This window comes from Electrona antarctica, assembly GCF_951216825.1.
Source record: "Electrona antarctica genome assembly, chromosome: 5".
Taxonomy (NCBI): domain Eukaryota; kingdom Metazoa; phylum Chordata; class Actinopteri; order Myctophiformes; family Myctophidae; genus Electrona; species Electrona antarctica.
The window spans coordinates 21960171-23113603 of NC_136810.1; the positions used below are offsets into that span (position 1 = coordinate 21960171).

At 43.3% G+C, this 1153433-nt stretch overlaps 26 protein-coding genes across 40 annotated transcripts in view; 13 read left to right on the top strand and 13 right to left on the bottom strand.

The window, feature by feature from the left end:
• myo5c (myosin VC) overlaps positions 1-54487 on the top strand; it is a gene marked incomplete at its 3' end in the record, with an annotated part of 72006 nt that extends 17519 nt beyond the window's left edge. Inside the window, exons 10-42 of the mRNA XM_079502241.1 lie at positions 61-171; positions 1480-1586; positions 11110-11378; positions 12764-12845; positions 13157-13297; positions 15034-15156; positions 18791-18874; positions 19677-19814; positions 20436-20533; positions 21569-21655; positions 21895-22006; positions 22793-23004; positions 23846-24011; positions 26323-26469; positions 29041-29205; positions 30322-30415; positions 31019-31082; positions 33370-33550; positions 33872-33965; positions 35541-35607; positions 37332-37512; positions 37986-38067; positions 39527-39590; positions 40090-40258; positions 40678-40762; positions 41755-41859; positions 42374-42528; positions 42825-42914; positions 45122-45272; positions 46097-46412; positions 51160-51337; positions 53919-53999; positions 54332-54487. Of these exons, the coding sequence (XP_079358367.1) occupies positions 61-171; positions 1480-1586; positions 11110-11378; positions 12764-12845; positions 13157-13297; positions 15034-15156; positions 18791-18874; positions 19677-19814; positions 20436-20533; positions 21569-21655; positions 21895-22006; positions 22793-23004; positions 23846-24011; positions 26323-26469; positions 29041-29205; positions 30322-30415; positions 31019-31082; positions 33370-33550; positions 33872-33965; positions 35541-35607; positions 37332-37512; positions 37986-38067; positions 39527-39590; positions 40090-40258; positions 40678-40762; positions 41755-41859; positions 42374-42528; positions 42825-42914; positions 45122-45272; positions 46097-46412; positions 51160-51337; positions 53919-53999; positions 54332-54487 (4355 nt within the window). The remainder of the gene's footprint in view (positions 1-60; positions 172-1479; positions 1587-11109; positions 11379-12763; positions 12846-13156; positions 13298-15033; positions 15157-18790; positions 18875-19676; positions 19815-20435; positions 20534-21568; positions 21656-21894; positions 22007-22792; positions 23005-23845; positions 24012-26322; positions 26470-29040; positions 29206-30321; positions 30416-31018; positions 31083-33369; positions 33551-33871; positions 33966-35540; positions 35608-37331; positions 37513-37985; positions 38068-39526; positions 39591-40089; positions 40259-40677; positions 40763-41754; positions 41860-42373; positions 42529-42824; positions 42915-45121; positions 45273-46096; positions 46413-51159; positions 51338-53918; positions 54000-54331) is intronic.
• Positions 4466-5557, top strand: LOC306923190 (pyrin-like; the record flags this gene model as incomplete). The annotated part of the gene is made up of 1 exon (XM_079501218.1): positions 4466-5557. One exon carries the CDS (start codon positions 4466-4468, stop codon positions 5555-5557), a length of 1092 nt encoding a protein of 363 aa, XP_079357344.1.
• A 5360-nt stretch (positions 54488-59847) lies between the features above and the next one.
• Positions 59848-75753, top strand: gnb5a (guanine nucleotide binding protein (G protein), beta 5a). The gene is made up of 11 exons (XM_079501436.1): positions 59848-59891; positions 61691-61827; positions 62732-62773; positions 65286-65362; positions 67541-67673; positions 71153-71296; positions 72110-72201; positions 72451-72499; positions 72637-72733; positions 73065-73231; positions 75292-75753. The coding sequence occupies exons 2-11, from the start codon at positions 61711-61713 to the stop codon at positions 75301-75303; spliced, it is 930 nt and encodes a 309-aa protein (XP_079357562.1). The 5' UTR covers positions 59848-59891; positions 61691-61710; the 3' UTR covers positions 75304-75753.
• A 7421-nt stretch (positions 75754-83174) lies between these two features.
• On the top strand, positions 83175-133657 carry ap4e1 (adaptor related protein complex 4 subunit epsilon 1). The gene is made up of 24 exons (XM_079502242.1): positions 83175-83287; positions 85495-85644; positions 87032-87103; positions 87796-87919; positions 89303-89376; positions 91025-91146; positions 98509-98668; positions 105889-106055; positions 110279-110352; positions 111626-111748; positions 112822-112931; positions 113574-113713; positions 114518-114630; positions 116042-116160; positions 116348-116701; positions 117697-117808; positions 118955-119084; positions 120329-120635; positions 124076-124245; positions 124693-124802; positions 125508-125746; positions 128186-128379; positions 129310-129470; positions 131279-133657. Exons 2-24 carry the CDS (start codon positions 85495-85497, stop codon positions 131443-131445), a joined length of 3492 nt encoding a protein of 1163 aa, XP_079358368.1. The 5' UTR covers positions 83175-83287; the 3' UTR covers positions 131446-133657.
• Positions 117059-603479, bottom strand: pkp3a (plakophilin 3a). Of its 4 annotated transcripts, none has more exons than XR_013790123.1 (16): positions 598602-599072; positions 581640-581734; positions 579158-579388; positions 577522-577752; positions 575842-576140; positions 568254-568377; positions 562123-562327; positions 557367-557538; positions 557128-557245; positions 556621-556788; positions 553969-554151; positions 552842-552995; positions 551014-551209; positions 549416-549503; positions 544418-547117; positions 117059-117143 (listed from the first exon to the last, which is right to left on the bottom strand). XR_013790123.1 is itself a non-coding variant. In XM_079502493.1 (16 exons), the coding sequence occupies exons 1-16, from the start codon at positions 603397-603399 to the stop codon at positions 547076-547078; spliced, it is 2514 nt and encodes an 837-aa protein (XP_079358619.1). In that variant the 5' UTR covers positions 603400-603479; the 3' UTR covers positions 543003-547075. The 4 variants fall into 4 exon arrangements, 2 of the variants coding, with proteins under 2 accessions (XP_079358619.1, XP_079358618.1); XR_013790124.1 differs by lacking the exon at positions 117059-117143 and having other exon boundaries at positions 543003-545971; positions 546183-547117; XM_079502493.1 differs by lacking the exon at positions 117059-117143 and adding an exon at positions 603391-603479 and having other exon boundaries at positions 543003-547117; positions 598602-598800.
• On the bottom strand, positions 165014-203221 carry LOC306923738 (ATP-dependent clpX-like chaperone, mitochondrial). The gene is made up of 15 exons (XM_079502011.1): positions 202988-203221; positions 200116-200208; positions 197859-198019; positions 195235-195352; positions 194145-194302; positions 193716-193878; positions 190507-190548; positions 189855-190031; positions 188848-189012; positions 188569-188657; positions 184296-184460; positions 177854-178168; positions 175769-175861; positions 173847-173953; positions 165014-169622 (listed from the first exon to the last, which is right to left on the bottom strand). Exons 2-15 carry the CDS (start codon positions 200171-200173, stop codon positions 169529-169531), a joined length of 1905 nt encoding a protein of 634 aa, XP_079358137.1. The 5' UTR covers positions 200174-200208; positions 202988-203221; the 3' UTR covers positions 165014-169528.
• LOC306922868 (uncharacterized protein) lies at positions 208182-220992 on the bottom strand. The gene is made up of 6 exons (XM_079500747.1): positions 220938-220992; positions 219917-220010; positions 218341-218567; positions 216455-216656; positions 209920-210140; positions 208182-209050 (listed from the first exon to the last, which is right to left on the bottom strand). Exons 1-6 carry the CDS (start codon positions 220965-220967, stop codon positions 208847-208849), a joined length of 978 nt encoding a protein of 325 aa, XP_079356873.1. The 5' UTR covers positions 220968-220992; the 3' UTR covers positions 208182-208846.
• LOC306923897 (transmembrane protein 178B-like) lies at positions 224963-231712 on the top strand (the record flags this gene model as incomplete). The annotated part of the gene is made up of 4 exons (XM_079502243.1): positions 224963-225503; positions 229158-229271; positions 229743-229880; positions 231411-231712. The coding sequence occupies 4 exons, from the start codon at positions 224963-224965 to the stop codon at positions 231710-231712; spliced, it is 1095 nt and encodes a 364-aa protein (XP_079358369.1).
• On the top strand, positions 236355-263020 carry LOC306923898 (sodium-coupled monocarboxylate transporter 2-like; the record flags this gene model as incomplete). Its single annotated transcript, XM_079502244.1, has 16 exons — positions 236355-236467; positions 238480-238702; positions 240078-240143; positions 240675-240726; positions 241900-241967; positions 242331-242485; positions 243879-244019; positions 245922-246051; positions 249140-249228; positions 250142-250311; positions 251604-251671; positions 252873-252959; positions 255305-255495; positions 256237-256340; positions 262447-262541; positions 262871-263020. The coding sequence occupies 16 exons, from the start codon at positions 236355-236357 to the stop codon at positions 263018-263020; spliced, it is 1902 nt and encodes a 633-aa protein (XP_079358370.1).
• LOC306923739 (anoctamin-3-like) lies at positions 271498-311065 on the bottom strand (the record flags this gene model as incomplete). The annotated part of the gene is made up of 22 exons (XM_079502012.1): positions 311033-311065; positions 308677-308777; positions 306735-306779; positions 304589-304723; positions 303222-303328; positions 296340-296395; positions 294908-295029; positions 291977-292111; positions 290574-290667; positions 286380-286440; positions 285699-285781; positions 283974-284111; positions 282517-282681; positions 281462-281498; positions 281081-281192; positions 280046-280103; positions 279744-279841; positions 274688-274845; positions 273719-273871; positions 273419-273566; positions 272391-272580; positions 271498-271680 (listed from the first exon to the last, which is right to left on the bottom strand). The coding sequence occupies exons 1-22, from the start codon at positions 311048-311050 to the stop codon at positions 271498-271500; spliced, it is 2397 nt and encodes a 798-aa protein (XP_079358138.1). The 5' UTR covers positions 311051-311065.
• On the bottom strand, positions 343719-431650 carry LOC306923736 (anoctamin-3-like; the record flags this gene model as incomplete). Its single annotated transcript, XM_079502009.1, has 25 exons — positions 343719-343901; positions 344686-344875; positions 345564-345711; positions 345864-346016; positions 346805-346962; positions 349112-349209; positions 349414-349471; positions 350767-350878; positions 351133-351169; positions 351797-351961; positions 353458-353595; positions 355218-355300; positions 355831-355891; positions 357310-357403; positions 358418-358552; positions 360195-360316; positions 361885-361940; positions 370166-370272; positions 372547-372681; positions 373241-373285; positions 375418-375518; positions 381711-381869; positions 383011-383147; positions 393187-393408; positions 431605-431650. The coding sequence occupies 25 exons, from the start codon at positions 431648-431650 to the stop codon at positions 343719-343721; spliced, it is 2943 nt and encodes a 980-aa protein (XP_079358135.1).
• Positions 439923-441329, bottom strand: LOC306923899 (nuclear factor 7, ovary-like; the record flags this gene model as incomplete). Its single annotated transcript, XM_079502245.1, has 1 exon — positions 439923-441329. The coding sequence occupies one exon, from the start codon at positions 441327-441329 to the stop codon at positions 439923-439925; it is 1407 nt and encodes a 468-aa protein (XP_079358371.1).
• LOC306923770 (tryptophan 5-hydroxylase 1-like) lies at positions 462129-478234 on the bottom strand (the record flags this gene model as incomplete). Its single annotated transcript, XM_079502064.1, has 11 exons — positions 462129-462303; positions 462824-462957; positions 464444-464539; positions 467427-467553; positions 468678-468813; positions 470156-470352; positions 472267-472334; positions 472877-472977; positions 473886-474078; positions 474522-474659; positions 478145-478234. 11 exons carry the CDS (start codon positions 478232-478234, stop codon positions 462129-462131), a joined length of 1455 nt encoding a protein of 484 aa, XP_079358190.1.
• Positions 517408-540761, top strand: sigirr (single immunoglobulin and toll-interleukin 1 receptor (TIR) domain; the record flags this gene model as incomplete). Its single annotated transcript, XM_079502246.1, has 10 exons — positions 517408-517417; positions 519085-519399; positions 520158-520386; positions 521487-521614; positions 532329-532469; positions 535125-535268; positions 535695-535797; positions 537131-537281; positions 537663-537858; positions 540425-540761. 10 exons carry the CDS (start codon positions 517408-517410, stop codon positions 540652-540654), a joined length of 1647 nt encoding a protein of 548 aa, XP_079358372.1. The 3' UTR covers positions 540655-540761.
• Positions 603480-685635: 82156 nt separating the features above from the next.
• On the bottom strand, positions 685636-801049 carry srgap1a (SLIT-ROBO Rho GTPase activating protein 1a). 4 transcript variants are annotated; one of them, XM_079501805.1, is made up of 22 exons: positions 800340-801049; positions 761987-762182; positions 753790-753952; positions 746478-746540; positions 740445-740624; positions 738316-738444; positions 733815-734036; positions 732875-732976; positions 722776-722973; positions 721554-721638; positions 720060-720087; positions 716464-716497; positions 714309-714369; positions 712392-712469; positions 711819-711953; positions 707438-707543; positions 706434-706658; positions 705602-705681; positions 697275-697455; positions 695465-695602; positions 691848-692262; positions 685636-689135 (listed from the first exon to the last, which is right to left on the bottom strand). In XM_079501805.1, the coding sequence occupies exons 1-22, from the start codon at positions 800401-800403 to the stop codon at positions 688722-688724; spliced, it is 3297 nt and encodes a 1098-aa protein (XP_079357931.1). In that variant the 5' UTR covers positions 800404-801049; the 3' UTR covers positions 685636-688721. The 4 variants fall into 4 exon arrangements, with proteins under 4 accessions (XP_079357931.1, XP_079357930.1, XP_079357932.1 ...); XM_079501804.1 differs by having other exon boundaries at positions 691848-692265; XM_079501806.1 differs by having other exon boundaries at positions 688997-689135; positions 691786-692265.
• Positions 801050-802548: 1499 nt separating this feature from the next.
• On the bottom strand, positions 802549-839286 carry tdrd12 (tudor domain containing 12). 4 transcript variants are annotated; one of them, XM_079501801.1, is made up of 39 exons: positions 839117-839285; positions 838877-838961; positions 837642-837717; positions 836006-836170; positions 835361-835497; positions 835071-835190; positions 834019-834074; positions 833650-833735; positions 833238-833424; positions 832911-832972; positions 832727-832833; positions 831748-831819; positions 831606-831654; positions 831277-831383; positions 831021-831140; positions 830776-830898; positions 829799-829879; positions 828991-829063; positions 826865-826978; positions 825397-825582; positions 824700-824853; positions 824154-824281; positions 823610-823801; positions 823304-823432; positions 822484-822601; positions 822063-822202; positions 821502-821713; positions 821104-821185; positions 819833-820014; positions 819240-819447; positions 817802-817894; positions 817316-817470; positions 808387-808755; positions 807967-808016; positions 807317-807401; positions 806218-806331; positions 805464-805617; positions 805142-805205; positions 802550-804611 (listed from the first exon to the last, which is right to left on the bottom strand). In XM_079501801.1, exons 3-39 carry the CDS (start codon positions 837663-837665, stop codon positions 804526-804528), a joined length of 4584 nt encoding a protein of 1527 aa, XP_079357927.1. In that variant the 5' UTR covers positions 837666-837717; positions 838877-838961; positions 839117-839285; the 3' UTR covers positions 802550-804525. The 4 variants fall into 4 exon arrangements, with proteins under 4 accessions (XP_079357929.1, XP_079357928.1, XP_079357927.1 ...); XM_079501803.1 differs by having other exon boundaries at positions 802549-804611; positions 826865-826972; positions 838877-839286; XM_079501802.1 differs by having other exon boundaries at positions 802549-804611; positions 832727-832830; positions 838877-839285.
• A 1238-nt stretch (positions 839287-840524) lies between these two features.
• LOC306923901 (RB1-inducible coiled-coil protein 1-like) lies at positions 840525-844178 on the bottom strand (the record flags this gene model as incomplete). Its single annotated transcript, XM_079502247.1, has 1 exon — positions 840525-844178. The coding sequence occupies one exon, from the start codon at positions 844176-844178 to the stop codon at positions 840525-840527; it is 3654 nt and encodes a 1217-aa protein (XP_079358373.1).
• A 1073-nt stretch (positions 844179-845251) lies between these two features.
• pus7 (pseudouridine synthase 7) lies at positions 845252-869322 on the top strand. Of its 2 annotated transcripts, none has more exons than XM_079502066.1 (16): positions 845252-845347; positions 846594-846924; positions 847938-848022; positions 848435-848554; positions 849201-849345; positions 853723-853834; positions 858498-858575; positions 859226-859354; positions 861914-862039; positions 863076-863137; positions 863277-863437; positions 863817-863943; positions 864315-864416; positions 865072-865201; positions 865769-865860; positions 868271-869322. In XM_079502066.1, exons 2-16 carry the CDS (start codon positions 846611-846613, stop codon positions 868405-868407), a joined length of 1920 nt encoding a protein of 639 aa, XP_079358192.1. In that variant the 5' UTR covers positions 845252-845347; positions 846594-846610; the 3' UTR covers positions 868408-869322. The 2 variants fall into 2 exon arrangements, with proteins under 2 accessions (XP_079358192.1, XP_079358191.1); XM_079502065.1 differs by having other exon boundaries at positions 845338-845472.
• A 1313-nt stretch (positions 869323-870635) lies between these two features.
• Positions 870636-880050, bottom strand: LOC306923902 (endonuclease domain-containing 1 protein-like; the record flags this gene model as incomplete). The annotated part of the gene is made up of 3 exons (XM_079502248.1): positions 880005-880050; positions 871425-871729; positions 870636-871274 (listed from the first exon to the last, which is right to left on the bottom strand). Exons 2-3 carry the CDS (start codon positions 871716-871718, stop codon positions 870636-870638), a joined length of 933 nt encoding a protein of 310 aa, XP_079358374.1. The 5' UTR covers positions 871719-871729; positions 880005-880050.
• aplnr2 (apelin receptor 2) lies at positions 877101-878627 on the top strand (the record flags this gene model as incomplete). Its single annotated transcript, XM_079502249.1, has 1 exon — positions 877101-878627. The coding sequence occupies one exon, from the start codon at positions 877101-877103 to the stop codon at positions 878625-878627; it is 1527 nt and encodes a 508-aa protein (XP_079358375.1).
• hdac10 (histone deacetylase 10) lies at positions 879625-893459 on the top strand. Of its 2 annotated transcripts, none has more exons than XM_079500887.1 (20): positions 879625-879742; positions 880057-880123; positions 880780-880914; positions 882916-883012; positions 883440-883537; positions 884737-884841; positions 885228-885296; positions 885414-885540; positions 886339-886404; positions 887039-887098; positions 888020-888109; positions 888560-888666; positions 889089-889156; positions 889485-889752; positions 889981-890071; positions 890185-890273; positions 890618-890674; positions 890809-890890; positions 891840-892028; positions 893054-893459. In XM_079500887.1, exons 2-20 carry the CDS (start codon positions 880059-880061, stop codon positions 893255-893257), a joined length of 2067 nt encoding a protein of 688 aa, XP_079357013.1. In that variant the 5' UTR covers positions 879625-879742; positions 880057-880058; the 3' UTR covers positions 893258-893459. The 2 variants fall into 2 exon arrangements, with proteins under 2 accessions (XP_079357013.1, XP_079357014.1); XM_079500888.1 differs by having other exon boundaries at positions 879636-879728.
• Positions 893460-894369: 910 nt separating this feature from the next.
• The window catches only part of parvb (parvin, beta), a 398639-nt gene continuing 139575 nt past the window's right edge, over positions 894370-1153433 (top strand). The window contains exons 1-13 of one of the 3 annotated variants that reach the window (XR_013790086.1): positions 894370-894670; positions 906864-906953; positions 907858-907928; positions 908736-908838; positions 909583-909723; positions 911536-911651; positions 912248-912306; positions 913040-913059; positions 914130-914191; positions 914444-914512; positions 916297-916398; positions 918580-918652; positions 919617-920640. Coding sequence is in view for 2 of the 3 variants with exons in the window: in XM_079501811.1 (XP_079357937.1) it covers positions 894556-894670; positions 906864-906953; positions 907858-907928; positions 908736-908838; positions 909583-909723; positions 911536-911651; positions 912248-912306; positions 913040-913059; positions 914130-914191; positions 914444-914512; positions 916297-916398; positions 918580-918652; positions 919617-919693 (1098 nt within the window). In the remaining variant the exon portion in view is untranslated. Of the gene's footprint in view, positions 894671-900538; positions 900652-906863; positions 906954-907857; positions 907929-908735; positions 908839-909582; positions 909724-911535; positions 911652-912247; positions 912307-913039; positions 913060-914129; positions 914192-914443; positions 914513-916296; positions 916399-918579; positions 918653-919616; positions 921320-1153433 lie in introns of those variants that run through there. The other 2 variants (XM_079501811.1, XM_079501812.1) reach the window with 2 other exon arrangements.
• On the top strand, positions 923795-939114 carry parvg (parvin, gamma). Its single transcript, XM_079501419.1, has 13 exons — positions 923795-924001; positions 925246-925356; positions 926679-926743; positions 928294-928396; positions 928865-929008; positions 929600-929715; positions 929879-929934; positions 930095-930129; positions 930407-930468; positions 931098-931166; positions 931544-931645; positions 932650-932722; positions 938002-939114. The coding sequence occupies exons 2-13, from the start codon at positions 925296-925298 to the stop codon at positions 938115-938117; spliced, it is 1002 nt and encodes a 333-aa protein (XP_079357545.1). The 5' UTR covers positions 923795-924001; positions 925246-925295; the 3' UTR covers positions 938118-939114.
• LOC306923904 (kelch domain-containing protein 3-like) lies at positions 941057-942118 on the bottom strand (the record flags this gene model as incomplete). The annotated part of the gene is made up of 1 exon (XM_079502250.1): positions 941057-942118. The coding sequence occupies one exon, from the start codon at positions 942116-942118 to the stop codon at positions 941057-941059; it is 1062 nt and encodes a 353-aa protein (XP_079358376.1).
• Positions 951542-979125, bottom strand: shisal1b (shisa like 1b; the record flags this gene model as incomplete). 2 transcript variants are annotated; one of them, XM_079501147.1, is made up of 4 exons in its annotated part: positions 978986-979125; positions 973495-973708; positions 962017-962316; positions 951542-952079 (listed from the first exon to the last, which is right to left on the bottom strand). In XM_079501147.1, coding segments are annotated over exons 1-4 (582 nt in total). In that variant the 5' UTR covers positions 979053-979125. The 2 variants fall into 2 exon arrangements, with proteins under 2 accessions (XP_079357273.1, XP_079357272.1); XM_079501146.1 differs by lacking the exon at positions 951542-952079 and having other exon boundaries at positions 962013-962316.
• The window catches only part of plxnb2b (plexin b2b), a 238568-nt gene continuing 199494 nt past the window's right edge, over positions 1114360-1153433 (top strand). The window contains exons 1-2 of the mRNA XM_079501799.1: positions 1114360-1114599; positions 1145888-1146075. The gene's annotated coding sequence lies outside the window, so the exon portion shown is untranslated. The remainder of the gene's footprint in view (positions 1114600-1145887; positions 1146076-1153433) is intronic.

Genomic DNA, 1153433 nt, shown 5'->3' on the forward strand with positions numbered 1-1153433 from the left:
TGTGCAGTGAATGCGGGGCAGTGACAGTACACCTCAGTATGTCTCTAATGTGTTGTGCAGTGAATGCGGGGCAGTTCCAGTACACCTGCATGGGAGGTGCGGTCGGTGTGGAAGGAGTGAACAATGATCGCTCCGCCATGGAGGAGACCCTGAGCACCTTCTCCCTGCTGGGTGAGATGACCTTTCACCTTTGACCTGACCTCTGTCACCTTTATTACTTCTTTGACTCATTAAAGGACAATTTTGTTAGTTTTTTCAACCAAGGTTCATGTTTTAGTTTGTTATTAGAGAAAGTAAAAGATTCGAACAAGTGACTAAGTGGCTTTTTTTCTTTTTTACAAAATGTTACAGCGATTTCTTTATTATTATTTACTATAGTCCTCCTAGACCCCAGGAAATGACATCTGGTCACAAAAGATCACGGGATCTAGTGAATGTGAAGGAGGAGGTGACAATGTGACATGTGATATTGAGCCTACGCCACACAGAATGGCAGCCCCCTAGTAACTAGTCAGTTGTTCCAGGCACCTCCCAGAAGCAAAGATTTGAGTTAAAAACGGAGAGGGACGTCTGCTGTGAAATAATATATATTCAAAGATTTGCACACGTTTTCTTTTTTTAACAATCGCAGATTTACAAGCTCTATATCTGCTATATTTTTCAACAGCTACAGTTTAAAATAATGGTTAAAGTGGTTAAGATCTACGCTTTATTTATATAGCAAATACAAAAAATATTTGGTAAATAAGGTAAAATGCAGTATAAAAATATAAAAGAAGAAAAGAAAAGCTGAGAAAGGTCCATAATACAGTTTTCACCTGAGTTGTTGTCTCTCTGAAAAAAAGTAATTTTAGTTTGGAAATCTTGTGTGGCTTGTGACGAATATTTAGTTCAGTGACCATGTGGGGATATAAACGTTCTCTATCCCAGTGGTTTCCACACTATTTCATGTCAAGGACCCCCAAACTGACTCTTGTTAGCCGCAGACCCCCATTTGAAAAGATATGCCGCCGGGGACCCCCATAAGAGAAGGTTTTTACGGCCCCAGCAGTGATTCTCAACCATTTCAATTTCAAGGACCCTCAGTTTGACATGCATTCGTCTACGGACCCCCATTTAATGGCATTTATATCTCTGGGACCCCCAATGTATATTGTACAATCTATGTTAATTTAACTCTGAGAGTGTATACAAATGGAACCAAATGGACCCGTTTGTACACTCTCAGAGTCACATAAGGGTAGCCTGGCTAATAAGCCAGGCCGAATCAGCCGTTAGCAAAAATTAATTGCCTGCCGGGACACGACAGTGTGATTTGAGTCTGGCTTATTAGCCAGGCTAACATAAGGGTCCATTTGGTTCCCAACTATCATTTAGCTGGGGACCCCCTGGAACTCCATCAAGGACCCCTAGGGGTCCCCGGACCCCACTTTGCGAACCACTGCTCTATCCACCATCTTTGCTCTCTCGTCTCGTCAGGTTTGAAGGAGGACTTTCGGTGGGACGTCCTCAAGGTGTTGGCGAGCATTCTGCATCTGGGCAATGTTGACATCAGCCACCAGGGCAGCGACAGATCCTCCGTGAATGTAAGAGCCCTGTCTGTCACTGGCGTGTTGATTTTGACAGCAAGTCGTTTTTTGAGTGGTGCTAGCCACTCCTGTGCGTGCGTGCATGCGCGCACACACACACACGTGACACGCCAGGGAGGAGTACAGTACAGTACAGTATAGCACCACTCACTTCAGATGGGTCTGATTCGGGTTTTTTTAGTCATAGTCTTTTGAATAAAATGTAATTTAGTTTTTGTCATATTTTAGTCATTTGCACTATTTTAGTTTTAGGCCCATGCCAGACGAGCGGGTCGGGCTGTTAGCCGCCCAAGTTTGTAAATGGTATTAAAGTACTTGGTTTAGACTAGTCATTGGTTAGACCAGTCATTAGTCCTACAACTACAATCTATCTCAAACCCTCACCCTAAACCTAACCTCCCACGGGGCAGCACACCTAAACCTAACCTTAACCCATGTCTAACCAATGACTAGTCTAAACTAAGTATGCACCCCAAATGCATATGTGGCATTGTGGCATAATCATTCAGTATAGGCTAACTGTAGCTGATGTTTTTCTTTCTTTTCATTACAAATCATTAATGACCCTCTTCTGCCAGAAGAAGGCTACAAAGTAATGTTCATAAGCATGAGATTCATAGTTTGCAGATCTTAAAGCTCACAACGAGGGGCGGCATGAGGATTTGTGAACTTATGAGTTTGACTTTGGAGATTGAATATATTCGCCGGTGCGCAACACCGCTGAATTTCAGATAATTGCTTGTTTGCCTAATCTGCAGCTAGTTAACAAAAGTATAAAAAAAGAGGAATTAGAAACAGTGAAAACAGGCAGGTATAGAGGAATACCTGCCTGTGAGGGACGGACAGGTGGCTGCATGCTGCCTATCTTTATAGCCTATACTAATCTATTCTACACTACAGGCTAACAATAATGTAGATCATCGGTTTTTTTCTTGGCTTTCCAGATTGGTAATCACCATAATTTATATCTGTTCTCCGAAAATAGCTCATCTATACAAGCTCATACGCTGGCTGCAGATCGGCAATTTTTGGATAAGAGATTTATAGACATTATGTGCAAATATTAAAAAAAATTGCTGTGATACTGGAGGTGGAAGTCTGGTGACGTGAGGTTAGTTTGGAGGGGACGAGGGGACTATTGCGTCACCGTTTCAGTAAATAGGCGGCATTCTCTGTACACACGGAGACGACAAAGTCGCGTCTCCAAAGTTTGCCACTCTGGGAGGTGGTTTCAAAATTAGCCGGTTAAGTCCCCCAAAACGCCGTCTCCGTGGAAAGGGCAGATCGGCTAAATACTTGCCCGGGTAACGCAGAATACGTCCTCGTCTGGACACCACCTGCGTCTAGTTTTAGTCGACTGAATATCATAAGATTATACTGGACTAAATCTACAGTTGATTTTGTTGACAAAAATGTATTTTTGCCGGCCTTGATGGTGTCGTATAATGACTGATTTTACACTTGGTTGCATGCTTGAGCATAGCCGATCGACATCAGCTGTTTTCACAGTGCAACACCCGAGTACAATCAAATGTAACATGACTTGACTTGTAGTTTGATTATGTCTCTTCTCCACTAGTCCCTCCAGGACATTTTACTCTAGTATTTTATCCGTTGACAAAATTGGCAATATATTTAGTCATAGTTTTTATTTAAGCTTTTATTCCATTTTCGCCAGTGAAAAAAAAACATTTGTTGTCATCGTTAATCAGCACGGCAGGTGATTTTCTTTGCCCGTGCATTTAGCACGCAGCTGGGATTTATCACGGAGCGCTCGCCCCATTTTGCCAACCAAATGTTGGCAAATGGGGGAAAAATGCGGAACGCAGAGCGTTCTTCCGGGTGCTTCAAAACGCCACTGAGCAACTTCCATTGAAAGGAACAGGGCGGACGGGGCTGTCTATAACTCTATGGGTAAGAAGATATTATGCCCAAATATAGACATATTTAGCATAATGCATGGATATCCAGTTATCCAGAACCCGCCGATCCAACCGATATGACCATATATGGGCATCTAATATTATATACAGGGTATGAGCATATATTAATGATATCAGGGTTCTCCACTCATGGGCATAACAGGTATACACGGGGTAGACGGACAGATAGAGAGATCTCCATAAGTGGACGCAAAAGGGACACAGGCAGACAGACAGATAGAGAGATCTCCATAAGTGGACACAAAAGGCAGACCGGTCCTCTGACAAGGCGCTATGACTCAGGGGGGTGTATATGCGAGAAGTTGTAAAATGCGTGGAAAGTTGTGAAATATGTCCAATTTACCAAAAGTTGAAAAATATGCGAAATAATGGGAAAGGGAAATATGCGAAAAGTTGCAAAATATGTGAGAAATTTGCGTGATTAGGCCTTTTTTGGGGTAAAAAATTGACCCCCGCATAACCTACGTCTTTTTGCTTATTATGCGGGAATTCTGCGATCGCAGAATCTCATTTTCCTCGAGGGTCTAGATATTCCCGATCAGTGTTCTTGGCTGAGAACATAGAACTCCTTATTTGGGCAAGGCTGATACACGGAACTCTGTGTGGGCGTGGCTTGTCGTCATAATGACATCACAGTGATGATGGATGCATCCTGGTATAAAAGTAGAGACACGTTATTTCGTTTTGAAACCTTTATTTTACGCTCGTCGTGTAGAGATGGCGGCTGCCAGCGTTCTCCTGTCTGAAGAGCAGTTCCTGTGTTCTATCTGCATGGATGTGTTCTCTGATCCAATCAGCACTCCATGTGGACACAACTACTGCAGAACCTGCATCACACATTACTGGGACACTAAGGGGGTGTGTCAGTGTCCACTGTGCAACACAACCTTCCATACGAGACCAGCATTCTCCGTGAATACTTTTATCTCTGAGATGGTTCAACAGTTCAGGAGTCAGACATTGAAAGAAGGATATGGCAGAAAGACAGAGTATGAAGTCCAGCAGATGATCCAGGACAGACGAGTGAAGATTCAGGAGGTCAGACACTCAGTAGAGATCAGCAGGAAGGATGCAGATGCAGAGATAGAGGACAGTGTCCAGGTCGTCACTGCTCTGATCAGCCTTACACAGCGAAGCCAGGCTGAGCTCATCGATGTAATTGGACAGAAGCAGAAAACAGCAGAGAAACAGGCTGAAGGCTTCATCAAAGAGCTACAACAGGAAATCACTGTGTTGGAGAAGAGGAGCTCTGAGCTTAGGCAGCTCTCTTACACTGAAGACCTCCTCCTCCAGAACTTCACCTCCATCAATTCCCCTCCACCCTTCAAGGACTGGACAAAGGTCAATGTCCATCCGTGTTCATGTGTGGGTACTTTGAGGACAGCTGTGGCTCAGCTGGAGAAGACACTCAGTCAAGAGATGGAGAAGAAGCTATGTAATGCAGAGCTGAAGAGAATCCAGCAATATGCAGTGGATGTGATTCTTGACCCTGATACAGCACACTGCAAACTCATCCTATCTGAGGATGGAAAACAAGTACGTTGTGGAAACAAACGGAAGAATCTACCAGACAACCCAAAGAGATTCTCTTATTGTCCCGGTGTCTTAGGAAAACAAAGCTTCCCCTCAGGAAGAATTTACTATGAGGTTCATGTTGGAGGGAAGACTGACTGGACAGTAGGAGTGGCCAGAGAGTCCATCAACAGGAAGGGACAGATCATACTGAGTCCCAGCAATGGTTACTGGACGATATGGTTGATGAATGGAAATGAGTACGAGGCTAATGCTGACCCTGCTATCCTCCTCCCTGTAAGAGAGGGGTTCCAGAAAGTGGGAGTGTTTGTGGATTATGAGGAGGGTCTGGTCTCCTTTTATGATGTGGATACCAGAGTTCATCTGTACTCTTTCACTGGCTGCACCTTCACTGAGAGACTCTATCCATTCTTCAGTCCACATTTCAACCAAAATGGTTCAAACTCTGCTCCTCTGATCATCTCTCCTGTCAATTACAGCAGTGAAGCGTAGCCCAAAAAAATGCGCCGCTGAGCATGCCTGTACGACAAGCAGGTCAAACGTTATGGCAGAAGATAAGAAGCGCCAGATTATCGACCAATAAGAGAGATGGAGTGGAGCTAAAGAACACCAGTAGAGGACAAGGACGCTGATTGGCTGGTGGTCACATGGGGGGCTTGGTAAACTGCCTGATTTATTTTGAACACCATAAACTCACGGCCTGTCACCGGTAGTAGAAACTGTTGAAATATGGTTGTTTGGGGGGGGGGGGAACACAGCATTTAACATTAAAACAACATCAAATGTTAACACGTGCAAAACATCCAGCCACTACCGTTCATTTAGTTCACCGCGACGAGATGTCGTTGTGTTGAAACCTTCACGTGAAACCCTGCTATTGCAATGCTACTGTTAATCATCAAGATATAATTAACTATAATATGGCCCGGCCCTGGTCACATCAAACATGAATTACCACTCAACGTAACGCAACGGAGGCTGTACAAGATCTCCACAAACGTTTACTCGTTTCCTCATGCAGATCGGCTACTTTCACCATTGGATAACCTTGTCGTTGGACCTAAGAACACTTCTCACTGCTAGACCAGGGCAGGCCGAGGTGCAGAGCGGGGAAGAGTAGTCGCACCGGTGCTACAAATTGCATTTCACAACTCGCACTGTGCTATTTTTAGTAGCGCAAATGCAAGTACCTGCTCGCACTGTCGAGCCCTGATTGCTGGACTTGTCCTATTCATGATAGACTGACTACTCACTGCTGTTTCATTAAGTCTACTCTAAGTTCACTGTGATAGTGACATCATAATATCATCCCCTCCCCCTTTATCATACAGCAGTGGGTGTGGCTTCAGTTCAGGTGGATCACCACCCTCCAGGCAAATCAGGCATACTTAATGAACTGGTGTGCGTGTCCACATACAAATTACATTTTAGCAAATACTGTACACTTTTTTGAAAAAGAAAATAATAAATAATATGATGATCATGTTTTAGGGTGGAAAAAAATCACGGCACTCACACATCTTTAACCCATTCAGGACATGAAACCCGTTTGGTGTGTATGTTATACTTTAGTTGTTGAAAAATAGCAGATCGCCCAGGCGGTGGCGTAACCGTCTGGGCACCCGACTGGTAATCCAGTCGCAGTGTGCCGCGGGTTCGACTCCCGAGCCCGACACGGCCTTTACTGCATGTCTTCCCCCATCTCTCTCCCGTTTCCTGTCAGCCTACTGTCTGTCCCTTCAAAAACCAATAAAAGGCGTAAGCCGCAAAAAAAATATCTTGAAAAAAAAAGAAAAATAGCAGATCTACAAGCTCGTAGCACGACAGAGTGCCGCTCTACGTGCTTGTAGATCTGCTATTTTTGAAAAATTGTGTCGCGAATATTCGAATGTATATATTCTTTCAGAGAGAATGCTTTTAACTAAAATATTTGCTTCTGGGAGGTCCCCGGAACAACATATTTTCAGATGGGGGTCCGCGGCTAAATACAGATAATTCTGCGGTTCCTTGACATGAAAAAAGTTGAGCACCACTGACATAAAAACATAGGTTTTTCAGGAAACTGTCATGATTTAGAAGACATTTTTTCTCAGGTCTTCCACTGCTGGCCTGCTCGCTGTGCCTGAAAACTGGCAACTAAAAAAACACGGTGAAGCAGCTTCCTGCTTCTATGGCGGGCCGACGGCGTGGAACAAACTTCCACTATACCTTCGACAGGCAGCCTCTGTAGACATTTTTAAAGTGCAGCATCAAGACCTACTTCTACACTCTTGCTTGCTTTTAATTGAATGTCAATGTCAACAGCCTTGGACCCAAAATGGCTGAAATCAGGCATATGTTTCAATGCGGTAAGGCGAACATCATTAGCTTCTCTGAAACCAAACTTGATGAGTCAACCAAAGACCCAGAAGTTGAAATAGAGAACTATTCTTTGATCAGAAACGACAGAAACAGGCATGGTGGTGGCGTGTGTATGTATATTCACAAAGACACTGAATATGTTACTCGTACTGACTTACAGCATGATGAAATTGAAACTGTGTGGGTTGAATTAATTTTCAAAAAAGCTAAATCAGTATTAGTGGGCACCGTCTACAGACCGCCTGACCAACATGGGTTCTATGATATACTTGAGGGGTGCTTAGCTGAGGAGGAATGTGTAGAGAAAATCCTGATTGGCGACTACAATACAGACATGCAACGAAAGGAAGCACCTGTGTTTAAGTCATTCAGTAAGTTCTGTGATCTACATAGTGTCAGTCAGCTAATTACCCAACCCACTAGAGTGTGTGATTCTACTCAAACTGTCATTGATCTCATTCTGTCCTCGGACAAATCCAGAATCTCCAAGAAAGGGGTTATTGTATGTGGGCTTAGTGATCATTTTATGATATTCTGTACCCGCAAAATACAAAAACTTAAGACCGGCTGCCACAAAACAGTCATATCAAGGGACCTCAAAACCTACTCTAGTGAGGTCTTTAACCAAGTATTGGAGAGTCTGGATTGGTCCGATGAGCTTAAAAGCACACATGTCGAAGAAGCTTGGCTTGGCTTCAAAACCAAATTTACATCAGTACTGAACAACATGGCTCCTTTGAGAACCACCAGGGGCAAAACCCGCTCGGAACCATGGATGAATTCGGACATACTGGCTGCAATGAAAGCCAGAGACAAAAAATGCTCTGAAGTTCTAAAATGCAAGTCAAAGCTAGCCAAGCGCTTCGACAGTGTTCGCCAAGCTCGTTTGAACAACCTAAATACACAACGAATCAAACTACGAAACAGTGTAACTGCCATGACCAAATCAGCTAAAAGTAACTTCATTAATGATAAAGCTCAGGAAAACAAAAACAATCCTCATGAGCTCTGGAAGCTACTAAACAATCAACTAAGCTATGGTCAGAAACTAAAAACCAGATTTTCGAACATAAACATCAAATCTGACAACACTCTCATCACTGACAACCTTGATGTGGCCAACTACTTGAATATCTTCTTTACAAACATATCAACAACTCTGGTTAACAAACTGCCCTCCCACTCTGGGCTCTTTGGTGTAGAGCACATTACAACCTTCTACAAAAACCTAGGTGTTTGTAAAGACGATTTTAAACTAGTTATGGTAACAACTGATGAGGTAATTAAGAAACTGAGTGCCCTCCAACCCCACAAGGCCACAGGCCATGACAACATTCCCTCCAAATTTCTCAGAGACTCAGCCATCTCTATAGCTCCAATCATCACCCACATAGTAAACCTCTCCATCAAACAGGGACAGGTCCCCCAAGATTTCAAACTGGCCAAAGTAACCCCCTTGCACAAGAAAGGGAGTAAATTAGACCCCGGCAACTACCGCCCTATTTCTATTCTTAGTTCCATCTCGAAAGTGATGGAAAAAATAGTCTATGAACAGGTTGAAAAGTATCTTGCCACTAATAAATTATTGTACGAGTTCCAATCTGGCTTCAGAACATCCCACTCCACTGACACATGCCTCCTCTATTTGAGCGACCACATCAAACAAGAGGTGGACGCTGGCAAATACTGCGGCATGGTCATGCTGGACCTCCAAAAGGCTTTTGACACCGTGAACCACTCCATACTGGTTAACAAGCTAAAAGCAATTGGTTTCGATAGCACATCAGTGAGCTGGATGCAATCCTACCTGGAGGGGAGAGAACAGATGGTGGAAGTGAACGGAACACTGTCCCCCCCCTCCCAGTGAGCTGTGGCGTTCCACAAGGAAGCATACTAGGGCCTCTACTGTTCCTAATATATGTAAACGACATGACTTCAGCCTGTGACTGCAACTTGTTCCTGTTCGCAGATGACTCAGCACTGCTGGTCTCGGACAGGGACAAACTGCAGGTTGAAAATGCCCTCAGCTCTGAACTCGGTAGAATCTGCACCTGGCTCGCTGATAACAAACTATCTTTACACCTGGGAAAAACTGAATCCATTCTCTTTGGCTCTATTAGTAATCTCAGCAAGGCAAATGGCTTCTTGGTTAGAGTGGGTGACAATGTTATCACACGTAAAGATGAAATTACCTACCTAGGTTCCATCCTGGAGGCTAATCTTTCCGGTGATAAAATGGCCACCAACGTAATCAAAAAAGTCAACCATAGAACAAGATTCCTCTACAGGATCTCCTCACTGGTCAACAAAAACACCTTGAAGACCTTAACAGGAGCCCTTGTACAGGGTTTCTTTGACTATGCATGCACCTCCTGGTACCACAGCACCTCAAAGGCCCTTAAAACCAGGCTCCAGACTTCCCAAAACAAACTGGTCAGGCTCCTACTTGATCTAGCCCCCCGAACCCACCTCACCCCTGCCCACTTCGACAGGCTGGAATGGCTTAGGGTCGACGACAGAGTACAGCATCTTGCAATGGGTCTGGTCCACAAGATTCGATACACCACCAAGATACCCATGTACCTGTCTAGATACTTCCTTAATGTTAACGAAGTCCACACCCACAACACCAGAGGGAGTGCAACGAACCATGTACAACCCAGATTCGGCACAAACAAGGGACTAAATTCTTTTCGCTCCTATGCCACCAAAATGTGGAACGCCCTACCAACTGTCATTAAGACATGCGAATCCCTTGACTCCTTCAAAACCGCTCTCAAAGGGCACCTACGGATGGCTGCAATTCGAAACTGGCCCCCGTAAAATCTGAATCCCCCCCCCCCCCCCCCCCGCCCCCCCCTTTTTTCCCCTCACTGTATATATTTCTTTTCCCTTTTTACCTCCTTTTTGATGAATTCTTTTTTGATGAATTCCTGTTCTGTCTATAGAAGTGTCTATTTGTACGTCTCTAAATGTTTTGATGATTTGAACATGGTGGACCCTGTTGGAAACAAGTGTAATGCTTAATTGGGTTGTCCACTCACAGTTAACAGCCTTTGTATTGAGTTTGTGCTTGAAATGTACTGTAATTCTGCAAACTGTTAATAAATTCTTCAATCAATCAATCAATCAAATTGATCTTTAAATTCCTTGTTATTCATGTCCTCACGGTATTGCATTACTATGCCTTGCTTTTCTTTGTTTTTCTTCCTCCATCGCTCTGTAAAGCACTTTGCTTTGCGATTGTGAAATTATGACTGATATCCAATCTCCGATTATTTGCAGGGTCATATCTGACGATACCGATTCTGACCGATTCCGATATTATACAGAGGACCACAATGGAAACAAGCCTATAGGCCCTGGGCTTGGCCCAAAGCCTGTTAATAAAGTATTCAATCAATAAATAGCATAATACTTTTCCAAGTGTCTGATTTCACAACTGAATGACTATACTGAATGAGATGAGTACACAAATTAAATGTAGATTAAAAAAAAAAATTGATTTACTTTTTGCTGGTGAAAACCGATTTAAATAATCTGTATTATTTTGAGACCATTCCGATACCAATATGGCACTTTTATGGCCGATATGACCAATTCCGATTATGCTATACCGATTAATCGTGCATCCCTAATTATTATTATCAATTGAGTACTTTCTTTCCCCCACTGTGCTGCAGCCCAGCGACCCTCACCTGTCCGTGTTCTGTGAGCTCCTGGGGGTGGCCTCGTCGGACGCCCTGTGCCGCTGGCTGTGCCACCGGCGCATGGTGCTCCGCTCGGAGACGGTGGTGCGGCCGGTGGGTCGGGCGCAGGCGGCCAGCGCCCGCGACGCTCTCGCCAAGCACCTGTACGCCCACCTGTTCGAGCGGGTCATCGCCCGCATCAACGGTGCCCTGAGGGTGCCGGCGGACGGACACGCCTTCATCGGCGTCCTGGACATCTACGGGTGAGCACGCTCTAGCTACTTTTGTTATTATTATTATTAATATTTTATTTGAATCCTGAAAAGTTTCAGTTACTAGTAGTAACATGTCGGGAGGAAACCACCTAAATCCATTTTCAAGGTTTTAGATTTTTTTTGTTTTTGTTTCATTAACTTTTTCTCTGCTTTCTACGATTATAATCGTAGCTAAAGCTAAAGGTGCTAACTACGTACAGTACATGTTCGTAGACAACCGTATACTTATCTATGAAAGCGGCGACCGTCAATTTACCTTTTAGCATTGCTCCGGTTGCTATGGAGAGCTATGAGATTTTTAAATCCAGCTCCATTGAGCCTCCATTATAACAGGGTTCTCAAAGCGCTGTATCTCTAAAGCTTCAAGCGCTGTCCATGGTGAGCTGTCGCGCATCCCGACGATCGTAAATCATTTGTGAGTTTGTATCGCATCGCTGAGCACATGTAACTGTTTGTAATGATATCTAAGGGGTCTGAGCTATGGCTAACGATGACTGTGCTCACAACAACAGCCCCCACCTCACTGAATAACCCGGAAATGATACAAGGAGCGTAGAGTGAGAGCAGACGGGTGACATTCGTTAGGTGTGCTTATGCTGCCACCTAGCGGCACTAATAAAGTTAATCAGTGCTATTGAACACCTTTTACGTCTGTGTGTTGGTTAAAACAAATATTGAACGAATGGAAAGTATTAAAAAGCGGTTCGGAAGCTGATTAACTCCATTGGACCCTCAAACTGTCTGCTAAAGCAACTAACTCCACCACCTTTGGCAATGTATAAAGTCATAACACCAACTTTGATGAGGCAGTATTGCTTTGCTTTAAAACAATATATGGTTTTCTTAATTTCCTGAAAAAGTTATATTTTTCAATTTCTGAAAAATGAACATTTTGGAGTTAGGTGTTTTCTTTCCGACAGCAGAGATGAGGTTTCCACCCGACAGAGACCATAGCTAAAATATTAAAATGATAACAGATGCTTTAATAATAATAATAATAATGAATTGATTCTCCTTGACAAAACAAATAACTTCATCATATGAATAATAACCATATTAATCATATGATGAAGTTATTTGTTTTCCTGCTTCATAGACAGGGGGAAAACAATATATTATACTGTTCTGTTTTGTCATTTTCACTATAACATTATCACTTTTTATGATTTACACTAACATTGCATCTTTGTATAATTGTATCATTGCATCATTGTAACATTGTATCATTGTATCATTGTATCATTGTATCATTGCATCATTGTATCATTGCAACATTGTATCATTGTATCATTGTATCATTGTAACATTAATCATTGTATCATTGTATCATTGTATCATTGTATCATTGTAACGTTGTCACATTCCATCGGCAGCTTTGAAACTTTCGACACCAACAGTTTTGAACAATTCTGTATCAACTACGCCAACGAGAAACTACAGCAGCAGTTTAATCTGGTACAGTGCTCATGCACGCATGCACACACACGCACGCACACATTCACACACAAACACACATGCACACGCAAGCACACAGGTTTGCATTACTATACTTGTGAGAGGAAGGCAATTTTATGCGTGTCCTTTTCCAATTAATTCACAATTTTTAACCGTAATCCTAAATGAATAGGAGGAACAGGGGACATCCCTTTAATGTTTTACCCTTTATTGTGTCCTCCTGTTTGTTCAGTGTGTTTAATGTTGTCTCCTTTCTGACGAGGAGTACATGCGGGAGGACATCCCTTTGATGTTGTCTCCTCTCTGATCAGCACGTGTTTAAGCTGGAGCAGGAGGAGTACATGCGGGAGGACATCCCGTGGACGTTGATCGATTTCTACGACAACCAGCCGGTCATCGACCTGATCGAAGCCAAGATGGGAGTCCTGGACCTGCTGGACGAAGAGTGTGTGGTAAATAAACAACAACAAAAATACACACACACACACCTGGATGATTAATACAGGAGTTATTATAATGTTGTTAATAAAACATCTGGATGATTCATACAGGAGTTATTGCAATACTTGAATCTCACGCACATGTGGGGCACGCACGTGTCTAACCGCTCGCCCATACCCTGAAGAAGGCACTTGTCTACCGAAACGTTGGTTTGTTTTATTCTCTGCGTCCTATAATATAATTTCCAGCACTTTCTGGCACACGGCTGCCATCTTGCCAGCAAGGTGCTAACTAGGTGCAACTTCCCATAGACATCCCATTCATCCAAACAGAACAGTTCTATCTAATTGTATTTAAATAACGTCAAACTCACCAACATTGCAGCTGTACGGAAAGCTTGAATTATCCTGTTACTATCTGCAATGTGCTTGTTTCATAAAAACCCACTGTAGACATGTTATGAGCTACTCCCTGTCAAGAAATTCCTTGGACCTTGCCGATGATTTTTTTAAAGTGCTGGAGTTTGGAAGTGCTCGTTGACTATCACTCAACAGCCCATGCCCTGTTTAGAATTTGCACATAATGTAGGAGGCAGCAGGAGGTTGCTTTACTGATAACGAGTGCTTCCAAACTCCAATACTTGGAAAAATAATCATTTGCAAGGAAGGAGGTAGCTCATAAAATGTCTATATATTTGTATCAATCAAACACTTTGCAGATTGAAAGAGGATAAGTCAAGCTTTTCGTACAGCTGCAATGTTACATCTTCAACCGCTTATCCGTAGTCGGGTCGCGGGGGCAACAGCTCCACCAGAGTGCTCCAGACTTCCCTCTCCAGAGCAACATTAGTGACTTCCTCCTGGGGGATTCCGAGACGTTCCAAGGCCAGTGAGTTGATGTGTTTCCTCCAACTGCGCCTTGGTCTGCCCCGGGGGTCTCCTCCCAGTGGGTCTCCTCCCAGTGGGACATGCCTCAAGGACCTCCCAAGGGAGACGCCAGAGAGGCATCCTAACCAGATGCCCGAACCACCTAAGCTGGCTCCTTTCCAGGCGAAGGAGCAGCGGCTCTACTCCGAGGCTCCCCTGCGTGACTGAACTTCTCACCCTATCTCTAAGGGAGATGCCGCCACCCGTCGGAGAAAACTAATTTCGGCCGCTTGTATTCGCAACCTTATTCTTTCGGTCATGACCCACACTTCATTTCTGTTTGGATGAATGGGCTGCCAATGGGACGTTGCACCTACTGTAGGTAGCACCTTGCTGGCAAGATGGCAGCGGTGTGCATATCGTCAATTAGTGTGTGCGGCCACTTTTTTAAGACTATACTAGACACTCGCGTCTAACGCCTTGTGATCCGTGTTGTTGTTGTTTCTCTGTGAATGTTGTGTGTTACTTAATACTGACCATGTTGTTTCTGTGTTGTTGTTGTTTTTTCTTGTGCGCTTTATGTTGCCGTGGAATTCTCTCAAACGTAATTTGATATATTGAACTCATTGATGATTTGTTCACATTTTTCATTTAAAAAACATTTTTGCTGGTGAAAACCGATTTAAATAATCTGTTATCTGTTATTCTGTTATTTTGGGACTGTTCCGATACCGATATGGCATTTTTATGGCCGATATGGCTGATTCCGATTATGCTACCGATTAATCGTGCATCTCTACCGTGAATTCAAGGTTCCGTGGTGGGTGTAATTGATAGAATATAAGTATTTTTATTTTTTTGGGAACTGGTTGTTTCTTCAGTTTCCTCAGGGAACGGATCAGAACTGGCTGCAGAAGCTCTACAACTACCTGGAAAGCAACCCTCTGTTTGAGAAACCTCGCCTCTCCAGCCAGGCCTTCCTGATCCAGCATTTTGCAGATAAGGTGCAGTGTTGTTTTCGTCGACTATAACTAAGACGGAAAATGTTCGTCGACTACCTTTTTCCACTGACGAAAACTAAATGGAAACTGAATGAAAACTAAGCTATGACGACTAAAACTAAGACTAAATATACTGACAATTTCGTCAACAAATAAAAACTAGACAAAAATGTTAGGAAGGACAAGAGATCCAGTAAGTCATTTTACACTTGGTTGCATGCTGAAAATAGCCAATCTACAAGCTCACAACGCGTCGCACTGCGACGCGTTGTGAGCTTGTATTTCCAGCAAGTGTAAAATCAGCCATTAGGACGGCATCATGGCCCGCCAAAATACATTTTTAGTCAATACATAGATTTAGTCGACTCGACTAACACAAACATTCCAGGTGACGAAAATGTGACTAAAACTAAGTGAAAACTATTCCAGAGACTCTGATTAAAACTAAAATAGAAATTTGCTGCCAAAAACAACACTGATAAGGTGCAGTGAGTTCTTTGAGGTCGAGTTAAAAATAGAAAGCCTTCCTTTTTTTCCCCTGGCAAATAGAGTGGGTTAAAATTACGTCAAGGGCACAGTCACTCCCGCACTTTCATTCTACCTACGAGGGAGGATTCTGCCAATGCAATTCAATCGAAATTGAGCGTTTCTTTTATTTTTGAGTGGTGCAACCAGAGCCGGATTTATCTTGCTGAGGGCCCCCGGGCTGGAGCAAATTTGAGGTCCCCCCTTGGGTTGCGCGGCAGAGCCGCGCGTCCTGTGATTCGTCCGAGCGCCGCAGCCGCGAGGCCGAAAACAAATTGGCTATTTTGTTTTAATTTTGGGGTACCCAGGCCCCTAAAAAGAGAGGCAGGCAGGAAGGCAGGCAGAAGCTCACAATGGTTTAACCATAATACAACTAAATATACACACATTTCACTTGAATTGGATTTCAATACTTTACAATCTTATAATAAAAAAAAAAAAAAGCCCCCGGGCTGCAGCCCACCCTAGCCCAACGGTAAGTCCGGCTCTGGGTGCAACCACTCCCTTACGGAGCTAAAAACAATCAAATTAAAAGATTAATAACACGACAAGAAGAATAACAAAAACAAAACAGCAAATGGGTCAGGTAGACATTTCACAGGTCAAAATGCAATCGAAATAAATATGTTTTCAGCAACTTCTTGAAAATGTCGACAGACTCTGCATTCTTTATAGAAAGGGGGAGGGTATTCCACAGTGTGGGAGCAACTACAGCAAAAGCCCGGTTGCCCTTAGTTTAGTTTCAAAAGGCCCTTATCTGAAGACCGGAGTGATCTTGAAGGCGACACTTAAAGGACCACTTCACACCACTTTTCAACCTATCTTCATATAATAGGTACTCACTAATAATCATGAAAAAATGGCACCATTTTTTTCTACTCGGTCTGTGTCTCATAAATGGTAAATGGTAAATGGTGCATTTATATAGCGCCTTTATCCAAGGCGCTTTACATAGATTGTGCATTACATTCACCCATTCATACACCGATTGCGGCGGAAGCCATGCAAGGTACCAACCAGCACATCGAGAGCAATTTGGGGTTCAGTGTCTTGCCCAAGGACACTTCGACATGTAGACAGGAGGAGCCGGGATTCGAACCGCCGACCCATGGATCATTGGACGACCTGCTCTACCTCTTGAGCCACAGTCGCCCTCATAGGAGGGCTGTGGGCAGTTCAGAAACCGTCCTCCAGTGACATCATCGATGGGGAATACAAGCTAATAGAAACTGCAGGCTTTCTAGTCCTGAAAAGTTGCAATGCGAAAATGGAAGCCATCGTTCTCACGATAATGAAAATCTAAACACTTTTGTAAAAACATCTTGTTTAAAAAAAAATCTGCCTAATGATGATGTCACTGGAGGACGGTTTCTAAACTGCCCACAGCCCTCCTATGAGACACAGACTGAGTAGAAAGAAAGTGTGCCATTTTATTATATAGTGATTATATTTTGAGGACATATTATATGAAGATCGGTTGAAAAGTGGTGAAGTGGTCCTTTAAGGGGGTTCCACCACGCCTCAAGCCTATATATTTTAGGCTGGTCTGGTGCATCTCAGGAGCAGGACTGGTATGAGGTAGTGACCCCCCCCCCAGACCACCACCTTCATCTTCACCACCCGATGAAGATGAAGAAACTACATGGAAACATTGTCATTTTGTACTTAAAGCCTTTAACTGTGCCAGTCTGATCCAGTACCTTCCTTCTACCTCATGACTTGAAGCATTTTGACAGGTTGAATACCAGTGTTTTCTTTTATTTTGACAGGTTGCATACCAGTGTCTTTTTTATTTTGACAGGTTGAATACCAGTGTCTTCTTTTATTTTGACAGGTTGAATACCAGTGTCTTCTTTTATTTTCACAGGTTGAATACCAGTGTCTTCTTTTATTTTGACAGGTTGAATACCAGTGTCTTCTTTTATTTTGACAGGTTGAATACCAGTGTCTTTTATTTTCACAGGTTGAATACCAGTGTCTTCTTTTATTTTGACAGGTTGAATACCAGTGTCTTCTTTTATTTTGACAGGTTGAATACCAGTGTCTTCTTTTATTTTGACAGGTTGAATACCAGTGTCTTCTTTTATTTTGACAGGTTGAATACCAGTGTCTTTTATTTTCACAGGTTGAATACCAGTGTCCTTTATTTTGACAGGTTGAATACCAGTGTCTTCTTTTATTTTGACAGGTTGAATACCAGTGTTTTTTATTTTCACAGGTTGAATACCAGTGTCCTTTATTTTGACAGGTTGAATACCAGTGTCCTTTATTTAGACAGGTTGAACACCAGTTTCCTTTATTTTGACAGGTTGAATACCAGTGTCTTTTATTTTCACAGGTTGAATACCAGTGTCCTTTATTTTGACAGGTTGAAAACCAGTGTCTTCTTTTATTTTCACAGGTTGAATACCAGTGTCTTTTATTTTCACAGGTTGAATACCAGTGTCCTTTATTTTGACAGGTTGAATACCAGTGTCCTTTATTTAGACAGGTTGAATACCAGTTTCCTTTATTTTGACAGGTTGAATACCAGTGTCTTCTTTTATTTTGACAGGTTGAATACCAGTGTCTTCTTTTATTTTCACAGGTTGAATACCAGTGTCTTCTTTTATTTTGACAGGTTGAATACCAGTGTCTTCTTTTATTTTGACAGGTTGAATACCAGTGTCTTCTTTTATTTTGACAGGTTGAATACCAGTGTCTTCTTTTATTTTGACAGGTTGAATACCAGTGTCTTTTATTTTCACAGGTTGAATACCAGTGTCTTTTATTTTCACAGGTTGAATACCAGTGTCCTTTATTTTGACAGGTTGAATACCAGTGTCCTTTATTTAGACAGGTTGAATACCAGTTTCCTTTATTTTGACAGGTTGAATACCAGTGTCTTCTTTTATTTTCACAGGTTGAATACCAGTGTCCTTTATTTTCACAGGTTGAATACCAGTGTCCTTTATTTAGACAGGTTGAATACCAGTGTCTTTTATTTTCACAGGTTGAATACCAGTGTCCTTTATTTTGACAGGTTGAATACCAGTGTCCTTTATTTTGACAGGTTGAATACCAGTGTCCTTTATTTAGACAGGTTGAATACCAGTGTCCTTTATTTTGACAGGTTGAATACCAGTGTCGGGGTTTCCTGGAGAAAAACCGAGACGCTCTCTACGAAGAACTGGTGGACATCATGAGAGCCAGCGACGTATGCTCACATCACTCACATCACAAGTTAATTCATGCATACGTTTGTTCATTCATTCATTCATTCATTCATTCATAAGTTCATTAATTAATTCATAAATGCATTCATTCACAAGTTCATTCATAAGTTCATTCATTTATTCATTAATTCATTCATAAGTTTATACATTCATTTATTCATTAATTTATTCATGCATAAGTGCATTAATTAATTCATTCATAAGTTAATTAATTAATTAATTCATACGTTCATCCATTCATTCATTCATAAGTTCATTCATTCATATGTTAATGCATTAATTCATTCATAAGTGCATTCATTCATCCATTCATTCATAAGTTCATTCATTCATTCAGGCATCCATTCATTCATTCATTCAGTCATTCACCCATTCATAAGTTAATTGATTAATTCATTCATAAGTTAAATCATTAATTCATTCATAAGTTAATTTATGCAGTCATTCATTAATGTATTCATAAGTTAATTCATTCATTCATAAGTTCATTCATTCATAAGTTAATTAATTAATTCATTCATAAATTAATTCATGCGTTAATTCATTCATACGTTTTCATTCATAAGTTAATCCATTCATTCATTCATAAGTTAATTCATTCATAAGTTAATCCATTCATACGTTAATTCATTCATTCATAAGTTCATAACATGATGTGATGTCATAGCATGATGTGATGTCATAGCATGATGTGATGTCATAACATCATGTGATGTCATAACATCATGTGATGTCATAACATGATGTTATGTCATAGTATGATGTGATGTCATGGTGTTTCAGTTTCCCCTGCTAGCCAACTTCTTCCAGGACTCAGAGGAACAGAGCCAGCCTGTAAACAAGCAGGCGTTCAGGGTGAAGGCAGCCCGGCCGAGCCCCAGACCCTCCAACAAGCATCTGAGGGCCACGGTGGGAGAGAAGGTATGGATGCACACGCACGCACATGCGCACGCACGCACACGCGCACGCACGCACTCGCACACACACACAGCTGAGGGCCACGGTGGGTGAGAAGGTATGCATGACGGCAGACTGTCACTGTCTCACACACTGCAAACCAGACACACACTGACTCTGTCTAGGTGAAGATAGCATGCTGCCACACACTGAAAACCACACGCAGGGCGCAGGCACACTTGAGCGCCAAGAAACGCCTAGAGCTGGCGTCTCTTCCAGGGTTTTTAAACAGCTGGTGGTTGGAAATGGGAAATGACGCTCGTGCGCAGCTTCACCTTGTAGAGTCGGCAAAAAAAACCGCTGCAAGTTGAAGCCACGCACGAGCGTCATTTCCATCCACCAGCTGTTTAAAAACCAGGAAGACGCTAGGCGTTTAGTTGCCGCCTCTTTATGTGACAGTGATAAAGGATAGGCAGATAGAGAGAGAGTGTGTGTGTGTGTGTGTGTGCGTGTGTGTGTGTGTGTGTGTGTGTGTGTGTGTGTGTGTGTGTGTGTGTGTGTGTGTGTGTGTGTGTGTGTGTGTGTGTGTGCGTGTGTGTGTGTTTGTTTGCGTGTGCGTGTGTGTGCGTGCGCGTGTGTTCACAGTTCCGTGGCTCTCTGTCGCTGCTCATGGAAACCCTGAATGCCACCACGCCTCACTACGTACGATGCATCAAACCCAACGACCACAAACTCCCGTTTGAGTGAGTACAAAATGACACCACGCTTTATTATTATTACTAGACCGGTGCCCGGCTGTAGAGCACAGAGTCACTAGACCGGTGCTGTAGAGCACCGAGTCACTAGACCGGTGCTCTACAGCACCGGTCTAGTGACACGGTGCTCTATAGCACCGGTCTAGTGACTCTGTGTCACCGTGTCACTAGACCGGTGCTGTAGAGCACCGTGTCACTAGACCGGTGCTGTTGGTAACGTTGGAAGTTGGAGATCCTTGCCCCACGGCCCACGCACCCGGCTATGCAATACCCCTTGTACCCGTGTCAGAGTATACCCGTTCCACCCATCTGTCTGTGTCCCTTTTATGCCCAATATATGGAGATTTCTGTAACTCTGTGTCCCTTATTCCTATATAATAATAATTAATGAATAAGAATGAATTGCATTTTTATAGCTCTTTTCCAAGTGCTCAAAGCAGTTTACAATGGTCCATTCATTCATACATTGGTCGACGCCAATGTCCTCACCCCACATTCAAACACCAATGGTGGCGAGCTCACACGACCAACTCATTGGAGGCAATGTAGGGTTCAGTGTCTTGCCCAAGGACACTTCGACATGTGGACAGGAACCGCCGACCCAGGGATCATTGGATGACCTGCTATACCTCCTGAACCACAGCCGCCACAAATATATATGGAGTTTTGTGTCAGGCATGCCCAAATATGGAGTGTTGTGATGTCAGAACTGGCCAGCGCCATATATGGAGCCTGGGCAGGGGCCCTGTCCAGAGCCCGGGGGAGGCCTTTTGGGGCGGTTCTGGACAAACGTGAGACCGACCGACCGACTCGACACCGGGCGTGTGTGGAACGCGCGTGTCGAGTTTGAAGTCGACGGGGCAAACGGTTCTCGAGTTACGTGCATTACAGCCGTACACACAGAGAGACGTGCAGTGCATTTATAGATTGATTAACATTATCATTATTATTATTATTATTATTATTATTATTATTGCTGTTATTGATGTCATTGTTGTTGTTGTCATTGTCATTGTGGTTCAGGTATGACTGTAGGCGGGTGGTGCAGCAGTTACGGGCCTGTGGCGTTCTGGAAACCATTCATATCAGCGCTCAGAGCTACCCGTCCAGGTGAGGATAGATCCGTCCAGGTGTGTATAGATCAGCCCCAGGTGTGTATAGATCGGCCCATCAGCCCCAGGTGTGTACATAGATCAGCCAGATGTGTATAATAGACCTTCCAGAAGGGTCTGCATGGTATAGGTCAGTTCAGAGCTACCTCTCTGGTGTGTAAAATTTCCAAAAAGTAGCCCTATCGCAAATACCCGCCCCCTACCTGATACGTTTGTGTGCGTGTGTGTGTGTGTCAGGTGGACATACACGGACTTCCACAGCAGATACAGGGTGCTGATGACCAATCAGGAGCTCAGCCTGACGGACAGGAAACAGGCCTGCAGGGCGACGCTGGAGAGGATCATTCAGGTCGGTTCATTACTACTTCCTGTTCATTCCTACTTCCTGTCCAGGTTCATTGCTACTTCCTGTTCAGGTTCATTACTACTTCCTGTCCAGGTTCATTACTACATCCTGTCCAGGTTCATTACTACTTCCTGTCCAGGTTCATTACTACTTCCTGTTCAGGTTCATTACTACTTCCTGTCCAGGTTATTTTCTACTTCCTGTACATATTAATTTCTACTTCCTGTTCATGTTAATTTCTACTTCCTGTACAGGTTCATTTCTACTTCCTGTACAGATTCATTTCAACTTCCTGTCCCGGTTCATTTCTACTTCCTGTTCAGGTTTATTGCTATTTCCTTAGTCTCGCGTTGCCAGACTGTTGCCTTTCGCAATTTCCAAATGCTTCTCTCATACAGTCTGGATCAACGGAAGTAAAATATCCTCCCCACTTCCGTTTCGTCTTCACAGTCGCGCCAAATTTATCCTAATATAAATAGAAATCATCTGAGCATATTTAGCTTGTTGCTTAGCAGAAAGGGAAATAGCAGCTTCCTTACTCGGATTTTGAGAGGTGTAGTTCCAGACTCTATATAGCATTCGGAGATTGTGGAATAGTTGTCTGGAAATATAGTGGCCCTCTGGAGCGAGTGTGAAAATATAGTGGCCCTCTCCATCGTCAAAGTTGCCCACCCCTGCTCCAGACTGACTGTATGACCAGAAACATTTGCAAATTGCGAGAGTTCTGGGCCACGCGAGACTATCTATCTCGCAGTTAACACCGCCCTGCACACCTCCCCACCCATGCAGGACTCCAACCAGTACAAGTTCGGCAGGACCAAGATCTTCTTCCGGGCGGGCCAGCTGGCCTACCTGGAGAAGTTCCGCGTGGACCTGCTCCGCGCGGCCTGCGTCCGAGTCCAGGCGGCGGTGCGAGGCTGGCTGCAGCGCCGCCGCTACCGCCGCCTGAGGGAGGCGGCCATCGTGCTGCAGCAGTACGTCCGAGGACAGAGGAGCATCCGGTGAGGAAACTACACACGTTTTTATTGGTCTCGTAAGGCACTGGCTCCCAAACTACACACGCTTTTATTGGTCTCGTAAGGCACTGGCTCCCAAACTACACACGTTTTTATTGGTCTCGTAAGGCACTGGCTCCCAAACTACACACGTTTTTATTGGTCTCGTAGGGTACTGGCTCCCAAACTACACACGTTTTTATTGGTCTCGTAGGGTACTGGCTCCCAAACTACACACGCTTTTATTGGTCTCGTAAGGCACTGGCTCCCAAACTACACACGCTTTTATTGGTCTCGTAAGGCACTGGCTCCCAAACTACACACGCTTTTATTGGTCTCGTAAGGCACTGGCTCCCAAACTACACACGCTTTTAGTGGTCTCGTAAGGCACTGGCTCCCAAACTACACACGCTTTTATTGGTCTCGTAGGGTACTGGCTCCCAAACTACACACGCTTTTATTGGTCTCGTAGGGTACTTGCTCCCAAACTTAACCCCCAAAATAATTATCATATTTGAAATGGGGAGTCCCCCAGAAAAATAATCAGATTTGAACTGGGGAGCCCCTCCAAAAATAATAATAATCATATTTGAACTGGGCACCCCCCCAAAGATAATCATACTTGAACTGGGGACGGCCCTATTTGAACTGGGAACTCTGGGACCCTTAAGGGGTCCTCAGAGTTACTACGGGGGAGAAACCAACTATTTATTCAAACATTTCAGTGAAAGCAGATGCGTGTGTGTGTGTGTGTGTGTGTGTGTGTGTGTGTGTGTGTGTGTGTGTGTGTGTGTGTGTGTGTGTGTGTGTGTGTGTGCGCATGCGTGCGTGTGTGCGTCTCATCCAGTAAAACAGTGACTCCCGCAGCACTGAAGCGCGGCTGGGCAGCGCTGGTCATCCAGACCACATGGAGGCGCTACAGGGTGCAGCGCATCTACCAGCTGGTGCGCCTGGCGGCCGTCACCATCCAGGCCTTCACCCGAGGGTGGAGAGATCGCAGAAGATACAAGAAGGTACCTGTCTGCCTGCCTGCCTGCCTGCCTGCCTGCCTGTCCGTCCGTCCGCCTGCCTGCCCCTAGACGCCTCCTTCGGCTCTGGGGCGTGTGCTCTCGAGAGTAGGCAAGTTGCCAAGTTTCCGCGTGCGTCACTGAAGGGGACGTTCGGTAGGCCAATCGCCAGCCTCAGTCCCAGCCTCATCTGCGAAGAGAAAAGCAGGAGGGGAGGGGATTTGTGTTCCACAAATTGTGGCCTGCAGGCCTTTCCTCAAAATCAACAAAAACTGTCAAGAAATGTAAACCAAATGTACACGCCTCACATGTCCGACCTGTTTCTGTCTCCTCACATCTCTGCTCTTCTTCCCTTATTTTCTGAAAACTGCAAATAATAATGGAGCATGTAAGAAACATTTTTTAACCTTATTAATTTATTACTTACCTACTTTCTTACTTTATATAAATATGACGGAAAAGTTTGATTTAGTTTCGGTCATAGTCGTTTGAATAACATGCATTTAGTTTAGTAATCTGAAATGCTTTAGTCTAGTTTTTGTAAACTGAATCTCCAGTTGATTTAGTCGACTAGCATGTATTTCTGTCAGGCCTCGATGGTGTCGTAAAGCCCGATTTATGCTAAGCCGCGTGCCAGAAACAGCCGATCCACAAGCTCACGTTGGGAGCTTGCGTTGTCGGAGTGCAACACCAACTTGTCTTACTGGATCTATTCTCCACTAGTCCCTCCCTAACATGTTAGCCTAGTTTTGTATTTGTTTGTTGACGGAATTGTCAATATATTTAATCATAGTTGAAGTGAGCATAGTTTCGTAGATTTTTATTTAGCTTGAGCACTGTTTATTAACTTGCCAGCTGGCTTGATTGATTGATTGATTGATTGATTGATTGATTTATTTATTAACAGTTTGCATGGACAAGCATATGGAGGTACAGTTTATAAAGCACTCAATGGGGTGGCGCCTGACTGCCTGCCTACTGTGCCTAGATGTGTCCCAAACCTTCCTACCTTTAAGACTGCCTGCCTAGATATGTCCCAAACCTTCCTACCTCTGTGACTGTCTTAGACAGTCTGTCTAGATATGTCCCAAACCTTCCAACCTCTATGACCGCCTGTCTAGATATGTCCCAAACCTTCCTACCTCTATGACTGCCTGCCTAGATATGTCCCAAACCTTCCTACCTTTAAGACTGCCTGCCTAGATAATTATGTCCCAAACCTTCCTACCTCTATGACTGCCTGCCTAGATACTGTATGTCCCAAACCTTCCTACCTCTATGACTGCCTTCCTAGATATGTCCCAAACCTTCCTACCTTTAAGACTGCCTGCCTAGATAATTATGTCCCAAACCTTCCTACCTCTATGACTGCCTGCCTAGATACTGTATGTCCCAAACCTTCCTACCTCTATGACTGCCTTCCTAGATATGTCCCAAACCTTCCTACCTCTATGACTGCCTTCCTAGATATGTCCCAAACCTTCCTACCTCTATGACTGCCTGCCTAGATATGTCCCAAACCTTCCTACCTCTATGACTGCCTGCCTAGATATGTCCCAAACCTTCCTACCTCTATGACTGCCTGCCTAGATATGTCCCAAACCTTCCTACCTCTATGACTGCCTGCCTAGATATGTCCCAAACCTTCCTACCTCTATGACTGCCTGCCTAGATACTGTATGTCCCAAACCTTCCTACCTCTGTGACTGCCTGCCTATAGTAGATACCTCTGTGACTGTCTAGATATGTCCCAAACCTTCCTACCTCTGTGACTGCCTAGATATGTCCCAAACCTTCCTACCTCTGTGACTGTCTAGATATGTCCCAAACCTTCCTACCTCTGTGACTGTCTAGATATGTCCCAAACCTTCCTACCTCTGTGACTGTCTAGATATGTCCCAAACCTTTCTACCTCTGTGACTGTCTAGATATGTCCCAAACCTTCCTACCTCTGTGACTGTCTAGATATGTCCTAAACCTTCCTACCTCTGTGACCGTCTAGATATGTCCCAAACCTTCCTACCTCTATGACTGTCTAGATATGTCCCAAACCTTCCTACCTCTATGACTGTCTAGATATGTCCCAAACCTTCCTACCTCTGTGACTGTCTAGATATGTCCCAAACCTTCCTACCTCTATGACTGCCTGCCTAGATATGTCCCATGTTTTATGTGTTTTGCTATTATTTGAATGTTGTCTTGTGTTTTCACTTGTCCTTTTTTCTTTATTGCTCTGTAAATAACTTTGTGATGCATTTCATGTCATGCAAATAAAGTGTGTGTGTGCGTGCGTGCGTGCGTGCGCGACGGTCCACAGATGGTGGAGACCCAAAAGGTTGTGGTGCTGCAGAAGCATGCCCGGGCGTGGCTGGCCCGCCGTCGCTTTCAGACCACGCGCCGCCTGGTGATCAACGTGCAGCTGGCCTTCAGGGTGCAGCAGCTGAGGAAGAAGCTGGAGGAGCAGGTGAGTGCAGCTGGCCTTCTAAACCGGACTCATACTGCTGCTGATTCCCCTAGTGAGTTTTAACAGGACTCATACTGCTGCTCTGATTCCCCTAGTGAGTTTTAACAGGACTCATACTGCTGCTCTGATTCCCCTAGTGAGTTTTAACAGGACTCATACTGCTGCTCTGATTCCCCTAGTGAGTTTTAACAGGACTCATACTGCTTCTCTGATTCCCCTAGTGAGTTTTAACAGGACTCATACTGCTACTCTGATTCCCCTAGTGAGTTTTAACAGGACTCATACTGCTGCTCTGATTCCCCTAGTGAGTTTTAACAGGACTCATACTGCTACTCTGATTCCCCTAGTGAGTTTTAACAGGACTCATACTGCTGCTCTGATTCCCCTAGTGAGTTTTAACAGGACTCATACTGCTTCTCTGATTCCCCTAGTGAGTTTTAACAGGACTCATACTGCTGCTCTGATTCCCATAGTGAGTTTTAACAGGACTCATACTGCTGCTCTGATTCCCCTAGTGAGTTTTAACAGGACTCATACTGCTTCTCTGATTCCCCTAGTGAGTTTTAACAGGACTCATACTGCTACTCTGATTCCCCTAGTGAGTTTTAACAGGACTCATACTGCTGCTCTGATTCCCCTAGTGAGTTTTAACAGGACTCATACTGCTACTCTGATTCCCCTAGTGAGTTTTAACAGGACTCATACTGCTGCTCTGATTCCCCTAGTGAGTTTTAACAGGACTCATACTGCTTCTCTGATTCCCCTAGTGAGTTTTAACAGGATTCTAAACCAGACTCATACTGCTTCTCTGATTCCCCTAGTGAGTTTTAACAGGACTCATACTGCTTCTCTGATTCCCCTAGTGAGTTTTAACAGGATTCTAAACCGGACTCATACTGCTTCTCTGATTCCCCTAGTGAGTTTTAACAGGATTCTAAACCAGACTCATACTGCTTCTCTGATTCCCTAGTGAGTTTTAACAGGACTCATACTGCTTCTCTGATTCCCCTAGTGAGTTTTAACAGGATTCTAAACCAGACTCATACTGCTTCTCTGATTCCCCTAGTGAGTTTTAACAGGACTCATACTGCTTCTCTGATTCCCCTAGTGAGTTTTAACAGGATTCCCATGGGCACTTTTCCCAGACACTGCTGCTGCTTCGACGTATAGGAAATGTTTGCTCTAGTCATATACTGTATTAGTTTAGTAGCAAACTTTGTTATTCTAGTCTTTATTACACTCATATTTGATACAGTCTGTTTCTAGCGAAAGTGTATCTAATTCAGCAGCAGTAACATTACCGTTTTCACTCAGTCAGTTGATTCTTCATGTCCTTATGAGTGAAACCAGCTCAGTGGCCTTGTTGTTAGAGTGTCCGCCCTGAGACTGGGAGGACGGGGTTCGATCCCCGGCCGGGTCATACCAAAGACTGCAAAAATGGGACCCAATGCCTCCCTGCTTGGCACTCAGTATCAAGGGCTGGTTTGGGGGTAAGTCCCTGCGACATACTAGCGTCATGTCCAGGGGGTGTACTTGCACATCAAAGCTGCCTCACGCTACAGAAAGAGGAGATAGGCTCCTGCCCTATGAGCCTCATGGCTAGGGATGGAGCTTGTAAGTTTTTATTGATAACGATCACCTTATCGATCAGATTTATCGAGCCAGGTTCTTATCGAGCCCACTATCGAGCATTTTCTAATATTTTGTGGAAAGACGGGAGACAATAAATTCTGAACAGAACCAGTATCTTTTACTAGGGCCTTCAAATGCAGTACTTTTCTAACAGACCGAAGGCAATTGACCTTTTCACCAATAAAATAATATTAAATAAACTGTTAACTGGATAATTATGTGTATCGTCACTATAAAAGCCTATTTTTGTTTACCCTGGCTGCGCTGGTTGGCATGGTATAAATACACTTTTAGACCGACATGTTTGTGCCAGTGTGGATGATTACATTTATTTTGTGATCGCCTCTTGTCTTGGTTGTTTAAACATGATGTCATGAGCCGCTGTGCTCGATAACAGTGATAAGCCCAAAGCTTATTGATAATGGGTACTCAATATGCTTGTTATCGGATTTTTTCGGGTATCGGTTATCGAGCTCCATGCCTATTTATGGCTCGGCCGGGCCTCATTGCATCATGGCTCGGCAAGGCTTACTTACTTACTTATGAGTGAAACGCCCGGGATGATTTGTTTATTTTTTCATATGAGGCGATCTAAAATCCCTCTATGGGGATTACAATGCAAATAAAAAGTACATGAACCTGTGGACTTAGCGCCCTCTACTGATAATGACGTTAGACTTCGGTACTCTATAGCCAAAGTAGTAATTGTCGCGGTAAGACTGTGCTTGGAGAGCGAAAGTAAAATATCCGGTGCGTCACAAGTTCAACACACATCGTGAGTAACATCCGGTTCCAGCTTTTGGGGGTCCCGTGGATCCTTCAAAATAAGGGTTGCAATGGAAAAAATGCTGGCGGTATACGGGTGAATGAATGATCTGATGCTGGCGGGGAAAGTGTTTTAACAAATATCAGGCTGACATGACCTGTGACCTTCGACAGAACAAGGAGAACCGGGGCCTGGTGGAGAGGCTGACCAGCCTGGCCAGCAGCCACTCTCACAGCGCCGAGCGAGTGCGCCACCTAGAGGCCACGCTGGAGAAGACAGCCGGCGAGAAGACGGCACTGGCAGCACAGCACCACAAGACCAAGGAAGACGGCAGCAAGGTTATGATTGGTTGATTTATTATTGTCCCATTAGCTGTTAGCATAAACCCCAGCTCCAGGGGCCAACATACACGTTCACTTTAAGACGTCCCCCCCCCACACACACACTCTTGTTACAAACATCACCGCAGCATTGGAACACGCACATACTCCTTACCTCTCGTCAGAAGCGTTTACATGGCGCCAGCGTCGCAGTACAAAGGCACAAATTAAATCCGAAATGTGGATGGCAGAAAATCCACCAAGGACAGCGATCCTAGAACCAGAGTTATGACGGTCTGAAAGTCCTCCCTTCCACTGCTCTGCACTGTGAATATATTTCCAATCCCATAGTTGGAACGGTGGGGCGTTGCTATGGGAACGGGACCAATGTTAAAGGCTTCCGTAGGGATCAACCATTATATAGACAGAGTATACGGTGGGGTACGTATATATACGGAAAAAGAGTTAAGACCTGGAACGCATCTGTGTCACCTTTAGCTTTTAACCACTTCAACTATTATTTTACACTTTAGCTGAAAAATAGCAGATCTACAAGCTCATAGCGTGTCACCGAGTGCCGCGCTACGAGCTTGTAGATCTGCTATTTTCAAAAAATCGTCAACGTGCAAATCTTTGAATATAGTATTCTCTCACAGCATGTAATCCTGGGCGCTATGCTACACTCCATCTGCCAACCTGGGGAGAGCAACAGACTGACCTTATGCACGTTATTCCAACCAGTTCCTTTCCCCTCCATCAGGCAGTTTAGTGACCAGGATTACTGCATGTTTTTTGTAAGGGTACCTACCCTAGGGGACACGGAGAGAACGTATGTGACTGGGTACCTACCCTAGGGGACACGGGGAGAACATGTGAGGGTACCTACCCTAGGGGACACGGGGAGAACATGCAAACTGACAAATCAAAGGTTATGATTTGTTGATTTGCTTATTATTAACCTCACGTCACCAGACTTTCCACCTCGGACCAAAGCCTGGTCTGTGTTCCTAAATCGCCCGTGTGATCCTGTCTTGACGTGGTCTATATATTTAAGATTCAAAATCTTATGTAATGAAAATCACACGAAGGCAAGAAACGAACAGAAACAAAAACAAAGTAATGCTGTTTCCTCAGGTCATTGGACAGCTTCAACAGGAGAAGGAACATCTAATCCGAGAAAAACAAAGTCTGGAGCATACGTTTGAGGCTTCCATCAAAGAGAACAAAGGTTTGATTGATTGATTGATTGATTGATTGATTGATTGATTTAATACTTTATTAGCAGTTTTCCAAAAAAAAGCACACGAAAGCACAGTTCAACAGACCATATTCCTATGGCTGATTCAGCTGATCTGTAAGAAATACTCCCCATCTCCTCCCCTTACTGGGCAGGGCTTTTCTTACCCCTCCCCTACTGGGCGGGGTTTTAACTTTTTTTGTAATAAGTAACATATTAATGTTATTATTTTTTCCTTTTTTTTGTAATAAGTAACATATTAGTCTCTTGAGTAATATTGGTGGTTATCTAGTACTGATGGAGATTGGTAATGCAGTGATGGAGTCACATTTATGTCACTAAATAATTTGACCATTACAACTGTCTCTGTCACGAAATAATTGTGCATGTTAACAGCAGATGATCACTGTGTGTGTGTGTGTGTGTGTGTGTGTGTGTGTGTGTGTGTGTGTGTGTGTGTGTGTGTGTGTGTGTGTGTGTGTGTGTGTGTGTGTGTGTGTGACTGTGCGCGTGTGACTGTGTGTGCGTGTGCGTGCGTGCGTGCGTGCGTGCGTGCGTGCGTGTGCGTGACTGTGTGTGCGTGCGTTTTAACAGATGACTTTGAGAAAATTAAGAGAAATCTTCAGGAAGAGAAGGAAAAGGAAGAAAGACTAAGGAAGTAAGTCTTAATCATCATCGTGGTAGCCTACCCGCTGCTACTATATTATTATATCACAACATAATGTTGGGAAAACTTGGGATTCCCTTCTTGCGTACCAGTGGGCCTACTCCCTATGTACCAGTGGGACATGTACCCCCTATGTACCAGTGGGACATGTACCCCCTATACGTACCAGTGGGACATGTACCCCCTATGTACCAGTGGGACATGTACCCCCTATACGTACCAGTGGGACATGTAGGCCTACTCCCTATGTACCAGTGGGACATGTAGGCCTACTCCCTATGTACCAGTGGGACATGTACCCCCTATGTACCAGTGGGACATGTAGGCCTACTCCCTATGTACCAGTGGGACATGTAGGCCTACTCCCTATGTACCAGTAGGACATGTACCCCCTATGTACCAGTGGGACATGTACCCCCTATGTACCAGTGGGACATGTAGGCCTACTCCCTATGTACCAGTGGGACATGTACCCCCTATGTACCAGTGGGACATGTACCCCCTATGTACCAGTGGGACATGTACCCCCTATACGTACCAGTGGGACATGTAGGCCTACTCCCTATGTACCAGTGGGACATGTAGGCCTACTCCCTATGTACCAGTGGGACATGTACCCCCTATGTACCAGTGGGACATGTACCCCCTATACGTACCAGTGGGACATGTAGGCCTACTCCCTATGTACCAGTGGGACATGTAGGCCTACTCCCTATGTACCAGTGGGACATGTAGGCCTACTCCCTATGTACCAGTGGGACATGTACCCCCTATACGCACCAGTGGGACATGTAGGCCTACTCCCTATGTACCAGTGGGACATGTACCCCCTATACGCACCAGTGGGACATGTAGGCCTACTCCCTATGTACCAGTGGGACATGTACCCCCTATACGTACCAGTGGGACATGTAGGCCTACTCCCTATGTACCAGTGGGACATGTACCCCCTATGTACCAGTGGGACATGTAGGCCTACTCCCTATGTACCAGTGGGACATGTACCCCCTATGTACCAGTGGGACATGTAGGCCTACTCCCTATGTACCAGTGGGACATGTACCCCCTATGTACCAGTGGGACATGTACCCCCTATGTACCAGTGGGACATGTACCCCCTATGTACCAGTGGGACATGTACCCCCTATGTACCAGTGGGACATGTACCCCCTATGTACCAGTGGGACATGTACTCCCTATGTACCAGTGGGACATGTACCCCCTATGTACCAGTGGGACATGTACCCCCTATACGTACCAGTAGGACATGTACCCCCTATACGTACCAGTGGGACATGTACCCCCTATACGTACCAGTGGGACATGTACCCCCTATGCACCAGTGGGACATGTCCTCCCTATATGTACCAGTGGGACATGTACCCCCTATGTACCAGTGGGACATGTCCCTACGTACCAGCACAGGTACACATACCAGTGGGACATGTCCCTACGTACCAGCACAGGTACACGTACCAGTGGGACATGCCCCTACGTACCAGTACAGGTACACATACCAGTGGGACATGTCCCTACGTACCAGCACAGGTACACATACCAGTGGGACATGTCCCCCCTATGTACCAGCACAGGTACACATACCAGTGGGACATGTCCCCCCTATGTACCAGCACAGGTACACATACCAGTGGGACATGTCCCTATGTACCAGCACAGGTACACGGACATGTCCCCCCTATGTACCAGCACAGGTACACATACCAGTGGGACATGTCCCCCCTACGTACCAGCACAGGTACATGTACGGGAACCTCTGTCCTATGGTACAATTGATGAAGGGTTTGTCATCGGAATAGAGACACTGTGGTTGAAGTTTTTAAGAAGGAAACATTTAGCTTTAGATTTGTGGTTTTCTCCTCAGAACAGCAGAGAACAACATGGATGTCGTTCTCCTCAGAGTAGCAGAGAACAACTAACTTGTCTTTCTCCTCAGAGTAGCAGAGAATAACATGGAGCTCTTTCTACTCAGAGTAGCAGAGAACAACTAACTAGTCTTTCTACTCAGAGTAGCAGAGAACAACTAACTTGTCTTTCTACTCAGAGTAGCAGAGAACAACTAACTTGTCTTTCTCCTCAGAGTAGCAGAGAACAACTAACTTGTCTTTCTCCTCAGAGTAGCAGAGAACAACTAACTTGTCTTTCTACTCAGAGTAGCAGAGAACAACTAACTTGTCTTTCTCCTCAGAGTAGCAGAGAACAACTAACTTGTCTTTCTCCTCAGAGTAGCAGAGAACAAGTAACTTGTCTTTCTCCTCAGAATAGCGGAGAACAACCTGGACCTCCAGAGGAGGGACGGCGACAGCCAGACGGACCTCCTCCGGGACGAGCTGAGGAGGAGCAAGGAGGAGCGTCTGCGTCTTCAGCGCCTCCTGGAGGACGCCGAGAGACTGACCTCTGACCTGCAGGAGCAGGTGCTGCAGCTCAGCAAACACGTCAAGGTAACGAGGCAGAGGCAAGAAAGCAACCGTGTGCTCGACGGAGACGCACAGGGAGATACAAAATATGAAAAAATGTGCTCCTGGGATCAATAAGACATTGATTGAAAAAAGGCAGAGATCCGGGCACTCAAAGTAGTTAAAAAGGAGAAAAATCTTTATTAAACCAACATGTTTCGACCTATACCGGTCTTCAATCAGCCCTGATGTGTGTGTGTGTGTGTGTGTGTGTGTGTGTGTGTGTGTGTGTGTGTGTGTGTGTGTGTGTGTGTGTGTGTGTGTGTGTGTGTGTGTATATATATATACAATTTACCATTCATGAAGGTCATCCCAGAGCTGCGTCGAGACCTTCACAACATGCAGAGCCAGAGCAACGACACGGAGCGCAGGAGGAGACAGCAGTCTGAACACACCAGAGGTACATGATGGTGTAGCCTGGCAGCAGACAGTCTGAAGTTACTCTGAACACACCAGAGGTACATGATGATGTAGCCTGGCAGCTAGCAGTCTGAGCACACCAGAGGTACATGATGGTGTAGCCTGGCAGCTAGCAGTCTGAACACACCAGAGGTACATGATGCTGTAGCCTGGCAGCAGACAGTCTGAACACACCAGAGGTACATGATGATGTAGCCTGGCAGCTAGCAGTCTGAACACACCAGAGGTACATGATGATGTAGCCTGGCAGCTAGCAGTCTGAACACACCAGAGGTACATGATGGTGTAGCCTGGCAGCTAGCAGTCTGAACACACCAGAGGTACATGATGATGTAGCCTGGCAGCTAGCAGTCTGAGCACACCAGAGGTACATGATGGTGTAGCCTGGCAGCTAGCAGTCTGAACACACCAGAGGTACATGATGGTGTAGCCTGGCAGCTAGCAGTCTGAACACACCAGAGGTACATGATGATGTAGCCTGGCAGCTAGCAGTCTGAGCACACCAGAGGTACATGATGGTGTAGCCTGGCAGCTAGCAGTCTGAACACACCAGAGGTACATGATGCTGTAGCCTGGCAGCAGACAGTCTGAACACACCAGAGGTACATGATGATGTAGCCTGGCAGCTAGCAGTCTGAACACACCAGAGGTACATGATGATGTAGCCTGGCAGCTAGCAGTCTGAACACACCAGAGGTACATGATGCTGTAGCCTGGCAGCTAGCAGTCTGAACACACCAGAGGTACATGATGCTGTAGCCTGGCAGCAGACAGTCTGAAGACACCAGAGGTACATGATGCTGTAGCCTGGCAGCAGACAGTCTGAACACACCAGAGGTACATGATGGTGTAGCCTGGCAGCTAGCAGTCTGAACACACCAGAGGTACATGATGGTGTGGCCTGGCCTGGCCAGGCTAACATCCCTGCCTCCCCAGGGTGGCAGATTTGTCTAGTTTCTAGGCTATTTATGTTGAGGAGACACCAGTCTGAAATTGAGACGTGCAGATGAGCTTTTTTTGTCACCCCTAAGCCGTGTCATCAACCGATGATATCATCCTATTTATATTAACTGCACCAACAGCACCGCAGGAATGGGATGCACTCATGGGATGGATACCCCATGAGTGGGGATACCCGCATTCCCGCATCAAACAAAAATGTTTTTCAAAATTGAAAAAAAAGTAGTTTAGGGATAAGGGCTTTAGCATGGACGAGGATAGAGCCCTAAACAGGCGTAACGTAGGGCGAAGTGTGGAAAAATGTGGATATTATTTTAAAAAATATTCCTAAAACAATAATGGAGCTGGGAACTTCTCCTTTGGTCCACCCATTCCTGGCACATGGGAGAATGTGAATTCTTCTAAGTCACTCTTAGAAGAAAAAAGTCCTTATGCACGCCTACGGAGGACCCACCCACCTCAGACCTCAGCAACATTATGAAAATTACAAGAATATAATTGTCCGTGTTTAGTGTTCTAGGGTCAGGTCACTCCACTTGTGTTGTGTTGTGATTGAAAGCAGAGTTTCTCACACCACTCCTCTTGTGTTGTGTAGCCAAAATGAACGAGATCATCAGGAAGATGCTGGGTGGAGTAGGAGAGGAGGAGGAGCTGCTTTCACGGTGAGACACTTTTAGCATGTTTCATTAATTCACATATTATATTATTTAACTTATCGTAATGATGTTCCTTTGGACTCTAACATAATGTCATCTTACTGTGGTCTTGTCACTAAATCATTGGACTGTACATTCATGTCATCTAAAGCTGCGTTCATACCTGAAGATATAGATTTGTTTCCAGTCGCTTTAATCGCTTATCGATTGGCATTTGGCTGTAGACCCACAGCTCGTTCACCCAAGACAGCTCGGTTGGACCGTATATTTACATGTCATCGAACTCTGTCTCTGTCAATAAATAATTGGACCGTACATTTACATGTCATCGAACTCTGTCTCTGTCACTAAATAATTGTGCATGTTAACAGCATGATGATCACTGTGTGTGTGTGTGTGTGTGTGTGTGTGTGTGTGTGTGTGTGTGTGTGTGTGTGTGTGTGTGTGTGTGTGTGTGTGTGTGTGTGTGTGTGTGTGTGTGCGTGCGCACACAGTTTGACAGCGGATGATCCTGATAAGATCTATGATGTAGAAGATATGCTCACTGCTTGCGACAACATGCAACATGCTACCAGGTACTCTTTTACTAGTACTCTATTACTATCCATCCAACTATCTTCAACCGCTTATCCGTAGTCGGGTCGCGGGGGCAACAGCTCCAGCAGAGAGCTCCAGACTTTCCCTCTCCAGAGCAACATTAGTAACTTCATTCTCTGGGATCCCAAGGCGATCTCGGCAGATATTGATGATTTTGGGCTCCATTTTCGTCACCCCTAAACCCCTTATTCCTAAACTTCTTTGCCTTTTTTACTACTTTGAAAAACATTTTTGAATAGTTAAAATGGCCAGTCTACAAGCTCACAATGTGTCAATGTAGATTGGCTAGTTGAACTATTCAAAAATGTTTTTCAAAATAGTAAAAAAGGCAAAGAAGTTTAGGGATAAGGGGTTTAGCTGTGACGAAAATGGAGCCCTATAATCCCTCCAACTCATCCTTGGTCTGCCCTGGGGTCTCCTCCCAGTGGGACATGCATCGAGGACCTCCCTAGGGAGACGCTCAAGAGGCATCCTAACCGGATGCCCGAACCACCTAAGCTGGCTCCTTTCCAAGCGAAGAAGCAGCGCATACAAACTTGTCGCGTTTTAGTGGAAATAACCTACCTTACCTTAACATACCTTTAGCTTGTTGTTGTGTGGAAGAGGAGAGTGGCATTCCCCTTTAGTATAAACGACTCACGAGGCATTCCATTATGCCACTATAGCAGCAGTTTTTCAAACCTTAAGTTCTCATATGAAGGTCCATTATTTAATCGGCATTTGAGCCACGGACCACCATTTGATGAGATTTTAATTTAGCCTCTCAGACTCAAGACTTAGAATATTCTGTTATCGTTGGATAAGATGTCCACAATTCCATGCTGTGATGATGTTGGTACCATTAGGAGAGATAACGGGCAAACATTGATCAAAATAACAATTATTCTACTTCTTGTAAAAGTAATGCAGATGTTTGACAATAATTTAACTCTTCCGTAAGGGTCCACTTGGCTTTATTTTACCCTCTCAAGAGTTAAAGATCTAAAAAGGGTCCATCTGGTTACCAACTCTCCATCATTTAGCTGGGGGACCGCCTGGAACCCTCTCAAGGACCATTGGTGGTCCCCGGACCACTGGTTGAAAATCCCTGCCAGTATAGCCCTCCGTGTTCTTGTTGTTGTGGTTGCCTGCAGTGTGCTGCAGCGCCACCAGAGGGAGCAGGCGGACGGCCATGAGCGCCAGGCGGAGGTGCTGAGCAGGAAGGTGGAGCACCTGAACAAGGAGAACCTCCACCTGCAGAGGCTGTTCCAGGAGAAGAGCCACCTCCACGAGGAGGTCCACCTGGAGATCACCAGGCTCACCCAGGAGAACGCTGTGAGTATTGATAACTGCACCAGGAGGCCCACCTCCACCCAGGAGGCCCACCTCCACCACCAGGCTCACCCGGGAGAATGCTGTGAGTATAGATAACTGCACCAGGAGACTCACCTCCACCAGGAGGCCCACCTCCACCACCAGGCTGACCCAGGAGAACGCCGTGAGTATAGAGACACCTGCACCAGGAGGCTCACCTCCACCAGGAGGCCCACTGAGGAGAACGCTGAGAGTATAGACACCTCCCACCAGGAGGCCCACCTCCACCAGGAGGCCCACCTCCACCACCAGGCTCAGTGAAATTGACACGATGGATTGGAAACAATGCACAAAAACAAATTGCATCCACTTCTTTATAAAAGAAAATGTGACGATAAAGATAATTCTGATTGTGTGTGCGTGTGTGCGTGTGCGTGTGCGTGTGCGTGCGTGCGTGCATGCGTGCGTGCGTGCGTGCGTGCGTGCGTTCACAGGTCATACCAGAGCTGCAACAGAGCGTGTCAGAGCTTCAACGACACAAACAGGAGCTGGAGCTACAGAGCACAGAGTCAGCAGGTCAGTGTGTGGAGTTGAGCCCCAAAGTACAGAATGTTCTTAAAGTACCAAAAGTAAGAAATTATTCATAGACAATTTCATATTTCAGTCGCTTTAGACTCCAAATCCCCCTCCCAGGCGGCATTTCTGGTCAAAACAACGCTTTTTTGTACGGAGCCTGACGGTCGCAGTAATGGCGCCGACCTGTACTTCTCCTTTGCTAGTGAAACAATAACAATCGATCCGACAACACACACACACACACACCATTAAACTGACACAACATCCAGTCGCCGTGTTTTGGATCTTCAAAATAAGGGTTGAACGGGGCGATATCCTGGCATGCCTTGAATTAATCCCGTCGGGGATTGAGTTAAGTGCAGTACTTAAGTATTATGTACTTAGTTACTTTCCATCTCTGCAGAGTAGAGAGTTAGCAGGTCAGTTACAGCATGTTCATTTTCTTGACAGTGAGGGACTAGTGGAGAAGAGATCCAGTAGAACTAAAAAGACAAGTCATTTTATGTTTGGTTGCGCTCCGGTGTTTCGCTCTGAAAAATAGCAGATATACGAGGTCTTAGCGCATCGCGCTGGGACACGTTGTGAGCTTGTAGATCGGCTATTTTCAGCATGCAACCAAGTGTAAAATCAGCCTTTCCGACGCCATCGAGGCACCGCCGAAATATTTCTTTGTCGACAAAATTGACTGTAAAACTAAATTACATTTCATTCAGAAGACTATGGCTAAAACTGATTTGCAGTCAAAACACTGACGATTAATTGTCACACAAATAGTTGTGATTAAATTATTTAATTGTGTTTTTGAGATTGCACACATTGGGAAACATTCATCCAAATTAAATATAAACATTTGCACAGGGTAGGTAGTGACAATAACTTAAATATACAAATAAACTACTGACATATTTCATAATTTTATATGTGGGGAAAAAAATAAGTGAAAGCCTATGGTGCGTCACGATTCACAAGCTTGTAGATCTGCGATTCCTGCTTTTTTATTTAGACGATTATGACAAAATAACTGCAATTATCTCAAATAATGGAGATTAGCGACTAATAATTGTGACATGGCTTTTTATCTGTGTGTGTGTGTGCGTGTGCGCGTGCGCGTGCCTGTGCGTGTGTGTGTGTGTGTGTGTGTGTGTGTGTGTGTGCGCGCGTGTGTGGAGCTTAGCTACAGGGATTACTGATAAACTGCCTTTTCCAGGTCATCACATGTTGTGATGACGGCTATGGACGTTTTTAGGCCTGAGGAGTGTTTTCCATGCAAAACAAATGCTTGCAATGGATTCAGAATCATGCAAAAAAATATTATTAATGGTGGCCCAACTTTCAGCAGCTGTCACATAGGGAAACTGTATTTCACTCTTTGTGAGATTGTGATGTGTGTAACCGTACCGTACCGTACAGTACAGTGCAGTGCAGCGCAGCGCAGTGAACTTTCTGTGTCATGTATTAGATAAAACGGATGAGATCTCCAACGCTCTACAGAAGAAAGTTGAAGAGCACAGATTGCAAAGCAGGTAAAAGAAGAAAAACCTCTATGACTTTGATTGATTCAATACTTACTACATAAATGTAAACAGGAAGTGTCCCTTCAACCCATTCTGGGCGGGAACCCCTTTTGGTGTTTTAAGATTAAGAATTATGTTATTCTTTAGCTATTGAAAAATACCAGATCTACAAGCTCATAGCGACGAGCTTGTAGATCTGCTATTTTTGAAGAATCGTGAAAATGTGGCGCAAATATTTGAATATATATTCTTTCAGAGCGAACGTTTTTAACGTTTTTAACTTTGCTTCTGGGGGGGTCCCTGGAACAACATATTTTCAGATGGGGGTCGGCGGCCAATTACATTTTGGCTTGACATGAAATAGGTTGAGCACCACTGACATAGAAACATGGGTTTTTCGAGAAAACCGTCAGGATTTAGAAGACAATAGTAGAATCGTTCCCAGGTCAAAATGAGAAAAACTTTAGAAAGTAACGTTAGCCATAACCACCGGTCGCCGCCCATGCAGGGCCTCGGAGCAGCAGGCTGAGGACCTGAAGGAGGCCATGCAGCGTCTGCAGGAGGAGCTGGACGAGCAGCGGGACTCCAACCAGCGGCTGAGCGGACACAAGGTCTCACACGCACAGGAAGTCAGCCGGCTGAGTGAGGAGGCCGCGTGCCTCACCGCTCACAGCATGGTGCGTGTGTGCGTGTGCGTGTGTGTGTGTGTGCGTGTGTGTGTGTATGTGTGTGTGTGCATGCGCGTGACTATACTACTTTTGAGGACCATAAATAATTTAATTGTATGGTTAAAATGTTTAGAGATTGAGGTTGGGGTTATGACGATTATGATTAGACATTTAGAAGAATAAGATTAGACAGAGTTACGTCTGATTTACACTTAGTTGTGTTGTGGGCTTGTAGATCTGTTATGATTTTGTTCGGCTTTAGGCTTATGGTTAAAAATGCCATTCGTAAAAATCACCGTCTTCAAAATAATGTCGATGTAGTGTAGTAACACAAACGTGTGTGCGTGCACGTGTGCGTGCGTGCGTGCATGGTGCATGTGTGTGGGCGTGCGTGTGTTTGTGTGCGTGCGTACTGTACGTCTCTCCAGGACATGGAGGAGCAGCTGGACATGAAAGATCGGCTGATAAAGAAACTCAACCATCAAATCAGGAGCCTGGAAACGTCGGAGAAAGGTCAGAGGTCATCCATTCTACATAGCCTCGCTGTCGCCGGGCAGAAATATTTTACTGTATCTCAAATTTTATTTTTTTCCCCCATAAATTAATGCTGCACTTCATTGTACGAGAATGTCAGAAAAAGCAGCAGTGTGGAAACTTGTCGCTTCATCTGCGCGGTTCGCTATTTTTATTTTTTTGCCGCTAGACTGAAATGGATGTGTGCGAGTGTTCTATTATTATTATTATTATTATTATTAGTATTAGTATTAGTATTAGTATTAGTATTAGTATTAGTATTATTACATTTACGCTTATTATTATTATTATTATTATTATTATTATTATTATTATTATTATTATTATTATTTATCTTATTCAGTATTTTCTCCTTTTTTACTGTGTTTTCTCCTATTCAATGCAAAATGACTGAAAACACTTTTTTTTAATCAATTCCCTTACAATGATCCTGTATTTCCTTCTTGTTTTAATAGCACGTTGCACAAGGAATGGAGTTTAACTCGTTTGCACCCCCTGCTGTTTGCGCCGCAATACATTTTATTTGTATTTCAATTGATGATGTGTCTCTCATAGTCCTCTCTCGTCAAGAGAGAGGACTATCACAGAGAGTGATCGACGTTTGCGCTACTCTATGCCGAATTGAAGTGGACTCGGCCCCAGACTTTTTTTTCCCTCCCTGGTAATAAAAACGTCTGGGTTTCCGAGGCTACAGTTTGTGTGTCTCTCATAGTGTTACAACAGTTTATGTGTCTCTCATAGTGTTACACCAGTTTATGTGTCTCTCATAGTGTTACACCAGTTTAGGTGTCTCTCATAGTGTTACACCAGTTTAGGTGTCTCGCATAGTGTTACAACAGTTTGTGTGTCTCTCATAGTGTTACACCAGTGTGTGTGTCTCTCATAGTGTTACACCAGTTTGTGTGTCTCTCATAGTGTTACAACAGTGTATGTGTCTCTCATAGTGTTACACCAGTTTATGTGTCTCTCAGACAAGCAGGCAGCAGCAGCCACCCTCGCTGCTCCCAAGGAATACCTGGGAATGTTGGAGTTCAACAGAGAGGACGAGGCGCGCGTCATTCAGAACGTCATCCTGGGTATGGATGGATGCAGCCGTCCTACTCTCTACACCTGTTCACTTATTTTGCCACTTTTTTGCATATTTCACAACTTCCCGGGAATTCACCGCATATAAAAGCACCTATAAACCCTGCATGTTTCACCGCATAATCATGGATTTTGTATCGTATTGTAGAGATGAAGCCCAGAGGCGTGGTGTCAACATGTGGTGTATATATGTATTTATATATATTGTAGAGATGAAGCCCAGAGGCATGGTGGTCAACATGCTGTGTATATATTTATGTATATATTTATATATATATTGTAGAGATGAAGCCCAGAGGTGTGGTGGTCAACATGCTGTGTATATATTTATGTATATATTTATATATATATTGTAGAGATGAAGCCCAGAGGTGTGGTGGTCAACATGCTGTGTATATATTTATGTATATATTTATATATATATATTGTAGAGATGAAGCCCAGAGGTGTGGTGGTCAACATGCTGTGTATATATTTATGTATATATTTATATATATATTGTAGAGATGAAGCCCAGAGGCGTGGTGGTCAACATGCTGCCAGGACTTCCAGCTCACATCCTGTTCATGTGCGTCCGTCACACCGACTACCTGAACGACGGAGCCAAGCTGAAGTCTCTGATGAATGCCGTCATCATCGGAGTGAAGAGGGTGGTGTTGGTGAGTTATTGATGAAGCGGGTGGTGTTGGTGAGTTAATGATAAACGCAGTCATCAGAAGGTTTCACCGATTTTGCCCCGCTGTTTTTTATGAAAAGTCATGATGGATGGACTATTGTATTGCTCTACTTCAATATATTTTGATGAGAAATATATTTTTTTATGGAATATTTTACATTGGGTAAACTATACCCGTGATTAGTGATGGTGTGACTAAACGGGTGCAGTACTAAACGGTAAAGAGAAGCCTCGAACACAACGTAACTGAAGCAAACCTTTTTCCCCCCTGCATTTCAGGATCATCACAAAGACGTTGAGATGCTGTCCTTCTGGCTGTCCAACATGTACTGCCTGCTGAACTGTCTGAAACAGTACAGTGGGGAGGAGGTAAGAACATTGTTCTGTACAGTGGGGAGGAGGTAAGAACATTGTTCTGTACAGTGGGGAGGAGGTGAGAACATTGTTCTGTACAGTGGGGAGGAGATGAGAACATTGTTCTGTACAGTGGGGAGGAGGCGAGAACATTGTTCTGTACAGTGGGGAGGAGGTGAGAACATTGTTCTGTACAGTGGGGAGGAGGCGAGAACATTGTTCTGTACAGTGGGGAGGAGGTAAGAACATTGTTCTGTACAGTGGGACGGAGGCGAGAACATTGTTCTGTACAGTGGGGAGGAGGTAAGAACATTGTTCTGTACAGTGGGGAGGAGGTGAGAACATTGTTCTGTACAGTGGGGAGGAGGTAAGAACATTGTTCTGTACAGTGGGGAGGAGGTGAGAACATTGTTCTGTACAGTGGGGAGGAGGTGAGAACATTGTTCTGTACAGTGGGGAGGAGGTGAGAACATTGTGCTGTACAGTGGGGATTAGGTGAGAACATTGTTCTGTACAGTGGGGAGGAGGTGAGAACATTGTTCTGAAGTAGTACAATGGAGAGCAGATAAGAAGAACTACCCAATCTTCCGCCGTAGTCTGAAAACTCATGATCACCTCTCAGACTCCATCTTAGACCGGTACTGCAGTCGCTGTACCGCACTGTTGTGACGAAAAGAGAGCTGAGCCAGAAGGCAAAGCATTTTGTCTACCGAGCAATCTTCGTTCCTACTCTCACTTATGGTCATGAAGTGTGGGTCATGACCGAAAGAATAAGGTCACGGATACAAGCGGACAAAATTAATTTTCTCAGGCGGGTAGTTGGCATCTCCCTTAGAGATAGGGTGAGAAGTTCAGTCACGTGGGAGAGACTCGGAGTAGAGTCGCTGCTTCTGCGCTTGGAAAGGAGCCAGCTTAGGTGGTTCGGGGCATCTGGTTAGGATGCCTCTCGAGTGTCTCCCTAGGGAGGTCCTAGATGTATGTCCCGCTGAAAGAAGACCCCAGGGCGGACCGAGGACCAGATGGAGGAATTATATCTCCAAAATGGACTTGGAACGCCTCAGGATCGCAGAGAATGAAGTTACTACTGTTGCTCTGGAGAGGGAAGTCTGGAGCTCGCTGGTGGTGCTGTTGCCCCCGGGACCCGACTACGGATAAGCGGTTGAAGATGGATGGATGGGATGGATTTACTAGTCTGTAGATGGTTATTCGTCTCAACTGCTTGTTTGATTTAGCCGTTTTCTCTAGAGACCGCTGCCGTGTAAGTTTAAACTGATGAAAAATGTCCGTCGACTACCTTTTTGTCACTGACCAAAACTAAATAGAAACAGCTGTGATGACTAAGCTCAGTGACCTTGTGGTTAGAGTGTCCGCCCTGAGACTGGGAGGTTGAGGTTCGATCCCCGGGCCGGGTCATACCAAAGACTATGGCACTCAGCAACAAGGGATGGATTTGCGGTTAGTCCCTGCGACATACATACTAGCGTCATGTCTACAGAATGTGTAATGTTGTCTTCCTAGACTGTTTAGGGTTAGCGACCTACGTGGCCGGTTAAAACTGAGGCTAGGATTAGCGACCTACGTGGCGGGTTAAGACTGAGGTTAGGATTAACGACCTATGTGGCCGGTTAAGACTGAGGCTAGGATTAGCGACCTACGTGGCCGGTTAAGACTGAAGTTAGGATTAGCGACCTACGTGGCCGGTTAAGACTGAATTTAGGATTAGCGACCTACGTGGCCGGTTAAGACTGAGGCTAGGATTAGCGACCTGCGTGGCCGGTTAAGACTGAGGCTAGGATTAGCGACCTACGTGGCTGGTTAAGACTGAGGCTAGGATTAGCGACCTACGTGGCTGGTTAAGACTGAAGTTAGGATTAGCGACCTACGTGGCCGGTTAAGACTGAATTTAGGATTAGCGACCTACGTGGCTGGTTAAGACTGAGGCTAGGATTAGCGACCTACGTGGCCGGTTAAGACTGAATTTAGGATTAGCGACCTACGTGGCCGGTTAAGACTGAGGCTAGGATTAGCGACCTACGTGGCTGATTAAGACTGAGGCTAGGATTAGCGACCTACGTGGCTGGTTAAGACTGAAGTTAGGGTTTGGGATAGTGTTAGTAATCGTCTGGACTAACGGGAGGTCGTAACAATGTTACATGTTTACGTGTTTTACGGAACGTGTGTGTGTCTGCGTGTGTGTGTTTGCGTGCGTGTGTTTTCAACAGGAGTTCACCAAGCAGAACACGAGCCGTCAGAACCAGAACTGCCTCCAGAACTTTGACCTGTCGGAACACCGACAAATCCTCAGCGACCTGAACATCCACATCTACCACCAGTTCATCTCTGTGCTGGACAAGACCCTCACTCCTATGATCGGTACGGTCAACACTAGGCATGTAACGATAAATCGTATATCCATATATATATCGATATTAATCCCGACGATATGAATCGATTTATTGAAATAAAAAAATCGATTTTCAAAAAAACAAAACATAAAAAATGTTGTTTTTTGTTTTGTTTTTAAGGGGGCTAGTGAATTATGGTGCGTGCTGTGAAATGTGAGCTTTAGTCAAATTCCATCATATTCAAGTGCTTTTGGAGAGAAATGATAGTCACTTTCAGTAGTAGAGCACTGTAGAGGGGAGCTGTGTGTGTCTGTGACTGTGCCCAGGTGATGATGGTCGTTGATGCTATCAAGGAAGGCAATTATGTTTCTGCACTGTCAAAGGTAATGCTACTTCTTTTGCAATGTAGATATATAAAAAATGTGAAAAAAAGCTCGGGGGGGGGGGGGGGGGGGGGAAGATAAATTATATAAAATGATATTAAAAAAAATGTTTTTGTTTAAAATATCGTGAAAAATCGTATCGTGAACCTCATATCGTGATACGAATCGTATCGTGAGTTGAGTGAATCGTTACATGCCTAGTCAACACCCTCATTCCTATTCGCCTCGGTCCCAGCCTTACTCATCTGCCAAGAGAAAAGCCTGGTCACAAATGCAACCTAAGGGGAGAGACGGTATCGGAGGAAGTGTCGGGCCGGAACATCCGTCAGATGCATTTCCCCCGGATACGATATTTTACGACCAACCACAATACTTGTTTCATACACTGAGAATGTGAAACAGATTTCTAAAGCGGCAACGTAATTTCCAGACATGATGAGCTTTATCAAACTGTGTTGTCCTATACCAGTTCCAGGCATGTTGGAGCACGAGAGCCTCCAGGGCATGTCCAGCATGAAGCCTCCCGGCTTCAGGAAGCGCTCCAGCAGCAGCAGCGGCGGCGGCGGCAGCGGTGCGTTTGACGCTGCTGGCGATAAGGCGTTCACCATGGGCTCGGTCCTGGGCCAGCTCAGCCTGTTCCACAGCACCATGCTGCAGCACGCCATGGAGAGGTCGCTGCTCGCCCAGGCTGTCAAGCAGATGTTCTTCCTCATCTGCGCGCTCACCTTCAACAACGTCCTGCTCCGCAAGGACATGTCGTCCTGCCGCAAGGGCATGCAGATCAGGTGGGTCATATCTGCAGTTGGTGGAAAATGTCTAAGTACTTTTACTTAAGTACTGTACTTAAGTACAGTTTTGAGGTATTTGTACTTTACTTGAGTATTTCCAATTTCCAGTACTTTTACTTCTACTCCACTACTATCTCGGAGCCAAAATTTGTATACTTTTACTTCACTACAATCATTATCAAAACTTTTGTTACTAGTTACTTTGGCGATTTTAATTTTGATTAGAAAACATACATTAACCACTTCAACCCTATACATTTTGGCCATTTTGACCCCCCACATAAGAGAAGATTTTTTTACGGCTCTAGCAGTGATTCTCAACCCGTTTCATTTCAAGGACCTCCAGTTTGACATGCATATAGTCTACGGACCCCATTTAATGGCAATTCTATCTCTTGGACCCCCAATTTATATTGTAAAATCAATGTTAATTTAACTCTGAGAGTGTACAAAATGGAACATTCGTACACTCTCAGAGTTACAGACCCATAAGGGTCCATTTGGTTCCAAACTATTATTTAGCTGGGTACCCCCTGGAACTCCCTCAAGGACCCCTGGGGACCCCACTTTGGGAACCACTGATGTAGATGACAGTTGCACAGTTTGAAATGTGCAGCCTATGGCCAGGATAAGACGGTGTGTTTGACTAGGGTTTGACCCTATGGCCAGGATAAGACGGTGTGTTTGACTAGGGTTTGACCCTATGGCCAGGATAAGACGGTGTGTTTGACTAGGGTTTGACCCTATGGCCAGGATAAGACGGTGTGTTTGACTAGGGTTTAACCTATGGCCAGGATAAGACTGTGTGTTTGACTAGGGTTTGACTGGATTTCTGAATTCCTACAATGCCCATAATGCTTTAGTGCACTTCCCCTCCTTGTGGAGAGGGGGGAGGCTGCATGGAGGTGGGTGACTTTGTAGTCCAGGAAAAGTGAGACCACATGTGACCAGATTTGACTGAGAGCCTGCCATCGCGCAACCTCCAGCGGACTAACCTCATGCGCCCTTCCATGCATGAGGAGTCCAAGCTGCTTCTTTTCACCTGACAGGGGGGAGTCTCCCTGGTTGGACGTAGCGCGTGGAAGGAACACGTTATTCCAACCAATTCCTTTCCCCTCCATCAGGCGCCCCGGCTGGCCAGGGGGAGGCAGTTTAGAGACCAGGATTACTGCATGTTTTTGTGAGGGTACCTACCCTAGGGGACACGGGGAGAACATGCAAACTCCACACAGAAAGGCCTGTAACGAAGACTCTGACTAGGACGTTGGGCTATATGACATATGACATGTCTAGTATGACAATCCCTATATTTGGGCCCGAGCCGACCTAGTGTTGATATCAGATAGATATGGTAGAACCATATATGGACAGACCTAACTGGCTTAGTCATCGTGACAAGCCTGGTCGGAGAATATATAGAGGGTCGGCTTCAGGGAGAAGGCAGAAGTCAAAGCATCCTGGTTTAAGTTCTAACCGGACACCACTGCGGGGGTCCTAAGCTAAGTAATCAGCAATACAGCCTTGAGCTATTTTATATGGTCCTTCGAGCCGGATTAGGGCTTACCGCAGTAACGGGATGCTGAAGTCTTCCAGACACATACGAACCAAGGTATCTGGCTTTACAACCCATATACCTTGAGTAACCCCTGACTCAGTGGCAAGATTCTAACCTGATGGTAACCCAGTCGCTGCCAGAGTCTGAACACTCTGGCAGTCCTGGCTGCTCCGCAGGTGAGCAGCAGCATCTCGAAGCGGTGAGATGCACTCTGTTGCCGCCAGAGCATGAACGCTCTGGCGGTCCTGGCTGCTCCTTAGGTGAGCAGCAGGGTCTCGAAGCTGTGAGACCCACTCTGTTGCCGCCAGAGCATGAACGCTCTGGCGGTCCTGGCTTCTCCGCAGGTGAGCAGCAGCATCTCGAAGCGGTGAGATGCACTCTGTTGCCGCCAGAGCATGAACGCTCTGGCGGTCCTGGCTGCTCCTTAGGTGAGCAGCAGGGTCTCGAAGCTGTGAGACCCACTCTGTTGCCGCCAGAGCATGAACGCTCTGGCGGTCCTGGCTGCTCCGCAGGTGAGCAGCAGCATCTCGAAGCGGTGAGATGCACTCTGTTGCCGCCAGAGCATGAACGCTCTGGCGGTCCTGGCTGCTCCTTAGGTGAGCAGCAGGGTCTCGAAGCTGTGAGACCCACTCTGTTGCCGCCAGAGCATGAACGCTCTGGCGGTCCTGGCTGCTCCGCAGGTGAGCAGCAGCATCTCGAAGCTGTGAGACCCACCCTGTTACCAGAATCTGGATGCCAGAATCTCTGAGCCGTGAGACCTCCCCGGCACTTAGAGTCAGAGAGCACTGGTGATGTGCAGGAAAGAGAGAGCACTGGTGATGTGCAGAGCACTGGTGATGTGCAGGAGAGAGAGCACTGGTGATGTGCAGGAGAGAGAGCACTGGTGAGGTGCAGGAGAGAGAGCACTGGTGATGTGCAGAGTACTGGTGATGTGCAGGAGAGAGAGAGAGAGAGAGAGAGCACTGGATATGATCACCTCCCTGAAAGTAGCCAGGATTTAAGTGATGGCGTCGTGTTGTAGACGCCAGGGTCGAAGTGGTGGCGTGGTGTTGTAGACGCCAGGGTCGAAGTGGTGGCATGGTCTTGTAGACGCCAGGGTTGAAGTGATGGCGTCGTGTTGTAGACGCCAGGGTCGAAGTGATGGCGTCGTGTTGTAGACGCCAGGGTTGAAGTGATGGCGTGGTGTTGTAGAAGCCTGGGTCCGAAGCTGTGGACCACCTTTGATACGGTCAAGAGGGCGTTACTTCAAACTGGAACTGCATGGATTGGCTGACTCTGACCCATTGACAGGGAACGCCCTTAATGGGTGGCATGTGATTTGATCTTGAGGTTTGTATGACCCACCGTAACATCAAAGGAAGAAAGCGGGACGCCTGGACGCCCTCAATGGGGTGGTCTGAATGACTGACGCTTGAGGTTCAAGCCTCCGTATGCTTGTATTGGGGTGGCCTGAGGGGTCTACTGTTCAAGCCTTCTAGATATGGTACAGATTTCCATGGGAAATCTGGGGGTGGCAGAGTGTAACGAAGGCTTTCACCTAGAGCTTTATATGTCATTAGGGCCAGAAGGCTCTGGTGGATATCATGAGAGCATTGTCTGGACAGCATGATGATGCAAGGGCATCGGAGCTATATCAACCCTCCCATAGATGTTGGAGCAGTCGGAGGACGGCAGAGGCTTCGTTCACCGATAGGATATCGAGATGAAAGTGCAAGCTGACAGACCAGAAGTCCAGGTTCATAGGGACCGAAGTAGTCCAGCAAGGAGGCTGGACGGCCACTCTCGCAGAAATGACCATGAGCATAACCGGAGACGAACAGTCATCATGCATGGTACGGTAGTAGCACCCAATTCTGCCGATCGTACACCAAGTAACCAGCAAGACGGCAAGAAGCCGCATTGTCAGTACTGTAATAGCGGCACACACCATCTTGGGGTATGCGGCAGGTTCAAACGAGTTTAATGGCGAAACGAGATTTGATATGACAGATGAAGCTGTGTTATCAGCAATGGACGTCGTCATCAGGCAAGAAACTGTAAACTACAGACTAGGAGTGAACTGTGGTGGAAGGCACCCTCTGGCTTTTCACAGTATTAATAGGAGCCGGACCCGGTTGAACCGGAGAGCAGATGAACATTTGCGGAACCCTAGGACACCTAAGATCGAGACGGGACAGGATTTACAAGAGGAATTACCGCAGCCAGCAATCTTGACTATAGCAGGAGAGTCCTTGCATGTAGGCTATCCACCGCCTAAAGGGAGAAATGTCATGTTAAAGGTGTGCAAAGTTCTAATTTGCAATTGTGGCAAAGTAATGGAAGTATATGCAGTTCTGGATGATGGTTCAGGGCGAACCATTTTGTTACACACAGTTGCCAAGTCGGATTGAGGGGTCAACCTGAAGAAGTTGCGTATAATTCTGATAATGCCTAAATTATCAGAATCATGAGAGATCTTCAAGTTTTGCACGGGGTGGCTGTATCTTCCGAGGTATCTCCTGCCGTACAGCCAAACCAAGTCAATAATATTGAGGGAGCATTGATCGCCAAATAGCTTGGATTGTGAGCATACACAGATCGTCAGCAGACTAATGGAGAGAGATTAACATCTTCGAGAGCTTCCCTTGCTGGATAACTACCAGGCCTGGCCTGTCAGAACGTAGCCGAAAGAAAGGAAAATTGTCTGAGTCTTCTGGATGCGGTATAGATTTCAACGTGAAATCTGGGGTGGCTGTAACGAAGACTCTGACTAGGACGTTGGGCTATATGACATATGACATGTCTAGTATGACAATCCCTATATTTGGGCCCGAGCCGACCTAGTGTTGATATCAGATAGATATGGTAGAACCATATATGGACAGACCTAACTGGCTTAGTCATCGTGACAAGCCTGGTCGGAGAATATATAGAGGGTCGGCTTCAGGGAGAAGGCAGAAGTCAAAGCATCCTGGTTTAAGTTCTAACCGGACACCACTGCGGGGGTCCTAAGCTAAGTAATCAGCAATACAGCCTTGAGCTATTTTATAGGCCCTTTCGCCAAGTATGGGTACTGATGACGCAGAGGAGGGAACACGCCGCCATCACCCCAGTGGGGATCAAACCCAAGACCTTCTAGCTGTGAGGCGACAGCACTACCAAGTGTTCCACCGTGCCCCCGTGAAGGTTATTTTCTCTGCTGTGTTTCAGGTGTAACATCAGCTACCTGGAGGAGTGGCTGAAGGACAAGGAGCTCCAGAGCTCCGGCACCATGATGGACACGTTGAAGCCGCTGTCTCAGGCCGCGTGGCTGCTGCAGGTCAGCAAATGTACCGACGACGACGCCAAGGAGATCGTAGAGACGTGCACCGAGCTCAACCCTGTTCAGGTGACGCGTTAAGTTAAATGTGAAATAAAATAATATAAACATGCTCATGCCCTGTTCAGGTGACGCGTTAACCCATTTTGCGGTGGGAATTGGTGTTTTAAGCATTATGTTATAATTTAGCTATTGGTAGGTCTGCTATTTTTGAAAAATCGTGAAAATGTAGTGCAAATCTTTGAATATATATTCTTTCACAGCGAACGTTTTTAACTCAAATTTTTGCTTCTGGGGGGGTCCCTGGAACAACATATTTTCAGATGGGGGTCGGTAGCCAATTACATATAATCTTGGGGGTCCTTGACATGAAAATGTTTGAGAATGACATGAGGTTTTTCAGAAAACTGTCAGGATTTAGAAGGCATTTGTAGAATCGTCCTCAGGTCTAAATGGGTTAAATTAAATGTAAAATAAAATAATATAAACATGCTCCCAAGCTCAACCCTGTGCAGGTAAGGTAACACGTTTGTACTAGCAGTGCGAATATCAGCAGACTCTTCTTTACTTGCAATTAAAATTCATATTTTATTTCCCATACGTTTTAACAATACTAAGAACAGGGGAAAGGGGAGGTGGAACAATGTTGGCTACGGTCAAGTTCAAGTTCACACAATTCAAATCTGAATGCAGACTGTCACTTCCTGCCTATAAGCACTCACAACATGGGCCCAATCCCACTGATTAGGGATGACACTAGGTGTGAATGGTCATTGTCCTATTGCCTCTTAAAGCAGTGGTTCCCAAACCTTTTCACGTCAAGGACCCCCAAATTGACACTAATTAGCCCCGCGGACCCCTATTTGAAAATATATTCCAAGGAGTGATTTTTACGGCTCTAGCAGTGATCCTCAACCCATTTTATTTCAAAGACCCCCAGTTTGACATGCAGATTAGTCTACAGGGGCGGCTGTGGCTCAGGAGGTAGAGCAGGTCGTCCAATGATTGGGTCGGCAGTTCGAATCCCGGCTCCTCCTGTCTACATGTCAAAGTGTCCATGGGCAAGACACTGAACCCTACATTGCCTCCAATGAGTTGGTCGGTGTGAGCTCGCCACCATTGGTGTGTGAATGTGGGAAGTGAGGATGCTGGAGTCGACTGTTCGCCGCTTCACCTCCCAATGTATGAATGAATGAATCATTGTAAGCGCTTTGAGTAGGCACGTAGTGCATAGAAAAGCGCTATAAATGCAATTCATTATTATTATTATTACAGACCCCCAATGGCATTTCTATCTCTGGGACGGTGGGACCCCAATTTATATTGTAAAATCTATGTTAATTTAACTCTGAGGGTGTACAAATGGACCCATCCATTTGGTTTCATGTTACGCTCTCAAGAGTTAAATTCTTGTTAAACATCTGCATTGCTTAATTTACAAGAAGTCTACATAATTAGAGAATGTAGAAGAATGGTTATTTTGATCGTTTGCCTGTTATCTCTCCTATAATCGTATCAACTTCAATACAGCATGGACTTGTGGACAAAGACAACAACATTATCCAACGACAACAACATTCTTTAGTTTGGGGTCTGAGAGGCTAAATGTCATCAAATGGTGGTCCATGGTAGCCTGGCTCCAGCCCTGAATCGCTAGCCACGCCCATTAAGAAAATATGTTCTGGCGATTCAGGTCTGGAGTCTCTGCCTACGGCGGCGTTAGTGTCGTTCAGAAATCAGATCACAGCAGCTGATTGGCCATCAGCCCCGTCACTCGACAGCGTCAGACAACAAACATGGCTGCCCCCACTGCGGTGACTCACGACCGTATCAATCTGGCTATTAAATCGGCATGATAAATAGGTTCTTTACGGAAATGACATATTTTAGTAGCACTCGTTGGCAAACGAGTTAGCCATAGCCTCATGATTGACAATCAACGTCATCTGCTTTCCTACTATTCTGATTGGTTGGTATGAACCAATCACTGAAGGCTGCCGCTTTGACAACGCCCATCCCAGAAACTGCTGCCGTGGGGAGGGCTTTCAGTCTGAATAATGAAGTGAAACGAAATGAGAAATCAGACTGTCAGGCTAGGTCCATGGCTCAAATGCTGAATAAATAATGGACCTTGACATGAAAAGGGTTGAAAACCACTGCTGTAAAACAATGATAATGTTGTACCGATTCTGATTGCAATTCAAACGTTTTGAGAATAAACTGCTCTTATGTCTCCAGCGATTAAAATAGGCTGCATTTTGCATCCCAAAACTCAGTTTATAGTTAAGGGACGCAATAAAACAACGACCTCTGCATCCATGGGATGCACTACTGTACTGTTTTTTATTCTAGTTTATTTTGCTAGCTTTAGTTATAATAATAATTTCTTCTTCTGTTTTCTACATGAATATAACCACATTATAATTATAACCATATAAAATGAAACGGGAGTTAAAATGCTGCAATTTGTAATATGACTCCTAACATTGTTGAAGTGGGACTCATAAAATGTCCCTGGGACTCATCTAAAAGACCATCCCTGCATCCCGGGACTCATTACATTGAAAACCTATTTACATCACTGTGTCTCTGAGTAAACATTTTTTTCTGTGCAAATCTGACTTTTATAAAAGAGGCATTGTATTCGCAGATTGTGAAGATTTTGAACTCCTACACGCCCATTGATGACTTTGAGAAGAGGGTGGCTCCATCCTTTGTGCGCAAAGTACAGGTGAGCGAGCTGTTGTTTTAAGGTAAGAAAACGTCTTGTGCGGAATTCGACCTTTAACCCGAACACCTGCCTGTAGAATAAAACAGGGGAGTGGCGCGGGCAGGGAAACAAACCTATACCTTCTGTGATGTCACTGAGCATCGTGGAGGTACTGAAAGACCAACGTACCTCAGACATCAGCAACATTATGACAATTACAAAATATATAATTATCCGTGTTTAGTGTTCTAGGGTTAATAAAAACCTTCTCTGGTGTGTGTGTGGGTGTGTGTGTGTGGGTGTGTGTGTGTGTGTGTGTGTGTGTGTGTGCACGTTGTCGTGGTGTCTTCCAGTCGCTGCTTCAGGACCAGGACGATCGATCCCCACAGCTCATGTTGGACGCCCGGTACCGCTTCCAGGTCACCTTCCCTTTCTGTCCGTCCGCTCAGCCACTGGAGCTGCTGCAGGTCCCCACCAGTCTGAGCCTGGGCTTCCTGACCCGGGTTTGAACCGCCCGCTCACCCACTAGAGCCACTGCAGGTCCCTGTACCACCAGCCACCTCCGGTTTGAACCGCCCGCTCATCCACTGGAGCTGCTGCAGGTCTTCTGTCTGTAGCCTACCAGCCACCCGGGATTTGAACCGGCCCAGTCACTAGAGCCGCCCGCTGCAGGTCCCTGTACCACCAGCCTGAGGCTGAGGTTCCTCACCCGGGATTCGAACCGCCCGCTCAACCACGGGAGCGGCTGCTTCTGCTGCAGATTGAATGATGGTTCTTTTGGACCACGCACAAGGAACTACTTTTAGAACTGGTTCCGTAACTACCGTTCTACATTCTTGGCACCTTATGGGCAGTGGTCCCCATAGTCCCAGGGGTCCTTGAGGGAGTTCCAGGGGGTCCCCAGCTAAATGATAGTTGGGAACCAAATGGACCCTTATGGGTCTGTAACTCTGAGAGTGTACAAATTAATAGACTGGTCTAACCAACTGTTAGGGTTCTGAACCAATCCATCTTCAGTGGAAACACTCTGAACTGGTTCAATATTAGGCGGGAAGCAATATCCAAACCGGTTCAACCCCGGTGGAAAAGGGCCATAAATAAGTACTTCACAGGTTCAGTTTATTATGCCTGATATTTGATTGATTGATTGATTGATTGATTGATTGAAAATGTAACTAGTCACTATAGTCCCTTCCTAACATTTAAGTCTAGTTATTATTTCTTGACGAAATTGTCAGTATATTTAGTCTTAGTTTTAGTCATCATAGCTTAGTTTTTATTTAGTTTCCATTTAGTTTTTTGTCAGTGAACAAAGGTAGTTGACGAACATTTTTCGTCTTAGTTTTAGTCGACGAAATCAATAAGCCACTATGGCCTCATGGGCCGTAGTCATGGCTCAGTGGTCCAGGTATCTTGGCTGGTAATCCAGTCTGGCAGTGTGCCGCGGGTTCGACTCCCGATCCCAACGGCCTTCACTGCATTTCTTCCCCCCCATCATCTCTCTCCCCATTTCCTGTCAGCCTACTGTCTGTCCCTCCATAAAAAAATAATAAAATAAAGGCGAAAGCCAAAAAAAAAAAAAAAAAAAGAAATAAGCCACTATAGCTTTCCATCTGTCTGTGATGTAGCGGAGAACATCTTTCCGTTTCAAAAAGCCAAAAAGCCATTGCACAAATGCACACGTTCTTTAAACTGTTTTCTAATTTATAGATTTTCTTTGGTTTGTCTGGGGGGGGGGGGGGGGGGGGGGGATCATTGAATTATGTGTTTAATGCATTCTAAATGTTTTGCTTTTTAGGGAATGTTTTGCTTTTTTTGTTTGCTTTGTTTTGTTGTTTTAAAATAATAATGATAATAAAAATACATGTTGGAAACAAAACATATAAAGGACAAAAGTGTCATAAATTGACCCACTGTTGACCATGCAGTGTTGATTAACACATTTTTAATGTAGTTTTAGTCATAGTCTTTTTGAATACAATTTCATTTAGTTTTAGTTTTAGTTTTAGAAGGTTTTAGTTTTAGCCTAGTTTTAGTCAACTGAGATTTTAGTCGACAGCTGATTTTGTCGACATTTTGTTTTTGGCGGTGTCTTGATGGTGTTGTAAATGGCTGATTTTACACTTGGGTTGCATACTGAAAATAGCAGATCTACAAGTTTGCAACGTCACTATAGGGAAGATTTTTACGAGGACCCAGTGTTTCTTAATTCCCTTGTATTGTCATTTATTGGAAAACTGACCCTGATTTTTCCAGACTATAGTGGCAAAGACCAGGTGGGAATATAATGTTGGCCGCCCTCCTAAGTCTGCTCCTCTTCAACACACTTTCCAGCCTGCTTTTTAGCCTGCTTTCTAGTCTGTTTTCCAGCCTGCTTCCTAGCCTGCTTCCCAGCCTGTTTTCCAGCCTGTTTTCCAGCATGTTTTCCAGCACGTTTTCCAGCCTGCTTTCCAGCCTGCTTCCCAGCCTGTTTTCCAGCCTGTTTTCCAGCCTGTTTTCCAGCCTGCTTCCCAGCCTGTTTTCCAGCCTGCTTCCCAGCCTGTTTTCCAGCATGTTTCCCAGCCTGTTTCCCAGCCTGCTCATCAGCCTGTTTTCCAGAATGTTTCCCAGCCTGTTTTCCAGCCTGCTCATCATGTTCACCAGTCAATCAGGCTTGGGTTAGTAGGCCGCCAGCCTGTCGGTCCAGCTCCCGGCCCTGTTGAACTCGCTTTCCCTGAGCTGGCCTATGCTGGTACAACTTCGGCCCTAGATCCGTATGTTATGGGTCTCGTTTAGCTATATCTTCAGGGGGAACGGGGCAAGGGGACGCTCCCAGCTGCTGAAGGATCCAGGGCTCTCCGCTGCCCAGCCTGCCCAGCTGGTGCCCAGCTGGGCTGCCCAGCTCTCCGCTGCCCAGCCTTCTCAAGTTCCCAGCTCTCGGCTGCCCAGCTCTCGGCTGCCCAGCTCTCGGCTGTCCAGCCTGCCCAGCATCCATGCAGCCCTTCCAGCCAGCTGTCTCCATTGGTGACCTGCCTGCACCCTCTGCACAATTTGAACTTTCTGCTTGTTGCTCTGCAGTTTGTTTTCAAAACGCCATTGACAACGAAGAGAAATTAATGTTTGTTTAGTCACTAACACAAAACATTAAATCCTATTAACAATAAAGATAATTAAATGTTTGTTGTTTTGACACCATTTGTTTTACATCATCATTACATCACCTAAGTATTCCCTCCTCGGTGTTGTAAGATGATAAGAGCGCCCCTCACTTCACACAGGTGTGATTTTTTTATGTTTAAACAGCAGCTCTACAAGCTCTGCTATCTCATTTCATCATTATTATTATAGGCTACTTTTATACTTTTAAGTAGGCTACATTTGTATACCAATACTTTTGTACGAGAAGTGAATTTGGAATTCCGGACATTTTAACAGACTCAGTATTTCTTCATTTGCAGTATCGATAATTTTACTTGAGTAAAACTGAATGTACTTTTTTCCACCATTGGAGGTTTTTCAGACGGAGCATCCTTCATCATCCAATCCGGCTCCTCCCCGTCTGTGACGTCAGGACATTCGCATCAGCTGGTGTTGTGAATCATCCTCATCAGCCTCCAGCAGGGTTGCCATGTCTGCTCGTTACAAGTGACTTCGGGCTTCTTTTTCGCTGTAAAGTTGCTTGTAAATATCTGGTAGGCCTATAGTTGCAGGTTACGTTTTTTTATTGTTTCTAAAGTGTATAGTTAGTTGCTTTTATATAGGTTCGTTTGTCGTTTCCTAAATGTTGTTTAAACATCAGAGTGTCAGAAAGGCAGGGGCTGAAATCCCGTAAGAGGGCACTTTTGGATAAAAATAGTGAAAATAGCATATCTACAAGTTCTCAACGCGAGATCTTGTAGATCAGCTATTTTCGGGGGCGCAACCCAGCACTCTTTAGCTAGTGGAGATGCGGTGTATACGACATGGATTTCTAAACAAATTTGTTCAACGCAAAATGCTGCGTTCAAGTTCAGGAGACTTCGGGCGGGAAAAAAGCAATTCTCCTGAATGCTGCCTTTCGGCATGGCATGGAAAGGAGAGGAGTGGCATTTGCATTTCTTTCACCATGTAGTAAATGCTGCATTCGTGGTCTGGAAAGGGCAGTTAAAGCCGGGTAAAAGGGCAGGGGCTGAAGCCCCCTTTGATGTCTACGTGTGCACGTCCCTGTTTGTCAACACGGACCAAGTCCATCTGAGAAAATGTTTCGCCATGAGAGATATTTTATTACTTGTGCAAGCAGAGCACGCAAGTAGCCTATTACTGTGATCGGCTGCGTATGTCGGTGTGGTCTGTCGGCCAATAGGGGACCACCGTTCTTGATGACGTAACTAGTACTGTACATACAATTTACAATTTAGGCATTTAGCAGACGCTCTTAATCCAGAGTGACTTACATTATAAGCAAGAACAAAAACATGGCGATCATACAACATACTTGAAGACTATAGTTTTCATGAAACATACATGGCCTACTTGTGTGCAAGTAGGCCATGAGGTGCATGCCTACATGGCCTCAGCACATGAGGTTTACATTACTTGCGCAAGCAGAGGGCGCAAGGACTGTAAAATGTAAATGTAAATGGTGCATTTATATATAGCGCCTTTATCCAAGGCGCTTTACAGAGATTGTGCATTACATTCACCCATTCATACACACATTCATACACCGATGGCAGCGGAAACCATGCAAGGCACCAACTAGCACATCGGGAGCAATTTGGGGTTCAGTGTCTTGCTCAAGGACACTTCGACAGTAACTCTGGGGGAGCCCGGGTTCGAACTGGCAACCTCACGTTTACCATCCAGCCACTCTACCCCTCTACTCTACCCCTGAGCCACCGCCGCCGTAATCTGTAATTACGACTGTAATCGGTTGCGTATGGCGGTGTTGTCCGTCGGCCAAGCAGGGACCACCGCTCTTGATGACGTAACTAAGGTACGTTTAATTGGTGATCGGCTGGGTATGTCTGTGTGTCTCTGTGTGTGTGTGTGTGTGTGTGTGTGTGTGTGTTGATGGTGACGTAACTAAGGTTGGTATAGAGAGTATGCGCGTGACATCATCATCAAACCCGGAAGTTATGCAGGAATGCCTACTGAGTGGCAAAAAACTACTTTCTGGCCTTGACAGCCCATACATCCAAAAAGAAAAGTCATATCTGATTGCATTAAACAACATTAAACAATGTTAAACTCACTTTGCCTGTTGCTTTGCCACTCGATTTGCTACTCGATGTGCCATTCACTTTAAGCATGCGCATACCCTCTATAAGGTCAATAACGGGTCTAAAAAGGATTTAGAACAGCAGTTGTAATAGACATTAGTTAGTAGCAGTACTTGCGCGCTCTGCAAGTTGGCACCTCGACAGAGTGCATTTCTAGTTTTTATTATTAGCCTATTATCTTTATTTTTACTAAATTTTTCAGATATACAAGCTCACAACATGTTGCAATGTTGTCGCATCATCAAATAGCTGATGAATATTAACATTTACATTCCTCATTTGTGGAGTGGCTTCTAAGGGCTTTAATTGTTTTCATAGAGTCTCAGACCATGGATGGTCGCTTATTTCCCTCTCACAATCTGGCAACAACACTGTCCTCCATCATCACATCATCATCCCCACCGCTCTCTCTCTCTCTCTCTCTCTCTCTCTCTCTGACACCAAAACGGACCTTATAAACACAACGAAAGGGCTTTAAACGGGACGCTATTATTACATTAACATAATCATACATAATAATAGTATATGAGAGTGTTAGTGCCTGGCATCGACAGCATGGCGACCCAGCTGCAACAGAAACCCCCCGTGGAGACCCTGGCCAGTCTGAAGAGCGAGTCTGAGAGTCTGAAGAACAAGCTGGAAGATGAGAGAGCCAAGCTGCACGACGTGGAACGTAGGAGGATTATTATTCATTATTTACCATTTGCAATCTATGCATTTTAACCCATAGCCTATATATGGGCGACGTATAAGTACTGTAAGCAAGAACAACACAAGGCAATACACATGCATGGAAATATAGTCATATATAGCATCAACAATTTGGCCAAAGGATGTCCATAATCCTACATTGAAACTATGTGGATTGTACGATTATTATGATTTATTATTACTATTATTATTATTATTACTACCATTATTATTAGTAGTAGTATTATTACCATTCTTATTCTTATTTTTCTTATTATTATTATTAGGAGGAGAGCTCTAGTCATTTTTGCACTTATAAATAAATCATGACACAGAAAGAATGAATTAACAGCAAGGACAACAGTGGGATACTTGCATGTTTTATAAGTCTCTAGCTTAGTTCGGATCATCACGTATTTCATACCGACTGTACGAGTCTGACGTTATCATTTTAATTGCTTTATCACAACGGGAAGCAAACTTATAAAAAAAAAAAAAAAAAACAATAATGATAGTCTTGTTGATCCGAGGCTGCTTCCGACGTAAATCCACTGTTTGTTATGATTTATTGATGCATGCATAATATAGGCTAGACCGTTCAGAGTCAGACCCTTATAGAGACGGCCTGTCGGTTCCCCCGAACCGAAGTTCCAAACGACGGGCCGTCTCTATGAGGGTCTGAACGACTGGCCGTCTATATGCGGGTCTGAACGACTGGCCGTCTATATGCGGGTCTGAACGATGCACGTTTCGCTGTTGTCCTAATTTTAGAGGAGGTGAGATGAGGGCATAATCTTATACGTCACATGTCTGTCTGTCTGTCTGTCTGTCTGTCTGTCTGTCTGTCTGTCTGGATGGATGGATGGATGGGTGGGTGGACATGCAGATGGATGGATGGATGGATGGATGGATGGATGGACGGATGGATGGATGGAGTGACTGTCAGAATGCATTTAATTTCTATTCTGGTCACAATGAAATAAATGAATGGATTAATCTGGGCTAAGTAGATGACTGCACTGATGTGGTCTACCATTTCTGACCAATAGGCTGTTACCCCACTGGAATTAAAACCATTCAGCAGTATAGGCTATAGGACAAGATGTCTGTCTGTCTGTCTGTCTGTCTGTCTGTCTGTCTGTCTGTAGCCTATTTATCGATCTATGACGTGCCTATTTTGTGTCATTACAGAAATCTAGAGATTGTAGCCTAAATACATGGGCTTGGTAAAGAGATATTCCACTTTCAATATTTGGGGGGGTCATTTTATCATCTACTCAGGATCATAGGCACCGGAGAGGGGGTCATTTGGGTCTGAATGTCCCCCCGCGCACTGGGGAATGACTGGTCTATATGTATTTATTTATTCCCGACCAGTGGTGGAAAAAGTACTCAAAACTCAATTGTTTTACTTAAGTAAAAGTACCAATACTGCAATTTAATAGTTACAAGTAAAAGTACGGAATTGAAAATGTACTTGAGTAAAAGGACAAAAGTATCGGCATCAAAATGTACTTAAAGTACTCAAAGTAAAAGTAGGCCTACTCATATTGCAGAATGTCCCACTTCACAAGTTAAAAATGTGTACAAAGTATATTGTCCAAAAAAAACATTAAAAATAACTGAAAAAAGTATGCTAATGTAATTAGTTACTTTACACCACTGGTATACAATGCACCAGGTGGTGTCTAACATAGGCATGGTCTCTCTCTCTCTCTCTCTCTCTCTCTCTCTCTCTCTCTCTCTCTCTCTCTCGCTCTCTCTCTCTTTCTCTCTATCCAGTGCACCAGGTAGCAGAGAAGATGGAGGGTCTGGGTCAGTTTGTGATGAAGACCAGAAGGACCCTGAAGGGACATGGAAACAAGGTCCTGTGCATGGACTGGTGTCGAGACAAGAGACGCATCGTCAGCTCGTCTCAGGTACGGTTAGATTTATTATAACCCATTCAAGGCGGGAACCCCTTTTGGTGTTTTAAGGATTATGTTCTACTTTAGCTATTGAAAAATAGCAGATCTACAAGCTGTGCCGCGTGCCGCGCTATGGCATCTCTTCTAGTGAATAGTGCCCTATAAGGAGGTCTGATGTGTACCTGATCTGTGCCTTAACTTATACTTTACTTTATTTGTTTATTTTAGACAGGACAATAATGCATATTAATGGACATTACATAAATGCAATGTAAATTCACCAGATTTAGCAAAACATGTTAACTTTCATCCGCAGTCCCCACATGGAAACATAAAACAAAATAAGCAAACACTAGTACTTACATTAGCTCCAGACCCACAGGAACGCACCCAGGGTGCCGGCCCGATTCCGGCGAGCCGCCCCACGTCCGAAACGGTTGAGAAATGAGAGTTACCGTGTGGGGGTCCCTCTACTGTACCCTCTACTGTACTGTACTGTCACTGTACTGTACTGTACTGGCACACCCGAAATCACCATATATACAGTTAATATGTGCGTGTGTGTTTGTGTGTGTGTTAGGTTGCGCACAGGTGGTGAAAAAAAACCGTGCTGTTTTCGTGCTCGGACGCACCCACCCACACACACACATAGCTCCGTAAGGGAATGGTTGCACCACTCAAAAATGAGGAGAGGGTGGATTAAAAATAGATGTACTTTATTTATAAAAGTTAAAAGAACGAAGGAAGCCGCCTTGTCTTTAATATTCCAGTCCCACTGATCTTTGAAGCACCAGATCCTACTTTACATTATTATTTTTTGCATCTCCATCTCCATCTCCATCGAGCACCTGGTTGATTTTCTTTTTGTCGTTGTGTAAACGTTTACTGATAACATTTCCCTCACTGTTTATTTCAGGATGGAAAAGTTATCGTGTGGGATGCTTTTACCACCAACAAGGTAAGGTAAAACGCAATGTACCTAATAGGCCTATACTGTGTTTTACATACTGTACTATTACAGGGTAAATGGTAAATGGTGCATTTATATAGCGCCTTGCATCAATTCACCCATTCACACACACATGCATACACCGATGGCGGCGGAAACCATGCAAGGCACCAACCAGCACATCAGGAGCAATTAGGGGTTCAGAGTCTTGCTCAAGGACACTTGAGCGACACTAACTCTGAGGGAGCCCGGGTTCGAACTGGCAACCTTGCGGTTACCATCCAGCCACTCTACCCCTGAGGCGGTCCGGGACCACTAGGGCTTCTGAGAGTTAATACAGGGCGGGGGACGCCAAATCTTTGTGTGATAGGAACTTTTTAACCACTTAAATTCTGAGGGGAACATATAGCCAATCTACAAGCTCACAACGTGTCGCGCTGCTGTCAAAGTCAAACGATACAATAGGTTGCTAGTGTAGTATATCAGTATACTGTACTTCGATTCCTGAAATTAAAATAAATTGTTCGATACAGTTACTATTGTTATATTACTAAGTATTGAGGGTTAAAGTGGTTAAAAGACACATTAACATGACTACAACATAATAATAGAAAAGCTAACAACACTGATGCTAGTTGCTGTCAACAAGTCTATGGAATCTATGAAAAAAGTTTACAATGTGTATTGGGTACCCTCTCGCTCAGCTAAGGGGTCCCTCATCTAAACAGTATGGTATGTAGTGGGGGGGGGGGTCCCCTGCGGTCCCCTGCTTCATTTCTCCCTCAGCTAAGGGGTCCCTCATCTATACAGTATGGTATGTAGTGGGGGGGGGGGTCCCCTGCGGTCCCCTGCTTCATTTCTCCCTCAGCTAAGGGGTCCCTCATCTAAACAGTATGGTATGTAGTGTGGGGGGGGGGGGGGGGGTCCCCTGCGGTCCCCTGCTTCATCTCTCCCTCAGCTAAGGGGTCCCTCATCTATACAGTATGTAGGGGGGGGGGGCTGCTTCATCTCCCTCTCAGAGAGATATACAGTATGGCTACGGCACGTCACCAAAGTGGCCTGGGCGTTTAATATGCAAGATGGATTTGTAGCCCGGCCGTTTAAAATAATCCAAAAAGCTATTTGCAGCAGGCTTCTATTTACTTTTGCACCAGCCTCGGCCAAAATGAGGTCAGACGACTCAGACCCCTGGCTACTATTAGGTAACTGGCTATTATTTGCGCCAGTATTAGTGTATTGTGTAAGTGTTTAGGAGCATGCGGTGACCATGTTTTCTTGTGTCCATGGTTCTAGGAGCATGCGGTGACCATGTTTTCTTGTGTCTCTGGTTCTAGGAACATGCGGTGACCATGTTTTCTTGTGTCCATGGTTCTAGGAACATGCTGTGACCATGTTTTCTTGTGTCTCTGGTTCTAGGAACATGCGGTGACCATGTTTTCTTGTGTCCATGGTTCTAGGAACATGCGGTGACCATGTTTTCTTGTGTCCATGGTTCTAGGAGCATGCGGTGACCATGTTTTCTTGTGTCCATGGTTCTAGGAACATGCGGTGACCATGTTTTCTTGTGTCCATGGTTCTAGGAACATGCGGTGACCATGTTTTCTTGTGTCCATGGTTCTAGGAGCATGCGGTGACCATGTTTTCTTGTGTCCATGGTTCTAGGAGCATGCGGTGACCATGTTTTCTTGTGTCTCTGGTTCTAGGAACATGCGGTGACCATGTGTTCTTGTGTCCATGGTTCTAGGAACATGCGGTGACCATGTGTTCTTGTGTCCATGGTTCTAGGAGCATGCGGTGACCATGTTTTCTTGTGTCTCTGGTTCTAGGAACATGCGGTGACCATGTTTTCTTGTGTCCATGGTTCTAGGAGCATGCGGTGACCATGTTTTCTTGTGTCTCTGGTTCTAGGAACATGCGGTGACCATGTTTTCTTGTGTCCATGGTTCTAGGAACATGCGGTGACCATGTGTTCTTGTGTCCATGGTTCTAGGAACATGCGGTGACCATGTGTTCTTGTGTCCATGGTTCTAGGAACATGCAGTGACCATGTGTTCTTGTGTCCATGGTTCTAGGAACATGCGGTGACCATGTGTTCTTGTGTCCATGGTTCTAGGAACATGCAGTGACCATGTTTTCTTGTGTCCATGGTTCTAGGAACATGCGGTGACCATGTTTTCTTGTGTCCATGGTTCTAGGAACATGCGGTGACCATGTTTTCTTGTGTCCATGGTTCTAGGAACATGCGGTGACCATGTTTTCTTGTCCATGGTTCTAGGAACATGCGGTGACCATGTTTACTTGTGTCCATGTTTCTAGATGCATGCGGTGACCATGTTTTCTTGTGTCCCTGGTTCTAGGAACATGCGGTGACCATGTTTTCTTGTGTCCATGGTTCTAGGAACATGCAGTGACCATGTTTTCTTGTGTCCATGGTTCTAGGAACATGCAGTGACCATGTTTTCTTGTGTCCATGGTTCTAGGAACATGCGGTGACCATGTTTACTTGTGTCCATGTTTCTAGGAGCATGCGGTGACCATGCCGTGCACATGGGTGATGGCCTGTGCCTACGCTCCCTCTGGCTGTGCTGTAGCGTGTGGGTGAGTGACTCTATGCCTTTCACATTTCAACTCCATTTACTGTGTGTAAACTTTAACACGTCTTATCCAGAGCGACGTACACCAGTGTAAGATCAGCGTAAACCACTGGCTCCCAAACGTTTTAGCTTGAGACCCAGAATAGAGATTAGATTTGCTCGGGGACCCAAATGAGTGCAAATAATAAGGGAAAATTTGCTAAATATGTGGCAAACTACAAAAAAATGCTTACCACTAGCTTGTTTTCATAACTATCACCTATCAATTTGTTCCAATTTGTTTCCCTTGGAAAATATTGTGACAGCTGCTGAAAGTTGGGGTACCATTAACTCATTGACCGCCATCTAGTGGTGGCTCAGAGCGGCGCACCCGAGACATGGCCAAAGCATTTCTGGGGGTCCCCAGAGGGGGTCCCCAGAGACATGGCCAAAGCATTTCCGGGGGTCCCCAGAGACATGACCAAAGCATTTCCGGGGGTCCCCAGCCAAAAACGTTGAGAAGCCATGCCATAGACAGCATAAGACCAGCTAATATCAACCATACAGGACGCTGATATCAACCGGCTATGGACGTTTTATTAAAGTTTTTGTGCAAAACTAATGCTTGGAATGGATTCAGAATCATGAAAAATCCCTAGGTTGACACACCACATGCTACTTAAAGCAGGGCTCCAGCGTGCGACCTATTAGGTCGCATATGCGACTTAATTTATTAAGGGTGATACTTACAATTTAATGAGGTCGCACAGGTGCGACTTGCTGGAAGGATGAGTGGAGGAAAAAAAACATCCCGCAGTGCTTGCCCGTTCCATTGATTGAAAACATTGGACGTTCGCCTGACGCCCAGTGTTCAAAGAACGATCGTTCACGAAAACCCACAAATAAGCCCTTCAGACTTGGATGGTCAGAGCGGCGCGATTACATACAAAGTCAATTCAAAGACGAGAATTGCGCAAACGGGCACGGCGCGACCTGCCGCGGTACAAACTGGACGAACCGAGGCGAATATATATTCAGGTCTGAACGCAGTTTATCCGACACAAATTAACTAATCTTTCTCAGCTGTACAATTTCACTGGAACGCGCAGCGCGCATATCTAACTGCATGATGATCAGTCATGATCTACACAGACAGCCGACTCCCGACCCAAACACTGAGTGAAACTTATATTAGTAAACGTGTTGTTTGATTAAACATGTGCCACGAAAAATAGCTTCCAAAGCTTGTTATGTTTGCATCGAGGAGGTAGCCTATGTGTCCATACCATAGGTCCATACATGATGATCGACCAACAAAATACATTAATCTCCCTCCCAGTGAGTGAAGAGCACTGATGCCTGATTTATTCTTTGTGTTCCGTGCTGAAAATAGCTGATCTTGTAGATCAGCTATTTTCAGCACGCCGAGATATGCAGGCTCTGAGAGCATTCAGAAACTTTTGCCTTCACAATAAAAGCATGCAGCTTTCACAAGTTGGCCCATAAAGACAAGGAAAAGGATTAAGAATTTGGTGGCATTTCACATTGCAAAATATTTTTTCCAAAATGTAAAAATATTATAATAAGGAATTAATTTGGATAATGGTAATGGAGATATTGTACAAATTGTCACTTTATTAATCCAAAAGGTTTGGACTGCATTTAATTTTCAACACAAAACCTTAAACTGACTTTCTGTGTGTGGAATATAAATATTACCTTTATTGACTGAGTGACTTTGTGGTGGGTTGAAACCATCTACAGTGTTTTGAAGTATAACCAGGTAGGTTGCTGTTTTTTACACAGTGACCTTTGTAGGGGGTTTTATGATTCAAACCTTTAATGGTGGAAACCACTACATAAATAAATGGCGCCCGATGTGGGGGCATGATAAGATCATGTATTAATACCACGCTATACAAAGAAAAAAATGGTGCTACCTAATTTGTGGTGGCGCTACCAAATGAAAGGTAGGTGGCACCAGTGCTACCTGTGAAAAAGTTAGTCTGGAGCCCTGACTTAAAGTATAATGAAATTATTCTGTCTGTCTGTCTGTCTGTCTGTCTGTCTGTCTGTCTGTCTGTCTGTCTGTCTGTCTGTCTGTCTGTCTGTCTGTCTGTCTGTCTGTCTGTCTGTCTGTCTGTCTGTCTGTCTTTCTGTCTGTCTGTCTGTCTGTCTGTCTGACCGCCCTGTCTCACTGCAGTGGTCTGGACAACAAGTGCTCGGTGTATCCTCTCTCTCTGGACAAGAACGAGAATCTGGCGGCCAAGAAAAAGTCTGTGGCCATGCACACCAACTACCTGTCTGCCTGCTCCTTCACCAACTCTGACATGCAGGTACCTGTCTGTCTGTCTGTCTGTCTGTCTGTCTGTCTGTCTGTCTGTCTGTCTGTCTGTCTGTCTGTCTTTTATCATGGCCCGTCAAAAATATTTATTTTGTCGCCAAAATACATTTTAGTCAAAATCTTATGATATTCAGTCGACTAAAGCTATACTGAAACTAAAAACTTTTCAGATGACTAAAATATAACTAGAACTAAATGGCATTTTAATTAAAAAAGGCAGTGACTAAATCTTCTGCATCATATAAAGCCCGGATGAGCCCCCATTTGTAACGGCTCACTGAGCCCAGGGTGGTTATGTTGGAATAAGGCAAGGTGAGTAAAAGCCAAAAGTGGTTTATTTGTTACTCTTTTGTGGATTGTTTGGGACAGATCTTGACGTCCAGTGGGGATGGGACCTGTGCGCTGTGTTTATATTGTAATGTTTTGGGACAGATATTGACGTCCAGTGGGAATGGGACCTGTGCGCTGTGTTTATATTGTAATGTTTGGGACAGATCTTGACGTCCAGTGGAGATGGGACCTGTGCGCTGTGTTTATATTGTAATGTTTTGGGACAGATCCTGACGTCCAGTGGAGATGGGACCTGTGTGCTGTGTTTATATTGTAATGTTTTGGGTCAGATCCTGACGTCCAGTGGAGATGGGACCTGTGTGCTGTGTTTATATTGTAATGTTTTGGGACAGATCTTGACGTCCAGTGGAGATGGGACCTGTGCGCTGTGTTTATATTGTAATGTTTTGGGACAGATCTTGACGTCCAGTGGAGATGGGACCTGTTTGCTGTGTTTATATTGTAATGTTTTGGGTCAGATCCTGACGTCCAGTGGAGATGGGACCTGTGTGCTGTGTTTATATTGTAATGTTTTGGGACAGATCTTGACGTCCAGTGGAGATGGGACCTGTGCGCTGTGTTTATATTGTAATGTTTTGGGACAGATCTTGACGTCCAGTGGAGATGGGACCTGTTTGCTGTGTTTATATTGTAATGTTTTGGGACAGATCTTGACGTCCAGTGGGGATGGGACCTGTGCGCTGTGTTTATATTACATTGTTTGGGACAGATCTTGACGTCCAGTGGAGATTGGACCTGTGCGCTGTGTTTATATTGTAATGTTTTGGGACAGATCCTGACGTCCAGTGGAGATGGGACCTGTGCGCTGTGTTTATATTGTAATGTTTTGGGACAGATCTTGACGTCCAGTGGGGATGGGACCTGTGCGCTGTGTTTATATTGTAATGTTTGGGACAGATCTTGACGCCCAGTGGGGATGGGACCTGTGCGCTGTGTTTATATTGTAATGTTTGGGACAGATCTTGACGTCCAGTGGGGATGGGACCTGTGCGCTGTGTTTATATTGTAATGTTTGGGACAGATCTTGACGTCCAGTGGAGATGGGACCTGTGCGCTGTGTTTATATTGTAATGTTTTGGGACAGATCTTGACGTCCAGTGGAGATGGGACCTGTGTGCTGTGTTTATATTGTAATGTTTTGGGTCAGATCCTGACGTCCAGTGGGGATGGGACCTGTGTTTATATTGTAATGTTTTGGGACAGATCTTGACGTCCAGTGGGGATGGGACCTGTGCGCTGTGTTTATATTACATTGTTTGGGACAGATCTTGACGTCCAGTGGAGATTGGACCTGTGCGCTGTGTTTATATTGTAATGTTTTGGGACAGATCCTGACGTCCAGTGGAGATGGGACCTGTGCGCTGTGTTTATATTGTAATGTTTTGGGACAGATCTTGACGTCCAGTGGGGATGGGACCTGTGCGCTGTGTTTATATTGTAATGTTTGGGACAGATCTTGACGTCCAGTGGGGATGGGACGTGTACGCTGTGTTTATATTGTAATGTTTTGGGACAGATCTTGACGTCCAGTGGGGATGGGACCTGTGCGCTGTGTTTATATTGTATTGTTTGGGACAGATCTTGACGTCCAGTGGAGATGGGACCTGTGCTCTGAGTTTATATTGTAATATTTTGGGTCAGATCCTGACTTCCAATGGGGATGGGACCTGTGTTTATATTGTAATGTTTTGGGACAGATCTTGACGTCCAGTGGGGATGGGACCTGTGCGCTGTGTTTATATTGTATTGTTTGGTACAGATCTTGACGTCCAGTGGGGATGGGACCTGTGCGCTGTGTTTATATTACATTGTTTGGGACAGATCTTGACGTCCAGTGGAGATTGGACCTGTGCGCTGTGTTTATATTGTAATGTTTTGGGACAGATCCTGACGTCCAGTGGAGATGGGACCTGTGCGCTGTGTTTATATTGTAATGTTTTGGGACAGATCTTGACGTCCAGTGGGGATGGGACCTGTGCGCTGTGTTTATATTGTAATGTTTGGGACAGATCTTGACGCCCAGTGGGGATGGGACCTGTGCGCTGTGTTTATATTGTAATGTTTGGGACAGATCTTGACGTCCAGTGGGGATGGGACCTGTGCGCTGTGTTTATATTGTAATGTTTGGGACAGATCTTGACGTCCAGTGGAGATGGGACCTGTGCGCTGTGTTTATATTGTAATGTTTTGGGACAGATCTTGACGTCCAGTGGAGATGGGACCTGTGTGCTGTGTTTATATTGTAATGTTTTGGGTCAGATCCTGACGTCCAGTGGGGATGGGACCTGTGTTTATATTGTAATGTTTTGGGACAGATCTTGACGTCCAGTGGGGATGGGACCTGTGCGCTGTGTTTATATTACATTGTTTGGGACAGATCTTGACGTCCAGTGGAGATTGGACCTGTGCGCTGTGTTTATATTGTAATGTTTTGGGACAGATCCTGACGTCCAGTGGAGATGGGACCTCTGCGCTGTGTTTATATTGTAATGTTTTGGGACAGATCTTGACGTCCAGTGGGGATGGGACCTGTGCGCTGTGTTTATATTGTAATGTTTTGGGACAGATCTTGACGTCCAGTGGGGATGGGACCTGTGCGCTGTGTTTATATTGTAATGTTTGGGACAGATCTTGACGTCCAGTGGGGATGGGACGTGTACGCTGTGTTTATATTGTAATGTTTTGGGACAGATCTTGACGTCCAGTGGGGATGGGACCTGTGCGCTGTGTTTATATTGTAATGTTTGGGACAGATCTTGACGTCCAGTGGAGATGGGACCTGTGCGCTGTGTTTATATTGTATTGTTTGGGACAGATCTTGACGTCCAGTGGAGATGGGACCTGTGCTCTGAGTTTATATTGTAATATTTTGGGTCAGATCCTGACTTCCAGTGGGGATGGGACCTGTGTTTATATTGTAATGTTTTGGGACAGATCTTGACGTCCAGTGGGGATGGGACCTGTGCGCTGTGTTTATATTGTATTGTTTGGTACAGATCTTGACGTCCAGTGGAGATGGGACCTGTGCGCTGTGTTTATATTACATTGTTTGGGACAGATCTTGACGTCCAGTGGCGATGGGACCTGTGCGCTGTGTTTATATTACATTGTTTGGGACAGATCTTGACGTCCAGTGGAGATGGGACCTGTGCGCTGTGGGACGTAGAGAGCGGTCAGCTCCTCCAGAGTTTCCACGGCCACGCGGCGGACGTGCTGTGTCTGGACCTCGCTCCGTCCGAGACGGGGAACACCTTCGTGTCCGGGGTGAGAAGAACCACACGTACACACACACACACACACACACACACACACACACACACACACACACACACACACACACACACACACACACACACAAATATCAAATATCACTTTTTTTGTTTTTGTTTTGTTGTGATAATCCTCCCTACTATAGAGTGTGCTGACCATATAAGGAGTTCCTCCCTGTCCCCAGTTAACCCCTGGGGTAAAAAAAACCTTTTTTGTTTTTGGCTAGGTGGCCCAGCCTTCATCCAATCAGGATAGAGAGGGGCCTTCCACCAATCATGATCGAGCGGGGGCGGTTCTTGGTGTGTGTGCTGTTGGCCTGTCGCGTGTCCCTCCCACTGTAGTGCGTGCATGTGCACATCTTGTTACCGGGGCGGACCGGGGGTTTTCCAAATCACCCAAATCACTGAATGCTCCTTTAACTCATTTCGACCTGATGCTGATTCTACAAATGCCTTCTAAATCCTGACAGTTTTCTGAAAAAAAACAGTCATTCTCAAACATTTTCATGTCAAGGACCCCCAACATTATATGTAATTGGCCGCCGACCCCCATCTGAAAATCTGTTGTTCCAGGGACCCCCCCAGAAGCAAAGATTTGAGTTAAAAACGTTTGCTCGGAAATAATATACATTCAAAGATTTGTGCCACATTTTCACGATTTTTCAAAAATAGCAGACTACAAGCTCGTAGCGCGGCATTCGCGAGCTTGTAGATCTGCTATTTTTCAATAGCTAAAGCGTAACATAATGCTTAAGTACAAAATGTGAGTACGTTTTCCACCAGTGCTTTTGTCTTCCTGTGGTGGCAGGGCTGTGACAAGAAGGCCAACGTGTGGGACATGCGTTCAGGACAGTGCATCCAGTCCTTTGAAACCCACGAGTCAGACATCAACAGTGTCAAGTAAGTAACACACGCACACACACACGCACATGCATGCACGCACGCACTCACGCACGTGCGCACACACACACACACACACACACACACACACACACACACACACACACACACACACACACACACACACACACACACACACACACACACGTTTTGTCGTTAACATGGTTTATTGATCACTGTAGTTTATGATCTGCATTATATGCGCGCGTGTGTGTATGTGTGCGTGCGTGCGTTTTTCTTGGTCAATAGATACTATCCTAGTGGAGATGCCTTTGCCTCTGGCTCTGATGACGCTACAGTGAGTAGTCTGTCTGTCTGTCTGTCTGTCACAGTGTTCACTTTCACTGACAGTGTGTATCAAATTACACTGTAATCTTTGTTAAAGCGTAATCTTTGTTTACAGTGTATGACATGAAACATTAATGTGTGTTCCAGTGTCGTCTGTATGACCTGAGGGCAGACAGAGAAGTGGCCATTTACTCCAAAGAAAGCATAATTTTTGGCGTCTCCAGCGTTGACTTCTCTCTCAGTGGTAGGATTATTATTGATTACTTGATTACTGTCACAATATAGAGCTTTTTAACACTGTTACTGAACACACACTATAGCAATGATTACTGTCACAATATAGAGCTATTTAACACAGTACTGTTACTGAACACACACTATAGCAATGATTACTGTCACAATATAGAGCTGTTTAACACTGTTACTGAACACACACTCCATAGCAATGATTACTGTCACAACATAGAGCTGTTTAACACTTATTTTAATGAAGAAATATGACAAGATTCATGCATCGAGTCAGAAATGCTCCAGTCCATATTGTTAACATACAGTTCATGTTTTAACCCTTTCAGGGCGGCTACTTTTCGGCGGCTACAACGACTACACCCTGAACGTGTGGGACGTCCTGAAGGGGACCAGGGTGTCCATCCTGTTTGGACACGAGAACCGTGTCAGCACCCTGAGGGTGTCACCAGACGGGACCTCCTTCTGCTCGGGGTCCTGGGACCACACTCTGAGAGTGAGACAGGCTTCATTAATTCATTCATTCATTCATTCATTCATTCATTCATTCATTCACACTCTGAGAGTGAGACAGGCTTCATTCATTCATTCATTCACACTCTGAGAGTGAGACAGGCTTCATTCATTCATTCATTCACACTCTGAGAGTGAGACAGGCCCCATTCATTCATTCATTCACACTCTGAGAGTGAGACAGGCTTCATTCATTCATTCATTCATTCACACTCTGAGAGTGAGACAGGCCTCATTCATTCATTCACACTCTGAGAGTGAGACATGCTTCATTCATTCATTCACACTGTGAGAGTGAGACAGGCCTCATTCATTCATTCACACTCTGAGAGTGAGACAGGCTTCATTCATTCACACTATGAGAGTGAGACAGGCCTCATTCATTCATTCACACTCTGAGAGTGAGACAGGCCTCATTCATTCATTCACACTCTGAGAGTGAGACAGGCCTCATTCATTCATTCACACTCTGAGAGTGAGACAGGCCTCATTCATTAATTCATTCATTCACACTCTGAGAGTGAGGCAGGATTCATTAATTCATTCACACTCTGAGAGTGAGACAGGCCTCATTCATTCATTCATTCACACTATGAGAGTGAGCCATGCCTCATTCATTCATTCATTCACACTCTGAGAGTGAGACAGGCCTCATTAATTTATTCATTCATACACACACACACACACACACACACACACACACACACACACACACACACACACACACACACACACACACACACTGAGAGTAAGACAGGCCTCATTCATTCATTCATTCACACTCTGATAGTAAGACCGGTTTCATTCATTCACACTCTGAGATTGAGACAGGTTTTGTTCACTTTCTGAGAGTGAGACAGGTTTCATTCACTCTCTGAGAGTGAGACAGTGGCTCTGATTCCTCTTCCAGGCTGTGTTTTGGCTCAACACAACTTGATTTGTGCCTCATTTCTCTAAACAATATGATCGCCGGTTACACAATGTACGTTTTGGGTGAATTAAATAACATTCGCGGGACCTGTTAAATAGCAATTATTCACTTCCTGTTTCTCGGTTTCCAAGTGAAACGGTTTTCAAAACAAGACAGTTCTCCGTAGAGATGCATGGTTGGCGGTTCTCGAGTAGCCTACACAATTCAGCCACCAGATGGTGCTGCGGGCGGCGAATGAGTTAAGGAGAAATTGTGAGTAGGCCTACTTTTTTACACCACTGCAGAGGGAGCCAGACGTCGGTGTTTTAACTGCTGAAGAAGCAGGATGCTGTCTGTAGTTAGTCGTTATTCATTAACAGGTTCCGTCCATCCGACGTGCCCACACGCCATAAGCAATCCAACCGACGGGGTGCTAGGACGTGTGTGTACACATCCTAGCGCATCTTCAATGATATCAAACAAGAGAAGAATATTCTGAACTTTTTTCCTTTTTTTTATTTTTGAGTTGGCCTCCAAGGCCACCATACGCTTCGCTTTTCGTTCATGCGCGGTCCGGTCACTTCCCTGTTTACCGCTGCAGAAAGAATGCCTAATCTAGCACTGCGTGAAAAGAGGAGTTAACGGGCAATTATGGGCACTGTATTTTGCCCGTAAACCTCAAGTTTAGCAGCATATACAGTTAATATACGGTACTATACAGGTGTGATGGTACAATTCGGGAGTTTACCGGAGTTTGTTGGAAAGTTTAACGGGAGTTTCCTGTAATACAGTATACACTTTTGCGCAGTGTAGGGCGCTCTCCGTGGTTTAGATCTGATGGATATACTAAGCTCTTCATTTCTGACTTCTCACCTGCCTCTCGTTCAAAAATATGAATGCGAGGGATCATCAGCGACTTTTATCGGATTATTAGCGAGGTAAGCAAGCAAAAAAATATCTCAGTTTTTTCCGGAACAGAAGAGGGGGGGGCTTTACAGAGTAAAAGCAGCCATGTCTTCCCGGCACCCCAAAGCTTCTATTTTGAAGGAATCCCGGCGCTGATTGTGTTAACGGTCAGTTGAGTTCTGTGAAAGTCCCTTTCTAACGAGCGTCTATCTCCGTCCGCATTTCAGATCTGGGCTTAACGACTGAAGGTGAGGTCGGAAGAAGAAGATGATGAAGACGATGGCAGACATAGTCTTAACAATGATGAAGATGATGAAGAGGATGGTGGTGGTGAGGTGGACATAGTCTTAATGATGATGAAGAGGATGGTGGTGGTGGTGAGGTGGACGGAGTCTAAAAAGCGGTTCCAAAACCTTTTTATCCCGTTACCCAAAAAGAGAAATGTGATCTCTCCCCCACAACACCGGCCTCACGCAAACACGGCCCAAATAACACGGATTGGCATTTCCGTACATACACTACTAGAAACAAAATCCCCCAAATCCGTACATTTTACACTGAAATCCTCCCCATTTACCGTGACGCGACCGGCGTCTCCAAGCGAACTTGAGCCCATGAGAGATATGCCACCGAGCGAGCCGAAGCGAGCGGGTTGCCGTGTCGAACGTTGTAAGGTTCGGTACAGCTGACTCAGGGTACTTTGAGTTGTAAGCCAATTCTCCATATGAAGACCACGGCCATCTTACCATATAAGTTAATGGCAAGGTGCTACCTAGGTGCAACTTCCATTGCAGCCCATTCATCCAAACAGAAAAGTCTGATTGTATTACACAACGTCAAACTCACCAACATTGCAGCTGTACGGAAAGCTTGAATTATTCTCTTTTTATCCTCAAAGTGTTTGTTTCATAAAAAATCACTGTAGACATGTTATGAGCTACTTTGTGTCCTTGCAGGTGATTCTTTTTCTAAATGCTGGAGTTTGGAAATGCTCGTTAGATATCACTCAACTGCCCTGTGTATACCACCTGTTTTGAATTAGCACATAATGCAAGAGGCAGCAGGACATTGCTTTACTGAAAATGAGTGCTTCCAAACTCTGATGGAAACATGGCTGGGGTCTGCAAATGGTCAATAGGCCCAGTATCGTAAATAATGTCAAACACGGTGAAAAATAGCACGGATTGGCAATTCAGTACATACAATACTAGTGAAAGCCACGCCTCCGTCGCCGTGGAAACAGTAGTAGAGTAGCATGTATGGATTTTGGGGTTTTCTAGTAGTGTGTGTCAGGAATTGCCAATCCGTGTTATTTCGCCGTGTTTGGGTGAGATCGGGCTGCTCCCCGGGACGCAAACTAGTGAAAATAGCCGATCTACAAGCTCACAACGCGTCGCTTTGCGCCGCGTTGTGAGCTTGTAGATCAGCACTTAAACATCGACTTAAACATCTTGGTTTCTATTTTATGGAAATTTTCTTTTACATTTCTTTACTAAATTATACTGAAAGAAGTAGTTGAATTTTGTTTTTAATTCATATAAAATCTTGCTTTTTTGGAGGGGAATGTTTGAACATTCAGTTCTGAAATAATGATCATTAATATAAACCAAATGTAGGAAACAAAAGGACCCACAAAATATGTCCGCGACCCACAGATGGGTCCCGAGCCAGTGTTTGGGAACACAGTGATCTAAAGGGACGTTATTCATAATATAACTATAACTTAAGGACGATGCAGTGTTGATTTCGTCGACTAAAACTATGACGAAAAATGTTCGTCGACTATACCATTTTTCACTGACAAAAACTAAGAATAAATATACTGACTAGTGGACAAGAGATCCAGTATAAGTCATTTTACACTTGGTTGCATGCAGAAAATAGCCGATCTACAAGCTCACAACGCATCGCAGCACGCGTTGTGAGCTTGTATAGATCGGCTATTTTCAGCAAGTATAAAATCAGTCATTACGACGCCATCAAGGCCCGCCAAAACACATTTTAGTCGACAATCAACTGTAGATTTAGTCGACTAAAATCTTATGATATTTAGTCGACTAAAACTAGACTAACACTAAAACATTCCAGGTGACTAAAATGTGACTGAAACTAAATGGAAACTATTGAAGAGACTATGACTAAAACTAAAATCAAAATTTGCTGCCAAAAACAACACTGCAACGATGATTTTGTGAGTTTCTACACTGACGTTAATGCCAACATTAGACCTATATTGGCGATTCTACAAATGTCTTCTAAAATCGGACATGCAGTCCTATAACTAATATCAGTGGTGCTCAAACGTTGTCATGGCAAAGGACCCCCAGAATTATGCATTTAAGCCCCCAATCTCAGAATATTTTGTTCCCCCCCAGAAGAGTTGAAAATACTGGGAAAAAAGGACTACTTGTGACACACATTGCACTGTCAGCAGCTGTCAGAGTCAGCAGAGATTTTTTTCTTTTATTTTTCTTTCTTTTTGCACACACCAGTTACCACCCCATGAAGTCTTGAATTCAGTTTTTGTCACATTCCTAAGCCAATAATTCTTTGATTGAATACTTTCAATACTATAAGCACATGCAGGGAAGTTTACAGTACAAATAATTCAAGGTCTGACAAAAGGATCTATCCAAGAAAGCCTATTGGCTGGTTTCCATTTGGGTCCTTTATTAAATTGTACTCAATGAATCCAAGGTTCATGGGGTGTGTTATTGACAGAAAATAAGACATACAGAACAAAGAAAAACAAGGTCCTGGGGACTTGTTTCCAAGTCAACAAATACAAAGCCTATGGGCTATATCTTGCGCCACCCCTTACACTCTGAAACCTTTTAAAAATAGCTCAAATAGCTGATCTACAAGCTCACAACATGTCAATGTAGATTGGCTAGTTGAACTATTTTAAAATGTTTTTCAAAATAGTAAAAATAATAATAATGGCAAGTACGTTTGGGGGTAAGGGGTGGCGTAAGATATGGCCCTTAATGTACCAAAGAGATAAATGAGGGGCCACAAGCAGCGGCAGTGAATGAGACCTCCTTTACATTATCTCCCCCTTGTGGTGGCTTCTGGTAGATGTTTTTTTTTTTTTTTCCAGGCCAAAAAGAGGAGCCTACCGGCTACCAGCTAGCGTTATAATCGTCCCGGTCTCTTTGTTAATAACAAAACATTCCCGAGGTGAATGAGGCCGACAGCATCCCACATGGCCTTCTGATGGGTTTTGATTGGCCGCCGGTGTTTGTTTCATCGTTTTATCATCCGTTATATTATAAGTATTTCTGGAACAGGGGTCATCGCCACCCTGGCTGAGAGCAAAATGTAACCAAATGGACCCGTATACGCTCTCAGAGTTAAGGGGCTCATTGCAAATAAAACATTTGAGAACCACAAGTACTAGTTGGTCCCCTAATGTTGCCATACATATAGTGTCGTAGTGAATAAGTGTCATACATATTCTGAAGAAAACCTTGGAGACTTATTGGCATTCAGTATTTGGGTCTTATGATCAAAATAAGAACATGTGTAAAACGAAATCAAATCAAACAAGGCCAAGTCTTTGTCACGGACAAAATTTATGCACCCTGCCCCCTGTACGGACATATTGATGACGCCTGTTCTGGAACTTATATAAACTAATCTATTGTTGTGGTGTGTGGACTCCACTACAATTCAGGAGGATTTTCAAAGGACATACTTTATAGTTGTGGTTGACTGGTTGTCGTTATGCTTTGGTGTGATGGGAGAAGATGAGGGTAAATAAATAGTCGTCACTTTGCTTGAGTACAATCGTATAGCTAGGGGCAATTCAGTAGTACATATTCCTTGTATGTACGTACGTATACATAGGCGGATCTAGAAATTAAAAGCCCCCCCCCCCCCACCCCTCAGAGCTTATTTTTTCTTCCCGATGTGGCGCATACTGTCTGCACACGTGTACGCATAACAATTATGACATATAGGGCTGCGATATTCAGGATTTACAGCAAGGGATTGCTTAAAAATAATAAACAGCCAAAAACTAAGCCAAATAAATTCAAACTGAGGGTTTAAACACTTGCAGTAATGTACCGTATCATGATGGTTTAGGACTTTTGGGGTTATTTTATTGACACAAATGAATAATCCCATTGTTAATAACAGTGACAAGGACCGTGTGTGCACTGTTATTCACTGTTACCCCTTTTTTGGGGGGCTCAAGCTCAGGGCCCCCCCTAGCTCAGGGGCCCCTGGGCCTGGGTCCGTTGGATAATCCTCCCCTGTAAGTATACGTACATACGTGCTCACTCCGAGTCCTCAATCATGCATTGAAGGAAGCATGAGCTCAGTTCGGGGCTCTCCCCAGGTTGGCAGAGGGAGAGTAGTGCCCAGGATTACAGCTTTAGGCAATTGGCACCGGGTGAAAAATGGGTTATAAAAATATATATAAAGAATTATACAGTATATACAGAGTAATTTACGTACATACAATATACGTATATTCTCATTGTATAAACACAGTCAGCTAGATAACGTGACACCAGGTGGTGATTTAGATTTATAGCACACTTTTACGACCATATACTTTATATAATAGAATTGAATGAAATGGCACCAGAGTGTATAGGATGACAGTTTGAGATGTACAAACACATATTTATTACAGACATAATTTATTTATGTGTGAATATTGGGAAGATGTGTGAAGCATTCCAATCAACACAGTTATGGGAAAACTATATTGTTCTGTGATTTAAGGAAATAATTTAAACAAAATGTAAAAAATACACATTATATTTACACACATGATATTCTGATTACTTTTTCTTTTCATTTTTGTTTCTTTTCAATTCTACCGTGATTCAGTGGTTTTCAAAGTGTGGTCCAATTATTATTGTAGTTTTATTTACAGCGGTTCCCCATCATTTTCTGGGTCAGGGCCCACTTGAAACTTCTCGAAAAAAGGTGTCCGCGGTAGGTCCACCCATGTGACCACTTAACCGTTATGTGGTCACATGGTATAGGCCCAGTCATCTGACCACTGTCTTAAGTGGTCACATGGGTGGACCGCATAGCATTTTAATCCAGAGCATGTCTATTTTAATGATCAATAAATCAAAGGTCAAGTCAAAGTTATACGATTTGTCACACACGTTACCGCAGTTAAATTTGTTCTCTGCATTTGACCCATCTCTTGGAGCGGTGAGCCGCCACCAAGGAGCGGTGAGCTCCGCGCTCGGGAATCATTTGATTAGTTGATTTGACCCCCCAATCCAACCCATTGATGCTGAGTGTCAAGCAGGGACGCATTGGGTCCCATTTTAGTCTTTGGTATGACCCCCAACCTCCCAGTTTCAGGGCGGACACTCTAACCACAAGGCCACTGAGCTGGTCCATTTGGTTCCATTTGTACACTCTCAATCAATCAATCAATGAATTGTGTTCCAGCTTAATCAATGGAACTATCGTAAGTTCATATTTATCGTCACAATGACAACTCTTTTTAAAAATATCATTAAAGTCTTAAGTTTCTTTTTGCCAATTATTTGGGGGCCCCACTTTGCAATACCCTCATGGCCCACCAGTGGGCCCTGGGCCACAGCTTGAGAACCGCTGGTTTTTAATAGTACAAAGATTCTGTACCTGTTCTTCAATAAACTGTTTATCAGAATTTATCAGAATATCACATATACAGTCAGTATATACTGAGTAGACTACTACACAATAAACTCTGTTTTGAATTATCATGTTGTGGGGTTTTTTTGCTGTAAATTTTTCTCTATGCCAATTCATTCCTCCCCCACACACACTGCTGTTTGTATGTATCCTATACTGACTCACCTTCCAGTGAGGAGCACCCACCGGGAGGACGTACTGTTGTATCCTACTGGCTCCCCTTCCAGTGAGGAGCTCCCACCGGGAGGACGTAAAGTATCCTATACTGACTCACCTGCCAGTGAGGAGCCCCCACCGGGAGGACGCACTGTTGTATCCTATATTTGACTCAACTAGTGAGGAGCCCCCACCGGGAGGATGTACTATTGTATTCTATACTGCTTCACCTGCCAGTGAGGAGCCCCCACCGGGAGGACGTACTGTTGTATCCTACTGACTCACCTGCCAGTGAGGAGGCCCCACCGGGAGGACGTAAAGTATCCTATACTGACTCACCTGCCAGTGAGGAGCCCCCACCGGGAGGACGCACTGTTGTATCCTATATTTGACTCAACTAGTGAGGAGCCCCCACCGGGAGGACGTACTATTGTATCCTATACTGACTCACCTGCCAGTGAGGAGCCCCAGACAGCTTCGGCCGTGCATGGAAGTTCAAGTGTGCCCAGGCTGAGTGACTGTCACTGTCTGTTGTACCCCCAACCCGTATACACTGACACCACGGCGCGTAAACAGGGCCTCAAACTGTGACTCCGCCCACAACCGGGGGAAGTTGTGATTTGCACTCGTTCACTGCAATGCAATTTGCGGCATTTTCAAAACAATATTGAGCAGAGTAGCGATTATCAAACGTATTTGCAATGCCATACGTTGAAAGATCTGTTGCCCGTGGACAAGGCACGCTACCTCCGCAAGTTAGATAGCATCGGCATAGATGTTTGTCCGTATGTGATTAAGGATTGGACCAAGTTGCATTGGCAGCCATAGAATGTTCTTACCCCAGGCTAAAACCGGATGTGACGTTTTTGGGCGTTCCTGTCTAGCGTGGTGTCAGTGTATGGGAAATGTGTTCCTCTGCTTTAAACGATAGCTGCATTATCATGACAAATTGACAATCCATTATTACTGATTATATTATTTTATGAATGCCTTTGATCAGCTCTCCTATAAGTCCTATTAATATGATTTTTTTCCCCTGTAGATTCTTCTTGAGACTTTTTCCATAAACACGGTTTATCTTACAGATTCCTTTACAGGATCTCCTCACTGGTCAACAAAAACACCTTGAAGACCTTAACAGGAGCCCTTGTACAAGGTTTCTTTGACTATGCATGCACCTCCTGGTACCACAGCACCTCAAAGGCCCTTAAAACTAGGCTCCAGACTTCCCAAAACAAACTGGTCAGGCTCCTACTTGGCCTCGCCCCCCGAACCCACCTCACCCCTGCCCACTTCGACAGGCTGGAATGGCTTAGGGTCGACGACAGAGTACAGCATCTTGCACCAAGATACCCATGTACCTGTCTAGATACTTCCTTAATGTTAACGAAGTCCACACCCACAACACCAGAGGGAGTACAACCCAGATTCGGCACAAACAAGGGACTAAATTATTTTCGCTCCTATGCCACCAAAATGTGGAACGCCCTACCAACAGTCATTAAGACATGTGAATCCCTTGACTCCTTCAAAACCGCTCTCAAAGGGCACCTACGGATGGCTGCAATTCGAAACTGGCCCCCGAAATCTGAATCTCCCCCACCGCCCCCCCCTTTTTCCCTCACTGTATATGTTTATTTTCCCTTTACCTCCATTATGATGAATTGCTGTTCTGCTCTTTGTCTATATAGAAGTGTCTATTTGTACGTCTCAAAATGTTTTGATGAATTGAACATGGTGGACCCTGTTGGAAACAAGTGTAATGCTTAATTGGGTCGTCCACTCACAGTTAACAGCCTTTGTATTGAGTTTGTGCTCGAAATGTACTGTAATTCTGCAAACTGTTAATAAATATTTCAATCAATCAATCAAACATTAATACCACGTTCACAGGGTCATAGTACAATATAGGACTATAGTAAAATATCTCGTAACTTCAGTATGTATTCATCAGTTTATTTAATTTATTCGTACGGAGGATGCTTGCTTTAGCAATAGGCTAAATAAACAAAATAAAGTTGTTGTGTTGTTTCTGTTCGTCTTTTTCACGTAAAACCCGAAAACAGCAGATCTACAAGCTCACAAGGCGTCGCGGACGCGGCGCCTTGTGAGCTTGCAGATCTGCTGCTTTCCACGCTCGAGCGAGCAGAGCCTGTGTGGCGTTACCGGGGCAACCCTTGAAGTCCCATAGCTCCACGGGACAAGCCAGCCAATCAGGAGCTGACCGTGTACCCTCCGGACCTATGGGACGTCTCCGCGGTGGATGGTCACGTGATTGCAGATTCAAAACAACATGGCTGCCTTCACTGTGGAGCTGAATGTTGTTGACATGAACTAATGTTGTAATTAATCTAAACATCAACGACACGTTCTTGTCATTGATTAGTGACCGTAAAGAAATACAAAGCTACAGTAAGTGATGTTTTCTTTGTTAAAATAAGTGTGAATTAGCTCTATATTGTGACAGTAATCATTGCTATAGTGTGTGTTCAGTAACTGTGTTAAATAAATAGCTCTATTGTGACAGTAATCATTGCTATAGAGTGTGTGTTCAGTAACAGTGTTAAATAGCTCTATATTGTGACAGTAATCATTGCTATAGAGTGTGTTCAGTAACAGTGTTAAAAAGCTCTATATTGTGACAGTAATTCACAGTGTTAAGACTAAAGACTAATCTTTTTTTCATTTAGCTGACTTAACACTAGCTAGACTATGACTAAACAATTTCAGAGATGACTATAGAACTAAAACCAAATAGTCAGTGTGTTGTTCAGCACAAGCTTAAGACTCAATTAGAATTGTAGCATGTGTTCTTGTATTTGTATTTGTGTTTGTGTGCAATGTTTTGGATCATGAAGATGAGTGATGTTTGCATTGGAGTAGCCTCTTGACTCCAAAGTGATGCAAGCCGTGTGCCATTTGAGAACTTCACAGCCTCACAGGCCATGATGCCAGGCATATTGGCAAGACAGTGGATTGTCAGTAAATTGTCAGAACATTGCCAGTGGGAATTAAGGAGGGCAACGTTGTTGTATTTAAATGCTATTCAGATTATTTTTGACAATGAAAAGCAGTGTTGAAAAAAAGGGACACTTTGTTTTTCAGTAACAAAAGAGAATAATTAACAAGGCTAAACAGTGAAAAGAACTTTGGGGAAAAAAACAAGTATTTCCAGAGAAAAAAAATGTGGGAGAAGTAAAGGAAAGCCTGAAGTGTTGGAATGGCACATCTGTACTTCAGTTTAACCACTTGGATCCTCCATACGTATTAATTGCACCTAGCTACTTTTTTGAGGGGCGCTTCTATATTCAGTAGGGGTGTAACGATATAGTTACATCGTTGCACCGAAAAATCGATTTTAATTTCAAGAATCTAAGTATATCAAAACCATTTTGCTATGCAATTAATCAATTGTATCAATACTACATTTTTGTGTGTGGTATTTAGCATTTTTTTGAAGAAAAATGAAAATGAAGGGGGTTAATTACTTAATTTAAAAATAATGTCAATGTATTTTAAATAGTTACTGTATCGATTTCAAATAATTGAATCGTATCGTATCGGATCACCATAATGAACCAATATCGTCCATGTATCGTATCGTCAACCATGTATCGTGATACGTATCGTATCGCTGTTAAACCCCTAATATTTAGCTATTAGTGTAGATTTTCGTCTTACACAAACATTACACAATTTACGTCATATGTGGACAAGCAAATCAGTGTTTTTATTAAATTCCCATTGACAATGAATGGAGACTGTACGTCATAATGTGGACGAGCAAATCGACATGATGATGTACAATGATAAGACATAAGATAAGAGCGCCCCTCGCTTCACACAGAGGTGTGATTTTTGAGTGATGCAACCACTCCAAGGAACAGCAATGTCCCTATGTCCTAACCTATGTGACTATGTCCTAACCTATGTGACTATGTCCTAACCTATGTGACTATGTCCTAACCTATGTGACTATGTCCTAACCTATGTGACTATGTCCTAACCTATGTGACTACCTATGTGACTATGTCCTAACCTATGTGACTATGTGACTATGTCCTAACCTATGTGACTATGTGACTATGTCCTAACCTATGTGACTATGTCCTAACCTATGTGACTATGTCCTAACCTATGTGACTATGTCCTAACCTGTGTGACTATGTGACTATGTCCTAACCTATGTGACTATGTCCTAACCTATGTGACTATGTCCTAACCTATGTGACTATGTCCTAACCTAGTATGTGACTATGTCCTAACCTATGTGACTATGTCCTAACCTATGTGACTATGTGACTATGTCCTAACCTATGTGACTATATCCGTTTAGAGTACCAGTAGGCAAAAGTGGCGCTGTTGTGCCAGAAACAGAGAGAGAGATAGTGTTGCACTGTTGCCTGCTGGCTGCTAATGAGAGAGAGAGAGAGAGAGAGAGAGAGAGGAATTGCACCACTCAGTTCACACAGGTGTGATTTTAATTGACAACAAATCTCTTCGCCACTCAATCAGAACATTTTTTTGGCGAATGAAAATGACGTGATCAGCCCCGGTTTCCGATAACGTGACCAGATCGGGACAACCCTACTATACTATTATAATACTAATGTGTTCAGATGAGTGATGTGGTGGAGAAGACCCTCACAGCGCTCCCCAGCCTCTTGGCTCTGGACTCGACACAACAACCTTTGTCTGGGGGAAAACTGTCGTCTGCCTCCAAGCTGGGACAGCTCATCAGAGCCATCACTGAGCTCACCTCCAAACACGTGAGTTAACCCTGACCCTATAACCTTAACCCAGGGGTGGGCAACTTTGACGATGGGAGAGGGCCACTATATTTCCACACTCACTCCCTAGGGCCAGAGCCCAGATATTACTGTTGTAGCAAAAAATACCCATGCCCTAACCCTAACGCTGAGTCGCTGACCAAAGAGATTCTGGAACAAGAGACTCAACTCGTCAAATATGTGACCAGATGGATACAAACTTTTATTTTTATTTATTTTTATCCAAAATGAGTTAATTGCACAGGTAGACTCTTCACATTCTAGAGCATGTCTGAAACAAATGTCAGAGCTGCCTGAAATTGACATGTAAATATGAAATAAATGCTTAAACATGTAGCTAGGTGTAATGTTAGACCACAGAAGTGAACCTTTCAAGCCTGTTTTCTCAACTCGCTGTTTCTCTGCAAGACATTACTCTATAAGCCATATCTCAAACCGGTGGGTCAAACTGAACAACCAATATGTCAATTTGAAGCTAAAAAAAATTCAAAAAAATCCAATGGCAGTCCCTCACTCAAATTTAGTCACATATTTGGAATCACCACTAGATGGTGCAGCGGTAGCGCTGCCGCCATCACTCGCGGCATAGACGCTTTGTCTATGTAACAACCTCAAACACGCACGTAAACATGCACGTCGCGAGTGCACGTGCATACATGCATGTGTACACACATGCACCCTGACATTCTGAATGAATATACGTTACTAATTGATGCTTTGATCCATTCATAAATATGGTAAATAAATGAGTAAATCAATATATTAGAGTAGGATTCAGGATAGGATATGGACAAGTTTTTTGTTTTGTACAGCTGCAGAATGGCTTTTAAATGTTTTTTTACCGGAACAGGAATCACTCCAATATGGTGGAGGCACTGGACGTTGGATGGGCGCTGGACCCATTCAGGACGGGAACCCCCTGTTGGTGTTCTAAGCATTATGTTATACTTTAGCTATTGAAAAATAGCAGATCTACAAGCTCATAGCGCGGCACTCAGTGCTATTTTTGAAGAATCGTGAAAATGTGGTGCAAATCTTTGAATATATATTCTTTTGCAGCAAATGTTTTTAACTGAAAATAGGCGACACATTGTGAGCTTGTAGACCGGCTATTTTCAGCATGCAACCAAGTGCAAAATTTGCCATCATGATGCCATCAAACAGAACCAACTGTAGATTTAGTCAACTAAAATCATATGACACATAGTCAACTAAAACTAGTCTTAAACTAAAACTTTTAACATGACTGAAACTGTTATGCAAAAGTCTATGCCTAAAACAAAATCAAAATCTCCTGGAAGCTATGAAGTGTACGTTATCAATGTTTATGGCTGTAATATGATGAATGTTCCTTATGATCCCACAGGAGGAAGAGAAGCTGGTGAAACGTGAACTGGTCTCTATTAAAGAGCAGGTGTCTTCTCCAAACACCTCCATGGTACGACACGCTTTAAGGCTCATACATAGTCTGGATTTCCGGTGGTTAGGTGACCACCGAACTACAACATGACGTCACGAGCCGCGGTGAAGAGCAAACCACCGCCACCGCTCCAGCCCTTCTCTCTGTTTTTACTCACCACCGCTCAATGTTATTTCAGCTCCGGTGGTCAGCTCACCACTGGAGCGGTGGTCAGCTCACCACTGAAAATCCAGACTATGAATAGGCCTTTACCCCACACTTTACAAACACCTCCATGGTAGAGCACACTTTACAAATACCTCCATGGTAGAGCACACTTTACAAATACCTCCATGGTAGAGCACACTTTACAAACACCTCCATGGTAGAGCACACTTTACAAACACCTCCATGGTAGAGCACACTTTACAACCACCTCCATGGTAGAGCACACTTTAACCCACACTTTACAACCACCTCCATGATAGAGCACACTTTAACCCACACTTTACAACCACCTCCATGATAGAGCACACTTTACAACCACCTCCATGGTAGAGCACACTTCACAAATACCTCCATGATAGAGCACACTTTAATCTGCTCAGTTTAATGCTTGTTAGATGCATGACTTTTTCGATTTTCCGTGTGTGCGTGCGTGCGTGCGTGCGTGCGTGCGTGCGTGCATGTGTGTGTGTGTGTGTGTGTGTGTGTGTGTGGCCACACTCCAGAGGCAGATGAAGGAACTGATGGTCAGAGCCATCTACTGTGAGATGCTGGGCTACCAGGCTTCCTTCTCCTACATCCACGCCATCAAGCTGGCCCAGCAGGGCAACGTCCTGGAGAAGAGAGTCGGTACGCGTTGTTCTTTTTATGGACCCATTTTAGGCCTGACTTTTTAAAATGTCTTTTTTTTCTGAAAATATCTAGTTTCTATATCAGTGTTCCTCAATATTTCATGTCAAGGACCCCAAAAAATGATATGTAATATGCCGCCGACCCCCATCTGAAAATATGTTGTTGACCCTCCAGAAGCAAAGATTTGAGTTAAAAACGTTCGCTCTGAAAGAATATATATTCAAAGATTTGAGGCACATTTTCACGATTTTTCAAAAATAGCAGATCTACAAGCTTGAGCTTGTAGATCTGCTATTTCTTTTTTTTTTTTTATTCTTTATTTAGGGACATCCACAATCATATTATACAACCATTTTTCAAATAGTGTTTCTTTGTCCACAGGTTTATTTTTTTCATTTTTAGACCGGAACAAAAAAGAATACAAATAAAATAAAGCATATGGGAGAGATGGATGATGTGTACAGAAATTAAAGTACAATACAATATAATACTCATAGGGAGACATAAGGGAGTATTTGAGTAAGACAGAATCATTCAATCCTTGCCGCTACAAAATCTGGTCGAAAAGGAATAATATATTCCACCCAGATCTGCTATTTTTCAACAGCTAAAGTATAACATAATGCTTAAAACACTAAAAGGGGTTCCCGCCCAAAATGGGTTGACGCATTTAGGCCTGATGTCGAAATAAATAAAAAAAGTCTTCTAAATCATGTTTCCTGAAATACCTCATGTTTCTGTATCAGTGGTGCTCAATATTTCATGTCAAGGACCCCCAAATATTATGTAATTGGCCACCAACCCCCTTCTGAAAATATGTAGTTCCAGGGACCTCCCAGAAGCAAAGATTTGAGTTAAAAACGTTCGCTCTGAAAGAATATATATCCAAAGATTTGCGCCACATTTTCACCATTTTTCAAAAATAGCAGACCTACAAGCTCGTAGTGCGGCACAGAAAGAAAATAAAAGGCATCACCCTTGTAGTTTGAATGTGAAGCACATGCATCTGCCTAATTTGACTGCAGTCTTGCATTTGGCCACTGGTCACCAGTTTGGAGTAATGAACTTATTTGGGCTGTAGTGTTTCTGCAATGCATTTCCCTTCCTACAGTGCATTTGCTTTGCATTGTTTCAAAGATATTTTACAAAACAATAATAAAAAAAAAATAGTGGATATAGCTCTACATAGCTTGTAGATCAGCTATTTTCACTGTTAAATAATGTTAATTCAGTCCTCGAGAGAGCGAGACACCACATTGAGCCTTTTCGGTCTCAGCTGAAAATGTTTTTGAATTAACGTCATAGTGGTTCAACGGTTTATAAAAACTGTGTGTGTGCACGTGTGTGCGTGCGTGTGTCTGTGCGCGTGCGTTCCATTAGGCTACCTGGCTGTTTCCTTGTTCCTGCATGAAGGTCATGAGCTGCTGCTGCTACTGGTCAACACAGTGCTGAAGGTCAGTGTTTTAGTCCAATACAATTTCACTTAGTTTGATTTAGTCTATTGAATTTAGTCATATTTTAGTGATGAAATTAGTTAGTCTAGTTATGGTCGATTAAATACCATAATATTTTACTCGACTAAATCTACAGTTAATTTAGTCGACTAAAATACATTTTGGCGGGACTTAACCCATTTAGACCTGAGGACGATTCTACAAATGTCTTCGAAATCATGACAGTTTTCTGATAAACCTCTGTTTCTATGTCAGTGGTTCTCAAACTATTTCATGTCAAGGACCCCTAGAATTATCTGTATTTGGCCTCCAGCCCCCATCTCAAAATATGTTGTTCCAGGGACACCCAAGAAGCAAAGATTTGAGTTAAACATGTTCACTCTGAAAGGATATATATTCCAAATTTGTGCCACATTTTCACGATTTTAAAAAAATAGCAGACTAGACCTACAAGCTCATAGCGCGGCCAAGTGCCGCGCTATGAGCTTGTAATGAGTAATAGCGCGTCATAATAATAATTAATTGCTGTTATGGCCGATAACCGATATTACCGATTCTGTATTCAAAAAAAGTATAGTAATTTTGTCCATTCTGAAAAATACATGTAACAGGGTGTCTGCACTGCAGGCCAGATTTTACTTTAATATACCGGTACCTTTATATTTAATATTGTGAGCTTGTAGATCTGTTCAAGCTGTTACTTTGGGCTTGTTTATCTGTAAAGACAGACCGATTAATCGGACCGATTCCGATAAACAACTAAAATCGGCCGATACCGATGTGTTTGCCGATTAATCTCCCATCACTGGGAAAACGTACGTCATAATGTGCCTCATTTCGTCATATTGTCTCTTTATTGTTAATGGCGTTTAATGTTTGTGTTTGCACCTTTTGTTCTTCATCACCGTTACATCACCTAATCAACAATCAACATGAGTTAGACTTTAATATATTAGCGCCCCTCACTTCACACAGGTGTGATTTTTAGGATCTCCAGAGCACCAACCTCATCGAGGTGTTTTATTTCTGTGTTTTTAACCCATTTAGGCCTGACGTCAAAATTAAAAAAATATCTTCAAAATCATCAATGAAATCATGTTTTCTGAAAAACCTCATGTTTCTATATCAGTGGTTCTCAATATTTCATGTCAAGGACCCCGAAAATTATATGTAATTGGCCACCGAACCCCCATCTGAAAATGTGTTGTTCCGGAACCCCTCAGAAGCAAAGATTTTAGTTAAAAACGTTATTATATATTCAAAGATTTGTGCCGCATTTTCACGATTTTTCAAAAAATAGCAGACCTACAAGCTCGTAGCGCGGCACTCGGTGACGCGCTATGGGCGGGAACCCCTTTTGGTGTTTATAGCATTATGTTATACTTTAGCTATTGAAAAATAGCTATGAACTTCTGCTATACTGCTATTTTTGAAAAATCATGAAAATGTGCCAAATCTTTATATTCTTTCAGAGTTTCAGTTTTTAACTCAAATCTTTGCTCCTGGGGGGGTCCCTGGAACAACATGTTTTCAGATGGGGGTCGGCGGCATATTGCATATAACTTTTGGGGTCCTTGACATGAAATATTGAGAACCACTGACACAGAAACATGAGGTTTTTTTTTTTAAATGTCTGTGTTGTTTTTAGGATCTCCAGAGCACCAACCTCATCGAGGTGTGCATGGCTCTGACTGTCGTCAGTCAGATGTTCCCCAAGGACATGATCCCTGCAATACTGCCCCTAGTGGAGGAGAAGCTCACCCACCCAAAGTAAGTAGTAAAAACACAAGCACCCCCCCCCCCCCCCCCCCCAGTGAGGCTCTCCAAAGTTGAAGCACTAGTGGGCCCTAGTGGTAAGAGGTGGGACTGCAGGCGGAGCCGTGGAGTTATGACGAGGAAACCCCGTGCGGTTTAAAGGACAACTTTAGCTTTTTTTTCAATGAAGGTGTTTTAGGTTGTTATTAGAGAAAGTAAAAGATGAGTGTTGTTTTAGGGATTTTAGCTGTTTTTGACAGGGGCGGGGGCTTTCGAGCATGTGCCTAAATATGTATTTTTGACAAAATTTGTCAAAAACAGCTGAAATCCCTAAAACGAAAGAAAGCAGCGAATGAAGAAAAATTTACACTCATCTTTTACTTTCTCTAATAGCAACCTAAAACATGAACCTTGGTTGAAAAAAAACTAAAATTGTCCTTTAACACAGCCGACGCGAATCGCGTATCAATACGTTATCAATTAATCAAACGTCGGGTGCGGATCACGTATCAATACGTTTCAATCACTTTTTTATAGCATACTTTCATTCATCTTTTTACCCACCCGGACAATGAAGAACCATCGCCCTATCATTGCTGCTTAGTCCCGCTCACGTGATCAGAAAAAAAAAAAAAAAAAAAAAACCCCTCCCCTCCTGAAAACAGGAGGGCGGGCCGCTTTACGTGTATAAACCAGTGTAGAATGGATGCGCCCATGCCGATGTAGCCCGTGTGTGAAAAGAATCAAATTTCACCTAACCTCGCCTCACCAGGCTTTCCTCCACCTATTGGCTTTTATACTCGATTCCCCCCTCCCCTCCTGTTTCTCCTGCAGGAGGAGGGCCTTGCGAGATGGGGGCTCATGTCTCGGAAAAAAACATACGGAACGCTGTTACGCTGCCTAACACATGATCTGCAGATTCTGCACCAGATCGGCAACACACATGGACAGATGCATGTTTACTTCTTCATACTGTAGCGACCAAACGATCCCCGAGCCTACAATACTACGAACTAACAAACGAACTACAGTATCGAGAGGGGCCGCCATGACAACAGACAGTCTACCGTTGGTGGATCACGTATCGCCATGCAGAGCCGTCATAATCGGAGATCGCTCAGACGTGTGATTGTAACGCTTTTTTATTCATTAGTGTGGTTGCCCTAAAGGGCAACCAGACTATTGTAATTAGTGTGGTTGCCCTAAAGGGCAACCAGACTATTGTAATCGTAACACTTTATTATTTTACTGGAGTAACCTTTTTTTTGAAACGCTACTCCTCCCACAGTTTTAACTGTACGCACTTGACCCATATGTCAAATTGACCGGAAAAATCGGGAATGGTGTGCTTGCTCATTTCTAAGAGAAATGTTGTATAGTTTAATTGATATTAATTTATTAGTGAATTAAATTTACCCATTGACATGAATGGGAAAATGCGAAAAATCACGTTCAAGTATTTTTTCCTCTGAGACCGTAAGGGCTATAGTTACAAAACTTGGAGGGATAATTCGTAATACTTACTAAAATTAATTAACTTATAATTATATCGGTCGGCCTCATGGTGGCGCTATAACAGCCCACTTTACGTTTTGGCTAATAACTCTTGAACCGTAGGTCGTAAAATCAAAATATTTTTTTCCCTGGATTCCTTGGGCCATGACGCATCTCCCCATATAGGCCACGCCCATTTGCGTCAGGATAGATTTTCCGCCATTTTGAATTTTCTTCAAAACACACTTTTATTTTCTGATTCTACAGATTTTGTCCGAATCTCACAGAAATCGGTACACATGATCTCTGGACCTATCGGACCGCGTTTAAATTTTTTTCAGATTTTTTGAATTTTTTTTGTCCGTATCGTTCGGCCTTAATCGTCGTCCGGAGTTAGCGGGAGGGGTCTATTTTACAAAAAAGGCCTAAAATCACGAACGGAATGTCCAATCCATCCCAAATTTGAATCAGATGTCGCGGGTGGTTTAATCAACCAAAAGCCAAAAGCGATTCCATTTTCATCCATAGAGGGCGCCGCAAATGCGAAAAATGTAACAGTTTCTTGCAGAAAAATGATTTTTGGGGGGAAATAAATCCCCACACAACATTGCAATTGGCTGGCAATATCAGTGGGAGGGGCATATGTAAGCCACTGCGGCAACCACACTTTGCAATTTTTTAAAATTGCGACCTTTCTAGTTGTAACGTAAGGGCTATAGTTACAAAACTTGGAGGGATAATTCGTAATACTTACTAAAATTAATTAACTTATAATTACATCGGTCGGCCTCATGGTGGCGCTATAACAGCCCACTTTACCTTTTGGCTTATAACTCTTGAACCGTAGGTCGTAAATTCAAAATTCCTTTCTCCCTGTATTCCATGGGCCATGACGCATCTCCCCATATAGGCCACGCCCATTTGCGTCAGGATAGATTTTCCGCCATTTTGAATTTTCTTTAAAACACACTTTTATTTTCTGATTCTACAGATTTGGTCCGAATCTCACAGAAATCGGTACACATGATCTCTGGACCTATCGGACCGCGTTTAAATTTTTTTCAGATTTTTTGAATTTTTTTTGTCCGTATCGTTCGGCCGTAATCGTCGTCCGAAGATAGTAGGAGGGGCCTATTTTACAAAAATTGCCATAAATCACGAACGGAATGTCCAATCCATCCCAAATTTGAATCACATGTTGCGGGTGGTTGAATCAACCAAGTACCAAAAGCAATTCTATTTTCATCCATAGGGGGCGCCGCAAATGCGAGAAATGTAACCGTTTGTCGCAAAAACATGATTTTTGGGGGCATAAATCCCTTACAATACTTACACATGATCACATGTGTGACTTGAAATTGTAATTGGCTAGCAATATCAGTGGGAGGGGCATATGTAAGCCACTGCGGCAACCACACTTTGCAATTTTTTAAAATTGCGACCTTTCTAGTTTATTTTACTGGAGTAACCCTTTTTTTGAAACGCTACTCCTCCCACAGTTTTAACTGTACGCACTTGACCCATATGTCAAATTGACCGGAAAAATCGGGAATGGTGTGCTTGGTCATTGCTAAGAGAAATATTGTATAGTTTAATTGATATTAATTTATTAGTGAATTAAATTTCCCCATTGACATGAATGGGAAAATGCGAAAAATCACGTTCAAGTATTTTTTCCTCGGAGACCGTAAGGGCTATAGTTACAAAACTTGGAGGGATAATTCGTAATACTTACTAAAATTAATTAACTTATAATTACATCGGTCGGCCTCATGGTGGCGCTATAACAGCCCACTTTACGTTTTGGCTTATAACTCTTGAACCGTAGGTCGTAAATTCAAAATTCCTTTCTCCCTGTATTCCTTGGGCCATGACGCATCTCCCCTTATAGGCCACGCCCATTTGCGTCAGGATAGATTTTCCGCCATTTTGAATTTTCTTCAAAACACACTTTTATTTTCTGATTCTACAGATTTGGTCCGAATCTCACAGAAATCGGTACACATGACCTCTGGACCTATCGGACCGCGTTTACATTTTTTTCAGATTTTTTGAATTTTTTTTGTCCGTATCGTTCGGCCTTAATCGTCGTCCGAAGTTAGCGGGAGGGGCCTATTTTACAAAAAATGCCTAAAATCACGAACGGAATGTCCAATCCATCCCAAATTTGAATCAGATGTCGTGGGTGGTTTAATCAACCAAAAGCCAAAAGCGATTCTATTTTCATCCATAGGGGGCGCCGCAAATGCGAAAAATGTAACCGTTTCTTGCAGAATTTATTTTATTGGGGGGATAAATCCCCTCCGAATTACTTACGCATGACCACAGGGGTAAGCCATTGTAATTGGCTGGCAATATCAGTGGGAGGGGCATATGTAAGCCACTGCGGCAACCACACTTTGCAATTTTTTAAAATTGCGACCTTTCTAGTTATAATTGTAGTGATAAGACCGCAATGAACGCGTCGGGGACGTAATCGACCCGGGTGTAATGTATAACGAACTTTTCCGCGTCCTAAACCGTGCATGCCCAGGCATGTTCCCTATACTAGCTTGAAAAACAAAATCAGCTCATGATGACAACGCGTCTCACCGTTATACTATAGTTCTGAACCGAACGGTGGAATGGGACTTTTTATAGCCGTACGATCAAGACTTTTGCTGCCCAATGTGCCCATGACCCCCCCCCCCCCCAATGTTACTGCGATCAAAACAATGAAAGCAGTGAATCATCATCATCATCTAAAGGATGCAGAGTTATGAAGGTTTATAGTCAGACATTGACAGGCAGATATAACAATAAACACAATAAATATGCTATACATCCTATACACCGAATGAAAGCCCTGAATGTGTACTTTTACGAGGAAAAGAGTAAACATTGATCCCATGTACAGTCTGTCATAAATTGGTTACTGGGTGGATGCACATTGCGCCCACCAGATATAACTGCAGAGAAGACATGGACCCGAACTCAATATTCACAAAATAAGGCCTATAGCGACATATAAATACTATATACCGTATGAAACAGAAGACTCTCTGCTTTCATAAGAAAAAAACTTCTACTGTAGTAATAATAAAAATCACACCCATGTGAAGTGAGTGGTGCAACTCTGTCCCATATTCTGTTCTCTGCTTATTCAATACAGGTCGCTATATACGGACTGAGGCAGAAAGTCATGTAAACCTTTTATTTACAGTTTGGTCTGTAAACTTCTACTGTAATAATAAAAATCACACCCCTGTGAAGTGAGCGTTGCAACTGTTCTGTACTTATTCACTACAGCTCGCTATATACGGACTGAGGCAGAAAGTCATGTAAACCTTTTATTTACAGTTTGGTCTGTAAACTTCTACTGTAATAATAAAAATCACACCCCTGTGAAGTGAGCGGTGCAACTGTTCTCTACAGTTGCACCGCGCAACTGTAGAGAACAGTTGCACCGCTCACTTCACAGGGGTGTGATTTTTATTATTACAGTAGAAGTTTACAGACCAAACTGTAAATAAAAGGTTTACATGACTTTCTGCCTCAGTCCGTATATAGCGACCTGTATTGAATAAGCAGAGAACAGAATATGGGACAGAGTTGCACCACTCACTTCACATGGGTGTGATTTTTATTATTACTACAGTAGAAGTTTTTTTCTTATGAAAGCAGAGAGTCTTCTGTTTCATACGGTATATAGTATTTATATGTCGCTATAGGCCTTATTTTGTGAATATTGAGGAGTTCACGTCCATGTCTTCTCTGAAGTTATCTGGTGGGCACAAGCTGCATTCAATAACCAATTACTGTCTAACTGTACATGGGATCAATGTTTACTCTTTTCCTTGTAAAAGTACACATTCAGGGCTTTCATTCGGTGTATAGGATGTATAGGATATTTATTGGGTTCAATTTTATATCTGCCTGTCAATGTCTCTGACTTTAAACCATCCATAACTCTGCTCGCTGTTCAAGATAACCACTTCCAGGCAAATGCAGGTGTTGCAAAAAGGTCAATATCTCCAGAATGGAACATGGTAAAATCAAAATGTATTTTTTAAATTGAAGTGGACAAGTTCAGCTTTCTTTTGATGTATGCGTGTGATTCTCGCTATAAGAGAACATTTTGCTGTGGGCCCCCGAACAAGGCCTTTGTGCAATGTTAAACGGTAGCAACATCCAAATAGGCCTGTCGAGATCTTGTAGCAATCAAAGTGTTAACATGAGCGCTCGTTTGCACTTCCGCACTTCCGGAAGTAGAGCGTTCTTCCGGGTGCTTCAAAACGCCACTGAGCAACTTCCACTGAAATGAATAGGGGGGAGGGGCTATCACTGCGGTTCAGTCTTTATCCTTTTAATGCTCTATGAGTAAACACCATAAGCCCTGCAATTGACCTTATGCACGCCGCGGCCATCTTGCAGGGTGGTAACTAGCTGCAGTTTCCCACGGACATACATACATACAGTCATATCTGATTGTATTAACACTTTAATTACCCAGGGTTATTTAATCCATTAAATTATAGCGCCCAGTCGATTTATAAATGCAGGGCACTTTTGCCGACGGACCGGATGTTGTTCCGGATGTGGCTGTAGCAGCTAGATGTAGCCAAAACACTCCCCATGCGATCGACAACAACGGGTGGTATAAATCTATCGCGACTAACGACTGGACCGCGGAGGGCCGTCTAACACAGGATATTTTTTTTTATAATTAGATGGGATGATTTAGATCGCGAGTTATTAACGTTTTAAGATTTTCGTTGTCGTCGGCTAAACAGGGGAGGAACATTTTCGATGACGTCTCACTGTTGCGCAACATCGAGTATTGCGCAACAGGCGCTCCCAGGCTGTGGAGCGATGCAATCCGTTTTCATATCAATAAACTTCGTCTTTTGGATCAAACTTTGTCTTGGGCGTCGGGCGTTACTAATAGAAAAGATAAAGAACTTTGTCCTGGACGTTCTAGGTGTTAATTAATTGACAAAGTCAAACTCACCAACACTGCAGCTCTATTAAAGTTTATTTAAATTAGTTTATTAATTATCCTCGTTCTATCTGCAAAGTGTTTGTTTCATCATACAAGTCCACCGTAGACATGTTATGAGTTACGTCCTGTCAAGAAATTCTAGATTATTTTTACTTTGACTAAAAGCTCAAATAAACTATATACTGCATTTCGTTGTTGTCAAAAATACCAAAATATCCCCATGAATTTATGGGTTGTGTAATCGATAGAAAATAAGTAATTTTAGAGTGTGTAATCGATAGAAAATACACTGGTTTTCTGGCTCAAACAAGTGCTCTGATTTGCCTGTGGACTGTGAGGTAAGAGTCCACAAATCCCATACATGATAAGAATTTGCCAGCAGATGTCACTGTTGAGGGATTTTGCCTGTTTTGATTGCAGCTCAAAAGGCTTAAGAACACACAGAGAAAACCCCAGGCCACAGAGAAAATCCACTGCAAAACTTTGACTGCGTCTCTGCCGCTCGTCTGCTTCCATTCTACGGAGCCTGAATTGTTACCGGGTTAAACAGGAAGGTGGGGGCTTCCGGAAGTGGAACGACACCACACAACACAGCCCACAGCCTTTAGCTAGCAGTACAACCAGCTACATTTTCTCAGCGATGCGATACAACATCACAAATGATTTACGGTCGTCGAGTGCGCACCGGCTCACCATGGACAGCTCTCGAACCTTTGGAGATACGGCGCTTTGAAAGTTGGGTTATAATGGAGGCTCAACGGAGCTGGATTTAGAAATCGCATCGCTGGTGGTGACGGAGGAGGGCTATTCTACCCGGGGCAATGCTAAAAGGTACTGTAGGGACCGCGCGTTCACATATGGATCTAAATGGTCTCTTATTGTCGGGTCGTTTTCTCCTCCAGGGAAATCATCCGTCGCAAAGCAGTGCTGGCCCTCTACAAGTTCTACCTGGTGGCGCCCAACCAGGTGCAGCACATCCACAACAAGTTCCGCAAGGCTCTGTGTGACAAGGACCCGGGAGTCATGTCCGCCTCGCTGCACATCTACCTGCAGATGATTCAGGTACGTGTGTTTTAAACCCATAACCCTTTCAGGACGGGAACCCCTTTAGGTGTTTGAAGGGCCTTGCCTCTCCTCCAGGTCTGTTGAAGAGGGGTGCAACAACGCGAGCGTAAAAAAAAAAGCTAAACAGAATCCAGGTCTGGTGAGTCGCGGGCGTGTGCACGTAAAAAGCACGCGTGCAACAAATTCACGGGACCGCGCTCACGTAAATCCGCTTGAGTTGTCGCACCGCGACTGCTCTGAGCAAAAACGCAGGTCTCATTGAAAATGAACTATAGGCGCGTTTTATCGCTCCCCGTTTGCAAGGCCCTTTAAGCATTAAGTTATGCTTTAGCTATGGAAAAATAGAAGATCTACAAGCGACGGTCTGCTATTTTTTGAAAAATCTTGAAAATGTGGCGCAAATCTTTGAATATATATATATATATATATATATATATATATATATATATATATATTCTTTCAGAGCGAACGTTTTGAACTCAAATCTTTGCTTCAGGGGGGGGGGGGGGGGGGTCCCTGGAAGTAACAACATATTTTCAGATGGGGGTCTGCGGCCAATTACATATAATTTTTGGGGGTCCTTGACATGATAATATTGAGCATCACTGATATAGAAACATGAGGTATTTCAGAAAACTGTCAGGATTTAGAAGACATTTTTTTTAAATTCCGACGTCAGGCCTAAATGGATTAAGACCTGGATCTGTGTTACCTTATAGCTTTTAACCACTTTTAACCATAAATGGTAAAGGGTGCATTTATATAGTGCCTTTATCCAATGCGCTTTACATAGATTGTGCATTACATTCACCCATTCACACACACACACACACACACACATTCATTTCATACACCGATGGTGGCGGAAACCATGCAAGGCACCAACCAGCACATCAGGAGCAATTAGGGGTTCAGTGTCTTGCTCAAGGACACTTCGACACTAACTCTGGGGGAGCCCGCGTTCGAACTGGCAACCTTGCGGTTACCATCCGGCCACTCTACCCCTGACCCACCGCCACCCCTAACCATTATTTTAAACGTCTGCAAATCTTTTTATATATATTCTTTCACAGTGAACGTTTTTAACTCGCACATTTGCTTCTGCATGGCGGTGTCCCTGGAACAACATATTAACAGATGGGGGTCCGTGGGTCCTTGCACCAGTGATTCGTTTTTCAGAAACCTCTAACTGTCTTAACCCAATTAGACCGTAGGACGTGTGGAAACGTCATAACTAATCCAACCGACAGATTGCTAGATATTAAACGAGAGAAAACTAGAAAAAGTGCCCTTCTGGGCACAGGTCTCCACCAGGAGGATAGGAGTGTGTGTGTGTGATGTTTGGCAAAATGTTTAGGAGCAATATAAACGTGTGTGTGTGTGTGTGTGTGTGTGTGTGTGTGTGTGTGTGTGTGTGTGTGTGTGTGTGTGTGTGTGTGTGTGTGTGTGTGTGTGTGTGTGTGTGTGTGTGTGTGTGTGTGTGTGTGTGTGTGTGTGTGTGTGTGAGACGCGGCTTGGCCTGTTGTAGCGCCACCATGAGGCTGATTTGAAAACTGTCAAGTGGCATTTCTTCCAAAGCCTAGTGGGAATATGCATGCACAGTTTCACCACAATCGGACGCTGCGTTGAGTAGTTGTGGCGATTTGTACAAAACGGGTACAAAGCGGGCTACTCCTGAAAAGTTTAGAAGCCAATCGTAGCTAATGAGGGTGTATTATGAGAAATCAAACAAACCCGTCTTGATCACATGACTATGAAGAGCATGTGTACCGATTTGCGTGAAATTTGGATAAAATCTGAAGGAGTAATATTAGAAAATGTGTTTTACATATGTCGGCCTCCTGGTGGTGCTATAAAGACCAGATGTGAAAAATTCCAGACTAAGGTTTTTCCTTGGCCTCTAGGGAGTTGGCATACAAAGTTATCCACAGATCCGTGCAGTTAGAGGTAAAAACAACACTTTTCGGCCAGTTATAGCGCCACCATGAGGCTGAGTTGAAAATGTTCATTTGGCATTTCTTCCTCGGCCTAGTGGGAATGTGTGCACAATTTCACGGAAATCACACGATGTGTTCATGATTTGCAGCATTTTGTTTGAAACTAAGCACTCCTGCGAACTTTGGAAGCCAATCTTAGCCAATCAGGATGGAGTCTGAGAAATCTGAAAGACCCGTTTTGTTGAATGGCTCTAGAGAGACTGTGTACCAATTTGCGTGATGTTTGGACACAATCTGTAGGTGTACTGTCCAAAAACATGTTTTGCACAAAGCGGCCTCCTGGTGGCGCTATAACAGGCCGTTCTGGAAATTTTGGGGCAGAGGTTCATCGTTGGCATCCAGGGAGTGTGAGTGCAAAATTTGGCATCGACCGGGTTAACGGTGCCGGAGATTAGCTGGTCACAGACGGAAGGACGGACGGACGGACGGACGGACGGACACACACACACACACACACACACGGACGGACGGACGGACGGAGTGCAAAACATACTCTCTCCCCATGCCTTCGGCCTGGTGGAGACAAATATTCAGATGGGACCGCAGGCTTGTCCCATCTGTGGGTGTCCACGTCACGCGAGTACGTCCAGTGCAGTGTTGATTTTGGCAGCAAATTTCTATTTTATTTTATTCATAGTCTTTGGACTGAAACTTCATTTAGTTTTAGTCACCTGGAATGTTTTAGTGTCGACTAAATATCATGACAGTTTAGTCGACTAAAACTACAGTTGATTTAGTCAACTAAAATGTATTTTGGCGGGCCTTGATGCCGTCGTAATGGCTGATTTTACACTTGCTGAAAATAGCCGATCTACAAGCATTACGCATTGTGAGCTTGTGGATCGGCTATTTTCAGTATGCAACCAGCCAACCAAGAGTAAAATGACTTGTCTTTTAGTTCTACTGGATCTCTTGTCCACTAGTCCCTTGCAAACATTTGTGACCTGATTTGACTGAGGGGCTGCCATTAGATTTTTTTACATTCTCGTTTTTTCATATGAAAGCATGGAATCGTAGCTTCAATATTGGTTGTTCAGTTTGACCCACCAGTTTTGGAGATATGGCTTATAGAGTAATGTCTTGCAGAAAACAGCGAGTTGAGAAAACAGGCCTGAAAGGTTCACTTCTGTGGTCTCTAACATTTACACCTAGCTACATGTTTAAAGGGGAAAACCACCCATTTTCAACATTTTACTATGTCATTAATATACCTTAGAGCTGTTGTGTGGAAATAATTAAAAAAAGTCCCCCCATTTTGTGTTTCCTAGAACTGTAATTATGAAAAAAATCATTAACATGGTGAAACGCATCTTGATGACATCATCAAGATGCGTTTCACCATGTTAATGACTTTTTTCAGACCTCTAGTTCTAGGAAACACAGAATGGGGGAACATTTTTATTATTTCCACACAACAGCTCTAAGGTATATTAATGACATAGTGAAATGTTGAAAATGGGTGGAATGCCCCTTTAAGCATTTATTTCAGACATGCTCTAGTATGTGAAGAGTCTGCCTGCGCTATTAACTCATTTTGGATACAAAAAAAAAAGTTTTTCTCCTCTGGTGAAAAGCTGGAGGTTGTGCGATGGCAGGCTCTCAGTCAAATCTGGTCACACTAGTCTAGTTTCTATTTGTTGATGGAATTGTCAGTATATTCAGTCTTATTTTTAGTCATCATAGCTTAGTTTTCATGTAGTTTCCATTTAATTTTCGTCAGTGAAAAAAGGGTAGTCGACAAACGTTTTACGTCACAGTATTAGTCGACTAAATCAACACTGGTCCAGTTTCAGAGTCTATAAGCAAGTGAGTGGTGGTGGAATGGAGAGCAAACGCGTCCATATATGGAGTCATTACATCATTGTTACTGTACGTCATAGACGACTGACGTCATAGACCGACCACATGATGTCACAGATCCACGTGAAGACACGCCCCTTATTAGACCCTGTCATGTTTACTGGTTAGCCCGGCGAATCATTGTTTTGTTTTGTTTTTTCGCTGGCTTTTCTTTTCATTTTGTTGGGTTGTTGTGGGTACATTAGACATGGCTGCCATTTCCCACCTGATGTTGTGTGGGAGTCCAGACTTCTCCAAACCGTACTGAACAACTGCCAGCTTGGATAAGGTCTTCAGACTAGGACTCAAGTCTAAGACGTACAGGTCACGTAGTGTGTTCCATCCTCCAAAGAGGATCACACGATCTCCCACAATGCAACAGCTCATGCTATGCGTTGGACACGGGCCTTTCCCCTTGGGCTCGACCTTCTTCCAGGAGAAGGTCTCTGGGCTCAATTTCCACAGATCATTGAAGGTCGGGCTCCGTTCCCACTCATCGAGCGTCTGGCTCATTTTGAGGCCACCAAATAGGTACAGCTCTCCATTGTGGGCAAAGGCTGAATAATGCCAGCGTCCTTCTGGAAGAAGCTGTGCAGAAGGCGTGCTCGGCCCGCACTCCCAGGAGTTTGACTCTATGTCAAACACTCTGTTGTTGTCCTGGCCGAGATTGCCCCCGAAAACAAACATCTTTGTCCCGACGACGGCAGCAGAGTGACCACTCAAAGCATGCGGCGGGATTCCTCTAATCTCAATTAACGTCCAGACCATCGCGGCGGTGTCCAACTTGTACACACCTTTAGTGCACACAGTAGTGGAGGATAGCCCCCAGGGGTATCCTCCACTACTTATGTATCCTCCAAAGACGTACATGTCCTTCCCCGAGACACAGGCCGAGTGGTAGCGTCTCCCCTCCGGAGCGGTCCCGGAAACCTCAGGCTTTACCCATCTGTGGGCGTTGACGTCGAACCCATAAAGCACGTTGCAGAGAGACCTCCCTCTGTGCGTGATGCCTCCCCAGACGTAAACGGTGTCGTTCGTCAGTGCAGCCGTGTGGTCCCTGCGGCCGGCGGGAACCTCGGGGTGACGTTCTCCTCTCCCGGACGACGTCACCGAGGTCAACGTCGCCCAGCGTAAATGCACCGTGTCGAAGACGCTCACGGCGACATGTTCCGTGTCCATGCCGAGAAGCCCTCCAAACGAGTACACGCTGTGTTCCACCACGACAGCAACGTCGTAACATCTATTCCTTCCTCCTTCCAGATGTACGGACCAGTGGGACATTTCTCTTTCCAGCACGACCGCAGGGTCAAACAGGACCTTTCTCTTACTCCGTAAAGTACAAACTACTTTTATTCACGTCGCAACTTATATTGGTTCAGTGGCGCAAACGTCACACTAAGTTTGACCAATCCAAAATAAGCCGATGGCTGTTGATCTTCCATATATGGTCAATTGATCGGCAGCACAACGGCAGTCCACAGAGACTCTTGAAATCCCCCAGGGGGCACTACACACTCTGTTCAACAGTGTTCACAGCCAAAATTCTCACTTGTCTCCCCCCTTCTCCGCTCCCGAGTACAAAACTCTGATGCTAGCCTTCATAGCCAACCCCGCGCCCAGCTATTCATTTCAATGGAAGTTGCTCAGTGGCGTTTGAAGCACCCGGTAGGAAGTCAGCTGGAAGTACCTCTGTAGCCTCGATAAAATAGTTTTTTCGTCCTACGTCACAAAATATATCCATGAACGCACCCAGAACGTCTGGCCAACGTTGAAGCCACTGACGGTAGTGGTCAAAGCTGGTACTGCAGGCGGTCGAAATACATGCACGAGCAAGAGAGCGCTCCGCTGGCTCTTTGCTCTGTGAACGCGTGATGACGTAGACGTAGCACAAGAGAGCGCTACGCTGGCTCTTTGCTCTGTGAACGCGTGATGACGTAGACGTAGCACAAGAGAGCGCTAAGCTGGCTCTTTGCTCTGTGAACGCGTGATGACGTAGACGTAGCACAAGAGAGCGCTACGCTAGCTCTTTGCTCTGTGAACGCGTGATGACGTAGACGTAGCACAAGAGAGCGCTCCGCTGGCTCTTTGCTCTGTGAACGCGTGATGACGTAGACGTAGCACAAGAGAGCGCTCCGCTGGCTCTTTGCTCTGTGAACGCGTGATGACGTAGACGTAGCACAAGAGAGCGCTCCGCTGGCTCTTTGCTCTGTGGACGCGTGATGACGTAGACGTAGCACAAGAGAGCGCTCCGCTGGCTCTTTGCTCTGTGAACGCGTGATGACGTAGACGTAGCACAAGAGCAGCGCGAGAGGTACTCTCATAGGAGGCAACCAATCATAGCGACACTCGAGGGGCACTGCCCGGAAGACTTGTTGAAATGAATTGCGGGGGGCGCGGCTGTCGCTCCCGGGGCGCTCTCTAGCATAACGTTGCTGTTGGGAGGAAACCTCATAACTCCATTTTTGAGGTTTTAGATTTTTTTGGCATAAATCAGTGCTATTGAACGAACACCCTTTACGTCTGTGCGTTGTTTCGAAAATATTGAACCAATGGAAAGTAGTAAAAAGTGCTTTGGACAAAATCTCTTAACTCCATTGGACCCTCAAAATGTCTGCTAAAGCAACTAACTCCACCACCTCTCATGGAAGTAATTGACGATATATAAAGTTACAACACCAACTTTGATGAGGCTGTATTGCTTTGTTTTAAAATTGTAATGATTTCTTTATTTCCTGAAAAATGTATATTTTTAATTTCCTGAAAAATAAACATTTTTAAGTCATGAGGTTTCCTCCCGACAGCAGATATATATTACATAACTCTATGGTTGGACGCCAGGAAGATAAGCCATGCTTTTGCAAGTGCTAATGGGGATCCATAATACAGTATTTTAAAGAGAGACTGGGAATGACACGCAGCAAAGGTCGTCGGGCGTGTGCTCTCAGGAGAACCCAGAAGGCTACAAGGAGCTGACTGTGTTCTCCTGTCCTCTCTCTGTCCAGGAGAACCCAGAGCTTTAAAAGGAGCTGACTGTGTTCACCTCTCTCTGTCCAGGAGAACCCAGAAGGCTACAAGGAGCTGACTGTGTTCTCCTCTCTCTCTGTCCAGGAGAACCCAGAGCCCTACAAGGAGCTGACTGTGTTCTCCTCACTCTCTGTCCAGGAGAACCCAGAGCCCTACAAGGAGCTGACTGTGTTCTCCTCTCTCTCTCTGTCTGTCCAGGAGAACCCAGAGCCCTACAAGGAGCTGACTGTGTTCTCCTCTCTCTGTCCAGGAGAACCCAGAGCCCTACAAGGAGCTGACTGTGTTCTCCTCTCCTCTCTGTCCAGGAGAACCCAGAGCCCTACAAGGAGCTGACTGTGTTCTCCTCTCTCTGTCCAGGAGAACCCAGAGCCCTACAAGGAGCTGACGGGCAGCTTCGTGACCATCCTGAAGCAGGTGGTTGGAGGGAAGCTGCCGCTGGACTTTAACTACCACAGTGTGCCTGGACCCTGGCTGCAGATCCAGCTGCTCACCATCCTGGCCTTACTGGGGAAAAACGACCACAGGTAAAGAACAAAACAAAACGCTATTGTTGTCCTGTTGTTGTCCTGTTCACAGTAACATATCCTGTTGTCCTGTTCACAGTAACATTTCAGTCAGACAACTCAAGAAGGATGTAATATATATTTATTGAATATAGATGAGCAATACAGTATATTTATTATGGTTTGGCGATGTATTGGATCTGCTTTTTAGGTACTTAGATCAAGCGCATCAGTCCCGACCATAGGGACTCTGAATCCCCCGTACCTAAACAGTAGATCCAAAACGACAGGTGGTAGCTGGGGTGGAGGTGGGTGCGCAGAAGGTTTGTATACAGCGGCACGCTGATACAGTAGCAGCAAGCAAGTTGTATACTGCAGCGCGCAGGTATACGGTAGCAGCAGCGAGCAAGCAAGCAGAAGGAGGAATGCAAACCTCCGGTTAAAGTAGCCGGTATGAAGATGGAGTGAGTGTGTGATTGGCTGAGTGAATCATGTGAATGGGAGCGTGACGCTGAGGCGGTACTGAGGTTCCCTGACTGAACTTGCTCTGCGCATGTCTACGACAGGCGCAAATGCTCATGTCCTGTTGTCCTGTTCACAGTAACATGTCCTGTTGTCCTGTTCACAGTAACATGTCCTGTTGTCCTGTTCACAGTAACATGTCCTGTTGTCCTGTTCACAGTAACATGTCCTGTAGTCGTCCTGTTCACATTAACATGTCCTGTAGTTGTCCTGTTCACAGTAACATGTCCTGTAGTTGTCCTGTTCACATTAACATGTCCTGTAGTCGTCCTGTTCACAGTAACATGTCCTGTTGTCCTGTTCACAGTAACATGTCCTGTTGTCGTCCTGTTCACATTAACATGTCCTGTAGTCGTCCTGTTCACAGTAACATGTCCTGTTGTCCTGTTCACAGTAACATGTCCTGTAGTTGTCCTGTTCACAGTAACATGTCCTGTAGTTGTCCTGTTCACATTAACATGTCCTGTAGTTGTCCTGTTCACAGTAACATGTCTTGTTCACAGTAACATGTCCTGTAGTCGTCCTGTTCACAGTAACATGTCTTGTTCACATTAACATGTCCTGTAGTTGTCCTGTTCACAGTAACATGTCCTGTTGTCCTGTTCACAGTAACATGTCCTGTTGTCCTGTTCACAGTAACATGTCCTGTAGTTGTCCTGTTCACAGTAACATGTCCTGTTGTCCTGTTCACAGTAACATGTCCTGTAGTTGTCCTGTTCACATTAACATGTCCTGTAGTTGTCCTGTTCACAGTAACATGTGTGTAGAGACATGTGTGTCCATGGGATAGTTCGATGGTAAAGTTCATTCTCATGTGTTTGTGTAAGTGTGTTCCCACATATCTCCCGAAGGCCATGTCACGTTGCCTCAAGTCCTGCGTTATTATGGCGGGTTCAGTGGAAAACGAGCACGGCCCAGACGAAGACACAACAGGTGTCAGGGAGGTGGGGGGGGGGAGGCAGAGGGTTCTTTTCTTGCGCTGTATCTTCGTGTGGAGATTGTCAATGGGGGGGGGGGGGAAATCCAGATTTGTTTTTAGAGCGAGGGATATAATATGGCTACATCTCCTCTATGTCCGTTATGGCTCTCTGTCCATCATGGCTCTCTGCAGGGCGCTGACCTGTTCCAAGATCGTGTCCATCTTCCTCCCCAAGTGCCCTGCCCAGCTCCTTTCCAATTCTTCGGTACACAAGACCAATGCCCAGCCCGATCAGCAGACATCTTGTCACCGTAAATCCAAATTGATATACCTCTTCTACGCTGAGAATCTCCATGCACATTACAAGTCTTGTAGTCTTGGGTATAACCTGCGGGGGACGATCCATCAGTGCATTGAGCGGGCTCTCCAGAACCCAATTTACATGTCGAAAAAAAGTTGTCTATCACGTACAGAGACCAGCACACTAATTCCATGATTAATTCCATGTTTTGATAGTTTCAGGGGTTTCGAAGAGACAGTGTAGAAGAGACGCTCTGGGAGACAGACAGCAGCAGGCAAAAACACGAGGGAGGGAGAGAAAAAAAGAATGCGACTGCCCTCTTCAAGAAGCAAGTAGATGTTACTGTGAACAGGACATGTTCACAGTAACATGTCCTGTAGTCGTCCTGTTCACAGTAACATGTCCTGTAGTGGTCCTGTTCACAGTAACATGTCCTGTTGTCCTGTTCACAGTAACATGTCCTGTAGTTGTCCTGTTCACAGTAACATGTCCTGTAGTGGTCCTGTTCACAGTAACATGTCCTGTTGTCCTGTTCACAGTAACATGTCCTGTAGTTGTCCTGTTCACAGTAACATGTCCTGTAGTGGTCCTGTTCACAGTAACATGTCCTGTTGTCCTGTTCACAGTAACATGTCCTGTAGTGGTCCTGTTCACAGTAACATGTCCTGTTGTCCTGTTCACAGTAACATGTCCTGTAGTCGTCCTGTTCACAGTACCATGTCCTGTAGTTGTCCTGTTCACAGTAACATGTCCTGTAGTTGTCCTGTTCACAGTAACATGTCCTGTAGTTGTCCTGTTCACAGTAACATGTCCTGTAGTTGTCCTGTTCACAGTAACATGTCCTGTTCACAGTAACATGTCCTGTAGTCGTCCTGTTCACAGTAGCATGTCCTGTAGTCGTCCTGTTCACAGTAGCATGTCCTGTAGTCGTCCTGTTCACAGTAACATGTCCTGTAGTTGTCCTGTTCACAGTAACATGTCCTGTAGTTGTCCTGTTCACAGTAACATGTCCTGTTCACAGTAACATGTCCTGTAGTTGTCCTGTTCACAGTAACATGTCCTGTAGTTGTCCTGTTCACAGTAACATGTCCTGTTCACAGTAACATGTCCTGTAGTCGTCCTGTTCACAGTAACATGTCCTGTAGTCGTCCTGTTCACAGTAACATGTCCTGTAGTGGTCCTGTTCACAGTAACATGTCCTGTTGTCCTGTTCACAGTAACATGTCCTGTAGTCGTCCTGTTCACATTAACATGTCTTGTTCACAGTAACATGTCCTGTAGTCGTCCTGTTCACAGTAACATGTCCTGTTCACAGTAACATGTCCTGTTCACAGTAACATGTCCTGTAGTTGTCCTGTTCACAGTAACATGTCCTGTTCACAGTAACATGTCCTGTTGTCCTGTTCACAGTAACATGTCCTGTAGTGGTCCTGTTCACAGTAACATGTCCTGTAGTTGTCCTGTTCACAGTAACATGTCCTGTAGTTGTCTGTTCACAGTAACATGTCCTGTAGTCGTCCTGTTCACAGTAACATGTCCTGTAGTTGTCTGTTCACAGTAACATGTCCTGTAGTTGTCCTGTTCACAGTAACATGTCCTGTAGTTGTCCTGTTCACAGTAACATGTCCTGTTGTCCTGTTCACAGTAACATGTCCTGTAGTGGTCCTGTTCACAGTAACATGTCCTGTTGTCCTGTTCACAGTAACATGTCCTGTAGTGGTCCTGTTCACAGTAACATGTCCTGTAGTGGTCCTGTTCACAGTAACATGTCCTGTTCACAGTAACATGTCCTGTAGTGGTCCTGTTCACAGTAACATGTCCTGTAGTGGTCCTGTTCACAGTAACATGTCCTGTAGTGGTCCTGTTCACAGTAACATGTCCTGTAGTTGTCCTGTTCACAGTAACATGTCCTGTTCACAGTAACATGTCCTGTTCACAGTAACATGTCCTGTATTCGTCCTGTTCACAGTAACATGTCCTGTAGTTGTCCTGTTCACAGTAACATGTCCTGTAGTCGTCCTGTTCACAGTAACATGTCCTGTAGTTGTCCTGTTCACAGTAACATGTCCTGTTCACAGTAACATGTCCTGTAGTCGTCCTGTTCACAGTAACATGTCCTGTAGTCGTCCTGTTCACAGTAACATGTCCTGTAGTGGTCCTGTTCACAGTAACATGTCCTGTTGTCGTCCTGTTCACAGTAACATGTCCTGTTGTCGTCCTGTTCACAGTAATATGTCCTGTTTGTCCTGTTCACAGTAACATGTCCTGTTCACAGTAACATGTCCTGTTGTCGTCCTGTTCACAGTAACATGTCCTGTTGTCGTCCTGTTCACAGTAACATGTCCTGTTGTCCTGTTCACAGTAACATGTCCTGTAGTGGTCCTGTTCGACATGTACCCCAATGTATGAATGAAATTGTAAAACGATTTGAGCACTTGGAAAAGCGCTATAAAAATGCAATTCATTGCAATTCATTATGTCCTGTTGTTGTCCTGTTCGCAGCACGAGTCAGATGATGTACGAGGTGTTGGACGAGTCTTTACAAAGAGCAGAGATGAACCATAACATCACCTATGGTATGTTTATTACATTCAATAAAACAATGAATGCATGGGTCTTATGCCGTCTATGGGGGCGCAGATTGTTAGAACGCTAATATCTCAGATTCTTCTTTCTACACCAAAAACAAGCTTGATTTGCGGCTCCTTTCTCTAAACGATATGATCCTAGCTTACAAAAAGTAGGTTTTGGGTGGATTAAAGATGGAGTTCCGTGATTTTTGTACTTTTTCTGTTTTGCATGTGTCTATGGAGTTAACATTACTCTAATAGACCCCCAGGTGTGGTTATAATCAGTGGTGTCATGGTGATTTTTTTACTGGTACCATGGAACGTCACACGCTTTGGGCGAATCACGAATTAATCTGTTGTTTGATGGAGGAGGAGGCATATTCTTCTTGTGTGCTGAACACCTCACAGCAGCAGTATAGCCTACTGGAGCCATAGCCTATACTGCTGTAAGTATGCATGCTTACCGTATAGGCTACGTGCGCTAAACAGTTAAAGCTGTTGTTATGCAAAGAGTACCCATTTTAATTCGGCACGGTACTTGACACAGTGTGAAAATAGGGGGGGTGGGGGGGCGCCAGTAAAACTTGACCACTGGGTACTTGGTGCGTCTTGGAAAGTCTGACGCGAGGTTGGTGCGTCTTCTCTTGAATCTAGGTGGACGTGTTCTAGCGTGCACGCACTGCACCGTCCCGTTCCGTCCCTGCGAGTGCATGTAAAAACATTACTGGTACCACAGCGTGGTACTGCGTTCTACAAGCATGACACCACTGGTTATAATATTCAAATATGTCTTCCCTGTGTATGTTTGGTTTCTTCCTGAAAGCTGAAAGCCTTTGAGTCAAAAGGCCCAATCCAAATAACACCATTTTAGTGACATCATAACCCTAACGCCTCCCACATTATCATACAACAACAGCTGTGGGCGAGGCTTAAGTTCAGGTGGGTGGTGCTAAGGTGAAAACCAGGCATACTTAATGAACGGGTGGGTGTGGCCACATAAAACATAATTAACACTTTCTGTACACTTTATTGAAAGAAATCTTCCTCCTAGTATAATCATAGTACCTGATGATCATGTTTTAGGGGGGGAAAAAACCACAGCACTCCATCTTTAAATAACAATGGCGGGACAAGTTACATAGCGGATTTTTACTTCCTGACTCTCAGTTTCCGGCCAAATCAGCTTTCACACTATAGGTGCTCGCCATTGAAAATACAATGGCGCTCTGGTTTTTATTTCACCTTTTTTTTTGTGTACTCTCTGTGTGTTTTCCTGCAGCAATACTATACGAGTGTGTGAAAGCCATCTACACCATTCATCCAAAGACGGACCTTTTGGAGAAGGCGGCAAAGTGCATCGGCAACTTTGTCCTGTCGCCCAAAATCAACCTGAAATACCTCGGTAAGATGAAACACCATCATATGATTCATAACATGAGGTTAAAAATCACACCTGTGTGAAGTGAGTGGTGCAACTCTGTGTGGGGGTCCCCGGAAGTTCAAAACCCACAGGAACACACCCAGGGTGCCGGCCCGGTATCGGCGAGCTGCCCCGCATCCAAAACGGTAGACAAATGACAGTTACCATGTGGGGGTCCCCGGGGGTCCCCGGGGGGTCCCCGGAACATCCAGACCCCCAGGAACGCGCCCAGGGGGGCGGGCTGGTTCCGGCGTGCTGCCCCACGTCCGGAAACGGTTGATAAATGACAGAGTTACCTTGTGGGGGTTCCCTCTACTGTACTGTACTGGCACACCCGAAATCATCATACATACGGTTAATTTGTGTGTGTGTGTTAGGTTGCACACAGGTGGTGAAAAACAACCATGCTGTTTTCGTGCTCAGACACACATAGCTCCGTAAGGGAGTGGTTGCACCACTAAAAAATACATCGGTAAGATGAAACACTATCATAATATGTGGTTAAAAATACCTTGGTAAATACCTCTGTAAATGCAACACTGCGTTTGTATGTGGTTAAAAAAAGCACTTTCTCAATGTCAATTGTCAGCGTTGGAGTTAGTCTTAATAAGGGCCTTGCAAACGTGAAGCGAGGAACGCAGGCGATCAACACAGGTCTCCTCCAGGTCTGTTGAAGAGGGGCGCAACAATGCAAGTGTAAAAAAAAGGCTAAACAGAATCCAGGTCTGGTGAGTCGCGGGAGTGTGCACGTAACGAGCACGCGCGCAACAAATATTTAGTCTTAGTTTTTACCTATCATAGCTTTGTTTTCATTTAGTTTCCATTTAGTTTTCATTTAGTTTCCGCCAGTGAAAAAAGGTCGTTGACGAACATTTTTCGTCTTAGTTTTAGTCGACGAAATCAACACTGCTGTGAAGGCGCTGACATATTGATGTGTTTGACCTGTTGTGTGATTGACAGGTCTGAAGGCATTGACCTGTTGTGTGATTGACAGGTCTGTTGTGTGATTGACAGTTCCTGTTGTGTGATTGACAGGTCTGTTGTGTGATTGACAGGTCTGAAGGCGCTGACCTACGTGGTTCAACAGGACGTCAACCTGGCGCTGCAGCACCAGATGACCATCATCGAGTGTCTGGACCACTCTGATGACATCATCAAACGCGAGGTGAGGCGGTGGTGATGTCACTCTGATGACGTCATCAAAGGTGATGTCACACTGGAATCAAACGTGTCCCGCGTGTACCTCGGTCTGCGACTAGTTTCCGCCAAGCGCCGCCCTGCCTGCGTTCGATTGGCTTAATGTTTTACCAGTCAGTGGTCTCCAGTGTTCTTTTCTATGCTGTGGTGTGTTGGGGAGGGAACGCCAGACAGACAGAGGGACACAGCCAGACTAGACAGACTGATCAGGTCTTTTCTATGCTGTGGTGTGTTGGGGAGGGAACGCCAGACAGACAGAGGGACACAGCCAGACTAGACAGACTGATTAAGCGAGCAGGCAAGGTGACAGGGACCAAGCCTGACTCTGTGGCGGTGATGGCAGAGAAGAGGACTCTGGCCAAGACACTAGCCATCCTGGACGATGTCAGTCACCCACTGCACACAGCACTTTATTCTCAGATCTATCTATCTATCTATCTATCTATCTATCTATCTATCTATCTATCTATCTATCTATCTATCTATCTATCTATCTATCTATCTATCTATGCAAGAACGAGAAAGACCTCTGTCCTCCCAGACACTGTCATACTGAGCGCAGTTCGGGTGTTGTAAAGACGTTAAGTGCGTTTGTTTTCCGTCCTCCCAGACTCTGGAGCTGCTCTACCGGATCACCAACGAACAGAACGTGGTCGTCATCGTAGAGAAGATGCTGGACTTCCTCCAGCTGTGCAGAGACGAGTACACCGTCGCCGACCTGGTGGGGAAGGTGGCCGAACTGGCAGAGAAATATTCTTTTTTTCACACTGTTAGACCTGGTGGGGAAGGTGGCCGAACTGGCAGAGAAATATCCATTCATATACTGTAGGACATCTAGTCGACTAGTAAATCCACTAGTCGACCTTGTTGGTACTAGTTGACTAGTTGATAATTTTCTTGTTTTGATTTTGCAGGCCTCAAGATCAGGTAGATTATAGTTATAGTCACCAATGTACACAGTTTTTAAATGTACAAATATTTATTAACAGTTTGACGCCATACCCCGCGGAACCCGCCTTTTAATCAAATATCCAACGCTGCCGACATTGTTTTATTACCTTTTGGAGCATACGCTGAAGTATTTGCAGCTTTCAACCACGAAAATCCGGTAACAAATGGTCGTTCGTCTTGTTATGATCAGATGCACCAGTGGCCATGACAATGCGAAACGAAACCAAAGTGCAGAGCAAGTTGTAGTCCAAACAAACCCCCCGTCCACTTGCATTGGGCTCAATTTCCCAGAAGCCCTAGCAGCCCAGATGATGACTTGATTTCCGGTTTCGTCGTCATAACGCGACGGCCTCGTCATCAGGTCCCGGATAAATGCGCTGTTTATTTTTAATTATTTTAAAACAGAGAATTAAACAAATAGCGGGAATAGCGTATTATCCAGCGGCGGAACACTGGATCAAGCAATTAGCGGCACTAGAACTGTTTTTCTTTTCTTTTTCTTTTTTACACAATAGGTAGTTGCCCTAATATAGCCTATTGTACATGGTGTATTCCTATAATGTGCAGTACTGTATAAGTTATGTTCCTATACCATTTAAGTACATATGCTCCAGACAACAGCTGGTTCGTACAGACCATGAACACGGTGTTCACTCTGGGAGGAGACTCCATGCTTCCTGACCTCCACAACAACTTCCTCCGCCTGCTGTCTGACGGTGAGAACGTTACTTTATTTAACCCATGTAGACCTGAGACCAGATTCTACAAAGGCCTTCTGACAGTTTTCTTAAAAACCCCATGTTTCTATGTAGGTCGTTCTCAAACATTTTCACGTCATGGACCCCCAAAGATTATCTGTATTTGGCTGCCGACCCCCCCATCTCAAAATATTTAGTTCCAGGGACCCCTCAGAAGCAAAGATTTTAGTTAAATTCCAAATTCACGCCACATTTTCACTGTTTTAAAAAAATAGCAGATCTACAAGCTCGGTGCCGCGCTATGAGCTTGTAGATCTGCTATTTTTCAACAGCTAAAGTACATAACATAATGCTTAAAACACCAAAAGGGGTTCCCTTCCCGCCCAGAATGGGTTAACACATTTACACACCCCCATCTCGTGTCTGAATTAGCCCTTCGCTAAGTCCCTCCCCAACCCGTCCTTGTCCAATAGGCACGTTAGCAGCGGTTACTAAGTCCCTCCCCAACCCGTCCTTGTCCAATAGGCACGTTGGCAGCAACGAGACAGGTCAAGCTGTCCTTCTCACCCATTGAGATGCGTGTTAAATGACGGGATTTCTCCATATAAATAATGGATCATTTTAGAAGCAAAACTTTCAAAATGTCTTCTAAATCTAGTCAACCAGGCCTGCTGTAGGCTATGCACTGGGCAAATGTGCATGACATTATTTAAATAAACTAGAAATACGAGGAAATGACAGAGGGAGAAATCAACTTTTAACGACCACCCGACAGGAGTTTTCACGTTCTAAGACTACAGTCATTAGTATTATTGCCATCACCTGGGTGGCTCAGTCGTGTAACTTTCCCCACGTTAAGCCGTGTAAATGTTCAACAACACAGCCATGCAAAATTACATTGACAGCTATGAGGTGGCGGAAGCTTGACCTGCCTAGCAACAGTTGCTAAACTATTTGGATTGACATTGGACAATCGCTTTTTGGGGTGGGATTTAGCAAAGGGCTAATTGTGTACTCCAGGACACAGCAGATCTACAAGCTCATAGCGCGGCACCGAGTGCCGCGCTACGACCTTGTAGCTCAGCTATTTTTGAAAAATCGTGAAAATGTGGCCCAGGTGGGTTTGAATATATTCTTTCACAGCAAACGTTTTTAACTCAAATCTTTGCTTCTGGGGGGGGGGGTCCCTGGAACAACATATTTTCAGATGGGGGTCCACGGCAAATTCTTTTTGGGAGTCCTTGACATGAAATTGTTTGAGAACCACTGGCATAGAAACATGCATTTTTCAGGATTTAGAAGGCATTTGTAGAATCGTCCTCAGGTCTAAATGGGTTAAAGTGAACGCGTATGGTGGCACTGGGAACTTCATAAATGCTAACTGCTAGCCAGCAATAAAATAATGAATGTGTTGTTGTGTTGTTGACAGGGACGGACAGCGTTGAGGACACAGAGCTGAGGACGTTGGCTGTAGACTCGTACGTGTCTCTTCTTCAGGAAGACGTTGTTCACACACTGCCTCAACCCTTCCTGCAGGTCATCAGCTGGGTGAGATACACACGCACGCATGCACGCGCGCACACACACACACACACACACACACACACACACACACACACACACACACACACACACACACACAATTAGGACGTTAGTTTTTCTCCCCGACAGCAGCTATCTCCAGTAGCTCTCATTGTGTGTGTTCTCTCTCTCCCCCCCCCACCACCACCACCAGGTTCTAGGGGAGTACTCCCCCCTGGTGGAGGGTCTCCAGACCATCACAGTGCTCAGACTGCTGCTCAGGCTGCTGGACATGAAGCAGAGCAGCAGCGACACCAGGATCTGGGCCCTGGCGGCCATGTGCAAGCTGCAGTGTGGTGGTGGTGGGGGCCCTGCTGCTGCGGGCCTGGGGGGTCTGCAGGGCCCTCAGGTCCAGGGTCTGGGTCTCCTGCAGGACGTGTGTGAGCGCTACGCTGCCTCCCTGGACACCGTGCTCAGGCAGAAGGTCCACGAGCTGCAGGTCCTCGGCCTGGAGGAGACCGAGCTCCGTGCCGGGGTCCTCCTGAGCCCCCCGCCGGAGCCCCTGGAGGTACTGTACGCTACCATGCACCCACACACCAGTGTTGTTTTCGTCGATTAAAGCTAAGACGAAAAATGTTCGTCGACTACCTTTTTTCACTGACGAAAACTAAATGGAAACTAAATGAAAACTAAGCTATGGTGACAAAAACTGAGACTGAATGTATAGACAATTTCGTCAACAAATAAAAACTGGACTAAAATGTTAGGAAGGGACTAGTGGACAAGAGATCCAGTATAAGTAAAAGACAAGTCATTTTACACAAAATCAGTTACGACGGCAATTTCGACAGCATCAAGGCCCACCAAAATACATTTTAGTCGACTGAAACAACTGCAGAATTAGTCGACTAAAATCTTGTGATATTTAGTCGACTAAAACTAGACTAAACATTAAAACATTCCAGGTGACTAAAATATGACTAAAACTAAATGGAGTTTCATTCCGAAGACTATGACTAAACTAAAATAGAAACTTTCTGCCAAAAACAACACTGCCTCACACCCTAAAGGCTTGTCCATACTCCAGTTTGTGGCGATAGCTTATCACCGCGGTGTCGTTTTGAACCCATTTACGTAGACCTGAGGACTGTTTCTATGTCAGTCGTTCTCAAACATTTTCATGCAGGACCCCCAAAATATATGTAATTGGCCGCCGACCCCCATCTGAAAATATGTAGTTCCAGGGACCCCCCCCAAGAAGCAAAGATTTGAGTTAAAAGCGTTCGCTCTGAAAGAATACATTCAAAGATTTGCGCCACATTTTCACGATTTTCCAAAAAATAGCAGAAGCATAACCATTACATCAGTCGCCGCGGTGATCGGCTATCACCCCGGACACGTCTCTCTGTTCTTACTATCATGTCCTTTCACTCTGGAGCTATTACCCCGTTCACTGATTGGTCTAGAAGTTGGGGTGGGCGGATTTGGCAGGCACGGGGGTTTTGCATCTGAACCAGAGGGAGGCGGAGTCAATGCTTAACATGGTATCTGTGTGTATTCCAGGTGGATTCCTCCCTGTCGTTTTTAGACGGCTTCGTGTCGGAGGCGTTGGCGGCGGGGGCCGCGCCCTACAAACCCCCCCACCAGAGGCGAGAGGAACTGACCCAAAACAAAGGTAAATATAGCTGCAAGCAGCGATGAGACCGGCCGGGGCCAGGCAATCCAGTTGGAGACTGGAGTCGGGAGATGACGTCACTTTTTTTGTGTTACGCTTGATTGGCTGAAGGGGTTGTCTGTCAACGCTGTAGTCCCGCCTCCAACCATGCATCAGCAGGGTGGAGACTCCACACAGCCAACCATGCATTTTAGCAGGGTCCAGACTCCACATGCATGAATGGGAATGCAATTTCAAGGGTTGTTTCAAGGGTTGTTTACCTCCGACGTCATTCGTCAGGAGTGGATCAAAGCAAAATGTTGAGGATTTCAAGGCAAATCTGGAGCCAATCTGAACCAATAAATACAAAAGTGTACAGACTAGCATCACCTAACAGCTCTTTAGCCTGTGATCAGACTAGCATGTGTTTTCACTGTCTCTGCAGCTCTGCACGGTGCTAAGGCTTTGTCGGCGTACATTTGTATGTTTTTCTTCCTCTCAAGAGTGGAGCCAAACTAACCTCGCCTCACCAGGCGTTCCACCTCGGAGGACAGCCTGGTCTCTGTTCCAAAAGTGCCCCGCGTGAACCGGTCTGGAGCGGATGATATCGTTACGTCATGTTGTAGTATTGTTTTGTAGTCATCAGGATGATATCGTTACGTCATGTTGTAGTATTGTTTTGTAGTCTTCAGGCAGGAAGAATCAAACGGAACTTCCTTTTCTCTCAAACCGGAAGAATAACAATGAAAGCTCTCGTAGCCTGTAGCTTTCATTGAGAAAAATCGGTTTGAGGGAAAAGGAAGTTCCGGAAGATTGTATGACTACAAAACAATACTACAACATGACGTAGCGATAATCATCCGCTCCCGACGGTTCATGAATCCGAAATGGAATGGTGCCCAGGCTAGAGCCGTACAGTCTGTCTCTGTGTGTAATGGTGTTTATGTTGTTGTTGTTGTTTCCTCAGTAAACCTGGAGCCGTACAGTCTGTCTCTGTGTGTAGTTGTTTATGTTGTTGTTGTTGTTTCCTCAGTAAACCTGGAGCCGTACAGTCTGTCTCTGTGTGTAATGGTGTTTATGTTGTTGTTGTTGTTTCCTCAGTAAACCTGGAGCCGTACAGTCTGTCTCTGTGTGTAGTTGTTTATGTTGTTGTTGTTGTTTCCTCAGTAAACCTGGAGCCGTACAGTATGTCTCTGTCCGTCAGCCTGTCAGCAGACGGCCAGTCTCCCAGCATGCTGTCTGTGAGCTCTGGACTGTCTGGAAACAGCACTGAAGAACCGACCAATAACAGAGGAGGGTAGGTAGGAACTGACCAATCAGAGAGGAGGGTAGGTAGAACCGACCAATAACAGAGGAGGGTAGGTAGGAACTGACCAATCAGAGAGGAGGGTAGGTAGGAACAGCACTGAACCAGTATTAACTCCCATGGTGCCAGGAACGCCTTAACGTTATTTTTCTAGCTTTGTATTAATTCATAATCTGCTCGCTAATATTTAGCGTAAAGCGAGGCTGCCGGTCGCTAGGCAACGCTTAGCTCACTGTGTTTTGCCCTCCCCAAGATGGCCGCCCGCACAATGCTATGTCTCTGGTCTCTATAGCCGTTTTGCTCTGAATTATGTCTCAGATTGAGCTGGACGGAACAACGCGCCTATGCTAGCGGCTCTAAATCGGCGTTACTGCGCGGTTAAAATATTAATGATTCTGAAGACTCTTAAATAGACGATGATCACATTAGCTATAGAGCGTCGCAGTCCCGCCTCCTACCCTGACCCAGGAAATGAAACCCAATGCATTATTCTCATAGACATTTCGTAAAGTATTTATTTAAAGACGGTTACGCCGCGGACAAAGCCAACTCGAGTCGTGACAACTCATGACAACACAAACAATATTTTGGACCAAACAAATAATTACAAAGAAGAAAAACAACAAAGAAAGTGTTGTAACCTGCCGTTTTTTTCTTCTTTCTAATTATTTGTTTGGTCCAAAATATTGTTTGTGTTGTCATGAGTTGTCACGACTCGAGTTGGCTTTGTCCGCGGCGTAACCGTCTTTAAATAAATACTTTACGAAATGTCTATGAGAATAATGCATTGGGTTTCATTTCCTGGGTCAGGGTAGGAGGCGGGACTGCGACGCTCTATTGCCGATTCTTGCTAAACTGTCTTTTTTTTCCAATAGAATTCGATTGCTGTCTATCGTGGCGGTAGCCGAGAGCGCAGGATTTTTACTGGCGGTTACATTTTCGCTAGAAACAGACTATCAAATATGAGTGACTGACTGTCGTAACTATACAGAGGCACCTCCCCGACAATATCGCCGATGCAGTTTTGGTTATTTTTGGACGACAATTTCTTATATGAGACGATTTTAAGATGACCCCGTGTTATTCTCCATAGAGAAAAACTTCCGTGAACCAGGGGATGAGCGAGTGACGTCAGTGCTTCGGCGCTCTATTGTGAAGTTTATTTTATTTGATATTTTTTTAATCACGATAAACGATACCTTAACGCTTATCGTGCCCGTCCCCCCCTTATCCAGGTCTGGCAGCGGCCTGAAGCTGGACGGGGTGAGGAGGGTTTGGGGGAAGGACGGCTACCTGCAGTCTCCTCCTCCTCCTCCTCCACCAGGGGGCAGGGGGGAGGAGGGCTACCTGGAGGAGGAGGTGCCCTGCAGTCCACCAACACCACCAGGGGGGGCTCTAGGTTCTCCTGACAGCACCGCAGGAGGAGGAGGAGGGCCACAGCGGGCCACCCTCCCTGGAGGAGACCAGCGGGAGAAGCAGAGGCAACAGCTGGCCTCGTCGCTGTTCGTTGGCCTGGGGTCATCGCAGAGCTCCGTGTGTCTGGTGAGCCACTGTTGTTTTTGGCAGCACATTTCTATTTTAGTTTCAGTCATATAGGGCAGTATTATGCGTGTCTTAAGTACCAGGTCTTATGACTTAACTTAAGACCTGGAGGCGTGGTCAATGCTGTTTGGCCACTCAGAATAGCCAAATGGCATTGATCACGCCTCCAGGTCTTAAGTTAAGTCATAAGACCTGGTACTTAAGACACGCATAATACTGCCCATAGTCTCTTGGAATAGTTTTTATTTGGTTTCGGTCACATTTTAGTCACCCGGAATGTTTTAGTGTTAGTCTAGTTTTAGTCGACTAAATGTCATGAGATTTTAGTCGACTAAATCTACAGTTGATTCAGTCGACTAAAATGTATTTTGGCGGGCCTTGATGCTGTCGTAATGACTTGTTGAAAATAGCCGATCTACAAGCCCACGCTGTGACGAGTTGTGAGCTTGTAGATCTGCTATTTTCAGCATGCAACTAATTGTAAAATTACTTATACTGGATCTCTTGTCCACTAGTCCCTTCCTAGTAGTCTAGTTTTTGTTGACAAAATTGTCTTAGTTTTAGTCATCATAGCTTAGTTTTTATTTAGTTTCCATTTAGTTAATCAGTGGAAAAAGATAGTCGACGAACATTTTTCGTCTTAGTTTTTTCGACGAAATCAACACTGCTGGTGAGTTGAGAGCTCCGAGTGTCTGGTGAGTTGAGAGCTCTGTGTGTGTGTCTGGTGAGTTGAGAGCTGTGTGTGTGTCTGGTGAGTTGAGTGCTCTCTGTGTGTGTCTGGTGAGTTGAGAGCTGTGTGTGTGTCTGGTGAGTTGAGTGCTCTCTGTGTGTGTCTGGTGAGTTGAGAGCTGTGTGTGTGGCTGGTGAGTTGAGAGCTCTCTGTGTGTGTGGCTGGTGAGTTGAGAGCTCTCTGTGTGTGTGTCTGGTGAGTTGAGTGCTCTCTGTGTGTGTCTGGTGAGTTGAGAGCTCTCTGCGTGTGTGTGTCTGGTGAGTTGAGAGCTCTCTGTGTGTGTGTGTCTGGTGAGTTGAGAGCTCTGTGTGTGTGTGTGTGTGTCTGGTGAGTTGAGAGCTCTCTGTGTGCGTGTGTCTGGTGAGTTGAGAGCTCTGTGTGTGTGTGTGTGTGTCTGGTGAGTTGAGAGCTCTCTGTGTGCGTGTCTGGTGAGTTGAGAGCTCTCTGTGTGTGTCTGGTGAGTTGAGAGCTCTGTGTGTGTGTCTGGTGAGTTGAGAGCTCTCTGTGTGTGTCTGGTGAGTTGAGAGCTCTGTGTGTGTCTGGTGAGTTGAGAGCTCTGTGTGTGTGTCTGGTGAGTTGAGAGCTCTGTGTGTGTGTCTGGTGAGTTGAGAGCTCTGTGTGTGTGTCTGGTGAGTTGAGAGCTCTGTGTGTGTGTCTGGTGAGTTGAGAGCTGTGTGTGTGTCTGGTGAGTTGAGAGCTCTGTGTGTGTGTCTGGTGAGTTGAGAGCTGTGTGTGTGTCTGGTGAGTTGAGAGCTCTGTGTGTCAACATCGAGGATTGCGCAACAGGCTGTGGAGCGATGCGATCCGTTTTCATATCGATAAACTTCGTCTTTTGGATAAAACTTTGTCTTGGGCGTCGGGCGTTATTAATAGAAAGGACGGTGAACTTCATCCTGGGCGATTGGGGTGTTAATCGTTTAAAAAAGTAAACAATCAATTTTATTATTAAAAAATCACACCTGTGTTAAGTGAGGGGCGCAAATATATTAAAGTCTAACTCATGTTGCTATGATTAGGTGATGTAATGGTGATGTAAAACAAACGGTGCACGGAGTCTGGTACAGACTCCAGACTCCAGCACGGACCACGTTGATGTGAACGTCTTCAACACAGTGTCTTTGCGCTGGAAGACGCCGTCGCCCCCGGTTTACATCCGCAATAATACCAAGGCGACGTCCCAAGCGCTACAGCCACACAGCTGTGCTCATAGAGCACGTCGTGTACATCTGGGGGGGTGTTACTACATGGCAGGAAGACTAGTCGAGGGAGTACTGTGATGTCCTCCATGCATTTGATGTCGACGCACACAGATGGTTCATACCGGAGACTTCTGGGGCTGTTCCAACTCCACGGTTCCTCCACTCAGCCTGCGTCTTGGGGAAGGTCATGTTTATCCATGGAGGATGTGTCAAGCTGACTGGACCCCCAAATGACATCTACAAGTTGGACACCAGCACAATGGCCTGGACATTAATTAACACCACAGGAACTCCACCTCCTGCAACAGAGAGTCACTCTGCCACCATCATCGGGACAAAGATGTTTGTATTTGGGGGCTGGGGAGGAGGGGTCAGTGCTACAACACCATTGTAGAGTGTTTGACACAGAGAACGGCCACTGGACGAACACACCTTCTGTGCAGCTTCTTCCAAAACGACGCAATTGTCATTCAGCCTTTACCTACAATGGAGAGCTGTACATACAGTATTTGGTGGGAGGAACCATAACCAGACCTTCAATGATCTGTGGGAATTCAGCCCAGAGACCTTCTCCTGGAAAAAGGTTGAGATCAAGGGGAAAAAGATTCCATTCTGGGGTAATCATCGGATGTGCTGTTGCACGCTGGGATATTGTATCGTCATCTTTGGAGGATACAGAGACGACGGCGGCTCTGACCCTGTTCTACTGAATGACCTGCACATCTTGGATTTCAGTACTAGCCTCAAGACATGATGTAAGCTAGCAGTTATTCAGTACCGTCTGGAACAGTCGTCTGGACTCCCACACATCATGTGGGAACTGGCAGCCACGACTAGCAACACATGAAAATGACGTGTGTGTGTGCGTGTCTGTTGTTTTCGTCGACTAATGCTATGACGAAAAATGTTTGTCGACTACCTTTTTCCACTGATGGAAACTAAATGGAAACTACATGAAAACTAAGCTATGATGACTAAAACTAAGACTAAATATACTGACAATTTTGTCGACAAATAAAATGTTAGGAAGGGACTAGTGGACAAGAGATCCAGTATAAGTCATTTTACACTTGGTTGCATGCTGAAAATAGCCGATCTACAAGCTCACAACGCGTTGCGCTGCGACACCCTACGAGCTTGTAGATCTGCTATTTTTGAAAAATATCGTGAATACATAATACATAATTATATATTCTTTCAGAGCTCAAATCTTTGCTTTGCTGGGGGGTCCCTGGAACAACACACAGATGGGGATCGGCGGCCAATTACATATATTTTTGGGAGTCCTTGACATGAAATAGTTTGAGAACTACTGATATAGAAACATGGGTTTCTATATCCGAGGGTTTCTATATGGGTTTCTATATTGGGTCAAGAAATTTGTAGAATCGTCCTCAGGTCTAAATGGGTTAATGGAGTATGGAGTATTTCTATATTGCGGTATTGATACTTTTACTCAAGTAAAAACAAAAAAAAGAGTACTTTTTCCCTGTTCCTCTTCTCACCACCAGATGGGGCGCTCGGAGCCCACGCCCCCTCAGCGCTTCCCAAGAGGAGGAGGAGCCAATGGTCAGGGGTCATCAACAGTCTCCTCTAACGACATTACCGTGGATGATCGCACTGACACGCCCCGACACGGCCACCCCGCAGTGGACACGCCTCCCAATGACCCCCGGCCAAGGTTAGAATCGTCTTGTTTTTGTTGTTTTTTCATTATAGAATGGTTTTAGTTCGTTAGTTTGGCAAAAAAAATCCAATTTAGTTTTAGTTATTTTTTGTTTATTTCTTTTTTGTTTAAGTTTAGTGTTTTTTTTGTTTTAGTGGTCTCGTAGCGATGTAGTGGCGAGATTTTCATGATTGGCTAGCTCTTCTAAGCCAATGGGAGACTAGCGCTATACGGCCAATGGGACACTAAGCCCCACAGCCAATGTGACACTAAGCCCCACGGCTGGTTATGTTTTAGCGCTTACTTTTAGTTTAGTTTGTAAACACACAATACAGTTTCAGTTAGTTATCTTTTTTGTTTTGTAGTTTTTTTTTTAGTTCAGTTAACAGAAATGCTTTCAAATTTAGTTTCCGTTATTTTTATTTTTTTTTGTTAACTCTAATAACCTTTGCCCCGACACAGCCACCCAGCTCTGGAAGACCCTCCTCCCACTGACCCCAGAAGACACGTCCACCCCTCTGTAGCTCCGCCTCCCACTGACCCTAGACACACCCACCCTGCTCTGGACCAAGGTTTGTACAGCAAAAATAAATTGAGTAGATCTTGAGCTGTGCGTTAAAAATGTCTACAGAGAGAGTTTGTTCCACGCCACTTTTATTGACCTCCTAACATTGTGCCTCACCTCATATCAGCTCAACTGAGCTTCAATTCGGAGATAAACGCTGCTAAAGATCGCCGCCATTACAGGAGTCTATGGAGCGCGCCTCATCGATATGCAACCTTTTTCGGGTTTTTTTTGCCAGGTCCATGATGGCGGCTCCCTATGCTGTAAATATGAAATAGATGAGTTGTACTATAATATAAAGACCGTTCCCCCAGCATTAAAGTTCTGGGTTTTATAGCCTGGTTATTTCTGTGTATGGCTCGGTATGTGTGACCAGTATTCAAATTGTCTTTTTTTTATGTCCAATGTATTTGCATTTAAGTTCATAAAGTTAACATAAGTATAACTAAATGAAAATTTGAAATTAAATTTAAATGCATTGCACTGTAGATCTGCTAGTTTTGCTACGACTAATATGCAATGTGGCTCTCTGGAGTGAGTGTGGATATATAGTGGCCCTCTGGAGTGAGTGTGGAAATATAGTGGCCCTCTGGAGTGAGTGTGGAAATATAGTGGCCCGCTGGAGTGAGTGTGGAACTATAGTGGCCCTCTGGAGTGAGTGTGGAGATATATTGGGCCTCTCCATGGTAAAAGTTACCCATCCCTGCTCCAGGGGACCTGTCCCGTCTCCAGCCTCCATCGGACCTCTCCCGTCTTCGGCGCTCGGACATCGTGCCGCTGTGCTCCTCGGGCCAGGGAGGAGGAGGGGGAGGGGGTGGTGGGGGCGCCGTGTCCGTGTCGGGCTGCCACGTCTACGGAGAGGACGAGCTGCTGCTGCTGCTGTTCCTCTCCAACGCCTCGGACGCACCCATCCCGCACGTCCACCTGGACGTCTCGTCCTCACAGCTACAGGTACGGTACCACGCAGTGTTGTTTTTGGCAGCAGATTTTGATTTTAGTTTTAGTCATATAGTCTCTTGAATAGTTTTCATTTACCGTAATTTCCGGACTATAAGCCGCACCTGAATATAAGCCGCACCAGCTAAATTTAGGGAATAAATGTGTACATATACAAGCCGCACTGGACTATAAGCCGCAGGTGGCCATAGAGATAGATTTAGAAGGTCCCCTAGAGGCCGTTAGCTGTAAAAATCCATAGATTAGCCGCACCGTTGTATAGGCCGCAGGGTTCAAAGCATGGGAAAAAAGTAGTGGCTTATAGTCCGGAAATTACGGTAGTTTTAGTCACATTTTAGTCACCCGGAATGTTTTAGTGTTAGTCTAGTTATAGTCGACTAAATATCATGAGATTTTAGTCGACTAAATCTACAGTTGATTTACTTCGAACAAAATGTATTTTGGCGTGCCTTGATGCCGTCGCAATGGCTGATTTTACACTTGCTGAAAATAGCTGATCTACAAGCTCACAAGCTTGTGAGATTGTAGATCTGCTATTTTCAGCATGCAACCAAGTGTAAAATGACTCATACTGGATCTCTTGTCCACTATAGTCCCTTCCTAACATTTTAGTCTAGTTTTTATTCGTTGATGAAATTGTCAGTATATTTAGTCTTAGTTTTAGTCGTCGTAGTATATTTAGTCTTAGTTTTAGTCGTCGTAGCTTAGTTTTCATTTAGTTTCCATTTAGTCGTCGTCAGTGGAAAAAGGTAGTCGACGGACATTTTTCGTCTTAATTTTAGTCGACGAAAACAACACTGTACAGTACGTTCAGGGTGCTAGTGCCCAGAGAGTCGAGGCGAGGGTGGAGGGCCCTGTTGAGCAAGTATAAAAACAACACTGTACAGTACGTTCAGGGTGCTAGTGCCCAGAGAGTCGAGGCGAGGGTGGAGGGCCCTGTACAGTACGTTCAGGGTGCTAGTGCCCAGAGAGTCGAGGGTGGAGGGCCCTGTTGAGCAAGTATAAAGGTCTAGTGCCCAGAGAGTCGAGGCGAGGGTGGAGGGCCCTGTTGAGCAAGTATAAAGGTCTAGTGCCCAGAGAGTCGAGGCGAGGGTGGAGGGCCCTGTTGAGCAAGTATAAAGGTCTAGTGCCCAGAGAGTCGAGGCGAGGGTGGAGTGCCCTGTTGAGCAAGTATAAAGGTCTAGTGCCCAGAGAGTCGAGGCGAGGGTGGAGGGCCCTGTTGAGCAGGTATAAAGGTACACGTACACCCTGACTTTGAGGAATGTCCTCAAAGTCAGGGTTTTGGTGCTCGGGGCCTATTTAATCCGTCCATGAGTATAAGATGGAGTCATCAACCCATCGACGTCTGCCTGGCTAGCAAACTGCAAGGGGGGGTCGAGGTGTTCACTGACCGGCGGTCTCAGTTGGTTCAGTACCAAGCCCCTCAAAGGCCTTCATAACCTGTGATGTCAAGGCGACTCGTCTGTAGTAAGGCATTCACTTCTAGTCATTTCTACTAGTTGCCTAGTTTACTAGTCGGGATTTTCTTTTGTATTATTATTTTCTTATCAACTAGTCAACTAGTACAAACAAGGTCGACTAGTTGAATAGTCGACTAGTTGCTTAATGCCCTAGTCTGTAGTCTTCATAACCTGTGATGTCAAGGCGACTGGTCTGTAGTCTTCATAACCTGTGATGTCAAGGCGACTGGTCTGTAGTCTTCATAACCTGTGATGTCAAGGCGACTGGTCTGTAGTCTTCATAACCTGTGATGTCAAGGCGACTGGTCTGTAGTCTTCATAACCTGTGATGTCAAGGCGACTGGTCTGTAGTCTTCATAACCTGTGATGTCAAGACGACTGGTCTGTAGTCTTCATAACCTGTGATGTCAAGGCGACTGGTCTGTAGTCTTCATAACCCGTGATGTAAAGGCGACTGGTCTGTAGTCGTTGAGGACCGACGGGCGGCTCTTCTCAGGCACTGGGACAATGCAGAAAAAATAACTTTTATACATGGCGTTTAATCACTTATACACCAGCATTCCCATTCTGGGGGGGAACAAATTAACGTTCGCCAAAAATAGCAGATCTACAATAATAATTTGGGGACCCACATGTTGAAAACCACTGTCCAAATAGCTAAAATAAATACACATTACACAATACAAAATATTTAATTGCGATGAACATAACGGTGAGTTAGTCACGACTCACGATTAAATGAGTAAACTTGGACATGTGGTATCGCTTGAGAGCCCCTAGTAGTGTGCGTACAGGCTCACTGTGTGTGTGTGTGTGTGTGTGTGTGTGTGTGTGTGTGTGTGTGTGTGTGTGTGTGTGTGTGTGTGTGTGTGTGTGTGTGTGTGTGTGTGTGTGTGTGTGTGTGTGTGTGTGTGTGTGTGTGTGTGTGTGCTTGTGTGTGCTTGTGTGTGCTTGTGTGCTTTCGTTCTTTCAGGTGTGCAGTGTGTCCTCCGCTCCACTAGGGGTGCTGCAGGCTCACAGTGTGGAGGTATGTCAGTACTCTCTGGTCATGGAGACGCCCGCGGCTCGTGTGTCACTGAGCGGCAGCGTCTCCTACCAGCCAGCAGGGGGCGAGCTTCAGTCGCAGAGCTTCACCTACGACGCACTGTCTCTGGCCGACTTCATCAGGTACGTCTATGACCGTGACATCACTTCCTGTTGCCGTAGCGTATGTCTAATGTGCGGCCGAGCATAGACATTATAACGCCCCGCCTGCCTCTGATTGGCCTATACCGACACTGAGCATAGACATGGTAACGCCCCGCCTGCCTCTGATAGGCCTACCGACACTGAGCATAGATAGACATGGTAACGCCCCACCTGCCTCTGATAGGCCTACCGACACTGAGCATAGATAGACATTATAACGCCCCGCCTGCCTCTGATTGGCCTACCGACACTGAGCATAGACATGGTAACGCCCCGCCTGCTTCTGATTGGCCTACTGACACTGAGCATTTGTCAAGGACCCCAGAAACTATCTGTATTTGGCCACCGACCCCCATCTGAAAATATGTTGTTCCAGGGACGCCCCCGGAAGCAACGATTTGAGTTAACAACGTTCGCTCAGAAAGAATATATATTCAAACATTTGCGCCACATTTTCACGATTTTTCAAAACTAGCAGACCTACAAGTTGCGTGCTATGTGATTGTAGATCTGCTATTTATATATATAATAATAGCTAAATTATAACATAATGTTTAATGTCTGTTTGTGTGCCTAGAAGGGTGTTATGTGTTAAAATGTGTCCCTGTCTCTTTGTGTGCCTAGAAGGGTGTTATGTGTTAAAATGTGTCCCTGTCTCTGTGTGTGCCTAGAGGGGGTGTTATGTGTTAAAATGTGTCCCTGTCTCTGTGTGTGCCTAGAGGGGGTGTTATGTGTTAAAATGTGTCCCTGTCTCTGTGTGTGCCTAGAGGGGGTGTTATGTGTTAAAATGTGTCCCTGTCTCTGTGTGCCTAGAGGGGTGTTATGTGTTAAAATGTGTCCCTGTCTCTGTGTGCCTAGAGGGGTGTTATGTGTTAAAATGTGTCCCTGTCTCTCTGCGTGTCCGTCCAGGCCATTCCCTGTCACCACGGAGGAGTACGGCTCCATGTGGCTGTCTTTCTCTCACGACACCAGACAGAACCTGTCTGTCTGTCGGGACGCTGACGACCCGCTCACCGCCACCCTGACGCTGCTGAGGGACAGGCTACAGCTCCACCTGGTGGACATCATAGGTACTGTTACTGTGTAGGCTGCTGGATGATGGAACTATCCACGATTTCCATGTTCCATTGTTAGGATTCTGTTGCTGTCAGGCCGAAACCTCTAATGTGACGTCCATATTTTGTGTTTTCATCATAAACAAATATCTCTGCTCTGTCGGGAAGAAACCAACTAACTCCAAAATGTTCATTTCTTTCAGGGAATGAAGAAAAACATGTATTTTTAAAACAATGCAAATACTGCCTCATCAAAGTCGGTGTTGTGACTTTATATATTGTCAATTACTTGCATGAGAGGAGGAGAGGTGTTGGAGTTAGCTGCTTTAGCAGGCAGTTTGAGAGGGGGAGAGGTGGTTGAGTTAGCTGCTTTAGCAGACAGTTTGAGAGGGGGAGAGGTGGTGGAGTTAGCTGCTTTAGCAGACAGTTTGAGCAATGGAGTGGAGTTAAGAGGTTTTTTTCCGAAACGCTTTTTAACTGAAACAAGTGCTGTCTCCGTTGTGCATCTGTCCCCCTGTTTTCCTTATTATTATGTTTTTTTCTCTGTGACAACCTCCCGGTCGTTGTTTGCGTTCGGTTTCCGACGTGCTTTTGTTAGTTAAATCGCGGCGTTTTGTTGTGTCGCTCCAGTTAGCTCATAACGTTAGCCGCTGTTGTGAGGCGCTCTGGGTTAGCCCATTTAGGCCTGACGTCGAAATGAAAAAAAAAGTCTTCTGAAAGAATATATATTCAAAGAACAGTTAAAACACCAAAAGGGGTTCCCGTCCAGAATGAGTTAACCCATTTAGACCTGAGGACGATTCTACGAATGTCACTTCTGAAAAACCTCATGTTTCCATGTCAGTGGGTTCTCAAACATTTTCAAGTCAAGGACCCACAAAAATTTATGTAATTGGCCGCCGACCCCATCTGAAAATACTATGTTGTTCCAGGGACCCCCCCCCCCCCCCCCACAACCAAAGATTTGAGTTAAAAACATTTGCTCTGAAATAATATATATTCAAAGATTTGTGCCACATTTAAACGATTCTTCAAAAATAGCAGATCTACAAGCTTGTATTTTTCAACAGCTAAAGTATAACATAATGCTTAAAACACCAAAAGGGATTCCCGCCCAGAATGGGTTAACACTTCCTCGTTGTAGCCTCGGTCCTCGTTGCGGCCTTTCAGGGCATAGGCAGAGTTTCAGAGTATGGGTTCAGAGCAGCCAATCAGAAGTGTGTGGTAGCCTAGAGACAAGCCAGCCAATCAGGACTAGGTCGTTCAAAGGTCTTCATAGAAAAATGAGAAGGTAATAGGTCAGGTTTCACCTGACAAAAAAAAATCAAAAACCTCAAAAATGGAGTTAGGTGGTTTCCTCCCGACAGCAATATTTGTTGCAGTCCCAACATTTCACTGCTTGTACTTATATAAGTATAAGTATACAAATGAAACCTTCTCCATTCATGATTAGTTTTACTCGTAATCTTTTGACTAAATTTCCATGTAGTTTTTGTCTAGTTTTAGTTCAAAATCAGTTCAAAACCATGTGTTGTCCCCACAGGGTCGGAGGTCATTAATTGTACCATGTGATGTCCCCACAGGGTCGGAGGTCACTAATTGTACCATGTGATGTCCCCACAGGGTCAGAGGTCACTAATCGTACCATGTGATGTCCCCACAGGGTCAGAGGTCACTAATTGTACCATGTGATGTCCCCACAGGGTCAGAGGTCACTAATTGTACCATGTGATGTCCCCACAGGGTCGGAGGTCACTAATCGTACCATGTGATGTCCCCACAGGGTCGGAGGTCATTAATTGTACCATGTGATGTCCCCACAGGGTCGGAGGGCATCGCGACGTGTCGTCTCCTGAGAGGTCAGCCGTGTCTCATACACTGTCGTATCCATGGCGACGGCCTGGCGGTGTGGCTGCGCTCGCCCGTCCCCGAACTGCCCGACTGTGTGCTGTACCACTGTCAGCGAGTACTGACCCAGGATCAGTCCTAATGACTGTGTACTGACCCATGATCAGTCCTAATGGTTGTGCGCTGACCCAGGATCAGTCCTAATGGCTGTGCGCTGACCCAGGATCAGTACTGTGCGCTGACCCAGGACCTGTCCTAATGGCTGTGCGCTGACCCAGGATCAGTCCTAATGACTGTGTACTGACCCAGGACCTATCACTGAAGCCACATAACATCTGACCCCAGACAGGCGTTGACAGACACTAATGGTTGCCCACCTGCCCCCTGGCAGGTAAATAAAACGTTCGGGCAGGTGGAGTTTGCTTTCAGGTTGCCCGACTGGGCAGGTGCTTTTTTTTCTTCTTTTTGGTTTTGTTTTATTACGATTTGTTTTATGCTTTTCTGCCTTTATTGATATATACAAGTGAAGATAGACAGTAAAGAGGGAGAGAGAGAGAAGGGGAGAGACATGCAGCAAAGGTCGTCATGAACGGGACCGCTGTCTCCTGCTCTGTGGAATGTACAATAAGAGCACTGTTTACCTATTGACCATTTGCAGACCGCCGCCATCAGAGTTTGGAAGCACTCGTTTTCAGTAAAGCAACGTCCCACTTAGGGATGCACCGAAAGGGAAATTCTTGGCCGAAACCGAATATAGGAAACAGTTGGCCGAAAACCGAATATGATTAATATTATATATATTTTTCCCTACTATTGCTGTCATGGCCGTAACATAAAGCTACCTGATTTATGGCAAAAGAAATGGTTATGGCAAAACTTAACTTAAATAATATATATTCGGTGCATCACTAGTTACTCCTGCTGCCTCCTGCATTATGTGCAAATTCAAAACAGTTGGTAAGCATGGGCGGTTGAGTCATATCTAATGAGCACTTCCAAACTGCAACACAAAAAGAATCACCTGCAAGGACACAAAGTAGCTCATAACATGTATACAGTGGATTTTTATGAAACAAACACTTTGAGGATAGAAAGATTTTCGTACAGCTGCAATGTTGGTGAGTTTGACGTTGTGTAATACAATCAGATAGGACTTTTCTGTTTGGATGAATGGGCTGTAATGGGAAGTCGCACCTTGTTAGCACCTTGCCATTAACGTATATGGTAAGATGGATGTGGTCTGCATATGGTCCATGATGTGCTGTTTTCACTGTTGCTACGCTTAAAAAAATATGAAATAACGTGTGAACCCTATAATTTTTTTAATGGCCGATTTACTTTTCGGTCAAGTAGAACATGGCCTGTACTTGTACCGACGGGCAAGTGAGGTCTTAGTGTCGACCCCTAATATCTGCTCTGTCACTATAATCACATCATAACATGGGGGGGGGGGGGGGGGTCCTTGAACTTAAAACGTTTGGGAACCATGGGTTTAACCCATTTAGGCCTGACGTCGAAATAATGTCAGTTTTCTGAAATACCCATGTTTCTATATCAGTGGTTCTCAAGATTTCATGTCAAGGACCCCAAAAATTATATGTAATTGGCTGCCGAACCCACATCTGAAAATATGTAGTTCCAGGGACCCCCCATCCCAGAAGCAAAGATTTGAGTTAAAAAAAAACGTTTGCTCTAAAATAATATATATTCAAAGATTTGCGCCACATTATCACGATTCTTCAAAAATAGCAGACTTACAAGCTCGTAGTGCGGCACTCGGTGCTGTGCTATGAGCTTGTAGATCTGCTATTTTTCAATAGCTAAAGTTTAACATAATGTTTAAAACACCTAAAGGGGTTCCCGTCCAGAATGGGTTTAAGGGTTCATGCCGTCTGATTAGAAAGCCATGCAATGACTGACAGTTGACTTCAAGAGCTCTTTGATCGTTTTGTTTTTTGTATCGATGCATTATTTGAAATGTATTTATTGGAGATATATTCTTACAGAGTTCCTGTTTTGTATTGATTGCAATGTTTAAAAAAGTGTCTTGTCCATTCTGGGATGGGGGGGGGGGCTCTCTAACCATTCAACGATGGTTCTTAATGTTTAAAAATGGTTGTCCAATATTGTGCCGAGCAGAGAGAAAACCTGCACCATTTCCCATCTTCCATCCTGATTGGCTAAGATTGGCTTCCAAAGCTCACATGATTTCTTTCCAAATCAGCCTCATGGTGGCGCTATAACAGGGCAATTCCTGTTTCTACCTATAACTGCATCGATCTGTATACAACTTATGTATGCGCACTCCCTAGAGGCCATGGAAAAACATTTTCCCTGCATCCATCCACAAGTCCACATCTTTTTTTTGATTGATTGAAAATTGTATTAACAGTTTGCAGAATTACAGTACATTTCAAGCACAAACTCAATACAAAGGCTGGTTATAGCGCCACCATGAGGCCGATTTCTGGAAAACACATTGTTTATGTTAGTCGCACAGATTTCATCCAAATCTCACGCAAATCGGTACACATGATCTCTGTAGTCGTGATCAAGACGAGTCTGTTGGTTTTCTCAGATTCTACACTGATTGGCTAAGATTGCCTTCCAAAGTTTTCAGGAGTGGCCCGTTTTGTACTAAATGCTGTACATGTCCTGCTCATCCAGAATTCTATCCTCAGAGATGCTATGAGTGATCTGCATCTGCATTTCCTCAACAAAATGAAGAAAATTGTTGCAAAAAACAAAACAAAAAAACATCCTCCTAAACATTTTGCCAAACATCACACACACTTCTATCCTCCTGGTGGAGACCTGTGCCCGGAAGGGCACTTTTTCTAGTTTGAATTGAAATCCTGAATAATGTTTTGCTATTTTTGAATTGGAATCCTGAAAAGTAACATTAGTATTTAATTTCAAATGCCTTAAAATGCCTTTAATTATAGTTCAAATACATTGGACTGTTTGGACATAAAAAAGAAAATAACATTTTAATACTAGGGCCTACTTATTAAGCTAATAATTTAGACTGAAGTAATTAATGTGGGTCATGTTTGCATGTTTGGAATTGTAATAATGAATAATATATCAGTATTCTGATATTAACCTGAGGGCAACATTAAGTGAAGGTGGGGGCCGCATGTGGATCCCGCATATTGTGTAGGTACTATAGGCAATGGCCATTTGGTTCCATTTGTACACTCTCAAAGTTAAATTTACATTGATTTTACACAATATAAATTGGGGGTCCCAGAGATAGAAATGCCATTAAATGGGGGTCCGTAGCCCTAATGCATGTCAAACAAACCCTAACCTCACAAAAAACGTAGTCTGGACTCTGGAGTTGTTGGGAGAAATGGTAAAAAAGTAGTCCGTGGTTAGAAAAATAATGGTATCAGTGGGATTTGAACTTGTGAAGTATGGATTTCAAGGCGAATGGCTAGACCAGGGGTTCTCAACCAGGGGGTCGCCAAATTATTTTGGGGGGGGTCCTCAAATTATTTGTAATGGCTGGAAAATGGAAATGAGGAGTTTACATATAGTCCACAATACACATACATGCATACACCTTCCCTAATGATTACATCTGGTTTCAGTATGTATTTATGGTGTATTGTCTCTATTATTAAGGTTATTGTAGCAGTCAATTCATATTGGGGGTCGGGAGAGAGTGGGGCGGGTGGGGGTCCCAAGACATTGCCAAAGCATTTCCGGGGGTCCCCGGCCAAAAACGTTGAGAACCCCTGGGCTAGACCACTGAGATTTGCCCTAAAGTGACAGCATTAAATGCTGCTTTGCCCCAAAGTGATGGCAAAAAAGAATGCTATTTGCTTCAAAAAAGCTTTATACTCTGTTATAACATGTACGATGCAATGTGACATACCGGTAGCTCTGTTAACAAAAATGCTGTACCTCCTCCAACTGTATATATACTTTACCCATTTTCAGCTGTTTTTATTGTATTTTGACACTTGCTTTGGCAAGTTTTCTCATGCCAATAAAGCTCCATTGAATTGAATTGAATTCACTACCGGCTGGGAGGCCACTGGCCTGGCCGGCCGCGAATTCTGATCACCCAATCAGAATTTTGCCTTTTCTTTGTAGGGAATTTGGAGACTGGAGTTTGATTCCTCCTCATGGAAGATATATCAATAGTTAAAGTTAGTTATTGATCAGTTAACTGCCTGGTAATGGCATACCTGGATGTAAAATAATAAAATATGTTATTATATTATTGTACCACTGTGTTTGTGACTTACTTCTCTGCCCTTGATTGTCTATACTGCTTATATTTACATTGTTAGTAATTATGATTGAATTGATGAATTTGGATAAATTCTTTCCATCTAGATGACCAAGTGGGGTCCGGGGACCCCCAGGGGTCCTTGAGGGAGTTCCAGGGGGTCCCCAGCTAAATGATAGTTGGTAACCAAATTGACCCTTATGGGTCTGTAACTCAGAGAGTGTACAAATGGAGTACAAATGGTTCCACACTCAGAGTTAAATTAACATTGATTAGAAAATATAAATTGGGGGACCCAGAGATAGAAATGCCATTAAATGGGGGTCTGTAGACTAATGCATGTCAAACTGGGGGTCCTTGAAATTAAATGGGTTGAGAATCGCTGCTAGAGCCATAAGCAGTATGGACACCAACAACGACCCTCCGCTTTCCTACTTTACCACGGAGGAAATAAGCACCATAGTCGGAGCCAACGGACTACATATTTTTCACCTGAACGTCAACAGCCTTGGACCCAAACTGGCTGAAATCAGACATATGTTTCAAAGCGGTAAGGCTAACATTATATTTCTAAAACTATGAAACATTTCAAAGATTCCGTTTCAGGCAAACATGTCCACCATAAGATGAACCTAAATAGGTTTGAATGGGGTTTCTAGGTGTAAGTATGTAGGACTAGTAGCATGCCAAAGTTTGTGCTATTGCCATTGAGAATGCATTGGGCGTTTAAGTTAAATAACTCAGAAACTACAAAACATTTCAAAGTAAAAAGTTCCAGCATGTGTCTCCACAGTAAGCTGAATTATAAAAAGTATGAATGGAGTTCCTAGGTGAAAGTGCTTTTATGACGTGCCAATATCTGCCATTGAGCCCCATTGTACATTTCTCAAATTTGAAAGCACTATATTTCTAAAACTATGAAACATTTCAAAGATTCCTTTTCAGGCAAACATGTCCACCATAAGATGAACCTAAATAGGTTTGAATGGGGTTTCTAGGTGTAAGTATGTAGGACTAGTAGCATGCCAAAGTTTGTGCTATTGCCATTGAGAATGCATTGGGCGTTTAAGTTAAATAACTCAGAAACTACAAAACATTTCAAAGTAAAAAGTTCCAGCATGTGTCTCCACAGTAAGCTGAATTATAAAAAGTATGAATGGAGTTCCTAGGTGAAAGTGCTTTTATGACGTGCCAATATCTGCCATTGAGCCCCATTGTACATTTCTCAAATTTGAAAGCACTATATTTCTAAAACTATGAAACATTTCAAAGATTCCTTTTCAGGCAAACATGTCCACCATAAGATGAACCTAAATAGGTTTGAATGGGGTTTCTAGGTGTAGGTATGTAGGACTAGTAGCATACCAAAGTTTGTGCTATTGCCATTGAGAGTGCATTGGGCGTTTAAATTAAATAACTCAGAAACTACAAAACATTTCAAAGTAAAAAGTTCTAGCATGTGTCTCCACAGTAAGCTGAATTATAAAAAGTGTGATTGGAGTTCCTAGGTGAAAGTGCTTTTATGACGTGCCAATATCTGCCATTGAGCCCCATTGTACATTTCTCAAATTTGAAAGCACTATATTTCTAAAACTATGAAACATTTCAAAGATTCCTTTTCAGGGCAAACATGTCCACCATAAGATGAACCTAAATAGGTTTGAATGGGATTTCTAGGTGTAAGTATGTAGGACTAGTAGCATGCCAAAGTTTGTGCTATTGCCATTGAGAATGCATTGGGCGTTTAAGTTAAATAACTCAGAAACTACAAAACATTTCAAAGTAAAAGGTTCCAGCATGTGTCTCCACAGTAAGCTGAATTATAAAAAGTATGAATGGAGTTCCTAGGTGAAAGTGCTTTTATGACGTGCCAATATCTGCCATTGAGCCCCATTGTACATTTCTCAAATTTGAAAGCACTATATTTCTAAAACTATGAAACATTTCAAAGATTCCTTTTCAGGGCAAACATGTCCACCATAAGATGAACCTAAATAGGTTTGAATGGGGTTTCTAGGTGTAAGTATGTAGGACTAGTAGCATGCCAAAGTTTGTGCTATTGCCATTGAGAATGCATTGAGCGTTTAAGTTAAATAACTCAGAAACTACAAAACATTTCAAAGTAAAAGGTTCCAGCATGTGTCTCCACAGTAAGCTGAATTATAAAAAGTATGAATGGAGTTCCTAGGTGAAAGTGCTTTTATGACGTGCCAATATCTGCCATTGAGCCCCATTGTACATTTCTCAAATTTGAAAGCACTATATTTCTAAAACTATGAAACATTTCAAAGATTCCTTTTCAGGCAAACATGTCCACCATAAGATGAACCTAAATAGGATTGAATGGGGTTTCTAGGTGTAAGTATGTAGGACTAGTAGCATACCAAAGTTTGTGCTATTGCCATTGAGAGTGCATTGGGCGTTTAAATTAAATAACTCAGAAACTACAAAACATTTCAAAGTAAAAAGTTCCAGCATGTGTCTCCACAGTAAGCTGAATTATAAAAAGTGTGATTGGAGTTCCTAGGTGAAAGTGCTTTTATGACGTGCCAATATCTGCCATTGAGCCCCATTGTACATTTCTCAAATTTGAAAGCACTATATTTCTACAACTATGAAACATTTCAAAGATTCCTTTTCAGGGCAAACATGTCCACCATAAGATGAACCTAAATAGGTTTGAATGGGGTTTCTAGGTGTAAGTATGTAGGACTAGTAGCATGCCAAAGTTTGTGCTATTGCCATTGAGAATGCATTGGGCGTTTAAGTTAAATAACTCAGAAACTACAAAACATTTCAAAGTAAAAGGTTCCAGCATGTGTCTCCACAGTAAGCTGAATTATAAAAAGTATGAATGGAGTTCCTAGGTGAAAGTGCTTTTATGACGTGCCAATATCTGCCATTGAGCCCCATTGTACATTTCTCAAATTTGAAAGCACTATATTTCTAAAACTATGAAACATTTCAAAGATTCCTTTTCAGGCAAACATGTCCACCATAAGATGAACCTAAATAGGTTTGAATGGGGTTTCTAGGTGTAAGTATGTAGGACTAGTAGCATGCCAAAGTTTGTGCTATTGCCATTGAGAATGCATTGGGCGTTTAAGTTAAATAACTCAGAAACTACAAAACATTTCAAAGTAAAAAGTTCCAGCATGTGTCTCCACAGTAAGCTGAATTATAAAAAGTGTGATTGGAGTTCCTAGGTGAAAGTGCTTTTATGACGTGCCAATATCTGCCATTGAGCCCCATTGTACATTTCTCAAATTTGAAAGCACTATATTTCTAAAACTATGAAACATTTCAAAGATTCCTTTTCAGGCAAACATGTCCACCATAAGATGAACCTAAATAGGTTTGAATGGGGTTTCTAGGTGTAAGTATGTAGGACTAGTAGCATGCCAAGGTTTGTGCTATTGCCATTGAGAATGCATTGGGCGTTTAAGTTAAATAACTCAGAAACTACAAAACATTTCAAAGTAAAATGTTCCAGCATGTGTCTCCACAGTAAGCTGAATTATAAAAAGTGTGATTGGAGTTCCTAGGTGAAAGTGCTTTTATGACGTGCCAATATCTGCCATTGAGCCCCATTGTACATTTCTCAAATTTAAAAGCACTATATTTCTAAAACTATGAAACATTTCAAAGATTCCTTTTCAGGCAAACATGTCCACCATAAGATGAACCTAAATAGGTTTGAATGGGGTTTCTAGGTGTAAGTATGTAGGACTAGTAGCATGCCAAAGTTTGTGCTATTGCCATTGAGAATGCATTGGGCGTTTAAGTTAAATAACTTAGAAACTACAAAACATTTCAAAGTAAAAGGTTCCAGCATGTGTCTCCACAGTAAGCTGAATTATAAAAAGTATGAATGGAGTTCCTAGGTGAAAGTGCTTTTATGATGTGCCAATATCTGCCATTGAGCCCCATTGTACATTTCTCAAATTTAAAAGCACTATATTTCTAAAACTATGAAACATTTCAAAGATTCCTTTTCAGGCAAACATGTCCACCATAAGATGAACCTAAATAGGTTTGAATGGGGTTTCTAGGTGTAAGTATGTAGGACTAGTAGCATGCCAAAGTTTGTGCTATTGCCATTGAGAATGCATTGGGCGTTTAAGTTAAATAACTCAGAAACTACAAAACATTTCAAAGTAAAAAGTTCCAGCATGTGTCTCCACAGTAAGCTGAATTATAAAAAGTGTGATTGGAGTTCCTAGGTGAAAGTGCTTTTATGACGTGTCAATATCTGCCATTGAGCCCCATTGTACATTTCTCAAATTTGAAAGCACTATATTTCTAAAACTATGAAACATTTCAAAGATTCCTTTTCAGGCAAACATGTCCACCATAAGATGAACCTAAATAGGTTTGAATGGGGTTTCTAGGTGTAAGTATGTAGGACTAGTAGCATGCCAAAGTTTGTGCTATTGCCATTGAGAATGCATTGGGCGTTTAAGTTAAATAACTCAGAAACTACAAAACATTTCAAAGTAAAAAGTTCCAGCATGTGTCTCCACAGTAAGCTGAATTATAAAAAGTGTGATTGGAGTTCCTAGGTGAAAGTGCTTTTATGACGTGTCAATATCTGCCATTGAGCCCCATTGTACATTTCTCAAATTTGAAAGCACTATATTTCTAAAACTATGAAACATTTCAAAGATTCCTTTTCAGGCAAACATGTCCACCATAAGATGAACCTAAATAGGTTTGAATGGGGTTTCTAGGTGTAAGTATGTAGGACTAGTAGCATACCAAAGTTTGTGCTATTGCCATTGAGAATGCATTGGGCGTTTAAGTTAAATAACTCAGAAACTACAAAACATTTCAAAGTAAAAGGTTCCAGCATGTGTCTCCACAGTAAGCTGAATTATAAAAAGTATGAATGGAGTTCCTAGGTGAAAGTGCTTTTATGACGTGCCAATATCTGCCATTGAGCCCCATTGTACATTTCTCAAATTTAAAAGCACTATATTTCTAAAACTATGAAACATTTCAAAGATTCCTTTTCAGGCAAACATGTCCACCATAAGATGAACCTAAATAGGTTTGAATGGGGTTTCTAGGTGTAAGTATGTAGGACTAGTAGCATGCCAAAGTTTGTGCTATTGCCATTGAGAATGCATTGGGCGTTTAAGTTAAATAACTCAGAAACTACAAAACATTTCAAAGTAAAAGGTTCCAGCATGTGTCTCCACAGTAAGCTGAATTATAAAAAGTATGAATGGAGTTCCTAGGTGAAAGTGCTTTTATGACGTGCCAATATCTGCCATTGAGCCCCATTGTACATTTCTCAAATTTGAAAGCACTATATTTCTAAAACTATGAAACATTTCAAAGATTCCTTTTCAGGCAAACATGTCCACCATAAGATGAACCTAAATAGGTTTGAATGGGGTTTCTAGGTGTAAGTATGTAGGACTAGTAGCATGCCAAAGTTTGTGCTATTGCCATTGAGAATGCATTGGGCGTTTAAGTTAAATAACTCAGAAACTACAAAACATTTCAAAGTAAAAGGTTCCAGCATGTGTCTCCACAGTAAGCTGAATTATAAAAAGTATGAATGGAGTTCCTAGGTGAAAGTGCTTTTATGACGTGCCAATATCTGCCATTGAGCCCCATTGTACATTTCTCAAATTTAAAAGCACTATATTTCTAAAACTATGAAACATTTCAAAGATTCCTTTTCAGGCAAACATGTCCACCATAAGATGAACCTAAATAGGTTTGAATGGGGTTTCTAGGTGTAAGTATGTAGGACTAGTAGCATGCCAAAGTTTGTGCTATTGCCATTGAGAATGCATTGGGCGTTTAAGTTAAATAACTCAGAAACTACAAAACATTTCAAAGTAAAAAGTTCCAGCATGTGTCTCCACAGTAAGCTGAATTATAAAAAGTGTGATTGGAGTTCCTAGGTGAAAGTGCTTTTATGACGTGTCAATATCTGCCATTGAGCCCCATTGTACATTTCTCAAATTTGAAAGCACTATATTTCTAAAACTATGAAACATTTCAAAGATTCCTTTTCAGGCAAACATGTCCACCATAAGATGAACCTAAATAGGTTTGAATGGGGTTTCTAGGTGTAAGTATGTAGGACTAGTAGCATGCCAAAGTTTGTGCTATTGCCATTGAGAATGCATTGGGCGTTTAAGTTAAATAACTCAGAAACTACAAAACATTTCAAAGTAAAAAGTTCCAGCATGTGTCTCCACAGTAAGCTGAATTATAAAAAGTGTGATTGGAGTTCCTAGGTGAAAGTGCTTTTATGACGTGTCAATATCTGCCATTGAGCCCCATTGTACATTTCTCAAATTTGAAAGCACTATATTTCTAAAACTATGAAACATTTCAAAGATTCCTTTTCAGGCAAACATGTCCACCATAAGATGAACCTAAATAGGTTTGAATGGGGTTTCTAGGTGTAAGTATGTAGGACTAGTAGCATACCAAAGTTTGTGCTATTGCCATTGAGAATGCATTGGGCGTTTAAGTTAAATAACTCAGAAACTACAAAACATTTCAAAGTAAAAGGTTCCAGCATGTGTCTCCACAGTAAGCTGAATTATAAAAAGTATGAATGGAGTTCCTAGGTGAAAGTGCTTTTATGACGTGCCAATATCTGCCATTGAGCCCCATTGTACATTTCTCAAATTTAAAAGCACTATATTTCTAAAACTATGAAACATTTCAAAGATTCCTTTTCAGGCAAACATGTCCACCATAAGATGAACCTAAATAGGTTTGAATGGGGTTTCTAGGTGTAAGTATGTAGGACTAGTAGCATGCCAAAGTTTGTGCTATTGCCATTGAGAATGCATTGGGCGTTTAAGTTAAATAACTCAGAAACTACAAAACATTTCAAAGTAAAAGGTTCCAGCATGTGTCTCCACAGTAAGCTGAATTATAAAAAGTATGAATGGAGTTCCTAGGTGAAAGTGCTTTTATGACGTGCCAATATCTGCCATTGAGCCCCATTGTACATTTCTCAAATTTGAAAGCACTATATTTCTAAAACTATGAAACATTTCAAAGATTCCTTTTCAGGCAAACATGTCCACCATAAGATGAACCTAAATAGGTTTGAATGGGGTTTCTAGGTGTAAGTATGTAGGACTAGTAGCATGCCAAAGTTTGTGCTATTGCCATTGAGAATGCATTGGGCGTTTAAGTTAAATAACTCAGAAACTACAAAACATTTCAAAGTAAAAGGTTCCAGCATGTGTCTCCACAGTAAGCTGAATTATAAAAAGTATGAATGGAGTTCCTAGGTGAAAGTGCTTTTATGACGTGCCAATATCTGCCATTGAGCCCCATTGTACATTTCTCAAATTTAAAAGCACTATATTTCTAAAACTATGAAACATTTCAAAGATTCCTTTTCAGGCAAACATGTCCACCATAAGATGAACCTAAATAGGTTTGAATGGGGTTTCTAGGTGTAAGTATGTAGGACTAGTAGCATGCCAAAGTTTGTGCTATTGCCATTGAGAATGCATTGGGCGTTTAAGTTAAATAACTCAGAAACTACAAAACATTTCAAAGTAAAAAGTTCCAGCATGTGTCTCCACAGTAAGCTGAATTATAAAAAGTATGAATGGAGTTCCTAGGTGAAAGTGCTTTTATGACGTGCCAATATCTGCCATTGAGCCCCATTGTACATTTCTCAAATTTGAAAGCACTATATTTCTAAAACTATGAAACATTTCAAAGATTCCTTTTCAGGCAAACATGTCCACCATAAGATGAACCTAAATAGGTTTGAATGGGGTTTCTAGGTGTAGGTATGTAGGACTAGTAGCATACCAAAGTTTGTGCTATTGCCATTGAGAGTGCATTGGGCGTTTAAATTAAATAACTCAGAAACTACAAAACATTTCAAAGTAAAAAGTTCCAGCATGTGTCTCCACAGTAAGCTGAATTATAAAAAGTGTGATTGGAGTTCCTAGGTGAAAGTGCTTTTATGACGTGCCAATATCTGCCATTGAGCCCCATTGTACATTTCTCAAATTTGAAAGCACTATATTTCTAAAACTATGAAACATTTCAAAGATTCCTTTTCAGGGCAAACATGTCCACCATAAGATGAACCTAAATAGGTTTGAATGGGGTTTCTAGGTGTAAGTATGTAGGACTAGTAGCATGCAAAGTTTGTGCTATTGCCATTGAGAATGCATTGGGCGTTTAAGTTAAATAACTCAGAAACTACAAAACATTTCAAAGTAAAAGGTTCCAGCATGTGTCTCCACAGTAAGCTGAATTATAAAAAGTATGAATGGAGTTCCTAGGTGAAAGTGCTTTTATGACGTGCCAATATCTGCCATTGAGCCCCATTGTACATTTCTCAAATTTGAAAGCACTATATTTCTAAAACTATGAAACATTTCAAAGATTCCTTTTCAGGGCAAACATGTCCACCATAAGATGAACCTAAATAGGTTTGAATGGGGTTTCTAGGTGTAAGTATGTAGGACTAGTAGCATGCCAAAGTTTGTGCTATTGCCATTGAGAATGCATTGAGCGTTTAAGTTAAATAACTCAGAAACTACAAAACATTTCAAAGTAAAAGGTTCCAGCATGTGTCTCCACAGTAAGCTGAATTATAAAAAGTATGAATGGAGTTCCTAGGTGAAAGTGCTTTTATGACGTGCCAATATCTGCCATTGAGCCCCATTGTACATTTCTCAAATTTGAAAGCACTATATTTCTAAAACTATGAAACATTTCAAAGATTCCTTTTCAGGCAAACATGTCCACCATAAGATGAACCTAAATAGGATTGAATGGGGTTTCTAGGTGTAAGTATGTAGGACTAGTAGCATACCAAAGTTTGTGCTATTGCCATTGAGAGTGCATTGGGCGTTTAAATTAAATAACTCAGAAACTACAAAACATTTCAAAGTAAAAAGTTCCAGCATGTGTCTCCACAGTAAGCTGAATTATAAAAAGTGTGATTGGAGTTCCTAGGTGAAAGTGCTTTTATGACGTGCCAATATCTGCCATTGAGCCCCATTGTACATTTCTCAAATTTGAAAGCACTATATTTCTAAAACTATGAAACATTTCAAAGATTCCTTTTCAGGGCAAACATGTCCACCATAAGATGAACCTAAATAGGTTTGAATGGGGTTTCTAGGTGTAAGTATGTAGGACTAGTAGCATGCCAAAGTTTGTGCTATTGCCATTGAGAATGCATTGGGCGTTTAAGTTAAATAACTCAGAAACTACAAAACATTTCAAAGTAAAAGGTTCCAGCATGTGTCTCCACAGTAAGCTGAATTATAAAAAGTATGAATGGAGTTCCTAGGTGAAAGTGCTTTTATGACGTGCCAATATCTGCCATTGAGCCCCATTGTACATTTCTCAAATTTGAAAGCACTATATTTCTAAAACTATGAAACATTTCAAAGATTCCTTTTCAGGGCAAACATGTCCACCATAAGATGAACCTAAATAGGTTTGAATGGGGTTTCTAGGTGTAAGTATGTAGGACTAGTAGCATGCCAAAGTTTGTGCTATTGCCATTGAGAATGCATTGAGCGTTTAAGTTAAATAACTCAGAAACTACAAAACATTTCAAAGTAAAAGGTTCCAGCATGTGTCTCCACAGTAAGCTGAATTATAAAAAGTATGAATGGAGTTCCTAGGTGAAAGTGCTTTTATGACGTGCCAATATCTGCCATTGAGCCCCATTGTACATTTCTCAAATTTGAAAGCACTATATTTCTAAAACTATGAAACATTTCAAAGATTCCTTTTCAGGCAAACATGTCCACCATAAGATGAACCTAAATAGGATTGAATGGGGTTTCTAGGTGTAAGTATGTAGGACTAGTAGCATACCAAAGTTTGTGCTATTGCCATTGAGAATGCATTGGGCGTTTAAGTTAAATAACTCAGAAACTACAAAACATTTCAAAGTAAAAAGTTCCAGCATGTGTCTCCACAGTAAGCTGAATTATAAAAAGTGTGATTGGAGTTCCTAGGTGAAAGTGCTTTTATGACGTGCCAATATCTGCCATTGAGCCCCATTTACATTTCTCAAATTTGAAAGCACTATATTTCTAAAACTATGAAACATTTCAAAGATTCCTTTTCAGGCAAACATGTCCACCATAAGATGAACCTAAATAGGTTTGAATGGGGTTTCTAGGTGTAAGTATGTAGGACTAGTAGCATGCCAAAGTTTGTGCTATTGCCATTGAGAATGCATTGGGCGTTTAAGTTAAATAACTCAGAAACTACAAAACATTTCAAAGTAAAAAGTTCCAGCATGTGTCTCCACAGTAAGCTGAATTATAAAAAGTGTGATTGGAGTTCCTAGGTGAAAGTGCTTTTATGACGTGCCAATATCTGCCATTGAGCCCCATTGTACATTTCTCAAATTTGAAAGCACTATATTTCTAAAACTATGAAACATTTCAAAGATTCCTTTTCAGGCAAACATGTCCACCATAAGATGAACCTAAATAGGTTTGAATGGGGTTTCTAGGTGTAAGTATGTAGGACTAGTAGCATGCCAAGGTTTGTGCTATTGCCATTGAGAATGCATTGGGCGTTTAAGTTAAATAACTCAGAAACTACAAAACATTTCAAAGTAAAATGTTCCAGCATGTGTCTCCACAGTAAGCTGAATTATAAAAAGTGTGATTGGAGTTCCTAGGTGAAAGTGCTTTTATGACGTGCCAATATCTGCCATTGAGCCCCATTGTACATTTCTCAAATTTAAAAGCACTATATTTCTAAAACTATGAAACATTTCAAAGATTCCTTTTCAGGCAAACATGTCCACCATAAGATGAACCTAAATAGGTTTGAATGGGGTTTCTAGGTGTAAGTATGTAGGACTAGTAGCATGCCAAAGTTTGTGCTATTGCCATTGAGAATGCATTGGGCGTTTAAGTTAAATAACTTAGAAACTACAAAACATTTCAAAGTAAAAGGTTCCAGCATGTGTCTCCACAGTAAGCTGAATTATAAAAAGTATGAATGGAGTTCCTAGGTGAAAGTGCTTTTATGACGTGCCAATATCTGCCATTGAGCCCCATTGTACATTTCTCAAATTTAAAAGCACTATATTTCTAAAACTATGAAACATTTCAAAGATTCCTTTTCAGGCAAACATGTCCACCATAAGATGAACCTAAATAGGTTTGAATGGGGTTTCTAGGTGTAAGTATGTAGGACTAGTAGCATGCCAAAGTTTGTGCTATTGCCATTGAGAATGCATTGGGCGTTTAAGTTAAATAACTCAGAAACTACAAAACATTTCAAAGTAAAAAGTTCCAGCATGTGTCTCCACAGTAAGCTGAATTATAAAAAGTGTGATTGGAGTTCCTAGGTGAAAGTGCTTTTATGACGTGTCAATATCTGCCATTGAGCCCCATTGTACATTTCTCAAATTTGAAAGCACTATATTTCTAAAACTATGAAACATTTCAAAGATTCCTTTTCAGGCAAACATGTCCACCATAAGATGAACCTAAATAGGTTTGAATGGGGTTTCTAGGTGTAAGTATGTAGGACTAGTAGCATACCAAAGTTTGTGCTATTGCCATTGAGAATGCATTGGGCGTTTAAGTTAAATAACTCAGAAACTACAAAACATTTCAAAGTAAAAGGTTCCAGCATGTGTCTCCACAGTAAGCTGAATTATAAAAAGTATGAATGGAGTTCCTAGGTGAAAGTGCTTTTATGACGTGCCAATATCTGCCATTGAGCCCCATTGTACATTTCTCAAATTTAAAAGCACTATATTTCTAAAACTATGAAACATTTCAAAGATTCCTTTTCAGGCAAACATGTCCACCATAAGATGAACCTAAATAGGTTTGAATGGGGTTTCTAGGTGTAAGTATGTAGGACTAGTAGCATGCCAAAGTTTGTGCTATTGCCATTGAGAATGCATTGGGCGTTTAAGTTAAATAACTCAGAAACTACAAAACATTTCAAAGTAAAAGGTTCCAGCATGTGTCTCCACAGTAAGCTGAATTATAAAAAGTATGAATGGAGTTCCTAGGTGAAAGTGCTTTTATGACGTGCCAATATCTGCCATTGAGCCCCATTGTACATTTCTCAAATTTGAAAGCACTATATTTCTAAAACTATGAAACATTTCAAAGATTCCTTTTCAGGCAAACATGTCCACCATAAGATGAACCTAAATAGGTTTGAATGGGGTTTCTAGGTGTAAGTATGTAGGACTAGTAGCATGCCAAAGTTTGTGCTATTGCCATTGAGAATGCATTGGGCGTTTAAGTTAAATAACTCAGAAACTACAAAACATTTCAAAGTAAAAGGTTCCAGCATGTGTCTCCACAGTAAGCTGAATTATAAAAAGTATGAATGGAGTTCCTAGGTGAAAGTGCTTTTATGACGTGCCAATATCTGCCATTGAGCCCCATTGTACATTTCTCAAATTTAAAAGCACTATATTTCTAAAACTATGAAACATTTCAAAGATTCCTTTTCAGGCAAACATGTCCACCATAAGATGAACCTAAATAGGTTTGAATGGGGTTTCTAGGTGTAAGTATGTAGGACTAGTAGCATGCCAAAGTTTGTGCTATTGCCATTGAGAATGCATTGGGCGTTTAAGTTAAATAACTCAGAAACTACAAAACATTTCAAAGTAAAAAGTTCCAGCATGTGTCTCCACAGTAAGCTGAATTATAAAAAGTATGAATGGAGTTCCTAGGTGAAAGTGCTTTTATGACGTGCCAATATCTGCCATTGAGCCCCATTGTACATTTCTCAAATTTGAAAGCACTATATTTCTAAAACTATGAAACATTTCAAAGATTCCTTTTCAGGCAAACATGTCCACCATAAGATGAACCTAAATAGGTTTGAATGGGGTTTCTAGGTGTAAGTATGTAGGACTAGTAGCATGCCAAAGTTTGTGCTATTGCCATTGAGAATGCATTGGGCGTTTAAGTTAAATAACTCAGAAACTACAAAACATTTCAAAGTAAAAAGTTCCAGCATGTGTCTCCACAGTAAGCTGAATTATAAAAAGTATGAATGGAGTTCCTAGGTGAAAGTGCTTTTATGACGTGCCAATATCTGCCATTGAGCCCCATTGTACATTTCTCAAATTTGAAAGCACTATATTTCTAAAACTATGAAACATTTCAAAGATTCCTTTTCAGGCAAACATGTCCACCATAAGATGAACCTAAATAGGTTTGAATGGGGTTTCTAGGTGTAGGTATGTAGGACTAGTAGCATACCAAAGTTTGTGCTATTGCCATTGAGAGTGCATTGGGCGTTTAAATTAAATAACTCAGAAACTACAAAACATTTCAAAGTAAAAAGTTCCAGCATGTGTCTCCACAGTAAGCTGAATTATAAAAAGTATGAATGGAGTTCCTAGGTGAAAGTGCTTTTATGACGTGCCAATATCTGCCATTGAGCCCCATTGTACATTTCTCAAATTTGAAAGCACTATATTTCTAAAACTATGAAACATTTCAAAGATTCCTTTTCAGGCAAACATGTCCACCATAAGATGAACCTAAATAGGTTTGAATGGGGTTTCTAGGTGTAGGTATGTAGGACTAGTAGCATACCAAAGTTTGTGCTATTGCCATTGAGAGTGCATTGGGCGTTTAAATTAAATAACTCAGAAACTACAAAACATTTCAAAGTAAAAAGTTCCAGCATGTGTCTCCACAGTAAGCTGAATTATAAAAAGTGTGATTGGAGTTCCTAGGTGAAAGTGCTTTTATGACGTGCCAATATCTGCCATTGAGCCCCATTGTACATTTCTCAAATTTGAAAGCACTATATTTCTAAAACTATGAAACATTTCAAAGATTCCTTTTCAGGGCAAACATGTCCACCATAAGATGAACCTAAATAGGTTTGAATGGGGTTTCTAGGTGTAAGTATGTAGGACTAGTAGCATGCCAAAGTTTGTGCTATTGCCATTGAGAATGCATTGGGCGTTTAAGTTAAATAACTCAGAAACTACAAAACATTTCAAAGTAAAAGGTTCCAGCATGTGTCTCCACAGTAAGCTGAATTATAAAAAGTATGAATGGAGTTCCTAGGTGAAAGTGCTTTTATGACGTGCCAATATCTGCCATTGAGCCCCATTGTACATTTCTCAAATTTGAAAGCACTATATTTCTAAAACTATGAAACATTTCAAAGATTCCTTTTCAGGGCAAACATGTCCACCATAAGATGAACCTAAATAGGTTTGAATGGGGTTTCTAGGTGTAAGTATGTAGGACTAGTAGCATGCCAAAGTTTGTGCTATTGCCATTGAGAATGCATTGAGCGTTTAAGTTAAATAACTCAGAAACTACAAAACATTTCAAAGTAAAAGGTTCCAGCATGTGTCTCCACAGTAAGCTGAATTATAAAAAGTATGAATGGAGTTCCTAGGTGAAAGTGCTTTTATGACGTGCCAATATCTGCCATTGAGCCCCATTGTACATTTCTCAAATTTGAAAGCACTATATTTCTAAAACTATGAAACATTTCAAAGATTCCTTTTCAGGCAAACATGTCCACCATAAGATGAACCTAAATAGGATTGAATGGGGTTTCTAGGTGTAAGTATGTAGGACTAGTAGCATACCAAAGTTTGTGCTATTGCCATTGAGAGTGCATTGGGCGTTTAAATTAAATAACTCAGAAACTACAAAACATTTCAAAGTAAAAAGTTCCAGCATGTGTCTCCACAGTAAGCTGAATTATAAAAAGTGTGATTGGAGTTCCTAGGTGAAAGTGCTTTTATGACGTGCCAATATCTGCCATTGAGCCCCATTGTACATTTCTCAAATTTGAAAGCACTATATTTCTAAAACTATAAAACATTTCAAAGATTCCTTTTCAGGGCAAACATGTCCACCATAAGATGAACCTAAATAGGTTTGAATGGGGTTTCTAGGTGTAAGTATGTAGGACTAGTAGCATGCCAAAGTTTGTGCTATTGCCATTGAGAATGCATTGGGCGTTTAAGTTAAATAACTCAGAAACTACAAAACATTTCAAAGTAAAAGGTTCCAGCATGTGTCTCCACAGTAAGCTGAATTATAAAAAGTATGAATGGAGTTCCTAGGTGAAAGTGCTTTTATGACGTGCCAATATCTGCCATTGAGCCCCATTGTACATTTCTCAAATTTGAAAGCACTATATTTCTAAAACTATGAAACATTTCAAAGATTCCTTTTCAGGGCAAACATGTCCACCATAAGATGAACCTAAATAGGTTTGAATGGGGTTTCTAGGTGTAAGTATGTAGGACTAGTAGCATGCCAAAGTTTGTGCTATTGCCATTGAGAATGCATTGAGCGTTTAAGTTAAATAACTCAGAAACTACAAAACATTTCAAAGTAAAAAGTTCCAGCATGTGTCTCCACAGTAAGCTGAATTATAAAAAGTGTGATTGGAGTTCCTAGGTGAAAGTGCTTTTATGACGTGCCAATATCTGCCATTGAGCCCCATTTACATTTCTCAAATTTGAAAGCACTATATTTCTAAAACTATGAAACATTTCAAAGATTCCTTTTCAGGCAAACATGTCCACCATAAGATGAACCTAAATAGGTTTGAATGGGGTTTCTAGGTGTAAGTATGTAGGACTAGTAGCATGCCAAAGTTTGTGCTATTGCCATTGAGAATGCATTGGGCGTTTAAGTTAAATAACTCAGAAACTACAAAACATTTCAAAGTAAAAGGTTCCAGCATGTGTCTCCACAGTAAGCTGAATTATAAAAAGTATGAATGGAGTTCCTAGGTGAAAGTGCTTTTATGACGTGCCAATATCTGCCATTGAGCCCCATTGTACATTTCTCAAATTTGAAAGCACTATATTTCTAAAACTATGAAACATTTCAAAGATTCCTTTTCAGGCAAACATGTCCACCATAAGATGAACCTAAATAGGTTTGAATGGGGTTTCTAGGTGTAAGTATGTAGGACTAGTAGCATGCCAAAGTTTGTGCTATTGCCATTGAGAATGCATTGGGCGTTTAAGTTAAATAACTCAGAAACTACAAAACATTTCAAAGTAAAAGGTTCCAGCATGTGTCTCCACAGTAAGCTGAATTATAAAAAGTATGAATGGAGTTCCTAGGTGAAAGTGCTTTTATGACGTGCCAATATCTGCCATTGAGCCCCATTGTACATTTCTCAAATTTGAAAGCACTATATTTCTAAAACTATGAAACATTTCAAAGATTCCTTTTCAGGGCAAACATGTCCACCATAAGATGAACCTAAATAGGTTTGAATGGGGTTTCTAGGTGTAAGTATGTAGGACTAGTAGCATGCCAAAGTTTGTGCTATTGCCATTGAGAATGCATTGAGCGTTTAAGTTAAATAACTCAGAAACTACAAAACATTTCAAAGTAAAAGGTTCCAGCATGTGTCTCCACAGTAAGCTGAATTATAAAAAGTATGAATGGAGTTCCTAGGTGAAAGTGCTTTTATGACGTGCCAATATCTGCCATTGAGCCCCATTGTACATTTCTCAAATTTGAAAGCACTATATTTCTAAAACTATGAAACATTTCAAAGATTCCTTTTCAGGCAAACATGTCCACCATAAGATGAACCTAAATAGGATTGAATGGGGTTTCTAGGTGTAAGTATGTAGGACTAGTAGCATACCAAAGTTTGTGCTATTGCCATTGAGAGTGCATTGGGCGTTTAAATTAAATAACTCAGAAACTACAAAACATTTCAAAGTAAAAAGTTCCAGCATGTGTCTCCACAGTAAGCTGAATTATAAAAAGTGTGATTGGAGTTCCTAGGTGAAAGTGCTTTTATGACGTGCCAATATCTGCCATTGAGCCCCATTGTACATTTCTCAAATTTGAAAGCACTATATTTCTAAAACTATAAAACATTTCAAAGATTCCTTTTCAGGGCAAACATGTCCACCATAAGATGAACCTAAATAGGTTTGAATGGGGTTTCTAGGTGTAAGTATGTAGGACTAGTAGCATGCCAAAGTTTGTGCTATTGCCATTGAGAATGCATTGGGCGTTTAAGTTAAATAACTCAGAAACTACAAAACATTTCAAAGTAAAAGGTTCCAGCATGTGTCTCCACAGTAAGCTGAATTATAAAAAGTATGAATGGAGTTCCTAGGTGAAAGTGCTTTTATGACGTGCCAATATCTGCCATTGAGCCCCATTGTACATTTCTCAAATTTGAAAGCACTATATTTCTAAAACTATGAAACATTTCAAAGATTCCTTTTCAGGGCAAACATGTCCACCATAAGATGAACCTAAATAGGTTTTTTGAATGGGGTTTCTAGGTGTAAGTATGTAGGACTAGTAGCATGCCAAAGTTTGTGCTATTGCCATTGAGAATGCATTGAGCGTTTAAGTTAAATAACTCAGAAACTACAAAACATTTCAAAGTAAAAAGTTCCAGCATGTGTCTCCACAGTAAGCTGAATTATAAAAAGTGTGATTGGAGTTCCTAGGTGAAAGTGCTTTTATGACGTGCCAATATCTGCCATTGAGCCCCATTTACATTTCTCAAATTTGAAAGCACTATATTTCTAAAACTATGAAACATTTCAAAGATTCCTTTTCAGGCAAACATGTCCACCATAAGATGAACCTAAATAGGTTTGAATGGGGTTTCTAGGTGTAAGTATGTAGGACTAGTAGCATGCCAAGGTTTGTGCTATTGCCATTGAGAATGCATTGGGCGTTTAAGTTAAATAACTCAGAAACTACAAAACATTTCAAAGTAAAATGTTCCAGCATGTGTCTCCACAGTAAGCTGAATTATAAAAAGTGTGATTGGAGTTCCTAGGTGAAAGTGCTTTTATGACGTGCCAATATCTGCCATTGAGCCCCATTGTACATTTCTCAAATTTGAAAGCACTATATTTCTAAAACTATGAAACATTTCAAAGATTCCTTTTCAGGCAAACATGTCCACCATAAGATGAACCTAAATAGGTTTGAATGGGGTTTCTAGGTGTAAGTATGTAGGACTAGTAGCATACCAAAGTTTGTGCTATTGCCATTGAGAATGCATTGGGCGTTTAAGTTAAATAACTCAGAAACTACAAAACATTTCAAAGTAAAAGGTTCCAGCATGTGTCTCCACAGTAAGCTGAATTATAAAAAGTATGAATGGAGTTCCTAGGTGAAAGTGCTTTTATGACGTGTCAATATCTGCCATTGAGCCCCATTGTACATTTCTCAAATTTGAAAGCACTATATTTCTAAAACTATGAAACATTTCAAAGATTCCTTTTCAGGCAAACATGTCCACCATAAGATGAACCTAAATAGGTTTGAATGGGGTTTCTAGGTGTAAGTATGTAGGACTAGTAGCATACCAAAGTTTGTGCTATTGCCATTGAGAATGCATTGGGCGTTTAAGTTAAATAACTCAGAAACTACAAAACATTTCAAAGTAAAAGGTTCCAGCATGTGTCTCCACAGTAAGCTGAATTATAAAAAGTATGAATGGAGTTCCTAGGTGAAAGTGCTTTTATGACGTGCCAATATCTGCCATTGAGCCCCATTGTACATTTCTCAAATTTAAAAGCACTATATTTCTAAAACTATGAAACATTTCAAAGATTCCTTTTCAGGCAAACATGTCCACCATAAGATGAACCTAAATAGGATTGAATGGGGTTTCTAGGTGTAAGTATGTAGGACTAGTAGCATACCAAAGTTTGTGCTATTGCCATTGAGAATGCATTGGGCGTTTAAGTTAAATAACTCAGAAACTACAAAACATTTCAAAGTAAAAAGTTCCAGCATGTGTCTCCACAGTAAGCTGAATTATAAAAAGTATGAATGGAGTTCCTAGGTGAAAGTGCTTTTATGACGTGCCAATATCTGCCATTGAGCCCCATTGTACATTTCTCAAATTTGAAAGCACTATATTTCTAAAACTATAAAACATTTCAAAGATTCCTTTTCAGGCAAACATGTCCACCATAAGATGAACCTAAATAGGTTTGAATGGGGTTTCTAGGTGTAAGTATGTAGGACTAGTAGCATACCAAAGTTTGTGCTATTGCCATTGAGAATGCATTGGGCGTTTAAGTTAAATAACTCAGAAACTACAAAACATTTCAAAGTAAAAGGTTCCAGCATGTGTCTCCACAGTAAGCTGAATTATAAAAAGTATGAATGGAGTTCCTAGGTGAAAGTGCTTTTATGACGTGCCAATATCTGCCATTGAGCCCCATTGTACATTTCTCAAATTTGAAAGCACTATATTTCTAAAACTATGAAACATTTCAAAGATTCCTTTTCAGGCAAACATGTCCACCATAAGATGAACCTAAATAGGTTTGAATGGGGTTTCTAGGTGTAAGTATGTAGGACTAGTAGCATGCCAAAGTTTGTGCTATTGCCATTGAGAATGCATTGGGCGTTTAAGTTAAATAACTCAGAAACTACAAAACATTTCAAAGTAAAAGGTTCCAGCATGTGTCTCCACAGTAAGCTGAATTATAAAAAGTATGAATGGAGTTTCTAGGTGAAAGTGCTTTTATGACGTGCCAATATCTGCCATTGAGCCCCATTGTACATTTCTCAAATTTGAAAGCACTATATTTCTAAAACTATGAAACATTTCAAAGATTCCTTTTCAGGCAAACATGTCCACCATAAGATGAAACTAAATAGGTTTGAATGGGGTTTCTAGGTGTAAGTATGTAGGACTAGTAGCATGCCAAAGTTTGTGCTATTGCCATTGAGAATGCATTGGGCGTTTAAGTTAAATAACTCAGAAACTACAAAACATTTCAAAGTAAAAGGTTCCAGCATGTGTCTCCACAGTAAGCTGAATTATAAAAAGTATGAATGGAGTTCCTAGGTGAAAGTGCTTTTATGACGTGCCAATATCTGCCATTGAGCCCCATTGTACATTTCTCAAATTTAAAAGCACTATATTTCTAAAACTATGAAACATTTCAAAGATTCCTTTTCAGGCAAACATGTCCACCATAAGATGAACCTAAATAGGTTTGAATGGGGTTTCTAGGTGTAAGTATGTAGGACTAGTAGCATGCCAAAGTTTGTGCTATTGCCATTGAGAATGCATTGGGCGTTTAAGTTAAATAACTCAGAAACTACAAAACATTTCAAAGTAAAAAGTTCCAGCATGTGTCTCCACAGTAAGCTGAATTATAAAAAGTGTGATTGGAGTTCCTAGGTGAAAGTGCTTTTATGACGTGTCAATATCTGCCATTGAGCCCCATTGTACATTTCTCAAATTTGAAAGCACTATATTTCTAAAACTATGAAACATTTCAAAGATTCCTTTTCAGGCAAACATGTCCACCATAAGATGAACCTAAATAGGTTTGAATGGGGTTTCTAGGTGTAAGTATGTAGGACTAGTAGCATACCAAAGTTTGTGCTATTGCCATTGAGAATGCATTGGGCGTTTAAGTTAAATAACTCAGAAACTACAAAACATTTCAAAGTAAAAAGTTCCAGCATGTGTCTCCACAGTAAGCTGAATTATAAAAAGTGTGATTGGAGTTCCTAGGTGAAAGTGCTTTTATGACGTGCCAATATCTGCCATTGAGCCCCATTGTACATTTCTCAAATTTGAAAGCACTATATTTCTAAAACTATGAAACATTTCAAAGATTCCTTTTCAGGCAAACATGTCCACCATAAGATGAACCTAAATAGGTTTGAATGGGGTTTCTAGGTGTAAGTATGTAGGACTAGTAGCATGCCAAAGTTTGTGCTATTGCCATTGAGAATGCATTGGGCGTTTAAGTTAAATAACTCAGAAACTACAAAACATTTCAAAGTAAAAGGTTCCAGCATGTGTCTCCACAGTAAGCTGAATTATAAAAAGTATGAATGGAGTTCCTAGGTGAAAGTGCTTTTATGACGTGCCAATATCTGCCATTGAGCCCCATTGTACATTTCTCAAATTTGAAAGCACTATATTTCTAAAACTATGAAACATTTCAAAGATTCCTTTTCAGGCAAACATGTCCACCATAAGATGAACCTAAATAGGTTTGAATGGGGTTTCTAGGTGTAAGTATGTAGGACTAGTAGCATGCCAAAGTTTGTGCTATTGCCATTGAGAATGCATTGGGCGTTTAAGTTAAATAACTCAGAAACTACAAAACATTTCAAAGTAAAAGGTTCCAGCATGTGTCTCCACAGTAAGCTGAATTATAAAAAGTATGAATGGAGTTCCTAGGTGAAAGTGCTTTTATGACGTGCCAATATCTGCCATTGAGCCCCATTGTACATTTCTCAAATTTAAAAGCACTATATTTCTAAAACTATGAAACATTTCAAAGATTCCTTTTCAGGCAAACATGTCCACCATAAGATGAACCTAAATAGGTTTGAATGGGGTTTCTAGGTGTAAGTATGTAGGACTAGTAGCATGCCAAAGTTTGTGCTATTGCCATTGAGAATGCATTGGGCGTTTAAGTTAAATAACTCAGAAACTACAAAACATTTCAAAGTAAAAAGTTCCAGCATGTGTCTCCACAGTAAGCTGAATTATAAAAAGTGTGATTGGAGTTCCTAGGTGAAAGTGCTTTTATGACGTGTCAATATCTGCCATTGAGCCCCATTGTACATTTCTCAAATTTGAAAGCACTATATTTCTAAAACTATGAAACATTTCAAAGATTCCTTTTCAGGCAAACATGTCCACCATAAGATGAACCTAAATAGGTTTGAATGGGGTTTCTAGGTGTAAGTATGTAGGACTAGTAGCATACCAAAGTTTGTGCTATTGCCATTGAGAATGCATTGGGCGTTTAAGTTAAATAACTCAGAAACTACAAAACATTTCAAAGTAAAAAGTTCCAGCATGTGTCTCCACAGTAAGCTGAATTATAAAAAGTGTGATTGGAGTTCCTAGGTGAAAGTGCTTTTATGACGTGCCAATATCTGCCATTGAGCCCCATTGTACATTTCTCAAATTTGAAAGCACTATATTTCTAAAACTATGAAACATTTCAAAGATTCCTTTTCAGGCAAACATGTCCACCATAAGATGAACCTAAATAGGTTTGAATGGGGTTTCTAGGTGTAAGTATGTAGGACTAGTAGCATGCCAAAGTTTGTGCTATTGCCATTGAGAATGCATTGGGCGTTTAAGTTAAATAACTCAGAAACTACAAAACATTTCAAAGTAAAAGGTTCCAGCATGTGTCTCCACAGTAAGCTGAATTATAAAAAGTATGAATGGAGGTCCTAGGTGAAAGTGCTTTTATGACGTGCCAATATCTGCCATTGAGCCCCATTGTACATTTCTCAAATTTGAAAGCACTATATTTCTAAAACTATGAAACATTTCAAAGATTCCTTTTCAGGCAAACATGTCCACCATAAGATGAACCTAAATAGGTTTGAATGGGGTTTCTAGGTGTAAGTATGTAGGACTAGTAGCATGCCAAAGTTTGTGCTATTGCCATTGAGAATGCATTGGGCTTTAAGTTAAATAACTCAGAAACTACAAAACATTTCAAAGTAAAAGGTTCCAGCATGTGTCTCCACAGTAAGCTGAATTATAAAAAGTATGAATGGAGTTCCTAGGTGAAAGTGCTTTTATGACGTGCCAATATCTGCCATTGAGCCCCATTGTACATTTCTCAAATTTAAAAGCACTATATTTCTAAAACTATGAAACATTTCAAAGATTCCTTTTCAGGCAAACATGTCCACCATAAGATGAACCTAAATAGGTTTGAATGGGGTTTCTAGGTGTAAGTATGTAGGACTAGTAGCATGCCAAAGTTTGTGCTATTGCCATTGAGAATGCATTGGGCGTTTAAGTTAAATAACTCAGAAACTACAAAACATTTCAAAGTAAAAAGTTCCAGCATGTGTCTCCACAGTAAGCTGAATTATAAAAAGTGTGATTGGAGTTCCTAGGTGAAAGTGCTTTTATGACGTGTCAATATCTGCCATTGAGCCCCATTGTACATTTCTCAAATTTGAAAGCACTATATTTCTAAAACTATGAAACATTTCAAAGATTCCTTTTCAGGCAAACATGTCCACCATAAGATGAACCTAAATAGGTTTGAATGGGGTTTCTAGGTGTAAGTATGTAGGACTAGTAGCATACCAAAGTTTGTGCTATTGCCATTGAGAATGCATTGGGCGTTTAAGTTAAATAACTCAGAAACTACAAAACATTTCAAAGTAAAAAGTTCCAGCATGTGTCTCCACAGTAAGCTGAATTATAAAAAGTGTGATTGGAGTTCCTAGGTGAAAGTGCTTTTATGACGTGCCAATATCTGCCATTGAGCCCCATTGTACATTTCTCAAATTTAAAAGCACTATATTTCTAAAACTATGAAACATTTCAAAGATTCCTTTTCAGGCAAACATGTCCACCATAAGATGAACCTAAATAGGTTTGAATGGGGTTTCTAGGTGTAAGTATGTAGGACTAGTAGCATGCCAAAGTTTGTGCTATTGCCATTGAGAATGCATTGGGCGTTTAAGTTAAATAACTCAGAAACTACAAAACATTTCAAAGTAAAAAGTTCCAGCATGTGTCTCCACAGTAAGCTGAATTATAAAAAGTGTGATTGGAGTTCCTAGGTGAAAGTGCTTTTATGACGTGTCAATATCTGCCATTGAGCCCCATTGTACATTTCTCAAATTTGAAAGCACTATATTTCTAAAACTATGAAACATTTCAAAGATTCCTTTTCAGGCAAACATGTCCACCATAAGATGAACCTAAATAGGTTTGAATGGGGTTTCTAGGTGTAAGTATGTAGGACTAGTAGCATACCAAAGTTTGTGCTATTGCCATTGAGAATGCATTGGGCGTTTAAGTTAAATAACTCAGAAACTACAAAACATTTCAAAGTAAAAAGTTCCAGCATGTGTCTCCACAGTAAGCTGAATTATAAAAAGTGTGATTGGAGTTCCTAGGTGAAAGTGCTTTTATGACGTGCCAATATCTGCCATTGAGCCCCATTGTACATTTCTCAAATTTGAAAGCACTATATTTCTAAAACTATGAAACATTTCAAAGATTCCTTTTCAGGCAAACATGTCCACCATAAGATGAACCTAAATAGGTTTGAATGGGGTTTCTAGGTGTAAGTATGTAGGACTAGTAGCATGCCAAAGTTTGTGCTATTGCCATTGAGAATGCATTGGGCGTTTAAGTTAAATAACTCAGAAACTACAAAACATTTCAAAGTAAAAGGTTCCAGCATGTGTCTCCACAGTAAGCTGAATTATAAAAAGTATGAATGGAGGTCCTAGGTGAAAGTGCTTTTATGACGTGCCAATATCTGCCATTGAGCCCCATTGTACATTTCTCAAATTTGAAAGCACTATATTTCTAAAACTATGAAACATTTCAAAGATTCCTTTTCAGGCAAACATGTCCACCATAAGATGAACCTAAATAGGTTTGAATGGGGTTTCTAGGTGTAAGTATGTAGGACTAGTAGCATGCCAAAGTTTGTGCTATTGCCATTGAGAATGCATTGGGCTTTAAGTTAAATAACTCAGAAACTACAAAACATTTCAAAGTAAAAGGTTCCAGCATGTGTCTCCACAGTAAGCTGAATTATAAAAAGTATGAATGGAGTTCCTAGGTGAAAGTGCTTTTATGACGTGCCAATATCTGCCATTGAGCCCCATTGTACATTTCTCAAATTTAAAAGCACTATATTTCTAAAACTATGAAACATTTCAAAGATTCCTTTTCAGGCAAACATGTCCACCATAAGATGAACCTAAATAGGTTTGAATGGGGTTTCTAGGTGTAAGTATGTAGGACTAGTAGCATGCCAAAGTTTGTGCTATTGCCATTGAGAATGCATTGGGCGTTTAAGTTAAATAACTCAGAAACTACAAAACATTTCAAAGTAAAAAGTTCCAGCATGTGTCTCCACAGTAAGCTGAATTATAAAAAGTGTGATTGGAGTTCCTAGGTGAAAGTGCTTTTATGACGTGTCAATATCTGCCATTGAGCCCCATTGTACATTTCTCAAATTTGAAAGCACTATATTTCTAAAACTATGAAACATTTCAAAGATTCCTTTTCAGGCAAACATGTCCACCATAAGATGAACCTAAATAGGTTTGAATGGGGTTTCTAGGTGTAAGTATGTAGGACTAGTAGCATACCAAAGTTTGTGCTATTGCCATTGAGAATGCATTGGGCGTTTAAGTTAAATAACTCAGAAACTACAAAACATTTCAAAGTAAAAAGTTCCAGCATGTGTCTCCACAGTAAGCTGAATTATAAAAAGTGTGATTGGAGTTCCTAGGTGAAAGTGCTTTTATGACGTGCCAATATCTGCCATTGAGCCCTATTGTACATTTCTCAAATTTGAAAGCACTATATTTCTAAAACTATGAAACATTTCAAAGATTCCTTTTCAGGCAAACATGTCCACCATAAGATGAACCTAAATAGGTTTGAATGGGGTTTCTAGGTGTAAGTATGTAGGACTAGTAGCATGCCAAAGTTTGTGCTATTGCCATTGAGAATGCATTGGGCGTTTAAGTTAAATAACTCAGAAACTACAAAACATTTCAAAGTAAAAAGTTCCAGCATGTGTCTCCACAGTAAGCTGAATTATAAAAAGTGTGATTGGAGTTCCTAGTTGAAAGTGCTTTTATGACGTGCCAATATCTGCCATTGAGCCCCATTGTACATTTCTCAAATTTGAAAGCACTATATTTCTAAAACTATGAAACATTTCAAAGATTCCTTTTCAGGCAAACATGTCCACCATAAGATGAACCTAAATAGGTTTGAATGGGGTTTCTAGGTGTAAGTATGTAGGACTAGTAGCATACCAAAATTTGTGCTATTGCCATTGAGAATGCATTGGGCGTTTAAGTTAAATAACTCAGAAACTACAAAACATTTCAAAGTAAAAGGTTCCAGCATGTGTCTCCACAGTAAGCTGAATTATAAAAAGTATGAATGGAGTTCCTAGGTGAAAGTGCTTTTATGACGTGCCAATATCTGCCATTGAGCCCCATTGTACATTTCTCAAATTTAAAAGCACTATATTTCTAAAACTATGAAACATTTCAAAGATTCCTTTTCAGGCAAACATGTCCACCATAAGATGAACCTAAATAGGTTTCAATGGGGTTTCTAGGTGTAAGTATGTAGGACTAGTAGCATGTCAAAGTTTGTGCTATTGCCCTTGAGAATGCTTTGGGCGTTTAAGTTAAATAACTCAGAAACTACAAAACATTTCAAAGTAAAAAGTTCCAGCATGTGTCTCCACAGTAAGCTGAATTATAAAAAGTGTGATTGGAGTTCCTAGGTGAAAGTGCTTTTATGACGTGCCAATATCTGCCATTGAGCCCCATTGTACATTTCTCAAATTTGAAAGCACTATATTTCTAAAACTATGAAACATTTCAAAGATTTCTTTTCAGGCAAACATGTCCACCATAAGATGAACCTAAATAGGTTTGAATGGGGTTTCTAGGTGTAAGTATGTAGGACTAGTAGCATGCCAAATTTTGTGCTATTGCCATTGAGAATGCATTGGGCGTTTAAGTTAAATAACTCAGAAACTACAAAACATTTCAAAGTAAAAGGTTCCAGCATGTGTCTCCACAGTAAGCTGAATTATAAAAAGTATGAATGGAGTTCCTAGGTGAAAGTGCTTTTATGACGTGCCAATATCTGCCATTGAGCCCCATTGTACATTTCTCAAATTTGAAAGCACTATATTTCTAAAACTATGAAACATTTCAAAGATTCCTTTTCAGGCAAACATGTCCACCATAAGATGAACCTAAATAGGTTTGAATGGGGTTTCTAGGTGTAAGTATGTAGGACTAGTAGCATGCCAAAGTTTGTGCTATTGCCATTGAGAATGCATTGGGCGTTTAACTTAAATAACTCAGAAACTACAAAACATTTCAAAGTAAAAGGTTCCAGCATGTGTCTCCACAGTAAGCTGAATTATAAAAAGTATGAATGGAGTTCCTAGGTGAAAGTGCTTTTATGACGTGCCAATATCTGCCATTGAGCCCCATTGTACATTTCTCAAATTTAAAAGCACTATATTTCTAAAACTATGAAACATTTCAAAGATTCCTTTTCAGGCAAACATGTCCACCATAAGATGAACCTAAATAGGTTTGAATGGGGTTTCTAGGTGTAAGTATGTAGGACTAGTAGCATGCCAAAGTTTGTGCTATTTCCATTGAGAATGCATTGGGCGTTTAAGTTAAATAACTCAGAAACTACAAAACATTTCAAAGTAAAAAGTTCCAGCATGTGTCTCCACAGTAAGCTGAATTATAAAAAGTGTGATTGGAGTTCCTAGGTGAAAGTGCTTTTATGACGTGCCAATATCTGCCATTGAGCCCCATTGTACATTTCTCAAATTTGAAAGCACTATATTTCTAAAACTATGAAACATTTCAAAGATTCCTTTTCAGGCAAACATGTCCACCATAAGATGAACCTAAATAGGTTTGAATGGGGTTTCTAGGTGTAAGTATGTAGGACTAGTAGCATGCCAAAGTTTGTGCTATTGCCATTGAGAATGCATTGGGCGTTTAAGTTAAATAACTCAGAAACTACAAAACATTTCAAAGTAAAAAGTTCCAGCATGTGTCTCCACAGTAAGCTGATTTATACAAAGTGTGATTGGAGTTCCTAGGTGAAAGTGCTTTTATGACGTGCCAATATCTGCCATTGAGCCCCATTGTACATTTCTCAAATTTGAAAGCACTATATTTCTAAAACTATGAAACATTTCAAAAATTCCTTTTCAGGCAAACATGTCCACCATAAGATGAACCTAAATAGGTTTGAATGGGGTTTCTAGGGAGGATAAGAAAAAACGACATACTATAGTTCATGGTTTCGGACGGCATACTATAGCATGTCGTTTTTCGTGATTTTGGAGGATTTGAAAAAAAGATGAAAATCATGAAAAAACGACATACTATATAGTCCATCGTTTCAGATGGCATACTATAGTATATCATATTTTCATGATTTTGGGACACTATGTCAGAGCCAGGACTTGAACCTGCAGCCTCCTGATTCCCAGGCAGGCTCTGCACGCAGTGAGCCACTGTGCATGCTGTTCTCAAAAGGCCGAATAGATAATGACAGAAGAGCCAGAGACTTGTTTTCATTGTGGTTCATAAACATTTGAACGTATAGAGATAAACAACAGCAAAAGAAACAATAGACAAATCTCCTGTTATTTTTTGTATTTTATATTTTTATCAATGCTGTTACTCAAAGGGAACGGCAGACTGCATTGTGGCAGGTAGTAAGTAGATCAGTGATTTAGCACACTGGTTGCATAATCTGGAGGTTGTGGGTTCAAACCCTACTCAAATATTTACTTGCCAAAATCTGCCATTGACCCCCATTCTGAATTTCTCAAATTTAAAAGCACTATATTCCTAAAACTATGAAACATTTCAAAGATTCCTTTTCAGGCAAACATGTCCACCGTACTGTGTCTGCACAGTAAGCTGAATTATACAAAGTGTGAATGGAGTTTCTAGGTGAAAGTGCTTTTTTGACGTGCCAATATCTGCCATTGAGCCCCATTCTGAATTTCTCAAATTTAAAAGCACTATATTTCTAAAACTATGAAACATTTCATAGATTCATTTTCAGGCAAACATGTCCACCGTAAGATGAACCTAAATAGGTTTGAATGGGGTTTCTAGGTGTAAGTATGTAGGACTAGTAGCATGCCAAAGTTTGTGCCATTGCCATTGAGAATGCATTGGGCGTTTAACAAATGCTTTCTTAGTTTAGTCATAATAATAATAGCTCAAATTTATATAGCTATAATGATCACGCCTCACAACAACATCCCCCTCCTCCCTGGTAATGTTGTTTTTGGCAGCAAATTTAGATTTTAGTTTTAGTCATCGTCTCTTGAATAGTTTATTTAGTTTTAGTCACATTTTAGTCACCCGGAATGTTTTAGTGTTAGTCTAGTTTTAGTCAACTAAATGTCATAAGATTTTAGTCGACTATTTTCTAGTTGATTTAGTCGACTAAAATGTATTTTGGCGGGTCTTGATGCCATCGTAATGGCTGATTTTACAGTTGCTGAAAATAGCCAATCTACAAGCTCACAACGCGTTTTCAGAATGCAACCAAGGCTACAGGATCTCTTGTCCACTAATCCCTTCCTAACATTTTAGTCTAGTTTGTATTTGTTGACGAAATTGTCGTTATATTTAGTCTTAGTTTTAGTCATCATAGCTTAGTTTTCATTTAGTTTTCGTCAGTGAAAAAAGGTAGTTGACGAAACATTTTTCGTCTTAGTTTTAGTCGACGAAATCAACACTGCTCCCTGATAACCCAGAAATGAAACGGAAGCTGGTTACAATGGGAGCCTATGCCTGGCATAGCTTAGCTGTGCTTATGATACCACCTAGCGGGCAGAAAAAGTGTTACACATACAGTACCAGTGAGCTGGATTGTTACATACGTTACTGTACACACATATTCGGCTATTCACAAGGAATCTGTACAGACATACATTTTATTTATATTATTCCAACGATCACATCAACATCAACAATTTAAAGATGCACAACCTTTGGAGGAATACAGCTGTTGTAACTGGAGAGAGAAAAAATTAAAGAGGGACTGATCAGGACACAGCACAGCTACACTCCATTCTACCTTGCAATGACACTGCATGGTTCTCCACATCCGGCTCGAAGGACCACCAGCAGTCCAAATGGACCCTTGACGGGTCTGCAACTTTTGAGTAAACCAAATGGACCCGTACGGGTCCATTTGGTTCACACTGAGGATTTTACAGTGTAGATGTGAGATTCCAGTAATAGTTTAGTTAAGATATTCGTAACCTTAAAAAAAAGAAAGAACATTTTTCATTTTTGAAACCGTGCCGGCCTGCCTCTCCATATTTAAACTTAATTAAATTTGATATATTTATTCCCATAATAAACTTTGTCATAATACAGTGTCACACAAAAACATAAAATATAGCCTAGATCTACAAGCTCACAACAGAGCTTGTAGATCTATTTGTTCCATTTAGAAGTTTGTGTGTGTGTGTGTCTGATGTGTGTGCTATAAATATTGAAGCATCAACACTCTCCACTGTAAAACTCCCGGTGTTAATTTGACTGTTTAAGGGTCCATCATGTGGATCCCCGGTGGTCCACGGACCGTAGGTTGAGGAACGGGTGTTGTGCGTAGACCACAGCGCAGCCTGGTGGTAAAGGATTGATTTACACTGAGAAGTCTGAGGGTGTGATTGTAAACAAAAAACAAACAATCAAGTTTATACACCATTGGTTCTCAAACTGTGTGAGCTTATAGATCTGTGTTACTGTATTCATAAACAGCGTGCCGTCACACACACAGGTCCAGGAGCGCCTTGGGAAATTATTGACAGCCTTACCTAATTATTAATATTGCAACATAATGTATACGACTATAGAAAAAATATTGTTTTCTTTTAATTGACTGATCTGTATTTCTTCGCGAACTGAGGCAAATGCTAAACCCTATTTTCTTTTTTTTAACCATCTTAAACCTGGAGTCCCTGTTTGTCATTATACTGTATACAAAACTTACATTTATTTGATCTTATTTATATATAATTATATATTATTTTCACACTTCACAAAGTTTCTAAATATAAAATAAATTGCGTCGGGCGTGACGCATTGTGAGCACGTGGAATTTTGCTATGACTACTGCTGTTAAACAGTGGATCAGTGATCAGAGTGGCCTGGTAGAACAGTTCGATCCCGGGCGAGTGCCCAGAGTTAGTGTCAAAGTGTCCTTGAGCAAGACTCTGAACCCTTAATTGCTCCCGATGTGCAGGCTGGTGCCTTGCATGGTTTCCTCTGTCATCGGTGTGTGAATGGGTGAATGTAATGCACAATCTATATAAAGGTGTGTGAATGTGTGTGTGTGTGTGTGTGTGACTGTAATGCACAAGCTTTGGATACAAAGTGCTATACAAATGCATGTTTACTATCTATTGACTACAGGTGTGTCTGAACCACTTGAACCCTTCCGTATTCTGGGGCAGCCGTTCACCAAACATAGCCGATGTTAAAAAGCTAAAGAGTGTAGATGGTAAGCACTGCTATAGAGCAGTGCTTTTCAACCTTTTCCATATCAAGGCACCATTATTTATTCAGCGTTTGAGCCACGGAGGACCACCATTTGATGACATTTAGCCTCTCAGACCCATTTGAGCCACGGAGGACCACCATTTGATGACATTTGGCCTCTCAGACCCATTTGAGCCACAGAGGACCACCATGTGATGACATTTTGCCTCTCAGACCCATTTGAGCCACAGAGGACCACCATGTGATGACATTTAGCCTCTCAGACCCATTTGAGCCACGGAGGACCACCATTTGATGACATTTTGCCTCTCAGACTCGGAAAACTAAAGAATACTTTGCTGTCGTTGAATACGATTTTGTCCACAATTCCACGCCGTGTTGATGTTGGTACTATAGGAGAGACAACAGGCAAACGTTGATCAAAAATAACAATCCTTCTACATTCAGACTTCTTGTTAATGAAGTAACGCAGATTACCCAATAATAATTTAACTCTTGAAAAGTGTAAAATGAAACCAAATTGGACCCGTAAGGGTTTTCATTTTACACTCTCAAGAGTTTAAAGATCTATAAAGGGTCCATTTGCTTACCTATACTTTCCATCATTTAGCTGAGGGACCACCTGAAACCCCTAACCCATTCAGGACGGGAACCCCTTTTGGTGTTTTAAGCATTATGTTATACTTTAGTTATTGAAAAATAGCAGATCTACAAGCTTGTAGATATGCTATTTTTGAAAAATCGTGAAAATGTGGCGCAAATTTCAAATATATTCTTTCAGAGTGAACATTTTTAACTCAAATCTTTGCTTCTGGGGGGGGGGGGGGAGGTCCCTGGAACAACATTTTGAGATGGGGGTCGGCGGCAAATTACATATAATTTTTGGGGGTCCTTGACGTGAACATGTTTGAGAGCGACCGATATAGTATAGGGTTTTTCGAGAAAACGGTCAGGATTTAGACATTTTGTAGAATCGTCCTAAAGGTCTAAATGGGGTCAAGGACCACAGTACTGGTGGTCCCCGGACCACCTGGAACCCCCTCGGGGACCACAGTACTGGTGGTCCCCGGACCACCTGGAACCCCCTCGGGGACCACAGTACTGGTGGTCCCCGGACCACCTGGAACCCCCTCGAGGACCACAGTACTGGTGGTCCCCGGACCACCTGGAACCCCCTCAGGGACCACAGTACTGGTGGTCCCCGGACCACCTGGAACCCCCTCAGGGACCACAGTACTGGTGGTCCCCGGACCACCTGGAACCCCCTCGAGGACCACAGTACTGGTGGTCCCCGGACCACCTGGAACCCCCTCGAGGACCACAGTGCTGGTGGTCCCCGGACCACCTGGAACCCCCTCAGGGACCACAGTACTGGTGAGAGTGTTTGTTCCGCAACGGATGTCTACAACCATCTCTCCAGCTCTTTAGTAAACAGAAAATACATTTTACAAGTTAGGATATCAATTTCATCCCATCAGGATAAATAACTCACACAGGATACCAGATAAACCAGAGGTTACCAAAGTGGGGTCCGGGGACCCCCAGGGGTCCTTGAGGGAGTTCCAGGGGGTCCCCCAGCTAACTCATAATTAGGAACCAAATGGACCCTTATGGGTCTGTAACTCAGATAGTTTACAAATGGAACCAAATTTTGGCTCTCAGAGTTAAATTAACATTGATTTTACAATATAAAAGGGGTCTCAGAGATAGAAATGCCATTAAATGGGGGTCCGTAGCCTAATGCATGTCAAGCTGGGGGTCCTTGAAATGAAATGGGTTGAGAATCACTGCTAGAGCCGTAAGAATCTTGATCTGCGATGTGATTTTACACATAGCAGATCTACAAGCTCACAATGGCTATGTTAAGCATGCAACCAAGTGTAAAATGACTTACTGGATACTGGATCTCTTGTCCACTAGTCCCATTTTAGTCTAGTTTTTTTTTGTTGACGAAATTGTCAATATATTTAGTCTTAGTTTTAGTCATCGTAGCTTAGTTTTCATTTAGTTTCCATTTAGTTTTCCTCAGTCTTAGTTTTAGTCGACGAAATCAACACTGGTACTTCCGACAAAATCCCTCTTCCACCAATACACTCTACAACGTACTGTAGGTCTGGACCAGTGTGCCTTTTTACGCCTTTAGTCAGACAGTAGCCCAGTGTTTCCCAAAGTGGGGTCCGGGGACCCCCAGGGGTACCTGAGGGAGTTCCAGGGGGTCCCCAGCTAAATGATAGTTTGGAACCACATGGAACCTTATGGGTCTGTAACTCTGAGAGTGTACAAACCATTTGTACACTCCGAGTTAAAATAACATTGATTTTACAATATAAATTGGGGGTCTCAGAGATATAAATTCCATTAAATGGGGGTCCGTAGACTAATGCATGTCAAACTGGCGGTCCTTGAAATAAAACGGGAATCACTGCTAGAGCCGTAAAAATCTTCTCTTATGGGGGTCCCTAGCTGGCATATCCTTTCAAATGGGGGTCCGCAGGGCTAATTAGTGTCAATTTGGGGGTCCTTGACATGAAAAAGTTTGGGAACCACTGCAGTAGCCTATCCTGTATGAGCTCTCGCTCCCGATTGGATGAAATTGGTATCCCCCCGACCTGAAAACTGAAGAGCTGGAGAGACTCAGTGATTCTCCTGTTACCAAACAAGCACTCGTAGCCATCACAACTAGCTATTTATCACTTATTTTAACCAATAAATAAACTAAACAAAAATCAAGGTACACGCCCTGTCAGAGTAAAACGTCATTATCTCTTAGATAAAAGATACAATGTTAACAATCTCCAAAGATTGACAGTATTCTATTACAGGTCCACACAGGTTGGACACGGTGATGAGACGCTGGCTGCTCATTGGTTGGGTGGGTGGGTTGGGGGGGAGGTGAGGCTGCTGATTGGTCGGTTTGGAGGTCAGTTGTTGGCGGCGTCTGCCTGCTGAGGCCAGTTGTCTTCATCCAGACCAGAGTCTTCCTCCTCTTCTGTCGACACCTTGGTGGGAGGAGCCCTGGAAATCAAACAACAATCACAATCACCTGGAGTTGATTTGAATCATAGCAGATTAACCCGTTTCCGCGCCATTGCCGTAGATCTAGGTAAATTAATGTGGTTACACACCGTCTGGTGCAGTTTTTTTTCCCCCGCAGTGATTTGCGAGATCCGGAAGTAGTAGGTTCTCACTAGCTGTCAGCCTGTCACCATCACCCCACTAGACAGTAGAACGTAGTAACTATCACTAGCTGTCAGCATGTCACCAAAACCCCACTAGAGAGTAGAAAGTAGTAACTATCACTATAGCTGTCAGCATGTCACCAAAACCCCACTAGAGAGTAGAAAGTAGTAACTATCACTATAGCTGTCAGCCTGTCACCATCACCCCACTAAACAGTAGAAAGTAGTAACTATCACTAGCTGTCAGCATGTCACCAACACCCCACTAGACAGTAGAAAGTAGTAACTATCACTAGCTTTCAGCCTGTCACCATCACCCCACTAGACAGTAGAAAGTAGTAACTATCACTATAGCTGTCAGCCTGTCACCATCACCCCACTAGACAGTATAAAGTAGTAACTATCACTATAGCTGTCAGCCTGTCACCATCACCCCACTAGACAGTATAAAGTAGTAACTATCACTATAGCTGTCAGCCTGTCACCATCACCCCACTAGACAGTTGAAAGTAGTAACTATCACTATAGCTGTCAGCCTGTCACCATCACCCCACTAGACAGTTGAAAGTAGTAACTATCACTATAGCTGTCAGCCTGTCACCATCACCCCACTAGACAGTTGAAAGTAGTAACTATCACTATAGCTGTCAGCCTGTCACCATCACCCCACTAGACAGTTGAAAGTAGTAACTATCACTATAGCTGTCAGCCTGTCACCATCACCCCACTAGACAGTAGAAATTAGTAACTATCACTATAGCTGTCAGCCTGTCACCATCAACCCACTAAACAGTAGAAAGTAGTAACTATCACTAGCTGTCAGCCTGTCAACATCACCCCACTAGACAGTAGAAAGTAGTAACTATCACTACCTGTCAGCCTGTCACCATCACCCCACTAGACAGTAGAAAGTAGTAACTATCACTATAGCTGTCAGCCTGTCACCATCACCCCACTAAACAGTAGAAAGTAGTAACTATCACTAGCTGTCAGCCTGTCACCATCACCCCACTAGACAGTATAAAGTAGTAACTATCACTATAGCTGTCAGCCTGTCACCATCACCCCACTAGACAGTATAAAGTAGTAACTATCACTATAGCTGTCAGCCTGTCACCATCACCCCACTAGACAGTTGAAAGTAGTAACTATCACTATAGCTGTCAGCCTGTCACCATCACCCCACTAGACAGTTGAAAGTAGTAACTATCACTATAGCTGTCAGCCTGTCACCATCACCCCACTAGACAGTTGAAAGTAGTAACTATCACTATAGCTGTCAGCCTGTCACCATCACCCCACTAGACAGTTGAAAGTAGTAACTATCACTATAGCTGTCAGCCTGTCACCATCACCCCACTAGACAGTAGAAATTAGTAACTATCACTATAGCTGTCAGCCTGTCACCATCAACCCACTAAACAGTAGAAAGTAGTAACTATCACTAGCTGTCAGCCTGTCAACATCACCCCACTAGACAGTAGAAAGTAGTAACTATCACTACCTGTCAGCCTGTCACCATCACCCCACTAGACAGTAGAAAGTAGTAACTATCACTATAGCTGTCAGCCTGTCACCATCACCCCACTAAACAGTAGAAAGTAGTAACTATCACTAGCTGTCAGCCTGTCACCATCACCCCACTAGACAGTATAAAGTAGTAACTATCACTATAGCTGTCAGCCTGTCACCATCACCCCACTAGACAGTATAAAGTAGTAACTATCACTATAGCTGTCAGCCTGTCACCATCACCCCACTAGACAGTTGAAAGTAGTAACTATCACTATAGCTGTCAGCCTGTCACCATCACCCCACTAGACAGTTGAAAGTAGTAACTATCACTATAGCTGTCAGCCTGTCACCATCACCCCACTAGACAGTTGAAAGTAGTAACTATCACTATAGCTGTCAGCCTGTCACCATCACCCCACTAGACAGTAGAAAGTAGTAACTATCACTATAGCTGTCAGCCTGTCACCATCAACCCACTAGACAGTAGAAAGTAGTAACTATCACTACCTGTCAGCCTGTCACCATCACCCCACTAGACAGTAGAAAGTAGTAACTATCACTATAGCTGTCAGCCTGTCACCATCAACCCACTAAACAGTAGAAAGTAGTAACTATCACTAGCTGTCAGCCTGTCAACATCACCCCACTAGACAGTAGAAAGTAGTAACTATCACTACCTGTCAGCCTGTCACCATCACCCCACTAGACAGTAGAAAGTAGTAACTATCACTATAGCTGTCAGCCTGTCACCATCACCCCACTAGACAGTAGAAAGTAGTAACTATCACTATAGCTGTCAGCCTGTCACCATCACCCCACTAGACAGTAGAAAGTAGTAACTAACTAACACTATAGCTGTCAGCCTGTCACCATCACCCCACTAGACAGTAGAAAGTAGTAACTATCACTATAGCTGTCAGCCTGTCACCAACACCCCACTAGACAGTAGAAAGTAGTAACTAACTATCACTATAGCTGTCAGCCTGTCACCATCACCCCACTACAGTAGAAAGTAGTAACTATCACTAGCTGTCAGCCTGTCACCATCACCCCACTAGACAGTAGAAAGTAGTAACTAACTATCACTATAGCTGTCAGCCTGTCACCATCACCCCACTACAGTAGAAAGTAGTAACTATCACTAGCTGTCAGCCTGTCACCATCACCCCACTAGACAGTAGAAAGTAGTAACTAACTATCACTATAGCTGTCAGCCCACCATCACCCCACTAGACAGTAGAAAGTAGTAACTAACTATCACTAGCTGTCAGCCTGTCACCATCACCCCACTAGACAGTAGAAAGTAGTAACTAACTATCACTATAGCTGTCAGCCTGTCACCATCACCCCACTAGACAGTAGAAAGTAGTAACTATCACTATAGCTGTGCCTACTCAAATCACTTTACAGCGGTCCATTCATTCATACAGTGGGAGGTGAAGCGGCAAACAGTCAACGACAGCGTCCTCACTTCCCACATTCACACACCAATGGTGGCGAGCTCACACCGACCGACTCATTGGAGGCAATGTAGGGTTAAGTGTCTTGCCCAAGGACACCTCGACATGTGGACAGAAGGAACCGGGATTCGAACCGCCGACGCATGGATCATTGGACGACCTGCTCTACCTCCTGAGCCACAGCCGCCTCATGGTAAATGGTACATTCATAAAGCGCCACTTATTCAAGGTGCTTTACATAGATCAGGGGTTCTCAACGTTTTTGGCTGGGGACCCTCCCCACCCCCAATACAAACTGACTGCAAAAATAACCTTAATAATAGAGATCATAAATGAATACTGAAACCAGATATAATCATTAAGGAATGTTTATGCATGTACTATGTACACTCTTCATTTCCATTTTCCAGCCATTCAGTTGATTAAAAATAAATAAATACAAATCTTTTCTTTTTAATAATTTGGGGACCCCCCAAAATAATTTGGCGACCCCCCGAGGGTTGATGACCCATGGGTTGAGAACCCCTGACATAGATTGTACATTACATTAATCTATTCACACACATACATTCACACACCAATGGTGGAAGAAACCATGCAAGGCACCAACCAGCACATCGGGAGCAATTAGGGGTTCAGAGTCTTGCTCAAGGACACTTCGACACTAGCCTCTGGGTCCGAATCCACTTCAATTTGGCATAGAGTAGCGCAAACGTCGATCACTCTCTGCTGATTTCTGATCGTCTGCACCTTTGTTAAATTGACGCACACCCGTACACACACACACTCCTCTCTCTCGCTCTAATTAATTAGTCTCATGTCCAGCAGCTGCGCAGTTTCTCCCGGCGGATCCTGCCGGGAGCTGCCTATGCCACAGAAAGCATAGGTGAGTTCCAGGCTACTTCGACACTGACTCACTGACTTAGAATTCTCAATCTCTGCCAGAACCAGACCCTATACCCGACGTTTTCGGGTAGGGCCCAAAATGCACGCTAATTAGTCGGGCCGTGACGAGCCTCGGGTTCTGTGATCGAACTGGGAACCTTGTGGGGTTGGATAATCCACACACACACACACACACACACCTGAGGTACGTGGGTTCGGCCAGTCCTTGGACCACATCCTTGTTCAGCTCCACAGCTATGATGTCAGAGTGAGGGACCTCAAACATGGGCTCCAGCAGCAGTTTCTCCTGCAAGTTACCACGCACGCACGCACGCACGCACGCACACACACACACACACGCACACACCTTTTATGAACCACTACAACGATAATTCAAAAACACTTTCAGCTGAGACCGAAAAGGCTCAATTTGGTGTCTCTCTCTCTCGCTCTCTCTCTCGAATTTCACAAAACGTTCCAAGATGAATTAACCACTTAAAGCTGCCATTAGCAATATGTAAAAAAAAAAAAAAACTTCAATGACCTTTTTTCTTTCTTTTTTTAGTATTCAGACAGCCAGCAATGGGTAAAACGCTCCCAAAACAAATGTAGTCTCTGTGACACATCTAGGGGCCACAATCTGCATTCAAAGATTTTCCTAGGAACATTGTCATTGGTCATTGGTAAAAACAAAAACAAAAAAACAACCAGGAAGTAGACAGGCAAATCGACCAATGACAAGGCTTCTAGGAACATCTTTGAATGCAGATTATGGCCCCTAGATGTAAAAAAAAAAACGAAGAAAAAAACAACATTAATATTTTGACATATTATTGCTTAGAGCAGCTTTAACATTAACATTATTTAACAGTGAAAATACCTGATCTAAAAGCTATGTAGAGCTATATCCACCATTTAGGTTTTTATATAGTATTACTGTTGTATTTTTTTTAAAGTGTTTTTTGTAAAATATTTTTGGGAAACACTACAGCCCAAATAAGTTCATTACTCCAAACGTTGACTGGTGACCAGTGACCTCTACTGGCCAAATGCAAGACTGCAAATGAGGCAGATGGGCAACACATGTTCTTCACATTCAAACTTTTTTCAATTTCAAGAACCACCATGTCTCTGAGAGTGTGACACCAAATGGACCCATAACTCTCAGAGTTACAGACCTGTAAGGGTGCATTTGGTTCCAATCTGTGCACTCTCAGAGTTACAGACCTGTAAGGGTCCATTTGGTTCCATGTGTACACTTGCATAGTTACAGAACCTGTAAGGGTCCATTTGGTTCCATTTGTACACTCATAGTTACAGACCTGTATGGGTCCATTTGGTTCCAATCTGTGCACTCACAGTTACAGACCTGTGAGGGTCCATTTGGTTCCATTTGTACACTCATAGTTACAGACCTGTAAGGGTCCATTTGGTTCCATTTGTACACTCTCAATTACAGAGCTGAACGTTTTTTGTGTGTGTGAAATGATTAAGAAATATCATATAGTTTTGTTTAGGATCCGTTTTTTTATTTTACCTGGAAAACGTTATAAAATGAAAGAGTTATTGTAGGCCATTAGATCAATAAGGTGTGTCAGATTCCATTCCATTTGAAACGTTGATAAAGTGTCATCTCATCATTGTACCATATCTTTGCAACGGCCGATCGGTTGCAACTCAAAGTATTTTGAGGAAACAAACGTGTTACGTCATTTTAACCCATTTAGGCCTGACATTGAAAAAAACGTCTTCTAAATCCTAACTGTTTTCTGAAAAACCCTATTTCTATGTCAGTGGTGATCAATATTTCATGTCAAGGACCCCAGAAACTATATGTAATATGCCTCCGACCCCCATCTGAAAATATGTTGTTCCAGGAACCCCCCCAGAAGCAAAGATTTAAACGTTACCTCTGAAAGAATATATATGCAAAGATTTGCACCGTATTCTGACTCGGTAGCGCGCCACCGAGTGGCGCGCTACGAGCTTGGAGATCTGCTATTTTTCAATAGCTAAATCATACCATAATGTTTAAAACACCAAAAGGGGGTTCCCGCCCAAAATGGGTTAATTAGCGAGGCCATAAGGGGGGTTTAAGGGGTATAAGAGGTGATGATCGTACCATGATGGATCGTAGTCCGCGCGCTCCGGTCTTCCTCTCCAGTGCCAGCCTGGCGATGGCACTCAGAGCGCCCGGGGTCACGTTGAGGACACACTGGAACAAAACAAAATCACACCCGTGTGAACTGAGTGGTGCAACTCCCTCTCCCTCTCTCTCTCTGTAATTAGCACTAGGCAACAGTGCAACACTATCTCTCTCTCTCTCTCTGTTTCTGGCACAACAGTGCCACTTTTGCCCCTACTGGTACTCATAGTCACATAGGTTAGTGGTACTCATGGTCACATAGGACGGACATTGCTGTTCCTTGGAGTGGTTGCACCACTCAAAAAAAAAGACCACATTCAAAGAACTCATTCACCACCACAGTTTCTCTAGCCCCATTTAGATCAGGGGCCGATTCTAAGAAAGAGAAACAGAAAACAGTTTTCTGAAAAACTTTTCAGAAAATGTATGCTTTTCTATGGCATAGGCAGCTCCCGGCAGGATCCGCCGGGAGAATCTAGACGCAGCTGCGCGACATGAGACTAATTAATTAGAGCGACAGAGAGAGAGAGTGTGTTTGTGTGCACGTGTGTGCGTCAATTTAACAAAGGTGCAGACGATCAGAAATCAGCAGAGAGTGATCGACGTTTGCGCTACTCTATGCCGAATTGAAGTGGACTCGGTCCCAGACTTTTTTTTTCTCCCTGGAAATAAAAACGTCTGGGTTTCCGAGGCTACTATGTCAGTGGTTCTCAAATGATTTCATGTCAAGGACCCCCAGAAATTAAATGAAATTGGCCGTCGACCCCCATCTGAAAATATGTTGTTCCAGGGACCCCCCCCCCCCCCCAGAAAGGAAAGAATATCATTATATTATATTCAAAGATGTGCGGAAGCTAACTGTACCTGTATGTCTTGTGTATTTGTACTGTATGTCATGTTGCACCTTAGTCTTTAGTACTGTGTACTTGCACTGCTGTAATGTTGTAGTTGTATGTATAGGACCCCCTCCCTCTACAACGAGATGCTGAGGGGCCATCCTCTCAATAACATTGTAAAACTAGAAAAAGTGCCCCTCGGGGCACAGGTCTCCACCAGGCAAGGTCAGGTTGTGGCCTCCTGGTGGCGCTATAATAGGCCAATGTGAAAAGGGTGCCATTTCTTCATACGCCTTTGATGGCAATTGGATGATTTGAGGCATTTTGTTCCAAAAATGTGTTTTGCAAAAATCAACCTGTTGGTGGCGCTATAACAGGCCAATGTGAAAAGGGTGGGATATATTCCTCAGCCTAGTAAGAAAATGTGTGAAAGATTTCACGTAAATTGCATGCTGTGTTCATGATTTGAGGCTTTTGTTCAAAACGGGGCAATCTTGCAAACTGTGAAAGCCAATTATAGCCAATTAGGATGGAATATGAAATATCGGACAGATCCGACTTGAGTACATGACCATAGAAATACTGTGTAACGATTTGTGAGATTTTTGGACAGAATCTGGAGGAGTAATATAAAAAAATGTGTTTTACAAAAGTCGGCCTCCTGGTGGCGCTATAAAAGGCAGATGCGGAAAATGCAGATCAAAGGTTTGTCCTCGGCCTCTAGGGAGTGTGCATGCAACGTTTCACGCAGATCGGTGCAGTTTTAGGTAAAAAATGTGAAAAGCTGCCTCATGGTGGCACTATAACAGGCCGTTCTGGAAAATGTGGGGCAGAGGTTCATCGTTGGCATCCAGGGAGTGTGTGTACAAAGTTTGGCATCGACCGGATTAACGGTGCCGGAGATTAGCTGGTAACAGACGGACGGAAGGACGGACACACGGACGGAGTGCAAAACATACTCTCTCCCCATGCCTTCGGCCTGGTGGAGACAACAACAAACATGGCTGCCCCCACTGTGGTAACTTGCGGTATTATGTTATACTTTAGCTATTGAAAAATAGCAGATCTACAAGCTCGTAGCGCGGCAGCTTGTAGATCTGCTATTTTTGAGAAATCGTGAAAATGTTTCTTTACAAAAAGGTTTTAGAAACATCATCATCCGACATATTTTACCATGTTTGTTTATATGCTAGTAGCGCTTCCCAGGTCAAAATGGGCTAGTTACCTTGTCCATGTGGAACAGCGCGCGGTACTGGGGTACCACAGCGTTGCGTGGCTCCGTCAGGATGCGCACCAGCATGTCCTGGTCCAGGCCGTGCAGCGGGACCACCACGGGCAGCCGGCCCACGAACTCGGGGATCATGCCGAAGTCGATGAGGTCGCGCGGCTCCACCAGCCGCAGGAGGCGGTCCTTCTCCTCCATCTCCGCCACCGCCGCGTCCGCCGCCTCGCCTCCTCCTCCTCTGACGTTGGCTAGGTCGGCCGCCGCCGCCGCGCGCCGCCCAACGCCCAGGTTGGACGGGGTCCCGAAACCCAGATACTGCAGAGGAGTAAACGGTAGGATACTGTTATTATTACAAGTAAGACGCGCAAACGTGGGAAGCGAACGCAGCTGTGTGTGTGCGTGGGTATGTGTGCGCGCGCGCGCGCGTGTGTGTTCTTTTTGTGTGTCACAGTGTGACACACACAGACAGACAGACATGTTCTGCCTGGGTTACATAGTAATGGCTCAGTGCATTCGCAATTATTATTATTAAGGGACCAAGAAGTCACAAAGTGACTTTGGTCACTTATTGTTTTTGTGTGTTTTTTTCTTCTCCTTCTTCTTCTGCCAAAAATAGCTGTTCTGGCTGAACCGTGCAGTCGGTTTTCGCAAAACGCGGTAATCTGGTAGAGGGCCATGCCAAACGGTGACTATGCTAAGCCCATGACGATTGGCCAAATGGTGGCGCTATAGCACTCAATTGAAAATGCAAACTTGGACGTGCAAATATCTTGAACCGTTTGACCGTTGGCAATGACACTTTGATACACATATGTGTCTCCTCATGCCGAACAACTTTCATGTTCTGACTTTTGACCTCTGACCTTTAGATCACAGAAAATACATGTTCAGGTACGGTAGGTGAGTAGCTATTTATGAACTTGATCTTTAATAGTGTTCCAGTTCCAATTTTGTCAGCTCCTTTCTTTGTGTCATCACTTACGATTCCACTTGTTTAATCTGTATCCCTGACTGCGTTCTCTATCCTGATCGGATGAAATTGGTATCCCAGTAGTTTCAGTTTCTGGAAATGCATTTTCTGTTTTGTCTTTTGGTGTTTTAAGCATTATGCTATACTTTAGCTATTGAAAAATAGCAGATCTACAAGCTTGTAGCGTGGCACCAAGTGCCGCGCTACGAGCTTGTATTTTTTGTTTTATCGTGAAAATGTGGCCCAAATGTTTGAATATATATTCTTTCAGAGCGTTCGTTTTTTAGCTCATATCTTTGCTTCTGGGGAGGGGGTCCCTGGAACAACATATTTTCAGATGGGGGGGGGTCGGCGTAGAAGGCATTTGTAGAATCAAGTCAAAATGGGTTAGTTACCTTGTCCATGTGGAACAGTGCACGGTACTGGGGTACCATGGCGTTGCGTTACTATTACCTTGTCCATGTGGAACAGCGCGTGGTACTGGGGTACCACGGCGTTGCGTTAGTCATACCTTGTCCATGTGGAACAGCACGCGGTACTGGGGTACCACGGCGTTGCGTTACTACGAGCTTGTAGGTCTGCTATTTTTGAAAAATCGTGTGTCATGTTTTAGAAGACGTTTGTAGAATTGAACTTAGGTCTAAATGGGTTAAAAGGGCGTGTGATAATAAGGCGTCATCAGTGTTTGACTGTGCCGTTTATACATTGTCTAATAAACTAATCAATCAAACCGAAGGAGCTCCAGAGTGGCTCAAAGATGGCTCCATGGTGTTTCGAGTGCAGAGGGGGGCCGGGCACGGAACGCAACTATGTTGTGCGCATGCGCGGCACGGAAAGAAGGGTTTTAAGTAGAGATGTCCCGATACTGTATCGGTACCGGGAAAAGTATCGGATCGACCCTTATTTGTCATATCGGTAAATATGCCAGTCTAACCACCGATCCGACACAATGGTAAGGGGTTGACACTATGGCAGGTAAATAAAATGTTGGGGCATGTGGAGTTTGCTTTGGAGTTGCCCAAACTGCAAGTGCACATTTGAGTGAGGAGTCTGCTATAAACACAACACAAGATATATAGCTAGATAGCTATAAACACAACATGAGATCACGACAGTGATATCGGTATCGGTATTCAGTATCGGTATCGGCTAACACAGAAATTGAGGTATCGGGATCGGATCGGAAGTGGAAAAAAGTGTATCGGGACATCCCTAGTTTTAATGTTAGGGTACTCATATGACTGAAGGGTGTTAGGTTTAGGGTACTCAGACCTTCAGACCGATGGAAGGGTTATAGTGTTAGGGTCCTCATAGTCTCGCGTATAGCCAGACAACTATTCCACAATCTCCGAATGCTATATATAGAGTCTGGAGCTACACCTCCCGAAATCTGAGTAAGGAAGCTGCCATTTCCTTTCACTAAAATATATTTAAAAAATATCTTTACATTTGATTAATTTCTATTTCTATTTCTGCTAAGCAGCGGGCTATATATGCTTAGGTGATTTATATTTAGGAAACATTTGCGGGACTGTAAAGACAAAACGGAAGTGGGGAGGAGGCTCCACTTCCACTTTATTGCTTACTCGCATCCGTTGCTCCAGTCTGTGACGGAAGCATTTATATTTTATAGGGCCGGGACTTTAACGCGTTAATTGAGATTAATTAACTACAGAAAAATGTACGCGTTAAAAAAATTAACGCATTTAACACTTTAATTGCCCGGAACTATTTAATCCATTACATTCATGCGCCCAGTCGATTTATAAACACGGACGCCTTTTCCGGACGGACCGGCCGGAAGTTCATGATGTTGTGTATAGGGTTGGGATTCGGAACCGGGTCCATTTCAGACCCGGTTCCGACATTGCGGATCCGGAGCCGGTTCCATCGTTTTTGTATTAACGGTTCCCCAAACGGTTCTCATCAGTCGTCATTTAGCTCCGCTGTGTCTGTGTGTGCATGCAAGCAGAGCCTGGGGTGACGTCACCCCACCTACAGAGTGAGTGGGGGACCGCCGCGGAGCGAGTGGGACACTGGGAGAGTATGTTGCACAGATCTCTCTCCAAAGTGTGGTTAACAGAGAGGGAAATGACTGAGGCTGAGCAGTGAGCACGCAAAGTGCAATAAATGCGATGCTATAGTTCCCTCTGCAAAGGTTGTTGCAACTTGTACCACGTCCACATTGAGGAAACATCTCAAAATCAATATGCCTACACGAGTCCACAACTCACGAGAATAATCTAGGCACATCGCGTTTGTGAGCCATGCGGAAAGCCGTGCCCGCTCTCCCCGCAGCTTCACCACAGCCGACGGGGGACGATCTGATGCAAGGCTGGTTTACTTTCCCCAGGCTAGTAACGTAATAGAAAATAAAAACTACTAACGTCTACAGAGCTTTTCATTAGGCGTATTGTACAACTGTTGTTAATGGTGTTAATTTAGAACGCCAATGACTCGACGTCTTTCTGTCTGATATTTTATGAATCACGTTAACTATAGAGCCAAATCAATTTGTCTGCACTTCTTTTTTACAACTTATAAGCAACTCAACTGCTTTTGATTTGGCTCTAAATTAATCGCGTGACTGTTGAGAGCCCAGCGTTTAGGTGCATATACCTCCATAGATTGATTACTTTATAAACAGTTTGCAGAAAAAAGCACAGGAACGTAGCCTATACAGTTCAATACAAGGTCTGCTAAGAGGATTTTATAATCCAAGAAAGCACTATGGCTTGTTTCCATTGAAATGAAATGAAATGAAATTAAATTAAATGATTACTATATTTACCCAGGGTATCTGGGCTAAGCTCAAGAACTTGTTTCCAGCCAGGCCCTGCTCATAGAACACATTTCATCGTAGTGGTTCAATGCCTTGTTCAAGGGCACTTCAGCGGTGGTAATTTTAACGTGTCGGACCGCTGATTCGAACTGGCGACCTTCCGGTATCAAGACCGCTCCGCTATCCGTTCGGCCACCGCTGCCACCGCTGCCATTAGGGTAAGGGGTCCTTCATATTACATTAATCTGAACATTAAAGACAACATTTGTCACCACAACAATATCATTATTGCAATGTGTACTGTATATTTAATATACAGTAGGCTACAAATTGCAATATACAGTACAAATTGCAACAATGATATTGTTGTGGTGGCTAGCTGCTGGTGGTGGTGGTGGTGAAGTTTAAATAATAGTGCCACCTCATAATTGTAAAGTGCATTTTCAATAATTGAATTAATGAATTTGTGTTTATTATGTACTTGGTTAGGTTAGTTATAATATAAGCATAATCTATGTCAGAAAAAAGGGGGAAAAAATATTAGGATCCGTTAAGGGAACCGTTAGGAACCGGAACCGTTAAGAGGGATCCGGGAAGGATCCGGATCCGTTAAAATCCTAACGAATCCCAACCCTAGTTGTGTAGCAGCTAATAGCCACAGCACTTTAGAATCGATCGACAACAACGGGAGACAAGAATAAATCTATCGAGACTAGCGACTGGACCGCGGAGCGCCGTCTAACACAGGATCTTTTTTCAGAAAAAGACGGGATGATTTAGATCGCGATTTATGAACGTTTTAAGATTTTCGTTTTCATCAGCTAAACAGAGGGAGTTTTTTGATGACGTCTCAGTCTTGCGCGTCACCGAGGAGAGCCCAGCAGGCGCGCCTGGGCTATACAGCCATGCGATCTGTTCTCGTATCAATAAACTTCGTCTTTAGGACAATACTTCGTCCTGAGCGTCGGGCGTTACTAATAGAAAGGACAAAGAACTTCGTCCTGGGCGATTAATCTGTTAATCGCACCTTTTTTTTCACCGCGGAACGTTTCTCACTGTGTTTCTAGTAGTACTGAATTGGCTGCGGCACGCGAGCTGCAGCAGCAGCAGCAGCAGCTGTTGTTGTTGTTCACTCTACACTACAGGCTACAGCTTCGTCAGAAAGCCCAAAATCCAAACCCAAATGAATCGAATGAAGAAGCCGCTTATATCGCTTTTGCTCCATGGATGGGACATTTAGATGTAAAAGCTATCGGATGGACGCTTGGATAGCGGCATGGCTGTGTGCAATGTCAGAGGGAAACGATCCATTTATGACCAACGTTAGCTTATATGCTAGGCTTGCTAGCTGCTTCAGTTTAACATGTCTCACAGACCACCGGAGACGCGCAGTGATTTCACCACAGCACGAAGCTGTCAAGCTGTCCTCGATGCGAAACATACTGAAGTAGCAAGCGACAAGCGTGGGTCAGCCCCAACCTCATGTGAAATGTTTCCCCCATAATAAAGTTGTTTTTATTTGTTCTCATGCCCCGCCATGTAAAGCACATTTGAGTATTTCATATACACACTGAAGACACTATATAGGCACTTGCTGCTCTTGTTTATCTGTTGGGATAAAAAAGTTGTATTGCTTAAAGGGGAATACCACTAATTTTCAACATTTTTCTATGGAGTTGTGTGCACTGGAAATATTAAAGTCCCCCCATTATGTGTTGCCTATAGAACTGGAGGTCTGAAAAAAACTAACATTATGAAGTACATTTTTGTGATGTCACTGAGATGTACTTCATAATGTTACTGATTTTTTCAGACCTCCAGTTCTAGGCAACACAGAATGGGGGGGACTTTCTTATTATATCCACACAACAACTCTAAGGTATATTAATGACAGTAAAATGTTGAAAATGAGTGGAATCCCGTAGTAACTATTCACTGGGATACCAAAAAACATTTGAAAAAAAAGGTTTCTCACTGTTCTCGGGTTGAATATTGATATGCGATTAAAATGCGATTAATCGAGATTAATTAACTACAAAGCCTCTGATTAATTAGATTTTTTTTTTTAATCGAGTCCCAGCTCTAATATTTTACTCATGATCAGAGCTTCCGTTGCTCCAGACTGTGACGGAAGCATTTATATTTTACTCATGATCAGAGCTTCCGTTGCTCCAGACTGACGGAAGCATTTATATTTTACTCATGATCAGAGCTTCCGTTGCTCCAGACTGTATGACGGTAGCATTTATATTTTACTCATGATCAGAGCTTCCGTTGCTCCAGACTGTGACGGAAGCATTTATATTTTACTCATGATCAGAGCTTCCGTTGCTCCAGACTGTATGACGGAAGCATTTATATTTGACTCATGATCAGAGCTTCCGTTGCTCCAGACTGTATGACGGAAGCATTTATATTTGACTCATGATCAGAGCTTCCGTTGCTCCAGACCGTATGACGGAAGCATTTATATTTGACTCATGATCAGAGCTTCCGTTGCTCCAGACTGTATGACGGAAGCATTTATATTTTACTCATGATCAGAGCTTCCGTTGCTCCAGACTGTATGACGGAAGCATTTATATTTGACTCATGATCAGAGCTTCCGTTGCTCCAGACCATATGATGAAGCGTTTGAACATTGCGAGAGGCAACAGTCTGGGCAACGCGAGGCTACGGGTCCTCGGTACCTTCTCGTTCTTCCTCCGGCTGATGATCCTGTCCAGGCCGTTGAAGGCTCCGGACGCAACAAACAGGATGTTGGTAGTGTCCACCTGAACCGTCTCCCCTCTCAGCTTCCTGCTGTTCTTCTCGGGGACGTTGACGATGGTTCCCTCCAGGAGTTTCAACAAACCCTTCATTAACAAACAAACAAACAATGACGATCCCAGTTAATTCATTCATCACTTAAAACCAAATAAACCCCGATACTGTTCCTGCCCCGACTTGCCTTGCATGGGGGTACGCATTTGCGTTTGCTGATCCTAAACCAGCATAATCATCACACAAGTAACACCGCCATGTAGTAGGGGATATTATTGTCGGAATCGTTACGCGGTGGATAAAAGCATGAAATTTGGTACAGATGTCCCTTGGGTCATCCTAAAACATCCCAGAAGGGGTGCCGAAAAAAATCTTAAACAGGAAGTGAGTTATGGACAAAATTCAAAATGGCCACCTACAGTGTTGTCGATTGGCTCAAAAGACGCCAAAATAATCTCCAAAAAGCATACAATTTGGCACACATGTCCCTTGGGTCATTCTAAGACATCCTAGAAGGGATTCCCAAATAAATCTTAAACAGGAAGTGAATTATTGACAAAATTGAAAATGGCCGCCTACAGTGTTGTCGATTGGCTCAAAAGACGCCAAAATAATCTTCAAAAATCATAAAATTTGGCACACATGTCCCTTGGGTCATTCTAAGACATCCTAGAAGGGGTGCAAAGTAAATCCTCATTATCATTGTCAATATTCAAAAAACATCTAAAGAAATATCTTATTTCTTCCTCTCTGTAGATTACATGATTTACTTGTATGTGTTATATTTTCTTTAGTGTGTTTGTTGTTTGTATTGTTTATTTCCCTTTTTTGTGCAGTCTGTGTTTTTTATTTTCTTTATTCTGCCCCCCTTTGCCAAACTTGTAGACTTTTGTATTGTTCTTAATTTAACTTTTAATCTGTTTTAAATCAATTGACCTCATACAGGAAAGGATTCCAAATAAGCCAGCTGGCTTCTTCCTTTCCTTGCATTGTATTTTTGTTTTTTGATATGTATTGTCTATCTTTTGTACTACATGCTAAATAAATAAACCTAAAACCTAAACCTAATCTGAAACAGGAAGTGAGTTATTTACTAAATTGAAAATGTGTACAGTGTAGTCGATTTACTCAAAAGACAACAATAAAGAATCGCATAAAAGCATGACATTTGGCACACATGTCCCTTGGGTCATTCTATGACATCCTAGAAGGGGTGCCCACAAGGGGTGTTGTTGACAACATTGAAAATGGCCATATACAGTTGACAGATAATGCAAAAGACACCTAAAGAATCGCATAAAAGCATGCAAATGTCAATTGGGTGATCTTAGCATCCTACAAGGGGTGCCCAAAATGTTTTAAACAGGAAGTGAGTTTTTGGCTAAATTCAAAATGACCACCTAAAGCATGTGATACAAAAGAAAACCTATGGTTAATCCTTTTGAAGTGCTTAGGCAGGAATCAAACAGTTTTGCAGTAATTGAAATATGCACCTGTGTTCTGTATGGCAAGACAACTGACATTAAAAATGTCAATGATCTCTAAGGAAGGACCTGTTTGCTCAGAAATGTCTCTCAATGGAAAATATACCTCCCACACAGGCTGCACTTCAAATTGAGCAGTTTACCAATCTGAATTTTGGTCCAGAAGCTGTACCTATGCTGGTCCTATGCAAGCTCTACCATCTCCTGAAGAATAGTTTGTAGAGAATTCCTCAAGTGTTGCTGCAAAGCTGAGCCCCTCTGTTTGAGAAAGTGTAGTTGCCGGGATGCTGGGTTACCTTGCACAGCATTATATCAATGTGCTGGTAATTGTGAAATGGCACACAGTTACTAGAAGAAAATAAATAAGAAGATAGAGTCCAAAGTAGAGTGCAAAATAAATAAGATTGCAGAGAGTAAAATAACAATATGCAGTGTAAGATAAGATGCTGAGTAAAATAAATAAGGATATGCAGAGTTAGATGAATACAGATTCAAAGTAAGTAAAGTAAAGAAAAGGAAATAAATATGATGATGTATAGTGTAAATGTAAACATAATATGCTAGGTTATACATTCTGCAGTTGTCAACAGTTTAAACATCTATTTAGAATTTCTTCTAAATGGATTTTTGTTTTTCTAATTTTTTTAATGTATCACCTTTAGAAATAATAGGTAATTTCTGGTGGCCATTTTGGATCTTTATTTTCCTTTCCTTTAAAAAAGCCTTTAATGTGTCCACATTTTTGGGCACCCCTGCTGAGATGGTGAGATACACCCTAAAGAGGGCACGTACAAGATTTGTTGCTTGTATGAGAGTGTAGGAGAAAACTTTCGCACACCTAGAAATCAGGCGTATGCACAGGTGCGTAGGCCTCATAGACTCATATACCGAGCAAATACAGTGTGCGGGTGTACCTTATTGCTTGTATGAGAGTAAAAAACAATATTCAGAGTAAGCTAAGATGCTGAGTACAATAAATAAAGATATGCAGTTAGATGAATAAAGAAGATTCAAAAAGTAAAGTAAAGAAAGAAAATATGATGATGTAGTGTAAATGTAAACATAATATGCCAGGTTATGCAGACGGCAGTTGTCAACAGTTATACAGCCATTTAGAATGTCTTCATCATGGTCCCTTCCAAAAAAGTTCAATAAACAAACAAACAAATAATCCCTTTTAGGAAGGAGCACAATATGCTTTTATGACGTCTCTTCTTTTGCATCAACTGCTTTAGGCGGTTATTTTGAAATTAGCTTTAAAATAAATGTGGGCACCCCTTGTAGGATGACCCAAGGGACATCAGATTATTTTGTGTGCCACATTGTATGCTTATGGAGATTCTTTAGTTGTCTTGAGATAATCGACAACACTGTAGGCAGCCATTTTCAATGTTGTCAATACCTCACTTCCTGTTTCGGATTCCTTTGGGCACCCCTTCTAGGATGTCTTAGGATGACCCAAGGGACACATGTGCAAATTGTATGCTTCTATGAGATTCTATAAGCTTTTTGAGTCAATAACCAACACTGTATGTGGCCATTTTAAATTTTGTCAATAATTCACTTCCTGTTTAAGATTTATTTTGGCACCCCTTCTAGGATGTCTTAGGGTGAACCAAGGGACGTGTTTGCCAAATGTTATGCTTTTTGAAGATTCTTTAGGCTTTTTGAGTCAATCACCAATAACACCGTAGGCGGCCATTTTCAATTTTGTCAATAATTCACTTCCTGTTCAAGATTGTTTTTGGCACCCCTTCTAGGATGTCTTGGGGTGACCCAAGGGACATGCGTGCCACATTTTATGCTTTTTGGAGATTCTTTTGGTGTCTTTTGAGTCAACTCTCAACAGTTTTGGTGGCCATTTTGAATTTTGTCCATAACTCACTTCCTGTTAAAGATTGTTTTGGGCACCCCTTCTAGGATGATTTTGGATAACCCTAGGGACATCTGTACCAAATGTTATGCTTGTATCGATTGTATCGATTGTCATGCGTGTATCGATTGTATCGCGTAACGATTTGGCTATTTTTTGATGATAGGAGTTGTGCCCCAATAGAGGGCTTGATCTCTGGTCATATTAAGATTTTTACAATATATTATCTATTGGTAATCATTCATAGGGTCTTTTAAAAGTTTTTAAAAACAATTGTGTATTTTTAGCATTGACAATATATCACTCAGAAAGGGATTCATGTGGAAGGTCATCTCATTCCGAGTGGTTTTTAAGTACATTTTTGGCATTTAAAGTTGTTTAAAAAATATTCAAGACATTTTTCATGGGTTCTTTTTGCCAAATCCTTTAATATTAGTGTAATTACTATAAATGTAAAGGTTATTCTTCGCACAATCAGTCAAAATGTCAGAATTATATCACCTTTAGGAATAATAGGTCATTTCTGGTGGCCATTTTGGATTTTTCCCTAAAAAAAGCCTTTAATGTGTCTAAAATGTTTGGCACCCCTTCTGAGATGGTGAGATACACCCTAAAGAGTGCGTGTACCAAATTTGGTGCTTTTATCCACCGCGTAACGATTTGGCCATTTATTGCCGATAATATCCCCTACTAATGTTCATGTCGCTGCAACACTAACCTCACTAACCTGCGAGACATGGCCAAAGCATTTCCGGGGGTCCCCAGCCCAAAACGTTGAGAACCCCTGCTCTACTGCAGTCCCTTTCCTACAGATACAAACGCAATGAAGCCATAGACACACACCTGTTGCACTCCCTCTCCTCCGACGTCTCTCAACTGATGGATTCCTGGAACGCTGCCGATCTTGTCCACCTCGTCCAAGAACACGATGCCTGTTGTACCACAAATGTAAAACAACAATGTAATTCTAGGGCTGGGTACTCGATTATAAAAACTGGTGACTAAAATGTGAGTAAAACTAAATCATGAGAACTATTCATTAATGAAAAAAATAAAATCAAAATTTTGCTTCCCAAAAACAACACGGGTATCGTAATGGTTTCCATGTGTGTTTTCTCTCACCTTGCTGGGCCTTCTCCACCGAGTAGTTGGAGTCCTGCAGCAGCTTGGCGATCACCGACTCGATGTCTTCACCCACGTAGCCCGCCTGCGTCAGCGTGGTGCAGTCGCAGATGGCGAACGGCACGTCCAGACACTTGGCCAGCGTCTGGGCCAGCAGCGTTTTACCTGGAACAAACAGAAAACACACACACACACACACACACACAGGACTTTAAGCAACTAGTCAACTATTCAACTAGTCGACTAGTAAATCCACTAGTCGACCTTGTTGGTACTAGTTGACTAGTTGATAAGAAAAAAAACAAAAAAACTTTATTTTTTTTTTTTTTTTTTGTAGGCCTCAAGATCAGGTAGATTATAGTTATAGTCACCAATGTACAGTTTTTAAATGTACACATATTTATTTCCAAAACAAACAAAAAACAAAACAAAAATAGTAGGCAACTAGGCAACTAGTAAAAATGACTAGAAGTGAATGCCCCCACACACACACACACGTTTTACCTGGACTAACAGAACCCGAACCCCCCCCCCCCCCCCCCCCCCATAGCGGCCCATGACGCCATGATTAAACAATCAAGACACGAGGCGATCAAGAAATAAATGTAATCACCCACGCTGGTACAAACATGCGGTCTAAAGCCCTAACCACACCAAAGGGTCGAGACTAGAGATACTTTTCCGATACTGTATCGGTATCGGAAAAGTATCGGATCGGCCCTTATTTGGTCATATCGGGTCATATCGGTATTGGCGAATATCCTAGTCTAACCACCGATCCGACACAGGGGTAAGCGGTTAACACTATGGGCCTATAGCAGTTAAATAAAATGCAATACATTACATTTGCAACCCAGGACTTTCTAGCCTCACAGCTAGAAGGTCCTGGGTTCGATTCCCGCTGGGGACGCGGGAATCGAATCGAAAAGAAAACGTCGGTAGGGTCTGGTTCGGGACGAATTTGAGAACTCTACACCTTATTGGCCATTTATTTTAATAAAACTGACCTGAGCCCGTTGGACCTAGCAGCACAATGTTGCTCTTCTCCAGCTTGATGTCTGTGTGGTCGGAGTCGAGGACTTCCCCGCCCCTCCGCTCCTGAGCCGGCTGCTGATTGGCCTGCTGCTGCACGGACGCTCCCAGGGCGTTGCCATGGGGACTGATGCCTGCGATCTGCAGCAACTCTACAAAAAAAATATAAAACATAACTATTAATTAAACAACCCTACAACATTATAAATGATAAAACTATTAATTAAACAACACTACAACATTATAAATTATAAAACTATTAGCCCATTTAAGCATGACGTCGCAATTTAAAAAAAATGTCTTCTGAATCCTGACAGTTTTCTGAAAAACCCATGTTTCTGTCAGTGGTATTCAAACATTTTCATGTCAAGGACCCCCAAAAATATATGAAATTGGCCGCCGACCCCCATCTGAAAATATGTTGTTCCAGGGACCCCCGCCAGAAGCAAAGATTTGAGCTAAAAACGTTGGCTCTGAAAGAATATATATTCAATGATTTGTGCCACATTTTCACGATTTAAAAAAATCGCTAAAGCATACTCCGTCTTTAACACACACACACGTCATTGTTTATGTATTAGACGAGCCATTAACCCATTCAGACCTGAGGCTAAACCAGTGACTTACTTGTGAATCTGTATTCATCTTCCCGTCTTCTCATCTCTAGTTCTATAAAAAAAGGAACATCAACATTTAACAGCTCTAAAGAAGACAATAAACAATCTATTTAACATCTCTAAAGAAGACAATAAACAATCTATTCAACATATCGAAAGAAGACAATCAACAATCTATTTAACATCTCTAAAGAAGACAATAAACAATCTATTTAAAAACAACTCTTTTCACAGTTGGATGATAATCTGTTGGATAATCGTTTGACCATGATGACTTCATGGTCATCAAGTAGCCTATGATGACGACATCATAGTCAACAACAAGTAGCCTAAATTAAAATTACAAATCATTAAGACTGAGTTTAGAAGACCCAAGATTATTGTCTCCACCAGGCCGAAGGCAGCGGTGGCCGAGCGGATAGCGGCGCGGTCTAGATACCGGAAGGTTCCCAGTTCGAACCAGCCGTCCGACACGTTAAAATTACCACCGCTGAAATGCCCTTGAACAAGGCATCAACCACTACGATGAAATGTGTTCTATGAGCAGGGCCTGGCTGGAAACAAGTTCTTGAGCTTAGCCCAGATACCCTGGGTAAATATAGATTTCATTTCATTTCATTTCATTTCATTTCATTTCATTTCATGGGGAGAGAGTATGTTTTGCACTCCGTCCGTGTGTGTGTGTGTCCGTCCTTCCGTCCGTCCGTCTGTGTACAGCTAATCTCCGGCACCGTTAACCCGGCCGATGCCAAACTTTGCACACACACTCCCTGGATGCCAACGATGAACCTCTGCCCCACATTTTCCAGAACGGCCTGTTATAGCGCCACCATGAGGCAGCTTTTCACATGTTTTACCTAAAACTGCACCGATCTGCGTGAAACGTTGCATGCACACTCCCTAGAGGCCAAGGACAAACCTTTGACCTGCATTTTCCGCATCTGCCTTTTATAGCGCCACCAGGAGGCCGACTTTTGGAAAACACATTTTTTGATATTACTCCAGATTCTGTCCAAAAATCGTTACACAGTATCTCTATGGTCATGTGCTCAAGTCGGATCTGTCTGATATTTCATATTCCATCCTAATTGGCTATAATTGGCTTTCACAGTTTGCAAGATTGCCCCGTTTTGAACAATAGCCTCAAATCATGAAATCATGAATGCAGCATGCAATTTACGTGAAATCTTTCACACATTTTCTTACTAGGCTGAGGAATATATCCCACCCTTTTCACATTGGCCTGTTGGCGCCACCAACAGGTTGATTTTTGCAAAACACATTTTTGGAACAAAATGCCTCAAATCATCCAATTGCCATCAAAGGCGTATGAAGAAATGGCAATCGGTACACATGATCTCTGTAGTCATGTGATCAAGACGAGTCTGTTGGATTTCTCAGATTGTACACTGATTGGCTAAGATTGCCTTCCAAAGTTTTCAGGAGTGGCCCGTTTTGTACAAAATGCTGCACATGTCCTGCTCATCCAGAATTCTATCCTCAGAGATGCTATGAGTGATCTGGCTCTGCATTTCCTCAACAAAACATCCTCCTAAACATTTTGCCAAACATCACACACACTCCTATCCTCCTGGTGGAGACCTGTGCCCGGAAGGGCACTTTTTCTAGTTTAGACTGGTTTACTGGATTACTTAGGTCTGCAAAGATGAATACAATTTAACAATCGCTCTATTTATGTTTACATTGTGTTTACATTTTGACTAAAATGTCCACCACAAGCCATTTACAATTTGGCATTTAGCAGAAGCTCTTAATCCGGAGGAATTTATAGCAAGCAAGAACAAGACATGACAATGCGCCAGATTCATCAGTATGAATCATTCGTAAGCTAAGAACCTAACAGTGGAATCTATATAATGAAACTATGCACTATAGAGTGCTATGTCTACATAAAATGCTATCCAAACTTCCAAGTTACATAAGTTGAGCCTTTTGCATACGCCCTGTAAGGTCGTCGAGGCTAGGGCAAGTGATATGGCAAGTGCTACGGGCAAAGTCTGAAGTGGAGTCTGAAGTGGAGTGAGTCTGCAGTTCTGATTGCAACGGGAAGTTCATTCCATAGTTTTGGAGCGAGAAGGGCCATGAACACTGGCGAGAGAGACGCAGGTTTCTCCACCTCCACAGCACTCCTGGTTCCAGGAGGTATGTTGTTGTATTATTATCATTATAATAAACTAGACCTGTGCCTACTTGGGAACGATGCAAGTTAGGAACCTAGTATTCAATACACGTTGTCATAGCAACTGTTTTAACCGTCTGTCTGTGTCCCTTTTGTGCCCATATAATATATGGAGAACTCTGCATCTGTCTGTCTGCCTGTGTCTGAAGAGTGCAAACTGACTGGTTAAGTAATCAAATGGCAGGTGTCGGGGGGTTGCCATGGCAGTCAATCGGCTGAGGCAGAGGCTGGGAATGCTACAGGTGAGGGGACTTTGGCTCATTAGGTCCACTGACTGGCAGAGCCTGACCAGAGCCTTTTGTGGCGTTTCTGGACAACCAGTGTATTCGACCGACTGGAGGCCGGGCACTGCACTCCCTGTGGTGGTGTGGAATGCGTGTGTGGAATTTGAAGTCGGTGGGGGGGGCGAAGGGTTCTCGAGTTACGTGGATTACAGATGTACGAACACACAAAGACATTTATTGTAAGATGCAGGGACGTGCACAGATAGACATCACAGGGGGCTTCAGACCCTGCCCTTTTACCCGCCTGTAAAACAACTGCCCTCTCCAGACCACGAGTGCAGCATTTACTATGGTGAAAAAAAAATGCAAATGCCATACTGGAAGGCAGCATTCAGGAGAATTGCTTTTTTCCGAAGTCTCAACACAGTATTTTGGCGTTGAACAAATTTGTTTAGAAATCCATGTCGTACGTCCGCATCTCCACTAGATAAAGAGTGCTGGGTTGCGCCCCGAAAACAGCTGATCACACGTTGTGAGCTTGTAGATCTGCTATATTTTGTCCAAAAGTACCCTCTTATGGGATTTTTAGCCACTGCCTCTGTGACACTCTCTGCATGTCCCTGGTAAGATGGACACTGACCACGGCAGGTTTCTAAGATGGACACTGACCACGGGGCGTGAGCACGGCAGGTTTCTAAGATGGACACTGACTGCGGGGCGTGAGCACGGCAGGTTTCTAAGATGGACACTGACCGCGGGGCGTGAGCACGGCAGGTTTCTAAGATGGACACTGACCGCGGGGCGTGAGCGCGGCAGGTTTCTCCACCTCCACGGCCGTCCTGGGGCTTCCAGGAGGGATGTTGTTGTAGATCCTCTTGTAGTGGTTGTACACGGCCACGGCCAGCACCTTCTTAGCGTATGACTGACCCACCACGTACTTGTCCAGGTACGCATAGATCTGGAATAGACAAACAGCGAGATCTTATTTTCTTGGGGGGAGGGGGCGGGCGAGTTTTTACCTTCTTGGGGGGGGGTTACCTTCTTGGGGGGAGGGGGGTTCTTACCTTATTTTGGGGGAGGGGGGGTTCTTACCTTCTTGGGGGAGGGGGGGTTCTTACCTTCTTGGGGGGAGGGGGGTTCTTACCTTCTTTGGGGGGAGGGGGGTTCTTACCTTCTTGGGGGGAGGGGGGGTTCTTACCTTCTTGGGGGGAGGGGGGTTCTTACCTTCTTGGGGGGAGGGGGAGGCTTGTGAGCGAAGGCCATTTTGACGGCCTCGGCGGCAGCAGCGTCAGCCTCTTTGTTCAGGGTCTTCTTACTGTCTGTCTCAGACAGAACCACGAAGAAATGGTGGCATTTCTCGCATTTCACAAACCGCGTCGACGCTGGAAGAAGAAGAAGAAAAAGAAAAAGAAAAAGAAAAAGAAGAAGCGGCATATAATTAGCCCTTCGCCAAGTCCCTCCCCAACCCGTCCTTGTCCAATAGGCACGTTAGCAGCGAGTAGACATTATTTCAATAAAATAGAAATACGAATAAATGTATTCGGAAGAAAAGGTATCGAACTCAATAATACTAATCACAGTGATTAGTATTATTGCCATCACCCAGGTGGGTGAGTCGTGTAACTTTCCCGACGTTAAGCCGTGTATGTGTTCAACAACACAACCATGCAAAATAACACTGGCAGCTATGAGGGGACGAAAGCTTGCCATCCTTAGTAACGGCTAAGCTTTTTTTTTTACAATCGGTACCGTGGGCGGTGGTTAACAAACATTATAATAATACAAAAAGCATAAAAAGTATTTGCACCCATTTACCCCCAGATGAAAATCATGTTGTCATGAGGTGACTTAAACCCCCTTTACACGAGAACGGTGTCCATAGAAAAAGGCAAAATAAAGTATAATTTGCTGGGATCCCTTTAGGCGTTTTCGGGAGGGTGAAAACACAACAAAGTGAAAACACCTTCCAGAGTGGAAATCTTTGAAAACGCCATCTCCTCCCATCTCCATGTAAAACAGGCTAAACAGTGAATCCACAAAACTTAAGGCCGGCCCGGCCTTAATACCATACCGTGAGGCCCGAAAACCCAGAAAAATAACTCATGCATCCAACTAGCTTTGAACTGAGCCGATTTGAATTTCCGTTAGGGCGCTAGGGGCAGATGAAATGTATTATTTGGGTGTATTATTTATTTATTTATTTTTCACAGAACCCGAGGCTAATTAGCATATATTTTGGGTAGGGTTCGAGCAGAATTTGAGAACTCTACTGGTGACTTACATACAAAAGGTCTCCACATTTGGGGTAACTTACATACGAAGGTCTCGACATGCGTGCAGGGATCTCCACATTTGGGGCAGCGCAGATGGTTTCCTCCCTTCCCTGACCCTCCTGAAGAACCAGACAGTCTCTTTCCCTCGCCGAGGCTTTTCTGAGGACCACAAAACAAACGACTCAATGCACAACACTCAGTTAGGACCATTAGTCACGATTACAAATGGAAGTTGACGATTCATTGTCACACAAATAATTGCGATTAACGATTTCATTGTGTATTTTATTTTTTTGCGTTGAACATTGGAACGCTAAAACTTCCGTTTGCCTTTAGGCTTCGTAATCACAAATTGCAGAATATGACAAATAACTTAAATATAGAAATCACTGACACGATATTATTTTTAATATTATTTTCATTCCAAAAATAATGTACAAAATAGCAGAAATAGTTTCTGCTATTTCTGCTATTTTTGAAAAAAAATCAACATGGAAACAATTGACGATTATGCAGAAATAATTGTGATTATCTCAAATAATTGCTGATTATGTAATAATTATGATCATGAAATAATTGTGACAGGCCTACACTCAATGACAGATTTAGTTTTTTCCCCAGATTAAGCCAGTTACTTAGTTTTTAACACTGGAGTAGCATTATGCCATCAAAGTACTAGTTTTTACCACTGGAGTAGCATTATGCCATCAAAGTACTAGTTTTTACCACTGGAGTAGCATTATGCCATCAAAGTACTAGTTTTTACCACTGGAGTAGCATTACGCCATCAAAGTACTAGTTTTTACCACTGGAGTAGCATTACTCCATCAAAGTACTAGTTTTTACCACTGGAGTAGCATTACTCCATCAAAGTACTAGTTTTTACCACTGGAGTAGCATTACTACATCAAAGTACTAGTTTTTACCACTGGAGTAGCATTACTCCATCAAAGTACTAGTTTTTACCACTGGAGTAGCATTACTACATCAAAGTACTAGTTTTTACCACTGGAGTAGCATTACGCCATCAAAGTACTAGTTTTTACCACACTGGAGTAGCATTACTCCATCAAAGTACTAGTTTTGACCACACTGGAGTAGCATTACTCCATCAAAGTACTAGTTTTTACCACTGGAGTAGCATTACTCCATCAAAGTACTAGTTTTTACCACTGGAGTAGCATTACTACATCAAAGTACTAGTTTTTACCACTGGAGTAGCATTACTCCATCAAAGTACTAGTTTTTACCACTGGAGTAGCATTACTACATCAAAGTACTAGTTTTTACCACTGGAGTAGCATTACTCCATCAAAGTACTAGTTTTTACCACTGGAGTAGCATTACTACATCAAAGTACTAGTTTTTACCACTGGAGTAGCATTACGCCATCAAAGTACTAGTTTTTACCACTGGAGTAGCATTACGCCATCAAAGTACTAGTTTTTACCACTGGAGTAGCATTACGCCATCAAAGTACTAGTTTTTACCACTGGAGTAGCATTACTCCATCAAAGTACTAGTTTTTACCACTGGAGTAGCATTACTCCATCAAAGTACTAGTTTTTACCACTGGAGTAGCATTACTCCATCAAAGTACTAGTTTTTACCACTGGAGTAGCATTACTACATCAAAGTACTAGTTTTTACCACTGGAGTAGCATTACGCCATCAAAGTACTAGTTTTTACCACTGGAGTAGCATTACTCCATCAAAGTACTAGTTTTTACCACTGGAGTAGCATTACTCCATCAAAGTACTAGTTTTTACCACTGGAGTAGCATTACTCCATCAAAGTACTAGTTTTTACCACTGGAGTAGCATTACTACATCAAAGTACTAGTTTTTACCACTGGAGTAGCATTACGCCATCAAAGTACTAGTTTTTACCACTGGAGTAGCATTACGCCATCAAAGTACTAGTTTTTACCACTGGAGTAGCATTACGCCATCAAAGTACTAGTTTTTACCACTGGAGTAGCATTACTCCATCAAAGTACTAGTTTTTACCACTGGAGTAGCATTACTCCATCAAAGTACTAGTTTTTACCACACTGGAGTAGCATTACACCATCAAAGTACTAGTTTTTACAACACTGGAGTAGCATTACGCCATCAAAGTACTAGTTTTTACCACACTGGAGTAGCATTACTCCATCAAAGTACTAGTTTTTACCACACTGGAGTAGCATTACACCATCAAAGTACTAGTTTTTACCACTGGAGTAGCATTACTCCATCAAAGTACTAGTTTTTACCACTGGAGTAGCATTACGCCATCAAAGTACTAGTTTTTACCACACTGGAGTAGCATTACACCATCAAAGTACTAGTTTTTACCACACTGGAGTAGCATTACTCCATCAAAGTACTAGTTTTTAACACTGGAGTAGCATTACTCCATCAAAGTACTAGTTTTTACCACTGGAGTAGCATTACTCCATCAAAGTACTAGTTTTTACCACACTGGAGTAGCATTACTACATCAAAGTACTAGTTTTTACCACACTGGAGTAGCATTACTACATCAAAGTACTAGTTTGTACCACACTGGAGTAGCATTACTCCATCAAAGTACTAGTTTTGACCACACTGGAGTAGCATTACACCATCAAAGTACTAGTTTTTACAACACTGGAGTAGCGTTACACCATCAAAGTACTACCTTTCCACCGTCGCTATCCTTCGCTGAGCCGTCTTTAGAGGCAAAGCTGACGGTGGGCGTCTGGGAGAAGGACCGGACCCTCGCCCTGGGGGGTCCCTGGGGTCCATTCTGGACCTGGACCTGTCTGCTGAGAGAGTACTGGAACCTGGAGCATGATAAACCTGGAAGACAAGAGATTATTATTGTTATCATCATCATCATCATCATCACACTACCCGAATCAGAATAGGGTCGACATGGTGTCTGGTTGCTTATAAGCACTCCACTTGCCTCCACACTTGCACAGACTATTTGTAAGTACTCTGCCATGGTTAATCTACGCTTATTATCTCGCCCTCAATGTCTTCACATTACAGTACAGTTAATATAAAACACATTATTCAGGCACATTTCAGCTCTTTCACCTCTACATGCTCAAAATGTGCCATGCGACACATTTTGAGCATGTAGATCTGCTACTTTTACTACTTTTGTGTGAAATAGAATCATGAAGTAGGGCATTAAATACGCTAAAAGTTAAAATACGGAGATATGAGGTTTCTGCCAGACAGTATATGCAATGTGAGACTCTGGAGTGAGTGAGGAAATATAGTGGCCCTCTGGAGTGAATGAGGAACTATAGTGGCCCTCTGGAGTGAGTGAGGAACTATAGTGGCCCTCTGGAGTGAGTGAGGAACTATAGTGGCCCTCTGGAGTGAGTGAGGAACTATAGTGGCCCTCTGGAGTGAGTGAGGAACTATAGTGGCCCTCTGGAGTGAGTGAGGAACTATAGTGGCCCTCTGGAGTGAGTGAGGAACTATAGTGGCCCTCTGGAGTGAGTGAGGAACTATAGTGGCCCTCTGGAGTGAGTGTGGAAATATAGTGGCCCTCTGGAGAGAGTGTGGAAATATAGTGGCCCTCTGGAGTGAGTGTGGAAATATAGTAGCCCTCTGGAGTGAGTGAGGAACTATAGTGGCCCTCTGGAGTGAGTGTGGAAATATAGTGGCCCTCTGGAGTGAGTGTGGAAATATAGTGGCCCTCTGGAGTGAGTGTGGAACTATAGTGGCCCTCTGGATTGAGTGTGGAACTATAGTGGCCCTCTGGAGTGAGTGTGGAAATATAGTGGCCCTCTTGAGAGAGTGTGGAAATATAGTGGCCCTCTGGAGTGAGTGTGGAAATATAGTAGCCCTCTGGAGTGAGTGAGGAACTATAGTGGCCCTCTGGAGTGAGTGTGGAAATATAGTGGCCCTCTGGAGTGAGTGTGGAAATATAGTGGCCCTCTGGAGTGAGTGTGGAACTATAGTGGCCCTCTGGATTGAGTGTGGAACTATAGTGGCCCTCTGGAGTGAGTAAGGAACTATAGTGGCACTCTGGAGTGAGTGTGGAAATATAGTGGCCCTCTGTAGTGAGTGAGGAACTATAGTGGCCCTCTGGAGTGAGTGTGGAAATATAGTGGCCCTTTGGAGTGAGTGTGGAACTATAGTGGCCCTCTGGAGTGAGTGTGGAAATATAGTGGCCCTCTGGAGTGAGTGTGGAAATATAGTGGCCCTCTGTAGTGAGTGAGGAACTATAGTGGCCCTCTGGAGTGAGTGTGGAAATATAGTGGCCCTCTGGAGTGAGTGTGGAAATATAGTGGCCCTCTGGAGTGAGTGTGGAACTATAGTGGCCCTCTGGAGTGAGTGTGGAACTATAGTGGCCTTCTGGAGTGAGTGAGGAACTATAGTGGCCCTCTGGAGTGAGTGTGGAAATATAGTGGCCCTCTGGAGTGAGTGTGGAAATATAGTGGCCCTCTGCAGTGAGTGAGGAACTACAGTGGCCTTCTGGAGTGAGTGAGGAAATATAGTGGCCCTTTGGAGTGAGTGTGGAACTATAGTGGCCCTCTGGAGTGAGAGAGGAACTATAGTGGCCCTCTGGAGTGAGTGTGGAACTATAGTGGCCCTCTGGAGTGAGTGTGGAAATATAGTGGCCCTCTGGAGTGAGTGTGGAAATATAGTGGCCCTCTGCAGTGAGTGAGGAACTACAGTGGCCCTCTGGAGTGAGTGAGGAAATATAGTGGCCCTTTGGAGTGAGTGTGGAACTATAGTGGCCCTCTGGAGTGAGAGACGAACTATAGTGGCCCTCTGGAGTGAGTGTGGAACTATAGTGGCCCTCTGTAGTGAGTGTGGAACTATAGTGGCCCTCTGGATTGAGTGTGGAACTATAGTGGCCCTCTGGAGTGAGTGTGGAAATATAGTGGCCGTCTGGAGTGAGTGTGGAAATATTTTGTAAATAAATGTACCTCTGTGAGCAGCGTTCAAGAAGACCCTCACAGAGGTGAGAGTGCAGGAACACGTCATCACGCTGCAGCCTGCCGGAGAGGCTCCTCGATGTCCTGCAGAACAATCACAGGACCAGAAACATTGAGTATGAACAGAAACACACACGAGATGTCCTCCTGGAGAACACACACAGGACCAGAAACACAAGGTTGCATGTTCTAAACCAGTGGTTCCCAAACTTTTTCATGTCAAGGACCCCCAAAATCATACTCATCAGCCGGACCCCCCCCCCCCCCCCCCATTTGTAAATATATCCCAAGGACCCCCCATAAGAGAAGATTTTTGCGGCTCTAGCAGTGATTTTCAACAATTTATTTCAAGGACACCCAGTTTGAGCTGAAATAGGCTACGGTCCCCTATTTAATGACATTTCTATCTCTGGGACCCCAATTCATATTGTAAAATCAAAAGTTATTTAACTCTGAGAGTGTACAAACGGAACCAAATGGACCCGTTATAGGGTACACATAGGGTTCCATTTGTACACTCTCAGAGTTACAGACCCATGAGGGTCCATTTGGTTCCCAACTATCATTTAGCTGGGGACCCCCTGGAACTCCCTGAAGGACCCCTGGGGGTCCCCGGACCCCACTTTGGGAGCCACTGTTCTAAACATGTTCTACCACTGCCACAAGAACACGGAACCAGACACATTATATGAGCAGAAACACACATGAGATGTCCTGGAGAAACACACAATGCTGTTCTACAGAAGCAGAACATGTTCTGCCAGGACAACATAGACCTTGGAACACATCTGTGTCACCTTTCGCTTTTATTAACCACTTTAACCATCGTTTTATACTTTAGCTATTGGAAAATAGCAGATCTACAAGCTCATGGTGCGGCACCGAGTGCCGTGGGGTATGAGCTTGTAGATCTGCTATTTATTATTTTTAATCATGAAATCGTGTGCAAATCTTTGAATGTATATTCTTTCACAACAAACGTTTTTAACTCATATCTTTGTTTCTGGTGGGTCCCTGGTAAAAAACCTTTTCAGATGGGGGTCGGCGGCCAAATACATTTCAATGTTGGGGTCCTTGACATGAAAAAGTTTGCAAACACAGATATAGAAACTTTTTTGTGGCTGGCTATTTAGATCAGTGGTTCTCAACCAGTGGTCCACGGACCACGAGTGGCCCTTGAGGGGGTTCCATGTGGTCCCCAGCTAAATAATGGAGAGTTCAGAGTTGCTAAACCAAATGGACCCTTATTGGATCTTTAACTCTTACTCTTGAGAGTGTAATATGAAACAAAATTAATCCCATTGTGTCACAGTATGTGTGATGTTGTGTTATGTGGTCACTGGTCAGTAGGCCTGTCACAACTATTAGCCAAATGGACAGGTTCGTAACTCTGAGTGTGCACATGGAACCAAATGAGGATTTGGCAAGCACATATAGCATATTTATTAGGGGTGTAACAATATAGTAACTGCATCGAATCGAAGTATATCGAAATGAAAACAGCAACATTGACTATGTATCGTATCGTTTTGCAATGCAAATAATCGGTATCGAATCGTTTTGCTATACAAATAATCGATTATATCAATACTACATTTTTGTGCGTGGTATTTATAAATTTTTAGAAGAAAAAAGAAAAAGAGGGGTTTAATTACTTAGTTTAAAATAATGTCAATGTATTTTAAATAGTTACTGTATCGATTTCAAATCATTGATTCGCTGTGACCACTGAACGATGACCGTGGATTAAACACACACACACCCATACAAACAAATATTAAGGTTTTTAAATTAGCATAGACAAAGAACTAAACAATATAGTTAAAACCGGTTGACTTTTTTCTCCCAACTCTCCCTGGGAAGAGAGGGGACGAGCAGCAGCACGGGTCGTGGTATGGAGGTGATCAGCCTGTGGCAACATTGTGGTGTTATGGAAGCCCAGGTTTGTATTTGTATTTTGTATTTGTTTGGTTCAGTCTCGTGTCTCACACCTTCCTCTTGCCAATACAACATAGATTCTCCGTAGGTTTCAGGTCAGGCCAGTTGGCTGGTCAGTTAAGCACATTAATACCATGGTCAGTACACCAGGTACTGTGGGCAGGTGCCAAATCCAGCTGGAAAGGAAAATCTCCATAAAGCCTGTCAACGTACAGCACAAAGTGCTCCAAAATATCCTGATAGATGGCTGTGTTGACTCTGAACTTGATGGACCAACACCAGCAGATGACATGCAGCCAGCCAGATAGAAAGCAGGCCCGCCCCCCAGAAATATTGTTTTTGTTTTTTATAATAAATAAATACATGAATAATGTGGTGGTGGCGTCGTGCATGCAGGCCCACCCACCCACTCCTGGCCACTAGGCCCACCCAAAACTTCAGGTCTGGCTTTGCCACTGATGATGACATTGACATGGCACCCCACATCATCACACTGACCATGAAAACGTCACTCTGGAGTCAACATCATAGACAGACAAATATTACATTTTGAACCTTACTAGCCTGCAGGTTCACACTCTTCCTCAGTGCCCACCGTCTTCTGTCACCATGTGGGTGTATCCACTGTACACCCCGCACGCACGCACGCGCGCGCACACACACGCACACACACACACACACACACACACACACTGCACATTGCACAACATTCTAACTGACACTGTAACACAATATGCTGCTGGCATGGGCAACAACAACAATGACAACTTGTCTTGTTGTCAACATTAGCTTCCTATGAGCCATAACATACCAGATGTCACTCCTAAACAAACAAACAACAAACTATAGCAGTTAGCAGAACGCACTACTAGGCTAAGCTTCATAGGCCTACTACTATGGCTGTCATCATGTTAAGTTACCTTACCTCAGTGATGTAAACAAACACGGTGTTGTCAACACTGAGGAATCATTGACATGTCTTTATGGCAGTCCGTTTCACACAGAGAGATGTGTTTGTGTCGCTGGCAGGCAGTCTGCAGCGCTGTGGAATGATAATAATAATAACAACACTAGTGTGTGTGTCAGATAGAGCAGAGGAGGTCGATGCTAAATGCTAATGCTGCTAGCCTCTGGACTAGGCTTGCTTCAGTGTTGTTAGTTGCCAGGTACTGACTGTCTGCGAGAGAAGCAAGCGAAGAACCATTATTTATTCAGCATTTGAGCCACGGAGGACAGCCTCTCAGACCCAAAACTAAAGATTGTTGATGTTTTGAAATAATAATAATTAAAAACAAAATATATAAAGGGACCTTTACATTTCAATATGTTTAAACAAAATTTAGGAAGAAAGGACAAATAACAAGCTTCTACACCAGGGTTCCCCAATTAATTTTCCTCAAGGGCCATATTTTGACTAGGGTACCAGACTGGCCGAGTAAATGTGTTTATTTTTTTCATTAATTAATTAAGTTTAGAATAGATGTAGAACAGTGGTTCTCAACTAGTAGTCAGGGGCCCACCAGTGGTCCTTGGGGAGGTTCCAGGTGGTCCCCAGCTAATAGAGTTGGTAACCAAATGAACCCAGGACCCTTAATAGATCTTTAACTCTTGAGTGTAAAATGTATTCATTTTCAGGGCAAGAGCCATTTTGAAAAGATATGGGAGGGCTCTAGCAGTGATTCTCATCATTTTAATTTGAAGGATGCCCAGTTTGACATGCATAGACTACTGACCCCCATTTAATGCCATTTATATCTAAGACCTCAATTTATTATAACTTTTATTATTTATTTATTTATTTTTATATCGTAAAATCAATGTCAACTTAACTCTGAGATAGTACAAATGGAAACATGTCCAGGGCAGGAATTTCACGGCGGCCACGGCGGCCATGGCCGTCGTTGCCCCTCTCTTTGGCCTTGTGCCCCTCGAAAAATGATATGCCCAGACGGCCACAGTGGCCGCGGTGCCCATGTGCCCCGACCGGCGCCCACAGCAGTTCATTTTACCGTTTTTCCTCAATTTTCCAGTCATTACGGTAACCTTCCCCAAACGTCTCGCGCAGACCAGGCGCAGACTTGTATTGTCTGTAGGCTATTGTAGTTGTGTTGCCATTTGCCAAGTGGTTTGATTATTTTGCCTCCTCCCTCCTCCTCCTCCGCTCCATGCACGCATACACGCACTGACAGCTCTCACTCACAAAGACACTCAGCGCTTCAGGATTATTATTAGCCCCATATGTGCCCTCTCCCTACGCTCATTCTGTAGCTCCCCATATGTGCCCTCTCCCTACGCTCATTCTGTAGCTCCGAGATGAGGTCACAGACAGAAACACCTCCCACCCCGTTCAGAAACGGCGCATGTTTCCACAATTCCCCATTGCTTACCCTTTTCTTAACAATGCACCAAAACCTTGAAGTGACGTTCCGGGTTTACACTAATTTACCGTCAACAACGCCAAAGAAAATCCAACTAGCGATTTGAACCGAGCCTTTACGAAGAGAAATTTGTCAGTCGCTTCCGTGTTTATCAAGGGATTGGTGCGTGTGCGCGGGCATGTCGAGTGAACTGAAGTCAGTTGGACATTTTCGACCAGGCGAGGCGCCGGGGAGGCGCTAAAGCTTTTCAACTTCCTTGAAAAACATGCTAAACAACCGCTGTAACGCTCGTGTAACCGTTTAAAGTTGGATTTTCTTTGGCGTTGTTGACGGTAAATTAGTGTAAACCCGGAACGTCACTTCAAGGTTTTGGTGCATTGTTAAGAAAAGGGTAAGCAATGGGGAATTGTGGAAACATGCGCCGTTTCTGAACGGGGTGGGAGGTGTTTCTGTCTGTGACCTCATCTCGGAGCTACAGAATGAGCGTAGGGAGAGGGCACATATGGGGCTAGATTATTATCACACAGAGCCCGTGTGTTAAGACCAACGTGACTCGTCTTCATGGACATATAAACTCACAAAACAACACCACGCAACTGCAGGACTCCTCCACCATTTACCACGCTATCGTCTGCTACGTTAGTTGACAGAGTAAATTGTTTAAACAGCCAACGCTGGCCACTACACGGCTAATATCGCTAGCCAAACGCTAGTAGCCAAGCACCAGAGCGCGCTCACTGTACACCACGCGTCGCTCGCTTAATAATCATTCATTTCTGTATCAATGCGGACATAACGTGGTAAATGTTCATAAGCACACAATTGTACAAAATGCTTTTTACACTTGACTTATCTCCAGAGTCCTCAGTCCTGCAGCCCCACAATGCCATATGCCAGTCTAGCCTTAAAATCTACATTTATATGTTATTCAATATATTACTTTAGCACAAAATATAGGCTTTTCTAAACCAAGCCCTCATTCAAAAGTTATGTAAGTAAGTAAGTAAGTAAATGTTATTTATAAAGCACCTTTTGAAACAAAGTTAGAAGGTGCTGAACAATTTGCAAAGTATAAACAATAGAAGAAAATTAAAAACAAGGAACATTTCACACAGTTGTGACTATAGCAGAACAAAAACAAATAAGGCAGAACAGAAACATAGGGCTATAAAAATGAATGTAGGCTATTTAAGAAGAACTGTTCTGAACCAATGTTCGCCTTTAAATTAAAAAAATGTAATCATCCATAACCTTTAAGCTAAAATAATGATGACCGTGGACTTAAAATCATTGTTTTAATTGATGGCCTTCATGCCCTGGCACTTGGCCTTGTGCCCTCAAAAAGTTGACCACACTAAAGGCCAAGTGGCCTTGCCCCTAAAAGGATGAAATTCCAGGCCTGAACATGTCCATTTGGTTCCATTTGTACACTCTCCATTTGTACACTCTGAGTGCCAAAAGCCCTTGAATATGATTAGAAACAAGCCAAACATGTAACCCACACAACTATCGAGTCGACATTTGCAAGTGACTTAACAGCAAAATAAGCCCAAAGTCGTTTATAATATGCAAATATGGCAACACTGCTGTCCTGCTGCTGGCTTCTTGACTGGAGGGTCGGTACAGCAGCTTTAGACTAGAGGACCTACACTACCGCCACCCACTGGACTATGTCTGGTGGAGGTAAACGGGGAGTAGCTAGCTAGTATGCAGAAAAAAGGATTGAAAAATGTTTTAAAGTCAAATCGGCAATATACATGGCTGCTGGACAGTCTGATGATGTTATGCAAGCTGACAGTTATCCAGTACGGCCTGGAGCAGTCTGAACTCCCGTGAACTGAACTGGCAGCCATTTAGCCTTTCAGCCTTTACTGGGGGCTTGCTCTAAACAGGGCCATCATCAGGAAGGGCCGTAGAGTACGTAATAAAAGGATAGAGGCGGAGGCGAACCGGAGCGACAAACCCCCCCCCCCCTCCCGCTATTAATTTCAGTGGTCAAATGCGGAAGTGAAAACGAGCGCTCAATGTTAAAGCCCAGCTGCACAGGGTGTCCTCGTCATAAATCCACAGGTCCGCCTACAGTTCACACTCTAACCAGTAGGGCCGAGTGCTTCAACATTGGAGAGCCTCCTTGGGGGCTTGGGAAGGGCACTAAACAGTGACATCATCGGGAAGGGCCCTAAACAGTGACATCATCAGGAATGGCCCTAAACAGTGACATCATCAGGAAGGCGAGAAAGGCGGAAAAAAGGGCAGTTATTCAGTACAACTACCACATCGGGCGGTAAGACTCTAGAAAGGTCTGTGTGATGTCATCAGACTGTGACCTATGAATCCATATTCCATATGGATTCACATATCGTAATTACACATTGTAATTACGTCACCATTGACGGCCAGTTATAACCCAACTTTAGTATTGAATTCCATTTTTTTACAGAGAGGCTGAGATTTGAAAGTCCGTAGCAGCAAGCAGAGCGCACAAGTATAGTGGTTGTGTTCTGACGTATGCACGTGACCTTGGGAGGTACATATACTGGACGTTGATACCAACCAAGCATACGTACATAAAAAATCACACCCGTGTGAACTGAGTGGTGTAAGGTATTATATAGCCTGATCAGCTCTGATCTGACGTAATGAAATCACACCCGGATGTGATTTCACAACTGGCTTTTTTTGTGCAGAGAAAATGACCACGGTTGCTACGGTCATCCAGTTCACCCGGGTGTGATTTAATTACGTCAGAAATTATTTTGAACATAGCAACCATGCTCATTTTTTTCTGCACACAAAAGCCAGTTGTAGGAGTGGTTTACACCACTCAAAAAGCCAGCCGTTGGACAGAGAGTTCGTTGGACAGAGTTCGTAGCGGTCGACAGTACTTGCGTGCTCTGCTTGTGCACTAGTAGGCCATTTATGGCTTACTTGTGTGCAACGCGCAAGTAGGCACTCGACAGAGTGCAGTTCTAGTTACTTGCGCAAGCAGAGCGCGCAAGTAATAGTTTTCGCCCAGGGCGATGTTTGATGCGTATGTGCCGTGCCAGCGTATGACATAATGACTACTTGTGCTTGATATGGCAGTGGTGTCAGATTACATACATGTATACAGAGGGGCATTACCTTTAATCCTCCCGACACTAAAACATATCGTCATTACGTCACCATCGAAAACCAATTACACCCTGGCATTGGGTCCTTTAATCCACATCTTTATTACGTCATCATTGAGAGCTAGTTATACCAGTTATACCCTGACGTCATATGCTGCTACGATACATACGCATAAGCAAAGTAACCACAGTATACCGCTAATCAACTTACAAATGACATATACATAGAGGCATTTCCTTTAATCCACCCGACACTGATAGACATATATGTCACCAGTAGTGATGGCCTACTAGTGCTTACTAGTGCTTGCGCACTAGTAGGTGTGCAACAAGCAAGTAGGCACTCGAAAAATAAAGTGACAAACCATTATTTAGAATGGAGACATGATGTGGCAGTGAAATACATTAAAAAAATAGAACTGCACTCTGGCTATATCATGCTTAAAATGACTTTAATGCATTGAAACAAAGTTTATAGTGCTGCTTTGATGACAGAGAAATGACACTACAACAACAAATATAAACACAGTGGTGACAAAAGTACTCAATTGTTTTATTTAAGTAAAAGTATCAATACTGCAATATAGAAATAGTTACAATACGTTACAAGAAGCCTAAAAGTCCGGAATTCAAAAATGCATTCAAAAGTACAAACGTGTTGGAATCAAAATGTAGGCTTACTTAAAGTTCCAAAAGTAAAAGTACTAATTATGCAGAATGTCTCCTTGCAAGTTTTCAAATGCATACAAATAATTTAATGCGTGAGCTTGTAGCTATAGCTATGGCTATTTTCAAATGGACAAAATGTATTTAGGGTTGAAGAGGTCAATACATGTTTTGTAAAAATAATCAAGTAACTACGGTAGTAACTAAAGTTTTCAAATAGCCTAATTGTAGTGGAGGAAAAAAAGTACAATGTTTGCCTCTGAGATGTAGTGGAGTAGAAGTTCTGGAAAGTGGGAAATACTCAAGTAAAGTACAAATACCTCAAAATTGTACTTATACTGTAAGTACAGTACTTGAGTAAATATACTTAGTTACTTTCCAGCACTGGTCAATGGCGACAGTGTTGTATTCAGTCAGCATTAGGAATGTCCCGATCAGGTCTTTTTTGGTCCCAATCATTTGATTTTGAGAATCTGCCAATACCAATTTTCCCGATCCGATATTTATATTTGTATGCCATATATATTGATACTACGGATGTCCCGATCCGATTCTGATCATTTGAAAATGACATCGGCAACCAATTTTCGATCACGTGATTTGATCGGGAACCTAGTTGACGCCTAGTCAGGCGTCAACGACCACACTGCTCCGAGCTGCGGCGCGGTCCAGAACCAGCGCGCTGCTGAAGCGGTACGTCAGCTTCTTCTTGATCTTCACCACCTCGCCGGTCCTGCCGTAGTTGCGCAGGGCGCGCGCCATCTTCTGGTAGGTCATCCGCAGCCGGTTGCCTTTCTGCTGGCCCCAGCGGCTGGCCAGCTGCTCCTTGTGCTGTGGTTGGAGAATAACAACGTTATTTATTATAGCAAAGATTGTTCATTTTGAGGGTAGGTGTACCCTCGCAAAATAAAAATCTTGCGGTAATCGCTGGCCAGCCGCAGCGCCTGATGGAGGGGAAAGGAACTGGTTGGAATAACGTGTTCCTTCCGTGCTATACGTCCAACCGGGGAAACTCCCCCCTGGCAGGTTGGACTCCTCATGCATTGAAGGAAGCATGAGGTCAGTCCGTTGCTCTCCCCACGCTGGCAGAGGGGGAGTGTAGAGCCCAGGTTTACACTAGATAATTGACACTGGCGACAATAAATGCACCACGTCTCGGTGCGTAACGTGTATACATGTGTACGTGTGCGCATGCGCGTGCGTGTGCACGTGCGTGCGTGCGTGCGTGTGTGTGTGTGTGTGTGTGTGCATATGTACGTACGTCTGTAATTTACGTAAAGTAAGTAAAGTTTTCAAATTAATGCCGTGCAGTAAATAGTAGAATATTTGGATCCGAGACGTGGTGGAGTAGAAGTAAAAGTATTGGAAATTGGAAGTACACCACTAATGTCATCCACGGTTCGTTGTGACAGTGTGTGCACTAAACAAACAAAACAAACAAATCAATAAGTCGTATGCGCTCTATTCCATTATCAAGCATATACCTGTAGAAGTTAACCTCCGGTACCAACAACAAGCGCACACAGCAGTGAACAGTTTTGATGAGGGGGAGGAGAGGGGAAAAACACAAAGAACAAGATGAATCTCCGATTCATTTAAGAGCATGCAGACTTCAGCTGGCATCATATTCATCCTGTTTATATAGGGTTCTGAGCTCTTTGGACTTGAACCCTAATAATAGATTATCTCAGTCCACTCACCTTGGTGGAGAACTGGAAGACTCCCTGGCTGCGGTCCAGCCACCAGATGGTGTGGCTCATGTCTCCGCTCCACAGCAGCTCCAGCAGGAACTCGTACAGACGCACCTTCCTGGTGGGTGATGATGATGATGATGACGATGACGACGATGATGATGGAGCCAGTGGAGGGGACGCCATGACGGAGCCTTCATCATCATCATCATCCTCTATGTGGATGATGCCTGCACGGAGCCAGTGGAGAGATCATTAGCATAACGGAATCGTCTGCATGTACGGTGCGCTGTGATTGGCTGAGCATTGCATAATAGTCTACTTGCCAGCCCCTAGAGCCCCATTGTGAACCCGGACATGTTGGTATACATCAAGGTTTTATGTTGGAAAAGTTGAGTATGGGTCCCCAGCATGTAGAAACCGATGTTAGACATGTTGAGTATGGGTCCCCAGAATGTAGAAACAGATGTTAGACATGTTGAGTATGGGTCCCCAGCATGTAGAAACTGATGCTAGACATGTTGAGTATGGGTCCCCAGCATGTATAAACTGATGTTAGAAATGTTGAGTATGGGTCCCCAGCATGTAGAAACTGATGTTAGCGATGTTGAGTATAGGGATCCCCAGCATGTAGAAACTGATGTTAGAAATGTTGAGTATGGGTCCCCAGCATGTAGAAACTGATGTTAGAAATGTTGAGTATGGGTCCCCACTGTGTAGAAACTGATGTTAGACATGTTGAGTATGGGTCCCCAGCATGTATAAACTGCCGGATGCTAACTTGCATATGTTGAGCAATTTTCATAATTGGCATAATATGTGACCATACTATTAACAACCTATAGAATGCAAAATATTCAAAATGTCATCATGCTTTATGTAGCATGTGATGTGTCAAACTAGGGGGTTTTCATGATGCTGAATCCATTCCAAGCATTAGTTTTGCAAAAAAACACTCATTGGGCAAAAAATGGCCATTGCCGTCATCGCAAATGTGATGTCAGCACAATTGGGCAAGTGGGCATGGCCTTTTTTAGCCCAATTAGTGGATTTTTTGGGTTTTTTTTGCAAAACCAATGCATGGAATGGATTCAGCATTATGAAATTGAATATTTTGCCTTCTATAGGTTGTTAGTGCTATGGTCACATATTATGCCAATTATGAAAACTGCTCAACATATGCAAGTTAGCATCTGCATGGCAGTTTCTAGATGCTGGGGACCCATACTCAACATTTCTAACATCAGTTTCTACATGCTGGGGACCCATACTCAACATTTCTAACATCAGTTTCTACATGCTGGGGACCCATACTCAACATTTCTAACATCGGTTTCTACATGCTGGGGACCCATACTCAACATTTCTAACATCGGTTTCTACATGCTGGGGACCCATACTCAACATTTCTAACATCAGTTTCTTAATGCTGGGGACCCATACTCAACATTTCTAACATCAGTTTCTTAATGCTGGGGACCCATACTCAACATTTCTAACATCAGTCCCCGGAACTTCCAGACCCACAGGAATGCGCCCCGGGGTGCGAGCCCAGTTCCGGCGAGCCGCCCCGCGTCCGAAACCTCTCTCTCTCTCTCTACTAGCAGGCAACAGTGCCACTTTTTGCCCCTACTGGTACTTTAAACATATAGGGAGTAGGGACAGACAGGTACGTGGACACAGGGACATTGCTGTTCCTTGGAGTGGTTGCACCACTCAAAAACCTTGGTGTACTCAACATGTCCTGGTTCACAATCTGGCAAGTGGACTATAACGGGTGTGCCTCATAACAAGCCAATATAAGTGGCAGAGGGAAGATGTCAGACATTGCATTTCACTTAAAAGAATCACACCTGTGTGAAGTGAGGGGCGCTCTTATCATTATACATCGTCATACATCATCTCATGAACAACTGAATGTATGTGATTGGTTAGCTGATTTGCTCGTCTACATAATTTTTCCCTTCATTGTCAATGGCATTTAATGTTTGCGTTGCCACATATTTACATCATATTCAACGAACATATGACCTAATTTCTCCTTTCATTGTCAATGGCACATATGGGACAAAAGCTGTATATAGGAGGGGCTAGCATCCCTCAAAAAGAAAGAGAGAAACAATACTTTTGGTCATTTCATCATCTACTCAGACTTAGGCTTATGTGAACACCCAGGACAGTTTTTAAATTGCTTGAGTCAGTATTTAGATATTTGATATTCATTTTAGCTTCCCCGCCACCTCCACGTGTTAGGATTCACCTGAACCAAGGACGGGTGTTTTCAATTAACCTATCATGGTAAAATGGAGTTTGAAGTTACAATGGGTTTGTATAGGAAGGGGGCGTGGTAGCTAAAATGAATATCAAATATTTAAATACTGAATCAAGCAAGTTACAAACTGTCTGGGGTGTTCACAAAAGCCTGTGTAGATGATGAAATGACCAAACGTTAATTTATTTTTATAATATCCCTATTTTTTTTTATTTTTTTTTGTTTTATCCCACGATCTTGCAACCCATTTTTTCACCCAGTGTCAATTTCTCGGCCCCACCCCTCTCCAATTGTTTATATTGTGTTTAGTTTCCAAGATGGCCGCAGCACCAGGAGGGGGTGGCCTTACTGGGCTGCGTTCACACATTCAAGACACCTGTCTTGTGTCTGTCTTGTGTCTGTGTTTAATGGCCGCTGAAATGCATTTCCAATGGAAGCCCATATGGTTTGACCAAACATCTTGTTTGATGGGGGGAGGGGGGTAGAGTAGAACACATCCATCAAAGCTGTGTTCAGACACAAGTCAGGTGTCAGACACAAGGCAAGTGTCTTGAATGCAGCTCAGTAAGGGCATATGTCGACCCTGCCCGCTCACCTCCGCCCCACCCCCTCCTGGTGCTGTGGCCATCTTGGAAACTAAACACAATATAAACAGTGGGAGAGGGGTGGGGCCGAGAAAGGCCCTTATTGTCTAATGTAATTCTGGGCGCTATACTTCCTCCTTCCATGCTTCCTTCTATGCATGAGGAGTCCAAGCTGCTTCTTTTCACCTGACAGGGGAGTTTCTCCCGGCGCGTGGAAGGAACACATTATTCCGACCAGTTCCTTTCCCCTCCATCAGGCCCCTCGGCTGGCCAGGGGGAGATAGTTTAGAGACCAGGATTACTGCATGTTTTTTGTGAGGGTACGTACCCTAGGGGAAACGGGGAGAACATGCAAAATGAGTCCACACAGAAGGGCCCTCTCGCCAAACCCGCCTCGTGTATGGGCACTGATGACGCGGGGAATCAAACCCAGGACCTTCTAGCTGTGAGGCGACATCACTACCAACTGTGCCACCGTGCCCCTTTTTTTGTAATATCCCTTAAAGGGTAAGACCACTTTTTTAGAGGTTTGCGTTGTTTTCTTACCTTATTATGGTCAAACTAGTCCAGTCCAGGAGTTATTTCGCTCCATAGTGCAGTTTTACAGAAAATAACGTTATAAAAATACCAGCCCATTGACTTCCATTGTAACGGGGAAACAGCTCTCAAAGTCACTATTTTAGTACGTAAACAAACACAAACAAAGTTGTTTCATACAATATAGAGCAACACCAAAACTCATGTGGTTTTATTTCTTCATAAAAATGGTAACTTCCTGTTGATTTTACTATATGAAGATCTGGATCCGGATCCATGGATCCAGTCCGGGTTTTCTTCTGAATAAAAATGGACAAATCAACAGGAAGTTAACATTTTTATGAAAAAATAAAACCACATGAGTTTTGGTGTTGCTCTATATTGTCTGAAACAACTTTGTTTGTGTTTGTTTACGAACTAAAAGAGTGATTTTGAGAGCTGTTTCCCCGTTACAATGGAAGTCAATGGGCTGGTATTTTTATAACGTTATTTTCTGTAAAACTGCACTATGGAGCGAAATAACTCCTGGACTGGACTAGTTTGACCATAATAAGGTAAGAAAACAACCCAAACCTCTAAAAAAGTGGTCTTACCCTTTAAGGCAATCTGGGAATCCCATCAGCGCTGCGCTGCAAGCTGGTAGATATGCTATTTTTGGCAAATTGATTTGTGCAGAGTGAAACTAGAAATGTACTCTGTTTGAGGTGCAAACTTGCGCCTTGCACACAAGTAGGCCATGCATGGCCTACTTGTGGGCAAGCAGAGCGTGCAAGTACTGCAACTAACTAATGTCTATTACAACTGCTGTTCTAAATCCTTTAGACCCATTACACTCAAACGTATCCTAGTTACATCACCTGCAATTATTCTAACCTCCATCGAATTTAAATCAAATAGTTCATCCGGAACGGGTTCAAGCGATGATTGGCCACTGCCTGACAGGGTAGTCTACCCTGTTTCAAATTGCCATTACATGTATTACAAATCCATACTTTGTCACTTTAACAGATTCTGAGTACTTACAGCACTATGTTTATATAAAAGTCTATGGCAACATGTACATGTACTGCAACTTCAAATTTAGCTATGAGTTCAGTCATTGTTGTTGTTCATCTCTTTCATTTCCTTGGATATCCCTGAGTTCTGTTTCGCATAACCAGCCGTCCTTTTCCTTTTATACCCGTATTCCTTGTGTGGACAAAGGGTTATTTTACTTCTAAGCTTTTCACTGCGTTTTTCCCTTCTTTTTAAAAGCCGATCCTTTCGTCGGTCATCCGTCTCGTTTCTTCGGATATCCCTGAGTTTTCCGTTTCGCATAACCAACCGTTCTTTTTGTTTTATATCGGTTTCATTTCTTCGGACATCCCTGAGTTTCTGGTTACGCGTAACCAACCGTTCCTTCTTTTTAACACTCAGAATCCCAAGTGTTATCTTAATACTTCTAAGCTTTTCATTGCGTTTTCCCCTTCTTTTTAAAAGCCGTTCCTTTCGTCGTTCATCTGTTTCATTTCTTCGGATATCCCTGAGTTTCTGGTTTCGCGTAACCAAACGTTCCTTTTCTTTAACACTCGTTTCCTTTGGTAGAATCCCAAGTGTTCTCTTACTTCTAAGCTTTTCACTGCGTTTTTCCCTTCTTTCTAAAAGCCGTTCCTTTCGTCGTTCATCTGTTTCATTTCTTCGGATATCCCTGGGTTTTTTGTTTCGCATAACCAACTGTTTTATACCCATTTCCTTTTATAGACTCCCAATCGTTACTTTACTCCTAAGCTTTGTTGTTGGATTTAGAGAACCTAGAGTCTTCGTTGAGTCTTCTCCGACACGACTTGGCTGCGATTTAGAAATCCTAGAGTCTACTCCCCAACACGACTTCCTAATGTATTCCTCTTCCTCTGTCCTCCTCCTGTTGTTCCTGTATTTATTGGACACAGCTGTCTGAATAGTACTGAGCTTTGTTATTGGATTTAGAGATCCTAAGGGTCTTCCTAGAGTCTACTCCCTGACACGACTTGGCAGTTCGTTCCTGATTCTTCCTCTGTTCCTCTCCTGTTGTTCCTGTATGGCGATAATCCTATTCTCGTTATTGGACACGGGTGTCTGAATAGTACTGCATCGTACAAACTTTTAAATATAGTTCGTATTTAGTGTATACTGCCTGTTATAACTCGTGGTTTAAATCACAAACGCTACATTACTATAATGATGTTGTGAAGGTTCTAAATGACTTATAAACGATTTTAGAACCTAGATTGGTTACGTCATCATCAACAGTCAATAGGACCATTATTCTGCATCCTGTGTACTTGTACGTACCCCCTACTGATCTTATCACAATACTTTGACATTATATTATATTATACCAACCTTGAAACACGCCTACATACCCAGCCCGTCTCAACTGTTGCCATTGACGATGAACGGAGAAATGATGTCCGAATTCTGCTAAATATGACGTAACTTAAACATCAAAACATTAAACGCCAATGACATTGAAGGGAAAACTCACGTCATATGTAAAAGAGCAAATCGGCTAACCAATTCATGTTGGTGGGAGTACTTGGCCAATAAGGGACCACCTTTATGTACCTTATGTAGCAATGTCAACATTTTACGTCATATGTAAACGAGCAAATCAGCTAACCAGTCACAGGCAACAGACATTCTGATTGGCCAGAATTAACCAATCACAGGCAACAGGCATTCTGATTGGCCAGTATGAGATGATGCATGATGATGTATAAGAGCTGATGATTCCCAGAGTGTAGAGTAGGAGAGTAGCGACACGCTTTGATCTCGCGGCAAAGCGGGTGCCTATGGGCTATAGTTCCAAACATTGCGAACTATCCACTGGAACTATCCCGTTGAGATATAATGAGCACTTCCACATTACATTGTTACAATTGTTTCAGATAGACTGACTGACGTTATCTGCCTGCATTGACGTGTATGATTGAACAAATTCATAATATCGATCATATAAAACAATTGTTGAATCGCAATCGCAATATAAGTACGAATCACAACATCATTTGAATCAGCACTCTATCGAAACCGTAGCGAATCGGGAGGTAAAGTGACACATGCTGGCGTTTGTTTACCCCTAAATGCCAGCATGGGTGTTTTATTTGTATTTTTTTTTGTTTCGTTTTCTCACCGTGGGGGGTAGGGGGCTGGTCTCCCTCCTCCTCCTCCTCGCCCTCGGACACCTCCAGTGGGTGGCTGGCGACGGGGGCCCTGACGACGAAGGGTGCCCCGGGGGCTCGCTGGTGTTCCTTCTCCGAGCTGCAGGTGGCGCTGGAGGAGTCAGAGCGACGGTGCTGCTGGTACCACTGGTAGCCGTGGCTGTAGAACGGGATCTGTGACAACAATAACGACAACCGCTGTACTCATAGATGTAATGATTAAAAATGGCGACCATCTCTAAGGCATCTAGAAGTCTACATATGTGACCAAATTTGACTGAGGGACTGCCATTGGATTTTTTTGAATGTTTGTTTTTTCATGTCATATGAAAGCAGGGAATCATAGCTTCAAATTGACATATTGGTTCAATATGTGTATTGGTTCAGTTTGTCCCACCAGTTTTGGAGATATGGCTTATAGAGTAATGTCTTGCAGAAAACAGCGAGTTGAGAAAAGAGGCTTGGAAAGGTTCACTTCTGTGGTCTCTAACCTAGCTACATGTTTAAGCATTTATTTCATATTTACATGTCGATTTCAGCTCTGATACTTATTTCAGACATACTCTGCAGAGTCTGCCTGTGGTATTAACTCATTTTGGGGAAAATATTGGTCACATATAATCCCTGGGTGGTGGGTGAAGATCCATTGTGAGTCGCAGGTGCGGAGAACACATGCCAACACAGCAGGTTACCATGCATTCTGAAGTTTATTACACACAGAGTAATATATACAGTAGGACAGTGAATCTATGACGTCCCTAGTACATTATGGAAACCATGATAAGAACAGAATAAGCAGGAAACAAGCTTGCATCTCATATCATATTGTACGTACAGTCAGTCCCTCTGTCTACAGTATAGTAGACATGGTTATCAATATGCTTATGCAGCTATATGTGTCGTCTGAGTCAGGCAGCTGAGGCCGTATTACAACAATAGATATTAAAAAGATCACACCCGTGTGAAGTGAGGGGCGCTCCTATCATCGCACATCATCATGCATCATCTCATACTGGCCAATCAGAATGCCTGTTGCCACAAATTTACGTCATATTTGGCGGACATTTGACCTAATTTCTCTGAGACACTACACTGTCCCTCTGCATTCTATGTGATCCTATAGTTTACTGAAGTACACTGTCTTTTAAACGCTCGTTTCAACCCGTCACTTAGATATTATTTTGTGCTAAAAAAAAAAAAAAACATCCGAGAGAAGGGGAGCCGACCTTTACTTTTTGGATACAATGTGCGGAAAAAGGTAAGAATTGTGCAAAGTGACAAATATGTGTCAGTTCTGAGCGCTGCCGGTATAGGCTAAGTGGGTGCATGGGAGAGGGAGTGGGACCTAATCTTGGAGCTACAGTATAGTGGAGGGTAGGGCATTAAGCAACTAGTCGACTAGTCAACTAGTAAATCCACTAGTCGACCTTGTTGGTACTAGTTGACTAGTTGATAAGAAAAAGAAAAAAAACGTTTATATGTTGTTTTTTGTATTATCTTTTTGTAGGCCTCAAGATCAGGTAGATTATAGCCATGGGCTAGGTAGTTAAACAACTAGTCAACTAGTCGGCTAGTAAACTAGGCACCTAGTCAACTAGTAAAATGACTATAAGTGAATGCCCTAGTGGAGGGACAGGCTCCATTAGGGGGCTAGTGTAGTGTTGGTGTGATGTGCGAAACCTAACCAGCCCCTGTCAACACATGCCTATTTACAGACTGATTGAAAGACAGCCTATATGGACAGCATACGAAAAAAAACTAAAAGAAATCGCTGGCAGGGGCTGAATTATTTGTTATTACTATGGCAGTAAATGAGTTAAGTACAGTACTTGAGCAAATGTAATTAGTTATACTTTACCTGTGTGGCTGCTTGCGGGGGGCCCGTTGAGGGGGCCTGTCTGTAGTGATAAAGCTGCAGGAGTTGAGCTGGAAGACAGTGGAGCTCAGCCAGGTGGGGATGACCTTGATGATGACCTTGGTGATGACCTTGGTGATGACCTTGGTGATGACCTTGGTGATGACCTTGGTGAGCTCCGCCCCCAGAGTGCTCAGATTGATCAGACTGCATCATGCTCCAGCTGTGATCTGAGACAACACAAGCACAGATCCAGTGTTTTTTATCTATCTATCTATCTATCTATCTATCTATCTATCTATCTATCTATCTATCTATCTATCTATCTATCTATCTATCTATCTATCTATCTATCTATCTATATCCTGCATGTAAACTGGAGCCTACATGGCTGCGATTATGAAACACAGAACTGAAAACACTGTGAAACTGACTTAAGTGGCCGGTTAAGACTGATATGTTAGGGGATTTACGTGGCCGGTCAAGATAAGACTGAGGTTATAGGGTTAGTTGACCGGATTAAGGTTGGTGAGGGGTGCGTTAAAACGACCGGATTAAGGTTGGTGAGGGGTGCGTTAAGGGTTGGGAGAGGGTTAAGGTTAGGTTTAGGTGCTTCCCCGTGGGAGGTTAGGGTGAGGGTTTGAGATAGGTTGTAGGACTAATGACTGGTCTAACCAATGACTAGTCTAAACTAAGTATAGACACCCACCCCTTAGGGTTAGGGTTAGTAATAGTCGGACAATGTATAACAAAATTTGCTCATAATGTTATTATGAGCTAATTTTGTCGGCCCGTAAACAAGCAAGTGAACGGCAGTGCGCATGCGTGAAACCGGTCAAGGATCGCTGAAGAAGGAAAGGCCAAAAAAATGTGTAATAATATGGTTTGATATCAGTGTTAAAGGGGTGCCCTTTGTCTGTCACGTTGCTGAGGTAGGATGAGATCTACTCACCACCATGAGGCATGTCTGTCACGTTGCTGAGGTATAGGATGAGATCTACTCACCACCATGAGGCATGTCTGTCACGTTGCTGAGGTATAGGATGAGATCTACTCACCACCATGAGGCATGTCTGTCACGTTGCTGAGGTATAGGATGAGATCTACTCACCACCATGAGGCATGTCTGTCACGTTGCTGAGGTAGGATGAGATCTACTCACCACCATGAGGCATGTCTGTCACGTTGCTGAGGTAGGATGAGATCTACTCACCACCATGAGGCATGTCTGTCACGTTGCTGAGGTAGGATGAGATCTACTCACCACCATGAGGCATGTCTGTCACGTTGCTGAGGTAGGATGAGATCTACTCACCACCATGAGGCATGTCTGTCACGTTGCTGAGGTAGGATGAGATCTACTCACCACCATGAGGCATGTCTGTCACGTTGCTGAGGTATAGGATGAGATATACTCACCACCATGAGGCATGTCTGTCACGTTGCTGAGGTAGGATGAGATCTACTCACCACCATGAGGCATGTCTGTCACGTTGCTGAGGTACTGTAGGAGAAGATCTACTCACCATGAGGCATGTCTGTCACATTGCTGAGGTACTGTAGGAGAAGATCTACTCACCATGAGGCATGTCTGTCACGTTGCTGAGGTAGGAGAAGATCTCTGGCTGTGAGCGGAACATCTCTGCCTCGTACGCTGCCATGTCCTCCGACACCTGAAACATCACATGTGTATACAGTATTCTGGAAGAAAACCACCTAACTCCAAAATGTGTTCATTTGTTCAGAAAATGAAAAATATAAATTTTTCAGTAAATGACAAAACCCTTATATATATTTTTTAAACAACGCCTCATCAAAGGTGGTGTTGTGACTTTTTATATTGTCAATTACTTCCATGAGAGGGCGAGAGGTGGTGGAGTTAGCTGCTTTAGCAGACAGTTTAAGGGTACAGTGGAATTAAGCTCTAAAAGCTTTTTATACTACTTTTCATTGGTTCAATGTTGTTATTAACCAACACACCGACGTAGGGTGTTCAATAGCACTGATTGATGCAAATAAAATCAAAGACCTCAAAAATGGAGTTAGATGGTTTCTTCCCGACAGCAAAAAAAAGTAAAGAAAATGTGTAGTGTACACATGGTCAGAGTTACAGACCCGTAAGGGTCCATTTGGTTCCATTTATGCACTCTGAGTTACAGACCCGTAGGCTAAGGGTCCATTTGGTTCCATTTGTGCACTCTCAGAGTTACAGACCCATACAGGTCCATATGGTTCCATTTGTACACTCAGAGTTACAGACCCGTAAGGGTCCATTTGGTTCCATGTGTACACTCTCAGAGTTACAGACCCGTAGGCTAAGGGTCCATTTGGTTCCATGTGTACACTCTCAGAGTTACAGACCCGTAAGGGTCCATTTGGTTCCATGTGTACACTCTCAGAGTTACAGACCCGTAAGGGTCCATTTGGTTCCATACACTCTCAGAGTTACAGACCCGTGAGGGTCCATTTGGTTCCATTTGTACACTCTCAGAGTTACAGTCATCACTGAAAGCCATTGTGATATGAACAGCTACTTCCACAAAAGTCTAAAATTCCCAAATGTTAACATAATAAGCGGTGAATAAATAAATATGACTTACCGACGAGACCGTCCACCGTAGCGTGTCCATGCTGCAACGACTCCTCTCGACACTGACAAAGTGACAAACGGGAAGTGAAAGTGTCCAATGTGTGTGTGTGTATGTGTGTGTGTGTGTGTGTGTGTGTGTGTGTGTGTGCTAGTTCCTGCTCGTGGTCAAAGCTGTCACTTTGCACATGCATGCGCTGGTCTTAAATCTCAAAGCTGTTTCATTTCAACGACCCCCAGATTTGAATTGACCTCTGAGACCTGTAAGGGTCCATTTGTACACTCCCAGAGTTACAGACCTGTAAGGGTCCATTTGGTTCCATGTGTTACACTCTCAGAGTTACAGACCTGTAAGGGTCCATTTGGTTCCGTTTGGTTCGGTTTCGTTCTGGAAAACTACGACACTTGGGGAAAAATATATCACATAATCCAAATATTGATAACAATCCAACAAATGATACACTGAAAAGTGGCAGCATATGTCTGGATTCTATATGTATGATTCAAGGATTAGCTGTTGCGACTGACTGCAACTCATCCTGTTATGATGAAAAACACGTTCCAAATGTTCCAAATCTCTCTGAAGAGAGATGATTCAACGTATAACAAGAAAAGGAAACAACAGTCTATTGTCTGAAACATGATTCCTTATGTTTTATGTTTCATGTCTGGTATATAGGCTATATGAAACAGACATTTTAAAAACATATTTTTATTCATGCGTATCATGAAATGACTACAGTATAGTTTTGTTATTAATTTAACAACAGTTCAAAAACCACAAGCAGAAGTTCAGAGATCCTCTTCCTCTTTTTTTCGCCCCACATCATCATCACCACGGCGTGCTTTTGAGGAAGTTCACCGACAACCCCCATGACTCCTCACATGTCCAGCTTGTTTGGCATTTACACTCTAAATACAATGTCCCCAAAGGGAATGAACGAGGACTTCCCCATCAGCCATTTTTTGTAATTTCTTTATTGTATGCTGTATATATTTGAATTGTTGCCTAATTAATAATACCTGATTATGTGAATCACTCTTAGATTCTATAATAATCATGATGTCCTTTTTGCTTATTCCACTGTTGTGGATTTGAGAAATGTGTAACACTGTATTTAATGATATTTCATTAATTGAAATCTAATGACCATGTTGTGTTGGTTCCAACCACTGACGAGTAACGTGACCCGTGGGTGTCTATTTAAGTGGGTGGATCACTGACAACTTGAGTTTGACCAGATGAAGAGCCTTGGCTCGAAACGTCGTCAATACATTTATCTTTTGGAGCATATGAGTGTGCGGGTTCCCTCTCTTTTTCATATGTCAGCTTGTTTGGCACACATATATTGTGTATAGTGTTATGTCCCACGATGGAAACAAAGCTTCGTCTTTTCTGTGTATGGTCCACGTTGGGGCTTTCTAAATTGATCTATCTATCTATCTCTATCCATCCATCCATCCATCCACGCAGTGGTGTAAAGTAACTAAGTACATTTACTCAAGTACTGCACTTATAAGTATACATTTTGAGGTATTTGTAGTACGTTATTTGAGTATTTCCAATTTCCAGTATTATTTTTGAGTGGTGTAAACCACTCCTACAACTGGCTTTGTTAGTTTACGTGTCTGTCTGTTCGTACCAAAAAATGAGCATGGTTGCTATGGTCACCCAGTTCACACGGGTGTGATTTCATTACGTCAGACATTACGTCAGACCACAGCTGATCAGTCTATATAAGACCTTACACCACTCAGTTCACACGGGTGTGATTTTTTTTGCTTCTATAGGCCTACTGCACCACATCTCAGAAGCAAATACTGTACTTTTTACTCCACTACATTTATTTGAAAACTTAAGTTACTATAGTTACTTTGTAGATTTGATTATTATTACAAAACATATACAGTAACAACTTCAGCCTGTTTGAAAATATCCGATCTACAAGCTCACAATGAGTCGCGATGCGACGCATTGTGGACTTGTAGATCTGTTATTTTCAAAATATTTGTATACGTGACACTTGTAGATTGATTTAGATCAAGAGTTATGGATGACGTCATTTTGGATGACGTCCCAACCGGAAATTACATCGAATGTTGCTCAACAGACGCTCCCAGCCTGTGGAGCGGTGCGCTCGGTTATGATATCATTAAAGTTCCGTCCTGTGATTAATCTCCATCCTGAGCGCCGAGTGTTACTATTTGATAGGACGGAGACCTCCGTTTAATTATGCCGCTCAGGGTGTTAACATTGTTAAATACAATCAGAAAATACTTTTCTGTTTGGATGTACAGGCTGTCAAGGCCAGAAAGTAGTTTTTGTACTTGTACATTGCTGCTATTGTGTATTGTCTACTGTGTATTGTCTGTCTGTTTTAAAAAGCGGCATGTACTACTGCACTTTTGCCCAAGACAAATTTCCCCTCGTGGGACAATAAAGTATATCTCATCATCTCATCTCATATTGTCTTTTTTATGTCCTGTTACTTTTCAGGATTCCAATTAAACAATTCAAGATTTACAAGCTCAAAACGCGTCGCACTGCAACACGTTTTGAGCTTGTAGATCGGCTATCTTTGCTACAACAGTAATGCAATGCGGCCCTCTGGAGTGAGTGTGGAAATATAATGGCCCTCTCCATCGTCAAAGTCGCCCACCCCTGCTCTATATAGAGCCCTGGGTAGCCATATGCACATCTCCTGCAGGACCCCTGCATTGTTCTTTTTCCTGGACGTCTCCTGAATTTGGTATCAAAGTCCCAGAATTCACCAGAGCACAGGAACTTACTTATTATGTTAAAATGTTTCTGGGGTAGGTAGGTACCCTCACAAAAACATGTAACCAGTAATCCTGGTCTCTATACTGCCTCCCCCTGGCCAGCCAGAGTGCATGATGGAGGGGAAAGGAACTGGTTGGGATAACGTGTTCCTTCCACTCGCTACGTCCAACCAGGGGATACTCCCCTCTCTCACTAAGTCTGAGAACTTTAATGGTTCAAACGGGGACGTGCAGAGAGTGTTAGAGGGGCAGGGGCTGAAATCCTGTAGGAGGGCACTTTTGGACAAAAACATGCGAAAATAGCAGATCTACACACTCACAACGAGAGCTTGTAGATCGGCTATTTTTGGGGCGCAACCCAGCACTCTTTATCTAGGCTACTGCATGGAGATGCGTTGTACGACATGGATTTCTAAACAAATTTCTTCAGCGCAAAATAGCCTACTGTGTTACTGCCTACTGTCTGGAAAGGGCAGTTGTTTTACAGACGGGAAAAGGGGCTGGGGCAGGGGAGGGGCAGGGATACCCAAACTAGTGAAAATAGCCGATCTACAAGCTCACAGCACGTCGCTTTGGGCCACATTGTGAGCTTGTAGATTTTCTTTGATTTTTCTTTCATTTCTTCATTAAATTACTGAAATAACAAACACACACACACACACACACACACACACACACACACACACACACACTATAGTGAAGTTAAGTGAACCTGCCAATGAGGTGCCCACTCTTCCTACCCAGTTAAAAAATGAGCACTCAGCATTTCCCAGTGCAGCTGAGTTCAGACAGACAGACAGACAGACAGACAGACAGACAGACAGACAGACAGACAGACAGACAGACAGACAGGCAGGCAGGCAGACAGACAGACAGACAGGCAGGCAGACAGACAGACAGACAGACAGACAGAGAGAGACAGACTTTAAATTCCACCGGTGGAAATACATCTGAGAAATATGCTGAAGGCATTCATTTCAGACATTTCGGGACGATTCAGTTAAGCCATTAAAAAAATATCTTTGAATTAATACCTAGCCTACATCGCGGTCTCCATTTATAAATTATTAATTAACAATAGGCTAAAACCAGCAGGCAGCGGCAGCAACAGCCTATATACGATCGACCAGCGAACGGAATAGTAGCATATAGGCTATAATCTGCTCAGTCCCGTTGCAAGCAGCAGACCCCCCACACCACCCCCATCCATCCATCCATCCACCCACCCACCCAGGCAGCGGCACCACGCATGGAACCATGGCCGCTCTGAGGGCTCTGACGGCGGCCGGCCTGGCTCTGGCGCTGTGCGCGCTGGGACTCATCTCCGTGGCCGTGGGCACTGACCACTGGTACGAGACGGACGCGCGGCGGCACCGCGAGCGCTGCAGGACATTCTATTCCGTCTCCTCCTCCTCCAACAACAACCACAACCAGAACCAAAACCACAACCAGCGGAACAGCGACCCTCACCCGGGCTACATATACATCTCCAGCAGCAGCCTGCCGCTGCGGCAAGCCCCACCACCACCGCCGCTGCCGCACGGCCCCGGCCCAGAGGAGGACTACGGTGTCAGAGGCGGAGCGCCGCTAAGAGCCAGGCGGCACTTCGACGCTCTTCCCCCGGCCTCGGAGGCCTCCTCCTCCTCCGCGGCGGTCCCGCTGCAGGCTGCTGCTGCTGCCGCCGCCGGGATGGTGGAGTCGCTCTGCGGGCGGCGGTTCAACTCCACCGCGGCGGGGCTGTGGAGGCGGTGTCACCGCGAGGGCTTCGACCTGGAGACGGAGGACCTGATCTTTAAAGGTTATCGATTGATTGATTATTTTTGGAGATTGATTGATTGATTGATTGATTGAATAGGCCTATACTTAGGCTATCAGTTTGCAGGATGAATTGAAAATTGAGGACCCTGCATGTAAACAAGTCTTACTTAGTGCTTTTCATGATTTCGTCCTTAGCAGTTTTTACATTGACTAGCCTACTGTGAAATAAAAATCAATCAATCAATCAATCAATCAATCAATCAATCAATCAAACAATCAATCAATCAGGAGGGGGGCGGCACCCAAGAAAGCATATATGGCTGATTGTTTCCACTGTGTGGGTCCTTTATATATTCGATTCGTGTGAACATTTCAAAAACTATGAAAAAAACATCATAGGTTGTTTTTTCTACTCTCTAGGCTTACAGTTAACATGCGCAGTCGCGCACGCACACACGCACGCAAAGACTATCGCATTCGCATAGATGCATTTTATATCGGTAAAAAATAATATGCATACGAATCCGATAGTCTTTGATCCAACATGAGGCTATACGACACAAATTTATTCCTATAATCCCACTCCAAATCTCAACAAAATAGCCGATCTACAAGCTCACACTGCAGTCATGTTGTTGACACATTGTGAGCCTGCCTGTAGGCTCATTTTGGAGGAGGGGGGATGTGTGTGTGTGTGTGTGTGTGTGTGCGCGCGTGCGTGCGTGTGTGTGTTACTGCCTGCATGCAAGTATATGCAGTAACACAACACAACACCACATCACACCACACAACACCGTCATCATTATAATTATACAACACCTCATGTATGTTATAGGCTACTGTATGCTGCATGTACGTGGGCCTGCATTATGCACTAGCTTAGAATGCTATGTGTGTATGGAGAGAGAGAGAGAGAGAGAGAGAGAGAGAGAGAGATGGGGGTGGCAAAAGGGGGGACAGGACTATACTAGAGCCAGGAAGCGAAAGAGGGGGCAGCTTGTTTTTTTTGTGATTGACCGATACCATATTTATTGTATCCTATAGCGGTGCACACATGCCTTCATGGTCACTTGCTCTCGTGATTGTAACTCAGGCACAAATGCACAGGATGCTATTGAAATTGCATGTTGTTTAGACCAGTGGTTCCCAGAGTGGGGTCCGGGGACCCCTAGGGGTCCTTGATGGAGTTCCAGGGGGTCCCCAGCAAAATGATAGTGGACCCTTATGGGTCTGTATGGGTCTGAGAGTGTTAATGGGTCCATTTGGTTCCATTTGTACACTCAGAGTTAAATTAACATTGATTTTACAATATAAATTGGGGGTCCCAGAGATAGAAATACCATTAAATATGCTAACCGGAGCGATGTGACATCTCATGTCACCAACATAGAGGATTAGTTCGGAGATATACTCCGCTGAAGATCGCGGCCATTCTGGGACTAGATCGGATGACTGTTTTCGTTTATCTCTCGTTCGTTTCAAGATGGATGCAGTTCAGGTCATAGGCGGGGGCCGTAAGAGGCCATTTTGCCGTAAGCGGTGAGTCGTAACCCGTCCTGCGACGGCTTACGACCCCCCGTTTACGGTAAAATGTATTTTAAAAATCTTCTCTTATGGGGATCCTTGGCATATCTTTTCAAATGGGGGTCCGCGGGCTATTAACCCATATTAACCCATTTTGGGTTAGCCATTGAAAAATAGCAGATCTATAGCTATTGAAAAATCGCAGATCTACAAGCTCATAGCGCGGCACCGAGTGCCGCGCTACGAGCTTGTAGATCTGCTATTTTTGAAAAATCATGAAAATGTGGCGCAAATCTTTCAATATATATTCTTTCAGAGCGAACACTTCTTCAAATATTTGCTTCTGGGGGGGTCCCTGGAACAACATATTTTCAGATGGGGTATATGCGGCCAATTACATATATTTTTGGGGGTCCTTGACATGAAAATGTTTGAGAACCACTGACATAGAAACATGGATTTTTTCAGAAAACTGTCAGGATTTAGAAGACATTTGTAGAATCGTTCCCAGGTCTAAATGGGTTAAGTGTCAATTTTGGGGTCCTTGATATGAAAAGGTTCATTGCTTACCTTCTATCCCAGTGGTTCTCAACGTTTTTTGGCTGGGGACCCCCGGAAATGCTTTGACCATGTCTCGTGAAGAAAATAGAAAGACCATTACTGCATCAAAGTAATCAACAAACTGATCAAACATTGGCCACATTCTCAAATGATATAAGAATGAGACAAAACATTTGAAAATAGCCAATCGGCTATTTTCAAATCTGTGGAAGTGAGTCAAACTAAATGTAGGCCTAATGCCTCAACTGAATTCACATATGATTATATTGGAGGTTCCAAGTTCCAATATGATTTTTTGGGGGGGTTCCCCAGTTCAAATATGATTATTTTGGAGGGGTCCCGGCCTGAAAAGGTTGAGAAGCACTGTGCTAAATAGAGCACTGAAGTCTGACGTCAATATCGGTAGAGGGCGCTAAGTCCACACTTTTGTTGTACTTTTTATTTGCATTGTAATCTCCATAGGGGAATTTTAGATCGCCTCATAGAAGAACTGTGTTTGAAAAATAAACAAATCATCCAGGCCGTTTCACTCATATGGACACGAAGAATCAAGAATCAAGAGAAAACGCTATTGTTACTGCTACTGAATTAGTTACATTTTCGCTAGAAACAGACTGTATCAAATATGACTGACTGACGGTCGCAAACGACACAGAGACACATCTCCCTGACAATATCGCTGAGACAGTTTGTTTACTTTTGGACCACAATTCTTATATGAGACGATAGTAAGATGACCCCATGTTATTCTCCATAGAGAAAAACTTCCATGAACCAGGGGATGAGCGAGTGGCGTCAGGACTTCTGCGCTCTATAACTTCCTTTGAAAACATTGTGTGGTCTCTATGCTCAGGGTTGGTGCAGCGCTGCACCCCCATCAGATACTACTACAGGTCGTCAGGCCTGCCCAGGAACCTGTATTAAATAACTTACATTGTCTCCTCAGGGTTGGTGCAGCGCTGCACCCCCATCAGATACTACAAGTAAGACACGCGAACGCGGGAAGCGGACGCAGCTCGTAAATTGCAAAAACAACAATTAGAATAAATTACGTAATTTTTTAAGGTTTTTTTTAAGTTCTCTTTTTTTTGTGTTTTTTAAGTTTTTTTTTTAAGTTAAGTTTTTCCTTTTAAAGTTTTTCCTTGTTAAGTTTTTTTTTTTTTAAGTTAAGTTTTTTTTAAGTTAAGTTTTTTTTTAAGTTAAGTTTTTCCTTTTTAAGTTTTTTTTTTAAGTTAAGTTTTTTTTTAAGTTAAGTTTTTTTTAAGTTAAGTTTTGTGTGTGTGTGTGTGTGCGCGTGCGTGCGTGTGTGCGCGTGCATGTGTGTGTGTGTGTTTTTGTGTGTGATACAGCTGCGCCCTCTGGTGGTGGGCGGGTGGTGTTACCGCGTGACACACACACACACACACACACAGACAGGATCTGCTGGGTCTCATAGTAAATGCTCACTGCGTTCGCAACTACAGGTCGTCAGGCCTGCCCAGGAACCTGTATTAAATAACTTACATTGTCTCCTCAGGGTTGGTGCAGCGCTGCACCCCCATCAGATACTACTACAGGTCGTCAGGCCTGCCCAGGGACCTGTATTAAATAACTTACATTGTCTCCTCAGGGTTGGTGCCGCGCTGCACCCCCATCAGATACTACTACAGGTCGTCAGGCCTGCCCAGGAACCTGCCCGTCGAGCTCACCAACACCATACGACAGGACGAGTGGCACGCGCTGCGTAAGTCATTCTCTACACTTACAATTACAACCATTTAGGGCATTTAGCAGACGCAGACTTAGTCCAGAGCGACTTACAGTAAAGCATCATTCATAGTCTGGATATGTCATATTTTCATATGACATATCGGTGGGCCCCTGGGTGACATATCGGTGGGCCCCTGGGTGACATATCAGTGGCCCCCGGGTGACATATCGGTGGGCCCCTGGGTGACATATCGGTGACACCTGGGTGACATATCGGTGACACCTGGGTGACATATCGGTGGCCCCTGGGTGACATATTGGTGGCCCCTGGGTGACATATCGGTGGGCCCCTGGGTGACATATCGGTGACACCTGGGTGACATATCGGTGACACCTGGGTGACATATCGGTGGCCCCTGGGTGACATATCGGTGGCCCCTGGGTGACATATCGGTGGCCCCTGGGTGACATATCGGTGGCCCATGGGTGTTGTTTTTCGTTGCAGACCTCCAGCGCATGACGGCCAGCTTCGTGGGCATGGCGGTGGCCATCATCCTGTTCGGCTGGCTCATAGGCGTCCTGGGATGCCTGAAGGACCACGACCTCATGCAGTATGTGGCCGGGCTGCTCTTCCTCATGGGAGGTATAAGTACACCCAAAGACGTTTAACCCATTTAGACCTGCAGACGATTCTACAAATGCCTTCTAAATCCTGACAGTTTTCTGAAAAACCTATAGTCATTCTCAAACATTTTCATGTCAAGGACCCCCAAAATGATATGTAATTAGCCACATACCCCCATCTGAAAATATGTTGTTCCAGGGACATATATATTCAAAGATCTGCGCCACATTTTCACGATTTTTCAAAAATAGCAGATCTACAAGCTCGTAGCGCGGCACTCGGTGTCGCACTATGAGCTTGTAGATCTGCTATTTTTCAATAGCCAAAGAATAACATAATGCGTAAAACACCAAAAGACATTAATTCAGACATTGAGTGAATTATAGTTTGATGTTGGAGAGCACAATGATTAAACCAATCAAACCTGGCATCACTGTTGTGTGGAAAGAGAAAGAAAGAAAGAAAGAAAGAAAGAAAGAAAGAAAGAAAGAAAGAAAGAAAGAAAGAAAGAAAGAAAGAAAGAAAGAAAGAAAGAAATTTAACATTGTCTCAATATTTTCTCACATATTGTCATGAACTTAAAAAAGCAAATAGCAAAAATACCAGATCTCCAAGCTCACAATGGATCACAGTGCAAAACATAGTGTAGATCACTATTTTAGAATATTTCTTCAAAACACTAACCTTCTTCTGATCAGTGTTTATTATAGGCTATTGGGCTTTTTGTGCAGATCCAAATAAAACAATTCAAATGTGTGTGCGTCTCTCTCTCTCTCTCTCTCTCTCTCTCTCTCTCTTCGATACATTCAATTCAAAGTTGCTTTATTAGCATGAGAAAACATACGTTTACATTGCCAAAGCAAAAGTGGAACAAAACCATCAAGATAAAACAATGTATGTACAACTAAATATTGAATATCTCTGCTGTCCGGAAATTAAAAATATACGTTTTTAAAGAAATTAATAAAACCTTTTTTTTTAAACGATGCAATACTGCCTCATCAAAGTTGGTGTTAGCTGTGGAGTTAGCTGTTTTAGCAGACAGTTTGAGGGTCCAATGGAGTTTTTCTCCACTGCGTTTTTTTACTACTTTCCATTGGTTCAATATTTTCGAAACAACACACAAGCGGTGTTCAATAGCACTGATTTTTGGAATAAAATCAAAAACTAGACAGTTTGAGGGTCCAATGGAGTTTTTCTCCACTGCGTTTTTTTACTACTTTCCATTGGTTCAATATTTTCGAAACAACACACAAGCGGTGTTCAATAGCACAGATTTTTGGAATAAAATCAAAAACTAGACAGTTTGAGGGTCCAATGGAGTTTTTCTCCACTGCGTTTTTTTACTACTTTCCATTGGTTCAATATTTTCGAAACAACACACAAGCGGTGTTCAATAGCACAGATTTTTGGAATAAAATCAAAAACTACAAAAATGGAGTTATGAGGTTTCCTCCGGACAGCAACGATATATAATAAATTGCATTACAATAAAGGTGTAGATACATTATGTTAAATCTCTCTCTCTCTCTCCCCCCTCCCATCCAGGAACATGCTGCATCATATCGCTGTGCACGTGCGTGGCGGGCATCAACTTCGAGCTGTCGCGCTACCCGCGCCACCTGTTCGGCATCCCGGAGGACATCGGCCACGGCTACGGCTGGTCCATGTTCTGCGCCTGGGGCGGGCTGGGCTTCACCCTGCTGGCCGGCTTCCTGTGCACGCTGGCGCCCTCCCTCTACCCCCCGCCGTCCTCCTCACCGCCGCGGCGTCCCCCCCGCCACGCCCCCGCCCCAGTGCCGGCAGCACACAACAAAGAGCACCACCGGCAGGAGAACGGCTGCGTCTGACAAGAGAGACGAACGACCATGTCGTCGCCATAGACAGCAACAACAAAAAGTATATATGTATATAGAACTCGATCTGTGCCCTAGAAGTCTTTTTGGAAAGATTTTTTTGTGCTTTTATTTATAGTTACAGTGAAGACGGACAGGAAATAAGGAGAGAGAGAGAGAAGGCGAGAGACATGCAGCAAAGGTCGTCATGAACGGCACTCGAACACGCGATACGCTATCAGGCCAGAGCCGATACAGTATGTGGCATGATGCGCCTGGACCGCTAGGCCAGCGGGCGGGCGCCCCTACCCTCGAAGTCTTTGACGACTTTTTGTTTTAACATTGGAGGGCACTGTTCGCTAACCTACGGAATATCCATGGTTTACGATGAGTTTCAGAGGCTCTCGGAACACCTCGGGACACGTTGATCACGTGAACGGAAAATAATGTGCGTGCACAAGACTGGAGTGAAAACTGCATGCCCGTATTTCAACAGCTTGTAACAGATTGTCGTGTATAGACCATTTTTTTAATTTCCCAATTTTACGACATCCGTGCGCGTAATTCCTTTGAGAGCACTTGTGCACGGAATGGAGTGATGCAAAATATTCTGTGATTTTTCTTTCTGGGCGCAGAAAGAGACAAAATGGACAACGCTGAGCTGTGACGTCCCATGTTTTTTTTTGGAAGGTTAGTTCAGCGGAACTACAGTGGCAAAACCAACCGCCGCAAACCTGTGCGTGCTGCTGTTATTGGTCTGAGAGGGGGCGGGGTCATCACTCCAGTACAACCCAATCACAACGCAGTTTGTCTTTGTCTTTTCTTTTAACGGGACCATGAGTTTATACAGAGACTTGAAACACAAACTTCATGAAACGTTTATTTTTTTCAATTTACTACGGTAACCAAGGTCAAGTCCAGGTTAAATTAAAGTTGTTGCTATTTTTGCGTCTGCAGCCACAGGAGGGGAATTAGCGGCACCTTCTGGGCTACTTAATAAGTGTTTTCATTCATTATATACCTCCGCACTGGCTTCAGAATGAACAGAGACCGGCGCCACCGTCGGGCTGTATGCGACAGTGACACCCTTTGGTCAGGCTTTGTGCATAACGCTGTTTTCTTATCTCGTTATGATCAAACTAGTCCATTCTATGAATTATTTCACCCCGTTGTGCAGTTTATTAGCAAATTAAATTGACTTCCATTGTGACAATTAAGGGGAAACAGCTCTCAAATTCACTCTTTTAGCACATAAACAAACACAACAAAAGCTGATTCTGACAATATATTACATCAGGAAAACTCATGCTGTATTATTTTTTAACATTGTCTTGTTTTGACTATTTTGTGTAGAAAGAAGATCCGGTAAGTATGCTTATGCCGACCGAACCATTTCTGTTCGCCGCACTTCACAAACCACAAACGATCTGATTGGTCAAAAATCTGTACACCCACTCCTGAAGCGTATTATTGGAATGTAAGCCTGGTTGGTTGAGCCACTACTTGTAAACAAACGGATTTGATGTTGTCCGCTTGTCGCTAAAAACATACATGATGGACGTGTTTGAGGGAGACACCTTAGAAGAGCGTGTCTGTGTCGGGGACTGCTCGTCTTCTTGGCTGCAGCTGGGTCCCTCTCAAACAGCGTGGCGACTTGTTTACAGACGAAACCTCGCAAGATGTCCCCGCGAGAGTTGGGAAGGCCACAGTACCGCTTCTGTATATCTCCAAACAAAATAGTACCTTTATAAATCTATCTTAAAAGACGAAAATAATACCGCATGCAGTTTTCCTGATGTGACATATTTTGATGAATTGAAAATGGTGGGCCCTATTGTAAACAAGTGTAATGCTTTATGGTGTTGTCCACTCACCGTTAACAGTTTTTGTATTGAGTTGTACTTGAAATGTACTGTAATTCTGCAAACAACATCAATCAATCAATCAAAGTCAGAATCATCTTTTGTTGCGTTTGTTTATGTGCTAAAAGAGTGACTTTGAGAGCTGTTTCCCTGTTACAATGGAAGTCAATGAGAGCCTATTTTTAGTTCTTAATTTGCTATTAAATTGCACAACGGAGCAAAAATAATGCATAGACTGAACTAGTTTGAACAAGGTAAGAAAACAACCCAAATCTCTAGAAAAGTGGTCTTACCCTTTAAAGGGCCACTTCACCCCTTTTGCAACCAAATCTTATTTCAATGATGTTTAGGATACAAGAAACACTTTCCTGGGATTTGTATGTGTATAATCTGTGTTTTTAGATATTTTAGTCATGACGCCATGCATGTTCATGACCAAAACGTGTCATGAAAATGTTACACTACATGTTGTCTCAGTAAGACAGCCCCACACGGGGTGTCTTCACTCCACAAGTGCCCCAAAGCATTATAGGACTTCAACAATCCAGTCAAACTCTAGTCAAAGACACAGACTTCATTATTCTTCTGGCTATATAGTGCACATTTCAAATTGTGCTCCTGTTACACATACTATTAACATAGAGCGATTGCAGTTTCTTCCAGCGGTGAAATGGCCTTTTAATGGGTTCTGGGTTTGTTTCCGTTACGCTGGGAATTTCACTAAATAAAAGCACCACAGAACTTCACGTGTTATGGAGAAGTTTCAGTTTCTGGAAGGTTCTGGATTAACCCTTCATATAGTTGTGGAGAGACAACTGAAGAAGTCCCCAGCCGTGAACAAACAAGGGGGGGGGGGGGCCAAAAAAAAGTGACGCCGAAATAGCCGGAAACCACAAACGGGAATACACTTTTTTTTTTTATACCATTCGGTCTAGAGCGGATCACACAGCGATTTAGAAACACAGACCAGGCTTTCCTCCGAGGTTCAGCCACCTGCATAATTTAAGATCACAAAAACGTGCGGTTGCCAAGAGATCCACAATAGCACAACTTTGGAATAATGTAATGAACAATAATGGATGTTTTTTCCCCCCACATTTCAGGAGGGCAATTAACCGTGTATAAATGATATGTACTCGTTCTGAAGAAGAACACCGTTGTACCTCTTTTTATTTGGAATTGTGTGTATGCAGTTGTACTGCTAAGAGGACTGTGTGTTTGAGAGGGAGATTATGAGGTGGTCTCTCACACACACACCGATCGGTCAGAAATGTTTTGTTTTTTTAATAAAAATAAAATGGTCATGCAGAACACTGCCGGTGTCAGTCCTGTCTGTGTAACACCATATTTGACATCAGGTAACGCTGATGACCGCTAGGAGTCGGCACTGATGGACAGTGTAGTGATTCATATTTTAACATTGAATGAATATTAATGAAATTGCATGTATCACCAGCTAATACAAATCAGTTTCATATAAACTGCAAGGATTTTAAATCCTTAAATTCAGGGTCATATTATCATCCAGCAATATACAAAAGACGATGCACGATTACATACAATACAGTATATAGGCAATATGAATGTATTGGAATATGATTGTTCCAATTCAGCCATACAAGATAATTTACGCTGTGGTCCCTGATTAGAACTTTATGTGCTAATTAACCCATTTAGGCCTGATGTCGAAATTAAAAAAATGTCTTCTAAATTCTGACAGTTTTCTGAAATTCCTATGTTTCTGTATCAGTGGTGCTCAATATTTCATGTCAAGGACCCCCAGAAATTATCTGAATTTGGCCACCGACCCTTGTTTCAGGGACCCCCCCCAAAGCAAAGATTTGAGTTAAAAACGTTCACTCTGAAAGAATATATATTCAAAGATTTGTAACCACATTTTCACGATTTTTCAAAAATAGCAGACCTACAAGTTCTATGATCTACAAGCTCACAACGTGTGAGCTTGTTGATCTGCTATTTTCAGCATGCAACCAAGTGTAAAATGACTTATACTGGATCTCTTGTCCACTAGTCCCATCCTAACATTTTAGTCTAGTTTTTATTTGTTGACGAAATTGTCAATACATTTAGTCTTAGTTTTAGTCACCGTCAATAGCTTAGTTTCCATTTAGTTTTCGTAGGTGAAAAAAGGTAGTCGAGGTTTTTCGTCTTAGTGTTAGTCGACAAATTCAACACTGCGGCCACTGCTGTGACCATTATGTCAGGAATAGAAATGTGCTACTGTGCTCCTTTTGTTTATATTACGTCAATCAGTCAAGTCACTCTGGAGAAGAGGCTCTGTTAAATCCCTTAAATTGTTAACGTGAAGAGATAATCTTTAGCAGAGCCTCCTGTATCATTAACTCTCACACTCACACACACACACACACACACACACACACACACGCACACACACACACACACACACACACACACACACACACACACACACACACACACACACACACACACACACACACACACACACAGACACACACACACACACACACACACATACACACACACACACACCTTTGAGTTGCTTGGTTAATCCCTGGAGTCCATAGGAGAAGGCCGGAGAACTGACCTCGTCAATACGGATACTGACTCAAGACATGTCCTTATATTATTAAACACATCAAATTAACGTTTTCTTCCCATCACCTGGAGTTTCCCGGTTGTACGTATAGCGCGTGGAAAAGGAACACGTTATTCCAACCAGTTCCCTTTCCCCTCCATCAGGCGCCTCGGCTGGCCAGGGGGAGGCAGCATAGAGACCAGGACCAGTCAGCCGTATGGAGTCCTTCGGCGTGTGGGATTACGTCGTGTTCGCCGGCCTCTTCGTCGTCACCTGCGGCATCGGCCTGGTTTTCGCCGTCAAAGACAGGAAGCAGAAGTTCTCGTCAAGGTTGATATCGTTTAAAATGATGTATTTGGTTTGCACAATGTTTTCAATTTCACGTTTCACGGATTCGTTTTTGAAGTGGGTTTGATACTTTATTCTTATTTGTTTAGTATTAGTTTTCTTATTGTGATTACAGGGTCTCAGGTCTGGTGTATTAAGTCTGGGGGGTATAATAAGTGGTTAAACTGAAATTACATCGATGAATTCCGCATATTATCAAAGTAGCCTGCTCTTGTGTCACGGCACTACTGTTGTTTTGGACAGCACATTTTCATTTAGTTTTAGTCAGTCTTTTGAATAACATTTCAGTTAGTTTTTGTCATATTGTATAGTCACCTGAAATGTTTTAGTGTTTGTCTAGTTGTCTCAATATCATATGATTTTAGTCGATTCAATCTACATTCGATTTTGTCGTAATGCCTGATCTGACACATGGTTGCATGCTGACAACAGTAGATCCACGTTGTGAGCTTGTATAGGCACCCACTCTGACAAGTCCTGAACAAAAATCGGGGCGACGTGCAACAGTCCGATAAATGCACGAGTCGGACACACGCATGGCCGGTTAAAACTCACCCGTGGCGGTGGTGTCCACCTAAAAAACATTTGTCTTGTCCGTGTCTTGTGTCTTGTACGTGTTTAATGGCCGCCCCAATGCATTTCCAATGGAAGTCACATGGTTTGACAAAACATTTTTGTTTGATGCGGGGGAGGGGGGCACCACACAGCCATCAAACAAAAATGTTTGGTCAAACCATGTGACTTCCATTGGAAATGCATTGGGGCAGCCATTGAACACGGACAAGACCCAAGACGGGTGTTTTTTAGGTGTGAGTGAGGCCTAGAGTTAGGTTAGGGTTTTGGGGTATAGGGTGTCGGACTAATGAAGAATGTCGGACTGTTAGTACGTCGCAGTGGTGATTTCGTCGACTAAAACTAAGACGAAAAATGTCGGTCGACTACCTTTTCCCACTGACGAAAACTAAATGAAAACTAAGCTATGATGACTAAAACTATAGGCCTACCGACAATTTCGTCAACAAATCTAGACTAAAATGTTAGGAAGGAACTAGTGGACAAGAGATCCAGTGTAAGTCATTTTACAATTAGTTGCATGCTGAAAATAGCCGATCTACAAGCTCACAACGCGTCATTATGACGGCATCAAGGCCCGCCAAAATGAATTTTGTTTGACTAAATCAACCGTAGATTTAGTCGACTAAAATCTTATGATATTTAGTTGACTAAAACTACACTAACGCTAAAATTCCAGGTGACTAAAATGTGACTAAAACTAAATTAAAACCATTCAAGACACTATGACTAAAACTAAAATCAAAATTTGCTGCCAAAAACAACACTGGTACGTTGTAACTCGTAACAAACTTAATATGCACCCTCAATAATCACCTCTGGGCTAGTCTCGTCTCACGTTGCCAGACAGCTGTTGCCTCTCAAAAGATTCCGTCATACAGTCTGGAGCAACGGAAGCTCTGACCATGAGTAAGCAATACAGCGGAAGTGGAGACTCCTTTCCCACGTCTTTACAGTCGCGCAAATGTATCCTAATAGTAATATAGCTTGTTGCTTAGCAAAAAAGTAAATAAAAAAATCACACCCGTGTGAAGTGAGGGGCGCCAATATATTAAAGTCTAACTCATGTTGCTATGATTAGGTGATGTAATGGTGATGTAACACAAACGGTGACAAAACAAACTCTTTATTGTTAATGGCATTTAATGTTTGTGTTAGGGGCAAGATGAAGTAAATTTTCCCTTCATTGTCAATGGCGTTTTTAAAACAAACATTGAACTAAAAACAAACATTAAACCTGTGTATAGGAGGGGAAACAAAATGTAAAGATATTTTAAAATATATTCCCGTGAACAGAAATGCCAGCTTCCTTGCTCGGTTTTCGGGAGCTGTAGTTCCAGACTCTATATAGCATTCGGAGATTGTGGAATAGTGGTCTGGCTACGCGAGACTATGCTCTGGGTCCAATCCCATCCACGCAGGGAGTTCCTGGCGGGCGGGCGGCAGATGACCTTTGGCCCCGTGGCGCTCTCGCTGACCACCAGCTTCATGTCGGCGGTCACCGTGGTGGGCTCGCCGTCGGACGTGTACCGCTTCGGAGCATCCTTCGTCCTGTTCGGAGTGGCGTACGCCGTCGTCATGGTGACCACCGCCGAGGTCTTCCTGCCCGTCTTCTACCGCTCTGGGATCACCAGCGTCTACGAGGTTTGGAAAACCTACCCTACCCCCTTAGATAGCACTTTTTGTAGACTTAGATAGCATTTGATACAGACTTATAGCATGTTATGTAAGCACTAGAATTGCATTGTATATAGTCATAGCACTTCATAGTACATATGTATAGCATAGTATATGTATATGTAGTTTATATGTATAATTTCATTATATAGATATTCCACTGTTATGTTCTTAGCGTATGCATGTTTCATGATAACTACTTCTTATGTAATGTATTGCCATGCTTTTTGTTCTTGCTTAATGTAAATCGCTCTGGATTAAGAGCGTCTGCTAAATGCATAAATTGTAAATTGTAAATTGTTTATATAGTTAAAATTACTCTAATAGACCCACAGGTGTGGTTATAATATTCAAATATATCTTCCCTGTGTATTTTTGTTTTCTCCCTGAAAGCTAACATCATTTTAGTGACATCATAACCCTAACCCCTCCCCTAACCCCTCCCACATTATCATACAACAACAGCTATGGGCGAGGCTTAAGTTCAGGTGGGTGGTGCTATGGTGAAAACCAGGCATACTTAATGAACTAGTGGGTGTGGCCACATAAAAACATAATTTTAACACTTTCTGTACACTTTTTCAGAAGAAAACTTCCTCCTAGTATAATCATAGTAGCATACCTGATGATCATGTTTTAGGCGGGGGAAAACATCACGGCACTCCATCTTTAAATAATAATAAAAATCTACAAAGTCACTAGTCACTAAAGTAAATGTACAGAAAATTGGAAATACTCCAGTAAAGTAAAAAATATATACCTCAAAACTGTACCGTACTAAATGTTCTTAGTTACTTTCCACCACTGGGTTTAACTATAAGTTAAAGTGAATCCATATGGGGATCATGAACAGACATGGTTCAACTCTGTGCAGGAGGCTGCTTTACGCACCTTTGCAGTGGTCCACAGCAGAACAATCTATGTAAAGTCTGAAAAAGACAAAAAAAAAGTGGCCGCACACTCATAGCCAACATTCCCGAGATTCCTGGCGAAGCCCCGCGGAAGCATGAGCGTGCGTCACAGAGCGCATGTTCGGGTCTGATAAGTCCCGGAAAAGATGCGCTCTGATTGGCCAGTAATCACTTGAGTGGCAGCGTGCCTTCCACTCTTCCGGCGTACTTCCTCCCCCAGTGTAAATTCTTCTGCCCCTCCTTCAACACACATCGCTCCAACGAACTGCAGCGGCCAATGAGGCATCTATTTTTTTAATATCTATGGTATGACATACCCTGAAGACAGGCTGTTGTCTTTTATTCTCTGTGTCCCATATTAATGAGTAATCTGCACTTTGGCTACATTGCGACATGGTTTAACTAACAGGAACCATGATGTCTCTCTGCAGTATTTGGAGCTGAGGTTCTGTAGAGCGGTTCGACTCGCTGCCACACTGATATACATGATCCAAACGGTATGCGCACACACACACACACACACACACACACACACACACACACACACACACACACACACACACACACACACACACACACACACACACACACACACACACACACACACACACACACACACACACCTATATCACCAGTAAGACGCCTTAAAGCCAAGGCGAGAATCGACCGCATGCAGGTCTGAAGCAAAGGCTGTGCAAAGCACACGAACATAAACACTTCACAGAGTATAGACTTGGAATTATACAAATCGTTAGAGTCTGGCATGAGTGAAGCCATTGTGTGTGTGTGTGTGTGTGTGTGTGTGTGTGTGTGTGTGTGTGTGTGTGTGTGTGTGTGTGTGTGTGTGTGTGTGTGTGTGTGTGTGTGTCGGAATGACCTGAAACATTGAGTGCAGCATTACATGAAGAGCGCGCGGAAGCGTGTGACAGGCGTTACAGGCTTCCTGCAGGTTTGCATAGTAAGTGCGACCTACTGTCGCAATGACAGTCACACATCAAGTCTGAGGTACAAATGTTTAAATATTTCAGATTCTCTACACAGGGATTGTGGTCTACGCTCCGGCCCTGGCACTCAATCAAGGTACACCATTCAGATAAAATACACTAGACAGTAGGCTATATTTATTGTTTGGTTCATAAATCAATGTCATTGAAATATTAACACTCGCAGTCGCATGACTGAAGTAAGGGCACCTACCACACAGCTGAATTCAGATCAAAAAGTAATTTTTTCCCCCTGTGATGTTATTGGCTACTGTCTCAAGACGCTTTGACACGAGCTCCCCCTGCTGTCTGGAGGTGTGAAGTACACTCCCGTGGGGGGAGGAAGGGTGGTAGGGGTCATTATGACCGAAAACTAATAGGCAGGGATGGTATAAGTATTCCTAAATTCATATTTAGAAAATGTTTCAGATGAAGAAAAGAAAAACTGATGATTTTAATCGAATATTTAGGAAAAAACATGTAAGGGGAACCTTCTGAGAGCTTCATGGGCAAAGATAATCAACTTCAAAATCTCAAAATGGGTCAGAAAGACCTCACAGACCCTCAAACTGTCTGCTAAAGCAGCTAACGCCACCACCTCTCCACCTCTCAAACTGTCTGCTAAAGCAGCTAACGCCACCACATCTCCACCTCTCAAACTGTCTGCTAAAGCAGCTAACGCCACCACATCTCCACCTCTCAAACTGTCTGCTAAGGCAGCTAACGCCACCACCTCTCCACCTCTCAAACTGTCTGCTAAAGCAGCTAACGCCACCACCTCTCCACCTCTCAAATTGTCTGCTAAAGCAGCTAACGCCACCACATCTCCACCTCTCAAACTGTCTGCTAAAGCAGCTAACGCCACCACATCTCCACCTCTCAAACTGTCTGCTAAAGCAGCTAACGCCACCACCTCCCTACCTCTCAAACTGTCTGCTAAAGCAGCTAACGCCACCACCTCTCCCCCTCTCAAACTGTCTGCTAAAGCAGCTAACGCCACCACCTCTCCACCTCTCATGCAAGTAATTGACAATAGATAGTCACAACACCAATTTTGATGAGTCAGTATATTGCTTTGTTTTCAAAATATAAAGATTTCTAAATTTCCTGAAAAAAATGTATTTTTGATTTTCTGAAAAAGTAACATTTTGGAGTTAGGTGGCTTCTTCCCGACACACACACACACACACGCACGCGCACATGCACGCACACGCACACGCACACACACAGTATCTATAGATAATAGTAAAAGTTGTAAATGTGTGTTCAGTGACAGGCTTCAGTATCTGGGGCTCCATAGCAGCTACAGGCATCGTGTGTACCTTCTACTGTACTGTGGTGAGATTATTATTATTGTTGTTATTATTATTATTATTCCTTCTACTGTACTGTGGTGAGATTATTCTTATTCTTATTATTAAAGATTGAAGATAAATGAATGGTGGAGATAATCAAGGTTATTAGATGTGAGGGCTTGCGTATAGCGGCCCAAACCTCTATTAATACAAACCTGTGTGTGTGTGTGTGTGTGTGTGTGTGTGTGTGTGTGTGTGTGTGTGTGTGTGTGTGTGTGTGTGTGTGTGTGTGTGTGCGTGCGTGCGTGCGTGCGTGCGTGCGTGCGTGCGTGCGTGCGTGCGTGCGTGCGTGCGTGCGTGCGTGCGTGCGTGCGTGCGTGCGTGCGTGCGTGCGTGCGTGCGTCAGGGAGGCCTGAAGGCAGTTGTGTGGTCAGATGTGTTCCAGATGCTGGTCATGGTGTTGGGCTTCGTGGCGGTGCTCGCTCAGGGGAGCAGCACCGTGGGGGGGCTACAGGCGGTCTGGGGGGCTGCGTGCAACGGCAGCAGACTCGCCGTGTTTGAGTATGACATCATCATCACCAACCCTTCATGACATCACAGCCTGTTTCCATGACATCATTCTCACTCTCAGAGTCAGGCCCCTTTTCCAGCAGGGTTCTTATAGTCCAAAATTGGAACGTTAATTATGAATTGAGTGGCAAAACCATACCTATATTCAATTGTTTATAGGATCAATATAAGTAAATTAATATATGATAACCTTTCCACAGGAGTAGGAATGCCTAATTTAAATGTGCAATTTCAGAAAACTTGTAGTACAATAAATCATTGTCTTCGTGTAAGTAATCAACTGGGGAAGTTTCATGGAACTATTAATATCTTTTTCACCTAATCACCTATCATGTACATGTAGGCCTACTGATGTTATTCACACCGCGGCCATCTTGCCAGCAAGATGCTAGTCTCGCGTTACCAGACTGTTGCCTCCGCAATTTCCAAACGCTTCATCATACAGTCTGGAGCAACGGAAGAGCTGTCATGAGTAAACTATAAAACGGAAGTGGAGCCTCCTCGCCACTTCCGTTTCGTCTTTACAGTCACGCACATTTATCCTAATATAAATAGAAAACATCTAAGCATATATAGCTTGTTGCTTAGCAGAAAAGGAAATACAAAAATAAGCTCTAAAGATATTTTAAAATATATTTACTCAGCTCATGGGTATAGGTCCAGACTCTATATAGCATTCGGAGATTGTGGAATAGTTGTCTGGCTACGCGAGACTACAAGGTGCTAACAAGGTTCAACTTCCCATAGACAGCCCATTCATCCAAACAGAAAAGTCCTATCTAATTGTATTAAACAACGTCATACTCACCAACATTGCAGCTGTATGGAAAGTTTGAATTATCCTCTTTCTATCTGCAAATTGTTTCATAAAAATACACTGTAGACATTTTGGGAGTTTGGGAGTGCTCGTTGACTATCACTCAACAGCGCTGCAACAGCTATGCAGCGCTGCATAGCTGTTTTGAATTTGCACATAATGTAGGAGGTTGCTTTACTAGAAATTACACCTGTGTGAAGTGAGGGGCGCTATTAGCGCTAATATATGAGTTAAGTCTAACTCATGTTGATTAGGTGATGTAATGGTGATGTAAAACAAACGGTGTCAAAACAAACATTAAATTATCTTTATTGTTAATGGCATTTAATGTTTATGTCAAGATGACGTACATTTTCACTTAATTTCCTTCATTGCCAATGGCGTTTTTAAAACAAACATTGAACTAAAAACAAACATTAAACCTGTATATAGGAGGGGCTAGCGCCCCTCAAAAACGAGTGCTTCCAAACTCCAATACAAAAAAAATCACCTGCAAAAAAAAAAAATCCCCCATGTTGAGAGCCACTGGTGTTGACCCCTCCTTCAGCTGTGACCTTTGAACCCCAGCTTTGACCCCAGCCCTCTGAGACGTCACACCTTCTGGACGCTGTGCGTGGGCGGGACGTTCACCTACCTCGGCATCTACGGGGTTAACCAGTCCGTGGTCCAGAGGTGCCTCTCCTGCAGGACGGAGGGCCACGCCCGACTGTAAGGGGTTAAAATAATTCAGGTTCATAATTAATCATCGTTATCGCCTTCACTCCTTTATTACCCACTAAACCAGGGGTGGGCAACTTTGACGATGGCGAGGGCCAGTATATTTCCACACTCACTCCAGAGGGCCACAGTGCATATTACTGTCGTAGCAAAAATAGCCGATCTACAAGCTCAAAACGTGTCGCAATGCGGCGCATTTGAGCTTGTAGATTGGCTATTTTTGCTATATATGAATTGAAAACCTCAATAATGTTTTGCTATTTTTGAATTGGAATCCTGAAAAGTAACCTTTTTATTGAATTTCAAATGCATTTACTGTAGTTATAGTTATGTTAACTTTATGAACTGTTAATATAAGTACATTGGACACAAAACAATAACAAAAACAATAACATTTTAATACTAGTCATTAAGTAGGCCTACTAGTCATTTAATACTAGTCATGAAGTATAAAGCGGGTTTGGAATTGTAACTGAATTGTAGCTGAAATCAATACTATATCAGTATTCTTATATTAACACGAGGGCCGCATTAAGTGAAGGTGGGGGCCGCATGTGGCCCCCGGGCCGCCAGCTGCCCACCCCTGCACTAAACATACACGCCTGACTAATGGTTAAAAAAGAACCAAGACTGTAAGGGTTAAAACAAATCCAAGACTGTAAGGGTTAAACAAAAAATCACACCTGTGTGAAGTGAGGGGCGCTCTTATAATCTTTTTATGCCCAGGGTGCTCTCTTACTAGATTACTCTGGCGTGTATATGTGCCTGCGCCCACATCATCATACATCACATCACGTGCTCAGCCAATCAAATCATTACAAATGCCGATCACTTTTATCTTCAATACGTACATTGCTCAGCCAATCAGATCATCGCTATGGGGTGATCAGCCAATCAAATCATCATGTTTGTGTTCACACAAACAGACAAAGCTGGGCATATAGGAGGGGCTATAGTGGGTTAATTAACATTCATAATGAATCATCGTTATCGCCTTACTTTCTTAATTATACACTAAAGAGACGACGAAAAGATACACCCGACTCGGGATTTTTTTATCCCACAATTTTTAACCCATTTTTCACCCCTGTGTCAATTATCTAATGTGATCCTGGGCTCTACACACCCTCCACCAACCTGGGGGGGGGGGGGGGGGGGGGGGGGGGGGGGGCAGCGGACTGACCTCATGCTTCCTTCTATGCATGAGGAGTCCAAGCCCCCAGTGCAGAAGCTGCTTCTTTTCACCTGCCAGGGAGGGGGCGTTTCCCTGGTTGGACGTAGCGCGTGGAAGGAACACGTTATTACAACCAGTTCCTTTCCACTCCATCAGGCGCTCCGGCTGGCCAGGGGGAGGCAGTTTAGAGACCATGATTACTGCATGTTTTTTGTGAGGGTACCTACCCTGGGGGACACGGGGAGAACATGTGAGGCTACCTACCCTAGGGGACACGGGGAGAACATGTGAGGGTACCTACCCTAGGGCAGTGATTCCCAACCTGTGTGCCGCGGCACTTTAGTGTGCCATTTGATATGTCCAGGTGTGCCGTCTGATTTGACAGAAAGTAACACTAACCCTCCCCCGTGTCCCCTAGGGCCTAGGGGACACGGGGAGAACATGTGAGTGTACCTACCCTTGGGGACACGGGGAGAACATGCAAACTTAACAGACTACACAGATCACAGATAGCGATTAACACGCCTATAGTAATTCATTTTCAATGAGAACAGCGGGTTTTTTTCTGTATGCGCAGAAAAGTTGCGGGGCGACAATGCAACGCACTAAAAGCATAATTATAGTGCACCATAGTCTCTGTAACAGTGTTGGTGGTGTTCCACAGGGCCCTGTACGTGGCCACCATAGGCTCTGTTAACAGTGTTGGTGGTGTTCCACAGGGCTCTGTACGTCAACCTCCTGGGTCTGTGGCTCATCCTGGTCTGCAGCGTTCTGTCTGGTCTCATCATGTACGCTTTCTACGCCCGCTGTGACCCCCTGACCTCCGGGAGGGTCTCCGCTCCTGACCAGGTCAGTCACTGATTGGTTTAACTCAGTGGTTCTCAACCTGTGGGTCGATTTTTTTATTTTTTTTATTTTTAGATTTTGAGTTGACTTTGTGGGTCCATTTTGTTTCATTGTACGCTCTCAAGAGTTAAAGAGTTAATGTCTGCTTAATGTTAAAGTAACCAATACCCAACATCGGCACAACGTGTTATCCCAACGTCACGGTGCAGCTCGTCCAGGGGCCTGTCAGCTCTGTGTTGTCCAGCCTTCATAACCTGAAATAAAAACGTCTGGGTTTCCGAGGCTAGTGAGTTATTGACAAAATTGAAAATCACCGCGCCTACCCTACTGTGTTGACAGATATTGAGAACCACTGGTTTAACTGACCTGGGGCCCGTTTCACGAAACTTGGATTAGAGATTAAACCGGGATTTAACAGATATCCTTGTTTAATATATCCTGGATCAGCGATTAACCGGTTTCATGAAAGCTGGTTAATCTTGCCAGATTAATTTTGCCAGTTAACCTGGATATGTTGAGGATTGATTCGGTTTCATGAAAGCAATGCCGCACTAGTTACCATGGAAACTAATGCTGTGGACTTAGCCTGCTAAATCCACAGGCTAACAGCCAGGTTTAACCTAATCCTGCTGTCTTTACTGTTCATTATGCAGTCAAGCTGATCACAAACCAATGATTTTTGTCCACACTATTATGGGTTTATGTTGCCTTATTTTGATCGACTAATTTAAGCCCTATATACAAAATCAAAGAACCCAAAATATATAGGCTGCACAACTTCATGACAGCTTGTGAGCTTGTAGATCAGCTACTTTTGGTGAATGTTCCCCCATAATAGGTTTGCTGTGGTGCAAGTGGTTAAGAAGAATGGATGTATTTATTTATTTGTGAAAGTGAAAACATTACCATTACTCATTGTATTTTCTTATACAACATAATTTATTACCTTTGTAACATTTCACACACCAACAGCCTAGAAGTGCATCACCCCAAGCCAGGATTGAACCCATGGTCCATGGTTCACCAGTCTGGGCAACAACCCCCTTCACCAAAGGTAGCTCCCTCAGAAAGGGGAGTTATGGCCAAATATCACGATGCTACAAATTATGCTTACAATATTAAGAATTACATGACAATTTCATTATGAAGTTTTAAGTTAAAGCGTAGTGGTTAAATGTAGACTATATTTTCGGGGTAGTTTAAGTTAATCATTCAGTCTATCCACTATTACTCTTTTATTACAGCAGCAGTATTTCTTTTAGAAGCTTAAAGGACCACTTCACCACTTTTAAACCTATCTTCATATAATAGGTCCTCACTAATAATCATGATAAAATGGCACGATTGTTTTCTACTCAGTCTGTGTCTCATAGGAGGGCTGTGGGCAGTTTAGAAACCGTCTTCCAGTGACATCATCATTAGGCAGATTTTTTTTTAAACAATTAAACAATTTTACAAAAATGTTTAGATTTTCATTATCGTGAGAACGATGGCTTCCATTTTCGCATTGAAACTTTTCAGGACTAGTAAGCCTGCAGTTTCTATTAGCTTGTATTCCCCATCGATGATGTCACTGGAAGGCGGTTTCTGAACTGCCCACAGCCCTCCCATGGGACACAGACAGAGTAGAAACAAATTGCGCCATTTTTTCATGATTATTTGTGATGACCTACTATATGAAGATAGGTTGAAAAGTGGTGAAGTGGTCCTTTAAGTCCTAGTATCAGTAAGTCTGTGGAATAGATTAGTAAATATACTGTACTGAGATATACAGAAGGGGGCAGTAATGCAACTATTATGGATGCAAACTGCCATAATACCCCACGAAGAAGAAGGATCAGTAAATCTGTGTTCCACCGAATGGGTCTAGTGAGAAAAAGCCAGGCTGTCTATTCAGCCAGGCTTTATGATCCTGGCTCGCTAAATCCGCCCATTCTAAGCCTCGCTTGGCTTTAGTGGAACGGAATAAACCAGGCTGTACAGATCAGGATTTAACAAGCCTGGTTTTGGCTTAAATCCTATAGTTAATCCAAGTTTCGTGAAATATGCCCCAGGTTAGTTACTGAAGGTTTAATGAACCGGGTTTACGGTTAATTTTGTTGACTATTCATGAACAGTCATCAGTGGTGGGAGGAAAAAGTAGCCTACTCAAATGTTTGACTTAATGGAACTACAACATGCTTTTTTAAACCGTTTTTAATATTTAATCATACAATCATATTGTTTATGTACCTCAAACATTTTTCTGGTGGTTTGAGCCTAAATCACCACTCTGATATAACCAGTCCATGTAATTTCTGTGTGGCTTCTGAAGCAGTTTCAGCTGCAGTACCACAATGTCCTGAGGTGCTGAGGGCGCTAATATGCAAATTATTGTAACTTTGAATCATTATAATACTGATGCTAGATAAACCCAGGCTTGTTTCCATTCCATGCCAGCTTGGAAAATCAACAATGGTGGACATTGTACTAAAATAGAAATATTGCAGAGATCGCCTTTTCACGCCTTTTTTTTATCAATTGTTTATTGTTCACAACTGTGTTCTTTACGCACTTGTAAGTTAACACTCCGGTTGCGGTGCGCTGAACAAAATGAATATTTCCGCTGGCATATGCTGTCTATGGGAACGCAGTTTTTAGAATCGTAATATCTCGGATTCTTCTTTTTGGACAAAAATAGGCTTGATCTGTGGCTCCTTTCTCTAAACAATATGATCCTCGGTTACAACATGTACTGTATGTTTTGGGTGAATTAAATAACATTCACGGGACATGTTACATAGAGAACTTACACTTCCTGTTTATCCGTTTCTGAGTGAAACGGCTTTCAAAATAAGACGGTCTAACGTTGAAGTGAACGGGTGGTGATCCGTGAGTTCCTCTTCAGCCACTAGATGGCAATGTTGGCGGTAAATGAGTTAGTGTTTTGTAATAATAATTTAAAAAAGTAACTAGTTATCAGATAATGTAAATGTACAATATTTGCCTCTGTGTAGAGTAGAAGTAAAATTAGTGCCTCAAAATTGTACTAAGTACAGATACTTAATTAAATGTAACAATATACTTTCCACCACTGGTCATGTATTTTCAGATCATGCCGTACTTTGTGATGGAGATTCTGGGTGGGTTCCCAGGGCTTCCAGGGCTGTTCGTGGCCGCTGTGTTCAGCGCAACTCTGAGGTTGGAGCAGTGTTGTTTTCGTAGACTAAAACCAAGACGAAAAATGTTCGGCGACTACCTTTTTTCACTGACTAAATGGAAACTAAATGAAAACTAAGCTATGATGACTAGAACTAAGACTAAATATACTGACAATTTCGTCAACAAATAAAAACTAGACTAAAATGTTAGGAATTAAGGGACCCAGTATAGAGAAGAGATCCTATAAGTAATTTTACACTTGGTTGCTTGGTTGCAAGTGTAAAATCAGTCATTACGACGGCATCAAGCCCTGCCAAAATACATTTTGTTCGACTAAATCAACTGTAGATTTAGTAGACTAAAATCTTATGATATTTAGTTGACTAAAACTAGACTAACACTAAAACATTCCAGGTGACTAAAATGTGACTGAAACTAAATTAAAACTATTCAAGAGACTATGACTTAAACAACTCTGAGGTTGGAGCAATTAACACATGAGCAAGAGCATGTCACATGACTAGAAAACACTAACTCTGGGGGAGCCCGGGTTCGAACCGGGAACCTGGGACCCCTCCATCCACTTCTCATCAGTGGTGGAAAAAGTACTCAATTGTTTTACTTAAGTAAAAGTATGAATGCTGCAATTTAGAACTACTTCGTTCCCCCCGTCCGAAACGGACCAGAGACGGCCGAGATACGCCCGGGGACCCCCGGGGACCCCACGCGGACCCCCCGCAGATTATTATTTTATTTGTCCTTTTTTCTCTGGCACCTGCACAACACTTTCTGTCCAACAGGTGGCACTGAATGTGTTGATTTTGTATGACTTATTTGTTTTTTTGTTTGTTTTTTAGAAGAAAACAAATGGTCTTTCTCTGCACAGTTTTATATGTAGATGAATGGAGGTATAAACCTTAACGTGACGTGTCCTCCTCCTCCTCCTCCTCAGCACAGTGGCTGCCAGCATCAACGCTCTGGCCACCGTCACCTTCGAGGACTTTGTCCGGCCGTGCTGCGCCACCCTGTCACGCAACGATACCAACGCCACCCTGTCACGCAACGATGCCGGCGCAACCCTGTCACGCACCGATGCTAGCGTCGTGATCAGCAAAGGCCTCTGTAACTATGCACTCCCCAGCCTTAAAGAGGCATTTCGTAATCAATCTGTAAATACAGCCCTGGCCTTAAGGCCTTTTCAGATGGGCAGTGACTGACGTGACTAGTAATTAATTTTCAATGAGAGGTGTGCAGGGGTTTTTTTTACGCGCAGAGCAGTTGAGGAGCGAGTCGAGCGACAAACGCAAGCGTATCTTCGTGGCGCGTGCGTGCTCGTTTCGTGCCCACGCCCGCGACTGACTACACCTGGATTGTCGTACATCATCGTGATGTAACATGTCGATTTGCTCGTCCACAATTGACGTAAATTGTCCATTCATTAGCAATGGGAATTTAATCTTTGTGTAGGACAAAAATACAGATTTACTCATCCACGTTCTTCATTCGTTTGAGACTTGAGAGTAAAAACCAACGGTAAAAAGTAAACGATTCAGTAGTACAAAAAAAATGACGGCTGTGTGGGGTGAGTTTAGTGAATGATAAGGGGACGTCGCAGGGCAACAGCAGTAGCTGTGTGGGGTGAGTTTAGTGAATGATAAGGGGACGTCGCAGGACAACAGCACTAGCTGCAGGGGTGAGTTTAGTGAATGATAAGGGGACGTCGCAGGGCAACAGCAGTAGCTGTGTGGGGTGAGTTTAGTGAATGATAAGGGGACGTCGCAGGACAACAGCAGTAGCTGTGTGGGGTGAGGTGAGTTTAGTGAATGATAAGGGGATGTCGCAGGACAACAGCAGTAGCTGTGTGGGGTGAGTTTAGTGAATGATAAGGGGACATCTCAGGACAACAGCAGTAGCTGTGTGGGGTGAGTTTAGTGAATGATAAGGGGACGTCGCAGGACAACAGCAGTAGCTGCGTGGGGTGAGTTTAGTGAATGATAAGGGGACGTCGCAGGACAACATGCAGTAGCTGTGTGGGGTGAGTTTAGTGAATGATAAGGGGACGTCGCAGGACAACATGCAGTAGCTGTGTGGGGTGAGTTTAGTGAATGATAAGGGGACGTCGCAGGACAACAGCAGTGCAGTGCACATTGATAAGTCAAACTGGTGTTTTTCCTCAACCCGCACCACAGACCAATCAGAAGCCACTGTTCAATTTCAGCCTTCATATATCGCGCTTACCTCATGTGGAGAATAGGAGATTGTCCAGACTGAGTAGCGCAGTGACATTTTCAGAACCACAGAAAGCAGTGAATCAGGCTGGAACCCAGGCTAGTAATTACGTACATTAAACGTGTGCAGGTGTGCTGTTTGGATGTGAAACGTACCGTGTAATTATAACAGTATAATTATAACAGGTGTGCTGTTTGGAGCTGCTTGCACTGCGATGGCAGTCCTTGCTTCCTACATGGGAGCTCTTATACAGGTAATCATCAATGCTGATGGTTTTAACCCAAAGATCAATACTGGTTGATTATCTGATTGGTTAACCCAATGATCAATACTGATTGATACAGATTGAGACGTACAGTACAGTACTGTAAGCTACTGACGGTGGACATCTCCCAAATCAAAACACGCGTGATTGAGTTCAATCACATGAAATTCAAATGTGAAATAAAATTAAGCAATATTATACAACAGGTCGTTTCGAGGAATCAATCTGATCTGGTTGAAACAGCCTTCGATCTAGCCATGGTTCAAACGAGCACCACTCCACACCTAATCAAAACAAAGAATTCAGCTGCTCTGTTTTCCCAGAGCGCAGCAAACTCGGTGGCTAGGATAGCTAGTTTATTGGGACATTTGTGGTCATATTGACTACATCTGTCATTAAAAAGTTTTAAGTTTTTTAGTTTTAAGGGTAACTGTTCTATAATTGCAATATTACACGAGAGGGTGTGGTTTAACGTGATTATTGCCACTTCAGTGATGCTTGCGGAACTCGACTACTATATGTTTTTAATGACATATATAGCCACTACAACCACAAATGTACGTCCCAAGAAACTCAGTAGCATAGCAACCCAGTCGGCTTCGCTCTAGGAGATCAGCACAGCTGATTTTTATGTTTTGATTAGGTGTTCCATCATGCTCGTTTGAAGCACGATTAGATGGCTACTTAACCAATCAGATTGCTTCAGAAGTCTAAGTACATTTACTTAAGAACCATTGTATGGTATTTGTACTTTACTTGAGTATTTCCAATACTTTCACTTCTACTCCACCACATCTCAGATCCAATAATGTTTCTTTTACAATTACAATACAATAATGTTACTTTTACAATTATTTGAAAACGTTAGTTACTAGTTACTTTGGGGATTTTCATTTTGATTAGAAAACATACATTAATCACTTCAACCCTATATACATTTCAGCCATTCGAAAATAGCAGATCTACAAGCTTGTAGATTGGCTATTTTCAAAGGATTTTGAACACATTTTGAACTTTCTACAATAAGAGTACTTTTTTTTTGTAATTTAGGTTGATGCCGATACTTTTGTACTTTTACTCGAGTACATTTTGAATACCGGACAATTCTACAGTACACAGTATTGATACTTTTAAAACGTGCAAGTATACTTTCTTTCCCACCACTGCTGTCCTATACGTACGTGACCAGGCCGCTCTGAGCATCCATGGCATGTGTGGAGGACCCATGCTGGGGCTGTTCACGTTGGGGATCATCTCTCCATGGACCAACTCCAAGGTTTGATCCACCAACACATGGAAGATGCCCGCACTTTACTATATAGTAGCACGTGTTCTCTCAGGCCATTTGCAGAGTGCTAGTGTTTGAACCATTCAGAAGGTGCCATCCTCTCAGGCTATTCAGTATTTAAGTCAGACGTCATTTTGTAGTGCTACGTAACGTCCAGGTCCAAGTGGCACCAGCTCCCGTCCGCATCTCATTGTAAATAGAATATCTAAACGCGTGAATCTTTTTACAATGACGTTATTTTTCAGAAAGGAAGCCATTGAGGGTTAAAATGGGTCTTAATGCTTCCAACTCGAGTAGAATTATTAATGTTTTGTACAAGTGTCTATGACAAAAAAAAAGAAATTATGTGGAGACAATAAAGACTATTATCCAGGCACGTGCAGAGGGGGGCTAGGGGGGCTTGAGCACCTGCCCTTTTGCAGAAAGTGCCCTTTCTAAAAAAAAAATATGGGGGGGGGGGGCCAATAAGGGCTTATATTGGGGGGCAATAAGGGCTTGTGTGGGGGGAAAACAAGGGCTTGTGTGGGGGACCAATAAGGGCTTATGTGGGGGGCAAATACGGGCTTGTGTGGGGGGCCAATAAGGGCTTATGTGGGGGGGCAATAAGGGCTTGTGGGGGGAAAACAAGGGCTTGTGTGAGGGACCAATAAGGGCTTATGTGGGGGGCAAATACGGGCTTGTGTGGGGGGGCAATAAGGGCTTTTGTGGGGGGCAAATAAGGTCTTGTGTGGGGGGCCAATAAGGGCTTATGTGGGGGCCCAAAAGGGCTTATGTGGGGGGCAAATAAGGGCTTGTGTGGGGGGCCAATAAGGGCTTGTGTGGGGGGCAATAACGGCTTGTGTGGGGGGCAAATAAGGGCTTGTGTGGGGGGCAAATAAGGGCTTGTGTGGGTGGCAAATAAGGGCTTATGTGGGAGGCCAATAAGGGCTTGTGTGGGGGGCAAATAAGGGCTTGTGTGGGGGACCAATAAGGGCTTGTGTGGGGGGCCAATAAGTGCCATTGGCCCTTCAAGACAAACATTTGACAAGTAATGATTTCACTATCATAATGAATTATCTTTTAATCTGCCATCCGTCTGTTTTAGTTTCAGACTAATGACAACATATTTCTTATTTTACTGTCCAATGACATGAAATGGCACAAGGGAAGGACTCCACAAAAAGACCACCCCCAAAAATCGGCGCGCGCTACGCACGCCCACACATGTGCCCTTTTTTGGAGTTTGAGCCCCTGCCCCCCTAGTGCTCTCTGCACGGCCCTGCTATTATCATTATTATTGAAGGTGGTAACAGTCCATTTGCTCAGTAAAATATTTCGGGGGCATATTTACAATGTTTGCAGGCTTGAGTATGTTGAATCTAGTTTGCATTAATTAGGATTTAGTTGACACAATGAAATAAAATGGCGATAGTATTCCGTGTGGGGCAGACGGCCTGTCACCGCCAGATTTGGGAGAGCAGCGCAGCTTTGTTGTTGCGAGGAAAGCAGTAAAATGAGACTTTCGTGGTTGTTTTCGTCTCAGATTTAGTCCGACGGAGCGTCACAGTATAACTCTATGGGGACACAAAAGCTACACAAAGTAGGACCCGGATGTATCTCAGGAGGGGGCGCTCACGTCACAGCTAAAATACTGAATAGGGACGGTATATTTGCACAGGGCTATAGCATAGATATTAAAAATCACACCTGTGTGAAGTGAGGGGCGATCTTATAATCTTACAACATCGATGTGATGTAATGATGATGTAAAACAAAAGGTGCCAGAACAAACATTAAATTATCTTTATTGTTAATGGGATTTAATGTTTGTGGTATAGTGACTAAAACAAACATTAATTTCTCTTCATTGTCAATGGCGTTTTTAAAACAAACATTGACCTAAAAACAAACATTAAACCTGTATATAGGAGGGGCTTGCGGCCCTCAAAAAATATAGATGCCTCATTGGCCACTGCAGTTCATTAGAGCGACGTGTCTCCATTGAAGGCAGGAGGTCAAGCGGAATGCCTTTTTAAATTTTGCATTTTCAATTGAGTGCTATTGCGCCAACCTTTGGCCAATGGTGGTGGGCTTCGCTTCCTCACCGTTTTGCATAGCCCTCTACCTACCATGTTGCCAAGAAAAACAACTGCACGGTTAAGCCAGAACTGCTACTTTTGGCGGAAGGAGGAGAAGAAAAAAAAACAGACAAACACAATAAGGGACCAAGAAGTCCTTTTGGCCTTTCCCCTTCATAAAAAAAACAAACATTGATGAATTAAATGTAACAATACACTTCAGTACAAGAATACCTCCTGCGGCTTTGACAGTGCAGTGCTCATGTCGGTCCACAGGGGGCGGCGGGGGGCTTGCTGGCGGGCATCGGCCTGACTTTCTGGACCTGGGTGGGTTCTCTGCTGTACCCGCCGCTGGCACACAGCTCCAGACCGCTGGCACTGAGCACGGCGGGGTGCCAGCCGCACTTCAACATGACCCACCTTTCTACCGCTACCGACACCATGACGGATGCCAACACTACAGCCAGGTAACTACACCCTAAACACAGCGGGGTGCCAACCGCACTTCATCATGACTGAAGGTTCTACTGCTACTGACGCCATGACTGATGCCAACTCTACAGCCAGGTAACTAGTCAGAGGTCATCGCCATGCTTGCTTGCTTGCGGTGGACATTTTTGTCAAAATTACATTTTTGCCACGGACATACATAATAAGTGGACAATAATATTACCCGAAACACAATGACATAAAGACTATGCTGTCTGTAACTCTCAGAGTTAAGGGGGTCCTTGCGAATAAAACATTTGAGAACCACTAGTACTAGTTGGACTCCAAAGAGATGAATGCATAACGTCGTATCGCTGATGTATTACAACATGGGCGTGCACTGATGGTGGTGCTAGAGCACATGCACCTCTGGACAGCAATGTGCCCCTTTGAAAGACTTTGAAACACTAGCAATGATTACTGTCACAATATAGAGCTACTTAACACTTATTTTAACAAACACATGACTTATCACTTACATGCAGTCTTAGCCAGGTATTAATTAATTAATTAATTAGTCCACTCCCGCCAGTGTTTTTACCTTATTTGGTTGACCCACAGAACCCACGACCTGAACCAGACATCAGTTCTTTAGTTATGGGGACCCATAATTATTTGTTCTGGGACTGAGAATTACCACCTGTGGGTCCTGGGACCCATATACATTGAAAACTGCAACGCAGTCAGTGACGTGTTGCTCTGCTCTGTGCTGCCTGCAGGCCCCTGCTGGCGGACACCTGGTACTGCATGTCATATCTCCACCTCAGCACGCTGGGATTCACAGCCACGGTCGCCATGGGAACACTGATTAGCATCCTCACAGGTACGTCAGCATGGGAACACTGATTAGCATCCTCACAGGTATGTCAGCAAGGCAATGATTAGCATCCTCACTGGTCCGTTAGCATGGGGACACTGATTAGCATCCTCACTATACGTTAGCATGGGAACACTGATTAGCATCCTCACTATGCGTTAGCATGGGAACACTGATTAGCATCCTCACTATACGTTAGCATGGGAACACTGATTAGCATCCTCACTGGTACGTTAGCATGGGAACAATGATTAGCATCCTCACTATACGTTAGCATGGGAACAATGATTAGCATCCTCACTATACGTTAGCATGGGAACAATGATTAGCATCCTCACTGGTACGTTAGCATGGGAACACTGATTAGCATCCTCACCTCTACAACATCAGGAGGATTCGCCCCTTCCTCACGGAGAAGGCAGCCCAGGTGCTCATTCAGGCTCTCGTCATCTCCCGCCTGGACTACTGCAACTCCCTCCTTGCTGGTGCTCCGGCATCTGCCATCAGACCTCTGGAGCTTGTTCAGAAAGCTGCGGCTCGTCTGGTGTTCAACCGCCCCAAGTTCTCCCACACAACCATCCTTCTCCGTTCTCTACACTGGCTCCCCGTAGCGGCTCGCATCCAGTTCAAAACCCTGGTGTTAGCCTATAGGGCAGTGAAAGGAACAGCTCCTTCCTACCTCCGGGCTATGGTCGATGCCTACACCCCTGCCCGACCACTTCGGTCTGCCACCTCGGGGCGACTGATTGCCTCGTCACTCAAGGGTCCTTCAGGCCGATCCACACGGTCACGACTCTTTTCTGTTCTGGCCCCACAGTGGTGGAATGAACTTCCCACTGATGTTAGGACAGCAGAGTCACTGCCCATATTTCGCCGCAGGTTGAAAACCCACCTCTTCAGGAAACACTACCCTTCCTCTCTGCCTGACCTACTTGTTGTTAACTAGTTGTACGAACGCTTGTTTTCTATTGTTGTATTGTTTATTGGATCTTGTTTAGTCGATACACTTAATTGTTTTAGCTCATGCTCATTTGATTTAGCTATTTTGTCTCATCTGTTTAAGGAAATAGGTAGCTGATATATTGCACTTTTACCTTAGCGCTAGGTATACTCTTGGTTGCTTGTTTTTGCAGAAAATGCACTAAAGACTTCTGGTGATTAGTAGTTTTTGTTCCCTACCTATGTTGAATACACTTATTGTAAGTCGCTTTGGATAAAAGCGTCTGCTAAATGACTGTAATGTAATGTAATGTAATGTAATGGTACATTAGCATCGGAACAATGATTAGCATCCTCACTGGTACGTTAGCATGGGAACAATGATTAGCATCCTCACTATACGTTAGCATGGGAACAATGATTAGCATCCTCACTGGTATGTCAGGGGACACTGATTAGCATCCTCACAGATATGTCAGCATGGGGACACTGATTAGCACCCTCACTGGTACGTCAGCATGGGGACACTGATAAGCATCATCACTGGTACGTCAGGGGACACTTATTAGCATCCTCACTGGTACGTCAGCATGGGGGCACTGCTTAGCATCCTCACTGGTACGTCAGGGGACACTGATTAGCATCCTCACTGGTACGTCAGCATGGGGACACTGATTAGCATCCTCACTGGTACGTCAGCATGGGGACACTGATTAGCATCCTCACTGGTACGTCAGCATGGGGACACTGATTAGCATCCTCACTGGTACGTCAGCATGGGGACACTGATTAGCATCCTCACTGGTACGTCAGCATGGGGACACTGATTAGCATCCTCACTGGTACGGTTATGATAGTGGTTCGCAAAGTGCAAAAAAAAAGAAATAAAATAAAAGGCATTTAGAAGACGCTCTTAATCCAGAGCGATTTACAGTAAGCATGAACAAAATACATGGGTAATACATCAAATACATTAAAAAAATCATCATGAATCAAACGTATGTGAAGAACCTAACAGTGGAATATCTATATAATGAACTATGCATATAGTGCTATGTCTACATAACAATGCTATCTAAGTTGAGCCTTTGCATACACCTGTAAAATCATCAAGGCTATAAGGCAAGTGCTACAGCAAGTGCTATTAGGCCGTGAGCCAGGACCCCAAATCTGGGGTCATCTGTACCGATGGGGTGAATAAGTCTCATAGTGATTTTTGGGAAGGTATACATCCCTAGTGCTAGGAAAAATGTGATAGCATTGCATCTGTGGTAGCTTTCTGTGTGTTATCACTCCATTTATAACCACATGCCAAAACTCAATTTTCAAACTCCGAATGGAGCATTCTACTTCAAACTGATGGTTCTCTCCTATTATTGATCATATATCTTTGAAGAATGGTTGGGATACAGCTCAGACTATATATTTCTCTGAAAAGTTGTTAAAATTTAGAAATCTAGAAATGTTATCTATTACAGGAGAGACAACATATAGGGACTATATATTACATGAGACGTACTTCTGTTTTCATGAAAGATGCAGCACAAAGGTTCCCTCTGTAAATAACTGTAAATATTTAAAACCATCTTAGAACATAAATTCTAATGAAATGTTTTATGAAATTCAATAAACTAATTATAGTGTAAGTGTACAGTGTAAGTAATGCATAAGATAACTTTCCGTTCACCATTACATCACCTTTTAGTCCATTTGACACTTCTATCTGTTCAATACCAAACCTAATAATGCTGTTTCATATTACGTTTTTGTTGTTGATTTGTATTTGTGGACAATTTTAGCTTGGTTGCCCAAACTTTAGTAATTGGCATAATCAAAAAAGGCCTTTATATCAGGTCAATCTCACATGTTAAAGGTCTGGTCAATGAAACAGAAACAACTATTTATATTTCTATAACAACTTATACTTATACATTTGTAATAATAGCATAAGAAAATATGATAATATTTATCTTTTGCAACTACATTCAATATCTGTAAGCTTCAACTCATAATCAGGAACATAAAATCAACCCACCACATCCCCCTAGCCCTCCTGATTGGCAGCAATATCTTACCCAAATCCTGATCGACCTCATCGTCTCTTTATTATCAACATCACTTCTCATTTGTAGCTTCAACATCTCATCAGGTGTCAGGTCACCCTTAGCAAAATGTGGATCTCCCATCCAAATTGTGTGACTTCACCTGAACTTTCAAATTGAGCTTGGTGGTCTGCCACATTCCACTTGTATATGAGTACAACTGTCGTGGTACAACAGCAGCAACAGATTGTTACATTGTGACACCCAACTCACCCAGCACATCAGGGTAGTCTGGGAAGTTCCCTGCCAGCAAAGTATTTTGTGCTCTGATCTTGCCTTTGCACATGGATATGAGGTTGCACAGGACTGTCCCATTGAAGGTCGTTAATGTCAAGGCAATTATGTTTATGCACTGTCAAATAGGTCTACATCTATTCTATGGTAACATATAGCTGTATAGTCATATTATCCTGCTCATTACTGTGCACAAATGTATACATCTTTGTGTTTGAGCACAAATGCATTTTGAGAACCCCCACATTTTCAGTAAAGCGTGCGCGCTGTGCGGCCCCCCACACACCATCATTCTACAGTTCAATCTAGTTGAATACCCCTGCTGTAGGTTACAACAACAAACAGCTGCATTACCATTGATGCAACAAACATCAATGGTAAGGTGAATACTGTGCATGTCAACCAGTGACCATACTGTATCTGCTGCATGCTTGGACACACCTGCTTATGAGACAGACATTGACCTGACCTTTAGCACATAAGATTGACCTACTTATAAGAAATTGATTTTATGTGATAGTTATTCTGTTCATTTTGTAATTGTAATGTTTTTACATAATGCAGTACAATAGAACATCACTTTGGGTGTGGTATGGACACCATTTTGGATTTGGCAATACATAACTAGTGATGGGAGATTAATCGGCAAACACATCGGTATCGGCGATTTGAGTTGTTTTTAGATTAATCGGCATCGGTTTGATTAATCAGACCGATTACATTTTTCAATAAACTTTTCCCTACTCCTTTTTCGAACATAGTAACTGCGAGAGTGAGGTCTAGCCAACACCAACTCGGGATTCCTGGATCGCTGCCCTCCACAATGTCCTATCCAACATCAGGTTATTGAGCTCTGCAGTGTGCAAGCTGTCGCGCCGCAGCACGTCTACATAGGTGGTACGCTTCTTTCCCCCCCTTGGCTTTGCCCTGGGTTTGGCTCCCATAGTCAATTTACTTGCCTCAAGTTCTGGGTACCTGACGCAGTGCCCTGCCAGCCTCATCCTTCTCTCTCTGACTTTGTCCGTGACCCGTGGTAGGTCCCCATAGAAGAGGTCCACATTTCTGATGTGACACCTAGTGCCATTCGTAGCATTCTTGTGTAGACTCCATCCAGGGATTTTTCCTGTTGTACTGTGAGGGTCCATGTCTCGACAGTATCTATGAACAGCCGCCTCTTAAGGTCTTCTCCCATGTCTGATTTCCACACTCTCCTCATCCCGTGCAAGGTTTTCCAGGCAAGTGCTCTCCGAACCTTCAGATCCTTTTCAGTTGAGGCAGTCCAGGCCCCGAGGTACTTGAAGTCCTCGACTCGCTCGAGCACCGTCCCGTCTGCAGTGGCAATGGTTTTGTCCTCTGTGTTGACTGTCATTACCTTTGTTTTCTTGGTATTGAGCTTGAGGCCGAACTTGGACCTTGGCTCGAGTCTGGCTGTAGCTTGACTCTATCATCTGGACCAACTTTTCTGGAACTCCGTAGGCACGTAGAATACTCATGAGTTTCCCCCGGTGGATGGTGTCGAAAGCCTTTTGGAAGTCAATGAATGTGATCACCGCTGACAGGTTGCGCTCCCATACCCCTTCCAATATCCTCCTCAGTGCCAGTATCTGCCCGACTTTCGAACATAAACATAAGTTAAGGATTATGAAAGATCATTATTATTATTATTTTTGGACGTTTATTTCCTTTGTCTTTTCTCATTTATATTTTAACATGTTTGGAATAAATAAAAAAATGAAAATAATGAAATTAATGAATCGGTCTGTCTTTACAGATAAACAAGCCCAAAGTAACAGTTTGAACAGATCTACAAGCTCACAATATTATAAAGGTATTTAAGTTAGATGTGACTTGCCTAAGCCTGCAGTGCAGACACCCTGTTACATGTATTTTTCAGAATAGACCAAATTATAATCTTTCAATACAGAATGAGATCGACATTGGTAATATTGGTTAATTAATTAGCAATTAATTATATCGGATATCGATATTGGCCAAAATGTCTCATCGGCACATCCCTATAATTAACTGATCACTTTCACTGATTCAGCCACATTCCTTTAGTCCTAAACCCCCAAATAATGATGTTATAGCCATTTTAAGCTCCTGGCAGCCATATTGGACGCCATCTTGAAAATGACGCCTTTCCAGAACATATATTTTCAGTATATTCTTAAGCATGCCTAGAGGTACCAGAACCAATTGGAAAAACCTTTTCTATCATTTTGGGGGGTGTATTACTATTTGTTTTTCCATATTGATCCATGCAATTTTCGCCTAGTGTTATAAAATAAAATGCATGATAGCACTCATAAAGCTACCACGGGTGCAATGCTATCACATATTTTCTAACTCTAGACATGTATACCTTCACAAAAATCACTATGAGCCTTATTCAGCCAGATGGTACAGACCAACCCCCCTGGCTCACGGACTATATGGGCTAAAATGGAGTCTGAAGAGGTGGGTTTTCAGATTACGCCGGAAGATTTGGAGTGCATTCCATAGTGAGAATTTTGGCTGGTTGAAGACCAAGCGAGCTGCGGAATTTTGGATCGATTGGAGAGGATTAAGTGTGCATGCCGGTAGACCAGTAAAGATGTAGTCACAATAGTCAAGTTTTGACAACACTGATTATATTTAGTATAAGGCCAGGCGGGGTTTTCGCCGGCTGCCGGGCGTGGCTGCACTAATGGAGCGGGCCCGTCTAGAGGTTGATGGACTGGTATCAGTCAAAAGGGAGACATCAAAGAGGAAGGACGGATGGGAAAGGATCAACATTATGGAATGTCAGCAAATCTCAAGATTGAGTTTTATTTTATTTATTGTACTTTTTTAAGGAGCCAATAAGGGGAAGGATGTTAATCCATTGCTCCTCCGGCCAGCAGGGGGCCTCAGCTGCTTCAAGAGCGCATGTCGTGACGACGACAAACCAGTAAGAGATTTACTATCTGACCTGCTATTCAGTGATAATTTCGGTGACTACCTTTACTTCACTGACGGAAACTAAATCAGCCAGTTGCACCACATCACACTAAAGTTCAAACCTAGCCTGGTTATAGCTTTAATGGCTATGCATTGTATGTATACAGTAATGCATAAGATATTGACTTAAACACCATTTAAGCTATAACTAGGCTAAGTTTGTGTGAGGTGGTGCAGCTGGCTCTAAAAGATGACTAAAACATATCATTTTATTCAAAGACTATGAATAAAACTTAATGAAAATGTGCTGTCCAAATCATACTGTGTGTGTGGCTTCAGGCCGTGGAGCGTCCAGAAGTCGACACTGAGCGCCAGCAGGGCACAGACAAGATGGCCACCACAGCCAGCCCAACCTCATCTGGCCACAACAACAACAACAGAGAAGACGGATGCTACATCAACGCTGCATTCAACACACAAACACACTAGAGACCTGTGGATGGCGGATTTAGCCGCGGTTGCTGCGGGTAACCGCGGTTGGCGGATGGTGCGGTTAATATAAATAGGATGATATAATTAATGCAGTTATATAACGGGTGAGTTGGATTATTAGTTATGCCCTCATATATTTCAATTGTGGTGTCCCAAGCCACTAGAGACCTGCGGATGGCGGATTTAGCCACGGGTAACCGCGGTTGGCGGATGATGCGGTTAATATAAATAGGATGACGGACGGATAATGAATTTGTGGTTGCGGGTGACAAAACTCCATACGCAGGTCTCTAAAACACACCATTTTTAAACATCACCTTTCCGTAGCTGGCGGCCTGGGGCCACATGCGGCCCCCACCTTCACTTGATATATTATTGATTTCAGCTGTTACAATTCCAAACATGCAAACACAACCCGCTTTAATCACGTCACTGTATATCAGTAGTTTAAAACCCCTTTCTCTCTGATTATTTTTCCAAATTGCGTTTTTTGGATCAAAGCAAGCTGTTGTACCGTACGGCTCATAAGTACAAGCATCACCTTTCGCTAACTTCCCGGGGAAATTTTTACCCCTTTTTTACAATAGCGCTATTGCTTCACAATAGCATACATACAAAAACAACAGAATTCAAATGTGATGTAAAAGATACAATCCATGATTTATTATTTTACACAAAAGAGTGATATCCAAATGATTTGATGGTACTCAGTTGTTTTGATACATTTCAATGTTTTTTTGTAGTGCATACAGCTGTACGCCTGCATGGGCTTCCATTCCGAGTGTAGCGCGGCGTAACATTGTCAGACAACATGAGAAGGAAAACTAAGAAACGGATAAAACATCTTCAAAAAATAAATACAAAATAAAGATACATTTAATCATATCTCTCGTCTTCTTCTTTCCCAGGCTTTTTTTGTGATAGTCAGCAAACGTAGTTAACTTTAAATATATCAAAATATATAAATGGTCATTCCAAATGTTTGCTCATTTAAACACCGGTACTATTTCAATGTTGTCAGTACAGAATGTGAGTACAGAAGTCCTGACGTCACTCGTTTCGTCCCCTGGGTCGCGGGAGTCATTTTCTCCATGCATGGAGAATAACATCGGATCATCTTAGAATCGTCTCATATAAGCACTGTGGTCCAAAAATGAACAAACTATCTCTGCAATATTGTTGGGGACGTGGGGTCTGTTATCGTTTACGACAGTCAGTCACTCATATTTGATACCGTCCGTTTCTAGTAACATTTGCGATTTCTAAGCCGTCATTTAATTCCCAAACCACTGGGATAATTAGATTTTCTTTGGAACATAGTTCTCATTTGACGCAATGAAAAACAATATATATAAAAATGTAGGGGGGAAAGAACGCAACCCAGGTAGGATGTGTAAAGTACGTCAGACTTCGGTGCTCTATAATTGCTGTGGACACTTCAGAAACCCGCCTACCGGTGACATCATCATTAGTCATTAAAGAAAATACAATTTAACAAAAATTGGTTTCCAGCGTTCTAAAATGGCTTCCATTTTAGCACGCTAACTTTCCAGGAATAGAAAAGCCTGCGGTTTCAATTAGATTGGATTTCCCCATCGATGATGTTACTGGTAGGAATGTTTCTGAACTGCCATCCTCTGAGACACAGAGTGAGTAGACAGGTTTCTGAACTGTCCACGGCCCTCCTCTGAGACACAGAGTGAGTAGACAGGTTTCTGAAATGTCCACAGCCCTCCTCTGAGACAAAGAGTGAGTAGACAGGTTTCTGAACTGTCCACGGCCCTCCTCTGAGACACAGAGTGAGTAGACAGGTTTCTGAACTGTCCACAGCCCTCCTCTGAGACACAGACAGGGTAGACAAAAATTGCATTATAATGACCATTAGTGAGGATTGAGGAAGATAGGTTGAAAATGGGTGAAGTCTTCATTTAATGTCCAGGGAACTGTGTAACCAAAGCTATAATTTATATACAACATGCACGCACGCACACGCACGCACAGGCACAGGCACACACACATACACATACACATACACATACACATACACATGTAGTAATGAGTAACGCAGTGTAATGTTTACACTTCACTATTGCCATCAGAAGAGGTGAAACAACAGCAGCGTTTTACACCACCGTGCAGCATTCATTGTGTTTGTGGAAAAAGATTCAACAAAAATAAATACCTCCAACACAACAAGGTCACATTATACAGACTACAACTGTGGGATATAATAATCGCCATCCCGATATTATCGGATGATATAAAAATGTGCTGTCCGAAAATACAGCTTCTCCCGAATATATGATAAAGATGTGACCAAATTTGACTAAGGGACTGCCATTGGATTTTTTTGAATTATCAAATGTCATATGAAAAGGGAATCATAGCTTCAAATTGACATTGGTTGTTCACCAGTTTTGGAGATATGGCTCATAGAGAAATTGATGTCTTGCAGAAAACAGCGAGTGGAGAAAACAGCAGCGCTGTCGCTACGTATACGCACAATAGTAGGGTAACACGCCGAGGGGGGCAACAAAATGTGACAAAAAGTGCCAGCCGACCCTCATAATAAAAAAAACGCGTAATAATGCACGCACATGTGTGCTTCCTCACAAACGGCAAAAGAAGCCGATCTGCATGAGATAACGCAGCGCTCTCCCGAATCGTCAGCGACGTCCCTGGAAAACAGGCTTGAAAGGTTCACTTCTGTGGACTCTAACATTACACCTAGCTACATGTTTAAGCATTTATTTCATAGTTACATGTCGATGTAGCTCGATGTAGCGCTGATATTTATTTCAGACATGCTCTAGTATTTGAAGAAGAGTCTATTAGTCTAATAGTGCTATTAACTAATTTTGTATAAAGAAAATAAATAGATTCAGTTTTTCTCCTGGAGGCTGCAGGATGGCAGCCCCTCTGTCAAATGCTTATTTTCATTTGGAAAACCTTACATTTATGAATGCATCCGGCAGAGCATCACAATATAAATTAGGCATATAATGTGTTAATTCCACAACCGCATATATCGATATCGTTTGATATCGGTATCGGGTAATTAGGAGTTGGACAATAGCGGGATATCGGCAAAAAAAGTCAATATTGGGACATCCCTAGACAAAACTAAACCCCCATATGGTTTAATAAACGTCACTTCTCAGTTAGGCGCACGCACGCACGCACGCACGCACGCACGCACGCACGCACGCACGTACTGTACTGTTGAGCGTTGTGTTATGAATGTGTTGAAGGTGGATGGATGTGCAGCACTAAGGATTCAAACATGCATATAGATGTTCATGAATCTCAAAACATTCTGTCTGGTCCTCCTGGGATCAAGATAAATAAAAAATAAATAAAACATCAATTCAAATATATATATATATATATATGTATAGGTTCATCCATATTGCAAATGCAGGGCACAAATCAATGTAGTAATTGATTATAAGCTATGCGTTCAAATGTCACTGCAACTAGACGATCAAATTATAAGATTCTGATATGTTATAAATGTGCAATAAAGAATAAACACAACATGCCATTTCTAGGTATTATTGTGAATGTTTGCGCCACAGTCGTGCACTTTGCACTCCAGTGCAAATATACATGTATGTAAAATATATTATGTAAAGAATAAATGAAAGCATTATGCCTTTGATTGCTTCTTAGGAAGAAAAAACTAAATGTGAGATCATCATCATTCATATACTGACTGCACATTTGTACTTATTGATGGAGTTTACCTAACTTCATTCACACGTTAGGTGTGGGACGATTCACTCACCTCCCGATTCGATTATTATTATTATTATTATTATTTATTATTATTGGTTTTACATTGTGCCAACATCCACTGCACTGGTAAAAACAGAATGCTATGATGAATGCATGTCATACCATAGTATAGCTAGAAAAAGTGCCCATATCTCCACAAGGTCAGGTAGGCTATTGTGGCATCCTGGTGGCGCTATAATACTCCAATGTGAAATGGGTGGGATATATTCCTCAGCCTAGTAGGAAAGTGCGTGAACAATGTCACGTAAATTGTACAAGGCATTCATGATTTGAGGCTGTTTGTTCAAAACGGGCCAATCCTCCAAACTTTGAAAGCCAATGTTAGCCAATTAGGATGGAATATGAAATATCGGAGAGATCCGTCTCGTGCACATGCCTATATAGATAGTGTGTAACGATTTGCGGGATTATTGGAGAGAATCTGGAGGAGTAATATCAAAGAATGGGTTTTACAGTAGTCGGCCTCCTGGTGGCACGGGATGCACACGCAGATCCGACACACCAAAGATCCGACATGCGGAAACAACGGTCGGACATGCTTGCGGTTAGGGTTAGGTTAGAGGTAGGTTGTCGGTCTAATGACACTCGGACCAATAGTATAGTGTTGGAATTAAAGCCTGTAGCCGTTGAAGCTATAAAATGCAGATGTGAAAAATGCAGGTCTAAGGTTTTTTCCTTGGCCTCTAGGGAGTGTGCATGCAACGTTTCACGCAGATCGGTGAAGTTATAGGCCTAGGTAAAAATGTGAAAATCTGCCTCATGGTGGCGCTATAACAGGCCGTTCTGGAACATTTGGGGCAGAGTTTAGAGGAGTCAAAAGCCTAGAATACTGTCGTTAGTGGGAACACCTGGAGCCAACCACACACACACCTCACGTTTAAAATATACTTTTTGGCGAGAAAAGAAAATATTGCACCGGAACGAAAAGAATCTGGTCAATGGAATTTTACTATTGACAAGATCTGTAGAGAGACGAAAGTACCATAGTGTTATTAAGGAAAAGTCCTTTAAACGCTATGGACCAGAACTATAAGTAACATAGTGTTAAGGTCAAGGAGAAGTCCTTCTAACACTATGGACCAGAGCTATAAGTAACAGCGTTAAGGAGAACTCTTTCTAACACTATGGACCAGAGCTAGAAGCACCATAACGTTTAGGAGAAGTCCTTCTAACACTATGGACCAGACCTATAAGTAACAGGGTTAAGGAGAAGTCCTTCTAACACTATGGACCAGACCTATAAGTAACAGGGTTAAGGAGAAGTCCTTCTAACACTATGGACCAGAGCTAGAAGCACCATAACGTTTAGGAGAAGTCCTTCTAACAACATAGACCAGCGCTATAGGGTAAAACACACTAACATCACTGATTTCTAGGAGTCACATGGTGATTATAACAGCTGTCTATACTTATTGCAAAGCCATTCGCTGAGATCAGCGGTTACTGTACGTACTGCACTCACATTTCACACCGCGAGCCGCGCGCATGTGCAGCCGCAAGCAGGCACACGACGTGACGACGACGACACACGACCACTGGAGGCACTATCACCACACACAAACACACACACACACACACACACACACACACACACACACACACACACACACACACACACACACACACACACACACACACACACACGCGTACAGGCTCACACACACACAGGCAGGACCAGGCAGTCAAGACAATCTATCAAAATAAATATACAAAACATCATTATTAATATTATTAATATTATTACCATGCGTTTGACATTCCACAGAGTTCCTCTATCAAATATTTGAATGTTTACACCTTCGATGGATTTTTTTCTATTTCTTTTTTTAATATAAACTCACCAATGCAAATAGAACTGGGCATGCTGTAGGAAGAATGTAATGTAATTACAGTCCGTTTGCATAAAACACGTCACCAGAATCAGAGCCGTAGAACCTGACGCATGGAGAGAGATGCATAGTCAAACATTACAATTACACAGAACTTCCCTAAAGTAGCCGGGACACCACACAGGGCCAATGGGGAGACTCCGACTTGAAGCCAGGGGGCCAATGGGGAGACTCCTACTTGAAGCCAGGGGGCCAATGGGGAGACTCCGACTTGAAGCCAGGGGGCCAATGGGGAGACTCCGACTTGAAGCCAAGGGGCCAATGGGGAGACTCCGACTTGAAGCCAAGGGGGCCAATGGGGAGACTCCTACATGAAGCCAGGGGGGGGGGGGGGGGGGGGGGGATTGGGGAGACCCCATACATCAGGAGTTCTCAAAATGGGCTGCTTGATTTTGTGGGCGGGGTTCCAAATGGAAGACCACTATACATGATCCAGGACCATGGAACCGAGCCCTACCAGGAGTCCAGGACTTTGGGAAGACCAAGAAATACATACATGATGACTCCACGACAGGCCAATGAGAAAGGCCCTATGAGTCCAGGAGAGTGCCAAAAGGAAGGCTCCTTACGTGAAGTCATACTGTATACGTCTGAGGAGGAATGTATAGAAGTCATCTGCAGAGAAGTCCGGGTGCAGTCCAGGGTGTTGCTTTTTAACTAATTTGCCGCCGAGATCGTCTTTTGACGCTTAAAAAAAAAAGGATTTGATTATGGTTCACAACTCTGTTCTGTTCGTGCTCGTAACAATGAGAACAAAAAAAGGGAAATGTCTGCTGGTTTATGTCGTCTATGGGAACGCATTTTTTCCACGTTGCATTTTATGATCAAAACAAGCTTGATATGTGGCTCATTTCTATAAATGCTATGATCGCCGGTTACAAAATGTATGTTTTTTCCTGTTTCTCCGTTTCCGAGTGAAACACCGTTCAAAACAAGACGGTTCTCCACAGAGATGAATGGTTGGTGGTCTTCGAGTTACAAAATCAGCCACCAGATGGCGGTCTCGGCGGCGAATATTATGGAAGAGGAGAAAACCGAGGAGGGATTCTTCTTTGGTGCGTCGAGTCCCACAGAGCAGGACTCTCAAAGCTGTGTCCAGTCCAGTGGTGTGAAAAAAAAGTACTAAAATGTCTTACTTAAGTAAAAGTATCAACATTGCAATGCAGAACTAGGCTATATACTACGTTACAAGTACCAGTAAGACGCCCTGAGGGCGAGAAGCGGCGAGGTTGTGTGCACGCATCCGCCTGGGTGACAGCAGACTGCTGGGCTAGTGCTGGCGCTTTGGAATGGGGGGTCGGATCAACATATCCGCCTGGGTGACAGCAGACTGCTGGGCGAGCCCTGGCGCTTTGGAATGGGGGGTCAGATCAACATATCCGCCTGGGTGACAGCAGACTGCGGGGCGAGCGTCGGCACTTTGGCATGGGGGTCAGATCAACATATGGAATTAATTCTGTACTGACCATATATGGAGTGTGTTTTGAGTGTACAGGGTTTGATGAGGTCAGATCAGATGGAATGTCAGAACAGGTCAGCTACATATATGGAGATCTAAGGGTGGCAGCAAGGGCAGTGTCTTGAGTGTACAGGGTTTGATGAGGGGCCCAGGTAGGGCCGGGCCTTAATCTTCAGGCCTGTTGAGAACTCTAGTTTTCGCCGGCTGCCGGTCAGGCCGGTCTAGAGTTTGAATGGACAGGTATCAGTCAAAAGGGAGACATCGAAGAGGAAGGATGGATGGGGAAGGATCAACATATGGAATGTCAGCTCCACAGGAGCTCCACATGATCTACAAGCTCAAAATGCATCGTGAGCTTGTAGATCTGCTTATACAACTTGAATGTAACAAAGTATAACACCACTATTTGGGAAAAGGTAACTTAAGTAACCGAGTACCGTAAGTGCAAAACTAACGTGTTTGGGTTACTCCGTTACCCAAAAATCTTTGTTGCGTTATTCCGGCGGTGCGTTGGTCCGACTCGCCATAGACATTGAAAGGTAGATAACTCATTCACCGCTGCAATTCACCCTGTCAAGTCCCGCCCGTGGTTGTGCCCCTCTTCGCACCCATTGGTTGCCGTTTCGTGGTTGGACAAAAATCCTCTCTCTCCATCCACTACCATTGAAATAATATGTTTTTCACTTGCTTCATATTGATATTCTGTGCACTCAATTCTTATTTTAAACTTGGTGTCAGTAAAAAGGAACATCACAGGTGCAGCATGTTAACTGGGCATATCATGTTTGTTTTTAGTTTTTTCCCAAAAAGATGTTCAATATAAACAAGGCGGAAACAGGGCGGAACAAGGCAGAAAGAGCCTGCTGGTTAGTCAGTCAGAGACCAATCAGAAGGCTGACAAAGGGCGAATTCATTGGAGCGACCTGTATCCAACCGAGGGCGGAACGTGTGCCCATAGAGTTATATGGACATGGGTGTTGTCATGGCGGCGTCCAGTCACGTGACTCAGGTCCTTTCCTTTCATTAACGTTCCTTGGCACCAACACGGAAGCGTGCCCTCCCTTGAGAGCATTCCCCCCAGAGCCGGAAGAGGTGTCTACCTTTCTTATGTCTATGTGCCTCACCACATTACTAATCCCGTCCCTAACCATAACCACACGGAAAAGCTGCGCAGTCGGAGTAATGGGATGTCGGAATTATGGGCAATAGTCACCGCAGTAACGACGTCACCCCCAACACTGGTTGATGTGTCTGATGCGTGTGAGACACGTGTGTGTGTGTGTGATGCGTGCGAGACACATGTGTGCGTGCGTGCGTGCGTGCGTGTCTTAAGGCCACTCGTGGTGGAAGCGCTGCCCGGTCTTCTTCCGGGAGGTCTGCAGGTGCTCCAGCTCGGCCTCGTACATCATCTCCTGCATCAAGTACTTCTCGCGCCGCATGCGGTCACACAGGTCCTTGGGCATGTTAGGGATCAGGTAGACGATGAACGACTTGATGCCATACACCAGGTGCTGTTGACGAAGGGAAGGGAACAAAATCAGTGTGGTGGAAAGTAGCCAAGTACACATTTACTTATGAGTACTGTACTTAAGAGGACAACTTGTTGTTTTTTTTCAAACCAAGATTGATGTTTTAGGTTGCTATTAGAGAGAGTGGGCGGGGGCATTCGAACAAGTGGCTAAATATGTATTTTTGTATTGTCTATTTTACAAAATTCCTCCTGGGAAAAGAGGCCTCTGTCGGTTAAATATGGGTGAAGTGCTTCCAAATCAGTGGTGCCAGTGCCAACAGAATGCACGAAAAAGGCTGTGAAAAAGACCCATGAACCGGCCGCGTGAACCAGAAGTAGTAATCTTCCATTTTCGTGAAACCAAGGATCACCTAATCTAGCGATAGAAATGCTATTATGTTAACCGGGAGGTTACGCTAATATTTTATTGAGCTCCTAACATCGTCCCTCACCTTCATATCAGCTCAATCTGAGCCTCAATTCAGAGAAGAACGCAGCTAAAGATCGCGCGCGCATGCAAGTATGTGGACCGAGTTTTTGGATTTTGATGACGTCACACCATGGAAGCAAGTGTTGCCTAGCGGCAGAAACAAAAATACAGTAAAATAATAGTATTAATTGTCAATTCACAGCAGGGTTTAAGCTCTATATACAAGTTCAAGTGTGGCATAGTGTGGCATAGTGTTAAAAATGCAAACAACATGTCCAGACCTCGAAGACGATGATGAAGGCCAGCCGGGCCGCCAGGACATGCCAGAACTGCAGCGTGAAGTCGTAGGGGACGGGGCTCCAGGGCGGCGCCCGGTAGTCCCTGTAGCGGCAGTACCGCGAGGGGGCGTGGCTGTCGTTGAGCGCCATGTCGAACACAGACAGACTGCCGTTCATGTAGCCTTGCAAACACCTGGAGAAAAAAACAACAACAAACACGGCCATGTCGTAACCTCGCTAACATCTGGAGAAAGAAAAACACACAGCCATGTCGTAACCTCGCTAACATCTGGAGAAAAAAAAACACACAGCCATGTCGTAACCTCGCTAGCATCTGGAGAAGAAAAACCACACAGCCATGTCGTAACCTTGCTAACATCTGGAGAAAAATCATGATCAGAGTTTCTGTTTCTCCAGACTGTATGACGGAAGCATTTATATTTTACTCATGATCAGAGCTTCCGTTTCTCCAGACTGTATAACGGACGCATTTATATTTTACTCATGATCAGAGCTTCTGTTGCTCCAGACTGTATGACGGAAGCATTTATATTTACTCATGATCAGAGCTTCCGTTGCTACAGAGTCCAGACTGTATGCATAATATTTTATACTTTAGCCCTGATGAAGACCGTATAGGTCGAAACATGTCGGTTCAATAAAGTTTTCCTCCTTTTAACATTAAGTGTGCCCGGATCTCCTCTTTGCTCTATATCGATGTGTTATCCCGATTGATCCCAGGAGCACCTTTTTACTATTTTTACATTTTGTATACCGCCTCCTTGCCTCTCCTTGCATTTATATTTTACTCATGATCAGAGCTTCCGTTGCTCCAGACTGTATGACGGAAGCATTTATATTTTACTAATGACCAGAGCTTCCGTTGCTCCAGACTGTATGAAGGAAGCATTTATATTTTACTCATGATCAGAGCTTCCGTTGCTCCAGACTGTATGACGGAATAATTTGAAAATTATGAGAGGCAACAGTCTGGCAACGCGAGACTACGGTATCCCTGGGCCCGTACTCACTTCTCGCTGCGGTATCCCTGGCCCGCGCAGGGCCCATACTTGAAGGCGTAGACAAAACGGGGGATGTAGTCCGACGTGATTGCTATGACGAAGGCGTTGGTGATGACGGCCAGCACGCCGATGCCCTCCAGGATGCCGTGCCAGATACCTGGTGGTAACCATGACAACCAACAGGACATTATCAGATACCTGGTGAATACATGGTGACATAAGTTGAGCCTTTGCATATACGCCTGTAAGGTCGTCAAGGCTAGGGCAAGTGCTGCGGGCTAAGATAGATAGATACATAGTTTAACTAACCTATATCAGTGGCTCTGGCGGGCATGGGCCTCCTCCACTGTGAGACAAACTTGTAGGCGTCCAGGCGTATCTCGATGATGTTGTTGAGCAGAGCCAGCATGGGAGCCAGGGGGAAGGCTGCCACGAAGATGGTGGTGAAACCAAACTGAAGCACTAGAGTAGAAGATGGTGGTGAAATCAAACTGAAGGAAGTGAGCCCAGTGTCCATGACATCATGGACACTTTGAAATACTAAAATATCTAAAAACACAAATTACCAACATAAAACCCCCAGGAAAGTGTTTCTTGTCTCCGAAACATCATTGAAATAATAATAATCTGTTTGCAAAAGGGGTGAAGTGGCCCTTTAAAGGACAACTTTGTTTTGTTTTGTTTTTCAACAAAGGTTCATGTTTTAGGTTGTTATTAGAGAAAGTAAAAGATGAGTGTTATTTTCATTCATAACTAATCCAACCGACGGGTTGCACACGTCCTAGTGCATTTTCATTGATAACAAACGAGAGAAGAAAAAGGGGGATGTCTTACAGAGTAAAAGCGGCCATATCTTCCCGGCACCCCAAGCTTCTATTTCGAAAGAAATCCCGGCGCTGATTGTGTTAAAGGGACACTTCACCCTTTTTGCAAAAATATATATGTTAATGACGTTTAGAAGATTTAGAACACTTTCCTGGAGGTCTTTGTGTGTGTAATATGTGGTTTTAGATATTTTACATTTTAGCAGTGAGCCCAGTGTCTCTGATGTCATCGACACTGGGCTCACTTCCTTCCTGGACTACAATTCCCATAATGATTTGGTGCAATGCTCTTCCTTGTGGTTAGGGGGAGGGCTGTCTTACTGAGACAACATGTAGTCCATGAAGTAAGTGAGCCCAGTGTCAATGACATCAGAGACACTGGGCTCACTGCTAAAATATCTAAAACCACATATTACACACATAAAGACCCCCAGGAAAGTCTTCTAAATCTTACCCATCTCCAGGTACTCGTCCACCAGCCCATGGGCGTTCATGGGTTGCAGGTTCCAATCCTTGTCCCACTGGGGAAGCTGTGCCTTGCTGCTCTGCACGTTGTGGCCCACGCCCCCTCCCTTCTTCATCTTCCTCCGAGACCACCAGTTTTGTAGCAGTCTGGAGAATAATAAAACAAAAACAAAAATCAAACACCTTACTGTCAACCCTAACGCTCACACACAGAGAAACCAGACTACCAGTTCTGCAGCAGTCTGGAGAAAAAACACAGAGTAACTAGACCAGGGACGTGCACACATAGACATCAACGGGGGCTTCAGCACCTGCCCTTTTACCCGTCTGTAAAACAACTGCCCTTTCCAGACCATGCATGCAGCATTTTACTATGGTGAAAGAAATGGAAATGCCACTCCTCTCCTTTCCATGCCATACCCGAGAATTGCTTTTTTCTGAACTCACCTGATCTTGAACTCAGCATTTTGCATTGAAAGAGTTTGTTTAGAAATCCATGTCGGTTATAATGGCGGCGGACGGCGGGGAATCATTTCATTGACGGACCACAGGCGAGCCGAGCGTTACCTAACGACGGGGACACTGCTGGACGGTGAATATCAACGAGACCGTTATGCATTAACCCTAGAACACTAAACATTTTCACCCGGACAATTATACTTTTGTAATTTTCATAATGTTGCTGATGGTGTGTGGGTCTTTCAGTACCTTCATGATGCTCAGTGACATCATAATGTTGCTGATGTCTGAGGTGGGTCTTTCAGTACCTTCATGATGCTCAGTGAGATCATAATGTTGCTGATGTCTGAGGTGGGTGGGTCTTTCACTACCTTCATGATGCTCAGTGACATCATAGAAGGTAGATTTGTTTCTCTGCCCACATCCCTGTTTTTTTCTACATGCAGGTGTGTAGTGTTTTTTCCACTTTTTATCTAGTTTTTTGTTGTTATATCTTACTTATGTCATACACATTTATTGTATGTACTTGTCTTTATTTCTAGCAACCGTAGTTCCTACAAATAAAGTAACATGGACTCCCTCTGCCTGCAACAAAAGGCCATATCCCCACCATTATACAACACCCCAACGCCAAATCAATAAAGGTTCTTTCCGTTAACCTGTTCGTGGAAACGCAGTAAGCAGCCAAACAACTTACCAACGTCCCCTCGAGAAATGATACTACAGGTTGTAATCGTCCGCAGCTAAGCTCGCCAGATTTGTAGTAAATTGAGTGTTGATAATAGGTGGATATATATATACCAGGCAGAAAAGAGGCAGTCCAGGCAATGTCCTTTCTTTCCAATTTAGAGTTTATTACAGGACATCAATAAGCATTCCAAATCATGACTAACCAGGAAAATGTTCTCTGAGAAGCAAAGTACGGAGGAAAGTGAGGTGCTTATATACGGAGTGTCTATTCACATGCACTAAATGCATGTGACCATGTGAGTGTGTGTGTGTGTGTGTGTGTGTGTGTGTGTGTGTGTGTGTGTGTGTGTGTGTGTGTGTGACCATTACCAATACGTAACTAAGGCTGTAACTAAGGAATGTCTCAAGATAATAGAATATATTATGATGGTAGTCACCTCCATTGATAAACTTTCCAACATAGCATGGGAACCCTATGACCTATTTGACCCAGTGACGGATCAACCCCTCTCAAGGCCCTGGCGCTTCACCACATCAAAAGGCCCTACATGCCACGTCTTAAGAACATAGCCTTACTTTTAAACATGACATAGGTAAACCTATATCTAAACAACAACTCATTACTATGCAATGTGAAATACATGGCATAACATAACATTGTGATGTGGATGCAATCCAGGTGTTTCTGCAGTATGTGTATTTGTGACTTGGTATAACGACATGTTGCCTATACATCACATCAGAGCATGCCTATTTGTCTCAACAAAGGGAAGGAGAAAAGGGGTAACACATAGCCTCTAAGGCTGTCTAGAGTTCTACGGGATATAGACTACATAATTTTAAGTGTATTATGTGTATATGGGTTATCAATATACTACAACGCCTGCATGGGCTTCCATTCCGAGTGTAGCGCGGCGTAACGTTGTCAGACAACATGAGAAGGAAAACTAAGAAACGGATAAAACATCTTCAAAAAATAAATACAAAATAAAGATACATTTAATCATATCTCTCGTCTTCTTCTTTCCCAGGCTTTTTTTGTGATACAGTCAGCAAACGTAGTTAACTTTAAATATATCAAAATATATAAATGGTCATTCCAAATGTTTGCTCATTTAAACACCGGTACTATTTCAATGTTGTCAGTACAGAATGTGAGTACAGAAGTCCTGACGTCACTCGTTCGTCCCCTGGGTCGCGGGAGTCATTTTCTCCATGCATGGAGAATAACATCGGATCATCTTAGAATCGTCTCATATAAGCACTGTGGTCCAAAAATGAACAAACTATCTCTGCAATATTGTTGGGGACGTGGGGTCTGTTATCGTTTACGACAGTCAGTCACTCATATTTGATACCGTCCGTTGGGAGCCTGCAGATCTGTTGAATCGAGCCGAGCCTCCTCCTCTCGGTGTCCGTCGCTGATGAACGCCTCCCTTTGAACACTGAATCGCCGAGCCGAGCAGAGTAGAATGGACCCCCCTCACGATCGCTGCTGAACAGAGGTGACGCTGGTGGTGATGCTCGCTGACCCCTGACTGCAGCCCCTCTCTCCGGCCGTCTGCCGTCGCGGTGATAAAAACCATGGTGATGACGACGCACACCACTGCTGAAAGCCGCTGACTGACCGTAGCCGTAGCAGAGACGATGACGGTCCCCGCCGAGCAGACTGAACTAAATTTAAGTCCTTAAATCCAATAATCTGAATCCCTACAAGTTGTCATGGCCTTCCAACCACCTAAACAACAAGGTCAAGCACTCCCAGACCCACTCCGTGACAAAACAAAGTTATTTTCCTCAATCCGTCCCCGAGGAGCACTGCCCCCCCGAGCGCGAACAACGAGGCCATGGTCCTAGCTCGCCATTATTTGTAGTGTCTTGCCATTACTTGTCGTATATTGAGTGTCCAGGAAGCACTTTTTACCCTGTTGCATAAATGATTGGAGAGGCCAGGCATGTCCTTATTTCTGTATCATTTTATTAAGGACAAAGCTTAGTTACCAAATTCATGATCAGTCAACTCCAGAGCCATCCTAGAGCAGTCCCATCATAGCAGTCCCCGATCTCATCTGGAACCTGGCTATAGATCTCACTCTGACTGACTGGATTCTCGACTGACTGACTTCTCCCTGGATTCTGTGGATTCTCCTTGGATTCTCTCTTGGATTCTCACTGGATTCTGGATCTCCGCACATTTGAGACCCTCTTTATAATTCTCCCAAATAGTGCATGTAGGGTGTGCACCCCAAAGCCCTTGTATGTGTGTACGCACGTGCATGTGCGTCCCCAAATGTGTAGACCACCGCCTACTTCTATAGATTATTAACACAATGGTATCCACGGTTCAATTCAATAGCCTTTACAATTTCATAGCAGACCTTTTCAACTGATCACATAGGCCCTTCTTGGAATGTGGCACTAGACCAACCAATATCAGACTCAGATCTCACATGCAGAAACTCAGTCAGTGAAGGGTTGTTGTGCACAAACAGTATATGACATTATACAACATTATATGGATATTTCATCGTAATGTGGCTCTGTAATATACGACAGGTGTTCGGGTGAATTTCACCCATGTTTAGTGATAGACTGATAGAGATAAATCCCATACACCCACAATGGAGTTTTTATTTTTTTTCACTGAACAATTCTCACATATCCCAGGAATGGGTGGACCAAAGGATAAGTTCCCAGCTCCATTTCATTTCTTTAGGAATATTTTTTAAATAATGTGCACGTTTTTCACCGATTTTGCCCCCTATGATAGGGCCCATGAGCTATTTTTTGTTTTTTTGGTGAAAAAAAAACATTCATTCCTTACGGAGCTAATCAAATACTGGAGGGTGTAGGGCTGCTACTCACATAGTTGTGCCTGCCGTCTGTACATGGCTGTGATGAATGGGACAGCTTCGGGATTCGGGAAAGTTGATTAAATAGTCTCTTAATGTTTCAATTCAAGTGGTAAAGTTCACGTGGGCATGTCCGTCCATCTTTCTGATTAGGCTACTGTTGTTGTCTTGGTATTCCTTTCATGCGACTTCACTCACCTCCACTAAGTAAGACTAAGTGCATATGGATAAAGCTGTTGTGTTTGTATTCCACCTTTACTCCATCTATCTTGCCCTCTTTTGAAAGTGCCTGTGGTAATTTTAGGTCTTGTTTTGACTGTTCAAAGAATCAAAACTCACCTTTATCAGGCGATTGCAGAGCAGGGCTAACTGTATGTATACAGCCACCGGACAGACCGGAGCAAATCAGTCTACTCTAACATGCAGCCAAGCAGCCCAGTTTAAACACTCTATTTCGTGCCTGCGCCGTGAAGGGCCCTTCACAATAAAGCGTCTCCCTTTACCTCCCAATGAACTACATTTTACACTGCTTATTATTGACAGGAAATATAGTCTTAGTCGCGGTCACTCTTAACAGCGTGTGTTTGTGGGAGAGAGAGCCAGAGAGAGAGAGAGAGAGAGAGAAAGAGAGAGAGAGAGAGTATACAGTTTACTACCACGCATCGGAGTGGACGGCCGGCCGTGCGGGCCCTCCCCCCGCGGGCCCTCCCCCCGCGGGCCCTAAGGCAGCTGCCTCGGCTGCCTCTACTATATCGCCGCGCCTGCTCGAGGACCTCCCTAGGGAGACGCCCGAGAGGCATCCTAACCAGATGCCCGAACCACCTCAGCTGGCTCCTTTCCATGGCGAAGAAGCAGCGACTCTACTCCAAGTCTCTCTCTTGTGTGACTGAACTTCTCACCCTATCTCGAAGTGGAGATGACAGCCACCCGTCTGAGAAAACTCATTTTGGCCGCTTGTATCCGCAACCTTGTTCTTTCGTCATGACCCACATGCCAGCATCATAATAATGTGATGATATTAAATGCTCATGAAAGATAACTTACGGATATCCCAGCTCCCTGAAGTTGTTCAATATCTGCTTGAAGAACATTATCACTCCCATCTGCAGACACAGATCAATCAGACAGCCACTGGGATGACACTGAGGAGAGAAATGTGTCATGATTAAATACAATTGTATCATTTCTAGGAAGCAACCTGATAATGTAATGTATATTTTGTGGAGTAGAAGTAAAAGTACTGGCAGTTGGAAACGCGCCAGTAAAGTGGAAGAACCTCTAATTTGTACTTCAGTAATTAAGTACTTAAATGTAAATGTTTTAGTTACTCCATCATCATCACTCACCTCCTCCAGTCTCCATCGATTAAACAGTTTGTTGTATTTCCCAGGCCTGCCAGCGAACCTGCACGCATCACAATGTACTTAAAGTACCAAAAGTAGAAAGTACGCTTTATGCAGAATGTCTCATTTCAAGTTTCAAATGTATACAAATCTTTTGAAAACAGCAGATCGTAGATCGGTTATTTTGAAATGGCCAAAATGTACAGGGTTGAAGTGGTTAATGTATGTTTTAATAATAATCAAAATAGCTAGTATACACGTTTTCAAATAAATGTAGTGGAGTAAAAATACAAAATTTGCCTCTGAGATGCAGTGGAATAGAAGTAAAATAATTGGAAATTGGAAATACTCAAGTAAAGTACAAACAAAAGAAAAAAGAAAAGTCTTGATTTTGTTTTTTGGGTGCTACCCTGATGTTCAACACTGTATGTTAGTGGTTCTCAACCAGTGGTCCTTGAGGAGGTTTCAGGTGGTCCCCAGTTAAATGATGGAGAGTTGGTAACCAAATGACCCTTATGATTAAAATAAATAATGGGCCTTGATATGAAAAGAGTTGAAAACCACTGACTGACTGTGGAATTATGGAATAATCGATGTTCTTTCAATGTTGTATGTGAGTGTTATTGAATGTGTAATGCCAAATAAAATCATTAATTAATGTATTTATTAATTAATCCAGCCTTCTGCTAATGAAAACAGTGATCAAAGCGCTAGTAGGCCTTGTTGGGCCTCCGCAGACCCCGCAGTCTATAGATAATATTTCAGTTCGAACAAAAACAAAGACCGACCCATCAAACGCACATGTTACAGATTGGTCTGGCACCCGCTACCTAAAGCTACCTACCTTTAGGTAGCACCTGCTACCTACAGCTCTGACCAGTTCATGTTGTTTTTAACTATAGTTAACGGTACCTTCCCGGGAAGAAAGAACTTGTATATCTATAGTTACGGTACCTTCCTAGGAAGAAAGAACTTGTATATCTATAGTTACGGTACCTTCCTAGGAAGAAAGAACTTGTATATCTATAATTACGGTACCTTCCCAGGAAGAAAGCGATGTAGAAAGTAGAGCTGTTCAGGTTGACAAACTGGAACAGAAACATCTTGAGAGCGAAGCTGTTCTCCCATTCTGACTCTGTGCGAGGATGCTCTGTAATATAATAATAATAGTAATTAATACTAATACTAATACTAATACTAATACTAATACTAATATTAATAATAATGCTTCTGAGCTTTTAAACAGGTTCTTTACTTTCACAATTCTTCCACAACATCTCATTGTGTGGCAAAATATGAAATAGCCTACTGATTCAAATGGTTAATTGAATCGTTGTTAAGATACAAAAACAATTATACTCTACCAAATCATATTCAATGAATCAAAAGGTAATCAACAAGTGACCGGGCAGGGCTCACCTAGGTTGGTCAGAAGATAGGCCACTTTCTCATAAACCTGACAAGAAGACAGAAGACATGCATGTATGAGCATCCACAGACAGAAGACAGCATGTATGAGCTTCCACAGTGGGGGGGGGGGGGGGGGGGGGAATTTAAGATCTGGTAAACATGACCCCCTGGATACTGTTATTGTTGGCGTATTTAAGCTTTGCTTTGCGGGGGAAACGGTTCCAGCAGAGAGCTCCACACTTCCTATTTCCTGGGAAAGCGTTGGTTTCAGTTCATTCAAGCTCCTCTTGTGTGTCGGCTGGTGAGACACTCCTAGTGGGATGTATAGAGCGTCGCAGTCCCGCCCCCTTTCATGACAACGCCAGGCCCAGGAAATAATTCCCAATGCATTTTTCCCATATACATTTCAAAAAGTATTTATTTAAAGACCTTTTAAGTGTCGTACAAAGCCAACTCGAGTATGACAAATCATGACAACAAACACAATATTTTGGACCAAACAAATAATTACAAAGAAGATAAAACAACAAAATAATTGTTGTAACCTGACGTTTTTTTTTCTTCTTTCTAATTATTTGTTCGGCCCAATTTTTTTTGTTTGTTGTCATGATTTGTCACAACTCGAGTTGGCTTTGTACGACGCTTAAAAGGTATTTAAATAAATAATTAAATTGAAATGTCTATGAGGAAAATGAACGGCCGGGGAATTATTTCCTGGGTCCTCGTAGGGGGCGGGACTGCTCTATACAGTCAGGCCCGGATTTAGGGCGAGGGTGGGCTGCAGCCCGGGGGCCCCCCAACTTTTTTTTATGATGGAATTGTAAAGTATTGCAATCCAATTCAGGTGTGATTTGTGTTTAGTTATTGTATCATTTGTTGTATTATGGTTAAAACATTGAGAGCTTCTGCACTGCAGACAGTGAATGCTGTGTTGTCTGGGGTAGCTGTGGAAAGCCTGATCCGGTATAAAGCCCGCCTACTGTCTGTGTCACACACACACAGTCAGTCAGTCAGTCAGTCAGTCAGTCAGTCAGGCAGTCAGTCAGTCATTAAAGTTCACTCACGACGTTGAGGGACATGATGATTATGAAGTTGATGCACACTCCGGTGCCGGAGGTGGCGAACTGCCAGTTCTTCTTCACAAACTCCCAGTCGAACGAGGCGAACTTCTCCATGGCAATCAGCCTGAAGACCACCACGGCAAACACCTTGGTCAGGACCAGAGCGATCTGAAATATGGACCAAACACTGTATGTCAGGACCAGAGAGATCTGAAATATGGACCAAACACTGTCTGTCAGGACCAGAGAGATCTGAAATATGGACCAAACACTGTCTGTCAGGACCAGAGAGATCTGAAATATGGACCAAACACTGTCTGTCAGGACCAGAGAGATCTGAAATAAGGACCAAACACTGTCGGTCAGGACCAGAGAACAAACACCGCCGTAAAAAACCACAGGAATCTATAAGCAGGAAATATGTAAACTAATGCTTGAGCTTCAAGGTATATTCAATATATCTTATCCCAAGATTTTGTAAGCAATTTAATCCTGGGCGCTACACTCCCTCTGCCAACCTGGGGGGGGGGGGGGGGGGGGGGGGGGGGCAGCGGACTGACCTCATGCTTCCTTCAATGCATGAGGACTCCAAGCTGCTTCTTTTCACCTGACGGGGGAGTTTCCCCGGTTGGACGTAGTGTGTGGATGGAACACGTTATTCCAAACAGTTCCTTTCCCCTCCATCAGGCTGGCCAGGGGGAGGTAGTTTAGAGACCAGGATTACTGGACAAATCCACTCAACCGCAACAGTGATGTTTGTCCACTGGGGGGAGATATTGAGCCATGGCTAAGTTATGACACGACACACACATATACCAAGCTGGACTGCAAATTACAGTATAATCTTATGCAATGCCTGGGATTCGAACCCGGGCCTCCCGTGTGGCAAGCCAACATCTTAACCACTAATCAAAAGGGATATCCCTAATTGGCTCGGGGGAGAAAAATATACATTTGAGGCCACCATCAGGCTGAGGCTGTGAGCCACTCTGCTACACTATAGCGCCACCATCAGGCTGAGGCTGTGAGCCACTCTACTACACTATAGCGCCACCATCAGGCTGAGGCTGTGAGCCACTCTGCTACACTATAGCGCCACCATCAGGCTGAGGCTGTGAGCCACTCTGCTACACTATAGCGCCACCATCAGGCTGAGGCTGTGAGCCACTCTGCTACACTATAGCGCCACCATCAGACTGAGGCTGTGAGCCACTCTGCTACACTATAGCGCCACCATCAGGCTGAGGCTGTGAGCCACTCTGCTACACTATAGCGCCACCATCAGGCTGAGGCTGTGAGCCACTCTGCTACACTATAGCGCCACCATCAGGCTGAGGCTGTGAGCCACTCTGCTACACTATATTTAAAAACCTCTTTACCATGAAGCAGATACCATGCTAAATAATGTAAACACTAAAGTAATCATGACACAATGATGATAATAATTACTTAATAATTACCATAAAGCAGATTACAGACACAGACACCAGGAGTCTGCTCAGTTTGTCGGTGAACGGTTGGAAAGGCTCAGGTTTGCCAGAGATGGGGTTAACCCTTTCTTTGGAGTACTTGGCTTCAAACTGTGGCCGCAGCTCGTCCTGAAAGAGCAGTGATCTACTGTCACTTTAAGAACATTTAGGGATGGAGATCCATAACCTACTACAAGTAAGACACGTGAACGCGGGACTCAAACGCAGCTGCGTGCGTGCGTGCGTGCGTGCGTGCATGCGTGCATGCGTGCATGTGCTTTTTGTGTGTGATACAGCTGTGCCCTTTGGTGGCGGGCAGGTGGTGTTACAGCGTGACAAACAGACAGACAGACAGACAGACAAGCCAGGCATGCTTCCATAGTAATGGCTCACTGGCGTTCGCAATAATCTAGGCTACTGTTACTTCACAGTAGGAACATTCATAGTAGGGATGTCCCAGTCAGGTTATTTTTTGCTACCGACCCGGATCCAGAGAGAGAGAGAGAGAGAGAGTGAGAGAGTGAGAGAGAGAGAGAGAGAGAGAGAGAGAGAGAGAGGGGGGGGGGGTGGTAATTAGGAATTACTCATCAATGTATTGATAATTCTGGCCATCCCTAGAAGAATGATTGGCTCATACTATGTATGTTACGGATCCATGGATAACAGGCATTAGATCAGTAACATCAGTGACATTAGATCCATAAATGATATATTGATCCATGCATAACAAGCATTAGATCCATATATGATATGATATTGATCCATGCATAACAAGCTTTAGATCCATATATATGATTTGATATTGATTATAATTGGTTAACATCATGTGTTCCAAGCAGTGGAAGGGCCAATCAGAGTCTGTCAATCACAGCACCCTGAGCACAGACCAAAATCATCGAGCAAAAAAACATCAGACCACATTTTAGTAACCTGGAATGTTTTAGCATTAGTCTAGTTTTAGTCGACTAAATGTCATAAGATTTTAGTCAACTAAATTTACAGTTGATTTAGTCGACTAAAATGTATTTTGGTGGGCTTTGATGCCGTCGTAATGACTGTTTTTACACTTGCTGAAACCAAGTGTAAAATTTACACTTGCTGAAACTGCATGCAACCAAGTGTAAAATGACTTATACTGGATCTCTTGTCCACTAGTCCCTTCCTAACATTTTAGGTTACCGGTAGTTTTTATTTGTCGAAATTGTCAATATATTTAGTCTTAGTATTAGTCACCAGTGAAAAATGGTAGTCGACGAACATTTTTCGTCTTAGTTTTAGTCCATGTCCATATATGGAGTTCCTGCATTGACCTGATGTCAACACTAGATGTCTCTGTCGTCTCCATATGTGAAACTCTCGTGAGAGGGAGTGAGAGCCTTCGTTACAATTCCGGGATGTCCCGATCATGTTTTTTTGGCTCCCGATCTGATTCCGATCATTTGATTTTGAGCATCTGCTGATATAGATTTTTCCCGATCCGATATTCATATTTATATAACACATTTATGCCATATCACAATAATACAATATCCCAAATCACAGACAATATCCAGTCTAATATCATGATATGGATATTATATTGATACTAGGGATGTCCCGATTACGTTTTTTGGCTCCCGATCTGATTCTGATCATTTGATCTGATCGGGACAACCCTAGTTACAATAGCAAAAATAGCTACTTTTGAAAACAAGGTATTGATGGGGTATTGATGACCTCCTCCTCCTCCCAGTCGATCAGGTCCCATTCGTAGGTCAGCTCTGCTCGACGTCTCTTCCAGAATTCCAGGAACACGGTGGCTATGACACAATCAATCAATCAATCAATCAATCAATCAATCAATCAATCAATCAATCAATCAATCAATCAATCAATATTATTGATCCGCTCCTCTGGTCCTCTGAGTGTGGAAATATAGTGGCCTTCTGGAGTGAGTGTGAAAGTCCACGGGTTTGGGTATTTATTTGTTTGTATTATAAGCCCCATAGGGGGATCTTAGATCGCCTCATATAAGAACTGTGTTTTATTTGTATTATAACCCCCATAGGGGATCTTAGATCGCCTCATATAAGAACTGTGTTTTATTTGTATTATAACCCCCATAGGGGGATCTTAGATCGCCTCATATAAGAAATGTGTTTTATTTGTATTATAAGCCCCATAGGGGGATCTTAGATCGCCTCATATAAGAACTGTGTTTTATTTGTATTATAAGCCCCATAGGGGGATCTTAGATCGCCTCATATAAGAACTGTGTTTGAAGAACAATACAGAGACACATCCCCGGCAATATCGCAGAGACAGTTTGTTTATTTTTGTAACACAATTCTTATACGAGGCGATTTTAAGATGACCCCATGTAATTCTCCATAGAGAATACTCTCGTACAGTACTTACCCCATATCGCCATGAAGATGGCGAAAAACACGGTTCCCCCATTGTCAAAAAGATGGGTCACCTAGAGAACAGACGAAAGCAATTATTAGAAACTAAGTTGTTGAACATTGTACAGAAGTACAGAAGACACTAAGTAACATGGAAGTAATTTTTTCTACAGAGAATCAAATTGGGTCATCTTAGAATTGTCTCAGATAACTGTGGTCCAAAAATAAGTAATAATAATAATTGTCCCGGCGCTATTTTCGGGGAGGTAGCCTCGGAGACCACATACCATTTTCCTTTCAAAAGAAAATAATCGGGGAGGTGGCTCTGTATCGTTTATGACAGTCAGTCACTCATATTTGATACAGTCCGTTTCTGGCGAAAATTTTAACAATTTGGCGGCTGTAACGTTCACAGTTCAAGGTTGTAGTTTATTGTTACATCTTGTGTACAGGTACAAAAACGTAAAACTTTTTTTTTTTTTTTGGCTTCCTTCATGTTAGCGTTTTCTCGCCATCAGTTGATGCTTCATATCCATTTAGTAACCTACCGGTTGATATGGGTTGATATTGATAACACTGGAATCCACTAGACCAGTGTTCCGCAACCTTTTCATACAAAGTACCACCTCATAAAATATCTGTCTCTCCAAGTACCAACATAATAACCGATGTTAAAGCAGCTATAACATTAATTTTAAAACAGTTTTTTTTGTCTATGTCCCTCAAACTTATTTCTAATAGTTTGAGCCTCAATCACCACTCTTATATAAGCAGTCCATGGCATTTCTGTTTTGCTTCTGAAGCTGTTTTAGCTGCAGTACCACAATGTCCTGAGGTGGTGGGGTGCTGATATGCAACTTATTTAATATTTGAGTCATTATACTATTGATGCTAGATAAACACAGGCTTGTTTCCATTCCATGCCAGCTTGAAAAAAATCAACAATGGCGGACATTGTAAAATTTGTAAACAAAGTGGAAATACAAATTTGGAACTGAAGACTGAAGAGAGGGAGGAATTATACAAAGTAGGGTGACATTTATGACATCACAAATACGACCAAATCAGTTGAGCTGTTCCTGAGAGCAATTTCCGTAAAAGCCCCTATATGATGAAAATCCACACAGGAGCGTGGACCTGCGCTATGCACAGTTAACACAGGAGGGAAATGTAGTTTATTCTTTGATTTGTTATTGTTCCATTCCTAAGCCAATATAATGCTGCTGCTCTGACAAAACTCTGTCTAATTAGCACAACTGATGATATTTCTAATGTGATTAATCCTTTCTCAAATGTTCTATTAACACTTTGATTGCTACAAGATCTCGACAGGCCTATTTGGATGTTGCTACCGTTTAACATTGCACAAAGGCCTTGTTCGGGGGCCCACAGCAAAATGTTCTCTTATAGCGAGAATCACACGCATACATCAAAAGAAAGCTGAACTTGTCCACTTCAATTTAAAAAATACATTTTGATTTTACCATGTTCCATTCTGGAGATATTGACCTTTTTGCAACACCTGCATTTGCCTGGAAGTGGTTATCTTGAACAGCGAGCAGAGTTATGGATGGTTTAAAGTCAGAGACATTGACAGGCAGATATAAAATTGAACCCAATAAATATCCTATACATCCTATACACCGAATGAAAGCCCTGAATGTGTACTTTTACGAGGAAAAGAGTAAACATTGATCCCATGTACAGTTAGACAGTCATTGGTTATTGAATGCAGCTTGTGCCCACCAGATAACTTCAGAGAAGACATGGACGTGAACTCCTCAATATTCACAAAATAAGGCCTATAGCGACATATAAATACTATATACCGTATGAAACAGAAGACTCTCTGCTTTCATAAGAAAAAAACTTCTACTGTAGTAATAATAAAAATCACACCCATGTGAAGTGAGTGGTGCAACTCTGTCCCATATTCTGTTCTCTGCTTATTCAATACAGCTCGCTATATACGGACTGAGGCAGAAAGTCATGTAAACCTTTTATTTACAGTTTGGTCTGTAAACTTCTACTGTAATAATAAAAATCACACCCCTGTGAAGTGAGCGTTGCAACTGTTCTGTACTTATTCACTACAGCTCGCTATATACGGACTGAGACAGAAAGTCATGTAAACCTTTTATTTACAGTTTGGTCTGTAAACTTCTACTGTAATAATAAAAATCACACCCCTGTGAAGTGAGCGGTGCAACTGTTCTCTACAGTTGCGCGGTGCAAAAGTACAGAACAGTTGCAACGCTCACTTCACAGGGGTGTGATTTTTATTATTACAGTAGAAGTTTACAGACCAAACTGTAAATAAAAGGTTTACATGACTTTCTGCCTCAGTCCGTATATAGCGAGCTGTATTGAATAAGCAGAGAACAGAATATGGGACAGAGTTGCACCACTCACTTCACATGGGTGTGATTTTTATTATTACTACAGTAGAAGTTTTTTTCTTATGAAAGCAGAGAGTCTTCTGTTTCATACGGTATATAGTATTTATATGTCGCTATAGGCCTTATTTTGTGAATATTGAGTTCGGGTCCATGTCTTCTCTGCAGTTATATCTGGTGGGCGCAATGTGCATCCACCCAGTAACCAATTTATGACAGACTGTACATGGGATCAATGTTTACTCTTTTCCTCGTAAAAGTACACATTCAGGGCTTTCATTCGGTGTATAGGATGTATAGCATATTTATTGTGTTTATTGTTATATCTACAATTTACAATTTACAATTTAGGCATTTAGCAGACGCTCTTAATCCAGAGCGACTTACAATAAGCAAGAACAATCTGCCTGTCAATGTCTGACTATAAACCTTCATAACTCTGCATCCTTTAGATGATGATGATGATTCACTGCTTTCATTGTTTTGATCGCAGTAACATTGGGGGGGGGGGGGGGGGTCATGGGCACATTGGGCAGCAAAAGTCTTGATCGTACGGCTATAAAAAGTCCCATTCCACCGTTCGGTTCAGAACTATAGTATAACGGTGAGACGCGTTGTCATCATGAGCTGATTTTGTTTTTCAAGCTAGTATAGGGAACATGCCTGGGCATGCACGGTTTAGGACGCGGAAAAGTTCGTTATACATTACACCCGGGTCGATTACGTCCCCGACGCGTTCATTGCGGTCTTATCACTACAATTATAATGAATAAAAAAGCGTTACAATCACACGTCTGAGCGATCTCCGATTATGACGGCTCTGCATGGCGATATGTGATCCACCAACGGTAGACTGTCTGTTGTCATGGCGGCCCCTCTCGATACTGTAGTTCGTTTGTTAGTTCGTAGTATTGTAGGCTCGGGGATCGTTTGGTCGCTACAGTATGAAGAAGTAAACATGCATCTGTCCATGTGTGTTGCAGCAATGCCGATCTGGTGCAGAATCTGCAGATCATGTGTTAGGCAGCGTAACAGCGTTCCGTTCATGTTTTTTTCCGAGACATGAGCCCCCATCTCGCAAGGCCCTCCTCCTGCAGGAGAAACAGGAGGGGAGGGGGGAATCTAGTATAAAAGCCAATAGGTGGAGGAAAGCCTGGTGAGGCGAGGTTAGGTGAAATTTGATTATTTTCACACACAGACTAGCTCGGCATGGGCGCATCCATTTTACACTGGTTTATACACGTAAAGCGGCCCGCCCTCCTGTTTTCAGGAGGGGAGGGTTTTTTTTTTCTGATCACGTGAGCGGGACTAAGCAGCAATGATAGGGCGATGGTTCTTCATTGACCGGGTGGGTAAAAAGATGAATGAAAGTATGCTATAAAAAAGTGATTGAAACGTATTGATACGTGATTCGCACCCGACGTTTGATTAATTGATAACGTATTGATACGCAATTCGCGTCGGCTGTGTTAACAGCTAGGTGTGCCGTCATGCTCATTTCAGCACGGCCCGGAGAGCCGATTTCAACCAATTGCTTGGTCAGAAGCCTTACGAACGTCCACACTGACCTTACGACCTCCACACTGACCTTACGACCTCCACACTGACCTTACGACCTCCACACTGACCTTATAAACCTCCACACTGACCTTACGACCTCCACACTGACCTTACGACCTCCACACTGACCTTACGACCTCCACACTGACCTTATGAACCTCCACACTGACCTTACGACCTCCACACTGACCTTACGACCTCCACACTGACCTTACGACCTCCACACTGACCTTATGAACCTCCACACTGACCTTGGCGAACACGCAGCTGTCACTCAGTGTCCAGGGACTGCAGTCTTCACACATCGGACACATGATGGTGGTGTTGGCCTCGCAGATCTCTTTACTGTTAACACATAAACAACATACATCATGTTAACAACATGTTAACAACACACAGAGGACACTTGGTGGCCATGGTGGTGTTGGCCACACAGATCTCCTTACTGAAGAAACAAACAGCATGTTAGCAGCCATGATGACTAGGGAAGGAGCTTGATGACCGATATCCGGACAAATCCGATAACAAGCTTATTGAGTACCCGTTATCAATAAGCTTTGGGCTTATCAAGCCCAAGTTATCGAGTAAAGCGGCCCATGACGTCATGCTTAAACAATCAAGACAAGAGGCGATCAAGAAATAAATGTAATCATCCATGCTGTCGGTCTAAAAGTGTATTGATACCTGCCAACCAGCGCTGTCACTTTTAAAGTGATGGCACACGTATTAACCAGTTAACAGTTTCTTTGATATTATTTTATTGGCAAACTGTTCAGAATTTATTGTCTCCCGTCTCGTTATCAATACAAATTAACGAGCTCCATCCCTAATGATGACCATTAAACATGGGGCAGCAGGAGTAGAGCGGCTGCTCGGGCACTGATTCCGTTTCCGAAGGGCAGTGCATTCCAAAGTGTTGGAGCTACAGTTGGGTGCCACCGACATTGTCCCTTATCATTTGACCCATTTAGGCCTGACCTCAAAATTTTAAAAAATCCTTCTAAATCCTCCAGTTTTCTGAAATAAATATTTTCACGATTTTTCAAAAATAGCAGACCTACAAAGCTCGTAGCGCGCCACCGAGTGGCGCGCTACGAGCTTTGTAGGTCTGTAGCTTGTAGATCTGCTATTTTTCAATAGCTAAATTATACTGTTTAAAACACCAAAAGGGGTTCCCGCCCAAAATGGGTTAACTGTCCTTTTGCGCAGATCACGCAAACCTCAGCAAAAAGAAAAGGACAATATCGATGGCCTCCAACTGTATAGTGTTGAAAGCCAGATCTCCTTTGGTCTTTAAATTACAGACTTGGTGATCTGGACGTTATTTTGCTTGATGATGTGAGACAGCGAGGTGCGACATAGGGATTGATCAGATCAGAGATGTAAGGTGTAGCGACACCCGACCTAGCCTTAATGTATATGGTGAACGTTTCAAGGAAGCAATCTGATTGGTTGAAACAGCCTTTTAGCCGTGCTTAACATTTTCAGAAAGCAGTGTTAACACTGGCAGAAATAAGAACATTTCATCATTGTTACCGTCAGCAGTACATTGCCAGAGCTTACAGATTGTGTGCGTGTGTTTGTGTGCGTGCGTGCGTGCGTGCGTGCGTGCGTGCGTGCGTGCGTGCGTGCGTGCGTGCGTGCATTCACTGACCTGACTTGACTGGAGTCCATGGTGAACAGACCGTACAGGAAGACAAAGAGGCCGACGAACGCAGCAGGGATCAACATCCCTGTGTACCAACCGAGCCACGCGAAGTACAGCCCGATCTTCTCCCCGAAGTAACGTCTGAAACAAGAAACATTCCTTCAAAATAGGAGCTCCGGGGTGCCAGGGAAGACATGGCCGCTTTTACTCTGAACCCCCCAAACTTATACACGTAGGTACTCAAATTGTGCATACAGGTGCCCAACTGGAGACCCACCGTCCAAGCCACCCTTCCCCCTCGGAGGAAGAACAGGACTTAGGACTGTGAGTCTTAAGTTTTCTGTTCCCAACAAGTCATAAATACACATAGAAACACCTGTATTACATTCACATCACAATGTTATGTTATGCCCAGGGGTGCACACAACTTTTTTGGTCTAGTACTCAGAGGAGTACCTGAAAATGCGGTGACCCGTCTCGCCGGATGGATAAAAGAGGGATGCATGAATAACTTATAGAAAAACTATATTTATTGGATAGGTGGGGACTGGTGAGTCAATGGAGGGTATTGCAACTCTAAATTCATACCATTATAAAATAAAATCTAGAGTTGGAAATTGCAGCTAGGTCCATGTGTGGTCCAGCCCTAAATGCATATTCTAATAAAAACAACGTAATACTTCCTAAGGATAATATGAGCATCAAAGCAATATTTAGGTACTATAAATATATAAAAAAATATATATATATATATTTAAATAGCCGATCTACTAGCTCACAGCGTGTTGCGGAGGCGACACGTTGGGACAGATTTTTGGGACAGAGTAAAAAAAAAAAAAAAAAAAAACTTTTTTTATTTTCTTATTTTCAAGGGGGGGGGGGGGGGGGGGGGGGGGGCACCGCGAAAAATCCTGCTTGGGGCGCCAGATTGCTCAGGACCGGCCCTGTTAGCCAGACTACGGTGCCTAGGCTGTGAGAGACGGCATCGCACACGAGCAACTTGCTCCAGCACCCGGAAAACAAACATAAGCACAGCGGCGAATGGGAAGAGTGCAAAGCACCCCCTTTTACAACTTTTACTTTTTAGTTTGCTCCACATCTGAAACGGAGAAGCCGAACCATTTGTGTCAGGATTTCTCAGTAATAAACTCCTGTCAACCGAACCGCCCTCCTCCCAGCATCGAGCAGCATGGAAATGGATCCTCCCTCGTTTGAGTAAGGACGCGCTGTGATTGGCCACAATGGCCAGTGCACTTGTGCAAGACGTACTTTGATTGGCAGTCGGTGGGAAATGCTCTCGCTACAGATTTTACTAGTATTCTGGCCATAATAATCATTCTGGGCGGCGCCAGCTGTTGGTACACAGATGCGCTTCCCGGCGCTTGATTGACAGCGCAAAATTAATTTTGACTACGCATGCGCACTGGCGCACCGCTTGTGTGCACCCCTGGTTATGCCATGATTAGGCCTATCTCACAGCCCGTTTTTCACGCCCACTTCCGGTAAATAGTGGTGACTTTAACATGGGCATTTACACGTTTTTTTCTCTGGAGAATCTAAGTACATTTTCTAATGTAAAAATGTGACAGACCAATATTATTATGAAGCAAACAAGATGGTAAATCAGGTCGAGCAGATAGAACAAACCTTACCTTGAGAAAACAAAAGTTGTAGACTTCTTAAATAACCTCTGTTAACATGTAGCGTCTATGGAGTGACGTCACGCTATCACCACTAACCCCGAAAGGGGGCGTATTTAGGGGGGCGGGGAAATTCTGTGAGATAGGCTTATTTCACATTGCCATGTAATGAGTTGTTGTTTAGATGTAGGTCCACATATTTCATGTTTAAAAGTAAAGCCATGTTCTGAAGATGTGGTGCAAGCCTACGCACGCACGCACGCACGCACACGCACACACACACACTCTTCTTGTCCTCTTTCTCTCTCTCTCTCTCTGGGCCGCAATAACTGCAGCGAGCCGCCGGGTGGCGCTCTCTCGCCAACAGACAGCGGGTAGGTGGCTCTAGGCCCAGCGTTCTCTCCTCTCACTCTTCAGCCAAATCAAACAAGAACAAACAGGCTTCTCTAAAGTCTCTTCAACGGGGCGCTCTCTTCTTTCAGAGCGTATCAGAATAACAAAGGGGGGCGGTGCCCGTTTAGCGATACTCAAACAAAAGCTGGCCAGGCTCGGTTGCTATGGTGATCTTCAACATTCTTCTATATGCCAGAGTAGAGAAAGGTGGGCGTACAACCTGAGTGGCAGGTAGGCGGCCGGGAGGAACGAGGGGTCCTCTAGTCACTCTCCTCCTCCGCCTCGGCGTCCGGCCCGCTGCCGTCGCTGCTGCTCGCGTTGCTGCTGCTGCTCCATAAAGCCACCCAAGGCTTTCGCTACGAGCGTGCTGTCTGTCTAGCCGCCCTGCGTGGTGAATCAACCTGCTCTGACCCGCGAGCCGGCAGGCGTTTATATAGCGGTGGTTCAGACGCGCAGGTGCGTGTAGTTACCTGACGAGTAGGCGGCTGCATTAGTGTCAACTGGCCGAGTAGGAGGTTGGGCAGATAGGCGTGTTCTGCTACGATGCCTAGAGCGGCTCTCTGTACTGCGCGCCGGTCTGAGTGGCGCGCTACTGGTTGCCATGGCAACGTGTGACTGTGTATGCCGGTGGTTGTCGCCGGAGACGCCACACTGTATACAGTATGAGAAGACATTGAGGGCGGGATAATACTCCTCGAACCTTGTCAGAGTACTTGTGAACAGTCTGTGGAAGTGTGGAGGCATGTGGAGTGCTGGTAAGCTCAGCTCTAGAGCAACCAGACACCACGTCGACCACCATACTGATAGTGGGATACCAGCATGCACACGCACACGCACACGCACACACACACACACACACACACGCACACGCACACGCACACACACACACACACACAGTACATACCTGATGAGGTCTAGAGGTTGGTACTTGTACCACATGCCCCAACGTGCCCAGCGCTCATACAGCAGGTGTCTCTGGTTCTGAGCGCCGTGGGTCTTGATGGGATGTCTGCTCTTGTAACCACCCTGACAACACAGAGGTCAAAAGGTCGATCTCTGCTCTTATATACACCCACCCTGACATACACCCACCCTGACAACACAGAGGTCAAAAGGTCGATGTCTGCTCTTAGCGAATGACATCATCAGAAACACGAGGAGTCTATCGAATGACATCATCAGAAACACGAGGAGTCTATCGAATGACATCATCAGAAACACGAGGAGAGTGACTGACCACCACAAACAGCAGAATGGAGAAATCATCCGTCAACGATTTCTGCCAGAAATACCCATATAGGGGTATAGTGCTGCAAACGAATATCCCATAATCTAAGTAACATTCGAATATAAAATAAATTAAGAATAATCGACTAATTAACACAATCCATGCCAGTACACTACAATAGAAACGCAGACCAGTGGCCAGCGTTTTTTACATCCTGGCACAGGGGGTTATAGTGCTTAAAACGTAACCTGTCGTTCCTTGGCTTAATTGGATTGGGTTAAAGGGACACTTCACCCCTTTTGCAACCACATCTGATTTGAATGATGTTTGGGAGACAAGAAACACTTTCCTGGGGTTTCTATGTGGGTAATGTGTGTTTTTTTTAGTATTTGAAAGTGTCCATGATGTCATGGACACTGGGCTCACTACATTTCCAATAATGCTTTGGTGCACTGCTCCTCCTTGTAGATTGATTGATTGAAACCTTTATTTCAGGGGAATCCAATTGAGACCAGGGTCTCTTTTTCAATGGCGCCCTGTATACAAACAAGAACATTTACAGCAATGATTTTACATACATGACATGGACACACAGTACAACAAATATAATACACAAGCACATACACACAGAAACAAAACCTTGTAACCAAATGTTACAGAAAGCAGGTGCATATGCCTTCCTCTAGTGTGAGGTCAGTTAAGAGTCTTTTAAAAGTAGTAAATGAAACAAAAACATTCAACTTCAGATAGAGGGAGAGCTGTCTTTCTGAGACAACATGTGTCCAGGAAGTAAGTGAGCCCAGTGTCCATGACATCATGGACACTTGGAAATGCTAAAATGTCTAAAAGCACATATTACCCACATAAAAGCCTCAAGAAAGTGTTTCTTGTCTCCCAAACATCATTAAAATAAGATCTGGTTGCAAAAGGGGTGAAGTGTCCCTTTTAAAGGACCACTTTTCAACCTATCTTCATATAATTGGTCACTCCTCACTAATGTTCACGATAGAATATCACCATTTTGTTCTTCTCAGTCTGTGTCTCATTGGAGGGCTGTGGGCAGTTCAGAAACCTATTAAGAAGAAGTGCAGAAAGCATGGCCTCTTACCTCGTGTGGAGGGAAGGCCGCCTCATAGGTCCCGTTCCCCAGTAAACGATTAATACCTGCAAGTACAACAGTAGTACATCAACACTACTCTAATAATACCTATAAGAACAGGAGTACATCAATGTATTAATACCTACAATAAGAACAGGAGTACATCAATGTGTTTTACAGTACAGTACAGTACAGTACAGTACAGTACAGTACAGTACAGTACAGTACAGTACAGTACAGTACAGTACAGTACAGTACAGTACAGTACAGTGCGGCACAGCACAGCACAGACAGGGGCGGCCTTAGGAATCTGGAGGCCTGTTTCAAGACCAAATATGAGCCCCCCCCATATATACCTGCTATGACATAATGATTCTGTTGATACAGGTGTATTGATGATACAAATAGTGTTGACTGTTCAATATTGCGCACAGCCATAGAGTGCCAAAGTCCTGACGTCACTCGCTCATCCACTGGTTCACGGAAGTAATTTCTCTGGAGAATAACATGGAATAAACAAACTGTCTCGGCAAAACTGTCGGGGAGGTGTCTCTGTATCGTTTACGACCGTCAGTTTTATTTCATGTCTGTTTCTAGTGAAAATGTAACTAATTCAGAAGCAGTAACATTAGCGTTTTCTCACAGTCAGTTGATTCTTTATATCCATATGAGTGAAACGGCCTGGATGATTAGCTTATTTTTCAATCACAGTTCTTATATGAGAGATTGGAGATCTCTCATATGGAGATTACAAGGCAAATAAAAAAGTACATGAACCAGTGGACTTATCGCCCTCTACCGATATTGGCGTCAGACTTCGGTGCTCGATTACTCTCGACAATTACGCAGCACCTCTTCTCATCCTGTCGACCCTTCACAATAAAGTGTCTCCCCTTTACCTCCCAATGCCGCACATTTTACCCAGGTTATAAACAGAAAATGTAACTAGAGAGCAAGGCAGCGAGTGAGTGCATGAGAGAGAGAGAGAGAGAAAGAGAGAGAGAGGGCCATGGGTGGCAGGGCACTGGCGGGGGGTTGACTGGCGCCTGAGGGTGGAGGCCCTAAATTGAAACTGGTGAGTACAGTACAGTACAGTACAGTACAGTACAGTACAGTACAGTACAGTACAGTACAGTACAGTACAGTACAGTACAGTACACAGCAAATGCTGAAACAAACAGTTTTTTTTGGTTTAATTTTACTACTGTACAAGAGAGAGACTTTAAGAGAGGTTTAAGTCACACACTGTTTAAAGCCACAGTAGTGGCTCCAGGTCACTGTTTAAAGCCACAGTAGTGGCTCCAGGTCACTGTTTAAAGCCACAGTAGTTGGCTCCAGGTCACTGTTTAAAGCCACAGTAGTGGCTCCAGGTCACTGTTTAAAGCCACAGTAGTTGGCTCCAGGTCACTGTTTAAAGCCACAGTAGTTGGCTCCAGGTCACTGTTTAAAGCCACAGTAGTTGGCTCCAGGTCACTGTTTAAAGCCACAGTAGTGGCTCCAGGTGCCACATTTTGTTCAGCAATGAACAATTTCATGGAGAAGAAAATGTGATTTGTGTGAGAATCGTGATCTCAATTCTTGCGGAGGAAAATCGAGATTCACAATTGAGCAATAATCGTGCACAACTACATAATAATAATAATAATAATAATAATAATAGCTCAAATTTATATAGCGCTTTTCTAAATACCCAAAGCGCTTTACATAGGAACACTAGGAACAGACTTTAATAAGAAAAGAAAAAAAAACAACATGATTAACCATGTTAATTGTTAATGAATGAGGAGCTGCTGAGAGGATGAGTTAGTGTGGAACTGACACAGGCACTATGACAGCAGGACTTAGACACAGTGCCACCCCTTACCCCTTATCTTATTTTCCTTTTTTTTTACTATTAAAAAAAGAAAAATAATACAAAAATTAAACATTTTCAAATAGCTGATCTACAAGCTCACAACCTGTCGATGTCGGCTAGTTGAACTATTTAAACATGTTTTAATAATAATAAAAAATGGCAAATACGTTTAGGGATAATGGGTAAAGTATAAGGGGTTGTGCAAGAGAGGCCACCAGTGTCTGTTGACACAGTCACTATAGAAACCATGAGCACTGGGACAGACAGATGAGATGAGTCCATGAGTCCTCCATGCACTCCACGGGGTGCATACGTTTGTTAGACATACAGACAGTCCGACAACGCCGTCGCTCCCGGCGTCTTCCTGTGAGGTTAGGTTTAGGGTTGGGTTTTGGGTTAGGGTGTCGGACTAATGCCTGTCAGACTGTTAGTATGTTGGACCAACACACAGGGAAAAAGTTTCCCATAAAAAGCGTCATCACCTGTGATAGCACCCATGTTATCTATTTAATCACATGCCCCTGCGGACTGGCATATGTCGGTAAAACCACCCGAAAATTAAAAGAACGCATGAGTGAGCACAAGAGCTCAATCCGCAGGAACAACAGAGAATATCCTGTGTTTCATTTTAATGACTTAAAGCATGACATATCCTCTTTTAGATTTCAGGGGATAGAACAAGTCCAAATGCCACCCAGAGGTGGCGACCTTGACCTCATGCTAAAAAGAAGAGAAACATTCTGGATCTTTACATTGCAAACCCTGGCCCCTAAGGGTCTTAATGATGAATTCACACTTAACATTATGCTGTGATTTATCATGCGTTGATTGGATAGACTGCCTTTATATATTTGTGCTTTTATTTTTTGTACTCTTGTGGCTTCTCTATAATATTGTATTCTCACTGTGTGTTTTTAAACTTTTGGGTCCACTAATATGACTTTTCTTGCCTTTTAGATATTGAAGACCTGGATGACTTACACTGTGATATGATCCTTTGTTCTTTAGTGATGCCCTGACCCTGATAAATTGTTATCAGGGTTATCTGTGCAGCCAATGACCTGCATCTCCATGACCTTCTTACTGGGGGTGTGGTCTATAAATGTTTGGTGGTTATTGTGTCCTGTATTGTCTGTCCTGATGAAGGTCGAATAGACCGAAACATTGAATAAAGAGCAACATTTCTGGCAAGTTTTCTGACAGTGTGCGGGACCAAACACACTTCACTAGCTGTAGCGTTAGCTGTAGCGTTAGCTTGATGCCGTGTCATTGTTTTCAACGGTGCATTATTCCGACGCCGCGTTCGTCCGACCCGCCATATTGCTAACCCTGTTCCCTATCCCTATCCATAATAGTCCACCCAGGCATGTTGAGTACACCAAAGTTTTATGTTAGACATGTTGAGTATGGGTCCCCAGAATGTAGAAACTGCCGGATGCTAACTTGCATGAGCAATTTTCATAATTGGCATATGTGACCATACCATTAAAAACCTATAGAAGACACAAAAAAAAATCAAAATTTCATCATGCTTTATAGCATGTGACGTGTCAAACTAGGGGGTTTTCATGATGCTGAATCCATTCCAAGCATTCATTTTGCACAAAAACACTCCTTGGGGGTAAAGACGGCCATAGCCGTCATCACAAATGTGATGAGTCAGCACATTTGGGCAAGTGGCTATGGTCGTGTTTAGCCCAATGAGTGGTTTTTGTGCAAAACTAATGCTTGGAATGGATTCAGCATCATGAAAAGCCCTAGTTTGACATTCACATGCTATACATAAAGCATGATGAAATTTAGATTTTCTTTTGGCTTCTATTCTTCACTTGCACAATGTAGGAGGCGGGACTAAGGGGGACTTCCTGTTGGGATATCACCCCTGTGTTTTCTTCCTGTCCATCAGGAGTGCATGTAAGTCAGTCATTTTCTACGGACAATTATAGTATTTTCTCGTCACTTGTAATTTTTTAAATTACGTTTAAAAAAAACTTTTATTCATATGGTTCATTCATCGTACAGTACAGTACAGTACAGTACAGTACAGTACAGTACAGTACAGTACAGTACAGTACAGTACAGTACAGTACAGTACAGTACAGTACAGTACAGTTCAGTACAGTGGAGTACGGTACAGTACAGTGGAGTACAGCACAGTACAGTACAGTACAGTACAGTACAGTACAGCACAGCACAGCACAGCACAGCACAGCACAGCACAGTACAGTACAGTGGAGTACGGTACAGTACAGTGGAGTACAGCACAGTGGAGTACAGCACAGTACAGTAGAGTACAGTGGAGTACAGCACAGTACAGCAAAGCACAGTGGAGTACAGCACAGTACAGTAGAGTACAGTGGAGTACAGTACAGTACTGTACTCCACTGTACTGTACTGTAATCCACTGTACCGTACTGTATTCCTGTACTGTACTGTACTGTATTCCACTGTACTGTACTGTACTGTACTGTACTGTACTGTACTGTACTGTACTGTACTGTACTGTACTGTACTGTACTGTACTGTACTCCACTGTACTGTATTCCACTGTACTGTACTGTACTGTACTGTACTGTACTGTACTGTACTGTACTGTACTGTACTGTACTGTACTGTACTGTAAGTACAGTACTGGCTGTAATGGGAATTTTAGAATGCCAACTACAGTGCCAAATATATGCATTATTTATCTTCCTTCCATTAAGTCTCTTTGCTCACCAATGTGCTCAGTCTAATTCATGCAGCTGTCAATCTAACAGCTGATTTGACTCCTCCACGCTGTCAGCAAAGGTATACTTATTTGTGTGTCGCCCTTATGTTTAGCGCAGATCCGTATATGGACATTCAGTATAGCTTCTCTGTTAAGACAAGACTATAAGGACTGTCTGAGAATGGGGTTGAGGAGGCTTGCGCCCGGAGTGGCTGGTGGAACAGGCCCTTGTTGTTATAATCTTTGGAAGATTATTTAATCTACAACAGGGCGGGGGCACGAGACATGGCCAACGCATTTCTGGGGGTCCCCAGCCAAAAACGCCAAACCCCTGCAGTAGACAACCCCTAAACGGCGGGCCTGACTGTGGCCCCCTACATGGGGGTACCCTGATATGGCTATCCTGACGGCAGCCAGACCCCTGGACAACCACCAGTGTTGATGCAACGTTTGGTGCGGATCGGAGCAAAGGTTGTTCCGGCCTCGCCAGTCTGGATGTTTTCGTTGGTGACGTCCACCAGCCAAGTATGCATTAAGCAGTGGTGGATAACGTGCTCATACTACAATGTAAATGGTAAATGGTGCATTTATATGGAGCCTCCAAGGCGCTTTGCATAGATTGTGCAAATTACATTCACCCATTCACACACACATTCATACACCGATGGCGGCGGAAACCATGCAAGGCACCAACCTGCTCATCGGGAGCAATTAGTGGTTCAGTGTCTTGCTCAAGGACACTTCGACACTAAGTCTGGGGGAGCCGGGGTCGTAAACAACATATGTGACAGTTTATGATCGAGGCTAGGTAATTTAATTTTAGTTATTTTTCGTTTCGAAAACAGCGAGTTGAGAAAACAGGCTTGAAAGGTTCACTTCTGTGGACTCTAACATTACACCTAGCTACATGTTTAAGCATCACATGTCGATTTCAGCTCTAACATTTATTTCAGACATGCTCTAGTATGAGAAGAGTCTACCTGTGCTAATAGCTCATTTTGGATAAAAAATAATAAAGAAATAAAGTTGTTCTCCTCTCCTGAACTTAGTCTTGCCACCATGACTGTCTCTGTATCAAAAAGAGTTGCATGTATCTGTCCGTCAGTCCGTCCACTACTATGGTCATAACAACATATATCTGTCCGTCAGTCCGTCCACTACCATGGTCATAACAACATATATCTGTCCGTCAGTCCGTCCACTACTATGGTTATAACATCATATCTGTCCGTCAGTCCGTCCACTACTATGGTCATAACAACATATATCTGTCCGTCAGTCCGTCCACTACTATGGTCATAACAACATATCTGTCCGTCAGTCCGTCCACTATTATGGTTATAACTACATATCTGTCCGTCAGTCCGTCCACTACTATGGTCATAACAACATATATCTGTCCGTCAGTCCGTCCACTACTATGGTCATAACAACATATCTGTCCGTCAGTCCGTCCACTACTATGGTTACAACAACATATCTGTCCGTCAGTCCGTCCACTACTATGGTTATAACAATATGTATCTGTCCGTCAGTCCGTGTAAATTACATCAGACGTCATTGCTGGTATTGGATGTATGTAGATAATTAACACCCCGAAACACACAGTATTTAGGACCGTTAAATCAGGGCACCCAGCGATTTGCAGCTACGGAGCACATTTCAAGGTGCACAAGGCGACATCTTGGATGTAGCTGAAGTAGCTAGATGTAGCCAAAACACCCCTGAGGCGATCGACAACAACGGGAAGTATATGATTACTTCTAGTGCGACTAGCGACGGGACCACGATGGGCCGTCAAAAAACATAATCTTTGGTTTAGAATTGGACGGATTGATTTAGATCAAGAGTTATTCACGTTTGAAGATTATTCCTCTCATCCACTAAAATGGAGGGGGACCACTTTGGATGACGTTCCAACCGGAAATGACATCAAATGCTGCCCAACGGGCGCTCCCAGCCTGTGGAGCGGTGCGGCGCTCGGTTATGATATGATTAATGACCTCCGTTTATGCCGCTCGAAGTGTTAACACAACACGGAATGAGGAGATGGAATGGATGGATGGATGGATGGATGGATGGATGGATGGATGGATGGATGGATGGATGGATGGATGGATGGATGGACGGACGGACGGACGGATGGATGAGAACAGAAATAACTACATCTATCACACATACATTCACCATGGTTGCTCCGTGGACAGTGAACAGTTTTTTTTAAAACAACAGAGGGTTGTTTTAAAAAACATGTTTGTTTCATTATTGTGTAGAATTATGTTCTGACTTATAATAATAACAACAATGATAATGACAGTCTTCCTACCCATCTTGGACTTGCCGTCCTCGTACTTGGTTCGCTGCAGTACATGGTGGACTATCCTGCTTCTGGTGGAGTTGGAGAAGAACGTCTTTCTGTTGCTGATGCTGAAGCTGTAGAGAACAGACCCAACACAACATGCATTATGTTAATGAAGACCCAACACAACCTGCATTATGTTAATGAAGACCCAACACAACCTGCATTACCGGTATGTTAATGAAGACCCAACACAACCTGCATTATGTTAACGAAGACCCAACACAACCTGCATTATGTTAATGAAGACCCAACACAACCTGCATTATGAAGACCCAACACAACCTGCATTATGTTAATGAAGACCCAACACAACCTGCATTATGTTAACGAAGACCCAACACAACCTGCATTATGTTAATGAAGACCCAACACAACCTGCATTATTTTAATGAAGACCCAACACAACCTGCATTATGTTAATGAAGACCCAACACAACCTGCATTATGTAAAGGAAGACCCAACACAACCTGCATTATGTTAATGAAGACCCAACACAACCTGCATTATGTTAACGAAGACCCAACACAACCTGCATTTTGCGTGCGTGCGTGCGTGCGTGCGTGCGTGCGTGCGTGCGTGCGTGCGTATTAACCAGACTAAAACTAAGACGAAAAATGTTCGTCGACTACCTTTTTCCACTGACGAAAACAAAATGGAAACTAAATCAAAACTAAGCTAAAACTAACTAAGCTATGATGACAACGCGTCGCGTTGTGAGCTTGTAAATCAGATATTTTCAGCAAGTCAAAAATCAGCCATTACAACGCCATCAAGGCCCACCAAAATACATTTTAGTCCACTAAATCAACTAGCTTAAGTCACCTATAAAATCGCATGACATTTAGGTGACTAAAACTAGACTAACACTAAAACATTCCAGGTGACTAAAACTAGACTAACACTAAAACATTCCAGGTGACTAAAATGTGGCTAAAACTAAATTAAGTTTTATTCCTAAAATGTGTGTGTGTGTGTGTGTGTGTGTGTGTGTGTGTGTGTGTGTGTGTGTGTGTGTGTGTGTGTGTGTGTGTGTGTGTGTGTGTGTGTGTGTGTGTGTGTATTAACTGGTGCATGCATGTGTGTGTTTGTGTGTGGGTATTTACTTGGTGCATGCGTGTGTGTGTTTGTGCGTGTGTGTATTAACTGGTGCGTGCGTGCGTGTGTGTTTGTGTGTATTAACTGGTGCATGCGTGTGTGTGTGTGTGTGTGTGTGTGTGTGTGTGTGTGTGTGTGTATTAATTGGTGCGTGTGTGTGTATTAACTGGTGCGTGCGTGTGTGTGTGTGTATTAACTGGTGCGTGCGTGCGTGCGTGCGTGTGTGCGTATTAACTGGTGCATGCGTGCGCGGCTGAAGGGCGCGGTGTAACAGTCGCTCTCCTCCAGGTCAGGCAGAGCCTCCTTGTCCAGCTTTATGGGGTTTCTGGGCAGCCAGGAGCGGAGCTGACACCACCGCCGATGGAACTTGCTGCAGCACATACACATACACACACACAAACACGCACGCACGCATACACATACACATACACATACACATACACATACACATACACATACACATACACATACACATACACATACACATACACACACAATTTACAATTTAGGCATTTAGCAGACGCTCTTAATCCAGAGAGACTTACATTAAGCAAGAACAAAAAGCATGGCAATACATCAGTATTATTACTACTACTACAAAGTAGTTATCATGAAACATGCGTAAGCTAAGAACATAACAGTGGAATATATCTATATAATGAAACTATATGTATAAACTATACATATATAATATACTATACTATACCATATACATATATACTACACACACACACACACACACACACACACACACACACACACACACACACACACACACACACACACACACACACACACACACACACACACACACACACACACACACACACACACACACGTAAGTCAGTGACTTGCCTGTTTTAAAATATCAATACTGCAAAATAAACTTAAAAATAACATGCAGGGGCTGTTTGTAGCTCCACATAAATGGATAGGTCACCAAAGTAAGTGTAACGCAAGGTTAAGACTATTAATACCCGAGATCAGATTCTGAAAAATGTCAACAGTTTTCTATATCAGTACGGTTCTCAAACTATTCTGGAAATCTGAAAATACGTTGTTCCAGGGACCCCCCAGAAGCAAAGATGAGTAAAAAAAGAATAATAATTATATTCAAAGGTTAGTGCCACATTTTCACAACTTTCAAATATAACAGATATACAAGCACATAGTTTGGGCACTCGGTACCACGCTATGAGCTTGTATAGCTGTCATTTTTCCATATCTAAAGTATAAAATAATGGTTAAAAGTGACATAGATGCGTTCCACGTCTTAACACATTTGATTCTAAGGACGTGTATACTCGTCCTACTAAATAATTAAACAAGGTGCGTTTTAACAGCGGGCGACAGCCAGACCAATTATTTTCCGGAAGTGCATTATTTGTCAATGGGACATTATTTGTCAATGGGACATTATTTGTCAATGGGACAGCAACTATACTGGCGATAGCAGGCGAACAGGCGATAGTCGAAAAGTGGGCAGAGGAACGTCGCCCGAAAACATTGTATGGCGATAGGGGGCGATTAGGGGATGAAATTCATGTGTAGCTCGCCGTTGTTCTCCCACTGTTAATGCACTGTTAGGTGTTTAATATCGATATAAGATCGCCTCGCTATTTTCCATTTTTGGAAGCGCTCCGGTTTATTTTAGTTTTAGTCACATTTTAGTCACCTGGAATGTTTTAGTGTTTTAGTTTTAGTCCACTAAATGTCAAGTTGATTTAGTCGACTAAAATGTATTTTACACTTGCTGAAAATAGCCGATCTACAAGCACACAACGCGACACAGCGTGACGCGTTGTGTGCTTGTAGATCTGCTATTTTCAGAATGCAACCAAGTGTAAAATGACTCGTACTGGATCTCTTGTCCACTAGTCCCTTCCTAACATTTTAGTCTAGTTTTTATTTCTTGACGAAATTGTCGATATATTTAGTCTTAGTGTTAGTCATCATAGCTTAGTTTTCATTTGGGTTCTATTTAGTTTTCGTCTGTGAAAAAAGGTAGTCGACGAACATTTTTTGTCATAGTATTAGTCGACGAAAACACCACTGTAGTGCACGGTTGCTATAGGGCCTCGTCTGCACTGCGTCTGCGCGACCAACCACATTAGCTTCTGTTTTAGCCAACCTTTTCTCGGAAACTACGCCGCTGTCCGTGGTTTTGAACAGATCGCCGATGTTCCGAAGTAATTTCTGATTATCCGATGATCACGATTGGAACATTGGCGTTTTGTAGGATGGACCTCGCCTTAGCTCGCTAGAATTGGCGCTATTGCTATTAGCATCCAAGATGGCATCCAAAACCGGACGTGCCACCGCTTTTGTCCACCAGGTGGCAATCATTGTGTTAATGGATTAAGGTACAGACTTGTATTTACCTGCTCATGGTCTTGCCCTTCCAGTCTGTGAAGTAGGATTTCTTCCTGAAAACAACAATTAATTTAACCCACGGATTCAGGCCAAAACTCAACAACCTAATTATTGACTTATGACATTTTAAAACAGTAATCCTGCTGTTTTAAGCATCCACTCTAATTCACCTTATTATCAAGTCCCTGACCTCGTGTACATTTCTTTTTTTGGCAACCTCTTCAGACAAATGAGTGGTCATCGTAACCCTACCCTAAATCACGGCACTCCATCTTTAACGCTGGATACTTGTAATAGTAATGTTGGATAGCAACAGTGTTGTTTTTGGCAGCAAATTTAGATTTTAGTTTTAGTCATACTCTCTTGAATAGTTTTCACATTTTAGTCACCTGGAATGTTTTCATGTTTCATGTTCATGTCTAGTTTTAGTCAACTAAATGTCATGCGATTTTAGTCGACTAAATCTACAGTTGATTTAGTCGACTAAAATGTTTTTTGGCGGGCCTTGATGCCGTCGTAATGACTTTACACTTGCTAAAAATAGCCGATCTATGGCCTGGGCCGTGGCTCAACGGTCCAGGCACCTTGGACCTAGGCAGTCTGGCAGTGTGCCGTGGGTTCGAATCCCGATCTCGACGGCCTTTACTGCATGTCTTCCCCCCATCTCTCTCCCCATCTCTCTCCCCATACAGCCCACTGTCTGTCCCTCAATAAAAAATGTAAAAAAATAAAGGCGAAAGCCACAAAAAAATAGCCAAGCCAATCTACAAGCTCACAACACGTCGCGCTGCGACGCGTTGTGAGCTTTAGCCTCGGTACCAGGCTTTCATTTCCGTCGGCGCAAAAACGCCTGGAGGAACGCATTGGCCGCACTGGTCTAGAAGTGGGGAGTCAACCCTTCCGGGTGGGTGTCGCTCCAAATTATTATTTTTTTTATCGTTTTCCATGTCATATGACAGCAGGGAATCATAGCTTCAAATTGACATATTGGTTGTTCAGTTTGACCCACCAATTTTGGAGATATGACTTATAGAGTAATGTCTTGCAGAAAACAGCGAGTTGAGAAAACAGGCTTGAAAGGTTCACTTCTGTGGTCTATAACATTACACCTACAGTAGCTACATGTTTAAGCTTTTTTTTCATATTTACATGTCCATTTCAGCTCTGACACTTATTTCAGACATGCTCTAGTATGTGAAGAGTCTGCCTGTGCTATTAACTTATTTTCTCCTCTGGTGAAAAGCTGGAATTTGCGCGATGGCAGGCTCTCAGTCAAATCTGGTCACAGATCGTTGAGATCCAATCAGGGCGTGCGCAAATCTCTGCCGCGACCCGCCCCCTCTAGACCAGAAACCTTACACATTAGCTCAGGCTACCGAAGTCCTGACGTGACTTCTCTCGCTCATCCCCCATGGCTTGCTGGAAGGAATGTCTCTATGGAGAATAACATCGGTGGTCCAAAACAAATAGATTGTCTCTGCGATATTGTCAGGTGGGTGGCTCTGTATTGTTTACGACAGACAGTCACTCATATTGTCAGGTGGGTGGCTCTGTATTGTTTACGATAGACAGTCACTCATATTTGATACAGTCTGTGTTTCTGGTGAAAGTTTTACCCATTCGGCGGCGGTAACATTATCGTTTTCTCCCGTCAGTGAGAATGAGTCAAACCGATGGGATAATTTTTTTTATCTTTGGAACACAGTTCTTAGTTGACACGATTAGAAAAAAATACATACATAAAAAAGGTCTATGGGAGTTCAGATTGAATGGGGAAATAAACCGCAAACTGCGTAGGATGTGAAATTACGTCAGACTTTGGCGCTCTATAGGTTGGGGCCATTCGGCTCAGGGTATAAAGTAAAAGTAAAGTAAAATAAATACCTCAAAATTTAAATTAAGTCAATTAAGTAGTATTAAGTATACTTAAGTAAATGTACTTATAGTTACCTGAAGGGCATGCGTATGTTCATCTGCTCTGCATATTTGCACAGGGTTTCCCAGGGAGCGTGGATCTTCACAAACATGATATCGTTGTTGGTCAACGAAGGCTAGCGAGGACCGCGCACACACACGCGCACACACACACACACACACACACACACACACACACACACACACACACACACACACACACACACACACACACACACACACACACACAAACACACACAATCATCGCTAGTTTATCACTTCATGGCAGCATGATGCCAGGAGCTCAACACAGCACAGTGGTAAACGTGTGGCTCCCAGGCGTTCAGTTGCGTCTGTGTGTCATCATGGTGTTAAAAAAAACAAGCAATGTGACACATTCTAAAAGACAAAATACATCAGAACAGAGACAATACTAGACTGCACTTGGGTGAGGTTGGCCAAATTGCGCCTTGTGCAGAGCAAGTCATGTCTGCTGTGTTTGTGTATCAACAATTTTTTGCCATCACCCCAGGATACGTAGCCTGGCTCCAGCCCTGAATCGCTAGCCACGCCCATTAAGAAAATATGTTCTGGCAATTCAGGTCTGGAGTCTCTGCCTACGGCGGCGTTAGTGTCGTTCAGAAATCCGATCACAGCAGCTGATTGGCCATCAGCCCCGCCACTCGACAGCGTCAGACAACAAACATGGCTGCCCCCACTGCGGTGACTCACGACCGTATCAATCTGGCTATTAAATCGGCATATGATAAATATATAGTTTCTTTACAGAAACGACAGGTTTTATAAACATCATTCGACATATTTTACAGTTTTTGTTCACATGCTAGTAGCGGTTTCTGTCAAGTCCTACTTCTGTTCACATTCAAAGGGCATAAAGGAGATAACTTTCCAACTCAATTCAACTTTTATTTTCTAACTTTTGCTCTGTTTATTGGCCTCACTTGTTGATTGGTTGGTTGGTTCAGTAATTAGTTATAAGTTGTGAACCTTTGAAGACAGAGAAAACTAAAGTTAACAACAAAATGATAGTATTCCTTTTAAACAACATAATTCATGTTTTTCAAACAATTCCTGTTTTTAAAACTTTAAATGTCTATTAAACAAGTCAATTGTTAAAGTCAACATTTAGAATCCAGGAAACCATTAAATTGCATAAAGAATAATAAAAAAAGAAAAAGAAAAATAGCTGATCTACAAGCTTGTAGAGTGGCTCTTTTTCCACATAAATCCATTTTAAGATGGTTCGGTGAAATCCGGTGCCATCTCTATTATTTATAACTCTTGTGGCCTCTGGTGGGCGAGTCCGAGGTACTGCAGCAATAATTGAAAAGTGCCATGGATGCAACATATGTACCAAATAATATGACGTCATACTGTTATTTGTTTTCGAGCTATATGCGAACAATATCTGGCCACATATATGCATACCCACCTAGGCACGTGACGTGACATACCCACCCACAGACACCCAGCCACCCAGGCACATACCCACCCACAGACACCCAGCCACCCATGCACATACCCACCCACAGACACCCAGCCACCCAGGCACATACCCACCCACAGACACCCAGCCACCCATGCACATACCCATTAGGCCTGTCCCCGACTAAGAATTTGTATAGTCGAAATTAATATGAATACATTAGCTGTTAGTCGACTGAACCCCCCATAAAATGACAGATCCACAACGCGCATGGGGCTGCCCCCTGCGCGTTGTGGATCTGTCATTTTATGGATAATGGAACGAACGTACCGGTATGCTGTTAGGTTGTTGCTGGCGCATACCCACCCACAGACACCCACCCAGGCACATACCCACCCACAGACACCCAGCCACCCAGGCACATACCCACCCACAGACACCCAGCCACCCAAGCACATACCCACCCACAGACACCCAGCCACCCAGGCACATACCCACCCACAGACACCCAGCCACCCAGGCACATACCCACCCACAGACACCCAGCCACCCAGGCACATACCCACCCACAGACACCCAGCCACCCAGGCACATACCCACCCACAGACACCCAGCCACCCAGGCACATACCCACCCACAGACACGCAGCCACCCAGACACATACCCACCCACAGACACCCAGCCACCCAGGCACATACCCACCCACAGACACCCAGCCACCCAGGCACATACCCACCCACAGACACCCAGCCACCCAGACACATACCCACCCACAGACACCCAGCCACCCAGACACATACCCACCCACAGACACCCAGCCACCCAGACACATACCCACCCACAGACACCCAGCCACCCAGACACATACCCACCCACAGACACCCAGACACCCAGACACATACCCACCCACAGACACCCAGCCACTATGCGTGCGTGTGTCTATACCTCCTTCTCCAGCATCATGCCTGCAGCGCGGAAGGTGCTTTCGAAGGTGCATCTCTTCTCCACCTGCGGACTGGACTTCTTATAGACCAGGATGTAGTCGATGCGCTTCTTCCCGTCTCTGAACAGCAGCCCAGAGGGCGTGTGGACCGGACTCTTCCGCTGTAGGAGGAGTTAGTAGTTTAACCCATTTAGACCTATACGTTCGATTCTACAAATGTCTTCTAAATCAGGTGTTCTCAACGTTTTTGGCTGGGGACCCCCAGAAATGCTTTGGCCATGTCTCGCGACCCCCACCACCAATACAAACTGACTGCAAAAATAACCTTAATAATAGAGAAAATATATCATAAATTAATACTAAAACCAGATATAATCATTAAGGAAAGTTTATGCATGCACTATGTGTACTATGTAAACTCTTAATTTCCATTTTCCAGCCATTATATATATATATATATATATATATATATATATATATATATATATATATATATTCAAAGATTTGTGACACATTTTCGTGATTTTCTAAAATAGCAGACCTACAAACTACGAGCTTGTAGATCTACAATTTTCCAATGGCTAAAGTATAACATAATGCTTAAAACACCAAAAGGGGTTCCCGCCCCGAAATGGGCTGGGCAACTTTGATGATGGAGAGGGTCAATATATTTCCACTACTCACTCCAGAGGGCCACTATATATTTCCACAAAAATAGCCTAACCGCACGCGGAAGCCACGGGTGATTTGTAACCGGCAATGCATGTCTGGGAGCGACGGTGATGTCGGAGTAATGACTGTTTGGTAAGATTGTTGGTATATGTCTGATAAACGTGCCTCCAGTCTGGCCTGTTGTGTCACCGTGGGTTTAGGTTTCTGGTTTAAGGACTGCAGTGTTTTGGTACCATACAATTGTATGCAAATACAGAACAAATAATGTTTTGCCATCTTTGCTTGAGTCTGGGCCTTGGGCTAGGGTTAGGTACCTTGGGCTGTGGGTTGTGTGGGTTACCTGTGGGGTACCCGCAGTGAATCTGTGCGGGCCTCCAGTCTGGCCTGTTGGGTTAGGTTTAAGGTTAAGTACCTGTGGGGTGTGGTGGTACCTGTGGGATGTGGGTACCTGTGGGGTGTGGGTACCTGTGGGGTGTGGGGGTACCTGTGGGGTGTGGGGGTACCTGTGGGTACCTGTGGGGTGTGGGGGTATAGTGCGGCGTGGGTGCCTGTAGGGTGTGGTGGTACCTGTGGGATGTGGGTACCTGTGGGGTGTGGGTACCTGTGGGATGTGGGTACCTGTGGGGTGTGGTGGTACCTGTGGGATGTGGGTACCTGTGGGGTGTGGGGGTACCTGTGGGTACCTGTGGGGTGTGGGGGTACCTGTGGGTACCTGTGGGGTGTGGGGGTATAGTGCGGTGTGGGTACCTGTAGGGTGTGGTGGTACCTGTGGGATGTGGGTACCTGTGGGGTGTGGTGGTACCTGTGGGATGTGGGTACCTGTGGGGTGTGGGTACCTGTGGGGTGTGGGGGTACCTGTGGGGTGTGGGGGTATAGTGTGGTGTGGGTACCTGTAGGGTGTGGTGGTACCTGTGGGATGTGGGTACCTGTGGGGTGTGGGTACCTTTGGGGTGTGGTGGTACCTGCAGTGAATCGGTGCAGGCCTCCAGTCTGGCCCGTTGGGTTAGGTTTAGTTATAGGGTTAGGTACCTGTGGCATGTGGGTACCGGTGGGTACCTGTGGGGTGTGGGGGTACCTGCAGTGAATCGGTGCGGGCCTCCAGTATGGCCCGTTGCGTCACCGTGGGTTTCTTGATGAGCAGCGACTCGACGCTGCGCGCCTCGCAGGTGGTCGACTCGGACTCGTCCATGTACAGCTCGCTGAGGTCGTGTTCTGCGGGACAGGAAACAGGATGTTACATCACAGGAAACAGTGTAGGTTACATCACAGGAAACAGAGTAGGTTACATCACAGTTATTTTCAACATCAAACATCATAAGAACAATACACTTTACAATAAGCAACATTGAGGGTGTGCTTTACCGTCATTAATGGCATGCCTGCGTTTCTGCAGTAACGAGACGATAGGCCAGTTCCATAAGCAGGAACGAGACGATAGGCCAGTTCCATAAGAAGGAACAAGAAGATATGCCAGTTCCATAAGCAGCGTTGAATTGCCATTAATGAACGGTAAAGCACGACCCCTCGTGCTTTACTAAGGACATCTAGGGGCGACAACGCAAGCGTATTTACGTGGGCACGGTCCTTTTGTCACGCGCATGCACGCGCATGACTGAAGTAAAAGATGCAAGTAGCCTATATGCTTAAATACATATTTAGAAAATGTTTCAGACGTAAAAAATAAAAAAAATCTGAGATGATGGAATGATGATGGAGGATGACGGTCATGGAAGGGGAACATTCTGAAAACTTCATGGGCAAAGATGATCAACTTAAAAATCTAAAAAAATAGGTCCAAATGACCTCTCAGTCATGCGAGTGAAATGTATAATGTACCGCTGTTGGCTGGTGATTCCCTGCATTCATGGGCTAACGGAGGTCTCTGGGTTCAGCTGGTTCTGACAGCTGTGTGTGTGTGTGTGTGTGTGTGTGTGTGTGTGTGTGTGTGTGTGTGTGTGTGTGTGTGTGTGTGTGTGTGTGTGTGTGTGTGTGTGTGTGTGTGTGTGTGTGTGTGAGAGAAAGTTATAGAGAGAGCAGGAGCGTGAAAAGCAATTACAGGCTGACAGCGTGAAGCAGTTTGATTAAATACACATCATGCTCGGTGCGTCGCTTTGTGACGTGTCGACATGATGTTAAAATGACACAGTGCCTCTGTGATGGGATGCGCGTGCGCGCGCGCGTGTGTGTGTGTGTGTGTGTGTGTGTGTGTGTGTGTGTGTGTGTGTGTGTGTGTGTGTGTGTGTGTGTGTGTGTGTGTGTGTGTGTGTGTGTGTGTGTGTGTGTGTGTGTGTGTGTGTGTGTGTGTGTGTGTGTGTGTGTGTGCGCGCGCGCATGCAGTGCATGTGACAGGCTGCCAAGGATAGCCGCAGAAACCACAGGCAGTAGACTGTCTGGCTGTCTGTCTGTCTTGCTGTCTGTCTGTCAGTCTGTCTGCCTGTCTGTCTGTATGTCAGTCTGCCATCTGTCAGTCTGTCTGTCTGTCTGTCTGTCTGTCTGTCTGTCTGTCTGTCTGTCAGTCTGCCATCTGTCAGTCTGTCGACTTTCCATTCAACTCCCGCTGACCTGTCATTCTCCACTCAGCCACCGGATGGCCTCGGACTAGTGGTTCTCAAACGTTTTATTATTGTTATTTTTTCAACCTTACAAGGGCCATCAGTTAGTTTATTATGCAAGATTAGGGCACAGAACACTGTACACACCCTCAGTGTTGGGTGAACTCTGAGCGTGTACCAGGGGTCACCCTCAGTGTTGGTTGAACTCTGAGGGTGTACCAGGGGTCACCCTCAGTGTTGGTTGAACTATGAGGGTGTACCAGGGGTCACCCTCAGTGTTGGTTGAACTCTGAGCGTGTACCAGGGGTCACCCTCAGTGTTGGTTGAACTCTGAGGCTGTACCAGGGGTCACCCTCAGTGTTGGTTGAACTCTGAGCGTGTACCAGGGGTCACCCTCAGTGTTGGTTGAACTCTGAGGGTGTACCAGGGGTCACCCTCAGTGTTGGTTGAACTCTGAGGGTGTACCAGGGGTCACCCTCAGTGTTGGTTGAACTCTGAGCGTGTACCAGGGGTCACCCTCAGTGTTGGTTGAACTCTGAGGGTGTACCAGGGGTCACCCTCAAGTGTTGGTTGAACTCTGAGGGTGTACCAGGTGTACTCAAATTGACCCTTATACGGGTCCATTTGGTTACACTTGTACACTGTCAGGGATAAGGGGGTCCTTGCAATTAAACATTTGAGAATCACTAGTACTAGTTGGACTCCTAATGTGCCATACATAGTAAATCAGTCAAAGGTCGACATCATACATGGGCAACTGGCAGCCCCCACCATCACTTAATGCAGCCCATAGATTATCAGAATACTGATATATATTCATTATGCAAACATGACCCGCTTTAATTACTTCAATCTATATGTAGCTGTTATTGTCTTTTTTTGTGTCCAATGTATTTGGATTTAGTTCGCAAAGTTAACATAACTATAACTAAATGCATTTGAAATTAAATAAAAAGGTTACTTTTCAGGATTCCAATTAAAAAATGGCAAAACAATTATTCAGGATTTCAATTCAAATATAGCAAAAAATAGCCGATCTACAAGTATAGATCGGCTATTTTTGCTACTCAATGTGGCCCTCTGGAGTGAGTGTGGAACTATAGTGGCCCTCTGGAGTGAGTGTGGAAATATAGTGGCCCTCTGGAGTGAGTGTGGAACTATAGTGGCCCTCTGGAGTGAGTGTGGAACTATAGTGGCCCTCTGGAGTGAGTGTGGAACTATAGTGGCCCTCTGGAGTGAGTGTAGAAATATAGTGGCTCTCTGGAGTGAGTGTGGAACTATAGTGGCCCTCTGGAGTGAGTGTAGAACTATAGTGGCCCTCTGGAGTGAGTGTGGAACTATAGTGGCCCTCTGGAGTGAGTGTGGAAATATAGTGGCCATCTGGAGTGAGTGTGGAACTATAGTGGCCCTCTGGAGTGAGTGTAGAACTATAGTGGCCCTCTGGAGTGAGTGTGGAACTATAGAGGCCCTCTGGAGTGAGTGTGGAACTATAGTGGCCCTCTGGAGTGAGTGTGGAACTATAGTGGCCCTCTGGAGTGAGTGTGGAAATAGTGGCCCTCTGGAGTGAGTGTGGAAATAGTGGCCCTCTCCGTCGTCAAAGTTGCTCATCCCTGGTCTACATGTTCTGAAGAAAACCTGGAGACTGACATTCAGTAAGTGAGTCTTATGATCAAAATAAGAACATCATAATGGAGTGTAAAACCGAACATCTAGAATTGTAGGGACATATTCCTGAGCCCTGGTGTCTACACATGGAACCAAATGGACCTCTTTTTTTCCCGCTAGGTGGTATAGAGCGTTGCAGTCCCGCCCCCTACCATGGACCAGGAAATGAATCCCAATGCATTTTTCCCATTGACATTTCAAAAAGTATTTATTTAAAGACGGTTACGCCGCGGACAAAGCCAACTCGAGTCGTGACAACTCATGACAACACAAACAATATTTTGGACCAAACAAATAATTACAAATGATTTGTCACGACTCGAGTTGGCTTTGTCCGCGGCGTAAACGTCTTTAAATAAATACTTTCTGAAATGTCTATGAGGAAAATGAACGGAGAATAATTTCCTGGTCCATGGTAGGGGGCGGGACTGCGACGCTCTATAGCATAAGCACACCTAACCTGTGCCAGCCATTCACTCTCAGTCTTCAATACAAGCCTTGGTTTCATTCACGGCTCACCATGGACAGCGCTCAAAGCTTTAGAGATACAGGGCTTTGAAAATCCTCCATATAATAATGGAGGCTCAATGGAGCTGGATGGAAAAAATCCCATAGCTGGTGGGGACAGAGGCGTTGGATTGCAACCGGAGCAATGCTAAAAGGTAAATTGACGGTTGCGGCTTTCATATATGGAGTATACAGTTGTCTACGGACATGTACGTAGGTACCTGCCAAGGGGGGTCCGAATTTGTTCGTAGATGGCGCAGAAAGAATTAAACTTAAATGTTATACTATATGGGGCACCTATGGATGGCTGCAATTCGAAACTGGCCCCCGTAAAATCTGAATCCCCACCCAAGCCTTTTCTCCTTACTGTATATGTTTTCTAAGTGTATGTCTCTAATGAGTTATGATGAATTGAACAAGGTGGACCCTCTTATAAACAAGTGTAATGCTGTATGGTGTCGTGCACTCACAGTTAACAGTCTTTTGTATTGAGTTAATTAAGGGACCAAGAAGTCACGAAGTGACTTTGGTCACTTATTGCTTTTGTGTTTATTAAGGGACCAAGAAGTCACTTTGGTCACTTATTGTTATTGTGTTTTTTCTTCTTCTTCTTCTTCTTCTTCTTCTTCTTCTTCCGCCAAAAATAGCTGTTCTGGCTGAACCGTGCAGTCGGTTTTCGCGAAACGCGGGAATCTGGTAGAGGGCCATGCCAAACGGTGACTATGCGAAGCCCATGACCATTGGCCAAAAGGTGGCGCTATAGCACTCAATAGAAAATGCTAACTTTGAACGTGCATATGTCATGAACCGTTTGACCGTTGGCAATGACACTTTGATACACATGCGTCTCCTCATGCCAACAACAATCGTGTTCTGACTGACCTCTGACCTTTAGATCACCCGCCATTTTGAATTATATGAAAAACAGTTAAAATGTATCTCCTCCCAGGATCTTTGATCAAAATTCACGAAAACTTCTACAAGTGAACTTTGGACCTATACGGACAACAAATCATAGTACAAATACCTACATGCAGCGTCATTTGCTTATGTTACTTTACAGTATGGTAGAGGGTCTTGCCAAATAGTACTGAAACCAGTCTTACTGCAATTGCCAAAGGGGGGCGCTATAGCAATTCTTTGAAAATGAAACCTTTCAACTCATGCCTCGTTTGATAAAAAATCATGGCACTTGTTTCCACATGTTCCTTGACTCATCGGGAAAACATCTGTCACTTTGACAATGAAGTCAAAGCCCTCAGATTTTCCGCCATTTTGAGCAGTTTGAAGAATGCTTATACCTGATTTTCTGCCTTTTTTGCGTGAAACGCTCTACACACAATGTATGGACCATTATCTGAAATTCCAGTTGAAGAGAACTTTGTACGTGAAAACATGAACAGCGAACACACTGTAATAATGGATAATGACATGCCCAAAACGAGGATACACATGATTGTTATCAAACTTGTAGTCACTGATTGTCTCTGTGTAGCTCAGTCAGTAGAGCTCTCGCCTTCAGACCACAAGGTTGTGTGATCAAATCCGGGTAACGACAACTCAGCCTGTGATTCTTATTTGTGCATATTGTTCTTATTGTGTATTGTCTTCTTTCTTGGTGCCGCCTTATCGCTGCTTGCAGCTATATTTGTGCTTGAAATGTACTGTAATTCTGCAAACTGTTAATAAATATTTCAATCAATCAATGGCAGTCAGACAGGGCTGAAACCTTATATGGCTCATATTTGGATATATCATATCATATCATATCATATCATATCATATCATATCATATCATATCATATCATATCATATATCGTCAGCTTGTAGATCTGCTATTTCCAGAGCGCAACACCCAAGCGCAACCAAACATGAAATGACGTGTCTTTACTTGCGCAAGCAGAGCGCGCAAGTACTAGTTTCGTCCAGGACGATGTTCGATGCGTATGCACCGTCTCAGCATATGACGTAATGACTATTTGTGCCTGATATGGCAGTGGTGCCAGATTACATACATGTATACATGGGGGCATTACCTTTAATCCTCCCGACACTAAAAGATATCGTCCTTACGTCACCATCGAAAACCAATTACACCCTGGCATTGGGTCCTTTAATCCACATCTTTATTCATCATTGAGAGCTAATTATACCAGATATACCCTGACGTCATATGCTGGGACGATACATACACATCAAAAGGGGCACAAAGTAACCACAGTATACCGCTAATCAATTTACAAATTACATATACATAGAGGCATTTCCTTTAATCCACCCGACACTGATCGACATATACGTCACCATCGGAAGCCGTCACTCATGCGTATTAATTACAACATTACGTAATTCATTGTTGTTAGGGGTTAGGCAGATTCGGCTTTAAACAATTAATCACAAATCCAACTACTGATTACGGAAGTATTTTAGATCATGTATATTTTAACAAAATGTGAAAGTATTATTACAGAAATTGAAGTTAGAGACACCTATTACTCTGACCATGATTTAGTATTAATATCACTATAGTCCAAGATTAAGTACATTTAAAGCAATTGACAATTTAAAATAAATAATTGAATAATTATACTGTATATGTGATAACATATTTTATTTCAATTTATATGCAGTACCTTTTTTTTCATCGGATATCGATGATTTATTTTTCTTTAAGAAACTAAAAAGGGATCCAGGACAGTTCTAAATCGATATAACTGTATTTCTTTTATAGATAGAAACTTCTACCATACTTCATAATACTTTTTTACATGCAAAAAGTAGGTACGTAGGCTAACGTAGCAAATAGCTAAACCTAATAATTCAATATTTCAAACGTTCTTTCACAGAGAAGCTTTTTTACATTTTTTTTTTTACAGTTTGTAGCGGTCGACAGTACTTGCATGCTCTGCTTGCGCACTAGTAGGCCATAATGCAACAAGCAAGTAGGCACTCGACAGAGTGCAGTTCTAGTTAAGTTCTATATTTAGTCTTAGTTTTAGTTTTCTATTTAGTTTTTGCCAGTGGAAAAAAGGAAAGATTTTTGCAATAGTTTTAGACTAAATCAACACTGGCTCACAGTCGCACATGCACACCCACACATGCACACGCACGCATGCACACGCACACGTGTCTTATGCACTAGCCTACATCACACTGATGACACACCAACTGGGAGTGGTCTGGGATCTCCATCTATGGACGCGTTCATTTCAACCAATCAGCATGAAGTGGCAAAGCGTTTCAGACAATCGGCTTGGTTAGAATTCAGGGACTTTCCATATATGGGCCTAACAGTGACACAGACCTACGGCACACACACAGGGACTTTCCATGTATGGGCCTAACAGTGACACAGACACACGGCACACGCACAGGGACTTTCCAGTTTCCATATATGGGCCTAACAGTGACACAGACACACGGCATACGCACATGCAGAGGTTCTTGGATTCATAGCTTCAGTATATAAAGAAGAGTAGCAGGACGATGCAGTGTTAGCCCCGGGGTGTAGAGCTGTACAGGTGTTCTCGCGACATCGTTTTGGATCAATTCAACAGAGCCGGTCCACGCCCACCGCTGGGCCAGCTGATCGACCAAGGCCAAGGTTACTATCAGGCCCACCTGCGCGGCCAGACAGAGAGCTCAAATGCAGACGAGGCTGCTCTTGCTCTCACTGACTCTCCGGCAGGATAGATCGGGCCATGCTGGCGGTAAGTGAATCCCCACGCACTCACACACCCACACTTATAAAGTGATGTTATCTGTCCAGATCAGCGCTAACGCTCGCCTTTGTCTCTCTCACAGGTAACCCGCTCCCCATCATACCTGTGATCACATTAAACCCGCCTGGTTAGAGACGACGGGGAACGAAGTACCCCTCTCAGCCCAGGCGGAATTGTCCGCACAAGCAGCCACCCCCTGTGGCCTCCCTCTCACGGAGAGGGAAGACTGTTTAGAAGCCCCTTGAAAAAGGGAGGACATTTAAGTTGTTATTTGCTGCTTTATTATTTCGCACCCCAACCAGCCAAGGCCTGTGAATAATAAAAAGCCGCATTGGCGATATCTTCTACCCGACTGAGTGCTCTGGTGTTGTTCAGTTACCACAATACATACATATATATATCCCACTGAGAATTTGTTGGTCTAATAGACGTCTAATATTCGTCTAAAGGGCCGTCTAAAAATGCGATAAAAAACGGCAAAAAATTAAAAAACAATTAGACTTCTATTCTTAGATTAGACGTTGATTAGCGGTTGTTTAGACGTTTAAACACACAAACGTCACAAAAACGTTTCATAAACAACCGCTAATCAACATCTAATAAACTTTCACGTTTACTGTAATAAAGCTCTCCACACGCAAGTTATATGAACAAACTGACAAAATGCATCATAAAAAGACATAGGCCTATTTAGGCTACACATGACATTGGCAAGGCGCCGATATCAAAACAAAACATATAAATTATAGCCCTATTATACAAAGCAAAAGCAAAGTTATTTGTTTACCCAGGGTAAGTGGACTAAGCTCGAGATGCTTGTTTACAGCCACGCCTTGCTCATAGAACATTTCATGGTTTCATATGACAACATGACAAAACGAAAATGAACAATATTGTCCAATGACTTATTTATATAGGCCTGTAATCTTTGCTATCAAGCCTCTCCCTCTCCCCAATAAAGACGGGTCTAGACTAGAGTGTGTGTGAATTGTTACATTCTCTACAAATGTTCACATTCTAATACATTGTCTTCTTGTACTGAGCAGAGCAGTGTGCGGGCATATTTTTCTATTTTATTATTTAAAAAGAAAAAGCTCAAAGTGCAACACATCTTTTAGATTGGCTATATGTTCACTATATTTATCTGAGGTTTATGAATCTCCCCACTGAAAGTAACACATTTAAATAATAATGATATTATTATTAATAATGGTATACAAGGTATATTTTATCTGTAGCATTAAGTAGTAAAAGATACCGTATAGAATCATCATAACTCAACGCGTCAACATGTATTACTTACCTTTCCAACGGACGGCGTCTATGAGAAAGTGATGACTGGAAAGGCCAGCTAGTGCCAGCGAGGGTTGTTGTCACACAAGGCCTTATCTCCACGGACACAGACACGACGCACGTTCCTCGTCCTCTGACAGTGCTCCACTGTGTATGGCAAGAACAATAGGGATATTGGGTAAAGCTAGACTAGACATATACTGGATAGGAAACCATTACACACTCTGTACAATTCACTTGTGGACCCTTATCTATCGTATTGTGTAGAAGTATGGGGCAATACATATAAAAGCACTTTGACAAAGATTTGCACTTTACAAAAAAGAGCAGTACGGGTAATAAATGGAGCAGGATACCTTGATCATACCAATAACCTGTTTTTAAAATCTTATATTCTAAAGTTCCCAGACTTGGTGAAATTTAAAACTGCACAAATCATGTTTAAAGCCTGGAATAAATGTTTACCTGTGAATATTCAAAAACTTTTTAAGGAGAGAGATGGTAATTATGACTTAAGAAACAAACACAATTTTAAACAGACAATTATTCATTCAACACTGGAAAAAAAGCACTTCAATATATGGTGTTACACTCTGGAATAATCTTGATATAGACATTAAACTGTAAAAATATTAAACAATTCAAGCACTGCTACAAGCAGTCACTCCTGCAAAATTATGAACAGCTGATTGACTAGGATTAGTTTTACTCTGCGATGTCTTTTTATTCTTTACTATAGATTATTACTTAGTTAAATTATTACTTTCAATAAAATGGATTTACAATATTACTGTATGTAATAAAATGGTTTTATTCTTTTTTTATTATCATTATTATATACATTTTTGTATTATAATATATTGTTTTACAATATATGTAAAGGTAAGAAGGGGGCCGGACAATATAAGCATTGCTTCTCTCTGTACCTTCTTGAACAAAAAAAAATGATGTGATTGATATTGTGTTGATGTATCTTGTTATTTGTACTTTTTATGTTCAAGATAAATAAAGATCAAATCAAATCAAATCAGATGGCGGCGGAACCCATGCAAGGCACCAACCAGCACATCGGGAGCAATTTGGGGTTCAGTGTCTTGCTCAAGGACACTTTGACACTAACTCTGGGGGAGCCCGGGTTTGAACTGGCAACCTTGCGGTTACCATCCAGCCACTCTACCCCTGAGCCACCGGCATGATAGGAACTAATAGAATAGATTAGATGTTTTTATTATCCCCAAGGGAAAACCGTTTTGCTCGGGTCAAGGTTGTTACATCTTGTTTAAGCTTCCTTCAGACAACGCGACAGTATAGAGTATAGACAATAACATCGATTGATTGATTGATTGAGTTTATTAGACAGAATGTAAAAACAGCAACAGAGTACAGTAAGAGAGTAGAATCCATAGGGATAGCACCAGAACAAAGTCCTTGCGGTCTTGTTTCCATTTAGGCCCAGCTATATGCAATCAATTCATAGACATGCAGGCAAGAATAGTAACAACAAAATTCAATATCATCACAGGTAAAAAATAAAAATACAAATCAATATCACAGGGGGAAAAAATTGCACTGTATGTACAGGGAGGGGGGAAAGGAATGGGGTGATAATTTTCTTTACCATGGGCATGCTCCTGAAAGGTGGATTTTGAGGGAGGGGTTCTCAACCTGGGGGTCCCGAAATTATTTTGGGGGGTCCACCCAAATTATTATTTTTATTATAATTGTGTAAATTATTTTGATCATCAGACCCAATTACTGATTGTTGTCAAGTCTCCAGGTTTTCTTCAGCAACATATATATTTAGTCTTAGTTATCATAAAGCTTAGTTTTTATTTCGATTTTATTCAACTTTTCCTCGGTGTAGCCGACGGACATATTTCGTCATAGTTCTAGTTGACGAAATCAACACTAGCATGAACAAACAGTATTTTTGATCATGGTGAGCGATCGAGGGCTGTTGAGCAACGCTGCCACTGTCACCATGACTGCTTGCTTTTATCGATTGAAAGGACGATACAGAGGTAGAAGTAGAAGATCTGATCTGCGATCAGTTTGTCATGCAACCGTTATTGTGAAAGAAGTACTGCAGGTCAGGAGTCTTCAACATGTTTTAGCCCAAGGACCCCTTGGCTGAGAGAGAGATGAAGCAGGGACCCCCCTAGGCCTACTCTGTATATGAGGGACCCCTTAGCTGAGAGACAGATGAAGCAGGGACCCCCCTAGGCCTACTCTGTATATGAGGGACCCCTTAGCTGAGAGACAGATGAAGCAGGGACCCCCCTAGGCCTACTCTGTATATGAGGGACCCCTTAGCTGAGAGAGATATGAAGCAGGGACCCCCCTACAATGAATCATGGTAATGATTAATTGTGTTAAAAAATATTGTTTGTGTGATTTCTTTGCAGTTTTTCACGTTGTCGCTTGGAAAAAAAGAGCAAATGAATGCTGCACAAACACCTGTAGACAGAGAACATGTGCATGAACCGAAATAATTTATACTTCTAATATACTGTATGTCTATTGACAAAATCAGTCTTTTTTTAATGTCATCATTTGAATGATGTATTTGAAAGTGATCATTTGCTTCATGTGAACATGTCAGTGCACACTAGTCTAACTCAATGCTCTGACTGCAAAAAAAAACAAGTCCACACTGTTTATTGCAATAACAGCAGCTGATTACATTGACTACCTTCACAGCCGCTCTCTTTGCAGATCCAGGACATACAGGCCATGCCAGCTCTTATCCTGGAGTCCTGGACCACTTGAGGGAGTTAAATGTTTTGGGTTCCAGGGGGGTACCCAGCTAAATGATATAGTTTGGAGCAACTGGGCAACTCTCGCGGCCGAGCGGAGCGAGCCCGCGCAAATTTATTTATTTATGTATTTCCCCCAGATGGTCTAAAAATGAGTTACTTTGACCAATTTATTACCAATCTCGTACACCATTGCTCACGAAAGCAACACCCTTGACCCAATTATATACACTGCATCTAGCTTTTAATTAAAGTTCCCCGGGCATTGTTTTGGGATATTTTGGCCGATATGGGTCTTTTTCTCAAGTCTAGAGTCAGTGTGGAGATTACCCGGCAGTGTTGCTGCCCCTCCCGGCTCATGGCTCTTCACAGACGGCACAGAGACAGCAGCCACTCCGCTGAACGTGTCAGTGTTGCTGCAGTGGTGTGAACTGTGAACCGTGCAGTCACTGGTGGTGCTGCTGAGTTTTGATTGATTGATTGAAAATTGTATTAACAGTTTGCAGAATTACAGTACATTTCAAGCACAAACTCAATACAAAGGCTGTTAACTGTGAGTGGACGACCCAATTAAGCATTACACTTGTTTACAACAGGGTCCACCATGTTCAAATCATCAAAACATTTAGAGACGTACAAATAGACACTTCTATATAGACAAAGAACAGTACAGGAATTCATCATAATGGAGGTAAAAAGGGAAAAGAAACATATACAGTGAGGGAAAAAAGGGGGGGGCGGTGGGGGGGGATTCAGATTTTACGGGGGCCAGTTTCGAATTGCAGCCATCCGTAGGTGCCCTTTGAGAGCGGTTTTGAAGGAGTCAAGGGATTCGCATGTCTTAATGACTGTTGGTAGGGCGTTCCACATTTTGGTGGCATAGGAGTGAAAAGAATTTAGTCCCTTGTTTGTGCCGAATCTGGGTTGAACATGATTCGTTGCACTCCCTCTGGTGTTGTGGGTGTGGACTTCGTTAACATTAAGGAAGTATCTACACAGGTACATGGGTATCTTGGTGGAGTATCGAATCTTGTGGACCAGACCCATTGCAAGATGCTGTACTCTGTCGCCGAGCCGAGTGCTGACAGCCGAGCCGACTCACAGCTTCTTCTTAGTTCTGAATTACTTTATCTTTGCCTTGAAAAAGACCGTAAGGCGTAGGCTATATCCATTTTGCGTTTTGCTGTTTTCCAAAACAAACCAGCACGCGCTACTAGTCTGTTTGCTACAAAGCGACTGGAAGGAAGAGGTTTATAGAAAGGCTACCAAGTAGCCAATCATATGACCCGATCAGCGATCACCAGGGGGCAGCGACAACACACGCACACACACAATAGCCTTCTATATAATGCTGCGCACATATATTATATATATATAAAAAATACCCAGCAACATTTTTGGGAAGGCTAAGCCTTCCCTAGCCTTACACACCCGCCACCTATGCCGATCGCTCAATAACAACCGTTCAATAACAACCACAGACAATCCATAGCAAACCGGTGAAGACCTGATCGATGACGGCAGCACTAGGACTCGCCCCTCTCCGGGTGTGGGTAGACTTGGGGTTCATGCTGGCCTTGCTCGCGCTCATCTACGTGCCGATGTCGGTGCTGTGGGAGGTGGCGCTCCTCGCAAAGAGGATCGCGTTCCAGCTTGTGCTGGTGTTTGCCCACGCTTCGCTCAGAAGCCGCAACGCCAAGAACACGGTGAAGGAGGCGGGGCTGGAGAGGTCACCGATAGGCGTCTTGCTGGCGGCCATGCACAGGCTGCGAACCCACTGCAAACGTCACATTGCAGCTGAAAGGCTGAGGATGGGCATGGTGCCTCAACCTCTCCATGAGGCTGAGGATGGTGATGATGCCTCAACTCTGGAGGTCTTCCTGCATCGTCCCAGTACCCGAGAAGAGATGGTCCCAATTCCGACTGAAATAGAGATGGGTTCCACAACACCTGCCACTACGGGGCCCACCTGCCTGGACCTCCTACAGTTTGCATACACCTTGTGGCCATGGGAACTGCCCATAGATCCGAAGTCCCGTTAGTCCGAACATGCATTAAGGTTGGCGAACATGCACTGCTCCCGTGCTTGCGGTTATGTTTAGGTTAGGGATAGAGATAGTAAGGGATAGTAATTTCGGAACAATGAACCTTCTGACTAATGACACGGCAGGAGGATGCCATCATCTAGAACCCACTTTACCAAACAGTGGTCCCACAAATGGCCCCAAACATTTGAGTTATTTTTAATTATTATAATTTCAAAACGTAAAAAAAACAAAGTTTGCATGAATTAATACCAAATTAAAAAAATTAAATATTTTTTCTTAGTAATTTCTTGAATAAATATAATAGAAATTAAAAAATAAAACAGAAAGAAATTCCATAATAATTTAGAAAACAAATGTTTTAGTAGTGAAAATATCAGACCTACAAGCTTCTCAACGTACTGCCTTGCGCCACATTGAGAGCTTGTACATCTTCTATTTTCACTAATTTGGGTCCCAGAGGAATGTATTTTGGGTCACGGGGCTAAAAGTTTGGGAGCCACTGATCTAGAAGTTTCCATCTGGTGGTCCGAAAATATATTGCATGATGGTGACCCTGAGCAGTATGTATATGATGACGTATCAATGTTATCAGTTAACACAATTGGTGTCGGGATGGATTGCTTATGATGTGCCCACACGTCGTACGGTCTGAACCAGTTGATGGGTTACTGGGTGACACCCCCCACCCACCCAGCGCATACTCCCTTTTCACCCCTTCTTCTGGGTTGGACAAGTGTGACGACCGGGGGCCTATTAGAGGCCTCTGTGGCACCGTTTAGCGCCATCTCGCATGCAAGGTAGCGTCACCTCCATGCACAACCCATACCCCTAGCTATTCATTTCGATGGAAGTTGCTCAGTGGCGTTTGAAGCACCCGGTAGGAAGTCTGCCACCTGGGCGGTGGCGTAGCTAACGGGCACAGGTGGCACCTGATGCTATACTATGATGCAAGCGGCCCCTCAGACTCGCCACATTCAATATCCGGACTCTTGCTGCACCCATGAGCAGTAGAAAGCAGGAAGGAGAACGTATAGGGTGAAGACTGAGGAGCTAGCACTGACTGCAAGTTGGATAGGAAATTGTGGAGGGCATAGCGATGCAGGAATCCCGAGTTGGTGTTGGCTAGACCTCACTCTCGCAGCAACTAACACGTCAGGAAGTCTGCCCGGAAGTCTGCGCCGTCTCAACTTTGAGGTCAACGTTTGCGTCATGACTTCACTGAACGTCCTGTAGTTCCAGATTTAGCCAGTAGGGTATTTTGCGGCTTGGTGGCGTAAAAATCCTCTCTTATGGGTGTTTTCAAATGGGGGTCTGCAGGATAGTTAGTGTCAATTTGGGGGTCCTTGACATGAAAACGTTTGGGAACCACTGATATATACGTTGGTTTTTCCTTCCTTTTCTTGTCGCTCTTGGAATGAATTCAGAGAATTTCAGACCGGGAGTCTGAAGGAGAGCTTTGGAATCCTGCCCGCAGGTTGTTTGTACCTCTTCCAAAAGAAACAACAACTAAATGGAATAGAGTGTTTTCATCCGCCAACAACAGCAGAGCCATTAGTAATCTTCCAAAGTGGAGTGAGATAATGGAGGGAAACAAAGCTGTTCTTGAGCAGACACTAATTTTCATTCAATGAATTACATTCTGCTTTCAGTACGTGCCACTAAGGGACAGAGGTAGCTGAAAACCCCAGGCAGCGGAAAATGTCAAGGCACTCGCGTGAAACAAAAAAAAACACCCAAGATAAAACGACACGTTCTTTTTTTTATCCCACGATTTTGCAACCCATTTTTTCACCCAGTGTCAATTATCTAATGTAATCCTGGGCGCTACACTTCCTCTGCCAACGTGGTGGGGCAGTGGACTGACCTCATGCTTCCTCCTATGCATGAGGAGTCCAAGCTGCTACTTTTCACCTGACAGGGGAGAGTTGGCTGGCCAGGGGGAGGCAGTATAGAGACCATGATTACCTACCCTAGGGGACACGGTGGAGAACATGAAAACTCTCTTTTTAAAGGACATGGTTGTGATGTTGTTGAGTGATGACATCAGTATGTAGAATACACAATGATCTCCTGTCCACAACTAGAGGTGTGCTCTTTGGGGTTCATATCTAAAACCAGACAGTGGCCTTGTGGTTAGAGTGTCTGCCCTGAAACTGGGAGGTTGGGGGTTCAATCCCCGGTGGGGTCATACCAAAGACTGTAAAAATGACACTCAGCATCAATGGGTGTGATTGGGGGTCAAATCAAATAATGATCCCCGAGCACGGTGCACACGGAGAACAAATTTCACTGTGGTAACGTGTGTGACTAATCGTATGACTTTGAACTTGAGAAAGCCCAGAGGGGCGAAACGTTGTTGTATTTATAGGTTGTAATAAAAAAGACGGGGAGCAGATATATCGTGTGCGGACATTCCACTTTTTTCTTCATTCAGTCATTTTTTGGGTCCAGCACCGTATTCTGAAACTGGGATGTGCATATCGTTTTCCTGCTTAACATAGCATACAGACACACAAAATACACAATTAGGGATGTCAATAGTTAATCAATTAATCGCCGTTAAGAAATCAATCAATTCAACTTAACAGTTAATAATTAATCAGAAATTCTGTGGTTCTATCATTGGGTGGTTTTCTGTGCTGTCTGCGTGTGCACGCGGCCGACGAACGCACATGTGGGCCGGTAAAAAAAAAAAGGTCCCACCACCATCGTAGCCACAGAAACGTCTCTGCTTTTGCATGTGATGTGACAGACAAGACAGTGAACTTTACATTTCATTTGATTCCTCATACAAAGATGCCATTGTCTGGCCCTGTATCGCAAATGGTCAAATACATAATTTGATTAAGGAATGTTAGACTGAGGTGGGAGGAGTTATAGTTATCAACTCACCTGTCTGGGGAGGGAGGAGTTAGTTATCACTCACGTGTCTGTGGTGGGAGGAGTTAGGGGTGGGAGGAGTTAGTTATCACTCACCTGTCTGGGGTGGGAGGAGTTAGGGGAGGGAGGAGTTAGGGGTGGGAGGAGTTAGTTATCAACTCACCTGTCTGGGGTGGGAGGAGTTAGGGGTGGGAGGAGTCAGTTATCAACTCACCTGTCTATGGTGGGAGGAGTTAGGGGTGGGAGGAGTTAGGGGTGGGAGGAGTCAGTTATCAACTCACCTGTCTGCGGTGGGAGGAGTTAGGGGTGGGATGCATGCTTCAACCCTATATGCATTTCGGCCATTCGAAAATAGCAGATCTACAAGCTTTTAGATTGGCTATTTTCAAAAGATTTTGAACACATTTTGAACTTTCTGCAATAAGAGTACTTTTTTTTAGTAATTTAGGTTGATGCCGATACTTTTGTACTTTTACTCAAGTACATTTTGAATACCGGACAATTCTACAGTACACAGTATTGATACTTTTAAAACGTGCAAGTATACTTTCTTTCCCACCACTGCTGTCCTATACGTACGCGACCAGGCCGCTCTGAGCATCCATGGCATGTGTGGAGGACCCATGCTGGGGCTGTTCACGTTGGGGATCATCTCTCCATGGACCAACTCCAAGGTTTGATCCACCAACACATGGAAGATGCCCGCACTTTACTATATAGTAGCACGTGTTCTCTCAGGCGATTTGCAGAGTGCTAGTGTTTGAACCATTCAGAAGGTGCTGCAGGCTATAGGGTATATTTGCACAGGGCTATAGCATAGATATTAAAAATCACACCCGTGTGAAGTGAGGGGCGATCTCATAATCTTACAACATCGATGTGATGTAATGATGATGTAAAACAAACGGTGCCAGAACATACATTAATTTCTCTTCATTGTCAATGGCGTTTTTAAAACAAACAGACCTAAAAACAAACCTGTATATAGGAGGGGCTTGCCTCATTGGCCGCTGCAGTTCATTGGAGCGACATGTCTCCATTGAAGGCAGGAGGTCAAACGGAATGCCTGTTTCAATTGAGTGCTATTGCGCCAACCTTTGGCCAATGGTGGTGGGCTTCGCTTCCTCACCGTTTTGCATAGCCCTCTACCTACCATGTTGCCAAGAAAAACGACTGCACGGTTAAGCCAGAACTGCTACTTTTGGCGGAAGGAGGAGAAGAAAAAAAAAACAGACAAACACAATAAGGGACCAAGAAGTCCTTTCGGCCTTTGTCCCTTCATAAAAAAACAAACATTGATGAATTAACAATTAACAATTAACAATTAACAATACACTTCAGTACAAGAATACCTCCCGCGGCTTTGACTGTGCAGTGCTCATGCCGGTCCACAGGGGGCGGCGGGGGGCTTGCTGGCGGGCATCGGCCTGACTTTCTGGACCCGGGTGGGTTCTCTGCTGTACCCGCCGCTGGCACACAGCTCCAGACCGCTGGCACTGAGCACGGCGGGGTGCCAGCCGCACTTCAACATGACCCACCTTTCTACCGCTACCGACACCATGACGGATGCCAACACTACAGCCAGGTAACTACACCCTAAACACAGCGGGGTGCCAACCGCACTTCATCATGACTGAAGGTTCTACTGCTACTGACGCCATGACTGATGCCAACTCTACAGCCAGGTAACTAGTCAGAGGTCATCGCCATGCTTGCTTGCTTGCGGTCAAAATTACATTTTCGCCACGGACATACATAATAAGTGGACAATAATATTACCCGAAACACAATGACATAACGACTATGCTGTCTGTAACTCTCAGAGTTAAGGGGGTCCTTGCGAATAAAACATTTGAGAACCACTAGTACTAGTTGGACTCCTAAGAGATGAATGCATAACGTCGTATCGCTGATGTATTACAACATGGGCGTGCACTGATGGTGGTGCTAGAGCACATGCACCTCTGGACAGCAATGTGCCCCTTTGAAAGGCTAGCAATGATTACTGTCACAATATAGAGCTACTTAACACTTATTTTAACAAACACATGACTTATCACTTACATGCAGTCTTAGCCAGGTATTCATTCATTAATTAATTAGTCCACTCCCGCCAGTGTTTTTACCTTATTTGGTTGACCCACAGAACCCACGACCTGAACCAGACATCAGTTCTTTAGTTATGGGGACCCATAATTATTTGTTCTGGGACTGAGAATTACCACCTGTGGGTCCTGGGACCCATATACATTGAAAACTGCAACGCAGTCAGTGACGTGTTGCTCTGCTCTGTGCTGCCTGCAGGCCCCTGCTGGCGGACACCTGGTACTGCATGTCATATCTCCACCTCAGCACGCTGGGATTCACAGCCACGGTCGCCATGGGAACACTGATTAGCATCCTCACAGGTACGTCAGCATGGGAACACTGATTAGCATCCTCACAGGTACGTCAGCATGGGAACAATGATTAGCATCCTCACTGGTCCGTTAGCATGGGGACACTGATTAGCATCCTCACTATACGTTAGCATGGGAACACTGATTAGCATCGTCACTATGCGTTAGCATGGGAACACTGATTAGCATCCTCACTATACGTTAGCATGGGAACACTGATTAGCATCCTCACTGGTACGTTAGCATGGGAACAATGATTAGCATCCTCACTATACGTTAGCATGGGAACAATGATTAGCATCCTCACTATACGTTAGCATGGGAACAATGATTAGCATCCTCACTGGTACGTTAGCATGGGAACACTGATTAGCATCCTCACTGGTACATTAGCATCGGAACAATGATTAGCATCCTCACTGGTACGTTAGCATGGGAACAATGATTAGCATCCTCACTATACGTTAGCATGGGAACAATGATTAGCATCCTCACTGGTACGTCAGGGGACACTGATTAGCATCCTCACAGATATGTCAGCATGGGGACACTGATTAGCACCCTCACTGGTACGTCAGCATGGGGACACTGATTAGCATCATCACTGGTACGTCAGGGGACACTGATTAGCATCCTCACTGGTACGTCAGCATGGGGGCACTGCTTAGCATCCTCACTGGTACGTCAGGGGACACTGATTAGCATCCTCACTGGTACGTCAGCATGGGGACACTGATTAGCATCCTCACTGGTACGTCAGCATGGGGACACTGATTAGCATCCTCACTGGTACGTCAGCATGGGGACACTGATTAGCATCCTCACTGGTACGTCAGCATGGGGACACTGATTAGCATCCTCACTGGTACGTCAGCATGGGGACACTGCTTAGCATCCTCACTGGTACGTCAGCATGGGGACACTGATTAGCATCCTCACTGGTACGTCAGCATGGGGACACTGATTAGCATCCTCACTGGTACGTCAGCATGGGGACACTGATTAGCATCCTCACTGGTACGGTTATGATAGTGGTTCGCAAAGTGCAAAAAAAAAAGAAAGAAAATAAAAGGCATTTAGAAGACGCTCTTAATCCAGAGCGATTTACAGTAAGCATGAACAAAATACATGGGTAATACATCAAATACATTAAAAAAATCATCATGAATCAAACGTATGTGAAGAACCTAACAGTGGAATATCTATATAATGAACTATGCATATAGTGCTATGTCTACATAACAATGCTATCTAAGTTGAGCCTTTGCATCACCTGTAAAATCATCAAGGCTATAAGGCAAGTGCTACAGCAAGTGCTATGGGCTAAAATGGAGTCTGAAGAGGTGGGTTTTCAGATTACGCCGGAAGATTTGGAGTGCATTCCATAGTGAGAATTTTGGCTGGTTGAAGACCAAGCGAGCTGCGGAATTTTGGATCGATTGGAGTGTGCATGCCGGTAGACCAGTAAAGATGTAGTCACAATAGTCAAGTTTTGACAACACTGATTATATTTAGTATAAGGCCAGGCGGGGTTTTCGCCGGCTGCCGGGCGTGGCTGCACTAATGGAGCGGGCCCGTCTAGAGGTTGATGGACTGGTATCAGTCAAAAGGGAGACATCAAAGAGGAAGGACGGATGGGAAAGGATCAACATTATGGAATGTCAGCAAATCTCAAGATTGAGTTTTATTTTATTTATTGTATTTTTTTAAGGAGCCAATAAGGGGAAGGATGTTAATCCATTGCTCCTCCGGCCAGCAGGGGGCCTCAGCTGCTTCAAGAGCGCATGTCGTGACGACGACAAACCAGTAAGAGATTTACTATCTGACCTGCTATTCAGTGATAATTTCGGTGACTACCTTTACTTCACTGACGGAAACTAAATCAGCCAGTTGCACCACATCACACTAAAGTTCAAACCTAGCCTGGTTATAGCTTTAATGGCTATGCATTGTATGTATACAGTAATGCATAAGATATTGACTTAAACACCATTTAAGCTATAACTAGGCTAAGTTTGTGTGAGGTGGTGCAGCTGGCTCTAAAAGATGACTAAAACATATCATTTTATTCAAAGACTATGAATAAAACTTAATGAAAATGTGCTGTCCAAATCATACTGTGTGTGTGGCTTCAGGCCGTGGAGCGTCCAGACGTCGACACTGAGCGCCAGCAGGGCACAGACAAGATGGCCACCACAGCCAGCCCAACCTCATCTGGCCACAACAACAACAACAGAGAAGACGGATGCTACATCAACGCTGCATTCAACACACAAACACACTAGAGACCTGTGGATGGCGGATTTAGCCGCGGTTGCTGCGGGTAACCGCGGTTGGCGGATGGTGCGGTTAATATACATAGGATGATATAATGAATGCGGTTGGATAACGGGTGAGTTGGATTATGAGTTATGCCCTCATATATTTCAATTGTGGTGTCCCAAGCCAGTAGACCTGCGGATGGCGGATTTAGCCGTGGGTAACCGCAATTGGCGGATGGTGCGGTTAATATAAATAGGATGACGGACGGATAATGAATTTGTGGTTGCGGGTGACAAAAAACTCCATACGCAGTTTTCTAAAACACACCATTTTTAAACATCACCTTTCCGTTCTGGAAGTTACAATAGCTGGCGGCCTGGGGCCACATGCGGCCCCCACCTTCACCTCCACCTGATATATTATTGATTTCAGCTGTTACAATTCCAAACATGCAAACACGACACGCTTTAATCACGTCACTGTATATCAGTAGTTTAAAACCCCTTTCTCTCTGATTATTTTTCCAAATTGCGTTTTTTGGATCAAAGCAAGCTGTTGTACCGTACGGCTCATAAGTAAAAGCATCACCTTTCGCTAACTCGCTAACTTTACCCCTTTTTTACAATAGCGCTATTGCTTCACAATAGCATACATACAAAAACAACAGAATTCAAATGTGATGTAAAAGATACAATCCATGATTTATTATTTTACACAAAAGAGTGATATCCAAATGATTTGATGGTACTCAGTTGTTTTGATACATTTCAATGTTTTTTTGTAGTGCATACAGCTGTACGCCTGCATGGGCTTCCATTCCGAGTGTAGCGCGGCGTAACATTGTCAGACAACATGAGAAGGAAAACTAAGAAACGGATAAAACATCTTCAAAAAATAAATACAAAATAAAGATACATTTAATCATATCTCTCGTCTTCTTCTTTCCCAGGCTTTTTTTGTGATACAGTCAGCAAACGTAGTTAACTTTAAATATATCAAAATATATAAATGGTCATTCCAAATGTTTGCTCATTTAAACACCGGTACTATTTCAATGTTGTCAGTACAGAATGTGAGTACAGAAGTCCTGACGTCACTCGTTTTGTCCCCTGGGTCGCGGGAGTCATTTTCTCCATGCATGGAGAATAACATCGGATCATCTTAGAATCGTCTCATATAAGCACTGTGGTCCAAAAATGAACAAACTATCTCTGCAATATTGTTGGGGACGTGGGGTCTGTTATCGTTTACGACAGTCAGTCACTCATATTTGATACCGTCCGTTTCTAGTAACATTTGCGATTTCTAAGCCGTCATTTAATTCCCAAACCACTGGGATATTTTGATTTTTTTGGAACATAGTTCTCATTTGACGCAATGAAAAACAATATATATAAAAATGTAGGGGGGAAAGAACGCAACCCAGGTAGGATGTGTAAAGTACGTCAGACTTCGGTGCTCTATAATTGCTGTGGACACTTCAGAAACCCGCCTACCGGTGACATCATCATTAGTCATTCAAAAAAATACAATTTAACTAAAATTGGCTTCCAGCGTTCTAAAATGGCTTCCATTTTAGCACGCTAACTTTCCAGGAATAGAAAAGCCTGCGGTTTCAATTAGATTGGATTTCCCCATCGATGATGTTACTGGTAGGAATGTTTCTGAACTGCCCTCCTCTGAGACACAGAGTGAGTAGACAGGTTTCTGAACTGTCCACGGCCCTCCTCTGAGACACAGAGTGAGTAGACAGGTTTCTGAAATGTCCACAGCCCTCCTCTGAGACACAGAGTGAGTAGACAGGTTTCTGAACTGTCCACGGCCCTCCTCTGAGACACAGAGTGAGTAGACGGGTTTCTGAACTGTCCACAGCCCTCCTCTGAGACACAGACAGGGTAGACAAAAATTGCATTATAATGACCATTAGTGAGGATTGAGGAAGATAGGTTGAAAATGGGTGAAGTCTTCATTTAATGTCCAGGGAACTGTGTAACCAAAGCTATAATTTATATACAACATGCACGCACGCACGCACGCACACGCACGCACACGCACGCACACGCACAGGCACAGGCACACACACATACACATACACATACACATACACATGTAGTAATGAGTAACGCAGTGTAATGTTTACACTTCACTATTGCCATCAGAAGAGGTGAAACAACAGCAGCGTTTTACACCACCGTGCAGCATTCATTGTGTTTGTGGAAAAAGATTCAACAAAAATAAATACCTCCAACACAACAAGGTCACATTATACAGACAGAACTAGGGATATAATAAACGCCATCCCGATATTATCGGATGATATAAAAATGTGCTGTCCGAAAATACAGCTCCCGAATATATGATAAAGATGTGACCAAATTTGACTAAGGGACTGCCATTGGATTTTTTTGAATTATCAAATGTCATATGAAAAGGGAATCATAGCTTCAAATTGACATTGGTTGTTCACCAGTTTTGGAGATATGGCTCATAGAGAAATTGATCTCGCTACGTATACGCACAATAGTAGGGTAACACGCCGAGGGGGGCAACAAAATGTGACAAAAAGTGCCAGCCGACCCTCATAATAAAAAAATGTCTCCGCGGCTCCACCGCGTAATAATGCACGCACATGTGTGCTTCCTCACAAACGGCAAAAGAAGCCGATCTGCATGAGATAACGCAGCGCTCTCCCGAATCGTCAGCGACGTCCCTGGAAAACAGGCTTGAAAGGTTCACTTCTGTGGACTCTAACATTACACCTAGCTACATGTTTAAGCATTTATTTCATAGTTACATGTCGATGTAGCTCGATGTAGCTCTGATATTTATTTCAGACATGCTCTAGTATTTGAAGAGTCTATTAGTCTATTAGTCTAATAGTGCTATTAACTCATTTTGTATAAAGAAAATAAATAGATTCAGTTTTTCTCCTGGAGGCTGCAGGATGGCAGCCCCTCAGTCAAATGCTTATTTTCATTTGGAAAACTTTACATTTATGAATGCATCCGGCAGAGCATCACAATATAAATTAGGCATATAATGTGTTAATTCCACAACCGCATATATCGATATCGTTTGATATCGGTATCGGGTAATTAGGAGTTGGACAATAGCGGGATATCGGCAAAAAAAATGTCAATATTGGGACATCCCTAGACAAAACTAAACCCCCATATGGTTTAATAAACGTCACTTCTCAGTTAGGCGCACGCACGCACGCACGCACGCACGCACGCACGCACGCACGCACGCACGCACGCACGCACGCACGCACTGTACTGTTGAGCGTTGTGTTATGAATGTGTTGAAGGTGGATGGATGTGCAGCACTAAGGATTCAAACATAGATGTTCATGAATCTCAAAACATTCTGTCTGGTCCTCCTGGGATCAAGATAAATAAAAAATAAATAAAACATCAATTCAAATATATATATATATATATATATATATGTTCATCCATATTGCAAATGCAGGGCACAAATCAATGTAGTAATTGATTATAAGCTATGCGTTCAAATGTCACTGCAACTAGACGATCAAATTATAAGATTCTGATATGTTATAAATGTGCAATAAAGAATAAACACAACATGCCATTTATAGGTATTAATATTTTATAAATATATTATGTAAAGAATAAATGAAAGCATTATGCCTTTGATTGCTTCTTAGGAAGAAAAAACTAAATGTGAGATCATCATCATTCATATACTGACTGCACATTTGTACTTATTGATGGAGTTTACCTAACTTCATTCACACGTTAGGTGTGGGACGATTCACTCACCTCCCGATTCGATTATTATTATTATTATTATTATTATTATTATTTATTATTATTGGTTTTACATTGTGCCAACATCCACTGCACTGGTAAAAACAGAATGCTATGATGAATGCATGTCATACCATAGTATAGCTAGAAAAAGTGCCCATATCTCCACAAGGTCAGGTAGGCTATTGTGGCATCCTGGTGGCGCTATAATACTCCAATGTGAAATGGGTGGGATATATTCCTCAGCCTAGTAGGAAAGTGCGTGAACAATGTCACGTAAATTGTACAAGGCATTCATGATTTGAGGCTGTTTGTTCAAAACGGGCCAATCCTCCAAACTTTGAAAGCCAATGTTAGCCAATTAGGATGGAATATGAAATATCGGAGAGATCCGTCTCGTGCACATGCCTATATAGATAGTGTGTAACGATTTGCGGGATTATTGGAGAGAATCTGGAGGAGTAATATTAAGGAATGTGTTTTACAGTAGTCGGCCTCCTGGTGGCACGGGATGCACACACAGATCCGACACACCAAAGATCCGACATGCAGAAACAACGGTCGGACATGCTTGCGGTTAGGGTTAGGTTAGGGTTTGAGGTAGGTTGTCGGTCTAATGACACTCGGACCAATAGTATAGTGTTGGAATTAAAGCCTGTAGCCGTTGAAGCTATAAAATGCAGATGTGAAAAATGCAGGTCTAAGGTTTTTTCCTTGGCCTCTAGGGAGTGTGCATGCAACGTTTCACGCAGATCGGTGAAGTTATAGGCCTAGGTAAAAATGTGAAAATCTGCCTCATGGTGGCGCTATAACAGGCCGTTCTGGAAAATTTGGGGCAGAGTTTAGAGGAGTCAAAAGCCTAGAATACTGTCGTTAGTGGGAACACCTGGAGCCAACCTCACACACACACCTCACGTTTAAAATATACTTTTTGGCGAGAAAAGAAAATATTGCACCGGAACGAAAATAATCTGGTCAATGGAATTTTACTATTGACAAGATCTGTAGAGAGACGAAAGTACCATAGTGTTATTAAGGAAAAGTCCTTTAAACGCTATGGACCAGAACTATAAGTAACATAGTGTTAAGGTCAAGGAGAAGTCCTTCTAACACTATGGACCAGAGCTATAAGTAACAGCGTTAAGGAGAACTCTTTCTAACACTATGGACCAGAGCTAGAAGCACCATAACGTTTAGGAGAAGTCCTTCTAACAACATGGACCAGCGCTATAGGGTAAAAACACACTAACATCACTGATTTCTAGGTGATTATAACAGCTGTCTATACTTATTGCAAAGCCATTCGCTGAGATCAGCGGTTACTGTACGTACTGCACTCACATTTCACACCGCGAGCCGCACGCATGTGCAGCCGCAAGCAGGCACACGACGTGACGACGACGACACACGACCACTGGAGGCACTATCACCACACACACACACACACACACACACACACACACACACACACACACACACACGGAACTCACCCAGAGGACACACGTACAGGCTCACACACACACAGGCAGGACCAGGCAGTCAAGACAATCTATCAAAATAAATATACAAAACATCATTATTAATATTATTAGTATTATTAATATTAGTTACCATGCGTTTGACATTCCACAGAGTTCCTCTATCAAATATTTGAATGTTTACACCTTCGATGGATTTTTTCTTTTTCTTTTTTTAATATAAACTCACGAATGCAAATAGAACTGGGCATGCTGTAGGAAGAATGTAATGTAATTACAGTCCGTTTGCATAAAACACGTCACCAGAATCACTGAGTCTGTTGAGTTCTGTCTGAGCCGTAGAACCTGACGCATGGAGAGAGATGCATAGTCAAACATTACAATTACACAGAACTTCCCTAAAGTAGCCGGGACACCACACAGGGCCAATGGGGAGACTCCGACTTGAAGCCAGGGGGCCAAAGGGGAGACTCCTACTTGAAGCCAGGGGGCCAATGGGGAGACTCCGACTTGAAGCCAGGGGGCCAATGGGGAGACTCCGACTTGAAGCCAAGGGGCCAATGGGGAGACTCCGACTTGAAGCCAAGGGGGCCAATGGGGAGACTCCGACTTGAAGACAGGGGGCCAATGGGGAGACTCCTACTTGAAGCCAAGGGGCCAATGGGGAGACTCCGACTTGAAGCCAAGGGGGCCAATGGGGAGACTCCGACTTGAAGCCAAGGGGGCCAATGGGGAGACTCCTACATGAAGCCAGGGGGGGGGGGGATTGGGGAGACCCCATACATCAGGAGTTCTCAAAATGGGCTCCTTGATTTTGTGGGCGGGGTTCCAAATGGAAGACCACTATACATGATCCAGGACCATGGAACCGAGCCCTACCAGGAGTCCAGGACTTTGGGAAGACCAAGAAATACATACACGATGACTCCACGACAGGCCAATGAGAAAGGCCCTATGAGTCCAGGAGAGTGCCAATAGGAAGGCTCCTTACGTGAAGTCATACTGTATACGTCTGAGGAGGAATGTAAAGAAGTCATCTGCAGAGAAGTCCGGGTGCAGTCCAGGGTGTTGCTTTTTAACTCATTTGCCGCCGAGATCGTCTTTTGACGCTTAAAAAATAAATAAAAAAATGATTATGGTTCACAACTCTGTTCAGTTCGTGCTCGTAACAATGAGAACAAAAAAAGGGAAATGTCTGCTGGTTTATGTCGTCTATGGGAACGCATCTTTTCCACGTTGCATTTTATGATCAAAACAAGCTTGATATGTGGCTCATTTCTATAAATGCTATGATCGCCGGTTACAAAATGTATGTTTTTTCCTGTTTCGAAACACCGTTCAAAACAAGACGGTTCTCCACAGAGATGAATGGTTGGTGGTCTTTGAGTTACAAAATCAGCCACCAGATGGCGGTCTCGGCGGCGAATATTATCTGCAGGAAGTTGAGGTCCAGTTCAGGGTCCTTTCTTTTTTTTTGGAAGAGGAGAAAACCAAGGAGGGATTCTTCTTTGGTGCGTCGAGTCCCACAGAGCAGGACTCTCAAAGCTGTGTCCAGTCCAGTGGTGGAAAAAAAAAGTACTAAAATCTTACTTGAGTAAAAGTATCAACATTGCAATGCAGAACTAGGCTATATACTACGTTACAAGTACCAGTAAGAGAAGCGAGAAGCGGCGAGGTTGTGTGCACGCATCCGCCTGGGTGACAGCAGACTGCTGGGCGAGCCCTGGCGCTTTGGAATGGGGGGTCAGATCAACATATCCGCCTGGGTGACAGCAGACTGCTGGGCGAGCCCTGGCGCTTTGGAATGGGGGGTCAGTACAACATATCTGCCTGGGTGACAGCAGACTGCTGGGCGAGCCCTGGCGCTTTGGAATGGGGGGGTCAGATCAACATATCCGCCTGGGTGACAGCAGACTGCTGGGCGAGCGCTGGCACTTTGCAATGGGGGGTCAGATCAACATATCCGCCTGGGTGACAGCAGACTGCTGGGCGAGCCCTGGCGCTTTGGAATGGGGGGTCAGATCAACATATCCGCCTGGGTGACAGCAGACTGCGGGGCGAGCGCTGGCACTTTGGCATGGGGGTCAGATCAACATATGGAATGAATTCTGTACTGACCATATATGGAGTGTGTCTTGAGTGTACAGGGTTTGATGAGGTCAGATCAGATGGAATGTCAGAACAGGTCAGCTCCATATATGGAGATCTAAGGGTGGCAGCAAGGGCAGTGTCTTGAGTGTACAGGGTTTGATGAGGGGCCCAGGTAGGGCCGGGCCTTAATCTTCAGGCCTGTTGAGAACTCTAGTTTTCGCCGGCTGCCGGTCAGGCCGGTCTAGAGTTTGAATGGACAGGTATCAGTCAAAAGGGAGACATCGAAGAGGAAGGATGGATGGGGAAGCATCAACATATGGAATGTCATAACACGTCAGCTCCACAGGAGCTCCATGATCTACAAGCTCAAAATGCATCGTGAGCTTGTAGATCTGCTTATACAACTTGTGAACGAAACGGGACATTCTGCAAAACGAGTACTACTTTCGGTACTTTAAGTACATTTTGAATTCCGGACTTTTACTTGTAACAGAGTGTTTCCACATCGCAGTATTGATGCTTTTACTTAAGTGAAAATGTGAGTACTTTGTCCCACCACTCGTGTGTGTGTGTGTGTGATGTGCAGTGTTGGGTAGCGCTACTTTGAAAAGTAACTTGTTACGCTACAGGATTACGGCCATTAAAATGTACTCCGTTACGTTGCGGTATTACTTCATGAGAAAAGTAACTCCTCCTTAGATTATTTTACTGCGTTGCTGACGATTAAAACCCCTCTGCGAGGAAGTTTGGTAAACATAAAATCTACACTACAGCCTGGGCTGGGCTTCACCGGGGCTAATAACGTTCCCCTCCTTTCTTTTTTTCAATTCAATGTTTTACCCCACAATCTTTTCAACCCATTTATTTCACCCAGTGTCAATTATCTAATGTAATCCATGGGCGCTACACTCCCTCTGCCAACATGGGGAGAGCAACAGACCTCATGCTTCCATCTATAAATGAGGAGTCCAAGCCGCCTCTTCTGGTCGGTAGCAACAGTCCCTTTCCCCTCCATCAGGCGCCCCACCTGGCCAGGGGGAGGCAGTATAGAGACCAGGATTACTGCATGTTTTTTGGTGAGGGTACCTACCCTAGGGGACACGGGGAGAGCATGCTAACTCCACACAGAAAGGCCCCTTCGCCAACTCCACCCAGGGTATGAGCGCTGATGACGCAGAGGAGAGAACGCGCCCCCAGCAAACACAGCGGGAATCGAATCTTCTAGCTGCCAGGCGACAGCGATACCGACTGTGCCACCCGTGCCTACATTCTCCTTCTTTCACTCCAAAAATGGTGTGAATACTTCCACCATCGTACTACAGGCAAGGGCAACGTCTTCTCTCCAAGGAGTAATACCGTCGGTCAGACGTCAGTTGCGAGTCACACCAAAAATGGTGACCCATTGAATATCATTGATTATGCAATCACCACAGACTGCTGGCCCAGTCGCTGATTTGTGCAAGTCTCTGTTGACAGAGACGAGCTTGTTCAATCATCAGGAAACGGCGGCGCAAATGCATCCAATGGATTTCCCTTTACCTTTGTGGCAACAGTAAGAAACAGGGACATGTAGGTCTTGAATGTAACAAAGTATAACACCACTATTTGGGAAAAGGTAACTTAAGTAACCGAGTACCGTAAGTGCAAAACTAACGTGTTGGGTTACTCCGTTACCCAAAAATCTTTGTTGCGTTATTCCGGCGGTGCGTTGGTCCGACTCGCCATAGACATTGAAAGGTAGATAACTCATTCACCGCTGCAATTCACCCTGTCAAGTCCCGCCCGTGGTTGTGCCCCTCTTCGCACCCATTGGTTGCCGTTTCGTGGTTGGACAAAAATCCTCTCTCTCCATCCACTACCATTGAAATAATATGTTTTTCAGTTGCTTCATATTGATATTCTGTGCACTCAATTCTTATTTTAAACTTGGTGTCAGTAAAAAGGAACATCACAGGTGCAGCATGTTAACTGGGCATATAATGTTTGTTTTTAGTTTTTTTCCCAAAAAGATGTTCAATATAAACAAGGCGGAAACAGGGCGGAACAAGGCAGAAAGAGCCTGCTGGTTAGTCAGTCAGAGACCAATCAGAAGGCTGACAAAGGGCGAATTCATTGGAGCGACCTGTATCCAACCGAGGGCGGAACGTGTGCCCATAGAGTTATATGGACATGGGTGTTGTCATGGCGGCGTCCAGTCACGTGACTCAGGTCCTTTCCTTTCATTAACGTTCCTTGGCACCAACACCGAAGCGTGCCCTCCCTTGAGAGCATTCGTCCCCCCAGAGCCGGAAGAGGTGTCTACCTTTCTTATGTCTATGTGCCTCGCCACATTACTAATCCCGTCCCTAACCATAACCACACGGAAAAGCTGCGCAGTCGGAGTAATGGGATGTCGGAATTATGGGCATTAGTCACCGCAGTAACGACGTCACCCCCAACACTGGTGATGTGTCTGATGCGTGTGAGACACGTGTGTGTGTGTGTGTGATGCGTGTGAGACGCATGTGTGCGTGCGTGTGTGCGTGTGTGCGTGCGTGCGTGCGTGCGTGCGTGCGTGCGTGAGTGAGTGCGTGCGTGCATGTGTGTCTTAAGGCCACTCGTGGTGGAAGCGCTGCCCGGTCTTCTTCCGGGAGGTCTGCAGGTGCTCCAGCTCGGCCTCGTACATCATCTCCTGCATCAGGTACTTCTCGCGCCGCATGCGGTCACACAGGTCCTTGGGCATGTCAGGGATCATGTAGGCGATGAACGACTTGATGCCATACACCAGGTGCTGTTGACGAAGGGAAGGGAACAAAATCAGTGTGGTGGAAAGTAGCCAAGTACACATTTACTTATGAGTACTGTACTTAAGAGGACAACTTGTTTTTTTTTCAACCAAGATTGATGTTTTAGGTTGCTATTAGAGAGTAAAAGATAATTTTAGCGATTTTTAGCTATTTTTGACAGGTGGGCGGGGGCATTCGAACAAGTGGCTAAATATGTATTTTTGTATTGTCTATTTTACAAAATTCCTCCTGGGAAAAGAGGCCTCTGTGGGTTAAATATGGGTGAAGTGCTTCCAAATCAGTGGTGCCAGTGCCAACAGAATGCACGGAAAAGGCTGTGAAAAAGACCCATGAACCGGCCGCGTGAACCAGAAGTAGTAATCTTCCATTTTCGTGAAACCAAGGATCACCTAATCTAGCGATAGAAATGCTATTATGTTAACCGGGAGGTTACGCTAATATTTTTATTGAGCTCCGAACATCGTCCCTCACCTTCATATCAGCTCAATCTGAGCCTCAATTCAGAGAAGAACGCAGCTAAAGATCGCGCGCACGCATGCAAGTATGTGGACCGAGTTTTTGGATTTAGATGGCGTCACACCATGGAAGCAAGACAGTGTTGCCTAGCGGCAGAAACAAAAATACAGTAAAATAATAGTATTAATTCTCAATTAATACTAATAACTAATAACATTTCTCGTGTTTGACACAGCAGGGTTTAAGCTCTATATACAAGATTGTTCGAGTTTGGCATAGATTGTGTTAAAAATGCAAACAACATGTCCAGACCTCGAAGACGATGATGAAGGCCAGCCGGGCCGCCAGGACATGCCAGAACTGCAGCGTGAAGTCGTAGGGGGCGGGGCTCCAGGGCGGCGCCCGGTAGTCCCTGTAGCGGCAGTACCGTGAGGGGGCGTGGCTGTCGTTGAGCGCCATGTCGAACACAGACAGACTGCCGTTCATGTAGCCTTGCAAACACCTGGAGAAAAAAACAACAACAAACACGGCCATGTCGTAACCTCGCTAACATCTGGAGAAAGAAAAACACACAGCCATGTCGTAACCTCGCTAACATCTGGAGAAAGAAAAACACACAGCCATGTCGTAAACTCACTAACATCTGGAGGAAAAAAAACACACAGCCATGTCGTAACCTCGCTAACATCTGGAGAAAAAAGAAAACACAGCCATGTCGTAACCTTGCTAACATCTGGAGAAAAATCATGATCAGAGCTTCCGTTTCTCCAGACTGTATGACGGAAGCATTTATATTTTACTCATGATCAGAGCTTCCGTTTCTCCAGACTGTATAACGGAAGCATTTATATTTTACTCATGATCAGAGCTTCCGTTGCTCCAGACTGTATGACGGAAGCATTTATATTTACTCATGATCAGAGCTTCCGTTGCTCCAGACTGTATGACGGAAAGCATTTATATTTTACTCATGATCAGAGCTTCCGTTGCTCCAGACTGTATGACGGAAGCATTTATATTTTACTAATGACCAGAGCTTCCGTTGCTCCAGACTGTATGACGGAAGCATTTATATTTTACTCATGATCAGAGCTTCCGTTGCTCCAGACTGTATGACGGAAGAATTTGAAAATTATGAGAGGCAACAGTCTGGCAACGCGAGACTACGGTATCCCTGGGCCCGTACTCACTTCTCGCTGCTGTATCCCTGGCCCGCGCAGGGCCCATACTTGAAGGCGTAGACAAAACGGGGGATGTAGTCCGACGTGATTGCTATGACGAAGGCGTTGGTGATGACGGCCAGCACGCCGATGCCCTCCAGGATGCCGTGCCAGATACCTGGTGGTAACCATGAGAACCAACAGGACATTATCAGATACCTGGTGAATACATGGTGACATAAGTTGAGCCTTTGCATATACGCCTGTAAGGTCGTCAAGGCTAGGGCAAGTGCTGCGGGCTAAGATAGATAGATACATAGTTTAACTAACCTATATCAGTGGCTCTGGCGGGCATGGGCCTCCTCCACTGTGAGACAAACTTGTAGGCGTCCAGGCGTATCTCGATGATGTTGTTGAGCAGAGCCAGCATGGGAGCCAGAGGGAAGGCTGCCACGAAGATGGTGGTGAAACCAAACTGAAGCACTAGAGTAGAAGATGGTGGTGAAATCAAACTGAAGGAAGTGAGCCCAGTGTCCATGACATCATGGACACTTTGAAATACTAAAATATCTAAAAACACAAATGACCAACATAAAACCCCCAGGAAAGTGTTTCTTGTCTCCGAAACATCATTGAAATAAGATCTGTTTGCAAAAGGGGTGAAGTGGCCCTTTAAAGGACAACTTTGTTTTGTTTTTCAACCAAGGTTCATGTTTTAGGTTGTTATTAGAGAAAGTAAAAGATGAGTGTTATTTTCATTCATAACTAATCCAACCGACGGGTTGCACACATCCTAGTGCATTTTCATTGATAACAAACAAGAGAAAAAAAGGGGGATGTGGGGGAGAGGTCTTACAGAGTAAAAGCGGCCATATCTTCCCGGCACCCAAGCTTCTATTTTGAAAGAAATCCCGGCGCGGATTGTGTTAAAGGGACACTTCACCCTTTTTGCAAAAAAAGGGGAGGTCTTACAGAGTAAAAGCGGCCATATCTTCCCGGCACCCCGAGCTTCTATTTCGAAAGAAATCCAGGCGCTGATTATGTTATAGGGACACTTCACCCTTTTTGCAAAAAAATATATGTTAATGAAGTTTAGAAGATTTAACACTTTCCTGGAGGTCTTTGTGTGTGTAATATGTGGTTTTAGATATTTTACATTTTAGCAGTGAGCCCAGTGTCAATGACATCAGAGACACTGGGCTCACTGCTAAAATATCTAAAACCATATATTACACACATAAAGACCCCCAGGGAAGTCTTCTAAATCTTACCCATCTCCAGGTACTCGTCCACCAGCCCATGGGTGTTCATGGGTTGCAGGTTCCAATCCTTGTCCCACTGGGGAAGCTGTGCCTTGCTGCTCTGCACGTTGTGGCCCACGCCCCCTCCCTTCTTCATCTTCCTCCGAGACCACCAGTTTTGTAGCAGTCTGGAGAATAATAAAACAAAACAAAAATCAAACACCTTACTGTCAACCCTAACGCTAACACACAGAGAAACCAGACCACTAGTTCTGTAGCAGTCTGGAGAAAAAACACAGAGTAACTAGACCAGGGACGTGCACACATAGACATCAAAGGGGGCTTCAGCCCCTGCCCTTTTACCCGTCTGTAAAACAACTGCCCTTTCCACACCATGTATGCAGCATTTTACTATGGTGAAAGAAATGGAAATGCCACTCCTCTCCTTTCCATGCCATACCCGAGAATTGCTTTTTTCTGAACTCCCCTGATCTTGAACTCAGCATTTTGCATTGAAAGAGTTTGTTTAGAAATCCATGTAGGTTATAATGGCGGCGGACGGCGGGGAATCATTTCATTGACAGACCACAGGCGAGCCGAGCGTTACCTAACGACGGGGACACTGCTAGACGGTGAATATCAACGAGACCGTTCTGCATTAACCCTAGAACACTAAACATTTTCACCCGGACAATTATACTTTTGTAATTTTCATAATGTTGCTGATGGTGTGTGGGTCTTTCAGTACCTTCATGATGCTCAGTGACATCATAATGTTGCTGATGTCTGAGGTGGGTCTTTCAGTACCTTCATGATGCTCAGTGACATCATAATGTTGCTGATGTCTGAGGTGGGTGGGTCTTCCACTACCTTCATGATGCTCAGTTACATCATAATGTTGCTGATGTCTGAGGTGGGTGGGTCTTTCAGTACCTTCATGATGCTCAGTTACATCATAATGTTGCTGATGTCTGAGGTGGGTCTTTCAGTACCTTCATGATGCTCAGTGACATCATAATGTTGCTGATGTCTGAGGTGGGTGGGTCTTTCACTACCTTCATGATGCTCAGTGACATCATAGAAGGTAGGTTTGTTTCTCTTCCCACATCCCTGTTTTTTTCTACATGCAGGTGTTCGGGTGAATTTCACCCATGTTTAGTGATAGACTGATAGTGAAAAATCCCATACACCCACAATGGAGTTTTTATTTTTTTTCACTGAACAATTCTCACATATCCCAGGAATGGGTGGACCAAAGGATAAGTTCCCAGCTCCATTTCATTTTTTTAGGAATATTTTTAAAATAATGTGCACGTTTTTCACCGATTTTGCCCCCTATGATAGGGCCCATTAGCTATTTTTAGCTTTTTTGGTGAAAAATCATGATGAAATATTAAAGAAGGGTACCTCAAGTTTCTTCAATATATTTTGATGAGAAATATGTTTCCAAGGCCAGTGAGTCGATGTACCTCCATCTGTGCCTTGGTCTGCCCCGGGGTCTCCACATGCCTCGAGGACAGTGGTGGTTAGAGTGTTCCACGGGCTCTGAGGCGAGATTGACAGCCCGGGCCTCCACCTGGATGGAGCTGTTGTGTTTGTATTCCACCTTTACTCTATCTATCTTGCCCTCTTTTGAAAGTGCCTGTGGTAATTTTAGGTCTTGTTTTGACTGTTCAAAGAATCAAAACTCACCTTTATCAGGCGATTGCAGAGCATAACTGTATGTATACAGCCACCGGACAGACCGGAGCAAATCAGTCTACTCTAACATGCAGCCAAGCAGCCCAGTTTAAACACTCTATTTCGTGCCTGTGCCGTGAAGGGCCCTTCACAATAAAGCGTTTCCCTTTACCTCCCAATGAACTACATTTTACACTGCTTATTATTGACAGGAAATATAGACTTAGTCGCGGTCACTCTTAACAGCGTGTGTTTGTGGGAGAGAGAGCCAGAGAGAGAGAGAGAGAGAGAGAGAGAAAGAGAGAGAGAGAGAGAGAGTATACAGTTTACTACCACGCATCGGAGTGGACGGCCGGCCGGAGTGGACGGCCGTGCCTGCTCGAGGACCTCCCTAGGGAGACGCCCGAGAGGCATCCTAACCAGATGCCCGAACCACCTAAGCTGGCTCCTTTCCAGGCGAAGAAGCAGCGACTCTACTCCAAGTCTCTCTCTTGTGTGACTGAACTTCTCACCCTATCTCGAAGTGGAGATGACAGCCACCCGTCTGAGAAAACTCATTTTGGCCGCTTGTATCCGCGACCTTATTCTTTCGTCATGACCCACATGCCAGCATCATAATAATGTGATGATATTAAATGCTCATGAAAGATAACTTACGGATATCCCAGCTCCATGAAGTTGTTCCATATCTGCTTGAAGAACATTATCACTCCCATCTGCAGACACAGATCAATCAGACAGCCACTGGGATGACACTGAGGAGAGAAATGTGTCATGATTAAATACAATTGTATCATTTCTAGGAAGCAACCTGATAATGTAATGTATATTTTGTGGAGTAGAAGTAAAAGTACTGGCAGTTGGAAACGCGCCAGTAAAGTAGAAGAACCTCTAATTTGTACTTCAGTAATTAAGTACTTAAATGTAAATGTTTTAGTTACTCCATCATCATCACTCACCTCCTCCAGTCTCCATCGATTAAACAGTTTGTTGTATTTCCCAGGCCTGCCAGCGAACCTGCACGCACGCACGCATCACAATGTACTTAAAGTACCAAAAGTAGAAAGTACGCTTTATGCAGAATGTTTCATTTCAAGTTTCAAATGTATACAAATCCTTTGAAAACAGCAGATCGTAGATCGGTTATTTTGAAATGGCCAAAATGTACAGGGTTGAAGTGGTTAATGTATGTTTTTAATAATAATCAAAATAGCTAGTATACACGTTTTCAAATAAATGTAGTGGAGTAAAAATACAAAATTTGCCTCTGAGATGCAGTGGAATAGAAGTAAAATAATTGGAAATTGGAAATACTCAAGTAAAGTACAAACAACAACAAAAGAAAAAAGAAAAGTCTTGATTTTGTTTTTTGGGTGCTACCCTGATGTTCAACACTGTATGTTAGTGTTTCTCAACCAGTGGTCCTTGAGGAGGTTTCAGGTGGTCCCCAGTTAAATGATGGAGAGTTGGTAACCAAATGACCCTTATGATTAAAATAAATAATGGGCCTTGATATGAAAAGAGTTGAAAACCACTGACTGACTGTGGAATTATGGAATAATCGATGTTCTTTCAAAGTATGTGAGTGTTATTGAATGTGTAATGCCAAATAAAATCATTAATTAATGCATTCATTCATGATTCAACACATTGACTCATTTACTGGACAGAAATGGTTCTACATTTGAACAAGCATTGGTTCCAAAAAAAGGCTGGGGTCACCCCTGCATATATTACGTCTCGTTTTTGGGACAACCAGCAGTCAGCTTGTCAGCAGACCAATATAGCCCTATAGAGTTACTGTACCTTAACTCCTTGACACCCGAGAACGAGAGAACGAGATAAACTTACCTTTGCACAGGCAGCATTTTTAGCTACATGTAAAAACAGACAAAATCCCCGCGTGCACTCACGCACGCCGTCTTTATTAGCATTATGGCTCAAATGAGAGGAAATGGGCATGATCGACGTGTAATAAATCATTAATCCAGCCTTGTGCTAATGAAAACAGTGATCGAAGCGCTAGTAGGCCTTGTTGGGCCTCCGCAGACCCCGCAGTCTATAGATAATATTTCAGTTCGAACAAAAACAAAGACCGACCCATCAAACGCACATGCTACAGATTGGTCTGGCACCCGCTACCTAAAGCTACCTACCTTTAGGTAGCACCTGCTACCTACAGCTCTGGCCAGTTCATGTTGTTTTTATATAACTATAGTTAACGGTACCTTCCCGGGAAGAAAGAACTTGTATATCTATAGTTACGGTACCTTCCTAGGAAGAAAGAACTTGTATATCTATAGTTACGGTACCTTCCCAGGAAGAAAGCGATGTAGAAAGTAGAGCTGTTCAGGTTGACAAACTGGAACAGAAACATCTTGAGAGCGAAGCTGTTCTCCCATTCTGACTCTGTGCGAGGATGCTCTGTAATATAATAATAATAGTAATTAATACTAATACTAATACTAATACTAATATTAATAATAATGCTTCTGAGCTTTTAAACGGGCTCTTTACTTTCACAATTCTTCCACAACATCTCATTGTGTGGCAAAATATGAAATAGCCTACTGATTCAAATGGTTAATTTAATCGTTAAGATACAAAAACAATTATACTCTACCAAATCATATTCAATTAATCAAAAGGTAATCAACAAGTGACAGGGCAGGGCTCACCTAGGTTGGTCAGAAGATAGGCCACTTTCTCATAAACCTGACAAGAAGACGGAAGACAGCATGTATGAGCTTCCACAGACAGAAGACAGCATGTATGAGCTTCCACAGACAGAAGACAGCATGTATGAGCTTCCACAGACAGAAGACAGCATGTATGAGCTGTATGAGTTTTTTTTCTTCTTTCTAATTATTTGTTCGGCCCAAAAAAATGTGTGTTGTCATTATTTGTCACACCTCGAGTTGGCTTTGTACGACGCTCTTTAAATAAAAAATGAAATTGAAATGTCTATGAGGAAAATGAACGGCCGGGGAATTATTTCCTGGGTCCTCGTAGGGGGCGGGACTGCTCTATACAGTCAGGCCCGGATTTACAGTTGGGCGAGGGTGGGCTGCAGCCCGGGGGTCCCTGACCTTTTTTTATGATGGAATTGTAAAGTATTGCAATCCATTTCAGGTGTGATTTGTGTTTAGTTATTGTATAATTTGTTGTATTATGGTTAAAACATTGAGAGCTTCTGCACTGCAGACAGTGAATGCTGTGTTGTGTGGGGTAGCTGTGGAAAGCCTGATCCGGTCTAAAGCCCGCCTACTGTCTGTGTCACACACACAGTCAGTCAGTCAGTCAGTCAGTCAGTCAGTCAGTCAGTCATTAAAGTTCACTCACGACGTTGAGGGACATGATGATCATGAAGTTGATGCACACTCCGGTGCCGGAGGTGGCAAAGTGCAAGTTCTTCTTCACGAACTCCCAGTCGAACGAGGCGAACTTCTCCATGGCAATCAGCCTGAAGACCACCACGGCAAACACCGCGGTCAGGACCAGAGCGATCTGAAATATGGACCAAACACTATGTCAGGACCAGAGAGATCTGAAATATGGACCAAACACTGTATGTCAGGACCAGAGAGATCTGAAATATGGACCAAACACTGTCTGTCAGGACCAGAGAGATCTGAAATAAGTACCAAACACTGTCTGTCAGGACCAGAGCGATCTGAAATATGGACCAAACACTGTATGTCAGGCCCAGAGAGATCTGAAATATGGACCAAACACTTTCTGTCAGGACCAGAGAGATCTGAAATATGGACCAAACACTGTCTGTCAGGACCAGAGAGATCTGAAATATGGACCAAACACTGTCTGTCAGGACCAGAGAGATCTGAAATATGGACCAAACACTGTCTGTCAGGACCAGAGAACAAACACCGCCGTAAAAACCACAGGAATCTATAAGCAGGAAATATGTAAACTAATGCTTGAGCTTCAAGGTATATTCAAGGTATATTATTATCTTATCCCAAGATTTTGTAAGCAATTTAATCCTGGGCGCTACACTCCCTCTGCCAACCTGGGGGGGGGGGGGGGGGGGGGGGGGGGGAGCGTGTGGATGGAACACGTTATTCCAACCAGTTCCTTTCCCCTCCATCAGGCTGGCCAGGGGGAGGTAGTTTAGTGAGGGTACCTACATTAGGGGACACGGGAAGAACATGTGAGGGTACCTACCCTAGGGGACACGGGGAGAACATGTGAGCTTACCTACCCTAGGGGATACGGGGAGAACATGTGAGGGTAGGTACCTACCTTAGGGGACATGGGGAGAACATGACCATGACCTCGAACCCAGGACCTTCTAGCTGTGAGGTGACAGCACTACCGAGTACCGGCTGTGCCACCGTGCCCCTATTTCATCTTATTTCTTTATTTTCATTTACCCCCAAGAACTCCACAAAAGGTGTAGATCTAGGTTGCAGTGTGAGCTTGCAGATCTGCTATTATCTCCTATTATGACCAAGTGGTTACAAATAAATCATCAGTACAATAATTGTAGTAAGTGTATTTATCATTTAATTTGGTATTGTGTGATTTCTATTAGAAATCAATCAACAACTGTGCAACATCAGTTTAACGCAAGACAAATCCACTCAACCGCAACAGTGATGTTTGTCCACTGGGGGGAGATATTGAGCCATGGCTAAATTATTACACGACACACACAAGCTGGACTGCAAATTACAGTATAATCTTATGCAATGCCTGGGATTCGAACCCGGGCCTCCGCTACACTATAGCGCCACCATCAGGCTGAGGCTGTGAGCCACTCTGCTACACTATAGCGCCACCATCAGGCTGAGGCTGTGAGCCACTCTGCTACACTATAGCGCCACCATCAGGCTGAGGCTGTGAGCCACTCTGCTACACTATATTTAAAAACCTCTTTACCATGAAGCAGATACCATGCTAAATAATGTAAACACTAAAGTAATCATGATTATAGTGTCCAGACACAGACACAATGATGATAATAATTACTTAATAATTACCATAAAGCAGATTCCAGACACAGACACCAGGAGTCTGCTCAGTTTGTCGGTGAACGGTTGGAAAGGCTCAGGTTTGCCAGAGATGGGGTTAACCCTTTCTTTGGAGTACTTGGCTTCAAACTGTGGCCGCAGCTCGTCCTGAAAGAGCAGTGATCTACTGTCACTTTAAGAACATTTAGGGATGGAGATCCATAACCTACTACAAGTAAGACCCGGGACTCAAACGCAGCTGCGTGCGTGCGTGCGTGCTTGCGAGAGTGCGTGCGTGAGTGCGTGCGTGCTTTTTGTGTGTGATACAGCTGTGCCCTTTGGTGGGCGGGCAGGTGGTGTTACAGCGTGACAAACAGACAAACAGACAGACAGACAAGCCAGGCATGCTTCCATAGTAATGGCTCACTGGCGTTCGCAATAATCTACTGTTACTTTACAGTAAGAACATTCATAGTAGGGATGTCCCAGTCAGGTTATTTTTTGCTACCGACCCGGATCCAGAGAGAGAGAGAGAGAGAGAGAGTGAGAGAGAGAGAGAGAGAGAGAGAGAGAGAGAGGGGGGGGGGGGGGGTGGTAATTAGGAATTACTCATCAATGTATTGATAATTCTGGCCATCCCTAGAAGAATGATTGGCTCATACTATGTATGTTACGGATCCATGGATAACAGGCATTAGATCAGTGACATCAGTGACATTAGATCCATAAATTATATATTGATCCATGCATAACAAGCATTAGATCCATATATGATATGATATTGATCCATGCATAACAAGCTTTAGATCCATATATATGATTTGATATTGATTATAATTGGTTAACATCATGTGTTCCAAGCAGTGGAAGGGCCAATCAGAGTCTGTCAATCACAGCACCCTGAGCACAGACCAAAATCATCGACCAAAAAAACATCAGACCACATTTTAGTAACCTGGAATGTTTTAGCATTAGTCTAGTTTTAGTCGACTAAATGTCATAAGATTTTAGTCGACTAAATCTACAGTTGATTTAGTCGACTAAAATGTATTTTGGTGGGCCTTGATGCCGTCGTAATGACTGTTTTTACACTTGCTGAAAATAGCAGATCTACAAGCTCGCTTGTAGATCGGCTATTTTCTGCATGCAACCAAGTGTAAAATGACTTATACTGGATCTCTTGTCCACTAGTCCCTTCCTAACATTTTAGGTTACCGGTAGTTTTTATTTGTTGACGAAATTGTCAATATATTTAGTCTTAGTATTAGTCACCAGTGAAAAATGGTAGTCGACGAACATTTTTCGTCTTAGTTTTAGTCCATGTCCATATATGGAGTTCCTGCATTGACCTGATGTCAACACTAGATGTCTCTGTCGTCTCCATATGTGAAACTCTCGTGAGAGGGAGTGAGAGCCTTCGTTACAATTCCGGGATGTCCCGATCATGTTTTTTTGGCTCCCGATCTGATTCCGATCATTTGATTTTGAGCATCTGCTGATATAGATTTTTCCCGATCCGATATTCATATTTATATAACACATTTATGCCATATCACAATAATACAATATCCCAAATCACAGACAATATCCAGTCTAATATCATGATATGGATATTATATTGATACTAGGGATGTCCCGATTACGTTTTTTGGCTCCCGATCTGATTCTGATCATTTGAAAATGACGTGTTTGGCCCGATTTCTGATCACCCGATCAGATCGGGACAACCCTAGTTACAATAGCAAAAATAGCTACTTTTGAAAACAAGGTATTGATGGGGTATTGATGACCTCCTCCTCCTCCCAGTCGATCAGGTCCCATTCGTAGGTCAGCTCTGCTCGACGTCTCTTCCAGAATTCCAGGAACACGGTGGCTATGACACAATCAATCAATCAATCAATCAATCAATCAATCAATCAATATTATTGATCCGCTCCTCTGGTGAGTGTGGAAATATAGTGGCCTTCTGGAGTGAGTGTGAAAGTCCACGGGTTTGGGTATTTATTTGTTTGTATTATAAGCCCCATAGGGGGATCTTAGATCGCCTCATATAAGAACTGTGTTTTATTTGTATTATAAGCCCCATAGGGGGATCTTAGATCGCCTCATATAAGAACAGTGTTTTATTTGTATTATAAGCCCCATAGGGGGATCTTAGATCGCCTCATATAAGAACTGTGTTTTATTTGTATTATAAGCCCCATAGGGGGATCTTAGATCGCCTCATATAAGAACTGTGTTTGAAGAACGATACAGAGACACATCCCCGGCAATATCGCAGAGACAGTTTGTTTATTTTTGTAACACAATTCTTATACGAGGTGATTTTAAGATGACCCCATGTAATTCTCCATAGAGAAAAAAATCCTCAAACCCTTTGGAACACTCTCGTACAGTACTTACCCCATATCGCCATGAAGATGGCGAAAAACACGGTTCCCCCATTGTCAAAAAGATGGGTCACCTAGAGAACAGATGAAAGCAATTATTAGAAACTAAGTTGTTGAACATTGTACAGAAGTACAGAAGACACTAAGTAACATGGAAGTAATTTTTTCTACAGAGAATCAAATTGGGTCATCTTAGAATTGTCTCAGATAACTGTGGTCCAAAAATAAGTAATAATAATAATTGTCCCGGCGCTATTTTCAGGGAGGTAGCCTCGGAGACCACATACCATTTTCCTTTCAAAAGAAAATAATCGGGGAGGTGGCTCTGTATCGTTTATGACAGTCAGTCACTCATATTTGATACAGTCCGTTTCTGGCGAAAATGTAAACAATTTGGCGGCTGTAACGTTCACAGTTCAAGGTTGTAGTTTATTGTTACATCTTGTGTACAGGTACACAAAAACGTTTTTTTGTTTGGCTTCCTTCATGTTAGCGTTTTCTCGCCATCAGTTGATGCTTCATATCCATTTAGTAACCTACCGGTTGATATGGGTTGATATTGATAACACTGGAATCCACTAGACCAGTGTTCCGCAACCTTTTCATACAAAGTACCACCTCATAAAATATCTGTCTCTCCAAGTACCAACATAATAACCGATGTTAAAGCAGCTATAACATTAATTTTAAAACAGTTTTTTTTGTCTATGTCCCTCAAACTTATTTCTAATAGTTTGAGCCTCAATCACCACTCTTATATAACCAGTCCATGGCATTTCTGTTTTGCTTCTGAAGCTTTTTTAGCTGCAGTACCACAATGTCCTGAGGTGGTGGGGGTGCTGATATGCAACTTATTTATTATTTGAGTCATTATACTATTGATGCTAGATAAACACAGGCTTGTTTCCATTCCATGCCAGCTTGAAAAAATCAACAATGGCAGACATTGTAAAATTTGTAAACAAAGTGGAAATACAAATTTGGAACTGAAGACTGAAGAGAGGGAGGAATTATACAAAGTAGGGTGACATTTATGACATCACAAATACGACCAAATCAGTTGAGCTGTTCCTGAGAGCAATTTCCGTAAAAGCCCCTATATGATGAAAATCCACACAGGAGCGTGGACCTGCGCTATGCACAGTTAACACAGGAGGGAAATTTAGTTTATTCTTTGATTTGTTTTTGTTCCATTCCTAAGCCAATATAATGCTGCTGCTCTGACAAAACTCTGTCTAATTAGCACAACTGATGATATTTCTAATGTGATTAATCCTTTCTCAAATGTTCTATTAACAGCTAGGTGTGCCGTCATGCTCATTTCAGCACGGCCCGGAGAGCCGATTTCAACCAATTGCTTGGTCAGAAGCCTTACGAACCTCCACACTGACCTTACGACCTCCACACTGACCTTACGACCTCCACACTGACCTTACGACCTCCACACTGACCTTACGACCTCCACACTGACCTTATGAACCTCCACACTGACCTTGGCGAACACGCAGCTGTCACTCAGCGTCCAGGGACTGCAGTCTTCACACATCGGACACATGATGGTGGTGTTGGCCTCGCAGATCTCTTTACTGTTAACACATAAACAACATACATCATGTTAACAACATGTTAACAACACACAGAGGACACTTGATGGTGGTGTTGGCCACACAGATCTCATTACTGAAGAAACAAACAGCATGTTAGCAGCCATGATGACTAGGGAAGGAGCTTGATAACCGATATCCGGACAAATCCGATAACAAGCTTATTGAGTACCCGTTATCAATAAGCTTTGGGCTTATCAAGCCCAAGTTATCGAGTAAAGCGGCCCATGACATCATGCTTAAACAATCAAGACAAGAGGCGATCAAGAAATAAATGTAATCATCCATGCTGGCACAAACATGTCGGTCTAAAGTGTATTGATACCTGCCAACCAGCGCTGTCACTTTTAAAGTGATGGCACACGTATTAACCAGTTAACAGTTTCTTTGATATTATTTTATTGGCAAACTGTTCAGAATTTATTGTATCCCGTCTCGTTATCAATACAAATTAACGAGCTCCATCCCTAATGATGACCATTAAACATGGGGCAGCAGGAGTAGAGCTGCTGCTCGGGAACTGATTCCGATTCCGAAGGGCAGTGCATTCCAAAGTGTTGGAGCTATAGTGTTGAAAGCCAGATCTCCTTTGGTCTTTAAATTACAGACTTGGTGATCTGGACGTTATTTTGCTTGATGATGTGAGACAGCGAGGTGCGACATAGGGATTGATCAGATCAGAGATCTGATTAGGCAGCGGTGGCCGAACGGATTGCGGAGCGGTCTTGATACCGGAAGGTCGCCAGTTCGAATCAGCGGTCCGACACGTTAAAATTACCACCGCTGAAGTGCCCTTGAACAAGGCATTGAACCACTACGATGAAATGTTCTATGAGCAGGGCCTGGCTGGAAACAAGTTCTTGAGCTTAGCCCAGATACCCTGGGTAAATATAGTAATCAGATGTAAGGTGTAGCGACACCCGACCTAGCCTTAATGTATATGGTGAACTGTTAACTGGTGCGTGCGTGCGTGCGTGCGTGCGTACATTCACTGACCTGACTTGACTGGAGTCCATGGTGAACAGACCGTACAGGAAGACAAAGAGGCCGACGAACGCAGCAGGGATCAACATCCCTGTGTACCAACCGAGCCACGCGAAGTACAGCCCGATCTTCTCCCCGAAGTAACGTCTGAAACAAGAAACATTCCTTCAAAATAGGAGCTCCGGGGTGCCGGGGAAGACATGGCCGCTTTTACTCTGAACCCCCCAAACTTATACACGTAGGTACTGTGCATACAGGTGCAGCAGCAGTGCCAGTCCGCAATGCTTTGCACTCTTCCCACTGTCGGAACTAAAACCTGTACCCGTCTGGCTTATTAGCCAGGCTACGGTGCCTAGGCTGTGAGAGACTGGATCGCACACGAGCAACTTGCTCCAGCACCCGGAAAACAAACATAAGCACAGCGGCGAATGGGAAGAGTGCAAAGCATCCCTTTTTACAACTTTTACTTTTTAGTCTGCTCCACATCTGAAACGGAGAAGCCGAACCATTTGTGTCAGGATTTCTCAGTAATAAACTCCTTTCAACCGAACCGCCCTCCTCCCAGCAGCGAGCAGCATGGAAATGGAAATGGATCCTCCCTCGTTTGAGTAAGGACGCGCTGTGATTGGCCACAATGGCCAGTGCACTTGTGCAAGACATACTTTGATTGGCAGTCGGTGGGAAATGCTCTCGCTACAGATTTTACTAGTATTCTGGCCATAATAATCATTCTGGGCGGCGCCAGCTGTTGGTACACAGATGCGCTTCCCGGCGCTTGATTGTCAGCGCAGAATTAATTTTGACGACGCATGCGCACTGGCGTACCGCTTGTGTGCACCCCTGGTTATGCCATGAATTTCACATTGCCATGTAATGAGTTGTTGTTTAGATGTAGGTCCACATATTTCATGTTTAAAAGTAAAGCCATGTTCTGAAGATGTGGTGCAAGCCTAGTGTTCAAAAGTACAAGATCAATGGGTATCTTACTGCCATTGTCTGGAGTTCTTTTATACTAATGAAATGGATTATTCACACACCATATAGGCGAGACACACACACACACACACACACACACACACACACACACACACACACACACACACACACACACACACACACACACACACACACACACACACACACACACACACACACACACACACACACACACACACACACACTCACTCACTCTTCTTGTCCTCTTTCTCTCTCTCTCTCTCTCTGGGCCGCAATAACGGCAGCAAGCCGCCAGGTGGCACTCTCTCGCCAACAGACAGAGGGTAGGTGGCTCTAGGCCCAGCGTTCTCTCCTCTCACTCTTCAGCCAAATCAAACAAGAACAAACAGGCTTCTCTAAAGTCTCTTCAACAGGGCGCTCTCTTCTTTCAGAGCGTATCAGAATAACAAAGGGGGGCGGTGCCCGTTTAGCGATACTCAAACAAAAGCTGGCCAGGCTCGGTTGCTATGGTGATCTTCAACATTCTTCTATATGCCAGAGTAGAGAAAGGTGGGCGTACAACCTGAGTGGCAGGTAGGCGGCCGGGAGGAACGAGGGGTCCTCTAGTCACTCTCCTCCTCCGCCTCGGCGTCCGGCCCGCTGCCGTTGCTGCTATTACTGCTGCTGCTCCATAAAGCCACCCAAGACTTTCGCTACGAGCGTGCTGTCTGTCTAGCCGCCCTGCGTGGTGAATCAACCTGCTCTGACCCGCGAGCCGGCAGGCGTTTATATAGCGGTGGTTCAGACGCGCAGGTGCGTGTAGTTACCACACACACACACACACAGTACATACCTGATGAGGTCTAGAGGTTGGTACTTGTACCACATGCCCCAGCGTGCCCAGCGCTCATACAGCAGGTGTCTCTGGTTCTGAGCGCCGTGGGTCTTGATGGGATGTCTGCTCTTGTAACCACCCTGACAACACAGAGGTCAAAAGGTCGAACTCTGCTCTTATATACACCCACCCTGACATACACCCACCCTGACAACACAGAGGTCAAAAGGTCGATCTCTGCTCTTATATACACCCACCCTGACATACACCCACCCTGACAACACAGAGGTCAAAAGGTCGATGTCTGCTCTTAGCGAATGACATCATCAGAATCACGAGGAGTCTAGCCAATGACATCATCAGAAACACGAGGAGTCTATCGAATTACATCATCAGAAACACGAGGAGTCTAGCGAATTACATCATTCATCACGAGGAGAGACTGACATCACCTCAAACAGCAGAATGGAGAAATCATCCGTCAACGATTTCTGCCAGAAATATGTGGCGGGGAAGCCTCGCCCCATATAGGGGTATAGTGCTGCAAACGAATATCCCATAATCTAAGGAACATTCGAATATTAAAAAAATTAAGAATAATCGACCCCCCCATCGAAAATAAGTTGTTCCAAGGAACTCCTAGAAGCAAAGATTTGAGTTATAAACGTTCGCTCTGAAAGAATATATATTCAATAGCTAAAGTATAACGTTACGCTTAAAACACCAAAAGGGGTTCCCGCCCAAAAATGGATTAAAAGTCCACAATGCGTCGTTGATGCAACACGTTGGGAGGTTGTAGATTAGTTACGTTTGGGACGCGAGAATAAATCCGATGCCTCACTACGCTCTGCCTGCCTGTTAATACAGACTTCACACTGACCACAGAGTGACACGGTGCACCCGCGCACGCGCACACTCGCTATTAGAAAGCAAAGCAGACACCCATGTGGTGTTTAAAGGACCACTTCACCACTTTTCAACCTATCTTCTTATAATTGGTCCTCACTAATGTTCATGATAAAACGCTCAGTCTGTGTATCATAAGAGGGCAGTGACATCATCGTTAGGCAGATTATATATATTTTTTAAAGGTTTCTTTTTTTTTTTTGTGAGAACGATGGCTTCCATGATCGAAATGCAACTTTACAGGAATAGAGAGCCTGCAATTTAATCAATGATGTCACTGGTGGACAGGTTTCTGAACTGCCCACAGCCCTCCAATGAGACACAGACTGAGAAGAACAAAATGGTGATATTCTATCGTGAACATTAGTGAGGAGTGACCAATTATATGAAGATAGGTTGAAAAGTGGTCCTTTAAAGGGACACTTCACCCCTTTTGCAACCAGATCTTATTTTAATGATGTTTGGGAGACAAGAAACACTTTCTTGGGGCTTTTATGTGGGTAATATGTGCTTTTAGACATTTTAGCATTTCCAAGTGTCCATGATGTCATGGACACTGGGCTCACTACATTTCCAATAATGCTTTGGTGCACTGCTCCTCCTTGTAGATAGAGGGAGAGTTGTCTTTCTGAGACAACATGTAGTGTCCAGGAAGTAAGTGAGCCCAGTGTCCATGACATCATGGACACTTGGAAATGCTAAAATATCTAAAAACACACATTACCCACATAAAAACCAGATCTGGTTGCAAAAGGGGTGAAGTGTCCCTTTAAGAAGAAGTGCAGAAAGCATGGCCTCTTACCTCGTGTGGAGGGAAGGCCGCCTCATAGGTCCCGTTCCCCAGTAAACGATTAATACCTGCAAGAACAACAGTAGTACATCAACACTAATAATACATCAAGTACATTCAATATCGCGCACAGCCATAGAGTGCCAAAGTCCTGACGTCACTCGCTCATCCACTGGTTCACGGAAGTAATTTCTCTGGAGAATAACATGGTCTTAAAATCGTCTCATATAAGAATTCTGGTCCAAAAATAAACAAACTGTCTCTGCAAAACTGTCGGGGAGGTGTCTCTGTATCGTTTACTTATCGTCAGTCAGTCTTATTTCATGTAGTCTGTTTCTAGTGAAAATGTAACTAATTCAGAAGCAGTAACATTAGCGTTTTCTCACAGTCAGTTGATTCTTTATATCCATATGAGTGAAATGGCCTGGATGATTTGCTTATTTTTCAATCACAGTTCTTATATGAGGCGATCTAAAATCCCCCTATGGGGATTACAATGCAAATAAAAAAGTACATGAACCAGTGGACTTATCGCCCTCTACCGATATTGGCATCAGACTTCGGTGCTCGATTACTCTCGACAATTACGCAGCAACAACACCTCTTCTCATCCTGTCGACCCTTCACAATAAAGTGTCTCCCCTTTACCTCCCAATGCCGCACATTTTACCAAGGTTATAAACAGAAAATAGGTGTAACTAGAGAGCAAGGCAGCGAGTGAGCGCATGAGAGAGAGAGAGAGAGAAAGAGAGAGAGAGGGCCATGGGTGGCAGGGCACTGCCGGGGGGTTGACTGGCGCCTGGCGGTCAGACGGAGCTCGGAGGCCCCCATGAGGGTGGAGGCCCTAAATTGAAACTGGTGAGTACAGTGCAGTACAGTAAAGTACGCTACAGTACACAGTAAATGCTGAAACTAACAGGTTTTTTTGGTTTAATTGTAGTTACTCTTATGTTTTTGCTACTGTACAAGAGAGAGACTTTAATAGTAAAACAAAATAAGATAAGGGGTAAGGGGTGGCACTGTGTCTAAGTCCTGCTGTCATAGTGCCTGTGTCAGTTCCACACTAACTCATCCTCTCAGCAGCTCCTCATTCATTAACAATTAACATGGTTAATCATGTAGTTGTGCACGATTCTTGCTCAATTGTGAATCTCGATTTTCCTCCGCAAGAATTGAGATCACGATTCTCACACAAATCACATTTTCTTCTCCATGAAATTGTTCATTGCTGAACAAAATGTGGCACCTGGAGCTACTACTGTGGCTTTAAACAGTGCGCAACTTAAACCTCTCTTGCCACCGACGAGATGACGAGATTAATCTAACCATGCACTGATAGCCACCAACGAGAAGACGAGATGTTTTGGGGAAAAAACAAAAAAAGATTATATTCTTTTTATTTTTTTTATCCATATTTTGAAAATTCCTCTAATCTGGTGTGCAGGTGATGACATGCACATGACATGCACAATAGAATTACATTTTCTTTCTTTTATTTATAATGAGAACAGTGGCACCCAGGACCAAAACTGGTGTCCACCCCCTGGCACTTAAGGAGTTAAAAAAAGAAAAATAATAATAAAAAAATTAAACATTTTCAAATAGCCGATCTACAAGCTCACAACCTTTCGATGTAGATCGGCTAGTTGAACTATTTAAACATGTTTTAATAATAATAAAAAATGGCAAATACGTTTAGGGATAATGGGTAAAGTATAAGGGGTTGTGCAAGAGAGGGCCACTATAGAAACCATGAGCACTGGGACAGACAGATGAGATGAGTCCATGAGTCCTCCATGCACTCCACAGGGTGCATACGTTTGTTAGACATACAAACAGTCCGACAACGCCGTCGCTCCCGGCGTCTTCCTGTGAGGTTAGGTTTAGGGTTGGGTTTTGGGTTAGGGTGTCGGACTAATGCCTGTCAGACTGTTAGTATGTTGGACCAAACACACTTCACTAGCTGTAGCGTTAGCTGTAGCGTTAGCTTGACGCCGTGTCATTGTTTTCAACAGTGCATTTTTCCTGACGCCGCGTTCGTCCGACCTGCCATATTGCTAACCCTGTTCCCTATCCCTATCAATAATAGTCCACTTGTCACAATGTGAACCCAGGCATGTTGAGTACACCAACGTTTTATGTTAGACATGTTGAGTATGGGTCCCCAGCATGTCGAAACTGCCGGATGCTAACTTGCATATGTTGAGCAATTTTCATAATTGGCATATGTGACCATACCATTAAAAACCTATAGAAGATAAACAAAAAAAATCAAAATGTCATCATTCTTTATGTAGCATGTGACGTGTCAAACTAGGGATTTTCATGATGCTAAATCCATTCCAAGCATTCATTTTGCACAAAAACACTCCTTGGGGGTAAAATGTGATGAGTCAGCACATTTGGGCAAGTGGCTATGGTCGTGTTTAGCCCAATGAGTGTTTTTTGTGCAAAACTAATGCTTGGAATGGATTCAGCATCATGAAAAGCCCTAGTTTGACATTCACATGCTATACATAAAGCATGATGAAATTTAGATTTTCTTTTGGCTTCTATAGGTTGTTAATGGTATGGTCAGATATGCCATTTATGAGAATTGCTCAACATGTTGCTCATGCAAGTTAGCATCTGCTGGTTTCTACATGCTGGGGACCCATACTCAACATTTCTAACATCAGTTTCTACATGCTGGGGACCCATACTCAACATTTCTAACATCAGTTTCTACATGCTGGGGACCCATACTCAACATTTCTAACATCAGTTTCTACATGCTGGGGACCCATACTCAACATTTCTAACATCAGTTTCTACATGCTGGGGACCCATACTCAATATTTCTAACATAAAACCTTGGTGTACTCAACATGTCCGGGTTCACATTGGGGCTCTATGGGTTGGCAAGTACACTATAACCAGGATCTGCACCGTCAGAATTACGACGCTGACCCACCGTAACCACACGCAAAGCCACGTAGTCTCTGTTAGCATTAGCCTGCAGCTAACACCGTAGCGATGGACTAATGGTCAGCCTCTGCTAGCCGTCAGCGCGCTACAGGAATGGTGTAGCTACAGTCGAACACAAGCCCCAAAATACACTCACCCCGGATCAAATCCGGCGACCTCGGAACGCTTGCCAGTTGCCACCAGGTATTCCTAAACATAACCTCAGTAAATCTATGCCTAATCCTAAACATATTCCTGAACATAAGTTACGTATAACCTCAGTAAAACAAATACAAGAATATAAGAACAATGGGGGGGCGAGCGAGTGGTCTGCGAAATGAATGGAGGCGAGTGTGCTTTTGGGCGAGCGTTCCGGTTACCCTGAAGTCTAATCGAACTAGACGCCTACAGTAGCAGCATAGTCGAGTTTTCATTGAAGAGGTGACCACCGAAACAGTGGTTAGTAAAAACAGAGAGATGTGTTGTGTGAGCGCTGACCACCGCGGCATGACGTCATGTTGTAGTTTTCGGTGGTCACCTCTTCACCGAAAACTGGACTATGAATGGGCCTTTAACCTCCCTGCCAAACTATAGTGTCTAGACGCCTACAGCAGAGTGTTAAGGCCTAGTCATAGTCCTGTTTTCGGTAACCTCGCGTCATCAGGCATTCCACCTCGGAGGAAAGCCTGGTCTGTGTTACAAAAGTGCCGTGTGAACCGGATGATATCGTTACGTCATATTGTAGTATTGTTTTGTCGTCATCAGGCAGGAAGAATCAAACGGAACTTCCTTTTCCCTCAAACCGGAAGAATAACAATAAAAGCTCTCGTAGCCTGTAGCTTTTATTGAGAAAAATCGGTTTGAGGGAAAAAGAAGTTCCGGATGATTGTTGACTACAAAACAATACTACAACATGACGTCGCGATATCATCCGCTCCTGACCGGATCATAAACCCGAAAAGGAATGCTGCCCAGGCTAAGTTTTCGGTGATGAGGTGACTTACGAAAAGGTGGCCACCTCGTAAGGTGGGATATATACGGCCGATTCCTACCCGGCCCACTGGGCCCACAGTGATTATGATAAAACACAGATCCAACCCAGGTGCGTCTCGGTTCCTGGGTATTTTGGGAATCTCTGGGGGGCCTGTGAAGAGCTCTAGTCTCCACACACACACACACACACACACACGCACGCACACACACATACGCACCTTCCCAGGAGCTCACAGACTGGGAGAGCAACTGCCGGTCGCGCCGACCGTAATAATTAAGTAGCGACAGACAACAAAGAGGTGGAGCTGTTGGAAAATAATGGAGGACAAGTAACCAGCAGAACGACACACTCGCACGAGAGACATGTTTTACATTAGCGTGCGTGCGTGCGTGCGTGCGTGCGTGCGTGCGTGCGTGCGTGCGTGCGTGCGTTGGAGGGAGGAGGTATAGAGGGTGACTGCCTGACTCATTCACACACAAAGGAGTGACATAAATCAATAGTAATGATTATGGGAAAAAAATGTACATGAATCCTTCAGACGGAGAGGGTTTTTTCTCGATGTATTGGTGTTGGGGAGGGGGGCGGGCGGGGGGCTGTAATGGGAATTTTAGAATGCCAACTACAGTGCCAAATATATGCATTATTGTGTATTTATCTTCCTTCCATTAAGTCTCTTTGCTCACCAATGTGCTCAGTCTAATTCATGCAGCTGTCAATCTAACAGCTGACTTGACTCCTCCACGCTGTCAGCAAAGGTATACTTATTTGTGTGTCGCCCTTATGTTTAGTGCAGATCCGTATATGGACATTCAGTATAGCTTCTCTGTTAAGACAAGACTATAAGGACTGTCTGAGAATGTTCCTCACTCTCTGTATGTTGTTACTCTGCCTAATCTTCTTAATAAATTCTCAATACTTCACCCTGAAGAACTTTGTCATTCCTTCATCTTTGGAAGATTATGTAATCTACAACATATGGTGACGAGGATGTGATGAATGCTTTGCTGTAATCAACAGCAAACACTTCATTTTAAAGAACTCAAAGATGAAGGGATTTCTCCAGGCGGACAAAGACGAGATGACCACAGAAGCAAGCTATGCAGAATCAACAAGAACTGATCATCAACTCTACAAGACTCTACAAGTCTACAAGATTGAACTCTACAGGATTGAAACCTCACAGATTGACAATAATACAATTCTGTGATGACTGCAAGGACTAATTTCAACAGCCAGTGATGATTAGCAGAGATATGCTTTTCACTAGCAATGTCTGCTACACCATGACACAAGAACCTACAAGCTTCAAGTGCCTACAGAGGAGCCATGAGAACAGCACCGCCACCAACAATGTCAATACTGTCACCATGCACCAACGGAGGTAACAAAATCGACACCATGAATGACACCAAGAGACTTTGCCACAGCAGGAGAACAAGCCACAGATACACATGCACACACTCATGTGGGAGCCATTGAACACTGGAACTACGAGCTCTATGGAGATTGCTGGAAGACACATTAACCAAATAGACTTGTGGGTCAACTGAAAACAGAGAGAAAGGACTGGACTATTTAAAATGTGGAACCTTCGGGGTGAGATCTGCATAAAATCGAATCTAGTGAGCCTACGTATCAAATAGTTCCTGTCTCTTCAATGTGTTTCATGTGATATGTTTGATACCTATCTGTATCTAAACACTGCACCATGTGAGGTGGCAAGTAATTATTTTTATTTCCATGTAGTGAATTTCCTGAGTGATGACAATTCCATTTAGCAAATTCCACGTGATGATATATAAAAATAAAATAGTAATAGATAGCTGTATCAACATGTACTTGCTTTAATGTTTATTCATTTGTCATTCTATAAATCTCCTGTGGCATGTAATGGGAATTTTAGAATGCCAACTACAGTGCCAAATATATGCATTATTGTGTATTTATCTTCCTTCCATGAAGTCTCTTTGCTCACCAATGTGCTCAGTCTAATTCATGCAGCTGTCAATCTAACAGCTGACTTGACTCCTCCACGCTGTCAGCAAAGGTATACTTATTTGTGCGTCGCCCTTGTGTTTAGCACAGATCCGTATATGGACATTCAGTATAGCTTCTCTGTTAAGACAAGACTATAAGGACTGTCTGAGAATGGGGTTGAGGAGGCTTGCGCCCGGAGGGGCTGGTGGAACAGGCAAGGAGGCCTGTTCCTCACTCTCTGTATGTTGTTACTCTGCCTAATCTTCTTAATAAATTCTCAATACTTCACCCTGAAGAACTTTGTCATTCCTTCATCTTTGGAAGATTATTTAATAACAGGGCGGGGGCGCGAGACATGGCCAACGCATTTCTGTGGCCCCCTACATGGGGGTACCCTGATATGGCTATCCTGACGGCAGCCAGACCCCTGGACAACCAACAGTGTTGATGCCACGTTTGGTGCGGATCGGAGCAAAGGTTGTGCCGGCCTCGCCAGTCTGGATGTTTTCGTTGGTGACGTCCACCAGCCAAGTATGCATTAAGCAGTGGTGGATTAGCCTGGCTAATAAACCAGACTAATATCACACAACACTGTCGCGGTATATTAGTCTGGGCTGGCTCCACTTGGATTTCATTTCCCGGGGGGCGGGTTCAAACATTTTCTCTTTGACGCAATTGGTCAGAGCTACTGTCAGTCAAAAGTCTCAAGCATTGAACGTCACTGTACCAAAGCCCGCCCATATTGCATACCGTGTCCCGATTGGTCCGACCTGTTCTCGGTTGTAGGAAAGAGGCGTGCTACTGAGCCTCGCCAGACCGTAATCCGCTGGTAGGCAATTTTGTTTTGCCAACGGCTGATTCGGTCTGGTTTATTAACCAGGCTAGTGGTGGATAACGTGCTCATACTACAATGTAAATGGTAAATGGTGCATTTACTGTATATAGAGCCTTTATCCAAGGAGCTAGATTGTGCATTACATTCACCCATTCACACACACATTCATACACCGATGGCGGCGGAAACCATGCAAGGCACCAACCTGCTCATCGGGAGCAATTAGTGGTTCAGTGTCTTGCTCAAGGACACTTCGACACTAACTCTGGGGGAGCCGGGGTCGTAAACAACATATGTGACAGTTTATGATCGAGGCTAGGTCATTGAATTTTAGCGAGTTGAGAAAACAGGCTTGAAAGGTTCACTTCTGTGGACTCTAACATTACACCTAGCTACATGTTTAAGCATCACATGTCGATTTCAGCTCTAACATTTATTTCAGACATGCTCTAGTATGAGAAGAGTCTACCTGTGCTAATAGCTCATTTTGGATTAAAAAGAATAATAAAGAAATAAAGTTGTTCTCCTCTCCTGAACAGTTAGTCTTGCCACATGACTGTCTCTGTATCAAAAAGAGTCGCATATATCTGTCCGTCAGTCCGTCCACTACTATGGTCATAACAACATATATATGTCCGTCAGTCCGTCCACTACTATGGTCATAACAACATATCTGCCCGTCAGTCCGTCCACTACTATGGTTATAACAACATATCTGTCCGTCAGTCCGTCCACTACTATGGTTATAACAACATGTATCTGTCCGTCAGTCCGTGTAAATTACATCAGACGTCATTGCTGGTATTGGATGTATGTAGATAATTAACACCCCGAAACACACAGTATTTAGGACCATTAAATCAGGGCACCCAGCGATTTGCAGCTACGGAGCACATTTCAAGGTGCACAAGGCGACATCTTGGATGTAGCTGAAGTAGCTAGATGTAGCCAAAACACCCCTGAGGCGATCGACAACAACGGTTAGTATATGATTACTTCTAACGCAACTAGCGACGGGACCGCGATGGGCCGTCAAAAAACATAATCTTTGGTTTAGAATTGGACGGATTGATTTAGATCAAGAGTTATTCACGTTTGAAGATTTTTCCTCTCATCCACTAAAATGGAGGGGGACCACTTTGGATGACGTTCCAACCGGAAATGACATCAAATGCTGCCCAACGGGCGCTCCCAGCCTGTGGAGCGGTGCGGCGCTCGGTTATGATATGATTAATGACCTCCGTTTTGCCGCTCGAAGTGTTAACACAACACGGAATGAGGAGATGGAATGGATGGATGGATGGATGGATGGATGGATGGATGGATGGATAGATGGATGGATGGATGGATGGATGGATGAGAACAGAAATAACTACATCTATCACACATACATTCACCATGGTTGCTCCGTGGACAGTGAACAGTTTTTTTAAAACAACAGATGGTTGTTTTAAAAAACATGTTTGTTTCATTATTGTGTAGAATTATGTTCTGACTTATAATAATAACAACGACAACAATGATAATGACAGTCTTCCTACCCATCTTGGACTTGCCGTCCTCGTACTTGGTTCGCTGCAGTACATGGTGGACTATCCTGCTTCTGGTGGAGTTGGAGAAGAACGTCTTTCTGTTGCTGATGCTGAAGCTGTAGAGAAGAGACCCAACACAACATGCATTATGTTAATGAAGACCCAACACAACCTGCAGTATGTTAATGAAGACCCAACACAACCTGCATTATGTTAATGAAGACCCAACACAACCTGCATTACCGGTATGTTAATGAAGACCCAACACAACCTGCATTATGTTAACGAAGACCCAACACAACCTGCATTATGTTAATGAAGACCCAACACAACCTGCATTATGTTAATGAAGACCCAACACAACCTGCATTATGTTAATGAAGACCTAGCACAACCTGCATTATGTTAATGAAGACCCACCACAACCTGCATTATGTTAACGAAGACCCAACACAACCTGCATTATGTTAATGAAGACCCAACACAACCTGCATTATTTGAATGAAGACCCAACACAACCTGCATTATGTTAATGAAGACCCAACACAACCTGCATTATGTAAAGGAAGACCCAACACAACCTGCATTATGTTAATGAAGACCCAACACAACCTGCATTATGTTAACGAAGACCCAACAGAACCTGCATTTTGCGTGCGTGCGTGCGTGCGTGCGTGCGTGCGTGCGTGCGTGCGTGCGTGCGTGCGTGCGTGCGTATTAACCAGACTAAAACTAAGACGAAGAATGTTCGTCAACTACCTTTTTCCACTGACGAAAACAAAATGGAAACTAAATAAAAACTAAGCTAAAACTAACTAAGCTATGATGACAACGCGTCGCGTTGTGAGCTTGTAAATCAGATAAGTAAAAAATCAGCCATTACAACTATTAGTTGCGCCCGTCGCCCAGGACGAAGTATTGTCCAAAAGACGAAGTTTATTGATACGAGAACGGATCGCCTGGCTGTATAGCCCACCCGCGCCTGCTGGGCTCTCCTCGGTGACGCGCAAGAGTGAGACGTCATCCAAAAACTCCCTCCTCTGTTTAGCTGATGAAAACGAAAATCTTAAAACGTTCATAACTCGCGATCTAAATCATCCCGTCTTTTTCTGAAAAAAGATCCTGTGTTAGACGGCATTACCGGTATGTTAATGAAGACCCAACACAACCTGCATTATGTTAACGAAGACCCAACACAACCTGCATTATGTTAATGAAGACCCAACACAACCTGCATTATGTTAATGAAGGCCCAACACAACCTGCATTATGTTAATGAAGACCCAGCACAACCTGCATTATGTTAATGAAGACCCAACACAACCTGCATTATGTTAATGAAGACCCAACACAACCTGCATTATTTGAATGAAGACCCAACACAACCTGCATTATGTTAGTGAAGACCCAACACAACCTGCATTATGTAAAGGAAGACCCAACACAACCTGCATTATGTTAATGAAGACCCAACACAACCTGCATTATGTTAACGAAGACCCAACACAACCTGCATTTTGCGTGCGTGCGTGCGTGCGTGCGTGCGTGCGTGCGTGTTAACCAGACTAAAACTAAGACGAAAAATGTTCGTCGACTACCTTTTTCCACTGACGAAAACAAAATGGAAACTAAATAAAAACTAAGCTAAAACGAACTAAGCTATGATGACAACGCGTCGCGTTGTGAGCTTGTAAATCAGATAAGTCAAAAATCAGCCATTACAACGCCATCAAGGCCCACCAAAATACATTTTAGTCCACTAAATCAACTAGCTTTAGTCACCTATAAAATCACAAGACATTTAGGTGACTAAAACTAGACTAACACTAAAACATTCCAGGTGACTAAAACTAGACTAACACTAAAACATTCCAGGTGACTAAAATGTGGCTAAAACTAAATAAAGTTTTATTCCAAAGACTAAACTAAAATAGAAATGTGCTGCCAAAAACAACACTGGCATTAACTGGTGCGTGCGCGCGCGCGCGCTCGCTCGCGCGCGCGCGCGCGTGCGTGCGTGCGTGCGTGCGTGCGTGTGTGTTTGTGTGTGTATTAACTGGTGCATGCATGTGTGTGTTTGTGTGTGGGTATTTACTTGGTGCATGCGTGTGTGTTTGTGTGTGTGTGTATTAACTGGTGCGTGCGTGCGTGCGTGTGTGTGTTTGTGTGTATTAACTGGTGCATGCGTGTGTGTGTGTGTGTGTGTGTGTGTGTGTGTGTATGTGTGTGTGTGTGTGTGTGTGTGTGTGTGTGTGTGTTAATTGGAGCGTGCGTGCGTGTGTGTGTATTAACTGGTGCGTGCGTGTGTGTGTGTGTGTGTGTGTGTGTGTGTGTGTGTGTGTGTGTGTGTATTAACTGGTGCGTGCGTGCGTGCGTGTGTGCGTATTAACTGGTGCATGCGTGCGCGGCTGAAGGGCGCGGTGTAACAGTCGCTCTCCTCCAGGTCAGGCAGAGCCTCCTTGTCCAGCTTCATGGGGTTTCTGGGCAGCCAGGAGCGGAGCTGACACCACCGCCGATGGAACTTGCTGCAGCACATACACATACACATACACATACACATACACATACACGTACACATACACATACACATACACATACACAAACACATACACGAACATGCACACACGCATACACATACACATACACATACACATACACATACACATACACATACACATACAATTTAGGCATTTAGCAGACGCTCTTAATCCAGAGCGATTTACATTAAGCAAGAACAAAAAGCATGGCTATACATCAGTATTATTACTACTACTACAAAGTAGTTATCATGAAACATGCGTAAGCTAAGAACATAACAGTGGAATATATCTATATAATGAAACTATATGTATAAACTATACATATATAATATACTATACTATACCATATACATATATACTACACACACACACACACACACACACACACACACACACACACACACACACACACACACACACACACACACACACACACACACACGCCAACACACACACGCACACAAGTAAGTCAGTGACTTGCCTGTTTTAAAATATCAATACTGCAAAATAAACTTAATGGATTAAGGTACAGACTTGTATTTACCTGCTCATGGTCTTGCCCTTCCAGTCTGTGAAGTAGGATTTCTTCCTGAAAACAACAATTAATTTAACCCACGGATTCAGGCGAAAACTCAACAACCTAATTATTGACTTATGACATTTTAAAACAGTAATCCTGCTGTTTTAAGCATCCACTCTAATTCACCTTATTATCAAGTCCCTGACCTCGTGTACATTTCTTTTTTTGGCAAGCTCTTCAGACAAATGAGTGGTCTTCAGGTAAATCCGACACCCGGAGTGAATATCTAAATATGCATGATTTCCCAGTGTATTTTTGGTTTCTGCCTTGAAGCTGAAAGTCAAAAAGTTCGAAATACACCACATTTTGTGACATCTTAACCCTACCCTAAATCACGGCACTCCATCTTTAACGCTGGATACTTGTAATAGTAATGTTGGCTAGCAACAGTGTTGTTTTTGACAGCAAATTTAGATTTTAGTTTTAGTCATACTCTCTTGAATAGTTTTCACATTTTAGTCACCTGGAATGTTTTCATGTTAGTCTAGTTTTAGTCAACTAAATGGCATGCGATTTTAGTCGACTAAATCTACAGTTGATTTAGTCGACTAAAATGTTTTTTGGCGGGCCTTGATGCCGTCGTAATGACTGATTTTACACTTGCTAAAAATAGCCGATCTATGGCCTGGGCCGTGGCTCAGCGGTCCAGGCACCTTGGACCTAGGCAGTGTGCCGTGGGTTCGATTCCCGATCTCGACGGCCTTTACTGCATGTCTTCCCCCCATCTCTCTCTCCATTTCCTGTCAGCCTACTGTCTCAATAAAAAATGTAAAAAAATAAAGTTTTTATTTGTTGACGAAATTGTCAATATATTTAGTCTTAGTTTTAGTAATCATAGCTTAGTTTTCATTTAGTTTCCATTTAGTTTTGTCAGTGGAAAAAGGTAGTCGGTCCGACATCTCTCGGTACTGCTCGGGTCGGGTCCGACATCTCTCGGTACTGCTCGGGTCGGGACCTCTTATTTCTAACAATAGACTATATCACTATACCGAAGTCCTATAGCCTCGGTACCAGGCTTTCATTTTCATTTTCGTTTCAATGCGTTGCGACGCATTGTGATCTTGTAGATCTACTATTTCCAAATGGCCAAAATGAATATAGAGATGAAGTGGTTAATGTATGTTTTGTAATAATAATAATAATAACTAGAAAAAGTGCCCCTCGGGGCACAGGTCTCCACCAGGCCAGGGGTTGTGGCCTCCTGGTGGTGCTATAATAGGCCAATGTGAAAAGGGTGCCATTTCTTCATACGCCTTTGATGACAATTGGATGGTTTTGCAAAAATCAACCTGTTGGTGGCGCTATAACAGGCCAATGTGAAAAGGGTGGGATATATTCCTCAGCCTAGTAAGAAAATGTGTGAAAGATTTCACGTAAATTGCATGCTGTGTTCATGATTTGAGGCTTTTGTTCAAAACGGGGCAATCTTGCAAACTGTGAAAGCCAATTATAGCCAATTAGGATGGAATATGAAATATCGGACGGATCCGACTTGAGCACATGACCATAGAGATACTGTGTAACGATTTGTGTTACTCTGGAGGAGTAATATCAAAAAATGTGTTTTACAAAAGTCGGCCTCCTGGTGGCGCTATAAAAGGCAGATGCGGAAAATGCAGGTCAAAGGTTTGTCCTTGGCCTCTAGGGAGTGTGCATGCAACGTTTCACGCAGATCGGTGCAGTTTTAGGTAAAAAATGTGAAAAGCTGCCTCATGGTGGCACTATAACAGGCCGTTCTGGAAAATGTGGGGCAGAGGTTCATCGTTGGCATCCAGGGAGTGTGTGTGCAAAGTTTGGCATCGACCGGGTTAACGGTGCCGGAGATTAGCTGGCAACAGACGGACGGAAGGACGGACACACACACGGACGAGTGCAAAACATACTCTCTCCCCAGACAATAATAATAGTAGTATTAATAGTAATAGTAATAGTAATAATAATACGTTTTGTAATAATAATACAGATATTCAAAGTAGCAAATGATTGTAAGTGGAGTAAAAGTACAATATTTGCATCTGAGATGTAGTGGAGTATAAAGTAAAAGTAAAGTAAAAAGAAAAACCTCAAAATTTGACTTTAAAATTTAAATTAAGTCAATTAAGTAGTATTAAGTATACTTAAGTAAATGTACTTATAGTTACCTGAAGGGCATGCGTATGTTCATCTGCTCTGCATATTTGCACAGGGTTTCCCAGGGAGCGTGGATCTTCACAAACATGATATCGTTGTTGGTCAACGAAGGCTAGCGAGGACCACACGCACACGCACACACACACACACACACACACACACACACACACACACACACACACACACACACACACACACACACACACACACACACACAGCACAGCGGTAAACGTGTGGCTCCCAGGCGTTCAGTTGCGTCTGTGTGTCATCATGGTGTTAAAAAAAACAAGCAATGTGACACATTCTAAAAGACAAAATACATCAGAACAGAGACAATACTAGACTGCACTCGGGTGAGGTTGGCCAAATTGCGTCTGCTGTGTTTGTGTATCAACAATCTTTTGCCATCACCCCAGGATACGTAGCCTGGCTCCAGCCCTGAATCGCTAGCCACGCCCATTAAGAAAATATGTTCTGGCGATTCAGGTCTGGAGTCTCTGCCTACAGCGGCGTTAGTGTCGTTCAGAAATCCGATCACAGCAGCTGATTGGCCATCAGCCCCGTCACTCGACAGCATCAGACAACAAACATGGCTGCCCCCACTGCGGTGACTCACGACCGTATCAATCTGGCTATTAAATCGGCGTATGATAAATATATAGTTTCTTTACAGAAACGACAGGTTTTATAAACATCATCCGACATATTTTACTGCTTTTGTTCACATGCTAGTAGCGGTTTCTGTCAAGTCCTACTTCTGTTCACATTCAAAGGGCATAAAGGAGATAACTTTCCAACTCAATTCAACTTGTATTTTCTGTTGCTCTGTTTATTGGCCTCACTTGTTGATTGGTTGGTTGGTTCAGTAATTAGTTATAAGTTGTGAACCTTTGAAGACAGAGAAAACTAAAGTTAACAACAAAATGATAGTATTCCTTTTAAACAACGTAATTCATGTTTTTCAAACAATTCATGTTTTTAAACCTTTAAATGTCTATTAAACAAGTCAATTGTTAAAGTCAACATTTAGAATCCAGGAAACCATTAAATTGCATAAAGAACTAGAAACAAATTTCAGGAAATTTGACTGGGTGCCTACAGCTCGCCAAGTCTGTGCAGCATTTGAGCCACGGACCACCATTTGATGACATTTAGCCTCTCAGACCCTGTAAGGGTCCATTTGGTTGACTTTCAATGGGGTATTTTGTCTAAGTTTATTGCACATTACGTTGCCACCAACATTCTAATGCTAATGCTAACATGCTAATGCTAACATGCTAACATGCTAAAATGCTAACATGCTAATGCTAATATGCTAATGCTAACATGCTAATGCTAACATGCTAACATGCTAATGCTAACATGCTAATGCTAACATGCTAATGCTAACATGCTAACATGCTAATGCTAACATGCTAATGCTAACATGCTAACATGCTAATGCTAACATGCTAATGCTAACATGCTAATGCTAACATGCTAATATGCTAATGCTAACATGCTAATGTAAACATGCTAATGCTAACATGCTAACATGCTAATGCTAACATGCTAACATGCTAATGCTAACATGCTAACATGCTAATGCTAACATGCTAATGCTAACATGCTAAGGGGTCCATTTGGTTTCGCTCAGGGGGGCGGCCCGGTTCTGGCGAGCCGCCCCGCATCCGAAACGGTTGAGAAATGACAGAGTTACGTGTTTCCCCGAATTTCTCTATTGACTTTCAATGTGTGTGTGCGTGCACATGTGTGCATGTGCGTGCATGTGCATGTGTGCGCGCGTGTGTGAGAGTTGGTCAGGTGACCTTGAATCATTAACAAAGTATCATTTTCACCTGGGCTAGTCTATGCAAATGCAAACAGTATTGCAAGTTAAAAGCCCACTGACTCTCTATGAGAGAACGTATGTCCGAACAAATTGCTCTATCGCAAAAAGTTAAAGTCGAATGCGATTTTTGTTTTCCCCGTGAGTGACCCGAGGCATTGAGGTACGCCGTGTGCGATCGTGGTATTGGTACGATAAAAAACGTGGTTATAAGAGCGAGTTAAGAATTGTGCTTGTGATGAAAAAATTGCTGACTCATTCAGGCATTTAACATGGAGTTTATGACACATTATGATGGTACACCTGTCGCTTTCAGGGCTGTAGTTCACGTACTGTATGTATCTGGGCTATGGTTGTGACATTGGGTGAAAGAGGACGAGTGTGGCTACAAAATTACCGAAACCCATGCGTGTAAAGTGAATATTTTGGCCGTGAGGACGATTTGTTCGGAGAATTTCGGTATAGTCTTCACATTGGCTTCTCACTCTGATCCGCTCTCTCTCTGGGCGTGCGACACTCTGAGTCGAGAATATTGCTCAGACCACACACACTTTGAACTGCGATAGCGGGCAAACCGTGCAACGTATTCGAATTCCGTCTGAACCACCACAAAGTCGATGGCCTCGTGTGCTGTTTGACCTTTAAATCGTGTTTCTACGTAACAATATGCCAGAGCAATGTGGCTCCAAAGTAACGTGTCGTTTTCTGTTTTTACCCGCGTTTCTCCATCGACTTTGAATGGGGCATTTTTCGCGTCGTTTATTGCGAATTACGTGGGCACGGTAACGCGAATCGGAAAGAAAAGCACAAGCACACCATTCCCGGCCGAGCCGCACGTTTTGATGTATATATTGCGGGGCTTTGGCAAACCGTGCGGCCGGCCGTAGACGTCGAAGTTTCGCGTATTGATTATAATAATTATTAAGTATGCGTTTTAGATTTCAACCTGTGTTTCTGCCATTGCATGGCAGGCACCCAGAATAATAAAAAAAAGAAGAAAAATAGCTGATCTACAAGCTTGTATGGCTCTTTTTCCACATAAATCCATTTTAACATGGTTCGGTGAAATCCGGTGCCATCTCTATTATGTATAACTCTTGTGGCCTCTGGTGGGCGAGTCCGAGGTACTGCAGCAATAATTGAAAAGTGCCATGGATGGAACATATGTACCAAATAATATGACGTCATACTGTTATTTGTTTTCGAGCTATATGCGAACAATATCTGGCCACATATATGCATACCCACCTAGGCACGTGACGTGACATACCCACCCACAGACACCCAGCCACCCATGCACATACCCACCCACAGCCACCCAGCCACCCATGCACATACCCAAATTAGGCCTGTCCCCGACTAAGAATTTGTATAGTCGAAATTAATATGAATACATTGGCTGTTAGTCGACTGAACCCCCCATAAAATGACAGATCCACAACGCGCATGGGGCAGCCCATTTTATGGATCATGGAACGAACGTACCGGTATGCTGTTAGGTTGTTGCTGGCCCCCCTCTCTTTCTCTCCCTCTCTCTCTCTCTTTCTCTCTCTCTCACGCGACTCTCTCTCTCTTTCTGACGCGCGTTAGAGAAAGACGCTTCGTTCAGGCTTGAGTCATTAGCCAGATTGAGCACAGCAGGTGAGATTCTGGAGTCTATCAGGCCAGCGCACTGTGCGCAGCTATTTATTCAAGGAAGGCACACACACACACACACACACACACACCACATGGCACATGCACATTGGAGATTGATTAAAAACAGTCATGTTCAAATGTGTTTATGTTAAATAAGCACCGACCAGGCCCCCACAGACCTAATGGAATGATACAAAAACAATTTTTATTTATTTTTTATTTTTTTGTGAACATCGATTGTCAGTCGACTGAGACCCGTTCTGATCGATTAGTCGACTATTCGACTAATCGAGGTCAGCCCTAATATCCACCCACAGACACCCAGACACATACCCACCCACAGACACCCAGCCACCCAGACACATACCCACCCACAGACACCCAGCCACCCAGACACATACCCACCCACAGACACCCAGCCACCCAGACACATACCCACCCACAGACACCCAGACACATACCCACCCACAGACACCCAGCCACCTAGACACATACCCACCCACAGACACCCAGCCACCCAGGCACATACCCACCCACAGACACCCAGCCACCCAGACACATACCCACCCACAGACACCCAGCCACCCAGACACATACCCACCCACAGACACCCAGCCACCCAGACACATACCCAGCCACCTAGACACATACCCACCCACAGACACCCAGCCACCCAGACACATACCCAGCCACCTAGACACATACCCACCCACAGACACCCAGCCACCCAGACACATACCCACCCACAGACACCCAGCCACCCAGACCCATACCCACCCACAGACACCCAGCCACCCAGACACATACCCACCCACAGACACCCAGCCACCCAGACACATACCCACTCACAGACACCCAGCCACCCAGACACATACCCAGCCACCTAGACACATACCCACCCACAGACACCCAGCCACCCAGACACATACCCACCCACAGACACCCAGCCACCCAGACACATACCCACCCACAGACACCCAGCCACCCAGACACATACCCACCCACAGACACCCAGACACATACCCACCCACAGCCACCCAGACACATACCCACCCACAGACACCCAGCCACCCAGACACATACCCACCCACAGACACCCAGCCACGCAGACACATACCCACCCACAGACACCCAGCCACCCAGACACATACCCACCCACAGACACCCAGCCACCCAGACACATACCAACCCACAGACACCCAGCCACCCAGGCACATACCCACCCACAGACACCCAGACACATACCCACCCACAGACACCCAGCCACCCAGACACATACCCACCCACAGACACCCAGCCACCCAGACACATATCCACCAACAGACACCCAGCCACCCAGACACATACCCACCCACAGACACCCAGCCACCCAGACACATACCCACCCACAGACACCCAGCCACCCACAGACACCCAGCCACCCAGACACATACCCACCCACAGACACCCAGCCACCCAGACACATACCCACCCACAGACACCCAGCCACCCAGACACATACCCACCCACAGACACCCAGCCACCCAGACACATACCAACCCACAGACACCCAGCCACCCAGGCACATACCCACCCACAGACACCCAGACACATACCCACCCACAGACACCCAGCCACCCAGACACATACCCACCCACAGACACCCAGCCACCCAGACACAAACCCACCCACAGACACCTAGCCACCCAGACACATACCCACCCACAGACACCCAGACACATACCCACCCACAGACACCCAGCCACCCAGACACATACCCACCCACAGACACCCAGCCACCCAGACACATACCCACCCACAGACACCCAGCCACCCAGACACATACCCACCCACAGACACCCAGCCACCCAGACACATACCCACCCACAGACACCCAGCCACGCAGACACATACCCACCCACAGACACCCAGCCACCCAGACACATACCCACCCACAGACACCCAGCCACCCAGACACATACCAACCCACAGACACCCAGCCACCCAGGCACATACCCACCCACAGACACCCAGACACATACCCACCCACAGACACCCAGCCACCCAGACACATACCCACCCACAGACACCCAGCCACCCAGACACAAACCCACCCACAGACACCTAGCCACCCAGACACATACCCACCCACAGACACCCAGACACATACCCACCCACAGACACCCAGCCACCCAGACACATACCCACCCACAGACACCCAGCCACCCAGACACATATCCACCAACAGACACCCAGCCACCCAGACACATACCCACCCACAGACACCCAGCCACCCAGACACATACCCACCCACAGACACCCAGCCACCCACAGACACCCAGCCACCCAGACACATACCCACCCACAGACACCCAGCCACCCAGACACATACCCACCCACAGACACCCAGCCACCCAGACACATACCCACCCACAGACACCCAGCCACCCAGACACATACCCACCCACAGACACCCAGCCACCGACACATACCCACCCACAGACACCCAGCCACCCAGACACATACCCACCCACAGACACCCAGCCACCCAGACACATACCCACCCACAGACACCCAGCCACCCAGACACATACCCACCCACAGACACCCAGCCACCCAGACACACACCCACCCACAGACACCCAGCCACCCAGGCACATACCCACCCACAGACACCCAGCCACCCACAGACACCCAGCCACCTAGACACATACCCACCCACAGACACCCAGCCAACCAGACACATACCCACCCACAGACACCCAGCCACCCAGACACATACCCACCCACAGACACCCAGACACCCAGACACATACCCACCCACAGACACCCAGCCACTATGCGTGCGTGTGTCTATACCTCCTTCTCCAGCATCATGCCTTCAGCGCGGAGGTTCTTTTCGAAGGTGCATCTCTTCTCCACCTGCGGACTGGACTTCTTATAGACCAGGATGTAGTCGATGCGCTTCTTCCCGTCTCTGAACAGCAGCCCAGAGGGCGTGTGGACCGGACTCTTCCGCTGTAGGAGGAGTTAGTAGTTTAACCCATTTAGACCTATACGTTCGATTCTACAAATGTCTTCTAAATCAGGGGTTCTCAACGTTTTTGGCTGGGGACCCCCAGAAATGCTTTGGCCATGTCTCGCGACCCCCACCACCAATACAAACTGACTGCAAAAATAACCTTAATAATAGAAAAAAGAAATATATATATATATATATATATATATATATATATTCAAAGATTTGTGACACATTTTCGCGATTTTCTAAAATAGCAGGCCTACAAACTACGAGCTTGTAGATCTACAATTTTTCAATGGCTAAAGTATAACATAATGCTTAAAACACCAAAAGGGGTTCCCGCCCCGAAATGGGTTGGGCGACTTTGGGCGATGATGGAGAGGGTCAATATATTTCCACTACTCACTCCAGAGGGCCACTATATATTTCCACAAAAATAGCCTAACCGCACGCGGAAGTCACGGGTGATTTGTAACCGGCAACGCATGTCTGGGAGCGACTGTGATGCCGGACTAATGATTGGTAAGATTGTTGGTATACGTCTGATAAACGTGCCTCCAGTCTGGCCTGTTGTGTCACCGTGGGTTTAGGTTTCTGGTTTAAGGACTGCAGTGTTTTGGTACCATACAATTGTATGCATAAGTACAGAACAAAGAATGTTTGCTTGCTTTCGCCATCTTTGTTGAAGAAGAGTCTGGGCCTTGGGCTAGGGTTAGGTACCTTGGGCTGTGGGTTGTGTGGGGTACCTGTGGGGTACCCGCAGTGAATCTGTGCGGGCCTCCAGTCTGGCCTGTTGGATTAGGTTTAAGGTTAAGTACCTGTGGGGTGTGGTGGTACCTGTGGGATGTGGATACCTGTGTGGTGTGGGTACCTGTGGGGTGTGGGGGTACCTGTGGGGTGTGGGGATACCTGTGGGTACCTGTGGGGTGTGGGGGTATAGTGCGGTGTGGGTACCTGTAGGGTGTGGTGGTACCTGTGGGATGTGGGTACCTGTGGGGTGTGGGTACCTTTGGGGTGTGGTGGTACCTGCAGTGAATCGGTGCAGGCCTCCAGTCTGGCCCGTTGGGTTAGGTTTAGTTAGGGTTAGGTACCTGTGGCATGTGGGTACCGGTGGGTACCTGTGGGGTGTGGGGGTACCTGCAGTGAATCGGTGCGGGCCTCCAGTTTGGCCCGTTGCGTCACCGTGGGTTTCTTGATGAGCAGCGACTCGTCGTTGCGCGCCTCGCAGGTGGTCGACTCGGACTCGTCCATGTACAGCTCGCTGAGGTCGTGTTCTGTGGGACAGGAAACAGGATGTTACATCACAGGAAACAGTGTAGGTTACATCACAGGAAACAGAGTAGGTTGCATCACAGTTATTTTCAACATCAAACATCATAAGAACAATACACTTTACAATAAGCAACATTACACAAGAGGGTGTGCTTTACCGTCATTAATGGCATGCCTGCGTTTCTGCAGTAACGAGACGATAGGCCAGTTCTGTAAGCAGGAACGAGACGATAGGCCAGTTCCATAAGCAGGAACGAGACGATAGGCCCGTTCCATAAGCAGGAACAAGAAGATATGCCAGTTCCATAAGCAGCGTTGAATTGCCATTAATGAACGGTAAAGCACGACCCCTCGTGCTTTACTAAGGACATCTAAGGACATTTTTAACCCAAGGAGTGTTTTTCATGCGTCACATGATACTTAAAAGCATAATTAAATTTAGAAAATGTTGCCTTATAAGTTGTCAATGGGGCCATCTTGGATACAGTCAAATTTAGAGTATTAGCAGTGAGCAGATCAGGGTAGATTTTTGCGTTTCTTTCTGTAGACTACGCGCAGATAAGTTGAGGGGCGACAACGCAAGCGTATTTACGTGGGCGCGGTCCTTTTTTTTTTTTTTTAAAGGTTTATTTATTGATAATGCAGACATCATCATTATTCAAAACAATGAATTACAGAATCATGATTTCCTTTTTTTTTTTTTAACAAGACAAGACAAACTCAAAAGAAAAAGACAAAAAACAGCAAAAACAAACCCCCCCACCCACCCCCCACCCCAACCCCAGAAAGGTAAACTACACAGCTCTCATTACTCTGTATTGTACACAACACCACTTGACAACATCTCGGATAAATAAATAAAAATAACAATATAAATAAAACAAAATCAACCCAGAGGAGATATTGACGGAAGAACCTCAAAGAACCTACCCCATATTTTTTCAAAAGTAGCAGGCTTTCTCCTTACATTGTACAGTATCTTTTCAGGAGTACAGTATGATGAAAGCTCATTCAGCCAGTGTCTCTGTGAAGGTGAGTTTTCAGATTTCCAATTAACCAAGATGATTTTCTTCGCAGCTGTACTGGCGAGTAACACAAAATACTCTTTATAATAATTTGTGTTGATCAACGTAACGTCACCCAGTAACCAAATTCTTGGATCATGTGGTATTTCAACCTCTATGATATCAGAGACAGTAGACATGATGAACTTCCAGTAATCAATCAGAAGTGGGCAGCTCCATAACATATGTAATAGGCAGCCTTCTGTTATCTTACATCTTTGGCACATAGGGGAAATGCTCCTATCAATCTTGTGTAACCTGAGTGGGGTAAAGTAAGTCCTGTGAAAAATGTTAAACTGCATCTGTCTATGTTTAGTAGAAATCAGAACCCTCTGAGCCCTCTCTAAAATTATTTCCCAATCATCATAAGTGCATCCCAAGTCTGTCTCCCATTTATGTTTAATATTCAATGTATTGTAAATTGGTAAATTATTATTTAGAATACTATATATGGAGGAAGTTAATCCTTTAGTTGAGGTGATAAGACTACAAAACATGTGATCCTCCAGGGGGGATTTTTCCGGAATATTCGGGAAATCTATAGATTTTGCTTGAATCCAATGTCTAATTTGAAGATATTTAAAGAGGTCATGGTTACGTAAATTAAATTTGGCTGACAGTTGTTGAAAACTTGATACTACATTGTTGCTGTATAAATCCCCCACAGTCCTGATTCCATTATTAACCCATCTCTGCAATACTCCATCAGCTATGGGATAAGGAATTGGGCGCGGTCCTTTTGTCACGCACCTGCACGCGCATGACTGAAGTAAAAGATGCAAGTAGCCTATATGCTTAAATCCATATTTAGAAAATGTTTCAGACGTAAAAAATAAAAATAAAAATATGAGATGATGGAATGATGATGGAGGATGACGGTCATGGAAGGGGAACATTCTGAAAACTTCATGGGCAAAGATGATCAACTTAAAAATCAAAAAAAAATAGGTCCAAATGACCTCTCAGTCATGCGAGTGAAATGTATAATGTACCGCTGTTGGCTGGTGATTCCCTGCATTCATGGGCTAACGGAGGTCTCTGGGTTCAGCTGGTTCTGACAGCTGTGTGTGTGTGTGTGTGTGTGTGTGTGTGTGTGTGTGTGTGTGTGTGTGTGTGTGTGTGTGTGTGTGTGTGTGTGTGTGTGTGTGTGTGTGTGTGTGTGTGAGAAAGTTATAGAGAGAGCAAGAGCGTGAAAAGCAATTACAGGCTGACAGCGTGAAACAGTTTGATTAAATACACATCATGCTCGGTGCGTCGCTTTGCGACGTGTCGACATGATGTTAAAATGACACAGTGCCTCTGTGATGGGATGCGCGTGTGTGTGTGTGTGTGTGTGTGTGTGTGTGTGTGTGTGTGTGTGTGTGCGCATGCAGTGCATGTGACAGGCTGCCAAGGATAGCCGCAGTAACCACAGGCAGTAGACTGTCTGGCTGTCTGTCTGTCAGTCTGTCTGCCTGTCTGTCTGTCAGTCTGCCATCTGTCAGTCTGTCTGCCTGTCTGTCTGTATGTCAGTCTGCCATCTGTCAGTCTGTCTGCCTGTCTGTCTGTCAGTCTGCCATCTGTCAGTCTGTCGACTTTCCATTCAACTCCCGCTGACCTGTCATTCTCCACTCAGCCACCGGATGGCCTCGGACTAGTGGTTCTCAAACGTTTTATTATTGTTATTTTTTCAACCTTACAAGGGCCATCAGTTAGTTTAATATGCAAGATTAGGGCACAGAACACTGTACACACCCTCAGTGTTGGTTGAACTCTGAGCGTGTACCAGGGGTCACCCTCAGTGTTGGTTGAACTCTGAGGGTGTACCAGGGGTCACCCTCAGTGTTGGTTGAACTCTGAGGGTGTACCAGGGGTCACCCTCAGTGTTGGTTGAACTCTGAGGGTGTACCAGGGGTCACCCTCAGTGTTGGTTGAACTCTGAGGGTGTACCAGGGGTCACTCTCAGTGTTGGTTGAACTCTGAGCGTGTACCAGGGGTCACCCTCAGTGTTGGTTGAACTCTGAGCGTGTACCAGGGGTCACCCTCAGTGTTGGTTGAACTCTGAGGGTGTACCAGGGGTCACTCTCAGTGATGGTTGAACTCTGAGCGTGTACCAGGGGTCACCCGCAGTGTTGGTTGAACTCTGAGGGTGTACCAGGGGTCACCCTCAATTGTTGGTTGAACTCTGAGCGTGTACCAGGGGTCACTCTCAGTGTTGGTTGAACTCTGAGCGTGTACCAGGGGTCACCCTCAGTGTTGGTTGAACTCTGAGGGTGTACCAGGGGTCACCCTCAGTGTTGGTTGAACTCTGAGGGTGTACCAGGGGTCATCCTCAGTGTTGGTTGAACTCTGAGGGTGTACCAGGGGTCACCCTCAGTGTTGGTTGAACTCTGAGGGTGTACCAGGGGTCACCCTCAGTGTTGGTTGAACTCTGAGGGTGTACCAGGGGTCACCCTCAGTGTTGGTTGAACTCTGAGCGTGTACCAGGGGTCACCCTCAGTGTTGGTTGAACTCTGAGGGTGTACCAGGGGTCACCCTCAGTGTTGGTTGAACTCTGAGCGTGTACCAGGGGTCACCCTCAGTGTTGGTTGAACTCTGAGGGTGTACCAGGGGTCACCCTCAAGTGTTGGTTGAACTCTGAGCGTGTACCAGGGGTCACCCTCAGTGTTGGTTGAACTCTGAGGGTGTACCAGGGGTCACCCTCAGTGTTGGTTGAACTCTGAGGGTGTACCAGGGGTCACCCTCAGTGTTGGTTGAACTATGAGGGTGTACCAGGGGTCACCCTCAAGTGTTGGTTGAACTCTGAGCGTGTACCAGGGGTCACCCTCAGTGTTGGTTGAACTCTGAGGGTGTACCAGGGGTCACCCTCAGTGTTGGTTGAACTCTGAGCGTGTACCAGGGGTCACCCTCAGTGTTGGTTGAACTCTGAGGGTGTACCAGGGGTCACCCTCAAGTGTTGGTTGAACTCTGAGGGTGTACCAGGTGTACTCAAATTGACCCTTATACGGGTCCATTTGGTTCCACTTGTACACTGTCAGGGTTAAGGGGGTCCTTGCAATTAAACATTTGAGAATCACTAGTACTAGTTGGACTCCTAATGTGCCATACATAGTAAATCAGTCAAAGGTCGACATCATACATAGGCAACTGGCAGCCCCCACCATCACTTAATGCAGCCCATAGGTTAATATCAGAATACTGATATATATTCATTATGCAAACATGACCCGCTTTAAGTACTTCAATCTATATGTAGCTGTTATTGTCTTTTTTTGTGTCCAATGTATTTGGATTTAGTTCGCAAAGTTAACATAACTATAACTAAATGCATTTGAAATTAAATAAAAAGGTTACTTTTCAGGATTCCAATTAAAAAATGGCAAAACAATTATTCAGGATTTCAATTCAAATATAGCAAAAAATATTATATTTTTGCTACGACAGTAATATTCAATGTGGCCCTCTGGAGTGAGTGTGGAACTATAGTGGCCCTCTGGAGTGAGTGTGGAACTATAGTGGCCCTCTGGAGTGAGTGTGGAACTATAGTGGCCCTCTGGAGTGAGTGTGGAACTATAGTGGCCCTCTGGAGTGAGTGTGGAACTATAGTGGCCCTCTGGAGTGAGTGTGGAACTATAGTGGCCCTCTGGAGTGAGTGTGGAAATATAGTGGCCCTCTGGAGTGAGTGTGGAACTATAGTGGCCTGGCACAGGCTGCGAACCCACTGCAAATGTCACATTGCAGCTGAAAGGCTGAGGATGGGCATGGTGCCTCAACCTCTCCATGAGGCTGAGGATGGTGATGATGCCTCAACATCTCCATGAGGCTGAGGATGGTGATGATGCCTCAACCTCTCCATGAGGATGGTGATGGTGCCTCAACCTCTCTATGAGGATGGTGATGGTGCCTCAACCTCTCTATGAGGATGGTGATGGTGCCTCAACCTCTCTATGAGGATGGTGATGGTGCCTCAACCTCTCTATGAGGATGGTAATGGTGCCTCAACCTCTCTATGAGGATGGTGATGGTGCCTCAACCTCTCTATGAGGATGGTGATGGTGCCTCAACCTCTCCATGAGGATGGTGATGGTGCCTCAACCTCTCCATGAGGATGGTGATGGTGCCTCAACCTCTCTATGAGGATGGTGATGGTGCCTCAACCTCTCCATGAGGATGGTGATGGTGCCTCGACCTCTCCATGAGGCTGAGGATGGGGATTAGTTTTCTATTTAGTTTTCGCCAGTGAAAAAAGGAAAAAAGGATTTTCCACAATAGTTTTAGACTAAATCAACACTGGCTCGCACATACGCATGCACGCATACATAGTGTCCTATGCATTACATCACACTGATGACACACCAACTGGGAGTGGTATGGGATCTCCATCTATTTACTACGTACATTTCATCAGCTTGAAAGAGTTAAGGGATCTCCATAAGTGGCAAAGCGTTTCAGACAATCGGCTTGGTTAGATTTCAGGGATTTACATATATGGGCATACCAGACACACACCACACGCACATGCAGAGGTTCTTGGATTCATAGCTTCAGTATATAAAGAAGAGTAGCAGGACGATCCAGTGTTAGCTCCGGGGTGTAGAGCTGTACAGGTGTTCTCGCGACATCGTTTTGGATCAATTCAACAGAGCCGATCGCTCAATAACAACCGTTCAATAACAACCACAGACAATCCATAGCAAACCGGTGAAGACGTGATCGATGACGGCAGCACTAGGACTCGCCCCTCTCCGGGCATGGGCAGACTTCTTCGGTCGCTTCTCCAGACCGAACGTGAAGGACCTGGCCAAGTGGAACGACAGAGTCGTCCACAACCTGCTCCAATATCAGACCAACTACTTCGCCGTGGCCGCCGTGGCATTACTGTTCCTGGTGCTCGTGAACCCCACGGGCGCGGCAACGGGCGTGGCCGCCATCACCTTCTGGTCGACGCCGTGGTCCAAGGACGCCAGAGCCGCCGTCCTGGCGCTCAGGAGACGTAGCCGGTTGGGGTTCATGCTGGCCTCGATCGCGCTCAGCTACGTGCTGATGTCGGTGCTGTGGGCGGTGGTGCTCCTCGCGGCGGGGATGGCGTTCCAGCTCGTGCTGGTGTTCGCCCACGCTTCGCTCAGATGCCGCAGCGCCGACAACAAGACAGAGAACACGGTGAAGGAGGCGGGGCTGGAGAGGTCACCGATGGGCGTCTTGCTGGCAGCCGTCAACGGGTATTTTTAAAAGGAAAGGAACGGACACAGTGAACCCACTGCAATGGTCACCTTGCAGATGAAAGTTGATACCGTTAAGTTAAGAAAGAGAATGGGCTCCCCTAGTGTGTGTGGGTCTGGAGTGTCGTTTGAAATAACCAATTTCTTTCAACCTATATAAAAAAAATGGAAAAAGTGGAAATAAAAAGCTGAGATTGGAAAACAACTAAACAAAGATAAACTGGCGCTGTGATGTCCTCCCAACATTTGAGAGGGGCTGAGGATGGGCATGGTGCCTCGACCTCTCCATGAGGATGGTGATGGTGATGGTGCCTCGACCTCTCCATGAGGATGGTGATGGTGCCTCAACTCTGGAGGTCTTCCTGCATCGTCCCAGTACCCGAGAAGAGATGGTCCCAATTCCGACTGAAATAGAGATGGGTTCCACAACACCTGCCACTACGGGGCCCACCTGCCTGGACCTCCTACAGTTTGCATACACCTTGTGGCCATGGGAACTGCCCATAGATCCGAAGTCCCGTTAGTCCGAACATGCATTAAGGTTGGCGAACATGCACTGCTCCCGTGCTTGCGGTTATGTTTAGGTTAGGGTTAGAGATAGAGATAGTAAGGGATAGTAATTTCGGAAAAATGAACCTTCTGACTAATGACACGGCAGGAGGATGCCATCATCTAGAACCCACTTTACCAAACAGTGGTCCCACAAATGGCCCCAAACATTTGAGTTATTTTTAATTATTATAATTTCAAAACGTAAAAAAAACAAAGTTTGCATGAATTAATACCAAATTAAAAATTAAAAATATTTTTTCTTAGTAATTTCTTGAATAAATATAATAGAAATTAAAAAATAAAACAGAAACAAATTCCATAATAATTTAGAAAACAAATGTTTTAGTAGTGAAAATATCAGACCTACAAGCTTCTCAACGTACTGCCTTGCGCCACATTGAGAGCTTGTACATCTTCTATTTTCACTAATTTGGGTACCAGAGGAATGTATTTTGGGTCACGGGGCTAAAAGTTTGGGAGCCACTGATCTAGAAGTTTCCATTTGGTGGTCCGAAAAGATATTGCATGATGGTGACCCTGAGCAGTATGTATATGATGACGTATCAATGTTATAAGTTAACACAATTGGTGTCGGGATGGATTGCTAATGATGTGCCCACACGTCGTACGGTCTGAACCAGTTGATGGGTTACTGGGTGACACCCCCCACCCACCCAGCGCATACTCCCTTTTCACCCCTTCTTCTGGGTTGGACAAGTGTGACGACCGGGGGCCTATTAGAGGCCTCTGTGGCACCGTTTAGCGCCATCTCGCATGCAAGGTAGCGTCACCTCCATGCACAACCCATACCCCTAGCTATTCATTTCGATGGAAGTTGCTCAGTGGCGTTTGAAGCACCCGGTAGGAAGTCTGCCACCTGGGCGGTGGCGTAGCTAACGGGCACAGGTGGCACCTGATGCTATACTATGATGCAAGCGGCCCCTCAGACTCGCCACATTCAATATCCGGACTCTTGCTGCACCCATGAGCAGTAGAAAGCAGGAAGGAGAACGTATAGGGTGAAGACTGAGGAGCTAGCACTGACTGCAGAGATCATATGAACCTGAAGTTGGATAGGAAATTGTGGAGGGCATAGCGATGCAGGAATTCCGAGTTGGTGTTGGCTAGACCTCACTCTCGCAGCAACTAACACGTCAGGAAGTCTGCCCGGAAGTCTGCGCCGTCTCAACTTTGAGGTCAACGTTTGCGTCATGACTTCACTGAACGTCCTGTAGTTCCAGATTTAGCCAGTAGGGTATTTTGCGGCTTGGTGGCGTAAAAATCCTCTCTTATGGGGGTCATATGTTTTCAAATGGGGGTCTGCGGGATAGTTAGTGTCAATTTGGGGGTCCTTGACATGAAAACGTTTGGGAACCACTGATATATACGTTGGTTTTTCCTTCCTTTTCTTGTCGCTCTTGGAATGAATTCAGAGAATTTCAGACCGGGAGTCTGAAGGAGAGCTTTGGAATCCTGCCCGCAGGTTGTTTGTACCTCTTCCAAAAGAAACAACAACTAAATGGAATAGAGTGTTTTCATCCACCAACAACAGCAGAGCCATTAGTAATCTTCCAAAGTGGAGTGAGATAATGGAGGGAAAAAAAGCTGTTCTTGAGCAGACACTAATTTTCATTCAATGAATTACATTCTGCTTTCAGTACGTGCCACTAAGGGACAGAGGCAGCTGAAAATGTCAAGGCACTCGCGTGAAACAAAAAAAAAACACGAAAGATAAAACGACGCGTTCTTTTTTTTATCCCACGATTTTGCAACCCATTGTTTCACCCAGTGTCAATTATCTAATGTAATCCTGGGCGCTACACTTCCTCTGCCAACCTGGTGGGGCAGTGGACTGACCTCATGCTTCCTCCTATGCATGAGGAGTCCAAGCTGCTTCTTTTCACCTGACAGGGGAGAGTTGGCTGGCCAGGGGGAGGCAGTATAGAGACCATGATTACCTACCCTAGGGGACACGGTGGAGAACATGAAAACTCTCTTTTTAAAGGACATGGTTATGATGTCGTTGAGTGATGACATCAGTATGTAGAATACACAATGATCTCCTGTCCACAACTAGAGGTGTGCTCTTTGGGGTTCATAGCTAAAACCAGACAGTGGCCTTGTGGTTAGAGTGTCGGCCCTGAAACTGGGAGGTCGGGGGTTCAATCCCCGGTCGGGTCATACCAAAGACTGTAAAAATGACACTCAGCATCAATGGGTGTGATTGGGGGTCAAATCAAATAATGATCCCCGAGCACGGTGCACGCGGAGAACAAATTTCACTGTGGTAACGTGTGTGACTAATCGTATGACTTTGACTTTGAACTTGAGAAAGCCCAGAGGGGCGAAACGTTGTTGTATTTATAGGTTGTAATAAAAAAGACGGGGAGCAGATATATCGTGTGCGGACATTCCACTTTTTTCTTCATTCAGTCATTTTTTGGGTCCAGCACCGTATTCTGAAACTGGGATGTGCATATCGTTTTCCTGCTTAACATAGCATACAGACACACAAAATACACAATTAGGGATGTCAATAGTTAATCAATTAATCGCCGTTAAGAAATCAATCAATTCAACTTAACAGTTAATAATTAATCAGAAATTCTGTGGTTCTATCATTGGGTGGTTTTCTGTGCTGTCTGCGTGTGCACGCGGCCGACGAACGCACATGTGGGCCGGTAAAACAAAAAAGGTCCCACCACCATCGTAGCCACAGAAACGTCTCTGCTTTTGCATGTGATGTGACAGACAAGACAGTGAACTTTACATTTCATTTGATTCCTCATACAAAGATGCCATTGTCTGGCCCTGTATCGCAAATGGTCAAATACATAATTTGATTAAGGAATGTTAGACTGAGGTGGGAGGAGTTATAGTTATCAACTCACCTGTCTGGGGTGGGAGGGGTTAGTTATCACTCACGTGTATGTGGTGGGAGGAGTTAGGGGTGGGAGGAGTTAGTTATCACTCACCTGTCTGGGGTGGGAGGAGTTAGGGGAGGGAGGAGTTAGCGGTGGGAGGAGTTAGGGGTGGGAGGAGTTAGTTATCAACTCACCTGTCTGGGGTGGGAGGAGTTAGGGGTGGGAGGAGTCAGTTATCAACTCACCTGTCTGTGGTGGGAGGAGTTAGGGGTGGGAGGAGTTAGGGGCTGGAGGAGTCAGTTATCAACTCACCTGTCTGCGGTGGGAGGAGTTAGGGGTGGGAGGAGTCAGTTATGAACTCACCTGTCTGCGGTGGGAGGAGGGAGCAGGACATGCTGGCGCTGTGCGCCAGCAGGCCGGCATGGCCGGGTTTCGCCACCAGGGGCACCACGGACCTCAGGGGCACGGACAGGAAGTGGCTGAGGTTGACGGGGTGGGTCTGGCTCTGGGCCAGACAGGGCAGGCTGCGGCGGGACGGCTTCAGACCCTTCTCCTTCAGGGTCTCACTGATGCTGGTGTGCATTCCTGGAGGAGGAGGAGGAGGAGGAAGCATTAACACTAGGGTTGTTGTCCCGATCGGATTCGGGTGATCGGAAATCAGGCCCGATTACGTCATTTTCATATCGGATCGGGAGCCAAAAAACATGATCAGGACATCCCTAGTATCAATATTATCATATTAGACTGGATATTGTCCGTGATTTGGGATATTGTATACTTTTGTGATATGGCATAAACGGTGTTCTATAAAATGTAAATATCGGATCGGGAAAAACCGGTATCGCAGATGCTCAAAATCAAATGATCGGAATCGGATCGGGAGCAAAAATCGGGACATCCCTAATTAACACATTTAGACCGGAGGTCGATTCTACAAACGTCTTCTAAATCCTGACAGTATTCTGAAAAATGTTTCTATATCAGTGGTGCTCAAACTATTTAATGTCTAGGAGCCGCCGACCCCCATGTGAAAATATGTTGGGGACCAGGGACCTCCCCAGAGGCAAAACATTTAGTTAAAAACGTTTTAAAAAAAGATTTGCGCCACATTTTTACGATTTTTCAAAAATCCACAAGCTCGTATGAGCTTGTAGATCTGCTATTTTTCAATAGCTAAAGTATAACATAATGCTTAGTTAAAGCTGCTATAAGCCATAATATTTTTTTTTGTATTCAGACAGCCAGCAATGAGTAAATCTAGGGGCCACAGTCTGCATTCAAAGACGTTCCTAGAAGCTTTGTCATGACATTGGTCGGGAAAAAAACCCGGTCGAAATGACTAACCAATCAGGAAGTAGACAGGCAAATTGACCAATGACAAAGCTTCTAGGAAAATCTTTGAATGCAGATTGTGGCCCCTAGATGTGTCACAGAGACTACATTTTTTTGGGGGGAGCGTTCTACCCATTGCTGGCCTAAGGGTTAGAGGAGCGCCCTTGCCGAAAGGTTGCCGATTCGATTCCCTTGACGGGCAGGACAAATCTGTGTGGGGAAGTGATTGTCATCATTCACCCAACACCGCTAAAGTGCCCTTGAGCAAGGAACTGAACCCCCAACTGCTCCAGTGGAGTGCTATATTAAAAAAAAAGATTGCGGCCCCTATATGTGTCACTGAGTCAGGTGAAAGAAGCGCTGGTTTATTTAGTAACGAAAGCTCCTCTCAACCGGCCGGTCTCAATCATAACATTATACGTTAGATAATATTTGGTGTCTCTAAAGATTTATGTTACCTGCTTCCTGTTACCTGTTTCCTGGCCATGTGACCTGAGTAACCAATACATGACAGCAGCGTGTGTGGCAGCCAATCAGGACTAGGTCCTCAGTATGACTAGGTCTTGTACATTTCATGAGCTTTCACTAGTCGGGTTTCACCTGACAAAAATGGCTTTTATAATTTTCCTGTCAAGTTGTATTAGTCTTTTTTAGTCTTGAGAGAAGGACATCCTACATAATTGCTACTTGATTAACCAGTGGATCCATCGGACAGAGACTTGCTTGCCAAAATAAGCTGATCTACAAGTTGTATGACCCCAAGAATTATCTGTAATTGGCCCCCATCTGAAAATATGTAGTTTCAGGGATCCCCCCAGAAGCAAAGATTGAGTTAAAAACGTTTGCTCTAAAAGAATATATATTCAAAGATTTGCACTACATTTTCACGATTTTTCAAAAATAGCAGACCTACAAGCTCGTAGCGCGGCACTCGGTGCCGTGCTATGAGCTTGTAGATCTGCTATGTTTCAATAGCTAAAGCAGAACATAATGCTTAAAACACCAAGGGGGTTCCCGCCCAAAATGGGTTAACCGTCTCTTGAATTTCTCAGTGCATAATGATTCATATCCTTCTCCAATCTCCACACGACACTACATCATTCAGCAAACACTCAGTGTGCAATATGATGATGAACTTGAGAAAATAAATCATCATAATGGAGAAAAAACGGGATAGTGGGACGACACCACTGCCCTGAGGAAGGCTGTCCCGATTCTAACTTGAATAAATCTATACAATAAAAAATGATTTTCACCCAATTATACGGTCTACCTGCTGTTCTAATCACAGCGTTGTTGTCGGGCTGAGACGTATTAACTATTAACCTTATTAACTTGTGATGTTTTTTCCTTTTTTTTTCTCCCCGTAAATGAATTAATGTCCTACTTCGTCATACTAGAGTCTCACATAAAAGTAGCAAAATTGACCGTTCAGTTCACAACCGAGCTTGTATAGAACTGCTATATTCAATATTACCCAAATACAGCTCAATGTGTTCTTATATTATCCCTACTTTACCCAAATACAGCTCAATGTGTTCTTATATTATCCCTACCTTACCCAAATACAGCTCAATGTGTTCTTATATTATCCTTAATTTACCCAAATACAGCTCAATGTGTTCTTATATTATCCTTACTTTACCCAAATACAGCTCAATGTGTTCTTATTAGGCATGTAACAATTCACTCAACTCACGATACGATTCGTATCACGATATGAGGTTCACGATACGATTTTTCACGATATTTTAAACAAAATATATTTGCCAGAAATATATAAATTATATTTATTTTATATAATTTATCTTCCCCCCCAAGCTTTTTTCACATTTTTTATTTAACTACATTGCAAAAGAAGTAGCATTACTTTTGACAGTTCAGAAACATGAGCATCAACGACCATCATCACCTGGGCACAGTCAAACACACACAGCTCCCCTCTACAGTGCTCTACTACTGAAAATGACTTCTCTCAAAAATATGATGGAATATGACTAAAGCTCACATTTCACAGCACGATTCATATCGTCAGGATTAATATCGATATATCATTACATGCCTAGTTCTTATATTATCCTTACTTTATCCAAATACAGCTCAATGTGTTCTTATATTATCATCACTTTACCCAAATACAGCTCAATGTGTTCTTATATTATCAATCAATCAATGATTCATATCCTTCTCCAATCTCCACACGACACTACATCATTCAGCAAACACTCAGCGTGCAATATGACGCTGAACTTGAGAAAATAAATCATCATAATGGAGAAAAAAAACGGGATAGTGGGACGACGCCACTGCCCTGAGGAAGGCTGTCCCGATTCTAACTTGAATAAATCTATACAATAAAAACATTTAACCCAATTATACGGTCTACCTGCTGTTCTAATCACAGCGTTGTTGTCGGGCTGAGACGTATTAACTATTAACCTTATTAACTTGTGATGTTTTTTCCTTTTTTTTTCTCCCCGTAAATGAATTAATGTCCTACTTCGTCATACTAGAGTCTCACATAAAAGTAGCAAAATTGACCGTTCAGTTCACAACCGAGCATGTATAGAACTGCTATATTCAATATTACCCAAATACAGCTCAATGTGTTCTTATATTATCCCTACTTTACCCAAATACAGCTCAATGTGTTCTTATATTATCCCTACTTTACCCAAATACAGCTCAATGTGTTCTTATTGTCTCCACCAGGCCGAAGGCATGGGGAGAGAGTATGTTTTGCACTCCGTCCGTCCGTCCGTGTGTCCGTGTGTCCGTCCGTCCGTCCGTGTGTCCGTCTGTGTGTCCGTCCGTCCGTCTGTGAACAGCTAATCTCTGGCACCGTTGGCTTGATCGCAGCCATACTCTGCACACACACTCCCTGGATGCCAGAGCTGAACCTCTGCTCCAAAGTTTTCACATTGGCCTGTTATAGCGCCACCAGGAGGCCACTTTGTGCAAAACAAATGTTTTGACGGTACACCCACAGATTTTGTCCAAACATTACGCAAATTGGTACACAGTCTCTCTAGAGCCAGAAATTTTGCACGCACATTCCCACTAGGCCAATGGAAGAAATGCCACTTGAATATTTTCAACTCAGCCTCATGGTGGCGCTATAACTGGCCGATTTGTGTTTTTACCTATAACTGCACCGATCTGTGTAAAACCATGTATGCACACTCCCTAGAGGCCAAGGAAAAACCTTTGCCTGGAATTTTTCACATCTGCTCTTTATAGCGCCACCAGGAGGCCGACATATGTAAAACACATTTTCTAATATTACTCCTTCAGATTTTATCCAAATTTCATGCAAATCGGTACGCATGCTCTCCATAGTCATGTGATCATGTGATTTGTTTGATTTCTCATAATTATCCATCCTGATTGGCTACGATTGGCTTCGAAATTTTTCAGGAGTAGCCCGTTTTGTACAAATCGCCAAAACTCCTCAACGCAGCGTCCGATTGCGGTGAAACTGTGCATGCCTATTCCCACTACTAGGCTGAGGAAGAAATGCCACTTGACAGTTTTCAAATCAGCCTCATGGTGGCGCTACAACAGGACCGGTCGCGTCACACACACACACACACACACACACACACACACACACACACACACACACACACACACACACACACACACACACACACACACACACACACACACACACACACACAAAACCCAAATAAACATGTTTATATTACTCCTAAACAATTTTTTCCAAACATCACACACACTCCTATCCTCCTGGTGGAGACCTGTGCCCAGAAGGGCACTTTTTCTAGTATTATCCTTACTTTACCCAAATACAGCTCAATGTGTTCTTATTAGGCATGTAACAATTCACTCAACTCACGATACGATTCGTATCACGATATGAGGTTCACGATACGATTTTTCACGATATTTTAAACAAAAAATATTTGCCAGAAATATATAAATTATATTAATCATGTTTTTTGACAATTAGAAACATTTTGGAATGATCATCTTTATGGGTGCAAACTTGGTGTCTATTTTGTGCTTTTTGAGCAGTAGAAACACATTGGACTGCTCATATTTATGATTAAATCCATCTAGAGCACTCTTATTTGCTTATTACAAATACTGTACGCCTGGCCTATATCAAACATTTTACGTTTCATCCGTATGAGAGTGTAGAGTTGATCAAATTGGAGAAAAGAAACAACCTGTATACATATGTAATTTTATAGAAACAATAGAATAGCATAATAATAGCATGATCAATTATGCTGAACATAGTCAAAGGTGTGTCAAATCTTAACAGTAGATCTATGTTTACACACACACACACACACACACACACACACACACACACACACACACACACACACACACACACACACACACACACATATATGTTGCTTTGTTTACCCTCCACGCAGAACCATACTGTACCACCGATATATTTGGTTCATTCACTCAACATATTTACGGTACTCATTTTCACTGTGGTGTAAAGTAACTCAATATCAATCTCCGACCCGCTCTTTCCTCGCCGTATTGTACCTTCATTTGTCTGTTTCACTTCACTGGGTCTCTGTGTTCTGCTTAATGCATTTAGGACTGACGTTGAAAACAAAAAAAGGACCTCAATGTATTTGGCCACCGACCCCCATCTGAAAATATGTAGTTCCCCCCGCAGAAGCAAAGATTTGAGTTAAAAATGTTTGCTCTGAAACAATATATTCAAAGATTTGTGCCACATTTTGTGAAAAATTGCAGATCTACAAGCTCATAGAGTGCCGCCCTATGAGCTTGTAGATCTGCTATTTTTTCAACAGCTAAAGCATATAACATAATGCTTAAAAACACCAAAAGGGGTTCCCGTCCTGAATGGTTTAATCTAATCTAATCTAATCTGCCGGCGACGTCCCTCCACGGCTGACGAACGAACCAGCCGTAATCCCTGGATAATCTGCCACGTTTCTTTGTGTGTTCTCTCTTGCAACGTTTTCACAGTCTTAATCCCGCCAGAAGGCAAAGCTCTCCGTCTATACCGAGCAATCTTCCTATATACTCTCACATATTGGTCATGAAGTGTGGGTCATGACCCAAAGAATAAGGTCGCGGTTACAAGCGGCCGAAATGAGTTTTCTCAGACGGGTGGCTCATGGCATCTCCCTTAGAGATAGGGTGAGAACTTCAGTCACACGAGAGAGACTCGAAGTAGGGTCAGTCACTGCTTCTTCGCTTGGAAAGGAGACCGCTTTAGTCAGGCATCTGGTAATGAACCCATTCAGGGCAGGAACCCCTTTTGGTGTTTTAAGCATTATGTTATACTTTAGCTATTGAAAAATAGATAGCTCATACTCAAGCTTGTAGATGTGATATTTTTTTTAAATCCTGAAAATGTGACGCAATTAAACCTTTGAATATACAGTGTATATTATTTCAGAGCGAACATTTTTAACTCAAATCCTAGGGACCTTCCTGGTCCAGCTGCCTAGCTTTAACAACACATTATCAGATGGGGGTCCGCAGCCATATACAGATAATTCTGGTGGTCCTTGACATGAAATATTGAGAACCACTGACATAGGTATTTCAGAAAACTGTCAGGATAGACATTTTCTACATTTCGACGTCAGGTGTCAGGTCTAAATGGGTTAAGGATGCCTCCCGAGTAGATGGAGGTATATCTCCACACTGGGAACGCCTCAGGATCCCCCAGGAGGAAGTTACTAATGTTGCTCTGGAGAGGGAATTCTGGATCTGTTGGAGCGGTTGCCTCCGCGACCCGACTACAGATAAGCTAAGATGGATAGCAGATCTACAAGCTCATAGCAGATCTACAACCTGTGTAATTCACCACTTTAGTGAAATTATAACCCCTAACTAACCCCCTCCCCCATTATCATACAACAACAGCTATGGGCGAGGCTTAAATTCAGGTGGGTGGTGCCAAGGTGAAAACCAGGTATACTTAATTAACTGGTGGGTGTGGTTACATAAAAACATTGAAACATATAGTATGCTTATTTTTAAAGGAATCTTTTCTTTAAAGGAATTGACAGATGCAGGAGTGGAGCCCTGCATGTGGCTTAATTTGACTCAACACGGGGAAGTGCGCGCACGCACGCACGCACGCACGCACAGAGAGATCCATCTGCTCTATCATTCACAGCTTTATTTCCATGAGGTGACTTTGGGGGATTAAATGAGACACCTGGCGGGACATCATTAAGCCGATGAACAACAGGTGTGTCTTCACACCTCGGCCCCAGAGGATAATTAATTCATTAGACACCAGGACAGGTGTGACTCTGCTATTTTCGGCAGCTTTATTGGTGTGGGACTCCCTCTGTTCCTGTGGTGTGCAGGCCGCCCTAAACGCTGACCTTTAACAGTTTGACTGCGGGAATTAATTAACAGTTTCCCTGCATAACCCGCCATACACAACATTTATTCCATTGTCGCGGACAAAGTGGCGAGGCCGGCGCGTTATGATGACGTAACCGGAAATCAACCGGCTTGCAAGGGCTTCTGGGAAACTGAGTCCAATGCAAATTAAGTGAACGAGGGAGTGTGGACAATCTCATCTCGCTTTGATCTTTGTCTTTGTGGGTCGGATCGCGGAAGTGGCTTTTCTGTCGGCTCAATAACAAACCGTAGAACTATTTTCAGCTGGATTTTCATCATTCAGCTTTGACACCTCAAAGGTAACTGTAAAACGCTGACGCCCAACGTAACATGTTATTATAGACCATAAAGCGCGGAAAGTATCAATCGTAATCCCCATTTTGACTATCGTTGTCTTTCACTAACCTTTGAAGATCCACCCGGTCGCGATCGGTCGTCTTAACGCACCCCTCACCATACCTTAATCCAGTCAGACCAATGATGTCTAACCGAAGTATGCCTCCCGAGAAGCCAGGCTCACTGATTTGTTTTTTCCCGGTCACGTGACCCAAACATGTGACGTATCCTACTGTGTCCAAGGGGCGGCATATACTAAATCCAACACGGGTTGTGCTTATAACCACGCCCCGGGGCAAGTTAAGTTTACTGAGGTTAAGGTTAGGGTTAGGTTTAGCTATAGTTTTACTGAGGTTAAGGTTAGGAATAAGGTTAGGTTTAGGTATAGTTTTACTGAGGTTAAGGTTAGGAATAAGGTTAGGTTTAGGTATAGTTTTACTGAGGTTAAGGTTAGGGTTAGGTTTAGGCTGTCTTAAAAGTCTTAAAAGTTATCAAAAAAACGGCGTAAGTAAAGTTACCATCCGCTCCCGACCAGATCATGAATCTGAAAAGGAATGCTTCCAAGGCCATTATGCTTCCCATTATAAGTAATTAAAGTCCGGTAATCAAAATGGACTTGAGTATAAGTACTATAGTATTGGTATCACAATGGACTTCAAGTACCAAAAGTAGAAATGGTAAATTGTGCATTTACATATTGAAGCAGCAATCTAAGGCAATGCGAGGTACAATCTAAAAATAAGCCATTTAATTCATGCTAATTTATTCATGATCCGTCTTTCACCTTCACCGAGGAAGTCTCTCGGCTGACCTTCAGACACAGCTGTGCTTCATTAAGAATTCATCCACCCTGGATTAGCCTGGAAGCCTAAAAACTATTTTCCAAAATATTATAATTCATACACCCTGGAAGCCATAGCTAAAAAAAAGGCATTTCTAAAACAGAATCCGCCCACCCTGGAAGACTGAAAACTACTTTATGAAACAGAATACACCCACCCTGTAGAAGCCTAGCTGAAAACTACTTCATGAAACAGAATTCATCCACCCTGGAAGACTAAAAACTAGTTTCTAAAAACAGAATTCATCCACCCTGGAAGACTAAAAACTAATTCATGAAACAGGATTCCACCCTGGAAGACTAAAAACTACTTTCTAAAAACAGAATTCATCCACCCTGGAAGACTAAAAACGAATTCATGAAACAGGATTCCACCCTGGAAGACTAAAAACTACTTTCTAAAAACAGAATTCATCCACCCTGTAGAAGCCTAGCTGAAAACTACTTCATGAAACATAATTCATCCACCCTGGAAGACTAAAAACTAGTTTCTAAAAACAGAATTCATCCATCCTGGAAGACTAAAAACGAATTCATGAAACAGGATTCCACCCTGGAAGACTAAAAACTAATTCATACAGGATTCCACCCTGGAAGACTAAAAACTAATTCATGAAACAGCTAGGATTCCACCCTGGAAGACTAAAACGACTTTCTAAAAACAGAATTCATCCACCCTGTAGAAGCCTAGCTGAAAACTACTTTCTAAAACAGATCCTTGGCTGTTTTCCCTGATAACACACAATCTCTAATATACTCCTTAGACCATCTTAAACCATTAAAGGCACATTTCACCGCTGGAAGAAAGTGCAGTCACTCAATGTTAATAGTATTTGTACTAGTAGACAACACTAGCACAATTTGAAATTTGCACCCATATGGTCAGAAAAATAATGAAGTATGTGTGTTTGACTAGGGTTTGACTGCTGGATTACTATAATGACCAACATGCTTTGGTGCACTGCCCCACCGTGTGGAGAGGGGGAGGGCTGTCTTACTGACATCAAAGAGATTATATATAAAGAGGCGACAGTCCTCAAATATTTGGAATCACCACTAGATGGCGCAGCGGTATAGTGCTGCCGGCATCACTCCAATATGGCGGGCAACGCTTTGTCTATGTAAACACCTCAAACACGCACGTAAACATGCACGGTCGCGAGCACACGTGCACATGCATGCATGCGCACACATGTATGCACCCTGACATTCTGAATGAATATGTGTTACTAATTGATGCTTTGATCCTTTCATAAACATGATAAATAAACAAGTAAATCAATATATGAGAGTAGAATAGGATAAGACAAGTTTTTGTTTTGTACAGCATGACTTTGCGACAGCACTGTCCATTCTGAAAAATCCATGTAACAGGGTGTCTGCACTGCAGGCTTAGGCAAGTCAGATTTAACTTATGTTATGTTATATTTAATATGGTGAGCTTGTAGATCTGTTCAAGGTGTTACTTTGGGCTTGTTTATCTGTAAAGACAGACCGATTAATCGGACCGATTCATTAATTGGTCTGATTGATTAATCAAACCGATTCCCATGTTTGCCGATTTTATGGCAGATTTGATACTTCTGATTTTTCCACTGAACGCAATCTGTTAAGGGAACAATTCAGCAGTAGTGAGTCAATTACTATTACAGAGGAGGAGGTGCATAGAACCCTCAAGATAATTAACCCACGCAAAGCACCGGGTCCCGATGGGATACGGGGTTATGTGCTTAAGGAGTGTAGGGAGCAGCTCAGCCCTGTACTGAGACACATGTTCCAGGTATCGCTAGATACACACTATATTCCAAAAGCGTGGAAGACCTCGCTTATAGTTCCGGTGCCGGAAATGTCTAATCCCAAAGTCCTTAACAACTATCGGCCGGTTGCCTTGACAACATTGTTAATAAAAAGCTTGGAGCGCATTATCTTAAATAACCTTAATAATGTGCAACATGAAATGGACCCCTTGCAATTTGCATATAGAAAGTGGAGGGGCACTGATGATGCTCTTCTTCTTATGCTTAATAAGATCTACTACCATCTAGATAAACCTCAAAAGAAACGATATGCTCGGGTACTCTTTGTAGACTTCTCCTCTGCGTTTAACACAATGAGACCTCTTATTTTGATGAGGAAACTTTTTGACATGGGTGTTAACACCAATATCATCAGGTGGGTGGAGTCATTCCTGACTGAGCGGGTACAACATGTCAAGGTGAATAAAGCAATATCTCTCCCCATTACGACCAACACGGGGGCTCCGCAAGGGAGCGTGACTTCACCTGTATTGTTCACGCTGTACACAAGCGACTGTAGGAGTGAGTCAGACAACACCTGTATTGTTAAATTTGCAGACGACACAGCTATTGTTGGTCTGATTGAGGATGATGAGATAAGCTATCGAAGAACAGTGGACGAGTTTGCCGGTTGGTGCAGGAGTAACTTCCTCCAGCTGAATATCAAAAAAACTAAGGAGGTCATATTTGACCTTAGGACTGGTGCTCATGCACACCAGGAAATAGTCATTGGTGGGGATGGGGTAGTGATTGCGGAGGAATACAAGTACTTGGGTACAACGATTGATTCCAAGCTGATATGGAATTCCAACACTCATTCCATCTATAGGAAAGGTCAGCAGAGGCTGCATTTTATGAGCAGACTGAGACAGTATAACGTGGAAAAAAATGTTATGGCACTTTTTCATGGATCCTTTGAGGAGAGTGCATTGACATATTGTTTTGTTTCATGGTATGGCTCATTATCATTGGTTAATAAGAACAAACTCCATAAAATCATCAACGTGTCCAGCAAAATAGCTGGGGTACGATTTGAGAGTATGACCTCAATGTATGAGACCCGGGTACTCAGGAAGGGGAAAGCTATTACTAGGGACAATACACACCCGTTACACAACCATCTTTTACCATCAGGGCGACGGTACGGTAATGTGGCAGCGGTGGCCGAACGGATAGCGGCGCGGTCTAGATACCGGAAGGTTCCCAGTTCGAACCAGCCGTCCGACACGTTAAAATTACCACCGCTGAAATGCCCTTGAACAAGGCATCAACCACTACGATGAAATGTGTTCTATGAGCAGGGCCTGGCTGGAAACAAGTTCTTGAGCTTAGCCCAGATACCCTGGGTAAATATAGATTTCATTTCATTTCATTTCATTTCATTTCATTTCACATGGTACCTTCTCTGCAGGCTAGTATAGGGCCTCAAGATCGTTTGTTCCCATAAGTATAGGACTTATGAACAAGCAGGCCCCATCTCAGTTCCGTGCTGATGTGTGATGTGCCTCTTGGAACTATGACTGGTGGCCTTCTGTTGGCATTGTTTCTTTATGTTCTATGTACTATGTGATCTGTTTGTTTCCATATGTTTTATGTATATCCTGATGACTGCTGTGCACAAAACAAATTTCCGAAAGGACAAATAAAGTATCTATCTAAGATGAATCTCCCATCACTAATATAATCTCTTTGCTAACATGTAGTCTAGGAAGGAAGTGAGACCAGTGCAATTTGAAATAGTAAAATATCTAAAACCACATATTACACACACGTAAAAAGCTCAGGAAAGTGTTCTAAATATGTGACCAGATTTCACTGAGAGCCTGCCATCGTGCAACCTCCAGCTTTTCACCAGATCAGAAAAACTGAATGTATTTATATTGTATCCAAAATGAGTTAATAGCACGGGCAGACTCTTCACATACTAAAGCATGACTCAAATAAATATCAGAGCTGAAAATCGAGATGTATATGAAATAAATGCTTAAACATGTAGCTAGGTGTAATGTTAGAGACCACAGAAGTGTTCAAGCCTGTTTTCTCAACCCGCTGTTTCTCTGCAAGACATTACTCTATAAGCCATATCTCTAAAACTGGTGGGTCACATTGAACAACCAATATGTCAATTTGAAGCTATGATTCCCTGATATTATATGAAAAAAAAAAATCCAAAAAAATCCAATGGCAGTCCCTCAGTCAAATTTGACCACATATATTCGTAACGTCATTAACATAATGTCCTTTTTGCAAAGGGATGAAGTGGCCCTTTCAGACCTGAAGCCGACTCTACAAATGACTAGGTTTGTGCACAGTTCTGGTGGCCAAGTCAGAGACCGTGATGCAGGAACGTGCACACATAGACATCAAAGGGGGCTTCAGCCCCTGCCCTTTTACCCGTCTGTAAAACAACTGCCCTCTCCAGACCACGAATGCAGCATTTACTGTGGTGAAAGAAATGCAAATGTCTCTCCTTTCCATGCCAGGCCGGAAGGCAACATTCAGGAGAATTGCTTTTTTTTCCTCCGAAGTCTCCTGAACTTGAACGCGGTATTTTGCGTTGAACAGATTTGTTTAGAAATCCATGTTGTTACACCACATCTCCACTGGCTAAAGAGTGCTGGGTTGCGCACCAAACATATAGCTGATCTACAAGCTCTCACGCGAGTTTGTAGATCTGCTATGTTCGCTATTTTCGTCCAAAAGTGCCCTCTTACGGGACAAGCTCACAACGTGTCGCAGCTTGTAGATCGGCTATTTTCAGCAAGTGTAAAATCGGTCATTACGACGGCCTCATGGCCCGCCAAAATACATTTTAGTCGACTAAATCAACTGTAGATTTAGTCAAATAAGGAATTTAGTCAAAATTGTCCCAGGAATCAACACTGATGATGTGTCCAAGTCTGTGCATCCGTAGATGTATTGTTAACTAACTATGACTCAAACTAAAATCTAAATTTGCTGTCAAAATCAACACTGGTGTTGAAAGTGAAAGTGTAAAAGAGCCCTTTTTTCTGTATGGCATCAACGACAGGCACCCACCCAGCACACGGGAAATCATCCCATATAATCATCAACGACAGGCACCCACCCAGCACACGGGAAATCATCCCATATAATCATCAACGACAGGCACCCACCCAGCACACGGGAAATCATCCCATATAAATATGGGCTCTTTATTTCCATATATGGGCGTCACGTTCAGCAGAAGGTGACAGCATCATGAATAATGAACAAAGACAATGTTAAAGTAGAAATGCTGACTCTCAGCTCTGCGCCTCTGCCATCCAGACGCCGTTAAAGTGCATCTGCTATATTATTCGGCACCCAGCCGAGTATATCCATAAAGGCCGGCCAATAAAATGCATTTCCATCGACGGGATCGACTTTTAGATTTTAGACTGCAATCAGGAAAGAGGGAGAGAGAGAAAGAAGGGGAGGGACATGCAGCAAAAGGTCGTCATGAATGGGACTCGAACCTATATGTTGCATGATGCGCCTGGACCACTAGGCCAGTGGGCACCCCCCCAACGATGGGCGACTCTTAACCGGCCACACATGTCAGGAGCCACAGGAGCCACGGGTGAAAAATGTCTTTTTAAAATATTTTTTTTTCCTGAAAAACCTCATGTTTTAGTGGTTCTCAATATTTCATGTCAAGGACCCCAAAAATTATATGTAATATGCCGCCGACCCCCATCTGAAAATATGTTGTTCCAGGGACCCATCAGAAGCAACGATTTGAGTTAAAAACTGAAACTCTGAAAGAATATATATTCAAAGATTTGAGGCACATTTTCACGATTCTTCAAAAATAGCAGACATACATGTCAAACGGTGGTCCGTGGCTCAAATGCCGAATAGAGAATGGACGACCCTGATACGAAGAGGGTTTTTCTAAAGCACATCGATCATCACTGCTCGCTCCATTGTTCTATATACTCTGTTGATAATTAATCAGCAGCCACTGATGAGACACACCTGTGAAGGTCAATCTCTTGACTCGCTGACAGTCGATGTATTGGTGTTGCACGTGCGCACGCAGTCACGCACGCACGCACGCGCACACACGCACACACAGTTGATCATGTGTTGGTGCTGATCGCTCCAGCAGTTTAGCAGATAAGCCGTGCATAGACAGAGACACGCACGCCCACGCACACACACGCGCGCCCGCCCGCACATGATCTCTATCTCCCTGGCAGATATTAGATATACACGACGCACCATCGTGACTGTGTAAAAAGGAGACAAAATGTTAAGCTGGCAACCTCAGGCACGGTGCCAGTGTTGGCACAGGGGAGGGTGATCACTGCATGACACAATGGCATTAGTGAGAGAGAGAGAGAGAGAGAGAGAGAGAGAGAGAGAGAGAGAGAGAGAGAGAGAGAGAGAGAGAGAGAGAGAGAGAGAGAGAGATTACTATGTAATGTGGGTAACTCACCCAATGAAACACAGTAACTATAATGGCGTTACTGAAGGGGAAAGGGCAACTAGTCACTTTACTAGTTACCACAAAAAGTAGTTTCTTTACCTAAAGTAACTCGTTAGTTACTCCCAACCCTGATCATTTGTAAACCTGCAGTGTTATTCCACACGTCACGTTTTGTATTATGCGTAAACCGTAAACGAGAGAGACGTTTGTTTAAGCCCAGGAGGCGCGCCTGGGCTATACAGCCATGCGATCTGTTCTCGTATCAATAAACTTTGTCTTTTGGACAATACTTCGTCCTGGGCGTCGGGCGTTACTAATAGAAAGGACAAAGAACTTCGTCCTGGCCGTTCAGGGTGTTTTTAATGGGAAAACACAACGACCTTCATCAGGCCATCATAAAGATAGCCTGATGAAGGTCCCATAGACACAAATCCATTTCCTGTAAAGTTCATATTTTGGACATACAGTAGCTGCCAGGTTTATGCCCCACAGCAAGAGATTTTGCAGTGTTGGGCAAGTTACTTTTTAAAAGTAATTAGTTATAGTTATAGTTACTGCTCCCTCTAGTAACTAGTTACTTTACTAGTTCCTAAATTATAAAAGTAAGTAGTTACTTTACTTTATAAAAGAGGAATAATAATAAAACAAAAAAATCAAGGTCTTTGTGTTGTTCTGTGGCAATTATCATTATGAAATGCAGTGGAACAACACAACACAAAATATATAGGCCTACACTGTTTACATTCGCGTGCGTGCGTGCGTGCGTGCGTGCGTGCGTGCGTGCGTGCGTCACGTTATGCCCTGTGGAAGCCAATTTCTCATGTGCACCCTGTCAGTTTACATGACAGACTCTCTTTTGGATCAAACTATGTAATGTGGGTAACTCACCCATTGAAACACAGTAACTATAATGTTACTGTGATATATAATGTAAATATAATTTCCCATACTGAATGGGAAAGGGCAACTAGTCACTTTACTAGTTACCACAAAAAGTCGTTTCTTTACCCAAAGTAACTTAGTTAGTTACTCCCAACCCTGATCATTTGTAAACCTGCAGTGTTATTCCACACGTCACGTTTTGTATTATGCGTAAACCTGCAGTGTTATTTGAGATGGCATGTTTTTATTGTTTTATTGTTTTTATTGTATATGCACCTGCAGTTTTATTTTATTCCCCCCCACCCCTCCGTCTGCCCAGTAGACCGCGGGGATGGGTTGTTGCTATAGCAACCAGCGCTGGCTGGCTGCTACAGAGGAAACACAGGTGGAATGATTAGGTCGTAACTCACAGCCTTTCTCCACACGGACCCTCAACTTATGTTTATTTAATAAAATGTGCTGCAGTGTCCGTCGTACACACCGAGCTGTCGTTGTTGTGGTCTGAGCAGCGCTGGTGGAAAGTAACCATTTACATACAGTAAAGCAGTGGTTCCCAAAGTGGGGTCCGGGGACCCCCAGGGGTCCTTGAGGGAGTTCCAGAGGGTCCCCAGCTAAATGATAGTTAGGAACCCAATGGACCCTTATGGGTCTGTAACTCTGAGAGTGTACAAATGGAACCCTTTGTACCATTTGTACACTCTCAGAGTTAAATGAACATTGCTTTTACAATATACATTGGGGGTCCCAGAGATAGAAATTCCATCAAATGGGGGTCTGTCTGTAGACTAATGCATGTCAAACTGGGGGGTCCTTGAAATGAAACGGGTTGAGAATCACTGCTAGAGCCGTAAGCAATCTTCTCTCATGGGGGTCCCTGGCATATCTATTCAAATAGGGGTCTGCTTTTTGTTATAGTTATTCTATTTATAGTAACCTGGGCAACATTCCATTTCGGGTTCATGAACCGGTCGGGAGCGGATGATATCGCTGTTGTAGTATTGTTTTGTAATCATGACACAACATGACGTAACGATATCATCCTGATGACTACAAAACAATACTACAACATGACGTAGCGATATCATCCGTTCCCGACCGGATCATACGGCACTTTTGGAACAGAGACCAGGCTTTCCTCCGAGGTGGAAAGCCTGGTGAGGCGAGGTTATATTTATAGTGACTCATAGGAATAGACTATGTGACAATATAGTCTGGTGACCACCGGAGAGACGGGTGACAGCCGGGAATGTAGACGTCTAAATGGGGGGTCCGTGTCAATTTGGGGGTCCTTGGCATGAAAAAGTTTGGGAACCACTGGTCTGAGATACACAATGATCTAAGCAGAGCAGACTCACAGCATGCTACTCCGTAAAACAGTAAAATAGTCAGTGCTTAATGGAGCATTTGGGTCCATGTGTACAACAGCTCACAGGGTTAAATGATTTTACAGCTTTACAGCTTTATGTCGTAGGGAAAGGGAGCTAATGGCTCCTAATGGGACGTCCATGACTCTCTGCAAGTTTAAACTAGTTTGGTTTTATAGCGTCGGCCAGTCAGCTGTCTTTTATGGGAATAATGGTGCATGAATGAAAACGTAGACTTTCTTTTCTTTTTTAGGATAGAATGTGTCTGGAAAGAGACGCCCTGTCCTAAACTAATGTTTGGTTACTTTCAGAACCCTAACACCTACCAGGGTCCAATACCTAGTAGGGATGTGCTGATGAGACATTTTGGCCGATATCGATATCCGATATGGACGATAACCGATATTACCGATATGATCTCATTCTGTATTGAAAAATTATAATAGTTTCGTCCATTCTGAAAAATGCATGTAACAGGGTATCTGCACTGCAGGCTTAGGCAAGTCAGATTAACTCTAATACCTTATATTTAATATTGTGAGCTTGTAGATCTGTTCAAACTTCAAGCTGTTACTTTGGGCTTTTTTATCTGTAAAGACAGACCGATTAATCCGACCGATTAATTAATCGGTCCTGAAAAATCGAACCGATGCCAATTAATTTAAAAACAACTAAAATCGGCCGTTACCGATGTGTTTGCCGATTAATCTCCCATCACTAGTTCAAAGCGCACCCTCGAACCCTCACCAACTATGTGAGCATTTTCAGAGTGTGTCTATTTTGTCGGGCTATGTTGCCATATACAGTATGTTCCTTTTTATCTGTGTGAGAATGTCACAAGTATTCTCTTTTTATTTTAACACATTGCCTGCTGTTGACGTATATGTTATTAATAGCCATCTATTGTCTGCGATTGTCGCTTTATATGGATCTGAAATGGCACCGTTAAAGAAAAAACGTTTAGCCCTGAGCCGGTTGCTAGGCAACGCCTTAATTGCTGACCCCCGCATGCACAGAACGTGCTTCTGCATGCGTAGACTACTGTTATAATTAGGATCTTCTATGGCCCCTTTCTCGAAAGCTGTCCGATGTGCTGATCAGACATCCGAGGTTCGGATCCGATTTCAGATTTTTTCCATCGCATCGCGATTGAAATATAAACGTTTCTCGAGAAAGATAGCTAGCGTGAGCTAATGCTAACATTAGCCTTTTCTTACAATGGAGGTCTGCGAGCGGGGGAAAACGGGGGACAACTTGAGTAGTAATCTCCCCAATTCCCACCGCCCGCAAGCTATTTACCACTTGTGGCCACACGGCCGCAATCTAAGTGTTAAGTCATTAATTCCCCGCCTAGGGCGAGATTGGACGAGATAAGGGTTTATAATGTTTAACCCATTTTGGGGCGGGAACCCCTTTTGGTGTTTTAAACATTGTTATATTTTAGCTATTTAAAAATAGAAGATCTACAAGCTCATAGCGCACCACCGAGTGGTGCGCTACGAGCTTGTAGGTCTGCTATTTTTTGAAAAATCGTAAAAATGTGGCGCAAATCTTTGAATATATATTCTTTCAAAGTGAATGTTTTAACTCAGGTCTAAATGGGTTTTAATAAGGATTTTTACCGGTGTTTGGCGTCACCATCACCAGGCTACGGTTCACTTCCGCGTTGTCGACATGATGGGTTATGCATGCACGGGTCACCGGCTAGCGCGTATCCAAAGAAAACTTGTTTGTATTGGAATTGAGCTCAGATTGAGGTGATCATACAAAACATACATAACAAAACAAAACATGTGTTTGGAGGTCAATAAAAAAAATCATCACAACCTCACAGGTCCGTTTCCAGCGCTTTTGACGAAAACGAAAGTATGAGCTCAAAATGCGTCGCAATGCGCCGCGTTTTGAGCTTGTATAGATCACCTCTCACTGACGATTCTGTTTCTGACAATGCACGGACAATCTACTGAATTACCAAAGGGTGGGCATGTGAATTTCTCAAACGGCACATCTGTAGCAATAAAGGGATACAGAGCATAACAAAAAATAAATGATTTCAAAGACATTTGCACGCAACCATGAAAACAAACATAAATGCTTCGTCTGATCAAATCCTGCCTATAATCTAGCTGTGGGCTGGGGCGGCTGGATCAAAGTGCTTTACGGACAGAGTTAATCCTTTGTGTGTGCATGTGCGTGCCTGCGTGTGTGTGTGTGTGTGTGTGTGCGTGCCTGCGTGCGTGCATGCGTGTCACTAAGTGCTTGACAGATGAAGGCACTGAGAAGCAGAGTGACGGGCCGATGACCAGTGGTGGAAAAAGTACTCACATTCCTACTTAAGTCTGACATAAAAAAAATAAAAAAATAAATGTCTTCTAAATCCTGACAGTTTTCTGAAATACCTCATGTTTTCTATATCAGTGGTTCTCAATATTTCATGTCAAGTACCCCAAAAATTATTATGTATTTGGTCTCCAACCCCCATCTGAAAATATGTTGTTCCAGAGACCCCCCCTGCTCTGAAAGAATATAATATTCAAAAATTTGCACCACATTTTCAAGACTTTTCAAAAATAGCAGACCTACAAGCTCATAGAGCGGCACTCGAGTGCTGCGCTATGAGCTTGTAGATCTGCTATTTTTCAATAGCTAAAGTATAACATAATGCTTAAAACACCAAAAGGGGTTCCCGCCCAAAATGGGTTAAGTAAAATATCAATACTGCAATGTAGAAATACTCAGTATTGGTCTCAATATGTATAATGTAGCAAAAGTAGAAAGTACTCATTATGCAGAAGCTTACATTTAGCAAAAGAATATTTTGAAAATAGCAGATCGACAAGCTTGTCGATCGGCTATTTTCAAATGGCCGAAATATAAATAGGGCTGAAGTGGGTGTAATGTACATTTTGTAATCAAAATGTGTATGACGGCGTACATTTTAACAAATTATAGTTTGTAGGCCAACCGTATATAGCTTTCTGTGCATTACCATGAAGCATTGTGTCGTTGATTAATTGCCTGCTCATATATTTGAGCTCAGGCCTGGGCCGTGGCTCAGCGGTCCAGGCACCTTGGCCGGTAATCCGAGTCTGACGAAAAGCCGAAAAAAAAGAAACATATATTTGAGCTCAGTAGGCATATAAGAGCACCCAGAGCTCCATCCCTTGAGTGGCACAGCTTGGGTAACCGAGACTAAAATGTGTAGGTATTTAGCAGTACGCTCTTATTCCAGAGTGATTTACAGTATAAGCAAGAACAACACGTGGTAATGAGCAGTGTTGTTTTCGTCGACTAAAACTAAGACGAAAAATGTTCGTCAACTGCCTTTTTCCACTGACGAAAAGTAAATGGAAACTAAATGAAAACTAAGCTATGATGACTAAACTAAGACTAAATATAGGCTACTGACAATTTCGTCAACAAAACTAGACACAAATGTTGGGAAGGGACTATAGTGGACAAGAGATCCAGTATAAGTCATTTTACACTTGGTTGCATGCTGAAAATAGCCGATCTACAAGCCTGCAGCGTGATGCGTTGTGAGCTTGTAGATCAGCTATTTCAACAAGTGTAAAATGAGCCATTACGACTGCATCAAGGCCCGCCAAAATACATTTTAGTCGGCTAAACCAACTGTAGATTTAGTCGACTAAAATCTCATGATATTTAGTCGACTAAAACTAGACTAACACTAAAACATACCAGGTGACTAAAATGTAACTAAAACTAAATGAAAACTATTCAGGAGACTGTGACCAAATGGACCCTTATAGATCTTTTACACTTCAGTGTAAAATGAAACCATGTTACACGCTCAAGGGTTAAACTATTGTTTTACACAATTAGAGAATGTAGAAGAATTGTAATTTTTGATCAACGTTTTCCTGTTATCTCTCCTAATGGTGCCAACATCAACACAGCATGGAATTGTGGACAAAATCCCATCCAACGACAACAAAATATTCTAGGTTTTGCGTCTGAGAGGCTAAATGTCATCAAATGGTGGTCAGTGGCTCAAATGCAGAATACATAATGGACCTGGATATGAAAAGGGAAAATCCCACTGTTCTGTTACAAGCAGAGCCGTCTCAAACTGTCTCTAACCTCTGAATCAAAGAACTCCCTTTTTTAGTTTTTTGTTGTTGTATGTTTTTTTGTGGCTTTCGCCTTTATTTTATATATTTTATGGAGGGACAGACAGGCTGACAGGAAATGGGGAGAGAGATGATGGGGGGGGTGACATGCAGTAAGGGCCGTCGGGATCGGGAGTCGAACCCGCGGCACACTACCAGACTGGATAACCAGCCAAGGTGCCTGGACCACTGAGCCATGGCCCAGGCCAAAGAACTCCCTTTCTTACCCACAAATACAACATGCTCGTTATAAAACTGCAAGAGAGAACCGGATGTAGCAGTATACAATGCTATGAATGAAGGAATGAATGAACGAATGATAGCCCTTTTAGCCTTTTGAAGAATATGATGTTACAAATAATTCATGGAGTGAAAGAGTTGCAATTACTGCCTCGTGAGCAGATTCTACACAGCCATGTTAAATCTTTAAACGTAACAGAAAATGTTTTTTCTTTTCTTTTCTTCTTCCATCCACTTTACTGTCATATTGTCGTATCCACGTTCTCTCGCGTACTCCCTGTAGTATCTCTTGCCTTGCCTTGCATTGTGAGCTTGTAGATCGGCAAAAACCCAAAAGCTCAAGGTTTTTAACCTTTTTCATATATCAAGGTCCATTATTTATTCAGCATTTGAGCCACGGAGGACCACCATTTGATGACATTTAGCCTCTCAGACCCATTTGAGCCACGGAGGACCACCATTTGATGACATTTAGCCTCTCAGACCCATATTGAGCCACGGAGGACCACCATTTGATGACATTTAGCCTCTCAGACCCATTTGAGCCACGGAGGACCACCATTTGATGACATTTAGCCTCTCCGACCCCAAACTAAATGATATCTTGTTGTTGTTGGATACGATTTTGATGTGGTACCATTGTAGAGATAACAGGTTGATCCAAAAAAGATCTACATTCTCTAATAGTGTAGACCATCTTGTAAATTAAGTAATGCAGATGTTTAACAATAATCTAACTCTTGAGCTGGCGGCGGGATCTCCAGGCAGACACCAAGAGGCTGGGATGCACCTGGTCGCAGATGGAGACTAATGGCAGTGACCGAGAACTCTGGAGGACCCTTGTCGACGGCCTATACCCCAGTAGGGGTGTCAGGTGTAAGTAAGTAAGTAAGTAAGAGCGTACACTGAAACCAAGTGGATCCTTACAGGTCCATTTGGTTTCAATTTCCACTGAGTTAAAGATCTATAAGGGTCCATTTGGTCCATTTGGTAAGAAAAACAAAAAATAATGTGTTTTACCCTGCTCCTTTTATCTTCTTTCTAATTATTTGTTCGGCCCAAAAAAATGTGTGTTTATTGAGATAATTTGTCACCATCCGAGTTGGCTTTGTCCGTGGCTTAAAAGGTCTTAAAAATACTTTCTGAAACGTCTATGGAAAACATTTATGGGAAATTCTCTTCCGGGCCGCTCGTCGGGGGCGGGACTGCAACGCTCTATTACGCTATGAACCATGATCGCTATTATTAGCGTTGTCGAGGGGCAGCGGCTTCCGTGAGCCGATGGCATTTCCAGAATACCTATACTTATATTTTCTAATCATCAAACGTAGGCTGTGTAGTTAGTCATCTAGGCTGCTGTAGCCTATAGCGATGAAAAAAAAAGTGTTAGGGCCGGGCTTAACAAATAATTCTAATTGTTATAAATCTAAGTGTTATTGGCCTGAAGTTAATCCCCCGTGGTTTGACAGCGGAGGTTTTTTTTTGTTGCTGTGTGTGTGTGTGTGTGTGTGTGTGTGTGTGTGTGTGTGTGTGTGTGTGTGTGTGTGTGTGTGTGTGTGTGTGTGTGTGTGTGTGTGTGTGTGTGTGTGTATTCTAACATACAAAGGCTGCAGTTGCCGTGCTAAAAGGAAAGTGCAGTTTGCACTCTCCTCTCAACTGTGCAGCAAGAACAAGTAATCCCCAGACACATTGATAAATACCAACCACGCACAAAACACAGAGTCGTTCACATCCCTAAATTGGGAGCCTTTTTTACAGTCTTTGGTGTCATGGACCTGGTCGCAGTGTGGACACTCTAACCACAAAGTAATACGATACAGAACCAGTGTGTGTGTGCGTGCGTGTGTCATAGAGTAGCAGACAGACAGACAGAGAACCAGGTCAGTGGGATAATTCCCAGAATGCCTCAGTCTCTGTTCCCCGATTCTACACCTCAATTATTCATCCTTTTTAACCGGAGCAGATGTGCACGCACGCACACACATGCACGCGCGCACACACACGCACAAGCACACGCGCACGCACACGCACACACACACACACACACACACACACACACACACACACACACACACACACACACACGACTGTAATCTAACAAGAGATGATCACATAGTGATATTATGCCATGTGAAAGAAGCCCCCCCCCCATATTAGTATGATTATTACTTTAGCAGTGGTCACGTGCCTACATGTGCGCATCGTGGCATGTGCGAATCCCCCCCCCCACCCCCTTTTTCCCCTCACCATTGTTTTTCCCCTTTTTGCCTCTATGATTTCCTGTTTTTGGCTATATAGAAGTGTATATTTGTATGTCTCTAAATGTTTTGATGAATTGAAAACGGTGGGCCCTATTGTAAACAAGTGTAATGCTTTTATGGCGTCGTCCACTCACAGTTGACAGTTTTTGTATTGAGTTTGTGCTTGAAATGTACTGTAATTTTGCAAACTGTTAAATACTTCAATCAGCTGATATAGCCTTTGTTAAATAGTGTATGAGAGTTTTAGACACACACACACACACAAAAGTAGACTAACTAAGATACTGCACAGTATCTTAGTTTGCGCGCTGCGGCGCGTTGAGAGCTTGTACATCAGCTATTTTCGGGGAGCAACCCTGCACTCTTTATCTACTGGAGATGCGGTTTAACGACATGGATTTCGAAACAAATTAGTTCAATGCAAAATACTGTGTTCAAGTTCAGGAGACTTCGGGAAAAAAACTATTCTCCAGAATGCTGCCTTCGGATATGGCATGGAAAGGAGAGGAGGGCATTTGCATTTCTTTCACCACAGTAAATGCTGCATTCGTGGTCTGGAGAGGGCAGTTGTTTTACAGACGGGTAAAAGGGCAGGGGCTGAAGCCCCCTTTGATATCTTTGTGTGTGCACGTCCCTGTTTGGTGATAAGAGCAAGTCTATACGAGCTAGCAAAGGTTTTGGTGTAGAGCGGGAAAGTATAGATCCTTGGTACTAATACTCTGTGGTGAAAAGTAGCTAAGTACTGTACGTAACATTAGTATAACATTTTTAGGTGTTTAGGTGTTCAAATTTTCTGTACTTTCACTTCAACTCCACTACATTTCAGAGGCAAATATTGTACTTTTACTCCACTACATTTATTTGAAAACTTTAGTTACTAGTTACTTTGCAGATTTAAGTTTTGATTAGAAAACATACATTAACCACTTCAGCCCTATACTATACATTTCGGCTATTTGAAAATAGCGGATCGGCTATTTTCAAAAGATCGTGTACACATTTTGCACTTGTGAAATGAGACATAATTCTGCAATATGAGTACTTTAACTTTTAGTACATTAAGTACATTTTGATGCGGATACTTTTGTACTTTTACTATAATACAATCAAATGCATATAGAAATAGTCATCTAGGATCACAAGTAAACCAATAACCTATCATCAGTCTGACAGTAGAATAAATAAATGCTAAATGGTGCATTTATATAGCGCCTTTATCCAAGGCGCTTTACATAGATTGTGCATTACATTCACCCATTCACACACACATTCATACACCGATTGCGGCGGAAGCCATGCAAGGTACCAACCAGCACACCGGGAGCAATTTGGGGTTCAGTGTCTTGCCCAAGGACACTTCGACATGTAGACAGGAGGAGCCGGGATTCGAACCGCCGACCCATGGATCATTGGACGACCTGCTCTACCTCTTGAGCCACAGTCGCCACAGTCGCCCTCGAATATCCGTACTATAAACTATACAGTAGGATGCAGCTAGATCAATAATGACCTGTCTAGTGTCTACATGACATGCTATCCACATGACATATTTTATCCTTTCTATATGCGTGCAAGGTCGTCGAGGCTATACAGCAAGTGTTTATTATCATTATTACAGTAGTGTGTGTGTGTGTGTGTGTGTGGGGGGGGGGGGGGGGGGCTTTAGGAGGAAAGACTCTGGGAAACTGGACTCACAAGCCAAGGGCTTCGGGGTCTGATTGGCCAGATCTCAACGACCTCTGCCATCGGACAGGAGTCCAGCTAAAATGGGCAAAAATACAACGAAAATGTGCCCATCTCTGATGGATTAATTACAGACTCCAGCGTGGTAGTGAAGGCTACCCTCACCCACCAGGGAGCGGACACTAGACTACAGGAAGAAACGGCAAGAAGGGTTCTGCTTAGCACGAAACAGACTGAAGCCAAAGAACATTGGCGTGGCCTTCGACTGCAGGGAAAGTTGGCCTGTGTTGATTCAGCTGATCACTCTATTTCACATTCGATGTACAAAAATGCTGCTATTGGGGGGGGATGTTTTAAAATTCACCATCAAAGCAAGACTGCAAGTATTACCAACCAAGTACAATCTGTCAATCTGGTATCCCGACACCCACACTCCACTCTGTATAAAGCATCATGATTCTGAACAACACCTAGAATCCATCGCACACATAACAAATGGATGTAGTGCATACAAAAATGTGTATATTGCTCACCACGACCGGATTGTTGGCATTAGTGTCTGATGCAGTTCGAAAATATGTGCCATCTAGTGCAGCAATGTATACACATTTAAGAGTGTTACCAGATTGGTTTAGCTGTGCATGCAATGTCTTTGCTAACATCCCAAATACACCTGTTCTGTTGTCTTTGTTGACACCAGTCACAAGGAGGTCCTGATTCTGGAGGTGGGCTGTGTCTTTGATTTGTACATGGGCCAGGCATTCCAAGATAAACATTCTAAGTATCAACCATTACTTGGAAGTATGACAAACCTGGGGTGTCGCTGTAGATTTTCCATACTGATATTCGGAAGCCTGGGCCATGTGCATAAACTGACCATGAGTGGCCTAAGAATAGCTGGCATGACAAAAAGCTTGTAAAATTAATTGTAATTTGTGGATTCAAATAAAGAAATTGAAATGTGTGTGCGTGCGTGCGTGCGTGCGTGCGTGCGTGCGTGCGTGCGTGCGTGCGTGCGTGCGTGCGTGCGTGCGAGCCACGGCAGTCTGCCTCTCCACACTGCTATACAGCTCTGAAACCTGGACACCCTATACCAGAGGCACATAAAACAGCCTAGAGGCCTTCCACATCTTCTGGCCTCACCTGGGCAGACAGGGTGCCCTATAGGGCCTCACCTGGGCAGACAGGGTGCCCTATAGGGCCTCACCAGGGCAGACAGGGTGCCCTATAGGGCCTCACCTGGGCATACAGGGTGCCCTATAGGGCCTCACCAGGGCATACAGGGTGCCCTATAGGGCCTCACCTGGGCAGACATGGTGCCCTATAGGGCCTCACCAGGGCATACAGGGTGCCCCATAGGGCCTCACCAGGGCATACAGGGTGCCCTATAGGGCCTCACCAGGGCAGACAGGGTGCCCTATAGGGCCTCACCTGGGCAGACAGGGTGCCCCATAGGGCCTCACCTGGGCAGACAGGGTGCCCTATAGGGCCTCACCAGGGCATACAGGGTGCCCTATAGGGCCTCACCAGGGCAGACAGGGTGCCCAATAGGGCCTCACCAGGGCAGACAGGGTGCCCTATAGGGCCTCACCAGGGCAGACAGGGTGCCCCATAGGGCCTCACCTGGGCATACAGGGTGCCCTATAGGGCCTCACCAGGGCATACAGGGTGCCCTATAGGGCCTCACCTGGGCAGACAGGGTGCCCTATAGGGCCTCACCTGGGCAGACAAGGTGCCCCATAGGGCCTCACCTGGGCATACAGGGTGCCCTATAGGGCCCCACAAGGGCAGACAGGGTGCCCTATAGGGCCTCACCTGGGCAGACAGGGTGCCCTATAGGGCCTCACCTGGGCAGACAAGGTGCCCTATACCGAAATGTATGACCGGACCAACATACCCAGCATCACAGCCACACCTTGGCCAAAAACACCTCAGATGGGTCGGGCATGTGATCCGTATGCCAGCCCACCGTCTACTACGACAGATCCTCTATGGCCAGCTTTTAGATGGTCAAAGGTCTGCCGGGGGTCCGAAAAAGAGGTACAAGGACCACATCAACACCCTCCTGAAGAAGTGTGACATCAAACCACCAGCGCTATAGAGTCCCTGGCTGTTGATCGCCACACCTGCAGTGCTCTATACCTGTCACCAGGGAATCCCTCGTCTTCAGGAGAAGGCTCACAGAGAGGAGAGTACAGCGGCGTGCACAGAGGCACCAACGTGCCTTAGGACCACCGACCTCCACTGCTGCCTTCCTTCCCCTGCCCCTCCTGCATGTGCCTTAGGACCACGACCTCCCCCGGTGCCTTCCTTCCCCTGCCCCTCCTCCATGTGCCTTAGGACCACCGACCTCCCCCGGTGCCTTCCTTCCCCTGCCCCTCCTCCATGTGCCTTAGGACCACCGACCTCCACTGGTGCCTTCCTTCCCCTGCCCCTCCTGCATGTGCCTTAGGACCACCGACCTCCACTGCTGCCTTCCTTCCCCTGCCCCCCCTCCATGTGCCTTAGGACCACCGACCTCCCCTGGTGCCTTCCTCACCCCTGCCCGCCCTCCTGTGACAAAGTCTGCGGATCACGCGTCGGTCTGAACAGCCACCTGGCTATATGCACAGACGACTGACAACAACCACAATAATCAACTATAAATCCTATTTGGAGCAACGTCATCATCGACATCGACAGACTGCCATAAGCAAGCGTGTGTGTGTGTGTGTGTGTGTGTGTGTGTGTGTGTGTGTGTGTGTGTGTGTGTGTGTGTGTGTGTGTGTGTGTGTGTGCGCGTGCGTGCGTGCGTGCGTGCGTGCGTGCGTGCGTGCGTGACAGCACTCTCTCAGTATCACATTACACAACCGTCCGCGGCACAACCTCGGTGTTACATAACTCCAGGAGATTAGACACAGAACGCCCTCCCCTCCCCCTGCGCATGACTACACGCGCGCACGCGCACGCGCACACGCACACACACACACACACACACACACACACACACACACACACACACACACACACACACACACACACACACCTCTTTCAGTCTGTGAGTCTCACCATTCTTCTTACTGTACATGGTGTGTGGTGATTGCCTGTGATGTTAATGATGACGTCAGGATGGGATTTGGTGCAAAGCCTTCAGTTTGACCTTGACAACATCACACCAGTGGTTTCCAACCATTTTCAAGTCGACGTCTATTATTTATGCTCTCATTTGAGCCACGGACCACCATGTCTGATGATGTTTAGCCTCTCATTTGAGCTATGGACAATACAGAATGAATTCCATATGTTGATCTGACCTCATCAAAGACACTGCCCCCACTGCCACCCTTAGATCTCATAATGTTGATCTGACCTCAGAGACACTGATGAGGCTGCATTCGAAAATGTCTTCCAAAACGTCTTTATAAACAGAGCCAAGCTGGAGACATACAACGGTGACAATCATCGGCCCTACCTGGGCTGAGGGCTCTAACTGGGGTGGCCAGAGGCCCCGTCTGGCCTTACTAATTATTTAACCCGCAAAATCTCTGGTTTCTTTAACCGTTTCCGCGCCATTGCCATAGATCTAGGTCAATTGAAGCCTATTATTTAATACTACGCTTACCGCCATTCCCGTTGATCAATGGCAATTGCGCTTTTATAGCGCTTTCGATCGATCAAGCCATAATGCTACTTACGTTAGCATCGGGTAGCTAGCTGTTGTCATGACAACAGGTACGATCTTAGATCGTCCTCGGCATAATAATCCATTCTATCTGTTTCTTTCAATCGCCTGTATCTCCTATTCCTTGTCCCAGATGGCAGTTTCTTTGATGGAACAGAGCCGACGCTGTGGAGCCCTCCAGTGCCCCGGCATAGATCCTCTTGTAAACAACAGTTGAACGAGACCTGTTAAACTTACTAGGATATGTCTACTTCCGGAAGTCTGGAAATGTGGATTTTCAAAATAAGAGCTCAACTGGGAACAATGCTGGCGTGAATTAGATCCTAATTTTTCAATAAATGCATTTAATCCGGAATGAAGAGTATTTTATGTACTGTCCGTTAGCTGTTTTTAGCATCCATCGGCTAATAAAGGGCGAGGTCGTGCATCATTGTGATGTCACAACTCACAACAGGCCACACACTCCCTGCATGCCAACGACGAACCTCTGCCCCAATTGTTCCACAACGGCCTATTATAGCGCCACCATGAGGCCGATTATTGCAAAACACATTTATTTATATTACTCGTACACATTTTATCCATACACCACACACATCGGTATACATTCTCTCTATAAGCATGTGGTCGACACGGTCCACCTGTCCGCTTCCCCATATTCCATCCCCATTGGCTAAGATTGCCTTCCAAAGTTTGCACATTTTGAACAAAAAGGTCTCAAATCATGAACACAACCATTTCCGTCAAAGCATGCACACCAAGCATGCACACACATTCCTACTATAGGCAGGAGGAAGAAATGGCACTTCAAAGAAATTCACATCAGCCTCATGGTGGCGCTATAACAGGACAATTGTCCTGTTCTTACCTAAAACTGCACCGATCTGTGTACAACTCTGCATGCCACTACTAAACCTTATTATGAATACACTATAACGTGTTATATATTTATTTGTATTGCCCTGTTATACAACCAGATTATTACAAAAAGAAAAAAAGATTACTCCTCCACATTTTGTCCAAACATGACAAACGCTATTATCCTGGTGGAGACCAGTGCCCCGAGGGACACTTTTCTAAAATTGACTTGAGTAAAAGTACAAAAGTATTGGTGTCATAATGTATATTGTACCAACAGTAAAAGTACTCATTGCGCAGAAAGTTTCCATTTCACACATTTTCAAATGTATCTTTCAACAAGCCCACAATGTAATGAGCAAAAGTACTTCCTGGCATCTCTCTCTCTCTATAATTAAATTAAATTAATTTCAAAGGAGTCTCATAGGCGTGAGGAAAAACTGCGTTTACATTGCCAAAGCAAAAATGGAACAAAGCAGTCAAAACAGAGCCGTGTGTGAGTGTGGCGTTAGGAAACCACTAGCTTACAAAACCATGCACACACACACACACACACACACACACACACACACACACACACACACACACACACACACACACACACACACACAGAGAGAGTGGATCAGCGTCCACTAAACACAGTGTTGAAGTAGTATTTTCCATTAGAAACATGAGCTGAACATTGTTTGATGCGTCTCATAGATTTTTCCATTACAGTAACTCCACACAGAGTCGGTCGGGTCTGTGTCCACTCTGTCCACTCTGAAGCCTAAACTATTCCACGGTGTACGGTCACTACAGTGTCACAACAGCAGCGACTGATTTACAACCTTGCGATGCTTTGTGAGCTTGTAGATCGGTTGTGGGAAAAGTACTGTTTTACTTAAGTAAAAGTACCAATACTGCAATTTAGAACTACTTCGTTACAAGTAAAAGTACGGAATTGAAAATGTACTTGAGTAAAAGTACAAAAGTATCGGCATCAAAATGTACTTAAAGTACTAAAAGTACTTATTGTGCAGAAAGTTGCTATTTTCAAGTTCAAAATGTTTACAAAATCTGTTGTGAGCTTGTAGATTGGCTATTTTCAAATGGCCGAAGTGTATAGGGATGAAGTGGTTAATGTATGTTTTCTAATCAAAATTTAAATCTCCAAAGTAACTAGTAACTAAAGTTTTCAAATAATTGTAGTGAAGCAAAAGTACAAATTTTGGCTCTGAGATGTAGTGGAGTAGAAGTAAAAGTATTGGAAATACTCAAGTAAAGTACAAATACCTCAAAATTGTACTTAAGTACAGTACCTAAGTAAAAGTACTTAGTTACTTTCCACCACTGAGCGAGCAATGGGAGAACAAACAGAGCTTTGTGTAAGACACATGTGTCACAGCCTATACATTGTAAAATCCTCATTGTTTATTTAACTCTGAAAAGTGTACTGTATATTAGTATTCACATGATGATGGGTCCATTTGGTTCCATTTGTACACTAATTTCAATTAAATGAACACTAAGACTTTTACTGCATGTATGAATTCATAAATGACTAAATGAAAATCACACCTGGGCTCAATATGATAATGAAACGCAATCTTTTGAGTCTCACACTATAGCCAGTTTGTTCCGCGTTCCGGACGGTTGAAGGCCCAACCCTTCTACATCTGATACTTCACATGTACAGACGAGTGCGCACAAGCCCACAGTACCTCGGGCTCGTGAAAATAGTAACTAGTTACTTTTGGAAAAAAGTAAATGTAATATTATTACTCAAAATGTGAAAGTAACTATAGTCACTTTACTAGTTACTGGAAACAAGTAAGAATATTACTGAAAGTAACTAGTTTCTTGTCAACACTGTCGACCACATCACATGCCCTTAGGTACTCTTCCCAAGGCATTTGTGTGCTTTGCCCTCATCTGAAACCCAACTATTCTAATTGAAGAACATTCCTATACAGATAGCCAACCACACTCGCAATTCTGCAGCATAGCATATCTTTCTATTTCTGCTGTTGTCACCAACGTGTGGAACGCACTTCCACTGCGAGTCATCAATAGTGACTCCCTGTCCGCCTTCAGAACCACCGTAAACGAGCACCCATCTGCAATCTGCAACTGAATCTAGACAAGTATTCTGGCAGCTACATTTAACTACCCCGGTGTGGATGTAGGCTGTCAATCAGATAGGACTTTTCTGTGTGGATGTATGGGCTGTCAATCAGATAGGACTTTTCGGTGTGGATGTATGGGCTGTCAATCAGATAGGACTTTTCGGTGTGGATGTATGGGCTGTCAATCAGATAGGACTTTTCGGTGTGGATGTAGGCTGTCAATCAGATAGGACTTTTCTGTGTGGATGTATGGGCTGTCAAGGCCAGAAAGTGCTTTTACTTATGTATTAGTATTAGTAGTGTTATTTGGTCGACTAAAACTATGATGAAAAATGTTGTAGACTACCATTTTTTTTCACTGACAAAAACAGAATAAAAACTCAGCTATGATGGCTAAAACTTAGCCCTGAAACATGACTGCCATGACAATCATCATGACAGTCATGACGCAACTGCAGCCTGTTTTACGCGATCGCTACATTTACAGTCCAAACGTGTATATAAACATTCCGTTTTCAAATATAAAGTACTCACAATTTGTCCCACGGGTGTTAGAAATTTGTTGGTACAGCGATTAGCATTGCTGCATCCCGCGTTGTTTAATAAAAAGCATTTTTATCCGAGCTGTTTATCCGAGCTGTTTTTGCCATTGGCTTTCAACTACGCGCCCCTATCGGTCGGGAGGAGTGTGGCAGTCTGAAACACTGGGTGTGTTCGATATAGGCACGCTGACAGCACTGCCAATACAGACTAATAGGCGTTTTTAACTCATATGTTTGCTTCTGGGGGCGTCCCTCCCTGGAACAACATTATGTTCAGATGGGGGTCGGCGGCCAATTACATATCATTTTTGGGGTCCTTGACATGAAATATTGAGAACCACTGATATAGAAACATGAGGTTTTTCAGAAAAAAATACATTTTAAAAAGACATTTGTTTAAATTTCGACGGTCGGGACAAACGTTTTTTTAAGGTAAACCACACCAATGCAACTCCTTGCAACTCAATGAGTTGCATTGGTGTGGTTTACCTTACAAAAAACGTTTTGTCCCGACCCGACCCTTTGTTGTTGTTTGGGCTTTACAAATCCTATCTCCTATCCTGAGGTACAGAGCGTTATTTGTCTTCATTTAATCCGGTTGTTTCTTGGCTGCCACTCATACCGAGCTAAGCTTTATCACTAAGCCTGGATGCGTATAGCCTAGATAGATTACTATCACCTTAAGACCATATCAGGGATTAGAGGATTTGGAAAAGAAACTTCATCCTCCAGTCGACTCGACTCTGCTGTGACAGAGTCTTAACACTCTTTTCTCTCCCTGAAAATCAATCAGACAGCTAGAGCTGTCTCGGATTTTAGCTACAGTAGAAAATAGGCCTAAGCAGCACCGTTTTATACTTTGGCTATTCAAAAATAGCAGATCAAGCTCTGGTATCAGATCGGTATACTCCGTATCAACCGATACGCAAGTTATGTGGGTATCGGGAAGAAAAACATGTGTCGCTCTAGTGCTGGACAATAATTCTTCTCTTCAAATGTGAATCTCGATTTTCCTCCACGAGAATCACAATCACAATTCTGACGCGATTCTAATTTCTTCCCAATGAAAATAGAGTACTGTCTTTACTCTGTAATTGCTGAGCATTAGGCCTACTACATTCAAAATGTCACACCTGCAGAGACAACTACTGTGGCTTTGAACAGACAACATCAAAGTGCTCGACAAGTATCTCTCTCGTGTAGCAAAAACACAATAGTAATTAAAATTAATTGGACAGCCAGCTAGTGCTGCACGATTATTTCTCAAATTTAGGAATGAGATGGCATAGGTGTCTGAATCTAGATTGCGATCTACATCTGCACTACATCACTCTACACTAACGTTCTTAGTCTGGTTGTTTCATTACAACAAAATGCCTGCGGTCCCCAAGGGCCGGCTGGTTATTTCAGAGACCTGGGTCTGTGGGGACCTTTATGGAAAGAAAAGGAGACCCATTAGACTCAGTCTAGACTCTGACGTGCCCTAGATGGCCTGTCACAAGTATTGCATAATCGCCACATCGCAATAATCCAAGATGATCACAATTGTTTTGGCGTGATCGTTTCTATTTAAAAAAAAAAAACATTTTAAAAAAAGAAGTGGAAATAGCTGATCTACAAACTCAAAACATGTACTGTAGATCAGCTATACTTTTTTATTTATTTTTTATTTTTATTAAGTTATTAAATATGCAAGTTGTTTGGCCTATCTGCCTGCCCTGTGCAATTTTACTTTACGAGGCCTTACAAGCCAAAAACAAATGTAATGTCTATCCATGTAATGTGCCAATGTTCAACATTGATTCAATCCTTAATCGCAAATTTGAGTGACAATTACTCATCAAGTAACAATCTTTGATAATGGTGGCAGCCCTGCCCAGACCAGACTCTGTTGGTGGTCCGGGGACCACCAGTGGTCCTTGAGGGGGTTCTAGGTGGTCCGGGGACCACCAGTGGTCCTTGAGGGGGTTCCAGGTGGTCCCCAGCTATATGATATGGTAACCAAATGACCCATTATAGATCTTTAACTCTTGAGAGCGTAAAATGAAACCAAATCATTTGGTTTCATTTTACGCTCTCAAGAGTTACATTATTGCTAAACATCAGCATTACTTAGTAAGGATACACAATTAGAGAATGTAGAATAAAAATAATAGTCATTTTGATCAACGTTTGCCTGTTGTCTCTCCTAATGGTACCAGCAGCACGTTTTGAGTCTGCGAGGCTAAAGCTCATCAAATGGTGGTCCGTGGCCTCAAATGCCAAATAAATGATGGTCCTTGATATGAAAAGGGTTGAAAACCACTGGTCTAAGCAATAGAACATGAGACAAACTTAAACTTTATAAAAGTCAGATATTGTAAACCTAAACCATGCAGAAAGCAACGAGTGAAGAGGCTAAAATAGAAACAGTAGTCGTGCAGCAGCGGTGTGGTTGAAAGCTGCCCAGGGACCACAGAGGAACATGAGCTAATTCTGGAACACATTATTGATGTGGAAAGAAACACAAATGTTGATTCATCTACTACACTGTCCCTGGAGAGAGGAGGGAGGAAAGGAATTAAGGAAGGAGGGAGGGAGGGAGGGAGGGAGGAAGGAAGGAAGGAAGGAGGGAGGGAGGGAGGGAGGGAGGGAGGAAGGAAGGAAGGAAGGAAGGAAGGAAGGAAGGAAGGAAGGAAGGAGGGAAGGAGGGAGGGAGGGAGGGGGGAGGAAGAAAGAAAGAAAGAAAGAAAGAAAGAAAGAAAGAAAGAAAGAAAGAAAGAAAGAAAGAAAAAAAGAACTGTCCTAATGTAGGCCTTTCAAAGGAATAGACTAGTTCACCCAGAAAAATAATTATTTTCTATCGATCACACAACCCATGAAGTCGTGAATTCATGAAGATTGTTGTTTGTCATCTCATCGTCAATAGGAGACCTCACCCTATATCACCTCATCGTCAATAGCAGACCTCACCCTACATCACCTCATCATCAATAGCAGACCACACCCCACATCACCTCATCATCAATAGCAGACCTCACCCCACATCACCTCATCATCAATAGCAGACCCCACCCCACATCACCTCATCATCAATAGCAGACCCCACCCCACATCACCTCATCATCAATAGCAGACCTCACCCCACATCACCTCATCATCAATAGCAGACCCCACCCCACATCACCTCATCATCAATAGCAGACCACACCCCACATCACCTCATCATCAATAGCAGACCACACCCCACATCACCTCATCATCAATAGCAGACCACACCCCACATCACCTCATCATCAATAGCAGACCTCACCCCACATCACCTCATCATCAATAGCAGACCACACCCCACATCACCTCATCATCAATAGCAGACCTCACCCCACATCACCTCATCATCAATAGCAGACCTCACCCCACATCACCTCATCATCAATAGCAGACCTCACCCCACAAAAACAAACCAACGACAACAATATTAAAAGTTTTGAAGAGGAGGTTATAGTTCACCCAAAACAATAACAAGTTATTTTGTGTGTTTCATTGTACGCTCTCAAGAGTTAGAGATCTACAAGGGTCCATTTGGTTACCAACTCTCCATCATTTAGCTGCGGGGACCACCTGGAACCCCCTCAAGGACCACTCACTGGTGGTCCCCGGACCACCTGGAACCCCCTCAAGGACCACTCACTGGTGGTCCCCGGACCACCTGGAACCCCCTCAAGGACCACTCACTGGTGGTCCCCGGAAACACTGGTTGAAAACCACTGCTATATCTATAGACCTTTGACTCTTGACTTTAATTTAACCCTTGAGTATAAAATGACCCTTACGGGTCCATTTGGTTTCATTTTACACTCCATAATAATACACCTTTCCCTTTAAAAAACGCCACTATCCACAAGTTTCACACATATTTAATGTATTTTCTAAATAGTTGACTTTCAAATAAAAAATAGCAGACCTACAAGCTCGCTATGAGCTTGTAGATCTGCTATTTTCAATAGCTATAGTATAACATAGTGCTTACTTAAAACACCAAAACGGGTTCCCGTCCAGAATGGGTTAACTCTTGAGAGTTTAAAGGGTAAGACCACTTTTGTTGAGGTTTGGGTTGTGTAGTTACCTTGCCATGATGTAACTCCAAATGTGGACAAGAAATAAAAAATAATTGCTCCAGTGATTAGAAATTGATAATTCGAAATATGCTCCTCATTGACTTACATTGTACACTAAAACGGCTCTCAAAGTCACTCTTTTAGTACGTAAACAAACACAAACAAAGTTGATTCAGACAATATAGAGCATCACCAAAACTCATGTGGTTTTATTTTTTCATAATAACGTTAACTTCCTGTTGATTTGTCCATTTTATTAGGAAGAAAACCCGGACTGGATCCGTGGATCCGGATCCAGTTCTTCAAATAGTAAAATCAACAGGAGGTTAACATTTTTATGAAAAAATAAAACCACATGAGTTTTGGTGATGCTCTATATTGTCTGAATCAACTTTGTTTGTGTTTGTTTACGTACTAAAAGAGTGACTTTGAGAGCCGTTTTAGTGTACAATGTAAGTCAATGAGGAGCATATTTCGAATTATCAATTTCTAATCACTGGAGCAATTATTTTTTATTTCTTGTCCACATTTGGAGTTACATCATGGCAAGGTAACTACACAACCCAAACCTCAACAAAAGTGGTCTTACCCTTTAACATGATACTTAATTTACAATGAAGAAGAATAAATAATGGTCCTTGGTTGAAAACCACTGCTTTAAGACAAGCTGAGAGCTTGTAGAGCTGCTGTTTTTTTTTTAAAAGCCAACATATAAAGTAAATTAGATGAATTGGTTAATTATGATGCTGTATTAACTAATCCCCCCCCCCCCCCCCCAAGGACCCCTGCATGGGGGAGTGGGGGTCCCTACTTTTAAAATAACCAATACTAATGTAAAGGATAGCTCCCAGCCAAGCAGTCCAAAAGGAAGTGTCTACTCCCTACAGTATGTTGCGCGCACGCACGCACGCACGCGCGCGCGCGCACACACACACACACACACACACACACACACACACACACACACACACACACACAGATCAAACGTGCATGCTGCACTGTATTTTGCAGTCAATATATTCCGACAGTCCTCATTCATGAATGAATGAATGGGGAGTCACTGCATTCATTGATCAACAGCTGTTTAAACGACACAAACACACCATCCGTCCATCCATACCGCCAATGGTATAAGTCAAGACAACACATAATGTCTTCCCTCTCCATATGTCTATAGACCTACTTGTATAGTATTTATAGGTCAATGAATTAATCGATGGTGATATATTTGCAAAGTGAAAGTACTCGATCAAAATGGCACTATAATGATGGTCTTGATCCAAATGAATTAATCGATGGTGATATATTTGCAAAGTGAAAGTACTCGATCAAAATGGCACTATAATGATGGTCTTGATCCAAGGCTTATATAATATTCCTAATAAACAGTAGTGTTTTAAGCTAACCTTTAAACCTATGTAGCCTAAGATATGCACTCTCGATGTATTTTTTTCGATTCTTAAGTGTCAGAATCGGAAAAAACAAATGCATGTACGAGTGTGAATCTTATAAACACCATGACAGACATAACTATACAACTCTCTCTGCGTCACATCTCTCGTATCGTGCACAACATTCCACATTTCCACTCCACACACACACTCGAAATTAATTAATGCCTAAACGGTGAGAGAAAAGTGCTCGAGGCAATTATAAGTCCAATTATTAAAAACAGCAGCAGCTGCAGCAGCAACACAGTGACACATTCCGCACACGCACGCACACACACACACACACACACACACACACACACACACACACACACACACACACACACACACACACACACGTGACAACAATTATAGTTTGTGTGTTTAAAACAAACCTTTGTGCTGCTTGAAGGACTGGATGGATCCAGAGTGATGCACCATCATAATATCTCCTTAATGCAGATAATCTGCTCCTTATGAATGTGTGTGTGTGTCCTATACTGTCCTTATTGTGGTGAACACCGTAAAGATCCACCTCCCTTATGAAGACATACCGAGCCGGAGGCTGCAACTACAACTAGAAGCGGCGTTACATTCTGTGTAGGAGAGGATCACCGCGAGGTGCTTGTGCTCTCTCTCTCTCGCTCTCCCATTCTGACGTTATGAGATGTGTGTGTGTGTGTGTGTTTCCCTCTCTCTCTCTCTCTCTCTCTCTCTCTCTCTCTCTCTCTCTCTCTCTCTCTCTCTCACACACACACACACACACACACACACACACACATGACACGACTGTGCGTTCTCTCTCTCTCTCTCTCTCTCACACACACACACACACACACACACACACACACACACGACTGTGCGTTCTCTCTCCCTCTCTCCCTCTCTCTCTCTCTCGCACACACACACACGCACGCACGCACGACTGTGCGTTCTCTCTCTCTCTCTCTCTCTCTCTCTCTCTCTCTCTCTCTCTCTCTCTCTATTCAATTCAACAAGCTTTATTGGAAAGACAAGTTTTGCCAAAGCACAATTACGATTATGACATACAAAATAAACAATATCAACAATCAATTAATTTACATAAAGGAGATGGTGTGATAACCAACAATAAGAATAATAATTGATATATATATATATAGAGAGAGAGAGAGAGAGAGAGAGCGAGAGAGAGAGAGAGAGAGAGAGTGTGTGTGTGTGTGTGTGTATTTGTGTTTGTGCGCGCACGCGTGCGTGCATGTGCGTCCTATATAGGCTACAAACATGTGCAGTTTTTACAAACAAAACTGCACATTCTTTCTGTTCCCCAGAATGAGTGGTAATCTCTCTCTCTCTCTCTCTCTCTCTCTCTCTCTCTCTCTCTCCCCCAGACACCTGTCTAAGCTCCGTGGGAGTTGCCATGGTAACGTGCGTGAGGGGATGTCCTCTTATGAATAATGGACGGACAGAAGGACCAGTGTTACACGCACATCGGTGACCTGACAGACACGTTCGCCTTTGGCCCTGTAGGTGGCGTTGTTGAGTGAATACAAGACTGGTGGATTATTAATAGCCTGTACGTTTTGTTTAAAGGGCAAAAAAAATCAAAAAGTGAAGTGAGCGGTGCAACGCTGTGTGTGTGTGTGTGTGTGAGGGGAACGCACCCATGGTGGAACGCACAGGAACGCACCCATGGTGCCGGCCCGATTCCGGCGAGCCGCCCCACGTCCGAAACGGTTGAGAAATGACAGAGTTACCGTGTGGGGGTCCCTCTACCTCAATACTGTACTGTACTGTCACTGACACTGTACTGTACTGGCACACCCGAAATCACCATATATACAGTTAATATGTGCGTGTGTGTTTGTGTGTGTGTTAGGTTGCACACAGGTGGTGAAAAACAACCATGCTGTTTTCGTGCTCAGAAGCACCCAGCCACCCAACATGACACGCCCACTCTCTTTTTTGAGTCCCTTACGGAGCTATGTGTGTGGGTGGGTGGCTGGCTGGCTGGGTGTCTGGGTGGGTGTCTGGGTGGGTATGAGCACGAAAACAGCATGGTTGTTTTTCACCACCTGTGCGCAACCTAACATACGCCTGTGTTTTCATTCCCACTATCAACAATGCATAGTAGGCTACACATTCTGAATGGCCTTGCTGACAGATTCGGTAGCGCAGCACAGAATCTGTTCTTGAGAGATTAGGTAAACAGTAAGACTATAGGACTGTATGGTATTGGTAACCATATATTCCGTTTTATGTTGGCTATCTTTTGTATTTATCTTTAGTTTCATCATCCACATAATAGACACGACTATATACCATATGGACTTTAATTACAATATAAGACCCATGGGAATACTCTACCCTGAAACAACTCCAGCCAATCAATATATTCCGTTTGTGTTTATTGATGTTAAACATCTGTTCCCACGGGATCCTATAGGCTACTGTTGCTCATGAATATTAATGACATGCTAATCAGCATACAGTCTAACGACCATAAATAGTCCTATATAGCCTGGAAACCAGAAAAAACTGCCACAGCTAAAAAAAAGAAAAAGGACAAAAAACTCACACTTGTGAGAATGTATATGTGTGAGACACGCACGCACGCACGCACGCACGCACGCACGCACGCACGCACGCACGCACGCACGCACGCACGCACGACTCTCTCATATTTGAACTGACACCCTGCAAGTACTTGGAATGTATAGGAGTTGAGAGGCATTACATTTAGTTTGACTCGGTTCCAGAGAAAAATATTGTGAAAAATAATCTACAAGCTCAGAGCTTGTAGTAGTTGTAGTACAACTACTATCTGTAGTAGTAGTAGTAGTAGTAGTAGTAGTAGTAGTAGTAGTAGTAGTAGTAGTAGTAGTAGTAGTAGTAGTAGTAGTAGTAGTAGCCTAGTAGTAGCCTAGTAGTAGTAGTAATAGCCTAGTAGTAGTAGTAGTAGTAGTAAAAGTGTCACCTTTTTCTGTATAGCTTGTTGATGCAGTACCGGCCTATAATGGTATTTTTCTTTGATTTTATTGACTTATTTTTTAATCGTTTTGGTAGGTATTAAAAAGGTTACTTGAATCAGTGATTCCCAAAGTGGGTTCCTTGAGGGAGTTCCAGGGGGTCCCCAGCTAAATGATAGTTTGGAACCAAATGGAGCCTTACGGGTCTATAACTATCAGAGTTAAATTAACATTGATTTTACAATTTAAATTGGGGTCTCAGAGATAGACATGCCATTAAATGGGGGTCTGTAGCCTAATGCATATCAAACTGGCGGTCCTTGAAATTAAAACGGTTAAGAATCACAGCTAGCCCAGGCGGTGGCGTAACCGTCTGGGCACCCGACTGGTAATCCAGTCGCAGTGTGCCGCGGGTTCGACTCCCAAGCCCGACACGGCCTTTACTGCATGTCTTCCCCCATCTCTCTCCCGTTTCCTGTCAGCCTACTGTCTGTCCCTTCAAAAACCAATAAAAGGCGTAAGCCGCAATAAATATATTAAAAAAAAAAAAAAAAAAGAATCACAGCTAGAGCCAAAAATCTTCTCTTATGGGGGTCCCTGGCATATCTTTTAAAATGGGGGTCTGCGGGCTATACTTAGTGTCAATTTGGAGGTCCATGACATGAAAAAGTTTGGGAACCACTGACTTAAAATGGCCAGTCCCCCTCCCAAAAAAAATGAAAAAATGAAAATAAAAACCACAACCCAGACCCACATGTTGAGACCCCCTGCTGTAATCGACACCGCTTGCAACCTTCACCAAAAGGACAATTCAGCCGCGGCGACAATTTATCGCGGCACTCTATTACGCATTATTTTATAGCCTATACATGGGGAAGGTCACTGCTCAAGGTCAACCAAGCCTTAAACCACTGAAAGGGAAGCCTCGTTCCGCTCCATTAAATGTATTTACCATAAATCTATACGCAGTGGGAGAGACACAGACACCTGATGTCACCCACTTATCTGTACAGATTTAAAGCCAAATTATCTACCTATACCTGCTCACGCAGGAGAGAACCTGGTGTTACCTCGCACTACATGCTCCAATTACACTATTTCTAAACTAAATTTGTTGTTGGCTATGGAACATAGCCTGGAATTGCACCGTTTTAAACTGTCTTAAGTTGTATATGGAACATAACCTGAAGCTGTTCACAAAAAGTGTACCTAACTCTGCCACTACAGGGAAAACATGCACATGTACATATGCACTTTTTACTCGCTCTTGCACTCTTTATTTATTCTATACTATCCCTGCTGTGCTTGCTGTTTGATGTTATTTTATCTATGATGCTGCATTGTCTGAAGGAATTCAGCCAAACAAGTGTTACTCTTATGTGCCTGTACACAAGATGTAACAATACAACCTTGAACCTTACCCACATCTGTACGGATTTATAGCCAAAATACTGTATACTATACCTACCCACAAAACTCACACCCACCTTTTCATACTCCAGGTTTAGGTGATAAGTTGACCACCGAAAACTACAACATGACGTCACTGAGCCGCAGTGATACTGATAAGAGACTCACCACTCACCCAAACACATCTCTCTGTTTTAATTACAACTACAACATGACGTCACTGAGCTGCGGTGATACTGATAAGAGACTCACCGCTCACCCAAACACATGTCTGTTTTAATTAAAACTACAACATGATGTCACTGAGCCGTGGTGATACTGATAAGAGACTCACCGCTCACCCATCTCTCTGTTTTAATTCAAACTACAACATGACGTCACTGAGCCACGGTGGTAAGAGACTCACCGCTCACCTAAACACATCTCTCTGTTTTAATTAAAACTACAACATGATGTCACTGAGCCACGGTGATACTGATAAGAGACCCACCCAAACACATATCTCTGTTTTAATGAAAACTACAACATGATGTCACTGAAGCCGCGGCATGACGGCTCAGTGACGTCATGTTGTAGTTTTATCACCACCGCGGCTCAGTGACGTCATGTCGTAGTTTTCGGTGGTCACCTTATCACCTGAAACAGGAGTATGAATAGGCCTTGACCACTAGAGCCACCACAACCGTCATACGACGACGTATAAGGGAGGATATTCCTCTCTCTGGACCATCTGCCTCTCCTCAGCAGGTTCTCTCTCTCTCTCTCTCTCTCTCTCTCTTCGGAGTCGTGATTCCTCTGCTTCGGGTGGTTCAGAGCCATAGAGTAAGACAGAGTTACGCAAACTCCGTTCACTTCATGGGGCCAGTCCAACAACCGGAAGTTTTCTATTTATTTTTTATATATATATATAGTTTTTGATTGGGGACAGCCAAGCAGTACATCTGATAAGAAAATCTTTGCACATAGTCACCAAGGGGGCAGGCAGGCTTTCCAACGTTGAAGCTCTAGGTCCTAGTGGTAGGAGGAGGGACTACAGGCGGACCCGTGGATTCATGACCGGGAAACCCCGTGCAGCTGGGCTTTAACGTTGAGCGCTCAGTTGCCCTACGTCACTCAGGACCTCAAAGTTGAGGTCCTGGGAGGGACTTCCGGCAGTCTTCCGGGTGCTTCAAAACGCCACTGAGCAACTTCCACTGACATGAATAGCTGGGGGGGCGGAGCTTCGCGCTAGTTCAGTCTCTATTATATATATACTCTATGATAGTCACCCATTGTGACTATGTGCATGAACCACGTGACCGGGCTGTTTTAGGCCCCCTCACTGTCTCAACTCTTCTATTAGATGGCTCTGGGTTGGTTGTACTGATGTAGGTCAGATGAATGATGAGAATGAAGGAGGATATATGAGGAAATGCTGCCATCCTGTGGTTGACAGGGTGAACTGTTTGAAACAGCAGGCAGTCAGTGTTTTCTCTGCAGGAAGTTCAAGGCCAGTTAATTACTATCCATTAAGTTAGTTAATTACTATTCATTAAGTTAGTTAATTACTATTATACAACAGGTCGTTTCGAGGAAGCAATCTGATTGGTTGAAACAGCCTTCTAGCCGTGGTTCAAACGAGCACCAATCCACACCTAATCAAAACAAATAATTCAGCTGCTCTGTTCTCCCAGAGCGCAGCAAACTCGGTGGCTAGGCTAGCTAGTTTCTTGGGACATTTGTGATCGTAGTGACTACATCTGTCATTAAAAACATGTTTTTTCAGCGATTTTCTTAGTTTTAAGTGTAACTGTTGGGTAACTGTTGACAACTTCTTCTGCGTTGCTTTCGGAACTCGCCCTGCGGGCTCGTTCCTGCAGCATCGCAGGCGTGCATTAATGACGTTAAACCACCCCCTCTCGTGTAATATTGCTTAATTCATTGAGTTAGTTAATTAATATTCATTAAGTTAGTTAATTACTATTCATTAAGTTAGTTCATTAATATTCATTAGTTTAGTTAATTAATATTCATTAGTTTAGTTTATTACTATTCATTAGGTGAGTAAATTATTATTATTATTATTCATGAAGCGTTACCGTGTGAGTGTGGCCCAGACATTTAAAGACACAGCGCACATGATTTGATTTGAAATAATCTAGTTCTATCGTACCACTATGATTATGATGCACCTCTAGAAAAGAGGTGTTTGTGTTCCTGTAGGCCCAAAACGCACCGATGCAACACCTCGCAACAAAACAGTTTTTTCTTCCTTAGTTTTTTATCCCACGATTTTGTAACCCATTTTTCACCCCTGTGTCAATTATCTAATGTGATCCTGGGCTCTACACACCCTCCGCCAACCTAGTCCCCATAGACATGGGGAGAGCAACGGACTTGAACTCATGCTTCCTTCATGCCCGAGTGTCCAAGTTGCTCCTTTACACCTGACAGGGGGGAGTTTCCCTGGTTGGATGTAGCGCGTGGAAGGAACACGTTATTCCAACCAGTTCCTTTCCCCTCCATCAGGCGCATTAGAGACCAGGATTACTGCATTTTTTGTGAGGGTACCTACCCTAGGGGACACAGGGAGAACATGCAAACTCCACACAGAAAGGCCCTTTCGCCAACCCCGCCTTGGGTATGGGCACTGATGACCCAGGAAACACGCCGCCAGCAACCACAGCTCCCCGAGCGGGAATCGAACCCAGGACTTTCTAGCTGTGAGGAACAAAACAGTTTTAAGGACATGTCACACCAATGCAATTGCAATATATATATATATATATATATATATATATATATATATATGGAAAGTGTTGAAAATTCAGTATTGAAAATTGTAAATACTGAAGAAAGTAAAAAATACCTCAAAGATTTACATAAGTATATTACTTGAGTAAATGTCCATCTTAAATGGTGAAGTTGTCCTTTAAGTACTTTTAAAATCATGCACTTACAAATGCTTATGTATTTTTTTTTAAAGCGTGCACTACAATACAGTACTTTACCTAAAATATTACTTCTTTGACAACATGCAACTTTCAACATGTAATATTAGACCAGCAGTATTCTCCGACTCAACTACTAGGGGTTGAATGAGTACTTTTACTTGTAATACCTCTTCTAGTATAGTATATGATCTACTGAATGCTAACTGTTACAAACACACGTCTGACTCACTTTACTCTCATCATCTTTAATAAGATCAAATATGCATCAACACACGTCATCACTGTCACATAGAAACCAGTGGTGGAAAGTAACTAAGTACTTTTACTTACTGTACTTAAGTACAATTTTGAGGTATTTGTACTTTACTTGAGTATTTCCAATTACCAGTACTTTTAGTCCACTACATCTCAGAGGCAAATACTGTACTCCACTACAACTATTTGAAAACTTTAGTTACTACTTTGGCGATTTGAATTTAGATTAGAAAACATACAACCACTTCAACCCATACATTTCGGCCATTTGAAAAAAGCAGATTGCGACGCATTGTGAGCTTGTAGATCAGCTATTTTCAATAGATTTTGTACACATTTTGATCTTGTGAAATGGGACATTCTGCAATATGATTACTTTTACTTTTAGTACTTTAAGTACATTTTGATGCCAATACTTTTGTACTTTTACTCAAGTACATTTTCAATTCCGTACTTTTACTTTTAACGAAGTAGTTCTAAATTGCAGTATTGGTACTTTTACTTAAGTAAAACAATACTTTTCCCACCGCTGATAGAAAACCTGATAAATAAATGTCAAACATACAACATAAAACATGTTATCAGTTATAATAATCATGTGAAACATGTCACCATTATACTAATATAATTACAAACTGATCATACAAAATAAAAGTATGTTATCAGGTATCATTGTATCTGTTTAACTATCTGTCCACATATAGCTCTGTCTGTCTGTCTGTCTGTCTGTCTTCTGTCTGTCGGTCTGCAAGCAATACTAAAGACATTTTAAACTGAATACATGAATTAAATAATCACTGCGACAAATTTAAAATAATAATGAATGACCTGCATAAAACAATAGCCCTTAAAGGACCACTTTTCAACCTATCTTCATATAATAGGTCCTCACTAATATCATGAAAACATTTCTGTGTCTCATAGGAGGGCTGTGGGCAGTTCAGAAACCGTCCTCCAGTGACATCATGGATGGGGAATACAAGCTAATAGAAACTGCAGGCTTCTAAACTGCCCGCAGACTGAGTAGAAACAAATCGTGCCATTTTATCATGATTATAGTGAGGACCTATTATATGAAGATAGATTGAAAAGTGGTGAAGTGGTCCTTTAATCAATACCAGATCAATATATTCAGTCGATTTTTTTCTTCTTCTTTTGACTGACATTCTAACTGTGGTTTTCCAGAGTGACACAGATCTTCCCTGGTAACACCTTCAGAGACGGACCAAAAAAACCATTATAAATGTATGGAAACAGTGTCTCTGTGAAGGTGTGTGTGAAGGTGTGCAGGTGTGTGTCAGAATCAGGATCAGAGAAGGACAGCTGTCCTCTGTCCCAGTCCAGATGGACTCTGATCCTCTGGGGTTTCTTATTCACTGAGAGACCAGTCCTCTCATCGCTCCTTGATGAGAAGACTGCTGCGTAACCCATTTTTAACTCTATATACCAGCTTCCCTGCCTCAGGTTAGACCCCACACATACACCTACATGCCAGTATTTATTGTATTCAACCACAACATCCCAGCTGTGAGACCCTGAGTTAAAGCCCTCAGAACCCAGTACACTGCAATAGTCTGACCTCCCTCGATTATTAGGAAGCTGCTGTTTCTTTTCACGCCAAACACCTGTCAGATCATCATACAGCACGAGCCATGGACCAGCAGTGTTGGGGTCCAGGACGACAGGAGTGTAGCAGACAATGTCCTTCATCTTGTCCCAGACTCTGAAGGTCAGGTTCTTCAGGTGTTTGGCCTGGTCTATCAGCGCTCCTCCTGAGAGCGGCGGTAGGTCAAGCTCGGTGAGCTGGACTCCCTCCATGGTGGTCTTATAGTTCTGCAGGAATGCGACGTGGTCGTCGGCTCTCAGCTGGTCCTCTGCAGCTTGGATTGCGTTGGAGTAGGTTTCCATTTCTCTGCTCAGAGCCTCAATCCTCTCCTTCATCTCCTGAATCTTCTGAGCCTCTTCCTCCCACAGAGCAGCGATCCTGGCCTCCTCTTCCTCTTGTAGGAACCGACGAAGATCCTCAAACTGTTTCTTTATCTGCGTCTCTGTGTTCCTGGCCTGAACCTTCATGTGATTTTCTGTTATGTCATTGTAATTTGTTTTAACTTCATCATAGTACTTTAGTGTCCTCATTAAAGGCTCCAGTGATTCCTGGACCTTCTGTTTGTAACGTCCAGACGCTTCGTCCACAGGTAAGAACTCGTGTCCGGCGTGTTTCTCTGAGTCGCGACACACGAGACACACCAGCTGTTGGTCGTCCAGACAGAAGAGCTTGAGCTTCTCACCGTGTGCGCTGCAGAGGACCTCAGAGCTCACCGACGAGGAGCTCCGGCCTTTCTCCTCCAAGAGGTTCTCACACAGGTTCTTCAGAACAATGCTTGTGAGAGGATTGTCTTTGGAGGATCTTCTCTGACAAACAGGACATTCCTTTGTTGGTCTTTCCGTCCACCATTCCTGCAGACAGTCTTTGCAGAAGCTGTGTCCACAGGACAGCACCACGGGATGTTTATAGATCTCGTGACACACGGGACAGGTCAGCTCCTCTTTCTGAACAGTCAAAAGGGAAGCCATTTTGTCTGCCGTTCACACACCTGATCTGGAATGTTCTCTGAGGCTGTTGTTACACCAGAGGAATACTACAAGACAAAACAACAACAATGCCATTATGAGTATCAATACTCGATAGTAATAGTATTAGTAGTAGTAGTAGTAGTAGTAGTAGTATAGTAGTATTCATAGTCATATTAATAATTTTAGCAAATTTTTATAATATTTCTGTTCTTACCTCAGTGGAGATTGTAGCAGCTAACAACCTGTCTGTGTGTCTGTCTTGTAGTCTGCCAGGTTGTCCAAATGATCTGTCCGTTTATTAATTGATCTATGTATGATTGATTGATGTTTGCCTTCTGGTTAATGTTTTCGTGTCGCTCACTCTGACTGACGAGTGAATGCTAGTCTCACAAACAGTCTGAGCGACTGAACAAGGAAATGAACTTTGATTCATGTTCTTCTGAAAACACACACACACACACACACACACACACACACACACACACACACACACACACACACACACACACACACACACACACACACACACACACACACACACACACACACACACACGGTTATCATATGAATCAAAGTTCATGTTCTTGTAGATGACTGGTTGTACTGTGGCTCCCATGCAGGCAGAAATAAATGTTGTTGTTTTTTCAATGGATACTCCACTCTACACCACTAGAAGAGGTGGTTCGGGGACCCCCAGGGGTCCTTGACGGCGTTCCAATGGGCCTCCAGCAACGTGTGTTCATAAAACATGATCCAAATCAGTTTAAACACTTCAAACTGAAATATGCACGTTGAATGTAATTTGTTTGTTTACATCACTGAGCCTTGATAAACAATATATGAACAACAAACAGAGTTCTGAAACTACACTGGGGAGCCATGGTTGTGGTTGTTGGAAAGTATTTTTTTTTAAATGTTTTGTCTACATTTGTATCCCACGATTTTGCAACCCATTTATTTTCACCCAGTGTCAATTATCTAATGTAATCATGGGCGCTACACTTCCTCTCCCCCCTCTGGGGGGGGGGGATGCACAGGTCCTGGACCTGGTGAGAGCAGGAGAGGACCTGGTGAGATGTAGGAGGGGCCCGGACAGGAGTCAACCCACAGAGCCTAGTCCTTCCACATGAACAGAGTGATCTACCTCGATGCAACTTGGGAACCTATAATGATATATGTTGTCATAGCACCCGTTTTAACTGTCAGCCGGTGTCCCACATGGAGATCTGTGTATGTGCCTGTGTGCCTGTGTGTGTGAAGACTGCAAACTGAAAAGTGTACTTGGCAATCAATTCGGCCCACTGGCAGAGCCTGATTGGTTGAGCCTCAATTGGCTGAGGCAGAGGCTGGAAATTGCACAGGTGAAAGGAGTTGGCCTCATTAGGCCCACTGGCCTAGCCTGGCCCAGGTGAAAGGAGTTGGCCTCATTAGGCCCACTGGCAGAGCCTGGCCCAGGTGAAAGGAGTTGGCCTCATGCCCACTGGCAGAGCCTGACCAGAGCCTTTTGTGGTGGTTCTGGAGAACCGTGGTACCTGGCACTGCACTCCCTGTGGGGGTGTGGAACACGTGTGTCGAATGTGAAGTCGGTGGGTCAAACGGTTCTCGAGTTACGTGCATTACAACCGTACACACACGTACGCACGCACACATGTACGCACGCACACACGTACGCAGAGACGTGGCGCATTTATAGTAGGATGCAGGGGCGTGGTCCCTTGTATACAACAAATTGCCATGGCGTAGGTTCCACAGAACCCCTGTCTACAGCCTCTTAATGGATTTTTGGATAATTGAACACTCCGCAACCCAAGCAAGCAGCTACTGGGACGTAAGTCGGGACTTGATCACCCTGGCTGGGTCACCTGAGTGAGGGCTATGATGTTGCGAGACCTGAAACACTGATGACCTTGGGATACATCACTGAGGATACGTCCGAGGTGCATCCATGCAATGTTTTTTCGTTCCAAGAAAATCGTTTACGTATTTGTACTTTACTTGAGTATTTCCAATTTCCAAATATTGTACTTTTACCCCACTACCATTATTTGAAAACTTTAGTTACTACCGGTAGTTACTTTGTAGATTTTGATTATTATCACAAAACATACATTACCCATTTGAGCCTTATATACATTTCGGACATTTGAAAATAGCCAATCTGCTATTTCTAAAAGATCCAAAAAGTCAATCAAAGAACAAGATGATTGGTTCATGTAGCTGATTGGTTCAAAGTGCACCCTGCCACGCCCCCATGCAGCTGATTGGTTCAAAGTGCATCCTGCCACATGCCCATGCAGCTGATTGGTACTAAGTGCATCCTGCCACACCCCCATGCAGCTGACTGGTACTAAGTGCATCCTGCCACACCCCCATGCAGCTGATTGGTACTAAGTGCATCCTGCCACACCCCCATGCAGCTGATTGGTACTAAGTGCATCCTGCCACACCCCCATGCAGCTGATTGGTACTAAGTGCATCCTGCCACACCCCCATGCAGCTGATTGGTACTAAGTGCATCCTGCCACACCCCCATGCAGCTGATTGGTACTAAGTGCATCCTATCACGCTCCCCATGTAGCTAAAGGCATTATGTTGATGCATCCTACAGCGGAGTGCTCTGAAACACTTTGAACTCTAAACTGCTGACATGTTACCTCATGGAGAGAGAGAGCTAGAGAGAGAGAGAGAGAGAGAGAGCTAGAGCTAGAGAGAGAGAGAGAGAGAGAGAGAGAGAGCTAGAGAGAGAGAGAGAGAGAGAGAGAGACATTCCTAAATGCCAGCAGCTCTCAATGAGATAGAGTGACCTTCTTACAAAGTGTCAATCAATAAAGGGCTGTTCACTCTGCAGTACATTCACCTATTCACGCTCGCACGTGCACACGCACACACACACACACGCGCACGCGCGCGCGCACACGCACACACACACACACACACACACACACACACACACACACACACACACACACACACACACACACACACACACACACACACACACACACACACACACACACACAATGAGGTTGTGCATTAGCAATGGCTTTCAGTGGAGTGCTAAACCCAAATCCTGTATCGTCAAAATGTAGGAATTTAAAACAAATCCAAAAAGGTAGCACATATAGCTAATGGCGGACAAAGTACTCATATTTCCATTTATTTATTGGCACAGAATAGATTGCCAATAAAAAAATGGAAATGTGAGTACTTACTGTACTTTGTCCTCATTTGATACTGTTCAATTCTTCTCTGGGACCACCATATACTGCACTGTAAATTCTTACTCAGAACATACACAATTTGGAACACACTCAAAAGATACTGAACCCATAAATGATGATCCCCCGGATTAACCATACGTTGGCAAACAGCAGAGGAAACCACGCAAGGCACCGACCAACCACAGCGTGATTATAAGCACAAGCGGTTTAAAGACGTATGGAAGTGAAACATTTCCCCACACTTAGAACATATCCGTGGTCATAATATGGGCATACCTAACATATCCATGGTCATCATATGGGCATACCTAACATATCCGTGGTCATCATATGGGCATACCTAACATATCCGTGGTCATCATATGGGCATACCTAACAATCTATGCCAAAATAATGGGAACATTTCCATGTTTGTATTTTTATATCAAACGTCCATACAAAGCCAATTTGAATTACTTCCTTTGAACACTAATCTGATGTGTGATGATGTGTCGAGCCGCATGAATACAAATTAATCTTGATTTCATTCACCTTGATGAAAATCAAGGTTTGATTCCCATTGACGGGGCCCCGCTGTCCAGTCGCTGTCTCGTTAGATTTGATCTTACCTCCCGCTGTTGTCGATCGCATCGATAGTGTTGTGGCTATTGTTAGCTGCTATACACATACAACATCCGGTCCGTCAGTAAAAGTGGTCCGGGCGCTATAATCAATGGGCACATTTTATTAATGGATTAAATAACCCCGGGCCCTTAAGGTGTTAACCCCTGGGGTAAAAAACAACAACCGTAGGTTTTGTTTTTGGCTAGAGGGCCAAGCCTTCATCCAATCAGGATGAGCCTCCAATAATGATCGAGTAGGGGCGGGCCTTGGTGCACATGCTGTTGGCCTGTCGCGCATCCCCCCACTGTGTTACCGGGGCGGATACAGGTTTTTTTCCAAATCACCCAAATCACTGAATGCTCCTTTAAGACACACATACGGGTAAGTGTTTTGTGGCGTGTGCGAATCCGCCATTGCTTCATAGGGTGAAAACAACACAGCTCACCATTGGAATTGGAATTGCATTAGGGAACGGCGACACATTGTTAAAAGAATTGCCAGGTGCGAAGCAGCCTAGCCAACATTTGCACGCAATACTGACGACCGTAAAGACGACTTTAAACACCACCTAGTCATGATTGGTTGCCTCCTAGTGACCTTACTAGCAACCTAATCATGATTGGCTGCCTCCTAGCGACCTTACTAGCAACCTGGCTGCCTCCTAAGCCAATGGGAGTCTGAACGGCATAAAAACCCACACTCTGAATGTCGCAACGCAGAGCGAGTGGCACCAGAAGCTAATGTTATGAGCTAACTGGAGCTACAGGAAAGCCATAACAAAACACAGTGAGTGAACCAACAAAAGAACATTGGAAACAAATTAAAACGGGCGCTACAAGAGCTTGTTGAACCTGGCAGTTTTTTTTAATTTCTTTTTTTCGTCATTTTTTTTTTGCGACACATGGTGAAGTATTGTAGTGCAGGTGATTGCAACAAACCACCGATGCAGTGAACAATGGAAACTGGACCGGCGCCAAATATTCAAACATTTCCGCTATTCTGCCAATAATCATAATTATTCTTTGAGACACACATCCGAGGTTTTGCAGGGTCAAACAAAGAATCACGTGACGTGGATCCGCTTCCCCTATTGGCTCATTCTTGGACACGTGACGTCAATCTCCTTCCCCCATTGGCTCATTCTAGGACATGTGACATATGTGTAGGCAGAAGGATAGATGCCGAGATTGAAAAGAAAGATACGCCATCTCCGGTTTACTTCCCGTATCTGCGTGAGGTGGGTGGACACATTATTAGGAGACCTGAAGAAGGTTGGAGTCCATTAATTTTCAATGGGAGAGGGAACGTGATACAGCGTATGAGTTATGAACCATTCCTTATCTCCATGAACTAAAAATGTCACTGAACTAAATATTGGACACAATCATCACAAGGCACACAATATTTCCAAGATGTTCATACTAAAATGGCTTTTTCAGGAGAAAATCTACTTTGTTAATTGACCTATAGCTAAGCCCCTCCCCAAACTGCGATGGTCCAATCACAGCTAAGCTTAACATGGGTTAGACAAACCTCTCCACCAATAGTTTTCCTACATGATAAAACATTGAACATAAGATGTTCAATGTTTAAGATGTTCTAAAAACAGATACATTGAGATGTGGATATAGTAGCCTACGTGAAATCAGTAAGGACATATTGATAATTTAATATGTGTGTTCCAATGCTCTCAACATTATAATTTTCCATAACTGTCTTGGTTGATGGGGTCTGATTTGGGAATCATGACATTTTGGCATCTGTTTTTTTTTAATCAGTGTGCAAGATAAATTGACCTTTCCATTCAGGTCATTCACAACAAAAATAAAATGCTTTTCTATACAAAGACAAGTTTGATTGACAATTTCATAATGCCAAAAGAATTGTGCACCAGTAGGCTGAAGAAAAAAAATATCACACGTGTGTGAAGTGAGGGGCGCTCTTATCATCTTACAACCACGAGGAGGGAATTCGGTATAGCTTGGAGCAGCTATAAATTATTATAGTGTCAATTTGGGGGTCCTATAAATGATTATAGAGTTAATTTGGGGGTCCTATAATGACTATAGCTGCTTAGGTGATGTAATGATGATGTAAAACAAATGGTGTCAAAACAAACATTAAACCTGTATATAGGAGGGGCTAGCTCATTGGCTCATTCCGGCCAATCACAATTTGCGTCCTCACCTTCGTCATCAATATTTGCGTTACGCAATGTTTGTGTTTACACAAACACTCTAAATTGTCCATTCATTGTCAATGGAAATCAATGTTTGTGTTGGACAACATTTGTCCAACATTTGTCCAAGTGTGTGCTGGACATAGATTTCTCTATGTCCAGCACACACCAAAAGCTGGACATAGAGAAATCACACCCATGTGAAGTGAGGGGCGTTATTATCACCGTACAGCATCACGCCGGCGTCCTCACTTTTTATCCTCATTACGTACATCCTCAATTAGCCAATAAAATCGTCGCTGTATGCGCTCAGCCAATCAAATCATCGATATGGGGTACACACAAACACACAAAGCTTGGCATAGGAGGGGCTAGCGCCTTAGAGTATATATTAATAGAGACAGCACCGGGTTTCTCCTCCCATCCACTTGCATTAAGTTGCTCTAAAACATTCGTTCACGTGTCATGGGCCCAATAACATGAACGTGAGCAATGATAGTAACGGACGAGCGCTGGCTCGAGCTGCAATACCAAATTCGGCCACTATGTCAGGGTTTCCTCCAGGTGCCGTCTCTATTAATATATACTCTAAGGCTAGCGCTCCTCAAAATTCTGTCCACTTAGGAGACCATGTAGGATTTGATCCACTATCTTCAGTATTTAAAACTCTCTAGTGTGACTCACCAGAGTCGTGTCCGCTGGTCTCGGACAAAGACAGAGAAGAAGAGCTCCAGGAAGCTGATTGGTTGACCGAGGCCTTGACCTGGACATGATGAAGATGACCTCTTGACCCGGAAGGACTCGACGGAGCGGACACTTCAACACCGCCACCTGCAGGGCTGGAGGAAACGTCGCACATATGAGTTGACCATTCATTTTATCGTCACAAATAACTGCGTTTAACGATTTAATTGTGTGTGCTTTTTTTGTTGCATTGAACATTTTTGGAACGTTACAATGTGTATTTCCGTTAGCCTTTTAGGCTTCGTAATCACAACTTTCACAGGGCAGATATGATAAATAAATTAAAGATGGAGATGTGTCTATGGAGTTAACATTACTCTAATAGACCCCCAGGTGTTTTGTACGTGTCTATGGAGTTAACATTACTCTAATAGACCCCCAGGTGTTTTGTACGTGTCTAATACTGTCTATGGAGTTAACATTACTCTAATAGACCCCCGGGTGTTTTGTATGTGTCTATGGAGTTAACATTACTCTAATAGACCCCCAGGTGATTTGTATGTGTCTATGGAGTTAACATTACTCTAATAGACCCAGACATATATAAGTTATATATATATTGTATATATAAGTAATATATCACATTGTAGATCTGCTATTTGTGCTATTTCTTTGAATTCATTTTTCAACATGGAAATTATTGACGACTATGTCAAAAGATAATAGTGATTATCTCCAATAATTGCGATCAGCCCATTATGTCATCAATGTGACGGGCCTGACAACCTTTCTGACCTTGAAGGAGTGGACGGAGTGGACGGCCAAGCACTGTGACCTCTTGACCCTTCACCTCCTGACCTTTGGCCTCCTGACCTTGAAGGACTGACCGCCTCGATGTCCATCAGAGCCTGACCGACCTGCTGCTGCTGACACGAGCCTGGAGCGCACGCACACGCGCGCACGCACGCACACGCACACGCACACGCACACACACACACACACACACACACACACACACACACACACACACGTTACTTTATTTTGGTCCTTCTTTACATATCACTATAAGGCACTTTAGGTGTGGCTGAAGCTAAAGTTAATTTTGCGTTCCACATTTAGATACAAAATCAAATATAACACATCGGTGAACATAGAGTTTCGTAATGATTTAACAAAATTGAAAAACTATGTAGCCTAAAGCCAAACAAGAGAAGAAAGAAAACATCAAAAAATAAATTTTGATCAAGTCTGGCACAGTGTATAGCAATAGAATTATTGCCACCAAGTATTGGCTGTGTGTTTACGCTGCGTGCGTGCGTGCGTGCGTGCGTGCGTGCGTGCGTGCGTGCGTGCGTGCGTGCGTGCGTGCGTGCGTGGGATGGGATGCTCAGGTTACTGACCTCATCAATGTTTTAACTCTCCATTCATTTTAACATTCCTTTGTCCGGTGACATGTGAGGCTAATGGGTAACATTACAGTCGCTCCTGAACGCAGCACGCTTTTCCAAAACACACATTAAATTATTAAAGACACAATTATGTTGCATAATCTTCGCCTTGTGTTTACATAACAAAACAACGTATAAATGTTTTAGCCATCATTTGCCTCGATAGCAGCAGCAGTCATCAAATGGTAAATGAGCGCTTATATCCAAGGAGCTTTACAATGATTGTGCATTACATTCACCCATTCTCACACACACACACACACACACACACACACACACACACACACACACACACACACACACACACACACACACACACACACACACACACACACACCTTTACATAGATTGTGTATTACATTCACTCGTTCATTCACACACACATTCACACACCCTTCACCAGTGTTGTCAAAGTTACTCTTAAACAGTAATGTATTACTTATTACTTATTACTTTAAAAAAGTAATAAAGTTACACTACTTAGTACTTATTACTCCCTGCCAAACATAACTAGTTACTTATTACTTTACTTATTACTTTTTTCTCTCGCCCCCATTAATTGCATCTTTTGTCCCCAAAAGTCTTACTTTGCATTTTCAACATTAGCAGTCCCCCTCCCATGAATTGAATGATGGAATGACGAATGTTTTACAGATTACAAAATCAAACTCAAAAGAAAAGACCTAGCAAACAGACACAAATTAACACTACAACTAAAGAGCAAAGAGTCCTTTCCGAAGGGACAAAACTAAATATCAAACAGAATGGCAATTGTCCACAGTCAGTGTGGCGGCTGGGAGAGAGAGGATTCCGGCCTGTCTCCCCACCGCCTTCCAGGAACAGACTGACTGATATAGCATAGGTGAGTAGGGAGAGCCATGATCAGGAATTAAATTAACACTACGACTTTTACTTTATAAATTCACAAATTACAGCTTCTTCCCTATGCACAACTTGTAGCGGACAATAATGTTCATCTCGTCTTTATCGCGGACATAGGCCTAGCTGTCTGTTTCATTACATGATTGTGCATTATAATGACCCATTCACACACACACACACACACACACACACACACACACACACACACACACACACACACACACACACACACACACACACACACACACACACACACACACACACACACACACACACACCTAATAGACCATCAAGCCTGCGTGCAGTCGTTGATTTACGAAGCATCAACAACTTTTATGGAGCATCCGCTATATGTCTGTTAAAGCATCAACAGTCTCTGCTGTAAGTGGAACCTTCTACAATCTAATCTATAGTGGTAAATGGTGCATTTATATAACGCTTTCATCCAAAGCGCTTTACGTAGCAGACTGTGCATTAGATTTACACGCACGCACACACACACGCACACGCACACGCACACGCACACGCACACGCAACAACAACAAAATGGCATGCACGCACAGTGCCGTCTCTACAGGGGGGCATTGGGGTGCATTGCCCCCCCCAGATTGGATTGGATTTTGTGCCCGTCCAGTCCAGATTGGCCAGTAGTACCCTACCCTAACCTATACTGTACCAATATTTTAATGTTTTACTAATGTTAAATCTATAAGTTCTTCATGATTATTGTAAATATATACATGTTCAAATTAATTGAATAGTTAATAGAAATACAAGGTAATATATGCATGCAGAAGACATCATAATGTTCAACATATTTGTATTTCTTTGTTTGTTGTTGGTGCTGCTGCATAATTGTAGCCTACTTGTATCACTTTGTTAATAGGCGACTGTTTGTTATACATAGGGGGGGGTTGAAAAATCTTTTGAAAATAGCAGATCTACAAGCTCACAATGCGTCTCATCGCCAACGCATTGTGAGCTTGTACATCTGCTATTTTTCGGGTTTGGACAAAACGTTTTTTTAAGATAGACCACACCACCCTTTGGTGTGGTTTGGGCTTAAGGAAGAGTGGTCACCTTGGTGTAAAATGGCCAAAAAAGTTACAAAACAAAACTCTACCATGCATTACATGACCATGGACCACTCTGTGCATTACATGACCATGGACCACTCTGTGCATTACATGACCATGGACCACTCTGTGCATTACATGACCATGGACCACTCTGTGCATTACATGACCATGGACCACTCAGTGCATTACATGACCATGGACCACTCTGTGCATTACATGACCATGGACCACTCTGTGCATTACATGACCATGGACCACTCTGTGCATTACATGACCATGGACCACTCTGTGCATTACATGACCATGGACCACTCTGTGCATTACATGTCCATGGACCACTCTGTGCATTACATGACCATGGACCACTCTGTGCATTACATGACCATGGACCACTCTGTGCATTACATGACCATGGACCACTCTGTGCATTACATGACCATGGACCACTCTGTGCATTACATGACCATGGACCACTCTGTGCATTACATGACCATGGACCACTCTGTGCATTACATGACCATGGACCACTCTGTGCATTACAGCCGATCAACAACTTCATACACACACGTGTCTGATATTTACCATATAGTTTTGACAACACGTTATAGGCAAACGGATTGATGAGCAGTTTACTTCCTCTCGACTTCCTGGCTCATTGATTGCCTTTTAAATGTTTTAAAGTTTTTCAAATGGTAAATTATGCATTTCTGCCTTGCCTTTAACTCAAAGAGCTTTACAGTGTTGTGCATTACATTCTGTAGGGCTGCGTGGGTCCAAATTTGAACCATTCTGTAGGGCTGCGTGGGTCCTAATTAAACCATTCCCGGTTCCTTAACGATTCCCTCTTATAAAGAGCCATTCCTTAACGGTTACATTTAAACCATTCCTATATATTAGAAATATATAATGTTAATGGACTCCTCGTGCACTGAAGGAAGCATGAGGTCAGTCCGTTGGATTACATTAGACAAATGACACTGCATGGGTGAAAAAACACGCTCTGGAAAAATATATATTCAAAGATTTGCACCACATTTTCACGATTAAAAAAAATGAGCAGATCGGTGCCGCGCTACGAGCTTGTAGATCTTTGAAGTGTAGATCTGCTATTTTTCAAAATCTAAAGCATGACACAATGCTTTAAACACCAAAAGGTGTTCGTTCCCCAAACACGTCTTAATGCTACGTGTGTGAAATCCTGTCAGATATATTATTCACCTTATATAACTTTATTATTTTTTGTTATCTTTATTATATTTATTATTCACCTTAACTGGCTCTTCTCCAGGGTCTCTGTTGCTTCATTCAAGTCTGCTCACTTCCTGTCTAGTAGGAAGTAGGCCACTCTACTGCAGGCATTCAGTGCGTTGCCAGATTTCACAGGAGAAACAAGCGGCCTGGTCTATGAAAACAAGTTCAGTTTTACCACTAAAACGTATTTACAATTTAGGCCATTGAGAACACTCTTAATCCAGAGGACAGGGCCGGTGCCCAATGCGAGATTAGTAGAGGTCGCCCCCGCATGCATATTTGATTTATTTTGAGGGCTACACAGCACCCCTATAGCGACGTGGTGCCCTAGGCAGGGAACTGTTCCGCCTGCCCCTCGGGCCGGCCCTGCCAGAGGGAATTACAGTAAGCAAGGACAACATCAAATGCATAGCAATAATCATCTAGGATCATAAGTAGGGATCGATCAGGCTTATCGAGCCGGGTTCGTATCAAGACCACTACCGATGCATGTTCTATTATTTTGTCAAAAGAGGGGAGCTGTCAGTATATTTGTTTTGTTGTGAGTGACTGTGAGATTGTGGCTGACCACAGAGAAGATTGTGTGCACATGTCTTGCCTGTATTTAGGCCAGGTGCTGGATGTCAAGGCATCAAGGCAGGCAGGCAGGCAGGCAGGCAGGCAGGCAGGCAGGCAGGCAGGCATGCTGCTTCATTACCTGAGGAGCTGTCCCAGTGCTGAAGTGTCTCTCTGCTCTCCTCCATGGCTGATGAGGAGCTGTCCAGGTGCTGAAGTGTCTCTCTGCTCTCCTCCATGGCTGATGAAGAGCTGTCCAGGTGCTGAAGCAGCCCACTGCTCTCCTCCATGGCTGATGAGGAGCTGTCCTGGTGCTGAAGCGGCCCACTGCTCTCTTCCATGGCTGATGAGGAGCTGTCCAGGTGCTGAAGCGGCCCACTGCTCTCCTCCGTGGCTGATGAGGAGCTGTCCAGGTGCTGAAGTGGCCCACTGCTCTCCTCTGTGGCTGATGAGGAGCTGTCCCGGTGCTGAAGCGGCCCACTGCTCTCCTCCATGGCTGAGGACTTTCTCTGCTGCACGCACAATGATTAATATAACACACACGATAAATACAACACGATACAATGATGTGACAGACCTCACTCAGGTCAGCGCAGTCTGTCTGTGCAGTGAATGTATGGGTGGAGTTTAATTTGAGATGGCTTGTTGAGAGCCTCTCTCTCGCTCTCTCTCTCTCTCTCTCTCTCTCTCTCTCTCTCTCTCTCTCTCTCTCTCTCTCTCTCTCTGTCTGTCTGTCTGTCTGTCTGTCTGTCTGTCTGTCTGTCTGTCTGTCTGTCTGTCTGTCTGTGCAGTGAATGTATGGGTGGAGTTTAATTTGAGATGGCTTGTTGAGAGCCTCTCTCTCTCTTTCTCTCTCTCTCTCTCTCTCTCAGTTAAAATCTTAAAGCTAATATTGATTGGAGTCCTTATCGATTGAGCTTCACTTTCCATCCAGCACACACCATCATCATCATCATCATCATCATCATCATCATCATCATCATCATCATCATCATCATGCAGCGCTGTGTAGACTTGGCTTTGACCCCCCCCTTCTTGAACTACGGTCATTGTGGCATGAGCCTGTAGTTCACGTCACATGATGACCTTACATGTCAGCTATTAAGGCCGCAGACCCCTGACTGAATACCATATATATGCACTTTATACCTTGTTCTTTGTTTCTTGTTTTTGTATGCCTTGTTTGTCGTCATTGTTAACAATTTGATTAGTGAATATCAACACGCTTATAGAGAGGGTCACTCAATAGCCACGGCACTTACACAAATGACAGATAAATGGTTGAAAGATATTGATAGGAAAAACATGGTGGGAGCAGTACTAATAGACTATAGTGCTGCCTTTGATGCAATAGATCATGGAATTTTAATTGATGAATTGGAGTGTTATGGTTTTGCCCCTAAGGCGTTATTATGGCTTGAAAACTATCTATGTGACAGAACTCAAAGTGTATTCTTCAATGGCAGTATATCAGATGCTAGATGTGTTACGAGTGGAATCCCCCAAGGAAGTGCATTAGGTCCTTTATTATTTTCCATTTTTACAAATGATCTTCCACTAGCCCTTGAAAAAGTACAGGTCTCCATGTATTCAGATGACACGACAATATATACACAAGGCACTACAATAGGTGAGATAACTGAGATTTTGAACAAAGAACTGGAAACAGTAATCAAATGGGTGACCAGTAACAAATTAGTGCTTAACATTAAAAAAACAAAATTGTAATTTAAACATTGTATTTGCCACAAATCAGCTGACAGTAGACTCTCTTTACTCTATATATATACTAGAGAGAGAGAGAGAGAGAGAGAGAGAGAGAGAGAGAGAGAGAGAGAGAGAGAGAGAGAGAGAGAGAGAGAGAGAGAGAGAGAGAGAGAGAGAGAGAGAGAGAGAGAGAGTAAAGAGAACCTACTGTCAGCTGTCCAGCAGTCCAAATATTATTAAATTAAATTTCAGAATGGTAGACCTGAGGCCTGAGGCGGCAGGCCTACCATACCAGGCCTCAGGCCTGAGGCCTACCATTGCGTGGAACATCTATGCACGAAATGTCTATGTTCACAGGCTTCTGTGTGCGGCCTAGAGGAGCATCTGAGCATGTGCAGCAATACAAGTCTTACACCATATGCGTTTGGGAAACCCAGCCAATATCACTCCTTGTTTTCTTGAGAAATATTAATGAAATGAAACATCCTATACTGTTTATACAATCAACTTACAGATAGTTCTAAATTGCATAAATATGCAATTATATATTATATTATATTGCATATAATACGCACGCACGCACGCACGCACGCACACGCACACGCACGCACACACACACACACACACACACACACACACACACACACACACACACACACACACACACACACACACACACACACACACACACACACACACACACACACAGTAGACCATATTTTAGACCATATCCGTCGTCATCATATGTAATGGGCATACCTAACTAAGAAAATGGGCAAATTCTCATTGTTGTGTGTTTTTATATCAAAAGTCCATACAAAATATGTGGTGCGTGATGACGTGTCGAGGCCCACATCAATAAAAGCCAATAAAAATGAAGCTCACCAGTTTGATTCCCATTGCTTCATTGTCCTCCTTCACAGCTAGGCCTACTCAGTTTTTAATCTCATTCAAGATGACATCCATGCAGTCTATTACTTACTCGTTTTACACTCAAATAGGTTGTGTATAGGTAAAAAATATCCCCTGGCTTTGCCCCCTGTCTTTCTGTAACTTTGTTTACAAATGTGAGAGGAAGTCACGGACTTGGAGGACCCATAGCCTGGAGGGATGCGACACTCTGATTGGTTCAGAAACTTCAGAGCCAGCGTTTCAAGCTGAAACTTCAAAATAAAATGCCCACCATTTCCGTTTCACTACACCTTTAAACCTGTATATAGGAGGGGCTAGTGCCCCTCAATAACCCGCCCCTCAATAAGCTGTATATAGGAGGGGCTAGTGCCCCTCAAAAACAGGTACAGGAACACGAGGAGACTAGGAATTAAGCACAAACTAGGAGCAAAGAGATAATACTAGGAACTTGGACAGTGACTTAAATTTACAAACAAAGAACTGAAAAGGGCATATAAATAGACAAAGACTAACTGGACACAGGTGAATACAACTGACAATCAACACAGGGATTGGCTGGGAGACTAACAGGACACAGGTGGAAAACACTGACAAATCACAAGGTTGGACAAGGCAGGCACAGAACTACAGGATAACACAGGAAGGCTTGAAACAATACCACAAAATAAAGGTACACAGGTCTAAGGTAAACTAACTAGAAAATTAGAACACAGAAAGCACAATACTGCAAAGTCACAGGAAAACAGTAAAGTAAAACAAAGGACCACATGAAAATACAACAGGGAGACAGAATATGTCAAAAATCGTGACAAGACACCTTTGTAATTGCAGCGCACAGCGTCCCGGTCTGTTGCCACATACATTTGTGGAACTCCATATTTAGGCAAAGCTGACGCCATATTATATGATGCCGTGGTTTGAGGAGCTCTATTTAAAAGATGATTCCCACAGTGTGAGTGGATTAGACTTCACTGGACATTACTAGTTAATCGGTTCTGAACTATTGTTCATATATATATAGTTATTGTCAGTGCGTAGAAATGGCATCTGCCATTGGAGAATGTGGCAGAAAGACAGAGGCTGAAATCCAGCAGATGATCCAGGACAGACGAGTGAAGATTCAGGAGGTCAAACGCTCAGTAGAGCTCAGCAGGAAGGATGCAGACACAGAGATAGAGGATAGTGTCCAGGTCTTCACTGCTCTGATCAGCTGTAATCAGAGAAGCCTGAGCTTATTGATTGAACAGAAGCAGAAAACAACAGAGAAACAGGCTGAAGGCATCATCAAAGAGATGGAACAGGAAATCACTGTGTTGGCGATGAGAATGTCTGAGCTAGAGCAGCTCTCTTACACTGAAGACCATCTCCAGAACTTCCGTCAACGCCCCTCCACTCACCAAAGACTGGACAAAGGTGAGGACAGCTGTGGCTCAGCTGGAGAAGACACTCAGTCAAGAGATGAATAAGCTGGGTGATGTTCATCTGAGGAGGGTCCAGCCATTTGTTGTGGATGTAACTCTGGATCCTGATACAGCACAACCCTATCTCATCTTGTCTGAGGATGGAAAACAAGTGAGTTGTGGAAACGTAAGGAAGAATCTGCCAGACAACACAGAGAGTTTCTCTTACTGTCCCAGTGTCTTAGGAAAACAAAGCTTTTCCTCTGGAAGGTTTTACTATGAGGTTCATGTTGGAGGGAAGACTGCCTGGAATGTAGGAGTGGCCAGAGAGTCCATCAACAGGAAGAGATACATCCTTCTTGAGCCCAACTATGGTTACTGGACTATATGGTTGAGGAATGGAAATTACAAGGTTCTTGCTGGCCCTGATGTCCTCCTCCCTGTAAGAGAGGAGCTCCAGAAAGTGGGAGTGTTTGTGGATTATGAGGAGGGTCTGGTCTCCTTTTATGATGTGGAGACCAGAGTTCATCTGTACTCTTTCACTGGCTGCATCTTTACTGAGAGACTCTATCCATACTTTGGTCCATGTATAAACCGTAATGGTACAAACTCTACTCCTCTGATCATCTCTCCTGTCAATCACAGCAATGAAGGACAAGGACTCTGAACCGAGTCCAGTGAGTCTGTATGACAAGCAGGTCAAAGGTTATGGCTAAAAGGTTCTGGACAACCAGAACTCCATATGCCTATACATGGGCATATCGGTCAGATCGGCAGTTCTGGTCAAAAGTTGATCTGACCGACTTCACGCCGGACGTCGCTCTCCCTCGGGTCCTTGTGGTGATGAACGCAAGAAGTTTGATCAGATGGCTCTGATTGGTTGTTTACTTAAAGATAATAACGGAAACTGGAACTGAAAAAATATAGGGAATCTAAAAGCTTTATAGATCACCTATATTTTAATCCAATATTGTTGAATCATGCCCATGACTTTATTAAAATACAAATCTAAACCTAACACTAAAAATAATAACGTGAATGGACTCCTCATAATATATATCTTATAATGTTAATGTGAATGGACTCCTATAATATATATCTTATAATGTTAATGTGAATGGACTCCTGATAATATTTGTATAATACTTTTTTTTTCATTGCATTGTAGTGACTCGTGACTCGAGTGGACTCGGTGGGGGAGGAGTGTCGCAAGTCCCTTAGTGGTCCGAGACCGACTCAAAACAGAGTCAAATGATGTGCGAGACCGAGACGAGACCGAGTAAATGAACATGTGGACTCGAGACCAGACACGAGACGAGTCATGGACTGGAGTCCTACAACACACGATTCAGAACGGAACAGCCATTGACCACATCATGAGACACAAAAAAACATATTTTATTTCATGATACATTTCTCTACAGGTCGTCCCATCTTTGTTTACAGTAGAAAAATAATGTTTTCAGGATGACTAATTATACTGTTTTTCATTTCGATCGGAGGTATTGTGAAACTCAAAATCATCAGTCGTCAGAACATTCTCGACAATGAACAATAAACATCATCATGATCCCCTGCAATATAGATATACACTACCAGTGGTGGAAAGTAACTAAGTACATTTACTTAAGTACTGTACTTAAGTACAACTTTGTAGTTTACTTGAGTATTTCCAATTTCCAGTACTTAAGTACACGTTAATCTCAGAGGAAAATATTGTACTTTTACTCCACTACATTTTATTTGAAAACTTTAGTTACTAGTTACTTTGTAGATTTAAATAAAAAATAACCACTTCAAATTAACCACTTCAACCCTATACATTTCGGCCAATTGAAAATAGCCAATCTCCAAGCTCACAATGCATCGCGATGTGGCACATTGTGAGCTGGTAGATCGGCTATTTTCAAAAGATTTTGTACACATTTTGAACGTGTGAAACGGGACACTCTGCAATATGAATAATATTGTAGTACTTTAAGTACATTTTAATGCCAATACTTTTGTACTTTTACTTGAGTACTTGCGGGACTTCTACTTGTAACGGAGTACATCTACTTTGCAGTATTGATACTCTTACATAAGTACAACATTTGAGTACTTTTTTCCCACCACTGACGGACAAACAACATTTCATACATAACATATATATTTATATATATATCACTGAAGTCGTGAAAAGAAAAAGAAATAGCAGGAAGCATAATATAATAATAATGGTAGCTAAGAAACATGACATGACATGTTTTTTTTCTTCATATACACAAGTACCTGGGAATATGAGACGCGTGAGAAAATTAAACGTAGCATGTATGTTTTCATACCGTGAATGTACACGCTTACTGTAATGCTCTCTGCTATTCAAATATGCTGTCTGATAGAGAACCCTCGATCCTATACAGTTTCTTGGTGTTTTGTACGGTATATAGCAACATAACATTGTTATAATCTTTGAATAAATATTGGAACTTTTTCAGAAAACGTTCAGCAGGTCAGGATTTAGAAAGTGTTTTTTTTTATAGAATCATATGGGATATGAGATGATTCTTGATGGTCAGGAGGTACACGTCGCACATGCTCAAAAGAACAAAATAAATGAACTGAAAATGAAGAAATAAGTCTGCACACCGTTTTAAAAGCTAAATAAATAAATTAAAAAAAGTGGACAAAACATGTCCAAAACATGTCGTGTTTTTTCCGCTCTGGTAATTAAAGTTTTTGGGAGCTTTTAAAATGGACCCCCAGGTTGGACCTGAATTAGGCTACGGTCCCCCATTTCTATCTCTGGGACCCCAATGTATATTGTAAAATCAAAGTTATTTTAACCCTGATGGGTCTGAGTTACAGACCCATAAGGGTCAATTTAGTTCCCAAATATAATTTAGCTGGGGACCCCCTGGAACTCCCTCAAGGACCCCTAGGGGTACCATTAACAACCGATATGCAGGCAAAATATACACATTTTCGTTCTGCTTTAAGTAGCATGTGATGGGTCAAACTAGGGCATTTTCATAATTCTGAATCCATTGCAAGCATTTTTTTTAACGAAAAACACTCCTTGGGCGAAAAATTTGATAATATTACAATTGAAGTATTCAATAAAAATGAAATACCGTTATCCACAGTAAACCGTGGCATGTCTATTTAGGCCAATAAGAAAATCAAATTAAAATCAAAGAAAAAAAGAAAAGAAAATAGCAGCTCTACAAGAACAGACGAGCTCAAACAAACTATTTTCATTATTTCTTGTATGACAAAGAATATGCAGGGCGTGAATGTCACACGTTTGCATGATGACATACATGTTTACGTGACATGTATGTATACATATACTATGACATGAATGGAACAACAAAGCCTGTCTCTGTAAGAAACGCACATTCATTGTACGGACAGGGTTGAATCTGTACAAGCAGTGTGTCTGTAGCAGAGACCAAAGGGATATCCCTGTGGACCGGGCGGAGATGATAGACTTTTGAGGCCATCGGGCTGAGGCTCCGAGCGAATACCGGAGAACTCGCCAGTTTACCAAGTCTCCACGGCGAAAATTATTCATCAATGTCTTCATCGTTATGCTAACATGCTGTCTTCATCAGTGTAGTATGTCAAACCCACAGATGTTATAGTTAATTTCCAAAGTGATCAAACTATTTTGTGCAAATAAATGGTCAGCTAGATGATGATAAAAAGGTGAGTATGTGAATACCAATGATAAGTAGGCCTACCATTTCAGGAATTGTTTACTAATGAATTAAATTGTTTCGGTACTTTGGTGTTTAAACTTTTAGCATTCCTACTTTCTCTAGTGTTAACTCTAAACAACTATCCTCTCTCTCTCTCTCTCTCTCTCTCTCTCTCTCTCTCTCTCTCTCTCTCTCTCTCTCTCTCTCTCTCTCTCTCTCTCTCTCTCTCTCTCTCTCTCTCTCTCTCTCTCTCTCTCAATTCAATGCAATTTAAATGAAGGTGAAGTAAAACGAAAATGCACTAAATCGCGGTGAGTTGGTAAACTGGCTTGGAGTTCTCCAATTCGGCATTTAAGCCACGGACCACCATTTGATGAGATTTAGCCTCTTAGACCTCAAAACTATAGAATATTTTGTTAGTTTGTTGTTTTGTCCACAATTCCATGCTGCATTGATGTGGTAGGCCTATACTGGAGAGATAAGGCAGACGTTGTTCAAAATAAGAAATATTTTACATGTTCTAATTGTGTAGACTTCTTGTAAATTAAGTAGAATAATGCAGGAGTTTAACAATAATTTTACTCTTGAGAGCATAAAATTAAACCATTTTACGCTATCAAGAGCATTGTACGCTATCAAGAGTTAAAGATCTAATAAGGGGTCCATTTGGTTACCAACTCTCCATCATTTAGCTGGGGACCACCTGGAACCCCCTCAAGGACCACTGGTTGAAAACCACTGCACTGAACCAAAAGGGATATCCCTATGGACCGGGGGGAGATGTTAGACTGTTTTGAGGCTATGAGCTAACCTTACTCCGCCAGCTGGTGGCAGCAGTGAGTTCCTCCTCCTGCTCTCATCCGGTCCCTCTCGGGCAGAGACGATGCACTCCGGACCATTTCTGACCGGAGACATTATGCGGCCGTATGCGGCCGCTAGAGAGGTGGGATCAACGCGATACTGATGACGTATTGAAGCGCTGCCACAGCGCAAATGTATACACAACCTAAACAAGACTACAACTCGAAATTATTGTGGAGATATCATCACTTTTGTCCGGCTGCTTCCGGGTTTATCGTTTCTGCTTGAGAGAGAGACCAGATCCAGGCAGGAGGAGGGAACTTGTGGACTCAAGACAATACTGCTGCAATCTGGCGTCGGAGTCAGGTTAGCTCTGAGCCACTCTGCTTAGCGTCTAGACGCCCAGCTGCTTGTTGAGGCGGCTCAGCGCGTCCCCGACGATGTCCAGGTCGTGCCTCAGCTCTTCCACCACGCTGTTGATGCTGGGCGTGTCCTTCAGAACGTCCACGCTCTGCGTGTACGGGTTGTAGCGCACCGTGAACGGACGCCGGATGGTCTTGGCGAACTCCCTGGAACCCACGCACGCACACACACGCACGCACGCACACACACACACACACACATTGCATTTTACACTTTATAGTTAGGAAATATAATCAGCATAATGTGTTTGTAAAGGTGTCTATATTAACATATCCCACATTGGTTTCTATTCAACCACCCTATAGGGGAATTTTTGACAGCTGCTGACCAATATAAGGCAAAATGTTCTAAATTTCATTATGCTTTAAGTAGCATGCGACGTGTCAAACTAGGGGGTTTTCATGATTCTGAGTCCATTCCAAGCATTCGTTTTGCACGAAAAACACTCCTTGGGCTAAAAACGTGGCTATGGCCATGGGACCAAACACATGCACCCCAGTATTTCATAGTGATTTTGATGCCCGTTGATGAATTGTCCAGCCCTCTCACCTCATGTCGGCCTTGACCCTTAGCGACCTAACCTCATCTTGACCTTTAGCGACCTCACCTTGACCTTGACCTTTAGTGGTCTCACCTCATCTTGACCTTGACCTGTAGTGACCTCACCTCATCTTGACCTTGGCCTCCTCGAAGCTGTCGGAGACAAAGTAGACGTCCTGGAAGGTGGTGATGATGCACTCCTGCCTGCAGGTCACCTTGGGGTCAAAGGGCACGATCCTGGCGTTGCCAGAGAGCGCGTGCTGCGGGAGAGACCAACATGCCTTTTCCGTTAAAACACTTTGACTACTGAACCCGAGTTACTCGAGTAAATTGACTGTAGAACACTTCCCCTGCGGTTCTCGAGTTGCCTGAGTTGTGTTTTCATTGTTTAATCCACGTTTTTAATCAGTTTTAAGTCATATACGGGCAATCCCACCGGACAGAGTGAGATAGGAGATGCACTCAAAAAATGTACTCAAATGTTTTACTTGGGTAAAAGTATAAAATACTGCAATATAGAAATATTACGTTGCATGTCTAGAATTCAAAATGTACTCGAGTAAAAGTACAAGAGTATGGCATCATAACTAAAAAACATCGCATGGATGCGATTAAAGTATCAAACGTAAAATAACTCATTATGCAGAATTTTAGTAATAATAAAAAAAATAAAGTAACTAGTAACAAAAGTTTTTCAAATGAATGTAGTGGAGTAAAAATACAAAACCTATATGAGATGTAGTGGAGTAGAAGTAAAAGTATTGTAAATTGAAAATACTCAAAGTACAAATACGTCAAAATTGTGCTTAAGTATACAGTACTTAGTACTTTCCACCACTGGACAGAGGTAGGCTACTACACTTACTCAAATGGTTTGCAGCTTTCTTCTCTGAACGTATATAAGAACAAATTGAAGGTTGTTCTGATTGACCAGATCACTTAATTCTATTTTTTGTATTATCTCGTCTTTTCTCTAATAATCATGTATCACTGTAGATAACCAATTTCTAATGTATTCCTATACAACAAAATCATGTTGTTGTTTTTTTTTATTCTATAATTGTTTACAATCATGTTCTAAAATGTGTTTTTAATATATCTTACGTAGGTAGAGGCCCCGTTTTATTGTATTGTTTTTATACTGTGCTAAATATAAATCAAATCAAAATCACGTGCAATAAAAAATCTGCTGTTGTGTTATGCATTATGGGTGCATGCTGTTTGTGTGCGTGTGCGTGTGCGTGTGTGAGTGTGTGTGTGTGTGTGTGTGTGTGTGTGTGTGTGTGTGTGTGTGTGCGTGTGCGTGTGCATGTGTGTGTGTGTGCATGTGCATTAATGTTTTTCAGCTGTCTTTTAACCCATTTAGACCTGAGAACGATTCTACTAAATGTTGTCTAAATTCTGACTGAGTTTTCTGAAAAACCCATGTTTCTATGTCAGTCGTTCTCACGCGTTTTCATGTCAAGTACCCTAAAAAATCTCTGTATTTGGCCACCGACCCCCATCTGAAAATATGTTGTTCCAGGGACCCCCCAGAAGCATAGATTTGAGTTAAAAACGTTGGCTCTGAAAGAATATATATTCAAAGATTTGCACCACATTTTCAAGACTTTTCAAAAATAGCAGACCTACAAGCTCGGTGCCGTGCTATGAGCTTGTAGATCTGCTATTTTTCAATAGCTAAAGTATAATATAATGCTTAAAACACCAACGGGTTCCTGCCCAAAATGAGTTAAATGTGTTCACCTTCAGTTCGCTGATGGAGGACAGCAGACCAGCTCCGTACGCACGCAGTACTCCCTCCTGTTTGCATAGACCAAACTCCACCGTGAAGAAATAACACTGAAATTATAAGATCATTATATAAGTTCAGTCAGACAACTCACGAATAGATTTAACCCAAATGTATTATAGAATCTTGGCGTTATCTTGGCGTTCGGCTCTGCTGCATTTTCTCCCTGCTCGGCGCGATTAAACACCATCATATAACATAAAGAGCAGGGAGATACTGTAGATAACCAGGAACCATATGCAGAGGAAGGCAAGAAGAGCATGCCGTCTAGTGAGTTTAAGTAGCCCGCCCAATTGGTCAGCTGACTGCCACAGAATGCGCCCCTTGAGCACGACATGAACCTCCTCGAGTATATCTGACTGAACCAACCTCCGCAAGCTAAGTATCATATAGTATTGCACAGACTGAAGTGAAAACAATGAGATCATTATAACCATGGAGAAATTGTTCGTTCTATTTGAACATAGTCCTTCTAGTTGGGTCAGTTTAACCCTGTAAGACCCGGATATATTTCTACTTGCAAAAAAAGAGATTTCAACATTACTACTACTTTTTACTAGTATGACTTATCAGAGGAAATTATGTATGCACATTTATAATAATTATTAAAATAATAATAATAAATTAATAATTTACATTTGGGGGATAACTTTCACAATAATAAATAAAACATGTTCTAGACATTCTAATGATCACAAAAAAATATTAATTATTTGAATTACTTTTATCAGGGTTAAAGGTCAAAGGTCATAAATCCAGAGATTTTTAATTTGTGTGAATTTCAGCCTCTGTGGGGGGTATTTATATTTATTTATTTATGTATTTATTTATATGCAAATATCATGACCAATGGCATTGCAATGAACATCAATGATGACGTTTAGGTGAAAAAAGAACATAAAACAATTAATGAATTAATTAAAATATGTTGTATTATTGCTGAGCTGGATACTGTTTGTTGATGATGACGATCAAAAAAAGAAAAAGTCCATGGATAACTTTGATGTCGTATGCAGTATTTGAACCCAGGTCTCCTATACAAAATAAAAAAATAGAAGTCTGTAACTTTGTAAAGCTCCAAGTCGAGGCTTTATTGACTAGACCTGTGCCTGTCCATCGGCCTACTTGGGAACGATGCAAGTTAGGAACCTTGTATGCAATAGACGTTATAGCACCCGTATTAACCGTCTGTCTGTGTCCCTTTTGTGCCCATATATGGAGATCTCTGACTCTGTATCTGTCTGTCTGCATGTGTCTGAAGAGTGAAAACTGACTGTGAAAAGTGGACTGCTTGGGTAATCAAATGGCAGGTGTGGAGTTGCCATGGCAATCAATTGGCTGAGTCACAGAGGCTAGGAATTCTACAGGTGAGGGGACTTAGGCTCATTAGGTCCACTGACTGGCAAAGTCTGAAGTCTGAAGCCTTTTGCAGCGGTCCAGGACAACCGTGTATTGGAAGTCGGTGGGGCAAACGGTTCTCGAGTTATGAGGATTACAGACATACACACATGACACACACAGAGACGTGTTGCATTTATTAACGATGTAACGTTTTGACACAGAGTGGTCATGCGTTGTTGTTTTGTTTTCACCTACATGTTTACTGTTGAGCTAAAACGGAGATGAAGGCCAGTTCAGTTCAGTTTAGTTTAGTTTCATGCAGTACCTCTTGTCGACCACTAGGTGTCCTACCAGACCACATGTCTCAATAGAAGAGAGACTGACTACAACCATGTGCATTGTCTGTCTGTCTGTCTGTCTGTCTGTCTGTCTGTCTGTCTGTCTGTCTGTCTGTCTGTCTGTCGTGTAAAGCCCAACACACACCGTCTGTGAACGTCGCCCGTCAAAACAGCCGCCTCCGTTATTTTCAATGAACCTATCCCACACCGGCGGCGTCAGCCGCTCCGATACGCCGCTGTTCTATTTTCCAGGCGTTGCCGCACGGCCTCCATCCGAGAATCCGTGGGCGTGGCTGGCCAGCCGTGCGGTAGCGCACCACGTCCTGTGGGTGTTGCTGTGCGGCTATGACGCGTGGCAATACTGTGCCGCGTCGCTGCGCACTTGCTTCACAGACGGTGTGTTGGGCTTAAGTGTACTGTACGGAATTCAATCAATCAATCAATCAATCAATCAATCAATCATCGTTGGAGGGGAAGTCTATGGTCTTGTAATGTGTTTCTTAGAGCACTTCAAACAAACAGAGTGGCCGCCAAGTCTATGGACTTTGAATGTATCTTTGCAGCAGTAAACGTCTGACATGTCATGTGGTACAATATGAATCCCAAAAGGACTGAGGCACCCCTCACTTTGCACGAGTGTGTGTTATTTTATTGTATGTTGCCGCCACCGTCTAGCTCAGAGCGGGAACATGTATAGGGTCTTTTAAAGGTGTCTCAAGTTTGAGGTCCTGAGATGACGCACGTTACGCACATGGCAACACTGAACCTCCATGAACGTGCTGCAGTTCCACTTTTGGCCAGTAGGTAGTGGCAGCTTCAACGTTGGTCAGCCCTTCTGGGGGCTTGGGTGGGGCGGAGGGGAGCGGGCCGGGGTCGACATACAGTATGCTGGGCTGCATTCACATTCAAGATACCTGTCTTGTGTCTGAACACATGCAGCTTTGATGGATGTGTTCTGCCCCCCTCAAACAAAAATGTTTGGTCAAACCGTTGGGCTTCCACTGGAAATGCATTGGAGTGGCCATTCAACGCAGACAAGACAGTTTTCTTGAATGACTGAAATCCCGTAAGGGGGCACTTTTGGACAAAAACAGCGAACATAGCAGATCTACAAGCTCACAACTGCAACATGTTGAGAGCTTGTAGATCAGCGGGGTGCAACCCAGCACTCTTTAGCTAGTGGAGATGCAGTGTAACGTGTAAGGAAGGCCCGCATTGAAATGAATATAAGGAATCAAATACATTGTAAAAGACTCACCGTGGCCAGTTTTTGGACGGAGTCGTCCGAGGCTCCCAGCGACGCCAGACCGATCTCCTGAGAGAACTGTGCAAAGCTGGGCTCGGCCAGCAGGGGGACGTGACCCAGGAGCTCATGACACGTGTCCCTGAAAATATATTAACTCTTATTTTGTAGGGTGTATTTAAAATAAATATACCTCGTATTGTTATCATGACGTGAGTCTCTGAACAACAACCGGTGAAAGAAACCACACACAGCATTTTGTCATTGTAACATCCGGTTACGGATATTTGGCTCTTCAAAATAAGCGATAAAACATTGGCAATGTGCGATAGATAGATGAATTAATCCTGGCGGTCAAACGGTTAGTATTAGTCCCTGAAAATGGACGATATGTTATCGCTTATTGTTAGGGTGTATTAAAAATAAATATACCTCTTATTATTAAGTCATATTTAAATAAATATGCATCTTATAATATACAATATATACATGTTATCATTAGGACATACTTCAAACCTACGTTGTTTTAGCATTGTTTGTCCCCCAGGGGGCAGTGGTTCTCAAACGTTCTTAATTTCAAGGAGCTCCAGTTTAATATGCATTTGGGACTGTGGGGGTGTAACACATGGCACCAAATGGACCCTTAAAGCTCTGTAACTCTGAGAGTGTAACACATGGCACCAAATGGACCCTTACAGCTCTATAACTCTGAGAGTGTAACACATGGCACCACATGGACTCTTACAGCTCTGTAACACTGAGAGTGTAACACATGGAACCAAATGGACCCTTACATGTCTGTAACTCTGAGAGTGTATAAATGGAACCAAATGGACCCTTACAGCTCAGTAACTCTGAGAGTGTAACACATGGAACCAAATGGACCCTTACAGGTCTGTAACTCTGAGAGTGTATACATGGAACCAAATGGACCCTTTACAGCTCTGTAACTCTGAGTGTATAAATGGAACCAAATGGACCCTCACAGCTCTGTAACTCTGAGAGTGTAACACATGGAACCAAATGGACCCTTAAAGGTCTGTAACTCTAAGAGTGTACCCTTAAGGTTCCATTTGTACACTTCCAGAGTTCCAATTGGTGTTCATTTATAGAGTTACAGACCTGCAAGGGTCCATTTGGTTCCCAACTATCAATCATTTAGCTGGAGACCCCCTGGGCGACCCCACTTTGTGAAGAACCATTGCCCATCAAACCAAACCAAATAGAATCAAATCAAACGTTGCCATATTCATATATGTCACTTACGGCTCCGGGGTGTACAGCGGATCGGAGCTGTGCCTCACATACTGGGTGCAGTGGAAAACACGGAAGGCTAATCCAGCCAGGAAGTCTCGGGGTGAGAGGTAACCTGCTACCGGTCTGATGGTGAATCCGGTCCGTTCTAAACAACACAATGCAGACCATACAACATGATGAGTGAATCCATTAAAGGGATATTGCACTTTATTTTGATTGTCGTCTACATCTAAGACGTCTAAAAAGGTGTGTCACCGCGATGTTCCGTTCTTTAGTTGCGCAAGCAGAGCACGCAAGTACTGCGATCGGCTGGCTATGTATGTCGGTGTTTTCTACCGGCCAATAAGGGACCACCATTGTTGATGACGTAACTAAGGTACGTTTGGTGATCGACTAGGTATGTATGTATGTGTACATACATAGGATTTACATAAAGGATTTAGAACAGCAGTTGTAATAGACATTAGTTAGTAGCAGTACTTGCGTGCTCTGCTTGTGCACAAGTAGGCCATGCATGGGTACTACTTGTGTGCAAGGCGCAAGTTGGCACCTCGACAGAGTGCATTTCAAGTTGGCAGTTTGTTTTACCCAAAAACGCTGTCTGGGAACAGAAAGCAGAGCCAAATTAATTTGTTTAAGTCCTATAATATTAGACTGGACCATTGTTGATTTTGACAGCAAATTTTGATTTTAGTTTTAGTCATAGTCTTTTGAATAGTTTTCATTTAGTTTTAGTCACATTTTAGTCACCTGGAATGTTTTAGTTGATTTAGTGACTAAATCAACATCAATACAGTTCTATCGCAAAACACTGAAAACGCAAGCATGACGTACGATATGGCGGTTTGTGCGTTGGACGGAAATGACAAATACAGATGTGCCATTTGAGAACTTCACACTTCATGCCATTGGCAAGACAGTGGATTGTCAGTCAATTGTCAGAAGGTTGTCAGTGAGGAAGGAGGGAATTTGCAAAGGTGTTGTTTGTAATACTGTGTAAATGTCTCTGCCTTGCATGGTTTCCTCAGCCATCGGTGTATGAGGAACGTGAATGTGAAGAATATGAATGAATGAGTTAAGTCAAAGTTTTTTCAAAATTAAAAAAATGTCTTTTCTGAAATACCCATGTTTCTATATCAGTGTTCAATATTTAATGTCAAGGACCACCAGAATTATATGTACTTGGCCGCCGACCCCCATCTGAAAATATGTTGTTCCAGGGACCTCCCCAGAAGCAAAGATTTGAGTTAAAAACGTTCGCTGTGAAAGATTATATTTTCAAAGATTTGCGCCACATTTTCACGAGTTTTAAAAAATAGCAGACCTACAAGCTCGTAGTGCGGCACTCGGTGCCGCGCTATGAGCTTGTAGATCTGCTATTTTTCAATAGCTAAAGTATAACATAAACACCAAAAGGGGTTCCCGTACAGAATGGGTTAAGTCAACGCTTTGTTTTTTTTAACCGTGCGGTCGGCGTGACCTCTGACCTCGGAGGAAGCGAGACACGTCCTCCAGCTGCGGTATGTTGTCCTCCCTGCAGTGGCAGTGCTCCGCCAGCAGGGGCAGGTTCTTCATGTACTCGCGGCAGGCGTGCGTGGGATAGAGTTTGCCGAGCTCCCGGTAGACCACGCCCCACGTCCTCACCTCCTCCTCCGTGAACTCGATGCGCGGGATGGGGTCGCCGCTGCAAACCAGGAAGCAGACATTATTAGTTCCGGCCCCCGGATTAGCAATGGAATTTACTGGAACTTAAGTGGCTTAAGCCCCATAGGGCCCGCAGCCTATCCAGGGCCTGCAGTCTATCCAGGGCCCGCAGCCTATCCAGGGCCTGCAGTCTATCCAGGGCCCGCAGCCTCCAGGGCCCGCATCCTCCAGGGCCCGCAGCCTATCCAGGGCCCGCAGCCTATCCAGGGCCTGCAGTCTATCCAGGGCCCGCAGCCTACAGGGCCCTGTGTGCGAGACTAGCCTATTTCAATTAGGTACAGCTGTTGCTTCCGTCAAAACCGTATTCATATGGGTCACCATTTTGTAACGCAACACAGGAACCCCAGCTACTATATAGTGTTTTTGGTCATCCAACAGTTTCTTAACACAATCGGTGCCGGGATGCCTTCAAAATAGAAGCTCTGGGGTGCCGGAAAGACATGGCCGCCTTTACTCTGAGTCAGTCTGAAGCCGCCCAATCCGGGAAAAAAACTGAGAAATATTTTGCTAGCTTACCTTGGTCTCGATTTTATTATATCGCTAGAAGCTCCAAAAAGCGTTCATATTTTGAGGGAGAGGCGGATGAGGAGCACAAATGAAGCGCTAGTATATCCATCAGATCAAAACCACGGAGAGCGCCCTGGATTAGGAGAGACGAGGCATTCTTTCTGCCGCGCTAACAGCTAAGTCAACGGTAAGCTAATATGAGTGCAGAGCGCGAATGACGGCCGAGAGTCGGACTGAAAAATAAAAAAAGGAAAAAATTCAGAATATTCTTATCTCGCCTGGTATCATTGAGGATGCGCTAGGACCTTTGAACGTGTCGGTTGGAATCCCTAGGACGTGTGGACACGTCGGATGGACGGAACCAGTTAACCACTCAGTGGGAGGACACTCAAAAATAGCAGATCTAGCGTCGGAGAACAGCTTTATAACTCTATGGGAGCAGCCTTATAACTCTATGGGAGCAGCCTTATAACTCTATGGGAGCAGCCTTATAACTCTATGGGAGCAGCCTTATAACTCTATGGGAGCAGCCTTATAACTCTATGGGAGCAGCCTTATAACTCTATGGGAGCAGCCTTATAACTCTATGGGAGCAGCCTTATAACTCTATGGGAGCAGCCTTATAACTCTATGGGAGCAGCCTTATAACTCTATGGGAGCAGCCTTATAACTCTATGGGAGCAGCCTTATAACTCTATGGGAGCAGCCTTATAACTCTATGGGAGCAGCCTTATAACTCCCAAACATTCACCAAAAATTGCCGCGATCCACAAGCTCACAACGCTATGTTTGAGTGGTGCAACCACTCCTATAGACAGTGTGTCCCCGGGTCCCTGGGTCCCTGGGTCTGTCCCTGGCTGGGTGGGTATGGGTATGGGTATGGGTCTGTGGGTATGGGTCTGTTCGAGCACTGTTCGAGCACTGTTTTTTCACCACCAAGTGTCACTGTTGCACAGCCTAACACACACAGACACACACACACACACACACACACACACACACACACACACACACACACACACACACACACACACACACACACACACACACACACACACACACACACAAAGGCCATGGGTGAGGGCTTGTACAGTACAGTACAGCACAAGTACAGTACAGCACCACTCACTTCAGACGGGTCTGATTTTTGGTGATGAGACTACTAAAAGAACGCAGTACAGTTTAACCTGGGACTTGTCTAAAGGGTCCATAGCGGTTTAACTGAAGTGACATTGATGAATTCCAAATATTATCACAATATTCTGACTGAGGCAGGGCCTGGACTTGCGTCAAGGCACCCACTTTGAGAAGTCCTGGTATAGAAAGCACGTTGGGAAATGAGCTATAAATCAAATGTCCAGAGAGGTTAGTTAAGTTCATGGCTTACTATTTGTAGTTCATAGCGAGGTCAGCGAAATGCTTTCTCCTTCTCCGGTAGACGTTGTCCTTGAATCCCTGGAAATAGAACACACATAGGACAGGATTATTAGGATACAAACATCCCTGGAATATATAGCACATAGAAGGACAGGATATGACATCACACGACAGAACTAGAGCTAGGGTTAGGGGCCAGAAGCATACAGAACTAGGGTTAGGATGACCCATTCTAGACGTTTATGTTATACTTGAGCTATTCAAAAATTGCAGATCTACAAGCTCATAGCGCGGCACCGAGTGCCGCACACTTGAGCTTGTAGGTCTGCTATTTTTGAAAAATCTTGAAAATGTGTTGCAAATCGTTGAATATGTATTCTCAAATCTTTGCTTCTGAGGGGTTCCCTGGAACCACATATTTTCAGATGGGGGGTCGGCGGCCAATTACATATGATCTTGACATGAAATATTGAGCACCACTGATACAGAAACATAGGTATTTCAGAGAACTGTCAGGATTTAGAAGACATTTATTTAAATGTTGACGTCAGGCCTAAATGGGTTAAGGGGGCAGAAGCATACAGAACTAGGGTTAGGCTAAGGGGTAGATCGCTACGTACCGGGTGGTCGGCGTCTAAAGCCGATCCGTACATCAGAACGCGGTTTGCACATTTATCCAAGTCGGAGATCTTCTTGGGGAACCAGGGAACGCTGTCCATGTCTGCAAAACACAACCAGCAGACAGGAGTTAGTCTATGTCTATGGCTTTGTTTTTGTCTTTACTTGTGTATGCACAGAGACTCCTAATTCACACTTGCATGTGGTTGTAAAAGGCATGAGTAGAAAAATGCTTTCTGTATACTTAGCAGAGGATATTCAGATGATCTATAGCAGTGGTTCCCAAAGTGGGGTCCGGGGACCCCCAGGGGTCCTTGATGGAGTTCCAGGGGGTCCCCAGCTAAAGGATAGTTTGGAACCAAATGGACCCTTATGGGTCTGTAACTCTAGAGTGTACAAATGGAACCAAATGGACCCGTTAGGGTCCATTTGTTTCCATTTGTCAGAGTTAAATTGACAGTGATTTTCCAATATAAATTGGGGGTCCCAGAGAGGGGGGGGGGGGGGGGGTCCTTGAAATAAAACGGGTTGAGAATCTCTGCTAGAGCCGTAAAATAATGAGTCTCAATTTGGGGGTCCTTGACATGAAAATGTTTGGGAACCACTGATATATAGGCCTATAGGTCTTCACATGTAAAACTGACACAGACAGCACACTTCAAAGGCTTCTAACAGCTGCAGGGGATATTGGTTATCAAGCACAGGTGCAAATAATCAGTAGCTGTTCTTTCACATACAATACACTCTTATTTACAAAATACGTATCCAGAACCAAGCTTGGACTGCCCACTAAAAAAATAAATACAGTTTTGCGACCCAATTGAAACTTCCCGTGACCCAGTCTTTGGGAAACAATGGTCTCTACGGTACCTTGGTGATCCGGCAGACAGGAGTTGAAACAGTGGTCTCTACGGTACCTTGGTGATCCGGCAGACAGGAGTTGAAACAGTGGTCTCTACGGTACCTTGGTGGTCTGGCAGACAGGAGTTGAAACAGTGGTCTCTACGGTACCTTGGTGGTCCGGCAGACAGGAGTTGTCGTGCGGCGGTCTCTCCATGTCGACGATGTTCAAGTGTTTGTGCAGCAGCTGGATGATCTCGTTCAGCTGCTCGTGGTTGCTGTCCACGTCCACGAAGATCTCGAACTCTGAGTTACGACGCTTGGACTGCCTGGACTCGATGTGGACCAGGTTCACATGGTTCTCCTGCAACGGACAGGAGGGTACAACTATACGGTCTTCAACGGACAGGAGGGTACAACTATACGGTCTTCAACGGACAGGAGGGTACAACTATAGGGTTCTCAACGGACAGGAGGGTACAAGTATAGGGTTCTCAACGGACAGGAGGGTACAACTATAGGGTTCTCAATGGAAAGGAGGGTACAACTATAGGCTCTTCAACGGACAGGAGGGTACAACTACAGGGTTCTCAATGGACAGGAGGGTACAACTATAGGGTTCTCAACGGACAGGAGGGTACAACTATAGGGTTCTCAACGGACAGGAGGGTACAACTATACAACTATACAACTACTCTGAGAGTCTATATGTCATCAAATGGTGGTCCTCCGTAGCTCAAATGCAGAATAAATAATGGACCTTGGGTTGAAAAGCACTGATCTACAGTAATGACGGTTGTGTCTCACTTGGAACAGTTTGAGGGCCTTCACGAGTCCTCCCACTTCGTTCTTGAGGGAGAAGACGATGGCAGCGCGGCCTTTCTCCGGCGACGATGTATTTTTCTCGCCGTTCTCCTCGATTTTAGTGAAGGTGGATTTATTAATCTGGAATTAGAGGTGATTACATGTTATAAATATATAACAATATATGTGTTATCAGAATATGTGGAGAAACCCACATGGCAATTCACTCTTTCTTGGCAGCCTTAATATATTTCAGCACCGGACAGAGACAGCCTCTAATATATTTCAGCACTGGACGGAGATAGCCTCTAATATATTTCAGCACCGGACAGAGACAGCCTCTAATATATTTCAGCACCGGACAGAGACAGCCTCTAATATATTTCAGCACCGGACAGAGACAGCCTCTAATATATTTCAGCACCGGACAGAGACAGCCTCTAACTGACTAACACATTGTTTCCCAAACAGTGGGCCTACCCATTTGTGTTTTGGTTTTTTTTTATCCTCAAATGAAAAAAACAAAATAAAGAATTGTATACATTTTAAAACAAACAAACTAACAAACAGGCAATACCATAAATACATAATAAAAGTAATAATTAAGAAGCGTTGTTGTGCGCTTGTATATCTGCTATTTTGATTAGTTTGGGTCCCGGGTGTCTAATTTTCTTTTGGGTCACGGGCTAAAACGTTTGGGAACCACTGTATTTCAGCACCGCGGACAGCGACAGACAGTCTATAATGTCTTTCAGCACTGCGGACAGCTACCGACAGTCTATAATGTCTTTCAGTGTTGCGGACAGCGACCGACAGTCTATAATGTATTTCAGCGATGCGGACAGCGACAGACAGTGTATAATGTCTTTCAGCACTGCGGACAGCGATATACAGTCTAAAATGTCTTTCAGCACTACGGACAGAGACAGAGTCTATACTGTGTTTCAGTACTGCGGACAGCGACAGACAGTCTATAATGTCTTTTAGCACTGCGGACAGCGACAGACAGTCTATAATGTCTTTCAGCACTGCGGACAGCGACAGACAGTCTATAATATCTTTAAGCACTGTGGACAGCGACAGACAGTCTATAATGTATTTCAGCACTGTGGACAGCGACAGACAGCCTCTGTCGACATCAGAGGGTATAATTGTTGGTTCAGCTCCAGAATAATCACGTCATCCGTGAACGACTTTGAAGTGAAACGACTCGCCGATCCAAATGCAGTCCATCCAAGATGAACAGGTTTCAGCTCGTGGTGTGACGTGGCCAATGAATTGAATCCATCATAGGACCACAATGGAAACGAGATCCCAGGACATTTGTTTTGTGTTATCCTTCTGTATAGCCTTATACTGTCTGACTGTACCTCTGTGCTGTTTACATTCCTGACTAATAAACTATTCAATCAAATCATGCTTTTTATATTTACATTTATTTTTTTAGCGTATTAATCTGCTGTTCTACTATTTACACAATTCTTATACTTCTGTCTATTCAGGGAATCTGAATAGAATGAATAACACATCAGCAAATACTCCCCTTTCTCACTGGCAATGTTCTGACAATCTACTGAATTAATTGACAATATCAGAGGCAAATATTTGCCTCTGATATGTAGTGGAGTAGAAGTAAAAGTATATTGGAAATAGTCCATGAAGGTTTAACCCACTGATTAATTGGAATTACTTTTAATTTCCACGTGGCATTTTCACCCAACAACACTGCGCAAAAAGCATGGAATACGGATGTGTATATTACAGGAAACTCCCATTAAACTTTCCAACAAACTCCGGTAAACTCCCGAATTGTACCATCACACCTGTATATTACCGTATATTACTGTATGACTGCAAAACTTGAGGTTTACGGGCAAATCTAGTGCCCATAATTGCCCGTTAACTCCTCTTTTCACGCAGTGCAACATGTTGAGAACCGCGGCACCGGTAGCCTATACCAGCACAGCGTCTCGGCTTTGTCTCCACCAATCATCATCAACCAGTCGTCATCAGAGAGCCTCTATTCCATCCATGACACAACAATTAATCAAATGAACGAGCAATGTATTGTTGAAGTACAGGCTAATCGTTTTGTGACAGACAGCGGTCGGGGCAACCCTTTAGACATGATAGTGTGCTTGAATTTGTCTTGATAGTTTAATTATGACACCACATCCAACATGTCATATTTTGGAGATTTTGATGAACCCTGTGACTTGGGTGACAAACACGCACACGCACACGCACACGCACACGCGCACACACACACACACACACACACACACACACACACACACACACACACACACACACACACACACACACACACACAGTGTGGATATGATAAACAAAGCTCTGGGGGATTACATAACACCAGTTGTAGAAGCAAATGCAGTGTCAAAGAGAAAATATGTCATTATGATTACATTATGATGTTCTTATTTTGATCATAAGACCCACTCACTGAATATCAAGACTCCTGATTTCTCCCCCCAGATGACAGTAAAATGACAATTTATATTAATACTAATATAAAAAAGACCATCAACTGCGTCAAAAGTAATCTACAAATTATGCAAACTGGTCAAACGTTGGCCAAATTGTCAAATAATAGTTCCTCTGATGATCACTTATTGTCAGTAGCCAGGCAGTACAATTAATTAGCATTAAGGCTAATCAGTGAATAAAACCTTCAGGAAAAGATCAGGGAAGCGTGAAAAGTTGGAAGGGCACATCTGTACTTTTGTAATTATTATTACAAAATACACTAACCACTTCAGCCCTGTTTAAACTGTGTTGTGTTTTCAAAAGATTGTGTTAATACGGTTTATATAGTATATTTATAGAAGACATTTTGTAGACATCTGGTCTCAGGTCTCAATGGATTAAAGATACAATAACAAACAAATACACAAACTAATCCTAACAAAAGTATAGTTGATGTTCTGTTTAGGTCGTACATAGCTAATAAAACCTCTTCTGTTTGGGTCGTACGTAGCTATATTACTTATTGTAAGTCGCTTTGGATAAAAGCGTCTGCTAAATGACTGTAATGTAATGTAAAACTCGACAATTTCAGATGTCCTCCTTCTGTTTTTCCCCTTTTTTTACTTTCTTTATATGACGATGTCCTGTTTTTGTACATTTGTACGTCTTTAAACGTTCTGATGGATTGAAAATGAATGGAGGACCCTGATGTAAACAAGTATTAGTGCATTTCATGCATGGTTTTTGTCTTCAAAGTAGCAGGTTTCTTTTTTGTATACTGACTTTCATTTGAACTGTACCCATTCTACAAACTGTGAAATGTCTGATGAAGGTCTGAACGACCGAAACGTTGCTCAATAAAATGCTGTAAGTGAAGACAGTGTGCGGGATTCCAGTATTCCACACCTGTTTTTTTGTTGTTGATTGATTGACGGATTTATTAACAGAAGTTTGCAGAATTACAGTACATTTCAAGTACAACTCTATATACAAAAACTGTTAACAGTGAGTGGACGACCCAATAAAGCACTACACTTGTTTACAAGAGAGTCCACCCCATATGCATGAGGACGTTGTTTCTACTACACATACATGTGAAATAAAAACATTTCAATCAGTCACTCCATCAAACGTCTCACCTCGTAGTTGAGCAGTTTTTCCTCCAGGGCGATGTTGATGGAATCAAAAGATCTTCCTCTGCGTGGTCCCTCCGTCCGGTTGGAGTACATGCTGTAAACGTATGGAAATTATGTGTATACCTTTTTTTAACGTATACTTCCCCTCTGACCACATACAGCTGCTGCTGTTGTACCCGCTCTACTCTGTCTGTCTGTCTGTCTGACTTTGAGAGCAGCTATTTAACCTGTCTCAGCTGAAGATAGGAGATGTGTGTGTGTGTGTGTGTGTGGGGGGGGGGGGGGGGGGGGGGGCAGGAAGAGAGGGGGAGGGAGGGGGGCGGGGGGCAGGAAACAACCTGATGGAAAAAACTAAATAGAGAGAGAGAGAGGTTGCTTTGTTTGCAAATATATGACCATATCTTTATTTTTTATAGCAGATCTAAAAGCTCACAACATGTCATGTATTTTAAGGCTGCCTTGAAAAGACTTATTCTCTCAGGCTTATGGAATATAGTTTTTGTTTGTTGTTGGTACATTTTGTAAAGCGTCCTTGGGTTCATGAAAGGCGCTATATAAATTCAAGCTATTATTATTATTATTATTATTATTATATCTCGTGTTATGTTTATAGCAGACTCCTCACTCAAATGTGCACTTGCAGTTTGGGCAACTCAAAAGCAAACTCCACGTGCCCCAACATTTGATTTACCTGCCATAGTGTCAACCCCTTACACCTGTGTCGGATCGCTGGTTAGAATGGCATATTTGCCGATACCGATATGACCAAATAAGGGCCGATCCGATACTTTTCCGATACCGATAAAGTATCGGAACATCTCCACTAAACAGTTTATCCTATACTGGACAACAACTGCTACACTAAACTGGCTGAAATAAAAAGAAAACACACACACACAATCAAATAAATCGTGATATTGACTTTGACACTAGTAATTCCACTGTAATTGTTCCCTAGAATGACTGTTTGTTAACATTGTGCTGGCAGTAAAAGATTAGGTCGTGTGTGTACTTAAGATTGCAGGACATTTATTGAGCTTGTTTATGGACCAGACAGTGTTTACTTTGCTCTGCCTAATTCACGTCTCACACTTCACACAAGTTGCTCAGGATGAGATAAATAATCCTTAAATCCTTAACCATAGAACACTAAGCATCCTTTTTGTCACACCAGGTATATTTTACCTAATGTAAAATGTTCCATCAAACAATACTCATCAAATTATATTGACATTTTCACAAAAAAAGAAAAATAGATAGCATGGGGGGGCCCTATCATAGGAGGGCAAAATCCGTGAAAAATGTGGGTATTATTTTAAATATATTCCTAAAACATGTGAGAATGGTAAAAAAAAAAAAATACATATATTATTTCTCTGTCACACTGTCACTAAACACGGGTGGAATTCCCCCGAACACCTGGCTGTAGAAAAACAAACAGGGATGTGGGCAGGGAAACCCACCTACCTTCTATGATGTCACTGAGCATCATGAAGGTATAGGCTACTGAAAGACCCACCCACCTCAGACATTAGGCAACATTATGAACATTACAAAAATATAATTGTTGTCCAGAGCTCAACACCCGAGTGCAACCAAACATAAAATGACTTGCTATGCTATTTGCTGAGATTTTGATATTTTAAATACAGGACATTTACTTGTGACAATGTGGTATATTTCTTTATTTACTTGAGTATATGTGTGTGCGTGTGCGTGTGCGTGTGCGTGTGTGCGTGTGTGCGTGCGTGCGTGCGTGCCTGCGTGCGTGCCTGCGTGCGTGCGTGCGTGCGTGTGCATGTTGTCAGTGGCACAGTATGCGTGTACGTATGTTTTGTCACTCAATCATGCACAGGACTCATCAACATGTCCGAATAAGACGGACAAAATGAGTCCGTGGCAAAGACTAGGTCCGTGGCCCCCCTTTTTTGTCTTTTTTTCTGTTTTTACAGACCATTAAAATTGTCTTAATTTTGATCATAAGACCCAATTACTGAGTCTCCAGGTTTTCTTCAGAATATGTATACGACAATTATTTACTGTACAACACTATGTAGTATGTATGGCATATTAGGAGTCCAGATATTATCCCGCTTATTACATGGCTACCTAACATAAATGAATACATTGACCCAAAACACAACAAAAAAAGTATTCCATAAGTTTGCGCTGGCTGCGTCTGGCCAGCTGCAGGGCTGCAGCACTGTCAGAAAACAAGGAAGTGAGTTGATTAAATAAATCCATTTCCGGGTACTGCATCGTCTATTTCTCGCTCACATTAGTGAGTCTACACAATTAGAGAATGTCAATTTGTTTTGTTTTTTATCAATATTTGCCTGTTATCTCTCCTAATGATACCATCCTACCCTGAAGAAGGCAGTTGTACCTGCCGAAACGTTGGTTCCTATACTCTGCATCCTAATAAATAATCGGCACTTTGGCTATCAGTGTGTGCGGCCACTCTTTTGTCTTTTTAAAACTTAACTCTTTAGATCTCTCCTAATGATACCATCATCAATACAGCATGGAATTGTGGACAAAATCGAATCCAACGGTAACAAAATATTCGTAAACGGTGGGTCTTGAGAGGCTTAATCTCGTCAAACGGTGGTCTAAATGCCGAATACATATCCTTGATAGGAAAAAGGTTGAAAACCACCGCCCTACTCAACCATACTACAGCATCACATGATGCGGGCATGTTTTGAGCTTGTCAATCTGCTAGTTTTGAATTCGAATCGTGAAGAGTAACAATGTATGACACTATGAGTATGAGGTTTCTACCTGTCACATAAACCAGTGGTTCCCAAACTTTTTCATGTCAAGGACGCCCAAATTGACACTAATCAGCCCGCGGACCCCCATTTGAAAACATATGCCAGGGACCCCCATAAGAGAAGACTTTTACGGCTCTAGCAGTGATTCTCAACCCGTTTAATTTCAAGGAACCCCAGTTCGACACGCATTAGGCTACGGACCCCATTTAATGGCATTTCTATCTCTGGGACCCCAAATTATATTTTAAAATCAATGTTAATTTAACTCTGAGAGTGTACAAATGGAACCAAATGGACCCTGATGTGTGTTTACATTTGTACACTCTCAGAGTTACAGACCCATAAGGGTCCATTTAGTTCCAAACTATCATTTAGCTGGGGACCCCACTTTGGGAACCACTGACATAAACTGCACGGTGCCACACCGAGCTATGTTTACGCTGCTGCTGCTGCTAGTGGAAGCATGAGTGAGTCATGACGGATGTCAACGTAAGCAACAGGGGACAGGAATAGACAGAGGCACAGGCATACGGTCATTAACCCATTCAGGCCTGACGTCGAAATTAAAAAAAAATGTTTTCTAAATCATGACAATTTTCGGAAAGATTTGAGGCACATTTTAACGATTTTTCAAAAATAGCAGATCTACAAGTTCATAGCGCGCCACTCGGTGGCGCGCTATGAGCTTGTAGATCTGCTATTTTTCAATAGCTAAATTATAACAATGTTTAAAACACCAAAACGGGTTCCCGCCCCAAAATGGGTTAATGGTTAATGTGGTTAAACGCTAACGTGACATGGATGCGTTCCAGGTCTCAATGGATTAAAGAGGAAAGTATAGATTACGCAAACATATACACACAGGGGTGGCCAAAAGGTAGATCACTTCACGATCTACCAGTAGATCACAAAGGCTGTGCAGGTAGACATGCCATGCCCCCGAAAATGTATGATTTAAGGTTTTTTTAGGTGTCAAGACTCATAAGACATACATGTTTTATATTCTATAACTTAATCCTCACAGATGTGTACACACGTTATTGTAGGCTATTATTATACAACCTGTAACCTGTAGCCCATGGTCGGTATCTGCCTCTTGAATCAAGGTGACATGATTGATTGACGCCATAAAGGGCCTGTCAGCTCAAAGCCATGCTGTGGCACATCAACTGTCAGTAGCATTACTTTTTTTTCCCCGTCTCCATTTAGTCCGTTTGTGAGAGACAGACGGCCAGCTCTCAGCATGTTCGCTACTACGTGGCTTATTTCTAAAGCTATAATGTTTTCAGAATTCAGATACATATTTTATAGCGTGCTGATTAAGTTTAAAATGAGTAATACATTGTCCGGATGTCATCTTGAATGAGATTTAAAAAAATGCTCTGGTCATCAAAATCAGCTGTTTGGAGGAATGTGCAACAATGGGAATCAAACAGGTGAACGAAATCAAGACTCATTTGTATTCATGCGAGTCACTCGACACGTCATCATCGTCCATGTATCGTATCGTCAACCATGTATCGTGATACGTATCGTATCGCTGTTAAAAGGTATCGTTACACCCTTAGAGGTAAGTAAACAGGTAAGATTAACTTAAAGTATCTTTCTTCCTTTAAGTCGTCGTCTTCCAGGAGGTAGGTTTCAACTGAGGTGAGTATATTAGAATAGGGTTAACTTTGAACCTACAAACAGACTGTATAGAGTGTCGCAGTCCTGCCTCCTATAGGGCCCAGGAAATGATTCCCCGTTCATTTTCCTCAGACATTTCAAAAAGTATTTATTTAAAGACCTTTTGAGCCTCGTACAAAGCCAACTCGAGTTGTGACAAATCATGACAACAAACACAATTTTTCGGGGCCGAACAAACTATTAGAAAACGGCAGGTTACAACACTTTTTTTTTTTTTTTTGTAATTATTTATTCTGTCCAAAATGGTGTGTTTGTTGTCATGATTTGTCACGACTTGAGTTGGCTTTGTCCGCGGCGTAAACGTCTTTAAATAAATACTTTTTGAAAAGCCTATATGGAGAAAATGAACAGGGAATTCACTTCTGGGTCTCACGTCGTCATGAAAGGAGGCAGGACTGTGACGCTCTATGGCAGTTAATCAACTAAAAGTCTCTGTCCCTAGAAGCCACGCTATGCAAGGGAAATAGTCACTTATAATAAAGGGCCATTCACTTATCCTCTCCCTGTAGACCAGCGAATGGAGTGGAGAGATACGAGGTTTCCATTTCAGAAGGATTTCCTTCAGAGACTCGCGTTCCTTACACTTCCTTTGTTATCCGTGTCATTCGGACTCGAACACGGGTCCTTGCACTGAGGATGAGAAACATACTGTCACTGCAGAGCAAACATTTATATGTCGGAATGAGGAGGATACGAAGGGGTTTACCTATACGCCGCCAGCGCCTAACCTTCACCTAGAGAGAGCAGACGCCGATTGACTGGGAGGAGGACAGGCTTGCATGATTCCAGGCGCTGCACACATAGTCCAATAATTAAAGGACCACTTCACCACTTTTCAACCTATCTTCATATAATAATGATGATAAAATGGCACAATGTTTTTCTACTCAGTCTCTGTCTCATATGTGGGCAGTTTAGAAACCGTCCTCCAGTGACATCATCATTAGGCAGATTTGTTTTGTAAACAAGATTATTTTACAAAAATGTTTAGATTTTCATTATCGTGAGAACGATGGCTTCCATTTCGCATTGCAACTTTTCAGGACTAGAAAGCCTGCAGTTTCTATTAGCTTGTATTCCCCGTCGATGATGTCACTGGAGGACGGTTTCTGAACTGCCCATAGCCCTCCTATGAGACACAGAGTAGAAAAAAATTGCGCCATTTTTTCATGATTATTAGTGAGGACCTATTATATGAAGATAGGTAGAAAAGTGGTGAAGTGGTCCTTTAAATGGCAGAGGTTGGACAAACTTGGATTATTTTGCTTCTCACCTGATTCTGACAGGACATTATGGTCTACTAGCCAGGATTAAAAAACAAATCTACCCATGCTCACTGCAAATAATTTGCATTAATCCAAGATGCCACCATTGACAACCTATTATAAGATAATATTTTAAAAATGTCATTATGAAAAAACTAATGCTTGGAATGGATTCAGAATCATGAAAACCCCCTAGTTTGACATGTCACATGCTACTTAAAGCATAATGAAATTTAGAAAATATTGCCTTATAATAGGTTATTAACAGGGCCATCTTGGATTAAGGCAAATTTAGGGTATTAGCAGTCAGCAGATTATGGTAGATTTTTTTTATCCTGGCTAGTTGACCTAATGTCCTGTCAGAATCAGTTGAGAACCAAAATAATCCAAATTTGTCCAGCCTGAGAGGAATCTTTTACTTTATTTACTGGACTAACAGGTGAGTGAGTGAGATCCGAGTAAGAATGTGCTGTGGGGGCCTGGGCCGTAGCTCAGCGGTCCAGGCACCTTGGCTGGTATAGTCCAGTCTGGCAGTGTGCCGCGGGTTCGACTCCTGATCCCGACGGCCCTCACTGCATGTCCACGGACCACCAGTGGTTAGGGAGACCCCACACTATACTATACACACCATTTAGCACTTGAGTGCTTTGAGTGTCTGCGAGGTCTGTGAGGTCTTTCTGAACCTGCAGTTTGAGATTTTGAAGTAGCTTATCTTTAAAAAACACGTGCACAGCATTATGGTCTTGTAGATCTGCTATTTTGTTTTTCAAAGACATTTAGTGTGGCTCATTAGATTACGGTAAACTCTCGGTTCACACACAGTAAACATGATGTTTGTGTCACCGACACGCACATCGTACATTTGTCACCGACACGCACATCATACATGTGTCACCGACACGCACATCATACATGTGTCACCGACACGCACATCATACATGTGTCACAGACACGTATATACATACATGTGCAAGCAGCACACGCTTGGTACCGGACGGCCTGTGTGTCACGCTGCAGCACTGGGTGACACACACACACACACACCAGGACCCAGCGAAGGGCACTTCCTGGTCAGTGTGTGTGTGTGTGTGTGTGTGTGTGTGTGTGTGTGTGTGTGTGTGACAGATAAAACAGTGTTTTGATTCAAACGGAATTCCACGTATACTGTATTGTTGCTGTTTATTATGATTCTGCGAAACAACACGCATATCCATTCAGTATAGAAGCAGCAGGCTCTGGACAGGCAGGCAGGCAGGCGCTCTGGACGGACGGACGGACGGACAGACAGACAGACAGACAGACAGACAGACTACTCTACTGGCAAACATCCTGTTGAGTGTTTTGACATTAAGCTTGATGTGAAAACACTCACCAATACAGTGAGCAGTCAGCCGCACGGGGGGGACACGTGCACGTGATGCCCACAGGCCACGAGCACACGTGGTCGTCCATGCGCACACAATTACACATGCGCACACAATTACACATGCAAACACAATTACACATGCACACACAATGCGCATGCATGCACACACAATTACACATGCATATACAATACACATGCACACATACAATTACACATGCATATACAATACGCATGCACACATACAATTACACATGCATACACAATACACGTGCATATACACAAGACACATAAACCACAACATCTCATGCACAACACGCAGATACTCCTTAAACTTCACCCATTTTGCAAAAAATATATATGTTAATGACGTTTAGAGGATTTAGAACACTATCCTGGGGGTCTTTATGTGTGTTAATATGTGGTTTTAGATATGTTAGATTTTAGCAGTGAGCCCAGTGTCTCTGATGTCATGGACACAGGGCTCACTTACTTCCCCTATCCACAAGGAGGAGCAGTGGACCAAAGCCTTATGGGAATTGTATTTCAGGAAGGACTTATTTTATTACTTATAATGTTCAAGTACTTTTTCCACCACTGGTGCCACGGCACTAGCCCTGAAACTTGACTGTCATGACGCAACTGAAGCCAGTGTTAAGCAATCGCTACATTTACATTGAAACGTGTACATAAACATTCAGATTTCAAATATAAAGTACTCATCACGTGTGCCACGGAAATTTGCTGGTACAGCGATTAGCTATTGCTGCATTCCGCGTTGTTTAATAAAAGGCATTTTTTATCCAAGCGCCCCGGCTATATAGTGTGTACCAAAATCTCCTGGAGGGGGCGTCAACATATGTGTCACGTGGTACCGGCCGCCATACTTGTTGGCTTGTCTGGTTTGTTTACATTGAGCGACTATCCAGTGTGCTTGTATACGTTCTTTTTTTAAACTGACCTCACAATGGTGCAGACTTGCTCAGTAAATAAGTGCCACAGCAGGTCACGTCGAGGGAATGAGCCAGAAAACGGAATTAGATTTTCAGCTTTCCAGCATGGAGACAGCATCAAGGAACCCAGATTGACGAGTTTACAAAAGACGTAGAATGGCTTGGATCGGCGCACGGGCGCAGAGACATAACGTTCAACAAAGTATCTAAGCACAGCCGTGTTTGTTCACAACATTTTCCTTGTCCTTGTAATGTATTTGGGCCCGACGTTCTTTCTATCCATCCTGGTGTTTGTTCACTATGTTATCGCCAAGAACGAGCTCAATATTTACAAAAACATACCACCGTCACTCTTTTCAGACGCCGCCCTCCTCTTGGTGACGTACACGTTTTCACACGCTATTTCTCAAACAGGGTCGGTTGGGAAAACTCACAGTTGCACACCAGGAGCGCATTCGCCAATTAGTTTGTTATTGGCACTCCTCCCGACCGATAGGGGCGCGTAGTTTAATACCTAAAAAACAGCTCGGATAAAAATGCCTTTTAATAAACAACGTGGAATGCATGCAGTGCTAATCGGTGTACCAGCAAATGTCTAACGTGTGGCCCACGTGGTGTGTACTTTATATTTGAAATCTGAATGTTTATGTGCACGTTTACAATGTAAATGCAGCGATCACGTAAAGTTAAGCCATGACGCTCATACGCCTAAAAAAAAAGACATGACAAAAGCAAAGCAGAATGTAGATAAGGAAGCAAATTACAAATAATGTAATCTGCCACCAAAAAAAACCGTTGTGTGCAATGTCTACTTAATTTCCATTCAATAATCTGTAGGTATTAGGCCTTGACAGAATTCCGATTGTTCACTTGAAAGAGACTATACCGGTATATTGTTTGGACAGTGAATTATTCCGGGCAGTGAATGGAGTGTGTGTGTGCGTGCGTGCGTGCGTGCGTGCGTGCGTGCGTGCGTGCGTGTATGTGTGTACGTGTGTATGTGTGTGCGTATAGGTCTAAATAAAGATACATTTTCCCTCTCACTTCCTGTATATCCCAACGCCAGATTTCGTGCTCCGAAAACAGCCGATCTGCAAGCTCACGCCACGTCTCGGACGGGACGCGGCGTGAGCTTGCGGATCGGCTGTGGTTGTGTGCACGTGGCGGCGTCGTGCACGGAGCAGGCTTTTTAAGGGTAATGAGCTGTGTGGTGTTCTTTCATTGGAGAACAAACAGAGACATATGCCGGCCGGGCGCTGCGTGATGACAGCACTCTGTGTACACAGCAGCTCAGCTGAACACCTGCCAACCCCACAACCAAACAGGACTGTTTTTTTGTTTTTTTTGTACAAGATATCTCAACGGGACTGCCATATCTATGACCATATGCAGACCGGGTCCATCTTGCCAGCAAGGTGGTAACTATAGTGCAACTTCCCATTGACAGCCCATTCATCCGAAACAGAAAAGTCCCTATCTGATTGTATTAAACAACGTCAAACTCACCAACATTGCAGCTGTACGAAAAGCTTGAATATTATCCTCTTTCTATCTGCAAAGTGTTTGTTTCATAAAAATCCACCGTAGACATGTGTTGGATGTTTGGGAGTGCTCGTTGACTATCACTCAACAGCCCATGCGTACCACCTGTTTTGAATTTGCACATAATGCAGGAGGCATGCAGCACGTTGCTTTACTGATAACGAGCGCTTTCGAAGTAAGTAGCTCATAACATGTCTTTTACAGTGTCTTTTTGTGCCTGAAAAAAATCATGGTGAAGTACATCTTGATGATGTCATCAAGATGTACTGAACACAGAATGGGGGGACTTTGTATTATTTCCACACAACAGCTCTAAGGTATATTAATGACATAGTAAAATGTTGAAAATGAGTGGAATTCCCCTTTTAAACGTATTTTTTATGGAATTGATATTGTGTTGAAAATGTGTTTGAATGTCCTTTTAATGTATATATATATGCAAAACTCTGAATATTTAGCATTTTATTTTTTTAAAGTAAACACGCACACACTCTTTCAAGTGAACAATCGAAATGCTGTCAACGACTTAATTATACCGTACAGAACGTGGTCATTGCACAAACGTTTTTTGGTGGCAGATATTATTTTGTAATTTGCTTCCTTATCTCTCTCTCTCTCTCTCTCTCTCTCTGTTTTTATTATCATGAGAATGATGGCTTCCATTTTCGCATTGCAACTTTTCAGGAATAGAAAGCCTGCAGTGTCTATTAGCTTGAATTCCCCAATCCCCATCGATGATGTCACTGGTGGACGGGTTTCTGAACTGCCCACAGGCCTCCCATGAGAGACAGACAGTTTTTTTTGGCTTTTTCTGCCTTTATTGATAGGTTGGAATTAGACTGACAGGAAATGGGGAGAGAGATGGGGGGAGAAGACGTGCGGCAAAGGCCGTCGGGATTGGGAGTCAAACTTGCGGCACGCCGGCGGGCTGGCTCAGCAGCTGTATATGTTTCTTTTCCCTTTTTACCTCCATTATGATGAATTCCTGTTCTGTTCTTTGTCTATATAGAAGTGTCTATTTGTACGTCTCTAAATGTTTTGATGAATTGAACATGGTGGACCGTGTTGTAAACAAGTGTAATGCTTAATTGGGTCGTCCACTCACAGTTAACAGCCTTTGTATTGAGTTTGTGCTTGAAATGTACTGTAATTCTGCAAACTGTTAATACAATTTTCAATCAATCAATTAATCAGCCTATAGGTGCCTGTGAGGACCAATTATATGAAAATTATGTTGTAAAGTGGTGAAGTGGTCCTTTAATGGTATAATCGGTGACTCATCTACAAACGGTGGGAATTAAGGAAGTCGCTTCCGTTGCGTTTCACCGTGTTGTCGCGGCGACGCGACAGAGAGGCAGATAAACGTCAGCCAATCAGAAAAGGGGCATGAACAGGAACAACAGGAAGGAACAGGAAGGAAGGAAGTGTTTATACATCCCCGGACGGAGGAAAGGAAAGCCTCATTGTCTGGGTGTTGACGCAGAGCCATGACACCACAGAGCTCAGGAAATGAACTGAAAGACGCTCTGACATCCACGGAGCCATGAGTCATGGCTCCGTGACCAGATGTCAGGCGTCGCACAAATTGAGACCCTTGTTGTCTTGTGATTGGCATTAGTGTATAGGGTTATGTTTTAGTATAGTGTATGTACAGAAGGGTTACTAACCCTTCTGTGTGGAGTTTTCATGTTCTCCCCGTGTCCCCTAGGGTAGGTACCCTCACATGTTCTCCCCGTGTCCCCTAGGGTAGGTACCCTCACATGTTCTCCCCGTGTCCTAGGGTAGGTACCCTCACATGTTCTCCCCGTGTCCCCTAGGGTAGGTACCCTCACATGTTCTCCCCGTGTCCCCTAGGGTAGGTACCCATGTTCTCCCCGTGTCCCCTAGGGTAGGTACCCTCACATGTTCTCCCCGTGTCCTAGGGTAGGTACCCTCACATGTTCTCCCCGTGTCCCCTAGGGTAGGTACCCTCACATGTTCTCCCCATGTCCCCTAGGGTAGGTACCCTCATATGTTCTCCCCGTGTCCCCTAGGGTAGGTACCCTCACATGTTCTCCCCATGACCCCTAGGGTAGGTACCCTCACATGTTCTCCCCGTGTCCCCTAGGGTAGGTACCCTCCCATGTTCTCCCCATGTCCCCTAGGGTAGGTACCCTCACATGTTCTCCCCGTGTCCCCTAGGGTAGGTACCCTCACATGTTCTCCCCGTGTCCCCTAGGGTAGGTACCCTCACATGTTCTCCCCGTGTCCCCTAGGTTAGGTACCCTCACAAAAAAACATACAGTAATCCTGGTCTCTATACTGCCTCCCCCTGGCCAGCCGGGGCGCCTGATGGAGGGGAAAGAAACTGGTCGGAATAACGTGTTCCTTCCACGCGCTACGTCCGGCCGGGGAAATCCCCCCCTGTCAGGTGATAAGAAGCAGCTTGGACTCCTCATGCATCGAAGGAAGCATGATGCCAGTCTGCTGTCCCCCCAGGTTGGCAGAGGAAGTGTAGCGCCCAGGATTACATTAGATAATTGACACTGGGTGAAAAAATGGGTTGCAAAATCATGGGATAAAAAATATTTTAAATGCAAAGTGTATGTATAGTTATGTAGCAGAATCCAGTTTCGTGAAGATTCTTGTAAACCATGTTTTTTTCTGTTCTATGGACCCTATAGGACACCTAAAACAAACGGTTTACATTTTGTATTTTCGCCCTGACAATATTTACCATTAACATCCTAAGGCAAAATAAATCTATTGATGCTGAGTGCCAAGCAGGGAGGCATTGGGTCCCATTTTCTTTGGTATGACCCGGCCGGGGATCGAACCCCCGGCCTCCCAGTTTCATGGCGGACACTTTAACCACATGGCCGTTTTTAGCCCAAGGAGTGTTTTTTGTGCAAAACGTAATGCTTGGAATGGATTCAGAATCATGAAAACCCCCTAGTTTCATATATCACATGTTACTTAAAGCAGTGGTTCCCCCAGGGGTCCTTGAGGGAGTTCCCTCAAGGGGGTACCCAGCTAGATGACAGTTAGGAACCAAATGGACCCTTATGGGTCTGTAACTCAGAGAGTGTACAAATGGAACCAAATGGACCCTGACGGGTCCATTTGGTTCCATTTGTACACTCTCAGAGTAAAATTAACATTGATTTTACAATATAAATTGGGGGTCCCACAGAGATGTCATTAAATGGGCATCCGGTTGAGAATCACTGCTAGAGCCATACAATTCTTCTCAAGTGGGGGGTCCCTGGCATATTTTTCAAATGGGGGTCCACGGGCTAATACATGTCAATTTGGGGGTCCTTGACATGAAAACATTTGGGAACCACTGACACTGCCCACCCGGATTAATGAATCTATGTATCGCACATTGCCACGTTTTTTTCCGCTTTCAACCCTTATTTTGAAGAGCCAAATATCCGTAACCGGATGTTACAATGCCATAATGTTGTGTGGTGTCTTGACCGGTTGTTGTTGACCACCACCCACCTTCAGGTGGAAACAACCTGAAAGACAGGGCCCTATATCTTGCGCCACCCCCTTACCCCTTATCCCTAAACTTATTTGCCATTTTTACTATTTTAAAACATTTTAAAATAGTAAAAATAGCCGATCTACAAGCTAACAACGTGTCGATGTACAGTAGATTGGCTAGTTGAACTATTTTTAAATGTTTTAAAATAGTAAAAAATTGAAAATAAGTTTAGGGATAAGGGGTAAGGGGTGGCGCAAGATGGAGCCCAGGGTGCCCACACATTTTCACCAATGAATTTCCAAAACTTTAACCCAATTTCCAGGCATAATAGAACAATCATTCAAAAAGCTGCTTCCCCGTATTTTTTAGTTGCCATTTTTTTAGGCAAAGCGAGCAGGCCAGCAGTGGAAGACCTTAGGGGGCGGTTTGGGACATATTTAGGCAGGCAGCCATGTAGGTAGGAAGGTGCGAGACCATTGAGAGCTTTATAAACAAGTACAATTATTTTAAAATCAATCCTAAAAACAACCGGAAGCCAGTGCAGTGAAGCTAAAACTGGAGTAATATGTTCTCTCATCTTAGTTTTAGTTAAAACTCTGGCTGCTGCATTTTGGACAAGTTGTAATCTGTCAGTTGTTTTCTTAGGCAGTCCAGAAAAAAGTGAGTTATGAGCCTCTTACTCCTGTGTGCAATGGCCAAAGACAGTAAACGTATCAATTTGGAAATACTTCAAAGAAAAAAAGTACAGTATAGGCCTACTTGAGTAAATGTACTTTGTTACTTTCCACCACTGTGCATACGTGACACCCTTCGCACGTACGATTGCTTCCGGTTTACATTTTGTATTTTCGCCCTGACAATATTTACCATTAACATCCTATATAAGGCAAAAGAAATCTATTGATGCTGAGTGCCAAGCAGGGAGGCATTGGGTCCCATTTTGGACTTTGGTATGACCGGGCCAGGGATCGAACCCCTGACCTCAGGGCGGACACTCTAACCACATGGCCGTCTTTAGCCCAAGGAGTGTTTTTTGTGCAAATGTAATGCTTGGAATGGATTCAGAATCATGAAAACCCCCTAGTTTCATATGTCACATGTTATCTAAAGCAGTGGTTCCCCCACGGGGTCCTTGAGGGAGTTCCAGGGGGTACCCAGCTAGATGACAGTTAGGAACCAAATGGACCCTAACGGGTCCATTTGGTTCCATTTGTACACACTCAGTAAAATTTACATTTATTTTACAATATAAATTGGGGGTCCCAGAGATATGTCATTAAATGGGCATCCGGTTGAGAATCACTGCTAGAGCCATACAATTCTTCTCAAGTGGGGGGTCCCTGGCATATATTTTTCAAATGGGGGTCCACGGGCTAATACATGTCAATTTGGGGGTCCTTGACATGAAAACATTTGGGAACCACTGACACTGCCCACCCGGATTAATGAATCTATGTATCGCACATTGCCACGGTTTTTCCGCTTTCAACCCTTATTTTGAAGAGCCAAATATCCGTAACCGGATGTTACAATGCCATAATGTTGTGTGGTGTCTTGACCGGTTGTTGTTGACCACCACCCACCTTCAGGAGGAAACAACCTGAAAGACAGGGCCCTATATCTTGCGCCACCCCCTTACCCCTTATCCCTAAACTTATTTGCCATTTTTACTATTTTAAAACATTTTAAAATAGTAAAAATAGCCGATCTACAAGCTAACAACGTGTCGATGTACAGTAGATTGGCTAGTTGAACTATTTTTAAATGTTTTAAAATAGTAAAAAATTGAAAATAAGTTTAGGGATAAGGGGTAAGGGGTGGCGCAAGATGGAGCCCAGGGTGCCCACACATTTTCACCAATGAATTTCCAAAACTTTAACCCAATTTCCAGGCATAATAGAACAATCATTCAGCACAATTATAATAATAATAATAATAAAACTTTATTTGTATAGCACCTTTCATGACATGAAATGTGCTTTACAGAGCAATGGAGAAAAAAGAAAAGAAAAGCAAGACATAAACATTAAAAAACAGTAATGCAATACAGTGAGGACATGAATAACAAAAAATTAAAAGATCAATTAAAAGCAAGAGTGTAGAAGTGGGTCTTGAGCTGTGCTTTAAAAATGTCTACAGAGGCTGCCTGTCGAAGGTACAGTGGGAGTTTGTTCCACGCCGTCGGCCCGTAGAAGCAAAAAGCTGCTTCCCCGTATTTTTTAGTTGCCAGTTTTTTTAGGCAAAGCGAGCAGGCCAGCAGTGGAAGACCTTAGGGGGCGGTTTGGGACATATTTAGGCAGGCAGCCATGTAGGTAGGAAGGTGCGAGACCATTGAGAGCTTTATAAACAAGTACAATTATTTTAAAATCAATCCTAAAAACAACCGGAAGCCAGTGCAGTGAAGCTAAAACTGGAGTAATATGTTCTCTCATCTTAGTTTTAGTTAAAACTCTGGCTGCTGCATTTTGGACAAGTTGTAATCTGTCAGTTGTTTTCTTAGGCAGTCCAGAAAAAAGTGAGTTATGAGCCTCTTACTCCTGTGTGCAATGGCCAAAGACAGTAAACGTATCAATTTGGAAATACTTCAAAGAAAAAAAGTACAGTATAGGCCTACTTGAGTAAATGTACTTTGTTACTTTCCACCACTGTGCATACGTGACACCCTTCGCACGTACGATTGCTTCCTCGATCTCCTCTCTGAGAGAGAAGCGCTCGGCAACCACCCTCCATCTGCGTATACCACCTCTGCGCTCTTTGTGCGGGGCTAACAGGCCGTGACGTAAAGATACCACCCTCCATCTACGCCAGGGGTGGGCAAGTGGCCGCCCGGGGGCCACATGCGGCCCCCACCTTCACTTAATGCGGCCCGCATGTTAATATACTGATATAGTATTGATTTCAGCTGTTACAATTCCAACCCTGCTTTAATTAATTCATGACTAGTATTAAATGACTAGTACTTAATGACTAGTATTAAAATGTTATTGTCTTTTTGTGTCCAATGTAGTTATGTTAACAGTTCATAAAGTTAACATAACTATAACTAAATGCATTTGAAATTCAATAAAAAGGTTACTTTTCAGGATTCCAATTCAAAAATAGCAAAAAAATATTCAGGTTTTCAATTCAAATATAGCAAAAATAGCCGATCTACAAGCTCAAAACACGGCGCGCTTTGAGCTTGTAGATCGGTTATTTTTGCTACGACAGTAGCCTAATATGCACTGTGGCCCTCTGGAGTGAATGTGGAAATATATTAGACCTCGCCATCGTCAAAGTTGCCCACCCCTGGTCTATGCAGTGTGGAAGTCAAGTGGAAGTTAATTTTAACAGAAGTTTGCAGGAGAGCAACACCATCAAACAAACAGACTTGGAACTCAGGTTTACATGACAATAATCCAACAAAGAACACAACCAAACATAGGGCTTAAATAGGCACACGATTAACAGGACGCAGGTGAACTCAAATCAAATCAACACGGATTGGCTGGGGGGAAACAAGACACAGGTGAAAACTAATGGGAAGGCGAGACAAGCAGGGACGTGGTGGGCCCATAATTCAGCCCGGGAAGTGGAGTTGAGGAGGCGAGCAGCCGGAGGCCGCATGCCGACGAAACGAAACACCGACGAATCAAGGGCGTGCAAGCGCATTTTAGGTCACTTTAGGTCCTACAGCAGGCTGCGCTGCAGCCAGGATGGCTGAGAGCGTTATTAACATTATTATGTCACAAAGCAACATGATTATATAGGCTGTTAAAAGATAATTGTGTATCTTCGAAATTAAATATATATATATATATATATTAAAAAAATAAAATAAAAACGGCTGGCCCAGACCGGCCTGGACTGGACTGGCCGTTCGGGAGTTGTCCCGAATTTCCCAATGGCCAGCACGTATCTGGAGACAAGGCAGGACTACAAAGGAGGACAGGAAACGCAAAGCATCACTTCAAAATAAGATTCAAGAACACCATAGCATAACTTCAGAATAAGTCTCAAGAGCAACAAAAACAACACACGGACGGCAGATCCTGACACCGACTGTCGTAAAACGATACAAAGTCACCTCCCTGACAATATCGCTGAGACAGTTTGTTTATTTTTGGACCACAATTCTTATATGAGATGATTTTAAGATCACCCCATGTTATTCTCCATTGAGAAATGATTTCCGTGAACCCCTTGGAACCAGGGGATGAGCGAGTGACGTCATGACTTCAGTGCTCAATTCAAGCAGTCAGATATACCGAACAACATACAGTATCATAATTAATAAAATCACACCTGTGTGAAGTGAGACTTATCATCTTACAAGGACAAAACAAACTGTCTATTGTCAATGGCGTTTTTAATGTTTGTCTACGGACGGAAAAACAAACATTAAACCTGTATATAGGAGGGGCTAGCGGCCCTCAATAATATAATGCATTACTTAATTATATTTAGGCTTTGATTATCAATGATGTCACATATGACATTGCTGCGAGGCCGAATCGCGATGCATTATGTGTTAATGTATGTTATACATTGGGTAGAGAGGCCTCATATTAAAACTTTCCTCCTCCTGGAACTCTAGTCTCCCTTTTAAAATGTTAGTTTCTACAGTTAATTTATCATTCCTTTTCATTTTTATAATAAATAGTTCAGGCCCTCTCACTATAGGACTATCAACTATAAGAACACCAAGCCTTAGTTAACTCTGAAATTATGAATTCTGAAACCAAACATTCATCCTGTTGTGTGATTGCTGCATTTACAACACGGCAGCAGATCTGAAGAGATTTGGCCTGACAAGAATGTCCATAATAAAATCATTGAGCCACAAATAGAATAGTTTTGTTGACGGTGAAACTTTAAAAAGCAAATCAGGTCACATAACCCATTTAGATCTGAGGCAGATTTGTTTTAAAAGGCTTCTAAATCCTAATCCTATGTCAAGGACCACCAGAATTATCTGTATTCGGACCCCCCATCTGACCTCCCAAGAAGCAAAGGTACGAGTTAAAAATGTTCACTGTGAATTATATTCAAAAGATTTGCGCCACATTTTAACAATTTTTCAAAAATAGCAGATCTACAAGCTCGTAGATCTGCTATTTCTCAACAGCTGAAGTTCAAAATAGTGGTTAAAAGCTAGAAGGCGACACAGATGCGTTCCCGTCATGAATGCGTTAAGGAACGCCAAACCCCTCTGGCAGCGGAAAGCAAACAGACCACGCATAAACAGCTGCCAATAAGCATCAATCAACATCATCAACGACATCAAACCAGCTGCCATTAAGCATCAACATCAACGACATCCGCAGAACATACGTTCATCTGTAACCTTGATTAAATACGTTGTCCTCGTGCCCCAGTGGTGAACGTAATTAAGTGCCCTTTTTTGTTTTTTGCCTCAACCTTATTTTGTTTCTGTTTGTTTGCTGATGTATATGTGTGTATATTTTATATGATTGTATTTTATATGTTTGTTCAGTCCACATGCAGGCAAATCAGAGCAGAAAACCACCAGAAAACCACAGAAGACAGAAAATCTACTGAATGTTAAAAGTTACTTTTTTTTCTCTTTTTTTGCAATTGAGCACAGAAAACATACGAAAATTTAAAATAATAAGCGCTTCAGCTCTGAGCAGATCCACAGGGGCACGCATGCACCTCGAGGACGCACGTAGGTTTTCAGGAGAAATAATTGGATCACCTTTTATTATTATTTTATTTTTATTTGTTTCTTCCTTCGTGGGCCCTCATGGTGTCTGGGCCCCCCGGATGCGCTGCACTGGTTGCGATATTTACGCCACTGATTTGTTTGTACTTTACTTGAGTATTTCTAATTTGCAATAGTTTTATTTGAAGATGAAGAAGAATAGTTACTTTGTAGATTTGGTTTATTATTACAAAACATACATTAACAACTTCAGCCCCTATACACATTACAGCCATTTGAAAATTAGCCGATCTACAAGCTCACAACTCCCTCAAGGACCCCCGGGGGTCCCCGGACCCCACTTTGGGATCTACTGCTATAGACTCTATAGCAGTAGTTCTCATTTTATGCATGCGCATACCAGTGGTGGAAAGTAACTAAGTACTTTTACTTAAGTACTGTACTTAAGTAAAATGTTGAGGTATTTGCACTTTACTTGAGTATTTCCAGTACTTTTACTTCTACTCCACTACATCTCAGAGCCCAAAATGTGTACTTTTACTTCAGTACAATTATTTGAAAACTTGAGTTCCTAGTTAGTAGTTACTTTAGAGATTTTAATGTTGATTAGAAAACATACATTAACCACTTCAACCCTATACATTTCGGCCATTTGAAAATAGCCGATCTACAAGCTCTCAATGAGTCGCGTTGCGACGCATTGTGAGCTTGTAGATCGGCTATTTTCAATCGATTTTCTACATATTTTGAATTTGTGAAATGTGACATTCTGCAATATGAATACTTTTACTTTTAGTACTTTAAGTATCAGATGTTTGGATGTACAGGTATGGGGATCTCAAGGCCAGAAAGTAGTGGGGTTCTTTTGCCACTCAGTATGTGTAACTTCCGGTATGATGATGATGATGATGATGTCATGCGCATTCCCTCTATTAAATGCCTTGATGTCATATTCAACCATAGGCCTATATTGCCTATTTTGTTATTAAAACCACTGTGAGTAGAGTCTCACAGGTATGGCCCACTTGGTGCTGTAAGCCAATAGGAAGGGGTTATTAAACCACTCTGAGTGGAGTCTCACAGGTATGGCCCACTTGGTGCTGTAGCCAATAGGAAGGGGTTATTAAACCACTGTGAGTGGAGTCTCATAGGTATGGCCCACTTGGTGCTGTAGCCAATAGGAAGGGGTTATTAAACCACTGTGAGTGGAGTCTCACAGGTATGGCCCACTTGGTGCTGTAGCCAATAGGAAGGGGTTATTAAACCACTGTGAGTGGAGTCTCACAGGTATGGCCCACTTGGTGCTGTAAGCCAATAGGAAGGGGTTATTAAACCACTGTGAGTGGAGTCTCACAGGTATGGCCCACTTGGTGCTGTAAGCCACTAGGAAGGGGTTATTAAACCACTGTAAGTGGAGTCTCACAGGTATGGTCCACTTGGTGCTGTAAGCCAATAGGAAGGGGTTATTAAACCACTCCGAGTGGAGTCTCACAGGTATGGCCCACTTGGTGCTGTAGCCTATCGGAAGGGGATACTTCTCGTGTTATTTTAACTGGCTTAAAAACACAACTTGCAGTAAAAGAGACAACGAGATATGGCTTCATGACAGCAAGAGAGCCAACTGCTAGTGGACTAACTATTAGGGCATTTTGACGGAACACTGAACACGACAGGGTTTGTCAGGGAAAACAGTAAACATCTGAGCCGTCGTCTGTATCTCCTCTGATGCACGCAGACAGGAGCACGCTTCAAGGCAGACAGGGAGCGTCAGCGTGCGGACAGGAGCACGCTTCAGGCAGTCAGGGGAGCGTCAGCACGCAGACAGGAGCACGCTTCAGGCAGACAGGGAGCGTCAGGCTGCTAAGCGGTGAGCAGCCTGGCAAAGCACCCACGTCACCCCCGGGGCGACAAAGACAGAACCACGTCACCCCAGGGCCTCCAAGACAGCTTTCAAAAGGCCAGGTCTAATCATCGTCATCATCATCATCATCATCATCATCATCATCATCATTATCGTCACAAACTGTGCAGATCAAAGCTGTTGTGTTCCCAGCATCCGTCCATGTGCAGCGTCAACGCGAGCAGAGCCACACATGCACTAGACAGTTAAGCCAGCACATTCCCTTCAGTAGCCTGCTGGCTGCAGTGCTGCGGTGGTGGTCTTTTTGACAGCAAATTAAATGGTAAATGGTGCATTTATATAGCGCCTTGGCCCTTTATCCAAGACGCTTTACATAGATTGTGTTGCTTTACATTCACCCATTCACACACATTCATACACCGATGGCAGCAGAAACCATGCAAGGCACCAACCAGAACATCAGGAGCAATTGGGGGTTCAGTGTCTTGCTCAAGGACACTTCGACACTAACTCTGGGGGAGCCCGGGTTCGAACTAGCAACCTTGCGGTTACCATCCAGCCACTTTACCCCTGAGCCACCGCCACCCACAAATTAGTCTTTTAGTCTTAGTTTTAGTCATATTTTGTGATCTGAAATGGTTAGTCTTGGTCTAGTCCCACACATTTTTACCAATGCATTTCCAAAACGTTTCCCGAACCCAATTTTCAGGCCTATAGAACAATCATTCAGCGCAATAATAATAATGAATTGCATTTTTATAGCCCTTTTCCAAGTGCTCAAAGCGCCTCACTTCCCGAAATATACTATTGTGCATGTTAACGGGTACTCCCTCGGCCGGGGGGCGAACCCGGGTTCCCTGTTCCAAAGGCACAGTTGTACGTTACCAGTCGACTAAAGAGCCATGCCCCGATAGGCAAGTAGTAACGCAGCACCGTATAAACTACACGTATATGTGACAGCCTTTCAAGCGAACAAAGTTTGGTTTAGTTTAGAGTCTTTTGAATAGCCTACTGATGGATCTGTAGATCTGCTACTTTGGTATTTTTTGTGGACATGTGTCAAGTGTTCATATTTTGTCATCTTGCCCTTTGACCATCAGTTTTATCACCCTCCACAGGCCTAATCATCTCAGACCTATATTATTATATCATATTATATTATGGATTGCCTGACGCCAAGCTCAGATTTTATATCTTAATTAGGCTCCATACTGTCTGCCTGTAGTCAAAAGTTAGCTGGCATATTGAGAGGTCTATTTGGATAAACACTACATGCATTTGACCTTGGTGCCCAGTGAGAAAGTAGATAGGAGTATTTCTCTCTGTCTCTGCTAGCAGGGAAAGAATGTTATCTTCAGGTTGCCATAGCAACGCCAGCCTCTGTGCTTTCCCGGACTATGGCCATCAAGGACGGAATTAAGGAAGCTGTCCCAATATCAGTCCCATCATCTATGTGCTGGTCCAATCAGCGTTCGACACCTAGTGCCAGCGTGGCATTGTGGAAATTAACTGTGTATTGAGCCAATGAAAGTGTATCAACAATTGTTATTCTACAGTATTAATGCCTTTGTAATGAATTGTTCGTCAGAGACTACCCTGTGCCCTTTTGGTGGTACAGGGGAGAGTAATTTGGCTGTATGCGGATCTGTTCTGTCTCTCTGATCTGAAAATGAATTAACTAAACCATAATCTGCTGACTGGACAATCCTTCTTCCTGGTGGTTTCATCTTTTAATTGGGTACAAGGTATTTTTCTAAAAGAGTATTTCCTGCTTAAAGTAATCCTGCTTAAAGCTAATAGTTAACTTGGTCATAGGCTCTCGGCCTAGTGGTGGTGCTGAGTATTTCTGTGTACTCTTTGAGTACTTTCTCTAAAGTATTTTTTATAGTTTTAGCCCTGTGTGGCTCAGTAATTCAGTATAATACAGTCCTTTATATCTTTGGTCCCTTTTGCATTTTATATGCAACAAATGGGTTTTATCTTAATTATAAATCCATCAAATTGGTCCATTTCGAACCGTCTTTTTTCCGAGTATAAGTCTAATTTATTTAATTAGCACCTCCGACAAAAAAGGAACCAGCCCCATCCCCATTTTCATTTATTTTCTGCCGGAAGAACAAAGTCCATGGTCATATTTTTGGAGCAGTGGTTTGTCGATACATTTCCAGTTCTGGAACCGATCCTCCCCATTTTTGGGAACATACAAGCCGCGGATCTGTGGACGAACGAACGAAGCATGAGTTATACAGCTTGCCTTGGCCGGTCCTCCACAGATTTCCCCCCCCCCATCTGGACCGTCTGTCCGTACGACGGTTCCTCTCCGCTTCGGTGCCCTCTGTCTGGGTCCGGTCTGCCTACGTGATTCTCCCAGCTTGCTTTTCTCAAGTTAAGTAATTTACCTTTCTGTTACTTTCATAGATTATACTGTTATTATAATTTATTGCCGTACATTCATGTCTGGGACTTAATCCCTGAACATGTCTCAGTCACATTACTCTTCCTCCTCTTTTCATTTTCAGGATGTGCCGCTACGCGTGCGCTGCGTCCTAATCCTTTGTTTATACTTTCTACTTCATTTCTTATCTATTTATAATATGTTTGCCTTCCTACATGTGGTTATCGTTTGCTTGATCCCCTTATTGATATCGCTGTAGGAATCCATAGATGTTACTTTTATAGTCTTCTTTCTCTCAAACCTCGACGGGGGTGCGAGAGTAGAGTAGGTTCTTTTTATACCGTAAAAAAGGTCTGTGATTCCTTTCACCATATGATTACACATTTTTTTATCACCCCTTTTACATTGTACCTTATAGTAGTGTTCGGTTTTTATGACACTAATGATTTTAGAGTGTGTAGGCTCCTTATCTAAGGAATTTAGGGAGGAGAGCAACAGGCTCTCCTTCGTGCGTGTGCGTGCGTGTGATAACGCATGCCTCCAACTCTCTCTCTCCTTCTCTCCTTTTTCTCTATCTGCCTGTGGGCCTCTCTGTCTGTCTGCGTGCGTGTTCGTGCGTAGCTGTGTATATCACTGTCTTGTGTTTGGATGGATGTGTGTGTTGTCCCGTAGAACAGTTATTCTTCTTTTAGGCCTAATAGTTGAATGATGTGGGTGTGTGTGTAGCGTGCCATTCGTTCAATGTCACCTATTTACGCTGTACATAATTTTATTTGTATTTAGAGTGACTGAGTGAGTACGTTTATCCTGTGGGCGGATATGTTGCCCTTGTCTATGTGTGTGCATGCGTTCGTGCGTGTGTCAGTAGCTGAGACAATTACGCACAGGGTGCGTGTGTGCGTGCATATGTGTTTGTCCGTGTTCATGTGTATATGTGTGTGGGTGAAACACCATTTGATTGTTTGTTTTTTTTTAGAGTGTGACAGTACGGGTACTTGCGTATAGCCTCCATTCTAATGATTAGTGATAATATTAGGGATGCGTGACGACTATTTACTATTGATTTATTTATCTGTCAGGCTCCGTGTCCCGCTATTTATCATCATTTCATACACTTTATAATTGCCTAGTGGCTGTGCCATGGTTTTTCAATTTTAGATAGCACCCCTTCAACATTTGAATGCCCATTATCATGACAATTTATTATTGATTTCAACCAATCCCCTTATTGATTTCATTCATTTATTATTTTGTTATTATTTCATTTCATTTATTTTTTTTTGAGTGGTGTCAACCATTCTTTCCCAAGACATTTTATTCCTGTTATTTTAGATTTTTTGGATTTTTTTGGTTTGAACTTTTTACTCTATCTCTCTGAGACCTGATGTGTACAAATCATGGTCAATTTCGGTCTATCTTGACCTTGGCTAACCTGCGTGTGGCGATTAGCTACGTCTTAATGACGCGCAGGGGACAGTATAGGACCCTGATTTAAGTTAAATCCCAGAGTGGTACAGTTCTCTGTATTCACTGATTTTTTTTTCTTAGGCGTTCAGAAGGCTTCCCATCCTATGCAGAACATATAAACGATTCTGCGCCCCATTTTGGGCAAATCTTCGTCTATATACTTGTTTTCTACTTCAGATATCGTTTTATTGTATTCTCCCTGCCCTTTATCGTTAAGGTGCACATACATACATAGAATGCTGGTTCTCTGTCTTTCTCTGTCTCCCTGTCTACCTACACGCCCTACTTTCACCCTTAGCTGTGTAACATGCGCGGTTGGTAGAACAGTCATTTTCATTTTTTTTTAAACCATACCCTGTGGATGTTTACCCTGTTGATGAATTGTTTATAATTGTTGTTTCATTTCATTCACCAGTTGTTTTTTCTCTTTCTGTTTTTATCTCACAGATACGGATTTCTGGTGGTTTCGTGGGTCAGGAACAAACCCGGGACAGAGTAATCTAGAGGTCAACAAGAAGTGATGGAGAATAGAGTGAATGGACATGTGTTGTGGACCTCGAGATTCCTTTCCCTTTGTTTATAAGGTTTGACCCTTGACCCCGACCCACTCAGAACCGTCTGAATCAGTATCATTAGACCCCGACCCACTCAGAACCGTTTAAAAAACAGTATTAGGCCCGACCCCCTAGAACAGTATAGGCCTTATGCCATCTGCCCATAGATTTCCCATCGGGAACAAATTAGAATTCCACTCATGTTTCACCATGCACATAATTGTTTTATGTTTTTCTTTTCTAAGACACTGTATTTTGCTAAAACGCTGTTACCCTTCCCTACCTAGTATTAGGATTCATTTGATCATTCCTTCTCCCCTCAATTGATTAATATGGTATTTTGACTATTCATTTTCCAGATCCCAGATCTGCTTCATTATATAGATTATGTAAACTGAATTATCCCATCTTTGGACAATCTAAATTGCCTTACATTAGGATTCATTATCCCACCTCATCATATTTTTATTATTTTAAATTTGATTCATATTTTACCTCTGAATTTGGAATATCCCTCCATTGTAAACATTTAATCTTTATTATCCCCGAACCACCCCTTGACCTTACATTGAGATATTTAGAATAGGGACATCTTTCCCTTCCATTTCATTTTATTATTTTGTTTTCATCACCTTGAGTTTGACTTGATTAGGCATATATATCCTCCCCTGAATAGACTTGATTCTATATTTGGCTTTATGGTACTAATGGACTCGCCAGGAAACGACACGACATCATCAATTACCCTGTCCCCCCCTTTCCAAGCTCTGCTTGGTATAAGAACTGTTAGGGGCATCTCCGGCCGTTTTCTCCCGTTTGAATCACAAAGAATGTATCTGTCAATGAGAAAGTATAGGCTGAGATTGTCACCTATGGGTCACCTGTTATGTCACCCATCCTGGGGGGCGGGGCGAAGATTCGGCTCCGACAACGAGCCAAACCATCCAGTGTCTGCTCTGATGAGCTACAAAGAACTTTGTTGTCAAACTCTGACACTTTCGACGGCGTAGGAACGCTGCAACATTGCTGAGTTCTTTGAGAACCCCGAAGATAGAACATCGAGAGAGAAAAGTCATTCTGTCTCTCTCCCACAGTACCATCTAAATAAGGAGTGATTGTTTGCCTAGTCTTAAGTCAAAACTATTTTTTATTTTTCATTGTTCCTGTTTCCACTGCCTTAGTATAGAGTTAATTTTTATTTCTCATCTCCCTATTGACCCTTATATTATTTTAATTTAATTCCCTGAAGATTGATTATTGATTATTGATCACATTTGACACTTCATCCACAAAACGTGATGGAGTTGATGGATCTGTAGATCTGCTACTTTGGTATTTTTTGTGGACATGTGTCAAGTGTTCATATTTTGTCATCTTGCCCTTTGACCATCAGTTTTATCACCCTCCACAGGCCTAATCATCTCAGACCTATATTATTATATCATATTATATTATGGATTGCCTGACGCCAAGCTCAGATTTTATATCTTAATTAGGCTCCATACTGTCTGCCTGTAGTCAAAAGTTAGCTGGCATATTGAGAGGTCTATTTGGATAAACACTACATGCATTTGACCTTGGTGCCCAGTGAGAAAGTAGATAGGAGTATTTCTCTCTGTCTCTGCTAGCAGGGAAAGAATGTTATCTTCAGGTTGCCATAGCAACGCCAGCCTCTGTGCTTTCCCGGACTATGGCCATCAAGGACGGAATTAAGGAAGCTGTCCCAATATCAGTCCCATCATCTATGTGCTGGTCCAATCAGCGTTCGACACCTAGTGCCAGCGTGGCATTGTGGAAATTAACTGTGTATTGAGCCAATGAAAGTGTATCAACAATTGTTATTCTACAGTATTAATGCCTTTGTAATGAATTGTTCGTCAGAGACTACCCTGTGCCCTTTTGGTGGTACAGGGGAGAGTAATTTGGCTGTATGCGGATCTGTTCTGTCTCTCTGATCTGAAAATGAATTAACTAAACCATAATCTGCTGACTGGACAATCCTTCTTCCTGGTGGTTTCATCTTTTAATTGGGTACAAGGTATTTTTCTAAAAGAGTATTTCCTGCTTAAAGTAATCCTGCTTAAAGCTAATAGTTAACTTGGTCATAGGCTCTCGGCCTAGTGGTGGTGCTGAGTATTTCTGTGTACTCTTTGAGTACTTTCTCTAAAGTATTTTTTATAGTTTTAGCCCTGTGTGGCTCAGTAATTCAGTATAATACAGTCCTTTATATCTTTGGTCCCTTTTGCATTTTATATGCAACAAATGGGTTTTATCTTAATTATAAATCCATCACCTACCATTTAATTTCGTTTCAGTCATATTTTTAGTCACCTGAAATGTTTTTGTTTTATTAGTCTTAGTTTGACTTTGTCGCCAAAATTGCAAATGTATTTTGGGGGTGCCTCGATGACACGTTGTGAGCTCTATTTAGATTGGCTAATTTCAGCGTTCTCCTGGGGTTTCATTATGCTGTTGTTTTTGCAGACATATATTTTGTGTATTTTTTGTATTTTAACTATTTTTATAAATGTTTATAGCAGGTCGTCCAATGATCCCTGGGTCGGCGGTTCGAATCCCGGCTCCTCCTGTCCACATGTCGAAGTGTCCTTGGGCAAGACACTGAACCCCATTGCCTCCAATGAGTCGGTTGGTGTGAGCTTGCCACCATTGGTGTGTGAATGTGGGAAGTGAGGACGCTGGCGTCGACTGTTCGCCGCTTCACCTCCCAATTTATGAATGAATGAACCATTGTAAAGTGCTTTGAGCACATGGAAAAGCGCTATAAAAATGCAATTCAATATTATACCCTGAAGAAGGCAACTAGCTTGTCGAAACGTTGGTAAATAAAAAGTTTTTTTTGGCATCGGGACTACGAGCTGTGCAACCTCTCCTTTCTGTCATTAAGTTTGCCTCCCGTGGTCAGCAACCTCCCTACTCGTGGTGTGCGCTCCTACCATTTTGTTAGCGTTTGCAACCCAAACATGAAATGGCCTGACTGTCTGTTTAAAGGTGGCGATACACTACGTATTTTATTGCTAGTATTTTTTACTCAAGTACACATCCTTCTTCCATGAGCCTTAGCGGAGATCGAGTATATCTCCGTCATACAGTAACAGTACACACTTCATTTAATTTCCATTACAAAGCCTCAGCTGCTCTCCATATGAAAACAAAGCCTGTTAATTAAAAAGCTGCTATATTCAAGCAGCCTCTTGGAACGAGCCTCGCTGCCTGCGTGCGACGTGCGCATGCAGTTAACGCATTTTGACCTGGGAACGATTCTACAAATGTCTTTCAGAAAATCCTGATAGTTTTCTGAAAAACCCTATGTTTCTATGTCAGTCGTTCTTAAACATTTTCATGTCAAGGACCCCCCAAGATTATATGTAATTGGCCTGCCGACCCCCCATCTGAAAACATGTTGTTCCAGGGACCCCCCGACCCCTCCAGAAGAAAAGATTTTAGTTAAAAACATTGGCTCTGAAAGAATATATATATTAAAAGATTTTCGCCACATTTTCACGATTTTTCAAAAATAGCAGACCTACAAGCTCGTAGATCTGCTATTTTTCAATAGCTAAAGTATAACATAATGCTTTAAAACACCAAAAGGGGTTCCCGCCCAAAATGGGTTAAGCCACGGTGCGCTAGCTAGCTGCATGCCGGGATGGACCGCGGACGGACGGACGGACGCACGCATTTGGAAACCAAATGAGCTCATTGTTGTTGCCTGGCCATTTGCTTCTTTCATCTGCAGATCATTGTCCTGTTTTTTCCCCCCCTCTCTAGTGACTGTTTTGTTCAGTCCTTTGATTAAAGCACTAAGGCCTGGAACGCTATCCGTGTCACTTCTTAGCGCTCAACCTCATTAATAACTGCATTATTTTACACTTTAAGCTGTTGGAAAAATAACAGATCTTACAAGCCTCGGCTTGGGACGTCCGTCCCAAAACAAACTGTCACAATTCAGAAGACGTTTGTAAGAATCGGGTGCTCAGGTCTCAAGGGGTTAAAGCACTCAGGCCTGGTCCATTACTCATCTGCTTGGACAGGTTCAGTGGTGGAAAGTAATCAAGTACATTTACTCAAGTACGGTACTAAAAGGTAGGGTAAGGGTTAACCCATTCAGAATGGGATCCCCTTTTGGTGTTTAGTTACAGGCCACATGGTGTGGCCTGTAAAAACTAGTTATTCTAATGTGGTCTACATGATTTCATGCAAATGCAATTTACTGTATGTAGGCGTGTTCTGTCAAGTTTTCCTCTATGTTTTTGAGACCACCACTCCTCAGTTTTCTCAGTGTTTCAGCCTTGGGATATTGCCATGCAATATCACCATGTAGCGCGGTGGGGAGTCCCACAGGCCCAAGTTGTTATTTCATTTACTTATTTGTTTTTCATTTTAACATGCAGTTTTTTTGTCTCCACCAGGCCGAAGTCATGGGGAGAGAGTATGTGTGCATGCGTCCATCCGTCCGTCCGTCCGTCCGTCCGTGTACATCTAATCTCCGGCACCGTTAACCTGGTCGATGCCAAATTTTGTACGCACACTCCCTGGATGCCAACGATGAACCTCTGCTCCAAATTATCCAGAACGGCCTGTTATAGCGCCACCACTTTTGTAAATCACATTTTTTTATATTACTCCTCCAGATTCTGTCAAACATCCCGCAAATCGGTACACAGTATCTCTATAGTCATGTGTTCAAGACGGATCTGTCCGATATTTCATATTCCATCCTAATTGGCTAACATTGCCTTTCAATGTTTGCAGAATTGGCCCGTTTTGAACAAAAAGCCTCAAATCATGAATGCAGCGTGCAATTTACGTGAAATCTTTCACAGACTTGCCTACTAGGCTGAGGAATATATCCCACCCTTTTCACATTGACCTGTTATAGCGCCACCATGTGGATTTTTGCAAATTGCCATCCAAGGCGTGAGAAGAAATAGCGCTCTTTTCACATTGGCCTATTATAGCGCCACCAGGAGGCCACAACCTGACCTGGCCTGGTGGAGACCTGTGCCCCGAGGGGCACCTTTCTTCTTGTTTTTCCTGTTGCTGTTGGTCGTCATGGCAGCCAGTTCCCACCTGATGTTGTGTGGAAGTTCAGACTGGTCCAGACCGTATTGAATAACTGCTAGCTTGGATAACGTCTTCAGACTAGGACTCAAGTCTAAGACATACAGGTCATCACGTGTGTTCTGTCCTCCAAAGAGGATGACGCGATCTCCCACAATGCAACAGCACATCCTACATGTTGTACACAGGCCTGTCCCCTTGGGTTTAACCTTCTTCCAGGATAATCTCTCTGGATTGAATTTCCACAGATCATCTAGTTTAGATGAGTCTTTACAGCCGTTGCCACCAAATATGTACAGCTCTCCATTGTAGGCAAAGGTTGAATGATCATAGCGTTCTTTTGGAGAACGCTGTGTAGATGGTGTGCTCATGCTGGACCAGAAGTTGGTCTCTGGGTCAAACACTCTGACGATGTTGCCCTGGTCCCCATGGCCTCCAAATACAAACATCTTTGTCCCGATTATGGTGGCAGAGTGACAACATGAACCAGGTGGAGTTCCTCTGGTCTGAATTAAGGACCAGACCATTGTGGTGGTGTCCAACTTGTACAGTTCATAATTGTCTTTTGTCCGTCCAGTATGGGTGACATATATGACCTTCCCCAAGACAGAAGCGGAGTGGTAGCAGCAGCACCTCCCATCTGGAACGGCCCCTGATATCCTGGGCTTGGACCATCTATGGGTGTCCACATCAAAAGCATAAAGAACGTTACACTTAGAATCATCCCAGATGTAGACTGTGTGTTCTATCAGCACAGCTATGTGCTTGTGGTGCATGGAAGGAACCTCAAGGTGACGCTCTCCTCTTCTAGGTGTCACTGCGGTCAACTTCACCCAGCGCATTGTCACTGTGTTGAAGACGTTCACACCAAGCTGATCTGTGTCGCCATCACAACCCCCTTCAAAGGAGTACACTTTATGTTCCACTGCTACGGCAGCATAACCATATTTTCTTGGTTCTTCCTTCAAATGCAATGTCCAGCAGAACATTTCTCACACCGCAGTTCTAATGTGTGCACGTATTCTGTTCAACGGTGTTGACGTCTAATTTCCAGGAAGCGTCGGTACAGACAGGTGGATGCAACGGTAAAAGTCGGCGAGTGATATTTTATCCGCGTGACAATTCATTATAAAGGACCCGGGCTGTGACGATGACATTGTGATGTCGTTGTGTGATGACGTCATCACAGAGAACACATCAATGACATCACTGACTGTCTGTCATCTGGATGATGTCAAACAGAACGCCAACAAGCCCGTAGGAGTACATGCACTGACCAATTAGTCTACTTGGCCCATAGAGCCCCATTGTGAACCCGGACATGTTGAGTACACCAAAGTTTTATGTTAGACATGTTGAGTATGGGTCCCCAGCATGTAGAAACTGATGTTAGAAATGTTGAGTATGGGTGCTAACTTGCATTTGTTGAGCAATCTTCATAATTGGCATAATATGTGACCATACCATTAACAACCTATAGTAGGCAAACAAAATAAATCCAAATTTCATCATGCTTTATGTAGCATGTGACGTGTCAAACTAGGGGGTTTTCATGATTCTGAATCCATTTCAATAGGAGTATGTGCACTGACCAATAGGAGTACGTGCACTGACCAATATAACCCTCCCCGCCCGGCTTCCGACCCAACAAACACAGCCTACCTAGCTGGCCACTGCAGGGGACAGGTGGTCTGTTACAGAGAGGGCCGCCTATACAGTACCTAGCTATTCCGACTCGGCACATTACTAACCCTCTCCCTAAACCTAACCGCACATGCACGGAAGCCACGAATGGCAGTACGTCCGAATGCCACTCTGTCCCCCTCCACTAGCGCCTCATAATAATACAGATAATTTAATCCACTTCTTTACACTTGTAAATCTGTGACAATGGAAGTTGATTCTGAAGTGCACTGGGCCACAGGCCAGAAGCAAGCCTGGCCTGTGTTAAGGTAGCACTTCAGTGTACTGCCCTTTGCTACGGTGGCGGACTGTGCAACTAACATTGTGTATCTGGCTTTATTAAAAATGCCATTAGGCTATGCGTACCAGCTGCCTCTGTTGTGCCTTATAGTCCATTAACGTTTTGGTTTTACTATTATGTAATTCACTGAATGTCATCAGAATCAGAAGAAGAAGAAGAAGAAGAAGAAAAAAACAGACAAATACAATAAGGGACTATAGGCCATTCTGGCTGGCTGGCAGGCAGGCAGGCAGGCAGGCCAAACACAACTCTAGACTACCTCTACCGGAGGTCACGCATAAACATTTTAACGGAATTGACTTGAATTTAAATATTCGCCTCGGTTCATCCCGTTCGCGCAACTTCTCGTCTTTGCATTGACTGTGTATGTAATTAAATTCCTTTTCAGCCGTGTCTTATTCCAGGTGGAAATAATTACCCCGCCGGGTCCGTGAATCAGGAGTTAAAACCGTAATTATTTCCTATAACATCACATGTCTAAGTCACCGGAAACGGAACATACATTGTCCATCCATCCATACATCTTCAACCGCTTATCCGTAGTCTCGTCGCGGGGGCAACAGCTCCACCAGAGAGCTCCAGACATCCCTCTCCAAAGCAACATTTGTGACTTCCTCCTGGGGGATCCCGAGACGTTCCAAGGCCAGTGAGTCGATGTAATCCCTCCATCTGCGCCTTGGTCTGCCCCGGGGTCTCCTCCCAGTGGGACGTGCCTCAAGGACCTCCCAAGGGAGACGCCCGAGAGGCATCCTAACCAGATGCCCGAACCACCTAAGCTGGCTCCTTTCCAGGAGAAGGAGCAGCGGCTCTACTCCGAGGCTCCCCCATGTGACTGAACTTCTCACCCTATCTCTAAGGGAGATGCCAGCCACCCGTCGGAGAAAACTCATTTCGGCCGCTTGTATTATTCTTTCTTATTCTTTCGGTCATGACCCACACTTCATGACCATAGGTGAGAGTAGGAACGAAGAATGCTCGGTAGACAGAGAGCTTTGCCTTCGGGCTCAACTCTCTTTTCGTCATTTTAAATTAAAGCTCCTTTTGATTAGAATCGGAATCTGGGATTAGAATCCGAGGCAAAAGTGTAAAGGTTGACCGGATGACCAAGGCTCCAAGAATGCATTTTGTTGTTTTTTTTATTTACCCAAAGTCTTCAAACACCAACCAGGCAGTGCAAGAATATTCACAGTGACGGACTGTCCAAAAATGAAGCACATCAAAAATCACACAGGAAAAAGGCTAAAAGAACAGTAACCTGAGCTAACGTGTTAGGTTTCTGGTCTGGAGGGGGCGGGTGAACTGAACGTACTGTATTTCTGCCTGATGAACGTTACTGTGAACGTGTTAATTCTGGGCATGTGTGAACGTCACTCTCTGACAGTTCACTTCGTTCAAGTCAAGACTGTGTGCGAACAGATTTCCATCTAAACACAAATCAGACACCAAATGATTGTGCACTATCTCTGGAGGCTGGAGCGCGCGCGCAACGCGGTCAAGTTGTATCGAAGCGATGATGATGTGCTTGTGCGCTCGCAGACCAGATGCGCTGATCCTGATCCACGCAGACAGCCATGCACAGAACATGCCCCGACCCAAAACACTGAGGTAAACACAAGGAAAAGGATTAAGAATTCGATGGCATTTAACAATGCAAATGAGCTATTTTTTTCCAAAATGTAAAACAAAAATATAATAAGGAATTAATTTGGATAATGGTAATGTAGATATTGTAAAAGTTGTCACTTTATTAATCCCAACGTTTTTTTTAAGGTTTGGACATAGGAATAAAGTCTGCAGTTCTATATATATGGCTATGGGTTTGAAACAAAACAAAAACGACAAAGATAAAATAGCAATTTTTTGAACCATGAACTTTAGTTCAAAATGTTGAATTATCTGGGCCGTGGCTCAGCGGTCCGGGCACCTTGGCTGGTGATCCAGTCTGGCAGTGTGCCGCGGGTTCGACTCCCAATCCCGACGGCCTTTGCTGCATGTCACCCCCCCCATCTCTCTCCCCATTTCCTGTCAGCCTACTGTCTGTCCCTCCATAAAAAATATAAAATAAAAATGTTGAACTATGAACTGATTTAGTTAATTTACATTTTTGAACTGTGAACTGAACTAGTTCATAAAAAAGTGAACTTTCCCAACACTATAGTAATTAGTATCGTTAACTTAAACAAGACAAACTAAGGCCCATAAGTTATACAATTACATTACTTTACCATGACTGTAACAGCTGTAACTAGAAAAAGTGCCCTTCTGGGCACAGGTCTCCACCAGGAGGATAGGATTGTGTGTGATGTTTGGCAAAAGGCTGATTTGAAAACTGTCAAGTGGCATTTCTTCCTCAGCCTAGTAGCGGGAATAGGCATGCACAGTTTCACCGCAATCGGACGCTGCTTTGCGGAGTTGTGGCAATTTGTACAAAACGGGCTACTCCTGAAAACTTTAGAAGCCAATCGTAGGCAATCAGGATGGATAATTATGAGAAATCAAACAAATCACATGATCACATGACTATGGAGAGCATGTGTACCGATTTGCGTGTAATTTGGATAAAATCTGAAGGAGTAATATTAGAAAATGTGTTTTACATATGTCGGCCTCCTGGTGGCGCTATAAAGAGCAGATGTGAAAAATTCCAGGCAAAAGTTTTTCCTTGGCCTCTAGGGAGTGTGCATACATGGTTTTACACAGATCGGTGCAGTTATAGGTAAAACACAAATCGGCCAGTTATAGCGCCACCATGAGGCTGAGTTGAAAATATTCAAGTGGCATTTCTTCCTCGACCTAGTGGGAATGTGCGTGCAAAATTTCACGGAAATCACACCATGTGTTCATGATTTGCAGCATTTTGTTTGAAACGGAGCACTCCTGCGAACTTTGGAAGCCAATCTTGAAAAATCTGAAAGACCCGTTTCGTTGAATGGCTCTAGAGAGACTGTGTACCAATTTGCGTAATGTTTGGACAAAATCTGTAGGTGTACTGTCAAAACATTTGTTTTGCACAAAGCGGCCTCCTGGTGGCGCTATAACAGGCCAATGTGAAAACTTTGGGGCAGAGGTTCAGCTCTGGCATTCAGGGAGTGTGTATGCAGAGTATGGCTGCGATCAAGCCAACGGTGCCAGAGATTAGCTGTTCACAGACGGACACACGGACGGACGGACGGACACACGGACGGACGGACGGAGTGCAAAACATACTCTCTCCCCATGCCTTCGGCCTGGTGGAGACAATTATTTGTTTTGTATTTAATTTCAGTTATGCATTGCTTATTCAATGCATGTCCAAGTTGGGGTGTGCACACTTTTCCGACACACCAAAGGTCCGAAGCGCGGGGACATGCGATGTGAAAATGCGATGGGTCCGACATGTCGGACTAGTGAAGAAACACGGGGGAAGGTTGCCGTATATTAGATTAGTCGATGAGTGGTTCTTCCAAGGCTCTTCCTTGCACATATGTCGCTTGACAGTGTGATGCAGAAGTTCAAGTTTGTGTGTCGCTGTGCTCATGGCCATGGCATGCGGGCACTAGTGATCTTCTCATTGCTTGTGTTGCCAGTTTTGCAAGAGAAACAAGTGGCCAGGTCTATGAAAACAAGCACAAATGAAAATAGCTGATCTACAACCTCACAGCGACACATTGTGAGGTTGTACATCCGTTATTTAAAAACACATTGAGAATAAATTGAAATATTTTGAATATTTTTTAAACATTTTAATAAAAAAGGCACAAAATATGTTCATATGGATGTCTGTGGACAATTACATATTAATCTGGGGTTCCTTGATGTGAAGAAATGTGGAAGCAACTACTATACACTTTAGAATCAAGCCCAAAAAAACATCAACCAGCAACTACCAATAATTTATTTGCAAGTGACTTTACAGAAAAACAAGTCAAAGGTTTCTTATAATAAGCAGACATGGCAACACGGCCTGAAGGAAGCAAAGCACACACACAAGGAGCCCCAGTACGTTGGCGGGGAAAAACGTGGATAGAGCAGCCAGTAAGATATGTTGTTTTGTATGTTATTTTGGAATGTATTTTCTTTATTTCATTTATAATTACGTGCTGTATTATGTTTACGCCATGTTAGTCTAAGCATTTGTGTATTTTTGTGTTTGTTACCAGTTCAACGTTGGTTTCAATAAATCCAGCAGTATGCAGAACACTGACTCATTTTTGGACAAGACCAGAGGGAGTGATATAATGACCACTTACAATTTACATTTCATATTTCAGGCACCACTTAACAACATTAGGCCTATTAGAAAAGCTACAATTTAAAACCGGAACCAACACCCTTCACCTCTACAGCGCTTGGCACCTCCCAATCAACAGGATTGCCAGCACTGGAGAGGAGAGACAAGTGACCAACAATCAATTGAACATCATGTTTAAAATAATTGCAATGTCCATGCTCAGGAATTAATTAAGATATAGTAAAGACATACAAATATGAAACGCACCACTCCCCACAGTCACTTCCAAGCTGGCCAGCGATAATTAATTAGAAGCAATTATGTATTCAGATGACAGTGTGTGCATGTGTGTGTCAGGATGCAGAGTGTTTTGAACCCCCCAAAAACGTCACAGCAAACAAGGGCAGATTTCAAAGTATTAAATAAAGGAAAAGGCAAGTCTTACACTGGAATTGCTGGCAGGACTCATGCAAACAGAAAATGACAAAGTAGTCAAACAGGAACAACAGGACCATGAATCGACGACATCGAACTATGGACTGACAATGAGTGTTTGCATTCTTTGCAAAGTGTCCAGTCTTATAGGGAGCAGGTTGATTGGCAAAGTGTTCACAGGTTGGCTGACGAGAGAGTTGGAGACAGGTGTGTAAATGGGACCATAGATATTAAAAAAAAGATGCCTCATTGGCCGCTGCAGTTCGTTGGAGCGATGTGTGTACTGACCAATCACAGCGCATCTTTACCGGGACTTCATCAGACCCGAACATGCGCTCTGTGACGCATGCTCATGCTTCCGCGGGGCTTCGCAAGGAATCTCGGGAATGTTTTGCCCCACCTTGAGCCAGAGCCGGAAAGGGCGTCTACTGTACGTTTATATGTCTATGAATGGGACTGCAGTGTGGTGGAAATGAATGTGGGAGTGGCCAGGGTGGAGAGATGGTCTGTGGAGTGACAGACCATGACAGTGTGTGCATTGTCCCTGTTTGTCTTATGTATTACAGGCTGCCTGTGACAAAAAGCATGTAAAAACGCAGTGGTGGAAAGTAAGTACTTTTACTTAAGTACAATTTTGAGGTATTTGTACTTTACTTGATTTTCCAGTACTTTTACTTCTACTCCACTACATCTCAGAGCCAAAATTTTTACTTTTACTTCGCTACAATTATTTGAAAACGTAGTAGGCATATACAGCAATATACGGTAATATACATGTGTGATGGTACAATTCGGAAGTTTACCGGAGTTTGTTGGAAAGTTTAATGGGAGTTTCCTGTAATATACACATGCATATTCCATGCTTTTCGCACAGTGTCAGTAGGTGTTCCCGCATAACTTCCGGGTATGATGATGATGTCACACGCATACCCTCTATTACTTCCTTTGAACGAAAACGTGATGCGTGATGACGTGTCGAGTCCAGCATAAACAAAAATTCACCTGTTCTATTCCCATTGCTGCGTGTCCGTCCAAACACGCGTGCACGCGTCACACATGTAGCGAATCTACGTCCCATACCCTGGAGGAGTGAAACGGAAACTACAAAATAAAATGTGAAACTACAATTCTTCTTCTTCATTTCACGACGTCTTTAATCAATGTAAAACATTAAAATAAATCCATGGCACTTAACCGATGGATTTGAAAACTCAATGTGTAATAAGTTACTATAGGACAGGGGTTCTCAACCCTGGGGTCATGACCCCTCGGGGGGTCGCCAATTTATTTTGAGGGGTCCCCAGATTATTAAAAACATGCGTTCTGTATTTGTGTATGAAGCCTAAGGCCTCATATACACATATCACATGCATTTTCTGTGTTCTGTCTGTGTTTAATGGCCAACAACAATGCAATTCCAATGGGAGTCACATGGTTTGACCAAACATTTGTGTTTGATGGGCAGAACACAGCCATCAAACAGAATTGTTTGGTCAAACCATGTGACTCCCATGGTGATCCCCTTTCATGGCACACAGTCACTCGCATGCACGCACACGCACACGCACACACACACACACACACACACACACACACACACACACACACACACACACACACACACACACACACACACACACACACACACAGCAGTAGCCTACTAGCCTACTGTGTTGGAGGATTTGTGTCTCCAAGAAGGAGTAACAGCACATCCCTGTGGACAGGAACAGAAATTACATTTAATACGTACATTTCACTGTAGTTTAACCATAGAGTTATGGATACCTCTTCATAAATAAACATGCTGCTAATATAATTGTATTCGTGATGCAATCGTGTTTTGTTTGCAAATCATGTCCTATTATAGTTAAGCTTTATTATTGTGTTATAGGCCTAAAGCCCTTTGGGGTATTGTTTGTAGTCTACTGTTTTTGTATTGTTTTTAATATGTGTGCTATTGTGTGCTATATGTGACAAATACTGCACTTTTACTCCGCTACAATTATATGAAAAATGTAGTTACTAATTTGTATAGATTTTGATTATCATCATAACAAGCTCACATGTAGCCTGAGCAGTTTCTGTGTGAGCACGCACGCACGCACGCGCGCACACACACACGCTCACACTCACACTCACTCACACACACACACGCACGCACGCACGCACGCACGCACGCACGCACACACACACACACACAGGTGAAGCATGATGCCGAGCAGGGCATCACGTGAGTGCCCCCTCAGCCAATAGGAGGCTCCGTCCCAGAAACAGGTCTTCCAGGTTTAGTGACTGTAACAAAAAAGAAAAGGGAAAGAAAAGCAAAACACAAGTTAAAAGTGAAATGTCCGCGGCGTAAACAAACGTTCGGGGTGTGCGATGCAGCGGCTCTAACTATAATATAAGCATGTTTTGTTCAGTTTAATCCGGATGAATAGAGAATTGTTCATTATATTTATGTAACTATTTATTAATGCACTGACAGAAGAATCATGGTGTTCGTGATGCTGTACTTGGGTCTACTATGGAGCTGCTGCTGCTACACACCCGCAATGACCGAGGGTAAAGTAGATATTTAACGCTTATTTTATTGCATTTTATTTTATTTTATTTCATTTCATTCATTACTTTTATAGGAGAGTCTTTCTCAAACATTTTCAAGTCACATCGAGATGTAGGCTATTGGCTATAGGCCTATTTTCTTTAGCCGTGATGGATCATATGGACCCATATGTGTGTAAAGATTGTTGTGCCAATATTTGTCGATATTGTTTTTCCCCGAAAATAGCAGGTAGATCTGCTATTTTAGAACAGACGAGGGGTAAAAAGATAATGTTTTTATTTATTTTTTTGTAGTTTTCATAATTCCAACACTTCATATGATTATTAAGTCTTAAAAAAGAGATTGAGGATGAGGTTTTTTGCTTCGTTTTGAACAGCAATGAAGTTGAGACTTGTGTTTATGAATTAGAATTATATTACACATTATAGGCTACTATATAGGCTTTGTTATTATTGTTGTGTAAATGGACTATAGCCTATACGGTCTATGTAGCCTATTTGGGTCAACTATAACTGCTATTGCTTTTAACCGAATAAACCTGACTTGACTTTGTATGATGATGAGTCATGTATTGGTCGTCGGTTTTGATGCGAAAATAATTAAGATGTGGACACGAGAATCACATGAGGTGACAGAAATGACGTGGCCACAGTCACATGAGCACCCCCTGGCGGCCAACAACAACAACACCATGCATGGACTTTGCTCTGCATGCTGCTGGGTTAATAAATAACAAACACAACTTGTGACTATTACAGGGGGAAATGTACTGCGTGCACTTTTTATGCTGGGCTTATGCCAGGGCTAGGCAGAAGTAGGCTACTCTACTTAAACCATTTGGACCTGATTGTAGTACAATTGTCTTCTAAATCCTAACAGTTTTCTGAAATACCTATGTTTCTATATCAGTGGTTTTCAAACTTATTCATGTCAAGGAGCCCCACAATAATATATATATATATATATATATATATATATATATATATATATATATAACGTTGTGTCCGTTTGGTTCCATTTGTACACCCTCAGAGTTAACTTAACATTGGTTTTACCATTTAAATTGGGGTCCCAGAGATAGAAATGCCATTAAATGGGGGTCCGTAGCCTTGCGTGTCAAACTGGGGGTGCTTGAAATTAAACGGGTTGAGAATCACTGCTAGAGCTGTAAAAATCCTCTCTTATGGGGGATCCCTGGCATACCTCTTCAAGTCTCTCTGCATTCTATGATCCTATGGTTTACTGAGACACTACACTGTCTCTCTGCATTCTATGATCCTATAGTTTACTGAGACACTACACTGTCTCTCTGCATTCTATGATCCTATAGTTTACTGAGACACTACACCGTCTCTCTGCATTCTATGATCCTATAGTTTACTGAGACACTACACCGTCTCTCTGAATTCTATGATCCTATCGTTTACTGAGACACTACACTGTCTCTCTGCATTCTATGATCCTATAGTTTACTGAGACACTACACTGTCTCTCTGCATTCTATGATCCTATAGTTTACTGAGGAGGCGTGCCAAAACAGTAGCCGTCATCAACCCACAGAATAACGACAAAACACCTACTGAGCTCATCGGTACTGTAGGTCAATATCTCAGTTGTATGGACCGGGGGCATCTTTTCTTCATGTCTTCTCTCACTGCGTGAACAGCCCAGAGCTGCATGGACGGGGGCATCTTCTCCGAGGAGGTGGTGGCCACGGAGCAGGGCTCTCCGTACCGCCTCAGCTGTGCCGCAGACGCCACGCAGGTCCAGAGCCACGGCCACCTGACCTGGACGAGAGGCTGTCGTCAGCTCCCCGCCCGCGAGGGGCCTGGGTCTTCCTCCGGGGGTCCTGTCCAGGTTTTGGATCCTCAGGAAGGGAATGCCGTCCTGGAGTTCCCCAGCCTCAGCCTCCGCGACGCGGGGAACTACACCTGCATGGTGAACCAGTCCGCCTGGATCACATTCCGCCTCGTCGTCAGAGGTAAGGCTTACAGATGGAGTGCCAAGGGCTTGTTGTTAAGACCTTAACAGAGGGGACTGACACACCTAGTAATTAGATAAACCTGGGTTGTGGTGAGCCTTTTGTTTTTCACGCTACGCGCCCACAACACCTGCCCTGCGTCACCCGCTCCACAACACCTGCCCCGTGTCACCCGCTCCACAACACCTGCCACGCCTCACCCGCTCCACAACACCTGCCCCGCGTCACCCAATCCACAACACCTGCCCCGCGTCACCCGCTCCACAACACCTGCCCCGCATCACCCAATCCACAACACCTGCCTCGCGTCACCCGCTCCACAACACCTGCCCCGCGTCACCCAATCCACAACACCTGCCCCGCGTCACCCGCACCACAACACCTGCCACGCGTCACCCGCACCACAACACCTGCCCCGCGTCACCCACACCACAACACCTGCCCCGCGTCACCCGCTCCACAACACCTGCCCCGCGTCACCCAATCCACAACACCTGCCCCGCGTCACCCGCACCACAACACCTGCCACGCGTCACCCGCACCACAACACCTGCCCCGCGTCACACGCACCACAACACCTGCCCCGCGTCACCCGCACCACAACACCTGCCACGCGTCACCCGCACCACAACACCTGCCACGCGTCACCCAATCCACAACACCTGCCCCACGTCACCCAATCCACAACAATCCACCACAAGTATTGATACTTTTACTTGAAGTAAATTAATTGAGTATTTTTTTCCCACCACTGTCAGAATCTCAGTGTTCTAAAGCGCCGATCTCCTGGAGCCCGGTGGAATCGGGCGGTCCGGTAACGGTGTGGGCCCGCCTGGGGGGGGCCGACCCCCCCACCACCCTGCGCTGTGATGCCCTGCTGCCCTGGGACCCCCAAGGATCGCCCTGTGATGACCTCACCTTCGCCTGGCTCAAAGATGGCCGCCCGCTGGCCAACGACACCATGCACCGTCACAACTCCTCGTCCAGGTGCATTTTGGACCAGTGTTGACTTTATTTAGTTTTCTTTAGTCATGGTCTTTTGAATAAAAATGTATTTAGTTTTAGTCACATTTTAGTCAGCTGAAAAGTGTTTGTGTAAGTCTAGTTTTAGTCGACTAAATATAAAATTAATAAAGGAGTAGGACAAAGGCTCTATGTCCTCCAGTCTATTATTGTCGGGCATATGGAATAATTTTGTTTTTATCCCAAAAGGCTTCTAAATCCTGACAGTTTTCTGAAACACCTATGTTTCTATGTCAGTGGTGCTCAACATTTTTCACGTCAAGGACCCCCAGAATTATCTACATTTGGCCGCAGACCCCCATCTGAAAATATGTAGTTCCAGGGAACCCCCCAGAAGCAAATATTATGAGTTAAAAACGTTTGCTCTGAAAGAATATATATTCAAAGATTTGCGCCACATTTTCACGATTTAAAAAAAAAAAGCAGATCTACAGTGCCACGCTACGAGCTTGTACATCTGCTGAAACCTCTAACAGGTCTCTTATTGGTGTATTTATATTGTAACAGGCCTCTTATTGGTTCATTTATATTATAACAGGTCTCTTATTGGTTCATTTATATTGTAACAGGTCTCTTATTGGTTCATTTATATTGTAACAGGTCTCTTATTGGTGTATTTATATTGTAACAGGCCTCTTATTGGTTCATTTATATTGTAACAGGTCTCTTATTGGTTCATTTATATTGTAACAGGTATCTTATTGGTTCATTTATAATGTAACAGGTCTCTTATTGGTGTATGTATATTGTAACAGGTCTCTTATTGGTTCATTTATATTGTAACAGGTCTCTTATTGGTTCATTTATATTGTAACAGGTCTCTTATTGGTTCATTTATATTGTAACAGGTATCGTATTGGTTCATTTATATTGTAACATGTCTCTTATTGGTTAATTTATATTGTAACAGGTCTCTTATTGGTGTATTTATATTGTAACAGGTCTCTTATTGGTGTATTTATATTGTAACAGGTCTCTTATGGTGTATTTATATTGTAACAGGTCTCTTATTGGTTAATTTATATTGTAACAGGTCTCTTATTGGTTCATTTATATTGTAACAGGTTTCCTGGTCCAGGGCGTCTCCAGGTATCCAGCACTCTGACACTGAGCCTCACAGAGAACACAGACTTTGGACTCTACAGCTGCAAGCTGAGGAACCTCAGCATCGATTACACCCTGCAGAGTAACGGTAAGAAATACCCATTACATCTACTGATTACACCCTGCAGAGTAACGGTACCAAATACTGATTACAACCTGCAGAGTAACGGTACCAAATACTGATTACATCTACTGATTACACCCTGCAGAGTAACGGTACCAAATACTGATTACATCTACTGATTACAACCTGCAGAGTAACGGTACCAAATACTGATTACATCTACTGATTACACCCTGCAGAGTAACGGTACCAAATACTGATTACATCTACTGATTACACCCTGCAGAGTAACGGTACCAAATACTGATTACATCTACTGATTACAACCTGCAGAGTAACGGTACCAAATACTGATTACAAGTTTACAACTATGACGTACTAACAGTCCGACTTGCAACAGTCCAACAACAACAACATGCATGGCCGGTTAAGATGCATGTGTGGCCGGTTAAGATGCATGCGTGGCCGGTTAAGATGCATGCGTGGCCGGTTAAGATGCATGTGTGGTCGGTTAAGATACATGTGTGGCCGGTTAAGATGCATGTGTGGCCGGTTAAGAATCACCCATGGCTCCCGACATGCGTGGCCGGTTTAGATGCAAATGTGGCCGGTTAAGATACATGTGTGGCCGGTTAAGATGCATGTGTGGCCGGTTAAGATGCATGTGTGGCCGGTTTAGATGCAAGTGTGGCCGGTTAAGATGCATGTGTGGCTGGTTAAAGGGACACTTCACCCTTTTTGCCAAAAAATATATATCAATGACGTTTATAAGATTTAGAACACTTTCCTGGCATTATTTTTTGTGTAATCTCTGGGTTTAGATATTTTAGATTAACGGGTGGCTCTGACGTCAGAGACACTCTTCCGTATTGCTACCGGACTACATTGTCTCCTCACACTGCAGCTAGACCAGCCCCAAAACACAGCCGTCACGGACACTGCGATTTGTTCCACCTACAACCTTCGTTGACCGCACCCCCACATGCGCATTTGTTATTGTGTTTGTGTCATGTCGCTGTCGTCAGCAGAGCAGCACCAGAGAGACGCGCTATGTTGCCACGAATCCCCCCCCCCCCCCAACTCTAGATGTATTATAATGATATGAAGTGACTTGCCATAAACCATCCATTAACTCCCCATTCATCCAATTTGCATCTGCTTGTATTAAACAACATTAAACTCACCAACATTGCAGCTGTAGGGAAAGCTTGAATATCCACTTTCAAACTGCAAAGCTTTTGTTTCATAAAAATCCACCGAATCTTTTTCCCACTCAGCTCTGCACTTAGTTTTTCTTCTTTTTTAGTTCTATCTCACTACTAGAACTTTCTGACTCTGAGGTAGATAAGATTTTTGGCTGTCAACAGCATCCATTTGTTTTTTCAATGTTGTGGACCGGAGCGTGGTGAAATAGTTGCTAAGATACGATACTGCATAGTGATTGGCTCTGCTGCATGCCTATGAAGAGTACTGACCAATGAGCTGAGCCTAGCGCCCTTCCAGACACCAGGTTCCAGTGTCTTGCTTTCCTGTTCCTATAGCTCAGTCGGCTGCCCCTTCTTATTACTGCATGGGAGCGAGTGACTGAGAATCACCATAACGCGCTGTCATTTTTCCACGAGACAAAAATACGGGATTAAGTGCGTCCCGTATCGGTTCATTACGGGACAGGTCTTTTAGTTGCCAAATACGGTACGATCGTATCTTAGCAACTATTTCACCACGCTCCGGTCCACAACATTGAAAAAACAAATGGATGCTGTTGACAGCCAAAAATCTTATCTACCTCAGAGTCAGAAAGTTCTAGTAGTGAGATAGAACTAAAAAAGAAGAAAAACTAAGTGCAGAGCTGAGTGGGAAAAAGATTCGGTGGATTTTTATGAAACAAAAGCTTTGCAGTTTGAAAGTGGATATTCAAGCTTTCCCTACAGCTGCAATGTTGGTGAGTTTAATGTTGTTTAATACAAGCAGATGCAAATTGGATGAATGGGGAGTTAATGGATGGTTTATGGCAAGTCACTTCATATCATTATAATAAATCTAGAGTTGGGGGGGGGGGGGGGGGGATTCGTGGCAACATAGCGCGTCTCTCTGGTGCTGCTCTGCGGACAACGGCGACATGACACAAACACAATAACAAATGCGCATGTGGGGGTGCGGTCAACGAAGGTTGTAGGTGGAACAAATCGCAGTGTCCGTGACGGCTGTGTTTTGGGGCTGGTCTAGCTGCAGTGTGAGGAGACAATGTAGTCCGGTAGCAATACGGAAGAGTGTCTCTGACGTCAGAGCCACCCGTTAATCTAAAATATCTAAACCCAGAGATTACACAAAAAATAACGCCAGGAAAGTGTTCTAAATCTTATAAACGTCATTGATATATATTTTTTGGCAAAAAGGGTGAAGTGTCCCTTTAAGATGCATGCGTGGCCGGTTAAGTTGCATGTGTGGCCGGTTAAGATGCATGCGTGGCCGGTTAAGATGCATGCGTGGCCGGTTAAGATGCATGCGTGGCCGGTTAAGATGCATGTGTGGCCGGTTAAGAATCACCCATGGCTCCCGACATGCGTGGCCGGTTTAGATGCAAGTGTGGCCGGTTAAGATGCATGTGTGGCCGGTTAAGATGCATGTGTGGCCGGTTAAGATGCATGTGTGGCCGGTTAAGATGCATGTGTGGCCGGTTTAGATGCATGTGTGGCCGGTTAAGATGCATGCGTGGCCGGTTAAGATGCATGTGTGGCCGGTTAAGATGCATGTGTGGCCGGTTAAGATGCATGCGTGGCCGGTTAAGATGCAAGTGTGGCCGGTTAAGATACTTGTGAGGCCGGTTAAGATGCATGTGTGGCCGGTTTAGATGCAAGTGTGGCCGGTTAAGATGCATGTGTGGCCGGTTAAGATGCATGCGTGGCCGGTTAAGATGCATGTGTGGCCGGTTAAGATGCATGTGTGGCCGGTTAAGATGCATGTGTGGCCGGTTAAGATGCATGTGTGGCCGGTTTAGATGCAAGTGTGGCCGGTTAAGATGCATGTGTGGCCGGTTAAGATGCATGTGTGGCCGGTTAAGATGCATGTGTGGCCGGTTAAGATGCATGTGTGGCCGGTTAAGAATCACCCATGGCTCCCGACATGCGTGGCCGGTTTAGATGCAAATGTGGCCGGTAAGATACATGTGTGGCCGGTTAAGATGCATGTGTGGCCGGTTAAGATGCATGTGTGGCCGGTTAAGATGCATGCGTGGCCGGTTTAGATGCAAGTGTAGCTGGTTAAGATACTTGTGTGGCCGGTTAAGATGCATGCGTGGCCGGTTAAGATGCATGTGTGGCCGGTTAAGATGCATGCGTGGCCGGTTTAGATGCAAGTGTGGCCGGTTAAGATACTTGTGTGGCCGGTTAAGATGCATGTGTGGCCGGTTTAGATGCAAGTGTGGCCGGTTAAGATGCATGTGTGGCCGGTTAAGATGCATGTGTGGCCGGTTAAGATGCATGTGTGGCCGGTTAAGATGCATGTGTGGCCGGTTTAGATGCATGTGTGGCCGGTTAAGATGCATGCGTGGCCGGTTAAGATGCATGTGTGGCCGGTTAAGATGCATGTGTGGCCGTTAAGATGCATGCGTGGCCGGTTAAGATGCAAGCGTGGCCGGTTAAGATACTTGTGTGGCCGGTTAAGATGCATGTGTGGCCGGTTTAGATGCAAGTGTGGCCGGTTAAGATGCATGTGTGGCCGGTTAAGATGCATGTGTGGCCGGTTAAGATGCATGTGTGGCCGGTTAAGATGCATGTGTGGCCGGTTAAGATGCATGTGTGGCCGGTTAAGATGCATGTGTGGCCGGTTTAGATGCAAGTGTGGCCGGTTAAGATGCATGTGTGGCCGGTTAAGATGCATGTGTGGCCGGTTAAGATGCATGTGTGGCACACACACACACACACACACACACACACACACACACACACACACACACACACACACACACACACACACACACACACACACACTGTTCGGTTATTTGGCGTTGTTGGGCCGAGGCTCCGACCAGCCCTGGTACTAGGCAGAGTTAAAGGACTAACACGCACAGTTGAACCAAATGCTCCCAATGATAGCTTATATTCGATGAACTCAAACGTGCATTTTATAGGGTTTTTATTAATTCATATTAATTAAACACTTTCAGTCATACATTCACACGTTCTGTTCACACTTCCCCTAACTTCCCCCAACACAAGATGAATTCAGTATCCCGGAATCTGGGTTACAGTCCTATTGGTACAATTCTATCTGCTCTGTCGGTAGGAGTTCTATCATTGGAACACTCTAAAACTCCCAGATCATGGTAAGCTTAGCTTGTCATTGTTGTTTCTCAGACTTAGTCATTAATCATGTGGTTTTAATTCTACCTTATCGTTAATCAGATGGTAATTGATCAACGATGGGGAGACAAGAACACAGATGACATTTGGTTACCATCTAAACATCATATTACATCAATTATTAATAATGTACAATTATATATCGCATAATACATTATAGCATATAATATATAGCAAATAATTACCGCTGGTCTCTGCCTAGACATGTATCACGTTCGATGGTATTTGGTGAATCTAATTTACACTTTGTGCCATACAGAATAGTCAATGCAGCCCTCTGACTGATCCCACCTCCATACTGACACTTTCAGCCAATCAGATCCCACAGACCATCCAGCTTGCACCTCTGGCTACAGCAGCTCCTATTACAGTCCCTGTAATGTCTAACTACTTTAAACTGCTTAGATTATTACAGGTATTTATCATTTAGCCTTTTTACCAACCCAATATATAATAGGTTATTTAGAACACATTTACACAATTGAAAGGGATTAAAGATAGGTTACTTCAATTATTGTATGTTCTATCCTGAGTTGACTCTCCCTGTGAAAGGAGTCAATAATGGCCTGTCTTCCAACAGGAGAAGGGCCGTAAAAACCCCCAATGGAATGTGGAATGGAATGTGGGGACCTGAGCTCTCTCATCCACTCAATCTGACCCAATATATAATTTCTCATTATGAGTACAAATCTCGCACACCCATAATTATCCAAACACCCCTCACGTTTCAGTTATGAAAATTGATATGGTCATTCATTTTCCATAAACTGAAAGATTATTTTTGATATTAATTTTTTCGGAAATATTATTTTTTGATATTTGGGCGCATGCCATTTTTAGTAATTTCGGAACCTGTTAAATAATACTGGATCCACATACTGAAGTTATAACATTATACAACTTTGAAAAACACATTAAAATAAACACAACCCATTAACTGCATAAATCAATAAACAATGAAAATAATAAAAGGTTTACATGCGTCGATATCGTGGACATTTTTTGTAATTATCCCAACGCACCCTTAAGTATTAAATTCAGTTACAGCTAATCAAACTTATGTATACTTGTTGTAATAATGTGATACAGTGCATCTCCACTTTGTAGGAGAGAAGCTTTTTCATGTCATGTCAGTTAGGGGTTACCTAACTGACATGAACTTTTGGTCACCTCTGTCCGTTTAACCTTATGGCTGTTTGCCTGGACAAAGCTTCAGACTTATCTAAACAACCCCCTTGGTTTGAGGAAGAAGGACAGTTTATTTTCCACACAAGACTGGTTCCTTATCTTTAAGAAAACATTCTTCCTGCGCTCCCCCCACCTGAAACGACTCTTTTGGTTGCAGAATGGGGCCCAGTTGGTAAACACATGTTCAAACAAAGCAGTTTATTACCCCTGGTAGTTTCCTGTTAGGAACTTCAAATTGTGATTTTAACAAAATAACAACTTGGTGTCATTTACTTCTTTGGATTTTTTAATTTGACTTTAACAAAAGCAACCCAATTGAAAATTGCAAACCCTTGCAACATTTGAACCACATTATGTGTCTTTCACACATGCAGTCTTTGTGCCTGTGTGTGTGATAGTTTGTGCGCGCGCGCCCACGCGTTCACGCACAAAACCCACTTGCACTTTGAGAGACAATGTTCCCCCCTCCCAATCGAAGGAAACTTAATCATTTTACCAGCATTCTTTTTTACCTTTGTCCATAAGGACTTAATTGGCACAAATTAAATCCATTTACCTGTAACTTGTTATTGTACAGATATAATGAACCCACATACATCATCACATTTATATGCACTGGTAGACACACATCTCGTCTGTGAGTGTGTGTGTGCGTGCGCGTGCGTGTGTGTGTGTGTGTGTGTGCTGTTTGTGACATCTTGTTGTCACTGACCCCAATTGTTCCCTGCTGTAGGAACAAAATGGGTGGAGAAGCATTTCACATGCTACTCTCCTGTCCCAGTTCTGATCTCGCTGGCATGAAAGCGTTCTTCCATGGTCTCGTTCCTTTTTCAGGATCAATCAGAAAAGGCGTTATTGTGGCCTTGTTTTCAGCCGCTTTACAAACTCGACACAACAAATGTGTCGACACTGCGGTTTTCTGTACCAGACTGGACTTTGCCATTCCCGGTTTGCCACCCTTCACGGGGGCAATCTTCGGGTGACCCCTCACGAAAGTCACCCCAGGGTGCTTGGCGTGTGTGTCATGCACCTCCCCCACCGCCTCTTGAACGCGTGGACTGGCACCAGTAATGCCACAAATCACGCTCGGCGTTTCTGTGGTGAGAAGATTTGATGACTCGTCGGCCTTGCCCACGCCGTTTGTGGGCATGGCTCTGCTGATGAACGGTGAGGCGTAGGCAGCCTCCAGTTCCTCCTCCGGAAGGCCGCTCACCTGTTCCGCTCCCGTTGACAGCTCTGCCTCTGCTGTCGGTTCTGCTTGTCCAACGTCGATGTTCGGCGATTCCTCCTCTGTTGAAGGCTGCGGAACTGCGTGGTTCACAGGTGCGACGTCTGCCGCTCGTTGGTTTCCCTCAGCTCTGCCCGTAGCTGCTCTTGGCCTGCTACGGTGCTGACTGAGGGCTTGTCCTGTCGTGGGTTCGTTGCCCACGGTAGAGGGCTCTGGCTTCCCTGCATGGATACTGCAGGCACCAGGCTCTTCCGTTGTGACAGGCTCCATCTGCTCCCAGCCCGGATGACTGGTAGCCCTGTCTCTTCGCCCCTCTGGGGCGGTCCCGGTCCCCGCTGGCACCGTCTCCGCTCCGCCCGTCTCTGCGCTGGCGAAGGGGTCCGTGATGTCACGTCTCGTGACGTCTGGTGCTGCGTCTGCGGGCTGGATGCCCCTCTTCTCTGGGGCTCCTATGTTCCTGCTCTCTGCAGGACACTCACAGAGGCCTGCTGTGACGACACCTCTGGCTACCCTGTCATTCTCCTGACAGATAGCAGCCCTGATTAAACGGTATCTTTCACTGTTGTACTGTTTAACATATAAATTCAGTAATTCATTTTCTATGTGTGCGAGTCTATCTTCGTTTTGTTCCTGAAGGATCATCTCGTAATCTACTGACGCGTCTATCACAGCGTCCATCGCCCTGTCCAGCTCAGCAAAACTTTCAGTTATCTCGCTGGATGAACCCCTGTCCATACAAAGATCCACCCTATAGGTTGTGCTATCAAACATAGCTTGAGCCTGTGAGCTCTGTATCTTTAAAGAAGCCATTTTTCCACCCCCTCTGTCCCTCCCTTTAACAAACAGTACAGGAACTAATTGGACTGGGTTAGTGGTTTAGTCGACTTTCACAAATCATTCATTCACTCAAGTAAATGGTTAGTTTTTTGGCCCAGCTTTAATTAGCGGACTCTGACATTATTTCTACTCAGAGAAGCCCATACTTCCCTACCAAATAAACCTTTTTATACTATAACCTTTTTATATTATATAGATTATATATAATATAAGTATATAGATTTATATTGGCCGTGGGCGGTCAAACTCTTAGCCTTCCGTTAAACCTGGATTACAGGTTTTGCTAGATGCGTCACGCAACAGTTATTATAGACACGCCCTTCCTTTATGCGCACTTCAAAGCACGCTTTCAGCGTTAAACATTATTGACTGGTAAGATTATTACATCGCCTTTAATGCTGAGTTTAGAACCCTATTTTGTTCTAAACATGTATCACCGCTATTAATTACGCTTTGGTAGACTATACCGCATGACAGTAATTACCAGTCCCCCTGCACTGTCTCAGCACATTGGGACATTTATGACAGAAAGAGGAATTTCCCCCCACATGCACTAAATTGCTGTTCTCCTTGGTGCGGTCTCAGCACCCAGAAAGAAAACACTTTTATTGTGGTTACTATAAAAAGCACCTCTCTTGGTTTAAACGACCGGTGTCTTATCCGGTCTCAATTAAACTTTATGTTTGGTTACAAATAGTCTTTGGTAATCAGTTTCCTAAACTGACCGTCGATTAGGACTCTGCCTTATCGAACAATGACTCCCAAACTATTGTTAAACCCGCAGTCACTTGTGGCTTACGGTTTTAACAGCTGTTTTTCCCATGGCCCCATAACCACATGAAAACAGTTTAACGGTGCCGCGTAGTTAGTAGCACAAATCAAACGGCATGCCGTCACGGCAGCATCTATAGTTGATTTAATCCTGTGGATACTACGACTGCGGCATGCGCTGCTATCAACGCACGGCTTGAATTTCAGTTGAATACACGTCACACCAGACAACCACAATCAAACGGGGTGCCGTCTTTCGGCCCCAATTCTGTCTGATTTAATCCTGTGGTTATCAGTGTGGCACGATTCAACTCTGTGTGCTGGTCCCAACGCACAGTAATTTATCTTTGTTATATTGTGGTCACTTTAGTGACTATACACCGATCTACGCTGTTTAATTTAACAGCACGGCAACTGAATAAAGTCAAACCGTCTCAGTTGAACTATATTCTGAATTACAACAACTTTAAATTGCAGATCCCTTTAGGGACTGCTATTTAAAGCCCTTTACAACGCGGTAGCAATTTAAACTGTAATATGTCAAACGGTTTCGGTTCAGACTATATTCTATCTTAAATATGCCCGGGCGCGTGTATAGCTGCACGCTGCTCCCAGCGCACGGCACTTTCTCTCTGTTCAAACTAGGCACTTTTAGTGGCTCTATGGTTTAAACAGTTCGCTCGGCGGCGAATTAACTTTCGCTCGGCGGCGAATTACTGTGCACTGATCCCAATGCACAGCACAACTGCCTTTAAATTGCGGTCACTTTAGTGACCACTAATTTAAAGTTCTTTAAACGCGGTAGCGATTGAAACCATAATATGTCCAAACGGTCTCAGTTTAGGCTATATTATGCTTCCAAACCGCCCGGCCGTGATCCAAGCCGTGCGCTGATGCGCACGGTACAGATCTTGTCGCTGCCCGCAGCGATTTACACTAGCAATATGTCTAGATTATAGGCTATTACTAGTCAAACCGCCCGGCCGCGATTTAAACTGTGCGCTGATGCGCACGGTACAAACTTGTTTAAGTCACGCCACGTCAGTGACGCACTATGATTTAAAACTGTAATATGCCTAGATTATAGGCTATATTACGCTACAAATCGCGTGCACTTTAGTGCACAGCGAATTAAAACTGTTCGGTTATTTGGCGTTGTTGGGCCGAGGCTCCGACCAGCCCTGGTACTAGGCAGAGTTAAAGGACTAACACGCACAGTTGAACCAAATGCTCCCAATGATAGCTTATATTCGATGAACTCAAACGTGCATTTTATAGGGTTTTTATTAATTCATATTAATTAAACACTTTCAGTCATACATTCACACGTTCTGTTCACACTTCCCCTAACTTCCCCCAACACAAGATGAATTCAGTATCCCGGAATCTGGGTTACAGTCCTATTGGTACAATTCTATCTGCTCTGTCGGTAGGAGTTCTATCATTGGAACACTCTAAAACTCCCAGATCATGGTAAGCTTAGCTTGTCATTGTTGTTTCTCAGACTTAGTCATTAATCATGTGGTTTTAATTCTACCTTATCGTTAATCAGATGGTAATTGATCAACGATGGGGAGACAAGAACACAGATGACATTTGGTTACCATCTAAACATCATATTACATCAATTATTAATAATGTACAATTATATATCGCATAATACATTATAGCATATAATATATAGCAAATAATTACCGCTGGTCTCTGCCTAGACATGTATCACGTTCGATGGTATTTGGTGAATCTAATTTACACTTTGTGCCATACAGAATAGTCAATGCAGCCCTCTGACTGATCCCACCTCCATACTGACACTTTCAGCCAATCAGATCCCACAGACCATCCAGCTTGCACCTCTGGCTACAGCAGCTCCTATTACAGTCCCTGTAATGTCTAACTACTTTAAACTGCTTAGATTATTACAGGTATTTATCATTTAGCCTTTTTACCAACCCAATATATAATAGGTTATTTAGAACACATTTACACAATTGAAAGGGATTAAAGATAGGTTACTTCAATTATTGTATGTTCTATCCTGAGTTGACTCTCCCTGTGAAAGGAGTCAATAATGGCCTGTCTTCCAACAGGAGAAGGGCCGTAAAAACCCCCAATGGAATGTGGAATGGAATGTGGGGACCTGAGCTCTCTCATCCACTCAATCTGACCCAATATATAATTTCTCATTATGAGTACAAATCTCGCACACCCATAATTATCCAAACACACACATTAACCTTCATGAAGAAGAATTCTCACTGACACACTGTGTGTGTGTGTGTGTGTGTGTGTGTGTGTGTGTGTGTGTGTGTGTGTGTGTGTGTGTGTGTGTGTGTGTGTGTGTGTGTTTCAGGCCAGCTGAGCCACACGGCCGCGGTCATCGCTGCGCTGGTGCTGACCGTCTGCCTGCTCGTCTCTGCCGTCCTGTACTCCTGGTGTCACCTGGACGTCAAGCTGTGGTACAGGAACGCCTATGGAGAACACCAAGTCAACGGTGAGACTTACACTACAACTATTTAACCCATTCTGAACGGGAACCCCTTTTGGTGTTTTAATTCTTTCTTTCCCAAGTCCGTATATATATATATATACGTACGTCGACGCTAGGTGGCGTCATATCCCAAGTCTGTATATATACGTACCCCAACGTGGACTCCGTCTATATAATGGTTGATGCCTACGGAAGCCTTTAACATTGGTCCGGTTCCCATAGCAACGCCCCACTGTTCCAACTATGGGATTGCATATATATATATTATCAGTGCACAGCAGGGGTAGGGAAGATTTTCAAACAGTCATAACTCTTCTTCTAAAATCGCTGTCCTTGGTGGGTTTTCTGCCATCCACATTTCGGAAAAATCGTGAAAATGTGCAAATCTTTGAATATATATTCTTTCAGAGCGAACGTTTTTAATTCAAATCTTTGGGGGGTCCCTGGAACATGTTTGCAGATGGGGGTCGGCGGCCAATTACAGATATTTTTGGGGGTCCTTGACATGAAAATGTTTGAGAACCACTGACATAGAAACATGGGGTTTTTCAGAAAACTGATTTAGAAGACGGTGAGAGTTACAGTTACAACTATAGAATATTAATCCATTTAGACCTGAGGCCGATTAAATCTAAATTCTGACAGTTTTCTGAAAAAACCCATGTTTCTGTCAGTGGTTCTCAACCTTTTTCAAGTCAAGGACCCCCAAAAATTATATGTAATTGGCCGCCGACCCCCGTCTGAAAATATGTTCTTCCAGGGACCCCCCCCCCCCCCCCCCCCCCCCAAAAGCAAAGATATGGGTTAAAAACGTTCACTCTGAAAGAATATATATTCAAAGATTTGTGCCACGTTTCCACGATTTTTCAAAAACAGCAGATCCACAAGCTCGTAACGCGGCACTCAGTGCTGCGCTATGAGCTTGTAGATCTGCTATTTTTCAACAGCTAAAGCATAACATAATGCTTAAAACACAAAAAGGAGTTTCCGTCCTCGCGTAGCGATACAAATACTACTGCGACTGCGTGGATACTAGTCTCGTCCCTCTCAGTGTACGATTTTTTTTCCCACAAAGTCCCGCCCCATATTTGCATACTGGGCCCTGGTTGGTTATAGCCTGGTTCCAGATGAATCTGGTTGGCTTGTCACCACTTCGGCCGTAAAGTCCTCCCACTATTGGAGAGGGGCCAGACTTGCATTGAGAGGGGCCAGACTTAATCAGCCTGGGGCGATATGCATTGAGAGGGGCCAGACTTAATCAGCCTGGGGCGATATGCATTGAGAGGGGCCAGACTTAATCAGCCTGGGGCGATATGCATTGAGAGGGGCCAGACTTAACCTGCCTGGGGCGATATGCATTGAGAGGGGTCAGACTCAATCTGCCTGGGGCGATATGCATTGAGATGGGCCAGACTTAACCTGCCTGGGGCGATATGCATTGAGAGGGGCCAGACTTAATCTGCCTGGGGCGATATGCATTGAGAGGGGCCAGACTTAACCTGCCTGGGGCGATATGCATTGAGAGGGGCCAGACTTAATCTGCCTGGTGCGATATGCATTGAGAGGTGCCAGTCTTAATCTGCCTGGGGCGATATGCATTGAGAGGGGCCAGACTTAAAGTTCGCTAGAACTATTGAATATTAACTGACTGATGCCTACATCGCTCTGTGTTTCAGATGGGAGACGGATGGCTACATCTCTCTGTGTTTCAGATGGGAAGCTGACGGATGCCTACATCTCTCTGTGTTTCAGATTGGAAGCTGACGGATGGCTACATCTCTCTGTGTTTCAGATGGGAAGCTGACGGATGCCTACATCTCTCTGTGTTTCAGATGGGAAGCTGACTGATGCCTACATCGCTCTGTGTTTCAGATGGGAAGCTGACTGATGCCTACATATCTGTGTTTCAGATGGACTGATGCCTACATCTCTGTGTTTCAGATGGACTGATGCCTACATCTCTGTGTTTCAGATTGACTGATGCCTACATCTCTCTGTGTTTCAGATGGGAAGCTGACTGATGCCTACATCTCTGTGTTTCAGATTGACTGATGCCTACATCTCTCTGTGTGTCAGATGGGAAGCTGACTGATGCCTACATCTGTGTTTCAGATTGACTGATGCCTACATCGCTCTGTGTTTCAGATGGGAAGCTGACTGATGCCTACATATCTGTGTTTCAGATGGACTGATGCCTACATCTCTGTGTTTCAGATGGACTGATGCCTACATCTCTGTGTTTCAGATTGACTGATGTCTACATCTCTCTGTGTTTCAGATGGGAAGCTGACTGATGCCCACATATCTGTGTTTCAGATGGGAAGCTGACTGATGCCTACATCTCTGTGTTTCAGATGGGAAGCTGACTGATGCCTACATCTCTGTGTTTCAGATGGGAAGCTGACTGATGCCTACATCTCTGTGTTTCAGATGGGAAGCTGACTGATGCCTACATCTCTCTGTGTTTCAGATGGGAAGCTGACTGATGCCTACATCTCTGTGTTTCAGATGGGAAGCTGACTGATGCCTACATATCTGTGTTTCAGATGGGAAGCTGACTGATGCCTACATCTGTGTTTCAGATGGGAAGCTGACTGATGCCTACATCTCTGTGTTTCAGATGGGAAGCTGACTGATGCCTACATCTCTGTGTTTCAGATGGGAAGCTCTACGACGCCTACATCTCCTACGTGAACAACGAGTACGACAGGAAGTTCGTTCACTTCATCTTCAAACCACACCTGGAGAATAAACTGGGCCACCGAGTGCACCTGAACGACAACGACATACTACCTGGAGCAGGTTGGTTTCTGTACTGGCACTGCACTGCACTGCACTGCACTGCACTGCACTGCACTGCACTGCACTGCACTGCACTGCACTGCACTGCACTGCACTGCACTGCCCTGCACTGCACTGCACTGCACTGCACTGCACTGCACTGCCCTGCACTGGCACTGCACTGCACTGCACTGCCCTGCATTGCACTGGCACTGCACTGCACTGCACTGCACTGCACTGCACTGCACTGCACTGCACTGCACTGGCAGTTTCTACCTCACTCAGGGGTTGAAAAAGGGGTTGAATTTTCTTTTTCTGAACATTTTGACCTGGAAATGATTATGACGATCGTATAAAAAAAGATTGTGAGATTATATTTTTTGCTTTAATCCGTGTGTGTGTGTGTGTGTGTGCGTGTGCGTGTGCGTGTGTGTGTGTGTGTGTCAGATCCCTCTGCAGAGCTGCTGATGAACATCAGTCGGTGTCGTCGCCTCGTGGTGGTTCTGTCTCACGCCTACCTGCAACAGGACTGGTGTCAAACCCACTTCAGGTAATAGTAATAATATGAATAACCAGTAGGACGCCTAAGTGCGAGGTCGCGTGCATGCATCCGCCTGGGTGCAGACTGCGGGGCGAGCACTGGTGCTTTGGCACAGGGGGGTCAGATCAACATATGGAATGAATTCTGTACTGGCCATATATGGAGCGTGTCTTGAGTGTACAGGGTTTGATGAGGTCAGATCAACATATGGAACGTCAGAACATGTCAGCTCCATATATGGAGATCTAAGGGTGGCAGCGGTGTCTTTAATTTCCGGGCCTGTTTGAGAACTGTAGTTTTCGCCCGCTGCCGGGCGTGGCTGCACTAATAACTTCGGGGCGGGCCCGCCTAGAGTTTAAATGGACAGGTATCAGTCAAAAGGGAGACATCAAAGAGGAAGGATGGATGGGGAAGGATCAACATATGGAATGTCAGAACAGGTCAGCTCAGGTTTGAGGTCAGATGTAGAGTTGCTGGCCAATATTGATGATGTCCATCCCTGATGATGTCACGTGATGTCACGAGTGTGTGACCAACCAAACGACTGACTGACTGACTGACTGACTGACTGACTGACTGACTGACTGGCTGGCTGGCTGGCTGGCTGGCTGGCTGGCTGACTGACTGACTGACTGGCCGACCAACCGACGGGAAATGACGGGAAATGCACTATTATATAGTAAATGCGACCTGCTGTCTCATATAATATATTGCGTGAAAACCTGTCCTGATAATATGGAGCGCCGGCCATGGTGTTTTGCGACGTAGCCCGAACCAATCAAATTAAAATAACTAAATAACCAATAAATAGTAGCGTGTATAGATATTTCAACCAATACAAGTTTTGGGGGCAAATGGAGACTCTGCGAACGAATATATGAGGGGTGGACGACGTTGTCATTCTAATTAGTGATGCACCCAATATTCGGCCGCAGAAAATATTTGGCAGAAAATGGCTAAAAATGCATTTTCGGCCTATTCGGTTTTTGGCCCGAATTGGCAGAAAATATATCACCGAATAGTGTATGCAATTAATGCATTCAAATCAGGTACCTTTAAGGTACAGCCATGACAGCAATGGTAGGAAAAAAGATATATAATATTAATCATATTCGGATAATTGGTATTCGGGTTTTCGGCCAACTGTTTCCTATATTCGGTTTCGGCCAAGAATTTCCCTTTCGGTGCATCCCTAATTATAATCCCTTCATGGTGTTTCAGTAGTGCGAGGTGATGTGACGTAAAATAATGGACCCATAATGTTAACACATGTGTTGTTGTGTATCATCATGTTGGAACTGGTCCATAATGTTAACACATGTAATGTATTGTTGTGTATCAGACAGGGTGTGCTACACATGTTGGAACTGGTCCAGAAGCCTGTCTTCATCCTATTGGACGGTCAGGTCAAACACATGAGGTCAGAGGTCAAGGTGACCCTCAAAGAGCTGCACCACCGTCTGACCTTTCTGACCTGGAGGCACAACTCTGTGGTACGCACGCACACGCAGTCACGCACGCACGCACGCACGCACGCACGCACGCACGCACGCACGCACGCGCACACAAACAGTTTTAGGCATAGTTTTACTGAGGTTAGGTTTAGGAATAGTTCAAATAGTTAAACGCGCTACGTCCAACCAGGGAAACTGGTTGGACGTAGCGCGGACACAAGGAGCAACTTGGACACTCATGCTTGAAGGAAGCATGCATGAGTTCAAGTCCGTTGCTCTCCCCAGGTTGGCGGAGGGTGTGTAGAGCCCAGGATAACATTAGATAATTGACACAGGGGTGAAAAATGGGTTACAAAATTGTGGGATAAAAAATATTTTTAAAAAGAAATGTACTTTTAACTGTGCTTGTGATTGGTGCAGACTCCTGCCTCGGTGTTCTGGAAGGAGCTGGCGTTGTCCATGCCCCGAGGCAGGGTGGTCCTCCAGCGCCGGGGGGGGGCAGGAGGAGGAGGAGACCCCCAGACCCTCCTCCACGACGACAAGGACCCCATCCTCACCCTGGAACCCCCGGACTACCTGGACTGTAGGGCGGACACCCACCCGTCTGGAGACCTGGGTAAATATGCATGTTTGGATGTATAATGGGTGCAATGCATCCATTGCAGTGTGGCCCAAGGGTAGGCATGGCCCACCTGCGCTCTGGCCAATGGAGAGCGACGTTGCTACGTGGGCAGCATAACATTGTGTCTATGGGGCATGTACTTTTTAAATAACCAATAACTTGCTCGATTTTCATCCGATTTTCAAACGGTTTGGTTTGTTATAAACGTCATAGACGTCTGCATACTTACATGCTTATATACGACGTTCATATCAAAAACAAAATTAAGCAGATAAGCATCCTGAATCATAGCCACGTTGACAACGTTTGTAAGAAACCAACCCGTTTGTAAATCCGTCAAGATTTGAGGGAGCTATGACTGTTTGCCATTGAACATACTGTACTGTAGCCCCTCAGCAAGATGGCCGCCGGGTGAACTACGTCAGAGACTCCGCCTTGAGCCATCTAGCCTTTATGTCTATGATTGAGGCTACCTAAAGCCCAAACCACACCAATGGGTCGCCATGCATTGCAACTCCTTGCAACCACACGGTTGCGAGTAGATGCGTGTAGACGCATGTAGTTGCAAGCAACCATTGCATTGAGCCAATTGAATCACGTGGGTCAACTTGCCTCGACATGCAACACACCGCTGGGACGAACGCTAAAACCGTTTTGTTGCATCTCTCGACCCATTGGTGTGGTTTGGGGACAGGAGAGCGTGTGTGATCCCTGGCACACTGGCATGAGTGTGAGAGAGAGGTTTTTTTCTTTCAAAATGTAGTATTCAATAAAGTGCAGTCAGTTAACAGACGTACTGCTTGTGACGTAACGCTCCGCCATAAGGAATCTCCTGGCGGATTGATCTGTCAGAAAAGCTTTATTATTGATACAAAACCGGATCGCTGATTTCTATTTTTGCATTATTATTTTGGCTTGGCCTTTCCTTCTTTAGCGATCCTAGACCGGGTTGCGCAACCTCGCCCCCCGCCCACATCCCATTTATCTTGATGATTATGGCGTACAGCTCATGCAAATCCAGAAATCCTATCCCAATGAATTACGAGACCACTAAAACAAATATTTTATTTAAACGAGAAATGTCGACCATCTGAAAAGTATATTAATGTATGCAGTTAATACTTGGTCCAGACAAATCATTTCATCAATGGGGCGTGGCATGGAGGTGATCAGCCAGTGGCACTATTGAGGTGTTATGGAAGCCCGCAGGTTTGCTTTGATAACAGCCGTAAATTAATTTGTATTGTTCAGTCTTATGTCTCACACCTTCCTCTTGACAATACAACCTAGATTCTGTGCAGGGTTCAGGTCAGGCCAGTTGGCTGGTCAGTTAAGCACAGTAATGCCATGGTCAGTAGACGAAATGAAAGCCTGGGTATCGAGGCTAGTACACCAGTTACTAGTAGTTTTGGCTCTGTGGGCAGGTGCCAAGTCGAACTGGAAGGGAAAATTAGCATCTCCATGAAGCTTGTCAACATACTGAAGCACAATGTACTCTAAAAAGATGGCTGTGTTGAAACCAGCGTTTTCACTGTCAGTGGATCAACACCATAGCAGATAACATGGCCTAAATCATCACTGTGTTTTGTCATGTCCAGAGTCTCAACACAACCATCTATTGATATTTTACAGCACTGTGTGCCTCCGTACATTGACAAGCTTTATGTTGATGCTGATCTTCCTTTTCCAGCAGCGTGTGTTGAGACTCTGGACATGACAAAACACATTGCCATACCACTTGCCCTAGCCTCAGCGACCTTACAGGCGTATGTATGCAAAGGCTCAATTTATGTAATTTAGATAGCCTTTTATGTAGACATAGCACTCATAGTTCCATAATATAGATATTCCACTGTTAGACGCGATGTTAGGTTCTCAGCTTGCTTTTGATTCTTGATGACTATTTCTATGTATTTGATGCATTACCATGTGTTGTTCTTGCTTAGTGTAAATCGCTCTGGATTAACACTTTGACAGCGGCTAATTGTTTAATCCAGGGTTCCACCATGCGTAATACGCTAAACCTGCTATTTGTTTTATGTGTTTAATTCGCCGTATTTTAACACGTTGCCGGCATAACCCGCATTCCCACGCTATTTAATCAAATATTCTACGCTGCCTAGATTGTTTTATTACCTTTGCAGCATACGCCAAAGTATTTGCGCTTTTGATCCATGAAAAAACGCTAGTAAACACTCCCAGCATTTGCTATTGAGCCGACAAAAAAGCCACTTCCTTGATCCGGGTCACAAACAAAGAGCAAAGTGAGCCAAGATTGTCCCTACCCCCTCGTTCACTTGCATTGGGCTCAATTTCCCAGAAGCCGTAGCAGCAGAGCATGGGTTGATTTCCGGTTTCGTCATCATAACGTGACGGCCTCGTCACCAGGTCCGCGACAAAGCCGCAGTTTCTTTTTAATTATTAAGAGTGTGCTGAATGCCTAAATTGTAATTCAGGGGGTGCAGTGGATGAAAAAGTAATTTCCAGGAAGGTGACCTGAGCCAGAACCTACAGGTTAGACTCTAACGGTTAGAGAACCTCTGCTCCGTTTGTCCCTCAGGACTGCGTCTCCCGGTCTACAAGGCCTTGACCTCCATGACCTCCAGAGCTCCCGTCCTGCCTGCCGCTCCGCTGAACGCGCTGCCCGTAGCGGCCATGACCTCCGACCCCCGACCCATACCGGTGACCTCCGACCCCAGGCCCTACGAGGTGGACGTGTCCGACCTGGGTTTGCGCAGCTACGCCGCGCGGACAGACTTCTACTGCCTGGTCAGCGACAAGGACATGTGACCAGTGGTGGAAAAAGTACTTGTTAGTACTTGTTTTAAGAAATTGTTTTACTTAAGTAAAAGTACCAATACTGCAATTTAGAAGTACTTCGTTACAAGTAAAAGTACGGAATTGTAAATGTACTTGAGTAAAAGTACAAAAGTATCAGCATCAAAATGTACTTAAAGCACTAACAGTAAAAGTATTCATATTGCAGAATGTCCCAATACACAAGTTCAAAATGTGTAGCTCTCAATGCGTCGCAACGCGGCACATTGAGATCTTGTAGATCGTCTATTTTCAAATGGCCGAAATGTATAGGGGTTGAAGTGGTTAATGTATGTTTTCTAATCAAAATGTAAATCGCCAAAGTAACTAGTAACTAAAGTTTTCAAATAATTGTAGTGAAGTAGAAGTACAAATTTTGGCTCCGAGATGTAGTGGAGTAGAAGTAAAAGTATTGGAAATTGGAAATACTCAAGTAAAGTGCAAATACCTCAAAATTGTACTTAGTTACTTTCCACCACTGCATGTGTCCACATGTCATCTTCATGTTTCCATGATGTCATCCGATACTGCCCGGGTCGCTCTGTCATGATGTCATCCGATACTGCCGGGGTCACTCTGTGATGATGTCATCCGATACTGCCGGGGTCGCTCTGTGATGATGTCATCCGATACTGCCGGGTCGCTCTGTGATGATGTCATCCGATACTGCCCGGGTCGCTCTGTGATGATGTCATCCGATACTGCCCGGGTCGCTCTGTGATGATGTCATCCGATACTGCCCGGGTCGCTCTGTGGTGATGTCATCCGATACTGCCCGGGTCGCTCTGTGATGATGTCATCCGATACTGCCCGGGTCGCTCTGTGGTGATGTCATCCGATACTGCCCGGGTCGCTCTGTGGTGATGTCATCCGATACTGCCGGGGTCGCTCTGTGATGATGTCATCCGATACTGCCGGGTCGCTCTGTGATGATGTCATCTTACTACTAATCTACTGCCTGTCAATGTCAAACGATCTCAAAATCATACTTTTCTTTTCATCCACTTTCAACTTGTTGGACAATGCACATTGTCATTATACTGTCGAAAAAAAGAAAATCTATATAGAACGTCGCAGTCCCGCCCCCTCGAGAGACCCGGAAAATAAATCCCCGTTCATTTTCCTCATAGACTTTTCCGAAAGTATTTATTTAAAGACATTTACGCATTGGGAATTATTTCCTGGGCCTGGCGTTGTCATGAAAGGGAACAGGACTGCGACGCTCTATAGGGTTTAGCAACAAACGTTTATTATTTATGTGAAAATAGCCAATCTAATATAAAAAACAGGTTATCCAAGGAAAAGAAGGTTGAAAACCAAATATTGTGATGTAACCAAAATGCAAGACAAATGATTGTTACTATTAATGTTTTGATTTGTACCTCATACTGATTCTGTTATTTCTTATTTTATTTTTTACATTGTTAAGATTGTTACTCAATCTAATAATTGAATGAAGGAAACCAAACCAACACACACCGACATGATTGTATTTTGTCTAGACTCTCTAGAGTATTTTATGTAGTATTTATATATTATTATTATAATTTACCTAATAATGCTGTATTTATTTGAGTTCTCCACCAGTGGGCATTAGCAGTTGAACAATATTCAGGGAAGTTCACACCAAGCATGATGGGGGGGGTCCCTGGAACAACATATTTTCAGATGGGGGTCGGCGGCCAATTACATATATTTTTGGGGGTCCTTGACATGAAAATGTTTGAGGACCACTGACATAGAAACATAGGGTTTTTCAAGAGAACTGTCAGGATTTAGAAGACATTTGTAGAATCGTCAGGTCTAAATGGGTTAAGACCCGAGTCTGATTCTAGGAAATAACGTCTTCTAAATCCTAACAGTTTTCTGAAAAACTCATCTTACAGTTAACTCAGTGGTGCGCACGCGCTACATCCAACAGGGGAAGCTCTCCACCGTCAGGTGAACAGAAGCGGCTTGGACTCCTCATGCATTGAAGGAAGCATGAGGTCAGTCCGTTGCTCTCCCCGCACGCTGGCAGAGGAAGTGTAGCGCCCAGGATTTACATTAGATAATTGACACTGGGTGAAAGAAATGGGTCGCAAAATCGTGGGGATAAAAATTTAGAAAAATAAATAATATAAATATCAGATCTAGAGTCACTTTGTGCCACAAGTAGTGAAGTAGTGAAAATAGCAAGCGATACAAGATCAAAGCCTGTCGCGATGCCACACGTGAGCTTGTAGATCGGCTGTTTTCAACCATTTTAAAATGTTTATTTTATTTTATTGTATTTTTAAATAAAGATGTATGTGGTCAGAGTGTCAAACTTGACAACAAAGCATTTTCTTTGGTCTCTTTATTAGTTAAAAAATATCAACTTTGTCACCATACAATTAAAAAGCAAATGTTTTATATTTATACTTTGTATACAATTAAAAAGCACGTTTCATATATTTTCTTGTATTCCTCAACTCCACTTTGTACCTGTAAGTGTAGTATAGTAATAAATCGCAACACGTGAAATAAGTTCTGCATTTGACAGAACTCAATGAATTGAACAACATTTCCATGATATGCACAAAACAGGCCCAACACTTTATAGACTTGGGGCTCCATTTTCGTCACCGCTAAACCCCTTATCCCTAAACTTCTTTGCCTTTTTTTTACTATTTTGAAAATCATTTTTGAATAGTTCAACTAGCCAATCTACATTGACACGTTGTGAGCTTGTAGACTGGCCATTTTAACTATTCAAAAATGTTTTGCAAAATAGTAAAAAATAAAGGCAAAGAAGTTTAGGGATAAGGAGTTTAGCGGTGACAAAAATGGAGCCCTAAATGCTCTGACGGCAAAAAGTTAAACTGCTCTACTGTGGATAGATTATTATTATTTTTATACATCCTTTCCCTCAGAAACTAAGCGTTTACATTAAAAGGTGTTGTATAAGCACTATTTTCCAAGTGTTTACAACAGTAATCATTGCTATTTTTCTAAAGCATCCCTTTTAAGTACAGAACCAATATTGCAACATGCACTCTAAATGAATTGAAGTGCATGATTTCAACCCAGCCTTTATTTCTTTTAACACACAATAACACTAGAAAAAACACTTCCTATGAAAACAAACACAATGCCAGCCGTTGAGACGGGACACATTTATGGACAATATGAAACTTTTGCTAGACCAGGTGGTCTTCAACAGGGGGTCCGGGACAGTGTTGTTTTCGTCGACTAAAACTATGGCGGAAAATGTTCGTCAACTACCTTTTCTCCATTGACAAAAACGACTAAATAAAAACTAAGCCATGATGACTAAAACTAAGACTAAATATACTGTTGATTTTGTCAACAAATAAAAACTAGACTAAAATGTTAGGCAGGGACTAGTGGACAAGAGATCCACTATTAGTCATTTTACACTTGGTTGCATGCTGAAAATAACCGATCTACAAGCTAACGCGTCGCGCTGTGAGCTTGTAGATCGGCTATTTTCAGCATGTGTAAAAACGGTCATTACGACGGCATCAAGGACCGCCAAAACACATTTTAGTCGACTAAATCAACTACAGATGTAGTCGACTAAAATGTTATGATATTTAGTCGACTAAAACTAGACTAACACACTAAAGCATTCCAGGTGACTATTCAAGAGACTAGGACTAAAACTAAAATTTGCTGCCAAAAACAACACTGGTCCGGGACCCCCTAGGAGGTCCTCGGAAGATACTAGGGGGGGGGGGGGGGGGTGTTAAACAACCACATATAAAGCTTAGTAGAAATAGTAGCTACTAAAATGAAGAGTATTGTGAGATGCATGCTAAATCCAAGTTTCGCCACCAGGTGGGGTACTTTCCTCACTACATAGTACGTCGACTCTGAACACATACCGTTTTAGTAGGTTATGCTATTTTGGACGCAAGCCCATGTTTAGCAAGTATGGACAGGTGGGATAGTTGTGTCTGCAAAGACATATTAACACCGATCCAACATATTAACAGCAAAGATCACGTGTAAACAAACTAACAAATCAACAACATTAACTGACACAATTAACACTGATGCTAATTGAGCCAAACAAAGTCTATGAGGCTATCTGAAATCTATGAAAAAAGGTTTAACCCATTCTGTACGGGAACCCCTTTTGTTGTTTTAACTAAGCATTATGTTATACTCTAGCTATTGAAAAATAGCAGATCTACAAGCTCATAGCACGCCACAAGCTTGTAGGTCTGCTATTTTTGAAAAATCTTGAAAATGTGGCACAAATCTTTGAATATAATATTCTTTCAGAAGACTTTTAATTTATTTCGACGTCAGGCCTAAATGGGTTTTAATCTGCAACACAATTTTCATGTAGTGGGGGTCCCTGCTTCATCTCTCTCATCCCAGCTAAGGGGTCCTTCCCTTGGGACTGAAATGAAAACATAAAACGTCGAAGACCCGTCTGTTAATTCTAGAGCCGACTCTAGGAAAAGGAAAACATTTCAAACAACTAGACAATTCAAAGTGCTTTCGCCCGCTCTACTCGACTGTACAGAAAAGCACAAAACATCATTTAAGCATAATTTACCATTAAAATCCAACCATTAACCCTCTTATCTATGACAATAACGGCCATGTTAGCCTCGCCGTCCATCCACCACATCCATACGGTACATACATACATTATTTACATTCATTTAGAAACGTTTAAAATGCATACCGTCTCTCCGTATAAATCCTGTTATCCAAAAACTAACAAAACGTACACAATATTTCATATGCATTCTATGATATTAGGTTCAAAGAGAGAGAGGAGAAGGCACTGTTTAGAAACATGTTGTCCCCGCTGGGGCGCATACGTTGATCTAACAGTCCCACAGGCGTGGCCGGTTAAGACACATGTGTGGCCCGTTAAGACACATGCGTGGCCGATTAAGACACATGCGTGGCCAGTTAAGACATGTGTGGCCGATTAAGACACATGTGTGGCCGGTTAAGACTGATGCGTGGCCGGTTAAGACTCACGCGTGGCCGGTTAAGACTCACCAGTGTCTCCTGACATACGTGGCCAGTTAAGACACATGCGTGGCCGGTTAAGACACATGCGTGGCCAGTTAAGACATGTGTGGCCGATTAAGACACATGTGTGGCCGGTTAAGACTGATGCGTGGCCGGTTAAGACTCACGCGTGGCCGGTTAAGACACATGCGTGGCCGGTTAAGACTCACCAGTGTCTCCTGACATACGTGGCCAGTTAAGACACATGCGTGGCCGGTTAAGACACATGTGTGGCCGGTTAAGACATGTGTGGCCGGTTAAGACACATCTGTGGTTTCCACCATGCATGGCCGGTTAAGACTCATACGTGGCCAGTTCAGATTCACCCGTGGTTTCCGCCATGTGTGGCCGGTTAAGATTCCCCCGTGGTTTCCGCCATGCGTGGCTGGTTAAGACACATACGTGGCCGGTTAAGATTTACCCGTGGTTTCCGCCATACGTGGCTGGTTAAGACTCATACGTGGCCGGTTAAGATTCACCCTTGGTTTCCACCATACGTGGCCGGTTAAGACACATGCGTGGCCGGTTAAGACACATGCGTGGCCGGTTAAGATTCACCCGTGGTTTCCGCCATGCGTGGCCGGTTAAGACACATGCATGGCTTCCGTGTGAGGTTAGGGTTATGTTAGGGTTTGTTTGGGGTTAGGGTGTTCGAATACTGCGTGTGGGACTGTTAGTGCGTCCGACCATGCTGGCATTATACACGGGACAATATTCAAAGCATTTTCATTTTTTTGCTACTTTTGTGTGACACTGTATGAGTAAGGAGGGCATTAACTTATGAGATAAAAACCAAAAAAAAAACATCAAAAGTTAAAACATGGAGAATAATAGATTAGAAGGATTGTAATAACAGGGGCAGAACCAGCAGAAATGGAGACGTAATACATTCAGCAGTAAATACATCTGCATACGCTAGCATTTAGCTTAGCTAGCATTTAAACCGGTTACAGCACTTTACCCAGGGTGCTTTGAGAGAGAGAGAGAGAGAGAGAGAGAGAGGAGAGAGAGAGAGAGAGAGAGACAGAGAGAGAGAGAGAGAGCGATTCCTGAATCCACTCATACAGTGTTTAAACTAGATCAGTTAAAAACAGTTAAGGTGCAACATATCTGTTTCCTACCAGACTCCATCGCTACATTAATTAATCTATCATTGTGTTTATTGTATAGACCAGTGGTTCTCAAAACTGTAGCCAGTATGTTCTCCTATTATTTTGACCACAATCTTCTAAATCATATTATATGACACTCCAGACCAGCAGGGGACAGCATTGCACAATGCACACGGTCAGATGTTTGTAGTTTTTTTTCACCAGTCCTCCATGTTTGTAGTTTTCCCCCAATTATTCTCCATAGACGGGAAGTAAACCATTTAGATGGTCAGGTCTGCAAAGTCTGGTCTCGTGAAGCCTTTCTGTAAAAGACAAAGAAAAAAAAAAGTTGAAATGGGACATTCTGCATAAAAGAGTATACTTTCGGTACCTTAAGTACATTTTGACACCAATACTTTGAATTCTGGACATAGGACTTAATCAATCGTAACAGATTATTTCTACATTGTGAGTATTGATACTTTTTTAAGTACAACATGTGAGTAAATGTTTCCAGCACTGAAATGGAGGAGGTGTGTGGTCTGTCGGGACTTGTTCTCTGGGGGGGAAGGAGATGTGAGCCGAGAGAGAGAGAGAGAGAGAGAGTGTGTGCGCGCGCGTGTGTGTGTGTCTGTGTGTGTGCGTGCGCCGAGAGGAGCCACGCCTTGACATGACTCTACCTGGCCGTGCCCACCCAGCCCAATAGGTGGGCGAGGCAGGGAATCCACCAATGAGAAACACACACACACACACACACACACACACACACACACACACACACACACACACACACACACACACACACACACACACACACACACACACACACACACACACACACACACACACACACACACACACACACACACACACACACACACACACACACACACACACACACACACACACAGTATGTGGAATGTAAACTGCCCTGCCCAGCACCTCCCATCTTGCTTTCTCCTAGCGTGCGCACACACAAACACAAGCGTGCACACACGCAGCAAACACACACAAAGGCGTGGCACAGAATTCACAGAGAAGAGAAAGTTTTAACACTTGGCTTTAAAAGTGTGCGCGCGTGTGTGTGCGTGTGCGCATGTTTTACGTGCGTGCGTGTGTGCTTGTACTTATAAAGAACTTGGAGTACCAAGTTTTGTGTGCACTGTAGTGCACGTCAGTTGTTTTGTGTGCACTGTAGTGCACGTCAGTTGTTTTGTGTGCACTGTAGTGCACACAAAACAACGTCAGTTGTTTTGTGTGCACTGTAGTGCGTAGCCAGACAACTAGTCCACAATCTCCGAATGCTATAGAGTCTGGAACTACACCCGAGTATTTCTGTTCACGAAAATATATATTTAAAATATCATTACATTTTATTTTATTTGTATTTACATTTCTGCTAAGCAACAAGCTATATATACTGAGATGATTTCTATTTATATTGGGATACATTTGCGGAGGCTTCATTTCTGCTTTATCGCTTACTGATGATCAGAGCTTCCGTTGCTCCAGACTGTATGACGGAAGCATTTATATTTTGATCATGATCAGAGCTTCCGTTGCTCCAGACTGTATGATGAAGCATTTATATTTTACTCATGGTCAGAGCTTCCGTTGCTCCAGAATGTATGACGGAAGCATTTATATTTTACTCATGGTCAGAGCTTCCGTTGCTCCAGACCGCATGACGGAAGCATTTATATTTTACTCATGGTCAGAGCTTCCGTTGCTCCAGACTGTATGACGGAAACCTTTGAAAATTGCGAGAGGCAACAGTCTGGCCACGCGAGACTATGGATCCCTCTAATGCTATAGAGCGTCGCAGTCCCGCCCCCTTTCATGACGACACCAGGTCCAGGAAATAATTCCCAATGCATTTTCCCCATAGACAGTTCAAAAAGTATTTATTTAAAGACCTTTAAAGCAAACCAAAAAAGTGTTGTAACCTGCCGTTTTTTTCCTACTTTCTAATTCTTTGTTTGGCCCAAAACATTGTGTTTATTGTCATGATTTGTCACGACAAGAGTTGGCTTTGTCCGTGGCGCAAACGTCTTTAAATAAATACTTTCTGAAAAGTCTATGAGGAAAATGAACGGGGATTTCTTTTCCGGGTCTCTCGAGGGGGCGGGACTGCGACGCTCTATAGTCTATTCAGTCCTGCTGTATCTTACCGAGGACAACCGTCTAGCTTAACCCATTTAGACCCGAGGTCAATTCTACAAATGTTTTCTAAATCCTGACAGTTTTCTGAAAAACCCCATGTTTCTATGTCAGTCGTTCTCAAACATTTTCATGTCAAGGACCCCCAAAAATATATGTAATTGGCCGCCGACCCCCATCTGAAAATATGTAGTTCCAGGGACCCACCCCCCAGAAGCAAACATTTTACTTAAAAACGTTCGCTCTGAAAGAATATATATATTCAAAGATTTGCGCCATACTTTCACGATTTTAAAAAAATAGCAGATCTACAAGCTCGTAGCGCGGCACCGAGTGCCGCGCTACGAGCTTGTAGATCTGCTATTTTGTAGAGCTTGTAGATCAACGGCTAAAGTATAACATAATGCTTAAAACACCAAAAGGGTTATGTGTGCAAATGGAACCAAATGGAAGGTTCTCACCTGTTTGTAGCTCTTGTGTAGTTTCTTGTACTGGAACATGTTGCAGAGAACTGTCGCAGCTGCTTTGGCTGCTTTCACCCTCCCAGCACTGATAGAAGACATAATAATAATAATTAATAATATACAGTGTTAAACACAGCACATGTACAGTTGTATGGCAAAGGTTCAAATGCCATTTCGATAGCATGTTACTTAGAAAAGACAACCTCCCGCCTACTGGGAGCTTAGCAAAAGGGCCTTTCTGTGTGGAGTTTGCATGTTCTCCCCGTGTCCCCTAGGGTAGGTACCCTCACATGTTCTCCCCGTGTCCCCTAGGGTAGGTACCCTCACATGTTCTCCCCGTGTCCCCTAGGGTAGGTACCCTCACATGTTCTCCCCTAGGGTAGGTACCCTCACATGTTCTCCCCGTGTCCCCTAGGGTAGGTACCCTCACATGATCTCCCCGTGTCCCCTAGGGTAGGTACCCTCACATGTTCTCCCCGTGTCCCCTAGGGTAGGTACCCTCACATGATCTCCCCGTGTCCCCTAGGGTAGGTACCCTTAGATTAGCGCCGATTCACACAAATTTCCGCGGCAGCCTACTGCAGCTTTATGAATTCTTTAAACGTCTCGTCAACACTCAAACAACGTTCTATTTGTCCGTGCCCACTGTCCAGACAGTGGTACTGTCCAGACAGTGGTACAGTACAGTGGTACTGTCCAGACAGTGGTACAGGGAGAATTAATGGACATTCAAGGGACTCTGGTTACCAACGTCCCAAATACAGAATACAGTAAACTAGGGTACTGTTTCACTACTTCATAAACATTTGTTTTCTAATTTTATGGATTGGTTGTTTTTTTTTTAAGATGGAGTGCCGTGATTTTTTGTACTTTTTCTGTTTTGTATGTGTCTATGTAGTTAACATTACTCTAATAGACCCCCAGGTGTTTTGTATGTGTCTATGGAGTTAACATTACTCTAATAGACCCCCAGGTGTTTTGTATGTGTTTATGGAGTTAAAATTACTCTAATAGACCCCCAGGTGTTTTGTATGTGTCTATGGAGTTAACATTACTCTAATAGACCCCCAGGTGTTTTGTATGTGTCTATGGAGTTAACATTACTCTAATAGACCCCCAGGTGTTTTGTATGTGTCTATGGAGTTAACATTACTCTAATAGACCCCCAGGTGTTTTGTATGTGTCTATGGAGTCAACATTACTCTAATAGACCCCCAGGTGTTTTGTATGTGTTTATGGAGTTAACATTACTCTAATAGACCCCCAGGTGTTTTGTATGTGTCTATGGAGTCAACATTACTCTAATAGACCCCCAGGTGTTTTTTATACGTCTATGTAGTTAACATTACTCTAATAGACCCCCAGGTGTTTTGTATGTGTCTATGGAGTTAACATTACTCTAATGCTGCGGCGCGACAGCTTGGCTGACAACACTGCAGAGCTCAAGAACCTGATGTTGGATAGGAAATTGTGGAGGGCAGCCAACACCAACACCGAGTTGGTGTTGGGGGGGGGGACAAAATCACGGCTCTCCATCTTTAATAATGTGAATTAAAAACAGCACACTGTGGAACCAGCGTCCACTCCTGACCCACCTGTTGTCGTGGGAGTTCTTGATGCCCACCAGCTTGGCCAGGCCGTCAAAGAAGGTGATGTCGCGGGCTGCCAGGGCGCTGGCGGTGACCAGGTTGTTGAGGATGCCGCAGATGTTGACCACGACATCGCTGGACGGGTCCTTCTGTTGGCCGTCGCTGGGCAGCAGAGTGACCAGGTTGTTGACCACCTTGGTGGCTAGACAAACAAACAAAATGGATAATAGGTAAGCTCGTTCGTATCATTTTTATTGATAACGATCACCTTATCGATCAGGCTTATCGAGCCGGGTCCTTATCGTGCCCACTATCGAGTATTTTCTATTATTTTGTGGAAAGACGGGAGACAATAAATCCTGAACAGAACCAGTATTTTATTTTTACCTTCAAATACAGAACTTGTCTAACAGATGGAAGGCAATTGACCTTTTTACTAATAGAATAATATAAAAGAAACTGGTTAATGTGTGCACCATCCCTTTAAAAGTGTAATAGTGTTTCCCCGGGCAGCGCTGGTTAGAAGGTATCAATACACTTTTAGACAGACATGTTTGTGCCAGGATGGATGATTACATTTATTTATTGATCGCCTCTTGTCTTGATTGTTTAACATGACGTCATGGGCTGCTATGCTCGATAACAGGCTTGTTATTGATAACGGGTACTCAATAAGCCCAAAGCGTTATTGATAACAGGTACTCAATAAGCCCAAAGCTTATTGATAACGGGTACTCAATAAGCCCAAAGCTTATTGATAACGGGTACTCAAAAAGCCCATAGCTTATTCATAACGGGTACTCAATAAGTCCATAGCTTATTGATAACGGGTACTCAATAAGCCCAAAGCTTATTGATAACGGGTACTCAAAAAGCCCATAGCTTATTGATAACGGGTACTCAATAAGCCCAAAGCTTATTGATAACGGGTACTCAATAAGCCCAAAGCTTATTGATAACGGGTACTCAATAAGCTTGTTATCGGAATTTCTCGGGTACCGGTTATCGAGCTCCATCCCTAGGTAAGACACTTTTTAAAATAGTCATCAAGACTCATACGTAAGCTAAGAACCTAACCTCTGTCTAACAATAGAATATCTATACCAGTAAAACGCCCTGAGGGAGAGAAGCGACAGAGGTCGCGTGCACGCATCTGTCAGGGTGACGGCAGACTGCTGGGCGAGTGCTGGTGCTTTGGCACGGGGGGTCAGATCAACATATCCGCCTGGGTGACAGCAGACTGCTGGGCGAGTGCTGGTGCTTTGGCACGGGGGGTCAGATCAACATATCCGCCTGGGTGACAGCAGACTGCTGGGCGAGTGCTGGTGCTTTGGCACGGGGGGTCAGATCAACATATCCGCCTGGGTGACAGCAGACTGCTGGGCGAGTGCTGGTGCTTTGGCACGGGGGGGTCAGATCAACATGGAATGAATTATGTACTGGCCATATATGGAGCGTGTCTTGAGCGTACAGGGTTGAGGTCAGATCAACATATGGAATGTCAGAACAGGTCAGCTCCATATATGGAGATCTAAGGGTGGGCAGCGGGGGGCAGTGTCTTGAGTATACAGGGTTTGATGAGGTCTGGCCATATATGGAGTCGTGTCTTGAGTGTACATGGGTTGATGAGGTCTGGCCATATATGGAGTCGTGTCTTGAGTGTACAGGGTTTAATGAGGTCAGATCAACATGAATTCTGTAGAATTCTGCAGACCTACAAGCTCGTAGCGCGGCACTCGCGCTACGAGCTCGTAGATCTGCTATTTTTCAATAGCTAAATTATAAAACACCAAAAGGGGTTCCCGCCCCCCAAAACGGGTTAAAAAACACCTACCCATGTCGTTCTTGTCGGCGGCGTGGCGGGACAGGTTTCGCAGGAAGCCTGTCAGCGAGCGCAGCTCCAGGTCGGAGGTTGTGCGCAGGTTGTCCAGCAACACGGGCAGCATGCGCTCCTGGTCCAGGGCCACGCGGCTCAGCACCGACGCCCACTACAGGGGGCACAGGGGAACTACAGGTCAGTACAGGTCAATACTTTAACATGGAAGGGACATTTCATTTCCGCTGGAAGAAACTGCAGTCACTCAATGTTAATAGTATTTGTAGTAGATAACAGTAGCACAATTTGACATTTGCACCCTGTGGTCAGAAACATAATGAAGTATGTGTGTTTGACTAGGGTTTGACTGGATTGCTGAATTCACCCTTTGTCAGCCTTCTGATTGGTCCCTGACTGACTAACCAGCAGGCTCTTTCTGCCTTGTTCCGCCCTGGTTCCGCCTTGTTTATGTTGAATTTGCTAAAACATCATTTTTGGAAAAAATTACTGACACCAAGTTTAAAATAAGAATTAAAAGCACAGAATATCAATATGAAAAACACCTTATTTCAATGGTAGTGGATGGAGAGAGAGGATTTTTGTCCAACCACGAAACGGCAACCAATGGGTGCGAAGAGGGGCACAACCACAGGCGGGACTTGACAAAGGGTGAATTGACCATAATGCTTTGGTTCCTTTGTCCCTCCTTGTGGAGAGGGGGGGAGGCTGTGTGGATGTGCAGCTTGTAGATTGGCTGTATACATCACAATAAACAGTGATGTATAGTATATGGTGGTCAATCTCTAATCATCTCACCCTCTTGCAGTGGCCTATCTCTAATCATGAGAGAACATCCAAACGGGAAGCACGCACATCTCAAAAATGTTGACGGGTGCAGGACAAAAATATACACACAGTAAGAAGGTAGGAAGTCCACACACAGGTCGACAAGCTGTCTTTGCAATGAAGGTAATCAGAGTAGTCAAAAGACTAAAAAGAACGGTGTGCGGACTTCCTACATTCTTCCTAACTCTAATCATCTCACCCTCTTGCAGTGGCCCATCTCTAATCATCTCACCCTCTTGCAGTGGCCCATCTCTAATCATCTCACCCTCTTTCAGTGGCCCATCTCTAATGCTACTCACCCTCTTGTCCCCGGCGGTGATGTTCTGCAGAGCTCCGGACGCCGCCTCTCTGGTAGTGGCGTTGATCTCGCACTGCTTCAGCACTCGGTTATACAGCCCCACCACCTGGGGGTGCCAGAGCCACTCCACGCCCTTGGGCACGCGGGCCACCTCCGTGAACGTGGATACGTCCTGGTTCTTCCTCTGAAAACGCAGCCACACCGTTCATTTCACCCACTAAAAAACTACCAGCCTGATTTTTTTGTCGACTACAATTTAGGCATTTAGCTCTTAACCCATTTTGACCTGGGAACGATTCTACAAATGTCTTCTAAATCCTGACAGTTTTCGGAAAAACCTGACATACTATGTCAGTCGTTCTCAAACATTTTCATGTCAAAGACCCCTAAGATTAAATGTATTTGGCCGCCGACCCCCATCTGAATATGGGTGCGTTCGGAAATGCGCACCGGGAATGTGGTCAGTTTGTTGAGTGTGGTGGGCGGTGATGTCACAGAGTGCGTTCAATGTGCCTTATTTACGAACGACCACAGCTGTGAGCAATCACACCGATTCACACCGGACAACCCCAGCTTCAGGGTAGGGTCGCTCAGTGCGGGCACTCGGCACACCCGGTGCGCAGAGCACTGGATTTTTGAACGACAACGCACCGAGTGCACTGAACGGGTTAATCCAGAGCGATTTACAGTAAACAAGAGCAAAGCATGGTAATACATCAAATACATACAAAAATAGTCATCAAGAATCATGAGCAAGCTGAGCCTAACATCCGTCTATAAAATGAAACTATACGTATAGATACTATAGAGTGCTATGTCTACATAAAATGCTATCTACAGTAAGTTACATACAGTAAGTTGAGTCTTTGCATATGCCTGTAAGGTTGTCGAGGCTATGGCTCTGGTACGGGGCCGGGCTGAGATGGAGTCTGAAGAGGTGGGTTTTCACTGACAAAAACAAATTAAGCTACAGTGACTAAAACTATGACTAAAACATATTGACAATTTCATCAACAAATACAAACTAGACGAGATCCAGTAGAACTAAAAGACAAGTCATGTTGTGTTCGGTTGCGCTCGGGTTGTGCTCTGAAAATAGCAGATCTACAAGCTCACAACATGTCACGCCACGACGTGTTGTGAGCTTGTGGATTGGCTATTTCCAGCATGCAACCAAATGTAAAATCAGAAGTTAAGACGACATCAAAGCACCGCCAAAAATTAATTTTAGTCGACACAACTAAAACTAGAGGACGTTTGATTCAAAAGACTAAAACTAAATTGGAATTTTCTGTCAACATCAACACTGAACTCACACTTAGCTGTTGTGTATCATGGCATCGTGCGGAAATAGCTGATCTGTAAGCTCACAACAACGCATTGCGGATGTGACACATTGTGACTCTTGTGAGTTACATATCTGCTATTTTCGCAATCGTAAAATGGAGCATGAGTACAGCGTTATCATTTGAATCACCAAATCTCTCCAACTCAACAATAGTATAACTTTACAGTTTATTCTCACCTCACAAGTTTAAATAAAGAATGAGAATTTTTCTCCGCTTCTTTTTTTATTTATTTGTTTTACACATTATGAAAGTACAGAATGTAAGCTTTCAAATGATGTGTAGTTTATTGATATTGAAAAAATATTTGATGAAGATACCTTCCGCCGTAGTCTGAAAACCCACCTCTTCAGACTCCATCATGGCCTTAGCACTTACTTGCCCTAGCCCCGACATTTTATGTAGACTTAGATAGCATTTTATGTAGACTTATAGCATTTTTATGTAGATATAGCACTATAAAGTATACATGCATAGTTCCATTATATAGATATTCCACTGTTACGCTCTTAGCTTACGTATGATTCATGATAACTACTTTGTATGTATGTGATGCATTGCCATGCTTTTTTGTTCTTACTTAATGTAAATCGCTCTGGATTAAGAGCGTCTGCTAAATTCCTAAATTGTAAATTGTAGTTCCTTTCACCTCCATCAGGCGCCCCGGCTGGCCAGGGGGAGGTAGTATAGAGACTAGAGACTAGGATTAAATCCTACTATAAATGCGCCACATCTCTGTCTGTCTGAGTGCGTGTGTGTGCGGTTGTAATGCACGTAACACGAGAACCGTTTGACCCACCGACTTCACATTCGATACACGCGTTCCACACCCCCACAAGGAGTGCAGTGCCCGGTTATTGAGTCGGTCGGACCCACGGTTCTCCAGAACCACCCCAAAAGGCTCTGGTCAGGCTCTGCCAGTGAGTGGGCCAAATCAGCCTAAATCCCCTCACCTGTGCAAGCCTCTGCCTCAGCCAATTGATTGCCATGGCAACCCCACACCTGCAAATTGATTACTTAACCACTCCACTTTTCACAGTCAGTTTGCACTCTTCACACACAGGCAGACAGACAAATACAGAGATCTCCATGTGGGACACAGACAGATAGTTTAAAAGCCTAATGTAAGTCGCTCTGGATCAAGAGCGTCTGCTAAATGCCTAAATTGTAAATTGTAAATTGCAAACGGGTGCTATGACAAGCTGACAGCGGGTATTATTAGGTTCCCAAGTTGCATCGCTCTCAAGTAGGCCGGTGGCCGACAGGCACGTACAGGTCTAGTGGTGATAAAATGGAGGTACACATACATTCTTGGCCTTGCGGCTCTTGGGGGTGAAGCATCCTATGGCGTCGGACTTGACTAAGGTGTCCTGGGCCCTGGTGGGACCCTCCAGACGTAGGAGGGCCGAGGGGGGCATCTCGCTGTACAGCTGGTAGGACAGGTTCCTCAACACACACACTGCATTCTCTACGCCCTGTGCACACACACACACACACACACACACACACACACACACACACACACACACACACACACACACACACACACACACACACACACACACACACACACACACACACACACACACACACACACACACACACACACACACACACACACACACACATATTCAGAATTTTCAATTTAGGACTACTGTAAGCTCACAATTTGTTTAGGTGTGTGTGTGTGTGTGTGTGCGTGTGCGTGTGCATGTTTGTTTGTTTCAGACAAAATATCAGTTAAAACATCAGTAACGGGTTGTCCAGGACATTGACACTAAACCGTGTGACGGATCTGGATCTGGATCGTATACCTTGTCCTCTGCCTTGTTGGCCTCCAGAGCTCCTTTAATGTAGGTGACCAGAGCATCCACCAGGCCGTGAGTCTCCCTCATCTGCTGCCGGGTCTTCTCATTCACCGAGCTCAGATTCCTACAAGAATAGAACGGCATTGGAACCTGTTCTTGTATAAAGCTATGCTTGGAGATTGTCCTAAATACATCTCATCTTTCCTGAAGTGGGACTCTGAACCGTATACCACACCCGGTCTTACCTCAGACATCCAGTAGTGTTGTAGAAGATGTCGGCCTCGGAGGCACTGTGCTGAATGGGCTCGTCGTCCTCGCCCGCCAGAGGGACCAGGATCTTCTCCGTCAGCTCAGGCAGAGTTTCCCTCGCCAGCTTCTCCTTCAGGTTGTCTTTGGAGGACAGGTTCCACAGAATGCCTGCAACGCACGCACACACACACACACGCACACGTACACACGCACACGTCAGAGGAAGGTCAGGTATACAATATACATACTTAACCCCCGCCTGCGCTCAAGTATGTTCAGGCGTTAGGCTAGCAATCAGCTGAGTGAAGCTGAAAAGAAAGAGAGAGTTTCCCCTCACGGAATCAACTAGGTTTTAATCATTAGTACCACCTGTGTACCTGTGGCTTTCACTCACCGACCAGCGTCTGGCAGTTATACGGCTCGGGGGGGGCCTAACCCTATAACCCTGACAAGAGGGACAGACATGCAGTTATATGGCTCTCGGGGCGAGTGCGGAATCAACTTAGCGTTTCTTTCATCGCAACTTTCCCTACTTGCGGGAGAACTCTGGGAGACGAGGATTTACTATTCTGTCTAGGGATGTACCGATGAGACATCTTGGGCGATATCGATATCCGATGTTCCGATTGCTGTTATGGCCGATAACCGATGTCGATATGATCTCATTCTGTATTACGAAAATATAATAATTTTTGCCATTCTGAAAAAGGCTTATAATCTCTGAATTGAAAAATGTTCCAACTTGTTCACTGTTTTGAAAGCTTCCCCAGAAAACAGTGGTATAATTTGCAGCCTTCATCATAACAAAAGGCTTTTTTATTATTTTCTCAACATAATTATAAAATAAAATATCTGCTAAAACTGATATTATTTCACCGATACCGATTACCGATATATCCTTTTAAGGCCGATATCGGCCGATACCGATGTGTTTGCCGATTAATCTCCCATCACTAATTCTGTCCATGTCGGGTTGCAACTCCCAACGGGGCTGAGTCAGCTAAAGCAAACGTTTGGTGCCGCTCGGTGGCGTCTCTCCCATTGGCTCAAGTTCGCCTGAGACACCGTACGGTGATTCCGCACTCGCGGCTCGGGGGTTAAACACCGGTATTCCGGAGCCCGCTATTCCAATGCACCACCATTCCGACTTGCTCAATAACACTACTAACCCTGTCCCTAAACCTAACCGCACGTGGAAGGGGTGTATCTTTGACCCCGATGTCCAACACGCAATAGTTATGGCACCCGGTCCCTATACCCCAAACCCTAACCCGGTCCCTATACCCCAAACCCTAACCAATAGTTATGGCACCCGGTCCCTATACCCCAAACCCTAACCCGGTCCCTATACCCCAAACCCTAACCTGGTCCCTATACCCCAAACCCGGTCCCTATACCCCAAACCCTAACCCGGTCCCTATACCCCAAACCCTAACCCGGTCCCTATACCCCAAACCCTAACCAATAGTTATGGCACCCGGTCCCTATACCCCAAACCCTAACCTGGTCCCTATACCCCAAACCCTAACCTGGTCCCTATACCCCAAACCCTAACCCGGTCCCTATACCCCAAACCCTAACCCGGTCCCTATACCCCAAACCCTAACCTGGTCCCTATACCCCAAACCCTAACCCGGTCCCTATACCCCAAACCCTAACCTGGTCCCTATACCCCAAACCCTAACCCGGTCCCTATACCCCAAACCCTAACCCGGTCCCTATACCCCAAACCCTAACCCGGTCCCTATACCCCAAACCCTAACCTGGTCCCTATACCCCAAACCCTAACCCGGTCCCTATACCCCAAACCCTAACCCGGTCCCTATACCCCAAACCCTAACCAATAGTTATGGCACCCGGTCCCTATACCCCAAACCCTAACCTGGTCCCTATACCCCAAACCCTAACCTGGTCCCTATACCCCAAACCCTAACCCGGTCCCTATACCCCAAACCCTAACCAATAGTTATGGCACCCGGTCCCTATACCCCAAACCCTAACCTGGTCCCTATACCCCAAACCCTAACCCGGTCCCTATACCCCAAACCCTAACCAATAGTTATGGCACCCGGTCCCTATACCCCAAACCCTAACCTGGTCCCTATACCCCAAACCCTAACCTGGTCCCTATACCCCAAACCCTAACCCGGTCCCTATACCCCAAACCCTAACCCGGTCCCTATACCCCAAACCCTAACCCGGTCCCTATACCCCAAACCCTAACCTGGTCCCTATACCCCAAACCCTAACCCGGTCCCTATACCCCAAACCCGGTCCCTATACCCAAAACCCTAACCCGGTCCCTATACCCCAAACCCTAACCCGGTCCCTATACCCCAAACCCTAACCTGGTCCCTATACCCCAAACCCTAACCTGGTCCCTATACCCCAAACCCGGTCCCTATACCCCAAACCCTAACCCGGTCCCTATACCCCAAACCCTAACCTGGTCCCTATACCCCAAACCCTAACCCGGTCCCTATACCCCAAACCCTAACCTGGTCCCTATACCCCAAACCCGGTCCCTATACCCCAAACCCTAACCAATAGTTATGGCACCCGGTCCCTATACCCCAAACCCTAACACGGTCCCTATACCCCAAACCCTAACCCGGTCCCTATACCCCAAACCCTAACCAATAGTTATGGCACCCGGTCCCTATACCCCAAACCCTAACCTGGTCCCTATACCCCAAACCCGGTCCCTATACCCCAAACCCTAACCGAAACCATCGAAATGCCTGGATGCTCCCCCTGGCGGCTCGGGTTCGTCTGCGTTTGGAAAGCATCGTCTTTGTTATTATGCATAAGTCATCTTGATTCTTGATGACACTGTAGTCACCGCACGCGCACACGCACGCAGGCACACACACACACACACGCATGCACGCGCACACATGCACACACCCCTCTGCCTTTTTGTTGTGAATAAATAGAAATGACGGCACGTATTCATATCCATAGAGTATATTCAAATAGATACTGTACATATTCATATCCATAGAGTACATATTGTATTCATAACCCTTGCTGTAGAACAGTGGACTATAGTTCATAGAGGGATTATGATGTAAGCACCACATCAGCCGACAATTACTCCTATAGTTAATTACTATAATTACTACTATATTAACCCATTTTGGGCAGGGAACCCCTTTTGGTGTTTTAAACATTATGTTATAATTTAGCTATTGAACTTGTAGGTCTGCTATTTTTGAAAATGTGCCTCAAATCTTTGAATATAATATTATATTGTTACAGAGTGAACATTTTAACATTTTGGCGGCCAATTACATATATTTTTGGGGTCCTTGACATGAAATATTGAGCACTACTGGTATAGAAAGTATTTCAGAAAACCTTTAGGATTTAGAAGCCTTTTTATTTAATCTACCTCAGTCCAAATTGGGTTTAGCCTAAATAACCTGGACAAGAAAGCTACAGTGATGCATGCCAAAAAATAACGTACTGATCTACAAGCTAGCTGGTTAGCTAGATCGGTCCCCAGATGACAGTGAAGTGACAATTGAAGAACTCTTAAAATTACCGCATCAAAATAAATCAACAAACTATACTATGAAAACAAGACAAATTGTCAAATAATTTAAGAAATAGGCAAGAATGTTGGGGGGGGGGGGGTCCCCCACTTGACCTTGAACCTTGAACCTTAGTCTTCAAACTGTTTGGCAGTAAACTAATGACAGTAAACTAGTGACAGTAAACTAATGACAGTAAACTAATGCCAGAGGGACAGACAGGGTTGATCAACGCTCTCACTCTCTGACTCACTATTCTCTCACGTTTGGCTGAAGGGAGGAGTCGTTAGTTTTGGTGTGAGATACCGTAAAGGCTTAATGAGTCATTTATGACTCAGTGAGTCATGGCGCATGTGTGTGTCTGCGTTTGTGTGTGTGTGTGTGTGTGTGTGTGTGTGTGTGTGTGTGTGTGTGTGTGTGTGTGTGTGTGCCGACTCAGCGCCTCACAGTTGCATAAAACCGAGGCTGAGGATCGTCATAGTCTGGGATGCAAATAAAATGGCCGTCTGCTGGGACTATGCAGCCAATAGGAACTCACCGTATTTCAAAAAGGCCAGGCTGCATAAGCAACACAGCTGCACAGCCAATCACATTACTAGAGGGTGTGTCAGTCAATTCAATTCAATGCAAAGGTGCTTTATTGGCAATAGAAAACATACGTTTACGTTGCCAAAGCAAGTGTCACTGTTAGTCCTGTCAATATACTTGGAGCATCAATGATAGGGGTGTAACGGTACATTTTAACAAGCGATACGATACATGGTTGACGATACAATACATGGACGATATTGGTTCATTATGGCGATCCGATACGATTCAATGATTTGAAATCGATACAGTAACTACCCTATTTACTGTATGACTTAAAAAATGTAGTATTGATACAATCGATTATTTGCAAAGCAAAACGATTCGATGCCGATTATTTGCATTGGAAAACGATACAATACATAGTCAATGTTGCCGTTTTTATTTCAATATACTTCGATTCTTGAAATTAAAATCGAGTTACTATATCGTTACACCTCTAATCGATGATGTCTTGTATAGTATTGTATGTCTTTATACGTCTTGATTAATTTAATTGAATACTCCAGAATGGATACAACCATATCCACAGTAATCTGTACCTTTGTACCTTTTTGTAAGCCGTTAATAAAGTATTCAATCAATCAATCAATCAATCAATCATTCATGTGTTAGTAACATGACTTACCGGTGATGTTCTTGCGTAGCTCGTCGTCGTTCTCCCTCAGCGCCTCGACGAGCTGAGGGATCCCTCCCTCCTCGATCAGAGACACCTTGTTGTCCATGCTCTCGTAGATCAGGTTGCGTGTGGCGCCCGTGGCGTAGCGCTGCACTTCCTGGTTGTCGCAGTTGAACAGCTTCACCAGCTCCCCGATGCCCTTGTAGCGACGCACCTGGACCAATCAGGGGGGAAGAGTTTAGTTACCTTCTAGCGACGCACCTGGACCAATCAGGGGGGAAGAGTTTAGTTACCTTCTAGCGACGCACCTGGACCAATCAGGGGGGAAGAGTTTAGTTACCTTGTAGCCCCAGGTGGAATAGTAAGAGACTGGCGACACTAGCGTTGACTGCCATTGTAACAATGGAATGCGGAAGTGCTCATTCTATCTCAATGGGATAGTTCCAATGTTTGGAAATATAGCCCGTAGCACCCCGCTTTGTCTCAATGGGATAGTTCCAATATTTGGAACTATAGCCCGTAGCACCCCGTTTTGTCTCAATGGGATAGTTCCAATGTTTGGAACTATAGCCCATAGCACCCCGCTTTGTGGCAAAGTGTGTCGCCACTCCCTTACTATTCCACTCGGCTTCTAGCGACGCACCTGAACGAAGGACGGAAGAGCTTGGAGACAGACGCAGTTTAGAGACGCACCTGAACCAATCACAAGAATCTAGTTACCTTGTAGCGATACATCTGAACCAACGACAGGACAGTTTAGAGACACACCGGACCAATCACAGCAGTTTAGAGACGCACCTGACCAATCGCAAGAGAGCTTAGAGACACACCTGACCAATCACAAGAGAGTTGGACACACCTGAGTCAGTGACCAATCACAAGGGAGCTTAACGACGCACCTGACCAATCACAAGGGAGTTTAGTTTTAACCCTTGTAGCGTCCAGAGCGTCTCAAACATTTCCATGACGAGTAGGATCGTATTTGTATTTGGTCCACGGACAGTTGGACCGTCGCACCATCGGACCCCCGTTTGAAAAGATCCTGTGCCCGCAGGGAGGGAGGGACCCCTATAAAGGTATGATACTGTATAATGTATTGCTGTCGGGCAGAAAGCTCTTATTTCCTTATTCGTATTCGTTTACTTTTTTGTTGATCCACCCCTTTTGGTGTTTATAGCATTATGTTATACTTTAGCTATTGAAAAATAGCAGATCAGATCTGCTATTTTTTCGTGAAAATGTGGCACAAATCTTTGAATGTATACCGTAGTCTTTCACGGCAAACGTTTTTAACTCAAAGCTAACTAACTTTGTAGAATCTGTTCTCAGGTAAAAAATGGGTTAACCTCCTACTCCACTAAAACCGAGCTTGTAGATCTGCCCTTGCTGATGCTTTTGAAGCCTGAAAAGTAACACGTGCGGATTCGAGCCAACTAGTCAAAAATAGCCAATCTACAAGCTCAAAATGTAGTTCATTTAGCATTCAAAAATAGCCAATCTACAAGCTCAAGACGAGCTTGTAGATGAGCTATTTTTGAATAGCTTAAGTATAACTAGGGTTAAACTGGGTTAGACTGATTTTGATGCCATGCAGAGAGTGAGTTATCTAATGCCTTTATTAAAATAATTGGAACACGGCCATCGCTGTGTCAAATGTTGATCATAATACAAAGGGACAGAAAACTTTAAAACATAACATTGTAGACTGTCGAATCTAGTAACGATTAACGGATGGAAAGAATGCCAACATAACCATTGTGCAACGTCTGTGACTGACAGCTACATGTAAATCCCGCAGGGTTTGTTCTCAACTGGGATTATCTGACTTTCGATGTTTTTGTGCATCATTCAGAAGATCTCTAATGGAGATTGACACTTTCACTAACCAACGGACAATTCAACACAACAAAGGAATACTTTATTTAACTATTAACTCCGTCTTTTAACTATCGACATCGCACTGCAAATGAGGAAACCCTCAGTGACCGCCGAGGCTTATAAATTACATGCTTTGAGTTTGTCCTGCTTTGAGTTTGTCAATCTGGTGTTACACACAAAGGAATTAACCCATTAGACCTTCTAAATCCTGACAGTTTTCTGAAAAACCCTATGTTTTCTATGTCAGTGATGCTCAACTTTTTTCATGTCAAGGACCCCCAGAACTATCTGTATATGGCTGCGGACCCCCATCTGAAAATATGTTGTTCCAGGGACCAAACCCCCCCCCCACCCCCTTGTAGCGCGGCACCAAGTGCCGCACTACGAGCTTGTAGATCTGCTATTTCTCAATAGCTAAAGTAGGCCAATAACATAATGCTTAAAACACCAAAAGGAGTTCCTGCCCAGACTGGGTTAAGGGAGTTAGTCAGAGAGGCTTATCGTCAAAGTCTATCCCGGTTTCAAAGCACTATAGACACCTGGCAGTTGGATTTGGATTGCTGAGGTGGAGCGCCACACCTAACTGTACCACCAGCTCCCAGTACTTAGTATACATCCACCTACTGTACCACCAGCTCCCAGTACTTAGTATACATCCTACTGTACCACCAGCTCCCAGTACTTAGTATACATCCTACTGTACCACCAGCTCCCAGTACTTAGTATACATCCTACTGTACCACCAGCTCCCAGTACTTAGTATACATCCTACTGTACCACCAGCTCCCAGTACTTAGTATACATCCTACTGTACCACCAGCTCCCAGTACTTAGTATACATCCACCTACTGTACCACCAGCTCCCAGTACTTAGTATACATCCTACTGTACCACCAGCTCCCAGTACTTAGTATACATCCACCTACTGTACCACCAGCTCCCAGTACTTAGTATACATCCACCTACTGTACCACCAGCTCCCAGTACTTAGTATACATCCACCTACTGTACCACCAGCTCCCAGTACTTAGTATACATCCTACTGTACCACCAGCTCCCAGTACTTAGTATACATCCTACTGTACCACCAGCTCCTAGTACTTAGTATACATCCACCTACTGTACCACCAGCTCCCAGTACTTAGTATACATCCACCTACTGTACCACCAGCTCCCAGTACTTAGTATACATCCTACTGTACCACCAGCTCCCAGTACTTAGTATACATCCTACTGTACCACCAGCTCCCAGTACTTAGTATACATCCTACTGTACCACCAGCTCCCAGTACTTAGTATACATCCTACTGTACCACCAGCTCCCAGTACTTAGTATACATCCTACTGTACCACCAGCTCCCAGTACTTAGTATACATCCTACTGTACCACCAGCTCCCAGTACTTAGTATACATCCTACTGTACCACCAGCTCCCAGTACTTAGTATACATCCTACTGTACCACCAGCTCCCAGTACTTAGTATACATCCTACTGTACCACCAGCCCCCAGTACTTAGTATACATCCTACTGTACCACCAGCTCCCAGTACTTAGTATACATCCTACTGTACCACCAGCTCCCAGTACTTAGTATACATCCTACTGTACCACCAGCCCCCAGTACTTAGTATACATCCTACTGTACCACCAGCCCCCAGTACTTAGTATACATCCTACTGTACCACCAGCTCCCAGTACTTAGTATACATCCTACTGTACCACCAGCTCCCAGTACTTAGTATACATGCAGCCACATCCAAGCCGTGCTACTCATACACTGAGCTGGCAGTGCCCAGGGGTTCATCCGGCTTTAAGTGCCTTAAAAGAATGTCTAAAAAACAAATATGGTGAGGCAGCTTTCTGCTTTATATGGGCCAACGGCCTGGAATAAGCTACCATTCCAGCTCAGACACGCACCCTCTGTAGACATTTGTTAAATCTCAACTCAAGACTCCTCTTCACTCTTGCTTTTAGTTGAGTTTTAATATCTGCGTTCCTACTCTGTCCTGACTGATTTTCTGCATGTTTTATTTTCACACTGTTATTTTGTTCTTTGCCATTGTCATTTTAACTATTTGCTTGTGTTTTATTGCTATTTTTATGTTCTGCCCTGTGAAGCACTTTGAGCTGCATTTATGTATGAAAGGTGCTATATAAATAAAGATTATTATTATTATTATTATTATGGCAGAGCCCACAGGTTCATCCACTGAGTTGGCAGAGCTCACAGGTTCATCCACTTGGTTTGGCAGAGCCCACAGGTTCATCCACTGAGTTGGCAGAGCCCACAGGTTCATCCACTGAGTTGGCAGTGTCCCGGGTTCAAACTCAGAACCAAGGTTGAGTCCGTTGACTAAACTATCGCGAAAGAATGTTGTCAACTAACTTTTTTTCACTGACAAAAACGAAATAAAAACTAAGCTATGATGACTATGACTAAATATAGACACTTTTTGTACAAACAACAAATACAAACTAGACTAAAATGTTAGGGAGGGACTAGTGGAGAAGAGATCCAATAGAACTAAAAGTAATGTTATGATTTGTTGTGTGCAGGTGTCACACTCAAAAAGATCTAAAAGCTCACAACGTGTCGCGCTGGGACCCATTGTGAGCTTGGAGATCTGCTATTTCCGGGCATGCAGCCAAGTATACATCAGGCATTGCAACTCCATCACGCCCTGCTAAGATACATTTCAGTCGACTAAATCAACTGTAGATTTATAGACGACTAAAATCTTATGATATCTAGTCAGCTAAAACTAGACTACACTCAAACATTTCAGATGCCTAAAACATAAATCCAGCACAGCGATAGTTCACGGAGCCACGGAAGTCACTTCTAATGTACGACGTGTGGAAACGTCATAAGAAACCCAATCGACGGGTTGCAATGACGTGTGTACACGTTGCAACCCGAGACGAGTAGGCATGTAACGATACACTCAACTCACGATACGATACGTATCACGATATGAGGTTCACGATACGATTTTTCACGATATTTTTCACAAACACAATTATTTTCCAGACAAATGACCGATGACTTTTTAATGATTTATCTTCCCCCCCAAGCTTTTTTCCACAATTTATATTTAACTACATTGCAAAAGTACCATTACTTTTCATGTAAAATTACTTAATTTCTGTAAACAACAACTGTAAACATGCTTTCATGTTTAAACCTAGCTCGAGTTAACATTTCTTCGTTTCTTTGATGGCATATTAGGATAGATGTAGACCTATTTGACAGTGCAGAAACATAATTGCCTTCCTTGATGTATTAATGAGCATCAATAACGACCATCACCTGTGTCACAGACACATACAGCTCCCCTCTGCAGGCCTCTACTACTGAAAGTGACTGCATGGAGTCTGTCTCATTTCTCTCCAAAAGCACGTGAATATGATGGAATATGATTACAGCTCACATTTCATATCACACACTAGCCCCCCCTTTTTTTTGAAAATCGATATTAATCGATACATATCGTCGGGATATAATATCGATATATATCGATATACGATATATCGTTACATGCCTACAGACGAGAGAAGAATATTCTGAATTTTCTTTTTTTCTTTTTTTGAGTTGGACTCCAAGGCCACCATACGCTTCGCTCTTCGTTCATGCGCGGTCCCGTTCGCTTCCTATTTACCGCTGCAGAAAGAATGCCTCGTCTCTCCAAATCTAGGGCGCTCTCCGTGGTTTTGATCACCCCAGAGCTTATATTTGGAAGGAATCCTGGTGCTGAGTGTATTAACCCATTTAGGCCTGACGTCGAAATTTAAAAAATGTCTTGTCTAAATCCTCCAGTTTTCTGAAGTACCCATGTTTCAGTGGTGCTCAATATTTCATATCAAGGACCCCAAAAATTATATGTAATTGGCCTCCGACCCCCATCTGAAAATATGTTGTTCCAGGGACCCCTCAGAAGCAAAGATTTGAGCAGATCTACAAGCTCATAGCGCGCCACTCGGTGGCGCGCTATGAGCTTGTAGATCTGCTATTTTTCAATAGCTAAAGTATAACATAATGTTTAAAACACCAAAAGGGATTCCCGCCCAGAATGGGTTAAGTATGTTATGAAAAGCGCTATAGAAATACAAACGCATTCATTCATGTCCACGGCTTGTAGATCTGCTATTTTCAGCATATGTAAAATCAGTCATTACGACGGCATCAAGGCCCGCCAAAACAGATTTTGTTCGATTGTGTGTGGTTTGGATTGTGTGTGATATCCGTTATTAGCATTATTACCTCCTGCTTGGCCTCTGCGTTGTTGTAGCACTCGTGCTGGATGTAAGCCGCGCCCAGAACCTGCAGCGCCGGGTCGGAATCCTTCAGGTGTTCCACAGCCGACGACATGTCCAGACTGGCAATCCTGTTCACACACACACACACACACACACAACACTGTTACTGTACTGTACTGTACTGAATGTGAATCTGTTCACACACTGTACTGTACTGTACTGTACTGTACTGTACTGTACTGTACTGTACTGTACTGTACTGTACTTGATCACACTGTGTTACTGTACTGGATCAACAACTTCAGAAACTTTATACATCCACGTATGATAACAGCATCCTAAGGTTAGCAAGGAATATCACCTCTAATACTAAGCATGTGTTGTATGGAGAATATAGGTTGCTACCTTCAGGAAGGAGATATGGTGTACCAGCATACAATAAGGTCAGACTAAAGAGGTCCTTTGTCTACCAGTCGACCTTGAGGCTTAATCAAGAGTCGTGGTAGCCACAGGATAATCTAAGCGGTGGATATTGCTCTTGTCTTCATGTCTTTATGTATGTAAATTGTCTTGTTCTTTGTGTTATGTCAAATGTGTGTACGTATATGTGTTCTGCATACTTGGCTGCTGTGTCGCAAGACAAATTTCAGTGTGAACTGACAATAAAGTACTATATCATATCATATCATATCATGGCCATGACAGCAATGTGATTTTCAGCCAACTGTTTCCTATATTCGGTTTCGGCCGAGAATTTCCCATTCGGTGCATCCCTATACTCTGTTCCAACACAACACCAAACAACGGTATGTAACTACCAGACCTCCCAAAACAAACTACTTGGCCTTACTCCCGGAACCCACCTCACCCCCGCTCATTGTGATTAAAACAACTACTTTTTTCCCACCACTGTAGATAGATATACAGGATGTTTATGAATGATTCAATCCTGTTCAACACAACACCAAGCAACACAACTAATATGTCCATTATGATAGTATATACATACAGTGTGCATGGATTAAAGCAAAATAGAAAATCTCACGACTGGAAATGTTGGAAAAAGTAAATTATACAACAGGTCGTTTCGAGGAAGCAATCTGATTGGTTGAAACAGCCTTCTAGCCGTGGTTCAAACGAGCACCACTCCACACCTAATCAAAACAAAAAATGCAGCTGCACTGTTCTCCCAGAGTGCAGCAAACTCGGTGGCTAGGTTCTTGGGTCATTTGTGGTCGTAGTGACTACATCTGTCATTAAAAATAAATATGTTTTTTTCAGCGATGTTCTTAGTTTTAAGGGTTGTATAATTGCAATATTACACTCGAGGGGATGGTTTAACGTCATTAATGCACGCCTGCGATGCTGCAGGAACGAGCCCACAGGGCGAGTTCCGAAAGCAACGCAGAAGTACCAAACCACCCCCTCTCGTGTAATATTGCTTAAGTAATTGGTCCTGTTGTTCTACAAACTGCCAACTTTGACACGACACGGTTATCCACAAGTATGTTTGCTTGCTGACACTTTCAACAGTCCTTTCACAACACTGTTGCTTTCCGTACTTAGTAACAGCATGCTGGTAGGAGATGGAATGTGTTGTCATGTGCTCTTTAAACACATTTAGACCCGAGGACGATTCTACAAATGCCTTCTAAATCCTGACAGTTTTCGGAGAAAAAAAACTCTGTTTCTGTCAGTGGTTCTCAAACATTTTCATGTCAAGGACCCCCAGAATCATATGTAATTGGCCCGCCGACCCTCCATCTGAAAATATGTTATTCCCCCAGAAGCAAAGATTTGAGTTAAAAACATTCGCTCTGAAAGAATATATATTAAAAGATTTGCGCCACATTTTCAAGATCTACATGCAGATCTACAAGCTCGTAGCGCAGCACTCGGTGTTAGCTTGTAGATCTGCTATTTTTTCAATAGCTAAAGTGTAGCATAATGCGTAAAACACCAAAAGGGGTTCCCGTCCTGAACGGGTTAACACAACAATATCTCCCAGAGTGGTTTTAATCTGACGACTTGTTAAGAGCTGATCCCAGATCAGAGATTCCTCCATAAACAGACCACAGAGTTATAGAGTATACTGTATAGAGTGTCGCAGTCCCGCCTCCTACCCGGGACCAGGAAATGAAATCCAATGCATTATTCTCATAGACATTTCGTAAAGTATTTATTTAAAGACGGTTACGCCGCGGACAAAGCCAACTCGAGTCGTGACAACTCATGACAACACAAACAATATTTTGGACCAAACAAATAATTAGAAAGAAGAAAAACAACAAAAAAAGTGTTGTAACCTGCCGTTTTTTTCTTCTTTCTAATTATTTGTTTGGTCCAAAATATTGTTTGTGTTGTCATGAGTTGTCACGACTCGAGTTGGCTTTGTCCGCGGCGTAACCGCCTTTAAATAAATACTTTACGAAATGTCTATGAGAATAATGCATTGGATTTCATTTCCTGGTCCCGGGTAGGAGGCGGGACTGCGACGCTCTATACTCCCAGACAGTTAAGAGCTGATCCCAGATCAGAGATTCCTCCATAAACAGACCACAGAGTTATAGAGTATACTCCCAGACAGTTAGGAGCTGATCCCAGATCAGAGATTCCTCCATAAACAGACCACAGAGTTATAGAGTATACTGTATACTCCCAGACAGTTAAGAGCTGATCCCAGATCAGAGATTCCTCCATAAACAGACCACAGAGTTATAGAGTATACTGTATACTCCCAGACAGTTAAGAGCTGATCCCAGATCAGAGATTCCTCCATAAACAGACCACAGAGTTAGTTAGTTAGGTATACTGTATACTCCCAGACAGTCGCGTCACAAAGATGCAAGATGCAGCTCAGAGCAGGCGTATTTTCCGGGTTTTTAAAACCCATTTAGGCCCGGCGTCGAAATTTTAAAAAATGTCTGAAATACCTCATGTTTCTATATGAGTGGTGCTCAATATTTCATGTCAAGGACCCCCAAAATCATATGTAATTGGCTGCCGATCCCCATCTGAAAATATGTTGTTCCAGGGACCCCCCCCCTAAAGTATAACATAATGATTAAAAACACCAAAAGGGGTTCCCGTTCAGAATGGCGTAAACAGCTGGTGGATGGAAAATGAAGCTTGGGCAAAGTGTTTCCGGTGTTCTAGCGCGGTGGTTCCCAAACATTTTCATGTCAAGGACCCCCAAATTGACACTAATTAGCCCCACAGACCCCCATTTGAAAAGATATTCCAGGGACCCCCATAAGAGAAGATTTTTACGGCTCTAGCAGTGATTCTCAACCCGTTTAATTTCAAGTACCGCCACAGTTTGACATGCATATTAGTCTACGGACCCCCTATTTAATGGCATTTCTATCTCTACTGGGACCCCAATTCACATTGTATAATCAATTTAGAAACAAGCCCAAATAAACAACTACACTTCAGAAACAAGCCCAAACAAACAACCACACTTTAGAAACAAGCCCAAACAAACAACTACACTTTAGAAACAAGGCCCCAAAACCTGTCAACATCGCAAAACAACCACCAATATCTACAAACGACAAAAAAAAAAAAAAACAAGGCCCAAAAGAGTCGCTTATAATCAGCACACATGGCAACCGCAGGGTGTTGGTTGGCGGTGGTGTGAAATAAGCCGGGCTGCCACGCCCAAAACCAGTCCAACCAGAGTCCCCCCCCCCCCCCTATGACATCACCGCCTCAACGTGTTATTAATCCATTCTGGGCGGGAACCCCTTTTGGTGTTTTAAGCATTATGTTGAACTTTAGCTGTTGAAAAATAGCAGATCTACAAGCTCATAGCGCGGTGCGCTCCGAGCTTGTAGGTCTGCTATTTTTGAAAAATCGTGAAAATGCGGCACAAATCTTTTGAATATAATATTCTTTCAGAGTTTTTAACTCATAGGCCTATCTTTGCTTCTGGGGGGGGGGTCCCTAAGCTGGAACAACATATTTTCTGATGGGGGGACTGCGGCCAATTACATATATTTTTGGGGGTCCTTGACATGAAAATGTTTGAGAACGACTGACATAGAAACATGTTTTTTTTTTCCCCAGAAAACTGTCAGGATTTAGAAGACATTAGTAGAATTGTCCTCAGGTCTAAACGGGTTAAGTTCCTAAAACGACACAGTATCAATAGTCGCCGAGGATCGGATCTCCTGTGGTTTCCTCTGTCATGTCAGTCCTCCTCGTATAGCCTACAGTGAAGCCTTGTCTCATGATAGTTAGCGACTTACACGCATCGTCATGCAAAAATCACACCGAGCATCGTTTATGTTCTGTGATATAGTCTGTGTAGCTTGTCGCACACACGCACCCGCAGTGGAGTGCACTTGAACCCAGGGTTATGCAACCTCAGGCACGGGTACACAAATCACTGCCATAAGTGTGAGAGAGAGGATGTTTGGTTTAAAATAAAATAAATAATTGACAATTAAAAAAAATTAGGGCTCCTGGTCTAATGGGCCACCTGGTCTGAGAAACCTGTTCTCAAGGACTTACTTCTGGTCATTATTTAGGTAGCGCACACATATTTTGAATGTCTTCGGCAGAGTTCAAATGAGCCACTTTAATCTAGATTAATACTTTGACACGACACGGTTATCCACAAGTATGTTTGCTTGTTGACACGTTCAACAGTCCTTTCACAACACTGTTGCTTTCCGTACTTAGTAACAGCATGCTGGTAGGAAATGGAATGTGTTGTCATGTGCTCTTTGAACAAATGAGCCACTTTAATCTAGATTAATCTAGATTACCCCCATTTAATGGCATTTCTATCTCTGGGACCCTAATCTATCTCAGAGAGTGTACAAATAGAACCATGGTTTCATTTGTACACTCTCAGAGTTACAGACCCATAAGGGTCCATTTGGTTCCTAACTATCATTTCAGCTGGGGACCCCCTGGAACTCCCTCAATGACCCCTCGGGGGTCCCCGGACCCCACTTTGAGAACCACTGATTTAGAAGACGTGTAGAATTGGCCACATCACAATAATTGTCAACCTTACGAGCGTATAAATAAAAAAGTCGTCACTAATGCTCGTGATATTACATTATACTTATCTTCGTATAAATGTTTCAATTCTCATTAATGCTCATTTCTAAGATGACACGATCTCTCAACTCACTCACTGTGTCTCAGAGGAGGGCTGTGGACAGTTCAGAAACCTGAGACATCCCTGCTTTTTTGTGCTTTTTTTTGTTGCCTTTTCTTTTTGAAATGCAAGAAAAGAAAATCCTACACACGACACATTCTTGCATAGCCAGGTGATCAGATATGTGCCTATAGTAGTACGTCTGCTGATGTGATCTACATTAGAATGATTTGGGGCGGGAAACACTTTGGGAGATGGCAAAATAACAGCATTCCAGAAACATTTCAAAAGGTGTTTTGTTAGGTTGGTTCTCCAACTGTCATCGGGAGCGGTTTTCAAAGCAGTCGGAGCCGGATTCCTGAACGGGCCGGTCAGGCCCAAAGGTCGGGGGGGGGGGGGGCAACAGGGTATATGCACAGACCTGCACACAGGCGGTGGTGCGCCAGTGCGCATGCGTCGTCAAAACTCATTCCGTGCTGTCAATCAAGTGCCGGGAAACGCTTCTGCGTACCAACAGCTGGGTCCGCCCAGAATGATTATTATGGCCAAAATACTAGTACATTCTGTGGCGAGAGCATTTACCACCGACTGCCACTCAAAGTGGCTACTGGCCAATCACAGCACGTCTTGCACAATTGTGGCCAATCACAGCGTGTCCTTACTCAAACGAGGGAGGATTCCATGCTGCTTGCTGCTGGGAGGAGGAGGGCGGTTGACAGGACAACAGGAGTTTAAAATTACTAATGAGAAAAGCTGACACAAATGGTTGGGCTTCTCCGTTTCAGATAGCAAACTACTGTAGTCCCTGCGGTGTAAATGCTTTGGATGCTTTGGATGCTTTGCACTCTTCCCATTCGCCGCTGTGCTTGTGTTTGTTTTCCGGGTGCTGGAGCAGCATGGTTGCTTGTGTGCGATGCCGTCTCTCACAGCCTAGGCACCGGCCACTTTTTACGGGTACAGGTTTTAGTTCCGACGTAGTGGAGTGGGAAGAGTGCAAAGCATTGCGGACTGGCACTGCTGCTGCACAACATGAAGCTTATCAACACCGTGTCCAGACATACTGTCCCTTATTATCGTAAAGTCGGGTAGTGTACACTGTTTATTTTTGCACCGAGGATCCATGTGTGTCTAACTGTCTGACTGTACGTCGCCTCGGCTAAAAACTAAAGGGAAGCCTGACGTATGCTTCGACATACGTCGTATGTTAAAAGAAATCACACCCGTGTGAACTGAGTGGTGTAAGGTCTTATATAGCCTGTCTGACGTAATGAAATCATGTCTGACGTAATGAAATCACACCCGGGTGAACAGGGTGAACATAGCAACCATGCTCATTTTTTCTGCACTAACAAAGCCAGTTGTAGGAGTGGTTTACACCACTCAAAAATAGCTGATCTGCAAGCTCACAATGTGTCGCCTCCGCAACACGTTGTGAGCTAGTAGATCGGTTATTTAAATAAAAAATAAAAGTATCTAAATATTGCTTTGATGCTCATATTATCCTTAGGAAGTATTAAGTTGTTTTTATTAGAATATGCATTCCATAGGGCTGGACCACACATGGACCTAGAGGCAATTTGCAACTATTTTTATAATGGGATGAATCTAGAGTTGCAATAGGCCTCCATTGACTCCCCACTCATCCAATACATATCGTTTTGCTATAAGTTATTCATGCATCCCTCTTTTATCCATCCGGCGAGACGGGTCGCCGCATTTTGGGAGCACCAAGTAACTCCTCCAGGTGCTCCTCTGAGTACTAGACCAAAAAGGTTGTGTGCAGCCCTGTATATGCACAACTCTTGTACACTCTCAGAGTTACAGACCCGTGCGGGGCCATTTGGAACACACTCAAGGACACTTTTGAGACAAAGTTTCCAATTTTCTAGGTATGCCCATAATGATGACCACGGATATGGTCTAAAAGTGTGAAAAACTACGTTTCTATGTCAGTGGTTCTCAAACTATTTCATGTCAAGGACCCCCAGAATGATATGTATTTGGCCGCCGACCCCCCATCTGAAAATATGTTGTTCCAGGTTCCCTTCTCACCCGCTGAGGTTGCCCATGCTGCCCACCAAAGATGTCGTTATTATTATGTTTATTTATATATGATTATGTTATACTTTAGCTATTGAAAAATAGAAGATCTACAAGCTCTACAAGCTTGTAGATCTGCTATTTTTGTTAAATCGTAAAAATGTGTCAAAAGTCTTTGAATGCATGTTCTTTCAGAGCGAGCGTTTTTAATCTTTGCTTCTGGGGGGGTCCCTGGAACAAAATATATTCAGATGGGGGTCTGTGACCAAATACAGATCATTCTGGGAGTCCGTGACATGAAAAAAGGTTGAAAAGAGTTAAAATATGGAGTTAAGAGGTTTCTGCCCAACAACAACAACAACAATATAATGACATGACGGATACAGTACAATAATGGCAAACACAACATGCCCAGTCAGTTTCCCCTTCTTCTCACCCGCTGAGGTTGCCCATGCTTCCCGCGCTGCCCACCATGCCTCCGTCGAAGATGTCGTGGCCCTTGCCCACGCTGTGGAAGCTCTTGACCGACATGGCACGGGACAGCCTCCCCGGCTGCATCATGGTGAGGTTGCCCTGCGACCCCATGTTGTCCATGATGAACCCGCCTCCTGCGCTGGAGGACATTTGTTGCATCTGGGAGGACTGCGTGGTCGCCGAGCTCATGCGCGTGTTGCGGTTGTTGATGCGGCTGATGGTGCGGTAGGCGGGCCCCTTGAACGAGTGAGACTGGAGCACCTGAAAATTGCATTTATGCACGTTAAGAATGCAGGCATTGAGCAGACGCGCTTCATGCAAAGTGACTTAACAGTACGCAAGGTGAACGCATACATAGAATGAATCACATAAAAACCTGCATATTTCAACGCAAAATGAAGGACTTTAGCTCAAGGACTTTAGCCTACGTATTTTAGCCAACATAATCAAGGATTTTAGCCTACGTATTTTAGCCAACATAATCAAGGATTTTAGCCTATGTATTTTAGCCAACATAATCAAGGATTTTAGCCTATGTATTTTAGCTAACATACTCAAGGATTTTAGACAAATGAATCAAGGATTTTAGCCTATGTATTTTAGCTAACATACTCAAGGATTGTAGACAAATGAATCAAGGATTTTAGCCAACATAATCAAGGATTTTAGCCTACGTATTTTAGCCAACATAATCAAGGATTTTAGCCTACGTATTTTAGCCAACATAATCAAGGATTTTAGCCTACGTATTTTAGCCAACATAATCAAGGATTTTAGCCTACGTATTTTAGCCAACATAATCAAGGATTTTAGCCTACGTATTTTAGCCAACATAATCAAGGATTTTAGCCTACGTATTTTAGCCAACATAATCAAGGATTTTAGCCTACGTATTTTAGCCAACATAATCAAGGATTTTAGCCTACGTATTTTAGCCAACATAATCAAGGATTTCATCCTGCATCAAGGATTTTAGCCTACGTATTTTAGCCAACATAATCAAGGATTTCATCCTGCATCAAGGATTTTAGCCTACGTATTTTAGCCAACATAATCAAGGATTTCATCCTGCATCAAGGATTTTAGCCTACGTATTTTAGCCAACATAATCAAGGATTTCATCCTGCATCAAGGATTTTAGCCTACGTATTTTAGCCAACATAATCAAGGATTTCATCCTGCATCAAGGATTTTAGCCTACGTATTTTAGCCAACATAATCAAGGATTTCATCCTGCATCAAGGATTTTAGCCTACGTATTTTAGCCAACATAATCAAGGATTTCATCCTGCATAATCAAGGATTTCATCCTGCATAATCAAGGATTTTTCTGGAGGGTCTAGCTAGGAGGTGAGGTGGGTGCTACAGGGATCTACATCAGTGGTTCCCAAAGTGGGGTCCGGGGACCCCCAGGGGTCCTTGAGGGAGTTCCAGGGGGTCCCCAGCTAAATGATAGTTGGGAACCAAATGGACCCGTGTGGGTCTGTATCTCAAATGGAACCAAATGGGTCCATTTGGTTCCATTTTGTTAAATTAACATTGATTTTACAATATAAATTGGGGTCCTGAGGGGGCTGTGAGGCGACAGCACTACCGACCGTGCCACCATGCCCCGCCATAAATAAAGGTTTGAATGAATGACCTCCATGTCTCCTCCTCCCCCTCCGTCCACCATCGTCATGCCTCCTCTGGAGGACAGCGTGCCGCTCAGACTGCGTCTCATGGGGAAGGCCGAGTTGACGCTCCTCTGCTGCTGCAGCCTGACCTGACCGCCGCCGTAGCCGTTCATCCCTCCTCCTCCGCCGCCCCCCTGGGCGCCGCCATAGTCGCGGTCCGACACCATGCTGGCCGCGTCGCTGCCATCCACCATCACCTGCACACAGAGGGGTTAAAGGTCAGATCTTTGCCAGAAGCAAAGATTTCAGTTAAAAATGTTCGCTCTGAAAGAATATATATTCAATGATTTGCACCACATTTTCACGACTTTTCACGACCAGCGATTTATAGCAACAGAGCACTTTTACCGACAGACCGGATGTCATCCCGGATGTGGATGTAGCAGCTAAATGTAGCCAAAACACGCTCAATGCGATCGACAACAACGGGAGGTTTTATTAATTCTATCGCGACTAGCGACGGGACCGCAGTGGGCCGTCTAACACAGGATCTGGATGGGATGATTTAGATTGCGAGTTAACGTTTTAAGATTTTCGTTCTCGTCGGCTAAACAGGGGGGGAATATTTTCGATGACATCCCAGGTCCCACTGTTACGCAACATCGAGTATTGCGCAACAGGCGCTCCTAGGCTGTGGAGCGATGTGATCGGTTTTCATATCAATAAACTTTTGGATAAAACGTTGTCCTGGGCGCTGGGTGTTACTAATAGAAAGGACGCTGAACTGCGTCCTGGGCGATTGGGGTGTTAACAGGTTGACTGCGCGGAGGCAGTGTAGATTCCGAAGATTTTTATTATTTTTTTGTCGGGCCGTAACCAAGGAAGTAATGGGGACGGTACGCGCGACATGCAAACAGGTCGGGAGGGGCTGAGCAAGGCGCTGCCTAACATCGGCCGTTTAAAAAAAAATGATTTTAGTGATCCCGTTTTATATGGATAAAAATACCTTAAGACGTCCCCACACGTCCCAGACACCCCGCGTCTCATCGAATATAATACGTGTGTGGACATCCTGGGCATCAGAAGTGTTAACCCATTTAGACGTGAGGCCGAATCTTTCACTGACCTGCTGTTTCATGGAGTGCAGGGACCCCGGACGCCTGGGGTTATTTAATAACCCGGGGTTATTTAATCCATTAAATCAGAGCGCCCAACGATTTATAGCAGCAGAGCACATTTTCGACGGATCGGATGTTATCCCGGATGTGGCTGTAGCAGCTAGATGTAGCCAAAACACTCTTGAGGCGATCGACAACAACGGGAGGTATAATTCTATCGCGACTAGCGACGGGACCGTGGTGGGCCGTCTAACACATATATTTTCTTAGAATTGGACAGAATGATTTAGATCAAGAGTTATTAACATTTTAAGATTTTCGATCTCGTCGGATAAAAAGGGGGGAACATTTTCGATGTGCGTTCCCACCGGAAAATAACATTGAGTGTTGCGCAACAGACGCTCCCAGCCTGTGGAGCGATGCGATCGGTTTTGATATCAATAATCTCCGTCCTTTTGATCAATCTCCGTCTTGAGTCCTGAGCGTTACTAATTGATAGGGCGGAGAACTCCATCCTGTGCGTTCAGGGTGTTAAGACACTGACCTGGTACTGTGGCTGCTGTCTCATGGAGTGCAGGGACAGGGTGTCAGCGTTGAGACGGGTGGTGTAGCCTCCTCCTCCTCCTCCTCCCTGCTGTCTGATGGAGGTGTGGTAACCTCCACCTCCTCCTCCTCCTCCTCCCACCGTACTCATCCTCAGCTGGTTGAGGTCCACCGCCGAGCGAGACGTGTAGCCTCCGGACATACCCGAGGAATACTGGGACATGGGCCGTGCCTGGGAGACAGAGGACAAGAGGACATTATAATGACCTGAGGAGTACTGGGACATGGGCCGTGCCTTGGGGGGGACAGAGGACAAGAGGACATTATAATGACCTGAGGAGTACTGGGACATGGGCCGTGCCTTGGGGGGGACAAGAGGACATTATAATGACCTGAGGAGTACTGGGACATGGGCCATGCCTTGGGGACAAGAGGACATTATAATGAACTGAGGAGTACTGGGACATGGGCCATGCCTTGGGGGGGACAAGAGGACATTATAATGACCTGAGGAGTACTGGGACATGGGCCATGCCTTGGGGGGGACAGAAGACAAGAGGACATTATAACGACCTGAGGAGTACTGGGACATGGGCCGTGCCTTGGGGGACAAGAGGACAAGAGGACAAGATGACATTATAATGACCTGAGGAGTACTGGGCGCTTAACCCATTCTAAAAAAGAAATGTCTTCTAAATCCTGACAGTGTTCTGAAAAACCTATGTTTCTATGTCAGTGGTTCTCAACCTTTTTCACGTCAAGGACCCCCAGAATTATCTGTATTTGGTCGCAGACCCCCATCTGAAAATATGTTGTTGAATTCAACAACACATTGAAAACATGAAGTGAACATAGTTTTCTAACTCTGTCTTACTCTATCCAAGATGGCGGCACGCATATGTTTCAGTCTCTGCCTCGTCCTTGTTTTGTTTTGTTTGTCTGTCTGTCTGGTTGTTTGCGAGTAAATCAGTACCCCTGGAATTTTAAAATCAAACACTTTTATTCTCCACCTCAAAGGGTCCCCTTCCCACCACAACACAGCTGAATGAAGCAGTGGCCACAACATGGACACAATGCTGATGACGGCATCTTCACATTTAGGCCAGTCACCGTTATTACATAATCGTCTAATCGCAATTATTTGAGTTAAATCACAATTATTTTACTTTGTCATAATCGTCACAATCGTTTCCATGTTGAAAAATGTTTGTACATTAGCTGAAATAGCAGATCTGTAAGCTTGCAGATCAGCTATAAGCAGTGCTTTATACTAGGCTACAAGATGAATGAATAGAGCGCCGAAGTCCCGACGTCACTCGCTCATCACTTGGTTCTGCCTGGTTCACGGAAGTAAAGAGAAATTTTCTCTATGGAGAATAACATGGGGTCATCTTGAAATCGTCTCATATAAGCGTTGTGGTCCAAAAATAAACAAGCTGTCTCTGCGTTATTGTCAGGTAGGTGTCTCTGTGTCGTTTGCGACAGTCAGTCTCTCGTATATGATAGTCTGTTTCTAGCAAAAAATTAACTAATTCAGTAGCAGTAACAATAGCGTTTTCTCTCAGTCAGTTGATTCTTCATATCCATGAGTGAAACGGCTGGGATGACACGCTTATTTTTCAAACACAGTTCTTATATGTGGCGATCTAAAACTCCCCTGTGGGGATTACAATGCAGATAAAAAAGTACATGAACCCGTGGATTTGCGCCCTCTACCGATATTGACGTCAGACTTTGGTGCTCTATATGTCAGTGATCTATTGAATGTCAGTAATTTGTCATATCTGCCCTGTATCTGATTAAGAGGCAAACATATATTTCAATATTCAACGCCAAAAACACAATTACAATGGCTGTATGGGCGGTTCAGAAACCCATCCACCAGTGACATCATCGATGGGTCTGTGATGTCTCATAGGAGGGCTGTGGGCAGTTCAGAAACACGTCCACCAGTGACATCATCGATGGGTCTTGTGTCTCATAGGAGGGCTGTGGGCGGTTCAGAAACCCGTCCACCAGTGACATCATCGGGCTGTGGGCAGTTCAGAAACCCGTCCACCAGTGACATCCTCGATGGGGAATCCAAGCCAATAGAAACTGCAGGCTTTTCCAGCCCTGAAAAGTTGCGATGACCAGCCATGCTTTCACAGAAGACACACTTACACTGGCTTCTAATATGGAATCCAAATGAGAACTTCAATCCATGAGTAACAACATGTGTTTATAGGTCTGTACTGAGCTGACAAAATGACACTGGAGAGAAGGAATCTGGAGCCTGGGCTGAGGTTGTCACAGCCTTGTGAGACATATCACATCACGCACGCACGCACACACACACAGGGGTACTGACCATGACTGGCCCGGGTCGGGAGGCTGGGTACATGTAGGAGAACTTGGAGGTGTGTGTGCGTGTGTGTGTGTGCGTGTGTGTGTGTGCGCGCGTGCATGCATGCGTGTGTGCGTGCGTGTGGCAGGGTACTGACCATGGCGGGGCGGGATCCTGTGTACATGTAGGAGGACTTGGAGGTGAACCCTGGGTTGTAGGTCTGGAACTTTGTGGTAGAAGAACCTCCATATTCTGGAGAGAGAGAGAGAGAGAGAGAGAGAGAGAGAGAGAGAGAGAGAGAGAGAGAGATTTAGACATGGTGGAAGATATTTGCCATTTGTCCCAAAGCTACTGCAATAGTTTATATTGTTTATACCATGTGACATAGCTCGGTTTACAAAATGCTGTACTCCTCCAACTGTATATACTTTCCCCATTGTCAACCGTTTTTTATTGCATTTTGACACTTGCTTTGGCAATTAAACGTATGTTCTCTCATGCCAATGAAGCTCATTTGTTGTTTACTTTGTTTGTATTCCTTTTTACAGGTTAATACAGATAAGCAGTCCAGTCAAAATAGTTCCGTTTTTTGTACCCCGCCCCCCTCCCCCCGTCCAGAGACAGCAAACATAGATGCAACGATAGAGTGTGTATATATACACAAAATGGATATAGAAAATAAGATAGCCCACAAATACACAGAAGACAAAAGATACAAAAAAACGAACAAAAACAAAACAAAACAGAAACAATAAAGCTCATTTAAATTGAATTGGAAGAGACTCCATATTGTGGGGAGAGAGAGAGAGAGAGAGAGAGAGAGAGAGAGAGAGAGAGCGAGACATAAGACTTTAATAGTTCATATTCCTCCGAACAGCAGTTTCATAACTGCTACAGATATAGACCAAGAGCAGCCCGTCACATCGTCAGGCCGAAACTTTGTTCCCCCCTTTGTTCATATATTTTTAAACTATCTCGGGATCTCGTCCCTGGCTACCTGTGCAAAGGTAAATTAATCTTGTTTATCTCGGGCATGGCTACAGAGGAGTTAAGGTATAAGAAAAATAGCAACGTATGACGCGAGTGTACATTGAATCACATCACATCAGAGCTGCTTGAAGCTGCAGTTGCTGCGCATGTGATACCTTACTTCCAAATACTAAAACACCTCAGGGATTCCAGCAGACCAGTTGGGTCTAGTCTAGTCTCAGCACAGAGACACTCACAGGTCACTCAGCACTGAGGCTAAACGACTGTGGCTCAAGAGGTAGAGCAGGTCGTCCAATGATCCATGGGTCGGCGGTTCGAATCCCGGCTCCTCCTGGCTACATGTCGAAGTGTCCTTGGGCAAGACACTGAACCCCAAATTGCTCCCGATGTGCTGGTTGGTACCTTGCATGGCTTCCGCAGCAATCGGTGTATGAATGTGTGTGTGAACGGGTGAATGTAATGCACAATCTATGTAAAGCGCCTTGGATAAAGGCGCTATATAAATGCACCATTTACCATTTAAACGGCGACACTACACTGTCTCTCTGCATTCTATGATCCTATAGTTTATATAGCTATACAATCATAGAATGCAGAGAGACAGTGTAGTGTCTCAGTAAACTATAGGATCATAGAATGCAGAGAGACAGTGTAGTGTCTCAGTAAACTATAGGATTATAGAATGCAGAGAGACAGTGTAGTGTCTCAGTAAACTATAGGATCATAGAATGCAGAGAGACAGTGTAGTGTCTCAGTAAACTATAGGATCATAGAATGCAGAGAGACAGTGTAGTGTCTCAGTAAACTATAGGATCATAGAATGCAGAGAGACAGTGTAGTGTCTCAGTAAACTATATAGGATCATAGAATTCAGAGAGACAGTGTAGTGTCTCAGTAAACTATAGGATCATCATAGAATGCAGAGAGACAGTGTAGCGTCACATTAAACTATAGGATCATAACATAAACCAAGAATCTAGCATCAATCTAAACCATTATACTATTGAAATAACATGATGTAAATTGAAACTACTGCTACCTACATTTTAAAAAACAACAAAAGCCCAAGGAAGAAAGACAAATGGCCATGGCCAGGGTATGTCTGCATGTTTGTCAAAACTAGGTCAAGGTATGCATGTGCAGTAAATCTATGTCTATAAGCGTGTGTGTGTGTGTGTGTGTGTGTGTGTGTGTGTGTGTGTGTGTGTGTGTGTGTGTGTGTGTGTGTGTGTGTGTGTGTGTGTGTGTGTGTGTGTGTGTGTGTATGGCAGAGTGGCTCACATTCACAGCCTCAGCCTGATGACCTAAAAAAATATCTCCCCCGAGTCATAGAGAATTCCCTTTGGCTTAGTGGTTAAGAAGATGTTTGCTTATCCCATGCAGGAGACCCACGTTCGAATCCCGGGCATTGCGTGCGTGTGTGTGTGTGTGTGCGTGCGTGCGTGCCCCATCCCATAATCTCCACCCTGATAGGCGTATCACAATGATTACAAAACCGTCACTTTGTGACACGCTGTAAGCTTGTAATTTGGCTGTAGATAAGCCATTTACAAATATAAAATCAGTGAGTGGTGCGACATCACCCGCTGTTGGTACCCTAGACAGACAGACAGACAGACAGACAGACAGACAGACAGACAGACAGACAGACAGACAGACAGACAGACAGACAGACAGACAGACAGACAGACAGACAGACAGACAGACAGACAGACAGACAGACAGAAGTGGTTTGCACCACTTAAAAAATAAACAAATTGTGTTCAACATTCAACAACCAAGATCACATCACAGTTATCTGTATATGCCAATTAATTTGTCACCTTAAATGTTGTAATCATTCATGACAGCCCTTCCGCACAGTGTGAGTGTGAGTGTTTATACTCTGTGACACACACACACACACACGACAGAAAAGCTCATTGTTCAATGTTCCCTCAAGCTTTTGAATCATGATCTGCACCAAGACCAAGACCAGGGCTTTCTCAAAGCGGATGTAGTGCTGTGTGTGTTGGCATCAGGTACAGTCGCCCCTAAACCATCTAGCACATCTACAAGATCTACAAGTTCATAGCGCGGCACTCGGTGCCACGCTATGAACTTGTACATCTGCTATTTTTCAACAGCTAAAGTATAACATAATGCTTAATACACCAAAATGGGTTAAGTTGCTATTAAATGCCGTGATGTCATATTCGACCATAGGCCTAATATTGCCCATCATTTTGTTATTGAACCCTCCGGGGTGTCACATTTTGTTTTTAAAATGCTAGTTTTCAATTCATCAATGTGTACAGTATGGCCACATTGTTATGTTTACAGATAGATAGGCCAACAAAGTACTGCTGCCGATCCTACCCAGGCTCCCACTAGTACATATTCAAACAATGCCGCAGGCTGCCAGGGTTGCGCAACACACAGCTTCATGGCTTATTATTATTATTAATATTATCACTGCTGGCATCAATATGACTGTACCATAACGTTGTCTAGCCTACTAGTATGTGCAATATGTGTAATATGCAACGTATGTACTTAGCGGTCGGGATTAGAATGTGCTGCTTTGTTGATGTTTTTTTATTATTACTCTACTCCATGGCGGCAGTTATACTGTAGTACTGTACGTGTCATGTGCAGGATGTTACATATTTTTTATTTAACCAGTAACAAGCAATTATTATTATTATTACCATTATTATTATGTGACGCAGGGGTTCTCAACCCGTGGGTCTCGACCCCTCGGGGGGTCCCGAAATTATTTTGGGGGGTCAAAGCATTTTCGGGGGTTTTTATGTCCAGGGAGAAAAAAATAAGTCTGGGTCCGAGTCCACTTCAATTCGGCATAGAGTAGTGCAAACGTCGATCACTCTCTGCCGATTTCTGATCGTCTGCACCTTTGTTAAATTGACACACACACACACACACACACACACACACACACACACACACACACACACACACACACACACACACACACACACACACACACACACACACACACACACACACACACACACACACACACACACACACACACACACACACACACACACACACACACACACACACACACACACACACACACACACACACACACACACACACAACTCATGACTAGGTCGCCACAAAAACCACATTGAGACTAAAAGTCTGTTTTAAAAGTGTGAGCTGGCCAAGAGATGAGGCAAAATAAGGAACACAGCTCTGCCCAGTAACAACAAATACAAGACTATAACAGGACAGACATGTATCATTCATAAACACAGTACCCACTAAGGCCTCACTCACACCTAAGACACGCTTGTGTCCTGTGTCTTCTGTGTGTCATGGTCTTCTGGTTAAGAAAATTGTGTCTGACCCCTCATGTACTATACCCTGAGTATTGGCTAATGCCTTCAGGTAGGAGGTACGAGGTCCATGCGTGCAAATATAATAGGTACAAGCATTCCTTTGTCCCTCTGTCAATCACACTCCTTAACAGAGTCCTTGCAGAGGACAGACAGGGTAGGGATCGAAGGTTTTGAGGTGATGTTCTTCCCCTCTTTTGCACTAGGTATGGTGGTGTGTGGTATTTTAATGTTGTACGGGTCACTGTGTGCCTTTGTTGCATTGCATTGCATTGCATTGCATTGCATTGCATTGCATTTGCATTGCATTGTATGCTGCAGGGCGGGTCCTTGGGGTCCAAGACAAATTTCTCCTTCGGGAGACAAAATAAAGAAACCTTGAAGGCCGCCTCAATGCATTTCCAATGGGAAAATGCATTGAGCCCCCCCCCCCCCCCCCCCCCCCCATGCAAGAAGGTTGTGTCATCAAACCATGTGACTCCTATTGGAAATGCATTGAGGCGGCCATGACACACAGAAGACACAGCAGGATACAAATGTGTCTTGCAGCTTGCGCGTGTCTTTAGGTGTGAAAAAGAAGCTCAAAGGAAGAACAGGAAAGTCTAAAAAATAATGTGACCAATAAAAGGCTAATATATAAAAACTAAGCAACAAAATGTTGCTAATATACTAATAAAAAAGCAAGAGAGCAACAATGTCTGGGAAGTGTGTCTGCAAGGGAAGTGTGCCCATGGCAATTCCTTTAAAAACTCACTAAATGATGTGCAGCTGTCATACAGAATATATTATGACACAGATTTACTGTGACACTGACTATAAGGCACATTATGAGTCCAACTACCACTAGTGGTTCTAAAGCGTTTTATTTGCAAAGACCCCCTTAATTCATTCAGGGCGGGAACCCCAGCAAAGTGTAGCACTATAGATTTTTATGTTAGACATTGAGGGATTCTCAAGATTAAAATAAATGGTGCTTATCAACTAACCGGTTCATCAATCGATAGGGGGTTATCAAAACGTATCAATTATCAATGAATGACTTAATTGATAACTCCCATCCCTACATCGACAAGTTTAGGGTCTTATCTGATCTTGTTCGATATCACGAACCGTCCAGACCACTCAGGTCATCTGGGAAAGGTCGTTTTCCTGTTCCTAAAATCACAAAACAATGTGTGGAACTTGGAAGCAAGCAGCATTAGTTTTTATGCTGCTGTAACAAAAAAATCACACCTGTGTGAACTGAGTGGTGTAAGGTTTTATATAGCATGATCAGCTGTGGTCTGACGTAATGTCTGACGTAATGAAATCACACAAAATATGTTAAGTAAAAAAGCTATCATTTTTGATAAATGTATGTATCACACCTGGATGTGATTTCACAACTGGCTGTTTTTGCGCAGAGAAAATGACCACGGTTGCTACGGTCATCCAGTTCACCCGGGTGTGATTTAATTACGTCAGAAATTATTTTGAACATAGCAACCATGGTCATTTTTTTATGCACACAAAAGCCAGTTGTAGGAGTGGTTTACACCACTCAAAAAAAAGCCAGTTGTAGGAGTGGTTTACACCACTCAAAAAAACACACTTGTGTGAAGTGAGGGGCGCTCTTATCATCATACATCACAATCCATGCTCACTTTTATCCTCAATATGTACTCATTTGCTCAGCCAAATCAAATCATCGCTATTGGGTGCTCAGCCAATCAAATCATCGCTATGGGGTGCTCAGCCAAACAAATCATCGACACACACACACACACACACACACACACACACACACACACACACACACACACACACACACACACACACACACACACACACACACACACACACACACACACACACACACACACACACACACACACACACACACACACACACACACACACACACACACACACACAAAAACTGCAGGTTTTCTGCAAGTCTCCAAAAATCAAAGCTGAAGAGTCCTTTCCGTTTGCTGCTGCTGAGTTGTTGTTTTTTCCATCATATCTCCTGCACTTCTTAACGTCTTAAAGATGTAATGTTTTGTGTAAAGCACTATTAAAACCCATGCAGGACAGGAACCCCTTTTGGTGTTTTGAGTATTATATTATATGCTTTAGCTGTTGAAAAATAGCAGATATATATTCGCAAACGTTTTTTTAACTCAAATCTTTGGTTCTGGGGGGAGGAGGTCCCTGGAACAACATATTTTCAGATGGGGGACGGCAGCCAATTACATATAATTTTCGGGGGTTCCCCTTGACATGAAAATGATTGAGAACCACTGACATAGAAACAATGAGGGTTTTTCAGAAAACTGTCAGGATTTAGAAGACATTTGGTTGAATCGTCCTCAGGTCTAAATGGGTTAATTATGTGGTTGTTGACAATGAACTACAATACAAACAACCTGGCCCTAACCTTAACGGCACCGCCTTGCCTTGCAGCGTTGGGGAGTGAAAGACAAGCTTCCTCAAATGCACTGGTGGAACATAGCTAAAGTACAATTAATTTAATAATACAAATATACTGAGTCAGTAACTATAAACCAAACCACAGCGAGCTTATGGAGACAAATAGCCTCTAATCTGCTCTGCTCTGCTGTGAACAAACCCAGGAAGAAAATAACTGTACTGTAAAATAACTGTACATACTAAGCTGTTAGAAGACTTCAACACACTTCAAAAACGAGTGAATAATTGATGGAAACTTTGCCAGATCAAAAGGGAGTGTCTCACCAGGTGTGTGTGCGCGTGTGTGTGTTCTGCGTGCACACGTGTGTGTGTGTGTGTGTGTGCGCGTGTGCTGTAGGGGATAGGTATCAAACCGGTCGGTGCAGTCAGAGAGCTCGCCAGCAACAGAAATACAAAAACACTTCCCTGCCACACCCTGACTCTCACACACACACACACACACACACACACACACACACACACACACACACACACACACACACACACACACACACACACACACACACACACACACACACACACACACACACACACACACACACACACACACACACACACACACACACACACACACACACACACACAGGAGTCTGTTTTGTTAACCATTTAAAGACCTGAGGCAGATTCTACAAATGTCTTCAAAATCAAATCCTAACAGTTTTCTGAAAAAGCGACTATTTTCATATCCGCCGAAATTATTATTATTTGATTTAAATCATTGAATTTAGTTTGAAATAATAATAATAATTATAGAAAACAATTGTAGGAATTAAAAAACTAAGGGTCATAACAATGCGTCCACACAACCCACACATGGTTCCCAACCCACAAGTGTGTGTAAACCCATTCACCGAGTGCCGCGCTACGAGCTTGAAGATCGTCTAGTTTTGAAAAATCGTGAAAATGTGTGCAAATCTTTCACAGTGAACGTTTTAAACTCAAATATTAATTCTGGTCTCTAAACTGCCTCCAGCCTGGCCAGCCAGGGTGCCTGATGGAGGGGAAAGGAACTGGTTGGAATAATAACGTGTTCCTTCCACGCGCTACGTCCAACCAGGGAAACTCCCCCCTGTCAGGTGTAAAGGAGCAACCTGGACACTCAGGCATGAAGGAAGCATGAGTTCAAGTCCGTTGGTCTCCCCAGGTTGGTGGAGGGTGTGTAGAGCCCAGGATCACATTAGATAATTGACACAAATACAGATAATTCTGTGGGTCCTTGACATGAATAAGTGTGAGCAGCATTGCACCACTGAGACGTTTTTTTTTTCAGAAAACTGTCGGGGATTCGGAAGACATTTTGTATAGAATCTCATCTGGTCTCAGGTCTTTAATGGGTTATTAAGGTGACAGATGCTCGGGGTCAGGGAGTGTGAAGAAAGCACTTCCAACACTGAGTGTAAACGTTTTTCTCTCCAGCTCTGTTATGACTTGTTCTGCACGCTGCGTGTTATTCTGTTATCCACTCCTCACTCACAGCGACACGCCAGAGGGCATTCTGGACAGCCTGGAGCGCGTGTGTGTGCGTGCGTGCCCTAGGCTGCTAGTATGGGTGTGTATGGGTGTGTCATGGGCATGGTTGATGGGATGGGTGCGTGCGTGCGTGCGTGCGTGCGTGCGTGCGTGCGTGCGTGCGTGCGTGCGTGCGTACACAATGTATCACAATGCTTTCGAGGGATAAATGTCACCACAAAGAATTTGAGAAATTGTCCTGTTTGTTTCTCACGAGATAAATGGAAGTGGATTCAGGTTCACAATTAGGCATCGATTCAGGTTTAGGATTATAGACATTTAGAGGTTAGCTCAACAGGAGCGGATAGCAACTCCCCCCCCCCCCCCCCCCCTCTCATATCCTCTGGTTGGTTGGTGTGTGTGTGCGTGCGTGCGTGCCCTAGGCTGCTAGTATGGGTGTGTATGGGTGTGTCATGGGCATGGTTGATGGGATGGGTAGAGTGTTTTGGGAATGCTGTTTTGGTGCTTCCTAAAAGCCACAAGCCACAGTCATGTTATTGTGACATTGCGTTATTAATGGCCCATGGGTTTGTGTTGGCGGCACACTGTCAAGTCAGACACAGTTCCACAGCGTAGCCTATACTGTAGGCTACAGTAGCAGAGACATCTGCCATGTCTTCTTCACCACTAGCCTGGGTACCCAGGCTTTTATTCTCGTTCGCAAAAAAAAAAAAAGCCCTGGGGAACGTGAGACATTTAAGCAATATTACACGAGAGGGTGTGGGTTAACGTGATTATTGCCACGACAGGGATGCGGTGAGGAACGAGACAAAGTCGAGTTCCGCAAGCATCACTGAAGTGGCAATAATCACGTTAACCCACACCCTCTCGTGTAATATTGCAATTATACATCAGTTACCCTTAAAACTAAGAAAATCGCTGAAAGAATATATTTTTTGAATGACAGATGTAGTCACTACGACCACAAATGTCCCAAGAAACTAGCTAGCCTAGCCACCGAGTTTGCTAGCGCTCTGGGAGAATAGAGCAGCTGAATTCTTTGTTTTGATTAGGTGGTGAATGGTGCTGGTTTAACCCACGGCTAGAAGGCTGTTTCAACCAATCAGATTGCTTCCTCGAAACGACCTGTGGTATAATTCCTGGTCTAGGACAGGGACTATTGAAAGAGGACGGGAAGCGAAGACTGTACGGTGGACTCCATGTTGCTCCCGCATGTTGAGACCAAGGAAGCTGAATGCGGAAGTGTTGGCTGCATATAGCCCATTGCGCATGTTTCTTTCATACATACATTGCCAAATACAGATCATTCTGGGGGTCCTTGACATGAAATAGTTTGAGAACCAGACACAGAAACATGAGGTTTTTCAGAAAACTGTCAGGATTCAGAAGATATTTGTAGAACCGATCGTAGGTCTAAATGGGTTAAATCTGAATCAGTGTACATGTTGATGTTACGCAAGATCTGCTGAGCTGAAGAAAAAACGAGAACAAACTGGGAAGAAAAGCAATAAAAAAGATTCTGCTATGCGAGACATCCACCATGTCCTTGTGCAACCTGGAATTATGGCTCGTAAACTACACAGACAGACAGACAGAGGGACAGAGAGGCAGAGAGACAGACTGTACCAAAACACAACACAACAACTATGTCGCACGGCAAACATGTGCCGTCAGCACCACACAATTATTATCAAGATGGAATGACGTGATGTTCGTATTTTCTGTTTTGTATGTGTCTATGGAGTTAACATTACTCTAATAGACCCCCAGGTGTTTTGTATGCGTCTATGGAGTTGACATTACTCTAATAGACCCCCAGGTGTTTTGTATGCGTCTATGGAGTTGACATTACTCTAATAGACCCCCAGGTGTTTTGTATGTTTCTATGGAGTTAACATTACTCTAATAGACCCCCAGGTGTTTTGTATGTGTCTATATGGAGTTAACATTACTCTAATAGACCCCCAGGTGTTTTGGATGTGTCTATGGAGTTAACATTACTCTAATAGACCCCTAGGTGTTTTGTATGTGTCTATGGAGTTATCATTACTCTAATAGACCCCCAGGTGTGGTTAGAATATTGAAATATGCCTTCTCTGTGTATTGTTGGTTTCTCAAAAGGCCCAATCAAGGCCCAGGTCAAAAGGTCCAATCCAAATGACAGTGATATAGTGACATCACAATATCATCCCCTCCCCTAACCCATTATCATACAACAACAGCTGTGGATGCGGCTTCAGTTCAGGTGGATCACCACCCATCACCACCCACCAGGCAAACCAGGCATACATAATTAACTGGTGGGTGTGGCCACATTAAAAACATAATTTTAACATTTTTCCATATTTTAGATAATAAAATGGAATTGATCAAACTGTTACTTCAGTTTAACCATGTATATGACCTCTCTATATTTAGTACAACGAACCCGAGTTAAACTGTACTTAGTGTGTTCTTTTTCAGCCTACAGTACACCAAGGGTATCCCTTACCTCTTACCCCTAAACTTATTTGCCATTTATTCACGCAAATCTTTGATTATATATTTCTTCACATTTTTAACTCATATCTTTGCTTCTGGGGGGGATCCCTGGAACTACATATTTTCAGATGGGGGGTCCGCGGCCAAATGCAGATAATTCTGAGGGTCCTTGACATGAAAAAGTTTGAGCACCACTGATATAAAAACATTGTTTTTTCAGAAAACTGTCATGATTTAGAAGACATTTGTAGAATCTAGTCTCAGGTCTAAATGGGTTAAAATGTTTTTCAAAATAGTAGGCTATATCATGGCTCATCATAGTTATCTGCGCAATAAATCAATCCCATATCAGATACATCAGACTCGACACTGCACAGCTTACACACAGAAAGGCCCTTTTGTCAACCAAACCCAGGGAGGAGAGGACACTCCCCCCCCCCCACCCCCCCACCCACAGCGGGAATCGAACCCAGGACCTTCTAGCTCTGTGAGGCGACAGCGCTATATCGCCATGCAGTCACTGCACCACCGTGCCCCAGATGGAAATGTTATTTACAGGGGCTCATTTGAGGAGGAGGAGGAGGAGGACCACTGCTTTAGACTCCGAAAAACAAAACAGCATGCTGTTTACAATGGCCTCAAATCTATTGCTGCACCTCGTGTTTCTGCTAGTACTACATGCTGCTGGTTTAAGGGCCTCATACCACTGCCTTGTTTTGGATATCCGACCTACAGTACTGTGATGTGTATGGATTATTTCACTGTGCTCTCTTATCAGAAACATTTGAATATCTGAGCCGTTTTTCTTGTTCTCCATTTCCTAAAAAAACAACACATAATGGAAGCTCGTACTGAAAAAATAATTTCACCCACACTGTGTTAACGGCAAACACAATGGTTTTTACCCCCTGAGGAAGACAGGTGAGAAAGGAAACCCATAAAGGGCTTAAACATGGTTCTCACATCAAATAGCTTAACAAGTAGTGAGTTAAACGAGACCAGCTCAGTGGCATTGTGGTTAGTGTCCGCCCTGCAACTGGGAGGGTCTGGCTGGGTTCGATCCCCGACCGGGTCATACCAAAGACTGAAAAAAAATGGGACCCAATACCTCCCTGCTTGGCACTCAGCATCAAGGGTTGGATTGGGGTGAGTCCCTGCAACATACTAGCGTCATGTCCAAGGGGTGTATACTTGTACATCAAAGCTGCCTCACGCTACAGAAACAGGAGTATAGGCCCCTGCCCCTATGGGGGCCTCATGGCTCGTTAAGGCGCCCTACACACCTACACACACACCCCATGGAGCAGAGCTGCTCTGTTGAAACCCATGGACTCCCGTTGAAAATGAATTGCGAGCTGCTCTCTGCCCGGTACACAGAGAGAGCGATTTGGTTTCAATGGTGTGTATGGCGGCCCCTAAGGCTTGCTAAGTTAAACAAAGTCATCAAACATAAGTCTGGCAAGTGCCAGGTGTGAAACAACTGCTTACAAAGCTTTATGAAGTCAGCCAGTACCACGTTGTTTTCCCAATACAATCTTACGGAATCAGTACTGCGCATGCGGACGGGGGGTCGACTGGCCACAGCAGGCTGACTAAACACCCTGTAACACCCAGCGTTGCAATAATAAAACATATTTTAATTAATGAATTAGTTATTTTTTTATGTTCTTTTTTCACCTAAACGTCATCATTGATGTTCATTGCAATGCCATTGACAGAGGCTCAAATTCACACAAATTAAAAATCTCTGGACTTTTTTAACCTATGACCTTTGACCATTTAACCCCGATACCCTAGTAGTAAAAAGTAGTAGTAAGGTTGAAATCTCTTTTTTGCAAGTAGAAATTAATCTGGGTGTTACAGGGTTAAGCCTGATTTAAGTGGTTGTTTCATCCATGTCTAAAGAAATGTTACGTGCCCGTCCTACGTTTAGCTAGCCAGAAATATCTTTACTCTTTGGTAAATGATACTGTGAAAAGGGTTTTTCGCCAGCGTTTCTTTTTTTGGAACGGCTCAACCCACCTGTTCTACTGATGCAGGGATATCCTGCCGCGGGAAAACCTCTTTTCTTAAGCTAAAAAGGTTCCCAAACGAAGCGAGCTGTACCACCTGTAAACCTGAGCTCATTCTTGCTTATGTGTACAGAGTGTATAGCTACAAAACACCTGAGCTCTAAATGACAGAGCACTCTTTCATTTAGACTCTCCTGCATGACAATCACACTTAGACAATTAGTCTGGCACTCTGCCAAGCCGGACAAAGAGCCATTCGACCACAGAGTACACTACAAGCCTGTCACTCTCTCTCTCTCTCTCTCTCCCCCCCTCTCGCACGCACACGCACGCACACACACACACACTAAAGAGAGTGAAACCCAACCCTTTGCTCTCTGATGAAAGGCCTGCCTGTCTAAGCCTGTAACTGATTAACCCTTCGTCTCACAGGCAGCAGGTATAGGAAGTACAACAGAATGCTATGGGAGAGAACATGGCTTTAGTGTTTGTGTTACAGTCCTGCCGTTATGAATGGCCGTCAAACACAAGCCTCTGTCTGTCTGTCTGTCTGTCTTGCATGGTTTCCTCTGCCATCGGTGTGTGAATGTAATGCACAATCACAGTCGGTCTGTGAGCAGTAGAGCTGATCTTACGGGCTCACGGGCGCACACGCACACGCACACGCACACACACACACACACACACACACACACACACACACACACACACACACACACACACACACACACACACACACTTACAATTAAGGCATTTAGCAGACGCTCTTAATCCAGAGCGATTTACAGTAAGCAAGACACACAAACACAAAGAAATACATCACAAAAATAGTCTTCACGAATCATGAGTAAGCTAAGATCCTAACATCCGACTAACAGTAGAATATCTGTATATGAAACTATGATTATACACTATAGAATTATACATAAAACTAACTAACTACATAAATCTAAATTGCATAAATTGAGCCTTTGCATACATACGCCTGTAAGGTTGTCGAGGCTAGTGCAAGTGCTACGGGCCAAGATGCATCTGAAGAGGAGGGTTTTCAGACTACGGCGGAAGATTGGGAGTGAGTCTGCAGTTCTGATCGCAATGGGAAGTTCAATCCATAGTTTTGGAGCCAGAAGGGATAAGAGTCTGGGACGTCCAGGATGTTTTAATTAATGTTCTAAAAACCCTACACTCCCAGCAGGCCAAGGAAGAACGCTACTTCATGTTTAGGCCTGTCACAATGATTACATAATCGTCTAATCGCAATTATTTGAATTAATCACAATTATTTCTGCATAATGTCCAATTGTCCATACATTTTAAAACATACAAAAAAGATGCAGAAATTGTTGATCTACAAGCTCTACAAACATACATTTTTTTGGAAAGAAAAATTTATTAAATGTGTCATTAATTTCTTTTAAGTTCTGTGCAATTTGACAGCCCTATTCATGTTGTGGCCTGTAGGCCTACTATAGAGAGCCGGAGTCCTGGTTCTGCCTGGTTCACAGAAGTAATTTCTCTATGGAGAATAACATGGGGTCATCTTGAAATCGTCTCATATAAGCATTGTGGTCCAAAAATAAACAAGCTGTCTCGGCGTTATTTTCAGGGAGGTGTGTCTCTGTGTCGTTTACGACCGGCAGTCACTCATATATGATACAGTCTGCTTCTAGCGAAAATGTAACTAATTCAGTAGCAGTAACATTAGTGTTTTCTCTCAGTCAGTTGATTCTTAATATCCATATGAGTGTAACGGCCTGGATGACATGTTTATTTTTCAAACACAGTTCTTATATGAGGCGGTCTAAAATCCCCCTATGGGGATTACAATGCAAATAAAAAGCACATGAACCAGTGGATTTGCGCCCTCTACCGATATTGACGTCAGACTTTGGTGCTCTATAGCTCTTGAACCTTAGGCCTCCATATAGGACACACACACAATATTTCCACCTGACAAGATTTTCCACCATTTAGCTCCCTTTTCTTCAAAACAAACCTACACATTCTCGTTGGAGAATGTGGCATGTTATCAATCACTTTTGGCTTCCAAAGCCAGGTGGGGAGGGGCACATTTAGAAAAAAAACATGCCAATAAAACTTTTGATTTGATTTATTGTTTTCACAGAATCAAAGGTTTTATGGCCATCAATCACCAGGATCCTGGATGGCTTGATTCTAGGCTTAAAATAATTGATTTGTAAATCTCTATGGGAAAAATGTATGGACGATTTTTCGGTGGAATCAGAATAACATGCCCCCCAACCACACGCACGCACACACACACATACACCTTCCTCGCTCGCATCCTGAGAATATAGGCTACCGCACCCCCTCGCAACTGACACAGCCCTGGCTAGACGACCAGACCTGGCGAAGAAGACCCGTGCTCTCTTCTCCATTTCTGACACTGTTTAGTGTTGGAACTTTGTAAACTGTTCTGGGATCTGCTCAGCGCTCCAATCAATCCTCATCCACCCAGCATGGGAACACACACACACACACACACACACACACACACACACGCTGACTGCTGTGGAATCTCACATGCACACTCCAAGAAGCGCTCAGGAATGACGCGCGCACACACACGCACGTACGCACGCACGCACGTGCACACACACACACACACACAGCTAAACAAGTTCCTCAAAATGTGACCGTGCAGTACATGTTTATAGGCTCTACAAACCATATGCTGTGTTTCAGCACAACTTTCTCACGGCCAGTGGTGGAAATAGAACTCAAATGTATCAATGAATACTGTAATGCGGAAACACCCTGTAACTTGTAGATCGGCTATTTTCAAAATGGCCCGAAATGTAAGTAAGTAACGTGCTTAAGTACTAGTTACTTTACACCAATGCTTTGTCTTATGGCGGTGTCGAGTGAAAATAGTCGATCGACAAGCTCGCAAGGAGTCACGTCACGTGATGACGACATACATTGTTGTTGTGAGCTTGTAGATCGGGTATTTCTGGCATTTCTCAAATTCGTTTACTTTTGTTTTCCTAAATATTTCCAAAATAGCCTAAGGGGGAAAAAAGCAGTTACATTCCAAACTATTACCTCAATTAAGACTCATTTTAACCACATGAAACACCACAACCGCATCCATGTTATTATTGGGGGGGGGGGGGGGGGGGGGTAACAACATTAGCCAAAAGCTGACCTACAAGCTCACAAGTCTGCAAACTGGCTATTTTTGGCAAAGAATAAATGTTGTTGTCAGGATAAAATAGCAGACTAAATACAGAGACCGGCCCCCACCACCACCACCTCAGTGGTGTAAAGAAAGTAACTAAATACATTTACTCAAGTACTGTAAACTCAAGTAGGCTTGAGTTATTTTTTTACTTTATCGGAATATTTCCAAATAGCTGTACTTTTACTTCTACTCCGCTACATCTTAGAGGAAAACTTACTTTTCCTCTACTTCTGCAATTATGTGAAAACTTTAGTTTCTAGTTACTTGGTGCATTACTAGATTTGGATTATTATTACAAAGCATATTAGCCTACATTTAACCACTCCAGCCCTATATACATTTCTGCATATAATAGCCGATCACAATTCAATGTGTGAAAAGAAAACGTGTGGAATATGGGACATTCTGCATAACGACTTATGGTACTTTGAAGTATACATTGTGATACCAACATGGGCTACTTTTGTACTTTTTACTCAAGTACATTTTGAGTTCCGGGACCCTTTGTAAATAAAGTGTTTCTACATTTCTACAAGTGTTTCTATATATTGATACTTATTTACTTCAAATAAAGCATTCAAGTATACTTTTGTTCTCCCCACCACCACCACCACTGTCCACTGCACTGCACTGCACACTGCCTCTGCCCTCCTCAGAGTTTGATTGACTGATTGATTGATTGATTGATTGATTGATTGATTGATTGAAAATGACAAACAGATTGTCCAATGAATGGGTATACGACTATACGTAGCCTACAGACAGCACAATTAAGTCAATACGAAAACTGCTACGAGGATAAAACCAGGAAAAGACTTGTTTAGCCTACATCCTCCATTTTCATTCATCATGACATTTAAAGACAAACAAATATACGCTTCTATGAAGAAAGGAGAAGGGGAAAAAAAGAAATCATCATAGACAGTTTAAGAAAGTTTCGAATGGCCGTAAAGTGCTAAACATCATCGTCCCAGACAGGACAGGGCAGGACACTGAAGACAGGACAGGACAGGACACTGAAGACAGGATAGGACAGGACACTGAAGCCAGGACAGGTCACTGAAGACAGGACAGGATACTGAAGACAGGACAGGACAGGACACTGAAGACAGGACAGGACACTGGGGACAGTCCTCCTCCTACCTGAGGTAGCGTAGTGTCCTCCGTTCTGCTGGCGGGGCAGAGTGGACTGCTTCTCGGCCAGACGCATCTGGACCTGCTGCTGCACTCGGCGCGCCTTGGAGGACAGCTCTCCTCCTCCTCCGTTGCCCAGCTGCTGGTCCGCCGCGGACCCCCCCGCCGTCTGGAGGCCGCCGTACGTGGTGACCGTGCTGTTCATGGGCTGCAGGGCGGACAGAAACACGTTCTCAGTGCTCACGAAACTCATGGTGGAAGGAAGGAAGGCAAGGAAGGAAGGACGGTAGGTAGCCCCACTACGGGATACTCCAGTCCACACACAGACAGACCCGCCGTGGGTTAATACAAAAAAGAAGATACTATAATATAAGCTTTGGTGTTTTTCGGGTGGAGAAGTGTTTGTTTTTAGTCCGTCCGCTCCGTGTCCGGGTGTCTTCTTGCCTGCCGTCACACCGTGTCGAGAGAGACGTTAGGCTGGCTGCGCCGCGGCGAAGCCAGGGGGGGTGGAGCCACTTTATAGGATGTATCTGTCTTACCTGCCAGCCAGGTGGACCGTTTATGATGCCTATAGTTCTTTGTTGGTTATATGATATATTATACCGCAGAAATAATACTAAATATTATTATTGTTATTAGTATTAGTATTAGTATTAGTATTAGTGTTGTTGTTGTTGTTGTTGTTGTTGTTGTTTTTGTTATTATTATTATTTTTATTATAAAACCATTCTGATATTCTAATCGAGATCATACAACATGTAAAATAGACACGCACGCACGCGCGCGCACACACACACACACACACACACACACACACACACACACACACACACACACACACACACACACACACACACACACACACACACACAACTGAGCACAAATCTTATAATGTTGAAGCAGTTTTTAAGGACCCATTTTTAAGAAAGTGCAGTAGAGTAGAGCATGCTTCTATCAATACCGCAATAGGCTATATAGAAATATATAATAGAAATACCCCCTCACAAGTGAAAGTCTGGGATTGAAAATGTACAAACTTGTTGACATCAAAATGTAGGCTACTTAAAGTAAGAAAAGTAAAAGTAGTCACTATGCAGAAGGTCCCATTTCAAGTTTTCAAATATAGAAAAATGCAGATCCACTCTGTGGATTTACTTTTCCAAAAAGTAAAGGTATCAGAATTCAGAACCGAGTTGCAGTTGATAAACTTGCAAAACACAGGCACGTAACATTTTAAATTACAATTACAATTTACAATTTACAATTCAGGCATTTAGCAGACGCTCTTAATCCAGAGCGATTTACATTAGGCAAGAACAAAAGCATGGGAATACATCACATATAAAAAAATGCATTTATCATGAAACATGCGTAAGCTAAGAACGTAACTAGAACATATCTATATAATGACACTATACATATAAACTATACATATATACTATACTATGCTATACATATGTACTATGAAGTGCTATGACTACATACAATGCAATTATTGTGCTGTCTACATGACATGCTATAAGTCTGTTTCAAATGATACCGTTACTTTTTGGAAACGATACTGTGAAAAGGGTTTTCGCCACTGTTTGTGGACGGCTCGACCCCATTTGGACCAGAGCCATCTAATAGAAGAGTTACGATATTGAGGGGGCAGAAACCGAGCGCTCGAGCGCTGTTCATGCAGCCTGAACTGAGTTGGAAATACATTGTTTTCAACGAGGGCGGCGCAAACAAGAGCTATTTTAAGCATGTGTGCAACATGACAACTGTTTTAAAGTATTGTACAGTAACAACTAAAGTCTCTTTAATGTTTATGTTGTACTATTACTACAAAACAATTTAAAATAAATGGATTTAAGATCATTAAAGCTGGGCTGTTGCCTGAGTCCAACGCATTTCTGCCTACTTCCAGCCCTGCAGGACTTGGCCCAGTTGGTTGTCTATGTAGGAGAGCCGCCATTGGCCTGGCCCCATGAAGTGAACGCAGTTTGTGTAACTCTGTCTATATCTAAGGCTCTGATTTCCACCTGTCACCTGTGCAGGGATGTCCTGCCACGGAACCTCATTCTCTGAGCTATAAAGCGTAGAGGTTCCAAACGGGGCTACGCCTGGCAGATCTATATTATTATAGTACAGTGGTATTGAGGTTCCAAACGGGGCTACCCCTGGCAGATCTATATTATTATAGTACAGTGGTATTGAGGTTCCAAACGGGGCTACACCTGGCAGATCTATATTATTATAGTACAGTGGTATTGAGGTTCCAAACGGGGCTACCCCTGGCAGATCTATATTATTATAGTACAGTGGTATTGAGGTTCCAAACGGGGCTACCCCTGGCAGATCTATATTATTATAGTACAGTGGTATTGAGGTTCCAAACGGGGCTACCCCTGGCAGATCTATATTATTATAGTACAGTGGTATTGAGGTTCCAAACGGGGCTACACCTGGCAGATCTATATTATTATAGTACAGTGGTATTGAGGTTCCAAACGGGGCTACCCCTGGCAGATCTATATTATTATAGTACAGTGGTATTGAGGTTCCAAACGGGGCTACCCCTGGCAGATCTATATTATTATAGTACAGTGGTATTGAGGTTCCAAACGGGGCTACACCTGGCAGATCTATATTATTATAGTACAGTGGTATTGAGGTTCCAAACGGGGCTACCCCTGGCAGATCTATATTATTATAGTACAGTGGTATTGAGGTTCCAAACGGGGCTACCCCTGGCAGATCTATATTATTATAGTACAGTGGTATTGAGGTTCCAAACGGGGCTACCCCTGGCAGATCTATATTATTATAGTACAGTGGTATTGAGGTTCCAAACGGGGCTACCCCTGGCAGATCTATATTATTATAGTACAGTGGTATTGAGGTTCCAAACGGGGCTACCCCTGGCAGATCTATATTATTATAGTATATAATATTATAGATATTGAGGTTCCAAACGGGGCTACCCCTGGCAGATCTATATTATTATAGTACAGTGGTATTGAGGTTCCAAACGGGGCTACCCCTGGCAGATCTATATTATTATAGTATATAATATTATAGATATTGAGGTTCCAAACGGGGCTACCCCTGGCAGATCTATATTATTATAGTACAGTGGTATTCAACCAGTGGTCCGGGGACCACCAGCGGTCCTTGAGGCGGTTCCAGGTGGTCCCCATGATGGAGAGTTGGTAACCAAATGGACCCTTATAGATCTTGAGAGAGTGTACAATGAAACCAATTGGCCCTTAAGGGTCCACTTGGTTTCATTTTACACTCTCAAGAGTTAAATTATTGTTAATCATCTCCATGAATTAATTTACAAGACATCTACACAATTAGAGAATGTAGTTTTCAAATAATATTTGCCTCTGAGATGTAGAAGTAAAAGTATTGGAAACATGGAAATACTCTAGTAAAGTACAAATACCTGAACTTAAGTACAGTACTAAGTGAATGTACTTAGTTACTGTACACCCCTGCTGCATATACGTAGTGAAAAAGCAAGAGTGAGTGTGTGTCTATCATTCTAGGTGTGTCTGTCTCTCTCTCTCTCTCTCTCTCTCTCTCTCTCTCTCTCTCAGTCGCACCCACCCAGCCAGTGTGATTATGTTGTTGGAGCCACACCTGTGTGTGCTATCTAGTATCTATCATGTCTGGCATGTTTCATATCAGCCAACACACACACACACGCACACACGCACACACACGTCTTTTACAGCCATGTCGTATAATATAGAAACCCTGAACTATACCATACTATAGAAACTATAGGGTAGGCCTACGATTAATTTGCCTTTAATCAGTTATACAATATTACAACAACACTTCTTTGATTCCTTCTTCTTTAAAAAAAAAACATGCAGGGAGGTTTATGACAAGTTCCCATGTCAGGTCATGTTCCCATGACATGTTCCCATGACTGCCTGGTAGTAACGTACACACCTTGTTGTTACGAGGTCCCGGGCTTGCCTCCCGGCAGAGGTTACACTGATGGTGTGTTTGGGTTCTGTATCTATATGTGACCAGATTTGACTGAGAGCCAGCCATCGCGCAAATTCCAGTTTTTCACCAGAGGAGAAAAAAAATGTTTCTTCTTTTTTCCAAAATGAGTTAATAGCACAGGCAGACTCTTCACATACTAGAGCATGTCTGAAATAAGTGTCAGAGCTGAAATTGACATGTAAATATGAAATAAATGCTTAAACATGTAGCTAGGTGTAATGTTTAGTCCAAGTGAACCTTTCAAGCCTGTTTTCTCAACTCGCCGTTTCTCTGCAAGACATTACTCTATAAGCCATATCTCCAAAACTGGTGGGTCAAACTGAACAACCAATATGTCAATTTGAAGCTATGATTCCCTGCTTTCATATGACACGAAAAAAACAAATAAAAAAAAATCCAATGGCAATCCAATGGCAGTCCCTCAGTCAAATGTAGTCTCAAATTTGGTCACATATGTGTGGAGGTCCCCCCCTATATAAGGTGCTGCGTTGCTGCTTGCCTATCAGCCCATATGGCTCTTTATCCGACTGCCCGTTAACGTATGCGCCTTGTTGATACGAGGTTGCGGGTTCGCCTCCCGACCGAGGCAACAGTATTATACTGGCCTTATAAGCAGTCACTGTTAATATTATACTGGCCTATATTCTCTCCACTGCTACCTATAAACAACCCGGAAACTGTCTTTACAATCACAACATCAAGAACCACCATTATTAGTAGTAGTATTTGTTATTAGTATTAGTGGTATTACAAGTATTAGTAGTATTGTATACGTCAGTGGACTCACCATAACCATGTAGATTGACTGGATGAAGTGCGGTTGCTTCTCGTGGTAAACAAAAAGAATGCAGTTCCTTTTGATCAAACTGATAATCAAATGATGAACCTGAACATCTGCAATGAGATGGATTCACACTCACATGGACTATAGTCACGCCCAAACCTGTCATCATCACACGCACGCGCACGCACGCACGCACGCACACACAAACACACACGCACGCACACACATGCGCGCATAGTCTTAACGTAGACAGTGACTCAGTGCGGAAGGAATGAGTGACAGTGAGGTGTGTGTATTACCAGAAATCTGAGGAAAGGGGGAGGGGTCGCTCTAATTTGTCATTTGCTTGACGTAGGAAAGGGCTGTTTGATTTATTTATATGTATTTATTCCTTTATTTACAGTGCAGATGCTTAAGCAATAAGGGGTGGCAGTGGTTCAGGGGTAGAACAGCTGGATGGGAACCGTGAGGTTCCCAGTTCGATCCCTGTGGGCTCCCCCAGAGTTAGTGTCGTAGTGTCCTTGAGCAAGACACTAAACCCCTAATTGTTCCCGATGAGCAGGTGGTGCCTTGCATGGTTCCCCCCGCCATTGGTGTGTGCATGAATGGGTGAATGTAATGCACAATATGTAAAGGGCTTTGGATAAAAGCCCTATATAAATTATGTACCATTTATTTTAATTGTAAACTTACCCAAGGAGGTATTCTCACATTTTCACTTTTGTATTGACACACCAATAAATAAACGCTGTTCACGTTCATTTGTTGGTGTCCTGTGCCAATACAAAAAAGTGGAGAAAAGAGTACTTAATTTGTCCTCTATTGATTTTAAATTTGGGACTGTCTGTCTGTCCGTCCGTACCATACAGCCATGTCTGACAGTAGGGATATTTATACCGTTATTAAGAAATGTGAATCCCTAGACTCCTTCAAAACCGCTCTTGGGCTTTCGTTTGACACCCTTCTACATATACTGTGAAATAACATTTTCAATCAATCAATCAATCAATTCCTCATAGACAATTAGCCCTTCAAAAGCGATTGTCCAATGTCAATCAAAATAGTTTTAGCAAAACTGCTGCTGGTCAAGCTTTCGCCACCTCATAGCTGTCAATGTTATTTTGCATGGCTGTGTTGTTGAACATTTACACGGCTCGCTTAACGTTGAGAAAGTTACATGACTGACCCAGGTGATCGCAATGCCAATAACACTAATGACCATAGTCTTACCGTGCAACATGAAAACTCCTAAAGTTGATTTCTCCCTCTGTCATTTCCTCGTATTTCTAGTTTATTTAAATAATGTGATGTCATGCAAATTTGACCAGCCTACCTGCATGCAAATTTGACCAGCCTACTATACAGGCCTGCAGGTTAATTGACTATAGATTTAGAAGACATTTTGATGCTCTTGCTATAGTTGCTACTGAAATGATCGATTATGGAGAAAGCTTGCCTGCCTCCTCGCTGCTAAACATGCCTATTGGACAAGGACAGGTTAGGGAGGGTTGATTGATTGATTGATTGATTGATTGATTGATTGATTGATTGATTGAAGTATTTATTAACAGTTTGCAGAATTACAGCACCTAAGGGACTTAGGAAGGGGTAATTAATTAAGGGCCATTCTTGCGTTCTACGTCTCTGCACTGCAGCCTGCGTCATGGCCAGGAGTCAGGACGTGGGCTGGGCATCCAGGGCGTGACGTCTCTCACAGACCTCATCAGTACTGTTTGCTGCAGCTGAGAATCAAAACAAGCTTGGTCTCTAAGCAACGCGTCATTGTTGTCTGCTATGAACAGGTGTGCAAATCAACCTCAGGCTTCGTACAGACATATCAGACGAACATGCTCTGTGCTGTCCGTGTTTCATGGCCGCCTCAATGCTTTTCCAATGGAAGTCACGTGGTTTGACCAAACAGTTGTGTGTGATGGGGGGAGGGGGGGCAATCAAACACAAGTGTTTGGTCAAACCACGTGACTTCCATTGGAAAAGCATTGGGGCGGCCATGAAACACAGGCAGAGCACAGCACAGTTGTTCTTGATGTGTGTACGAAGCCTCAACCGTGTGTCCGTGTGTTGAGCTCTAGGGTTGAGCTTCATACTCTGCTGCCATCTGGTGGTGAGCTGTAGATGAGTCAAGCTGCAACAACTGATTGCTTTGTTATTGTCACCACCAGGCCGAAGGCATGGGGAGAGAGTATGTTTTGCACTCCGTCCGTCCGTGTGTGTGAGTCTGTGTGTGTCGGTTGTCCGTCTGTCTGTTACCAGCTAATCTCCGGCACCGTTAACCCGGTCGGTGCCACATTTTGCACACACACTCCCTGGATGCCAACAATGAACCTCTGCCCCAAATTTTTCAGAAAGGCCTGTTATAGCTCCACAAGGAGGCCGACTATTAAAAAAAAAAAAAACATTTTTTTATATTACTCTGTCCAAAAATCCTGCAAATCGTTACACAGTATCTCTATAGTGATGTGTTCAAGATGGATCTGTCCAATATTTCATATTCCATCCTAATTGGCTAACATTGGCTTTCAACGTTTGCAGGATTGGCCCGTTTTGAACAAAAAGCCTCATATAATGAACCCAGCGTGCAATTTACTTGAAATCTTTCACGGACTTTCCTACTAGGCTGAGGAAAATATCCCACCCTTTTGACATTGGCCTGTTATAGCGCCACCAACAGGTGGATTTTTACAAGACACATTTTGGGAACAAAATGCCTCAAATCATCCAATTGCCATCCAAGACGTAAGAAGAAATGGCACCCTTTTCACATTGGCCTATTATAGTGGTGGAGACCTGTGCCCCGAGGGGCACTTTATCTAGTTAGTAAATATTCTATCGATACATTTTGATGAATCAAATGATTGAGAAGCGTTTTTTTTATATAAATCAGTGGTTCTCAAACTTTTTCATGTCGAGGACCCCCAAATTGACACTCATTAGCCCGCGGACCCCCATTTGAAGACATATACCAAGGACCCCTAGGGGTCCCCGGACCCCACTTTGGGAACCACTGGTCTACAAGAAGATGAACCTATAAAATTATTAGCATTAGTATTTTCAAGAGGTAGGATAAGGACAACAAATAAAAACTAGACTAAAATGTTAGGAAGGGACTAGTGGACAAGAGGTCCAATATAAGTAAAAGACAGGTCATTTTACACTTGGTTGCATGCTGAAAATTGTAGATCGGCTATTTTCAGCCAGTGTAAAATATATTGTAAAAAGTCATTACAATATAAAAATACATTTTAGTCGACTGAATCAACTGTAAATGTAGTCTACTAAAATCTTATATTTAAAACTAGACTAACACTAAAAGATTCCAGGTGACTAAAATGTGACTAAAACTAAATGAAAACTATTCAAGAGGCTATGACTAAAACTAATCAAATCAAAATGTGCTGTCAAAATTAACACTAGTCCCTGGCCATGCATTCAGATTTTACGTATTTGTGTACTCTTGTTTCTTTTTTGCATATGAATAATAGGCCTATACTGTAACGTTTAGCACCCTGAGCTGAGTCGAACCCCGGCCTCCAACTCAGTAGACCAGGCAAGCAACAAGCCGCGGCAAGAGTGCTAGCTCCCTTGGAGGAGCAAGTTACGGCCGGGTCTTAATCTTTACAATACTATTTTAATAGAGGACTTCAAGTTGACTTCAATAGTTGATGCATTCAATTGTGGTTGTATGTATCCAACAGAAATGTTGTGCTTAATTCTTACCAAATGATATCCCTGCTCTTTAATGGTAATAAAATGCTTTGAAAATTAGTTTTTGTCTCATGAATGAATGTAGCCTGTGATGGTGTGATTGGTGAGTAACAAGGAAAAACAAATAATTAAACTAATCTTTCTTAACCCATGGGATGGTGCATGAACCCCCAACACTTGTGTCAGGTGGGTCTATGATGGACACATGCACCCAACCAACACATGTATTTATTAGTTTATTTGGACTGATCTCTACGTCGTCCTCAGACGAGCCCTCCATCGGCATCTCCAGTCATCTCGGTTCTCCATACATCTGGCCAGCTCATTTGTGCTTTCTGCACCAGCATCTTTCTCTAGTACGTCCACATAGGTAGGTGTGGGACATCCTCTCGATCGATGCCCGTGTGTTGGTTCCCACAGTGCAAGCTTTTTGGTGTCTTGGTGTCGGTGGCAGTGGCCAGCCATAGTCTCATCCTCCTTACTGCTATCTTCTCTGATACACTTGGTAATGCCCCGTACAGAGGCCAGCTAGTCTCATCCTCCTTACTGCTATCTTCTCTGATACATTGGTAATGCCCTGTACAGAGGCCAGCTAGTCTCAGGGCCTGTACAGACGAGGACGATTTCGGTGTTTCTTGGGCAAGTAATTAGCCGATCTGCCCTTTTTGTCACACGGAGACGGCGTTTTGGGGGACTTGAACGGCTAATTTTGAAACTACCTTCCAGAGTGGGAAAGTTTGGAGACGCGACTTTCACGTGTATAGCAAATGCCGCCTTACTGCTATCTTCTCTTTTAATTTATTTTGTATGCATTTTTGGGGAGGTGAAGGGAAATAATGCAATACAATAATTTAATACCATTAAAAACATTGCCTCCGTCCTCATCCTCAAGCAGTATGAGTCACCAGAATGAAGGACGGGTGAAGTTACAATGGGATTGTATAAAATGAGCGTGTCTGATTAAAAAATTAAAAAGAATGAGAATGGATGAGAACCACCCTGGGCGAAAGCCTGACGTTAAAATGACCCCAAACATTATTTTAAAGTGAAATATCCCTTTATATTAAGGGTTTTAAGCCCTTAAACCTGTGAAACGTAGTTTGTTGAAAACAAAAACACCTTAACGTCTATTAATCATATTGATCTCCATAGACCTATTGTGCAAGAGCCTTAAATATATACACTTGATTGCTGCTATTTCAAAGTTGTAGGCTATATAAGGTTATCCTTACATCATTACCAGAGCCATCTAATAGAAGAGTTACGATATTGAGGGGGCAGAAACCGAGCACTTGAGCGCTGTTCGTGCAGCCTGGAGAGGGACAAGCTGGAGTTTGAAATACATCGTTTTCAACAAGGGCGGCGCAAATAAGAGCAATTTTAGGCATGTGTGCAACATGACAACTGTTTTAAATATTGTACAGTAACAATTAAAGTCTCTGTAATGTTTATGTACGATTACTACAAAACAATCTAAAATAAAAGGGATTTAAGATCATTAAAGCTGGGCTGTTGCCTGCAGGGTCCAATGCATTTCTGCCTACTTCCGGTCCAGAAGAGCCGCCATTGGACTGAAGCCCCATGAAGTGAACAGAGTTTTCTAACTCTGTCTTACTCCATGGCTCTGATCATTACATGTATACGTATGTAAGAGTATTTTTAACAGCAAAACCCAATTCTTTACTGTACTGGACCCAGCTGGCCATAAACTGATGAGTTTTGAAAGTTTTATTCATATCTCAACATGGAAACTAAAGAAAAAAGGCATACAATACACAATACATGAATCAATAATCCATGAACAAACACTTATCAAATATAACAGCATAGTATAATAACATATAACACGATACACTTATACATATAGTAGGCTATACATAAACATTAGAAAAATACATAAACCCCCATATAAGTCCAACAACAAGACCAATATAACGGTGCAAGCAAAAAGAACAATCAGAAATGTACCTTGTCCCCCTTCCAGCTGGGTGCTAAAACCTTCTGTAGCGTGTATGAGGTCCCTCTGAAGCCATCCTTTGTCTGTCCTTTCCTTATCCGTCCGTGACCATGGTACATATCGCGGCTGTCCGGAGGGAACCTCATAACTCCAAAATGTTCATTTTTAAGGAAATAAATAAAACCATAGGCCTATATTTTTTTAAACCATGCAATACTGCCTCATCAAAGTTGGTGTTGTGACTTTAGATATTGTCAATTACTTGCATGAGAAGGAGAGAGGTGGTGGAGTTAGCTGTTTTAGCAGACAGTTTGAGGGTCCAATGGAGTTAAGAGGTTTTGTCCAATGCGTTTTACTGCTGTTTTTTTACTTTATTGGTTCAACATTTTCGAAACAACACACAGACGTAAAGGGTGTTCAATAGCACTGATTTATGGAATAAAATCAGTTATGAGGTTTCCTCCGGACAGCAACGATATCAAAGAAACATTTCTGAAACCTCCCATCATCTCCATGCTGCTACCTTGTTCCTTCATGCATTTCCTTGAATCTGAGGCAGTCAGGCACCCTGTTCTGTTCCTGTCAGGGTTAAAGTTTAGGTTTAAACCCCTGCCACAGCTGAGCTTGATTCAATCAAGAGATTACCCACAGCTGGTGCAATTGTGTCAAAATAAAGGACTTCCTGTCTCCACATTAAACACCATGAATATTACACATACAAAAAAAAACACACCCGTGTGAAGTGAGTGGTGCAACTCCGTGTGGGGGTCCCCGGGGGTTCCAGACCCCGGAAGTTCCAGACCCACAGGATGGTGGGCCAGGGTGCCGGTCCGGTTCCGGCGAGCCGCCCCACGTCCGAAACAGTAGAGAAATGAGATTACTGTACTGTACTGTAGTGTCACTGTACTGTACTGGCACACCCGAAATCACCATATATACAGTTAATATGTTTGTTTGTTTGTGTGTTAGGTTGCGCACAGGTGGTGAAAAACAACCATGCTGTTTTCGTGCTCAGACCCACCCACCCAGCCACCCAGCCACACACATAGCTCCGTAACACTCAATAACAGTATGAACTGTGGGTCCGTTACATTTACTTTGTATTTTAAAAGTTAGCTATCTGTTTACAGTAAACTTTACACAGAGAGCTACATCACATGGGAGCCGGGTACTGTCTGTGTGTGTGTGTGTGTGTGTGTGTGTGTGTGTGTGTGTGTGTGTGTGTGTGTGTGTGTGTGTGTGTGTGTGTGTGCGTGCGTGCGTGCGTGCGTGCGTGCGTGCGTGCGTGCGTGCATGTGTGCGCATGTGTGCGCATGTGTGCGCATGCGTGTGTGCGCATGCGTGCGCGAGAGAGAGAGAGAAAGAGAGAGAGAGAGAGAGAGAGAGAGAGAGAGATAGAGAGTTTACAACAGCAACTTGATCTCCTGCACACTTTCTCCCAGACATGGGCCCTGACAGTAAACCTAAACACATGATATTACAAAAAAGATATAGCCCCCAGCACCAACAATTTCACTAGAAAATGCAAAACTATCTCGACCTAAACATCAGCAGCTTCAAACAAACTGCTTCAAACAAACTGTAAACATGGCTTGAGAACCAATTAGGGCAAGAATTATGGGCTTGAGAAATACTTGTGTATGTATGCACTTATAGTTACTTAGTTGGAAAAGCGCTATAAAAATGCAAAAGAAAATGCAATTCATTTGTTTCTTCCACCACTGTATAGTTACTTTCCACCAGTGATATTAAGTGAGCTGCGAGCAAACACACCATGAAATGGTGTGAAGTTGAACTCTTGGCCTCTTGGTCACATGGGCAGAAAAACAATGGCCCTCTCACTGCAGGGAGCCTGTCTGCTATCATCCTGACTCCAACAACCAGAGACAGCTAGTGGGACTGACTCACACACTCCTGGGCAGACAGCATCAAATTCACTACTATCTTTATTTATTTTTGTATATATTTGTATTCTTTTTATTTCATTTGAAGGGAGAGGAAAGACAACAGGTACAGGCATAGGCTACACAAAAATAAATAAACACATTTATTTTTAAAATGTTTTTTATGTTTTTTTTTGTGGCTTTCGCCTTTTATTTTATTTTTTTGGAGGGACAGACAGTAGGCTGACAGGAAATGGGGAGAGAGATGGGGGAGTGACATGCAGTGTGTGTGTGTGTGAATGTGTGTGTGAATATACAGTAGGTGAATGTAATCCACAATCTATATGTAAAGTGCTTTGGATAAAAGTGCTATATATAAATGCATGTAGGCTATATTGTTTCCAGTACGAAAATAGCGTTTGGCTGGTATTCACGCGCACACCTCACACACACACACACACACACACACACACGCACGCGCACGCACGCACACGCGGGTGCGCGCGGTAGGGCTCCGTGTGCAGCCACCTACGGACGGCTGAAATTCGAAACTGGCCCCCGTAAAATCTGAATCTGAATTGGGTCGTCCACTCACAGTTAACAGCCTTTGTATTGAGTTTGTGCTTGAAATGTACTGTAATTCTGCAAACTGTTAATAAATATTTCAATCAATCAAAACTCACTGTATATGTTTCTTTTCCCTTTTTATCCTTTTTTATGATGAATTCCCGTTCTGCTCTTTGACTATATAGAAGTGTATATTTGTACATCTCTAAATGTTTTGATTAATTGAACAAGGTGGACCCTCTTGTAAACAAGTGTAAATGAAAAACTGTTACAGCTGTATATGAATCATCTTTCCCCGTACCTTGATATCATTGTTATAATGTATGTTATTGTATTGTATTGTCTTTCTTTTGTTGTTTGTGCTGTATTTTTTACCTGAATTGTCTGTAATATATTTATTCTAAAAAATAAAATAAAATGAGTTAAACAAAATAAAAATGAAATCCTGGAAACGCCACTGACTACAACACAGGATAGATATCCAATCCAATCCAACTTTATATATAAAGCACATTTAAAAACAACATAGTTGATCAAAATGCTGTACAGTATAAATAAAAAACACAATGCAACACAAGAAGAACATGTAAATCATACAAGGGCAACTGGCGGCCCGGGGGCCACATGCGGCCCCCACCATCACTTAATGTGGCCCTCAGGTTAATATCAGAATACTGAGTCTATAGCTACAATGTTATTGTCTTATATGCAATGTATTTGTATTTAGTTTAGTTAACATAACTGTAAATAAAGACATTTGGAATAAAATAAAAATGTTGCTTTTCAGGGTTCCAATTGAAAAATAGCAAAACATAATTCAGGATTTCAATTCAAATAATAGCAAAAAATAGCTGATCTACAAGCTCAAAACGCGTCTCATTGCGACGCATTTTGAGCTTGTAGATCAGCAGCCTATTATGCATTGCATATTACTGTGCATATTACATTGCACAGTAATATGCAATGTGGCCCTCTGGAGCGAGTGTGGAACTATAATGGCCCTCTCCATCTCAAAATTGCCCACCCCTGATTGTAAATAAATACACAATCAAGATATAGTGATGCAATGTGACTAGCTCTGTTTACAAGATGCTCTACCCCCTCCAACTGCAGCATAGGATATATACTTTCCCCATTTTCGACCGTTTTTATATTTTGACACTTGCTTTGGCAATGTAAACATAGGCCCATGTTTTCTCATGCCAATAAATATCCTTTGAATTGAATTGAGTGAGACTCAGTGAGAGGGGGGAGCGGGGAGGGGGCGCCCCGCCCCCCAAAGAAACACACACACACACACACACACACACACACGTGGTGTGGGCGTGTGTGTCACGCACGCACGCGCGCACGGTGATGCTGGAGAGGAGACGGACGGTGCAGCGCTGAGTGCCTGGTTTACTAGCCTATTTCGTAAAAACTTTCTCTCCCAGTGAGTGTCACGTCAAACTGCATTAAACTATAGGCCTTACTGCATCGTCCACCGGGTTTTAAATTCGGCGTTGTTTTGGTTTCAAACGGAGGAGAAAATAATCTACAGTAGCCTAAACACGAAGACCACCGTCGGGGGTAAATGATCCACACCAACAGGTCAGGTAGGCCCTAATCTATGATGAATTAATATTATGTTTCCATGTTGATCGGATTCGTTAGTTGCCCGTTAGTTACATATATGGTAATGTAGGCCCTGTCTTCCACAGTTTGTTTGCAGTCAGTGGCACAGACAGTGCAAAGGAGTTATTGAAACAACTATTTTGGTTGGTATGGTAATGAGATGCAGACCGTCGTGTGTTGTGTTTATTGAGCCATGAATGTATAATCAATTAAAAGTGCGTGGCTGTAGGCCTAGCTTTTTAGGCCTAGTTAATAATGTGCGCTGCGCGTGTTTAGCAAGTCTTTCACATTAAGTCACAGGTTGATGAGAACTTGAAGCCGTAAAAATGTGTTCATTTTGGGTTGATGTGGTGACAAGATGGTGTGTAGATCGAGGTAAACATTCAGCTGAACTTCGACACGCTAGCGGACTCCGCCGCTCCGAGGCCCATCATGCACGCATTTAGGCCCAATCTCTGTCGGGGCACGCCTATACTTTTACTTTTCCAGAGGATTTGAGAAATTATAGAATTATAATACATTCATTTGTAGCACAGCAGTGTGAATTAAATGGTTGTTTTATGGGGGAAACAAATGTATGCCTGCGTTTATTTTATTTATTTTTTATTTATTTTTCTTCTTTTTTAACTTATTAGGGGGCGGGGCGTGGGATGATCACAGCTGTAAAGCATGATGAATGATTGCTCTGGCTGGTGGTGACTGACTGATGGCGCATTGCAGCATCTTTTTAAGGTCTACTAATTTGTAAAATAATAATAATAATCCTTCAAACTGTATGAAACTATTGAAGCTTCGTTAGACTGACTGGTGCCATCATGGCTATGGATTTATCGTCGACCAAGTTTGGCGTGTTTTGGTTTTCAGACGAGAGAAAAAAAGACACCGTGGTGGGAGAATGATAAACATGCAGGTGCAGCAGGTATAGGCCCAATGGTGATTTAATGCCGTGTTTGTATTTATTTGGAACCTAATAGTTTAATGTTATGTCGGTAACAATTTGTTGTTGTGTAGTAGGTAAATTAGCTAAAGCAAAATAAAGCTAAACATTAACACTGTAAGCTTTTGGTTGCGGGATGCATTAAACTTCTTGTTTAATGAGCTATAATCAACTTAGAGTGCATACAGCTGGTTTAATTGGCAGTCTTAAGTAAGTCTTTCTATAGTCGCAAGTCGGTGACAAAAAGCTGCAAACGTTTGTTCACTTTTTTTGGTTGACGTAAAGGCCTAATGTGTGTTAATGTATCCTGGACCGACCAGTTAACTATGTGTATTGTCATTTAATTGTCTGTTTGTTTGAACATGCTCTGATTGCTCTCTAGCGGTATAGGCTAGCTTGGACTGACCTGTGTGTGTGTGTGTGTGTGTGTGTGTCACATGAAGCAGAGTGTAAGGGCCGATTCATACTCCTATTTTACCGCTGTTTCGGCGCTGTAGTGCCGAAATGATTTCGGCTCGTCAGAAATTTTCAGTAGCACCGAAGAGCCGACTTTAGGACGGTACCCGCCCCCCCGAACCTCAAATGACGTCACGTTGTAGGCTCTACAGCGCCGAACCGACTTTTATTCGGCTCTAAAATAGGAGTATGAATCGGCCCTAATAATATGCTATAATATGCTGCAGCCATGCAGGCATCATGGTGGGGTCCGGGGACCCCCAGGGGTCCTTGAGGGAGTTCCAGGGGGTCCCCAGCTAAATGATAGTTAGGAACCAAATGGACCCTTATGGGTCTGTAACTCTGAGAGTGTACAAATGGAACCAAATGGACCATTTGGTTCCATTTGTACACTGTCAGAGTTACATTAACATTGATTTTACAATATGAATTGGGGGTCCCAGCGATATAAATGCCATTAAATGGGGGGTCCGTAGACTGATGCACGTCAAACTGCAGGGGTCCTTGACTGCAGGCTAGCAAGTACTTAAGGGCCATTTCCTGGTCCTCACTGATTAATTGAAAATGGTGGACCCTGTTGTAAACAAGTGTAACGCTTTATTCAGTAACAGTCTTTGTATTGAGTTGTGCTTCCAGTTCCAGAACAGTTTTCAACATGGAAATGATTAGGCCTATATTGATTGAAGTATTTATTAACAGTTTGCAGAATTACAGTACATTTCAAGCACAACTCAATACAAAACTGTTAACTGAGTGGACGACACCATAAAGCATTACACTTGTTTACAAGAGGGTCCACCATTTTCAATTCATCATAACATTTAGAGATGTACAAATATACTCTATATACTTATATATAGCCAAAAACAGGAAATCATCATAAAGGAGGTAAATAGGGGGAAAAACATACAGTGAGGGGGAAAAAGGGTGGTTGGGGGATTCAGATTTTACGGGGGCCAGTTTCGAATTGCAGCCGTCCGTAGGTGCCCTTTGAGAGCAGTTTTGAAGGAGTCAAGGGATTCACATGTCTTAATGACAGTTGGTAGGGCGTTCCACATTTTTGTGGCATAGGAGCGAAATTAATTTAGTCCTTTGTTTGTGCCGAATCTGAGTTGCACATGGTTTGTTGAACTCCCTCTGGTGTTGTGGGTGTGGACTTCATTGACATTTATGGAGTATCTAGACAGGTACATGGGTATCTTGGTGGTGTATCGAATCTTGTGGACCAGACCCATTGCAAGATGCTGTGTACTCTGTCGTCAACCCTAAGCCATTATAGCCTGTCAAAGTGGGCAGGGGTGAGGTGTGTTCGGGGGTTGAGGCCAAGTAGTAGCCTGACCAGTTTGTTTTGGGAAGTCTGGACTCTGGAGCCTTGTTTTTAGGGCCTTTGAGGTGCTGTGGTACCAAGAGGTGCATGCATAATCGTAGAAACCTTGTACGAGGGCTCCTGTTAGGGTCTTCAAGTTTTTTTTGTTGACCAGTGAGGTGATCTTGTATAGGAATCTTGTTCTTTGGTTGACTTTTTTGATTACGTTGGTGGCCATTTTATCACCGGAAAGATTTGCCTCCAGGATGAAACCTATAGGTCATAATCATATGATGATTATATTATGCAAAATAATTGTGAATTTGTGATTAAGCAGTTATGTAATGATTGTTGCCAGTGTTGATTTCGTTGACTAAAACTATGACGAAAAATGTTCATCGACTACCTTTTTTCACTGACAAACTAAATGGAAACTAAATTAAAACTAAGCTAGCCCACACCCTTGGGGGCTCTGTTTGGTGTTTTCCCCTCTGTACCGTCACTCTCTAAACCAGAGAGGGATTTTTTTTGGCTTTTGTCACTCTGTTAGCTAGGAGACTAATCTTGATCAACTGGAAATCGCCCACTTCCCCTTCTCACACTCACTGGATTATGGACACCTTGTACTGTGTAAAACTGGAGAAGATTAGACTCCTTCTTCTGATAAATTTGGAAGGATTAGGGGTCCATTCTTTAAATTCATTCAGAAATTGAATCCGTCTGCTTGAGGATGTGTGAGGTCTGCTGGACTTTTGATTTAAAAGTATACTGTGGTTGGACTGTTGTAATGCGGATTATGGATGTATCATGTACTGGTATATTGTTTGTCGGATGTCTTGTACTGTTTTGTCTGTTTTTGTCTGCCTTTTATTTTTCAACTCTTATTGACTTTTGACTAATATAGTTGTGTATATTCGTACGACTCTAAATGTTTTGATGAATTGAAAATGGTGGGCCCTATTGTAAACAAGTGTAATGCTTTATGGTGTCGTCCACTCACTGTTAACACTGTTACTTGAAAAATAGCAAAACATTATTCAGGATTTCAATTCAAATAATAGCAAAAAGATCAGCTATTTTTGCTACGACAGTAATATGCAATGTGGCCCTCTGGAGCGAGTGTGTGCAAGTATAATGGCCCTCTCCATCGTCAAAGTTGCCCACCCCTGATTGTAAATAAATACACAATCAAGATATAGTGATGCAATGTGGTCCTCTGGAGCGAGTGTGTGCAAGTATAATGGCCCTCTCCATCGTCAAAGTTGCCCACCCCTGATTGTAAATAAATACACAATCAAGATATAGTGATGCAATGTGACCTATAGCTCCGTTTACAAGATGCTCTATACCCCCTCCAACTGCATAGGATATACTTTCCCCATTTTTGACCGTTTTTATATTTTGACACTTGCTTTGGCAATGTAAACATGATAGGCCTATGTTTTCTCATGCCAATAAATATCCTTTGAATTTAATTGAGTGAGACTCAGTGAGAGGGGGGAGGGGGGATGCGCACATGTCATGCTGGAGGCTGGAGTCCCGCCCCGCCCCCCAACAAACACACACACACACACACACACACACACACACACACACACACACACACACACACACACACACACACACACACACACGTGTGGGCGTGTGTGTCATGCACGCACGGTGATGCTGGAGAGGAGACGGACGGTGCTGCACTGAGTGCCTGGTCTACTAGCCTATTTTGTAAAAACTTTCTCTCCCAGTGAGTGTCACGTCAAACTGCATTAAACTATAGGCCTTACTGCATCGTCCACTGGGTTTTAAATTCTGCATTGTTTTGGTTTCAGACGGAGGAGAAAATGATCTACAGTAGCCTAAACACGAAGACCATCGTCGGGGGGAATAAGATCCAGTCCACTCCACACCAACAGGTCAGGTAGGCCCTAATCTATGATGAATTCATGTTGTGTTTCCATGTTGATCGTTGTATAGGCCCGTTAGTTACATATGTGGTAATGTAGGCCCTGTCTTCAACAGTTTGTTTGCAGTCAGTGGCACAGACAGTGCAAAGAAGTTATTGAAACATCTCTTTTGCTTGGTAATGAGATGCAGACCGTCGTGTGTTTATTGAGACATGAATGTAATCAATTAAAAGTGTGTGGTTGTAGTTTAGGCTTATTAGGCCTAATGCTAGTTAATTATGGGCGCTGCGTGTGTTTAGCAAGTCTTTCAAAGGAAGTCACAGGTTGATGAGTACTTGAAGCTGTAACAGGTTGTTCATTTTTTGGTTGATGTGGTGGCAAGAGGTTTGTGGAGGTCTCCGAGGCTAAACGTCGACCCGGAGTCCAATGCACGGTCTCCGATGCCCATCATGCACGCATTTAGGCCCGTCTGTTGGGGAGGCTATAGCCTACTTTTACTTTTCCAGAAGATTTGAGAATACATGGTTTTATGGGCGAAACAAAAATGTATGCCTGATTTTATTTAATTTTATATTTAGAGTGCATATGGCTGGTTTAATTGTCTTTCTTTACTAAGTCTTTCTAATTAAGTCGGTGACAAAAGCTGCAAACGTTTGTTCACTTGGTTGATGAAGAGATAAGGTTTCATTTCACATGAAGCAGCTGTGTTATATATATTATATATATGTTATAATATTAATATGCTGCAGCCATGCAGGGCCCACGCCGCCCACCATGCACGTATGTCTCTGTCGTAGTAGACTACTTTTTAAAACATAAAGGCCTGTGTGTTAATGTATCCTGGACCGACCAGTTAACTATATGTAATCCGGTATAGTCTAGCTTGGACTGGTGCGTGTGCGTGTGCGTGTGCGTGTGCGTGTGCGTGTGTGTGTGTGTGTGTGTGTGACTGTCCTCACTGATGAATTGAAAATGGTGGACCCTGTTGTAAAGCGTATATCTATTCCACGTCCGAGCATAGACATAGTAACGCCCCGCCTGCCTCTGATTGGCCTACCGACACTGCCCGTCTAGCCCTGGTCTCACCAGACTGTCCTCCGAGACGCAAGGTTACTCCGTGGTGGGAAATAATACAAGTACAAGAAAATGACAGCTTGGCATGCACGACAGTAACTTGTAACTTAAATTTTTGTAGAAGAAAGAGGCAAACTAATATTGTTTGTGCCGTTGGCTTTGATTGAATGATTGAACACGTACGTTGTATGCTTTCATTTGGGTGTGTTCTAATTAAAGTGTTAGTGTTGATTATCGTGTATTAATCAAATTATAGTAAACTAATACTATTATACTAAAAAAAGATCAAGGAAAAAGAGACCAATAATTTTTCAAGTTTTATGTATACAAATCAACAGGCCAACGGCATAAACAGTAGCCTATTAGTTTGTCTCTTCTACAAAAATAAAAGTTAATGTCGCCCGTGCCAAGCTTCTCTTGTATTATATCGTACTTGTATTATTTATTTATTTCCCACCACGGAGTAACCTCGCGGCAGACTATCCACTGTATCCAGCATGTATCTTCCACCTCGGAGACACCGGCTGTGTCGGTAGGCCAATCAGAGGCAGGCAGGGCGTTACCATGTCTATGCTCGGACGTAGAAAAGATACACGCTGTTGTAAACGAGTGTAATGCTTTATCAGTGTGTCGTCCACAGTAACAGTCTTTGTATTGAGTTGTGATTTCATGTGAAATCAACTCATTCTGCAAACTGTTAATAAATGGGCTACTTCAATCAATCAATCAAACAAATCAAATGGTGGTTTTTATGGTAACAATAAATAAATATAGACTATAGTGGAACAGCACATTTTATAACTGTTATATACAGTAGTTATAATGTGCTGTTTCCACTGAGCTCATGCATTTTCACCAGCACTAATAATACGTTATTTAAACATTGTTATACGTTCTTATGCATAATTATTAACCCATTCAGGCCTGACGTCGAAATAAAAAAAATGTTTTCTAAATCATGACAATTTTCTGAAAAATTTGAGGCACAATTTAACGATTTTTCAAAAATAGCAGACCTACAAGTTCATAGGGCGGCACTCGGTGCCGCGCTATGAACTTGTAGATCTGCTATTTTTCAATAGCTAAATTATAACATAATGTATGTAACCACCAAAAAGGGTTCCCGCTCAAAATGGGTTAAGTGTGTTATTATAATGTATTATAAATGCACTTATAATGCATTATAGACCCAAGTTTAACATAGTCTAACCAATAATTTTATAGCCTACTCTGCAGCATTTTAAAAAATATATGAAACTAGCCGATCTACAAGCTCTCATGCGGGGCCAGTTTCATATTGCAGCCGTCCGTAAGTGCCCTTTGAGAGGGTTTTGAAGGAGTCAAGGGATTCACATGTGGATTCACATGTCTTAATGACAGTTGGTAGGGCGTTCTACATTTTTGTGGCATGCGAAATTAATTTAGTCCCTTGTTTGTGCCGAATCTGGGTTGCACATGGTTTGTTGCACTCCCTCTGGTGTGGTGGTTGTGGACTTCGTTCACATTAAGGGAGTATTTAGACAGGTACATGGGTATCTTGGTGGTGTATCGAATCTTGTGAACCAGACCCATTGCAAGATGCTGTACTGTCGTCAACCCTAAGCCATTCCAGCCTGTCAAAGTGGGCAGGGGTGAGGTAGTAGCCTGACCAGTTTGTTTTGGGAAGTCTGGAGCCTTGTTTGAAGGGACTTAGAGGTGCTGTGGTACCAAGAGGTGCATGCATAATCGTAGAAACCTTGTACGAGGGCTCCTGTTAGGGTCTTCAAGGTGTTTTTGTTGACCAGTGAGGAGATTCTGTATAGGAATCGTGTTCTTTGGTGTGTGTGTGTGTGTGTGTGTGTGTGTGTGTGTGTGTGTGTGTGTGTGTGTGTGTGTGTGTGTGTGTGTGTGTGTGTGTGTGTGTGTGTGTGTGTGTGTGTGTGTGTGTGTGTGTGTGTGTGTGTGTGTGTGTGTGTGTGTGTGTGTGTGTGTGTGTGTGTGTGTGTGTGTGTGTGTGTGGGGGGGGCAGGCTTGCAAATGTGATTGTGACTTTGTGAGGGGCATTTCCTGGTCCTGAAAATGAAAATGGTGGACCCTGTTGTAAATTCAGTAACAGTCTCTGTATTGAGTTGTGATTTCATGTGAAATGAACCCATTCTGCAAACTGTTAATAAATAGGCTACTTCAATCAATCAATCAAACAATCAAATCAAATGGTGGTTTTATGATGAGTTTATGCATTTTCACCAGCACTTATAATACGTTATAAACATTGTTATACGTTCTTATGCATAATTATTAAGTGTTTTATTATAATGTATCATAAATGCACTTATAATGCATTATAGACCCAAGTTAAACATAGTATATCTAATAATTTTATACTCTGCAGCATTAAAAAAAATGAAAGTAGCCGATCTACAAGCTCTGATGCGTTGCATCTCGACACTTTGCGAGCTTGTAGATCGGCTATTTCCACATTTTTTGAAAATGTATGAACAGTTTTCAACATGGAAATGATTAGGCCTATATTGATTGATTGATTCATTTCGCATTGATTCAGATTTTACGGGGGCCAGTTTCGAATTGCAGACGTCCGTAGGTGCCCTTTGAGGGCATTTTGAAGGAGTCAAGCGATTCGCATGTCTTAATGACAGTTGGTAGGGCGTTCCACATTTTTGTGGCATAGGAGCGAGATTAATTTAGTCCTTTGTTTGTGCCGAATCTGAGTTGCACATGGTTTGTTGAACTCCCTCTGGTGTTGGGTGTGGACTTCATTGGCATTAAGGAAGTAGTTTTGTAGTAATGATTGTGATTAATGTAGTAATAATTGTGACTGTTCATCGACTACCTTTGTTCACTGACAAACTAAATGGAAGCTAAATTAAAACTAAGCTAGCCCACACCCTTGGGGGCTCTGTGTGGTGTTTTCCCCTCTGTACCGTCACTCAGTGACCCAGAGAGGGATGTTTTGGCCTTTGTCACTCTGTTAGCTAGGAGACTACTCTTGATCAAATGTAAATCGCCCACTTCCCCTTCTCACACTCACTGGATTAGAGACACCTTGTACTGTGTCAAACTGGAGAAGATTAGACTCTCCTTAAATGGTTCTTCTGATAAATGTGGGAGGATTAGGGGTCCATTCTTTCAATTCATTCAGAAATTGAATCCGTCTCTGCTTGAGGATGTGTGAGGTCTGCTGGACTTTTGATTAATAATTACCTTTTTTGTTTTGACACTGAATCAAATGTTTTATGGAAATTATCTGTGTCGCCACAAAATGGCCGCCACTGCTATGCCCTGCCTATAAAGCACCGAAGTCTGACGTCAATATCGGTAGAGGGCGCAAATCCACAGATTCGTGTACTTTTTATTTGCATTATAATCCCCATAGGGGGATTTTAGAAAGCCTCATATAAGAACTGTGTTTGAAAAATAAACATGTCACCCCGGCCGTTTCACTCATATGGATATGAAGAATCAACTGACTGAGAGAAAACGCTAATGTTACTGCTACTGAATTAGTTACAATTTCTCTAGAAACAGACTGTATCATATATGAGTGACTGACTGTTGCAAACGATACAGAGACACCTCCATGACAATAACGCAGACACAGCTTGTTTATTTTTGGACCACAACACTTTAAGATGAGCCCATGTTATTATCCATAGAGAAATTACTTCCACGAACCAGGGGAATCGAAGGGATGAGCGAGTTACGTCAGGACTTCGGTGCTCTATAGAGCGCCAAAGTCCTGACGTCACTCGCTCATCCCCTGGTTCTGCCCGGTTCACGGAAGTAATTTCTCTATGGAGAATAACATGGGCTCGTCTTAAAATCCTTTCATATAAGCATTGTGGTCCAAAAATAAACAAGCTGTCTCTGCGTTATTGTCAGGGACACGGCTCTGTGTCGTTTACGATAGTCAGTCAGTCAGTCAGTCAGTCATATATGATAGTCTGTTTCTAGAGAAAATGTAACTAATTCAGTAGCAGTAACATTAGCGTTTTCTCTGTCAGTTGATTCTTCATATCCATATGAGTGCAGCGGCCTGGATGACATATGTTTATTTTTCAAACACAGTTCTTATATGAGGCAGTTTAAAACCCCCCTATGGGGCAATGCAAATAAAAAGTACATTAACCCGTGGATTTGCACACTCTACCGATATTGACGTGAGACAAGGTGACCAAAGTGCCAATACTTTTCTGGACTATTCTGGATGTAAAAAGAAGCCAATGTTTCGGCAGCTAAGTTACCTTCATATGGTCATATTATTATGACCAGAACCGCCCCTGAAGGGGGAGGTACAAAATGTCCTAAAATAAAATGTCTAATCTACAGCTCAGTGTCGTACTGCGATGCTTTGTGAGCTTGTAGATCGGCAATTGCCTATTTGTAAAAAAATAAATAAAAACAATGTAGTAATACAAACGTCTGTGTTTTGTGTCCATGATCCAGAATGCACTGCGGCAGGAAGACGGAATTCTCAACACGAACGAAGTACACACTGCAGCAGGTAACACGCGCACACACACACACACACACACACACACACACACACACACACACACACACACACACACACACACACACACACACACACACCACACCACACCACACCACACACACACACAGGTGATCAGAGGAAGTTTAGGTAAATTATTCCGAACCCCTCGCCCGGAGTGACAGATGTCTGGGTGCAGCTTGTGTGTACTCATCACCCATTACATCATTCCTAAGACTTGGAGGCAGATATTGTCCTCTAGGTGTGTACTCATCACCCATTACATCATTCCTAAGACTTGGATGCAGATATTGTCCTCTAGGTGTGTACTCATCACCCATTACATCATTCCTAAGACTTGGAGGCAGATATTGTCCTCTAGGTGTGTACTCATCACCCATTACATCATTCCTAAGACTTGGAGGCAGATATTGTCCTCTAGGTGTGTACTCATCACCCATTACATCATTCCTAAGACTTGGAGGCAGATATTGTCCTCTAGGTGTGTACTCATCACCCATTACATCATTCCTAAGACTTGGAGGCAGATATTGTCCTCTAGGTGTGTACTCATCACCCATTACATCATTCCTAAGACTTGGAGGCAGATATTGTCCTCTAGGTGTGTACTCATCACCCATTACATCATTCCTAAGACTTGGAGGCAGATATTGTCCTCTAGGTGTGTACTCATCACCCATTACATCATTCCTAAGACTTGGAGGCAGATATTGTCCTCTAGGTGTGTACTCATCACCCATTACATCATTCCTAAGACTTGGAGGCAGATATTGTCCTCTAGGTGTGTACTCATCACCCATTACATCATTCCTAAGACTTGGAGGCAGATATTGTCCTCTAGGTTCACATCCTTGTGAAAGTTCTGTCAACATTAGCACAGGAGAGGCTGATCAGTGGCACACTGGCATGTGTGAGAGAGACATTAATTATTCAATAAAGTTTAGTCCCATGCACATAATTCTTAGGGCCGGGACTTTAACGCGTTAATTGAGATTAATTAACTACAGAAAAATTAACGCGTTAAAAAAATTAACGCATTTAATCGCACCTTTTTTTTCCACCGCGGAACGTTTCTCACTGGGTGCGTTTCTAGTAGTACTGAATAGGCTGCGGCACGCGAGCAGCAGCAGCAGCAGTTGTTCACTAGGCTACAGCTCCGTCAGAAAGCCCAAACCCAAATGAATCGAATGAAGAAGCCGCTTATATCGCTTTTGCTCCATGGATGGACATTTAGATGTAAAAGCTATCGGATGGACGCGTGGATAGCGGCATGGCTGTGTGCAATGTCAGAAGGAAAGGATCCATTTATGAGCAACGTTAGCTTCTATGCTAGGCTTGCTAGCTGCTTCAGTTTAACATGTCTCACAGACCACCGGAGACGCGGTGATTTCACCACAGCACGAAGCTGTCCTCGGTGCGAAACATACTGAAGTAGCAAGCGTGGGTCAGCCCCAACCTCATGTGAAATGTTACCCCCATAATAAAGTTGTTCTCATGCCCCGCCATGTAAAGCACATTTGAGTATTCATATACACACTGAAGACACTATATAGGCACTTGCTGCTCTTGTTTATCTGTTAGGATAAAAAAGTTGTATTGCTTAAAGGGGAATACCACTCATTTTCAACATTTTTCTATGGAGTTGTGTGCACTGGAAATAATAAAGTCCCCCCATTATGTGTTGCCTATAGAACTGGAGGTCTGAAAAAAACAGTAACATTATGAAGTACATTTTTGTGATGTCACTGAGATGTACTTCATAATGTTACTGATTTTTTTCAGACCTCCAGTTCTAGGCAACACAGAATGGGGGGGACTTTATTATATCCACAACAACTCTAAGGTATATTAATGACAGTAAAATGTTGAAAATGAGTGGAATCCCGTAGTCACTATTCACTGGAATACCAAAAAACATTTAAAAAAAAAGGTTTCTCACTGTTCTCGGGTTGAATATTGATATGCGATTAAAATGCGATTAATCGAGATTAATTAACTACAAAGCCTCTGATTAATTAGATTAATTTTTTTAATCGAGTCCCAGCTCTAATAATTCTATATTCATTCAAACTCCTAACTCTGACTGGGGACTGGGAGGGAGTCTGGGAGATAGTTGGGTTACGTCTAATGATCATTATGTTGATGTGAAGAAAACATTTCCAAAGAAGACGAAATAAAGGTTGTTTTAAACACAATCATTTGGAAATCTTTAATTTTCGATGTGGTGTCATTAAAGTTAGTGTTGATGTGGCACACTGACTGGCAAGAAACGTTAAACATGGCACTGTACTGTACTGTACTGTACTGTACTGTACTGTACTGTACTGTACTGTACTGCAGGGGTCGACAACCTTTTTGACATGAAGTGCCATGTTTTCATTTTTCTTGATAATCAGTGTGCCATATCAACATGAAGTTTATTTATGTCACCATGTAATATTTCCATCTGATTCTGACTGTCCATAGGCTGTACATAACCTTTTTATGTGGCCTATTCTCTTTCACACAGACTAAGGGCCCAGAGTTTGAGTGAATGTAGAATTATGTGCAGGGTGTAATTTATATAGATGTGAGGGGACTAAACTTTTTTGAATACTTTTTAATATTAAAATAAAATATTTCTCTCACACACTTATGCCAGTGTGCCAGTGACCACCCTCCCCTGTGCCAATGTTGGCACCCGTGCCTGAGGTTGCCTACCCCTGCTGTGCTGTCCTGTGCTGTACTGTGCTGTAGCTTACTTTTACCGCAGCGATTCCAAAACCTTTTTGGCCGTGCACCCTGCTACTTCCTGACATAGCTGACGCACCCCCCACACCCAGTCTCATATTTTGACGAATATATATATATATATATATATATATATATATATATATATATATAGTGCCATTGCTGTCATGGCTGTGCCTGTGTTGTTGTTGAGCTACATGAGTAAATTAAAGCATGCATTTATTTATTGTGCATTATTGCACATAGCCAAATGCATTAATAATATTTGGCCTAGCTGCCATTCCTTAATTTCAGTGTAATTTTAGGGAGACACATGCACGCGTGCGCGCGCACACACACGATCAAGACTAAAGCGCTCGCAGCTGTTGTTCATTATTACCTTGCACAGGCTCATCTTGCACTGGTTGCTGAATGTTACACCTTCTGAAATGTGTTTGTTATTGTGTGGATGACCACAGCGTGGACAGTAGACAACTGTGTGTGTGTGTGTGTGTGTGTGTGTGTGTGTGTGTGTGTGTGTGTGTGTGTGTGTGTGTGTGTGTGTGTGTGTGTGTGTGTGTGTGTGTGTGTGTGTGTGTGTGTGTGTGTGTGTGTGTGTGTGTGTGTGTGTGTGTGTGTGTGTGTGTGTGTGTGTGTGTGTGTGTGTGTGTGTGTGTCACACTGCAGTAAGCGAGGGGTGAAAGCAGGAGAGACCTTCGGATGTGCTAGTCTGTGCTGGGGGAGGGTTTGGAGCTCTAGTCTGTGCTGGGGGAGGGTTTGGAGCTCTAGTCTGTGCTGGGGGAGGGTTTGGAGCTCTAGTCTGTGCTGGGGGAGGGTTTGGAGCTCTAGTCTGTGCTGGGGGAGGGTTTGGAGCTCTAGTCTGTGCTGGGGCAGGGTTTGGAGCTCTAGTCTGTGCTGGGGGAGGGTTTGGAGCTCTAGTCTGTGCTGGGGGAGGGTTTGGAGCTCTAGTCTGTGCTGGGGGAGGGTTTGGAGCTCTAGTCTGTGCTGGGAGAGAGAAGGTGGTTTGGGAAGTTGTGACGGTTTTGACGTCACAGCAAGCTGGGCAGTTGTATCGTGTTTTGATCTTAACCCGTTCAGGACGGGAACCCCTTTTGGTGTTTCAAGCATTACTTAAGCTATTGAAAAATAGCAGATCTACAAGCTCATAGCGTGGCACAAGCTTGTAGATCTGCTACTTTTGCAAATCTTTGAATATATATTCTTTCAGAGCAAATGTTTTTAACTCAAATCTTTGCTTCTGGGGGGTCCCTGGAACAACATATTTTCAGAAGGGGGTCGGTGGCCAATTACATATAATTTTTGGGGTCCTTGACATGAAATAGTTTGCACACCACTGACATAGAAACATGAGGTTTTTCAGAAAACTGTCAGGATTTAGAAGATATTTGTAGAATCGTCCTCAGGTCTAAATGGGTTAAACAATATTTGTACATAAAATATGACTGTGTTTTGGCAGGAGAAGGTGGACGGATAAACGGCCCATGTGCTTTGTGTACCCCAACCCCCCCCCCCCCCCCCGTCCCCCGTCCATTAGGGCAGAAGGATGTACATATATATGTACACACTGTACCCCCCCCCCCCGTCTATTAGGGCAGAAGGATGTACATATATATATGTACACACTGTACCCCCTGTCTATTAGGGCAGAAGGATGTACATATATATGTACACACTGTACCCCCTGTCTATTAGGGCAGAAGGATGTACATATATGTGTACACACTGTACCCCCTGTCTATTAGGGCAGAAGGATGTACATATATATGTACACACTGTACCCCCGTCCATTAGGGCAGAAGGATGTACATATATATGTACACTGTATGTATGAAAATATATATACCTTGCAATCTAATTGCAATTCCCCAAATAGGTGATTGCAAGAACAGCAATTAGATTGCAAGGTATATATTCATACATACAGTGTGTACAATCACCTATTTGGGGAATTGCAATTTTCTCTCCTGTTAAATCAACATAATCTGTATAAATTATTGCGGTTTAATCCAGATATTTTTAAACCAGCAAGCTAAAGCATTTAGAAAGTTAAATATATTGACATCAAATAAAACTCCAACTACAGAAGGGCCTATGCATTGACCTCTGGCTCCCTCTAGTGTTCCTTGAGTGTCATAGCCCAGTTCGTTCTGTGCATATAGACTTCAGAAGAGCTTTGTACAAATACAATGGAAAGACAAAGAAGTTTTAGAATTAGATGCAAGTCTGGAGGAATTGAGCAGGTTGGACTGACTGACGGCCACATTCCAATACTTAACCCATTTAGACCTGAGAACGATTCTACAAATGTCTTCTATATCTTTATGAAAACACTATGTTTCTATGTCAGTGGTGCTCAACCTTACAAATGTCTTCTATATCTGTATGAAAACACTGTTTCTATGTCAGTGGTGCTCAACCTTTTTCACGTCAAGGACCCCCATTATTATCTGTATTTGGTCACGGACCCCCATCTGAAAATGTGTTGTTCCAGGGACCCCCCCCCCCAGAAGCAAAGATTAAAGTTAAAAACGTACGCTCTGAAATATATTTTCAAAGATTTGCGCCACCTTTTCACATTTTTTTCGGTGCCGCGCTATAAGCTTGTAGATCTGCTATTTTTCAATAGCTAAAGTATAAGATAATGCTTAAAACACCAACAGGGGTTCCTGTCCTGAATGGGTTAACTCTCAAATGGTTTGAATTTGTGTGAGAAAACTGCAGAGTGGCCGAGGCTTGTGAGACCCGCAGTTGTGGGTATGTGTTTGTGTTTAACCCATTTTGGGCGGGAACCCCTTTTGGTGTTTCAAGCATAATGTTAGCTATTGAAAAATATCAGATCTACAAGCTCGTCGTAAGCTACGAGCTTGTAGGTCTGCTATTTCTGAAAAATCTTGAAAATGTGTCTCAAATCTTTGAATATATACTCTTTCAGAGCGAACGTTTTAACTCAAATCTTTGCTTCTGAGGGGTTCCTAGAACAACATATTTTCAGATGGGGGTCGGTGGCCAATTACATATAATTTTTGGCGTGCTTGACATGAAATATTGAGAACCACTGATAAAGAAAAATTAGGTATTTCAGAAAATTGTCATCATTTAGAAGACATTTTTTAAATTTCGACGTCAGGCCTAAATGGGTTAAAGCGATGTAACGTCAAGCTTTGTATTGTATTTTTATTATTGTATTTGTAACGGCAACCGGGTGAGCAGTATGGGTTAGCGCCCCAGCCTGTGTCCTCTGTGAGCAGTATGGGTTAGCGCCCCAGCGTAGTTCTGGAGTAGTTCCAACGGATTGTGTGCCCCTGGTTTTGCCCTGGTGGGACTGATTGAGGGTAGCTACTGGGACGTAAGTCGGGACTTGATCACTCCCGGCTGGGTCGCCTGAGTGAGGGGTATGATGTTGAGAGACCCGAAACCCTGTTGACCTCAGGATACATCACTGAGGATACGTCCCAGGTGCATCCATACGATGTTTTTTAGTTATATTTAGAAATATATATGAAACTAGCCGATCTACAAGCTTGCATGTGTTGCATCTCGAAACTCTGCGAGCTTGTAGATCCTTTTTTTCTGAAAATGTATGAACCGTTTTCAACATGGAAATGATTTTATACACACGCCTATATGGTGATTATTATGCAAAATAATTGTGATTTAGCAATGATGTAATGATTGTGACAGGCCTAGTTCTGGGCTTAGTTAGTTTTAAATGTTTGTTTTACGTTCCAGAAACAATGAATCATAAAACATTTAATTCTGTGTCAAACATATTTGAATATTTATATTTTTTCTCCAATGTTGACACTAAGGTTGACACTAAAACAAGCCATTACAGAGGTTGACACTAAAACAAGCTATTACAGTGGTTGACACTAAAACAAGCTATTACAGTGGTTGACACTAAAACAAGCCATTACAGAGGTTGACACTAAAACAAGCTATTACAGTGGTTGACACTAAAACAAGCTATTATAGAAGTTGACACTAAAACAAGCTATTACAGTGGTTGACACTAAAACAAGCTAGTGGTTGACACTAAAACAAGCTATTACAGTGGTTGACACTAAAACAAGCTATTATAGAAGTTGACACTAAAACAAGCTATTACAGTGGTTGACACTAAAACAAGCTAGTGGTTGACACTAAAACAAGCTATAATACAGTAGTTGACACTAAAACAAGCTAGTAATTGACACTAAAACAAGCTATTACAGTGGTTGACACTAAAACAAGCTATTACAGTGGTTGACACTAAAACAAGCTATTACAGTGGTTGACACTAAAACAAGCTAGTGGTTGACACTAAAACAAGCTATTGCAGTGGTTGACACTAAAACAAGCTATTACAGTGGTTGACACTAAAACAAGCTATTGGTTGACACTAAAACAAGCTATTACAGTGGTTGACACTAAAACAAGCTATTACAGTGGTTGACACTAAAACAAGCTATTACAGTGGTTGACACTAAAACAAGCTAGTGGTTGACACTAAAACAAGCTATTACAGTGGTTGACATTAAAACAAGCTAGTGGTTGACACTAAAACAAGCTATTACAGTGGTTGACATTAAAACAAGCTAGTGGTTGACACTAAAACAAGCTATTACAGTGGTTGACACTAAAACAAGCTAGTGGTTGACACTAAAACAAGCTATTACAGTGGTTGACATTAAAACAAGCTAGTGGTTGACACTAAAACAAGCTATTACAGTGGTTGACACTAAAACAAGCTATTACAGTGGTTGACATTAAAACAAGCTATTACAGTGGTTGACACTAAAACAAGCTAGTGGTTGACACTAAAACAAGCTAGTGGTTGACACTAAAACAAGCTATTCGTGGTTGACACTAAAACAAGATATTACAGTGGTTGACACTAAAACAAGCTATTAGTGGTTGACACTAAAACAAGATATTACAGTGGTTGACACTAAAACAAGCTATTAGTGGTTGACACTAAAACAAGATATTACAGTGGTTGACACTAAAACAAGCTATTACAGTGGTTGACACTAAAACAAGCTATTACAGTGGTTGACACTAAAACAAGCCATTACAGAGGTTGACACTAAAACAAGCTATTACAGTGGTTGACACTAAAACAAGCTATTACAGTGGTTGACACTAAAACAAGCTATTACAGTGGTTGACACTAAAACAAGCTATTATAGAAGTTGACACTAAAACAAGCTATTACAGTGGTTGACACTAAAACAAGCTAGTGGTTGACACTAAAACAAGCTATAATACAGTAGTTGACACTAAAACAAGCTAGTAATTGACACTAAAACAAGCTATTACAGTGGTTGACACTAAAACAAGCTATTACAGTGGTTGACACTAAAACAAGCTATTACAGTGGTTGACACTAAAACAAGCTAGTGGTTGACACTAAAACAAGCTATTACAGTGGTTGACACTAAAACAAGCTATTACAGTGGTTGACACTAAAACAAGCTATTGGTTGACACTAAAACAAGCTATTACAGTGGTTGACACTAAAACAAGCTATTACAGTGGTTGACACTAAAACAAGCTATTACAGTGGTTGACACTAAAACAAGCTAGTGGTTGACACTAAAACAAGCTATTACAGTGGTTGACATTAAAACAAGCTAGTGGTTGACACTAAAACAAGCTATTACAGTGGTTGACATTAAAACAAGCTAGTGGTTGACACTAAAACAAGCTATTACAGTGGTTGACACTAAAACAAGCTAGTGGTTGACACTAAAACAAGCTATTACAGTGGTTGACATTAAAACAAGCTAGTGGTTGACACTAAAACAAGCTATTACAGTGGTTGACACTAAAACAAGCTATTACAGTGGTTGACATTAAAACAAGCTATTACAGTGGTTGACACTAAAACAAGCTAGTGGTTGACACTAAAACAAGCTAGTGGTTGACACTAAAACAAGCTATTAGTGGTTGACACTAAAACAAGATATTACAGTGGTTGACACTAAAACAAGCTATTAGTGGTTGACACTAAAACAAGATATTACAGTGGTTGACACTAAAACAAGCTATTAGTGGTTGACACTAAAACAAGATATTACAGTGGTTGACACTAAAACAAGCTATTAGTGGTTGACACTAAAACAAGCTAGTGGTTGACACTAAAACAAGATATTAGTGGTTGACACTAAAACAAGCTATTAGTGGTTGACACTAAAACAAGCTAATGGTTGACACTAAAACAAGCTATTACAGTGGTTGACACTAAAACAAGCTAGTGGTTGACCCAAAAACAAGATATTAGTGGTTGACACTAAAACAAGCTATTAGTGGTTGACCCAAAAACAAGCTAGTGGTTGACACTAAAACAAGATATTAGTGGTTGACACTAAAACAAGCTAGTGGTTGACACTAAAACAAGCTATTAGTGGTTGACACTAAAACAAGCTAATGGTTGACACTAAAACAAGCTATTAGTGGTTGACACTAAAACAAGATATTAGTGGTTGACACTAAAACAAGCCAGTGGTTGACACTAAAACAAGATATTAGTGGTTGACACTAAAACAAGCTAGTGGTTGACACTAAAACAAGATATTAGTGGTTGACACTAAAACAAGCTAGTGGTTGACACTAAAACAAGATATTAGTGGTTGACACTAAAACAAGCTATTAGTGGTTGACACTAAAACAAGATATTAGTGGTTGACACTAAAACAAGCTATTAGTGGTTGACACTAAAACAAGCTAGTGGTTGACACTAAAACAAGCTAGTGGTTGACACTAAAACAAGCTAGTGGTTGACACTAAAACAAGCTATTAGTGGTTGACACTAAAACAAGCTATTAGTGGTTGACACTAAAACAAGCTATTAGTGGTTGACACTAAAACAAGCTATTAGTGGTTGACACTAAAACAAGCTAGTGGTTGACACTAAAACAAGATATTAGTGGTTGACACTAAAACAAGATATTAGTGGTTGACACTAAAACAAGATATTAGTGGTTGACACTAAAACAAGATATTAGTGGTTGACACTAAAACAAGATATTAGTGGTTGACACTAAAACAAGATATTAGTGGTTGACACTAAAACAAGCTATTACAGTGGTTGACACTAAAACAAGCTATTACAGAGGTTGACACTAAAACAAGCTATTACAGAGGTTGACACTAAAACAAGCTATTACAGTGGACACTAAAACAAGCTATTACAGTGGTTGACACTAAAACAAGCTATTACAGAGGTTGACACTAAAACAAGCTATTACAGTGGACACTAAAACAAGCTATTACAGAGGTTGACACTAAAACAAGCTATTACAGTGGACACTAAAACAAGCTATTACAGTGGACACTAAACAGTGGTTGACACTAAGGTCTCAGAGGCACTTGTCCAATTGCCAAGTACAGGTCATGTTCTACGGCCTCTTAATTACCGTTCATTTTAACTTTTATAATACCTTTCTTTTATATATATTTTGTATGAATAAAAACAGCACTATAACATGAAAGTATAGCCTTACAAATGCATGTTAGGGAAACTTGGCAAGGACACATATTAGCCCACAGAGCCCTGATCTGAAAAGATAATTTCAAGGACCCCCAGTTTGACCACAGGCACCACAGGCATTATGGACCCCCAGTTTGACCACAGGCATTATGGACCCCCAGTTTGACCACAGGCATTATAGACCGCCGCGCAGGTGCTCCCAAGAAAACTCATGGCTTTTGCAACCTAGTGATGGTGTGAGCTTGTAGATTAACTGTTTTCACCGGAGCGCGTGCCGTAGCCACTTCACTGTGTGTGTGTGTGTGTGTGTGTGTGTGTGTGTGTGTGTGTGTGTGTGTGTGTGTGTGTGTGTGTGTGTGTGTGTGTGTGTGTGTGTGTGTGTGTGTGTGTGTGTGTGTGTGTGTGTGTGTGTGTGTGTGTGTGTGGTTCACACTGCAGCACAGAAGTAAGCGAGGGGTGAAAGTGGGAGTGACTTTCGGATGGCTGTGCTCTAGTCTGTGCTGGTGGAGTGTTTGGAGAAGGTGGTGTGGGACGCTGAGCAGTTGGATCGTGTTTTGATCTTAACCCGTTCAGGGCGGGAACCCCTTTTGGTGTTTTAAGCATTATGTTATACTTTAGAAATTGAAAAATAACAGATCTACAAGCTCATAGCATGGCACGAGCTTGTAGATCTTCTATTTTAGAAAAATCATGAAAATGTGGCGCAAATCTTTGAATATATATTCTGTCAGAGCAAATGTTGATCCCTGGATCAACATATTTTCAGATGGGGGTCGGTCAGTCGGTGGCCAATTACATATAATTTTTGGGGTCCTTGACATGAAATAGTTTAAGCACCACTGACATAGAAACATGGGTTTTTCAGAAAACTGTCAGGATTTAGAAGACATTGGTAGAATCGTCCTCGGGTCTAAATGGGTTAAACAATATTTGTACATTAAATATGACAGTGGTTTGGTAGAAGGTGGACGGATAAACGGCTGTGCTTGTGTACCCCCTGTCCATTAGGGCAGAAGGATGTACATATGTCGAAATACAAAAAAAAGTTTTCTAAATCATGACAATTTTCTGAAAGATTTGAGGCACATTTTAACGATTTTTCAAAAATAGCAGATCTACAAGTTCATAGGGCGGCACTCGGTGCCGCGCTATGAGCTTGTAGATCTGGTATTTTTCAATAGCTAAATTATAACATAATGTATGTAACCACCAAAAAAGGTTCCCGCTCAAAATGGGTTAAGTGTGTTATTATAATGTATTATAAATGCACTTATAATGCATTATAGACCCAAGTTTAACATAGTCTAACCAATAATTTTATAGCCTACTCTGCAGCATTTAAAAAAGATATGAAACTAGCCGATCTACAAGCTCTCATGCGTTGCATCTCGACACTTTGCGAGCCTGTAGATCGGCTATTTCCACATTTTTTTTAAATGTATGAACAGTTTTCAACATGGAAATGATTAGGCCTATAAATTGTATTGATTGATTGAAGTACTTATTAACGGTTTGCAGAATTACAGTACATTTCAAGCACAACTCAATACAAAACTGTTAACTGAGTTGATGACCCCATAAAGCACTACTTGTTTACAAGAGGGTCCACCATTTTCAATTAATCATAACATTTAGAGACGTACAAATATGTATGTATGTGGGGGGGGGGGGGGGGGGTGGGGGGGGGGGGTGGAGGGATTCAGATTCTATCTACGGGGGCCAGTTTCATATTGCAGCCGTCCGTAAGTGCCCTTTGAGAGGGTTTTGAAGGAGTCAAGGGATTCACATGTGGATTCACATGTCTTAATGACAGTTGGTAGGGCATTCTACATTTTTGTGGCATAGGAGCGAAATTAATTTAGTCCCTTGTTTGTGCCGAATCTGGGTTGCACATGGTTTGTTGCACTCCCTCTGGTGTGGTGGTTGTGGACTTCGTTCACATTAAGGAAGTATTTAGACAGGTACATGGGTATCTTGGTGGTGTATCGAATCTTGTGAACCAGACCCATTGCAAGATGCTGTACTGTCGTCAACCCTAAGCCATTCCAGCCTGTCAAGGTGGGCAGGGGTGAGGTGGGTTCGGGGGGTGAGGTCAAGTAGTAGCCTGACCAGTTTGTTTTGGGAAGTCTGGAGCCTTGTTTTAAGGGCCTTAGAGGTGCTGTGGTACCAAGAGGTGCATGCATAATCGTAGAAACCTTGTACGAGGGCTCCTGTTAGGGTCTTCAAGGTGTTTTTGTTGACCAGTGAGGAGATCCTGTATAGGAATCTTGTTCTTTGGTTGACTTTTTGTGTGTGTGTGTGTGTGTGTGTGTGTGTGTGTGTGTGTGTGTGTGTGTGTGTGTGTGTGTGTGTGTGTGTGTGTGTGTGTGTGTGTGTGTGTGTGTGTGTGTGTGTGTGTGTGTGTGTGTGTGTGTGTTCAGGGCGGGAACCCCTTTTGGTGTTTTAAACATTATGTTATACTTTAGAAATTGAAAAATAACAGATCTACAAGCTCATAGCGTGGCACGAGCTTGTAGATCTTCTATTTTTGAAAAATCATGAAAATGTCGCGCAAATCTTTGAATATATATTCTGTCAGAGCAAATGTTTTTAAGGGGGGGGGGGGGGTCCCTGGATCAACATATTTTCAGATGGGGGTCGATCAGTCGGTGGCCAATTACATATCATTTTTGGGGTCCTTGACATGAAATAGTTTAAGCACCACTGACATAGAAACATGGGTTTTCTGTCAGGATTTAGAAGACATTCGTAGAATCGTCCTCAGGTCTAAATGGGTTAAACAATATGTGTACATTAAATATGACAGAGGGAGTGGTTTGGTAGAAGGTGGACGGATAAACGGCTGTGCTTGTGTACCCCCTGTCCATTAGGGCAGAAGGATGTACATATATATGTACACACTGTATGTATGAATATATACCTTGTAATCTAATTGCAATTCCTCAAATAGGTGATTGCAAGAGTAGCAATTAGATTGCAAGGTATATATTCATACATACAGTGTGTACAATCACATATTTGGGGAATTGCAATTTGCAACATAATCTGTATAATAAAATATTACAGTTTAATCCAGATATTTTTAAACCAGGAGGCTAAAGCATTTAGAAAGTTAAATATATTGACATAAAATAAAACTCCCCAACTACAGAAGGGCCTATAGGCTAGTAATGCTGTCAATTATTTATGTATTGACCTCTGGCTCCCTCTAGTGTTCCTTGAGTGTCATAGCCCAGTTTGGTCTTCCACAAAGCTTTGTACAAATAAAATGGAAAGACAAATAAGTTTTAAAACGAGAATAATTAACTGTTCAACCAAAAATATTTTAGTCAGGGTCAGTCCTCCTTTTTGCCTGGAGACTGTTACTGGACTTGTTTGTATAATTAAAAGCTATAAACACCCTTTACACAACTAAAGGTTTGTCAGTTCATGAACCATTTTAAAGACGCCGATCACTCAAGTCACTTTCGTCCTCCACTTGCACCCTAGTCCCGCCTCTGAGCGAGGAGGTGAGAATTAGATGCACCCTAGTCCCGCCTCTGAGCGAGGAGGTGATAATTAGATGCAAGTCTGGAGGAATTGAGCAGGTTGGACCGACTGACGGCCACATTCCAATACTTGACCCATTTAGACCTGAGAACGATTCACAAATCCTGACAGTTTTATGAAAAACCCATGTTTTTGTGTCAGTGGTGCTCAACCTTTTTCACGTCAAGGACCCCCAATATTATCTGTATTTGGTCACGGACCCCCCATTAGAAAATATGTTGTTCCAGGGACGCCCCAGAAACAAAGATTTGAGTTAAAAACGTACGCTCTGAAATAATATATATTCAAAGATGTGCGCCACGTTTTCACGATTTTTCTCGATGCCGTGCTATCAGCTTGTATGCTATTTTTCAATAGCTAAAGTATAAGATAATGCTTAAAACACCAAAAGGGGTTCCCGCCCTGAATGGGTTAACTCTAAAATGGTTTGAATTTGTGTGAGAGAAAACCGAGGCCGAGGCTTGTAAGACCCGCAGGATGTTTGTTTTAAAGCAATGCAACGTCAAGCTTTGTATTGTATTTGTATTATTGTATTTAAAAATCTATATGAAACTAGCAGATCTACAAGCTCACATGCGTTGCATCTCGACACTCCGCGAGCTTGTAGATCGTTCATATTTCTTTCTGAAAATGGAAATGATTTTATACACACATGATTATATTATGCAAAAATAATTGTGACGCTGACAGTGTGAGGGACCTTTTCTTTGTATTTCAAAGACACCCTTTTCATGATGGAGCCCCAGACACGCCTCCTGGTGGAGATATGAGCTCCACGTATATGTATGAACATACTTATATATTATGTACACTGTATGCATATATACCTTGCAATCTAATTCTTTAAATTATATTCTCTTTATTATACAATAGACAATATGCAATAACTTTTAAGTTTTGCAATCACCTATTTGAGGAATTGCAATTTTCTCTCCTGTTAAATCAACATAATCTGTATAATAAATTATTACGGCTTAATCCAGGTATTTTTAATGCTTTTAAAGCATTTAGAAAGTTTAAATATATTGAAATAAAACTCCAACTACAGAATGTAATGCTGTCAATTTATGTATTGACATCTGGCTCCCTCTAGTGTTCCTTGAGTGTCATAGCCCAGTTAGTTCAGAATTCCACAAAGTTCTGTGCATATAGACTGTGTGTGTGCGTGTGCGCGCGCGTGCGTGAAATAAGAGCCACTTGTAGTTTTATTACAGTCACTTTAAGTCTATTTACAAGACATATATAGACATTAGTGATAATGTTTTGATGCTGCCTGCTGCTTGTACCAAGAGGCAGGGCTGTTTGATGCTGCTTGTACCAAGAGGCAGGGCTGTGTTGATGCTGCTTGTACCAAGAGGCAGGGCTGTTTGATGCTGCTTGTACCAAGAGGCATGGCTTGCAAAGTGGGACCAAGTAAAGGCTTGTGATGTGATGGTGATCATCTGACAGGTGGAAGGCCGGTTCCCTGGAGTCCAGGGCAAGGAAACGGACCTACCCCCAGCTCACCCTGATTATGATTGGTTATGATTGTGTAAAGGAAGGATTTTTTTCTGATATTTATGAATCACTGTATGCATTTCTTCACTTCACCGAGTGCCGCGCTACAAGCTTGTAGAACTGCTATTTTTGAAAAAATCGTGAAAATGTGTCGCAAATGTGGAATATATTCTTCCAGAGCGAACGTTTTTAACTAACTCAAATCTATGCTTCTGGGGGGTCCCTGGAAGAACATATTTTCAGATGGGGGTTGGAGGCCAAATACATGTAATTCTAGGGGTCCTTGACATGAAATAGTTTGAGAACCACTGACAGAAACGAATGTTTTTCAGAAAACTGTCTAAATGTTAAAAGGTAATGTTGCATTATTCTACTGTAATTTAAAACACATACCGTCATTATTTATTTTATTTTTTATTTAACCTTTATTTAACCAGTAAAAACACATTGAGACTGAGTCTCTTTTTCCAGTGTGAACTGGCCAAGAGGCAGAAACAAAATTACACTTCAATGCTACATCGTACAAATTACAGCCAAATAATACATGCATGACATACCTCAAGAAACCTATACAAAGTACACAACAAATCAACAATGGTACACTAACAATGACCGGGCACAAGAAATTGTGCACAGAGCAAATACACAATGTACATTTTAAAACAGGATAAATAAATATATGGGCCTATAGAGCGTCGCAGTCCCGCCTCCTACCCTGGACCAGGAAATGAAACCCAATGCATTTTCCTCATAGACATTTCTTAAAGTATTTATTTAAAGACGGTTACGCCGCGGACAAAGCCAACTCGAGTCGTGACAACTCATGACAACACAAACAATATTTTGGACCAAACAAATAATTACAAAGAAGAAAAAAACGGCAGGTTACAACACTTTTTTGTTGTTTTTCTTCTTTGTAATTATTTGTTTGGTCCAAAATATTGTTTGTGTTGTCATGAGTTGTCACGACTCGAGTTGGCTTTGTCCGCGGCGTAACCGTCTTTAAATAAATACTTTAAGAAATGTCTGAGGAAAATGCATTGGGTTTCATTTCCTGGTCCAGGGTAGGAGGCGGGACTGCGACGCTCTATATGCCAAGGCTAGTACACATCCGAACGTCCGGATGTGCAGGTGTTGGACTGTACATTTAAGATGATCCTTTTGAAACTTTCAAGGCCAATTATGAGTTAAATCTACGTGGCTTACAATTTTGCAATGTGCTGATGAGCTTAGGAAGTTTAGAGTCCAATGGGAAGCACGCACATCTCAAAACTATTCCACAGGTGTTGAATAAAAGATGCGTAGTGCGAAAAAGGTAGGCAGTCGGCACACTGTTTGGAAGCTCCCAGGTTTATTTACCTATTCTGGACTCTTTTGGTGTTTTAAGCATTCTGTTATACTTTAGTTATTGAAAAATAGCAGATCTACAAGCTCATAGCACGGCACTGAGTGCCGCGCTATGAGCGTGTAGATCTGCTATTTTAAAAAAATTGTGAAAATGTGGCTCAAATCTTTGAATATATATTCTTTCAGAGCGAACGTTTTTAACTCACATTTTTGCTTCTGGGGGGTCCCTGGAACAACATATTTTCAGATGGGGGTCGGAGGCCAATTATAAAATTACTGATAATTCTGGGGGGGTCCTTGACATGAAAATGTTTGAGAACCACTGACATGGAAACATAGGGTTATTCAGAAAACTGTCATGATTTAGAAGACATTTGTAGAATCGTCTAAATGGGTTAATTAGACACAACGTTTCGACCCTTGACTGGTCTTGGTCAGGTATGAGATACACAACAAAAGTAGGCGTGTTATATAATATATACACAACAGCATATGGGCTAGTTGGCAACACAAGCTGTTTTGCAATGACGGTAATCAAGCTGACACACCCACTTCATCTAAGGGATAATGTAAAGCCGAGGACCCAGAGAATACATAGTGGCACTAAGGCCAACTGTTAACCCAATTAGACCTGAGGACGATTCTATAAATGCCTTCTAAATCTTGACAGTTTTCTGAAAAATCTTCACATCAGTGGTTCTCAAACATTTTCATGGACCCCAAAAATATATGTAATTGGCCGCCTACCCCCATCTGAAAATATGTTGTTCCAGAGGACCCCCAGAAGCAAAGATTTGAGTTAAAAGCGTTCGCTCTGAAAGAATATATTCAAATATTTGAGACACATTTTCATGATTTTTCAAAAATAGCAGACCTAAAAGTTCATAGCGCGGCCGCACTATGAACTTGTAGGTACTTGTATTTGAGTTAAAAGCGTTCGCTCTGAAAGAATATATTCAAAGATTTGAGACACATTTTCATGATTTTTCAAAAATAGCAGACCTACAAGTTCATAGTGCGGCCGCGCTATGAGCTTGTAGATCTGCTATTTTTCAATAGCTAAAGTATAACATAATGCTTTAAAACACCAAAAGGGGTTCCCGCCCAAAATGGGTTAACCCATTTAGACCTGATGACGATTCTACAAAATGTCTTCTAAATCCTGACAGTTTTCTGAAAAAACCCATGCTTCTATGTCAGTGATTTTCAAACTATTTCATGTCAAGAATGCAATGCAGTCAATGTATGTATTGACATCTGGCTCCCTCTAGTGTTCCTTGAGTGTCATAGCCCAGTTAGTTCAGAATTCCACAAAGTTGTGTGTGTGTGTGTGTGTGTGTGTGTGTGTGTGTGTGTGTGTGTGTGTGTGTGTGTGTGTGTGTGTGTGTGTGTGTGTGTGTGTGTGTGTGTGTGTGTGTGTGTGTGTGTGTGTGTGTGTGTGTGTGTGTGTGTGTGTGTGTGTGTGTGTGTGTGTGTGTGTGTGTGTGTGTGTGTGTGTGTGTGTGTGTGTGTGTGTGAGAAAGTGAAATAAGAGCCACTTGTAGTGATTAGTCAACACTAGTTTTATTAATACCGTCACTTTAAGTCTATTTACAAGACTTATATAGACATTAGTGATAATGTTTTGATGCTGCTTGTACCAAGAGGCAGGGCTGTTTGATGCTGCTTGTACCAAGAGGCAGGGCTGTTTGATGCTGCTTGTACCAAGAGGCAGGGCTGTTTGATGCTGCTTGTACCAAGAGGCAGGGCTGTTTGATGCTGCTTGTACCAAGAGGCAGGGCTGTGTTGATGCTGCTTGTACCAAGAGACAGGGCTTGCAAAGTGGGACCAAGTAAAGGCTGATGGTGATCATCTGACAGGTGGAAGGCCGGTTCCCTGGAGTCCAGGGCTAGGAAACGGACCTACCCCCAGCTCACCCTGATTATGATGGTTATGATTGTGTAAAGGAAGGAATTGTTTCTGATATTTATGAATGACTGTATGCACTTCTTCACTTCACCGAGTGCCGCGCTACAAGCTTGTAGAACTGCTATTTTTGAATGAATCGTGAAAATGTGTCCGCGGCGTAACCGTCTTTAAATAAATACTTTAAGAAATGTCTGAGGAAAATGCATTGGGTTTCATTTCCTGGTCCAGGGTAGGAGGCGGGACTGCGACGCTCTATATGCCAAGGCTAGTACACATCCGAACGTCCGGATGTGCAGGTGTTGGACTGTACATTTAAGATGATCCTTTTGAAACTTTCAAGGCCAATTATGAGTTAAATCTACGTGGCTTACAATTTTGCAATGTGCTGATGAGCTTAGGAAGTTTAGAGTCCAATGGGAAGCACGCACATCTCAAAACTATTCCACAGGTGTTGAATAAAAGATGCGTAGTGCGAAAAAGGTAGGCAGTCGGCACACTGTTTGGAAGCTCCCAGGTTTATTTACCTATTCTGGACTCTTTTGGTGTTTTAAGCATTCTGTTATACTTTAGTTATTGAAAAATAGCAGATCTACAAGCTCATAGCACGGCACTGAGTGCCGCGCTATGAGCGTGTAGATCTGCTATTTTAAAAAAATTGTGAAAATGTGGCTCAAATCTTTGAATATATATTCTTTCAGAGCGAACGTTTTTAACTCACATTTTTGCTTCTGGGGGGTCCCTGGAACAACATATTTTCAGATGGGGGTCGGAGGCCAATTATAAAATTACTGATAATTCTGGGGGGGTCCTTGACATGAAAATGTTTGAGAACCACTGACATGGAAACATAGGGTTATTCAGAAAACTGTCATGATTTAGAAGACATTTGTAGAATCGTCTAAATGGGTTAATTAGACACAACGTTTCGACCCTTGACTGGTCTTGGTCAGGTATGAGATACACAACAAAAGTAGGCGTGTTATATAATATATACACAACAGCATATGGGCTAGTTGGCAACACAAGCTGTTTTGCAATGACGGTAATCAAGCTGACACACCCACTTCATCTAAGGGATAATGTAAAGCCGAGGACCCAGAGAATACATAGTGGCACTAAGGCCAACTGTTAACCCAATTAGACCTGAGGACGATTCTATAAATGCCTTCTAAATCTTGACAGTTTTCTGAAAAATCTTCACATCAGTGGTTCTCAAACATTTTCATGGACCCCAAAAATATATGTAATTGGCCGCCTACCCCCATCTGAAAATATGTTGTTCCAGAGGACCCCCAGAAGCAAAGATTTGAGTTAAAAGCGTTCGCTCTGAAAGAATATATTCAAATATTTGAGACACATTTTCATGATTTTTCAAAAATAGCAGACCTAAAAGTTCATAGCGCGGCCGCACTATGAACTTGTAGGTACTTGTATTTGAGTTAAAAGCGTTCGCTCTGAAAGAATATATTCAAAGATTTGAGACACATTTTCATGATTTTTCAAAAATAGCAGACCTACAAGTTCATAGTGCGGCCGCGCTATGAGCTTGTAGATCTGCTATTTTTCAATAGCTAAAGTATAACATAATGCTTTAAAACACCAAAAGGGGTTCCCGCCCAAAATGGGTTAACCCATTTAGACCTGATGACGATTCTACAAAATGTCTTCTAAATCCTGACAGTTTTCTGAAAAAACCCATGCTTCTATGTCAGTGATTTTCAAACTATTTCATGTCAAGAATGCAATGCAGTCAATGTATGTATTGACATCTGGCTCCCTCTAGTGTTCCTTGAGTGTCATAGCCCAGTTAGTTCAGAATTCCACAAAGTTGTGTGTGTGTGTGTGTGTGTGTGTGTGTGTGTGTGTGTGTGTGTGTGTGTGTGTGTGTGTGTGTGTGTGTGTGTGTGTGTGTGTGTGTGTGTGTGTGTGTGTGTGTGTGTGTGTGTGTGTGTGTGTGTGTGTGTGTGTGTGTGTGTGTGTGTGTGTGTGTGTGTGTGTGTGTGTGTGTGTGTGTGAGAAAGTGAAATAAGAGCCACTTGTAGTGATTAGTCAACACTAGTTTTATTAATACCGTCACTTTAAGTCTATTTACAAGACTTATATAGACATTAGTGATAATGTTTTGATGCTGCTTGTACCAAGAGGCAGGGCTGTTTGATGCTGCTTGTACCAAGAGGCAGGGCTGTTTGATGCTGCTTGTACCAAGAGGCAGGGCTGTTTGATGCTGCTTGTACCAAGAGGCAGGGCTGTTTGATGCTGCTTGTACCAAGAGGCAGGGCTGTGTTGATGCTGCTTGTACCAAGAGACAGGGCTTGCAAAGTGGGACCAAGTAAAGGCTGATGGTGATCATCTGACAGGTGGAAGGCCGGTTCCCTGGAGTCCAGGGCTAGGAAACGGACCTACCCCCAGCTCACCCTGATTATGATGGTTATGATTGTGTAAAGGAAGGAATTGTTTCTGATATTTATGAATGACTGTATGCACTTCTTCACTTCACCGAGTGCCGCGCTACAAGCTTGTAGAACTGCTATTTTTGAATGAATCGTGAAAATGTGTCGCAAATGTGGAATATATTCTTCCAGAGCGAACGTTTTTAACTCTTTGCTTCTGGGGGGTCCCTGGAAGAACATATTCAGATGGGGGTCGGAGGCCAAATACATATAATTCTAGGGGTCCTTGACATGAAAAAGTTTGAGAACCACTGACAAACGTAGGTTTTTCAGAAAACTATCATGATTTAAAAGACAGCTCAGATCTAAATGTTAAGAGGTAATGTTGCATTATTCTACTGTAATTTAAAACACATACCGTCATTATTTATTTTATTTTTTATTTAACCTTTATTTAACCAGTAAAAACACATTGAGACTGAGTCTCTTTTTCCAGTGTGAACTTGTAGTGCGTACAATGAAAAAGGTAGGCAGTCGGCATACTGTTTGGAAGCTCCCAGGTTGCTTTATTTACCTATTCTGAACTCTTTTGGTGTTTTAAGCATTCTGTTATACTTTAGTTATTGAAAAATAGCAGATCTACAAGCTCATAGCACGGCACCGAGTGCCGCGCTATGAGCGTGTAGATCTGCTATTTTTTTTTAATCGTGAAAATGTGGCTCAAATCTTTGAATATATATATTCTTTCAGAGCGAACGTTTTTAACTAAAATTTTTGCTTCTGGGGGGTCCCTGGAACAACATATTTTCAGATGGGGGTCGGAGGCCAATTATAAAATTACTGATAATTCTGGGGGGGTCCTTGACATAAATGTTTGAGAACCACTGACATGGAAACATAGGGTTATTCAAAAAACTGTCATGATTTAGAAGACATTTGTAGAATCGTCTAAATGGGTTAATTAGACACAACGTTTCGACCCTTGACTGGTCTTTGTCAGGTATGAGATACACAACAAAAGTAGGCGTGTTATATAATATATACACAACAGCATATGGGCTAGTTGACAACACAAGCTGTTTTGCAATGACGGTAATCAAGCTGACACACCCACTGCATCTAAGGGATAATGTAAAGCCGAGGACCCAGAGAATACATAGTGGCACTAAGGCCAACTCTTAACCCATTTAGACCTGAGGACGATTCTACAAATGCCTTCTAAATCTTGACATTTTTCTGAAAAATCTTCATATCAGTGGTTCTCAAACATTTTCATGGGCCCCAAAAATATATGTATTTGGCCGCCGACCCCCATCTGTTCCAGAGGACCTCCAGAAGCAAAGATTTGAGTTAAAAGCGTTCGCTCTGAAAGAATATATTCAAAGATTTGAGACACATTTTCATGATTTTTCAAAAATAGCAGATCTACAAGTTCATAGCGCGGCCGCGCTATGAGCTTGTAGATCTGCTATTTTTCAATAGCTAAAGTATAACATAATGCTTTAAAACACCAAAAGGGGTTCCCGCCCAAAATGGGTTAACCCATTTAGACCTGATGACGATTCTACAAAATGTCTTCTAAATCCTGACAGTTTTCTGAAAAAACCCATGCTTCTGTCAGTGATTTTCAAACTATTTCATGTCAAGAATGCAATACAGTCAATGTATGTATTGACATCTGGCTCCCTCTAGTGTTCCTTGAGTGTCATAGCCCAGTTAGTTCAGAATTCCACAAAGGGGTGTGTGTGTGTGTGTGTGTGTGTGTGTGTGTGTGTGTGTGTGTGTGTGTGTGTGTGTGTGTGTGTGTGTGTGTGTGTGTGTGTGTGTGTGTGTGTGTGTGTGTGTGTGTGTGTGTGTGTGTGTGTGTGTGTGTGTGTGTGTGTGTGTGTGTGTGTGTGTGTGTGTGAGAGAAAGTGAAATAAGAGCCACTTGTAGTGATTAGTCAACACTAGTTTTATTAATACCGTCACTTTAAGTCTATTTACAAGACGTATATAGACATTAGTGATAATGTTTTGATGCTGCCTGCTGCTTGTACCAAGAGGCAGGGCTGTTTGATGCTGCTTGTACCAAGAGGCAGGGCTGTGTTGATGCTGCTTGTACCAAGAGGCAGGGCTGTTTGATGCTGCTTGTACCAAGAGGCAGGGCTGTGTTGATGCTGCTTGTACCAAGAGGCAGGGCTGTGTTGATGCTGCTTGTACCAAGAGGCAGGGCTGTTTGATGCTGCCTGCTGCTTGTACCAAGAGGCAGGGCTGTGTTGATGCTGCTTGTACCAAGAGGCAGGGCTGTGTTGATGCTGCTTGTACCAAGAGGCAGGGCTGTGTGGATGCTACTTGTACCAAGAGGCAGGGCTGTGTTGATGCTGCTTGTACCAAGAGGCAGGGCTGTTTGATGCTGCTTGTACCAAGAGGCAGGGCTATGTTGATGCTGCTTGTACCAAGAGGCAGGGCTGTGTTGATGCTGCTTGTACCAAGAGGCAGGGCTGTGTTGATGCTGCTTGTACCAAGAGACAGGGCTTGCAAAGTGGGACCAAGTAAAGGCTGATGGTGATCATCTGACAGGTGGAAGGCCGGTTCCCTGGAGTCCAGGGCTAGGAAACGGACCTACCCCCAGCTCACCCTGATTATGATGGTTATGATTGTGTAAAGGAAGGAATTGTTTCTGATATTTATGAATGACTGTATGCACTTCTTCACTTCACCGAGTGCCGCGCTACAAGCTTGTAGAACTGCTATTTTTGAATGAATCGTGAAAATGTGTCGCAAATGTGGAATATATTCTTCCAGAGCGAACGTTTTTAACTCTTTGCTTCTGGGGGGTCCCTGGAAGAACATATTCAGATGGGGGTCGGAGGCCAAATACATATAATTCTAGGGGTCCTTGACATGAAAAAGTTTGAGAACCACTGACAAACGTAGGTTTTTCAGAAAACTATCATGATTTAAAAGACAGCTCAGGTCTAAATGTTAAGAGGTAATGTTGCATTATTCTACTGTAATTTAAAACACATACCGTCATTATTTATTTTATTTTTTATTTAACCTTTATTTAACCAGTAAAAACACATTGAGACTGAGTCTCTTTTTCCAGTGTGAACTTGTAGTGCGTACAATGAAAAAGGTAGGCAGTCGGCATACTGTTTGGAAGCTCCCAGGTTGCTTTATTTACCTATTCTGAACTCTTTTGGTGTTTTAAGCATTCTGTTATACTTTAGTTATTGAAAAATAGCAGATCTACACGCTCATAGCGCGGCACTCGGTGCAATCGTGAAAATGTGGCTCAAATCTTTGAATATATATATTCTTTCAGAGCGAACGTTTTTAACTCAAATTTTTGCTTCTGGGGGGTCCCTGGAACAACATATTTTCAGATGGGGGTCGGAGGCCAATTATAAAATTACTGATAATTCTGGGGGGGTCCTTGACATGAAAATGTTTGAGAACCACTGACATGGAAACAGGGTTATTCAGAAAACTGTCATGATTTAGAAGACATTTGTAGAATCTTCTAAATGGGTTAATTAGACACAACGTTTCGACCCTTGACTGGTCTTTGTCAGGTATGAGATACACAACAAAAGTAGGCGTGTTATATAATATATACACAACAGCATATGGGCTAGTTGGCAACACAAGCTGTTTTGCAATGACGGTAATCAAGCTGACACACCCACTGCATCTAAGGGATAATGTAAAACCGAGGACCCAGAGAATACATAGTGGCACTAAGGCCAACTGTTAACCCAATTAGACCTGAGGACGATTCTACAAATGCCTTCTAAATCTTGAGTTTTCTGAAAAATCTTCATATCAGTGGTTCTCAAACATTTTCATGGACCCCAAAAATATATGTATTTGGCCGCCGACCCCCATCTGAAAATATGTTGTTCCAGAGGACCCCCAGAAGCAAAGATTTGAGTTAAAAGCGTTCGCTCTGAAAGAATATATTCAAAGATTTGAGACACATTTTCATGATTTTTCAAAAATAGCAGACCTACAAGTTCATAGTGCGGCACTCTGTGCCGCGCTATGAGCTTGTAGATCTGCTATTTTTCAATAGCTAAAGTATAACATAATGCTTTAAAACACCAAAAGGGGTTCCCGCCCAAAATGGGTCATCAGGTCTAAATGGGTTTAGACCTGATGACGATTCTACAAAATGTCTTCTAAATCCTGACAGTTTTCTGAAAAAACCCATGCTTCTATGTCAGTGATTTTCAAACTATTTCATGTCAAGGACCCCCAGAATTATCTGTATTTGGCTGCGGACCCCCATCTGAAAATATGTTGTTCCAGGGAGTAGGGATGGAGCTTGTTAATGTGTATTGATAACGATCACCTTATCGAGCCCACTATCGAGCATTTGCTATTATTTTGTGGAAAGATGAGAGACAATACATGTATTCTGAACAGAACTGTGTGTGTGTGTCTCTCGCACATGAAAAGAATATGCATATTTTTATCTATAAGCTTCTCTTTACTTTAACCAACCAAAACATCCCTTGCACTACATTTTACGGGCCTTGAAATACAGTACTTTTATAACAGACAGAGGGAACTGTTAACCCATTCTGGGCGGGAACCCCTCTTGGTGTTTCAAGCATTCTGTTCTACTTTCGCTATTGAAAAATAGCAGATCTACAAGCTCATAGCGAGTGGCGCGTTACGAGCTTGTAGGTCTGCTATTTTTGAAAAGTCGTGAAAATGTGGCGCAAATCTTTGAATATATATATATATAGCCTATATTTCAGAGCGAAACATTTTAACTACAATATTGGCTTCTGGGGAGGTCCCTGGAACTACATATTTTGAGATGGTGGTCCGTGGCCCAATAGAGATAATTCTGGGGGTCCTTGACATGAAAAAGGTTGAGCCCCACTGACATAGAAACATGGGTTTTTTTCAGAAAAATGGTAGGATTTAGAAGCCTTTTTTTAATCGACCTCAGTCCAGAATGGGTTAAAGGACCACTTCACCACTTTTCAACCTATCTTCTTATAATAGGTCCTCACTAATAATCATGATAAAGTGACACAATCTTTTTCTACTCTGTGTCATAGGAGGGCTGTGGGCCGTTCAGAAACCCGTCCACCAGTGACAGATTTTTTTTTAAACATTTTTTTTACAAAAATGTTTAGATTTGTATTATCGTGAGAACGATGGCTTCCATTTTCAAATTGCAACTTTTCAGGAATAGAAAGCCTGCAGTTTCTATTAGCTTGGATTCCTCAGTGACGATGTCACTGGTAGACTGGTTTCTGAACTGCCCACAGCCCTCCTATGGGACACAGACTGAGTAGAAAAAAGCCATTTTATCATGATTATTAGTGAGGACCTATTATATGAAGATAGGTTGAAAAGTGGTGAAGTGTTCCTTTAATTGTATACCGTCACTTTAAAAGCATAATGTATACATCATCGTGCAACGGTGTCACGCACCAAAATAGCCAATCTACAAGCTCACACTGCGTCTGGTTGCACCACGTTGTGAGCTTGTAGATCTGCCTTTTCGGCAACGATAGACTGAGAACTCGAACAATTAATTATTATTATAACTATGGCAGGGATGGAGTTTTGAGTTTCCCAAACGTATTATGAATTGCATTATAAATTATGGCAACGGAGTCTTGCTGGGCAGCAAGCACCACATGTCTTGGGTGGAAGAGGACGGTTCCCGTGTTGTTTCGACTCAGTGCAGACATGCAAAGGTATCGCATTTGGGTTTAATACAATTTTACAAAATGTCTTCTAAATCCTGACAGTTTTCTGAAAAACCTATGTTTCTATGTCAGTAGTTCTCATATTTATTTCATGTCAAGGACCCCAAACATTTTATGTAATTGCCCGCCGACCCCCATCTGAAAATATGTTCTTCCAGTGACCTCCCAGAAGCAAAGATTTGAGTTTAAAACGTTCGCTCTTCCCGGGGGAAGGTGGCACATTCGGTAGTGCTGTCGCCTCACAGCTAGAAGGTCCTGGGTTCAATTCCCGCTGGGGTGTGTGGGTGCTGGCGGTGTGTCCTCTCCACCGCGTCATCAGTGCCCATACCTGAGGCGGGGTTGGCGAAAGGGCCTTTCTGTGTGGAGTTTGCATGTTCTCCCCGTGTCCCCTAGGGTAGGTACCCTCACAAAAAACATGCAGTAATCCTGGTCTCTAAACTGCCTCCCCCTGGCCCTTCGGGGTGCCTGATGGAGGGGAAAGGAACTGGTTGGAATAACGTGTTCCTTCCACGCACTACGTCCAACCAGGGAATCTCCCCCCTGACAGGTGTAAAGGAGCAACTTGGACACTCATGCATGACGGAAGCATGAGTTCAAGTCCGTTACTCTCCCCAGGTTGGCGGAGGGTGTGTAGAGCCCAGGATCACATTAGATAATTCAGGTGAAAAATGGGTTACAAAATCTTGGGATAATTTTTTTTTTTTAAATAAATAAAACGTTTGCTCTGAAAGAATATACATTCAATGACCACATTTTCACAATATTTCTAAAATAGCAGATCTACAAGCTCGTAGCGCGGCATCGAGTGTCATTCAATTACTTTTATTCATACGGGGGTGTTGTTTGTCAACAACACTCATGGATTTCCTGAGGAAACTGACTGTTGTCGAGCATCTGAGGCATAAAATCACACCTGTGTGAAGTGAGCGGTGCAACTGTAGTGTGTGGGGGGTCCCCGGGGGCAAATCCAGACCCCCAGGAACGTGTCCTGTCCAGAACGTGGCCCGGTTCCGGCGAGCTTTCCCGCGTCCGAAACAGAGTTATCGTGTTGCAGCTTTCCGTGCTCATCCGTGCTAGGACACGTAGACATACATAGGGACACACATAGCTGCATAATGGAGTGGAGGCACCACTCAAAAACAGGAATGTGAGTGGTTTCGGTAAGTAGCATTTACATTTACTGTTGTATTTACTAGCTGCTTTAGGTTAACATGCTAACCTTTATTTGTACACCGGTCGCTCCGCTCAGACCCGTCCGCTCAGACCCGTCCGCTCAGTGATTAAAAACAGTGATTAAAAACATTGCAGTATTTTGGTGCCTGTCCGAAAAACGCAGCAAACACACACAAATCCAATGCTTTCATGCCATAGTTCCAGAACCCACTCTGCTCAGCACTCCAGAACCCACTCTGCTCTGCTCAGCATTCCAGAACCCACTCTGCTCTGCTCAGCATTCCAGAACCCACTCTGCTCTGCTCAGCATTCCAGAACCCACTCTGCTCTGCTCAGCATTCCAGAACCCGCTCTGCTCAGCATTCCAGAACCCACTCTGCTCAGCATTCCAGAACCCATTCTGCTCTGCTCAGCATTCCAGAACCCACTCTGCTCTGCTCAGCATTCCAGAACCCACTCTGCTCTGCTCAGCATTCCAGAACCCACTCTGCTCAGCATTCCAGAACCCACTCTGCTCAGCATTCCAGAACCCACACTCTGCTCTGCTCAGCATTCCAGAACCCACTCTGCTCAGCATTCCAGAACCCACTCTGCTCTACGCTGTTGTGCTGCTTTGTCGACCGACGGCTGGCGTTACCAGCCAGAGTTACCGACGGCCAGTGTTACCAGTCGGCGTTACCTCCCGGCGGCCGGCGTTACCAGCCGGTGTTACCAGCCGACGGCCAGCATTACCAACCGGCGTTACCAGCCGACGGCCGGCGTTACCAGCCGACGGCCAGCGTTACCAACCGGCGTTACCAGCCGGCGGCCGGCGTTACCAGCCGATGGCCAGCGTTACCAACCGGCGTTACCAGCCGACAGCCGGCGTTACCTGCCGACAGCCGGCGTTACCAGCCGATGGCCAGGGTTAACAGCCGGCGTTACCGGCCAGCGTTATCAGCCGGCGTTACCAGCCGATGGCCGGCGTTACCAGCCGACGGCCAGCGTTACCAACCGGCGTTACCAGCCGGCGGCCGGCGTTACCAGCCGATGGCCAGCGTTACCAACCGGCGTTACCAGCCGACAGCCGGCGTTACCTGCCGATGGCCAGGGTTAACAGCTGGCGTTATCAGCCGGCGCTACCAGCCGATGGCCGGCGTTACCAGCCGATGGCCAGCGTTACAGCGGGCGTTGCCAGCGTTACAGCCGGCGTTACCAGCCGGTGGGCGGCGCTACCAACCAACGTTACCGGTGTTACCTACCGAACGACCTATGGCCGGCGTTACCAGCCGGCGTTACCGACCGACAGCCAGTGTTGCCGACCAACAGCCGGCTTAACGCGGCGGTCGGTAAGTCCGACGGTCGGTCAGTCGGACCTTTTTTCGACGGGGGTGGGCTCGTTTCAATCGTGCCGCCCCCTGGGGGCGTTTTTGGGGGTCTCAAGGTTCAGCGACCCCTGGGGACCCCCAGGGACCCCCCCATGGTAACTCTGTCATTTCTCAACCGTTTTCGATGGGGGTTGGCTCGTTGTAATCGTGCCGCCCCCTGGGGGCCTTTTTGGGGGTCTCAAGGTTCGGCGACCCCTGGGGACCCCCAGGGACCCCCCCATGGTAACTCTGTCATTTCTCAACCGTTTTCGATGGGGGTTGGCTCGTTGTAATCGTGCCGCCCCCTGGGGGCGTTTTTGGGGGTCTCAAGGTTCGGCGACCCCTGGGGACCCCCAGGGAACACCCCCCCCCCCCCCCCCCCCCCCATGGTAACTGTCATTTCTCAACCGTTTTGGATGGGGGTTGGCTCGTTGTAATCGTGCCGCCCCCACATGGTAACTATGTAATTACTCGGTAAGTCTGGCGGTCGGTCAGTCGGCCATTTCTCAACCGTTTTGGACGGGGGTGGGCTCGTTGGAATCGTGCCGCCCCCTGGTGGCGTTTTTGGGGGTCTCGAGGTTCGGCGACCCCTGGGGACCCCCAGGGACCCCCCCCATGGTAACTGTAATTTCTCAACCGTTTTGGATGGGGGTTGGCTCGTTGTAATCGTGCCGCCCCCTGGGGGCGTTTTTGGGGGTCTCAAGGTTCGGCGACCCCTGGGGACCCCCAGGGAACACCCCCCCCCCCCCCCCCCCCCATGGTAACTGTCATTTCTCAACCGTTTTGGATGGGGGTTGGCTCGTTGTAATCGTGCCGCCCCCACATGGTAACTATGTAATTACTCGGTAAGTCTGGCGGTCGGTCAGTCGGCCATTTCTCAACCGTTTTGGACGGGGGTGGGCTCGTTGGAATCGTGCCGCCCCCTGGTGGCGTTTTTGGGGGTCTCGAGGTTCGGCGACCCCTGGGGACCCCCAGGGACCCCCCCATGGTAACTGTAATTTCTCAACCGTTTTGGATGGGGGTTGGCTCGTTGTAATCGTGCCGCCCCCTGGGGGCGTTTTTGGGGGTCTCAAGGTTCAGCGACCCCTGGGGACCCCCCATGGTAACTGTCATTTCTCACCCGTTTTGGATGGGGGTTGGCTCGTTGTAATCGTGCCGCCCCCTGGGGGCGTTTTTTGGGGTTTCAAGGTTCGGGGACCCCTGGGGACCCCCCCCATGGTAACTGTAATTTCTCAACCGTTTTGGACGGGGGTTGGCTCGTTGGAATCGTGCCGCCCCCCTGGGGGCGTTTTCAGGGTTTTGGAGCTTCAGGGACCCCTGGGTACCCCCAGGGACCGCCCAGGGACCCCCACATGATAACTATGTCATTACTCAACCGTTTTGGACGGGGGTGGGCTCGTTGGAATTGTGTTGCCAAATGGGGGCCTTTTTGGGGGTCTCAAGGTTCGGCGACCCCTGGGGACCCCCAGGGACCCCCCCATGGTAACTCTGTCATTTCTCAACCGTTTTCGATGGGGGTTGGCTCGTTGTAATCGTGCCGCCCCCTGGGGGCGTTTTTGGGGGTCTCAAGGTTCGGCGACCCCTGGGGACCCCCAGGGAACACCCCCCCCCCCCCCCCCCATGGTAACTGTCATTTCTCAACCGTTTTGGATGGGGGTTGGCTCGTTGTAATCGTGCCGCCCCCACATGGTAACTATGTAATTACTCGGTAAGTCTGGCGGTCGGTCAGTCGGCCATTTCTCAACCGTTTTGGACGGGGGTGGGCTCGTTGGAATCGTGCCGCCCCCTGGTGGCGTTTTTGGGGGTCTCGAGGTTCGGCGACCCCTGGGGACCCCCAGGGACCCCCCCATGGTAACTGTAATTTCTCAACCGTTTTGGATGGGGGTTGGCTCGTTGTAATCGTGCCGCCCCCTGGGGGCGTTTTTGGGGGTCTCAAGGTTCAGCGACCCCTGGGGACCCCCCATGGTAACTGTCATTTCTCACCCGTTTTGGATGGGGGTTGGCTCGTTGTAATCGTGCCGCCCCCTGGGGGCGTTTTTTGGGGTTTCAAGGTTCGGGGACCCCTGGGGACCCCCCCCATGGTAACTGTAATTTCTCAACCGTTTTGGACGGGGGTTGGCTCGTTGGAATCGTGCCGCCCCCCTGGGGGCGTTTTCAGGGTTTTGGAGCTTCAGGGACCCCTGGGTACCCCCAGGGACCGCCCAGGGACCCCCACATGATAACTATGTCATTACTCAACCGTTTTGGACGGGGGTGGGCTCGTTGGAATTGTGTTGCCAAATGGTCTCCCTCCTACCTAGTTCCCAAATAGTCAGCCAACACCAGTTGAAAAGCCAAAGTACAGTGATTTATTTTATAAGTTACAGTTACATCAAATACATGGGATAAATTACCTCAGGGTGGGCACCTGTACAGAACATTACTCAACTAAAAGAAAACCTATGCTTACCTTCTCCAAACAAAACAAACACAGGTATCTTACCTAACATCAACTAAAGAAACACACTATTAACAAGGAAACCAAAAGAAAGGACGCCCACCCCTACATTACCGAGACTAAACCAACCCAACAGCAAAACAAAATGTCTCTATTCATCAGTCGAATAGCTACAGCACTGACTAACTTCCTAAGTACACAAACAGACGTCACTTCTATTCATCACCCAAATAGGTACATCTGATTACACACAACACAAAAGTAGGCCTACAAAAAAAGGTTACACTAAAGGAGCACATACAAGACTTTGGTTGGCAGGTTTTCACAGGACCAAAAACTAGCTGGTGCAGACTTTGAGCAAACCACCAATTTAGAGTGGAACCACAAGTGAACACATTACTACAATACACATATGAATGAGCCACCTTCACTCTCAGGAGGCACTAAGCAATATGCTTATATGTAGAAGGGTTAAAGTGCATGGCCTAAAATGCATACTGAATTTGACGGTTATGTGCTCAACCATGGTTGCTGTGGGCCTAGGTCGGACATGTCAGCCTTCGCCTCCACGTCACCACCCAAAACCCACAGATGCACTCACCGTCATAGGTCAGTTTACAAGTTGCCGCCAACCAGGACACCCTTCTCCATAAAGTAACACCAGCCTTTCCCTCTGCCTGCAGAGACAGTAGACATTAGAGAACAGCCACAACAGTTTGCAATATATCTAAAGGTTGAAGTCTGCACAAGCTTAACTGAAGACACAAACACAATATAAACATGCCAACCCAAAGCATTAACAATTAGGACAACCCAACTAAAAAAATAAATAAAATCACAACAAATATTAATTTACCAACTGTAAATTAACTTAGAGACGAGCCCCCATTTATGTTACAACCTGGCCTAGGGGTCACCAGGAGTAACACAAATGTTCTCCCTCCTACCTAGTTCCCAAATATAGTCAGCCAACACCAGTTGAAAAGCCAAAGTACAGTGATTTATTTTACAAGTTACATCAAATACATGGGATAAATTACCTCAGGGTGGGCACCTACATTACCGAGACTAAACCATGTTGACTGTGAAACTTCCTAAAATACTGGTAATGGCTAACTAAAAGCACTCAAAACACCAGACTGGTGTTGTTGGGAGACTGGCATGGAGGAAGACATCTGACGATCTGAAGGTAGGCAGCTTAATACTCCAGAAAGCCAGGAAATCACCTGTGAGGTTCCACCACTCAGCCAGTCACACATTCACACAAGCTGGTAGTCAGCCCCCAACTATGTTACAACCTGGCCTAGGGGTCACCAGGAGTAAAACAAAAATGTTCTCCCTCCTACCTAGTTCCCAAATATAGTCAGCCAACACCAGTTGAAAAGCCAAAGTACAGTGATTTATTTTATAAGTTACATCAAATACATGGGATAAATTACCTCAGGGTGGGCACCTACATTACCGAGACTAAACCATGTTGACAGTGAAACTTCCTAAAATACTGGTAATGGCTAACTAAAAGCACTCAAAACACCAGACTGGTGTTGTTGGGAGACTGGCATGGAGGAAGACATCTGACGATCTGAAGGTAGGCAGCTTAATACTCCAGAAAGACAGGAAATCACCTGTGAGGTTCCACCACTCAGCCAGTCACACATTCACACAAGCTGGTAGTCAGTCAGACAGACAGACAGACAGACACACACACACACAAAGAGGGAAGAAACCTACACATATGAGCAACGGTCATAACACCTCCCCCTTCAGATGAAACATTTCTCCTAAGAATCCATCGACATCAATAAATGTTTGATTTCACATCACAGAACAAACAAACTGTAGACATTTCTCCACAATGGACTTAGTGTGAATATGCTCGAATGAACCTACACTTCACAAATTCAGAAAAACATCAAAAATTAAACCAATTCAATTTAGTACATCAGGATATATTTAAAATACCCCTTCCCATGTGTGAATGAATCCAATCTAATTGGGCAAACTGAACACCATGTTAAGCGCCTATATCCACACATACTACCAATGAGAAAAGAAAAACAACCATTTCCATTTCCCCCTGGCCCGTACTACCTGCACCCCTTCCTCCACACCTCAGCAACTAGTACTTGGAAGCAAATTAAGAGGAGGGAGAAAAATAACCCAGGAAGTACATGGCCCAAGACAAGGAAAATGTTAACCCTCTCACACATGAATTAAACCAAAGATTTGACCAGAATTCACAAACCAATTCATTTTTTTAATTACAAACACACACACACACACACACACAAAACATCATGTTATATTCACTTCCTTCCTCCTAACGTCTCTACCGAGACCTCTTCCTATCTCCACTGAGACCTCTTTCCTCCTAATGTCACCACCCATCTCCACTGAGATTCCCTCTCTCCTAGTGTCTCCACTGAGACCTCTTTCCCTGCTCCTATTCCTCACCCGAATAGCTAAAGCATTGAATCATAAAATGTCTCTATTCATCAGCCGAATAGCTACAGCACTGACTAACTTCCTAAGTACACAAACAGACGTCACTTCTATTCATCACCCAAATAGGTACATCTGATTACACACAACACAAAAGTAGGCCTACAAAAAAAGGTTACACTAAAGGAGCACATACAAGACTTTGGTTGGCAGGTTTTCACAGGACCAAAAACTAGCTGGTGCAGACTTTGAGCAAACCACCAATTTAGAGTGGAACCACAAGTGAACACATTACTACATTACTACAATACACATATGAATGAGCCACCTTCACTCTCAGGAGGCACTAAGCAATATGCTTATATGTAGAAGGGTTAAAGTGCATGGCCTAAAATGCATACTGAATTTGACGGTTATGTGCTCAACCATGGTTGCTGTGGGCCTAGGTCGGACATGTCAGCCTTCGCCTCCACGTCACCACCCAAAACCCACAGATGCACTCACCGTCATAGGTCAGCTTACAAGTTGCCGCCAACCAGGACACCCTTCTCCATAAAGTAACACCAGCCTTTCCCTCTGCCTGCAGAGACAGTAGACATTGGAGAACAGCCACAACAGTTTGCAATATATCTAAAGGTTGAAGTCTGCACAAGCTTAACTGAAGACACAAACACAATATAAACATGCCAACCCAAAGCATTAACAATTAGGACAACCCAACTAAAAAAACAATAATAATCACATTAATTTACCCACTGTAAATTAACTTAGAGACGAGCCCCCAATTATATTACAACCTGGCCTAGGGGTCACCAGGAGTAACACAAAAATGTTCTCCCTCCTACCTAGTTCCCAAATATAGTCAGCCAACACCAGTTGAAAAGCCAAAGTACAGTGATTTATTTTATAAGTTACATAAATTACCTCAGGGTGGGCACCTGTACAGAACATTACTCAACTAAAAGAAAACCTATGCTTACCTTCTCCAAACAAAACAAACACAGGTAGCTTACCTAACATCAACTAAAGAAACACACTATTAACAAGGAAACCAAAAGAAAGGACGCCCACCCCTACATTACAGAGACTAAACCATGTTGACAGTGAAACTTCCTAAAATACTGGTAATGGCTAACTAAAAGCACTCAAAACACCAGACTGGTGTTGTTGGGAGACTGGCATGGAGGAAGACATCTGAAGATCTGAAGGTAGGCAGCTTTATACTCCAGAAAACCAGGAAATCACCTGTGAGGTTCCACCACTCAGCCAGTCACACTCAGCCACCACTCATTCACACAAGCTGGTAGTCAGACAGACAGACAGACACAAAGAGGGAAGAAACCTAAACATATGACCCACGGTCATAACACATTACTCAACCGTTTTGGACGGGGGTGGGCTCGTTGGAATTGTGTTGCCTCTGTGGGTGCGTTTTTAGGGTTTTGGAGGTGCGCCCCCCCAATGGTAACTGTCATTTCTCAAACGTTTTGGATGGGGGTTGGCTCGTTAGAATCGTGTCGCCTCTCTGGGTGCGTTTTCGGGGTTTTGGAGGTTCCACAAACTGTTCTGATATCACTTGATATGGACATTTAACCAAGCGATTTCCCTCTGACAATGCAACACTGCAATTACTCAACTTCAACTTAATGCAATAAACACTCAAACCACAACGAAAATGTATTTTGTTGCTTTTATATAAAAGTAGAATTAAACACACATCTAAACTGTGGAGTCCGTACGATGCGTGAGCTAATGGTTCGATTGTTAGCATTCCAGGGTGGAGGCACGATTCCAACAAGCCAACCCCCGTCCAAAACGGTTGAGAAATGACAGAGTTACCATGGGGGGGTCCCCAAACCTTGATACCCACAAAAACGCCTCCAGGGGGGGCGGAACGATTACAACGAGCCAACCCCCGTCCAAAACCGTTGAGAAATGACAGTTACCATGGGTGGGTCCCTGGGGATCCCCAGGGGTCCCCGAACCTTGAGACCCCCCAAAAATGCCCCCAGGGGGTGCGGCACGATTCTAACGAACCGACCCCTGTCCAAAACGGTTGAGAAATGACTTACCGTGGGGGTCCCTGGGGGGTCCCCAGGGGTCCCCGAACCTTGAGACCCCCAAAAACGCCCCCAGAGGGGCGGCACTATTCCAACAAGCCCACCCCCTTCCAAAACGGTTGAGAAATTGCCGACTGACCGCCCGTCGGACTTACCGACCGCCTGTCGGACTTGCCAACCGACCGTCGGACTTACCGACTGCCCGTCGGACTTGCCGACCGACCGTCGGACTTGCCGACCGCCCGTCGGACTTGCCGACCGCCCGTCGGACTTGCCGACCGCCCGTCGGACTTACCGACCGCCAATACCGACCGGTCGGATCAAATGGATTTCGCCCTTACTGGACAAGTGCATGCAGTCAAATGCAGGCAGGCGCATGCATGCGCAGGCAGCATAGGCAGGTGTATGCAGGCACATGCAGCCATGCATAGGCGGGTGCATGCAGGCACATGTGACCATGCATAGGTGGGTGCATGCAGGCACATGCGGCAGGCGCATGCATGTGCAGGCAGGTAGGCAAGCGCATGCATGCATAGGTGGGTGCATGCAGGCACATGCAGGCATGCACATGCATGGTCAAATGCGGCAGGCGCATGCATGCGCAGGCAGTTAGGCAAGCACATGCATGCATAGGTGGGCATGCAGGCAGGTACATGCATGCGCAGGCAGGTAGGCAAGCGCATGCATGCAGGTGCATGCATAGGCAGGTAGGCAGCATGGGCGGGTGCATGCAGGCACATGCAGCCATGCATAGGTGGGTGCATGCATGCACATGCGGATGCGCATGCATGCACATGCCGCATGCGCATGCATGCACATGCGGCATGCGCATGCATAGGTGGGCATGCAGGCAGGTGCATGCATGGATGCATATGCAGGCCGGCAGCATAGGCGGGTGCATGCAGGCACATGCAGCCATGCATAGGCGGGTGCATGCATGCACATGCGGCAGGCGCATGCATCCATGCATAGGCGGGGGCATGCATGCACATGCGGCGTGCATGCATGCATGCATGCATAGGTGGGCATGCAGGCAGGTGCATGCATGGATAGGCAGGCAGGCAGCATAGGCGGGTGCATGCAAGCACATGCAGCCATGCATAGGTGGGTGGATGCATGCACATGCGGCAGGCGCATGCATGCATGCGCAGGCAGGTAGGCAAGCGCATGCTCATGCATGTGCAGGCAGGTAGGCAAGCGCATGCATGCATAGGTGGGCATGCAGGCAGTTGCATGCATGCATATGCAGGCCGGCAGCATAGCCGGGTGCATGCAGGCACATGCATGCGCCGCATGTGCATGCATAGGTGGGCATGCAGGCGGGTGCATGCATGCGCATGCATGCGCATGCATAGGTGGGCATGCAGGCAGGTGCGTGCATGCATGCATAGGCAGGCAGGCAGCATAGGCGGGTGCATGCATGCACATGCAGCCATGCATAGGTGGGTGCCTGCAGGCATGCATGCACCCATGCATGCATGCATGCATGCCGCATGTGCATGCATGTGCATGCACATGCATGCGTGCATGCATGCACGCGCTGCATGCGTGCATGCATGCACGCGCCGCATGTGCATGCATCCACCCACCTATGCATGGCTGCATGTGCATGCATGCACCTGCCTGCATGCCCATGCATGTGCATGCATGCACATGCATGCACCTGCCTGCGGCGCGTGCATGCATGCACATGCGGCGCGTGCATGCATGCACATGCGGCGCGTGCATGCATGCACATGCGGCGCGTGCATGCATGTGCATGCATGCACATGCATGCACATGCATGTGCATGCATGTACATGCATGCACATGCGGCACGTGCATGCATGCACATGCGGCACGTGCATGCGCGCACATGCGGCACGTGCATGCGCATGCACATGCATGCGCATGCATGCGCATGCATGCACATGCGGCGCATGCATGTGCATGCATGCGCATGCATGCACATGCGGCGCATGCATGTGCATGCATGCGCATGCTGCATGCATGAATGCATGGGTGCATGCAGGCACATGCATGCGAAGGCAGGTAGGCAAGCGCATGCATGTGCAGGCAGGTAGGCAAGCGCATGCATGCAGGTGCATGCATAGGGAGGCAGGCAGCATAGGCGGGTGCATGCAGGCACATGCAGCCATGCATAGGTGGTTGCATGCAGGCACATGCAGCCATGCATCGGTGGGTGCATGCATGCACATGCAAGAGGCGCATGCATAGGTGGGCATGCAGGCAGGTGCATGCATGCATAGGCAGGCAGGCAGCATAGGCGGGTGCATGCAGGCACATGCAGCCATGCATAGGTAAGTGTGTGCAGGCACATGCAGCCATGCATAGGTGGGTGCATGCATGCATAGGTGGGCATGCAGGCAGGTAGCCAAGCGCATGCATGCATAGGTGGGCATGCAGGCAGGTGCATGCATAGGCAGGCAGCATAGGTGGGTGCATGCAGGCACATGCGGCAGGTGCATGCATGCGCAGGCAGATAGGCAAGCGCTTGCATGCATAGGTGGGCATGCAGGCAAGCGCATGCATAGGCAGGCAGGCAGCATAAGTGGGTGCATGCAGGCACATGCATCCATGCATAGGTGGGTGAATGCAGGCACATGCGGTAGGCGCATGCGCAGGCAGGTAGGCAAGCAAGCACTGGCAGGCAGCATAGGCGGGTGCATGCAGGCACATGCGGCAGGCGCATGCATGCGCAGGCAGGTAGACAAGCGCATGCATGCATAGGTGGGCTTGCAGGAAAGCACATTCATAGGCAGGCAGCATAGGTGGGTGCATGCAGGCACATGCGGCAGGCGCATGCATTCGCAGGCAGGTAGACAAGCGCATGCATGCATAGGTGGGCTTGCAGGCAAGCGCATGCATAGGCAGGCAGCATAGATGGGTGCATGCAGGCACATGCAGCCATGCATAGGTGGGCAGGTAGGCAAGCGCATGCATGCATATGTGGGTGCATGCAGGCACATGTGGGCATGCATAGGCAGGTACATCCAGGCACATGCAGGCACTGGCATGCCCTGGCAGGCCGCATAGGTGGATGCCCACCTATGCATGCAGGCAGGTGCATGCAGGCAGCCAGGTGCATGCATGCGGGCAGGTGCATGCATGCGTAGGCATAGATAGACAGGCGGGCGCAGGCATGCATAGGCATGCAGGCATGCATGCATAGGTGTCCATGCATAGGCAGGTGCATACAGGCACATGCGGGCATTCATGCCGAAACATCCAGGCTTCCATAGGCATGCGCAGGCAGGCATAGACTTTCATGCATTGGAGGGCGCATGTAGGCACATGCGGGCATGTGCATGCAGGCAGGCATGCACCTAAAAATATTTTACTAGTAAGTATCTTAAGTTTTATATATATTTCTTATATATACATTTCCGTCAGGGGAAGCAGCTTGGACCCCCCCAGGTTGGCAGAGGAAGTGCAGCACCCAGGATTACATTAGATAATTGACATTGAGTGAAAACATTTGTAAAAAAAAAAAAAAAAGTTATAAAAAAAAAAAAAGTATAATATATTTAACTCCAAAATGTTGAAAATGAGGAACGCTTCACGAATTTGCGTGTCATCCTTGCGCAGGGGCCATGCTAATCTTCTCTGTATCGTTCCAATTTTAGTATATGTGCAGCCGAAGCTAACACAAAAGTACCCCTGCTTGACCAGATACTTATAGGTCTAAGTCTGGACCACACTGACAGTCGTGGTTTGTAATATTTTTTTTTTAAAATGATGGTATTTGGTCTGGGTTACATCAGCGGCGATCATCTGAATTGTGTTTTAATATTATAAAACTATTTTAGAATATAAATGTTTGAAGAATATCTGTGTGGAAGCACAGTTGCATGCTGGGTAACTAACGGGAACACTTGTGTGAGTCATGGTTGGTGGATCAGTTTACGGCCCCTCCCCCTTCCTCTAGACTAGAAGACATTCTACATAACAAAGAGTAAAATTACTAAGTGGCATATCAATAGCATTGTAGCTTAGTAATGCTGCTTTTTTGGCGGGCGCATGTAGGCACATGCGGGCATGTGCATGCAGGCAGGCATGCACATACAAATATTTTACTAGTAAGTACCTTAAGTTTTATATATATTTCTTATATATACATTTCCGTCAGGGGAAGCAGCTTGGACCCCCCCAGGTTGGCAGAGGAAGTGCAGCACCCAGGATTACATTAGATAATTGACATTGAGTGAAAACATTTGTAAAAAAAAAAAAAAAAAGTTATAAAAAAAAAAAAAGTATAATATATTTAACTCCAAAATGTTGAAAATGAGGAACGCTTCACGAATTTGCGTGTCATCCTTGCGCAGGGGCCATGCTAATCTTCTCTGTATCGTTCCAATTTTAGTATATGTGCAGCCGAAGCTAACACAAAAGTACCCCTGCTTGACCAGATACTTATAGGTCTAAGTCTGGACCACACTGGCAGTCGTGGTTTGTAATAAAAAAAAAATGAAAAAAAAAATATGGTATTTGTTCTGGGTTACATCAGTGGCGATCATCTGAATTGTGTTTTAATATTATAAAACAGTATTTTAGAATATAAATGTTTGAAGAATATCTGTGTGGAAGCACAGTTGCATGCTGGGTAACAAGGGGGAACACTGTTGTGTGAGTCATGGTTGGTGGATCAATTTACGGCCCCTCTCCCTTCCTCTAGACTAGAAGACATTCTACATAACAAAGTAAAATTACTAAGTGGCATATCAATAGCATTGTAGCTTAGTAATGCTGCTTTTTTGGCGGGCGCATGTAGGCACATGCGGGCATGTGCATGCAGGCAGGCACATAAAAATATTTTACTAGTAAGTACCTTAAGTTTTATATATATTTCTTATATATAAATTTCCGTCAGAGGAAGCAGCTTTGACCCCCCCCTTATGTTGGCAGAGGAAGTGCAGCACCCAGGATTACATTAGATAATTGACATTGAGTGAAAAAATGTGTAACAAAAAAAACAAAAAAAAAGTTATAAAAAAAACAAAAAAACGTATAATATTTTTAACTCCAAAATGTTGAAAATGAGGAACGCTTCACGAATTTGCGTGTCATCCTTGCGCAGGGGCCATGCTAATCTTCTCTGTATCGTTCCAATTTTAGTATATGTGCAGCCGAAGCTAACACAAAAGTACCCCTGCTTGACCAGATACTTATAGGTCTAAGTCTGGACCACACTGACAGTCGTGGTTTGTAATAAAACAAAAAAGATGGTATTTGGTCTGGGTTACATCCACGGCGATCATCTGAATAATTGTGTAAATGATGGTATTTGGTCTGGGTTACATCATCGGCAATCATCTGAATAATTGTGTTTTAATATTATAAAACAGTATTTTAGAATATAAATGTTTGAAGAATATCTGTGTGGAAGCACAGTTGCATGCTGGGTAACTAGGGGGAACACTGTTGTGTGAGTCATGGTTGGTGGATCAGTTTACGGCCCCTCCCCCTTCCTCTAGACTAGAAGACATTCTACATAACAAAGAGTAAAATTACTAAGTGGCATATCAATAGCATTGTAGCTTAGTAATGCTGCTTTTTTGGCTATTCTGGCATATCTGTGTAATGAATGTGTAATAGCTTTGTATTGACCCAGCTCTGTGCCTGGGGGTGTAAATTAAAGCTGTGTAAACAGTGATCAGATAGTACTCTCTCAGTGAGCAGATCAAACTCATTTGGCACAGAACTGTTACAATGTTCTAAATTATGAAGAAACAAACAGTTGAAAAATGTTTTAAGTGCAGTACAGAAAAGCCTTTAGCTGTTGTTTCTCCTTGAACTTTATATTCAGAAAGCACAAATGCATAATTATACATTTAATCAAATGGGTAAGGTGGCAAGAAGCCATCCTCTGATACAGCTAAACTAATGCTCAGTTACAACCCTGAGGACCCTCCCCCTCCCGCATGGCAGGCGAGGCAGTGTGTTGTGACAGGAGGGGGAGGGGCGTTGACTGAGCCGCCAGCGAACACCAATCCTGACTCACACAATGGCTTCTCCATGCCGCTTCCTATGCAATAGGACCCCAATGCATTATGGGTACACGATTATGATACTAAAATACTATGTACTCTATTCAAAATGTAGCATATTTCACCCAAACTAGCATCAACTATGCTACAATAATCTACGTTTATATAGAAATATGTTGTGGGTGAGTATAGTTAGTAGTAACCATCCACCTGACTGGCATGTGTGTGAGTGACTTCCGCCATGTCTAGCATGTACAACTCATACTTACCTGGCAAGGGAGACACCATGATCAAGAAGGTGGTTCACCCAGGGCGAGGCTCGGCCATTGCACTCCGTGCTTTGCTGACCCCTGCGAATTCCCCAAATGTGGGAATCTCGATTGCATAATTTCTGGTAGTGGGGGACTGCGTTCGCGCTCTCCCCTGATTTAACTGTCAAAAATAAAACACCCAATAGCATTGTTAATGTCATGATGACACTATGAACTCTACATTTACATTGAGTTAAATCGTTTATTGTTCGATTATAAAACATGCATAAGGGCTTATGAGAAACTTTAGTTCATAAACAAACTGAAGAAAACAAATTGCCTTTTTAATCTCATGGCACTATTAACTCAATTTTAATCGAGTTCACTTAAATGTTTGTTATATTATAAAATATGCATAAAGGCTAAGATAAACTCAGAGAAACTTTAGTTTATAAACTGTTTAAGAACATTAATAAAGGTTTTATTCTTACTGTTTATAACAAAACAAACATTAATTGATATTTAGTTAGACTAAATTAATCTGCCTGGTGTGATTTAAAATATGATCAGTATGCTGGAGGATCGCGCCCCTTAACATTTCACTATAAGTAGGTGGTAAAGACTTGATTTGTCTTTCTGTGTATGCGCAGTGTGATGGTGGTGAAAAGGAGACTTGCATTGGCCGGGAATCGAACCCGGGCCTCCCGCGTGGCAGGCGAGAATTCTACCACTGAACCACCAATGCCTACATAGAGTCAGATTTGGAGACCCGAGTTTGATTCTCCCTCATGGAAGACATAGTATAATATTCTAATACGCTATAATATTGCACTATGAAGAACAAGTCAGTTATTGATCAGTTAAAGCTTTGGCTATGTCACAAAACATGGCCAAAGCATTTCCGGGTGTCCCCACCCAACCAAAAACTTTGAGAACCCCTGTGATAGACAACTGACTATTTGTGGTTTTATAACGGAAGCCCAGGGGCAAGTATGCATGTCATCCAGTCACAGGGTCTTAGAAAAACAAACATCATATTCACACAAGAGTACAGCCTTCAGTGGTCAAGTGTAGTCAGTTACATATAGGCATTAGGTTAGACCGCTCTTAAGTATTGGTGACTCAGGAAAAACAAACCTAACAAAAAAAAGAAGTCCCTGGACCAGCTGACTAAGGGGGCATAGACCAGTCATTAGTCCTACAACCTATCTCAAACCCTCACCCTAACCCTAACCTCCCACGGGGCAGCACACCTAAGCCTAACCTTAACCCTCTCCCAACCCTAAACGCACCCCTCACCAACCTTAATCCGGTCGAATCAACGCCCCCATCACAAACCTTAATCCGGTCGTCCTAACGAATGCGATGTCTAACAAAAGTATGCCTCCCCTTTTGGGTGGTCATGAAATTTAAGTGCTGTTTTCTTTATTTTGATGTTGAGTGGGTATCTCCCTAATTCTGCCCTGCAAGCATTGTTTGTTGTTTTCGTTGGGTGCGGAGGATAGATTTGCAGAGTTCTGTGTGCAGAGTCTCTGTTTGGTGTTTATCCCATTTCTCAGGTTCTTGGTTGGTAAGGGGACCCCAGATCTCACAACCATAAAGGAAGATGGTTCTTGGTTGGTAAGGGGACCCCAGATCTCACAACCATAGAGGGAGGTGAGTTCTATGACAGTCTAATATCTTTAACCAGATTTGTGTTGGGATGTCTAGCTTAATGTTCCTTTTGGTGACATAGAAAGCCCTTCTTGCCTTTTCTCTCAGGTCATTCGCAGCTTTGTTGAAGTCTCCTGTGCTACTGATGTTAAGGCCAAGGTAAGTATAGCTTTTTGTGTGTTCTAGTGCCGTCGTATTTAGAAAGAATTGTTGGTTCAGGTGGTTTATGTCTTTTTTTGGAATATCATATTTTTTGTCTTGGCTAGGTTTACTGTCAGGGCCCATGTCTGTGAGAATTTGTGTAAGAGGTCAAGGTGCTGCTCTCTCAGTGAGCAGATCAAACTAATTTGGCACAGAACTGTTACAATGTTCTAAATTATGAAGAAACAAAACTAACACAGTTGAAAAATGTTTTAAGTGCAGTACAGAAAAGCCTTAAGCTGTTGTTTCTCCTTGAACTTTTTATTCAGAAAGCACAAATGCATAATTATACATAAGCACAAATGCATAATTATACATTTAATCAAATGGGTAAGGTGGCAAGAAGCCATCCTCTGATACAGCTGAACTAATGCTCAGTTACAACCCTGAGGACCCTCCCCCCTCAGTGTCTTGAGACTGAGCCGCTAGTTTCAGCCCCTCTCCCCCTCCCCCTCCCGCATGGCAGACAAGGCAGTGTCTTGTGACAGGAGGGGGAGGGGCGTTGACTGAGCCACTAGCGCCAGCTTCCCCTCCCCCTCCCCAATGGCAGGCGGGGCAGTGTGTTGTGACAGGAGGGGGAGGGGCGTTGACTGAGCCGCCAGCGAACACCAATCCTGACTCACACAATGGCTTCTCCATGCCGCTTCCTATGCAATAGGACCCCAATGCATTATGGGTACACGATTATGATACTATGTACTCTAGTCAAAATGTAGCATATTTCACCCAAACTAGCATCAACTATGCTACAATAATCTACGTTTATATAGAAATATGTTGTGGGTGAGTATAGTTAGTAGTAACCATCCACCTGACTGGCATGTGTGTGAGTGACTTCCGCCATGTCTAGCATGTACAACTCATACTTACCTGGCAAGGGAGACACCATGATCAAGAAGGTGGTTCACCCAGGGCGAGGCTCGGCCATTGCACTCCGTGCTTTGCTGACCCCTGCGAATTCCCCAAATGTGGGAATCTCGATTGCATAATTTCTGGTAGTGGGGGACTGCGTTCGCGCTCTCCCCTGATTTAACTGTCAAAAATAAAACACCCAATAGCATTGTTAATGTCATGATGACACTATGAACTCTACATTTACATTGAGTTAAATCGTTTATTGTTCAATTATAAAACATGCATAAGGGCTTATGAGAAACTTTAGTTCATAAACAAACTGAAGAAAACAAATTGCCTTTTTAATCTCATGGCACTATTAACTCAATTTTAATCGAGTTCACTTAAATGTTTGTTATATTATAAAATATGCATAAAGGCTAAGATAAACTCAGAGAAACTTTAGTTTATAAACTGTTTAAGAACATTAATAAAGGTTTTATTCTTACTGTTTATAACAAAACAAACATTAATTGATATTTAGTTAGACTAAATTAATCTGCCTGGTGTGATTTAAAATTTAAAATATGATCAGTATGCTGGAGGATCGCGCCCCTTAACATTTCACTATAAGTAGGTGGTAAAGACTTGATTTGTCTTTCTGTGTATGCGCAGTGTGATGGTGGTGAAAAGGGGACTTGCATTGGCCGGGAATCGAACCCGGGCCTCCCGCGTGGCAGGCGAGAATTCTACCACTGAACCACCAATGCCCACGTAGAGTCAGATTTGGAGACCCGAGTTTGATTCTCCCTCATGGAAGACATAGTATAATATTCTAATACGCTATAATATTGCACTATGAAGAACAAGTCAGTTATTGATCAGTTAAAGCTTTGGCTATGTCACAAAACATGGCCAAAGCATTTCCGGGTGTCCCCACCCAACCAAAAACTTTGAGAACCCCTGTGATAGACAACTGACTATTTGTGGTTTTATAACGGAAGCCCAGGGGCAAGTATGCATGTCATCCAGTCACAGGGTCTTAGAAAAACAAACATCATATTCACACAAGAGTACAGCCTTCAGTGGTCAAGTGTAGTCAGTTACATATAGGCATTAGGTTAGACCGCTCTTAAGTATTGGTGACTCAGAGGAAAAACAAACCTAACAAAAAAAAGTCCCTGGACCAGCTGACTAAGGGGGCATAGACCAGTCATTAGTCCTACAACCTATCTCAAACCCTCACCCTAACCCTAACCTCCCACGGGGCAGCACACCTAAACCTAACCTTAACCCTTTCCCAACCCTAAACGCACCCCTCACCAACCTTAATCCGGACCGGTCGTATCAACGCACCCCTCACAAACCTTAATCCGGTCGTCCTAACGAATGCTATGTCTAACAAAAGTATGCCTCCCCTTTTGGGTGGTCATGAAATTTAAGTGCTCTTTTCTTTATTTTGATGTTGAGTGGGTATCTCCCTAATTCTGCCCTGCAAGCATTGTTTGTTGTTTTCGTTGGGTGCGGAGGATGGATTTGCAGAGTTCTGTGTGCAGAGTCTCTGTTTGGTGTTTATCCCATTTCTCAGGTTCTTGGTTGGTAAGGGGACCCCAGATCTCACAACCATAAAGGAAGATGGTTCTTGGTTGGTAAGGGGACCCCAGATCTCACAACCATAGAGGGAGGTGAGTTCTATGACAGTCTAATATCTTTAACCAGATTTGTGTTGGGATGTCTAGCTTAATGTTCCTTTTGGTGACATAGAAAGCCCTTCTTGCCTTTTCTCTCAGGTCATTCGCAGCTTTGTTGAAGTCTCCTGTGCTACTGATGTTAAGGCCAAGGTAAGTATAGCTTTTTGTGTGTTCTAGTGCCGTCGTATTTAGAAAGAATTGTTGGTTCAGGTGGTTTATGTCTTTTTTTGGAATATCATATTTTTTGTCTTGGCTAGGTTTACTGTCAGGGCCCATGTCTGTGAGAATTTGTGTAAGAGGTCAAGGTGCTGCTCTCTCAGTGAGCAGATCAAACTAATTTGGCACAGAACTGTTACAATGTTCTAAATTATGAAGAAACAAAACTAACACAGTTGAAAAATGTTTTAAGTGCAGTACAGAAAAGCCTTAAGCTGTTGTTTCTCCTTGAACTTTTTATTCAGAAAGCACAAATGCATAATTATACATAAGCACAAATGCATAATTATACATTTAATCAAATGGGTAAGGTGGCAAGAAGCCATCCTCTGATACAGCTGAACTAATGCTCAGTTACAACCCTGAGGACCCTCCCCCCTCAGTGTCTTGAGACTGAGCCGCTAGTTTCAGCCCCCCTCCCCCTCCCGCATGGCAGACAAGGCAGTGTCTTGTGACAGGAGGGGGAGGGGCGTTGACTGAGCCACTAGCGCCAGCTTCCCCTCCCCCTCCCCAATGGCAGGCGGGGCAGTGTGTTGTGACAGGAGGGGGAGGGGCGTTGACTGAGCCACCAGCGAACACCAATCCTGACTCACACAATGGCTTCTCCATGCCGCTTCCTATGCAATAGGACCCCAATGCATTATGGGTACACGATTATGATACTAAAATACTATGTACTCTAGTCAAAATGTAGCATATTTCACCCAAACTAGCATCAACTATGCTACAATAATCTACGTTTATATAGAAATATGTTGTGGGTGAGTATAGTTAGTAGTAACCATCCACCTGACTGGCATGTGTGTGAGTGACTTCCGCCATGTCTAGCATGTACAACTCATACTTACCTGGCAAGGGAGACACCATGATCAAGAAGGTGGTTCACCCAGGGCGAGGCTCGGCCATTGCACTCCGTGCTTTGCTGACCCCTGCGAATTCCCCAAATGTGGGAATCTCGATTGCATAATTTCTGGTAGTGGGGGACTGCGTTCGCGCTCTCCCCTGATTTAACTGTCAAAAATAAAACACCCAATAGCATTGTTAATGTCATGATGACACTATGAACTCTACATTTACATTGAGTTAAATCGTTTATTCGATTATAAAACATGCATAAGGGCTTATGAGAAACTTTAGTTCATAAACAAACTGAAGAAAACAAATTGCCTTTTTAATCTCATGGTACTATTAACTCAATTTTAATCGAGTTCACTTAAATGTTTGTTATATTATAAAATATGCATAAAGGCTAAGATAAACTCAGAGAAACTTTAGTTTATAAACTGTTTAAGAACATTAATAAAGGTTTTATTCTTACTGTTTATAAAAAAACAAACATTAATTGATATTTAGTTAGACTAAATTAATCTGCCTGGTGTGATTTAAAATATGATCAGTATGCTGGAGGATCGCGCCCCTTAACATTTCACTATACAGTAAGTAGGTGGTAAAGACTTGATTTGTCTTTCTGTGTATGCGCAGTGTGATGGTGGTGAAAAGGAGACTTGCATTGGCCGGGAATCGAACCCGGGCCTCCCGCGTGGCAGGCGAGAATTCTACCACTGAACCACCAATGCCTACATAGAGTCAGATTTGGAGACCCGAGTTTGATTCTCCCTCATGGAAGACATAGTATAATATTCTAATATAATATTGCACTATGAAGAACAAGTCAGTTATTGATCAGTTAAAGCTTTGGCTATGTCACAAAACATGGCCAAAGCATTTCCGGGTGTCCCCACCCAACCAAAACCTTTGAGAACCCCTGTGATAGACAACTGACTATTTGTGGTTTTATAACGGAAGCCCAGGGGCAAGTATGCATGTCATCCAGTCACAGGGTCTTAGAAAAACAAACATCACATTCAAGAGTACAGCCTTCAGTGGTCAAGTGTAGTCAGTTACATATAGGCATTAGGTTAGACCGCTCTTAAGTATTGGTGACTCAGAGGAAAAACAAACCTAACAAAAAAAAGTCCCTGGACCAGCTGACTAAGGGGGCATAGACCAGTCATTAGTCCTACAACCTATCTCAAACCCTCACCCTAACCCTAACCTCCCACGGGGCAGCACACCTAAACCTAACCTTAACCCTCTCCCAACCCTAAACGCACCCCTCACCAACCCTAATCCGGTCGTATCAACGCACCCCTCACAAACCTTAATCCGGTCGTCCTAACGAATGCTATGTCTAACAAAAGTATGCCTCCCCTTTTGGGTGGTCATGAAATTTAAGTGCTCTTTTCTTTATTTTGATGTTGAGTGGGTATCTCCCTAATTCTGCCCTGCAAGCATTGTTTGTTGTTTTCGTTGGGTGCGGAGGATGGATTTGCAGAGTTCTGTGTGCAGAGTCTCTGTTTGGTGTTTATCCCATTTCTCAGGTTCTTGGTTGGTAAGGGGACCCCAGATCTCACAACCATAGAGGGAGGTGAGTTCTATGACAGTCTAATATCTTTAACCAGATTTGTGTTGGGATGTCTAGCTTAATGTTCCTTTTGGTGACATAGAAAGCCCTTCTTGCCTTTTCTCTCAGGTCATTCGCAGCTTTGTTGAAGTCTCCTGTGCTACTGATGTTAAGGCCAAGGTAAGTATAGCTTTTTGTGTGTTCTAGTGCCGTCGTATTTAGAAAGAATTGTTGGTTCAGGTGGTTTATGTCTTTTTTTGGAATATCATATTTTTTGTCTTGGCTAGGTTTACTGTCAGGGCCCATGTCTGTGAGAATTTGTGTAAGAGGTCAAGGTGCTGCTCTCTCAGTGAGCAGATCAAACTAATTTGGCACAGAACTGTTACAATGTTCTAAATTATGAAGAAACAAAACTAACACAGTTGAAAAATGTTTTAAGTGCAGTACAGAAAAGCCTTAAGCTGTTGTTTCTCCTTGAACTTTATATTCAGAAAGCACAAATGCATAATTATACATTTAATCAAATGGGTAAGGTGGCAAGAAGCCATCCTCTGATACAGCTGAACTAATGCTCAGTTACAACCCTGAGGACCCTCCCCCCTCAGTGTCTTGAGACTGAGCCGCTAGTTTCAGCCCCCCTCCCCCTCCCGCATGGCAGACGAGGCAGTGTCTTGCGACCAGAGGGGGAGGGGCGTTGACTGAGCCGCCAGCGAACACCAATCCTGACTCACACAATGGCCTCTCCATGCTGCTGACTATGCTAGGACCCCAATGCATTATGGGTACATGATTATGATACTAAAATACTATGTAGTCTAGTCAAAATGTAGCATATTTCACCCAAACTAGCATCAACTATGCTACAATAATACATGTACGTTTATATAGAAACATGTGGGTGAGTATAGTTAGTAGTAACCATCCACCTGACTGGCATGTGTGTGAGTGACTTCCTCCATGTCTAGCATGTACAACTCATACTTACCTGGCAAGGGAGACACCATGATCAAGAAGGTGGTTCACCCAGGGCGAGGCTCGGCCATTGCACTCCGTGCTTTGCTGACCCCTGCGAATTCCCCAAATGTGGGAATCTCGATTGCATAATTTCTGGTAGTGGGGGACTGCGTTCGCGCTCTCCCCTGATTTAACTGTGAAAAATAAAACACCAATAGCATTGTTTGTCATGATGACACTATGAACTCTAAATTTACATTGAGTTAATCGTTTATCGTTTATTGTTCGATTATAAAACATGCATAAGGGCTTATGAGAAACTTTAGTTCATAAACAAATTTAATTCACTTAAATGTTTATTGTTATATTATAAAATATGCATAAAGGCTAAGATAAACTCAGAAACTTTAGTTTATAAACTGTTTAAGAACATTAATAAAGGTTTTATCATTTCTTACTGTTTATAACAAAACAAACATTAATTGATATTTAGTTAGACTAAATTAATCTGCCTGGTGCAATTTAAAATCACACTCATAAGTAATCAGTATGCTGGTGGATCTTAACATTTCACTAAGTAGGTGATAAAGACTTGATTCGTCTTTCTGTGTATGTGCAGTTAAATGGTGGCGAAAAGGGCACTTGCATTGGCCGGGAATCGAACCCGGGCCTCCCGCGTGGCAGGCGAGAATTCTACCACTGAACCACCAATGCCTACATAGAGTAAGATTTGGAGACCCGAGTTTGATTCCCGCTAATGGAAGATATATTAACACTAATATTGCACTTTGAAGAACAAGTTAGTTATTGATCAGTTAAAGCTTTGACCATGTGATGAGAAATGGCCAAAGCATTTCCGGGCGTCCCCACCCAAACAAAAACGTTGAGAACCCTTGTCATAGGCAACTGACGTCGTAGATGACTGACATCACAACAAAAAAACAACAGTTCAATGCCCACCCTCCCCATGTACGAGGCGTGTTATTACCATGTTATTACCCTGCTGTTGTTACGTCATTCCTCGTTAGTATAGTGGTAAGTATCCCCGCCTGTCACGCGGGAGACCCGGGTTCGATTCCCGGACGGGGAGGACACACTTTATTGTCCTCATGTGTATTCTTCTCAGACCTAAAACTGAAGAATATTTTGTTAATTGTTAATTAAACAAACCTAAAAAAAAACTAAATCCCTTATCCCAGTGGTTCCCAAACGTTTTCATGTCAAGGACCCCCAAATTTACATTAATTATCCCGTGGACCCCCATTTGAAAAGATATGCAAGGGACCCCCATAAGAGAAGAGTTTTACGGCTCTAGCAGTGATTCTCAACCCGTTTAATTTCAAGGACCCCCCAGTTTGACATGCATTAGTCTACGGACCCCCATTTAATGGCATTTCTATCTTTTGGACCCCCAATTTATATTGTAAAATCTATGTTAATTTAACTCTGAGTTTACAAATGGAATTGTTCCATTTGTAAACTCAGAGTTACAGACCCATAAGGGTCCATTTGGTTCTAAACTATCATTTAGCTGGGGACCCCCTGGAACTCCCTCAAGGAACCCTGGCGGTCCCCGGACCCCACTTTGGGAACCACTGCCCTATCGCACCCTCCCCATGTAGGGCGTGGAGGTGCTTGTACTTTCAACGTGGTCATAGACACCAATGCTATTATCGTGTTATTACCATGTTGTTACCCTGCTGTTTTTATGTCATTCCTCGTTAGTATAGTGGTAAGTATCCCCGCCTGTCACGCGGGAGACCGGGGTTCGATTCCCCGACGGGGAGGATGCACTTTATTTTCCTCATGTGTATTCTTCCTCAGACCCAAAACTAAAGAATCGTTATTTTGTCCACAATCCCATGTTGTATTGATGTACCATTAGGAGATATAACAGGCAAACATTGATCAAAAATAGCAGTTCTTCTACATTATCTAAATATTGTGTAAACTTCTTGTAAATTAAGTAATGCAGATGTTTAACAATAATTAACTCTTGAGAGCATAAAATGAAACCTTCTGGACCGTGAGGCAAGGGTCCATTTGGTTTAATTTTACACTGTAAAATGTGTTTTATTTTAGGATTTTAAGTTGCACAGGGCAGATATAACCAATTATGTATATACAAAGAAAAAATACTGGATTTTTCTTTCTGTGGATGTGCAGTGAAATGGTGGTGAAAAGGAGAGTTGCATTGGCCGGGAATCGAACCCGGGCCTCCCGCGTGGCAGGCGAGAATTCTACCACTGAACCACCAATGCACACATGGTCTCAGAACATTACACTGATATATGTTTCTCACAGTCCAATGGAAGAATAGCTTAGCAGGATATTGTTATTGACCTCATTGACCTCAGGAAACATCCCTGAAGATACGTCCCAGGTGCATCCATGTGATGTATTTTTTTGTTATAGTTATTCTATTTTTAGTGACTCATAGGAATAGACTGTGACAACCAGGTATAGTCTGGTGACCACCAGAGAGACGGGTGACAGCCGGAATGTAGACGGCACCTGGGTGAGCAGTATGGGTTAGCGCCCCAGCCTGTGTCCTCCGTGAGGAGGAAGCACATGCAGGTTGGAATAATAACAATTAAAAAAACGCTGCTGTAATAAATAGGTCTAACTGATCAGCGTGACCAGACTGACTGAATCAATCTTTAGCTCAATGTGCTTAGAAAAATATAGAATATAAAAAAAAAGGTTATCATGCTAGTCTAAGGTGTGCATAACTACTCATCTTTATGCTGTATGGGTCCCACATCTGTCACGGTAACATTAATCCACTGTGCTAAAAGCAGGTGGTCTCCCATTGGCCTGTTTCAACCTCCTCGAGCCAACGAGAGGCTGCCGTTGTTCCACTTGCGTTGCCACGTCTGCTTAATACAAGCGGAACAAAAAGTGAACGGACATGTCTCTAAATGTTCTGATGAATTGAACATGGTGGACCCTGTTGTAAACAAGTGTAATGCTTTATCAGTGTGTCGTCTACAGTAACAGTATTTGTATTGAGTTGTGCTTTCATGTGAAATGTAGCCATTCTGCAAACTGTTAAATACTTCAATCAATCATAAACCTGATCATTTATATGTGTATTCTTTTTGGTTGGTATATGATTGATGAGACAGTGTTGAATGTGAACATGTGTGAATGAGCATTTGTCCTTGCATTGTATCTGTACTTAACCTATATACAGTATTTATTTGTAGCCATATGTTGAATAGCAGAAATAACCAATTGATCAAGCCATTGTCATTAATTGATCTATATCAAAATCAAAAGTCATATCAGTAAATCTGTGCAGACATGGCTTCATGTTGGTTTTTATTCAGGTTTTTGCTTGGAAGGCATACTTTTGAATGACAAATTGATGATTCTGCTTTTGTTTACACGTAGAATGGAAAGCAAACCATCATTACGATTGACAGCATCTGGGGAGCTCACCCTCCTGCCCACGGCCGAAGCGGAGAGCATTTCCCGTGCCTTCAAGGCGGGGGAAAGCGCCTCCATTCCATGCAAAGAAGGCACAAAGGGTGGCAAGCGATGCCCTCGAGAGGGTGACAACAGCAGGTGGAGACCCCGGTGATGGCCAACTAGTCCTCGGTGAGTGTGAGGTCCAGTTTGGTCAGTACCGGGGTCACACCTTCAAGTGGCTGCTGGAACATGATGCTGGCTACACCCTACATCTGCTTGGTTCACATGAGGTCAGTCTTGTCCTCATATCTTTGTAAACCTGTAGCATATTTTCCCTGACTCTGTGTTGTTGTCGTCAAAACATCTCTGCAGGTGGAGCGTTCTGGTGGAGACACTATCTCCAGCCCATGCATGGACAACAAGGATATGCAGCCCGCCTGCAGACACCTGCAGCGCCTCAGGGTCCGGTTCCAGTCCCAGAGCCAGCAGCCCGCCTGCAGACACCTGCAGCGCCTCAGGGTCCGGTTCCAGTCCCAGAGCCAGCAGCCCGCCTGCAGACACCTGCAGCGCCTCAGGGTCCGGTTCCAGTCCCAGAGCCAGCAGCCCGCCTGCAGACACCCGCATCGCCTCAGGGTCCGGTTCCAGTCCCAGAGCCAGCAGCCCCCCTGCAGACACCCGCAGCGCCTCAGGGTCCGGTTCCAGTCCCAGAGCCAGCAGCCCGCCTGCAGACACCCGCAGCGTCTCAGGGTCCGGTTCCAGTCCCAGAGCCAGCAGCCCGCCTGCAGACACCTGCAGCGTCTCAGGGTCCGGTTCCAGTCCCAGAGCCAGCAGCCCGCCTGCAGACACCTGCAGCGCCTCAGGGTCCGGTTCCAGTCACAGAGCCGCATGCTGGTACTAGAGCCAGCAGCCCCCCTGCAGTTGGCAGCTCCCACTGATGATGTGAGTAAAAGTATTTTGACTCAAAGCAAAAATAGCCAATCTACAAGCTCACAACGTGACTCGTTGTGAACTTGTAGATCGGCAACAAATGTTTTCACTTTTTCCAGGTTGTTCTTCCATTTGGTTGGAAGAATTCCCTGCCCCCGGAACAGCACAAGTGGGTGGCACAGGCGGCTGTCTGCCGTGACAGCAGGGGGTACCTGGACATCAAGCCGTCTCTGACCAGCATGTGGGTTTTCCCTCCTGGACCCAGGCCTACGTACAACCAGCCACCCTCATCACCTGATGCCTTCTTCCAGAGTCGGCTGTTCCTCTGGATTCCTGTCCGCCTATGGGAATTCAAGCCACTCTGTGCAGACCCAAATTGTCGGCGTGAGAAACGCAGGCTGACAAAATGCGGTCTGTACAAGACCGTCCGGAAGGTCTTGGACATCGACGGCTGGTACTTCATGGCCACGGAGTACCTTGAATGCCGTCGATGCAAGAAGAAGGTGTCAGCGTGGTCACAGGACATTTTTGATCAGCTGGATCCGGATCAGCGTGAGCAGTTCCCTGCTATCCTGACCTACCAGTTAGTGTTTTCATTTCAATAGTTTTATTGAACCTGTACTGTGTGTGTGTGTGTGTGTGTGTGTGTGTGTGCGCGCGCGCGCGTGATGACGGGTGTTTGGCCGCTCTGCGGTGCACTTTGCAGCAGTTTGTTTGGGGAAATGAACAAAAGGCCCTCTCTCCCTGTCCCTCTCTCCCTGTCCCTCTTAATAGGCTGGGAACAGTGCCTCCTGCCTGTACAAGCAGCTGTGCAAACAGCACCACCTCAACTGGACGGTCCATCAGGTACCTCTCCATGTGCCGCAAGTTTCTGGGCCACTTCACGGCGACACCCCCACCCCAAAGGGTGCCAGTGCCCACTCCAAAATGGCTGCTAACAGTATATGCCAAGGATGTGCTGTTACGGCTTGAGGAGTTGAAGGCCAAGGTCACCTGTGTATGGGTCCGTCTTGAAGATGGACTCAACTAAGAAGGTAAAGCATTTCAGTTTTAAATATTGTAATGAATAATGTCTTGTTTCTTTTGTGGGAGGTGTTTTCACTTTAAAAATGCATTATTTTGAGCCCATATGGAAAAAAACATGTTCTCAGCCGCCTGTAATTGTGTGTGCATATTCAGGTGACCAAGAAACTTGCGGGCGACGCTGCACACACCGCCGAATGGGTCACCAACGTGGGCAACGAGGTGGGGCAGGTCCTCATCTCGGTGCTCACAGAAGGTGAGGGCAAGGGCCTGCTGCGTTACGCCAACACTGGAGAGGACCCTCCCCAGCTCCTCTATGTGGACCGGGATTGCTGTTCCATCAGGGGAAGGTCCAAGGCCGCAAACATGTTCCCAGAGTGGGACCAGCTGGTGGTGAGGCTCGACGTGTGGCACTTCATGCGTCGTCTGGTGCTGGGTGTCACCACTGAGAGCCACCAGCTGCATGGCCTGTGCATGGGGCGATTATCCCACTGCATATTTTCCTGGGATGCAGAGGATATCGCCCTGCTGTGACAGGCCAAGCGGTTGGAGCTGGTGGAGAAGCAGCGGGGGGTCAGTCCGTCCGACGCCCAGGTGAATGATCTCCCTTTCTATCTAAAAACGTTGGCCTCTGTGGACATTAAAACACCAAAATAATCTTAAAGACTCTTTTAACAGGCCTTTTCATAGCCCCATTTGATGTTGTGTTGTAACATATACTGTAACATACTCTATTGTATTGGTTTGTTTTTAATTTCACCGTGACACACCGGCTGATTGGTCGAGTTTTATTTTTTCTCTCTTTTATTATTATTGACATGTTCTATCCAGCATGCTGTGACGCGGGCGAAGGAGGAGGAGATACTCGCCCTCTGGGAAAAGCTTCCAGAGGGTGACAAGACAGCACTCTCTTACTCCCCCCGCCACAAGGACAGACTCACAGCGGGACGGTTCAGGGCCAAGCCTTCCAAGACGTCTGTCATACCTGGGACAGACAGTGTGAAGCGGTAAGCTGTTGGCATATAGTGCTTATTATTTTCCATAAAAATAAGCCAATTCCGATAAGCTAATAGATGAATGAATAAATTATTATTATTATAATAGTATTGTCATTCCCTTTGCTTTTCTTTGGTTGTTTATTTTACAGCTCTATGCTCGGCTCCGGGTCTCCTGCACAATGGCCTGACTGCAGCCGCCTGGTCGAGGCCATGTGCATTCAGCTGAGCCGCATCTACCCTGCTGGCAGGAGTATTTGCGACGTGCGGCTGAACCGGTGGGGTTTGGTCAAGAGGGACTACTGCAAGGTGAGGGACTTAGTCCTTGCCAACCCCACCCTCATGGCCCGGACCAACATCCAGCTCGTCGAGCTCAATGAGGTGACACTGAGGCAGTGGTGAGTTCTAACACATTATTGTTAAGCTCTACGATCTTGTAGATCTGCTATATTTGAAAAATCGTGAAAAATGTGGTGCACATCTTTGAATATATTCTTTTAACTCAAATCTTTGCTTGTGTGGGGCCCACTGGGGGGGTCCCTGGAACAACATATTTTCAGATGGGTGTTGGTCAAATACAGATAATGTTTTGGGGTCCTTTTAGATTCGTCCTCAGGTCTAAAAGTAAAAAGTAATTCCTGTCTGCATTTCGCCTGCAGGTACAAAGTCAGGGAGAAGAGACAGGAGCGGGACGTCCTTCACCTGACTGTGGCCCAGCCCAGTGTCTCCGACATCGCCTCCGAGCCTCTCCCGGCTGCACTGAGCAGGCCAGTCCAGGTGCCGCAACACCAGCACCGTCCCATGGCTGCCATCAGTCTCCCTCCGCTCGTCATCCGCCAGCCTACCCTTGTGCTACCTCCTCCTCCTACACCCCACCTCTTCCTCCTATCCAGCCTGGACTCCAGCCCATCGCCCCCCCAGCTCCATGGGGCGCTTGTCCCTCCCACACTCCCAGGTCTGTCCAGGACTACGTTGTGGCGCAGGAGGAGGCTGCGGCAGCTCAAGGGACTCCTGTACAGGCAAAAAGTGTCTCCTTCCACTCCTGCTCCAGGTGCAAACAGCCCAAGACAAAGGCATTTGGCCACAGCCAGTTCACCATAAATGGAAGGAAGGTGCACTTTTGCTCTCAGGCGGAGGGCATGCCTGTGCAGGAGTGGCTGGAGATGATGAGGAAAGGTGGTGAGGGGGGTGGTGCGACCTAAACATTGGGTGGGGGATGTGCCATTGGTTGAGAATGTGATGTATGATGACATATGATGATGAGAGCGCCCCTCACGTCACACTGGTGGGATTTTTGAGTGGTGCAACCACTCTTGAGTGGTTGGTGCGTGCCTGTGGGTCTGGAACTCAACTTTTTGTTTCTGAAACAGTCAATCACTCATTTGATTTCTTTAACTCTGACACAAACAGCTGATATCATTTTTGACCCATTTAGACCTGAGGTCGATTATAAAAAAAATGTCTTCTAAATCCTGACAGTTTTCTGAAAAACCATGTTTCTATGTCAGATGTTTCTTGATGTGTGTGTACGTATCTATGTATATGTATGACACTTGATGTGTGTAGCACTCACTTCACACGGGTGTGATTTATCCGATATATGTAGTTCTGGGGGCCCGGTCCAGAGCCCGGGCAGAGGCCTTTTTGTGGTTCTGGACGACTGTGGGTCCGACCGACTCGACACCGGGCACTGCACTCCCTGTGGTGGTGTGGGTGGTGTCAAATTTGAAGTTGGTGGGGCGTACGGTTCTTGAGTTACGTGGAGTACGCACAGAGACTTGGTGCATGTAAAAAAGAAAAGAAAATCAGTATTCTGAAGTTTGTCATTGTCTGTCAATAATTGTATATTAATAGTCTAGCTAAATCTGATTTAACGGTATTATGGTAGTGAGCTTGTAGATCGGCTAATGTCCCAGTTCAAAGGTAAGTAATGTTCAAAGGTACGGGACAATTCTAGTCTTTCTTATCAATCAATCTCTCTCCCAAATGGAAGGGATGGAACCAAATCATTTTAAATCCTGGCTATGCCAATAAAGGAAACAAGAAATGGGTATTACATTTTAAATTGATATTCTTATTGCTAAAGGGTGCTGAAGGTGTAATTACAGACTATCTGGGTGATATCATTATTGATATTAATGTGACATGATAATTAACTTGGTGTCTTTACACTCTTTATAATTTGACATTTGATTTAAACAAAATTGATTTAATACAAAAAGGACAAGTGTCATCACAGCAGGTTATAGAGCAATGCAGGGACTCGCACCCCATACAGTCCAGCAGAAGCTGGCTATAGTACTATTACCATTGCTTTGTGTTGCTTTGTGACACTGAGTTCATTGCATTGCAAACATATCTCCAGTTCCTTTAAAGCGTTATTCTTCTTCAAAGGCACTTTCACAAGTACATACTGATGTACTACAGCTTGCAGACAGGCGGCTGCTACCTTTTGTCATGTTATATAGTGACATCTAGTGACAACAGTACGCATTGCAACTGGTTTACAACTGGCTTCATACTCATAGCTTGGATGCTGTATCTTTGGGATCTGTCCTGCTGTCTGCTTGAGCACTATTTGACTGACCAACACTATTACACAGATTTCACATCCTAGATTAATCTAAACATGAATCCACTGTGCTGATTAAAGACACATGATATAGGAGTGCAAAAACGTTGTATTGTGATGTTACATGGGTGAACAGATTATAATAAATAGCCCATGCAAACGATGTAAACAAAGCAGAGCTAACGTGGCTAACATCTCTGTTTTGCTATAACATTACTAACCTAAGAAATGTCCCCAAAGCTATCAAATCTTTATCTAACCCTAAGCGGATAAAACACGTTTTAATTCACTATTATGGTGCACTGAGTAATGATATATATGATTAAATTATTCTTACTCGTCTTCTCCCAACTTGGAACGATTCAGCCCAACTTGGAACATCCATAGAAGATGACGTCCAAAAAGTATGCCAAATAAATCCAAAAACGTTCCAAATTAAAATTCGTGTCCTTATTGGTGCCTAAGGAGAGCCACAAAGACACTAATTATGTTCCTAATATTTTCTAAAATGAATTACAAACGAATAATTCCTCCACTGTCTGTGTGTGTGGGAATGCACTGAGGAGCAATGGCCGCCATGCAGGAATGCGAGAAGAGAGGGGCGGGACAAAGGCCAATGTGAAACAGGGGCGGCCTCCCATTGGCTCAGGCAAGTGAAACAGCCCGTCCAATCGGTGGCCTAGAAGTTGAAACAATGTTCAAACAGTTGAAACCTTAGATACTCTAAGGTTGAAACATTGAAACAGAGCCCCCCTGCCTAAGGGCCGATTCATACTCCTATTTTACCGCTGTTTCGGCGCTGTAGTGCCGAAATGATTTCGGCTCGTCAGAAATTTTCAGTAGCACCGAAGAGCCGACTTTAGGACGGTACCCGCCCCCCCGAACCTCAAATGACGTCACATTGTAGGCTCTACAGAGCCGAACCTACTTTTATTCGGCTCTAAAATAGGAGTATGAATCGCGCCTTATTGGCCACAGAAAAGCGTGCGGTCTCCCATTGGCACGTCCGTTTCAAGCTGTTTCAACCTCCCTTAGCCAACGGGAGACTGCCCTCGTTCCACTCGCGTTGCCACGTCTGCTCGTTGCAAGCGGATCTCGGCCTCAAGTTGTCCACAAGACAGTTCGACGACCGTGGCTGGTTTCTGCGGCAAAACATGGCAACGCTGGTGTTTGTCAGTAACTGTACATTACAGTCTAGCAAAAGCTGTTGTGAGCTCATTTTAAATCCTGGCTATGCCAATAGAGTGGAAAACAGGAAAGGGCTATTATATTTAAAATGTATATTCTTATTTTTGCTAAAGGGTGCTGAAGGTGTAATTACAGACTATCTGGGTGATATCATTATTGACATTATTAAATGTGACACGATAATTAACTTGGTGTCTTTACACTGTAGAATTTGACATTTGATTTAATATTGCTTTTTCTGTTGCTTTGTGACACTTTGCCTTTCTTGCATGTGAATAGGCCTAGACAGTTGTTAAAATAAAACAACAATAAAAATACTAAAATAGCCAATCTACAATCAGCACAGTATTACATGATTTTCACATCTAAAGAATTAACCTTGGATATAACATTTAACCCCATATACATAGCCTATATGAAATGAGCAGATCTACAAGCTCACAACATGCTATTTAAAAAAAAATACAAGTCTTGTCCATATGGACAAGAAAACATTCATTTAGAGATCATGCACATGCAAAGGTTTTAATAATAATAATTTAAAAAAACACTGCTGTAATAAATAGGTCTAACTGATCAGCTTGACCAGACTGACTGACTCAATCTTTAGCTCAATGTGCTTAGAAGAATATAGAATATAAATAAATCATGCTCTAAGGTGTGCATAACTCATCTTTATGCTGTATGGGTCCCACACTAGAGTATAGTAACATGAAACCACTGTGCTAAAAGCAGGTGGTCTCCCATTGGCCTGTTTCAACCTCATTGAGCCAACGAGACACTGGCTGTGTCCATATAAGGGCATCTATGTCACTATGACACTCCCTGAATGGGAGACCTTCAAGAACATAGGGCCGCTGGTTCGAATACCGTCTGCCACACGTCCAAAATATCAAAGATGACCAAATCTGGCACACATCGAACATAAATGGCTACAGTAAAGCACAACTTTTCTTCTCTCTCTTTCTCCTCTTTTTCTCCTCTCTCCTTCTCCCCCTTCTTCTCCCCCCCCCCCCCCCCCCCCCCCCCCCTCGCAAGGTGGACGAGTGGAACCGAATGGAATTCATGAAACCGAATCAAGCGTCAACATATCCAGGTTAACTGGTTAAATTAATCTGGCAAGATTAACCAGCTTTCATTGAAACCGGTTAATCGCTGATCCAGGATATATTAAACCAGGATATCTATTAAATCCCGGTTTAATCTCTAATCCAAGTTTCGTGGAACGGGCCCCAGGGCAGCTCTGCTTCCAGCCACACTCATTTCCAGATGGCCTACTGTAGTGTACACTTGTCCAACACTAGTTGCGTGCTACCTCAAGATGCATAAATAAATACACTGTTTCTTACACACTCAACACAATTTACTCACCCAATCCTAAATAATCTCCACATTGAAACATAATTACTGTCCAAGTATTTTTGACCAAGCTTGTGTATACAGTACAGTATGTGGGCTGTCTGCTTAATAAACCACATAAAGTGTGGTCATTTATCTTAGGACTGGTATTTATATTGAGCAAAAAGCACAATTGAAATGAATGGGTTTTGAAATATGACATGTTTGAAATATTTCAGTTTAAACTGTCTTTCTATTTGGGTCTAAATGAACACATGATACACTTTGATAGTACAGTGAGTGGAGGCGTCAGTAATGTATGATGATTTAAAATAGGCCTACAGTGGTTGTTAACTCCCACCTGTATAAGTCTGAGAGAATAAACTTGCTCAGGGGTCGTATGTCGACTGAGATCCAGCAACACAACGCTGAAGCCTCCTGGTGTGTTATTTATTTACTGAGTATATTATTCTTCACTTCTATATTTTTGGTACACACGCTAAGATAGCTGTAAAACTCAAGAATTAGAAATCCTTGAAGAACTCTGTTATGTTACATGCCAAATATACAGTTCTATACATAAAAATGCATTGTCACAACAATGGGTAAGCTGTTTATTCATTATTTCGTTCATATAACTTTATTTCCTAAAATGGCATCATTAATTAATTTTCCTCCGGAACTGCACCTGCTCAAAACATAGGGTTTAAAATGAGAATGCGACGGCAAATAATATATCTCCAGTTCCTTTAAAGCGTTATTCTTCTTCAAAGGCACTTTCACAAGTACATACTACTGATGTACTACAGCTTGCTGACAGGGGGCTGCTACCTTTTGTCATGTTATATAGTGACATCTAGTGACAACAGTACGCATTGCAACTGGTTTACAACTGGCTTCATACTCATAGCTTGGATGCTGTATCTTTGGACATCTATTCTATAGCCTTTGTTCTAGCACATCAGTAAATTCTAAGAAAACACATAAAAAAGGTAAGCTCATTATGAAAAACAAAATCGAATAATGTTAGTAATTCAAAAATCAAATCATTCTTTTTTTTATATAATTATACATACAAAGACATTTCTCAAGTTAAAAGTCACTGTAAACCTTCTGTTAGGAGAGAGCTGCTTAATTGTTCCAGTCTAAACAAGCCTTTTGTCAAAGTTATTATCCTGGCTGCAACCAATATGCAAACTCTTCCAAGACATGCACCCCGTTTTTCCATTTCTTGTTTTTACAGTACAGTGTCGTTAGCCTGAAAGCGTGGATCACTAGTTAGACTTAAAGTTGAAATTCTGGTGTCATTTTTACATCTACTCAGACTTGTGTGTGCACACCAGACAGTTTTTAAGTTGCTTGATTTGTGGGTTAAATTAATATCTAAATATTGAATCAAGCAAATGAAAAACTGTTTAGGGTGCATGAAAAGTGTTTCAAGGTGAAATTCCCCTTTAAGTGCAACAGTCAAACACACACTGAGACATGTTGTACACACTATTTATGGGACCATTTCCCTAGTCTAGACGGTAGAAGCACAAGTTACGTGACTTAACGGCCACAAAGTGTTTTCTTTAAAGCTGAGAACTGTCGCTCATCCATCATCCACAAATACAGACGCACCCAAAGCCTTTCAATGCCAGTACTATCTCCCCTAACATAAAAAAAGAAAAAAAAAAAAAGATTAATCTGACTCCAGCAAGTGACTACTTTCCCATGTAAGTTGAATTGTGGACTTATCGATGACTGGTTCTCAACGTGGGGTCCGTGTACTCCCAGGAGTCCCCAGTTAAATGAGTGATACGTTAGGACCCAAATGGACTCTGTAACTCAGACAGTGTGTGTCCAAATGGAGCCTTGCAGGTCCATTTGGTTCCATTTGGACACTCTCAGAGTGAAATTAGCACTCAAGGACCCCTGGGGGTTCCCGGACCCCAATGTTGAGAACCAGTGTTATAGATCAACTGACATTTATAAAGATTAACATGTAGCATTAACATATAACAAGGCATTTACATTAACAGTCATTAGGTGCATGGCTACTGGCAGTACAAGCCCACACACAGAGCGCTGCCTAGATACACATCTGTCGAATCACGCCTGCATACGACCAGGAAAGGTTAACACGATCTAATATGTACATAACCATATCTTTGGACAAATAACGCAATAAAGCAAGGCTTAAAACACCTAAGGGCATGTGTACAGTACTATGTATAGGTTATGTACCCCATACCTTAACCACATGAACCCTAGCGTCACTACCATTATGGGCATGTCATATTAGGCAAAACATTCTGCAAAAATAGCAGATCAACAAGCTCACAGTGCACCGCGTTGTGAGCTTGTGGATTGTCTATTTTTGCAATTTGATGTACAACATAGTATATAGGGTTGAAGTGGTTAATGTCCTATGTACTGTGTACAGGTAGGAGATGACTCATTACAATAGCTTTCTTTAGAACTTCTACTTTCACACCTTCACTCTCTGTGGTTCATAACCTGTAAAAGGTTATTACAAGTTATAGGAAATTCAACAAAGTATCAAAATGTTCACAGAATGCTCATGATGGAGTGTTTTGCTATTTTTACATAGTGGTTTTATCCAATAGTCTCACCTCATTCCAGGGAGCAATGAAAGAGTCAGGTGTTGAAATAAACTCACGTGAAACCAGAGCAGATGTACAGTCTTTGTACGTTTTTGAAATGCAAACGCATCTTGGTCATGGTAAGGTCTTGAACTTTCACAGAAGCATGTACAACAGACCAATGACAAAGCATGAGAATCAATACTGTTTGTTTGTCAACAGTGTACCCCTAGTTATATTCATTTAAGGGGTCTTCAGCCCCTGTTTCAGTCTACACAACACACAGCTACAATCTATGCTCTAGTCTAAACTGTTTCCACCAGCATAGTGAGCACCTTTGTAATGGCAATCAAAACAGTTCTAACTATTTACAATGTAAAGTCTGCAAAGCCAAACCTTCCACGGCCTCTATATTACTTGGTGACAACATAAAATACAGTTCAGCTCCATTTCTGCAAGTACTTTCATTATTGAAGACTACATTTCCCATGAAGCTCCTCTTCGGGTTGTGTGGTTACTGAAGACTACATTTCCCATGAAGCTCCTCTTCGGGTTGTGTGGTTACTGAAGACTACATTTCCCATGAAGCTCCTCTTCGGGTTGTGTGGTAAACATTGCGGCTACTTGCGCCACGTTTTCTGTAGTCCTCGATGACTGTAAACTACCAGTTTAAACGTTCTAAAAGCTAGAAGGAAGCCTTCGTGATTTGTTGTTTACATTTACATAAAAAAAACAAATATTGATGGCATGTCAACAGGTTTTAGTTTTAACCACACATAGTGACAGCAAAATTCAACGCAATAATTGTCCATCTGTAATCATACATGTACTGTACGTCCAGAGGTCCAAATACTGTCCGAATGCCCTTTGACGATCTTGACATGTTCCAAGAAACTACAAGAACATTTCCGTCATTTGGCTTCCCCTCTCTAAAGTGAGTCTCGTCCGCCTAGACCATGTATATTACACTTTAGAGATCATTATTAATATACCACTTTATAGACACTGCTATCTTGTAGCTACAGTACAATCCCCTAGTACGCCTTCTCTCTCCCCACGTCTGTTAGAGTTCAGTATGAACACTTTGTCCCACAGTGTTTACATGGTGCACGACTTATCCAGGGGGTCCTGGGGGGATGGTGAGCGAGGCTGCGGGGCATGGCTCGCTTTGGGCAAGACCATGGGCTTGGGCCTCAGGGCCGGCGGCTTGAGCTGCACCCCCATGCGGGGTGCCACCACCGGCTTGAAGGTGCTCATGGCGTCGCTGGAGGTGCTGGTGCGGCGGACGGGCGGCTCGGTGTTGGCGGCGGACCTCAGCATGACGTTGTGGACGGGGCTGAGGGACTCGCTGGAGCTGGCCGGGGTGGGACCCCCGCAGCCCCCCCCACCACCGCTGGAGGTCTGCCGCTGCTCCAAGGTGTCCAGCACCACGTCCGGTGCGTGCTTGGCCGAACTCTGACGCTCCAGCTCGCGCAGCTCGTTCAGAGCCGTGTTCATCGTTTCCTCTATGTCCTGCAGAGGAGAGGAGAGAGTGGTGAGTAGGAGAGGAGAGAAGCGTAGACAAGAGAAGAGAGAAAGGAGTAGCCGCAATTTGCAACACTAGATTTATTTTACATTGGGATTAATCTAGAGTTGCAATACCCTCCATTGACATCCCATTGATCCAAATTGCATTTCCGATCTGCTTGTATTTACAACGTTAAACTCACCAACATTGCAGCTGTAGGGAAAGCTTGAATTATCCACTTTCAAACAGCAAAACGTTTGTATCATAAAAATCCACCATAGACATGTTATGAGCTATAATTCCTTGACGTGATAGTGTTGGAGTTTTGAAGCACTCGTTTTTATTAACGGGTCGTGCTGCTGCCTCCTGCATTATGTGCAAATTCAAAACAGGTGGTACGCAGGGCTGTTCAGTGATTGGACTAGCGCTTCCAAACTCCAACACTTAGAAAAAGAATCACCTGCACAGAATCTCTTGACAGAAAGTAGCTCATAGCATGTCTACGGTTGATTTATTTTGAAAGAGGATAATTCAAGCTTTCCCTACAGCTGCAATGTTGGTGAGTTTAACATTGTTTAATACAAGCAGATCAGAAATGCAATTTGGATCAATAGGATGTCAGAGGAGGAGGTGAGTAGGGAGAGAAGGAGAAACGAGAAGACAAGAGAAGAGAAAACAAGACAAGAGAAAGGACGAGGCGAGAGGAGATAATTTGAATGTGAAATAACAGTAAATGGATGGATGGAGGGTTGAGGATGTGTTGAAAAAGAGAAAAGTCAGGCAACGACGCAGAAAGAGCAGATGATAAAAAGTGCAAAATCTTAAAATCAAATATGACAAACTTTGTGAGTTTTAATTTGAGAACATTTAACTTATAAGCAAATACATATCTATATGTATATAATAAATCTGCTATATTTTAATGACTTCCTTTCTATTTAAAAATTGGGACAATGCATAATTACTGATACCGATGTCATCCAAAAAGGTCAAATAATGACCAATAAATCGTCCAGACCGATATATTGCTCGGGCTCAGAGGAACGCAAGGACGGAACTCCAAGAAACATGCAGAGGACATGCATAGAGATGAGTGGAAGGTTCTGTCTTGTACTGAAGACCCCCTTTTGGCATGCTAATGACTTGAAACATTAAAGGTGGTGTAAGTGGTATTTTTTGTGGGTTAAATAGCTCTATATTCTGATAGTAATGATTGAGGTGAGGCGGTGAGACCCCTACTTACTGAACAAACACTATAGCAGTGATTAAAATCACAATACAGAGTTAACAGGAAAAGTTTAAAAAAAAAAAAAAAAAAAAAACACTTAACGTGAACAAGATGCAGAGATGATAACTTGTAATTCATCTGAACATATTCCCAGTAGACAAACACAGACAGACATACAGTTGAATGTACTGTCTATCTAGCCCGCTGTCTGTCTGTGTAGCTGTTCAGTTTTATTTTTTCAAATCTGGAGCGTTAAATTAACTCTGACGGTCCTTTACAGGTCAGGCCTCTAGTTTGAGTGAGGCGACACACAGCTGTGGAGTCACTAAGAACCTACGCACAAGAATACAGATTTTTTAAGCATTTCACAAATGCATTATGATACGTTGTAACTTGCAAGCTTGAAAATAATACAAATAAAAAAATAAAAGAATACTGTATATATACACCTGCATATCGTCGCTGTGGCGTGGAAAGTTGGAAACCTTGTAGGTCCAAACCCATTTTTTTTAAATATACGAAAAATAGCCGATCTACAAGCTCAAGATCAACTATTTTCACTACTTTTGTTTGACACTTGTGATGAAGTAGGACATAATAAATTGAAATGTGAAGATTCGAGGTATCTGCCTGACTGCAACAATATACAGTATATATATATATATTAAAAAAGGCCAGCGACCCAAAATTAATTTGTCAGAACTTGGTCAGTTTGGTCTCACAGTACCTTTGAAGTATTGTGTACTAGCGAAGTACTGTTTACTAGCAAAGTACTGTTTACTAGCAAAGTACTGTTTACTTGCAAAGTACTGTGTACTAGCAAAGTACGTTGTACTAGCAAAGTACTTTGTACTAGCAAAGTACTGTGTGCTAGCAAAGTACTGTGTGCTAGCAAAGTACTTTGTACTAGCAAAGTACTGTGTACTAGCAAAGTACTTTGTACTAGCAAAGTACTTTGTGCTAGCGAAGTACTGTGTGCTAGTGAAGTACTGTGTGCTAGTGAAGTACTGTGTGCTAGTGAAGTACTGTGTGCTAGTGAAGTACTGTGTGCTAGTTAAGTACTGTGTGCTAGTGAAGTACTGTGTGCAGTACTGTGTGCTAGTGAAGTACTGTGTGCTAGTGAAGTACTGTGTGCTAGTGAAGTACTGTGTGCTAGTGAAGTACTGTGTGCTAGTGAAGTACTGTGTACTAGTGAAGTACTGTGTGCTAGTGAAGTACTGTGTGCTAGTGAAGTACTGTGTGCTAGTGAAGTACTGTGTGCTAGTGAAGTACTGTGTGCTAGTGAAGTACTGTGTGCTAGTGAAGTACTGTGTGCTAGTGAAGTACTGTGGTACCGTCCAACTAGAGGCCCTGCAGGTTAAATGAATGCTCTGGATGGTTCAGGGTGTATACTAGCAGCCAGACGGTAGCAGAAGACAGGGACTGACTATGTGGTTTTTACAGGGCGGGGCAGGGCTGGGATGGTGGGCGCCGCCCGTCCCTCGCTGACCTGTGCGATGGTCTCCGGGTCCAGGGGCTTCCCGCCGCCGGCGCGGTGGTGGTGGAGGAGGTGGTGGTGGGGGTGGGGGTCAGAGAAGCCGGCATACTGCCCCGAGGAGGTGGAGCGGCGGATCGGGGGGCTCTCCATCTTCTTCAGGGACTCGTGGCGGCTGATGTTGGTCAGGCTGCCGTGGCCGGGGGGCCGCGGCCGGCGCCGCTGCTGCTCGGGGCTGTCCATGATGGCGGTCAGGTGGTTGTTGCGCGTACGCAGCATGTCTCGTGGGCTGAAGTGGCTCCCCAGCACTGGGGAGCCCATCTCGGGCGTGTGGCCCCCGTGCTGGGAGGAGGTGTGCACCATGCAGTGGACGTCGGTGGGGCGGGCCGGGGGCCGTCGGGACGGAGGGTCCGACCGCTTCCTCTGCCTGCTGCTGTGGGGAAGGGGAATCAGATTGATTCATCACGTTTTGAACCACTCAAGCCACCTTAGTTGACTGCGTTGGGCAGGGCTCTACACTAGGTGGTCCTCTAATATTTTCCTCTACGACAAATGTCTTTGCTGAAAATAGCTGATCGGCTATTTTTTATCCAAATGTTTGCCCCAGCTGCTATAGGGTTCATGTGGTTAAAGTTAAGTTACACACAAATAACCCTTGATGGTAAAGAGTGCAGAGAGCAGTGGTCGGAGGCACAGCCACTTCAAATATTTTATAATTAAACATTTTACGTTTGCATTAAATTAACCATGGAAAGTAGTCTTCTCATTACAACTACAGCCCTACTGATTTATTGGTATCGATATATGACTTTAGGATCATTCATGTGTTAAATATTAACACAAATAAATGACATAGAATTGGCTGTATTATGCCTTCTTATATACCAAATCTGTATTGGTGGGGTGGACCAGATCTCAAAAACGGTTGAGATGCACTGCTCTACAAGTCACAGTGAGTGTCTGCGATGGATCACAGCAGACAGACACAGGTCTACAGACACCGAGGAAACATTTGGTCTCACTGCAGAGAGCAACTTGGAAAAGATAAACAACTGCAGCTGCTGCTAATAACCCACAGGGGGAGCAGTCTGCATTCACAAGACCTGGTTCCCTTGGGGGGGACCAGGCTTAGGAAAGAAAAACAAGCAGCCAGGCTCCCTCACACATCAGACTATGAGCCTTCAGCCTCTCCATGTTCATGTATTACGTTCTTCTCTCTCTCCAAACAAGAGAAGCACTCACATATTGCATCAACTCGAATCCGCTACACTTGTAATGACAAGCAGCTGCTTTAATGACATTAGAATAAAATGCATGCCGTTTCAACAAGATAATCATGCTGGCTGGCGTCCCTTGGGGGAGCTTTTGTGTTGTTTACCAAACTTGCCATTATTTCCATGACAGCCACCTGACAAGGGATTGTCTGACAAGTCCATTGTTGATTAACCCATTTAGGCCTGACCTCGAAATTTAAAAAGATTCTTCTAAATTCTCCAGTTTTCTGAAATAAATATTTTCACGATTTTTCAAAAATAGCAGACCTACAAGCTCGTAGCGCGCCACTCGGTGGCGCGCTATGAGCTTGTAGATCTGCTATTTTTCAATAGCTAAATTATAACCTAATGTTTAAAACACCAAAAGGGGTTCCCGCCCAAAATGGGTTAAGAATACTGGGGGGGGGGGGGGGGGGGGGGGTGAGAGAGAGGCAGATGATGGGCTACATAAAGGTTGTGATATGATGAATGATTCAGCAGTTCTGAGGCGTGCCTGCATAGAACAGTAGACACGAACGAGGAGAGTGGAAGAAGAGATCATCCCAAATGGGAGAGAGGAAAGGTCTCTGAATGTACAGTAAGTCAGGCAGGGATTACAGTGTGTTGTACGGGACTCCCGTTTCACCCGGTGACGGCCCCTTATACGTCCTGCGGCAAAAACACAATGTTGTGTGATGCTCAGTTCTGGTCGGCTGACATCAGCTCGCCTCGTCAAGCTACACTAAGCCATCTACTGTAAAAATAGGTTTCATATCAATTGCATTTCAAAATACATAAATGATTCCAGCCATATTGCTTTGCAACTTGAACGGTCTGCCCTTGGCCAGGATGACATACGCACTGGAAATGTATACTTAATGTATTTTAATGTTAAAAAAATACATAAATATATATAGTTTCTGACTATGATTACATTCCACAATATCACTTGTCTTAACCAAAAAATAGTATTTGCATCATCTTTAACATCTCTACCATACATACAGGTTGGTTGAAATAACATTTATTGGTTAAAATAAGTCCCACATTACAGCTTTAAGCTAGCTTAAAGTGGCATGGGTGCAGTGATGGAGTAAGATTTTAGACAGATTGAAATTTTCCATCTGCCTGGTGGAAGACATGCACAGAACACCTACATATTGCTCCTCACGGTGCGATTCATTAACATTTCAGCTGCACCGTTAGAAGGAAAGCGAGCGAGCGAGAGAGTGAATGAGCAAGCGAGCATGCTTCCCCGATAAAAAAAAAAGGATCTCATCGTGCATTTTGGCGAGAGCCTGTACCAGACATTTCAAGGTCGCTCAGCCCACTGCAAGGAATGAGAATGCAGCAATGAATTTGAAAAAAATAAAATATAAATCTTGGCATCCCACCAGCAGACTACAGGTTCACTGCCAAAAGAGATATATGTGACTGCATCCTCTCTGTGTGTTTTCTTTTATGTGAATGCACGTGTGTGTGTGTGTGTGTGTGTGTGTGCATGCGTGCGTGCACATGCTTATCTGTGTGGTTTCTAAAGCACTGTAAAATCTACTTTTAATACAATGCATGATTCATGATGATACACTATGTATGTATGTACTCTATTTTCTAGAATCTAGAACAATGGGAAGGATGTACTTCTTTGTTCGCTAATCTGAAAGAGAATCTGACAGGGTGGAGCACACACCAAAGTTTTGGAAGTGCCGATCACAGTGAAGAGATCAAGTTTAAAATATGAAGCGGTCGCACACTTGCCTCAATGTAATCCAAATGCATGTTTTGACAAAAAAAACAACCAACATTGTCTTCATGGTTTTCATATACACTGAAGAAAACTTTGTCGCTTCTACTAAGTGGACATGGCAACACTGATCTGCTGCAATGTTTCTGTACTCGCACTAGGAAGCAGTTCTGCCTCATTTTATTCCTACTTTGATGCAAAGTATATTTGACATTGTATATCTGACAGTCTGTCTCCTTGTTATCCAACTTGGTTTCCCTTGTTCCTTTCTCTATATTCCTCCAAAACAATAAATGCCACCCACACCTTGCACACACCCTTGTGGGATGTGATCATTAAGTTGAAGTTCAAATAGTCTGTCAAGAACAGACAGTCATATGTGTAATTTGATCGACCATCTTTTCGTTAGCTAAAGCTTTTACATTTATTTTATTATGAATTTAATATTAATTTGGGGGTCCTTAAAATGAAAAAGCTTGAGAACCAGCACAGTAGGTAATCATGCCATGACTGACATATTAACCAATACTGTGGGAGGCTTAATTCCCATTTTAGCGCAACAGAGTGTGAAAAAAATATAAGTGTGACTTGTTGTGACTCTGCCCTGAAAGAGAAGCTGCGTGGTCTGAACCAACCTGCTGATGTACGCCTCGGAGATCCTGGTGTCACTGGGAGAGACCATGTCTTTGCCCGAACATTTATCATCTCCCGCGTGGCCACTGCTGGCCTCACTGTCGGCCTTCTGACTCAGTGTGTCTGAGAAGCTGTCATCTCTGGGATATGAGAGAGACAGACGGAGAGAGAGAAAGAGAGAGAGAAAGGGAAAGAGAGACAGCAAGAGAAAGACGGCAAGAATAAGACAAACAGGGGAAAAAAGCGAATCGGAGCATATTTCATTCTAGCCGCATGTCTCAGATGACAGTGCTTGATATCATAGTTTCCTGTGGCGTCAGCAACTCTGCTCTCCTCCAAGGTCCCCACGGAGACCGATGAGTCATACCGGCACAGTAACATCCCCAGACTTAATTCAACCCGTAAAGAAGGTCCATTTGGTTTCAGAGTTAATGGTGGCTGCACGATTATGACTCAAATTAAATGATAATCCCAATTATTCTGCTGAATATTCTAATCATGCATTTTAAATGGGATGTAAGTGATGTTTTTTTTTTTTTTTTTACTTCTCTTTAATTAAAAAGTTAAAGCTCTATATTCCGATAGCAATCATTGCATATAGTGTTTGTTTAGCAACTCTCCTCCTCCTCCTCTCTCTCTCTCTCCCGAGCTCTTTAGTAAACAGAAAATACATTTTCGATGTAAACTATTTTAAGCTGTTTGCCTATGATAATCCAATGAGAGAATGTACTGTATAAGAATAACTATTCAGATCATAGTTTTCTCTCCCCCGCCTGCAGTATAGACAGTTTCAGAAGTCTGTACTAAATCTAATCTAACAACTAAGAACTTCTCCTATGGGGGTCCTTGGCACCACATCTTGTCAAATAGCCTAATGCGTATCAATTTGGGGGTCCTTGACGTGTGATAATGTTTGAGAACCAGTGCGCTAAGGGACACTCGTCCCAACTGTAAATCCCCCTGCTCTTTCATTAGCTACGAAAACACCCCATCAGCAGTGCCCCGCCGCGTGAATTATTGATGGAGGGCCTGACAGGACAGCTGTATACGACATGCGGCAGGGAGAGCGGGAGTAAGAGAGGGAGGGAAGGAGGGAGGGAGGACATTCTAAATGGTGCATCTTGCCGGCCGGCTACTAAACGACAGGAGCAATTGTGTGCTCCCCTTCCTAACTAGACAGCCGCTCCGCTCCATTAGCCGTTGGTGGTTGCCAGGGCAGAGGGTACGCTCACAGGGGCTGTCAGGGTCCCAAGTGGCGATGGTGACAGTGACAGAATGGCTGGCTAAGGACCCTAGAGATGGAGGACGCTCCAGGGCAGAGCAGGACCAACAGAACCTAAAGCCCCCTCCGCACACAACCCCTGGAGCCTTTTTGATTAGAGCTCGGCTGATGGCAGACTTTTGGGTCTGATTTTGATCCTGATTTTTGGAGTGCCCTAGAGTTAGACCACCTATTACCAATGTTTTGACCGATATTGTGAAAAAAAAGAACAAAGGGTATAAGTTAAACTTCAATATGAAAATTAGCTACAACTTTAATTATACAATCACACAAATACATAAAATAAGAAATTCAATGCATTGTGAGCTTGCAGATCAGCCATTTCCAAATGATTTCTTTTTTCATATAGGCACATGATGTATTGGACAACATACAGTACGATGCCAGATACAGATCTGTGATTGGACAATATTGGCCGATAAAATAGACTGATCGCTATATCGGTCATTAATTATAGATTATTCTTGTATTCGATTTAAATAATTAATTTACATATTACTCGACCATGAATGAAACGCATTAATACTCACATATCTTGTACCACAATGTACTGATGAGGCACCAGGCCGTCGATGCCGTTGTGCCGTCCCTCCCACCAGTCATCAGACGCACGCTGGTACAGCAGCAGGGAGGCGCCCTTCTTGAAGGACAGCTCGCGGGCGGATCGGCCCACATAATCGAACTTGGCGATGGCTTCGATGGGCTCGCCCTCTGTCAAGGGAAAGATGTGGATTATTAACACTTTTTTTGAAGGGGAATTTTTCAGAATAAAGGTGCTAGAAATGAATGCCAAGCAGATGAGGCAGATTTTACTCTGAAAAGCTTTCAGAGTTCCATTTCCCGGGAGGTGAAATCTTCCATTATACCTCACACTAATAATTCTGATCTCTCTTTAGAAGAGATCAGATATTCCAAACGAGATGCATGATGAAGTCAGAAATTAGGACAGAACATTGCCGTTCTGATCAAAACGGACAGCGCCGTAGATTCAATAAAGAAGATTGTTGCATAGATATTAAAAAAATCACACCCGTGTGAACCGAGTGGTGTAAGGTTTTATATAGCATGATCAGCTGTGGTCTGACGTAATGTCTGACGTAATGAAATCACACCCGGATGTGATTTCACAAGTGGCTTTTTTTGTGCAGAAAAAATGAGCATGGTTGCTACGGTCATCCAGTTCACCCGGGTGTGATTTAATTACGTCAGAAATTATTTTTGAACATAGCAACCATGCTCATTTTTTCTGCACACAAAAGCCAGTTGTAGGAGTGGTTTACACCACTCAAAAATAGATGCCCCATTGGCCACTGCAGTTTGTTGGAGCAATGTGTGTGCAAGAGGGGGCGGAAGCACGCAGGAAGAGTGCTGAAGGTACTTATGCGACTCCTCCATGTCTCACGCTGCAACTCAAGTGACTACTGACCAATCACAGCGCGCCTTTTGCGGGACTTATGTTACGCTCGTGGAAGCTTGACAAGCTTCCGCTCATGCTTCCGCTATGCTTCGCAAGGAATCTCGGGAAAGTTCTTGAGAACACACGCCCCAGAGCCCGGAAGAGGCGTCTACCTTTATATGTCTATGGATTGTTGGCCCGTAAACCAGGAAGTGAATGGCTGCGTGCGCAGAAAAACGGCTCCGGGACGGACGTTGCCTAGCAAAGGCTGCCGTCAAAAAAATGTATTTTAGCGATCGCGTTTTAAATCATTAAAAAGTACCTAAAGACGTGTCCACACGTTCTGGGCCTCCTACGGATGTAATTATGAAGACATGTGGACACGTGCTGGGCATCATGAGTGTTAACATGGTCAGGTATGTCGTGCACGCCAAATCAGTGGCGGCAGATGACCACGTGAAGCGTGACGACATTTTCAATCATGTCACAAAATGACATGCAATATCATGATAATCCTGAAGAACAGTGGCTCCAGTGCACCCTGAAACCTAACCATATGATCAGAGAACCACTACTGAGGGCACTGCTGTGAAACATCTACAAATCACCAAATCTCACCAGTCGATGTGCGTTACTTAAGTTCCCTTTATTTTGTCTCATACACTCTCTCACACTTCAGGTTCGGAGGTGTGCACTGCAGTGCCAGATGGCACCTAAGGATCAACAATTTCCGTGAACCGACAAGCCATGCATATCTATACACACGACACAACAGAGAAGTTATCAAAAAATAACAGAACAGTCAGAGATCGTATCACAAATAACTTTTGTTTAATTGAAAAAGTTACCCAGCGTGACCTTAAGTTCTTGTAGTGTGTGTGTGTGTGTGTGCATGCACGTGGTACATGCACATGAGCATCAGTTAGTTATTTTGGTATCCAGGCCCCACAGCAGCAGACGGGCACAGGGCCACTGCAGGACCCCCAGGGCTTTGGGACAGATATTTATAGACACTGGCGGTGGGGGAGATCTATACGTGGCAGTCCCCCATACGGATCACTGGACAGGACTGATTGTACTTCACCCAGACCAGTGGTGGACACTGGACCGGATCACTGGACAGGACTGATTGTACTTCACCCAGACCAGTGGTGGACACTGCACTCAACCAGGACTGATTGTACTTCACCCAGACCAGTGGTGGACACTGCACTCAACCAGGACTGATTGTACTTCACCCAGACCAGTGGTGGACACTGCACTCAACCAGGACTGATTGTACTTCACCCAGACCAGTGGTGGACACTGCACTCAACCAGGACTGATTGTACTTCACCCAGACCAGTGGTGGACACTGCACTCAACCAGGACTGATTGTACTTCACCCAGACCAGTGGTGGACACTGCACTCAACCAGGACTGATTGTACTTCACCCAGACCAGTGGTGGACACTGTACTCAACCAGGACTGATTGTACTTCACCCAGACCAGTGGTGGACACTGCACTCAACCAGGACTGATTGTACTTCACCCAGACCAGTGGTGGACACTGCACTCAACCAGGACTGATTGTACTTCACCCAGACCAGTGGTGGACACTGTACTCAACCAGGACTGATTGTACTTCACCCAGACCAGTGGTGGACACTGCACTCAACCAGGACTGATTGTACTTCACCCAGACCAGTGGTGGACACTGTACTCAACCCCAGCAGTGTTGGTTTAGGCACATTTTATAGTTATAGTATGTAGAATAGTTTTAGGCACATTTTAGTCACCTGGAATGTTTTAGTGTTAGTTTAGGTTTAGTCAAGTAAATATAAGATTTTAGTCGACTAAATCTACAGTTGATTTAGTCGATTTTGGCGGGCCTTGATGCTGTCGTAATGACTTTGATTGATGATTTTACACGCAACCAAGTGTAAAATTACTTATACTGGATCACTTGTCCACTACTAGTCCCTTCCTAACATTTTAGTTATGTTTTTATTTGTTGACGAAATTGTCAATATATTTTGTCTTAGTTTTAGTCATCATAGCTTAGTTTTCATTTAGTTTTCGTCAGTGAAAAAAGGTAGTCGCCAAACATTTTCCGTCATAGTTTTAGTCGCCGAAATCAACACTAACCCCTAGTATTCAAAGTATAGCGTATCGGCTGTCGGGCAGAAACCTCTTATTTATTCGTTTTAATTTGGTACATGAATGCCCTACTACTTTATCATACTACAGTGTCACACACTGATCAGAAGTAGTAGATCCAGATGCTTTAAGCTTGTAGATCTACTACTCCTGAAAAGTAACAGTTTTTTACATAATGAGGTTTCCGAAACTTGCTTAATTGTGAAAAATCACACCTGTGTGAACTGAGCGGTGCAACTATACATTTATTTATAGTTACTGTATTCTACAGTGCTCTGTACTGTATTATAGTGTACTTTGCGGGGGTCCCGGAACATCCAGACCCACAGGAACGTGCCCAGGGTGCCGGCCCGGTTCCGGCGAGCCGCCCTGCGTCCGAAACTGTCGAGAAATGACGGAGTTACCATGTGGGGGTCCCCGGAACATCCAGACCCCCAGGAACGCGCCCGGGGCCGGCCGCTCAGGGTCCGGCGAGCTGCTGCACGTCCGAAACGGTCGAGAAATGACAAAGTTACCATGTGGGGGTCCCCGGAACATCCAGAGCCCCAGGTGTACTCTGTCTCCACTTGTGCTGTACTGTACTGGCCACTTTAGGTGTTGCAGCTTTCCGTGCTCGGACATACAGACAGAGACATGCATACGGACATACTGACAAACAGACATACGGACGGACGGACATAGCTCAGTAATGGAGCGGAGGCACCGCTCAAAAATCCTTTTGCATACCTACTGAGACGGACAGGTGCGTCAGAGTAATGAACTTGAAGAGCAAAAAGGGGGGAGTCCTGCACACGGCATTCACTTAAATATTTATTACCCTATTGGACTGAATATTTTCAAAATGGAAATATCCAAAAAAAATGGGTCCGTATGATACAATTGCTAATAACCACATAACATGTTGTCAGTGTACTTATATAATGTATAATGCGTTTGATAAATTAGAGCACTCTTTATAACTGACTAACTAAGTTATGGAAATTATAATAATATATTGTTCTGCTGAGCTTATAATGCATTATTACCAGTACTTCATAAACGTTATATGTTATATTGTTAATACGTTGTCATACATACACACAAGTAAATGCTTTAAAAAACATGTGATATTTTTTAAATTTTTTAAACTAAATGTTGTGTAGTGTTGGTTCAGCAACAGGGATCTCCCGGTCTCTCCAGCTCTTTAATAAAGGGGTGGATTATACATTTCAGCCAATCATTGATCAGCTTACATTTTATAGTGTTCCAGTTCCACTTTGTTTTATCACATCCAATTTCACTTGTTATTCCTGTTTTTCAGAAATCTTCTAAAAAGATATGAAAATAGTATAAAGAGACCTTGCAGATCTGCTATTTATGGAATGTCTTTTTTTAAATTATTATTTAAAGATCTTCTCCTGCAACAATAATACGCCAAAATCCTTTTAAAATTGGTTAAAAGCTTCCATATACGTCAGTGTCTTGGTGAGAAATGACAAAAACAAAAGACAAACAGCAACTCTGTTGCTTTTGCTTGCTACTGCAGCAACGAGAGACCCACTGTTACTCGACACAAAACCAGCCACATTTCCAAACCAAATGTGTATGTGCAGGCAGCGTGAGGAAGACTCGCCTGATGCTAAAAATAGACTATTTTATTTCGCACACATTCACCAGCCCCGCCCGCCGCTCCTCACAGACACCCCCCCCCCCAAGATACATTAAGTTAGACAGGGGATCCCTGGACACACACAGAACCTTTTCCCCGCATCTATGAATAACACTACAGTATGTGAGTGTGAAAAGCCACCATGATATACAGTATCTCTCCCAGATTCCCAGATGACCAAAGCAGCCACGTGAAGGAAGAAATAAAAAAAAAAGAAAAACTACAGGGTGATGCAGACCAGAGAAGCAGTGAATGCATTCCTCTCTTAGGCCTGTTGTCACCATTATTACATAATCACCTGATCACATACTATTTTGAGGCATTGCAATTGAAAACAGCTGGATTAGAAAAAGATAGTTTTGGACATAATGTTTTTTTACACCCGTGCTTCTCCGTCCCTCTACAGCAGCATCTACCTGACAACTGGCAGGCTAGATGAGATGTGGCTAAATCTGATGTGACAGGCAAGAATTTATTCCATCCAGTCTGAATTAATTGGACGGCATGCGACAGCAGACACTCTGTTAATATGGGTCACGATGTTAATATGGGTCACGATGCCACAATCAATACAGGATGTCTTTCTGTCTCTCCTTTCTCATGCCCTCTTCTCTGTGACTATCTGTCTGTCTATGTATCTATCCATCTACCCATCTATACATCCATCCATCCATCCATCCATCCATCCATCATCTCTGACAAACTCTTGCAAAGAATCAGAGAGGGAGAGAAACAGAACTGGTACACACAGTGTAAGATGTCTTAAGCTTAAAGCTGCAATCAGTGACGTTTAGGTCATGGGATTCCACCCTTGGTCATCCAAGAGTCAACCGGTAGGTATCTTACCAGAGTCTAAATGTCTCAATGGAAGAGTAGGCAGATCACCTCCAACCACAGCAGATCTGCTAGTAGTTATTGTATTAACATCTACAGATTCTTCTCACTAAAATCCCTCTCAGGGATCCCTGGGGTTCCCTGAACCCCACATTGAGAACCAGTGAGCTTCAGCACAGATATTGGTGTTGGACACATGAGCAGAGCAGAGGAGAAACGAACAACCTTCCGTACGGTAAGTCCGCCCTAATCGGTCCAATCCAACATAGATCTTTTACTACCAGGCCATTCAGCCATACCGCCGCAGAGCTAAGTGAGATGAGAATCAATGTCCCAGTCAGTTCACCCCTGACCCGGCAGCATTTGGATCAGAATCGACATATCGACACAGAGCGGGAGGGGAAAATTAGCTTCATCTCCCGTCAGACTGCCACGAATGCCAACATGGAGCTGACTTATATCGGGCCTCAATTAGCTCAATTAAATGAGCATGGCCACGGATGTCCAACGTCTCAAATGTTGTTTCATTCAGTCACTCAAACCATCCTTTCTGTGTTCTTTGGACATAGACACACACATGCCAAGGATGTGCACACAAACACACACACTGCTATTCTACAAACATTTGGTGAAGCAGTGTTGGTCAACAGGGGTGGTACAGCCTCCCAGGGGGCATTCAGAGAACATCAGGGGGTGCTGGAAGCACTCAGTGGCTGTTGTGGGGTTTAAGATTTGACAGTAGAACCATTAACCCATTTTGACCTGAGATCAGATTCTAAAAATGTCTTCTACATCCTGACAGTTTTCTGAAAAAGCTAGGAGTCGTCGTAGGATTGGATGAGGCTTTTATAGGTATATGGGTGCCATACATTTGATTGCTTTGGGAGCCAATGGGGGGAGTGCAGAAGGGGGGGAGACATGTGACAATTCCGGCTGGTTGAAGACCAAGCATGCTTCAGCATTCTGGATCACTTGTAGGAGCTTACGTGCACATGCTGGGAGGCCAGTAAGGAGGGAGTTACTCCTGCAATGCAATGGCATCCATGACATATTTTAAGACTATACAATTATTTATTGTTTTTGCCCCTGGAAAGTAGTAGGCTAATAATCACATTGTAACAGTCCATTTAATGTAAAATCAGTTATTTGGCATTTAGTAAGATGTTTTCTAAATGATAAGCAACACAATGATGAACAAATATACATTTTCACTTTCTCTCTTTCCCTCAAAAAGAGGTAGAGTAGAGATCGAGATAAAGCGTAAAGTTCTAATGGGCTTCCCAAAGAGACAGGTCAGTTTCAGGGCTGCGGTCGGAGATGGATGGCACACTTTAACAGAAGCTAACAAGGAAGTACTAATGACATCCAAGCCTTCAGAGAATAATGAGAGGGAAAAACAACAACAACATTAGCTAAGTCATTATAGATGCAAACAAAGGGACTGGCAACCACGCCAGTGGAAGATCGACTTTAAGTTCCAGCATCTCGCGTCCAAATGAGATCATGAAGGTTTTAATTACAACCAATGACAATAGCCTGACCACATTTAACAGATCCCACAGGGAGGGGCTTGATCAGTAAAGCCAGAGTCATACAGAGCTGCACGCGGGTGTCGTGCACCGAAAATAGCTGATCTGCAAGCTCAAAGTGGTTCGTACTGTGACACGTTGTGAGTTTGTAGATCGGCTATTTTTTGGTGTGTAAAGCAAAGTATAACTCCATCCTCCTCCCAATCTGGGAGTGAGATGTTTGGAGCAGAACTGCGGTCGCAAACATTTTCATCCTCATTTGAAAGTATAAAATAGGTCTTAAGTGTTTAAACTGTTCTTCATTTAACTGGGGGCAGCCTGGACCCCCCCCCCCCCCCCCCCTCTCCACAGCACAGACCCCACTTTAGGAACCAGTGCCAGTCAGTCAGACATCTTTGTTAGTTCGGGACGTACAGCTAACGAGTGTGATTTGGAGTAACGGCAGAGGTAATAATGAGGACAAATCGACGGCATTTCCTTCACAGCCCTCTTGTACAAACTCTGTCTGAAGCCACTGATGGTGAGTGATGAGGACACAGGAAGAAAAGTCCAATACATAGAAGAAGAAAGGAAAGAAAGATTGAAAGGGATCTTGGCTGTTTTTTATCACTATGGAAACCGGGTTTATGGAGACCAACTCCTGTTCTCAAAATACAAATGAACATAAATAGTAGATGCACCCATGCCTCCTTTCTCTGTATATATACCTACTGTATACGTATATACCTATGATTCTACTGAGCTGTATTCCAATATGTATTGTAAAAGTAAATGTAGTATATGTATTACTGCTGAACTTCCTGCACTGTTAATAATCATGTTAAAAAAGTATTCAATCAATCAAACTCTCCCTTGAATCATATAAGTTTAGAAATGTTTTCCCTCTCTCTCTCTTTCTCCCTCTCTGAATATGTCTAGCATGTTTGACCCAAAGCTGTGACCCAAATAAAAGTGCATTCCTCTCCAATGGGGGTCCAGCCGCCCAGAGCCCACCATGCCATCTGTGTCAAGGGGGGAAGAGGAGTGAATGTCAATGTCTGTCTAGCTCTCTGGTGGTCACTGCATTTGAAAAGGCCCAAACAGACCCAGGACCACCATGAGCTGACAACAGTGACTCGGCAGTGACCCTTTAACAAAAATAAATAGAAGACTTCTCTCACTGCGCAAATGGGTTGCCTCCCTATTTGCACAGCAAGCAACAACAGCAACAGTAGCAACAACAACAACCACCAGATTAGGTATAGAAAATGCCACTGCTCAACATCCGTTCTCCTATTCAACTGCAAACTGTCTGTGTTACTGTCACTCACCGTCCTCACTGGTGTGTGTCTCGGTCCCTCCTTCATTGTCCACCTCCTCCAGTGCTCCGTGTTCGCTGTAGGGGCTCTCACTGTGGACAGACACACACACACACACACACGTCAGGGTCAAATGTCGGGCAGCGAGTCAAACGTCAGAGGTAGGTTTTGCAGTCGGAACGAGTTAATGGCTCAAGTTCTGTTCCCGTTCCAAAATGTGCTGAAAGAGTTACAAAGCATGACTTTAAGCTTGGAGTTTGAGCACTGGTACCATCTTACATTGAGCCATCTTTGAGATGACTCCATTACATCTCTAGTTTCTCTTTGACACGTGACACCCAGGTTATTCTCAGTCCTACGGAGGCAGCGTAGCTCCTGGTCACGGATAGCGTCTTCATCGCTGAAGGGGTCAAAGGTTCGTTTCCCTAACCTGCCATGTGACCAGTCAATACGTCCCTGGAGCAAGACGCAGCTCATTCACTGGAGAGGAGCGTCAAACTACATCCGAAAATATACGTACATTCAAAATATGTACGGAATTTAGGTTTTTACACTTTCAGAGATGAATTGAAATTAATTGACACAGGATTACAGGAATACACTGTAAAATCATCAGTATCCATTTAATCTATCAATATGTACAAAACCTGTAAAAGGAAAGATCACTTCAATGACAACACCACCACAGAATATCACAGAGGATAAAAACACAATAGCGCAATTAGGGGTTCAGCATCTTGCTCAAGGACACAGACTTCGACACAAACTCTGGGAGAGCCCGGGATCTAACTGCCGCTATGCCCCCTGAGCCACTACCGCCCCATAACACAGGACTGTATTTTACCAGTAATCTCCTCCAGCCATGCACTTCTCGTAGATGGGTCCGTCCAGCTCCTTGGCGTCGGGGAAGATGGTGTCTTGGTGGATGATGATGGTCTTGACGATCTCGTTGACGTGGGCCTGGCAGGACACCTGGTCCAGGCTGTCCGGCGTGGGCATGAGGGTGGGCCCGAAGCAGATGGCCAGGTTGTACGGGTCCATCATGTTCTCATCGCTGTACTGGGACAGGCTGGGACAGGGAGAACAGCACCACATTAACTTTAACTCATTTAGAGTCATTTCAGTTTTCTGAAATACCAATGTTTCTATGTCAGTGGTGCTCAATATTTCATGTCAAGGACCCCAAAAATATCTGTAATTGGCTGCTGACCCCCATCTGAAAATATGTCGTTCCAGGGACCTCCCAGAAGCAAAGTTTTGAGCTAAAAACGTTCACTCTGAAAGAATATATATTCAAAGATGTGCACTACATTTTCACGTTTTAAAAAAAATAGCAGACTTACAAGCTCGTAGCGCGGCACTTGGTGCCGCGCTATGAGCTTGTAGATCTGCTATTTTTCAATAGCTAAAGTGTAACATAATGTTAAAACACCAAAAGGGGTTCCCGCCCAGAATGGGTTAACTCAAAGTACTACCCCAATGTAGAAATACATAGTTAGTTGACCAGGGACCCCCAGAAGAGAAGTTATTCAACATTTTCCAATACTTAAGAAAATAGCAGATGTATACTGCATGTAAGCTTGCAGCGCTTGAGCTTGTATATCTGCAATTTTTGAATAGCCAACATACAGCATAGGGATAACGTGGGTTGAAATGATGCTGTATTATTTTGTTGGAGATCTACAAGCTCACAACGCTTTTCATGCAACGCCCCAGGATGAGGACACTAGTAGGGTTCAAGTGATTAAAGCATAAAACATTTAAAATAGTTGCCCATGATGTTCCAAAGATCATGATTGAAAGACAGACAGACAACTGTATCTTTATTAGTCGACATGATGTACTTACTGGTTGAGGAAGGCAAAGAGGTATCTCATGACGATAAGGACAGATCTGGGTACAGTCAGGAGGAGCTTGCGGATGTACAGAGATCTCTCATACAGGTTCTCTATTCCTGCACACAAGACAAGATGATGCAGGTTAAGAAGAGGAAATATGTTGGTTACACAGTACAGCCAACTATAGGTTGTGTGTGTGTGATCACATGGATAATTGTCATTACAAATGAGTGGGGGGGGTGGGGGGGGGGGGGTGGTGGACACATCTCGTGGTGGATGACATCCTGTTCCCTACCAAGAGAGCGAGCACACACACACACACACACACACACACACACACACACACACACACACACACACACACACACACACACACACACACACACACACACACACACACACACACACACACACACACACACACACACACACACACACACACACACACACACACACACACACACACACACACACACACACACACACACACACACACACACACGATATAAATAGATGGGCAAATTAAAGTGGAGCCTATTATGAATCCAACACAAGTCTCTTGGGGATAGCATAGATTTACAGCTCTAGTACTAGTATACAGCAGAGGTTATGCTATTTGTCAAGGAGACATGCGTGCGTGTGTGTTTAAAGCGGCAATCCGGAATTTGCTGGTGACTTTTTCATGTCAAAGACCACCAAATTGATTTTCCCGGCGGTCCCCGTCTGAAAATACTTTGTGCCAAGATGTGTCAACATTTTTCAAAAACAGCTGAAAAAAATAGTCTAAATACAGTAATTTAGCTGGACACCCCCCTGAAACGCCCTCAAGGACCCTACTTTGAGAACCACTGTGGTAGAGTATGTTAATACAATATCATTGGTCCATCTGCAGTGGTTGTAGGTGGTCTACTTACTCTTCAATTGAGACGTTTGGACCCTGGTGTCAGGACACCAATCTCAAGGATTGTTACTTTAACGTGCGTGTCCATGGTGGGTTACATTAATCAAGTACTGTAGATCATATATGGGTCTTCAACATGAACTACTTGAACCATAGCATACGTATTCCTGGGAGAACATTAGGCGAAAATAGGCTAGCAGATCGACAAGCACAATGCATGTGAACTTGTAGATCGGCTATTTTAAGTGGAGGCATTGTGTAGAAGGGGGAAAAAAGAGCAGACCAAGCAGGCAAGCGCAGGCAAGCACAGAGCCAAAGATCAAGTTTACTAAGTATTGAGGGTTTAAAAGGTCAAATGTCTGAAAAGGTCTCTCTCTAAGCTAAGGGGTCTTTGGCCTGAAAAACGTTGAAGACCCCTGCTGTAGATGACATGCCACAAGATGGCGCTATAATAACTAACAGATGGACAGAAGATGACCGTCACCTCAGCGTGGCGTGGGTGGTTATTCCTGTGTCACCTCAGAGGAAGAGGGGGACCACCTGACAACAAGGACCCCAAGCCCTCCAAAACCAAAACAATGTCCTTTTGAAAACGCCTACTTTCATTTCTCTGTAAGAAGTAAACTCGGAATATCAAGCCTGATTTATACGCCACACGGCGGCGTTGTGCTTCGGTGCGAGACACTGTCGTTAAATCGAGCTGTCCTGCATGTGTGGTTAATCACAACAATCACACCAAACATAATACAATCTATGCTTTTGTTTTCATTTCAAACTGAGCGCCATCAGCGTGCTTGAGACAACAGCTAACGGTACAGCTTTCCAAATTACACCCAGTGATTTTTATTCTTCTTTCCTCTCCCCTTTCTGGTGCCATTTCATTTAGATGAGCTCCGGTTGCACTGCCTGGCCAAAAATAGCACTGTCACCCTCAAACCAGCTCCTTCCGACTGCCATTTGGGCTTTTGGGAATACTTTGTGATGTATTTCAGCTTACGTGAAGAACCTAACTAGGTTTTTGCACAGCTCCCGAGCTGCTATTTAAAGACCAACCCCAATGCAAGCACATACCTTACACATACTACACACACATACCGCACGCACGCACACACGCACGCACGCACGCACGCACGCACGCACGCACGCACGCACGCACGCACGCACGCACGCACGCACACACGATACTATATATTTTTAAAAAATCAACATTTATTTTGCCATTTTTAACCCTAAAACACGACTTAAATTTAGTTGGAATTAGCCGATCTACAAGCTTGCCTAATGTCGCAGCCTGCCCAGTGAGCTAGATCGGCTATTTTGGTTGCGGAATTAATAAATGAATGAATCCATTTCTAACTGTAAGCATAACTGAAAATGGGAATTAACCATAAGAGAACCCCCCCCCCCCCCCCCCCCAACAGAAAAGCAGGAATCTGCGACTGTACGTTGGACGTAAGCCAAAAAGCAGCTCTGGCAAAAACACAGTCAACTGATACCAGTCTAATTCTGTTGGGCTCATTTGCAGGCACTTTTAATAAGGTGGAACAGATACTTCAGCTGACCCCAACTTGTGCAATGTGAAATAAGCACAGTGTTGTTGAAATCTTTTAATATGCTGGGTGATCAGCCCATGCTACAACCACTGGTATGTTGGGCCAGTGGAATGTAAACAGGGAATCCCCATCACTCACACTGTGTGTGCACTGCCAGGGCAGGATACACTTCATTTGTAAACCTGCAAGGGAGTACAAGCCAGGGGTTCTCAACCCGTGGGTCGCGACCCCTCGGGGGGTCGCCAAATTATTTTAGGGGGTCCCCAAATTATTTTAAAAAACAAAAACAAAAAAAAGATTTTTTTTTTAATTTTATTTTCACGATTTTTCAAAAATAGCAGACCTACAAGCTCGTAGCGCGCCACTCGGTGGGGCGCTATGAGCTTGTAGATCTGCTTTTTCAATAGCTAAATTATAACAATGCTTAAAACACCAAAAGGGGTTCCCGCCCAAAATGGTTTAAGGTTATTGTAGCAGTCAATTTATATTGGCTTGCTTGCTTGTACTACAAGCAAGCAAGCTAGTACACAACCAAGTAAGCGCACACACATGCACGCATACACACGCTCCCACAGACAATTTGTGGATATTCATATTGCATTGACATTAATTCCATATCCCAAGAGGTCCTTGAGGGGGTTACAGGGGGTCCTCAGCAGAAATGAGGAACAGCCCCAGTACATTTTTTCGGCTACTCGAAAATAGCAGATCTACAAGCTCACATGTGAACTTCAACTTGCAGATCTGCTATTATATAAAACAACGTTGACACACACACGCACGCACGCACGCACGCACGCACGCACGCACGCCAAACTCTGCAGAGGCATTAAGCCACACTCTACTCATGTGAGTCACTTGCTCTCCTGTTAATGTTTATTGTTTACCAGAGCCTGCAACCCCCCCCCCCAACATGACATCTCATAAGATCAGACAAAAGGCGCTCCCACAGAGAGGGAACAAAGAGTGGACTGAAGCACGTCGAGGCCGGCCGCCTTACAGTAGGAGAGGACAATGTGTCCGTCTATGTGCACGTGACGTTTCACCAAAACGCAGATGTATGGCGAGATGGGACTGTCCGAGTCCCGACAGTGTTGAGTCACCCGAAGCATTCCGGCGCAGAACGCCACTGCCGCATGCATGCAAGGTCAGCTTTGTGTCGATTACAATGGATAATGAGCCCGCTCTGCCACCGAACCCAATACCACACAAAGGTACATTCACCCACAGACAGCCGTTAAACACAGACACACAGTGTTGGTGCATTAAACAACACCGCTGGATAACTGGAAGGTCTGTGGGGTTTTTTCTTTGCTGTCGAAACAGTCAAAAGTACATATTATCGTCACTTGCATCTCCATATCTGAACGTTTTGTCTTTGCGCAAATGAATGCTTCATCATACTACAGTCGGTGTCACACAAAAGTGACCAAAATAAATAAAACGTTGAACCAATGAAAAGTATTAACAAGACCTTGTTAATAACACCTACGTTGGATCCATTGGAACAAAGGTTATTTTTTCCATTTCCTGAAAAGCAACTGTTTTGGAGATACAAGGTTTGTGAATGAATGCCGCATAGGGACACTCTACTTCATCAGTAGGACATCAACGCCACACGGCTCATAAAGTGACCGCATTCTGAAATGTGAGTCACGATGAACATGCTCCCAGTTTAGATTCAGTCAAAGAAGCATTTCCTGGACCGAGACGATGTCTCAAGTTACACTCACATGCATCAACATCCAGGAATACTGTATGCTATAACAACAAGGAATCAGTCACTTAATCCTTATGTTTACTCGTTCCACAACATATACAATGGAATTAAAACAATTACATTACATCTGTACATTTATTATTATTATTATTATCTTCAAGATAACCTAAGCCTAGTGTGGGTGTGGGCTGTGCGTTTTGTCTTGTTTTCATCTTACTGATGGAGGACAGCAGGTCGTTGAAGCGCTCTTTGGGGAAGAGGGGGTTCTCCAGGCCACGGAAGTAGAGCTTGAGGACGCCGGCCACCGAATTGATGTCGTGGTTGTTCTCATCGTCTGTCAGAGGGTCGTTACCTAGGGCACAGGTGGGTTAAACAGAGGGTCGTTACCTAGGGCACAGGTGGGTTAAACAGAGGGTCGTTACCTAGGGCACAGGTGGGTTAAACAGAGGGTCGTTACATAGGGCACAGGTGGGTTAAACAGAGGGTCGTTACCTAGGGCACAGGTGGGTTAAACAGAGGGTCGTTACCTAGGGCACAGGTGGGTTAAACAGAGGGTCGTTACCTAGGGCACAGGTGGGTTAAACAGAGGGTCGTTACCTAGGGCACAGGTGGGTTAAACAGAGGGTCGTTACCTAGGGCACAGGTGGGTTAAACAGAGGGTCGTTACCTAGGGCACAGGTGGGTTCAACGGTCAGCTGGGTCTCCAGAAAACATAGGACTTAACCACATTACTAGACAAATTGGTGCGTTGATTTGGGCGGTGGACTGGGATCACAGAGCATTAAATTACCTCTCTCAAAAGAGTTTTTGATGTCATTGACTTCCAGATGCGAGCCCGACACTCTGAATATTCCTTGATGTTGGAGACCTGACAGTAGAGATGGAAGAAAAGGAGAGACAGAGAGAAATGGAGATGAGAAGAAGAACAACCAAGATTTCATTATAATAATGAATAATGTGATAGATATGATCCGGAATTTTGGATTATTGTTAATCTGGTCATATACAGTAACTCGTAATAGTGTTGTCTTATCCTGGTTTAAATCACAAACGTATACATTAACAAATGTCAAAATTACAAAGATGTATTATGAAATGTATTATTATTATGGCCACTTTATTATCACAATTTCAAGGTATTTGGTCAAATCAACATATTGATATTTGAATTTTGTGCACTTCAGGACCACTCAGTCAGACCACAACAGTCACTCCAGTCCGCTAAGACCCTTCACTTTTCTAATGAAGGATAATTAATGACTGAGGCCCCCTGCAATCAAGCGTTTACAAAAAGAAAAAAGTCTTCCAACTGGGATTAGCATTTAATAAGGGGAGAGGTCAAGGGTTAGGCACAAGCATAATTAGTTGCCAGCGTTTTTCTCTCTGGACATGGCGGCACGACTGCCTGGTGTCACGGCTACGGGTTGGCAGTACCATGCCATGTCATTACCGTCACGCCTCCAGCTCGTTAAGTTGACATGTTGTGTGTGGGAAGTCGTTATTAATGGAGTTCACACTCATATTCTAACTCTGCATGGTGTCATATACATCTATAGGCCCTAGTTTGTGGGGTATCCGGAGAACTCGCCAGTTTACCAACTCGCCGCAGCGAACATTCTTCAATGTCTTCATCGTTATGCTAACATGCTGTCTTCATCAGTGTAGTATGTCAACCCCACAGATGTTATAGTTCATTTACAAAGTGATCAAATGATTTTGTGCAATTAAATGGTCAACTAGATAATGATATAAAGTTGAGAATACCAATGATAATAGGTCTACCATTTCAGGATATTGTTTACTAATGAATTACATTGTTTCGGTACTTTGGTGTTTAAACTTTAGCATTCCTACCTCATCTAGTGTAATCTCTAAACAACTATACTCTATCTCTCTCTCTCAATTCAATGCAATTTAAATGAAGGTGAACTTGGTGAAGTTAAACAAAAATGCAGCGGCAAATCGGAAAACTGGCGAGTTCTCCGATATCCGTTTGTGGAATACCCTACAACTTGAACTCTTGGTGTTTTGAGAATAGATTTTTTAACATCGAATTGAATTAAACATTTTCTGTCCATATCTCATTTATTAAATATTTATTGTATTATTTTATTGTATATTTCACTTTTACTATACTCTTTGTTTTGCTCTTTTAGATTACACTTAAACTGTACTGTGTAGTTGTGTTTCTATTTGCCAACTTTGTGTTTATTGGCTATTTTTTATCTGAAGCACTTTGGGCTGCATGGTCATCATATCTAAATCAAAAAGAGGTGAGTCTTCAGATTAGGGCAGAACATTGGGAGGGAGTCTGCAGTTCCATGTACAAAAGTTGTGTTTCCAAGATGCTGGGATGAAAAACCTGGACTACCAATGTCAACACCATGGAATCTCGCATAGCATTTTCCCATGACCGTGATTGAAATGCAACACACAAACATGTACACGCCCAGACAATTAACACTTAGAAATCATTGCATGGAATGTCACACACTCTGCCCAAACGAGGACGCGACCGGAAATTGAGCTGGCTTGTAATTGCTCTACGAGTACTTCTGAGAGTTCAGAGCATTGGAACGTGCTGTTAAAACTCAATCTGTCAGCAGGAACAGCCGAAAGACAAGCCACAGAATTGCAGCTGTGGAACAGAAAGTACAGAAATATAATAAGGCACGATGAAATAACAGTGGAACATCAAAACACTCACCATACAAGTTGATGAAACGAATACAACTCTCAACCACACGGGGGATTGCTTGTCCAGAGTCCTTATTTAGGTGAAAATAATAAATAAAAGATATCAAAATGTGAAATCATGGGTAATTTTCGCTTTTCTTAATTGCATGCATTAGAGTTGGTCTATGTGATGTGACTAGTACATTTACATACGTACTGTACACTGGGAAAGTGAGGGTAAAAAGGTCAGAGAGAGGGTTAGTACAGCAGTGGCTTCCAAACGTTTTGTGCCCGAGGTACACCTGTGGCCAAACTCTCTATATGTCTGTATTCATAGCGAAAATAGCTTATCTTCAAGCTCACAACACGTCTTGTGAACTTGTAAATCGGAAATCTTCGCCAGTTTAAAATTGCTATTAATATTTTTTTTAAATGAATTCATGAATGCCCGAAATAGAGATGTCAGGTTGAAGGTAGTTAGAATTATTTTCTTGCGTAAAGGATTTGTGTGTATTGGGAAAGGAGTTTGCAGACTTGTCTCATGGCGCACCAATGTGACTGGAGTGAACACACCGTTTGGGAACCAGTGCACTACAGTTTATTGCCGTCAGGTGGAAACCTTGTGTTCTGTATGTTACTTATTGTTTTATGGAGAAAAAAACAACAACATATTATTTAGTCAGACTCACAGTTGTTCTTAATACTTCTCATTGGTTCAGTATTAATAAAACCAACGGACACTAAAAACTAAACAAAATAGAAAGAAAATTGACGATTTAGCTTGTAGATCGGCTATTTTTGCTACTTGCCGGGTATTCATTTGCACGCACGCACGCACGCACACACACACACACACAAAGAAAAAAAACATAAAAAGTTGAAATATTGGAGATACAAGGTTTCTGCCCGACAGCAACGTTACTGCGCTTTTCCACAGACAGACTGAAGTGACTTTACCAGCTGCTTGATCTCCCACAATGCTTCAGTGGCACGTCTCCAAATCTACAGAAATGATTCGCTGGCTGCACTAACAATCTCACCTCGAGCCTGATATCCGACAATACTATATGTCAGGGCCGAGGCACTACTAAAAATGGTGTCGCTATCGCTTTGTGTCACATAGAAAGCACACTAAAGCCCAAACCACACCGATAGGGACTCCTTGGGACAAAACCGTTTTAAGGTCAACCACACAAATGCAACTCATTGCAACTCAATGAGTTGCATTGGTGCAGTGGTTTACCTTAAAAACCATCTCATCCCGACCCGACCCTTTGGTGTGGTTTGGGTTTAAGCAACGAGAACTCGAGTAAAAGTACACTCGATATGGAGAATGTGGAGGAGATGAGACGATGTTGTCGATTTAACACATTGCTCTCTTGCACAAAAACCCCCAAAATGCAATCCAACCTTCAAGTTTAGCTTCTACTGGTACCTCTAGATGCTTAAGGTGCTTTTAATGATACAGTGGATCAATTTTCAGCCCTCAGGGGGAACACTAATGGCTAAAGACAGCAGCCCATGTCAACACTGACAGTGTTCCAATAGGCTATAGCCATGATGGGTTAGTGTGCAGCCGCCGTGTTATGTAACACGATCATGCTGGGGATACGTGAGACCGGGGCGAGACAGTGAGCAATCAGTCAAATTCAATACCAATTGAGCATGCTGGAAGCGTTTCAACCCGAGTGGTAGGAATTTGAAGAATTCTCACGACATGATACACACTGATAGGTCTCACTAATCACGTACGTTTTGGTGACTGACCTTTAGAATTTAAGGTTTTTCTTTGAACCCATGAAGCTTAGCATAGCTATTCTGGGGGTGGCGAAGATTCGACAGAAATAGAAGATTTACAAGCTCAAACATTACATCTGCTATTTCAGCTTGTAGATCTGCTAGTTCTGATATGTATTTTCGGAAAAGCTAGCTTATTAGGTTTAAAAGCAAAACCATTTGGGGGGCCTGACTAAGTACAGTATATAGGCTTTTAAAGCAGCTTGTCGTTAAGAGCTGTTCAGTCTGTCTGGGTCCAGTTGGTTGAGTAGCAGAGATAAACATGGTTGCACGTGTGGCATTACAAACAGGACGTTTGTCTGGTTGTTTAACAGGCAGGTTCAGAAGGATAAGCAGAGGCAAGCTTTGGAGTGTTAGCCCGTCCTATAAGAAAACCCCAGAGTCTCTACCTGATGTCGCGCATGTGAGTTCCGTCGTCCCCGGCTACAGAAAAGTGTTGCAGGAGCGAGACAGAGAGAGACAGAGACAGAGAGAAAGAGAGAGACAGAGAGAGGGAAGCAAGAACCAGATTAGGACGGCAACAGTTTACTAAAGATGCACCCTTCACCCGCTCTGAGCTGGCAATACAAAGGGAGACAGTTGGGGACCAAAGGGCAAAAGACAGGGTCACCAGTAGGAGGCAGTAAGGAGGCTGGAAGAGAGGGGTAAGCCGACAGCCAATCACTGAATGTCATTGATCCTCGCTGCTGTAACACTGAACATATAGGACGGAAGAACGGGTGAAGAGACGGAGGGAGGGGAGAGGAAGACAGTGAAGAGAGATTAGAGAGAGAAAGGAAGAGAGCGAGAGTGATAGAGCGGAGAGGGAGAGAGACGGAGACAGGGAGAGAGAGAGGGAGAGAGAGAGAGGGAGAGAGAGAGAGAGAGAGAGAGGGAGAGAGAGAGAGCCAAGAAGCTCATTGATGTCTTGTCAGCTGAAGGAGACAAACATTCATCCCTCCCTCCCTCCATCTCTCTCTCTCTCCTCTGTTCTGTCACTTAGGACTTTGCTTCTCAACCTTTTTGGGGGATCGCTAGCATATATTCGCTGTCGGCGAAAAACTCAAATGTTCAAAACTTTTGCTACTTGTGTGTGACACAGTAGTATAACGAGCTAGACTGCTAGAGCATTAATTCACAGGAAAAACATCAAAACGTACAATATGGAAATAAGAGGTTTCTGCCCGGGAGCAACGAATTTTGGAATAATCCTCAAAGGACCACCCCCGCCTCCCCACAGGAAGTTAACACAGTATTTGTTTTGTTTTTGGTAGTAGTAGTAGTAGTAGTATTTAACATTAATGACCTTAAAGCCAAATTTATAACCTACTAAGTGTCACACACCAAACTCAGACATATTTTCGTTTTGTTTTGTTCCATAGGCCTCAGGATGACGAGATGACAGACGTTTCAGCAATCCAACCTTCATCAGTGTCTGATGAAGGCTGCATATCCTGTCATCTTACCATGGCATGCAGTGCTGAACGTTTTTGAGATGTTCATGGGGCTAAAAGGTTGAGAACCACTGTCTTAGAACAACTCTCCACCATGAAGTTCTGTCCCCACACGAGTCCTTAACCTGGAGGGAAGGGAGGCAAGGTCAGACTGTCTCATGGGGTCCGGTTCCCCAAAAACATCTTAGCACAAAGGTCCCCCCCCCCCCTCCCTGTCCGCCTAGCCCCATTAATGTGATGTATATAATAGGGCAATAACAGATTTCTATCCATTACTTTTCCGATTAATCAAACAATCGAGAAGGGCGATTAGTTTGATTAACTGTTGCACCCCTAGTATACACTAATACACTAATGTAACAAGTAGTGCTAAGATGCTTTGAGGGAACCCACCAAAATGCCTGGAAAGCAAGCACAAGACAAAGAATGGATAACCATGGCGCGGCCGGTGACACCAGTAGAGACCAGTCTGGCTGTCATATCAGTACCTGGACGAAAGCCTCCAGGTTGCCATTAAATAACCTAACGTGAAACACAGAGCGGGGCCTAGCCCGCCGGGTGCCAGAGTGGGATTTGAGCTGCCAGGGAGGTGGTCTAGATTAGAACATAGACAACCACTTCAGTTTCAAACAAAGCACTTATCTTAAAAGCAGTTTGACAAAGTATTTGAGAACATTTAAAACACATTTGATAGATAAAATGTTTCGTTGCTGTCCGGAAGAAACCACCTAACTCTGTTTTTGATTTTATTTTTTTCATAAATCAATGCTATTGAACACCCTTAGTTGGTTAAAAAAATATTGAACCAATGAAAAGTATTAAAAAGCGCTTCTACAAAAGCTTCCCAACTCCACTTGAGCAGATGTTATTTCATTTCCTGAAAAATGAACATTTTGGAGTTAGGCGGATTCTTCCAGACAGCAGAGATATTTTAAACTTGAATGTGAAATGAGCATTTCACTTTAACTATAAACAAGCAAACAAGTAAGCACGTCAACACCTCAAGTAATGGTCAATATATCACTATATCAGCCAAACTGATACTGTGCATGCATCGGTCAGACTCTACTAAAAACAGTTTTATACAACTCCACCTGCAGCAGGTGGAGTTAGATTAAAAAAAAACAGAACACCACAAAAAGTTAAAATAGGGCAAGCATAGGAGTCAACAAGCCATCTGCTCTAATTTGCTCCCGTTTGCAACTATAAGCATTTTTTTCCGCTGAAGCCGCCCTCTAAACCTGAAAATGACACAAGATGTGATTTGCATGCAAAACATGGCTTCAAGGCTCCTCTCCAGTCCTCTGCCAAGTTTTTAAGGTGAAACTCTCTCGCTCTCTCCCTCGTCCTCTCTGTGTTCTTGGACATGGCGGCTGTCCACTCCTGGGACAGCGAGGAGGACAGTAACTAAAGCCACACCGTGCCAGGCCACACCTGTTGCTGTAGGGGGGTGGAAACCTCATACCTACTAGTCTGTAGCTGATCTACAAGCTCAGCGCACTACTAAAAAAAATCACACCCGTGTGAACTGAGTGGTGTAAGGTCTTATATAGCCTGTCTGACGTAATGACATCATGTCTGAAATCACACCCGGGTGAACAGGGTGAACATAGCAACCATGCTCATTTTTTCTGCACAGACTAACAAAGCCAGTTGTAGGAGTGGTTTACAACTTTACACCACTCAAAAATCATGTCTGACGTAATGAAATCACACCCGGGTGAACAGGGTGAACATAGCAACCATGCTCATTTTTTCTGCACTAACAAAGCCAGTTGTAGGAGTGGTTTACACCACTCAAAAAAACAAACAAAGTAAGAGGTTTCTGCCCGACAGCAACACTATGGTGATTCACAACAGAGAGGCCAGTACTTCTGCTCTATGAACCTAATTGAATCCTAGCGTCTCTATTCTGGGGTGAGCATTCGGTGTAGAGGGAAACAAGAGCGGACAAAGTAAAGAGCCAGCTCAGGTCAGTTTTACTGAGTAAAGTGGGTGTTAAGTTGTTGAAACAACTTCTGGGTCGTTTTTAAATCTACTCTGACTTGTGTGCGCACCCCAGACTTGTAGATGGGCGAAAAGATAAAGGTGAAGCAGGAAATACTAGAGGATGTAGTATAGATCCCTTGGGGACTACAGCCAAGTATACATGCTTTAAGTGGTTAAATCTGCTCTATAATCAGGCAACAGATTCCTCTGTTTTCAACACGTTATTCATCTGAAAATGTAAGTACTGTAAGTAAGTAGCCTTGCCGAGCCATGGGGCCCATAGGGCAGGAGCCTATCTCCTGTTTCTGTAGCGTGAGGCAGCTTGATGTACAAGTACACCCCCTGGACATGACGCTAGTATATCGCAGGGACTTACCCCCAATCCAACCCTTGATGCCGAGTGTCAAGCAGGGAGGCACTAGGTCCCATTTTTAGAGTCTTTGGTATGACCTGGCCGGGGATTGAACCCCGACCTCCCAGTCTCAGGGCGGACACTCTAACCACAAGGCCACTGAGCTGGAAAATGTACTGTATGCATAATGTGCATGAGTGGAGTAATTTACCTTGTAGTCATGTAGTCAGCTCTGTGACCTGTGGATGAAAGTGCACACACACACACACACACACACACAAATATTCAGCTTACACATACTGAAGAGTAAACCGTACATGACAGCTATATAGATATTTTAGACATGTAATCAACACTTGTACACAGTAATACTTTTCACACAGATATACTCTTTCTTCAGTGCAAGAACACATACAACAGAGTTACAAGTTAGGACAAGAACACAAGGTAATTACAGTATTAAATGACGGAAGTAGGCTTGTATTTGTGGCCTCTATCATCACACTGGACATGACATGGCCTGTCAGTCTGTTTCAATCTTTTCTTTGAAGATAATTTAACTGGCTTGACTGTCGGTTAAGTCAAGAACTTAACCGACTGTCAAGGGCGCGCGCACACACACACACACACACACACACACACACACACACACACACACACACACACACACACACACACACACACACACACACACACACACACACACACACACACACACACACACACACACACACACACACACACACACACACACACACACACACACACAAAATAACCCCTGCACTGTTCAGTTCTTTAGCGTAAAGGTCAGTTGCCTATTAAAGCAGAGATCAACAAGCCTGTAAGCTTCTAGCTGGAGGCTGGAGCACAATGACTTTGATAGATACTTCATGTTTACAGTAGATTAGCTAGTTTGCCTTAAGGAGATCCCACCGCAGTAGAACAAGGAGAGACCGCCACAATACTGTATGTCACACAGCCTGCTAATGCTCCAAAGGCCATTAAGTTAGCCGCAAATCAATCACTAAGAGGGACTAATACGACTCCACAATCCCCTCCCCAGCTCGTGACTTTCCTGGTTTAAAAGCCCAGATTACTATCTAGGAACTTTGGTCTGGTGGAGAGAGAGTAGAATGTCAATTATGCTAATCGTATCACAGATATAGCTAAATCATCTTAGCATTCTTTTTTCCAGAGATCAGTGTGCTTCTTATGTAATTTGTGTTCCCGAGGTTTAGTGAGACATTAAGGGGGATAATATTGGCCATATGAGCTAGCATTAACGACAGAGTAGTCAAACAAAGGCGGTTAATGCAGCTAACTAAGCTAATTGCTCCTCTCGTATGGCTGGCTAAAGGCCAATACTGCCTCCTTCCTAAGTCGGGAAATGTTCCGGTTTTGGACAGGCTTTTCTAACAATAGTTCAGAGAGTCAGGACATCAGGTGTTGCATGGGTTCAGAGAAAAGATTCTGAGACCGCCTTTCTGAAGCTCGGAATGACGTCAATTAGTAACTTATATAGCCTATATATATATATATATATATATAGACATCTTTATGTATACCAGTCCTGTATAGTTAGTATTGATTTATTTGCATGTTCCTGTCCTTTCCACTTGACACCCCAAGCATCCACCAAAAGTGTAAATGAAGCTAAATTTTTTGGAGAAATAATAAAAGGTGGAGGTAAAGACTGTGACTGTACCTTCGCCCAATGTCCTTTTCAGCAAGTCGTGTTTGGCCTGCAGTTTGGAGATGAGATTACTGCCCTCCAGAAACTCCCGGAATTTCTGTGGAGAATTCACAGTAATTACATCAAGTCCACAACCCCCGAGAACCCCACGCTCACCCCGTAAGACACCAATCTGTGATGAGACAGCCGAGTGTATATTTCACACACACACACACACACACACACACGCACGCACGCACGCACGCACGCACGCACGCACGCACACAAAGAGTTTTTAAGTCTTTATCAGACCATGTCCATCTCTAGTCTGGGATAAAACAGAGAAGAGGCTGTATTGCTGTAACAAACTAGAGAGGAGAGACATCTTGGCTGTGCTTTGCGGCTATGAGCTAATACTTTCAAAGGAGTTGCTTCATGCGGAAAAACACAGCATTTAAAGTCAAACAAAATGTTTTCAATATTTCTTTTCCCACAAAAGTACAACACTAATGCAGAGAAGTACATCCTTTAAAATAGTCTTCTACAACTCATCTTCCCGTTGAAAAAAGCCCATCTACAAGTTTACAGCATGTAGATCTGCTATTCTCGCAGAATGGTCGCCCCCAGAATAGAGACACAACGGTTCAAAATAAAGTTTAAGCAATTCAATGAAAAGTATTAACAAGAGCTTCTGACTAAATAAAAACTACATTGTCCCCCCCATTTCCTGAAAAGTAACTGCTTTGGACATATACAAGGTTTCCATCCGACAGTGATGACATACATACAAATATGTAAACTTGGACACTGGCTGAAATATTGGAAATGTGGAAGAAGTCATGGTTACCAAGAAGTATGGCTGGGCAATCAACTATATAAATAAATATAATGAAACTATTTAAACCTAATAACCGAATAATCAAATCGACACAAACAAAATTGGATTAAACACATAAAGAAATCGTGAAAATGTGTGCAAAGATTTGAATATTATATTCTTTCCCAGTGAACGTTTTTAACTCTTCTGGGGGGTGCCTGGAACAACATATTTTGACATTGAGGTCGGCGGCCAAAAACATATCATTCTGGGGCGTCCTTGACATGAAGTTTGAGCACCACTGATATACAGTAGGTTTACATTAGGATAGTATTTAAGAAGACATTTGTAGAATCTGGTCTCAGGTCTTAAAAGGTTTAACCGTAATTTACAAATAATGGTAATTGGAATAACGTTGCTATTGATTTGAAGGCCTACCATGAAGTAGAACTGCTCGGTCTCCTGCTGGTTGGCCCTCCTCTTGGCCATGCTGGGTTTACTGAGGTAGGTCTCTGACACCGTGGACTTCACAGACTCCGTAGAGCGGCTGTGGTGGAAGCACTCGGACACGTCGTAGTCCTCGATGGTCACCATGTCCTGGATGGTGGTCAGAGTGGCTTCTGATGTCTTCTTGATCTGTGTGCACAAGAAGAGACCAGGTGCTTTAGAGCAGGGGTTCTCAACGTTTTTGGCCGGGGACCCCCGAAAATGCTTTGGCAACGTCTCGGGACCCCCGCCCCGCCCCCTCCCGACCCCCAATATAAATTGACTGCTACAATAACCTTAAACCATTTTGGGCGGGAACCCCTTTTGGTGTTTTAAGCATTGTTATAATTTAGCTATTTAAAAATAGCAGATCTACAAGCTCATAGCGCGCCACCGAGTGGCGCGCTACGAGCTTGTAGGTCTGCTATTTTTGAAAAATCGTGAAAAAGAAATTAAAAAACAAATTTCTTTTTTTTTTGGAAAATAATTTGGGGACCCCCTAAAATAATTTGGCGACCCCCCGAGGGGTCGCGACCCACGGGTTGAGAACCCCTGCTTTAGAGCAGTGGTCCACAAACCTTTTTGAGCTCAAGACCCAAAAGAATAACCCAAACTAGTGCAAATAGCAGATCCGCAAGTTCACAAAGTGTTACGATGCGGATATGTACGCGCGACCCACACATAATAATAATGGGTTACATTTTTATAGCACTTTTCTGCTTACTCAAAGCACTTTACAATGATCCATTCATTCATACATTGGGAGGTGAAGCAAACAAACAGTCAATGCCAGTCACCAGCGTCCTCACTTCCCACATTCACACACACCAATGATGGCAACCACTGGAGGCAATGTGGGGTTCAGTGTCTTGCCCAAGGAAACTTCGACACGTGGACAGGATGAGCCGGGATTCGAACCGCCGAGCCACAGATCATTGGACGACATGCTCTACCTCTTGAGCCACAGCCGCCCCTGGTCGCAACTAGTGTTTGGGAAACACTGGTTTAGAGCAGTTTATGTCAAGGACTCCCATATTGAAATGTAGACTATTTGGTGGCTGTATCAGGGACCAGGGAATAATAATAAACTTTATTTATATAGAACCTTTCATCACATAAAAATGCAGCGCAAAGTGCTTTACAGGGCAGAAAAGAGAAAAAAAACTAAATAAAATCTATAAATGCACCAGGTCTCTGTGTGTACTGTACGTACATACATACGTACGTCTGTAATCCACGTAACTCGAAACCCGTTCGCCCACACGGACTTCAAATTTGAGACAGTGACGTGTTCCACACCACCACAGGGTGTGCAGTGCCCGGTGTCGAGTCCAGCGGATAGCCGGTTGTCCACAACCAGCACAAAAGCCTCTACCCGGGATCTGGACCTGATCACCCCTATATCTCCATATACGGAGCTTTCCTGTTCTGACATCACAACACTTCATATTTGGGCATGCCTGACACAGAACACCATATATAGGAATAAAGGGACACAGAAATCTCCATAAAGGGACACCGACAGATGGGTGGAACGGGTACTCTGACACGGGTACAACGGGTATGCATAGCCGAGTGGGGCATGGGTCTCCAACTTCCATCGTTACCGACTCTGTGCTCTATAGCCGGGCACCGCTCTAGTAGCATCAAAACAAGCAAAAACTAAGTAACATTAAGACAATAAAACAATAGCAAAGGACATAAAAACGGCAGCAAACCATGCAGAACAGTGAGTACATTCATAAGAAAACATTCAGTCAAGATTTATACATTTTCATCCCAAAACAGACGAGTCAGAAGGCGTCGCATGGTGTGAGCTTCTAGATCGGCTGTTTTCGAATAGCTGAAAAATATTTAATTGGGCAGTGTTTAAGTGTTTAAACTCTTCCTCATTTTTGCTGGGGACTCCCTGGAACCCCCTCAAGGCACCCTGTGGGTCTCCGGACCCCACTTTGAGAACCAGTGCACCATGATTATGTTCTGAAACTAATGCAGCACATCTCAATCATGACTTGCGGCCACGGTGATCAATCTGCATGCACTCAAACTGGCAGAGGAGGTGGAGTCGTGTGCTTTTAAGCTTCATTTCCATAACCGCCCCTTAGCTCCCTGTCAAACAGAGTGCTTCTCCGGGAGATTACAAACGTCAGGACTTGGCCAGGCTCGCCGCCCCATCACTTACGGGAGAAGAGAGATTTTTGGCTGGCGAGCGAGGTCCTTAAAGACTGTCTGTTCCCCTACTTATGACAAAGATGGCAGAAGTTTCACGATGAACAAAATTAGATGGTGCTAGAGTTTCCAAGCAACACAGAACGGTATACGAAAGAAAGGCGGATAGTGAAGGCTAGTTCATGTTATGAAATCTTTCTAACCAATAAGAGACACAGTAGAAACAGTAACAGTCTATTTTCAGTGAGTTTATCCCTAAAGCTCAATACAGATCTAGACTGCTTCCCAGGTAAGTCCTGCCCAATGCAGGATCTCACTTTCATTGACAACTCCCTGGCTGCTTTCCAACTGCATGCTTTCCAACTGCAAAGAGCCCGGGTGGATGTTGTCCTGGACAGTAGGACTATCCACCAAGGCACACATACAGTAGGTTAAACATTAAGTCACCCAGGAGTCCACCTAGCTCCCTTATCCAGGCCTCAGTCGCACCCGCTCATGCTTACTTAAAGCATGAGCACACTTTGGTAGAGGTTTGGGTTGTGTGTACTCATCTTGTCATGATGTAACTAGTTCAATTGGTGCGATATATATCGCACTCTTGCACAGCTGATTATAAATAATTCAAAAATAGCCTCTCTTTGACTTCTATTGTACGATGAAACAGCTCTCAAGTCACTCTTTTAGCAAGTAATGCAAACCAAGCTGACCATATATAACATTATAAAACCCAGTACAAAGAGTTAATTTAATATAAATAATATCAACTTTGTTGATTTTGCCATTTGGAAGAAGAAAGCCTCCTCCTAGCACATCACTCTCCTCATATAAACCTTGGTGAGCATACAGACCCCCACAATATGTAATTATTGAAAAGCTAAATTTGTCTTAGCTTTTTGAGTGGTGCAACCACTCCCTTACGGAGCTATGTATGTGGCTGGGTGGGTGGCTGGCTGGCTGGGTGGGTGGGTATGAGCACGAAAACCGCATGGTTGTTTTGCACCACCTGTGCGCAACCTAACACACACACACAAACACACACGCAAGTATTAACTGTATATGTGATGATTTTGTGTGTGCCAGTACAGTACAGTACAGCACAGCACAGTAAAGTACAGGGACCGCCACACGGTAAGTGTGTCATTTCTCAACCGTTTCGGACGCGGGGCGGCATGCCGGAACCGGCCCGGCCCCCTGGGTGCGTTCCTGTGGGTCTGGTCTGGAACCCATGTTTCTAAACATGTAGCATGTTTAGAAAGAAGCTAGATTAATTGTTTATCTGGTATCCAAGTTTCCCCATTATATACCTTTATTGACTAGGGCTCATGCTCACTCTGCCCATTCCCATTATATACGTAAAGTCGCTAAGAGATAATAAGTGTCTGCAAAATATCTAAATTGTGTTGATCAATCAGGGAGAGAGGGAGAGAGAAGACAGGGCAATGACAGGCATGCCTCAGACACACAGAGATGTGTTCACCTGCTGAGTGAGTGAGTGAGTGAGTGAGTGAGTGAGTGATAGAGATAGAGATATATAGAGATAGAGAGAGAGAGGACAAGGGGGCAAACAGGGTGAGCACTGAGCAGGGTGGTGGACTGTTGACTGTGAGTCAGTGATGTAGAAAAGCCGCAGCGAGGCCTCATTGTGCAGAAACCCTCTGAAAATGGCTGTATGACGTGTTGCGAATTTCACCTATAACAACATACCAAACATATGGACGCCAAGCCTAATGTGCGGCTACAGTCAGACTCTTCCCACTAAAGAAAGAACCCAGTCGATTCCTCATGGACCTGAAGTACACAGAGAACGATGAGAATGGAGTATAGCTTGTGTGTGTGTCTCCCAACTGTTTGACCCGTGACTCATTTGGTGTTTGAAAACCACCTGAATAACAAGGTGGAATTCAAGCGAAGTGGGGGAAGGGGGGTGTCTCTTTCATGTGTTTACTGTGATGGATTACATCGCTGACGTGTCTGCCTGCACACACACACAATGTGGATGCAGTAACAGTGTCATCTGTCTCGCTTTGGAAAAGCCAAAACACACAGCAGGTCGGGACAGAGCTAATGACAGCCTGGGACGGCACAGGAAGGAAGCAGAGCGGGGAACAACTCTCACATGAATAAACATCTACATTTCTAAACATTGAAAAGTTGAACAGAGAAGAAAATTCCCTTGCTTGACTTTTATGACATTTATAATGCATTTTAATGCACTTATAAGGCTTCTTATAACACTCGTTATAAATGTTTATAATCATGCATAAAAACGTATAAGTGCTGTTCCACTGAGCTTGTAATGCATTATGACCAGCACATATATTACTGCATAAAGCTTCTTATGTACATACAAAAGTATATTATACATAATTATTTTAAAAATAACGAGCACCATGCATTATAAATGTGATTATAATGCATTATACACCCACATTTTGAGTGAAATGTTACCAATAAAATTAATATACAGTGACTTTTCAGGCACTTCAACATCAACATTTTAGGACGGTGGTTATATGAATGCCATTGGAGCCATGTTTTAACCCTAAAGCCGATAATAGCAGATCAACAAGCTTAGAACGTGTCGCAGCTGCTATTTTCGGTGCACGACACAGACATGCAAATAAACAATCTGGCATAACTCCAACCCCTCACCCCTAAGCCTAACTTCTAAATGTCGTAATTCTAACGAACCTTTTTTAAAGGGATTGTGACAATTTATTTATTTTTGTAATTTTTCTTAATTTCTTTTAGGTTTTCTGAGCTCAATTGCACCAAAAAAACTGAACTTTTAACATTCAGTAGATTTTCTGTGGTGTGGGGTTTTCTGGCTCAAACAGGTGCTCTGAGTTTCCTGCGGTTTGTGATGTAAGAGACAGAAAATGTCAATGGGATTTACCAGCAGATGTCACTGTTTACATTGCAGCTCAGAAAGACTTCCAAACCCCAGAGAAAGCTCCAGACCACAGAAAATCCACTGAATGTTTAAAGTTCAGGTTTTTTGGATGTAATCTAGGTCATAAAACCTAAAAGAAAAACGAAAAATAAAAATAAATTAAAATTAAAAAAATGTCATGAAACCTTTAAGGTTTCTTAAATTCTTGTATACTTGTGGGGACATTTGGCCATAACAACAGACAGGCAGAGATATAGTAAAATCCTCTCTGGGTTTTTGGGTAAACTCACTGAGTTACTAATGGATCTACTGTATGAACACTGAGGAGGTTGGCCGTGGTGACAGGGGAAGTAAGAGACCCAGCATGTTATCTGGAGAGTACCACTAATATGGAGCTCGTCCCTCCCTGGCAGCTTCCAGGGGCGGGCATTTGGAGGTCGGCATGTCCAGCTGTTGCTGTGCGGTCAGGGAGGAGAGGAGAGGAGCCACGCATGCGAGAGAAGAGCCCCCAGCTAAAAAGCTGCTGAAATCCATCCATTATTCAGCAGATCACTAAGTTACCAGAGGACCACAGATTTGCTCAATTACAACATGGCTTTGAGAAGCCCGAGAGGGTCTCGCTCAGTGCATCCCAGTGGTGGTAGAAGTACTCAAATGTTTTACTTAAGTAAAAGTATCAATACCACGATATTGAAATACCTTGTTACGTAAAAGTAGTACATTTGCTAAGAAAGCCATCACCAGGAGATGGTTGAAAGCAGCCCCTCCTAGAGAGGAGCACTGGATGGAAATTATTGAAGAAATATATCGCTTGGAGAAAATGACTCATAATCTGAGGACCAAGGCGGAGCTATTTGAAAAACGTTGGGAAAAATGGCATATATACAAGAGTGAATAGTGTGTATCCCCCCCCCCCCCCCCCCCCCCCATCTTTTGTTTTGCTTTTTGTCCTTGTTTGTTTTGTTTCTTGTACTGGTTTGTCTTCGTTTTTGTTTTGCTCTTGTTTTTCTTGAATGTATGTATGTATTTTCGATTGTTGTTTGGAAAATAAAAACAAAGTTTCAAAAAAAGTAGTACATTTATACGTTACCCATTTAGGACTGAGGCAGATTCTAAAAATGCCTTCTAAAAAAAGTTTTCTGGAAAAAGAAAACGTCAAATATTTATTCAAAACCAAAAAAGGGGTTCCCGTCTTGAAGGGTAAAAACACCAAAAGGGGTTCCTGTCTTGAAGGGTAAAACACCAAAAGGGGTTCCCGTCTTGAAGGGTAAAACACCAAAAGGGGTTCCCGTCTTGAAGGGTAAAACACCAAAAGGGGTTCCCGTCCTAAATAAGTAAAAGTACTCAATATGCAGAATGTCCCATTTCACAAGTTTTCAAATGCATTAAATGTATAAAAAGCTTTTGAGACGGATTGAGTTGTGAGCTTGTAGATAGCAAAATCTCCACTCTGAGTGGAGTAGTATTGAAAATGACGACCTTTGCTGCATGTCTCCCCCCGTCTCTCTCCCTCTTTCCTCATGTCAATCTTCACTTGTTATCTATCAATAAAGGCAGAATAGCAACAAATGCTCAAGTAAAGTAAAATTACCTAAAAAAAAGTACAGCAATTGAGTAAATGTAACTTGGTACCTTCCAGCACTAAGAAGCAGTGCTGTACACAGCACTGCACAGACAGGGAATGGGGAGTAGTGAGAGAGTGAGTGAATGATTTGGGACACAGTCCAGTTCTTCTGCATGGCAGACATCAGTGAGGCTCATGTCAGCATGAGAGCGACGCATATCTCATCTCAAAAAAGACAAAGTGCCGTGACGTCCATAGCTTTCAACAGACCCATGTGGTGAGATCTGTAATCTGCTCATTGGCCCGCAGCACGCGCACGCGCACACGCACACACGCACACACACACACACACACACACACACACACACACACACACACACACACACACACACACACACACACACACACACACACACACACACACACACACACACACACACACACACACACACACACACACACACACACACACACACACACACACACACACACTTTGATGTTGCATCTCTGTGATTTATCTGAGGGAAAAAACAAACACTCCCCACAAAGGTAGTAGATTGTCAGGGTTTTAGCTTGCAAGGCCTCGAGAAGGATCCGGTAAGACCCAACGATGCTTCTCGGTAACATTTTTATTTTAATTAATCACTTAATTATTTCTTTTTTTCTATTCTTTTTTTCACCTAAACATCATCATTGATGTTCATTGTTTAGTCTTGCAATGTCATTGGTCATGATATTTGCATATAAATACCCCCCACAGAGACACAGATTTACACAACTTCAAAATCTCTGGATTTCTAATCAAAGTTGACCTATGACCTTTAATCTTTAACCCTGATAAAAGTAACTAAAATGCATGTAATACATATATTTGTGTGATCATTAGAATGTCTAGAACATGTATCATGTATTATTGTGAAAGATATCCACCGAATGTAAATTATTAATTTATTATTATTATTTTAATAATTATTATTAATGTGCATAACATTTTCATTAAACTTTTTTTTTTTTTTTTTTTTTACATTTTTTTTTAACATAAGTCCTAGTAGTACAAAGTAGTAGTAAGGTTGAAATCTCTTTTTTGCAAGTAGAAATGTATCCGGGTCTTACAGTCTTTTTTTTTTAAAGATATTTTTTTTGCGGCTTACGCCTTTTATTGGTTTTTGAAGGGACAGACAGTAGGCTGACAGGAAACGGGAGAGAGATGGGGGAAGACATGCAGTAAAGGCCGTGTCGGGCTCGGGAATCGAACCCGCGGCACACTGCGACTGGACTACCAGTCGGGTGCCCAGACGGTTACGCCACCGCCTGGGCCGGGTCTTACAGTCTTAAGTTGAGTTCATCTTGTGACCCAATGCGGAGAGGAGAAAACAAGTCTGTGTGTGTGTGTGTGTGTGTGTGTGTGTGTGTGTGTGTGTGTGTGTGTGTGTGTTGTTTCATACAAATCTCTGAGGCAAATGAGAACTAAATCACCACATTCATATGTTGGACAGAATGACACTGAATTGACTGATGAGGCACTGAGATGAACACTGAACCCAGTGGTTCTCAAATGTTTTCATTTCAAGGGCCCCCATAACTCTGAGAGTGCACAAACAACCACTTGAAATCCAGCACCCATCTCTGACGAAGCCTGTCACTGTCCTAAAACTAAACTAAAAAGAAGTACCTGCAGGACTTGAGGTACGGGACTGCTGCTGAGTATAAACCACTCCTACAACTGGCTTTGTTTGTCTGTCTGTCTGTGCAAAAAAAATGAGCATGGTTGATGCTGTTTGGTTGATGCTGATTTCATTACGTCAGAACACAATCAGGCTATATAATACCTTACACCACTCAGTTCACACGGGTGTGATTTTTACTCTAATGACTGAAATCATGGCGACTTTAATCCATGGGTCCTCCCACAGACAGTGAGATTGTGACATTCCCACTCGCTACACTCTTGACATAAAAAAAACAATTTACCTCCCATTTCCTCCTGTATTTCATGGTGTCACAGCGGTTTAAGGAAACAGCTGTGCTTCTATGAAGTGCTGCCCTGAAGCCTTTCCTGGCCTGACTTAAAGTTGGCTTGTTTTTGCTCTCCTGTAGTGCTGTCCCGGTGCCCTCGCCACCCTTGGAACGGGCAGGATGTAGCTGGCACCGTGTGCCAAGGAAGAGAAGCCATCTGGTGATCCTATCACAAGTCAACTGCACCCACCAGCGCTGCACTGACCCACCAGGATGATCCTTTCAGAGGGGCTGGCAGAAAGGGGCACAGAGCCCCCGCAGCATTTCTACGCGCATGCATGCATGCACACACAGGCATGTTTAACTCGTTTTTCCCAACAGTACAGACAGTTTGAACAGTGAAGATACTACCTGGGCTGGTTGTACTCAACATAACATGCCAAATACGTTAATAACAGACAGCATTACACACAACAAAACTCAACCGCTGTGAGTGTGTACTTCCTGGTTGTGTGAGCAAACGGATAAAAGATGGACAGCGAGTGTGTGCTGATGACAAAGAGGGAGAAGGAGAAGAAAAAGGGAGAGAGCGAGTGCATGAGAGATGAGAGAGAGACAGAGAGCGAGAGAGACTGACAAACAGAGAGAGAGACATGTATCATGTTCTGTTTTGTTGAAAGGTGCAGTCACTATTACTGTAGGTGTGCTAAGTGCTGAATTAAATGTCCCCCATCCTGAAGAAAACACCAAGAAAAAACAAAATAAATACAGCAGGGCTTCAGTGGCTATGGGTCCCAGGTTGTGAGTTTGAAAATAGTGCACAGAATCAAAGAGACAGATAATTCAATCACTGGGAGCATAACAGTGTGAGCTTGTAGATCAGCTATTTTGGGGGAATGTTCCACCCAGAATAGGGATACTGGGGTTCAAGTGGTTAAGAACAAGGGCTTTAATTCCTGTATCAAACGGGAGGGAAGTAATAAATCCCACCGTTAATCGAAATGTCAACACAAAGTGCAAAGACGGAACCTGATGAGTTCTACAGATTTGGGCTGTTTGACTCATTAAATAGGCCTCCGATGGTTCTGTAATGTCACAAATTCACAATGACCCCTTTTGTTTTGTCCCAGATTCATTACTTTGTGTCCCGCCATGGAAAATAAGTGTGAAGCTTAATTTAATATGCAGGAATAACCGTTCATCCATTACCACCACAAGTTTAACCGGCTCTGTTGTTGACATCTTCTGCATGTGATCAAGGCACGTGAGGTGAGGCCATGTCATGTCAGGTGCTGGGTTGCTCTGGCAGGCTCGATGATCACCATAAAATCCTGTCGTGTGTGTGTATAGCACCATATTCTTTTTAAATCGTGTATGTAGTGTGTGCACGTTTAGATTAGAAAGAAGAGAATCTGTAGTGTGTGATGCAACAACATTTTTAAACTGTAGTGTAAAGCCTCTTGTGTTACCTCTTCGTTCTCGATCTTCAGAGTGGCCAGGCGAGACTGCAGCTGCTGGAAGCGCAGTATGAGTTCCCCATTCACTGGCGGCTGCACCGAGATCTGGCTCACCTGCAACAAACAGGACTTTAACCTCCCATATGCATAAATACGTAAAGTAAAAGGGAATATTAAAAAAAGAGGCTGGGGTGCTCACAAAAGCCAGAGTAGATACAAATGGAACAAAAAGTTATTTCATTGCTGGTGTAAATCCCAATGCAGAGTGCAGACGCCATTATAATCAATAGCCAGGATACAGACACGGTAGCCAGTGGCAGCCAAGCAGTAAAAACATCTGCACACACATACAGATGTTAGGCTGCAGGCTAGGAGGTTGTGAGACATCATTTGTTATTCGCAGCTCCTATAAAAACCTAATCTGGCAGGACAGACAGCAGTAAATGCTGCAATTAAGCGACAACTAAAAATCAGACCTCATTAAGTTTGAGACTTTTTCATAAAATGTAAAATTCACTGCACTGCTTCCATACAATGTAATGAGTTGGCCGTGTGCACGCTTCTCTTGGACAGTAAAAAAAGAAACATTGCAGAACTTAGCAGAAAACTCTTAGTTCCATGCAAAATTAACTTGTGGGTTTAAATTTAGTGGAGCTGTAGTGAAAGGTATTCATGGTTAAGCGATTCTTTAAGACACTACATGCTGTCACAATGCAACACATTGTGAATATCCGCAGCACACTCTATTTTCGAACAACAATGCACCGAGTGCACTGAATAAACAAATGACAAAGAGGGCACACCAGTGCAAAGTTCTGAACACACCCTTAATGTTTGCTACGCTTTGCAAATTATTTGAGGGGCCACTTGCAATATTCTCGCAGCCCACAGGTTGAGGACCACTGGACTAGTGCATATCAAACTGGAGGTCTTGAGGATGACTGCACTGTACCTCATCTCCCAGGTGCGACTGGAAATCAAACTTGGGGGGCGGGCAGAATGCGGTGGGGTACATCTCCATGAACCTCTGCCGGTCACTGCGGGGGTCCAGGCTGTCCACGGCGTTCTCGATGATGTCCAGGCCCTCGTGGCGCGACGTCTCCAGGTTGTACTCCGCCGAGAGGTAGGTCCGCAAGGCTCGATTCAGGCTGGCGTGGTATCCCAAATCACAGCACTGGAAGGAGCACAGCACAGGAAGGAGAGCATAGCGTTGCTGTCGGGCTGAAATCTCCATATTTAAACTTTGTGTTTTTTCGTAATTAATACCCTACTATGTAGGGCCTACTTGATCATACTAGAGCCTCACACAAAAGCATCAAACGTAGCACATCCATAAGCAGGCGCAAAGCGACACATTTTAAGCTAATAGATCTGCTACAGTTTTGGTTTCCACCCGACAGAGACGATAGGATAGATAGTATTGTCCTCTAGGGTGAAAATCTGTCATGGAAACACGAGATCTGCTGTAAAAGACACATTGACAATTACATAACGCACATAGACTACTGTACATGCAGTACAACACAGACTGCCAACTAATTGCACACTGCCCTTTCAACCACACATTGTAGTCCACAAAAGAGCGTGCAGAAGGGATTTCCTCCTCACTCACTTCTTATGATTGTTGAATTATTAATATTAAAATGATTGTTGAATTATATCATTATATTCCGAGTATAAAAACGCCTTTAGTTGTTTTTTAAAGGGACGGATGGTTAGGCTCTGCCGTGGATGAGGAGGAATGGGGCACGTCCACATTTTATACAACCAGAATTGGACACATTTAGTGAGTTAATTGGATAGTGAGTCTACAGCGCTCAGCACATTCCACTGACATGAGTCATTTAAGCTGAACTATTTTCCAGTTATTTTATGTCACCAGTATTGAAACATTGCTGGCCATTAAAGGAGGTGTAAGTGATATTTCTTGTTAAAGTGTTATACTGTACTTCCTGATTCATTGTAATGATTCGGTAATTATTGTTTGAGTGCTTGTTCAGACACCGGGGTCTCCCCGTCTTCTCCAGCAATTTAGTAAAGGGGAAACCAGGATAGCAATTTCATCCAATCAGGAGAGAGAACTCTTACGTGATATAGGGATAAACAAAATTGGTACACGTACACTATAAAAATCACACACACACACACACACACACACACACACACACACACACACACACACACACACACACACACACACACACACACACACACACACACACACACACACACACACACACACACACACACACACACACACACACACACACACACACACACACGAATGAGAGCAAGCAGAGAGAGGTCTAATTTCTCCACAGCATGATGATGACACAGAGGGGAGTTCGCATTTCTCTTGTCCTTCCGGACCATCTGGAAAGAAATAGCCCTTCTCTCCTCCTCGGTTAATGACAAGGAAAAGATGGTGCATATTCCCCCCCCAAAAAAATAAGTAGGCCAAATAAATGATAAATAAGTCATGTTCATCGATTGTGGCAGGTCACACAAAGCATTCTGCTGGCGAGGCACAGTGAAGAGCTCTGAGTGCTGCTGAGCAATGGGAGTGCTGACCCACAACCAGCTGGAATTCACACAGAAATAAACTGGGTTACAGGGATCCGTGCCCACTGCTCTCCATCCAGTCTGAAGAGACATGGAATACAAGGATGCAAAATGTAGTGTTTACACCCATTTGTGCAAATTAAATTCTGTGATGTCCAGTGGTGGTAGAAGTACTCAGATATATATATATATTGTTTTACTTAAGTAAAAGTAGCGGTACCACAATATAGAAATACTCTAGGCCTGAATTAAAACAACAGAGCCCACTTTAGGCCTTTTCAAATAGCAAAAGTATAAACTAGTGCTTGAGTGGTTAATATTATTATTTTTGTATTCATATTTTAAATCTACAACTAAAGTAAGTACAACTAAAGCTGGGGTTTAGTACAAGTTTTGCTGTTGGCTTTGTGCCGAGCACTGCCGACCACGTGTTCACGGATCACAACAAACTAAACGGTGGCAACGCAAGATAAACCGTGTAGTTAAAATGGTGCAATCGTGGCTTAAAATGGAACATGGAAGTGTGGAAGACAAGGCAAGTATTTTGACCAGCAGCAGCAGCAGAGGAGTAACCTACAGACAGCGTGGTACAGTAATGCATGAAACCCATTTCAAACGGCGCATCTTACAACACGTAGCGTAGCCTATTGAAAATAGTTGATTACTTGATTCAATAACAGCTGTAAGCAATTAAAGCCAACTGCATTGTGCATCGCGAAGCCACGGTAAAAGTTAAAGTTCCCTTAGTGCTCCTGTGTGAATAGGATGGGATAGGTTAGGTGTACGCTTTTTAAGTCATAATGGTGGTACCCGGAGAGCCAAATATTTGCTGAGGTGGTACTTGGTGAAATAAGGTTGAGAACCACCGCTCTAATAGAAGCCCAGGTATGGTTAGAATATTGAAATATATATTCCCTGTGTATTTTTGGTTTCTCAAAAGGCCCAATCGAGGCCCAGGTCAAAAGGCCTAATCGAAATGACAGTGACATCACATTACAGTGATATCACATTATCATCCCCTCCCCTAACCCCTCCCCCTTTATCATACAACAGATGTGGGTGCGGCTTCAGTTCTGGTGGATCACCAGTTCACCACCCATCAGGCAAACCAGGCATACGTAATGAACTGGTGGCTGTGGCCACATAAAAACCTAATTTTAACACTTTCTGTACACTTTTTGGAGAAAAAAAATCTTTCTCTTAGTATAAGCATATGATAGTACCTGATGATCATGTTTTAGGGGGGGGGGGGGGAATCACGGCACTCCATCTTTAAGTAAAGTTACTTTCCCCCCTGGTGGCTGTAGCTGTGTGGGCAGATATTTGAACCCCGATAGAGGAGATGGGTCCTGAGTTCCTGACATCTCACCCTATATCAAGGCTGCGCTGCAAAACTCATCATTCTCTTCTTAATCCTACCACTATTAAACCTTAAAAGGCCTGTGTGAACGCAGCAGCTCCATGACACGAGGGAGTACGAATAACCATGACACAGTTCTTTTTACGAGAGGATGATTTTGCAAGGGAAAGGGAACATTGGTGTGACTCAGTCTCCACATCGTCTGATCGTTGCGTGTGCCTGGTCGTGAATATGTGGAAGTATAGTCTTGCATAGCCAGACGATCAGAGATTTGATACGTCTGGGAAAACCTAAATTCATCGACTCGAGAAGGGATAAAACCAGCTGTAACAAACCTATCCTAAAACACAATAATTATACCGTCCCATAAGGAGGACCACAATCAAGACTTTGCATTGGTTCTGGTGCTGTTATTTATTGCGACTGAAGGTCGCATTTACTATGAAATCGTACATTTTTGTCCGTCAGTCAGAATCACCCAAAATCCCCATACATAGGAAAGCCCCCATATATGGTGCATATAAGGTCTCGTGACATCATGCGACATCATCAGAGATGGAGATCCCTGATGTCATAGTAAATGCGACCTGCTGTCACAATTAAGCCCATATGGAGATCACTGATGTCATCAATATTGGCCAGCAACTCTACATCTGACCTCAAACTCTTAGATCATCATCTTCATATATGGATATACGTCAGAACCTGTTCTGACATTCCATATGTTGATCCTCCCCACCCATCCTTCCTCTTCGATTTCTCCCTTTTGACTGATACCCGTCGTCCATTTAAACTCTAGACGGGCCTGCCCCAAAGTTATTAATGCAGCCACGCCCAGCCGGCCGGCGAAAACTAAAGTTCTCAACAGGCCCGAAAATTAAGACCCTCATAAAAACCCTCTACACTCAAGACACTGCCCCCGCTGCCACCCTTAGATCTCCATATATGGAGCTGACCTGTTCTGACATTCCATATTTTGATCTGACCTCATCAAACCCTGTACACTCAAGACACGCTCCATATATGGCCAGTACAGAATTCATTCCATATGTTGATCTGACCCCCCATGCCAAAGCGTCAGCGCTCGCCCAGCAGTCTGCTGTCACCCAGGCGGATGCGTGCACGCGACCTCGCCCTTTAGGCGTCTTACTGGTTTTTCCAAATTGTATCCACCCAGTTTTAACCCCATCCCTCAATTTAGATGTCACCGGACTCTGATTTCTGATAATTTTGCTATATGAGACTAATGTATTAACTTAAGTTTAACTAACTTTAAATCTTGTATGCCTATTTTGGACATACACGGAAATGTTCAGGACATATCAAAGATTGTCAAACATGAGCTTACAGACTGGCTATTTTATGTATTTATTTGAATACGTGGTTAAATGTCTCCCTCATCTCATACTGGGCTGGTCCAGTTGGTCGATGACAGATTATTTAATTTATTTTAATCTTTGACAGCAGAAATCATGCTAACAAATATACACTGACTAAACGTTTCTTAGAAACAGGACATTTTCATACTTACATCAATTAAGTCGGATAAGTCGTGGATGTAGTATTTGAATACAGAGGAGTTTGTTGCTTCGAGTGTCAGGAGATACTCGTTCCGCGCTTTGATGGACTTCAGTTTGTTCTCCGAGTACTTGGCCTGGCGCTAGAGAGAGATTGGGGGGGGGGGGGGGGTGGGGGGGGGAAGAGAGAGAGAGAGAGAAAGAGAGAGAGAGAGAGAGGGGGGTAATTAAAAACAACAAAATGAAATTGCTGCCCTAACTGAACAGACATGCTCCATTAGGCCAGTGGTAAAAATGTCAGAACTTGTGCGGGGGGAGCTGGGTTCGAATCTCCTGACATGACGACATGAACATTACAGAGTGCAGCTTTAATGAGCCGAGTATTCCTTTTATTGATACGCGATGGTTGGTCTCCCTGTGTGCAACGTGGCATCATGGTAGAGCACAGCGATGACAACGAGTGCAAACATATTTGGCGTGGTAAGAAAAATAAAAAGGGAAGAAGAATGAGAGATGAAAAGCTAAACATCTCTGATTGAGCCCTCTTTCCGAATTCTATACATGCTCTCTTAGTCACCATCCTCTGACCAATGCACGCACGCACGCACACTGACACGCACGCACGCACGCACGCGCACACACATTTAAAAGCTTTGCAAATGCATTCTCGACAGAGCTGTGTCAAAAAAAAAAGGAAAAAAGAAAAAAGAAAAAAGAAAAAGAAAGAAGTTATTCCCTGCGGTCATTAAATCATTTGTCACAGAGCTTTAACAGAAAACAGACTGCTTCTGAGAATACAAGGACTGCGACAGCGTGCCATCGTGTGCTTTTCAAGGACTTCTTGAGGCCTGTGAGGCTCTTGGAGAAAGGCCACGCTGCAGTGTGTCGCAGCCTGTGGGCGTTCAGTCCACGTCATGTCATCATGAGCACCGACAGAGACGTAGATCCACATTGAAGAGGACAGCTGACAATAGCGGCAGGGCCTCATGTGGGTCTCGGACTTCATTGCGGCCAGTCTGACATCAGTCATCTACGACAGCCGTTCTCATACTTTTTTATATATTTAATAAAACTCTAAGAGTGTGCAAATTAAACCAAATGGCCTTCCATTAAAAGGAACACTAAAAGCCAGTCCACACCAATGCAACTACTTGCAACTGCAACTCCTTGCAACCATTATCCCCAAATGGCACCAGTTTGCGATTGGTCAGTCCAGACTGCTGCAATGTCTTGCAACTGGTTGCAAGTTGTGACTAGTTGCATTGGTACTGTGTGGACTGGGCTTTAGATCATTAAGTAACACTAATGCTGTGTTCACACGGGCAGATTCACAGCATATTTGTCACTTTGTATGTTGCATCGGAAGTTGAAGCCAGTTCAACGTATTTATAGCTTTGTATCAGCTACAAACGTTGGATTTGCTTTGTAGCTTCACGTGGCTGGCTTCCATTGGACATTAATGGTAGACTGTCTTGTATCTACTATCCACCCGTGTGAACGCAGCATAAGGATTTTACTACTGTGCAATGTCAAATGGGAGTGATACTGTACTATCATAAGCGATCATAAGAGTTTTCCAGAATCTTGTCATTGAACGTGGCATAAACGTATCAGCGATTGGTCGAAGTGTCTCGGGATCAGTGTTGATTTTGTCGACCAATACTAAGACGAAAAATGTTTGTCGACTACCTTTTTTCACAGACGAAAACTAAATGGAAACTAAATGAAAACTAAGCTATGGTGACTAAAACTAAGACTAAATGTATTGACAATTTCCTCAACAAATAAAACACTAGACTAAAATGTTAGGAAGGGACTATAGTGGACAAGAGATCCAGTATACTCATTTTACACTTGGTTGCATGCTGAAAATAGCAGATATACAAGCTCACAACACGTTGTGAGCTTGTAGATCGGCTATTTTCAGCAAGTGTAAAATCAGCCATTACGATGGCATCAAGGCCCGCCAAAATACATCGACTAAAATTGTATGATATTTAGTCGACTAAAACTAACACCAAGACATTCCGGGTGACTAAAATGTGACTAAAACTAAATGAAAACTATTCAAGAGACTATATGACTAAAACTAAGATCTAAATTTGCTGTAAAAAACAACACCGAGTCGGGATGTGGTCTATACCTTCTCCTTCATCTTCTCGATCTTCTTGACAGAGCGCTGTCTCTGGTGTCTGTCCTCCAGGCGGATGCTGAACACGGGCTCTACTCGGCCGATCTGCTTCTCCTCCTGCTTCTCGGCCTCCTTCAGCTTGCTCTCAGCACTGATGCTCTCCGCATGGTACATGTGGTAGGTCTTCATCACCTGGACAGAAAGAACAAACACCAATGAACTTAGTCATTTTAATGTCAAATAATTTCAGCGTTTTTGGTAACAATTTTTCAGAGTCTGAGACAATTTTATATTTATTTTTAACACTTTGAACCGCAACTAGTATAAATAAAATCAGTCAACACCAATTCCTTTCACAATAGGCAGCCCCATTGCAAAATATATATATAAAAAACAAACACACACACGCAAACCAAAGACAGATTCTATCTCCCAATTGTTGTTATACTGTCGGACCACAGCATCCACAAATCATAGCAGTTAAAAAAACGTGACACGCTCCTTTCATCGCTCTGAGTGGATTTAGACACGCTGTCTGGTTTGAAATGAGGGTTAGAAGGAGGACAAGCACTCCAGCTGAGGATTCTGGGAGTAGGTCCCCAATTGCTTCCAATGGGCACGGATGACATCAGGCCACATTACGACTCTCCCATAGACTTACATTGAAAATTCATATCATGTTTCATAATATTCAATCATTTATTGCCAAAACACTTGGAGGTTTTCTCAGAGTTTTGTGACGCAGCATGCATAATCGATAATAAAAAACAACATAATACTTCCTACGGTTACTATGAGCATCAAAGCAATATTTTAAATACATTATTAGCTTGTTTAGCACCTCTCAGACGCCACCAGAGCAGACCAACAGCCTTTACATTTGAAACCTCTGGACTCTAGTGGATTTGAGTCCGACCTTGTGACACCATGTTCCCAGACAACATTATGGGCAGCAGTAGCTGAGTGCTATACAAACTATCACCCATTTTATTATAGAGAATATTATATTGATTACTTTTTTCATTGTCTGGAACGGTAACTCGGATGGTCGCCAGTCTAACACTTGACTCCCCCATGTCTACGGGTCGATGTGTGAGCAAGATACTCAACCACTAGCCATATCACCCCCCTGGGGCACTTACAGCCATCTGAGCAGCCTTCTGTAGGGTGAAGCTGTGAAACACACACACAGCAGCGCTTAGGAAGTTGCCGCACTAGGCCGCATCCCATGTATTGTTTATTGTTTATTGATGATATAAATGATCCGTGCAGTGGAGGCGGGGCGCGGGGGAGTGCACGGGAACTGGCACGGGAATAACTGAGTCGCGTTTGCTGAGTTTGTGCCGCCAATGGGCAATGGCCTATGTGTTCTATATGGACGCACCGGCGCTGCACGCACGCATGCACGCACGCATGCACGCACTAGAAAATATGCTGTAAGCATGGCATAATGTACTATATGGGTCGGCTGGATCATAGTTTATAGTGGTGGTCCAACGGATTCGTATGAAAATCAACTGAAAATCACCAGTAGTTATCACTCGAATGCAATCGAGCCAGCAGGCTCGCCGGGAGCCGACTGTCAGCGAGTAGGAAACACGGAGACGTCCGATTGTTGGTCACGTTGTCGGACAACAACTCTAACCCCAACTCTAACCTCAGTCTTAACCGACCATGTAAGTCCCCTAACCTCATCAGTCTTAACCGGCCATGTAAGTCCCCTAACCTCATCAGTCTTAACCGACCATGTAAGTCCCCTAACCTCATCAGTCTTAACCGACCATGTAAGTCCCCTAACCTCATCAGTCTTAACCGACCATGTAAGTCCCCTAACCTCATCAGTCTTAACCGGCCATGTAAGTCCCCTAACCTCATCAGTCTTAACCGGCCATGTAAGTCCCCTAACCTCATCAGTCTTAACCGACCATGTAAGTCCCCTAACCTCATCAGTCTTAACCGACCATGTAAGTCCCCTAACCTCATCAGTCTTAACCGGCCATGTAAGTCCCCTAACCTCATCAGTCTTAACCGGCCATGTAAGTCCCCTAACCTCATCAGTCTTAACCGACCATGTAAGTCCCCTAACCTCATCAGTCTTAACCGGCCATGTAAGTCGGTTTCACAATGTTTTCACTACGGCCTGGCAGCAGTAATTTCACTTCCGTGTTTCCGAATGGCAGCCAGTATGCATGCAGTAGGCTTCAGGTGAGCCTGCTGGCTCGATTGCATTCGAGTGCTACGTACAGTAACCTACTGGTGGTTATCGGTTGATAACATTCAAACTAAGCGGGTGGGTGATCAGGGCACAGTTATCATGTGCCCTGCAAGGCTGCAATATGAGAGTTGGCATCATTCTTTTTAAGTCTTGTTAAATTCTACATGGCACGCAGACAGTTTATCCTACAATGACATATCACTATTAGTATTAGATATCGTTTACATTGCGTGTGGACCTGCGTGCACTGAAGCCTGCTGGGCTGTCCTGTCATCATGCTGAGGCCATTAGACCAAAATAATGTCCCTATGCTGGGAAACGCATCACCTTCATCAGGGACTTGCTGATTAAAGCATACTTCCTGAGGTTTGACTCACTGTTATCGGAGGAAGGGAATTACACACACACTCCAATGAGTCCACCGACCGATCCATTAGAAAGTGACTCATGCCCTCTGCAGCAGGTGGCACAGAACTGCCTGCACTGAATTCTTTAGAGGTCACGACACAGGAGATGTGTAGAACTCTTACTAAAGTCTGTGGTCCAGAGAGTGTATTATGAGACACAACGGACTGGGATTATGAGCGCTCTAAGAACTGTGGCGGTGAATCACCCACTGTGGGAGTTGGAAGAAGAACCACTGAGGCATGGCCATGATACGCGCGCGCACGCACACGCACACACACGCACACGCACACACACACACACACAGTTTAGAGAACTTACTCACTATGATAGACGGATAATGACATGAATAATGTCATTAGTGAGTGCACTATTGTCAAGTGGGATGGTGATTCTGTAATACAGCGATGCTAGGGAGAGGAGAGGAGTCAACAAACCTTTTCCACATAGTGAACCTAGAACAAGGCCATGCAGTGCAGCCATTTCCCCCGAGGACGGCAGCAATATGGCCAACCTGTGGTTTAAGCCATAACCAAACGGCTCCAGCTAATTACAGATGGGTTGCCTGTAGATGTATTACGCTTGTCCACATTAAAACCTCACATTCAGTCAAAATACAGACTCACCCTGCTCTACAATCTAAACATCGTTCCCCCAGAACGGGCTATTTCTGTGCCAGTGGAACCAACGAAGCAAAATAAACCCTATTTGTTTTGAGATTATTGCCCATTTTTTGGACGGATGGTGTAGCTCCCCGTTTCTAAACCGGTGGTCCACGGACCACTAGCGGTCCTTGACATAATTATAGGTGGTCCAAGAGAACATGGATAAAATAATGGCGCCGGCCATAACTGAATGGGTAGAGACAGAGAAAGAGGCCGCCTGGGAAACAGAAGGTCCCCATCGTCCCAGCCACCGGTCTACTGTATGTGTCCAAGTGTCCCTCAGCAAGACACTAAATCCGTGACCGTTCCCTGTGCGCCTACTGCTTCTGACACTTAGGATGGGTTAATTGCAGACACACATTTAACGATATGTGACAAATACCCCAAAAAGTAGTGGGGACCAAATTGAACATTATTTATTATGCTAGTCTGGTGTAAGGGGACCCAGCGGAGAGCAGGGCGAGTGAGCGTAGGCAGAGCACTCCTCTTACTGGGGCTGCTGTGTTTACGTTGCAGCTCCTTTTAGTTGGATGGATTTAGAAGACAGGCGAGACCTGTTATTTCACTGGCGGTGGCCCGCACAGGCCCTGTGGCTTTTTCTGATGCAATAGTCACCCACGCTGCAAACTCCACAGTGCTGCATTAACCCTGCGAGTGTGTACAATATCTATACATGGAACCAAATGGAACCATTTGTACACTACAGTTACATGTGTTACAACTTACAAGAGGATAGATTAACACTAAGTTCATTATTATTTATTAAAAACAATAAAAAATAAAAGATCTACAAGCTCTACAAGCTTATCGTCACATACATCTATAGAGGTATTTGGTGAAAAACACAAACGTTATATTATCGTTTTGCACATCTGCCGGCCCTATGTCACAATCATTGACCCGAGGTGTTGAACTCCTCATGACCGCTGCCTCTTGACCGCTACCATGACAACCTAAGCCGTGATCACACAGCATGACAGGTGGGTCGCGGTTTCACCCACATCTGAATTGATTACGTGTGTGAATTTAGCGTTTAACACGCCAGCCAACCACCAACGGCCAATGAGAAAATGACATGTCATTGAGTTTCGTGAGGGGCACAATGGCTCGTTGTTCACACACGCACGTGCACATGTGTGTGCAGCGTACATGGTACATCCATGCTCGAGCACGCTTACACTACAAGCTAGGGTTAGGCGATGAGACTTCAAATCAATGATTTCATTAATGAACAGTGACCACATTTTTTTAATAGTGAAATAGCCAATCTACGAGCTCACAACGCACGACGCTGTGTAATATTATAATGCCAGTGTTTAATCAGACTAATCAATTTGGTTGTTTATATAAATAAACAATCCATTACAATCCCCCCAAAAAAACGTTTCGATCATCTGGTTTGATTATTTGTTGTAAATGAGTAAATGTCAGATATATTTTTGGTTAATTTCCCAGCCCTAGTACAAACTGTATTGTTGATGCTTGCGCTGCTGAAACACTAGCGAGATTAATGGACTAGTCCCGTAGGCTACATGAGTAATTATTTTCACATTCAACATTCAAGTATAACTATCAGAAGATCAAAGATTTAGCTATAGTTTCTACCTGATCTGATAGTTGTCAAGTGCTTCTTGTGCATATAATGGTATTGGTCAGTTCTGACATTCCAAATATTATGTCCTTCACATTATTTGCAAAATATTATCATAATAATACAATATAATCGAAAATTGGCAAAATAAATAAATAAAGACAGAAATTCAGATGAAAGTTATGAGCTCAACTGACAGCTATATACTCACATGCACGGTGTGAAGATTAACGGGAGGATTCAATAGGCCATGTCACAAATTCATTGATTGTTTTCTTAACTACTATCTGTCACTATGCAGCTCTATCGAATACCCAATCAAACTGTTTCATCACCAAAGGCTGACGCCAACGGAGGCCACAGGAAGCGCTGCTGCCGTATACAACCCACACAGGGGTCTATCTATTCTATACGACATGGTGTACAATCATTGAGGTAATCTATACATGCATTGATCTCATCCAGATTGAGCATGAATCTCAGCTGGTGGCCGAATAGAACCGGCTGCACAAATCAACCAAGTGAAATTAATTATTGATTAGTGATTTAAATGCCCTGTTCCTCTAAGGTCACATATTACCTACGTACGGGTTCCAACATGCAGGGTCTATGGGGTTTCTTAGCCAACAGATGCAACTGTTTGTCATGAAGATAGTTCGCCATAAATTGGGTATGATACAGTTTAACTGTTGGGTTTGGTTTTGTATTAATAATCTATTATAACTATATTAAATCACATGAATTCTAGTGTCCTCCTTATTCTGCCCGTGAACATTCTGCGAAATGACAATTAACTGCGAGGATATTAGGGGCCTAGTATAGACAGACCCTTATGAGCATCAGGCAGTGCTACTTTTCAAACAGCAGGTGTCCTACACCAGGGGTTGTCAACGTTTTTGGCTGGGGACCCCCAGAAATGCTTTGGCCATGTCTCTTTTTCACCACACCGGAACCGGGGTGTTATGAGCGCATACAGGACACAATCGATCACAGTAATCAATTGATATAAAAAAAGCGTGATAAGGCATCATCGGCGGGGAGGTACATACAAAAATAGGTGTCAAAAGGCTCAATTGGCGATAAATGAGTTTTAACAGATGCTGTAATGACACATAGCTACCAGAGGGGTCACCAAAAACACTTTAAGGAAGACGGGTATTACTACTTACTGTATACAGTTCATTCAGGACCTTCATCAAGTCTTCTTGGAGTTGAAAGGTTATTTCCTTGCTCTGAAAATTTAACGGAAAAGGAACAGAGAGAAAAACAAAATTAAAACACATACGTACCACACAATTATAATATTACATAGCAACATACATAATCAAAAAATAATATAGCAGGGGCGCCCGCTGGCTTAATGGTCCAGGCGCATGTCATATATAGGCTCTGGCGTTGCGTGTCTGAGTGCCGTTCATGATGACCTTTGCTGCATGTCTCTCCCCTTCTCTCCCTCCCTCTTTCCTGTCCGTCTTCACTTTATCAATAAAGGCACAAAAGCCAAAAACTAAAAGTGGTTAACGTAAAAGTACTCATATCGCAGAATGGTCAATTTACACAATATTACTAGTATTTTGTAATTAGTAATGTGTTAATGTGTTCCTAACTTTAATGTTGCAGCTGGTAAATGAGAGGCTGATTTGAATTATTGATGTGCTGCTGACTGATAATACATCATCCTTTATCACTTAACCCATTAAGACCAGAGGTCCATTCTACAAATGCCTTCTAAAGCATTAGTTCGCACACTTTCAAGATTTTTGAAAAATGTTCAATAGCAGATAGTATATTTGCTATTTTTGAATAGCCACTGCAAAAATCAAAAAAGTCAAAACGATGCTTCACCGGTTTTAATGGGTTAATGTATGTTTTGTATTATTCATCTAAATCTACAAAGTATCTAGCAACTATAGCTGTCAAATAAGTATAGTGAAATAATATTTGCCACAAAGTAATCTCTCAAGACAGATTCAGAGCTCTGCAGCTGAATATGCTGGCAACTCCCATTACACCATGTAGATGTTGTACCACCGGAAGAGGGCTGAAGGAGAGTGAACGGGCCGACACGCGGACACGGAGAAGAATACAAAGAAAAAGGGTATTTCTTTATTTATTTATTTTGTGAATGGGTTCCCAGATTGGCCATAAAGTGAAAAATGAAAATATTCAAGTAAAGTAAAAGTGACCTACTACATTTCACCACTGCAAACAACATTGTGTGATGTGTGAAATCTCTCCAAACATGTTGAACCAATCAACCATGATGCCACAACAAGTCCGTCAGACACGTACCCACAACCCATCTGCCTGCATGGTGCACGCTCTGTCTAGCAGTTACTGCACGCCATGATGGAGCTCTATAGGTGCTTCTATTATTCATTTGACTACGCGTCTCACATTTCTCCCTTACAGATTCACGGCTCATGCGTTTATGAGGTTAAAATACATGACATGTGAATGTATGATCTCCTCTAAGGTTGCGATTGATACCGCGGTTGTTACCTGGATGATGTTTCAAGCCCTGGCCCGAGCACTCCAAGTCTGTCTCTCTCTAAACCCAATTATTCATCCCCTTAATCTCATTCCGGACGCTCTTTCCCAGCAATAAACTGCAATGAGGTTCTGAGAAAGTAGCCTAGAACCCCCAGCTAGCCCACTGCAGTGCTTTACTCACCACCAAATAGTAAAGCACACTCCTTCATTTAACTGCGTTAGATCTGGTGAGTTACAAATGGATAAATTAACACCTGCATTTTGGCCTTTGGGAAGGTGGGGAGAGATACACAAAGTCACAGTTCCTATCCATGATAGCAAATGACAGAATTTGGAGAATCAAGAATCAAAAAGGGTTTATTTGTCACTAACTCATACAGGTACAAGGCAAGCAGCGACATGTTGGCATGACATGGACTGCAGCAATATAATATACACAACATAACAAAGAGATGAATAAGGATAGTACTGGACTGAATTAAAATGATAAAGCAGGATAGCAACAGGGAATGTATTGGGGAATGTGCAGAGTTAGACTACTAGATAGACTAAAATAAACAGTTAAGTACACCATCAAAAGCCTGGTTGACAACAGTTAATTCTAATGGCAACCAATGAACTGTCCTCCATGACATAAAGCATTGTCCCATAACACTGATTCCTCACTGTAACAAGTGTTTAAGGTCGCTGTAAACAAATAATCTATTTGTTCATTCATTCAGTAGCATATATCAGAAATGTATATATCAGTGATCTAGAAAAAATCTAGAGCTTGTAGATCTGCTATCATCAACAAGTCTTGTTTTGAAGCAGACGGGGCTCCAAAACCAAATTGGGGGTTCTTGACATGAAAACGTTTGAGAACCACTGCTTCACACATCTGTGGGTGTGTGTGTGTGCGTGCGCTGGGAGACAGAGAGCATCTACTGAGGTCAATGACCTCACAGAGCCAGGTGGATCCCATATACTGTACGTCCGTAAAGGTACACAAACCGCCCTACGCTCCGGTACCACTCTGACAGGCCTCCGTCCGTAAAGGTACACAAACCGCCCTACGCTCCGGTACCACTCTGACAGGCCTCCGTCCGTAAAGGTACACAAACCGCCCTACGCTCCGGTACCACTCTGACAGGCCTCCGTCCGTAAAGGTACACAAACCGCCCTACGCTCCGGTACCACTCTGACAGGCCTCCTTCTAAACTGTAAACACTCCACTGGAACAGCGGTGCCAGGGTGGAAGGAATCTCTACCCTGTTGGAGACACGAGATGGATGTTTCTCTCCTGAATGAAGCACTGTCTGCTACTGCCTGGCTCACACACACTGTAAAATCCCACTGCACTGTCAAAAAGTGTTCATTTGAATCAGAGTGGACCCTTGAAAGTTTGACCCTAGTACACAGTTCAAGTACAAGTAGTACACGCAAAAACGCGGCTAGAAGGCATTCCGGTTGCGGACCTTAATTTCACGCAGCCGAGTGCAACCTCAATTTGTCCTGTGTCTTTCCCTGTAAGTCAAGCTGGCCATCTCTTCCTCAGTGCAGTGTTAAGGCTTGTGGAGGGAGCTCAAATAGGATTACAGTGTGTCGGCGATCAGGCTGATGTCTGAAATTAGAGCGCCATCATGCTGGGTAGCCCGGGCCGGTCCACGCCCACCCCTCCTGACCCCCACCTGGCCTGCATGGCAGTATTTACCTGTCCACGGGTCAAACAGCTCATGCTGTAAGCCTGGATAACCAGAGCTTTAGAGTCACCTGAGCTCACCGCACGCACGCACGCACGCACGCACGCACGCACGCACGCAGTCGCACACGCACGCTGAGAATGGACAAGGGCTGTCTCTATCATGACATCTAGTTGACGATTAGGTATAGATAGCATTTTGAATAATAAAACATTGGAACACAAACAAATTACATTTGTTTGACTGTTAAGCTTTGTAAAAAACATTTGTCCAGGGCAATTAAAAAAATAAATAGACACATCAAATAGAGTGAAAACACCCTCAAGCACATTGCAACGTGTTGGGAGCTTGCAGATTTGTGCTATTGCTGAAAACCTTTAATGTATGAACTTTGAACATTTTTCTATATTTTTTAAATGTTTTGTCATAAACTCACAAAACAGGGACACCAGGTTGCCTGTGGTTGAAAGAGCATGGACAAGGATGTGGAAATAACTTTCAACTTCAACCTGGCATCCCTATTTTTGTACGTTAAAAAAAAAGGATTTTAATTTTGCAGGCAATACCGGCTGCATTTGCGGCATGCAGTGCGGTAGAACCAATGTCGCAATATAATTATCAGGACATGCCTCCTTTCATTTTATGGAGATGCCAATTGGTGGTTTCCAATAATGTCCCAATTCACTAAAAGGGTCCAACAAATGGTTTTCCCCCTTTAGGCTCATACCATCTGTATGCTAACCACATTAAAGAGATGAATACAACCAGAGCGGAGGGAGGAACCATCTCAGCCTTTGGGGGTGATGGGTTTCATATTGCCAATGACATTAATCATTCTTTAAAGGAGGATGCCCCAGGGCCTCTGTGTGTGTGTGTGTGTCAACGCATGTTACCACGTGCATCTTCATTTGATTATAAACACAGCTGCAGAAATATAGAGCGCCACACACACACACACACACACACACACACACACACACACACACACACACACACACACACACACACACACACACACACACACACACACACACACACACACACACACACACACACACACACACACACACACACACACACACACACACACAAAAGAGGGTCTTACGGAGAGGCTGTAAAGAACTCCATCAATCCAAGCAGTAAAGTGTGTTTCCTATGTACTGTACCTGATGTACGACTCGTTGTAAATTAAGTGCAGCAATGTGAAAGTATCCCTAGCAAACACACACATGAATGCTAGGATAGGACTGTGTGGCCAGTATGCATGTATAAATAAAGTAATACATGCAAAGATCTGTGCAAGCAAGAGAGACAGCTTTCCACTATTAGTTCCACTATATCATTAACCCATTTTGGGTCATGCTTTAGCTATTGAAAAATAGCAGATCTACATCTGATCTTGTAGGTCTGCTATTTTTGAAAAATCGAAGAACGACTGACATAGAAACATAGCTTTTTCAGAAAACTGTCATTTTCAAACAGACATTTTTAGAATCTGATCTCAGGTCAAAATGGGTTAATATTCTGAACAGGAAAGACCCAAGTCAACTGGTCAACAAAACAAAAATACACACTAAAAAGGTCTCCACCTCAGTAAATGCAGACCTCTGCCGTGGGCGTGGCCTATATCATCCCACTTTGCTGTGGCCTAATGATGGCGCCTGAGAAAAGGTCATGGGGTCACCTAAATCAACAGGTGTCCTCCTCGTGGGTGCAGGAATGTTGAACGTTGTCTGGATGACAAAGGGAAGGTTTGGCCACACCCCGTCGGCCTAATGGCCCCGGTATGAAACGTTAACTTCCCCATAACCAAACTATGTTGTAATGTAAAATTGAGCATACGTGTTGCAGATATCATCATGCTATCATTTAGATAACATTCAAACAACCGGGAAATAAAAAAAACCCAGAGCCAACTATGTGAGCAATTAAATGAATGGAGCCCAACTCATTTATCAGCCATTATTTTAGATTCAACGTGGCGTTTCTATTTTCGGCAAACATTTTCAAACTAAATCAGCATCTGCATCATGCCCAAAACAAATGGGACCTGGACCACGGACTGGCCTGTATGCAGAAGGTTCCAGGTACAGGGGTCCATCCTGGCCCGGGCTGCCTGGTGCACTGCTTTTTTTAGGTCACATCCTCAGGCCAGAACATACAAGGAAATAAAAACACAGGTCTTTGATGTTGCTGGATGGGTGACAACAGCGCAGCTGTCTCCACCAAATTGCGAGGGTGAGGGGACCCCACGGAACAGAGGGGACTCCTGTGTTGCTTGTGACTCATTACCGAAGTTGTGCAGAGATCAAAGCCAAGGGGGGACGCTGTAATTACAGGGCATGCAGAGTCTCAAGTCCCCTATGAACCTGGGCCTCCCACCGAGGTGTCATTTGTCTTTAAAAAACAGTCAATCATATATGGATAGAAATATATATATCACAAGAAAGAGGGGCGATCTGAGCACAAAAAAAGAGAGAGGGCGGACACACACACACACACACACACACACACACACACACACACACACACACACACACACACACACACACACACACACACACACACACACACACACACACACACACACACACACACACACACACACACACACACACACACACACACACACACACACACACACACACACACACACACACACACACACACACACACACACACACAGTTGGGAAAAACAATATATGCATAAATGTTTCAGTGGGGGTTTCTGGAATGCGGGAGATGAGATTGTGAGCCATAAGTTAACCTACAAAGGCTTCTGAACTTAGAATTAGAAGTTTGAGAGAGGGTAGTGAAGTCTGTCATTATATGCAGCAATGTGGGAGGGGTCAGGAGAGAGTAAAGCCTGAGAAAATAGCCAATCTACAAGCTCACAAGGGATATCATCGCAATGCTCTGTGAGCTTGTAGATCGTATATTTCCAGTGTGCGACACCGGTGTGCAACCAACTACAAATCAGGCCAAACTCAAGCAGCATGTTGTGAGAGGTGGCCCTCCCTGTTCCACATCTGGACTCATTAGTAAGACCAGGACCCCTCTAACCACAACCAAAAGGAAATGACTGCTGCAACTTCCTGTGTGTGTGTGTGTGTGTGTGTGTGTGTGTGTGTGTGTGTGTGTGTGTGTGTGTGTGTGTGTGTGGAGGGGGGGGAGTGGCGAGTGCTGAAGACCACTCCTCAATATGACCGTATGAAACCGGAAACCATCAGAGATGCTAATCAATTTGAACATGAATGAAAACCGCTGGCTTTTACTGCCCTTAGTATGGAATTCAGACTATGTGGCAAAGGAGGGAAGGGAATTTAAAGGAAGGAGGGAAGGAAGAGAGAGAGAGATAGAGAGAGAGAGATGGGCGGGAGAGAGAGAGAGAGAGAGAGAGAGAGAGAGAAAAGTCTCTAGTTCAACTTGACAGAGCTCTGCTCCAAAGCAGCGACGCCGCTTTGTAATTTGCTGCTGCGGTGGGTTCATGTGACTCCTGTTGCACAGGACCTCCTAATCTGCCTGGGAGTTGTCGTCTTTGTGGTGGGTGGGGAGCACAGGCCCGGGGTTTTGGTCACGAGTCCACAGACTAGAAGTTTGGAGGGTAAAAGCCTAATTCATACTTTGCCGTACGACTGTGTTGCCGTTCGTAAACAGCCGACATACAAGCTCATGTTGTGCCGCAGACACGGCGTGTCGTGAGCTTGTAAGTCGGCTATTTTCTGTGCACGGCACCATCGCGATGGAGCATAAATTAAGCCTGGCTACAGGACATGCTGTAGCCAGGCTGTGGTGGCCGAGGTTCCTCTGCACTGTAACTGCAGCTCACCAGAGTTCAACCACAAGCTCTGCAAGTAACAGCATCGTACAGATCAAGTGAAAAGCTTGAATACATATATCGTATATCGTTACTAAATATACTTGGTTTTACTTAAGCTGAAAGTGAAAGATTGTTTTTTTTGCCTGGCGGCACCCGTGCCCAATTTGAACATTCAGTAAAAATCTGGACTGAATTTGTGGTCAACTCGAGGAACGATTTGGATGACGGAATAAAATGGACAATCAGCAATGATGGGTTGACGTGAGAGCAGGAAAGACTGTGTGTGTGTGTGTGTGTGTGTGTGTGTGTGTGTGTAAAATCAGAAGCAGCCATGAAGGACAGATCCGTCTTGTGCCCAAATTATGCAGCTCTCGTGCGGCGGTGTCAAGCGGCAGAAATCGTTGATGTATAAGCTCATGGCGCAATCGAACATTCGACAAGCCGTGAGCTTATTAGACGTGGGAGGGGTCAGAAGAAGAGTGTTACCTTCTTGAGAAGCCTGGTGGAGTCCTCGCTGATCTGCATGAACCTCATGATGACGTTGTTGAGGTAGATGTCGCTCAGCGTGGCGTGGTCCTTGCTCTCTCTCCTCACCTGGTTCAGCAGCAGGTACCAGCAGTTGACCGGAGACAGCAGGTTCTGGTCTTTCCTGAAGAAGGGGAAGACAAAATACATCATCCCATTTAGACCTGAGAAAAGATTCAACAAATGCCTTCTAAATCCTGACAGTTTAAAAATGTTTCTGTGTCAGTCGTTCTCAAACATTTTCATGTCAAGGAAAATATATGTAATTGGCCGCTGACCCGTACCTGAAAATGTTCAAATATATATATATATATATATATATATATATATATATATATATTCAATATATATTCAAAGATTTGCGTGACATTTTTACGATCTACAGGCTCTACAAGCTACGAGCTTGTAGATCTGCTATTTTTCAATAGCTAAAGTATAACATAGTGCTTAAAACACCAAAAGGAGTTCCCGCCCGAAATGGGTTATTATAAGCAGCGCTAAGCGCCGTCTGACTTTGACGCTGATTTTGCAACAACGTGCCCCAAAATCAGCACACATCGAAAAGCATGTTCAGGTTTCTCTCTCTCTGGCTTCATCATCTGTGCGAGAACATCGAGACCCTCGTGGGCTTACAGTTGTCTGCCCGACCTCGCAGGATGCAAAGTAGATCAGCGCCCATCACAAAAGCATAAGCGTGACGCTCGTATGCCTACCTTGCTGTCGAGTTGACCTATATAGTGATGCTCCTGGCCCTACAAAAACAACATACTCCATATATACAGTACTGTAGGGATTGCGGCTCGCGTCGGAACAGGGACTTAAGTTAGGCATCCGTGACGTTTCTGGGGCACAGCTTGTTTTCCGAGCCAAGCCTGACTTCAAAGCTTTCAGTACAATTTAAAGTTGGAAGTTATGGACATGCTTTTAGTTGAAAAGTGAGTATCAGTAACGTATGAATTAAAATGTCAGGAAATGAACGGTTGAACCCGCACAGAGAGAGAGAGAGAGAGAGAGAGAGAGAGAGAGAGGTTCTATATACGTTTAGTGACTTGTTTGAATGACAGTGTATTGATAATTGCAACTAGAGTTTTTGTGTTTTCTACATTTGCTTTTATTGTTGCTTGATAATGTGCTACAGCATAATGTGTTACTTTTTGTAGAAAATACATCTTGTATCTCAACTGGATTCTACCAGTATAAATAAAGAAAAAGAGTCAGACAGAAAGAAAGACATATCTTAACATTTTACACTCGCTTGCAGGAAATTGCAGATCTACAAATTCACAACGGGAGCTCGTAGAGCTGCTATTTCCTCGTGCATGTTAGAGAGCTTAAGAATGTAAACGAGACGTAGTGGCGTGAGGCTGAGAGCTGTGCCTTGTGTCTGCTGTCTTCAGGCAAACTGTGGGACATTGTCCAGGCCAGAGAGAGCCTGGTCCCTGGGCTGGGTAAGCACCAGAGAGAGCCTGGTCCCTGGGCTGGGTAAGCACCAACCTGCAGGCTCGCTTCCTCTGGGTTCATCTGAAACATTCCTACTGCCTGCTAAAGAGCAGAATATAATGTGACTGTGTTCATGCGTGTGTGTGTGTGTGCACGCGCGCGCGCACACACACACACACACACACACACACACACACACACACACACACACACACACACACACACACACACACACACACACACACACACACACACACACACACACACACACACACACACACACACACACACACACACACACACACACACACACACACACACACACACACACACACACACACACACACACACACTTCTTTTACTATACTTGTGAGGGCCAAACGTCCCCACAAGTATAGTAGAATTTGAGAAATGGATATTGTGAGGAAAATTGCGGTGGAAAGAGTGGTTGTTTTAACATTACAAAGTTATATTTATTGTTTTTCTGTAAGGATATGCCTGCTTTATACTTACTTTATAAAATGTAATATCTACATGATGCTCACAACTTGTAGCTAGTTATAAATATGGCCAAAAATGTAGATTTTCATAAAATCTGAAATGTTGATGTTCCCACAACGATAGTAATAGTGTGTGTGTGTTTGTGCGTGTGTGTGTGCGTGTGTTTGCACGTGCCTCCCTTTACGGAGGTCTAGGGTCAAGTCTTGCAGGAACCATATGGAGACTCGCCTCTGCTCGCCCCCCAGACCCCATCCCCCCTCATCAGCCCCCATCTCCCCTCACCTCCCCTCTCCCCAAGGTTAGGACACAAAGGCAGGCAGTACTTGTCAACGCAACAGGTGAAACTCTGCACTCAGGGGCCAGCGAGCTCACGGTACTGATAAACTATCTGCTGTGGTGGGAGTGAAAATTCAATAATACACTCTTTTCTATCGAGTCATAATGGACGCCACTGACATCCCAGCCAGCTGAAAAATTCTCTCTCTCTCTCTCTCTCCCTCTCTCTCTCTCTCTCTAGTTGGGGGATGTTTCAAAAAACAGGAAGAGGCAAACTGCACATGACAAAAGAGAAGAGAGAAAGAGAAAGAACAAATCCAGAACAATGACAAAAACAAAATACATCCAGGAACTGGCACACTCACACAATGTCATAAAAAAATATATATAACAATGATAAAAAATAAAATCCAATCCATCTAAGAGCCTCGGTCACATGATCAATGTGGACAGGACACGTTCATGTCAGAGTAAAAGGGGGTTAAAACTTAAAAGTAGTGTTTTAGCTGCAGGATCACTGGACAGAATCGGCCTCACGCTCCGTCAAACCACGATTACTGTGAAAACCCTTTCTGCATTATGCATCAGTGGAGACTGTAGCTCTTTCATTCTGTGTCACCGCAACGTCGGCATGCGCCAAGAAGAGTGTGGGTCCTGCCCGTGTCATTTATGCATTCGTGCTCGCTTATGCACAAGCACTCGCATAATGTCCAGGTGGCCGCTTTAAACGTATTCTCTTCTCAGCTTCCTAGATTTCCACAACAAACGCCATTGCTTTCTTTCAGGCCATGTCGTCATGCACCGCTGTGCACTGCAGTGGGCCTTTTATTTTTGCATCCACCCTTTTTAACTCTTGGGTTTTAAATTGGCCACGCATAAAGTCACCAGTGGCCACAGCCAACTTGGCTCGCGACAGTGAATGACGTCACCCTAAAACACGTACGATCCACTACGACTTCATGTGACAGAGGCAGTTTTTTTCCAGACAGGTTCCTAATACAGTATAGAGGAGCGAAACCCCACAACACCAAACACCAGCATGTCCCAGAGAACTGTTTCAAAGAAACAGTTCTATAGATGAGAGTTAACCACTTAAACCCCTATAAACGTAGTTGACAGGTGGCTCTCAGGGCTTTATACTAGGTCCTACTTCTAGTATTTCCATCTACACCATATGTTTTAGGCAAAAATAACTGGTCTACAAGCTCACAATGCAACACGTTGTGAGCTTTTCATCAAATGTACGCCCCCAGAATAGGGAACCGCCCTTTGAACCCCCTCGAGGACCCCATACTCCACTTTGAGAACCGCCGGATTAGCAGGGCTGGCCATGTGAGACAACAGAGTCATTTAACACACACAAGTGTGCCCTCCAATAAATCAATTGGTTGATTTAGTGGGCAATGGCATGGTTAATGGAATGACCTGCTGCATCTAACGAGAGGGCTGCTGGGGCAGGGGGTGTGTGGGGGGGGGGGGGGGGGGGGGGGGCTCGTGACGCAGACCATGGCAGCTGAACGACCTCTGGGACTCTGCTTACCCCCACATAATAGCAGGAAACGACGGCTACAATGTCATCATTTCCCCTTCCGCCGGGGCAGGAATTATGTCAGACAGACAGACAGACAGACAGACAGACCACTGAGGGGCTGAAACGCAGGTACAGACAAGGCAACTTCATTACTAATCTATCGTCGTTGTCAGGTGGAAACCTTGTATGTCCAAAATTGTTTACTTTTCACTTTCACATGAGCAAAGGTAAAAAAATAGCCAGAATAGCCGATCTATAAGGTCACACAACGCGTCGCTATTTTTGTGACACTGTAGTATGACTAGTAGAAATATGGAGATATGAGGTTTCTGTCCGACAGCAATGATATGCTGTGTGTATATGTGAGAGAGACAGAGAGAGAGAGAATGAGTGTGTGTGTGTATGTGTGTGTGTGTGTGTGTGTGTGTGTGTGTGTGTGTGTGTGTGTGTGTGTGTGTGTGTGTGTGTGTGTGTGTGTGTGTGTGTACGTGTTAACTCTAAATCCAGGAATCGGCGGGTCAAAGTCGATCTAATCTCCTTCACACGGGCGGCAGTCAACTGCCAGCAGAACATAATCACGCTGCATATTGAAACAGGAGCTCCTATTGGTGACCAAGGGTGATACTGCAAATTCCCTTTAGTGCCGCGGTGATAACATCTTTCATTTAGCTACTGTACCAGCCTTTTAGAGCTGGCACACAGAGTGGCAGCTCTGATGGGTGTAGCGTTACAGTAGCTACCAAAGGAATGTGACAACTGTAGGTATTAATCTTAAGTGGTAATCTCACTAAACTATGGCTCCGTAACAATAACGGCGTTAAAGATGTTTAAAACAGATTTTAACATTTGTTCCGAGTGAATAACAATAACAGCTTTTGCAAGATTATGAATTACCATGAATGAAAATGACTGTAAAACATATTTCTCAATCAACCCCGCCCGCCTAGTTTTCACTTATCTATCCGTTATCTAATCAGTGCATGACAAATAATCACAGTCGCTAATATTAACAAATTTCCTTCGGGATTAATAGACTATAGCCTATATATTGCTATAAGTGGAGATATGTCACCTGAAGCCCGCAGCAAAAGCAAAGTTCTTTAACCAGAAGCCTGATTCTGGATGAAATGTGGTCTATTCAAGATGTTCCCAAGGGTGGCTTTGGTATAATATAAATAATAAAATTATTCCTTTGCTTGCCATCCCCTTATCCCTCCCTGAGCAAACATTGTGGCTGGCTGGGGGTGTGTGTGTGTGTGTGTGTGCGTGCGTGCGTGCGTGCGTGCGAGAGAGTAGCGAGAGAAAGAGTGAGTGTATGTCGATATTTGTCCATTTGTGTCTGTATGTGTGCTCTGTAAACAGTCACAGTACCACAGTACACAAGTGACCCATGCAGACTGAATTGAATGGCACTCCCAGGAACTGTGTGCTGTGGGCCTGTGGTGGACACCGTCCTGATCCAGTGATGCATTTGTCTGCTCGGGGTGTCTTTGGACTAGAACTGGAGGGTGGCAGCGCCCCCCAGGGGGTTGGATAACTTTATTTATCACGTTCACGTCAATGCCAAAGCCGCACCCCGATCTCCACTGTAAGCCTATGTTTATTAGACCTAAATTAGCTCATATATAGAATAATATCATATTTTTCTAAATATTAATAATAGAAGGATACGCACTACGAGATATTTGCGTAACTACAGCGTAGCTGCTCCGGCATGCTCACTTCAGCACATTGTTGACATCTCTCTTCTATCCGATATATTGATTGATAAAAAAGCACACCACAATAGATAGCTATCATCAATCAGTCGATATCATCTCTCTTCCATCAATACATTACAATGGAGATCATGGTTTGGCGATGACACATGTGCCAGTCTGATCTATTAAACATGTCCACAGACTCCAGTCCACAGACGCCAATCATCGTTTTGATGTAAGTTGATGTCATTCTCAAACATTCAAATTCCAAGGATCCCCCAGTTTGATGCAGATTAGGCACTCTCTGCACACATATCAAAGTAAAGAATCTGACACAGAAAGACAAATATAAGCACCACACCCTTTGCATTGCACAGCGAGACAGAAGACAATAAGGGTATACAAACAAACTCAATCCAACATGACTAACTCTAACTCTTTAAAGTCTTGGAACCGTTCGCCCAATGCATCTGACCACTTAACACGGCAGCCAACAGCATTTTTATGTCAGGGATCAATCAATCGATATTTTCAAGGTTTTAATGAAAAATAAAATAAACAAAAATACAATGACATTTGTTTTACATAAACCTTTTAGAATGTTCCATTATCATTAAGATCTTGTTTTAATGTTTTTCTTCCAATATCCTCACGGCCATGCATGGAATTTCATCATTTTAGGGGCACGGCCACTTGGTGTTGAAACACAAATGGCCCGAGAGGCCAAACTGAGGCCATGGCCTTCATTAAATTCCTGCCCTGCTCGTGGCCCACCAGTGGGACTCGGCCCACAGAATAGGAATTGCTGGATAAGATTAGATGAAGATAAAATATCTCTGTGGGTTGTGATCCACCCGCTCTCAGGTTTTCCATCCAGCCACAAGATGACCAGCAGAGCAACACCATGCAAGGACTTTCTTCCACTGAAGCAAGATTGATTCCTCCCCAAGGCGGGGCAGGAGCAATCCTCCCTGACCTACCTTCCTGACAAACACTCACTTTATCTCAATCCTGAAGGAGAACCTGATAGAGAAGAACACCAAAACAATGCCTACAACTACGTTTCATGCAGGTAAATTGAATAATCGAGAAGCATGTTTTTTTTTGTATATCGTTTTAGCATTTCTTTTAACAAATGAACATGACAAAATTGATTAGACTTAAATGAGGTAATTACACTTATTTGTACAATTTGGTGATTAGCAATAATAGCCTATTGATTTGAGTCCAGCACTACCTTTTTTCTTTCCCAAGGAAGAAAGGGCATTGGTAGCATTGTCGGTTTCTTAAAAACATATTTTAAAAGGCGTTTACTATCATTCTCACACACACATCATGTGCTAGTTTGTGTAACCCAATGACAACCCAAAGACAATATAACCAACTTGTCTTTGAAATCTGTAAACAGTATTCAGATTTGGAGTGCAACTACCTACGGCAGAGGCATTCAGCGAATGCAGTGCACTTACTGTACCACACTGTTTGTCTGGGCAGAAATGCCAGTTAATTACCCAGCGATCTGCTTAATGCAAATTCAGCTTATTGCTGCTCAGCCATGCGCACACACACACACACACACACACACACACACACACACACACACACACACACACACACACACACACACACACACACACACACACACACACACACACACACACACACACACACACACACACACACACACACACACACACACACACACACACACACACACACACAACGACAGAATGAAAAAACACATTTTTTTTTTTTCATACCTCAAGTCAAGTCAGCCCTATTAAAACAACCGGGAGAACACGGTGAACACAGATGCTGTACTGTGTTTGTGTCATTTATGTAAAATTAAAATTAAAACTACAGCTGAGAGCTGTTATTCAAACGTCCTGCATTTTTTGAATAAATATTCTCCCATGTTTACCTATGTGAAAGAGGAATTACCAGACTGTGCAACACACCATGAAAACGCGCGCACACCGAACACACACGCACGCACACACACACACACTTGTGTGTCAGGTGGAGAGTGTGAGATCTATTTGCAGATCTATGAGGACAAACATTATTTATTTTATTTGTGTTCCAACCACAGGTTCAACCAATATGCTATGTGTACGCTTGTCGATTTGAGCAGAGCCCTACAACGGAACAAGACCCTGAGGAGCACAGCACACGACTGTGTGTCAATATCCACAAAAACACTTAGTTAAGCAAGTCACATGGCCAGACCAGGAGGACAGACCATTACTTCAAATCAATATCACGGTTATTTTGAACTTTGGCATCGAGTATGATCAATGAACGATTATAGATAAATAACTAATACAAAAATGGTGATCAGATCAGATCTACAAGCTGTGAGCTTGTAGATCTAGAGCTATTTACGCCAATTGTACGACATATAGTATAATACAGGGTTAAGTGGTTAATCGGACTAATCGACTTGGTCAATTATAAAACATCTTAAAGACCTTTCTGTCGATTCATTGATATACAAGAAGAAAATGAAAATAATGGATTAACCTACTGAAGGTTGGTTTCGATATATTTTCCATTTAATTGTCCAGCCCTAAGCCCAGGACAATCAAACTGACAGAAAGGTGAAACGGTAACAAAGGAACACTGCAAAGCCCCCGTTTTCACCGATTGTGACCGCAAGTCGCATTTACTATGAAATAGTGCATTTCCCGTCAGTCAGTAAGCGCCTTACTTATACTGCTGGTGATCCTTAGTGCTGCGCGTTTTTGCCATGAAGCGCTCTGCCAGTTTCTCCAGGTTCCGCGAATATTCCATCTCGATCTCGGACTTCTTCCTGAAGAAGTCCTGAAGATCCTGCAGCAGCTGGACTCTCATCTCTGTCTGTTGGTCCAGACATTTCTGCTGCTCTACCAGCTGCGCCCGGATCTCTGAAAAGAGACACAAAAACGATACACACATTAACCACATGAACCCCAGCATGCCTATTCTGGGGGGGGGGGGGGGGGGGGCACGTTTGTCAATAAGCGTATATCAAAAATATATGTGGTGTAGACAGAAAAAAGAGGTCCAAGTACAAGTAACTAAGATAACTCCCCCATAACTCTTGAGTGTTCAAATGGTAATGATTTGAACACTGTTACAGGCCTGTCGCATGCGCGCGCACGCGCACACGCACACGCACACAAAACAGATTAATGAGGTGATTTAGAGCCTTAAAAAAAAGGAAAAAGAAAGGTGAGCACAAAGTCCACAGTATACCTCCTCCGTTCCCTTGTACAAAATCAACAGAAGTCAAAAGTGTTATTAGAACAAATGTACTCTTTGTTCCAGTGATTCTATTTATTTTAATTACATGACTCTTGTCTTCTGAGATGTGACGTCCCGCTAGAATCGAGAAGAGAATTGATAAGCCAAACCTTTTTGACTTCTGGATTCTCAATAACCCATTCCTTTTCTTCATCCCCATCCCTAGTTATACATTAATGGAGGTCTACAATTTGGCTTATTAACCCATTTTTGACTGAGACCAGATTCTACAAAATGTCTTCTAAATCATGACAGTTTTCTGAAAAACCCATGTTTCTATCAGTGGGTTTCAAACTATTTCATGTCAAGGACCCCAAAAATTATATTCATTTGGCCGCCGAAACCCATCTGAAAAGATGTTGTTCCTGGGACCCCCCCAGAAGCAAAGATTTGAGTTAAAAACGTTCACTCTGAAAGAATATATTCAAAGATTTGTGCCACATTTTCACAATTTTTCTAAAATAGAAACTACAATTCTACAGGCTTGCCGGAACCGGGCCGGCCACCTGGCCATGTTCCTGCGTTGCGCTCCACCCGCACCCGTTAATTTATAAATGCATATTGTCCCGCCCGTTCCCACCCGTCAAACTCGGGTACCCATGGGGTATCCACGGGTATCCGCGGATGAGGACTTTTCATTTGGTTCAATATTTAAATAAATAAATAAATAACAAATGTGGAGAACTGGAGATAGAAGGTAAATAACGACAGCCACGTTATGTAGGTAAAATTCATTGGATAACAATCAGCAAAGAGAAAAATATGTGTTGAAAATATCTAGATAGTGAACAACGTGCTCAGGTAGGGCGGCCACTTGGGAAACGGAAAGACAAGTTTCATGCCCGTTTCCCTCCTGGGTTAGTGTCAAAGTATCCTTGAGCAAGACACTGAACCCTGTTCTGCTACTGATGAGTACGTTGGTGCCTTGCATGGTTTCCTCTGCCGTTGGTGTGAGAATGTGAAGGGGTGCTGTAATGCACCCTGTAAAGTGCTTTGGATAAAGGCGCTATATTATGTGTTGTTAATTTAGCCATTCTAACTGCATGTTCAAATGTAACCAAATTGACCCACTACGGGTATATTCAGTTACATTTGAAAACTCTTTTCAAATTTTGTTTCGGTTGTGGGTGAACCCTCCCGAAGCAGACTGTTCTGGTGGACTATGCAGCTACCTTAAAACTGCACTTGGTCAGCTCTTTGAATTACAGTCAGGCAAAATTGCTGTCTAATGACCACTTTTCTAAATTAAGCGAGCAGATTCCACAACGTAGGAGATTTGTTGAGAGGATGAGACTGCAACAGCTGCCTTTCTGCTAAAAGATCCTAGACCGGTGGTTCTCAAAGTGGGGTCCAGGGACCAATGAGGGTCTTCGAGGCTAAATTATTGAGTTAGGAACCAAGACCTTTTGTAACTCCGACTCGAGACCGACATACGGGTCCGCGGCCTAATGCACACAAAACTGGGGGTTATTGAAATTAAAACATGATTGGCACCGTCCCAGACAGCGATCAGACTGTTGGGAAGCAGACTATAATCGCTTGGCGCAGTAAGCCTCTTCATGGCCATTCAACTTCTGACTTAATTAATCGCGTTTCCAGCCAAAGAGAGCTGAGGGACTGCATTTGTAACTTTCTTTATTTTTACAGTAAATCGTTTATGCAAGTAGAATTACCAAGGGGTTCTGCTCCATTCATCAACATTAAGCCTCTCCCACCATTGATGAATTGATTTAGGCGGGATCTATTAGAAATAGTTGATTACTGTATGCCGTTACATTCCTGAGGGCCCAATGACAATAACCCACTCAAGATAGAGACAGGCATGGAAAGCGAGACCCAGAGTGGTGTAAAGAGAGAGTGGCGACAACTCCATTCACTCCCAATGGACCATTTATATATATATTTTTTTTTTGGGGATAGTGTCTTAGAACCAACACAAGCAACGCTGTAGAGTGTCATATAAATATTGTAAATAAATGTATTAAAAGAAAAAAAGCAGTCATATCTTTGTATTTCAAATGGCCCACCAAAGGACGTCCTGGGAACCGACACATGAGTGAAGTAATGATCAAGTAATTAGGACTTCCCTTGACGCCACTCTCTCCTTATACCATTCTGAGGAGACCCACAAGGAGGGGAGAGGTTGTTTCACCGATGCTATATCTGATTGGTTGCCTTCAACCCTTCATCACAGAAGTTAAAACTGTACACTAATACATTGAACCCAGTTAGTTACTAACATAATTCTGTTCAGTTCTGCAGTCTGATAATCTGCAGTGAAATAAAGCAGTGAATGCTGCCAAGAACTATACAGCTCAACCTCATTGACACATCTGGCAGAAAGAACACTAAGGATGTGTTATTAAAACACAGCTCTAGTCAATGTCATTCACTTACGAAGGAAACAATCTACCTTCTACAACAATATGGTGTTCAAATGTCACAGGCTGGTCTGCAGGATATAGTGCGGGATTCCGGGATAGTGCTTCTCGGAGAAGAGACTAAGGCTGCCACTTAAGAATGACATTTAATTGTGGCTTTTAGAATAGTAAACAAAAAGTTTACAGCAAATGATTGACAAATAACTTAAATATTTAAAGGAATTTACTGTCAATGACCAGTAGCAAAAATCAAAATATAAGTTTTCGATTTTGGGGGAAACATTTTAAAAAGAACAGAAAAACAAAACGCAGGAAACTCCACTAGCCCGTTCAAGTGGCTGAATAAAACCCTGCACTGCAATTACTTCCAACTCCAACTAGTCAATGAGGATGTGGGGATTAAAACAAAGCTGGCATGGCATTTACACAAAGGAACTAACCGGATCATTTAACACAATTACATTCCCGACTGCACAGTGGTACTCGTTAAATATTCATATTCCAAGTCAAACATTTGCCATTGACGCCAACCAACGCTGTAGCACAGGAGAGTCATGTCAGGAGGCAGTCACCTGTCAGAGAACATTATCAGTCTATCACTTCCAAAACCGCCAGTAAATGCCCTCTTTATTTGAACTGAATTCAACTCTGACAAGATGAATCTTAATCTGAATTACACGAGAGAGAGACAGAGAGAGAGAGAGAGAGAGATAGATTTCAAGGGGAGAATGTGACATTGCTGGGCGGTATGGATTGAATGAAAATATCATTGACCAAATACCTCAATAGCGATATTTTGACAATACTTTTGTTTGTGCCAAAAATGTTGACATTTCAGTCATTAAAAGCAGGAAAAGACAAAAAGACAACACTCAAAGTTCAAATTATATTATGAATTTCCCTCAGGGGTCAATAAGGTTGTGTGTGTGTGGGCGCTCGCACGCGCGCCCGCCCGCCTCGCGTTAGTTTCATTTATTGTCCACACTCATTTATTGTGGAAATTTGTCTTTGGTGGAATGTCTGCCTGCCTGCCTGCGTGCGTGTTGCAGACACCTGTTGAGTAGATACTGGCTTGAGGAAAGCAGTGTCCCAGAATGCATTGCACACAGCCTCCTGGTGTGGACGTGGGGACAAACAGAATGCAGTTGGGCCTTTGTGGCGATAAGTTGGAACCAAAGACCTTTTGTTCTGGACTGGATGTCGTCCAACTCGGTCTTTGAAGGCCACACAACGCATACTTCCCATAACAGCCCAACCACCCCCCCCCCCTCCCCAATTCCCCAACAAATATGTCCAGAGTTGCAACTCACAATCATTGTAATTGGCTAGTGGCCGGGCGGGGCCCCCATTCTGTTGTGAGAGAAGAAAAGTGCCTGGTAAGCAGAGGGGGGTGGGGTGGGTTGACCTCCTGAAGCCCAGCTTCAGTCTAAAACAACTAACGCACTGTCAGAGGACCTGACAAAGCACCATGGCACACAGTTTGAGTGTTCGAGTCCCGTTCATGACGACCTTTGCTGCATGTCTCCCCCGAACTCTCTCTCCCTCGTTCCTGTTCTCATCTTCATCTTCACGTCAATAAAGGCAGAAAAGCCTAAAACAAATCTTTAAAAATAAAGAGAAGCTCACAACACGTCAGGCCCAAAATAGTCAGGCCTAGTTACTAGTAGAAACACATAGCCAGCACACGTACGGTACAGTGTAGCTGGCGTGCACTTTTTTTTTGTTGTGCATTTAAAGTTAAAATATTCTAAACTTTTCAGCACAAGATGCAGAGTTGCACCTCTCTTTCCTGTTTGATGCCGCTATATGTGGTAGGAATGGTGGGACAATGACAAATGCAGACCCAGACCCCACTTTGAGAACCACTGCACTACACTCTTTTTCCCCGTGATGTCGCTGTTTCGCAAAAGGCGTACAATGTATGCAAATCAACCACACCCGTAGCGGTGTGTCTCGGCGTAAGCCATTTGCATTTCGCTGTTCAACACGACTTTCCTAAGACCTTCCTCCTCTTCGATCACTGTCTCTATAAACCGCTATCTGGGACACTGTGTACAGCGTCTGACCGACGACCGAGGCCTGGATATCCCCCACGCAGGGATGAGCCTCTCAGCCTCATCAGCGGTACCTGAAATGGCAGCCGAGGGCCGGAGGAGGCAGGACACAGGAGGGTGCCCACCACCGCTGCCCCAGGGCGGGAGGAGGCAGGACACAGGAGGGTGCCCACTGCCCACCACCGCTGCCCCAGGGCGGGAGGAGGCAGGACACAGGAGGGTGCCCACTGCCCACCACCGCTGCCCGGGGGCTGGATGAGGCAGGACACAGGAGGGTGCCCACTGCCCACCACCGCTGCCCGGGGGCTGGAGGAGGCAGGACACAGGAGGGTGCCCACCACCGCTGCCCCGGGGCTGGAGGAGGCAGGACACAGGAGGGTGCCCACCACCGCTGCCCCGGGGCTGGAGGAGGCAGGACACAGGAGGGTGCCCACCACCGCTGCCCCACCATCTGCTCCACATCTCGGTCGTTCAGGCCTGGGACTGTTGCCCGCGCTTTAATACAGCGGCATGGACTCAAGATGGGATAAATAATACGCATCAGGACGTAATTACAAAACAGTCTTTCCTTCGGAAGATCACAAGTTCTCAATTACAATGACAGTGGGGCTCACATGTCACACAGAGCTGGGCTTCTTCTGTTCTGCCGCTGACATTTCAAAAGGTCATTAAAATAAGTGAGCAAGCGTCTCCATTACAATTGTAGTTATAATGGACGTTTTCCGATTATATTGTAGTTTCTATGACGGACGCTTAACTTGGAGAACCACTACAAAATAGCAGTCAAACCTAAACCACATGCAAAACAAGATCTCCTATACATTTCTGTGCTGCTGTGTGGTGGAAGGATTTAAATTGGACTTAAATCTACAGAGTCACAAATACTTTAGCATAGCACTCGGCTAACCGAGTTACAGCGGTGCCCACGTACAGTGGTTATACAGATTACATTTCCAGCAGAAGCTTGGAAAAATTCATTGGATATCTTTCTTGTTTGGTTAAATGTTCCAGTGAAATATCAACTCCACCCTATAGGCTCTTTGAATGTCAGACAGTGAACCATCGAATGCACAATAACACAAACACTGTGCAATGTGACATAAACAGATGTGTTGTGACTTGTGACTTCAAGACACACTGGGTACAGTCAGTGGCACACATTACTTATGTGTTTGGAATGTCAGACACCATTTATCTGTTTCACACACACGGACGCATGCACGCAGTGTCACTGATGTGGTCACCATCTGGGATGATAATGACATCATCATAAGGCTGCCCTCCAAACGTCCTCCTGGTTCGTAATGATGTGTGTCTGTGATAATGTACCTGTCACGCTGAAAGGAGTCACATGCACTTGATTTAGGGGTTGTTAGTAAAACGGGCACGCCACATCTGTGACCTGGTGGAATGGCATGAAAATGGCCAATGGCTGCAGAGACTTTAAGAACCACTGAGCTAGTGGGATCACACAAATGTTTTTAATTTCAAGATCCCCCCCATAACTCCCAGAGTTACAGACCTTGTTGTAAGGGTCCATTTGGAAGAATCCCCGCAAGCGACGCAGATGGCTCAAGGCAATGTATCCCAACGCGGGGTCTGGGGCCGCTTATGGGGTGCCAAAGAGGAAGGGGAGCAGGAGGCCTCGTCTGTTTGAAGGTACCAACTAGTCCAACTTGTTGCAAACAATCATAACTTGCTTTAATGCTTTCATCCACTTTCAACCTGGCATCCCTGCAGGCATGGAATTACTATAGTCAAATATAGTCAAACTTTTTCAAAAGGTTTAGAATTGTGCCAATTTGTTGGGCAGATCTACAAGATCACAATTCGTCGAGATGTGATTTTGCTAACGTCGTACGAATATAGTATAGCGTGTGTGAAAACTGTGCATACACACGCGTGCATGCGTGGGGGGGAGGGGATCTCAGCTTTTGTCAGATGTAAGAAGGGGTGGTGGGCTACAAGGAAAAACTGTTTCCACTGACTGCACCACTGCTGCATTAGATCGTACCACCAGAGAGCCAACACTGTTTTATTAACAGAAAAATGGAAACTTTGGCTATGTGGGTCTAATTATAACATGTGACTGTCATGATAGTAGCTTAGAAAACCACAGACGGAATTCCAGAGGAAGGAGGCGCGTGTGATCTAAAAAACAGAGTGAACATGGCCCTCGCCCACACCACTCCGTTTCATTTAAACACAATGATACTAATGTGGGTTTTATGAAGCTCCTCATTGAAAATGATAATGGGCTCTATGCACACATGCCATTTTAAAAAGTACTTGGGCCCCTTCCCTACTATCATGATATATAATGAAAGCTCTGTTCCATTCTGGTCAAACAGAGTCAGGGTGCTGTGCTGCTATTGTGCATGTTGGCTCACTGGAAACACTCTGCTACACCAGTGGGTCGACGTCTCCCTTGAGTAGGTTCCAAATGGCCCCGTACGGGTCTGTAACTCTGAGAGTGTACAAATGAGTACATTTACGTTTGAGAACCAGTGTGCAATGGAACAGTGCCTTGATTAGTATCATAGGTAACACCTATGAAGGAAACACAAAGGTTTGTCATTGACTAAAGCCTGGTATAGTCATACCATTGTTGTAACCAAATAAACATACATACATACAAAGTATGTTTTTTGGGTCTGCTATTAGCTGAAGCAGTAGCTTTGCTTGTTTTTGTTACTAACTTTTCCATACCACTGGAGAAAACACGGACCTGTCCTGAACTACTATTATCCTCACTGTTCCTTGGCCCAAAGTCATACTGACGCACGTGCACACACGCACGCACACACACACACACACACACAACCTGACTAAATCACACATTGAGAAGGACAATGAAAACAATCACTCACACAGTCACTCTCGTGCGCACACACACAAATACAGTTAATACACAGGAACTGCTACTCCAGTGGCTGGGTTTTGAGTTCTTATGTGTTCTCTTGAGCTCAGAAGTATTGTGGGCGGCTGACCCATAGATCTCTGCTTCCTTCCTGCTCTGATTCAGAGACAGCTCAGCCATGATGACTAACTGACCTTAATGTACAAACACACTCATACATCTGTTGTCCAACACCAGAGACGTTCTAAAAAGGGCCACGTCGTAAACCGCTGATTCAACTGGAGCAAATAAGGGAGGATTTACAGTACGATCTGATAAAAACAATAAATCACTCAGTTCAATTCAACAAGCTCATCATTTAAATGTGTAATCCCCGTTAACCGAGACGTGATGGTCCCATGAGGAGTGTTCGGTAAAGATTTGCCAAGTGGCCCATCGGCCAAAAGAGCTGCAGTTGCTCTGGCGACGGCCCGACATGCGAGCGATCTACAGCGGGCGGCCGAGCATCAATCAGCGCTTTCGGTGCGGTGGCCTCGAAGGATCACCGATTTGATCCAAGACAAATAAGAGAGCTGACCTGAATGGTGGGAGAAACAAGCAGACTTTAGAGGCAAAGCTGTTTACTCAGCTGCTGTGTTAATATCTGCAGTCATTCTGTTTGCTCTGGACAGCCACCCATCTAGTGTTGTGGCTCCTCAGGCGGTCTGAGGGATTGCATCGTTGTTCATGTCTGTGTCTATGTACATGCAAGGGGTTCCATGCCGGTGTCTATGTGCAAAGGTTCATGCCTGTGTCTATGTGCATGCGTGGTACCATGGCTATATATATATGTTGGTGTTTATGTGCACGCACGGGTCGATGTGTCCGTGCATGTGCTTTTGTGCGTCTCTCATGTTGTGCATGTAGTATGTGTGGGGTCCGCACTACAAAAGCCCTACAAATCAGTTTCGTCGGGCTGGATGACCAAAGGTCTTTGGTTTCAACATGCAGACATGTTGAAACCAAAGATGGGTAACTAATATTCACGAGCCTCCTCAGACCAGGGGGCAGAGGTGGAGAAAAGAGAAACCATTAGACATGCATCGCTCCTTTTAGCCAGCCTAACCAACTTGACCCCCTTATCTCATTAATCTCTAGACCTTGGGGAGCTGCTCTGTCTACCTTCCTAAAAAGAAGGGGGTGGGTCGAGAGAGATGGAGAATGTCAATGGTGATGAGGGGTGATAAGAGTAAATACATATTGCAATGTAAAAAAATCACAATATTTGGTATTATCAAAAAGAATCGTCTCACGGGTCACGAATCATGGCTGACAGATGGATAATGACCCAAATATTCCCAGACATCAGCATTCTCCAGTCAGTTCATTTTGAACGGCTGGCCGACTCACTCCAGTTTGGAAAAGTACTGTACAGTACATCTCTCCACCAAACAGTAACTTTCTTTCCCCCCTGAAGTGAAAAATGACACTGCCTAGCATCTGGAGGGGCTTTGTGCTTTTGTTTGGGGATCTCAACGATGGGATAAAGCTTATAGGCTTGTATAGCTCGTATGTCAACTCAAGTCAGGCCTCCTCTAGAAAGCTAACCTCAGGCCATAGACCTGTTTGGGCAAGCCCATAGCTCTTACAGTTGGGACCGTTTGTTTAGGGGGCAACAACACGCAATGAAAATCCTGTGGCTGCGCAACTCAACTCGCTGCGACTAACAGCTCATGAGCTTTCATCTATAGGAATGTTTACATGTCCGCTGTAGTCCGCATGATAAACATTTGGGAGACTTAAACCGGCATGCTGTCATGGAGTTTCATAATACAAACTCTGAAAGATGAACCCAACACATACCACAGCAGTTGAGCTGGCCTGGGGGCGATAAGTGTTTGAAGAGGTGATTATTTCTGAGGAGTGGGATTTCTGCATGAACCTTCAACCTATTAGCGCCTTGTACGGCCCAAAGACAGTGAAAGAGAGAGAGAGAGAGAGACAGAAAGAGACAGACTTCAGAAAAAGCCACACATCGAGGCTAGACCGTTGTGCACCTGGAACCACACACAACACACAAACACAAAAATGGAGGCGAACCTGTACGATGCACGGTACATTGCAGAAATGCAGACTAGACTGCTGACATGTTACCACTGAGGTTACATGAATCAAATGGACAGCTCTGTCCCGCTCTCATCTCAGACGCCTCAGCCTGTCCTCCTCAACCATGCATCTCCTGAATCCCCCCCCCCCCCCCCCCCTGCGTTCCAGCCGTCTGCCTCCGCTGAACAGTGGACAGCTTGGTCTCAGGTTGGCTGTCGTCAGCAGCCTCTTGGCAGAGCCCTGGGAGTGCTGTGCCCTCTTTCTCATCCGTCTACCCCATAACAGCACGGGTCCACTCTGCGTCGGACTCACTGCATATTGCTTTTTGGTCAGACGCGCTGTACAAATGCAACCAAATGGTTGCTCCGTACACTCTCAGAGTTACAGGCCTGTAAGGCCCAGGGTCTATTTGATCCCTATTTCCTAACCATCTATCATTTATCTGGGCACCCGCTGGAACCCCCTCAAGGACCGAAGGGGGGCCCCCCGGACCACACTATGACAACCACTATCAGTTTGTCCATCTGTCAGTGCATTCTGCAGCCGTGCAGTCTTCCCTCTCCTCCTTTTTTCTCCATCATCATCTCCGTTTACACTGTGCATGTGCCTGTCTCCCTTTACAGGCCACGCACTTCTTCCATTTTCTCTCTGCTAGCACGGCTCGTCCCTTCTGTCCTTGCCTTGTCCACCCACCGACTTGGGAGTAGCACCAGCAGTGGGCAGAAGCCAGGGGCACGGGAGCGGCCAGCTCAGTGGCTGGCGTGGAGCCAAACTGAACGTCACTGCCAGCCAGCCTGGGGCTGACAAGTCGTTCCCACACCGTCGGGACATGGTGGCACCACGGGGTCAGAGAGAGAGAAAGAGAGCAGGGAGGAAGCAGATGACTGTACACATTTAGAGATGAGGTGTGGTGTCACTGGCATGCTGGCTCTCCACACAGGCAATGTAGGAGCAGTACACAATGAAGTCTGCAGGGGTGACTCTTCTTGTTTCGAAGGGCATAGAGGGTGGTGGGGATATATTTACTTGAGTACTAGGGATGAAGGCCGAAAATCGGGTCCATTACAAACCCGGTTCTGAATTTATCGAGACCCGAGTGTCAATAAGCTTTGGGCTTGTTGAGTCGGTTATCGGGTATAGCCCATGATGCAAAACGGTCAAGTGAAATTAACCAGGACGGGCACTCCCTGTCACCCTGCCTTCCCCTCTGAGCTGCGCTATAACCTGTTCTGTTCAGAATTTGTAATATAATGTAAAAATAGAAAAAGCTCAATTGTGTGCTCGATAAAAGCCTGTATCAATAAGCAGGCTTGATAAGGTGCTCCTTATCAATAACAAATTAACGAGCTCCATCCCTATTGAGTACTGCATTCAAGTTCCTTTTTTTGTATGTACATTCACTACATTACAAAGACAAATATTGTACTTCTGACTACATTCCAAGGAAGGACCCATGGGATCCAAACATACAAAAGTGCATGATGAATTGACCACAAGAGCCATATTTTAAAATAATAGGGGGAAAAAATAGCACATCTACAAACTGAACTTTTCCGACAGAAAATGTCTACATGCAATGCATTGATATTTAACATGAACATCCTTGTAATCTGGCCGTACTTCTGAATACTTAGTAGTAATAGTATTGTTTTAAAGCAAGTACAAATTTGATTGAACAAATATGTATACTTTGATTGAAGTGCTGAGGCCGAGTACTTTGTTCACACCACTGCCGGTGGGGTGAGTCTTGAGTTTGAAGGGCAGGGGAACAGCGTTCCATCAGTAGGATTGTACAGGGGTCTGAATTACATGACCAAAAGGTTAACACATTTTAAAGCTCTTGGCTTGATCTAATTAAACTATCCATCATCTCGTTGACATCACAGTGTGTCAATAGAGACCAGCCTTATTCCGTGTAAATCCAAACTACCACAAAAGTGCCAAGAGTGACCCTTTGTGTGTGCGCGTGCACCTGTCTGTGTGCAACGCATTGATATCTTGTAGATAGGCTATTTTCGCTGCACGACTGTACAACGAAGAATGAACAATATAGCTAAAATAAAGCTCAGTTGTTTCATTTGACCCTTGCCCCGCCGAAACCCGCGTCATACTAATCACAGCTGAGCTGAGCCAGCCGTTCAATAATCCCAGGCCGGTGCAGTGAAGACAGATAATATTACAGGAAGGTAAAGCACAAGGCCAGCAAATCTAATGAGCCTCCAGGCTGTGGAAAAGACTGAAGGGGTTCAGTAACAGTGCGAAGTGTGTGTTACTGTTCAGGTTAACAGGGTAAAATCCACAGGCTCAGGAGCACAACGGACGGGTAGAGGTCAGTGTTAGTCTCTCCATCTCATAAACCAGCGGTTCTCTAAACTCTCAAAAGAAGATTCTGCACAATATGTCAACATTATACTCTCCTTGATCATGTGATGTTGTTGTTAGTAGGAATAAACACAGAAGCACCTGGGAAGTGGACACAAAAAGGGAGGAGCCAACACCAAGTTCCATTTTTCCAAAATATTGTTTTGAAAAAGAATGGTCCTACAAGGTCACATTAACGCAGCTCATGCAACTTGTAGATCAGCTACCCCTCATTGACGTCATGGGGTCCCCTGGACCCCACCCCAAGAACCAGTTCCATAACAGTCTGACTCCATGTGAGATCCTTAATGTAATTTCAGCAGATGACTCTCCTAATGATGTTTCAAGATTAAAGGGGGAAAAGGAGGGGGGGGCGCACCTGACGGCTATTTTCATTTAATTTCCTCTCTTTTGGTTGTTTGGTCCTTCATTTCACATGAAGGACAGACCATCAGTAGCAAAACTTGCCCTGCAATCACCTTAATCCGTTTCTTTATGACTCCAATGAATGATTGGCAGATGAAAGGAGCCTGTGATCTTCAAAAATGTTGTAGGAAGAGGTTCAAAATGGCACTGCTGAGAACCTCGCAGCACAAAACAAAAACAGCCACCCCCGCTCAGGGCGGTTCGATCTTTTAAATCACAACTTGTCCACCAGACAACGGCCTGCATTCTCACTTTGAGGGACTGACGTCATTCTCTGAGGCGCCTTCTGAAAAGAAATATTATTTCCAAACAACCCTGAGGCCGGATCGAAAATTCCACAAGTCTTCCGTTTTCACGAGTCAGATGACAGAGTCTCAGCTCAGCATGGTAATGAATACCAAGGTCCCTGTTGGCAGAATGGCACCTAATGTATGTGAACCATTATTAATATTGCTAAAGTATAACATAATGCTTAAAACACCAAAAGGTGTTCCCGCCCAGAATGGGTTAAGTTTGTGTTCCAAAAGTATATATACTAGGCTCCCCCCGCCCGAATATGCTGAATCTCTTTGCCAAAAATAGCCAATCTACAAACTCCCTGCAGTGCATCGCACTGCACCGTGTTGTGAGCTTGTAGATCTGCCATTTTCACTGGATGTTCACCACAGAATAGGGATGCTAGGGTTCAAGTACTTCTGATTTTACGACTGAAATATGAGAGTGTGACGGATGGACAGACAGAAATGCAGAGTCAGACGGACAGACAGATAATGTAATTCCGGTGTCATAGAAGCACTTTGGTAGCAGAGAAATAAAGCAGAGAAATGGTTCAGTGTAAAGTAGGGTAAAAGATGAATATTGGCTGGTTGAGGTTCAGTGTAAAGTAGGGTAAAAGATGAATATTGGCTGGTTGAGGTTCAGTGTAAAGTCGGGTAAAAGATGAATATTGGCTGGTTCAGCGGAAGCCATGCGATGGACGACATTTCACAGCCGGACGGCACATGTGCGCCAGAGCAAGACGGACAGTCAACCTCAAACTGCATGGAGGAGTACATTAAGGGAGAACTTCAGACGAACACACGCATACCCGGAATTCTAAAGGGGGAAAGCCACATGGGAGAAATTAACCATTCCTTCATGAATTGTACCGTATCCGCTAAAAGGCATTTGACTCATGTGTTTTCCTTCTAGGACCCCCCCACACACACACACACACACACACACACACACACACACACACACACACACACACACACACACACACACACACACACACACACACACACACACACACACACACACACACACACACACACACACACACACACACACACACACACACACACACACACACACACACACACACACACACACACACACACACACACGCACACCCCACACGCTCTCGCTGGGCCTGTCCCCCTTTTTGCCCCACCGCAAAGAAAAAAAACAGCACTTTGCAGGAAGTGTGGTTTCTGGACCTTTGATAGGGTTAAGCCAACAGCGGAGCTGTGCTGACCGAGCAGCGACAAACAACCCTGCTATTCAAAACCCAGAGTCAAGGACAAGCAAGCATGGTGGCTGAAGTTCCATCAAAGAAGGCAGGACACGGTTGGTATGGAGCTGGCCACTAGTGAGAACAACATACAGCAAGGTTTAGCGTTATCCATGTGACAATGGAGGCCAACATTGATAATCTCAGTTAAAGTCAAAGTTATTTTTTTTATAATCTTGCATTTTTCACAATAACCATTCTACAATCAGCAATGTTTTTGCACAACTTCTCTAAACAAAACACTATTAAACACTCTTGTTATTGTCATCACAAAACGATGCATTTAAGTGTGTGTTTAACGTCGATAGAGTTTTCAACAACCTTTTGCTGCATTCCAAAATATCCTTGGGTGCTAGAACCATGCAGCATTCCTGTATGCAACCTTCCATAAAACCACAACTAAAATGAGTGTTACAGATGACGTTAAATTATTCATTTTTCTTGTCAGGAACAATGGTGCATGGAGAACTCGGGGAGCAGACTTCTCACTGCAGACTCTTCTCTACACCTGGGGCTATAACGGATATCCATAATTTGATAATGTTGTGTGGTTTACACACCTTAACAAAAAAAGTCTCAAAAGCCGGAAAACACTAAACTACACCCACTGTAATATAACTCCTTTCATTAGTTTGTGCCAATCACCATGAGGAAATTTAGTCAATGAATGTTCAGGAGATACCAAAAATAGCCAATCAACTGTACATGCTCGCAACGGGTCACGATGCAGCACATCGTGGATTGGCTGCTTTCAGGCGAAGTTCTAAAAACTAAATTATCCCTTTCCCGTTTCTTGCTTATCTGCATCTTCAAACCAAAGTGTTCTCAGCCTGCAAACGAATGGTTCTCTCCTCTCCATAGATAAATAAATAAATAAATAATTAACAAAACAACAGCACACTATCACAACAGAGAATGCTGGCGCTCGTGCGTGTACCAGTGTCCCATTCAGGTCTCCTTGATAGGGGTTCTAAAAGGACGAGGCTGCGTCCATGGAGCAAGTCAAGAAGATGGAGAAAAACTAAGGTCTTATCTGCAAAGGAGCAGATGGCTGGTGCACAATGATGCAAGAAGACACAGCTGGAAGTTTCTACTCACATGCACGCACGCACGCACACACAGACAGACACAAATGTTTGTATATCTACACTTGTGAGGACAGACAACATTTTAGAAGGTCAAATTTATACTAAATACAATTCTTACATTTTTTGACGCTAGCCTTAACGTGTGACTACTGTGTCTGCGACGCACCATAGATCAGCATTGGCGGGCAAAGTATTTATTTAAAAAAATATTCTCAACCATTTGTGAGGACCAGGACATACTCACTCTGGCTATTTCTTAAAAACTCTACTATACTACACGATATACTAGTATAGTACTAGTATAGTAACACACAGGTACAAACACACACACACACTATATATCCATCTCTAAAAAATACTTTTACAAACATCTGTGTGTATGTGGACACAGGCAGTATTGATTAATGGAGTAATGCTTTTAAATTAGACACAGTAAGCTGAACACTGGCTGTGTGCTGCTCAACTGACTGTAAATAGGATGTATTGGTGTTTGTTTAGTGGTGTGTTCTCTGCATTTTGTCTGTTGCATGCGTGCGTGTGTGTGTGTGTGTGTGTGTTTTCACAAAGAAGACAGTGAAGACTCAATCACTGAAATCAAAACTCAACTATAAGGCAGTACCAAGCTAGCAGTGCTCTGATATAAACATTTCACCTCCTCTTTCCCACTCTTGTCTTGAGCTAAAAGCAGACAGCGTAAAAAATAGAAAAGTCGGTAACCTCCCCCAAACCTATTCAGAGGAAAAACAGCTCATCTTTTTCCCGCCTGGCGCTCAAGAGAGGTGACAGCTGAAACAATCCACTCGTGGAGTCATCTTGAGCCTGGTGTAAACAACATACTTGCTGAGGAGACTGTGGAGTCAAACCTCTGACAGGAAGGGATAGGGCACGGGTTCTCAACGTGTGGTCCAGGGACCAGCAGGGGACCAAGTGGACCCTTATGGGTCATTTCACTAGTCTGACAACACATACTATTACAACAGGCATCGCAAAGCCGGACTCGGACGTGCGTTCCCAACGGGCATCGTTCCCAACATGTGTTGACCTAGTAAGTCTATATATTGTATATACGGAATCTGTCTGTATGCGTGTCTGTCCCCTGCATATCTCCAGAACCGTCCACATGTGTATCACAAAGTGAGAAGTCACTGCAGTGTTTACTAAAGATCTAGAAAGACAGGGCACTAAACCCAAGCGTTTAGCGTCTAAACACGTATTTGTAGCACTTTTTAAACGTGTCACAGCATGTTTAAATGCCATGAGTGCACGGAGTCATCTGGTACTCCTTAAACCAGGCTAGTCGCTTTGGTGAATTTCTGATCAGTGTTATTATGTCACAAACAACTACCATGAAATCCTGACACTCTTTGATGTTGTGGACAACATCCTGCATAACTCAATTCAGGACATGTGAATGTAGACAGACAATAGTTCTGTCCACCTCGGCAGGTTCTGTGTTCTGTCGCTGGGTCGGCGGCAGGTTTCAACGGCAGGCTGGCATCGCTGTTGCCAGCCAGGGTGTTCTAGCTGGTGGTGGTTTCATTGTGAACAAGTAGCCTAAGCAGATTAATAAGAATATAAAGATATTTAACATTACTTTAACAACAAACACACATTCATATCACTTACAGCATCTTTAATAACAGCTGTACTATGCATGGGGGTGCAGGGATGTGTGATGACAGACTGAGACTGGGGTGGGGAAGAGGGGGTTGGGAAAATGAGGGGCACAGACCGGTTAAGTGAGGGTTAAGTCTCCTCTGTCACAGTGTGGCTGGCTGGTCAAGAGCTAAGGATTGAGGGCAGAGAGATTGGAGCTGCAAGGGGCTAGTTGGGGGGTTGGAAAAATGAGGGGCATGATACAGTGAGCCAAAGATGGGATTGTGAGTTCAGTGAGTGTGGAGCCGACAGCTGGTCCAGACAGGGGCTAGGGTTGGCTGTTGAGCCTGACCGATATATCGGTTAATTATTATTTGACTTGTTGGGATCAGGATCATCGACAATTATGCATCTGATGATGTGTCCTGATTCTGGTTTAAGAATTGGTTAAGAAAAGACAATTTGCACGTGTGCATAGCTTGTTCATTGTATAATGAATATAGGCCTACTTGATTTCCTTTTTCTCAAATATCCATTTTAACAAAAATCAAAGACTGATTGGTGCATGTGGGTGCATTAGTCCCAATAATCCGACATTACCCTACACCTAGTCCCAATAATCCGACATTACCCTACACCTAGTCCCAATAATCCGACATTACCCTACATCTAACCCCAACTGTACACGGAAGCCACAGGGGAGTATGTCGGGACTATTGGTACGTGGGACTAACGTATGCTCCCCAGTGCATGTGGAGCATGACAGCTGGTAGTCTATTCTAAAGAGGAGCAGTGGTCCTAGGGCTGGTTGCTAAAGGACAAAGGAACTGGGAGCTGCCTCAGTTGATGTATCATCATGATGACAACATGGAGAAACAGTTCAGGATTAATCTCCCAACAACGCCTGCAGGTCTAATCGATTGCACACTATTTTCAACAAAAGCCATCAGATTGATGGACGACGATGTGAACATTTGTTGTGTTTATCGCAAGGGCAATCAAATCAGCTGTCAGTGGCAGTGCAGAGTCTGCACACATTAAAAAGCTGAAAGAATTACTGCAGATGGAATTTAAAAAAAAAACTATTAAACTTTGCAAAAGTCGATGTCCATGCAGAACCCTGGCCCCAAAAAGGGGATGCAAATGTGCTTATATACTCAGTGATGAATCAATGCTATCTGTGTCAATAAAGTATCACACCTGCGACCTGCCCAGACTGATGCAGCATGTTCCACCCAACACACCCATGTGCCACTTCAAAAGTAAACTTGTCTCTGCCAGTACCACGACCAGGCTCTGACCACCCGCTTTGTCCAAATAAACAGTTCAATAGATCATAACATGGAGGGTCAAACTCAGAAATACGTTATTTTTATTATTGGATGACAGACGGTTGAGCCGACGGCTGGATAGCCATTTTCTTTATTTTATTTTATTAAATGGGCCCGCCATTGTTTTGGTCGCATTTCTGGTGCCAATAATTCAATATCTGATAGTGCTGTGGTAGGAAACCAACGCAAAACTATATAAAGAATAATATAAATGCCAAAACAACTCTCACAATGCAATGTTGTAAATAGCATTGCTCTTGTTAAGATTATTAAGATTAGTATTAATACTTGGATTATTGGCTCAAGAATGCAACAAAACAATATTCATGTATTTTATTTTTTTGGGTGATGTAGTTAACTCCGAAAAGTGTAAAAATAGACCCGTAGGGGATGGTGTTCAAGTCTTTCACGGGATACTACTACTACTACTACGTTGCTGGAGATGTAGCCGTGGCGTTGTATATGATACCCTCCTCTTCTCCATTCACTCAGGTTTCCTCAAGTCAACCACACCCCTCACCACAGCCTCAAGCACCGCCGTCAAAGGAGAGTCCCAGTTCCAGCCTGCTGTGATGGAACCATTTCTCACAACAACGCATCCGTGTGGTGAAAACCGAGCAGCGGGGGAATGAGGAAGTGTGTAATGACGACCCACCCCCACGGGAGGCCAGATAAACGCTGTACAATATTAAATGTAAATATAGGAAAGTAACATTAAACTTTAATTATAGGTAACATTTATAAATTATAGCTAAGTAAGTACACATAAAACAAACAAACTGCATGAATGCAGTTCATCACTTTACTTAACCACTTATTCAAAGATTTTCTAAATATAGCCGGTCAACAAGCTCATACAATATCGCATCACCACAAGTAATGCGAGTTTGTAGAACAGTCAAATAACAGTCAAATAATTCCATATCGGTCAGAGCGATATTTCGGTCGGGCTCTAACAAAGACAATCTATGAAGACATTAAGTGTCTTCATAAGGTCCTCACTGTCAGATAATTACAGTGGAAGTCAATATGGAGGAAGTCATGGCACTCTGTCCTGTTATCTCCCATGATTGGCCCTCGGGGAGGTTTAAGCTGCCAATCCTCTCCCTCTCTCTCCATTTCCCACGGGTGTGTGCTAACTCATTGGGACTCGGCTTGTCTCAATCAGGCTCTGAGGTGAGAGGTGAGAAGACCACGTTATGCCCCTCAATATGTCTTCCTAAACACCTTCGTTCACAGGCACTGAAAACTTGTGTCAAGACGGGACAGGTGGCGGTGGAGCCACATTTTCACAGATCCAACCAGATAAGATTTAAACGGCATGTTGAGGTACACTGGGGTTACCTTTCAACGCAGCATACCTATTTTGGGCATGGCATTATAGGCGAACATTTTGATTGCAATATATTTTTCACCAAAATAGCTGAAATAGCAAATCTACAACCTTGCTCACAACCGTGTTGTGATGTGAAGTGAAGTGTTGCAAGCTCCCATGTCAACTGTATTCACATCCTGTCCAATGAGAATACAGGCCTGTCTCGAGATTTTGACCTGCCCATTGGGTGTATCTTGTGCACACGTGTTGAAAACAGATTTAACCACAACATGACAGATCTGAGCCTCATCGTGCCGAGCAGGGTCGGCCGAGAGGCTGCCACACAGACCTGGGAGCAGCAGCTGGCCAGAGTTGAGTTGACATAAAGGAGAGGGAGGAGAAAGGAAGATCACATTACACTCTTCTTTTGTTTTCTCGTCACACGCTAGCAAGTCCCGGCTTTCTCCATCCGCCAGCCTCCCCGCAGAGCCATTAGTCAGTGACAGAGCTCAGCCTATTGTCTCTGTGACGGCGCGCGTGTGTGTGTGTGTGTGTGTGTGTGTGTGTGTGTGTGTGTGTGTGTGTGTGTGAGAGAGAGAGAGAGAGAGAGAGAGTGATCACCGCTATCCAATAATCCATGTGCCACAGACCCAGTCAGGTTGCCATGTATCAACCCCCCCAACACACACTATTTAACCAGGACAAATCACAAGCGCTTTGGGCGGATTCCTCCACACTATCAATATAGTATATCTCCCTGCATGACACACACACACACACCACACACCACACACACACAAACAACATTATTCCCTGATACTAGTGATGACAGTCACTGGTCAGATTGTCAGTGTCGCTCTATAGAGCGTCGCAGTCCCGCCTCCTACCCTGGACCAGGAAATGAAACCCAATGCATTTTTCCCAAAGACATTTCTTAAAGTAAGACGGTTACGCCGCGGACAAAGCCAACTCGAGTCGTGACAACTCATGACAACACAAACAATATTTTGGACCAAACAAATAATTACAAAGAAGAAAAACAACAAAAAAAGTGTAGTAACCTGCCGTTTTTTTCTTCTTTCTAATTATTTGTTTGGTCCAAAATATTGTTTGTGTTGTCATGAGTTGTCACGACTCGAGTTGGCTTTGTCCGCGGCGTAACCGTCTTTAAATAAATACTTTAAGAAATGTCTATGAGGAAAATGCATTGGGTTTCATTTCCTGGTCCAGGGTAGGAGGCGGGACTGCGACGCTCTATAAGGGTTGGTAATGTAACCTAATTAGAGAGGAATTAAAAAACAGAGTATCGCCCTTTTCTTTTCATGCTATAGTTTTAATGCCCAGATTAAATTACAAAGAATTCCTTACAGTCTGGTTCATTTTCCTGCTGCAGGAAAAGCAGTGTGTAGCCGATCTGAAAAGCCCTTTGGAATGATCTGTTTAACAACAGATCTACAAGTTCACAACGCTGGGACAACGCGTTGTGTGCTTGTAGATTGGCTATTTTGAGAAATTGAGAAATATTGGTAAAAAATTGGGAAGATTTAAAAAATAATCACGCCTATAATGACACGCCCAAGGGATGGGCATGGTTAATATGGTTTAAAAGAAAGTGCTATGCAAAGACAACTTAACTAACTTACTAGTGTGAGCGCATGTGTGTGTGTGTGCGTGTGCGTGTGCGTGCGTGTGAGTGAGTGAGTGAGTGAGTGTGAGTGTGTGTGTGTGTGTGTGATTGAGTGAGTGAGTGACAGTGAGTGTGCGTGCGTGCGTGGTCTGCGTGCGTGTGTGCGTGCGTGCGTGCGTGGTCTGCGTGCGTGCGTGGTCTGCGTGCGTGCGTGCGTGCGTGCGTGCGTGCGTGCGTGCGTGCGTGCGTGCGTGCGTGCGTGCGTGCGTGCGTGCGTGCGTGCGCGCACGCACGCACGTCACTGGGACAGTGACAGTAAAAGGAGCAGACTGGGACAGTAAAAGGAGCAGACTGGGACAGTGTCAGTAAAAGGAGCAGACTGGGACAGTGACAGTAAAAGGAGCAGACTGGGACAGTAAAAGGAGCAGACTGGGACAGTAAAAGGAGCAGACTGGGACAGTGTCAGTAAAAGGAGCAGACTGGGACAGTGTCAGTAAAAGGAGCAGACTGGGACAGTGTCAGTAAAAGGAGCAGACTGGGACAGTGACAGTAAAAGGAGCAGACTGGGACAGTAAAAGGAGCAGACTGGGACAGTGACAGTAAAAGGAGCAGACTGGGACAGTAAAAGGAGCAGACTGGGACAGTGTCAGTAAAAGGAGCAGACTGGGACAGTGACAGTAAAAGGAGCAGACTGGGACAGTAAAAGGAGCAGACTGGGACAGTGTCAGTAAAAGGAGCAGACTGGGACAGTGTCAGTAAAAGGAGCAGACTGGGACAGTGTCAGTAAAAGGAGCAGACTGGGACAGTGTCAGTAAAAGGAGCAGACTGGGACAGTGTCAGTAAAAGGAGCAGACTGGGACAGTAAAAGGAGCAGACTGGGACAGTGTCAGTAAAAGGAGCAGACTGGGACAGTGACAGTAAAAGGAGCAGACTGGGACAGTAAAAGGAGCAGACTGGGACAGTGTCAGTAAAGGAGCAGACTGGGACAGTGTCAGTAAAGGAGCAGACTGGGACAGTAAAAGGAGCAGACTGGGACAGTAAAAGGAGCAGACTGGGACAGTGTCAGTAAAAGGAGCAGACTGGGACAGTGTCAGTAAAAGGAGCAGACTGGGACAGTGTCAGTAAAAGGAGCAGACTGGGACAGTGACAGTAAAAGGAGCAGACTGGGACAGTAAAAGGAGCAGACTGGGACAGTGACAGTAAAAGGAGCAGACTGGGACAGTAAAAGGAGCAGACTGGGACAGTGTCAGTAAAAGGAGCAGACTGGGACAGTGACAGTAAAAGGAGCAGACTGGGACAGTAAAAGGAGCAGACTGGGACAGTGTCAGTAAAAGGAGCAGACTGGGACAGTGTCAGTAAAAGGAGCAGACTGGGACAGTGTCAGTAAAAGGAGCAGACTGGGACAGTGTCAGTAAAAGGAGCAGACTGGGACAGTGTCAGTAAAAGGAGCAGACTGGGACAGTAAAAGGAGCAGACTGGGACAGTGTCAGTAAAAGGAGCAGACTGGGACAGTGACAGTAAAAGGAGCAGACTGGGACAGTAAAAGGAGCAGACTGGGACAGTGACAGTAAAAGGAGCAGACTGGGACAGTGTCAGTAAAAGGAGCAGACTGGGACAGTGTCATGCACGACATTCTATTTTCAGACCAGCCCAAGCTAAGAAAAACTAACTTTGCACCGGAGTGCATGCCAATCCTATTAAAAACGGTCATACAAATGGGCTGACAAGCCCCTACGGGGAGTTGCTGTAGAGCAGGGTTCCCCAATTCATTTTCCTCAAGGGCCATATTTTGACTAGGGTACCAGGCTGGGGGCCGAGTCCGCACGCGCAAGGTCGAGATTTTGCCCTGAAAATTCATTTTCAGGGCAAGACCCCATTTGAAAAGGATGCCCAGTTTGACATGCATAGGCTACTGACCCCCATTTAATGCCATTTATATCCCGGCACGAAAAAAAAGCAGTGGATCCTATTGGTTCACCGATGTGAGTGGGGGGCAAACAGGGGAACTTCTGATTTCAAGTTGGCCTCTTTGCCCCCTAAGTGGTGGTCAGTGAGAAAGGCCTCTTTGCCCCCTAAGTGGTGGTCAGTGAGAAAGGTCTCTTTGCCCCCTAAGTGGTGGTCAGTGAGAAAGGCCTCTTTGCCCCCTAAGTGGTGGTCAGTGAGAAAGGGTCAGTTGGGAGATGTGGCTAAGGCATATACTGCGTTTCATAATATGTCTGTGTGTCGGCTCGTTTAGATCTCTTTCATCTAAATATAAACCAGGGTTATTATTATTCAGCAATTGCATAATCAGCCAATGATGTAAGCTCTCATGACAATGAACATTTGTGAAATTTACGGAAGTTGCACACACACGCACGCACGCACACAGCAGACTGGATATAACCAGGGAGACATACAGTAGAACAGACTGGATATAACCACAGAGAGACATACAGTAAAAGGAGACTAAGTACAAGCAGGGAGACAGCGACGGGGAAGAACTGACCACACTAAACGATGCAGACATGAAGGTGGCCACAGCAGTGAGGCTGCATTATATTTTTACATACGTAGATAAAAGTGAGTCGGCTCCTTGGCTTCAAGCTATAATCAATCAGGATTTAGTCGCACACTGGGGATGAAGCCTTTGGCTGACGTTCTCATTGACCGCTGCTTTATAAAGAGCAGGTCCCCTCCTCCCCTCCACGCCAGCTCAGGGTGGGCGTCAGACGGCAGCTATGACGCCTTGCGGGGTGGCCTTTGGCTATTGATTAGGATGGCAGCCTGCTCAAAGCCTGCTCCCCTCGGGTCAAGGGGTCAAGGCATAAGAAAGGAGAAGAGGGGGCGGTGACACAGGAACAGTAAATTAAACGTTTCTTCCATCAGCAGGATGTGAGTGAGAGAGGATTCAGGACACCGTCCGAGATGAAGGTTGTTCGGAAATGATACAAAAAAACCTGCGTGGTGAGGTTTTTCAAACTATAAAATAAATTGTTTAGGTTCAAAATACGGGTATCCTGCAGAATAAATACATTATAAGAGAATAGAAATAGAGTGAAAAGTGCAGAGGTACCAGCCAGGTATGTCGCTTTTGACAACTGTTGCTGTCTGTTGTAGACTGGCACATCTTTCCACTGTTTACAGGAAGTCTCACCAGTCGTTTGATGAATGAAGACAAGGCTCGACTTGTCAGCACAATAAAAGTTGCTCGGCAGTCATCGCTGCCAAACATTTGATTGTTTTCAATCGCATTCATTTGCGTCTGGGCCTCGGAGCAAGGGAAGCTGGGATCGCTGCCAGGTGAAGACTGTATAGGAGAGCTGGACAGTAAAGACTGTTAGCATACAAAACCACCACAGTAGGTGAAGACTGTATAGGAGAGCTGGACAGTAAAGACTGTTAGCATACAAAACCACCACAGTAGGTGAAGACACTGATAGGTTGAACTCAGTCAGTGCTGCACCTTGACTGTCTTTAGAAAAAAGACAGTTGATTCTCAACCTTTTAAATTTCAAGCACCCCCAGTTTGATATGCATTAGGCCACAGATGCCAATTTGATAAAATGTGCATCTCCCACCCTAACTACACAGTACACTACACACTGTAACATACTCACTGTTCATTTAACTCTTGAGAGTGTACATTATGGAAAAATCATTTGTACATTCGAATCTTAGAGTTACAGACCTCCTGTATGGGTCCATTTGGTTCAATCAAGTATCAATCATTTAGCTTTGGACTCCCTGGAATCCCGACTCCACGTTGAGAACCAGTACAGTAAGTCAGACACCGCCTCTCACATTAGGTGAGCACAAATACAGTTAAACCAGCATTAACTTTTCTCACCAAATTGCATGCAGTTGTGGCCAGGTGTAAAGCTGGACATTACATTGATATGGGAATGGGATCCGGGTGTAGTGTACTACATCTAGGAAGTTGACTGTCTGAGAGCATATCATAGCACAGCTTTATTAGTTTACATTCAATACCACCAATTAAGAAAAAGCTGTACGATAAAGGTGAGTTTTAAGAAGAGATTTAAAAGAGGACAGAGTTTGCCTGTCTGAGATCTTCAGACAGGGAGCTTCACAGCTGAGGGGCTCGCACTGCAAAAGCCCTAGTGACAAAACCAGACTTTGGGACCACTATGCTAGAGGGACCACTATGCTAGAGGATCTGTGAGTTGAGAGCCTGACCCTTCAGTGCCTTTAAAACAAGCAGTAATATCTTAAAATCAATTCTAAAACTCACAATGGGTTCCATGTCCCTTTTAACCAGATTTGTTTTTACTTTGCCTCAAAATGCAGATATTTGACAAAATATATATAGTAATAATGGTCTATGTCGCCTGTAGAATTGTTGCATAGCAGTAAGATGGCAACAGATTCATTAAATATGCTAAAATAAACCAGTAAATTGGGGGGCTTTAAAGGAAACCAGTGGTCACAGAACATCACATGGTGTCGTCAGTGACACCCTGAGTGCATCAATAATTGATCTGTTTGAGTTTAATGCGCCTCAGGAAATAACTATCATTTCAATAATTCAACCAACCAAGAATTACATATATGACACGGGGAGGAGATGCTGATTTCGGCAAACATCCTGCACACTGGAAAGGCTTTGCCAGAGGAAGTAGACAGGCCGGTGGATGGAGGATTACACGTGGTCCAAGCCTTTGTTTGTTCCCACAGGGTTAATAAAAGACAGGCCTGGCGTACCTGAGCCGAGTAGCAATGCAGCTTGGAGACAGACGGCCACGGTCAGTCTGGCTTTAAAAATAGAGAAGGAGGAACCAGAGTTCTAGACGAGATACAAATAATGCAGGCTTCAGAAAGATATCGTTTTGTTTAAGCACAAGAACCCATAGTGTCCCTATTCTGCAGGGCAAACATTCAGAGCATGCACGCACGCACACACGCACAGAGTAGACCATGTATTTATTTGACAAAATACCTACTCTCTATTGATGTACTGATTATTTTGACTAGGCCTATTCAATTGATCCGTTGCCCCATTGTTGCCAATAAGGTTAGTGGCTGCCTCTCACGCATTTTCCCCACACACTAAAAAGGTACGCATCACTATTGCGCGCGTGTGAGAGAGAGAGGGATGTGTGAGGGCTTACAATGGCAAAGTTGTGCAAGCAACGTGTTTGTGTGATCACAAATACGTTAGAAGAGAGGCAGCGACACGTGATTTGGGATCACACTGGAATGGTTGGCACGCCACGCCCCCAGAGGCGCTGCTAGAGTGTAAACCGCGCCCAGACAGTCTCCAATTGGCTGGCTGCTTCCATAATGTATAATAATAACATGCATCCGTAAAAACTGCTTTAAAAATAAGAGTTCATAAATAGATGGATAGATATGGCACCGAAGTCTGACATCAATATCTGTAGAGGGCGCAAATCCACGGGTTCATGTACTTTGTATTTGCATTGTAATCCCCATAGCGGGATTTTGGATCGCCTCATATAATAACTGTTTAAATAAACATGTCATCCCGGCCGTTACACTCATATGGATATGAAGAATCAACTGACTGAGAGAAAACTCTATTGTTCCTGCTACTGAATTAGTTACATTTTCGCTAGAAACAAAGCTGTATCATATATGAGTGACTGACTGTCGCAAACGATACACAGACACCTCCCTGACAATAACACAGAGACAGCTTGTTTATTTTTGGACCACAATGCTTATATGAAACGATTTTAAGATGACCCCATGTTATTCTCCATAGAGAAATTACTTCCGTGAACCAGGGGAATCGAGGGGATGAGCGAGTGACGTCAGGAGGACTTCGGCACTCTATTCTTTTTTACGCAAATTTAGAAGTTAATTCAGTTCAGTTCAAGCCTCTCTCTTTCTCACTTTAAATATGTTATATTATAAAGGAACACGCCAGCTCATCTCTGATTTAAGAGGAGATGCAATTGTGTGAATTAATGGATGGATGGAGGCTAATCATTGCCCATCCCCATATGTGATAGTGATGACTATCACATATGGACATACTATCATATCTCGCTTGTTTATTTATTTTTTTAAATGCGCGAGAGAGAGAGGAGAGAGAGAGAGAGAGATGCAGAGGTGCATGTGGGTGACCAGATCATTTGAGGGACAGTTAAGTATCACTTGTGTGGGACAGGACGGTGTTAGCAACTTATGGTGGAATGTTTTTAAATCTAGGAAAAGAAAATGGAATTTTTACTCTAGTTGTGACCCATGCAAATTGCTCTGTGACCCACAAATGGGCCCCTGTTTGGGACAAACTTTGGATGGCAGAAGATCCACCAAGGGCAGCTCTCCTAGATTCCGATTTATGGAGGTTTGAAAATCCTGTTTGTAACCGAGATAAACGCTGGTCAGATTTGTACGTCCCATAGCTGGAAGTGACAGGCATTGTCATAGCAACGGGATCAATGCACAGAGTATACAGAGGGGGTACGAACATGTACGTAGTTGGCTGATAACGTCCCATAGCTGGGGGGTACGAGTGTATTTGTATATGGCCCAGAAAAAGTTAAGGGTCAATGTGGACCCCCTGGTGCACTGTGGTCTTCGGAGTCGGACTTGACATCAGAACGGGAACCAGTGCCATAGATCTTAGACGTCACACACGCCCTGTCCCGCCCTGCTAGCTGTGACATACAGACAGACTGGCTTCTGCGACGACCTACGCTTCACTCTCAACAGTGGAACAACAATGCCACCCTATTCCATGTCCTGTACCTTTCATATAGGACAGTGAGGTAGAATGACAGCATATGCAACATCCCTGCCATGAGCAGGCTGTGTAAAAGGGTTTTTTCTGTCTGTCCATCTGTTGGGCCTGAGCAGAGGTTCAAAGGAATGAAAGCCTTCCCAACCGCCCCAACCCCCAATGCCCCCGCTTCTTTTTCTCCCTCTCTCTCATTATTTTTTGCTTTCCCTTACTTCATTGCTCTCTCTGTGTGGGGTCCCATTTCATCAACACCTTGCATGCAGCTCGCATCCATGCACACCGTTGGAAGCTCTGAAACTCATCCAGTTCATTACCGGCCTCTCCTCCAGACCAGAGGACCTCTCTATGTCCAAAAGCACTGACACAGAGAGGGAAGCGGGTCCCAGAACACTGCACGTTCACCAAGCTAAGCCAAGAGAACTAGGGCTGTGACTGTCCATTATTTTCGTAATTAATAGAATTGTGCGTGTATACATACATACATACATACATACATACATACATACATACATACATACATACATACATACATACATACATACATACATACATACATACCACTTACAGTAAGCAACGGTTGCTGCAACAGTAAAATGCAGAGAAAGGTGAATGATTAAATTATATATATTTTTTAATTGATTAAATCAATTAAGTTTGATTAACTGATACACCCCTAAAGAGACGGCTGTAGCGTTATGTTGACTACTCAGGATTTATGATGACTTTTAGTCACAGGTAGAACAGCTTCAGTCAGCATAGTCACTCATGTGTGGCAGCAGAACTGATTTGAGTGTCTCTCTGCCCGTGTTTTTGGAGTGAAATGGAATTAGCCGGTGTCAGTTACAACTTACAACTTAAGACAACAGACTGAGGGGGAGGGGTCCCTTTAGCCTCCTCCCTCCTCTCCGCCTCCTGCAACAATGGCACTTGAATTACAGTCTTTCTTGTGTGGAGATGGGAAGGAGATTAGGATAGTATGTGTGTGGGGGGAGTGTGGGTGGGGGGTCAGGGGTTGCATAAAAGGCCCAATGGCCTTTGTGGAGTGAGTAGAAATCACCGTGGGGGGTGGGATAGGGGGTGAAGCTTTGGTTGTGCCGAGTTTATTAAAACACCAAAATGGGCGAGTGGCCACAGATGGTGCTGTCAATAAACACCCACCATTGCAACACACACACACACACACACACACACACACACACACACACACACACACACACACACACACACACACACACACACACACACACACACACACACACACACACACACACACACACACACACACACACACACACACACACACACACACACACACACACACACACACACACACACACACACACACACACACACACCTTTATATATATTTTTATTTTTTTTAAATATTATTTTTCCAACTGAAGACCATTTAATTTGAAGAGTATTTAAATGGGCTTAATCAGAGACTTGAATCTGTGAACACAGAACATAAAACTCAAATTGATATAGAAAAAATAAATATTATCGCAGATCTGTGCCATCCTGACCGCTTTCTCCCATTTCCGTGGTCACCAATCACATTCCATGCAGATTGACTTTCACAAGTGCTCTATCCAAGGTGACGAAACTCTAGCATCAACCAGATGGAATATCTACCACAATAACTGTGTGTACTTATTGTCACCTCTGCTCACCTTACTGTGTGGCATCTGAACCTGAACACAATCTCACACACGACTGCATTCCAATGCATATCACCTTGCACATTACGACAGCTCTATTTCCCCCCCTGATAAGTCCCTTCGAAACACCCTTCGTCTCCACATAAAACACTCTCTGGCGTCGCCATGACTCATGGGCGCAGGCCAACTACATTACCGATAAAAGTAGCTAGTGTTACAAGCTCAAGGTCATTCCTATTCCTAGTGCACAACCACGGGGACACACACGCCTACTTGTATTGAATAGTTTTCCTTTTTCAAATGTATATATTTTTTCCCCTTGTCAATTCCAGTTCTAGAGTCCCTGTCGCTGCCAACCTCCACTGTTGGCCTGGGGAGGGTCAGGGTGTAGACAACTACTTATGGACCACAGGTAGCACCAGTGTTGGCCTGGGGAGGGTCAGGGTGTAGACAACTACATATGGACCACAGGTAGCACCACTGTTGGCCTGGGGAGGGTCAGGGTGTAGACAACTACATATGGACCACAGGTAGCACCACTGTTGGCCTGGGGAGGGTCAGGGTGTAGACAACTACATATGGACCACAGGTAGCACCACTGTTGGCCTGGGGAGGGTCAGGGTGTAGACAACTACATATGGACCACAGGTAGCACCACTGTTGGCCTGGGGAGGGTCAGGGTGTAGACAACTACATATGGACCACAGGTAGCACCACTGTTGGCCTGGGGAGGGTCAGGGTGTAGACAACTACATATGGACCACAGGTAGCACCACTGTTGGCCTGGGGAGGGTCAGGGTGTAGACAACTACACATGGACCACAGGTAGCACCACTGTTGGCCTGGGGAGGGTCAGGGTGTAGACAACTACACATGGACCACAGGTAGCACCACTGTTGGCCTGGGGAGGGTCAGGGTGTAGACAACTACACATGGACCACAGGTAGCACCAAAATACTAATATAACTTTAGTACTCCATACACGTACATACTGACTGTATCACATATCGTCACATGCAGATACTTTTGAGAGAAACAGGAACAAAACAAGCTGGTCATAAAAGACAGTAGCCTGACACTCAGCCTGAATTTTCATTTCGTTTCACTCCAGAATCGCCTGAATATATTTTTTTAATGGGCGTGGCTAGCGATTCAGGGGCTGGAGCCAGGCTAAAAAGACAGATTAACAAACACAGATTTATCCGGGCATCATATAGACCAGTGTTTCCCAACCAAAAATATAGTCTATATTATAGACTATATTTCTTGTCATAAACCATTCATTACCAAATATACTCATCTTTTGCCAGAGGCAGACAGCACATTTTTACATTGTTACTAAAGTAAACAATCCTTGACAACAGAAACTAAATCAATTATCAATAGAAAAATAATTACACCCATATTGACTCACTGTTAGTGTCCTCTCATTTCCCTGCAAACAAACATGCCCAGGGCCCAGACCATTTTCACTGAAAGCTTTGTTCATGTAGGTGGATCGACACGGATCATTTTGATGTTTGAGGGGCGATAGCCCCACCTATGTCCAGCTTTTGATGTATGTGCACAAACTTTGTCTTACACAAACATTAAATCCCATTGACAATGAATGGACAATTTTGAGTGTTCGTGTAAACTCAAACATTGTGGAACACAAACATAGTCTGATTGAACACCCACAGCCAGACAAGTCAACACTTTGCCCTAAAGAGACAAGGGCTGGGTTCCCCAAAGGACATCATGCGTAGGGAGTGGGCATGTGGTTCTTCTCAACAACACCCCCTTCACTGTGAATATAGATATTCCGTGCATAGATGTGCCACGCAATGGTAGGCCTGAGGCCTGCTATAGTAGGCCTCAGGGCTGAGTTTTCATATAGGCCTACATTTACCTTGCCGACATCACTTCACCTCTGAAATTTAATTTAATAATATTCGGACTGCTGGACAGCTGACAGTAGGCTCTCTTCACTCTTAAAAAAAATGTAATTAAATTTAATTGATTTGACGCTGAAGTAGGCCTAAACATATTTGTTTAATTTCAAAGTTTTTATATTTAAATCAGATGAAGACAGTCACCACTCACACCACACATTTCTCTGCGAATGGTTTTACTACTGCCACATGTCGACAGGTGTGTGTAGGCTAAAAAGGCCTTACGTGCGCAATGAGGACAGGTATGGCTATGCTCTAGTCTAGGTTGTCTATTTCTATGTTGTTGTGTTTGACAGTATTTCCCAAAAAAGGACATAGTGTCTGATTGGCTGCCATGCAGCCAATTAGGCCGCACACAGGCTTCTGTTTGCGGCCTAGAGGGGTGTGTTCAAGCTACGTCAAACACAAAAGGTATTTGGGGAAACCCAGCCAAAGCCATGATGTTGCTGTCCTCTGTTGCACCACCAGTCCAATGACACACACACACACACACACACACACACACACACACACACACACACACACACACACACACACACACACACACACACACACACACACACACACACACACACACACACACACACACACACACACACACACACACACACACACACACACACACACACACACACACACACACACACACACACACACACACACACACACCAGGTTTAGTGAGTCCCCCAGGGTCCACTAGTGATTCCCTCTACACCAAAACAAGCTGCTGAAAATATCCAATCGTAATAGGATCTGATATATATTTAATAGATCTACTGCACCATCAGTCTACTCTAATGAAACATACACAATACAATAAATATCTTCAGCTCATCATATTTTAGGCCACTTATAATACTTTATACTTACAGTATCCTCAGAGGAGTTCCTCAATCTTGAACTTATATTCCCGTAGCAGTGGAACGTTGATAACAATAGTTAGGAGTTAAAAAAAATCTACTAAAGCATAATGCAAATAGACTTTAACTCAAGACAGATGGAGGATGCTTTAAAACGCTATTGATCTGAAGACAGTTTTGCATTTTGGCTGCGAATGGACAGCCCTATAACAAAGAAATATACAAACGGGTGAAGTTTATACAAACTTCATGACGATTCCCTTAAAGGTGACTTCAGACCAAACAAACGTGTTCAGACTAGCATTTCTTTATCAGCACAAAACTAGTCTGCCAACAAAATATTAGTTTTCCCCATGCAAATTGCAAACTGCTTTCTGCAGTGTTGCCAGGTCTGTTTATTATAAGCGACTTGGGGCTAGTTTTCCTGTAACATAGCTTAATATTCATAGTTGCCTGTTGCTTTATAGTTTGGGCTTATTTCTGAAGTGTAGTTGCTTATTTGGGCTTGCTTTCATGATTCCTATTAAAAATAGCTGATGTAATAGGGCTCAAGTGGTGAAACTGGTTGCTTCTTTTGGATTTGTTTTCATAGACCTGGTCGCTTGTTTCACTCACAGAATCAAAACAAACAAATATAGCATTATTTTCGCTAGTCTTGCTTTGGAGTTGATTGATTGGTATTATATATATATATTAATGAGTTGATATTGAGAATATGGTATCTAGTCCACACTACACCAGTAGTCAGCCCTGAAACATGACGAGCAGACTAGAAGTCTACTCTACAGTGGAGTAATTTACCCCCCTCATCACTACAACATGGATAGCGTCGCTCCTGACATCGGCAACCGACCGGACATGTTCGGTTCGTCATCAACGGGTATCGGTGTGTCGATAAGGCGATATGGACGGCAAGCGATGGGAGCTTCTCTCCCGACAAGCTCACAACGCTTTCAAACTAGCCGTCAGCCGGTGCAATGTGGAGGTAGCTTAAGAAAAGACTGTGAGCTGCATGACAGACTAGACTTTGACAGAGTGTTGATGTCAGTCATGCTAGGAGGCTGCCAGACACTATAGGAGGAGTCACTATAGAAAACCACAGAATCGTTTAAATAACTGACTTACTTGAATAACAATCCAATCATCATAACTTTTCTAACTTGTACAAACTGGTAAAGACTAAGAAAAATCACAACCGTGTCAACCGAGCAATGAAACTATACGTACTGTATAACTGGTACTACTCGTACTGCACTGTACGGGTGAGAGAAGAAATCCCCACTAAAGATTGTGAAAGCCCTTCTCCCTGGTGTGTGTGTGTGTGTGTGCGTGCGTGCGTGCGTGCGTGCGTGCGTGCGTGCGTGCGTGCGTGCGTGCGTGCGTGCGTGCGACCTGAATGCGACCCACATCTGTGTGCGTGCGAGACCTGAATGCGACCCCAATCAGCATCAGCTTCAGGGGTCAATAGGTTTTACTCAGACATAGGGACATACATAGAGACATACATACTCCGTCACTCATGGGAGTGATTGGCACCGCTCAAACATACCTAATTTCTGAGTAAAATTTGTTGCTGAAAACAACTGCCAGGTAGTCAGGCAATATGGAGTCAGCATGCTTACACAGTAGCACAGTAGCTGCTCTTCATCACAATCAAGCTTAAAAGACCAACATTCCAAATGTAGGTCTACATGTACATGTACACCAAACTGTAACTGGCCTTTATATCCATCAAAATAAAGTGAAAGCTAGACTCCCACGTCCCACATCTCCAACTGTGAAACAGAGAAGTTTGTGAAGTGAACCAGAAGATCAAACATCTCCCCTGGCAGTCCTCTGGGTTGCTTATCGTTGTAGTTGTTGAGTAATCAATGTTCTCCACCACCACCCCAATGTCTCTCACTAGCTTTCACAAAGATAAGCCTTCTGTTCTACTAGGAGAGAAAGCAAAGACAGTAATGTTTATGTAATCATTATAATTTTATGCTCCGGACCATTGTACGTTAAAATATCAGTATAGTAATCAGTTTTACTACCGTGTACAATATGTACATTTCTGAAACTTTCTATTTACTTTTTTTTTCCCTATTTGGTCACTGCCAGGTCCAAAAGTTACTTTTCAGCAAATGAAAAAAAAAACCTGTGCTTCAATGGATCATTCAATTAATGTAGTTATTATTTAGTCACAAGCTCTGATTAAAACTTTTCAATACGTAAGGGATAATATCTGGCTAGGTGGTCATTGTCGGGAGATAATTCACCGAACCCCCCCCCCCCCCCCCCCCCATATGTCTCTCTGTCACTTTGTTTACAAACGAAATTCACGTGCAGGAAGTCAGACTTTGAGACCCCATAGCCTGGAGGAATGCGACGCTCTGGTTCAGAAACTTCAGAGACAGCGTTTCAAGCTAAAACTTCAAAAAAAAATGTCCACCATTTCCGTTACCCTACACCTTTAACATTTGCATGACAGTCACAAAATAGGTAAAGATCAGACCAGTCTGAAGTGAGTGGTGCTATACTGTACTCGTGCTGTAGTACTGTACTGTACAAGCCCTCCTCCCAGGCCTGTGTGTGTGGCTCCGCAACAGTGACACTTGGTCAACAAACGCTATTTCCGTACTCGGACGGACAGACACACACAGCCAGGGACACACATAGCTGTCTATAGGACACCACTCAAGAAGATGGAAAAGCGTTGTGCCCAACTTTGAAGATATGTAAAGCTGTTTTGTTTTACAAAGCACTTTCTTCCAGCAACATCTAATGAAGACAAAAATAGGCTGCAGGCAGATTCCAGAATAGTGACAACACTTACGACTGAGATTAAAGACTAGGACTACAATTACAGACACAAGAACTTGTCTTCTCAAGGGATATTTAGGCTGTTTGCCGAGTTTTAAAATGTCCATCAATATTCCTTTCAAGAGTCAGGATTGTAGTGAATCAAAGAGAAGTTTACTTCTGCTGTTTGTTCCTTAACAACTGATTTCAAATGTAATGTCTGGCATTGCACGTCAGTGACTGTCAACAACATATCACCAAACATCTCGCTACAACAATAGAAACCCCACTCCATGGACGGAGCCAAAGATTTGTAGTGCTGCCAACGAATATTCCATATTCGAATGAATATTCGAATGTAAAAAATAAAAGAATAATCGAATATTTTAAATTAAGATTCGAATAAAAAAAAAAAAACAATAAAATTGCTGTGTGAGTTCTGGCGAGACTCTGTGCCACGTAAACTAAAACATTATACAAAAATTAGGCTATTATCCTACCACCGTCATAATCATCAACACTTTAGGCCCCTCCCCCCTTTGCACTCTTTTTCTCCCCAATACAGATTGGACTGATTCATGCCCCCCCCCCCCCCACACACCGTACAGTACGGCACAGTACAGTATGCTACAGTACAGATTCTACAGAACAGTATGGTACAGTACGAGTACGGTACAGTATGGAACAGTACAGTACGACACAGTACAGTAATGGTACAGTACAGTATGGCACAGTACACTACAGTACAGTACAGTATGGCACGGTACAGTATGGTATGGTACAGCACAGTATGGTACAGTACGGCACAGTGTGGTACAGTACGGTACATTATAGTACAGAATGGTATAGTAAAGTACAGTATGGTACAGTGCAGTAAAGCACAGTACCATATGGTACAGTACAGCATGGTACAGTACACTACAGTACAGTATGCTACTGCATAGTACAGTAAAGTACAGTATGGTACAGTTAAATACCGTACAGTATGATGATGCAACAAAATTGCTCCACATTACTGTTTCACTGTTCATACTACATACTCATACTGTCATATTCTGGATATAAATTTCATTTTACTACCATTTAGCCTTTCTTACTCTTTGCTACAAACACTGTCATACATTACAACATGACAATACACAACAAATGCTATCTTATTTCCATCTACTTCCCGTCTGCATTTACACCCTATTCTCCATGTGCATCAATCACACTCATTACTCACACCAACACCTTCCTTGCTCACTACAATTAGCAGTGCAACATTGCAAGGGTGACAACGTCGCAAGGGAGCCAACGACGCTTGGAACTACAATTCTAGTTTGAACAATAAAACAGCTCTCATGTTCAATGCCCAAATATTATTTTTCAATAAAAGTACATGAACTTAATGCAAATATTCGTTCCAATGTACTCTCTCAGAGGAAAATTTGTACTGTACTGGCATCAAATTTGCAACTGAGTCTGCAGTGAATGTCATCTTATACAAAATAACACAAATGTCACATAGAATGGAAGGTCCTAAATTCCTTCTTTTATGTTGCTCAGTCAGTAGAGCCCTCGCCTTTGGATCACATGGATCTGGATTAGATCCCACTCATCCCAGGCACTGCCAACTCAACATATATGAGTAGCACAGCTTGGGTAGGTCTGCAGTGGGTCTGTGAAGTAGTGGGAGTGGGTGCTGATGGTAGATGTGTTGCGCTCCACCTCCCAAGTTTAATAATAATAACAACAATAAGCCTCAACGACTTTGCATTTATCTCTATGGCACATGATGGAATTCAAGCAACAGCACTAAACACAGTTGCTTCAGGTTGTTATTATTGTTGTCCTATTTGGCTTGGCTTGACAAATCGGAGTCTTTCATCCAGCCAGCCTCCCCCTGTGACTGTGCATCACCTTCTATTATAGGCTGAACCCCTGAGTCATCCCCATCCAGAGAATAAACAGGGCTGAACATTCCAAGCAAATGAGAGCTCCCACATTATGCATTCTCACAGCCCCCGCCCCCCCCCCCCCCCTCTCTCTATGACTCAGTCTCCTTCTCCCCCCCCCCCCCTCTCCGTCTCTCTGGATTGAAGACTAGGTGCTATGGTGAAGTGAATAGGTGGTATTTCAGCTCACTAATGGCACATGGGAGAACAACTCCTTGGCTGAGAGCCCAAATCCCCATGGTAACTTACAGCAGGGTAGCCACTAGCCAACCACCGCTTCTTTCCTGTGCTAGTTTGTCTGTAGATTTTGTTTTTAAACAAAAACACTATTGCTTATTGGTATGCAGGGAGAGGGAGCAATATTTGTTTTAATGAAAAGCAACCATTAACCAACTCTAAACTACCCCTATGTGTGTGTGCATTAATAGCAGCATAATGTAACTACAACATGTTACATCAACAGGCTGTGTGCACAGAAGTTACTATCACATAAAAACTATATATATCCCTGATTTCTGGAGGCAATATGTTAATTATCAAAACAATATGGAACATTAGCATTTTCTTGTGCCTAATGTATTGACTGATTGAATACATTAACAGTTTGCAGGGGGGGGGGGGGGGAGTACAGTTCAATAAAGTCTAAGAGGATTTTAAACCCAAGAAAGCCTATGGTTTGTTTCCATCGGGGTCCTTCATATTCAATTCATCGCCTGTGCCTTTTCAGTAAATACAAAGACTATAGGCTAGTGTTTATATAGCGGCTATATTATACAGTAGTATGCCGTTTATATAATTAAACAGGCAGGAGCAACAGGTTCGCAACATTATTAAGATACTAGTAACCTGAACCTGTAGCTCACAGTAAAATGTAGGCCTATGCTTTAATCGAATGGATGGACCCTTATTACCCTGAACATGCCATACATTTGTAGCCTGCAATATTCAGTCAAAGTTTCATTACAGGGTGTAGTTGTGTAGGCAATTATTAACAGACACATGATGAGACACAGAGACAGTGATGTTTTCCAAACGGGATCATCAAACCTCATTGTGGTCCGTTATGCGTGTGATTGGTGGTGTGCATGCAGCTTAGTGCATCACGAATTAGCCTGATCCCAGCCAGACTGTTGCTAGGGGTCTAGTGGTCAGTGACAATGTTTCCACTTTCCACGCAGTACTTTATACATGTATTATGTAGTACTCTGTACCTTTCACTTGACTCTCGTAGTCCGCAATGATCTCCTTATCCTTTTTGAACCTGGTCGACGACATGTTTTCTCTCCAAGTTGCTCCTGTGCAGATTCGCTGTAGAACTTCTCCTCAAACTATTTGTCAACAAATGGAATTGATGTGTCCTGACTCACCCCTATAGTAATAACGATAATAATAATATTCGACGCATCACACAGGCAGTAGCAGCAATGGATGAGACTCTTCTTTTGGACGACGACAAAACTAAACGCTATGAATTAACTTTCAAAAAAGAAAGCCCGAGGTGTGGGATGCAGCTAATACGGTGCTGTTGGATCAGAAAAGGGGTTTTTAGTCCTTCATTGTTCTCCTTCTTCCACCACAGGACTGCCGGGATTGGGTCTGGGATACAACAGGGCCGATGCGGAATGGATCCCGCCGGATCCACCGAACTGTTGGCTGCAATCAGAGCATGTATATACCAGCAGGAGAATATAAATCCACAGCGAGTTGGGAGAGTCTTCCCTTATCTTTCCCGACTTCCTATCCGATCATTCCGACCCATGCACGGTGAGAAAGTAGCACCACCAACAAGCACCCTGGCTGGGGCGCGTTGATCTACTTGTGCGTGTCGTGTCGTGTGTGTTTGATCTCCGTGTTCTAGTTTGGGACCTTCTCCTGACTAGCTACCACCTCCTCTCCTCGATGTGTTCAACAGTACACTACCCCTCCTCCTCGCACGCGCACACGCGCGCGCGACAATTGTGGATTACACATTAATACACGAATCAAAATCCAGTGTAATTTCTGATGTTTTAGCCCACTCTGTTCGAGCCTCTGCTTTATTATAGTCAATTTATTATAGCCCGGCCTAAACAAATTAAAACGGATTTTGTACATTAGAGTTATAATATTGACAGATTGAAACCTTGGTAGCCTACTGCGAGAAACCATTTATAATTAGCAATAGTCCAAATTAAGTAACAGTTTTACTATTTTAGAATCTGAAACCATCTGGTTAATCTTGAGAACCAATATAGAATATTAATAGCCTACTATTTTTATACCAGGTTGTGTGGATTAAAACGATAGTCTAAAAGTTCCTGCCCAAACAACGCCGAGAACTAGAATCAACTGGACTCTAATGCCACCTAGAGGCGTTGGAGAGGCACCACACAACCACATTTACAACCATGATCACATTTAACATTTCTGGTCATTTAAGCCAGGAAGCAACACATGCAGCAACTATCAATTTCCAGGCTATTAATTACACATTTCGCAAATATTTGTAGAATTCTAACCATAACAATTAATGATCTCCTTTTTGATTGGTGCAACCACTCCAAGGAACAGCAATGGCCATCCACCCCGTCTGTATGTCCCTATGTTTAAGGTACCAACAGGGGGCGCTGTTGCACCACTCACTTCAGACGGGTCTGATTTTTCATTTGGTGTGCTTTTTTGTCTTCAGCAGTAGCCTGAAGACTCACTGTGGTGCAGTTTTCCTGTGCCCTGTCCTACCTAAACTATGTTGATTGTTGAACGACCACTAGATACCGATCCTCCTTGGGGGGAGGGGGGGGCACTCATATGAGCACTCATCCACATGAGTGGAAGTTTGTGGAACTGTGGAATAGCTCGGGTTAAGTTCACTATTAGTTAATGGTTAGAACCAGGTATGATTCTGAATGATGAGTTGATGATACATTCATGATGAATTAATGTACGAGTTCATCATTCATTACGTATGAATCTGCATGCTCATGCAAAGTGACCGCATTCCATTCGGTACAATGGAAACAAGCCATCAAGGCTTTATCCTTTTAGCATAATTGTACTCAATCAAAAGTATCTGTACGGCTACTTAACTTGAGTTTGCATTTTTGGATGGCTTTGACAAGCCTACACTACATTTCTGTACTTTTTCATATTTATTTGTAGGCTTAGGCTGTTTTGTTTTTTCACATTTGTATACATTTACTTTTGACTAAAAATTTATTTTCTATCAATTACACAAGCCTTGAATTCATGGAGATTTTATTTTGCTTTTGTCGCATTCCAGAGCCAATAATTTGATGAGCAGCAGTCTCCTACTGACCGGCTCAGCCGCTCATGCGACTGTTGAGCAAAACAAAACACTCCATGAATTCAAAGTTTCACACAGCAAAGCATTGAAATTAAATAAAAAATAAAATGTACTGCTTTTGAATTTTTTTAAAGCATGTCATGTCAGGACTGGACTTTTCTGTAGTTCCCAGATGACACGTTTAATATTTTATTTATAATGTACTTTACATTTGTGGAAATTGCTACAAGTGCTACAATAAGCATAACAAATAATCACACCACTATAAAATATCTAAGAAACTGAAACAAAACATTTAATCTCTCAAGTGTTACTTCCTATTATACACTGCAGATCTACAGTATAATAGATCACTCATCTTGAGCCTCTTAATGATTTATATAATTCCGTGTAGGTTTGTCCATATGATACTCATCACTGCCTCATGCACAACTAGCTCAATTGGCTGCAGCCTAAATCAAGAAGGCAGTTCATTGGTTTCTCTTCATTTATACATGTATTTATTTTAGGTGCCATTCTTACTTGAAGCTGTATTTGAACCAGTCTACTTCATCCACAAAAGAAAGAATTACAGTACATTTCAAGCACAACTCAATACAAAGACTGTTAAGTGGAAAACCATTTTCAATATAGGCATTTAACAGACGCAAAAGAAACAAAGCTTGAATAAGAGCTCAACCAAATTGAAAAATACAACAGACTGTTTATGTTTTGCAGTACTGGCAGTGCAACAAGAAATGAATAACCGATTGACAATAATTACTTTGGCGTTAATTTAGGTATAAGCGGGATAATGCGAGCAAGTCAGTTTTCTTAAAACAAAATAAAAACTAGCCAATTATTTTTACCCCTCGAACTGGGAACTCCCCTGTGTTACTCCCCCTGTGTTACAGTTGATTGATTCCATGAGCAAGACGCTGAACCCCAAACAAGTACAGGTCAATACCAAATCTGCTGTTAATACAATTTCAAATCGAACAATCAAACCATGTGGTATTAATTTTGGAATGGCTTGAGACAGGTAATCCAACACATTGAACTTTGCAACCTTTTAATACACACAAAGACAAGAGTGCAGAGGGGCATTGCTCCAAATTTGGCGACAGTATAGCAGGTATACAGTACGTGACATCATCGTACCTATGCGGGAAAGCCGACTGAGTGGCAAAAAACTACTTTCTGGCCTTGACAGCCCATTCATCCAAACAGAAAAGTCCTGTCTGATTGCATTAAACAATGTTAAACTCACCAACATTACAGCTGAACGAAAAGCTTGAATTATCCTCTTTCTATCTGCAAAGTTTTTGTTTCATGAAAATCCACCATAGAAACGTTATCTGATTGCATTAAACAATGTTAAACTCACCAACATTGCAACTGAACGAAAAGCTTGAATTATCCTCTTTCTATCTGCAAAGTTTTTGTTTCATGAAAATCCACCATAGAAACGTTATGAGCTACTTTCTGTCAAGAAATGCCCTGCATTTGATTATTTTTAGTAAGTGTCAGAGTTTGGAAGTGCTTGTTTTCAATAACACAACATTTTGCTGCCTCCTGCATTCCTGCAACGAGCGCTTCCAAACTCCAACACTTCATGCTGCTCAATGTTTTGCCACTCACTCTATATTATTATTATTATTATATATATATATATATATATTTGGCTATGGCGCTGGACGCCATTTTGAATTTGGCCCTCTAGCAAAAAATGCCGGGATTTTTGCGAGGGACCTGGGGGCTAAATCTTTTATAAAGGGTCCATAGAGGTCAAATCAATCATCAAAACATCCTTCCCAGAGGATGGTCACAGAACCTTAGTCTGTGACCCTACTACTAGATGTGCATGTGCATACTCTATTCTCTGCTGTGTTCTACCGGGGAGGGGAGGGGGGGCGGGCACATAGGTTTGTGAACCAATAGGGAGCCGGCATCCGTTTCCAGCGCTAGTTTGATCCGTCCCTCTATGCCAAGAAAAGCTTGGGTACTTTCAGGCTAATTGGTTGTAAGAAAAGAAAAAGACCCATCAATCAATCAAACTTTGTCACAACACCATTTTAAGTGGATGAAACCTTCAGTGTTCCTCCTTTTGTAACACACAATGAGTCTCCAGGGCTTCAGTCAAGCTCACTGTCACTGCCACTGGATGAATCCACATGGCAACCACCATCATCATCTCCCATTTCCTCTACAAACCGCCCGCCTGGTGAACAACGAGATAAGACATTTTTTTTGTTAAAGACTTGGGAAAATGTGCCATTGTAGAAAATGAAAATCTACTGACACTCTTTCAAATGTAATTGTAATTACATGAATAAAATAATGAAGATGATTCCACTTTATACCATTTGAAACATTTAAAAACGGACAGAAGAGATTTTTCACACACACACACACACACACACACACACACACACACACACACACACACACACACACACACACACACACACACACACACACACACACACACACACACACACACACACACACACACACACACACACACACACACACACACACACACACACACACACACACACACACACACTTTAGTCACCATTTTCTCTACTATTGTACACTTCCCAACAGCCTAACAAGAAACACTCCAACAGTTCTAAAGACAGTTTGTCAAATTACCAGTTCAGTTAGTCATTTGACTGGAAAACACAGATTTCACATTTTATGATGTTTATATTTAATCCATGTCCATATGGATTAAATTGAACCTACCTTTTGGTGAATGCTCCTCCTCAATGTCCTCATAGTAGTGAAGATCATAGCGAACACAATTATTCTGTAAGAAAAACACATTATACCATCTATACTAGAGTTGTATTAGACGACTACGGTTTAATTATATTTATATTATTTATATGATGCTCTGAAGTAAATAATGACCAACAAGCTCACAATGATGACCAACAAGTTCACATCATGTCTCGTATCACAACATGTTGTGAGCTTGTAGATCGGCCATTTTCGGTGCATGACACCACTGCACAACCAAGTATAAAACGGGTGTAAAATGGGTGTAAAATGGCAGTATTTGAACCTTGTGTTTGACGAGCTTGTCCCAGGATCCCTTCTGCTGCTTCACCAATGTGAGGACCGGCTCGTTGCACTTCATGGTCCAGGAGCACTGGTCTGCAATGACGCTGTCATGAAGCTCCAAGTCAGCTCTGTATGGCCTGCTATTCACACTGCCACTGAAGAGAAACAGCACAGACATCGTCAAGCCATAATGTGAAAATTGTGAAGAATCTAAATATAAGCAGGTCATTCAGGTAATGGAATAAAGAAGCTGTAATTATTTAGCTCTATTGGTTAAATATTTTTATAAAAAAAAGAAAAAAAGATCACAAGCCCCCATAGTTAGTGTCCTTGAGCAAGACACTGAGCCCCTAATTGCTCCTGATGTGCTGGTTGGTGCCTTGCATGGTTTACGCCACCATCGGTGTATGAATGTGTGTGTGAATGGGTGAATGCAATGCACAATCTATGTAAAACGCTTTGGATAAAAGTGCTATATAAATGCACCATTTATTCATTGGAGAAAAGCGCTATATAAATGCAGTCCATTTAGCCTTTGAGTTTCTTCTCAACTAGCAGTCTATAGCATCTATGTAAAGCACCTTGGATAAAGGCGCTATATAAATGCACCATTTATGAAAAGACATAAAAAGTTTAAATGTGACGATAAATGGTTTCTGCCTGACAATATTGATATGCAACACAAAAATATATGCTGAACATTAAGCCATAAATGTCACAAATCAATGGGCTATGACATTCATTCCACAACAGACCTGTACACGACACGATTTGCGTAGAATTCACATTTCTGTGACACTGGATTGGAGAGCGTCACATTCACAATCAGTGACTCTTTCTTCTGGTGCCACTTTATCTGAGGGTGGAAGCTGAAACAGACAAATCACACAGGAACAAAACTGAGGAACAAGAAAACATTTTGTATGGCTGACCTGAATAATTTAAAGCTTTATTCTTGTCATTAAAAATCAGGCTTATTACTCCTCCAAAATAGCAGGGGAACTAGAAATGCACTTCTCGAGATGCCAACTTGCACCTTGCACACTTGTGCGTAAGCAGAGTGCGTCATGAAGTGCGCGCAGTCCTAAAGCTCTCTGCTGCTGTATGGGTACCACTGCTGCTCTGGGTCCTAGAGCTCTCCGCTATTCTAAATCCTTTAGACCCGTTATTGACCATATACCAACCTTGAAACGTACCTTAATTACGTCACCAAGAATGGTGGTCCCTTATTGGCCCGTGGAGTACAGAGACATACATACCCAGCCGATCGCCTTATTGACCCGTGGAGTACACAGACATACATATACACATACATACCCCTTATTGGCCTTATACCAACCTTGAAACCATTAGGAACAGTGGTCCCTTATTGGCACGTGGAGTACACAGACATACATACCCAGCAGATCGCAGTAATTGCGTTCTGCTTGTGCAACACCACATTAGTACCTCCACCAGCCCAGTTGACCGACCGAATATCAGAATCTTTAAATGTTCTTAATGGATTTGAATAAAACTTTGAGGTAAAGTCATGGGGCAGCCAGTGGGCGGGCATGTGATTTAACCCAGAGGTTCCCAAGTCACCAGTATGCAGACCGGTGCTATTTGAGGCAAGTCAACCGTCTTCCGTGTTTTGGACTGATGATGCATGACCGCGACGCACGCAAGCCATTTGCTTATGGGAACTTACATTAACTCTAGAGACTTTACAATGTCTTTTGAAAACAGAATCTCAGAGTGCTGTTGCTCAGCTGAATCAAAGTGTTTCTTTACCAGCAGCGTTCCTGGTGTTGGCTTCCAGAAATCCCCACCCAAACATTTTTTATTTACATTTTTTTCAAAACTAATTTGTACCTTTCTGTCGAGGCAGCATCGTTTGGTTTACCATCGCTGATGAGCTGTGGGACATTATTCCTTTGATTCTTACTGATGGGGAGACCTGAAATGTACATGGGTAGCAATTACACACACACACACACACACACACACACACACACACACACACACACACACAGCCACACACACAGCCACACACACAGCCACACACACAGCCACACACACAGCCACACACACAGCCTTAGATGACAGACACCTTCAACAAAAATGATTCTAATTTCCAAATGCAGCTTCGGGTTGATAATGGAGGGGTGCAACAGTTAAACTAATCTATTGTGAAGAGGAAAGAATATATATATATATTAATTATTTTTAAAATACAATCTTGTAGATCAGGGTTGTACTACTAAAGTACGTATAAATAAGGCTTGTGGTTAATTATTGAGTATTTAATCTAATTAAGAAAACACGTTCCTGGATTAATTGAACAGTAATCGATAGAATAATCGCTAAAACAATAATTGATAGTTGCAGCCCTAGTATGGATGATAATCTATATGAGGAGTACAAACACTAAACAATGAATTTGATGAATTTGTATGGATACATCATGTTGCAACTTAGACTGACTAATGAAGGTTAGGGATGATTTTTGCATTTTCATTTACCATTTTCAGAAGGGATGAGCTTTTGGAGTGTGAATCCTTTGTTTCCATTACTGTATAAAAAATAATGCATACATTGTTTTAATGATGGATTATGTACAATAAGCAAAAGTTACTGACCAGAAAAAGTACATTGAGGGCAATTCTTCTAAATAACCCATTTCCCATAATTACCAAAAGCACTGCTAGAATAACAGGCACAAAGACTAATAAGAGAAACAAAGCAAGTCTCATTGGACACAGTATAACATGCATCTACAAACATTACGTTGCTCTATCAGTGGTGCTCAAAATGTCATATCAAATACCCCCAAAATGATATTGGCCCACCACCTTAAAATATTTTTGAGTTGAAAAGGTTTGGCTATATATAGTCAAAAGAATAAAAATAGGGCTCAAGTGGGTAAGAAAAACTGCACCAACCTCAGCATTTGAGCCGTTTTCCTCAGATTGGCTAAGATGTCATTCCACGGTTCTACCAGAGGCCGTTTGTCTGAGTGCTTGGTTTGATCAGCAGATGCTGGCTGAAGTGGGGCATGGGGGTGGACTGGTTCAGCTAATGGATGAATCGCTCCCTCTAGTTGAATTTCAGGAGGTTGAGGAGGAGCAACAGGCTGTTTGACTTGAAGAGTCTCTGCGGCAGCAGCTTGTGGACAGGTCGGGGGACAGAGCGATTCGACAGAGACCTTTGGACCACAGGCATTTCTCCTTTCAGCTCTACTGATGAGAGCGGCCAGTGCTGCGTTCGCCATCCGCTTGTTGTGCTCCATGGCCAGCACGGTGATCTCCATCCTAGAACACAGAAATCATAACATAAGCTTGTTTTCACACCAAGTCACCAATATATATGACATAATATAATAATATGTCCCCACTTTAGAGAAGGTAGATGCAAACAAGCATAGTTAACTGTCAATCAGTACAAAATTGGCTTGTGTTTCCAGAAGCTGGCAAAAGCTCGCATAATAATTTCCTGTTTCCCTTAGTTTTCCCATATGAATGGCTCGTCTGCAATCAATAAAATGATCCAATGAAATAAGCCAGTCATTTGAAGCTATGGGGAAATCCAACAGAAAAGCTATGCCACCTTCCACAAACCCAGGACTACAGTTATACACAGCGCCTATACAGGATTTATTGACCTTAATAAGGCATTGTTCGCACTAAGACTTGGTACAACGTCTAAACTAGTAGATAATAGGAAGCACGTCTTCAACAACATACCTTGAAATCAGTCTTTAGTTCTGCCTGGCTTTAGACTGGAGTAGATGGCTCAACATGGGACGCCAATATGACATGTGCATCCATATTAAACGAAGAAAGTCCAGTTTAAAAAAAGTTGTAGCGATTATTTTGATAAACGATTAATTGGGTTAGCATGGCTCTTATTTAGATATTACTTTTTAAATTTAGTTTGAGGTTGTTTTAGTTGTTCCAACTATTAACTATGAGGTTGTTTTAGTTGTTCCAACTATTAACTAAGAGAATGATTATTTAAATCAAAGACGTCATTGTCACATGCATCCATGTAACCCTTTTGCTTTTCGCAGTTCGTGTGGAAAGCCTGGTTTCTATTTACTGCTCAGTGTGCTGATCCTGTGTAGAGTCCACCTACTGCTTCCAGTAATTTGCACACACGCGCATTTCCCGTCAGTTGATCACACCCCATATATGGAGCTGACCTGTTCTGACATTCCATATGTTGATCCTTCCCCATCCATCCTTCCTCTTTGATGTCTCCCTTTTGACTGATACCTGTCCATTCAAACTCTAGACGGGCCTGCCCCAGTTATTAGTGCAGCCACGCCCGGCAGAGTTCTCAACAGGCCGGAAAATTAAGGCCCGGCCCTACCTGGGCCCTCACCAAACCCTGTACACTCGACACTGCCCCTGCTGCCACCCTTAGATCTCCATATTTGGAGGTGCCCTGTTCTGACATTCCATATGTTGATCTGGCCTCGTCAAACCCTGTACACTCAAGACACGCTCCATATATGGCCAGTACAGAATTAATTCCATATGTTGATCTGACCCCCCATGCTAAAGTTCCAGTGCTCGCCCAGCAGCCTGCTGTCACCCAGGCGGATATGTTGATCTGCCCCCCCATTTCAAAGCGCCAGCGCTCGCCCAGCAGTCTGCTGTAGGCGGATGCGTGCATGCGACCTCCTCGCCCCTTACTGGTAATAGCCAATAGTAAAGAGTCTAAAAGTAGCTGAGCTGCATTCAGTCCAGTGTTACTTTATGTCTCCAGTAGCACATTATACCAGGTATAAGGTTCCTACTTATTGCGACCATATAATAGGTCGCAGTTTACGATGAAAACCTGCCATCTCACATTCACGCCTCGTGACACGCTCCATATATGGCCAGTACAGAATTCATTCCATATGTTGATCTGACCTCATCAAACCCCTAGATCTCCAAATATGGAGCTGGCCTCCTGCTTCTTAACTGTGCCGTATTAAGAAGCCGTTTTGCTTCTCGCCCTCAGGGCGTCTCACTGGTATTCTTACCAGTGTTAGATTCAGCTACAAATTACTGTAGATATGTTATAGGTTAGATTTAAGTTATCAATGTAAAGTAACAATACAAATCTTGTATTTATACTATCATTGTGATTTTCTTTTGCCAGAGAAAGCAAATATTTCTGCAAAATCATAGCTCAAGTTTGCAGCTGGAATTTGTAGTATAGCAAGAAGAATGCTACCTCCGTATTTATACTGTGAATTCTTGTGAATGTATTGTAATCAACTATATTCAACTACACTGTACACTGTTAACAGTTGATATATGCTGTAAAATTGGATGTTAAAATTTGCCTGCCAATAATAAAAAAAAAAGCCATTCATGTCACTGACCGTCATGGTGTTTACATTTAAAAGTACCCTATTGGCCTGAATATAAGAGTTTTTTTCCAATGGAAATATAATATGACATTCAATGTTCTTTTTCCACAAATTAGTCTTGAAAAATGGGGGTCGTCTTATAATCAGAGTCGTCTTATATTCGGCACAATACGGTATCCATTTAGGCATTGGCACCACTTTAAAGTATCCATTTAGTCGTTGGCCCTACTTTAAACCGTTCCTGTTCAGATGTAGGAATCAGTACCAACATGATGGCTAACCCCAGTCACAGTACTGATGGCACAGTGGTCCATTCATCATCAGATAGTACCAACATGATGGCTAACCCCAGTCACAGTACTGATGTCACAGTGGTCCATTCATCGATGACCAACATCATAGATGAGTGATTAGACTCAATTCTACCATGCAGCTCAACGTTCTTTATTTACTTCACAGCTATTTTTTCAGTTAACTTATTCCCTGCCGCAGTAGCAGTCTTTCAAAATGGTCCTGACTCCTGAAAGGGCTAGCATCATTTCTTTCTTCATTATTATTATTATTTTTCTTCAGTTAATACAAGCAGTCAATACATGTGGTTTGAAGTGGTGTGAAATATTTTATTGTGCTTTGAAGTGCTGCATGTATAATAATCACTCCTTCAATCATATATATTAACATTAGATTAAATTGTAAACCAAAATAAATAAGAGTATATATGCCTAGGTGAAAATATTTAATTCTCTAAAACAAAAATATCCTTCTAAAGTGCAATACAGTTTGTGTGCGGCATGTAATATACAAACATGGGACAAACATAGGAGGGATTCCAGCAGACCCATTTTGCCTAGGGGGGGGCTTGGCTAAAATCATTAGCCCCTAGCCAAACATGTAATGAACCACCACAGCATCCATGGGACGCATACAACTTTATCCTGCTACGTTAAGAACAAATTCAGCATTACATTCACCCATTCACACACATTCATACACCGATGGCAGAGGAAACCATGCAAGGCACCAACCTGCATGAGCAATTAGGGGTTCAGAGTCTTGCTCAAGGACACTTCGACACTAACTCTGGAGGAGCCCGGGATTGAACTGGGAACCTCACAGTTACCATCAGGCTGCTCTACCGGCCACTCGACCCATGAGCCACTGACCATTCCTACTGACCAACGGAGGAAACCATGCACATGTCATGGACCCATTCCTACTGACAGACTGTAGGGGGAAAATGCAGTCACCCATTCACACACTGTAGGAAACCATGCAAGGCACCAACCTGGACATTTCTACAGCAACTCTGGGAGAGCCTGGGTTCCAACTAGGAAGTTAGGAACCTTGCCAGGCTCCTGGCTCTACCCCCTGAGCCACTGCTGCCCCAGAACGTCAAGGATACTTAATAGGGGTGTGCCGATATATCGTCCCGCAATATATTGCAATATTAAAACTTGACTAGTGAAATTTAAGAGTTCTTACTGTATGGTGTGTTATGAAATGTGAGCTTACCATAATCACAGTAATCCTTAACACATTTGATGCTAAGGACGAGTATACTCATCCTATCAAATAAAAACGCTTGGTGCTCAGGACAAGTACATAGTCGTTCTAAGGCGTTTTATATAGATATTAGAAGGCCTCGCTATTTTCCATTTTTTTAGAATCGGCCCGGTTGCTAGGGCCCCGCCCACCGCGTTTGCATTACGTATGCATGTGTGGGTGCATGAAATGGCGCGCGCATGCACAACGAACATTTGATATAGGTTCCGTTTGAGGGACTGAATATAATAGTCAGGGCGACTGTGGCTCAAGAGGTAGAGCAGGTCGTCCAATGATCCATGGATCGGCGGTTCGAATCCCGGCTCCTCCTGGCTACATGTCGAAGTGTCCTTGGGCAAGACACTGAACCCCAAATTGCTCCCGATGTGCTGGTTGGTACCTTGCATGGCTTCCGCCGCAATCGGTGTATGAATGTGTGTGTGAATGGGTGAATGTAATGCACAATCTATGTAAAGCGCCTTGGATAAAGGCGCTATATAAATGCACCATTTACCATTTACCCTATCCTCACTGGTAGGTGAGTCAGAAGGATACAACAGCAGTGACAACACAGAAATGTGCGGAGAGGAATCAATTTGCAGAACGACTAAATTGAGGAGAAAACAAAAACGATTCTCAAACAGGAGTCATACGTCAGAGTACTGGCGTCAGAGTACAGAAGTCCCACTACCCTGGTCACAGACATATTTTTTCTATTGAAAATCTGCGTCACAAGAACTGTGAAATAAACAAATCAGCCATAGTCTAGGATCTGGCTAAGATATGTATGCACTTCATTTAGGAGAGAATATCTCAACTGTTCTAGGCTAATATGACCGCCGAGAACAACTTGGGAAGTATGGCTAATTCTCTATCCGGGACGAAATACCTGAAAATGACCACACCCTTTTTAAAATGACCGCTAGTTGAAACATGGCTCTAACTTCTAAACTGTTGGAGCTACAGATTTTCTGAGATGCTCAAAGGGGAGATGTTCAGAATGTTTGAATACTCAATAGACCATATGCACACGGTGGTCATCTTTCCACAAGTTAATGGCAGGGTGGAAACTAGCCACAATTTGCCATTGACCACCCATACATCTAAACAGACAAAGTCCTATCTAATTGTATTAAATTATGTCAAACTCACCAACATTGCAGCTGTACAAAAAGCTTGAATGATGCTTTCTATCTGCAAAGTGTTTGTTTCATAAACATCCAACATAGACATGTTATGAGCTACTTTATGTCAAGAAATTCCTTGCAGGTGATTTCTTTCTAAGTGTCAGAGTTTGGAAGCATTCAAAACAGGTGGTACGCAGGACCGTCGAGTGATTATTCAATGAGCGCTTCCAAACTGCCATTAACTTGTGGAAAGATGACCGCCGTGTGCATATGGTCTATTGAGTATTCAAACATGAGTATTCTGAACATTTTGAGCATCTCAGAAAATCTGTAGCTCCAAAGGTTTAGAAGTTAGAGCCATGTTTCAACTAGCGGTCATTTTAAATAGGGTGTGGTCATTTTCAGGTATTTCGTCCCGGATAGAGAATTAGCCATACTTCCCAAGTTGTTCGCGGCGGTCATATTAGCCAAGAACAGTTGAGATATTCTCTCCTAAATGAAGTGCATACATATCTTAGCCTGGTCCTCTACTACCAGGAGATTGCTGATGCTTCATATGTCCATATGAGTATGAGAATCGCCCAGCTGATTTGTGTATTTATAGACACAGGAATAACAGAATCCATTATTTTTTGGTCCAAACATTCCCGTAGTAATTAATGTAAATCAAAGAAAATCACAATGATTTCAAGTTGACAATATAGTAATCTCAAGCAAAGCGGTTACCAAGGTGGAAAATGACGAAAACGTGATCAAGAAAGTAAATCAAAGAATATTTTTGGGCATAATTTCCTTTTTTGGCATCAAACATGATCACGAAAGTAAATCAAATAATATTTTTGGGCATAATTTCCTCTTGTCAACGAAAGTGCTCTCAAGACCATTGTTGGAGCCCTCATTCAATCCCACTTTAACTATGCTTTCACCTCTTGGTTCTCCAATATCTCAATGTCACTAAAAAAATAAGCTTCAGACCTCCCAAAACAAACTGATCTGACTGCTTCTCTGCCTAAAGCCCATGACCCACCTAATTCCAACACACTTTACTAGGGAAAAGTGTGGGCCCCTTTGACAAAAATGGGATTGTCAAAGGGGCCCTCGATACCTGACCAACTACTACTATTCCCTCCACTACCCAGAGTAGTGGAGGGAACGCTGGTACTGCACAAATATAAAACAAAACATTCTCATTCTACTACTACTATGCAGTCAAAATGTGGAATGTGCCGACACCATCCATTAAAAAATGTGACGGTGGGCTTTGCAGTCCGGGCACCCAGGCTGCTAGGTGACAGGCCTAGCAGCCCGATGACCATTGCTGATTTCCTGTCAGTCTACTGTATAGCGGGTATGTGCATGACATCATCATCATCATAACCGGAAGTTATACCCGGGAACGCCTACTCAATGGAAGAGTATGTATGGCCATGACAGCCCATACATCCAAACAGAAAGTCCTATCTGATTACATTAAACGACGATAAACTCACTTTGCCACTCAATTTGCCATTCACTTTATGCATGCACAAACCCTCTACCATATCAAATAAAAGCAGAAAAGGCCTAAAAGATAATTTTAACATTTTTAAATAAATGCCACAAGGAGAGGTAAATGCAATTTCCCATAGAAAGGTTTCATTAACTGCTGATGAAACAGCATGGTTGTTTTTCACCACCTGTGCGCAACCTAACACACACACACACACAAACACACACACACACATATTAACTGTATATATGGTGATTTTGGGTGTGCCAGTACAGTACAGTGACAGTACAGTACAGTAGAGGGTACAGTAGAGGGACCCCCACACGGTAACTCTCATTTCTCAACCATTTCGGACCCCCACACGGAGTTGCACCACTTACTTCACAGGTGTGATTTTTTTATGCTATGTTGATGAATTGAATAACATAATGGAAACAAGTACCCGGGACTTGCTTGTGTTATCCCTTGAGCCTTAACCCTAGAACACTAAACCCGGGTGATTTTCACCCAGACAATCGTTTGTGATATTCATAATGTTTCTGATCTGAGGTGGGTGGGTCCTTGGTTACCTTCAGGATGCTCGGTGACATCGTAGATGGTACGTTTCCCTGCCCACATCCCTGTTTTGTTCTACAGGCAGGTTCAGGTGAATTGCACCCGGGTTTTGTGATAGAGGCCACAATGGGATTACAAAATGGTGGGATAAAAATGTAAAGCAAAACAAAGAAAAAAGAAAGAATTGAGTCTACCAAACCACACCACACAAGGTGTTTTAGGGATAAAGGCTGGTGTCCGGGATAGCATTTTTTACAGGGGAACGCCTCTTATGCAATGCAAAATGGGGCCCTTAATGTCTGACTGTACCTTGTGCAGTTTACATTAGTGACTAATAAAGTATTCAATCAATCAAAAACACTGCCCTTACATGACACAATATTAGATTTCTCTGAGGATTTTCATGACCCAGGTGGATAGCGGCCTCTAGTGGCAGTGATGTCTGTTCTCTATAGACTGACCACCAGTCCACCACATACTCTACATGAAGCCACTCTGTTATTAGACCCAGTCTTCTTTACATTCCAACTTGGATGATCTGCATTTTGAGCACTGAACATTCCCATATACACAACCAGCACTGATAGAATGTCTGTCTCAATCAAATTACTTGACATGTATAATACATATCATATAACACATATCTTTGCTGTCGGGCCTAGACCTTGTTTTTTTTTCCTTTCTCTCCATTACGTCAATTACGTCAACGGGAATGCCGGATTTAGCGATTAATTACGTCAATAACGTCAACGGAAGTCATAAGGGTTAACACGTTTTCTGCCAGAACTTTCAATCGATATGAAACTAGAGCACAATATCGGACTCCAAATCTTAGGAATTAATTACTGGGTGGGTACAAACGCAGTAGTACAAACGCATTTCTACAAGTTTAAATGCCGACATGATCAGTCTGCTAAACGTGCGTGGATAGGACCAATCTATTGCTGTGTATTTGGAATAAATCTATGTAAGATCAGACATTCCGGGGCTATTACCAATATTGTTAAGGTGATTATTAGGAAAGCCAGACAATATTGTTGGCTGCTAGGAGCATCACAGAAAAAGTGAAACCAAGAGTCACTTGTCCAAAATAAGTAACATTTTGATGCACAAGATTTATTACTTGTCCCGGACAAGCCTTAATGCCAAACCCTGGTTTTGATTAATTGAAAATGGAGGACCCTTATGTAAACGAGTCTTAGTGCTTTTCTGGTTTTATCCTCTTAGCAGATTTTGTATTGACCTGTACTTTCGGTACCCATTCTACAAACATGTACAATTTTCAATCAATAAATCTACAGACCGATGTCTAATAAAAGCCTCAGAGCAGCTGTGCTGCTTGAACTCTATGCTGTATCAAACATTACAGCCACGTAAACAAACTAAATATTGTTCTCAAAAATGTTTTTGAAAACATTTGAAGCGAGAAATAGACGACGCAGTAAAGGTGGCCTTACACTAGCCGATTTTTTTCAATCAGAAATCTGATAGCACCACACACTACAGGATAATCGGAGCGGGCAGAGCAAATATCAAACATTCTTGATGTTGATCAGGCCGATCCCGATCGCGCTTTGAGCGGTTGGGCACCCCGAGCTTCAAAAATGCCCGATTATCGGCTAGTGTAAGGCCACCTTAACCGGAAATGGATTCAATTTGATCAATTTGTTCCCGAGGCAACCGTGTCCACCCTACACTTGCAAAGAAATAGTAATAGTTTGAACATACAAGGTTTCCCCCCCCCCCCCCCGACAGCAATGATATCACAGTGCTATTTCTATGGGTGTTCTCACCCAGTGGTGTGAGGGTGCTCCCCAATGTCTTTGTGCTCCTTCAGTAAGCGCAGGTGCTCAGGGTTGTTGACAGCCAGTCCACTGCTCAGGATCTCAGAGTGGACGTTGTACTCGTTGATCAGTGTCTTCATGCCAGGGATGCGTGTCATTCGCACCTGTGGATGGTTAGGAACGCACAATACCCACTCAGTCATTCAGGTAGAAAAATGTCCAACAACGCATTATTTTTTTCTAAGCAGGCAACACAATGCCCACTGAACGTTAATCTAAATCCAACTACGACTAGGTCGATGTTGAAAAGGTTTGCTCTTTTGGGTGGCACATGCATGCACGCCAGTGCAGGAACCAGGCAATAAACACCGTCCAATGTAGCATCAACAAATGGTTGGGCGTCATTATCCTATTGACAAAACTGGCACCATATACCATTGGCACAGCCGTTTTCACACTCATCGTTGGTGCCTGCTTTACAAGATGAACACCTACCATGGGATCAACAAAGATGGTGTTTCCTAGGCTGAGAACAACTTTGGTTTGGTGCTGCAGGCCTCTTATCTTCTGGCTAATGGCTCTGGTGGCCTGCAAAGGGAAAAGCGGAATTGTTACATAGATGAATGTTATTCATTCCATGTTATACTTTGTTGCGCATAATCATGTTTCAAAAATAGATATACAAGCTTGCATTATGTCTACATCTATCCTGGATGAGACATCTAGGATGAAAACCAGCAATCTTCTTCATCCAAGGCCAATGTTGACGACATGGTTGTTGCACATTAAAAAAAAAAACAATACACTGCCCCTGAAATTATTTTCCGTATGAATTATTTTTCTGTTCATCTCATCTATGTCGCAGTGTGTTTAGATGTAACCTACGTTTAAGAAAGAAGCCTACAGATTGAGGAATGCCTAGAAGCTAGAATGCACTTTTCTGATGGGGTGAGACTATTTGAGTGTGTGTGTGTGTGTGTGTCTAAATGTCAGCCACTGTTTGGAGTTACAAAATGGGTGGTCTTTTTAAATGTGTCCAGCATGGGAAAACAAACCGTGAGCCAGGTGGGTGTGCTACTGTGCTTGATTGTTGTATTTTCAGTGGGCAAAGTCATGCAGGACTGGGTGACTGGTAAAAGGTATATTCAAACAAACAAACGCATTGCATGTATTCATAAAATCAATAATAATTTTCCAAAACTTTGACACTGTACGTTAATTTTTTTACGTTAACTCTTTAGAAGTAAAAGCTCCATTTTCTGTACCAATCATTTCTATGTTGGAAATCAAAGTAAACAGAAAATAAATGTTCATGTTGGACACCAATTCCATCCAATCAGGAGAGAGAACCCATTTGTCAGCTTTGATTTTATAGTGTTCCAATTCCAATCAAAAGTTATTCGTAGCATATTGGCTTAGAGTACTACCCACTAGTACAGCATGTGGGTGCCGTGACGCAAGTCCAGGGATGCCGCAGAATACTATTTAACCGACAACCTACCTCAAACCCCAACCTAACCATAACCGCAAGCACGGAGAAGCGCATAATCGCCAACCTTAACGCATGTTCGCCAACCTTAATCCGGTCGCCAACCTTAACGCATGTTTGCCAACCTTAATCCGGTCGTTTTCGCATGTCGGACCAATGACTGATGCACGCACCCCGAAGTGGACTGTTCTTTTTCAATAGACACCAAATTTCTTGACCAAAAACAGATCTACAAGCTCACATCGCGTCACATTCGTGTTGAGAACTTGCAGATCGGCTACGAGCCGGCATGGTGAGGAGTGAGGACGCCTCATGATGCTACCCTACAGGTTCACCCTTCAGCGAGAGGACTTTTTTCACTAATCGAATAATTGAGCTACTAGGGCTGTGACTATTTTTTATTGGTTATGAATAAAGCAAAACACTTGGGGTCAGAATCCTGACCTTAGGGTTCCAGTCGACCTCTTTGTCCACCGGTTTCACTCGGCAGACGATGATCTCCACAACCTGGGGAGGGAGGGTGTGGAACTGGGCTGGTAGATGGAGCAACTGGTAGGACTTCACCTCCTGCTCTCGGCCCTCGTCCAAAAACAATACTTTTACACTAAAAAACAGATGGTCCATTTTGTCTGGCACAGACGTCACTTTCACTCTGCGAGGGAAGACAAGGTTGGAAATGCAGAGAAGGTGAAAGGTTGGACAGGAAAGGCTATGGTGGGTTGACACTGAAGAGATTCATATAAATTAAAGCTGCTATAAGCAATAATGTCAACATTTGTTTATTTTAATTTATTTTTTGGTATTCAGACAGCTAGCAATGAGTAAAATGCTCCCCAAAAAAATGTAGTCTCTGTGACACATCTAGGGGCCACAATCTGCATTAAAATGTTCCTAGAAGCTTTGTCATTGTGTCTCCACTGTATGCCCTCTCCTAAACAGAAATCAGCTAAGCTAATGGCAAGCAATGACCAGCAATTATTCAAAATATACGTGAAAATTAACCAACAAATCTTGGTATGTTTTGCTTTGCATCTAACCTGTGATAGACCTCCTTCTCTTCCATTCCATAGAGACCTCCCTCCACCACTTCTTTGACCACAAGTTTCTCTGTAGCATAGTAGGAGACCATCGTTGATGCAAGGCTCTCGTAAGCGTCGTCCTGGTTCTTCACGATGCGCCCATAGAAAACTGAAGCAGTCTTGATGTAGAGGGGCAAAACCTTTTGGGGACACGAGCATAAACAAAATCCAAACTTGTGGTAGAAATTTAGTTTAGTGGAAATTTGTAATTGTGTAGCATGGCTAGGGTGCGGCAAGTTGTGCAGTAAGTACTGGGAGCTGATGGAGTGCGGAGGTGGAGCGCCACACCTACCATCTCCCAGGGTTCTCCTGGGACTCCCCCACGCTGACAAGCAATTGTAGCCATTACATTTAATTTGACTGTTCCGTCCGCCTCAATGTAAACAGATTTTCTAAAATGCATTATCTCAGATTCTTTTCCCAGATTGCATTTCTTTTCCAAAACAAGTTTTATTCAAGGCCTATAACCAAAGTACCAATGATCGCAGTTACTAAATGTATGTTTCGGGTGAAATAAATTACGATCGTGCAGGACTTTACACATCCGTTGTTTACTTCCGGTTCACGCCCTGGACCAGTTCAAAGTAAGAGCCTGCACTGAAAGGACCGTGGCAGTGGCGGAAGAATGGATACCCATTTTACTTTAGAAACGTGCAGAACCACTCATCTAGAGCACAGGAGTCAAAATCATTGGGCGGGCTGAATTGGTCAAAATGTGACGTCCTTTTTAGTTAAAACCGTGGTTAGACTTCTGTGCATAAGTTTATGCATGGTCCCTTCATTACTCATCTTGTGAAGATTGACTACGAACTAAGCATCACTTTTATGATCAGTCAGAATCATTTGAAATGTATTAGCAAGAACAAAGGCCTTACTAAGCAAGTCTTAAATGTACAGTAGGCTACAGACTAGAGCTACATTAATTACAAATCATGTGGCTCTCACTAGCCACATGGAAACTGCATGGCTCCAATGTGGATCTTGGACTTCATCTGTGTCTAGGTTTCAGACTTTCGGCCCAATCCGAGCATCGACCAAGATTATCAAAATAAAGCTACATTTTCATTTTCGCTGTATACTTTCATAAATAGTGGAGGTACTTCTGTGGCCTACTGGCAGCGAGCATTACAAAGTTTGGATTAACTCTATACACAGAGTTATAGATTGCTAGACTTGTGCAGAGCCATGCTGTGAAGGTGTTTGGCAGAGGAACAAACTCAAGATCTCACCGTAATGGTTCCAGAATCTGGTAGCAGTGACTGATCAGTTGTGGAACTGAACCAGTGGCGATCGGGACACACATCACTGTCCCTGTAAGTAGAATACATTAAGTAATAATTTGATTTAGGTTCAGAATGTTAACATCCATTTCAAATATGCACACTTTCGCTAGATCTTCCATTTCAAATAAATCTGGGCATGACATGGGCAAGTTTTCAAAAATGTGCATCCCCACCCCACCAAATACATCTACAAACTTGTGTAGTGCAGTAAATGTTAGTGCAGAAAGGCATTAAGCTATAGTTGCTGCTCTATAAGAATGACAATAATCAGTACAAAATGGCTGTGGAAGAATGCATATGATATATCATGAATGTATTGGTTTTGTTGTTTTCTTGCGACTGACCGACAGACACCAAAGCTCTTGAGGTAGCTGCAGAGGGGCCTGTCGGTCTTCTGCTGCTCCTTGGCCAACATGACTCCCTCCGCGAAAGACAGAAGCTCAAGAGGCAGCAGGGCGTCCGAGCGCTTCAGGTAGCGCAGTACTCCCACCATGTGCCTGGCGTCCATCTCGGTTATGAGAAGTAGTGACTTTGCAGGGGTGGTGTTCTCACCATGCTAAAAAAAACAAAAAACAAGGTTGGAAATAATGAGCCATCAAAAATGTTTGCCGAAAATACCCAATCTAGTTGTAGATCTATTTTTGGCAAAAATATTTGCTGTAAAGGTAAAGGGCAAGTACAGACATCTGCGGGACCCAAGTCAATGGGCTGGAACCTCTTTTGGTGTTTTAAGCATTACGTTTTACCGTACTTTAGCTATTGAAAAATAGCAGATCTACAAGCTTGTAGATCTGCTATTTTTGAAAGAAAATCGTGAAAAGACATTTTGTAGAATCTGTTCTCAGGTCTAAATGGATTAAATAATGATTTTATATTTCAACTGAAGCTGCTCGAGTATATCTTACTTTGTCAGAGAGGTTGCGGAAGTTTTCCGACATGCAAAAGAGAGAGCTGCCAAAGCGTTTGGGGGAAGTGGGAAAGCCATAGTGGATGACACACGTTGCATCTCTGACCCACAGTGCCTTCAGACAATCAGTGGTGGTCACTGCAGATCAAGAGAAGGAATACACCACAGATCATAAATGACTCTTACCGTGTTTGTAGTTGGATGTGCGGTTACTATACAGTATTATGCAAGGTATTGATTATGTTGTTACAAGCAAAGTGACCAACAGTAAAAAAGCATTTCACAGTTCTTACACAATACCAGAATTAAAAGAAACATCTCTCTAGTAAACACAGAAAGCACAGCTGAATTCCATTCACTGAGGTTTATATACTGTACATGCAACTTTGATTTGATTGATGGAATATGCTCCCATTTACCCAAGATGACTTGAGTGCCTGGTCCAATTTCCTTCCTCCACTGGTGAACAACAAAGTCGAATTGCTGGGTTAGCCCTTCATGAGTCTTCAGGCAGAAAGCAGATATCTTGCTTACAGCCTACAGAACAAGCAGATTGAGAAAATTAATATATATGATGAAAACAACTTTGTGTACTATTGTAGCAGAGATGCTCATCAAGAACAATGATTCAATGGATTCACAGAAATTGATATGGGCTGTCCTTTTATCGCCAATCTCAGCAGTGGAATTCTAAAGTCTAAACACGAGTCATGCAGTCTTTCATCAGAGGCTCTTAACTGAAGACAGCACTGTGACTGTCCTAGTCTTTTGTTTTGTCTCACTGCTGCCTTAATAAACATCAGTAGCTGCTACTAATAGTAAAAATAGTGCTACTGACCAGATATGTACAGTAGGTGCAGTGAGTAAATGGAAATATGGAATACATTCACAATATGCAGAAACAGCAAGGTATTCTAAATATTTATATCTATATGACTACGGATGAAAAGGCTTTAGTCTAAAAGAACATCCGTTTCTGGGAGTAACAAAAGTATATTATTTATATTGATTGAACATAGACTTGTATAAGAACATTCCCAAGATATGCACACCAGGTAATTTACTTCTGTACAGCATTTACGTGCAGGAGAATTAACTGTCCGATTCAGAATGAGCACCAAACGGTACATGGAACCTACTGCAACACCCCAAACCATTCATGAGTCCCGTGCTCATCTGTGGTTACAGACTACATGTTTTTCGCTTCACACAGTTTAGTAAGTTAAAGCTTTTCCCCACCTTGAATACATGTTCAACCTCCTGAGCAGAGCTGCTGATTATGAGGGTCTTCTGGCCTACTTCAGGGTGGACATCCAATGCACCTACCAGCGCAGTGGTCTTGGCACTCTCAAGACACAGGATGTCCATCTGTTAATATGAAAGAAACATATAAACCCACGTTCATACTCATTACTAGTTGGATGTTACAATGGTGTAATGCACTTAGTTTCTGGATTAACTAAATAAATATTGCAATATATTCAACAACAATATGCAGGGCTTCCCCAGGAAATTAACTTTATAAATGGAGTGTGAAAAACTGACCTGGTGCACATTGCCATAGAGAGCGGCCTCCTCCATGACAGTGATGATTATACAGGGAGAGGTCATGTAAGTGTTCAGCAGGCTCTCCATGTGACTGCTCCAGTGCTTCCCCACAGCCACTATCTGCTTGGGATAGAAGATCCGCTCCTCACTGGACGTCACCTTCTGGAAGTGCTGCAGGATGGTGTGCATCTAAGATGGTAGAATAATGGTTTGTATCAGTTCAGGAGGAGCTCACACACACACGTCCAAAAATCTGCATTCACCGTGCCGGATAACAGAGACAAAAATACAAAGAATCCGATGGAGTACAAAGTTTCGACCTTTCATAGGACTTAATCAGGTACCTACGAAAGGTTGGAACATTGTACTTGTTTGACCGTGTGGTAATTCTCTTCCTCTTTGGGTAATGTGGCACAGTTGTTACACACCCTGAAAGATCACATGGCTGATAACGTCAACCACAAAGTTGAGAATACTTCACACATATTCACGATATCATGCACAGTGCATAATATGGAACATCGTTACTTGATATTCTCACCTCATCTGGTGCCTGAGAGAAGAGCATGTCTGCTTCATCAAGCACCAGGTGACAGAGCCGCAGGAACAAGCGCAAGTGGCAGGCCAGCAGACGAACCAGGCTGAAGGGTGTGGTCACGACCACCTGGCCTGGAGGTATAAGGGATGCAAAGGTTTAAAGCAGAGGTGGACAGCCATGAATTTATGATCTACTGGGGTGTGCACACATGTGTGTCTATAAGGTTTGATTTTATTCAGTTAGAACCGTATCCAAAATGGCTAGTATAGTACAGCATAGCCATAAAAATAACTGAATTTCGTTTTGCTTATTGGTTCCTAGACGTACTATTCGTACTAATAACTATCCATTATTACAAACAAAGGCTACATCTGCAAGGACATACACAGCTATCTGCTAGGACCTGTTTAAGTTTGGGGTTGAGGTTGAGGCTGCATTATGGGAGTTGAAGCAGCATTATGGGATATAATTATATTACAGGACTAAACATTTTGGCTACATGTGGACAGTGGTGTACATGTGTGAATGCCAACAGACAAATAATCTTACAGTTTCTAGGGATCTTGGTAGCCGTGCCTTCTTCTTTTCCCACACCCACCAATAGAACCATGGGATGGAGGGACTGTGTACCGTGAAGGTCCTCCAAAAGGTCATATATTGTCTGGGCCTTTTCCCAGCCATGACATAAAATCACTGCAAGAGGCTGGACAACAGGACAAAAGGTCACAAAAGTGAAGCAGGAATAGTCATTTACTAATATAACATACAAACAATAGTCCAGGTAGGTGATAAGGACAAAATCTGACTGTGTACAAGTATTGATTCCAAGACACACCCCGATGCTGATGAGGATTCTGAATGGATACAGTGACTTGACATAACCAATTATAAACCATTAACGACGATGTAAACTGCCGATCAACTCACTCGTCACTCACAATAGCAACTAGCAGATCTGCACAACAGACGTACAACGTACAAGGCCTCAACAAATCTACAAGGTCACAACACGTCGCAAAGTGATGCGCCATATGCTTGTAGCTCAGCTGTTTAATTGTGTGTGAGCGACATTGTCGAACGGTGAGGCTCCAATCAACTGAAACTACGGGAACCTAAACCAGATACAAGCATGTAACTTTCAAGGAACATGGCATATAGTTATGCACAGAGCATCTTTGAACAGGACGCTGTTGTGTACAATGTGATATCTGCATGAAGAACAGATTGTGAAGAGTCATATACTCACTCCTGCTTTATGAGTGAGGGTACTGTAGAGAGTGGAAAGCTGCACGTGGGCAAGGAAAGGTGGGATGTAGTTCATGGGATCATCTGCAGTGTTGGTTATCAGCATGGTGTCACAGCCGCGGGCCACTGCTGGCCAACAGTAGCTCTCAGACACAGATGGGCCTGCATATTTCTTTCTCGTCAGGATCTGAATAGAGGGGTGCGTGCCAACACACAAGTACACAGCATGATAAGCACATGGTTGCTAGACAACTAACCAAACTGCTTTGAATTTAAAAAAGTTCTTGTTAGATAATCAAAGCCTGTTTGGGCAGATGTCGTTTCGAGCTTCATGCAATTGACCTTATGCACAAACACCGCAGCCATGTTGCCAGCAAGGCGGTAGCCTCGGAAACCCAGACGTTTTTATTTCCAGGGAGAAAAAAGAAGTCTGGGTCCGAGTCCACTTAAATTCGGCATAGAGTAGCGCAAACGTCGCTCACTCTCTGCTGATTTCTGATCGTCTGCACCTTTGTTAAATTGACGCACACCCATACACACACACACTCCTCTCTCTCTGTCGCTCTAATTAATTAGTCTCATGTCCAGCAGCTGCGCACAGTTTCTGCCGGCGGATCCTGCCACGAGCGCTTATGCCATAGAAAGCATAGGTGAGTTCCAGGCTAGCAAGGTGGTAACTAGGTGCAATTTCCCATTGACAGCCCACATCCAAACAGAAAAGTCCTATCTGATTGTATTAAACAATGTCAAACTCAACAACATTGCAGCTGTATGAAAGGCTTGATCTGCAAGTGTTTGTTTCATAAAAATCCACTGTAGACTTGTTATGAGCTACTTCGTCAAGAAATTTCTTGCAGGTGATTTTTTTCGTAAGTATTGGAGTTTGGAAGCACTTTTTAGTAAAGCAACCTCCTGCTGACACAAAAAAATAACCTGCACAGAATTTCACAGGAAGTAGCTCATAACATGTCTAGTTGTTGAGTGGTGCAACCACTCCAAGGAAGAGCAATGTCCCCATGTCCATCCATATGTATGTCCCTATGTTTAGAGTACCAACAGGGGGCGCTGTTGCACCACTCACTTCAGACTGGTCTGATTTGTTTTTTCAAGCTTTCCGTACAGCTGCAATGTTGGTGAGTTTGAAGTTGTTAAATACAATTAGATAGGACTTTTCTGTTTAGATGAATGGGAAGTTGCACCTAGTTAGTACCTTGCTGGCACGATGGCAGTGGTGTGAATAAGGTCAATTTCATCCATTTTTTGAAAATGTTTAATGGAAACGATTATGACGTTTATGAAAAATAATTGTGATTAGGGGATTGTGTAATAATTGTAACATGACATGCCACGTCTGCATGGCGGTGGGCAGGTACTTTACATGTCACTCCGACACGCCACATTGTTAGTTTGAACCATTCAAATATAAAATTTAAAAAAACAGAACAAAGTCACATTAAAACATATTTTACCCTGCGGACAACGTCCGTGATGGGAGCGTTGGTCAGACTGGTGCAGGGGTCCACAGTGAGGACAGAATGTACCAACACATCGTTGCTGCTGGGCTCACTGGGAACAACCTGGAGCTGGACACATCATTTAACAACTTTTTTTATTTATTTTAATTTAGGGTAGACAATTCGTTTTGTCTCCACCAGGCCGAAGGCATGGGGAGAGAGTATGTTTTGCACTCCGTCCGTGTGTGCGTCCGTCCGTCCGTCTGTGTACAGCTAATCTCTGGCAGCATTAACCCTGTTGATGCCAAATTTTGCACACACTGGATGCCAAAGATGAACCTTTGCCCCAAATTTACCAGAACGGCCTGTTATAGCACCACCAGGAGGAGGAGGATATTACTCCAGATTCTGTCCAAAAATTCCGCAAATCGTTACACAGTAACTCTATAGTCATGTGTTCAAGACTGATATTTCATATTCCATCCTAATTGACTAACATTGGCTTTCAAAGTTTGCAGGATTGCCCGTTGTGAACAAAAAGCCTCAAATCATGAACGCAGCATGCAATTTACGTGAAATCTTTCACAGACTTTCCTACTAGGTGGATTTTTGCAAAACACATTTTTGGAACAAAATGCCTCAAATCATCCAATTGCCACCCAAGGCATAAGAATAAATGGCACCCTTTTCACATTGGCCTATTATAGAGCACAGCAGTCTGACATCAATATCGGTAGAGGGCGCTAAGTCCACTGGTTCATGTACTTTTTTATTTGCATTGTAATCTCCATAGGGGGATTTCAGATCACCTCATATAAGAACTGTGATTGAAAATAAAAAAATCACGGCCATTTCACTCATATGGATACTGAGAGAAAACGCAATTGTTACTGCTACTAAATTATTCACAATGCTTATATGAGACGATTTTAAGAAGACCCCATAGAGAAAAATGTCCATGAACCAGGAGATGAGCGAGTGACATCAGGACTTCGGCGCACTATAGCACCACCAGGAGGCCACAACCTGACCTGGTCTGGTGGAGACCTGTGCCCCAAGGGGCACTTTTTCTAGTTTACCCCTTTTTCGCCCCAATTTAGTCATTATGGCATCCCCACACACGTCTGTGTCATCACTGCTGTTGTACCACTGACTCACCTGCCAGTGAGGAGCCCCCATCAGGAGGACATATAGCCTTTCTAATCCTCCCACCCCAAAACTCCCTGTTGACCGGGCCTTGCTGGCCGCCCCAGCCCATAGGAGTACATGCAATGACCAATATGTATCCTCCCTAGTCCCTCCCTCCCTCCGGAAGTCGGATTGCGCAACCGCGCTGCCGTTCACCTCCTTTTATACAGGCTGAGCGGCTCTACGGAGCTCTCCATGGTTAGATAAAATGCACAATGTTCGGAGGTCTTTGCGGATTATCCGGTGATCTAGAACATTAGCGCTTTCTAGAGCAAGGATGGCTTCATTTCAGCTTGCTAGCATTAGATGGGTTAACAACTTGGCAACTCCCAATATCATTAAAGGCATTAAATCTTTTTAAAATCCACAAGCACACCAAATGCCACAATGCAAAAAAAAACAAAAAAACATCCAGACCCCCATGAACATGGCCAGGGTGCCGGCCCGGTTACTCGAGCCTCCCCATGTGCGAAACGGTGGAGAAATGACAGTTAACGTGTGGGGCTCCCCGGAACATCCAGACCCCCAGGAATGTGCGTGCGTGTGAGGCTGTCCCCAGAACATCCAGTGTGTGTGTGTGTGTTTGTGTGCCGTGGGGGTCCCCGGAGCATACAGAGATCCAGACCTCCATGAAGGCGCCCAGGGTTCCGGCGTACTCTACTTTACTGGCCACTTTACTTTGGAGTGTGGGGGTGTCCGTGCTGGGACACGTACGTACACATAGATACACGTACGTACGCATACACACATAGCTGCGTAATGGAGCGGAGGCACCCCCGCCCCCCCCAAAAAAAGGAAAATGTGTGATGCAACATGTTGAGAGCTTGTAAATATCCTACTAGTTTCCCTATTCATCGTACGACTGATTACAAGGGGTTTAAGTGGTCAACATTACAATGCACATAATTAATTTATGTACTAAAAGTGATGTGTTTATGATGGAGAGTACTTACATCATCATCTGTTGAGTCTGTATCTTCAGAGTCTGGAGGATTCAGTGGAGCTGGATTTAGCCACTCAGCAAGTCTGAAATCCAAAGTAAAAATCTGTCCAGAATTTCCATTCCAACATATGACTCAGTATTTCAAAAGCCCTCTAGATTGTTAATAGTCAGAAAAACATTTTATTTTATGTCAATATGTGGGTCTCAACACAGGACACTACTATGAAAACGTGCATTTCCCGTCAGCTAGTTCGTCACCCTTGTGACATCACGTGACATCAATGTCATCAATATTAAGCCCATATATGGGAATGCCAATATATGGAGATCCCTGATGTCATAAACAATGGCCATAACTCTAGACGGGCCTGCCCCAAAGTTATTAGTGCAGCAGCGCCCGGCAGCCGGCAAAAACTAGAGTTCTCAACAGGCCCGAAAATTAAGTCTCGGCCCTACCTGGGCCCTCATCAGACCCTGTACACTCAAGACACTGCCGCCGCTGCCTCCAAATATGGAGCTGAACTGTTTTGACATTCCATATGCTGATCTGACCTAATCAAACCCTGTACACTCAAGACACAATCCATATAGAGTATGGCCAGTACAGAATTCATTCCATATGTTGATCTGACCCCCCCATGCCAAAGCGCCAGCGCTTGCACAGCAGTTTGCTGTCAGCCAGGTGGATGCGTGCACACGACCTCGTCCTCAGGCGTCTTACTGGTGTGTGTGTGTGTGCGCGTGTATATAGAATTTATTACATTCTTTAGCTTACTCTGACATCTTTTTGTTAATTTCATACAATAGTGGGAGCTTACCGTTTACAGGCGTACAAGTCCTCAGAGCATGACTTTGTGTAGATCTCTTGAGACAGGCTTTCAACTAGGTTGGTGGGAATGCTGGGGAGCATAAGGTGTAGAAATTGGGTTAGTGCACATGATTTTAAAGAAAAATACTTTTCTCACACTTTTAGACTAACAATTGATGCCAAAACAATGGGAAATTTTCCATTTGTGCATTTTTATATCAAAAGTCCATAAAATCTAATTGTAATTACTTCCTTTGAACAAAAACGTGATGATGTGTCGAGCCTCAAATGAATCTTGATTTCATTCACCCGTTTTATTCCCATCTCAATGAATATTGTATTGGTATGATAACATATCTTCTGGAAATGTGGAGACCATAATATTGATATGTACACGGCTGCCATCTTGCCAGCAAGGTCCTACCTAGGTGCAACTTCCCATAGATAGACAGCCCATTCATCCAAACAGAAAAGTCCCATTTAATTGTATTAAATAACGTCAAACTGCCCAACATTGCAGCTGTACAAAAAGCTTGAATTATTGTCTTACTATCTGCAAAGTGTTTGTTTCATAAAAATCCACCGTAGACATGTTATGAGCTACTTCCTGTCAAGAAATTCCTTGCAGATGATTATTTTTCTAAGTGTCAGAGTTTGGAAGCACTCATCAGTAAAGCAACCTCCTGCATTATGTGCAAATTCTAAACAGGTGGTACACATGGGCTGTTGAGTGATAAGTCAACAAGGACTTCCAAACTCCAGCAAAAAAAAATCATCTGATCAATATGATGTCAGTACTGCTGCCAGTCTGGAGCAGTGTGGCAAACCACATATTCGGGCAACATTTAGTTGGGGCAACCAGCCGGGCAGAGATACACACCTGAGCACGCAAATCTGAGTTTAGCGCCCCTTTCTCATTGACTATCGACAAAGTAAACCAGTTTACTTCAACTTCCAGTTGAAGTTCACAATCATTAGTGATCTTACTTGTGACCTGTGTCCGGAGGTTCAAGTTCATTGCTGGAGCAGCACATGGGGTCATCCTTCGACAGGTCACTCTTCATAGACACACAGCTGGGTGTTGGAGACTCTGGTCTCTGGTGAAGACTTCTGAAATAATAGATTCCGCACAGTGGGTGTCCGGGTCGGTATCAATCTCCCCAAATAAAAACGGTACTGCTGTGAAAATACCCATTGAGCAAAAGTGTGAAAACAATGCTAACATGACCTACTCAGCGTTGGCATCTTGCCATTCAGCCATCATAGATTCCACAGGACTGCTAAGCAAAGGTAAAAGGGAGCCATGCACCCCATTGTCTTGCAGGCCATTACCAGCGTTACTTTCTTCATTGCTGAAAAGACAAAATATACTTGAGCACCACGTTTGTACAAAAGGATTTCCTACATTTATAGTAGTAATAAATCGCTATAACTTACAATTTTGTATCCCCCTATAACTTGTCCCCCTTCACTTGTCTTTCATCTTACCAGGGAGCTGCAGGCATGTGTGTGACAGTCCTTCCCTCATTCACTGCTCTGTGGTCCTGTGTCATGCTTTCATCCAGTTTATCATTCAGCTCCACATTCAAATTTGTCTAGAAGCAATTCAGTGATTTAAGAGCAAAGTGTTTTAGACAACTGGCATTTTTAATGAATGAAAATATAACATCCCTTGTTTCGGCTCAATGACTAACAAAAATGTTAAATTATTTTTAGTATCCTTCACTTCCAACTGCAGGCCCTATCCTGCAAAGAAACTACCCCCACTTAAATGATACATTATACCTTTAATATACAGAAAGAATACACAAACTTACATTGGGAACTGCCTGCTGTCGCCTTGACCCAGTCAAAAATCTGAACAATCTGTGTAGAAGATACAATTCATGGTTTAATTTCCAGCATGAATACATAAGAAATAATAATAAGAAAAAAAACATGAAATCAGATTTAGAGTACCTAGATATATTCAGGTTATTGGTCAGAGCGGCAAACAGGGAAGCATCAGTGTCGGCAGTCTCTGAACCATTACTGTGAAGGAAATCATAAACACCATGCCTTGTAACCAATAGTGCACATGTGAAAAAAAATTGGCCAGTACAGACGAAGAAAACTCAAATTTTAAATAACAAACATTCCAAGAAAATGGGTTTTAAGAGAAACATCACTTTTCTGGAGACTTTAATCCCTGCACACTCGAGCAAACTCCCTTAATCTCAGTATTGAATAGCGAATGGTGATAATAAAGTAGTAAGGTCTACTTTATTATCACCTTTATTATGACCACTGCATTTGACCGATCCTAAATTCTAGTCTAATCTAGTTTCAAGGGAGTGTCAGGTGCAGGGGCGTTGCTAGCGCTATGCAGACAACGTGACTGCGTTGGGGCCCAGAGGCAAGGGGGGCACACGGCGGCCCACCCGTGCAGTCTGTAAAATAAAATTATAAATACATAGTGTCGGGGGCACTCGCTGATCAGCCTGCGTCAGGGCCCACTGACATCTAGTTACACGTCTGGTCAGGTGTATGCGCTAGGATAACTTGCATTATTAAAGTGCCTGAATTGGGCACTGGCCTACTCGGGAACGATGCAAATTGGGAATGCATGCCCCAACCTGATATGCAATACCCGGTATACCCATTGTCGGAATATGTGGAGAATGTGTGAAGAGTCCACACTGACTGCGAGAAGTGGACTAAAACTAATCAATGTCAGGTGTGGTGAATTTGCTGAATCAAGCTTAAGCTAGGATTGTCTGCGGAACCAAAACTAAATTATACGATGTATGTGCCTATACGATTTATGTACCCGTGTAAAAGAAACATCACATTGAACCTTGAATGAACCCAACCCAAGATACATGTATTCTGGTATTGGAGGTAGCATGAGTTCTCTCCCATACCAAAAGTATTGTATATATTGAATAGAAAATGTCACCTGTCAATGTCAGAAATATTGGTGGTTGCATCCGTGGGAGTGCTACCGAATACTTTCCTTGGATCCATGGGCCTCCCGGAGGACTTAGTCTTTTCCTCTGGGCTCTTCTGAAAAACATAATAGCATTTAAAGATATTGACAGCTGCACAGTTCTTAGAGCTATGAAATCAGCTTTATGCCTCACCTCTAGCAACATGGAGTTTAACTCCCATGGTCCTGAGCTGGTAACCGTCATCTCTCCATTTTCTAAGGATAAAAAGAGATTGAGATTGTATAATTCTCAAACTCTAGATAGGCTACTATGAGTAGGCCTGTTCACAATAATTGTACATTTTCAAAACATATCTGAAATAGCAAATCTACAAGTTGAAATTAGATCAGCCATTTCCACCGTTCTCAAAAAGTCACACATTTTGTATATTTCAGTTTATCATATCTGTCCTGGGCAACTTTTGTGCAACATTCAATGCCAAAAACAATCACAATTATTTGGAGAATGAATAACAGGCACCATGTCCGAGTGGAGTGATGGGTGAGGATAGTCTGACGGGGCAGCAGTTGTTGGAGAGGAACGTTTTGGTATCGCAGTAGATGTCATGTGTCAAAAAGGCAGGTGACTTGTTGTCCTGGTTGCCGTTGACCATATCCCTGGAGTAATATGCAAACTTCTTGGCCACGAGCTCATCATTCACATAGATCTGGAAGGGGGAAGAAAGGAAGTGGATTACTTTTAAAATGCACACACCACAATTCTTAAGGTTTTTAGTGTTACTATGGAGTGGTTCTCGACTACAGTAAAGTACTACCACTATTATTAATAGATATCACACATTAAGTCTGCTTCTTCATTATTCCATTAATCGGAATGGTTATTGATAGCAAGTAATGGATAAGTGCAGTCCTAAATGTGTGCAATACTTTACTTTGACATCCTTGATGTTCAAGTAGAGCTCAATGGCAGTAGAATCAGCTTGTGTTTCATGCAACACTGCCTCAGTCTGGGTAGAAGCTTCAGGATAATAAACAATTATTAAAAAAAAGAAAACATGAAATTAGTGTTTAATAGTGTCATATTACTCAAATACATTATTGTACCAGTATATATATATATATAGGATACCAATATCGAGCAGTATTGCATTCTCTTGAGTAGATGTATGCATCAAATCAAAGCAATGTGTTTATCCTACAGCCGTCTTTGCTGCGCATGCATGCAGCACCAGGACCTGATGTATGCAACATAGTATTACACATCTATCCTTTACTGTAGTAATAATGAAGAAAGGGCAAACCTTGTAAGAGGTTGTGAAGATAGCGTGTTGCAGACATGTCCCACTGGGTGCATGGTCTGGACAGAAGTAAACATCCATGTTAACAATGGCCAAATAAATAGAATTATTTTCTAATCTGCATTGCAAGACAATGGTTTATATAGGCAGAACTGTACATCTCCACAAGCATGATGAAGACTTAGGGCCCTAATTTTGGCGTCTGTTTTAGCGTCGATCATCGTCAATTATTATCTTAGGCGGGAAACGGAACAGGCTGCCGGTGAGCATGCCAAAATGCTCATCTTAGTAAATTATCTCCTGAACAGTTTTGGTTGACAAAGATAGCGGTTTTGAGTACAGACCATGCCAATATGGCTGCTAAAGTGCTACAACAAATGCTATAGAACGGGTTAGTGGTTACAATGTGGAACACGGACAGACAGTTTGCTATGTAGGACAGTGCACGGTTTTCAAAGTGGGATCAGGGTTCCTTCAGGGAGTCCCAAGGGGTCCCCAGCTAAATGATGGTTAGGAACCAAATGGACCTTGCACCCTATGGCCTGTGTGTTTGACTGGATTGCTGAATTCCTACAATAAACATAATGCTTTGTTGCACTGCTCCTCCTTGTGGAGAGGGGAAGGGCTGTCTTACTGAGACAACATGTAGTCCAGGAAGGAAGTGAGACCAAATACTAAAATATATAAAAACACATAAACACATACACAGATTTAAAATAAAAACAACCCAGGAAAGTGTTTCTTGTGTCCTAAACATCGTTAAAATAAGATCTGGTTGCAAAGGGGGTGGCAAAAGTGGCACTTTAATGAACAGTGTTCTGCTTCACATGTTACACTATCCTGATGAAACTGCTGAACATGATGTATTTGTTAGTGACCCAAATGGTGGACTGCCTGACCACCATTGCCATCCTTAGACACGCTGTCAATTTCAATGAGCCATAATGTAACAGTGTAAGGGTATAGTAATGTTTCTCCTTGCTGTTATGAGCAGTGTGCCTTCGTACTATAGCTGAATTTAATCTGACATTGTGGGTTGCAACAATGACACTTACATGAGTTCAGCTTTCAATCCATCTAAGGACACCTGCAGTGTTGTGGGATGAAGTCCAGAAAGGTGGAACTTCTTTACCCAGAAGGGCAGCTGCAGGACTTTCTCCACAGGACTGCGAATCCTGATGAAATGGGAACATTGTTAAGCGACTTTGAGTACCTTGGAAAGTGCTATATAAATCTATGTATTATTATTTAATATTTGTACACAAGGGCCATGCAAACCTTTACAAACTTGGTCAAAATGGCACACATCTAAAACTGTATATACGGTAGAGAAATATGATCTTACTCATCACACTTGACACTGATGTATGTTCCATGGTCTACCAGATAGCACATGGCATGCTTTTGGTCAGTGTTCAGGTTGATAGACTCCACAACAGCCCTGCACCAGTTCTTCATGGATGAGCAGTACACCACACAGACCTAAGGATGAAAAGAAAGGGCTGGTGATATCTGGCCCCGTTTAAAGTTATGCTACACATTTATTTTAATTTAATAATTAATATTCGGCTCTTGAGCTGGTCATTCAATACAGTAAGGCTACGTTTTGGATTCCGATTTCATGGGAGTTAATTGTCACATACAAACAGCTGAAGGGAGTGAAATCGTTGTACCTTGAGATTCTTCTTCAAGAGTGTGAATAAAAGGAATAAGCTAGAATCATAACATGGCCAGTACCAACCAAAACCATTACTGAATTCAGATTAACCACCACTTGGGTAGAATTTTGTATAATTTAATTTTTTTTTGTTTGATCGTACTGAATGCTACGAGAAGAGTGTTCAATAATAGGGATCTATTTATTGAACTTAACCCATTTTGGACTGAGGTCGATTAAAAAAAAAGGCTTCTAAATGTTTCTATGTCAGTGGTGCTCAAACTTTTTCATGTGAAGGAGCCCCAGAATTATCTGGGGCTCTTTTTACCTTACCTGCCCTTCCTCTACAGATGCAAGTGTTAACGTCTTCTGCACATCAAGGTTGACGTTATGATACAAGAGATTCATTTTCACTTGTAAGTCGCCATATTTTGCAGGAGTGTCCACTTCTGTCAGATCCTTGATAATTCTACCCCAGAGGCAGGAGGGATTCTCAACCTAGAGGTGAGGACAAAGATAATTTTAATTCAAATACAATCCAATTGTGGCCTAGAAACACATACAAGTAATAGTATTGTAATCACAGATCGTCAATAAAAAAAAGAAATTAGAAAGGGCTGGTGATATCTGGTACAGTAGCCTGGACAGCATTCCATTTCGGGTTTATGATCCGGTCGGGAGCGGATGGTAACTTTCGTCATGTTGTAGTCAATGATTTGTAGTCATCTGGCAGGAAACCACAATGCGGAATGTATGAATGGGTACTACTTATTCCGCCTTGTGGTTTCCTGCCTGATGACTACAAACCAGTGACTACAACATGACGTAAATTACCATCCGCTCCAGACCTGTTCACACAGCGATTTTGGAACACAGACCAGGCTTTGCTCCGAGGTGGAAAGCCTGGTGACGCAAGGTTAATTCTGTATTTAAGTCCGACGTCATTTTGTAGTGCTACGTTACGTCCGGGTCCAAGTGGCACCAGCTCCCGTCCGCATCTCATTGTAAATAGAATATCTACTCGTGAATCTTTTTACAATGACGTTATTTTTCAGAAAGGAAGCCATTGAGGGTTAAAATGGGTCTTAATGCTTCCAACTAGAGTAGAATTATTAATGTTTTGTACAAGTTTCCATGACAAAAACAAATATGATGTGGAGACAATAAAGACTATTATTATCATTATTATTGAAGGTGGTAACAGTCCATTTGCTCAGTAAAATATTTCGGGGGCATATTTAGAATGTTTGCAGGCTTGAGTATGTTGAATCTAGTTTGCATTAATGAGGATTTAGTTGACACAATAAAATAAAATGGCGATAGTATTCCATGTGGAGCAAACGGCCTGTCACAGCCAGATTTGGGAGAGCAGCGCAGCTTTGTTGTTGCGAGGAAAGCGGTAAAATTAGACTTTCGTGGTTGTTTTCGTCTCAGATTTAGTCCGACGGAGCGGCACAGTATAACTCTTTGGGGACACAAAAGTAGGACCCGGAAGTATCTCACGTGCTCGCGCTCACATCACAGCTAAAATACTGAATGGTACAGTAGCTCTGTTGTCTGCACTGTGATTCCCAGAATTCAGTTTGAAACAAAAACAGCACCATTTTCTTCTACTCAGTGGGCAGTTCAGAAACCCGTCCACCAGTGACATAATCAATGGCGAATCCAAGCTAATAGAAACTGCAGGTTTTCTATTCCTGAAAAGTTGCAAATATTGAAATCTGTCTAACGATGATGTCACTGGTGGACATCATCGTATAAAAAAATGTGCTATTTCTGAGGGCCAATTATGAAGATAGGTTGAAGTGGTCCTTCAATTGCAGCTCCAAAACGTTGCTGCAATGTCCTAGCACCAAGGGTATTTTGGAAAGCAACATTTTGCTATATAAACATTAAAATACATAAATACAGTTCCAATTGATATTTCGTACAGAAAATAGTTATTTTATCAAAACAATTATGTTTTTACCTTCAGAATCGATATTTCCAGCATTATGGCCTGTTAATCAAGCTGATGACATTCAAAAGCCTGGGAAACAGCAACACTGCAAGAGAACATACAAAGTGAATATAACTCTACTCTACTGTGTTCATCAACACACTGACACTCTACACTGTAGCATGACTTCCATTCACATGGGAAAACCATAAATCACCTAGTAACACAGCGTCGCCACGTGCACTGCTGTAGTTCCAACTTCCAAGGATGTATGTCAAGTGTCAACCACAAATCAATTCAGTCTCAATTAAAATTGTCAAACTATATCAGTTTGTCAAGTTAGTTAGTTGCTACGAGAGTGAGGTCTAGCAAACACCTATTCGGGATTCCTGGATCGCTGCCCTCCACAATTTCCTAGCCATCATCAGGTTCTTGAGCTCTGCAGTGTTGTCAGCCAAGCTGTCGCGCCGCAGCACTTCTACATAGGTGGTACGCTTCTTTCCCCTCCTGGCTTTGCCCGGGGTTGGCTACTTGCCATTCAAGATTGCGTCCACAATAGCTGCAAAATGCCTATAAAGCTGGGATTTAATACATAAAAAAATCATAACAATTATGCACTTGGTGACAAGTTTTAGATATTTGGCATGGTGTTAGGTATGGGCATAATGTTTTCAAAAACCATCGCAAACAAGTTGGGCTCGCCCCCTAGTGGTCTGTTTGCAATGAATCCAATGCTGGCCTATTTAACATTGGATTCATTGCAAACGGACCACTAGGGGGCGAGCCCAACTCGTTTGCGATGGTTTTTGAAAACCTTATAACCATACCTAACACCATACCAAAAATCAAAAACTTGTCACGAAGTGCACGATCTTGTTGATTTTGGACGAATTGGGATACCAGCTACTGGGAGCAAAACTCCCGAGAGAGCGCTGCGAGCGGCGAAAAAGGGTCGACACGACAGCTCCATCTTTAGTGGAATACATGTAGAGTTGTAGTTGCAACTTTGCATGATGCGTACATAGCCCTATATATTTTGTTTTAATAATGCCGGGTGAAATTGCAATTTGAATTAGTAAACAAACTTTATATCGCTTGCTAAAAAAATAGCCGAACCAACAGATCTACAAGCTCTACAAGCTAACGTGTTGGCTGTTGGAGTAGGCGTAGCCTAAACCCTATCGTAGATGTAGGCCTAAGGCCTATTTTATCGATAAAATACATCTAGTTCTAGTATAACACATACAATTTGTTTTAATACTTACATTTCTTTGTGACGTTCTCGCCCTTGCTTGCACTCCTGTTGGCCTGCAATGCAACTGTGATTGCTGGATGTATACTATCCACGGGCTATGTCCGAGGAGCCGAGCAAAAGCAGTTTTACACGCTTAATATGTACCTTTACACACACTAACAATAATTGACTACCTTGAACCTAAGAAGACAGTTGGGTTTATTTGTCACTCAATCATACAGGTACAACTGCACTGCAGCAGAATGCTTACCGTTACCGACCTCATCACTTAGGACAATTTTAACGGGAGACGGCGAGCCGCGAACACAGCTGAAGAACATAACATTAATTTTGGGTGTGTCTCATTTAGATGCTTCTGTGTGCTAGCGGGGGTGGAGCTAACTGCACAGACTGCCCCATATAACTCTGTCGCTGGCAAAGGGAGTTAGGGACGCCGCATTCACTGAATCAAACACACCTCACCTATGTTACATTTAATAGCCTACTTCCAGCTGCGTTAACGGCTGCCATCTTGCCAGCAAGGTAACCTCGCCCATAGATCTATGACCTCGCCCACCAGGCTTTCCACCACACCAGCAAGGTGCTACCATAGGGGGACGGACACGCGCACACACGCACACACACACACACACACACACACACACACACACATAATTTGTAACCATCCAAAAGATGTATGCCGACAATCCAAGGTAATCTATTTGCCATTTTTGTCAAAAAAAAAAGCTCCTTGATCCTGGATGCAAGGCCACTAGTGCGTCCAGTACAATCTAATAATGCTTATGCAGCAGTCTTCATACTTATTTAAACATTCCACCAAAGAATAATGTAATAGATTCTTGGTAAGAATGCCAGGGAAGCTCTCTGAACAAGTTGGAAACTATGTCTTTAATTGAAACCATTTAAGGAATGCATTTACTTGGAACACAGTTTATCTGGTTCCTTGTGACTACTTGTTACATCACATTCTGACAACTAGACAAAAATTGTTCAATCATGTGAAATGCAAAAAATAAAATAAATACACTTTCAATTTCTTTCACCTGAAATTATGAAATGACAGCCTACATTTAATTCAGATGATCAAAACTCAAAAGGGCTTTATTTGTCACTCACTCATACAATACAACCTATGTTGAAATTAATATTGATAAGAGAAGTCGGTGGCAAAGCCAGAACTGCAGTTTTGGATGGGCCTGGCCAGGAGTGGGTGGGCCTGCATGCACACATGCAACGCGGCACCAAGCCTACTGATAATGACACTGATCACTGGTCAACAGTGGCCATGAAACATTTGTACATATGTCAATACAGGTAATAAATATGACAGTGTATGATTTTCTCAACAATATGGGCCATAAGAAAGTCTACATTTGTCAACAGAGGTGTGTTCGTTCATAATGTAATACATTATTACATTATTGCATTATAGAAAAATCTGTTATTACGTTATGTGCTAATTTTTTTATTACATTATGAGCTGATTATTACATTATGAGTTTTTATTACATTTAAATTATTACATTATGAGCCCTTATTACATTATGAGCAGTTATTACATTATGAGTTGCTACACCTCTAGCAATATAAATACAGCAGCTCAGCTCATTACTTATGCTACACCTCTAGCAATATAAATACAGCAGCTCAGCTCATTATTATCTGTTCCACGGAACAGCTTTCACTCTGTAGAACTTAGTTCCCAATGGAACTTTGAATCTGTTTTGAGCCTTTTGTGCCTGGCAATATTCCATTCCCATAACTTTCCCAAGAACCCATGGCCGTCTTGTACTTCCTGGTGCAGGTCTGAGGTCCAGTGCAGCAAGAGACTCTGAGTGGAGGAAGTAGAGGGTGGGTCCGACAGTGAACAGCACATAGTTGGCATGCCTTTCATCTAGAATGATGAGAACTAAATCACCCACCTGGAAATCTCTGATGTCAATTTTCTCTGAATGCTGTGCTGACACTGAGGACATGTTTTTGAGCATGTGACTGAGGCTCTTATTTTCTTCTTCCTTCATATGTAAAGTCTTCTCCAGTAAGCGTATGCGCTGTTTCTCCTCTGATATCATCAAAATGTTATTGTGCATTGTCACCATGCCAGCCTCCTGCACTGCAGAGTCCACATGTTCTTCTCTGATGACTTCCACAGAGGCCAATCTGTCTGGGTCAGGTGGGGGCTCCAAGGAACCAGATTCAGTGACAGGCACAGCCCTGGCTGCTGCCGTGACACCCAAACGGGCCAAACCGAAGCCAGAAACTATGGCACCAGCGTCTGTGGCCTCCTGAGCTGCAGTGTTAGGCATGAAGAAGGCACAGGAGACCATTGCGGTGCTGTGCAGACGGTTCAGCTCCTCCTCAAGATGCTTCTTCTCCTGCATGACACTGGCTCTGTCCTCTGAAAGAGTCTCTATAAGGGCTTTGTCCATCTCCTGTTTCTGGATAACCTGCTGTAACTTCTCTGTGAGCTCATTGATGATCTGTTCTTTCTTCTGCTTCTCTTGGGTTAAAACAACGTTGAAGTTCATCTGCTGCTCAGCAACAAGTGATGTCTTGAGGTTTTGCATCTCTTCATTCTTAATTTTCTTCAGGAGTTCCATCTGGGTCTGCATGGAGGTCCTCTCTTGCAGCAGCCTCTCCTCAAGGGCAGAGTCCAGAGAGAGAGGAGAGCTGGACTCTGCCCTGGTCTCGGTCTGCAAGGATGAGCTTTCCTCATCCCCTTTTGAAGACTGTCCCCCATGAAGCTCATTTTCTATAATGTCATCTGATGACGCAACCTCCAAGCCCTCTTCCTTCTCTAAATGTCTCTGTTCCACCCGTCTGTCCTGCTCAAATCTTTTGGAAAGAAGGTCATTCTCTACATGTAGATTGCAAATAACAGTCCTTAAGTCCTTCTCCCGCTGCTGGAAACTCTGCTGCTCTTTGTTTTCTCTCCGCAGAGCAGCCACTTGCCGGTCTAGGTCCTGCTGGAGTTTGTGCTGCTGTTCAGCATGTTCTTTCTCAACATGGAGGAATTGCTGCTGCAGGGATGACAGTTTGTTGCGCAGCAAGATGCTCTCCTTCTCATGGCGGTCCTTCAGCTCCGAGATGCAGTGGTCCTTCTGAAGCCGCAGAGTTTTCAGCTCTACCCGGGCAAGCTCATACTCCTCATTTTTAATCTGAAGCTGTCTGTTGAGGTCTGCCACCTTGTTGCTGAGGGCTTCAACCTGAGCCTTCACAGCCTCTGCCTGCTGCACTTTGGTGTCAGTTTCAAAGTCAAACGTTTGTGAATCAATGCTGTCTGGGGGCAAGTCCTTCCATGGTGCAGGGACAGGTAAATGTAGGGGTTGGCTGGAGGGCTCCTGGAGACTGCGTGAGGAGGGTGTTTTGGAGGAGGTAGGGGTGGTTGACCCAGGTGGGCTTTTGGACAGTGGGGTGAATCTCTGAGCACTCTGGTTGCAGGATGCCCTTTGTTCACTTAGTAGATTGCTGAAACTTTGAGAAATCTCCACACTCTGTGCAGCTTGAACCAGCTGGTGAAGCATCTCTACATGCTGATTTAAAGGCTCAAAGTCACATGGTGTGGGAATCATGAGGAAAGGCTGCACCTCTGTGGGACAACAAGACTTCAGGTACTGCAGGTCATCAAGCGAAATGTCTGGAAGCTCATAGTCAAATTGTCTAGGCTCTCTAGTGCAAAATGATGCAGGAGGCCATGAATCAAGGCCTGTAAACAAGCTATTTCTGAGGAAAGACTTACTGAAGAGTTTCCCAAATGTTTCCCTTTTGTCCTTCTCAGCCTTGTATAGTTGTTCCCCATCCTTCACAAGAGCACAGGCCCACTCTCTGTAGTGGCGTATGAACATTTTCCTCCTGAAAACCTCCACTACTGCCAAACAGTACATCTGGGGTACATTTCTGAGGTCCTCTACCACTCTCACTCTCTCCATTAGCTCTGTTAACAGTCTGAACATAGCCTGAAGCTTGTCCACAGCCTGGTCTGCTTGGAGCATTACGTAGCAGCACCATTTGAGATGGGCATGAAGGTTGTTTGCAAGTTCTTGTTTAGCAGTGGTGCACTTCTGTTTAATGTCTAGCAGCTTACTGTGGTTGGTCAGCATGATCGTAATCTGTTTGGCATGACTCACACATAAGTCCGGCAGAACAGAAGTATCCTTCAGGTTCTCAGCCCGCTTATGATTGGCCACAAATCCCTGAGAAAGCTCTTTCTGTTCATTGACCAACTTCTTACAGCTTGCAATCATTTGGTCTAAAGCATAGAACCTGTCCTCAAGCCCCTTGATAGCTTTCATGTTTTGATTATCTAGTTTGGCAATCGTCTCTCGACAGTGTGTCAAAAAGGGTTGAATGATCCTTGGGTCGAGCCTGTTGATGGAGTCAAAGCACTTCCTCACGACTGATTCCATGTCATTGGGCCTGTCTTGTACATTGACCCAATCTAGTAGTGTAACTTTGAAGGAGGGAGGGTTGGCTGATTCAGGGGTGTCATGCTCCTGTAGAGCTGCCCTCAGCCCACTGCTGTCGGTCAACACATTTATTCCTGATGCAGTTGCCAAAAAAGATGTAGGTAAGTTTGTGGTCTGTGCATTGGTGGTGCAGAACACAGAGTGAGTAGACTCCTCTGCCTCAGAGTCGTTATATGGGGCTGAGCCAGATATTTCAACACACTCTTTGTAACTGTGTCGTGTCAAACATTCTAACAGAGGTATCTTGGCCATTACCAAGACTGCTGTCCCTAGCTTGGTGAGTTTGAGTTTAATTTCTTCAAAGTCCCGCTGATAGTTTGTGTATGCAGTGTCAAATTCCCAGAGCAGCTTCTCATAGGACAGGGTGCAGTCATCCAGGTTAGCCATAATAGCAGCCCAGCCTTGGTGTCTGAGATGTTCATCATGCACCAAGTATTCACAGAAAGAGCAAACTTTCTTGGCAACTTCAAACATTTCCACAGCAAGTTGTGTTCGTGAAGCAACAGTTTTAAGTACAGGTGGCATCTTTAGAGACTTTTCTACTTTAAGCTCCATTTCATTCTCCATGGAGAATGTGGTTTTAGAGACCGTTGGAGCCCGGTCAGACAAGATCATCTCTTTATTAAATAGGAAAATAGGGTTTGTGTCAGTGCCAGCACTGTAGCTGCAGACACGCCTCTTTACAGCCATGCACTCCCCTCCACTGACAACAAGCACTTGATGTTGAGTTGCAATTTTATATTTAACATGGATGGCATGTTTAAGATCCAGCACAGTTTGCATAGCAAGTTCTGTGTCAAATGTTAGCATGATACCATTATTGACCTGGAAAACATACAACTTCATGTTGAATCTTCCAGTGGATTATGCTGTGATCATTTAGTGACTGGGAACAGCATTTGCATCCGTACATTAGATAGCTATTTAGCGATTAAAGGTCTCTGTGCTTGTACCTTTATAGCCTTTGATTAGTGCAATCCCCATCATCAGAGGTACTTGGAGGCCACTCTGGAGCCGTGTGGAACTCCATATTTGGGCAAGGCTGATCTCATATTGATGACGTCATCGTGGAACTCTTTGGACAAGATAAGATGACGGAGCTCTGGTCTAGCATCACACACACACACACACTCACACACACACTGCCTAAACATGGCGATTTAGGCAGACACCAGGGATCTGCTCAATCAGCATGGCCCGGGATATATTGGTATTGCGTGGGTGACATATGTTGTGTCTGATGTCACAGTCACACATAATCTCTCCCAAACAAAGGTGATGATCAAGTGCACTGATCATCGATCCAAATATGAGCATGTGACATCATACACCATATTTGGGCATAATGATTTGCAGTGAAGTTGTTGATCTCCAAATGGATGTATAGCCTACTACTGTAACTTATCTATACAGACAAACCCAATTGGCCTTGTAGATGGGCTATTTTTGGTGTGAGACATGAAACTATGAATCAGGTTTAAGGAAGGATGTACTACCACATTAGTAAGTGTATAAGATAAACTACCGTAACCTAGTTAAAATATTGTATTTATTTATTTTGTTTCTGTACAATCTGGAAACCCATCTGCAGCTTTTTCTTCTTTGAATTTGCTGGCTGCTGAATCTGTCTTGAGAGATTAGTTTCTGCAATATTATTGTAATATGCAGATGGTGTGTGATATCATGTGTAATGAAATGAAATGAAATCTATATTTACCCAGGGTATCTGGGCTAAGCTCAAGAACTTGTTTCCAGCCAGGCCCTGCTCATAGAACACATTTCATCGTAGTGGTTGATGCCTTGTTCAAGGGCATTTCAGCGGTGGTAATTTTAACGTGTCGGACGGCTGATTCGAACTGCCAACCTTCCGGTATCTAGACCGCGCCGCTATCCGTTCGGCCACCGCTGCCACCATATCACCGTGTGATATGCTGTAACTGTGTTCCACACTCCAGTCCAATTGGTGGCGGTAATGCATCTCTAACCTGGTTTATCAACCCCAAAGAAGAATACCGGTAAGGAAAAAATAGAAAAAACACAACACACAACATAGTAACATCAACGCACACACGTGTGCGATTGAATGTTGGACCGTCACTCTCGGACCCTCCACATATTTCTGAATCTCAGCAGAAACTAGGTAACGTTAAATCGGCTCTGGTCTGGTGAGAAACGTCAGGTTTTACACTGCATGATGCTTATATACCGCTTGTTTTGTGCCCACTGTCCACTCCAGCCACAACAGCATGGGCTAGCAGCTCAGCTCGGCCCGTGTTGACTTGTTGTTGACCCCGCGGGAAGCCCGCTAGATTGTCAACGATTTAATGATTGAAGTTATTTAACATTTACTTGTTGTACCAAATTCAGTTTTACCTCCAAAACGTCTTGGTATCTCCTTAAACGCTTTGTTTTCCAAACACATCGTGCCCCGCTTGCAACCTCACCTCTGCATCCCAAGTCATTATTTACACTTCATCAATCATCAGTGAAATATAAATCCTCGTTAATATCAGTAATGTAAAGCCATGGGTCCATTTGCTTCCATTTGTAAACTCGGAATTAAATTAACACGGATTAGTACTGTGTGGTGTAGTAGTGGGTGCCTTGCTTCCTCCTAGCTATTGTGCTACGATTGGCATGCTATGATGATTAGTTTACCTAATCACAGTTGATGTATACCGGTATATGATTACTTAGGGATTATTACTATTAGGCCTGGAACTAAAATATCTTGGACATATCCTCTTCACAGGATCTCTCAGGGATGACAGTGACATCCAACCACAGTGTTGCAAAATATATGCTCAGGCCAATATACTTTTAAAGAGAATAAGGACATTTTCTGTGTCCTTTAAATGTAAAATGTGCACTGTTCGGAGCATCTGTCACCCCCCTGTATACAGCCCATCTATGGTCTTCTTGCAGAGTGAAAAGCATGCAATAGCTTACAACGATGCCATGAGCTTACTTTGTGTTCCTAGAGCCAGTCAGTTGTTAACTTCTGTTGGTGTCTGTGCCCACCTGTAAGGCTTTGTTAAGGCAACTGATGTACTGATTTGGTAGGATGGCATGGCACTATAGTACTTTTATTGCACTATTAGTACTTATTTTATCCCCCATGTTGTATGTCTCTTATGTTATGGTATGTCAATTTGATCTGCTATGAATTAAGATTCTATATATTACATTGCTTATTGTAAATCACTCTAGATTAGAGCGTCTGCTAAATGCTAAACTGTAATTGTAATCCCTCTGTTCTAGGTCGGTCCATACTCCATATGGCGGAACCAGAGCCCATGCTAGTCTCCACTGCAGTACCAGTCGGAGAGAAGAGATGCTGCTCAGGAGACGAGGAGACTGATCCATCCTCCAAAAGACCACGAGTTCAGACTGACCAGAAGAACGGATCCGTGAAGGAGGTGGAAGAAGAGCCAGAGGAAGGAAATGGAGGTGAAGGAGCTGGTGGTGGTGCCGGGGAGGCAGATGGAGAGACCTTTGCGGACATGATGAAGCACGGCCTCACAGAGCTGGATGTGGGAATTCTGAAGTTTGTCAGTGAACATGAGGGCTTCTCTGGTATCCTGAAGGAGAGGTTAGTCTCACGATGCTAATAAAGAGTTCATGGTAAAGTTCTCAGTCGCCATGACTGATTTCAATCTTTTCGATTCCATAGAATGTCTTCTATGAAAGCAATGAAAAGCATGTCACACACCGAAAATAGCAGATCTACAAGATTATAGATTGGCTATTTTTTGGTTATTTGTTGTTTTAAGATTAGGATAATACTTATTTTAAGATTAGAGTATTTGAAGTGAAAATGTCATAAAAGCAAAGGTTAATGCTCAATCCTCGAACCTGGGATTTCTTCAACTAGTTGGCTATAAATGGGAACAGCAGAAACATAGGTTTAGAACAGTAATACCTAAACATCAGCAACTAGAAATGCACTCTATCGAGCTGCCAACTTGCGGTTTGCACACAAGTAGGCCATGTATGGCCTACTTGTGCGCAAGCAGAGCACGCCATGAGTTCCAGAGCCTTGCTCACCACTGCTGGTACGACTGCTACCAGAGAGTCCTAGAGCTCTCTGTTGTCTGGATACGATTGGTCATTGGCTGTTGTAAGACACTGACACACATACATACCCAGCCGATTGCAGTACTTGTGCACTCTGCTTGCGCACAAGTAGGCCTAATGGCCTACTTTTACACCCTTTATACACAACCTTGAAACATACATTAGTTACGTCACCAAGAATGGTGGCCCCCTATTGGTCGGTGGAGGACACCGACATACATGCATACATACCCCTTATTGACCTTATACCAACCTTGAAACGTACTTTAGTTGCATCATCAAGAACAGTGGTCCCTTATTGGCCGGTGGAGTAGACCAACATACATACATACCCAGCCGATCCCTTATTGGCCGGTGGAGTACACCGACATACATGCATACCCAGCCGATCACAGTACTAGTGCGCTCTGCTTGCGCAAGTAATAAACTTTCACTTTCAGCCATGAGATTTTAGCTTGCTTTATTCCATGAGGGTGGTTTGTGGTTGGTTTGTCAATGCTTTGATTGGTCGTGTGGCTTTGTGTTCAGATACTCTGATTTTGTGGTGCACGAGATTAGCAGACAAGGCAAGATGTCCTGCTTAGATGACCTCTCTATCCCTCCAGAGGCTGAGGTGAGATAACATAATCTTTCAAATATTGTCATCCATGTCTTTGTCACAGTATTCACAGCGATGGTCAAGCAGTACACATTACACAACCCCATTACTCAAGTCAAATTATAGATGCTCCAGATATCACTCAATTAAAAAGTTTAATACAATTTCTGCTTGAGTCAAATAAATGTACTTACTAGTACTTCTTACTTACTACTGAGGACAAAGAGCAATTTCAGAATGTTAATATGGATTCAAATAAATGATGCATACCTTCCAAGTAAAATCAAAACGGCGTGTCCCAATGTCAGAAATGGTTTGTCTGTACTGGCACCATGATGTCAACCTCTAGTCTGCATTGAGTAGCTGGGCCCAGATGTGAAGTTATATTGACCCACTCTGCACTGGGTGGGTGCTGGGTGGTTTTTAGGATGTTCCAGAGCCTGAGCAGCAGCCCACAGAAGAGACCGAGGTCCTGACCGAGGAGCAGAAAACACAGCTTGGAGAGCTGCAGCTGTTCAAGAACAAAGAGGGCAATGTCTCTATAGAGGTGAGACTTTCTTTCTTTCTTTTTGGTTTCCCATTTGCCTAAATGTCTTGTATTGCACTTAACTTTATTCATCACTTTTTGAAACCTTTACCTGGAACAATTTTATATACACACGCATACATAGTATATCTCTGCTGTTGGGGAGAAACCACATACCTCCAAAATGTTCAGGAAATTTAAAAAAAGAACAAAAAATGGAAATGAAGAAAACCTTATATATTTTAAAACAATGCAATACTGCCTCATTAAGGTTATTGTGACTTTATATATTACCAATTACTTGCATAAGAGCGGGAGAGGTGGTGGAGTTAGCTGCTTTAGCAGACAGTTTGAGGGTCCAGACTCCAATGGAGGTTTCGTCTGAAGCGCTTTTTAATACTTTTCATTGGTTCAATATTTTTTTTAACCAACACACAGACGTAAAGGCTGTTTTATAGCACCGATTTATGAAAAAGAACAACGATATGTAAGGCTCTCTCATAATTCCCGGTAATCAACAAGTCGGGAACATACAGACAAAAGGGGCCAGGTTTGACTCCTAATGCATGTGTTTTGCCTGCCATTTTGATCAAACTTGAAAGCTTGTCAGGCGCATACTTGGCTGTTGAAGAGAAGTTGATCTCAGGTGTGGTGTTAATGTTTGTAGGTACTCGATGATACAAAGGAGAAGCGAACGCTAGTCCACAAAGCCATCAAGACCCTGTACCCTGGCCTGGAGACGAAGACGGAGGAGAGGGAAGGTCGCAAGTTCATAGTGGCCTACCATGCTGCTGGCAAGAAGGCTTTAGCAGGTAATTTGGAGAAGTGACAAGACTATCAATTACATTATTCTTATGGTTTTGTGATCTGTACAGTTTTATTAAAGTACAGTGCAATAGCAGACTGCACTGTGTCATTTGTAGTCTGAAAAATGGCATTTATCAATAATTTGTTCCTGAACACTGCAATTAGTTGTTAAGCACTTAGCCCTATATACTTCTTTGAACGGGTTCGAACAGGGGTCTATTACTTGGCCCCCTACTTTTTTCCGCTCTACAACAACTCTCCTTGCCTACGATAGCCAATATACAAGCTAACGGCACATAGTGTTTCGATGCGTTTGTGAGCTTGTAGATCAGCTATTTTCACCAAATGTTTTATAGGAACATAGGGTTCAAGTGGTTGAAGTTATTGGCCATGGTAACTGAGGATTTTGGTTAGATATGTCTGGACCTGGGCATCCGGGTGGTGTAGAGGGAAAACACCGGGTTAAATGTCCAGCAGTGTACCGGGTGCTCGGATAAAAGCAATCACTGATGTTTGATTGTGGGAACCTGGTTACATTGACTTCCTTGCCGAGTCCCTGCTGATTCGTTGCTTAGGGTGCATGTTGTGTTCAGCGAAGAGGGGATCTGGGGAGATGGTCCATGTTGTACACACACTCCAGTGAAAGTCCTCACTAACAGGAGAAAAGTAGCTTCTTGTGACTTCATGTATATCGGAGGAAGCAGGTGGTTGTTGCCACTATCCAAAAGGCCAGCGGTGGGGGTTAGGCAGTTGGCAGTGACGGATCACAGAGTACACATGCGTAAAAGTGGGGGAGGACTTGGAAGAAATTCTGCTAATGTTCTTCCCCTGTCGAATGCAAGGATTGGTAATGCTGCTCAAGTAATCTCTTGATTACACCAAGGTTTTTGTTGCATGCCCCAATATCTTGGTTGGTCAGCACTTGGCCTCAGCTACCCCATTGCATGTGGCTATGGTGGGGGGGACATAGGGATAGGCTTTGCATGTATGGGTCCATGTGCATGGCCAAAACGCCTGCATGTTAACTACAAATTCAAACATCTTGGATCTCAACCTTGCATGGCTTTTGAAGATTACATAATTTGCCAGCCAAGTCTATGGACTTTATAATGTTTGTTTAGATCACCTATGATGTAAATCATTTGCCAGCCAAGTCTATGGACTTGTTTGTTTGTTTAGGGCACAAAATGACGACGTAAGGCATATGGCCATTATAAATACATCTTGTGACTGATTCCGTTTTATATTATACAATAATAACAACATACAACACAGTGCAATCATGTCTCATGGAGGATGATGATGATGGTGTCGGACTGTTAGCCACACCACTAAAGCACAAGAAGGAAGTTGACTTTTTAAACGGTATGACAGTGGAAGTGAGTTTGAGCAATGGTACAACTACGATGGCACAGGCAAGAGTCTTGACTTTAAGCAAAGAAAACACCAGCCAGGTAAATGGAGAAGAACTTGAACATTACAAGGTGGGCAACGATAAAGATGATGATGCCACACCACTAAATGACGACAAGGAAATTGACCATTTAGAAGAGATGGCAGTGGAAATGAATGAAAGTGACTCAGACATATACGTACGTGCAGCCTTCTAAAAGTGAAAATGAGGCAGCCACAGTACTGGGCGCACCTCACTTCACACTAGTTTTTATAATGATAACTGCCTTAAGTACAATATGAGTTTGGATGTCTTTTCATAGTGATATGTCGTTAACCATCATTGTATGTGCTTTGGTCCTCACCGGCATGAAGCTCACAACGCATCACAGTGCCAAGCATTGTGAGCTTGTAGATCAAGCATTAATTCTATTCAGCATTGGGTAACTGCATCTGGCATACAGTAAATAAACCCTGGCAGGGTGATGCAAGATGACATCACCCTGAAGAAAATGGTGTCTATTCCACTTAATTACATGACTACACTACATATTCAAGAAATCAATAATGTAACACAAAATATAGCCACGAAATGATAATACTAACAAAATGGCATCGTGAACCAGCTCAGTGGTCTTGTGGCTAGAGTGTCCACCTTGAGACTAGACCAATTTACCCAATTTCTGCTTGGCGCTCAGCATTGGTCAGGTTTGGATTGGGGTTAAGACCTGTTGTTTAAGGCTACTAATGTGACCAGTCTATGATGACGCATCTATTATTGACTATATCTGTCTCTTATACTGTTATAGTTAGTCTATCTCAACCAGGTATAGTCTGGTGACCACCGGAATGTAGACTGCACCCGGGTGAGCAGTATGGGTTGGCGCCCCAGCATGGGTCCTCCGTGAGGAGGAAGCCCAAAAAACCCTTGGTGAGGCCTTTAGGAGGGCCATTATAATCCACCATTCCTGAATGAAGTGCCCGGTGCTGGGAGTCTGGTGCAACGCACAGGTCCTGGGCCTGGTGAGAGCAGGAGTGGACCTGGTGAGACGTAGGCCTGGACAGGAGTCAACCCACAGAGCCTAGTCCTTCCACGTGCCAGAATCTGGTTTTCCCAGTCCTGGCAGGGAGCAACGGATTGTGTGGCCTTGGTCTTGCCCTAATGGGACTGATCGGGGGTAGCTACTGCCTACTGGGACGTAAGTCGGGACTTGATCACCCCGGCTGGGTCACCTGAGTGAGGGGTATGCTGTTTGAGAGACCCGAAACCCCGATGACCTTGGGATACATCACTGAGGATACTTCCAGGTGAATCCATGGGATGTTTTTAGTTCTATTTCAGACGATTTTGATCACCTTTCACTTCCTCTTATGTCTTTGAGATGAGGTACAAGGCTTTAAAAGACGCTATCTCGTTATGGTAAACAGTCAAACGGTTATATGTTAAACATATTTATGACGTCATTATGTATTTTATCAGTGCCCACATTTGGACAAAAACCAAGCACCCTTTTAACTTGAAGAGTTTATAAGTTAAGATATTTTACTTCCATTATTATAAGTGGTTTACAATTTTATAATAAACGTATAGAACCAAATAAACCAATTAACATTGTTAGGGTTCCACGTTAGCCTAGTGGCAGAGTTTGCTCAATCTATGTAGTGCTGATCGGTCCAGTGGTTTGCAAGAGGAGACGGACAGAAAAGCAAGTTTCCATATCAGCTCAAACTGTCTGTGAAGATGGATCGTTGTCACATCTAGTCCAGGCACCCTTGCTGCACAAACACTTAAAGGAGCATTCAGTGATTTGGAAAACCACCCAGTCCGCCCCGGTAACAAAATGTGCACATGCACACGCTCTACAGTGGGGGGAAGTGCAACAGCATGTGCACCAAGGCCAGCCCCCACACATGATTGGAGGAAGGCCCCTCTCATCCTGATTGGATAAAGGCTTTGCCACCCGCCACCAAAACTGAAACTAGGGTTTTTTGACCCCAGGACAGGGAGGAACTCCTTATATGGTCAGCACACTCTATAGTAGGGAGGATTATCCAAATAAAAAGAAAAAATAAGTAATATTTGAATGAAGCGAAATCACTGAATATACCTTTAAACTCTACATTGCTTTACACCATTTTTGCTGAATGTTCACCTATTATGACGTGCCCACTGCCCAGCATTGGGACTCATGGGGTTAAAACAACAGACTATTGCCCTGGCCTTTGCATGCAGATGGCAGAACACTCCCACGCTCGCCAGCTTCTCCATAAATACATAAACACCTTTATCTTCAGTAACATTGTTCTATCCTCCTTTTGCTCTACTTTGGGTGGACAGAGGTGAGAACACCAACAGGTAAGAATTTATAGTCCACACAGCACAGGGGGAGATGTTAACGTCAGCTTGGTTTTTAAACATGGCTAATCATGAGATATGTGAAATATGTTTGGTGCTGCAATGATAGTGTCGAGTTGGGTTTGTTTCCATTCTGGCTCGCAATGCATTGATTAAATTGTATTGCAAGTCAAGACTATGCAGTATAGGGATAAAGTCACTAGTCTATCAATGCTCCTCAAGTATAGCCTGGCTAATAAGCCAGACTCAAATCACACTGTTGTGTGGTATTTGAGTCTGGAGATGCTGTGTATGGATCTTGTTTCCCGGGGGGCGGGTTCAAGCATTTTCTCTTTGATGCAATTGGTCAGAGCTACTGTCAGTCAAAGGTCTCAAGCATTGAATGTCACTGTACCAAAGCCCGCCCATATTGCATACCGTGTGCCGATTGGCCACACCAGTTTTCTGGTGTAGGAAATGGGCGTACAATTGAGCCTCTCCAGACCGTAATCCGCCGGCTGATTCGGTCTGGCTTATTAGCCAGGCTACCTCAAGTATGCTAAGTTCAGAGGTGATTATTATGTGTTTATTATCTTGCTTTTATTTCTATGTTTAAACTTTCTTTCTGCTTTCTCCTTTCCTTTTTCCCATAAAGCTCCCAGGAAGCACTCGTGGCCTAAGAATCGTGGCACTTTCTGTCACTTTGTGCTGTACAAGGAAAACAAGGACACCATGGAGGCTATCAATGTCCTCTCCAAATTCCTCAGGTCTAGACACTCATTCACATAATCTACTGATGAAATGAAACTGAAGAGGCATATCGTTGTCATGCAGAAACCTATATCCATATTTAAAAATGTCTTTGCTTTTTTACCTAAAATTTGCAGATCCACAAGCTCAAAACGTGGTGTGAAGCGACACATTTTGATCTTGTCGATCTATTGGTTTTTGTGGTGGCTCTTTTGTTGGTTCCAAACATTGCCAACAAACCCACTGATGCACCCAGAGACTTTGGATGTACGCAGATCAAATAAAGATTGTCCACAGGTTCAATGTCATTTTAGGTTGCATTTACTTTCCTTTCAAAGTGCAGTGATACATTACAAACAGGCACATTCTCTCTTCCTTATGGCATGATCTCTGTGCTGTGCTGTCTTTCTCTCTGTCTGTCTGGTAAAAACTGGTTTGTCCACCAGGTGCATGCCGCTCCCCAATCACCCAGGCCTACATATGCTCTCCATCAATCAATTAGGCCTGGGGAGGCGTGCCCTTGGTGTCCAAACAGTGATTCAATTACATAATAATAACCCATCAAACCAATACCCAATAATGCCAAATAACTACAACAACAGTGACAATAATAATAATAAATAGACATACAAAACAGTGAGGATGGCTTCTACACTCCCCCCTAATTGTGCACAGTATGGACACAATTACTAAATACATTTCAAAGAAGCCAAACACAAAAAACATTATTCAAGGTATGTGGTATGTGTGTTGTATTTAAGCTTGACTGAATCTTCTTTTTTGTTGAAACTGCAAAAAAAAAGAAAGGGAAAGATGGAGAAAAGAAAGGTCAAAGCTCTCAATGGTCTGGAGAAGGCTTGATGTAGCCCTCAAGCCACCACAGGAAGCAAAGCAGGTCGTAGTCCCTTTCCTTTGACAAATCATCCTCCTCTTTCTGCTCTCGCTTCTCCTGGGCAGGCCTTTTGTTCCTTTTCTTTCGGTTCCTATGCCATCTTCCTTTCTTCTTCAGAGGCGGTGCTTTCTTGTCACCTTGTTCATGGTCAGATGTACCAGTAGTTTCCTTTATGGTGCCATTTGTCTTTCCACCACTGGTTTTCTGTGATGGAGAAGGACACCTTTCTCCACTGAGTGGCTTTCTCACCCCTCTACTCAGCCTCCTCACGACAGCTGGTTCAGCCAAACTCCTAATCATGGCACCCTGCTTGCAGCTTTCTTCTCCCTCAGACATCTGTCCATAGACGTCTTCTGCTTCAGATATGACGCTGAAAGATGAGGAGCCGCCCGTCTCCACAGCCATCTCATTCTCACCGTCCTCCCCGTCCTCTTCTGCAGGGTCGGTCAGCTGTTCCTGTTGTATCTCTTTCAGCTGCAGAATGTTCTCCAGAGCCTGAGGGGTCTTCGGCTCAGAGACACTCGCCTCCTCTGCTCCCTGCCATGTCCCTCTTCCATCCTCTCCTGGGGGTGTCTCTTCTTCCACCACAACATATGTGGCCAAAATGGTGTCTCGGTGCTCCCTCTCCATCTCTCGTGCCATCCACCTTTGCACGATATTTTCAATTTCCTTTCGACTGAGCTCTGGAGGATCTTCCCACCAGTCATCTACGGGTTGTAGCCATAGAGGTTGCAGCGCACCATCGCTCACTGCTCTCGTGACATCTGACATTTCAATTCCCCTTTTTCCACACGTAAAGTGCAGTGCAGAGTAAACTTCAGTTCAGTGTCCAGTTCAGTGCAACATAACGAAAGATCAAATAAATAAGGCAGTGCAAAACAGGCGTGTCACTAATAAAAGTCCAGCAGTGACGAAAACAAAAATAATGGACGTCAGTGCAGCAAATGGCCAGCAAACAAGTCACCAATAAAAGTTAAGCAGTGGAAAAACACGAAAATAAAATAACTCCAATAGTTATTGCTGTTTTCCTATACAGCTTTTAAATTCGATGCCCAGTGTCCACTACATACCAGGCTCCTAATTGATGAGTCTTTGTGGCTTTGAGCTGCGCGTCCAGTTAGTTAATTCCCTTAAGTTTGTTCCAATTCCTGGTTCGAGTCCTCCTTGTTACTTTGAAAACCAATACATCTAAATCCAATAGGACGCAGTTTTTACTATGTGGTGGCTCTTTTGTTGGTTCCAAACATTGCCAACAAACCCACTGATGCACCCAGAGACTTTGGATGTACGCAGATCAAATAAAGATTGTCCACAGGTTCAATGTCATTTTAGGTTGCATTTACTTTCCTTTCAAAGTGCAGTGATACATTACAAACAGGCACATTCTCTCTTCCTTATGGCATGATCTCTGTGCTGTGCTGTCTTTCTCTCTGTCTGTCTGGTAAAAACTGGTTTGTCCACCAGGTGCATGCCGCTCCCCAATCACCCAGGCCTACATATGCTCTCCATCAATCAATTAGGCCTGGGGAGGCGTGCCCTTGGTGTCCAAACAGTGATTCAATTACATAATAATAACCCATCAAACCAATACCCAATAATGCCAAATAACTACAACAACAGTGACAATAATAATAATAAATAGACATACAAAACAGTGAGGATGGCTTCTACAGTTTTTATATTTTACATATGAGGTTTCCACCAGACAGACAATATTATCCAAACTGTGTGGTGGAAATCTTGATTGTCTAAAAACCTTTTCAAGATATTAAATAAAAAACCTGCATTTGAATGGTTCCAATGTAGTTATTATTTAGACAAGCTCTTGTTAATACTTTTCATTGGTTAGATATTTATAAAGCCCAAAGACATACACCAGATTTCAAAATAATATGGAGATACAAGGTTTCTGCCCGGCAGCGACAATATGTATTCTGAAATGGCAGGTGACATTCAGTCATTCAGCAACTTCAATAAACTTCAACTGCAATAATGTATTGGTATGTACATGGCCTACCGGCATGTGCACTTAAGCCTCTCCAACTGATCCAAAATGCTGCAGCTCGCTTTGTCTTCAACCAGCCAAAATTCTCACATGTCTCCCCCCTGCTCCGCTCTCTCCACTGGCTCCCGGTCGCTGCCCGCACAGAATACAAAACCCTTATGCTGGCAATGGCATTCAAAGCCACAAGGGGTATGGCTCCCCCATATCTTGCAAGTATGATTGAACCCTACAAACCCTCCCGCGCACTCAGATCAGCCAATGTAGGGAAGCTGGAAGTACCCTCACTAAAAACGCCGGGACAACGCTCCACACGTCCCAAACTCTTCTCCCTTCTGGCTCCAAAACTGTGGAATGCACTCCCCGTTGCAGTCAGAACTGCAGCATCACTCCCAATCTTCCGCCGTAGTCTGAAAACCCACCTTTTCAGACTCCATCATGGCCCATAGCACTTACCCTACCCCCTTAGACAGCACTTTTTAGACTTAGATAGCATTTGATACAGACTTATAGCATGTTATGTAGACAGCACAATAATTGCATTGTATGTAGTCATAGCACTTCATAGTATATATGTACAGCATAGTATAGTATATATGTATAGTTTATATGTACAGTGTCATTATATAGATATGTTCTAGCTACGTTCTTGTTTCTTGATAAATGCTTTTGAGTGGTGTAAACCACTCCTACAACTGGCTTTGTTAGTTTACGTGTCTGTCTGTCTGTCTGTCTGTCTGTCTGTCTGTCTGTCTGTACGTCTGTCTGTTCGTACCAAAAAATGAGCATGGTTGCTATGGTCACCCAGTTCACACGGGTGTGATTTCATTACGTCAGACCACAGTTGATCAGTCTATATAAGACCTTACACCACTCAGTTCACACGGGTGTGATTTTTATATATGTGATGTATTCCCATGCCTTTTGTTATTGCTTAATGTAAATCGCTCTGGATTAAGAGCGTCTGCTAAATGCCTAAATTGTAAATTGTAAATTGCATAATGTGAGAGTGAATGTCTGGAAAAATGAAACGCACTGATAAACTCTTATTGACACAATCCCTGCCGAAAAATGTAACTTACGTTAATTGATTAGTCTCGGCAAGTGCCAATTCACGTAAGTTAAGTTAATTCAGTTGTATAAATGTTTTGATCCGATCTAGTCGAAAGGCTACTCAAATCAGCTTCGGAATCGGATGGCTCTCTGTTGTTAGCCATAACACTGGACTGTGCTATCTTGATGTGCGTGTGCACCCACGCTCACGCACGCTTTCAGTAGCTTTTATCTCCAATTCCCCGTCCCAGGTGGCATTTCTGGTCAAAACAACACTTATTGCACGGAGCATCGAGGTCGCTGTAATGGCGCCGGCCTGTACTTCTCATCAGCTAGTGAGAGATCAACACCTAATCCGGCAACACACCATTCAGTCAACATCCGGCTCCGGTCGCCGTGTTTTGGATCTTCAAAATAAGGGTTGAACGGGCATATCCTGGCATATAGTAATAATATAATCATATAATAGAATCATTCTTTAATTAATCCTGGCGGCAAAAATAAATAAATAGGGGCAGCAGTGCCAGTGGCTCAGCTTGGGAATTGGAAGGTTCCTGGTTCGATCACTGGCTCCCTCTGGGTTAGTATTGGAAGTGTCCTTGAGCAAGATACTGTATTTAACCTCTAACTAACTGCTCCTGATGAGCAGGTTTGTGCAGTGTGAATGGGCTATTGTAATATGCTTTCATTTTAATGTCTCATGTGTACTGAATACGGATGTTTCTTGCTGCAGGCTTGCCCCCACAGTGTTTTCTTACATGGGGACTAAGGACAAAAGAGCCATCACTGTACAGGAGATTGCAGTCCACAAGTGAGTATTCTTTTTACAATATTTCATATTATTTCGTATTGACAAAACGGTGGATTAACATTTGGCTATTTTAGGGATTGACACACGTCTCAAATGCACTTGCCCATTGGGCCAGTACAGGTCATGTTCTACTTGCCTGAATTATCTTTTTGCGTGTGTGGTGAGGCCAAAATTACTGGTGGAACGTGTGTGCCAGTCACTGGGGATGTCACGGTATGCAGTGTTACATGGTGTCCGGTATGTTACTTGCACTCTGCCGATAATATTGTTTTATTTGTAATGGGTGTACCCTAGAAAACCACTCGAGTTCATTTTCGCACCCCTGTTCTTATAAGCATGCCATCTTATCAATACTTTAGTCAGATAACAGGTGGTACTATTCTGTTATTCTATTCTGCCTACGTCTCTAGACTCTACACCTACCAAGGAGAACAGTGGTATCACATTTAACTTACCGGGGGGGGAATAAACGTCAAACATATCGGTGGCGGAGATACATCTCAGGAGGCCTTGAGCACCCCCGTGATTGTCAGGAGGGGCAAAATGGACCACAAATCGTTCCGATTATCCTGTAGTGTGAGCCTAGCTTTCGGTTGTTTGGCTAGTTGCTACACCTGTAACTGATTAGACTTGTGCCATTCCCCCCACAGGATCACAGCAGAACGATTGTGTCACCTCAACAAGTGCCTCAATAACTTCAGGCTGGGAAACTTCTCTTATAAAAACCACCCCCTGAAGCTGGGAGAGCTGCAGGGTAACCATTTCACTGTGGTCCTCAGGTCAGTAGGTTTTGAATGTCATCTCTCTCAACAAGTTGCCACATGGTGGTGGATAAACATCTCTTAAAAGATTGTGTGATTCTGGATACATGATGTCAGGGTTGTTAAATGCTTGCACCTCGAGCAGTAAGAAAAGAGGTGTCATTGTTCATGTACCCACAGGTCTATGTTTCTGTTTAACCACTTAAACCCTATAATGCTTAGTTGACCAAGGGTCCCCCAGGGCTCTATACTTGATCCCCTGATATTTTCCCTCTACAGTACACCAAGGGCAGTATTATGCGTGTCTTAAGTACCAGGTCTTATTACTTAACTTAAGACCTGGAGGTGTGGTCAATGCTGTTTGGCCACTCAGAATAGCCAAATGGCATTCATCACGCCTCCAGGTCTTAAGTTAAGTAATAAGACCTGGTACTTAAGACACGCATAATACTGCCCCAAATGTCTTTGCTGAAAATAGTCAATCTACAGTGTTGTGAGCTCAGCTATGTGTTTGAGGTCCTTTTTGACTGGAACAGCAGGCCAGCCCTACACCAGCGAATGTCACCGACTGATTCACTGAATGAAGTTACTCATTTTAGGCCCAATCCGACCATGGTTGTGGGCATGCCGTTTAGGAGGGGTGTAGCATTTATGCAGGCATGGCTTGAGTGCCCATGGCCTTCTCTGACTTAACACTCCACTATGCACATTTCCAGCCCAATCCTATCTGGGTTGTGCACATGCATAAAATATGAACACATATGCAGTGGCGCAACTCCCATCGAACGCTAGGGAGGGATAGAGAAAGATCCGTCCCCCCCCACGCGTCGATCTCCTCCTTTCCCCATAAATCCAAAAATAGTGTAATAATAATACAAAAATACTTCCATGGCCTTACTAGAGCACTGGTTCCCAAAGTGGGGTCCAGGGACCCCCAGGGGTCCTTGAGCGAGTTCCAGGGGGTACCCAGCTACATGATAGTTTGGAACCAAATGGACCCTTATGGCATGTCATGTGTATGCTCTCAGAGTTAAATTAACTGATTAATTGATTTTACATTATCAATTGGAGTCCCACAGGTAGAAATTAAAAGAGGGTCCGTAGCCTAATGGCAATGCTTGTCAAACTGGGGGTCCTTGAAATTAAACTGGTTGAGAATCACTGCTAGAGCCGTAGAAATCTTCTTATGCGGTCCCTGGCATATCTCTTCAACTTATCTCTTCACTTATTAGCTGCGGGCTAATAAGTGTCCTTGACACGGAAAAGTTTGGGAACCACTGCACTAGAGGATAAAGTATCCATCTCCTGATCTAGTCAACACGCGTGTTGACAGCATACATGTAAACAAGAACAGCGCGTGACACCAAAAGTGGTGACCTATTGAATCCAATGGATGATTCCTCCATTGTTGCAGTCCAGTGTGTCCACTTTTTCTCTGTGAAGTCTCTCCACCTACGTCTTCTCCAGCTGTTAAACACAGCAGTGTAACAACTGGAAGGACTCCCTTTTTTAAAAGGAGATTTAAGACGTTTCTAACTCATGTCATCATGTCAACGTCGCAACACAAATAATACAAACTATGAGAAACTACGCCATCACATAATCAAATGAAATAGCGTGGTTTAAAGAACTGAACTTTATTCCTAAAAAATCACAACCGTATGTTCACAATGAATGAGTGGCTGCCGACCGGAAGCGCCCCGGCGGCCCAAACTGAACGCGGAAGTGTTGGCTGCATATAGAGCCCATACCATGATTTCTGAGTCCACACACTTACTATCTTGTCACACTGCTGACCCCTACTGGTTGCCTTCAGACTGGTTGGTCCTATAGACTAATTCAAAAACGGGTCTCATGGTCGCAGCTTACGTATTTCCTGTAGGCGGACTCGACGTAGCTGCAGGGTTTAAACCCTCACCAGGCGCATCTCTTCTACTACAGTGAACGGTAGAGTGACTGATGTTAGTCTGCCTCAAACGTTACTCTTACCTGCTTTTTACTAACACTAACATTACAAAGATGCCCAGAACATCGAGATGAACCTGTGTAGTTTATGGCTGCTCCAACAGTAGTGGCAACATTCCAAAATAAATAAAAACGTTATGTCAAAATATCCACCGCGGTAGCTGAGTGAAAGGTCCTGAAACATACATAACGTCAGTCTTACCCAATCTTTCTGTTTTATGAACACAAGGCTGCTGTACTTTATACCTCATACTAAGCATTTAAAGTATGATGTTAGAGCAGACTAACATCAGTCACTCTACCGTTCACTGTAGTAGAAGAGATGCACCTGGTGAGGGTTTAAACCCTGCAGCTATGTCGAGTCCGCCTACAGGAAATACGTAAGCTGCGACCATGAGACCCGTTTCTGAATTCGTCTATAGGGATGGATATTGAAACCAGAATGGCCTGCAGCCTTCATTTAATTTGCCAGTGAGGAGCTTCACCAGGAGGAAATAGTGTGTGCAGAGGAAGACTCTACTCCTCACTTCATCACGTCATCGGGTGACGTGGAGTGGTGTCATTAGATGCCAACTATCTATCCTCCTCATTGCTCTCATGTTTCCATTTCAGGAACATCACAGGAACAGATGAGCAGGTTCAGCAGGCCATGACTTCACTCGGGGAGACTGGCTTCATCAATTACTATGGCATGCAGCGCTTTGGCACCACAGCAGTGCCCACGTACCAGGTTGGCAGGTAGGTTGCGACCTGGGGAAATTATCATGGAATTCTGCACTAATATTGCCAGCCAATTACAATGTCGCGTCACCCCTGTGATCATGTGTAAGTAATTCGGAGGGGATTTATGCCCCCAAAAATCATGTTTTTTGCGACAAACGGTTATTTTTTTTGCATTTGCGGCGCCCCCTATGGATGAAAATGGAATTGCTTTTGGCTTTTGGTTGATTAAACCACCCACGACATTTGATTCAAATTTGGAGTTGATTGGACGTTTGGTTCGTGATTTGTGGCGTTTTTTGTAAAATGGGCCCCTCCCACTAGCCGATTACGGCCGAACGATACGCACTATCAAAATTATGCCTGTGGTGTTTTCATCGGAAAGGTCCAGAGATCATGTGTACCAATTTTTGTGAGATTTGGACAAAATCTGTAGCAGGAGGAGCAAAAAGTGTGTTTTGGAGAAAATTCAAAATGGCGGAACATCTATCATGACGCAAATGGGCGTGGCCTATATGGGGGGATGCGTCATGACCCAAGGAAGTCAGGGAAAAAGGTTTTGTAACTATAGTGCTTACAGTCTCTGAGGAAAAAATACTTGAATGTGAGAATGCGAAAAATCGCATTTTCCCATTCATGTCAATGGGGAAATTTTATTCACTAATAAATTAATATCAATTAAACTATACAACATTTCTCTTTAAAAAATACAAGCACATCCTTCCCGATGAAGCCGGTCAATTTGAGATATGGCTCAAGTGCGTACAGTCAAAACTGTGGGAGGAGTAGCGTATCAAAAAAAAGGTTACTCTAGTGGAATAATAAAGAAAGTGTTACAAATACATGTTGGACCAATGACTGGTCGGAAAAGCGTACGGACCCCACATCCTCACTTACCTCCAACCTTGTAATTTGTGTTCAGTATATTGCTCTGGATATGAGCAGCTGTGTAATTATGCTGAATGCTGCAAATGTAAATTGGAACTGATGTGTTCTGACATGAGAACATGAGAAAGCAAACTGACATGATGTCTGTTCTTATCGCCTGGGCCAGAGCCATCCTGAAGAATGACTGGAAGGAGGTTGTGGACCTGATTCTGAAGCCTCGTCCTGGAGGTAACCTACAAACCTTTTTTTCACACCTCCTGCTCTCCAGCTTTTCCTTTCGAGTTGGGGTGAAGGTTGTACAGTAGGTGTAACAAAGAATTGTGCCATTGGTAATTGTGGTGTCTCTTTGTCCCCCTCTACCTGGCAGCGGAGAAACACTACATGTTGAAATGCAGGGAGGAGTGGGCCAAGACTCAGGACCCAGAAGCTGCCCTAAAGAAGCTTCCCGTGAAGCGCTGTGTGGAGGGTCAGCTGCTGCGGGGTCTGTCCATGTACGGCAAGAAGAACATCATCACTGCCTTCGGACTGGTGGGTTCTCCATAACCCATGACTCCCAGCTGATGATAGTATACAGTATGATCGTTTCTCCGACCTCCTGCAATAGCATGTCCCCTCACGCTGCCTCTTCAATCCACAGGAACAAGTTAATGGGCTTTAATGTTTGTTTGCACCATTTGTTTTACATCACCTAATCAACATGGGTGTGATTTTTAGCATTCTGTTTAACTGATTTAGTTTTACTTTTTAGTATTTTGTATTCCTTATTTTATATTCTGATAGAAAAAGACCTAGAACAGCACTAATATAATAAGTCAAATGTATTATTTTTTCATGTGAAATATGTTAAACGGAGAGGGCTCGTTCTGGTGGTGTGTGTGGTGTGCTGACATGTGTTTTCCTCTACTAGATCCCTCGAAACAACCGTCTGATGTACATCCACAGCTATCAGAGTGTTATGTGGAACACCATGGTGAGCCGGAGGATTGAGGCCTTTGGCTTGAAGGCTGTAGAGGGTGACCTGGTGCTCAAGGGAGGTTGGTACTCAAAGGATTACTGGGTTGCGGAAGCCCTATTTTCTACTTCATCCTATGGCAGTGGCATGTTCAAAACTGTTTTATCCAGGGGGAAAAAAATATTTCTTAATCCTTTTAAGTGTTAATTGGGCACCTTGGCTGCTAGTAGAGCCAGATAAAGAATAGCTGCCTTTATCTTTTGTATGCAAAACATTGCATGCAAAATGGCTCACCCTTGAAAAGGAACACAGTATAAAAACATAAGCTGCACAACATATGTAGGAACCCTGTGCAAACCGTCTAGCTGTCATCAGTAGCTATAACAACAGGCATATTTGACGGGTCGTCATGAAGGAAATGCTACAGTACTGACTCCTAACATGTCTGTCAAGGCACGGCTCACATACTGTCCGCAGAGGAGGCTGAGGGCCAGTCCATCCATGAAGTTGTGATGCCTCTGCCTGGGTTTGACGTCATTTACCCCTCTCACCATGGTAAGCTGGCAGTCGGTGTCATTTACAGGTTTTTTGTTTGCATGTATATAAATGAGACCCAAAAATAACAGAACATCAACACTAATGCGAGAGTGGAGAGTCGAGACCTCTGCCAAGGTGTAAACATCACCCCAGGTTTCTTGACTATTTACAATTGAGGCATTTAGCACACAGACACTGTTCTCCAGAGCATCAGAGTAAATGGCATGGACCCTTGTCAACAAACTGGGTAAATAGTTGCATACGTAAGGAGTACAAAGAGAACAATGTAGTGCTTCAAATAAACTAGACAAGGTAAACAAACATCTGTCTAAATAACGTAATATAAATAACATTCTAGACATTTGTGTTAAAGAAAAACAATTAGCAAAAGTAGCCAACATAATCTGCATAATGAAACTGCATCTATCAAAAAACGGTGACAAGACGGAATATATGGGGAGATTGTGCTAGAGCAGGGGTGTCCAAACGTTTTTCAAAGGGGGCTATATTAGAAAATAGTTGCTCATAGGTCGGTAATTTCAACAAAAAAAAAAACGTGATATGGAGATATCTAAAATGACATGGATGCTTTCCTGGATTGAAAGGTATAAACAACATAGACAGGCTTTCCAGGTCTAAATGGGATAAATAAAGCTGTGTTTTTCCCTGGCAGTGGGTGCAGGCTACAAGGAGCTGCTGTCGGCAGACGGGCTGGATATTGACAACATGAGGCACAAAGTGAAGGACTACTCTTTAGCTGGAGCCTACCGACGCATCATCATCAGACCCAGTGATGTCAGCTGGTTAGTACACAGGTTTTTCCAATTTAACATGTCAGTTTAACAACTTTACAACCCGCCGACCCGGTGTCCTCTTTCGGGGCATGTCATTGTTAAACATTCTCAGGAATCGTTAAGCTACAAGCTCACAATGCATTGAATCGCAACACATTCAGAGCTTGTAGATTTGGGGATCCTTGTGTGGAAAGTGTGGCACACCTGGGTTAGTATCATCATCTATCATGGCCTCATTTGTAACACTGAAGCCTTAACAAAACGTTTTTGTAATTTTGACACAAAATACTGCAATTGAGAGTGACACTTATGACTTATTATGTTGTTATTGTAACCAATGATCTATTACTGTAATTTACAATAAAATTGATCCATTAACAACATTAATACTTTACTGTAACAACACTATTTCAGTCTCTGACTTTTCTGAAAATACCATCTGAAACTATGTGAATCTGAGCTGATCAAGGCGTATTTGAATTGATTGGTATGGCTATATTAGCCTGATCAAATTCTGATCATTTGTCTGAATATCTCATTATATAATATAACGCTGTGGTTTGTCTCGTGTCTTAGGGAGATGATTCGGTATGATGACCCTAAGATCTCCCTGGTCCACACTGACGTAGACAAACTGGACAATAACCCTGCTCCCGTCTTCAACAAAGGTCTGTGCCAATCATTTTGTTTTGTCTCTCTCCAAGTGCAGATGCATGTTCTCATATACTGTATCCATCCACTATTCATTGAACTAAAATAGAAGCTTATAAACCACTTAAAACCTGTATACTTGGTTCAATGTCAAATTGTTAAAATAGCCGCTTGTGTGCTTGTAGAGCAGCTGTTGTTATTTTTGCTGATTATGTCTCCATTTTTCTGAATGTTCTCCTATTATGATATGATATAGATTTATTTATGTGGTTATGGTTTTAATGGCAAAGAAAATAAAATGTACGTATTAATTTACCAATCTTGTTTTGTTATGGTATATATTGGTATTGGCTGCAATAATGCATTAAAACAGACTCAGTGATTGATTCTATATTACTGGATGGGTACCGAGCCGGTTCGGGCCCAAAATATTGACTTGTCCCTGGGCAGGGTTTGATCCATTCCAAGTTCGGATCATCTGAAATGCATTTACCCGAAATTACCCGTGAGGATCAAAAATAGACATGCGTGCGTTGTAATTATTACATTATAAAGTCCATTTGTCCATTGTCTGTTGAACAGAGTTATAAGACAAGGGCTGGGTCTCGTCACGTCATGCACCTCGACATGCCGTCTCTCTCTTGTACTCTCTCTCTCTCGTCATGCTCCTCGACGTGCCGTTTCTCTCTCTCTCTCTCTCTCTCTCTCTCTCTCTCTCTCTCACCCCAATCCCGACAGCGCGCGCATGCACACACACCGCTGTCCGCTGGCTATAATAATGCAATCATGGCGGCCCCCCCCTGGTCAAGGGGTCCAGGTGCATGCCCCATATAGGCTTTGGTCTGACAGCGTGTCATGTATTCGAGTCCCGTTCATGACGACCTTTGCTGAATGTCTCTCCCCTTCTCTCTCTCCCTCTTTCCTGTCTATCTTCACTTGATATCAGTAAAGGCAAAAAATTATCTTTAAAAAAATATCATGGCGGCCCCCTTGAGCGAGTGAGGTGAAACGCAAAGCAAAAAACATACTTTCCCCATGCCTTCGGCTGGTGGAGACAACTACAAATTAAAGCGAGCAGTGTGGGACAGTTTTGTTGTGATTGTCAACAGCTCTGGTAAGAATGTTGGTGTGCTAAAATGCACTACTAATATTTTGCAACCCTCCACTGCGCTGTCTCGAGAGTCGGGGTGCATGTCGCTCATAGAGAGCAGTCTCATGTCACATTCAGACATAATTTTGCAGAGAACACACTATGGGTCCGGATCTATATTAGATCTATATCGGATCGGATCAGCGCCGCTTTAGTCGGACCGGGTCCAAACAGTCCAATCCTTCTCGGCTTAGCTACTAATCCAGTGGTTCTCATACATTGTATACAGAGTACCATCATATTTGGCCCCTCAAGTGCCACCATTATGACAGATGAAGTACAGTAACATAGATTGAGCATTGCACTCTACACAGGAGACATGTTCTTAATATTATTTATTGTTGACAGATGTCGGCCAAAGTCACACTGTACAAAAAGGTATAGCACTAGAACTGGCATTTAAACTCTTCCACAATTACCGTATTTTGTAGAGATTTCTTAGTCACTCATAATGGTGGTACTTGGAGAGCCACATCTGAGGTGGTACTCACTGTAAAAGTTTTAGAACTTTTTTTCAGACTTGGGGAACAATGGGTTCTTACAGTGGTGACTCTGTAACAGATGTCTGAGAAAACGCATTTTTGCTGGAAACATGTTTTATCATCAATAAGCATATTACCTACGTTTTTAAGGAAAGGGTGCCATTCAGTCAGAAAGTCTGTTTACTTTAGTTTAATAATTCATATGCCACATGTTGAATTATTAAACCACTAGATAAACAGACTTTTCCTTATAGTGTGCCACACTTTCCTTATGTAAATGTTTATAGACTAATGTTGCATTCACACGGGCAGATTAAACGATGCAGTCTATCATTCATTGTCAATGGAAGCCAGCGACATGATGTTGATGTACTGTAGCTGCTCCCAATCAACTCACAACACGTCTTTGCATCGTCTCATCTGCCCGTGTGAACTGTGAACGCACCATAAGGGCCCTATTTTCGTCAGTGCTAAACCCCTTATCTCTCTAAACTTCTCTGCCTTTTTTACAAAATTGAAAAAGATTTTTGAATAGTTTGGATGTAGATCGGCTAGTTGAACAATTTAAATGTTTTTCTATATAGTAAAAAAGGCAAAGAAGTTTAGGACTAAGGGGTTTAGCACTGACGAAAATATGGCCCTACAGTAAGTCTACTAGGACAACGCACCAGGCAGTCGGAGCACAATGGGATATCGGCAAACATTTTTTCATCATCAAGACATGATAGCTTCCTTCTCTTGGTGGAGAAAGTGCTGGTGAAATCACCATGTCCTCCTCTTCTCCTTATCAATCAGAGGGGAAGTATCGAGCCCTGCGGATGGAGTTCTCTCTGCCTCCCTCCACCTACGCCACCATGGCCATCAGGGAGGTGCTCAAGATGGACACCAGCATCAAGAATCAGACACAGCTCAACACCACATGGTTGAACTGATACCAAAGCACAGCCCACGTCGACCCGACCGCTGTTACAACTGCAAAGCAGCGGTCTACTATGGCAACATCCATACCTGCTGTGTGAGTGAAAAGTGTAGGGATGGGATGAAAATCACAATTATTCACAAAAATCTCAAAAATAATTACGATTAACGCTTTTGTTAACCACTTGAATCCCCAGCATCCCTATTATGAGGCAAACGTTCGCTAAAAAGAGCAGATCTGAAAGCTCACATAGCGCAAGCAACGTGTTGAGCTTGTAGATGTGCTATTTTTGACGAATTGATTTGTGTAGAGTGAAATATGAGCGTACCAAATGTGCTCTTTGCAGGTCTGATTTATCAGTACAGAGGGTTTAAGTGGTTCTGAATTTGCAGCGCAACAAAAGCAAATTCATAGTGTATGATGGAGTGTATGAAATCTGTGATACGATTATTGCCGTAATCGTGATAAATGATAGTTATCGTCCCATCCCTTGCAAGTGTATTTTGTTTGCGTCTGACTGTGCGTGCATGCCAGTGTTCCGGACGTAAAGGTGATCCTGGCGAGCTGTCTGTTATGAATGAAGCTAATCCATTTACGCAAAAAGCAGCACCATTTATTCAACATTTTTAGTTTGATTTATTTTTTAATCTGGACTATTCTTCAAATAAAATGATTATTTTGGCAGCTTGTGCATAAAGAAGCATTTTAATTGGACTTGCGGTGCTCTCAGGACTCACCCTTGGAGACATCCTCTCCTCTAAGATGTACAGCTGACAGCATAACTTGCACACGTGTATAACCAATAAATAGCCACACATGGTACAAAACGTGCCCTGGTTGTACAGAAAAGTGAACTTTTGTTTTTATAGGTGTACTTTTATTTGGACCGAAAACACTCTTCAAGAGCTAATAAAAACTGTTAAACGTGTATGAGATCATTATTGATTTATTTGTTAAAAATGTATTATTGGAAGTGCTTTCATAAACCAGATAAATGTTGAAAGAATAAATATGTAAAAGTAATCTGTTAATCCCTTTTTTTTAATATTAATTGTAAAGGTAATTGATGGAATAATCACTAAAGAGATAATCTATAATCCGCCATAAAGCTCCCATTGTCCAACTAGCCATCTGAGGGGCAGCTGGCAGGATACTGCTTCCCTCACTCCCATACTTGTCTGGGAGTGAAGGACAGTTATATGTGATCAGTATAACTGTCCTTCACCCTGGGAAAGCCCTAAATTAAGCATTTTCCGACTGGGAATATTGTTTTGATTATAATGGGGATTATGCATGTCATGTTGAAGCTGTGTCCATATCATAGTTATAAATGATCGAGGGCGGACTGGGAGCGACAGCCCGCCCCCTGCTATTCATTCATGGAAGTTGCTCAGTGGTGTTTTGAAGCACCCGGAAGTGCTCAATGTTAAACCCCAGCTGCACTGGGTTTCCTCGTGCTAAATGCACGGGCCTGCCTGCAGTCCCAGCTCTGACCAGTAGGGCTGAACGCTTCAACGTTGGCCATCCGTTCTGGGGACTTGGTCCATGTAGCATAGCATAACCTAATGTTAGGAGATGGTTAGGAGGCAGGGATGAAATGATGTTTCACTCAATGAGAATAATTACAAATTGCTTATTTTCCACAAGGCATTAGGCTTAGGTATATGTCTATATTCTCAGACTGGTGGTTATGTGCATCATGTTATTCTCATTCAGTTCTCTGCTACCTTGAATTTAAACCGTTTTTAAACGTTACAGTTATGCATAGCTTACTCAACTCGCTGTACAAGATCATCATCTGGCCTCTTTGCATTGCTGGTGAACGTCAGCACTACACTCGATAGTCATGTGGTAAAATGTAAAACTGTTGGGCTTATCTATATTTTAAGAACAAAAGTGCTGCAGAGTTGGGTGTATGTTTCAGTCTATGCAAGTGAGACAAGTGATATATAAGAGATCCACGCCACAGTGTGTGCACAGATGAATGGTGATAACATACACAGAACATGTGTGAAAAACTGAACACAGAATGTACTGTATAATCAAAATCATAAAGCACAACAATTAATCTATTTGATAGTTAATATAAACTATTAAAACAAATGATCAAGAATGTAGCCGTAATTTAACAAACATAGTTTAATGATTGAAACATTTTATCCACTGCCTGTAAGTTGTATATGAACATGGATATTCATAATAACCTTCTTTTGTATATGTCATCAGATGTCCAACTCGGTGTCATTGCAGCCACACCCTTATTTCTGTTTCCCCCACATAGTCTTGAAGGGACTTCAGTGACATTTGAGGGGTCACACAGTTACCGTAGAAGATCTGAAAGGAACTGTCAACATATGTGACTAACCGAAGGAAGTCTTGTAAGTCCTGTAGGGACATCTCCTGAACCTGATTGTTGTCCTTGTCATTTAGCCCGTGAGAGCCGAACGCCGGGAACTTGGAGCGTTCCTCGGGCGGTGCGTTACGATCAAAGTTGGGGCAGCAATAGGCTGACCACAGGAACGTTGGTATGGCCACCCGGTTGACGTTGTTCCGGCGGATGGTGCGCCCCGAGGTGGTCACTCCGGTCACCATGTACGCGGTGCCGCGGCAGTAGTTGTTCAGCCTCCTGCGGATCTTGTGCTCGTGGTCCTTCCACGGACCGATGTTGAACCTTCGGTCCTGAGGGACTACATTGGTCAGAGTATAGGTGGCGGCCTTGTCATCGGGGTTGTCCTGGTGCTCGTCTGGATTCAGTTGACCGCGCTCATAATTCACAGTGTCTGAGTAGTCTAAAAGCACGGCCTGGGACTCTTCAAATCTCCTCTGAAGATCACCAGCAGGGAAGACCTCCATGTTTCTTGAACCAGATGATATGGAGAGCTGGCAAGATAAATCACCTATGAGTCTATGACACAGGCTATAGACTAGAAAAATAGAAAAACTGGCGGAAGCAAAAAGGTCGAAATTGAATTAAAATGGTTGAGAATCATTATAGTATATTTGTATAAGTCAACGCTGCTTGATCCCTACCTGTGGTTCATACATCCAAGAAGCCTCCGTCTTTTTGGAGCCATCAGAACGCTTGAAGATGTATGCAGAGTAAACAGGGATGAGATCGCAGGTGTCATACAGGGTGACAAAGCGAGGTGCACCGTTGTAATACTGGCAGATGATCTTCAGTGAGTCATCATTGAGTCCTCGAAGCAGTGTGCCCATGTACAGGAAGTCTTTACAATCGGATGAGAGTTTTTCCTGAACTTCTCCTCTCACCATCACCATGATCAGCAGAAAGGTGAGGGCTTGAGTCCCTCCGTTGGAAAACATTGCACGGCAACCTGAGGAGAAACGATCCACTTTAACCGTGCCTTTGATCCCAGGGACAATGTCTCCTCCTGTGCGGGTTTGACTGCTCTGCCACATTATGAAAATGTCTTATCATTTATTTTAATATTATGGGCAGTCTATCCACGGGGAATTGCAGGCCCTAGTGAAGGTATATTGGCTGTAATTAAAATGTCTACCCTCGAAAAATAGTGCCAATTCTAGTATATTAATACAGCAGAATACACAAGTATCCAGTCTTGTCTTGGAAAGGGGAGTGTGCCCTCATTAAAACAGCAGTTGACACAACTGACCGATGAAAAGATTTTGAGAAAATATGGTGACCTCTTATCATCTTATCAACTGACTTGTTGATGAACTACTGGGGAGGGGATACGCTGTGTGTGTTACAAGGTTATTTAATTTTATTTGTATTTTTACATGTTTGTCTGTCTTATGCTTGTTGGAAAATAAAAAGTAAAAAGCACATTAGTGAATATATGATGGCTTCAAATAGTTAAGCCATATAAACAAAGTGATCGGAAATACTGCACTTTTGAACTGTAATCACAGTGTTATAGTTTCAAGAAAGAAAGACTTTAGTTGACAAGGGAGAAGCTTTGAATTTCACTTCCCACCACCCCTCTTGGCCTGCTGTTTCCCACGGCAATAATCAGACCGTGGTTAAATGCAAGCCAGTCTGTATTTGCCACTCCTTTCTCTTCCTTCGGGTTAATAAATAAAGCTGTGTTTGTGTGTGCATGTGTGTTTGGGGGTGGAGTCTATTTACCAGCTTTTCCAGTGAAAGAAGACTGGAATGTTTCTGAAACGGTTCCTATAACAACAGATAACTGGCTGACCCCTACCCTGCTGGAAACCAACACTTTGACACTGTTGACCAGTGGCATCTTATCTCTCCTTTTACTGTATGTCTCTCTGTGGTTATATCCTGTGTGTGTGTGTGTGTGTCTGTCTCCCTGTGTGTGTGTGTGTGTGTGTGTGTGTGTGTGTGTGTGTGTGTGTGTGTGTGTGTGTGTGTGTGTGTGTGTGTGTGTGTGTGTGTGTGTGTGTGTGTGTGTGTGTGTGTGTGTGTGTGTGTGTGTTCCAAGGATATTATGTCTGTCTGTCTGTGCCACTAAAGACAGTCTCATGGTTTATCCACCCAAACACTCCTTCCCTGATCATATTTATTTTAAGAGACAATATTTTCTGTGTACTGCTTTACACATTAATCATTCTGGTTTACAGAATTATTTTGTGACTCATGTCACATTGTGATTTTTGTTTTTGTGGTACAGGTGTGGAGCATGACAAATAATTTAAATACAACTTGTACTTAATTCAAATCATGTCCACTTAGTGGACCTTTAATTTGTACTTTAATACATTTCAGAGCAATTGTTGTACTACTATTTGCTTTTGCATACCAAAATTTATTTAATATAAAAACAATGGAGCATGCACAAAAAATAATTTCACACACCTGCAAACCTGTGATATGACAATGAGTTCATTCTGACTCTAATTGGGTGCTTCCAGACAGGAGTCACGAAGATGCCAAAAGCCGCGAGCGGCAGGAGTCTCTTCCGGGTCTTTAAACAGTTGGTGGATGGAAATGAAGTTCCAGCCACACGGCAACTTGCAGCGTCGGCCAGAAAACCGGAAACGCTTTGCCGACTCTGTAGTGTACCCATAATAAATGTGCCCATAAGTTATGGGCACATTTCAAAATAATGATGACTCAATCAGGCAAGCTAGTACACTAACCCTTTTTGAGATTATAACTCCATTTCTTAACCTCAGACTTCCCAGTAACTGACAACATTGTTTCCACACTTCCACGGAACAGTGAACAAAAGTTTAGTGCAATCATTGCAATGGAATAGAAAATACAATATCTTCACTTTCCTACATTACTAAATGCATGGTCAGGGACCACATGCAATTCCTTCACGGACGTGAGTCACGTGACAGACCACCAGTGATCCAGGGACCACCTGCTGAAAACTTCTGCTTAGAGTACAGCATAGGTCCAAGTGTATTCACTCTCAGCTACTGATATTCACAAACACTGCAACAGGAAATAAGTAAATAGCTACTCAGGTATATTTGTATTAAACTGATTAATTTTGTGTATGTTTGGATGTCCTGGAGCTTGATTGCATGCTCATGCTGAGGATGTGAGGAGGTATTTGTTCAGCCTGCTCTCTTCCTGAAGTCATCAACACCACTTGATGTGATGTGTCCAACAGCAGGAGAGGGAAGGCCGTTCCATGCTGTTACAGCAGAGTGGACGAGTGAAGGTCTTGACAGGAGCTTTTCCTGTCAAGACATGTGTTGTTAGCCAAATGGGGAGTGACAAGGCACTTGGTGGTAGGTAACCTCCATGGTGGTCAGGTTCAGCCTGGGACGTGAGCTGTGGGTAGCAGCTCTTTCAGATACGGTGGACAGTTGGGAGTGTGGTTGGGAGTGTGCATCTTGAAAAGAACAGTTGTTGCAGCAACTGTTTTTGCTCAGCTTGGTGATAGCAAAATGCTTTTTATGGCATATCCTTCATCCACACCAATGATCTTTAGTGTCTTTTTCTGTTTGATACCTAACTGAGGCATTCAAAGCTGATATGTGAAGATGCTCATTTAGATTATGGAGGAGCAGTAAAACTGGAACTTGCAACCCCCAGGCAATAAAGAGCTTCAGACTTCATTTCAACCAAAGGGTCAAAGCATGGCTTATAGAAAACGTTGCAGAATAACACATACACGTCTATTTATTATAAGATCCTTTATTCATGCCGTAAATAATGTTTAGCATTATAGTTTGTTAAAGAGTGTTTTATTTATTGTTGCATTGGCTGTTTTATGTTTTGTTTCAGACCAAGGACCACAATGGAAATAATTCACTGACTTTATTGTGTTTTTCATTTTTATCCCGTTTTTGTGAGACGTATGTATTTGATTTATTTGATTTTGCACAACAGAATAAAATGTATTTCCACAGTAAAGTTAACAGCTAACTAGTTGCACGGTGAAGTAGGAAACCCTAAAGGGGCTTATACGAGAACGGAGAACATCACTGCTTATTTTGCATGCAATTAGATTTATTTTTAATTATTAAAAAAACAATACAATAAGAACAAAAAAGAGATCAAAACAAATGGGGATTAGGACAACAAAACAATATAAAAGTAGACTGAACAGAAAAGAGTCTTTTCTGTTCAGTCTACTTAAAGACAAAAACAAAAAAATGTTTTACACAAAGCAAAGACATAATGCTACTATCATGTGAAATAAAAAGTGATAATAAGGAAGATGAAGAAGTTTCGAAACCCCATAGATAGGATATTCCTATCATCTAGTTACCTTGGGTATTTCATTTACATATCAAGTCTCTTTTGTAGGGAGGATGTGACCGCCATCAGATGTGGAAGTGAGCATGTAACATGTATTTTTCTTTTAACCATGGAATCTAATGAATCAAATCAAAATCCATCCAGGCAAAGCACGAGTACTCAATGATGCTCCTGAACTGGGTTTTGTGGACGCTGGCTCTGCTTAAAGGATCAAGCTTGTTGGCAATTTAGTGGCAGCGGTGGCCGAACGGTTTGCGGAGCGGTCTTGATACCGGAAGGTCGCCAGTTCATATCCCCGGACCGGCACGTTAAAATTACCACCGCTGAAGTGCCCTTGAGCAAGGCATTGAACCACTACCATGAAATGTTCTATGAGCAGGGCCTGGCTGTAAACAAGTATCTGATGCTTAGTCCAGTTACCCTGGGTAAATATAGTAACTTTGCTTTGCTTTGCTTTTGCCATAGCTTTCACTGAGTTTCACAATCCCCCAAGATGTGCTCTATCATGTTAGTTTGACTGCTTCCTTTAGCATAGCGTCATCAAAACACTGCATGGGCATATGGTTATCAGTGGCACTTTCCTTCTCTCCGACATAGGAAAAGAGCAAAGCACATTGAAATTGTTGGAATGTTTACACACTGTTCAAACAACAATCCATTGAATTAAAGGCTTTATTCATTAAGACTACCCTAGATGTCCTTTGTCTTCTACTAGGGCCTACTGGTCTAAAGAGATGCTGTAAACCTGGTGTGGATTTGTTGACTGCCTTTTATAGTATGTCATACATAGAGCACAAGGGGTATGCGTGTTTATGCACACACTTAGTGTACCGGTATGTGCATTTTGTGTGAGTTTATGTATATGACCGTATAGATAGACAATATGACAGAGCATGCTGGGGGGCTGTTTGTCTGCTTGTGTGGCTTCTATTTGCATGAGTCTGTGTGAATTTGGGAGGTGAGGTGAGTTTATTGTGTCTCAGGAGGTGTGGGTGTTTGTGTTGGGGGTGGGGGGTGTTGGGGTGATCATTGGGGTATTTGCAGGTCCTGTAAGCCTCTGCTGGGGTGGTCCTGTTTTGATGAGGGAAGACCCTCTGTCTTTTTCTGTGTGTAGAAGAGAGGGAGAAAGAGAGAGAGGTGGGGTGGGGTGGGGAGGGGCGGTCTATATATTCCGAGTTGAGAGGCAGACAACAATATTTTCGTACTGAGGATCAGCAGGACAACACTGGAGACAGACAGAGATTAACTGATATTTCCTGGTGGACTTGCTTAAGGTAAGGATTTTTTTTATTGTGGATGCACACAAACAACATAGTGGAGACAGTGGAGACCAAGACACTTTTGCTAATGCATAACGAGGATTAACCACCTTCAACCTATTGTAGCTACATTATTATTATGCCAGAAATGTTCTCAAAATCTAAACATTTCAAGATCTTCTAAAATAGGCAATCTACAAGCTCACAACAATCATTGGTTGTGAGCTTGTAGATCAGCTATTTATTTATTTTTAAGATATCTTTTTGGCTTTTTCTGCCTTTATTGATAGGTTGAAAGTAATCTGACAGGATGTGTGGTGTAGCAGCCTTTGACAGGCTGCTACACCATTTGACCAAAGTCAGTTGGTGTAAGTAAAGCAGGACTAATAGTCCCTCAGTAGTTAAGATGCTTTTTAGCTGACTGAAAATGCATTCTTCTTCAATTTGTTTTACTTCTGGATTATTATTAATGATGGTTTCCTCAGAATCCTAAAACTACATTTTACATCGTAATAGGGCTTTGATGCCTCTTTTTTATGTGGAAATTAAATGATACTATTTTTAGAATGTTTTAATTTATCAATTATTCTATGCACTCAGAGTAAAATTACTGTGCATGCACTCGAGGCACAATATATAGCCTCAGTTTTTCACTTTGTATTCCTCTGTGTTTCCAGAGCTCTCAGAAAATCCTCCAGTGATTTCCATGGCAGAACTTTTATCATGAAGCAGACGGGCTGACACAGACAGACACACAGACGTGAGACAAACAGGAAGATGTCAGACCTAGACCTTGTCCCCTCCGCATCTCCCTCTCCTCTGCCCCCCCACTGTGACTACAGCGACTGGTCCCCCTCCTTCTCCATCATCCCATCGATCTACCTGCTGGCCTTCCTGGTCGGCTGCCTGGGAAACAGCCTGGTGCTCTGGGCGTACCTGGACCGAACCGATGGCAAGAAAGCCACAGCTGGACATGAGAGCGGAACAGGAGGCCGATGTGGTACAGCCCGTTACACTGACATTATCACTACTGGCTGGAAGAACATCAGTTCTAGCAGGGTCTTCTGTGGACTCTTCCAGAAACAGAGGTACAATGTTACGCCCCAAGTATACACCGTTAGACAAAGCTACAGACTTTCATCTCAGCTCTCCAGTCCCTCCCCCCCTCCTCCAGCGTCTCTTCCTCGCTCCGCTCATTCACTGACAGACTCCCTGATCGCTAGCTTGGCATTAGCCGATCTGTGCTTTCTGGTAACCCTCCCTTTGTGGGCAGTCTATACAGCGCTGGGATACCACTGGCCATTTGGGCAACCGCTATGTCAAATAAGCAGCTTTCTCACCGCACTCAACATGTACGCCAGCGTGTTCAGTCTCAGCATGCTCAGTGTGGAGAGATACTGGGTTCTGATTGGACGCCGGCACTCGGGCCACCATGCTCAGCAGGGCTGTGGCGGCAGAGCATTTTGGATAGTGGGAGGAGTTTGGGTGTTGGCAAGTGTCCTGGCGCTACCTGCTTTGGTGCTCCGGTCCGTCAAGGAGGTGGATCTTGACGGAGGACATGATGAAGACTACGACTACTGGCTGCCGGAACCAACTCAGCCAGCCACTCCCAGTCCCGGGGGTTTCCTCCTTTCCTGCCAGATGGATTACTCCATGCTGATTGGAGCAGACCTGGACGAGACAGAGCGCGAGAGGGCCGAGCTGTGGTGGGCGGCGGCCTTAAGTTTAAAATCAACCGCCTTTGGCTTCTTGCTCCCACTCGCCATCCTGCTGGTCTGCTACTGCTCGTTGGCCCGCCTCCTCAGCAGACATTTTGGCCGCGGTCCTCGGCCTGACCGCAGTCGCCAACGAAGACTTCTCAGGGTCATCATAAGCTTAGTGCTAGCCTTCTTCCTGTGTTGGCTTCCTCTCCATGTCAATAAGACTGTGTCCATGTTGTCAGAGTTCGGCCTGCTTCCGTACTCCTGTACCTTAGATCAGGTGTTACTAGCCGCTCACCCATATGTTACCTGTCTGGCATACCTCAACTCCTGCCTTAACCCACTCCTCTACGCCGCCTGTGACTCCACCTTCAGGAAGAGGTGTAGAGGGGCTCTCCTCCGGCTGTGGTGTATGAGACTACGGGCGAGAGGAGGGACGGGAGGAGGCGATGAGGAGGGCGGCGAGGCTAAAGGAGGTGAGGAGAGAGAAGAGAGAAGCTCTTCCTTTCCCACACGAACTCAGGAGGAGACAGCAGTTAGGATGGAGGAGGAGGAGAGGACGGAGGGTGGGAGGGAGAGGTTGGCAGGATGCCCCAGCGGTTAGAGCAGTGGCTCTCAAACTTTTTAATTTCATAGACCCACAGTTTGGTGTGGAATTAGCCCCCCCCCACCCCACCGTAACTCTGAGAGAGTACAAATGGAACCAAATGGACCCGTGAGTGAGAACCACTGGATTAGCGAGACTGTGGGCCGGACCCCGGAGCTGCAATGCCACTGGTTCAATGCCCATGTGTTCCCATGTACTTGAGCAAGACACTGAACCATTTGAAAAGACTTGAAAAGATGGTCAGTAGAATCCTTTAAATATAACGTGAAATGGATGAGGAAAGGTGCGAGAGGAGGCAAGGTTGTCAAGTTTCAAGCAAGGTCAAGGTTTCTTGTTACATCATGGTTCTGGTTCCTCAGACGCTAGCACCAATAATAATAATAATAATAAAGGGGCCTAAGAACAGTGGACTACTACATATTTACCTTTTAAGAAGTTTAAAGGAAATACTTAATTTGCTTTGAAATTTAAATGAAACATGTTTTTCTGTGTTCAATGCAGAAACTTATTTTAATTATTTATGCTGTAGTAACTCTAAAAAGGAGCAACTGCTGTTTTTCTCAGAGTTGAGAAGAGATTCTGTAGACAGTGATGTAATCCTTCTGAAAATAAATGGGCTATTAAAAAAAGGAAATCATTTCAAGAGACATTTAGTTAATTTACTGTCAAATAGTGACGTGAGAAGTTTCATTGGCTGGCACTGAGAGACACTCCCAGATGGTTTCCCACAATGGAAAGATATTCCCATATAAATCTAACTACAGTAGGTTTCGGGTACTTTCCACGTGACATGAGATACATGTATGTTTTTTATTCGTTGATTTATTTATACCCTGTGGTATTTTTAGAACGTTTTTGTTGTAGCACTGAGGCAAAGCCTGTAATAAAGTATCTGAAGAATGTCTGTGAACAATCTGTATGACGACGAAAATAAAATCATTCTGAACTTTTATTTTGAAGGAGGTATTCAGTTGATTTGGTCACATGACACTACAAATATGTCTGCGCCCATACTTGAATGATTGTGAAGTTGTCTGTTCGTTTGATACTTTTACCATATTTTCCAATTCAAGCCATATTTAGGCTCTTGTGCCGCTTGTAAGTCTATTTAGGTCTTCTTATTCAGCACTTTAATACTTACAGCTGCTAGCTAGGTACTAGTTAGCCCCATATGTGCCCTCTCCCTACGCTCATTCTGTAGCATCTCGGAGCTACAGAATGAGCGTAGGGAGAGGGCACATATGGGGCTAGGTACTAGTCAAATACAGTGTGCACTGTGCAGTCATTTTGTAAGTATGTTTGCTGCGCGTAAAATCAAATGTGCCAAAATGTTACATACGGTGGTCATTTTAGATTTTACTGCAGGAAACTTACTTTAACTTATTTGTCCGTGATGATATACGCTCCGAACTTCTCTGTCTGTCAGAGATGGCGATGGGAACAGCATTGGTGTATGATGAGGAGATGACCAAATACAAACTGCTCTGGGTTGAGTAAGTTGATCACCCATCTTCTCACTGCCTAGCCCTGGACCAGCGCGTTAGCGAGTCTCTTACTAACTCGCGACCAGGGCTACTCACTCACTGCATAATCTGTGAAAGTCAAAATTTTTATATTTTTTAAAAAGGTAACAGGATAGGTGGGCAATGAATCTGACCCCACTCTCCTATACCACCAAGGACGAGTGGCCACCTCGGAATTAATGGCTATTCTTTCCAAAAATGATAAAGAATTAAATATTTTTCAATAAATCGACAATAAAGGCTATTATTTCAACAGTTATTTTTGAAAAGAGAATGTGCCAAGTTGCACCTCTGGACACGGATGCCATCTTGTGGAGGAACGCTGCCATTGCAATTCAACATGGTGTGACTTCACATTTTCAAAAGTGGGTCTGTCTTTTCAGGCCGCGACCCCCCAAAATGATATTTGAATATTTGTAACTTTTGATGCAGCCAGTAATTGTGTTTTTCCATTTCATTATTTATTATTAAAAAGGACTTAAATACCTTAAATTGTCTCTTTACTGTCATCAAAATCATGTAGGGACCCATGACCTGCTACAGGTTGAGAAAGACTGATAGGCTTAATGCTTAAGTAGTTAAGCAGTAATAGAGTGATGAATTTATGAACAAAATTCCTCCCTCAGTCCAGCGTGTAAGATCGAGGTGCCTGAGCGTCTGACAGTCAGTCATGAAGCCTTGGTTCTCAGCGGTCTGGCTGAGCGCTGTGTCTCCATCCCAGTCCGCGAAGCAACCGATGGAGACATTCTGCTGGTTCACAGGTCAGGCTAAGTTCCATTTGGTTACAGATGATAGGATGCACTCACTCATTTATTTGCAAGCAGGCACACACACACACACACACACACACACACACACACACACACACACATGTTGTGACACGTACTGTACGTACATAAATGCATGCATAGTTACTTTGCATACTGGCAAGCACATGTACATGCATACAGTACAAACTGCCACGCACATGTCATGCATACAAGCTGGCTCACGCATACGTACGTAATGCACACACACACACGCGTTCACATAATGGAGAAACATACAGGGTCACCAAATATTATTGGTGAAGTAAGGTTACATTCACAAAAATCATTGCATAGGTTTTCATGATACAAAGTAGCCATGTCACTCAGTACTCTGGCATGGGTATAAGTAACAGCATCTCTGCCATATATGGCGGCTGCCAATTATAGCAGAGACAGCACAATACTGTTCCAGCCTTTTGCCTCCTTTGTGGGCATACCAAGTTGTTGAAGCCCTCTAACCTATAACAACCAGTCTGTGGTTATGTCCTAGGCTGCCACATACCATAAAATAAAAGTAAATCGTCTGCCCCTATAACCTAGCTCTGAGGTTGTATGTAGGAGTGGTTTGTATTTAATGACCGTGGTCATAAGGGCTTCCTCTAGGCTAAGGTCAAGGGTGCATGCCATCTCTAATACAGACACTTTCCTGGGGTATCCGGAGAACTCGCCAGTTTACCAACTCGCCGCGAGTGCATTTTAGTTTTTGCGACCCACAGGTTGAGAACCCCTAATCTAGCTGACTATTTAATTGCACAAAATAATTTGATCACTTTGGAAATTAACTATAACATCTGTGAGTTTGACATACTACACTGATGAAGACAGCATGTTTGCATAACATTGATGAAGAAGTTTCGCTGCGGCGACTTGGTAAACTGGCGAGTTCTCCGGTATCCCTTTCTCATCAACTACAACATCTGGTACACACACAAACACACAAGGGAGGCAGTTGCTCAAGAGGCATGTACGTGCAGATCCCCTGCCCTTTTTCCTCAAAGTACCCTTTCCCTCAGAAGGGCATGTGGGGGGGGGGGGGGGAAGGGCTTATGTGTGGGCCAAAACAGGCTTGTGTGGGGGGCCAATAAGGGCTTGTGTTGGGGGCCAATAAGGGCTTGTGTGTGGGCTAATAAGGGCTTGTGTGGGGGGCCAATAAGGGCTTGTGTGGGGGGCCAATAACAGCTTATGTGTGGGCCAATAAGGGCTTGTGTGGGGGGCCAATAAGGGCTTGTGTGGGGGCCAAAAAGGGCTTGTGTGGGGGACCAATAAGGGCTTGTGTGGGGGGGCAATAAGGGCTTGTGTGGGGGCCAATAAGGGTTTATGTGTGGGCCAATAAGGACTTGTGTAGGGGGCGCAATAAGTGCCATTGGCCCTTCGAAATGAACATTTCACAAGTAATGATAATTCCACTATCATAATTATTATTTATAATTATACTTTTAATGTGCTACCATCAGTCAGTTTTAGTTTCAGACTAATGAGAACGTATTGCTTATTTTACTGTCCAATGACATGAGGTACAAGGGACGGACCCCACAAAAAGACGACAAAAATCGGCGTGCGCTACGCACGCCCACACGTGCCCTTTTTTGTGGTTTGAGCCCCTGCCCCCTCAGTGCTCTGCACAGCCCTGTCAAGAGGTAAAGTGACCAGACCACTTGGGAATTGTTTCGATCCCCAGCTCCTCTGGGTTAGTGTCGAAGTGTCCTTGAGCAAGACACTGACCACTAACTGCTCCTCCTGATGAGAAGGTTGGTGCCTTGCAGGGTTTCCACCGTCCGTGTGTGAATGGGTGAATGTAATGCATATTGTAAAGAGTGTTGCACCATTTACCATTTAGGTTGCACACATGCTAGCACAGTAAGCACACACACACACACACACACACACACGTGCATGCAGCATACATACATGTGGGCACGCTGAGCTACATGTGTCTTTCTGTGCACCCAACAGCGAGGAGTACCTGGAGGCAGTGAAGAAAACCCCTTCCCTGAGTCTAGAGGATCTAATGACCTTCACCCAGCAATATGGAGATGTCTACTTTCACCCGGTTAGTTCTGGGTTTGATGTGGTATTTGTTGAGTGAATTTGTAATTAAGTAAGTAATTGTTTCAGCTTTCAAAGTATCCCACTGCCATAGTCGGCTCAGTAGCTCTTTTTTATGTCTTTTTTTTTAACGAATTGCATGTTAATAAATGCATTTTTAATCTCTTAGCAAAGCTTGGTTGTCTTCTGTTCATTGATTGTCTATGTAATTTTTGATTTTGTATTAATTTCTTATGCTTTTATTGCTTGCTTTTACCTCTGTTTAAGCTTATTGTTTTTGTATTCTTTTTTTTTCTTCGTTGAATTATTTCCATCTTGTTTCTTCGTAAAAGCTCGTAACAACCTGTAAACAACAGACAGGTGATGAATAAATAAAGATGATGATTATTATTCTACTTACCGCTAGCTAATTGTTTGTTGTTTGGCTCCAGAACATCTACCACTGTGCCAAACTAGCCGTAGGTGCCACTCTGCAGCTGGTGGACAGTGTGATGATGGAGAAGGTGAAGAACGGCATGGCTCTGGTCAGGTGAGTTCCAAAACAAATCCTGGAAAGCTGTCCTGACAACAGAATGAGAAACAGTGTTGTTTTCGTCGACTAAAACTAAGAGTGAACTAAAATGTTCGTCGACTACCTTTTTCCACTGACGAAAACTAAATGGAAACTAAATGAAAACTAAGCTATGATGACTAAAACTAAGACTAAATATACTGACAATTTCATCAACAAATAAAAACTAGACTAAAATGTTAGGAAGGGACTAGTGGACAAGAGATCCAGTATAAGTCATTTTACAATTAGTTGCATGCTGACATTTTTTCAGCAAGTGAAAGGTTATTACAAGTTATTATGACGGCATTTAGGCCCACCAAAATGTATAGTATTTGTTCGACTAAAATCTTATGATATTTAATCGACTAAAACTAGACTAACACTAAAACATTCCAGGTGACTAAAATTTGACTAAAACTAAAATCAAAATTTGCTGCCAAAAACAACACTGGTGAGAAACAATATGAATGCTGATTATTCAGCGGATTCGACCGTTATCTCTGTATTGAATAGGCGAAATCATCCGTTATCAGCACCTTCGAATAGGGCCAATATGGCCATACTGGCATACTCACCCTTGGCTGAACATAGCCTGGTCAAGGTTTCCCCCTGGTGGACATGTCATTTCCAACTATAGTCGGTGCATGGAAACTATGGGCTACTAATATATACTATTCTCTGCCTATCGGGACGTAACTCGGACGGCGCTGAGTCGGGTCTGGTGGCCGTCACAACGTGGCTCAAGGCCACCAGACACGGCGTGTCTCCGTCAGGACATCAGTGATAATGACAATAGGTGATAATGACATACTGAAACAGTGAGTATGCCAGTATGGCCCCTATTCGAAGGTGCTGATAACGGATGATTTCGCCTATTCAATACAGAGATAACGGTCGAATGGGGTGCATTATTGCGAGTCTCCCTTTAACCACTTGAACCTTAATGTCCCTATTCTGGGATGAACTTTAGGCAAACATTGCAGATCTACAAGCTCACAGCACGTCACAACGAGACTTTACGATTTCGGTGAAGATATTTAGTGTTGAGTGAAAACAGTAATATAGACCCCTGGGGGACTCAACTCAGTATATAGGGTGTGGGTGGTTAATGAGAGAGTGAATCTAATGGTGTTAATTTTATTCTTTTACATTATCTTCTTTGTCAATGTTCATAGACCTCCCGGACACCACAGTCAGCGCAGTGCAGCCAATGGCTTCTGTGTGTTTAACAATGTGGCCATTGCGGCTTGCTATGCCAAGAAAAACTATGGTGTCAAAAGGTAATATGATTATTTTTATTGCTAGGTCTGTTGTAACCTGACTCCGCCAGATGGGGCAGCAGAGAGTAGGAGGGGGGAACCCAGTGTACTCTCTGCTGCCCCATCTGGCGGAGTCAGGTTAGGTCTGTTGGTGCATTGCACTGAAGCAATTCAAGCAACTATATCGAAACCACAAGCGTTTACAACCATTTTAGGACTTGTTCCGTATACACTAAAGAGCGTAGAGACTGGTATACAGTAGCAACTTTGTAGATAAATTAATATTGATTGTTGTTGTTAGGAGGTTACCGTATAATGAACAGAGAAGCTTCATTTAAATAGGCTGCCAGGGACCAAGTGGTCAAGAATTGTTACATTTTTATATGGATTTGTTTTTGTTTACTCAGGGTATTGATCGTTGATTGGGATGTGCATCATGGCCAAGGGGTGCAATATCAATTTGAGGATGACCCAAGGTGAGGCTGCGGCCTTTAGTTACAGTATTTGAGGTGTGATATGGTATTTGACATGCCATATGGCAGGAGATGTATGGTATCTTGGTCTCCTGAATGTTCATTATGTGTGCATGCCAGTGTTCTCTACTTCTCCTGGCACCGCTATGAGCATCAGAGCTACTGGCCTAAACTCCGGGAGTCAGACTACGACAGCGTGGGAAAAGATAAGGGGGCCGGATTCAATATCAATGTGCCATGGAACAAGGTAATTCACATCACATCAATGTTGTTTTTGGCAGCAAATTTCTATTTAGTTTTAGTCTCTTGAATAGTTTTCATTTAGTTCTCGTCCCGGAATGTTTTAGTGTTAGTCTAGTTTTAGTCGACTAAATGTCATGAGATTTTAAAATGTATTTGGGCGGGCCTTGATGTCGTAATGGCTGATTTTACACTTGCTGAAAATAGCCGATCTACAAGCTCACGTGTCGCGCTGCAACGCGTTGTGAGCTTGTAGATCAGCTATTTTCAGCATGCAACCAAGTGTAAAATGACTTATACTGGATCTCTTGTCCACTAGTCCCTTCCTAACATTTTAGTCTAGTTTTTATTTATTGACGAAATTGTTGATATATTTTGTCTTAGTTTTAGTCATCATAGCTTAGTTTTCATTTAGTTTGTATTTAGTTTTTGTCAGTGAAAAAAGGTAGTCGACGAACATTTTTCGTTTAGTTTTAGTCGACGAAATCAACACTGTCTGCCAATATATGTTTTATTTATCATACTAACAGCAGCCTCAAATGTATAGGCTGGCCTACGTTAAAGATAATAATAATATGTAATACATTTTACTCTAGTGTCTAATACAAACATTACCTTGTATTACCTGTATAAACACATAAGTTCTCATCCTGGGTCTTGAACTTCATTCATGAAAATATTTCTATTCTAAGTTACTATGTATAATAATAATTACAGAGGATTTGATGTGAATAATTAAGATGCCTATAAATTGGATGTATCTTTTGTACTGAAAGGGAAGGGCCTCTCTTTAATGCTTGTTTAGGTGGGGATGGATAACAGTGACTACCTAGCAGCCTTCTTTCATGTCCTCCTTCCTGTTGCTTATGAGGTGAGTCAGGAAATGCAGCCATTATTCAATATTTGTGTATGAACATGCCATAATTCTTGCAGATGAACCACTTAATCCCTATGAGAGAAACAAGAGGGAACTAACCAGGTGCTCAATGGAGGTAGCAGGATGTAATAATGATAAAAAGTTGCTCACACGGATCAAAAAACGGGATCAATGCATGATAAAAAGAGAAGGATCCGGGCACACAAGGTTAAAAAATGAGGAACGCCTTTATTGATTTAAAAGGCAAAGGCTTTTAAATCAATAAAGGCGTTCCTCATTTTTTAACCTTGTGTGCCCGGATCCTTCTCTTTTTATCACTTAAACCCTATACTGTATACTTAATTATGCAAAAAACAGAAGATAACTGATCAACAAGCTTACAATGCCTCACATTGAGACACGTTAACACAAGCTAACGAGATCAGCCGCCTGGTATCTGGTTTTGTCATTTCTTTTCATTTTCATTCTTGAAAGGGTTTGAGGGGCACTAGCCCCTCCTATGGCCAGCTTTGAGCGTTTGTGTAAACAACCATTGAAGACAAAAGTGAGGACGTAAATTGTGTTTGGCCAGAATGAGATGATGAGATTTTTTAAGAGTTGTTGTGATTCTTGTGATTTTTCCTCACAGTTTTGTCCTGACTTGGTCTTGGTGTGTGCTGGGTTTGATTCTGCCATTGGTGACCCAGAGGTGAGGTGCTTGATATTGTTTACAGTTTATAGATGGTATAATGCACCTTGTAACAGCAGCAAAAATTTTGTATAGAATATGTAGTCTAATAATACATAGGATGAAACACTTCAGCAGGACATCTGCTACCTACGCATACGATATGATATAAATTAGTACATTATATAATATGACTAATATTGTCCACAGAAAATTAAAAATGTCATAATGTAGAACATTGACACTGGAGCAGCTCAGAGTCATTAAATATTACAAAATACTACTATGAGAGCATGAAAAGAAACACTTGCGACCATATGAGAGATACAAATGAAAAGATGAAGTACCTAAAATTAGTACAGTGTTTAGAATTTTAGAATAATGATTGCACTTAAAATTAAAGGACTTACTATTACTAAAAACATTTATGGCTGCCAGTGGCACCTTATAGCGCCTCCCTGAGTTAATTATCTCAAAATGCGTGAATGAAGGATGAGAATCATCATGAAGAATAAGTAATAAGATATATAAGTCAGTGGTTCCAATGATTGATAATTAGGAACCAAACAGAGATTGTACAAATGTGTATCTTCTGGCCACCATACTCCTTAAGTCTGAAACTGAGGGCCCGGACGGTTAGTTCAACCGCCTGGGCACCTAGGCTGCTGAGCCAGCCTGACGGCGTGCCGCGGGTTCGACTCCCGATCCCGACGGCCTTTGACCGCGTGTCTTCCCCCCATTTCCTGTCAGATTACTTTCAATCTATCAATAAAGGCAGAAAAGGCCAAAAAGTCTGCAACTGAGGTTGGAAAACCATGATGTAAATGTAAAAGATCACAGCCTTCTTACACGTTTTTCTAAATTAGTTGGGTCACGCTAAGACTGTTGAGTACACTGTACCTGAAGAGAATATTGAAATATTGTGAATTTTGTTATTCTCAGGGTCACATGTGTGCCACTCCAGACATCTTCGCCCACCTCACCCACCTGCTGATGAACCTGGCAGGAGGCAAACTGTGTGCTGTTCTAGAGGTCGGTGTTGCTATTAACAACTTCCAACCTGGTCATTAATCATTAACTAACAATACACTTAAGCCAAACTTAAAACATTAGAAAGATAGCAGATCTACAAGCTCACCAGCGAGATTTTTAGTATTCATCGTACATAGTACATCAGGAGCAAGCGGTTGATCACCCTGCTGGGAAAATGACTCATGTCCCAAATCTAAAGGTCATTTTTACACACCAGGAGTGACGTGAATAAACGACACGAAAAAAGTTACGTGATTATTTCACATGAAATGTTCACTTAATTGTGAAAAATAAATGCCACGTTATAATCTCACTCATTGTGCATGTTCTGTTACATACTCTAAAGACGTAATATTATGAGACATGAAAATCAGTTGTTGTTGGCAAGCGACACCATTGTGCAATAGAGTATTATATTATAAATACACTATTGTCTGACTGCCTTTCCAGGGGGGATACAACCTGACTTCTCTCGCTCAGTCTGTGTGTCAGACCGTTCAAACATTGCTTGGAGATCCCTGCCCTCCACCCAAAGAGCTGCCTGGTCCCTGTAAAAGGTTAGCTTGGCTGTCAAGTGTCAATCAATTTACAATTTACAATTTAGGCATTTAGCAGACGCTCTTAATCCAGAGCGACTTACATTAGGCAAGAACAAAAGTATGGGAATACATCACATATATAAAATGCATTTATCATGAAACATGCGTAAGCTAAGAACGTAACTAGAACATATCTATATAATGACACTATACATATAAACTATACATATATACTATACTATGCTATACATATGTACTATGATGTGCTATGACTACATACAATGCAATTATTGTGCTGTCTACATGACATGCTATAAGTCTGTTTCAAATCAATCAAATGTATGTGTTTTTATTTTAAAAAGTATGTGCTGGAGCTACAATTTGCTGATTGGGAAATGGCAATGAATGTCATGTTGACTTTCTTTCCTAATCTACCTCAGTGCTGTTGAGTCCATACACTGTGTGCGGTCAGCCCACAAGCAGTACTGGTGCTGTTTCAGTCACGCAGGTATAATATTCACTATTCACAATATAGTTTTGAAATATTGATTACTACTACTAACTAAACTACTATTGATTAGTTTCAGTTATTTCATTTTTTATTTCTCTAGTTGATTTGAGTTTAGTGTTAGTTTTTTCAGTGCATAAGTCGTTTTAGGTTTAGGAAATTACTACTTTAGTTTAGTTTAGTTTTTTTTAATCTAGTTTTAGTCTTATTTTTTGTTTTTCAGGTATTATGAGGAAAGCTTTGATTTACAGAAGCTGAAAAGGGTATGATGATGAAAGAATGCATGATATCACATAATGATGGAGGAATCTTTAATTTGTTTTTTTAGCTGATCTTCCAGTCTCTGAGCGCAGCACTAAGCGCTGTAAAGCAGAAGAAAAGCAGCCGACCGGGGTAGAGCATACCGGTGGAGGGGTACAGGAGGAGGACGAAGTGAAAGGGGAGGAGTTGGAGGTGGTGTGGCCAGAGCCTCCCCTCCGCCCTGCCCCTCCCGCCCATACTGTGGTGGTTCTCCCTGGCGGTGAGGCGCCCCCAGACGGATGTAAGCCCTTCACCTCACAGCACACTCCCAGTCCAGTCATTCTCAACAGACTCAGGTATGACTATGGGAGCTAGCTATGGTGGATTTGATCAATATTTATATTTTTTACTGCTATTTAAGATCTGAGGTAGATTCTAAAAATGTCTATTGACTTTTTCATGTCAAGGATCCCCCAAAATATTATGAATTTGGCCGTGGTCCCCCATCTCAAAGTATTTTGTTCAATGGAGCCCCCAGGAGCAAGGATTTGAGTTAAAATGTTTGCCTTTTCTCCCATCAAAAGGGAGAGTTTCTCTGAGGGGTCAGACGGTGAGGACACTCTCACAGCCCTTTGCGTTCTCATCGACCTTGTGGAGGAAATGGAAAGAAACAAGGTACAGTACAGTGAGGGCCTCGTTTGTGTCCCTTCATTGGAGTGATAAAAGGTCAACGTGTGCTGCCTGCTGAACACATTCCTTGACAAATATCACTGTCCATTTTCCGTCAGATCCGCAATGGCCTGGCATTGGTTGATAGCGTCTCCACTGCCATGAGGTGTGCTGTTCAGCATGCTGTGACGACATCACTCACCAACCGGTATACCTCACCTTGACCTCGAAACAACATCTTCAAATCGTTGCTGTGTCAGACATTAACATAACCTATCTCCATATTCCATGATCCTATTGATCATACTACAGCTACAGCGTTAACTCTGAGAATTACAGACCCATAACGGTCCATTTTGGACCCCTGGTGGTCCCGAACCCCATGTTGAGAACCAATGATTTTTATGCAGTTTGTTGCTAGGCAACCCATTACATTTTTACTGCGTGGCTTCTAGGGGTCAAGCTGGCTAGAAGACGGTCTGTCTGTGTTTCTGACTGTCCGTCTAATCTCGCAAAGATGGACAATGGAGGTAATTGAATACTTTAACACAGGGTTTTGTTGGTGTGTGTTGGAGATGGAGTGGTCCCAGCTCATTTTACACATGATGGGTGAGCATTTATTTTTGTATTATTAATATTATGTGAATGTGTCCTCCTCAGTGAACATATATACAGTAATAGAATAAATCCAGTGATTCCACATCAGTGACATTAGCACTGATCTCTTTCAAATGTTTCTGCAGGAAAGCCATACTGGTGCAGATCAGTGCTAAGGAGTCAGAGGTTCAGAAATCCAAATATCATTTTCCGGTGTATCTGAAGAAGGTACAGTGGCGATAAACTATTTAATCAGTGAAGACAAATAAATTATAATTGTGTGTGTGTGTGCTCATGTGTGTGTGTTGGTTGATGGAATAAAGATAAATTAAATAACTAACCGAAACTCCCTAAACCTTATATTTTATTTTATCCATTCTATCTTTTGAGGGGCACCAATGCATGGCTTAGCGAAATAACATAAGTCATTTGGCAGCCAAGACTATGGACTTTTAGGGCTCTGTTTTCGTCCATGCTAAACCCCTTATCCCTAAACTTCGTTGCCTTTTTTTTTTTTTTTTTACTATTTTGCAAAACATTTTTGAATAGTTAAAATGGCCAGTCTACAAGCTCACAACGTGTCAATGTAGATTGGCTAGTTGAACTATTCAAAAATGCTTTTCAAAATGGTAAAAAAAAGGCAAAGACGTTTAGGGATAAGGGGTTTAGCGGTGACAAATAGAGCCCATAGGGCTCTGTTTTCGTCCATGCTAAACCCCTTATCCCTAAACTACTTTGCCTTTTTTTTACCACGTTGTGAGCTTGTAGACTAGCTATTTTAACTATTCAAAATAGTAAAAAAAGAAAAAATAAGAAGAAGTGTAGTTTAGGGATAAGGGGTTTAGCATGGACAAAAATAGAGCCCTTAATGTTTGTTTAGAGCCTTTTTAACAAAAAAACGTTTGCCAGACAAATCTATGGACTTTAATGTTTGTTTTAGAGCAGTTATGTAATTCGTTTGCCAGCCAAGTCTATGGACTTTAATATTTGTTTAGCGCAGTAAATGACAATGTAAGGCATCATCTGTCTGATATAAATACTGCCCTCGCAGATTCTCAGATTGGATCTTCATAGACGAAGCCCAAAAATCAGTAATGTGCATTATTCGCATGGCAATAACATGCATTTGCATAATAATAATAATAATAACCATACATATGCGTTGGCTCTTCCACAGGGCTGCAGTGACGTAGCAGGGTTCATGCAGACTGTGCTAAGCATCCTCCTGCCTTTAGCCTATGAGTACAACCCTAGCCTGGTCCTGTTGGCACTGATGCCACACAGTGGTGTGTTCCACGATGCATGGCTCCAACTCACTGGTCTGCTGCAGAGTCTGGCACATGGGCACACACTGGTACTCATGCAGGTGAGCCTGGCGTGACACCGTAACGTAGCAATAATCAATCATAATTGTAGCGTCTGTACAAAATTCAAAATGTGAGGACGGTTTTTATTTTGTTCTCTGTGGTTTATTGGTTAAGTGGTTGTGATATAGGCTACTGTATTAACCCTGGTGTCCCTATTTTGGGCATGTCATAGATTTTCAATTTGTTTTAATAATAATTTAATAATAATAATAATATTTAATAATAAAAAAATATATATATATTTTTTTTTATTGTAATTTAAAAAAAAGTGTCAAACAAAGTATAGGGCTTAAGTGGTGAAAGTGACTTTCAATCCTGTTCTGTTGTGGAGAGAACTCCATTCCCAATACATTCTGTCTATATGGCGTGATCCCAAGACACATAATGTGTTGGGAAGCCGTGTTCCAAATGCAGCATTTCCAAATGCTTTCTTTGTCTCGGCGGCTCATCTGATCATTGCCAAAATTGCCATTCAAAAGTTGTAATTCAAATCTAGTTGAAGTTCAGTCTGCTGTTCATAAAATGACTGTTCTCATGGTATTTCTTTGGCATTCATAGGATCTTATATTCAAACTAAAAGAACAAAGTTTGGTTTACATCTTGATTAGGTTTAAATTCCACCTGTTTCTCTAGATAAAACACCTAATCATTCATAGAACATCTTGCTGGTATAAACCTAGTATCTTATGAAAGATCTTTACAAAGAGCATACCAGTGTCTTTCACAATAGAAATAGAAGCCGCCTTCTCACCTCAGTTCACCACAACATACTTTTCCTTTCCTTTACATTGTCCTACAATGGCTGTGTACCAGTACACCTCAAGTTCAGGCTTTACGGAGTAGCATTTGGTTTAAAGTTTCAGAAGTATCAGTAGTGGCCCTGCAGGTCTAATCCAATGTTGTGTGTGTGTGTGTGTGTGTGTGTGTGTGCGTGCGTGCGTGCGTGCGTGCGTGCGTGCGTGCGTGCGTGCGTGCGTGCGTGCGTGTGCGTGCGTGTGCGTGCGTGTGTGTGTATTCTTCCCAGGAGTCTGAGAAGGTGTTTGTAAACTCCACAGCCTCTGCTCTCCAGGGGAACCCTGCGCCTTCCCTGGGTCCTCTGGGAGCTCCTCTGCCAGAGGACATGGTCTCCCTGGAGAGACTTAGACAAAGAATGCAGCAGGACTGGAAACTGCTACAGAACACAGATGGAGACATGGGAACCAAATCAACGTCAGATGAACATCGTTAGCATTTTGGAACTCCTAATGATGTAATTCAACAACAGTGACATTGTGTAAAAAACAACTTAATATCAAAATGTTGCTCAAAAGAGGCACACACAAGTGATTCATTCGGTTTGAATGTGATTTTTGTTCTCTGACAGCAGTGCCAGAGAAGCAGGGCATTTGATGAATTTTCTTTTGATAGTTTTGTAAGTTTTGCCTATAAAATTAAAGTGAGTCCAAATTCTTAATTTCCAAGAAATACATTGTAATATACACTGTGCATTTTAACGAACATGTTATGGTATTTTATGGGTACTGTACTATGCATACAGTAGTTATTGTCTTATAATTATGTGTTATTATATGTTATGTTATGTGTCGGTTCAATTCAAGTCATCTGGAAAACCGAGTGGGGAAGTGAATGAAAGATGCTCATTTATTATTAAAGAGTCTTGTGCAAAGCACCTAAACCCACGTGTCGACCACATGAACCCTACCCTCCCTATTGTGGGCATGTCATAATAGGCAGAAATAGAGGAACATTTGGAGAAAATGGGCAAACATTTGGTAAACAGTAGAATGCAACATACTGTAGCTTGTAAATTGTCTGTTTTTGCTATTTGACAATATATGGTTTAAGTGGCTTAAGTGGACTTGCTTCTGCGGTGCCCAGATTTCTCTAGTGCCCCCCCACGCCCCACAATGTCTTGGACTGGTGCCCACTCTTCTGGGTACCGGCCAACAGGAGATGACGGTATAGTTCTGAGAACTTCTGACCCTAACCTGAAACCTTTAATGTGAATCTGGTGGATGCTGAAAAAAGGTAGCCTATAACATCCCCTGAGAGAAGCATGAAGAAGCCTGCATGAATGCAAGTCAAGATACATTATGATTGACATGATTTTAATCTTAGTATAGCTATTTAAAGTTATTATAGTAGGCCTATTTGCAAGAAAAAAGTTACAAAATTGTCATTCCTTATTTATTGGATGTTTAATGAGTCACAAGCATTTTATTTCTCGCACCAATGCCCTATCCCTCATCCAGCCATGGACTGGCGCTGTGGGGTGAATGAATCAAACCTGACTAGTCATTCTGACTACAGTACAGACAGATGCTATAAAAGAGACGACCTTCCTCTCTCTAGTCTGTGTATTGTTACAGCTGTTGTTTTCTCGGGTCACGTCTTGTCCATGTCCGTCCCGTCAGCGGATAGAAACGCAGGTGTCTGGATGTACCAGAGGGACTGAGATTTGCACAAAGCCGAGCCGGACGACCGGGATACAACTCTAACGGACCGTCTCACTAGACGCTCTCAACAATGCCTGGGACTCCGACAAGATCTGGGACCTCACATCCCGCAAAAATGAAAAAGGACGAATCTTTCCTTGGGAAATTAGGAGGAACTCTGTCGCGCAAGAAAAAGTCTAAAGAAGGTAAGTTGGTCTGCATGGTCTTTCTCACCCCGTCTGCGTCTGCAACGCGTCAACCCTCCCACTCTGCTGCTACTGTCCATGGTGCTGCAATCGCATATGGTGATTAATTGTTTTCCCTCAGATATACACAGTATTGCAATGTTTTAGCCTGATTTACAATTTTAGCTATAGGTGTTAATTCATCTTTCGTATATTGGTTAGACTACGGCAGTACGGATGCACGGGAGCGAATAGCATTGATTGGCTTAAGACGCATGTATTTTATCGATTTAGATTTAAATATATATATATATATATATATATAAGTCAGACTCGATCAAATACATATATGATTGTCTTGATCCGAGGCTAATTTAAGCCCAATTAACACTGTCTAAAACTGTGGTTGCGGCAGATGCAATTAATTAGGCTATACCCAACTACCCCAAGGACTATTTTTAGTAGGCTACCGCTACATTATTCTCTGTATAGCCTATGTGCAAGTAGCCGAACAGATAGCATATTATAGCACACAAGCATTCCACATGATGTAATAAACATAAATAGATACGTCGTCGCCGGTGCCAAGGAATAACTCAAGGTTATAAAAAAGATAAGATTCTGTCACTTTCGTTATGCCTTTAAACCCGACAGGCCCTGATAGACCCTGACTGACTTGTGGCATTGTCTGGAGAGTGTCTTGTGTCACTTTTACGTTTATTTAGTTATTTTTAACTCCCCTGCTCTCTATAGTCTGCACCCCTCTCGAGTAAACATGCAGACAGCTGCGAGGTTTGACGCCTGCGTGTGAGTGTGTGTGTGTGTGTGTGAGTGTGAGTGTGAGAGAGAGAGAAACAGAGGCAGAGAATGCGCGTGCGCAGCCATGTTTGTCATCCTCCATAAAAGGAGCTTCACTAGACATGTTAATTGCTTCAGAGCTCCAGTACATTCTCTTCATCATCATCAGCACTCAGCACCTCCCCAGGGGGTTGAGTTCAGGGCAAACAATCTACTGTAGTGTGTGTGTGTGTGTGTGTGTGTGTGTGTGTGTGACTGTGTGTGTGTGTGTGTGTGTGTGTGTGTGACTGTGTGTGCGTGCGTGTGACTGTGACTGTGTGTGTGTGCGTGCGTGTGTGCGTGCGTGCGTGGACATGGGGGGTTTTCACTATGGCACTACTGGGTGGTTCTGAGTGACCCTGTGTGGTGACTGGTGAAATGCTCCTCCTGGCTTTGTGTCAAAGTGTCCTTGAGCATAACCTTTGAGAGATTTCCTTAGGTTAGCCGTGGCCCAATCTGAGAACCCATCGTCAAAAAAGAAAGGAGAAACAGCGCCCTGTTTTCTTTGAAATTGTCTGAGAGACTAGCCCTGGCCTGCTCCCAGTGAGCGACTGTGGCTCAAGAGGTAGAGCAGGTCGTCCAATGATCCATGGGTCGGCGGTTCGAATCCCGGCTCCTCCTGGCTACATGTCGAAGTGTCCTTGGGCAAGACACTGAACCCCAAATTGCTCCCGATGTGCTGGTTGGTACCTTGCATGGCTTCCGCCGCAATCGGTGTATGAATGTGTGTGTGAATGGGTGAATGTAATGCACAATCTATGTAAAGCGCCTTGGATAAAGGCGCTATATAAATGCACCATTTACCATATTTTACCAGCAAGTTAGTACATTGCATGGTTAACTCTATGGTCGGTGTGTGAATGTATTGTAAAGCACTTTGGAGAAAGGTGCTACTGCACGTTTTTACTTTTTTAATGTGGCAATGTGTCAAACGTGCTCAGCCATTGTGGGGTGGCTTAATGTTTTTCCAGAATGTGGCTTTTGTCTCTTCAGGTGTGGTGTGTTATAAATATATAGACTGATGTGATGTTCACACCCTACTGCAACAAGTTGGCTCTAGCAGAGTTGCCTCTCTTTTACAGGATAATTATTTAGCAGCCAGTGTTATGTTCCACTCACAAAGAGACTTGTCAAGCACTTGTGGTGCTCAATGAGAACAACACGTATGCCCTTACAGACATTATGCACCCAATTTCTGAAGAGAAATTTAAAAAGAGCTCCCTTTCAGTAGTGGTGGAAACAGTATTCAAATGTTTCACTTTAAGGAAAAGTTAATACTGCAATATAGAAATACTCTGTTCTGTTACAAGTAAAAGTCCAGAATTCAAAATGTAGTTGAGTAAAAGTAGCCTACAAAAGTATTGGCAGCAAAATAGGCCTACTTAAAGTACCAAAAGTAAAAGTACTCATGCAGAATGTCCAGTTTCAAGTTTCCAATAAGAATCTTTTGAACGCATTGTGAGCTTGTAGATTTGCTATTTTCAAATGGCCAAACAAATACATATTTTGATTATTTTATATATATATTGGCCATTTGGAAATAGCTGATACATTAACCACTTCTGGAGGGGTTAATGTATGTTTTGTAATAAATTAATAATAATCAAAATCTACAAAGTAACTAGTAACTAAAGTTTTTAAATAAATATAGTGGGGTAAAAGTACAATATTTGCCTCTGAGATGTAGTGGAGTAGAAGTAAAAGTACAGAAAATTGGAAATACTTAAGTAAAGTACAAATACCTCAAATTTAAAAAAAGAAAAAGAAAAGGAAATGTACTTAATTTACACCACTGCCTTTCAGTTGGGATTACACTTGAACCCTAGCATTTGAGTTTGAACACAACAGATCTAGCCTATAGCTTGTAGGTCTGTTGTGAGCTTTCAGGTCGGCTATCTGGCGAAGGGATTTGGTGTAGAGGGGGAAAAAAGGAGGGGACCAAGTATAGACCTTGGGCGACACCGGTAAAGTATACTGTAGTACTCATTATAAGATCGCACCATTTCTGTCTACTCACTCTGTGTCTCAGGAGGTACAGTGGACATTTCACAAACCAGTCATTTCAAATGTACAATTTATTTATGAATGCATATGGCTTCTATTTCAACATGCTAACTTTACGTCAAGAGAAAGGTTGTAGTTTCTCTTAGCTTTCAATCTTCATCGATGATATCATTGGTAGGCATGTTTCTGAACTGTCCTTAGCCCACCAATGAGACCCAGAGTGAGTAGACAGAAATTAGAACCAATTATACAAGATAAGGTTGAAAATGGCTGAAGTGCTCCTTTTTAGTGGTTAAGCACTATTTTATACTTGTGCTATTTTGGGAAAATGACGAAAAACTTGGAATGATTATGAAAAATCTTGGGGGACATTTTTAGAAATGTCAGAAAATCTTCCCATATAATTAATGACATGACCAAAATAGGAACACCAGGGTGAAAGTGGTGCACTTAGAGGAAAACAATAATTTAGTGTGCATATTATTCTTACAGAGCTCATATTCCTGTTTGCTCCTATGCCATGGAAGTTTCTGCCACTGCTGATAAACAGGGAGGAAGTGTGTGTGTGTGTGTGTGTGTGTGCGTGCGTGCGTGCGTGCGTGCGTGCGTGCGTGCGTGCGTGCGTGCGTGCGTGCGCGTGTGTGCGCGTGTGTGTGCATGCGAAAATAAGATAAAAGTCACATGATCAGTCATAGACATTGCAGTAATAAAATATGAGTTAAGTGCAAAGCCATTCCCTAATTTATAAGCATCACAAAGGAATAGAGTTTGGTCCTTTCTGTAAAAGTCTATTTTAGATTAGATTGTACACACAGTGTTAAGGGAGTATAGAGGTCCCCACAGTGATGGATGCCGACAAGTGTAAGTAGTACGTTTTTATACCCTATTTACTGTCAGATATATTTTATACCCTATTTACTGTCAGATATGAAAGAGACGGGGAGCGATTGGGTACAATGTATTATAATTATACTAGCACGACTAACTCTGCACAGTAAAACAAATTTAACTCACTTTTACTCTGTGTTACAAATAGATAAATGAACACTGAGGATTTTACTGTGTATTACTTGCTTATACATTTGATCTAGGAATGCGGTTCATTGTTTTGAAGTTATTTGGAGAAAAGTATCAGCTAAATACCTACAACGTAAATTACCCACAATCAGAAAATAATATAAATAATAAAATATTGAAGAAACTTCATGCAACACAAGGATTGCAGTGACATTTGTTTTGCAGTGTAACATTACATTTGGATTTTTTCCAATTACAGCAACATTTCTTTTATTTTAACATATCTTTTGGCCTTTTTTGCCTGTATTGATGGATCACAGTATAGCTAGACAGGAAACAGGGAGATAGATGGGGGAAGACACACAGCAAAGTATGTCGGGATCTGGACTCGAACCGGCCGTGACACACTGTCATGCTGGATTACCAGTCAAATTGTGTGTTAAGTGTGAAGTCAAGCGAGTGAAAAATATACATTAAAATGAATAGCTTATTCATCATAGATGTATCAGTGCCAGTGGCCTTGACCTGGAAATGTATTTTCTGCCGGAGAAATGGGGAGACAGACACCTGTTACTGAACAAACAGTCTATAATGATTACAATCGATATATGAAGCTACCGGTATTTAACACTGACTTTGTACACTGACTAAATATCATATACATCACCCTTTAAAATGTTCTGGGGAAAAAAGTGGTGATATTAGTCTCTCCCAGTCACTGGGATGTTGGTGAGTGTCCTGTGCTTGTTGCTGACTCACTGGAGCCTGTGTCGTCGGTGTAAATATCCAGGGCTATATTTAAGTTCCTGTCTGTCTTCTCCGGTCTTTACGCTGACGTTATTTATATCTTCACCCAGTAAACCAGCTCCCCCCCATGAGGGGGAGCACTGGAACCAATGAGACAGGGGCTGATTTCCATCTGCTTCATGCGTTGTTTATGGATAGGCTGGATTCTATACAATGTGATCAGTGCTTTTAGAAAATGAAACCGTGTGTTGCTGGTGCTGTCATAACACTAGGCTGATCCTTTATCTGAATGGTCCCTAACCACTTTCAAGCTGCCGTTTCTATTTTTGGCAAGCCATTTTAGGTGAGTTTTTTTTAAATTGCGGCTGGAAATAACAGATCTACAAGCTCACACACATCGCATAGCGGCTATTTTCACCATCGTACGATGAAGTATAACATAGGGCTTGTGTGTGATTAATACAACGTGGTTCTCTGAATAGCTGCAACACAGTTGGATGGGGGAAGATTTATTAATGACTGCAGGCCCCATGCAGTTGCTATTGAACTGGACTAATTCTGTTAAAAGGAATACATTTGCTGCATGATCATTATTGACAGACACAGCAAAGTAGATTAAAGGCACTGTGCACATGCTCTGTGACGTCTGAGTTTATTTATTGAAGCACATTAATATTCTTAGTACACTACACTGTCTGAGTTGCTGACAGCGGCAACACAACGGACAAAATGAATGCATGCTACGTACATGCATCATCATTCTAGCTGATCTATAAATGACTATATGCTTCATAACGGTTTGACTTAAATGTGATCTCATTTATCAGATCTAGTTCTTTGACCTGACTGTCTGTCTAACATCAGTACTGTAGCATACTACCTGTCAGTGTCAGATCTCCAGTCAGTGCAGCCGTCCACTTCTGTCCTCTCCACTAATGACCAGAGACATGTCCTCCTCTGTCCATTCCTGTCCACTAATGACCAGAGACAAGTCCTCTGTCTGTCTACTGCAGAGGTTCACGGTGTGGTGGAGTAACTGTCTGCTGTGTTGTCTCCTTCGTGTCACACGTGCACTGCACACACACACACACACACACACACACACACACACACACACACACACACACACACACACACACACACACACACACACACACACACACACACACACACGTACACTCCTCTTTGCGTCTACTGTAACTGGACCGCAGTGGTGGGGTGGGCTGCCTGTGACAGAAATAAACACGTGATGACGCCCCTGCCACTGCTCAAACCCACCGTCCACTCACACACAAACACACTATTACAATCTGACTTTCTCTACCTTTACTCGCCACTAACACCAGGAGGTTATATCATGGCAGGTTTGCTGTGTGGGACTAAGAGGAAGAAACAAGGTATTGTTTATAATGAGGGTTGTGGTTGCATTTGAGGAACTTTTAAATATTTTGAATGGAGAGGTATGCACTGTTGCCTTGGTTTACTCTACTTTATGTCCATATTTGTTTATCAGTTTACTGTGAGCTGAGACTTGTGTATTCATGCTGTTGAACCGATGAGAGAAATGCTGTAATTCTGAAATACTGTATAGGAGGACAGAATATGTTACAGGGGGAGTGCTATTTTATGCTTTAGATATTTAGTTTTAGATGTTCAACTGCATAATACATGTCTCAAAGAGGCACATAGTATCCATAGTAGCCTATTTCAAGGTTGCTGGGTAGATCTTTTATTATTGTTTTTTTTAAGAAGAGAAGATACCGGCAGACTGTGTTTGTGTTTCCAAATTTTTGTATTGCATTATTTCTTGCTGTGAACGGTGTTTCAATCAAGTCTGGTCTTTGTCGAGGATAAGCCTCAGTATATTACTGACAATTAATGTATGTTATTGTATTTGTGCTTCCATTATTGTCTCTCGTCTCTAACATCATATAAATATAATTCACCATTTTATCATAGATTTCCCCCTTCTACTGAGACAATGTGATAATACTTAGTTGCACACCAAAAATGTGTCACAACGTTGATGTGTTGTGAGCTTGTAGATCTGCTATTTTCGGTGTACAACACCGGCATCTAACATATAAATCAGGCAGAAGAGGCACTAAGGCAGCCAGATTCACAGATACACACACAGCGGGAGGAAGTATAGCACAATTACGATTAAACGCAGCATGCCTTTGCCGTAATTATGAAGGAAATGCTGATCTGTAGTAAGATGTGAGGCTACTGTTGCCACCCCTCTGGATCAGACGTGAGATTAGTTGCTATGAATGCAAACTGAATCAGATTGCAAATCTGTGGGGACGACTCCTCCCTGAGCTCTACTGTACATCCCCTTTTCTGCACATGAAATGATGATTTCCATTGGTTTTTGTAATAACAGTATTCTCCCAGACCTAACTGGCTCAAATCAATTTCAACTTAGATGATTTTCATTCGAATGGCAGGATGTTGGTCAGATCAATAACAAAATGCTGCTTTTTTTGTATCTCTAGACATTATTTTTATTGGGAGATTATACCTAGGCTAGGGATGTCGATCTGAGAATAGATTTTATAACAACACTAACCTTGTCCAGGCCTTGCAAATTGAGCCGTAGGAATATAAAAAGACATAAATCAATTGCACACTAACCCTTCGGGTATTCACTCTCCAGTCTGAAATGGAAACCTGAATAGAACAGAAAGGCTACAGTAGCTATCTTTAAAGGTAAACAAACTAAACATTAATAAGTGATGAACTGTATACACTTTGCCTCTTGGCTGAGTTGGCTCAACAATAGACAGAACTTTACTATATAGATCTATTCTAGACTATAACTGGAACAATGGTAGCAGTAAATACAATCAGTCAATTTACGGTAAAAGACTAATCTGACAAGACTAATAATGGAAATTAGCTGGTTGAGTGATTAATGAAGCTCTGATGGAATATTTGAGGAGCAGCAGCAGCAGCTTATGTCCATAGGGAAACGTGTGGCGTCAGAGACTCTGAGTTCCTGGGTGTTAGTTAAGCCAACCTACAGACAGCTGGACTCGTATACTTTACTACTGTAAGTATGGTATGTAGGTCGGAGAAGCCTATTGTCGGAATCAGCCGAGAACGTGGGAGTCTATCCTTGTTACAATGCGCTAGACCCCTTGGGAGATAGATGCTGAGTTGGAGCGCCACACCTATACCATCAGCTCCCAGTACTTAAGTGTTTAAAGTGTTCCTCATTGGGACCACAGAGGGTCTCTGGACGCCGCTTTGAGAACCAGTGACACAAACCATTGCAAGTATGTTTTTAGTTGCCAGGTTTGATGTCTACTTTGTACTTAATACTTTGTAAGTATGAAAAAAATCATTAACATGGTGAAACACATCTTGATGACATCATCAAGATGTGTTTCACCATATTAATGGTTTTTTTCAGATCTCCAGTTCTAGGAAACACAGAGTGGGGGGAATTTTTTATTATTTACACACAACAGCTCTAAGGTATATTAATGACATAGTAAAATGTTGAAAATGAGTGGAATGCCCCTTTAAACATGTTTTCTTTTTTTCTTTTCTTTTTTTTGCATAATTTGCTCAACCACCTAACCTGTTGTTGGATGGGTTCATCACTCTTATTGTGACCTTGAAGTTGTCACATGTAGCCTACTGTAAGTTGCTGTGGATAAGTGGGTGTGCTGTGCTATACCTAAATTGTACATTAATATTGATAAACTTGATTAATTCGCTTTTCTCCCTCGTTTACTTCACTCATTCATTCATTCAACCTTTATTTAAATTCTCGGAGAGACCATTGAGGGAACCCCTCATTTACAATGATGCCGAGATTACATACAGGAAAAAAAACAGTAATACAACAATATTAGTTACAACAAACCGTTAATACAATTATATATTCAGCAATCAGTTAAAACAGCAACATACAGGTGATGGACGGTTATCCTATATTACAATTGAAAACATGTGCCCAAAAGCACACACAGGAACAAAAGGCACCAGCTACTACGTCACTGACACGCTGCAACACGCTGCAACACACACTGCAACAACACACTAACACGACACAGCCTTACCCTCCGCGTCGATCCACGGCTATCTCCTCATGTCGCGCCGCACGGCCACACTCGACACCAGCCGCGTAACAATTGTCATCGCACTGCCACTAAAGCCGGCTCCCGTCCACACTCGCAAACAATATCAATATCAATAATAAACACAAACACGCCACAAGCACCGACACCCCCGCCTAATTTGTTGCCACGTCTATGAAAACAAGCACCGAAAAAATGCCATTCAACACGCTACTTACACACACTACCACTCGCTTACAATACGCGGACCTGGCAACACTACATTCTCTCTCCCATTTGCTCAGAGCCCACCACGTGACCCACACAGGGAGGGAGACGATTGCGTGATGCTTCTATGTACAGGATTCTATAGGTCACCACTTTTGGTGTGACACACATACGGCTTCTGTTTACTAATATGCGTTGTCAACACGTGCTGAGTTGACAAACATTGACCGATTTCGGAGAAGACTGATAGTTTCTCCTTTACTACTTAGGCTGTGGAAGTATTCACACTAGGCAACTTTTGCATTTATTGGCATTGCCAATTTGGGGAGAAAAGGAGGACGAGGAGGTGATCAAGCTCCACAACACCACATTGGTAGGTAGCCTCAAGGCTGCATTTATTTGCCTTCTTTTTCCTCTCGAGGCTGCATGGGATGATGTGAACCCCTCCAGCAGGCTAGGGAGCACCGCTCCGGTTAGCGGACAATGACCGCGGGGTGCGGGTTGCCAGGTTTTTTTATAAGTAAAGTATTTACATTCAATTAAAAAAACATATATATATAATACATTTTAATTTACGTCATATTTAGCGGCATTTCGACCAAATTTCTCTGTTCTTTGTCAATGGCAAATATTGAGACGTGTGGGGACTAAAGCTGTATATAGGAGGGCCCTCAAACACATTATTTCATAACTTTTCATCGTGCTCCTAAAAAAAAATGTGGCATTGCCAATTTGGGGAGAAAAGGAGGACGAGGAGGTGATCAAGCTCCACAACACCACATTGGGAGGTAGCCTCAAGGCTGCATTTATTTGCCTTCTTTTTCCTCTCGAGGCTGCATGGGATGATGTGAACCCCTCCAGCAGGCTAGGGAGCACCGCTCCGGTTAGCGGAAAATGACCGCGGGGTGCGGGTTGCCAGGTTTTTTTATAAGTAAAGTATTTACATTCAATTAAAAAAACATATATATAATACATTTTAATTTACGCCATATTTAGCGGCATTTCGACCTAATTTCTCTGTTCTTTGTCAATGGCAAATATTGAGACGTGTGGGGACTAAAGCTGTATATAGGAGGGCCCTCAAACACATTATTTCATAACTTTTCATCGTGCTCCTAAAAAAAAATGTGTGCTACTAGCCGCAATTAAATACACAGTTAAAATAATAAGAAATTTGCGCCAACGACTGCGTCGACACCTGGCGTGGAACAAACGGGACGAACCGAGGCGCATATATGGATAACAACACTACACGCGCGCTGCAACACAAAACAGCTGCATACAACGCGTGTCACTGTGCACTTCTGTATCTGTGGACTTCTGTATCGCAACGCGGGCCAACGCAACTCTGGGATGAGCGGGCCGAAGGCCCGCGAAATTCTAGTTGAGTACATTTCTAAAATGACCCATTGATGCCAGGGTATTAAGTTTAAGTTCTTGTTGCAAGACATTCCAAGACTCATGTACTGAAGCTTTCTTTCCCTCTCTGCCTAGTGCCTTTGTGCTACTGTATATCTTAACCCTTAACCCTCTTATCTCTAAACTTATTTGCCATTTTTTACTATTTTGAAAAACATTTAAAAATAGTTCAAATAGCCGATCTACAAGATCACAACGTGTTGATGTAGATCTGATCGGCTAGTTGATTCTTTTTTTAAATGTTGATTATTATTATCAAGCACACTAACAACTTCAGCCCTACTTTGGCTATTTGAAAATAGCAGATCTACAAGCTATTTCTAATCCATTTTGAACCTGTCAAATGGGACATTCTGCACAATGAGAATACTTTTGGGCCAAGTTTGCCAACATTTCTGTATTTTACTCAAGTACATTTTCAATACGGGACACGTTTTTCTGCTCCCGATGTGATTCCGATCATTTTGAGCATCTGTTGATACCGATTTTTCCAGATCCGATATTTATATTTTTATAGAACACTTATATACATATAGTCTATATCACAATAGCACAATATCACAGACAATATCCAGTCTAATATCATGATATGGATATAATATTGATGCTAGGAATGTCCCGATCATGTTTTTCTTTTGCTGAGGATCCGATTCCGATCATCTTAAAATGACGTGATCGGTCCTGATTTCCGATCACGTTATCGGATCGGGACAACCCTACATTGCAGTGTTGATACCCTTACTTATGTGAGTACTTCTTCCATCACTGGGATGCAATGGGAAACATAATGAAAGAGGTCGCAACTCAACAGGTGGCAGTTAGTACTTAGTGGCATAGGGTGTGTCCAAACACATCACCCTGTGACTGGTCAGTCATGTCAGAGTGGCATAGGGTGTGTCCAAACACATCACCCTGTGACTGGTCAGTCATGTCAGTGGGGCTGACATTTGAACTGAATTTGTTCATGGCATCCAGAATTTCTCTCTGGGGATCATATAGGTTGTTCATGTTCATAGCTTCCTGTGCATAGCTTCCTGTTCTGCTGACTCTACTTTTTATGACACAGATGAATCTCTCAAAGTTAAGCGTTGTCACACATCACATGATATTGTTTACACACTGTATACACTATAAAGGAGTGGGTGAAATTATTTTGTGCAAGCTTTCTTTAATTGTTGTCACATTGTTTAACTGGAAAAGTGTGCGTAGTAGAGTGCAATATACACTGCTGTCTTTTAACATAATATGCTAAAAAAGTGGTACTGTACTGTACTGTACTGTACTGTACTGTACTGTACTGTACTGTACTGTACTGTACTGTACTGTACTGTACTGTACTGTACAAGCCCTCCTCCCATGGCCTCTGCATGTCTGTCTGTCTGTCTGTCTGTCTGTCTGTCTGTCTGTCTGTCTGTCTCTGTGTGTGTGTGTGTGTGTGTGTGTGTGTGTGTGTGTGTGTGTGTGTGTGTGTGTGTGTGTGTGTGTGTGTGTGTGATGTAATGGCTGCTAAAACTCCGCTTCCCATCATGCACCTGTACACAGTGTGAAGCTCAACAGCGCCACTTTGTCACCTGTTGGTACCCTAAACAGACATACATAGGGACAGACATTGCTGCGCATTGGAGTGGCTGCACCACCCAAACAGGAACAAGGATGTTTTTAACACTTTTTTATGTGTGCTCAATAAATAAATACAGCAAGAGGGCAGAGGATATCACAGAATATATCATATATTTGCAGTATTTTTACATTGAGATTAAAATGCAACATCTCTTGTGTGTGTGTGTGTGTGTGTGTGTGTGTGTGTGTGTGTGTGTGTGTGCGCATGTGTGTGTGTGTGTGTGTGTGTGTGTGTGTGTGTGTGTGTGTGTGTGTGTGTGTGTGTGTGTTAGTGAGTGATCTCCATGAAGACGGGAAGAATGCCATCCATGCTCCCATGCTGCCTTCGGGGATGGAGATCCATCCTGAGGACACTCTTATGGGTAAACACACACAATTCACATTTACCATATGAACCCTATTATATTCTCTGACCAACGTTTGGTGAAAATAACCATTCTGCATCGTTGTAGATTGGCTGTTTTTGGCAACAAATATTTAAGATCAGATAAGATAAGATAAGATGCGATACGATAAGATAGATAAGACCTTTATTGATTCAATGCAACACCCTCGATATAAGGGAAAATATGCTATACAACACACTACAGACAACGTAGAATGTTATATGCACAAGCTAACATGATCATTGATCATAAGGTTAGTATGTGTTCAGCTTCTGCTATTCAAATTAGCAGAAGCGTGCGTACGCGCGTGTGTGTGCGCATAAGCCCTTGTAGCTTGTAGAATGGCAATTTTCACTATGAAGTTGTTGTTTTTCTCTTTTTTCCTCTTTTTTTCCTGTAAAATCTATTAGAGATAATTTGTAGTAAGTTTTGATGAACTCTTGCAACCCTAGACTGCCGTACTTCCTTGCTGACTAAAAGCTGAAGCCAAGTGAGCACTGCATTGTGTACTGTCAGCATTTCTAGAGGTTACTCTGTTTACAATACATACTGTATACTGTGTTCGTTGGGAAGGGTGGAGTGACAGTACAGTAATAGGAAATGAAACATCCACTGACTCTAGGTGCATGGTGTACTGTGAAGACATTAAGACAACACCCTTCTACAGTACTTCATTCACTGTCTGAATCACTGGGGTGAGAAATGGAAAGTGTGTGTGTGTGTGTGTGTGCGTGCGTGCGTGCGTGCGTGCGTGCGTGCGTGCTTGCGTGCGTGCGTGCGTGCGTGCGTGTGTGTGCGACTAAATGAGAGGTTTCTTTGTGTCAGAAGGTTTTCTTCTACAATTTTTTTACCATCTTAATGTCTCTCCCATCTTCATCAGAGGAGAATGCAGAAAGGAGCATGTTGGACCCAACGTCTAGAGAGAACCCCAAGTTCCAAGACCTTCTGAAGGTACTTTATTGTTGAACCACATGAACCTTAACATCCTATTCTGAACCCTATAGCATCCCTGTCCCAGGCATGTCATAATAGGCAAACTTTCTGCATAAATAGATCTCCAAGCTCACAATGCGCTGCAAGGCTCGCCCCAAAACACCCTCACCCCAATTTGTTCCGTGGACCGCTCGCTTCCAGTTCTTGTATTCTTATATTTGTTTTCCTGAGGTTAAGGTTAGGAATAAGGTTAGGTTTATGAGGTTAAGATTAGGAATTAGGTTAGGTTTAGGCATAGTTTTTACTGAGGTTAAGATTAGCAATGAGGCTAGGTTTAGGCATAGTTTATAACCAAGGTTACTTTTAATAAGGTTAGGTTTAGGTGTAGTTTTACTAAGGTTACGTTCAGGGATACCTGGTAGTGACCATTCCGAGCCTAACGGCCGGGCTCCACCAGGCGCGTCAGCGTCGCGTCTCCGTCACCGTCAGGGAATGTTCCCTTTTTAATCAATGAAGGGTGGCTCCACTGCCCGCGTTGACGGAGACGCGACGCGTGCATTAAAATTGAACCGGTGCGTTTTTTGACGCGACGCAGACGCAACGCAACGCGTCCGGTGGAGCCCTGGCGTTAGCATCACAGCAGATCTCACAACGTGTCACGCAGTCACGCTGCAACGCGTTGTGAGCTTGTACATCAGCTAATTGAGGGGCAAAAAAGAGCAGACCAAGTACAGGGTAAGTTTACTCAGTATTGAGGATTTAAGAGGTTTAATGTTTGAAAGTACTGACTTCAACATGAATCCAACATATGTGTGTACACCCCAGGTCCTGATCGACTGGATTAACAGCGAGTTGGAGGAAGACAGGATCATCGTCAAGAACCTGGAGGAGGATTGCTATGACGGACAGGTTCTTCAGAAATTATTTGGTGAGTTTTCAAACTTTCCCATCGCCGATCAACAAGCTCACAGCCTTTCACATGTACATATGGGTTAATATATACTATATGCCTGCCAACCCAGATTGACTTTTTATTTTATTTTACTGTAACCCATTAATAGTCCTGAGACCGATTCTACAAATAGCTTCTAAATCAGTAGTTCAATGTATTAAACATTTCAAAAATAGCAGATGTACAAGCTTGCAGAGCGGCAGGAAGTGATGCGCGGTGAACTTATAGATCTGCTATTTTTGAACAGCCAACGTAAAAATAAAAATCTAAACTGAGTGACAACAGATGCTTTCCCGGTTTTAATGTGCTAATAACACACTGAAAAGAAAGCTGACAGGTTGACAGTGTGTGGAGATTGATACTCAGTGTGAGGTTCAGTGGTATACCAGTGAACCGGTGTCTCATGTACTGCATGGCATGCACTGGCTACGGTGTGTGTACCCTCATTTACATCTGGGGGGGGGGGGGGGGGGGGTACTTTTGTAGTACTTTTCCGTCACTTAAAGTTGTATCACTTTGGAGATTATTGTATTGTATTTCTAGGTACTTGAGGTTATTCATGAATGTCTGTTTTGTACTGATGTAGCATTTATTGTGTAATTGTATTTCTGCCTCGTGGCCAGTTCCCAAAAAGAGATTCTGTCTCAATGTGTTTTTACTGGTTAAATAAAGGTTAAATAAAAAATTAAATGTCCTCCTCTCTGTCCTGGCCGCTGACAGAGAAGCTGTCCGGCAGGAAGCTGAACGTGGCCGAGGTGACCCAGTCAGAGATCGGTCAGAAGCAGAAGCTCCAGACGGTGCTGGAGGCCGTCAACGACATGCTGAGACCTCACGGCTGGTCCATAGAGTGGAGCGTTGAATGTGAGTCCCCACTTTATAGCTCCAACACCCTGGACTTATTTGAATGAATAAATTGTTATTGTATTATCACTGCATGGTGGAGCATGGCGACAGCCTCGTGTGGCGATACTACTATCACTGCGTGGATATTAGTCTCGTCCCTCTCAGTGCTAGATTTGTTTTTATTTCCCCCAATGTCCCGCCCCATATTTGAATACTGGACCCTGGTTGGTTATAGCCTGGTTCCAGACGAATCTGGTTGGCCTTCACCATTTCGGCCGTGAAGCCCTCCCACAATTGAGAGGGGCCAGACTTAATCTGCCTAATATGCTTTGCAAAGGCAGATGAAGGCTGGCTACGCGAAGCTAGCAGGCAGCACAGTAAAACTGGTACATTTCCTGTGGTTGGATAGACTTGTTCACTCCGTACTCTGAGAAACCCTCCCGCGCACTCAGATCAGCCAACGCAGGGAAGCTGGAGGTACCTTCACTAAAAACGCCGGGACAACGCTCCACACGTCCCAAACTCTTCTCCCTTCTGGCTCCAAAACTATGGAATGCACTTCCCATCACAGTCAGAACTGCAGCCTCACTCCCAATCTTCCGCCGTAGTCTGAAAACCCACCTCTTCAGACTCCACCATGGCCCGTAGCACTTGCCCTAGCCTAGCCCCTTAGATAGCACATTATGTAGACTTAGATAGTATTTTAAACAGACTTATAGCTTGTTACGTAGACAGCTCTAGAATTGCACTTTATGTAGTCATAGCACTTTATAGTACACATGTATAATATATTATATAGTATAGTATGTATAGTTAACATAGATACTGTTACGTTCTTAGTTTACTTTTTATATATGTGATGTATGCCATGCTTTTGTTATTGCTTGATGTAAGTCGCTCTGGATTAAGAGCGTCTGCTAAATGCCTAAATTGTAAATTGTAAATTGTAAATGTTGCCCAGGTTGTCGGGTCGACACCTGTCCTAGCTGCCAGGTTGGACCAGATTTTTATTTTGATAGACTGATGCTTGGTTTACCTGGGATCCTAGTTTATTGGGGCACTACACTGTCTCTATGCAATCTATCTAAGTGATTTGCTTACTGTAGGTCGCTCTGGATAATTATATGTTCCGTCAATGCTCCACCATCTTTGTTGTAGTTCAAATATTATTTCTATTCCTGTACCTGTCGCTGCTAGAGAGGGACTCAGACACACGGTCGCAAAATCCTGGATTGCTGCTTTAACACATTTAGACCTGTCTTCTAAATTGTAACAGTTTTCTGATAAATGCTATATCAGTGGTTGTCAAACCTTTTAATGTCAGAATTATATGTATTCGGCCACGGACGCCCATCTCAAACTATTTTGTGCCAGGGACCTCCAGAATAAAAAAATAACCAATCTACAAGCTCACAACTCAACCCAACTCAATTGTATAATGACCAGGTCGACCAAAGGTTGACAGGTTAAAAGAAAACAAAGAGCAAACAATGCAATAGGTAATGCGAGCTTGTAGATCAGAGATTTTACATAGAGGGGGAAAAGGAGCGGACCAACTATGAAGCCCTGGGGGACCCCGGTCAATTAAGTAGCCTACATACTGATTACCACACAATTTACAAGGTTTGCATCAACAAATAATCAGATCACATTACATGTTTAAAATTGCCCATGTTGAATTTTGTATTTAAGACTTGAATAATTTACACAATGATTTGCACACATTGTCATAGAATGTATTTTACGTCACATTTACTAAGCATCATAAAGGGCTGGTTGATTTGAGGTGTTGACACTAGTGCCCTCTTGTGGCCTTTATTTTCTCTGCAGCTATTCACTCCAAGAACCTGGTGGCCATTGCGTATCTGCTGGTGGCTCTGGCTATGCACTTCCTGGCTGCCATCAGACTGCCAGAGCATGTGGCTGTACAGGTGGTGGTCATCAAGGTGAGAATTCCCCACAGGAACGGATCCATATTAGCACTTCACAATACTGTATGAGACAGTTCTCAAAGTGGCGTCCGGGGACGCCCAGGGGGTCCTTGAGGAGGTTCCAGGGGGTCCCCAGCAAAATCAGTGAATATAGCATCACAATGATTTACCATATGTTGTACTTTGGCTATTCATAAATAGCCGATCTATAAACCCACAGTTTTGTTTGTCAATTTTTAAATCATTTAAAAACATTTTGTACTCAAATCTTTTCTTCTGGGGGCCCATGTCCTGTACATCAAAAAGATTGCGAACCACTGGTATGAGGGCCCGAAGGAGATTGAGTGGTGCTCAGATACTCATTTATCTGCAAAACACATGTCATTTGACTACATGTGAGTCTTGTGACTACATTTAATGTTATCATGTGACCCGTGAATTTTCTTTATCTTCTGGTATCAGTGGTTCATGCATATATTGGGCATATCATTATGTGAAAATGTTCAATTTATTTATTTAATTTGACCTTTGTTAGTTACTGAGCTGTGAAAAAAGAGACTCCATAAGTTCTGTTGTGTGTAATAAAATGGCCTTGACTTTGTCTTGGGCAGAAAAAAGAGGGCATACTACAGACTTCTCATGTGACTAAGGAGCTGACGACCACCACAGAGTAAGTGTTGCTACAGTACAAATCTTCATATTTCAACCTTTTTTATTATTATTATGATTTTTTTGAGGAGCGTGTCCAGCTTTTAGTGTGTGTGCAAACACAAACTTTGTCCTAACACAAACATTAAATGCCATTGACAATGAATGGACAAACATTGAAGACGAAGGTGAGGACGCAAATTCTGATTGGCCGGAACTTCACATGGGTGTGATTTTTTTAAATATATATATATATATATATATATATATATATATATATATATATATATATTATATAATATAACTATAGGCCTTACAGTATATACTTTCATATACAACAAATAACCAAAATAATAAATAATAAACAGGTTACAATGCACACATTGTGAGCTTGTAGATCGGCTATTTTTGCTATAAAAATAAAAAATCACACATCACATTCCGTGCTCAACCAATCTAACATCACAAATGTCATTCCGGCCAATCTCTTTTGGTGTCTTCACTTTTCTGCCCTCACTTTTATCCTCAATATGTTCTTTGCTCAGCCAATCAAATCATCACTATGGGGTGATCAGCCAGTCATCAGCCAATGTTTGTGTTCACACAAACCCCCAAAACTGGGCATAGGAGGGGCTAGCGCACCTCAAAAATATATAAGGTGCCATTTCTTTAAAAAAATATGCCCAAAATAGGGACACCAGGGTTATGGTTATTATTTAAATCCTAACTATCTGTTTTTTTGTCACATTTTGTAGGATGATGATGGGTCGATTTGGTGAGTTTTTCAACCTTTTCATACTGAAGTACCAGCTCAGAAGATATTTGGTTCTCCAAGTACCACCATAATAACTGATGTTAAAATACAGGAGCGTAGACCTGCCCCTTTTTGTTCCATTCCTAAGCCAATAATGTTGCTGCTCTGACAAAACTGTCTAATCATTAATCAGCACAACTGATGATATTTCGAATGTGATTAATCCGTTCTCAAATCTTCTATTCACGGCGAGGTGTGCCGTCATGCCTATTTCAGGCTGGAGAACCTATTTCAACCAATTGCTTGGTCAGAAGAACTACCTGTAGAAATATAAATATTTCATTCCACTTTTGTCTTTTTTCTCCTTTTTTGGGAGACTCCTCTGTGTACCAGCAGAGGGGGACTCTGTGTACCAGCAGAGGGAGACTCCTCTGTGTACCAGCAGAGGGGGACTCCTCTGTGTACCAGCAGAGGGGGACTCTGTGTACCAGCAGAGGGAGACTCCTCTGTGTACCAGCAGAGGGGGACTCCTCTGTGTACCAGCAGAGGGGGACTCTGTGTACCAGCAGAGGGAGACTCCTCTGTGTACCAGCAGAGGGAGACTCCTCTGTGTACCAGCAGAGGGAGACTCCTCTGTGTACCAGCAGAGGGAGACTCCTCTGTGTACCAGCAGAGGGGGACTCAAGTACCACTAGTGGTACTAGTACCAGTGGTTGGAACCTCTGTTCTAACACATACATTTTACGTATACGTTGCACTGTCATGCGTTTTGCATTGTCATTGTCATTGTCAACCTCCCACTAGCCTCGGAAACCCAGACGTTTTTTTTTCAGGGAGAAAAAAAAAGTCTGGGTCCGAGTCCACTTCAATTCGGCATAGAGTAGCGCAAACATCTCTCACTCTCTGCTGATTTCTGATCGTCTGCACCTTTGTTAAATTGACACACACACACACACATGTACACACACACTCTGTCGCTCTAAGTAATTCGTCTCATGTCGCGCAGCTGCGCATAGTTTCTCCCGCCTATGCCATAAAAAGCATAGGTGAGTTCCAGGCTAACCTCCCACTAATCATACTGTCCTTTTCAGAAAGGGATGCATTTGACACGCTACTGGACCATGCACCTGACAAACTGAATGTGGTCAAAACGGTACGAAGAGATGTTGTTGTTTCTTTAACCACTTCTACACTACTACGTTGACCAGGTTCTCCTAGGGGTTTATCCATGGCCAGCTACTTTTCTCTCGCTATAACATTGTTTGCCAAATGTTCACTATTTTCTGCCAAAGGTTCACCTATTATGGCATGCCTAGAATAGGAACACATGGTTTTAATGACACAACTCGGTGTACTATTTTGACTGTACAGCTGTTTTATCATGTCTTATTTATCTCACCACCAGTCTCTAATCACCTTTGTGAATAAACATCTGAACAAGCTGAACCTTGAAGTTACTGAGCTGGAGTCTCAGGTAAGATTTGTTTTCTTTTTCTCACAATCTTATACAGTATGATGATCATCATCAAAATGCATTACAATGAATTGTCATTACACTATTAAGTATTAAGCAATAATACATGATAGGGACTGATCGAGGAAGTGCTACATTGTGAGACATTGCCAGTTGCATGTCAATTGTTGTAAACCACAGTTTATTGTTTTTTTTAAAGATTAGTTTTTGGCTTTTCTACCTTTATTGATAGTTTCAAGTGAACATAGACAGGAACGAGGGAGAGAGAGACGGGGAAAGACATGCAGCAAAGGTCGTCATGAACGGCACTTGAATACGCGACACACTGTCAGGCCAGATGCCTATTTGGGCGCCCCAAACCACAGTTTTATTATCATTATTCATGATTGTATGTGAAGACAATTATAACATAATTATTATCTTGCTGATATTTATTCCATGGAGTATTTTTAGGCGCAGTCAGGCCATACGTTTTAGGTTCAGTGTCATAAATTACTAATTAAAACACATTTTTACAAATGAAATAAATTTGAGATAGTCGTTAGAAAACAAATGCGGTTAATGTTACAATATTTCTGGCCTGGTGTCCACTGCTTGGTGTCCACTGGTGTCCACTGCTAGGGTTCTTATAAGTAACGTGACTCCGCCAGATGGTGGCGGTATAGATTTACAAGTTCACAACACAGCCTTCATCTGGGATCACTTGCGGAGTAGCGGCCGGCTTGGACCAATCAGCGGCAGGTACGGGCGGGATCTGCCAATCACCTTCTTCAGCGATTGGGCTACAGTGATTCCAGATGGAAGTCAGTTGTGAAACATGGCCTCTTCCATCTGGCGGAGTCAGGTTATCGTATAAGTGTCGTATAAGTATCACTTATATTCGTAAATTAATCCAAATGTGAGGTCAGAACTGAACTGGTATAATGTGTTTCTAATGTATGATGAACTACAGCATTAGCTTTCAGCCAAAGCTGTTTGTCTGTCCTGATGAAGGTCTAACGAAACATTGATTTAATAAAGAGCAACATTTTTGCAAGTTCCAGACGGTGTGCGGGACCTCTTTCTTTGATTTTATTATCAGAGAACATGGACATTTTCTTAAAAAAAAGTCTGATATTGGGTTTAAAGGAGAATTCCATGCTAGAAGGCTTTCTTACCTTTATTTGTAGTTGTTACGTCCCCAACAAAGACGTCCAGGTGTTATTTTGTGCAAAAGTGCATTATTGGCTATTTCCCCTAATATAAGCCCTCAATGGGGGTTGGGTTTTTGTGCTAATTCGCTTATTTCCATCGAAATAAGTACCGGTAGTAAAGTGTGCCACTTGGGATACTATTTACATTATGAAGAGAGGATATACGTACAATTCTTTTTAATTTTTGAGCGATGGTGCAAGGAAATAAGCGAATTAGCACAACACCCCATAGCCCCATTCAATTCAATGCAATTCATTGAGGGCTTATGGTAGGGGAAATAGCCAATAATGCACTTTTGCACAAAATAACACCTGGACCTCTTTGGTGGGGACGTAACAAACTACAAATAAAGGTAAGAAAGCCTTCTAGTATGGAATTCTCCTTTAAAAGTGTTTCAACAGGTCAGCCAAATGAGATATCGGCAAGTGATATTACACTAATTGTAATATTCTTGAGGTAATTATCCCCAACAACCCCTGTGTGTGTGTGTGTGTGTGTGTGTGTGTGTGTGTGTGTGTGTGTGTGTGTGTGTGTGTGTGTGTGTGTGTGTGTGTGTGTGTGTGTGTGTGTGTGTGTGTGTGCGTGCGCAGTTTGCTGATGGTGTGTATCTGGTTCTTCTGATGGGACTATTGGAAGACTACTTTGTTCCTCTATACAACTTCTTCCTCACCCCAGAGAGCTTTGAACAGAAGGTGCGTGGTTTAAATGCTCAAGCTTGTCGGAAAACAGCCCATCTCATAAATGACATATAATTAGCTCCATCTGGCTTCAGGTGTGTAGCAGTGAAATCAGTGATGAAATGTCACTCAATTATTAGTCTTTCTTTGCGTTATAGTAACCTGGCACAGCCATATGGTTTGCTATACAGAACCATCTGGGAAGTATTCATTTGAAACTGTTTGGAATTGGGGCATTTAAGAAAATCATAATAATTTGCGGGTGATTGGATCACCCATCTGTCTGCGATAAGTTAACATCAGCCAATCAGAGCAATAAAGAACCATATGACGCAATATGAGATTGCCGAAGAAGCAACAAGCCGCAGGGAAACTGAAAATGAGCAATAATATTTTTCATGTTAATTGACAATTCCTGCAGTCTTTTTAAGGAGCAAGGCACAGAAATATTTGAATAATCAAAGGTAGCGAATGAGAAATTGTTAATGAATAACTAATAGAATTAGGGTTAACATTGTGGAGTTAATTAATGATCGGTTCGGATTCGTCTTGCAGAGATGAACGGAACTGTGTCAGGTGGAGTTAATTTGAATCAAAAGACACCCACAACAACATCTATTAACCGTTTCCCTGCCAGGATTAATTAATAACATGCCAGGATATCACGCCGTTCAACCCTTATTTTCTTTACTAATATTTTTTATCCCACGATTTTGTAACCCATTTTTCACCCCTGTGTCAATTATCTAATGTGATCCTGGGCTAAACACACCCTCCGCCAAACTAGTCCACATATATGAGGGACATGGGGAGAGCAACGGACTTGAACTCATACTTCCTTCATGCCTGAGGCCCTTTTTTAAACCAGTCCCTTGACTTGAAGTGCTCTCGGGAGGTTCCCTCGTCAGGAAGTGCCCCTCCAGCTGAATCAAGTTCCCTTGATTAGGGTGCTGGGTATAAAAAACAGTTTGGAAATACACTCGCCCTCCTTGTGCAGAAACAGGAAACAGACACCATTCGTTGCCATGGTTACCATCATGCCATTGTGTTACCTGTTATTTTGTTTGTACAGTTATATTGCACTGCATCGTGTATATGTTTGTGTGACATGTGGATTTCATTATTATGGACATTTAAAATGACATACAGCGTGACTGTCAAAAAGGACATGTCATATACATCCATGGTGTTTATAAATCATTGTGTTAAAAGGACAGAGATCAGGGCTGCACAAGGCAATCGAGTTTAGATCGGCATAGACTCGCTCTTGAGGGCTTTATAAGCCACTTCCACTCAAGGCTGTTTGGTTTCGGACGACACTTAATATGGCGCAGCCTCACGTGAATGCACATATCGAGGGCAAGTGTGTAGGGCGAGTGGCGAGGAGGCGGTTTCAAAAAGAGGGTGAGTGCATGTCCAAGTTGTTCCTTTCCACCTGACAGGGGGGAGTTTCCCTGGTTGGAAGTAGCGCGTGGAAGGAACACGTTATTCCAACCAGTACCTTTCCCCTCCATCAGGCACCCTGGGGGAGGCAGTTTAGAGTCCAGGATTACTGCATGTGTTTTGTGAGGGTACCTACCCTAGGGGACACGGGGAGAACATGCAAACTCCACACAGAAAGGCCCTTTCGCCAACCCCGCCTCGGGTATGGGCGCCTATGACGCGGAGGAGGAAACACGCCGCCAGCACCCACAGCGTCCCGAGTGGGAATCGAACCCATGACCTTCTGGGTTCGATTGCTGTCACCTCACAGGAGCTGTGAGGTGACAGCACTACCAACTGTGCCACCGTGCCCCCATCCGTTCAACTCTTATTTTGAAGATCCAAAACATCGCGACCCGATTGTGTCAGCTTAATGGTGTGTGTGTTGTCTCGACCGGATGTTATTGTTTGCCTGGACGATGAGAAGCACAGGCCGGCGTCATTACTACGACCACTAGGCTCTGTGCAATAAGCTCTGTTTTTTACCAGAAACACATTTATACAACTGAATAAACGTAGCTACGTATTTTGGCAGCGTCGCTTCCCGACAAATAACACAGACTACGTTTTTTTAGCGGGGAAAAAAAGATGAATAGATGTTGGTGTGGGAGAAAACAACAATAGCTTGCATATCAGCTATTTCCACTATTTGTCATACAAGGTATATGGGGCATAAAAGGTTAAACTGTACATTTTCCTGCTCTTTTCTCTAAGGTCCATAATGTTGCATTTTCTTTTGAGCTGATGCAAGATGGAGGCTTGAAGAAACCCAAGGCCAGACCAGAAGGTACAGTGGAAAGATTTGCGTTATAGTACGAGAACCAGTGAAATGTGTTTGACATATATTCTGGTTGTGAACTTTAAGGAGCATGACTTTCATTTTGGGATATCATATACTAGCCTGGCTAATAAGCCAGACTCAAATCACACTGTCGTGTGGTATTTGAGTCTGGAGATGCTGTGTATGGATCTTGTTTCCCGGAGGGCGGGTTACTACTGTAACTGAGGGCAATTTGAATAGTTGTACTTACACATTTGTCCACTAGATGGAGCCCTTGTTTCACTGTTAACATGTGGAACTCATCTGGTCTGTGGTAACTGGTCTGTGGTATATTAATTATATAATCAATGCAAAGATTTGAAATATTAAGATATTGATTTAAAGTCATATCGCCCGGCCCTAGTTTTAAATGAAAGCAAAAGGATACACATAGACCATCTTTGAATTCTACAAAGGCATGGCATTCATTAAGTAGAGTAAAGGTTGTTTTGCTCTTTGAATTGAGAGGAAATCAAAGCTATACTTTGAAGTTTTCATAAGAAAAACATTGTATCCAACTTAGCGGAGGTGTGGATCTGATCGGGTGGAAACCTCATATGTCCAAAGCGAGCGTAAGCTCGCATATAGAAAGATTCTGGCACAGATTTGAGTGTGCAGATGCTCCTTTTATGCAGTTTATTTGATATTCATTTGTAAAGGCTTAGAGTCTGCCTAATACTTGAAAAACATGAACCTTTTGAAAATGTCCTTCATAAGCCAGATGAAAAGGAAGCTCTTTTTGGAACTGTAAATGTGATCAACGGGCAGTTTTCAGCCTCAAAACTGAGATTTATTAAGTTTTTAATTTCCTTGCTTTGCGATGGGATCTAATGTTCACATTACTGCTTCCGTCTCTCATTTTCCTGTGTTCCGTGCTGTCCCGTACTCTTGCGTTGTCATCACGATGTGTTCCGTCTCACTTCCTCCGCAGATGTCGTCAACCTGAACCTCAAGTCCACTCTCAGAGTCCTGTACAACCTGTTCACCAACTACAAGAACTCTGAGTGAAACCTGCCACTTTCAGCCAACTTCATCGTACGACAAATAGCTAAAACAGCCAATCCACATGCCCTTGTACTGTAGAATGGCTGTTTTCGCTACGTTTTTTCTTCAGACTCTTCAAGCTGAGAATGCATTGCGTCTGACACGTTTGTTAGTTTGATGTTCTGTTAGTTCTCTTAGGCCAGTGACACCGCCGTTGAGCGCGGAGGAGTCAAGGCGTGATGTGGAGAATTTAAAACTGCCCCCTGTGCCTGCACTGACATCGTGCGTCTGGACACTGAACTCGTCTCTTATGTGGGACATGTAAAAAGATCCGGCCTGGGGGAATTGCTCTGAAAAGGCACCGAATGTTGGTATTTAATCTTCCCCAAATGTCAGTGTTTATTTATTCCTTCCTCTGTGGCTAACTGTGACCCCTGTGTCCCCTGCGACCTTTGCCTGTGTTTGAATACACAGTCGTCACGGGAGAATTGATGAGGTCAGAATGCTCAAAAGTTGTGGCTGTTTATGTAAAACGCTTGTCTGCTAGTCGACCTCCACTACTGAAGTGTTGTTGTTCAAAAATGCTGCATAATGTATCTCAAAAACCGTTGTATATTCGTAATAATCTTATATTGTAGCCTTCTTCAATCTTTTTTATTATTATATATTGCTTCACGTCTAAAGGTGAAGGAACTCTCACAGAGCTTTGTTTCTGTTTACACGGATACTGCGGTATGCTCTCTGGTTCAAGCCATATTTCTTCCAGTAGTAGTTGTTGTTGTGGCCTTCTGCCTTAAAGTGCCATGTGCCCCTTCCTGCCCTGCCTGGGAGAGACCCCTCCTCCTGGTCTGTTCCTCTGGACTGGGGGACTGGAGTACCACTGGAGTACTGCACTCAAACCAAGAGCTATCAAAACTGTATGTAAAGCAGTGGTTCTCAAACATTTTCATGTCAAGGACCACCATATTGATGTGGACCCCATCTGAACATATTTTGGTGGAGATTTGTGGTGTTAACATTTCTCATAATTATTCCAAATTTGTTCTCCTTTTTCAGATCTACAAGCTCACACCTGGGAGCTTTTAGATCAGCTATTTTTGAATAGCCGAGTATAAAATAGACTTAAAGTGGTGAAACTGATACCATATTAAGTTTGTTTTCTGTGGACCCCTGGAACCCCGTCAAGGACCCGTTCTGGTTTTGGGTTCTAATTTGAGAACCACTGTTATAAAGTATAGATTATATTTATTTTTGAATGCTCCAGAGTATTCAAAATAAGTGCTTGCTCACCAAATAAATAGGGGGATGTGGGTCAAATTGATCACAAAATGTATGGTTTACTCATGCATGTGATAATGTACAGGATTGTGAATTATTGAGGAAGAGTCATAGTCCAGAAGATCACGAGGAGACACACTGAATGGTTTACTCAATGTCCAGAAGATCACGAGGAGACACACTGAATGGTTTACTCAATGTCCATGTCTGTCAAGAAATGCATTTTTGAATATAAACGAATGATATCCTGTACATGCAAATGAGAATACTATTTCAGGTCACCTATGTGCAGCGTTGGAAGAAGTGCTCTTGATATTTTCTTTACATTGTAAATGTGGCATTACCACAATATAAAAATGAAAGTGAAAGACCTGTATGAACATTTTTACTTGAGTAAAACAAATGTATTGGCATCATCAAGTAGACAAGTACTCACATTTCTCCACATTTCTAGATATGCTATTTTCAAGTATAAAGTATAAAACTGGGTTTTGTAATAATAATTATAATAATCATAATATGCAAATTAATTATTGACTAAGTAAAAAAATAGCAATATTTGCCTCTGAGAATGTAGTGGAGTAGAAGTATGAAGTATTGGAAAATGGAAATACTCAAAGTAAATGTTGTCCCTGTTGAGCACAGACGAGTCATTCTACCTTCAACTGCCTGAAGCGTGTTGGACTTCTCTTTGTACCTAAAGTAAAGTAGCCTACTTGAGTAAATGTACTTGGTTTGCAAATCGTTTGCAAATACTTGAAGGTTTGCTTTGTCTTTCCAGTGAGGCTGGCCGCTGGCTGTGGAAGCGCCATGCAGGTCAGCTTGGCAATAGCTAATGGAATTATTGGTTTATTTTCAGCCTTTATTTTCTCGTCTTGTGTCCTGGTTACCATGGTAACCTCCCCCTTTCACAAATTGCCCCTTTCGACTGGCTGATAGGAGGTCTTTTTTCCCTCCTCTTCCTTTCTTCTGATGATGGCAAGGCCATTGAATGCACAGACACATCTGTATGTCGTTGCTGTCGGGCAGAAACCTTGTATCTCCATGATATGGAGATTTAAACTTTGTTATTTTCTATTTTTGGTAAATGAATGCCCTATTTCGTCAAAAGGAGTGTTGCGCAAATGTAGCCGATCTGCCCACAACGCATTGCATCGTGACTCGTTTAGTAGATCTGCTATTTTCTGCTATTTTTAAAAATGTTTTAAAGTGAAAGTGGTTAATTCTGTCTGCGGGTTGGTTTATGAAAAGTATTAACAAGAGTGTGTGACTAATAACGACTCTAGATTCATTTGAACACAGTTATTAATATCATTATTATTTTAAAATAATGGTTTTGGTCATGAAAGGTTTTCACCCGACAGCGCTGATGTGGGTTGGGGCAGAGACAGAGACAGACGAGAAGCAACATGATCGATGGTGTTGTTTCTTCCCGTCTCTCCCAGACGACAACAAATTGATATGACCTGCCTCAGATGGATGCCATGGGATGAGTCCCGCAGGCCTCCAGATGTCACGTTCATTTGGACCACCTGTAGTGTGCGTCTGAAAAAATATAACAACTGCCCATTAGACCCTATAGCAGGGGTTCTCAACGTTTTTGGCCGGGGACCCCCGGAAATGCTTTGGCAACGTCTCGGGACCCCCGCCCCGCCCCCTCCCGACCCCCAATATAAATTGACTGCTACAATAACCTTAAACCATTTTGGGCGGGAACCCCTTTTGGTGTTTTAAGCATTGTTATAATTTAGCTATTGAAAAATAGCAGATCTACAAGCTCATAGCGCGCCACCGAGTGGCGCGCTACGAGCTTGTAGGTCTGCTATTTTTGAAAAATCGTGAAAAAAAAAAAAAATATATATATATATATTTTTCTTTTAAATAATTTGGGGACCCCCTAAAATAATTTGGCGACCCCCCGAGGGGTTGCGACCCACGGGTTGAGAACCCCTGCCCTATAGGGCCTATAGGCCCATTACAGTTTGACAAATGTTAGATTAGTGTTGCATTAGGGTTTAGTCTTTCCACTGTTACCTCCACACCTACAGTTATAATGTAATTTAACATAAAAAAAACTCTTATAGGGGCCCCTGGCACATCTTTTCATTTTCATATCTTAATATGTTTAAATTAGAACTGTGATGTGTAGGTGGGGAGATCATATTGGATACAGTGGAGAGAGTGAAAACTATAGTAGCCTAATTCTTATACATAGAATTATGTCATTGGGCTATAACTTAGCTGGTGAAATAATAGTGAACTTAAACTGCTCCTCATTTTGCTCCCCCCCCCCCCCCCCCCCAAGGACCACTGGAGGTCCCCCAGACCTCACTTTGTGAATACTGAACTGGAGAAGTGTAATTTATCTTTTTTATTTATGTAGTTGTGCTCTCAACCCTCTGTGGCTCACATGAAGAGGAATGCCCTCATCTGAAACACTGTGCTGCTGTCACACCATGTTCCTGTACAAGAAATTGGTTCTCAAACCTTCTCAAGGACTAAATTCATATATATTTGGCTGCAGAAAAGTGTTTTTTTTTTTTAAATGCACAATTATTCAATATTTCTAAGACATAAAAAAATATATATATATAAAGGAAGAGAAAAGAAAGCAGATGTACAAGCTCGCAGATATTTTGAATAACCAACATATAAAAATGTATAAAGTGGTTAAAATGATTGTGATATATTAACTAATTTAGCTGGGGACCCCCTGGAACCCCCCCAAGGACCCCTGGGCGTCCCCGGACCGCACTTTGAGAACCACTGCCTGTACGAGACAAAAGTGATGTCAACATGATGAAGTTCTCACTTCTTTACAACCACATCCTCTCAGCTTCCTCATATCTCGACCCGGACATGTATGGCAGTTAGTTTTTCTTCCAAACCAATGCTTGTAAACTGAGTACAATCGGACCCTTCAAAACATTTTGGGGGAATTCAGAAGTATTCATCATTATTGCAACTTTCTATTGCTGCTTTGACATTAGGGCGTTTACGACAGAACGGTTCAGGCAAAGGTTGACCTGCCTCGCAGTCGGTGTGCTGAAGAAGGTAAACTTATGCAAAAAGACTTTGATGTGTATGACTTTGTCTCAGACTCTACTAAAGACACACACACACACACACACACACACACACACACACACACACACACACACACACAAATTGATCAAGTTCTTTGGGGCAACAATGTGACATTCTAGGTATTGTTGCATTCCAGTTGCTTGACTGCTCTTTCAGAATGCACGTTTTCTCCTTGTTTGCTGTTCTCTTTTTGAGGGTGCATAATTCAATGTGACAGCGGTGGCCTCATGAATTTTTGGGGTTATCATCGACCACAATAGATTTGCTGCAGTAAGTCTGGAAGCAAGACATCTACCTACTTTAGTTATAGCAGGTTCTTCTGTGTGTTGACAAATGAATTCATTATGAAAGTCATTATTCTCACTGACAGGATTTGTTGCAGGCTCACAGTTGGGGAAATCAACCTTTTCTACAGTGTAGGCTATTCTATTTTCAATCTCTATCCTGGTAAGGTTTGCTCAGCATGCATACTGTCTGATTCTGCAGCATCCTCTTATGGAACTATCAATAATGCTCATATAGAAGCTGCTCAGTAGAAGTTATACTGCTACTTTCTGTTCGAATTTAATGACCTAAGCGATATTTACTTCATTGACATGGGGTCCCCCAGGGGCCTAATACTTGCACCACCCCATACACTAAATCTATTCAGCTGTAGAAGCTTCCGCTATAAGGATCCGCTATATTTTCGCTGAACGTTTTCTTATTCTGTGGCTCCTGACTTGCGTTGCCGGTTAAGACTCACTCATGGCTTCCCTGTGAGGTTAGGGTTAGGTTATGGGTTTGGGGTACGGTGTTGGACTAATAATTATGCCTGTCGGACTGTTAGTACATCGGACCAAACATGCACCCCAAAAAAAGGGATGTTAAGGCATCGGTGTACACAAACTAAAAAGGATAGTCATTTTGTATTTTAAAGCAAAATGCTCAAAAGCTGTTTTATGAAGTATATGGGGGAAGAGTGTTTTTCATTCACAGTCCTCACTCAAGCATATAGATAGATCATATTAACATGGCTGTGTGAATATATGGTCTATTCCCTGCAGCTAGGCAGTTCCTTTTCCATTATAAGCTAGCTTTTTCTTAAAACCTTTACACTGGCTGTATTCCAATGTCCAATGGATACCATTGATAATGTTTTACTTTGACGTATTTTATATTTGATGTAAGCACCTAGAATGTTGATAGAACACATATCGTACCTTTAACAGGGTTTGCTGAAAAGCCATAAGCAAAGTGAGTAGTACCCTCAGAAGGAGCTATGGAAGGGGACATCTTTACCTGGCAGAAGGATGACACTGTGGATGATGAGGCTTTCCAAGGTATATTTGTATATTTTATATATGGTATACTATTTGCTCTATATTGTCACGATCTGTGACACATGTGCTGTGTTTTTCATGTGTTCCTTGTTTTCTAGTCTAGTCATAGTTAGTGTTTTACTTTTCTGTTGTGTTCCTTTGATTCTGTTGTTGTAATCTTGAGTTTACCATACACTTGTGTACCTTATTTATTAGTTATTGTTCTGTGCCTTCTGTCTGCCTGTAGTTCCATACCTGCCTTAACCTTGTGATTTGTCAGTGTTTGCAACTGTGTCCTCTTAGTTCCCCAGCAGTGGCATGCACAGACATTTAGAGGGGCAGATGCTCAAGTGAAAAAAGGGCACCTTGTGCAGCGCGTGGAACTGGCAGGTTGCCTTCATTGTGTGAGATTTATAGATTTCGGGGGATAAATATATAATATATTAGAAGTAATCCTGGTAAAAGTAACAGTTTTGGAGATTTCCACCCGACAGCGATGATATCAAAGTGTTATAAATGTTACCGGTTTGAAATCCCCCGCTGAGCCAATCACACAAGGCGACGGGGAACACCTTCTACAAACTCACCTCGGCGTCTCGGTAGCCAGACAACTATTCGACAATCTCTGAATGCTATATAGAGTCTGGTCAGCCTGTGTTGATTGCCAGTTGTGTACTCCTTTGTCCTGTTATCCCTGTGCCTTTTTTATACACCCCTGTTCTTTCAGTTCCGCGTTGTCAGATATGTAGTAAGTCACAAGTGTTCTGTTCGTTTTTGTTATTAAATTGTGTTGCATTTGAGCTCCTCTCCTCTGTCTGTCTGCACTTGGGTCCTAAACCTCCTGCCTCGCACATGTGACAGTATAATAGACTACAGTATGAACAAATATATATAGGCCTACCCGTATACATGAAGCTAGAGTATAGGCCTATGTCACTATTTTCACCCATCATCATTCAACCACCGACTTAAATGTTAAATGTCTCATTTACAATTTTTGAATGCATTTACAATTTTTAATTAGGCTTTTAAATCCATTAAAACCGGCAAAGTGTCTGTGTTGTGTTTAGATTTTAGCATTGGCTATTCAAAAATGGCAGATACTTTCTATGAACTGAACATATGTGAACTCTCAGAGCCTCAATAGAAACAAACAAAAAACGTGAGAACTACTAATTTGTAGAATGTACGTAGAATCTTTTGTAGGTCGTAATGGGTTTGATTGATTGATTGATTGATGTATTAACAGTTTGCAGAATTACAGTACATTTCAAGTACAACTGAATACAAACATTGTGAGTGGACATCATTAATATTAGTGTGTTCTGTTCATACACATGCAGGAGAGAAGAGGAAAATCATCCAGCCAACATCCTTACGAGACCCGAAGCTTCAAAGCCTAAAGGAGGTATGAGCTGTTTTTCCACCTGTTTTTATCCTTCTGCTTCGGTGACAAAGTGTCGTGCCATGTGATGCTTGACAAATTAAAATGTCAAGTCAACTGATGAAAGTATCTAGGCAGCATTATGTCACTTGACACTTTGTCGCTGAGTCATCATGATTTATTGTCTTTAGTATACTGTCGCTGTCGGGCGGGAACGAACCTCTTACGCCTATATGTCCATCTTAAAGATGGAGTGCCACACTTTTTGTATTTTTCCAGTTTTTCATGTGTCTATGAGGTGACAGTACTTCATTAGACACCCTGGAGTAATTTTTATGTGCAATGGTGTATTAACTTTGTATTTGGGGTTTCTTCCTGGAAGCTGAACCTTTGACAGTCAAACGGGCCAATGAAATAAACAGTAATATAGTGACACCACACTATCAGCCCCTCCCCTAACCCCTTCCCCTTTATCATACAACTACAGCTGTGGGTGCGGCTTCAGTTCAGGTGGATCACCACCCATCACCACCCACCAGGCAAACCAGGCATACTTAATGAACTGGTGGGCGTGTCCACATAAAAGCATGATTTTAACAAATACTGTACACTTTTTGGAAAAAGTTCTTCCCCTTATATTTATAATAATACCTGATGATCATGTTTTAGGGTGGAAAAAAATCGTGGCACTCCATTTTTAATGTGTGTGTCACAAAAAGGTAGAAAAACAGATGTATCACATTTGCGTCTTGTAGATCTGCTATTTTTTGCTATTTTTGAATCTGAATCCTGAAAAGTAACTGCTTTGGACAAACTGTATGAGGTTTCCAACCTGACACGACATAATATCTATTTTATCTTTCCCCTGCGTGTTTCATTAATCTTTCATTGCAATAAAAAGTCCATTAGGATAATATGCTACTATAGATTACCATAAAGATATCTTTGTGTCTGTGTCTTAAAGTACTTGTGAGGTGATTGCTACATGGAAAGTACATTACAACGCCTACTATTATGTTTTTGTTGAGAAAATGAATAATTTCTCAAGCACAGTAGATATAGGAGTGGAAGGCTCATATAGGAGCATTAAGGCACATTTGACTGGTGTCAATGATTTGAATGAACAAATAAATAAATGATTACCGCCTTAAGCTTGCTTCTTTAAATGCAGGCTATATAGTAATAGTATAATAGAAATAGTATTAGTAAAAGTATAGTACAAGTAATAGTAGATCATGCATTCATTTGCAGATAATCTTTTTTGGAATATAATTACAATTTGGTTCTATCTACATATAGAGAAAAAAATTAATATAATCTTTTCTTAAGACGGGCAAAAAAATGAAATAAAAATATTTTCCCCTCTATTGTATTTATACTCAAGAGACACGTACAGTTAAGTATGAAATAGATGAAAGTGAACGGTGCCCAAAATAGGCGATCTAGCACCTCATACCTTGTTGCGAATTGCGATGCAATGTGTTGTGAACTAGTAGATCAGTTATTTTCAGCATATGCAACACTTTGGTATGACATTGACGACGTACATAAACTGGGCCTAAATGTCTTCACAGGCATTAATTGTGTGGCTTAACAGAACTCTGAAACCCGAGCACATCGTGGTGCAAAGTGTGGAAGAGGACCTCTACGATGGACTGGTGCTCCATCACCTGCTGGGTGATTATCTCACACACACACACACACACACACACACACACACACACACACACACACACACACACACACACACACACACACACACACACACACACACACACACACACACACACACACACACACACTGTGCGTGCATGTCATGGCTTTCGCTCCCCACATGTGGTATTGTATTGTCTTTATGTTTATTTGTCCTGTTTTGTTTATTTTCTGTTCTTGTCTGTGCTGTGTTTTTTCTACTTGAATTGTTTGTATTATATTTCTAAAAAAGAAAAAGAAAAAGGCAAGTAACTACACGACACAAATCAGATAATCACACATAAATCCCCAATTACGTATCCCCCAAAGAAAATATAACATAAAATATAACCATATAACTCAGCAATAAAACAATACAAATGTGTGTGTGCCCGAGGCATGCTGAGAAGTCTGAAAGAACCACTTCTGTGTGTACTTTGTGTTGCTGTGCAGATAGGTTAGCTGGTGTGAAGCTCCCTGTGGAGGAGATTGCAGTGACCAGCGCTGCTCAGCTCCACAAGCTGCAGGTGATTGTGCAGGAGGTGGACAAGCAGCTGGACCTAAAAGACAGCTCACTCATCAAGTGGAACGTCAAGCGTGAGTAACTCTTTGGATACTTAACCCTATATACCCCCTCTATACAAGGGGTCTTCAACAGGGGTCCGTGACCCCTATAGGGGGTCCTCAGAGTTAGCTTACTAAGGGGGTTCTCCTCATCAGGATTCTGAGGGGAGTCAGCGGAACCTTAGCCAAAAATAGCCGATCTACAAGTTACAAGAGGTTTGGTGGTGTAGAGAGGAACAAGAGCTATAACTACAGAACCAATGGTCAACTTTAGTATTTAAACTTTTAAGTGTCTGACAATTACACAGTAACATGAATTAACATGAATTAACATGACACACTACAGTGTGCCTTAGATCATTTAAAAGGACCCATAGAATTTTACATTTGTTACTGAGACCATATTATTCCACCGATGCAAAGAACTGAATGACTGTGAAGGATTAGGGGTGGAGATAAAATAGCTCACACTGACTACGGGGAACCCTGTTAATCATCTGTCTGTCAGTGGAGAAGATTATATTTGGTTTTGTTCCAGGGGTACATACAGTATCTAGTGCCCAGAGCACTGAGAGGAGTCTTTCATGTTGGTGCATGTTGATTTTCTCTTGTCTGTTCTGTCAGTTCTCCACGACAAAGACCTCCTGGCCACCATTCATCTGCTGGTTGCCATGGTAAGGCATTTTCAGCCGGATCTGGAGTTGCCATCAAATGTGAAGGTTGAGGTGCTGCTTGTGGAGGTGAGTTCGATCGATTATTCTATAAAGTTTGCAGACTACGATTCATTTTTTATAATCAAATTATTTTGTTCAATTAACTGTTGCAGTCCTAAGTGTCAATATGTTTTCTTCGTTCTCAAACAACTCAAATCACATGTTTTGGTTTATGGTGTTTTGCATCTAGGTCAACAAGACTGGCATCAAATCAGACAAACAGATTGAGGTTCTTACAGATGAAAGGTTGGTGACATCCCTCTAAATTTATTAAGAGAATCAAAATTCACATTGTGTATATATATATATAGGCTACACACACACACACACACACACACACACACACACACACACACACATATATATATATATATATATATATAATTTTTATAATTTCTTTCAACAGTGATACAAGCACGGAGTCCTGTAAAAGTTCTGATAGTAAGTAAGAACGTTGAGCAGAGTTTATTTATTTTTGGGACAAATGTATACATATAGCTGCGTGCCAGAATAGAACCGGTTTACAAGCTAATGGTGCATACCGCTAACCTGACTCCGCCAGATGGGGCAGCAGAGAGGGGGGAACCCAGTGTACTCTCTGCTGCCCCATCTGGCGGAGTCAGGTTAGCATACCGCTCCATCCACGCATTGTTGTGGATTGTAGATCGGCAATTTTCACCCGCAAAAAAGTATGTCAAGCCCTTTACTGTCTACACAGGGGAAGATCCCATTGAGCAGCTACTGAAGCTGGACACTCACAGGGTCAACACTGTGAAAAAGGTAAGAGATTGACAGCACTGCTTGTTTAAATCAAGACATTAAAGATATAATCTGGGACTGAATGAATAAAATGCTATTTTTATTCCTTGTTAGAAATGTAGTTTTTTCCAAGTGGTTTAATTGAAACCACACTAACCACAAAAGTCCAGAACATTGCAAAAATGTCTTTGTGAAGCCTGTACTTCTAGGCTAAACAGCAGGGCAACTGGGTTGAACTTTAAGTTGACGCGTGCAGTGATTAATTCAATATTCAGTCGTTGAATCTCTTTGGGATATGTCAATCCATTTATTGAAAAACATCCATAGTCGAAGCAGTAGTATTCAAACGTAAATAAACTGTGTAAACTTACAAACAAACAATAAACTGAACCATCGACCACGCACGGTCTAAAACTGCGTCGTCTTCCCCTGTCGCACCTGAGTGCCATCACAGTGACAGGTAATAATGGTTTCCATGACAACCACCCATCACTGATTGACATGACGTCATGATAAAGACGTTATACTTTATTAATTTGTTTAAATAAACAAAACAAAATAAACAAAAAGCATTTTGGCTCCAACAGTCTTTGTTATACAATCATATTTCTTTTCCATAATACATTATATGTATATTTTCACATTTTCAGGCCATACTACATTTTGTCAATCAGAGTGTGTTAACCATGGGCCTGCAGGTGGCTGACATGGACAAACAGGTAAACCCAGCAGTCCAACACTATTTTGGAGCATGGAAATTGTATCCTCTATCATAGAAAACATTCTTGATACATATCACTTTTAGGGCAGTGGTTTGCTTTGTTCCTTTGTTCTTTTTTCCAATTTTACTAATGTTTTCAGTTTTGTAAAACCAATGTTTGAAAATGTGTGTTACTGTCTTTTCAAAAACGTTCGGCAAAATATGCTTGTAGATCTGCTATATTTGTTTATAATATACATTTTCATCTTATTGGATCCCTCAGACAAAGTATGTTCTGATGGGGCTCCACAGGCCAAATCTATATTCATTTGGGAGTTCTTGACATGGATATTACCACTAGTGTATTGGGAGTAAATGTGTTCCTGTTCTCTATAGTTTGCAGACGGTGTGATTCTGCTGCTACTTATTGGACAGCTGGAAGGCTTCTATGTTCCGCTGTATGACTTCAACCTGACCCCTGTCAACAAATCTGAGATGGTATGGATTCTCTGTCATATCAGTGCTGCTATAAGTGTCTAAAGACACGTAAGTGCGTGCGTGCGTGCGTGCGTGCGTGCGAGTGTGTGGGATAGAGGGAGAGAGAGAGAGGGGGGGGGGGGGGGGGGGGGGGATTTAAATTCAAGATTGTCAGCATCCCAATCTTGGGCCTGTCATTATTGTCCACATATTTCACTTATTTTCCAACATAAAAAAACAACATAAAAACAGCAAGTTGAGAAAACAGGCTTAAAGGTTCACTTCTGTGGTCTCTAACATTACACCTAGCTACATTAATTTCATATTTACATGTCGATTTCAGCTCTGACGCTTATTTCAGACATGCGCTAGTATGTGAAGAGTCTGCCTGTGCTATTAACTCATTTTGGAGAAAAGAAAAATCTGCTCATATATATATATATATATATATATATAATATATATATATATATATGTTTTCATAACCATTAACCGTAACTAAATAACAGTTAATTTACCATTAACTATGATAATGCATGAATATGACCATAATGGTACCATTTAGAATGGCAGGAATGTCTGTGACTCAATCAGGCTCCCGAATGAACACTTGACAGGACTGTATTTTTGGTTGTGAAACTGTTGCAGAAACGGTTAACTATGTTGTTCATTTCTGTCGTCTTGTGGCCCCCGACGTCAAGTTGTTTTACATTTAATCTAGTTGAATACCACTGTAGTCTGACCACGGTTCCATTATGGCACCGTGGGGAGTGACGGATAGGAGCACAGTAAGTAACGGTGTCATGTCGTGTCACAAAAAATGGACTCAGTCAGTGTGCCACCTCATTATTCAAACATTCACACAAGTCTGTGTCTGTATGTTAGAAAAAACAATCTGGAGATGCTGTAGTTATACTAAGGCATCTACATATCTACTAAGGCTTATTTAATAGAAATGTATCCGACTTTACCTACCGGTGTAGATCTGTGATAATGTAAATGTATCTATCCTTTTCTGGTATATAGCTTCAAAATGTCACCCTTGCCTTGGCACTCCTGAATGACATAGGATTTCACGTGTCCAGTATTGACCCACAAGGTTAGTGTGTTTACAACCGCATGTACAACATTTTTATACTGTCAGTATTTACATCATACACCCTGAGTTTGCTTTCACGGAGAAATGTTGACAAATGGAACGTGAAATGCCCCCTGTTTTCACATCCCTGTTTTTATAGGCAAATGTTGACAGCATTGTGAACGTGTAGATCGGTAGATCTTTGGTGGGAATGAATGCCATTTTTGAGAGTCGCTAGCCCCTCCTATGCCCAGCTTTGTGTGGTTGTGTGAATAATAGCGATGATTTGATTGGCTGATTACCCTATAGCGATGATTTGATTGGCTGAGCAAAGTTTGTATAGAGAGTATGCGTGTGACATCATCATCAAACCAGGAAGTTATGCAGGAATGCCTACTGAGTGGCAAAAAAATACTTTCTGGTCTTGACAACCAATGCATCCAAACAGAAAGTCCTATCTGATTGCATTAAACAATGTTAAACAATGTTAAACTCACTTTGCATGTTGCTTTGCCACTCGATTTGCCACTCGATGTGCCATTCACTTTAAGCAAACGCATACCCTCTATTGAGGATAAAAAGTGAGGACAGAAAAGTGAGGATGCAAATTGTGATTGGCCAGAATGAGATTCACACTGCAACGTTTTTGCAATACAAAGTGCTTTTGGCATTTTTTTCATATTTTAGAAGCTGGGAGACAGCAATGTAAAAATAATTCAGACAATGTCCTCCGTCAAAGGCATTTATCCTGGGAATGCTCAAAACCTGTTCTCTTTTTTTATTTTATTTTTAATTAGGCTTAAGCAGATACAGGCTTTGGGAAAAACACATTCAAATAGCCTATCAATGATCTGCAGCTACTCAGTCAGGGGTATAATGTAATCTGAATGTTGGATGAACAACAGTCCTTGAGCTTTGTGGGATTACAGTAACATACTGAGGAGGTGTTTATTCAGCCTCTTCTTGAAGGCGTGAACACTACTAGACACACATTATCCATCTCAGAGGCTGATGTGCGTAAGGCCTTCAAGGTTGTTCTGTCCCCTGTTACCCTGTACCATGTTTATTTGTTCCTGTATTGTATTGTATTGTATTGTATTGCATTGCAAATTGTAAAGGCCCTGATGGCATTCCATGCAGACATCTTCAATCTCTCCCTCTCCCAAACTGAGGTTCCTGCTGGCTTCAAAAGGTCCACCATTGTACCAGTACCCAAGCGTACGAAAACTACGAATACATCACGCTACAATGACTGTTGCCTTACCAAAATTCAGCAAGTGTTTTGAGAGACTAGTGAGAGATTACATTTGCTCGGTCCTGCCCGCTACACTGGATCCATGCCAGTTTGCATACCGGAAAAACAGATCTACCGATGACGCAGTGGCCATGGCTCTCCACACCGCCCTCACTCACTTGGACAAGAGAGGGAGCAACAACAGGGTATGTGCAGATGCTGTTTGTGGACTTCAGCTCCGCCTTCAATACAATTGTCCCTGCAAGACTGCATGAAGCTCAGAGACCTAGGCCTGCACCCAACCATGTGCAGGTGGATACTGGACTTCTTGTCGAACCGTGCTCAGGTGGTGCGGATGGGGAATATAACATCCGACCCAATGACCCTCAACACTGGTGCACCCCAAGGCTGTGTGCTCAGCCCCCTCTTGTACTCTTTGTACACACATGACTGTGTCACCACGCACGGCTGCAATACCATCATTAAGTACACCGATGACATCATGGGGATGATCACGAACGCCAGCGAGACGGCCTACAGAGACGAGGTCAACAAACTGGCGCTATGGTTTCCGGAGAACAACCTAGCCCTCAACGCTGGAAAGACCAAGGAGCTAATTGTGGATTTCAGGAGACAGAGGAGCGAGCACACGCCAATCTACATCGATGGAGTTGCAGTGGAGCGCGTCAGTGAGTTCAAGTTTCTTGGTACACACATCGATGGTGACCTTAAGTGGGCCAAACACACCACTTATGTGGGGGAAAAGGCACAACAACGCCTGTACTGCAGCTTACGGGCAAGCGCTTGAAAAAGTTCAAGGTCAGCCCCCGTATCCTGAGGTTGTTCTATAACTGCACCATCGAGAGCATCCTAACGGGTGGAACCATTGTGTGGTACGGGAGCTGCACTGTCCGCCAGCAGAAGGCACTACAGAGGGTTGTGAAAACAGCCCAGCTCAGCTTCCCTCCCTCCAGGGAATATACAAAAGCCGATGCGTGGCCAAGGCTGAACGGATTGTTCAAGATGTGCATCATCCCAGCCACAGTCTGTTTGAACCATCTAAGCGGCCACGGCCAGGCAACCGGTTCCTCAGCCTTGCCAGCCGCACACAGAGACTATGGAACACATTCCTTTTTTCCGCCATCAGACTTATGAATAGACACTGAACACTACAAGTCCCGGACTATATGGCCATATGTCTGGGGCAAATGAAATGGCTTTCTGCACTTTTGCATCTGAGATCTTGCACTTTTCAGTAGTTTTAGTTCACGAGTGAGGGGAGGACGGAGAAGGAGATCAGCCGGCGAATCGGAGCGACAGGGGCGGTATTGCAGTCGCTGTACCGCGAAAAGAGAGTTGAGCCAGAAGGCAAAGCTCTCTGTCTACCGAGCAATCTTCGTTCCTACTCTCACCTATGGTCATGAAGTGTGGGTCATGACCAAAAGAATAAGGTCACGAATACAAGTGGCCGAAATTAGTTTTCTCAGACGGGTGGCTGGCATCTCCCTTAGAGATAGGGTGAGAAGTTCAGTCACGCGAGGGAGACTAGCAGTAGAGCTGCTGCTTCTTCTGGTTAGGATGCCTCTCGAGCGTCTCCCTAGGGAGGTCCTCGATGCACGTCCCACTGGAGAAGACCTCGGGGCAGACCAAGGCGCAGATGGAGGGATTACATCGACTCACTGGCCTTGGAACGCCTCGGGATCCCCCAGGAGGAAGTTACTAATGTTGCTCTGGAGAGGAGGTGGAGCTGTTGCCCCCACGACCTGACTACGGATAAGCGGTTGAAGATGGATGGATGGATTGATGGATGGAGATTATAGTTTTAAGCAACTTAGTTTTAACATAGATTACTTGAATAGACTGTAGCTATTGTATGGGTTTTTAACGCACAATGAATTTCACGTGCCTTTTACTGCTGACAATAAAGTTGAACCTTGAACCTAGATGTAATATCTCCAACAACTGCAGAGGGAAGGCTGTTACATATTGTTATTATATAGCAGAGTGGAGAAAGCTCCTGTCAAGGTGATTTTTAAGGCCTTCTTTTGGATGAGGTCTAGCTGCATAAGAATGGTCAGAGAGGCATTCATCCAGGCTAGACAGGAGGGTTAGTAGATGTTGACCCTGCCTTTAGCATCAAGCTTGTTGGCCAGCTTGCGCGGTGCTTCTTTGTAAATGAGGAAAGGCCATAGTGCTAATAGTTTGAGTTTAACTTTATCTCGCTCTGCTGTGAGCGATGTGTGAATTTGATAATGGACCAGATGGATTCGCTGTAGAATATGAATGAGTTATGTAAGAATCGCGCATAGATGTGTATCACTACAGAAGATTGGCTCTGTCCGAGGTCATCGTCCATTTAAATGGAAGCAGCGATGGGGAAACTCAATGGGAGGATGTCACTGATGTCTGCTGTCTGCTGATAATAAAGGTGATTCAACCTCTCTGCCACGGTGCGCATGCATGGGCTGTGCCACGACCAAGAGAGGGCTAATGCTATACCCTTGAGCATTGTTATTGTTTATGTCTCCCAGTTTATGACCGGGTATACGCAAGTGAGTGGCAAATCGAGTGTCAAAGTGAGTCATTTAATGCAATCAGATAGGACTTTTCTGTTCGGATGTATGCAGATATTATAAATGATATTGTGAATCAAGAGACTGACTACATGCTTTAGTCTAATACCTAACTTTTAAATTAAGTTTACAGTATGTGGAATTGTGGATGAATCATTCAAAGTGTTTGTCCCTGGGTTCAAATGGATTTTCCCCAGTCCTACAGATCCATTATTGACAAGCTGCTGCTCTGCTCAGTTAACCATTCAGTCCCGTGGTCTGAGGCTGATTCTACTAATGCCTTCTAAACCAGGAATTCTTAATCTTAAGCCTGATTCACTTAGTTTCTCACTGTTGTCGTACGCCAAAATATAGCACATCTACAATCTGTAGATGTGCTGCAAGCCAGGCCCGGGAGGGCTTTTTGCATCAAAGGTTGTCAAGTGGCAAACTCTGGTACTGCAAGTTTGTGCCAAATCATAACCGAGCAAAACGGGCACGATTATGTGCTCATCAAAGTTGCAAACCCATTGGCCCAAGCCCGGAAGGAGTGGAATATAACTCACTGGGAGAGCACCTTTTATTGAAATGGCCAGGTAAAAAAAAAGAATAACAAGCTGTATTCCCCCTACTCACTCTGACCCCTGGGAGCATGTCCGCTGAAACGGAATATCGGATGCTTAAAGTGAATGGCACATCGAGTGGCAAATCGAGTGGCAAAGCAACATGCAAAGTGAGTTTATCATTGTTTAACATTGTTTAATGCAATCAGATTTCTGTTTGGATGTATGGGCTGTCAAGGCCAGAAAGTAGTTTTTTGCCTCAATAGGCATTCCTGCATAACTTCCGGGTTTGATGATGATGTCACACGCATCCCCTCTATTGAATCATTTTGAGAGCCACTGATTTCCAGTAGCCCTGCCCCCCAAAATAATTGTGTTAGCATGCGTAATGTGTTTAGAAACAAATCATTTATTTTTTTTAAATTCAAAATCCATAGCAAAATGTCTATTTATGCATGGCAGGACTGTCACCCCTGAAGCAAAATAATGTCATATCATACCTCTATTGCCTGACAGCTGTGGCCTGTAAGTTTAAAGGAGCACAATTAATTTAACCGAGGAGCAAGTGCATGGCTAATTTAATTTGTGTTTAGATTCTTTCAAATTGCTACTGTAAATGCTGTGATTGAATGAGGGATTCCCAGCCCTCAAGGTCTACAAAGATCACACAGTGGGCATTCATTAGTTTAGACGTGATCTTGATGCCACGCTCATAATTAGATTACTGCGTCACTCAAGAAAGACCAATTTCAGGGGTTCTTATTCCACAAAGGACAGAGTGATTAGATTCATCAAAATGTTACTAGATATGTGAGCTATTGAGGTGTATTGGGACATGATTAGCATAAATTAATCTTGGTAAAAGCACGTCTCTGCGCTACCATGGTTTTGAGGTGGACGGTGGACCATAAATAATCACTTAATGGCTTCTGTGCATCTTTTGTGTGACAGATATAGTCTCTCACGATGTCACCGCAACCTTGAAGGTGCTGTATGCCCTGTTCAAGAAACACAGAGAGGGAAATAAAACGGGACAGGAACAGATGGGAAGAACACTTGGCAAGTGAAGATAACGATGAGGATAATCTCATCAAACGAAGTCCTTCATCTTTCCCCAGAGGTGTTGACTATTGTGTCCCTCTCACTGTATCTATCATATTTGTTTGTCATAAAAGCAAATGCTATTGCTTTGCAAATGTGATTTATTTTTTGTTTTTTGTTATAAATGTGATGTTATTTTTATATCTGTCTTATCCTACTCTTTTTTAACCCTGCAAGACCCACCGTTGCAAATATACAACCATTTATATTTTAATTAATTAATTAATTAAAAGAACATCTGTTATTTTTTCACCTAAACATCATCATTGATGTTCATTGCAATGCCATTGGTCATGATATTTGAATATAAATACCCCCCACAGAGGCAGATATTTAAACAACTTCAAAATCTCTGGACTTGCAATTTTGATTTTTTTTTAACATATGCCCTTTGACCTTTAACCCTGATAAAAGTAAGTAAAATGCCTGTAATATATTGTTGTGATCATTAGAATGTCTATAACATGTTTTATTCATTATTGTGAAAGATATCCCCCAAATGTAAATGATTAATTTATTATCATCATCATATCATCATACTATAATTAACCAAATGACTGAGTGTCTGTCTGAATGAACTGTCACTGCCGTAGCTCCTCACTGCCTGCACCAATCACTCCCACCTTTCACACAGGCATTGACCATAATGATATGGAGGGCGTAACGAAGCCCTTTTTTTCGATTTCACACATTAATGATTAATAATTAATTTATTAGTAAATTAAAAATGCAAAAACAAGTCAAGGCAAGTATTTCACAACGGGTAAGGGCTAGTCATCATCATCATCATCATATCATCATACTATAATTAACTCAATGTCTGAATGAATGTGTGTCAGAAACACTGCCATAGCTCCTCACTGCCTGCACCAATCACTCCCACTTTTCACACAGGCATTGACCACGAAGCCCTTTTTTCAATTTTACAAATGATTGATTAATAATTAATTTATTAGTGCATTAAAATTACCCATCCACTTACATCATACATGAAAATGCGAAAACTCACATCAAGTATATTTCTCTCAGAAACCGTTGGAGCTACAGTCACAACACTTGGAGGGGGGGGGTTCATAATAATTATTAAAATTAATGTAATAAATAATTACATCAGTCGACCTCATGGTGGCGCTATAACAGCCCACTTTACATTTCGCCTAATAACTCTTGAACCGTAGGGTCGTGTCACTTTCCCTGGATTCCTTGGGTCATGACGCAACTCCCCATATAGGCCACACCCATTTGCGTCAGGATAGATTTTCCGCCATTTTGAATTTTCTTCCAAACACACTTTTTGCTCTTCCACCTATAGTCCGGCAGCCGACAGGCTTCTTTGGTTTAAAGTGGGACATTTGGTATATAGTATTTTTTATTGGCCTAAAATATTGTCTATATACATACATTCATGAATCCACTTGCTGACCAGCTGTGGGTATTGGGCTTTTAACATGTCAAACTAGGGGGTTTTCATGATTCTGAATCCATTCCAAGCATTAGTTTTGCACAAAAAACACTCCTTGGGCTAAAGACGGCCATATCCGTCAGCACAAATGTGATGAGGTCAGCACATTTGAGCACAATTGGGCACATACTGTATGGGCAAGTGGCTATGGCCGTTTTTAGCCCAAGGAGTGTTTGTGCAAAACTAATGCTTGGAATGGATTCAGAATCATGAAAACCCCCTAGAAATGGACATTTGCTCTCCCCGGTCACGGAAGTATCAGATACAACCCCACTATGGCACAGGGGTTCGGAGTTTAATTGATTCCTCCACTGAAATACTCAAGTATTAAGTAGGCTAAACGTCCTTCAATATTGTACTTGCGTATAGTCCTTTGTAGTATTATATTATGTACTTACTTTCCAGCTCTGGTTCGGGGTACTTGTTGAGCAGGGAACAGAAGTGGGAGGGATAGCATGTTCCACTGCACACGTTTCTCCCTCCTATTGAAACCCCTCACTGTCAGGTGAAAAGAGGCAGCTGGCGACTCCAGGAAGCAAATGTACGGCTGATCAGCACGGTTCAGCGCATTTAAGTTCAGTTCACAACCGACCTAGGCTAAGGTGGAAAAACCAACAGATCTGGTTCTCTACCACCCCGAACCGAACCGAACCAAACCAAACCAAACCGGTACTCAAAACCCAAGCTACCTCACGCATATACCCGGTGGTCCTCGAACGGTTAAATGTCAAGGACCCTCAAATTGTGTAATTAGCCCACCATCTGAAAATATCTGAACTATTAAATAGGTGAAATCAAACTGATTTTGATGCTATTTTAACCCTTGCAACCTCCTAGATAGGTTGATTGATTGATCCATTGATTGATTGATTGATTGATTGATTGATTGATTGATTGATTGATCTACAGAGCAAACCCACAGGATCGAGTGGTCGCCGCGATAATATATGCCTTGAAGCTGGCTGTCTATGGACAATTCCCAGGGTATTGTCAGCTGGAACAGGAACCAAGAGGTTCTTGTCAATGGAATTAGATAGATTCTGAAAAGGGGAGGACTTTCCGGGGAAGTCAAATAAAAGGATGCAAAAAAATAAACAAATGAAAAAATAAACATGAAAAACACAAAGGTCTCCTCCTTTCAGCCATTTCCCACTCTCACACTCACATCTCCTTTAAACATGTTTCCTGAAGTCTTCCATAATTCCTTTGCCTTTTTTCTCAACAAATCACAAACAAAATGTCTGCCAGCAGTTACTGTTGTAGTTCTTTAGTCTCCTTTATGATGCTACTTAGTTCTGGTTAGGTATCACTGAATACATTCCTGTGCTCTGCTTCCTCTCCCATCTTAATAAAAGGGGCCTTTGTAAGAGTGTAAATCTCCTCGTCTTTCCCTTCCTTCTGTTTCACTGCCTGGAACTCTTTCTCTTCCATTGTCACCTATTTTTAGGCTGGTCTTTTTTTCCCTTTGCTGTCGGTTGTCATGGCTGCCAGTTCCCACCTGATGTCGTGTGGGATGTCCGACTGCTTCAGACAGTACTGAATAACTGCTAGCTTGCATAAGGTCTTCAGGCTAGGACTTAAGTCTAAGATGTACAGGTCATCGGGTGTGTATCCTCCAAAGAGGATGACACAATCTCCCACCACACAGTAGCACATCCTATACATCCAGCAAGGGCCTTTCCCCTTCTGCTCCACCTTCTTCCAGAAGAAAGTTTCTGGATTGAATTTCCACAGATCATTGAAGGTTTGGTCCAGTTGAAAGCTGTGGCCACTGAATAGGTACAGCTCTCCATTGTAGACAAATGCTGAATGACCCCCACGCCCTTCTGGAAGAAGCTGTGCAGAAGGCGTGCTCAGCCAACAGTTGGTCTCTGTATCAAACACTTTGATGTTGTTATAATGGTCCTCGCCCTGTTCTCCTCTGCCCCCAAATACAAACATCTTTGTACCGATGATGGTTGCAGAGTGACATAAGGAATAAGGTGCCGGAATCCCTCTGGTGTTAATCAAAGACCAGACTATTGTGGGGGTGTCCAACTTATAGATGTCATTAGTGTATCTAGTCTGTTTGTTGTATCCTCCAAAGATATACATGACCCTCCCCAGGACACAGGCAGAGTGGGCGCTCTTCGCGCCTGGAACAGTCCCTGAAACCTCTGGCTCGAACCATCTGTGGGTGTTGACATCAAATGCATAAAGCATGTTGCAGTACTCGTTCATTATGTAGTTATACCCTCCCCAGATGTAGACGATATCCTCTATCAGCACAGTTGTGTGGCCGTAGCGCATGGAGGGAACCTCGGGGGGAGGACAATCAGAGTTTCTTCCGTTCGTCACTGGGGGCAATGTCCTCCAGTGCAAAGACACTGTGTTGAAGATGTGCACCTCAATTTGACCCTTGATCTTGTCACGGTACCCTCCGAACGAATACACCTTGTGTCCCACTGCCACAGCAGCAGGAAGGTGTATCTTTGATCCCTCCAGATGCACTGTCCAGCGCAACATCTTCCACTGCGGCAACACAGTGAAGCAAAGGCAACTGCCAAATCCTGTGTTGTGAAATAATATTTATAAAGCGTGCTATAACTTATATTGGTACAGCAGCATAAACGTCATGCAAAGCTTGACCAATCTGCAAAGACAAACTATGCCTGTTAATCTGCCTAATACGTCAAATGGAATGACACAGCACAATTCTTCCCAAACAATGGCCCGGGTTGTACATCACATGTTGGTCCATCCATATAGACTTGGCTGCTACATGACGAGGTGGCAGCCAAGCATATGGACTTTTTTTGTTTTAAGCATGCCTGGGTGTCATGTGTGTTTGTTTCTTTTTCCACATGGGTTACAGTTGTACTGTTTCGTTCCTTTTTCCATTCTGGCTCCTTTCTTCTATGAATTCTCCGGTGCTTTTTCAATTCACTGTTTCTTGTGAAGCTTTTTCTCTAAGTTTGGCACCTCCCTGTCTCCAGGGGGCGCTGTGTCTTTGTGCTGAAACTGCTATAGGTTACAGGAAGTGAGTGACTATTTCCTTTTTTCCCTTGTAAATAACCAGCAAGATAGTTTCTAGTCTCGCGTTACCAGACTGTTGACTCTCGCAATTTCCAAATGCTTCATCATACAGTCTCCAGGGACCAACGGAAGAGCTATCATGAGTAAGCGATATACAGTGGAAATGGAACCTCCTCCCCACTCCCGTTTCGTCTTTACAGTCGCGCAAATTTATTCTAATATAAATAGAAATCATCTAAGCATCGTGAACGGAAATGGCAGCTTCCTTACTCAGCTCATGGGGGCTATAGTTCCAGACTCTATATAGCATTCGGAGATTGTGGAATAGTTGTCTGGCTAGACTAGATAGATAGACTAGATAGATAGTTTCTGACAGACAGTAGAGTGCTGTTATGATCCAAAGCCATCAGTTTGTTTCTACCCCTTTGAGTGGCAAAATAAGTAAGTAGGCATATTACCCAACAATGTATATTGGGATGGGACATATTGGGAGATATTTTCTACTCTATATGTTATGTTTGATGTATGACTCTGCAGTAGTGGTAGTTCAGGCTTTGGGCCTACTCATGTGGATGCTCTTAATTCATGTTCATTCATGTTGAAGCCATGTTTGCCTTACCTGTTACAAATTACAAATATTACAAATTGTTACAAATACATGAAAATACTTACTCTTTGTTTGTTGCCTGTTACAGCTGCGTGACATTAGTAACAAGTTATTTGTATTACTTGTATTCATTGTGCTTTCTGCCTTCTTATTTTCTGTTTCAGTTTTACACTTTCTTGTATTAAACCAGTCCTATTCAACACCTGCCTGTTCTTTGGAGGAATTTTACAAGGAAGAGTTTAGCTGGCTGTCAAGCCCAATTAGAGTGACGTTGGGTGTAGCAGCACAGTTACAGTTGTACTGTTTCTTTCCTTTATCCATCCTGGCTTGTTTCTTGTATGAAACAAAATTAGTTACAAGATGTATTTATATCAGCCACATGAATTACGTTGTAATTTAGTGCCCTAAACAAACATTAAAGTCCATAGACTTGGCTGGCAAACAATGTACGTCATAAACAAACATAAAAACCCCCTTAGACTTGTCTGCCATATGATGTAATCTTCAAAAGCCATGTATTGGAGGAGCTAATGCCCTTCAAAAAGAGAGATATTCGATTTGTACTTTGCTGTTCAATAAGTCATAACCCCCCAAATACCATGGAACACTGCTTCTAGATGTAATTGTGTTGTAATGGATGAACGTCAGCAGAATGTGGCCCTATCTGCTTCCTCAATAATAGCAGGATATTGAGATCAGACAACTGGTGGTGATGAATGGTAGCAATTAGGTGTCATACTGAGTCATGGGCCAGAACAGTAGCTGATAAGGCATACAGAGAGGTGGAGGACAGGGGGAAATGAATGACAGACGACATCTGTGGTGGAGGTACAGTTGATGAGCGGAATGATAGACATATGTGAACTGAGAATGAGAAGTTGGAGCGTGTTAGAGATGCTCAAAGGTTATCTTGAGGACTCAATCTGAAGGCACTTCACCCTCCGGTGCATTGAACTTTGACACAATCGGACTGTGGCAGGTGTCTTCATTAAAACAAAGATATTGAGGCGTGACATTGGCCGTCTCTGGTCTGACTCTGCCTCTCTCTGTCGTGCAACTCGTGCCCCCACACTGCCCCTGTCATTCTTATAGACTTAAAGGGATATTTCACTTTCAAAAAAACTTTTGGTCATTTTATTGTCTACTCAGGCTTATGTGAACACCCCACACAGTTTTTAAGTTATTCGATTCAGTATTTAGATATTTGATATTAATTTTAGCTACCTTCCTATACAAACCCATTGTAACTCCATTTTAACCATGATAGATTCATCGAAAACACCCAACATTTCTTCTGGTGAATCATATTGTCCTTCTAATATGTGAGGGGGCAGTGGTTTTTCATTTACTGTTTACATGTATTTTTAAATATTGTTTTAGATGTTTTTGCCTCCACTGGCTCCGTCACCTCCTTATTCTTTTTCAAAAACAATATTTAAAAATAAATGAAAACATTAAATTAAAAACCACGGCCCCTCACGAATTAGAAAGGCAGTATCAGTCACCAGAAAAAAGGACAGGTGTTTTCGATGAATCTATCATGGTTAAAATGGAGGTTGAAGTTACAATGGGTTTGTATAGGAAGGGGGCAGGGCAGCTGAAATTAATACCAAATATCTAAATAAACTCGAGCAACTTAAAAACTGTCTGGGGTGTTCACATAAGACTGAGTAGATGATGAAATGACCAAAAGTTTTTTTGAAAGTGAAATATCCCTTTAATGATAGCTCCTCCCACGAGAAACATTTCGGATTGTCACACTAAAGCCCACCACAATTATTAAAGGTAGGACTAGGAGTGATTTAAAACAAGACGTTTTAATGCACTATACTCATAGTAATCATTGCCATAACCATTTGGTTGCCCTCCGCATGATACATTTGTGCTGCCCTTAGAGTATATTAATAGAGACGGCACCCGGAGGAAACCCTGAGGCGAAATGGACATAGTGGCCGAATTTGGTATTGCAGCGCTGGCCCAAACACATGAACGCGCTGGTCCGTTGACTATCATTGCGCACGTTCATGATGACACGTGAACGCTGTTTCATACTATGAGACCTAGCAGAACATGTCTGTCTGTGTGTGCGTTTGTCACGCTGTAACACCACCCGCCCGCCACCAGAGGGCGCAGTTGTATCACACACACACACACACACACACACACACACACACACACACACACACACACACACACACACACACACACACACACACACACAAAACTTAAAAAAAACTTAACTTAAAAAAACTTGAAAAGAAAATTTAAAAGAAAAAACTAAAAGAAAAACTTACAAAAAAAACTTTAAAAGAAAACACACACACACACGCACGCACACATACACACACTAAAAAAAACTTAAAAAAAAAAAAGATAACTTAAAAAAACCTTAAAGTACGTAATTTATTGTTGTTATTGCAATTTACGAGCTGAGTTCGCTTCCCGCGTTCGCGCGTCTTACTTGTGTCTGTTCAGTTCAGTCTCTCCAACTCTTTAATAATAATTTAAAAAAGTTAAAAAATACACAATTTCAGATGGGTGACAAATTTTCAGCCAATCAGGAGAGAGTACCCATCCTAATTTCCCTTGTTTAATCTGTATTCAGTGCAAGTTCTCTCTCCTGATTGCCTAAAATAGGTATCTCAGTCTGAAAATGCATTTTCTATTTTCAGCTGGAACACCCAGGCTTCGAACCGGGTCTCCCGTGTGGAAAGCATCAAAGCAACAACTGCTGCCGCTAGACTATAGGGAATTCCCAAATTGCCCGGGGGAAAATTAAAGACCTAGTGAAATGAAAAATACGTTTTTCACACACCATATCCGTGGTCAAGCAGTTGAGACGAATAACAGTCTAAGTCCATACTTTATTCTGACCCCTCCCCGAAAAGGCCTATCTGTCCTGAAGCATAATCCAACATTTATACATACAATTACTATGGACTTAGACTGTTATTCATCTCAACCGCATTACGGTTGGCGAACATGCATTAAGGTTGGCAAACATGCATTAAGGTTGGCAAACATGCATTAAGGTTGGCGAACATGCATTAAGGTTGGCGAACATGCATTACGGTTGGCGAACATGCATTAAGGTTGGCGAACATGCATTACGGTTGGCGAACATGCATTAAGGTTGGCAACATGCATTAAGGTTGGTGAACATGCATTACGGTTGGCGAACATGCATTACGGTTGGCGAACATGCATTAAGGTTGGCAACATGCATTAAGGTTGGCAACATGCATTAAGGTTGGTGAACATGCATTAAGGTTGGTGAACATGCATTACGGTTGGCGAACATGCATTACGGTTGGCGAACATGCATTACGGTTGGCGAACATGCATTAAGGTTGGCAACATGCATTAAGGTTGGTGAACATGCACTAACTGGAGGTCGTACCAATGCCATGCTACCCATATGGCCCTATGGGCATACAATACCTAACAATGGATGCCAAAAAAGGGAAAACTTTCATTTTTGTGTACGGTATTTTTATATCAAAAGTCTATAAGAATTGAATTTTAATTATTTCCTTAAAACGAAAACGTGCTGCGTGATGACGTGTCGAGGCTCACATCAATAAAAGCCAATAAAAATGAAGCTCACCCGTTTGATTCCCATTGCTGCATCGTCCTCCAAACACATAGGTGGTTTTGATTGAAGAACTACTCCGTTTTAAATCTCATTCAAGATGACATCCAGACAGTGTATTACTCGTTTTTAAACTTAATCATCACACTAAAAAATATATATAGGTTGTGTATAGGTTAGAAATAATCCCCTGGCTTTGTTGCACGTCTCTCTGTCACTTTGTTTACAAATGACTGCATGTGCGTGCATGTGGTCGTGCATGAGACAGACTTAAGTCCCATAGCCTGGAGGGATGCGATGCTCTGATTGGTTCAGAAACTTAGATTCTGCCGTTTGAGGCTGAAACTTCAAAATATAATGCCCAAATTAACAATTCCACCCCGTCTTTAAAGGTGTAGTGAAATGAAAAATACGTTTTTCACACTTTTAGACCATCTCCGTGGTCATCATATGAGCATACCTAACAATGGATGCCAAAAAAATGGGAAAATTCTCATTTTTGTGTGTTTTTATATCAAAAGTCCATAAAAATATTTGTTTTATTACTTCCTGAAAACGAAAACGTGCTGCGTGATGACGTGTCGAGGCCAACATCGATAAAAGCCAATAAAAATGAAGCTCCCCCGTATCCTCTCCATATGTGCGCATCCGTGCAGCACAGCTGCTATTGATTACAGAAATCCTCCGTTTTTATTCCCATTCCAGATAATATCCAGACAGTGTATTACTCGGTTTCAACTTAATCATCACGCTAAAATATGTATCTGAAAACATTATAGGGTAGAAATAAGCCACATAACAGTAAACTGGTACAGTTGGCTGTCTATTTGATTTGTAAACAAATTCACACCACGCTGCTGCGTATAGCATAGCAACAATCCCTAGCTACCGTCCCATCGCCTGAAGGGATGCGACGCTCTGATTGGTTCAGAAACTTCAGACCGGTGTTTCAACTTGAAACCGTTTGAAACTTCATAATAAAATGTCCACCATTTCCGTTTCATTACACCTTTAAGCTCTTTTAGGTCATCAGAACTTTCCGCCATTTCTCTGATATCCTTTAATTTTATGTGCTCACAATATCCCTAATGCTTAGAAGCTATTGGTTGTGTATGTTCAGGATTGTAATACAGTATATCTTCACTTAATGTAAATCACTTATGGTTATTATGCCTTATTTCGGATTCATATGACTGTGACTGTGGTACTACTACCACTTGGACTATTTCATAAAGCAAGACTTGCAACTTCCTGTATCTTATGATGAGCCATCAGAACCGTGCAGTGCTTCCTCCTTCTAGTTATAGGCTTACGGTACAACACATTAACCCAATAATTGTTGTACAAACTCACTGTAGCATTTTGTGTCAAACTCAGGGTTCACCCTGAGTTAGTGTTGAAGTGTCCTTGAGCAAGATACTGAACCCCTAATTTATCCTGATGAGCAGGTTGGTGCCTGGCATGGTTTCCTCCGCCAATCGGTGTAATGTAATACATTGTAAATGCCTTGGATAAAGGTGTACTGTATTTACCATTTTACCGTAGCACGGTAGCACCACATCTTTTACTGTTGAGCTACAGTATACAGGAGAGCATATGGGGAAGTCAAATGAATTCCATTTGATTTATATCCAATACCCCTTGTCAATCAACAGTGGTCCTCCCCAACCACAGGATTTAAATGTCTCAATAAAGAGCAGGGAGACAATTTCCAACAGCTGCAATTGTGTTAGTAGCTGCTGGGCGAGGCTGCGCTAATAACTTTGGGGTGGGCCCGTCTAGAGTTTAAATGGACAGGCATCAGTCAAAAGGGAGACATCGAAGAGGAAGGACGGGTGGGGAAGGATCAACATATGGAATGTCAGAACAGGCCAGCTCCATATATGGAGATCTAAGGGTTTGAAGTTTGAGGTCAGATGTAGAGTTGCTTGCCGGTTCCATATGATCTAGGTGATGATCCAGTCTCCACATTGGCTATCCACGGTTTGATGAGGTCAGTGTCGTGATCTTCATACAGTATATGGAGACGGCCATATATGGAGTGTGTCACGAGGCGTGACGGAGGGACAGACAGACGGTCTCAACCATACAGATACAATTACAGTTGTCCATAATAAAATTAGGACAATTATTATTGTCCTAAATAATTTTGCAGCTTTAACATTCATAGACACAAATAATTTAAACACACTGTAAAAGATAAAATTTTATTTCTTCCCTGTTGTAACGATACAAAGTTAACAAGTGCAATAACAATTCAACTCAAAACTGTACTGAACATTCTATCTAGTAGTAAATAAGGTACATAGACAGAACGCAGTGCACATGACCACCTCCACCATGGTTAAGGTCCTCACCAAACGAAGTGTCTGTGTACAGGTGGGGATTTGACCGTAAGGCAACTGTTACTATGACAACCTGGATAGACTGACACGGGTGGGTTCTCCCGCCTGTCTTTTGCAAGAGAAGGCAGAGCCATCACAATTTACCATGTCACATCGGTTCGAGAGTCAAGACTGCTCAAGAGAAAACAGAAAACATCACATACAGTTAAGGCCTATTAGCCAGTAGTAACAATTTGAGAAGCAGGGTGGGATCCCTCATATTTCACTTTAATTCACTCTAGTGATATTGGTACGGGCTGGTACCCTCGACCGTGCCACACACCCCTTATGGCCCTTGAATTCCCTGGTGGAGATGTGACTCCCTTTCCTTTACTACCGGGCAAAACATAGACTTGTGCTCTCTACCATATCTGATCTCAAGCCTTGTGGTCCAATTAAATCCCCTTTGTACTGCAGAAGCTGGCTTTTTTGCCCTCACTTTTGGATATAAGGGAGAAGGAGAGAACATATGTGATGTTGCTCTCTGGGCCAATTATTTCAATCTCTACACTGGATGGAATGGGACGGAACACTCCTGCTATGGTGAACACGCAATTAAATCTCCATAGCCATCGGGAAGGGGAATTAAATCGCTCCAACAACTCAGCAAATGTTAATATTATTGCTGATAACTGAGGATGATGGCGTCAGGGTCCTTTGCGGTGCTTGAGCACAATTGACTTTCACGGAACACTGTTGAAAACAGGTGCAAACTCCAGTTCTCATTACCAGGCTATAGCTTGTACTAGTCCTTGTCCCTGTGTGTTTTCTCACAGCCTAAAGCATGTTCCCAAGTTGTGGGGGATTCCAACTCGCTAATGGGTCCACCCCCTTCTCTCAGCACCAAGGACACTGCAGTGTGTTCATGCACAGGGCCAGGAATTCTGTACACGTACAACACAGCTGGCTCGGCAGCTGCCAATGAGCTTACACCTGCAAGATTGCGAAAGAGACACCTTGCTGCTACTGTATACAATATAAATACTGTAACTGCCTACTTTCCATCTGGTCTTGTCCTATCATTCACACACAATCTGGCACCAGCAGCTGCCTTGTACAACTGTATGCTTTTGCCTAGACAGAAGAGGCAGCATTTTACAGACCACTGGGGAAAGTATTTGACAGCAATTAGCATGAAAGCGAACATGATGACACTGCAAAGCAATAGTGTTTCTTTTTTTGGCCAAAGTGTCTCACTGTGAAGCTTGACAGTACAATATTCTGATATGTCTGTTCCTTTTACTTTGCCTTCCCTCTTTGACATGTCAGTGATTCAGCCACCACTGTCTATGTCCCTTTTACCTGCACTTCTAATTCCTTTGAAGAAGTACTGTACATTATTGCTGACAGTGAAGGGGATTTGATGGGGAACTATATTCACTTTCAATGTTTTTCACTTTGCATTATATTGCTAATGGAGCTGTTTTTTCAGACAGCTGGGCAAATGGCTAAGAATCAAACTGCTTACCAAGAGCCCTTTAATTAAGTGGTGCAACCACTTCATTAAGTAGCTTTGTGTGTGCCTGGCTGGCTGGCTGGCTGGCTGTGTCTGAGCAGGAAAATAGCATTTGGTTGGTTTTCAAAATCAAGTGTCACTGTTGTGCAGCCTAACACACACATACATATTAACTGTATATATGATGATTGCAGGTGTATCAGTACAGTACAGTACAGTACAGTACAGTACAGTACAGTACAGTACAGTACAGTACAGTACAGTACAGTACAGTACAGTACAGTACAGTACAGTACAGCAGAGGGACCCCCTGGGGACCCCCACTCTGTCATTTCTCAATCGTTTCGGACCTGGGGCGGCTCGCCGGAACCGGGCCGGAACCCTGGGCGTGTTCCTGCGGGTCTGGAAGTTCCGGGGACCCCCACATGGAGTTGCACCACTTACTTCACACAGGTGTGATTTTTTTTTATAATGGACTGACTTACAATTGATGGGATCATTTATTTAGATTGAAGTTGAAGCCAACTTTCTTTGCTGGAGGTATCCCTGATCCTTTTTTCTTTTGCTTTCAATGAGATAACTCGACTACCGTATGTCTCAGATAGCCATGTCTTCCTTCTGAGAAGTCTTGACAGCCCTAATGTAGAACTTTTTGATATACAGCATTTCCCCTTATGGCGTTATGTCCTTGTCAGGCAAGTTACAATAGAGAAATTGTTCATTTGTTTGTAGAAAGGAGACCAAGTTTCATAGAACATATTTTACTGACAGGGCTGTAGAGACATTTCTTATGTATGTGGCTTAGGCAAGTAACAAAATATACCTAAAGTGAGATGCCCAGCATTGACCACTTGTACAACTGCCTATTTCACATAAATAAATCACTGGATAGATTAACCCACAACTGTGTCTAATTGCTATACTTAACACAAACTGACACAGCATTTTAATAAACACTAATACAGAATATAAAGTTTAAACCAAATTTAAAGAAACAGAAAAAACGAATAACTGGCAAGTGTAAATGCTTGCGACTACAGTACATCCAGTTCAACTCCGGTTTGTGTGGAACACGTCAAACTTTGCCAGACATTACAGTGGGTCAATGAGTCAGTGACGGTGAATGTGTGTTGCTTCTTTCTTTGCTACGGTTTGGTAGCAGTAATATGGCCATCCTCCATGTGTGTCTGTAGTCTTTGTTGGTGTTGAGCTTCAATTGGCCCTTCATGGAGGTTTTGTGCTCATGAGGAGGGGATGATATAGTCATTGCTAGCTACTACTCCAGTATTGTCATAGCTGGCCCACCTATGGTGCTTTGTCAATGATCCAGAGATGTGTGTCTGTGTGGGACACTCTCCTTCGCATCAAACAGGACATTGCTACACTTCCATTTGTCCACTCACAGCATCGTTCTGTGGAGAAAAGAAAATAAATAATTGATTGAAACCTTTATTTATTCTCGAAAGAGCAATTGAGGTTCTCCCTCATTTTCAATGCTGCCGAGATTACATACATTTTATGAAACAGTTTAAGACATAAAACACAAATCAAAACTTCATGTAGGGAGAGACATCATTATACAGACATTGAGACAAAACATAAACAGTTACATATTGAGGTAGGGAGGTTCAAAAGCAGGTTATTAAATTGACCATAGGATATTGGGGTGTTAATTTTCAATGTTTGTTGTAAAGTGTTCCATGTGGTGGGGGCATCGAAGCAAAAAGCTGATTTACCTAATTCAGATTGGACGGATGGGACCTCTAGAGAAAGCCATTCACTTGAACGGGTCTGGTGAGTATTTCTTTTCCATTGTAACAGCAATGTGATGTATGGAGGTAGCTTCCCATCAATGGCTTTAAAAATAAACTGGTGCCAGTGCATGGTTCTCCTCTCAGAGAGGGAAGACCAACCTACTTTATCGTAAAGGGTGCAATGGTGAGTGCTATAGTTTTCACCTGTAATAAACCTTAGTGCTGAGTGATAAACTGTATCTAGGGGTAGACGAGTGGTAAGGGCAGCATTTCTATAAATAACATCACCGTAGTCCAGAACTGACATGAAAACAGCATCAACAACCCTTTTCCTGCAGATCATTGGGAAGTTAGCTTTATTTCTATAGAGAAAACCAATTTTCTGCCTTAACTTGGTGGTAAGGTCAGTGATATGGTGTTTAAACGTACATTTTTCATCAAGCCAGATACCCAGATACTTATATTCAGTGACTCTGTCGATAGAGGATCCATTGATAGTGCGAATGTGCAGGGAGTTGAAGTCTATGTTTTTGTTTTTTGAAAATAACATAAATTTGGTTTTACTGGCGTTCAGGACGAGTTTGAGTGAGATGAGTGCATCTTGCATGGTGTTAAAGGCTTGTTGGAGTTTTTCTATTGCTAATTGGGTAGAGTCAGCTGTACAGTAGATTATGGTGTCATCAGCATATAAGTGGGATTGGCAGTCTTTTAGTGTGGATACTATGTCATTTATGTATATGGTAAAAATAACTGGACCTAGTACAGAACCTTGAGGCACACCATTGGTAACCTGCAGGAAATCTGATTGTGTATCCCTTCCCCTGACACACTGGCGCCTCTCGTTTAGGTAGTCATGGAACCAACGATGGGCCCTATCGTCCAGACCGATGTTACGTAGTTTCTCCAGCAGTAGGCCTTGATTTACAGTATCGAATGCTTTTGAGAGGTCTATAAATAAGGCAGCATAGTGTTGTCGATTATCTATTGCAGATACTATATCATTTTTTACTAAGGTGACTGCAGAAATAGTGCTGTGATTTGGTCTAAAACCGGATTGCTGTGGGCTTAAAACAGAAAATTTAGAGAGAAATGGCTTGAGTTGGTTATTAACTAGTGTTTCCATTATTTTAGCTAGACAGGGCAGTTTTGAGATTGGTCTATAATGGTTTAGGTCCTCTCTATCCCCACCTTTAAAAAGAGGGGTTACGTGGGCCGTTTTCCATAAACTGGGGAAAACACCTTCACTGATTGAGAGGTTAAAGATATGGGCAAGAGGTTCTGCAATGATTGGGGCAGTTAATTTAATGAAAAATGGATCCAAGTTATCCTCCCCTGGTGAGCTCTTTGCGTTCATATTTAATAATTCGTCTAATACAGAGCGAGGGGTGAAGGGCTTAAAAGAAAAAGATTGACGATGGTCCAATTGGTAAGTGATATCTAGAACGTTTACAAGGGGTCCTGTATGCGTTTTTTCAAATAAATTCCCTGCATCTTCGAAGTGTTTGTTAAAGGCATGGCAGATATCCGCTTGATCTCCAAGCACCAGGTTATCATATTTAATGTGAGTAGGCAGGTGAGTAGGGAGTGTTTGCGGATTTATGTTTAAGGTCTAGAAAGTATTTTGACTTGGCTTTTTTTACTTCTGAGGTACATGCATTTCTGATTTTCCTAAAGGCCAACCAGTGTGCGGGATCTCTTGAGCGTCTGGCACGAGACCAGGCAGAATACCTTTGTTTAAATAAGGTTGATAGTTCCTGGGAGAACCAGGGTGTTGATCTATCTTTGACTCTAAATTTCTTCAATGGGGCATGCCTATCTACAATTGAGATAAAGGTATTTATAAAAAATTCTAGGGCCGGTTGAAGTTCGGAGAATTCTGTTGTGAGGTGAATACTACTTTGGTGAAGATCGACTAAAAATATTTGTTCATTAAAGTGTCTAAAATGTATTTTCGTAACCATGCAGGAATTTGTTTTTGTTAGCCGTGTACTCCTGATGCAGGCAATTGGGCAATGGTCACTTTGCCCAAGTTCAAATACGCCACTGGCCATAATTTTGTCTGGTTTATTTGAGAATAAGAGATCAATTAGGGTATCCCTGGCATTGTCCTTTATATAATGGAAAATAGATATTAGCCACATGAAACCTATAGAGACCCATACTGTACTTGATGCAGATGGAAGAGATGGTCATCCTGTGTTACTGCAAACATTGTTTTTATGTGCATGACTATTTCTTTGACAAATAAATGATCATTGTGTACAAACCGCCAAATCAGAGCTTACTATGTAAATAGATCATATTGACAAAATTATGAATGGATCCAATTAGAGAGTTTCTGAGAAAACTGTGATCGAGAATTTGTAAAGGCTAAAATGTGAATGTAGAACAAATTAAAAACAACTTAACAGTAGCTTACTATCATGAAAAGCAAATGCCTTTACCAATAAAGGCAACCCATAATGAACAACAATTCAATGCCACTGCGTTGGCCCTGATTACGTCTATTGTAAAAGGAGTAAAATTTCATGTTTTTTGTTTTCTCCCGGACAGCTCATACTCTCTGTTCAGCTGTCTCTAGAGTATTGACTACAATGTTAATTAACTCGCCCACCACATGGAGAGGATTGTACTAATTGGACAAGGTCTGTGCATGCTGTTCTGCAGACAGAAAGAGCACATTTCATCATAGTGATAATGCTGCCGACACAAAATCATTCCAGCTGAAGTTATGGTTCAGAGATAAAACCCGATGTGACAGGATTGGCTATGCTTTTGATCACAAGTGGTGACAAGAAGATGAAACAGGATATGAAAAGCCATCTTGAACTTCCCAAGCTTGGCAGAGTGAAAGTGTGTATTATATCCCTGGCAGAAACAACTGGCAGGTACTTAAGTGCTGGTCTTACGGATGACTAAAGCAGCATTTATACTTTGTTGCACGATGGTGTCCCATGCTGTAAAAAGCAGCTCCAGAAGCTCACAACGCGTCTCAATACGAGCCATTGTGAACTTGTAGATCTGCTATTTCTGGCATAACCGTGTCCATAGCAATGTATCTGAATGTGTGATGGAGACTTAATTTACTGGACTACAGCCTGGCTCATAATGATGAGTCACCCAGGCCTGACTGAAAAAGGCGAGGGTTTGCCATGAGTAGACCCTCACCACTTGTGAGTGACTCACTTGACACAGTCTGCCATGAGCAGACGGTGTCAAGTGAGTCACTTATGTAATCACTGCAGGATGTTTTGGCACGTGTTTTGGTCCATGATGCACGCCGTTGTCATCTGATGTTAGGATCTTTTATTGTGTTATTTTAATTCTGTTTGATCATGCTGTTCTAAAACTATGATAAACCATGGACCAATGCTAACTGCAGATCAACGGCCAAGTTGTCTGAATCACGCACGCACGCACGCACGCACGCACGCACGCACGCACGCATTGGTTAAGTATTTATAAAGATTGCTATTTCCATTTGTGCAAATGAGGCATATATACTGTCACCATACTAGGAAGGCATGAAGACAAAGCAGCCAGCCTGCTGAACACCACAGTATGATTTCTGTGGCTTTGATCACAAACTGGCACTGCACACATTCGTAGTAGTAACTTACTATCAATAGTCCAAGATTGTACAGCGTTATTAGAATGTCTTCTTTTCACAATAAACAAGACAAGAGCTCCATACTGTACTGTAGTGTAGAATAGATGCTCCTCCTGTTGTGCCATTATTTATTTATTCATGGGAAGAGGGTTTGCATAAGCCTAATTAGAAATGTATTTTTGATGTTCGAAGGGCCGGGACATCCATTTAGTGCCTCAGTGCTGCACATAGGGCTTTATAGAAATGAAGCTACTGGGAGCTACATTAGGGAACAGCTGTGTGTTTACTGCCCTTTAAGGACTGCTAGAGCCCCCATGGGAATTATGAACAAACAGATATTTTTGTGAAAGCACGTTTCAATGTGTAACGTCTTATAGAAGCCTCAGCCTTTTGTCTGAAGTTGCCAGTGTGCAGTTACAACATGGACATAAATTCCATACAATGTACCACCAGGGTTATGGGTTTGATTTTGCACCGAGAGGACTCCTACAAGTGTGGTACACGGTAAAATAGAGATAATATCAGAGTTCAACTAGAAAAAGTGCCCTTCTGGGCACAGGTCTCCACCAGGAGGATAGGACTGTGTGAGATGTTTGTAAAATGTTTAGGAGTAATATAAACATGTTTGTCTTTGATGGCAATTGGATGATTTGAGGCATTTTGTTCCAAAAATGTGTTTAGCAAAAATCAACCTGTTGGTGGCGCTATAACAGACCAATGTGAAAAGGGTGGGATATATTCCTCAGCCTAGTAAGAAAATGTGTGAAAGATTTCACGTAAATTGCATGCTGCGTTCATGATTTGAGGCTTTTGTTCAAAACAGGGCAATCTTGCAAACTGTGAAAGCCAATTATAGCCAATTAGGATGGAATATGAAATATCGGACAGATCCGGCTTGAGCACATGACCATAGAGATACTGTGTAACGATTTGCGAGATTTTTGGACAGAATCTGGAGGAGTAATATAAAAAAATGTGTTTTACAAAAGTCGGCCTCCTGGTGGCGCTATAAAAGGCAGATGCGGAAAATGCAGGTCAAAGGTTTGTCCTTGGCCTCTGGGAGTGTGCATGCAACGTTTCACGCAGATCGGTGCAGTTTTAGGTAAAAAATGTGAAAAGCTGCCTCATGGTGGCGCTATAACAGGCCGTTCTGGAAAATGCGGGGCAGAGGTTCATCGTTGGCATCCAGGGAGTGTGTGTGCAAAGTTTGGCATCGACCGTGTTAACGGTGCCGGAGATTAGCTGGTAACGGACGGACGGAAGGACGGACGGACACACACACACACACACACACACACACACACACACGGACGGAGTGCAAAACATACTCTCTCCCCATGCCTTCGGCCTGGTGGAGACAATTAACACTTTTTATTTTGCTGTGTATAGCTATACTGTATACCAGTGGATGAATGCCATTATGAATACATATTTGAAAGGAGACCTGGCCAACACAAGCAGCTCAAAGTTAGAACAAAAATAGAAAGAAAGAAAGAAAGAAAGAAAGAAAGAAAGAAAGAAAGAAAGAAAGAAAGAAAACAACTAACAAAAACAGATTTTCAATATACTGATGAATGACATTCAAATGACTAGTTATTTCATTCTGATTTAGATTTTAATCACTTGTTGATTAGCCTAGTCCTAGTGCAACATCATTCTGAATAAAATATTATATCAACAGTTTTTTCCCAGAGAAGCAAATGTAATATTCTTAGTAAAGATAAACTATAATAGCCTATCTATCTTGTCATCATCACAAACACTATAGATATTATTGTTTGGTCAAGATTAACTATATTAAAGTTTGATTTATTTGTTGAAATTGAAGGATCCCTCACTAATAAGCATGATAGCCTATGCCTTAAAACATAATTACCCTGCTAATACAACGTTTAAAAACATATTTTTATATTGTTTTGATGCTCATATTAACCTTAGGAAGTGTTAAGTTGTTGTTTATTAGCACATGCATTCCACATAGAGGGCAATTATATGTATTAAAGCATAAGGCTTATTAGCCATGCAGGGATCCTTTGTTAAAAGGGTATCCACCAAGAGAAAGCAATAACAGATTCCCTGTTTGCACACACTACCCAGGGGTGGATCTGAAGCAGCACACATCCGCCCTGTCACACAGTGTTATGGTAAACAGTGTTCCCACATGCTGAATGCAATGCTGCAGCGCTTATACCCTGAAGAAAATATATCTCTGTACAGTCAGTGAGACAATGTAAATTTGTGCCTACTGTCAGATTGACGTACTGTACTCGTAACCGTGCATGATGGATTCACCATTCGTCGTGCGACTGGGTTGTTTTTAGTCGCTGCTGTGCCAGTTTCAGGACCCGACCCCATCTGTGCTTGTTTACATTTGGCCAACAGATGCCAGACGTAAGTGGGCCTCGGTTTTCTCAGCCATTACCCTGCATCCTCTCTGGGGATGCAGCTTTGTCCCCCCGCAAATAGACCAAAGGCCATGCGATGACGCATTGTGTGGGTACATCCACTGAAGTCCACAGCTCACCCACAGCAAGGATTACAATACTTACCACATCCAAAGCCCTACATATTATCTGCATGCTTCATTGTGTGACAGTGCATCGTATGCATCATGTGCAACGTATCGGTTCACACAATCACTTGTCTTTTTGCTGTGTGAAGGCATGTTATCCTCTAATCTCGCCACAGAAACTCTGCAAAGCCTTGTGCACTGAATCGGGCCTCTGGCGTCTTGTCAGTGTGATAGCGATGTGAATGATTATTCAAAATTATTCTTGGCTCGTTGTGAATACTGTCCTGTTTAGAGGAAGGCATACTTTCCATTTTCCTAATAAGATACAGTTTCACCAAATCATATGAAGGATGAAAGATGTTGGAATAGTAAAAAAAAACCTCAAGCATAGTTCCTCCGGTCCTATGCCGTAGGGGGGAAAATTGTTCCAAACATTCATCTGTCAAATCAGCAGGTATTATCATTACTATCTAACCCTCTAGGTCTACTTTGTCATTTACAACGTGTATTCTGTCACAGTTGTGATAACACAAAAGACGCAATCCAGTAAAACCTGGAGGGCTGCCAGCATGGGTTAGCCTTGCTCAGTCTGAGATTGATGAGCCCTCGCAAACGAAACTGACTCCGTATCTAATAAGGAGCCCCCGTGGACATGTCCGGTCTTAGTTAAGCATGTTTCCTCCAGGAGAGGAGCTCTGGGATCCCTCTCCATGTCCCCGGCTTCTCTGTCTGTGTCACAGCCTTGCCTTGCAGAGTCCACGCCGGCTCTCCAACCCATTTGTCAAAACCTCTGCCCTCATTAAATTATCATGGCCAGAGAGAGACGTCTGCTTCTAGCAAAGAGGCTTGGAGCTAGCAATCAGACAGATCACTGCAGTGTCTAAGACGGAACTGAATATATAATTGAGGGTTTTCCACCCACTGAAGATTTAAGGTAGGGAATTTTCGATTGAGCTTGCTTGATCAAAGGTAAAAGGGATAATCCGAGGTTGTCCCCAGGAACTGTTGTTTGCAATAATTCATTGTCCTTGACCATGTACAGTATATGGAAAACCTTACACACAATGTTTTCCTCTAAAACCACTCAAAGGCAGTGAAAATAGAGTGTGCATGGTAATGGGACAGTGCCTTTTCATCACCCTACTGTTCTAAAATGTCATTAAAATGTGTAATTTAAACTAACTACCCCCATCATTTCAGTTAGCAAAAGAATGACACTTGTAATAAGCTAGTCAGCATGAAACAAATTTCGAGATGGAGTGTGCATGATATTTTGGTCAAATACAGGTCAGATGATCAGCTAAGATTGGCCATTAGGTAAGCAGTTACTGTATAGGAGCAATTTCTTGTGCATGTTTATGTGCAGATACGTGTACAGAATAGTGTAAGCCCTATTGTAATACGACAGATTGTAGATTGAGACTAGACTAGATTGTAAATAGCCGATCTACAAGTTCACAACTAAGAAGACTGAAAATGGTTTTGAACATTATTGACAGATTGTCAGGTTGAAAGTGGTTCATTTCCCTGTATATGTATGTGTGGTACTGGTGCATGTACAGGGCTGGACTGGCCACAGGTCATACCAGGCATTTTCCCGGTGGGCCGCGACCGTGGGGGACCGCCAAAAAAAAAAAACGGCAGGCCACCAGGAAAGGTCCGGGCGTGCTGCCATTCTGCCAGTACTATCATGATAATTTCACTGTACCTGTATCAGTGAATGACAAATAAACCCTCTACAAAGGGTTGTGTAGTTGTCTGTTGGTTTGTATAATTTATGTTGTTCTGTAAAAGTGGTGGTATTAGGGCTTGTTTGTTTGTGTGTGCCTCGACGGAGTGGGTGGTAGAGTTTCTGCTATCTGTGCGCTGGTTGTGGTGGGCCGGTCTGGGTCAAATTCACGTGAAAATTATTTTTTGTCCCAGTCCAGCCCTGTGCATGTACTCAACTCTACATGCAGTGGTTGGAAAGTAACTATAGCATTTACTCAAGTACTGTACTTTGTAAATTTGAGGTATCTGTAATTGTACTTATACTTTGTACTCAAATTTCCAATACTTTTACTTCTATAACATCTCAGAGGAAATGTGACGAAGTGTGCGCTTGTAGATCGGCTAGTTTCAGAAGTTTTTTTTATACGTTTTGAACTTGTGAAATTCTGCACATGCTGATACTTGTATGTATACTTTTACTCAAGTAGCCTACATTTTGAATACAGGACTTCTACTTAACAACAGTGAGTGAGTATATTGCTGTATGTATTGATACTTTTACTTAAGTAAAACATGTGAGTACTTCTTCCATCACTGTTTATGTGTGTGATTGTATCTATCTCATGTGTTGAGCTGCTAGAATTTCACTTTGCTGCCATGGTGGCATACAGCCGGTTGCGTAACACATCATAGAGTATAAGGTGTAGGCAGCAGAGAACAAGAAGACGGAGAAGTAGAATTTTAATCTTGAATTTGACCCAGTTCAGAAGCATTTCCTGCCACAGTACGCCTTCAGCTTCTTGAATAAAAGCTGGGGACTTTTTTTTTTATTGAGGTTTTTCATTAATTTCTTGTGCTGCACTGTAGCCCTTCTCTTGTATTGCATCTGTTATTATTTGAGATTTAATATGTCTTTTCAATTAAATGGTCTTTTGTAATGTTTTTCTTTTGTGTTTGCCCTTAAGGTTTTGTGTAAACCACTTTTGAATTGCCTTGTTGTGCTCGCCGTGGCTGGCATTGAGATACATTTCATAATCATTTGCTCCTGCATTGTATTTTGGCATGTGTTTCTTAATTTCCCAATAGCCTACACCTTTTGTTAAAATAGGCCTATAGGTCCTTGTGTGTTTTGGGATGTGTTTTTCTGAAAAACTGTGGAAAAACGCTGCTACAAATCCAAAAAATGCAGCAGTGTGGAGGGACCTTTACAGTCACTGTGTTATTGGGCTTTAACAGTTAATCAAACTAATCAATTTAATCTGTAATACAAATAATTGATTATTTATTTGAAAGAAAAATAATCAACTTGGCGGGGGCATCTCACAGCGCGTCACTGAGATTGTAGATCGCCTATTTTCGCTATTTAACATTGTATGGTTTAAGCGACTGATCAGAATTTAATTGATTTGACTGATCAGATAGATATAGCCTATTTAATTGATCTGACTATAAAAAATCAAGTAATGTGTTTTTTGCATTGATTCATTGATATATAAGAACTAAAACCAATTTTCAGAAAAATAGGTAATCAATAGAAATAATCGGATAAGGGCCCAGACTGCTGGCCTAGCGGTCCGGCCACTTAGGCTCTAATGCAGCCTGACAGCAAAGGTTGGGGACCGGGATTCAAACCCAGGACTCGCTGTGCTCCCCATCTCTCTCCCTGTTTCCTGTCTGTCTCCACTAAAATTACTATCAATAAAAATAATAAACAAAAATGGATAGTTGCAGCCCTTTAGCGTGACAGACCAGCAGCAACTCACCAGGCGGTGGCTGTGTTGTAGGGCAGGAGTGTGGGGCTGTGTCCCTCCCCTCGGAGGCTGTGTCTGGGCTGGTAGTGGCTGCCGGGAACAGTGGCTGGGGCCTGGGCTTCGCTCTCCTCCGGCATGGACCTGTGCCACTGACTCCTGGCCTTCTTCAGCCAGCGCCCCCCCAGACCCCACTTCTCCAAGTACACCCGGCACAGTTCATAGTTTATGGCCGAGTAGTAGAGGAAGTCCAACGCCAGCAGCACCATGACGAAGAAGCCGTAGATCCACACGCCAACCAGGGCTGTGTAGTTACTGCAGGGAAGAGAAGTGTTTAAAGAAGTGGACTGTAAATCTGTCTTGAGTGAAAGTGATCGGACCAGTGCACATGTCATTGTCTATTCACAGCTTTGGCCATATATCGTACATGATACGTGATTGATTGATTGATTGATTGATTGATTGATTTAGGGTTGTCCCGATCGGATCGGGTGATCGGAAATCGGCTCCGATCACATGATTTTCAAAAGATCAGATTTTTAAAACCCAATTGCCGCCAGCATTAATTCATCCATCGATAGCGTACTGCCAGGGTTTTATCGCGCGTAACACTTACTTTGAAGAGCCTATATCCGTAATCGCATGTTACAGTGACAAACTGTTGTGTGTGGTGTCTTGACCGGTTGTTGTTCTCTCGTCGGTGGAAAAAGTGGACCGTGAGTATCACAGCGCCTGCTACAGGCCGTTGAAAACGCTTGTCTGGGCCAAATCTGCCCCGCCAATGTCAGTTCTGAGATACAGCCATCTGAAGACAGAGCAGACAGTGCAAGTGGATGCGCACGCATCTTCAAAATGGCCGCGGCCATTGTGTGTTTGTGTCCCAGAGCGTTGTTTGCGATAGCAATATCAGCTAACGATCGAAACGGATCAAAAAGCGTTTGGCGGAGAAGGAAGAAGGGGTAGGTTCTCGTGTTCCATGTGACTGGCACTAAAACGGTTAATTGTCTAATGTAAATCTCAAAGAAAGATGTATAAGCAATGAGATTTTGTAAAAACAGTTGTGTTTATGCTAGTTGTTTTCCTTCTGGTCCCAGTCAGAGATCATCAAACAAAGACTAGTCACACTCAGAGGCGTGAAAGACACCTATGATGAAAACAAAGGCAATGCAACCTCCGCTATGCATGATGGCATTGATGTCTCTCTCTGAATGAGAGAGATACTCTTTAAGAGTTTTAACTTGACTTCAGTTATATAAGCTGTAGAACTGTATTCACTCTAATAACCAATACATCATTATTTTGCTATGATTCCATGCTTTCATAGAAAGCAAAAAAAACACAATGACAGTCATTCTAATAAGAGTATAGTCACATTTTGCTTTTGAAATTGAAAGGCAACACAACAGACTACACTAGAGTGATATACATTAGGATATTTGCTATTGTGATATGGCATAAGTGTTATATCAAAATATAAAGATCGGATCGGGAAAGATCGGTATCGGTATGTCTCAACATCAAATTAATCGGATCGGGAGCAAAAAAACGTGATCGGGACATCCCTAGATTGATTGATTGATTCATTTATTGTGTTTTGTGTCATGGATCGTAGGTGCCCAGTGCCCAGCACCCAGCACCCAGCACCCAGCGCACATCAACTTACAGGTCAGATAATCATTGTAAATGTGTACAATATGATACACACAAAAATCAACACTAATTTACAAACTGTCTGCATTTCATTCAAACAGAACATAATGCAATTTCTTCCCACATGCTTCACATTAAGGTCACATTCACACCAGAAAGCTTTGCTGCGATTAAAACAAATCCTGCTGCGCATTGTCAGAAAATGCACTTCGTTTGGCAGGTGTGAAGGCTCATTCGAATCCTAATGCGTATCAAAGAACCGCATTCTACTCCGAGCAAAAACGGGGGTTTCGCTTCGCTTCCAATCGCACTTGATTACGATTCGGTGCAGGTGTGAATGCAATCCGCAGTAAATAAAGGAAATGAAGCAAACAATGTGGCGGGTGAGGAGCTAAACACAGTTGGAGACGCAGCGCAAAGATGTCCCGTTACCGTGGATAGACGTGGTCGAATGAGGAGACTGAAGCCCTGATCGAAATGAGGACGAGTACATTAATCAATTGCTTAAGGAAACACATACAAACACTGCAGTGTATTATAGCCTACAGAATATTCTGTCTGTCTGTCTGTCTATGCATGCCGTAAACATGGAGTGCTGTCACTGTGTGGGGACTGGGGAGTAGGGACTTTCATCTCGATAAACTTGTAAACATTTTGCGCTGCTGTCTGTTATATCAGTGCACTCAGCGTTGTTCCTCAATGCCCAAAAGAACAGTGCATGGCTGCATGCGGAGAGAGAGAGAGAGAGAGGGGGGGGGGGGGGGGGGCAGTCCCAGACGGCACGACACATGCACGTTATGAGTATAATTTTATCACCATAGATTTCACTGTGTAGGCTAGTTTATGAATGGAACACATGATAAAGGTCCCCCCTGCTGCGTTTCCAATTGCTGCGGATGACAGTGTGAAGGCAAACCGCAGCAAATTAAATATGCAAGAATCCCAAATTCTCCGCCCATTCACACTGAGTCTACCGAAGTATTAGGTGGGAATGTGACCTAAGTCTTTCATAATTATTCAACCAAAAGGAGAACACATGATGACACTAATGACATTTTACAAAAACATGAATTAGGGAAAGGTGAATACTTTGTATACCCATTTGACTTTTTGAGCAGTGCACGCCGCTCCAATGAAGGGCTGTGTGACGTGTGTGTATGTCTGTCTGTTTGTAGCACGACTGTTTGTAGTACAATCAATTGACCCATGCAGATGATTGAGGTCACATTCGGGTCACACACGTATATCTTTTCTACGTCCGAGCATAGACATGGTAACGCCCCGCCTGCCTCTGATTGGCCTACTGACACTGCCGGCCTTATCAGAGTTTCCTCCGAGGTGGAAGATGGTTACTCTGTGGTGGGAAATAAATAAATAATACAAGTACGATATAATACAAGAGAATGACAGCGTGGCACGCGCAACAGTAACTTTGATTTTTGTAGAAGAGGCAAATTAATATTGTTTATGTCGTTGGTCTGTTTATTTGTATACATGTGTAAACTTGAAACATTATTGTACTGTAAAAAGGTCTCTTTTCCCTTGATCTTTATCTTTTTTAGTGAGTATTAGTTTACTATAATTAGATTAATACCTTGATCTTTATCTTTTTTAGTATAATAGTATTAGTTTACTATAATTAGATTAATACACGATAATCAACACTAACACTTTAATTTAGAACACAGTCAAATCAAATCATAGTACATACGTGTTTAATTATTCAATCAAAGCAAACGGCACAAACAATATTAGTTTGCCTCTTCTACAAAAATTGTCGCGTGTTGCCATTCTCTTGTACTGTATTTTTTCCCACCACGGAGTACCCTTGCAGGACAGGCAAGACGGGCAGTGTCGGTAGGCCAATCAGAGGCAGGCGGGGTGTTACCATGTCTATGCTCGGACGGAATAGATATACGCGGGTCACACACTGTTGAGCAGCCGGGCCATTCACTCTGAGCAGTCAGCTAATTGTGGTTTTTAGTTTCCTGGCTATTAATTAGCCTTTTCTTTTTCTTTGTTCTTTGTATCTTCTCTTTTCCCTTTCTTTTCATTTTACTTAATTGTCTCTCCCCACTCTGTGACAGACTCAATTTATAAAGTGGATTAAGGCAAAAGGAGTCTTTGAAGGTCATCCCTACAGTAGGCTATGCAAATTATTACACAAAAGTTGATGACCAAAAAGGTTTCGCTCACTGCTTCCACTATGTACGACAGGATTGCCTATTCCTGCTCAATAAGGCGGGGAATGAGGGATACTGCATGTATCTTCATGAACCGTCATTTAAACGTCTTAAAAACACAATAAACTGATTAAATAGATAAATAAATACAAAAACATTTCTCATTTCATTCAGTAAAACTCCCTTAAAAAGGGTATCTTTGAAAAACAAAGAAAAGGTCCCGCACACTGTCAGACACTTGCCTTTGTTTTGGTAAGTAGGTAAAACGTTTTTTTATATTTACGCTACAGACGAGAGGCTGGTCTGGATTTATGCGAGCATAGGAAAAGAAGAGCTACTATATACATATATACATACACAGGTGGACCCACATCCCCAGTATCGTATTTAGTCTGCTCTGAAAAAGGCTGTTATTTTCAAAGCTGAGCACCCATTGCCTTAACCGGTTAAGGACGGTTTAGGACGGTTTCCTGAGGAAGCGCACCTGTTTTTCTTTCTTTATGCTATATTATGCTTTGTATTATTGCCAGCAGTACCAGCATAGTCAGTATCCGATAACTCGCCAGTTTACCAACTCGCCACAGCGAAAACTCTTCATCAATGTGGTTTCAAAGTGGGTCACTCGACAGAGACTGCCCTGCTGGCAGTGACGGAGTCGCTCCATGCCGCTAGAGCGAACTCTCTCTCCTCCGTCCTGATACTCCTGGACCTGTCTGCAGCGTTCGACACGGTGAACCATCAGATCCTCCTCTCCACCCTCGAGGGGATGGGTGTCTCAGGCTCTGCACTCTCCCTGTTTGCATCCTACCTGACGGGTCGCTCCTACCAGGTGATGCTGAGAGGGTCTGTGTCAGAACCACACAGGCTCACAACTGGGGTTCCCCAAGGCTCGGTTCTGGGTCCTCTTCTTTTCTCTCTCTACACTACATCTCTGGGTGCTGTCATCCACTCCCATGGCTTTTCCTACCACTGCTATGCCGATGACACCCAGCTGATCCTCTCATTCCCCCCCTCTGATACCCAAGTGGAGGCACGCATTGCTGCTTGTCTGGCTGACATCTCGGCGTGGATGTCGACAAACCACCTGAGGCTCAACCTGGACAAGACCGAGCTGATGTTCCTCCCGGGGAAGGGCTGTCCGCACCGAGACATGGCCATCACCATTGATAATGCTGTGGTGACCTCAACTCGGACTGCGAAAAATCTGGGTGTGACCCTGGACGATCAACTGACGTTCTCGGCAAACATCGCATCAGTGACAAGGTCCTGCAGATTCCTCCTCTACAACATCAGGAGGATTCGCCCCTTCCTCACGGAGAAGGCAGCCCAGGTGCTCATCCAGGCTCTCGTCATCTCCCGCCTGGACTACTGCAACTCCCTCCTTGCTGGTGCTCCGGCATCTGCCATCAGACCTCTGGAGCTTGTTCAGAAAGCTGCGGCTCGTCTGGTGTTCAACCGCCCCAAGTTCTCCCACACAACCATCCTTCTCCGTTCTCTACACTGGCTCCCCGTAGCGGCCCGCATCCAGTTCAAAACCCTGGTGTTAGCCTATAGGGCAGTGAAAGGAACAGCTCCTTCCTACCTCCGGGCTATGGTCGATGCCTACACCCCTGCCCGACCACTTCGGTCTGCCACCTCGGGGCGACTGATTGCCTCGTCACTCAAGGGTCCTTCTGGCCGATCCACACGGTCACGACTCTTTTCTGTTCTGGCCCCACAGTGGTGGAATGAACTCCCCACTGATGTTAGGACAGCAGAGTCACTGCCCATATTTCGCCGCAGGTTGAAAACCCACCTCTTCAGGAAACACTACCCTTCCTCTCTGCCTGACCTACTTGTTGTTAACTAGTTGTACGAACGCTTGTTTTCTATTGTTGTATTGTTTATTGGATCTTGTTTAGTCGATACACTTAATTGTTTTAGCTCATGCTCATTTGATTTAGCTATTTTGTCTCATCTGTTTAAGGAAATAGGTAGCTGATATATTGCACTTTTACCTTAGCGCTAGGTATACTCTTGGTTGCTTGTTTTTGCAGAAAATGCACTAAAGACTTCTGGTGATTAGTAGTTTTTGTTCCCTACCTATGTTGAATACACTTATTGTAAGTCGCTTTGGATAAAAGCGTCTGCTAAATGACTGTAATGTAATGTAATGTAATGTAATGTAATGTAATGTCTTCATCGTTATGCTTGCTGTCTTCATCAGTGTAGTAGGCCTGTCAAACCCACAGATGTTATAGTTCATTTCCAAAGTGATCAAATGATTTTGTGCAATTAAATGGTCAACTAGATCAGGGGTTCTCAACCCGTGGGTCGCGACCCCTCGGGGGGTCGCCAAATTATTTTAGGGGGTCCCCAAATTATAAAAAAAAAAAATGCCAAAGCATTTCCGGGGGTCCCCAGCCAAAAACGTTGAGAACCCCTGAACTAGATAATGAGTATGTAAAAGTTGAATATGAATACCAATGATAATAGGCCTACCATTTCAGGATATTGTTTACTAATGAATTACATTGTTTCGGTACTTTGGTATTTAAACTTTAGCATTCCTACTTCATCTAGTGTAAACTCTAAACAACTATCCTCTCTCTCTCTCAATTCAATGCAATTTAAATGAAGGTGAAGTAAAACAAAAATGCACTAAACCGCGGCGAGTCTGAAAACTGGCGAGTTCTCCGCTAGCCGCGTAGTCAATGTGCTAAACACGCCAGACCGCTGTTATGGTCTTTAACAGTCCTTCAAACGTATCCATGTTTAACACTGTGCTGCTTCAGTGGTTAAGATGTTCATAGGGTATAATGTGTAACATGCATGAATGTGAACCAGGACCACACTGAAACACAGCAAACTTAGTCCATCTGCTGAGCCTGCTGGCTTTTCAATAACAAGCTTAACAGGCTTTGGTATCCATCTAATTTCACAGGCACATCTTGTGTCTCTTCTCCCTTAGCCTCGGAGACAGCAGGTGTTTCATTTTCTCAAGAAAAAGAAAAGCCAGGCTACTTCTCCCTTGACAAACGTTCCTCTGCATATTGAGACTGATTCAATTTTCTACTTTTTTTGAGCGCCGCTAACCGCTCCCAACACCTGACTATGTGTACTGTAGCATTAGTCTATTAGTCCGCCCCCTGTGATGTCATGTGGGGCATCATAAATCTATAAATGTATATAAATTAACCATTTATAAGATGTATAAATACATCATCGTCGTCATGCTAAAAGGCTCTCACTTCACATGGGTGTGATTTTTCTGTTTACCCACAGCTATAAATGACGGCAAGGTATAACACCGTACACGGCAAATGGCTTACCATTAAATTGGTGTCATTTGGGATGATAGCAAAGTTTTAATGGAGTTATGGAGTATATACTATTGTTGAATACCGCTAATGGAAAGATGTTCGATCCTAACAGGGTGCAACCACCCTCAGCCTACTTTAGATGAATCAATGAACTTACTCTGACCTTCAGCGATGGAGGATATTATTATACCAAACTCATTAATGCTGTATAGCTATAGCTACACTTTGCAACTGTTGTATCTATGCAGTAAATCTGCCGGTAGTCACTGGAGGCCATTTCAATAATGATTTCTAAGAGCCTCTAGTTGAGTTACTCAATTATAGACCCACTTCAGTTGGGAAATGATGCAGGCTTGGGGATATCTTTCGACGTATTCTAAGTAGCTAGAAAATGAACATTTATGTTGCTTGACTGAACACGGCACCACACACATAAGTATTAATGCACTCTAACCTAAATATATTTTTCATTACGTTTCCTCATCTGTGCGTGTGTGTGCGTGTGTGTGTGCGTGCGCGCGTGCGTGCGCGCGTGCGTGCGTGATCTCGCAAAACTAGGCTTCTTGACTGAACGGTCAGCGTCAAATTTATTGTGCATGCTGCCAGTAGGCAAAATAATGTAATTTTCCAAATGGGCCTCCCGGTAGCGCTATAACAGCCCTTTACATTTGTTCTGTACATCTTGAACTGTAGGTCATAGACTATGATGCGTTCCCTTACTGTATATCTTGAACTGTAGGTCATAGACTATGATGCGTTCCCTTACTGTATTCAAGTTTAAGTTTTTGTTAGAAAACATTGAAGTATGAACTAGAAAAAGTGCCCCTCGGTGCACAGGTCTCCACCAGGGCAGGTCAGGTTGTGGCCTCCTGGTGGCGCTATAATAGGCCAATGTGAAAAGGGTGCCATTTGTTCTTATGCCTTTGATGGCAATTGGATGATTTGAGGCATTTTGTTCCAGAAATGTGTTTTGCAAAAATCTACCTGTTGGTGGCGCTATAACAGGCCAATGTGAAAAGGGTGGGATATATTCCTCAGCCTAGTAGGAAAGTGTGTGAAAAATTTCACATAAATTGCAAGCTGCGTTCATGATTTAAGGCCTTTTGTTAGCCAATTAGGATGGGATATATCGGACAGATCGGTCTTGAGCACATGACTATAGAGATACTGTGTAACGATTTGCGTGATTTTTGGACAAAATCTGGAGGAGTAATAGCAAAAAATGTGTTTTACAAAAATCGGCATCCTGGTGACGCTATAACAGGCCGTTCTGGAAAATTTGGGGCAGAGGTTCATCGTTGGCATCTAGGGAGTGTGGGTGCAAAGTTTGGCATGGACCGGGCCAAAGGTGCCGGAGATTAGCTGGTAACGGACGGACGGACACACGGACGGACACACGGACGGACACAATTATGTATAGTAGGTATATAGAATATACAGAACCAATCTTTGATTCTAGTCAATGTGATTATACACAATGTAAAGTAAAATAAATACCTACAAGAAGAACTACCAAGTCCTCAAGGATCAAATTATTCCCATGGCTATAGAGCGTCGCAGTCCCACCCCCTACCAGGGCCCAGGAAATGATTCTCCGTTCATTTTCCTCATAGACATTTCAAAAAGTATTTATTTAAGCCTTGTACAAAGCCAACTCTTGTCGTGACATCATGACAACAAACACAATTTTTCGGGCTGAACAAATAATTAGAAAGAAGAAGAAAACGGCAGGTTACAACACTTTTTTTGTTGTTTTTCTTCTTTGTAATTATTTTAAGGTCTTTAAATAAATACGTTTTGAAATGTCTATGGGAAAAATGCATTGGGAACTATTTCCTGGGCCTGGCGTCGTCATGAAAGGGGGCGGGACTGCGACGCTCTATAGATAGACCTGTAAGTGCTATGTGTTGCCCAAGGTTAGAGAATGACAGCTCTTCAGAAACTTTGACACTCTAGTCCACGAAATAGCAGCCTTACATCCCAACTGTCCAGTGAACCAGGAGGAAACGGCCGTCCCAGCAGGCTGTCTGCCACTAAACGAAACGCCACAACATGCCACATGGCAGCGTGAACGATCTGAGACTGAGCCACGCTGTGAGGGCATTAGAGGAGAGAGAGCCATGCTTTTGTCACCACAGCCTCCCTCTGAGAACCCCCCCCCCACCCACAGACCCACGCACACACCGAAGGGCACATTGATCTTTCTGTTTCTGTCCTTCACTCAGCTCAGCACTCAATAGTTCTGTGTGAGCGTGATATGTCCATCACTGATATATAGATTGTTGTGGAATTGGAACTCCACACTGATGCTCATTGACGTGTTCGTGTGTGTGCGTGTGCGTGTGCGTGTGTGTGTGCGTGTGTGTGTGTGTGTGTGTGTGTGTGTGTGTGTGGCGCGCGCGTGTGCGTGCGCGCAGATGTCCAGAGCTGGGCCAAACAATATATGGACGTTGCCAGAAGGCCACAGAAGTACACCAATTTCTTTCACACATGTTTTTACTTTTTGAATTACTTTAACTTTCATAATTTTATAATGGAAGTGAAACGGTCTCTGATTGGGATGAAACCTTGTCCAAATTCGGAGCCATATCATAGACGACTGACGTCACAGGCTGTCCACATGAAGCTTGAGATTCATTTTGGGGCAAAGCTGTTCCTGCCTGTGTGAATCCTAAAGCCCAAACCACACCAGTTTTTAACCACACCAATTGGGTGTGGGTGACCTAAAACGGTTTTGTTGCAAGGAGTTGTCTGGTGTGGGCTTTAGATCTGCATGATTCACACTATTTTTGTTTAGTTAGTAATTGTGTTGTAAAAACAATGTTGAGAGCTGGAGGTCATGTTCTCATTATGTCTTTCTTGTGTTTAAATTACCCCACCTTGTGTTATGTCAAGATAACAACACTTGTAGCCATGATATAATCCTGATATATCACGATGTGTCATTAAATATATTATTCCATGGCACTGTAGAGTACTATGATTGTGCAAAGCCATGCACAGGTCTTTGTGCAACGTATGCATTTAGAGAAAGTGGGAATCGAACCTGCAAGCTTCCGAATAACCACTGGTGTATCCTGTGTATATTTCAAGTTACTATAAAGCCCAAACTCGACATGTGCATGTGTCCTTTGAACTGGCATGATGTCAGGGTGTTGTCGCACCACAACGGATGCCCTCAGCCTCTGCTCCTCGTTGTGGAGTTGTTGAATGGCAAATCTGGTGCAAATCTGGTGATCTGGTGCAAATCTGTGTCAGACGACGCCAATACATTTAAGTGTGATATTGTCAGGGGAGCAGCAGCAGCACACAAGCCATGCAGTTGGCAACAACAGGCTCCTTTTCGACGTTGTAGACTAGGGAAATGTCATCTCTGAGTGGGAGAAGAAATTATGTTTCACCTTGCTTCTTCAACTCAGTATTCATAATTAATTTTCCGATTGCGTGACCGGGATTTTTACAAAAGCGTGTGCTTGTTGAACTCATGAACAGCGGTGAGGCCAGCAGGACACAGACTTTCATCATCTCTCTCTCTCTCTCTCTCTCCTTTCATTTTTGTACACGTTTTCCTCCTCGATAAATTGTTTATTGCTATTTATCAATTTTATTTTCTGTAATTCTGTTTTGTTTTTAATTTGTATTAGGTCTTGCTAACTGCTCTCCATTGCAGTTACTCAATTATGATTTAATTATATGTAGTTAAAGTTGTATAATAGAGGACCACAATGGAAATATGCCTGGGAGCTTTATTGTGTTTTTATCCTCTGTGATATTGTGTGTTTTTGTTGGGAACACAATTGGCCTGTGTCAGGGGAGGGAAGGCGGACAGGGTCATTGCATACTCCTACAGGCTGGGGGCTGGGCAGCACCTGTCAGCAGGGAGTGTTGGGTCAGAGGAGTAGGACGAAGGCTCTACTGTATGTCCTCCGGGTGAGTCAGTAGGATACAACAGCAGTGACAACACAGAAATGTGTGTTTGGAGGAATTAATTGGCATTGACTGACAGACAGTGGCCTTGTGGTTAGAGTGTCCGCCCTGATACTGGGAGGTCGGGGGTTCGATCCCCGGCCGGGTCACACCAAAGACTGTAAAAATGCATCCAATGCCTCCCTGCTTGGCACTCAGCATCAATGGGTTGGATTGGGGGGTCAAATCAACTAATCAAATGATTCCCGAGCTGCAGCTCACCGCTCCTTGGCTGCGGCTTACCGCTCCAAGAGATGGTCAAATGTGCAGAACAAATTTCACTGCGGTAACATGTGACAAATCGTACGACTTTGACTTTGATAAAGACTAAATTGGGGAGAAAGTAAGACATGTGAGTACGTTTTCCACCACGTCTACGTTTTTCATCTTACTTGTGTCCGTAGCCGTCTGAGGTGGTGGTAAGGTTGATCTGCATGACTGTCTGGAACTCTGTGTCATTGCAGCAGTACTTGAAGGCGGTGTTGTTGTGGTGGCAGCAGAACATGTAGGTCTTGTTGTCCGAGAGGCGCGGGCAGTGGAAGCCGAAGTGGTAGCGCCCCTTGTGGTCGGAGTAAGGTTCACACACTCGGTAATGAGCAGAGAAGGCTGGTCACAGAGGAAAAAGTAGAAAAAACACTGAGAAAACCACAAGAATATAATAGTCAGAAAATTGTGATTGTCTTTTTTTCCGTTTTCTTACTTCATGTTAGGTAGTTTCCAGTACTTGGAGACAAACTATTCCTTTACACCCATATTTTCGGTGTAAAGGAATTTTCCATACTTCCCACATTAGTAGAATAACAATAACACAATAACAATAACAAGGACAATATGTCTAATGACATATACAGCAAGCTTTGGTCACATCTGCTAATCTGCATCCGAGCAGACTTGAGAAAGAGCGTCCCTCTGCAAAATTCACCAACAAAAAAGATTACTGAATCAGACTACTAATGTGGGAAGTTTGGAAAATTCCTTTACACCCAAAATATGGGTGTAAACCATCATGTAGTGAATCGAGCCCATTGTTTTGCTTATTTGGGATCATTGGACATTGTTTTTCTAAACCCAGTCATATGCCATCAGAAGAACCATAGCGGTAATGGATAACAAACAGTCTGACAAGGAGACAATTGAATTGGACTGCATTTCACCCTAATATAACAAAACTATGGAAACCACAACACAGGATTGTCATTCTAATTTTAATTTAATTTGAAGCATTACTGTGACTCGAGAGGATAAGTATTGAATCTGGCAACCCAAGATGCTTTTCCCCCTGTAATTGAAATCACTGAAACATCATTTGGCAGCTGTGGCTGCTGCAGATAATCACCAATTACTAATCTGTCAGCGGAACAGACCAGCCATAATGAGTGTCAATTTACAGGGCTGCTGGTGATGGTTAACACACTTGTCACAATGATCCAAGACTAAAAGCGCTTGTTTGACTGTCTCATAAACACAGTTTCTTCCGTGTGACATCTTTTCACATTCTGTTGCTATCAATCAGGCCTGAAATGAAACTTCCTCTGGAGATAAATTTCACAGGCTCTTGAGCATAGCGGTTATATAAACTCAGCACAAAAAGTTCAGAAACTTAACTTTGGTCGGTTATTTACTTATTTCTCCCCTTTAAAGGTGTAGGGAAACGGAAATGGTAGGCATTTTATTTTGAAGTTTCAGACGGTTTCAACATGAAACACCGCTCTGAAGTTTCTGAACCAATCAGAGCGTCGCATCCCTTCAGGCGATGGAACGGTAGCTAGGGACTGTCTGGATGTTATCTTGAATGGGAATAAAAACGGAGGATTTCTGTAATCAGTAGCAGCTGTGCTGGACGGATGCGCAGATATGGGGAATTAAACGGACGAGCTTCATTTTTATTGGCTTTCATCGATGTGTATCTCTACACGTCATCACGCAGCACGTTTTTGTTTTCAAGAAGTAATTAAAAAAATATTTTTATGGACTTTTGATATACAAACACAGAAATTAGATTTTTTTTGGCATCCATTGTTAGGTATGCCCATATGAAATGAAATGAAATGAAATCTATATTTACCCAGGGTATCTGGGCTAAGCTCAAGAACTTGTTTCCAGCCAGGCCCTGCTCATAGAACACATTTCATCGTAGTGGTTCAATGCCTTGTTCAAGGGCACTTCAGCGGTGGTAATTTTTTAACGTGTCGGACGGCTGATTCGAACTGGGAACCTTCCGGTATCAAGACCGCGCCGCTATCCGTTCCGCCACCGCTGCCACAAATTATGGTCACATGATGACCACGGATATGGTCTAAAAGTGTGAAAAACGTATTTTTCATCTCACTTCGCCTTTAATAATACCAATTGGTATTTTAGATCATTTTTATTGTTGCTTAGTCACCTTTACAACGAGGTATAGCTTGTAAGGATCGGACATTCCTGGAATGAGCAACACAGGTATATGTGTGTAGCGCCTCCAAAATATTTGCCATAATGGCAAATGGTTGGTATTCAGCCTTAAATTTTGAGTTGCTTAGTGGATTGGATGATTGCACGTCTCCCACAGTAATAAGGAAAAAAACTACACTTGGCCTTTATAAATGTTACACTCAGTGTTAGGGAACTCAGTAGCATCTGGAAGATCCATACACAGCCACGACGGCTTGGTGTGGTATGAGGCAGTATCTCTCTCACAGGCAAGACAGAACTTGTCATGATTGAAGGCAATCTCAATGCAGTGAGATATCGGGATGAGATAGATAGCTAGCGGCTCCAGAACACAATTCACAATCCAGTGAACGTGTGAACTCAATACCGCCACCATCTGGCAGAGTCAGGTTAGCAATCCCATATCTTCAGAATCTAGGACCTAACGCCATCCTCCAGGATGACAACGCTCGCCCCCACAGAGCCAGGATCATCACAGTACCTCCAGAAGTTGGGAGTGGAGAGGACATTGGCTGACTTGCAACAAATCTTGGTTGAGGAATGGGATACCATCCCACAGCAAAATGTGGCTAGGTTGGTGACCAGCATTAGGAGGAGGTGCCAAGCTGTTGTGGCTGTCTATTGGTCTTCTACACGCTACTGAGTTTCCTAAAATAAAATTGAGTGTAAAATGAATAAAGTGTAAAAAGTTTTTTCCTTATTACTGTGGGAGAGTGCAATCATCCAATCCGCTAAGCAACTCATAACAAGGGTGAAGCACAAGTGAGACTTCAAGGCAGCAACATCACTCTTCCATGGGCTATAGACCGTAAGGCTATGAAGCAATATAGCACTTGGCATAACGGGCAACGGATAAGGGATCTCTTAAAGGCAATGGCATGTGGCACGGTGATTGGTTTAATTATTGTAACGCCCAAACCACACCTATGCATAATGTAACGGGGAACGAAGGTGTTTTAGGGATTTAGACAGGTAACCAAAATACCAACTTTAGGGGGGGAACACCCCTTCCCCACTGCTAAATCCCCAAATAGTGTATTTAGAACGAAAATGGAGACCTATGTGTAGCCTAATTATGTTCTGTAAAGCGATTTTGGGTACCTTGAATAATAAATATATATAAATTGTATGTATTAGACACTTTTGTCACTGTTGTAGCCTACATTCCTTTTCTTTTGAGCTGCTGTAGTTCTTTCAATGTACTCTATCATCCATTATTCACTTCACTTCAATGTAAACATGTATAACTACAACCGATTTAACTATGTTACACATATACACTTTTAAGTTGAACTTACTACGCTCAGTGTGAATTTCCTTTTCAAACATGGAATCCATATAACCTAATAGCCTATCAAGTGTATCCTGCACACACAAAGGGCTCCATCTTGCGCCACCCTTATCCCTTATCCCTAAACTATTTTGAAAAACATTTTAAAATAGTTCAACTAGCCGATCTACATCGAGACATTGTGAGCTTGAAGATCGGCTATTTGAACTATTTTAAAAGGGTTTTTTTTTTAAATGGCAAATTAGTTTAGGGATAAGGGTTAAGGGGTGGTGCAAGATATAGCCCAAAATGTCCTGCTGTCATTTGGCGTTATGTCACCCAAAGAGAAAGTGTTGGGAGCTTTCCTATAATCTCTGTCAGAGACAGATTGGCTTTTGAATGCAGAGAGCAGCTTCAGGTTATAATGAGCTTTGGCATGGCGACATTCTCAAGGCACTGGCCAGCTTGCCTTTTGTCAACTCTAATTGACAGACTTTCCTTTAAATAGTGAGGTAGACTGAAAACTAGAGAAAGCAGTACGGTAATGCATATAAGCATATTGGTTGATTTAAAAGTCGATTCGTAGTGAGAGAAAAACTCCACTCTATTCCAGTTTTGCATTGTCGAGCTGCAAGGTCATCCAACATAATAGGTTGTAAGACTACGTGTACTTTAGACTTTTTCTTGGCTACACTTTTGTTCTTTTCAATTGCTACATTACAGCCAATAAAATGGTAAATCAGTTCAGATCATAGACATATTTATTTTTCTCCGCTCAGATTGCCCTGAATCATAAATCTTTGGCGCTCATGAGGAAGGGGTCAGCAGTTATGGCGAGGTGAAATTGGCAATAAGGAAGCAAAGCACTTCACCATCGGAACTGGACCATAAAGTCCTCTAATGATGCACGACTTAAAGGTTTGCGAGGGGGAGGAGGTGGCGGGGTGAGTCTCAAGCTTTGTTAGATGAGAAACAGCTGCTTTTGGTCGAGGCACCGTTGTAAATTCAGCCCATCTCGTTAATTACATTAACACCTCTCGAATTTTAGGATACAGTAAAAGGTTACATTTACAACCCTAGAGCTGAAAGAATGAAAAGCAAGGGTAGGCATGTTGTTACACTTTACAGTAGGCTGCAGTAAATTGGGACTGGCTGTTCCCTGTATGGCAAAATAGGGAGCGCACGACACTGGCAAGTTTAGAGGTTTGCATGAAGACACCCTCAAAATAGACTGCAAAATGATATGACATGAATAATACCTCTGTAAGGTCACATTCCCACCTAATACTTCGGTAGACTCGATGCGAATGGGAGGAGAATTGGGACTTCTTGCATATTTAATTTGCTGCGGTTTGCCTTCACACTGTCATCCGCAGCTATTGGAAACGCAGCAGGGGGGACCTTTATCAATGTGTTCCATTCATAAACTATAGCCTACACCAGTGGCGTGCACAGACATTTAGAGGGGCAGGTGCTCAAGTGTTTTAATTTTTTTTTTTTTTTTATGGTGATCAAATTATACTCATAACGTGCATGTGTCGTGCCGTCTGGGACTGGACCCACCCCTCTCTCTCTCTCTCTCTCTCTCTCTCTCTCTCTCTCTCTCTCTCTCTACGCACTGTTCTTTTGGGCATGGAAGGAACAGCGCTGAGCGCACTGATATTATAACAGACAGCAGCGCAAAATGTTTACAAGTTTATCGAGATGGAAGTCCCTACTCCCCAGTCCCCACACAGTGACAGCACTCCATGTTATGTAGTGTAGGCTATAATACACTGCAGGGCTTCAATCTCCTCATTCGACCACGTCTATCCACGGTAACGGGACATCTTTGCGCTGCGTAAAATATGCCTTCTCCGTCTCCAACTGTGTTCAGCTCCTCACCCGCCACATTGTTTGCTTCATTTCCTTTATTTACTGCGGATTGCATTCACACCTGCACCGAATCGTAATCAAGTGCGATTGGAAGCGAAGCGAAACCCCCGTTTTTGCTCGGAGTAGAATGCAGTTCTTTGATACGCATTAGGATTCAAATGAGCCTTCACACCTGCCAAACGAAGTGCACTTTGCAGCAAAGCTTTCTGGTGTGAATGTCACCTAAATGTCCAAATGTTGTACGGTGGGAATATGGTTCTCAGAACAGACAAAAAAGGGATAAAGAGACACAGTAGCGTACAGACCTGCAGTGGACAGCAGGACGAAGATGACTATCAGGGCGTTGAAGGACTGCCGGTTGGTGACAGTCATCTTCTCGTCCTCCAAGGGAGGGAAGGAGGGAGGGAGGAGGGCAGGCGGGGGAGAGCTTCTCTGCTTTTATCTGGACGAGGACATCCTCTGTCTGCCAGCGGCTCCTCTCACATGGCTGTTGCTTGGTGTCTCCTGACAATAAGGTAACCAGAAACAAAGACAATTCATACATTTGGGATCATTTTCAAAGTGCCCCCACCCTCCCAGCGGTTTTCTGATCACCAGCATGTCATCATGAAATCGTCCCTGGAAGACTGAAAATCAAATGTGCATAAAACCGTGCCTGATGCGGGATTGTGGGGAAAACGTCCTGAGGGGATAAATCACACAGAGACGGCCTGTGCATTTCGAACAGTTGGGGCTGCAAATGAATTTTATAGTAAATGATGCATCACAGGGGTTCATGGTGGAAATACATCTTCTGCGGTGGCAGACACTGCAAGGTTAGCGCAAGAAATCACAAAGTCTGTCATTGCTGTCTTTGCACAGTCTCTAAATGTGATGAATGGATGCCAAAGGTCATTGCTAGTTTCTGCTCTTTGTCACACGTAGTGCCAAGGGTTGATAGTTGATAGTAAATAATAGGTTTGTCTTCTACCACTACCAGTTATGTGATGTACAGTATAGATATCTAAATGTGTGCAATTCATGCAATTCATTTCTTGGGAAGTTGGTGTTGACAGCATTGCTATATGGTTTATGGGAAGGTTTGTAAAAAACAGATCAAATAAGACATCTCAGATGTTTAGAGATGCAGTCTTGTGACTGGAAAGTATGCCTTCTAGAAATGAAGAAGGCATGCATCATGGCTAGCTGCCCCAGTGGCCTAGGAGCCACCAGTAGGTTTAAATGGGCATCTCGGGTCCTACTGTACTATGAGTGTGAATGTGAATAGTATAGAAAAATAGGGGGTGGGGTGGGGGATTTAATTATTTTACAGGGGCTAGTTTCGAATTGCAGACGCCCGTAAGCTCTTTGAGAGCGGTTTTGAAGGAGGGGAGAGCCATGATAGTCACTGGCTTCTATTTGAGAGCGGTTTTGAAGGAGGGGAGAGCCATGATAGTCACTGGCTTCTTCACTATATTCACCTCCTCCACATCACCCTTCCTAGCACCAACCACAGAGCCTGACATCTTCACAAGCTTTTTTGTCTCCACCAGGCTTTTTTTGTTTTGCACGCTGTGCGTGTGTCCATCCGTCCGTCTATATACAGCTAATCTCCGGCACCGTTGACCCGGTCAATGCCAAACTATGCACACATACTCCCTGGATGTCAACGACAAACCGTATTTGCCCAAAATATTACAGAACGGCCTGCTATAGCGTCACCGTGATTTTATCCATATACATCACGCAAATCTCATCATCTCTATAGTCGTGATCAATGCAAATCTGTCCAATTTTCCATATTCTATCCTGATTGGCAAAGATTGCCTTCCAAAGTTTGCAGGATTCATCCGTTTTGAACAAAATTGCGTGGAAGGAACATGTTATTCCAACCAGTTCCTTTCCCCTCCATCAGGTGCCCCGGCTGGCCAGGGGGAGGTAGTTTAGAGATGATGCGGAGGAGAGAGCATGCCCCCAGTGCCCACAGCATCCCCAGCGGGAATCGAACCCAGGATCTTCTAGCTGTGAGGCGACAGCACTACCTACTGCTTCACCGTGCCCCCCACATCTCCCTTTTATAGCGCCAAACAAAAGGCTGAATTATGTAAAAAAGGAAAAAAACAACGTTTTTGGATATTACTCCTTCACTATTTGGGCTAAAAACGGCCATAGCCAGTTGCCCAAATGTGCTAACATTTTTTTTTTGCAAAACTAATGCTTGGAATGGATTCAGAATCATGCAAACCCCACACATCACATGCTACATAAAGCATGGTGAAATTTTGAATATTTTGCCTTCTATAGGTTGTTAATGGTATGGTCACATATTATGCCAATTCTGAAAATTGCTCAACTTATGCAAGTTAGCATCCGGCAGTTTCTACATGCTGGGGACCCATACTCAGAGTACCACAGACGAAAAACAGTCTAAGTCCAAATTTCAGACTGACCCCTCCACGAAAAGGCCTCGTTGTCCTGAACCCTTATCTATCATTTATATATTATGGATCAATAGTGTGGACTTAGACTGTTATTCGTCTGTGGTACTAACATAAAACCTTGGTGTACTCAACATGTCTGGGTTCACAATGGGGCTCTATGGGCTGGAAAGTAGACTACTATAGGATATAAGGAAGAAATGCCACTTGACATTTTTCAAATCAGCCTCATGGTGTCGCTATAAGAGGCCCAGTCGCATCTTTAGCTATAACTGCACTGATCTGCGTAAAAGTTTGTATGCACACTCCCTAGAGGCCAAGTATAAACATCTGCCCTACATTTTTCAAATCTGCCTTTAATGGCACCACCAGGAGGCCGACTTATGTGAAACACATTTTTTTATATAGATAGGATAGGAGATAGGAAATCTGCAGCATCCTGTTGCACACGTCAAATGACCTGATCCTATTCAGGAAAGAGTTTGCTCAGACCATTACTGTAAGCATGTATGCTTTAATAGTAAACCTTGATAAGCAAGGCTTTTTTTTTAAAAGCGTCTACTATGGACTGTATGGACAGAATGATGTGGGCCATGATGCATGTAGCTCACCAGCCTGTTTATTGTTGAGGTCTTTAAAAGCATTTCACATCAGGCGAGCTGTCCCCACTTCAGAGAGCCAGGCAGCTGAAGTCTCCAGAGGCTTGTTAGAGTGGCATTTTATATTTTTCTTCTCCTCTGCTTTTTCTTCTAGTGAAAGCTGTCTCAGACGACATCATGCAGCGCAATGAGGGATTCCCATGCAGCCCCTGAAATTCCCCCTTTCTTTCCCTCCCCCCGGGCTTTCCTTGCTTAAGGCAAATGTATGTTCTGTTGCACGACCATGTAGCTCGACTATAAATTACGTGTTTTTCTCTTCGTGTTTTTTTTTGTCGACTTGCTTGTTTAAATTATATCTCACTTCCCTTCCTCTCGTACTTAACGAGGATCTTTCATAATTTATTCCCTCTGGCATTTTCACATGGAATCCTTTTGCCTGCGCTATATTTTCTGTGCTGCAAAAGATACGGCTTAATTTGTTGTAGAACATTGGCAAAGTACAACTGCTCTCTTACTTTTCAAAGTATTTTTCATCAGGAGTTTTTATTCCAAACATAGGTTTAGCCTACAGGGTTGGGCAATTACAAAATATACCCCAACCCATGTCTAGAACAATGTAAGAAATAAAACTAGCTATTTTCAAGTGTTATTTTCCGTGTCAATGGAATGCCATGCTACATGTCACTGACTGAGTGTGGGTGGGGAGCCTTCCATTTGAGCAAGACTGTCTGGCATTCCTGGCATGTCTATAGCCAGAAGTGAGGCAAATGCAACCATGCGACACTCTGCAAATGTCAGATGAGGATCGTCTCCAATCCATCAGTAATGCCAAAATGCTCTCAGGAGGCCGACCGGGTCGAAATTCTGCCTTATGGATGTTGGATAGGGTATGAATGAACAACATATCTTCGGAATGTTTGTTATTCAGGGCAAATCCCGTACAGGCAGATGAGATAAGGGTACTGTATTATTATTTGTGATAAGTGATAATGATATTAGGGTTGATGCTGATGTAGAATTTTGTCGTCATGATGTGATGATAGGCCTATACTGTATGCCCCACGCTGATTTATTTTTTGAGAGGCGCTAGCCCCTCCTAAATTCAACTATAGTGATTCTTGTCCTAACACAAACATTAAATGTCATTGACAATGAATGGAGAATTTACGTCATATGTAGACGAGCAAATCATCTATTTCCGTCCTACACAAAATTCCCATTGACAATGAACGGAGAATTTATGTCATAATGTGTCTGAGCAATGATGATGATGTACACATGGGTGTGATTTTTATTTTTTTAAGTGTTTAATCCTGTGTGCATGGGTGCACATGTCAGCATGGACATTTTTTAATTTAGGCTGTGGCTCTGCAGAGGCTAGCCAAGACTGTCGGTCTGTGTGTCTGTTTGTCCAGAGCTAATCACGGCTAATTTATTTTGTGCATTAGGTAGGCTACATACTGCAAACTGTATATGTATCTTTGTGAAATATTTAACTTAAATATTATAATGAAAGTCACAGGAGCTCTTGTTGGGTTGAAACGTTGCCCAGAATATGGACTGAAACAAACAAGCACAGGGTTAGAATAGAACATACTGTGCATTTGAACTGACAGAGAGAGGGGTATAGCCACTTACTGCATGTCTGAGACCAAATTAAACATGTACTACAGACCAGTGCCAGCACCGCCATACAATATTTATCTTTGAAATGTAGTTGAGTGAAAGTCACAAGTATCCAAAAATACAAATACTCAAGTAAAGTAAAGTGCAGTAGCCTACTCAAGTAAATGTACTTCATTTCTGTCCACCACTACTAACAGGATATGACTCTGAGGGCCCCTATAAACAGCTCTAGATTTTAATGTTTGTGTTGTCTTTTATGATGGAGAATTTACATCATATGTCTGAGCAAATCGGCATATGTATGTCGGTGGGAACCCTTGGCCAATAAGGGACCACCATTCTTGATGATGATGTACAATACGATTAGAGTGCCCCTCACTTCACACATGTGTGATTTTTGAGTGGTGCAAACACTCCTGTCCTGACAGCTATGTGTGTCCCTGGGTCCCTGGCTGGCTGGCTGTGTCCGATCACGAAAATAGCGTTTGGTTGGTTTTTACCACCAAGTGTCACTGTTGCGCAGCCTAACACACACACATATTAACTGTATACACAGTATATGCTGATTTCGGGTCTGAATACTTAAAATAGCCCATCTAAGCTAGATCGGCTAGTTGAACAATTTTTAAATGTTTTTCATTATAGTAAAAAAGGCAAAGAAGTTTAGGGATAAGGTGTAAGGCACTGACGAAAATAGGGCCCTGAATGTTCTTATACCTAGCCAGTAGCTCTGGCCAGAGAGTATAGAAGCAGTGGCGTGCACAGACATTTAGAGGGGCAGGTGCTCAAGTGAAAAAAAGGGCACCTTGTGCAGCGCGTGGAACCGGCCGGTTGCCTTAACCCATTTTTGGCGGGAACCCCTTTTGGTGTTAGCATTATGTTATGCTTTAGCTATTGAAAAATAGCAGATCTACAAGCTCATAGCGCGCCACCGAGTGGCGCGCTACAAGCTTGTAGATCTGCTATTTTTTTTAAATTGAAGAACGACTGACATAGAAACATAGCTTTTTCAGAAAACTGTCAGGATGTAGAAGACATTTTTAGAATCTGATCTCAGGTCAAAATGGGTTAATAGTGTGAGATTTATAGATTTTGGGGCCTAAATAATATATTAGAAGCTTTTTATCAAGAATTGATCAATGTCACCATGGTCCACATACTGTACAAAAAAATAAAAAATAATAATAATACGGGTAAAAAGGGCACATTGCCAAAAGGGCAGGGGGTGCTCTAGCACCCCCTAGTGTCTATCTGTGCACGCCACTGTATAGAAGGAAAGATTGTGCTGACAATTAGCACCGCAGACTCTGATCTATTCAAAGGCACGATGCAGCCGAGTGTCACAAAAAAGTTTTGGTCTAATGGGCGGTTAGCAGAGAGATGAAACAACAATCTGCCTATATTTTAGTCCTTGAAGTCATACCTGAAATGTTATCCCCCATGCCATCTCGTTAGTGCTAAACAAAATGCTCGCTCACCCACCTAAAAAACCCCAACATCTGCTGTAACTGTTGTGTTGGCTGTTGGTTTTGCTATTTAAGGCTAGCTCATTCAACTCCATCAGCCCGGACATACTGATCAACAAACTGCAGATATTAGGTCTAGAACCCTCTGTCTGTGGATGAAGGACTTTCTAACCAACGGATCCCAGCATGTCAGGCAGGGCACACTGGCTGCACTCCCACCCACAGTTCACCTTAATCAAATTCGCAATTGACACAAAAAAGCCTAGATGAAATCATCATGGACTGAAAAATAATAATAATAAAAAAGACTATTCAAAAATAATCACACTGGACTGTGTGGGTTTCCATTTTCAAGTTCCTGGGAGACTATACCTATGTTAGGGCCTGGAGCCTATACACCTCACACTTATCCATAAGAAGTCACAACAGTGCCTCTTTTTTGGAAGATCCTGAGATGCAACAGACTCCCTCAAAAACTGCTAATGTCTGGCGCTGGCGCTGCAGTATTGAGAGCATCCTGACATGAACCGTGGCAGACAGGAAGGTCCTGCAGCACATAGTGGAAAAACGGCTCAGTGGATCAGAGGCTCCCCCTCTCCCAAATCTGACAGACGTCCACTTGAGCTGTTTTCACAAACAGGCCTCTTAACATCATGAGACCCCTTCACACCCCGGACACCACCACCATCCTCCCATGAGGCAGGCTAAGAACCATACACACACGCACCAATGGGCCCGAGAAATAGCCTCAGTCCCAGGCTTACTCATCTGCGAAGTGAAAAGCCTGGTCACAACCTAAGGCAGAGACGCCATCGGTGGAAGTGTCGGTTCGGAACATCCGACAAATGTATTTCCCCCGGATACGATATTATTCCGACCAATCACAACACTTGTTTCATTCACGGAGAATGTAGTCTCGCGTAGCCAGACAACTATTCCACAACCTCCGAATGCTTGATGAAAGCATTTGGAAATTGTGAGAGGCAACAGTCTGGTAACGCGAGACTACGGAGAATGTAAACTGATTTGTAAAGCATCAACGTAATTTCCTTGAGCTGTACTTCCGCCAAAATCCCGCAACTTCCGCCCAAAACAAATGATGGCCTCTACAACTTAGGTCTGGCCCAGCGTGGCTGAGAAACAGCTTTTTCCCCAGAGCAGAGAACAAGCTGCTGAACCCATAATTCCACCACCAACAACAACATTAAAAACTACTCTGTCCCAAGATGCAATATAATATTAAACTGCTGGTAAAATAATATAGTGCAATAACTTTCTGTTACTGAATGTTACTGTCTACAAAATGGGAATGCCCATATATGGCTCCAATAGACTTCAAACTCATCATGCGCATGCAGCGCACAATGCAATAGTTTATATCTATATATATATATATATATATATATATATATATATATATATATATATATATATATATATCCAATGTTTCGACACAGTGAAATGTCTTCTTATCATAATTGTGCATGCCTGGATACAGAAATATCCATATATGGGCATAAGGGACACAGACAGACAGACAGACAGACAGACAGACAGACAGACAGACAGACAGACAGACAGACAGACAGACAGACAGACAGACAGAATGGGTTTGCATAACTAGGTGGGGCATGCATTTCTAACTTGGATCTTCCCGACTTGCTTCATTCCTGAGTAAGTCGTCGACTGATCTAGAGTCTAGACAATAATAATAATAATAATAATAACACCTCAGATTTATATAATGCTAGTTATTATATGTACATAAAGCTGCTTTCATTGAAAAATACAAATAAAAATAAAATAACTTTTTTACTATTAGGCAAAAATAGTGGGGGGTTAAGGTCCCTGCACACAGAGCGCGTTCAAAATTTTAGCTGCGTTTCTCCATCGGTTTTCTGAAAAACGCGTCCAGTGTGCAACCACCTTTAGTTGGGGAAAAGCTATTTTGAAGAGGTGTGTTTTGAGGCTGGTTTTGAAGGAAGGGTGAGGCTCCTTGATGTGGTTAGGGCGTGCGTTCCACAGGGAGGGGTCATCAGTGGCTCAGGGGTAGAGTCACCAGATAGCAACCGCAAGGTTCCCAGTTCAAACCTGGGCTCCCCCAGAGGTAGTGTCGAAGTGTCCTTGAGCATGACTCTGAACCCTCAATTGCTCCTGATATGCAGGTTTGTGCCTTACATGGTTTCCTCCGGCATTGGTGTGTGAATGGGTGAATGTAATGCATCTCTGTAAAGCGCCTTGGATAAAGGCGCTATTGCTATATAAATGCACCATTTACCATCAACTGAAAAGGCCCTATCACCCCAGGTTTGGAGGTTGGCATCACCAGACACGAGGGAATGTGAGTGCACATGATGGTGTAGGAAGTCAGAGGCAGGTCAGGTTGTTTAAATTTGAAGTCGACTCTTTGTTTGACTGGAAGCCACTGAAGGCCTTGATGGACTTGTTTGATCTGAGCGGGTGCTGATGAGCAAGCGAGCAGCTTTGAACATATTGTAGTTTATTGATGACTTGAGATGATGCCACGAAGGATGCTATTGCAGTAGTCAGGCTCAGATGTAATGAATGTGCAAAAGAGTGTTTTGGCAGCGGAGAAAGACAGAGAGAGCCAGGGGACTTTTTGTATGTGTGCACAAAATCACTATCAATATACAGAGGCAGGATACTATATATCTACAGTAGCCTATTGCAGCCAAAAAATAAAATACACGTTGATAAAATACAGAATGATGGGCCTGCATCAAAATACGTTTATTACTTTTTGATGGCACTAGGGCTTCATCCAGTGCTCCCATTAGGATGTGGGCCCCAGATTTAGAGCTGTGGTCTAATGGCAGTCATTGGAAGGGAGGCCTCATATGCATCATAATTGAATAATCTGTCACTCTCTGAAAATAGCAGATGTACAAGCTCTCAACACGTTTCATCAGCGATGCGTTGTGAGTTTGTACAACGGCTATTTCCGGCACGCTGGCACCGTAGTACAGCAAAGTAAAAATCGGCTTCAGGAGGTGAACACAGAGTTCCCTGGGCGAGTGTGCGTGCGTGCGTGCGTGCGTGCGTGCGTGCGTGCGTGCGTGCGTGCGTGCGTGCGTGCGTGCATGACTTCACGTCAGTCAGGACAAGGTTCATCGATGTGTAGTAAAATTCAGGGCAGATGCTGGAGGATATGACAAAAGCAAGCTGACCTGGGGTTACAGCAGGTGTACAATTCAAGCTGACCTGGGGTTACAGCAGGTGTACAATTCATTGGATAGGTCACAAGACTCACAACATTGAGATATTATTTATTCCCTGACTGAACGAGACTGACACTTTCCTCCCGGCTGCCCTTCTAACTTTTTATGAGAGCTATTTTATATTTTGTCACATTGCAAAAATGTTCCTTTACGATGAAAGGTCACATTGCTTTTATAAGTCCTTTTTATGTATTCAGTATGTATAGAGGCTTATCTTTTAAATGCATATAGGTCTACTCACTTTTATATCTTTCATAAATATTTTTATGATGTTCAGTGTTTATTCATATTCTTGAGCACTGCACTATTTAAAAACCTCCGCCATTAATTCTGTTGACACACAAACCTGCCCAATAAAAAAACATTCACATCATAACCTCATTGAGAATGAAAACAAATGTGATAAACAACAGAGAGTGTAAAAATGCTTTAGAAATACATACTTATTCATGCAGATTAATTTGTCTGGCTCTGTCTAACCATAAAAGTGGTTACAGGAAGATGTATTGCAAACAATTTAGAATGCATTGTGCACGAGGGGGCACGGTGGCGCAATAGGCCTATCTCACAGCCCGCTTTCCACGCCCACTTCCGGTAAATAGTGGTGTCTTTAACATTAGCATTTACACGTTTTTTTCTCTGGAGAATCTAAGTACATTTTCTAATGTAAAAATGTGACAGACCAATATTATTATGAAGCAAACAATATGGTAAATCAGCTCGAACAGATAGAACAAACCTTACCTTGAGAAAACAAAAGTTGTAGACTTCTTAAATTACCTCTGTTAACATGTAGTGTCTATGGAGTGACGTCACGCTATCACCACTAACCCCGAAAGGGGGCGTATTTAGGGGGGCGGGGAAATTCTGTGAGATAGACTTATTGTTAGCGTTGTCACCTCACAACTATAAGGTCCTGGGTTCGATTCGTGCCGGGGACATGGGGGGGGGGGGGGCTAGATGGGGTTGGTGAAAGGGCCTATGACGACCCCACCCGCTCACCTCCTCCCCACCCCCTCGTGCTGTGGTCATCTTGGAAACTTAACACAATATAAACAATGGGAGAAGGGTGGGGCCGAGAAAGGCCCTTATTGTATCTGGATATTTCCACATCTAGATTCCAATTCCTGTTTTTCTCATATCCTTTTCGGCTGAACACCTGCGGCTCAAGCTTTTGCATCATTGAACTAGTGAGACCATCTCAAAATAATAAAGAAGGTATTAGGATTCAATATGTATCACGGCTGCGCAGAGCACATACAGCTCAAGACAAATATGAGTAATGAACAAAGGTTCTTTCCTATTTCATGCAATCATCAATCAAGTGGAATATATTTTCCAGATCAAATACGGCAAATAAAGCAGCGAAGCCGCGGCACGCGCTTTGAGCTATATTGGCTTGACGTTGCCTGGGAAACATTTCCGCCACCAAACAAATGAGGTAACAATAGATAGTAATTAGCAGCAGCTCTGCTGTGTGTTTGTACAGGAAATAAATGTAGCCGTTCTTTAAAAAAGAGCTTGTGGTGTGGTGATGAGTTTGGCAAATACGGAACTGTATATAATGAGCTCAATATGCAAATCAGCAACCTTCCACATGGGAGGACTTTTTTTTCCTTCTGGATTTGAATGTCGTGTTGCGTGTTGTTTGTAAAGTGACACAATCAGACCAGCACTAGAAGTGCTGCAATCAAACTCATATCCGCCGCAGGCTTGCTGCTTCCCTAGAAGCCCTACATACCCCCCCCCCCCCCCCCCCCCCCCACAACACACACACACACACACACACACACACACACACACACACACACACGCACACGCACACACACACACACACACACACTCTGCCATCGTGCCACGCATCTTTGGCTTTTCATTTCAGGCACATTGGGGGGAAAAGGGAGTTTGTTGTTGCTTGGAGATGATCCTCAACAAGTATATGTGGCAGCGCAGTGTCACATTGCTGATTTATTTTCAATCTCATGAGAGCACTGAGTCGACTCGTATCATCTCATATTAGCCTATATCAGTATCTATCTCTGAGGATATTAAACTCCCCCAGCGCAGCTCATTTCACCTTACTTAACTAACTTTGCCATGCTGTGCCGGCTTCATTTACAATTGATTAACTAAAAGACAGTTGATATTTAGTTAAACAACATAGCTTGTATACGCATAGAAATTAAGGACATATATGTTCAAGGCACATTTTTATTGAGCTCTAAACACGTGCTGAAGGCACTGAGGCACTGACACTTTAAAACACGTTGAAGCCTTGTTTATAGGAGGAACCTTAACTCTTTCAACGCCAGGGGGCGGTAGAGCTTTAGGTAGAAGGTGCCAGACGAATTTGCAACATGAGCAAAGAAGAGGGCTTGTTGTCTTGGCTGAAAGTGAAACTAATCGAGCCCCTGGCTCTGCGGAGGCCCAATGAGGCCTACTAGCGATGCAATCAGTGTTTTGATTAGCGGAAGGTTGAATTGATGTTTTATTAGGCGCCGATCATGCCTATTTCATCTCATTTTGAGCCATAATGTCAATGAAGATGGCGTGCATGCGTGCACGCGGGGATTTTGGCAGTTTTTACGTGGACGCTAGTGGTGGCTAGCAACGAAGCAAAAAAAATGATTATTTTTTTTAAAACGCTCGATTAACGCCAATTTATCAAATCTCATTATCTCGGGCATGGCTACCTGGACAATGGTAAATTTATCTCGTTATCTCGGGCATGGTGTTGAAACAGTGAGAATTAAGGCTACTTGTCCACCACCGCAGAGTCTAGCCCCGCCTAGACTCTAGGGCAGGGGTTCCCAACCTTTATATTGTCACGGACCTGCTGACAGTTCATAAAATGTTCGCGGACATTTCTCACGGAAGACAGTTGACTGGCCCTTAAATAGGCTACCCGCTGCTATATTATTATTATTATTATTAACGTTATATCACTGACCTAAATGGCGTTATGTCAACAAAGTATGACTTTTTTTTTTAAGGTTAGGCTTATGTCTTTTTCAGAAATTACTTTGGACATATGTGGAACACTTTAGTTAAATATTCAGAGTGACGCACACATTACTTTACCTGGGTACTTTACCTACATCATCTTCTGATACTTGAATGTTTTGACATGAAATAATAATCCTGTACCGTCACCGCGTGTAGTGTTTTGTTTCATTAGCGCGAGCGACCGTGATAATATAGGCTGCAGCTGTTGTTGTTGCTGCTGCTGCTGCTCGCTCAGCACACATGAACGCTAAAGATAGATACCAAGGATCGGTCAGAGATGTCACTATTATGCTACGCAACACTGAAGTAACACGGACTCGAAGCCGTTTATAAATCAGTCACTGACTTGTCCGCTGACGAATCCTTGGTATTTTCATTCGAACGGACAGAGTAAACTTTTGCACAATCAGAAGCGTTTCCAAAGTGACGAGGAGGATACAAAGAATGCCTGAAAGGCATGCATTTGCATTATAATGGGTGATTAAGGGTCACGCAGACTCGTGCTCTACGCGCAACGGCAAATCCGCTACCACTATAGTTCAGGTCTAGTGTTTGTCCTCTCGTTTTCAAATGGATTTTTTATACGACGGGAAAAGTTGGGGATTCACTCCCCGCGTACCAGTGGCACATGTCCCGCGGACCGGCACCGGTCCGCGTACCGGTGGTTGGGAACCTCTGCTCTAGGGGTTCCAATCCATCACCAAGCATGCAGCTTGGCCGAGCATCTATGCGAACACATTTGCCAGTGTTTGGGGGAGTTGTTATTTCGCTAGCGGCTCCTACGGGCTGGGGCAGTGTCTGTCAGTGGGCGGTGTACGTTCCCCCAGTGCCAGGCGAGCCAATTGGGAACAATAGCCGTGGCAACACAGAAAGGCGTCAGGAGTGTTAATTGGCATAAAGACTTACATTGGGAAAAATAAAACAGAAGAATGTTGTAATTTGTGCCCTGTGTCAACTTGAAATGAAATACAATGGAGCAGGTTTCTAATGAGTTGTCTTATAAGTTCAATTAATTAAAATTACTATTTATTTGGGGAAACAAAATTATTTAACACCATTGCTTTTCCGATGAATGTACAGTTTCTCATATTGCTGCCTGTATGATAAAGAGGGTGATACCAAAGTGAACACGATAAACGGAAGTAACATGGAAACTATCGTCAAATCATTTCTTGTCTTGAGTTCACGTATAGGCTAATAGTCCTATATTGTGATTACGTGTCAATTTGTGTCAATAGTTCACAGAATATAAGATAAGGCTATGACTTCTGGACAGTGAGATAAGTATGCAAAAAAGGTCCTTTAGTGCATGAAATTAATATTATACTTCATCAATTATACTAAATATTACTTAAAATAGAAGTCCATTAGAAGTCCATTGTGATTGTCTCTTGGCCAATTCATTACAGCCAGCTGCTATTTGGAAATTGTAGTCATTTTGATTTTTTTTAAATTCATTTTTCAGCCCTATAATTGAGGTCTCATGTGCCAAGTTATCAGTACACGGGCATTCAAATTAATCTTCATGAAGCAGTGGCACTATGACTCACATAGAGCAACTAGACTTGCACAGTATGAGGAACTTTGATATGGAGTGCCATGACAGTATAATATTATGTCCGGCATTGTTTGTTTGGATTCGATACCGTAGTCTGGGTTCAGTTAATTTTTCTTGGCTAGGTTCCAGGTCATCATCTACGGTAACTGAGCTAATAGCTTCTATCCATGGACAAACAGCCTGCCAGGAATGAGGAATGTCAGAAATGAAAGGCAAGAAATGAGAGTGGAATAATGGAGTTTAAGCCTGGCCATAGCAGTTTGATTCTACATTGTCTCCCAGGGTTTGATTTGCTGGGAGTGATTCGGGGGGGCTCCATGCATATTGCATACCTCTACTTTTACATCGTCTCTGGTCATTATTTTTTTATGGCCGGTGGGGATAGGTTTTTATCCCTCAGGTTCTGGTCAAACTGGATTAAATACATGCATTTCCGTTTGGAGAATGTAGTGAATGTAGTCAGATAGGACTGTGTTTCATATTTTATGTTTCACTGCATGTCTGATAACACAATTTAACAATTCAAATAAAAGTATTAAATGCATGTTAAACAATACAAATTGTCGCCATTTGCCAAGCTCTGTGTTTATAGTGAAAATATCAGATCTACAAGCTCAGGTTTGAGCTATTGTACACAAATAGCAGGTCTATAAATTCAGATTTTAGCTACTTTTCATGTACAAAGTTTATAAGACTAAGGAATTGCTGTATAATTATAATTATTATTGTTTCCTTCTCCCGTGGAACGCTGTTGTCTCCCTTGAAATAGAAATCTGAAGTTTAAAACTGGTGTCTGCATGCACGGCCAAAAGACAGCTAAGGTCATGTGACATTGGACCATGAAGGAAGAGGGCAAGCAAGGCTAACCCTTGGGCCTCTATTTCTTATGTGCTCATGCATTAATTGGACTGTCGCCTGCCTGCCTGCCATAGGCAGTGTGGAAATATGGACTGACCTGGGGCCTGTTTCACGAAACTTGGATAACCGGTTTCATGAAAGCTGAATATATAGGCTGCCCAACCTCATCATGACAGTTTGTGAGTTTGTAGATTAGCTACTTTTGGTGAATGTTCCCCCAGAATAGGTTTGATGTGGTGCAAGTTGTTAAGAAGAATTATTATATTATATTATAAAAAATAAACATTCTGTCTATCCACTATTGAGAGTATTTTCTCTCTTTAATTACAGCAGCAGTATTTCTTTTAGAAGCTTAAGTCCTTGTATCAGTAAGTCTGGAATAGATTAGTAAAGATACTGAGATATACAGAAGGGGGCAGTAATGCAACTATTAAGGATGCCAACTGCCATAATACCCCACGAAGAAGAAGGATCTGTAAATCTGTGTTCCACCGAATGGGTCTAGAGAGGAAAATCCAGGCTCTGCATTCAGCCAGGCTTTATGATCCTGGCTCGATAAATCCACCCATTCTAAGCCTCGCTTGGCTTTAGTGGAATGGAATGAACCAGGCTGTACAGACCAGGATTTAACAAGCCTGGTTTTGGATTAAATCCTGGATTAGTTAATCCAAAATTTCGTGAAACAGGCCCCTGAACTACGTAAACTGCGAGCAGCGGGCATCCGGGAGATGAGGACACCACTACTGAATGACGACGCCATTACCAAAAGACGACTGGGCCAGCTAGATGGTACATGAAAGGTAAGGTTTAAGCACACTCGGTATCTCCTGGTCCAACAATAGCGGTTAGCGATAGCTTGGCCTGCTAAGCAGCATAATCACAAAGTGCATGGTGGGTTATCAAACAAACCCTAGAAAGGATATGAGCTGATCCATATTGCATTAATGTGTTAAAGGGAGCTCACACGCACTCGTGTTTGTGATAGTACAATACACAAATAAACGTGAGATAAGTAATCCAAAGAGAGGAATAGAGACTATGCCACTGTGCCAAAGCCAAAAGTAGAACACTCAACTTTGAAAATGGTTATGGGTTTGAAGAGGCAGTCTGTTTTTAAGAGGGTTATCTATCTTACTGGGGCCAAAGCCATCATGACTAAACCCAGTAATGGGTATCAGTAGGGCAGATGCATCATGGTGACTCCAGAAAGACCTCCTAGCCCACACAGTGCGCACACCTAGAGGTCACGTAGGGCAAGGTTCCTGGATAGCACAACATGTCACTGCCAAAAGCACCTCAGATAAGTGTGAGGATCTTAAAACAACCTGGACTGTTCTGGATCCAAACGCTAATGGTGTTTTGGCAGGTGGTTTATATGGCCTGTTAGGAAACCTTTAGAAAAGTGAGGAGTTCTCTCTCTCGCTGGGCCGTTCCAGATGTGATTATTAGAAGTGTTGGGTGACGAGCCGTCATATTGGCCTCACACTTCATTACTCGGACTATCCTTGGCTCTGACCCGCAGAGGTTGAACTCACTTTAGGTTTACATGAGGTGAGGGAAACTGCTGTAGCATAATAACTTCCTCTAAGGCCTACATGCTCTTTGCATGAGGATGTCGTCAGGGTGCTCTTAAGAACTGCTCTTAAGAATCCTCTCAGTCTCAACCACTTTAAACCCTGTCAAATGTCTTCACTAGAAACATTGCTGATCCAGCTTGTAGATCTGCTATTTTCAGAAAATCTTTGCCTCGGAACAGGGACACAAGTGGATTAAGCTTTTAGACTTCCAAGTCACTTCTGTGCAGCTGTGCCTCAGGATGTGGAGCCGGTTCGATCACCGTCACTGACTGTTCGTCGCTTCGTGTCAAAACTGTCCTTGAGCAAGACACTGAACCCCTAACTGGTGAGGGAGCAAGACAATGAACCCCTAACTGGTGAGGGAGCAAGACACTGAACCCCTAACTGGTGAGGGAGCAAGACACTGAACCCCTAACTGGTGAGGGAGCAAGACACTGAACCCCTAACTGGTGAGGGAGCAAGACACTGAACCCCTAACTGGTGAGGGTGGTTCCTTGAGCAAGACACTGAACCCCTAACTGGTGAGGGAGCAAGACACTGAACCCCTAACTGTTGAGGGAGCAAGACACTGAACCCCTAACTGGTGAGGGAGCAAGACACTGAACCCCTAACTGGTGAGGGAGCAAGACACTGAACCCCTAACTGGTGAGGGAGCAAGACACTGAACCCCTAACTGGTGAGGGAGCAAGACACTGAACCCCTAACTGGTGAGGGTGGTTCCCCACCGTCACCGTGTGAATGTACTTATTGCTTTGGATAAAGGGTGCTATAGAAATGCAGACCATTTACTTGAATGTGAAAGTGGGGTGAAATGTTTATATTAACATTATGAATGTATTTATTTTGTAGATGTACTGTGTGGAAATGTGACTCACTGTATCTTTTTTCATCTGTTAGTCATTATTTTTAATAACTATGGCTATTTTAGCAACTTGTGTATTATGCATTAGCAGGTATATCGGGTACTATAAGACTGCCATGCATGCACAGTCACACACAGACATGTTTGTGCATAATCGGTACTGTTGGGCAGAAACCTCCTATCGCCAAATTGTACCTTTTGTGATTTTTCGTGTTTACTAGAGTGTCACACTTTAGTACTGTAGCAAAAATAGCATATCTACAAGCTTTTGAGCTTGTGATCGTCTATTTTTGAGCCCCTCCTATGCCCAGCTTTGTGTGTGCGTGTGAATTTTAGCGATGATTTGATTGGCTGCGAAACCCATAGCGATGATTTGATTGGCTGAGGATAAAAAGTGATGGACGCCAATTGTGATTGGCCGGAATGTGATGATGCATGATGATAAGAGCACCCCTCACTTCACATGAGTGTGATTTCTTCAATTCAAATGTGAAACATAACAGTTTTAGACATACTATCGTTGTTGTCGGGAGGATTTGATTATTATTTTTGCATAAATCAGTGCTATTGAACACCCTTTACCTCTGTGTTTCAAAAATATTAAACCAATGAAAAGTAGTATAAAGTGCTTTGGACAAAACCTCTTAAAGGAGAATTCCATGCTAGAATGCTTTCTTACCTTTCTTACCTTTCTTTGTAGTCGTTACGTCCCCACCAAAGAGGTCCTGGTGTTATTTTGTGCAAAAACTCCTTATTGGCTATTTCCCCTACCATAAGCCCTCAATGAATTGCATTGAATTGAATGGGAATTGAATGGGGCTATGGGGTGTTGTGCTAATTCGCTTATTTCCATCGAAATAAATAGTAAATTGTGCCGCTTGGGATATCATTTACATTATGAAGAGAGGATATATACAAAAAAATAAAAATTTTGAGCGATGGAAATAAGCGAATTAGCACAACACCCCATAGCCCCATTCAATTCCCATTCAATTCAATGCAATTCATTTAGGGCTTTATGGTAGGGGGAATAGCCAATAAGGAGCTTTTGCACAAAATAACACCTGGACCTCTTTGGTGGGGACGTAACAACTACAAAGAAAGGTAAGAATGCCTTTTAGTATGGAATTCTCCTTTAACTCCAATGGACCCTCAAACTGCCTGCTAAAGCAACTAACTCCACCACCTCTCCCCGTCTCATGGAAGTAACTGACAATATATAAAGTCACAACACCAACTTTGAGGCCTATTGCTTTGTTTTGAAAATATAAGGTTTTCTTCATTTCCTGAAAAAAAAATATTTTTAATTTCCTGGAAAAATGAATATTTTGGAGTTACAGTAGGTGGTTTCTTCCCGAGAGTTCTCTGCTCTCGGGAAGAAACCATCTAACTCCAAAATGTTCATTTTGATGTGGTTTCCACCTGACAGGAACGATATACAGGTACAATACGTGTGTGTGTGTGTGTGTGTGTGTGTGTGTGTGTGTGTGTGTGTGTGTGTGTGTGTGTGTGTGTGTGTGTGTGTGTGTGTGTGTGTGTGTGTGTGTGTGTGTGTGTGTGTGTGTGTGTGTGTGTGTGTGTGTGTGTGTGTGTGTGTGTGTGTGTGTGTGTTTGCGCGCACAGTGCACAGTGCACACAGACACAAAGGTTCCTGTCATTTTCTCTCATGCCTTACATTTGATTATTTGATGCAGCTGCCTCAGGAAACAAAAGCCCTGCTCTCTCATTGAAGCAACCCTTTTATATGTACGGCACTCCACCAGCTGCCTTGTCAGTGTACTTTCACTTCTGCTCATCTCTTATGCAGCATGAATGAAAGACTTGTACCTACTTTTTGGGGAATTCTATTCCCCATGCACATACAATGTGCCCACAGAGAGATGCATGCAAGCTCTTAACTCTTTTTCATGGTGCATCTCAGCTTAAACTGCCATCCTTAACTTTTACGTCCTACCCCGGGATTTGAACTTGGGTTCCTGTGCAAGCTCCAAAGGTTCTACTGTAGAGCTATGATAAAATATTGAGGATGTAATGCAGTATGACCTTTGTGCAATACCGCTTGCCTACTATAGTGGTCCTTAGTTTTATTTACTTGAAAGCTTATATGCACTGCTGCAGCCCCTTCTGAAATTTCCCTCATGATGACATCAGCTTTTAAAAGTGCAGTAAGATATAGAGAGATGGACCACCTATCCAATGGGGTTCAGTGATAAGATACAAGCGATTAAAATGAATGTTTTGCCACGCCTGTTATATTTATTCCAATCATTGCCTGTCCCTATCCCACCAACCCAATTCACAAAATGGGATAAACTCATATCGAGATTTATATGGGATGGAAAACGACCTAGAATAAGATACAGTACTCTACAATTACCAAAGAATAAAGGGGGAATGGCACTTCCGAATTTAAAGGAGTACTTCTATGCAGCACAACTGGGACCACTCCTTAATTGGTGTAGTCTACCGTATATAGCTAAGTGGAACTTGGAAGGACATTGAGGTAAAAGGATTTACAATCCCGATTCAAGCAAGTATAGGAGAGAGAGGGATTCAAACGAACATGAAGACTGAAATAGACTTAGACCCAATAACATCTTTTACTTTAACTACATGGTTTTCTATAGTGAAACAATTGAAGGTTGGAAAGGAACTGAGTATATTGAAATGGATTTCATATGATACAAAATTTGAACCAGGACGACTTGATTCGAGGTTTAAGCAATGGAGGGATCTGGGCGTGACAGCCATATGCCTGTTGACTCAAATAGTAGAAATGAAAAGCTTTGAAGAAATACAAAATACATACGATTTGACTAACCAGGACTTCTTCCGATATCTACAGATGAGAGACTATTATAACAAAAGAATAAAAAAACCGACAGAGGAAATACACCCCCATAATACGAATCATTGAACGGGCATATGGTAGAGTCACACCCAAAGCCATATCTGTTTTGTACTCATGTTTGATGGATTAAAAAAAATTCTCCACAATATATGTAAAAAATAAATGGGAGAAAGAGTTGGGTGAGGACATTCCAGAACAGATGTGGGATGATATGTGGGAAAAACACCAGACAACGACCCAATCAAAGGAATGGAGGGAATTTGCATGGAAAAACCAAATACGGTATTTTATAACACCCCAAATTAAAAGTAAACAACTTAAGAGCCGACAACCATGTTGGAGAAAGTGTAACCACATGAACCCCGACCATGCACATGTTTTCTGGAATTGTGCAAAAATACAACCTTTTTGGGTAATAATGCATACAGCCATATGTGAGGTAATAGGATATGACATTCCCTGTTCTTGTCTTGTAATGTATCTGGGTCTTATAGAGGAATCTGTACACCCGGGAGACCAATACCTGGTCAAAATCCTTCTAACTGCTGGGAAGACAGCAATCACAAAGAACTGGCTCAAGACTGACGTGCCAGACTATAAACAATGGCGAACCATCGTAGACAATATTGAGGACATGGAAAAGTTGACATTCAAAATAAGAGGGGCGGCGGTGGCTCAGGGGTAGAGTGCCTGGATGGTAACCGTAAGGTTGCCAGTTCGAACCCGGGCTCCCGCAGAGTTACTGTCGAAGTGTCCTTGAGCAAGACACTGAACCCCTAATTGCTCCCGATGTGCTAGTTGGTGCCTTGCATGGTTTCCGCTGCCATCGGTGTATGTATGTGTGTGACGTGAATGGGTGAATGTAATGCACAATCTCTGTAAAGTGCCTTGGATAAAGGCGCTATATAAATGCACCATTTACCATTTAAGAATAAGAGTAGACCTCTATGAAAAAAGATGGGGAAAATGGTCATTATATAAATGGACAAGAGGTGAAACATAATGGAGTGATGGAATGGAAAAGTTAAAAAGGTGCCCCCAAGTAAAGGTTCTATTTGAGTTTTCTTTATTTTGTAATTTTATTTATAAGATTTGTCTGTTTTGTTTTGTTTTATGTCTTATTTTGTTCTGATGTGTCTAAGTGGTTGTCGTGAAGTTTGTCTTTGTACTTTGTCTGTAAACCCTGAATAAAAACAAAAAAAAAGTACAGTAAACACTAATGTTCTACAAATTTTTGGTTACTCAGTGATTTATTTCATTTAATTGAGGAATCTTCTCTCTAAGCTATAAAAGCTTGTTTTTGAGTGGCTCTATAGCAGCCCCTCCTATATTCAGCTATTAGTGTAGATTTTCATCTTACACAAACATTAAATTCTCATTGACAATGAATGGAGAATGTTACGTCATAGTGTCTGAACAAATATGCATAGTGTCTATTTTACGTCATGATGATATACAAGATAAGAGCGCCCCTCACTTCACACAGGTGTGATTTTTGAGTGGTGCAGCCACTCCAAGGAACTGCCTCCTTTTTCCCTCTCATTTTTATGATTAAATAAATTGCGGATTTGTCGTGGCTGTCATGCACTAATTTGCCAAAATTCTGTAGGAAGTCTGTCTTCCTGTCTGAAAAGTTGTCCACAAGTTCAAACAAACCTGGCCTAAAAACATGCATGCCGTACAACTACTACTAAACTGTGCACACACACCATACTTTGTCATATTTTGTCTAAGCTTGTTTGGTTAAATAATCTCTATTTCGTCATTGGCTCTGACTTTCTTAAGATGACTTTTTGCACGCTCAAAGCATATATTCTAAACCATCGTGAAGAAAACAAATGTTTCCAAGAAGTAGACCATGCTGCTTCATTTTAATTCAAATGGTATATTAACCATTTTAACTTAAATATTTGTACTTTCAGAATAGCGAAAGCTTGTGTAGTGCATTGCTATTTTCAGTACAGTACAGTATATTATATTATATATATACTGTAGTATAAATGTATTTTTGAGCGGTGCCTCCGCTCCATTAGGCAGCTATGTGTGTCTGTGTGAGCACGGAAAACTGCAACACGGTAACTCAGTCACTTCTTGACCGTTTCGGACACGGCTCGCCGGAACCGGCCCGGGCCCCCTGGGTGCGTTCCTGGGGGTCCCGATGTTGCCGGTCGCAGACCCCCACACGGTATAGTTAACATATTGAACCCTGGAACAGTCCCATGTCCAGTAGGGCTGGGTGCAATAACCGCAATATCGGGGACAGCGGAGGCGCGCAGTTGCTGCGTGGTGTTGGAGCGGCTGGAAGTTGAACCTTTCAATTCATCATATAGTATATTTGGCTCAGCAATCTATAGTCACTGTCCAGATGTTTTATCTACAGTATGCTAAATCTCCTATCCACTGCATCAGTTTCTAGACATTGGAAGCGCAATGTCTCAAACCCCCCCCCCCCCCCCCCCCCCCCTGTCTCTTCCACAAGGTCCTTTGATCTGTACCCAAGAGCTCCTCTGAGCTCTGTGGGGTTGAGTCAAAGTGACAGGGGCTCCTTGGAACCTCCTGCCCTGGCTTGTAATCGGCAGACGGTGTCAGACATCATCTCATGATCTCTGCCCCCTGCCCTGTTCTGGGGACATTATGGACACACAGAATGGAAAGATGATTTTGACAGCCCACTTTCACGGCTACAACTGATGCAGCATTGCAGCAGTAGCCGACCTACCTTATTGAACGAACGAGCTATTATACATGCTATTATATTAATTGCTTTGCTTCCATAGCGAAACATCTGCAGAAATCTTTCATGCCCCATAACCGTTTATTTTACATCTGCGGTGGGTGCTCAAACTGTTGATTCTGAACTGAAGAACCTAGGCTTTCCACCAAAGTCTGCTGCCTCGCTGGCCGAAGTTTGCATGCTTTTTGCTTGATGGAGATGCAATAAAATCACGACCTATACACCCAATTAAAATAGAAACCTCATAGATTATAAAAAACAAAAAATCGCTTCAGATTAAATGACGAGTGCTTGGCTGTTGCCTCCATTATATGTGCCGTTAGTGCACATTTGCTTGATAGTTGATACTTGATTGTTTGATAGTGAGACAATAAAATCCTTCCTTCTAAAGTCCTTCTGTTATGGCACAAGTATACTATGAATTGAGCGTATCTACACCATTCTATGTCAATAAAGTAGTATGTAATGTCATGGAAAAGTCACTGTTTACAAGCTCCGTCATGTCACTCTAGCAAAGTGATTGATCTGTGTCTGTCTGTCTATAGTCAGGGGATATTAATACAATCTGGGAATACATTTCTTACCAAGAATCTTCTTCACCAATGTGTTTGTAAGGGTGTCTACTAACATATCCCACTGGTTTATATTGGTTTATATTCAACCACCCTATGGGAATTTTTGACAGCTGCTGAAAGTTGGGGTACCATCAACAACCAATATAAGGCAAAAATGTTCTAAATTTGCTTTAAGTAGCATGTTACATGTCAAACTAGGGGGTTTTCATGATTCTGAAGCTATTCCATGTATTAGTTTTGCACGAAACACACTGGTGAAGAAAATTCTTGGTAAGAAATGTATTCCCAGATTTGACATTATTCTGTTAATATCCCCTGACTAATAGCCCTCATTTGCCCGACAACAGGGCTCCGGGCTCCCAAATGACAAATGTTAACGCCCTCCCCCCTCATTCTGCTGTGTGTGTGTGTGTGTGTGTGTGTGTGTGTGTGTGTGTGTGTGTGTGTGTGTGTGTGTGTGTGTGTGTGTGTGTGTGTGTGTGTGTGTGCGTGTGCGTGCGTGCGTGCGCGTGTGTGTTTTTCTTTTTCCCGGAACTACTCTCACAAACCACTGGCCCGATCAGCACCAAACGTCTTGTACAAAACTTTAGTTTTATACCTTTTGAAATATTTAACTTTAAATTCATAATGGAAGTCAAAATGGGCTTTGATCGGACTGGAACGTTTGGAGTTTGGAGTCATGCATCATAGATGACTGACATCACAGGCATGGCCACATGAGGTCTCAGAACGTTGTGTTCGAGCCACAACGTTGTGTTCGAGCCACAACGTTCCCACGTGGAACCCGAGATCCAAATGATCCGCTTTAGTTCTTGCCACATGAATGAATAATTCACCTTTCCCTGCATGGGTCAATGTGCCAAGACAAGATGTCCTGATGGCTTTACAATGTTCAAACCAGAACCAGAATGAATCACATTCTGTGCCTGAGTTCAAGCAAATGAACAAACAGTCTCTAACAGTATACTTTAAAACACACCCTGATATCATAGACTATTGACTGAGAGCATGCCATCGCGCAAATTCCAGCTTTTCACCAGAGGAGAAGAGCTTTTTTTTTAAATGAGTTAATAGCACAGGCAGACTCTTCACTTACTAGAGCATGGCTGAAATATGTGTCAGAGCTGAAATCGACATGTAAATATGAAATAAATGCTTAAACATGTAGCTAGGTGTAATGTTAGAGACCACAGAAGTGAACCTTTCAAGCCTGTTAACTCAACTTGCTGTTTTCTGCAAGACATTACTCTATAAGCCATATCTCTACAACCGGTGGGTCAAACTGAACAACCAATATGTCAATTTGAAGCTATGATTCCCTGCTTTCATATGACATGAGAAAACGAAAATTCTAAAAAATCCAATGGCAGTCCCTCAGTCAAATTTGGTCACATGTTGATATACCCCATGCCAATTAAGACCTGCATGTGGCTGTGCTGTACAATGGTGCCTTCATCATTATATAGGACATGTAACAGTGACGTATGAGGTGGTGGTGTCGGGTCAATACACATACACACACACACACACACACACACACACACACACACACACACACACACACACACACACACAGAGGTCAGGTCACATACTGTCCAGCTATTGGTTTGGATAAGGTCGTGCTCTCAGGGTCACAGTTCAGCAAATAATGAGTTTCGACAGGTTGCTGTGCAAAGAGGACTCGCACTGCATGTCAATGAAGCATTAAACACACAACTGTAGCCTATACATGCCTCAGGGTTATCCCCCTGACCCCCTGACATTGATTTAAAATGTCTTCAATATTTTGAACATATAAACGGCGGCCTACAAGGACAATAAGTTCAAATCAATATTATAACCATTAAGTGTGTGTGTGTGTGTGTGCGTGCGTGTGCGTGCGCGCGCGTGCGTGCGTGCGTACCACCATGGTGGTAGGCTATACTGTAAGCATGGGATTACGTGACGTCCACCTCCTCTATTGAAATCACCATTCCTCTGGGGTCTGACCACTTCAAACTGTCTATTAACACCTCAGGGCACGTTGAACCAACACAATTTCTCGGACACATTTTAGTTGGAATACACACACTGTCGAAGCTCGCACTGCATTAACCCATTAAGACTGCATGGGAAATATCATTCTGATAGGATTAGAATAATGACATCATAGAACATAAAACAGTGCGTATATGAATAACACCACAGACATTTTTAAATTTCAACTAAAAGCAAGAGTGAAGAATAGATGGGTTAACTTAATATTCAGCATACCCTGTGGGATGGATGTGTATATAAAATTCAACTGCGTGTCGTTGATTTGATTATTCCTTGTGCCTCTCATCTCACAAAGCTGAACAAAGGGGAGATCGGCCCTACTGTTTGATGCCAGAGAGAGAGAGAGAGAGAGAGAGAGAGAGAGAGAGAGAGAGAGAGAGAGAGAGAGAGAGAGAGGGAGAGAGAGAAAGGGCTGAGAGATGAACATAAAGGAGAGGAACGAGGTTGGGATTAGTGATGAGTTTAAGAGAGGGAGAGAATGGGTGAAGAGAAAGAAAGACATTATTGAAGAAGAGCGTGCCAATCTGGTCAGTTACATGTAGTTAGTGGTCTATATTGTGGTCTGTATTTAGGTGGTGCTGCATGTGTACTGTACATATAGGACTGTCACGATTACACATTTAAGCTGACAATTATTTGTCACACAAATAATTGCGATTAACGAATTGTTTTTTTGGCATTCAACATTGGAATGTGAATGCAATTTTAATTTCCGTTTGGTCTTTATGCTTCTTTATCACAAATTGCACAGGGCAGGGCAGATTATGACAAATAAGTTAAATATATACATAGAGAAATGATTCCGCTATTTTGGAAAGATTGTGAATTATGACGATTAAAAACAAAGCTGAATATGCATTGTTTTTAGGTAGACTATGAAGCACTTATTTATTGTAGGATTGTATGTTCTATGTTCCTTTTCTCACCTGTCCCTCCCTTTTTTAATGCTGACCCTGGGAGCTGCGCTCCAAGATTTCCTATGCACTTGTGCAAATAAAGTCTATTCTATTCTATTCATTATGCAAAAATAATTGCGATGATCTCAAAAGAATTGCCATTAGGCGATTATGTAATTATTGTGACAGGCCTAGTGTGCAGGGTGTCTCTCAGCATGCTGCCCCTAGTTGATCATCTGCTCAGTGGAATTGGATACAGAGGGGGAGCTGGCACCAGACACACCGATGACGTCCTCATCAAGGAGGACGCCCGGGCATCCGGCGATGACTGACGAAACCATGATGACTCTCACACAGAACACAGTCATTACCCTGAAAACCCTTACACAGCCCATCATTTCCTGCCATAATTCCACTCAGAGAGCGTATAAACGGAACTGAATGGACCCGTAGGGGTCCATTTGATTCCACTTGTGATTCCACTTGTGTTATAGATTGATGAATTTGTGTGAGTACGGACCATTTTACACTCTAATTAATTCAATTTAAGCCTAAAGGTAGAGTAAGTGGTATTTTCTTATATAAAAAGTGTATTGTTAAAATGTTCTATTCTGATCATAATCAGAGTGTTTGTTCAGTCAAGTTTCCCCCCGTCTCTCCAGCTCTTTAATAAACAGAGTACCCATATATATTATTGGTCTGCTCATTTCTTTGTGTCATCACTTCCAATTTCACTTGTATACTGTATGAGTTATCTCTCCCCTCATTGGATAAAAATTGTATCCCAAACTCAAAATGCATTACTTGTTTACTAAAGAGCTGGAGAGATTGGGGGAGACCCCTGTTAACACTATCACATCAGAATAGAGCTATTTAACACTTTTAACTGAATAAAATCACTTACTGCACCTTTAATGCTACTGTAGGACTGGGCAATATGGATACAATCAAATATCATGAACTAATACTTTGATGATGATTATTGTGCGGATACAAAATATTTACACAGTGAGATTGTGTATAACCATCATTAATGCCTATAGCATAGGAATGAATATAATAAGCTATTTTTCTTTCCCTTCTTTATCATATTATAATAACTAAGCAAGAGGCAAATAACTACAGCTATAAGAGTCAGTTAAGTTAAGAAAGGTACGTAACTTTACTGTAATGCAGTAAAGTAAAACCAGGAAGCGACAGAGTATTACCATAAACCAAATCCCAGATGTAATCTATGGTCTCATTACGATATGGATAAAATATTTATATATTGCCAGTCCAAATTAACACTCTGGATATTTCTACAGTATGTAGGCACTAGGCCCAACCATATGCATAATCCATCATTTGTACACACATGCATGCACATGCTCGGATGACTGGTCACACATACTGCAGATACATACTGTACATACTGTATGCATGCATGGATGTTTGTACACTATGTGATTGTGCACACAGACTTCCCTTCTCATAAGACTATTTTCTTTTCTCTGTTCTGCATGTGCATGATTGATCACCCACACATACAACTTCTCTCTCCGTATTTCTGATGCTGTCGCTGTCAGGCAGTAACCTAGCTTATACAAGATCTCCATCTTTTCATTTTCTTTTTTGTTTGTTTTTTTGTTTTGTTTTTATATTTCGTCATGACAGTGTCGTGCAAATAAAGTAGCCAAATATGTTGTCTATAGACAAGAAATATAGGGACACCAGGTTTTATAAATATTTAACCAATGAACAGTATTAACAAGAGCTTGTGACCAAATAATAACATTGCATCCATTGCAACATGGGTCCTATTTTCTAGAATTCCTGGAAAGTAACGGTTTCTGCTCGACAGTGACGATATGCATGTGGAAATGATGACCCTTGGGTGCATGCACATGGACGGGACACAAGTTGGGAGCCCAGTCAGCCCACCCAGTAGAGCCCAAACCAGACCCACCCAGTAGAGCCCTGCAGGCCAGACCAACCCAGTAGAGCCCTGCAGACCAGAACCCACCCAGTAGAGCCCTGCAGAACAGAACCCACCCAGTAGAGCCCAGAACAGAACCCACCCAGTAGAGCCCAGAACAGAACCCACCCATTAGAGCCCTGCAGACCAGAACCGACCCAGTAGAGCCCAGAACAGAACCCACCCAGTAGAGCCCAGAACAGAACCCACCCATTAGAGCCCTGCAGAACAGAACCCACCCAGTAGAGCCCAGAACAGAACCCACCCAGTAGAGCCCAGAACAGAACCCACCCAGTAGAGCCCAGACCAGAACCCACCCAGTAGAGCCCAGAACAGAACCCACCCAGTAGAGCCCAGACCAGAACCCACCCAGTAGAGCCCAGAACAGAACCCACCCAGTAGAGCCCAGACCAGAACCCACCCATTAGAGCCCTGCAGACCAGAACCCACCCAGTAGAGCCCAGACCAGAACCCACCCAGTAGAGCCCAGAACAGAACCCACCCAGTAGAGCCCAGAACAGAACCCACCCAGTAGAGCCCAGACCAGAACCCACCCATTAGAGCCCTGCAGACCAGAACCCACCCAGTAGAGCCCAGACCAGAACCCACCTATTAGAGCCCAGACCAGAACCCACCCAGTAGAGCCCAGACCAGAACCCACCCAGTAGAGCCCAGACCAGAACCCACCCATTAGAGCCCTGCAGACCAGAACCCACCTATTAGAGCCCAGACCAGAACCCACCCAGTAGAGCCCAGACCAGAACCCACCCAGTAGAGCCCAGAACAGAACCCACCCAGATGATGTCACGATAGATTAATAATATAATATAATAATAAATAAGTTACTCACTAGCCTCGGGGACCGCAAGTGTTTTAAGGTGACTCCACACCAAACAGTCTAGTTCAGACTATAGTCAAAGACTACTTAAAACTGTCAGATTGCAACAGACTAGCATTTTTAATCAGCACAAACCGTCAGCCGGCGAAACATTATTTTCCCCAATGCAAATGAGCCTTTAGCGTTGGTTTGCAGTGTTGCCAGTTCCGCTTATTCTAAGCGACTTTGGGCTTGTTTTCCTGTAACATAGTGTGTTACAGGAAAATGTATAGTTGCTTATTTGGGCTTGCTTTCATGATTATTTTTGAAAATATCTGATGTAATAGGGCTCAAGTGGTGAAACTGGTTGCTTCTTTTGGGCTTGTTTTCATAGACCTGGTCGCTTGTTTCACTTACAGAATCATATATTGAGTTCTGGCATTTTCTTCTTTCTATATCATGTATCATCAAGCCTTTTTTCTCTAACTGATGGAGTGTTGTGGATTGTCTGCTTCGGCAGTCCTTTTCTACTCACAGAATCTGGCAACATGGAGCTTCTGCATCTGCACCAAAACTAGCTAGCTTTGCTTTGGAGTTGATCGATTGGTAGAATTGAGAGTTGAGATTGATCTATCTTGTTCACACTACATGAGTAGTCAGCCCTGAAACATGACAAGCAGACTAGAGGTCCAGTGACTCTATAGTGAAGTATATTTCATTCCAGAACATGATGTTCTATTCTCTATACCTATTGGGTCGCAACGCGAGTCGGCTAAGCAAACTTTGCAACGTTTGACACGCCAACTCACTCGCTTTAGCTCGCTCTGTGGTATCTCACGTGGCTCTGAAAGAATATATATTCAAAGATTTGCACTACATTTTCACAATTTTTCAAAAATAGCAGATCTACAAGCTCATAGCATGGTACTCAGTACCGTGCTATGAGCTTGTAGATCTGCTATTTTTCAATAGCTAAAGTATAACATAATGCTTAAAACACCTAAAGGGTTTCCCGTCCTGAATGGGTTAACATTTGAAAACCTGAAATGGGACATTCTGCATAATGAGTACTTGAATTCTGGACTTTTACTTGCAACAAAGTACTTCTACATTGCATTATTGATAGGCTACTTTTACTTGACTTAACAATACCATGTAAGCATAAACTGCATTTAAATGGGTTGCTTATAGCACTTTTTCATAGCTTAATATAGGATAACATACAGGAATGAGGCCATTTCTAAGTAAAGCCTCAGTTGATAGTAATTATTACAGGTATAGGCTGGGGTATAGGCTGTTTATCTAAGCAGTTTTTCTATACTTCCCCTTGGGAACCTCATTTTCAAAAAAAGATTTCTCGACTCGAACAAATTTTGTGGATTGCTGTTGTAATGGTTATTTCCTCCTATTACAGTAGGTGGTTAACTTATTAGCAAAAAAAACACCCAGTGAAATTAAGTGTGTCCAGCCCTATAGGATGAAAGAAATAAACATATTCTAATATTCTTCAGTTCCACTCCTCTGAGTCTGCTCCTTGAGATTCAGGTGCCTCTCTGCCAGATCACATCCACATCTGGTGCTGTCACACTCTCTTGCATTTACGACACCTCTAGTTTGATCATCTGCTCTGCATTTGAAATGCACCTCACTCAAAACTTCCACCTTGAGAGCTCCTGCCAAGTGGCTGGGCACGATGCTGTTCGCTGCTCCACCCTCCCTTGGTGTGTGCGTGTGCGAGTGCGTGTGCGTGTGTGTGTGTGTGTGTGTGTGTGTGTGTGTGTGTGTGAGGACTGTGCGTGAGCGCACACATGCATGCCTGGGCATGAGCGTGCACACACAAGAAGACACATACGTGTACGAGAGAGAGAGAGAGAGAGAGAGAGAGAGAGAGGGAGGGGGAGGGGGAGAGGGAGAGGGAGAGGGATAGGGAGAGGGAGAGAGGGAGGGAGGGAGAGAAAGAGTATGAGAGATTCTCCACGAGCGTGTGCGTATGTACATACAAGCCTGATCAAACCTGTGCGCGAGCTTGTGGGTGTGAATGTATCTGTGCACGTACATGTGCGTGTGCAGTGCTCTGCACACATGTGTGTAGTAGGTGTTTGTGCATCTGCCCCAGAGCTTGTTTGTGTGCGGCCTGAAAGTGTGTGTAGAGACGCTGTCACTCTCTCACGGTCAGTGACTCTTCCCACTGATGTCAACACGATGCTGATGGGGCTGCCAAGGCTGTGATGGCTATGTGTGTGTTTGTGCCTGACAAGGTGACACTGGCCACTGACCCTGCCTAAAGACAAAATGACTGATGATGTTCAGCCCTGCCCTACTTCATACTTGTAGGCAGTTCTCATCAAAACAAATTCCATGTTGAAAAATATTCCTACATTTTCAAAATATTGCGGAAATACAGTAGCAGATCTACATTAGCCAACGTACATTGGCTATTTCTACAATTTTTTTAATATATTTTTAAAGGATAAATGATTAAATATAGCCTATTTTGGCCATAGCACATTATTTATTATGATTAATTGGTACCGGTCATCGTCAGTCATTTCTTTGTATTGAAGTTATTTGTTTTATCTGCCCCGTTACATTTTTGCTTAAACATTAATGTAATTAATCTCATTTTTATTTATATGTTCCAATGTCCAATAAGAAACATCACAATTATTTTTAATGTATGACAATTAATCGTCAAGTATAATGTCATGAACTTCCTCAATGGCGACAGTGATTAGGGCAAGAAGTGGCTATATGTGTATTCACACGTGATGCACAGACTAAACAAAGAAGTCAAAAACAAGACGTTAAAATAAAAGATCACAGTTAGTACTAGTCCAATGTTTATCATGGCACGTTTTAAAGGCTGAGCTTGGCTTTTGTATAAACAAACTCTTTGGTAGGTAAGCCTATACTTCATTGTTAGATAAATGAAATTACTACTAGTGTAGTAGTATAATTTTCTTCTGGAATACCAAAGTGGCAAAAAATGTGGCTGAGCATGGCATTAAACGTGTCAAAACATGCATATTTTCAAGAATAATCACCACACGTGCCTCTGTGTGTGTTTACACAAAAACATAATGCATTCCGTTCCAGCTGAGCTCTGCCTGTCTCCTTGTTTAATACATTCTTAATCAAACTGCCCCCCCCCCCCCCCCCCCCCCACTGTGATTCTCATGAGAGCTTCACGGTTCATCAAGTGACTTTGGCCTTATGTCAAGGGTCTGTGCCACCAGGACCCCAGAGGCACCAAACCAAAAGCTTTTCCAAGCCACATCCATGCTGTAGCATTTGCTGAAACGTAATGTCAGATGCGTTGTGAAAACCAGAGAGCAGTTGTAGACCTTCATTGGTCCTGAGGGGACTTTTTGTCTCATATTTAAAGACAGAAAACGCACATGGACCACAAAGAGCTCCCTCATTACACAAATTACACAAGAGTTGATCCTTTCATGATGTCAATTACACAGTTATTTGTCTATGAACTATACAAAATCAGAATGGTATAATGGTAGGCTTTTATTTAAAAAAATCACACCCGTGTGAACTGAGTGGTGTAAGGTCTTATATAGACTGATCAACTGTGACGTAATGTCTGACGTAATGAAATCACACCCGTGTGAACTGGGTGACCATAGCAACCATGCTAATTTTTTGGTACGAACAGACAGACGTACGAACAGACAGACAGACACGTAAACTAAAAAAGCCAGTTGTAGGAGTGGTTTACACCACTCAAAAAAAAAATATGTATCCTGTAGCTGTCCTGCCTCTGAGATGCACCAGATTAGCCTGCCACAGGCTTGAGGCTCGGTTAGAACTCTCTTTTGCGTATTTGTTTGGTTACTTTGAAGCCCACTTTGTGGTCATTATTATATGTGAAGACTCACTACTGTGTTAATGTGCATTAACACTAATGGACTTGTTCCCTCCAAACCATTCTGGAGGGAACTGGAAGCCTCGTCACTCGTACACACAAGCACGTGTACACATACTGGTTACATATTATATGCACACAAAGTGTAGTACGTGCACACAAGTAGGCCTACAGACACACGCGCGCACAAGCGCCTCTGGCAATGTTCAGACTTGCACAAAGCCAGAAAAAAGCTGGCAAGGGAAGCCCATAAGGCAGTTTTAACTCTCACACGTAGACGGGAATGTGTGAATTCTAATAATTATTCTGTGAGAACGGTGCTTTCATCATGTGACTCCCCCCCAAGCCTTTCATGTGCCGCCGTGCATCTCCCACACGCCCGTCTCCAAGTTACCGTCGCTGGTGTCTGCTGCCAATCCGGCTTAATTGCCTCCCATGTAAAAGACGGTGCCGGGGGAGCATAGTGTGTGCCGGGGGAGTGCAGTGCGCGCCGTGCCCGTGCGCACCGCCCGCCCGCGCTGTTCCCGCGCGGCTCCCTCAGCGCTTATACCTTTGCTGGAGGACAGCGACGTGACGTGTACTCCACCTGAATGTATCTCACATACACCCCTGATGATGTCAGCCCCAGAAGGGAACCTAAAACCCATCCCACAGCCGTCCAGCATGCAAGACACAAAAGAGAAATGTCCCTCCGATGTAGTATAATACCTAATTATACAGTCCCAATTAAACAATATTCCACTCCACTGATGATTCATGATGACTATTTTTATGTATTTGATGTATTACCGCATGTTTTTGTTCTTGCTTACTGCAAATCACTCTGGATTAAGAGTGTCTGATAAATGCCTAACATGGACTTATAAATATGGTTCTTCCATCTTGAAGCCCTCAATAAAAGAGACTTTTTATTGAATTTGGAGATTGGATTACTGGCCTGAATCAGGCCCCTGCCTGATCCAGAAATCTATCTAATGGGACGATTCCAAGTCCCAATTAACAACAAAAAAGGAGATAAACTATACAAACATGACAGGGAAGTAGCTGGAATTCATATTAATGCCTTGTTTACTTCATGACAAAGTGAGGGAGAACAGAGCAGTAGAGTAGAGCACAAATAGACTCATGTGTTTGTTTTAAAAGATGAAAGAGCAAAAAGCTTCTGCCACTAACCTTGCTGTCAAGCCTGGACAAAAGGGATGTCGCTCCTCGTTCACTCTTCCTTTGTTACTGCAGCTCCACGCAAATAAATAGATCCCCCCCCTCATCCCCGGGAACAGGTCGCGGTCATGAGGGAGACAGTTGCACCAGCAGCGAGGAAGAAAAGAGACGCACTCCCTGCCACAAGTCCCTGGCACTGTGTCCAAACCCTCAGCGCTCAGTGACTGAGAGAGGGAGAGGGAGGGAGAGAGAGATGGAGTGAATGAGTGAGGGAGGGAGTGAGAGGGAAAAAGATGAAGCGATACGAGAGAGAGAGAGAGAGAGAGAGAGAGAGAGAGAGAGAGAGAGAGAGAGAAAAAGGAATCATGTGTATATGAAGTGAGTGATTCTTCTTTCCTTCGTGTGTGTGTGTGTGTGTACGCGTGCGTGTGTACCCGTGCAGGTCTGCACATTCCTCTTCAACAGAAGCCACAAGGTCTGTTGCATTTACACCAACAAGACTGTCTCCTCCGGAGAAAAGACATCCTGTTTTTAGTTTCTCTGCTTAACTTTCCTATAATTGAGAAAATTCCCATTCAGCCTCTCTCAGCCCATTCTCTCTCTCTCTCTCTCTCTCTCTCTCTTTCTCTGCCTCCCCATGTCTTTCTTCTTCTTTCTTCCCCCTCTATATTTATTAGCATCCCCAGTGAGAGTTAATCTGGTCTACAACTCCCCCCAGGCCCTATCTGCCTGGCCGGTGGGTTTAGTTCATTGACCAGGAATGTGGTGCATAAAACTTCTAATAGATGTACAAATACACATTCTGTAATCCCAGCCATATAATATTTCATGTTATTTATTTAAAATTATGACTGCTCAAAATAACTCGAGTAACCTTTTCGTGCACTTAGGGCATGAAAATGCACCCATCATCTGTTTGTCATGTGACCATGGGCCCATTCATACTCATACTTTACAGCCGAAGACAACTCGGTTCGGTAGAGACTACAATGTGACGTCATTTTGCCGGGGGGGGGGGGGGGGGGGGGTGGGGGGGAGGGAGTCCTAAAGTCAGCGTTTCGGCACCACTGAAAATGTCTGATGAGCAAGCCGAAATCATTTTGGCACTCCAGCGATATTTCCTCATTCAGCTCACTCAGCTTCGAGTTCAATTTGTCGGCCTGCTGCTCTCCTCCTCTCCTCTCCTGTCATACTCGTTATCAACAATAAAACAAATACTGTTAAATAATTACAAACCTATACTATAGGCTACACAAATACAACACGTAAGAAACTAGAAAAAGTGCCCTTCTGGGCACAGGTCTCCACCAGGAGGATAGGAGTGTGAGTGTGATGTTTGGCAAAATGTTTAGGAGCAATATAAACATGTGTGTGCGTGTGCGCGTGCGTACATGCGTACGTTTGTGTGACGTGGCTTGGCCTGTTGTAGCGCCACCATGAGGCTGATTTGAAAACTGTCAAGTGGCATTTCTTCCAAAGCCTAGTGGGAATATGCATGCACAGTTTCACCACAATCGGACGCTGTGTTGAGTAGTTGTGGCGATTTGTACAAAACGGCTACTCCTGAAAAGTTTAGAAGCCAATCGTAGCCAATGAGGGTGGATTATGAGAAATCAAACAAACCCGTCTTGATCACATGACTATGGAGAGCATGTGTACCGATTTGCGTGAAATTTGGATATAATCTGAAGGAGTAATATTAGAAAATGTGTTTTACATATGTCGGCCTCCTGGTGGCGCTATAAAGAGCAGATGTGAAAAATTCCAGGCAAAGGTTTTTCCTTGGCCTCTAGGGAGTTGGCATACAAAGTAATCCACAGATACGTGCAGTTAGAGGTACAAACTAGAGGTTGAAAATGTTCATGTGGCATTTCTTCCTCGGCCTAGTGGGAATGTGCGTGCACAATTTCACGGAAATCACACGATGTGTTCATGATTTGCAGCATTTTGTTTGGAACTGAGCACTCCTGCTTGCTTTGGAAGCCAATCTTAGCCAATCAGGATGGAGTCTGAGAAATCTGAAAGACCTGTTTCGTTGAATGGCTCTAGAGAGACTGTGTACCAATTTGCGTGATGTTTGGACAAAATCTGTAGGTGTACTGTCCAAAAACTTGTTTTGCACAAAGCGGCCTCCTGGTGGCGCTATAACAGGCCGTTCTGGAAATTTTGGGGCAGAGGTTCATCGTTGGCATCCAGGGAGTGTGTGTGCAAAATTTGGCATCGACCAGGTTAACGGTGGCAGAGATTAGCTGATCACAGACGGACGGACGGACAGACGGACGGACACACGGACGGACGGACGGACGGAGTGCAAAACATACTCTCTCCCCATGCCTTCGGCCTGGTGGAGACAACTAAACACAACAATCGCAACTGCGTTCTTAACGAGCCACGTCGCACACACGCACGCACGCACGCACAAAACAGCCTGTTTGTGACACAACACAAGACCCAGCTGGCTGGAGGAGGAGGACGCGAGGGTCAGTCAGATATGTGTCCGTGGTGTGAAGCTCATTTACCGGACACATAACATCAAAACATATTATTCATGTGAAGGACCTCCAATATTTACAAGCAACCTCGGCGCTAGCCGTAAGGGAATATGATTTGACTTTTATAGAGCCTAACTAACGTCGGCCCTAGGACCCTTCCAGAACCGACTTTTTGTTCTGCAATAAATTGAGTATGAATCGGCCCCATGACTCAATCTACCTGTGCTGATGTCTGAACATATTATGGCAGCCTTAAGCTGTTTTCAGACTGGCAGCCCATGCAAATCCCAAATCTGAACAGCAAAACAATGCAACACAAGGAAACAGCTTTTTGCTAATCATATTTGAACCACATTCCTACAGTATAGGGCTTTGCTTCAGAATGCAGGCAAATGTTTTAGGAATGACTGCCCACACTGACAGACATCGTTGACCTATCTGTATTGGTTGCTATGGTAATGACGCATGCAACAACAAAGGCGTGAGTGAGTAGTAGTAGTGCTATGTGTACTCTGTCGTATGGCATGGCCAGACTAATAACACTCAGTCTGGAATCTCTGTGTGGAACCTGCATTTCCAAGGAGCGGATAAAAAAATGCCTCTGGTGATAAACCCGCCCCATATTTGCATACCTGTCCCCATGATTGGTGACCCACAACTTTGGGAGCAGCACAATCATATCACAACCGAGTGAAAATCACATACCGCTTGCTGAAAGTAGAAGAGCTACAGAATGGTGACACTCATTCAACGATCAAGGTATAAATCAATATTCAGTGTCCAAATGTCCAGACTGACACCGTTAGAAATCAAATCATATTTGAGTGACATTATCCATCCTCACGGGGACTGGGCCAGGCGCAAAAACCTGTGATGTTCTTTACTAAAATATCAATTCTGCAACACACAGAAATACTCTGTTACAAGTAAAAGTCCAGAATTCAAATTTGACCTTACTAAAAGTACAAAAGTTGGTATCAAAATGTACTTAACCCTAGAACACTAAACTTAACTTTGTCAAACCATCACTAAACCCCATTGTAATATATTATAAAAAATATTTCTCATCAAAATATAAAGTACAGCAGTGTTGGCAACTTGACGTATTCTTCTTTAATATTTCATCAGGACTTTTCACAAACAAATAAATACAAATAGATATCATGGGGGGCCCTATCATAGGGGGTAAAAATCGGTGAAAAATTATTTTAAAAATATTCATAAAAACACTGGTCCCGATTCCGCTAAACCTGGTGAAATTCACCCGAACACCTGCCTGTATAAAAAACAGGGACATGGGTAGGAAAACAAACCTACCTGTTAAATCACCCGGGTTTAGTGTTCTAGGGTTTGGTGTTCTAGGGTTTAGTGTTCTAGGGTTTAGTGTTCTAGGGTTTAGTGTTCTATAGGGTTTAGTGTTCTAGGGTTTAGTGTTCTAGGGTTTAGTGTTCTAGGGTTTAGTGTTCTAGGGTTACCAAAAGTAGAATGTATACTCATTATGCAGAATGTGCCATGTCACAACTTTTCAAATGTAGACTATAAAATAAAATAAAATGTATACCAATCTTTTGAAAATAGCAGATCTACAAGCTCACAATGTGCCACATCGAGACTCATTGTGAGCTTCAAATGGCCGAAATGTATAGGGCTGAAGTGTTGTGGCTGTGTGTTTTGCAATAATAATCTAAATCTACAATGTAGCCTATAAAGTAACTAAAGTCTTCAAATTATTGTAGTGGAGTAAAAGTATACAATATTTGCCTAGATGAAGGAGTAGAAGTAAAAGTACAGAAAATTGGAAATAGGCCTATACTCCAGTAAAAGATATACCTCAAAATTGTACTTAAGTAGTACTTGAGTAAATGTACTGTACAGTATTTAATTACTTTACACCATTGCGGTTCACTGTGCACATAAAGCGGTCACTCATGTCACTCTTATGTCACATACATCACCGGGGGCAAGGTGACTGGGGCATCAAACTGATGACTTATTTATAACGCTGCAGTGCAATGTCAAAAATGACGCACGCACGCACGCACGCACGCACGCACGCACGCACGCACGCACACACACACACACACACACACACACACACACACACAGACTTTCTCTCTGTCTATATAACGCCCACACACACACAAGCGACAGTGGATGTTTCTCGGGTGATGCGACAAAGAATGTGACCATATGGCCGTGTCGCCTCGACTCGCACGTCTTGAGAACGTGCTTCCGCTAGACGTGCGGGAGGCCTGCTGACTGAATAACTAATATAAAGGGTGTTCCCATGAAGCGTGGCGGGGGGCTTGTGTCGCCTTGGCTCCAGGATGCGTTCAGCGAATCATTGTGCACGCAGTGCTGCCATGTCTGCTTATTCTGAGGGACTTTGAGCTTGTTTTTTGTAAAGTCGCTTGTAAATTTGTTGGTTGTGGATTTTTGCGTAGTTGCTTATATTTGGGATTCCTCCCTAAATGTTGTTTAAAACCGGTTGTTCTCAAATATTTACATATCAAGGACCCCCAAATTCATATGTGATTGTCCATGTGAAAATATTTTGTGCCAGTGACCCGCATACCAGATTTGTGTTTTAAAAATATTTCACATTTTTCACTTGTTCTCCATGATGTTTTTGATAATAGCAGATCTACAATCTGATTCTGTGAGCTGGTAGCCGATAGGTTAAAATGGTCATGTGGCCTATAGTCGCATCTTTTGGCCTTGTTGCTTATGTCTCTTACAAAATCTGGCAACACTGCATGCACGGCAACATGCGCTGCAGTCCAGAAAGCATTGAAAGCCACTGTCTTGCAGGGTTATAGTTCACTAAAACTAGAATTGGACAGAAACTAACTCAAACTAAAATCATTGAGAAAATGTCCTTGTTTTTAGTTCAAAAATCAAGTCTACAACCTCAAAATGCGCCTGCTATAGAGCGTTGCAGTCCCGCCCCCTTTCATGACGACGCCAGGCCCAGGAAATGTTTCCCAATGCATTTTTCCCATAGACAGTTCAAAAAGTATTCATTTAAAGACGGTTACGCCGCGGACAAAGCCAACTCGAGTCGTGACAACTCATGACAACACAAACAATATTTTGGACCAAACAAATAATTACAAAGAAGAAAAACAACTAAAAAGTGTTGTAACCTGCCGTTTTTTTCTTCTTTCTAATTATTTGTTCGGCCCAAAAAATTGTGTTTGTTGTCATGATTTGTCACGACAAGAGTTGGCTTTGTCCGCGGCGTAAACGTCTTTAAATAAATACTTTCTGAAAAGTCTATGAGGAAAATGAACGGAGAATCATTTCCTGGGCCCTGGTAGGGGGCGGGACTGCGACGCTCTATTCTCGCTATGTTTCTGACCTTGCTGTATCTCGACTAATAGTATTACAATAAAATAAAACCTACTCAACAAATACAAGCAAATGAAAAATAACCTGCAGGTTCTCCTGGGGCTGGTTGCATGCATGGGCACAGAGCTACAGGATCTCCTGGGGCTGGTTGCATGCATGGGCACAGAGCTACAGGATCTCCTGGGGCTGGTTGCATGCATGGGCACAGAGCTACAGGATCTCCTGGGGCTGGTTGCATGGGCACAGAGCTACAGGATCTCCTGGGGCTGGTTGCATGGGCACAGAGCTACAGGATCACCTGGGGCTGGTTGCATGCATGGGCACAGAGCTACAGGATCTCCTGGGGCTGGTTGCATGGGCACAGAGCTACAGGATCACCTGGGGCTGGTTGCATGCATGGGCACAGAGCTACAGGATCTCCTGGGGCTGGTTGCATGGGCACAGAGCTACAGGATCTCCTGGTGCTGGTTGCATGGGCACAGAGCTACAGGATCTCCTGGTGCTGGTTGCATGGGCACAGAGCTACAGGATCTCCTGGGGCTGGTTGCATGGGCACAGAGCTACAGGATCTCCTGGTGCTGGTTGCATGGGCACAGAGCTACAGGATCACCTGGGGCTGGTTGCATGGGCACAGAGCTACAGGATCTCCTGGTGCTGGTTGCATGGGCACAGAGCTACAGGATCTCCTGGGGCTGGTTGCATGGGCACAGAGCTATACAGGATCTCCTGGGGCTGGTTGCATGGGCACAGAGCTACAGGATCTCCTGGGGCTGGTTGCATGGGCACAGAGCTACAGGATCACCTGGGGCTGGTTGCATGGGCACAGAGCTACAGGATCACCTGGGGCTGGTTGCATGGGCACAGAGCTACAGGATCTCCTGGTGCTGGTTGCATGGGCACAGAGCTACAGGATCACCTGGGGCTGGTTGCATGGGCACAGAGCTACAGGATCTCCTGGGGCTGGTTGCATGGGCACAGAGCTACAGGATCTCCTGGGGCTGGTTGCATGGGCACAGAGCTACAGGATCACCTGGGGCTGGTTGCATGGGCACAGAGCTACAGGATCACCTGGGGCTGGTTGCATGGGAACAGAGCTACAGGGTCTCCTGGGGCTGGTTGCATGGGCACAGAGCTACAGGATCACCTGGGGCTGGTTGCATGGGCACAGAGCTACAGGATCACCTGGGGCTGGTTGCATGGGCACAGAGCTACAGGATCACCTGGGGCTGGTTGCATGGGCACAGAGCTACAGGATCTCCTGGGGCTGGTTGCATGGGCACAGAGCTACAGGATCACCTGGGGCTGGTTGCATGGGCACAGAGCTACAGGATCTCCTGGGGCTCGTTGCATGGGCACAGAGCTACAGGATCACCTGGGGCTGCACAGAGCTGCATGTGTGATGCTCAGCCAGGAGGAAAATACGCAGTGTAGCCTACAGTCAGGAGCCATATGTCCAAATCTGTAACTTAAAAAATAAAATAACCTCTGTTCCAGTGGATCCAATGTAGTTATTATTATTTAGTCACAAGCTCTTGTTCATTGGTTCAATATTTGTAAAACCCACAGACACACTCAAGCACTTTCACTTAAAAAAATAAACATACTAAACTATGTATTTTATATGTTTCTGTGACTCTACTACAAAGTAGGGCATTCATTTGGCTGTCATGACTAATGGACTTCCATCACTCTCTGTAGGCCTACTGTACTGTGTATAATTAAATGATCAAGAAGCAGTTTTCAACCAAAAAAACATTTTATTTAAATCTTTTGTTTTGTAATTGACCTACGGTAACTGTTGCAGCCCTGTTAGACTTCAAGGTCCAGAATAGTATGCTACGCTTTATGTAAAGACTGTTAGGTGCTTGCACATATGCACACATGGTATCAACGCATGGTGTTCTGTGCTGGCACACTATACACTCTCTAATCAGACTCTATCATTTGTTTATCTGTTGGTTCACTAATGTTGTCTTTCTTCTGTTGTAGTGCCTATCTATGCTGCTATGATCGTCTAGAGACTCACCTGTCAATCACTTGGCTGCCACACCCTGTGTCAGCTGTTCCTTGTTGAGTGATTAGTAGCAGGCTATAAAGAGGAGCTGTGGAGAAAAGCTCATTGTCGAGTGGAAATACAATTCATCTGGGTACCAGCGCATGTGGGGATTGAAATGAAACCGTGGATGTGTTAGCCAAGGAAGCACTGCTAAGTGAGGAAATAGAGGTGGAGATTTGTATAAGTAAAGCAGAGGCTAAATCAGTGATATGGAAGAAGGTGATGGAAGAATGGCAGCAAAGATGGGATGGAGAAGGAAAAGGAAGACATTATTACAATAGTCAAAGTAAAGTGGGTGGAAGTAGAAAGAACAGTAATGGATGTAGAAGAGAGGAAGTAATAACACGGCTAAAGTTGGGACACAGTGCGTTAAATAAAACATTGAAGGTGATGGGCAAACATCCTACAGGCCTATGTGAACACTGCCAGGAGGAGGAGTCGGTGGAGCATGCCATTATGGACTGTAGACAGTATCAGAGAGAAAGAGAGAGTATGGTGGTAATTGGTGCAGCAGAGGATAACACAGGGAGAGGCACGGTGATCAGATTTATTAAAGAAACTGGTTTATGGGATAGACAGTAAGTAAGAAAAGTGAGAGTAACAGAAGGGGGCGGTAATGCAACTATCTCTCCCAACACCCAACCTGAAAAGTTGTGTTCCCTTGTGTTCTGTTGTCCTTGTTTTTCTTTACTTTCAGTTATTGGGCTGGTTGTAAGTATTCGTTTGGTTTCTGGTTAGTTTAGTTCTTATTTTGGTTTTGGTAGTTTATGGGGAGTCTGGGGACTCCGACATGCACATAGTGCATAGCTCCCCAGGCTCCCCCACTTATTAGTTTACCAGCCCATATCTTTGTTTGGTAGTTAGGATGCCTAGTTAGAGTCTTGAGTTTATCATTTATTGTTTTCGGCATTTATTAAGTTAACCCCTTTTTAGTCAGCTATTCAGTGTTTTCGTGTGTTGTATTCCTGGCTGCTTGTTTAGGGTTCAGTGTCTGATATTTATTGCCCGATTTCAAATTTAAATAAATTTGTTATATTTTTGGTAAACTTTTAACCTGACTTTGTGTCCTTATGTCATGGTCCTTGGTGTTCGAGCCAATTTTAAAGGGCCGTGTGTGTGTGTGTGTGTGCTATTCCCAGGTAGGCATGCTTTGGCTAGGCAAAAATGCCACAGTCTCCGTTCAATCAATCTTATATGGGCCAATAGGCTTCCATAATGGGCAAACAGAGTTGTTGCTGACATCTAAGTGGAAAAAAACAGTCGGGTGGTCAAAAGTGGGGGGATGAAATCAGCTATTTTTTGATAGTAGCGACGTACTCATATCACAGTGAATGGTGGTGACGTGCCTGGTGTGTGTGTGTGCGCGCGCGGCTGCGTGTGTATGTGATATTACAAAGCAAGAGAGATGTTCTTCTGCCATATTTCGTGGCCAATATTTTGAACATTCAGCAACTTTTCCAAGGTTTTCTTTGTGTCAAACACGTCAACAAACCTTTAAAAAAAAAAAGTCAGATAATAGGCATAACTGTTGAATAATTCATTGAATCACTTTGCTTTAAGCCACATGTTAGCAATACATATTTATAATTCAAGCCACGCACAAACAAGAAGACAGCAGCCTATCGAATTATGTAATCCTAGACTGTGTGTGCGTGTGCGTGCGTGCGTGCGTGCGTGCGTGCGCGGTTTGAATTATAAATAGAAAAATAAGCGTGGTTTGATTTGTAAAAAGGAAAACTGAAGGGGAAACATTTTCTTACCTTCACCCTTTTTCAACCAAATCTTCCTCCTAATCCTCACTAATGGTCATTATAGTAAGATGCCATGCACCATTTCTGTCTATTCACTCTATTGTCTTATTGGTGGGATATGGCATTCAGAAGCCAATGACATAATTTATGTAGATTCCAAGCTGTTGTAATCTAAATACGGGACCCTCGTCTGGGTTGACAGACAGGTAGTGTGTGCAGGCTGGGTGGTGTGTGAGTCCAACACTCTTCAACATATATATCAACGAATTAGCAAAAACGTTAGAACAGTCTACAGCTCCAGGCATCCCCTTGGCAAACACAGAAATCAAATGCTTACTTTTCGCAGATGACCTGCTGCTGCTGTCTCCAACCAAGGAAGGACTACAGCAGCAACTTGATCTCCTACACAAATTCTCCCAGACATGGGCCATGACAGTGAACCTAACTAAGACTAAAATCATGATATTTCAAAAAAGATCCAGCCGCCAAAACCATCAATTTTTCCTAAATACAATCCCACTAGAACAAACAAAAAACTATACCTACCTTGGCCTAAACATCAGCAGCACAGGGAACTACAACCAAGCTGTAAAGGACCTGAGAGACAAGGCAAGAAGGGCATTCTATGCTATCAAAAGAAACATCAAAATAGACATCCCAATAAAAACCTGGCTTAAAATACTGGACTCTGTGATAGAACCAATTTCCCTCTATGGTTGTGAGATCTGGGGACCATTAGCAAACCATGACCTTGAAAAATGGGATAAACACCAAACCGAGACCCTACACACAGAATTCTGCAAATCCATTCTCCGTACCCAGCGAAAAACACCAAATAATGCATGCAGGGCAGAATTAGGACGATACCCACTCATAATCAAAATAAAAAAGAGAGCACTTAAGTTCTACAACCACCTAAAAGAAAGCGACCTAGATGCACTCCATAACAAGGCACTCACACACAGCGAAACTCTAGAGAGATGCCCCCTCAGCCAGCTGGCCCTGGAACTCCGGACACAAACAGAGCCACGAGATAGAAAACCCATTGGACTAAACCAAATTATAAAACAGCAAAAGGAAAACTACCTGACACATTGGAAAGAAGCAACACAAAAGCAGAGTAAACTAGAATGCTATCTGGCCCTAAACAGAGAATACGCAGTGGCAGAATACCTGAGCACCGGGACCGACCCAAAACAAAGAAAAATCCTAACTAGGTACAGACTCAGTGAGCACAGTCTTGCGATCGAGAAAGGCCGTCATAGGCAGACCTGTATCCCGAGAGAAGACAGACTATGCACCCACTGCACACAAAATGAAGTGGAAACCGAGCTACACTTCCTAACCATCTGTCCATTGTACCAAGACATCAGAGACACATACTTCCCACAGATTACAACCACACACGGAGATTTTGAAAACATGACCAATGACAAAAAACTCCCATATCTGCTGGGCGAAGTACAACAATGTGCAAACACAGCAGCAAGATTTGTGAGTTGCTGTGATAGGAGAAGGATATCAAACGGAACACAACCACCCTAAAGACTAATCATTGTTTAAATTCCTGCACTATACCTGCATCCAGCGATCTTGGTATCTATTGAAGATTCTGATGTACATATTTTTTGTTTTGATTGTATTGATGTATTGTTGTATTGTGCTTTCTGCTTTGGCAATGTAAACGTATGTTTTCTCATGCCAATAAAGCCCTTTGAATTGAAATTGAAAATTGTGTGACAATCCTGTTGAAGTATTACTTTGGTACGGCGACTGCGGCGGCGGCCGGCGGGTACCCGGGAGAACAAATTAACGAGACACGAGACAGTATCACGCTAAGGTTCACAAAGTTTATTACACAAACAGGAAACATATATAGTGCTGGATCATAATGACGTAACAATAAGATATGAGACAGAAGAACGTGCCTACTGCAGCAAGGCTGACCTTGCTGTCACCTAGATGTCTCTCTTCCTGGGTATGAAATACAGTAGAAGCCATTGTACATGCATAACAATTAAGTCTTGCTGTTATGCAAGAAATTAACAAACCTGCCTGCCGATAATGTCATAAGGAAGGTTTTTGGACACAGAGCAAGTGGACAGAAATGGTGCCAATGAGAGCATGAGAGAGGACCAATCATATGAAGTTAGGTTAAAAATGGTTGAAGTACTCCTCTGAGCCACAACAAATAGCGAATATAGACGTCAATCTACAAGCTCACAACGTGTTGCAATGTCACACGGCACGTTTCCCAAAAGGGTTGGTTGATTGATTGATTCATTGAATACTTTGTTAACAGTTTGAAAAAAGTTATACCTATATAAGTACGTCAAACATCCCGCTCCACAACATTATGGACGGTTAATTTATTTGACACCCAAAGGAGCGATGAGACAATTCTTGCATGTCCTTGTCATTTGTTTTCTCAATGTTTGTTCAGCCATGGCTGCAGGATAGTAAATATTACACACCCCAGAGTACAACTCTTGTGAAAGATTGAACGGTTTGAAATCTGCTGAGGAAATGGAGTCAAGTTAGATCAGTGGTTCTCAAACATATTATTCATGCCAAGGGACCCCAAATGAATGTGTTTTTGGCATTTGAAAATATTTTGAGACAGGAAACATTTGTGTTTCAAAATTATTCCAAACGTTTTTTGAGTTTTCCCAATATATTTTCAAAATAGCAGATCTACAAGGCAGCTCAACAATGACACATTGTGGGATATACATTTAAAGTGGTTACATTTATTTTGATGCTATTAACTAATTTGGCTGGAGACCCCCTGGATACACCTCAAAGATCCCTGGGGGTCCCCGGACTCTACATTTTTTGAACCACTGTGTTAGATGATCGCTAAGTAGGAGGAGACAGAGCTGCATGGATAGCTTGCAGCTGGAGATTACTTGCTAAAATGATACCGTTGCTGTTTATACCATATCAGATGGTTTGCTGCTGATGAAACAAAATGCCTGATCAGGCTGATCTCCATGTGGGTGCTCCCTCAGTAGTGAAAATGTTAACATTAACCACTTGTAACCACTAAAACCATATTCTTTGTTGACTGGTTCGCCCAAGGGGTTTATACTCGGCCCCTCCCCTCTAATCTACACGCCAAATATCTTTCCTGAAAATAGCTGATGAATTTTCTGTGAATGTTGATCATTTGTCGTGGTTAACCTTGCGTCCCTATTTTGGGCATATCGTTACAAATTTAAAAGAAATCAGACAATAAAAAAGAAATTCAAAATGATTCAAAATGTTTTATTCACATCACATTTTATGTGAGTTTGTAGTTTTGTCTATTTTCTCTACTTTTGAAATGTGGGGGTGACTGTATACAAGACATACATGACTGGGCGACTGTAGCTTATCCATAATACCAGAGAGTTGTAACCATGCATGGAAAAAACCTTCAAGTTTACATCAGTTATTTGATGTAGGTTATTTTAACAACAAGCTATAATTTTGCCCTTGAAGCTCCTTTTCTCAAAATGGTCTTGCCTCTCTGGTGAGAGATGGCGATGATACAGGGATTTCTTTCTAGGGTGACCTTTCCAGCTTCAGTCCAGCTTCTGGGAGATTGCTTTGAATCCTTTTAGGAGCGTCCACAAACTGCAGAGGATCGGCTTACACAGCCCACCGTTAAACGGCCCGAGTATTTGATACAGATGTGACTCTCTCAGTCTTTGAAAAAAATAATGACATTTCAGCTTAGCCCAGCATGATGTGGTCCAAGTGCAAGGAAACTAGTTTTTGAAGAGACTGTTTGTGTGCCGGCCTGCACGCGCGGCTGCGCGCATGCGTGCGTGTGTTGTGCTATTTCCTTTCTGCAAAGTCGGTCTCTTAACCACTCAAACCCTCTATTCTAAACTAAATTTGAGTTATAAATGCACTTGGACCGCTTTTTTACATTTACACCAGATATCTTTGCCGTAAATAATAACTCACAATACGCATTTTGAGCTTGTAGATCTGCTATTTTTGGTGAATGATTGTTGATGCTCGGCAGCCTTGAGATGATGGGATGGAAGGAGACAGTGAAGTGATTCTGCTTGTCAGGCAACTCTCAAGGCCATTACTTTACCACATGAACACAACCAAAAACATCACCACAACCAAACATTTATTTCTGGGTAGATATAGCCGGGAGGCGGGTAGCGTCGCATTGGAGCAGTATTATTCAATTAACATTATGTCTGGAAGAACGGGACACATTATATTGTTATTCTCTCGTCCTCAGACGATCCCTCCATCGGCGTCTCCAGACCAGTCATCCTGATTCTCCATACATCTGGCCAGCTCGTTTGTGCTTTCTGCACCAACGTCAGCACCTTCACATAATACGTATAGGTGTGGGACGTCCTACTGATCAATGCCTGTGTGTTGGTTCAGACATCACAAGCTTTCTAGCAGTAAGTTCTATAGTCTCATCCTCCTGACTGCTATCTTCTCTGACACTCTGTGTTCGTCCTGTTTGATATACCACACAGTAGCATTCTGGTGCAGCAACGATTCAAAGGAATTCTGTAAGGCATGCATCAGTGTCCAGAACTCACAGCCATAAAGGAGAACGGACTCCACAGCAGTAGAAAAGAACCTGATCTTGATGTGTGGATGTGTGGAGGTTGGATTTCCACACACTGGTCATGCCATTAGGAGTGATCCATGCGAGCGCTTTCACCACTTTAAGGTCCTTCTCTGTGGAGTTGACCTTTTAGACCAGTGCAGCCTTACTGTAGTTCTTAGGGACGAATGTTCTTGCCTCTTGGGGAGGGGTTACAGCTGGGTTTAAGGGTTATGACCTTGGTTTTCTTTGTGTTTAACTTGAGACCAACCTTGGCACTCTCTAACTCCACTCTGGTGAAGAGCTCCTGTGCCTGTTCTACTTGAATAGATAGCAGGCAGATCATCAAATAGTCCACGTCTGTTCTGAGTAATAGTTAAGCCGAGTTCTTGCTCCCCTAATAACGTGTTTTAGGGGATATTCCAGTACTATTATGAAAAGGAAGGGAGCCAGGGCACTCCGGTTTGGATGTTATAGACTTATATTGACTTAAAGAAATACATTTTTATAAATATCCACAGGTTGACAACCTAGACATAGCGAATGTTCTGGACACTGTATTTTACATTGTGAAAACGTCCATAGACATTTCACCCGGACATACCCATTCCCATTCAAACATTCTGATCTGGTCGATAGTCTGTCACGTCATAATAGACAAACATTTGGTGAAATTTGAGAGGAAATAGCCAATCACATTGTGAGCAATAATTAGGCTACTATCAGAATATAGAGGTACAGTATTTAACACTTATTTGAGAAATATCACTTACCCTATATAAACCACCTTTAATGCTATATTTTATATTTCTGTAGCCTAATGACGGCATCTTCAAAGTGAACTTGTGACTAAATAAATAATGTCTACATTGGATACATTTGTTCATTTCCTGAAAAGGTTTCCGCTTGACAGCAACCATGTTGTTTTTTGCTGGATGCTACTACTTTTTTTGTGAACTCTATTGTGAATAAATGTCAATAGTCATTCAACATAAACATGTTGTTTGACCAGTTCTCGAAAAACTAAAGTTTTAGTCATGAGAGACCACCCCCTGCACTGCGAATAGAAGTTCTGACAGATAATATCCACATAGCTAGAGGTGATCCAAAAATAGGCTACTCGGAGTACTTGCACAGGTTACACAGTATGACATTAAGTACATATAGTTTAATTCTTCATTACATATGAAGGTAAACTGTTTTTCACTATGGAGTAAACAACTTTTAGCAAGCTATCTGGCAGCCTAATGAGCTTAATATTTCTAAATAGTCCGTTATGTTATGTAGAGTTTTACGTGCAAACTTGGTGGGTGGCCTCCTCCACCAGGGGAGGCTGGTGAGACCACCACACCATGGTGCAAAGAACCTGGCTTATTTTTTAAAATAATCAAGTCACTCGCGAAGGGTGGCTTTCCGCACGACTCTCCATATTCAGGAAAGTACATCCTCCTAATTGCCTTGAAGACATTGTTGCTCGTTACGAAGCTGTAAACCCCATCTTGAAAGCAATGGGGTGTCACTTAACATAGGCAATTACAAGATTCATTCATAAACTACTCAGCCATCTGAAAAATATTAAGATAATCATGCCCCCCCCCCTCCTCCCCCCACACACTCACAGAGAAAATCTCCATATTTCAACTTTTGTAAATTAATGCCTTTAAGTCATACTACAGTTTAACACAAAAGTAGTAAAAATTGCTATTGTTCTATAGGCCTATGCTTGTACAGTGTACACCTGCTTTTTTTCCCTTTTTCCCTTTTTAAATTCTGAAAAGTATAACAGTTTTGGACATACAAGGTTTCCACCTGACATTGACGATATGCTCCCGGACAGCCGGTAGGTTTTACAGCCTCTACTCTTACTCTTTGAAATCTTGTTATCCCTGAGCTGAGCAGCTGCATTCCTTGCGGATTCATGCAGTCTGGAGGGAGTTATATAGCAAGATTACATGCATATTTATAACAGAACAAGCACGGAGAAGATCTTTGTCATTGCTGCAAAGTAGAAGTGGAAATGGCATATTTAGGTCAATCTAGTTGGTTTGAAAATGCCACTATGGTGTAAGCTATATAGTTCAGAAGATCAGTGGATGAATTTTGTATTCAATACAAGAATACAGTGTATGGTATGGGATTTATCTGCTGTCCACACAGTAGGACAACAGGAATCTGGAATGAAGCTTCTTTTGTCAGGTTTCTCAACTTGCACTGAGACAAAAGATGAAAAAAAACAATAGGTGTAAAAGTCAACGCTTTTTTAATGAACAGTATCAAAGTACATTTACTTAAGTATCTGTATTTTACTTGAGTATTTGTATACTTGGATTTTATTTGATTCAGCAATAACATAATACATTTACATTGTAATTTCCACTTTTGAATACTTGTAGGGGCGTTGCCATTAGCCCCTCCAATGCATGGCTTTCCGAAATGATGTCACAGGCCAGCCATGTCTATGGATAAGACGTCATCTGGCTGATATGAATGCTGACCTCTCTGTGCCCCTCACTTGAAGTTCACACAAGTGTGATTTTTTTTAAAACAAGTGCTCTAGTACTTAAGTACAAATTTGACTGAGCAACTTTCACTTGACCAGATCTACACCATCTATTCTATACCATTTGTTCTCAAAGTGGGGTCTGGGGATCCCCAGGGATCCTTGGGAGGTTCCAGGGCGTCCCCATATAGAAAAAGTAGTTAATGTAGCATCACAATCATTTTAACCACTTTATCCATTATACTTTCACTATTGAAAAATAGAGCTTGTACATCTACTATTTTTTAATGTGAAAAATATCAAAAATGTTTGGAAACTTTTGAATAGTACTGGGGTTGAGTACTTTGTCCAGCACATGTTTTGAGTCATATATGTCTGTTATAGTTTTGTCGTGTTATGAATCAGGGTTATGTATGTACGTATGTCTAATGGATGATCTCCTGCTGTCTGGTGCATGAATCTGTAGTGACAGATCAGTCCTGGCATCGTACTGAAATAGCGTTGCTCGAATCATAGCCTCACTTTGTCACACTTTGATCTGTGACAGTTCTGCTGTCATGATGCCAAGCCTCGGGCAGCTCTGTTTCACTGCAGTGTCAAATACAATATAGGCTACACACACGCACGTACCTTTACAGGAAATGTTATATTATTTATTCACAAGCTCTTTATTGTCACTGGTTAAATATTTATAAAAACTTAACCTACCAGTTAATACTTCAATACGGAAGTGGGTGAAATTATGACAGGCAGTTACTGCTGTCGAATTATGACTCCCCAGTCAAAAAACACTTTGTGGTTGAAATAGACACTCATGCTTTCTAAGGTGTGATTTGGGGCCCTGAAGATGAATACAAAATCAATACTAGATAAAGTCACAGGTCTCCACCAGGGCAAGTGAGGTTGTGGCCTCCCCTGTGGGTGCTATAATAGGCCAATGTGAAAAGGGTGCCATTTCTTCTTACGCCTTGGATGGCAATTGGATGATTTGAGGCATGCATTTTGTTCCAAAAATGTGTTTTACAAAAATCCACCTGTTGGTGGCTCTATAACAGGCCAATGTGAAAAGGGTGGGATATATTCCTCAGCCTAGTAGAAAAGTCTGTGAAAGATTTTACGTAATATGAAAAAAATGTGTTTTACAAAGGTCGGCCTCCTGGTGGCGCTATAACAGGCCGTTCTCGAGAATTTGGGGCAGAGGTTCATCGTTGGCATCCAGGGAGTGTGTGTGCAAAATTTGGCATCGACCGGGTTAACAGTGACGGAGATTAGCTGTTAACAGACGGACGGACGCACACACAATCCTGCAAAACTTTAAAGCCAATGTTAGCCAATTAGGATGGAATATGAAATATCGGACAGATCCGTCTTGAACACATGACTCTAGAGATACTGTGTAACTATTTGCGGGATTTTTGGACAGAATCTAGCTGGTAACAGACGGACGGACACACACAGACTCACACACGGACGGAGTGCAAAACATACTCTCTCCCCATGCCTTCGGCCTGGTGGAGACAATAAACATCTTAATACTGTCCAATACTTCGATAGGGAGGGGGTGAAATTATGACAGGCAGTTGCTGCTGTGACTCCCCAGTCAAAAAACACTTTATGTTTGAAATAGACACTCGTGCTTTCTAAGGTGTGAGACCCGTCAGTGGGAATTTTCTGTGGAATAACACCAGCAGCTCTTGTTCACTTGTCCTTTACATTATATGTATTTGCATTTAAGTTCATAAAGTTAACATAAGAACATATAAACGTATTTGAAATTAAATAAAAATGTTACTTTTCAGGATTCCGATCACATTAATAGCATCATAATGTTGGTACTTCTGGGTGGTACTGGAACTTGTGTTCTCCCCTGCTGTAATTGATGTTGGCAATAACACAGTAAAGATGATAATAATCTAATATGATGTGTGTAGTTCTTTATAGATCTATAGGACTGTTTTTTTTGGAAGCAGAATGAACCGATACAACGTCAGAAGTAGTGAGTGTCACTGATGTTGGAAAGAAAAGCTAACATACACTCTGCTGTAACTTGATGAGAGCATTTCTACCTGTTTCGGAGATCGTCTGCTTATGCTTCTGTTGTGAGTCAGAATGGAAATGACCTCCTCCCCCTCAAGATTCAAGTTATTACGCTGGATTGTGCACTTTTCAAATAGGCCAAGCTGATCTCTGTTCCAAAGGATTTAATCGCCTGGTCTACTGTCTCGTCGTGCCACCCCTACCGATAACCTCTGCATTTGCTAGGAATGAGAACCAGACAAGAGGAGACCTTCCAAGACGATACAATGTGAGTTACAACTCCTTCTGGCAGTAACACAAAAAATGTTTAATAGCAACATTAAGCTACAAATCTCCGAGGCAAAGGGCTTTTGTTATGTCTGCCGAGTCAAATCCAATACACCTGGATGTCTGGCCCCTACTCCTGGCTCACATTACAGCTGGTGATTCATGGCTCTCCAGCTCGTCGGGGGAATGGATCTTCGACTCAATGAAATGGCCTCTTATATCAGGTTTGGATCAGACAAAACGCATTCTGGCCAAACTCAACCAACAGTGGAAGCAATGAAGGGGCTTAGGATGTTCATTGATGTCACATTATCTCAGAATATACTGGCCTCTTTTGCTTGTTTTGACACAATGGCGTAAATCCACACACGGCAGTGCAGGACTACGCAGAGACTAGCCTCCTGATGTGGCAATGTTCCACAGACAGAGTTTTCATTAGAGAGACTCTGCTAGTATTATAGCATCTCATCTGCTGCATTCTAATCATGCTGCTATGTCCTCTTTGGTTTCTAACTTTTCCATTTTAGACCAACTCTGCTGCAATAGTTTGAACAAATTGGATTGCTTGACATCACTGTGCACCCCGGAAAGAACTTATTTTATAAACGTATATGGCCTCCAAAGTGAATACCCATTATGTTATTTTACATTGATAGTTTGAAACAGTCACTACTAGTGACTCACTAGTCTATGTAGTAAACGTTGTGACGTTACGTATAACCAGGGATGAAAATGTGTTATTAGCCCTACCTTTATTACTTGTGCAAGCAGAGAGCACAAGTATTGTGGTCGTGCTGGCTTTTTTATGCGTATGCTCGGAGGTATATATACAAGTAAGACGCGTAAACGCGGGAAGCGAACGAAGTGTTGTGGACACCGGAGCACATCCGCTGATTTACCAGTAACACATTCGGGCCCCACGCAGACTACTGCAGACCCTCGCACCGACCTCCGCGCCTCCCCAGGGACCCCCGTTGGACCCGCCGATCTGCGGACCCCCGCAATCTTGACACATGAGAGATGTTCTTTGTACCTGCCGAGCCAATGTCAACGCTACAACCGACAGCTGTGCATGAGGTGCGACATATAATGGCTTGGAGAATGTGCTACATGAGAGTGCACAAATACAACCAAATGGACCCATAACAGTCCATTTGTATTTCCATCAAAGTTTATTGTTATAAAAGGGTCCTTTTGTTCCATTTGTAGTAGGCTAAGGCCACACTGTCAGTTACAGAGTCACCTCGGCAGATCCTGTTGTTGTTAAACTCATTCAGTGCCACATGGTTGACACCAAAGTGTAGAGGTCGTGCCATTTTTGGCCATTGTGACAAATCATCCGTTGTGCACGTCGTCAAGTGCACACCGGATTAGATCTTTTTTTTTTTTAATGGTGTCATTAGGCGTCAGTGCCAACGGGATACATTACAGCCACTGGTAATTAACTGATACTTGATCAGTTCTTGTTTCTTTTTGGGCTTGACCCTGTCTAATAGCTGCTTGCACTGCAGCTTAGTACTTGCGCAAGCAGAGCGCACACAAGTAGGCTATGGCCTACTTGTGTGCAAGTCGCAAATTGGCACCTCGACAGAGTGTATTTCTAGTTCTTAGCTGTGCTGGCTGTGCTAAGTCACATATAAATGATCAAATTACATTGTACTCAAAATTAATAATTATATAAAAAATCACACCCGTGAGACGTGATGGGTGCTCTTATCATTATACATCATCTCATGAACAACTGAATTTGAAGTGATTGTCAATTTTCCCTTCATTGTCAATGGCATTTAATGTTTGTGTTGCCACAAATTTATGTCATATTTGGTGGACATTTGACCTAATTTCTCCTTTCATTGTCAATAGCAAATATTGAGACGTGTATATAGGAGGCCCTCAAAACCACACAAAACCACTCTGAAGTGAGTGGCACCATCATACATCATCATGGATCGTCATTCATCACATTCCGTGCTCAGCCGCAATCAAATCAACACTACGTGGTACACACACATAGGAGGGGACAGTGCCCCTCAAAAACACATCCTTCAAATGGTGAGTTACAAGAACAAGACGCTTCAAGAGGACTCCTCTGATGCAGCTGTTGATTGCCAATCAGCATAAGAGCCATTCAATGTAATTACGACCATTAGTTGTTAGTCTCCTAATCCAGTGTTTCCCAACCTTTTTTGTCCCAGGGCACACTTTTCATAGCCTAAAAATCTCAGGGCACACCTAGATATACGGTGTATAGGCCTATCTATACATACATATGTGTATGTATGTGTGTGTAAATATATATATATATACAGTGTTGGGAAAGTTCATTTATTTTAGACTGTATTGAATAAAAAAACCTTGGGGGATTAATAAAGTGACAACTTTTACAATATCTCCATTACCATTATCCAAATTAATTCCTTATTATATATTTATTTTAAAATACATTTTGGAGAAAAAAATAGCTCATATGCAATGTGAAATGCCACCTAATTCTTAATCCTTTTCCTTGTCTTTATTATGGGCCAACTTGTGAAAGCTGCATGCTTTTATTGTGAAGGGTCTCAGTTCTCACAGCCTGCATATTTCCACATGCTGAGAATAGCTGATCGACAAGCTCACAACACGTTGCGTCCGCAACGCGTTGTGAGCTTGTAAATCAGCCATTTTCAGCATGGAACACGTGTACGACGAAGAATAAATCAGGCATCACTGCGCTTCTGTGGAGGATTTTGTTCGCCGAACGAGGCGATCATGTATGGACACTTGGACAGCTATTTTTCGTGGCACATTATGTTTAATCACAACAACGTCACGTTTACTTTACCTCCTCAGTGTTTGGGTCGGGACATGTAGGACTGTATGTGTCTGCTGTCTACGTGTGCTCCAGTCTTACTGGAGGGGGCGAAATGTAGCGTCTTCTGGATGCATCTCTTTAGCATTAACATTTCAATGGCCGAGGGTCGTTAGAGTCTATTGTTCCGTAGTTGTTGTTATCGCACGTCTAATGGTTAGACGTGTGACAACAACAACGATTGCTTTCGGGGGAGGGTTAGTGTTATTTTCAGTCAAATCAGGCGGCACACCTGGACACATCAAACGGCACAGTAAAGTGCCGTGGCACACAGGTTGGGAAACACTGTCCTAATCAACCACATAGTTTGATTGATTGATTTAATTAATAGTTTATTAGACAGAATGTTTAAACAGCAACAGAGTACAGTCAAACACAGACGCCTTATCAGACGACGTCACACTGATAAGAAACAGCATGCGCGCGCATAAAGGCAGCAGAAGAACACCACCTCTCATAAGATGCAATGGAAAAGTTCTAACTGCACTCACGTTTAAAAAATGCCCCATCAAACTTTCAGATGCTGTTTTTCTCCCAGTGTGGAGGAAGAATGATTAGGATATTTATTGTGATCTCTCGCCCTTGAAATATATAATCATTGGTTTCTGTGTTTGAACAATAATAGCAATTCAAAACAGTTGTCCTCAAAACCACACCTCCAGTCGCTGTCATAAGAACGGGAGGTGCGCTCATGAACACGGCAGCAGAGCCTATGGGCGCGTTCGGAAATAGCTCACTGAGCGCACTGTGCAATGCAAACTAATAGGCGAGTGCGCTCCCGGTGCGCATTTCCGAACGCACCCTATATGTGCACGGCTGCACGCGCACCTGCAGTCCATCAAGTATAATTTAATGCTTCGTCCCACGATGGTGTCGTGCACGCAGACCTCTACGCTGGGATGCGATGTGAACTTTTATATCAGCTGTTCTCTGTGCGCAATACTGTTGGGCTTTGAAGTATAAATGTCTCCTGGGGTGCACCTCACTAGCCAACTCACAAGAGGAGGTTGAATGGACTGAAACCAGCGCTCCCCAAAACAACAGGTTTGGAGATCTGTTGGGAATTGATTACATGAAACAGTCACCCGTGCTCCCAGTCCCAATGTTTGTAAACAAATAATTGGTCTATACAATCAATTCATAGACATGGCATGAACAATAACAACAAAATGCAATATCATCACAGGTGAAAACAACACACACTTGGGGCAGCGGTGTCCGAACGGTTTGCGGAGCGGTCTTGAAACCGGAAGGACGCCAGTTCGAATCCCCGGACCGGCACGTTAAAATTGCCACCACTGAAGTGCCCTTGAGCAAGGCATTGGACCCCTACCATGAAATGTTCTATGAGCAGGGTGTGGCTGTAAACAAGCATCTCGAGCTTAGTCCACTTCCCTGGGTAAACAAAGAACTTTGCTTTGCTTTGCTTACACAATCAATATCATCACAGTACAAAACAAGTAATAAAACACCGTATATACAAGAGTATATATACTACTGTATATACTACTATATTGTATACTACTGTATAGTACAGGCCTGTTTTAAAATATGCAAGTGATTCAATTTTTTGAGGGAGGGGGTCAGGGTGGGTGGCGGTGTTGGAGAATTTACCCATATTTGTTTTGAAAGTGAGTGGTACCAGATCCTTATTCTCGCTCTCTCTAGTATTGTGGCTGTGGGTATCACTCACTTTTTTGAGGTAGTTAGTCAGGTATGCAGGCACTGAGGGCAGTGACGGGCGATGACGCAGGATGAATCAAGATGATCCAGAGATGCATGACACTCCGGAGCATGATCCTCATGACTGCCAAGATGCCATTAGAGGTAATGGTGTCTGTCAGGAATATTCTCCTCCCAACTTAGTGTGCCTGTCAGCACACAGCAGGACATCAAAGTACAATGTGAGTAAAATTATTGCGAATGCAGGTCGCAGTTTACTATGAATTTCTTGTCGGTTGGTCACGTCTCCATACATGGTCACGCCTCGTGACATCACGCCTCTATATGGTCACGCCTTGTGACATCACACCTCTATATGGTCACGCCTCGTGACACGTCACGCCAACATATATGGCGTGACGAAAGTTATTAGTGCAGCCGCGCCCGGCAGCCGGCAAAAACTAGAGTTCTCAACAGGCCCGAGAATTAAGGCCCGGCCCTACATGGGCCCTCATCAAACCATGTACACTCAAGACACTGCCCCCGCTGCCAACCTTAGATCTCCATAAATGGAGCTGATCTGTTCTGACATTCCATATGTTGATCTGACCCCACCAAACCCTGTACACTCAAGACACGCTCCATATGGCCAGTACATAATTGATATGAGTACTTGATTGTCAGTTCACACTGTATGCAGCCATGTATGCAGAACGCATATACACACATTTGACATAGTATAGCACAAAGAACAAAACAATATTTCATACATAAACACATGAAGACGAGAGCAATGTCCACCGCCTAGATTACCCCATGGCTACTACAACTCCTGATTAAGCCTCAATGTCGTCTGGTGGACGAAGGACCTCTTTAGTCTGACCTTATTGTATGTTGGGACACCATATCTCCTTCCTGAAGGTAGCAAGTTGCAACCTATATTCTCCATACAACACATGGCTAGTGTTTGAGGTGATATTCATTGCTAACCTTAGGATGCTGTTATCATACGTGGATGTATAAAGTTTCCGGAGTTGGTTGTCCAACAATCTTTGAACAAATGTTCAGTTGTTGCAGCAGTTGTGAATCTTTCCATGACAACAGATGGTCTATTATTACTCCTAGGTATCTGTACGAACATACCTGGTTGATTGGTTCACCGTGAATTGTAATGGGGGATCTGTGTATCTCTAGTGGTGTACCAAAAACAATCTCTTCTGTCTTTTAATGTTAATGATGAGAGCGTTGTTATCACTCCATTTAACCACCTTATTAACTCTGTGTTGGTGCAGTCCAGGATCACTGGAACTATCCTGCAGAGAAATCAAAACTGTATCATCTGAGTATTTTAGAATGTATGGGTCTGGTGTATCAGTGCGACATACAGACAGACATTCCTCAGTATGACAGCTGTCAGTATAAAGGGTGAAGACTACAGCCATTCAATATGTTGCTCTGACCCCCCATCCCACCCAGGCGGATGCGTGCACCGCCCTAAAGGGCGAGGTCGCTTCTCGCCCTTAGGGCGTCTTACTGGTATATCTCCAGTTGTCAGTTTGTTCCTGCGTCGTTCTTGAGTACATCCACGTATGTTAGTGTGGGACGTCCTCATGATTGATGCCTGCTGTGTGTTGATTCCCACAGCACCAATTTGCTGGCTGGCAGTTCTTGATGTCCTTGTCAGTGTCCTGCTAGTAGTCTCATTCTCCTGGCTGCTACTTTCTGGCTCACCCTTGACCTTGGTATTCCCTCATACAGGATCTTGTTGGTAACACTCTTGCTGATAAGTACTGCACACAACATTCTAGTGTAGCACCCGTCTATACTTCTGCAGGGTTGGCTTCAGGATCCAGCATTAGCTGCCATATAGAGCAGACTACCATTGCATAGAAGAAGCTGAGTTTGATTTGACGGGGGAGGTTGGAGTTCCATAGTCCATACCCTCTATGCTTGTGCCTTCCTCACTTTGAGATCTTGCTTGTTGACCCTGAGCCCAGGTACTTGAAGTCCTTGACTTATTCCTTCAGCACAGTTGTTGTCAGAGGTTGATGTTCTGGTAAGATGTTATAATAATAATAACTAGAAAAAGTGCCCTTCTGGGCACAGGTCTCCACCAGGAGGATAGGACTGTGTGAGATGTTTGGCAAAATGTTTAGGAGTAATATAAATGTTTTTTTGTTTGTTTGTTTTTTGCAACAATTTTCTTCATTTTGTTGAGGAAATGCAGAGCCAGATCACTCATAGCATCTCTGAGGATAGAATTCTGGATGAGCAGGACATCTCATGTGTACCGATTTGCGTGAGATTTGGATGAAATCTGTGCACTAACTTAAGCAATGTGTTTTGCAGAAATCGGCCTCATGGTGGTGCTATAACCGGCAGATGTGGAGGGATGCAGGGACAATGTTTTTCAATGGCCTCTAGGGAGTGCACATAAATAAGTTGTATACAGATCGATGCAGTTATAGCAAAAAATAGGAATTGGCCTATCTGCGACCTGCATTCGCAATAATTTTACTCACATTGTACTTTGATGTCCTGCTGTGTGCTGACAGGCACACTAAGTTGGGAGGAGAATATTCCTGACAGACACCATTACCTCTAATGGCATCTTGGCAGTCATGAGGATCATGCTCCGGAGTGTCATGCATCTCTGGATCATCTTGATTCATCCTGCGTCATCGCCCGTCACTGCCCTCAGTGCCTGCATACCTGACTAACTACCTAAAAAAAGTGAGTGATACCCACAGCCACAATACTAGAGAGAGCGAGGCTCACCATGAGGCTGATTTGGAAAAAAATGAGTGGCATGTCGTCCTCGGCCTAGTGGAAATGTGCGTGTATAATTTCACGGATCGGGCCAACGGTGGCGGAGATTAGCTGGTAACAGACGGACGGAAGGAAGGAAGGAAGGAAGGACGGACGCACACACACACGGACGGAGTGCAAAACATACTCTCTCCCCATGCCTTCGGCCTGGTGGAGACAATAATAATACATTTTATTTATAAGGCGCCTTTCAGGGCACTCAAGGTTGCCGTACAACAAGTTAAAAACAGTTGACACAAAACACAGTTAAAAGCAAAAGCAGACAATAATGTATAGCTTGCAGCAGAAAACACAGATCGATCATAAGCCTGCCGAAACAGGTGGGTTTTGAGGTGGGTTTGAAATGAGGTGATTGAGTCCATGTTTCTTATATCAGGGGGGAGGGAGTTCCAGAGGTGAGGGGCAGAGCGGCTGAAAGCTCTTGACCCCATGGTGGACAGACAGGGAGGACTTTCAGTTTGATGGAGGAGGCAGACCTAAGAGACCGGGTGGGAATGTCGACAGATAAGGGGGGGGGGGGGGGGGGGGAGGTTATGAATGTCCTTGAAAGTATGGAGAAGGATCTTATAGTCAATGCAGTATTTGATGGGAAGCCAGTGGAGTTGGTGTAGTACAGGGGTGATGTGACTGATGACAGGGGTTCTGGTGATGATACGTGCTGCAGCGTTCTGGACCAGTTGGAGTTTATGGAGAAGTTTGTGGGGGAGACCAAAAAGAAGGGAATTACTGTAGTTCAAGCGGGAGGTGACGAGAGCATGAACCAGCATTGCGGCACTGTTAGCGGTGAGTGAGGGGCGGAGGCGGTTGATGTTTCTGGGGTGGAAGTAGGCAGACCGGATGGTGTTGTTGATGTGGGTGTGGAATGAGAGTGTACTATCGAGGGCGTTTATAGGTGATAACCTCAGTTTTATATTGTATATACAGTATTATACATCTTTACAACACAAAATGTATATTATGTATACATTTTTTTATACAATTCATAAAAGGTGTGTGTGTTTGTGTGTGCGTGCGTGCGTGCATGCATGCATGCGTGCGTGGGTGCGTGCGTGCGTGCGTGCGTGTGTGCGTGCGTGTGTGCGTGCGTGCGTGCGTGCGTGCGTGCAGCTCCGCTTGCCAAATGGAAGCAGCTGAAACAAGTGGAACGAGTGGAGAGAGCAACTTTTTCATGTGAAGGACCCCCAAGATGCGACGGAAACTTTTAACTAAAGTTAAAAAAGTACAGTACAGTACAGTACAGTACAGTACAGTATTTGTCTCTGAGATGTAGTGAAGTTAACCTGATTCCGCCAGATGGTGGCAGTAGTCGAGTTATTGGAGTATAAGTATAGAAAATTGCAAATACTCCAGTAAAGTAAAAGTATCAACATTGTACTAAAGTACAGTACTTGAGTATATGTAATTAGTTACTTTGCATGAGCGTCCAAGAGTGGGCAGTAACATGCTACAGACTACGTCGCTACGAGCTCCTTAACATGCTTTTTTTGTGTGGCTTTCGCCTTTATATTATATTCTTTATAGAGGAGGGACAGACAGAAGGTTGACAGGAAATGGGGAGAGACATGGGGGGGGGGTGACTTGCAGTAAAGGCCGTCGGGATCAGGAGTCGGACCCTCGGCACACTGCCAGACTGGACTACCAGCCAAGGTTCCTGGACTGCTGAGCCACGGCCCAGGTGCTCCTTCACATGCTTGTGTTGTGTGTCATTAATGCTTAATTTTAATGACACACCGTGCATCGATAAGCGTTTACCCCCGTCGCCGAGCTTGTCAGTCAAACTAAAAGGAAGGACAGAAAGTCTGTCCTTGACTTCACTATTGTAGACATCGTCTCATTTGCATTGGGACTCCAATCTGTCATTGACTATGAAGTGAGGAGCCAGTAGATATACTGTAGCACAATGTTCCTCTATTAACATCACACTTTGTCCTGTCAGAACATCTCATGGCCCAGTTCTGGGTTGATTGATTGATTGATTGAAAATGTTATTAACAGTTTGCAGAATTACAGTACATTTCAAGCACAAACTCAATACAAAGGCTGTTAACTGTGAGTGGACGACCCAATTAAGCATTACACTTGTTTACAACAGGGTCCACCATGTTCAATTCATCAAAACATTTAGAGACGTACAAATAGACACTTCTGAACCACTTCTGAACCACTAGCTGAGAGACTGATAATAAAGCACTTAACAACAATGAACCCCATATTGAATCCCATCAAGCTATCGTTTAGGCTACAGTACTGTATATTAGGCAATCCAAAGCTGGTTGTAATGTATTTTTAAACAAGCAAATTGCACAGAAGATTAGTGTAGCTTTGTGCAGGGCTTTGAGAAATGAAGAACTGACTAGTTGTTTGATCCGCTAGAGTGTTTCTCACAGATAACACTATAAGCATCACATTCACATTTACCAGCACGGAAAATTCAGAACAAGAATATAATATTGTGTATCCTTCAAAACTCAAATAAGAGACAGTGTGCTGCAAATAAAAGCAAGTCAACTGTGTGTGGTATGCATAGTGAATGGCCCAAATTGATCATTAGCATTATTCATAACCATTGATCCAGGATAGCTGATAGTCTGTACCTTATTGCCTATACTGTAGTCTCAAGGAGGCTGCCATTTATGTGAGTATAGCTGCATAGTTGAAGTGTGTTGTCCCCAGTTCAAATATTATTATTTTGGGGGATCACGGCCTAAAAAGGTTGAGATAACTGGCCTAGGGCAGCCATAGATTGGTTGTTAGACGGTTTCAACAACTTGAGATGCCCAAGGAGGCAAAAAGGCTGACAAAATACTGTGCTGCACAATTGGTACGCCTGCTACTTCAGTTGCAAGAAGAGGGCCCACAGAAGCACTACAAAACCAGTCTGCAAAGACCTTTGACCTCCTTCATATGTGAGCAGTGCCAGAAGGACTGCCAGCCCACACACAGTCACAAGAGGCGCTGCTCCAGCACTGCATTGGGAAACCTGTGTGCGTGCGTGCGTGCGTGCGTGTCTGCCCGCATAAGTTAACATTATCTAAAGTAGCCTAATAAGGTCTGTTTGACTGTCTTATTAGAATCTCATACCAGGCCCCTTAAGACATGCAGGTAGTTTTGTGGCTCTCAGGGTATATGTTCACACTAGTCACCTTTTATGAAGAAAAAGCACTGGCCCTAGAGTGCTTTTTTCTGCTGAAAATGATGAAAGAAATAGGGGGGGTCACAGGATCGACTGAAACACACTTCAATAACTCAATGGAACGCACTGAATATTGACGAGAAAGTACTAGTAGGTGCTGTTGTATTCAAGATTGTGCAAGTCGATGGCATATTTAACACCTATAAGTGCTATTTGAGAGTGGTTGAATGTGATTAGAGCTATTTGAAAATGGCCTGTAGACCGGCTATTTTCAAAACAAGCAAAAGAATCTTGACGAAACATTTTAACGACACAAATTAGGGATGTCCCGAGCAGGTATTTTTGCTCCCGATTCCGATGATTTACCGATATTTCCCAATCCGATATTTATATTTTAATTTTTTTATAGAACACTTGCCATATCACAATAGTACAATATCCAAAATCACAGACGATATCCAGTCTAATATCATGATATGGATATAATTTTGATACTAGGGATGTCCCGATCCATTTTTTTTTCTCCTGATCCAATTCCGATTATTTGAAAATGACGTGATCGGCCCCCCGATTTCCAATCACGTGATCGGATCAGAACAACCCTAACACAAATCTTGTGTGTGTGTGGGGGGGGCATGTATAATAAGCATACATGGCAACACTGCCTGTCAGCTCTGCTGCCACGGGCACAGCCGCTGAGTCACAACTGGCTTATTCATTGCGACAATATATTAATAGAGCACCGAAGTCTGACGTCAATATCGGTAGAGGGCGCAAATCCACGGGTTCATGTACTTTTTATTTGCATTGTAATCCCCATAGGGGACTCTAACTCTGATGAAGACCTTTTAGGTCGAAACGTTAGTCGTTTGTATACTAGCACCTAAATAAAAGGCTTAAAATGTCCGTGCTGCTCCAGTGTCCTCTCCTCCTTCTGTATCAAGTGTCCTTGTCCCTGTGAAGCACCAGACCAGCTGTTTTAGGCTTGAGGCGCGTCGGTAGACTCCTTTTGTCCCCATAGGGGGATTTTAGATCGCCTCATATAATAACTGTGTTTGAAAAATAAACAAATCATCCAGGCCGCTTCACTCATATGGATATGAAGAATCAACTGACTGAGAGAAAACGCTAACATTTTCGCTATATGTATCATATATGAGTGACTGAATGTCGCAAACGATACAGAGACACCTCCCTGACAATAACGCTGAGACAGCTTGTTTATTTTTGGACCACGATGCTTATATGAAACGATTTTAAGATGACCCCATGTTATTCTCCAAAGAGAAATTACTTCCGTGAACCAGGCAGAACCAGGGGATGAGCGAGTGACGTCAGGACTTCGGCGCTCTATAGGGCCTGCTTTTAAGAAAATAGAACTCCCAGATGAATCTATTAAAGTGTGGGTGCGTCCATACAGTAGCTGACAGAGGGCGAGGGGCATATCATTTCTCTTTTCTCATAGGCTTTAGGCGGTGCCTATATTTTTAAAAGCTTTATTGTGGTTGGTATTGAAGTTGGATGATGCCTCTTAATGTTACATATACCTCAAAATCACACAAGACGTATTATACTTCATCAAAATGCTATTCCAATGGTGGTTCTCACTTAGATTTCCTAATTTTGTTGAGTTGTGCCATAACTAAAAATACATTGCATGTCTGCACCTGGGACGTATCCTCAGTGATGTATCCTGAGGTCAACGGGGTTTCGGTGCTTAACACTTAGACCGCTATTATTTATTGAAAAATTAGGATCTAATTCACGCCAGCATTTTTTTAATTTGAGCTCTTATTTTGAAAAGCCGCCATTTCCGGTCCACAACCGGTAGTCCTAAGTTAGGAGTTTTCACACAGCTGGATGGGCCTTGTTTACAATGTGATTCCAGGCCGGAGCTCCGGAGAGCTCTAGATTGTCAGCTCTGTGCCGTCAAAGAAACGCTGTTTTGACCCAAAATGCCACCTTGGACAAGGAATAGGAGTTACAGGCGATTGAAAGAAATGGATAGAATGGATGCTTATGGCGACGCCGATCTAAGATGGGCGATCCAGTCCTGTGCTAACAACACAGCTAGCTAACCGGCTAACGTGAGTAGCATTTTGGCTCGAGCAATCGAACGCGCTATAAAAGCTCAATTGCCGGAGGCCGTCGGCAATGGCGTTAAGCGCCAGTATCAAAATTAAGCTTCAATTGACTTTAATCGTCGGCAATGGCGCGGAAGCTGTTAAGTAGGAAAGGCTATGTAATGGAAAAGATCTCTTACCTTCAGATTCCATAGATTTATTGAGATAAAATAATAATTGATTATTGTATAATCTTTTAAATTATTTTATTAGTGGTTTAAAGTTAAGGGTTTAATACAAATTAATCTTGTGCTTATTCCTAAGCTCATTTCACTGGTGCCCCTTCTAAAATTCAGATTGATTTTGACTCTTAATTTTGAAAACTTATAATTCAGATTTTAATTATTAAAATTATTAATTCCACTGATATAAAATCTACAGGATTAAATATACAATTACTACAAAAGTAACAAACGGCCCACATGTCCAAAGGCTGGTAAGGGTCATTTCATGCGTGTCCATGGCATGTCACCAGTACTTGAAGTTGACATTTTCTCCATTAAGTCAAGCAGGCGCTCATCTAATTACTGTCACCAATAAATCTCAGTCACCTTCTCTGTCAAGTCAGATTAATTAAAAGATGTGCATGTACTCACACGCACATGCACACATGCACACCCTCACACACATTGATTTACATGCTCATGACACACAGTATGAGCTGATCTGCTATTTTTGGTGCGCAACTAATTCAGGCATTGCTCCAATCTGTCATCAGTCATTGAATTCAGAGCCCACTTGTGAAAGAGAAGGTCCCAGGGTCGAGCCCCGACAATGTGTCGAGGAGGTATCCCTGAGCAATAATAATAATCGCACGCACGCACGCACGCACGCACGCACGCACGCACGCACGCGCGCGCGCGCACACACACACACACACACACACACACACACACACACACACACACACACACACACACACAGCCACACAAGGCCTAAACAATACAAATAATAATTAAAATGGAAAACAGGGGAGGAACCAAATCAATCACCCCAAAATTGCTCTCAATTACCTGAGATAGATACTCCAGGGCAATAGCATAAACACAAAGAACCAAAATCAGACCATCACTGCTGATGGTCTGATATTGACACATGGGTTTGACACATGGGTGTAGGTAAACATGCTTGAACCAGAAACCTAACTGCACGTGGAAGCCACAGGGTGAGTCTTAACCGACCACATGCAGTAGTCGGACTAACGGGATGTCAGAATTATGGGCAGTCCCCACAGTGGAAAGGTCAGTCCCCACAGTGGACAGGTCAGTCCCCACAGTGGACAGGTCAGTGGGACACACAAATTGGTTTGAATGTTAAAAAGTGAGTATGACATCACCTAACAAAGATGAATTGATGGTTGATGAAAAGGTGGTTGATGGGAGAATGTCATGATATTATTGGCTAGAATGGGTTGTTTAGGTGCATGTCATGGTCTGTCTCCCCACAGACCGTGTCTCCATGTTGGCCACTCCCACACTATTCCACCACATGACACTACAGACCTGTACATTACATTACATTACATTACAGTCATTTAGCAGACGCTTTTATCCAAAGCGACTTACAATAAGTGTATTCAACATAGGTAGGGAACAAAAACTACTAATCACCAGAAGTCTTTAGTGCATTTTCTGCAAAAACAAGCAACCAAGAGTATACCTAGCGCTAAGGTAAAAGTGCAATATATCAGCTACCTATTTCCTTAAACAGATGAGACAAAATAGCTAAATCAAATGAGCATGAGCTAAAACAATTAAGTGTATCGACTAAACAAGATCCAATAAACAATACAACAAGCGTTCGTACAACTAGTTAACAACAAGTAGGTCAGGCAGAGAGGAAGGGTAGTGTTTCCTGAAGAGGTGGGTTTTCAACCTGCGGCGAAATATGGGCAGTGACTCTGCTGTCCTAACATCAGTGGGAAGTTCATTCCACCACTGTGGGGCCAGAACAGAAAAGAGTCGTGACCGTGTGGATCGGCCAGAAGGACCCTTGAGTGACGAGGCAATCAGTCGCCCCGAGGTGGCAGACCGAAGTGGTCGGGCAGGGGTGTAGGCATCGACCATAGCCCGGAGGTAGGAAGGAGCTGTTCCTTTCACTGCCCTATAGGCTAACACCAGGGTTTTGAACTGGATGCGAGCCGCTACGGGGAGCCAGTGTAGAGAACGGAGAAGGATGGTTGTGTGGGAGAACTTGGGGCGGTTGAACACCAGACGAGCCGCAGCTTTCTGAACAAGCTCCAGAGGTCTGATGGCAGATGCCGGAGCACCAGCAAGGAGGGAGTTGCAGTAGTCCAGGCGGGAGATGACGAGAGCCTGGATGAGCACCTGGGCTGCCTCCAACTGCCTCATCAGCCCAACAGTTCCCTACTCATTACACACCTGTGCCAACTTCCCCAATCAAGCCACCACCTATAAAACTGGACTCATTCTGCCTCATTCGTTGCTATACTATAAACAATGTTAGTATTCCAGCCTATCTTGTTGATTCCTAGTGTTCCTGAGGTTTGACCTTTTGCTTGTTTTTGGACTTTGTTTACTGCCTGCTCCTTTTGTTGTCTCCACCAGGCAGAAGGCATGGGGAGAGAGTATGTTTTGCACTCCGTCCGTGTGTGTGTGTGTGTGTGCGTCCGTCCGTCCTTCCTTCCGTCCGTCTGTTACCAGCTAATCTCCGGCACCGTTGGCCCGATCCATGCCAAACTTTGCACACACACTCTCTGGATGCCAACAACGAACCTCTGCCCCAAATATTCCTCAACGGCCTGTTATAGCGCCACCATGAGGCCGATTTAGGCAAAACACATTTCTGTAGATTACTCGTACACATTTTATCCATACATCACACAATTCGGTATACACTATCTCCATAGTCATGTGATCAACACGGATCTGCACCATTTCCCATCTTCCTTCCTGATTGGCTAAGATTCGCTTCCAAAGCTCACATGATTGGTCCGTTTCGAACAAAATGCCACAAATCACAAACACAGTGTGCAATTTCCGTGACATTATACACGCACATTTCCACTAGGCTGAGGACGACATGACACAATTTCTTTTCCAAACCAGCCTCATGGTGGCGCTATAACAGGGCAATTCCTGTTTTTATCTATAACTGCATCAATCTGTGTACAACTGTGTATGCGCACTCCCTAGAGGCCATGGAAAAAACATTTTCCCTGCATCCCTCCACATCTGCCGGTTATAGCGCCACCATGAGGCCGATTTCTGCTAAACACATTGCTTATGTTAGTCGCACAGATTTCATCCAAATCTCATGCAAATCGGTATACATGATCTCTGTAGTCATGTGATCAAGACGAGCCTGTTGGATTTCTCAGATTCTACACTGTTTGGCTAAGATTGCCTTCCAAAGTCTTCAGGAGTGGCCTGTTTTGTACAAAATGCTGCACATGTCCTGCTCATCCAGAATTCTATCCTCAGAGATGCTATGAGTGATCTGGCTCTGCATTTCCTCAACAAAATGAGGAAAATTGTTGCAAAAAACATGTTTATATCACTCCTAAACATTTTGCCAAACATCACACACACTCCTATCCTCCTGGTGGAGACCTGTGCCCAGAAGGGCACTTTTTCTAGTTTGCCTTGTTTTGGACTGCTTTCCTGGTTTTGACCTCTGCCTGCTGTACTTTGATGTAAGCCTTTTCCCTGCATGTTCACTATTAAACATGTTGACCTTACTCTGCCTGTGTTGCCTGCATTTGGGTTCTACTTAGCTCACACCGTAACAGTGCACAACTGCACATCACATTTTGTTTTACAGGAAAACAGCCACGGTAGTTTTGTTTTAGCATATTGTTAAATAAGTGCACAACATGAAAAGGCTCTTATGGGCTTCGCAGACTAAATTAATTATACATTTTCTTGGGAAATGTAGACTGGTATATTTGATTTCTGTTTCACTGCATGCTTGATATAATATACAATTTAACAATTGAATTTAAAAAAAAATATGTAAACATTAAACCAATTCATATGTCTTACTAAAAATGTGTTAAAACCGGGAGAGCAGAAATATTGCTGGGGACAGTGTGGGTGTTCGAGTGCCAATCACTCCCATATATTTTGGTTGTGAGACAGTGCAGGCATTTTGGGACAGTGTTCACCAGAATCTGGAGAAAATTATGGGATTTGTGAGGATTTATACCTGTTCAGAATATTGCTAAGAGAACAGACGTAGGAGCGCACACCAGTAGTAGGGAGGTGCTGACCGCAGGAGATAAAACTTTGACTTAAGAAAAGAGGCCGCACAGCTCGTAGTCACGATGCTTGCTTGCTCGTGACTACGAGCTGTGCGGCCTCTTTTCATAAGTCAGAATATTGCTAATAGCAGCTAAGAAAGCCATCACAAGGAGATGGTTGAAAGCAGACCCTCCTAGAGAGGAACACTGGATGGAAATTATCGAAGAAATATATCTCATGGAGCAAATTACTCATCTGAGGACCAACTATTTGAAAAACGTTGGGAAAAATGGCATTTATACAAGAGTGAATAGTGTGTACCCCCTTTTTTTTTGTCTTGTTTTTGTTTTGTTTTTCTTGAATGTACCTATGTCTCGTTTGTTTGGAAAATAAAAACAAAAAGGAAAAAAGTGTCAACCTTTCAAAATGTTTCAATATTTGCTCAAATGTGTTAATATTTGCCAAGACGTCATATCCGCTCTTTTTGAGGGGAGATAGCAACTCCTATAAGCTTTTGTCCCCACGAAAATGTACGTCATATGTAGACGACCAAATCGACTACCCATTGACAATGAAAGGGGAATTCTGGTCAAATGTCCGCTAAATCTTGTCCACCAATTACAGGCAACAGGCATTCTGATTGGCCAGTATGAGATGATGCGTGATGATGTATGATGATAAGAGCGCCCCTCACTTCACACAGGTGTGATTTTTACTATTTAACTATGTAATCTTGCGTTTTTCGTCACTCAAAATCCCCATACATTGGGCGTTTTTCGTCACTCTAACTAATGTTATCATTGGTTCAATGTTTACAAAATTCACAGACTTACCCCCATTAAAACCGGGAAATCATTTGTTTCCTTTTATATTTTATTTTTATTTTAGATATAGCATAGAGAGAGAGATAGTTTAGTTTTTCAGAAAATGATTTAGAACAGTGGTTCTCAAAAATAGCATATACTTCATGCCGCACTGCAAGCTTGTACATCTGCTATTTTTGAGCATGTTTTGAAACATCTTGATGGTCCTTAAAGGACCACTTCAACACTTTCCAACTTCATATTCTTCATATAATTGGTCCTCACTATAATGTTCATGATAATACAAAAAAAAATTCCCCTACTCATTCTGTCTCTCATGGGAGGGCTGTGGACAGTTCAGAAAAAAAGATTTTTATTATCGTGAGAATGATGGCTTCCATGTTCGCATTGCAACTTTTCCGGAATAGAAAGCCTGCAGTTTCTATTAGCTTGGATTCCCCATCGAAGCGTGACAGCCCTTCTATGAGAAACAAATGGTGACATTTTATCATGAACATTAGTGAGGACTCTAATGTAGGTTGAAAAGTGGTGAAGTGGGTTGATCATTCCCCTTATAATGCTACTGTTGTGTGAAACTGTACACAACAGTTTGTGTGAAACTGCACTGTAGTAGCAGTAAGTAGGTCATTTACGAAACAAACATAAAAACATAAAACGTTGAAACATGGAGATACAAGGTTTTGGCAAGGATGAATGTGCACGTGTACACATGAGCCAAATATAATGTGACTGCTCGGTGAAGGTGTGATGACAGATGAAAGTTGACAGCACGAAAGCATCGCCAGATGATTGGTTCCCCTCTTCTCACATATCACACAATGGATATAGTGCCAAAAAGCTTTTGTCTCCTACACTAGATGACAAGACGATTCCGACAAGGATTTCTAACATTTCCGTCTCTATATAGCATTGTTGATTGATTAAATCTGCTGTACACAGACAGCAGCCTCTCCGCTGACCGTGTCAGTGTAGTGTTGCTGCAGGAGTGTGAATGAACCGTGCGGTCACTGGAACAAAGCCACCGTATTAGCATTTGAATACCTGTTCTGTGAACACCGTAAAGGTGTGTGCCTACGTGACAAAATGACCAGGGGGAGGGGGAACTTCAGCCTTCAGTCAGTGGGTGCTATTTGGCTTACTATTGTGTCAGTGGGTGCTTTAGCCCTCAAGCACTCCCGGAGTTGACGCCGCTGCTGTAAGTGTAAATTGTAGAACAAGGAATTGTGTATTTGTTTCCCCTGTGTTTTGTGTGTGTGCGTGTGTGTTTGTATCTTTATTCCGCCTTGTTAGTGTGTTTATTACATAACCACAAGCAGAATGCAATTAGTGGTGTCAGTGAGGCGCATCTCTTTGATGTTAATTAACAGAAAAGTTTGAAGAGGAAGGGGACTGTTTGTCACCTGAGGTGCCCTGGGTTTCCAAACTGGGACCGGTGCACAGACACTGCCATGCCACGCGCACGCCCCCACACACACATAGCCATTAGCCGGCCTACACATGGAACATTTCCAGGCTATTTTAAGCTGCAGAACACTGCATATGTTTGGGAGCTCTGTTTTTGACCATCTCAGGGCGCAGATGGAAGGAAAGGGACATGAGTCAGGGAGGCTGGCAGGGCTTAATGTCGAGGGGTGGTGTGGGGTGAAAGGTCATGGGTATGTGGGAATATAGCCCCATCTGTGATCTTCTGTACAGCTCCGGGACTCATAAAGTCGCTGTCTGGCAGATGGGGGCAAACAGCAAAATGCTAAATGTTTTAGCTATTTCCAAACATTGTATAAAAAAAATCACACCCGTGTAAAGTGAGGGGCGCTCTTGTCATCATACATCATCATACATCATCACATTCCGGGTAATCACAATTGGCGTCCTCACTTTTTATCCTCAATACGTACTTTGCTCAGCCAATCAAATCATCGCTATGGGGTAGTGGGGTACGCACAAACAGACAAAGCTGGGCATGGGAGGGGCTAGCGCCCCTCAAAAATGTAATCCCTAATCCCTGAAAGGATCCTAGTCATCCTACAGACGTAGGAGTTTCTAAGTTTCTATGCGTATAGTTTCTAAGCATATTCCTGATCAGCAGCAGATCAGGAAGGTTGTTTTCAACCCATCTTTTAACGATATCACTCCATTAGAACTACAGACATCTGTATAATCTGCCTTAACATTTTTGACAGTATGTTCTGAAATAGGTAGACATTTGACTGTTTTGCCGTTCACCCCACCTGACGGAACTTTACGTGACGAGTATCGGAGCTACAACGGAGAGGGGAGGCCACTGACGGGGCTAATGGGAACCACGCCCAAAGTGTCAAAAGGCGAAGAGGCCACTTGTTACCCGGTCCACTTCTGACACACCGACATGCGTTCATGTGCTTTCTTCATAAATAAAAGAATACTACACCTGTGCAATTGCACCGTAATCTCAAAGCCATTTTCACAGCGTGAGGGAATGTGTTTCTTGCTCCTGAGGGAAACAGCTCAAGCTGTCATGCTGTTCATGCAATCACATTCTCAGCTATCAGTCATACATGTATTATTATTTTTGTCTTCCAAAGTGAAGTCAGTTGCGTGCAGGTGTTATGCTTAACACATTGTGAGACATTCTATGGCTGGTGTGGTGTTACATGAATGGACAGAGGTATTTGTATTTGGTGACTCATGTTGCCAGTCTGATGTTCTGTTGCTATACCCACAAATCATTTACGCCCGATTTATACGTCATGTGACGCTGTCACAAGCCAAAAATAGCTGACCTACAAGCTCACACAGTGCGTCGTGGACGCAACACACCGTGAGCTTGTAGGTCTGCTATATTATGACAGAACGCAACCGCAACACCATCGTATACTATTGAGTATCAATTAGGCTGCACACAGACAGCCGAGTGTCAGCAGTGTAAACGTGGTCACTTTGGGTGAAGATGGGTGGGCGGAAGAAGGCACAGTCTGGAAATAGGCACAGTCTGTCTGGGGACATGATTTCAGTGTGTACTGTGTAGACACATGTACCTTGCTGTTGGAACAAGAAGACTACAGGTGTCTCTTGAGGTTAGAAAGTCTTCCCCAAATATCTGGGCTTCACTACGCACAACATGAACCGTCTCTATATGAAACAGAAACACCCCGACATTGATCAATTTCCTGTATCTAGATTGTACTGTATATGCACTCGGGTGGCACAGTGGTTCCAGGTGAGGGAAGCCGGGCGGGGAGTGTGATATGGGTCATTGCGTGTACTGTACTCCTACGGGCTGGGGCGGCACCTGTCAGCAGGGAGTGTTGGGCTGGAGGAGTAGGGCTCCTCACTGGCAGATGAGTCACTAGGATCCAACAGCAGCGACAACACAGAAATATGTTTGCATGTTCTCCCCGTATCCCTTAGGGTATAATATTTAATTATAACTATTATATAATTATAACTTATAATTATTAACTAATTATAGGTAGTAGGTACCCTCACAAAAAACATGCAGTAATCATGGTCTCTAAACTACCTCCCCCTGGCCAGCAGTAACACACCTGCCTGGTTGGAATAACGTGTTCCTTCCACGCGCTACGTCCGGGGAAACTCCCCCCTGCCAGGTGAAAAGAAGCAGCTTGAACTCTTCATGCATAGAAGGAAGCATATGAGGTCAGTCCGCTTCCCTCCCCAGTTTGGCAGAGGAGGTGTATAGCGCCCAGAATTACATTAGATAATTGACACTGGGTGAAAAAATGGGTTGCAAAATCGTGGGATAAAAAAGAAAAAAAGAAAAGAAAGAAATATGTGTGAGTAGGAATCAATCCGGAGAAAAAGGTGGTAAAAAAATATTGGTTACTCTAAAAATTCTTCAATCACAAGCATAGATATCTTACAAAATCAAAATCATTTGATAGGAGGATATTAGCTTTGTTCGAGACCTGTCTCTGTGTCAAACTCTAGCGAGATCTGGTAACAAAGATCACAAACAATGTTCACGTAGGGTGACTCCAGGAGTAATGTAACGCCTGTATGCCTTAATTTCCTCAGAGATCGCATGCCATATAGGATAGGTTCTTCTGGCTGTGTGTGTGTGTGTGTGTGTGTGTGTGTGTGTGTGTGTGTGTGTGTGTGTGTGTGTGTGTGTGTGTGTGTGTGTGTGTGTGTGTGTGTGTGTGTGTGTGTGTGTGTGTGTGTGTGCATGCATTTGTTCAAAGAGTTAATTTCCTTGGTAGAAATTCACCTTGTTGAAATATGAGTCAATATTTTTCATCTCATAATTTATTAAATAAACCTCGATTAAAACCCTGTTGAAAGACTAGAGACACTTAAACTAACTCTCAGTCTTAGGCCTATAGGGGATTCACACTGAGACGGACTGAGTCTGTTTCATTCCAACCGTTTCCGAATACGGTTGCCTGGTCCCCGCTGGCCATGATTCACATCCCCGAGATTCAACAGCACACTTGGGTACACTTGCATAACACACTTTGATCCTCCATGTGGCGGTGTGCTTGATGGCTGGCGCGAAACGGACACTGGCCATCAACTCTGCAACATTGTCTCCAATAAATCCAGACGCACTGCGTCAGTCAGTTCTGTGCTCCAGTGTCGTGTTTGATTAGTTTGCTATGGATTCTCCTTTAGCATTATTATTATTTGTTTTACTTTGGAGACTATGCCAAGCCCAAGAGCCACATATAGTCCGCAGAATAAGATCAGCGCGTACCGAGCGTATACGCAGATTCAACAGGAGACGAGCAGCGCCGCAGCGTTGAGAAATGTGCTAGTGTTACGCGTCGTGCAGCATCTGTGTGTTGTTTTTTGTTGACGCTTGGCTCGTCGACTAGAGATTATGTCACGTTCTAAAAAAATACAGTCCACTTCCTTCTTTAGGTACGCATGCATTCACATTGGAACGATCCGTATCCGAATACACTCCGAATACAAACGGTCCAGAGCCCCGCCCCCCCCCCCCCCCCCCCCATGCGGTCCCGGGGACGGTTGGGCGATCCGCTCCCGGGAACGGTATGCATCATTCACACTACCACAACATTTGCCAAGTGGTCCCGAGTGCGCACCCGGGACCATAGTGTGAATCGCGCCTTCGACTCTCAGTCTCTCTGGAGGAGGGATTGGACACAGACAGAATGACAGAGACAAAGACAAAGACATGTTTCTGGATCTGACAGTGTAAGTATTATTTAGCAGTCGTGGAAAGTAACTGTACTGTGCAATAGAATACTATAGTATTTCTGTTTTTCTGAAAGGCAACTATTTTAAATAGCAGATCTACAAGCTCACAATGTGTCACATCATGGTGCGTTGTGAGCTTGTAGATCAGATTTCTTTTTTAATTGAGTACTTTTACTTTGGTTCTATGATAATATTTTAACGCCAATAAGATACGTTTACTCAAGTAAAATGTTCCATACAATTCTTTCTTTTGTACACTTCATTGTGGTATTAACATAGTAGAGTTATTCTACAACAGGGGTGCCCACACTTTTTGGACTTGAGAGCTACTTTCACAATGACCAGCTTAACAAGATCTACCCACCAATTCGCATTGCTGAAAATAGTTACAACATGTACCTGAGGGGGCTTTGGAATAATGGCACTTGCGTTACATAAGAAATAGGAAATTGAGGGGAAAATAGAATTGGTATTTTTTTATATAACTTTGTAATGCTACTGATGTTTGTGCGCAACACTCTTGAAAACAAAGTATTGTTTGAACTGACAGCCCCTTTTTGATGTCACTCAATCAAGTCACCTTATTTCACGTGTCAGATGCCCCCAAAAAATATAGTTTTTATATTAAATTATATTTTTCATACATGCCATGTGGTCTACCTGCACAGCCTTTGTGATCTACTGGTAGATTGTGATCTACCTTTTGGGCACCCCTGTTCTACAACCACTGTTATTTAGGCATACCTCCTGGGGGAGATTTGCACTCCAGTGAGCACCCCTTTCTAGTCATGCTTTTGTTGGCTGGCGCCTCATCACCACAGGTGTGCGTTTCATCTCTTTTGAATCTGCTGTAAAGGCCGTCAGAGTATTTTGCCTGGTGTCATACAAGCATAACGAATTGGAGGATCTTACAGTGTTTTATGTTCCAAGTATCAAGACTTTAAAGAAATAAACGTTTTAAATAATAAACTAAATGTGATAGTGATATGGCAGGCATGAGGTGCCGACATTCAGCCTCACCCCCCTCACTTTGCTATTCCCTGTCCATATAATCGGTCACATCGGCTATACTGTATTTGGGCATATCGGGCATTTTGAATTAGACTTGTCATTTGTCATAGTAAACGCTCCCTCTGCCATGCATCCATTGCTAGCAGCAAGACTTGTGCACCAGGAGAGATTACCAACTAATCACAAACTATTAATGCAGACAGCCAGACACAACAGTGTTTGTTTCAAGTTTGCAAGCACATGCTGTTGCTCACTCCCCGGGCCACCGTTCCTCTCTAGTTCACCGCTAAATACATTTCAACACAGGGATAAAAGGGGACAAAGGGAGTCTACCAACGCGCCTCAAGCCTGGAACGGCTGTTCCGGTGTTTCACAGGGACAAGGACAATAGTTGCAGAAGGAGGAGAGGACACTGGAGCAGCACGGACATTTAGAGCCTTTTATTAGGTGCTACAGGATGCGGTCTTCATCAGAGTCATGATGGCTGACTCTGATGAAGACCGCATAGGTCGAAACGTTAGTCATTATCCTGTATACTAGCACCTAATAAAAGGCTCTAAATGTCCGTGCTGCTCCAGTGTCCTCTCCTCCTTCTGCGCATAAAAGAGGGGATTTGTAGGAGATGCTACCATGGCTGTGGGTACGTACAACAGTATAAATGCAAATATGTAAATAACTGCTCTCAGAGCGTTTAAGTGGTACTGAATTTGCAGCTCAACAAAAGCCAATTCATCCTAGTGTGTGACAGAGGACAATTTCACGATTAATTAAAATCTCTGTGATACGATTATTGTGAGCGATTTTATCACGATAAACAATAACGATTATCGTCCTGTATGTGTGCCATTATTACCATTCTTTGAGTGTCCTCGACATCTGAGACACAAGCTGCTTCCACTGGTCTCTGTGTTGTTGCTCATTGCCACACCCAGTTCATTCACAGTCGGGCCTGTATCGCTGCTCAGAATATCTGGAAATGTGAGTGGGCTGCTTCCTCTTGATGGGCAGACGGCAGTGTGTAGTCTCCACACTGAAAATCTGATATGACCTGGTCTAGATCTTTTGCTTTAATGTCAGGCAAAGCGAAGTACTGTAGTATGTTTTTATGTTCTCTTTGGCTTCATTATTAGGCTACTCCCTGCTCTATCTCTCCATGTGCGGAGCTTATGCCAAACCAATTCCACCCACTTCCTTACATCTGTAAACCAGTGATAACACAAATCTGATTCATTATCCCAGAGGATCTCCTGTTAATTCTGCATCAATTATCTAACTTTTAATTATCTAACAGTCATTGGGACTGAAATGGCTATAGGCCTACCCTTAAAGACATTTTATAAATAAATAATGGTAAGGAATGAAAAGAGGAGAAAAAAAGCGAGAAAGTTTAGTGGGAGTTCAAAGGCAAGAGGAAATATGAACCATCTGTACAGGCCCCACTTTCATGGTCGTAAAAAGCATTTTTATACATTTTTATTCCTAATAACTGGGCGCCGTGCCTTATGGCACTTTTCAGACTCAAGCCGGACTTAGTTACTCACCAGTGTCGCGCACTGAAAATAGCCAATCTACAAGCTCTGAACACGTTGCAGTGCAACGCCTTCTGAGCTAATCAATCGGCTATTTTTTCAGTGCGTGACACCACATATGTTAGCAAATTAGATCAAGCACGTCTTCAGCCTCTGTTGGCAAACAAACACTGAAGCGATTAGATTATGTATGGCAAAACATTCAACTTTAGACAGGTGAAACTGTCCAAAATGAAATAAATCATACTGTATATGCTTCGATGGGGTCACACAAAGTTTGCAGTTTCTGACCTTTAATGATGCAACTATGTTGAGCAACATCTTGGAATTGCAAAGTAGCCTATACCGTATATACACTTTAGCGTAGCATTATAAGAATTATCAGAACAGAATTGATCTGGGACCCGGTTCTATATCTCACAGACTCACCTATAGGCCCCCACGAGTAGTTCTAAGTTTGGATCTTCTGCTGCTGGTATATTAAAGTTTACAATCAAAACCCAGAATAAAACCGCTGATGCTGCATTAATCAATTAATTATGCCACGAATCTGTGGAATGCATTATCTCAAGAAATCAGGTAGGAAAGTAGCCTCACGTGGCCAGACACGAATCTGGCCACGCGAGGCAAGAGCAGGTCAACATCTTTAAGCGTCAGTCGAAAACCCACCACTTCAAACCTCGCTTTTAACATTTAGGAGGTGATTCTACTGTATTGGAAAAATGTCATCTTTGTTTGCTATTTTTGCTATCTGCGCTGACTGATTGTTCAGCACCTTGCTGCTGCTGTTGTTTTTCATCTGCTTTTAATTCTTTCTTTTGCTGTACCCCGGGAGCAGTATGGGTTGGCGCCACAGCCTGCATCCTCCATGAGAAGGAAGCCCAAAAACCTTCGATGAGGCCTTTAGGAGGGCCATTCAAGCCGCAAGCGGAGCCTGCAATACCACCGTTGCCCAGGTAAAGCCTGCAGAACCATTGCGGCTCAAGAAACGACCACTCCTGAATGAAGTGTATGGTGCTGGGAGTCTGGTGCAATGCCCAGGTCCTGGCGGTACTCCTGGTGAGAGCAGGAGTGGACCTGGTGAGACGTAGGAGGGGCCCGGACAGGAATCAACCCCCAGAGCCTAGTCCCACCACATGCCAGAATTGTGCCTCCCAGTCCCGGCAGAGTAGCTCCGGAGTGGTTCCAACAGATTGTGTGGCCCTGGTCTTTCCCTAGTGGGTCTGACCGAGGATAGCTACTGGGACGTAAGTAATCACCCCGGCTGGGTCACCCGAGTGAGGGGTATGATGTTCGCGAGACCCGAAACCCCGATGACCTTGGGATACATCACTGAGAATACGTTCCAGGTGCATCCAAGCGATGTATTTTCGTTTCGTTCTAGGGCGTAAGCTATACAGCACTTTGAGCTGCATCTTTATGTATGAAAAGTCCTTTATAAATAAAGCTCATTATCATAATTATTCATTATCAATTGTACTTCCCTCATATCTCGTGGAGTTCTTACTGTGATAAAACTGTTCAGTGTCTTTTTCCCCTGTGTCTGAAATGGAGTTTCCATGGCAACCAAGCCAGCTGTCCAAAGTCAGATAACGTGGCACAGAGACTTGGGGCTGCGGAGTTCTATAAATTCCTATCGTGATGTCATAGATTAGCACCTGCCGTGCAGGCGCTGGTACTGGGTGGGTAGCGGTTGGTGTGTACCTGGCACCCATTGCCTTTGTGCTTGTTGGGTGTCATTCAAGATAAGTTACCTCATCCCTAGCTTGTTGTCAGCAAGATGATTTTGTTTGTTGTTGTTTTTTAATTTTATTTTTGCAGAGAACCAGCACCATTATGCTATACAGCAGTGGTTCACAAACATTTTCATGTCAAGGATGCCTAAATTGATATGTATCTGGCTGCAGACCTCCATCTGAAAACAGTTTGTGCCAGGGACATGGACACCCATAAGACAAGAGGATTTGTGTGATAACATCTAATGTCTCACTGAGACTTGTAGTTAGAGAAAACTAGCGAAATGTGTGGCAAATCTGCAAATTATAGTAGACACAAATGTTATACTATAACATATAAATTTGTAGAAACCCAACTCCCTTGGGAAACTTTGTGACAGCTGCTGAAAGTTGGGGTACCATTAACAACCAATATAAGGCAAAATTCCCAAAATGTCATTATGCTTTAAGTAGCATATGATGCAGTGATGTAAATAGGGTGCGTTTTGCGTCCCAAAACGCACTTTATAGTTATGGGACGCAATAAACCAAAAGCCTCTGCATCCTGTGGACGCAACTTTATCCTGGCTGCACTGAAGACTATGGCACTCTCTCGGTCACACACTGTCCTACGTGGAAGTCTAGCACTCTTTCGGTCACACACTGTTCTACGTGGAAGTCTAGCACTCTTTCGGTCACACACAGGCTGCAACATCGGGTCTCATCACAACCCAATGCGCGACCCGTGAAGTCGGGGGGGGGGAAATAATAAAAGAGAGAAAAGAAAAAGACGGAGTGACAAATCGTTAGCAACAAGCTATGCTAACAGACTGGTGGTGGTGGTGTTGGCTATTAGCTTGTTGTTGCTGCTGCTGATTCAACGCACTGATTGAACTTTGATTGATTGATTGATTGAAGAATTTACAATTAACAGTTTGCAGAATTACAGTACATTTCAAGCACAAACTCAATACAAAGGCTGTTAACTGTGAGTGGACGACCCAATTAAGCATTACACTTGTTTCCAATAGGGTCACTTCATGTCCGCCTGTAACGTGAACGAATCCTGACACCACAGACAGATCTACAAGCTCTCAACGCGCTGCAAACGGCGCTGCAGAGATGGGCGCATCTGCGGGTTCTCAACGCGTTTGTTTTTGCAGCGCTGGTGTCAGGGTTCGTTCACGTTGATCTACAAGCTCAACACGTTGTAAACGGCGCTGCAGAGACAGGCGCGACGCGTTGAGAGCTTGTGAATCTGTCTTTTTTGCAGCTGCCATTCTTCCCTGTAGACAGGGACTCAAGCGACTTCTAAGTTCCACTTTTCCAAATAAATTATTTTACATCCACAATGGCAAACCTATTTGCATTATGGCTAAGTACAATAATTGCAACTGCAACTTTTGGTTGGTATATTAAGCTATGTTAAATCCGCTGTTGCCCACTATTAGTATTTCTTACTGAGTTGTGCTTGCTAATACTACTAGCCTACATAAAAATATATACTGTATAGGCCTATTTGATATTTTTATATATATATTTCTTTATAAAAAATGTTTTATTATTATTTTTGAGTGGTGCAACCACTCCCTTACTGAGCTATGTGTGTGTCTGGGTATGAGCACAAAAATAGCATGGTTGTTTTTCACCATCTGTGCGCAACCTAACGCACACACAAACACACACGCATTAACTGTATATATGATGCTTTCGGGGGGTGCCAATACATTACAGTGACAGTACAGTACAGTAGAGGGTACAGTAGAGGGACCGCCACACGGTAACTGTCATTTCTCAACCGTTTCGGACGCGGCACGGCACGCCGGAACCGGCCCGGCCCCCTGGGCGCATTCCTGGGAATTTTTTGGGACTCATTTGAATGACCACCTGTGCATCCCGGGACCCATTACATTGAAAACCTATTTACATCACTGATGATGTGCTGACCTCATCACATTTGTGATGACAGCTATGGCCATTTTTAGGCGAATAAGTGTTTTTTGTGCAAAACTAATGCTTGCAATGGATTCAGAATCATGAAAACCCCCTAGTTTGACACGTCACATGCTCCTTAAAGTATAATGACATTTGGAAATGTTTGCCTTATATTGGTTGTTAATGGTACCCCAACTTTCAGCAGCTGTCACAAAGTTTCCCAAGGGAGTTGGGTTGGAACAAATTTATATGTGATTGTAGACACCTTTATGAACACATTTGTGAAGAAAGCTAGTGGTAAGCATTTTTTTGCAGATTTGCCACACATTTCACTAATTTTCCCTTATTATTGGGGCTGCGGAGTTCTATAAATACCCATTGTGATGTCATAGATTAGCACCTGCCGTGGCGCTGGTACTGGGTGGGTAACAGGTGGTGTGTACCTGGCACCCGCTGCCATTGTGCTTGTTGGGTGTCATTCAAGAAAAGATAGAGGATACCTCATCCCTGGCTTGTTGTCAGCAAGAGATTTTGTTTGTTGTTTAGTCGTCCTTTCTTTTTCAGACAACTGAACCAGCACCATTAGCCTACAGGTGACAATATTATCACACGAAAAGATGAAATTACAGGTTCCATCCTGGAGGCTAATCTTTCCGGTGATAAAATGGCCACCAACGTAATCAAAAAAGTCAATCAAAGAACAAGATTCCTTTACAGGATCTCCTCACTGGTCAACAAAAACACCTTGAAGACCTTAACAGGAGAGCCCTCGTACAAGGTTTCTTTGACTATGCATGCACCTCTTGGTACCACAGCACCTCAAAGGCCCTTAAAACAAGGCTCCAGACCTCCCAAAACAAACTGGTCAGGCTCCTACTTGGCCTCACCCCCCAAACCCACCTCACCCCTGCCCACTTTGACAGGCTGGAATGGCTTAGGGTTGACGACAGAGTACAGCATCTTGCAATGGGTCTGGTCCACAAGATTCGATACACCACCAAGATACCCATGTACCTGTCTAAATACTTCCTTAATGTTAACGAAGTCCACACCCACAACACCAGAGGGATTGCAACAAACCATGTACAACCCAGATTCGGCACAAACAAGGGACTAAATTATTTTCGCTCCTATGCCACCAAAATGTGGAACGCCCTACCAACAGTCATTAAGACATGTGAATCCCTTGACTCCTTCAAAACCGCTCTCAAAGGGCACCTACGGACGGCTGCAATTTGAAACTGGCCCCCGTAAAATCTGAATCCCCCCCACCGCCCCCCCCTTTTTCCCCTCAATGTATATGTTTCTTTTCCCTTTTTACCTCCTTTATGATGAATTCCTGTTCTGTTCTTTGACTATATAGTAGTGTCTATCTGTACGTCTCTAAATGTTTTGATGAATTGAACATGGTGGACCCTCTTGTAAACAAGTGTAATGCTTAATTGGGTCGTCCACTCACAGTTAACAGTCTTTGTATTGAGTTTGTGCTTGAAATGTACTGTAATTGTTACTGTTAATAAATATTTCAATCAATCAATCAATAAAAAAAAAACAGCTGTGGTTCATAAACATGTTCATGTCAAAGACCCCTAAATTGATATGTATTTGGCTGCTGAAAATAGTTTGTGCCAGGGACACCCATACGAGAAGATTTGTGTAAAAAAAAAGAAAAGAAAGAAAACAAAACAATGCCTAAATGATTCCAAATGTTTCTTTCACATTTTGAAGAATAGCCAAAGTGTAAATTGCTTATTGTGGTTAAACTGATTTTGGTATAGCTAATTTGGGCCCCCCTGGAACCCCCTACAATATGCATCATGGACAGATCGAAAGAGAATGAAACTGGGGAAATTGATACGTTTGGAACTACTGTAGTCAAGCCAATGTGATTAATGAAACGGCTTTGTTAAATGAGGAAACTTGAGCAATATGTTTTCCCTTTAGTCATGTTATCTTGTGTGAACATACAGATATTAATTCTAATTTTATCGCTGTCGAGGACAACTTATCTTTTCATATTCTAACTTTTTTATTTTTCATAAATTAATGTCCTACTTGGTCATACTAAAGCGTAAGTATCAAAAGTAGCACATCCACAAGCTGAGTGAAGCGACACGCTTTGAGCTTGTATACTGCAACTTTTTGCTATTTTTGAATTTGAACCCTGAAAACAAAACAGTTTTGGACATTTGAGGTTTCCACCCGACAGAGGCGATATATTAATCCCCTATTTTATACTTAGTATAATTATAATGACACTGTTGCAAAGGTAGTGAAAATTGTCTATCTATATTTGCAATTGAATAGCAGGGGGGGGGGGAGCAGAGGCGATGATTGTTAGGCAAAATCCCTCAATTTGCAGATCTGCTGGCAAATTGTTATTTTTTCATTGCAGCTCAAAAGGCTTCAGGTTGTTTGGGCGTAATTGAGGTCATAAAACCTAAAAGAAAAACGAAAATGTTTAAAACAATGAAAATGTATGTCATGAAAGCTTTAAAGGGTTAATTATTAAACAATTATTAAAGATTATTAATTCATCAAAAAAGTAATAGAATAATAATCGCTATTAAGAAAATAATTGATCGTTGCCGTCTACACTGTGGGCCTCTTGTGTGTTGTATGTCCTGTGTGTACAGTATGTGCATGGTGCCAAATGCCAATGCTGCATGCCCTGTGGTGTGAATGCATGAGACTGCATGGCCACCATCTGGCAGCATTAGCAGTATTTGTCCTGCTGCGTAGAAGCAGCTAGCTCGTCTGAGACTCTCAGGTCTTATTTACATGGTTGTCCCTAAAGGCAGGAGCTACTTGGCAAGGCCTAGTCTCCTGTCATTTCTTATGAGGGAATCAAGATGTCATTCCACAGAAAACAAAAACAAAAAAACTACCTGGCACAGACCACTGATTGCGCACGCACGCACGCACGCACGCACGCACGCACGCACGCACGCACGCACGCACGCACGCACGCACGCACGCAGAGAGAGACTAATTAATCTTTTACTAATTGTAATTTACTAATCTCTAATCTAATGTACTTTTAGCCCCACTGACCGTCATACCTCAGGGGACCTGAAAATGTCCCCTTAAGGTCAAGTCTTATTCTGGTCCTATACCCTTGTGGGGATTTCTGGTACCCACATGGATAGTGAATAGTAAATGGTGCATTTATATGGTGCCTTTATCCCAAGCATTTACAATGTGCATTACATTCACACAGACGGCAGAGGAAACCATGCAAGGCACCAACGTGCTCATCGTGAGCAAATTGGGGTTCAGTTTCTTGCTCAAGGACACTTCAACACTAACTCTTGGGGAGCCTGGGATCGAACTGGGATACACACACACACACACACACGCACACACGCACACACGCACACACGCACGCACGCACGCACGCACGCACGCACGGCACGCACACACACACACACACACACACACACACACACACACGCACACACACACAAGAACGCATCAAAAGAGCTTGGAATGTATGCCCACATGCCAATGTTGAAAAGACCAATAAGACTGAAAAATGTGCATCACTTCCCTCTAAACCTCTCAATGTCTAGTAATAAGTTACCATGACAACCAGATAGTAGAAATGAGAGCGGACTGCCCCTCGCTGAAGCCTAATTCATGTTCCGATGCTCATAATGTTACTGCCACTTACATTTTTGCCAGAAACAGACTGTATCAAATAGGAGTGACTGATCTATTGTAAATGATACAAACGATTCTAAGATGACCCAATGTTATCCCCCATAGAGAAAATTACTTCCTTGAACCAGGGGATGAACGAGTGACAGGGCTTTGGCACTCTATAGCCAACGCGTGCGGCGTGACACCATCATATGACAAAGTATGACTATGAATGGGGCTTGAGGCTGCTTTTATGGAGAAGGTGGCACCCTCTCTTTCTCTCTCTCTCTCCCTCTCTGTCTCTCTCTCTCTCGCTCTCTCATCTGGTCTGTTCTGACACAATAACTTCATAATCTGTATGGGAATGAAGACATTTCTTCTGAGAATGTACCATAAGCTGTGGAATACCGCCATTTGACTGCCTTAATTTGTACCTACGTACCGAGTTTGATTTAAATACAAGTTGTTGTTGAATGGATTTTAAGATGAGCAATGTTCATATCAGCACTCCTTCTGCACTTTGCTGACGTCTTAATTGTTTTTCATCTGTTGTTTTGAATCTGTTCCATTTGCACTGTTTTACAGCACCTCTAGCTGTATTCATACAGTACTATGATATAAATATGATTAACAAGGTATATAATTACCGACCAGTAAGACGCCTTGAGGGCGAGAAGCGACCTCGCCCTAAAGGGTGAGGTCACGTGCACGCATCCGCCTAGGTGACAGCAGACTGCTGGGTGAGTGCTGACGCTTTGGCAAGTTGGCATGGGTTTCAGATCTAGCCTACATATGGAATGAATTCTGTACTGGCCATATATGGAGCGTGTCTTGTGTCAGATCAGCATATGGAATGTCAGAACAGGTTAGCTCCATATATGGAGATCTAAGGGTGGCAGCGGGGGCAGTGTCTTGAGTGTACAGGGTTTGATGAGGGCCCAGGTAGGGCCTTAATTTTCAGGCCAGTTGAGAACTCTAGTTTTCGCTGGCTGCTGGGCACGGCTGCACTAATCTAGAGTCTAGAGTTTAAATGGACAGGTATGAGTCAAAAGGGAGACATCGAAGAGGAAGGACGGGTGGGGAAGGATCAACATATGGATTGTCAGAACAGGTCAGCTCCATATATGGAGATCTAAGGGTTTGAGGCTTGAGGTCATATATAGAGTTGCTGGCCGGCTCCATATACTGTATGCAGATCTAGGTGATGATCCAGTCTTCTCCATGTATGGCTATCCAGGGTTTGATGAGGTCAGTGTTGTGATCGTCATATATGGAGGCGGCCATATATGGAGCGTGTCACGAGGTGTGATGGACTGACGGCCAGGTTCTTCAGGTTAATCTGTGACCTACGGTCGCAATTAGACGTCATTTCATGTAAGCAGCTATATAAGGATTTTGAGTGGATTACTTGGCAAGATCCTTGGAAGAAAAGAAAGAACAGCTGCAGATCAACTGAACTTGAGTTGAAACTCTTTTATTTTCTGTATCAACTCCCCAGCACCTCTTATAGAGCATGAGAACCCAAGCCCTTTCTCAGCTATATAATCCCCTTTTAATATGCACTTCAACTAAGAACACCCTGCTTGACTCTTTGACTCCGTAATGACTTGAATCCAATTCAAAACCCCTCCTTGGAATATAGTGCTCGCACTCTGCCTGAACAACGTGGAAAACTTTGTTCTACCATTCTTTGTGGCATTATACCCACACCTGTCTACTCTGCCAAGGAGGCATATGACTCAGCAGCTCGTTTTCTGGTGCTCTGATCTGAGTATGTTTGTGCTGACCTGGGGGTCAGCACAACCCTTGATGCCAAGGAGGGAAGGTATTGGGTCCCATTTTTTAGTCTTTGGTATGACCCAGCCGGGAAATCGAACCCTGACCTCCAAATCTCAGGGCAGACACTAACCACAACTTCACCAAAAGTGTTTTCAAGTTGGATGTATAAAATGGAGTAATGTTGAGTTGCCTGTTATGTGATAGCGTTACATTTTCTTTTGAAGTCGGGGAAGCTGAAGCTGGTGTGTGAACATCCTTCCACGCCAGCAGCCATTTTTTGTGATTACATTCACATTAATTTAAACTGCTGCTTGTGTCATGAGTACATCCACACAGAACACAAATATCACACCGTAATAATGCTTTGACATTTATTTTCGAAACAATTTTCGATTTTACACTGTGAAAAAAACACTGGATGTTCTAATCGTTTACTCGTCGCTTCAGCTGCCATGCTATTTGTGTCCAAACGGCCACGATACCCCAAACTACATAGTGCTGCTTTAACTGCTTTAAGTGGTTAAGATCAAAGGGATGAATACATTTTTAGATTTTGTACTTTAACTCATTAACTGCCCGGAGGCCGGTGTTTCTCTAGCCACCCCTGTCAGCATTTTTGAGTGTTTTTTACTAATCTGTTGAGACCGGATATTTTGTTCTATGACTATGTTCCTTTTATTGGCAGTTGAATATAGCTTGTTTTCACCAAAAACGCTGTCTGGGAACAGAAAGCAGAGGGAAAAAAAAGGGGAAAAAAATCGTTTGTCCTCCCGTGTAGTTTATATCACAGGTTGCAGAAGAGCGCCCTCTATTGTAAACTCAGAAAACACCAAATGACATATAGGTCAGATCTAAAAAGGTAGGTAGAGTATTGCCTGTTGGGCACGAAAACAAACTGGGAAGGATGGCGTGTTATATGGCCGTCCTGCTGAGAGTCCTCTCACTGCCAGGTGAAAAGAAATGGCTGGCGTCAACATCAATGTCTAGACTCTATACCCTCCCATTATCATCACCTGCATGAGGTGAGCAGCATGACAGGGACCGCACACATGTGAGAGCCAGGGGGGAATTGGGAATTGGCTCAACGACTACATTTGGAGAAAAGGGGGGAAAAGTATAATAAAAGAAAAACCCTGACATTTCTGTATCGATCCCTAGGCCCGCTGTGCAGAAGCGATGTGCATCAACGTGAGATGGTGACAAATGAGTGACAAATATCGTGGCTCCAGCTATGCACCAGCAGCTAAATGTCAAGGCACACTAACTGAGAAGGCTGACAGCCCCATAATGCCATTGACTGGCACTGCTTTGCCACCCTATAATAACATACCCAGCTCAAGACTGGCACACAATAGCAACTGTCATATCGTCAAGTCTGCGGCTTGAATCGCCAATGGGGCACATTAGTGTTGCTTGGGAGTGAGAGTGAGCGCGTTTATGGAGAGATAAGAGTGTGCTACCTGAGCCATTTCTAAGCCAAACTGTCTTGCTCACTGCCCACTGTAGTCCGGCAGCAGGGGTTGTGGAGTGAGACATTTGGTATACCGGTATAGTATTTTTTATTGGCCTAAAATGTTGTCTATATACATACATTCATGAATCCGCTTGCTGACCGGCTGTCAGCATTGAGCAATTATTTTTATAGGGGTTTATTATGTAACTGACCATACCATTAACATCCTATATAAGGCAAGATTTAAAAAAAAAACATTATGCTTTAAGTAGCATGTAACGTGTCAAACTAGGGGATTTTCATGATTCTGGATCCATTGCAAACATTAGTTTTTCACAAAAAACACTCCTTGGGCTAAAAATGGTCATAGCCACTTCCCCAAATGTGTTTTTGAGCAAAGCTAATGCTTGGAATGGAATCAGAATAATGAAAAACCCCTAGTTTGACATGTCACATGACATTTTTGTCTTAGGCTATAGGATGTTAATGGTATGGTCACATATAGACCCCCTATAAAATAATTGCTCGATTCTGACAGCCGGTCAGCAAGTGGATTCATGAATGTATGTATATAGACAATATTTTAGGCCAATAAAAAAGACTATAGGCATACCAAATTTTGCACTTTAAACAAAAGATGCCTGTTGACTGCCGGACTAGCTGGGCTCTTCTTCCCATATCAGCCATCTCCTCCTTGTAAACATCCTCTTTATTGGGAGAGCATCCTGTGTTCAGACTGAAAAGCCCAACATTTTCACTTCATTAGTCCTTGGGAGGCAATGAGTGCATAGAAGCCTGAAGCCTGATTCATACGTAGTTGCGCAACGGTGCAGTGCACCATCCAGGCCATCTACGAGCTCATATCACATTGCACACATTGTGATGCAGTGTGAGCTTGAAGATCACCTTTTTTCAGTGCACGACACTGGCGTGCGCAACAAAGTATAATACAAACTTGAGAGGCGAGCTAGTTCATTGCTCATTCTGAATCACATACCTCATGCATGTGTTCAAACCTTCTACAGCCTTCCATCATTTGTACTTTGTATAGAGGGCATGCATGTGGATTTGTGGTTTCTTTTTATTTGCTGAATGTCAGGGAGAAGACTTTGAAGCCATATAGGGGGGAAAGGAAGTAAAAAAAGTGACAGTTATATGCATCCACATTTTATGCATAGTTTTATGCATCATCAATGACATTTTACAGTACATTTCTTTATCGAGCCGCCGTCATTATCCAGTGAAAGTTTTTTCTTTTCTTTTTCACTTCAATGAGTGTGCCGCGGATTTGCTTCAGCTCATGTCAATTTCAAACGTATTTCCCGCTCCAGCTTCCGTGTAAGCAGGGCATGGATCAGCACTCGGTGTGCTGAGCGTGTCACACAGGCATGTAAATAAATGACTCCTGGGAGGGACGGAATGGTACACAGAGATTTTATAAAGCATAACGAGGCCTCATTGAGAAATGCCATGTTCACCACAAGCTCTTAAGGCACTTCAAAAATAATTCAATAAACAACTGAGTGAAAATGTGCTCATCACTGAAACACTTTGTTATGAGGGGAAAGAGGAACGTGTTGCTGTCCTTTTTTAGCCCTATTTGGTATTCATCCTCTTGTCTAACGCTGAATAGACGAGTTGCACTGTGAGCAACCTTTCACCAGTGAGAGAGCAGAGTTACCCTGCCTATTTATATGGAGGACAGCACACTATTAATATGTTAATATCCAATGCTTTCTCATTAAAGAAAAGGAACAGCTTGACCTTTAGCAACAACCTGTCAACCATGTAAAGCTAAACCAATTTTAGAAAGTTATTTCATAGCATGATGATTTCATTGCATTTACCCACTGCAACAGACACCGTGCACAGTAATACACATTGCATGTCAAGCTGTAATTTGCAACAACACAGAGTGTAACAAACTGTCAGTATGAGTGTTGTTGACGTGATGTAGGGCCAGCCGCCAGCAGTGGGTATCACGAATAAAATTAGAACTGCAATCTCACAGTTACTACAGCCTGATGAGGTGCTGCACCCTTGAATTAATTATGGATTTCAGTACGCAGGGTGCAGCGTAATTACGCAGTATGCATTACAATGTGCAGTGATGTACCATGTCAGATCAGACTATTTAGATCCTGCGTATGGCTTCCAGATGGATCTGGAAACGCCATCAATTATGTTCACAGTCCCACATGAATATTTCTCAGGTAATTTACGTAGGTTTGGTAGATGTGGCTCAGGAGGTATAGCAGCCATCTAGGAACCCAGATCCTGGTTTGTATCTATGCTCGGGCCTGCATGTCAATGTGTCCTTGAGCAACACAATGAACCCCTTAATGCTCCCGATGAGAAGGTTGGTGCTTTGCATGGTTACTTCCATAGTCGGTGTGTGCATGTGTGTGAATGGGTGAATGCAACTCACATTGTAAAGCACTTTGGAGAAAGGCAATATAGAAATACAGACCACATATACACACCATTGACTATATTCACACAGCAGCCATTTTGCTCTTATGTCATGCAAACCCCAACCCAAGTTTTCCACCCTCCTGAGTAGTACAGTAAGAGCAAAATGACTGACTCGGGAAAATGGTCAATGCACACACATCAGTGCACTGAAATGAAATGAAATGAAATGAAATCTATATTTACCCAGGGTATCTGGGCTAAGCTCAAGAACTTGTTTCCAGCCAGGCCCTGCTCATAGAACACATTTCATCGTAGTGGTTGATGCCTTGTTCAAGGGCATTTCAGCGGTGGTAATTTTAACGTGTCGGACGGCTGATTCGAACTGGGAACCTTCCGGTATCTAGACCGCGCCGCTATCCGTTCGGCCACCGCTGCCTCTGAAGAACACACAAGGAGGCCTTATACAGTGAGTGCTCATCCTAGCAATTGGATCAAGCCACCAGGGAGTGATACCTTTAAATAGAGCGTGTTCCGTTGCTCTCTCTAGACTAGACCTTTTCTATATTCATTACCATGGCCAGACATTATCTTGCGAACAGGTGAGAGATGCCACTCGCAAATAATGATGGCACACTTGGGAGACAGAGTCGACCCGATTGATTCACAAGTACCTCACAAGGCTTAATTACCTTTGATTTTCCCTTCACGTCCCTGATAGCTATCAGTCACCTTTGGACAGTGTGGCAGGATACAGTGACAGTCACCTGGGGAGTGTGCGCACTGATTAATTATCAAGCCTTCATTGATATTCTGAGTCGTGAGAAGGATATAGCAAATTTGTTGTGGTCCTATATGATATGATATATCAATCAATCAATCAATCAATCAATCTTTATTTATTTAGCACATTTCATACAACGAGTGCAGTTCAAAGTGCTTTACAGTAAGAGCAAATGTACCACATATGTACCACACACACACACACACACACACACACACACACACACACACACACACACACACACACACACACACACACACACATATATATATATATATATATATATATTATCATATATCATATTTGCCCGACAGTGATACTCCTGTGGGAATAATTGTCCTAGAACCACGGAACATCTATTCCAATCTCAATGGACCTAGATATGTGGACAGCCATTATATATGATTTATAAGTATGGATATAGGCTATATGATGATGTATTATATTACTAGGGAAACATAAAACACACATAAAATTGACTGAAAATCAGTACAATTGGCCTTTTAAACAAAGCATTCCAGCCGGGACATTCAATTATGGGGAAGGGGGGCGGGGGACGGGGGGGTAACAGCTCGAAGGGTGAATTATAGACCCTCAGAATTTAGCGTGAGCCTGGAGATTTAGATGTGGAAAGCCCAGAAAGCCAGCCTGTCTGCAAAAGAGTCGATCCCTGTAAATTATTTTGAGTGACTTAAAGGTCGACCTACACACACACTGGCCACATCCCTTCCAGGAGGCCATGCAGACAGAATGGAAGCAGTGGAGAATGAATGCCATTGCATTTCATTGTCATTTGGCACAAAGAGCAAATGTCAGGGACTTGAGACTTTTAACCACTTTTTCAACCTGGTGTCCCTATTTTGGGCATGTCATTATACAGTAGGCACAAAATGTCTTTCTTTCCTTCCTTCTTTCTTTCTTTCTTTCTTTCTTTCTTTCTTTCTTTCTTTCTTTCTTTCTTTCGGTTTGATAAGGTAGATGGGGCTCCATCTCTTTACAATTTAATGATCTCCCTTGTGTGTTTTGGCAGATGTGGAGCATGAACTATTACGGCAATTTCCAGTCATTACACTTTCATTGTTTAATGCTCAGTCTTGTTGAATGGCTATTCAAGCTTAGACCAAACCTATCCTTTGCCGGTTGATTTGACACATTCAGAGTGAAACCTCTATCAAAAACAATATGTCATAGTCTAGAGGAAATAGCGAGTTGACAATAATTAGAGTAATGCTGTGTTTCCCACACTTTTCCATGCCACAGATAGCCTCTGTCTGCAGCCCTACATTGTGAAATGTCTTTAAAAAAAGAAAATTGCATTTTTAGAATGCTAATCTGACCGACTCCCTCTTCGGGTCAGCATGCATGAGCTTATGGTTTGAAGTTGGTCTGTCAGGTTTTTGAAATGTTGACAATAATAATGTACAATATAGGGACACCAGGTTGAAAGTGATTAAACTGGCACAATAATAAAATGTAATTAAATTAACTAATGTACGGTATTAAAACCGCCCACCATATATATAGTGTTGGGCGGTGTGCATTTTGCATTTTGATCTCTCCAATCGACATCCCCTAGTGAGCCACCTGTGGACTAATATAGAACCAGAAGCCCTCCACAGACACACTCAGGTTTGAGCGGCATGTTAGCAGTCCAACACAGACTCTTCTGACATTCACATTTAATCTCCCCTACTGGGATCATTGGCTCACTAAACAATTAGTACAGCTGCACTGTGGCAACACAGCGAACATTCTAAGATATGCCTGCCAGATGTCTGTTCCAAACTGGGGGTGATGAAACAGGGAAATTGGGCACTGCCAATCAGGAGGTTTCAGTCCTGTTGTTCACCCACAGACTTTATTACATAGCTGACACTTCGTTTTTGCACTGAAGAGCTGTAATTAAAGGGCTTTTCCATGGTCGCTGTCGGGGTGGAAACCTTGTATGTCCAAAACGTTACTTTTTGGGTAATTCCTGCTAACTGCAAAGGAGAAGGACATATTTTTTTACCTCCCCTTTTTTACGGAATGGCTAATTCCCAGATTAGCGTGAATTAGATCCTAATTTTTCAATAAATGCTGGTGGATTAAGAGTTAAATTACAAATCTGAGTACTTTTTCCACCCCTGATCAGAAACTCTTGTTAATTCAGTCAGACATTAACTCACGAATAGATTTAATCAATATTTATTATAGAATGAGAATACAAGTGCATGCTATACATTTTTCTCCCTGCTCGGCTACAATTAAACAGCATCATTAAACATTAAGAGCAGGGAGATATAGATATAGCCTACAATAACAACCCCCCATGGGGAACAGAAATAACGGAGCCCAGCGGTGGTGCTGGGGTGGTGGTGGGAGCAAACATCACATAACCAGGAACCATGTGCAGAAGGAAGGCAGGAAGACGCATGCAGTCTAGGGCCCTTTTGAAACTAGCTCCTAGTTAGGAGCTAGTTTAAAAAAGGGGGTTAGTGAGCTTAAATACCCTGCACAATTGGTCAGCTGACTCCCACATCAATGAATGACATGTGGGTCTTGCAAACACTGAATACACCCACATAATGCAGCATATTAACCCCTCAAGTATATGTATGCGCCCTTGTGCACAGCATGAAGCCGCTCGAGTATATCAGACTTAAGTGCCTTGCAGAGTCGAACGTAATCGACGCAAGAAATTTCTCCCCTTGCGTCACGTCAGTTACGTGATCCGTCTCGATCCGTCCACTTGGGATCGGATCCCAAGCCCACGCAACGAATTGCTTACGTTGCGTCGAGAACAGCAAAAGACCCCTGGGCAGCAGAGAGCAGCAGAGAGCAAGAAGGCTTTTCCTCCTCTGCTCGACCCGTCTTGAAAGAGGGTGACACTATCGCCGGCACATTGAGTTGTAATTGTAAACGTAAACACAATCGGCATGGATATATCACATTGAAAGTTAAACAGGACAACATGACATCATTGTTCGAAGCACTGCTTTGCAAACTCGTCGGTGATTATCAGGCCTGGACTGACGTTATGTCCAGTGGGCATAACGTCACACAGGTGTCACAGCTGCCATCTAGTGGACGAGTAGATGCTTGCACATTAAAGTGATAATAGACCGACGTAAGACGACATAAGCGACGGAGCGGACTATGTATGTATTAAAATAAACTTTTTTGTGTCCGTTTGACTCCCCCACGCAAGGAACAAAACGGACTCTGTCCAGGCCTTTACCTCCGCAAGCTACATATCATTACATTTAATTGGTTCAATATTTATAAAAAACGTTTATAAATAGCCGTTGTACAATATTGTAGATCATCTAATTTTGCCAAGTCTTTATATGACAAAAGAAGAAAAGAAAAAGAGAAAATAAAACCAATACTCAACAATAATAATAACAACAATAATCACAACAACAATAAAAATAACACTACCATTAATAATAATAAATGTGGGCAGCATAACATTGTGGCAGAGTAGAAACGTGCCCCCCCCTGTGCGCAATATATATATATATAGCCTATTCTTTTTTTGCCCGGTAGAGATGAAATGAGGCATCAAAGGCGGGAGTTCTAACGTTGAATCGCTACAACTGCTGAATATCATGGTTTGTAAACGGGGAGAAAACTGCATGTGTGATCTCCTGGGGAATGGAAATATTCTTGCCTCTTGACATTTATTTTTAGCGTTAAATGTCAAAACAGGGTTGAGAGTTATTGGTCAAACTGAGCTATGTGTGCCCTTAACATTACCACCCACTGTTGTTCAGGGTCAAGGACGGCCATCTGCGAGCTGATCCATCTGAGGTTTCTCAAAGCCTGGGGCTTAAGGCTCAGGAAGTTTTATTTTTTCCCTGAGGCTGTCAGAGAGCAGGACGAAACAGAAAAAATAAAAAGAAGCAACAAACTACATTTAATCTGTAAACACCTTATACAGGTATAGTTATATATACTGCCTTTATAATAATAATTATTATTATTATTATTTATTTTTACTTTTTTTAAAAAATTTCCCTTCCCCAGGCGTAGCACTGCATGGCAGCACCCTCACAAGGCTGGTCTGTTTAAAGCAACATGTTGTAGCATGGTTCCAGTCTGAGGCAGCAGCAGCAGAGAATTGGACCACATGAGAGTCTGACCACAGGGAGGTCAGGTGGGCCTCAGGGGGGAGTCAGGTGTTTGTACTGGGAGGAGTGAGGAAGCAGTGAGGTAAGTGCTCTGGATGCTGAGGTATGATGGACATGTACCAAGACTGGCTTTGTGAATAAACACAAGCCAGTGTGTGCTTGGCATCTGTGTGTAATAATGATGTCAAGTGATGTGTGTCGAATGAGGCAACATTAATGAAGCATATACTGTAGCAACATGCTACAGCATATTGAGACATTTATGTGCAGGCCTAATAGGGGCTTTTCCCCCCAAAAGGAAAATGTAGACTGTAAATATGTTTAATAAAATTCAATTCATAACAACCCCGGTGTCTGTGTTTTGGGCAAATCCTTTAAAATGTCCCAACATTTTCCAAATGAGCCCAGATTTCTCCACATTTTTTCTAAAAGGAAATATGAAAAGGAGCTATTTTTGCTATTTATCATACAAATGTCTACATAGGTCTCAAATAGTTAATAGAGGCATACCGTACGCAGATATCTTAGTAGTTAACCAAACGTGATTTATTATAAACAGGACAGTCACACAGGGACGGACATAGGGACACACAGCTGCGTAATGGAGCGGAGGCACCGCTCAAAAACATGCCAAAGAGAGAAAGAAATCTAAGATATCAACATATTTACACATAGCATAAACCAGCAGGTACTGTACATGAGGTTAGGCGGCTAGGTTAGGTTTCGGTGGTAACACTTAGTACTAGGGATGTCCCGATCACGTTTTTTTGCTCCCGATCCGATTCCGATCATTTGATTTTGAGACATACGGATACCGATCTTTCCCGATCCGATCTTTATATTTGTATACACTTATGCCATATCACAATAGCAAATATCCTAATATATGTCACTCTAGTGTAGTCTGTTGTGTTGCCTTTCAATTATTGAAAGGCAAAATGTGACTATACTTTTATTAAAATGACTGTCATTGTGTTTTTTTTTTTCTTTCTATGAAAGCATGGAATCATAGCAAAATAATTATGGTTAATTAGAGTGAATACAGTTCTACAGCTTATAGAACTGAAGTCAAGTTAAAACTCTTAAAGAGTATCTCTCTCATTCAGGTTGCATTTCCTTTGTTTTCTTCATAGGTGTCTTTCACGCCTCTGAGTGTGACTAGTCTTTGTTGGATGATCTCTGACTGGGACCAGAAGGAAAACAACTAGCATAAACAACAGGTTTTTACAAAATCTCATTGCTTATACATCTTTCTTTGAGATTTACATTAGACAATTAAAAATCCGAACTTTTCTCCCCGATTCCGATCTTTTGAAAATCATGAGATCAGAGCCGATTTCCGATCACCCGATCCGATCGGGACAACCCTACTTAGTACTATAGGTCCCATAGGAGCAGTTATACGACATTAAGCGATACAATTGTGAGCTTGTAGGTTGGCTGTTTCCGGCACACAACACTGTTGTGCGAAGGAGCATGAACTAGATAAAGTGCCCCTCGGGGGACAGGTCTCCACCAGGCCAGGTCAGGTTGTGGTGACGCTATAATAGGCCAATGTGAAAAGGGTGCCATTTCTTCTTACGCCTTGGATGGCAATTGGATGATTTGTTCCAAAAATGTGTTTTGCAAAGTCTGTGAAAGATTTCACGTAAATTGCATGCTGCGTTAATGATTTGAGGCTTTTTGTTCCAAACGGGCCAATCCTGCAAACTTTGAAAGCCAATGTTAGCCAATTAGGATGGAATATGAAATATCGGACAGATCCGTCTTGAACACGACTATAGAGATAGTGTGTAACGATTTGCGGAATTTTTGGACAGAATCTGGAGGAGTAACAGCAAAAAATGTAATAGCCCCCTGGTGGCGCTATAACAGGCCGTTCTGGAAAAGTTGGGGAGTGTGCGTGCAAAATTTGGCATCTTTCTGCTATCGTGAAAGTTTATAGTTAGAGAAATTCAAAGTTTCAACACCAAAGTAGTAGTATTTGTTGTGAATTAGAAAACTTGACATTTGTACTGAATGTTCTTTCCTTTATCCTCGTGTGGGGGATGCTACTAGCATAGACTCCCCTTGTAAGAATGAAATGCGGAAGTTATCTTACTATCTCAATGAGGAAGTTCCAATGTTTGGAACTACAGGAGTCAACATCCTGCTTTGCAGCGAGATCAAAGCGTGACACAGCTCTCTCTCTCTATGGGTCTGAGAGAAACCAGAACAGAAGACACAACCCTGGCGGACACTCGAACAGAGCAAGCAGGCCGGGGCCACACTATCCATTGAAGGTTTCACCACTAGTGGCACAAATATTCCCCATTTTAATTAAAATGCCATTTTTCTTTCAGTGACCATAAAGGCCATAAATGAACCTCCTCCTCTGAGGCCACTGGAGCCGGTCCTGCGCTTAGGCTGAAAAAAGCACTCACCTATAGGGTGCAAATGAAATTGAGGGGTCGCCCACCAAGCTCAGAGCTTTTAGATTTTAATTGTTTGTGTATTTTTACAACCTCACGATGCGATTTCGTACTTTTGAAACTTTTCTGAAGAACTTGACATTTTTATATATTATAATGACATGCGCCCAACTAGGGACACCATGTTGAAAGTAGTTAACGGGTAGCTGCTGATCCTAATAGTTAGTACGGGTAAATGTGAACAACAAATTCCATTATTATTTCCTCAAAGGCTAGATGGAAAAGAGAAACTCCCATGTGCCAGAGCCTGTCAATGTATCTAGTATCAACTTAGAATGTCAACCCTAGCATTCCTGATAAGATTCCAAAAGGAAAAGGCGATTTAGAATGACAGAAGGTAATGCATGTTGATAATAACAAAAATAAACAAAACAAAAAACATTGCAACACACGTGCAATACCAGTACCTTTTTGTGTCAACCACCACTAGACAATCTGATAGCAGCACTCTCAAGACGAAGATAAGGAAGTCTGTCAAAGGCCTTTGATCAATGCACAGGCTTAAAAGAGAGACACTCTGCACACAAGACACTTTCCCTGAGCTAATTATCTAGAGTGTTGCCAGGAGCCTGCAGGACAGTGACAAAGCCAATGCCAACGCAGTTACCTCCTGGCTATACTAGTCTTCACTGTCACAGATAACACAGCATCGACACAGATAACACACACACACACACACACACACATATATATATATATATATATATATATATATATATATATATATATATATATATATGTGTGTGTGTGTGTGTGTGTGTGTGTGTGTGTGTGTGTGTGTGTGTGTGTGTGTGTGTGTGTGTGTGTAAAAACCATATTTCCTAGCAAAATTTTGAGAGAATACATACGTATCAATAACCTTTCACTTTTGTGGTGGAATTAGGAGGGAGATTCTTTTTTTTTATTTTCAAAAATAAATTATAATGTGTGTTTTTTTCACTTAATTTTTATTGAGAGAAAAAAGACAAGCTGAAAACAACACGAACACACACACACAAACAATCACAAACACAATAACAACAAAAACGAAAAAACAAACAAGGGCTGCATTTTTCATACACTACAATACACAATCAAAACAATGTTTGAAATTCTCATACAATATGGGCCGGAGGAAGAGACCCCATTTGCCCCATTTTTTGAGGGGCGCATATACGGTATACAGGTTTAATGTTTGTTTTTAGTTAAACAATGAACAGAGTTTAATGTTTGTTTAGTTGCTAGCACAAACATTAAATGCCATTAATAGGTTCCGTCCATCCGACGTGACCACACGTCCTAGGGAATCCAACCGACGGGTTGCAATGACTTGTGTACACGTCCTAGCGCATCTTCAATGATATCAGGCGAGGGGATAATATTCTGAATTTTTCTTTCTTTGTTTATTTTTGAGTGGGACTCACAATAGATTGATGTATAGCTGCTGCATGAGACTTGTTTACTGATGCATGCTCGCAATGCATTTCCAATGGGAGTCACATGGTTTGACACAACATTTTTGTTGTATGAGGGGGAGGGGGGCAGTCGAAACACAGCCGAAAGCCGTACAAAAAAAATGTTGTGTCAAAACCATGTGACTTCCATTGGAAATGCATTGGGGCGGCCATGACACTTACCCTTTACATCTAGCATGCATCAATGTTGTATGCTAGATCGAAAGGTGTGAGTGAAGCCTAAGGCCTGACTCACACGTGCACAACAGATTGATGTATAGCTGATGCATGAGACTTATTGACTGATGCAAGCTCACAATGCATTTCCAATGGGAGTCACATGGCTTGACACAACATTTGTGTTGTATGAGGGGTTTGGGGGGCAGTCGAAACACAGCCGAAAGCCGTACAACACAAATGTTGTGTCAAACCATGTGACTTCCATTGGAAATGCATTGGGGCAAGATGTAAACAAACCCTTTCTTTACATCTAGCATGCATCAATGTTGTATGCTAGATGCAAAGGTGTGAGTCAGGCCTAAGGCCACTGTACGCTTCGCTCTTCATTCATATTAGCGTCCCGTTCACTTAGCTATTAGCTATAGCATGACGTAGTATAACATGAGTTAGACTTTAATATATTAGCGCCCCTCTCTTCACACAGGTGTGATTTTTATAGAACTTAAGTTGTCCTCTTGTAGTCTAAGAATAAAAGTTCCATGATGTATATTTCCTCTGTAATGACCAAAATGGTGTTCTTTCAATCTGTCTCGTATACTTCCTCACAAACCATGTCATCTTCCTCGCATACATCTCCTCTTCCTAATATCATCTACTCTTCTGTATACACATCTCATTTTCCTCCTTTACAATCTTCTCTTCTCTTCCTATACCATTTCCTCTCATCATCACACCTTTTGTACACCTCGACTTTTAGGTCTGGCTATGACTCACAACCTTTTTTGATTATTATTTCTGATATGAGCAGAGAACGCACACACGCACGCACGCATGCACTATATGCACACACACACACACACACACACACACACACACACACACACACACACACACACACACACACACACACACACACACACACCCCACTGAAGTGGATGATTCATTGACAAACTGCCCAGCTTATTAGTAACTTGATAATGATATTGATGAAGTAAACCTCGACCTTTAGGAACAAAATATGAAATATGAACATGGAACCATAATTATCTTTCACCCTCCTTGACCCTCACCTGAACACTACATTCAAGACACCAGAATAACAGCAGCTGCATCACATTTCAGAAATTCCCCAAAATGGTTTTCAAACACAGACATTTAAGATATACAGTGTCGTGTATTTTCTAATGAATGAACCAAAATTAAAGTCTATTTTCAACTATAGTCGGTACGGTTAAGCAGCTGGGTTTGAAGTCAATCTAGACTGTTCTCACCAAAAGGAGCTATTGTTAAACGTCTGAGCAAGCAGCACCTTATAAGGACAGGAAGCGAATCCTTTTGTTCTAAGTTTGTTAGAGACCCACAGAAGGTGTGAAGCAGCTGGCAGGATCTGATTTTGGCTTGAGTTAAATGCATGGACTTTAACTTTCTATATTTCTCTTAAGATATCTTAAAACACTCTTCTGTTACTATAGATAAACGCTAGGAAACTAATACATAGACTAGGTTACTAAACTATTAGCATTCAGTGACTAATCTAAAATGTACTCTTAACATAGGGTTATTTTAAAGATTATAATTTCAGGTACCATGTTAAAACAGCTCATTCATTTCTTAAATAGAGTCAGTTCAGTTTAATGTAATTCTGTTTAGTTTCATACTGTTCTGTCATGTTTCAGTTAAGTTTCATATAATTCTGTTTAGTTTTATATAGTTCTGTCATGTTTATAATTTCATATATCATATTGTATTCTTAAATTCATTACTATCCAGTTGTCATCTCAGTTGTAAAAATAGCTTGTTGTAAGAACACGCAGTTTAGCATAGGTCCCGCCTTCGCAAGAACCGGATACCCTGTTCAGCGGCTTTCTATTGGACGAGGCCGCTGACAGAGTAGGCGGGACTATGCGTTGGTTTGTGAGACATAAGCCTGAACGCATCTCATATCGGTAGTCTCTGATCCGGCGTCGATATTGGAACCACGGAACGCTGTGTGTTGAAAACTCAGACTCAGGCATAAGACCTTTTCCTTGTGCAGTGTTATAACGGCTGTTCGACTTTGTACTTGGCGAAAATAAATACGGAGTTGACCTTTTGAAGCTACAATCCATCAAGCGTCTATCCCTTTTTGTCCTTTTGAATGCACTGCTGATCCAGACCGGAAACGACAACAGCTTGTCATCAACTATTTCATTACATTACGTACATACAATTTAGGATCAGTGGAGAATTCTCTTCAACTCTTCAGGCTAAAAATGTTACAGAACAATGAACCAATATCACATGGACTTCTTCTTGGAGATCCACATGAAAACCTCACATGAACCACTCTGGATTCACATGAAAATGCCTCTGCTTTGTCAATTTCTATGACCAAGCAAAGACGGAATATCTCAGATCGTACGTATGCGCACAACCACAGAAATAAGAATAAAAAATAAGAAAATCGCATTTTAAGCCCTAGAAACCACAAAGAGTCAAATTAAACCCTCTTAAACACTGTAAACTTTTCGGCTGCCAATTGCCTTGTAATTTAATCACTATTCTGACACATAATCTTAAATAATGAATAATGGTAGCCTAAGAAGAAAATATACAGATAACTGACATTAAACAAGACATTGCTGCTGCCTGCTTCAGCTCCATTGTTACAAGAGTATTTTCGGATTATGCAATAACCTACATGTTCATACTTCAAACTCTGCTATCCCAAGGCTAAAGTACATAATAAATTGATAATAAAAATAAGTAAAAGATAAAAAGGAAATAACATTGAAAAGCCAGAGTCTAATCTATAATAACACATACTCTCTTCATATCTTGAGAAAAATCCCTCATTGATTAATTAATGAATCATTGTTATGTTGAAAACAAACGCCGACGCACAATTTTAAATCAAAGTGAAGGAATTGTTCATCTTCCCTCTGATATGGATAAAGGAAATTCTTCTGCAATGCCGCAACTTGGTTACCTCAAATGTTCGCTCATGAGCCACGGATCGAGTGAGGCTGTTCGAAAGTTTCTCCAAGCAAACTCCATCACATCCCCCCACCCAGCTCAGACACTCATCGGAGCTGGGAAGAAAAAGGCCATTACGTAACTTCTTCACAGACGCCGCATAGACGACTGCAAGGCCCTCAGCTTGTAGGTCAGTTAGCCATGGAAAGCCACCGCAGCCGCACCGCACGGCGCCGAGTCGAGTCGTCGACCTCCTCCTGGGGACCTCCGCTGGGGCCCCTGCGCGCTGTGATGCGTTAGGTTCCATTTCTCCGCTGTCCACCGTCAGTGCGCTGATGCAGAGATGCAGGTCCCCGCCGACTGCAACCGCTCACCGCTCACCGTCACCCCGCTGTCGATGCGACCGCTCTGTCCATCCCCTCGCAGGGCAGGGTTGTGAGGTCTTTAGCTTGCTTGGTCTTCAACCAGCCAAAATTCTCACATGTCTCCCCCCTGCTCCGCTCCCTGCACTGGTTCCCGGTCGCTGCCCGCACATAATACAAAACTCTGATACTGGCATTCAAAGCAACCAAAGGTATGGCTCCCCCATATCTTGCAAGCATGATTGAACCCTACAAACCCTCCCGCGCACTCAGATCAGCCAACGCAGGAACGCTGGAAGTACCCTCACTAAAAACGCCGGGACAACGCTCCACACGTCCCAAACTCTTCTCCCTTCTGGCCCCAAAACTGTGGAATGCACTTCCCGTTGCAATCAGAACTGCAGCATCACTCCCAAGTCCCAATCTTCCGCCGTAGTCTGAAAACCCACCTTTTCCATCATGGCCCATAGCACTTACCCTACCCCCTTAGATAGCACTTTTTAGACTTAGATAGCATTTGAAACAGACTTATAGCATGTCATGTAGACAGCACAATAATTGCATTGTATGTAGTCATAGCAGCGAGGCGAGCGGTGGAAACCTTTTTATTGGCTATTCCATACTTTGTTTGGTCGTATTGCAGTTGTTCATTTCGCAAAAACGAGGGCGAGGCTTGATTTCATAGGGCGTGCCAGATTGATTTCAGCCTTCACATGTATCAACACGAGGAACGAAATTAAGCAAGGATCAGCTGTTTGCGATCACTTCATAAATGCCGTGCCATGAGCGTACTCCAAAACCGACGCTCGAATTTGAGGCAGATTTTACACTCCATTGATAAATAATGGCCTATACCTTGGTGTGGGAGCATACCGTGCATGGGCTTTATGTTCCAGCCCTGATGCTCTCTTAAGCCTGCTGATAGATGAAAATATGGGGGCTGACCTTCACACTCAACAGCATGCATTACATCACTACAGCACACAAGAGGGAGGGAGTGCAGCTGGCAGGCTGCGTGCGTGTGTGTGTGTGTGTGTGTGTGTGTGTGTGTGTGTGTGTGTGTGTGTGTGTGTGTGTGTGTGTGTGTGTGTGTGTGCGTGTGTGCACGGGTGTGTGCGTTGTATATAGGCTATATAAGTGTGAGAAGCAACAGATCATGAAAGGAAGTGACCTTGAAAGGATGCTGTCAGTTCCATCACAAAGAAGGTCATCACTCACGGATGATGAGCACAAACCACTGTGGGCTTCGGAACTATACTGAGATGCACTGTTTATGAAACTACATATTTTATGTCAAGCGATGATAAACACATAAATAAACCAGCAACCACAGATGTTCTCATTTCAAAATTAATACCTGAGCTTCGAGACAAGGTTGAAGATATGAAATTAATATGGACAGACTCTCTGGCTCGCTTGTTATTCTTTGAGTAGAAGACGTTCTAGAAGTTGAAGTAAATCACTTGGCAGGTACAGCCCCAAAAATCGTGACTCCTGCCCCCCTTTGATTTGCCCAGGGCACTTGGAAAACACAAGAGATGGATATGTGCAATAATGAAATAAACAGCAACAGAGCTGAGCTGGTGCACGGGCAGAAAGACGTGTTGACAGATCACTGCCAGGCGAGAGAGACAGCAGGGCATCGGCAGCCTCTATGAGGTATGAGCTATTATCAAGAGAAGAGTGTTTACAATCATGGCCCTTGCCATCTGTTGTTCTTGAATATACTGTAAGTCATGCCAGCAGCCACCTACGTATCTTATCTGTTTGATGATTGACTAAATGGGGGTCTGTATGTATTTGAGCACAAACAGACACACATATACAATACACCCTGTCAATGCTATTGCATGGTGCATGTGACCAGGTTTGTGTGTTAGTGTCAATAATTTATTGGGCTTCTGACGTTTTTATTCAGCGATAACAGGCCACCCGACGAAACCTGTGCAAACTACACAGAGATATAAAAGCTGTGCACACACACTGAATGTTTGCTAAGTTTAATAACCGGTACACAGCTCAGATCCTTCGATTTGAGAGCCAGGCCTTGGCAGCTGGGCTGTATAATGTTGCTGTTGACCGTAAAAACGTGTATGTCCAAAAGCATAGATATTAAAAAATAGATGCCTCACTGGCCGTTGCAGTTCGTTGGAGCGATGTTTGTGCAAAAGGGAAAAAGTGACGTCACTCATGCGACTCCTTCATGTCTTTCGCTGCCACTCAAGTGACTACTGGCCAATCACAGCGTGTCTTTTCCGCATGCGGAAGCTTGGCACACGGAAGCTTGGCACGCTTCCGCTCATGCTTCCTCTATGTTTCGCAAGGAATCTTGGGAAAATGTTGCCCCCTCTCGTGAACACGCGCCCCAGAGCCAGAAGAGGTGTCTACCTTTATATGCCTTTGTCCAATTATTGCTTTTCACAAAATATGTTCCAATGGATACAGTTTAGTCAAAAGCTCTAATATTTTTCATTGGTTAAATAATAAAACTTAAAAAATAAAACCTGCTGTCCCAATTTTTGGTATCAAGTTGAATGAAGGAACATCCCCACACTAATTGTAGTTCCAAGTTCTTTCCAAGGTCTTACTTTATTTAAAATGGTAAAATCCGCAACATTTCGACCTGTTCAAGGTCAAGGTTTCTGCCCGACAGCGACGATATGGATCTGAAGGATATCTCGTTTTGCTGTTATATTATTCCATGTATTCCAAAACCAACAACCCTATCCTCATGCAAAGCTCAAAATATACATTTTGTATCTCGTACATTTTGCGACCCAGACTTTCAAAAATACGATATGAAAGAACCACTTAAGTCAAAGATATTGAAAATAGTCAACATATTAGCTCACAACAATGTGTCGCGATGCAACGTGGGCTTGTAGATCTGCTATTTTCACAATTTCTTTTTTTTTTAAATTATTATCTTTTATTTGCTTTTAACATTTCATTTACATACAGTTGCAAAATTCAACCTATAAATAAATACATTTCCTAACTAAACAACCCCAACCCTTCCCCGACCCTTCCTAGTACAAAGAACTGTCAAATGCATGATTTTCTTCTGACTATTATCATCTGCGCTACAAACATAAATAAAAAATATGACAACAACAAGAATGACAAGTAGACATTGGGTATTTTCACAATTTCTTAACCTTATATTCAGGGCAAAAAACCTTATATATCCCGTTTAAGTGCAAAAAAACGTTTAAGTGCCACGTTGACAGCTTATGGCACAAAATAAATTTCACCATGCTTTACACCTGCAATCGTGCGATGTGATTCTGCTCAGCTGTATCAGGTTGCTCTAATAGTGTCCATTACTATCATTCATTCATATCATCCACTGTGTATCATCTTAGAAGGCAGGAGAAAATATCCCTCCAGAGGGTGTGTATGCTTGTGTTACTGTGTTGGTTGTTTCTGTCCGCACTCTTCTCCAGCTGGGATGACCTCAATCTTTCCTTGTTGCTTGGGGGTTCCATTTCCGGGCTTGTATATATATATATATATATTGTGGTGTCTCGTCGGTTAATTACCGCCCAACAAGCAAGCAAGCGCCGCTCTGGAGAGAGAGGGAGGCAGAGAGCCACGATAGGATGACACGCTCTAGGGCAGGTGATTGATGGTACAGTACATCCCCTGTCATCAACTCAGACAACTCAGAGCACCTGCGCTCATCAGCACACCTGAGCGCATCAGTACAAAAGGGAGAACTCTCTGCCTCACTAACAGATCCACTCTCCATAGACGAGGCGAGGCTGTGGGCAGGCACGTTGGGCGATAAGCAAGACAACCACTATTTCAAATACGTTATATGATGAAATCCCTATACTGACAAGCGCACTCTCTCTGTATCTCACCCGCAGGCATTATACCGGGCATGCACTCTTTGGCCGACAAACACGTGCATTAGTCCGGCTTATATGACGTGACTATTCGGCTTATGGAAATAGAAGGAAAGCAACCAGAGTACACGGATATGGAAAAAGGAGTAGAAATACGGCCCCAGTACACAGCGTACAGCAAAGGAGTACAACTACTCGAGTACAGGCTGAGTAGAAATACTTCTGAAACCCCGTTCTGAGGGCATTTATTGACATTTATCCACCTGTTTGAGTTGACCCGTTGATATGATGATATCTGACCTGTGGGAAGGAAAACCTACGCTAAGAGCTACGCTAGGCCTAAAGCTAAACCTGTACCTACATCATATACTCACTTCTGGAATCCCTTGCAGGAGTACTTACCCAAATCCTCTGTGAAAGTAATCCAAACTTACCTGTGACGTCCAGCGACGACAATCCTCCTTATCCCCCTGGAAAGGAACTTTATGTTGAAATCTCACCTTTGACTGCATTCCCCTGAAAGAAAGAAAGAAAGAAGTTAATTTCTGATTTGAATTTGTTGAATAAATTTATGTTTGAATAAATGCCTCAGTGAATAGGCAACCCTGACTTTTGAGTTGTGTATCAGTTGCCACTATACATTTTTATTATTGAATTGGTTTTATTTTTGTTATTTGTCTGAAACTACTTTGAAAAATCTTAATACAAATAAAATATTTGCTCTAGAGGAGGTAGAAGCACGCAACATACAGACAGTGTTGTGCACACCACCGGAGGGATAGATGTGCACATAAAAGGCACAATCAATATGGCTGGGGTGGTGATTAACATGCTCTGAAGCAACTGAAGTTCAGGTTTAGGGTTATTTATTTCAATCAATACCAGAAATATGAATCTTTAACTCCATTGTGAAGCGAGCGATGATCAGCGACATTGAGAACAAAACACACAGCAAACAGGCTGTAAACATCCATTAACGCCGGAGAATACTAAAAACATCTGGTGGAGAGACAAAAAAAACAAGCAAGCATCCAATAGACAAATTTAAAAAAGAGAAATTGGGATTGGATTGGACATACTCTCGGAAAGCCTTCCACAAACAAGCCTGACAAGCCCTGAAATGGAACCCCCAAGCAACAAGGAAAGATCGAGGTCACCCCATGCAGGAACAGCTGGAGAAGAGTGCGGGCAGAAACAACCAACACAGTAACACAAGCATACACACCCTCTGGAGGGATATTTTCTCCTGCCTTCTAAGATGATACACAGTGGATGATATGAATGACAGTATATGGACACTAGTAGAGCCACCTGATACAGCTGAGCAGAATCACATCGCACGATTGCAGGTGTAAAAGCGTTGGTGAAATTTATTTTGTGCCATAAGCTGTCAACGTGGCACTTAAATAAGTTAGAAAGGGGAGAGAATAGAGAAGAAAGGAATACAGAACAAAGAAAATGCACTCTGGCGAGCTGCCAACTTGCGCTTCGCACACAAGTTGGCCGAAAACAGTACTAGTAGTAATAATAACTTGCGCCGCTCTGCTCTCGCAAGTTATAACAGAAAGGCACTGATCAAATACAAAGTCCAACAAGCTGGTTGATTAAAAATGAAAAGGCACTACAGCAGTCAGAAATGCTTCTTGTGCCGGTGGGAAACATATCCAGCAGATAAAGAAGCTGTAATGATGGTGATTAGCTGCTGATGGATGGAATGATTGATCCGTCGCCTGCAACTATTCCATGCCCACACAAGAGGAAATGTGTCTGTTGCGGCCAATGTTTCTCTGGCAATTGAACATAAATAGACATAGTGACTGGCTTCTTGAAGTGCTTGTGGTGTGATGGTACAGTAAAGGGACTTGGCATAGATTTTACATTTTGAACAAGAATCAATACAATTTACAATTTACAATTTAGGCATTTAGCAGACGCTCTTAATCCAGAGCGATTTACATTAAGCAAGAACAAAAAGCATGGGAATACATCACATATGTAAAATGCATTTATCGCGAAACATGCGTAAGCTAAGAACGTGACTAGAACATATCTATATAATGACACTATACATATAAACTATAACTAGAACATATCTATATAATGACACTATACATATAAACTATACATATATGCTATACTATGCTGTACATATATACTATGAAGTGCTATGACTGTCAATAGTTTCCCTTGTATACTTTCAGACCAATATCATGTAGATCAGCCTGGCCTGCACATTGCTACAAACAAGTGCATATTACAGTACTTTGGAACCCAATAACCCAGTCATCTATTCTGCTCCTTTCAAAATGGAGCGATCCTTCAACTCTTCTTTAACGAGTTGTGGCAGCTGTTGTGTTCATTGTGAAGATAATGAGGCGTTACAATGTTACATTTCCCACACTGAATCCTCCTAATGTCATTTATGACTGTTTCTGTCTCCAGCGGAGGATTTCCTCTCAACCCAAATGTGTTTGATGTATATATATTTTCATATTTCACACTCGGTGGGGAAGGCGCTCTCATTTATTTGGCAATCTTGTGCGTTGGGCCCTCGGTATAGGCATCCTACAGTTTATCTGGGCTTTACATACAGTAGGTTTTGATACATATGGCAGTGGTTCTCAAAGTAGGGAACCCATTTGTTGAATGGGTTCCGGGAGGCCCCCAGCAAAAATGGTTTAAAAGACAGATCTACAAGCTCACCCAACGCTGCACTGCGATGCGTTGTGAGTAAGAATATTTGGAACTAGAAAAAGTGCCCCTCAGGGCACAGGTCTCCACCAGGCCAGGTCAGGTTGCGGCCTCCTGGTGGCGCTATAATAGGCCAATGTGAAAAGGGTGCCATTTGTTCTTACACCATTAATGGCAATTGGATGATTTGAGGCATTTTGTTCCAAAAATGTGTTTTGCAAAAATCCACCTGTTGGTGGCGCTATAACAGGCCAATGTGAAAAGGGTGGGATATATTCCTCAGCCTAGTAGGAAAGTCTGTGAGAGATTTCACGTGATTTCACATGATTTGAGGCGTTGTGTTTCAAAAGGGCCAATCCTGCAAACTTTGAAAGCCTATGTTAGCCAATTAGGATGGAATATGAAATATCGGACAGATCCATCTTGAACACATAGTGTGTAACGATTTGCGTGATTTTTGGACAGAATCTGGAGGAGTAATATCAAAAAATGTGTTTTTCAAAGGTCGGCCTCCTGGTGGTGCAATTTTTGGGGCAGAGGTTCAACGTTGGCATCCAGGGAGTGTGTGTGCAAAATTTGGCATCGACCGGGTTAACGGTGCCGGAGATTAGCTGTTCACAGACGGACACACGGACGGACGGACACACGGACGGAGTGCAAAACATACTCTCTCCCCATGCCTTCGGCCTGGTGGAGACAATAATCTTGAAACATTTTAGCAACACAACTTCCCTGGGCCATATGGCACAAAATCTTTCCACAATAAGGTCCGTGGCCATATACATGGGGTCCTTGACATGTTGACTATATCCCATGTTCGTCTTCATCACACGGCCTGTGGAGGATTAACCAGTGATAGTCAGTGGTGGAAAGTACAATTTTGAGGTGCGAAGTACAATGCGTCGCAACGCATGTTTGTGAGTTTGTAGATCTGCTATTTTCAATAGATTTTGTACACATTTTGAACATGTGAAATGGCACATTCTGCACAATGAGTACATTTTCAATTCCGTACTTTCACTTCTAAATTGCAGTGTTGGTACTTTTACTTAAGTAAAACAATTGAGTACTTTTTCCACCACTGGTGATATAGTGTTATAATTATCACCTACCAACGTTAACACGGTAGGTTCCTTAGCAACTGCATTGTCTCTGCCGCCACAATAATAGCAATATTTACCAGTTATGTTGCCAGTGGAATGTACAGTATGAAGTCAGCTAGGGTGGGATTTGATGGGAGGATCCATGTCTTTGATATCCCCAGCTCTGGTTATTCATTTCATGGCCAGTGGGGATATGTTTTATCCCTACTTCTGGTCAGACTGAATTAAATACATGCATTTCATTTCGGGGAAATGTTGACTGATATGTTTGATATTTATGTTTGATCATACAGTATATAATTAATTGAATACTTTGCTTTGGAACGCCCTGCCCTTGGCTCTTATGGTGCGGCCATTCACACGGGCAGATGAAACGATGCAATGACGCGTTAATTGTGAGTTGATTTGGAGCAGCTACATGCATCGTTCCGTCTTTGCAACGTCATGTCGCTGGCTTCCATTGGCAATGAATGGTAGACTGCGTCGTTGAATCTGCCCCGTGTGAATGCAACAGGCTAGCAGAGTCAGGGCCCTCTTTTAAACAGCTTTTAAAAACACATTTGTATGTCAAGTGTTTTTATTAATATTGTATTAATATTGTATTTTATTGTATTGTATTAATAAGTAAACTAGCTACTCATCATTTGGCCATGATGAACAGGGCCAAATTATCCATTGGGCCAGTGGGGCCGTGGCCCAGGGGCCCTTGGCTCTCAGGGGCCCTTCAATGAAACTGGATCATGCAGAACTGGGTTTGAGGCCCTGAAATTGGCCATTGATCTAGTTACATTTAGGTCAAAAAGATGATAAAAACACGAAAAAACACAAACATGTTGCATGCTCGCGCGCTATGGGGGCCCCAGAAACATTACCGGCCCAGGGGCCCTCGTGGGGGTTAATCCGTCCCTGATGATGAACATGAAGTCTATGTCACTTCTTGGTGAAGCGTGTGGGGGTGTGGCTTAAACCAGGCTCCATCTATGGACTTAAACTCTTTCTGTTTCGGTAGTGACATGAAAACATGGGACAGCATTTTTTATATAAATCTATTTCATTATTTCAACTTCCCTATAAAATAAATCAAATGGGGGTATTAAAAAATATATTTAGGAAAGGGACAAAAATCATTTAAGTACTTTTTTCATGAATTTAAATTTAGGGGTTAGAGGTTGGGACAGCCACCTTCCAATAGGAAGTAACATATAAAGGATGTTTTTTTATATATTTAATTTTACATTATCTTAATTAATGTATTGTGATTAATTAGACATTATGACATTAGACTATGACATTACTACGGTGAAAAGTCTGAACACTAAATTATTTTTTAATATGTGCTTTTCATTGTGGGACTGCAATTTTAACCAATTCGGTAGAATGGCCCATACAGGATCTCCTCACCGGTCAACAAAAATACCTTGAAGACCCTAGCAGGAGCCCTCGTACAGGGTTTATTTGACTATGCATGCACCTCTTGGTAGCACAGTTGTCAAGGTCTGGCTCTCCACAGACTGTGACAGCCCTGGCCACTCCCACATTCCTTTCCACTCTGCAGTCCCATTCACTCACCTGTCTCCAACTCCCTCATCAGCCCACCTGAACACTTCCTATATAACTGGACTCTTTACAAACACTCCCTGTCAGAAAATGTGTGAATTGTCCCTGAGCTGTACCCCAAAGTTCCTGGTTTTGTTTCTTCTTGAAAGGTTTGCATTTTTAACTTTATGATTTACTGCCTTGTACTCGGTAGAGTTTTCCTTTTTGTTTGGCTTTTTGGCTCTCCTGAGTTTCCTGAGCTTTAATACTATTCATTACGGCTACTCGTTTGTTTCCCTTTCTGCCTTGGACTTAAATCAATCTTTTGATTTTGAACATTACTGTTTGTGGCTCTGCATATTGGGTTCAGTCATCCTGCTATCTGACAACAGTACCTCAAAGGCCCTTAAAACAAGGTTCCAGACTACTGGGCCTCACCCCCTGAACCCACCTAACCCCTGCCCACTTTGACAGGCTGGACTGGCTTAGGGTTGACGACAGAGTACAGCATCTTGCAATGGGTCTGGTCCACAAGATTCGATACACCACCAAGATGCCTATGTAAATACTTCCTTAATGTCAATGAAGTCCACACCCACAACACCAGAGGGAGTTCAACAAACCATGTGCAATCCAGATTCGGCACAAACGAGGGACTAAATTCATTTCGCTCCTATGACACAAAAATGTGGAACGCCCTACCAAATGTCATTAAGACATGTGAATCCCTTGACCGCTCTCAAAGGGCACCTACGGACTAACCTGACTCCGCCAGATGGGGCAGCAGAGAGTACACTGGGTTCCCCCCCTCCTGCTCCCATCTGGGAACTCTCAGGCAGACTTGATGCTCCGGACACCAAACGGCCTGGCCAATCAGCGGCAGCTAGAGGCGGGATCAAGGCATGCCATACACAGTGCTGCCTTGATCCCGCCTCTAGCTTACCTACGGACGGCTTCAATTTGAAACTGGCCCCCGTAAAATCTGAATGTAAAAAATAGTAGCTCCACAACACATCATGTTGTGGATATTTTTGCTATTCGTCATAATGAAGTATGTAGGGGTCAAGTGTCCCAGAGCATGATCTCAGATCAGCACCACCACCTGCTGCTCTCAGCTCTCAGCACTCATGGCTGTCGCTCCCTGGCCTATTGGAAACTTGGCTTCAGATGCAGGGAAAGCAAAGCAGGTCGTTAAGAGCGCCATGCTGGCTGGGCTGACTAGCTAGATCAAACCCCACCAATCCTCCCAACAGAGTTGGGGCCTGCCTGGGTTATGTGTGACAGCATGGATGGTAGATAACCCCTAGCAGCAGGCGGAGGGATTCACTTCTTAGCCTTTGTTCAGGGAGCCTGTGGCTCAGATGGCATCCCTCTGGTGAATGGCAGAGTGAAACTGTTAGAAGGGCGATTCAGGGGATATTGTAATGAGGCAACTCATTGATTCTTTGATCCGGGAGTCTTCTAATCAGTAAATTTCCACTGGGAGAAGTCCACTCACCCCCTGTGGTGCACACTGACAGGTGATCAGACGTCACAGCTTTGAACATTTTCTCTGCCCATGTACGGGTGGGTGGCACTGGCAATCCGCTCCCCATTCTTTTTGTCTAGAACAGATAGATTTAAACGCTGTATATTCAACTAATGTGAAGGGGGGGGGGGGGGGGGGGGGAGAGAGAGAAAAGTAGCTTGCTTTTGTTGTATGACCAATGTAATTTACTGTTTGGAAATTGTGTTTGAACAGCTAAATTAAATCTTGCTGTTGTGGAGCTCAGTGTATGCCACTTTTCCAATCACAATATTTGTAATCATTATGTCCAATTGCCATCAGGACACACACACACACACACACACACACCATCAACCAATCTCCTCATTGCCAGAAACAGAATCTCTTTCCCACAGGATATTAGAAGAAGCGAAGCATGTTCTGTTTTTCCTTCCTTTTTTGTTTCTTTGTGTTTGGTGGGCTTATTTCCTGCTTATCTGAACATCACAGGGACTTGGCGAGCCCTCTGCAGTTACTCACTTCTGCTGACATTTAAAGAATTGCCTCACTCTGAAATAGATGCACATCTATAGTAAATCTCTGGTGGCAAGCTAGAAAACATATCTAGGTCCTGGTGTGTGTGTGTGTGTGTGTGTGTGTGTGTGTGTGTGTGTGTGTGTGTGTGTGTGTGTGTGTGTGTGTGTGTGTGTGTGTGTGTGTGTGTGTGTGTGTGTGTGTGTGTGTGTGTGTGTGTGTGTGTGTGTGTCAAGTAACCTTTTCGAATCAACCGAATAATTTACACATGGCATTAAAGATCTGACTTGACAGCAATCTGACAGACATAAGGAGGGATGTACCGTACTGTACACAATGGATATGTACGGTATGAGAAAGATAGACAGACGATGGGGATTATGTACAACTGATAATCACGTGCAGACCGATTGTTTCACGGCTCTAATAATATCACTGCATACATATGCCGGACTGCCCTATGTTTTTAGGGCATGCCTCCTGGCAAAGACTTGTGCTCTACTGAGCACACCATTCTAGTTTAATTTGCAATGGATTATGGGTGCTTATTTACAATTAATTAAGAATTTCTCAATTAGAAAATAGGATTCTCGCTTGAGAAGATGGAGATGCCCAAGGGAACATTTCAGAAAATTCGTTCAACAATAACATACAATAATTTTACGTTTCTGCTCTACAACAGCAATTAGGTGATTATCCAAGAAGTGAATTAACTAAGGACTGCTGTGCCTTTACACATAATACTGTTAATCTAATTAAAAAAGTAATTGAAACCAGTGATTCAAGTTTATTTGTCACTCACTCATACAGGTACAAGCAGCTAAATGTGGCATGCTCCACACTTTTATAATATCAAACGTACAGCAGATCTTCAAGCTCACACTTAATTGTTCAGAGCCATGGTAACTTGAGGACAAAAAAAGACTCCTTTCTGAGTCTCTCTGTGGTGGCTTATGGGTAAAGGCCTCAAAGCACCATGCAGTGGAGGGTTCTGGGTATCTGACCTGGACAGGACCGCACCACTAACCATATGTCTCTGTCAGATTATCTTTTATAACCTGCGGTCCACCTGTGAAACCCAGGGATGGAGGAAAGACAGAGGAATGAAGAAAGCCGAAGCGGAGGGACTAGTGGAGACTAATCACCGCTCCCAGTGGGGGATACGAACTGAGGTTGAAAAGCAATCATGTATGCATGCAGGGGGCCGGGCATCGACTTGTCACAGCAGCCAGTTAATTGGGGTCAATTTATTGTCTGGTATGTGGTGATTAACCACTTTCTATTTTGGACTTTGTCTATTTTCACCATTCGTTCTACAACAAAGTTCCTGTATATAGGACTTAACCACATGAATCATAGCGTCTCTATTCTGGGCGTGTCATCACAGGCCAACATTCAGCGAAAAGAGGCGGGCATTAACAGAAAATAGATCTGCTATTTTCGTTGATGAGATTTGGGCAACGACGTAAGTGGTTAGACGGTTACGTGAAAAGCCCCCACCGATATAGAAATAGAAGGGTTGCTAGATGTAAGCATGATTTCAATAGTGACGTCTCATATTCAAATGGTTTAAGTTGTACCTTTGATCTTTTTGAGTGGTGCAACCATTCCAAGGAACAGCAATGTCCGTCCGTCCTCACCTATGTGACTATGAGTAGCAGTAGGGGCAAAAGTGGCGCTGTTGTGCCAGAAACAGAGAGAGCGAGATAGTGTTGCACTGTTGCCTGCTAATAGAGCGTCGCAGTCCCGCCTCCTACCCTGGACCAGGAAATGAATTACAAAGAAGAAAAACAACAAAAAAAAGTGTTGTAACCTGCCGCTTTTTCTTCTTTCTAATTATTTGTTTGGTCCAAAATATTGTTTGTGTTGTCATGAGTTGTCACGACTCGAGTTGGCTTTGTCCGCGGCGTAACCGTCTTTAAATAAATACTTTAAGAAATGTCTATGAGAATAATGCATTGGGTTTCATTTCCTGGTCCAGGGTAGGAGGCAGGACTGCGACGCTCTATAGGCCTATCTCACAGCATTTCCCCGCCCCCTTTCCACTCCCCCTTTCGGAGCTAATGGTGTTATTTTTTCTGCAGTCCATAGGCTTCCATGTTAAAAGAGGTATTTTCACAAGCCACAAACTACTGTTTTGTAAAGGTAAGGTTTATTCTACTTATTTGAGTTGTAATACCATTGTGTTTTCTTCATATTATTAGCGGTCTTTGACATTTTAACATTAGGAAATGTACTTAGATTCTCCAGAGAAAAAAAGTGTAAATGCTAATGGTTAAATGACACCACTAGCTCCGGAAGGGGGCGTGGAAAGGGGGCTGTGAGATAGGCCTATTACACAGAGAGAGAGAGAGAGGCAGGGGGAGAGGGGAGAGGGGAGTTGCACCACTCGGTTCACAAGGGTGTGATTTTCCTTTTCATTCTCCTCAACTCTCCAGCCTGGGGTTATAACCCTGTCCTGTGTGTGCTTGGTGGCTGAGTGTGAGAGCCAGAAAAATACCTTGATCACCCTGCACCTTGGGAAATAACGTCCATTGTCTGGGGTTCAGCTGGAAGGATAGAGCGCAAATCCTATATAAAACTGCATAGATACAGCTGCTGCCTGATTCATTGTTCTTGCTTCCTACATCGACTCTCTCTCTCTCTCTCTCTCTGCTTGTCAATAAGATGTACTTACTGATAGAGCTGATCCAAGGGGTGTCTGCCACTCAAAGCATTGTTCGACTAATGTCAGACATAACATTACAGACAGCTGTTTTCTACAATATTGGCTATTTCACTGTTAAAAGCATGTGTAACACCCGGGATTCGAACCCAGGTCTCCTGCATGGAAAGCCAACATCTGTACCGCTAAATCAAAGGGAATTCCCTATGACTCAGGGGAGATATTAGACTTTTAGGCCATCAAGTTGAGGTTGTGAGCCACTGCTACACATGGATAGCATGGCAACGAGCACATGGGTCTGTGAAATTGGGAAATTGCACCTGCTTGATTGGTGCAGAGCAAGTGAACGGGCCATCCAATCGGTGTCTCCCAAAGTGAAACAAGTGAGACAGCGGGACAGAGAAGATCAGCCAGCATAGGGTTCCTAACTTCCTATTGGAATCTTCTCTGTATCATTCCAATTTCAGTTCCTATTGGATTCTTCCCTGTATCGTTCCAATGTCTCTGTTACAACTTACAAGTAAAGGTCTGTCATTCAAAATGTACTTGAGTAAAAGTAAAAGTTATTGGCATCAAATGCCCAATTTCACTGTCCTATTTAAAGGACATGATGTCTGAAATGTGTTTGATTTTGTTTATTACAGTATAGGTGCAAGAGGAAAAAAGTGTAAGTGTACTATATATTATATTGTCAAACAGCATGATGTTTCTGAGATTCTGACACAAATTGACCAAGGGACTTGCCAATAACAAGAGAAAGAGCGAGCAGCAAGGATCTTGCTCAGATTTCTCAATCATTTATAATAATATCCCAATAAGTTATTCCCATGCTAATAACCAGGAGTAATTTCACAGTAATTTCCTATGACTGAAAGAATGTAGCTGCAGGCCCGTTTCAAATGCTTTTATTTTCAGTGCAACCTTTGTCAGAGTGCACTTTTCTTTCACGGTCTCACTGAGGAAATCCCATTTAGTTGCTGATAGGGAAGCATATACGATTTTATCTTCTAAATTTGATTTGACCCCACTCACTGGGAGATGGTGATGAATCACTCCTCTCAAGGCTCTACTTGTGCTTTATGGGAGCAACCTGCACAGTATCAATGCATAGGCGCTCTCCATGACATATTGAACAATACTGTATTGTTTGGGGTTGGGCAATATATGGCATTATGTGAAATTATATAGCTTATATGAAAAATTGTAATATCAAGATATTGAAAATAGTCTTATTATGGTGTGGCTCTCTAGGAGGCTGTCTGTCAGCTTAAAACTATAAATACATAACAAATGTGGTCGTTCAAGTATATATTATATACTGCTTTACAGCGCAGCATTACAGTACTTCATGCAAATTATAGTAAAACAATAAAATATTGAACTGGTCTGAAATGATCTCCCTCTCTCTCATTATCAAATAAGTGCCCCATTCAGACAGGGAAATTGGACTCATTTCCTTTCATTAAGGACCATGACAAGAGGCTTGGTCATTTCTAATAGGATTTTAAGAGTACCATTTCTCTGCAGGGTCGGTGTGTGGCAGAACTCTTTGCCTTCAATGTACAAGCTATTTACTGTAAGAAGGTCAGGATGCTTTTGAAGGATCGGGGGCCGCAGGAAATAAAGGCTTATCTTCTGTCTACAAAGCAGCATTTTCAAGTTTGTGTTTTGTCAGCAAAAAGTGGCTTATTGACCCACGAATCACACAAACATGTTGAATAGAAACAATCAAAGATAACATAGAAGTTCACCAGAGGTGCATAAAGTGCTCAACCCCAGCACAGCAGCTACTTGCGTTAAAGTGTATATATATTCATATTCACTGAAAGGTTAGGTCCAGGTATACCGGCCACTGTGCTGTAACTTATGTTGTTGGAAGTGAATGCATCTCCAAAGGTTGGTCTATGTGCGGGCAATAATCTCATAAAATACATGTAATTAAAAGCACCTGGACCCTGAGGAAATGGGTTAGACCAATACCTTTTAAAAGCCATTTCTAAAAGCCACAGGCTACTGGGGCTGCAAAGGGCCTGTTTCTAATAGACTGGCAGTGGCTGGGGTTTCCTTGTCCCTGACAATCACTGTTTCTTTTGGGGTTTTGACAGCTGCTTGAAAAAGTTGTTCATATACCTCTAGTAGCGACCGTAACTTTTTTTGAGTGGTGCAAACCACTCCAACAACCAGCTTTGTCTGTATCTATGTTTGTGTCTATGTATGTGTGTACCTGTACGTGTGTGTACCTGTACGTGGGACCCAAAAAAATTAGCATGGTTACTATGGTCACTGACATTACGTCAGACCACAGCTGATCAGGCTATATAAGACCTTGCACCACTCAGTTCACACAGGTGTGTTTTTTTTTTTTTTAAATCTTTTGAAATAATATACAGTAGGCTTGATGTTTTTAATGGAAGACAATATTTACTCGCGACCCAATCATGGGTTCCGACTCTATATTTATGAAACAGTGACACCGGGCGATGCCAGCTGAAGTTGAAATACAATCATAGGATCGGGCATTGAGGTGTCACAGCAGACAGTTAATTGGGGTCAATTAAATGTCTGCTATGTGGTGATTAAGAGGAATAAATAAAATTTGGCCGTGATGAAGAAGTGGACATATTTTGAGGTTGCAGGCCTGTGCGTGTGATCTCAATATTCCTTGTTATCTGACAAAAATAATGAGCAAAATCCTTCAGATCCGCTTATACTCTCTCTGGCGGAACATTCTGTACAGTAGATTCATGTAAAGACGCTGTGACTTAAGGATAATTTATACTTGAGTCTTTTGAAAAAGTCAAGTGAAGTAGAACTTTATTTGTCTCTGCAGCAGTAAAAACAGCAATAACACAATATGACATTATATATGACACATTTTAGCTTCAGCTTTAGGTGTGGAGTGGGACATTTGGTATATAGTTTTTTGTTATTGGCCTAAAATATTGTCTACATACATTCATGAATTCACTTGCTGACCGGTTGTTGGTATTGAGCAATTTGTTGCGACCAAAGGTCACAGTTGACTATGGAATCGTGCATTTCCTGTCCGTCAGTGTATCACTCAAAATCCCCATACATGGGAAAGCCCATGGTGCCCAGGTCTCGTGACGTGACATCATCAGTGATGGAGATCCCTGATGTCATAGTAAATGCGACGTGCTGTCACAATTAAGCCCATGGAGATCCCTGATGACATCAATATTTACATTCTCAATAGGCCCGAACATTAAAACACAATCAGAGCCGGGATTTCTTTCAAAATAGAAGCTTGGGGTGCCGGGAAGATATGGCCGCTTTTACTCTGTAAAGCCCCCCCCCCCTTCCGTTCCGGAAGAAAACTGCAGACATATTTTTGCTTGCTTAATGCTTACCTTGCTCTCGTTACGATAAAAACAAGAGGCAGGTCAGAAGTCAGAAATTAAGAGCTTAGTATATCCATCTGATCAAAAACACGGATAGCTCCCTAGATTAGGAGATACGAGGGATTCTTTCTGCAGCGGTAAACAGGGAAGTGAACGGGACCGCGGATGTGCGAAGAGCAAGGAGTATGGTGGCCTTGGAGTCCAACTCAAAAAAGAAAGAATATTTTTCTCTCGCTTGATATCAATGAAAATGCGCTATTGACCTTATACCAATTTTGAAACATACTTTAGTTACATCATCAAGAACAGTGGTCCCTCATTGTCCGGTGGAATATACTGACATACATACCCAGCCGATCGCTGTTCTTGATGACGTAACTAAAGTATGTAATACTTGTATGTCGGTGTTGTCCACCGGCCAATGGGTTTGGCCGGTGGCCAACATGCATACATACCCATTGGCCGGTGGACAACACCGACATACATACATACCCACCAGCCGATCGCAGTACTTGTACGCTCTGCTTTAGTGCTTGCGCAAGTAATTAGAGGCTTTTGTGTTTTTTTTCCAGTACAGTATGTACAGTACAGATGTAAGTCAGGACTTGATCACCCCCAGGCGGGTCACCGGAGTGAGGGGTATGATGTTGCGAGACCCGAAACTCTGATGACCTTAGGATACATCACTGATGATACGTCCCAGGTGCATCCATGCGATGTATTTTTGTTTTAGTTGTTCTATTTATAGTGACTACGTGACAACCAGGAATAGTCTGGTGACCACCGGAGAGACGGGTGACAGCCGGAATGTAGACGGCACCCGGGAGCAGTTTGGGTTGGCGCCCCAGCCTGTGTCTTCCGTGAGGAGGAAGCCCAACAAACCCACGGTGAGGCCTTTAGGAGGCGGAGCCTGCAGCATCACTATGCAGAACCATTGCGGTTCGAGAATCCACCACTCCTGAATGACGTGCCTGGTGCTGGGAGACCTGGACCTGGTGAGAGCAGGAATGGACCTGGTGAGATGTAGGAGGGGCCCGGACAGGAGTCAACCCACAGAGCCTAGTCCGTCCACGCGCCAGTTCCTCTCACTCCCAGTTCCGGCAGAGTGAGTTCCGGAGCATGGGATTGTGTGGCCCTGGTCTTTCCCTAATGGGACTGATCAAGGGTAGCTACTGGGACGTAAGTCGGGACTTACTCACCCCCGGCTGGGTCACCTGAGTGAGGGGTATGATGTTGTGAGGTCCGTAGCATTATAGCAGTAATGCTCCAGCTTTGCCAGTTGTTACACTGCATTACATAAATCATATACCCTGCACTATATAACGGGGCACAAATGGTTAAAATCCTTTACAGAAAAGAGCTCAACTCTAATGTGACAGAAAATGTTTTGAGTGAACAGTAGCATCATCCAGGAGGACCAGCCGTCAAACCATGCATGGCTTGTAAAGTGAAACCAATTCACACTAAGGGGAATATTCTCACACATTTCCTGAAAGAACTGAGAGGATTTTCCGGTTTCCATAGTGATTGTCGACACTGTGTCACATGGTTACCTAGGAACTAGTCAGTAATGCTGTGCAATTTATTTGTTTATTTATGGCAAGCCTCCAAATGTCAACTAGAATTAAGCTGGAGCTTGATAGATTCTGACGACTGGAGAATTACCAGTTTTAATTCAAAATGTTGGAATGCCAACTAGAATACAGCTGGAGCTTAATAGATTCAGACAAATGGAGAATTACCTGTTTTAAAAAATAAAAACATGTTGGAATGCCTGGTGTCAAGTATGGTTTTAGTGGCTTGAAACGCTGGTGGTGTTGTGATTATCTGAGCACCATGACATTTGTATATATGGAAAATCTGAGTCATAGTAGCTCAATTGAATCAGACATGCAGTAGGCAACATCTGCCTTGGAAATCTAGCAATCAGACAGATCAGTCGAAATGTATAGTGGACGGGAGAGCCAACTGAACATAATTATGTAGGCTAAAAGATTATCTTAGTTAAAATAAATATGTGCCCTGTTCCAAGACCTACAGTATCAGCTCTTATGAAGCCCCACTTGTTTCAACCATTAGCAGACCATGCAGGTATGTTTTCTGCGTATGTCCCATGACGTGATGAAGATATGTACCAATGCCAGGGTATAATTGGTTTACGATGGTGACTTAAGTTTCAGTGTCGGGATTAAAAAAAGGGACATACGCATCAAACCACTTTACATTAAAGTAGCAACCATCCCGAGTTCTGACCATCTTTTGGCTGCCAAATGTCTGCCCTGTGATTGAAGTGCAGTTGAGCCATTAAGAACAGTGAAGTGCAATGACTTTTAAAAGTTCTGATTTTTAAAAGGCTAGAAACTGCCATCACAGATTTAGATGGAGCGAGATTCAGAATACATTACAGTATGAGTATCACATCATTCACAGTAACTACCTTGTATGATAAAAAAGAAAGCCTTGAAACCATCTCGCTGATAAAAAAAATGCTCTACTGATTATCATTACATTCCCCCTCGCCTGCGGTCTATCACAATCAGATCGCACTGCAATCAGGTATCCATCATCCCCACGTGATGGCAAAAATATGATGGATACAGGAGTGGGCATCAGAGAAGTCTGGTTGGCTATTTGGTTATAACCAGTTGTGATTTTTGAGTGGTGCAGCCACTCCATTGCAATGTGTGTCCCTGGGGCCATCCGTGGCTGGGTCCGTCCGAGCACAAAAATAGCGTTTGGTTGGTTTTCACCACCAAGTGTCACTGTTGCGCAGCCGCACGCACGCACGCACGCACGCACGCACACATATATAGCTGCATATATGATGATTTTGGGTGTGACAGTATACAGTACAGTGACAGTACAGTACAGTACAGTACGGTAGAGGGACCCTCTGGGGACCCCCACATGGTAACTCTGTCATTTCTCAACCGTTTCGGACGCGGGGTGGCTCGTAAGAACCGGCCCGGCCCCCTCGGCGCGTTCATGGGGGTCTGGATGTTCCAGGGACCCCCCGGGGACCCCCACACTGTAACTCTGTCATTTCTCGACCGTTCCGGACACGGGCCGCCTCGCGCATTCCTGTGGGTCTGGAAGTTCCGGAGACCCCCCGGGAACCCCCACACGGAGTTGCACCACTCAGTTCACACGGGTGTGATTTTCATGTAGGATTTTTTTTCCTACATGAGGCTGGAAACAACTGGATGAATACACTGACACTGTGACATCATTCATCAGCCTCGGCGAGGAGGTATGTGTCCCACTCCACTCCAGGAAGGTTTACAACAAGGATGGCTCGGCACTGGCACTGACATACACGCGCCACGCACGCACGCACAAGTTGCATTAAATTTGATTGATTGATTGATTGATTGATTTACATTTTTATTTCACAGTTTGCAGAATATACAAAAACTGTTACTTTGGACGACACCATGATAAAGCATTACACTTGTTTACTATATACTGTTTATTATATACTATGCTTTTTTATTAATTCATAATCATAACAAAGTCCATGCTCCTTTTGCTTCATCCGCCCTATATAATTTAACCATATCCTGGTTAACAGTGACCTCTGCTGTCCCTGCAGGGACATTGCTCCATGCATGGACACTACCGTGTTGTGTGCATTATAGATAGATGTTTTTTTTTTTTTTTTTTTAATATATATATATACATTATTATTTATTTATTTTATTGGTGTGAGACTTTCAAGACTTAGTCGCTGTCTATTGTTGTCCTTCGTGTACACCTGCTTTTTGTAATATTTGGTTATAAGATTTTGTTTCTGTGGGTATGTGCTTGTGTATTATATTTGTTGTACTGTGTGTCCATCATCCATGTCATGTATGTAAAATCATTGCTGTAAATGTTCTTGTTTGTATACAGGGCGCCATTGAAAAAGAGACCCTGGTCTCAATTGGATTCCCCTGAAATAAAGGTTTCAATCAATCAATATTACCTGATCTGTCTCCATGTAATTATTTTGTCATTTTGAACCCGAGCATCCATATTATGAACTGGCTATTTTTGGTGACGAGATGTAGAACGTGTAAAGGTGAATAAAGCTGTCAAAGTAACAGAACCGGCAAACTAGGTTATTATTAGGAATAATAGAAGATGTATAATGAAATATCAGTAAACAGTGAGGTTCTCAAACTTTTCAGACTGATACTCTAACTGGGGACACCCCACCCTGACAGGCACCTGGAGTTGTAGGAGCCAGACTGCCGACTACTAACATAGGCCTATGCCTATGTTTCCCAGTAAATTGAAGACACCTAGAGTAGACCGTAATGGAGTCTGACTCAATATTTTCTTTAACATCGTGATCAGTCTCCGTAGAGACCGTCAAAAATTGCCAAGGACGACTATATTTCAAGCAGTCCCGGGCGGGGTATTGGGTAAAGTTTTCAACTAGCAATAATCGCGCCTCGGATAAACCTCATCGGCTACGATACTGCCACTGCGCAAAGCTACCGGAACTACGGCTCTGGGACTGATCTGTGTCTGCTCCATGAACGTCACATTCGTGGTGTAAATACACTTTTATTTAAAAATGTTTTTATTTCGATTCGAACCAAGAAGCAAAAGCGCTATAGTATAGATAGTTGCCGCTGTTCAAGACGTGTTTCTTTTTAAATTATTTCACGTTTATAATATTTTATCAAATATTTCGCAATGCATTGTGGGATTGAACGATTGTGATCCATGTGATCTGAGGCTGTTTTTTCTTTTTTTTTAATCTGGATTACTTTTATAATATTTAAACCGTGTCCGTGGACTTTACATTGTATAAACTATGTTTGCGCCACATAATAACATGAAAACCATTGGTTAAGAATAATCTTATGATGGCCCAAATTGAAAAGCAGTTTCCTCCTCGCGAGTTTTAAAGTCTGAAAAAGATATCGGGTATGAACACTGTATGGATACAAGACGGAACACATCATTCATAGAAGGTCAATAATGATTACTCTTAATTTATGACCGACCGTCCGACACATTCCGTCCCGGTGTTCCTGTCCCAAGTAACATCTCGCCGCACACATGTGATGACGTTACTGCGTCTAACCGGCAGATGGCGATACAGACCACCACAGCCATCACAGTTTACACAGAATAGTGTCACTGTGTCAGCCAGACCAGAAATCTACAGTCAGTATAATGGTAATGGGTAATAATGTGTTGTCTTGTCTGTCAACAGTGAAACTATATGTGTCCATAACAGGCATCTCTGTATCTGTGTGCAAATGTGTCAAAAGAGTCAAGCAGGATCCAGGAGTCATTAATCCAACAGAACAGAACATACAGGCTTAATTGGTTGTGGTGCCTGATGATGGCTACGCAAAAGAACTGTCTGTATTTTTTTTTCTGGGTTTGCTAATGGTGTGATTGCTAATGGTGTATAGGCTATCACATGTTTTCAATATAGGCCTACAGTAACAGTAGGCCTATCCACCTCCCCCCGGTGGAAAATGTAGGCCTACAACATTCTTTACTTTAAGTAAAAGTATCAATAAGCTCACAACGCGTGTAGATCGGCTATTTTCAAACAGCCCAAGGGCTATATCTTATGCCACCCTTAACCCTTGTCCCTAAACTTATTTGCCGCCAAAGTTTAAATAGGGCTGAATGAATGTTTTGTAATAATAATTCAAATCTACAAAATAACTACTATGGGCACGGTCACACCACACTTTTATTCTGCATATGAGAGCAGATTCTGCCAATGCTTTTCAGTGGGAAAAGGTTGTTTATTTATTTTTATTTTATTTTAAATCTTTTGCAGAATTCCGCAAATGGCATCAAACCGCTCCATTCTCACTGAAATGCATTGGCAGAATCCACCCTCATATAATGGTAGGCTATGTAGTGGAGTAAAAAGTAGAGAGTACAGAGATTAGAAATACTCCAGTAAAGTAAAAGTAATATAGGCCTACCTCAAATTTGTACTTAAGTAGCCTACAGTAGCCTACTTGAGTAATGCTCACCCCAAAGCAAGCTCGCCCGGATATCCGGCGACCTTGGCCTATGCCTAAAACGGTGCTTGAACCTAACCTTAATCCTAACCTTAACCTCAGCAAAACTATATTTCTAACCTTATCCTCAGTAAAACAAATACAAGAATACTTGTAATAAGAATAACTGCTGGGGAGAATGTTTTGGGGAGATCGAGCCTTCTGGTTAGTTATATGCTCACAGATGGTTCTGTAAAAGGAAGAGAAACAGTTTGCAACACACCATTTGCAATGTGTTCAATGTAATTTGCTTGTTTACTTGTGGTTAAAGGACAACTTTCGTTTTTTTTCAACCAATGTTCATGTTTTAGGTTGTTATTAGAGAAAGTAAAAGATGAGTGTTAATTTTTGTCAGGTGAAACCTGACTAACAACAGCTCATGAAATGTAGAAGACCTAGTCATACATGAGTCATACTGGGGACCTAGTACTGATTGGCTGCATGCCACACACGCTGCTGTCATGTATTGGTTACTCAGGTCACATGACCAGGAAACAGGTAGCAGGTAACAGAAATCTTTAGAGACACCCAATGATATGTAACGTAATGTTATGATTGAGACTTATTGACCGGCCGCCGCCGGTTGAGAGGAGCGTTCGTTACTAAATAAAGAAACCAGTGCTTCTTTCACCTTAAAAATTGGTATATTACAGTAATACCTGAGTCTGGCAAATTAAAAAAATAATAATACAAAATTAAACTGATAATACATGTTCATGGTGCATAGCACCAACCTTGATTACACTGTCTATGTGGATATTTTAAATCTTTTTGTCTCACTTAAAAGTAGGCTTATAGTTTTATGGCATCAAAATGTTATGCCATGTAGCGCAGTTGCTGCTGTGTTTTGTTAATACCTTTTTTTTGCTTTGTAATTATTTGAAGACGGTTGTTTCTTTTTCTCTGAAGGTTCAGGAGCAAACACTGGTTCTTTTGGCTCTCAGCAGATAAGCAGTGTCTTGTCAGGTGTTAACGCTGCCTGCACTGACACATTACAGGGATTTGTCCCCGCTAGAATGTCAGGCCAATGAGGCTCAGAAAGGTAGGCTGGGATCAATGTCAGGGAGAGGTAAGTATGTAGATAAGGGGATTACTCCCATGTTTGCGGCATATAATCTCAAATGAATCCTGCCAGCCTCTGTTTCATCCTAACCTGGCAACGTACAAGTTTCACAATGCAGAGAATTATAATATGCAAACCAAGTTCAATTCTCAAGATGATTCTTTTGTCACATACCCTTAACCAGTTTTTGAGGACACGTCTGGGTTGGTCATTTTGACAGTAGCGGTAATAATCTCCTCTAATTCCCTTGGGGTACACTGGCTACATTTTTCATATTAGAAAATGTCCCCCTTGTCTCATCAGCACCATCCAGTTAAGAGATTTGTGGGGTTCTGTAATCACATGGGGCATTCCATAAATGAGGTTTGTTTCAGTAGTTCATTCCTGCAAGGCTTATAGACCTGACCTGTTGAACAAAGATGATTCAATTGTAAAGGGGTCTGCATTTTGGATGGAATGGTCTGATTCTGTGGGAGCGGTAGAAGTCCCCCTAGGCTGCGAATCTCTCCCCTGGTGTGAGGCAAAGAGATGAAAATAGTAATGTGGCAGATGGCTTCGCTGTGGCAGCGATTCAGCACAGGCTGCTGGGCGGCTCTACAAAGTACCATGCTATTCAAAAGGGGGCCGGTGGGTGGCCATGGTCTTCAACATGCTGAGAGTCATTTTGGCCACTGAACCATCAATCACATGGCTTTGCTTTACCACTTAAGCCCCATTTCATATTTTGTCGCATGACAGTGCCAAGCATACATTGGCCGAAAAATATATAGTTTGCTTATAATGATATGCCCAAACTAAGGATGCCAGGTTGAAAGTGGTTGGGTTGGGGAGGGGGGATAAATATCATCCATGGGTCGGCATCCAGTCTATGGATCAGCTTACTCCCTGTGGAGAAGCTCCTGGTGGGTCAAGTACAGTATGAATTTTGGTTGGGAGGAAATGCTTGCCAACAGAGCTCACAGGTTTCGGATGTGCCAAGTGGGCAGATACACAGCTTAGACCACACACACCACACACAGCCTTGCCTCTAATCACTAATTCACAGAGCATATTCTGAAGGATTCTTTGAATCACCAACCAAGGATTTGGGAGGAATGGGATGATGTGTATTTAACAACTTGAACCCTAGCAGCATCCCTATTCTGGGCTTGTCATAATAGGCAAACATTATGTGAACATTTGGCGAAAACAAACCTATTAAACTAACAGTGTGATGAGGGGTCCAGAGTAGACTAGATCCCTGGAACACCCCCGGTGTTAAAGTGGTTAATTTGTGCTTGTATAGTGTAATAATTAGTAAAAGAACGAGTATAACTGAATGTATTCACCTGTCTGCAGTGGGAGCTGCAGTGCATTCTATCAAGTTGGTTTTATAGACATTTATTGATGCTGAGAGCTCCCCTGTCGTCTCCTACATTGGGCCACCCGGAAGATTCAGACTGAGTGAGCTGAGCAAACTGTGATTAGATTCAGCTGGGAGCAGGGTGAAAGGTGCAATGACATTTTTCTTGGCTAAAGTGACAGCTCAGCCACCGCAAAGGGACATCTGATAAACGGGACACAAATGTCAGTCACTGTGTCTTTTGGTTTCATCCATCCAAGCATCTCCATTTTGCTCTCCATTTTGAATGTAATATGACTACACTCATATATTCATACATACCCTCAAACATGCAAAGGCTCTCTCTCTCACACACACAGGCACGCACGCACGCACGCACGCACGCACATACATACATACTGTACATACATTACATACATACATACATACATACATACACACACATTCACACACTGCTGCTGCTCTGTTATTCCTAGTTTGTGATTATTCCCAGGGTAAAGTCAGCCTATCTCTCCATTTCTCTTGCAACCTCATGTCTCTGTCACACACGCCTCCATGAGGAAGCTGTGCTCTGCACGCAGTATATAATTCACCAGCTCACACATGCAACCCCCCTCTCACTGTAATAAGTCACATTGACAGTCGGAAGCGGTGCTTAGCTGGGTCAGGCGAGCCATTCAAATCAAACTGCTCCTCGTACTTTAAATAACCTCCTTCTGCCTCCCTGGCGAGGCATTCTTCATGCCTTGCTCACTCACTACCATGACAGCTTCCTGTGTCTCAACTGTCTCCATCTGTTATCCCCATGTCTTCAGCTTTCAATCCCAGCACTATATCTGGCAACCTTCACCTGATGACAAAAAAGAGCAATAGTTGTCTTACAGTTTGTGACGATACGGTGGCATACCAAAGACAGGCTACAATGCAAATGCATAGTTATACTTTGAGAGGGAGTGCTCCGGCAATATGTGCAGGACTTTATGTTAATTCCATTTTGACCACTTTCACCTTGGCTTCACTATTTCTGGCGTGTTATTACAGGTGACATTTTTCCTTTCCCCCCCCCTACCAAAGGTTTTCAACAATGGCCAATCTATTAGCCTGCAACATGTCACATCAGAATGTATTTCAGCTTGTAGATCTGCTATTTGTCAATCATCACGCAACAAAGTAAAGTGGTAACACTTAAAGTGCACATAAACTAAATGTATTATAAGTAGTAATTATTTATTCTTTTTGTTCACTGGGTACTGGGTAGAACACCAACAGTGTGCCAATTAAGTCTGCTAGTATTGATTCTCACTGTGACCACCCATGCTAAATAATTTATGCAGCCTTGATACTGTGCTTTGCATAAAACCATCTACCAAAATGTTACTGTTAATGTTAACTGCCAATTGGCAGACGATTAAGATTGCTTCATCTGTGAATCATTTAAGCCTCCCATACATTAATTGATAAATACCATTTAACATTTCAACTTGTTTCGGCATAACAGAATGTTAACATTTTAGTTCCCGAATAAATCAGATAATAAATGAGCAATCATCTAAATACCAACCAATTTGAGTTACCTTTAATATGTACAATGGTCTTGGTTGATATATTCACTGAAAGAAAGATGAATGGTCAGATGTAAGTCTAAAGGCCTTGCAGCTGAAACTCATGTGAATAATTATTGTGTAGGCTACTCGTCTTATCCATAAATCCTCATCATCGACCAACAAGTTAAAAAGTGCAAGGTACATGACAAACCCTTATAGGCTACTCTTGGTTAAGATATTGTATCATGTTATTCATGCAGTGCAGCCAAATAAATAATGAAACCAAATAAATAATGAAGCAAGGATCCCTTGATGAATCAAGCTGTCAGATAAAATAGAATTCAGGTGTATTATGCCGTGACATAATGGCTAATGCTTTTACAAATAAAGCATTGAAGTGGTAGTTCCTTCCAGACTAGCTGATAATTATTCGTTAACCCATTTAAGATGGATTTTGGTGTTTTAAGCATTATGTTATAAGAAAAAGGTTGAGCACCGCTGACATAGAAACATAGGTTTTTCAGGATTTAGAAGCCATTTTTAATGAATCGTCCTCAGGTCTAAATGGGTTAAATGGCCGTTCCACAAACACATGCTATCCTTCTTACTCACAAGAAACTGTTTCTCTAAGTGTGATGGCTAAAAACAAACTCATAGAATCAATATCGTCAACAACATGCATAGAGGAGAGCCTCAGCCTAGGCCCTCTCCTCATTTATTTCAATTTGTGATAAAACATCCAACTGACAGTACAACACTCCCACCTGCCACCAGTAGAGGTCACACTATCCACATATCAAACAGATTCCCAACTCTAAACATAGCCTCTGGTGGAAACTTGCCTGGTGGTGACATGAGGCTTGTTTGATCATTGAAGAAGATGGAGACATCACATAATTAGCCTAACCTTTATGAATGTCAAAATATTAGTTGTGACACAACTACCATAATATTTTATATTTACTTTATATTACAGCCATTTGCATTGTATACAACTGGTTGTATACAATGCAAATGCATGGCTGTAATCTTGTTTCAAGGTTAATCTGAATCTAATAGGCTAGCTCAAATTGGAATTATTTTCCATTACAGTGAACTGAGACATCTTAGCTCGGTTGGCATTGGCAACACCCCCTGCTATTGAGGGGGATGAGAGATTCAGAGACCCCATTAGGCTACTAGACAAACACGTTTAGACACGTTGAACACAGGCACCGAAAACAACCTTACTCTAGTCTAGTCAGCTGCTTCCTCTCCTCTCCTCTCCTCTCCTCTCCTCTCCTCTCCTCTCCTCTCCTCTCCTCTCCTCTCCTCTCCTCTCCTCTCCTCTCCTCTCAGAGAGAGAGTCTCTCTCTCTCTCTCTCTCTCTCTACACCCCCCCTCTCCATCTCAGGGTGTCTGTTTGGCTGACAGTTGTCTGGCTTGCCCCAGTTTCTCCTTGATCTCATCAGTCAATGAGAGGACCTGTGAAGGCCATCTCTTCCCATCTTGCACTGTGAATCTCTCAGCTTGTGTCGTGTTGTGCCAACTTGTGCCTATGTCAGCACTTTAAGGCACTGACTGACTCGTCACACACGCCCACATGGTCCCCGAATGGCCCCCGAGGGTCTACAAGGCAAATTACACGTCTCCCAAAACAAGACAGCCTCATTTGCATGGCCATAAATCAACTCCCAGCCACAATAAGTGTGCCAAACTGAGATGTTAGGTGAGATCAGACCCTGAGGCAGGGATAAACAATTTATCAATAACATGGGTGATGACGATAAGTCTGGTGTGGTCTGTGGTGTATAGTCACAACTGTCAAAAAGTCCTAGACTATATAGCTTAAGTTCATAAAAAATGAAGTCAGCTCTTAAATGGAGTACAGTACAGTAAGATCCCAAGGCTGTAGCTACACACTCTAAGTTCAATGAACAAGGATTGTTGTGAATATGTGCTGAATGTGGAAATGTCACGTTAAAAAATATTGTAGGTATAGGGCTATTTATAGCCTAATAGAGTTATTACAAATAAACTACATCTACCGGCCAATAGTCGAACCTCAGATTCAGGAGGAGCAATGTGGATTCCGTTCTGGCCGTGGAACAACTGACCAGATCTATACTCTTGCAGGGATCCTGGAGAAGGCCTGGGAGTATGTATGCATTCTGATCTACATGTGTTTTGTGGATTTGGAGAAGGCATATGAGGGTCCTTCGGGAGGTTCTGTGGGAGGTGCTGCGGTAGTATGGGCGGGGGTAGGGGGACCTTGTTGAGGGCCATCCAATCATGTTGTCTCAGTAAGACAGCCCTCTCCCTCTCCACAAGGTGGGGTGAGTGCAGCAAAGCATTGCAGGAGAACATCGTCATTGTAGTAATCCAGCAGTGAGACCAGGCAGTGTCCATGACATCACAGACACTTTGAAATACTAAATTATCTAAAAACACAAATTACCCTCATAAAAACCCCAGGAAAGTGTTTCTTGTCTCCCAAACATCATTTAAATAAGAAATGGTTGCAAAAGGGGTGAAGTGGCCCTTTAATTAAGTAGCCTATCTCAGGTTCTTCACGAGTGAGGGGAGGACGGAGAAGGAGATCAGCTGGAGAATCGGAGCAATCTTCGTTCATACTCTCACCTATGGTCACGAAGTGTGGGTCATGACCGAAAGAATAAGGCTGCGAAATGCGATTACAAGATGCCGAAATGAGTTTTCTCCGACGGGTGGCTGGCATCTCCCTTAGAGATAGGGTCACGCGAGAGAGACTCGGAGTAGAGTCGCTGCTTCTTCGTCTGGTAAAGAGTGGTTCGGGCATTGGTTAGGATGCCTCTCTGGCGTCTCCCTAGGGAGGTCCTCAAGGCCTCCAGTTCTAGGAAACACAGAATGGGGGGACTTTTTATTATTTCCACACAACAGCTCTAAGGTATATTAATGACATATAGTAAAATGTTGAAAATGAGTGGTATTCCCCTTTAAGTACACTTTGATACTGATACTTTTGTACTTTTACTAAATTTTGAATTCAGGAATTCTACTTGTAACAGTTTGCAGTATTGACAATGATACTTTTACTTAAGTAAAACAAGTGAGTAGGCTACTTTTTACAACACTGTACTTAGCCTACTACATAATATTATGAAGCTAATAAAATCTCCCATGGAAAAGAAAAGGGATTCCATCTTGGACATAGCCTAACCTTAGAGGTCTTTCACGCGGGGATCTAGGCCTAATTAAGTTAGCTTCCCATAGAAGTTAGTGGATTGCAGCTTTAAAATAATGTAAATGTATGTACATTTTAAGAAACGGTTTGCAAAAAGTATTGCAAATCAGTAGCTACAACAATACACTTTAGAATAGATTTATGACACGACACACGTACAAGCCTATCAAGGAAAGATGGAAGATGTCTGAAGTATGAGCCATGGAACCATCTTCTATACCAGTGGTTCCCACTTTTTCATGTCAAGGACCCCTAAATTGACATTTATCAGCCCGCGGACCCCCATTTGAAAAGATATGCCAAGGACTCCCATAAGAGAAGATTTTATGGTTCTAGCAGTGATTCTCAACCTGTTTAATTTCAAGGACCCCCAGGTTTGACATGCATTGGTCTACAGACCCCCATTTAATGGCATTTCTATCTCTGGGATCCCAATTTATATTGTAAAATTGTTAATTTAACTCTGAGACTGAGTACACTCTCAGGCCCCTTTTCCACCGGCTGGGAACCGGTTCAGTTCTTTTTGGTTCTTAGTCCAAAATTGGAACGTTAATTATGAATTGAGTGTGCAAAACCATACCTATATTAAATTGAATTGACCATGTGAAACTTCCCCAGTTGATTACTTACACAAAGACAATGATTTATTCTTTTACAAATCTTAAAATGATAATATGCAAATTAGGCATTAGGATGTGCAAAAAAATATATATGGAAAAGCTACTACTGTGGAAGGGTTATCATATATTAATTTACTTATAAAATATTGATCCTATAAATCTATAATCAATTTAATATAGGTATGGTTTTGCCCACTCAATTCATAATTAACGTTCCAATTTTGGAGGTCTGGCTCATGAACTAAAAACTGGTTCTGAACTGAACCGGTTCCCAACCGGTGGAAAGGGTCCATTTGGTTCCTAACTATCATTTAGTTGCAGGGACCCCCAGGAACTCCCTCAACTCCCCGGACCCCACTTTGGGAACCACTGTGTCTATACAGTGTGCGGTGGTGGTGGTGCCATGGTGGCCTGGTGGGCACTGGGTGGATACTGGCCAGAGGGACACAACTTGCTCCCGTTCTCATTTTTTCCTTCATGTTTGTTGTCACCGCCAGCGCCAGCGACCACACGGCCGTTGGGTGGGCGGTCGTCCACCCACTGGAGTAGTGAGCCGGTGGGAGGAGAATCATTTCCATTCCATTCTGTTCTCCGTCGCGCCGCCGTTGCGCCTCCAGCGCGCATTGCCATTCCTTCCTCTTTTCCAGGCTGCTTCAAATGTCTATCGGGAGGCGAATGCGTTGATCGTACAGGTGTGTCGCTGCACGCACGGCGTTGGAAGACACACACACACACACGCGCGCGCACGCACACACGCGCGCACACACACACACACACACACACACACACGCACACACACACGCACACACCACGCACGCACACACACACACACACACACACACACACACACACACACACACACACACACACACACACATACCTGGAACCGTCATGTGACTCGCTACCTGGGCGTGGAGGACTCCGGAGGAGATTGGAGAAACAAAGTCCGAGATTTCCGACACTCTTTTGTTGAGTTGCTCCCCGTATGTATGTGTGTGTCTGACTGTCTCCGCTCGCTTCACCACCAGAGAGCCGCTTGCTTTCCACGGAATTAGTGCCTTCCCTGCCCGACCATCCGAGGACGCGAGGAGCGTAACATGTGAACTTGTTTATGGACTCATGCTCTATTTCATAACGGGACGACTCGGAAGCTGGGAGCGTTCGCGTCTGTACAACTACTGTTCACCTCTTTCCTCCAAGGTGAGTTACGTTACGGACCCGGGACCCGCCGGGGAGTGATCTCTCTCTCTCTCTCCCCTTAGGGAGGGAGGAGAGGAGACACTGACATCTGATTTGACATCTGTTTCGCGACAGCAGCAGCATGTATTCTAAAAACACATGTAAATCATGAAAGTTTCATTTTTGTCCGTGCTTAATGTGCAACCGCCCGCAGACCTTATTCAATTTGAGATAGAAGAACATATATACGCATACCATTCCCAGTCTATAGGCATACCATTCCAATTTCCAAGTGATTATAAAACACTCATGGCATGATGGCACGAGCATTGCTTTGTAAATTGTGATACGTATTAGGCTATGTCTGTCTCCTCTCGGAGCATTTAAACAATAGAGAGCTTGTGCGAAAAATGAAACTACCTTGTCCTAATCACGTAGGATAGGGTAGCTATAATTCCAGATGTATGTGACAATCATTAGGCGCAGACACTGTCTCAGAACAAAAATAATAAAACACTTGTGACTAAGAGTCTTACAGGCAGCTATTTGAAGGTGGTATCCATTCATACACATACTGTAACACATCATTCAATTAACAAGAACACCGTAAGCTCAATTCATCTTTGTAGTAATTTCCGGTGTGAGAAAGCCTGTTTCTAAACAGCTGTGTAGGCTACTGTACTATGTGTGGGGGAAAAGTCCCTTCACAACACAACAAGCATGCATAGTAGTAGCAGTTCTTCATTCAACTCACAATGAAAGAGGCATGGTCATGTTCTGCTTTCCTAACCTCCAATAGAGGCTTTTTACATAACATCTGAACGAAGTAGTAGTGAACACTGCTTCTCTCGTGTGTGTGTGTGTGTGTGTGTGTGTGTGTGTCACTGAGTGTGTCACTGTGTGTGTCTTTTTCATCTCCTTTGTGGGGAACAAGGAAACAGAAACTCCATTCATGTCCCGGGTTGAGTCTCCTGAGCCTTACTGTCAGTCAGTCTGTGTCTCTCTGTCCCTGGCGCAGCACTCAGGAGATAACTGTACTGCCTTGTTGTCCCTCTAAATCGCCCTTTTATTCGTGGCCTTGACATCTCCCGTCCTCCTACATGCAGCCCTGCAGGACATGGTGATGCTCCCGGTCTCCTGGGGATTATCCCCATTAAATAACATTATACAAACGTTCTCGTAGTGGAAATGGATTAGTGCGGGAGGCTGGGGGGTGGGGGCACGTGTGGGCATGCAGGGCGGATGGCTGGCGGCTGGGGTGGGGTAGTGGTGGTGGTGGCTGCTGGGTACAGGGTTAGAGTGAGGGTCAGCCGGCGGACTCTTGGCTGGGCTTCCAATGGAAGCCATCTGCTCGCAGGGACAGACGCAAGCAGTTGAAAGCCAAGCAGTTATCTGCTTCACTCACTCATTCCCCATGGTCTCTCTCTCTCTCTCTCTCTCTCTCTCCCCCCCCCCCTTCCTTGCCCCCACAATGCTTCATTCAGGGTTTATCTCCCACACTATGAATAAATAGAGACACCTTATCTGTGCAGAGGAGAGTGGTGATAAATGTTTTCTTCTGCGCCCCTGCAAGGGTGAAAAAGACAAGCATTCTGCACTTCTTCATCGTACCTGCTCTCTTGTCAGGACACGGAGAACAGGCATTTCCCATTCGGGTCACATGCCAGAGTTTCACAATCCTACAATGGTCCCAAAGGGTTTAATGCAAGCTCAAACTCTCTAATACGACAGGAACAGAGGCGATAAGAGATAACCATGTCAGGCATCTCACTCTAGGAGGGTCTTTTCTTCTCTCTTGGTAATAAGCAGTCAAGTCACGATCAAGTTCATGATGATGTCTATTGACTTATCACTGTCTGAGACCCTAACTGTTATGTTTTTACATATTTGCTAGCCGACCAGAGTTCATGCTGTCCATTACATTTTCATATAAAGCACTGCATTTCAGAGAGTGCTGCCAGCAATTTATTTTCGAGGTCACATGCATTTGAACCCATCCCCAGTCTCCTTTTGTTTACTTCCTACCAGATTACTGACTTCTGTCATTTCCATTTCAGGAGGTCTGACCATAATCCACAAGAAGCAATCCCCTCCCATAGCTTGCTGACAAAACACTGCAATATTTTTGTCCAAGTGCATTTTTTTAATGTAGCTTCTCTAATAAGAACAGGAATGTCTATCTGTCTTACAGAAATATTTATTGCAGAAACAGCGTTTCAGTCAAGTGACCTTCATCAGGTATCTGAGTCAACTGAATAGACAGACACACATTGGGAGCACAAAAGAGCAAGGCCCAATCAAGAAGCCACGCTAAACAGTAAGCTTCTGTAATAACCCATACATTATCATAATTATTCATGGTTAGAGTCGAGATAATTGGAGCCTGGAGGTTGAATTCTTAAGGTTTACATGGTCAAAACCCCTTTCGCATTAAAATTGTGCTCTAAAAAGGCACACAATGTGGTCTAAATATCATACTACGGTATTACTACTTACTATAATAACTGTAGTATAGTTGTTATACCATTTATATTTGTATGTGTGTATACGTGCGCGCGTGTATAGCCTATATTTGTTAGTTGTTATACCAGCCATGATACTCTTGTAAACATATTGGTCATAAATTGGGTGTGGCACTTTTGAGCTCAGATGCAGTTTGTACCTGGTACCTCCTGTCTAAAGTCCACATACTGTAGGCTTCAGGCCAGGGAAGTGTGAGCAGATGTGAGTGAAGGGCGTGTCAGCGTGCCATTAGTCATCTGAACCTGGGGAATAGAGATTTTCTTCAGATTGGAGATAGGCTCGTCTTTTTGTGCCAGGGGATTATCCCTTGATGAAGGGACGTCATGCCGAGTTGGGCTCCTGATTTTAGCTCCTCATGGGTTTTACAGCTGACACCCTCAGACACCCTGCATGAACTTCATGGCCTCGTCCCAAATCATTACCTCACCCGCCTTTCCCTGTTCCGCTGTCACACGGATCTCTACTAGTTTCCCTAACAGTGGGTCGGGATCCATTTGTGGGTCGCCGTTACATTTTTATGGGTCCCAATTTAATATCCCTTTTATTGTTTTTAATTATTTCAAAAGATTTACAATTCCCTCCCCCAAAATAAAAAAAATCTTCATTTAAAAATCATAAACAATTCCTAAAAATCTAAGAAATTCCATAAATTCGAAGATGCATGTTTAATAACTTCTTAAACATGCATCTTTGAATTTATGTGAGCTTGTACTATTTTCACTACTTATTAAGAAGTAGTGAAAATAGTACAAGCTCACATAAATTCGAAGATGCATGTAGTACGATGCAAAATGGTACAAGCTCACAACAGCGTTACTAGTTTGGGTCCCGGGCAAATGTCTAACTTCTATTTTGCGTCTCGACTCTCAAGATAAAAGTTTAGGAACCACTTATCTAGTGTACTGTGTGTAGGGTCCACCGGTCTAGTACGATCCCGATTTAGGATATTACTGATATTTTGGCTGATAATAAAGCAACATAATGGCCAATATATCGGCCAGAGACCAGTTTATCCATCTGACTCTAGTAATGTGTTGTCCACCATTCCACTCCACTTCACTCCACTCATGCTCTGTGTGTTACCTTCCCCCCCATGCACTTGAGCTCAGTTACAGCTGATAACAGAGCCCATGTGCTAATGACAGGCCTGCGAGGTGAGATCACATTCATTCTCACGCTTGCTCCACCAACAGCTGGCTATGTGCGTTTGCCCAGCATACCTCTATAACCACCATCCCACTGCTCGGCAGTACCCAGCGTAGAGTTCACCAGAAGTGCATCTATTATCCACATGAATGAACTGTAGCAGCATCCCTTTTCGTCATAATGGGCGAACATTCGGCTAAAAAAGCAGATCTGCAAGCTCACAGATACATAGTGAGCTTGAACAGTGGCTATTTTCGGCAAAGATATTTGGTGTAGAGGGAAAAAGGATGGTGCCGAGACCTCTTGGGGGACCACGGTACTACAGTATATGGTTTAGCTGATTAAACTGCTATATTGATCATATCATCCAATTTCCAGACTTCCATGTCTGGTTCTACAGCTTTGAATGGTTCTACAGCCAAAGACCAACACAGAGGGGTTAAATTTGCCCTTTAAATGACCTTGATGCATGGGCATTTGGGTGGTACACAGGTAAAGTTCCTGCCCACCGCTGAGATTCGATTCCTCCTCGGCTCGGTGCATTCGGCTTGGCTGGGCACTCCAACGAACACAATCTGCCATGCTTATTAGGTGGTTTGTGTTTTTTTTGTTGCTGCAAAAGCGACTCCTACAGGTCAGTGGGGGCGCCTGTTCAGCAGTAGCCTGGCGCAGCCACACTAAACCCGCCCCTATTGCATATGCATATGCCCCACGCAGCCCAGCGCAGTGGTATATTAGTATCGCAACGCAAGGCTAGTTCAGCAGGGAGAGCTAAAGTCACGTCCGGTGAAAAGAAGCAACTGGTACACTCACAGAGTTATAGTGGTCCTTCTTGAAATTAAAAAGTTTGAGAACTACTGGTATTGTACTTGTATAGCAGACGTGATCCACACATACCAGCTCTGACAATGTTATTAAACCGTTTTCGGGAAACTGCACTCGGACTAGACATGGTTGTCTCTTCAGATTAAACTGTACAGTTCGCCAGTAACAGGAAGAGACTAATATATGAGGGGAATAAAACATTGAAATACATAGATAACGCACATCCTCCAACTTCAGTGCTGAGCCAAACTGCAAAGGCAGCATATTTGAACAAGGGCTCACAACTCACTTTTAAATGCGCCAATCTTTCTTTCCAAAAGCAGCAGACAACAAAGTGAAGACAAAATATTACACACAAATTGTAAAAAAACAAAATAGATGATTTACAAGCTCGCTATACAGTACATCGTGCAATGCCACCTCAACTTTGATCTTTAGCACGCCACTCCTGCCATGCAGTGTCAAGTGTCGGGCATCACGTTTTAGCTCCATGTAGCTGGCTTCCTCTGAAAATGACTCGTAGCCTGTCGCTTTGTCACCGCTATTGTGAACGCAGTGTGACTCTTCCTCACATGCTCATTCTCAACGCCACGCACACGATTCGGAAGAACAGAGGACTTGATGTATTGTGAACGTGCATGCGCTCCTTGAAAGAGATAAATGATTTAGGTTGAGCTGGAGTGGGCTTAATTGCTTGGATGAGCGGTTGTAGGCAGGATGTTATGCGCGGGGACTGAGACATCCTAATATTTCAAACAGGCGATTAAGCCGGGAGGGAAGAGAATTGTAATGATACGAGGGGTCGATGATGTGGTGGAGTGAGGGTAAGGTGGAGGGGACTATTTAAGAAAGTCAGCCCAGAGGAAAACATGATCTTTATTGCTGCTTAAAAGATGGTATTATCAACGACGGCAGTGTTTGCTGTCAAGAAGAACCCTTAGGTGGTTCAGCTGGTGACTGGGTGCTTGTGATGAGATGCGTGCACAGTATAGTCATGACAGCCTCTCTCTCTCCCACATCCCTGTGGCAGCCAAACTGACAAGCTGACAGACACACAGCATTTGCAAAGGCCTTTTAATGCTGCTTGCTTCTGCTTGCTAGCTGCCTTTTTGTATGTCAGCCGACCCAGGATGCACCCAGGACACCAGAGAAATGACTAGTCTAGACTAAGTATAACAACTCTAAGAATGATTTACAGGCACCTTCATTCGAATATCTTGGTCAGATGGTTTGTTCTTGAGGCTCAATTTGGCCTCCACCAAAGAGTGAATGTGTTTTACGCATTGGTAATTGGGCCTCGTACATGATGCTAGTCAAAATGGTATTCGCTTCAAGTCATGAGAGAGAAAGAAGTACCATGCCACAATATTCCAATTCTTAAATGTATGCTCCATCGTACGATTGTATCACACTTAAAATGACAGATGCATAACCATGTGAGCTTGTAGATTGTGTCCTATTTGGGGGGGGGGAGGGTTGTGACACAGTCGTACGACGATGACGTATACGCTGTTTTGTCTCATTGCACATCTCTGCTCTGAACTAGGCTTTAGTACAGCTCTCTGATTTGCAATGAAAAGAGTGCCATGCGATATTTTAGACTTGAATATAGCCACTTCTCTCATTCTAATGAAGATGAGTTGATGCATCATCTCAGCGCAAATGGATGGTGCTTTTGTTGGAAATGACAGCTGGGTGATATATTGCTCTCTTTGAGATATTCAGGCTTTGAAAGCAGACCTTGACTTAGTTGAGGAATAATTGAAAACGTGCAGAGCCAATCTCTCCACCTGCAGTTTTTTGTTCTCAAATGAGTCGCTCCCACTTTGAGTGGCATTTAATCCTCGCTGAGGCACCAGTGTGGGTGCAATTCGTTTCTATCCATGTGAGTAATTTCGCAGTTAATCCTCATACTGACCAATTTACACCCACCAAGATCATTTTTAATTATCACCTCTGCTTTACAGCTAATATGAGATCCAGCTGTTTTATGTTACTGTGGTAGTGGCTGGTGAATATTGGACCTCTTCTGTTTTTCTTTTTTCTTTTTTTTTTTTTTTTTTTATGCTCACTGGGCGATTAATTATGAAGTAGCAAGCGTGGGCCACCGCCCACCGCCAGAGCTGGTGAGCGACAGATGGGTCAACTCACTACCAGCAGCTGGAGATCAAGGTCACACCAACCCGAGATGTAGGAGACAGACAGAGATAAAGTGCCAAGATAAGTTGGTGGGTGAAATGAACATTATTAGTACACTTGTGCGAGGTTGCTTTTGAAAACATTATTGTTTTCAGGGATATATTTTTGTGGCTCCAGTCCAGTACACGCATGTAATCGAAACATTTTATAAATGACATAGAACTGACGGAGAATGCATGACATGTCTGATCAGAGATCTCCACTTGCTGAAACTATCTAAATTCAATGTAGGCCTAGGGGGCAGGGGCTATAACTAGGTGCATTTCTTTTTTCCACAGATGTATCAGCAGGCGCATATCTCCAATTGTCTGGCTATGCAAAACTAGGACATGTGACACAGGTCAAACACTGGGTGAATTTGAAGACAGGATGTTGCAATTAAGTAGGACATGCACTATCTGGCCGAGCCACTAGGGCAGCCCTTGCAGGCATAATTACTAAACATTGACTGCTGCAATAGCCTGCAAATTACCAGAGGCTGTCTCTCTGCCAGACTGCCATTGCTTCTAATCAAGAATGGTTCTCTGGTTCGCCTAATGGAAAAGGTATTCATGTGCATGTGCATAGTCCCTGGACTACAACTTCAGTTATATTTCAGAGAAAATCTTTAACTTAATTTAAAGAGAGACAAACCCATACATTTTCTTCCCTTATACCCACATCTTTCTTTAAATATTTATGAGGAAATTATGAACATGAACAGGCTGTCATGCTATCATAATTCACATCACAATTGTTATAGTGGAATTGTTTTTGTCTTCGTTAATAGTACGCTGCAATACTTGTGTGTTCCCCTTTCATAAATGAGCTTGGGATCATGGCCTTTCTGTGGCCTGTGTTCCAAAGGGGACCTATTAAAACAACCCTTACAGGAATTCTTCAAGTGTCTGAGCCTCCAGTTAAATGTCACCACCGGATCAGCCGCCTCTCATGTGTAAACTGAAAGGCTGGCTTAGTGTTGCATTAGACTGTGATGCGGTGCACTAGTGGCTGTGGCTGTATGCGCTCTGAAGGAGGATTCTTCTCAGACTTCGGTATAATGCAGTCCAGGTAAAATGGCTCTGAGCTTCACATTTGCCAAGTTTGGTCAGCAGCGTCTGTGGTATATCTCTCTAGAAGGTGCAGTATAAACAGCACAACAGCGGCCAGGGTTTTACCTTGGCATTGGGTTTGTAATGTCTGGTCTGTCTGGAGGACCAGTTGCTTGTGGCGGAGCAGACCTACGGCCTGCTGTGCATTCCTCTGTGGAGTGGTAGCGGCGAACAGCCCAGAATCTTAGCTATGCCTATTAGGCAGCCAAGAGCAGTTAGCAGGCCTGAGTGACCGTTGTGCATGGAAACACCCACCGTCCATGTGTTTATCTATTTACAGTTTTGTGCTTAAACTATATGAATGACTCCCCACACACGTACTATTCAAATGCACTTCATTAGCATAGAATACTGCCTCTTTCTCCGCTTCCATTTCTCCATATCTCTCTTCCTCTTTCTCTCTTGACCTCTGTTTTCCTGCTCTGATAATTTTTCTTCCCCCCTCCTCTCTGGCTAGTTTACTTTTCTTTTCTTTCTTTCTTTGTCTTTTCTTGGCCGGCGTCCCTGTAGCCTGCTATGTGGATATTAATCCTGGTGTTTCAAACCTGCCTAGGGCTGAAATGTGGATCTGTGGAGGTGTCACCATAGCTGTGTATCTTGGGTGTCTGTGCGGTGCCCCCCAGCCTCACTCCTATTCACGGAGCTGCGATGACACGCATTTTTCCTCTCTGACTCATCTGGGCAGCAGCCTCCTCAAAGCCTCTCAGATTTTGGTTTTGCCTCTTAACTTAAAAAAGAAGAAGCTGTGATGTATTTAATGCCTGTCTGCATTTCACAGAGAGCAGGCATCTGCCAAGAAATATGCCTTTCGTCCCCGTCCCCCCGCCTGTGCATAGCTAGTCAAGACATGTGATGTTCATGCAGAAAACTTGCCCTTTTCACACAGTTTGTTTAATGTCCCCTGGACACAGTGTTTCCTAGTGTTCCCCAGTTCCCCCTTTCATAGAGCCGTGTTTATAGTTGCTCCACACAGGAATTTTCCAGTTTTTAACTAAACAAAATGACAGGCAGAGGAGAACCGACATCACAATCCCAACCACATGCTGCTGAAAGAATGCTTAAATATTTACAAGACCTCGCAACACATGCTTACCCAGCCACTCGGCACCCCCATTTGTTCCCTTCCTAGTTTTTAACTCGGCTGTGTGGTTGCCTCCTCCCGTACGAGTTGCGTCTATTCTACGTCCTGTCTGGGCTGATCCCACGTCATTGATCGCTCTGTGGCACTGGGCCCTTTAATTACAGTCATTAGCAGGAGTAAATCTGGTGCCGGGGTTGGAGAACCTTATTACCAAGACCTTGTTTCGTTCCCTCCGTGCAGGCTAATATTGTGTGTGTTGTGAGAAAAGGCTGCATGCCCCCGCTACAATGTTGACAGCAATCACACTGCCAAAGTGGAGCCCTATATCGCCAAATCTCTCCAGTAGATTTCTTTCTTTTCTTCTGTCGCCTCTCATCCTTTTTCAATTTGATGTGGAATGAGAAGTGTGTGTATAACAGTAACAGCTTATGGCAATGTAAGAGATTGGCAGCTTGGCACAGCCTTGCTATTGGTCGGCCTGTGCTGTGCTCGGTGGCAGAGTAACCAGGCCAGAGTAACCATGTATCTACCACTTCAGAGCACCATTAGGACGTCTCTGTTCTCTCTGTCTCTGTCTCTCTCTCTCTATCTACAGTAGATGTTTAACTTTAGCGCCATTGTTCTGTTTCACTCCCCTTTCCGTCTTTTGTCTGCAGTCAGGATGTCATTGCACTGATTCCTCAGAGTGCAAATGTTTAATTAGTCATATCTGGAGTTGGTTTCTTCTGTTGGGTAATGGAAAAAAATGAGAATGCATGTCTTTGTCCCACTGGGTCTTTCATAGTGTCTCTCCACCTTCCAACATGGAAAACAAAACCGTCTCCCCGCAGAGCAGAGTGATAAAGCAGAACATCTGTTCCACGCCTAAGATGTAAACAAAACCAGCTCTACTCACCAAACCCTCTGAGATGATCAAATATAGTGTTTTCATTCGATCATATCTGATATGGATGTGTGCAGCCAGCGGGTGATGTTATGTTGAGCTTTACTCGGCCTCACCACAACCCTCCTCCAGCACTTACCACACAGTGTCCAGGGAAATTACAATAAGCTTATTCTGGATTCTCTGCATGTGACTCACAGGCTATAACTGTACATTTGCTGTGTCAGTTAAGTGGTACTTGGGAGGCCGGTGGTGATGATGATGAGACCTCCTTATATTTAGCCCTGGCCTGGTGACGGCAGGGAACAGCCTGACCTGGCTCCGGACACAGGGATGCTGGTGAACTAGGTCATGCCTCGGAAAAAAACGATGCACCCGTGAAACCCATCCTGTCAGTGAGTCTGTCCAATCCGTCGTGCTGTGCATCACCGCTGAGGAAGTGTTGAGTGGGTTTGTGGGTTAGAGTAGTAGGCTCTGAGCTTCCGCAGCCAAATGAAAGAACACAGGCCTGTCTTTGTCTAGAGGCATTCACCTTAAAGGTCCTGGCCGCCCATGCTAATGGCGCTGACGGAAGCCGGACTAAGCTAGGCCTCCATATTTCAGGGTCGTGTAAGCAGCATCGGACCTCCCGCAGAGCTCATCTCAGGCAAACAAAGAAAATAAAATTAATTCCGTCGGTGGTATTAAGAGCCGGTGGTTTTTGCTGTGTGCCAATGAGAAAGCCACTCATTGTGCAAACAGTGAATGCACTCTCAACCCAGCGAGGTAGAGAGGGCCCTGCCTTCATGCACGCATCAACCCAGGCAGCCTGATCGATTCGCTGTTTGCCCTGTCTTGACTAAGTGCAAGCTCACACTCCCCACTCCGCCACCCAGGAAATAATCCAGAGTTCGAGCAGTGTTGCCTGCTTCCCCTTAGCCTCCCTACGCTACACTTGCACACGCACGCACACACTATATATATATATATATATATATATATATATATATATATATATGCAAGACAGTGAGTCCACATGCTCTCTGACTTACTGCCTAAGGGAGCTGGGCAGCGAGCCACGGATCCATGAATTCCTCATAACACAATCTGTCGGCTGATCAATAATTCAATTGTTATCTGTGAGGCAAGCATGGATCTCTGGGTCCACCCTCGCCTTCCTCTTAACAAGGTGGGCGCATAGTGTGTCCTTGAATCGGCTTATAGCCTGGCTATGGGTGTACAGGTGTACATGTGTGCGTGCTACAGCATGTGTCCTTGGCCTGCATGTGTCCATTAGACGGCATTAGCTTGTTGTTGTCAGACACTGTCAAGTGTAGAGGTGTTTGCATAGCGTTGGTTCCCCATGAGCACAAGGGAGCAGCTTTGGCCATTGTGGGGTAGAAAAGAAAGAGTACATTATTGTCTCTCTATCCAAAGAATGAGTGTCTCTGCACCGTTAAGCGTGCGTGCGTGCGTGCGTGCGTGCGTGCATGTGTGCGTGTGTGTGTGCACGGTCCGTGACTCCCTGCAGGCAGTCGGGGCGGGGGAATCAAAATTGGTGGATCTCATTAGAAGGTATGGAGCCTGTAGAGAGGGCAGCGGCTAAGTCCTCTGATTAGTGGGGCTCAGGCAGGCTGGCTGTGAGCGGGGGGGGGGAGGGGGATCGTCTCAGCCCTTTCCAGCCCACACCTGGGGGGGCCCATCAAGCCCAAAGCCCCTCCCTGCGTCCTCGCCATGGGCCCCTGGGCCGCAGCAGACAGTGTCACGGACAGCACACAAGGACACGGATATGTACCCAACCTCCCCCAGCACCACCACACCACCAACCACTCCCTCCTTCTATCTCCAATACTTCATATCAAGAGTCTAATGGGCTGTCTCTGTCTGCTACTTCCAGGTCTGCTTTTTATCCGTCTTTGAGTGGTTTATCAAAGGCCACATTCAGTCTTCCTCGCGGTCTCTCTCTCTCTCTCTCTCTCTCTCTCATATCACTCACTCACTGTGCCGTTAGTGACTCGTTCCAGGGCCCAGACTCCCATCAAAGCTGGCTGACCATGATCCATGGGTGACTTTCAGCCTGTGTGTGTGTGTGTGTGTGTGTGTGTGTGTGTGTGTGTGTGTGTGTGTGTGTGCGTGTGTGTGTGTGTGCGTGCACGTGCGCGGTGATATGGGATAGTTCTGAAGGTTGATTTGTCTGCCTGACTTTGGACACTTTGACGATTTCTTCTCCATGGCTCCTCTCTCGGTCGGTCTGCCTGTCTCTCTCTCTCTCCCTCTCTCTCGTCCTCTGTGCCTCTTGATTTAATGTCCTTCCAGATAAAACAATGCCAGTAACTTCTTTGTTTTTCTGTATCTGTCTCCCCCTCCGCCTCGTTCTCCCTCTCTCTCTCCTCCCCCCCTCTCCCTCTCTCCCTGATAACCGTGCTTGCTATCTAAAAGTAGGCTCTGGCAGCGGTCTCATTCTATTCATATTGCCCCCTCCTCTCGTCCCCCATCCTCCCAGTCCCCACTCTGCTCTCCTGTCCCGGAATGTGAGGGTGTATTGTGCGTAATCAGTAGATGGGTAGAGGTTAGGTTTTTTTTCTCCTTTTTTCTCCCTTATTCTTCCCCTCGTTCTTTTTCTTTTCTGTACGGTGGGGGGGAGGAGGAGGAGGAGGGAGTGATTATATGGATGAAGGGGGCCGGTGTGTATCTGCTGACTGTCAGTTCCATTAAGTGTTGCTGCGGCCCTCACCCCCACAGCCTTCCCCGGCCGATATGCCTGGTTCAGGCTGTATAAAAGCTCAAGGTCTCCTTTGTCCAATGCCCAACCTTTCGAATCCACAAAAAAAAGACTGACTCCAAAGATATGCTGTAATTACAAGACACTTTTGTCTGTAAACTTTTGTATTTTCTTTACCCCTTTCCGCACACAGTTTGTTTTTTAAGGCGCCTTTTTATCGCACGCAGCATTTTTTAAGTGGTGTTTGTTAGAGACTAGTCATGTTTACTTGTGCTGGTGTCATTGTTTGGCCTCGATTTTCCACAAGGGTTGGCGTCGTGGTGGGGGTGGCGTGGGTGTTGGAGGTTGAGAGATGAAATCACTGTGTGGTCCTCAAAACACTGCAAAAGTCTTAACCGTCGATTTAACTCTTGAGAATGTATAAAATCAGGAAGAGAAAATGCACACCAGAGCTTGCAGTTGCAACTCGGCCGTTTCATTCAGATAAAACGTTTCGATCCACCAAGGACATCCCTGAGGTGCATGAGGGTCTCTCAAAGTTAAATTAACGCTCAGGACTTTGCTGCGCACCATCTAGCGTGCCCTTGCTCACACTCTTCCCCCCCCCCCCCCCCCTCATCTCTGTGTATCTCGCTGTCTTTGTCTCTCCTCACACTGGGGTTCAATCAATTAATAAAGCCTGACATTTATTGGAGAACACACAAATGAAGCCAGCCAGGCTCTCTCGGTTCATTCTTGTATGTGTTTGTTTTACATAATTATCATTGGGCGTCCTGCTCCCTGGACAACGGCACGCCATCAGAAGACAAAGTGCCTCAAAGGAATTTGGTTGGCTGATGCTGAGCAAGCTGCTCTCCTAAAGGGCGGTGCGGTGGCCCTCGTTGTCCAAGTCTGTTTAGCAGAACGATCAGCGCCTTAATTAACAAAAGTCACTCCGGAATATCAATTATAGCCTCCCTTTATCTGCAGTCATGTCACACAGGGAAAAAAAACAATTATGACTGATTGTGGGTTGTTATTGTCTCTCACTGGTGATAATTAGTTACTTAGTTTATAAATCACACTACTACGCCTTTCCCCCTCATTAACCCCCCCCCCCCCCATACATTTGTCATTATTGCTTTTTATCATTGAGTGGTCTTGAGACCTCCCCTGATGAGTTTGGGTGTGTGTGTGTGTGTGTGTGTGTGTGTGTGTGTGTGTGTGTGTGTGTGTGTGTGTGTGTGTGTGTGTGTGTGTGTGTGTGTGTGTGTGTGTGTGTGTGTGTGTGTGCTTGTGCTTGTGCTTGTGCTTGTGCTTGTGCGTGTGTGTGTGGGCGGTTGTATTTTGCTGTGGGAGACACTTTCGGAGGCCTCCCTATCACTCTCCCCTGGTCTCCTGCCAGTCCAGACATGCTGCTGCTCTGGAATGACAAACATCTCTGAGGAGCCCACTCCACACCGGAGCTGTGCCTTGTTTGGCACACCATCTGCACGCGCGTGCACGCACAGGCACTACATTTAATACAAATTCACATTCTGTATTCCATTTTCTCTCTCTCCCTCTCACATGCACTTCATTCCATACATACATACATAATAAGGCACAGACTTAAACTCACACCTTAATTCACGTGCGTGCTCGGACTCTTTTTGTGCTCTGTGCTTTTGTGCCGGTGTGGCGCTGGAGTATCTATAGTATGTATCTATAGTATGTATCTATAGTATGTATCTATAGTATGTATCTATAGTATGTATCTATAGTATGTATAGTATGTATCTATAGTATCTTTTGTGCCGGTGTGGCGCTGCAGTATCTATAGTACTGTATGTATCTATAGTATGTATCTATAGTATCTTTTGTGCCGGTGTGGCGCTGCAGTATCTATATTATGTATCTATAGTATGTATCTATAGTATGTATCTATAGTATGTATCTATAGTATCTATAGTATGTATCTATAGTATGTATCTATAGTATGTATCTATAGTATCTATAGTATGTATCTATAGTATCTATAGTATGTATCTATAGTATGTATCTATAGTATCTATAGTATGTATCTATAGTATCTATAGTATGTATCTATAGTATCTTTTGTGCCGGTGTGGCGCTGCAGTATCTATATTATGTATCTATAGTATGTATCTATAGTATGTATCTATAGTATCTTTTGTGCCGGTGTGGCGCTGCAGTATCTATAGACTAAATCCACCTGGGCAGTAAATGCAGCTCGACACCTTGTTGCATTAAGCGCAGCTTGACACCGCAACATTGATTGCCTACACCTGGCCTACAGAGCACCGCTCCACGGATTCGTCCATATAGGCTTTTTTTTTACACTCTCATAAACACACGCATGCATCGCGTTTGTCATTCCAAAGAGAAGCTGCCTCAACTGCCTTCTGTTGGTCTCATGTACACCGGGCCGAGGTGTGGTGGTGGCCAGGGTAATGGCCAGTGTTGTTTTTGGCAGAAAAGTTTGATTTTAGTTTTAGTCATAGTCTCTTGAATAGTTTTAATTTAGTTTTAGTCACATTTTAGTCACCTGGAATGTTTTAGTGTTAGTGTCTAGTTTTAGTCGACTAAATATCATAAGATTTTAGTCGACTAAATCTACAGTTAATTTAGTCGAACAAAATGTGTTTAGGCGGGCCTTGATGCCGTCGTAATGGCTGTTTTTTTTCCCCAGATTGTAGATCCAATTGTAGATGCAACCAAGTGTAAAATGACTTATACTGGATCTCTTGTCCACTAGTCCCTTCCTAACATTTTAGTCTAGTTTTTATTTGTTGACGAAATTGTCAGTATATTTAGTCTCAGTTTTAGTCATCATAGCTTAGTTTTCATGTAGTTTCCATTTAGTTTTTGTCAGTGGAAAAAGGTAGTCGGCGAACATTTTTCGTCATAGTATTAGTCGACGAAAACAACTGGCCGCCAGTGGTGGTGGTGGCCAGGGTAATGACATTGTTGCCATGTCTGCTAATTTATTATAAGCGACTTCGGGCTTGTTTTTCTGCAAAGTTGCGTGTACATTTTAGCAGCCATGGGTTGCCGCGTAGTTGCTTATTTGGGCTTGCTGTCTAATATTTCAATCAGTGGTTCTCAAACATTTTTATCTCAAGACTCCCAAGTTAATATGTATTTGTTCGCGGGACCTTATCTGAAAATATTTTGTACCAGGAGGCAGGGACCACAAATAAGATTTGTGTAAAATGTTCCAAAATATTCCACTTTCTGTTTCTATTTGTGAAAATAGCAGATCTACAAGCTCACAATATGTCGCTTTATCACGCGTGGTGATGCATGGTGATCTTGTATAGATCAGCTATTTTTAAATAGCCAATGTCTCTAGGTTTAAAGTTCTCTGGGGCTTTTTTTCATAGACTCAGTTGCTTATTTCTCTTGAAACATCTGGCAACACTCTGTTGACCTGGGTGATGGAGAGAGAGTGCTATTGTCCTGGAGGTGTGCAATCAGCCCACAGACAGTGTGCTGTGCTCTCTCCTCTCCTCTCCTCTCCTCTCTGCTGAGCCCCCAGCACCAGGCCTTTCCAAATGAAAACAACCCAGAAAAAAAACGTGTGTCAAACTGTTACTTTCCAGGAAATGGGGGAAAAAAGATAGATGGATGGATGTTTTATTTGTCCTTGCAGAAATTCATTTTTGCGCCAAGCATCCATTAGGACACAAATGACAATACATAAACAGATCACACCCCTCATACAGAGACGAAAATGGAATATGCTCCCAATCATAGTTCGAGAGGCATCCCAAATCACATGAGAAAATATAAATATAGCCTACTAAAAATAAATAACCTGTGTTGCAGTGGGTCCAGTGTAGCTATAATTTTGTCACAAGCTCTTGTTAATATTGGTTAAATATTTATTAAACCCACAGACACACTTAACCACTTTCAATTTTAGCAGAGATGCAGCCAAAGAGTGAAGGTGTCGGAATAATATATTATATTATATGGGAATTGTCACATATTCACATACATTACATACACACATTTGGGTAGTATTTGATTATGTCTTAGTCACACGCATCCTTGTGTCCCAGATTAGAATAGACAGTTTTCAGCCACAAGATTTGGTCTAAAGGAAAAAAGGAAGGTTAGGTTTCATTGGTTACATTATTTGATGTGAGCACTGAGGCTGTTGTGAAATGGAGGCAGCATAGAATTCACCTACACTGCAAACTAAATCCCTTTTATGTCAGGCACGTCATCCTCGTCGCTTTGCTTTATCAATCTTTTATTGAGAGTCTTCATAGTTTTCTTTTATCTGCTGGTTTCATGGCCACACAGCATAAGACAGTAAGCTATAGCCTGAATACTAGCAGTGTTGAAATCTGTTCCAAGATCATTGGTGTGAAACAGAGACTTGAATTCTTTTTTTGCAAACAGCAAATCTTGTGGAAAGCAGCAAGTGTTTGTTTGGCTTCTTCTTGGACATGCTCTTGCAAGTTACATTTTCTGTTGCCATGAGGGCATTTTTAGTGTTACATTTTACTGTCTGTAAAACTAACCATCATTCTAAATCGGTGGTGCTCAACAGGCGGACCGCGGTCCATGACCGGACTGCGGCACACCTCTCTGCGGACCCTGCGAGTTTAATTCTCCGCAACGCAATTAACGCTCTGAATGTGGACCGACTGATTGTGTGTGTGCGCGTGTGTGCCTGTGTATTATGGGCCGGCATGTCATGATGAAAATGTTGCGCTAACTGGCTCACTAGCTGTTAATGGGGCACATTCACATAATGGGGGCACATCATGGGGACACATTCAGACATTCAGTTGAATGAACAAAATAGTTTTTTGGAGGTGAATAATGAATATTATATAAAAAATAAATATTTTCATACTCTGCACCCCAGTATTGGTTGGTTGGATGGGACCCGATTTGTATAAGCTTGGTTTGACTGTACTAAACAGGCATAGTTGTTTCTAGGGGTGTGGGGCGAGGGGGGAAGCCCCACCCCGTGGGGCCCACGTGGCCCGCGACCCACAATTTTATTTGCGCGCGCATGAGACTGGACCAATTCAAAAAATATTTGTGGACCTTCAGCATTTCTAGTTGAGGACCCCTGTTCTAAATCATTCACCCCCTCTTCAGTTCGACTTGATTCGACCTGGTTATGTGCAGAAGTGTGTTGGGGGGAATAAAACATGCAAGCAAAACCCAGATGGCAGTCAATCTTCATACACAATCAATTGCTGTTAAATGTTATGCATTTCCTGCATGTACTTGCGGTCCACAGTGTGCTCCGCAAACTGCCTGAAAGAAAAGTTGAGCTTCCCAAGACGCATAGAGTGGAGGCTGAGAAAGAACTCTTAAGGAATAAGGATGGTTATCCAATTTTAGTAATGGAAGTTCCCCTTCCTCCCTGGCTTTTTGATAGCAGTGTGTCATCATGTGCCCATGGTTAGTGGCTGTACGGTAAATGATATGGCTGGGACCATTAGCCAGATCTTTGTCTGTTGAGCCCACTGGCTCCTGCTGATAACACAGTCAAGGCACTGGAGCTGACTGAAGCATGTTCTGCACTTGAATATTAACCATTACTGTCATGTGGCCCATTCCTGGGACGCACATTAGTCTCAGAGCCGCACCAATTGCATTTGCATTCTTCAAACGGTGCATATTCGGACTGCAACAAGGCCTTAATCATCTAAGAGATGAATTAGGAAACGCGCAGGGCTCTTATTTTATTTTTTGCTTAGCTCAGTTGTCGGGAAGAGTGATTTGTATTCGTGTTGCCTGGCTGGCGGTCCCTTGCCCATGTTTGTTCTAGCCAATCTGAACGTAGAGGGTTGTTATCAGAGGGTTGTGAATGAAACAGCTGCCTGGCGCTCCTCGCCCTGGCCCTGTTCGAATCCTCCCACGCCTTTTGAGAATGTCATGTTCCGCCCGTCGTGTCAGACACACTAGGCACACTAATGGCTCCTGGCCTCCATCCAACCTTATCCCACATTCCGAACCTGGCCTCGGTTGCATCAGGTCCCTTCTCACAACAAGGACTTACCTGGATCACGCCAGCCAAGGAGCCCAGCTGCTGCCGAGGGGGGAAGAGCTTTCCACAATGGCTGAGGCATTCGAGGGATTAGGTCTATGTGGAAATAATGTTTTTTTTTGTTTGTTTTTTTCATATAGGGCTTGGCGAGCACCTGCCACCTTTAACACAGTAATACATTAACAAGGAGAGGTTTTTGCAGGAAAGTCCTGAGGGCAAGGCACACGTGGCTTTTCACTTTACAAACTATAGCCCAGTCACACGGAAATGGTTTTCCCCAGGGTTTTGGGCTGTGCCCTCTCCCTGCCCTTGACTCGGGGAACTGCTATTGAAATCAAGAACACGTACGAGGCTTGTCAGCCCCATGTAGCACCTATTGGAGCTAGGCTACAGTACATCACCCTTATCTGTGATGTCACTTGCTTCCTTCCCTGTACATGCTCGTCCAAGGCAGGTCACACAGCAACACACACACACACGCTACGCTACCCCTCCCTCTAGCCCTGTCATATGTTTGGCGGTACTGCAGCATAAGCCTTTTGTTGAGAAGGGCATTAGCCTATATCTGTTGGAAGGGGCGCTTTGTCATCCAGACCTGGGAATGGCTGGTCCAGATGGGTGATTAGTCACCAGTGCCACGATGTGTGTGTGTGTGTGTGTGTGTGTGTGTGTGTGCTCGTGTGTTAATAGCTACTGGTGTGTGCGTGCATACAGAGATCTCTGACTACAAGTGGATGAGACAGACAGCCTAAATGAAGACAAAGTGTGTGTGTGTGTGTGTGTGTGTGTGTGTGTGTGTGTGTGTGTGTGTGTGTGTGTGTGTGTGTGTGTGTGTGTGTGTGTGTGTGTGTGTGTGTGTGTGTGTGTGTGTGTGTGTGTGTGTGTGTGTGTGTGTGTGTGTGTGTGTGTGTGTGTGTGTGTGTGTGTGTGTGTGTGTGTGTGTGTGCGCGCGTGTCACGCGCGGGGGTCACATGATGTGTGTGTTTACCGATAACCTCACCCTTCCACCCTGCTCCTCCTATCACTGGACCGATCTCATTTCCTGTTTTTAAAGTCGCTCTGACTCGGCGAGCTTGGCTTCCATCAGGGTCTTGAGTGCGGCTGTCAGGCTCTCATGCCTGTGGGGCAGAGAGAGAGAGAGAGAGACTACACTGGCTCCCAAGAGAGACAGACTATGCACCCACTGCACACAAAACGAGGTAGAGACTGAGCTAAACTTCCTAACCGTCTGCCCACTGTACCAAGACATTAGAGACATATACTTTCCACAGATTACAATCACCCAAGGAGACAAACTCCCATATCTGTTGGGTGAAGTACAACAATGTGCAAACACAGCAGCGCGATTTGTGAGCTGCTGTGACAGGAGAAGGATTTAAAATGGAATACAAGCACCTTAAGGAATACAAACCATTGTGTGTACACTGCTTATAAATCTTTTTTATAGTTTCACAAGATAGTATTACCCAAAGTGCTAATGTAACACATCTCTGTTTACACCTTTTATTTAATTCCTATTTATATCCAATATTTATTTGTAAATACATTGTTTTATTTTGATTGTCTTGTTCCACTTCTGCTTTGGCAATGTAAACGTATGTTTTCTCATGCCAATAAAGCTCTTTTGAATTAGAGAGAGAGAGAGTTGTGAAGAGAGTTTTTACTCTTCTGCTGTTTGCTGAAGAGTAAAAAGGTGAGGATGAGGAAGAGGATGAATGGATCAGCAGCCCCTCCATTGTACAGCTGCAGTCTCATCCAATCTCCCTGAGCAGAGTGAACAAAAGCACAAACATGTGTGCCATGAAAGATTAATTGCTCGCTGTTTAGCTCCAGCACTCATCATCACCTGCAACAGAGAAGGCACGCGGGGAGTACAGAAAAGTGTTCAGTTTTGCCAGGATAACAAGGCACCGGGGGTTGTGCGGGTGGGGGGGGGTTCTTCTCGGCCCCTGGCGCTGGGAAATGTTCTCAAGTCAAACTACACTGTGTTGGAAAGTGATACGAAGTGGCTGTTGTTCTGCGTTTACAAAGCTAGTTAGGAGGACATTGATTTGTCAGCTGGCACTCACTGGATTTTGGATGTAGTTAGTTTGCATTTAGTTGCACGTGTGTGTATTGTGCGTGCATGCGTGCGTGTGTGTGCGCATGCGTGTGCTACTCTGTCCGTGGAGCAGACACATCTGCCGGGCTTTAATTAGTTTTGCCTGGCACGGGGACCGCGCCACTACTCTCTCTGGTGTTTAATAACACACAGACAATGGGCATTTATCAAGGTCTAACTGCAGCAGACGTTCATTTAGCCAAAACCAGTTAAACGCACAATTATAGGGATTTCTCTTTTGTTTTTGTGCTAAAACAGAGAAGATATACTTTGTGTCAGTTTTTTGTATTTTATTTATTTATTACATATTTTCTGTTTCTTCTTGACTCTCATTCATCACTCTGTCTAAATTTCCCCTCAAACTTCCCCTTCGTGTCAGTCAGTGTGTTATATGTGCCCACATGCTCTCTATAAATGCTTCATTTATGCTCCGTCCTTCGAAGCTCACAAGGCGTTGCATCCGTGACGCGTTGTAAGCTTGTAGATTGGCTGTTTCCGACACCTGACACCTGACACCTGACCCCTGACACCTGACACCTGACACCGCCGTGTGACACAATATGAAGCTCAGTCTCAGTTCATGCTTTGCGTGACGAGTGTCTCATGACATGCATCTCTGTGATGATAACATCGCTCCAGGTTTACGTGTACAACGTTTTATGAAGGCATCTGCGACTGCGTATGCATATATAGTACGCAAAACTCTCTGTGATGGTCCTCACTTTTGTCGTGCGACGTGCTGCTTGACACTTAAAGCATGAATTGACCGTAGACGGGTCAATGGACTAAAGTTTTGAATGCCGTGTCGCACTGTGTTCTGAGCTTTGAGCATTCATACTGTCTGACCACTTCCCCACAAAATGTAAACAAGGACGTGTATGTGGTATTGTGCATCTCTATGATAACCAATCGGAATGCACAACATTTTATGAAGGCAGTTGCGACGACCATTGACACACCATGTTGACATCACCGTCCTCGTGTGACCCATCGTTGGACACTTTGCACATGTCGCACAAAGTATATACTGAGTGACCATAGAGCAGGCTTAAGCATTTGATCTCTGTGCTGCTGCACTTGACGCCATTGTGTTCTTTTAGATCAGAAGCCATCGTGGTCCCAGAGAGAGAGAGAGAGGGAGGGAGGGGGGGTGAGAGAGGACTGGAGGCTGCTCTCTGTTGTCCCCTCAATCAGAGTCAGTGAGAGATGGGTGGGAGCAAACGGCTCTTCGATGAACAATGAATGCCTCCTCCATCAGAGTGGCTGTCTCTGCCTCTCCTAACCGCCATGGCTTCTAATTAGGGGCAGGCGCTTTGTGCTGATGAACCGATGTGAGGCGACAAGAGGCTGAAGCTCCCCCATCACCTGTTCTTTGCGTCTGTAGATGTTAGCCTATACCTGACAAAGCTTGTTTGTCACCGTGAGTGGGCAGCAAGATGGAGGAGAGAGGTCTGTGTTAAGGTGCGCGGCGTGCACTGCACGTAGACTCCCAACGCCTCATCCCGTCCGTCCTGGCCTCTTGATCACCTGTACCCCAAGCCCAAGAGACCTGGTATCTGCTGGGACACCCTCTCAACAAATCACCAACCCCCCCCCCCCCCACCCACGGCTCGGCTGCCGTTCCAGCTGTCGCACTTAATTAGCTTAACTTGTGCACTTCATGCTCTGTGGATGTTGTTTTTGTTATTTTAACTCTGACTTACTACAAGGACAATCTCCCCATGAGGGGATAATAAAGTTCCTCGCTACTATGTCTGTAATATATTGGCACGCCGCGGTGCCAGAAGCATCTAAAATGATGGGAGCGAGCTGTGCGTGTGTGGGTGCGTGCCTGCACACGTCATGCGTGCGTGTGAATCCAATAACGACGCCTAATGTTGCCTCCGAGCTTGTTGAGCTACAACAAAAATGAATTCAAATGCAAATCGTATCTGTGCGTTTTCTTCTAAACGCATCTCTCCATCCCCTTAACAAGACCTTGCACAATGCTGCCTATACACCGTGAGTGTTTAATTTACAATTTGAGAATGCAAATGAACACATTCTTCTGCACACCCGCCACCATCCCCCATCTCACAGTTTCTCTTCAGGTGAAACTTTTTTGGGCACGGCATTATAGGACATAGCAGTGGTGGCCATGTTGTGGTGCCACTGATAGAAAACCCCATTCATATTTCCCATAGAGATTTCCATCAATTATTGTAAGCCCATGGAACCAAGCCATCCAGGCTCCTGATTAACAGTTTAAGGGCCCCAGACGGAGGTCACCGTCAAGTTCAAGTTCACGGTCAGTTGCCCGAGACGGAGATTGATAAATAGGACGGAGATTAATGATATCAAAACGTTGTTCCCGTTGTTGTCGATCGACTCTAGAGTGGTGTGGCTATTGTTAGCTGCTACACAGACATTCACAACAACTTCCGGTCCCCCGGTAAAAGTGGTCCGGGCGCTATAAATGATGGGCACATTTTATTAATGGATTAATTAATGACCGTACAACATTTGTTTCTATGTCAAAACATATTTTAATATTTAATTATATTAAATACCCTTTCTTTAGCTGTTTTCAAATATTCGTTCATACCTGTTGTAGACGGGCTATTCTTGAAATAATTTAGAATATTCTTGTGTTTAAGTCTAGTGGTTAAGATGTTAAATAGCCTGGGGCCGGGCCGTGTTGCAGGGTGGCTTGCAGCCATCATGCCAGTTGTGTTCCTCATTGTCACCGGCTGCTCCTCTTCCGTGTTTTTCCCCCGCTCGCTCTTCCCTTCGCTTTGTTTGTCTCACGCTGCTGCTTGGTATCTGGCTGAAGATTGATAAGAGCCAATCCCTGACAACGCTTGGCGTTGCATGCGAGATTGGCGGTGATGGTGGTCACGCATTTGCTGTGTGTGTGTGTGTGTGTGTGTGTGTGTGTGTGTGTGTGTGTGCGTGTGTGTGTGCGTGTGTGTGTGCGTGTGCGTGTGTGCGGATTTAAGGAAATGGGATGTGGGCTCGCATCATTGTTTATCTACCTTTCTACTTCCAGATGGCGCTCAGCAGAAAGAATCCACTTCCTCACATACAACCACACTCACCTACACATACACACACACACTCTCTCTCCCCTCCCCTTGTCATCTTCTCTGTCGTCCTTCCATCGCTCCTGTGGTTCACTGTGGAGAGTATGGGCTGAGTGGAAAGGAAGGCCTGTTAGGTGGTGCTCTCTCTCTGTGGCTCTGTATGGCCGTGTGTTAACATTCAAGAACATACACGGCTCCCCGAGGCACACATCCACAGCACCTGTATGTATGTATGTATGTATGTGTGAGTGTGAGTTACGGTTTGTGTAGTCAAGACCAGTGGTTTTCAAACTTTCTGTGCCCCACAGGAGGCACACCGAAAGGCAAGTAAAAATCTCAAGGCACACATTCATCATATCCATGCAAAATAGCCTCCTATAACAAGTCTTGCGATCTGTTTACTGATGTCAAATAAAAGGTTTAACCTCTTAAGCCCTTCACAATCTAGCCGTTTGCCTCTGTCTTGTGCGCCGCACGCTAAAGAAAATAGCGGTGTGCTTCAATAGACTGTTTGGAACCACTGCGATGCACTCAGCCACGCCGTCTGTGTGTAGTCAAGACACGTGTGTGTTGTTCGTTAGCTGTGTGTAGGATACATATGTAGTCAAGACACGTGTGTGTGTGTGTGGCCTGGGCCGTGGCTCAGCAGTCCAGGCACCATGGCTGGTAATCCAGTCTGGCAGTGTGCCGTGGGTTCGACTCCCGATCCCGACGGCCTTTACTGCTGCATGTCACCCCCCCATCTCTCTCCCCATTTCCTGTCAGCCTACTGTCTATCCCTCTATAAAAAATATAAAATAAATAGGCGTGTGTGTGTGTGTGTGTGTGTGTGTGTGTGTGTGTGTGTGTGTGTGTGTGTGTGTGTGTGTGTGTGTGTGTGTGTGTGTGTGTGTGTGTGTGTGTGTGTGTGTGTGTGTGTGTGTGTGTGTGTGTGTGTGTGTGTGTGTGTGTGTGTGTGTGTGTGTGTGTGTCGTGTATCGGGCAAAGCAGCGACACACTTGGATCACAACATCTCGTCTCGGGCTACGATTGAGCCTGTTGGCTCAGTGCGGCGGGATTGATGGACGGTCAATTCCAGCAGCGAGAGATAATCACACACATGTCAGCCTCCACCGATCCAAGCTCTTATCTGTGTCTGCCCACTGCCAGTGTGCTGCAAATGACCGCAGGAACACGCCTTCCTTCTGTGTTGTTGTTGTTCCCCCCCCACCCCCCCACAAGCCCAGAGGGAGCAAATATGTTCTGTTATGGACGGAACACGGGCCATTAAGGCTGCTGCCACCGCAAGCCTCCATTCCTATGAATAATGTTTACCATGAAGTGCACCGTCCTTCGCACACAAAGGGCAGAGGAAATAAACGACCCTCATTTCTAGGGGTTTTAGTAATTTTCTTTTTAAGTCTCTTTATTTTAATTCAGTTATGTCTTGAGATGCGGCGGCGCGCCACGAGCTGCCTCGTGTGAGCTTCCATTTTTCACACGCCAGCGCTTTCAATTTTCCTTCAGAATGTCATCATTATCTCGGCTGGATTCCGCCACTGTCTCATAATACTTTTTCGATCTTGCGATCAATTGCGATGGCTGCAGCTCCCATCTGATGTCGAAGAGTGCATGCGACTAAAGTGTGGACCTTGGCGAGAGCTGTCTTGCTGGTTGACTCCACTCTACTTTCTGAATGGCCTTTTGAGGGGTTATTTTTCCCAGAGCGAGCGGGGGGGGGGGGGGGGGTTGGGGGTTGTGCTAATTGTGGCCTTAATGGCGAGCTGTTTCAGCACAGAGTGGTAAAAGGCAGCCGAGGCTCACTGGCTTTCCTGGTGCGGTGCCCGCGATTCTGCTTTCTAGAGCAGGCTCTAATGCACCCTCCACAGATACAAATGGAGGTGGTTAGTGCATCACTGAGTCAGTCAGCCTGTCAAAATCACCCTCACTCCATTGATATGAGAGAGAGGGAGAGAAATAAAGAGAGAGAATATATTCTCAAGTGGCAATTTCGCAGTGGGGATAGAAGCGTGGTGGAGCAATTATGATGTATAGCTTTCTGTTTCTAGTCTGTAATGGACCTTTTCTCCACAGGGCTATACATAGGCCTGTGTAAATGATCTAGGGGATGTATAGAGTGTATACTGTGTCACAGAGATGACCTCCTAGAGATTAATATAGAAAGTAGCAGATTTGCTCGTGCAAACTATAGTGGATTATCGATATCACGTCACTGTGGGAACAGGAATGATGGAAATTACACTTCAGGGGGATGCCGGGAAGGCCTTTCAGCCAGCAGTGTGGTTTTCCCAGGTATTTTCTTTTGCTCTCGTGCTGCGGTGCTGCGGTCAGTCAGTTCCTGTCACTGTGCGTGCGTGTGTGCGTGCGTGTGTGCGCGTGCATGCATCTGTGTAAATTCACACTGGCGTTATGAGGAGTTTATGTGGAGGGGGACATTTCCGTGTGGCCTGGCTCTTATCTGCAGTAATTCATCACCCAGTGGATTACAAGCCAATTCATGGCACGTCTCTTGTCTCGCAAAAAGGGGAACAAAACATTTCTTCAGCACAACTCGCCCTGTAGGTCACGCTCAGCAAAAGTTAGCATGAGCAGCAATGCCAAATACCCCGACGTGGAGACAGACACACACACACACACACACACACACACACACACACACACACACACACACACACACACACACACACACACACACACTACGGACTATGCATCCATCTGGTTAGATACTTAAGAGGCAGTGGGTGAGCCAACAGCTGAGCCAAGGCTGGAGAAAGACCGGGGTCAGGAACTGACGAACGCCTTCCTGACCGACTGATCTAAGAAGCAGACTGGTGGATTCATCTGGAATGTCAAGCTGTCTGTCGATGCAAAACATTGAGTTGAAACGGGGAACATTTTGCCTTGAACTGAAAGCATGTGGACATGCTGGAGTATGTGTACATGTCTGAATGTGCACACACACACGCGCGCACACGCACAGAGCTGGAATTCAACTCAAGCGTCTCCATATCCTGGAGTCTGGCTTTGTATCGGCTGTGTAGGAGAATTGTGTACTGCACAATTCTCCTAAACATACATCCAGTCTGGCCCAACATGCCACTCCCTGCAGTAAACACACGCAGGCGCACACACACACACACACACACACACACACACACACACACACACACACACACACACACACACACACACACACACACACACACACACACACACACACACACACACACACGCGCACACGCAACTTCCCTTGCAGCAATCAGTGAAAGGAAATGTCCCGCGGTGATTGCCGTACAGCCATGCCTGTCTCCACACTCAAAGCAGTGGCAGGCGGCTGACTGTTACCTCTGCCTGACGGCTTCATAAAGGGGCCTTCCCATGGCTCCCAGAGGGGCCCTCGTCAGTGGCACAAAGCACTGAAGTGGCGTTTGGACTCTGCCCTCAGTTCTCCTTCATGGGAGGGCAGTGGGTACGGACAGGGTAAAAGAAGAAAAAAAAAGGAAAAACCCAAGATGGCTGCCAAGCAACGGTGTGCTGTCGAGGACCTCGCATGATGGCACGGTTGTCGGGGGGGACGTAATGAGGCGAGGCGCCGTTGAAGGGCAGTAGCTGTCAGTCAAGCGGTGACATTGTTGGGGATATAATGAGCGTTCGTTTCCGACCTGTCTCCCCCCCGCCCCCCCCGAACCTGACCGGTTCAAACCCTGGTGAGGTTTGAACCTGAGTCACCTTTACCCTTCTTCTTGCCGGCACTTTTCCGCCGCTTTCCTTTCCCCCGCTCTTTCCTCGACACCCTGCAGGCGAGTAACACCATAACCCACGGTTCATTTCCCAACCATAATCCGACATCTGTCTCGCACACGTTGCTCTCACCCCCCCCCCCCCCCCCCCCCCACGCACACACACACCAACCCCCATGCCTCTCCATCCTCCGCCCTTCCTTCGTATAGTCGTCATGTGCCGCTGAACGATTTTCTCTCACAGGGAAGCCTTCCTCCGATTCGCTGCGCCGGTGTCAAGCGTGGCTCCTATTTAAGCTCATTAAATGTTTCCAAGAGAATAGGAAATCAATGGTGCATACCGGTGCGCGAGAACTTTTCTCTTAATTCAATTCCCCCTCCCCTGTATCTGTCTGCACATCTCTCTCTTTCTCCCTCCCTTACCCCGTCTCTCTCTCTGTCTCCCTCGCTCGCTCGCTCCCATCGCTCTGGCACTGACTCCTCTCTCGCCTGTCGAGACGGATTTACACATCGTCGTACCGCGGTGGCGTGCGTGGCGAAAATAGCAGATATACAACCTCACAACACCTAGCATTCGTGGCGCGTTGTGAGCTTGCAGATCTGCTATTTCTCAGCGCGCAGCGCCGTCTTACAAGGGAGCCACTTCAGCCGTCTTCGTCCTTTCTCTGTCTTTGTAAAGTGATGGGGTGGGTGTAGGGTGGAAACGCTTGCCTTCAGAAGCCATCGCAGTCTCTTGGGTTGTGACAGGCGCCGAGGCTGTCCAGACATTTTTTCCCCCCAGCATGGTTTAGCACTCGCCACACGGCCGCGCGATGCACTCGGATGTTTTGCACAGGCTGACCTCAGCCTTGAGCTGCTGTGCGTTTGTGTGTGTGTGCAAGTTTTGGATTTTAGAATAAAGGGTATAGGCTCTCTGTTCTCAAAATACCTCCCACCTCGCGATCTTTCTCTTTTTAGTTGTTCTTTCTTTATCTCCACCCGCCCCCTCCCTGCATCTGCCCTTTGGCCATCTCTGTCTCCCAGTCTGTCAGGGATTTGAGTTCGATGAATTCTGCTCTGCTGTGTTTGTGTGTGGGTGTGTGTGTGTGTGTGTGAGTGTCTGGCATTCGTTTCTACTATATTTGAAACCATGCCTGGGGGTTGGACCCACACCTTCTCCTGAGCTGCCGTAATTGCTCTTCTGGGGCCCATGTCGCTGGCTCCTGGTCCGTCTCCATCATTGTCTGTCTCGCCTCACTCTTTGGACCAACCCCCCCCCCCCCCCCCCCCCCCCCTCCCGCCACTTTACCCTCCCAGCTCTCTCTTCTTTTTTCACTCTCCCTGCATGGCTCATTATGGCTGATCCCCACCTGCCCAGTCGGGGAATTCTCTTCCCCTATGCTCACACACACACACACACACACACACACACACACACACACACACACACACACACACACACTCAGCACTTTTTTGTTTCTGAGCCGCCTGTCGCTTGGCTGGTTAACGTGCGCTATCTGCTATGAAACAGCTTTTGCTAATGCTGTTTGGCCAAGGACTGGAAACAATGGTCTCCGACTGGGTTTTTACAAGCGGTCCGGTTTCCCCCCATCTCTGTCCTGGCTGTCAAGAACATCATTATTCATAATGCTCCCGGACCCCCTTCAGCCCTGCTCGCTCTCCCGCCTCCTTTTCACAGGTTTGACCGCACGCCACCAACCCTAGCGTCCCTATCTGGGCATTCAACTATAATAGGCGAACATTCAGCTACAGTATAATGGGTTTACATTCTGCACACCATAATGGTTGTAGATCAGCCATTTTCACTGAATGGTCACTTATTACATTCAGTGAAAATGGCAGATCTACAAACGTTATGGTGTGAGCTTGTAAAACAGGTAGGCCTATATGTCAGTGGGGTGAAGCGTCAATATAGGATTTAGGTGGTTATCCACCGCTATACGTCTCCCAAGGGTCTATACTCGTTTCCCTTCTTTTGTCCCTCTAAGCAAAATGTCTTCGATCTACAAGCTCATAACATGTTGTCGTGAGCGTTCCGATTGTTATCCTATTTCAGCCAATGTTTTCCTACTATGACATGCCCAGCTAATTGGGACGCTACGGTTAATTATTATTATTATACTCTAGCCCCGAACCAAGGTTCTCCTCAACCTCGGTCACCAACGCCTTCGCATCACGGACGGCACCCCTTTTCCAAGCTGCATCTTCTCATCACACTAATCGTGTCGTTGCCTGTTGCCCCCACTCAGCCCCATGCAGCCTGGGGCGGGGGCTTGCATTGCATTGTGGGGATAATAATGGATGTGGCCGGCTGCAGCCGCTCGGCAGCGGCGGCATTATCAGAGGAGTTATCTAAGGGCCTGAGTGGCCCGTGATGAATGGCTGGGAGCTGCGTGTCTCCACCGATCAATAAGCCACTAGCACCCAGATGAGGTGGCTGGGGAGGGGGGATGGAGGGCCCCACCTCCCCCTCCACCCATAATATATCTCCGCTTCATAATCTCTCACTATATGTTTGTGAACTTTTCCACCGGCCGAATTGGACCATTGATCTTTTACCCTTGGCTTGTTTTAAATAAAAGTGCCGGCGTATCTTCTCTCCGCCCGAGCGTTGCAGGGTTTGTTTCGATGAGCGGAGATTGCTACACTATGGCAGCCACGCGGCCCACAGGCGCTACTTTAGCCTTGATCGAAGCCATGGCCGTAATTGGAGATGTAGTGCAGAAAGCGAGGGGGGAGGAGGGTTGGAGATGAAACCAACATTTCATACACACACATACATACAACCCCACCCCCCAGGCATGTCTGATGTAAGGCAAGGTCCCGTGTGGATATGCACAGTAGATGTGCAGGGATGCATTACATGTAAGCTTGGATAAACATACTCTAGTCAAGATACTCTTTAACCACTTAAGCCCTATCTTACCTCAAATGTTTTCAGAAATGGCAAGAAATGTATGACCTACAAGCTTGTAGATGTAAATTTTTGCCTCTGACATGCCGAAAATAGGAATGCCTGTCTGAAAGTGGTTAAAGAGAGACCCAAATGGACTCATTTAGGTACAGTATTACACCCTCGGAGTGATATGACACCATGGAGTTTACTGTGCTCTCTCGCTGTTGGGACCTCACTGAACACCCCCCCCCCCCCCCCCCCCCCCCAATTGATATGTAATATTTCCTACTCTTTCTAGTTCTCTTTTTATTTTTTGGTCCGTTTTGAAAACGCACACGCTATAGGAGGTCTCCCCAGACCACCGAAGCGAAAAGCCTTTGTATTCCTCTCGGTGGGTGGGCCGTTGTGCCATAGGTGCTGTACTTTTTTTCTCGTCTTCTTTTTGATCCGTTTCCTAGCCACGCACGCCGAGCTCAGTCAGCGAGGGATTTACGATGAAAAGAAAAGACATGGAAATCTCTCTCCCTCTCTCTCCTCCTGGAGGTATCTTTCTCTGCTCCTTCTCTCTCTTCTCCTCTTGCACCCCGCCCCCCCCCCCCCCACAGCTCTGATCTCTCTTCTGATCTCTCTTTGTCTGGTGTCAGGGAGAAGCATCGGCTCCGCCTGGTAATTGCGTGGCTGCCAGCCACCACACCTGTTGCTGTCAATCGAACTGCAAAGTGATGGAGTGTGTGTGTGTGTGTGTGTGTGTGTGTGTGTGTGTGTGTGTGTGTGTGTGTGTGTGTGTGTGTGTGTGTGTGTGTGTGTGTGTGTGTGTGTGTGTGTGTGTGTGTGTGTGTGTGTGTGTGTGTGTGTGTGTGTGTGTGTGTGTGTGTGTGTGTCGGACAAAGTGTGTAATAGGTGCATGAGACAACGTGTGCAATGTTTTCTATCCAGATGTATACTTGTGCATGTACCTGTGTGTGTGTACCTGTGTGTTTCTCTCTGTGTGTGCGTGAGTACCATACATCTGTCTGGCAATGACCTCTTTTCCCCCCTCGCCCTCTCTCTCCTGGTTCAGAGCGCGGGCCCTTTAATGACGCTGGGGGCCAGCGCCAGTGTGCGGCTAATTGGCCAAGTTTGCCCGCGGATCCGGCTGCCTGTGATTGAAGTGTCCGGCGAGGCCCCGCTGTGTTGCCGCCGCCGCGCCCATCTCGGTTCCACTCCAGCAGCCAAGACGCTCGCAACACTCCCGCCTGCCTCTCCCTAGTGAGTACCACCGTCTCTCTCTCTCTCTCTCTCTCTCTCTCATTTTGTTTTCGGTTTTCTGTTCTCTTGTTACTATTTCCACTTTATATAAAGAGCCGTATGCCTCACGATCCCGCAATTCAGAGCAGTATTTATTTTTCTTGCCTCACCAATTCGGCATGTCCTTTGGCATGTGTTTTCATACCGAGTCTTATCTTTTGTTTGTCTTTGCTCTCTCTCTCTCTCTCTCTCTCTCTCTCTCTCTCTCTCTATTTGTCCATTTCCTAGCCTGTCATTCTTTCACTTTTTTCTTTGGCTTGTGCCACCTTCCCTCTCACACTCCTCTCCTTCTCCTCTCTCGCCACGGTGTGATTTGAGCAATTTCCACGCTCCCCCGCTGGCTAGAGCCCAGGAAAATCCAAACCCCTATCACTCTTGCGGTGGGGCTGACAAGCTGTACCACACAGTTCTGGGTTAACAGGAGGGGAGGTGGAGAGACTGGGACCAGGGGCATCTTTAATTAGCTGTGCTCCTGTTTTCTGCTCGTTAAAAGCAGTACTGGCACCCATTGTTTGGCTGTCACTTCTAGAGGTAGCGAGTGGCAATGCTCAGGGGAAAGAAGAAGCTGCATGTGCTCCTACCTGGTAGATAGATGACCTGTCTCACCTGGGAGATACACAGGCGAGGTTCAACCCTTTCTATTTCCTCATGCCACACCAATAAGTACCCATTTTGTCATTGTGCTCAAAGCAATGAAACGGGGCTGGCCATTGAGCAGATAAGGTGGTTATGGCAGGAAACAATAGTCCAATTATAGGTCAACTCAAGTTGGCGTACACTCTAAGGGTAACATATTTTCTGTCAAAACTTTTATCCGTAGAAAGGTTCCTAGACTTGTAAAGCGTTATAAATTGTTAGATTTGCCACAAGCTCACAAAGTGAGCTATTCAGACAGCTGTTGTTGACTGCTGAAATTCATTACAGGTTACACTGTTGGGGGTGGAGGACTACAGTACTCATTATTCAGTATTTTGATTCTGTTTAATGAGGTATGTTGGCAAGGAAGACGTGTCAGTGTCCAGGTGCAGGACAACAGAACAGGTGCATCAACACAATGAGAATAATAAGGTATGCACACTGGTAATAGTCCAGTTAAGTCGCTTATTGCCGATTCACCGCTTGGGCAAGCTCGATCTCACTTTTCCTGTTCCTGAAGAATATCATCTTGACCGAAACGTTGAATTGGCAATAAACAAGTGGAGCACATTGTGCATCCCTCATTATTTTTGTTTGGATTTGGGCTCACTGTTCATCGCCTCCTCCTGATCTGTCAGTGTTTTCCGGCTGTCTTCTTTGAAAAGCCAAAGTCACCACAAAACAAACAAGTCTTGCGTGTTCTAGGGCTGGGTGCAATAACCGCCATACCGCGGTTGTGTAAGGCATACCGCGGTTTGAGTTCATAACAGCGATCATTATTATTATTCTATTTTTTATCCCACGATTTTGTATCCCATTTTTTTCCACCCGGTGCCAATTGCCTAAGCTGTAATCTGGGCACTACTCTCCCTCTGCCAACCTGGGAAGAGTCCCGACCTGAGCTCATGCTTCCTTCAATGCATGTGGAGTGACCGTGCCCCTTATATTATGATTATAACGATTATTATATATATATTTTGTATTTAATTTTTTTAGGTATTGCTCAATACCGCCATACCGTCAGTAAACAGTGATTTATTACTGCATTAACAAAAAATCCATACCGCCCCTGCCCTGCCGTGTTCGTTACCAAAATGCACCCGCTAAGGGCTTTTCCATCTTCTTGTTTTTTATAATCAGCTGCACACTTAGGTTGGATCGTGCTCTGTGTTCCACTTTGCAACACCTGCCCTCTCTCTGCTGGTGTAAAGCACCACAATGTAGGCAGAATGTAGGCTACCCCGGCAGGCTGTTCAAGCCTGCACCGAGGGCTGGAAAATGTGGGCGGATTGCAGGTTCAGATCCAAAACACAACGCATTAAAATTCATATGGCTTTTTTCCCCCACTCTCTCTCTCTCTCTCTCTCTTGCAACTTTATGTTTTGTGTATCTCTCTCTACGTGTTCCTTTTTTTTCTTTCTTTCTTCTTTTCATCTTCCTTTTTCTGCCTTGCGTCCCAGAAGACAGTGTAAATGTCATGGTAATGACATGCTTTTTTCCGGCTTCCACGAGGATTAGAAGGTGTCAGTCATCTCTCCTCATGAGGCTTTTCATTGGCAGAGCACCGGAGCAAATGGGTACTTTGGGGATAAATGAATTGGGACGCATGAGGGTGAACAAAGGGTCTTCTCTTTGGCAGGTGTTTGTTTTATGGTGGTTCATCGGATGTGATGTATGCCATCCTTCCTTCAGGTTAGGTGGAAGTGACATGCGCCCCCGCTTGCATCCATATTAAGGCATAATTGGCTTGTGGACCACTGGTTCAAGTAACAATAAGGAAGCAAGCCCAAATAAGCAACTACACAAAATCGCTTATAATAAGCAGACATCGCAAGACTCAAACTTTATTAATAGTTTGTAAAAAAACAGCACAGAGGTACAGTTCCGTACAAAAGGATGCTAAATTTACCAAATTATGACGGCTCCGTTCCACGGCAGTGTCGGTCCGTTCCACGGCCGCCGCTCCAAATGCCGCAACTGCCGTAATAGCGACGGGGCTGCCGGGGTGGGGGCCGGCATCTGCCGGGGAAGACTGCCGCTCCGTTTGGTGGCCGCCGCTCCACACACCGCCACTGCCGGTAACAGCCGCGGCGCTGCCGGGGAGAGGGGCGGCATCTGCCAGGAAAAGGTGCACTCCACTGCCGCTCGCTCCCGCGGCAATGCGTTGGTCCGACATACGTTGCGTCATGCTCGCAGTTATGGTTAGGGTTTGGGGTAGGGTGTCGGATTGATGCCGGCGAGAAACACTGCCGCCTGCCGCGGACAATCCGCGGCTGATGCCGCTGCCGGAAAATGCACTCGTGCTCCATCAAAATATGTACCGACGAAAATACAACCAGGTTTAGTTCTACCCTATTCTAAAGGGAAACTGGGTGTCAAATACTTTTTCAAGCAGCCTTCACGTTCGTTCAGAGCGTTGCTCAAGGCGTTGGCCTAAGTGTGACACTTTTGAAGTCGGTTCAGGTTCATCAAGTGGGGAGAAAGCTGTCCAACATCAAAGGTCTTCTTTATGACATCCAAAATGACTCAGAATTTAAGATTGCATCCAGTAAGATGAGAGTGAATAATTCACACTAAATCAAAGTGACGATCCCTGTGATCTGTGGAAACTAGTGTGAAAATGGCACAATGGTTCATCAAAGATGAGGAGAGGAGACAATGAGCCAATGGAATATGCCACCATTGTAATCTGAAGCAAACTGCAGGGCTATCATAAGCACAAGACATTGTATGTGTATTATTCACAACATCCTTTGCCTGTTTGTCCATTTATCTCATTTGGATTATAAACTGCAGACTATATATTTCCTCGCAGGCACTAAATGTATAATTCAGTTCCAAGCATCAAAAATTAATCAACACCAAAGCAAGGTTGAGCATTTGTAAGACTGTTAAGGCGAGGAAAAGCTGGATGTGCTTTCCCCCTCCAGCAGATCTAATGTACCTGCCGTGTGATTAGCTCAGTGGTTTTCAAAGTTTTGGTGCCCAAGGCTTCAGGCACACCACTGGGCATGACAACATCTCAAGGCACGCCTATATTCATAACGAAAATAGCCAGTGAGTCAACTTGTAGATCTGCTATTTGTGGCATGCTCGAAATAGGGACGGTGGTTGAAAATGGTTAAGATATATTTGTTACCGTGTGGAAAAAAATGGGTTACCAAAATTGTGGGATAAACATAAAAAAGGAAAAAATAAGATATTTGATATTCACATAGACAGACAACCAGAGATCTTTGCCTACCGATACCTCTGGTATCTAAATTCAATGAGGCTCAAATTGGGTGAAAACTTTTGGTAAATTATAACATGACAGCATTAGGCCTACATAAACAATGCAAATACTTGAGGGCAGTCCTTCATCATTCTGGGATAGTATAGCAGGATAGGATAGCAGTAGGCATACTGTAGGTTTGTTGGGTTTCAAGTAGGGGTTGATTCGTATTAGAATCGCGATTCCCGTTATGAACGATTCAAAATCGATTCATAATTTCCAAAAATAGAGATTTTTTTTCTGCTTACAGTTTTCACTACATGGTGTTTGTGATATGAAATGTAAGCTTAACCTAATCACAGTAAACATCATGTCTTCAATCATTTTCAAGTTACTGTAGTCACTTCAGATCAGCACAGCTGTATTGTATTGTAGTATTGAATCACTAATCATTTTGAATAGACAATCGTTTTGAATCTGAAAAAAAAGCTTTAGAATTAAAAAAAAAGTTTTTGGATTGAGAATCGAGTTGAATCTAATCGTGACCCCAAGAATCGGAATCGAATCGAATCGTGGGACACCCAAAGATTCACAGCCCTACTTTCAAGCCTATACATTTACACAGATGTATCGGTAGGCCGGAGATTTCTGGTAGTTTGGCTATGTGAGACTACTGTATTGGGATATGAGTGCGCACAAAATAATAATATAGTAAATTAATTAAGACCTACATATTCACACATTTTGCATATTTGTAGGCCTATATAATAGCCGCCCTACTGTATTTTGCGAAAATAATGTTTGGTTGCCAAACACCTGGATGTGTCTCAGGGATGTGCCACTATATTAGATCAATCAACGCAGTGCGATGTGGACTATGTAGTTTGTTTAGCATCCACGCTAAATGGATACATACACATTGTTATGTGCTTCTTTGTACAGACGTTTTTCATCACATGTATAAAAAGCCACATGAATCTGTTTTTCCATCATATGGCGTGGCAGATAATCAGCGTGGAATTATGTGCATGTGTGCCATTGTTTATACCTATCCTATCCTATACCTATATCTAAACATTAGTTGAGGAGGTACAGTAGCAAGCAAATGACAATGATATGGCAGCCAGAAGCGGCAAACTAAAGTGAAAAGAGTGGGAGTAATTGGCTCGTACTGTAAATATAGTTATGCTATAGCGTTGTTTCAGAGCAACACAGAACGAAGAAATAAATGGTGGTGGGACTTCAAAGGGAGGTCAAAGTGAATAAGTGCCCATAAGGCAGGTTTGACAGCCACTAGAGGAGAAGAGCGGGCTGATAAACACTATGTGTATCACTATAAGAATACGTGTATGGATTATGAGCGTTCTGCCTCTGGTTGTGTCATTGTTGTTGTTATGATTGCTGCTGCTGTCCATCTGGTCTCTCTCTCTCTCTCACACTCTCCCTCTCTCTCTGTCTCTCTCTCGCTGTCTCTCTGTCTCTCTGTCTGTCTCTCTGTGTCTCTCTCTCTCTCTCTCTCTCTCTCCCCTCTCTCTCTCTCTCTCTTTCTCTCTCTCTCTCTCTCTCTCTCTCTCTCTCTCTCTCTCTCTCTCTCTCTCTCGCTCTCTCTCTCTCTCTCGCTCTCTCTCTCTCTCCCCTCTCTCTCTCTCTCTCTCTCTCTCGCTCTCTCTCTCTCTCCCCTCTCGCTCTCTCTCTCTCTCTCTCTCTCTCTCTCCCTCTCTCAATTTCACCCAGACACGGTCAAAGCAGATGGCCGCCCACCCTAGAGAGGCTGGTTCTACTAGAAGTTTGTTCGTGGGAGTTGTTCCTTAATTGTCACTGTCGCCAAATGCTTGCTATGGAAATCGTATTAAATTCCTACTGCAGCGCTCTCCCCACTGGACCAGCGTGTGACTGGTACCCTGGTCCAAACAGTTAGCCGTCCGTATAGCACTGGACCAGCGTGTGACTGGTACCCTGGTCCAAACAGTTAGCCGTCCGTATAGCATCTTCAATGTCCAGGAAGCTGGAGATGCCTAAATGTTTCTGTGAGAAATGTATCGGCACATTCATTCATATTGATTTGCATTGTAGGGAAAAGATGCATTGAGTCGAAGAGAAATTTAAACTTCATATAAAAATTATGGGCAATACATTATTGAATTTGTATCTGATCATGAACAGAACACGGCCAATTTAAAATGCAGTCTTTCTAATGACACTGATCATCTTTTTAGATTCTTGCTCAACATTGAAAAAGCACTTTAAACGTCTGGCCATTGTGGTACCAGGTGCTGGGCTTACACTATGGCCAAAACCTTCTACAATTATAGAACATTATACATTGCATCACAATCTAGTAGTCTTACTGAACAGAAGTTGCACCCATTTCAGTAATGAGTTCTTGGGGATGTCATGTAATTTGACGGTCCAATTGTAGTCCATGGTAGTATCACAATAGCATTTTAAATTAAACACGCTGGCACGCACGCACGCACGCACGCACGCACGCACGCACGCACGCACGCACGCACGCACGCACGCACGCACGCACGCACATAATATTCAGCCCATCTCTCTCCTCACTTTGAAGTGTCAGATTTATTATTTTGTTATCAGTAAAAGATTAAAGCCACAAACCGCTTAGCAGCAGGCATACACACGTGTCACCTTTTTGGTAAAAAGATCTCCATTGTGAATCAGAAATGCATGCACAATAGGTGCACATCCGAGGAAAAGTGTTTTTGCAGGATGGGGCTATACTCAAAGCCAAAGACTGATGCAAGCGAAAGAGCAGTGCCCAGAGCAGTGGTTCTCAAAGTCGGGTCCGCCGGGGACCCCCAGGGCTCCTTCAGGGGGTTCCAGCGGGTCCCCAGCTAAGTTATTGATAGTTTAGGAACCAAATTGGGCTGGGCCGACTGCATCTCCTTTCACACTGTGTGAAATGGTGGCCATTTTATGGTGCCACAGATACAAAACCCATGAATTTTTTCCCATAGAGATTTCCGGAAATATTTATATAAATTAAATTTATTTTGAGCCTGCTTCTGTTTTTTGTGGCTTTCGCCTTTATTTTATATTTTTTATAGAGGGACAGACAGTAGGCTATATTTGCAGGTTTCTAATATTTGTGTTGTGTACCAGTAGGGCACTCTGAGGGCGAGAAGCGACCTCACCCTAAAGGGCGAGGTCATGTGCATGCATCCCCGCCTGGGTGACGGGAGACTGCTGGGCGAGCGATGATGCTTTGGCAACATATGGAAAAAACCCCATATGGAATGAATTATGTACTGGCCATAATGGAGCGTGTCTTGAGTGTACAGGGTGTGATAGGAGGAAAGAGTAGAAGAGAGATAGACAGGGTGGGCTCCGTGGAGGGGCCTGGTCCACGTCTGGTCCAGTTCGTGCTCTGTGAGGAGGCCGGGTCCACAGTCACACTTCTGATGGGCTTCATGAAGAGGCCTGGTCCACGGTCACACTTCTGATGGGC

What these genes read in the sequence shown, in the direction of transcription:
- gnb5a (XM_079501436.1), top strand. Translation starts at nt 61,711, where the DNA reads ATGGAGGGTCTGGGTCAGTTTGTGATGAAGACCAGAAGGACCCTGAAG. An exon ending in GGCTGTGCTGTAGCGTGTGG is followed by an intron (nt 65,363 to 67,540) that starts GTGAGTGACTCT and finishes GTCTCACTGCAG; the next exon opens with TGGTCTGGACAACAAGTGCT. An exon ending in GGAACACCTTCGTGTCCGGG is followed by an intron (nt 71,297 to 72,109) that starts GTGAGAAGAACC and finishes CTGTGGTGGCAG; the next exon opens with GGCTGTGACAAGAAGGCCAA.
- ap4e1 (XM_079502242.1), top strand. Translation starts at nt 85,495, where the DNA reads ATGAGTGATGTGGTGGAGAAGACCCTCACAGCGCTCCCCAGCCTCTTG. An exon ending in ATGACATCATCAAACGCGAG is followed by an intron (nt 112,932 to 113,573) that starts GTGAGGCGGTGG and finishes CCGTCCTCCCAG; the next exon opens with ACTCTGGAGCTGCTCTACCG. An exon ending in CCACCTGGTGGACATCATAG is followed by an intron (nt 129,471 to 131,278) that starts GTACTGTTACTG and finishes ATGTCCCCACAG; the next exon opens with GGTCGGAGGGCATCGCGACG.
- LOC306923738 (XM_079502011.1), bottom strand. Translation starts at nt 200,173, where the DNA reads ATGACGTGTTCCTGCACTCTCACCTCTGTGAGGGTCTTCTTGAACGCT. An exon ending in GCTAGGTCCAACGGGCTCAG is followed by an intron (nt 189,013 to 189,854) that starts GTCAGTTTTATT and finishes TGTTTGTTCCAG; the next exon opens with GTAAAACGCTGCTGGCCCAG. An exon ending in GAGGAGAGGGAGTGCAACAG is followed by an intron (nt 184,461 to 188,568) that starts GTGTGTGTCTAT and finishes TTGTTAATGAAG; the next exon opens with GGTTTGTTGAAACTCCTGGA.
- LOC306922868 (XM_079500747.1), bottom strand. Translation starts at nt 220,967, where the DNA reads ATGGACACGCTACGGTGGACGGTCTCGTCG. An exon ending in CCCCGCAAGCAGCCACACAG is followed by an intron (nt 216,657 to 218,340) that starts GTAAAGTATAAC and finishes TTGTTGTCACAG; the next exon opens with ATCCCGTTCTACAGCCACGG. An exon ending in TCTTCCAGTTCTCCACCAAG is followed by an intron (nt 209,051 to 209,919) that starts GTGAGTGGACTG and finishes CTCCAACCACAG; the next exon opens with CACAAGGAGCAGCTGGCCAG.
- pkp3a (XM_079502492.1), bottom strand. Translation starts at nt 598,845, where the DNA reads ATGAGTTTCGTGAGCACTGAGAACGTGTTTCTGTCCGCCCTGCAGCCC. An exon ending in AGGACACTACGCTACCTCAG is followed by an intron (nt 581,735 to 598,601) that starts GTAGGAGGAGGA and finishes CTCTCTCTCCAG; the next exon opens with AATATGGAGGTTCTTCTACC. An exon ending in GGGGAGGAGGAGACATGGAG is followed by an intron (nt 576,141 to 577,521) that starts GTCATTCATTCA and finishes TGCAATTTTCAG; the next exon opens with GTGCTCCAGTCTCACTCGTT.
- srgap1a (XM_079501804.1), bottom strand. Translation starts at nt 800,403, where the DNA reads ATGTCGTCGACCAGGTTCAAAAAGGATAAGGAGATCATTGCGGACTAC. An exon ending in TCGTTTCATCAACTTGTATG is followed by an intron (nt 712,470 to 714,308) that starts GTGAGTGTTTTG and finishes CTCTACTGTCAG; the next exon opens with GTCTCCAACATCAAGGAATA. An exon ending in CTCTTTGCCTTCCTCAACCA is followed by an intron (nt 706,659 to 707,437) that starts GTAAGTACATCA and finishes TCCCTGTCCCAG; the next exon opens with CCTGTCCCAGTACAGCGATG.
- tdrd12 (XM_079501801.1), bottom strand. Translation starts at nt 837,665, where the DNA reads ATGCTGGAAATATCGATTCTGAAG. An exon ending in CAGACTCAACAGATGATGAT is followed by an intron (nt 826,979 to 828,990) that starts GTAAGTACTCTC and finishes TGATGTGTCCAG; the next exon opens with CTCCAGGTTGTTCCCAGTGA. An exon ending in GCTCATCCCTTCTGAAAATG is followed by an intron (nt 807,402 to 807,966) that starts GTAAATGAAAAT and finishes TGTACATTTCAG; the next exon opens with GTCTCCCCATCAGTAAGAAT.
- pus7 (XM_079502066.1), top strand. Translation starts at nt 846,611, where the DNA reads ATGGCGGAACCAGAGCCCATGCTAGTCTCCACTGCAGTACCAGTCGGA. An exon ending in CAGGAGATTGCAGTCCACAA is followed by an intron (nt 858,576 to 859,225) that starts GTGAGTATTCTT and finishes TTCCCCCCACAG; the next exon opens with GATCACAGCAGAACGATTGT. An exon ending in CATTTCACTGTGGTCCTCAG is followed by an intron (nt 859,355 to 861,913) that starts GTCAGTAGGTTT and finishes TTTCCATTTCAG; the next exon opens with GAACATCACAGGAACAGATG.
- hdac10 (XM_079500887.1), top strand. Translation starts at nt 880,059, where the DNA reads ATGGCGATGGGAACAGCATTGGTGTATGATGAGGAGATGACCAAATAC. An exon ending in TCCTTCCTGTTGCTTATGAG is followed by an intron (nt 886,405 to 887,038) that starts GTGAGTCAGGAA and finishes TTTTCCTCACAG; the next exon opens with TTTTGTCCTGACTTGGTCTT. An exon ending in AGGAAATGGAAAGAAACAAG is followed by an intron (nt 890,072 to 890,184) that starts GTACAGTACAGT and finishes ATTTTCCGTCAG; the next exon opens with ATCCGCAATGGCCTGGCATT.
- parvg (XM_079501419.1), top strand. Translation starts at nt 925,296, where the DNA reads ATGGAAGGGGACATCTTTACCTGGCAGAAGGATGACACTGTGGATGAT. An exon ending in TTGAGGTGCTGCTTGTGGAG is followed by an intron (nt 929,716 to 929,878) that starts GTGAGTTCGATC and finishes TTTTGCATCTAG; the next exon opens with GTCAACAAGACTGGCATCAA. An exon ending in GGGTCAACACTGTGAAAAAG is followed by an intron (nt 930,469 to 931,097) that starts GTAAGAGATTGA and finishes TCACATTTTCAG; the next exon opens with GCCATACTACATTTTGTCAA.